Genomic DNA, 1153433 nt, shown 5'->3' with positions numbered 1-1153433 from the left:
ATTTTAGTTATTTCTATTCTTGTCATATTACTACTTCAGTAGGGTTTCAGATATTACATAGGGAATCTGGTATTCTTGCAAATATTTTTCACTGCTGTGTAAAAATCCTGCTCAATTTCATGTGGACTATTCAAACATCTGGGTTAACCCAAATGGATTGGGATAAAATAGAAAAGATTTTGGGGGGATATGATTCTAGCACCCCAAGCTTGGTATAGTGCTAGAAAGGAGCTTTGTAGATACGCATGATGACTAAATGATGTGGTTATCACCATTAAGACCTCTAGAGTGGCTCAAAATTTCTCCTATTTCTCATTATCTGTGAATGTCACTGACCAATTCTCAGATGCTATAAAGATTATTGACGAGGTTTTATCTTCCTGCTAGGTCATTTAGTTTGGGGCTTGGCTAGGGAAATTGTATTTTAACCAATTCTTGATTTTTACTTGGGCTAAACACAGATAAAACATTTCCCTTTTGCAGTAAATATTGCCAGAAAGTAAACCAAGTTACTGAGAAAAAAAAAGCGTACTTCAAATCATTATATTAAGAAGATGGTCCTTTAAATATATCATAGTACATTTTAGTTTATGGTTAACACTGCTTAACTTTCAAACCAGCGCTGCCATTAACAAATTTCGAAATCCCTGTCAATTACAGATGAGAAAAAAATATGCTACATAATTACCACTGACCAAAAAAAAAAAAAAAAGCTTAATTCACACATATAGGCATATTTTATGTATTTCTCTTCCTTAACATTATTACATAGTAACAAGTAATACAGTTGTAAAGGTCAAGAAGAAAATCACCTGTACCCTCAAATCTTCCAGGGGATTATCTGAGATGCTACAATGCAGGGTGGGCTTGGGTAGGTTTACAGCTGTGAATACACAAAACTGTTTATTTTTGTATTATTATTTATTAATTATTGTATTATTTTCCATATGACCAACTATGAACCTACTTTTGCCAACTCCTGTATATTCTACCCACCCACCTTTTTAAGGGAAAGAGAGGGTGTCAGGAAGTTCGTCAAGCTTCTGTGGCTACTGAACCAGACAGCTGTGTGACGCATTCTACTGTGGTGGTGGCCAGAGATGCCTCATGATGGCCAGATGTAAAGACACGTACCTCAACCATACTTGGTACCTTCTGTGAGCAGGAAATGACGCCCTATTTTCTATAAGACCTGTTTCTACTTTTCCTAAGAGATTTTTTAACAAAGGGAAAACATAGGTTGAATTTTTTAAAATTCTTTATGCAACCAGTACCACATGTTAACATAGGTAGCATTATGCTTTCTAACTTGTATCTCAATATACAGCTGCATTTTTGAACCTCTGGTAAGGAACTGAGCAAGATGGGTGTAGAGCCAGAAGCCAGGGCCAGAGCCACTATCACAGCAGCCACCTGGCCCATGCAGGTTCGCATTGGATTCGGACAGTCGGTAAAGAAACAACGGAGCCACAAACTGGTGGGCCATAGTCTTTAATCCTAGCTTGCACCCGGCGGGCAAGTAAAAACACACACTGGGCTCCAAAACCCAATCACATTCAGTGCTCACAAAGCCACTGACTTATCCGAGTTTCCTAGAATCAAAGGTTTCTAGCTCACCAGCCTTATTCTCCTCAGTTCCCCATCTCCTTCCTTATCCCAGATACAAACTCTGTACAAACTGGCATCTCACTCAGCACTCTGCCATCTTGGCTGCTTCTCCTGGCCTCCTCCACGTGGCCTCCTTCCGCTGCTGGCTCTACTCTCTCTGCTCTCTCATGCTAATCATCCCAGGAACCAAGAGCCCAAGCTCCCACTCCGTCCCCATTTTATAGTGTAGAAATCCAAACCCTTAATCCAATATACAAAATAGGGAAGTCTCTAATACAAAGTCACTTCTCTGAGGCATGATTGGATTGTACCACCCCACATCAAAAAAGGGTGGGAAAGGCTTAATCCCAAAACCAAGCCCCAGGCTACAACGATCCTGCCTGCCCCCAACACACATTAATATCACCTGGGCAATGGCCTCCACTGGGCAGCGTTCTCTTTTACAAAGTGAGCATAATACATTTTATCTGCCCAACAATGGGCCTTTTTTTTTTTTAAAGAAGTAATTATGTCTCTGCTATTTTACAACCTGATACTCATCTCTGGGACAGCAGAAGCTACCTTTCCTTTATCTCTGCATCACCTACATTATCAAAGTCTGATGCTTCTCCACCCAGAGGCAGTCAATATTTCTTTTTAATTTAGTTGATTATTGTTCATTTCTAACACCAGAAATGGTGCATTGATCAAAGGGGACAGGGGCTTTAATGACTCACAATCTTCAGATAAAATGTGATTTTGCCATACTCATCACTATGGATCTGAGAATAGTTACACAGAGATGGCTTTAACATAATTAAGGACAAGAAATAGTTGTTTTCTTAGTCCAATATGCCAACATTTTGCCAGTTATTTTACAAAACTCATATAGAAACAATTTTTTTTTCCCCAAAGGCCAAGTTAAAGGAAGAAAAATACTGTTCAGTTTCAATAATGAAGGTGGGTACAATTTGTCCCTAAAAGACATGCTGAAATGTTTTTAAGATTTGTGTGATTGTAATTACCCTGGGGCTGAATGTTTGAAATGGAGGCTAAAAAATAAAAAATATATATATATATAATTAGCCATGTTTAAATGATTATGCCTTCTGACTATGGGGTGGGAGGAAGCATTATTTTTTAGCACTGTTTCAAAAGGAGAAATGCACCCCCATGTTTATGGCAGCATTGTTCACAATAGCGAAGATATGGAAACAGCCCAAGTGTCCGTCAGTGGATGAGTGGATTAAAAAGCTTTGGTACATATATACTATGGAATACTACTCAGCCATAAAAAATGATGACATTGGATCATTTACAACATGGATGGATCTTGATAACATTATACTGAGCGAAATAAGTAAATCTGAAAAAACTAAGGACTATATCAGGGGTCCCCAAACTATGGCCTGCGGGCTGCATGCGGCCCCCTGAGGCCATTTATCCGGCCCCCGCCGCACTTCCGGAAGGGGCACCTCTTTCATTGGTGGTCAGTGAGAGGAGCATAGTTCCCATTGAAATACTGGTCAGTTTGTTGATTTAAATTTACTTGTTCTTTATTTTAAATATTGTATTTGTTCCCATTTTGTTTTGTTTTTTTACTTTAAAATAAGATATGTGCAGTGTGCATAGGGATTTGTTCATAGTTTTTTTTTATAGTCTGGCCCTCCAATGGTCTGAGGGACAGTGAACTGGCCCCCTGTGTAAAAAGTTTGGGGAGCCCTGGACTATATGATTCTATACATAAGTGGGACATAAAAATGAGACTCACGGAGATGACGTCAGAGTAATGGCGGGGTAGGAAGCGATACCGATAAATCTCCCCCAAAACTCAACAAGATCTTCAACCAGAAACAGAAAAACCTATACTTGGAGCTTCCAGATGCTTCGCAATACACCCAAAGGTATGATTGAGTGAAAAATTGGCTAAATATATAACCAAACCCCGAAGGAAATAGGGAGTAAGAAATGCTCCGCCTTCCTCACTAACCTAAACAGGGCGGCTTTCTCTGGTAACTGTGAATATAGAAACTGAGGCGGGCAAAGGGGGTGAATACATCCAGGCCGCGACACAAACGGCCGAACCAGGCTGTGGCACAGAGATCCAAGCCAAGGAAAATCTGATCCTGTGGCACCCGGGCAATACAAGCTAACACTCGCGCCAAACCCAAACAAAGAAAGACAAGCGGCGCGGACATTTTACCCGGTCTCCTGGTTGGTGCGCAGTTAGTGGGCGAGAGATTTCTTCCTAAGCCCCGGAAGTGGGTGCCCGTGTTGCCCCACGGAGAGGCAGGGTCAGAGGCCTTTCTGTGGGCCGAGGGCAGAGTCTCTGGGCAGCCCCAGCGCCCTGGGAAAGCCACGCACGGGAGGGAGTGAGAACTAATTCCAACGGTGGAGATTTTCCGTACTGGAGGGTGTTTCACTCAGAGGGAAACGCGGCCGGCCTCATATCCTGGTTTGCATGCGCAGATAAGGAGTGAGCGATTCCTCCGAGTGCCTCGGCAGTGCGCACCCGTGTTATCGCACAGAGGGGCAGAGTCAGGGGCCTTTGTGTGGGCCAAAGCGGAATCTCGGGCCGCCCCAGCGCCTTGCAAAAGCCGCGCATGGGGACGGAGCGAGACTCAATTCCAACGCTGCAACTTTTCCCTGCGGTTGGGGGTTTCACTCAGAGCGTGAGACTGCTGGCCGGATATCCTGGTCTGCGCGCGCAGCCAGTGAGTGAGAGTTTCCTCCAAGCGCCCCGGAAGTGGGCGCCCGCTTGTGTTACCGGACAGAGTGGCAGAGCCAGAGGTCTTTGAATGGCCGGAAAGCCCGCCTGATTATGCTAGCAGCTCTGACTGACTGAGCCTTACCCAGAGCCCTGTGCTGAGTGGAAATAGAGTGGGGAGTTGCCAGCTCTTTGAGCCTCTTACTATCCAGGCAGAGGCAGCAGCAACCCCATAGCTGGATTATCAGGCTACTAATTGAGGAAGGAAAGACTAGGAGAAAGGCTCCAGGACCACGGACTCTCTCACTGTCAGAGCCTATAAATGCTAATAGCCTCGACTGCCAATGAGACTAAAGCACAATACATGACATTGCCATAGAGACTTATCAACTGCAAACCTCCACCTGAGCGTGGCAAAGGGGCAAAACCCGGGGTACAGAGTCACCCACCAGGAAGAGGGAGATAAAAGAAAAAGCAAGAAGATAACCTCTCAAAATCAAGAATAATCTGCAGACTTTATAACCTATCCCATTTTATTATATTTGTTCGTTTGTTTCTCTTATCTTCATTCTTGATACTTTTTTTTTCCTCCTCCAATTTGGCCGATTAACTCTCTGCTGGTCTTACTCTCTCCTCTCCTTGAACTACACTACCCATAAGTGTTACATCTCCCATTATCTTTTCTCTTCTCTTCCTTTCTCTCTATGAGGGTTGCACTCCAAAACCCTTAACTCTCTCTCTCTCTCTCTCCTTTCTTTTTTCTTCTTTTAGTGGTTCCCTCTTTTTTTTTTCTCTCTCTCTCTTTCTTTTCTCCCTCTATATTAGTTTCTTCCTTTCTCCTTTACATCTCCTCTCATTCAAACCTCAATAACAAACAAATTATCTTATCTGGGACTCAAACTCATGTTTGTGGCATTTTGGGGGTTTTTACTTCACCTTTTTAACTCACTAGCAGTGCTCCCATCCCTGGCTCTCCATATTATCTAGTTCTTGTTCCACTAAATACAATAGTAATTTTTTAATTTGTCCCCCCATTTTCCGTTTTCCTCTTAATCCTCTCATCATAACTCTTAGACAACCAACACCTAAAAGCAAATCATTTTATTCTTGACCCAAATTTTTTCCTTATTTGCTTTTTGTGGGTCCATACGCTCTTTTTTTTTTCTTTTTTCTTTCTTTTTTTTTTTTTTTTTTTTTTTTTTGCCCCTTTATTACTTTTCCCCAATTCAGGCCCTCCATCACAGGCATTGTTTGTTATAATTCACAGTCCACCACAAGATTTTATCAAGAAAGAGGGGAGAGGAGAGGAGAGGAAAAAAGGAGGGGGGGAATAATTTCCTTTTTTTTTTTTTTTTTTTTTTTTAATTTTTATTTTATTTTATTTTTCTTTATTTCATTATTAATTTTTTTTAAAAAAACAACTCTTTTCGATTTTTTTTATTATTTTTTTAAACTTTTTATTCTTTATTAAATCTCATAAATACTATCAACAAACCCACCCTCAGATGCCATTAAGGAAGAGAAAATCGAATATCATGGATAAAAAAGAAAGAGAGGTAACACAGCTAGATGAGGAAAAATCTATGGAGAAAAAATTTAATATATTGGAAACCTTGGAGCTAAATGACAGAGAATTTAAGATAGAAATCCTAAAAATCCTCCGAGATATACAAGAAAACACAGAAAGGCAATTTAGGGAGCTCAGAAAACAACTCAATGAACACAAAGAATATATGTCCAAGGAAATTGAAACTATAAAAACAAATCAAACAGAGATGAAAAACTCAATTCACGAGCTGAAAAACGAAGTAACAAGCTTAGCTAATAGAACAGGTCAGATAGAAGAGAGGATTAGTGAAATAGAAGACAAGCAACTTGAGGCACAACAGAGAGAAGAAGAAAGAGACTCAAAAATTAAAAAAAATGAGATAGCCCTACAAGAATTATCTGACTCCATCAAAAAGAATAACATAAGAATAATAGGTATATCAGAGGGAGAAGAGAGAGAAAATGGAATGGAGAACATACTCAAACAAATAATAGATGAGAACTTCCCAAGCCTGTGGAAAGAACTAAAGCCTCAAGTTCAAGAAGCAAACAGAACTCCAAGTTTTCTTAACCCCAACAAACCTACTCCAAGGCATATCATAATGAAATTGAAACAAACCAACAGCAAAGAAAAAATTCTCAAGGCAGTCAGGGAAAAGAAGAATACAACATATAAAGGAAGGCCCATTAGATTATCATCAGATTTCTCAGCAGAAACTCTACAAGCTAGAAGAGAGTGGACCCCAATATTTAAAGTCCTGAAAGAGAGGAACTTTCAGCCACGAATACTATACCCATCAAAGCTATCCTTCAAATATGAAGGAGAAATAAAAACATTCACAGATACAGAAAAGATGAGGGAATTTATCATCAGAAAACCCCCACTCCAGGAATTACTAAAGGGGGTTCTCCAATCAGATACAAAGAACAAAAAAAAACAGAGCCACAAGTAAAAGCTCCAAGAAGAACACAATAAAACCAAATTTAAACTGTGACAACAACAAAAAGAAAGAGGGGGAGAAGATGGAGATTAACAGTAGCAAAGGACGATGGAGTGCAAAAGTACTCACAAAATAGTTCGCTACAATGAACAGGGTAGGGACCCTTTTCATTATTCAAAGGTAACCACCATTGAAAAAACCACCACAGAAGCACATGAGATAAAAAAGATAGCAACAGTGGAAAGATGTATGGAATACAACCAAATAAAAACAAAAGATAGAAAAACAAAAGAGAAGGATCAAACAAGGCACAAAACTAACAGAAAGCAAGATATAAAATGGCAATAGGGAACTCACAAGTATCAATAATTACACTAAATGTAAACGGATTAAACTCACCAATAAAAAGGCACAGAGTAGCAGAATGGATTAAAAAAGAAAATCCAACTGTATGCTGCCTACAGGAAACCCATCTAAGTAACAAGGATAAAAACAAATTCAAAGTGAAAGGCTGGAAAACAATACTCCAAGCAAATAACATCCAAAAAAAAGCAGGTGTAGCAATACTCATATCGGATAATGCTGACTACAAGACAGCAAAAGTACTCAGAGACAAAAATGGCCATTTCATAATGGCTAAGGGGACACTGAATCAAGAAGACATAACAATTCTTAATATATATGCACCAAACCAAGGAGCACCAAAATATATAAGACAGCTACTTATTGATCTTAAAACAAAAACTGACAAAAATACAATCATACTAGGAGACCTCAATACACCGCTGACGGCTCTAGATCGGTCATCCAAACAGAGAATCAACAAAGACATAGTGGCCTTAAACAAAACACTAGAGCACCTGGATATGATAGACATCTACAGGACATTTCATCCCAAAGTGACTGAGTATACATTTTTCTCCAGTGTACATGGATCATTCTCAAGAATTGACCATATGTTGGGCCACAAAAACAACATCAGCAAATTCAGAAAAATTGAAGTTGTACCAAGCATATTTTCTGATCATAAAGCCTTGAAACTAGAATTCAACTGCAAAAAAGAGGAAAAAAATCCCACAAAAATGTGGAAACTAAACAACATACTTTTAAAAAATGAATGGGTCAAAGAAGAAATAAGTGCAGAGATCAAAAGATATATACAGACTAATGAAAATGACAATACGACATATCAGAATCTATGGGATGCAGCAAAAGCAGTGATAAGAGGGAAGTTCATATCACTTCAGGCATATATGAACAAACAAGAGAGAGCCCAAGTGAACCACTTAACTTCAAACCTTAGGAACTAGAAAAAGAACAAAGACAACCCAAAACCAGCCGAAGAAAGGAGATAATAAAAATCAGAGCAGAAATAAATGAATTAGAGAACAGAAAAACTATAGAAAAAATTAATAGAACAAGGAGCTGGTTCTTTGAAAAGATCAACAAAATTGACAAACCCTTGGCAAGACTTACCAAGGAAAAAAGAGAAAGAACTCATATAAACAAAATCCAAAATGAAAGAGGAGAAATCACCACGGACACCGTAGATATACAAAGAATTATTGTAGAATACTATGAAAAACTTTATGCCACTAAATTCAACAACCTAGAAGAAATGGATAAATTCCTAGAAAAATACAACCTTCCTAGACTGAGTCAAGAAGAAGCAGAAAGCCTAAACAGACCTATCAGTAGAGAAGAAATAGAAAAAACCATTAAAAACCTCCCCAAAAATAAAAGTCCAGGTCCTGACGGCTATACCAGCGAATTTTATCAAACATTCAAAGAAGACTTGGTTCCTATTCTACTCAAAGTCTTCCAAAAAATTGAAGAAGAAGCAATACTTCCAAACACATTTTACGAAGCCAACATAACCCTCATACCAAAACCAGGCAAGGATGGCACAAAAAAAGAAAACTACAGACCAATATCTCTAATGAATACAGATGCTAAAATACTAAACAAAATACTAGCAAATCGAATACAACAACATATTAAAAAAATAATACATCATGATCAAGTGGGATTCATCCCAGAATCTCAAGGATGGTTCAACATACGTAAAACGGTTAATGTAATACACCATATCAACAAAACAAAGAACAAAAACCACATGATCTTATCAATAGACGCAGAAAAGGCTTTCGATAAAATACAACACAATTTTATGTTTAAGACTCTCAACAAAATGGGTATAGAAGGAAAATATCTCAACATGATAAAGGCCATATATGATAAACCATCAGCTAACATCATATTAAATGGCACTAAACTGAAGGCTTTCCCCCTTAAATCAGGAACAAGACAGGGTTGTCCACTCTCTCCACTCTTATTTAATGTGGTACTAGAGGTTCTAGCCAGAGCAATCAGACAAGACAAAGAAATAAAAGGCATCCATATCGGAAAAGAAGAAGTAAAGGTATCACTTTTTGCAGATGATATGATACTATACATCGAAAACCCCAAAGAATCCACAAAAAGACTACTAGAAACAATAAGCCAATACAGTAAGGTCGCAGGATACAAAATTAACATACAGAAGTCAATAGCCTTTCTATATGCCAACAATGAAACAACTGAGAAGGAACTCAAAAGAATAATCCCCTTCACGATTGCAACAAAAAAATAAAATACTTAGGAATAAACATAACAAAGAATGTAAAGGACTTATATAATGAAAACTATAAACCATTGTTAAGGGAAATTGAAAAAGATATAATGAGATGGAAGAATATACCTTGTTCTTGGCTAGGAAGAATAAATATAATCAAGATGGCCATATTACCCAAAGCAATATACAAATTTAATGCAATTCCCATCAAACTTCCAATGACATTTTATAAAGAAATAGAGCAAAAAATCATCAGATTTATATGGAACTATAAAAAAACCCCGAATAGCCAAAGCAATCCTAAGGAAAAAGAATGAAGCTGGAGGCATTACAATACCTGACTTTAAACTATATTATAGGGCCACAATAATCAAAACTGCATGGTATTGGCAGAAAAATAGACACTCAGACCAATGGAACAGAATAGAAAGTCCAGAAATAAAACCACATATATATAGTCAAATAATTTTTGATAAAGGGGCCAACAACACACAATGGAGAAAAGAAAGCCTCTTCAATAAATGGTGCTGGGAAAACTGGAAAGCCACATGCAAAAGAATGAAACTGGACTACAGTCTCTCCCCCTGTACAAAAATTAACTCAAAATGGATCAAAGATCTAAACATAAGACCTGAAACAATTAAGTACATAGAAGAAGACATAGGTACTCAACTCAGGGACCTGGGTTTTAAAGAGCATTTTATGAATTTGACTCCAATGGCAAGAGAATGAAGGCAAAAATTAATGAATGGGACTACATCAGACTAAGAAGTTTTTGCTCAGCAAGAGAAACTGATAACAAAATAAACAGAAAGCCAACTAAATGGGAAATGATTTTTTCAAACGACAGCTCAGATAAGGGCCTAATATCCAAAATATACAAAGAACTCATAAAACTCAACAACAAACAAACAAACAATCCAATAAAAAAATGGGAAGAGGATATGAATAGACACTTCTCCCAGGAAGAAATACAAATGGCCAACAGATATATGAAAAGATGCTCATCTTCTTTAGCTATTAGAGAAATGCAAATCAAAACGGCAATGAGATACCACCTCACACCTGTTCGATTAGCTGTTATTAGCAAGTCAGGTAACAGCAAATGTTGGAGAGGCTGTGGAGAAAAAGGAACCCTCATACACTGTTGGTGGGAATGTAAAGTAGTACAACCATTATGGAAGAAAGTATGGTGGTTCCTCAAAAAACTGAAAATAGAACTACCTTATGACCCAGCAATCCCTCTACTGGGTATATATCCCAAAAACTCAGAAACATTGATACGTAAAGACACATGCAGCCCCATGTTTATTGCAGCATTGTTCACAGTGGCCAGGACATGGAAACAACCAAAAAGCCCATCAATAGATGACTGGATAAAGAAGATGTGGCACATATACACTATGGAATACTACTCAGCCATAAGAAATGATGACATCGGAACATTTACAGCAAAATGGTGGGATCTTGATAACATGATACGAAGCGAAATAAGTAAATCAGAAAAAAACAGGAACTGTATTATTCCATACGTAGGTGTGTCATAATAGTGAAACTAAGAGACATTTATAAGAGTGTGGTGGTTACGGGGGGGGAGGGGGGAATGGGAGAGGGATAGGGGGTGGGGAGGGGCACAAAGAAAACAAGATAGAAGGTGACAGAGGACAATCTGACTTTGGGTGGTGGGTATGCAACATAATTGAACGACAAGATAACCTGGACTTGTTATCTTTGAATATATGTATCCTGATTTATTGATGTCACCCCATTAAAAAAATAAAATTATATAAAAAAAAAAATGAGACTCAGAGACATGGACAAGAGTGTGGTGGTTATGGGGTGGGGGAGGAGAGGGAGGGGGTTGGGGAGGGTAGGGGCACAAAGAAAACCAGTTAGAAGGTGACGGAAGACAATTGAACTTTGGGTGATGGGAATGCAGCATAATCAAATGTCAAAATAACCTAGAGATATTTTCTCTGAACATATGTACCCTAATTTATCAATGTCGCCACATTAAAATTAATTTAAATAAAGGAAGCATTATTTTTAAAAATCACGTTCTTTTTTAGATTGCCGAACAGAGTGGCTCACTGGAAGGATCTCTCTTAAAAAGAACTATGGAAATCTTCTGTGGCTTCCTATTTAAATAAAATAATTAAAAATAAATAGTTCATGGGAACTTTTTAAATGTGAATCAGAAAAGAAGAATTGAAATATTCAGTTTCTAATGTGTTTTCATTGAATATTTAAGATTTAACCCATATCCAAATGATTTCCTTTGGCTAAGGTTTTATGCGTGTGTGTGTGTGTGTGTGTGTGTGTGTGTGTGTGTGTGTGTGTGTGTGTGTATAATGCATACATATACATATATATATACACACACACACATACATATACACATACAGTGGTCCCATGTCTATCGCGGGGGTTAGGTTCCAGAACTCCCTGCAATAGGTGAAAATCCGCGAGTAGCAAAATTATATTTATTTTATTATTTATATATATTCTAAGGCTCTATAAACCCTCTCCACACTCTTATAAACCTTTCCCACACTGTTATTAATCTTTCCCACACTTATTTTGCTTATTTTATCGCAAAAAATTAAAATAATAAATATATAAAAATACCTATATACCACAAAATCCCGCGATATAGCAAAAACTCTGTGATACAAAATTAGATATATACAATTTAAAAATCCGTGATACAGTGAGACGGCAAAAAGTGAATGGCAATGTGGTGAGAGATGACTGTACATATATGTGTATAAATGTGTATGTATCATAAACCATCAACAATAAAGCATGCCTTTGTGCCACAGTCAGACTGTATGATAAAAAGACTTTTCTGTGCTGGCAAAATACCCTTCTAGTTCTCAATCTTTGCTTTATAAGACTGTCTTGATGATTCTGAGTAACCTAGACTCACTCAAAATTGGGCTAGTTTCTGGTTATGTCACAAATACATATGGAAATAAAGAGGCTTTTATCCTCATTAAAACAGAGATGAGAAATGAGAGGTTGTAATACCAGCAGTGAATTAGGGTGAACCAGCCCTATCTCACCCAAAGATTTTGGAAATATAAGCATGTGTTAATGAGAGATAGGGCAGAAGTACTGGCACAGAAATGATAAAAGAAATGGATCTTTGGTTTTTATTATATCTATTTGTGTGCAGAGCTGATAAGGTGGTATTTCTGTTATTACAAAGTCTTGACTTCCTCAGCAATTAGCTTGTTCCTTGAGCAAACCGTCACTAAGAGAGTAGTATACAAAGGGTCAAAATATGTCATGCCAGTACCAAGGGTTCTAAAAATCTACTAAGGCAAAGTAGCCAAACTCACAGTCCTCCTACCCCCCACTCCTGTAGAATAATGTATCCAAATTCTCCTAATAATATTCGATCATCACTTTGTAACTATTTATTGAGCACCTACTCAATAGCAGACATTAAGCAAAACATAGAGAATAAAGTGACCTTTACTTTCTAGGTGCTCAAAATCTCCTGGTAACACATCTAAAAAAAAAAATACCTGTAGTAATATAATAAATAAATAAATAAACTATTATAACAGAGGTACACACAAGGAAGAAGTGTGTTCTTAGTTGGAAATCTGTTGGAGATTCAACAGCAGGAAGCTGCTATGGGAATACAAAAAAAAGAAAATAACAAGTTGAAGAAGAAAATAAAGGAGGACCCATGAAGTTTCAAAGCTTTACTCATCAGCTCAACACCATACATGGCCCCCTATTGCTCTCAAGCTAAACTTTGAAATCTTTATTACTAAAGTCTTCATGGTATGTATGATTTGATTTTTGATGAACAGTCTAGCATCAGCATTGGATTTATTCCAGATTTTTTAAATATGCATTTGTTAATCTTTATTATACTTCTTTTTTTTTCTTTTCTTTTTTTTGTGACAGAGATAGGGGGACAGATAGGGACAGACAGACAGAAAGGGAGAGAGATGAGAAGCATCAATTCTTCGTTGCAGCACCTTAGTTGTTCATTGATTGCTTTCTCATATGTGCCTTGACAAGGGGGCTACAGCAGACCAAGTGACCCCTTACTCAAGCCAGCGACCATGGGCTCTAGCTGGTGAGCCTTGTTCAAACCAGATGAGTCCACGCTCAAGCTGGTGACCTTCGGGCTTTGAACCTGGGTCTTCCATGCCCTAGTCTGATGCTCTATCCACCGCACCACCGCCTGGTCAGGCTATTATGCTTTTTGGATGAAGCGTGCATTGTGTTAGGCTGCAAACACAGTTATAAATCAAAGAGACACACTCAGTCTTGGTGGCATTTAAAATCTAGCAGGAAAGAAAAATAAAAAGTAAACTAACAACCAAATACAATTGGCAAATAGAAAGTAGTAAGACAAAAAAAAAAAGATGAGATGATAACAGAATAATGAAGTGGGACTTACAAAGGAAACAATATTTAAGCAGATAGCTCAAGTTTCAGAAGGAACTTGTCTTGCTAACAGTCTGAAAATATCTTTTCAGGCTCAGAGACCTGTTAATGTGAAGGTCATGAGATAGAAATTAGTTTAATGTACCCAGAAAAAGAACGATATCAGTTATTAAGAAGGGAGGGGCTCAATGACACAGCTTTGTAGACTCCTACTAAGAACACAAATAATATGCTCTGTAGTCTCTTCCTCACACCAAACTTTTTGTTACTATATTATTATTGATTTTTAGAAAGAGATAAAGGAAGAAAGAGACAGAGAGAGAAGGAGAGGCTTTGGTTTGTTGTTCCACTTATTTATGCACTCATTCATTGGTTGACCTTGGATCAAACCCACAACCTTCACGTTTCGGGACAACAAATTCAGCTATTTGGCAAGGGCTGACACAGGCCTTTTCCGAAAATGCTGGTCCCCTCTGGCTGAGACACTCTTCCTTCACCTTCTTCATCTGGCTCGTCGTTAGTCACTGATACAGAGACAGGCCTGAACTCACTTTCGCACCTTCAGGGCTGACTTATATTAGGTACTTCATAATTGAATTGAAAAAAAGAATACCAACATGAAGAGCCCCTTTGTGCTCAATGTTAAAGACTTCTATAAAATAATCTCTTCTTAATTTCAATGAAAACAGAGCAATTACTATTAAGATGTGATATAACAGGAAGGAAATCAACTCAAGTTCGAGGAAGAAATCTTACCTGCCTCCTTTGAAGATTATATACAAGTACATATATTTTACCTGTAGAATTGTCAAGGCCTAATTCTTTACCTTTTTTGCACTCGGTATTTAAAATCCATTTTCTTTCTCTTGATTCACCCCATCCTTTTTTGTGAGTATCTCTATTTTTAGTTTTATAAAAAGGTGTTGGATGAGGTCACCAAGGACACTGGAAGAGTACACAAATATACAATTATAGTGAATACTTAGCCCCTTTCTCCCTTGTGAAGGTGACAGTTATTTTTATCATTATTGGAGTCACTGATAGTCATAGGATACATGTAATCATCTAACGGTATACTTCTAATGATGCTGTTATGAGCCTAACTAGCAATGGGAATATGTCTAACGCCGCCATCCTTGCCAAGAAGAAGCTTAACACATTCCACAAGGAATTTCTGAGCTGCAAGAGGGGTCTCATTTCCGGTAACAGTTGGTGAGACAAGCATCACCCTCAGAGGTGGATTTAACAGCGGGCGCACTGGGCACGCGTCCTGGGCCCCAACTTCTGGAAGGCCCCACAACACCCCATCCCAACTTTACACTTTTTTCTAATGTAAGGGGCCCAATATTTTATTCTGTGCCCGGGGCCTCAACCGACTTTAATCCACTTCTGATCATCCTCTCTAAATGCAGATAGCTCCTATTGTGCAAAGGAAAAATCAGCCAGTTGCCATGAGTAATGGCTAATTAGGAAAATTATGACAAGGGCATCATTTGAATTGGTGATTCTTAGCACTGAGATAATTTCATGCTTTGTGAAAACCACTTGGTGAAAAGTTAATTCAAATCTAAACTTTAGCCTTGTAGGAATCCAGTGGAGTTGATCTGACATTGGCTAATGGTTTCATAACAAGCCAGATGAGAGGCCTTTAGGAAAAAAAATGTAAAGTTTATCTTTTTTTGCTAGGTAATGTCTAGGTAGCATCAAAAAAAAATGTAGCTGTTATCAATATATAGAAAAAAATAGATAATTCAATTTCAGCTAGGTGAATGTTGGAAAAAGAAGCCAGAACATTTATATAACCATATTCACCATTCCACCAGCACAACACCCTTAAACATTCATTTGACTTAATTTACATATTTTAACATTTCAACTTGTCACATTTAAGACAGTCTTTGAAATTGTTAAGTGTGAGGTAGATGGACCTCTTTATAGAATTTGGCATTCAAAAAAAGCATCAAGTTCTATACAAATTCTCGACTTCTTGAGATCTTTAAAGAGAATTGCATTTAAAAAAATTAATCTAGCTAATGTAATTCTTCTTTTTTTTTAAAGTAACTAGTTCTCAGTGGCAAGCATATCTTTTAAAATCTTGTAATATGTTGGTCAAATAAGTTTGTAAATATGATATATATGTTTGCTCGCTTGTGACTTATATTGGGTGTGGGGGACGGGCTATAAGCAGGCCAGGTCGTTGTAGCCTAAGGTTTGGTTTTGGGACTAAGCTTTTCCCCACACCCTTGACTGATTGTATGATCTGGGTGGTGCACTCTCATGAGGAATCCAATTATGCCTTGGATAAGTGACTTTGTATCAGAGACTTCCTTGTTTGTATATTGGATTAAGGGATTTTGGTTTTCTACACTATAAAGTGGGACAGACCAGGAGCTTGGACACACAGTTCCTGCTATCACAATTGCAGGGGCTTCCCTGATCCCTTGCCCTTCATGGGAAGAGCTGGTTTTCTGCTTTTCCCTTGTCTTCTTTTGTGGTTTGCCTGTCTTGGTGAGACACCAATAAATAGGATGGCCCCCCATCCTCTGGCTCCGCCATTTCTTTATCGTCTGCCCAAATCCAATGGGAACCTGCATGTGAATGGCCACGATGGCGGCTCCTGGCCTTACATAATATAATGAGGATTTTGATTCACGTTCCAAAATACTCACAATTCCACAATCTGATTCATTTTCTATTCTGTAAACTATCCAGTAAAGAGGGTTCTAATCACCTGAATTAACAAATACTGTAGATCAGTTCAAGTAATAATACAGCAGCAACTGACAAACACTTTCTGTAAAGGTCCAGATAGTAAATGTTTCATACTCTGTCGGCCAAACAGCCTCCATCATAACTCTTTAACACTGCTGTTATAGTTCAAAAGCAGCCATACACGAGATGTAAAGGGGTGTGTTGGGTAGATAAAATGTATTATGCCCACTTTGTTAAAGATGGTGCTGCCCACGTGGAAGCCGTTGCCCAGGTGATATTAATGTGTGTTGAGGGCAGGCTGTGGGCAGGCAGGATCCTTGTAGCCTGGGGCTTGCTTTTAGGACTAAGCCTTTCCCGCCCTTTTTGATGTGGGGTGGTGCAATTCCATCATGCCTCAGATAAGTGACTTTATATTAGAGACTTCCCTATTTTGTTATTGGATTAAAGGTTTTGATTTCTATACTATAAAGTGGGGCAGACAGGGAGCTTGCTTTCTCTCAGTTCCTGAGATTAGCATTAGAGAGCAGAGAAAGGCCACATGGAGGAGAGAAGAGGCAGCCAAGATGGTGGAGTGCTGAAAGAGAAGCCTAAAAGTTAGTGCAGAGTTTGTGTAGAGAGGAGGAGATGGGGAACAAAGGAGAATGAAGTTAGTGAGCTAGAAACCTTTAATTCTAGGAAACTCGGATAAGTCTTTGTGAGCACTGAATGAGTGGGTTTTGGAGCCCAGTGTGTGTTTTTACTTGCCCGCCGGGTGCAAGCTAGGATTAAAGGTAATGGCCCACCAGTTCTTGGCTCCGCTGTTTAATTTCCATCTGTCCAAATCCAATGCAAACCTGCATGGGCCAGGCGGCTGTGATGGTGGCTGTGGATACGGGCTTTACAGGGTGTATCTGTATTCTAACAAAACTTTATTTACAAAAACAGATCACGAGCTGAATTTGGTCCCTGATCACAGTTTGTCAACCTCTATTACACAGGAATAAGAGGTAGTTCATATTAAATTATTTTTTAATTTTTATTTACTGATCTTTAGAGTGAGAGGAAGAGAGAGGCATACACACACAGAATGAGACATAGATTTAGTGCTCCACCTATTCATGCTGCCATTTGGTTGTTTCTTGCATGTGCCTCGACCAGGATTCAACCCACAACCTTGACATGTTAGGATGACATTATAATCAACTGAGCTATTGGGCCAGGGTCTGAATATATTTTTAAAGATAACTTTTTATTATCTTATGAAAACTTTCAGCTTTTAGTTAGAAAGGACCAGATAGCATTGATATTTCACAGTAATATTTTATAATATAAAAGCAGGTATCAAAGAAATTAATAACGCTTTATAAATATTTATACTAACTCTCAGTAAAAGTATGCTTTAAAATTATTCCAGATATGATAAATTTAATAATTTACATTATTTCTTATGTACAATAACCCAAGTGGACAGCCACATTACATTCATTCTACTTCCTGTTTTTAAAATGTTTACTCTTCTCTGTCCCCACACCTAATCATGTCATCAGCATCATCTTCCTTCTTGACCACAGCAAGGGCTTCCTAAATTATATCCCTGCAGTCAATTTGCCACCATGTCCCACAAGCCCCTGTCCAAATCTCCATTCAGTTGCCAGAATAATCTGTGATAAATAAAAACTTAAACCTATCTCTTACTCTCTTCCTGTTTAAAGCTTCTGACAATTTTATGTTTAGGATAAAACCTACAGTTAATGTAGCCTGCAAAGTCTTGATTTGATTTTCACCTGTCCAGTGCAGCAATCTTATTTTTTCTTTCAAGTCATCATGTTCTTTTCGCTTAAGGATATTTGCATATACTGTTATCTTTGCTTGGAATTATTTGGTTAATAATTATCTCCCCAATAGGTTTCATGAGGGGAAGACAGATAATGTATATTTCAGCCCTTGACCCAGGGTTGACATACAGTGGATAACTAATATTACAGGTACTCAATAAATATGTGTAATGCATGACTGCTTGAATAAATGAATGAATGATAACCTAGTAGGTATATTTAGACACTTGTTGAAAATACATTGTGACACAGTGACAGGAATTGAGAAAAACCATTTATATTGCTTTTATTAATAGTTTATTATGTATATTATTGCTTCCTAGTCCACAACTTATTCTATCAAATGTTCTAAGAGCCTTTGTCTCTCCCCTGCCCATGTGGTATTTCAATCAGCTCATACAACATCCAAATGATTGAGTAACATTTTTTTTTAGCTCACTAACACTAATTACCAAGCAGGAACTTTCATTCTCCTTAAAGCATTACTAATCAGAGATCTTAGCAGGGACTTCAGAATAATAGAAAGCTGGAAATATTCCCAGATCTCAGATTCAACCTGCTGACAGCTTATGGTTATAAACTATTCAAAGGAGCATAGCTGTTAGATCAGATTTGTCTTGTAGAAGTTCTAAGACAGTTTCCTCATGCACACTTTCTTTCTGATATGTTCAGCAGTCTACAGCTCTTTTGCTGAGTTGATGAGAGACATGACTTCCCAGATGTTAAAACAGCTGTCATATTCACCCCTAAGGGATCACAGCACTTGCAAAAGTTTTTGTTGTTGTTTTTTTCCAGATAAAATGTGCAAAATACTTGAAACTTTGCCCTGTGAGAGCTGATCTTCAGCATTTAATGTTGCTACATATGCTCTGTATATTGGTGAGTTGTGTTGATGTGGGAGCAACTGGGGAAACAAGGGTAGAAAGGTCAGAAATGAACTTGGAACAGGATGTGTAGGGAAGAACATTATTTCTTGGAGTAGTGGACTAAAGAGTCTCAATTTCCAAACTCAAATAAGAGGCCCAGTAGTTAAAGAAGGCCCACCATAAAGAAACTTGAAAGTACCAGAAAAACACTAAGATGTACCAGGGACAGAATATATCTCCAAATCCATGTGAAAGTCTGAATATATACAATCATAAGTTAAATATTTTTTATTAGGAATTGAAGTGGATTCAATATTTTTTAATGGTTTCTGCCAGCATTTTTTTAATGGTAAGAGGAATGGGAAATTAAAATGCATAATATGTACATATGGATATCTATAACGCATGTAAAATACTATGTATTCCCAAGTCTCTTGGAAGGTAAGAGATATATTATAAATACCTTATTTTTTCAGATAAGAAGCTTAAATTACAACTAGAAACATTCGATAATTTGCCCAATGTCACAGAAACAATGGCACATTTTGAACCAGCATTCAGATTTTGTGAGTCATATTCAAACATAGTTTTATTATGTCACACCGACAGTTGTATTAAAAGAAATAAAATCCCTTAATTCTCTCTTGTCATTCTACAAGTAAATTTCCTAGTTTAATGAAGGTATATGATGATTTATTTTTTAATTGTGCTATAAATTTGCAACACTAAATCTCGTGTAAATAAGACTTTTTCCCTCTTGTATTAAGAAATAGAATAAGATTTATACATCAACTTATACTAACTAGGTGCATTTGACTCACAAAGGAATAGAAGTTCTCAAGAGATTTTAAAAAAAAAGAACAAGAAAAATAATTCTACACAGTTGTTTCAGAAGGAAGGATTTTTGTGCTAAACCACAGTAAATAAATAGCAAAATAAAAGCCCTGGCACTATTTGTTCCAATTAATATTTTATCTTCAAACGCAATTTAAGCCTGCCTTCTGCTCTCTTGAAATTAGGATAGGTTACTTACAGTCAAATATCAGGATAGCTCCTAAACCCTAACCTCTTTATGTACTTGTATAAAGGCAGCATGAATACCCCACCACCACCCTCCACCAGATGTTGAACAAAGGACACAATTGTCTTGCAAAGATGTAGAATGATATAAATGTCCATCAGCAAGTATCACTGATATAAATGAAGGTTTTAATACAAGGGGAGGTGATTGATATAATCCTGACTGTCATAACACTAGTACTAACTGTAATAGTAGCTTCAATTTTTCCATCTTTGCCCTAAACAGAAGCTTCAATATACCTACTTGTTGTACCTTTGCAGTGAAGCAGCCGACAAGTTCACTTGACCTAAAGGATAAATGTTTTATACTTTGTCAGACAATTCTGCAGTCACCTACTGATTCAAATCCTGAGCCAAAGGAAGGCATTGGTAGACAGGACATGCCCTCCTTGGGCAAGATGTCAGCCCCTAAAGGAATTCAGCATTGGTTATTGAACATTAACACAACTCCAACAGAAAGTGAGTAGAGTATTTGAAGACAAGATTTAGGTAGCTGCACACAGAGTACAGGACACAGGGACTGGTCACAAACTAGTGCTAGAAGCAGCTATAAGAGCAGTGTAGGTAACACAGAGGCAAAGACAAGCTGAATGATGAGAATGACACACTGTTGGAACTGCTTTTGGGTTACAGGGATAGTCTATGCCAGGGGTCCCCAAACTACGGCCCGCGGGCCGCATGCGGCCCCCTGAGGCCATTTATCCGGCCCCCGCCGCACTTCCAAAGGGGCATCTCTTTCATTGGTGGTCAGTGAGAGTACTGTATGTGGCGGTCTTCAAAGCATGGCGTCGCTCATGTACAGTGATGTGGGATGCACGCGTCACGGCTCCAGAAGTGCACCATATCACTTGTTATGGCTAGCAGTGACAAATATGGAACCGGACAGTGACCATCTCATTAGCCAAAAACAGGCCCATAGTTCCCATTGAAATACTGGTCAGTTTGTTGATTTAAATTTACTTGTTCTTTATTTTAAATATTGTATTTGTTCCCGTTTTGTTTTTTTACTTTAAAATAAGATATGTGCAGTGTGCATAGGGATTTGTTCAGGTTTTTTTTATAGTCTGGCCCTCCAACGGTCTGAGGGACAGTGAACTGGCCCCCTGTGTAAAAAGTTTGGGGACCCCTGGTCTATGCTATTTTTCTCTAAGAAAACCCCAGTGAGTTACTGAGGTAGCTTTCTGAGCATCCTGGTGTTATCTTAAAACTAACCCCATCCCTTAGTCAATCTCTGGCTTCACCCCCTGAAAGAGCCTAACTCTATCAATGTGCACCAATCGGGTACTTTGAATATTTTATTATATGTAATGGAAGATGTTTAATATTTGGGGCAGAGAAAATAGTGTTACCAATGTCAACTTTCTGTCCCTTAACCTCGTCTGATGAACATAGTAATCACTGACAGAACAGAAACAAATGGACTTATCTTCATAAATTTCTAATATTGAGAGAAGTATACCTTATTTAAGGTGTTAATATAATCATACATATATGTGACTCTTCTAATATGTCTGAATCACCAAAAAATATTTTGAGAGAAAACTCAAGACTTAAAAAAAGATTTATAAAAACTCCAACTCAAAACTTAAGAATTAACTGGTCTTTTAAAAATGTACTTAACAATGGCTGCTGTATTGTTTCTCCTTTCTTGTAGTCTTTGTGTACAAAGCTGGAAACAATTATTTATGGTCGGTACATCAATATATGCCAATAGTTTCTACAACTGAGAAAGCAGAACCATGTCATTTGAAGGCAGTTCTTACTGTAAAATAAAATGAATCCAAACTTCAGAGGGTCATAACAGCATCAGATTAAGAACACCCCTGCATTTCTAACTTCTAATAACAATGATGAAGACAATAACATATGTGCTTTCTTTTTACCTTAAAAAAGTGAGACGTGAACTAGAAAAGATCCAGGAAACTAACTCAATCTACAAATTGAATACAACTTTCACAACGAAGGGTGTCAAATAGAAATTCTGAAAGGAGAGATCTGGAACAGACTGAAGTGGGTTAATTTTGGATTGGGCTTATACTAAAATGGTCTTTGTGTGTGTTCACTCTCGTTCTGTGTCTTTCCCCACAATTTTACAGAATCATGAACAAAAAAAATCACTTTCTAAAATCAAAGGGAAGTTGAAATGAAGAGATCCTGTGAGCAACATTTATTTCAGTGTTTATGTCAGTTGGTGACCTTGAGAATATGGTAGATATTATTTCCTGATATGTAAAGCTTAGTTCCAAAAACTGGAGGGACTTATTTATTTATTTACTTTTTTAGATTTAAAAAAAATTTATTTATTCACTTTTAGAGAGAGAGGAGAGAAAGAGAAGGGGGAGGAACAGGAAGCACCAACTCCCATATGTGCCTCTACTGGGCAAGTCCAGGGTTTTGAACCAGCGACCTCAGTGTTCCAGATTGATGCTTTATCCAATGCACCTTCACAGGTCAGGCTGAAAATGAAGGGACTATAGGTAATCATCATTTATTGAGCACCTATGGTTAGCCTGGAATTATATTTAAATGACCTCATTTTACCTTCACATCAACTCCAAGTAGGGATTATTATTACCCCTATTTTAAGGATAAGATACACAAGGTTTGGTGAGGTCAAATGACTTACTCAAAGAAAGATCTATCGGTAACTGGTACAGCTCAACTCCATGATTAGACTTGAAAGTATTCACATTAAGCCTTTGTCTTTGGGTATTGCTTATTCTAACTCCCATTTTTTTTCTACAGGAAAGAAAAGAAAAGAAGTGTTTTGTGCTCTCTTCTCATTTCTAAAGTGTGACAAATCAATGTTTCCATGTCCTATAATGCTATTGCTAATCTATTTAGCAAATAACGAAGCTATAATCACAACTTTTAATCAAGAAGATCAAAATAGTATGATTTCGAGATCAGGTAGTCATGGTTTAAGGAGTTAGATAACCTAGGCTCAAACTTTGTCATCATTTTCCAGTTATGATAACTTGGGTAATTTGCTTAATAGTTCTAAATCTCATATCCCTTATTTGCAAAATAAAATTAAATGTTTTCCCAACCTTAGAGGGTAGAAGTATTAAATGTAGTGGTTCACATAAATTCTGAAAAACTGTCAGGGTTAAGTACTCAGCAACTGGCAAATGATGATAATAAGGGTGACAGTGATGGTGATAAAAATGGTGATATTGGAATATATCCTATGATTACAAGGTTTATAAGTCAGTTTCTGTGATATGAAGAGAAACATAGATTTGTTCCCAGTGTGAACATAATCTTGAACAGAGATGTTCCACAGAGACACAAATAGAAAAATATATAGAGATGAATATAAATGATTATAGTTATGAACTAAGACTGATAAAGCCAGAAGTCATGTGACTAATATGACTAGTTTTCTTTTCTCCTACCCCCAAAATCCCCCTACCACCCTCTTTCCATGTTGTCTCCTTTTCTACCTCCTTCTCTTTTTTCTGTTAATAAATCTTATTTAAATGGATGATTTCCTTAACATGACAATAATAATAAATTTATAAGTATATAGAACTGCATATCAGATATGTTAACTTGTTAGAAATATATATTATATATAATTTATATATATTCACTTATGAATATATATAGGTAAGAGATATTTGTATAAAAATTTCCCCAGATGTGAATATATCTGGATTGAAGAATTATTACTTTTAACATTTTCTTTATAAATTTCTGCCTTTCACAAATAAGTACACACATTACATCTAGTTTAAAAGGGAGACTTAAGTCAACAAAAGTCATAGCAAAAAGACTATAAGACATAGAGATGGCCAAAAGACAGACAAATATGCTCAACATCACTAATCATCAGGAAAATGAAAATTAAAAGCACAAGATATTATCTCATATCTGTCAGAATGGCTATCATTAAATCAATGAACAACAAATATTAGCAAGTTTGTAAAGAAAAAAGGAACCCTCATGCTCTGTTGGCGGGACTACAAATTGGTACAACCACTATGGAAAATAGAATGAAGGAATAACTATTGCTTAAAAAATTAGAAATATAACCATAAAATCCATTAATTCCACTTCTGGTTATTTATCTGAAGAAACCTAAAACATTAGTTTAAAAAGATATATACACACTTAAGTTCATTGCAGCATTATTTGCAATAGTCAAGATATGGAAGCAACCTAAATATCCACTGATAGATGAATGGATAAAGAAGAAGTGGTACATATATTCAATGAAATATTACTCAGCCATGAAAAGAATAAATTCATGCCATTTGCAACAACACAGAATGTATCTAGAGGGTATTATGCTAAGTGAAACAAGTGAGACAGAGAAAGGCAAGTACCATATGATTTCACTTAAATATGGAATGTATAAACAAAATAAATGAACAAACAAAACAGAAACAAAGTCATGATACAGAGCAAACTGATGGTTGGTTGCCAGATGAGCAGGGGGTGGGATGGTTCTGGGGACATGCCAGTTATAAAAATAGCCATAGGGAATATAATGTACAGCATAGGAAATATGTCAATGACATTGTAATAACTGTGTGTAGTGCCAGGTAGGTACTAGAATTATTGGGGACTAGAATTATTGGGGTGATCACTTTGTAAGATATATAAATGACAAATATGTTGGCACCTGAAATTAATATAATATGGTAGGTCAAATGTAATTGTTTGTTTGTTTGTTTGTTTTTTGTATTTTTCTGAAGCTGGAAACGGGGAGAGACAGTCAGACAGACTCCCGCAAGCGCCCAACCGGGATCCACCCGGAACGCCCACTAGGGCGACGCTCTGCCCACCAGGGGGCGATGCTCTGCCCCTCCGGGGCATCGCTCTGCTGCGACCAGAGCCACTCTAGTGCCTGGGGCAGAGGCCAAGGAGCCATCCCCAGCGCCTGGGCCATCTTTGCTCCAATGGAGCCTTGGCTGCGGGAGGGGAAGAGAGAGACAGAGAGGAAGGAGAAGGGGGGGTGGAGAAGCAAATGGGCGCTTCTCCTATGTGCCCTGGCCGGGAATCGAACCTGGGTCCCCCGCACGCCAGGCCGATGCTCTACCGCTGAGCCAACCGGCCAGGGCCTCAAATGTAATTGAAAAAATAATTTTTTAAGAGAAGAAAGAGACTATAAGGAATCATAGTCCTTCAGAATCTTAACAATATATTTCTAGGTAGCAGGATTTACTCTTATCAGTCACCATCTTCAAAATGTTCTAATTGAGCATGCATCCTTTTAAAAGAATGACAGAGACCTCTGTAGAGATTACTACATTCCATAAAACTTTGATAGTATCAAAAAATAAAATAAAATAATTTTTAAAGTGTTTAAAACCCTGTATAAATAATATAGCACAGTAAAGAGATATCTACCACTTGATATATGGGCTTAAACAACACCCCTGAGAGATAGCTCCATCAAACTTCAAAGGGACTCAAATCGTTTGACATTAAGCAAGTTATTTAACTTAAGCCTTGCTTTCCTTTCTGGATAATATAAGGAAAAAAAAAAACTTTCCTTGAAGGGTTATCATGAAGATTAAAGAGGATTAAGTGGGGTAATATCCATGGAGTGCCTATATCAGTGCTGGGCACTTCACTCACCACAAGCCACAATCACTCCCTGCAATCCGCCATTCTCTTCTCTCTCTGCTAGTTCTGCGGAAAGAAGATGGAGGCCTCCTGGCCAACGAATCGTTGCTGAATTCAATCTTCCCTCGGGTCCCCGGCACATCTTGGTACTCCCTTCCCACTGTAATCTGTTGAGAGTTCTGCAAAAGCTCATAACCATTAAGATGACACCACATAATCGAAGAATGACTGCCTAATTTAACAGCGCCGGCCTGAATGTCTTCCGGAGGAACAAACAGAGAGTTGAATTATGATCCCGATGCAAAGGCGTGTTTACCAGAGTGCTTTGTTTGCAGGCGGAAGAGCGGGACAATTTGTCTGCACAGAGTGGTCTCCAAGCTCAGTTCTCATCAGTACCCGTGCCCCTCCCCAGGGATGGGACTTCAAACGAAATTGCTTTGGATTACAAAAAATAACGTCACTTCATATTCCCCGTGTATTTGAATCTCACACTGTTCACTCATCCTCTCTTCTCTGCCCGGCAAATTCTACAGCTCTTTATCTACTGACAAAATGGGAAAAAAAAAAACAAAACAAAAAAACAAAACAAAACAAAAAAAAAAAACAGAATAAATTTGGCGGAAACACTTGGGATCTAACTCCTCAGTGTAAGAAAATCCAGAGATTTGGTGATGATTGTCTCACCGTGTAGAGAAGTATTTGTCTAATCGGAGAAGATGGAAGTAGGATCTCAAACTCCATGCTTGAAAGGGCAGTATTATTTCTTAATCAGTAGCTGCAGTAACTACTTGGAGGGGCCGAAGGCAAAGCGGGCATGTGTCCATGGCAGATTATCATGGACTCCCCCAGAGATTCTGACACATTAGGCACTTGATAAATACTTATTGGAATAAATGGCTAACTAAACAAATAACTACTATTCACTTCTCATCTGGACTTTACTTTCTTGAAGAGAGTACCTAAATATTACTATTTGCTTTATTAAATGTCTGAGTTTGGTGTTTTTTAAATCCATCGTTTCTGTTTGGCTGGTGGGCAGGCCGAATGTGTGGGTATTACTGCCAAGAAAAGGGTAAAAGGAATACAGAACCCAGTCACAGAAAAATAATTAGGATTAAAGAATCGTCTTTCAGAAACTTTGTATAATACTAAGAGCTATAATGTATAGCATTTTATAGATTAGGAATTTTACTATTTTATTTATTATTTCATTAAATCTTCCCCACATAGCTGCTGCCCATTTATTACTATTGCTTTCAGTTTGCAGATGGCGGAAGTTTTTATTGTTGTGGCTAAATCAACTACTCCCAAATTTAGTGGCATAAAACTAGAACTATTTTATTATTCATGTGATACTTTATTATTTATGGAGATGGCTTTTCTTGGCTCCACAATGTCTGGGATCGATTCTCGGAAGGCTTGAAAGCTGGGAAGACACAAGATTTGGAAGATGGATTCAACTGGGGTCTCCATTCGCTTGTGAGGCTCCACAGTGAAAACCAAGAGTATTGAGTGGCTAGGCTTCCTCATAGCATGTCCACCTCAGTGCTGGCGGACTTCTCACCTGGTGGCTCAGTGTGAGCACTTCAGAGACCAAAGCGGAAACTGCATCATCTTTTATGACTGAGCCCTGAAACTCATGCAAGACATCGTTTGAAGGGAAAAGTGTCATAAGCCATCAAGACTCAAAGGGAAGTGTGATACCTCCTGCTTTATTCTTCCTTTTCAAGATTGCTGAGGCTATTCATGTTCTTTTTTGGTTCTATATAAATTTTTGGAATATGTGTTCTATATCTTTGAAGTATATCATTGGTGTTTTAATTGGTATTGCATTGAATTTATAAATTGCTTTGGGTAGTATAGACATTTTAATGATGTTTATTCTTCCTAACCATGAGCATAGTATATGCTTCCACTTGTTTGTATCTTCCTTGATTTCTTTTATCAATGTTTTATAATTTTCCGAGTATAAGTCTTTAATCTCCTTGGTTAAATTTACTCCTAGGTACTTTATTTTTTTGGTTGTAATAGTGAAGGGGATTGCTTCCTTAATTTCTCTTTCTGACTGTTCATTGTTGGTGTATAAAATTGACTCTGATTTCTGAGTATTAATTTTATATACTGCCACTTTGCTGAATTCATTTATCAGGTCCAGTAGTTTTTTGACTGAGACTCTAGGGTTTTCTATATACAATATCATACATAATCATCTGCAAAAAATGATAGTTTTACTTTTTCTAAAAAATGCTCAACATCACTAATTATTAGAGAAATGCAAATTAAAACCACAATGAGATATCACCTCACACCAGTCAGAATGGCACTCATCAACAAAACAACACAGAATAAGTGCTGGCGAGGATGTGGAGAAAAGGGAACCCTCCTGCACTGCTGGTGGGAATGCAGACTGGTGCAGCCACTGTGGAAAACAGTATGGAGATTCCTCAAAAAATTGAAAATTGAACTGCCTTTTGATCCAGCTATCCCACTTTTAGGAATATACCCTAAGAACACCATAGAACTGTTCCAAAAGGAGAAGTGCACCCCCATGTTTATGGCAGCATTGTTCACAATAGCGAGGATCTGGAAACAGCCCAAGTGTCCATCAGTGGATGAGTGGATTAAAAAGCTTTGGTACATATATACTGTGGAATACTACTCAACCATAAGAATTGATGACATTGGATCATTTACAATAACATGGATGGATCTTGATAACATTATACGGAGTGAAATAAGTAAATCAGAAAAAACTAAGAACTATATGAATCCATACATAGATGGGACATAAAAATGAGACTCAGGCCTGACCTGTGGTTGCTCAGTGGATAAAGCGTTGACCTGGAAATGCTGAGGTTGCCGGTTCAAAACCCTGGGCTTGCCTGGTCAAGGCACATATGGGACTTGATGCTTCCAGCTCCTCCCCCCCTTTCTCTCTCTCTGTCTCTCCTCTCCCCCTCTCTCTCTCCCTCTTCTAAAATGAATAAAAAATTTTAAAAAATGAATAAAAAGGATTTTTTAAAAAAATGAAACTCAGAGACATGGACAAGAATGGGATGGTAATGGCGGGGGGTGGGGGGAGAGGAGGAGAGGGAGGTGATGGGGGAGGGGAGGGGCACAAAGAAAACCAGTTAGAAGGTGACAGAAGACAAATTGACTTTGGGTGAGGGTCATGCAACATAATCAAAAGTCAAAATAATCTGGAGATGTTTTCTCTGAACATATGTACCCTGATTTATCAGTTGCCCCATTAAAATTAATAAATTAAAATAAAATAAATAAATAAAGACTCAAAGGGAAGGTGCATCGTCCTGCCGCATGATTGATGGGAAGAGAGTCAAAGAATTTGGGGACTAGGAGTCCTAAAACGATTAAGAAATATGACAAAGTTTCAGACTTGGGTGAGCCATAGGTCTTGAATACTAGATGAAGTGACTGTCTTGCTTTTGGAAGAAAGTTCAAGTAAAAAATAGGCTTTTTGTTTAACACTATAATCTTCCAGAGTTTCATACGATGTTTTTGCTCTGAGAAGAAATAACCAAGAAAACCAAATTTCCATCTTCCAGCTCATGCTTACTTCTGGGCACAGGTTGAACTAATGGAACCATCACAGGGATGTGACACATATTTTACACATTTCATTTTTCAGCCCTCTCAGAAAAGCGAGCACTTCACAGTGGAATTCGCATGAATTAACATTGCCCGTCTCAAGATGCACCCTGGGTATTGTACACGTGCAGCTTTCCAAATAATCACTGATTCCATAAGTGAAATAAGAAAGGCTCCATCCCTTGCGACCGAAAGAATTTCATAGAAAGTGAAAACCTTTCCATTTTATCACTTATCTTCTTACAGAGAAGTAGACAATCAAAAATATCTAAAATTAGCTCTGCTCAAAGATCATTAAGGAGAATGGCAGGGCATGCAGCCTACAAAAATGTTACGCTCCTGAGCTGAAAAATCAATAAGCTAGCTCATGGTTTTATTAAAAATAACCCTTTCCTTCCAAGCTGGGCTTTCCCATTATTGGACTGCCATCTCTCTTCTGTTCCACTTAACTTTCTCTATTGAACACCCTGTGTGTTTCCCTCTCACCATCCTTTTGGTCCTCCATATATTCCAACACCCCCTGCGGAAACCAGTTGCACACAGGTGTAGGTGCAGAGTGTCTCACCCCATGGCTTTGCGGTGGTGGCAGTATTGGGTATCCACTAGAAACCAACCAGCCCTCCACGTCTACAAAAACCGAAGTAAGGAGTTCACATTCAGTAAGTTGAAGTACAGGGAAGTGCCCAAAAATAAATTCTCTTTTCTCTTATTCCTCTGGTGACTAATGAAGGGAACCAATGTTTTGACACCCTGAAGGTACTTGTGGGAATACAGATTGTAAGCTGTTTATTAAGAAGTAAGAGTTGGAGGGAGCCCTTGATTGACTCTCTTCCTTTTTCTGCCCAAGTGATCCACACAGAAAATCCTGCTTCGGGTAAGGAGATCTCAGGATGCTGCGTTGGCTTAGTTTGAATTAAGTCTGGTAAATAGAAGAGCTTCAGGGGCCTGTTAGCTAAACACCTCCTGTGTCTCACTCTTTCTGAGTTGCCCAGCAACATTCTGCCTGCCAGTATGTTCCCCTCTTCCTCATTCACCTGTAAATCACCATTTTCCCTGAAAAAGTCTAGAACCCCCCCTTTTCCTCTGTCCAAAAATGTCTGATAAACTCAATGTTGGGAATCTCCCACGTGCATATATAAAATTTTGATTTTTCTCCCGTTACTTTGTCTCTGTTGATTTGACTGTTAGCCCAGATAGAAGAACTTAAAGGATGAGAGGGAAAGTATTAGTGGTTTTTGAGCCCCCCACAGTAATCTTGAGGCACATTCAATATGCTCCACAGATCACACCTGACCACTGTGAAAACACACCCTCGAACGCATCTGCACAAAAGCTTTCCCTCCTTCCCGGTTCCCTCCCTCTGGCCCCCCACTCCAGTTTCCTGTGATTACTTCCCCAAAGAAACTACTCTGTGCCAGCTCTTGATTGAATCTGTGTTATCTAAGAAGACTCACATTAAGACATACATCAAGTATGAGAAAGAATTGTGAAGACAACTAATACTTATCAAACATATACTATGTGCCTGATGTTTAGTATGTGTTATTTTATTTACTTTTCATCCTCTTCTCGCTTGACCAGGCGGTGGCGCAGTGGATAGAGCGTCGAACTGGGATGTGGACGACCCAGGTTCGAGACCCTGAGGTTGTCAGCTTGAGTGCAGGCTCATCTGCTTTGAGCAAAGCTCACCAGCTTAAGTCCAGGGTCGCTGGCTCAAGCAACAGGTTACTTGGTCTGCTGTGGCCCCCCGGTCAAGGCACATATGAGAAATCAATGAATGAACAACTAAAGAGCCACAACGAAAAATTGATGTTTCTCATCTCTCTCCCTTCCTGTCTCTCTGTCCCTATCTGTCCTCTCTCTCTGTCTCTGCCACAAAAAAAAAAAAAAAAAAATTCATCCTCTTCTTCTTAGTTGGCTATTTTGACACACCCCCATGCCCCCCACCACCCAACTTCTGTTTCAAAGGAAATAGCCAAGTTTCTTAAAGGTGTAACCATGCAGAAAACTTTTTCTTTAATCTGGCCTTTTATTCTGATTTCTTTCCTTTGACCCAAACTGACCCCACTTAGCATTCCTAGTCACCTACCTGCCTCTCCCCTGCTTCATCATTAAGTCCTCAGGACAATGAAGTTCTGATCAGCAGCCAGTAGTCTTAGGAATAAAGTCTGTTGGCCACAGAGGGAGAGATTCCATCAAACTAGAGATAACATCTAAGCTCCAGATGAAGTGACACCATGGCTGACATCAGGACCAGATGCACTGATCAACCACGTCCTACCCTATGCTGGTCAATCAGTAGAGATCATGACCCTGACCATGGCCCTGATTCCCTTAGTCACCATAATGGCATCCTCAAGAGCCATTAAGAAGCTTGGTCGTTAAGCATGAGCTACCTGTGACCCTGGGCATGGTGCTATCTCCTTAATAAATCCTTACTTTCTTAGCTGTAAAATCCAGTTTATGTCTTATTGGGCTTTGATGCATGCAGGCAAATGGACCTCTTCAGTCTGCTAACAAAGGTAATAGAATTTATGGAGGTCACACAGCTAATAAGAGAAAGCATGACTTTCAGTCCTGATCTCTGGTTCCAAAGTTAACCTTCTTTTAGCCATACAACAGTAAATAGATGTTCTTGTACCAATTCCACATGGTTCCCCTACATAGCAAACATTGTTGAGTACCAGCAGGGTATCTGACAATTCAGCTCAACTCTGTCACTATCTACCTGAAGAGAGCATCAGGTGAATGCTCAGTCCTACCAGACTGCCTCCTGCTCCTCCCACCTAAGCCTAGTCATAAACCCAGGTTGTTACCTGTGCTTCTGTCCAATTGACTATAAATCAGAGGTTTCAGTAACCCCCTTTTTGGGTACTATTAATTTGCTAGAACAGCTCCAAAATTCAGAGAAATGTTGTACTTACTAGATCATGAGTTTATTATAAAAGGATATAACTCCAGGACAGCCAGATGGAAGAGATGCCTAGGGCAAGTCATGGGAAGGAGTGTGGCACTTCCATGCCCTTTCCAGATGAACTACTCTCCCAATGCCTCTATGTGTTCATCAGTCCTGAGGTCTCCAAATCCTGCCCTCTTGGGTTGTTATGAAGGCTTCATTGCCTAAATAGGGTTGATGAAATCATTGGAAACTGATGATTGACCTAAGCTCCAGCTCATTTCTCCTTCCCAGGGGTGGGGATGGGACTGTAAGTTCCAACCATCTAACCACATGGTTGCTTCTCCTGGCAACCAACCTCTATCCTTTAGGTGTTTCCAAAAGACACCCTCTTCACATAACAAAGGACAATTTCATCACTTTTAACACTTAGGCAACTCCAAGGGGAAATTCCATGGGTTTTGGGGGTTGTCAGTTGAGAATTGTGGACAAAGACCAGACATATATGAGAAATTAATTATCTTGGTCATCTGAATGACCACGTCACAAGATTGCAAATGGAGTCTCCCTGTTATGTAAATGAGCCAAGATCTGCCTCCATATATTGGCCCTGTTAAAATATATATATATATACTGTGTGTCTGTAAAGTCATGGTGCACTTTTGATCAGTCACAGGAAAGCAACAAAAGATGATAGAAATGTGAAATCTGCACCAAATAAAAGGAAAACTCTCCCAGTTTCATACCTATTCAGTGCAGTTCGATGTGGGCTCATGCACAGATTTTTTAGGGCTCCTTAAGTAGCTATCCCGTGTAGCCTCTACAGACTCGTCACTGACTGATGGCCTACCAGAACGGGGTTTCTCCACCAAACTGCCGGTTTCCTTCAACTGCTTATCTCACCGAGTAATGTTATTCCTATGTGGTGGCACTTCGTTATAAACACGCCGATATTCATGTTGCATTTTGGTCATGGATTCAAATTTAGCGAGCCACAGAACACACTGAACTTTCCTCTATACCGTCCACATCTCGACTGGCATGGCTGTGGACTGCTCCGCTGTATACACGGTGTTAAAGTCATCATCTGCGCATGCACACACGCTGCCACATCATCTTACAGAAACTGGGAGGGTTTTCCTTTTATTTGGTGAAGATTGCACATTTCTATCATCTTTTGTTGCTTTCCTGTGACCAGCCAAAAGTGCACCATGACTTTACGGACACACTGTATATATGGAGTTGAAAGAGTAAGCAGTTAAACAGGCAAGAACAGAGTAGGAATGATAGGACAGGTACTAGATATCACAAGGGTGGAAAGACTCAGTTGCCTAGCAATGTGAAAAACTGGGGAACCAAGTATTACAGGTTAAAACCTTACCCACGGAGATACCCTTCCACCCCCAGCATGTTGCTACTCATGCAGTTTAGGTCCCCTGACCTTTCATATTGCTAGTCATGTGATTTAGACCCCTTAGGAGAGGAACAAGGCTGCTGGAACACATCCTCATACAAACCCTGTACAAGCCCTTGCACAACCATTCCTTTAAGCATTAACCCTTCAGGACAATGAGGTTCTGATCCCTATCAAATAAACTTAGAGAAAAAATAAAAAGCCCTGGCTCTGTTGATTGCAGCAACAAGAGTTTTGGTCAAACTAGAGACAATATTTAGGTCTCAGTTGTGTACAGGCCCAGGCTCAGAAAAGCAGCAAAACCAAAGTGATACCATGGCTGACATCAGGGTCAGATGCAGTGAATAATGACCCCTAACCGAGCACCAACCAATCAGTAAAGACCACTATCTTGAAATGACAAACCTGGAAAGTTGACAAATATTCTATTGAGATCCTCCCTTGAGACCTTCCCTAATACCCCACCTTCAGGAAAGAGATAAAACCCTTTAAGATGAAGAACTCAGTCTGAGCGCTCTCTCTCTTTCTCTCTCTCTCTCTCTCTCTCTCTCTCTCTCTCTCTCTCTATCACACACACACACACACACACACACACACACACACACACACACACACACACATACATGCCTTTCTGCCACCCTCCTTTGGGTGCATTACCTTTACTTTCTTTTTCCTAAGCTCTAAGGCCCTTTTCTTTTTGCCTCAGTAACATGTTTCCTAAGTCCACAGAGCCCAGCTGGCCCACTTCTTCTACCTCTGTGACTTTCTAAATAAATTTCTTATGCACAAGTTCTTGGCTCTGAATTCTTTCTTAGCGAAACTCAAGGATCAAGGTCTAACTCTGGTGTGAACAGAACCACTTTAAAATGGAGTCAGAGATGCCATGCCAAAGAAATCACCTCCTGTGCCTTAGTCCTCAAACGTTTGGAATGTTAAAATTGGCAAAATAACCTTGGGACTGGGCCTACAGCAGCACTATATTCCAAACAACTGTTTGCTAAGATAACAGAAAAGCAGGTGCCTGACCTTTGGTGGCGCAGTGGATAAAGCGTCGACCTGGAAATGCTGAGGTCGCCGGTTCGAAAACCTGGGCTTGCCTGGTCAAGGCACATATGGGAGTTGATGCTTCCAGCTCCTCCCCCCTCTCTCTCACTGTCTCTCTCTCTTCTCTCTCTCTCTCTCCTCTCTAAAAATGAATAAATAAATAAATAATTAAAAAATTTTTAAAAAGTGTTAGCTAATTATTAAAAAAGAAAAAAAAAGAAAAGCAGACTTTATGACTACCTGACTGAGAATAAAGGCGTTCTTTAGAGTTAGCACTTTATGTTAGCTTATTGGCACCTATAGAATTTCCTTCCCTTTATTTCTGTAATCATTCCCCTTCCCTTTCTCATAGCTACCTTGTCTTCCCCCCCTAACCAGAATGCTATTTGTGTTTCTTCCTGAATCTGTGCATCTTAAATAACTGTTCTTTCAGATCTCAAATAAACTCTTGTGGCTCCTCACTTTTGCCTTTCATTTTTACCTTAACAACCTTTAGGTTGTTTACTTCTTCAGAGTGGACTGAGGCCCAATGGCTGAAAGGTCTGCAGGCACCAAAGTCAACTTTTTACACATCTAGTTGTTTTAAATCGTATACCCCAGCTAAACAGATTCTTAGCCATTTAATCCGAGCCTGTTTTACATGCCCCATGAAACTTGGTCTCTAGATGGTGTCGTCCCCACCCTCCACCCCATTCCAATAACCTCTGTTTGGTCTCATGCTGTGAGGGTTTTCTCCACATGCAAACCTGTAAGAGGGTCACACAAATAAATCTTATGTGTACCACTGCCACCTAGTGGCCATAAATTTTTCTTTGCTCAGTCCCCAAATCTATTGAACCTCTTTCATTACTGCTCTAGTTTGACCATTCTTTTGGTTGTTTGCCTGGCTAGTATGACAAAAGTTTCCTTTAAAAATGAATAGTAAAGAATGAAATTTCAGACTAATAAAAGAAAGACCTGTTAGAACAGGAATAAGTCTATAAAATGTATTACAATAAGAGGTGATGCTAATTGAAAATATAAATTGATGCTAAGAGAATTCAGATCAATTCAAAGATGACAAGGTCAAACTGGCTTATTATGACTGTCATGCACCCTTAATCTTTGAGAGGATAGTAGAGGAGTTTTAAAAGTTGAAAGGAGGGACTGCTTTTTACTGTACAGCTATCCTCCATGTCTACCTAGCATAATTCTTTGTAAAGAAAAACTTAATGGATGCTCATTAAAAAGCAGCAATGATCTTTCACAGCCCAACCTTTAGTGTCACCATCAGAGATTCTGAGACTGAAAAGCACATGGAGGCAGAACCAGGGGGATGATTTTAAGAATATCTTGGCTAGTTCTGGACCAAATCAAAAGGATATGACTATTTTATACAATGTATTTTATTAATTTTTACAGCTCATGTGCTGTCCAAGATAAAAATACACTTGATTCAAGGCCATGAGTTGTACAGATTTAATCTCCCTACTTTATGGATCTTCAACACTTTTATTTCCATTGATTACAATTTCCAAAATACTCTGAAATATTGCAAAATTTTACAACATAAAAAATCAGATAAGTCCTCAAATTTTATAAGTTAGAATGATTAATGTATGGATTTAAAATAAAGGGGCACTAAGATCATTTGAAATATGTTTTGGGTTGTCACAATAAATGCAGACTATGACCGGAATCCAGTAGCTGGGGTCCAGGGATGGTGAATATCCTGCAATGCACGCCAGTTTCATTTAATAATTCTTCTATATCCTGCATGACTTTTAGATACATTTATTTGCAAAAACTTTCTTATTTCTTCATGCTTCCTTATTTCTTCACCTAGAGGTTTAATAATTTACCCTGTCATGTTTTCCCTATTTCATATAACCATTATCATTCTTCCTTTTTCTGTACTCGTCTAGTTAACTAATAGTTAATCTGACATCAGTTTATATTCTAGCACAGACTCATATACATTCTCTTAATTTCCTGAGTGTTTTGTATGGAAAAGTTTTGATTTATTTACATCTAAATTTATTAATTATAAGTGGGTGCTACCGCTATTGGTATTAGTATTATAATCTAATATAATTATATGTAAATATTTATATATTTAAAATATATTTTATTTTTGTTTCTTCTCTTTTTCCTTCATATTACAAAATTTTATATTAATTTGCAATTTAAGTAGGTTATATATTTATGACTATCATTTTGGAATATAAAAATATTTATAATAAAAAAGGACCTGTTAGGTTGGATAGGTCTATAAACCACTTTTTAGACTCCATTAGGAAAAGACCATCTTACCTCTTACTGGTTGTGTGGTTCTGAAATATTAGCTTTGATCTCTTACCCTTAGATATTTTATGTTAAAATAAAAGGTTTTTTATCATAATACCTACCTCATAGGAAGAGGTGTAGGCTGACATGAGACAATGCATGCCAAGAGGGCCTGACCCATATACATCTTTTTAATCTCATAGTTTGAAATTACACATTAAAACAGATATTTACTCCAAAATAAGATCACAAAAATCCCAGTTTTTAATACAAGCAAGAGCTCTAAACATAAGTTTCACCAGAGAAGATAGATACACAAATGGGAAGTAAAGATATGAGAAGATGCTTAACATCATGTGTCACTAGGTAAAGAAAGACTAAAACAACAATGAGATATCACCGTATACCTATCAGAATGGCTCACATTCAAAAAAACTGACACCATCAACTACTAGTGAAGATGCAGAATGACAGGAATTCTCATTCATGTTGGTGGGAAAGCGGAACAATACATCCAACTTGGAAGATGATGTGGCCATTTCTTACAAAGCTAAACACAGCCTTACCCTATGATCTGGCCATTGTATTTAGAGTTATTTACCTAACTAATTTGAAAGCTGTTCTCACACAAAAACTTGCATATAAATATTTATAGCAGCATAATACAAAATCACGTAAAACTGGAAGCAACCAAGATGTCCTTCAAAAAGTGGGTAGATGAACAAATGGTGATCCATCTAACCAACAGAACAATTCAAGCCACCAAACACATGGATGAATTTCAAATGTATATTTCTAAGTAGAAAAGTCTTAAAGTGCTATATACTGTTTGATTTCATTTGGGTGACGTTCTGGAAAAGGCAAAACAGTTGAGATCATAAACAGATCACTCATTGACAGAGATTGGGTCGAAGTAATCTAAAAAAGTGAGGTGCAGGTTATATTTGGAGGTAGCAAAACTATTCTGGATGATAAAACAATGGTGGCTACCTGGCATTATGCAGTCAACAAGACCCATAAAATTGTACAGAACAAAAATGAACCTTAATGTATGCAAATGTTAAAAATCCTTTAAGAGATCAGAGGATATAAGTATTGAATGCAGAACATGGAAATATAATTTAACTGTATTAAAAATGCATGAAAAATTTTATTGAGGAAGATGGAGGAAAAGATGTTGCTATAATTAAGGAAATAAATGGTGTCTATAAGACTGAAGGCAGAAGAAATTTTACATAAAAACTGTACTCTACTTGAGCAAGTTATTTCCCATGGAGATATGGGTTACTGATTCTGAAACCACGAAGCATACTTATTATGGGTTTAATTGTGTTCCTCTGAAAAAAATTTAATAGAAGTCCTAACCCCAGGTATCTGTGAATGTGTTTTCATTTATAAACAGGTTTGTTTGGTTTTTTTTGCAGATATAATCAAGTTAATATGAGGTCATTAGGACAAGCCCTAGTCCAACACCATCAGTGTTCTTATAAGAGGAGACACACAGTGAGAGACAGAGGGAGACAGCCACATGAAGACAGAGGCAGAGATTATACTGCCACAAACCAAGGAATACCTAGAATTACTAGAAGCCAATGAGTCAAGAAAGGATCCTCAACTAGAGGATTTGGAGGGAGTATGGTCCTGTCAACACCTGGATTTCAGATTTGTGGAAACAAAATAAAATAATATTGAATTATAATCCAATATATAAAATAAGTATGCATGAGTATATAGTGATATACATAAATCGACAGAGGAAAAAAATGGGAGAGAAGTGACAAATCTACCATGCAAAAGAATCTCAAATACTATATCCAGAGAATAGATCATTATTCAAAATGTGATAATTAAATAATTTAACCAAGTAATTTATCCTTATGGAGGTAGAACATAACTCTCCACTCTTAGAGTATAGGCTGTCATAGTAACATTAAAGAAAACCTCAGAGCTTGACCAGGCAGTGGTACAGTGGAGAGAGCATTGGATTGGGATGCAGAGAACCAAGATTCAAAACCCAAGGTCATGGGCTTGAGCGTGGGCTCACCAGCTTGAGCACGGGATTGCTGGCTTGAATGTAGAATCATAAACCAGAGCCCATGATCACTGGCTTGAGCCCAAATGTTGCTGGCTTGAAGCCCAAGGTCATTGGCTTGAGCCCAAGGTCACTGACTTAAGCAAGGGGTCAATCGCTCTGCAGTAGTCCCCCAGTCAAGGCACATATGAGAAAGCAATCATGAACAACTAAGGAGCCGCAACAAAGAATTGATGCTTCTCATCTCTCTCCCTTCCTGTCTGTTTGTCTCTGTCTGTCCCTCTCTCTGACTCTCTGTCTCTGTCAAAAAAAAAACAAAAACACAACCACTTCAGAAATCTAAAAACATATGAAATTGAAATTAATTTATAATGTTTCAATATTGGTTCATTAATAGTGCCAAATAAACATACTAATGTAAGATGTTAATAATAGGGGTTTATGGATATAAGGGAGATAGAAAATCTATTATTGTAAAATAAAGAGTTTTCTTAAAAAATAATAAATCAGACATTTAAATCTGAGTTTGAAGCATTTCTAGCCCTTCTTTATATGTGATGAGCAAGACTTTAATTTTTTTTTTTAATGGGGATGATCCTTTGTCTAGAAGACTGTTGTAAGAATTAAGTAAATTATCATATATGAAGGATCTACCTGCTAGATTCTATCATAATACCCTGGAGATTTCTGTAACTTAATTTTTAAAATACAATTTTATCTCTAAAAATATTTGTTTTAACCTACAGAAGTCAATCCATTAATAGATAAGGGAGAATATAAAATAGGAGAGTTAATTATGAAATGTTGGGGCTTTGACATCTGTGCTTCTAAGTTGTGGTTCAGTTTGACATATATTTGACCAAATATGAGTTTATTAGTGAGAGTGGGAGGTTGGTTGGAAGTTGAATTCTTCTCAGTAAAGCACAAGACCAAGCTAATCCTTAGACCTTGGCTACTGTCTACCCCTCTTCAATGTCTGTGGCTTAAAGTGACAATGTCATGAAACCTACAGGTAAAATGAAACTGCCTGCTCATTGGGTGTTCACTTCAGTCACTTAAGAGAATTTTGGAGTTGTACCTCAATTCCAAATTTACTGAAGTGCTATTACCCAGTAAAATAGTGTTAATAATCTACATTTCTCACAGAGAATCTTTCATAAATTATATATAAATTTCCTTCAATAGGCTAGGCATTCCTGTTTAAACCAGCCTTCCATCTTTACCATTAAGCAACCATCAATGAATGCTTGAGAAATCGTGTCCTGATTTACCTTCATCCCTGCCTACTCACATGGGTAATTATAACATCATTAGTTCAATATGAAGGAATTAAGTAATATGAAAAAAAGCCGTAGACCCATTATGAGTCTGTGTATTTCTGTTTTTAGTACCAGCTGACCAATCTCTACCATTGAACTCTTTATAACTTTGGAGTCTCTGAATATATTCTATTAATACCTTTGAATATATAACAATAATGTTGCAACCGAGCAAAAGCTAGTAATGTATATAACCACAAGCTATGTCTCTTCCTTTGCCTTTTATAGATTTTGGCTGACTATATTCCCCCCCCCCCCCATCTCTTGCATTTCAAGAATGAGAGTGGGGAAGAAGATATGAGACTACTTGGAGAGTCTTTAGGAAATTATTCTTTCAGTGTACACACTGTTCCTCGTGGTTTCCCAAAATCTATGGAAAGAACTTGAGTTATGTTCGTGGTTTACTTGGCTTCTAGACTTTTATTTTGAAATGCATCGTCTTACTGAGAAGGGGCTGGGAGAGTGAATCTGAGAGCTTTACTGGGTGGCAGAATCAGGTCTTGGTTTCACTTCTCACTGGTTACAAAATCTGCCCTACTTCCATTGCATTAAAGATACATGGTTGGCTCCAGCTGTAATTCATCAGCCTACACATGATTTCCAGCTCCTTTACTATTTGTAGTCTAATCCCAATATTCTGGACCTTGGCTAAATTGTTTGATCTCTCATTGTCTCACTTCCCTCATCTGTAAAATGGAGATAATCTGAGCACATAACTGATAGGATTATCAGTAAAAATAAACTGTAGAAACAACAGAATAGAGACAGGCACATAGTAAATGCCCAATAAATGTTACCCAACATTACATTTTCTTTTGTGTCACTTTAGAGTAACTATCTGAATTGCACTATTTTGTCAAACCTTTTCAACTTAAGAAAATAAGAAGCTACTTTCATTAATTAAGTACATTTTTCCTTTGTGATTAATTTCCACTGACCTAGGGGTAGAGAAGTCTTATATATGCAGGTAAGATGTTTAACCCAGTGATTTTGTGATTATGTTCATTTCCTCTCCTGAATAGTTACATAGATGATACAGTTTGTAGTCAATGAATGTGAAATCTAAAAGAACTGAATCTCTGAGGACCACAAGTTTAAGGACATGCTTTAATTTAAGTGATTTCCAGGTTTCCTTGTTTTGATGAACTGATGATACCTGTCAAGTAGAACTTTTGTCTGGGGTCCTTCTCCATATGGGTTGCCATTCACACACACACACACACACACACACACACACACACACACACACACACACACACGTCAGCCTAAATGGAGATATCACAGATGGTTCACCCAGACAGTAAGGATATTTTATGAGCTGAAAAATCAGTCAATGAGGAAACACACAAAAGGTCTCTCATAATTCAGATCTTTTTTATTAAATTGTTATTATTAACTTTACATAAGCAGCTGAACCGCATTCTGTATCCAGTTGCTGACATTTGTTTTCTAACCATTTTGAGAATTCTTCCCCTCCATTATCTACTTTTGCATCTTAATGCTTTTGGGAACCAGTGGACTAAAAACAACATTTATGTTAATTGTGCTGTGAACTGCATTAATAAAATAGTATTAAAAACATTTGTGATTTTATGCATTTAAGTTCTGTCTATATCTTCACCCTTCGGTGACAACGGCATTTGCACAAATGGTAAAAGTTTTAAATAAATTCATTTTTTGTGACAAGCTTGCAAATGTGAAGGCAAATATTAATGGCAAGGCATGAACAAATGGAAAGCACTGAATTTTTACAAAAGAGAATTTCAAGTAGCACTACACCCAAGCACACAGTTTAAAGGTAAACAGGCAACTACTCTTCAAGAATTCTTATAACTGAGCCCTGGAATAACTCACCCGCTTCGGCCAAAATGAAGGGCTATACTGTGAGTGCTACTGAAGATATTAACAACCAATCTCTTCTTAAATCAAACACAGAGAGACAATCAAGAACTCTAAGTGAAGAATCTGTCCAAGTTGGATATATAATTAATGGTAGGTCACAGAGAGAGGAGGAGAACTCATTAACACTATTTTAATATTTCCACTTAAATAGCTAGCATTTTATAGTTAGCACTGGCTTCCGTGTATTATATGTGAAAGTCTTGTACAAGTTCAAACCTACTAATTATTTAATTAAAATGATCTCAACTTAATCTGGCAATCATCCCTCATGTAAAAGGACAAATACTACCTTATTAGAAATGAAAAACGAAAACCTCAGAAGTTGTGATTTGCTCAAGTTAACAAGCAACTACCACTCTGCATTTATACAATTGACTTTTTGAGAGCAACTTCTTTCAAGAAATGTATGGCTATTCCTAAATCAAGTTTTCCCAGGTTGAATTCAGTCTTCCAAGTTTATAATAACCAGTAACATTTCATCTGTTGAATGTGAGACTTTCTGCCATATACAGTATTGTTTTGGCATCATCGATGTATCTACTGCTACATAGCAATGTTATAACAAATTTAGAAGCTTGAAATAATTCACATTCAACAGTCCATAATGTCTGTGGGTCAAGAATCTAAACATGGTTTTATTGGATCCTCTGCTTAGAGTCTCAACAGGATGCAATAAAAGCTCCTTTGTTGAGGGTTACACTCTCATCTGAAGCTCAACTGGGGAAGTTTCTGCTTTCCGAGCGTCCTCATATTGGGGGCAAAATTCAGCCTCTTGCAGTTATAGAACTGTGAGTTTTAGGTTCCTGGTGACTATTAGCTGGAGACCACTCTCAGTTGCTAGAGGTCACCCATAGCCTCTTGCACTTTGGAGTTCCCCAATATGGCCACTAACTTCCACAAAGCTAGTGAGCTAGAGAGAGACTCCAGCAAGAAGAAGCACTAAAATCTCACTGTAGGAAAATAATATACAAAATTCTAAACATATGTCAACAAGGACAGTATCTAAAGGAAAATTAAGAACTTTATAATTCATTGTTGCTCTCTTAGAACTCTTCTTTCCATTGCACATAAAATGAAATCAAAACCTTTAACATAGCTGTAAGGAAATAGGATCTAGTTTCTGCTCACCCTTCCCAACACTCTTCCCAGAGTCTTATCTCAGCCACTGTTAGCTTGTCATATGACCCATAATCCTTGTACATATTGCTCTGGGAGCAAGCAACGCTTCTTCACCACTCTCCTCCTTACTTATCACTCACTCATATTACAAGTGTCCCTTTCTCAGAAAAGCAAATTCTTTTCTAAATACTGTGCTAAAGAGTGGTGTCCCTATCCTTCATAAAACTCATCTCAGTTCATAACTAAGTATTCAATTTAAAAGTGCATTATTGTTTGATGAATGCCATTTTATCCGTTAGACTAGAAGTTGGGAAAGCCAGGGACTGGCGATGTTCAATAATGTGCCATAGTTGTTGTTGGGCTTGTCACCATGTTAGGGATATAGATGATCAATAAATATGTTCAAAGATAAATCAATCAACCAATTGACCCATCAATCAATGGTTACCAATATTTTTACTCAAGAAACTTCAGCTCTCATTTCCTTATTTAAACTCTATGTTTTGCTTCCTTTAATTCCTTGGCTGTTATTGTGTTTTTAGAATTAAACCATAATACAATTTTAACAGGTAGAGTTCAATGGGCTGTTTTTATTTTTTATTTTAGAGCAGGGGTCCCCAAACTTTTTACACAGGGGGCCAGTTCACTGTCCCTCAGACCGTTGGAGGGCCGCCACATACAGTGCTCCTCTCACTGACCACCAATGAAAGAGGTGCCCCTTCCGGAAGTACAGTGGGGGACAGATAAATGGCCTCAGGGGGCCGTAGTTTGGGGACGCCTGTTTTAGAGGATAAAGGAACATAACTGGAAACTTAGGGAATAAATAAAAGTACTTCAGAGAGTGTTGGGATTTTCTTTTTTTTATTTCAGTGAAAATATTGGCATTGAGTTTCTGGAAGGAGTGAAGGCTTTTAGGATCAGTTTCATCTTAGGCAAGTGGGGCTCAATTTTCTCTCTTCTATAGCTTACAAAAAATCAATTTGTTGGAGTTAGAAGATGAGTATTCCTAAACTCTTTACATTCTTTTGAATTTTCGAATTGCAACGAAGTAGCAAAATAATATTTTAAGTAATATGAGAAATTTCCTAAAAACTAACTGTAGGATTCAGACCTTATGGAAGTTAGACAAGCAAAGAGAATCAATTCTTACATTAAAAGGAAACTAGAAAACTAAAAGGAAAAAAATTATTTATTTTTTGTCACAGCCTCAAATGAAATCAACAAGGACATTCAAAGTCATAGAGAAAAAAAAATTCCCAGTGACTCTGAGATGGGTCTCATGATTCATCCATCCACTGCTATTTCCTGCCAGTCTCTACGTGGAGTTAATCTTTTGGAATTCTGTTAGAATTAATAAATGCTGGTTGTAACTAGATCTTGGATGCCCTCTCCCCCACCTCCTACATTCTATATACAAGTAGTTCAGCAAATTTTCTGGCTCTGTAGGTGAATTCCATGGGCTCTGCCATTGCATGTTGTTTTATTTATTAGAATTAAGCAAGTATGTATTAATATCAAATGAAGATACCACATGAGTCTTTTCTGATATCACTTTTAATTCTAAGGAACTTTTGCAGAAAATCTTGGTTGAACTATGTTCATTAACCCCAGGGTGGATGTCACAGTCTAATTCCCAAAGAGTAAACACATCTGCTATATAAAAGGAGGCAGGGATACCTAGGGTCAGCCATATTTTCCTCCTACTGCACAGAAAACTAGAGCAAAAGACACACTTTTCCCCCAAAGCATTAACGGTTAATGCTTAATCCAAATAAAAAAAGGCTCTTAAAACTTCAAGTCAAATTGATTGTGTCGTTTATTTCCTCTACATACAGCATCTCTGTTAATTTTTCCCTAGTGTGAGTGTTGGGTCATCAAACCATACCTTGTATAACTGTTCAAATCTTAGATTATCAGAGTCATTTGAAGTAAATGCCCAGATTTTAATAGGAAACGTTGCAATTATGACTGAGGTTTATAATCTCTCTGTAAGTAGGTTGAGCTTTGAAGCAATCTGTGCAGTTTTTATAAGGAGACATATGCTTGACTTTCAGGGATATAGATAGGGTAAAGATTTCAAGCTGCCTCTAGTCATGAATAGAAAGCAGTGAGAAGGTCATTTATTCGGAACATTCATTCCATGCTGAGTCAACCAAGCCTCAAGTACCTTTTTTTCTTTATTAGAACACACACTGTCTGAATTACCCTCACTATTGTCTCAGTTCTATCTTGTATCTTGCCTGTGGGGACAGTCTGCCAACATTCAGGGCTTCAACCAAGAATGACAAGAACCTGCAGGAGGCTCCATTTGGCTCTTCCAGCTACAGAAAGAACTAGAGCAGAAATACAAGCTACTCATTAGACTTTCTCAGTTGACTTTAGCCTTCAGCCGTCCTTCTAAAAACACTGGTAAGTAGTCTCTATATAATAGATACATTTAGACCAAATCACATGGTTCACTTCAGCTGCTCTCCAGAGCTGCTATTTCTAATGGTGCCCAAATTCCCAAGCCCGTGAGGAGTGGTTGAGTCCAAATTCCCAAGTCTGTCAATAAGGCACTGTCAGTCTCAGGAGGGCAAGGCCACTGGAGCTATAATGAGACATATATCATTGATCCATTTTGCTATATTCCAATAAAATGTAAGGTGATTTTCTTTTTGAAAACTGTGTGAGCTAAAAACTGGGCAGTTCAACAACGTCTCTTCCATTTATAGAGAAAATAGCTAAGGAGAGCCCACTCTACCCAAGGCATAGAGCAAGGCACTGTTGGATTTAAGGACAGGCTATAAAGACATATATTATTTTATCTCTGCCCACTGCCCCTCTCACCATCCTAGGAGAATACAATTTAATTAAGAAAGAAGGTCTCACATATAAATACTAAATAAAGGATTAAGTAAAAAAAAATCTTAAAAAGGAGATCAGACAAAATGGTTTATGTCTCAAAGGAGAAAGCATTTCTGCCAGTATCTAGGGACAAAGTAAGAAATGAGGATGATGTCAGGGTAATATCTAAGTGTGTGCTTGAAGAATAGATTAGGAAGAAAAGGGGATAAGGTCTTCAAAAAATCTGGGGTGTCTTTGAGCATGATCATCTTTGTTCAAGCATAGCAAAATAGAAATAAGTAAAATTTTAAGAATTTATACAAACAATACAGGGAATTTGGAATTCCCAATGGATATTATCCAAGCCAACACAAAAGTCTACTGTATATACAAGCATAGAGTGATTACCAGACCATAAAAGCTGTGGAAAAGACTAAGTCCAAGAAAAAATAAATGTCCAAACACTGAAGAACTGATGTAGCAATTTCCTTATGCTGGGTAATAAGTTATCACAAACCTAGCAGCTTCAAACATTTATTATCTCAGTTTTAGGAGTCCAGGTTCAGTGTAAACGGGTTTCTCTGCTCAGAATATTACAAGGCTGCAATCAAGGTGTTAGCAGTCTGTAATACGTTTTGGAGCTAGAGGTCATCTTCCAAGCTCTGTGGTTATCGGCAAAATTTAGTTCCTTGTGGTGTACAACTGAGGCCTTCCTAAGGGCTTATCCAGTTTCTTACCATAAGGTCCTCTACATAGGCGGCTCCTGGCATAGCAATTTGCTTCTTCAAGGCTAGTAGGAATCTCTCTCTCCAGGCTCCCAAGCATTCCATCATCTCTGCCATGTAACATAAATAGTGGCACCCAATCACCTTTGCCATGTTCTATTGATAAGAAGTAATCCCATTGCCTGACCAGGCGGTGGCGCAGTGGATAGAGCGTTGGACTGGGATGCCAAGGACCCAGGTTTGAGACCCTGAGGTTGCCAACTTGAGCACTGGCTCATCTGGTTTGAGCAAAGCTCACCATCTTGGACCCAAGGTCTGCTGAAGGCCCACGGTCAAGGCACATATGAGAAAGCAATCAATGAACAACTAAGGTGTTGCAATGCGCAGCAAAAAACTAATGATTGATGCTTCTCATCTCTTTGTTCCTGTCTGTCTGTCTGTCCCTGTTATCCCTCTCTCTGACTCTCTGTCTCTGTAAAAAAAAAAAAAAAAAAAAAAAAAAAAAGTAATCCCATCCATACTTAAGAAGAAAGGATTACACAAAAGTGGGGATCAATGGGGTTCACATCATTGGGGTGTCACTTTAGAGTGTGCCTCCCCAATGGAAATCATATAAATAGAATTACGGGACTGGCATGAATTTGATCAACAAGTACAAAGTAGGCCCTTGTCTTTGTCCAAGTACAAATTATCATAATTCTTTTTCCTTTTCCTTGTGTTTACAAAGGAATAAAATTGACACACAGTAATAACCTTAGACTTTGGCACCTGGACTGCTGTCCTGGGCCTTATGTTGTAGGTCCCTAATATGACACTGTTTGAGCTGTGTCCTTTCATGTAAGAAGAGGGGTCTGTGGGACTAAAGAAATAAGCCCAAAGGAAGCCTACATACCTCTACTTTGATGTGCCCTCTGGGTACTTCTGTCTGCAGCACTCCCTGCCCGAAGAGCCCCATGCCAGCATCCCGTGGCATGGAACCCTTTTTCTCAGTCTGTCTTTCTGAGGTCAAAGCATGCCACCGGTGTACATATCTTTATGTCCTACCTAGGAGTGGTTCAGGGGGAGCCGTTTGCAGGAAGGCTTTGGCTGACAAGAGTAGGACCTATGATCTGCTGTGTGCACATGCAGGCTCTGGGTCCCTGCAGTGCAGACTGGAACCAGGCCAGGGAGTTGAAGATACATACGTGCATTAGACAGAGGGCTCTCCATCTGTCCTTTACCCCCAGGCCCTGCAATGTGAGAGGAGAGCTGGCTTATCCATAGAAAATAAAAATTCCCCTTGAAGCAGATACTTCTGTTCACACCCCTGGTGTCAAGGGACAACCCACTCAAATATTTTCCCTCTGCTGAGTAAGAAACAGTTTCTAGAGAAGTTAGATTATGTAAAGGTGACTCATCAATAAAAGCAAATACGTGGAAAAAAAAAACACAACACAATGCTTCAGGAAAAAAAAAAAAAAGATTCTCTTTAGGTAATTGTGATTAAGATACCTGAGACACTTAATTGTTTTAAATGATACATTTTTTAAAGAGGGTGAAAGATGTGCAGAAATCAGTCTGCATTTTTATCTTGCGAAGCATGGACGAGACAATAAAACCTTGAGTGTAAAACACAAATGAGACCCTGGGGAAAAAGAAAAGCAACTTCACAGAAACATGTTAATTGGAAATATTGTTCAGAGATCTTTTGTAAAAAGGACATCTCTGACTTGGGGCTTTAATGCCGAGCACAAGCCCTTATCATGCCTCACTAATTACAAGAAGATCGGAAGAGAGTCAGGTACTAACGCCACCCCTCAGAGGTGGCCCTGCCTGTTTGCAATATGGCTTTGGAGAGGTTTTGAAACTCAATTGCTTTCTTCCAAGTTTTCATTTCCCCCCTTTTTTGGCCATTGCAGATAAACATCTGTGCTTCATACCGTGTGCTGGGCATACTGCTAGTGATCTAATATCAAATGGCTTTTCCTCCATCTGTTGCCTGCTGAGGTAACACTTGATAAAATTTTTAAAGCAGTTCAACCACATCTCAACTTCCACCATGTTGGACCCCGAAAAAGAGGGACAATCTGGGCAAGAATTAATTTCACATTAATGGCCAAATGAATTTGCATAAATCGGACTTTTTTTTTGCAAGTTATTATAATTTAAGTCTCCTGGGATGTATATAATATATACATATTTAGTGGCCGGGGCTTGCACTTAGTGTATGTACAGTCATGCCTGAAACCTCAGTGGCAGAAAATACATTTGGTAGAAGGCCAAGTATATGCATAGCTTATGTTACACAAGTTATTATTCACTCTCTTTGGTCTCGAACTCCTTCTTTGCCCCCAGCCCCCAGGTCCTCAGGAGCACCTTTCCTAAGTTGCTGAGTCACACATAAAGTACAATGATGGTCAAAAAAGATAAAGGCAAATGAGCTTGTAGTTTCCATGTTAGTCCCATCAGCACTGACAAACTGCAAACTCAGTTTGCCAAACAGGTTTTTTTTCTTATCTTACTTTTCATTTATTGATTTTAGTGAGAGAGGAAAGGAGAGAGAGAGAGAAGAGACAGGATCATCAAGCTGTTCCTGTATGTGCCATGACTGGGGATTGAACCAGCTACCTTTGTGCTTCGGGATGATGCTCTACCTGGCCAGATTCCAAACAGGTGTTTTTTAATAATAAAATAAAAAATAACAATTTCTTTCATGAGCCCCATGTTTTAAAAGATGTGTCAATAATTAAATGGCACCTATTAATTTTTTAATATGATTGTTGCTTATGACAAAGGCATATGGAAAGGCCATCATTATGGTTCATCTGTAGGAGATCATCACTGGTTCCCAGAGTAAGTTCATCTATGTCAAAGAAACAGCAAAAGAATTACTCATTTGATTATCTGTATCTCAGGTTTTGAAATATGTGAGAGTCCATCAACATTTATGAATCTTGGACCAAAGATTAGGAAGAGCTTACTCTTGCAAAAATTACTTTTTAACATTTCACTATGAAATAAAGAAAACCAAATAATATAGCGAGTTATTTTTATTATGGCAAGCGTGTTCATTTTAGATGTGTCTTTTATTGAGATTATGTCTTTCCACTGATTTTTTTAACACCATTTCTGTGCCTGCAAAATAATGTTGATAGCAAGTCTTTCTTCTCCTTTTTCTAATTTTTTTTCCTTCCTCTCCCCTCCTTTTCCTCCGCTACTGCCTGACTCTGGTCTCTTAGCTCAGATTCATAGCAGGTAATTGAATTAACCAACCTGTGAATGAATGCCAAATATTCATGTTCTAATCAACAGTGGCTACTAAGCATAAGATCATGTATTACAAATATGTCTCTTGTGATAATATTTTTAAAGCAAGTTTCAAACTACATATTTAGAATGGAAACCACTGTGGATATAAAGAACACCGCTTTTCAAATAAAAGTAGAGAATGCATTAGGATAGACAGGAACTTCAGTCCAACCCCTCCCACAAAAGAGACAGGTAGCCACAATATATTTTTTAGCCAGGGTTCAAGAGGTGCCATGCACAAGAACAGTGATTAACATTTGAAAATCTCATTACAATGGCAGGCACGGCCCTTGTTACACAGTATAAGGTAGTATCAGTCCTTCAGTATTCTGACACTACTCATTTCTCATGGCTTGGGTTCTAGAGAAGAGTGTGTGGTGAAGAGTTGACAGGGAAAATCAAGCATGAGAAGGGCCACAAGGACAACAGTATTGGATGTCTAGACATTCAGAAGGCAAAACGTGTATGCTGAGTTGTATGAGAAGAAAGAGTTTTGTGTTAATTTTGTCACCAGAGAAATGGCTGGTCATACATCCAGAAATAATCAATTAACCACAAGATATTATAAATATTTCATATATATAATGAATTGCTTGGGACAAAGATTAGACCATGTTTTCAACATGGCCAGTATTATAACCAAAAGGCTAAAAATCAGTTCTTGAGAGTAAAAATAAGTCTAGAAACCACAATGGAGTATGGCTTTCAAGAATGCCAGAATACATAATCAGATATCAGATATAATGCATATCTCTTGTATTAAAATTTCATACTGGTGACTTTATAATTAGGAAAACATGTCTAAGAATGCTTCATAGAGGGTAATAATAGTAGAAAAAAAGATGGAAAAACACTAGATTACTTCCAACATATAGTAACTATGATAGTAGCAATAATGGCCATGACAATAGGTCAAAACAACCAGTGCACAGCTAGATGAAGAGAAAGAACACAACGAACAAATTTTCCAAGTCAGTGTAATATACTAAATGCTCATGTGATTGTGTAAGTATTAGGACAAAATATTAAAGACAGGGTGTTTAGTTATTTTATAGATGAGAAAAGAAAAAGAAATAGCAGAGATGTCCTCTAAGAAAGTAAAGATTAGATGCAACCTTTCACATAGACCTCTAAATGACCATTTCCTGTACAATCAACTTAGAAGAAAATGAAGAAGTTCTTCACATACTGTTGGAACAATATCAAAGGGAGATATCAAGAGTGCATTCAAATGTATGAGTATTTCTGGAAAGAGGTCCAGAGCTGGTAAAATATATAGTAAAGGATCAGACGAAACCCAACAACACACTCTACTTTAGAAGAGAGAGGCAAGAGGGAAGGGGGGTCACGGATGAGACAGGTGTCACTCATGTAGAAGCCCAGTAAGTTCACCAGCAGCTACAGTGGAAATATGGAGGGTACTGAAGCTACATCAATCAAGTAGAGAGCTAACAGTGTCTAGATGTATCCTTTCCAAGTAGAGATCTTGTCTAGAACGTATGGTAAAAGAGGCAAGACAGAGTCCCCTAATATGCAAAGAATGAGCAACAGATCGATCTAGTTCATTAAACCCACGGTTTAGTGTGGTCTCTTGATGTGAGTGCCCTTCTCCACTTCAACCCTCTGGGCCTCTAGATGACTAAGTAGAAATTAAACTCACGTGGGCCCCTCCATTCACCTCCAACAGTACAAGGTTGCACAATAATGGAAGTCAAGGAACTTTGTGCAAATTAAAGGAGTACATAATCCTCTATTCAAATAATAATGAATAATCCGTTGGAAACATGATACAGTGTATAAATAATTTTGCAACATAAAAAAAAAAAAACATAGCACTTAGAACCCAAAGAGATATTTTTAAATAAAGATGTATCAAAAGAATCAAAAACCAATTAACAGAGAGGTCATATTAGAATAAATGAGAGTGCTTTAAGCTGATTGTTACGTGATAATTTTATGGCAATAGTTTTCCTATCTACTTTCAGTATTTTTATTAAAAATGTATACACTCCAATTGGAAAAAATGGCATTTAATAAATCATCTTTATAAAATAACTAGAAACAAATTTTAAAAATAAGTACACAGGGCTTATGAAATAGCATATTTCTCACAATCCATGTGCAAAACTAAATATTTAGGTTAAACAAGACTTTTAAAATAAAAGAGTTATAAAAAGTTTATTGTGCTTTGAAATATTAAAAAATAGTCATACCAGTCTTACACTGATTAATGAAAGATTATTGAAATTTCTCAGAGAGGAATTTAGCATCAAAAAATAGTATTTTAAGCATGTACCAGAAGAAAGGTTTGTATAAGGTTTATAAGACATTTACAAAGTTTGTGTAGGACAGTTTGTTAATTTGAGGGGGAAAAAGGATCTTCTACAGCATATGCAGAAATAAAGATGGATTAAAAACACTACATGTAAACCATGAAACTGATCATATAAGATTTATTTTTAATATTCTTAGGAACCACCATACTTCTTTTTCATAATAAGTGTGTCAATTTACTATCCACCAACAGTGTATCTGTGTTCACTTTCTCCACATCTTTGCCAACACTTTGCCTCTTTTGTTTCATTAATAAAAGCTATCTCTTTTTTTAAAAAAAAAATAAAAGCTATCTTAACAGGTGTAAGATAATATCTAACTGTGATTTTGATTTGCATTTCTTTGTTGATTACTAATGTTAAGCACCTTTTCATAAACCCGTTGGTCATTTGCAGGTCTTTTTTGAAGAAATGTCTATTCAAGTCCTTTATCCATTTTTAATCAGTTTATTTGTATTTTTGCTCTTGAGTTATATGAGTTCCTTATATATGTTGAATACTAATTTTGTATCACATATATGGTTTTCTAAATTCTCATAAATCTCTTCTACCATTCCATAGGTGCATTTTTATTTTATAAATTGCTTCTTTTGCTTTGCTGAAGATATTTAATTTGGGTCTTAGCTTTTTCTCACTGACTTATTTCACTTAGCATACTATTCTCATGGTCCATCTATGTTGTCACAAACAAGAGTATTCCATCTTTTCTTATGGCTGAGCAGTATTCCATAGTGTATATGTACACATCTTCTTTACACAATCCCTGTCAAAGAGCACTTTGGTTGTCTCCATGTCTTGGCCAACATGAATAATGTTACAATGAACATAGGGGTGCATTTATCTTTGCAAATAAATGATTCTGAGATTTTCAGATGGATACCCAGAAGAGGAAAACCTCCATACTGTTTTCCTTAGTGGGTGTACCAGTTTACATCCCCACCAGCAGTGAATAAGGATTCCTTTTTCTCCACAACCTTTCCTATACTGGTTAGTATCCGTCTTGTTGATACTGGCCATTCTAACAGGTGGGAGGTGGTATCTCCTGGTAGTTTAGATTTGCATTTCTCTAACAGCTAGTGAAGTTGAACATCTTTTCATATATCTGTTGTCCATCTGTATTTCTTCTTGGCAGAAGTGTCTGCTGATTTTTAATTGGAATGCTTGCTTGATGTTGAGTTATATGAGTTATTTATATATTTTTAATATTAACCCCCATCAGAGATGTTTGCAAATATTATCTCCCTTTGGGTGGGCTGCATTTTTGTTTTGTTGTCAGTTTCTGTTGCTGTGCAGAAGGTTCTTAGTTTGATATAGTTCTATTCATTTATTTTTGCCTTTACTTCACTTGCCTTTGAGGTCAAATTCATAAAATGTCCTCTTAGACCAAGGTCCATAAGTTTAGTACGTATGTTTTTTTTTCTATGTAATTTATTATTTCAGACTTTATATTTAGGTCTTTGTTCCATTTTCAATTAATTTTGTACAAGGGCACAGTTTGTTACAAGTGTTTAAAAATGAAGCTGACATTAGTTTGATTTTGTATCCTACAAATTGATTGAATGAATTTATTAGTTCTAAAAATTTTTATGGAATCTTCAGGACTTTTTATACATAAAATCATGCTGTCTGCAGAGACAATGTTATTTCTTTCTTTCTGATTTGGATGCCGTTTATTCTATTTTTCCCCTCTAATTGCTCTAGCTGGAACTTTCAGTGCTATGTTGACTAGAAGTACCAGGAGTAGGTATACTTACTTGTCTTTTTCCTGATCACAAAGGAAACAATTTTCAGCTTTTCCATTGAGCATGATATTAGTTGTGGGTTTGTCATTTATGGTATCTATTATGTCAATGTACATTTTTCTTTCTGGTGAGAATATTTTTTCAAGAGTTAATACTTTTTTTTCAAAAAGTAAAAATAATATAGTTACTTCCCCAAGTATATGTAAAGAATTAATCCTACAATAAGAAACAGTTACAGAATTAAGTAATTAGAGATACATGATTTCCTGCATTCACTCATACTCTACTGCACATTTATTCTTAAAAATAGTATATACAGGGGTGGGCAAAAGTAGGCTAACAATAAAATAATACAATAGTTAATAAATAATAATGCAAGAATAAACTGTGTTTCATGTACTGACAACTGCAAGCCTACCTGTGTCCACCCCTATACTTTGGAATTTTAATTGTTTTTTTTTAAAGATTTCATTTTGCACTAATGATACTGAGGTGTGACTAACCTATCTTCATTAAATTCCAGCGGAATCTTGAAAGCAGTGTTATTGGGGTCAATAGACTGTATGTTACGAATGATAAAAGTATTTTTTCCACTGAAGGAAACATTTTTTTACAGCCTCCGCATCCAGCTCTTCAGCATGGAGCAGCAAGACGCCACGGACACCTACTGCATCTCCTGTATTTAAGAAACACTGTCATGATGTTGGCAGAACTCACTACCTTGTAGCTGCAAGAAGGTGGACTTCAGTTTCTTGCTGGCTGTTGGCCTGAAGCCTCTCTCAGTTCTAAGGATCTGCCTGGAGTTCCTTGCCATGAAAAATTCTCTAAGATGGCCACTTGCTTCTCCACTGTCCGAGTGAGATTCCAGCTGAGATGAACACCACTGTTTTGAGACAATCACATGATCACATGTGCAATCACATGCATTTCATCACCTTTGCCATATTCTGTTGGTCAGAAGCAAGATACCAGTTTTGCCCACATTCACATAAAGGTCATAAGGGCATGAACATCAGGAGGTAAACTGAAGATCACGGAGCCACCTTAATATCTGTCTGCCACATGGGCAGAGTAAGTATTTCTTGAAGAAAGTGAATCATGTTGGCCCCAGTGAACTCTGGCATTACCAATTACTTTTCAAATGCAAAATCAAACTGGGGTAAGAAGTGTTCTAGATATTACATGCAAAATTAGGGGAAGGGGGAGGATGGAGGTACTAAACAAAACTTGTCCTTAGAACTCAGGTTTGGTTGATTTACAAAAATTGTTTCCTTATGTATTTATCTGCATTACTTACATTGTGTAACCCCCAAAAAAGGTGAAAGTGAGAAATTGAATAATTGCGGTAGTTTATAAGATTTTCTGAAGATCTGCTTCAGTTCCCATTATCTCTGAGCACATCTATCAATGTGCCCAATTTCTTTCAGATTGGGCAGAAAGATTTCTGATATTTCAAATGCATCACCCTAATCAAGTTCCATTCTCCAGAATGATTTCAGAGAATATATTACAGGCCCACGGAAAGACCTGGATGCCTTTCAAGCTGAGAGGCCAACTGGATAAAAGAGGATAGGAGGACAACAAGAGTCCAGGGGATTCAGATCAGGTGCCTTTACATTCTCCATGATGGAGCCAGGTAATTACTCATAGATGTTTTGGAGCAAATGAAATGTACACAGGCATATAACATCAACTATTTGAGTGTCACATTTTTGTTTTTTTTTCTATGTGTAATACCATGCCCAAAAGCATCTGGGGCAAAGGAGAAACTTTGTTCTTGAAAAATTTAATTGGCCAGAAGGTATGGGTGGCGGGCCTTCCTGAACTCCAAAATGTCATGTCTCTGTGATTGGACTGCAGACATTTAGGGTAAGGACTTCTAGTGTATTAAATGTGACTTTGAGAAAAATATCATAACTCCTCTAGACCCCTATGTGATTCTTTGAGATGAGGCCACATGCCTGTCATTTTCATAATCAGCCCATCTGTGCCATCTTAAGGCTATCTTAAAAGATATTGTTGGGGGATTGTGTTTAAAAATACCGATTTCGCCTGACCTGTGGTGGCACAGTGGATAAAGCATCGACCTAGAATGCTGAGGTCGCTGGTTCAAAACCCTGAGCTTGCCCGGTCAAGGCACATATGGAGTTGATGCTTCCTGCTTCTCCCCCCTTTCTCTCTCTCATTCTCTTCCCTCTATAAAGGAATAAATTTTAAAAAGAATTTTTTTTTTTAAAAAAATACCGATTTCCTGATCTCTCCCTCTGAAGATTTGGATATGGCATGTTAGGCTGGTCTAAGAATATACCAATATATTGAAAAATTTTGTCCCCATGAGACTATAATGCCAGTTTGAAAACTTCTGATTATTAAGTATGCTCTGTAGTCAATATTATATAATTCTCCTATGAGCAGAGTTCTGGATCTTACAGGTCTTAGGGAGAAATGCTACTCATGAGAGCTTGAGCCCTAGGTTAACTTGATTTGGAAAAGTAAACTGGCTCTTACTGCAAGGAGAATATGAAAGGATATCTGACTAAGACAGACTTTGCCTCAATTTTGAACTCGTTACTTAATGTGTTGTGATTGCTCTACTTTTATTTACCCATCCTGTATATTAAATGTTTGTGGCCCCCTAAGATTTATATGTTGAAACTTAATCCACAATGTGCTATTATTTGGACCTATGGAAAGTGCTTAGGTCATAAGGGTAGAGCCTTTATGAATGAGATTAGATTAGTTCATTTATAAAAGAACCCTGGACAGCTCCCTCAACCCTTTCTCCATGCGAGGATGTAGCATTAAAGATGGCTTTCGGTGAACTAGGAAGTGAGTTCTCAATAAATCTGCTGGCTCCTTGATCTTAGACTGTGCAGCTTTCAGAACTGAGAACTAAATTCCCATTGTTTAATAAGCAAGGCAGTCTACGATATTCTGTTATAGCAGCTGGAAACCATTTGTCATCATCTTTATTTTTTTTATCTAGAAAATTAAATTTAATGGGGTGACATTGATCAATAAGAGCACATAGGTTGAGTCAGTCATCATCAGTTTTATGGAGGAGTGTTTCATCTGATCTGCCTTATCCATGGCTAACATGTTCCTTGTGATGCAGAGCTAATAATTTTTCTCCAGCTTGACCAGGCGGAAGCATCAGACTAGGATGCAGAGGACCCAGGTTCGAAACCCTGTGGTCGCCAGCTTGAGCGTGGGCTCACCAGCTTGAGCACAGGATTGCTGGCTTGAGTGTGGAGTCATAGACATGACCCCATGGTCACTGGCTTGAGCCCAAAGGTCACTGGCTTGAAGCCCAAGGTCACTGGCTTGAGCAAGGGGTCATTTGCTCTGCTGCAGCCCTCTGGTCAAGGCACATATGAGAAACAATCAATGAACAACTAAAGGAGCCACAACAAAGAATTGATACTTCTCATCTCTGTCCATTCCTACCTGTCTGTCCCTAACTGTCCCTCTCTGTGTCTGTCACACACACACACACACACACACAAATAATAATAATAATAATAATAATAATAATAATAATTTTGCTGCAAGCCAGCCTGTGAATATTCTAGCCCTGGCTGATTTGTTTTCCACTTTGATTCCCAGCACACAAAGAGGATGAGAAAACTTCCATTTCATCATTTGGCACTTGTGGGATATTGGTTGTATTATAACTAGTAGTATAGGTGTTTAAATGCTAATCCCAGCCAGGTGCTTGAGGACCATGTAAATAACACAGCAATGTTAGAACTAACGGGAAAATAGAAATAAGTGTGAAGCCTACTAACGTGATGAAAACATCCTTTCCTATGAGTGATGCTGATCTGAGATTCTTTATGAAACTTGATATCCTTCAATGACTTCTCCTTCTCTACAGATTTAAGAAAATCCTTACAAATAATTATTCAAGGTTCTCTGCATTTAGCTAATTTATCTGTGGCAGGTAGAATAAGGTCCCTCCCTCAAAGTGCCCTCATAATCCTAGAGCCTATAAATATGTTACTTAACATGGCAAAAGACACTTTGAAGATGTGATTAAAAACCTGGGGCTTGAAAGATTTTTCTTGACTGTCTAGATATGCCCCATTAATTGCATGGGTCCTCGAGTCTGGAGTACTGTTTGTGAAAAGAGAGAACTAAGAGATGTCAGCATAAGAAGGATTATTTCACCTACTGTTGCTGGATTTGAAAACAGAGGGAGGTGGCCACAAGCCAAGCAATGCAACTAACTTTGAGGATCTGGAAAAGGCAAGGAGACAGGGTCTTCCCTAGAGCCCCTGGAAAAAAATGCAGACCTGTCAATGGCTTGCTTTCAGTCCAAAGAGGACTTGTAACCGACAGAAATGTAAAAACATAAACTTGTGTCACTTTAAACCTCTCAGCTTGTAGTATATCAATTTGTTATAGTAGCTAAAACAAATAAACACACCATCCACTAAATGTTCATCATTGCCCTGCACCTATTTTTCCAGCCGAACTGGTAAACCATACACGCCTCCCCGAAATATTTTGTTTTCGGGTGTTTTGTGCTTTCGCTCACGTTTTGCCACTAGTGACTTTCCCACTCCCATGGCCTCCCCAATTGATTCTACATTTCCTTCAAAGTCCAGCCAAGTCCTACCTTTTTCATGACCTTGTTTATAAAACCCCCAAGTTATGTTATTCAAACTTCCATAGCAATCTATTTGCCATCATCTTTATTTACAAGCTTATATTGTATTTTTTCAGAATATAACTCTCCAAAAAAACCCCACATTTTTAAAAGGAAAATACTACTTCATAACAATTTAAAATCCCAATTATGCCCTGAAAGGATGCAGAGTAACTCTGTATTTAGATAATATACATATTTGTTATAACACCTGTTCACCTCAGGGCAGAAATTTAATTTAAAAAAAAGACATACAGTGCGTCCATAAAGTCATGGTGCACTTTTGACCGGTCACAGGAAAGCAACAAAAATTGATAGAAATGTGAAATCTGCACCAAATAAAAGGAAAACCCTTCTAGTTTCTGTGGGATGATGTGGCAGCATGTGTGCATGCTCAGATGATGATGTAACACCATGTATACAGCGGAGCAGCCCATGGCCATGCTAGTCGGGATGTGGATGGTACAGAGGAAAGTTCAGTGTGTTCTCTGGCTCGCTAAATTTGAATCCGTGACCAAAGTGCAATGTGAATATCGGCACATTTATAACGAAGCGCCACCATATAGGAATAACATTACTTGGTGGGATAAGCAGTTGAAGGAAACCGGCAGTTTGGTGGAGAAACCCCATTCTGGTAGGCCATCAGTCAGTGACGAGTCTGTAGAGGCTATACGGGATAGCTACCTAAGGAGCCCTAAAAAATCTGTGTGTGAGCCCACATCGAACTGCACTGAATAGGTCTGAAACTGGGAGAGTTTTCCTTTTATTTGGTGTAGATTTCACATTTCTATCGTCTTTTGTTGCTTTCCTGTGACTGATCAAAAGTGCACCATGGCCCTGGCCGGTTGGCTCAGCGGTAGAGCGTCAGCCTAGCGTGCGGAGGACCCGGGTTCGATTCCCGGCCAGGGCACACAGGAGAAGTGCCCATTTGCTTCTCCACCCCTCCGCCTCGCTTTCCTCTCTGTCTCTCTCTTCCCCTCCCGCAGCCAAGGCTCCATTGGAGCAAAGATGGCCCGGGCGCTAGGGATGGCTCTGTGGCCTCTCCCTCAGGCGCTGGAGTGGCTCTGGTCGCAACATGGCGACGCCCAGGATGGGCAGAGCATCGCCCCCTGGTGGGCAGAGCGTCGCCCCTGGTGGGCGTGCCGGGTGGATCCCGGTCGGGCGCATGCGGGAGTCTGTCAGACTGTCTCTCCCTGTTTCCAGCTTCAGGAAAATGAAAAAAAAAAAAAAAAAAAAAAAAAGTGCACCATGACTTTACGGACACACTGTATTTAAAGATTTTAAAAACATGGAGGAAAAAGTATTTTATTACAGCTACTTGACCAGAAGGAGAAAAGGGATTATAAATTCCTTACTACTGTACATTATGTTATGGCCACAGAGGGGGTGTGTGGTCGTTATAGAACTTGCTTAGGAAATTGTAAAGAGAATGAGATCTTGACTGGAAATTTCATCTAGTGCACAAAGGAATCTGGTAGGGGCAGTGGTTGTCAGCTAGGGTAATTCAACTTCCAACAGGACATTGGCCAAATGCCTGGAGACATTATCATAACTGGGGGAAGGTGCTGCTGACATCTAGTGAATGGAAACCAGGGATGCTACTCTACACACTACAACAATGCCCAGGATGGCATCCCACAGTAAAGAATTCTCCTGCCCCAAATTTGATAATATTGAAGTTGAAGAACTTGAATTTAGGGAAACTGTGACTCCAGCCTAAAAATGTATATTGATTGGTAATGTAAAAGTGGTGGAATTGTGAATAGAGTTTGAAATGACAATTAAATGAGAATAAGATGAATTGATTTTACTTTTTTTTTTTTTTTTTTTTGTATTTTTCCAAAGTTGGAAATGGGGAGGCAGTCAGACAGACTCCTGCATGTGCCTGACGGGAATCCAACCGGCATGCCCACCAGGGGGCGATGCTCTGCCTATCTGGGGCGTTGCTCTGTTGCAACCAGAGTCATTCTAGTGCCTGAGTCAGAGGCCATAGAGCCATCCTCAGTGCCTGGGCAAACTTTGCTCCAATGGAGCCTTGGCTGCGGGAGGGGAAGAGAGAGACAGAGAGGAAGGAGAGGGGGAGGGGTGGAGAAGCAGATGGGCGCTTCTCCTGTGTGCCCTGGCCGGGAATTGAACCCGGGACTACTGCACGCCAGGCTGACGCTCTACCACTGAGCCAACCGGCCAGGGCTGATTTTACTTATTAAGCTCTAGTACCTATGAATGTGAAGACCGACTGTCAAGTGACTAGCATGGATTTTTAAGTAGGCACAATTTTTTTTTTTTTAACATTCAGGTCATAGGAGTAATTCCATGGCATTTCACACTGGGAGGAAGATGGCTTGGATGGCTATAAGGTTCTAAGAAATATATGTATATATTTTCATTCATTGAATTTACTGGGATAACGTTGGTCCAAAAATCATACCGGTTTCAAGTGTACAACTCAATAAAATGCCATCTAAACACCATATCCATGTTCCCTCCTTCCCAAGCAGTCTCTTCCTCCCCATTTCCCCCTTGCTGCCCATCCCCTAGCCCATACCCCCTTTTTTCTCTGGCTATTGCCACACAGCTGTCTGTGTCTATGTGTTATGGCAGATATGCTTTTTGGCTAAGAAATATAATTTTGACTATGTAATTCTAAAGTATCAGTGAGGTTCAAAGGAGAATTGAGGTAGTTGTGTGACAAGATCTGTGATGAGGTCGACTGAGTGATACTTCAAAGGGTGATACTTCAAACCATCATGACCATTTTGTCAGCAAAACTAAAGCTACTTTTTAGCAACTATTAAGGGAATGAGACTTGCAGAAAGAAATCAATTGCTTTGATGTTGGTTGTTGACAAAAGTAAACCTGAAGTATTCTACTCCTACTTTTTTTGTTTTTTGCTTTCTCTGATGAATAAAATGATATGCAATTAATTATGGTAAATAGAGAAGTCTGAGGTGAGTGAAGAGATTAAGAGAGATTGCAACAATTCCAGGCTCTGCATTAGAAGGTCTCCAGTGCATCCTGGGATGCTGAGGAAATGTCTTAGTTTATCCCAGCTATGTTCGGGTTCTTGGAAGAATCAGAATGGGAATGCTACAAAGAAACTGGAGATGAGCTAATAATAGATTTGCAAGACTCAAAATAAAACAGGCACATTTCACAAACTGCTGACTGGCAGGCTCAATGTAATTTCCAGAAAGACTTCTAGCATGTTGTTATCATGATGTAGTTTGTGAGTATTCAGAGGCAACAATGGGTTTGTTAAGTATAGGAGCAACTGAAAATGAGCAATATCAAATGAATCACATTTCATTTTTTGTAAGTTGAAAGATAGCTAACACAGACATGGATGTTCATATGGTAGAGCGGATTGTGGGAAAGCACTTGAACATCCTTCCTCGATATCTCTATGTAAAGCATAAAAATGAGTTTAAAATTAGTAACATTTAGTAGACACATAATTGATTGAAGTACCATGCCCAAAGAGTAGCAACTAATATATCAATTCCCTACAGCCTGCAGGACTTGGTCGCCAGCCTATCTTCATCAATATCTTTGTCAGAAAAATCAATATATTGTTGAAGGTGTGAGGGGCCATATTTATCAAATCTCACAGTGATATAACCCTGAGAATGCTGTGAATACAATACACCAATGAATCAGAATTTTAAATTAACTCGTTGAGATGACAGAAAAACATAAATATTCATAGATTCATAGTTGATTTGAGTTGGAGAAAGCTGTAGTCAAAATCTTTAATTCTTTTAGCCAAGGAAAGTAGGGAACAGGAGGATAACTTTCTGTAGCTTATATATGGGTTTACAGGAAGGCAGCAAATCTATGGGTTTGCAGAATTATACACATTAGGGGCTGATTCATATAAAACAACGGGGCCGGTTGTCTCAAGCAATCATTTAAATGTCCTTTAATTGTAGCACTACGAAATATAGCAAGAACAAATAAAATAAATTACCAAAAATCAACAAGACTTACTACTATTCCATTCTGCACGGCCAACACCGTAGTTGTTGATGACAAACAGGTGACCAGTTCCAGATTCCTTCCCCCCTTACTTTCAGTATTTAAAAAGTATAATATAGTTATTTATAGACACAAACAGTGAAATGCATTTCTCTGTATACAGAGATATTTTTCTCTAAAACATGATCCACATGGACCTGATGAAAAATAAAGAATGCCTTTAGAATGTATGGTAAATGGATTTTTACATTAGGGAACAACATACACACAAAAAGAAAGCCTTCCTGTTAGCAATGCTTATTATAGGAATGATACTATACTGCCCAGGTCTGGGTTCCTGGGTAATCTCAATATTGCTGTGCACCAGCATAAGAACTTGCTGTTACTACCAAAGTCCAACAGGTCAGATGAGGCTTTTAATTAATTTGAGTCTAAGTCTATCACACTGAACTGCAAAAAAACAAAACAAAACAGAAAGTCATGTATTTTCATATGGACAAGAGAAAGTATTGGTGATAGCCTTATTCAAAGGATGGGACTGACCTTTTGATGGCTTATGCTAGAGATTCTCAAAGCAAAGAAAACTCAGTTTGTGCACTCACAAGGTTTGGAAAAGAAAGTTGCCGTTATCAGCCCAGAGAATTACGATGGGAAAGAATTGTATGTTAAGAATAACACTGATTATCCATACTGATATAATTAAATATTTATTACAATTGCATGAGTATCAAATCTTGATGAAATTAATTAAATCACTCATTTATTTCTTCCTGTTCTCATTCAACAACTTTCAGTGAATATTTACCACATGTCAGGCACAGTGATAAGTGCTAGAGATACAAAGATAAATGAAATTCAGCCCTCACAAGCCAAGGATTTACTGTCTTTTAGGAGACATAAATCTCCAACCAAATTTTGCAACGAAGCAAAGTATATCCTGTGAGAATTAAATCTATTAGGTAAATGGGGATCTAGGAGAGGAAGAGATAAACAGATTAATGGAGTAAGAAAAACGGTTTACTAAGGGAAATTCAGCACAAAACCAGCCATTTATAATCTCAGAAACTTCTGAGTTTTGTAGAAATCTCTGCTTAAAACAAAAGAGCTGAGTTGACATTTCCCATGGTACTTGGGTATTATTCTTAATCATACCTGAGTTTCTTTTTTTATTATTATTATGAATATTTATTTATTCATTTTAGAGAGGAGAGGGAGAGACAGAGAGAGAGAGAGGAGAGACAGAGAGAGAAGGGGGGAGGAGCTGGAAGCATCAACTCCCATATGTGCCTTGACCAGGCAAGCCCAGGGATTCGAACCGGCAACCTCAGCATTCCCAGGTCGACGCTTTATCCACTGCGCCATCACAGGTCAATACCTGAGTTTCTATTAGATGAAACCATAGTCTGAAAATCTCAAAATATCAAAGTCCTACCCCAGAATGTATTTCTACTTCCAATTTTCTCAAGACAGATATAGAAGCAAGAAACGGTGGTATCATAAAGTAGAATAGCAATGTATTATGATACCCAGTTCCAAGTCTAGATCCAACCCACATAAGAGGCCTCCCTTCTCCCACTGAACTAAAATATGAATCCCAGACATTACTGTACTCCAGCTACATGCTTGAATAGACAAACACAGAAGGAAAAAGACAAAAGAATGAAGGCTTGATCCATACCTGAGCTGGATCCTCTTAGCACTCAAGTCACATGGGATTCAGAACCACCTATGTCTATACACAGTAATCACAGTCATGCAAATGTCAGACTGGTTCACAGCAACTCCCCATTGTACAGTCTAAGTGAGGATGAAGATGAAGGTGAAATCAGAGGACATATTCCTAGAAACTCTTCCCTTGGGGAACACTGACCAGCAGAGGATGGTACTCTAGCTAGGCTGTCATTGAGAATGAGACGTAAAAGTTCACTGCACTAACTTTTTGTCCTACAACCATAACAACCCCTACTGAGGACCCTGCCAAGAACCATCCTGATATTCCATAAAAGAAATAATCATTTAGAGTGTTGGCCTGGTGTGTAGAAGTCCTGGGTTTGATTCCCAGACAGGGCACACAGGAGAAGTGCCCATCTGCTTCTCCACCCTTCCACCTCTCCTTCCTTTCTATCTCTCTTCTCCTCCTGCAGCCAAGGCTCCATTGGAGCAAAAGTTGGCCCGGATGCTAAGGATGGCTCTGTGGCCTCTGCCTCAGGCACTAGAATGGCTCTGATTGCAGCGGAACAACACCCAGAGGGGCTGAGCATAGTCCCCTGATGGGCATGCTGGGTGGATCCCAGAGTCTGTCTGTCTGCTTCCGCCACCCCCAACCCCTGCTTCTCACTTCTGAAAAAAAATACCCCAAAAAAAGAAATAATAATTTTTTTATAAATTTTTTATTTATTTTTTATTTATTCATTTTAGAGAGGAGAGGGAGAGAGGGAGAGAGAGAGAGAGAGAGAGAGAGAGAGAGAGAGGAGAGACAGAGAGAGAGAAGGGGGGAGGAGCTGGAAGCATCAACTCCCATATGTGCCTTGACCAGGCAAGCCCAGGGTTTTGAACCGGCGACCTCAGCATTTCCAGGTCGACGCTTTATCCACTGTGCCACCACAGGTCAGGCCAGAAATAATAATTTTATAACCAAAAAAAATAGGTAAGAAAATTATTAAATAACCTGTTATAATTAATAATAATACCATTACGAAAAATTGACAACAGTCTTACTGCACTACATACCAGTGAGAGTAGAATTACAGATTTGGAATAAACCAAGAGTAGGTATCTCAGGAAAATTTCTCTATGGGCATCATACTCTCCTACTCATAATCATACTGTCTAAAGCACACATCTTAAGAATGTTAGAAACTGTCATATCTTAGTGTATTGAACATAAGAGACCTCAGTCCTTCATCCTTTCTTTGACACAGGGAACTGTTCATTAAAAGTCATGACTGTCATTCAAATTGTGTGTATTGGAAACAGTTCTTGAACTGATAGATTTAACTCCCCTCTCACAAATCTTGCAAATCTCTTCAAACCTGACCTTCCCAGTCCTCAATGTGAGTGACACAGCTGGCAAGCAAGGACACTGACAGTGTCAGAGAGAGAGTTGTGATAGCATGTCTGCCTTCGAAGCCCCTGAGAGCCTTTCCAGTCATTAGAGATACTTTGTTTCTGTCAATGCAAATACATTTTCCACGGTAAGAGAATGCTGAATCTCACAAAAGCTATAAAATTAGGAGTTTTGCTCAGAAAAATACACCTCCATACAGTTTTAAACTCAGAAAAGGTAAGTTTTATGTTATAATAAAAAAGCACAGAGCTGTTGAATTTAGAAAAATTTCTGGCTTGACCAGGTGGTGGTGCAGTGGATTGAGCACCGGACCAGGATGCCAAGGGCCCCGTTTTGAAACCCCATGGTAACCACTAGAGTGCAGGTTTGTCATCTTGAGCATGAGATCATCAGCATGATTCCAAGGTCACTGGCTTGAACCCAAATGCCACTGGCTTGAGCCCAAGGTCACTGGCTTGGGCAAGGGGTCACTGGCTCCGCTTGAACTCCTGCTCCCACAAGGCATGTATAAAAGACAACCAATAAGCAACCAAAGTGAAGCAACTACAAGTTGATGCTTCTCTTCTCTCTCCTCCCCCTTTCTCCCTTCCTGTCTCTCTTTCTTCCTAAAAATCAAAAATCTGAATTAAGAAAAAGAGTTGCTTTAAGAAAGATGCCTAGCAAACTGCATAGTTCAAAGCAAGGCTCTCAAGATGCACAGCGGCCAGTGAAAGTATTAGCTGAATTAGTTTTCTAGGCAGAGAATCAGTTGGGATTTCACTTCATCAGCATGACTTTATGTGTAATTAAAACAAAATAGCTTATGAAGCAGACTTTTAAAGGGAAGGGGGGGGTGCTGGTGATGCTTTGCCACATTAAAGACCTCTCCCAGGAAGGACCTGCCCATGTCTATCCAATCTTGATGCCAGTGCCGGGCTGGTATTGGTACAGAATGCCATAGACAGCAGATCTTATTTCAAACACATTACTTTTATTCCTCCCTTAAAAATGCAGGAGTCTCCCCAGAGAAGTCCCTGTCACACACCATTCTCTTCAAGCTAAGTTCTAAATATATTTGTTACCTGTAAAAAGGGACTAATTGGATTTTCACCACTTGTGCAGGATATTATGGCCCTAGTTACACAACACTGACTTGGCAAAAAAGAGAATCAACTAGGTCTCATTTGGATTTTAAACTTGAAATTAAATAAGGCTCTACTGAATTATACACCATAATCTCATTCTCCATTAACAGTGTGTGTGTGTTAATGAACCATCTTTCCTTATAATAGAACTTCTGTATCCTTTGCCACATTTTTAATGTACAGGTGGATTCTAGAGTCTGCTAAAGTCATCTACCATATATGACTTGGAATTGCTATTCCCATTCTTCATTTATGTAGCACCTTTTGTTTCCCTCAAAAATCACAATTATTATGTCATTCTATCTGTTAGAGTCATTATTAGTAATTATTAACCCCACATCAAATGATTTAAACAACTTGTCCTCACCACTAGACAGAAAATTCCTTGGAATCTCTAACCCAGCAACAGAGAAGAGACTATACCTCTCTTCTGAAAGCTAGGTCTTTTCCAGCCTATACAGTACCTCTCCCATCAGTACTCCTCCTTTCATATGCATCCTACACTGTCTGATAGAGTGAGCTGTTCTTCATGTATCATTCCAATGCATCATTCCAATCCATCCTATCTTAAAGACATCAGCATAGAAGTCTTTGATGCCCTGATATAGGTTCTACTATATTTGATTTGAAGGAATAAGAAACATCAATTCTGCCAGGAGATGTCTATGTAATACTTTTAGACAAGTAGCTGTCTAACTGCTGCAAGATTGCAAAATGCGGACTCTGGTTTAGTGAAGATCCCAAACATGAAGTGGGAAACTCTCCCCTTGAAAAGAGTCCAGCCCTGGCTGGTTGGCTCAGCAGTAGAGCATCGGCCTGGCATGCGGGGGACCCGGGTTCGATTCCCGGCCAGGGCACATAGGAGAAGCGCCCATTTGCTTCTCCACCACCCCCCTCCTTCCTCTCTGTCTCTCTCTTCCCCTCCCGCAGCAGAGGCTCCATTGGAGCAAAGATGGCCCGGGCGCTGGGGATGGCTCCTTGGCCTCTGCCCCAGGCGCTAGAGTGGCTCTGGTCGCGGCAGAGCGACGCCCCTGAGGGGCAGAGCATCGCCCCCTGGTTGGCAGAGCGTCGCCCCCTGATGGGCGTGCTGGGTGAATCCCGGTCAGGCGCATGCGGGAGTCTGTCTGACTGTCTCTCCCCGTTTCCAGCTTCAGAAAAATACAAAAAAAAAAAAAAAAAAAGAGTCCAAATGACTCTCTCTCACTGGTAAGTTTTGGCACCAGAGGTGGGCCACAGGACCGTACAACTCCAAATTCGGTTCCATCAAAATTTGGACAGACACCTAGATGAAGTGGATTCCATCTGCAGTAAAAGAAGAATGACACAAAAGGATATACTGTAAACTGGATGATTCTAGGTTTATAAAGTTAAGAAGCAAGTAAACTAATCTGTGGTGCCAGAAATCCAATGGTGAGTGGTTGCCTTGGTGGGGGGTGCAGCGAAGAAATGGAAGGTGATGATGGAAGAGGAGCCCAAAATGCTCATAATGTTCTGTCTCTTGATCTGCATGATAGTGACCTGGGTGTATTCATTTTGTGATTATTCATTGAGCCTTACACTTGCAATTTGAGAATTGCTTTATGTGCAGGTTAGATTTCATTTTAAATATACCCATGTTCCTAAGCCTTCTAACCAATTGTATCAGAATCTCTAGAGATGCAGCTCAAACACTGGTAGTTGTACAAAGTTCTGAGTGCTGATTATGCTTTTTCACCTCCCAACTCCCTGCCATGCTCTGATCTGCACTATGGGAGGCTGGCTACTAAGAACTGCATCACCCCCAGCTTCCTCATCCTCTGCCCTCCACCTGGATTCGGACACTGGGAATGGGGGGGGGGATAGAAGAAGAGAGGACAGGGTGATGGAGGATTTGCTCCTCCCACCTTGCTCTCTCCCTACATGTCATTCTAATTGTGACAGGGTTTCCTCCCGTGACCACAGCAATGACTTGCACTGGGCTCAGGTGGCACCATTTTCTTTTGTCTCTTTTGGTCTAAAGTAGTTATGGTGTCTGAGGAATTCAGATCCTGACTGAAAACCTGTATGTGATTATTATTCAGGCCTGACTATTGACATTTAGACAGGCTTTACCGACAGGTCTCATGGTTAGAAGCAGCCCACCACAATGCTAGTTGTGATGCATCATTATCTCTAAAAGAAACTGCTGTCAGCCAGGCCCCTCTGGAGGTCTTTTTCTTACGCATGTGCATTCCTGGCCCTGGAACTTGGGAAACCTACCCCGTCACTACCCACCCCACCACCCTCGACTCAGGAATCATTAGACTGCAGGGCCTTTTATCTGGGGCTCCCTCAGCAGTGAGATAGCCCCCACATCCTGGCTCATCCATCTGACCCTTGACGGGCTCGTCATTTCACAGGGACAAATGGAACAGTGGGAGTTTGTGCTTTCTCCCGTTTTCGATTCTTATTTGCTTTTACCTTCACATTCAGTGATTAAAGGCTTAACTCTCCTATTTGGCTGGTTGCTTTTGTTGGCTACACTGGCCTGGCAGCTCAGCTACCCCTTCGCTGCCCCGGAAGCAGAGTTCCGACAATAGTGACAGCGTCCCGCACAAACCTGAGGTGCTGGAGGCTCCCCCAGCCACCCTGTGGTGATCCTCATAACCCTGCCTGGGCTTTCCTAAAGAGTAACCTCATCACGTTCTCTTCAGTTATGCCTGCTGAGCATGCCATGTGTCCTGAGAATGTGAATGATATCCTACCTACAGGCTTCTAATACGCAGGCCGTGTTGAAAAGTACTGATACAAAACGTATATGCCACGAAAAGGAATAGCACTTGACCTTTGCATTAGTTTCCCAAGTCTGCCATCACAGAGTCGGGCAGCTTAAACCACATAAATTTACTGTGTCACAGTTCTACAGGCTACAAGTTCAAAATTAAGCTATTGACAAGGCCATACTCCCTACGACGGTGTGAGGGAAGGGTTGAATCCAGGCCTTTCTCTTAGCTTCCGGGAGCTCCATGGCTTATAGCAACGTTAACACCAATTTTCACGATACCACGCTGTATGTGTTTGTGTCCAAATTGTCCTCATTTACAAGGCCGGCAGTCCTATTGGAGTAGGGGTGCACCCCACTCCAGTATGATCTCTTAGTCATATCAACAATGACAACTATTTCCAAATAAATTTATCCTCTGGGGAAGGGATGGTGGGGTTTGGACTTATTCTATTTGGGAGATGACACAATTTAGCTCACAATAACCTTTCCAGGGAATGATTTCATAATGAATTTCTATTCCTCTTCTGTTGTGACTGTGGAAAAAATGTTGTGTCTTCTCTGGAAAAAATGATCTTAGTACAGGGGTCGGGAACCTATGGCTCGCGAGCCAGATGTGGCTCTTTTGATGGCTGCATCTGGCTCGCAGACAAATCTTTAATAAAAATAATAATAACGTTAAAAATATAAAACATTCTCATGTATTACAATCCATTCATTCCTACCGCTCATGTTCATGGTTGCGGGTGGCTGGAGCCAATCACAGCTGTCCTCCGGGACAACACCAAATTTTTATTGAATAATGTGTAACATACATGGGTCGTTGTATGGCTCTCATGGAATTACATTTTAAAATATATGTTGTTCATGGCTCTCAACCAAAAAGTTTCCCGACCCCTGTCTTAGTAGATGTGATTCAGCTGGTGCTGATGCTACTCACAGGCTCCAGAGAGAATATATGAACCAAATCTGATTCATCCAAATACTCCATCCCGCAGGCATCCCCAAACTACGGCCCACGCAATGCAGCCCCCTGAGGCCATTTATCCAGCCCCCACTGCACTTCTGGAAGGGGCACCACTTTCATTGGTGGTCAGTGAGAGGACCACTGTATTTGGCAGCCCTCCAATGGTCTGAGGGACAGTGAACTGGCCCCCTGTGTAAAAAGTTTGGAGACCCCTGGATTGGTTCAGGGATTGGTAACTGACCAGGAGAGACCAGGAAAAGTAAGCCTCCTGGAACTTAGATGGAAACTATTAGAAAAAAGCTTCATAAAACTGACGGAAGCCTAGAGCTACTAGGAACCTCCGTACATGTATATAAAGGACCTGCCTCTAAGGGAAACAGCCTTGAGGAGAGCAGATCCAAGCACTAGAAAGACGGGATGCTGTGACGATAACATTTGAACTTTTGTGCACCTTGGGCTCCCCAGACACAGAAGCCAATAAAAATCCTCTTGGTTTAAACTACTTTGAGTTGTGTCCCCAGTCTGTACACATAGCATGGCCTTGATATTTACACCCAGGATGACACTAACAGGGTTAGCTGTAAGGACACAGGCTCTCAAACTTTAGTGAGCAACAGAACCCTCTGGAACAGGGGTCCCCAAACTTTTTACACAGGGGGCCAGTTCACTGTCCCTCAGACCATTGGACGGCCAGACTATAAAAAAACACTATGAACAAATCCCTATGCACACTGCACATATCTTATTTTAAAGTAAAAAAAACAAAACAGGAACAAATACAATATTTAAAGTAAAGAACAAGTAAATTTAAATCAATAAACTGACCAGTATTTCAATGGGAACTACGGGCCTGCTTTTGGCTAATGAGATGGTCAATGTCCGGTTCCATATTTGTCACTGCCAGATGTAACAAGTGATGTGACGTGCTTCCGGAGCCGTGAGGCGTGCATCCCACGTCACTGGAAGTAGTACTGTATGTGAGCGATGCCATGCTTTGCGTCTCTCACTGACCACCAATGAAAGAGGTGCCCCTTCCGGAAGTGCGGCGGGGGCCGGATAAATGGCCTCAGGGGGCCGCATGTGGCCTGCGGGCCGTAGTTTGGGGACCCCTGCTCTGGAAGGTGTGATAAAACACAAATTACTGGCCACCAAAGTTTAGTAGATTTAGGGTGAATCTTGAGAATTTGATTTCTAACAGGTTCACAGGTGAGGCTTCAACACCGAAGGCCAATGCTCTGGGAACTGCCCTTTGAAACTACTCTTCTAGAGAGATCGTGTAGGCAGCAGTGCGATGGGTAGAAGGACTCGACCAAGGAGAACTGAGAATCAGATTACCTTGTACTGCTTTCATCAGCTTTAAAATGACAAGTGAGTCAATGGAAGTGTTATTTGGTATCTAGCATCTTAGATTTCTGTTTCCCAATTTCTAAAACAAAGCTGGATCTTAAACCCTATGTCGATGCAAACGACCAGACCTGTGTGTTGTTTTCACAATCTCAGAAACCATCTGTACCCCTCCTGCACAGTAGTGCTTCATTGCTACTAGACTCAAAAAATTTTCCATGGCCAAACTCAAGCTGCAACAAACCCCTTGAGGTTAAAGAAATTTATTATTACCTAGCACTGACAACCACCAGAAAACGTAATCATACAGTGCTCTTTCATGTCTGATGGATTAATTTTGACACAAGCACTCACCTATGACCTCCTTAAAGTGAAATCATTCCTGCAGTGATATCCATTTGGATGGAACGAACCTATCTTGAACTTTACGAAGGTCAAAATCTTTGGTCATTAAGTAAATGCATTTCTGGATTCAAATTGTACAGGCTGTCTGAGAAGACAGGGGAGAGACTGTAAATGGCAGAGACTCCAGGTTCTCATCACCTCAACACTCAGTGGTGTGGTTGCAGGGTCCTATGTGGGTGGAGCGCAGAGTGCATTCCCAGCAGCTGTGGCTGATGCAATGCTGTGAGAATACTGCAGCTCCCAGAAGCCTCCTGGGCACACCCAGGAAGGAAGCTCGCCCGCTATAAAGAAGTGACTTAGCGCCAACCATGCAGCTCCCTGATCTTTTCAGCCATTGGCTTTGAGGAGCACGCTGTAGCACCCTATAGGCTGAACCTGTGTATATAAGCTAGCTTACTTCCTGAATAAAGTGGATCTGCGTCACTGAACCTGGTCTCCGGAGTGGGGTCTTTGCGTCTCCGTGGTCCTCACCCCCCGGGCAGGACTTGTCCACAGTCCTGGGACATACTAGTGGCCCAGGAATCCAGAGACCAGATTTGGGTAACGGTTTCGGCAGCACTAAGATGAGTTACCTTGCTGAAATCTCTGAGCTAATCTGAAAAGACAATTAAACTTCTTTAATTCTACATTTCCTTTTTTTTTCTCTTTGTCTTCTGCACATGTGTAGTTTGGATTCCACCGGGAGAGGTGACAGTCTGACTTGGACTGCCATTAGCTAAAAGGAAAGCAGGTGAGTGAGTTCTAAGAAAACCAAACCAGCCTCAGCTGCAGGCACCACGGGCTATGAATCCGGACTGTGCCACACCGTAACTCTATAGCCCTGGACAGAGCCGCTAAATCACTCTGAGTTATGAATTCCTTGTCAGTAAAAGTGAAGTAAAAATACTTACCTTGAGGGTTCTTATGAGGATTAGAGATAATATATGCAAAGCATCATGCATGAGTTCTCAATCAAGGCTGGTATAAATCACGTGGGGTCTTACAGAGTCTCTGGAAGTAGAAGCTTGAATGTGGAACTGATGACAAGGAGCAGTAAAAATCCGGCAGCGTTGGCCCTGGCCGGTTGGCTCAGTGGTAGTGTAGAAGTCCCGGGTTCGATTCCCGGCCAGGGCACACAGGAGAAGCGCCCATCTGCTTCTCCACCCCTCCCCCTCTCCTTCCTCTCTGTCTCTCTCTTTCCTCCCACAGCCAAGGCTCCATTGGAGCAAAGATGGCCCGGGCACTGGGGATGGCTCCTTGGCCTCTGCCCCAGGTGCTAGAGTGGCTCTGGTCGCAACAGAGCGACGCCCCTAAGGGGCAGAGCATCGCCCCCTGGTGGGCGTGCCGGGTGGATCCCGGTCGGGCGCATGCGGGAGTCTGCCTGACTGTCTCTCTCCGTTTCCAGCTTTGGAAAAATTAAAAAAAAAAAAAAAAAAATCCGGCAGCGTCAGGGCGCAGCCCCACAAAGCTCTGTCTCTGCGCTGTTTCTTTGCTCCTGGGGAACCACCTGATATGTGCTGGGCTTGACCCACACTGACGTTCTCATGTCTGCATTGCCCTGAATTACCCTTACTCTTCAGCTCTGACAGGCCCTTGGCTTTGTTCCAACTTCCCTGTAATGGCTGTCACCTGGCTCTACCCTTCTGTCCAGATTTGGGCATACCTCGTTTGATTGTACTTCATAGATCTTGTGTTTTCTACAAAATGCAGACAAGACTCTCCACCAGCAATAACAACACAGCAGCTTGCTTTATCGCGGCCGTCTGGGACCTACCTCGCAATGTATCAGGGTGTGCCTGAAGTTTGGTGCCTGCTTCCAGCTTGACATGGTTGTTCTATCCCTGGATGCTGCCTCTGCCTAATTCTAGCATGTTGATACTGATATGGGTTTATATAACCAGGTTTCCTAATAAAGATGAACTAAAATGAAACACTGGGTTTTCAGCTGATTCCTCCGTACCGCGATGAGTGTGAAGAGCGAAAGCAATGCTAGAATGCAGCGATGGAGAGTGGAAATGTTCAGAAAAGTCGAAGCAGGACTGAAAGGGAGTTCCAGAAACTAAAATACTGGTACCAACAAAGGTCAACGCTCCTGTGAACAAGTCTCCATGTCTAAATTTATGGTGAGAGACAGAGATCCAGATCTCGGGGGGAAGATTATCTCCTATAATAAATAACAAGAGACTGACATTCCCATACCCTCATAACCAAGACAAGGACAGATTCTGCAAAACAACTAACTCTAAGGCTGGTAAGACTTTGAACCTCTGAATGTAGCAGTCATTCTAAAATCTCCAAACCTAATGTTGCATTTCTGATAGCTACAAACAAATTCCATTTATTCAGCAGGGCAGCCCGAAATTGGCCTAGAGGTAAAAGGATGATCTTAATGGTGTATGACAAGACTTGCATTACAAAATAATTTCTATCACCAGGCATGTTCAAAAGCTACTTTGCAGCTGTTGGAAAATTTACAAATAGACTTTAAATACATTGAAGGCAAAATAGGCTTGAACCTTCCTGTCTCGGTTATAATTTGACTCTGACCTGTGGAAACAAAGAGGGGACAGATGCAGGGAATGAGGGCAGGATGTGTCCCAGGGAAACTGGGAAGAAATGAAGCAAAGAAAGTCTTCTTTCAACTTAAAAAATACATTTCCTGATTAGAGTAGCATCATGAGCCCAAATGAAGATGCTTTAATGCTTATGTCATTTCAAATTGCACCAAAATTCTGACTCAGCTTAAACACCTCATTATACAGACAAGTAGAAAATCCCTCAAAGACCCTGGCAGAGAATTCTCACCAGACGACTCAGACTCCGGTGGGAGGCTCTCTATAAACTGGCTCCACCTCACATCGACATCGCCAGTGTCACTTTTTTTTTTATTTTCTTCTTTTCTTCTTTTTTTTTTTTTCTTAACAGGGGAGAGCGCAAACGCAGTCCCCCACCACCACAAATTATGCAGTCGAGTTTCCCACATTTGGGGAAATCGCAGGGGTCAGCACATCCGGAGTGCAATGGATAAGCCTCGCCCTGGGAAAACCACCTTCGTGATCATGGTATCTCCCCTGCCAGGTAAGTATCGCCGGTGTCACTTTTGAAAGCACAAGCTATGCAGGAAGACAACGTGGTCCATTTACTTACCACTCTGTTGTCACCTAGAAGCTGTGTAATTTGGGCAAGTTACTTAACTACAAAAAAACCCTCCATTCTCTGAACCATGAACTGGAAGTAAGTCCTTCTATTGTAGGTTTGTCTTGAGATCTGGCAGAACCACACTGTTCAGATGAAGGACTTGACCCTTTCTAACTCATTATTAAGGATCACGCTGTGCTCCAGTCACATTGGTTTCATTGTTCTCCAAAGGCACCAAAGCTTTGCTATTCACCCCTCACCGAATATAGACTCTTGAATCTTTTCTCACCATACATAGACCACCTGACCTTTAAGATGCAATACAAGTCTCCAGTCGTCCATTAATCCTTCTCTGGTCACCCCCAACCATATTCCTTTATCCCTTTTCTAACCATCAAATTCAACAGGGCCTCTCATTTTAACAATCACATTGAACTGCTTCACATAACCAATCATATCTTCCCAGAAATGAAATTTTAGGATGACAAGACCGGGTTTTTTAGTTTTTTGTTTTGCTTTTTATAAAGTTTACTGGGGTAATATTAGCTAATAGCATTATATAAGTTACAGGTGTACAACATTATGATTTGACATCTGCATATTCCACTACATACTATCCACCAAAAGTCTAGTTCCCTTCCATGCCTCTGCATTTGAATGTCTTCACCCTGCCCCTCCCCCTTTTCCTCTCGGGTAACCACTGCTTTATTTTCAATATCTATGAGTTTGTATTTATCCATTCTGTTGGTGTGTTTGCTACCTTCTTGTTTTCTATTCACATATGAGATCACACAGTTTTTGTCCTTTTCCATCTGACTTATTTCACTTAGCAAAATACCACAAGATCCATTCATGTTATCACAAATGGCAAGATCCCATCTTTTCTATGGCTAAGCAGTATTTGATTTTACATATATATATATATATGTATATATATATAGACATACATCTTTTTTATCTATTCATCTACGACCTGGTTTTAAACCTCTGTATTACTCCCTTCAAAACCAGATGCTATGAAAATAAATAAGAACAAAACAAAACAAGACAAAAACAGAAGTCACAATATCCACAAAGTAGTAAAAAAATAATAATTATTATTATTATCTGTAGTGTAACCATATTTACTGAGTGTTTTCTCTATGGTCAGTGCTCTCAAAAATATAGTCTGACATGGTCATGCTACCACAAAGACAACCACACACACAACTTGGAAATCAATACACGTTAACATATATTGTGGCGTCAAAATTGAGCAGGTTGTTGAAAGTTTTTCTTGAGTCTAATTTACAAGAGAAAGTAGAAAGGAAGACAGCAATAATATCAGGGAACAAGAGACAGAAGACTAAGTTGAATATTTCAGGAGAAGCACTTTCAATACCAGATCCCAGAAAACATGATTCAAAATGAAAGCTTACTAACTCCCATATGATCAGTAGTGGGGCCACCTGGATATCAAGACCTGACCTGTCTGTATCCACTGAGCCTGTCCAGCTGTACTCCTGCTCTCTTCGGGGTAGCGATACCACATATCACATCCAGGCCTCTGTTCTGTCATGATAGACACGAGGAAAACAGAACAGAGTGTGTTTCTGTCAGCAATTCTAATAATTATCTCATTTCATTATATTGATTTCGATTATCTGCCTGTCACTGAACCAATTACGACAGCCAAGGATGTGGGATACCCTCTCCTTGGGCCCACAGCTTAGCCTACTTCACAGAAAGCCAGAACCAGAATGTGGGACTGCTGTGTGTCCCCAGGGGAAAGCTAGAATGGAGGGAGGAAGAGAGCAAACAGCCTCTGGGCAGTATAAACAACACAGGTCTCTGCTTCAGGTGGAAAATGACTAGTCGGTTGATATTCAAATCTACAGATATGGAAAGGATCTAATTATCTCAGCTCATACATATTTTTAAAATTCCTAAAGGAAACATGTATGAACACATTGTGTACAATTAAGAACGGTTCTTTCGATACCATAGTTCACAGTGTGAGTTTTCCCATTAAATGGCCTATAGACTTCCCCAAATCACTCAGCAGGATGACTGGAACTCCCAAAGTCCATCTTCCTGGGCTACGAGTGAGGACAGACATGGGCTAAAGGGACAAAGAACCAGTTTGGTTTCATGCTTTCCACACAGAATATACCCTAGAGCAGGGGTCCCCAAACTTTTTACACAGGAGGCCAGTTAACTGTCCCTCAGACCATTGGAGGGCTGGATTATAAAAAAAAATTATGAACAAATCCCTATGCACACTGCACATATCTTATTTTAAAGTAAAACAAAACAAAACAGGAACAAATACAATATTTAAAATAAAGAACAAGTAAATTTAAATCAACAAACTGACCAGTATTTCAATGGAAACTATGGGCCTGCTTTTGGCTAATGAGATGGTCAATGTGCCCCTCTCACTGACCACCAATGAAAGAGGTGTCCCTTCCGGAAGTACGGCGGGGGGGGGGGGCGGATAAATGGCCTCAGGGGGACGCATGCGGCCTGCGGGCCGTAGTTTGGGGACCCCTGCCCTAGAGCCTTAGCAGTGCATGAACCATAAGAAATAAAGATAAAATGCCAGTATAAAAATTTCCTTTTCAATAAGATATAGAAATAGGATATTAAGAACTACAGTCATTCTAGAGTCTCAACCAACCCTGCTTTCTCAAAAGCAGAGTTATTTTACTTTGGTTAGTTACATGCTGCTTCTGAATATATTCAATTTAGGGTTCAGCTTTCTCCTTGCCTTATTTTCAGTTGCACTTCTGCATTGTGTCATGATTACTATACTTCAAATCAAATTAGATGTTACTCTTTATTTTAAAACCAAAATAAACAAATCCATGTTCTATAAAGTGTCAATAGTGTTTTGCAAAAAAAAACAAAACAACAAATATTTCTTGAGCATGTACCATCAAACAAATCTTGTTTTAGTCTCAAAGGTAAGGGCTCTGCAAGTGATGACAATAGGGCAACATATTAAAAAGGGGCTAAATGGGCAAAAGAGACTTTTTTTAGAAGGCAATAATGACGTTGAATTGAAATGCCAAGAAACACCCAGTGCAAAATCCCTGCAGTGGCCTGAGAATGTCTTCCCCAAATTCACATGTCAAAGCCCTAATCCTCAAGGTGATGGATCTGAAGTGGAACCTTTGTGCAATAATTAGGTCACAGGGGTGGGGCTCTCACGAATGAAATTAGTGACCTTATAATAAGAGACTGGAAAGTTAGCTAACTCTTTTTGTACCACAACAAGAAGTCAGCTGTCTACAAACCATTTGAAAGCAGGCCCTTGTCTGATACCACATCTATTATCACCTTGATCCTGGACTTTCCTGTCTCCAAAACTGTGAGAAATAATTACTATCTGAGCTAACAAGTCTCTGGTGTTTTGTTATAGCAGTGGAACTAAACAAATCCTGAAATGTGAACAAGGTTGGGTGTGTTGAGAACAGAAAGAAAATGCGTGTGTAAAATGTGTGTATCTGTAAAATGGGTGTGTGTGTTTGGTTGTTTTGTTTTTCTATTTTTTGTGGCAAAGACAGAGTCAGAGAGAGGGACAGACAGACAGGAAGGGAGAGAGATGAGAAACATCAATTCTTTGTTGCGGTTCCTTAGTTGTCCATCAACCGATTTCTCATATGTGCCTTGACTGGGGGGTACAGCAGAACGAGTGACCCTTTGCTCGAGCCAGCGACCTTGGGCTCAAGCTGGTGAGCCTTGCTCAAACCAGATGAGCCCATGCTCAAGCTGGCAACCACGGGGTCTTGAACCCGGGTCCTCCGCGTCCCAGTTCGACGCTCTATCCACTGTGCCACCACCTGGTCAGGCTTGTTTTTCTTGATTATAATAAATTTAGAGAGAACTGGTATGAAATGAGTTTGAGGAGTGGATCAGAAGCCTGGTCCTGTAAAACTTTGTAAATCAGACTAAGGGGTTAGATTAAAATTAAAAATTCCATTAGATAGTTTTATTTCAGCATGGGGAATCAACAGATTTGTAAGTTGTTGTTTTTTTTAAAAACTAATTTGGAACGTATACAATTGTTTTGAGAAAAACAAATTTCCTCTTATGATATTTTTGCCTGATCACCCCAAGGGATTGGGCTCCTGCAACCTGTTTGCCCTCATAGTTTTTTCTCTATGGTCATTGCTGATTTATACAGAGATGGATAAATATGTATTTATCCATCCAAAGTGGCAATCCATTTTTTCTTGGGCATTGGAATTAGGATTAATTGTTGCTAATCAGCCTCTGCTGGTCATTTGAGCTTGATCTGTAAACCCAGGAGCTGAAGAATAAGGGAGAAAATACTGAAAAAAAAACAAAAAAACCCCCACAAAAACAACAGCGATGAAATTGTGTGTGTAGAAAGAAAGACTTTTTAAAAAATCTGTTTTGATTCTTGAGAGCTCTACAGCCCCAGGTTTGAGATTCCCTGTGACTTGATTCTATTCCCTAACCTAGGATTCTGGAAGAAAGTCCTATATCCTCACACTACGGTCTGTTCTGTGAACTAAGCATTCTGACTGGGGTTTTATAAACAAGGAGATTCAAGGGCTTACAGTGATCTTTGAGTAAGAATATGAGCAATGGCAAGAATCTAATGAAAATTGTAAGATGACAAGAGGAAGTAAAAGCTCAGTGTGGACTGGCACGTGCTGAGTCATAGGACACGAGGAAAACATTAAGTAGAAATTCAGGTTTTATGAACACAGAGTCTCCCCTCAGCCATCCCCAGCCAAGAGATGTCACCAACTACTTAATTTGGAAGAATAAAAATGCAGTTTCCCTCTGTATAGCATTCAGAGTCGCCATGTTAAATCATGCTGATATACTGGTAAATTATGGAGCAGAGAATATATATTTATTCGGTAGTGGGGATTCATTCAGTCTCAGTTAATTTTTTCGTTCTTTTCATGAAGATCTAAACTGAAGATCTCTTGCAGATAATTTAAAGATAAATAACTGAAAAGAAAAAAGAAAGATAAATAATGGAATTGACACACATACTACGTGGCTATTTTAGACATGAATCTTGTGGTCAGAGAAGGTAAAAGGAGATAAATAATATATCTGAAACAAAACAAAACAGAAACTGTTGCTTTAATCACCCTTATATCAACTGGGTACGTGATAAATTGCTTTACAATGAAATATTATGGTGAACGCTGGCACCTCTGAGAAATATGGGGGAGGGGTTGGGAAGACAAAGTAATCATCATGGCCGCCAAGATCTACTATTCACTGAAACTGGCTCTTTGATGTCAGTGTGGATGCCTTGAGGAATGTGTAAGGATCCACCGTTATCATTACCACGTTCCCTCCCTCCAGGATGCCATCTTCTCAAGAAAGAACAAAGGACTAGATAGTCTAGTGGAAAAACTCCAAACATAATTTCAGGTAGACAGAATTTTTTATTCCAACATTACCAATATTTCATTTGGCCTTAGTCCTCTAACAGTCTATAAGAATTCAGAGAATTATGTTAGTTTTTCTAAGCTACAGTGTATTTTTCTCAAAATGAATTTAGCTAATCTAGTAAACCATTTGTACTTTTATAGTATAGAATATTAAAATCAATGTAGATTTCCACTTTCCTTAACTCAAAGTTGGCAGTAAAAATGTTACTAAGTAGCAACCAAAAGTATTGTTACTGAGGTAAGCCACCACAATGAGTCTTCTAAGCCAGGATTGTCATTGAATCCAAAGCAGAAAATTAAACTTTTTATTTCTATTTTATCTCTTTTAATGCTTTGTATATACCTGTAAATGGACTGTTTGATCTTATAGTCAGTTTAAAAACCTATATAAGCAAATAAGCAATAAATGTGAAGGTCACAACATGGATCAAATTCTATTGGATGAACATTTACTGTGTAATTATTATATGCTGACTCTTGCAATAGGTAGAGACAGTAACATGGTCCCAGATCCTGAAGTGTTTACAATTGTGACTGGAGAGTTTTATCAGAAAAGTACACTAGAGAGTAATTCAAATAATAAATTAGTCTATGGATATGTATGTGTTGTGTTTACATGTGTGAGTATATGCATGTACAATTTCAGGTTAAGATAAAGATTGGTAACAAGTTCATGAGTAATGAACAGTGGGGGTGGATATTCTGGCCATGTTAGAGATATAAGGTAATGTTGTAAAGGGAACCTTAGGAGGTAACATTTTAAGAAGAGGAGGTAATATTTTTAGAGATATGTAAATGATGTGCTGGGGCGAGCCTAGTAAGGGGAAGGTGTAGTAGAAGAGTGTTCCAGGCAGGGGAGTACCATGCTGCTGAGGCAGAAACAAGTTTGGTTACTCAGGAAACCACGGTCAGTGTGGCTAAAGCATGGTGAACAGGAGGGGGTGGGAGTTGAGGTCAAGGAGATGCCCCGTGACCAGTAAAAGAGTCCTGCTACACCAAAGGTCCCAGAGATTTCCCATAGTGGCCACTGTGATATAGTATAAGATGGATGGATTTCAGATTCAAATGGCCCTTAATTGAAATAACATATGCTAAACCTCTCTGAGCCTCTCATTGCTCAAGTGTAAAAAGTGTAATAATAACTTGTTTCTTTCAGAACTAGTATGAGAATTCAGTGAGATTAATGTGAAGTCACATAGTATTGTATGTGGTATTACTGGATGCCAATCTCCTTTAAAATGAGTATTTATTTATATCCAAGCTGCTAGCTTTATATCTATGGAAAATGCAACATGCATATATGTTGAATAAAGAACATATAGTATACAACCTACATAATTACTGCTTCATCGGACTTGGGAATCGGCAAAACAATTAATGGATTGTCCCTTTACATGAATAAAAAAGAGAACTAAGAAAGGTAAAAGGGTGGCCCTGGCCGGTTGGCTCAGCGGTAGAGCGTTGGCCTGGCGTGCAGAAGTCCTGGGTTTGATTCCCGGCCAGGGCACATAGGAGAAGCGCCCATTTGCTTCTCCACCCCCCTCTCCTTCCTCTCTGTCTCTCTCTTCCCCTCCCACAGCCAAGGCTCCATTGGAGCAAAGATGGCCCGGGCACTGGGGATGGCTCCTTGGCCTCTGCCCCCAGGCGCTAGAGTGGCTCTGGTCGCAGCAGAGCGACGCCCCAGAGGGGCAGAGCATCGCCCCCTGGTGGGCAGAGTGTTGCCCCTGGTGGGCGTGCCGGGTGGATCCTGGTCGGGCGCTTGCGGGAGTCTGTCTGACTGTCTCTCCCGGTTTCCAGCTTCAGAAAAAAAAGAAAAAAAAAAAAAAGAAAGAAAGAAAGGTAAAAGGGTTCACTGTTTTAAGTTTGAAGGCACAGCCTCTTTAGGAAATATTTTGCTTTGAACCCACATCACAGGGGACTTCCTAAGAAGATCACAGTGTCCCAGAACAGCAAAGATTGGCCCATTTTTTTTTATTTTTTTTATTTATTCATTTTTAGAGAGGAGAGAGAGAGAGACAGAAAGGGAGAGAGAGGAGAGAGAGAAGGGGGGAGGAGCTGGAAGCATCAACTCCCATATGTGCCTTGACCAGGCAAGCCTAGGGTTTCGAACCGGCGACCTCAGCATTTCCAGGTCAACGCTTTATCCACTGCACCACCACAGGTCAGGCAAAGATTGGCCCATTTTAAGCTGAAGCATTTTCTGGGCAGTAGATTAACATACTTGGCACAGAGCCTCTCTCATTGTTTACAGTATGTTGCTTTTATGAGGGGAAATTAAATGGGACTCCCCTGGGAGCACTATTAGAAAAGAATATCCCCTGAGCCAGGAGGACACTTAGAGAAACCTACCATGCTTCCACTGACTGATGTCCCCACATTGATAGCAGATCATTTTTTCAGAGAACCCAGAGTAGAAAGACTGTGTGTGTGTTGTGTGTGTGGTGTGTGGTGTGTGGTGTGTGGTGGTGGTGGTGTATGTGTCTGTGTGTGTGTGTGGTATGTGGTGTGTGGTGTGTGGTGTGTGGTGGTGGTGGTGTATGTGTCTGTGTGTGTGTGTGGTATGTGGTGTGTGGTGTGTGGTGTGTGGTGGTGGTGTATGTGTCTGTGTGTGTGTGTGGTATGTGGTGTGTGGTGTGTGGTGTGTGGTGGTGGTGGTGTATGTGTCTGTGTGTGTGTGTGAAAATCCAAAAGAATGAGATTCAAAATTGCCTTGCATTTCCAGTTTGGTGGAACTTTAGATCTGACAACAAAATAAAGAAGTCATGGGGACATTCACTGATATACAGTCATAAAAAATGAATGAGGACAATAATAAACATAATGAAAGGAACTTGTCATACATCACACATGTTGGGAGAGGTGCGATACACAGAGGGGATAACACAGAAAGCCCAGCATGAGCAGACCAGACGTAAGCCCATATTTTCAGCCAGGATTTAGTAATTTAGATCATGAGAGTCAGACAGACGTGGGTCTGAGGCCAGCTCCTTCATTTACTAGTTGAGTAACCTTGGGCAAGCAATTTCTATTCTGAGCTTCACTTTGCTCATCTATAAAGGGAACAGTAATAGTATCAAGTTTATGGGTCTGTTAGAAGGTTTACAGTAAGAATGCAAGCACAATGCCTGGCATTTATTAAGAACCCAGTAAATATTGGTAGAATAGGTGGTCTTGCCCTGGCTGGTTGGCTCAGCGGTAGAGTGTCGGCCTGGCGTGCGGGGGACCCGGGTTCAATTCCCGGCCAGGGCACATAGGAGAAGCGCCCATTTGCTTCTCCACCCCCCCCTCCTTCCTCTCTGTCTCTCTCTTCCCCTCCCGCAGCCAAGGCTCCATTGGAGCAAAGATGGCCCGGGCACTGGGGATGGCTCCTTGGCCTCTTGCCCCAGGCGCTAGAGTGGCTCTGGTCTCGGCAGAGCGACGCCCCAGAGGGGCAGAGCATCGCCCCCTGGTGGGCAGAGTGTTGCCCCTGGTGGGCGTGCCGGGTGGATCCCGGTCGGGCGCATGCGGGAGTCTGTCTGACTGTCTCTCCCCGTTTCCAGCTTCAGAAAAAAAAAAAATACAAAAAAAAAAAAAAAGAATAGGTGGTCTTAGTCAGTGCTCAATAAATGTTAGTCTTTATTATGGTCTAGGAACTGAGCTAAATGCATTGAAGCCTCCCAATACCCTCATGTAGTGAATGCAATTATTTTCCTCTCATTCCAGATGAAACAACTGAGGCTCAGAAGACTAAATATACTGACTGTGAATATACAGCTGATATGTGCTTGAGTTAGAACTGAAACGAAGGCAAGATGGCTCGAATGCCTGGACTCTTAACAGCTAGGGCTATGGGGATGCTGGTGCTAGCAGACTTGTAGAAATATAGTAGTTTATTAAGAGGCATTAATGTTATCCACCTTTAATAAGACAGTCAATATTTTGTTTATTCATTCATAAAATGTGAAATGGGTATTTGCTTCCAGCCAGATACTCAGTGAAATTTAGAAATCTGATATTTGATTCATGGAAACCAGAGGAAATGTGTGTACAACACACACATTCTGGGATTTGAATTCAAACCCCACTGGTGCTGGGGGACTTGGCGAATGCTGCTAGAGTCCCCCAGCTCCAATGTCCTCTTTGGTGAAACTCCACAGGGTTGTATGAAAATTAAAGAGGATGCTCATATAACACACTCACAGTATTTAATAAATGTTAATTAAGCCTGCTGTTGGGCTCTCTTTCTTTAAACTGGTTGGGTAGATTTTTATTTATATATGAAAAGTTAAGCCAAGAAACTGGAAGTTAAGCAACACCTTAACCCAATGCATGCAATAATCAATTCCTCCCTCCCTTCTGTCTTTCCTTCTGCTCATCTTCTTTTCATCCTCCTTCCTTCGTCCCATCATGTGCCATAAACACTATAGCTGCTGCATGCCATGCCACATGCATAGAACTGAACTTATAACAAAACAGATGGTAAATATATGATTAAGGGTCATTCTTAATGTTCCAGAGGCAGAGATTCTTCTGTGCTGGAGCGATCAGGAACAATTTTACACATAAGGTGAAACTTGAGTTAGCCCTTGAGGGTGGAGGGTTTGGAGAGAGAATAATAATCTAAGAGGGAAAAGGACAGAGGCAAAAGGTAAGAAGCCAAAACATGTGAGATGTTTGCTCATCAGTAAGGATTAAATAAACTGGTCATAGAGAACAGCCATTCATATTCATTCCCCTGACACCCCTATGGAAATTTTTCCTAAAATCAACCTTGAAATGAAAGCCAATGCATAAACTAGACGACTCTAAGGGCTTTTGATGGAAGTTGGGGAAAGAAGCCCAGAGATCTTTCCAGGAGCATGCCTTTGCTCCAGAGCATGTGCAGAGATCCCTTAGAGCTTTTTGAAATAAAATATAAACAAGAGAAAAACAAAAGCTCCCTTAAGAGAGTACTGGAAGTTTAAACATTCAACTGAGAACAACCTGAAGAGAATTTTGAATACAAGGCTGAGTCTGTCCATACACAACAGACACTGAATGAAGAACTTGAATAGGGAAATAATATAACGACAGTCATGTTGAGGAAAAACCAGCTGACTTAGATAAACAGTTGATTCTGGGCACTAAAACATTGCCTGCAAGGTGAGTAAACAAATATGACTAGAGTCTGGTTTTAATGTTGTCCAACTTCTTGTAGGGAAATCAAGATGGTCTGAGTTGCAGTAAAAATCTAACCACAAATTTGCATATAGTTCTGAGTATCTCCTTCAAATAAGAAGGAAATAGAGGAGTTCCCCATTTCCTATCACTTTTAAAAGTGGGAGCACTTTGGGTTAAGAACTCGGATGCATAAGACTATTCTTCCACAGTGATTTCCTCATATTCATGATAAGGTGAATCTATATTAGTATTTTATATCTTTACCTATAATCCAGAATCCCACACTCAGGCAACATTAAACTCAATACATTAGCTTTTGATTTTACTCAAAGCATTATCTCACTGAACAATTTTAATACAGTGGTACCTTGAGATACGAACAGACCAATATACAAAATTTTTTTTAAGATATGAGCTGCAACTCGGTTCATATTTTTGTTCGAGATCTGAGTGAAATTCCGAGATACGAGTCCTGATTCAGGAAGCTGCCACTAGTTGGCGCGTTGGTGCACGGGTCCAATATCGGCAGTTTGATATACGAGTTGACTGACGTATGAGCTTGGTTACAGAATGAATTAAATTCGTATCTCAAGGTACCACTGTATAATATTGCTTTGGGTTAACAGTATTGATTGATTTACCTCTTGAAGAATGTCAAAGCCTCTAAGACATCTTGTCAATATCCTTCTATTCTCTAGATGGACCACATGGTAGATAGAATAACAATCCCCAAGGATGTTCATGTTTTGATCCCTGGAACCTGTGATTACGGGACTTTTCAGTTGTGATGAAACAAAACATCTTGCAATAGGAGATTATTCTGGGTTATCTAAGTGGGTCCAATGCAATTACAGGAGTCCTTCTAAGTAAAAGAAGGAAGTCAAGTCAGATGAAGAGATGAGATCATGAAAGTTAGAGTCTGAGTGAGGCAATGAGCAAGGTTCAACTCGCTACTGCTGTTTTTGAAGAAAGAAGGAAGGTCTTAAGCCAAAGAGGGTGGGTGGCCTTTAGAATCTGGAAAACACAAGGCAATGGACTCTCTTTCTGGTGTCTCTAGAAGGAACACAGTCTGGCCAACACACTTTTAGCCTAGTGAAATTCTTTTTGTCCTTCTGACTTTAAGGACTGTGAGATATGGACTCTTCGTTTATAATCCTTTGGAAGAACTCGTTTGTGGTAGTTTTAATTGCCCGTGGTAATTCATAAACCCACCACAGAAAACTAATACAGAATAATCTCAAAAACTTGAAAGAGAACTCTAGAGAGCAACGTGAAGGCCAAAGCAGCTCATTGACCCATTTCTAGACTTAATGCTTAGAACATCTTCTGGCCACTGCACTTTTTAAATAAATTTCCCAGTGACTATCTATGCCAGGGGTCCCCAAACTTTTTACACAGGGGGCCAGTTCACTGTCCCTCAGACCGTTGGAGGGCCGGACTATAAAAAAAACTATGAACAAATCCCTATGCACACTGCACATATCTTATTTTAAAGTAAAAAAACAAAACAGGAACAAATACAATATTTAAAATAAAGAACAAGTAAATTTAAATCAACAAACTAACCAGTATTTCAGTGGGAACTATGCTCCTCTCACTGACCACCAATGAAAGAGGTGCCCCTTCCGGAAGTGCGGCGGGGGCCGGATAAATGGCCTCAGGGGGCTGCATGCGGCCCGCAGGCCATAGTTTGGGGACCCCTGATCTATGCCTTCAACTTTTTAAATATCTTAAAAACAATACAAGGAAACACTAATCAGGTGTGGATTAATGGAAAGTAAAGTATCCTCTCTAGGTGTCAATTTCTTTAAAACAAGGTCAATAAAACACCTATTTCCCAGAAAAAATATTTTGGGGGGTGAAAGGGGACTGAGACTTAAGAATTAAATAGCATAATATATTTAGTCATTTAAAAAATCTGTTTGCAAAATAAATACCTACTCTATACTAGTCATTTTATTAAACTCTCAAGATAAACAGTATACACACAGCCCCTATCTTCAGAATGCTTAGAAGATATAGAAGATTCTCGATAAATATTGATATATAGTACCTGCTCATAATGATGACATTTAGTCAGTTCTTATGATGTGATCACACAGTAAATGTTAGCTAATAAAGACACAGTGGGCCATCCCTGGCTGGTTTGCTCAGTGGTTAGAGCATTGGCCGTTGTGCAGACATCCTGGGTTCAAATCCCAGTTAGGGCACACATGAAAAGCAACCATCTACTTCTCTTTCCTTTTCTCTCCCCCTGGTCTCTCTATTCCCTTCTCACAGTCACTGTTCTTTATTTATTTATTTATTTATTTATTTATTTATTTATTTATTGGTATTTTTCTGAAGCTGGAAACGGGGAGAGACAATCAGACAGACTCCTGCATGTGCCCGACCGGGATCCACCCGGCACACCCACCAGGGGCAACGCTCTGCCCACCAGGGGGCAATGCTCTGCCCCTCTGGGGCATTGCTCTGCCGCAACCAGAACCACTCTAGCGCCTGGGGCAGAGGCCAAGGATCCATCCCAGCGCCCGGGCCATCTTTGCTCCAATGGAGCCTTGGCTGCGGGAAGGGAAGAGAGAGACAGAGAGGAAGGAGGGGGGGTGGAGAAGCAAATGGGCGCTTCTCCTATGTGCCCTGGCCGGGAATCGAACCCAGGTCCCCCGCACACCAGGCCGACGCTCTACCGCTCAGCCAACTGGCCAGGGCCTCACAGTCACTGTTTTGGTTGGTTCAAGCAACAGCCTCAGAAGGGGGCTGCCAGGTGGATCCCAGTCAGGGCACATGCGGGAGTCTGTCTCGTTATCTCCCTTCCTCTCAAAGAAAAAGAAGATACAGTGGGCCACTCCATACTTATAAAGAGTACTAAGTATCTTATACACAGGCAAGGATAATACACAAATATACAAATATTTTCTCCATAATTATCCGTGATTCATCTGAATGATTACTGGAATTTTGCTACAATAGGTCCTGTGTCATATGTCAGTTGTTAGGCAGTCCTACCATGATAGCTATTCTCTGTTTATACCACTTTGGAAGAACTCATTTGTAGTCGTGGTATATTATGAATTGTCTTCTCTGGTCTATGATGCTACAGAAAGGTATAAATGTATAATCAATGCACTAATGCTCAAACTAACGAGCTTCAACAGCTTGCCCTATATGTCAAATTGACATGGGGCATTTAGCAAATGCAAGGACAGAATCCTCACTCTACTCACACTCTTTGGAATTATTCTCTCAGCATTCACATTTCCCCAGAAACAGCAACACGCATTCCTTAGAAGCTGCTAAATGAAAATAGGTATACCGATAGAGTGGTATGCTGTCACTTACGTAAATCACACCAGCCTTGAAGCCAGGGGAAGGCAGCAGGGCTAGTTGGACTTTCCTGAAAACAAGATTAAAGTGCAGTTCAGGGGAAAGTCACTGAAATGAAGACTTCACACGCGAAGGCAACATATATAATATTTACAGAAAATGAAATCGTGGTTAAAACATTTTTGAGCCATGTCTAAGTGTTCCCTCTAAACCAGAAAGATTTTGCTTGATTTACTTGGTTCAATTTCTAGGCATCTTCTCCCCTCTGTGCTAATGGCAAGTAATCAATCATAAAAGCAGTAATCAGATTTTGCAGAAGGCCACCGGCATCATTTTCTATCATTTAAACTTTGCCAGCCTGCCTCCCTTCTTTATGAATCACGGAGATTAATGTGAAAGAATTTTTAAAATGCACTTTAGAAAAATTAACAAATTATGATTGTTCTTTAACTCAGAGCTCACCATTTCACCAGGCATTATGTATAGTTTGTGTTGTTGCTTCTAACAGCTTTATTACTCAGAGGAAGAAAAAAGGGGAAAGCATCCTATACTTAACACGGGATGCTCTTTGGACAGATAATGCACATATTCAAAATAGAAAGCTTTAGATAAAAGTGCTTTTGTGGTTATATTTTTCCACGAGTTATTTTCCAGAATAAATATCTCTCAAAGTAGCCTATAATTCAAATGGCAATAGCAAAAAAAACAACAACAACAAATCAAAGGCTGGTAAACTTTTGAAATTCTTCACAGTCTCTTCAGGTATAAGAGTTTTGTTTCAATTTGGATAGGAGCACCTATAGATGTCTAACCATAAATTTCTCTTCTAAAAATTCTTTCCGATCCATTAAATTCAGATTTATTATGTTTTCCTCTTTATGTAAACATTGCATGCTCATTTTAAAACAGCAAATAAAAGAATAAAGTATGGCAAATCAATGAAATATGACTTAAAATTCCATCAGCCTGAGAGGCATAAATTTTAAGGCGATTCTTACACATGCGTAAATCTATTTTAACGCCTTCGTTCTTCTGCTTTATTCTTTCTCTAGGTTTCTGTTGTTTATGCCTTCTCCTTCTTCTCCGCACACTCCAACACTGGGACCCTCTCTGTTCATTCTCCTCAAAACCACAGACCTAAATGTAAAATGCAAACTTATAACACTCCTAGGAGATAACATAGGAGAAATCCTAGATGACTTTGGGTTTGGTGATGACCTTTTAGATACACCAAAGCCACATTCCATAAAATAAAAAAATGGACAAGTTGGATTTCATTAAAATGCATAACTTCTGCTCTGAAAAATGCAATCAACAGAATAAGAACATAGCCACAAAATGGAGGGAGAGGGAAATTGTTGCAAAAGAAACAGTTAATGAAGAATTGCTATTTATCCAAAATATACCAAAAATTCTTGGAACTCAGCCATAAGAAAACAACCAACCAGATTAAAACAATGGGTCAGAGAGTTTAACAACATCCTGCCAAAGATATACAGAGGACACATAAGCATATAAAAAGATGCTCCACATTATATATCCTCAGGAAAGGCAAATTAAAGTAACAATGAGATACCTATTAGAATGGCCAAACTATTTGTCATACTGACAACAACAAATGCTGGTGAGAATATGGAGCAATAGGAACTCTCCTTTGTTGCTGGTGGGAATGCAAAACAATACAGCCACTGCAGAAGACAGTTTGGTACTTTCTCACAAAATGAATATACTCTTACTATATCATCCAGGAATTATACTCCTTGATATTTACTCAAAAGAGTTGATAATGTATGTCCACACAAAATCCTGCATGCTGATGTTTATATCTATAAATGCCAAAATTTGGAAGAAACCAAGATGTCCTTCAGTAGATGTTTGGACAAATAAATAGTAGTGGTACATCCGGGTAACAGAATATTATTCAGTACTAAATGGTTAAAGCTATTAAACCACGAAAAAGACATGGGAGAACCTTACATGCATATTATTAAGTGGAAGAAGCCAATCTGAAAATGATCCCTACTGTACAATTCCATAGACATTCTGGAAAGGGCAAATCTATGACAGTAAAGAGATCCAATAGTTACCAGAGATTAGAAAAGTCAGGAAGAACACAGAGGAATTTTAGGGCAGTGAAAATATTCTTCATGATGCTATGATAGACACATGTCATTATACATTTGTCTGTACCCATAGAATATATAACATCAGGAGTGAACCACATGTATCTGGATGATTGTCATGTGTCAATGTAGGTTCACCAGTTGTAACAAATGTACCAGGCTGGTGGAGAACGTTGATAATGGGGAAGGCTATGTTTGTGTAAAGGCAGGTATATATGGGTATTCTCCTAAATCTACATTCCTCCTAAATTTTTCTGTGTACATAAAACATAAAGTCTTTTAAACATTTTATGAGGGATAATTTCAAGTCTCTGGATGAGAGAATTTTGTTTTAGGATATGTAGGTAGGCCAGAAGCCCATTGTCTTTATTCAATCAGTGTTTAAAATTTTCAGAGTTTTCCTTTAGTGCCTGAGAAGGCTTTTAACTTCCAGTTTACTTTTATTATTAGCAAGTAGCATACTGGGGTTTCAAGTTTAGGTTGCTTATTAGGTCCCTTCTTACTTGACGGATCATGAATTGCAATGTTTTGTTCTCCTAGGTGTTGTAAGATCATTTAAAGCTCTGTTCAGTTTTCAGCCATGACACATTATTTTTAGTAATAGCTGGGATAACCAACATTTAGAAATTATCGCGAGAGAGAAGGCAGCACCAAATACCAACCTTACTTTTTTTACATTCCCTTGTCTTCTAGATACTGACCCAGCCAATGACTAATGCCTTTAGTAACTCTTTCATTCCTTAAGATATTTATTTTTAGTATTTTATTTAGTTTTTATACTTGTTCTTAGTGAAAGAATTTGAATCAAAATAATCAGCTAGAAATACAATACTTTTGTAAATTTTCAATTCATTTCTTTATCCATTTTTTTATGGAATCATTTCTCTTTTAAAGCAAATTATACAATTTTAGGTGCCCAGTCTATGACAATATACTAAATTATAAGAGCTCTTTGTATATTACAGTTTTAAAAATTAGTATCAACAACTGCACCTTTTACTCACAAATCAAGGAAGTGTTACTTTCATCTAATTTCACTTGATTACAAAAAATATTTAATGGTTGCCTAGTTGTGAAACTCTACACTGAGTGCCAGAGACGCAATGAACAAGACAGTCATAGGTCCTGAGTATATGGAATTATCTAGTGGGAGAGACAGAAAATAACCAAATGCTTTTCTAAACATTAAAAATAGAATTGTAATGCTATGAAGAAAACATGCATAGTATACAGGAAGGAATCTTGTTGTAATCTGTGGAGTCAGAGTATGTTCTGAAGAAGTAATCTGAAGGAAATTGAACTAGAGTCATCTGGGCAACTGAAGAAGAGAATTGTGTATTCAAAGGTTTTGAGTCAACAAGGGGCATGGTGGGTTCTATTAACTGAACAAAGAACAGTACTGCTGAAGAGGAGAATGGTACAAGATGGGCCATGAAGGGGGAAATATAAGAGAGATTACTTAGCTTCTTATAAGACATGCATGTCATTTATGTACTACAGAATAACAAACTGTCACAAAAATTAGCAACTTAAAACTATTCGCACTTATTATCTCATACATTTTTTTGTGGGTCAAACATCTAGGAGTTGGTTAACTTGCTGGTTCTATCTCATGGTTGCTCACAAAGTTGCAAGCTCTCTTCTAGGCTATAGGCATCTGAAAGATTCACTGAGGCCAAAGGATCCACTAATATGGGACTCATGACAGACTTGAAAAGTAAGTAATGGTAGTTGGCAAGAGTTCTTTGCTCCTTACTACATGAACTTCTCCAAATAAGCTGTTTGAGCATCCTTAACATATGCCAGCTGGCTTCCTCCAGAGTACATGAGCCAAGAAGAAATAAGGTAGAAGCCATCATGTATTTTATGACCTAGCCTTCTATTCTTTCTAGATTTGCAGAGCTTTCTTCTGAAATAACTATTTTTTGAGCATCATGAATTAACTTGCAGGCAAAATTCCTACAGAACAGCTGGATGAACCTTATGTACTTGAGAGTCTTTGAGTTCTTATTTTTTCAGTTTGAAGAGGCTCCACAAAGGACATTTTAAATTTGGTATTAGAATTAGGTGTGTCAGCCCTGGCCGGTTGGCTCAGCGGTAGAGCGTCGGCCTACCGTGCGGAGGACCCGGGTTCGATTCCCGGCCAGGGCACACAAGAGAAGTGCCCATTTGCTTCTCCACCCCTCCGCCGTGCCTTCCTCTCTGTCTCTCTCTTCCCCTCCCGCAGCCAAGGCTCCATTGGAGCAAAGATGGCCCGGGCGCTGGGGATGGCTCTGTGGCCTCTGCCTCAGGCGCTAGAGTGGCTCTGGTCGCAACATGGCGACGCCCCGGATGGGCAGAGCATTGCCCCCTGGTGGGCGTGCCGGGTGGATCCCGGTTGGGCGCATGCGGGAGTCTGTCTGACTGTCTCTCCCTGTTTCCAGCTTCAGAAAAATGAAAAAAAAAGAATTAGGTGTGTCTTCGTACAAGTAACTTTTATACATAGATGTATCATTTGTCCTTGTTCTGAAGCAATACTGCATGAGCGTACACCAGTCCTCACTGAATTCTCTTAGATCATACAACATTCTGGACAACTGAAAAAACTCTTTCCTGGAATTAGAATTTCCAGGGTACATTATGTGCTAGGCCAACACTTGCAAGGCTCAAGAAAGTTATGATCTAAATCACCTGGGGCTCTGAAAGTTGTATAAACATTTCAGAAAAGAAATAAATTGTAGGCAAAATGTGTTATAAAGGTTAGTATGCAGGAGTTTATCTAAGACAAGGATAGTCTCCAATGCTCATTTGCTTTAAAGATAAATCTAATATATTACAAATAGAAATCCAATGCTTTTTACCAAGTAAATGCTGACAATCTAAAAGAAAGTGGAATAAACCACCTTCAATAAATTCATCAGTCAATGATCATTATTTTTTCATTTCATCATCATATCCCCAGAAATATAGCTGAATTTAATACACAGAACTTGAGGAATCTGCTGTTTGCAGAATCAGAACAGAAAGAATCTGATCTTACAGGGCCCCATTAATCATTGTTAGAAAGTGATGAGTTATCCAATATCCAAACTTTTAATTTCACCTCCAACTTAGGTACTTGATAGAATTAAAAAGAAAAAAAATACTCTGTTCATACATTTATTATTTTTATAAAATAAGGGAAATATTGGCAAATAATTTTAAAATGCCATCCCAGGTAGATTTTTAAATCAGGGAGTATATTTTTACACCTCTTTTATAAAATATTTTACTTATTGATTATAGATAGAGGACGGAGAGAAATAGGGGAAGAAGCAGGAAGCATCAACTCATAGTAGTTGCTTCACATATGTGCCTTGACCAGGCAAGCCCAAGGTTTCAGGCCAGTGACCTCAGCATTAGACAAAATTCCCTAAAAGAAAAAATATATAGGTGGGCTTTAAATGTCATATGTCGTAGAACCAGGATTTTTCCCTACTGTGTCCACTTTGGAAAATTGCCACCTTTTTTTACTATTACTAAGGATAATTTAGTGAACCCAAATTGGTGAAGTTCCTTCTTAGTTCTTAACACTTCCTCCTCGAATAACAGTTCATCCAAACAACACAATTCTTTTAAACTATGAGTTATTGAGAAGGCCAATTCTTCAGCTATTTGATCATTCTCGTGATAAGCTAATGTCCCAAATGGGCCCTCAGTGTCATTCAGCCAACCCCACTGTTTTGCTCATAAAGAACCTGAAGCCCTGGCCGGTTGGCTCAGCGGTGGAGCATCGGCCTGGTGTGCGGGGACCCGGGTTCGATTCCCGGCCAGGGCACATGGGAGAAGCGCCCATTTGCTTCTCTACCCCTGCCCCCCCCTCCTTCCTCTCTGTCTCTCTCTTCCCCTCCCGCAGCCGGGGCTCCATTGGAGCAAGGATGGCCCGGGCGCTGGGGATGGCTCCTTGGCCTCTGCCCCAGGCGCTAGAGTGGCTCTGGTCGTGGCAGAGCGACGCCCCAGAGGGGCAGAGCATCGCCCCCTGGTGGACGTGCCGGGTGGATCCCGGTCGGGCACATGCGGGAGTCTGTCTGATTGTCTCTCCCCGTTTCCAGCTTCAGAAAAGTACAAAAAAAAAAAAAAAAAAAAAGAACCTGAAGCCCACAGTTGGCGATTTATTTGGTTCCCTTATTCTTACGCGTGGCCTCTTCCCACCCCAGCACACATGCTTTCTAGCTGAGACTTCCATTCACATATTACCTGATGGGCAACCTAATCTAGTGGGGAGAAACTATGTTTAAGGTGATTTTCATGGGCCAACAAAGGTAGAAAGAGATTAAGTGACTTCGCCTTCATCTCATGTGTAGTATTTCTTCTAAAATTTATTCTTTGTATTTATATCACTGTTAAATTCAAATACAATTGAGAAACAATGCTCAGAAACAAAATGTTTGAAGATTCTCTGTGTCCAGTCAATGAACTGGGATTCTGAGAACTCAGGAGGAATCATCTATTTTAGGTAGCATCGTTCCTCATAGCATCAGTTATTTATATGACTTATAGCATGCATCCATTGGAAAAAGGGTCATTATGAATTTTCCAATATATTAAAAATAGACAAATACTCTGTGTGACATCAGCATATTTGGGGGGTAGTGAAATGGGATCAGCTCTACCATGACATTTAAATGTACCACACAGACCTGCGTGATATTCTTGAGAAAAAGTGTATTTTAACACCCTTATTTATTTTTCTGCAATGCTTAATTATACTACTGGAGGCAAAGAAAGTACAATGTGAGAGAAAGGAATCAACCTTACGGTACTCTTCAGAGAATAAAACATATAGAAGGTTTTTAATAATACTAAAATGAAATACGCATTCCTGTTCTATGAAAGCACTAGTATTTTTTCTCTTTGATTTCACACTTAAATTTTACCAATACTTCTGAAGTTCAAGTAGAATTTTATAACTTGATCTTTCCTTTGTGCTTCATAGAAATCTATTGCCTTAATATTGAGACCAAGGCCACAGTTTGAATTACACAGATGTGGCACTTATGTTAACAGGAAAACTTTTAATTCAAATGCAGAAGTATTCCAAATGACTGCACTTCATTCCTCACTATTAAGGACAGACATAGTCTCACTACTCTACTACAGTTCTTTTGACTGTGGCTGATTAATTCATTAAAATCAACTAATGGGTATTGAGTCCCTGTCATGCCCCAGGCATTGTTCTTTTCATATTCTAGTGGGAAAAGACAAAAATAATGTAACACATATATCATATGTCAGGTGATAGCATATAAGAAAAATGAAAGAAAAATGAAGCAGGGGAAGAAACATGGAGTGAGGCATCACATAGGTACTATTTCATATAACACTCTAATAAAGTGATAGCTAAGCAGAGATTGGAGGAAAATGAGGGAGTGAGTCAAACATATGTTTGTTTGAAGGAAGACCATTCTAAGGGGAGAAAGGCAAGGGCAAAGGCCTTGAGGTGCAAGTGTGCTTAGCATATTAGAGAAAAAAAACAAAGAAGACTGTGGTAGCTGAAGAGAAATGACTGAGAGAAGTGGTAGAGGATGTGGCAAGAGAGATGGCAGGGGGCCCTGGCCGGTTGGCTCAGCGGTAGAGCGTCAGCCTGGCGTGCGGGGGACCCGGGTTCGATTCCGGGCCAGGGCACATAGGAGAAGTGCCCATTTGCTTCTCCACCCCCCCCTTCCTCTCTGTCTCTCTCTTCCCCTCCCGCAGCCAAGGCTCCATTGGAGCAAAGATGGCCCGGGCGCTGGGGATGGTTCCTTGGCCGCTGCCCCAGGCGCTAGAGTGGCTCTAGTCGCGGCAGAGCGACGCCCCGGAGGGGCAGAGCATCGCCCCCTGGTGGGCAAAGCGTCGCCCCTGGTGGGCGTGCCGGATGGATCCCGGTCGGGCGCATGCGGGAGTCTGTCTGTCTCTCCCCGTTTCCAGCTTCAGAAAAATACAAAAAAAAAAAAAAAAGAGAGATGGCAGAAGTGAGGTGATAATCACACACTGACATTTACCCTGAGTGAGATAGAAAACCATCTCACTGGTTTTGGAGGGCTCTGAACAGAGGGTTAACAAGTGTTGGCTGCTCACTGGCAAATAGACTGTACGGGTATAAAAGTAGAAACAGGAAAACAAGTTACGTGTCTACTATAATGATTCCCATGGGAAATATGGCAGCTCAGATGAGGTAACAGCTGATGAATGTGTAGTATATTCTTTCTCAGCTATTGGACCTACTCAATAGGCCTTCCCTGATCTAGTAAACCCTTAAACCCTACCTGTTCACACCACCTTCCTTCCGCTCTGTCATCGGGAACTTCTGGAGCCTGCCATACTCTCTTACTGACGGCCTAGGCTTCCACACTTCAGGTGATGTGTGTGATGAGCATTGAAGCAGATCTTCTGACTTTTAACTCTGTTTTCAAATATATGTGCTTAGGGAGGCTCATCGGTACAAACTGTTAAGTCCATTCTCTACTCACTATGTGACCTCTGTCCTCGCTTAGCTCTACTTAGGTCTGACATATTAGGAAGAGAGGATGGAACCTGGGCAGCAAGGTTGCTCCCGGTGTGTGGAACACAGCACCTGTGCTATTAGTGTTCCCTCCACCCATATCTAGAGAGGCAGACAAGGATACACTGAGAGCATCTCTCCTCCTACTTCTTTATTCCCCTCTCCTTCTTTTTAACCCCTTCTGGGATAAAAAGAGTTAACTTTTTAAAATGGTCTTTGTGGCATATTATTCTAATATTTAGTAGCAAGACTTTGCCTGGCAATCATAGATAAAGGGCTCCTTTTTCACTAAGAGAGAAGAAATAGGAGAATCTAAAGAAGCACCTACTTCTTCTTTCTGGTAGGAGGTGGTAAAAAAAACAGATAGTTATACTTCTGAGATGGGAAACTACAAGGAAACACGATTATAGGTTAAAATAAACCAGCTTGTCCTTTGCTAAATAGGATACCTGGAAGAACCATGATAAATGCCAAATATCAAATCAGTGAGTAGAATGATGAATTATTCAATAAAAGTTGTATATTAGTTTCCTGTTTCTTCTGTAACAGATTATCATAAATTTAGTGGCTTAAAAGAACACAAATTTATTATCTTACATACCTGTAGGTCCAAAGTACACAATCAGCCTCATTGGGCTACAATCCAGGCGTCTGCAGGTCAGTGTACCTTTTTTTTTTTTTTTTTTTTAATTTTTCTGAAGCTGGAAACAGGGAGAGACAGTCAGACAGTCTCCCGCATGTGCCCGACCGGGATCCACCCGGCACGCCCACCATGGGGCGACGCTCTGCCCACCAGGGGGCGATGCTCTGCCCATCCTGGGCGTCGCCATGTTGCGACCAGAGCCACTCTAGTGCCTGAGGCAGAGGCCACAGAGCCATCCCCAGCACCCGGGCCATCTTTGCTCCAATGGAGCCTTGGCTGCGGGAGGGGAAGAGAGAGACAGAGAGGAAAGCGCGGCGTAGGGGTGGAGAAGCAAATGGGCGCTTCTCCTGTGTGCCCTGGCCGGGAATCGAACCCAGGTCCTCCACACGCTAGGCCGACGCTCTACCGCTGAGCCAACCGGCCAGGGCCTCAGTGTACCTTTTGAAGGCTCCAGAAATCCATTTCTTTGCCTTTCTAAATTTCAAGAAGGTTCCTTCACCCCTTGGTGCATGGCACTATCTTTCACTATTAGAATGGATGACTCCAATCTCTGCTTCGCTCATCATATCACCTTCTCTGACTTTGACTCTCTTGCCTCCCTTTTATCAGGACTCTTGTGATTACATGGGATCCACTCAAATGATTCCAGGTCACATCCCATCTCGAGATACTTAACCATATCTGCAACATTCCTTTTGCCACATAAGGTAACATATTTACATGTTCGGGAGATCAGCACATGAAGATTTCCGGGTGGTATTTATTCTGTTCACCACATGATGCTAGAGAAATTGCCTAACCACTTAAAATATATACAATTATATCTAAACCTCGCATTTTATTCACCTCAGTAAATTACACACAGATTAAACATTTAAATGTTAGTCATGAGAGTGGTATTTATAAAAATCTTTGTTCAAGAAAGAAACCTTACTATGCACAACAGAAAAGTCAGAAGCAACAGAGAAACCCAGGAAGGTTAATTTTGTGTGTCAGCTTCACTGGGGCATGGTGCCCAGACATGTGGTGAAGAGTATTCCAGATGTTTCTGTGATACAATGTGTTGGGATGAGAGTAACATTTAAGTCAGTGGATTTTTAGTAAAGCAGATTGCCATACATAATGTGGGTGGGCCTCATCCAAATAGTGGAAGGTCTAGACACAAGAAAAACTATTGATTCAATTTTTCAGAAGAACTGCAAATTAATACACAACTTTTATGACCAAATAAACTATAACCTATAAAAACACTAAATATCCTAAACATATAAAAATTATTGCAAATTATTTGTAAAATAAAGACTACCCCAGTAATAAGAATAGGAAAATTTTGGAGGGAAAACAGACAGAAACATTAAAAAAAACCCCAGATATAAACAAGTTCAAAGACTCTGGTTTTCAAATAGATGCTGTTTCTAAGGGCAGAACAGAAAGACTGGCAAAGATCAAGGGTAATAGTAAGACACAGTATTGTTTGGTATGTTAAAATCAATACAGATGTTCCTCAATACCGCAATAAATCCATCGCAATTTGAAAATATGTTGAAAATGCATTGAATACACCTAGCCTACCAAACATGATGGCTGAGCCTTGCCTACTTTAAATGCACTCAGAACAAAATATCTAGTACATGCTGGCAACATGGAACACTATAGAGTATGAGTTGTTTACCCTTATGCTCACAATTCTGACTGGCAGCTATAGCTTGCTGCTACTGTCCAGCAACATAAGAGACTAGTGCCCCATACTGGTAGCCTGGGAAATGATCAAAATGCAAGATTCAAAGCCTGGTTTGACATGGTGCATATTGCCTTTGCACCATGTCAAACTAGAAGAATCTTAAGTCAATCATAAGTCAAGGACCATCTGTATTTGCAACCTACTGTTCAGAATGAAGATTGCTATGCTACATACTAGACATTTAGTTATATGTATCGAAAACCTAATAGAACGCTTTTGATCCATCAAGTCTAGCTCTGTAAATTGATCATTAAAAATAAATCATCAGAGAGGCAAAGATGTATTCAAGCTCATTTAATGACATCATGCTAATGATAGGGATTAATATAAGCAGCTTAATATTTAATAGCTGTTATTCTTTAAATCATAGTCTAAATTAATAATAAACAACCATTAAAACTGCAAGTGTACATCTCATATAGAGAATACACCTTATATTAAAAACAGTAATGAATGAGGTATAATATATTTCAACAAGTACATTCTACAGAAATGTTAATATATGTATGTCCATGTATGTTTGTGCATTGGAAAATCTGGAAATAAATAACAAGTGTTAGAAGCGATTACCTCTTTGTAAAATCTATGTTAGTTTAAATTTTTCCTCTCATATATTGATTTTTTTCTTTTATCAATTTTTACTTGCATATTTTAAATTTTTAAAAATGAGTTAACCTGAAACAATTCTTTTATAAAAAGCTATTCCATCTAGGAAATATAGTACCATTATTTGGTTGGTTGTTTTTAAATAAATAGTTAAATAAATACTGAAGAGGGACCACAGGAGTAATGTGGCAGTGTCCTACTTTAGGAGTGGAGGCAGGTTTATCACTGATGCACTCTGAGACAAGACGCCATTTATAATCAGCCCTTTCCCTTCCTTTGTGTGTAAATAAAAGGATGGCGATCTAAGTTCAATTTTTAGTTCAAATCACTGGGATAAGTAGGTTATTCTCATGATCTTTTAACCAAATGCTGAGATATAGACATTCTAGGGAAGTTTCAATATTGTCCCAAATTGAAAAGAAAGAGCATACATATGCCATTTAAGAGTTTAGTGAAAACTAATAAACATTTACATACTTCTCAACATCTCTCTGTCATTCTCTCAAAATTATCATCTCTACAATAGACTATAATTATTTAATATAAATTGTGGAAAAGTCATATTAAGTTTATGGAAGCTTATATAAAAGAGCTTCATTCACTGATGCAGATGCCAGCAAAAATGATAAAGTTAGGACCAATTCAAACCAAGTCGTCTCCTTCATAAAAGTGACAAGAAAACAAGCAAAAACAGAATTAGAACTTTTTTAAGAGCTCTTGATATTAATCAAAGGTTTGCAGCAATCTGGGAAACGCTTATTAAGAAAAGCAGCTGACTCTCAGTAAGAAATTCAAGATCAATGGCAATTTAACTTCCACTTTAACAAGCAGAAGTAAGAATCAACAAAATAAGGACAAATCAGTTGAGGTTATCCAGTCGGAAAAAAAATTAAAAGTACAGAAAACGAAAAACAATGTGAGAAATGAATGCAGGATTAGATACCTGTAAGATACCGTCAAGTGTAGAAACATATGCATACACATTCTGGAGGAATCCCAGAACATAAAAGAAAAGAACACTTGAAGAAATAATGGCCGAGCTATATGACATTTGATGAATAATTAACCTACATATCCAAGAAGTTCAACAAACTCCAAGCAGGAAATTGAAAGATAGCTAAACCTAGATATAAAATAATCAAGTTCACCTGACCAGGAGATGGCGCAGTGGATAGAGCATCGGACTGGGATGCGGAAGATCCAGGTTCGACACCCCGAGGTCACCAGCTTGAGCGCGGGCTCATCTGGTTTGAGCAAAGCCCACCAGCTTGAGCCCAAGGTCACTGGCTCGAGCCAGGGGTTACTTGGTCTGCTGAAGGCCCACGGTCAAGGCACATATGAGAAAGCAATCAATGAACAACTAAGGTATTGCAATGCGCAATGAAAAACTAATGATTGATGCTTCTCATCTCTCCATTCCTATCTGTCTCTGTCTCTCCCTCTCTCTGACTCTCTCTCTCTCTGTTTCTGAAAAAAATAATAATAATAATCAAGTTCTCAAACACAAGAGAATCTATAAAGCAACAAAAGAGAGCATGTCCTCGTGTATAAGGGCTAACAATAAGATTAACAGCTGATTTAATATCATGTATCATGCTGTTAATCTTGATACACAGTCAGGCTGAAAAACAAAATAAAACAAAAATTACTGTCAACCAACGAATCTATATCAAGCATCATATCCTTTAAATGTAAAAGTGAATTTAAGACATTGGCAAATACACAAATCTAAAGTTCTACATAGAAGATACATCAAAAAGAGATGTTCAAGGGAGTTCTTAAATCTGAAATGAAAGAACACTAGACACTAAAATCCACATTAAGAATTAAAGAGCACCGTTGAAGATAATTATACAGGTAAATATAAAATACAAATAACTATAGTTTTCATTATAACAATATTTCCCCTATTTGATTAAAAGACAAGTGCATAAAGTATTAATCATACATCCAAACTAATGTATATTTAATGTATATATATGTAATTTATAAAACAATAACAGCACAAAGAAGGGATAATAGAAAAGGGCTATAAAAGAGTAGTTTTGACATATTAGTGTAATTATTTGGTATTAATTAAAAATGGATTGTTATAAATTATGATGTTAATTCTAATCTGCAGAGCAATCATTAAAAGTAATTTTAGGCCCTGGCCGGTTGGCTCAGCGGTAGAGCGTCGGCCTGGCGTGCGGGGGACCAGGGTTTGATTCCCAGCCAGGGCACATAGGAGAAGCGCCCGTTTGCTTCTCCACCCCCCCCCCTCCTTCCTCTCTGTCTCTCTCTTCCCCTCCCGCAGCCAAGGCTCCATTGGAGCAAGGATGTTGGAGCAAGGATGGCCCGGGCGCTGGGGATGGCTTCTTGGCCTCTGCCCCAGGCGCTGGAGTGGCTCTGGTCTCGGCAGAGCGACGCCCCGGAGGGGCATCGCCCCTGGTGGGCGTGCTGGGTGGATCCCGGTCGGGCGCATGCGGAATCTGTCTGACTGTCTCTCCCTGTTTCCAGATTCAGAAAAATACAAAAAAAAAAAGTAATTTTAAAGATACTGTAGTAAAATACATAGCAGAGAACTAAAATGGTACACTAGAACACTCTAATACAAAATAGAGGGTAATGAAGAAATGGACTAATAAAATAGATGTGACAAATAGAAAACAACCAATGGTAGATGCAAATTTTACCTTATAGGCAATTACATTAAATTTAAATGGATTAAATGTTACAATTACAATGAAGAGATTGTTAGAAAAATTGTTTTAAATGATCCAACTATATACTGATTCAAAGACACAAATAAGTTGAAGGTGAAAAGACAAAAAATTAGGCCCTGGCCGGTTGGCTCAGTGGTAGAGTGTCGGCCTGGCGTGCAGAAGTCCCGGTTTCGATTCCCGGCCAGGGCACACAGGAGAAGCGCCCATCTGCTTCTCCATCCCTCCCCCTCTCCTTCCTCTCTGTCTCTCTCTTCCTCTCCCGCAGCTGAGGCTCCATTGGAGCAAAGATGGCCCGGGCGCTGGGGATGGCTCCTTGGCCTCTGCCCCAGGTGCTAGAGTGGCTCTGGTCACGACAGAGCGACGCCCAGGAGGGGCAGAGCATCGCCCCCTGGTGGGCAGAGCGTCGCCCCCTGGTGGGCGTGCCGGGTGGATCCCGGTCGGGCGCATGCAGGAGTCTGTCTGACTGTCTCTCCCTGTTTCCAGCTTCAGAAAAATACAAAAAAAAAAAAAAAAAGACAAAAAATATACATACTATGAAACACTAACAAAACAATTTCAAGTGGGTGTACTAATATTAGACAAATAGACTTCAAGACAACATTAAGTAGAGACAAAAAAAAAGGCATTTTATAATGATAATTCTAGCTACCTGTTAAGAAAATACAATAAATATAAACATATAAGACTCTAACAAAAGAATTCCAAAATACTTGAAGCAAAAACTGTAGATTTGTAGAAGTGAAGGGAAAAATAAACATAATAGAGATTTCAGCACTACAGTTCAATAAGGTACTAAAAAGCAAGGCAGAAGAACAGCAGGAAAATACTTTAAGAATAATAAAAGCCATATTGACTTCACAGATATCTACAGATGGGTCCACTCAACAGAGTAGAATATACATACTACTCAAGTACATGCACCATTCTACAGGATAGGGCACATGGTTGTTCATAAAGCAAATCTCAAAATATTTTTAAAAAATTTGAACTCATACAAAGTGTGTCACTCTGCCCTGGCCAGCTGGCTGAGTGCTAGAGTGTCGGCCCAGCATGTGGATGGCCTGGTTTGATTCCCAGTCAGGGTACAAGGAGAAGCAACCATCTGCTTCTCCACCCCACCCCTCCCTCTTCTCTCTCTCTCTCTCTCTCTCTCTCTCTCTCTCTTTTTCCCCCTCCTACAGCCATGGCTCAATTGGTTCGAGCAAATCAGCTCTGGGCACTAAAGATGGCTCTGTGGAGCCTCCTCCTCAGGTGCTAAAAATAGCTTGGTTGTGAGCATGGCCCAGATGGGCAGAGAATCAGCCCCAGACCAGGGTTGCTGGGTAGATCCTGGTTAAGGCATGTATCTATCTCCCCTCCTCTCACTTGAAAAAGAAAAAAAAAAATTTTTTAAAGTGTATCCCCAGGCCACAGCGGAATGATCTAGAAATGAATAACAAAAGAAAATTTTGGATATTAATAAATATGTGGAAATTAAACAGTATACTCATAAATAACCAATCATTCAAAGAAGAAATAACAATACATTATAAAATACTTTGAGATGAAAAAAAACAAAAAAAAAATACCAAAACTTACTAAATGCAGTAAAAGTAACCTTTAAGAAAAAATTATAATTACAAATACCATCAAAAGAGAACGAACTCAAATCAATAACTATTCTTCCAACTTAGGAAACTAGTAAAAGATGAGCAGACTAACTCCAAAGCAAGCAGAGATAGCAATTAATAAACATTAGAGAGGAGAGAAATGAAATAGAAAAATAAAAAAAAGCAGAGAAAATCAAAAGAACAAAAAGATATACGTGTGTCTGTGTGTGTTTGTGTGAGACAGAGACAGAGAGAGTCAGAGAGAGGGACAGATAGGGACAAACAGGACAGGAGAAAGATGAGAAGCATCAATTCTTTGTTGTGGCACCCACCTTAGCAGTTCATTGATTGCTTTCTCATATGTGCCTTGACTGGGAGGCTACAGCAGACCAAGTGACCCCTTGCTCAAGCCAGTGACCTTGGGTTCAAGCTGGTGAGCCTTGCTCAACCAGATGAGCCCATGCTCAAGCTGGTGACTTCAGGGTCTCGAACTTGGGCCCTCCGCATCCTAGTCCAGTGCTCTATCCACTGCGCCACCGCCTGGTCAGGCACCAAAAAGATATTCTTAAAAAAATAACAAAATTGATAGAACTTTAGACAGACTCACCAAGAAAAAAAGAGAAAAAACTCAAATTACTACAATCAAACATTAAAACTGATTCTAGAGAAATGAAAATAAGTTTATGATTTTACTATGAACAATATGTCAATAATTAACTTAGATGAATAATAACTTAGATGAAATGAACAAATTTCTAGAAATATACAACTATTAAACATGATTTATAAAAATTGAAATTCTGTCTAGACATATAAAAAAAGATTGAGTTACCAATTAAAAAAAATTCTCACAAGGAAAAGTACCAGAGAACTTCACCACTGATGAATTCTATCATACGTTAAAAGAAAAATTAACATCAATTTTAACTCTTCCAAAACTTAGACAAAGAAAAAACTCTTTCCAACTCATAGTATGAGGCCAGTGGTATCCTGGTAACAATACTAGACAAAGATTTTTAAAGGAAAACAAATAAACAAAAAAACTAAAGACCAACATTACTTACGTATATTTCCTCAAAATCCTCAACAGAATAATAAGTTAAATGCAGAAACCTATGAAAAAATATACCAAATTGACTCCACATAAAAATAGCAATCAATATAACATGCTATATTAATGAAATAGAGAAAAAAACTTCCATGATTAATAAAATAAAGGACAAAACCCAACCCCAAAAGATATAGAAAAATCATTTGACAAAGTCCAACATACTTTCATGAGAAAAACACACAGGTACTAGGAATAGAAACCTATGTACTCTTATTGATCAATGTCACCCTATTAAATTTTATTTTTTAAGTAAAATTTAAAAAAGGAAGAAGAGCCTGACCAGGTGAGGCTCAGTGGATAGAGTCAGACTAGGATGCAGAGGACTCAGGTTCAAAACCCTAAGGTTGCAGGCTTGAGCAGGGGCTCACCAGCTTTATTGCGGGCTTACCAGCTTGAGCGCAGGTTCACTGGCTTGAGTGTGGGAACATAGACAAAACCTCATGGACAGTGGCTTAAGCCCAAGGTCGCTGGCATGATCAAGGGATCACTTGCTCTGCTGTAGCCTCCCATTCAAGGCACATAAGAGAAAGCAATCAATGAACAACTAAGGTGCCGTAACAATTGATGCTTCTCCTTTTTCTCCCTTCTTGTCTGTCTGTCCCTATCTGTCCCTCTCTCTGTCTCTCCATCACACACATACACACACAAAAAGAAAGGAAGTTAGAAAGAGAGGGAGGGAGGGAGGGAGGAAGGTAGGAAGGTAGGAAGGAAGGAAGGAAGGAAGGAGGGGAGGGAGGAGAGGGAAGGGAGGGAGGGAGGGAGGGAGGGAGGGAGGAAGGAAGGAAGGAAGGAAGGAAGGAAGGAAGGAAGGAAGGAAGGAAGGAAGGAAGGAAGGAAGGAAGGAAGGAAGGAAGGAAGGAGGGGAAGGAGGGGAGGGAAGGGAGGGAGGGAGGGAGGGAGGGAGGGAGGGAGGAAGGAAGGAAGGAAGGAAGGGAGGAAGGAAGGAAGGAGAAAAGAGATGTATCAACATAATAAAGTTTTCTGTGAACACCCACAGTAATTTCATACTATACAGTGAAGGGCTGAAAGCTTTTCCTCTGAGATCAGGAACAAGGCATGGATGTCCCTTCTCCCCACTTCTATTTAGTCATGTGCTTCAGGTCAGGAAATTAGAAAACAGAAAATAAGACTCCATTTCAGAAAGAATAGAACTTATCTCTATTTGCAAACAACACGCGTTGTATGTAGAAAATCCTACGGAATCCATCAAAAAACTACTAGCGTTGAAAAACAAGGTTAGCAAGTTAAAGGATAAAAGATGTGTACATAAAATTTAATTGTATTTGTGAACACTGGCAGTGAACAGACTGAAAATGAAATAAATTTCATCTAAAATAGTATCATCAATAATCAACTACTTAGAAATAAATACATTTATCGATTTATTTCTGCAAGAGACGAGAAGTAGAATTCTATAAAATATTGTTGAAAGATGGTAATGAAGGCCTAGATAAATGGGAAGGTATTCTTTCTTCATGAATTGGAAAACTTAGTGTTGTTGAAATGGCAAAATTCCTCAAATTGCTTATCTAAATTTCAGCTGCCTTTTTTGCAGAGGACGACTATCTTATTCTAAGATTCATTTGAAAGTACAATGGGCCCAGAATAGCCAAAATTTGAAGAAACACGAAGTTAGAGGATTCACTCTTCCTAATTTCAAAAGTTACTACAAAGCTACAGTAATCCATGTAAATGTAGTATTGGAACAAGGAGAAATATACATAGATCAATGAAATTGAGAGTTCATAGACAGCTACGTGGGCAGATAGATATCCACATACCCATTACCTCACTGTTCATTTTTAATGTACTGTATTATTATTTTGGAAACACAAATTTAGTCCAGAACTGAAAAACAATGGCCAATCATATAAGTGTATCTAAATATCAATAGTCGTTATTTTCTATAACAGAAAAGCAGCCCTGCCAGGGATACAAGCACTTAGTAAAAATAAACCTAGTTGTTAATCCAGCTAGTATCATTTATATTATACTTTTTTCCTGTTATAGTATCATCAAACAGTTTTAAGTTTGTTTTATTAACTTTTCTGCAATTATACTCCAGATGAGCATAGAAAATAAAATTAGCAGTATCCTAGTAATTATGTAAAGAAAAATTAATTAAATTACATTTTTAGGTAGGCAAAAGAAAAAACACAAAAGAATGAATAGACAGAGAAAGTAGTGCAGTAATATCTTTCTAACAATTAGACAATCTCTATCTGTATGCAATAATGCAGACCTTTACAAGCCAACGTGCCTAATTAATTTCTATGTTACATGGGCTGCAGACTTCCTTCTAGCCTCTGATTGGAAATGTATTATATGATTATCCTACTTTAAAGATCCAGACACCTGCCTTGAGCTATAACAACTGAACAATGAATAACAAGGTGAATAAATTATCAAGCACCAGCAACCCCGCTTCTATAATGAAATCCTTTGTTACTTTCAAAAGTGATCCTTTGGAAATGCAGAATGGGAAACAATACCTTCATTGATGAGAAATGAAGATTATTCTCTCTTCCCTGTGATGAAAATTTATGAGAAAAAATAGCAAAAAAGGAATCACATAATGTCAGCATGTTATAGTGACAACAGGAAAGAACAGAAGAGTAAATTTGTTTTTCCCCAAAGTTTGGTGTCTAGTAGGAATGAGTAAAACTTCTCCAAAATAATTAAGCCAATTGTCAATTTAGAAGATTATGATGTTTTTCAGATTTAAATAGCCATTTTTTTTTAATTACATGGTTTAGGTAAGCAAATGCCATCTAAGATAATTTATTTATCCTAGTCTAAAATCCCCTTTTGAGTTCTCTTATATTATATTTATTATATTATATTACATCACATCATATCATAATATAATCTTCTTTTGCTGCGTAACAAATTACCAAAATTTGGTAGCTTCAAACAGAACACTTTTTTTTTTACTTTTTAGGACAGAATTCTCAATATGGTTTAGTTCAGTCCCCTGCTTTGGGTCTCACTCTAGTCAACAGGTCAGATCATCAGCATTCTTATCTGAAGGTTGAATTGGAAAGAATCAACTGCAAGCTCATTCAGGTTGCTAGCAAATGTATTTCCTTCCTGTCGTATGAATGATGGGTCTGAGCTTTTTGCTGACTGTAAGCTGGAACTCACCCTCAACATCATAGGGGCCTCTCACAGTTTCTAAAGGTCCAGTGTAGTTCCTTGATATCTGGGCGTTTTTCAACACAGCCACACACTTCATGAAATCTACAAAGAGAGTCTCAGTCAGGTAAGAGGGAGTCTCCCATGATGTGACATTGAATTGAAGAAGCATCCTGTTAGGTTCGGGGAGGTGTGCTGTGGCTGCCAGAGTTTAACTCTTGGAGGAGCAGGAACAGGGAAGGGCTGATAGGGTCCCTGTGAGGCTCAGAACAAAGAGATCAGCACAAAGCTGGGCAAACATCCTGCATCCTATTGGTTAGAGACCCTTATCAGAAGTTTATGTTTGAAATTCTACACTAAGCTAAACCCTTTCCCTGTTGCCATGCTGCATGCGACCTCCCTAGCGAATAGCTAACTGCCACATCTGCTTCTGTATAACGTTCTTGCTCACTTAGGATATATAAGGACCTAGTTGTAAGCGCCAGACACGACTCTCATTTGCAGCCCCTTGTGGGTACGGTGTCTCCGGACACCTTGAGAGTTCGTCCCTGTGCAGGTTATACTTGGCCAATAAAGTAAGATCTAAATCCCTGAAAGTCTCCGATGTTTGTTCTCGCACTTGGTGAATGCAACACATCCCATCATCTTTGCCATATAGCTAACATATACTGATGAGGGAACTGATACCCCATGAATCTGTCATACTCCGTTGGTTAAAGGAAAGCCACAGGTCCTTCCCACACCCAAATGCAGGGGGTATCATACAAGGGTGTGTACACCAGAAAGTAGGGAGAGTTGGGTGTGACCCTAGAGTCTGTCCACTACACTCCTCTTTAGCTATTTTCAAACTCAAAACTTATTGCAAAGCTCTAAAATTTAAAAACTGATTCTTGAAAACAAACATTTTCTGGGAATCATTTTGTCCTACAGTAACCAACGGGCATTGCATCCTTCAGGAATATCACTGGAATAACAGCCAGTTAATTGATGCTGACCTTCCAAAACTAACCCACACCCCCCTTGGTTATACCCATGGCCCTTGCATCAAAAGCTCCTGCAGGAGAAATACAAAGACAAGCCCTAGCCAGAAGACAATTTAAAAGATAGCACCTGCACACTGCCCTGCAGGCTCCCATGGCAGGAGACTGGGAACATCCTTATGCCTCTCTATTCTGGCCATTCCTTCCTTTTGTCCCTAAAACTAGGAGGCTCAGTCCTTGGCGCCTTGAGAACTCAATTAATTGAAGGCCAAAAAAGAACATTTCTCCCTTTGTTTTTTTGCAACTGCAATTATCTGAGGCTGCAATGCATGTACCTGTGATATCCCAGGGCTGAGTGGACCCTTACCTTTCACCTGTACATACCTGTAAGGAGGCAAAAGGCCAGCAATCCTTCCATATGCTTGGCTTACTTTTTAAAGAAATAGATACATGTTTTGTTTTCTTTCATTGTGAGAGAATAAATTATGCTTCGGAATCAGATCTCAAACTGCTAACAAGGAGTCAAAAGCAAGCATTTGTTGCTGCTTTTTTTTTTTTTTTTTTTGTATTTTTCTGAAGCTGGAAACGGGGAGAGACAGTCAGACAGACTCCCGCATGCGCCCAACCGGGATCCACCCGGCACGCCCACCAGGGGCGACGCTCTGCCCCTCTGGGCATCGCTCTGCCGCGACCAGAGCCACTCTAGCGCCTGGGACAGAGGCCAAGGAGCCATCCCCAGCGCCCGGGCCATCTTTGCTCCAATAGAGCCTCGCTGCGGGAGGGGAAGAGAGAGACAGAGAAGAAGGGGGGTGTGGAGAAGCAAATGGGTGCTTCTCCTATGTGCCCTGGCTGGGAATCAAACCCGGGTCCCCCGCAGGCCAGGCCGACGCTCTACCACTGAGCCAACAGGCCAGGGTTGTTGCTGCTTCTGACCTAGCATTGAAACATTCCCAAAGCCAAATATCAATTCAAGCAAAAGTGATAAATTCTTTTAAAAAAAAGCCTGAAGTTTTCAGGCAAGAAAAAAAAGAAAAGGCCATCATGGATTCATGGGGACAAGACAACTTGGGTTGCCAGGAAACAGGCAATGGGACTCGTATGTATTTTCCTTTTTAACTCTTGAAACTATCTTCTCTGCTGACCTATTTGAGACGTGAACAAACAATTAGTTCCCACTACCATTTAAGCTCAGGCAGTTAGTTATCTTGGTATATAAAACAGTTTTTAAAAGAGTTTTTCAGCTCCTTTGCTCCCTAAGAAGATAAATAGGGTGGTGGAATCGTGCCATAAGCCATAAACACCTAACAACCACTCCCCTCCCCCTCCCCATCCCCCTTCCCCGGGGGCTGCATTCAGGATGGATTCATTCCACTAGCCATTTCCATCAAATATGATACAAATCTGTAAAAACTAGGTGAGAAAATAATTGCTCCAGCAAAGGAGAAAGTATCTCCTGGTCTGGGTGGGAGGCGGAGTGCGGTGAGAGAAGGAAAAGGAAAAACATGAGAAATGGCTTAAATTATGGGCCAGTCATACAGTTCAAGTGGTCGGGATAGGTTGATTTTCAAAAGGATGTCTATTCAGTGGTTCTGAATCCTGGGCAGCTTTCAACAATGCTCCTGCCAGGGCCTAATCTAGACTAGTTTTACCAGCATCTCTGGAGGTGAGGCCCCGACAGGAGCTCGACTTGAGAAGGTCCCGGTTGTAACGTGCGGCTCTGCTGGGAATCCTCCACCTAAAGCAGGCAAATTTCATTTCATTTATATGAGCACAAATGCCTTCCTCAGTATTGACTCTTCGAGGCTGCATTTGCGAATTCTGACACACATCCCAAATCGGCATCACACTCATTGAGGTGGAGCTCTGAAGAATTTTTTAAGCTCCCAAAGTGATTATAATGCAACCCTTTTGGCTGATCCATGATTCACAGGCTTTGAGAAGCCCCTGCTCTAGGCTGAAGATCTTGCTTCTTTTTCTCTAGTCAACCACTAACCATTTGGCATTCAGGATCCAACACTGTGCCTTAGAAAAACTGTGGACTGTTTCCTGAATTCACATTTGTATCGTATCTTCTTTGAGCTTACACAGACGAAGATACATAGCACTTACTTTTTGTCTACAAACTGCCAGAAGAACAGCCTCACACTCATTTGTGTAAAATATTGTTAGAAGTATTCAGAAAGAAGAAGTCATGGGGGCTTTTAAAGGCAGAAAATTTCACCATATGGCAGTGGTCCCCAACCCCCGGGCCGCAGACCAGTACCAGTCCGTGGGCCATTTGGTACTGGTCCGCAAAGAAAGAATAAATAACTTACATTATTTCCATTTTATTTATATTTAAGTCTGAATGATGTTTTATTTTTTAAAAATGACCAGATTTCCTCTGTTACATCCATCTAAGACTCACTCTTGACGCTTGTCTCGTAAGTTCGACAATTATATTTAAAAATACCACAGTTTTTACGCCGGTTGCATAATTTTATTTTGTGTATTTATCCGTCCCACCCTAAAGGCCTGTCCATGAAAATATTTTCTGACATTAAACCGGTCCGTGGCCCAAAAAAGGTTGGGGGCCACTGCCATATGGGAGGGTTGGCTAGGATCTGAACTAGTGATGACAAAAGTGATTGTGGAGGAAGGTACTCACTGAACTGAAATAAACAAGAAGAGTTTCAGACATTTGAGAAAGAGTGAACACTGTTTATGCTGAAAAGTGGTAGGGAACAATGGAAACGGAGGCCAGGAGAGGACTGGAGGCCAGCATTTACTGTTCTATCCTAGAGGTAGAAGATCATAATGTTAGACAATACATTTACAAAAATGTTTTTCTGTTTATTACAGTGGACAACAACTCTAACCACAAACGGGTGGGTGTATTTTGTGATCATTACTGAGGAAGATACTAGCCAAAGATGAAATGAGTATCTATAAACTCAGTGTGAGAAAGCGTACTTATTCAGTGTCCAGGTTTTGTCTGTTTACTAGAATTTTCCATCTGCCTCTTCTGTCACATTTTTGCAAAGCAAAGACAAACACAGATGTATGCACATTCACGAGAAAACAGACAGATTCCATGGGAAGTGAACAAAGGTTTCTATATTTGCTTTCTCTCTGAAAGGGATCTCATGTTAGGAGAGTGAAATAAAGATATTCAAAGCTCAATAGAGATATTAATATTTAATGGCAAGATACCTTGGATTTTAGTTTAGTTTTGATTCTAATTAACAGTGACCTTGGGAAAAATTGCTTCCTACTCAAGTAGTAAATTTTTACAGAGATAAATAGAAACCGAAAAAGACATAAAGAAACAGAGAAAGGGAGGGCCAGAATTAAGTCCTTAATATTTACAGAATTATACATAGCATAAACAATGATTTTATACATTAGTGCAAGTAGTTGGACATTTTTCAATAAATCAACCTCACCTTCTGCCAACAGTAAGTTAATAAAATATCTATTTTTAAGTGAGAGATTAGAATACATTTGAAATCACTTGGCTGACATCATGATTATTTGAGTTTGCCAAAAATTCAGCCTTCGCTCTCACTGTGACAATATCCTCTCTAATACTCCGCAAAATGTTTCAGGTACAAAACAATAAAAAATGACAAAGAAAATGGCAAACACCAACTAGTCATAACTGGTCATTACACATTCCTCTAAAACAGTCACACAATGACCAAATTAAGACCAAACTATTTTTATAATATAAGGGTTTTATCTTGTGTTTAAATAGCAGAAATAATGTCTTTCCAAAATAGTATATAGCAGTGTTTTGCCTGATTGTTTATCACAGTGGAAATTTTCAGAGAAAATAATTTTATTCCGCAGAAAGGCAGATATATACATGAAGATATTTAAGCACAAGGTGAATAAGAAAGATCAAGTTAAAAAAGAAGAATTGATGTCTGTTTTTAAAGAAATAAGTTAAGGTTCACTGATAGAACAAAAACTTTTATTACATCAATTGCCATAAATTTAGTCAAGGCTTATGACTTGGTTGGTAGACCAATGCTACGGAGAAGTTTGAGATTAAAAAAAAGAAAATGCTTTTGATGAAATAGTTCAAAACTTGTCCAATTAAACATTTTCTAGAGACTTACCTTCCCTTTGCCCTCAGAAATCTTCTAAATGTGAGCCATACATTTTTTTCCAGACATCTAAAACCATTTAGGACATAAACAACCTCAATACTGGGTAGAGTTAGAAGTAAAACTCAAAACTTATTTGCACCACATTCCCTGCAATTCCTAACAGTGGCCTTTCAGCCTTCACCAAATCTTTCATTTGCTTGCATACATGTTTTTCTCAAGCTTAAAAAACAACTGTTTTTATTCTCCAACATTTGAAATATATAAAAAAGTAGAGAGAATAATATAATATACTCCCAATACCAAAAACCTACTTTTAATAATTATTAACACATAGCCAATCTTGGTTTATGCAAACTTTCTACATCCCCCTTCCTCCTTCTAAACTGGGCTATGATGTCATTTCCTCTGTGAATAATTCTGAAAGCAACTCTAAAAAATAATCAGAACCCTGGCCGGTTGGCTCAGTGGTAGAGCTTCGGCCCAGAGTGTGGAAGTCCCGGTTTCGATTCCTGGTCAGGGCACACAGGAGAAGTGCCCATCTGCTTGTCCACCCTTCCCCCTCTCCTTCCGCTTTATCTCTCTCTTCTCCTCCCACAGCCAAGGCTCCATTTGAGCAAAGGTGGCCCAGGCACTGAGGATGGCTCCATGGCCTCCACCTCAGGTGCTAGAATGGCTCTGGTTGCAACAGAGCAACACCCCAGATGGGCAGAGCATCGCCCCCTGGTGGGCATGCCAGGTGGATCCTGGTCGGGTGCATGCAAGAGTCTGTTTGACTGCCTCTCTGCTTCTAACTTCAGAAAAAATACAAAATAATAATAATAATAATAATCAGAAATTATTTTCACTAACAAAATTATAATACCATTATCATACTGAAAACAACTCAACATAACTCTGTAGTATCTTCAAATATTCAGTCACTATTGAAATTTCCTTGTTTTATTCCTGTTTTGTATGGTTGGTTTCTTTAAATCACTATCCAGAGAGGTTCCACAGACTTAGTATAAATATCTTAGACCAGGGGTCCCCAAACTTTTTACACAGGGGGCCAGTTCACTGTCCTCAGACCGTTGGAGGGCCAAATTATAAAAAAAAACTATGAACAAATCCCTATGCACACTGCACATATCTTATTTTAAAGTAAAAAAACAAAACAAAATGGGAACAAATATAATATTTAAAATAAAGAACAAGTAAATTTAAATCAACAAACTGACCAGTATTTCAATGGGAACTACACTCCTCTCACTGACCACCAATGAAAGAGGTGCCCTTTCCGGAAGTGCGGGGCGGGGGTGGCTGGATAAATAGCCTCAGGGGGCTGCATACAGCCTGCAGGCCATAGTTTGGGAACCCCTGTCTTAGACTGTCTTAAAATTTTTAAAAATATTTTAAGAAATTTTATGTTTAGAGTTTTACATGTACAGAAATTTTTAAATTTTTTTCTAAATTATATTTTTAGTGAGAGGAAGGTAGGCAGACAGAGAGAGAGACTCCCACATGCGCCTGACCGAGATCCACTCGGCAGGCCCACTAGGGGGCGATTCTCTGCCCATCTGGGGCCCTTGCTCTGTTGCAACCAGAACCATTTTTTAGCGCCTGAGGCAGAGGCCATGGAGCCATCCTCAGTGCCTGAGCCAATTTCCTCTAATCGAGCCTTGGCTGCAGGAGGGGAAGAGAAGAAAGAGAGAAGGAGAGAGAGAGAAGCAAGAGGAGGAGGGGTCGAGAAACAGATGGGTGCTTCTCCTTGGCACCCTGACTGGGAATCAAACCCAGGACATCAACATGCTGGGCTGATGCTCTACCACTGAGCCAACTGGCCAGGGCCCAGCAAATTTGAGAAAATAGCACAAAAGTTTCCTTAGCTGCCCGACCAGGTGGTAGCACAGTGGACAGAGCATTGGACTGGGACACAGAAGACTCAGGTTCAAAACCCCAAGGTCACTGGCTTGAGTCTAGGCTCATTAGCTTGAGTGCAGAATCACTGGCTTGAGTGTGGGAGCATTAACATAATGCCATGGTCACTGGCTTGAGCCCAAGGTCGCTGGCTTAAGCAAGGGGTCACTTGGTCTGCTGTATCCCCCCAGTCAAGGCACATATGAGAAATCAATCAATGAACAACTAAGGAGCCACAACAAAGAATTGATGCATCTCATCTCTCTTCTTTCCTGTCTGTCCCTATCTGTCCCTCTGTCTCTTGTCACACACAAAAATAGTTTTTACCTGTCACACCCAGTTTCTCCTACTATTAATGTCTTACATTTGTTAGAATTAATGAACCAATATTGATATTTTATTAGGCAGAGTCCATACTTCGTTCAGATTTGCTTAGCTTTATCCTAATGTCTTATTCTGTTCAAGAATCCCATCAAAACCAGCACCTTACATTTAGTTATCATGTCTCCTTTGACTCCTCCTGGCTGTGACAGTTTTTCACTTTTCTTTTTAATGATGGCTTTAACAGTTTTGAAGAGTACTAGCCAGGCATTCTGTAGAATGCCCCTCGATTGGGATTTATCTGATATTTTCTCATGACTAAAATGAGTTATGGACTTGGGGGAGGAGATCTCAGAGATATGGTGCCATTTTCATCAGATCGTATCAAAAGTAACGGTAAGCTGTCACTGTTAATGCTGAACTGGAGCCCCTTGCTGAGGTAGTGTCTGTCAGGTTTCCCCTCCCACTTATCCATACTGCACTCTTTGGAAGACAGTCACTACATGCAGCCTGCATTGAACAAGTACAAATTATGCTTCACCTTTTGAGGGCACAAGAGCACATAAGTACTTGGAAAACCTTCTTTTTTTTTTTTTTTTTTTTTTTAATTTTCTGAAGCTGGAAACGGGGAGAGACAGTCAGACAGACTCCCGCATGCGCCCGACCGGGATCCACCCGGCACGCCCACCAGGGGGCGACGCTCTGCCAACCAGGGGGCGATGCTCTGCCTCTCCAGGGTGTCGCTCAGCCGCGACCAGAGCCACTCTAGCGCCTGGGGCAGAGGCCAAGGAGCCATCCCCAGCACCCGGGCCATCTTTGCTCCAATGGAGCCTTGGCTGTGGGAGGGAAAGAGAGAGACAGAGAGGAAGGAGGGGGGGTGGAGAAGCAAATGGGCACTTCTCCTGTGTGCCCTGGCCGGGAATCAAACCCGGGTCCCCCGCACGCCAGGCCGACACTCTACCGCTGAGCCAACCGGCCAGGGCCAGTACTTGGAAACCTTTCATCTGGCCCATTTTTACTTCTCCATTTATGTATTTGTTCATTACTTATTTATATCAGTATGGACTCCTGAATTTTTCGACTTTGGATTAGTATTCAAGATACTTTGTATTTATAATTCAATAGTACTTTATTTATGTTGCTGATGAACACGTTCTAGGGATAGCCTTTGGGAGCTCACTCAGTAGCCTCCTATGTCACTTTGACACACCCACGTCTTGTGTTGTTGTTGTTATTAAGCACTTCCTTACCTTCAGACACTACAAGATGCTCCAGCCTCAGTTGCATAGTTCTCCTATAGTGATAGAACCAGCCATTTCTTTATAGAACCTGTTTCCTTCTATGGAAGAATGGTATATGAAATGAAGATTTTGCTACTAAGTGCACTCCTTATTACAAGGATATCATTTCTTTTGAGCCTCTCAGATGACAGAGGAAAGAAACTTATGTGTATCTTTACCTGTATACATCCACATATTTATAAATTTCTATGTAACCATCTACATTAAGCTAAATATAAGTTTACACTGATCTCTCCAACACTAAGTCATTCACACATGCATTATTCTAGCCACTTCACTGCTTATCTATAAACTCCCACTCCAACAATAAGAAACCTGGCATACATCATCTGCCATCTGTTTATTTAAGAGTTCAATTCTAGTGTATATGTATTGTAGTGTCACATTTGTGAACCTGTATCCCTGTGGGAAACACCTTTATCAGCTGGCACTGAGAACTTGTGTATAGTTTCTTTTGCTTTGTTTTCCCAGCTCTACTCAATGACAGATTTACCCACATTAGTACCTTTCCCCCACTCCCTACAGTGAATTGTTTCATATCTTTGTAACAGAGCTGGATTGTTTTTGTCACATTTTGCATTTCATCATGGAATTCTCCCATTTCCTAATTGGCTGTTAACATTGTATACATTAACGTTCATTCTTTGTGATATAGAGTTTAATGAGTTTGGATAAAAATACACTGTCCTATACTCATATATAGTATCATACAGAGTAGTTTAACAACCCTAAAAAGTCTTCTGTGTTTCACTTATTCAACCTTCTTTTTCTTCTTCCTCCCAAATTCCTGACACACACTGATTCTTTTACTGTTTCCACAGTTTTCCTTTTCCAGGATGTCAAATAATTAGAATCATATGACATGTAACCCTTCCAGACTGCCCTCTTCATTTAGAAATATGCACCTAAGCCTGGCCAGGCGGTGGCACAGTGGATAGAGTTTCAACCTGGGATGCTGATCACCCAGTTTGAAACCCAAGGTCACCAGCTTGAGCATGGGCTCACCAGTTTGAGTGTGTGGTCACTGGCTTGAGCACCACCATGGTCGCTGGATTAAAGCCCAAGGTCGCTGGCTTGAGCAAGGGGTCACTGGCTCAGATGAAGCCCCCTGGTCAAAGCACATATGAGAAAGCAATCAATGAACAACTAAAGTGCCACAAAATATGAGTTGATGCTTCTCATCTCTCTCCCTTCCTGTCTGTCCATCTCTCTCACTCTCTTTCCCATTCTCTTTCTCAAAAATAAATACATAAACAAACAAATAAATAAATATAAAGAACTATGCACCTAACATTTATCCATGTCATTTCATGACTTGGTAGATCTCTTTATTTTTTTATGACTGAACTATAACGAATGAATGATATACCTCAGTTTGTTGATGCACTTACCTACTGAAGGATGTTTTGATGCTTTCAATTTGGGGTTATTATGAATAAAGCTGTAATTTAACATTGCATGCAAGCTTATGTGTGCACACAAGGTTTGAAAGCAGTTGGGTAAATACCTAGGAGCATATTCATTGGATCATCTAGTAAGACTTTATTTAGCTTTGTAGCAAATGGACAAACTATCTTCTAAACCAAATGTAGTGTCACTTTGAGTTCCACCAGCAATGAATAAGAGAGATCCAGCTGCTACACATTCTTACCAGTAATTGGCATATTTCTTCTTCATTACCTCTGAGTCAATGGGTTCCTCTTCCTGCTTTTTCTTTCCTTGCAATGAATATGTTAAACTGGATATTAGTTCTGTGTTATTTGTGGGTTTTCTTATTTGTACTCTAATTTCCTCTATCCCCTCTATTGTTTGAAACTAAATATTAAATCTAGAAGCATGAAGACTAGATTTTTTTTTTTGCAAGAACACTTTATAGGTGGTTTAGTGTTATTGCATCCCAACCAGTGACACATAATTTTGGTTGACTCTTGTTGTGACCTTAATCCTGAAAAATAGGCTTAGGTGTAGTCAGTCTGATATATTACCTCTAATGGTGTCAGTTTGTCTTCTACTAAGTTTTACATTCAGGGCATCCATCCATTAACATAGGCTATCTCCCAGTGTCCTCATTGACATTACTCTGATGCCTATATTTTCACACCTGTTCTTAGGATTTGTTCAGGCGCTCTTGCTGATATGAAAAGATAGCTTTACTGATAAGTATTAATATAAAATATTAAAATAACAAATATTTGTTTTTAAACTATAGGCTCCTCAGTAGATTTATATATACATCCCTGGTTGGATTTTTTTTGTGTGTGTGTGTATTTTTCTGAAGCTGGAAACGGGGAGAGACAGTCAGACAGACTTCCACATGCGCCCGACCGGGATCCACCCAGCACGCCCACCAGGGGGCGATGCTCTGCCCCTCCGGGCCTCGCTCTGCTGCGACCAGAGCCACTCTAGCGCCTGGGGCAGAGGCCAAGGAGCCATCCCCAGCGCCCGGGCCATATTTGCTCCAATGGAACCTTGGCTGCGGGAGGGGAAGAGAGAGACAGAGAGGAAGGAGGGGAGGGTGGAGAAGCAAATGGGCGCTTCTCCTATGTGCCCTGGCCGGGAATCGAACCTGGGTCCCCTGCACGCCAGGCCAACGCTCTACCGCTGAGCCAACCGGCCAGGGCCCCTGGTTGGATTTTTTAATGCCCTACTATCCTGTGAAAATTCAGTAACACCTGCCAATTTTACCTGCACTCTGCTCTTTAAATAATTATGTCACAATGCATCCTAACTTTATCTCATTTTAACTACATTCCTGCCTGACAGATTTCCGTGAAAGCTGTATCATCATAAAGCAATACCCAAAGCTCTTTAATCATTCTCCTCATCTCTAAACTGTCTCCCCCTTATTCATCTGACATCTTCTGATCAATGTGTTATCTAAAACCCAAACCATTTTTGCAAAGGAACAATTAGAATCGACATCTATCTCAAAAGATAGTTTTAAAGATTAAAGGTAATAATCTACAGAACGTTTCTAACAAATTTTTAACACAAAATAAATACTTACCAATTGCTTCTCTTAACTTCCCCAACTTGATGTCCTATCCCAAGAGAACTTCATTGGCAATAAAAATAATAGTTTTTTCAGAAGGTCAAATTAATGTTGTATTGCCTTTTCATTGTAGAAAATTGTTATTTATTTATTTTTAATAATAAAAGGGAGGAAAATAATTAGGAAGTGATGTGTATTTCCTTCATCACTTTGCTTTTATCATTTAATTGTAGCTTTATGTAAATTACCTTTTTTCAGTTGAATTTATAGGGGTGACACTGGTTAACCTAAGTCTACAGTTTCAGGTGCTCAATTCTACAATACCTCTCTGCACACCATGTTGTGTATTGATCCCCCCAAGTCAAGTCTTCACCCACCACCATTTACCCCTCCTCCACCCTCCTCCACCCCCAACCCCAACAATCACCACACTGTTGTCCATGTCCATGAGTTTTTTCTTCTCTTCGGGTCATTTTTTGCTCAATCCTCCATCCCCTCACCCAGTCAAATCAGCATAAAAAAGCAAATAAAATCATAACTGTCACACATAATAATAATAATAATGGTTATAATTTGAAGATACTTCCTTTACTTTCTTTCTTCATATGTTTATATAGCTAAGCATATGCTATATATAGATTTTGCTTTTCAAAATATTTTATTTATCTTATCATTGTACAGTGTCTTTTAAAACTCTGATGTATCTCATGCTTAATCTTATACTATCTTTTATGCAACATTTTGGACACAATTCTTTCTCAGCTGAAATTCTGAGATCTATAATGCTATACCCTTTCTCTCCTATCCCCACTCCTAACACACCAATATAATTCATATTATTTCATATTTAAAATCCCTTTTCTTCTCTATTGGATCAAATGTTCCCTGGGAACCTCTCTTAAGAATCAAACATACCCTAAAACAAGGAAATGCCATTAAAAATATCTCTTTTAAAAAGTAAAATACGAACCCAAGATATCAGAAAACCTCTTAAACCCAAAACGGCATTCACAGTTAAATTAAAGCCGGGTTCAAATTCTTTACCTTACCTTTTAGCTACCAGATCATCTTACTTCCAGATTCTATTATGTTCCTACTTTTCTTTAAATTTAAAATTTTTTAGAGGGGCTAAATGGCCATTGTTTTTTTGGTCTCATTGACACGCGTTACTGTGTCAAATTTTCATTTCTCTAAACTGATAAATGTTTCTGGCAACAAAATGATCTCTTTGAGATCTCAAATGGGTTATTAAAATTCAGCTTCACTTTAAACCCAAATGGGTCACATTAGCTTCCTCTTTCCCAAACTAGATACTTTTTGCTCTTGATTTTTTACTATTGGAGACCTTAAGTAGATTTCAACCCACCAGACACTCCTCATTTTCCAGAATATTTAAATTGATGTAAATTTCAGAAGACACTATCCCATATAATAAACTAAAAACATATTATAATTACTGCCTTTCCATAGTCTATTAATTTGGCAATCCTATCAAAAAAAGCTATTAAATTCCATCTGTCATAATTTTTTTAAAAACCAATTCTATTTATTGCTCATGATTGTGTTACCTTGGAGAGGTTTTTACAGGCTCTTCTTCTTAATCGTTGTTTTATTGAAGGATTTAAGTTACATTCACTGAACCATAATTACCATGATAGCAGTTTACTCTATCCTGGAAAATTGATACGATGTTGGCATTTAATTCTGTCATTTCCCAGGTCTCAGTAAATTTTCAGAAATAACCATCAGTGGTGGTTCAGTAAGTTTTTCAACAAAATCCATTAACACCTTAGATGGTAGATCATTCTGACCTTGCGTACTCATTTTGCCCAAGTGTACCTTTACCTGCTTTTAATCAACAGCTATTTTTGAAAGTATTATGTTACATTTATATCCAAGAGTGAAAATAATGGTTTTGTGTAAAACAATTTCTTTGCATGAAATGTAATTCCCATATTTGCACGGTACAGAAAGAGTGACAATATTCTGATTTGTGGGCTGATAATACACATAGTGGGGTCAGTTTACAGAGCATCTCCTCCCTACTATGAGTGTTCCAACATATTTCCTTTCATGGCTGCATGGAAAACATGTTATTCACATCCCAGGACATCTTCTATAGCTGCTGAATGTGGAAATAAGTCTCATTTACTTAAGATAATATACACACATTCACATAGGCACATTAACTTTTTGGAAAATTACCAAGAAAGTTAACTCATTAAACTGACTTTTCTGGATAGAGCTCAAGATTACTTATTACTGTATGTGCTTTGCATATATTAGCACGTCTGTATAATTTCAACTAAAAAATAAAAATAAAGTGGTAATATTTGGGATTGATTCAAATGATAAAATCAGAGGAACTGCAAAATCTTGCAGAAATTTTCATATATTAGATTTTAGATATCTGAAACTCTCATGGTCTCCGTTCTGCCTTCTGTCCAAACTTAAGTCCTGATCATGCAAAAAAAAATGGGCAAGCGAAAACAGTCGGCCTGAATAAAATGTTCTGAAACATTTTTGATCGCTGATAAATGTAAAATGGTGCCCTTGGTTGGATGAGGTCGTGTTACGAGCTTTGGAAGGATTTGTGAAACAAGAAAATCAATAGTTTTGTGTATTTAATGTCTCTCCTGCAAGCAAAGTCAAAGAGGAAAAACAATGCCACTTGTATGTAGTGTTCTACGGGAGATAAATCCTTTCAAATGATCTGAGTTGGAGGTGTACATTATCTGAAAATTGGCAATTTAGCACGAGCTGATAAATCACTTTACTTGACCTGAAAATGTGTAGAGAAGATGTGCTAAATGGCACCCAGTGCACACTCTCTTGACGTGCATATTTTACATGGATGACTGATAGCTTTTTCCACTCCTTCTCTGTAACATAAATTTAATGTACTCTTTCAGATATGGCAAGCAGATTTTTTTTTATGCGTGATTCAGCCACATTAAAAACCTTAAATGTCAACAAGTTTTGTTGGTTTGTTTTGTTTTTCCACTTGGTAACAGAAATGCTTTTCTAATGTGGTTGTCTCTCATCCAAGTAAAATGTCCATTTACATTCATTCCAGGAATTACTTTAACATGGAAATAGATCTAAAGTATTTCTGCAAATAAATATAATTCACAAACTCTTATGTCATCTACCACCACAATATAACTCACATTTATTATACCCTTTACATTCCAACCCTCAGTATCTTAACTCAGGTCCTAGCTGCTTCTGTCTTAGTCTAATCTAGTTTCTTAAGAGATGTCCCCCCCAAAAAAGAACAAAGAAAAAGAAAGAAAAAGCCTGACCTGTGGTGATGCAGTGAATAAGGTGTCGACCTGGAATGCTGAAGTCACCAGTTTGAAACCCTGGGCTTGCCTGGTGAAGGCACATATGAGAGTTGATGCTTCCTGCTCCTCCCTTTCTTTCTCTCTCTCTCTCTCTCTCTCTCCTCTCTAAAATGAATAAATAAATAAAGTCTTTAAAAGAAAAAAAAGAGATGTCCCTGGTCTATTCTTTCCCAACTCTAGTGCAATGCATATGTAGTGCCTGATTGTTCTTCTTAACACATTGTTCTATTATCAGTCTTCCTTTTTCAAAATAAATGGGTCTCTATTATTTTTGAATCAATCATAAACACCACTGCATAATATTCAAAACTCTTTGTAATCTGGCCCAAGCCTTTCCCATATATAGTCATACCCCAAATCCAGTCACAATGGACTGTTCATCATTTCTTGAACATATTTGGTACATTAACTACTATATATATAAAGCTCTCTCCCTTCTAATTTAATCCCTGTCTGTTTAGATTCTTCTATTAATCAAGGCAAATTTCAAATGCACTTGCTCCCATAAAGACTTCTTTGATCATTTCACAAAAATAATCTTCTAGATCTTAGTACTTCTGTTACACTTACTATTTAAATTTTGTGGTAACCACTGGCCATATAATGAACAGAATCTCTGTCTTTGCTCATTTTCCATTCCTGAGCAATTACATAGGACATAGTCTCCTATTTAAAATCTATAGAATACTTAATCCATCCATGATGCCCAGAAAATATTAAATTAAAACGTGATGAATGATGGACTATGAAATCAGCCAAGATCTATCCCAGATTTATAGTATATATGATACCTTTTTTGACACCTAAGATATTTATATTTAATATTTTAAAAACTTTTATCTCAGAGCAAACCCATTTTATTTATTTATTTATTTATTTATTGTTATTTTTTCTGAAGTGAGAAGCAGGGAGTCAGAGAGACAGACTCCTGCATGTGACTGACTGGGATCCACCCAGCAAGTCCACTAGGGGGCAATTATTTACCCATCAGGGACACTGCTCCATTGCAACCAGAGCCATTCTAGCACCTGAGGTGGAAGCCATGAAGCCATCCTCAACGCCCAGGCCAACTTTGCTCCAATGTTGCCTTTGGATGTGGGAGGGAAAGAAAGAGATAGAGAGAAAGGAGAGGGGAACCATGGAGAAGCAAATGGGTGCTTCTCCTGTGTGCCCTGGCCAGGAATCAAACCAGAGACTTCCACATGCCAGGCCAATGCTCTACCTCTGAGCCAACCAGCCAGGGCCTCAAATCAAACCCATTTTAAAGTACAGATGCTTCTGGGAGAGAAAACAAATTAAGTTTATGATATTTTGTATGTGTTAGGTTCTTGTGTTTTTTATAAAAAATGATAGTCCTTTAATAGAAGAGCTCTTGAAGGCGTATGAAAGGGACCAGAACTGACACAAAGTGGAGGGCAGTCCTTGAAGACAAACGTCTCCTGATTTCAACACTAATGAGAGGTATGGTGAGCAGCAATAAATGGATATTACATAAGCTGGATAAGGAGAGCTTAGGAGGGCTGAAATATTAATTCATGGAGGAAGGGGATCACAGTTGTAAGCTTCAATATCTATGAATGGTACATAAAGAAAGAATCAAGCTGTATTGGTCATTGAGCCCTTGAAGTGAAGGTCTTCCCCAGAGATGGTAGGAAATAGGAATTTAAAGACTAAATCTTAGCAAATTCTAACCATATGCTAAGCACTTACATCCATTATCTTATTAGATCTTCATGGAAGATAGATCTAGCTACCCTCTTGTATATAGATAAACAGTGACTTTGATATACTTTTAAAGCACATGCAGTTAGAAATAATGTAATGGGGATTTGAAGCCCGTTTTGTCTGATAGTAATCCTATGGTGCTTTCAGTACATTATGTTGCTCTAGCAGAGATGATTTTCCCAGGTTAGTTTACTTTAGGCATGGCTAAATTTTGGCCCATTCCTTAGTTACCTCTCTAATACTAGAGTGGACATTAGGAATGGTCACAGTATTCTTTGAGTCAGATTCAGTATCAGCATCCTGTTCAACACAGCAGCATGGGAGGTCACTAGAAATCAGAGTTCCTCATCTAAGTTAAACTTATTGGACAGTTCTAATACCAGCAACCTCCTACCACAAAGAGAATGAGCTGTGCAATCTCAGATGTTCTCTCTGCATTGAGATTACAGCAAAAGTAAAAAGAACAAGTTAACCAAACAAACATTCACACTTATTTATTCCTACATACAACATTGTTTGAATTATGGATAGCTAGAGAAATATACTATGAAGGCAAAGTTTTTTGTATCTTACATATGCACTTGAAAACTACTTGGCTATAAAATTTATTATGAGAATTTATTATTATAATAATTATCAATTATTCAGTATAGTCTAAGTGCTGAGTCCTATATATCATGCCTAATAAAATGGACTAAGTCTAGTTACAACATTTATCACTCCCTCATTACCAAATCATCAGGGTTCATTTGACAGATGGTCCCTTTATCCCCAGTTTAGTTCCTTATATTTTCCTCTAAATCAAATTCCCATACAGATTCTTCAAGTCCATCTGTAAGCAATCAAACTATCAGCCCCATGGCAGCCTGTCTACATACTTGAACCAGATAAGGCACTACGTCTGACTAGCTATTTGGAAATTGCAGAATATATGGCAACTAAAAATTGGGCCAATTAGTTGACTAACCAGTCTCCTCTTTGTTTTTCTTTTCCTTTGAAGTTTATAGTAGATTTATGCATTCACGTGATCCAAACATTTCAATGGATTCCAGGTTCTCTTAGAATATCTAAAATATAAATGCTTTCCTGCTCTAGCTCCCTCCTGCCTCTTCAGACTTATCTTCACCGTCTTCCCCATTACTCACATGTCCTCACTTTGTCCAGTCCCGGCTGCCATCCCTTTCCCTGTAGGCCTTCGCTTACTCTCTGCCTAGAATACTGCATTCTCGCTGCTTCTCACGGGAGGCTGCCTTTCTCCTTTTAGGTCTCAGACCAAATGACACCAGCCCTGCCTAACAATTACTCTTTATCTCATCACCCTGCTTATCGCCTTCAGAAATGATCACAACCTGTGCCTTCTCTTGGTTCTATTACTAGTTTATTGCATTTCTCAAAGACTAGTATATTGCATTTCTCTCACAAAAGAATTATCTTTCTTTCCTCTGCTCATTACATCATTAAATATTTATTGAGCACTTATTAAATGTCAGGCACTGTTCTGTGCATTGGATATAAAGGTATAAATACTAAGCCCTTGCTGTCATGAGTTTATCTTTCAATGGGGGTGATAAAAAAAATAGAAAAAACAAAATGCAATCTGTTCCTATTATTTGTAAGAGTTATATTCTATAAAGTTATCACAAGCACTGAATTCATGATTACCGAACCATGGCTCCTAAGGGAAATAGACGTTAGGTACAATTAAGCCTACAGTCACCTTTTCATCAATTAATACATAACCTCACATTATGTGTTTGTTTAAATACACTTTATTCAACATATATTGTTGATTTATTAATAATGACTCATGGCTAACCTTTTAACTCATGCCTGAATGAAGCTTATCTAACACATGTCTTCTCCTCTCGCACTTAAGAGGCAAGAGGAGTATGGGGCATCACCTCTTGCACTTAAGAATACCAACCCCATTTAGGAATAGGAGACCACTGGTTTAAACCATGGAATCACCAACAAAACACATTAAGATGAGAAAAATGCAGTGCTAAAAAAGGACATGTGTTTGCAGTCTGAGAGCTGAAATAAGGGAGAGTGTTGCCTTGTGTGACCTCAGTGAGGTGCTCAAAATTGTCACTACTTTGAGCATGTTTCTGAATGGCCAGGAGGGGATTACAAATAAATGTTAGCAAGTAAAGAGAATGCACGACGGAATCCATGGATAATGAGCAACTATAATTACAGATGAGTAAAAGGATGAGAAATATCAAAAAGAAAGATTGAAAGGCAGAGTAAGGAGAATGAGTGCGTGATTCTAGACGGTTTGGAAGACCGGTCTAGTAAAGTGGAATTTAAGTAGAGTGAAATAAAATGAACAACGGGTTCCACAGGTTCTTGCCGAGAAGAGCCTACCAAGCATACTCACAAGACCAAGTACAACACCTGGGGGAGAAAATGTGCTTGGAGTAAAAGGAGGTGAACAAAGAACTTGCAAGTGGTATAGATTTGCTGGGGGTGGGGGGAAGAGAGACTACGTAAAAGATCATTATTAAATTGTTAGTTTTTGGCCCTGGCCGGTTGGCTCAGTGGTAGAGCGTCAGCCTGGCGTGCAGGGGTCCCGGGTTCGATTCCTGGCCAGGGCCCACAGGAGAAGCACCCATCTGCTTCTCCACCCCTCCCCCCCTCCTTCCTCTCTGTCTCTCTCTTCCCCTCCTGCAGCCAAGGCTCCATTGGAGCAAAGATGGCCCGGGCGCTGGGGATGGCTCCTTGGCCTCTGCCCCAGGCGCTAGAGTGGCTCTGGTCGCGACAGAGCGACGCCCCGGAGGGGCAGAGCATCGCCCCCTGGTGGGTGTGCCGGGTGGATCCCGGTGGGGCGCATGCGGGAGTCTGTCTGTCTCTCCCCGTTTCTAGCTTCAGAAAAAAAAAAAAATTGTTAGTTTTTACCTAGAATGAGACGGGAAATCAACAAATAGTTTTGAGCAGGAGAGTATCAGTATCTAAAAGTCTTACAATGACCGTTGTCACTGCTCTACGGAAAATAAAATGTAAGGAACAACATTGGAAGATGAGATGAATTACAATATTTCAGATAAGAAAAAATGGTGGCTTAGTGTAGCATAACAGTAGAGATAATATTTAGAAGCCATTGATGGGCAGAGACATGGGTATTGAGAGAAAAGCAAGAGTTCTATTTTAGATAGTAAGCTTGAGGGATAACAATCTTCCCAGTAAAGATGTCAATCAGGGAATTAGATATATGAATGTGAAGTTCAAGGGGCAGGTCCAGTTTGAAGATAATTTGGCAGTCTACAGTTACATTTGATTCTAAAGCCATGAGACTGATAATATTAACTAGGGAGTAACTAGAGAAGGAGCTATAAAGAGATCTGAGGACAGCAAAATATAAGTTTCAAGAGGGCAGAAATCATACCTATCTTATTGACCCTTATAAACCTAATACATTTTCAGTGTCTACACAAAAATTTCCACAGTAAATAATTTTAAATTATTTTTGAGACTACATTAATATTTTAGACTGATAAAAATATGTGCAATGGATTTTTCCAGTTTTATTGACAAATAATTGCCATATATTATTGTATAAGTTTAAGTCCATATATTGTAAAATGACTACCACAATAGGTTTAGTTAATATCCATCATTTCATAAAAATTGTCTTTGAGATGAGAAGTCCTAGGCTCTACTATAACAACTTCCCTGTATATCATACGGCAGCTATTTTAGTCAAGTTGTATGTACATTACATTCCTAGTACTTACTTAACTTATAACTGGAAGTTTGTACAATAGATTTTGAATCCACTTTTACACTTAAATTTTAAATATGTTTCACATGTTTCTATGGAGATAGAAAGAATAATTTTTCACTAGCTAAGTACTCTGGATTAGGTTTGCTTTACTTTACTTAATTTTAACAGAATTCATGTAGTTTTGGACTTCACTTATGAGTTTTCAGTGATTGTTTCTACAAGCCTTCGGCAATGATTAGGCTGAAAGGGAATTGCCTCCAAAATGTCAATCAAACAAATGAAGTTTATTCTCCTGTTTGACTTTCCACACCCACTCTGAGACTAACAGTTTTTTGAAACAGCAGTCATTACTGTGGTTGTTAGCAATGTTGTGAGCTGGTGTAGAAGAGATTTTTCAATGTTAATTCCCATGTTGGCTCATCAACATTTCATCTTTTTTTCCAAAGGATATCATATTTTCCTAATTGAGCAACCTTCCCGGGAGAATGAGCCCACCCAATTCATTACAACCCTGCCTCGGAGAGGAGACAGCAAAAGAAGTAAACGGGATGAGGCAGCTCATGGCCCCTGTTGCGTTGTATGTATCAGAGGCCTGAATTCTGAAGAGTAAATAGAGGTGTTGTCCTGAAGGTTTTAAACCCGACACGAAATGACACATCTCCCTGCCCTGATTTCTGAGTTTGGCTGAGCAGCTGGGGACTTTACAGCATCATCCAGACTTTCACTGGATTATGAAATAACTACATAAGTGCATTTCTAACTCAGATCTCCTGACATCACTCAATTACTTCTCCAGCTCCATTCACTTTGAAAAAAAAAGAGCCTCATGTAGTGCCTGAGACATAAAGATCAACCAGATTATATGTAGCAATGGAAATACAGTTTCCTTTTCACAAAAATCAAGTGTAGTTATTGTTATATTATGTGAATTTGGTGCACTTATAAGTTCTTAGTGGACAAGTTATACTTGTCTATCCCTAATCGTCATCGCAGTCTGCCTAATGAATGCCATCTTTAAACCACCTGTCTCATATTTTACTCTGACAGTTCTGACTTCTCGGACAGAGAAGCCTACTAACCATTGGCCAATAATTCCCAATTCACCAACCATCTCTGAAGAGGTCACAAGGAGTAAGTGAACAACTTGAGATACATGGGCATAAAGATTTCTTGTTATCTCAATGAGTTCTTGAAATAGAGTCTTGATATAGTCCCTTTCCCTGATGTCATATGGAAGATCTGGAATAAGATATTATGTTTGTCTTCCTTGATATCAGTATCCTGAGACACAGGTGTTTCTAAGTGACTCACTATTACTGTCTATCTTTATCCATTCTTCAAAAAATTTCAATTGAGCACCATGCATGTGCCTGGGATGGAATATATGTAAGTGCTTTGTCCCAGGCACAATTATTTCAATGTGAAGGCATCTCTAACCTGTGGCAGTATCATTAGGAAGGAATCAACAAAGGCCCTTCAATGTGTAGAATGAATAGAGTGTCAGCTGATGATCTGAAATATTAATACATCTCTTCCAATCAACTAAGATGAAGGTGGTCCTTTAAGCAGAAAACCCAAACAGAGCTGAAGGACTCCAGTTAGGCAGTAGAGTTGAAAATAAATGTTTATGCTCCTACGAGTCACAAGTAAAATGAAGAGCTGACAGACTTCTGGAGCAGGAGCTAAGCTGTGAGCTCTGTTGCAGAGAAATGTGCTGGGAAGAAAAGAAACTCAAGAATGGTCTTGGAAAGCTGTTCTGAGTCCAGAGCCTGAATGTGCTTACCGTAGCCACAGAACCTTGTGCTGCGTCAGATTAACTAATGGTATGACTCTCCTGTGTCTTTTCTATCTATTGTCACTCAGTACTGAAAAGAATTCTTTTTGGAATCATCAGTCTCCTGTGGATATTCTAGTAGACATCTAGAAAAGAAGCTAGGTACGGGGGTGGGAATACATCTAAGGTGAGGCAAACTCTGTGTCCACCTGGGTGGCTTCTTATAAATTTATATCCCTGGGCCTTCCTCCAGACCTACTTAGAATCCATGGGAAAGAGGATCAAAAACTCATTCTTTTTTAAAAAGCATGGCAAGTGATTCTTCAGGCCACCGGAAGTTGATCCTTATGCCCCAGGGGAAGATAAAATGCAGAAGAGCTGCCTCCACCTTCCCTTTCCATTCAGAGTCTCCTTACAGATCCTCCTCTGTCAAATACTCAAGGCTCCATGTTTTCTTTGCATAGATTTTTCTCTTTCACAAGTTTTTTCAATGGATTTTTAATCTCACTAGTTTCCCTGAAGTAGAAAAAAGAGGTCATTCTAAGCCTCAAGAAAATTCTGAATAGCCCTTCCTAGCCAACATCCACTTATCTTTCAAGGCTCAATTTGGATGTCAGTTTTCCCTGAAATGTTCCCTTATCCCTCACCTGACCCCAGTCTGAATTAAGTGTCCTTCCTCTGTGTTCCTAGATACCTGAATTTACTACTGAGACATTGTGGTAAAATCATTTACTTCTCTGTTTTTTAAACCAAAGCTCCTTCCTATCATATTGTGCCTTGTCATTTATATTTTTACCTCTAGCTTCTCACCAGCACCTGGACCGTGATAAATAGTCAATAGATGTTGCTTGAAAACAAACTTGCACGTGTGCGTAAGTGCGTGATAATCTAATCCAGAAAGGAGCAGCGAACTAAGCAAGCCTGAAGCTGCAACGTGAGGAACTAGAGTTTCGTTTTCAAATTGACAGTTAAGGACATGAACTTATCCGGGAAGCAGTTCAGAATCCCTGAGTTGTAGGACCTTGAGAAAATAAAACCTAATAGTCATCTTGCCACCGGATCTATTTCCAAAAGCAATTGAAGGGAGCGGCCAAACCCATTACTCTTTCCCCTGGTTCCAAGGTAACTGTCTTCGAGTGTTTTACCAACAACAAATGATCGATGTTTTTACCCTAAACGAGGTTCCTAGTGCCATGCAAGATACACACCAGAAAATATAATACAGCAACTAAAAATTGTGGAGTGATGAAAGAATCAAAGGCAACAGGGAAAGACACTTAGAATCACAACGCTTCCACAGATCCTCGGGCTCTGAGTATGGAGTCCAGGCAAGGTGGAGAGAGGTTTCCCCAAGGTCATGGCCACAGCCGTACCTACTATAGTTGAACATTTAATTGGACACAGTACAGAAATTTGAGAAACCAAGTATCTTCCCTAGTGTTTGTTTGTTTTGATTGGGATGATGTCAGATTATACTGTACTTTGAGAGAAAGTTTTCAGAGGAGAGCAACTTTCTCAGCTCCTCTCCATCCTGGCCTCAGAGTCACCAGCTCAGACAGTAATGAGCTCTAGTCTAGGTGCTTTACCACAAATCACCAATTAAAGCCAGCCTAGGTGCAACAGCAGGAAACGAAACAAGTTTCCCAGCACCAGCCAACTGAAATGAAATGGGACCTAGGTTGACTTGTGGTGATTCTTTGAATAAACCCATAAATAAAACTGTGTATGAAGGCTCAAGATAAAAAGAAAGGCTTAAGTTAGCCACCTAGCCATGGACTGCCCCTTCTAGACTGTTTTTTTTTTTTCTGCTCTAATTTAACATAAGAAAAAAAAAAAAGAACTTATCCTTATAGTGCATAATGTATCCTTATAATGTATAATTTAAACACTTTCAAACAATCCATAATGATCCAGTTTTTGTTTGATTTTTGCTTAAAGGCAACAACCCAAGGCTGAAAGGAAGTTGCCTATTTTTCCTGACATTTTAATGGTGAAAACCAAAATTAACTCAATAAGTTGTTAGCTCAAAAGCACACATTCCTCTTTTGGGATTTCTCCTTTAAACAGAACTTTCACCCACATGTAGAATGGGATCAAAGCTCTCCACAGGAGGCATTCTATAAAGCTGAAGGCCAGGAAACCTCCCATTAGTGGAGAATCTCAGGAGCACATGGAGATCCATCCTCTAAACTCTTTCTTGCCTAATAACATGAAAATAGATGCTCTGGTAGAACTGCACAATACATTAGAATAGTGATTTTCAACTGGTGTGCCACAAGAATTTTTAAAACACGCAATACCTGACTATTTAGCAGGGGCACTGACCTCTTTTTCCTTAGCTTGTCAAATTTTTAAAAATTACAACCAATAAAACAATAGCCATCCAGTATGAATGAATCAAAATTATACTTAATTTTTTGTTAGACTGGCAATATATATATATATATATATATATATATATATATATATATATATATATTAGTGTGCTACAGAATTTATTTTTTTAAGTGAGAGGCAGGGAGACAGAGAGACAGACTCCTGCATGCACCTGGATGGGGATCCACCTGGCAACCCGGGTCTGGAGCTGATGCTCTACCCATCTGGGGCTGCTACTCTGTTGCTTGGCAACTGAGCTATTTCAGCACCTTAGGTGAGGCCAAGGAGTCATTCTCAGTGCCTGGGGCCATCTTGCTCAAACCATGTGAACCATGGATATGGGGGAGGAGATAAAGAAAAAGAGAGAGTGGGGGGGGAGGGGGGGAGAAGCAGATGGTTGCTTCTCCTGAGTGCCCTGACTGGGAATCAAACCTGGGACTTCCACATACCAGTCTGACACTGTACTGCTGAGCCAACAGTCCAGGGCTCAGAATTTTAGTAAATTGTTATAGGTGCTATGAGATGAAAGAGGTTGGAAACCAATGCATTGGAAGACTTGGAAGCCGTGGGGATGATAGCACACCACACAAAATATGGCTAATTTTTCCCTAAAAAGGACTCAGCTAGGATACACAGCATCATTCATGACCCCAATGCCTCATCCTTCCATAATTATTCACTTTCCATCCATTCCGTAATTACACTGAAAGCCATAGGAAACTTCCATTATTAATAATAGTAATAATCACTGTCAATGTTATGAAGGTCCTTTCAATTGCCAAACAGATATTAACTTTTATTTATATAAAATATTATTTAATCTTCTCAATCTATGGGACAGGAGCTATTCTCCCTCTGCTTTTACCTTTCATTTTATTTAATGGTGTTTCAAATTAATAAGTAATATGTGCAAACAATGAAAATTTCAAATGGAACAAAGAGGAATGCAGGAAAAGGTGATTCTGCTTGCTTACGATCTAAGGTCTCAGATAATTTCTATAAGAAACCAATATAACCAATTTCTTGGTTATTCTTTCAGAATTAATTGATACACACAAATATGCAAGAAAATATTAACTTTTCATACAAATAGAAAGACACTGTCCGTTATCTTCCAGTTTGTCTTTTGTACTTAACTGTGCCTTACAGACACATGAAACCCTAGCTCTACCACAAGTTATTTAATCACCTCATTCTAGTAGGTGCTCATCACAATGATAACACAAGCATAAAACAGTATTTTACATATAAGGTAATTTAATCTTTATAAAAACTCAGTGAGATAGATGCTATTATTAATTTCACTTTACTGACGAGGATGTGGAGTTTTAATAAAAGTTAGTAATTTGTCTAAAGTCACAGAGCTAGTGTATAAAATCGGGGTGCTAAGCCATGATGCTTGCCTAGTTTCTACTTATTTCTCTCTCTCTCTCTCTCTCTCTCTCTCTCTCCTTCTTTCTTGCTTCTTTCATCACTCTCTCTCCTTCTTTCTTGCTTCTTTCATCATTCTTTCCCACTTCGCCCACTGCACACACATAATCCCAGTTTTTTTATTTCTCTTCATTCTCCCTTGTTGATTGGTTGGAGCCTTGTTCCCTCAATGATGACCTTATGTGATGAACACAAAGTTCCGTCACTTGATACTAGTATATGGTGGATGTGTTCCATTTCTGACCTAGATGCACGTCACAAAAATCCTCTTGTCAACTTTCCACCTGCTTTCAGGACAAAGTCCAAACTCATAAATATGAATTGATTTGTCATTTGCATGGCAAACATGGATGAACTTGGAAGACATCATACTAAGTGAAACAGGCCAGACAGAGAAACAAGTACTGTGTCATCTCACTTGCATGTGGAGTCTTCAAAGAATAAAGTCAAACTCATAGAAAAAGAGGAGAAAACAGTGGTTATGGGGAGCTGAGAAATGGGGAAAGAGGAGAGATGCTGCACACCTTTAGCTATCACATGAATAAGATCTCGGGATCCACTCAGCAGAGTGACTATAGTTAATATTAGAAAATGTCAAGTATTAGAGACTTGACATTTTCTAAGAGAGTAAATCTTAAGCATTCTTATCACTCACACACAAACTACATGAGGTAATAAACGTGCAATCTAACCTGATTGTAAGAATTATTGCACAATGTATACATATATCAAACCATCATGTTATTGCACTTTAAGTAAATACAATTGTATTTGTCAAAAGCTTGAGGAGGACCTGGCTGGTTGGCTCAGTGGTAGAGTGTCGGCCTGGTGTGCAGGAGTCCTGGGTTCAATTCCCAGCCAGGGCACACAGGAGAAGCACCCATCTGCTTCTCCACTCCTCCCCCTCTCCTTCCTCTCTGTCTCTCTCTTCCCCTCCCGCAGCCAAGGCTCCATTGGAGCAAAATTGGCCCGGGCACTGAGGATGGCTTCATGGCCTCTGCCTTGAGCACTAGAATGGCTCTGGTTGTAACAGAGCAATGCCCCAGATGGGCAGAGCATCGCCTCCTGATGGGCATGCCGGCTGGATCCCAGTCGGGCGCATGCGGGAGTCTGTCTGACTACCTCCCCGTTTCTGACTTCAGAAAAATACAAAAAAAAAAAAAGCTTGAGGAAATGAGGGAAGGCAGAAATGAAAAGTGAGGACTCTAGTTAGTTAAGAATTAATAAACCCTGGACAGTTGCCTCAGTGGTAGAGCGTCGGCCTGGTGTGCAGGAGTCCCGGGTTTGATTCCCGGCCAGGGCACACAGGAGAAGCACCCATCTGCTTCTCCACCCCTCCCCCTCTCCTTCCTCTCTGTCTCTCTCTTCCCCTCCCGCAGCCGAGGCTCCATTGGAGCAAAGTTGGCCAGGGTGCTGTAGATGACTCCAAGGCCTCTGACTCAGGCGCTAGAGTGGTTCTGGTCGCAACAGAGCAAAGCCCCAGATGGGCAGAGCATCACCCCCTGGTGGGCATGCTGGGTGGATCCTGGTCGGGCACATGTGGGAGTCTGTCTGCCTCCCCGTTTCCAACTTCAGAATAATACAAAAAAAAAAAGAATTAATAAAGACATTTTGTTGACAAGAAAAAATGGGGGACACTGGAGGGGTACTTGACACCAGATCTCGACTTTCATTGTGTGTAAGACTCAGATTCCGTATTTAGCAGTTCTTAGGTAGGACAAAGAAATCTGCCATCCTAATGGGCATCAGGAATTTTTCTTATGAAAGCTCAACTCTGCGAATAATTGCTGCAGGGGTTACAATAGAATCAATAACAAACAAGTATAACAACTTTTCAACCCCTTTTCAAGGCATACTGTTGTAATTTAAAACAAGAGCAGTTTCATTAGCCATACTAGTACATGACTTCATCCTTGTCACTCATCTTCACTTTTCTTTGTACAAAGCCTGGTTAAGTCACTTGTCCTACCTCTAATTCAACACAAAGCCCTTCCTAAAAGTCTGAGCTTCAGTATTTAATTACATGTCATGAGGGCTCTGAGAAATTCATCCATGGACATTGTATTTAAGCCTTCTTGAAATAAAACAACAGAGGTAAAGCAGAAAACATGGGATTTGTAAAAATAAAATAAGATAATTATCCATTTTTGAACTAGCTGTATGAAATTATTTTTTTCTTGAAGATGACTGCAGTCAAAATTTTCATGTATATATTCCTCAACCTCAATAGAAAAGAACCAGAAACAAAGCTATAAGAGCATTTGTTCAAACAATACCACCTCCAAAAAAGAAATCTGACCTTATGTTGGCCAAAGTATACAAGTTTCCATCTCTCAAATACTCTATAAATTTTCTATCTTTATAGGGTTTTAAAATAATCAAATCTATTCCCTGGATGATTGATACTGCCATAATGTGAAAGTACTGTGAGAAATCACAGAACCCTGAGGGCTACCCTGTCTCCTGTGGTTGACTGGTTTTATCGTGTTAACAAATCATCTAGTACTCACTCCTGGTCAGTGATGTTATCTGAAAGGAATTTCTTATCCAGAGCATTGACAAGAATTAGGAGCTATCATAACTTCTCTGGCTCTATGTCCAAAGTGAAATAAGTAATCTTTCAGGAAGTGAAAATGTCTTTGAAAATAAATATAACCCTGATGGAAGATTAAAGCCCATCCTAAGAACATCTTGGCTCCACACGCAAAGACTTCACAACTATTTGAAGAGCTTTTGCCAAACTCTACAGCAGCAAGCTGGCTCTTCTCACTCTCTCCAAGAGGTATATTTATCTCTTGATATAGAAGGCTGGAGAGCTCTCCAGAGCAGGTTTGTGGACTCCAATCCACTTAAGACTGAAATGTCATCAAGATTGCTAAGACCTGTCTTGGTGATCTGAGTAGTTCTAAAGAAAGGAATGTTCCCTATCAACACACACACATACATACACACACACACACACACACACACACACACACACATCAAAGAAATAAAATTATGAGCTAGCTGAGTATACCAAGCAAAGGGACTTCTTAGTAATTAAATTTAAAGGGCCTTTTAATGATACTGAATATTATATGTCAGGGAGTATTTTTAACCCTTACAACTACTCTGGGAAGTGCTATTATCACTGGTCTCATTTTGCTCCAAGATGCACAGGGGCTGAGCCACCTGCCAACATCATACTACCCATAGTAACAGAGCAGTTATTCAACCCAGGTAGTCTGGGTTTAAAGCCGAATGTTTAATTACCACGTGTAAGATACACCTTAATTTTGGGGCCCGAAATTTGAAAAAAAAAATATATTACATAAAGTTATTGAACTCAAGTTTTACTCATCATAAAATTCATTCCTACAAAAAAGCGGGAAATGCAAGTAAAAACATCTACAACCCCTGTATAAGACGTTCCCAGTTGTTAGACCCCCAATTTTTCAAAAAATGGTGCATCTTATACATAGAGAAATACAGTTCTTTGTGTACTACTTCTACATACCTATAATGGGAGTCCCTCCATCTCCTTCATGGTAAAAGAATAAAGAAAAATTAACCTTGATAATGACAAGGCTATTAATAAAAGTTGCAAACTCTAATTTACAAAGCACCCTGAATAGGCTTGATTAAGAAATAAAAATTTTTTTAAAAAAATAACTTTCCTGTGCCAAAGCCCATGTGAGCTATTTTGAGCTTTAAAATCATTTTCACCCTTGAAACTTTCCCTCACCTCCTATCTTCAGAGCAGAATTTGTAGTTCTGAGTTTTGACAGAAGCCCAGTGAGCCAAAATTCTGTGGGAACAGCTGTTCTTGAGGCATTTCTACATTGACTGGAACCCTGAAAAACAAAATATATCTTATTTTTAAGCAGTAAAAATGAAGGTTGTAGGTTGTTTAAAATCACCAGCAATAAGTCCTGGCCAGTTGGCTCAGCGGTAGAGCGTCGGCCTGGCATGCAGTGGACCCGGGTTCGATTTCCGGCCAGGGCATATAGGAGAAGCGCCCATTTGCTTCTCCACCCCCACCCCCTCCTTCCTCTCTGTCTCTCTCTTCCCCTCCCGCAGCCAAGGCTCCATTGGAGCAAAGATGGCCGCTGGCTCCTTGGCCTCTGCCCCAGGCACTAGAGTGGCTCTGGTCGCGGCAGAGCGACGCCCTGGAGGGGCAGAGCATCGCCCCCTGGTGGGCAGAGCGTCACCTCTGGTGGGCGTGCCGGGTGGATCCCGGTCGGGCGCATGCGGGAGAATGTCTGACTGTTTCTCCCCGTTTCCAGCTTCAGAAAAAATACAAAAAAAAAAAATTACCAGCAATAATTGGTAAAAATTTACCAGTGTAATGCACATGGATGACATATTTCTAGGCTTTCAAACTTATGTCCTTAAATTTAAAGGCCACCCACACAGAGGCCATCTTAAATGCTAATTGTAGCTAGTGCATTTTTATATATGCAACAAATACTAAAAAATAGGGAACATTTGTCATCATCATGATGTAAGCCAAAAAAAAAAAAAAAGTGCTATTCTCTCTATATTCCAGATCTTTACCAGTAAGAAGGTGGGTTTATCGCACTGTCTCTGAAAATCTGGTCTGGGGACTAGAACTGTAGAGTCAAAGGGATATGCTGGCCAGTCCATCAATGTGTTAGAATGGAATCCCAAGGTCACTGAGATTGTCTCAGTTTCTCAAATTATAGTCTTAGCTTCAGCTATCTAAAGCTTTTGTTGAATATCTATTTTATTTTATACTTATTTGAATGAACTTAATTTTTTATCATAATTTTGCTAAATTCTATGCTCAGTAACATTAAAGTGCTATTAAGTTAATGTTTAGCCTACTATTTCTGCCAAACATATTTTTCTTCATACCGGAATTTCTCATAATTAAAACATTCAAGAATTAAAGTTTTGTTCAGAAAGTGTTCTGAGGGAACTTCCAGATTTAAAGGCATATGGAGAAAGCATAAGCAGTAAACTCTCTGACATTGCTCTTAGTAATATATATAAGGTCTACCGGAAAGTTCTGTCCATTTTTAGAATAAAACAAAATACAAATTTTTCTTACCATCAATAAACTTTATTAAATAATATAATTGCCATTATTTTTAATGATTTCTTGCCAGCATGAGGGCAATTTGTATATCCCATTTTTGAAAAATGTTTTATCTTTTGATGCGAAAAATTGAACCAGTGCTTGTTTGATATCTTCTTCATTTTTGAATGTTTTGCCCTTCAAAAAATTTTGTAAGGACAAAAACAAGTGATAGTCAGAGGGTGCTAAGTCTGGGGAATATGGTGGATGTGACAGACATGCTTCTGTAGCATTTCTTCCTTGTTGAAATTCATAAAAATTACAGTGCCGTAAATGAACTTTATCAGTAGCCATGGGTACACTAGCGCTTCACACATAAGACTAACGTGAATCAACTTTGTTTTAGTTAATTTGCTACGTCAGTATGTATACATTAAGTGATAAAAATAGAGAGGCACACATGCGCCAAATAAACATGTGCTTACGTGTCGAAACTTGTTGTGATAGAAATGGACAGAACTTTTCCGGTAGACCTTATATAATATATATATATTATATATATATAATATATATAAATATATATATAATGTCTCCTCAAGCAGGGGAAACAAAAGAAAAATAGACAAATGGGACTAAAGCAAACTGAAGAATTTTTGCACAGTAAAGGAAATTATCAACAAAACAAAAAGACAGCCTAATAAATGGAAGAAAATATTCGCCAATGATATATCTGATCACGGGTTAATCTCCAGAAAAATAATAAGGAAGTCACACAAAGTAACATAAAAAAAATTGATTAAAAGATGTCAAGGGGAAATGAATGGACATTTCTCCAAAGAGGACATAAAGGTGGCCAATAGCTATATGAAAAATGCTCAGTGGTACTAAACAGCAAAGACATGCAAATTAAAACCAAGATTAGTCATTCCTACACATCTGTCAGAATGGCCAGCACCAATCAATCAACAAACCAATGTTGAGGAGGATGTGAAGAAAAGGGAACCCTGATGTACTGCTGGTGGGATGGCAAATTGGTGTGGCCACTGTGGAAACATTACGGAGGGTTCTCAGAGAATTAAAAACAGAGTTACCATATGACTCAGCAATTCCACTCTGGGGCAGCCATCGAAAAAAAATCCAAAACACTGATTCAAAAAAGATGTATGCACCCATGTGTTCATTGCAGTGCTATGTACAGTAGCCAATATGGAAGCAAACTAAACATACATCAACAGATGATTGGATAAAGAAGATGTGATATATATCTATAATGGAATATTGCTGAGCCATTAGAAAAGAGTGAAATCTTATCACTGGTGATAACATAGATGGACTTGGAGGATATTCTAAATGAAATAAGTCAGAGAAATACCACATGCTTTCAGTTCTATCTGGACTATGAAACCAAAATAAATGAACAAGCAAAACAGAAACGTATAGATACAGAGGATACACGGATGGTTGTCAGATGGGTGGGGGTTGGGTGGATAGGTAAAAAAGGGGAAGGGATTAGGATGGACATCTTGCCAGTTACAGAAAGTCACTGGGATATAAAGCACAGCATAAGGAATATAGTCAATAATATTGTAATAACTATGCATGGTGCCAGGTGGGTACTGACTTATTAGGGGGTTACTTTGTAAGATATACAGATGTCTAACCATTATGATGTATACCTAAAACTAATATAATATTGAATGCCAACTGGAATTTTTTTAAAAAAAAATGCTTTTCAAGGCATTCTCTTTCCCCTAGAAGTCCAAGGAAAATGAATCTGTAATTTCTGTTTTCTCACCATTTCCTGAGTTATCTTCATATTTTTAAAACCAAGAGACTTTGATTTGTCAGGGATTTTTAGTGGGCAGTATTTTGGAGCTTTCTGCAAACATGGGCACAGTTAAAAACGCAGCTACATGTGTTTGCCACAATGCTGAGATCGTAATGCTTAGTAAAGAAAACCGTCAACAAAACAAAAAGACAACGAAATGAAAGGAAGAAAATATTCGCCGATGATACAGCTGATGAGGGGTTAATCAGATCCTTTTCTATCAGATCCTTTTTCTATCTGTTAAAGCAAATTGGGCTCTGGGCAACTTCTCATGCTTGCCAAAGATACAAACTTCCTACTCTCTCTTCAGTTCGCATCATTGTTGCTCATCTCCTTCTTCAGATCCCCCTCTTCCCATTTTGTGGCACTGAGATACCCTTATATCTTTTATCTTGTGACTTTCATTCCTGTTTCCTTCACTACGCAGTGTTCTTATTTCTATTCAGGAGATACAAACATTCTTCAAAGTTTTGTTCTCAACTTCTCGTTTTGCTCTCTTCCTAGCTCCTCCCAAATCTCTCTCACTGGTCTCAGGTGCCCCCCAAGCAATGGCATTTGTCTTTCTACAAATAGCGACCAAGTCCGATGTGACTAGCCCGATTACCATATTCCCAACAGCCTGGTGAGCAACTTTTCTCAGAAACCTTTCAAAGGAAGCTTAGCCTTCTTCTCATGCAGTTTATTCCCTATTCCAGGTCATAGCACTGCCTTCTTTCTAATCATTGATGCTTGAAACCATCCTTATCCCTGATCCCGCCTCCATTCACATCCATTTAATAATTATCAAAGGCCAAAGTCTTCTAGATCTGACGCTGGTAAGCTTACATATCTGTCCTCTTGCTCTAATTACTACTAAAAACAAAGTCAAATTTTATTAAAATGACCACGGACAATAGCAATAACCTGTAAATTGGAATTTCTGTTTCCTGAAACTTTTCCGAAACAAAATTTGCGGCTGATGTCCTGTAGTGAATTCTAAGGTATAAATCAGATTTCATTTCAAGAATCTTACCTTGCTCTCCATAACCTTTGTCCTGGCATATAAAGCTTTCCAATTTCAAACTCTAATCTACCTCTCCAGTCTCTCTCTATATAATCCCTTACCTGTTACCTTCTATTTATTCAAACAGGACTAATTTTCTTAAGCACCACCTGTGGTAGGTAGCGTTCTAAAGAAGTCATCTGACATCCCACCTCAGATTTCTATCCTCTGGTTATTCAATCAAATACTAATCTAGGAACTGCTGTGAAAATGCTTTGCAGATAAAATTATAATTACTAATCAGCTGACTTTAAAATAGGGAGCTAACACTTGATTACCCAGGTGAGGACAGTGTAATCACATCAGTCCTTAAAAGCAGAACAGGGAGGAAGCACCCGTCAGAGGGACAGTAGAAGAGGGAAAAGGAGAGAGTCAAAAGCCTGAGACAGACTGCACCCGCAGACCCCCGGATGCCGGAGGGAGGCCACCTGGAAAGCATGAGAGGAAAGCAAGCAGCTATTAAGAGTGAAGATCAGCCCCCTAGCTACAGACGGCGCAGAAATGAAGACTTCAGTCCTACAGCTGCAAGGACTTGAAGCTGGCCAACAAAACCACCTGAGCAAATCTGGAAGTGGGTCCATACCCAGAGCCTCCAGAAGGGAGCACGGACCTGCCAATGCCTTGCTGTTGGCCTTGTGAGGCTCCAAGCAGAGTGACCAGCTATGTGATGCTGTCTCCAGACTTCTGACCTACATAAACATGTGAGGATAAAAGGGTATTACTGTATTAAGCCACTAAATGTGTGGTCATTTGTGATCGTGGCAATAAAACCAAATACCCCACCCCACTGGGACACTGCTTCCCTTCCCCAGGGTATCCCACTTTGTAAAGTTGGGATGCTGTTTTCTCCTATCAACCCTATAGGGTGCACTCCCCTGGGCTCCAGGTAAAACATATTTCTCCTCTTTCAGAGCCAACGCTGTGGCGAGACCGGCCCTAGTGGTTCTTGTTATGATTGAACAACAAAGCTCAGCAATAACCATGAGTAAACTTTGAAGAAACAGACAAACACGGTTTGTTACTCACAAGTCCTGGAGGGTACAGGGCCCGCCTGGGTCCATGCAGCGAGGCTGCTGGCAGAGAGAGAAAGATCTCTCGAGCTCAGGCCTGAGGTGCTCTCACCAGGGGTAAGGTGGCAGGCCTCGCTTTCACAAGTGCACTCTTTATTGACGAATTTAAACCAGAAGAGCAGGAATTATTGCTGAGAAAAGAAAAACAAGCTGTCAAACAGTCAGGAATCTAAGCCCGCCAGAGGTCTGGGAAACAAAGGAAACTGCGGGGGTGGGGGGTGGCCTGGCTCTTTAAACTCCTTTGACGGGGCCATGTGTTTATTTCACACAGCTGTCTTTGAAACGGATGGGCGGATGGGCCATGGAACACTCGCATTTCAAAGTTCAAAAACCTGCCTTGCCTGTGCTTTCACTGCAGGTACCTTCTCTCCTCCCTCCCTCCTCCCCTCCCCCCTCCTCTCTTCCCTCCCCCTCCCCTCCTCCCTCCACCCTCCCCTCCTCCCTCCACCCTCCCCTCCTCCCTCCACCCTCCCCTCCTCCCTCCACCCTCCTCTCTCCACCAGCTGCTTAAAGCCCACCCTTCCTGAAGGACCCACACATGACTGTCACCTTCATGGAGTCTTTGTAAACCTGAGACTCCCCCCCCCACCTACTCTGTGACACCTCTTCCCCAGAATACTTCATCCTGCTTTCAAAACACCTACCCTATTTACGGACTAGTATAGATTGTTGAACACCAACCATTATTTCCCCTCTGCATTAAAATGTATACAAGGGCCACCTTAATTTCTGTATCAGTCAGATTTGGCCAGGTAGCAAAAAACTCCAATAGCTTAGTGGTTTGTAACAAGAAGCAGATTTTTTGTTTCTCCTGCTTTTGCTCTTCAGTGTAAGAACTCATTAACTGGTCTAGTCTGAACTCTGCTGGGCAGTGTGTTTCCCAACAACAGGGTCCAGCTGGATTTGGGTATAATTCACCGCGGGGCTTGGATCTAATTGATCTGTGTGTGTTCCTTTCCAATCTGAGCAGAGGGAAAAGTATTTAACATCCTGCTTTACAGGGTAGATCAAAGAAATTGTATATTATTAATATTATCATTTAATTAATATTATCTCAATAAATCTAATTTTTAAAAGAGACACTATAGTAATTTCACCCACACAATAGATTTTAAGCTTCTGTTCCCATCAGAACTATTGACAACTCATTTGCCAAAGGAAGTCACATGGGCAAGACCAAAGTGAGGGAAAGTATGTCTTACGTCCACACACCATATACCCTGGTATTCATGGAGATGTATATAATTCTATCATACAAAAGTGAAAAATTGGGGCATTTCATTCAATTGACCTTGGTATTCCTCATAGACCCACTTCTTTTCCCCCTCTGATATAGATAGTGTTCAGCACATAGTCTTCGGAGTATTGGTGCTCAGGAAGGAATAGTTGAACCTCTCCCTTTGAACACACTTCATTCCTCCAGGATTCTTCTTAATCATTCAAAACACATATTCCCTTTATCATACACACACACACACACACACACACACACACACACACACACACATACACACTTGCCAATGTTCAATTTAGCATTCAGATCATTCTTAAAAATTATTTTCAGCATCTACGTTTTTCCTCCCCAGAGAAGTCATGGGTTTTTAAAAGACAACTCTGCTCATTTAATTATTCTAAGACTCCCACACAGCGTGAAGATGAGGGCTGAATAGAGTGGATACCCCACCAGTATCCGGTGACTGCTGTTTTCCATTCAAAATGATGGGTCTTCTTTTCTGGGAACCTTCAGAATGCGTTCCTTGTCTTCTTATACAGAAAACATCAATGGTGCTCATCTCATTACAAACCTGAGTGTCATCTTTAGCTGTATTTTATTTAAAGGTGAATAATGATTCATAAAAGCATCCCTAGAGCCTTGAGAAGCCCGGACATGACATTTCCTGTCAATCTGAGCTTGTTCTGCCAGGGTCACTGACAAGGCTCTTGAAATTCCTGCTGAGAGGGAGCACAGCTGTGCTGTTGTTGAGGGGATGAAAGGAATCCTTCAGTTCTTGTAACAAGTTGCGGTAATAATCTAATGCTACTATTTGTTTGGTTGTTGGACACTGGCACTGTGCTGTTGAGAGAATGCAGGGCAGCTAGGAAGTCTGTGTAAGGAAAGAAGAATACTGCTGCTGCATCTGATTACACTCTACCAGATCAGACTGAGGGCAGGAAACCAACTCCGACACTCTCTTTTAGCTACAAGGTAACACTGTCTTCTCGATTTCATTATTATTCATAGATATGCCTCTCACAGGTTAATAAACTATTACAAAAGGCTCTGGCATCCGAGTTCTCGCTATTGAGAGGAACCATGACATTAGAAATTAGGCTGAACAAGTTTTTCAGTCTCCAGCTGGTTTTATCCCACAGCAATTACATCTCCCTGACAAGTAACTGAGTCACACTCTGACATCACAAGATCTGTTGACACCGGAGGTATTGGTAAAACAATCCCTTTAGTATCAGTTTGACAATGGGTGGTTCTCCACAAACCATATGAACAGAATCACATAGGTGTAATGCCCTTCAGCAATACATCAAGGTCTCTTGCTCAAATTAACTTAGATAGATGAATGTAAAATTGTATATATAGCCCTGCGGCTACCATGGAAACAGAGAGAGAGAGAGAGAGATACAGAGACATTTAATGAATGACTGCCTGTCCAGCAAATTAACCATGAGCATTCAGAGTATAGACAAGCATGTCTATAGATACCCAAATCTGTAATTCCCTTATATATTTTATTTTACTTTTTTGTAAAAAAAATCTTCTAAATGTGCTGAGCTTCCTAGATATGATACCTGCCCTAAACTAAACCCCTATGCCTTTACCTGCCCAATATTTTCCCCCTTCCTTTTTGGCACAGGACCACAGCTTTTCCTTGAGAAAGCACCTTTCCTCTACTGCACACTGTATGGGGGGAACTTCTAGTCCTCGGGTGACTCAAGTCAGGCAAGGCCAACTCTCGATCCCTGAAGTACGTCTCTTGAGAGAAATCAAACAAGGGCAGGAAGTGTATAGAGCTGAGCAGTCCCAATAGCAGAATATCTAAGCCAACTCTCCCCTAAGTCCTGTTATCTCCACCTGGACTTCGTATTTTCTAAGACCCATTTATTAAGTAAACTACATTATGTCCTTGAGCTGCTCCATTATCTACTTTTAATTTTTTGTACATTTGTTTTTGTCAAAATAAAAAAAAACAACAACTGTACTTACTAAGGAGAGACTTTTTAGGAGGATTACTATAAGGAAGGGGGAGGTAGAGAAGGGACTATTGCAATAGGGAGAGGTTGACCGTGGCAATAAGGGTAATGCTCAGACCATGCGAAGTGCAAGTATTCTATTTTTTTTTTTTTTTTTTGTATTTTTCTGAAGTTGGAAACGGGCAGTCAGACAGACTCCCGCATGTGCCCAACCGGGATCCACCCGGCATGCCCACCAGGGGGCGATGCTCTGCCCATCCAGGGCGTTGCTCTGTTGCGACCAGAGCAATTCTAGCACCTGAGGCAGAGGCCACAGAGCCATCCTCAGTGCCCGGGCCAACTTTGCTCCAATGGAGCCTCAGCTGCGGGAGGGGAAGAGAGAGACAGAGAGGAAGGAGAGGGGGAGGGGTAGAGAAGCAGATGGGTGCTTCTCCTGTGTGCCCTGGCTGGGAATCGAACCCAGGACTCCTGCATGCCAGGCCGATGCTCTACCATGGAGCCAACTGGCCAGGGCTGCAAGTGTTCTTAAAGGTTGGACAAAAGAGTTTTGTTATAGAAATAGAAATGAGGTTAGAAAAAAACATGGGTGTAGAAAAGTTGGGGTGCAAGGATAGCTTGGTAGATATTAGACCAGACAATGTTTTACCCTAAGACCAGCCTATTCTCAGAGGGCTGTTAGGGAGATGTTTGCAAGCTCAGACTAAGGGATGAATCAAAATTCAGGAACCTGGGGGTAGAAAAGAAACTTAATGAAGTTTGATTAAGGAGCTTTTTGTTTCATTCGATCAGTGGAAACAAGTATTTTCAATCATTTAGGAAGAAAAAAACCTCCAGAAATTTGGAGGGTCTGCATCTGGCCTTATCCTCTGACTCTTGTCCATAGACAAGAAGAGCATTCATGAGCCTAAGACATATGGAGGAGGGTGGTAATTTCTAGTAAGCTGTCTCCCAGAACACAAAAGAGTTGAAGGATTTCTTAAGCTTTACTGTTTTCCGAGATCTCAGGGCTCCTGTAAAGTTCAACATTATTCGTTTCAATTGTGTGCAACAAAAGAATACAAAATAATTTCCTCTCTCAGCTCCCAGATTATTTGACATAGAGTAGTCTTTAATATACATCATCTGATGGCTGATGAAGGGAGGGAGGAAGAAAGGGAGGGAGGAATGGAAGGAAGGCAGGCAGGATGCTAACTCCAACCACGCAGTAAAAGCTAGAGAGAATAATGATTCCACCCTGGGCTGTTTATAAGGCCATACTGCTCACAATCCAGAAAGATGCAAACCTGCAAGCAAACCGTGTCCCCAGATTACTCCTCTATATGTTTTATCCAGCCTGCAAAGTCTTTGAAGACATTCTGACCATCTTCTTAATGTATCACGGAGAGAGCTCCCAGAAGTCTGCCTTGCACATTCATTCTGCCGCAAGAACTGCATACACACGATGCAATAGATTTTCCCAAGAGCCTCATCCTCCAGAAGAAGAAAGGGCATGAAATGTGAGATACTTTGAGATAAAAATAAGAAAAGCTTCTCCTGATTTCATTTCTTAGTCTCTGCTGCCAGACCTTGCACAGAGGCTATGGTAAAAATTTCAGCATCATTCCAAATACGACTGCGTGCTAAGATAACCCCTAAGAAGACCTAATGGGCTCACAGCATAATCACGCTAGAAACAGCATAAAGACCATTTAACACATTCCTTTCCTTAAAATAAAGTGTACCATGCTACCTTCCTTGAAAATGCCAAGAATATAAAAATCATATCCTCACCCCTTTGACCATCACTGTAAATTGATCAGCAAAGGAAAACTTGGTAAGAATAGTCAAAGATCTACATAAATTCAATGTTTTAAAGAAAAAAATCATACTTGACTTATTATGGAAATTGATTAGTAAAGAGGAAATTGGTAAGAATATTCAAAGAATCACTTAACACCAATTTGTTTTTAAAGAAAAATAGTCATACTCAGCTTGAAATGCTAATAAATTTCTTATTAACATCTCAAAAGTACATTATAAATTCTCATTTTTCTCCCAGGACAGGACTCAACTGTTTTTGGCTTATAATTGATCATCATGTCTTCATGTCCTTTTTAAACCTCTTTATGCCTACGTTATAGAATCCCATCATGAACAACAATTTGCTTCATTTAAGAGCACCTCCTCTATAGAGCTCATCATTTTCATTTACCTGTTCTTGGACTATGTGTTAAATCTAACTAAATCAATTTTCACAAGCCCCTTCTTCAACTGGGAAGAGGCAATTAGCACCCAGGGACGTCACCCAGATTTCAGTGATTGTGAAGCAGACGTCTCCCATCTTTCCACATAGGTTTTAAAATTCTGACAACCTGATATTGTTACTGATCCATTCACAAATGGAATGTAGTCTGTATTTTTATTTTTTTTAAGTTCCACTTTTCCTAAGTTGTCTAAGTTATATAAGGAAAGAAAATATCCTGGCACGAACAAAATAGCTATAAAATATCTTGGCATTTATACCACTTCTGCTGTGGAGGCATTCTCAGTTAAGGAAAGGGGCCAATGCTAAGAGATACAGTGTCTGATTGGCAGGAATATTCTCTTCTTTTTTCGTATTCTACCCTGATCTGTCTTCTCTAAGTGAAGAATAATTTCACTACTCTCTTTACGATTTCCTGGTTCCTTAATTCTGGTCTCATTACATTATGCTAATCCTCGTCTTGCTGAAGTTGGCGCCTATGAGGCCACATGCTGAAATAATCAAAACCCCTCTGTGTTTCGGGGTCCTGGTCTTTTCATCTCCATCTTTATTGAATCCCTTCATTATCATTTCAGGCCACAGATCTCTGCAATGACTGGAGTCGCCCTTTTCCATCTCAGCCTCTCCTGTGGCAAATGCTGGGCGAATGACAGTGAGTTCTTTGAAAAATCTGATGCCTTTGATAATTTAGAAGAGACCTCTTCACAAAGTTCCCTTTGTTTTGAAGAGAAGACAAAGTTGGTTTCAATTTGTGAATGGAATTCCAGTTGTCTTGATGCTACATCTGGGGAAATGACCCAGGTTATAGAAGCAAATCCCCATGTTTTTATATGTTTTCGTGGAATCCTCCGTTTTTAAAACACACAAAAATGCAACAAGCGTAACTTTCTATTTTTAAGAGAAGAAAAAGAAAAATCATGCTTTCTTTTCTTTGAAACACAACAGAAAAATATTTTTAATGCATTGGCTCTTAGAAGGGAAGGAGAGAAAAATGCATTAGACATTTGAAGATTATAGGATATTGAACACTATTGACAAGTTAAGCCTAAGAGATGGGTGGCGGGAGGGGGAGAAGAGTAAAGAAACAGATGACAACGTGGTCCCAGCTTCAATGGCACTAATTGTCCACTAAGTGAAAGAAAACAAAAATTTTAGAAATAATATAGAGATCCTCTTGAAACACCTTCGAATTTTTATAGATTCTTTGGGTGAAGGGACAGCTGGTTTGTGAACAGTCTCTGGGGAAAGGAGGTCCAGATAGGCCTCCAAGCCTTAAAAAAAAACTTCCTCTATACTACCTGAATTTGGCCACTTATCCTCAAACCATCTGTGATTCTATTAATATATTTTTAATTAAATAAAATTAGTTTTGAAAGATAGGAGTGCGTTTGGGAGTATTCTCATTCATCAGTAGCTCTAAATTTTGTATATATAGTTTACTTTTTTATATATACCTTAAGTAACAGGAAAATGGAACATGTTGGGCATATCTCAGGGTAGGCACGGATGGGCATCACGGTGGGAGGTGTAGGGACATAGAAAAGCCTGGGTGATACATAGAAGGTGAGAAAACGATAGAAAGGAAACTTCCAGTACAAATCTTACTCCATTTGGGGTTAGCCATCTGCCCTGGGATGAGGTAGAAATTACATTCCTTCTTTTCATAACCTCTCCCAATAAATGTTCCCTCTTATTTGCTTTCCACCTACCTTATTTTTTTTTAATTTATTGTTATTTATTTTTTTTTACAGGGATAGAGAGAGAGTCAGAGAGAGGGATAGATAGGGGCAGACAGACAGGAACGGAGAGAGATGAGAAGCATCAATCATCAGTTTTTCCTTGCGACACCTTAGTTGTTCATTGATTGCTTTCTCATATGTGCCTTGACCACGGGCCTTCAGCAGACCAAGTGACCCCTTGCTCAAGCCAGCAACCTTGGTTCCAAGCTGGTGAGCTGTGCTCAAACCAGATGAGCCTGCGCTCAAGCTGGCGACCTTGGGTTCTCAAACCTGGGTCCTCTGCATCCCAGTCCGACACTCTATCCACTGCACCACCACCTGGTCAGGCTCCACCTACCTTCTTTACTTTCATCTCACCCTCTGTCCTTACTTTCTCTCCTTTCCCTGCCTTGATTGGTTTATCCAAAGACTCACCACCAAACCAGTATTATATGCATCGTGGCATTACAAGTTAAAGCAGTTTTTGGGTCTCGATCTGATATAGAAACTTTCATTCTGAAGAAAATGTGTTAAGAATTTGCATCCAAGTTACAAACACATTTTGAAACAGCAAGAACAAAAAACAAAAACAAAAAAACCCCCACCAAACTGTATATATTGGGTAGAGGAAGAAATAGGGGGGGATAAAAGGTGATGTACAAAGATTTGACTTATACACAAACACAGTGTACAGATGATGTGTTGTAGAAATGTGAACCTGAAAGCTGTATAATTTTGTTAACCAGTGTCACCCCAATAAGTTCAATACAAAAAGGAGAGGGGGAATTTGGATCCTGGATCCTTCTGTACTCTAAGGCACAGATTATATACATCATCTGGTCACACTAATCTTGACTGGTTTTCCCAAACACGGCTGATTCTGGATAGCATGGGCCTGGTTTTCCCAAACACGGCTGATTCTGGATAGCATGGGCCTGGTTTTCCCAGACACGGCTGATTCTGGATAGCATGGGCCTGGTTTTCCCAGACACGGCTGATTCTGGATAGCATGGGCCTGGTTTTCCCAAACACGGCTGATTCTGGATAGCATGGGCCTGGTTTTCCCAGACACGGCTGATTCTGGATAGCATGGGCCTGGTTTTCCCAGACACGGCTGATTCTGGATAGCATGGGCCTGGTTTTCCCAAAGACGGCTGATTCTGGATAGCATGGGCCTGGTTTTCCCAAACACGGCTGATTCTGGATAGCATGGGCCTGGTTTTCCCAAAGACGGCTGATTCTGGATAGCATGGGCCTGGTTTTCCCAGACACGGCTGATTCTGGATAGCATGGGCCTGGTTTTCCCAGACACGGCTGATTCTGGATAGCATGGGCCTGGTTTTCCCAGACACGGCTGATTCTGGATAGCATGGGCCTGGTTTTCCCAGACACGGCTGATTCTGGATAGCATGGGCCTGGTTTTCCCAGACACGGCTGATTCTGGATAGCATGGGCCTGGTTTTCCCAGACACGGCTGATTCTGGATAGCATGGGCCTGGTGGGCACCTCAGCTCTATGACAAACATGTTGGAAAATTATTAAAACACTTTTTTTTCTTCCCAAAAGTACCACAATTTTGATTGTGTTTTAGTTGCTTATAGCCATTCAAAAATGGCCATATTAATATCACTATATCCTAAATATACTGCTCATAAAAAATATGGAATATTTAAAAAGGAAGCAATAAAAACAAGAATCATTTGATTTTTTTTATTGAACAAGAACATCAGAAAAGCAAATGACTAGTCAAAAAAAGTTGCTCAATTATGCAAATGAATGCAAACTAACTGTATTTCATTGGTGGAAATGCACTGTACAAATGGCTGAAAGTACTGGAGCATCTGCATGTTCCCTGATCCCTTAATTTTTGTGAGCAGTGTAGTTCCATTTGCTTTTTATTGAAACTGTTCACAATCCATCCCAAACACTTTCTACTATTGACCATTTCATGAAATCCACAAAAGAACACATTCAGAGCTTAAAAGTTCTGCCCTGAGATTTTGTGCAAGAGTATTAAGGCCCCAAAGGCTGACCAGACAGGATTGACACAGACCTAACCCTTACAGAGAAGCTAGTTTAGTAGAATAGAGGCTTGTTTTTTTCTTTTTGAACATAACATTTCCACACGGTGTTGGTTACTTCATGTTTGGGAGGCTATTCTTGAGTTAACCACATGATGTTGGTTAAATAATTACTACTGAATACCCTTTAGCTTATCAATGCTCAAATACCTATCATTTAAGCATTGATATAAAGGTATAAAAAACCCAACTATCCAGAGCTACAGTAACATTCTTCATACCAAGGCTTGATAGACAGATACAGGTAAAGCCCCTCCCACAGAGCTACCATCTGTATTACAGACATAGGCCAAATCTGGACATTAGTAGCTTTATTCTTCTCATTTTTATTTAGCCCTTTCCACTGTCATTGCTTTTTTATCTACAACCTCAGAGAAAGTTCATATAAATCCATGATTTCATTTGGGCCATTTTATAATTGACTATTCTGATTCCCATAAGAAACTGGCCGTAAGTGAAATAGACAAAAGATGATGGTATTATTCAGGAAGAGGTCCAAAAGAATAAGAAGCAATGACTTTGGTCTATTCAATGTTATAAATTTTCAGTGTCAATTAACATTAGAATAAAAATAAATGCACTGCCATGTAAGAACAAAGTCAGCCCCCAAAGACTAGCAGATGGTCACACTTGTGTTCAGAGGTCTTAGCATCTGATCTTGCTGCTTCTTCTATGAAATTCTTGATGCCTTCTCAGGTACTCAGTGTACAAGATGCCTCCCGCCCAGAAAACGCTTTCTGAAGCACTGCTTTAGGGAGTGGCATAAATTCAGACAAGCCTATGAACCCGAAGAATATAGAATTTGCTTCTAGCTCTGGTTACATAGGTCTAGTTCTCTCTGATCTCTGGCATTCTGACTACTAGATTTACCTACAGACTGACCCCATAAGGCGAACCCAAGTTCTGTTAACTCCTTAAATACCAAAAGAGCCTTTCCCCTTCAGAGTTCTACCTCTGAAGTGTTTTTACTTTACTTCTACTCATGCAGGTCAGTTTAAATGTCCCTTCCAAGACTTACTCAGATCTCCTCTATGATAGACTCTCAAAACATCCTCTACGTTTAATATCCACCAAATAATCATGTCAACCAGCCTGTTCTTGACTTGAAGCTTATCTTTATGCCAGGAGGCAACATTCCTGAATTATTTTGGTTAAAGTTTCTATTTTGTTCACTCACCCACAGGTCACATCTTGAAAGAGGAGTGGGTAACCCCAGGATCCTGGCACCAGTAGCTTCAAGGTTTAGGAAGTAAAACAAAGACAATTTCAAGGAAAGAAGGCTGCGTGGGTGTGTGTACAAATATACACACACACTCATTTCTTCAGTGAAAATGGGTTGGGAATCAGTGAGTGCCCGGAATGGAACAGGAGCTGAATGATTGGTTGGTTCCCCAAGTCTCCATGTAGGTGAGACAAAGCTGCAGACTGATGCCAGGCTGCACAGGGCCAGTGGCAAAGGGGGCTGCCCTAGTCCAAGTCTCAGGCTCTTGCTTGATGACATCAGCAGGCTCCTCACTAGTCCCACCCTTTCTACTCTTGCCCCCTACAATCTGTTTTCCTCCAACAGACTGGCTGTGCTTCCTAAAATGCACATCTCATCCCATCCCCCTACCCCAAATCCTCAACGGCTTTCCATTTCTCCCTTGATAAAGACCCAAATCCTGACCGTAACCTATGACTCCATGTATTTCTTGGCTTGCACTTACCTTTCCATCTCCATTTTCAATCATCTGTATAGTATAGCCATATCATTGAGGTACTTCATTCTCCCTGTGCTCCTTGAACTCTGGGCCTTTTCATGTACTGGTCCACCTGCCTGGATCACTCTTCTCCCCCACTCACTTAGCAACTTTTTATCAATCAGGGTAACGAGTCACAAACACAGCTAAGAAATGGCCAAATAGGATTCAAACCCAAACAGTCTAGTTGCAGACCCCAAACTTCTAGCTTCAACATTTTAATAAAATTCAAGTTATTGATAGGGTTAAATCCATGCCAGCTCCATTGCAAAATACTTACAGCAGATAAACACTTCAAACAAAGCTAAGAGTCAGATATGATGTCTGTGTTGAAATCACTTAATTACCAATTTAAACTTATGAAACATAAATTGGATTATAATAGATCTCAATGGGAAGCCTCCGTTTTGTTCTTCAGAGACAATAATTACAGTCACCAATAAAATGGCACCGAATGAGAAAATAGAGATTTCTATTGATGACTGGTGTTATGAAATGACTATTTAGTGTCAGGCATCTGGATTTCATTTGAGCTCCAACACTTACTTACCACCTGTATGATCTTTAAGTGTCTATTTTCTTTAATGCTCCATTTCCTCCTAGTGCTTTCATGATGGGACAATCTCGGTGCCGTTTGGTTGCTCCACTACCGCCCACTATGAAAGCTAGAGCGCCCACTGGTGGGTGGGAGGGACCAGGTTGACCAGCACTGCAAAGGTGGACAGTTTTTATAAAAAGGTTCGCCATCGCGGATTTAACTGAATGTCTGCTATATGCCAGGCTCCTTGCCTGTGCTGTGTGTACATTTCCTCATTTAATGAGTCAGGTCTGTTGACTGTTTAATATTATCTGCATTATATGAGTTAGGAACCTAAAGGTCAAAGACATTAAAATAATCTGACCAGAGACAATAGCTCTTCAGAAGCATAGCTAGCATTTACATCTAGTTCTGCTTGACTTTAAAATCTCTCTGACTTCAGCTGTACCACACTGGCTTGTAGACACAATGCACGAGGTTGCCCCACAAAATTTTGAGTTTTGAATGCAGAAATATATAGGAAGAGGAACCCGATGCCTGGTGACCATTCGATGTTAGCTAAGTACGGATAGCAGCTAGGGTTTACAAAGTTTTCTAAATTGTGTAATTGGTTCTTTAAAGCATAGACTAGGTATAGTAATGATTTAAAAGATGACTTTCAGGGGATCTCAATGTCAGAACTATTGATAACCTGTTATACTTATGGGATTCAATGGCAGCTACACAATTTACCCAGATAAAGCCTTCTTTTCTTTTCTTTATATTGTTATTTATTTATTTTAAGTGAGAGGAGGGGAGATATCAAGACAGACTTCCAGATGGGCCCTGACTGGGATCCACCTGGCATCCTTGTCTGGGGCTGATACCTGAATCAACTGAGCTATTTTTTTGCACCTGAGGCTGACACGCTTGCACCAACCGAGATATCCTTAGTGCCCGTCACTTTTCTTGTGTACCTTGACCAGGAACCCGACCCAGGATGTCCATACACTGGGCCGATGCTCTATCCACTGACCAGGGCCCCAAGAAAGCTTTCATGTGCAGCTCTAGAACAGACACTGTTGGGCCCTACACGTATTACATTACCCTTTCCTATTTCAGTGCATGTGGGCTAAAATTTCAGCTGCCAGCACATGGGTATCTTGGCTATGCATCTCTCTGTGACTCCAGAGCCTCTCTGCCATGTGCACTGTGGGCCCAAAGTCTCAAGGAATTAGTGCTCAGGAGCAGAAGCTCCCAAGTCATGACAAGTGGGAGTTGGTATATAAATAGTCCAAGTCCCTCATCTTTGGGTGGAATAATGCTGCAGCCATGTTCTGTACTGTTTCCAGGGATCCACAGCTGGATCAAACTCAAGCTGCTCATCATGGAAACTGGCTAAAGAACATGGCTCTTTTTTAAAAAATAGAATAACCTATATTCATAAAGAACAGCTGTATATAGAAAGACTGTTACAAAGAACAAAACGAACTCAGAGAAACATTAATCAGAGTATTACTTCTTACTCACAAGGAAACCAAAGCTCTAATATCTCAAAATCTTTTACAAAAGGAGACACCTTAATAAATTCTAGTTCAGGGTATTTTTATGCATATTACTTTTTTCTCTTTCTTTTTCCTTTTGATCTGCTTCTATTTTCAGCTTGACTTCTTCAGCTGTAAAAGCTCAGTTTCTTATTCTTTGCTTTCATAATCTCTTCCTTGATGGCAGCCACATCAGTTTTCATTTTAGAAGAAGCTTCCTCAGGTGTCATGACTCCGTTTTCTTTAGGTCGAGTAAAATCGTTGTTTCTTTCCTCTTGTCCATTAGTGAGAGCTTCTTACTTAGCCTTCATTGTTGTCATTGTCTGTCACTGTTCTGACTTTCCTTCAGAAGGTATTCACCACTAGCCGGTTAGTTCTTTATTAATCTGACTTCCTGGCTGCATGGTGGGAATGGTGTATATACTCTTCCCTATCAGGTTTTTGTTGTTGTTGTTCCTTGCATTTATTTACATATTTCTGCTTGAATTCCTTTAAGCCACTACAAGTTCCAATGGCTGAAACTGTGTTTTTCTGAACCATATAATGGGACGGTTTGTTTAGAGTGCCAACCCTTGTTCGTGTAAAGCACGCTATCAAGTAAGCCTCTCTATACTTTGGGAATAAAGTTGCAAAACTGCCCTCCTTTAAGAGTCCTCTGGGATTGTCCTCTTTCAAAAAAAGCTGGTTCCTTCCAATCTCGGGAACAGTGAAGAGTTCGACTCATCCCAGTTCTCCCGCTTCAACTTTCCGTTATCAAATTCTCTTTTCTCAGCCGCTGTGTCTGACCCTTTTGGAGGACGTCGTCTTCAAATCACTTCCCAGTGTACCAGAAGCAGAAGGGCTCCTATTCATCTCCTTCCCTTTCCTTCCTCACTTTCCTCATTTACCTGCTAAACTACTTCCTGCATGGTCTTAGCCTTATAATTTGCCTCTTTGTGACTATAAAATAAGACAGATCCTTGATAACATTATAGAGTGAAATAAGTAAATCAGAAAAAACCAAGAACTGCATGCTTCCATACATTGGTGGGACATAAAAATGAGATCAAGAGACATGGACAAGAGTGTGGTGGTTACGGTGGGGAGGGGGGAGGAAGGAGGGAGAAGAGGAGGGGGAGGGGAAGGGGCACAAAGAAAACTAGATAGAAGGTGACGGAGGACAATCTGACTTTGGGTGGTGGGTATGCAACATAATTGAATGACAAGATAACCTGGACATGTTTCCTTTGAATATATGTACCCTGATTTATTGATGTCACCCCATTAAAAATTAATAAAAATTAAAAAAATAAAATAAAAAATAAAAAAAATAAAAATTAATAAAAATTAAAAAAAAATAAAAAAATAAGACATATCCTTTTAGTCAATCCCATTGGTGGAGTTTGAGGAGACTAAATGCAGAGTTCTCCTGTTTCTGCCAGGGTTCTGAAAAAATTAAAAGTTATATGGGGCCTGACCTGTGGTGGCACTGTGGATAAAGCGTCGACCTGGAAATGCTGAGGTCGCCGGTTCGAAACCCTGGGCTTGCCTGGTCAAGGCACATATGGGAGTTGATGCTTCCAGCTCCTCCCCCCTTCTCTCTCTCTGTCTCTCCTCTCTCTCCCTCTCTGTCTCTCTCTCTCCCCATCTCTCTCCTCTCTTAAAAAAAAAAAAGTTATATGGAAGTAAATCCTATAGGGACCATAAATGTTTTTATTCCTGATCAATCTGATCTCATGCTGTAGGCAAGTAGCCATATCTATCCAGGGGCAAATGGCCCTTTTAACAGTGACTGTCAGAATGAAACCATTACTCACTCATTGTCAAGTAGTCCTGAACAAGCATCTCCCACTCCTCCCAGGTCAGAGGCTGACCCCTATAGGAAATACGACAAGGAGAGCAGAAGAGAAAGCATGATCCTTTGGGGATATTACCCTGATGGATGACAGAGGGGCTGGGAACATTTTTAGCCTTACTGGTCAGATATCTCTCCATCTCCAGGGGGTAGAGTGAGTCAAGAGACAAAGAGAAGTGGGCCACATTGTACTAACTGATACTCATCCACGTGGAAGGAAACATTAAGAGTAGGGAAAACACATTTCTAATATATGTGCCAAAAGGGTTATATCCCATTAGTATGCAAAACAGCGCTTTAAAGCTTGATCCCAACATTTCTCTTTTTTTAATAAATAGATAACTTTTAATCTGATGTCATTCAAAAAGATTCATTTAAAGTATAACTATTTCATTACTGAACACACCTATATTTCTTTAAATTTACCAAAAAAGTGATTAAAAACAAAGAGGGATTGTTTACATTGTAACTTAATCTGTTTTTGGCTTTAGAGTCAAAGCTGCCAGCTAAACCAAGTTTCATAATCTTAGTTCAAATCTTATTCTAGTAATGTGTCTCTGCCTATTAAAAAAAAAACATTATCAGAATCATAAATGAGCAAAACATTATAATTAAGAGTTACCTTACAATACAAAAATGCCCATCTGTATCTTAAATGCTGACTCCAATATTTAAAATTATATTCAAACAACTTGAGGTAATTGCTAAATCATTTAAAAACATTTTATCTGCTGTAGCATATACAAGTTAAGAATAGTTGATGATTTTTTATTTTATTTCATCATTAAACTTAGGAAGCTTCAAAGTATTTTAAGATATCAGATTCATTGATAAATTTTAGTACAATAGAAGACTTTAATATATTAAAACAAAAATTTTTATATTAAGTAGACATTCTCCAAAATGCAAATAACCTATGTAAAAGCATTTTCATCTTATATTGTTTACTATTATAAATCTAACTGATCAGCATCATGTTAATATAATATATGTAGGTAGAGTTCAATTCAGAGTTTTTAACATCAGGTATCATATTGGAATCCATACAGCTCTCCTTGCAAGTCTTCCTCTCTGCCTTTGCTCATAAATACTTACAGGTTCCTTTGACCTAATTCAAGAGTCAGTTTTTGACTGAACCCCAGCACAGCCACCAGAGTCTTTTGAACGCACTGTTATTCTTGCGCATGACAAATTCAATTTTATCAATTTCTTCTATCATATTTTTGGTCTCTGATAATAGTGACTGTGTATTCATTATTCATCACCTTTTCCACACATTCTTTTCAGAACCAGACAACTAATAGGCAATCAATATACTTTTTCAATGATTATATAAGCCCTTTATGTAACTGAGAAAAATTATGTTATATCACTGGTTAACAGATATTAGACTGACTAGCCATAAGATAAAGCTAAATAAAAATATACTAATAAAGTAAGCATATTAAAGAATTTCTGTAAAATGTTAAATTGAGTTTGTTGCTCTTATAACCATGGTTCAATATTATTAGTTTAGTGATTACAGTTATGTATTCTGTAACAAATCAAAAGTATATATTCAATCCTGTACTTTATCCTCTGGCCAAGTTCTTGTTACAGTTAAGAGGGCTGTTCCACTCTGGTTGATACACATCAAGGATTAACATCCAAACTAGAAGAACAAACATAAGCAGAAGATATGCATACCTCCCCTCCCTCTCATTTTACTGTTTCCAGCATGCTGAGTGAGGTTTGCAGTTCCGATTCTCACCCAAGACCAAGAGGACAGCCTGGCTGTAGAAATCTGTAAATAGTTACATGAAGCAAAAATCCTAATTTACAAGTTACTTACTAGCTTTAGTGCTTGTAACAACCAACAGATTGGACTCCAACCTTTAGATGTACCAGCTCCAAGCCGTGTATAGCCTTCAAATAGTTATCTGAACAAAATATGCTAATTCCCCTCAGCAAAGAACTCTCAACCTCCTCCTTTTGATTCCTCTGATCTATTTTTGTTTATTTACTCTCCTTCTCCCTCCTTTTAAAAACCCCTGCCTTTACCAGAAGAGTAACATGGGTTTTTGAGGACAGAGTCCCCCCATCTTCTCAGGTGGCCAGCACTCAAATAATCCTCTTTCTTTTATATTACATGGCACCTATGCCATGTAATAGGTTTTCATGGCAACAGTCAACCAGACCTGCGGTCATTTTTCCAGTTTTAATTAGAGATATTCATATAAGCAAGATAGCTAGTTTGAGCACATACCATTAACTTTATTATGTATAAACTATCTCTTCTATATTAAATACCACAAAACTCTGGGAGTCTCAATTGAATATTTACCCAGGAATATGTAGACATGACTCTGATTATTTTATTCTTTTATTTAGTCAATCAAGTTTATAAATAAGATATATGAGTAGAATGTAAATTTATTTCACCTATACATGTATTGCTCTAAAACATTTGGATCTCTCTTTGGTCAAAATTGAAGAGTACAGGGCACTTAAGACACTCATCAGATATGTGTTTCCCAAATGTTGAACCTTTCTTTGTATAATATTTAGCCCAGAGTTTAGGGAAATACTATCTAATTTTTAGGTCTTCTACTTATTCATTGTTTAATGATATTAAGTTTTTTAAGGTAATCACCATATTATTTAAATGCTAGTTGTTATCTTTGAAGAGTTTTGGCAAAGAGATTGTTACTTGTTGAATTTTGTATGGGAATTAATACAATAATAAATCCAAGAGTACAAAGTCATTATTAAGTGACGTCAGAGAAATGCCGCCGTGAGGAGCGCAACCAACAAATCTCCCCAAAATTTCAACAAGTTCATTAACCAGAGACAGAAAAACCTATCTTTAGAGCATCTGAGAGTTCCACACACTGAAGGCGAAGGAAGGGTCGAGCAAAAAATTGACTAAATATATAATCAACCCTGAAGGAAATAAGTCGGACAAAAAAACACTCTGCCTTCCTCACTAACCTGAGCAAAGGATGCTTTCACTTGGAACTGAGAGTCAGGGGGATCTAAGGGTGTGAAGGAGGCTAGGCTGCGGCACGGACATTTGTTCAAACCTAGGAAAGAGTGTGCCTGTGGTGAATCAGCCCACGAGAGCAAACGCATGCACCACGAGCAGCAGCTGCCAGCGCGCAGGGAGTGCACCAAAGCGAACTTCCCTACACCCTAGATTCTCTGGACGGGTGGGGTGCCTCACCCAGCCATTCAAGATAACAATCAAGTGTCGGAAGAGGGGCGCGCTGGTAGCTTGCACTCCTTTCTGTAGCAGATTGGTGGATCCAATCGCTGAAATTAGCTTAACCCATAGTCTGCTCACTTCCCAACTGACCTACGCAGCTCTAATTGACAAGATCTCTCTCAGTTCAGCGATCTAAGACAAGAGGCATGATATTTTTTAGTGCCTCTTGCTAAAGGGGTGGGGACAACTTCTGATTGGCAGAGCTTTCATACTCAGAGAGATAAGCTAAAAAGAGGGACTTGGCAGATGTTAAGACCTCCTGTACTGCAGGCAGCAACTAGGGCATCTTCTTTCCAGCCAAAACAGGTTACAAAGTGTGGAAAGCCTGGGAGAGTGGTCCCACAGAGTGCTAGGTGTGCTGAACAGGCCTGGAGGCTCATAGAAAGTCACCTTGAGAGCAATTGGCTCCCAGCCCCGCCTGATTACGCTGGCAGCTCTGACTGCCAGAGCCTTACCCAGAGCCCTGCGTTGAGTGGGGATAGAGTGGGGATTTGCCAGCTCTTTGAGCCTCTTACTCCCCAGGCAGAGGCAGCGGCAGTGGCAGCCTCATAGCTGGATCATCAGGCTGCTAATTCAGGAAGGAGAGACTAGGAGAGAGGCTCTGGGAAAACGGACTCTCTCATTGTCAAAGCCTGCAAACGCTAACAAGCCTTGACTACCAATGAGACTGAAGCCTAATATATGACATCGCCTTAGAGTCTCACCAACTTCAAATCTCTACCTAAGTGTGACACAGGGGCAGAGCCTGGGGTACAGAGTCACCGACCAGGAAGAGGGAAAGGAAAGGAAAAGGAAGAAGTTAACCTCTCAAAATCAAGAAAAATCCACAGACTTTATAACTTGTTCCACTATTTTTTTGTTTCTTTCATCTTCTTGCCTTTATTATTATTATTATTATTTCTATTTCCTCCACCTTGGTCCTTCTATTCTCTGCCCATTTATTCTGTCTTCTTCTTGAACTATACTACCCATAAGTGTTACATTTTATTTCTTTTCTTCTTCCTTACTCTCCATGAGAGTTACACTCCAAAACCCTTAACTCTCTCTCTCTCTTTTTGTTTTTTTTTCTTTTTTTCTTCTTTTCCTTTTCCCCTTTTTCTTATTTCTCCCTCTCTATTAGTTTCTTCTTTTCTGCTTTTACTTTTCCTCTCATTCAATCCTCAATCATGAACAAATTATTTAATTTGGGACTCAAGTTTTTTTGTGGCATTTTGGGTGCTTTTCACCTTGCTTTTTAACTCGTTAGCATTACTCCCAACCCAGGACCTCCATTCTATTTAGATTTTCCTCCACTTAATACAATAGTTATTTTTTTCCCTTTTTCCTGTTTCCCTCTTATCCCTCTCATTATATCTTAGTTGACCATCACTTACAAGCAAATCATTTTATACTTGACCCAAATTTTTCCTTTTTTGCATTTTGTGGGTCCCTACTTCCTTTTTTGCCCCTTGAACACTTCCCCCGAACTCAGGCCCTCCGTTATAGGCAGTTTTTGTTCCATTTAGCATAATATAATTCAGTTCATCATGATATTTTCCTAAGGAGGAGGGGAGAGGAGGGGAAGAGAAGAAAAAAAGGGGGGGATAATAAATTATTATTGGGTTTTTTTCCAAATTTTTTCCATTTTTTTCTACTTTTTATTCTTTATTAATTTTCATTAGTGCTATTAACAAGGCCACCCTCAGATGCCATTAAGAAAAGGAAATTGAATATCATGGATACAAAAGATACAGAAGTAGCCCAGATAGATGTGGAAAAATCTATGGAGAAAAAATTTAATATATTGGAAACCTTGGAGCTACATGACAGAGAATTTAAAATAGAAGTCCTAAAAATACTCAGAGATATACAAGAAAATACAGAAAGGCAATTTAGAGAGCTCAGAAAACAGCTCAATGAACACAAAGAATATATTACCAAGGAAATTGAAACTATAAAAACAAATCAAACAGAGATGAAAAACTCAATTCATAAACTGAAAAACAAGGTAACAAACTTAGCTAATAGAACAGGCCAGATAGAAGATAGGATTAGTGACATAGATGACAAGCAACTTCAGGCACAACAGAGAGAAAAAGAGAGAGACTCAAAAATTTTAAAAAATGAGAAAGCCCTACAGGAATTGTCTGACTCTATCAAAAAGAATAACATAACAATAATAGGTATATCAGAGGGAGAAGAGAGAGAAAATGGAGTGGAGAATATATTCAAACAAATAATAGATGAGAACTTCCCAAGCCTGTGGAAAGAACTAAAGCCTCAAATTCAAGAAGCAAACAGAACACTGAGTTTTCTTAACCACAACAAATCTACTCCAAGGCACAAAATAATGAAAATGGTACAAACCAACGACAAAAAAAAAATTCTCAAGGCAGCCAGGGAAAAGAAGAATACAACATATAAAGGAAAGCCTATTAGATTATCATCAGATTTCACAGCAGAAACTCTATAAGCTAGAAGAGAGTGGACCCCAATATTTAAAGTCCTGAAAGAGAGGAACTTTCAGCCAAGAATACTATACCCATTCAAAGCTATCCTTCAAATACAAAGGAGAAATAAAAACATTCACAGATACAGAAAAGATGAGAGAATTTATCATCAGAAAACCCCCACTCCAGGAAATACTAAAGGGGGTTTTCCAACCAGATTCAAAGAACAAAACAAAACCACAAGTAAAAGCTCCACCAAGAACACAATAAAATCAAATTTAAACTGTGACAACAAAAGCAAAAAAAAGGGGAGAGGATGGAGATTAACAGTAGCAAAGGACGATGAAGTGCAGAAACACTCATAAGATAGTGCACTACAATGAACAGGGTAGGAACCCTTTTCATTACTTAATGGTAACCACCCTTGAAAAAACCACCACAGAAGCACATGACTTAAAAAAGATAGCAACAGAGGAAAGAAGTATGGAATACAAACAAACAAAAACAAATGATAGAAAAACAAAAGAGAAGAATCAAACAAGATACAAAACTAACAGAAAGCAATTTATAAAATGGCAATAGGGAACCCACAAGTGTCAATAATTATACTAAATCTAAATGGATTAAACTCACCAATAAAAAGACACAGAGTAGCAGAATGGATTAATAAAGAAAATCCAACTGTATGATGCCTACAAGAAACTCATCTAAGCAACAAGGATAAAAACAAATTCAAAGTGAAAGGCTGGAAAACAATACTCCAAGCAAATAACATCCAAAAAAAGCAGGTGTAGCAATATTCATATCTAATAATACTGACTACAAGACAGAAAAAGTACTCAGAGACAAAAATGGTCATTTCATAATGATTAAGGGGATACTAAATCACGAAGACATAGCAATCTTTAATATATATGCACCAAACCAAGGTGCACCAAAATATATAAGACAGCTACTTATTGACCTAAAAACAAAAACTGACAAAAATACAATTATACTTGGAAACCTCAATACACCGCTGATGGCTCTAGATCATTCATCCAAATAGAAAATCAATAAAGATATATTGGCCTTAAATGAAACACTAGAGCACCTGGATATGATAGACATCTACAGGACACTTCATCCCAAAGCGACAGAGTATACATTTTTCTCTAGTGTACATGGAACATTCTCAAGAGTTGACCATATGTTGGGCCACAAAAATAACATCAGCAAATTCAGAAAAATTAAAATTGTACCAAGCATATTTTCTGATCAAAAAGCCTTGAAACTAGAATTCAACAGCAAAAAAGAGGGAAAAAACCCACAAAAATGTGGAAGCTAAACAACATACTTTTAAAAAATGAATGGGTCAAAGAAGAAATAAGCGCAGAGATCAAAAGATATATACAGACAAATGAAAATAACAATACGACATATCAGAATCTCTGGGATGCAGCAAAAGCAGTAATAAGAGGGAAGTTCATATCACTTCAGGCCTATATGAACAAATAAGAGAGAGCCCAAGTGAACCACTTAACTTCACACCTTAAGGAACTAGAAAAAGAAGAACAAAGACAACCCAAAACCAGCCAAAGAAAGGAAATAATAAAAATCAGAGCAGAAATAAATGAAATAGAGAACAGAAAAACTATAGAAAAAATTAATAAAACAAGGAGCTGGTTCTTTGAAAAGATCAACAAAATTGACAAACCCTTGACAAGATTCACCAAGGAAAAAAGAGAAAGGACTCATATAAACAAAATCCAAAATGAAAGAGGAGAAATCACTACAGACATCATAGAGATACAAAGAATTATTGTAGAATACTACGAAAAACTATATGCCACCAAATTCAACAATCTAGAAGAAATGGATAAATTCCTAGAACAATACAACCTTCCTAGACTGAGTCATGAAGAAGCAGAAAGCCTAAACAGACCAATTAGCAGGGAGGAAATAGAAAAAACTATTAAAAATCTCCCCAAAAATAAAAGTCCAGGCCCAGATGGTTATACTAGTGAATTCTATCAAACATTCAAAGAAGACTTGGTTCCTGTTCTACTCAAAGTCTTCCAAAAAATTGAAGAAGAAGAAATTCTTCCAAACACATTTTATGAGGCCAACATAACCCTCATACCGAAACCTGGCAAGGACGTCACAAAAAAAGAATATTATAGACCAATATCTCTAATGAATACAGATGCTAAAATACTAAACAAAATACTGGCAAATCAAATACAACAACATATTAAAAAAATAATACATCATGATCAAGTGGGATTCATCCCAGAATCTCAAGGATGGTTCAACATACGTAAAACGGTTAACGTAATACACCATATCAACAAAACAAAGAACAAAAACTACATGATCTTATCAATAGATGCAGAAAAGGCATTTGATAAAATACAACACAACTTTATGTTTAAGACACTCAAAAAAATGGGTATAGAAGGAAAATATCTCAACATGATAAAGGCCATATATAATAAACCATCAGCCAACATCATATTAAATGGCCTAAAACTGAGGACTTTTCACCTTAAATCAGGAACAAGTCAGGGTTGTCCTCTTTCTCCACTCTTATTTAATGTGGTGCTAGAAGTTCTGGCCAGAGCAATCAGACAAGAGAAAGAAATAAAAGGCATCCATATCAGAAAAGAAGAAGTAAAGGTATCACTTTTTGCAGATGATATGATCCTATACATTGAAAACCCGAAAGACTCCATAAAAAGATTACTAGAAACAATAAACCAATACAGTAAGGTCGCAGGATACAAAATTAACATACAAAAGTCCATAGCCTTTCTATATGCCAACAATGAAATATTAGAAAACAAACTCAAAAAAAAATAATCCCCTTCACGATTGCAACAACAAAAAAATAAAATACCTAGGAATAAACATAACAAAGAATGTAAAGGACCTATATAACAAAAACTACAAAGCATTGTTAAAAGAAATAAAAAAAGATACACTGAGATGGAAAAATATTTCTTGTTCTTGGATAGGAAGAATAAATATAATCAAAATGGCCATATTACCCAAAGCAATTTATAAATTTAATGCAATTCCCATCAAAATTCCTATGACATTTTTTTAAAGAAATGGAACAAAAAATCATCAGATTTATATGGAACTATAAAAAACCCCGAATAGCCAAAACAATCCTAAAGAAAAAGAAGGAAGCTGGGGGCATTACAATACCTGACTTCAAACTGTATTATAGGGCCACGACAATCAAAACAGCATGGTATTGGCAGAAAAATAGACAATCAGACCAATGGAACAGAATAGAAAGCCCAGAAATAAAACCACATATATATGGTCAAATAATTTTTGATAAAGGGGCCAACAACACACAATGGAGAAAAGAAAGCCTCTTCAACAATGATGCTGGGAAAACTGGAAAGCCACATGCAAAAGAATGAAACTCGACTACAGCTTGTCCCCTTGTATGAAAATTAATTCAAAATGGATCAAAGACCTAAATATAAGACCTGAAACAATAAAGTACATAGAAGAAGACATAGGTCCTAAACTCATGGACCTGGGTTTTAAAGAGCATTTTATGAATTTGACTCCAAAGGCAAGAGAAGTGAAGGCAAAGATAAATGATTAGGACTACATCAGACTAAAAAGTTTTTGCTCAGCAAGAGATACTGACAACAAAATAAACAGAAAGCCAACTAAATGGGAAATGATATTTTCAAACAACAGCTCAGATAAGGGCCTAATATCCAAAATATACAAAGAACTCATAAAACTCAACAACAAACAAACAAACAATCCAATAAAAAAAATGGGAAGAGGACATGAACAGACACTTCTCCCAGGAAGAAATACAAATGGCCAACAGATATATGAAAAGATGCTCATCTTCATTAGTTATTAGAGAAATGCAAATCAAAACTGCAATGAGATACCACCTGACACCTGTTAGATTAGCTATTATCAACAAGACAGGTAATAGCAAATGTTGGAGAGGCTGTGGAGAAAAAGGAACCCTCATTCACTGTTGGTGGGAATGTAAAGTAGTACAACCGTTATGGAATAAAGTATGGTGGTTCCTCAAAAAACTGAAAATAGAACTATCTTATGACCCAGCAATCCCTCTACTGGGTATATACCCCAAAAACTCAGAAACATTGATACGTAAAGACACATGTAGCCCCATGTTCATTGCAGCATTGTTCACAGTGGCCAAGACATGGAAACAACCAAAATGCCCTTCAATAGAAGACTGGATAAAGAAGATGTGGCACATATACACTATGGAATACTACTCAGCCATAAGAAACGATGACATCGGATCATTTACAACAAAATGGTGGGATCTTGATAACATTATATGGAGTGAAATAAGTAAATCAGAAAAAACCAAGAACTACATGATTCCATACATTGGTGGGACATAAAAACGAGACTAAGAAACATGGACAAGAGTGTGGTGGTTACCGGGGGTAGGTGGGGAGAGGGGGGCGCAGGAGGGAAGGAGGGAGAGGGGAAGGGGGATTGGGAGGGGCACCAAGAAAACTAGATAGAGGGTGATGGAGGACAATCTGACTTTGGGTGATGGGTATGCAACATAATTGAATGACAAGATAACCTGGACATCCTGACCTGTGGTGGCGCAGTGGATAAAGCGTCGACCTGGAACGCTGAGGTCGCCGGTTCAAAACCCTGGGCTTGCCTGGTCAAGGCACATATGGGAGTTGATGCTTCCTGCTCCTCCCTCCCCCTTCTCTCTCTCTCTCTCCTCTCTAAAAATTAATAAAAGAAAAATTAAAAAAAAAAGATAACCTGGACATGTTTTATTTGAATATATGTACCCTGATTTATTGATGTCACCCCATTAACATTAATAAAAATTTATTTTAAAAAAATAAAAATTAAAAAAAATTTTAAAAAGTCATTATTAATTAGAAATGCCACTAATTCAGAATTTGAAATACCTATAGCCAGATGTTGATTTGTAATTTACTTTCACAAATCTTATATAGTCATGCACATAGATATATACACACTACACACATACCAGAGTAACTGATAATATCAAAATTATAATATTAGAATAAACATGAATAATATGAAGTCAAATTATCCCCTTTGGATTTTTTAAAACCTGTGTTGTTTTCTTACTATATAAATAAAATATACCTGTGGTTAGAAATTAGGAAATAAAAAAATGTCACCTGTATTCACCTTAAACAGATTTGACTACTGGTATTTTAGTTTATATCACTAACATATATTTAATTGAAGTCTTTTCAGGAATTCCAAACTTCATGATATATAAGGTCTACCGGAAAGTTCTGTCCATTTCTATCACAACAAGTTTCGACACATAAGCACATGTTTATTTGGCGCATGTGTGTCTCTCTATTTTTATCACTTAATGTATACATACTGACATAGCAAATTAACTAAAACAAAGTTGATTCACGTTAGTCTTATGTGTGAAGCGATAGTGTACCCATGGCTACTGATAAAGTTCCTTTACGCCACTGTAATTTTTACGAATTTCAACAAGGAAGAAATGCTACAGAAGCATGTCTGTCGCATCCACCATATTCCCCAGACTTAGCACTCTCTGACTATCACTTGTTTTTGTCCTTACAAAATTTTTTGAAGGGCAAAAAATTCAAAAATGAAGAAGATATCAAACAAGCACTGGTTCAATTTTTCACATCAAAAGATAAAACATTTTTCAAAAATGGGATATACAAATTGCCCTCATGCTGGCAAGAAATCATTAATAATAATGGCAATTATATTATTTAATAAAGTTTATTGACGGTAAGAAAAATTTGTATTTTGTTTTATTCCAAAAATGGACAGAACTTTCCGGTAGACCTTATACTTTCTTTCCTTTTACCTCTGTGTTTTATACTTTTCAACATGCCATATATTATTGAAGTGTGCATGCAATGGCTCTAAAAGTTACAGAAGATGAGGTAAACTATGGCATTTCAATATAGTTGACTAGACATAATATAGAAACACATTAAATGGTGTTAAAATAGCAAGAATGATATTATTAACACACTTCATAAACAGTCGATCTAGAAAGATCAAGATGTCTAAGAAAGACTTCATGAGTAAGTAAATAAGAAAAATCTAAGAACTATGATTTCACACATAGGTGGGATATAAAATTGAGACTCAAGGACATAGATAAAAGTAAAGTAGTTAGGGTGAAGGGAGCAGGGGGGAGGGGAATAAAGAAGGAGAAATATATGGTGACAGAAAATAATTTGACTTTGGGTGATGGACACACAACACAATCAACAGTCCTAATGCCATAGAAATGTTTACCTGAAATCTGTATATTCTTATTGATCAATGTCACCCCATTAATATAATTTCTAAATAAAAAAAAAAGAAAGACTTCATGGAGGAGATAACATGAAGTTTTCCTTAGTGGTTGAGTTGTAAATAGAAACTAGAACCCTGGCCTGATATTTTAGTTGGTTGGAGTGTTGTCCCCATATGCAAAAGTTGTGGATTTCATCCCAGGTCAGGGCACATACAAGATTGAATGGGTGAGTGCATGAATGAGATAAACAATGGATTGATGCTTCTCTCTCTTTCTCTCTCTCAAATCAATAAACAAAATTAACAAGAAAAAGAAAAAAGAAAGTAGAAGTGAAAACAATCAGCACAGTTTTCTCAGGAAAATAAAAGCCAGGACTCACTGCGAGAAAATAAGATGACAACCAAAGCCCAATGTTCTAAATAGATGAAAACCAACTATTAAATCATTTGTGCCATAAATAGTTATTTACATTCTACTATGGGAGCACTGTTGGTGTTAGTACAAGAGGGGGACAAAAAAAGGTATTTTTTTTCTGTCTTCATGGATCTCACATTTCTATGGGAGAGAAAGGTGTCTGAGGAAACAGTAATGTGACCGTGGAATAATGGCTACAGTCAAAACAGGTTTGATGCTATGAAAATGCCCAGTGGTGAGGGACTCGCTCTGCCCAAGGGCTGAAAGGAGCTTTCTTGACAAAGAAAGTCAAGAAGAACCACTGGTGGCCCTGGCCGGTTGGCTCAGCGGTAGAGCGTCGGCCTGGCGTGTGGGGGACCCGGGTTCGATTCCCGACCAGGGCACATAGGAGAAGCGCCCATTTGCTTCTCCACCCCCCCCCCCCGTCTCTCTCTTCCCCTCCCGCAGCTGAGGCTCCATTGGAGCAAAGATGGCCCGGGCGCTGGGGATGGCTCCTTGGCCTCTGCCCCAGGTGCTAGAGTGGCTCTGGTTGCGGCAGAGCGACGCCCCAGAGGGGCAGAGCATCGCCCCCTGGTGAGCAGAGCTTCGCCCCTGGTGGGTGTGCCGGGTGGATCCCGGTCGGGCGCATGCGGGAGTCTGTCTGACTGTCTCTCCCCGTTTCCAGCTTCAGAAAAATACAAAAAAAAAAAAAAGAAGAACCACTGGTTAAAACACTTCCACAGCTGGTAGATTGTTGTCATTTTTTCTGCATGCATGTTCGGCATCTATTCACCCATACACCAGTAACTATACCCCGGTTTTCCAATGGGAAACCATCTTTCTCCCACTTTCAGCTCGTTTTGACAAATGACTTGTGCCTGGTCAACTAGATGCACACCAGGCAATCCAGTTGGAGCAAGTGTTTCAGAGATGGGTTTGGGACCCAAGCCAAAGGGTCCCAAATTACCTTTGGGAGGTGTGGGAATTACCACTTGTGCTCGGCTGATAAAATTAGTAGCTGGGGCTGCGTATATCGGCATAGAAGACAGCCCAAGAGGAGAACAGAACTGAAAATACACTAAGCACCAATGACATTACTTGAGGTTCTAAATGTAGCTGTTCATAAGACAAACTCTAGTACTGGGCTTTTCATTAACTATTTGAGGCACATACTTAAAAAGGGTGGTGGGCAAGAAATTCTCTTTTTCTTAAGCCCCTGTGAGTCGGGTTGGGTTCACATAAGAGCAGGGAATACTGAGTGCTATGAGTAGATAAGCATGTTAATCTCGATGAAGAGGCAAAATATAAGAAGATAACATTAACCTCAAAAGAAAGAAGAATTTTTCTAAGAGAGAACCTTTATTTTTAAAGCACTGTCACCAGCAACACAGGGCATGTGGTGGTATATTCTGCTTTTACGATGCACCAACCAGGAACAAGAAGCTCTTTATTCCTAATTGTGTGAGCTAAACTGATATGTTGGTGCTGATAAAAACCCTCTTAGGGGCCCCGTATGCTTGGTTTGTTTTGTTTCAGACAGAGGATTTTTCCCCCTGCAATGTCACTCATTTTCATTGACATGCCAACAGTATTAGAGATAGATTGGTGTGATTCCATTCGCTGGTCCCTTCTGAAATGAAAGCTGCAGCATCATAATTACTGAAGCAAATACTGACAGGTGACTGGTTGTGGAGTCGCTGGATGCAATAACTAGAGATGGGTTTTCCTTAATCTCCCTCGTTGGGAGGTGATTTGTCTCAACATAGAATCTAGAAGCGACTTTTTTTTTTTTTTTGAAGGAAAAAAGATAAAGACACAGCTAAGTGAAGATTTGCAAGACTTCAGTGGTAGTGGAGCTGGAGATTATTCTCCAACTGGGAAACCTTCCAGAAACTAACACTATAGGTAAAAAAGTGAGTAGAGAAGAGAATAGAAGGTATTCATTACTGTAAAATGGAGTGGTTTTCTTTATCCCGATAATAAATTCACCGTGGGAAGTATAAAAGTGCCTTAAGCTATCAACACAATCTGATTTGCTTGATTAAACAACTGGTTATTATAAAGTAGCTACATACATCAACAGCCACTTTTAGAAAGGGGCACAGTTATAGACTACAGTTGTAGCGGATTGTGGGGGCAAGAATTCTGACAGTCACTTGAAGGATGATTTTTCAAGAGCTAGAGAATAAAGCTGAGTTGAATATAGCTAAAGAAAAAAATAATTATAATGGTATCAGCTTTATTAGCACAATTCATAAATTTGTTCATTATAAACAAGGGCTTAAAATAAATTACAGACAAAAGATTCTAAGTAATACCAATTGAATGTATATAACAAATGATTATGAGTTGTATAAGATTGGTCATATAGGAATTCATAAGTTTAACTGCTTTTTGATGTGTTTTTGCTTTGTTTTAGAGTAGATCTTTTATTTTAAAGGGTGCGGGGGTTGTAGGCACAGAACACTGGAGGATTTAGTGCAGTTACCAGAAATATAAAGGCCATAATAAGCAGCAGCATCCTGCAATTAAGGTAACCACATTCTATTGTCAGAAGCTGTTACTTTTGATAGGCTACATGCAGGACAAAGCTTACAAAAGAAAAAAAAAATGCAGCTTTTCCCAAACAAATAAATAAAATTTTCAATGAAACTGGGAGGGAAATGCAGAGGGTTGGCCCCTAATTATATTTTGATAGCGGAGCAAAGCCTAAATTTCTGTTGAACTACTATAGTGATAAGAGCAGACATTTGTTTGAAAAATATATTGGTAAGAATTTTGTGGGGAGTCTTGAATTGTCTAAAAATAAAAACCAAAACAAAATGATTAAATATAGCACTCAAACAATATTAGAAGATGGTATATGCATTGACGAAAGAGCCTAGAGTTTTCTAGAAGCTTCCACAACTTGCATATATGCACTCCCCAGCCCAGTTCTTGGTGACCCTGAGGCTGCATGGTACATTAAGTATGTATGTGGTGTTTCCACTGGACAAGGGCTCACCACAGATGCTCCGTTTCTTCTAATGACACTTCCTAGAAGTGGGACTCAGGTAACTTTCTTACTATACCAGACCTTGGAGTCCATTGGCGGCCCAGATAATTACTGAGCAAAATAACAACATCCTTCTTCTGTTCAAATCCAACCCAAAGGGCAACCCAAGCCTTCCTCCTTTCCCTAATCTTTACTTCGTAACCATCTCTCCTCTCTCTAAGTGTACTTAATAGATAATCTAACGTTCATGTTTGAAGACCGCCCTACCCAGGAATAAAGAACACCACTTCATCTTCTCCTGCACACTTTCCTGACAGGTTTAATTGTCCCTTCATTATTCAGCCACTCAGGCCTAAAAAAATATGTTGTAGCTGTTGATTCATGTTTCTCATATTCCTTCTTTTTATCTAAAAATCTATTAAACATTATCAGTTCTACTTCTGTGGTATCTTTCATATATATTTTCTTTTTTTTTTTTTTTTTTTTTCATTTTTCTGAAGCTGGAAACAGGGAGAGACAGTCAGACAGACTCCCGCATGCGCCCGACCGGGATCCACCCGGCACGCCCACCAGGGGCGGTGCTCTGCCCCCCAAGGGGCGATGCTCTGCCCATCCTGGGCGTCGCCATATTGCGACCAGAGCCACTCTAGCGCCTGAGGCAGAGGCCACAGAGCCATCCCCAGCGCCCAGGCCATCTTTGCTCCAATGGAGCCTCGGCTGCGGGAGGGGAAGAGAGAGACAGAGAGGAAAGCGCGGCGGAGGGGTGGAGAAGCAAATGGGCATTTCTCCTGTGTGCCCTGGCCGGGAATCGAACCCGGGTCCTCCGCACGCTAGGCCGACGCTCTACCGCTGAGCCAACCGGCCAGGGCTATATTTTCTTAATATTCATAATCGCATGGCCAACTTTCAGAGCTTTCTAACTCACCTGTTTCTTTTTAGTCTCATCTACTGTAATATGCTGTACATAACACACTTAGAGGAATATGGTTATACTAATACTCATCTCAGAAACTTGTCCTGATTCCCAATTACCTTCCAACATGGCTCCCAGCTCCTCCAGCCTTCTCTCACCCACTGTGTTTCCTAGGAGACCTTCAGTCAACACAGTGTGTTAGAAGCAATCACTGGTAAGTCCATGATACCCTAAGAAAAAGTGCAGAGAGCTATGTTGGCTTTTCACACATTTTCCCATTTTAATATTTTATGATTGATTGTTTGCACTTCTTCAGATTTTTTGGTGTTTACTGAGTAAATAAAAAGTGTTTCAAATATATCGACCATGAAATGAGAAAACAGGAAAAATTAACTAGCTTAGTATGAAACAAGGTGAGATCAAAGAGGTAGTAAGTCAAACTCTTCCCTGAATGAAGACAGGTTGGAAATCACCATCCCCAGGCATACAATTAGAATAGATTAATGAGTTGCTGGAGAGAATTAGTCTTTTGGCACATTCAAGTATATCCTATATCATTTCCTTGCTTGACCAAATCTTGAGCCATCAGGAAAGGAAGAGGCAGTAGGGAATCTCTGCATGGAAAGGTATACATGGGTTTCAGTTATCCTATTTACAGGGTTCCAATTTGGTTTTATTAATTCCCACATATCCAACTGCCTGTGAGACAGCCGTGCTCTAAATACCTGCAAATGAACATAGTCAGATAGAATCCGCCACAGATCAACCACAACTTCACCACAAACCATCTCCTTTTCTGACACCTCCCCCCCCTAGTTTTGCTGTTGACTGTTATTCAGAAAACGTTGCTCTAGACTTCTTCCTTGTTTCTTTCCATTCAATCATCCTCTACTTCTTAACATCATCAACCTTGTCAAGACTCTTGAATCCATGTTCTTCTCTACACGGCTGCTGCCATCAGAATCGTTGATTCTTACAACTTCTTAGCTGGAAAATTTACCTGCGCTCCGGTCTCCTCTTTCCTTTTTGAACCCATTGAACATCCCACTGCTGCACTTCTAGGCACACAGGTTCTGCATTGCTCACAGCCTCCTATGGCTCCATTAGCAAAGGTATTAGGTCTAAGTTCAATAATCTGTGGACGGGCTTATTAATGCACGACTGTGACCTTGACAACTCTATCCCACCATTATCTTTGCCTTATTTCTGAGTTTTGGCATTGTTTTCTTAAAATCAATAAAGAATAATAAATGCACCTACATCTATAATTTCTTTTAAATATATGTTAAACTAAACAAATGAGAAAAGAAAAAAATAGTAAGGACTGGATAACGATTCCACATTATTTATGGAATAATAATTCCCAACTATTAGATAATACTTACTCTTTGCCAGACAATTCCATAAGAGCTTTACCTGTATTGAGTCGCTTAATCATCACTACTATTTGTAATGAGAATAATAAAACAATAATATCACAGTTTCCTCCCTCCACTGTTAAATTAATCTGTCAGAATCACTGCTCAAAGCATAGTGCTCACTTCTAAGAACATTCAATATTTTTCAATTGATTTATAATAACCTGGAGTCTAAGCTGACTTTCCTGTGTTATTACCATCTACCCCACTGGTACAATTTCATACCCCAGGCTTCCATTCCTGAACGCATTCCATATTTTCCCACTTCCACACCTATTTTCCCCCATACTTTTCTTTCTCCTTCTCTCAAATCTTCAAAACAGAATTATACCCAGGCTTTAGCTACCAGTCATTTTTCTGAAAATTTTAATTAACCCACATATAGGAGATCTCCATCCTCAATACCTAGTAGATTGTTGCAAATCTTTTATGTTCACCATGTTTCCATTTTCCCTCTTGAAACGAAGTGATCTGTGAATGCATTGTTCCTCCATTGTGGTGAGAATTCACTGAAGGCAAGTCTGTGCCATTTATATGTTTTACAGAGAGAATAAAAATAACATGACCAACCTGAGATGGTGATAACAGTGCCCGCTGTATGATAAACACTCAATAAATGTGAGGTATTATTAGCTAGAGAAACTGCTGCATTTTCATGAGAAATCAAGCGGCCCCTTGACTGACCGTCATTCCCCTTTTAGAAGTAAAGAGCCTACACCTCCCACAGACTAGGTGACATTCCTGTATTCTTACACGGCAAGTAGCGGCAGCACAAGCAAGGTTTTGAAACCAGATTATTTTTTAACTATAAAACTAATGCTTTCAAATTGTCTTCCGTCACCTTCTATCTGGTTTGGGTGAGGGGTATGCAACATAATCAAATGTCAAAATAACCTGGAGATGTTTTCTCTGAACATATGTACCCTGATTTATCAATGTCACCCCATTAAAATGTAAATAAATAAATAAATAAATAAATAAAATAAAACCAATGCTTTCTTTAGTATAGCTTGCTGTCTATGAACACATACTGGTAGGTGTTCATTTATTAACTTAATTACTACATGCTAAGGCTCAAATCAGGATGAAATATTTGGGTTGCTAATCCAAATCTTTAATGTCAGGCCAACTACAGCTTGCTGCCTTAGGGTATTGAGAGGATTCTAGGACCCAGTTACAGTGGTAGGGGAGTGGGCAGGAAGAACAGGGGCCCCACACCAAGCAATTCTCTATGACATAAGCCACATGTCCTAGAATTTAACTCAATTCTGAAACTATCTACCTAGAGACAGTAAAAGATGCCACAGATCAGGGGCACGGTACCCCAAGATTTCACCCCAACACCCAATTCAGACGCCAGCTCTAAGCCCAAGTTGTTACCTATGACCAACCAGCTACAGACTGGAGGTTCCAAAGACACCTCTTCAGGTGTCATGAGTTCGCTAGAGCAGATCCGAACTCAGGAAAACATGTCGCTTCCTAGATCAGTGGTTTATTATGGAAAGATATAACCGGGAATAGGCAGGTGGAAGAGGCGCATATGGCAATGTATGGGAGAAGACCAAGGCGCTTCAATGTTCCCACTGAGCACACCTCTGCACCCAAATCTCCACATGTTCACCAATATAGAAGTTCTTTAAACCTGTTTATGAAGGCTTCATTGTGTATGCATGACTAATTAAATCATTGGCCAATGGCCATTGGCCCCTCTTCTTCCCCAGAAGCCAGGAGGGTGGGACTAAAAGGCCCAACCTTCTATTCCTGGGAGTGGTTTTTTTTTTTGTTGTTTGTTTGTTTTTTTACAGAGACAGAGAGAGAGAGTCAGAGAGAGGGTTAGACAGGGACAGACAGAAAGGAATGGAGAAATGAAGCATCATTCATTAGTTTTTCGTGCTATTGTGACACCTTAGTTGTTCATTGATTGCTTTCTCATATCTGCCTTGACCGTGGGCCTTCAAGTAGACCAAGTAACCCCTTGCTCAAGCCAGTGACCTTGGGTCCAAGCTGGTGAGCTTTGCTCAAACCAGATGAGCCCACACTCAAGCTGATGACCTCAAGGTCTCGAACCAGGGTCCTCCACATTCCAGTCTAACAATCCATCCACTGTGCCACCACCTGGTCAGGTAAGAGTGGTTCTTTCGACACCCAGCTCCCATTTTTAGGTTTATTCCAAAAAATCACCTCATTAACATAACAAGACACTTTACGTCCTCATCACTTTGTAAATATCAAGGGTTTTAGGGGTTTAGGTGCTAGAAATGGGGAAGAAGATTAAATATATATTTATTATAAGTCACAACGTCAGTTATAAAGGATTACTGGGATGCAGCCACACCCACCTCTTACCTCTTGTTGACGGCTGCTTTCATGGCAGAGTTGCATGGTTGTGAGTTGCACAGTTGCAACCTGTGAGTTGAACAGGTATTTCCCAACTGGCCTTTTACACAAAAGCAAACTGAGTGACCTTTAGTCTAATCTGGTGCGGATTAAAATCACCTGCCAGAGAGTCCTGCTTCTGGAGATTTGATTACATTGCTCTGGCATGGGGACAAGGAGATTTGTGGGTGTGAGAAACCTCTCAGGTGAATCTAATGTGCAGTCAGGCTTGGAGTCACTGGCTAAGTACTGCTGTTACAAATAACAATCAAAGCCCCTGGAGACAAAATTAGAAAATATGACCAAGTCACAATTCTGAATTTTGTAATATGCCTGGTTAGGAAAGATACTAGCATGATGTTCTCCATGATTGCATGAGGTTTACAATGTATGAGTACTAATTTTCTGGCTCTGATGACAAAGCCATTGGGAAGAAAGAGAGAAGCCGCGTGATAAAAGCTGGGATGGTTCTAACACCTACTTGATTTCCCTAAACGAAACTGCGTCTGATTCTGGAGGATAGACAAAGGCAGTTAATTAGAAGATGATTTGTGCCTTGATTAGAAGCCTCACTGTGAAAAATACAGAATGCCACTTACGTTAAACACAATTGAAACAAGTGGAACACAACTTCAGTGCACTTGTGTTGTCAATTATCTCTTAATGAGTTTATAATTGTAGCTGCTGTTGTCATGTGGATCCATAATAAATAATGGTTCTTGAATGGCCCTCCTCTCCCCATGCGTCTCCAATCCATATTTATATAAAAAAAAAGGTTTATAAATCATGCAATGTTTGTCTCGCTGTGTGTGTATGTGTGTGTGTGTGTGAGAGAGAGAGAGAGAGAGACAGAGAGAGGGAGAGAGAGAAACTGCCTAAATGCTACTAAGATTACATTCTGTAGCCATGTGTCCTTTATGTGGTGGTCTTTGTAAATTACAAAAAAAAAAGAGATCCAAAGGGACATAGATTTGTGAAGAGGATTTCTTTAGAGCAGTGGTCCCCAACCCCTGGGCCGCGGACCAGTACCGGTCCGTGGGTCATTTGGTACCAGTCCGCAGAGAAAGAATAAATAACTTACATTTCCGTTTTATTTATATTTAAGTCTGAATGATGTTTTATTTTTGAAAAATGACCAGATTCCCTCTGTTACATCCGTCTAAGACTAACTCTTGACGCTTGTCTCGGTCACGTGACATACTTATTTGTCTCACCCTAAAGGCTGGTCTGTGAAAATATTTTTTGACATTAAACCGGTCCGTGGCCCAAAAAAGGTTGGGGACCACTGATCTAGAGTTTTTGTACTCACACACCTCATAAAAGATTCTTTCACTCAATCCTTCCCACAAAGCTTGGGATTTCCCAGGGAAGAAGAGGACTAGGAATGACACCCAGAGTAGGTAACAAACAGTCTCGAGAGTTAACTCTCCAGTGAGGTTAGAATGGGTTACGGCAGCCAGAGAGGAATTATGTTATAAGCTCCCACCACTGGTCCTCTAACTCACTGTGAAAATGCCTGTCGCCCTCCAGCCACTAAGCCTTTTTATCCAGAAGTTCCTCACAAAGAGTTGAATCCTGTGTCACTGAAAAGAGAAGTGAGGCCATAATGATAATGGGAAAAATAATGTTGATTTGAACCATTCATTTTGCCCTAATTCCTGTCAACCTGTATATGAAGAACTTCTATTGCTCAGAGATTGGACCCCTTCTTCCCTCTCTTCACAGCGCCTCTCTGTGGAAGGAAAACGATGTATCTGATAGGTGAGACTGCGCAAGGACTACAGCCATTGGTCCTCGTTTCTCTCTCAGGCAGGCCTAGTATGTTAAAGGCAGAAAGTGCCCAATGAACCTTGGAATCTTGGCCTTTTCTGTGCTTGAAAAGGTATGAGCTGGCCAAGATCTCCATGTTGTAGGTAAGTGTGTGCTCTGCGGATGCAGTGTCCACAGCTGAAGTTTAGACTTGGAGAGGAAAGAGAATCTATTAGGAAACCCATTCTAAGATCACATTCCTGCTATGTTCTTAAATCAAAATGTGCAGAAACAGAGCTGGCCCCATTGATTCAGAATTTGGAGGGGAAATGCATGTGATTAACTAGCAACTTCAAACCCCCAATCATACCATTCAGCATATTTACAATTGTTCATATGATTCAGAGCATAGGATCTTTCTAATAACCCTGTGAGGTCACTGGAGTAGCTGTTCGTTTCACATCTCTTTGGAAAGTTTCTAGCTATCCCTTCCTTATCATGCTTATTTGTCTGTTCAAAAATCTGATGCAATTAATTTCTCCTTCTGTCCATCCATCCACCACACCTCCACCAAATCTTTCAATTTTGACAACCTGCAGAATTACCCTAAACACTGTTGTAACTCCAACAAGCAGTTCGGTTATCACACCTAAGTTTTCAGTCCCTTAGCTAAGCTTAAAGAGTCACAAACTGTAGGTATGAGTATGCCTAGATATAGAGAGTGAAAGAGAGGGGGCTGCAACTTTTGTTCTCTTAATAACAGGTACTGACTTCCTACCATGGGTTGAAAAATCAAAACATGAGTGGCTTCTACTCTCAGAGAGTTCAGTCTAATGGGTAACGTTCCATGGTACATTACCATGACCAGCCATTGCTTCCTATACACACCCCATTCTCTGCTTTTCTTTCCCAATATCTGGTGCTGCCCAAGGATGGCACACGTGGTACCCTGGAAAGTGGCTATGCTTCTCCTAGTATAGCTACAGAGAAAAAGAATGGGCCCTGGCTGGTTGGCTCAGTGGTAGAGCATCGGCCTGGCGTGCGGGGGACCCGGGTTCGATTCCTGGCCAGGGCACATAGGAGAGGCGCCCATTTGCTTCTCCACCACACCCCCTCCTTCCTCTCTGTCTCTCTGTTCCCCTCCCGCAGCCAAGGCTCCATTGGAGCGAAGATGGCCCGGGCGCTGGGGATGGCTCCTTGGCCTTTGCCCCAGGCGCTAGAGTGGCTCTGGTCGTGGCAGAGCGACACCCCGGAGGGGCAGAGTGTCGCCCCCTGGTGGGCGTGCTGGGTGGATCCCGGTCGGGCGCATGCGGGAGTCTGTCTGACTGTCTCTCCCCGTTTCCAGCTTCAGAAAAATACAAAAAATAAAAAATAAATTTAAAAAAAAAAAGAATGGAAGAGCCATTGGCAACCATTATCATGAGATCTCTTCTTCATTTCTATTCTACTTGGCCTTATTTATAACAAGAACATGAATGGGATATTTTGTGAAATCTGTTCCTTTTCTTCGCCAAATCACTGAACCAGATCATATAAAAGAAAGAAGCTCATTCATCCTTGTGGGGTGGCCATGTTAGGCTTGCTCACTGGTGTACCAGCTGCAAGCCCTTTGCTTGATTAGTGCGTGAGCACCTGGCAGAGGCACGTGTGCATAGCCTATATAAGGCTATGGGTGCTTGGGCTCGAGAAAGATCAGGGATTATGAATGTTGGATTGTCTGCCCGCCACTGTGAGGGCCATTTTTGTTGTTTGTTTGCCTGCGAGATGGTTTCCCCTGCCCGTGTGCTTGTCAGCCATTGTGAGACTTTATTAAATGGAGTGGCCCAATGCCTTCTGGCTCTGCAGTTTCTCTACCCTCTGCCCAAATCCAGTGTGGACCTGCCTGGCCTCGGCCACCAGCATTACAATCCTCATGGCAACTAATGATAAAAAACAGGTAAAAATATAACTTCAAGTAGGAAGAGTTGTAGAAATATATGAAATTTTAAAATAAAAAATTTTGTCTTCATTCAACTGTCTTATGGAAGAATTACTCCTCACCCCCAAATGAAGAATATGAACAATACTGAATGCAGCAAAAGCGCATCTCTTTAGGATGTAGCAATTAAATAAGCATAATTCGCCCAACACTCTGCATTACTATTATTTCAGTAATAAGGATTATATATTTTCAGAGTGTAGAACCCTACACTAAATATACTAGAAGGCAGATGGTCATCATTATTTTAAGAACATCATGACTTAATCTTGGCCTGGCTTTCTCCAGACATTACAAATCATACAACTTTAAAACCTGCTAGTTTAAGTGCAAATGGTATCTCATATGTTTTGTTTAAAATATATATATAATAAGCCTCAAAATACTCTTCTTTTTTTGTGTGACAGAGACAGAGAGAAGGACAGATAGGGACAGATAGACAGAAAGTGAGAGAGATGAGAAGCATCAATTCCACGTTGTGGCACCTTAGCTGTTCATTGATTGCTTTTCTCATATGTGCCTTGACTGGGGGGCTACAGCAGAATGAGTGACCCCTTGCTCAAGCCAGTGACCTTGGGCTTAAGCTGATGAGCCTTACTCAAACCAGATGAGCCCGCACTCAAGCTGGTGACCTGGGGGTTTCGAACCTGGGTCCTCCACGTCCCAGTCTGACACTCTGTTCACTTCACCACTGCCTAGTCAGGCTCAAAACACTTCTTGAAAGAATTTATCAATCTTTCATGGTTTATAGAGATAGCATGAAATCTGAAAGAAGTCTACACAGTTTGGGTTTTAGATCATTTCAGTAATATTGCGATCTTTACTTAGTCATCAATAGTACTCTCATTTTTGAAGTGAACTAGAAGATAAATGTCAACTATAGAGGTATATAATATGTTGGCATGTTAATATATTAGAGTAAATTTTATACTCGTGGTGGTTTTTTCCATACATATTATATTTCTCTATATATATAAAACTTTTAAATAATACTCATAGTTTTTAAAAATTAAGGTCTGAAATCACGAATACTTCTTTTCTAAGAGTACACAAAAAGGAAGAAAAATCCATTTTGAAATCTTAATCCTGCTACTTCTCAGTTGAATGTCTTTGGAAATGTGACCTAACTTTACTGAATTTTTCCCATCTACAACATAAAAATAATAATACCTACCTTAGAGGTTAGCATAAAGGAACAAAAACATTTTGCAATATTTGTTTTCATTTCTCCAAACAGCCCGCATCTACCTCTCCTAGCATCAATTCATGTATTCTTCATTTTCCCAATTACCCTTCTCTGACATGTGTACTAGTCCTCATCTTAAAAATAAAATAATAATAATAATAATAATAATAATAATAATTTTGCTGAAAGGTATTTGGACAGTGAAAAAAATGCTAGAAACAAAATGATTCATAGTTTCCACTGAGTTCAGGTTTTTGACCAGAGATGTGAGTTTTGGCACCGGTGTAGGAATGGTTAATAGCTCCCCGAAACGCTGTTGGCCTCTAAATATATTCTTGTTCACCTGTGTGAATTATCTCCTCATGTTTGTTGAGAGAACAGTGCCTACCTGAAATGCTGCAGTATCATAAAATCATTCTTCAATAATACATTCTGGTTGACAGGTGGGTATATCAGTCAGACAAGATTCTCAGGCCGTCAGGCTTAAGTAATCAAGTCAAGGAATCAATGGGTTTTATAGCTCATAATGGATGAATTCATCTTTCACGTAAATAACCTGAGCAGCTAAAAGCTTTTGGTAATTTTCTCATTGTAAAATTCAGTTGTTTAAAGACAAACTGTTTTCTAAAATTGACCAAGCATTTTCTGTAAATCATAGTTCTGGCGCCTTGCTCTTACAAACGCACATAAATATCTTCGTTTGAAGTAGAATTTTGGATTCATAGAATATTTATTTTTGTGACTGGACACTACATCACACGCGAAAAGATTCTGCATGATTAAACAGAATACATTATTCTGCCTCTTTATTTGCATAATACATCAGATCTACCCTGGGGGTCACTGAAGGCTAGTTACAGTATCTAGCAAGATGTGTGCCTCCAACCTCACTCTCAATTTTCAAATTAAAATAATTTTAAAAGGATACAAAGTTACCACAATGATTAAATTGCAAATGGATAATAAAGAATATGTGCACTGCCTGACCAGGCAGTGGAACAGTGGATAGAGCGTCAGACTGGGACGCAGAGGACCCAGGTTCAAAACCCCGAGGTCTCCAGCTTGAGCACAGGCTCATCTGGTTTGAGCAAGGTTCACCAGCTTGAGCAAGGGATCACTCGGTCGGCTGTAGCCCCCAGGTCAAGGCACATATGAGAAAGCAATCAATGAACAACTAAGGTGCCAAAACAAAGAATTGATGTTTCTCATCACTCTCCCTCTTGTCTGTCTGTCCCTATCTATTCTTCTCTCTTTTTCTGTTATACAAAAATAATAATAATAAAAAAAGGATATGTGGACTATTTTAATATGAACATTGCTTCTATATAATGGCAAAACAAATAATTCTATCAATTATACAGTTCAGGGTGGACCTACTATATAACAGCTATTGAATATTGTAATAGGATGATAGATAAAAACTTTTTTCACAGTCCATGCTGAAGAGTCAGCATGGGATGTCTCTGCTTATAGAAACCTCTGTGTTTTTCCTATTGCCTGTTTAGGTAATAATATTAACTATAATCTCCTCAGTGGAGGTATATACTGAGATAACTAAGCCCAAGCCATAATAACACTGTTAAATGTTTGTGTTACTAAAATATTAAAATTGAAAGTAAGAATAATTCAAAATTGATCCTCATCCTTTTCATATTAATCACTAAATGCATAATATATGAATTTTTTTTTCAAAGTCATTGTGATAATATTGCAATTAAAATTTAATGTATATGTGGATGCCTGTATACAAGGAAAACATATATCAAATATAAAATAATAATCGTGCACCTATATATTAAAGTGGACGCTTCCACGCTGGAAACTAAATTATAGTTTTTCAAGGTTCCAGATTTATCTGATTACATCTAAAGATGGATGAGGCAGGTCCTTCAGGAGCCTTGATGTATAATAAATCCCGTAGCCTTTTGAGAAATAACTTATCTCATATAAAAAGAGAGTTGTGAAGCACTAAGTTTATCCAAGAACAGTAGGATAATGCTGAAGAGAAAGAGTGGTCTCGAGTAGAGAAGATTATTGATCACTGACAGCTTTATAATCCAGTCATCATGAATTTTTATCTGATAGTTGAATAGATTGGCTAGAATTTTTTAAATCAGTAATAGAACAGTCTTGCCAAACTTTGTGACAGCATTGAGAAAATGAGGCAGTTCTACTTTGTAGCATGGCAACAGAATAAGTCAAAAGTAAGGGAGTGAATTTTCTATCATCTCTTGATCTTACATGCTGGAGAATGAGAAATATGCAAGTCAGTGTGAGCAAAGATATGGAGTAGAGAAAAAAGATGACACCACATATCAAATTTTTGATGGCCTTAGCAAAAGATATAAAACAGAGAGAAACAAAAACAAAACAAATAAAAATAAGCATGAGGCTCTGGCCAGTGGCTCAGTGGTAGAGCATTGGCCTGGCATGTGGATTTCCCAGCTTTGGTTCCCAACCAGGACACACAGGTGATGCGCCCATCTGCTCCTCCGCCCCTCCCCTTTTGCTTCTCTCTCTCTTCTCCTCCCTTCTACAGCCAAGGCTCGATTCCAGCGAGTAGGCCCCACATGCTGAGGATGGCTCCATGGCCTCTGCCTCAGGCATTAAACAATGGGTCTGGTTGCAATGGAGCAAGGGCCCCAGATGGGTGGAGCATCAACCCCTATTGGGCTTGCCAGATGGATCCCAGTTGGGCACACGTGGGAGCTGTCTCTGCCTCCCCATTCTCTCACTAAATAATAAAAAAAAAATCATGAATTCATGAGCAAATAAATATGAGATGCCTCCTGGAGACTCTGATAACTATTTGGATTGACCTGCATTTTTGTTAACTTCCATGCCCCCCTGATTTTATATAGATTGTAGGAAAAAATATACAAAAGGCACAGATTAGAGCAGAGGTCTCAAACTCGCGGCCTGCGGGCCGCATGCGGCCCACCCACCAATTTTGTGCGGCCCGCAGACTAATCAAACTTCGTGGATTAGTCTGTAGGCCAGTCTGCGGGCCGCACAAAATCGGTGGGCGGGCCGTGGCCCGCGGCCCGAGTTTGAGACTCCTGGATTAGAGCAAAGGTAATTCACTTGCGACCTTATCAAAATCAGGAAGAATTAGAAGAAAGTTGGAGTTCTTCTGGCTAAACAAAACCAACAACAACAACCACAACAAAATTTTCTTACTCTTACTGTGATCTTATGTCTACTCTTAAGTGGGATAGTTATGTCACGTGTCCACATTACCATTCTACAGTTATCCTATGTCTTATGACCCATCCCTGAAATAAGCTATTTTCCCCTAATACTGAGAAGTCACTTTTCCTGTCCTGTCTAATTTGCAAATCTAGGCACAGCACTCTAGAAACATGAAGTCACAAGGCCAACAAAATATCTAGACATCCTCAGAGGTATTTGTTCTTCTCTTAATTAAGTGCTAATGATTCTTGGCTAACTTCCTTTTCCCCTGAAGTACTTTAATACATAGTACAGCAGTATACCTCCTCCAGAAGAAGCCAACACAGTGATTAGTACTGACTTTTGGAATATAATTTCATATCATTAGCAGAGTAAAACCAGCAGCAGTAGCAAAATGATGCATATTTTAAGCTTCTCTGCTCAACTCCATTTCTATGGTTTCTCATATGCTATTACCATTGGGGTTTTGCTATTTTCTCAGAAAATTGCACTATGACAGTGTAAGGCAACTGAGTTTGGTGGTGTGATCTAAAGGACAACATTATAAAAAGAAGTGTCCTCTGTTCAAAAATCTTACAGATAAATTTAGAATTTTGAGGTGAACGTTTTGAGCCATAGAATTCCAGCTTCAAATTTTTATCATTCTCCAAACATCTGAATCCTTACAAATTACATATTCTCTGACACATAAAAGATGTGGGAAATGTGTATTGAATGAATAACTGAGGGAGGGGGGATAAATGGTGATGGAAGGAGACTTGATGTGGGATGGTGAGCACCTGATACAATATACAGATGAGGTATTATTATAGTTGTACAACTGAAACCTGTATAATATTATTCACCAATGTCACCCCCCAGTAAATCCAATAAAAAAGAAAAAAATTTAAAAACAAAAACAAAAATTAAGGCATCTTTTAATGTTGAGAGTGCAGTAGAGTTGCAAATAACTTTCATTAGACTTAATAGCCTTTGTAGGATGGACCATGGATGATGAGTCAGATTACTGGGTGTCATTATGGTCACTTCTCTGTTGCCGAAATCAGTCACATGGCATATGTTCAGTTGCTTCTCCTGTTCATTCCACACTTCTCTGTTCAACTCCCATGCTTGGTCATTGTTTCCACCTTCTCACTTCTCTGCCTAAAGCTCTTAATTCCCTACGGTCATACCTTTGAATTTCAATGTCTTGCCTGACCTGTGGTGGCGCAGTGGATAAAGCGTTGACCTGGAACACTGAGGTCACCGGTTCAAAACCCTGGGCTTGCCTGATCAAGGCACATATGGGAGTTGATGCTTTCTGCTCCTCCCCCTTCTCTCTCTCTCTCTCTCTTCTCTAAAATGAATAAATAAATAAATAAATAATTCAATGTCTTATAACTTTTGACGATTTCCATGATCTGTGGCCTCCTGAACCCTATTTTTCATCATTCTCTTTCCCATGGCTTTATTCTTTCCTTGCTTAGTATTCATGCCTTACTGATCCATGACCATTCAACAATTGTTCCTATGTCTATGATTTATATCATCAGTTTCCCATGCAAATATACATATATATGCAAATAAATATATATATATATTATTTGCTCCCTTCTGTCACTATGAATATCATTCAGTCTTCAATCCTTAGATGGAGGTTCTCTTTGAAGTACTTTCAAATTATTGATGTAATATTGACATCTCATTCATTCATTGCTAACACACTAGGTGCCCAGATACAAGCTCCTGGATATGCAAATACTAGTCTAATGCAGGTCCAAGTTTTAAAATTCTTATATTCTAGTGGAAAAGATCAGCATATACACAAATAATTATAATGTAGAGAGATAAGCACAAATCTGAATGTATAAGATGGCTATGGGAGTACATTTGTAATTCTTGCACTATCTTTCACATATTCGAGAACACATTGTAAATTTATCACCTTGTTGCTTTTTGATGTTATATAAGTGTTCACTTGTCTTTCAGGCTGAGGACACACACCTTGAAGATGAGAACAATGTCTGACTGCATTATGTTCATATGTTCTCCCTACTGTATAGCACAGGAATTTTTATTAGTTGATTCCCCCTTTCTCCCCGTGGATGCCTAATTTATAGAAAAATATTATAACTTAAAACTATTTTATATCATTTTTCAATAAGTTCTCTTAAAGAGTTGTTTTTTACTTACACCAAAGGAATAAGCAGATAATTCATAAAAGATGAATACAAATAGGAACTACAAGTATAAAAAGAGATTCAACCTTATAAATTGTTAAAGCTATATAAAATAAATCAACAGGATACCATTCCTTACAAAAGTTTATAGGTTTAGAGAAATCTGAGTTATATATTATGTAAATTAAAATCTATTTGTTGGTAAAAAACAGAACACCTGGGCAAAAGCCATTTAAATAATAAGGGTTTATAAGAAATCTAAAGGCTAAGGGCCTAATATCCAAAATATACAAAGAACTCATAAAACTCAACAACAAACAAACAAACAATCCAATAAAAAAATGGGGAGAGGATATGAATAGACACTTCTCCCAGGAAGAAATACAAATGGCCAACAGATATATGAAAAGATGCTCATCTTCTTTAGCTATTAGAGAAATGCAAATCAAAACGGCAATGAGATACCACCTCACACCTGTTCGATTAGCTGTTATTAGCAAGTCAGGTAACAGCAAATGTTGGAGAGGCTGTGGAGAAAAAGGAACCCTCATACACTGTTGGTGGGAATGTAAAGTAGTACAACCATTATGGAAGAAAGTATGGTGGTTCCTCAAAAAACTGAAAATAGAACTACCTTATGACCCAGCAATCCCTCTACTGGGTATATATCCCCAAAACTCAGAAACATTGATACGTAAAGACACATGCAGCCCCATGTTTATTGCAGCATTGTTCACAGTGGCCAGGACATGGAAACAACCAAAAAGCCCATCAATAGATGACTGGATAAAGAAGATGTGGCACATATACACTATGGAATACTACTCAGCCATAAGAAATGATGACATCGGAACATTTACAGCAAAATGGTGGGATCTTGATAACATGATACGAAGCGAAATAAGTAAATCAGAAAAAAACAGGAACTGTATTATTCCATACGTAGGTGGGACATAATAGTGAAACTAAGAGACATTTATAAGAGTGTGGTGGTTACGGGGGGGGAGGGGGGAATGGGAGAGGGATAGGGGGTGGGGAGGGGCACAAAGAAAACAAGATAGAAGGTGACAGAGGACAATCTGACTTTGGGTGGTGGGTATGCAACATAATTGAACGACAAGATAACCTGGACTTGTTATCTTTGAATATATGTATCCTGATTTATTGATGTCACCCCATTAAAAAAATAAAATTATATAATAAAAAAAAAAAAAAAAAAAAAAAAAAAAAAAAAGAAATCTAAAGGCAATTAGATTTATACTAATTAATTTTAATTAGTACATTAGTACAACAACTCATCAATGTTGTCAAAGAGTAAATTTTTTTACTTATCCCACTAGGGACTGAGCAGTGAAAAAAATAATTGTCATTCTCTTAAACTTTTATTCTAGTTGTGTTTGGGTTTGGAAGTAAGAGACAACTGACAATTAGATAGATGATGGATAGATAGATAGATAGATAATATAGATAAATGTATATAAATGTGTTTCCATTGGGATGGATAATATTTACTAGAGTTCACTCAACCAACATCTCCCTGTTTCTTGTTGACACACTGGGTCACATGTCCTCCCTTAAAGCAATGACTGAGAATGGAGGGTGGAACTACCATGCCTGGCATGAATGAAAACGATTCAGCCTTTGGTGCTAGTTAAGGAGTTTATATTTCCCAAGCATATTGCCAAGCTTTATACCAGAACCAAATCAGTGTTCTGTTACCAGGGAGAAGAGGAAGAAAATGGCTGTAGGGGAAGTCAACACACAATGTCTATCACAGTGTGTTTACTTAGAAAATTTGAGATGGTTGCCCATAGTCACATGCTATTAACTGTCAGAGCCCTGACTGAAACCCAACTTTGACTTAACCCTCAGGGCTTCTTCACTACTGAACAGATTCTAAATTCCATGCTGTTTTTTTTCACACCCAATTCTAGCTCAGTCATAGAGTAAATGTGTATGGAAGAAATGGGTAAGTGAACAGAATGTACTAAACAGATCTTTCTCCAACTGCTCAGTATTATGGTTTAAAATACACACACACACACACACACACACACACACACACACACACTCCAGTTTTTCAACTCCTCTCCTAAAACATCGCCACAGGATTGAACACAGAACTAAATTTTATTTCTTTGATCATAAGGGTTAAACATCATTTCAATGGCCTCTCAGGTTTGTCTCTCAATTGCTGAGATATACCCACTTCATCCAGTAAATAAATTCATATTCCTAATCCATAGACCTCCAAGAGCCTTAATACTTATGAAAAACACATCATTTCAGTATCAGCATAAACAAACTACTAAATAACTTGCTTTTCAAGGGGATATAAATAACATTACAGCCACCTGCACCCTGGAACAGGCACATCTATTGATATATAGGGAGAACATACATCCTAACCACAGAATTTTTGGCTAATCTCACCCCATCCTGATTTCCCCTTGGCTTTGATATAACTTACTCTATGTGTAGTAGACTATCTACTACTGTGGACAGACCTTGGGCTTCAGTTCCAGTCTGACCTCTACCATAAACTTGGCAAGTGAGCTTAACAAGCCACTTGATTATTCACAATCTCTATTTCTTCCCTTTAGAAAGGGACAAAGTGTATCTATCTTGTTGAATTTTGGTGAAGATCATATATGATTTTTGTATGTGACAATAAATGCACAGTGTGTGCCACATAGCTATCATTTATTAAGTGATAAATAATTGTCTTTATTAAAACATTGCATTTAGTTTTACTTGTTAGTCATATCTTTCTGAATCATCTCTAAGGGCTTTGAGGACAAGAAAAAGAATATGTTATTTATTATTTTTCGCCTGACCTGTGGTGGTGCAGTGGATAAAGCGTCGACCTGGAAATGCTGAGGTCGCCGGTTCGAAACCCTGGGCTTGCCTGGTCAAGGCACATATGGGAGTTGATGCTTCCAGCTCCTCCCCCCTTCTCTCTCTCCTCTCTCCCTCTCCCTCCCTCTCTCTCTCTCTCTCTCTCTCTCCTCTCTAAAAAAATGAATAAATAAAATAAAAATTTATTATTTTTCCTCTTACTCTGAAGGTTTCTGGATGCACACTAATTAATACTAAATATGTGTTAAGTTAATGTATATTTATAAAATGTATACATTGTTATGGGTAAATACAGTACTTGCTGTGTACCTCACATAACAAGATGACAAATTGGTAAGACTGAATCGCAAAATCTTAGGAGTTCATGGTCCTAAAACCACAGATTTTTTTACTTAATATGAATCTGATAAAATGTATAGAAAGTCAGAAGAAAAAAATCTTTTTTTTTCTATTAAAGCTGAAATGGGAACAAATATGCTAAATAATATAAAGGATTTACTCAATTTGCAAAGACGAAAGATTCTTGATGTAAGCCAGTGTAAACCCTTATGAAATACTGGATAGAAAACTGTAAGTCAGCCGAGGTGTTTGGAATGAAATCAGCTGTGGAAATAAGAGGGAGTACATAAATCTGGTTAAGTCTTCTCTCCCTTTATGCTGGAAAAATAAAAATTATATTTATCGAAAGTATCCTTTGATGTGGAATGTCAGTTTCATCGCCCTCCCAAAGCAGAAGTTCAGTGCAGGGACCTAGAAGTTTATATTTCGCATTTAATTATCTCCAAGGAAATCAGAAGAATTTGAGTCTGAAGCACCGGCCTAAGGGAATAAAACCGAAGGTTATCTACTTGTAAACAATGGGTTCATTTCATGCTTTGTTCTAGCGGCAATGGACTTCATTCAATCACTGAAAAACACTGGCTAATTTTCCATTCTAGTCCCCAGGGCATGCTTGGTATTAAGTGAAAACAGTAAACTGGCATATAGACAGCATTTGATAAATGGTGGATAACATCTTATCTAAACTTGGATCAACCCTGTTGCTCCGGGCTTTCTTAATCTCATTCTGCCAATAATGAAAAGGAGGCTCAGATACATTATATGAATCTGGCTTCCCCCAGGCCTGGATCTGAATCATGGTTTTGCCAGTTTCTAACTCTCTATCCTTGGGGAAAGCACTTTCTCTCTTCACTACACCAGAACATGTCCATTTTGCCTTCCGACAGACAGTCCACTCCCATGAAACTCATATTTTGAAGACTTTCCACATCCATTGCCCAATCTTGGCTGTGCACTGTCCAGACTGGAAACACTCACTTCTGTACAGGCTGTACACGCTTTCTCTTACATTGTTAGTGTAAACAAAATTTAGAGGCTGTTATTCCCAACTTTTCAGAAATTATTGTTTTTTGATAAAATTTTATCTGATGATTTATTTAAAAAAATGAGGAAAAACTATCACTACAGGGCACCCTGGGAAGATCAGAGGCCAATATCACAAAAAACTTGCCCTCAATCTTTCCAGAGCCAGCTAAATAATGAATCTGAAGTTTCCTGATGTCCTTCCTGCCATGAAGTTGAAATGAGATGTGGTCTCCCCTGGGTACCATTCAAAAGGGTTCTAATGACAGTGTAAAAATATTGAAAGAAGCTAAACGAGATTTTTTATTTAAATATATATAACTATGTGTGTACTAACTTCACTCCATTGACATGAGAAAAGAGCTAATGTCAATGTTAATATTATTCTCTCATTTCTTGACTCTATATATAAATGTCAATAATTCTGAGGTTTGTGCATGATAGATATAATTACAACAGATCTCATTAGCTAAAAAGCCAGCATTATAAGGTAAAAATTAGATTTTAATGAACAATTCTTTGGGAGGATGTCATGAATTGATAACTGGAGTATATTATCATAACATAAAAATCAAGCAGTTTAAATGTGTCCAGAAAAGCATGCAGATTAAAATAACTTCAAAGACAAGCCCCTCTGAACCACTTTCCTGCACCCTGTCAAAAGTGATACAGTAAGAAAGAAAATGAGAAAGAATAAGAAATGAGTACTTTAAAAATATAATTTGTGTTTTAATGCTTTATGTTTGATGGAGAAAATTTGAGTTGGCGTGTGTTTACTGTTGTGATTTAACACAGCGAATTAAAGGCTTTGGCAGCAAATAAATAGATTCTGAGTGATTGGTGCAACATTCAACGGCTTTGCACAGGATACTGTCCAAATTCTGCTTTGTCAGACTTCATGAGTCTAGCACCACCTCCGGAGAGGTTAATGACTAAGATAAATCTAGGGTGTGAGTTTTCCAATACAGCCTGGGAGATCTGCTGCTGTTGGTCGAAATAATAAGTAATATTATGGTGATAGTAAAGGCACAGAGAAGATCCCTCTGCCACATTGTAATGAACACTCTCTACTATACATTAAACATGTTCCCTTGAAGAGATATTTTATTTAAGAGCCAAAAAGTAAGGATAACCCTTGTCTCACAGCCTTGGTTTATTTCTGTTAAATACTGTGCATTGGATTGTAATTGCTTCACATTAGTTAGACTTGAGATTGCTTTTATACCTTTTTAAACTAATAAATATTCCTTTAAATAAGAAAATGGAAAAGAACTACCTCAACCTACTTAGTGGTAATCAGAAAACATGAACATGTTATTCTAGAAGTGAACACTTAGGAGACGTTCTGAAATCACTGTGACCACCTAACAGGGTTGTGTTAGCAATAGATTACGGTGAGCTTGTGTTCCTCTTGAAGTGAAGAGAAAATTATAATTCAAAATAGGTGGCGAGCCAGTAATTCTCAGCTCACAGTCATGGCCATTCATAATCACCTTCCCCTGTGCTGAAATAGATCTTCCTTTCTATAGCCTTGTTCTGACATATCTCTATCTGTTATGATTTTCGTTTTATAAATGAAGCAAGGCAAGGAAAGTCTTTGTGGCTCTGTCTTTGATGGTTCATGATTCTGTTGGGATGGGGTGACCCTACTGAATAGTTTGAGATATTTTGGCCTTTCTGGAAACTTCATGTTAGTTTAGTGTTCTTCATGTGTGTCTACGTGTGTGCATGTGTGTGTGGAGGGGTGTGTATGTGTGTGTGTGTGATGACCAGAGAACGGACTCATAATTAATTACAAAAGGGAGAAAACAGAACACTTTAGCAGACACATCTTTGCCCTCAGATATCTTTCCACAGTCTTCTTCCTCTATTCTTCCACAAATCCTATTATCAGAGTAACAAGGCTATTCCTTATATTTACCAAAATGTCATCTCTTTTACCACAAAATCTCTGCTTCCACTGAACCCTGCTTCGTTCCTTTCTATTTTTCAGGATGCATGTAAAAGGCAACTTGTCTGTCAAGCCCTTCATTGACTGCTAATCAAACTCCCTGTTCTAATGAGAACAACCTTCAGAACTTTCCCTTGAAAACCCTCTATGAACTCTGAAACAGACAGGCATGCATTTCCTCTCTTGCTAAATTAGTAAATTGCTCTCTTACTATTCCTAAACTTACATATCTATCCTCATCACTGCTCCTTATTCAGGGCTCTGCGTTTGGAACAATTCAATAGCTGTTAATATATATCTAGAATAAAATTTAGGTTCTATACAGTTTTGTCCTTTAAGACCACATTGAATAAATGGTTCCTATAAATAAGAGGTATTCCTCACTTAAGTCTATAAAGCCCAGGGTCAAAGGGTCAAATGCAAGAATGCTGCAGACAGATTACCTAGGTTCAAATTTCAGTTCTATCGTTAAATAACAGAGATCTTGGGCAAGTTAATGTCTCTCTTCTTGTTTTCTTCCATCTGTAAAATGAATGTGATAATAACACTGATAATTACTACCTAGCTTAGAGGGTCATTGGAAGACTTAACTATATTAATATACGTTAAGTATAAGTGTGTCCACACACTATATGGTATATGCTAAGTGAGTATTAACCGTGCTGTCCATTATATAAATGAGCCATTTCAAATAGGCAGTGGCAGGCTGGGTCAGTCCTACAATTATAGTCTGTTCAACCTAACACTGCTGTTATATGCAATACTATTTTTCGTTGCCAATATTGGAAGGAGGAAAGTTTGCACTAGACCCAGATTCCTGGATTGTCATAGAAAAAAATGGAAGCTTACTTAACACTGAAGCCTTTGCTTACTAAAGGAAAAACATGGCTGGGAGTAAGGAGCGCCTGCCCCGTGTAGACAGGGCCTACGTTCTCTGGTGTTCTAGGTACCAGAACCACTTGCTCGGTCCTGACCAGAAGCCTGAGGTCACATGCCATTTCTCACATCACATTTTTCTGAGGCTCATCTGAGCTCCCTAGCCAGCCCTTGTAGCCAATGGATTTAAAAGACTCAGAAATGTTTTTAAGAGCAATCATTTGTGAATACATCGTTGATAATCCCCTTAGCAAAAGGATGCAGCCTGGGTGACATTGTTACTATTGCAACCACTATGACCTTGGCGGCCTCTTCCGCTGCTAGACAATGTGTACTTGAGGACACACTATTTTCCCCGGCACTGTGATAGACACTTTACATAAATGATCTCTACTGCTTATGAGAAACTTGCAAAGTAGGTACAGTGGTCCTTCATCTATCGTGGGGGTTAGGTTACAGAGCCCCCCACAATAGGCAAAAATCTGTGAAGTAGCGACCTTATATTTATTTTATTATTTATATATATTTTAAGCCTTTATAAGCCCTCCCCACACTCTTATAAACCTTTCCTACACTGTTATTAACCTTTCCCACACTGTTATAAACACTTCCCATACTCTTAAACACTTTCTACACTCTTAAACCTATGTAATTTTAACAACATATTAAATTCTATATGGGTACTCACCAGTGAATATACAGTAGTATTCTTTTAATATGTTTTAATTAATATTTTTATATTTTTTATTTTCAGTTTTTTTAGACTAGAAAATGCTTATTTTACTGCAAAAATAATTAAAATGATAAATATATAAAAATATCTATGCATTGCAAAATCCCGTGATATAGCAAAAAATCGCGATACAAAATTAGATATCGACAATTTAAAAATCCGCGAAACTGCGAAAAGTGAACCGCAATATGGAGAGGGATGACTGTATTATTGATCCACTTATTGTTTGAGGGAGGAAATGGAGGCTCCATGGAACACAGCCACTTGCCCACGGCCAGCGGTGGTGTCAGCAAGAACACATAGGGCGATCTGCCAAACGCAGGGCTCTCCCACCATCCGGACCTGTCCCACTTCCCTCACACAGCATTTATCCACACACTGAAGAAGCCTGAAAGGGGATGATTTAAGCTCTCTTGGCCAGAAGAGGCATTAAAGCAGAAGCAGACCCCAAACAAAGTGACAGAAATGTGTGAGCACTGTCCTGAGACAAAGGCAGACATTGTTTCACTATTAGAAATACTGTGGAAATGAACTCAGAAGAAAAACATCTTGCCCTCATCTATACTAAAGCCTCTTCCAATTGAATCCTCTGAAGTGAGACAAAAGCCTTTAAAATAATTCTCCAATTGCTGAATCTCAGCCCTATTTTTGAAAATAGACAAACTCTGAAGGCATAACAACCCCTCTCTAATGAGGCGGAGAAACAATGCATTTCCATTACCATTACTAACCGGGTATTTCAAGCAAAGGAAAACTTACTGTATTTGTATAAATAGTGAATTAAGTATCCATTATTCACTCTCATTAAGACACATAACAAACATTTTCATAATTTCACTAAGGATAATTTGTAGTTGCTTGTTAATTTTTGTTTATAATAGTTTCATTAAATTCTTTGGAGCTCAAACTACTAGTATTTTACTGGATTATGTGTAATATTACTAGGAATTATATGATACTTTCTGATATCTGTTGGAGAGAGAGGAGCTCTTTTTGCAAATCCTGACTGATTTCTGGATTCTTTAAGAAGCAAAGTATTCAATGTAATGTTTCAGTTTCAGAATAAATTACTTAGGATGAACTGAAATTCTATCTTCCTCTGAAAAACATAGAAAAGCGAGTTATAAACTGCCATAATAATTGTCTGGCAGCTCTGATATCCAGTTATCAAATTATATTTTGCTGAATTAATTGATGCTATTTTTCAAGAGACAATATTAGATGTAGATGAGCTGTATAATGCTTAGGGAAAAATAAACAAAAAAATTTGAAATATTGCAGGGAAATCACTTAGAGACCCATTCCTCCAAGCCACCCAAATAATTAAATCCAGAGAGCTTATAAGCTCTCGAATGTTGATGGGCATTCCGCTATGGCAGTCGCTAAGTAGATTCACCAAAATTATTTACAAATGAGCTGCTGCTTCAGAAAAGAAACACACTATATCTCAAATTCTTTTAAATGTGTTCTAATTCCCATGCTTACTATGCTACCCCCAGACATACAAGTGGGGGAAACTATAATAAGATCTAGAGCAGGGGTCGGGAACCTTTTTGGCTGAGAGAGCCATGAACGCCACATATTTAAAAATGTAATTTTGTGAGAGCCATACAACGACCCATGTATTTTATGCATTATCCAATAAAAATTTAGTGTTGTGCCTGACCAGGCGGTGGTGCAGTGGATAGAGCGTTGGACTGGGATGCGGAAGACCCAGGTTCGAGACCCCGAGGTCGCCAGCTTGAGCGAAGGCTCATCTGATTTGAGCAAAAGCTCACCAACTTGAGCCTAAGGTCGCTGGCTTGAGCAAGGGGTTACTCAGTCTGCTGAAGGCCCACGGTCAGGGCACATATGAAAATGCAATCAATGAACAATTAAGGTGTTGCAATGCACAACAAAAAACTAATGATTGATGCTTCTCATCTCTCTGTTCCTGTCTGTCTGTCCCTGTCTATCCCTCTCTCTGTCTCTCTAAAAAAAAAAAAAAAAAAAAAAAAAGGTCTTGTCCCGAAGGACAGCTGTGATCAGCTCCAGCCTGCAACTATGAACATGAGCGGTAGGAAATGAGTGGATTGTAATACATGAGAATGTTTTATATTTTTAATGCTATTTTTTTTTTATTAAAGATTTGTCTGCCAGCCAGATGCAGCCATTAAAAGAGCCACATCTGGCTCACGAGCCATAAGTTCCCGACCCATGATTCTCCCTTGATTTCCAGTTAAATAACAAGAGACTTGATAGGTATAGGCAAAACACACAAATGACCAAGCCCTGGGTTGTACTGAAAGTCACCTTAATCTTATTCATATTTTGCCAACCAGTTCTATAGTAACTGAAAATGTCACCAAACTAATACCTCCTTGGCTATAGTTAGAAATGAGCAACTACTGTAAATAAGGAATAATCAAGTTCAACTATTTTAAACATAGTAAACTGTCACTATGTTGTTTTTAATTTATATATACAAAATAATTTGTCATTTATATAGCACCCTGCTCCCTTAAATATGTCAACATATCAATCTGGTGTTCTGTCTCCTGCAAGTTCTCAATCATCTTTACATGAGCAAAGAGTTACATTCTAACGGAAGCAAACATTCTAATATATTCATGCTATTATTGCTCCTTGGAAACGATCCAGAGCCTCAATAAGGCAGTGATTGGAGATGCACAAAGTATTTTAATATCCTAATTATTTTGATTTAACTTCCTCTAATAGTTCAAATTGATACTGAATTTATTTAGAACCCATTAGAGGTTTGTGTTTTTTTTTTCCAACAGATCATAAACACAGACTGAACTTAATCTCAAGACAGAATTAATTATTCATGATTCAAATTGCCTCTACACTTTTCCAAAAACCTGCCAAGCCCTTCTACATACAGGCTTTTATTTTAATTCCTTTCTCATTTTAGGAAGGTAATTACTGACAATGTCTGTGTCATTCTGCAGAGAAGGGAGGCCTTCTGCTCACTGATCTGAACACAACACAGACACTCAGAACTACAGGGAGAGAAGTGGGTTGGTGTTGGTTGGTGTCATCCAAGTCCCCATGACAGCCTACCTTCCCCACAAAGCTCAGCCACCAAGATGAAAAGGACAAAGAGTCACAAAAACCTTCTCTCCTGGTTTAATAAAGGAGCACCAGTCTTGGCCCTGGACGGTTGGCTCAGTGGTAGAGCGTCAGTCTGGCGTGCGGGGGACCCGGGTTCGATTCCCGGCCAGGGCACATAGGAGAAGCGCCCATTTGCTTCTCCACCTCCCCCCTTCCTCTCTGTCTCTCTCTTCCCCTCCCGCAGCCAAGGCTCCATTGGAGCAAAGATGGCCCGGGTGCGGGCGCTGGGGATGGCTCCTTGGCCTCTGCCCCAGGCGCTAGAGTGGCTCTGGTCACGGCAGAGCGACGCCCTGGAGGGGCAGAGCATCGCCCCCTGGTGGGCAGAGCGTGGCCCCTGATGGGCGTGCCGGGTGGATCCCGGTGGGGCGCATGCGGGAGTCTGTCTGACTGTCTCTCCCCGTTTCCAGCTTAAAAAAAAAAAAAGAGCACCAGTCTCTTGAACATTTCAGAAAACTCCAGGGTCTGTTTTCAATGAAAATGGTACACTTCCTTTTAAATTAACATCTGAGTTCAAATGGATGTTCTTTAAAAAAGGGAGTTTTTGACACAGTGGAAACATGATGTATTTAAACTCATTAATAACCAACGATTGGCAATGCAAGACCTTTGGACTCTTCTTGTTTTCTGAAGTATGACAAGGTTAGACAATAATAGAGACAACTAACCAAAAACCTACTAATGCCACCAATAGTGCTAAGCACTTCATGTGTATTCATTCATTTCAATTCCATTCTCAGAGACTCTTATCAGAGTAAGTTCTATTAGAATCTGTTTTACAAAACAAATAATCAAACAAAACAATAACAAAGCACTAAAAATTAGAAAATTGAAGCAACTTGCTATAAATACCACAAATGATAAATAACAGAACCAGATCAGTTTACCTCTTAACCCTAATATGATTAACTACCTCTCTGCCTCAGTGGCATATGTACAGTTAGTTATTCACTCAACACACAAAGCAGGGCATGCTTACACCGGACCCTCATGTGTGGAGGCTGTGAAAAACACTAAGGTACTTAAGACAAGGTCCAAATGCTCAGAAATACTTAGCAGATATATTTATTTTGCATGTAAGAAATGAAAGTAATAATTTTAAAGAAAAATTCTATTTTTTTTCCTTAAAATAAGAGCCATCCAATTAAGTGAACAGCAAAGGCATACATAATTTAGTTGGATCAGGCACAGGCTAGAAGGCCTGTAGTCCTGTTTAGTTCTGTTTCTAATGTCAACTTTATTTTAGCTAAATCTTGACTCTCTGGCCCCAGACTCCTCATCTATGGGAGTGAAATAGGTTAGCAGATCAAATTTAAAAAATATATCAAAAACCACCTAGAAGAAAAAGAATAAGCACTGTTCTAGTGCAAGATGATATCTTTAGTTTCAGCTCTGAAACACATTTAACTCTGTCTTCGATTGTACAGAATGAGACTTAACTGTTACAAAGCTGCAGGGTTGATTGATACTGCTTTTGGGTGAAGAGCATCTGTTTTGGAGGAGTGATCTCATCTTTTTCATCTTTTTCTTCTCTTAAGGCTGATTTTTCTTAGGTGGAGAGGGTCCAGTTAGTGATATTATCCACACCTAGGGCAGTGGAAATCATGGAATACAAGAGAAATTACAGGATGATTCAACAGGCTTCTCTGGGTTTTGTTCTAGTTAAAGAAGCAAATAGAAAGTAACTTCATAAGTCGTCTGTCTGGATAAGGGATATAATCTATCTCTGAGCTTCAGGTTCATAATATTCTAAGCACCCAACCTGTCAGGCACCTGCTGTGCATACTCCCAGCATGCCAATAATACAATCCCAATTCATGTAATTTTGGCATAAATTGCAAGCTTTCTAAACCACTGAATTCATTGCCTCTCCTGTCTCTCCTTGTTTCCCCCCAGAGATTGGTCCTTCTTTTTCATCCTTATCTATTCAAATCACAAATAATTTTGGGTTGACTGCCATTTCATCTATGCAGGCTTCCTTGGTCAACATTTGGCTGTTAATTAAAATCCCTGAACTTGACTCCTGGCTCCAATACCTCAAGGCTGTATGAGTTTATGCTAGTTACTTAAAATTTACCAATGTTGAGTAGCTTCATCCTTAAAAGGGGAAATCTTTACACACTGTAAGAATTTAAGTAAGTTAATATACATAAATATATTCAGCACAGTGCTTGGCACATAATATGCAAACAAGAAGTGTCAATTAGTGTTGCGATTTCTAATATCCAAAGCCCTAAAAACACATTTAGCTTGTATTGAAATCATGTAACTTTCTCTGCCTGTGCCTCTCATTTGCTTGCTGGCAAAGATTTTTTCTATTTTGAAAAAAATAATTTATCAGCCCTTCCCAGTTGGCTCAGTGGTCGAGTGACCCAGCATGTGGTAGTCCAGGGTTCAATTCCCAATCAGGGTACACAGGAGAAGTGCCCATCTGCTTCTCCAATTCTCCCCCTCCTCCTCCTCTTTCTCTTTCTCTTCCCCTCCTACAGCCATGGCTCGATTGGTTAGAGCATGTTGGCCCAGGGTGCTGAGGATGGCTCCATGGAGTCTCTGCTTCAGGTGTAAAAATATAATAGTTCAGTTGTGAGCATGGGCTCCAGATGGGCAGAGCATCACCCCTAATGGGGTTGCAGAGTGGATCCCATTCAGGGCACAGGTGGGAGTCTGTTTTTCTATCTCCTCTCTTCTCACTTAAATGTAAATAAATAAACAAGTAGATAGATAGATAGATAGATAGATAGAAAACTAAGAAAAAGAGAGAAACTAATTTAGAATTTTTTTCATGTGCGGCTAATTTTGAGGATAAGAATATATGAGCTGCTTATTTCTGCGTTCTCCTTAGCATCCAAATGAGTGCATCTATATAAGAGATGTTATGTGAATGCATGAACAAATGGATGAGTTCCTTGGCTCCCGGAGTGTGGCCTCTGGCTAAGCTTCCCTTGAATATTTCACTTGCTGGGTCCCCTACCCACCTCCCACCTGTCCGAGAGTCTGATATTTATATTATCTCCCACTGCGTGGAAAGTTTTTTTCCCCTTTTCACATTCTGCCAGTGTTCAGTTCTAGCTCTATTGTGGCCCATTAAGAAAAGATAAAACTCACATTGGCAATTCTCAAGTCAGACTCCAGGGCACATGAGCAGAACAGAATCCGGATGTTCAGTTGATTGACAAGAAAGCACATTAAAATTTCAAGAGTAACGTGGAAGCCAAGTGTGCAAGAATTTGCTTGCCGAGCATTCAAGATATTCTTTCTAGAGGGAACAAAGGGTCTTCTCTTGAATACAGACCCTGATCCTGCTGTAGGAGACAGAAGGGTGCCATGAAATACTCTGGCCTAAGAGTGAAAACAGGAAGTACCAGAGTCCTGTCAATCACTCTATGTGAGCTCAGGGTAGCGACTTCTCTCTGGACCTCAGTTTTCCTTCCTCAAAACGAGGTAAACCAGATGTCCTCTCAGATTCTTTCAAAGTGTACCATGAATATGAATATGAAATATAAAATGCATATAATAAAATGTAGCATAATAAACTAGACCACCATGAAAAAGTGGGTAGTTTAAAACAGAAGTATTTTGATATCCACTTTAGGAAAATAAAAGTCCCATTTTGATACATCAAGCTTATATAATTCAGTCAAGATTTGACATTATCAGAGAGTCACTATATATTGAGTCAGAATATGGGGGACAGAAGAAAAGAGATCAGGGTCCACATGACACAAATTACAGCTTATTTCACAGTTGTGCTCAAAATAAACAAAAAACAAAAATTGACTTACTTCTTGATTTTTGTAAAAATTGAAAAAGTTAAAAGAGATTTTTTTTTTAATAGAAACATTGTACAATGTTGTTCCTACAGGTTCTTAGACAGAGCAGGTTATGAAGACAGGCTGATTTTTTTCATCTCCTCTGTCCCAAAGAATGTGAACTCAAGCACAGGGATCTGAATTTAAGTAGTTCCTATTGTCTCAACTCTGGGACCTGAAAGTCCTTCATATAAAATGCAGATTGAAAATAATCTACAAATTTTCTGTAGTCATCGAGGTCCCCTTGCTATCTACCACCCTCCCCCATCACCTCCCACTAAACAGAGACCCAGAATCAATGTCTCTCCCAAGGGACATGCCATGCTGTATGGAGAAGGGGAGGAGATGAGAAGGTGGAGGAAGCTGTTTGTCATTTGCAACGATTTCCCAACCTGCAAATGTTCCAAGATGCTTGGCAGCATGCTACCCATAAAATTAAATCAGGAATATTCATTTGGCACAATTTTCTATTCATAAATCAATTCTCAACATTCATTTTGATACACCCCTTTTTAAAGAAGATTTCCAACTGAAATTGAAAACTTGGTGAAAGCAGTGTTTGGTGAGAAACAGAATGATGTCCTTGCTTTTGGCTATAGGTGAGCTGTAGTTTCCGCTTTTTCTGGGTGGGAGCGACTTCATCATCAGGTGTGGGAGTCAGCTCTTGCGCTAACTTTGTGCCATTGACACGGGAGAGCTGATAAATGGTACTTACTTCCTGCTCATGACCTAGTTTGTAAGCTCATAAATCACAGCGAACACCCTGACACCCATTTGCTGGAGCTTGGTCTTGATAAACCAGAGAGAGGTGCCCGCAAGAGGTCAGGGGATCAGATCAGAGATCTGGGCTTCACTCCGAGAGCCAGCCCATCAGGAGCACATAGAAGTCAGTTTGATCATTACAACACTGGTCAGCTGGAATGCTCACTGCTGTGTGTGTGTGTGTGGTTGTGTCCAGGGAGGGCAGTTTCGATTATGATTGCAGCAGAGAGGGAGGAAGGGCGGTGCAGAGGCTATGGCATATAACACTAAAAGTCAGAGTGCTCAAGTTTAGCTAATAAATCATTTCTGTATGTGTCTTAAAGTAGTCACCCCACACACACACACACACAAAATATGCAAACATTTCCCCATCACCTTGATGATTTTTGCCATATTCATCTTCTCCATGTATTAATTAAAATATATTATTACCTCTCTATTTTAAGCTTAATGTTGTCTTTCAGAATATCATCTGTGAGATTAGAGAATTATGTTCTGCTTATATTTTTTATAATGCATACTAAAATACAGAACGAGTAAAAGTTTTTTTGTTGTAAATGATCTGTGCAGCATCTGAAATCGTGTCTTCATCATCAGTAAATTGAACACCGCACCCTGGGAAACTGCTCTAGAGGATTCACCATCTGTGACATTCAAGGTCACTGTACGAGTACAAAAAGGCCAAGTTCTTGATGAGAATGTTTTTGTCTACTGTACATCTAAGACAGAACAAGAACACTGCTGGGGTTATGTGGCAGGATTCAGGCTTGTAAGGGGTTTCTTGGAAATTAAAACCTAGCTGGAAAGGACTTCAACATCTATGAGACAATTAAAGCACATTAGCTAATCCAAAAGAAAAGGCTTTAGAACTGAAAAGGCAACATACGAACACAGAGCAATGTTAGCAGTGCTTGATTTTAAACTGTTGAGAGAACTGAGTTCACCGGAAGTCCTTTTCCCTTTGGGGAAAAGAGAGACCTAACGTTATTAATAGTACTGTCAACGACCCATGGATCAAAACCGCATTGTGAAGAGCCTCCTAAAACACATTGAATTCACTTAATTAATTGCAAGACTTATCACCAAGATCTTTCCTGTTGGTATGCACTTGGCTTACTTGCACAGACCTCTCTCAGGGTTAAGCTCACAGAAAGGACTAGGCCCTTCTACTTGACTGTCAGGCATATGGAGAGGGTCATGTCGCTTTCTTGGTCTCCAGGGGCTCCTGAACTCCAGCCGATCGCCCTGCTAATTGTGCTGAGCTGGGAGGGAGACCCAAGTCCTGAGCAGGTCGGTGGGTGCCTTGCTCACGCCATCCTGGTCTGTACGGTACCCAGCCCTAGGTGTAGGGAGCTCTATGGTGCAAGCTCAGCAGAGGTGGAGTGGTAATAGCTCTGTCTAACTCAGCTTCAATCCTGAGAAAAGTCAGTACTCTTGCTCTACAGTCAGAGAGGCAACATAGAGCCTAAAAGACATAGAGCCTGATAGGCCATATGACAAATTTGACTGCACAGACATGGGTGGGTTTTGGCTACAGGGAAGCAGAACTTCTCACCATAGTTTGCTATTTTGTTTTAATTTGGATTGTTTAGTTTTGATATTTTAAAATCCATTTAATTGATTTAGAATTTAATAAGATATATCCAGCATAAGCCTTGTCTTTAAGAATATCATCTGTGAAATTATAGGATTTATATTCTGCTTATATAATATAAATTATGTTATAATGTAATAAATATTACATGCAATAAAATGCACTCGTTTAAGCATAGAAATAGAAGAGTCAGAGCTACATACTTGAGAAATCAACACCACATCAAGATCAAAATCGTTTCAATCACATCACTTTGATCTCCCTACCAAAATCTATCGGCATATTTATTCTTTAGTTTTGCTGTAAACAGTATACAGTCGCTGTTACCTTTTTATTGAGTCGGAAAAAAAAATCTTTACCTTTTAAATGGAGTACCAACACCATTTAAATTCATGATTACTATTTTTCTTTAGAGAAAGAAAGAGAGAAACATCAATTTGTTGTTTCATTTACTTAGGCAGAAATCTTTGGTTAATTCTTGTGTGTTCCTTGACCAGATATCTAACCTACAACCTTGGCGTATCGGGACAACACTTGAACCAAGTAAGCTAACCGGGCCAGGGTCTAAATTCCTGATTTCTAAATTTGAGGATGTTTCAATCTACAATCTTGTTTCCTATTTATCATGTTTGAGTGTACTTTCATCCCTTACTTCTCCTTGCCTTTGACTGGATTAATTTATTCTGTTGTATCTCATCTATTGATGTATTGGTTGCTTCAGAGTTTGCAATATACATTCAAAAAACTAAACATCTTTAGCAATATTCTTTCATTTTCCTCCTATTGTTATTTGTGCTATTTTGATCACATGTTTTTCTACATATATTACAAACCCCACAATAAATGGCTGTTGTTTTAAACAGTTAATTTTTATCTATCTATCTATTTATTTATTTTTTACAGGGACAGAGAGAGAGGGATAGATAGGGACAGACAGACAGGAGCGGAGAGAGATGAGATGCATCAATCATCAGTTTTTCGTTGCGACACCTTAGTTGTTCATTGATTGCTTTCTCATATGTGCCTTGACCATGGGCCTTCAGCAGACCGAGTAACCCCTTGTTCGAGCCAGTGACCTTGGGTCCAAGCTGGTGAGCTTTGCTCAAACCAGATGAGCCCGTGCTCAAACTGGCGACCTCAGGGTCCCCAACCTGGGTCTTCCGCATCCCAGTCCAATGCTCTATCAACTGTGCCACCGCCTGGTCAGGCTAAACAGTTAATTTTTAAAGACACTTTAAAATGAGAAGAAAATCTTTTATATTTACCGTTCGTGGTGATCATCATTTATTTCTGTAAATCTCAGTGTCCCTCTGGTGTTACCTCCTTCCATCTGAAAAACATTTTAATATTCCCTATAGTATAAATCTGCTGACATGAAATTCTCTCAGTTTTTATCTGAAAAGTTTTTCTTTCACTTAATTCTCCTTTCCCTCCCCCCAAAATAGAGAATTCTTGGTAGTTAGATTTTTCCCACAAGAACATTCCCATTTGCTCCATTGTTGAATGCCTTGCACAGTTTATGATGAGAGCATTTCAAGAATTTTCATCCTTGCTTTTCTGTGTTTGGTGTGTCCTTTTGCTCTGTGGTAATTTCTAACCTTAGTTCCTTAGTTTTTCACATCTTTTAACCTTCTGGTACTTTTACATTATTTTTCTATATCACTGGTTTTATCTATTTGATTGTGATGTCCCTTTGTGTGGTTTTCTTTAACCTGTGTGTTTACAGTTTTCATTAAATCTGAAAAAAGATTGTCATTAGTTTCTTAACTATTTTTCTGCCTCTCCAACCTTTTTTCTTGGATTCAAATTATATGCTGTACCAATTGGTATTGTTCTATAGGTCACAGAGACTATGATCTTTTCCATCTTTTAGCCTTCCTTTTTCTCTCTATATTTCAGTTTGAATAAATCCTGTTGCCTTTTTGTTTCAGTTGGATTATACTTTCTTCTGAAATTTCTAATCTCCTTTTAATTCTATCCAGAAAATTTGTCAATTTATATATTTAAAAAATTTTATTCCTAGATGTACCATTGGTTCCTTTATATATCTTTCCTTTCTCCTGTGGTAAACTTTGAAAATGTTTATATATTTATAAAAGCTATTTTCACATCCTTCAAGCTAATTCTGTTATCTCTGTCATTTCTGGATGTTTTAAATAAGGCTTTATTTTCATAGAACAGCGTTAGCTTCCCAGCAAAATTGAGAGGAAGATACGAAGATTTACAACATACCTTCTGCATAGCCTCCCACTATCAACATCTCCCACCAGAGAGGTACATTTGTGACAATTGATGAACCTACATTATACCTCATCATTACCCAGAGTCCATAGTTTACATTATGGTTCACTCTTGGTATTGTGCCTTCTATAGGTTTGGACATCTGGTAGAATGTATCCATCATTATGGTATCATACAGAATATTTTCATTACTCTGAAAATCCTCTGTGCTTTGTCTAGTCATCCTTCTCTGCTCTCAACCCCTGATAAACATTGATCTTTTTAACTGTCTCAATAGTTTTGGCTTTTCTATATAGTTTTCCATATATGTCGTATAGTTATAATCCTATAGCCTTTTCAGATTGACTGCTTTCACTTAGTAAAATATGCATTTAAGGTTCCCCTATGTCCTTTCATGGTTTGACAGCATATTTCTTTAGCACTAAATAAAATCCCTTTGTCTGGATGTACCAGTTTATTCTTCCATTCACCTACCGAATAACATCTTGGTGGCTTCCTGGTTTTGGTATTGACGCATCAAGCTGCTATAAATATCTAACTCCTTTAGATAAATAACAAAGAGTTCGGTTGCTGAATCATATGATAAGAGTTTGTTTGATTCTGTAAGAAACGGCCAAATTGTTCTCCTTAGTGGTTATACCATTCTGCATTCCCATCGGCAATGGATGAGAGTTCCTGCTGCTTCTTAGCCTCTTCAGCATTTGCTCTTGTCAATGTTACAGAGTTTGGCCACTCTAATAGGTGTGTTGTGGTCTTTTATTTGAATTTCCATGACGACATACAATGTGGAAATTCTGCATATATGCTGGTCATTCATGTATCTTCTTTGGTGAGGCATCTGTTAAGATCTTTGGCCCATTTTTAAAAATTGGTTTGTTTTCTTACTGTTGATTTTTTTTTTTTTTTTTAATTTTAAAGAGTTTTATTGAAGGAGGAAATTTGTTAAATATGCCGGCCGCATATGGTTGACACGGGGCGGAACAGGCCCAAATCATGCCTTACTGTTGATTTTTAAGCATTCATTGTATATTTTGGATAGCAGTCCTTTATAGCATATGCATTTTGCAAATATTTTCCACCATTCTGTGGCTTTTGTTCTCATTTTTTTTACATTGTCTTTCACAAGACAGAAGTTTTTCAAATTAATGAAGTCCAGCTTATAAATTATTTCTTACAGGAATTGTGCCTTGGGTGTTGTGTCTAAAGAGTTGTTGCCATCCTGAAGGTAATTTAGGCATCCTCTTATAATATCCTCTAGGAGTGTTATAGTATTGTGTTTTACACTTAGGTCTATGATCCAGTGTGAGTTAATTTTTGTAAAGGGTGTGTGGTTTGTGTCTCTATTCATGTTTTTGCATGTGAATGTCCAGTTGTTTCAGTTTCATTTCTTGAAAAGACTATTGGCTCCATTTTTTTCTTTGCTCTTTTATCAAAGATCAGTTGACTATATTAATGAGTCTATTTATTATCTCTCTATTCTGTTCTATTAATCTATTTGTCTATTCTATATCACACTGTCTTGATATCTGTAGCTTGATAAGTCTTGAAGTCAGGTAGCATAAGTCCTCCAATTTTGTTCTTCTCCTTTAACATTAGATTGAGTTTCTGGTTCTTTTCCCTTTCCATACAAACTTTAAAATCAGTTTGTCAATACCAAGAAAATACCTTGCTGAGATTTTGATTTGGATTACACTACTTTGAATCAATAGATCGAGTTGGGAAGAACTGACATCTTGATAGCACTCAGTCTTCTTATCAGTGACTATGAACTCCCTCTCCATTTACTTGCTTCATTTGAAGGGATCAGTTTTAAATGACCAATGTTCCCCCTGGTTATGGAACACATTTACATACTTCTTAGCATGTCTGATAATAGCTAAATTTTGTCAATTACATCATTGAGTGTCAAGATTTTGTTTCAAGAGCACTGAACTGTGTCCTGTCTGGCAGTTTGATTGTGTGTGGCTCCATATGATCCCTTCATGTTGTGACTTAAACTATTTTTTTAAGGTGAGTCTAGAGCTAGAGTGGCATTTATTCTGAGATAGTTCATCCTTAATCCTACAGTATGAAATTTCTGGGGAATTGACTTATTGTTCTGGGGTATCTCAAAAGACTGTCTATTCTAGCTGGTGAAAGCTTGAATCTTTTCACCCTCTGTAAGATTAATCCTGTTCACCTTACTGATCTACGATTCTTACTTGTTCATCCTGGTGGATTTACCCTATAGAAGGGATGTTTGTTACTCAGCAATAACTTAAGAGGACCCTTATGCAGATTTCTAGAGTTCCTTTTCTAAATTTTTCTTTTCTATCTTTAGCAAAGCTTTACCTACATTTCCACATGCCTCAGTCTCCTAAAATCTCAATCTCTCTCTTTGCCATTCAGCAGTATCACCAGGCCCTGGTGTTTACCCTTTCTTATACTCATAGTTCTAAAGCTCTCCCTCATCATTTATCCAGGGAAACTGCAGCACTCACTTCATTTATTCCCCTCTCCCAGGCATCAGATTCCAGTACTTCCAAGTGCACAGTACAGAAATACAGCCAGCGAATAGATTTTTCCCAGTTTTATAGTTGTGGTTCTTTATAGTGTCTTATGGCCAGAATGGAAAGTAGCCTTCAGCTCCCATATGCATTTTAAATTTTTATCAAGTATGCTGTGGTTGAGTATGTCCATAAAACAGTTTAAATTTCCAACATTTTGGGTATCATCTAAGCACCAAGTTTTGTTTTTATGTCCTGCCAAATGGCAAATAAATCATTGTCTTTGTCTTTTCCAAAGCATATAGAAATTTCATTGTTAGAAGAGAATACATGAAACATTTTAGTTCATTTTTGCATGGTGTCTGGATGACCTTCCACAAATTCTCCTGTTTTACTAGCAGTTTAGATTTGAACATCTGTAATAGTATGGAACTCATCTCCCTGGGGAATCTTAGCCCATGATAAGATAATTTTGTTATAAAATGTCTTCTTAAGTTGATATACTTTCTTTCTTGTGTACCTTCCAATATTGGACTCTGATGCTGGCTGCTGAAATCAATTAAATGTTTTGTTTTGTTTTTAATTCTTTGTATACTACTTGTTTCCAAAGCAGATTTGAAGCAGTCTATTCAGAAGACATGCACACAGGCATTTGATGCATGAAAATGCTGTAACTTCCCTAGGCAACTCTAGTTTACCTTAAGCATTCTTGGTCCCACAATTATTTCTTATGTGATTAGGTATTATAGCCCTTATAAGAAGAATCACCAGGAGGTAGAATGATGGTTGCCTGAGGCTGGGGGTGAGGAGAGGGAGGGAGCTGTTCAACGGATATAGTGCTTTTTTGTTTTGCAAGATAAGAAGTTATTGATATCTGTTACACTACTTACTATACTGTATACTTTAAAATAGTTAAGATAATAAATATTATGTTAATAGATTTTTAACATTTTTTTATATTTTCATAACTTTTATTTTTTAAGTAAGAGGCAGGGAGACGGACAGACATACTCCCACATGCTCCCCGACCAGGATCTACCCAGCAAGCCCCCTACGGGGCAATGTTCTACCAAACTTTTTTTTAAATGACACTGGATCTATGAAATAAAGGCAGTGGAAGCAGGAAGCAAAAATGAGGGTTTCTTCCCGAGCTCATGACAATGGTTTTTCATTTTGTTGGCTTCAATGCTAGATCTTCTCATCAAGGAATAGGTCCTATTAAACCTGTTTCAGAGGTCTGTTGACTGGGAGACAGAAAAAGAAACAGGATCATGGTAGTGGCTCCAAAAATGAGGCTATAATTTACCCATCAATCTGAGACAGCTACGTCTGCAAAACTAAAAATGCAAACTGCGCTGTTGCCTCTCCAGTGGCCAGGGATTTAGAGGTTTGGATTAAAGTCAACACCTTGACTTAAACTTGGAAGCTGACTCAGAGCCAGTGTAAATTAAAAAGTTATTGTCCTGGGCTGGAAGTCAGCCATCTGGCTCAAGAGAAGGTGCATACTAGATTCAGGCTTAAGAAAGCTTTCACGTTATCTGCAAAGTCACCCTACCATGTGAGGCTAATGTTACTGTGACAAGCCTGAATGACACGGAGTGGGGCCACCTGATGCCACACACCATAGTTTTGTAATTTTATGATCTTATGAGAGTATGCTGTTCTATACCCTTGCAGCGTCCATTGTGCCCTCATCCCGTTCGAGTACCTGGTTTTCACTTTGGGAACTCTTAATTTTATTCTGTTTGGAAGATGCTGACTCACTTCAATCCTAGGCTAGCAAACCAAAGTCCTTATCAATCAGAGACTCTCCACTGGCCATAGACAGGGATTCAAAAATTGCACATAATGCAAGTTAGGCTCATTAGACTCAAATTTTTAAGATTATTGGAAAGATATCCTCCTTTAGCTGGACTGGCTAAGCTGAAAGGAGATAAGATACTGGAGGTCATTCTAAATTCACAGAGTGGAGTAAAACCAAGAGACAGAGGTAATTTGTTAATAACACATTTGGAAGCCCCGGATTTGGTCATGCCAAGTCCAGAGGTTAAAATTCTCCTTCGTATCTAAGTCAGTTTGAAGTGGTACTCTGTCATTGATAATATAAGGCGATCTGAAAATACTACTATACAAAACTAAATAATTCCATAGACCCTGCTCCTTATTTCATATGTCTGTATCTCATGCCCTCATATGTCTGTAGCTCATGCCCCACACGATTTGGAAGTTCCCACACGGCCCTCAGAAGGACTGAATCTATTTTGTGATTTATCATAATGCATAGCATGTCCCTGAAATATGAGATGCTCAGTAAGCAAATAATGACCGAACTCTTTCTCCTTCAATCACCCCCCACACATACACACACACACACACACACACACACACACACCATCAGTCGTTGACCCATTTCTGAGTTTGGGAGTTCACGATTCTAAAAGAGTACATACAAGGGGTAGTATTGGGGTGCTTGTTTCTTTCTTTGTTGTTTTTTATTTTCTCCCTTTCTCACAAAGTGAGAAAGAGCTCAGGGAATATTTTTTAAAAGATGTACATATTTTTTTTCTTTTGTAAGAAAACCAACTCACCCCCTCAAACACTCACACAGACACACATGAACAGAATCAATCCTTTTAGACATCTCTGCATCTCAGTAACCCCTCTCTGCCAAAAAGTGCAGGTAACACATTCCAGACCTTCTCCTGCATGAGCTAAATACCTCCTTCCATGTCAAAGATTCCAGCTCTCCTGACACGAGTGCTGCACACTGAGTTCCTCACAGAGATTCCAGCTCTCCTGACACGAGTGCTGCACCGAGTTCCTCACAGAGATTCCAGCTCTCCTGACACGAGTGCTGCACACTGAGTTCCATCCTCACGGAGATTCCAGCTCTCCTGACATGAGTGCTGCACCGAGTTCTATCCTCACAGAGATTCCAGCACTCCTGACACGAGTGCTGCACCGAGTTCCATCCTCACAGAGATTCCAGCACTCCTGACACGAGTGCTGCACCGAGTTCTATCCTCACAAAAATTCCAGCACTCCTGACACAAGTGCTGCACCGAGTTCCTCACAGAGATTCCAGCTCTCCTGACACGAGTGCTGCACCAAGTTCCATCCTCACAGAGATTCCAGCTCTCCTGACACGAGTCCTACACCAAGTTCCATCCTCACAGAGATTCCAGCTCTCCTGACACGAGTGCTGCACCGACTTCCTCACAGAGATTCCAGCTCTCCTGACACGGGTGCTGCACCAAGTTCATCACAAAGATTCCAGCTCTCCTGACACGAGTGCTGCACCGAGTTCCTCACAGAGATTCCAGCTCTCCTGACACAAGTGCTGCACCGAGTTCCATCCTCACAGAGATTCCAGCTCTCCTGACACGAGTGCTGCACCGAGTTCCGTCCTCACAGAGATTCCAGCTCTCCTGACACGAGTGCTGCACCAAGTTCCTCACAGAGATTCCAGCTCTCCTGACACGAGTGCTGCACCGAGTTCTATCCTCACAAAAATTCCAGCACTCCTGACACAAGTGCTGCACCGAGTTCCTCACAGAGATTCCAGCTCTCCTGACATGAGTGCTGCACCGAGTTCCTCACAGAGATTCCAGCTCTCCTGACACGAGTGCTGCACCGAGTTCCATCCTCACAGAGATTCCAGCTCTCCTGACACGAGTGCTGCACCGAGTTCCATCCTCACAGAGATTCCAGCTCTCCTGACACGGGTGCTGCACCGAGTTCCATCCTCACAGAGATTCCAGCTCTCCTGACACGGGTGCTGCACCGAGTTCCATCCTCACAGAGATTCAGCTCTCCTGACACGAGTGCTGCACCGAGTTCTATCCTCACAGAGATTCCAGCTCTCCTGACACGAGTGCTGCAAACTGAGTTCCGTCCTCACAGAGATTCCAGCTCTCCTGACACAAGTGCTGCACTGAGTTCCATCCTCACAGAGATTCCAGCTCTCCTGACACGAGTGCTGCACCGAGTTCTATCCTCACAGAGATTCCAGCTCTCCTGACACGAGTCCGACACCAAGTTCCATCCTCACAGAGATTCCAGCTCTCCTGACACAAGTGCTGCACCGAGTTCCATCCTCACAGAGATTCCAGCTCTCCTGACACGAGTGCTGCACCGAGTTCCGTCCTCACAGAGATTCCAGCTCTCCTGACACGAGTCCGACACCAAGTTCCATCCTCACAGAGATTCCAGCTCTCCTGACACGAGTGCTGCACTGAGTTCCATCCACACAGAGATTCCAGCTCTCCTGACACGAGTCCTACACCAAGTTCCATCCTCACAGAGATTCCAGCTCTCCTGACACGAGTGCTGCACCGAGTTCCATCCTCACAGAGATTCCAGCTCTCCTGACATGAGTGCTGCACCGAGTTCCATCCTCACAGAGATTCCAGCTCTCCTGACACGGGTGCTGCACCGAGTTCCATCCTCACAGAGATTCCAGCTCTCCTGACACGAGTGCTGCAAACTGAGTTCCGTCCTCACAGAGATTCCAGCTCTCCTGACACGAGTGCTGCTCAGAGTTCCATCCTCACAGAGATTCCAGCTCTCCTGACACGAGTGCTGCACCGAGTTCCATCCTCACAGAGATTCCAGCTCTCCTGACACGAGTGCTGCTCAGAGTTCCTCATAGAGATTCCAGCTCTCCTGACACGAGTGCTGCACCGAGTTCCGTCCTTACAGAGATTCCAGCTCTCCTGACACGAGTGCTGCTCAGAGTTCCATCCTCACAGAGATTCCAGCTCTCCTGACACGAGTGCTGCTCAGAGTTCCATCCTCACAGAGATTCCAGCTCTCCTGACACGAGTGCTGCACCGAGTTCCATCCTCACAGAGATTCCAGCTCTCCTGACACGAGTGCTGCACCGAGTTCTATCCTCACAGAGATTCCAGCTCTCCTGACACGAGTGCTGCACTGAGTTCCATCCTCACAGAGATTCCAGCTCTCCTGACACGAGTGCTGCACCGAGTTCCATCCACACAGAGATTCCAGCTCTCCTGACACGAGTCCTACACCAAGTTCCATCCTCACAGAGATTCCAGCTCTCCTGACACGAGTGCTGCACCGAGTTCCATCCTCACAGAGATTCCAGCTCTCCTGACACGAGTGCTGCACCGAGTTCCTCACAGAGATTCCAGCACTCCTGATACGAGTCCTACACCAAGTTCCATCCTCACAGAGATTCCAGCTCTCCTGACACGAGTGCTGCACGCCGAGTTCCGTCCTCACAGAGATTCCAGCTCTCCTGACACGAGTGCTGCACCGAGTTCCTCACAGAGATTCCAGCTCTCCTGACACGAGTGCTGCACCGAGTTCCATCCTCACAGAGATTCCAGCTCTCCTGACATGAGTGCTGCACCGAGTTCTATCCTCACAGAGATTCCAGCTCTCCTGACACGGGTGCTGCACCGAGTTCCATCCTCACAGAGATTCCAGCTCTCCTGACACGAGTGCTGCAAACTGAGTTCCGTCCTCACAGAGATTCCAGCTCTCCTGACACGAGTGCTGCTCAGAGTTCCATCCTCACAGAGATTCCAGCTCTCCTGACACGAGTGCTGCACCGAGTTCCTCACAGAGATTCCAGCTCTCCTGACACGAGTGCTGCACCGAGTTCCATCCTCACAGAGATTCCAGCTTTCCTGACACGAGTGCTGCTCAGAGTTCCTCATAGAGATTCCAGCTCTCCTGACACGAGTGCTGCACCGAGTTCCGTCCTTACAGAGATTCCAGCTCTCCTGACACGAGTGCTGCTCAGAGTTCCATCCTCACAGAGATTCCAGCTCTCCTGACACGAGTGCTGCACCGAGTTCCATCCTCACAGAGATTCCAGCTCTCCTGACACGAGTGCTGCACCGAGTTCCATCCTCACAGAGATTCCAGCTCTCCTGATACGAGTGCTGCACCGAGTTCCATCCTCACAGAGATTCCAGCACTCCTGACACGGGTGCTGCACCGAGTTCTATCCTCACAGAGATTCCAGCTCTCCTGACACGAGTGCTGCAAACTGAGTTCCATCCTCACAGAGATTCCAGCTCTCCTGACATGAGTGCTGCACTGAGTTCCGTCCTCACAGAGATTCCAGCACTCCTGACACGAGTGCTGCACCGAGTTCCATCCTCACAGAGATTCCAGCTCTCCTGATACGAGTGCTGCACCGAGTTCCATCCTCACAGAGATTCCAGCTCTCCTGACACGGGTGCTGCACCGAGTTCCATCCTCACAGAGATTCCAGCTCTCCTGACACGAGTGCTGCACCGAGTTCTATCCTCACAGAGATTCCAGCTCTCCTGACACGAGTGCTGCTCAGAGTTCTATCCTCACAGAGATTCCAGCTCTCCTGACATGAGTGCTGCACCGAGTTCCGTCCTCACAGAGATTCAGCTCTCCTGACACGAGTGCTGCACCGAGTTCCATCCTCACAGAGATACCAGCTCTCCTGACACGAGTGCTGCACCGAGTTCCATCCTCACAGAGATTCCAGCTCTCCTGACACGAGTGCTGCACCGAGTCCCATCCTCACAGAGATTCCAGCTCTCCTGACACGAGTGCTGCACCGAGTTCCGTCCTCACAGAGATTCAGCTCTCCTGACACGAGTGCTGCACCGAGTTCCGTCCTTACAGAGATTCCAGCTCTCCTGACACGAGTGCTGAGCCGAGTTCCGTCCTTACAGATATTCTAGCTCTCCTGACATGAATGCTGTACACCGAGTTCCGTCCTCGCAAAGGTTCCAGCTCTCCTGACACGAGTGCTGCACGCCGAGTTCCGTCCTCATATGTCCGAAGGAAGTGGACCATGAGAAGAGAGATTGTTTGGGACACAGCTTGAGTTCCTCTACTGGCTCCAATAAGGTTTTCTCATAAATAAAATTAATGAATACACGCCAAAGGAAAGACGTGGCAGCATTATTGCTGTGATGGGGTGGTGGTCCTAGTCTATCTAGCCAGAAATATGATTAAGAGTGTTAAATTGCAAGATGCTGGGTTTGAATCACTACCTGATAACTGTAGAAGTATGTCACCTCCCTGTGACTTTGTTTCCTCATATGTAAAATTAATTCATCATAAAATCAACCTCACTGGGTTATTTTGAGGATTGAGTAATACAATGCACATACACATAAAACATCTAAAAGAGTACAATCTAGATTCTCACCAGTACATTGTAGTGGAATATAAGAATAAGTAAAGGCTCTTTCCATAGGGAAAGAAGGTCCTTTTAAATAAAAGAAAAATTAAAAAAACAAAACCCAGCAATATTCTCTCATCTCTTTCAGAGTGCTTTTCCTTCTCTCCCTCCGAGGATAGAGAGAAAACAGGCAGTTCTGAAAATAAGTCGGCAAGCGGTGTGTCCGTGTGCGTAGCTCTATATACCTCTTCCCTTGTGGCTAAGAACCTCAATGCTGATGGCCAGATACCATTTCATATCCACCCTGAGGTGCTGGGTTTCCTTTCTCTGCCGAGATCTTAAAAGAATGGCAAACGTCACTATTGATGGAAACTGCATACACATATCTCACTGTCAGGTAACAAAATGCTATTCATTAGAGGCTAAAGGAAGTCACAGATTCTATTCCTTTCGTTTGAGTACCAGGAACAGGCAGGGAAATAGCAATGCATTCAGGCAGGAGAGCTCCCTTATCAGTACCAGAGCTGTGGCTGCTCACAGACTAGGAGAGAGCCTGTGGCATTTCAGAAGGTTCCTTGGCTCACTCTGAGGCACCAATGGATCGTTTACGGAAGTTGATCTCCATGCTGGAACTCATTTCCAGTTCCCACAGAAGACGCTGGCTTTGCCCTCACTGGAGCTGATCCCATGAGCCCCACAGATTCATCTCATTTCCCCTCAAACTTGTGTTGTTCTCTTTGCTGCCCCAGAACTTATTTTCAGTGCTAGTGCCTGTATTTCCACGTTTCCATTGTTCCTTTATTTTTTTCCTGTTTTATTGGGAGGAGACTGTAAAAAAAAAAAGAATTGGTGGAAAAATTATTTAAGGTTTTACAAGGAGAAAGCTTAGAGGAGGAGTAGTCACACATACGCTTAAAATAATGGGTCACCTTTTTATACACAAGATGCAGACATCATTTTCTTCCAGTCACTAAGAATGCATCTCATATCCTAATATAGGAAACATCCATTGGGAAGGAAGAAGTTAGGAACACAGGCATTAGCTACTTCAAAGTCAATAGCTCTGATCCTATTCAACATGCAGCCATAGGAGAGTGAATTAGCTTCCTTGAGTCTCAAACCCCTGCTTTGTAAATAAAGATGTAATAAAGACCGTCTGAGAGAATGGCAGTAGTGACCAAAAGTGTTCACATGTGCAGGACCAATGACTTGCTAAGCAAACATGAATTGTCTTTTCCTCTCTCTCGCCGCCTATTCCCACCTTAGTAAAAAGATGATAATTTAACCTGAAAGGTAATTTAGTGCTCTTCACATTCTTTATTCCATTCTAAGATTTTCCTGAGCTCCAGTATGATTTTTTAAAAATTTTCATACATTAAGGTTCAATTTTTATACAGTCAAGTACAACAGTTTTGGAAAATGCATAATGTTAGGTATTATTGCTGTATCATGCAAAATAGTTTCCTACTCTATTCAACTCTCTCTCCTCTCCCCTAGGATTCTTTGCAACAGTTTTTGATGACTATGAATAAAGCCACTATAAACATTTGTAGGCAGGTTTTTTTTGTGTGTGGACATAAATTTTCAACTCATTTGGGTAAACACGTAGAAGCATGATTGTTGGACATATGGCAAGACTGTCTTAAGCTTTGTAAAAAAAAAACTGGCCAACTGTCTTCTAAATGGCTGCACCCCCACCGTCTTGCATCCCCACCAGCAAAGAATGAGATCTCCTGTTGCTTTTCATCCTCACCGGCATTTGGTGTTGACACTGGAATGCAGGCATTCGAATAGGTATGAAGTCACGTATCATTGTTCAATTTCTAGCTCCCTAACGACATATGATGCAGAACATCTTGTCATATACTTGTTTCCCATTTGTAGATATTCTTTGGTGAAGCATCTCTTCAGATCTGATGTTCCTGTTTTGGCGTTCCTGTTGTTTTTGGTCTTTTCTAAAACCTCCTCCTTCTGAGATTGAACTTCCCGCTCTCTTAGCTGTGATCCGCTGTTATGAAGCTGAAGCCCCGTTGGTGTGGTGGGAAGGAGGGGGGAAACGGGAAGTGTCCCACAAGCTTATTTCTCAGTCTTCTCGTGAACCTCTGTTTCCTGGCCGTGCCCTTCATAGGTGTTGCTTAGCATTTTGCCCCTTAGGTGAAAAGAAAGTTAGAGATGTCTGGAGAAAAGAAATCTCCTAAATCCAGGTCAGGGAAAGCATTTTTGACTGAAGAGTAGGCATTTGTTTTGAAGAAGGTTCTGGGTGTTTCCACAAGAAGTACTTTCCCCTAACCCTAGCAGAAGAAGTATGACAGCATCTTCCTTGGTTCTTCACCATGAAAACCTGGTATACAGTGTGTTCGTAAAGTCATGGTGCACTTTTGACCGGTCACAGGAAAGCAACAAAAGACGATAGAAATGTGAAATCTGCACCAAATTAAAGGAAAACGCTCCCAGTTTCATACCTATTCAGTGCAGTTCGATGTGGGCTCATGCACAGATTTTTTAGGGCTCCTTAGGTAGCTATCCCGTATAGCCTCTACAGACTCGTCACTGACTGATGGCCTACCAGAACGGGGTTTCTCCACCAAACTGCCGGTTTCCTTCAACTACTTATCTCACCCAGTAATGTTATTCCTATGTGGTGGCGCTTTGTTATAAACGCACCGATATTCACGTTGCACTTTGGTCATGGATTCAAATTTAGCAAACCACAGAACACACTGAACTTTCCTCTGTACCGTCCACATCTCGACTGGCATGGCCGTGGGTTGCTCCGCTGTATACACGGTGTTATGTCATCATCTGCACATGCGCACATGCTGCCACATCATCCTACAGAAACTGGGAGGGTATTCCTTTTATTTGGTGCAGATTTCACATTTCTATCGTCTTTTGATGCTTTCCTGTGACTGATCAAAAGTGCACCATGACTTTACGGACACACTGTATTTCCTGGAGGTAAAATTCACAACTGAGTACCTCATTCTCCTGCAAATCTATGTTCTCTTCAACAATTCAAGGGAATGAGCACTGAAGTGTTCCTACAGGTTCATGGCTGCAGGAGACTCTGCTTCAGTGGATCCAGCTGTGCCTTTGGGGCTTCCTCTGTCTCTTCAGTGTTTGGGTAGTAGTTTGCCCAGTGACCTCAGTTCTGTAACAGGTCCAAGAAAAGTCATTTTTTTTTTCAGTTTGTTTAGTTTTTTTTTCTTTTTTCTTGACAACATTCAAGCTCTACATATGGCAGAGCTAAACCAGATTTCCTAGTTCCATTTATTTCATTCTTAGAAAAGCCCTGTTATATCATTTTCCCCATTTCTACTTCTATTTGTCATAATAAGTTTAAAAGTAATTCTGACACCTAGCATTCAGGATTCCAACCCAGTGTTCTCTGCAGCTGGTCATCTCCCTTGATACCAACTTACAAAATAGGATTAATTACTCATTTGTTCCCTCAGCAGATATCATTGCACACCTGTGTTCACCACTGTCTGAGAGGCTGTGCTACAGCTGTGACCAGAGAAGACAAAACTTCTGCTTTCGTGGGGCTCACATTCTAGTGAAGGAGACGGGGGATGTACTTTACTTTTTATCTGATTTTTGTTTTTGTTTTTGTTCTATAGAGAGTTAGATAGAACTCCTAGGAAAATAAAGCTGGGAAGAATTTAAGGAAATTTTGTAGGAGACTTTGAAATAGGCAAAAAGATGACTGGGTATCTTTCCAGTTGAATGCTGGGTTTTAACCAGTGGGCTCTCTAGGGATCATATGATTCTACAGCAGTCTGGACCTTTGATTGACTTCGATTGTGTGGGAGACGGACACGAAGGTACACCCCAGTGATCAATGCCTCTGGTATTAATGACCTGGTATAACTTCCTCCTCTTGAGTGTGACCAGGATCTGTGTAACAAGGTGTCAAGAGGTCACTAATGTGATTATTTCATGTTCTATAAATGGGTCTCTGTCTTGCTAGCAGACTTTCTTTAGAGGCTCTCCTGCTGGCCTAATGAAGTAAGTGGCCATATTGTTGAAACCCACATAACTAAGACGAGCAGCCAGCCTCTAGGACTCTGCATGGGCTCCAGCTGCTGAGGACAGCCTCTAGTTGACAGGTGACATCCAGCCAGAAACCAGGGTTCTATTCCACAACCACAGGACAGATTCTGCCAACAGTCCAAGTGAATCTGGAAATTGATTCTTCCCTCGTTCATATTCCATATGATAATCTAGTCTTGGCCGACACCAATAATTGCAGCCTAGTTAGACACTGAACAGATAATAAGCCATACCCAGACTCCTGACTCATGGAAACTGCAGGTGCAATTTTCATTAGAAGCTGCTTTACCTTATGGTTTACTTATTAATTAACAAGTTATGTAAAATACTTTACCCTTGTAATTGTAGCTTGCATTAATTAAGGTTCTCTAAAGAAACAGTATCAATAGGATATTTATATCTGTATCTATATCTATATCTATCTATCTATTTATTATAAGAAACTGGCTCATGCAATTGTGAAGGTAGACAAGCCTGGAATCTGCAAACTAGGAACCCAGGAAAGAAGAAGGTGTAATTCCATTTTGAAGGCCAACAGCCTGGCAATGTAAAAGAGCTGAGAGTTCACTTCTAGTCTGAAAGAAAGCAGTTGGAGACCCAAGAGAGCTGGTGGTATAGTTCCTGATTGAACTCGGCCTCCTGGAGTATCCTCTCTTTCTCAGTCCTTTTAGTCTATTTAGGCCTTCAAATGACTAGGTGAGGCCCACCCACACCATGCAAGACAATCTGCTTACTCACAATTACCCAATTTTAATATCAATCTCCTCAAAAAACACCTGCCAAGTCAAGTTAACACATAAATTTAATCATCACAGATGTTTATATAAGACTTAGGAATTTTATATATATATATATATATATATATATATATATATAAAATGTGTCTTTTAACAAAAAAGACAGAACATGTTAACAATAATGAAGTGTTGAGGCCTCACCTTTGGTGGCGCAGTGGATAAAGCATTGACCTGGAAATGCTGAGGTTGCCGGTTCGAAACCCTGGGCTTGCCTGGTCAAGGCACATATGGGAGTTGATGCTTCCAGCTCCTCCCCCCCTTCTCTCTCTCTGTCTCTCCCTATCCTCTCTAAAATGAATAAATAAATAAAAATTAAAAATTAAAAATAAATAAAAATAATGAAGTGTTGAAATTTTAGAGGACCCCATTCAGATCTGAGTGAAAGGGCAAGTTCCATAGAAAACCAGAGGAGGCATATTCAAAGAATATGCACCAGTGAGCACAGTGGTCTGGTGTAGGAGTGGATTTCTGTAAGAAACAGGGAAGGGACCAGTGTGGCTGACGCAACAGGAACACAGGGAAATGGACCAGGAGCTGAGGTCAGCGTGACATTGCACACTCAGGTCATGGGCACTGTAAGGACATTGGGCCTGAACGTGAACAAACAAGCAAGTCACTTCATGGTATAAGCAAAGAAATAACACGAGTCAACCTTGCAAGATGTTTTATCGGTATGATTTCAATTAAAACGGGCCCAAGGGATAGAAAGACAGGCACTATTTCAGACATGTCTCAGATGTCATTTGAACTGAAGTTCAAAGCATTTAAGTGATCTATGGACATTTATAAAGTTAGCCAGGGACAGAGCCAGGCTCGATCCCCTGTTCTCTCACAGAACGTGCTGCCATCCAGGTCACTCTGCTCCTTCCCCGACAATGGAGCGTCTTTGGGTTACTACTTGGTGACTTAGAGTTTGGATTATTAGAGGCATCATTTTAAATTCTCAGAAAGAGGAGTCAAATTAGTCTAATTATAAAAAGACCCAATGCCTCCTTTCATTTTTGGTGAGCTCAGGACTAGGATTTGTAGGCAGCGACAGACGCCATTTCGACCTTCTACTAAAGCTCTAATGCTTAAAAATGTCAGCCTGTTCATTTGCCCAGATTTCAATCTGCTCCGTGATATAAAGAAATGTGTTTTCTGATTTCTCTTTGTTCTAGTCAAAGGGGAAGAAATATTTCCCTGGATGCTGCTATTACAATATTCAACAGCAGCTCCCTGGGGAGGAAAGATAATTCAAAATCTTAAATAAGATATTCAATTTGAGATTAGTTAAGTGGTTATTTGGCTGAAAGAGATTTGACAAACAACGAACACTTCTACATCTTTGGGTAAGGGAAATATTCAGTTGGATTTAATTAGCAGTGGGATTTTTCTGGCTCCTCTCCATGATGAACCTTCAAGCACTGAAAGGATAATTAAAATTTCTGCAGGTTAATAGTCACAATAAAGTTTCATTTAAAAGAAAGGGAAGAATTCAAAGCTCAAGTGCAAAATGCTGGTGTGGGATCCTCAAGTGCGTCTCCTCCGAGAGCCTAGTTAATATACAGACTGTAGTCATGCATTTTATTAAGTTATGGTCTTGATCAATTTGCTCTAAAATCACACAGCTTTCAAGTCTGGTAATTTTAGGCTTGGAAGAATATACATCATGAATAAATGCTGGCACTGAGTTTTGTTTTATTTTTTTATACTCCCAATAAGCACGTTATCTCCTGGCACAGAATAAATTTGTACAGGTTGGAAAAGAACCCTTGTCTTTGTCTTGTCTTTGTTGAGATTCCTTTGTAAAAGGGTGGTGGCTCACGACCAAGGATACTGCTGACAAAATCACAGTGATGATGAGGAATATGAGCGTTTCGGTTAAGGGAGGCTGGGGCAGCTAGCTGGTCTTTACTGGAAGTCTCATTTTACATCCTCTTAAGTGTGGGTGGACATAATTCTCCTCCCTCCCTTATTCCTCACTATTCTTATCCCTGGTGTGGGAGAAAGCTTGAACCGTGCATGACATACCAAACAAAACAAAACTACTGTGAGAGATGACAGATATTAGAAAGCAAGAAGTTTGTATTTTTTTTTTTTTTAGGTACTTCATCCATAAAGAATTTGAGTGTCCTAGGCAAAAGATTCATACTGGATAAACATAGCTGCTGTGAGGTCAAGTACGCCCCAGGGAGAAGAGTGATGGAAAGGAAAGAAAGAGAGAAAGTAAAGAAAAGTGACACCAGGTGGCCAAGTAAACACCAGATGGCCTTGTAACACTGATAGAAAGGGGCACAGAGAGTGGAACAACAACAAAAAGCAAACAAACATTTCCTCTGTCCTCTGGGTACCATGAGGACTGCTTGCAGGCTTTCTCAGAGGATGCTGTGCCTTTCCACATCCATAGAGCATCATGCAAGTTACCATGTTTGTTTCCGCCAAGTTCAAAAGAATGCCTACATGTACCTATTCATCTTCCAGTGATGTACAACCAGCTCATACAGCTCATGAGAACCAGTTGTTACATTTTCAGGAATCACTGGAGGCAATTAAGCCGGTTGCTAGCTTGCAATTAGCCATGGTGGAAATATTTACACCATGAAATCCAGCAAATGTTACAAATCTGCACCCGCCTCCTGCACCCAGAGAACGCCCGGTTAAACACTTTCCAGGGTGCCACTGAAATGTGCCAGTCACCACACCACTCCATGCGGTGGGCTTCCTGCCTCACTCTTCACGTCACTTGCGACCCTCCCTTAGATGTCACAGATGGCATAATTTCCATATCCTACAGGGACAGTCCAGACCCCTCCTGATCTCTCAACATTTGGCAGTATAAACAAATTCCATCTTCCCTGTCCTGCCACAATGCTGTTATCTCTTGGGTCTCAGGATTTCTGAATTATTTTCTTGATCAGTTTTTTTTTTTTTTTTTTTTTCTGAAGCTGGAAACGGGGAGAGACAGTCAGACAGACTCCCGCATGCGCCCGACCGGGATCCACCCGGCACGCCCACCAGGAGCAACGCTCTGCCCACCAGGGGGCGATGCTCTGCCCCTCCGGGGCGCCGCTCTGCCACAACCAGAGCCACTCTAGCGCCTGGGGCAGAGGCCAAGGAGCCATCCCCAGCGCCCGGGCCATCTTTGCTCCAATGGAGCCTTGGCTGCGGGAGGGGAAGAGAGAGACAGAGAGGAAGGAGGGGAAGGGGTGGAGAAGCAAATGGGCGCTTCTCCCATGTGCCCCGGCTGGGAATCGAACCTGGGTCCCCCGCACGCCAGGCTGACGCTCCACCGCTGAGCCAACCAGCCAGGGCCTTCTTGATCAGTTTTAATCGATCTGTTTCTTCCATCTTTCCTTTCAATGTAATTATCTCTCATGAGCTTTCCTCACTCGCTCTCCCTTGGCCAACCCACTCATTGCCCAGTTTGTATTACTGCTCAGTGCAGATCACGACCACATCATCCCCTGTTTCCCAGACTCCCAGTTAGTAGTCTGATCGTCTGCTAGCATTGTCACATAGTGTGCCTACTGATATCACACAATAGACCTTTCCAAACACAGTCTCTCCCCATCTTTCCTCAGATTATCCCTTGACTTCCTTATTTTTGCCTGTGGTATCATCACAAGACCTGTTCCATCTACTGTATTTGATGATCACAGGTGATTTACTACAAATAAGAAACATTTGAATAAATCTTTTCTTTTTACCTTCCTTATAATTTATATCTCATGACCGTCATCCTAAAATCATCCTTCATAAAGTATCTCCCGTATGTCACTTGTGCTATTTATCTTATGACCATATGAATTTAGCTAAGATCTACTCATTTGGTCCTTTCCACTGTTGTCCTGGACCTCTAGTTTGTTTTCTTGCACCAATATGCCTGTTCAAACGAGAGGCACCAGGTGTAAGGTAGAAAATTCCTATAATGTTGTGATATTAAACTATCTCTGTTGGTTTTAATTTGCATCCTTAAATTTTTTACTTTCTCCCTTAAAAAGTAGAGCCTATCCCTGGCCGGTTGGCTCAGTGGTAGAGCGTTGGCCTGGCGTGCAGGAGTCCCGGGTTTGATTCCCGGCCAGGGTACACAGGAGAAGCGCCCATCTGCTTCTCCACTCCTCCCCCTCTCCTTCCTGTTACATCCCAGGAGACAGACCACAGCAAACCCAAAGTGAATTTTATAAGTTTTATTGCAAACCTGTGCAGGGACTGCAGGCAACCCACGCAAGGGAACACTGCAGTCCTGAACCTCTAAAATGGCTCCTTTTTATAGGGTGGCTATCTAGGTTGAGCAAGCAAGCAACGTTTACAAGGGCGAAAGAGGTGCGATTAGCTGACCTTATTCTTGGCTAAGTCTCTAGGGTAGGGCTTCCTGGATACTGGATACATAGAGTTCTGCTGAAAATATTGCTACATTTCTAACGGTTGTTTATCTTTTGCCTTCAGCCATGTACTGGATGTATTCAGTTTTCATGGCTGGTGGCCTGCACCGCTTGTCCTAAGATGTCACACTTCCTCTATGTCTCTCTCTTCCCCTCTTGCAGCCAAGGCTCCATTGGAGCAAAGTTGGCCTGGGCACTGAGGATGGCTCTATGGCCTCTGCCTCAGGTGCTAAAATGGCTCTGGTTGCAACAGAGCAACGCCCCAGATGGGCAGAGCATCGCCCCCTGGTGGGCATGCCCGGTGGATCCCTGTCGGGCGCATGCGAGAGTCTGACTGCCTCCTCATTTCCAACTTCAGAAAAATACAAAAAAAAAAAAAAAAAAGGTAGAGCCTAATTTCCCTCCTGGGTGTGCACTGGTCTAGAGATACTGCTAATGAATACAGTAGAGCAGAGGTGACCGTACAGGATTTCAGAGACGAGGCCATTAGAGCAGCAGCCTTCCTCCTTGCTCACTTTCTCGTGGACCATTCACGCAAGGGGAAGCCAACTGCTATGTCATGAGCATCTTCAGGCAGCCCTGTAGAAAGGTCTGTGTGATGATAATCTAGGGCAGGGGTTGGGAACCTATGGCTCTCGAGCCAGATGTGGCTCTTTTGATGGCTGCATCTGGCTTGCAGACAAATCTTTAATAAAAATAATAATAACATTAAAAATATAAAACATTCTCATGGATTACAATCCATTCATTTCCTACCGCTCATGTTCATGGTTGGGGGGGGGGGGGAGGCTGAAGCCAATCACAGCTGTGTTCCGGGACAACAGCAAATTTTTATTGGATAATGCATAACGTACACAGGTTGTTGTATGGCTCTCATGGAATTACATTTTAAAATATGTGGCATTCATGGCTCTCTCAGCCAAAAAGTTTCCCGACCCTTGATCTAGGGATATCTATAAATTCAATGAGACTGAGCTATGTTGGTGGATCCTCCTGCCTACTCCAGTTCTCATGTGACTTTATTTCTGTTCAATAACTTGATAGTCACCTCATGAGAAAATGTGAGTCAGAACCTCTTCACTCACTCCTGAATCCCTGCCCCTTGGAAACTGTGAGGTAATGAATATTTATTGTTTTCGACTGTTAAGCTTGTGGACAGTATTAAAGATATCATGAATATACCATCCATTTTATCCCATTCCAAAGTAAATTTTAAAAGTAAATTTCTGTTTATGCTAACATTTCAAGGGCTTGGGAAATGTATTTTCTACTAAAGTCCTGTCTTTTTGGTCTGGTATTGAAGGCCCTATACAGTATACCAACAATCCATCTCTTCAACTTTATGTCCCAGAATGCCCTCATTGCGGTTGATGTTTAAACCAATATGAAAATTTACCCATTCTCAGCATAAATGCTCTGTATTTATCCCATTCCTATTCTTAAAAAAGAAATCTAATGGTTTTGTTACAATGATTACAGACTTTTAGCTCTATCATGTTTCCAAACCTTAAGTCTTTCTTTTCTTTTCTTCTTTCTTATTCTTTCTTTTTCTTTCTTTTCTTTCTTTCTTTTTTCTTTCTTTCTTTCTTTCCTTCTTTCTCCTTTCTTTCTTTATTTCTACTTTCTTTCTTTTTCTCTTTCTTTCTTTCTTTCTTTCTTTCTTTCTTTCTTTCTTTCTTCTTTCTTTCTCTCTTTCTTTTTCTTTCTCTTTCTTTCTCTCCTTTTTCTCTTTCTCTCTTTCTTTCTTTGTTTCTTCCCTCTTTCTTTCCTTCTTCCTTCACTCCCTCCCTCCTTTTTTCCTTCCTTTTCTTTCTTTCTTTTTTTTTTATTAAGTGAGAAGTGGGGAGGCAGACAGGTAGGCTTCTGCATGAGCCCTGACCAGAATATACTCAGTAAGTCCCCTACAGGGAGATGCTCTGCCCATCTGGGGCTGCTGCTCCATTGCTCAGTAACTGAGCTATTTTTATTGCCTGAGGTGAGGCCATGGAGCCATCTTCAGTGCTTGGGGCCAACTTGTTTGAATCAACTTGCTCAAACCATTTGAGCCATGACTTCAGGAGAAGAAGAGAGAGAAAGCAAGGGGGGGGGGTAGAGAAGCAGATAGTCACTTCTCCTATGTGCCTTACCTGGGGATCGAACCCGGGACTTCTACATGCTGGGCCGACACTCAATTGCCAAAAGCCAACTGGCCAGGGTAAACCTTTTTCTTAAAAATATCCAGAATTCATTTCTCTCCTAAGTATAACAGAATAGAGCCTTAGAAGAAAATGAGATTAGAATACACTTCAGGTCATCTGGTATTACTGCAGGAAAAGACATTGGAATCATTCTGTTTTGACTGGTCAGGCGTGTGACTCTGTCCTCTTCTGCTTGTTTCCTCTATTGCCTTTGGCTTGGACCCAGTTCTTCCAGAACTGCTGCTTTCTGGAGTACCCTGTCTACATGGTCACTGCCAAACAGGCTCCTGTTTGGTCATGACACTTTGTTCCTCCCTCCCTAATATTAGAGAATTGCCCTTTTCCCAGTTTAACAGTAAGGATGACTACCTTTTGTTATTTTTCATTAGCCATTATCTAATTCTATGACTTCTCCACTTAGACTTGCAGTTCAATTCATTTCAGCATCTTGGCTTCTTAGAAAACAAACTATAGAACATACTCCTCTCCTTCTCAGAAGGTCTCTCAGCCCCCTCCACCCAGCATGAACATCCACAAAACAGGAGAAGAAAGAGTGGTGGGTGTCACCCTAGATCCCTCTCACCACAGATGGAGTGATGGCTTTAGTGGAGTTGATCAAGGTTATTTCATACATTATCTGCCTAGAAAAATCTCTCTACTCCCTTCTCTTCCTCCTTGTTCTTACATTCAACTCTTTTTTTTTTTTTTTTTTTTTGTATTTTTCTGAAGCTGGAAACGGGGAGAGACAGTCAGACAGACTCCTGCATGCGCCCAACCGGGATCCACCCAGCACGCCCACCAGGGGCGATGCTCTGCCCACCAGGGGGTGATGCTCTGCCCCTCCGGGCGTCGCTCTGCTGCGACCAGAGCCACTCTAGCGCCTGGGGCAGAGGCCAAGGAGCCATCCCCAGTGCCCGGACCATCTTTGCTCCAATGGAGCCTTGGCTGAGGGAGGGGAAGAGAGAGACAGAGAGGAAGGAGGGGGGTGGAGAAGCAAATGGGCGCTTCTCTTATGTGCCCTGGCCGGGAATCGAACCCGGGTCCCCCGCACGCCAGGCCGACGCTCTACCGCTGAGCCAACCAGCCAGGGCCTACATTCAACTTTTTAATCTATGTTCTCTGTTTTTTCCTTCTCTCTTGGTGTTATTCTTCATGCTTTTAACCTCTTGGAAATGAGCTTGCACAAAAACAGTTAATTTTTTTTTTCATTTTAGTGGGGAAAAGATAAAAACCAGTAGCCCAGTCCTCATGTACCAGTAGCTGCTCCAAGGGAGGGCAGACTCTTTGACCTCTCCTGCTTGGTGCTATTGAGTTTATGGTGGGAACATCGTAAGTCCTGATACACACTGTCCGTTTAAAACATCTTAATTTACTCATATGAATGAATTAAGGTCTCTCTTTGCTCAAATCTCCCATGAGAGCACAGTAGCCAGGCATGAGCCAGCTAACTGATATGCTTTTAGAATGAGGAAAAAAAATAGTGAAGTACCAGACTCTACCTACTAGTTTTATATCTGAAAAAGAAAAAAGTTGTATTTGTGTGACATTTCATACATAATGACTATCTACCAACTTTCCTACATGGAAATGAATTAGAAAAGCACATGAGAAATCGTAAGGCCAGTATCTTCTGTAGGAGAAAACTGAGGCTCAGCAAAATAGGTGACTTGGCCAAACACATGAAGAATTCCCCTTAGTGGAATCAAAGGGGCAAACCCAGTCTTCTAACTGCCAGACCAGTGCATATTCCAGGGTGGTATGCTGATGCCATGTGATGATGATTAATTTTATGGGTCAGTTTGACAATGGTGCCCAGTTGTTTGGTCAAACACAGCCGTAATGTTGCTGTGAAGATATCTTGTAGATGTGATTAACATTTACACATGTGGACTTTCAGTCAATAACCCTCCATAATGTGGGTCAGCCTTATCTAATAAGCTGAAAATCTATAAGACAAAATACTGGGCTCTCCAGAGGAGGAAGGAGTTGTGTCTCTAGATGGCCTTGAGTCAAGAATGCAACATCACCTCTTCACAATTACCAGCTTGCTGTGTTCCCCTGTTTCAGACTTGCCCGTCCTCGCAATCACATGAGTCGATTTAAAATCTCTCTACGTACATGTCCTGTTGATTCTGTTTCTCTGGAGAAGCCTGTCTAATACCTGCTACTACCTCACTGAAGCCACGCTTAGCATCTAACAGCTTATATAACTGGAAACGGGAACATGTGTACCATTGTATCACTGCTAGTACTGCCTCCTATTATTAAAATTCCTGGCCAGCATTTGTTGAATTCTCACTGCATGCAGAACACTAAATAATTTTCCTATATGATATTTTTAAACCATGCATTAAACTTGAAGTGGCTGTATATTTCATTTTATACAATTGGTTTTAGGGAGGAAAAGAAAAGAGAAGGGAAAGGATAGGAGAGCAAGGCAAGGAAAGAAAAGATTTTAGCAGTTGCCCCCACAATCAGGAAGCGGAAGAGCCAGAACATGGTTCCAGATTGAACCCCAAGGTCACATTGATACCAGGACACTGATCTTAGGTGCAGGAAAATCCAGAGGCTTGAAAACTCAGCCTCTGGTGTTAGCGACTCCAATCACATTGATGGAAATCCAGTTCAGTAACATTACTCACTAGTCACTGCCACAGCCGGGACAACTTTCAAGTAGCTGGCCCTGGTGAGAAATGGGTTTTAAACCTACCCTGAAAAAACAAGGACCATCAGTCATTACGCAATCTACAAACCAAACCTCCAGATGTGCTGGTTTCTTGAGAATAATTTGAATATAGAAGGCTCATGCCCCACTAGGGCATTAGGAGTTTCACATAAATGCGGTTTTCTATTTTTTATTTATAATAACTGAACCATAGAACTTTAAATGGCAAAGCATTGGCCCTGGCCGGTTGGCTCAGCGGTAGAGCGTCGGCCTGGCGTGCGGGGGACCCGGGTTCGATTTCCGGCCAGGGCACATAGGAGAAGCGCCCATTTGCTTCTCCACCCCCCCTCCTTCCTCTCTGTCTCTCTCTTCCCCTCCCGCAGCCGGGGCTCCATTGGAGCAAAGATGGCCCGGGCGCTGGGGATGCTCCTTGGCCTCTGCCCCAGGCACTAGAGAGGCTCTGGTCATGGCAGAGCGACGCCCCGGAGGGGCAGAGCATCGCCTCCTGGTGGGCGTGCCGGGTGGATCCTGGTCGGGCACATGCGGGAATCTGTCTGACTGTCTCTCTCCATTTCCGGCTTCAGAAAAATACAAAAAACAAAAATAAAAATAAATAATAAAAAAAAAGAAATGGCAAAGCATTACTAAATAATTGTCAATGGGGTTTTCTATTAAAATATACTATTACCCTTGTCATCCCCTTCCCCCAAAAGAGACTGAGTGTAATTCAAATGCACCTTTCGGACATAGGCTCACCATGATGACTATGCCTCTTGGTTCACAGAGACACCTTCTAGAACTGATGATGTATTTAAGATCTTTTTCCATGCACTGAAGAGCCCTGAATGTCTGAGATTTCATATATCTTTTCCTACGTCTCATGCTGTCTGCTGGTACTGCTCACCACAGCTATAAGTGGATCCCTATTGCTTTCTGTATGCAAGTCACCTGAATCTGAAACCATTATCTTTGCCAGATCCTCTTTTCCAAATAGCGCTATTATTCTAGACTCCAAATTTCACATTGCTGTCTAAGTCCTCTTTGTCTCTTGTTTCTCATGTTTGACATGTTGCCAAGCGGTGTTGAATCGACTTCCTCCTATTAACTCTCATGTGGCTTTTTAAGGCATAGAATTCTCACACAAGATTCATTACAATGCAAGTGTTCTACCTCCCTGTCATCTATTTGTCTAAAAGAGATCCTTTGGAAAACAGAATCCCGTGAATGGGTAGAGATCTGGCCAGAAACTGGATCTGAGTAGCAATCTGCATTGATTTACACAAAAAATAAGGTTGGGAGGTGGGTGCACGCAGGGGTGGGGAGTGAAGGGGAAAGTGAGCAGGGTTGGCTGTGACAGACTCCAAAGCAATTGGGGAAAGGAGGCGACAGGTACATGTAAAAAGTGCTATTGAAAATTGTTGCTAGAGTTATGAGTCACATCCCAGTACATCACTTGAAAGATACAGGTAACACTCTGGCCGATAACTCTGCTTGTTCGAGCACTGTCCTGAAGCACAGTGGTTGCTGGTTTGATCCCCAGTCAGGGCACATACAGGAACAGATTGATGCTTCTCTCTCTCTTTTTTCCTGCCTCTCTCTCTCACCTTTTGCCTGACCTGTGGCAGCTCAGTAGATAAAGCATTGACTTGGAATGCTGAGGTCGCTGGTTCAAAGCCCAGGCTTGCCCGGTCAAGGCACAAGCGAGAAGCCACTACTACCAGTAGATGCTTTCTGCTCCCCACCCCCTTCTCTCTCTCTCTTTCTAAAATCAATAAATAAGACCTTAAAATATATTATTAAAAAATAAAATAAAAAAGACAAATATCATTAAAAAAAAGATGCAAAGTTCAGAATTTTTCTTGATTACTAATTTGTATATTCAGAGTCCACAGATCTGCTTGTTTGGTTAAAAAGTTTTTCCAGGAAAAGAGTTCAAGATGAGTCGGTGGCATTTTCTGCGTTGTCCCCTAACACTGCAGAGCCAGGACCGGGTCAGTGCTGATCACAAAGGAAGAGGAATAGAGTGGGGAACTTAGGGGAAAGAGAGTGCAGACAAAATCTATCCAGCCTGATAACAAACAGGCAGGTGTTCTTATTTGGCTTTTTTTTTTATGTCACATTCTGAAAGACTATCAAAGAAGAACAGAAAATTACGAATCCATTCCCATACAGTTTAGATCAGGGGTCCCCAAACTATAGCCCATGGGCCGCATGCGGCCCCTGAAGCCATTTATCCAGCCCCCGCCACACTTCTGGAAGGGGCACCTCTTTCATTGGTGGTCAGTGAGAGGCCCATAGTTCCCATTGAAATACTGATCAGTTTGTTGATTTAAATTTACTTGTTCTTTATTTTAAATATTGTATTTGTTCCCTTTTTTTTTTTTTACTTTAAAATAAGATATGTGCAGTGTACATAGGGATTTTTTATAGTCTGGGGACCCCTGGTTTAGATGAAGCGGAATCCACCCCATCCCAGAACCAATGCTGCCAGGAGAGGAGAGGCTGCGAGAGTCCCCAGCTCACATCTGCAGACTGAGAGAGGTGGGGGCACTTTGGGCTGGGGGGCTGGGGTGTCTGGGAAGTAGCTCGGGGTGCTTGTGACTTTACTGAACCCCAGCGACTCTCTTGTCTCCAACACATGGCTCATGTAAGGACCAAGAGAAGATCAGAAAATAAGCAGGGCACTAATGGAACAGGGAACTTAAGGGTTACAGGCAGGTCCTGCTCCTGTTCTGTTAGGAGTAACATGCCCAAGGTCGTTCAAGAAGCAGAGACAGATAGGGATCCTGTGAGGCTGAGAGAGAAGAAAAAAAAAAGAAAAAGAGACAAACGTTTGCATTCTATTGGTTAAAAGACCTTTATCAGAAGTTTATGTTTAGAATTCGCCAATGAGCTAGATCCCAGCCCCTGTTGCTATGCTATGTGCAGCCCCTTAGCAAATAGGTTACTGCCACATCTGCTTCTGTATTAGGCTTGCTTGCTTAGCTTATAAAAAGATTTAGCTGTGAGCACTAGGTGCGATTCCCATCTGCAGCTCCTTGTGAGCACAGTGTCTCTGGACACCTCGGGAATTTGCCCCTGCGCAGGTAAAACTGGCCAATAAAGTTACATCTGTACTCCTGAAAGTCTCCGATGTTTGTTCTTGTACCCGGTGGATGCTATAGCTCACACCCTGGTGTTGTCCTTCATCTCAACTTTTTGCTTAGACGCCAGACCCCTAACAGGACACTGAAATCAAAGCCAATGCCCTGATTTGTATCTGCCCTTCCCTGTCCTGCAGGCTCAGACCTTGCCCACCGCCCAAACCCTGGTGCCTCAGTCGAGTCTTAGTGATAACAGACTGATGTCGAAGGGTGAGCATACCCAGCTACCACCTGGATTATGGCCACAGCCTGACTTCCGGTAAACTCATTGCTTAGAATCTTCAGGAAACATATTCCACATTTGGGAAACTGCACCTCACACAGCCTAAATGTTTTGTGTCTTTTTGGACATCCCATTAAATTCAAGAAGCGGTTGCTTACCTGGGTCAGCCCTGCCTCGCCAGTCCTTTTCGATCTTGATTTCTTTTTTCTTTCCATTTCAAGTCTCCTGATGCATTGTGACTGAGCAGGACATCCCAACCCAACGAGATTTTTTCCTATTTGCAACAATACCGTGGACTCTTATTAGTTATAAAACAAAAACAAAAACAACTCTTGGTCAGTGTGCTCATGTACACGAGAGGCCCAGGGCTTCGTTCTGAGTTATTGCAAAAACACTTCCTCTCCATGGGCCAGGGCGGGGAAGGAAGGTCTTGCTCCACAGTGAAGCCACTGAGAGGAAGCCTCCCACAGAGGCATGAGAATTGCAGTAAGGGACAGAATTTCTAATGGGCTGAGCGATGACTGTGTCTATGGTATCCGTGCAGCACTCTGGCCGCTGTATGAGCAGCTGGATCTCAGATTACTTAGTGTTGGTATTTGGAAAACACATCCTCCATATCCACTTGTTTACTGACGTTAGTAGCAAATGTCAGTTCTCTCCGCCGGGAGGGCTTAGATGGCTATCTTTGTGTGGACATGTCATGGAAGGTCAGAAAGAGTAAGTCTGTATTTGTGTAATTCAGTAGTAAGGGCTGAGGTGGGATTTGGTCTGTGCTCTCAGTAACATGATAACTCTTTTCCTTGTGTCAGTTCTTTCCCACAGGCATACTGGGAGCAGGAACTGTGTGAACGTGCACTTTTCTCATTCCCAGCCGTCACCTACTTGTGGCTTACCTGTAGGAGTGGAGAAGAAGGTAGTGAAATGGAGACAGAAGCGTGTGTGTCCCTGAGGAGTCCTGGGTTGAAATTCTGGCTTTACTACCCGATGGGCTACGTGACCTTGGACATGGTGTGTTAAACTTTCCAGACCAAGTTTTCTGCATTGTTTAATGAGTATTCCTACCTTTAAACATTTACATGTTTAAAATCACTTCTTCTTTATGACATAGGAAATGTGCCACACACTACCACCTTTTTTTCTCTCTTTTGAGAGCTCATTGACCCTCTACTTATACCAACCCCTTCATGTCATCCTGTCCCATAACCCAAAACCTTGTAATATGTTGCATATAAAAAACAAATAGCATCCATAGGATATTTGAAAATATATCTAGAAATTGGGAATGATATACGAGGCATCCCAAATAACTTTCTGATTTATCTGCTATATTAAAAACAACCAAAAAAAACACATACACACAAAGTTACCTGCCCTTCTAGGTTTCCTGGGAGCTTATTCAGATCATTTCTATAAGAAAAAAAAAATCTCCTCCCATGTTAATAATTCTTTTCCTTGCTCTTGCTAATCTTGCAATTCATCAAAATTGAAAAAAAAAAATGTATGTGTGTGAAAGAAATCCATTTTACCAGCTTATGTCCACCCTCCCTCCAGGGATGCCCAGAAATGATTTCATAAATTTCCAGGAACGTCAATTCAATCCTGACCAGGAGAAAACTTCTGCAGAGTGAGAAGGAAGAAGTAAATCTCTTCTGGGTACTCTTCTGGATAGTTCCTCGGCCAGGCACACCACTGAGGACAACTGGTCTCCCTTGTTTTGAGCCATCTGCCATGCAGAGCTCCGAAGGACCTGGGAAACAGTCCTCATTGCATTTTTCTCTTACTTCAGCACACATGATGGCTTTGACTTGGAACTGACCCGGCAATGTCCCTAAGAGGCCTAAACTCCAGGTCTGTCTTAGGCTTGAGCCTTGACCCACTCTTTTCATCAGCCCAGATGATCAATTCTCCAGACACCAGACAGCCATAGAGATGAATGTGAAACATGACTCATCTTTTAAGAAGAAACACAGTACAGAAGAAAAAGAAAACATCTGGTGTCATACAGACCTGCTACCCGCAATTTCACAAGAGTCATTTCACTTCACTGAGCGCTGCTCTCATCTAATCTAGAAGAAAACCATCCCTATCTGGGAAACTTGAGTGGATTAAATGGGAGAATGGATATATGGCACATGAGATGATGACACTGTATGTTCAAAAATGATAGCTGCTTTATTATTTTTATCATTCTTATATTTTTCATTTACAAAATCCTCATTCTCTATTTATGTTTTATCCATGTTTTTCTGTAATTCTGAATGAACTCTTGGCTTGGACTCACAACCATGTTAGCCTTTGACCCTTTGGCCTTAGTGTTCACACACGCTCACACCAGTGGTTGGACCTGGACTGTACACTGTGAACTCAGTTTGATTACCCCTGTGGGCGCCGGGATTCCCTCGGTGCCCTCACCTTGGCCCGTGAGAACGTCCTGCCCCCAGTTGTTCAGCGAACCCTTGGCTCAGCCAGTTCCGTCTGTGCTTCCCCTTCAGAAGGGACACTTCTGTTAATACATCCCCTCCCCACCCCTTTTTGAGTGCTGACCATGAGCACCAAAGAATGGCATCTTCAGAGAGCACTGGCTTCCTACACTCAACACGCAGGCGAAGCAATGGGTCTAGACACACTAATAGGACATGTTTCTGTAGGTTTATGGCCCACTAGTAATTACAGCTGCCTCATAGGTGTTTGTGTCTATGTGTGCGGACTTCCTGCCAATGTGTAAATATCTAAACAAAGTGCAAATTTATATGAATGCATATTTACATTATATTTTTTACACTATATTTAAACTGTACAATTTTAGTAATCATGTGCATGCATGTATATATGTATATGTAAGTAATGCACACACACACATACACATATATACACATTTGGTTAGCAAAGTCATATGGTTTAAAAAATCTAAACATTTGAAATTCATAAATTAAATTCCAAATATCATAATAGCAAAATGATGTTTTCATCAAACTATAAGTTAACATTGATAAAAATGAGATTTAAAATTGCCTTTTTTATGTAGAGAAGCTATTTTTAATTTATGAAAGAAATTTAAGTATATACTGTCAACAATTTTAAACTTTTCTATAAATTTTACTTACATTAAACATATTATTATTTATAATAATTATATGACTAATACAATAAAAATATATTATTTTAGATTTACTTCACAATAGATGTTTTATAAATTTATTTTAAAACAGCATTTTTTTTTACCATACAAGTAATATACGTTCATTTTAGAAAAGTTTAGAAAATGTACCAAAAGACAAGAAGGGAATTTTTAAAATGTTAATTTTTGTAAGTTGGAAATAACCAGTGTTACTATATTTTAATCTCTGTGTTTTCCTATTTATTTTCCATACAAATTATTATAGTACATGAAGTCTTAAATCCTGCTTTCTCTTTGTCCCAAAAGAATATTCTAATGCCATTAAATATGCTTTAGAAAACTAGTTTTAATAAAAGCATTCTACTATATAGATCTAGATTATGATTTATTGTTAACTGATTAGTTTACAAATATTGTTTACTAAATCTCTTTTATACACCTACAAACTGTTACTAATGCTTACATTGGCAGAATGATTTTATGATCATATTTATACATGCATATATTGAAATATCTTACTTAGTATTGTTTATAAAGTGTTTCTATTATCTGGCTAATTTAAGATTATTTTAAAACTATTTGAAAGCTTTTTTGTTTCACTATACATAAAATATTTTATAACTGTATTTCTCATACTGTCTTCCACGTTAACAAAGAGGTTTGACCACAATGCAACAGTCTTGGGCCAAAGTTATATTTCTACATGCTAGTTGTTTAGTTTGGTGCAAACAGAGTGATGCTCTAGGATTCTGAAAATGAGCAGCCTAACTGTCCCTCACCAAAGGTCCTCAGGCTGCTGCCGCCACTGATGACCATCAAACACTAGTTACTTGTCCCTCTGATGTCATCAGACCTCTTCCTCTACCAGTCTATCCAAACTACTTTTAATCTAACACTTGAATTAGTGTCAGTTCTGCTATAACACTTTTCTGAAGATGTGATTTTGTTCTAATGCAACTGATATATTAAGGAAGATTTAGAGAATGATGTAAATCTTGTGTTTGTTTGTATAGTTTTCACAATGAGAAACACTAGGGAAACAGGAAACTACACCCAGTTGAATTCAGCTGTGTAAAAATACACAGAAAACACACACACACACTCAAACATCTAAGCTACCTCCATTTGCCTTGCATGTTATCAGCCATACCATCCATTTCGTGGTCCAACTTTCGGATTTCATTCATATAAGTCTCCTTTCCCCTGTTCACAATAACCACAAACTGTAGGCATTCAGGTGCCCACTTTTACAAGCGAACCTCAGGTCATTCTCAAGGGAAGTATTTTATTTGTGTGTTTCTTAACCATTTAACATCCGTAAAACCATGCTACCATTTTTGTGAGGCTTTACTATAGTCTAAATGTTGTGTCTCCCACAAAATTCATATGTTGCATATGTAACACCCAAGGTGAAGGAATTAAAAGGTGAGGTCTCTGGGAGGTGATAGGTCACTGAGGGCAGAGCCCTCATGAATGGAATTGGTGTCTTTATGAAACTTGATGAAAAAAACCCCAGAGAGATCCCTCGCCCTTTCTACCATGTGAAGACCCAGCAAGAAGTCACCATTTAGGAACCAGAAAACGAGTCTCCTGAATCTGCACCTTGATCTTGAACTTCTAGACCTCCAGAACTGTGAGAAACAATTTTTTTTGTATAAGTCACCCAATCCTGAATGTGATGTTACAACAGCTGACTACGATGTTTGTATATTTAACATGTCCCTGACACAGTTAGCAGACCCCAGAGAATGTTCCTGTGTTGTGCCCCAGTCCCGTCTCCTTCTGAGCCTTGTGGTTTTTACTGCGCTGTTTTGCATAATGAGGTGAGTTTTAAGGACACTTTTGTCACAGAATGGTAGAAAACTGACTGCATCTACAATTGCCTAGAGATATTCTGTGAAAGCTATTTTTCGTTAAACTCAGAAACATTTCTAATTGTCGTTGAGGTCCGAAACTGTTTGTTTTCCAGTTGAGGTTCTAAGATTGACTTTGAAAAAGTTGAAACAATGTATGCGTCTGCAAATGGCTGGCTTCTTTTTAGCTTTCATACCTTAGAGAAGCCGGGGACCCATACCCTCTCTCACCTCCTTCCCCGGTCACTCTGCTCTCTCTTATGTTTTATTTTCACCTGTCAATGTCTTAAAATTACCTGATATGTACGATAGCATTGTATATGTTCCATTACATTTTATTATTTGTTTCTAGTTGCTATAAGAATATATGCTCATGAAGGCAAATATCATTTCTGCCTTGTTCACCTAAAGACGTCTGCACCCCACATGGAATAATACATATACTGTGCAAACCAAAGATCCCTTTTCATGTGTTTAAAAATGGAACTATTACAGCCTTTTCCTTGTGGGTGTTCATCTGCAGTTATTTTGTGATCCCTCTACTATAAAAGTGTGAGCCTGACATGTATTTTTAAAACACGATTAAGTCCTAAGAAATAAGGTAAACGTGTTACATAATGATTCAGAAACCAAACACAGTCTTTTGTTTTTCATGCTACTTTCTAGCCAGTTTTTCTTTCTTTTTTCTAAACTGTAACTATTTTACTTAAACTAATATCTAAGAATAGCTTCCTGGCTTCAGCAGCTTGAGTGGTTAACAGAAAGAGAGGGCAAGGACGTGTTGGTTCTTGAGAAACACCAGCTGAGCACATGATTAGAAATGCTGGCTGGCAAAGGGGAGTCAGACCCAGGATGACACATCCAAGCTCACTGCTAAATAACATGGACTTGCTCTGGCCGGTTGGCTCAGCGGTAGAGCGTCGGCCTAGCGTGCAGAGGACCCGGGTTCGATTCCAGGCCAGGGCACACAGGAGAAGCGCCCATTTGCTTCTCCACCCCTCCGCCACACTTTCCTCTCTGTCTCTCTCTTCCCCTCCTGCAGCCAAGGCTCCATTGGAGCAAAGATGGCCCGGGCGCTGGGGATGGCTCCTTGGCCTCTGCCTCAGGCGCTAGAGTGGCTCTGGTCACAACATGGCGACGCCCCGGAGGGGCAGATCATCGCCCCCTGGTGGGCAGAGCGTCGCCCCTGGTGGGCGTGCCGGGTGTATCCCGGTCGGGCGCATGCAGGAGTCTGACTGTCTCTCCCTGTTTCCAGCTTCAGAAAAATGAAAAAAAAAAAAAAATAACATGGACTTGCTCGCAATATCTAAAACTGAAATTCCAGGGTCAAGTTTCAGCAAGTATTTATCTAGTGCCCCCTACTGGCAATGTCTTCTGCTAAAGGCTGAAGGAGAAAAATGAAAAAAAAAAAAAAAGAAAACATTAAGGATCACCCTCTAAATGAGTTTAGAACCAGATGAGAAAGGCAAAAAGTAGCACACAGAACCCTGATGTCAAGTTTTAAATAGGTGCTGTTTAAAAGGAAATAAGTGAAAGAATGTCACAGGGAAAGGAGCATCTATTGCTTGATAAGTCTTTGTGTTGGAGGACCTTTGCTAGCTTTGATGTGGGCTGAACTTGAAAGAGGGCTGTGCCAGTCACCTGCCTGCGTTATCTCAGTCCACGCCTCGCTGCTCCCTACTTTACTTTGTATTTCAGTAAACTACATTTCCCAGGACCCACTGCCCCTAGCTGGTGGCTGGGTGTGCTCAGTGTAAGCATCAGCTGGAGGTGGGAGGGTCACAGCTACAAGCTCCTTCTTTGTCTCCTCGGCTTGGGCAGTATCACTGGCTATGGCCACGTGTCCTCTGTGCCTCCTTTATGGCTCCAACAACTGCCAGGCACATCCTCAGTGACTTCGCTTCAATCAGGTGGTCCCGGGTCCTGAGCTCTGGAAATCCTTGTGTCCTTCCTTCCCAGGGCAGGTAGAGTCTTCCTACTAATGCTAAACTTGGGGTTACCTCCCTTTCTGCTATTTGGCATCTTGGCTCTTCAGTTAACTCAAGCAAGAAATCTCCTCTGTTTGAAATCTCTAACAAGGATTCTGATGGACTGCCCGGACCTTCCGGGACACAGGAGACAAACTGCTCCTCTGGACTGGAAAAGAATGAAGGTTCAGAAGGCAGATTTAGCCTGTGGGAAAGGAAAGGTTAAAGGCCACCTGAAAACACCAGGAATTCTGGACACTGAGCCTCACAGGCCCTTGGGAAGTCTAGGCGGGTTCTGCACTTGCACACGTATTTCAATCCAATATGAAGGCAAAGTGTGTGAGAAGACATGCCTCCGACCTAGGCGAGCCCCAAGGCCGAAGGATCAGGATCCAGTCTACCTCTCCATTTCCCACCACGTTTCAATCCGCTTTTCAGGAATCTCAGGAATAGTGAGTGACTCACCCATTCACAATACTGGGAGGTGTCTTTGTCCTCCTTATTATATGCATGAGGACCTTGATGTGTTTGTACAGTAAACTGCTTTGCTCAAGGTCACGCAGCGGGCCCAGCCAGAAAGAGAACTCCATTCACTTAATTTCAGGGTCATAGCTAGTTGTATGCCATCATTGAAGCCTTGACCACTCCCCAAGGTTTGGCCTTCGGTAACTCCAAGATTGTGAACAGATTTGAATGGGTCTCTTCCATAATAACAACTTCTAATTTTAAGCTAACATTAATGAGTATGTTACTTATTTCATAGTGACCAGTCCGGAGTGATTTTTAAATAGAATAAAGCAACAGACATTATATATAGTCAACTGAAATGTAAGTAGAATTCAAGTAGTAGAATGTATTCTATTTTGTCAGCAGGAAAAAAAATTAAAAAAACTAACAATAAAAAAATTATCCTTTGAGCCTGCGGTGTTTCCTACCTTCTCATACAATTAGCCTTTATAAAATCCTATAGATGCACCTCTTCTACGTCAAGACCGAACGCTAAGGTTTGGGATAAAATAAACACCTCAAAGCCATGACGTTAGAGACATTATCTGTTTAATAAATATGATCGTAAAAGCAATAAACAAGAGCAATTATACATTACACTACATAGTATTTAACAAAAAATACATCAAAAAAGTCATTTGAAAATTAGAAGTAGTTCCAATACTATAAGAAAACTTTCTCTTTTTTTTTTTCTTTTTTTTTTTTTTTAAATTGGCTTCCTATAAAAATAAGTTGGCAAATGAGGGATTTCAATGCTCAGTTGGAATCCTGGAAAACACAGAACAGCCGCCAAGCACCCCACTGATCTCAAAGTTGCTGTTTAGAACCTCTGAAAAAAAGCAAAGCAAATCTCTGCATTTTGGATAGTGAACCCAATTAGGAATAAGGCAAAGGAGAAAACACAGGTTGGGTATTTCAGGGTAGAACATGCACAGTTTGCCTTCTGGGATTTTGGAAAACATTGCAATAGCAGATTTTTATCTTGCCCTGAATCTTAGTTTCTACATCTATCCATTCCTCCCTACCCATTCTTCTGGCTTCAAGCCCATCCAACTGCCTTGTGTGTGCACCTGCTGGTAGCGTGGAGGTAGGCACTTGGGTCCCTCTCACTTGTAGGCTGCTGTTGCCTACTAACTTCTCTACGGGACTGAGTTGGAATGGCCTACTTACAGAGGTTCTCAAGCTGTCCGCTGCATCACAGTCCCAGATTGCTGGGCTCCACCCCTGGAGTTTCTGATTCAGTAGCTGTGGGGTGGAGACCCAAAACTCGGCATTTTTACAACTCCAAGGTGAGGCCGATACTGCTGGGCCAGGTTCCCCACTTTGAGAAACACAGAGCTAGGTCCTAAAAACCAGGAGGTTCCACTGAGCAGCCCCTTGCCTCGCGAATCTCCTACAGGTGGGAGGAAACTGGGAGGAGAGGCACACGAGGACCCTGGGGATGCTGACTCTAGACCTGGCCATCGCTGGCCACTTTCCAAAATGCCAGGCATCTCATGTCCACCTCTGTTTTTAGCTAGGAACCACATAGCCCATTCTTCCCTATGTCTTCTCGTGCGGTCGTTCATTTACTTCTTCAACAGACAATTTTCTCTACGGATTCTCTAAAAGGCACTGTGCTAGATTTGAGTGTTAGTCCCCTTTTCATAATTTCCCGATTCAGATTAATTGAACTGCAACTCTGAGGACTCCCTGTGCTGTTTCGAGTGAGCCTCTTTTTGGTTTCCAAACACTCTGTCTTCCAGATTAAATTTGGGAGGCTCCAAATGAACAGGATCGATGAGGATGTTTCCTTATGGGACAGGAAGCCTGGCGGGTCAGGCTCAATTGAGTTCTACAAAGAGATGGCCGCCTCAGGCATTATCCATTTCCCAGATTCATAGGGGGCATCTTCAACCATAAAAACTCTGCTTGATTAACTTCTAACTCGAGCTTTGCTAGTCTTCCTCTGCCTGGGCTTCCTGAGGGTGGGGATCATCCGCATCTTTCGGAAACCTGATACATCACTATGGCCCTGATGTGCCCTGTTGTTGGCTGGGGGAGGGGGGTGACCAAAAAAGGGGCCGTGCTGAGTGTTTTTGCAAAACTGTTTTCTCCTGTATTTAGAGTGGGCTTTGCCCAATCCAGAATACTTGAAGGGCTTCTGCTGGGGGATAAACTTTTGTTTCCTTCTTTCCTGAATGCCCTGGGAAAAGTGAAATTTCATCATGTTTTGAGCCAACCCACTTTAGTTAGTGAGCTCACTCCTCCTCCCCCTTACACTATTAATTTTGCCTTTGCTGATGCGGCGATCCTCAGAGATCAGAGAGCACGCATGTGAAAAGTAGTCCAGGACCACCCTAGATAATCCACATCTCATCCTAACGTAAGACAAGACCTCGGTACATTTTTTTAGACTTTTTTGACATGCTTGAACATTAAATCCATTAACCTGTTTCTTCTTCTGGTTCAAACTGTTTTATTTTACAAAACCTTTTACTCTACTGTGAGAGAGGAGATACTGAGAACAGCAACCGTCACAGGAGGAGATCGCCTGGCCATACAGTAAGATGTTCGGAACGTTTCTCAAAAAGGAGTTTCTAAAATCTGACCACATGAGACTTTTGTGAAGGTGTGAGGGTACCACCGCTCATCTGAATGCTTTCTTTACCAGTATGCACGGCTGGGTCTGAACTGCTTGGCACACATACCGACTCTTTCACACACACGATCTAGTTCCAGGTGGGAGAGGACAGGGATCTTTGGGAGAGGCAGGTTCTACAGGAGGAGACAGAGGGTAAGTAAAGCGGAAGCCCGCAGGACAGGATGCAGTGTGGTCACTGAGTACAGAAGCTGGCATGCGTGGGACTGTACACACTGACAGAGGCCAGAGCTTGTGGGTGGTGGAGGGAGGGCTGGCAGAGGCTAGGCCGGGATTTAGGGAATCAGGGTCAATGTCCAGAATCTAGTCACGGGTTTGGGAAGAAAAGGAAGGAGCCGGTGGATGGGTAACTTGGGGATTGGAAGGAAGAGATACAAAGATACCAACAGGTCATGACCACACATGGAGAGCAAACAAATGGAAAGGCAGGTCATTGGGTAACTGGGATTCTGTTTTCCATATAAACTGGGGAAGGAATAGAGAAAGCTGCAAGGGAGCACAGTCACGACTGGAAGGGGCGAACATGAAACACAGGTCCACTTCCGACATTTGCCCCTGCCTGCCTTTCTTCCCTACTCTGCCTGCAGACAAAGAACTTCAACTCGTATCTTTATCCCTGTGGCCACGCAGGACGCCGAGAGCGGCCGTGTGGTCCCCGCTGGCCCACAGAGCTACCAGACAGCTTGGAAGTGGAAATGGTAATAAGGAAGATGGAACAGAGAAACAGCCCAGGGTTTCAAACTCCTGTGCATGTCTCGGTGTCTGGTGAGAACAGCTGAGTGGCTAACCCATCCATCAGCCAGGAGTGCTAAAATCGCTGTTAAATTGAGAGCCAAGAATATTTCCAAAAATACATGCAGATTTCCTTGGCCTGTGTATGTTAGGAATTGTCTACAAACACGACCGATCAGAAAAAAGGGAGGGAAGAAGAGAGGGGGAGGGGAGTGTTTTTCCATTAAAATAGAGCACCTGTACACTGCCCCTCCAAGCGTGTTCTCAAGGTACAGTCCACATGCACAGGCTTAAAGCTAAAAACCCTTGTTGTCTGTGTCTGAAGAATTAAAAAGTCCCGATGCAGTGCGTGTTGTTTTTTTTTTGTTTGTTTGTTTGGATTTTGATTGTTTTTTATTTTATTTGTTTGTTTTTTGTTTTTGTTTTTATTGGCGTCCTCCATTCAAACATTTACATAGGTAGGGGTTTCTTTTGTGCTTTGATTCTCAGCAACTATGGAAATACTTCCTGGCAAAAAACAGGAAACAGAACAACAAAGGAAAGAAAGAAAACACAAAGTTAGTGGTCACGAAGGACGAAGGACGATGTAGTTGACAAGAGCGAAATTCTTTCCTGATCAGCAGGTCGCCGGGAGCCTTTCGGGGCTTTTCCTTAAATGGCAAAGTGTGGCCCCGCGGATCCCCGCTTTGGCGTTGAGGGCGGAGTGGCGCGTCTTGCTCTTTGCAATCGGAGAGACGAGTCCCCAGGTGGAGCGGAAGGGGAGGGAGGGGAGGGTAAAGCTACTCTCCTAAGAGAAAACGTGTAACACTTACTCACTTAATGGCACTGGAAACGGAAAGGTGTCAGAGACTTTGCAACGGGCTGTGAGGCATTGCTGGCGAAGGAGGGATGGCTAGTTTGGTAAAGGAAACAGTGGCTGTGCTCCAGACCCGGTGCCGATGGCATTGGGAATCCAATGACCCACAGAAATGTACTTAGATGCCTTAGCAGTGGACAGGCAGGGGGCACGCTTCTCTGGACTTGCAGACAGAAAAGCCTTTTAACCCAAAGGAATTACACATTTATCACCCTGTCTCCCCAAATAAAAGAGAGCAGGCTGTGAAAATGGGGACACCAGAGGTGGCCACAGCGGGTGTTATCACCTCCCCCACGCGCCGCCAGTCATTGCACTTAAATTCCCCCTTTATACAGCCATGGGGCCTTCGCCTCTCCATTCAAAGAGAGGGCTCTGTTTTCATTTAGGTACTCGTGTCCCTCCCCCCAAGTAACAATCTTATAAGGGCCTTCTAGATGGTTGGGCATTATCACACTAGAGTGAAGCATGAACGGTTCTATAGTAATTTATCCATCGTAGTCAGCAACGCACGGTCTAGATGGGAACAGTTACGGCTTCAACTCCTGTTGCCAACAGACAGGAGGAAACAAGAAGAGAAATGGGTCACAACGGTGGCTCCGTGCGTTTGTCTACCTTCCTGGAAAATTTTCTCGGCGATAAACAGCAGGACTTAGCAGTCGCCTTGAGACTCTATTCCTAGCTGTTGGGTGCACATGCTTACTTTGCCGGCAGAGTAAGCTCTCCTGATGTATGGTGATGTCTACTTCATCACTTCTGGCAAGGGACAGGTAAAAAGAAACCTGCCAATCTGCTCTGTAGTAGTCTAACCCTCCAATGGTCTCTCTCTGTAAATCCCACTCCTGGAATGTTCTACTAACTTTTAAGCCTTTTATCCTTAACATTTTCAGGTTCTGTTTTCTGGGGGAAATTTTTTTAGATTACTGATAGATTAAAAAAAAAAAAAATCCCAGGGTGATCGTGCTGTCACTCCTCCCAAGCAGGGTGCCTTTGAGGTCTCAAGGGGAGGCTGCCCCATCTTGTTCTGGTCCTTACAGCCCCTGCTCCTCACAGCCTGCCTGGTCTCCAGACACCAGGTCCAGCCTCTGGGGCCGGCCCGCCCTGAATGTCATGTCGTCAGAGCAAATGCTTTGCTCTTTGTCCAGGACCACTGGAAGCCCAACAACGTGTTAGCAAGCGTTTTTGTAAAAAAAAAAAAAAAAGAAAAAGAAACTCATGAGACAGAAAAAAAACAAAACTAGACAGGAGCAAGGATGCTTTTCCCTCAGTCTGATGGAGAGAAGCAGGGAAGGAGACATCTTAGCTGTTTCTCTCAGGGACGTTAGAGCAGGGCACGGTGGTTATGTCAAGCCAGAAAGGGTTAGCGAGAGAGTCAGCCATGGGCTACTCAGGCTGGACAGCTACTGGGAATCATTTACCTATGAGCTGGGACTCCACCTTGTCATCTATCAGCTGGCCAGGCCTCCTGAGGTCAGTCGGAGGGATATGGGGCCTGCTGTCAGTGGGGCTGACTCGACTGACCATCTCTCGTTCTTTCTCATTTTGCATCTGGGCATAAACATTAATCCCCGGGATCTTCCTAAAACATTAACAGAAACCATCACTGCTATGCACGGGGGACGTGCAGCACTGCGACGTCTGCTTCTGAACCTGTCACGGAGGAGGAGGAGGGCGGAGAGACAGGGACGGAAGGACATGTACCTTTTAAACTTGTAGATGACGAACACGGCCAGCCCCACAAACACCACGGAGAGCAGCATCAGCATGGCGGATCCACTGTGGGTTGGAGTGAGGTCCACCAGGGGGGCTGGGGGAGAGAGCAAGGCACGATCATGAGTGGAGACGTGGGCAGGCGGGACTCTGGGACAGGGTCACTGTGTTCTACCAGAAGGCACGGTGAATCGCAGAAAACCACATGGGACCTACCCACAAGACGCCTATCTCCCAGCTGGCATGTGGGTGCATCTGAGCCTCTTGCAGCCCCCAGAATGCTCTAGCTGGTCTGTCCAAGAAGTGCAGGGAGCCCAGATTCCTTGGATTCAAGACCAGCTCCACCACATACAGGTGTGCAATCCTGAGCAAGTTACTTTGGCTTAACGTGCCTCATGGGCTGAGACGAGACTAACAATATATATCTCACGGGGGTTCTGTCAGGATTGAATGAGTCCGTGCATGTACTAGGCACACATTACATCCCCTATAAATATTAGGTTTTATTGCAGCTACTGCTGCTATTTTTTCTAATTAATATTTCTAACAATATAATTAGTATGTTTTCTTATATTCTGAATGCAAGCTTTTCCTATTAAGCCAAGCAGATAATCAGGAAAGCCACCAAAGAAACTATTTATGAATTCTCCATTTTCTCTCACTCTAATCCCAGCTGTTGTCACATGAAGGAAAGAACTGAAAAGTTGCAATAGAGCATGCCAAGGGGTTTCACACACAGAAATTGGCTTAGTGACTATTTCACAAGAGTTGGGGGAGGAGTGCGCCATTGGGTGTTGTCTGTACAACTTCCCAAAGCCCTGACAGCTCATGCCCGGAAACAACGGCCTCTTAGATGAGTTGACTTCACCTCTTGGACTAAACAGATGCCTTTGCAACCATAGAAGATTCTCCCTCCCTGAGTAACTTAACTTGTATCTCTAGGGTCCATCTCTCTCTGCCTCCAATCCTCTCCCATCTCAGGTTCAAATCTGTTGTACTTTAAAACTTTGTTTGCAATTAATTTTTGCCCTCTTGGAAACTGACATTTTGCAAAAAAAAATAGCATAGCTCAAGTATAAAAGACAAGCACCATGTACCCCCTTAGAAGCCGAAATGCTGACCTTTTAACTTCTGTCGATTTAACCAAAGCCTGATAGTCAGAAATGTGGGTGACCTTTAAGCACTGTTTTCTGTGGCTTTTCTCTGCTGAGAGCCCAAAAGTGCAACATTGTGGTCACTGAGGTACCAAAGGTCAAGCATAGGTGACTGCAATATTGTTGGTCTCAGACACGACTCAAGGCTGCTTTTGCTCTGTCTGGTTATTGTGGGGATAACAGCCCAGCCCCTCAATAACTATGTACTGAGAAATATATATATTTCATACTCCAAATCACTTTGGTGAAAAAGTCAAACCCTCTTGCTTAGAAAAAAGGCTTCGTTATTTCTGTAGAGTCATCTTTTAGGAAGCATTCAAGTGCAAGCACTCTATGATTCTCTCTCCTCTGTAAGTCAAGCAGCACTTAGGCTGTAGAGTGTGAGTCAGCAGGTCTCTGAGAAGACGTGGTGGAAGATGGGGCACAGGCGCTTCCAGGCGGAATCAGAGAACAGAGGTCTCTTTCTTTTTTTATTTTTTTTTATTTTTCCTGAAGCTGGAAACGGGGAGAGACAGTCAGACCGGGATCCACCCAGCACGCCCATCAGGGGGCTACGCTCTGCCCACCAGGGGGCGATGCTCTGCCCCTCTGGGGGGGGTCACTCTGTGGAGACCAGAGCCACTCCAGCGCCTGGGGCAGAGGCCAAGGAGCCATCCCCAGCTCCCGGGCCATCTTTGCTCCAATGGAGCCTCGGCTGAGGGAGGGGAAGAGAGAGACAGAGAGGAAGGAGAGGGGGAGGGGTGGAGAAGCAGATGGGCACCTCTCCTGTGTGCCCTGGCCGGGAATCGAACCCGGTACTTCCTCACGCCAGGCCGATGCTCTACCACTGAGCCAACCGGCCAGGGCCCAGAGGTCTCTTTCTTTTCCTTAGGCAAGCACAGTGTCATCAGCAAAGGAGTCCGGGAATAATTCAGTATTCACACCCAAACTGGTGGGATGTCATCAGGAAAAAGGACGCCTCCATTTGTCGTAGACATTACTGCCATTGATTCTTGCAAATGGAAGACCTGGTCTACAGTGTCCACGGAACAGACTAGCTAGAACAGTGAGAGTCTCCATGGGTGACGCTGTTCCAGAGGACGCAGAACTAGGAAACGGAAGAACTAAGACCTGGATCCAAGTCATATCACACACAAACACACTTTCTATGTTTTCAGCCCTATGCTCATTTCAGTGAATGATACCAGAAATGTTAAAAGATAATTTCTCAGATTGAGGATTAAAGCAAAAAACTATTGCACAAGAAGCAATGAACAAGTAACCCAAGTTACAATGTCATTAAGTTATAAAACATAGATCACAGACTTTTAAACTTGGATGACATGTGTACATACATATATCTGTATGTATGTGTACATGTGTGTGCTATGTGTGCACAGAGAAATGAAGCCTCACGTACCTACCATCTGGCTTCTACTACCATCAGTTCACAGACAATAAAATATTTCTTATTTTATTCCTACCCCTACTCACCCCCCTACAACCCCCAACCATGGATTATTTCAAAGCAAATCTCAGCTGTTTTGTAAATTCACCTGCATCTCTACAAGATAATGTCTTTTGCTCTTTCCACATTATCACAGTACCACGATCACACTTAAGAAAATAATAATGGGAGGATATTTTCAAAGTAATATTCTAATATAAACCCTTAATTGGACTGGGAACAAAAGGAGGCCCAAAGGAGCTAAGATGGGGAGGATGTTTACAGGCCAACCAGCTTTATTTGCTAAACTTCTAATTCCTAGCTGCACGCTCTTCTCTTTGAGAAGCAGCAGAATATCCATGTTAAGGAGCAACCAGGAAGGATCTTAAACCTGCTTGAAAGGGCTGGCATTTGAAATAAACAGAACACTGACAAGAGGAAATTGCTTTGGCCAGGCTGTTTCTAAGACAGAATGTAAACAGGTCCCCCACACACACACACACACACACGCACACACACATACAAGCACACAAATGGACTCTATTTCTCTTCTCTCTCCTTCCTTCTCTTCTCTTCTCTCTCTCTCCATCACTAGCTTAAATCTGCCAATTCTGAATCATTCTCATTCAAATCCTCCTCCCTAAACAAGTAGCATTAGTACTGTTTAGTAATTAGCACATTATTGTGGCCAAATGAGCTTCTGCATCCCGAGTTCTAAGCCCTGTGCTGTCTGCTCCTCTGCCCCATCCCTGCCTCGCTTCTGCGCATCTCAGAGGCCGCTGGCCAGCGGCGAGCAGGGAGCAGCAGGCAGAGGCCGGGGCAGATGGAACCCATCGCCCTGTGTGTCCTGGGGGTGGCTTTTGCCCGCCGAGCAGCGCCTGCACACACACAGGCCGCTGCTACTCTCCACAACAACGGCTGCACGCCTCCTTCTGCCCAACACTTAGGTGTGTTTGTGTGTTTTGCTGAAGAATGGAAACTTGTGATAAAAGGATTTCAGTTTGTTGTGCGGAATTAGCGTAACTGAATCGCTCTCCGATTGTTGCCTAAACAAGGTGGCAGCGGAGGGAAAGTGCTGAGCAGTTTATCTGCCATCACGGGAGCATAGGGGAAAGTGGACAGGACAGGGAGCCTCTCAGTCTGGGCAGGGGCACGCAGGACAAAAATCCTGCGAGGAACTTGGAAGTGCATCAGAGTCTTACATCCCACGCACGAGCACCTAGGGTGATGATAATAACAGCCGGCTTACAGTAATAAGAAAGCAGTTAACAATAGACTTCTTGTGAACGGTAATAGACATAGCGAGTGCTACTAAATGGTCACAGACTGCATGTGTGAGGGCAAAGTCAAAACTCCACCTTCAGGGTGAAATGATTGATGTGGTTCTGGTTTTTGGAATCATTTTTTGACTCAGCCACTTTGGGGCTAAGTGGCTGAAACCGAACCTCAGTGTTGACCTCTGCATAATGGAGATAAAATACATTTCTCTTAGTAAGTTGTGACAATAACAAAAGAAGGTGTTTTTAAAGCCCTGGCATAGTACATGACATGCCCAATATTTTTAATACTGTCCTCTTATTGCTGTTCTATATCCGAAAGTATATTCTACAAAAAACAAGCCCTGAAAGACGATGGGAGACTTCCATGGTCAAATAATTTCTGGAAATGTTAGATGGGTGTTGCCCATCTTGCAGCTTCACGATGCTCATCAGCATATAATAAACTACAAGTTTACAGCCATCTTGCAGGAACGAAACTCAGTTAACCTTACCACAGTTTCACAAGGTCCTTACACCACAGACGCCTCGCAGACACAACACACTTCAGGAAACGCCTGACCCTACGCACCATGGCCCCTTTGTTGCAGCTTTGGTTCTTTGTTGGGTTGATTTCTAAGTTCTAAAGTCAACACTGTGGTGGCATCACCTGACAAGGCCATGCAGAAAACGCTGGTTGCTGTCTGCATTCCCTCTCATTCTATCCAAGGGACTCTCTTAGAGAATGTCTATCTGCTCTGTGACCCTGAAACTTTGAACGTTTACTATATTTCTATCCCAGAAGTTTGTGCTATCAGAGAGCTGCAAAAGAAAGTTCACCATACCTTAATATTTTCCCTCTTTCCTCCAAAGAGACCGAGGACAGGCTTTTAGTCACATCCCTTGAATATAAAAATCCATGTGGTCTGAAATCTCTTTTGCAAAAGTTAGGGTGGTATGAACATGGCACAGAGATTGTTTAGAGAGTACATAACGTGTACGCAGTACCCTCACTGGGCCAATAGGTCTTGCCTCTAGTTCAAATCCAAACCAAGTCAGGAGAGCCTTAAGGATTGCTTATCCCTACTGAGATGAGGCCATGATCTTAGAGGCCAAACTGAGTAGGAATTTCTAGGGAAGCCCCTGCTGCTAATTTTAAACTTAGAATGAGTCTCTAGGAACATTCAGTCACCAGAAATTGAGATCACCTGGCCGACTAATGACAACCATGGGTACCACAAAGACCAAGCTTACCACCATGAGTGACTCACAGGAGGAGAAGGATGCTTTTTGGTTTTCTAGGGATGAAAGTTAAGAAGTTAATAAAAAATATATATATATATTTTTTGTGACAGAGCCAGAGAGAGGGACAGATACGGACAGATAGACAGAAAGGGAGAGAGATGAGAAGCATCAATTCTTTGTTGCAGCACCTTAGTTGTTCATTGATTGCTTTCTCTATGACCTTGACTGGGGGGCTATAGCAAAGCAAGTGACCCCTTGTTCAAGCTAGTGCCCTTGGGCTCAAGCCAGTGACCATGGGGTCTTGTCTATGATCCCATGCTCAAGCCAGTGACCTTGGGCTCAAGCTGGTGAGCTTTGCTCAAACCAGATGAGCCTGCGCTCAAGCTGGTGACCTTGGGGTTTTGAACCTGGGTCCTCCACGTCCCAGTCTGATGCTCTATCCACTGAGTCACCACCTGGTCAGGCAAGGAAGAATCTTATTTATGACAGTGTTTCTCAAAGTGTAGTTTATAGGCTACCCAAGTCAGAATCACGTGGACAACTTGTGAAAATGCCATTTCCAAGGTTTCACTATAGGAAAACATATATTGTTTTCCGAGAGTACGTCCCAGAAATGTGTGACAAGCTACACAGGTCATAATTACACATACCAGTTTGAGAGCACTGGGGGGTAGGCCCCACCTACTGCCACTCATAAAATATCCAGCCCTTATCTTTAGAGTGAGCATGAACTGTACATTCTCTGGGTGCTAAAACAAAACAGAAAAACACACCTCTTTATTGTGAACAGTGGCTCAATCTGGCTGTAGATTAACTGCATTGCTGGTTCACTTCCCTGCCCCTATCTGTGTCCAAGCCTTGTGCAATCTGAACCTGAAGCTTCTCCTACCAACAGATGAAATCTGATTCCTCACCCCTTGAATCTGAGCAAACACTAAAGTGACCTGGCAATGGAATAAAATGGAAGTGGTGGTGTGCCAACCGTGAGCTTCCAGCCTTGTGCTCTCTCTCTCTCTCTGAATCCCATCATTCCATGTGTGAGCAAGCCCAGGGAAACCTGCTGAAGGATGAGAAAGCACGTGGAGGATAACTGAATTACTCCACTGAGGCCATTCTAGAGCATCCTACAGCCAACTGACCCCCAACATGTGGGACAGCCCAGACAAGATCAGTAGAGCTCTCTACCCAACAATTCATAGCTAACCGTGGACACATAATGAACACAGCCAAAACCAGAAGAACCACCCAGCTGATCCCTAGTCTCATAAGCAACAATAAATGCTTCCAGTTCAGCCACTGAATGTCCTGGTGGTTTGTTACACAGCAATAGCTTACTCATACCTTCTCTCCTCAAAACTCTTTTCTATCAACCGGTTACACATTCAACTAGCCATGCTCTCACTTGGGCTCTATATTACCAATTCAAGTCATGAGTTTCTGTTCCCATTGGTACGGTGGCAGGACATAAGGACAGTGACCTTAAATGTTCACTTCAAACCAGGATGACCATAACTGTTCACTTCAAAACCAAGGACACTTTAAGAATGAAAGAGTGCTATTAAAGCTTAAGCAAACCCAACAGCTGTAACCCAATAGTTCTGGCCACTCTAAGTGTAAGGAACGTGGTATCTAAAATGTAGCTTTTTCTGCCTGACCAAGTGTTGGTGCAGTGGACAGAGCGTTGGACTGGGATGTGGAGGACCCAGGTTCGAGACCCCCGAGGTCGCCAGCTAGAGCGCAGGCTCATCTGGCTTAAGCAAAGCTCACCAGCTTGGACCCAAGGTTGCTGGCTCAAGCAAGGGGTTACTCGGTCTGCTGAAGGCCCACAGTCAAGGCACATATGAGAAAGCAATCAATGAACAACTAAAGGTGTTGCAACGAAAAGCTGATGATTGATGCTTCTCATTTCTCTCCGATCCTGCCTGTCTGTCCCTCTCTCTGACTCTCTGTCTCTGTAAGAAAAATAAAAAAATAAAAAAAAAATAAAACGTAGCTTTTCCTTGGTTCTGCCATCTTCTCTATATTTTGCATGTGTTTCCCTGCCTTATTTTTTCATTGCCCAGGTTTCACAATCTGCCTTCCCTTCTCCTTGGGGAAGAATACCACCTAACTAAGCCTGACCTGTGGTGGCTCAATGGATAAAGCATCAGCCTGGAATGCTGAAGTTCAAAACCCCGGGCTTGCCTGGTCAAGGCACATATGGAGTTGATGCTTCCTGCTCCTCCCCCTGCTCTCTCTCTCTCTCTCTCTTTCATCTCTTACTCTCTCTCTCTAATAAAAATGAATAAAGTAAAAAAAATAAAAGAATACCACCTAACTATATTTATTTCTAACCTGATGCATGTCTGTGCCCTACTCATGAATTATTCATCTGATCACTGCTTCCGCACCCCCACCGTTCTCTGCCCAAGAATTTCTTGGTAGATCAAGAGGTTGGGCCAACTCAGGCCAGTCACCCTGTGGTCATTTCAGGCCCTTTGATGGGCTCAGGGAATAGAAAATGGTGAGACAGAGTATGTTGGAAGTTAAAGAGCAAACTCGTGGCTGGGCCCTCATACCTTTATGAAAACATCACATTCATTTCACCACATCGGAGACAGGGTTATGTAGATATCTGACACCTGTTATTACTTATCCTAACACCATAACAACTCAAAATATGGCTAAAACCACTGGGTCCATGTGTCTGAGAAACAGCCTAATTATTTATAGAGGAAAAACAAAAGTTATTTTTTGGGAGAATATGATTAAAAGTACATCACTCACAAAAGACGTGTAGATGATAACTGTGTAGACAATAAGGAAACCAGAGTCAAAGAGACAGATCAATTTATTGGCTATGAAATAATTTCACTAGTACTAATTGCCTCCCTAAATGGAAATGTTATTGCAACAATTTATTTCACTTTACAATTCAAGCTCCACAGCTCCACAAGCTGGTTTCTGCATCCATAACAATGTGCCTTAGATTATACTGTCTTTCCTAAAGCTTCTTGAACAACGTTAATTCTGCCTTCCAGTGGAAAGGGTCTTCCTCAGTGTGAAATGCTTACTCAGGAATCCTAATGCATCCTGACCTAGGCTGAAATTCTGACTTTCTTAGCCCCTTCCACATTTACTCATAACATATCCAGTGACAGCAACTGAAGCCTGGAAATATTAATTCTCTAATATCTCTGTGACAACCTCTTTTTTATTACACCTGCAAAAGAAATTAAACCAGTCAGCAGCAAAGATGGAGGCCAAGAGAATACAAGATAACAGTTTTATTAAAAACCCACACATGTCCTTGACAAAGGATAGTTTTCCCAGAATGTCACAGCTTACACAAGACAATTGCTAGACAGACAGGAGAGGTAGGAGCAGTTACTCTGTATTATTATTATTTTTAATTCCACCAGGGATTTGAGGTTCTTCCTTTGAGGACTTTCACTTTTTTTAAAAAAATTTTTTTATTTATTCATTTTAGAGAAGAGAGGGAGAGACAGAGAGAGAGAAGGGGGGGAGGAGCTGGAAGCATCAACTCCCATATGTGCCTTGACCAGGCAAGCCCAGGGTTTGGAACCGGCGACCTCAGCATTTCCAGGTCGACGCTTTATCCACTGTGCCACCACAGGTCAGGCCGAGGACTTTCACTTTTTAAAATCGTATGTCTCAGAAACTCCGGAAGAGTAGTTACCCGCTTGGAAAGCTAAGGGTTAACGATCACCCTGGCTGGTTGGCTCAGCGGTAGAGCGTCGGCCTAGCGTGTGGAGGACCTGGGTTCGATTCCCGGCCAGGGCACACAGGAGAAGCGCCCATTTGCTTCTCCACCCCCCTCTTCCTCTCTGTCTCTCTCTTCCCCTCCTGCAGCCAAGGCTCCATTGGAGCAAAGATGGCCCGGGCGCTGGGGATGGCTCCTTGGCCTCTGCCCCAGGCGCTAGAGTGGCTCTAGTCGCAACATGGCGACGCCCAGGATGGGCAGAGCATCGCCCCATGGTGGGCAGAGCGTCGCCCCTGGTGGGCGTGCCGGGTGGATCCCGGTCGGGCGCATGCGGGAGTCTGTCTGACTGTCTCTCCCTGTTTCCAGCTTAAGAAAAATGAAAAATAATAATAATAATAAGGGTTAACGATCACCCTCGTTCTCTAAGATGGGCAGAAATATAGTGCGATGTGGATGTCTCATTTTCTGCTCGGGGCACATTAACAGCATCTAGATAATATTTGTTTAACTTGCATAAAACTCGTAGCTCTCCAAGAACATCTGCCACTAACATTCTCGTGCACACTTGAATCATTTTTCAACTGCTTCATGGCCACAGCGCCTGTCTGGCCTTTGCCATTCATCTAGATTATGGATGCGATGTATCCCAGATTCACAGACATGCCTCATTTTCCCCCCCTCACTCCCACTGCTGTCTCTACCCAGGTTACCAATTAGCTTGGCCCCAGATATGCTGAGAAATTAGATTTTAGTGTTTATGACAAATTTTCTCCTACACTTAATATCACAGCACCCCCCCCCCCCCCTTAAAGGCATGCCTCTATTTTTTTTTTGTTTTGTTTTTTTGTTTTGTTTTTTCTGAAGCTGGAAACGGAGATAGACAGTCAGACAGACTCCCGCATGCGCCCGACCGGGATCCACCTGGCACGCCCACCAGGGGCGATGGATGCTTTGCCCCTCCGGGGCGTCGCTCTGCCGCGACCAGAGCCACTCTAGCACCTGGGGCAGAGGCCAAGGAGTCATCCCCAGCACCCGGGCCATCTTTGCTCCAATGGAGCCTTGGCTGCGGGAGGGGAAGAGAGAGACAGAGAGGAAGGAGGGGGGGGGGTGGAGAAGCAAATGGGCGCTTCTCCTATGTGCCCTGGCCGGGAATTGAACCCGGGTCCCCCACACGCCAGGTCGACGCTCTACCACTGAGCCAACCGGCCAGGGCCAAGAACAGCTTCTTTAGAGCAGGGTTCTACCTGGGTTATCAAAAGTTTTCCCAACCACAAACAGGGTTTCCTTTATCCCGCCTGTTTTGAGGAAACCAGTGGGCTCTATCTCTTCTTGTCCCTTTGTGTTTGAAGTCCTATTACCCAAGTGTCAGATTAATGCCCCATAAATAATCCTGTGACATGCAAATGACCCCGGAAGTCCTGCTGTTTGTAATTTCAGTCTGAATTACTCTAGTTAGGTTTTGTGTTCTCAAATAAAAAGCTAGCCCATTCTTTAATATCTATTCCCATGAAGAATCTCACCTGTCCTCTCACAGAAAAATCAATAAGCTTTGAAGCTTCTTCCCCTATTCTTAGCCCCACCCCCAACTATAACAACTGGATTGACTAACGAGCCTATGTCCTCATAGAAGCAGGTACAGAGTTGATGGTAGACTGAAAGATCTGGCCAGGAATCAGAGCCTCAGCTTATCACCCGTACCTGGGGTCCCCTCGCTTGGCAGTTACTGAAAGGTGGGAAACTGCTTTCCGTAAAGTCTGATCCTCGTCTTCTTACATGAGGTTCAAGCTCCTTATTTCCAAATTCCTGATAGGGTGGGTGCCTCACTTACAAGTGGTACACCCTCAAACTCAACCTGAACCATGAAGCTTATCTTCTTTGGCAACCAAAAAAAAAAAAAAAATGTCTCCATCTCTATCAAATAAATTACCATTTCCTGTCAGTTGGGTTGAAAACTTCTTGTAAACTGTGTAAATAATTTATTAAAAAAAGAAAGGATTATGGACTGTTGCCCAAACCTATTATTTGAAACATCCTTCCATCTGCCCCTCCCTCCCTTTTCCAGGTTTATCAGAGTTTATAATCTCAAACTACGGTAAATAGCTAAAGTTTTGTCACTAGCATGCATGGATGATGAACAACAAAGTTCATAATTATAGGGCATGCTTCTTTATCCCTTTGTTTCCTTCAGTCACTATAGCCGATAGGAATAGTTGAAGGTACGTGTCCAGGTGTTCCAAACCATGTCAAACTGTGCCTCATCTGACACATAAGCATACCACATCACCCTGCTATGTCTCTCTCTGCTCAACACCGTGCCTCGACTGGGCATGCTTACTTGTCCTTCTTGGGTTGAGCTCCTACTCAACGTTAAGGTTCATGTTTGATGACCCTTCTCCATGGAATATTTTTCATTCTCTTCACTCCGAATTAGTAAAGCTTCATGCGATTAGTGTTTGGGCCTCAGGTTTAGCGAGTGTGGAATGAGGGCTCTAATTCATTTCAGATCCCTGGAGGAAGCATACTTTGCAAAGAACAATGACAAAGTGAGACGCAGAGCTCTATGAGGAAGAAGTTAATAAAGCTAAAATGGATCTTATCCTTGAGTAAAGTCCAAGTTACTAGGGATGAAGAGAAAACCATAGCATTCGCAGGGATATTTCCTTTAACAGACCCTGGTTTCTTCTTTTATAAGAACCTGCAGAGCTGCAATGCTCTGCGTCTGATTCAGAGCCGTCCTGAGGCTCTTGCTGGAAAACAGAAACAAAAATAAAAACAAACAAAAAACACCTATCCCGAAGGGGACATCACAGCTCTTAAAAAGGAAGGCTATAACCACATACAAAACAATATAAATAAAGTAATATAATTCATTCATTCATTCATTCGTAAATAATAGGAGGCCAGGATAAAAGTATGGATGAGAGAGAACTCAAGGGAAATGTCACAACGATGTGAAGGGGGTCAGTGTGTTTGATAAGAGGAGGACAGTGCAACTGAAGGGGTGTGACCCTGAGGTCTGTCATGAAGTGAGGTTGCTCTCTGATATTGGACCCTGTCCTGCCAGGGACCAGAGCAGGAAAATAAGGGGCTGTAAGTTACACCTGCTTCAGTCTCTTTCGGGAACAGCCCTCATGCTGTGTCTGGGATCTCTCATTTCGGAACAGAGAACTCTCATTTTCCTTCTACCTGCCCATTCGCCACAACGGGTATAGAAATGACTACAATATATATTGAAGGGATACCTGACATAGGAAACGCACAGGTATGGGTCTTCCCTGGATGCTTACTGCTTAAATGAATGCGAGGCTCCACTCACCAGCCACTTGGTAAGAAGCAGCCTTTCCCCAAAATGGTTCACAGTGAAATATACTAAATCTGTAGGTTAACTGGGAGAATGGGATTTCGAATATATCTCTACAGTTTATAAATTGGTTATAGATCTAATTTTTTTTATATAAAAGCAATATTTATTGAGCACCTGCTATACGCAAGTTGTCTGCTGGGTACTGGTGGAGACAATATTAAGATAGGTTAAACTGTATCCTCAAGAAGTTAGATAAGAGCCTGACCTGTGGTGGCGCAGTGGATAAAGCATCGACCTGGAAATGCTGAGGTCACTGGTTCGAAACCCTGGGCTTGCCTGGTCAAGGCACATATGGGAGTTGATGCTTCCAGCTCCTCCCCCCTTCTCTGTCTCTGTCTCTCTCTTCTCTCTCTCCCTCACTGTCTCTCTCTCTCCCTCTCTCTCTCCTCTCTAAAAAATGAATAAATAAATAAATAAAAATTTTTAAAAAAGGTAAGTTGTAAAAAAAAAAAAAGAAGTTAAATAAGAGAGATGATGATGATGATATAGATTTAAAAAATCCATGTGAGTTCAGACAAGAGAAAAATGACATCCAGGTAAAGGTCTGTAAAAAGACATCATGCACATGTTGGCACTAAGTTAAGTCTTAATATACAACCAGACTGAGACAATGTAGCCAAGTGGAGAAAGGGGCAGAGATATTGCATCGGGAACAGCATGAACAAAGGCACACTTCAGTCAGAACACACAGCCTGACTGATTCTTACTCCCTTCTCTGATTCTCTGATTCGTGCTGTGACATCTTAGCCTCATAAACATCGATGGCAGCTGTCGCCTGGGTTCTAAATGCCATGGCCCTCCCTGACCTCCTTGACAACAGCTTCTCATCTTCTCCCTGTTCCCAAAGAACTTTCACATCTCTCCTTTCTGCTCAGAGAGTATCTATCAGGAGCGGCTGGGGTCTCAGGAGAAAACAGCACAGACACCGAGAAGCACAGGGAAGGCCAAGAACAAAACAAGGGCCGTGTTCAAAGTCCAGCTCAGCTGAGGTCCCGAAGTGAATGAATTCCCCAGTAGAACACAAGGGTGGAGTGTGTGTATGGGGGCAAACTAACCCTGTCTCTAATGACGCCCAGGTATCTGGAAATGCTTACCTTGTGTTCGCATAAAAGCTAACAGGGAGCTGAATTGGAAACACAAAAATAAGGCCCGTAAATTCCTGAAAGGAGACAGTTCTTCTTCCTTGGAGACAGACCAAATTATGCATTGCCTCTCTCACCAGCAACATATTCTGGCTCAAACGTTTTTAAAAGAAGGCTGCTGAACATCTGCTGAGCAATTAATGGAATGCAGTAGTGTGCTATAACGGTCCCTGGGAAGGTATTAGCAATCCTGCTTATGAGACATGAAATGTTGCAAACAGTGGCCCTTTTCTCCTTCTTTTTTTTTTTTTTTTTTTTTTTTTTTTTTTTAATTTGTGTATTCTCCTGCCTGCAGGGGAAGAGAAGAGTGAAAGGCAATGGAGTTGGATGTTCTCCGTCAACTCCTCCTCCTCGTTGTGTTTTTTCATTTCCCCAGGTTTCTTCCTCTTTCTCCTCCCACCCATACATGGGAATGTGTTCGTTTCAATGTAATAAAAGAAACCATGGTACTGTCACAGGACACCGTTTCCCCACCCAACGTGTTGAGCTTTCTTTCTACGTATGAAACAACTCTCTCCATTGTCTTAGGAAATATAGTCTACCATCCCACTCCGTTCAATTACTTTTTTTCTTTTTTAAATCAGAGTTACAGCTAATTTAGAAATAATCTCCCACAGGCATAGGGCCCTCATATATTTTACTTCCTTGTCACAATCACGGAAGAGTCAGCCTTCACACAAACATTGTCTTTTGAATATAAAACACTGGCCAAGCGCCTCTGCACTTGAGGGCACTGCCCGTTCCCACACTACTGTGACAGACAAGGCTAAACACAATGTAGCAACGTTTCCAAGACGCCGCTACTGGGTCAGCCCTCGGTCCTCTCTTCCTCTCCTCTTCAAACTGGAGCTGATTATCCCCTAGAAACTAACGCAGTCTCTGAGCCAGTCATAACAGGAAGGTCAGTGATGCCAGTGCATGGGTTTGAAACAACGACGCCAAAAGGCTTACTATCAAATCTAACAGGGAAGAGCCAAGAACAGCCACCACGGCTGGAAGGCAACAGAATTGTTTCACTCTATCCAAACTGGCCCAGTTTAAGATCAGCCTTTTGCCTTGAACTGAATTTCTGTGGTTGCCGTTCTCTCATTCTTTGGCCAGCTCACTTCATACATATCTAGACTGAGTAGCAAATGGTCCATCAAGATCACAAATGCCCTGAGGTCAGTTGGCAGACCTGTGGCTGAGGGGTTGCTCCTGGAGGTGCTGCTTAATTGTCTCCTGTTTTCTTACATTTCTTTAGTCTCTTCAGGGCATTTTTATCAGTGACAGAATTCAGAAAGTGGCATTTCTTCATTTGCTTCCCGCCTGGCTTTCCCTGCTGATGGAACCTTCCTGAAGGCTGAGACTATTCCATCCAGAGACCACTGCTTCGCTCAGAGCAGGCAAGCACTCAATGGACGTCTGTTCAATGGACGAATGAGGATCTCAAGCTGTAGAATAGCAAGTCGGCCCACTCAGTCTTCCTTCCTCTTCAGAGTCATCATCTCCAAGTGACCCGGTTGGTCATACCTCTGCTCAAAGGTCTCCGTGGCTTCCCACAACCCAGCAAACTGCCCAGACTCTACCTCCATATCCCATGCTCAGAAATAGTGACTTCTAAATTTTCATTCTTTTAAGATAGTGGGATTTTTTCTTTGTTAACCAAAAAATTTTATGAATCCCTAATAAAGAATAAAGATAGGCCCTGGGTAGTTGGCTCAGTGGTAGAGTTTCAGCCCAGTGTGTTGATGACCTGGATTTGATTCCTGGTCAGGGTACACAGGAGAAGTGACAATCTGCTTCTCCACCCCTCCTACTCCTCCTTCTCTCTCTCTCCCTTTTCTCTTCTCACAGTCATGACTCAATTGATTCAAGCGAGTTAGCCCCGGCACTGAGGATGGCTCCATAGAGTTTCCACTTCAGATGCTAAAAATAGCTAGGTTGCCAATCAATGGCCCAAGATAGGCAGAGTATCTTGCTAGGTGGATCTGGGTTGGGGCACATGCAGGAGTCTGTTTCTCTTAGTCTCCCCTCCACTCAAATAAATTTTTTAAAAATGAATAAAGATAGAATATAAGCAGGAAAGAGGCCAACCTGCTCAGGCTTGTTGTAGACCAATGCACAGCTCTGGAATCTTCAAGAAACTAGATAATGAAATTGGAAACTGTTGCCATTTGTCCCCACTTATTCAGCATCCCTGAAGCCCTTGAGGCTTCCATGTTCCTTGGTGCTTTGGTCTTGGAATATCTCTGTCATTTAATTCTATGTATAGATCTATCTCCTCCAAGATGCTTTCCTGTATCGTTTTGACTGGGCACAATTTATCCCTGCTTTCAATTTCCTATACAACGTTGTTAGTTGTTAATGGTACAAGGAGTAAAAAGAAAAAAGGCATGCACGCACGCGCACACACACACACACACACACACACACACACACACACACACACACACTAGCTTACTGTCTGACAAGCACTACTCTGGGTGCATTATTTGAACTTAATCCTCACACCAGGGGCCCCCAAACTTTTTACACAGGGGGCCAGTTCACTGTCCCTCAGACCGTTGGAGGGCCAGACTATATAAAAAAAACTATGAACAAATCCCTATGCGTACTGCACATATCTTATTTTAAAGTAAAGTAAAGGGAACAAGTACAATATTTAAAATAAAGAACAAGTAAATTTAAATCAACAAACTAACCAGTATTTCAGTGGGAACTATGCTCCTCTTACTGACCACCAATGAAAGAGGTGCCCCTTCCGGAAGTGCGGTGGGGGCCAGGTAAATGGCGTCAGGGGGCCGCATGCGGCCCGTGGGCCATAGTTTGGGGACCCCTGCCTCACAACAATCCCACCAACACAGGTGTTATTGCCATCTTTAAGCCACAGAGAAATTAAGTCTCTTCTCGAGGTCTATATAGTGAGTGATAGGGTCAGATGGAAACTGATGGTCTGGCTACAAGGCTGCAACATCCGAGCACTCAGACATACTCCACCACCTCCCTGTATGAGGATTTGTGCATTTTACTCACTGAGATAACCCCGATGGCCCATTTCCCACCCATGGTACCGCCGCCATGGCTACAGCCAACTTCACCACACCACAAGCAGATTCTATGTAGTTTGAGGACAAAGACCATTTCCTACTGCCCCTTACATTCTGTGCAGCACCAGCATAGTACTCTGCAAAAATAAATGCTCAATAAATATGGTTAATTTAACTTAGTGCTAATATAGCATAATGTTTTCTATTTCTATTTACTTGGTATTACCTGAATTATCATTGAGACTTGTATACAGTCCCAAGAGGAGGACTTCTCCCCCTACCTTTTACAGGTGCGGGGACAAAACTCAATGACATTATTAATCATAAGATCATGACCAACCCGGGGGTTTAGTCCCTGTACCATTCTTAAGTCCCAGCTATTTCCGCTGCACTACTTTATCTCAAAACTTCCAGACAAGAAAACTGTTTCTAACATGAATGATTTGAAAAGAAGGTTTTGCAGAAAAACAAGGAAAAAGTTATTGGTAGAATTAACTTTATTTTCAAGATTTCTTTTCAGATGAAGTTTGCTATCTTTTGAGAACTATATGTATTTAGGTGAGCCCCTAACACTTTTGTCAGGGACTAAGAAAAGTCACTTTATTCTTTTGCCTTCTGGGTCCCCATTAAAGCAAAAGTACCAAGAAGGGAACCTCCAAAGAACGATGCCCTATTTCTGATAAGGAGAGGCAGCAGCTAGACTTGTTACAATGAAACAATAGACTGGGATCCCCTGCCAGAGCCTCTAGTGAGCAACCAGGGAAATGCACACCGACCTGCTGTTAAGTGGGCCTCGTGGACGAGGACTTGGATCCCGGGTTTCAGCTCAAAGTGCACCGAGTTCTGGTTGAGCTTGTGGATCAGTAATTCTGATATCTGAAAGAAGAAGCATCATAGTGAGTGCCACCAAATTTGTCACACCTGCTCTCTAAACAAGAGTGCAGAGAAATATTTATTGTATTTACCAAGGCATTCCCACTAGTATGCCTATGAATTATATACATGAGTTTTAATATGATTTTGAGTTTGTATTACAGCATGTGCAGAAATAATTATTTTAAAGCGTGACTTGACTTTAAATCCTAAATGCTACAAAACAGAACAAATTATTAGTAAATTAAATAATTTTTGCAAATAAAACTTATCCTGTGTTAACTTATAAAAGTCACCCTAAGTTTTTTTTTTTAAATTTGGTTTTACACAGACCTTAAAATAAGTAGGTATGTACAATTTATACATTGTGGTGAGATTCATATACATTTCTTATTTCCTAATAGACTCTACCTTATTCCTTCCTATGGCTTCCACCCCTACCCCAACTCATGCCCTGTAGCTTTCACAGAATAGGTACTTTATAAATATTCATTGAATAACAAATATATAGTTCTTCTAAAATAATAAGTTATACAGTTGAAACAAAGTACAACAATTTGGGCTGACCCTTGTTTCATGCTTATGAACTTCAGCTAACCGATCCTCGGGCTGACATATGTCCTACACAGATGCAGAGAATTCTGGCCACAGAGTATTTAATCCCAACATGGGGCAAAGAACCTTGCTTGGGTAGTTACAGTATAAGGTAAGGTTCTAAAGACAAGTTAAAGTTCTGTTCATTGGAAGAAAAGTACAAAACCACTTCCATTTGCTTAGTCTCACTTACCTTTTTGAGCAAATTCTAAAAATCTATCCCCATACCTCAATTAATTTTATCTGGTCTCCTTGTCTTATTTTTAATATTCTAATCGTCAATTCGGTATTTTATTTATGTTGCTTTTCAGTTTAATTAAATGCTTCCTGACCATGATTCTACTAAATTCTCATTTTTCTTTTCTTTTACATTTGTTGAATCCCATGGAGTCCACTGAGTTGCAGAAATGACACCTCTGATATTTTTATCAGTTGAGCAGGGTCAGACGGCTTTGTTTGGAAGCAGGGCATCCCTTCCAGAAGCCCCTGGTTGGTGAGTGAACCGACTGCCTGCAGATGAACTTCTTGGCTTACCAGCCAGAGCTTCGAATGGCTGTCGCTGACCCGTGGCGATGCACATGGGATCCAGTGCAAGCTCAGCCTCTCTAATGTTTTCATTTGGCAAACCATGCAGAAAAACAAGGTTGCAATAAAATTATATTGAACACAACTTTATTCTCTATATTAGGCTATTCTTTTTCTATCCTGGGCACTGGGCATCTTTTATAACCCTCCAGGTTTACAGAAAGAGTGGAATTCTAACACAGACTGTGGAATGCTTTTCCTTTGTGCTCTCTCTAGATTGTTGCAATATATGAGTTCCTATTCTACCTTATTCTTATCATCCAATTCGGTCAATCAGAAAAGCTTTGGTCATGAAATACACACATGTACCCACATACAAATGTGTAAGTGTATTTGAAATATATATAACCATGTATATATTAAATAAATAAGTTTGTCTACATACTATATAGATGTCTACATATATGTACTTACATTTACAGAAAAGAAAATATTTTGGCTCAAATAGGAAAGACTTGTCAGAAGCAATTAAGGAATCGCCCTGGGTTGTAGAGTCTATCATGTGGACACAAGGTAACTATATAGTCACAAGAGAAGGGATAAGAAATATATATTACTTCAAGCATTTGAAAAATCTTTCTTTTCCAACCTCTTGAAGTGATATATATTTCTTATTCTTAAGCATTTTTTTTCCTTCAAGTAAGAGACATAAATAACTAAACCAGAAAATAGAGTGAATCAGAACAACATAGTTCTAATTTATAATCTTCAGGAGAGTCTTTTGGGAATATAATTAACCTCACAGATCTGTTTTCATTTATAACATTGCTTCATTGGTTTATCTGTATCATTCATAACATTAAGCAGGCCATGAAAAATAATCCAGTGGCAGGAAGGATGTTTCATGTATTTAATTTGTATCAAAGGATATACAATGAAGAACATATAGTTTATGGGAAAGAAATTACGTACAAAAATAAAACTAAATAAAATTTATATTGTGTATGAGAATAATATCAACTAGAATCATGTATTTCTCCACTCAAATAAATGAGTATGAAACTGTTGACAGATTTGGACAGTATTTTAAATGTTTTTCCTGCCACCTGCAGAAGTGTTCATCCTGTATGGTTTATATCTGCATTGTCATCAGATCGATTGTTATGTATGTGTTTTAAGTATATTATCTATACACTGAATAATTCATATTGGTAAGGTTGCATATTTCCCATTATTTTTTCTACCTCAGAATATTTTAGGTGTTAGTGCTGGTATCCTCTTAGGAAGGAGCATGGAGCTTAAAGGATATACCTAAGTATACCCAGTTAATATTTGAAGAGTTGAGACTAGACTAAAATATTGTTTTACACTGAATCCTAGGCCATTTCCATCAAAAACATTGTCCTTTAACCAGCTGATGAAGAAAGAGAACAAAAGACATTTGGAAAGAGGTTGGCGGCAAAGCAGGTTTAGGAGGTTTTAAGAAATGCATTCTGTTAATTATACTGCCATCTTTTATTCACCTGTGAGGGCACAACTTGGAACACCAGTGCCATGTCAGATGACCAACACGAGCTGCAGGAAGAGGCAAAACTCCTAACACTATCACCAGGACTACCGCTGTCTGCTCATTGGTTATAATACGTAACATATGGGAGAGTCTTTGGCTGTGAAGAGAGTAGAAGAAATGGAATCTACAGGAAGGTGTGGTGGCAGCCTAATGAGAAGGATAAAACCGTGCATGATAAGGAATCAAGGGAAACAATGTGTGCTTGCTGCGAGATTGGACCCGCTGAAGCAAGCTGAATTTAATTTTCTTTTCTGTCCAGTGAAAGTGCATCGCCTTAGCAAATTTCATTTATGCTTTGTGTTGTCACCCTCTTCTGCTGCTCGCCTACACAGTCCATTTTCAGTTCTCCTTCAGCTAAATAATCATGACCAAAGGAACAACACATTATTCTTGGCATCTGCCAAGAATGGTAGAATATGCCTGTGATTCAACTATAACTCACACTTAACGTAAAGTACCACTTAAGACAGTGGGGACACAATACAATAAAAATACTTGGAATGTTACCACCAAACGATACAGTGAGAGAGACTTGTTAAAGGGAAGACATCTATTCTTTTCTTATCTTCCTCACAAAGTATGACATTTAAGTGTAGCAATGAGAGTAAGCGAGGTGAGGCTGAAGGCACAATGTTAAGAATCTCAGGAGGTGCCCTGGCCAGTTGGCTCAGCGGTAGAGCATCGGCCTGGCGTGCGGGGGACCCGGGTTCAATTCCCGGCCAGGGCACACAGGAGAAGTGCCCATTTGCTTCTCCACCCCTCCGCCACGCTTTCCCTCTCTGTCTCTCTCTTCCCCTCCCGCAGCCAAGGCTCCATTGGAGCAAAGATGGCCCGGGCGCTGGGGATGGCTCTGTGGCCTCTGCCCCAGGCGCTAGAGTGGCTCTGGTCGCAACATGGCGATGCCCAGGATGGGCAGAGCATTGCCCCCTGGTGGGCAGAGCATCGCCCCTGGTGGGCGTGCCGGGTGGATCCCGGTCGGGCGCATGCGGGAGTCTGTCTGACTGTCTCTCCCTGTTTCCAGCTTCAGAAAAATGAAAAAAAAAAAAAAAATCTCAGGAGGTGAACTTTGTTCGTGTCTATTTCTTGCTCAAACTGCAGGTAGGCAGTGGGGCTCTGCTCATTACGATCACACAGTGATAACAGGCTGGAGAAGCAGCGCCCTCAAATGTTCCATTCACTACACCCTAGGAGGGCAAAGGAGCTCTCCACAGTTTGCTGATCGGATTTGGATACTTCAACTTGGAAGTGACACATCACTTCAGCTCCCAAGTCATTGGTCAGAATTAGTCACATGGATCTTCCAACAGAAGAGAATTACGGGTACAGCCCTACCGTTTATCTAGAAGGCAGTAAGCTGAAAATATGTAGTCAACAGTGGTGCAAGTTACCACACAAAGAACACATTCAACATCTAAACAATTTTTAATTAAAAAAAAAACAAAACGGAAAAACACATGCTCAAATTCTTAGAATATTAGTGTCAGTTGCTGAAATATGAAAAAATGGAAGACAGAGTAGTTGATAAATTTATAAAACATGTAACACGGCCCTGGCCTGTTGGCTCAGTGGTAGAGTGTCGGCCTGGCGTGCAGAAGTCTGGGTTCGATTCTCGGCCAGGGCACACAGGAGAAGCGCCCATCTGCTTCTCCACCCCTCCCCCTCTCCTTCCTCTCTGTTTCTCTCTTCCCCTCCTGCAGCCGAGGCTCCATTGGAGCAAAGATGGCCCGGGCGCTGGGGATGGCTCCTTGGCCTTTGCCCCAGGCGCTAGAGTGGCTCTGGTCGCAACAGAGCGACGCCCCGGAGGGGCAGAGCATGGCCCCCTGGTGGGCAGAGCGTCGCCCCCTGGTGGGTGTGCCGGGTGGATCCCGGTCGGGCGCATGCGGGAGTCTGTCTGACTGTCTCTCCCCGTTTCCAGCTTCAGAAAAATACAAAAACAAAACAAAACAAAACAAAACATGTAACACAAAGAAGTGGTACAATATGAAAGTATAGATTCAAAATGGGTTTTGGCATATATACTGATGGTAAAGCTATACTGGGCTAAAATATTAGTGTTTATCTCTGAAGTTGGTGGAAGAAATGCAAACCCTACTGACTATAAATAGCATTCTGGAGCCATGCTTAGAGAGAGACTTGCCTAGAATGACCATGGAGCTGACCTAGCCCATCAATCCTGATCCTGCTACATTATTAAGGTCCCTTCAAATAGCAGTTGAAGAATCCTCTTTTTGGATTAGACTGAGGAAGATCTTCCCCAATCACCCAGTTTATGGGGAAAGCAATGCAGCCAAATACTAATTCTAGTTAACACTAGCTCACCTAATTCTGTTTTTTCTTAGCTCAAAAGAATCAGCTTGATTACAGTGCCCGAGAAGTTTCCTGGGTGACATGACGAAGAAACAGATTGGCCATACATAATATATACTTTCTCCTCTTGTATTCAACATCACCCCTTCTCAACTCTGTCTCCTTTGCCATATTACTTTTGGTCCAACTCTTCCCTATGATACTATTAATTATAGTTTCTTGCTTTATTGCAAGAAACTTGGGAACACCAGGGTATTTCTATGGTTCAACACCCCACGTTAACAAATCCAGACAGGGTAAACCAGGGGTCCCCAAACTATAGCCCGTGGGCCGCATGTGGCCCTCTGAGGCCATTTATCCGGCCCCCACCGCACTTCTGGAAGGGGCACCTCTTTCATTGGTGGTCAGTGAGAGGAGCACAGGATGCCTCCACATCCTGTGGAGTACATCCTGTGCTCCTGGAGTCCTGTATGTGGCAGCACTCACGTACAGTACTACTTCCAGTGATGCGGGATGCACACATCATGGCTCCGGAAGCGTGTCATATCACTTGTTACGGCTAGCAGTGACAAATATGGAACTGGACATTGGCCATCTCATTAGCCAAAAGCAGGCCCATAGTTCCCATTGAAATACTGGTCAGTTTGTTGATTTAAACTTACTTGTTTTTTTATTTTAAATATTGTATTTGTTCCCATTTTGGTTTTTTACTTTAAAATAAGATATGTGCAGTGTGCATAGGGATTTGTTCACAGTTTTTTTTATAGTCCGGCCCTCCAATGGTCTGAGGGACAGTGAACTGGCCCTCTGTGTAAAAAGTTTGGGGACCCCTGGGGTAGACTATGTGGGCATATAAAAATAGTCTGAAAATATTAATTATATTTCAGAAAGAATGTTTACTTCCTTCGAACACTGCCGACACACGGTTCCCCTCTCCAAGGTGCCTTTTCCTTCCCTGACTTCTGGATTCTGCATCTGTCGTCAGGTGAATAGGGGAACCCAAACAACCTCGGAGGGCTGACGTGTTTTCCACAGTCTTTTTGTTCTTTGTTAAGTGTTTTCATGCCCCTTAAGGATTCTGCAAGACAACCTGTAGGCAACCTATCTCGCCAGCAGAGCATCACAAACAACCTTGACAGAGCAGGATGGTCTTTCCTCCCCTGAGGAAGCCAGGCTCAAATCTGCTTGCTTCTGATGACTCAGAGTGCAGGATTGGGGGGGGGGGGAGTAAGGGCTCTACATCTAAGCAGCTGGCCTCAGGGGAGCAGGAGGTGCTATCCCTGATAAGGCCAGCAAAGGGCAAGCAGCCTCTTCCCACTCACTGGAGATCTGAAATAAAGACTGGCAGAACCCTCCCAGAACAAGGTCACTTGATTAACCCAGCCCACGTTACTTGATAACAAGGTCAAGTACTTCTCACTGTGAGGGATTTTCAATTTATTTCACAGACCAGATAGCTCAGTCGAAGCCAGCATCCCTCACCCCTGGGAATGCTATTTGAGGAAGCCGAGGCAGGAGAGCCAAGAGCCCTTTGCTGAGGCCCTGCCCCTTGCAGTCTTCAGGGACTATTCAGCCAGGGTCCCACTTCTTCCCCTGCAGGGGGTCCTATGTGTATATTTACAAGAAAGGGGCCCAGGCATTAAGAGAGGAGATAAAGTCAGCCCTTCCCAGTTCCATCTGACATTCACAGTGCAGCCTTCAAACAAGAAGGAGTCCTCTCTGTTGTCTGGTTTTGCTTTGAATTCATTTAAAATTTCTGTGTAACTTATTACAAAGGAAGTCAGTTGCTTTTGCCTGCCTGGTGTTCCTTCTCTCTTGCCCACATTTTCATTGAAGAACCACGTCATTTTCCATCTCAGTCCATTTGATTTGGGAGAGGCCCCTATACCCGATTCAAGGAGGGTAGAACACATCAGAGTTGACAATCTAGCCCTTTGATCACGGGGCTAGTTAAGAGATCCCTGCTTCACCCAAGTCAGCCCAGTGGAAATTGTCAACTTGGGGCTCTTGTGATGCAGTTGGGGCGGGGTTGTCTTCCGCATGGGACTGACAGGCTGACTAAACAGAAGCTGGGACCTCCTGGGGCCGGTCTTGCTTTCCTACGTGTTGGCTTCATTCTTAGGTAGAATTCCCATGTGGGACCAAAGAAGAGGAATGGAAAAAGAAGGAGCGATAAAGAGAAGGGCGTAATTTGATGATGCTTTTGAGTAGCTCTGAATTCATCCATGCCCAAACTATATAGTTAGATTTCTCAACTAAATAAGCTCAGAACTTCACTTTTCCCCCTAAATGTGTTTGAGTTAGACACACACACACACACACACACACACACACACACACACAAAACAAAGCAGAACATCTTTCATTCATTTCCTGGTACAACAGTGTTGATGTTTTTGGGCCTACAGAAGTAGAGTGGTCCCCAAATCCATGTCTGCAGCATGTGGAGGGGGTGCCCAGAGGGTGGAGGGAGAGGACCAGTCTTGACTGTTAGTTGCAGAAACAGACAGAACTAGAATCTCATTCTTCCCAGTGAGTTGTTTGGCCCCAGGCAAGTCACATCTCTACCTGGGGGCCCAAATTCCTTCATTTTACAAGTGACTGAGTCAGGGAGAAGGATCAAAGGAGCCCTCTTTGGAGGAAAACTACAGGTGTCTGCTGGGCTGCCCCCCTTTTACAGGTGCTTGACACAGGCTCAGTTATGTTGATTTCTAAGATTTTTTATTATTGTTTATTCATTTTAGAGAGGGGGAAAGAGAAAGAGAGAGAAAGTAGGCAGGAGGAGCAGGAAGCATCAAACCCCATCTGTGACTTGACCAGGCAAACTCGGGGTTCAGAACCAGTGACCTCAGTGTTCCAGGTTGATGCTCATCCACTGCGCCACCCCAGGGCAGGCAGCTGTGTTGATTTCATTACTGCATTTTTTAATGAGGCACATAATGCTCTTCTCCCCAGCTAAGATAGTGACCTTATGTACCGTGTGTATCTTTGGTTTGGGCACTGCATTTAGCTTAGCTTGCATCCTGAATAAGGCTGATACGCTGGCACATTCTTTAAACAGTTACAATCTCTAGCTTGGTCCTTTGTTTTCCTTTAATGCTATTAATCTGCATGATAACTTAGATGTGTCATCCTCTCTCCAGTATAGCCATTCATATGTGTTCTTTCTGTTTCTTACTGACCTTGTTCTCTTCCATAATTTCACTCATTAATCTTTTTTTCCCCTTACTCCCACCATCCTCTTTTCCAATACATGCCCTTGACTATATCAAACAATCTTAAATTATTTTTGCATTTTCCACATTTTCTTCTCCTAAATGGCCATAAATCTAACCCTCATCCATTTACCATTTATTGGGTATCTACTATAAGAAATGATACTGCTTTGCTGTATCATTTCTATAATGGTATCCCAAACACGCTTTGAGACGGGTATTATAGATTGTGTGCCTTTGGCTGAATTATTTAACTTTTCAGGTCCTGTTTTCTTCATCTACAAAATATATACAATGACTATCTGAGCTGAACCTAGAAACCTGGTTTACATGGCTCCAAACCTGTGCTCTTTCTAACAAAGTAGCTGGATGCCCTACAGATAAACCAAATACTAAGTCACATAGTCTTCAAAGAAGCCAGCTGCGCTCAGGTCTCTGATTAATGGTTTATCAATACCTGGAACCAGGCGACCTCGGGACCATCACTCGGTTCTCTGAGAATGCCTTTGGAGGAGGCACTCAAACAAGACAGAGACTCAAGGGAAACAAGAAGTCCAGAGAAAACCATCAACACAAGATATATTCCTAAACAAACACAAGGTGTTTCCTGGAACATACAGAAGGTGTTTCCCTTCTGTCTCTTTTCCCTTCCAGGAAACATCCAGAATGTATTCAACTTTTAGAGAAAAATGGAAATCATAAGACATAGAGATGCACAGATGATGTGGTGGCTAGGGAATTTGCTGGCTCTGAACCCGGACCGTTCCGTCCTTGCAGAGATTGTATCTGGATTTCATAGACGCTCAGTAAGACTTGCAGAGGAGAGAAGGAGAGGCCTTAGCTAGAGATCATTTCCCTCTAGGTTCTCAGCATCAGGGCTGTAATAAAAACCCATTTGTTTTTCTCCTACTGAATCGCAGGGACAGGGAATCATTTGTAGAACACGATGGGGTGCTGAGTGGCCATGCTGAGCAAGGTCAGGTGCAGGTCTGATGGGCCATCAGTGCCCTCCCTCCAATGGCAGGCCACTAGGAAGAGGGGTCCAACAGGGCTTTCCATGACAGCTCTGCTCTTTATGACTTGCACATGGAGAAAATGACAGAGGTGACTGTTGGGCAGATAAAATATATTATGTTCACTTTGTTAAAGATGGCGCTGCCCACGTGGAAGCCTGTCACCCAGGAGATTGCTTGCGATGGGCGTGATTGTATTAATGTGTGTTGGGAGAGGGCTTTTGCACCAAAAAATTTTAAAAGGAAGAGAGATCACGTTGTTCTGGGAGAAGAGGGATTACATTCTAGGATCGAGATGGCGAACCTTTTTATAAAAACTGCCCACTTCTGCAGTGCTAGTCAACCTGGTCTCTCCTGCCCACTAGTGGGCGTTCCAGCTTTCATGGTGGGTGGTAGTGGAGCAACCAAACAGTGCTGCGATTCTAGGAGGAGCCCATGCTGTAGGAGAGCAGAGAAAGGCCACACGGAGGAAAGCAGAGGCAGCCAAGATGGAGAAATGCTGGGGAAGCCAGTCTGTGCAGAGTTTGTGCAGAGAGGAAGAGGTGGGGAACAGAGGTGAATAAGGCTAGTGAGCTAGAAACCTTTGATTCTAGGAAACTCGGATAAGTCAGTAGCTTTGTGAGCACTGAATGAGTGGGTTTTAGAGCCCAGTGTGTGTTTTTACTTGCCCACTGGGTACAAGCTAGGATTAAAGGTAATGTTGTTTCATTACCGACTGTCCGAATCAAATGCGAACCTGCATGGGCCAAGCAGCTGTGATGGCGGTCATGGCTACTGGCTCTACAGTGACTTTTCTGCTGAGGGAGAAAGTGGCAGTTGAAAGAAGGGTGTGTGCAAGGAGGTAGGTCATGATGTAATGTGGGGTTGTTGTTAATCAGGCTCCTACAAGGGTTTCTCAGTCATCATGGAAGACTACAGATCATAGGACTAAATTATGGGACTTTTCTAAGTAAATTGAAAAGCTCCCAGTCCGGGGATGGAAAATGCCAATATGTATTGTATGCCTCAGAGAAATCCTATTTTTAAAAATATATTTGCTAGAAAGAATTAAGAAACTGAAATCTGATTGTTTCTAATAGGGTAAGAAGACCAAGATTGATCATTTTAACTCAATGAATGGAGAAGAAGAACAAGGAAAAAAACAGTAACATAATAATAATCCCCACTATAGAGACTGGGGAGATTTTGAAATTAAAAGAAGGGGGGTGGGGAGGAAAAAGGATAAAAGAAGGCAGATGAGAGAGAGAGAGACACACACACACACACACACACACACACACACACACACACACTAATATTCCAGAGGTGGCGGAAGTGAGGACATGAACCCCAAATAGTCAGTGGTGGTTTCCTGGAACCAGCATTACTCATTTGTTACAACCACATAGTAGACCAGGGGTCGGGAACCTATGGTTCGTGAGCCAGATGTGGCTCTTTTGATGGCTGCATCTGGCCCACAGACAAATCTTTAATAAAAAAAATAATGTTAAAAATATAAACCATTTTCATGTATTACAATCCGTTCATTTCCTACTGCTCATGTTCATGGTTGCGGGTGGCTGGAGCCAATCACAGCTGTCCTCCGGGACAACACCAAATTTTTATTGGATAATGCATAACGTACACGGGTCGTTGTATGGCTCTCATGGAATTACATTTTAAAATATGTGGTGTTCATGGCTCTCTCAGTCAAAAAGTTTCCTGACCCCTGCTTTAGACCATCTTTACGTCGTGGTGGTAAAGAGGATTCATGACTTGTACAAAAGTTGCACCTTTTAGAAAGGAGTTCTGCCCATCCTGTCATTTAGCTCTCATGACACTGTTGGAATGAAAATAAGTAAAATAAGATACAAATAGGTTCAACGTCTACATCTTATTCAGCCACTTGCTCCCCCTACCCCCCCCGCTCAGTATCTTCCGCAGTTCATCACGTCAATGTGTGCTGATTAATCTGATTCGCTATAAACTCTAGGACTATTCCACAGAGTGGACATATCTGTAACCTCTCCACGGCCTGCAACACTCTCACATGTGTTTCATGCTGAAGCTGTAGTTAGGATTCCCAGATTATAAGAAGGAAATGGAGAACCAGCCAGCCCAAGGCTCCACAAACAGCCGGTGAGTCCCCTTGCTCTCAAGCCGAGGTCCCTTAGAGCTGTTGTCCTGGGGGGCAGACACCAGCGGGAGTGGGGTTCAGACCTCTGGGCTGACGCTGAATGTCACCTGGGGGACTCACCTGCTCCAGCTCCTCAGCTGACCTTCTGCTCTCTCCTGCTGGATCCTGATATGGCAAGACGAAGAGCTCGGCAGCCGTGGGTACGCCAGGGAGCACCGCCACCAGGATGTGGGGGCTCGGCACCCCCGTGGCCTGTGGGACAGACACAGAGGAGCATGTGAGTCCTGCAGGAAAGATGATGGGAAGGGACCACGTGTTTAGCAGGGTGTGTGGGCGGGGTGGGAAGAAGACACAAGGGGTTGGGGGTGGGGTGTACAAGCCACGTCCTGGGTCCCCGAAGGCAGGGACGTGAGAGCCCGCACTGGGCTACAGCGCAGGCTCCGGAGTCGGACGGTCCGAGGTTTGATCTCAGCTCCATCCCTGGGAGAACTTAAAACACTTTCCCTCCTCTGCCTACTTTCCCTCGAATAACAGGTGGGGATACTGGCCATACTTATAAAAGGGTGGTTTTGAGAATTAAAAAAGTTGCACATAAAATGTTTGCAGTAGTGCCTGGGGAGTTGCATGTCAGTTCTTCTTCCTACGGGACATCTCTCGTCAGTGGGCCGTGCCAGGGAGAAGACCCTCACTTACTAAACGTTATCATCGGCCCCTCACGCCTTAGCTGGCATGAACCCAGCCCCCCGTCCCCTCCGGGGCAGACTGGAGTTACTCCTTCAGATCGCCCAGTCACATCTTAATGACTCAACCTGATATAACCCCCCCCCCATCACTATCCTAAACTATCCTTATATAAAAAAAAGACTTAACAAGTGACATTCAGTGGAAGATTCTGTGGTAAAAAAGTCAACAGAGAAATCCCATTTGATGAGGCAGAGGCAACTGATTTTTTACCCAATTCTGTCATGTTATGAATAGGAAAAGTACAAATAATTTGACCCCAAGCTATACCCCTTATTGGCTTTATTAAGGTAAACTTGGCAATGTGGTGCTTTGGGACTTAAGAAAATGGCCAAAGAGAGGGTGGGGCACTAGGAATCAGGAGCTGGGTAACCAGGAAGTTTTCAAAACTGCCTCTGCCCGCTGCAGCCTGCGCTGAGGGAAGTTGAGCCCCTTATTCTGTATTGAGCTGATCAAGCTCTATGCCAGCCTAGAAATATTGATGAACAGTCATTTCTAGCCCACTGGACAGCTGGTGGAGAGGTGAAGGCCCGGGGCATCTGATCCCCAGACAATAAATGCGAAGAGAAATCAGCCTGGAAAAGCGGTCATTGCTGAGATAACGTCTGGTTGATAAGTCACATGGGGCCAACAGACAGCTGCCTGGGAGATAGATCTACAGGGACAGATTCCTAGAATGCTGCAGACTGAAGGAAGTGGGCAGTGGGTTCATTCAAGGGTGCAAGTCATTTGTCAGCAGAGGAAAGAAAGCAATTATCAACCAGAGCCAAACAGCTCCCAAGACAGAAGGGCCTATTCCAGTGGGGCCTGCAGTCTAGCAGCTGCGCCCCCTGGAGGCCATAATGTTTAGCCACCCATAATGTCATGGATGCTGAGAGTCCCGCAGAGGAAGGTGACAGGGCGAGTACCCAAAGGCACATGATGACACCCCTTCACCCCTTCTTCACCGCACTGCTCCACTCATCCCTGTCTCTCCATGTAGTAAAGCTAAGGATGGAAGTAGAGTGGAGTGGTTATGAAACCATGAAATCAAGCCTCAAACCTTGGGATTCTTACTCTCGGGCCAGAATTTTAACTGTATGACCTTGGATAAGTAACGTGTCTCTAAATTCAGTTTCCTCACCTGGAAAATGAGAATAATCATACTCTCTACATGCCAAGGTACTTTTTTTTTTTTTTTTTTAGTGATTAAATGCGTTAAAAATTTCAAAGCACTGAGAAGAGTCTCTGAAATATTGTAAGTGCTAAATAAATATCAGCACAAATAATGGAGTAAGTATGCGGAAGGCTGGCACTTGGCTAAAAGGTTGGATGCAAGGTCTGCTTTTTGAGCAGGGACTATCTGAATACCTCTGTCCCATAATTCACTGTGTCATGAGGCACCATGTACTGGGAGCAGGAAGGATGCGCGCGCGCCCACACACACACACACACACACACACAAAACCAACAAAACAAACAAGAAAAAACCTACATTAACTTTCCTTTGTGGTTAAGCAAAGACCAAGCCTCTCATCTCTGATTTTCTGGGTTTGTGCAATAAATCCAAGCAGGTCCACGAGAAGACATCCTGTTCTGATCATTCGTGAAAGTGGGCATGAACAGGGCAGTGTGTCCAAAAGGAGGCGTCCTCTCAAAACGTCAGTGACATTTGCTCAGAGAGGGATAAATCATGTCACCTGGTTATTTCCCCAGTAACCCCAGAAGCTGTGTTTCATATATAAAAACCCAGACACCAGACTCAGACCTTTCAATTCAATGTGTGTCTTCATTGCTTATCAGCTTCTAGGCACTAGGCAAGTTATTACACCTCTCTGAACCTCAGCTGCTTTGTCTACAAAATGAAGGCAATTAGACCTCCTGTCAGGGTGGTTGTAGGCGACAAATGCCTTTAAAAGAACTGGGACATAGAAGGATGACTAGCCATCCTGTTCTCAGTGCTCACTGTGCTCTGAGGCTTACAGTCCATGAGCTGGAACCCAGGGCGGCTCTAATTGGGTTCACCTGCTTCTTTCAGTATTAAGACACACAAAATCAGAACCTGATGTTATACTTACTAATGGCTCCTCCTGAACCCAGCTAACTGTCACAGATGCCCATGTTCTTCTCTAAGCAGAGTTGAGGACCACATGTGTGCTTACAGGTTCACAGTCCCCAAAGTATATAGGACATGTCTGCAAGCATCGAGCTCCTGTGCGATAGCAGACAGATCTCCCACGGTCCAGCTGTTTCCTGTCATTTCCTTACACAAGGATACCCTCAACAGGAAGCTCTTCCATGACAGAGAGAAAACGTGCCCAGGCAAGAGGAGGGGGAGTGTGCACTCACTTCCACCAGGGACTTTTTGATGACCCGACTGATGTCCCTCCTCCACTCAGGAATGTCCGGGTTGTAGTTGTCCAGGTTTGGAGAAAAGGACAGGCGAAGAGATCGAAATTCCTCTGGGGATACAACAGGAGGGTGATTCCTATAAGTCATATACCGTATTTCCCCACATACAAGACACTCCCATGTATAAGATGCACCTTAATTTTGGGGCACAAAATTTGGGGAAAAAAAAGTATTACATAAAGTTATTGAACTCAAGTTTTATTCATTATAAAATTCATACAACTCCTCATTACTGTCAAAACTCCCAGCCATTAGCTTCTCCTCACTTGTATCTGATGACGAATCACTGTCTTCAACAATGACCGCAAAAACAAGCATGAAAAAGTGGGAAATGCAAGTAAAAAAATCTACAACCACTGTATAAGACACACCCCAGTTTTTAGACCCCAAATTTTTCCAGAAATAGCACATCTTATTCATGGGAAGACATGGTAGTTTTCTCAAGAAGTGTGTCATACTTTGTATTTTACACAAAGCCCTAATGGAGGGCCTTCTCCCCCACAATCACCAGAAAGGCCCTACTAGAAGGAAAAGGCAATGTCCCACCCTTGCTCCTCGTTTTCTAGACCTAAGCCCTGGGCTCTGGCCCCTGCCTAGCTCCCCTGACTTTGCCTGTTGTCCCAGTTCTGGACTCTGCACTCCCGACATGCAATGACCTGGAGAGCCCCGAATGCATTTCCTATGACCCCGGGCCTTTGCACACACCAGCCCTTGCCTACCCTGCCCCATCCTTCCCACCTTCTATGCACGCAACAGTCAGGCTCTGACAGAATCCCTTCTCCCACCATGCTTTCATTTTCTTCTTTATGCTGTTTTGCACATACTTTCATTATTATTGTGTGATTGCATAATAATTATTATATCATTGCATGATTATTACCATAGTCATTCTGTTGCTATTTTGTGTTTGCATGAAAGTTTTATTCAACAGAACTTAAAGCGCCTTAGTTCAAGGGTTTTGTTGGTTGTCTCGGTCCTTCAGGAAGTAGGCGGGACTACCAACGCAAGGGTTTTATGAGGAGAATCTATGAGAGAAATGGAGGGAAAGCCAGAGGCGCTTGGAGCACCATCAGACTGTGATGCCTACATGACCCTTTAGCGGAAGAGGGGAGGAAGCATGGGTGATTGCTCTGCACACAAGGGAGGTTCCAAAAGACTGTTGGGGAGCCTTCTCGCCAAAGCCAGCCAGGGGAGTCCCCTGTGTCCCAGGAATGGATCTGCCTTAGCATTCTGTCTCCCCAGTCACTGGCTGGCATCACTCAGCATGGCGCTGGGTGGCACGGTTTCACAGTACTTGAGGAACTTGACTCAGCCCCATATTTGGCACATGGCTCCGCACTGCATTTAGAATAAAATTCAGATTCTTAGCCTGGCCTTCCTCGCCCTACACAATGCAGCGCTGACTCTGTGGGCTGCCCCGTGTCCCGCAGGCCTCCCTGCACTGCGGGGCGTGTCCTTCCCCGGGCTTCTCGGTCGGCCACGCCCCTCCCCACGTCAGCTCACTTCCATTTTCCCACATTCGAGCGTTCTCAACTCTTTCTGATCTCTCCAGGGAGAAGCCCTTCCCACCAGCCACTGAGGTGTCCTCCCTGTCACCAACTCAAACACCCTTGATCAAGTGACTCGACTTTTCCGTATTTCTTGCTGCTTAAACTATGTTGCTTCTGTCATCTGTCTCCTGGTGGGACGTAACCTCAGTGAGGCCCGTGTTCCTGGCTCTTTATGAAATAGGACCCTGTTCATGGTAGCTTTTTCAACTCTTATCTGAATAGAGTCAATTAATTAATAACTTTTCAGTTGAATAAATAAATGCATAAATTATAGAGCAGGCTCCCTGTAATTTCTGCTTTCATGATTTCACAAACATTTCTTTTTTGTCATAAGCAGGCCTTGCTGTTTCGGCAGAGATTCAGTGATATCAGCAATGCTGCTTACGCATTCAGGAAACATAACAGTCCACCTGCGTCTCCTAACAATGCTAACCACTCATCGGACACAGGCTTTGATGACTCTTATGTCATAAGGTGTGCATTAATGGCAACTGGCCTATTCCAAAGATGTGCTTTTCAAAGCTCGACAATTTTATGAGTCACTGGTTACCTATGTGAATACCACCCCCTCGGCACTGAGGGAGAAGGATGAAACACAGGTGAATTAGAAGCCTGGTCCATAGCAGCACCACAAAATCACTCAGAGTCCTAACTTTCACCTTCGAAGACAGAAGTTTATGTCATTTTCACTTTCTCTTATCGAACTGCCGAAACTGCATCGAAAAGGGAAGATGTTTATCTTAATAAGGGACACAAATGAGAAAAATGACGGAGCTCCCTCTGTCATTACTAGGCACACTAAACAGCAGAGCAGGAAGGGTTAGTAGCTGAGACAGCTAGAATGAAGTTGATGCAACAAACGGAAGATGCAGACAGGAATTCTACACATTGGCATCTTCCTTCCTTCCTTCCTTCCTTCCTTCCTTCCTTCCTTCCTTCCTCCCTCCCTCCCTCCCTCCCTCTCTTCCTTCTTCCCTTCTTCCCTCCCTTCCTCCCTCTTTCCCTCCCTCCCTCCATCCTCCCCCCCCCTTTTTTGTATTAAAAAGGCAAACCTGTGACTTGAGCAGAGTAAAGGACACAATGCCAATGAGGTTTTCTTCCCTCTGGTCTATTGTGTGGCTTTGGGTGGACAATCTTTCCTCTGTCAACTCCCCAAGTATGATGCCTCTTTCAACATGACCATGAGGGCCTTAATGGTCCCCTCAACTTGACAACATTTTTGGCGACATTCAGGTTTCTTCCTGACTGAAGGCCCCTGACCTCCCTTTTCTCAGAACATTGACTTTGGAAAACTTGGCGGTTGTAAATTTTTTCTCTGCCCCTTTGTGAGGTACATCTTCTGGAACCCAGGCATGGCTTTCTCAAGGGCCTGGGAACCAGCTCTTTGAAATGTAATCATCAAGGAAAACAGACCTGCTGCCGATAGGAGGGTAGGAGCCCGCCTTCCAGAGGCACCAATGAGCCCTCGCCATGGCCTAGTCACGCTGATGACCCCTGCACACCCAAATTCTCCAGTACTTTTCTTTTTTTTTTTTTTTCATTTTTCTGAAGCTGGAAACAGGGAGAGACAGTCAGACAGACTCCCGCCCGACCGGGATCCACCCGGCACGCCCACCATGGGGCGAAGCTCTGCCCACCAGGGGGCGATGCTCTGCCCCTCCGGGGCGTCGCCATGTTGTGACCAGAGCCACTCTAGCACCTGAGGCAGAGGCCACAGAGCCATCCCCAGCGCCCGGGCCATCTTTGCTCCAATGGAGCCTTGGCTGCGGGAGGGGAAGAGAGAGACAGAGAGGAAAGCGCGGCGGAGGGGTGGAGAAGCAAATGGGCGCTTCTCCTGTGTGCCCTGGCCGGGAATCGAACCCGGGTCCTCCGCACGCTAGGCCGACGCTCTACCGCTGAGCCAACCGGCCAGGGCTCCAGTACTTTTCTACCAGCCCAGCCCAGAGTGTGAAAATCTTCCTGCCTTTTGTTTTAGTGGAGTTCAATCTTGCCTAACTTCTTGGGTGGCAATTTGCCTTTAATATCTCACAAATGTCATTAAAATGTTCTGATCATACCTATGCAACTCTGGACAACTCATCTGAGGTTTGATGGTGCAGGGATTTGGTTAGAGGACGGGGGACCACTTCCCCTGCTCACGCTTCTAATGAAGAGGCCTTTTTCAATGAAGATGACACATTTGGTGGAGTGACGCTCTTTTGGATGATGCCTCTTGAGAAATTTTAGGAAGAGGAAAAAATGAACAGTAACAAGAGAGTAGAAAGTGTTTAGAAACATTCCCTTTGGATTCAGAGTCTTAGGCTCTGTTTATTACATTTATCTCCTATTTTCATTTGTAAAGCAAGGATAATTACAGCATATTTCTCATAACTCTGTCTCATATGTCTGTTCAATGAAACAGATCACATATATCAAGCAAGTGCTTAGAGTTAGTAGATGCTAGTGAGGGTTTCATTGACATTCATTACTGTCACTGCCCGCACCATATTTAGTATTGGATCTGTCACTAAACAGCACAATAACTTTAAGCCAATAATTTCCCACTTCTTGGCCACAATTTCCTATCTGAAAGATAACGAGTTGGATCATATAAGCTCAGAGCGTCTAGGTGTACAGTTTTCTCTGTAGTTTTAATGAAAAGGCTGCCGATAGGCTTAACCAACAGGGCATCTGAGGAACAAATGGATCTGTGGTCATTAGTGACACCTGTGACATCCAGGAAGAAGAGAGAGGAAAAAAGAGCAACAGATAGACAAGATGCGAGAGCCAGGTAGGTGGGGACATCTCAGAGCATAGGTCTTGGCTACAGGTGGTCTGTGTTGGAAGCCCAGGTCCCGCACTTACTAGTTGGGACAAGTTATTCACCCTTCTGAATAAAAGAGAGTAGTATCACTACCGCCCAACACTAGGGTTGTTATGAGGATTCAGTGCATTCTATGGCACAGAAAGGAGTAGAGAAGGAAAGAGAAGCACAGGTTGTCCTTTTGGACAATGGCCTGGCCAGAGCGTTGCCTCACTGACGGGACCTTGTGAGAAAAACCACAGCCCTGGTTTACTTTCACTTACTATTTGGACTTATCAAGCCTCGTGGTGGTGGTGGTGGTGGTGGTGGTGGTGGTGGTGGTGGTGGTGGTGGTGTTAGGGAACATTACAAAATCTGACATCCAGCTGCGCAAGGAATATCACCCTCAGATGTGTTCAAACAAATTACTTTTGGAATTTGAAGGTCAAATTGGTGAGATGAGAAATGAAAAACAGAACCTGCATCAGAATCAATTAATTATGGAATTGAAACAATTGTTTTTATCTGAACTACCAGCTGATGTCTGCCTGATGATCTATCTATCTATCTATCTATCTTTCTATTAATTCTCACTCCTTCCTTTTCTCCATCCCTTTTGTATTCTTTCTCTGCATCGTGTTTACTTTCCCTATCTCCTTTAAAATTCTTTTTTCAATTTCAATTTCCCATGATGCATATGCACCACTTCCGCATTAACAATAAAAGTTTACGTTTTTACCATCTACTAATACCGTGTAGTGCATCCATCTGAATATCATTCTATGCAGAAAAAACCTCCCCAAATGCGATCAACTTGTATAAACTGTTTCCTCAATCTCCCATTTTCAATCAATAATTCCACTTTTCCATTTTAGTCAATTTTCATTCCATCTAGTACTCTGACCATACTCAACTTCCCCAATGGATTATAAAACTGTTCTGTACAGAGACTTGTTCAAATCAATAGCCAGTCTATGACAATGCATGACACCTGCTTTTATGACCCTGCCATCTCTTTTAATCTAGTAGAATCTTTTTATGATACAGATTTGTGTAAAAGATTTTCAGGGTAGCTAGACATTGGTAGAGTCTTTTTAATAATCAAGACTTTTAAAATTGAACCTTATAGCCCTTACCAGTTAGCTCAATGGTAGAGTGTCCTCCTGGCATGTGGATGTCCTGGGTTTGATTCCCAGTCAGAGCACACAGGAGAAGCGACCATCTGCTTCCCCAACTCTTCCCTCCCCCTTCTCTCTCTCCTTTCTTTTCTCCTCCCTCCACCATGGCTTGGTTGTTTTGAGCAATTTGTCCCCGAGTGCCGAGGATGGCTTTGTGGCTTTGGCCTCAGCCACTAAAAATAGCTCAGTTGCCAAGCAATGGAGCAATCAGCCCCAGTTAGGCATAGCACTGCCCCATGGGGGCTAACAAGGAGGATCCTGATCAGAGTGCATGCAGGAGTCTGTTTCTCTGACTCCCTTCTTTTTACTTAATAAAAAATTGAATCCTATAAAAGGCCTCAATATTAACCATTTCCTTTTACAGTTGTTTTTCATTATCCCAACAGTACCAATATACCAAAGGGAATGAAAGAGCCTTACACACTAGTAAGCTTGCTGTACCCTGCCTAAGGAGCGTGAGTGAAGAGTCACTCCACGTGCCCCAGAGCCACGCCGGGAAAACAAAACAATAAAAACCCTCTGTGGTCCTGTGACTAGTATTTTGCTGGTGAACCACATCTTCGCCAGAGAAGGAGCCCAGAGGTGACTCATCTCTTTCGCAGTGACTGTCCTCTGTGCTCTGGTGGGAGGTCACGAGCCAGATGGCCTCTGGCACTGGGGTACCAGTAACCCCATCGAGCAGGAGGGCGGCAGTGAATCACGAAGACAAGAGTACTCACCATACACCGCAATGGTCTTGGTGTCCTGCAGGATGGCGTTCCCAGCAGAGACCTGCACTGTGATGGTGTTCATCCCTTCAGAAGTAAACTTGAACGAGATGCTTCCCTCCAAGGTGATCAAGGGCTAAAATAAAGAAGGGCACGGTGTGGGGAGGAGGGAGAAGCTCGTCACTTACAGACCAGACAGAGACTAACGAGCTACTTAAACCAGTGGAGGCTCTTTCTGGTGACACCTGACCCCATCTACAGCTCCCCATCATCTCGAGTCCAGGCCAGCAGGGGGCGATTAGAGCCATGACCCCCAGCGGCTCTGCCCGTTCCTTGTGAACCTGACACGTCTCTTCCGGCGCCATCCCGACTGAGGGCTGGGAGGATCGACAGGTCTTGCCGCTGGTGGGATACACGTCTCTCTTTCTGGACAACCTAACTCGTATCAAGCGGATCCTTTTATCCAAAGAAACAGTCACATCAGACGAGTACAGGGGGCTCATATCAATCCAGATTGAAGCAGTCCAAGCTGCCAGTTGTTTATCTCCCGGGTACCCTCTTCATAATAAATTACAATGGAGCACAGCAACCATGAACGCCAAAACCCTGGGAGTCAGACAGCAGTGACCTGGTGTGGTGGAGCCCTGTTAGCAGCTTCCTGGAAGCAGCTGCTATGGAAACGCACACTAATTGGATAGAGGTTTGAGGACTCAAAGAGAGAGAGAGAGAGAGATTTGGAGCCGTGCCTATAATACAATTGGATGCCAGGGTCCTGGAGGGGAAGATTATTAGCCTCTTGACCTCCCTCAACTCGTTTCCTGCAATCATTTCTCTCCTGTCTTTTCTTAATTAATTTAAAAATCAAAATTCATAGTATTCCCTACACAGCAGAAGGCAGACAGAAGTCAGCAGAAGAACTTTGCTCCACGCGATCTGTTGAAAATTTGGTTTTCTACTCAAAGGCAAATCATAGAAGACACAGAAGAAAGTTGTTTAGGACCTTCAGGCTAGTACCCTAGAGTTCTGCCTTCCCACTGTGGGTCGCGGGTCCCACGTGGGCCGAATTTACAGGCATGGTTTCTGAGGTCATTAAGAAAGGCCTTCGTAGGGCCCTGGCCGGTTGGCTCAGTGGTAGAGCGTCGGCCTGGCGTGTGGGGGACCTGGGTTCGATTCCTGGCCAGGGCACATAGGAGAAGCGCCCATTTGCTTCTCCACCCCCACCCCCCCCCTTCCTCTCTGTCTCTCTCTTCCCCTCCCGCAGCCAAGGCTCCATTGGAGCAAAGATGGCCCGGGCGCTGGGGATGGCTCCTTGGCCTCTGCCCCAGGCGCTAGAGTGGCTCTGGTCGCGGCAGAGCGAGGCCCCAGAGGGGCAGAGCATCGCCCCCTGGTGGGCAGAGCATTGCCCCTGGTGGGCGTGCCGGGTGGATCCCGGTCGGGCGCATGCGGGAGTCTGTCTGACTGTCTCTCCCCGTTTCCAGCTTCAGAAAAATACAAAAAAAGAAAAAAAAAGAAAAAAGAAAGGGCTTCTTTTCAGCTGAGTGAGGTTAACTATAGAGGTGAGACATTCCCTTCACTGTCCAGATCAGGGAGATTTCCTCCCTGGCCTGTGCACGCTTATGTCCCAAGTTAAGAGCCAGCCCAAATTCAGCTCTGGAGTAGAAAAATATTTGCATTTAAAAAAGATGCATTGCACGGGAACAAGAAGGTCACCCAGTGAAAGCACTTCTGCTGGGAGCAGAAGCGGCCCTCCAGCCGGGGCCAGCCCCTCCCGGGGCCTGCGCCCTCAGTGCTCCTGCCTGAACCTGGAAGGACGTTTTAATTTCCAGGAAGGGAGCAAGTTCAAAAGTGTAGCACAACATGCGGCCAGGCACGAGAATAAAACTCCACGCAGGCACTGGGGGGCCTCGGGGCTGGGCCCTGCACAGCGCGGCAGGGCGAGGCGGGACCCCGGGGCTGGGCCCTGCACAGCGCGGCAGGCACTGGGGGGCCTCGGGGCTGGGCCCTGCACAGCGCGGCAGGGCGAGGCGGGACCTCGGGGCCGGGCCCTGCACAGCGCGGCAGGCACTGGGGGGCCTCGGGGCTGGGCCCTGCACAGCGCGGCAGGCACTGGGGGACCTCGGGGCTGGGCCCTGCACAGCGCGGCAGGGCGAGGCGGGACCTCGGGGCCGGGCCCTGCACAGCGCGGCAGGCACTGGGGGACCTCGGGGCTGGGCCCTGCACAGCGCGGCAGGCACTGGGGGACCTCGGGGCCGGGCCCTGCACAGCGCGGCAGGCACTGGGGGACCTCGGGGCCGGGCCCTGCACAGCGCGGCAGGCACTGGGGGACCTCGGGGCTGGGCCCTGCACAGCGCGGCAGGCACTGGGGGACCTCGGGGCTGGGCCCTGCACAGCGCGGCAGGCACTGGGGGACCTCGGGGCCGGGCCCTGCACAGCGCAGCAGGCACTGGGGGGCCTCGGGGCTGGGCCCTGCACAGCGCGGCAGGGCGAGGCGGGACCCCGGGGCTGGGCCCTGCACAGCGCGGCAGGCACTGGGGGACCTCGGGGCTGGGCCCTGCACAGCGCGGCAGGGCGAGGCGGGACCTCGGGGCTGGGCCCTGCACAGCGCGGCAGGCACTGGGGGACCTCGGGGCTGGGCCCTGCACAGCGCGGCAGGCACTGGGGGACCTCGGGGCCGGGCCCTGCACAGCGCGGCAGGCACTGGGGGACCTCGGGGCCGGGCCCTGCACAGCGCGGCAGGCACTGGGGGACCTCGGGGCCGGGCCCTGCACAGCGCGGCAGGCACTGGGGGACCTCGGGGCTGGGCCCTGCACAGCGCGGCAGGCACTGGGGGACCTCGGGGCTGGGCCCTGCACAGCGCGGCAGGGCGAGGCGGGACCTCGGGGCTGGGCCCTGCACAGCGCGGCAGGGCGAGGCGGGACCTCGGGGCCGGGCCCTGCACAGCGCGGCAGGCACTGGGGGACCTCGGGGCCGGGCCCTGCACAGCGCGGCAGGGCGAGGCGGGACCTCGGGGCTGGGCCCTGCACAGCGCGGCAGGCACTGGGGGACCTCGGGCTGGGCCCTGCACAGCGCGGCAGGGCGAGGCGGGACCTCGGGGCCGGGCCCTGCACAGCGCAGCAGGCACTGGGGGACCTCGGGCTGGGCCCTGCACAGCGCAGCAGGCACTGGGGGACCTCGGGGCCGGGCCCTGCACAGCGCAGCAGGGCGAGGCGGGACCTCGGGGCCGGGCCCTGCACAGCGCGGCAGGGCGAGGCGGGACCTCGGGGCCGGGCCCTGCACAGCGCAGCAGGCACTGGGGGACCTCGGGCTGGGCCCTGCACAGCGCAGCAGGCACTGGGGGACCTCGGGCTGGGCCCTGCACAGCGCAGCAGGCACTGGGGGGCCTCGGGGCCGGGCCCTGCACAGCGCAGCAGGCACTGGGGGACCTCGGGCTGGGCCCTGCACAGCGCAGCAGGCACTGGGGGGCCTCGGGGCCGGGCCCTGCACAGCGCAGCAGGCACTGGGGGACCTCGGGGCTGGGCCCTGCACAGCGCAGCAGGCACTGGGGGACCTCGGGGCTGGGCCCTGCACAGCGCAGCAGGCACTGGGGGACCTCGGGGCTGGGCCCTGCACAGCGCAGCAGGCACTGGGGGACCTCGGGGCTGGGCCCTGCACAGCGCAGCAGGGCGAGGCAGGACCGGCCTCACTGACTGAGGCAGCCCCACTTCCTGACTGTGAAAACGGGGGACTCACAGTCACTGAGGTTAAGGTTTTAAATGGCGAGTGACTGTTGACCACAGGGAACGTTTCAGGGAAACTCAGGGAAAAGCTGACCTGCTACACAGCGCCCGGGGCTAAGGCAGGGTGAGGAGGCCAGTGGGCGGCTGGGTGGTAACGGGCCTGGCCTATGTCCTCTTTTCCTTTTGGGGGACCTTTCCTTCCCTTGTCTCGGGGTCTATGTGATCCTAGGGAGGCTGACCCCCTCATACCCATCCCGCTGCGGTCAAGGCCTGGCCAATCACAGCCATCCCCGGGTTTCTGGGAGAACTTTGGGCGAAGAGAGTTTATTTTCTCTGCTGAGCGTTGGGGGGGGGGGGTGAAGCTCGGGTTCTAAGGTCGCTGCCAAGGCAGGTCCAAGTGCAGAAGGACAAGGACACAGGAGGGCAGAGGCAAGGGGATGGGGTGAAGTGGGGAGCGAGAGAACTGGAGACAGGCAGAGAACCCAGAGGGACAGAAGGACAGAGAACTCGCAGACGGAGAGACTGATGCACGGGCGCCTACCGGCCCCCGGGGCTACACCCCCTCAGACTCCCAAGTTACAGAAGCCGTTTCATTCCCTGAGCCGCGGGAGACCCCACGCGTGTCGTTTCCAACACCACCCACCTCTGTGTTGTTCCCGTACCACCACACGTAAGTGAGGGTGCCCACTTGGCTGGGCCACAGCACGGCCGTCGCGTTGACCTCCTTGTTCTTGGTGGTGACAAAAGGAAGGGACAGGTGCACGTGCTCCAGGGGACCTGAGGCACGAGAGAAAAGAGAGGCAGAGAGAGGGAAGAGCTTTCTGGATCCCGCCTTCCTGACTCCGACTCAGTCAGCAGCCAGCGGTTCTGAGAAACCCACGACTGTGTTCTGTTCACTATTCTCCATGCAGTGAGGAACAAAACCAAGATTTTTCCAGGGGACTGACCCGGTAGCAGGAAGTCAATCGAGACAGCTTTTTGCTCTCACCACCCACATCCATATCGGAAGGTACTGATTGGGTTTCATAAATATCCCATTTAGGCCCTGGCCATTTGGCTCAGTGGTAGAGCGTCGGCCTGGCGTGCAGGAGTCCCAGGTTCGATTCCCGGGCAGGGCACACAGGAGAAGCGCCCATTTGCTTCTCCACCCCCTCCCCTCCTTCCTCTCTGTCTCTCTCTTCCCCTCCCACAGCCGAGGCTCCACGGCTCGGGCGCTGGGGATGGCTCCTTGGCCTCTGCCCCAGGTGCTAGAGTGGCTCTGGTCGCAACAGAGCGATGCCCCGGAGGGGCAGAGCATCGCCCCCTGGTGGGCAGAGCGTCGCCCCCTGGTGGGCGTGCCGGGTGGATCCCGGTCGGGCGCATGCGGGAGTCTGACTGTCTCTCCCCGTTTCCAGCTTCGGAAAAATACAAAAAATAAATAAAATTAAAAAAAAATATATCCCATTTAGAGCTCTTCTTGCCCAACCCCCTCCTGCCCTGGTTCATACACCGCACAGCCCCCGCAGCCGGACGTTCCTACTTTCTTACAGATATCCCTGTTCTAACCCGTGCTATCCCATCCCTACGATCCAGCTGCCGCTTTACGTGCTCAGTGCCCACCTCCCTCAATAGTACACAAGCTCCACCAAGTGCCAGGTGTCCCAGTGCCTGGGAGAAAATATGTGCTCCAGGGCGAGGGGACAGCAAGCCTTCGGACCATGAGGGGGAGGTGGCTCTCCATGGCTGAGGAATAGCAAGAAAACCCAAAGAGCTGCATTGCAGAGATGGGGGAGGGCGTAGGAGCCGATGAGATATAGGAGGTATTCAGGACACGTAGCACACTGGCCTTGCAGGCCCTGAAATATGTATGTACGTGTGTGTTTGCGTAACTTCACTCTTGCATGCATGTACAGTATACATTCATGGTGATGACTGGGCACCTTCTTGCCCTCCAAATTGTTCTGAGGGAGATTTTCCTAGAAAGCCAACTTGATCACGCTATTCACTTGCTCGGATTAAAATTCGCATTACCTAATGACAACACCAATGATGGCTAACACCTATTGATCTAAAGTTCGTGAGACAGAGAACACCGGCTGCAAACTTTTGGAGGATAAGAGCCCTTCACACATAAATAAGGCTAGCATGGTTTCTGAGCCGTAGCGGATACTTGAACATTCTCTGGGTCACAAGTGATATGACTTCTGTCTCTGCTTTTGTCCCTGCTTCTCTCTCTTCATAGAATGTGAGGCTCCATGACCAGCATACCGACCAGAATTGATTTTCTGGCTTATAAGCCGTATGATAGAAAGTAGTCACAGTCAGAACGGTTCAATGTGGTACTAAAAGGGCAGCGTTGCTGAGTGACGGCCGTGGACCACACAGCCTGCTAATGACTGTTTATTCACATTTAATCCTCCCAGCAACACAGTGAAGCAGACACTAATATTGTACCCATCTAGAGATGAAGAAACAGAGAGAGGTGACCTTCCTCGATGCCAGGGTGGAGACTAAAGCAGCCTGACTTCAGACCCCACTCTCTGGCCAGCTGAAAATGGGCACATTTCAACAAAAGAGCTATTACAGGTCACCCCTTACTGGTGACTTGAGTGGGATCCAGGCACTGGGAAGTGAACTACATGCGTACTCCCCTGCACTGCATGGCTCTTGCTCTGTCCCCTGTTGGCTCTGGCAGGCCATGCCTTGTCCCAACCCAAGACCTTTTGACACTTTTCATATGGCACCTGTCAGCCTTCAAGTCTCAGTTCCAGGGTCCCCTTGTGTGTGACAGTTCTCCAGACTCCTCAGAGCTGAGTTAAACGAATCCATTAAAATGTAAGAACTTGATTGGCTCTTCACTCCATTCTACAATAGAAGGGGTCCTTTTCTTGGTCTCTGTCACATAGGAACATTTAAGAAGTTTTTTAGTGTCAGACCATCAAAGTAAGACTGATGCCGGTGTATCCTAATAATGACAAGAACTGAATCATGCTACTGAGATATGGTCAGTCATTCATTTCAATGGTTTTTGGTCCAGTGTCAGGCATCTTTCCAGGGGACACCTGGCACTGGATGGAGCTCAAGTATTATTGAGGGCGGGAGGCATGGGGTAGGTGAGGGAGTGCTGTTTTGGACAGGCTGGTCAAAGAAGGTTTCTCTGGAGAGGAAATGATAATTGGGCAGCGACCTGACTACAGTACCCGGGACACTGAGTATCTGTGTGCGATGCTCAGGCTTGGGTGGAGTAAAATCCCAGACGGGAGGGAGGTTTGCTGTCATGTCTGAGGAATGGCAGGAGAGGGCTGCAGTGCAGAGATGGAGGGAGGGACTGGTGGCCTGTGACACCTGAGAGGCATTCAGGACATGCTGCGTGTCAGCCTCAGAGGCCCTGAAGTATGTACATGAGTGTCCGCATGAAGCCATTTCTGCATGCTTATACATTATACATTCATCTACATGTGTGCAATTTAGCGTTCAGATTCCCACATCCTCTTGTGTTCATCTCCTTATATGTTTAATATGCCTAGTGCCTGTTGCCTCAAAGCGTACCCTTTAAGCATCTTTTTTCTGCACAGAGGGTGTGGTCTGCCCTAACAGAACCGCAGAAGTGAACCTCCCGCCCCTGGAGGACCCTGCTGGCGGGCTGCACCAAGCCCAGGGCTGAACTAACAAGCGGATGCTTCTTCATCAGACAAGTGCCTGCAATGCCCAAAAGGAACGGCAGGTGGCACTGCATCACTCCATATGAATCTTCCTGGTAAGGTGGCTGAGAGGACTGCAGAATTACTTGTGTGAGTGAGGTTTCTCTGCTCTTTTCTTGTGCTGCAGGACACAGCTGATGTTTGTGAGACTGAATACCGTGTGTGTGTGTGTGTGTGTGTGTGTGTGTGTGTGTGTGTGTGTGTGTGTGTGTTTACACTCCTGCACTGGTTGTTCTGGCCTGCCTATAACATGTGTTCTGGAGACCTTCTCTGACCACCAAATCAAGTATTCTGTATGCATCATACTGCTATTTGTCTGAAAAGTGTAAAAACTCACTAAAAGAAACAAAAGCATCAAGTATAAAGATGAGATCCTCAAACAGGGCTCCTCACACTTCAGTTGTATAAGGACCATTCTAATTTGTTCAGATCAGATGGTGGTGCCACTTTCAGGAGTTCTAATTCAGAAGGTCCAGGACACGACATTTTTGTCATGTAATTTTTGGGCAGGTGGCTCATTAAACCATACTTTCCAAAACCCAAGTATGGCATTTGCTGGCTAAAATAATGATCGTGTGAAAAGTTGCAAAGCTACGCAGGACTCAGGAAACTGATCCCTTTACCCTAAGATGGGGACAGAAAGACATCTGCAAATTGCATCTCTGTAAGGAGGCAGCTGAAGAGAAATGTCTGGAAAGGACTAGAAAATCCACTTCATTTTTTTTTACCTTTCATACTGCAAATCTGCAGTTTTCAGTGATTTTTTTTTTTTTTCTGTAAGACTGGCTTAGACAGAGCCGCTTTCTGAGCAGAAATCTGCTTGTCCTCTAAATTCCCTGTCCCATCCAAGGCAGCACTGGCTGCACCGTGGGAGGTGTCTCATTAGTTTGCAAACAAGCAGAGCACAGTGAATACCTTCCCCAAGGAGTTTCCAACTGTCAGGCTACAACAGATTACCCAGCCGCCCGGTGAGAGCCGCAGGCCCACCGCAGGAAACACTGGAGCAGGAACATCAGCTCCATTTGTTTCTAATGACCTTTGCAAACCTGCATTAAAAAGCCTCTGATTTGGAATCAAAGCACCATTCTGAACTGGAAAGTGGAGGGAGTGTGTTTAAGGCAGGCAGTGGGGGCGGGGGGGGGGGGTACTGGGGGGAGGAGCTGGGTGAGAGGGCAGAGGGCACGTCTGGCATGCTGAGCTAAGAATCCCTGCTCAGAGCCTAAGTCCCCGTGCACATGCTGCTCTGTGATCACTGAAAATCAAGCTTTGCTAGTTGACAGGGCCCAGAATATTATGCTCAACAGAATCTTTCAGAAGCAAAATATGCATTTTCCAGGTGACAGAGAAAAATTTCAGCTCAAAGAAATGGAGTACCAGGCCAGGAGTTCAGGCCAGCATGTGGGACCTTCCAACTCCCAATTCGGCTTTTGGTTTTGATTTTTTTTTTTTTTTTTTGCTAAATGCCACCTTGCCCAACTTTATCCTGGCATATAACACCGAAAATTGCCATGATACCTGTCGGGCAGATAAGATATATTTTGCTCACCCTGTTAAAGATGGCCACTGCCCACATGGGGCCGCTGAATGCCCTTCATGCTTAGAAGGGGCGTAGTTATGCTAATTTGTGTTGAAGGAGGGCTTTCTCACCAAAGATTTTATTTATTTATTATTATTATTATTATTATTATTATTTTGTATTTTTCTGAAGCTGGAAACAGGGAGGCAGTCAGACAGACTCCTGCATGTGCCCAACTGGGATATACCCGGCACGCCCACCAGGGGGCAATGCTCTGCCCATCCGGGGCGTCGCTCTGTTGCAACCAGAGCCACTCTAGTGCCTGGGGCAGAGGCCAAGGAGCCATCCCCAGCGCCCTGGCCATCTTTTGCTCCAATGGAGCCTCAGCTGAGGGAGGGGAAGAGAGAGACAGAGAGGAAAGAGAGGGGGAGGGGTGGAGAAGCAGATGGGCGCCTCTCCTGTGTGCCCTGGCCAGGATCGAACCGGGACTCCTGCACGTCAGGCCAATGCTCTACCACTGAGCACACCGGCCAGGGCCCAAAGGTTTTAAAAAGAGGAGCTAGGAGGCCTTTTTGGGGGAGAGTGGCCACTTCTCTTAGGGAGGAGGAGCCCAGGCTGGAGCAGGGCAGGGAAGCCAGGTGGAGGAGGTAGCAGCCAGTTCTTGGAGGAGAAGGAGATGGGGAACAGAGGTGAATAAGGCTGGTGAGGTGGAAGCCTTTTATTCTAGGAAACTCGGATAAGTCAGTAGCTTTGTGAGCCTGAATGAGTGGGTTTTGGAGCCCAGTGTATTTGTTGTTACTCGCTTGCCAAGTGCGAGTCTAGATTAAAGGAAAATGGACCACCAATTTTTGGCTCTGTTGCTTCATTACCATTGGTCCGAATCAAACCTGAACCTGCATTGGCCAGGTGGCTTTGATGGTGGCTGCGAATACGAGCTTTACAATACCCTTCAGGTTTGAGATTTGGGGATGTGTGAATCCATCATGGTCTTGTTCTGACTTCCTGTTAGCTTCAACGTGTCACAGTACTTCTCTAATCTTTCATTTTTCCACCTGAAAAAATGAGCCTGTGTTGTCGGTGTTGCCTTCCTGGTTGAGGTGTCCGGACAGCAAGGAGTCCGTGTACCTCGTAACACAGAGTGGGTCATTTAGGGGAGGAGCACCAAAGAACGTGCTGAAACTGCTCTTGTCGTGGGTTTTGGGTGTACATGAATTCACAGAAGTTTTAAAATAATCCTCTTTAACGTAGTGAGTACAAAAGAATTCATTCTGGTCCCCAAGGCCAGGCCTAGAAAGGGCTTCCGTTATATGAGGCATGCTTTTCTAACCACTTAACCCAAACTGAGTGTAACAAAATTAAAATCACAACATAAAACTTTCCATTACAAATCATCTTCCACTATGGTTAAGGTTAAATCGTCAAATAGGTAAGCCACTCAACTAGACTAATGAGACAAAATTTAAAAAAAAAAAGAAAAAGAAATTGCAAGTGATCAAAGAAGTTCATTTCTCTTAGAAGTTGTGGCTTTAGCAACCTTGAATCTTGAGCAGAGACAAACTCTGTGCTGCTTTTCCTTCCCAGGATTCAGTAAACCCTGGGCGTAGGCTGAGCTAGGAAGGCACCTCCCCGGATTAGGATCATTGTAAAGGGTGAGAGAGAAGCCACAAGGCGTTCTTCCTCTATGAGATATCCCGAAAATGGAGACAAAACACTGCTGCTGAATTTGAAATCAGTATTTACATGTGGTCGGAGGGTGGTAGATGTTTAATACATATATGGGTAATAGACTAAAATGACTGTGATTCTTAAGGAAAGCGGCTAACAAAAACCGCCCTTATAGAACTGCGGCCATTAATAGGCTCCCAGGGAGGCAGCCAGGTGCAGCAGATGCACTGTCTTTGGTTGCAATGTTGTTTCAATAACTAGTGTTTGTGATGCATTTATGAAAGTGTTGTAATTACTGCTATGATATCATCATGAGATTATTTCTTAGTATGAGGCAACTCCAGAAAGTCTACCCAGGACAGTTTTAAGGGTGGCACTCAACAAGAAGGGAGCCTCTTAACAAGTGCCTTGAACCTACGTAGTCGTATAGAACATGCACTCCTAATTTAAATGCTCGTGTTACTTCAGGATGATATGCAAACATGTTGAGGGAGGCGGAGGAGGCTGATGGAGATGTAGACCCTCGAAATCCAAGGCACTGTTGGCTGTGACCATAACTTCAATGATCGAGAGCTGGAACCTGAGACGACAGGTAGGCCTGAGTCTGAAACCTGGCTCTGTCACGGAGTAGGTCTGCAACTTCAAATAGGTTTTTTTTTTTTAAGCTCTTGGGACCTCACTGTTCTTTGAAAGTAGCATTTCCAATAGTGCCCACTTCAGAGGGTTGTTCTGAGGATGCAGAGTTTACACACAAAGAGCCTGGTTCGCACAAAGCCTGGCACACAGTAGGAATGAAACGTTTTTAACTGAAAAGGGGAAGATGCAGTTGACCAACTGGGAACCTGGTAAAGCTGTTTAAACCCAAAGAAGGTGGAGTGTTGCTTCAAAGAACCTCTGTCCCGAGTGTACGGGAGATAAAGATCAAGAGTTGCTGAGACAGCAGGTTCCGCAGGAGCCAAACGGTCTCTTGGGGACCCTGAAAGGGCATATCCTCCCACTGGACCAAGCAGCTTACAAAATATTTTAGTTAGCGCATTCTGCACTCGGCTTGGTTCGATAGGCAAGGGGCGGGTGAGAAGCATGGAATATTGCCCAGGCTTAATACTCTTGGCCAGAACTTGGATTTTATTTGAACATGCCCGGTGCTTGCTTTCAAACCTTTCTGACTCTCCCTCTAAAAAAGAGGACAAATTCATATTTAGTCAAACAGCTTAGCCAGTTGCTCAGGCCCAGCCCAGATGTGGCGATTGCATCTCAGGTGTGTAGGTCCCCGGGCGAGGTATAGGAAATACAATGAAGGTTTGGAAAGAAACCAGAGGCCAAGATGATTCAAATCCTACTGCCTGAATTTCTTCTTACTCTCTCCTCACTTGGCTCTCTTGTTCTCCTTGCCCCTCCTGCTAAAAAGTCCCTAACAAGTAAGCTTCTTCCAGAGATGAAATTTTGGGTGATATTTGAAAAGGAGACCCAATATTTAAATCATGTCATAAATCAACAACGGTAATAACATACAAGTTACATGTAAGTACAGGACGGCGCTGTCAGACCCGAGGCTGTTGTCCACCTGCACGGTCACTCGGAAAATGCCCACATTGTGATAGACGTGCTTAATCCCGTCTTCCATGGAGCTGAGGTTGACGTAAGACACTGCAATGCCATCGCCGAAGTCCACCTGGATGAATGTCCTCTGAACGTCACCCTGAAAGACAGCCCGACATCAGGGGAAAGGGAGTCTACGCTTGGCTGGGTCTGCTCTGGGGGCGGGGCTGGTCCTGCTGGCTGGCTCAGGGACAATGGCAGCTGGGAGGATCTGTCTGTGTTTGACAGAATCCCTGTGACAGTCTTTGGCAGACAGGTGCTTACTAAGATGGATGTTCTCCAGTTCTGAAGGGCACTGACTACCAAAAGTTTCCAGGTTGGAAAAATTAAGTGTTTGATTATCAGCTCCAATTTGATATTCAATTCCTCTGAAGGCTTTGCTTATTGTCTTATCCATGTCAATAAAAAAATGGTGTCCGTAGTTTTAAATATTCCGCCTACCTGACATGGTTACAGACCACTTCCTATGTGTTCACAACCCCTGAATCCCTTTTTATTTTATTATTTTTAATTTCTGCAGATACTTTACCTTGCCTTCTGCCTGATACGACATTAGGCTCAGCCCTATTATTAAGATAACGATGGTTAATTCTTTAATACTTCAGCATTTTTTTTACTTCTAAAGTCATTTTGTTCATCATGGAATCCTAGTCTGGAAAGGAAAGCAAGCATTGTTCATCCATCTTACAGTTGAAGATGCTTTAGTCAAGAAAGGTTTTAGCCCTGGCCGGTTGGCTCAGTGGTAGAGTGCTGGCCCGGTGTGTGGATGTCCGGGTTTGATTACTGGTCAGGGCACAGAGGAGAAGCGCCCATCTGCTTCTCCATGCTTCCCCCTCTCTTTTCTCTCTATCTCTCTCTTCCCCTCCCGTAGCCAAGGCTCCATTGGAGCAAAGTTGGCTGGGGAGCTGAGGATGGCTCCACGGCCTCTGCTTCATGTGCTGGAATGGCTCTGGTTGCAGCAGAGCAATGCCCCAGATGGGCAGAGCATCGCCCCCTGGTGGGCAAGCCGGGTGGGTCCCGGTCAGGCACATGTGGGAGTCTGTCTGACTGCCTCCCCGCTTCTAACTTAGAAAAAATACAAAAATACAAAAAAAAGAAAGGTTTTAATCATTCCCTCAAGGTTAACAAAGCTCATTAGCCACAGTCCTGGGATTCAGGCTCATCTCTCTGGGGTTGTGTTTCATTCATTATTTGTGGGTAAAGAATTGACGGCTTCTGCAGGCTTGAACCTCAGCATGCCAGTCACAAGCTACCTTATTTCATGCATGTCATTCAGCCCCATTTGGTCTAAAGAAACGGGCACAACACCTTCCTGTGTTGACTCTAAGACTCATTCTAAAAGACATGTCACAGGATTCTAAATTTTCTCCAGGTAAGCAGGAGAAGATAACGTCTTATGTATAAAATCCCAGACCTGTTAAGAAAAAAAAAAGACCTTTGGAATTATGGTCAAGATTCTTCAGGAACAAAGGTTTTTGGATCCAACTGACAAACACAGTTCCCACCACGCACAACCTATACTTTAATATACTTTATTTGTTAGCTTTTCTCATTTTCGGGGGGGCAAGGGAACCTTTGAACTAGAAATGTATTTTCGATTAAGTTAGGTTCATATGGTATCATATTTTTTGAAAAGGCCACATTTAAAATGCTGACATTTAAAAGATTAATTCACAGGGAAAGGAAAAGCAGTTCAAATCCTATGAACGTGTGTGACCTACTCTTCTGATCTGCGCTGGGCCAAGCATTGTGGGGGAGGGGCACACAACACTCCCTCCCAGTACGGACATGGGCAAACATTCTTTCTTAGGGAGGGAATAAAACTTCATTCAAAACTACAACATAGGCCTGACCGGGCAGTGGCTCAGTGGATAGAGCATCGGACTGGGATGTGTAGGACCCAGGTTCAACACCCCAAGGTCACTGGCTTGAGTGTGGGTTCATCTGGTTTGAGCAAAGCTCACCAGCTTAGACTCAAGGTCACTGGCTCGAGCAAGGGGTCAGTAAGTCTGCTGTAGCCCCCTGGTCAAGGCACATATGAGAAAGCAATCAATGAACAACTAAGGTGTCGCAACAAAAAACTGATGATTGGTGCTACTCATCTCTCTCTCTGTTCCTGTCTGTCTGTCCCTATCTATCCCTCTCTCTGACTCTCTCTCTCTCTGTAAAAACAAAAAACAATCCCCCCAAAAAAAACTACAACACAAATGTTTACAAGCCTCAACATGGTGCAATTCGCTGAATTTCCTTCACTAATAAATAGAAATGTCAACCATTCTTGCTGACTTGTCCTTCATTTGGAAAACCAACTTGGACTGATCAGTTTCTCATTCTCTTTCTCGTTAGTTTCTGCTCCCATGTTTCTCAGATTTTCAACAGAGTTGCTTCCAGCGAACACTAGAAAAAGAGCTCACCTTTTATTCTACTGACATTAAATGGGACAAGTATCTTGGGGAAATACCAGGAGGATCTCGAGTTAACTATGGAATAAAACAGGCAATATCACTTCTGAGAAGGAGAGAGAGAGTTAGGGTTCCTTGTGGGGCCAGAGTAGACATCAGGACATCACCATTTGCAAGAGGACTAAGGAAACAACTGCACCATTGACAAGGTTCTCTATGGAAAGTCTAGGTGAAAGGAGGGAGCTACACGGTATTTGGACCAGTGCATCAGTCGAGTTGCCATACAGAAGAGTCAAGCTTTTAGAGTACTAGGTCAGGTACTAAGGGTGTGTGTGTGTGTGTGTGTGTGTGTGTGTGTGTGTGTGTGTCTTACTGCACACCTGAGACCCCTTGTAGGCAAATGCATGTAATCCCCCAAACAATGTGAGACCCATAGGGCCTGCTGATGTGGTACTCCATACTAGGATGCAAGAGCATCAAGGGGCCGAATCTGACAGCTGACAGAAGCATATTTCATCCCTGCTCAATTGCAACAAACTGGATCCATGCCTTTGCCTTCAGTGGCTCTCAAGGGCTTGGTAAACAAAATACGACTATTACTTTGTAACTTTGGGGCCCACTTGACATCAGCTCTGAATTGCTTCAATTATGATTACAATCTGAAGTGGGGATGCCAGCTCCTTTCAGAGAATAAGAAACAGGACAAAGGGAACATTGCCAAAGTCCTAGATCTCCATTTGATTAGACAAGCTGACCTGGCTTTAAATGGCTCTGTGGTCAGTCATTCATCCATCCAACCAACTAACCATGCATCTATCCAACCAACCAACAAACCACCCACCCACCCAACTCACAGATATTTATTGAGTGTCTATCTTTTGTCAGACACTAAATAAGAAAAAGAATTATAACCAACCAACAAAACAGATGTGACCTGGGTTTTCATGAGCATACAGACTACTAGTGAGACAATTTATGAGATTGTTAAATAAACAATCTCATAAAGAAATAAAAAGTATTAATAGGGGTAATATGAAGGAGAGTACATAGCAATGAAGATCTGATATGATTGAGGTCAAAGGAAGTTTCCCAGAAGAAGTGATATCTGAGCAGAGAAGGCCTAAAGAAAGAAATTAACCAAACAAAGGACATGAGTGAAGGCAATGGAGGTGAGGAGTCTATGCAAAGGAAACAGATATGCAAGGGCCCTGTGGCAGAAGTGGGTGGTACAGGTAAAGGAGGCTGAAGATATAGATACAGTAGGACTAAGCTATTGAATGAGACTGAATGGGAGAAAACAATAATATTTTAGGACTTGTGGGGCAAGTTTCTAATATTATCTTTCTCCTAAGAGCAGTAAGAAGCCATTAAAGTGGTTTAAGTGGGGATTCAGGGAATAATGGCATGATGGTATTTTTAATTCAAAAAGATCACTCTGGACAAAAAACAGCTGATGCCAACCCAAAAAGACCTAGAAATAACACAACTAAAAATTGGAGGCAGACAACACCAACCCTAGACTTAGCCAGATCTACAAACAAGGCACCCAAACAAAGAGGGTATACACAGACAAAATGGGAAGACAGAGAAGTGCAATCCAAATGAATCAACAAGAGGAACCCCAGAAAATGAACTGAGTGAGATGGAAATAAGCAAACTACTAGATACAGAGTTTAAAATAATGATTATTAGAATGCTGAAAGATCTTAGAACAACAATGGATAGACACAATGAGCACATAAATAAAAAGATAACAAGCATCAAAAAGGACATTGAAATAATAAAGAAGAACCAGTCAGAAATGATAAATATAATATCAGAAATGAAGACTACACTAGAAGCAATTAAAAGCAGGCTGGATGAAGCAGAGGATTAAATCAGCAATTTAGAAGACAAGATAAATGAAAACATGGAAGCAAAGCAGCAAAAAGAAATGATGCTGAAAAAATCTGAGGAAACTATAAGAGAACTCTGTGACAACCTAAAGAGAAACAACATCTGCATCATAGGGGTTGCTGAAGAAGAAGAGAAAGAACAAGAGATAGAGACCTTGTTCAATGAAATCATAGCTGAAAACTTCCCTAAATTGATGCAGGAAAAAGTCACACAAGTTCAAGAAGCACAGAGAACTCCATTAAAGAGAAACCCAAAGAAATCTACACCAAGACATATCATAATTAAAATACCAAAGCTAAGAGATAAAGAGAAAATATTAAGAGCTGCTTGAGAAAAAAAGGCTATCACCTACAAAGGAGCCCCCATAAGGATGACATCCGACTTCTCAACAGAAACACTTGAGGCCAGAAAGGAATGGCAAGAAATATTCAAAGTAATGCAGAACAAGAGCCTTCAACCAAGACTTCTTTATCCAGCAAGGCTATCATTTAAAATTGAAGGAGAGGCCCTGGCCAGTTGGCTCAGTGGTAGAGCATCGGCCTGGCATGCAGGAGTCCCGGGTTCGATTCCCGGCCAGGGCACACAGGAGAAGCGCCCATCTGCTTCTTCACCCCTCCCCCTCTCCTTCCTCTCTGTCTCTCTTCCCCTCCCACAACTGAGGCTCCATTGGAGCAAAGTTGGCCTGGGCACTGCGGATGGCTCTGTAGCCTCTGCCTCAGGCGCTAGAGTGGCTCTGGTTGCAACAGAGTGACACCCCAGATGGGCAAAGCGTCACCCCCTGGTGGGTGTGCCGGGTGGATCCCGGTCGGGCGCATGCGGGAGTCTGTCTGACTGCCTCCCCGTTTCTGGCTTCATAAAAATACAAAGAAAAATAATAAATAAATAAAAAATAAAATAAAATTGAAGAAGAAATAAAAAGCTTCTCAGACAAAAAAAAAAAAAACTCAAGGAATTCATTACAACCAAACCAATGCTGCAAGAAATGTTAAGGAGCCTGTTGTAAACAGAACAAAAAGGGAAAAGAATATAGTAAAAGGGGAATATAGATTTAAAGAATAAAATGGCAATAAACAACTACATATCAATAATAACCTTAAATGTAAATGGATTAAATGATCCAATCAAAAGACATACGGTAGCTGCATGGATAAGAAAACACGACCCATACATAGGCTGTCTACAAGAGACACAGCTCAAAACAAAAGATGCACATAGACTGAAGGTAAAAGGATGGAAAAAAAGAGATCACTCTGGCTACAATACAGAGGATGAATTAGGAAGAGGCTAAGTATTCTGGGAATCCAATGAGGGGAGTTCAGGGCAGATGATGGTGTACTGAAATATGAGTTGCAAAGAGAAAATTACACACACCTTCTTGTTAAATTAACTCCCATAGTTTATTAGTTGTGAATGAATCTCAGCCTTTGATGTCAGCATCTCTATAGTAATGAAAAAAACATAAAACACTGATGTCCAGCTATCACCCCAGATCCAGCTGCTGGCTCAGGGCTTTTGGGGCGGACGCTCGGCCCTGCCATGATCTGAGAAGGTCTGTAGTTGGTGCTGGGCCACACCAGTGGTTGAGGCCCTTGAGCTTGGTTCTTGAACATTAGACTTTCTTGTGATTGAATATCTCTGAAGATGAATACAGTACAGCAGTGGTCCCCAACCCCCAGGCTGTGGATCAGTACCGGTCCATGGGCCATTTGGTACTGGTCCGCAGAGAAAGAATAAATAACTTACATTATTTCCGTTTTATTTATATTTAAGTCTGAATGATGTTTTATTTTTAAAAAATGACCAGATTCCCTCTGTTACATCCGTCTAAGACTCACTCTTAATGCTTGTTTCGTAAGTTCAACAATTATATCTAAAAATACCACAGTTTTTTCGCCGGTCACATAATTTTATTTTGTGCATTTATCCGTCCCACCCTAAAGGCCAGTCCATGAAAATACTTTTTGACATTAAACCAAAAAAGGTTGGGGACCACTGCAGTATAGGACAAGCTGGGGCCATCCTTTTACTTTAGTCTGATGGTCAAATTTTCCCAGGATGTTTCAGGATGGCCATTGCTAAGCACGCATCAATAAAGCCAGGAATAAAGACCCAAACCCATTGTTAGTGACTGGTCCATAATCACAAACAAAAGATCCACAATACACGCTCACTTCTCAAGGAAAACAAGTTGCTGGTGGGAGATGAGGGCCATTAGTGTAAACTTCTAAGGGCTGAGGTGTATTCCTAATGACTGTATCTTCGGTACCAGTACCTAATACAGAGCTCACAGATGATTCTTTTTTTTTTTTCCCCGCTCAATACATTTTGAATACTGTGCATAGCTAATGTGCTTGTTCATCAAAGTGTCTTCTTGTGTGTCACCTCATTTGGCTATTAGGAATTCCGGGACACAGCAAGGACAGATGTCATTTTCATTTGATATACCAGAAAGCACTGGGTCACAGACAGAATAAAAGAGATGCCTAAGCCCTGGCCGGTTGGCTCAGTGGTAGAGCGTCGGCCTGGCGTGCGGGGGACCCGGGTTCGATTCCCGGCCAGGGCACATAGGAGAAGCGCCCATTTGCTTCTCCACCCCCACCCCCTCCTTCCTCTCTGTCTCTCTCTTCCCCTCCCGCAGCCGAGGCTCCATTGGAGCAAAGATGGCCCGGGCGCTGGGAATGGCTCCTTGGCTGCTGCCCCAGGCACTAGAGTGGCTCTGGTCGCGGCAGAGCGACGTCCCGGAGGCCCCCTGGTGGGCAGAGCATCGCCCCCTGGTGGGCGTGCCGGGTGGATCCTGGTCAGGCGCATGCGGGAGTCTGTCTGGCTGTCTCTCCCCGTTTCCAGCTTCAGAAAAAAAAAAAAAGAGATGCCTAAAACCCCGCAGCTACAGAGACGTAAGAAGGGGTTTAAGATGAACTGTGATTTAACTTTACCCACGAGGCTCAGCCCGAGCTGAACTCCTTTAATTGAAAGCTACTTGTAATACCTTTCTTGTTAGACTCTACTCCTGGCCTTGTCTCTTTGCCCCTCTGACAGCATTTTTGCTTTCAAGTGGAAAGATGGGCTGTCAGAACTCCATATGCCATTCATATTTTTTATTTTTTGAGAATTTTTATAAGAGTTTATGTGAGCCAAACTGGTAACGATTGCCAGGAAGCAAGATCTCCAATGCCTCCTCCGTACACCATTCTTATGTCTTCCCTGTGGGGAGTGGTGTCACGTTCAAGCCGTAAAGAAGACAGAGAATACGGGAAACAATTGGTATTTGGAATTAGTAGTCAGGAAAACCTGGTGTGAAACTGAGAGTAAATTTAATCAAATCAATCACAAGCTGTTGTTTCTGAAAGAGAGGCGAGGCATGCAAATACCGAGACTGTCACATAAAATTCTTTAGCCCATTTCGTCGCATGCCCTAATATAGATACGGAACTGAGGACATTAGCTCAAAAGAAGTGCCCAAGAAAGGCACACAAGCCAAATGAAATCCTCTGAGGATTCTCTGAGGGCACCGTTGACTGCATAATAGGAAAACAAATATATCAAAACGGCTACAATGAAGCCAAGATTAACCTGAGGCATGAAAGGTGTGTGAACCTATCAGTGCCTGCCACTTGACTTCAGAGAAAAATGGGAAAATAAATGATAGTCGCTCCACATGGAAAACTTCCGACCCGAATGAGATTCCAAGACGCCCCCCACGGCCTCAGAGATCCACTGGGGGTAGACTCTGGGCCAGGGGTCCCCAAACTTTTTACACAGGGGGCCAGTTCACTGTCCCTCAGACCGTTGGAGGGCCGGACTATAAAGAAAACTATGAACAAATCCCTATGCACACTGCACATATCTTATTTTAAAGTAAAAAAAAAAAAACAGAACGGGAACAAATACAATATTTTAAATAAAGAACAAGTAAATTTAAATCAACAAACTGACCAGTATTTCAATGGGAACTATGCTCCTCTCACTGACCACCAATGAAAGAGGTGCCCCTTCCGGAAGTGCGGCGGGGGCCGGATAAATGGCCTCAGGGGGCTGCATGCGGCTCGCGGGCTGTAGTTTGGGGACCCCTGCTCTGGGCTCAGATGTCAGAGCCTGGTCCCTGCAGAGCTGGGGGTGTGGTGACTCCAGCATCACCAAAATTCAGTCTTGAAAGGGACCTGAGAGTATATGCAGAAATAACTACAAATGTAGAGAAATGACTATAGTAAAACCTGCATTTGTGAAAAGAAAAAAGCAACAATCTAGCCGTATATGCAGTCTAAGCCTGTGTGTGTTGTCCAGGGAAAGGTGCCCGCAGACACAGCCCCGCTGTTAGCACTCGCTGGGGGAAGAGGGGGAGGGGCAGGGAGAGGTGCAGGAGGAGGAGGAAGGGGGACAACAAGGGGAAATAAAGACTTCACCGAATTGAACAGGGGGTGAAGTGTGTGTAGCAGGAGAAACAGGAGAAAGCACACTATTCTATCTCTGCTATTACTGTAACTATTTAAATATTGGCTAAGTATATTGCTCACAAAAATTAGGGGATATTTCAAAATGAATATGAAGCAATAAAATATCCCCTAATTTTTGTGAACAGTATATATATATAGGGGAACTGACCAGAAGGTAACACAGACATCGGTTAGATTCATGATGGGATACAGCCAACTTTGGGTTTGGGTTTCTGTTGTTATTTTCATGCTCTTTTGACCACAAATTACAGTTAAAAATATCACTAAGTAACATTAAAGGACAGAAACAAAAATCAGATGGTTCAGTCCTTTCCCCTCATGGCTAAAGCTACTCAGGCAGGGTGGAAGGCATGAAGTAGAAGAGCCCACCACTGCCCCACAAGCCCTACTTGAGGTAGGTTTAGACTTAGGTTAGTGAGGTCTCGACAAGAAGCAGGAAAGGAGACACTATGATTCCATGTACCCTGGCCCTCAAATAAGAGCTTCAATAAGTACTCAACCTGCAGATTGAGTACATGGCGAGAAGGGCTATCCACCTTGTACTTATTCAAGTGAAACTCTGGCATGCAACTTCTTACATAAAATGTGCAAGATTGTTCTAGAACATTCTCTGATGGTCGCTAGGAAAGGAGAGAGAGAGAGCATTTGTTGAAACTCTACTGTGCAAGTAATAATAACTGCTGTCCACATGGTATCTTATCTAATCTTTAACCCTAAAAGACTCGCACGTAAAACACTTGAAAGTTTGTGTAGCATGAGAGACTAGGTTGAACCGAGTTCATTTTAACTCCGAGTTCATCACTCCTACCACCTGCTCACAGAAGACACTCAAACTACTCTATTGTGCTCATTCCAGGTGAGTACTGAGAAATGGAGTCACTCACATGTGAAACCAGAGAGCTTCTGTAAGCTTCAGAGCAGGGGTCCCCAAACTATGGCCCGCGGGCCACATGTGGCCCCCTGAGGCCATTTATCCAGCCCCTGCTGCACTTCCGGAAGGGACACCTCTTTCATTGGTGGTCAGTGAGAGGAGCACATTGACCATCTCATTAGCCAAAAGCAGTTCCATAGTTCCCATTGAAATACTGGTCAGTTTGTTGATTTAAATTTACTTGTTCTTTATTTTAAATATTGTATTTGTTCCCATTTTTTTTTTTTACTTTAAAATAAGATATGTGCAGTGTGCATAGGGATTTGTTCATAGTATTTTTATAGTCCAGCCCTCCAATGGTCTGAGGGACAGTGAACTGGCCCCCTGTGTAAAAAGTTTGGGACCCCTGCTTCAGAGACTAAAGCCCTTTAGAAGAATGCCCATAGGCATCAGATTCCTCATCACATAATGATGTGAGAGGAGCCCAGGGTAGTATGCCAGGCTCTGCAAAAGAGCGTGGAAGTGCAAGGTGTGCCTGTAAAGACCCCTGCTGATACGAGTGATGGACAGAAAGTGAGATGAGTCAGGACAGGGATCAGCTGCTGGACCTGTGTTGCGCCTCCCATTTTATAATGATAAACTGAGCCCCTCTAGCACAGGGCATGCCAGTCTGCAGGAAAAAGAAGTTGCGCATACATCTTCCCAAGTAAATTCCAGTCCTCTGGCATTCTTTCCGAGAGGTGCCTCTGTTGCTGAAAGCTGAGGCTGCCTCCCTGCATCAGCTGGGAGAGAGTCTTTCCTGGATGTCTGGTTCAAATCGAGTGCTATGAGCTTCTTTTCAGCTTTAAAAGTGAGCTCTGGTAAACAGTCTCAAGATGTCTAGATATCAGCATAAATGCCAAACCCAGAGTCAGCCCTTCTCCGCTGCCTACTCAGAGATGGCTTTCTATAGCAAAGGTGTCTCTCCACATGCCTAGATCTTCAAGCTTCTCTGCGAACAGAGGCAACCGTGAACTCGGATGCCCTGACTTGGAGGAAGAACATTCACACCAGTGAGGAGGGCAGCACCTAGGGTTTTATGATCTTACCAGAGAATAAGCCAGGGACACCCGACTACAGAACCACCAATCATTCAACTGGACACATGATATCCCACCTTTTCTCTGATAAGATGCTGATAGCTGTACCCTTCTTTGAGGACTGTGATCTTTGGGACTTGCCTCGCTATCCATGCACTTCTAGATCTAGTGCTCAGACCAAGAACTTCAAAATGGAACATCAAAATGGTTTAAATCATCACTTGTAACCACAGCCCCATGGGTCTGGATGCAGGGACATTGTTATACTGATACCATGGCACGGTGGCTGTAGGGTTACCCCAGCAGGCTTTGACAAGGAAACTCTGGGGCTACCAAATGACTTACATCTTACAAATGCTTTTAAATGATTTTTAAAAATCTAGAAGGAAAACATTCAGGTATGCTGTATAATAAGAACAAAATTTACACTTCTTTAAAAAAAAAAGACTAGGAGGAATATTTCTTTAGGATTACACCTATGGAATCAATATTTTCTCATAGTAAAATATGTAATAAAGTACGTTTTTTTATTAGAAAATAAATACAGAGAAAAGCCATGATATATCATTGAAAAAATGTAGACAAAAGTCATATGAGGGAAAAATATTAAATGACTCATAATCTTAACCCCCAGAGATTACACTGTTAACAGATTGGTTAATACCATATTAGCCAATGAGAATGTACCCCCCACCACCACCACAACACTGGAATCATTATACTGTTTTATGTTAGGCCCGTGATGGTGAAACTTTTTATAAAAACCGCCCACTTTTGCAGTGCTGGTCAACCTGGCTCCTCCCTCCCACTAGTGGGCGTTCCAGCTTTCATGGCGGGCCAATCACGGCACCGTTTGGTTGCTCCACTACTGCCCACCATGAAAGCTGGAATGCCCACCAGTGGGCAGGAAGGACCAGGTTGACCAGCACTGCAAAAGTGGGAGGTTTTTATAAAAAGGTTCACCATCACAGTCCTAAGGCAGTCAACATTTTGAAATTAATGTTCTCTTGTCCTGGATGTCACTTCATTACTTTTCCAAATTACTATGTTGTTGTGAGATCTAAGTGACTCCACAGAGGTCTACAGAGGTTCTATCTGTGGAAGAAGTGTCCTCCAAAGCCAGGTGATCACCTGAGTTTTAGGAGACTCAGCTACATGTCCTTAGAAATGCATTTTACATTTGGGCCTCAAGTTCTTTACCTGTACATTAAAGATGTGCAGAATGAGAATGATCCTAATTGTCATCCCTAGTCATGTGACCTGTAATTTTTTTATCATCCTATCATTCTTATTATTGACATTATCAAACAGACACACATATCCCAACAACCCTTGAGGCTACTAAGATCATTTCAGCTTTCAATTAAAGATGCAGAATTTATTCAAGTGCTATAGCCTCACGGTGGAGACTTTTCTTTGTACATTAATGGTGGATCTGCTGAGGACTGAGCTGGTAAGGCGGAGAGTCATGAAATAATGAATGAATGGTCAGCCAAGTACATAGCTAGTAACCTGAGAAGGTTACACCTGTAAGAATTATGTGGTTTGGTGAAGCCCTGATTCAGGGCTGGTGGCCATTCATTTGGATCAAGTGGGACATCAGTGTTGCAGGGACTAAAGCCGCCAGGTTGAGAGACTGACAACCCAAACTGAAGACTATTTCATGACTCTAGCCCTTGGGATGTTCACTGAACTAGAACTCCCTGTAATGAGACAGGCTTTCTCTTTGCTTGTTAAGGCAGACTGCAAACATCTACTCCCTGAAACCTTGAAGAGTAGCAGCACGCCAATGTACGTAAACCAGCATTACGAGGAAAGAGAAGTAGAGCCTTTGAAACAGTTGTGAACCAATCCAATCTGAACTTCAGACACCCGGCCTCCGGCTAAAGACAACCCCAATTGCCTGCCTCATTTCCTCCTTTCCCTTGTACCTGGGGCAATGAGGGAGAACTGAAGTGGCTCAATGACCTTACTAGAGTTCAAGAGAATAAAGCTGAATGGAGTAAGGAATAATACAGATGAAGACAGCCTCTTAGATCCCCCTGGCTCACTGAAATCAGCTCCTGCTCCTTTGTGCCAAAGGAGAAGAGAGTTGAGGTTTCTCACTCAGATCTGGGCTGGCTTAGAAACGAATACCTGCCCTGACTTCACACGGCCCGCTACCAATTTGTGCTGTTGGTACCGGCCCCGATTTGCCTTCAGAGGAAAAAGTAGGTCAAGTTCTTTCAGGAATTCAACAAAAGAGCATTCTCAGAGAGAATTTCAGGAAGAGTCATCTTCCCTCGCCATCAGATGGCTGGCAGTATCTTGCAATATTCATGAAGTGTCACTGCATTCCGGTCACTTCTATGCTTCCGTAAGTCTCTCAATGGATGTGAAATTGAAATTACAGATCACTGGAATCCATCTAATGAGGACACAACCTTCACTTCTTTTTTTTTTAAACTTTTTTTATTGAATCTATTGGGGTGACATTAGTTCATAAGATTATACAGGTGTCAGGAGTACAACTGTATAATACATCACCACCCCAAGCCAAGTCTCCTTTCCTCACCATTTGTCCCCAGTATACTCCCTTCTACCTCCCCTCACCCCCTTTCCCTCTGGTCATCCCCATACTGTTGTCTGTGTCTATGAGGATTTTTTTTCTTTTTGCTTAATCCCTTCACCTTTTCCACCTCACCTTGCAATTCCCGCTCCCCTCTGCCAGCTGGCAGTTTCTTCTCTGTCTCGACAAATCTTTTTCTATTTTATTTGTTAGTTCATTTGGTTCATTGGATTCCACATATGAGTGAAATCATATGGTGCTTGTCTCTGACCGGCTTATTTCACTTAGTGTAACGCTCTCCAAGTCCACCTAGGCTGTTGCAAAAGGTAAGATGTCTTTCTTTTTTATGGGGAGCACTATTACATTGTGTAAGTGGATCGCAGTTGCTTTCTCATCTAATGGGCAGTTGGGCTGCTTCCAAATCTTGGTTATTGTAAATAATGCTGCAATAAACAGAAGGGTGCATATATTCTTTCAAATTAGTGTTTTGGGTTTCTTTAGATATATTCTCAGAAGTGGAATTGCTGGGTCATAAGGCAGTTCCTTTTTTTATTTTATTTTTATTTTTTTGAGATAACTCCATACTGCTTTCTCAGCGGCTATACCAATCTGTATTCCCACCAACAGTGCAGGAGGGTTCCCTTTTCCTCACATCCTGACAGGTGTGAGCTAACATGTCGTGGTTTTAATTTGCATTTTCTGATGATTAGTGATGTTGAGCACCTTTTCATAACTATTGGCCATCTGTATGTCGTCTTTGGAAAAGTGTCTCTTCAGGTCTTTTGCCCATTTTAAAAATAGATTTTTTTGTTTGTTTTTGGTGTTGAGGTTTATAAGTTCTTTATAAATGTTGGATATTAACCCCTTATCAGATGTATTGGCAAATATATTCTCCCATTCAGTGGGTTGTCTTTTCATTTTGTTGATGGTTTCCTTTACAGTGGAAAAATTTTTAGTTTGACATAGTCCCATTTGCTTATTTTTTCTTTTGTTTCCCTTGCCTGTAGCGATATAGCAGAAAAAAATATTCCCAGGAGAAATTTCCAAGATTCTAGTGCCTCTGTTTACTTCTAGGAATTTAACAGTTTGTAGTCTAACACTGAAGTCTTCAATCCAGTTTGTGTTTTACAAGGGTTATAGCTTCTTATTGGATTGTTCCCTTTATCATTATGCAGTGTCCTTCTTTGTATCTTACTACAACCTTTATTTTAAAGTCTGGTTTTTCAAATACTAGTATTGCTATCTCAGACTTTTTCCCCTTTTATTTGCATGAAATATCTTTTTCCATCTCTTAGCTTTTAGTCTGCATTTATCTTTTGTTCTGTTTTGATAGCTTATATATGGGTCTTGTTTTCTTATCCATTCAGCTACCCTATATATTTTGATAGAAGCATTTAAGTCATTTATATTTAAAGTGATTACTGATAGGTACATATTCATTGTCATTTTATTCTTCTAAATATGTTCCTCTCTTTATCTTCCTTCTCCTTCTCCTTTTTTTTCTTCAAGAAGGTCCTTTAACATTTCTGGTAATACTGGTTTGATGGTATCAAACTCCTTTAGCTTTTTCTCATCTGGAAAATTCTCTACTTCTTCCATTTTAAATGATGGCCTTGCTGGGTAAAGTAGTCTTGCTTGTAGATCCTTGCTTTTCATCACTTTAAATATTTCATGCCAATCCCTTCAGGCTTGAAATGTTTCTGTTGGGAAATCAGCTAACAGTCTTATGGTAGCTTTCTTGTAAGTGTCTTTCTCTTGCTGCTTTTAAGATTCTGTTTGTCTTTAACCTTTGCCATTTTAATTATAATGTATCTTTGTGTGGTTATCTTTGGATTTATCTTATTTGGTACCCTCTGCTTCCTAGACTTGTGTGTCTTTTTCCTTCACCAGATTAGGGGAAGTTTTTGGTCATTCTTTCTTCAAATGGGTTCTCAATACCTTACTCTCTCTCTCTTCCTCTTCTGGCATCCCTATAATGCAGATGTTATTAAACTTCATGTTGTGCCAAAGGTCCCTTATACTATCCTTACTTTTTATTGTTTTTTTTTCTTTTTGCTGCTCTGATTGGGTGTTTTTTTCTACCTTGTTTTCCAAATTGCTGAGCTGATGTTCTGCTTCATCCAACTCCTCTTTTTTCTTTACAGTGTATTCTTAATTTCTTTTCTAATATTGTATTTTTAATTTCTGACTGTTCCTTTTTTTATGGTTTCTACATTCTTTTTCATGCTTTTGAACATCTTTATAAAAATGGATTTTAACTCTATATCTGATAAGTTGCTTGCCTCCATTTTATTTAGCTCTTTTCCTGGCGATTTCTGTTGTTCTTTTATTCAGGACATGTTTTATAACCTTCATGTCTTGAAGTTAAAACTCACAAAAGTGATATTCATGAATTCTCCTTATTAAGTTCCAGTCTTTGTATGTAAGTGAAAGTATTATAACAATGAGATACAGATCAAAGTTTTCATTTTAGCTCTTGACTCAGATTTAATTTAAAAGTTTTAAATTATGCAGTAAACTGCATCTCTTTATTCTTACAGCTGCTTAAATTGTATTTAATTATCTTCCATAACACACAGAGACTACATCTGCCTAGCAGTCTTCTCCAATGAACACCTTCCAAATCAGGTTTTGTTGAGTTCTTAAGAATAATTAGACCTTTCACTATTCATGCTGTGTCTTCAGGATCTTGCATTGGATTTCTCTGGGAAGCCAAGTTATTGCCTTGAAAGTCTATAGGCTCATTAGGTACTCATTAGTGGTCCAGAGGACATCCATCTTCACCAATGCTCCAGACAGAGAGATGCCGCCTCTCATTGAATGCATAAAGGGTCTCAAAAAAACAGCTTTAGTCGGCTTCCTAACATTCAGATGAAATTGCAAAATGTCTTCTTAGATACAATTTCATGAACTCCTCCTCTCCACTCTAGATTGGTCCCTTGATTGACTGTTCTTTGAGTTTAAGAAAGCAATGATGGATGCATGCATTGTGTTGTGTGTGTGTGTGTGTCTTTATGTGTGTGTCTGTGTGTTTTCTTCTTGACTCTGGAATGGAAGCAAGGCTGGCTCTTTTACCTTGTTGCTTTTAATGAAGGTTCTCTCATTAGAGCAGTGGTTCTCAAACTTTTTGAAGTCAGGGCACATTTAAAATCCTACAAATAATTGTAGGCATACTATATACAAATTTCTGAGAAATATGTTATAATAATTAAGACAAATATTAAAGAATAACAATATAAAGTACAACATGCTCTAATGGTAATTAAACAAAATAAATGACAAAATTAAATTTATTCTGACATTAAAAAACATTTTTATGTTATATTTTTTGTTATGCTTTTTAGAATTTGTAAAAAAGAGGAATTTAAAAAGGAAAAAAAAAGTTATCTTTTTATATATATAGATAGATTCTTAGTAAGATTTAGTAAATTTGGCAGGTCCCAGTGGGAATGTGTTAAGTTTTTTCATTCCTCTGTTTATGAGAAACATGAGCCTGATGTGTCCTAGTGACTTCTTCAATGTTTGGGTATATATTTGAAAGGCAAACTCTGATTTCCTCAACAATACATTGAAGAATTCCTCTCTTTTTACTCTTGTTTTAAGTGCAGAAAACCACCACCATACGTATCATATTAACTTTACACCAAACAAAGGACAGAAGAAACTTGCCTCCAGTCTTTCCGGGAACATGAGGGGTAGTATAAACAATTAAGCACCACAGCTTAATTGCAACTTAATCAGGCAAGTGAGGTGGGAGTTTGGCAGACTGTCAGCTTATAGCCAATTCCCCACACCTCTGTCCCCCAAAAATCTAAACTCCAAAAACCCTGTTGGTTTTGGGTCCCCAAAAGGCACATATTTCTCTGGAATACCATAGGGCACACCTGGAAATCTTCTAGGGTGCACCAGTGTCCCCTGGTGCACACTTTGAGAACCGCTGCATTAGAGTATATTGGAGAGAACCATAAAAGAAGTAGGGGTGGGGTTCCTGACAAGGGGGTTTTTCATCAACTTCAATAGTCATGTGGTTCTTGGAATAATACACCAGGTAGGTCAAGCTTTGGGATTTGAAGGAATTATGTAGTGGAGTCATTCTTGTCATGTAGATGTGAAGGATAACTTCACATGTTATTATTTATGGGAAGGGATTCTATTTCTGAAGCATGTCAAAATCTGCGAAATTCTGACTTGTGTACATGCTATATTGTATATGGATTTACAAGCTAGCATCTGTGCACCTAGCCTTTGATTATCTTATGTCAATAAGAAGTTTTCTTCTTTGCTCTATTTTAGCAAGGTTTTCACTGATATTCTTGTTATAATTAGGATATACACTAGTGCTGAACAAAGGAAAGGATTTAGGTTTCAAAGGAAGGTTTTAACAGGTTTGGGATGTTCTTCAAATTTTAAGAGTCTTTCTCTTCAAAGTTTGGACTTTGTGACCACTGGGGAAACCTCTCCAAATCCACACACATTATTGAGTTCCTATCTATCTCTTAAGTAGAGTGAGTAGAGATACTAGAACTGCAACCAGAAATGCCGTGATTCATATCACTTTTTTTAAAAGATTTTACTTACTGGTTTTAGAAAGAAGTGATGGAAAGAGAGAGAGAAGGGGGGGAAGAACCAGGAAGCATCAACTACCATATGTGCCTTGACTGGGCAAGCCCAGGGTTTTGAACCAGTGACCTCAGCATTCCAGGTCGACGCTTTATCCACTGCCCGCCACAGGTCAGGCCATGATTCATATTTTAATAATTATTTATAAGTTATTGGGAAATGCTAAAATAATTATTATAATATAATATAGTAAATTAGTTTTTCTTTTTGTGTTAAATGGATACAGAGTATTTAATGTGTTCTATTTCATGTGGTAAGATTCTTTTAATTTAAAACTTGATTGAGTAGGAAAATATAAACTTGATACAGTAGAGGTCCTAGTTAAACCAAAATATGCTAAAAGTGCCAATAAGGCTAGGTTAAATCCAAAGAGAACCCCCAAGAAGTAAGATATTAAGTGGAAGCGAAGAACACTCACAGTGAATTGAAAATAATTGAAAAATGTGTCAGAGAAGGTGAAATGATAACAACAAAACCAAGAAACTAAAAGTAGACCAAAACTTAAAAAAATTTAAAACAGGAGTTGGGAATCTTTTTGGCTGAGGGAGCCATGAATGCCACATATTTTAAAATGTAATTCCGTGAGAGCCATACAACAACCCGTGTACGTTACGCATTATCCAATAAAAATTTGGTGTTGTCCCGGAGGACAGCTGTGATTGGCTCCAGCCACCCACAACCATGAACATGAGCGGTAGGAAATGAATGGACTTGTAATACATGAGAATGATTTATATTTTTAATGTTATTATATATTTTTTATTAAAGATTTGTCTGCGAGCCAGATGCAGCCATCAAAAGAGCCACATCTGGTTCGTGAGCCATAGGTTTCCAACCCCTGGTTTAAAATATTTAAACAAAACAAAAGGATATATAAAGAAAACCATGATTTATCAAGAAAATCACTGGCTCCAGAGGGTAGAAAGGAGAAAGAATCGGCCCTACCTCTTCCAGTTGCACCATGAGGGTGACATTGTGCCCTTGTTCCGCCGTCAGCTTTCCATCAGCCGTGATGATGCGCAGCCCCCGCGGGGCCTTCCCGGGACACTTCTGTGGTTTGGCAGTGTACTGTTCTCTCACTCCATCAGTGCAGTTATTGGAAACCACCTTCCTGTACCTACATGGAGAAGAGCTCAAGTTGTAATCCAGCTCATTATAATTCAGATCACTCCCCATTTTTTTTAGTTGAACCTACTGCCTAGCCCTGAGGACCATCAATAACTACCTATCATGTTGCTCTGAGGATGACAGGTAATTCATATAAAGCACCCAACAGAAAGACAGATCATCATAGTAACATAGTGTACCTATTAGTCAATATGTTACTATTAGTCAATCAATGAATCATTTCACTTTAGAGCTGTGGGAAATGCACAGTGGAAGACATGGCCTTTGCCCTCACTAAATTTATAATCTAGTTGAAGAGATATATGTAGATAATCTAAAAGGCTATATAATTGTTAGAATGAGTAATATATATTGCAAGGGACTTTGCAATTCAGAGAAAGAACAGATTATTATGAATGACATGGTATATCACATTAAATCTCATAGAGCAGGCTTTGGTAATGGCGTAGTGCAGAAAGTTGGCGAAATTTGGTAGTTTCTACTCAATATTTCTTGAGAGGTTATGCTGACTAAACCCTTAAAACCGCATATTAAGACTTCAGTCTGCAGATTGAGCAAATCCTTCCTACCATTTTGTTTATTTCTTCTTGTTTTAGCTTTAATAAAAAAAGAATTACCCTATAAATTCATCCTATACAATTGATCAGATTCATAATCAATTAAATCTGTGGTTTTAGGATGACTAACCTCTAAGGCTTCGGAGGTTCAGTATTACCTATTCATCATCTTTGTGTGTGTGGTCCAGAGTTCCCACTTTATGTCTTCATATATTTGATTTCCAGAGATTGCTGTCTATTATTAAGAGAAGAGCTCAAACTGGAAGCAAAACCTAGTGTCTTGGCCCTGGCTGGTTGGCTCAGCGATAGAGCGTCGGCCTGGCGTGCGGGGGACCCGGGTTCGATTCCTGGCCAGGGCACAAAGGAGAAGCGCCCATTTGCTTCTCCACCCCCCCTTCCTCTCTGTCTCTCTCTTCCCCTCCTGCAGCCAAGGCTCCATTGGAGCAAAGATGGCCCGGGTGCTGGGGATGGCTCCTTGGACTCTGCCCCAGGCGCTAGAGTGGCTCTGGTTGCGGCAGAGCGATGCCCCGGAGGGGCAGAGCATCGCCCCCTGGTGGGCAGAGCATCACCCCTGGTGGGCGTGCCAGGTGGATCCTGGTCGGGCGCATGCGGGAGTCTCTCTGTCTGACTGTCTCTCCACGTTTCCAGCTTGAGAAAACACACACACACACACACACACACACACACACACACAAAACCTAGGGTCTTTCCACTCGCCTAGACCGGGTGTTGACAAATTCTTTATACAAGACACCAGAGAGTAAATGTTTTAGCTCTGCGGGCTACAAGGTCTTTGTGACAAGCGTTCATCTCTTTAGCTGCAGCATGAAAGTGGACAGAGACCACGTGCAAAAGCATAATGGCAGCCGGGTTCCAAACGTTGTTTATAAAACTGGCAGTATGCAGGATTTGGCTTGGAGGCTACGGTTTTCCAACCCCATCAGATCTAGCCAAGGTCCTTTCCTCTGCTCCCGAATCTCAGAATTGACTACCTCAATACAAGGTTGAGAAAGTCAAATTAAATACCATTTGAGAAAGTGCTTTGAATGCTATGGATCACTACAAGGTCAACTATGAATCACTAACTTACCTTAGGGGGTGGTTACATGGATTAATGTACACAGAGTACTAAATCCACCCTGACAATTAGCAAGTGCTTATGAAACGTTACCAGTTATATTACATTTAATATATTTATTATTTCTCCTACCTGTTAACCCCGTGCCTTCCAAATGCCCTTAGGATAAGTTGCAAATCCCATCATCTTGTGCAGGATGCCCTCCACAAGCTCCCTTCATTCTATCTTTCTGGATTCTTTCTCCCCAACAAACTCATTCTGCTCTGGCTGTACCTTTCTTTTTAATCATCTTGAAACTATTTATTTTCTTTTACTCTTTCTGCATACTTCTTTGCAGCCCATGCTTTAATTTACAGCTTATTGCCTCTCTTTTCCTGACTAAGAAAGTAAAATAGTAAGAGAGTAGGAAGTTCTTAGTTCTTTTTTTTTTTTTCTTCCTGAAGCTGGAAACGGGGAGAGACAGTCAGACAGACTCCCGCATGCGCCGGACCGGGATCCACCCGGCACGCCCACCAGGGGGCGACGCTCTGCCCCTCCGGGGCGTCGCTCTGTCGCGACCAGAGCCACTCCAGCGCCTGGGGCAGAGGCCAAGGAGCCATCCCCAGCGCCCGGGCCATCTTTGCTCCAATGGAGCCTCAGCTGCAGGAGGGGAAGAGAGAGACAGAGAGGAAGGAGAGGGGGAGGGGTGGAGAAACAGATGGGCGCCCCTCCTGTGTGCCCTGGCCGGGAATTGAACCTGGGACCCCTGCACGCCAGGCCGACGCTCTACCACTGAGCCAACCAGCCAGGGCCGGAAGTTCTTAGTTCTTAATGTGCTCTAGTTTAGTCTTTGTACTAAGTTCTTAACATAACTTTTCTCATTCAACTTCTAAATATCCCTAATAAGGAAGGTATTCCTATTCCTAATATACAGATGAAGATGCTGTATTGTCCACACTAGGATGGCTGTACCATTTTAAATGCTGAAGATTCAAAGATGAACTAGTTTTCTCAAGATGACAGAGCCAGAACCCTAGATAATTGTCTCTGGAACACATCTGCTTGTTACTGCTACACTTTACTGATTCTTTAAATGGAACAAGATCCTTCTCCTCTGAACTCTTAAAGGAATCCTACGGTTGAGTTGATAGGAATCATTTATACCTTGTAGGACTGTCTTCCTGGGTATGACTTCAACTTTAAGATCCTCGAGGGCATCCCTGTGCCCTGACATGGAAGCCTGAGAATCAGGAGGTCCACACTAGAATGGCTGTACTGTTTTCAATGCTGAAACATCTGCACAGCAGTTGGTTATTACCACTGCCCTGATCCCACCAAGCACTTCCCCCACCAAGCCAGCCAGGCTGATTCCTGTCTTTGGAATCCCTGCTTCTCCTTACAATCCAGCAACTAAAGGGTTGATTACAAGCACAAGCTGGCAGCTTTCAAACTCCACTCCTGCACTAAGACCCTACCCATTCTGATTGGCCATTGTCATGTCTACGCATTTCTAACATCAGCATCCCAGTGAATTTACCTGTGCCTCAGAAACTGCCTGTGTGTTTCTGAGGTGAGGCACGAGGCAAATGAAAGGTAGATTCTGATTTTAATCAGTTAGCATCCAAGCACACCTGTGACTCTCTCTTGGTGAGCAGCTACCGTGGCATGGGCTCACCATCACCATTGTCATCATCAGCTAGGGAGCATTCCTTTTGTTTGTTTCTGCTCTGACCAATCATCGCCTTGGGCTTTTCTGAGTCACGCAGCAACAGCAGTTCTGCTTAAATCCAAAGCACGAATGCATTCCCCTGGGATTCTACCACAGAGAAGACTGTTGGTAATTTTTTTTTTAATGCTCATTAAAAACCATTCTGAAACCATTTTATATCCTGGATGAAAACGGCTTTGCATTAGCCCTACCAGACCTGTCTCTGAAATTGAGAAGAAAATTGTGCAGAAATACAGAGTTCATTTACGCAAGTAAGCACACACCTGCTTTTCTGCATTACAGAATGTTCCTATTTTCATACCAGCAGCTGTCCCTGGGCCTGAGTTACACAAATGAATAATGCATTTAATATGTTATTAAATGGCGCTGCTACAATAACAAGGCAACGTATGATTATGTTGGACCTAAGCTCTTAATATTACCGGGACATATTTAGGGGGTAAACCACTCTTCAGTCTACCAAGAAAGAAGGTGAGCTGTAATGGCTAGGGAGTCTTTGCATAATTACTGAGAAGGAAACATTCTGCAAATGTGCCTTTGATATTTCCAACCACTTATCAGTAGATCATGTCTTATTACTTCAATAACCCTGATTTCAACTCTCCTCTTCCTTCCTGTCTCAATACCCCCCCTGTCATCTTTTCCTCTCTACCTCTATCTTCCTTGACTTTGCTTCTGTGCTGCCTGCCAATCTTAATAACAGCAAAGGCCATCGTTTTTCTTTGTGAGAGTAAAACCAGTTTTGTTGTTGTTTTTTACTATTTAGTAGGTTTTTTTTTTAAATCTTGTGACTTTGGGAGATGTTTAAGACTACTCAGTCTATATTAAAGTGACAGTATAGTCTAGCTTAGCAGACTGAAACCCTGTCTTCTCTTTAGGGCCACTGGGAGGCACTAAACATAAATGGATGTCAAGACCCTGCCCAAAGAAATTATGATTTAATTGAGAATTCTGAGCATCAATGAGCTTTGTGTTTAAGTTCCTCTGGTGAGTCTAGTGTGAGCACAGGATTACAGACCACTGCCCTGGTGGTTAAAACTAACATTGCAGGATCAACCTACCAGAGTTTAAGTTCAGGCTCTTAGACTACATCAACTTGGGCAATAGACTCAACCTCTCTTTAATATTTGGGTTCTCTGCCTGTAAAACAGGGAAAATTACAGGATCTTTTTATAAAGCTCCTGGGAGGATTAAGTAAGATAATAAATTCAAAAAGGCTTAGAATAATAGAGTCTGGTGCACTATCAGAACTTCAAATTCCCTGAAAATAGAAAACATGCTATTACCGCCAAGATGATCTTAAGATCAAAACTGTCCATGTCAATTCCTTTCTTAAAAATCATTCAAGGAGATGACGTCAGAGTAATGGCGGGGTAGGAAGCGATACCGATAAATCTCCCCCAAACCTCAACAAGATCTTCAACCAGAAACAGAAAAACCTATCCTTGGAGCCTCCAGATGTTTCACAATACACCCAAAGGTATGATCGAGTGAAAAATTGGCTAAATATATAACCAAACCCCAAAGGAAATAGGGAGTAAGAAATGCTCCACCTTCCTCACTAACCTAAACAGGGCGATTTTCACTGGAAACTGAGAATATAGAAACTAAGGCGGGCAAAGGGGGTGAATAGATCCAGGCTGCGGCACAAATGGCCGAACCAGGCTGTGGCACGGAGATCCAAGCCAAGAAAAACTGTTCCTGTGACAACCCGGGCAATACAGCTAACACTCGCGCCAAACCCAGACAAAGAAAGACAAGCGGGGCAGCCATTTTACCTGATCCCCTGGTAGGCGCATAGTGGGCGAGAGATTCCTTCCAAAGCCCCCGGAGGGTGCGCCCGTGTTACTCCACAGAGAGGCAGAGTCAGAGGCCTTTGTGTGGGCCGAAAGCCTCCGGGCTGCCCCAGCACCCGGGGAGAGCCGCACACGGGGAGGGAGCGAGAGCTAATTCCAACACTGGAACTTTTCAGTGCGGGCGGGAGGTTTCACTCAGAGGGCGAGACTCCGGCCTCACATCCTGGTCTGCGCGCACGGAGAGTGGGAAGGAGACTCCTCCCAGCACCTCCGGAGTGGGAGCCCGTGTTGTCCCACGGAGGGGCAGAGTCGGGGGCCTTTGTGTGGGCTGAGGGCGGAGTCACGGGCTGCCCCAGCGCCTTGAAAAAGCGGCACACAGGGACGAGTGAGAGCCAATTCCAACATTGGAACTTTTCAGTGCAGGCGGGGGGTTTCACTCAGAGGGCGAGACTTCCGGTCTAACATCCTGGTCTGTGCACGCAGAGCCGCCCGTGTTACCGGACAGAGTGACAGAGCCAGAGGTCTTTGAGTAGGCGGAAGCCCCGGCTGATTATGCTAGTGGCTCTGACTGACTGAGCCTTACCCAGAGCCCTGTGCTGAGTGGGAATAGAGTGGGGAGTTGCCCGCTCTTTGAGCCTCTTGCTATCCAGGCAGAGGCAGCAGCAACCCCATAGCTGGATTCTCAGGCTGCTGGTTGGGGAAGGAAAGACTAGGAGAGAGGCTCCTGGAACACGGACTCTCTCACTGTCGGAGCCTATAAATGCTAATGAGCCTCGACTGCCAACGAGACTGAAGCACAATACATGACATCGCCATAGAGACTTATCAACTGCAAACCTCTACCTGAGCGTGCCAAAGGGGCAGAACCCGGGGTACAGAGTTGCCGACCAGGAAGAGGGAGAGAAAAGAAAAAGCAAGAAGATAACCTCTCAAAATCAGAATAATCCGCAGACTTTATAACCTATCCCATTTTATTATATTTGTTCGTTTGTTTCTCTTATCTTCATCCTTGATTTTTTTTTTCTTTTTTTTTTTCCTCCTCCAATTTGGTCGTTTAACTCCCTACCGGTCTTACTCTCTCCTCTCCTTGAACTACACTACGCATAAGTGTTACATCTCCCATTATCTTTTCTTTCCTCTTCCTTTCTCTCTATGAGGCTTGCACTCCAAAACCCTTAACTCTCTCTCTCCTCTTTTTTCTTTTTTCTTCTTTTAGTGGTTCCCTCTTTTTTTTCTCTCTCTCTCTTTCTTTTCTCCCTCTATATTAGTTTCTTCCTTTCTCCTTTACGTCTCCTCTCATTCAAACCTCAATAACAAACAAATTATTTTATCTGGGACTCAAACTTATGTTTGTGGCATTTTGGGGTTTTTTTACTTCACCTTTTTAACTCACTAGCAGTGCTCCCATCCCTGGCTCTCCATTTTATCAAGCTCTTGTTCCACTAAATACAATAGTAATTTTTTAATTTGTCCCCCCATTTTCCTGTTTCCCTCTTACTCCTCTCATCATAACTCTTAGTCAACCAACACCTAAACGCAAATCATTTTATTCTTGATCCAAATTTCTTAATTATTTGCTTTTTGTGGGTCCATACCCCCCTTTTTTATTTTATTTATTTTATTTTTTTTATTATTTTTTTTCTTGCCCCTTTATTACTTTTCCCCAATTCAGGCCCTCCATTACAGGCATTGTTTGTTCTATTAAATACAATATAATTCACAGTTCACCACAAGATTTTCTCAAGAAAGAGGGGAGAGGAGAGGAGAAAAAAAAAGGAGGGGGGGAATAATTTCCTTTTTTTAAATTTTTATTTTATTTTATTTTTCTTTATTTGATTATTAATTTTTTTTTAAAAAAAACTTTTTTCAATTTTTTATTTTTTTTAACTTTTTATATTTTATTAAATCTCATTAATACTATCAACAAAACCACCCTCAGATGCTATTAAGGAAGAGAAAATCAAATATCATGGATACAAAAGAAAGAGAGGTAACACAGATAGAAGAGGAAAAATCTATGGAGAAAAAATTTAATATATTGGAAACCTTGGAGTTAAATGACAGAGAATTCAAGATAGAAATCCTAAAAATACTCAGAGATATACAAGAAATCACAGAAAGGCAATTTAGGGAGCTCAGAAAACAACTCAATGAACACAAAGAATATATGTCCAAGGAAACTGAAACTATAAAAACAAATCAAACAGAGATAAAAAACTCAATTCACGAGCTGAAAAACGAGGTAACAAGCTTGGCTAATAGAACAGGCCAGATAGAAGAGAGGATTAGTGAAATAGAAGACAAGCAACTTGAGGCACAACAGAGAGAGGAAGAAAGAGGCTCAAAAATTAAAAAAAATGAGATAGCCCTACAAGAATTATCTGACTCCATCAGAAAGAATAACATAAGAATAATAGGTATATCAGAGGGAGAAGAGAGAGAAAATGGAATGGAGAACATACTCAAACAAATAATAGATGAGAACTTCCTAAGCCTGTGGAAAGAACTAAAGCCTCAAATTCATGAAGCAAACAGAACTCTGAGTTTTCTTAACCCTAACAAACCTACTCTAAGGCACATCATAATGAAATTGGCACAAACCAATGGCAAAGAAAAAATTCTCAAGGCAGCCAGGGAAAAGAAGAATACAACATATAAAGGAAGGCCCATTAGATTATCATCAGATTTCTCAGCAGAAACTCTACAAGTTAGAAGAGAGTGGACCCCAATATTTAAAGTCCTGAAAGAGAGGAACTTTCAGCCACGAATACTATACCCATCAAAGCTATCCTTCAAATATGAAGGAGAAATAAAAACATTCACAGATACAGAAAAGATGAGGGAATTTATTATCAGAAAACCCCCACTCCAGGAATTACTAAAGGGGGTTCTCCAATCAGATAAAAAGAACAAAAAAAAAATAAAGCCACAAGTAAAAGCTTCAAGAACACAATAAAACCAAATTTAAACTGTGACAACAACAAAAAGAAAGGGGGGAGAGGATGGAGATTAACAGTAGCAAAGGACAATGGAGTACAAAAGTACTCACAAAATAGTGTGCTACAATGAACAGGGTAGGAACCCTTTTCATTACCTAAAGGTAATCACCATTGAAAAAACCACAACAGAAGCACATGAGATAAAAAAGATAGCAACAGTGGAAAGATGTATGGAATACAACCAAATAAAAACAAAAGATAAAAAAACGAAAGAGAAGGATCAAACAAGACACAAAACTAACAGAAAGCAATCTATAAAATAGCAATAGGGAACTCACAATTGTCAATAATTACACTAAATGTAAACGGATTAAACTCACCAATAAAAAGACACAGAGTAGCAGAATGGATTAAAAAAGAAAATCCAACTGTATGCTGCCTACAGGAAACTCATCTAAGTAACAAGAATAAAAACAAACTCAAAGTGAAAGGCTGGAAAACAATACTCCAAGCAAATAACATCCAAAAAAAAGCAGGCATAGCAATACTCATATCTGATAATGCTGACTACAAGACAACAAAAGTACTCAGAGACAAAAATGGCCATTTCATAATGGCTAAGGGGACACTGAATCAAGAAGACATAACAATTCTTAATATATATGCACCAAACCAAGGAGCACCAAAATATATAAGACAGCTACTTATTGACCTTAAAACAAAAACTGACAAAAATACAATCATACTTGGAGACCTCAATACACTGCTGACGGCTCTAGATCGGTCATCCAAACAGAGAATCAACAAAGATATATTGGCCTTAAACAAAACACTAGAGCACCTGGATATGATAGACATCTACAGGACATTTCATCCCAAAGTGACTGAGTATACATTTTTCTCCAGTGTACATGGATCATTCTCAAGAATTGACCATATGTTGGGCCACAAAAACAACATCAGCAAATTCAGAAAAATCGAAGTTGTACCAAGCATATTTTCTGATCATAAAGCCTTGAAACTAGAATTCAACTGCAAAAAGGAGGAAAAAAATCCCACAAAAATGTGGAAACTAAACAACATACTTTTAAAAAATGAATGGGTCAAAGAAGAAATAAGTGCAGAGATCAAAAGATATATACAGACTAATGAAAATGACAATACGACATATCAGAATCTATGGGATGCAGCAAAAGCAGTGATAAGAGGGAAGTTCATATCACTTCAGGCATATATGAACAAACAAGAGACAGCCCAAGTGAACCACTTAACTTCACACCTTAAGGAACTAGAAAAAGAAGAACAAAGACAACCCAAAACCAGCCGAAGAAAGGAGATAATAAAAATCAGAGCAGAAATAAATGAAATAGAGAACAGTAAAACTATAGAAAAAATTAATAGAACAAGAGCTGGTTCTTTGAAAAGATCAACAAAATTGACAAACCCTTGGCAAGACTTACCAAGGAAAAAAGAGAAAGAACTCATATAAACAAAATCCAAAATGAAAGAGGAGAAATCACCACGGACACCGTAGATATACAAAGAATTATTGTAGAATACTATGAAAAACTTTATGCCACTAAATTCAACAATCTAGAAGAAATGGATAAATTCCTAGAACAATACAACCTTCCTAGACTGAGTCAAGAAGAAGCAGAAAGCCTAAACAGACCTATTAGTAGAGAAGAAATAGAAAAAACCATTAAAAACCTCCCCAAAAATAAAAGTCCAGGCCCTGACGGCTATACCAGCGAATTTTATCAAACATTCAAAGAAGACTTGGTTCCTATTCTACTGAAAGTCTTCCAAAAAATTGAAGAAGAAGCAATACTTCCAAACACATTTTGTGAGGCCAACATAACCCTCATACCAAAACCTGGCAAGGATGGCACAAAAAAAGAAAACTACAGACCAATATCTCTAATGAATACAGATGCTAAAATACTAAACAAAATACTGGCAAATCGAATACAACAACATATTAAAAAAATAATACATCATGATCAAGTGGGATTCATCCCAGAATCTCAAGGATGGTTCAACATATGTAAAATGGTTAACATAATACACCATATCAACAAAACAAAGAACAAAAACCACATGATCTTATCAATAGATGCAGAAAAGGCTTTTGATAAAATACAACACAATTTTATGTTTAAGACTCTCAACAAAATGGGTATAGAAGGAAAATACCTCAACATGATAAAGGCCATATATGATAAACCATCAGCTAACATCATATTAAATGGCACTAAACTGAAGTCTTTCCCCCTTAAATCAGGAACAAGACAGGGTTGTCCACTCTCTCCACTGTTATTTAATGTGGTACTAGAGTTTCTAGCCAGAGCAATCAGACAAGACAAAGAAATAAAAGGCATCCATATCGGAAAAGAAGAAGTAAAGGTATCACTTTTTGCAGATGATATGATCCTATACATGGAAATACCCCAAAGAATCCACAAAAAGACTACTAGAAACAATAAGCCAATACAGTAAGGTCGCAGGATACAAAATTAACATACAGAAGTCAATAGCCTTTCTATATGCCAACAATGAAACAATTGAGAATGAACTCAAAAGAATAATCCCCTTCACAATTGCAACAAAAAAAATAAAATACTTAGGAATAAACATAACAAAGAATGTAAAGGAGTTATATAATGAAAACTATAAACCATTGTTAAGAGAAATTGAGAAAGATATAATGAGATGGAAGAATATTCCTTGTTCTTGGTTAGGAAGAATAAATATAATCAAGATGGCTTTATTACCCAAAGCAATATACAAATTTAATGCAATTCCCATCAAAATTCCAATGACATTTTTTAAAGAAATGGAGCAAAAAATCATCAGATTTATATGGAACTATAAAAAACCCCGAATAGCCAAAGCAATCCTAAAGAAAAAGAATGAAGCTGGGGGCATTACAATACCTGACTTCAAACTCTATTACAGGGCCACGACAATCAAAACAGCATGGTATTGGCAGAAAAATAGACACTCAGACCAATGGAACAGAATAGAAAGTCCAGAAATAAAACCACATATATATAGTCAAATAATTTTTGATAAAGGGGCCAAGAACATACAATGGAGAAAAGAAAGCCTCTTCAATAAATGGTGCTGGGAAAACTGGAAAGCCACATGCAAAAGAATGAAACTGGACTACAGTTTGTCCCCCTGTACTAAAATTAACTCAAAATGGATCAAAGATCTAAACATAAGACCTGAGACAATAAAGTACATAGAAGAAGACATAGGTACTAAACTCATGGACCTGGGTTTTAAAGAGCATTTTATGAATTTGACTCCAATGGCAAGAGAAGTGAAGGCAAAAATTAATGAATGGGACTACATCAGACTAAGAAGTTTTTGCTCAGCAAGAGAAACTGATAACAAAATAAACTGAAAGCCAACTAAATGGGAAATGATATTTTCAAACAACAGCTCAGATAAGGGCCTAATATCCAAAATATACAAAGAACTCATAAAACTCAACAACAAACAAACAAACAATCCAATAAAAAAATGGGAAGAGGACACGAACAGACACTTCTCCCAGGAGGAAGTACAAATGGCCAACAGATATATGAAAAGATGCTCATCTTCATTAGTTATTAGAGAAATGCAAATCAAAACTGCAATGAGATACCACCTCACACCTATTAGATTAGCTATTATTAACAAGACAGGTAATAGCAAATGTTGGAGAGGCTGTGGAGAAAAAGGAACCCTCATTCACTGTTGGTGGGAATGTAAAGTAGTACAACCATTATGGAAGAAAGTATGGTGGTTCCTCAAAAAACTGAAAATAGAACTACCTTATGACCCAGCAATCCCTCTACTGAGTATATACCCCCAAAACTCAGAAACATTGATACGTAAAGACACATGCAGCCCCATGTTTATTGCAGCATTGTTCACAGTGGCCAGGACATGGAAACAACCAAAAAGCTCGTCAATAGATGACTGGATAAAGAAGATGTGGCACATATACACTATGGAATACTACTCAGCCATAAGAAACGATGACATCGGATCATTTACAGCAAAATGGTGGGATCTTGATAACATTATACGATGTGAAATAAGTAAATCAGAAAAAACCAGGAACTGCATTATTCCATACGTAGGTGGGATATAAAAGCAAGACTAAGAGACATTGATAAGAGTGTGGTGGTTACGGGGGGAGGGGGGAGAGGGAGAGGGAAAGGGGGAGGGGGAGGGGCACAAAGGAAACTAGATAGAAGGTGACAGAGGACAATCTGACTTTGGGTGATGGGTATTTAACATAATTGAATGACAAGATAACCTGGACATGTTTTCTTTGAATATATGTACCCTGATTTATTGATGTCACCCCATTAAAAAAATAAAATTATTAAAAAAAAATCATTCAAAACTTACTATGGGTTTATTCATAGAGGTTACTATTCAGGTTTCAAGCAGAGGTCCACAATCTGGCCTCAGTGGATGTTTCTAGCTTCAGCAAATTCCACTGTCCAATACAGTTCCTGAGCCCAGGCCACACTGAAGGCTGCAAGCCTTCTTTTGCCTGTACTGCCCATTCTGCCTGGAAGGCTCTTTCTTTTTGTCAAGTACCTACTCATTCTTTAAAAGTTGCCTTAGGAATCACATTTTCTTATAAAGTTGTCACTTCCCCTTTTTCCACAGCAGTTGTCACATGCAATGACCAAGGTAGAGCTGGAACTCTTCTTGTAATCAAGGCTGGTCTTCCTGACACTGAGCCATGGAATCCCTCATTTGTGCTCACAATGAGAAGGTAAATAGTTCAATATTTTGGACCATACTCTATGTCTTCGCTTTTAAGAGAAAACTGCCTTGTTACAATGACAGCTGATTTAATGGAACAAGAAATGGGACAAGCCTTGGGGAGACAGAAGGGGGACAGTTCTAGGTACAGTGTAGGGCTAAGGCTTGAAGTCTTCCTAGAACCAATGGGCCCATATTTAACAATGATATTACACAGTAGATGTAATATCCACGTTTAGAAAGAACTGGGTTCCGTGGCTGACTAAATTGGTTTTCCAAGTTTCTCACCTCAAGGCAAAAGTTTTCAGGATTTCTCCCTTACACTAAGTAAGCAGACCTTGGAACTAGGGGACTGTCGCAAGATAGTTGTAGATGGAGGGAAGAAAACTGTTCTTGCATGGAGCAGGATAGAAATATAAGTCATTTAATTTCAACGGTAAATGGAATGTGACTTCATTTAAAATGCCAGCTTGATGAAATGGGACATATGGCAATGCTAGACAAAATGATTTAAGATCAAGAATCATGAGAATGACTCATGGAATCCACTGAGTCAATCAGTTGTACAACTAACTTATATAATGAAATTTTTCCTTCTTTTGAGCATCTGCGGTTCAAGAAATCCCAATAATCATTTCAAATTGGTCATGGATATGTCAGAGCCTGAAGGGATCTCTAAGATCATCCAATGCAATCCCTTTCTTTTGCACAAAGGGAAAAGGTGATATAGCTTAAGTGCTTCCCAACCATCTGGTTGAGAATTAGTGATGCCAATGACATTGTTGGTGCAAGAAACAAAGTCTCCACATACAGTGGCATTCACCTTCTTCATCCCCCAACCCCAATACTATCCATAAAAATATGGAAAGCCACATCTAAGAGTCAACGTTGTAGCAACAAGTGTTGATTCTCTGCAACCAGACAGCACTGTGCTTCACCAGAAATATCTAGGTGAGCCCCTGCAGTGCAGAGTTTAAATAATGCAAGTGATGTCCTCCCTGAACTTTAAACTCATGTACCAGTTTTAGAACCAATTGTTCTCCATAATACACACTGATAAATCTCACTGAGATCAGACTGAACATGAAAATCCCCACCAAGCACAGAAATGTGGTCACTTGGATAAAAGCCACAGCCCCGAAGACTCTGGAAATAGCAACTGCAGGGTGATGGCAGATTATCCAGGGTCTACATGTTTCCACAGCTGATATATGGAGGAATATGCTTATAGAAAGCATTTAAAAATATTCCAAAGATAGACTGACACTATGAAGATAATGATTTTGCTAGAATTTATGTATATATTTTCTTCCTGGACCTACAAAATGTTCATATATATATGTACTCAATTAATGTTATTTTGAAATCAATTTTTAAGCTTCCTGAGTCAATATCCCTGCTGAATACTGAGAGTCTAACCCCCAAGGACAATAAAAGCTGTCATTTTACATTCATCCAGGAGGAATTAATTGCTCCTCTAAAGAAAATCCACAAGCAGAAATTTTTATACACACCTTTTTTTTTTTGTATTTTTCTGAAGCTAGAAACGAGGAGAGACAGTCAGACAGGCTCCCGCATGCACCCGACCGGGATCCACCCGGCACTCCCACCAGGGGGCGACGCTCTGCCCACCAGGGGGCGATGCTCTGCCCCTCCGGGGCATCGCTCTGTTGCGACCAGAGCCACTCCGGCGCCTGGGGCAGAGGCCAAGGAGCCATCCCCAGCGCCCAGGCCATCTTTGCTCCAATGGAGCCTCAGCTGCGGGAGGGGAAGAGAGAGACAGAGAGGAAGGAGAGGGGGAGGGGTGGAGAAGCAGATGGGCGCTTCTCCTGTGTGCCCTGGCCGGGAATCGAACCTGGGACTTCTGCACGCCAGGCCGACGCTCTACCACTGAGCCAACTGGCCAGGGCTACACACCTTCTTTTTAAAGGAAAAAAAATAAAACACACATATAGAAATATCTCTAACTTAATAGCAAGAAAAAACAAATTTGTCCCTCGAGATGATTATCTTGGTTTCTTAGAATAAACCAGCCCAATGCCCATTTTATTTTATATTTACAGAATCTTTTACAGTTGGCATGAAACAAGAAATGTCCTCGATAATTTAACAGCTTCGATTTGCAGCATGTTGCCTGGATCTCAAACAGCATAAACAAGATATAACCACATATAAGTACAACTAAATGAGTTTGCCTGTGTATGTGCAGACTGAGATATATACAGAAACTGACAGAAAAAAAACCAGAGAGAAATGATTTGGGGGTTATTCCAGCACTAACATGCAAAAAAAAAAAATGTACAAATGAATACTGATTTCATTTTATTTGAACAAAAGGAACTCGTTCACAAGGACAGAAATATTTTGATGTGCAGTGGGGTCTAATTATGTAACTTTATAAGCCTAGACAGATTATTATTTCTGTTTTATAGATGAGATGACTAAGGCTTAGATTAAACATGCCCTCGATCTCAGCATTGCAAGAACCATTAATTATTAAATAAATGTCTGCACCATCCTGGGGTTGGCAAAAGTAGCTTTACAGTTGTTGGTATGAAAAAAGATATGCAGATTCTGATTATTATGATAGTTTTATTAGCTCAAAAGAATGGCACAGTACACTTAAGCAGTGGTCCCCAACCTTTTTTGGGCCACAGACTGGTTTAATGTCAGAATATATTTTCACAGACTGGCCTTTAGGGTGGGATGGATAAATGTATCACATGACCGAGACAAGCGTCAAGAGTGAGTCTTAGATGGATGTAACAGAGGGAATATGGTCATTTTAAAAAAATAAAACATAGTTCAGACTTAAATATAAATAAAACAGAAATAATGTAAGTTATTTATTCTTTCTCTGCGGACAGGTACCAAATGGCCCACAGAACGGTATTGGTCCGCGGCCCGGGGGTTGGGACCAATGCACAAGTAAAATCTCGCAAGTGCTCCAATTGCTGGTCTTCGTTATTTACACATTCTTGCCTTCTACTTGCTCAATAAACTGTTTCATGCACTCACAACAGTAAACATACTTTTGCACACTTCCAGTATATACAAGTTAATAAAAACATTCCCCCTTTTCCCCATTACTCCAGAGGAGCCCTTAGCTGATAAATATTGGTGATGGAGTTATCTGCATTTTTGTAAACTGACTACTGTCTGCTGGGCATTTTGCTGTCTGTTTCATACATAGTTTTATATATTTACCCCCAAAGCAAATAGCAACATTTTATAGGAAACTGAGACTCAAAGAAATGAAGTCACTTCTCAAGAATAGTAAATAGCAGAGGTCGGATGAAAACCCTTATTTGTTTGTTTACACCAAACAAAAACAGCTCCCATTCTATTTCATCCTCCATCCCTAACAAGCTGAGCGCAGTGCCAGCCTCCCTGCTCTCCACAGAGTGGCTTATGGAGTGGGAGGGCCACAGGTGAAGGAGGTGGGGAGTTTACGGTGGAGAACGCAGCAGAACTGTGCTCACACGCTGTTCCGTGGACCGAGGACCGAGGACTGGCGGCCACAGCTACCTGGAGACACACGCTGCAGCCCTTTCAGCTCTCATTCCAACTATCTTTTCTAAGTCCCAGACAAGAACTGAAACAGAAACTGCACAACCATTCTGCACAGCGAAGCTGATAAATATTTTCGCATCCTCTCAAAACAGCATTTCTACGAGGCATACTATTAACTGATGTGGGCATAATAATAGCCGATGTCAGAATGTTTCCATCGATCGGGGTGAAGAGAGTGATCCTGAGAACACAGCTCTATATACAGGGTAACAAGCTGACTGTGAAAGCAAGCGAAGCCGTTTATAAAGTGAGGCATTAAAAAATAATCATAAAAAGAGAAGGAAGGTTTACCTACATGCTTTCAACTAAACTCCCAGAAAGGTGATGTCGGGAGAGGTTTGCTTGTGAAGCTTGACTGACAAGAAACAATTGTTTACTAGACCCCATTCAATTCAGATTCTGAGCACCTGACTGCAGGCGTGCTCTGCTGTAAGGGGTAGGGTGAGGCAAGTGACGGCTCCCAGGCTGACCTTGCACTTGAGATGCCTCTGCTTCATCCCAGCCCGAAGCTAGTACAGATTCTGCAGGGACAGAGCAGGAGGTACCCATGGATGGGTTAAAACTGGCATTAGAAAGGCACAGGGCACGTTGTGGCTCTGTCATTCTACAGGCTTCCAGGCACTAACACCAAGGTTTGTATGGTGGCCCTTTCACCCAGTTCACCTCCTGTTTCTTTTGCTTTAAATGACCTTGTGAACTTGTTAATTTGGGAAACGCTACTACTTACCCTTCCTCTCAGCTTTGCCTTCCAGAATCCATTGACATTTGTACTTTAAAGAAGAATGGCAGTTAACACGAATGGATCTCTAATGTCTAGGGCTGGAAGAAGCGTGTGAGCAGGGAGCTATGCTTTAACCCTTACAGGGGAGCCACGTGGGGAAGCCTGGGCACACAGGCTACAAAGTAACCAGATAGCCCCATGGAACTTGCTTCACAAATCCGCAGAAACACCTCCAACTGCCCAGCGAGACGAATTATTGTTGTATGTTTTTAATAACCATTATCATGGTGTGAGAATGTTACCTGCAGCACTGTTCATAGTGGCAGAAAATAGGGAATGAACACAATGTCCATGAAAGTGGATGACTAAGATTCCCGGGTGTGTTCCTACCAAAGTAACTAGATAGAAGGCAACCCTGTATAATCTGACTCGGACAGATGTTGAAGATATATTTTTGAATGAGAAATAGAAGAAAAAAACAACAACATATCTCGTAGGAAATCACATATAAAAATAACCTCCCCAATTAGCTTTATATATTTTTCTGGCATAATTATTCACTGGCAGGTGAAGAGTGTTTGATAGCATGCACGCCAACCAGATCATAGCTGTGTGGGATGGGGCAGAGTTGGGGGGGGATGATCTAAATCAGCAGTTCTCAACCTGTGGGTCGCGACCCCGGCGGGGGTCGAACGACCAAATCACAGGGGTCGCCTAAATATGTATCGGAAAATACATATATTTTATACAATACATTTTTAAATAAAATATGTATTTCCGATGGCTTTAGGTGACCCCTGTGTTTTGGTCATTGGACCCCTGCTGGGGTCGCGACCCACAGGTTGAGAACCACTGATCTAAATGGACTTTTTAAATGCAGAAAATCTATGTATACATTCCTTTCGTAAGCAAATATTTTTTTTTGTATTTTTCTGAAGTTGGAAATGGGGAGGCAGTCAGACAGACTCCCGCATGCGCCCAACCAGGATCCACCCAGCATGCCCACCAGGGGGCGATACTCCACCCATCTGGGGCATTGCTCTGTTGCGACCAGGGCCATTCTAATGCCTGAGGCAGAGGCCATGGAGCCATCCTCAGCACCCGGTCCAACTTTGCTCCAATGGAGCCTTGGCTGTGGGAGGGGAAGAGAGAGACAGAGAGGAAGGAGAAGAGGAGGGGTGGAGAAGCAGATGGGCGCCTCTCCTGTGTGCCCTGGCCGGGAATCGAACCCGGGACTCCTGCATGCCAGGCCAATGCTCTACCACTGAGCCAACCGGCCAGGGCCAGCAAATATTTTTTAAGTGAAAAGGGCATAATGGCAGCACCACAGTCGCTGTAACATTAAAGACTGAACAGGTGTTCATGTGCCCGGGAATCAGCACAGACCCTAGTGACAGCCAAGGCGAGGGGCAGGAGTGACATTAAACAAGGCAGAGAGTTCTTTTCCAGTTTCATCTACATTTCACCTCTTACCAACCAGCTCATGAAGTGGCTACGGACACTACCAGTGGGAATTTAATGGTAGGAGGCCTTTTCCAAAGATCATTTCAGACCCCTGTCCCAACTGAGGGTCTTCTTGTTCCTAATGCAAACTGCAGTGTGTTTAGCCAACACAGCGACCAGTGAGGATACTACTGTCACCCCCACCCTGCACACTTTAGCCCATCGGTCCTATGTGGGTGGTCACTGCCCCACCTATGAGCACCTTACTGTTAAGGGCAGGGTACTTATCACACCTGCTGATGGCTGGTATTTATCCCGCGCTTCCTTTGCACAAGCTGGCTCACTGATGCTGATGCTTTTTAACAGAAAACGTGCATGGACTAGATGAAGTCAGCAGATGATAACGTACAAATCCTTCAGGGTCAGACGCAACCGTGTGAAACCCACCGCCATGAACAACACCCTGGGAGTGTAGGTCCAGCCCTGGAAGCAGTGCTTGTGATTCTGTGATTAATAAACATAACTGCCTTGACAAAACATTTATATATCCGAACACTGATCATTGAATCACATTTTAATTTTTTAAATTTCTTTGTTGATTTGATTGGGATGATATTGGTTAATAGGATTATATAGGCTTCTGGTGCACTATTCTATAATGCATCGTCTGTATATTGCATTGTGTGCTCACCGCCCTGAGTCATGCCTCCCTCTGGCACCATCCATGGCTCCTTTCTCCTCTTCTCCCTTCCCCATCCCCCTTCCCTCTTGTAATCCCCACACTGTTGTCTGTGTCTCTAAGCTTTTATTTTCTTTGCTGGGAGACTGGGTAAGAAAGGTGAATCACATTTTACAATGTAATTTGAATTTTATAGGGAACAAGTGAAAAATCCCATTGAATAGAATACTGTAATTTAAGCACCTTTTGACGTTTTATTTTATATAAGTCAGGATTTCACATACTGAATTTGCCTAAGGACTGGTGAAACCTATTTAGAGGCAGCTTAAAAATGTTTGCTTGTGTGTATGTGTATGTATATAGGTGTATATATTCATTCTGCCTCTTCTAGCGATTTAAGTAGCATCTGGAACCATTTAGACCCCTCTGTATCTTAGCCTCTTTTCATCAATACAAAAGAGAGAGTAATGTAATTTCCTTGACTGTTTGTGGTAGTGAAAAAGAATCAATTCTGGAATTACCTTTAGAGGTTTCAGATGCCCTTCACAAAGTCTAAACATGCTGGCACATGCAGGCAATAGCAGGTGAAGCTATTTTGTTATAATTTCATTATAACATTAGGTTTACCTAGCCCACCAGTCCTTTCAACTTTTTCCCACGGTATTAGATGCTGAAGACCTCACTGACCCATTGCTGTAAAAAAAATCTTATTTTACAGCACAATCCTCAGATTTTATGTTATGGATCAAGAAAATCACAACTTATTTCTTTGTTCAAAGGTTCTAGGAATCTATAAGATCAAGAACATTATATTTGAGGTACGCGCCTGTGGTTTTTTCCTTCCTTTTGAAGAGTAGTGTATATTATCTTGGTAATCTTTTTTTAATTGGAAAAAAACCTTAAAATTTTCAAATACAGGGAAGTGCATAAATGAAAACCTGGAAGTTGTCACCCCTGGACTGCAGTCGGCATGAGAAATGAGGACAGAGACTGTCAGGTAGAACTGGCCTGTTGGCAAGATGCCCTTACCTCCCTCCCTCCTCCCTCCTCCCTCTTCCCTCCTCCCTTCTTTCTATTCTTTCTCTTCCCTCTGTTTTTAACATTTTAATGTCAAATTTTAAAACATACACAAATGAGAAAATATTACAATAAATCCTCATGCCTCTATTAACATCTTCAAATATTACTGATACATTTTCTTTTTTTTTAACATTTTAAAGAAAATCACACATTACATATCTCTAAAAGATAAGGTTTCCGTTATCTTTGGTCTAACCAAAATACAACTATCATACCTAAATACATGAATATATTTTGTTAATATAAAATCATAAATACAGTATACTTAGATTTAAATGTAATCTAATATCATCTGTGATGGTTAATTTCATTTGTCAATGTGACTAGGCATGGGGTGCCCAGATATTTGGTCAAACGCTATTCTGGGTATTTCTGTGAGGGCGGTTTTAGGTGAGATTAACATTTAAATCAAGAGCCTGAGAAAAGCACATTGCTCTACACAAAGTGGGTGGGCCTCTTCCAATCTGCTGAGGGTCTGAATAGAACAAAAGAACTGATGCCTCCTGCCCTGGGGAAGAGAGAATGCTTCCTCTCCGATGGCCTTCACCATGAACATTGGCTTTGTTCCTGCCTTCACCCTCAGGTGGAAGCCTCAGCTCCGCCTGGGTTTTGAGCCTGTTCCCTTCAGAGAGGAACTACGTGGTCAGCTCGCCTGGTTATCTCACCTTCCAACTAGGACTGGAGACACCCTCAGCCTCCTGGGTCTCTAGCTTGTCACTCATCCTGCAAATCTTGGATTTGGACTTGTCCACCTTCATCATTATGTGATTCCATTTCTCAGAAAATGTAAATTATCTGTATGTCTATCTATCTATCTATCTATCTATCTATCTATCTATCTATCTATCTTTCTATCTGTCATAAAAACATTATCTCTGGAAAACCCTAATTCATCACCTAATCACCAGTCTATGTTCAATTTCCCCAATGACTAATATATTTTTTTTTTACATATTGAACTAGAACCTAAATAATTCGCAAGTATGATTTTTTTAAGTCTATAAACATCAGCTACACTTATCGAAACATCAAGGAATGTTTTCCCTTTTATGATATTTCTTAAGTAATACTGGGTAAACTCCACAACACAGAACATTAAACCCAGAACTTTAGAATCAGATTCCGGATTCGGAAGATCAGAACGCGTGCCCTACATGTGTCAAGACTGGACCCAGAGAATGAAGCACATTCCTCCTAACCCTAGCATATGCCCAAAAAGTCTGTGAGTTTCTTTTCTGACTCTACGTTTCCACATCTACAACACAGGAAATGCAGCTATGAAATATTTATCTGGCTTTCTTCACAGGCACGCAGCGGGGGTAACAGGCAGCCTCAAGTAAAGAGTTCTGAAATAAAGCATCAAACAGCAAAGCAATTTACATATTACCATCATCATCTTCGTACCCGTTGTCTGTCTTTATTTACAACCGGGGATTAATTCTCAGATGAAGTTTGCACTATTAATGCAAATCTGTGCTTTGTTGTTAAAACGAACAAAAGCAAATACTTTGTGCTATAATGAAACAGGTCCTGGCTTTGAGTGGACCTAATCCTGGTGATCTCTAGAACAGCATGCTGAAGAACAGCACAGGCGACCCCTGAAGGTCACCGCTTCCGACACTCACCCGGTGCTATTGAGGTAGCTCTGTCCCAGGCTGCAGTCTTTTGACAGAGAAGACGGATTGAACCAAAATGCTGGCAGGCACTGACCGTTGCTGTGGCGCTCATAGCCATAGTCACTGTTGGGGAGAGAGAGAGCTGAGAGAAACCTTTCAGTAGGGGGCAAAATTTGAGAACAATTTCGTGTTAGTGCACAGCCAACTTCAGCTCTAGTCAATTCGTCTACAAAAGAGGTATTCATTGAATCAATACCTTTACAAAATTTCAATACCCCCCCCCCAAAGACTATCTATCAATTACTCATGAAAACAGCCTACAGAGCCCGTTTCAGAAATGATGACTTGGAGGCAAGGGGGGTCCCTGTGTAGGGACGAAAGCTCAATGCCCAACCATTCCACGTAAACACCTGAACTGAGAGAGTAGATTCCGTTCTCAGTAGGGGATGCACACCACTGACCGCAGGGGCCCGAGAAAGCTGTAATTAGCAAACAGGCAGTGGGCAGCTCCACCCTCACTGGAAAAGTTCAGCGACGAGCTTAACTCAGCAACCTGTGGCTGGGTCCCCATTAGTGCTGCTGTCTTTGGGGTGCTCTTCCAAGACATCTGGACCAGCCAGGTAGAGCCAAGCCAGGTCTGTCTGTGTGCATGCCATATGCTTCCAAGTCATAGCAGGAAAAGAGACGTCCTTCAGGAGCATTGTGAGCTTTCCCGCCAAGGAAAGGTTTTGTCCTAGTCAGTTAGGGACTGAGCCCGCTGGGACTAAGGGCTTGACGTCTTCTCTCTAGTTTGCAAACAGTCGGAGCCTTTCCTCCCCGCCTCCTCTCATTCTGGCCTCCAGAGGCCCCGAGTAGCCCGATATTTGTGACCTCTGGCAGATAAACCCGGACCTGGAGGATGCAGCTCCGCAGGCCCAGCCCAGCCCAGCCACAGGCAGCGATCAGCAAGCATTAGCACCAGCAACCCCTGTGCCGTGCGCGATGGAGGGGGATGCTGGCGCACAGGGTCGGGAAGCGAGAAATCGGCTCAGCTAAGGGGCCTGTCCCCAGGCAGCGGGCACTTAAAATTCTGCACATACCAGCTGGATTAGGGGCCGTTTCAACACAGCACGGGCAGGAGGACTTCAGCGGGGATGCCGCTAGGACACCCGGTGCTTGTTTGAGAGCGTTACTCTACAGATGCTGGAGAATGACAGGCAGAGTCCCCTGGGGGGCTGACCAGGGGAGAGCTGAGGCAGAGGGCGCCATCAGGAACAACTACCTTTCAGGATGCAATGGTCAAGTGGAATCAGTGAGGCTCTAGCTACTCGTAGAAACTCAAAAAGGTCATGGCGAGCCTTCCAAAATATTTTCCAAGACAATGCAGCGGCAAAAACCCCTTTAGATAGAAAATCATCCAATGGCCTCATTCACAATTCATTTCTCAGTTCTCAGAATACATGTTATTTGTTGGTAAGAGCGGCAGATTCGAATCTCAAATGAATACTGGAATTGAGCCACACCTGAGGGGTCGGAGAGGCGGAGGGAAGGGAGAAAGCACACGGCTGTCCTTCCCCTGTGTTCCCTTCACTCTAGACTGGCTTAACGTGGAAAAACAAAAACAACAATGGCAATGACAACAGAAGTCTAGCTTATTTGGGAACCTCAGAGGAAAGTTTCCCAAAGGAAGAAATAGTGGCGGGCAAGATCAGGGAATTGGAACATCTCAACTTCCTTTTTCCCTCTGGTTTTCTGGGAATGGATAGATTTGCTCTTTGCACAAGAATGACTGTTTGGGAAGGCTACAGTTAATTCGCAAAGAGAAAACAGTAACTTCCTTCCAAATCCTCCTTGAATACAATGGATGGAAGAGAAGTATTCCGGCATCAGAAAGAGGGATATGATGAATGAGTTAAAAATCCCAGATTTCCCCTGTAAATGTATTTCGGGGTGAAAATCTGGAAAGGTAAGATAGGAATACAGTATTTTTGTCATTGTAATAATGTTGCACTGACTAAAATGTAAGTCATGGTTGGGGAGGTCCCTATAGAATTCCTTGTGAGCTCCAATGTGATTAGCTCTGCTACCCTCTGGCTGAGCCTAGAGATAGGGCCCTGGCTCTTGATTTATCTATCTACTAACAAGAGGGGCACAGCCTTGGGTTATCAGTCTGAGCACTGGTGGCCAATTTTGCCAGCACGAAATAAATTGCTACAGGAATGACTTTGGTTCCCATTCAGGTCAAGTTTCAATAATTTAAAAGTGACCTACATATTTAGCAATTGCATACTCTTAACTAAAAACATACAAAGAAATATTATAAAACAATAAGAGGAGAAAAAGAGAAGCTGAAAATGAAGTGGATATGATCAAAGAGTTCCCATCTGCTCATCCTCAATTTTTCAACCTCATCTAATGCTAATCATGAATCCAGACCAAAGCAAAGTCATCCCTGGCCCCACAAGTTAGCTGTCTGCTTACCAAATACTCCAGAAAACTCCAGGCACTGAGTTTATCTGACATCTAAACATCTCAGTACTTTTCCAGTTTAAACTAGCCTGCCCCCAGTAAAGGGAGCTAGCTGTCTCCTTTAGTCCTGGGGCCACAGAGCCGTAGACCGGCAATGCCACAGAATCCCTGCTTGCATCAAATTCAGAAATGCCCTCCATGGCTCACATAAGCAATTAGCCAACTAACCACTGATTGAAAGCTTTCAGGAATAGAAAAGTTATTGCCTCATAAGGTCACTATTCCACTCCCAGGAACCCTGGATTCTAGGAAGTTTAATCTTGAGCACAAATATGTTTAGTCTCTGAAAAGTCCACGTATTGCTTTCATTGCTGTCATCTAAAGAATCTCAGGATGGATCTGGTCTCCCAATTGGTCTAAGATCAATCACAAAGATGAAGACAATCTCCAGCCATCTTCTGAATCCTCTTTCAGTCTAAAGAAACTCCTGGTTTTTCCATATGCACAACGTACACATACACCATGATGTCTCTAAAGGTAATTTCATCGGTATAGGAGGCTTGTCACCCCGCCCTATGCATGTCACCATTATTTCAGATCGAAGCTTGCATGGCGGCCCCTGTGGGTCTGATACAGTGATGGACTCCATGGGATAATGGCACAAGCTCACCAGTCAAAATCAGCCTCGGTGCAGACGCAGGGTTCGGATTCCATAGCTCCGGCATATTTTCCTTGCATGCATTTCCGCTCTGATTTTCGCTTCTTGTATATCCTCTTTGCTCCCATGATGCATGCTTCCCCCTGCAGGGAGACAAGGATCTCACGCACTGGAGCACCACACTCCGACCTCCCCTGCTCCGCATCTGACAGTTCAGAAGGTATTCTCCAACCTTAGTGCGACCTGGACTGAGGTCGCTTGCTCTGGGCTAATGGCTTTTTCTTGGCAGTGTCTACAGCTCTGGTCTAGAAAGTGACTAATAAAGGCAGCCTAAAGGAGCACTTAACTCCTCACATATTCCTTAAGGTTTGTCTTGGCGAGGTGTCAGGTGCCAGGTTGTGAAAGACCTGGGATCTCTAAGACTCAGCCCTGTAACAAACATACTGCCAACAAACCTATGAAAATAAAGTCAGTTCTCCTATAAGAAAAGATTTACACAGCTGGTCATTTATGGGCACATGAAAGAAGAGCATTGCTAAGAAATATAAAGATCAAGTTTGCCCCAATTTAGGATGCTGCCGCCCACATGACTTTATACACTAATTTTATATCCATCTATCAGACAAGCAAGAGAACTAGATTCAATGTTTCTCTATAAAATAAAGAAAAGCTCTGAGCATCAATAGTGCTTCTACCTCCCAAAGTGGGGAACATCATCCATGTAAATGAGTGATCATTTTATTGTGGAGTCTGAATATTGTGGGTTCTGATATGGCCCGCACAGTCAAACAGAGCTCTCTTTGTATGTCTGAAGGACCAGAGCAGAGTTGTGTCTAAGCTATTGGAAACCTGTCTTTCTTGTGCAGACTCACTCTAACCGGCTCTGTGCCACATCTACATTTAATCTATCACTTAATCCTAGGTTTGTGGTAAATGATACGTCGTTGCTAAATACAGTGGAGGCCTTGCAGGAACGTCTCTGCCATGTCATTGGAGCGAGCTGCAGGAGGACTTCTGGCTTGGGACATCCAAGGAGGTAGCCTTTCAGACAAGCATTTTGATCTGAGCTGAACAGCTGAGGGGCCCGGGTGGAAACAAGTTTTCTATGAATAATTCTGCATTCTTGTACCATTGAGTACCCTGGCAGAAGCGAGAAGCACTACCTAATCTGAGGGAGTCCCAGCAGCGGGGTGGAGGGACACTGCTGGCTCTGCTCAAGGAGCCTAATTTCATTATTCTATGTCTCCACTTGCACTGCTAGATAAAATGGAAGATCCTAGGCTCATTCTTGCCTTCACCGTGCACTCACGGGACATGCGCAGATAAATGATGTTCAGATCCCCATGCTGAGTTGGTATTTCATTTTGAGTGGTAAGTCTAAGCCAGGCACATTTGAATTTTATCTCATTATATCCCAGTACAATAACAACAGAAATTACTTCACAATAAGCTATAAAATGTAGAGTCTGTTCACTGGTTCAGAACACAAAACATGTAAGACAGCCCTAGATGAGCGTTTGGACTCAGAGAACCCCGATTCCTACACTTGAATGATGAGCTGCCCTCAAACAGACCCCAGGCCTCCTGCTCAACACCTGACCTCTGCCCCCTTCCTCCTACCTGGCTGTGCAGCTGCCAAGGCCGGTAGTCCTCCTCCGCACACCGTCTGTCAAAAATAGACTTGTAGTCCACTTTGACCAGCTGCCATTCGGAGCGGTGGCTGAAGTGTCCAAACACTCTACAGAGTTCATAATGATAAAGATAATCGCAATAATAAAAAGGCCAACGGTTGTAACAACAAAAAGCATTTGCTGAGTGCTTACTCTGAGCTGAGTGTAATGCTGACATAAAACACGTGGCGCTGATCATATCATTTAATCTTCAAGATACATTTTTGAAGAAGGTTGCTGTTATTGGACCCATTTCCCATAAGGGTAACTTGAGGCTCAAAGAGTCTGGTTAAGTTGCAAAAACCAATGTCAAATCACTAAAGAACTGGTAGAATCAGAACTTACATTCTGCACTACCGAATGGTTAACAAAAAAATCAATCAATCATTACCAATCCATAATAAAGAAAACAATCACATGGGCTGCATTCTGCATGGTTCAAGATTATACTTCCATGTTGACTTGCTAAATGTCCATGGTTTCCATGGTTTCCATGCTGTTTTACCTTCTCACCTGTTGCTAGGGAGAGTGTTCAGCAGGGTCCAGCGGTTATAACCATTTCCTACCCTGTGCATTCTACTGTCCTTACAGTAAAAGACTCAGAGTTAATGATGTGCTTGAATCTCTAATCGCAGATAAGGATAAAAGCCACAGAGTAGCATTTCCAGTCAGCTTCTTATCTATGTTTTATAAATAATAAAAATTACATGAAGACAAATTATGGAAGAAATTGCTAAACTATGTTTACCATGACTCCAAGTGTAGCTATTAGGCATATTGAACATTTGTTAATCTTTTCTATCATTAAAAAAAAAAAGAAAGGAGGAGGAGGAGGGCAGAAAAATTTAGAAAATATACCAACTGTTCACTTTGATTTTAACATTTCGGCTGATGGCAGGATCAACTCCTTTCCAACCTTCCCTCTGCTTTCCATGTCCGGTTTTCTCGGGGAAGGGTAAAGCAGTTTCATATTTACAGTTCAAAGCTGATGTTTTGAACCCCACAGGCAGGCAAGTCATTAATCAAGTCTTTCACAAATTAATGATCATCTCCTTCCAGACAAGAATGAGCGCAAATGCAATTTCACAAGAACAGATTGTTCTCAGGGTTTCCCTAATATGCCTCACAATTGAGTTAGGTAAAGAGCCAGGGGGAAAAAGAAGCTGGTGTGGTTTTGGCTCAAAGGATGTTCTGCCTTAAAGTGAAACCGTTCCTGTGTGCCTGTGATGTTCTCTATAGTGAGGTTTATTAAAGTTTTAAAGGGATCACTTTATTTGCTATTGAAATCATCTCCTCTAACTTCCCTCAGCCCACTCAGTAGGGGAAGAAGCGAGCTAGTCTGCCACCAGCCTGCAGTGTGGGTCCTGGTCGTAGCAAGGAGAAGGAAAGTCAAGGAAATGGCCGCCCGCATGTTTCTTTCCTCCCTGCTGGGGAATCCTGAAAACAGATGTACTGGTTTCGCTGGCAACTCCAAACCTGGCAGTACCAAAGTGAACAAACCTAGCTAATAACCCTGCATCTGGATAAATATGATGATGAAAAGACAGCATCATTTTCCACTTACGTCATGATTAGAGTCTCTTCCCCAGGTTCACCCAGGACCCCGTCCACAAAAAGTGGAATCGACGTGAAACTGTACTTGCTCCAGGATCTCCCTTCATCAAAACTCAACCTGACAGCAAAAATGAAACGAAACAGAACAAACAAAAGCAGTCATCAGATCTAAGAAGATCCTTGCAAAGGAAAACTACTATCAACCGGGAGAAATGACATATTAAAAGGACCTACAGCACTGTCAAAGAGAGCCCTGAATAAAATCAATGTTCTTAATTACATCAGAAGGTAGAAACACAGTTAAGCCAAGCGATTCGGGACCCAGATGTGTTATAACATTAACAAGGGGAGGGCTGCATGAAACGGGAATAATAATGAGTCTTTGATAGAATTTGTTTTTAAATTGGGGTGTTTTATTAGATCTTAGATCTCAATGTGACTCTCTCCAAAACCTCACTGCACTCTGGTGGCAAGTTTCAGGCAGTTCTGAAGAGCAAGGGCCTTAGGGGACCTACTCAGAGGAACTCGAAAAAGCCACCTCAAAGTGACCCCCGCTTACAGTGCTATAAATCCTGGCTGACTCTGGAGAGGATGAGTGGGTACAGGAGGGCAGAGTCTGGGGGGCACGCGGAGAGGAGTCCGTGCCTCTGGGCCCCCACATAATGTTCCCTCTGCTCTGCTCTTCCCTAGGGGTGCCCTCCCCCAGGCTGCGACTCTGCTTCTCTTATTCTGCAGCCTTCCGGTACGTAGGTCCCCAAAGTAGCTAACAGAGGGGGGAAAATCAGGCTTCAACTTTGAACAAGCTTGCACGTGAAGAGATTCACTTTCAAGAACACACATGAAGGAGTCTATTGAGAACCTCTCTGAAAGATGTGTGTCCATCTGTGAGTGACCCACAGGGAGAGCTGCAGAGCGTCACCTCCAAACAAGAAATTAAGGAAGACTGGTGAGGGACAGAAGTGTGTGGTCTCTGTGCAGAACACATATAAATTCCAGGGGACGTTATTTGGGAAAGGTGACTGTAAGAAGTTAAGAGACTCAGAGATTGTTTCTGACACACCATTCTACCCATGACTGTGCTGATCAAACAAGGGAGGGTATTGTCACATTTAAAAAACATAATGCAATTCCTCTTTCAGGGGCAGAGTTCATTCTCTCTTTCTCTCTCTCTCTCTCCTCCCCTCCTTCTTTTCTCCTCTCTCCTTCCTTCCCTCCATATCTCCTTTTCTCCTCCTCTCATGAAACTACAGGCAACGACCTTATTTTAATAAAGCAAAGGTATATACATTATGTTCTACTAGACCTTGACATTTGACAACCAACAAGATCACAATCTGATGGCCTGACTCCTAGACTTAGCCGTGAGGAACCACTGGGTGCACGATTCACGGACAATATGTGCCTTTACCAGAGATGTCGGATTGGGAGAGACGTGTGCTTCATAGCAACCAGGACTCCACCTTGATCCAGATACAGAACGCTGTGCTCTTCTTCAAAGATCTAGAGAAAGAATTCACATCCTCATGGACACACGCCCATACCCACATGCACCTGGAGTTCAGAGAATTAGTCTTCATATGAGGAGAACAAAACCCCTCCCATGACTGAACAAGGTTTTGCCAAATCTTTGCAAAGACATGGTTATAAACAACACTTCACAAGGTGGGCTATAGGTACCCCTGGAGTTTATATAAAATTACTTTAGGGGCAACAAAGAACAAATTTAAAGAATGAACAGTTGTGTATTTATGTTTATAGTCCTGTCTTCTTGTGGTACATTCTACTGATTCCTATTTATGATGATATCAGAATATTAGACAACTGTCATATTGGGTGACATTTTTAGACAGAAGAAACCTTAGAGATACTTTGCTATCACATTCTTATGTTTATGAAAGAGATCACTAAGGTTTAGAAAGATGCAGGGATTAGCTTAAGACCATGATGGCAAACCTTTTTATAAAAACCGCCCACTTTTGCAGTGCTGGTCAACCTGGTCCCTTCCACCCACTACTGGGCATTCCAGCTTTCATGGTGGGCAGTACTGGAGCAACCAAATGGTGGTGCAATTGGCCCACCGTGAAAGCTGGACCACCCAGTAGTGGGTGGGAGGGACCAGGTTGACCAGCACTGCAAAAGTGGGCGGTTTTTATAAAAAGGTTCGCCATCAGGGGCCTAAGACCATGTTATGTAGTGACTGGTGGGTCTGGGGCTGGTAGTATAAGTGACCTTTCCAGATACAGTTATTTCAAAATTTCCAAGTATTTTAGAAAAAAAAAAAAGGTGTCCTTGTTCAGTTAATAGCTTCTCTGCCAAGTCATAAAGCAGCTCTAATCAAAATGGAATCATCATCTTTGGGTACACGTGTCACTGGCTCTTTCTCTGAATTTGAAGAAACCAACATGAAGTCAAATGGAAACAAGATGAGACCAACCTGAAAGTTGTCTCTATAGAAGGGGCGCACTATTTCCTCACAGTCACGCTGTGAGCATAGCCTTGTCTGCGGTCATGCTAGACTCAGCTTTTCTTCCTCTTTATGTACTTCTTATACTCCAGACATACCCTATATCAGGACTACAGAAGTAGACACTTCTTTTGCTTTGTTTAAGGTGTTGGAAGGAAAAAAAAAATGAGATCCTGGCTCTCTGTTCACCAGAGAAAGCTTGATAGTACATTTCCCTAAATACCTTTAAGATTAAATAGCCTTTCAGTTTTTTAGGCAAATTTTTTCCTTGCCCTGCCCTTCTCAAAACATGTGAATTAGGCCCTGGCCGGTTGGCTCAGCGGTAGAGCATCGGCCTGGCGTGCGGGGGACCCGGGTTCGATTGCCGGCCAGGGCACATAGGAGAAGCGCCCATTTGCTTCTCCACCCCCACCTCCTCCTTCCTCTCTGTCTTTCTCTTCCTCTCCCGCAGCCAAGGCTCCATTGGAGCAAAGATGGCCCAGGCGCTGGGGATGGCTCCTTGGCCTCTGCCCCAGGCGCTAGAGTGGCTCTGGTCGCGCAGAGCATCGCCCCCTGGTGGGCAGAGCGTCGCCCCTGGTGGGCGTGCTGGGTGGATCCTGGTCAGGCGCATGCGGGAGTCTGTCTGACTGTCTCTCCCCATTTCCAGCTTCAGAAAAATACACACACAAAAAAAAAAAACATGTGAATTACACTGAGGACTTAAGAGGAGTCTGGATTTAGGAAATGGCCATTGGACCACCGCATGGAGATCTTGGTCTAAAATGTAAAACCTGTGTTCTCATTGCTGTGTGATTGCCTGTGCATTAAATTTTAATTCACGGTGCTAGTTATTGTATGGTAATTAAATGTCAGTGGGTTATTGAAACATATTTATTGAAGGTTAACAACCATGCATTAGGCACATACCTTGTTATGATTGTAAACCTCATTAAATGTCTATTTTATAAGCTATGAGTATCTGATTGTCATTCAGAAGAAAGAGAAGAAGCATTTAAGCTAAACACATTGGTTTAAAGTGATTCCATTTCTCCTTCCTTAGCATATGCACCGTGATGGTTATTACTCTGTCTTTTGCACATGAGATTTAAACATCTCAGAAATCCACCTGGGTAATGGCTGTTTCTATAGCACTTCATTGCTCTCTATTCGGAATTTAAAGCAAAGAAAATGTATAGAGATAATTCAGCATTAGAGATATTATCTACCCTCCAAGCATCACATTCCCTCTAGGATAAACTCTTGGGGATTCTGGTTTTTTTTTATGGGAAAAATTCAGTCAGATCTAATTTGGTTTCATTGTCATTCATAAACTTTTTTACATATAGGTTCTGAATATGGGTCATTTTTATTGTATGGCAAAAAAAAAATCAAGTTGCAAAAAGATACTCTAATAACCTCAAAGACTTAAGACTAAATAAAAACACTGGCAAGCTTTAAGATGCATAAGTAGTTGAATACATTATTATGTGTAGCTGAATAAGTTCCCAGAATTGAATCATGTTGGGCTATTCTAATGTCACTCACACTTCAGCGTCTTGACCCAGAATACTTCCTTACCTGCCTCCAGGTGTTCCCTGCATCTGAGGAGACAAACATGCTGATGTCGTTGTCTGACAATTCAGAGCCTATGTTCCCTAGAAAGAGCACATCGCCATTAGTGAAAGGAATCGCTGCACGAGCCAGCCGTGAGTTTTATTGGCAGTCTGCATTGCCTGAGACGGATTTAAATTGCAAACATATTGGAACAACGTTTTTCAGCATACTTGCTTCAGGGTCACTGGTTTCAGTGCCATTCAGAAAAATATTGTGAGCTTGTTTATTAAGTTCCGAACAGAGATATCTTGCCTCTTAAACACAACGGACAACAGCAGGCAAGCCAGGAGAGCTGCTTACCTGAAGCCACTATGATGCTGGGAGCTGTGTCTCGGCTGGCAATGATCCCTGACGTGTAGGGATTCTCAGAGACCTTAAGGTGAAGGTGCAGTGAGCAATAAGGCTAAGGAGAAGAGAAATGAGTGTCATGAAAGCATACAATCTAAGTCGTTATTTCCATTTCATGCTCAGAGCATCCTTCCAATCACCCAACTATCCCATCTCTCCAACCATTCAGGTACTCTTCCATTCGCCCATATTTCATTCCATAAATAGCTGGTGTCCACTAAGTATAAGACAGCTGCCAAGCTAGTGAAGGAGGACACCTTTATTTTAAGTCTAACTGACTGCCATTAAGGTCATTTGGCAAACATTTTAGCATTTTATCTACAAAAGACTAGATGTAGCTTATAAAAGAGTAACATTGATTCCGATTTGCTATTGACTCCCCTGGAGTGCATAATCTAATACCTTTTGATTAACATCCAGAGAAAATATTTTAACAGTCATAAGATCAGTATGGGCAACTAAGAGATTTTAGAGGGTGACAAGATGACGTCCAGCTTTTCTTTTCTTTTCTTTTCTTTTTTTTTTGTATTTTTCTGAAGCTGGAAATGGGGAGAGACAGTCAGACAGACTCCCGCATGCGCCTGACCCAGCATGCCCACCAGGGGCGACGCTCTGCCCACCAGGGGGCGATGCTCTGCCCCTCCGGGGCGTCGCTCTGCTGCGACCAGAGCCACTCTAGCTCCTGGGGCAGAGGCCAAGGAGCCATCCCCAGCACCTGGGCCATCTTTGCTCCAATGGAGCCTTGGCTGCGGGAGGGGAAGAGAGAGACAGAGAGGAAGGAGGGTGGGGGTGGAGAAGCAAATGGGCGGTTCTCCTATGTGCCCTGGCCGGGAACCGAACCTGGGTCCCCCGCACACCAGGCCAACACTCTACCGCTGAGCCAACCGGCCAGGGCCCGTCAAGCTTTTGATCAGAGAAGGCTTCAAGGAGAAAACAGTGCCTTAGGCAAAGATGAGTAGGTTATGAACTTCGGTGAGATGTTCCGGAGGATAAAGGGCATTTTAGGACTGAGGAATATCAACTCATAAAGAAAAAAGGCAGAATAGTTGAGTTATAATACGGTAGTAGTCAGTAAGGCTGAGGAGGAGAAATGGGATATGAAGTCAGGAAAGAAGGTTTGGTGAAGTTAGGAGAGCTTCGAAGAAGTCACCTGGCATCTCTTAGCCACTCTCCATTGGAGACCTTGGTCTCAGTTGCACAGAAGAAGCTGTATGATATGTGAAACTGTCCTAACATCCAACAGACAACTGATAGTGTCTGTGTCAAGGTATTATCTGAATCAACATTATCCAACAGAAAAGCCATACGTGTAGGCAAAATATACTAGTAGCAATTTCAAGGAAAATGTAAGGGACTTGTTTATTTGTGTGTGAAAATCTTGATCGAATTTTCTGATTAACACACATATCAATAGTTTTCCAAAACATGGTAATAAATCTTCTATGGGTTTCATTTAAAATAGTTCTTGTACTGAGTGTCTGAACCCACATTTCTTTTTATTGCTCAGAAAGATTACTTTCTAATCTTATTGACCTGAGTTTTTGGAATTACCAGTGTATCTCTGTTATTACGTTTACTCTTCTCTCTGAGTCTCAACCAGCAGACACTCAAGAGAACTAGAGAGGCAGTGATTACATTTATGTGAAAGAGAGTAAAATGACAAATGAAAAATGAAACTCAGGAATAAAAACAGCCATTCCCCCAAAAATACTGGGGAAACAAAACAGTAGGTCATAATAGAGTCTTTTGCTCACTTTCAAGGGAGGAAGGAAACACTCAAGAACTAACAATTGTAATATATTCCCAGTTTTACATAAGTAAAATTTCAATATAAAGCTTTCCCCCCAAAAAGGAGTTTTTCCTTTATAATGTTCCAAAAGAGTAAAGAAGACCACCCTGGATAAAGAGAAACAGTCAGACTCAAATACTTGGCTTCCTTTCATCCAAGAGGAAGACTAGAGTGGGTATCACTCTGGTGCAGAGGTCCCAGACAGCAGCGTACAGCTCTCAGATGCTGGGACAGCGTCATAGAGCAGAGGCGTCCAGCCCTCTTCCCATGGACATTTTCCTGACAGCTGCAGCCCAGCAAGATCTCCCTTTCCCTGATCTACAGCTGCTTGTTTTATCACACACAATCGTGTACTGTCTATGTGAGGTACGACTGGTTATATTCCCCCTAAGAGACACGCTGCTCTCCACATAAAGAGAAAACAACGACTACTTAGCATCTTCTGTGGAACCTAGCCTAGAATCACAAAAATATTGTCAACGAAAGTTTGAAATCAAAAGCAATGCTTTTATGTTAGGAAATGAAAGACATGACTACTTAGAACAATGCCAGACATACATGGGCTTACTTGTAAATCACATGATCAGAGTAATGTGAGCATCTCTATAGCAACTGAACTGCATTGCTCCTTAGGAATTATGTGTAGACCTATGGGTTGAATGGAGTACTTGTGTACTACCCAACAGAGCGGGTCATCCCTGGACAAGGGAACACCCGGTTTGCAATCTTGAGTGCCACTCGCCACAAACCTCATCACTCAACAGTCTGAAAGACTATGAAGCTCAGCCTGACCCAGGGGGTTATTTGAATGGGGACTTGCCATTTCAAAGGAAAGAGGACGTTTTCAATGGACCATCTCAGCACTGCTCAGTTGCTATGGCTTTCAGAGCTCAAGATAACTTAATTTGAGAAGAAAAGACACCGGTTCACGCAATAGCAGCAACATTAGAAACGATCTCTTTGGTGCGCTCTTTTCTGCACGCTCACATTTGTAGTACTGGATTGCCCCCAGCTGGTACAAGCAGAATATTCCAAGGCTTTATTTTTTTCTTTCTTCCTTATTTTTTTTAAGGAAGTTATATATTCTACATCCATGTTCGATTAAAAAAAAAGTTAAGTGATTCATCTTCACTTTTTAACTTAAACTTTCATGTCTGACCAATTTTAGACATTTGTCAAAGTTAAAGTCACCAAAACTTAATAGGGAGATTTATTATAATGGCTATCACGCCATTGCCAACTCCTGAAGGACAGAACATAAAGCTCCTTAATTCTTCCATACGCATGGCCCAGGCAGGGGGCACTCTCTTCACTTCGCTCCTTCCTTCCTTCCTTCCTTCCTTCCTTCCTTCCTTCCTTCCTTCCTTCCTTCCTTCCTTCCTTCCTCCCTCCCTCCCTCCCTCCCTCCCTCCCTCCCTCCCTCCCTCCCTCCCTCCCTTCACAAGCATGTACTGAGTACATGAGTATCTTTCCAGAGTTATCTCCAAATCAGTAGAGTCAAAACACAGCTTGTCCCAAAGGCACTTCCCTATTTTTCCACGTTAGGAAAATAGATAATTGTAAACCACCATGAACCAGCAACTGACTCACAAAGAACGGAGGGAGCAGCGTACACATTTGGAAGCTGCCTGTTGATATGTCCGTACCTAGTCACAGGGTATGGAATATCATCAATCAGTTCATTCTAGGAACAACTAGATCCTTGGTATTTAATCTTTTCATGGTCAGGTACAGAGTTGGAGAACTTGATGCAAATTAAGGACTTTTTTTCCCAAGAACAAGTGCACAAAGGCAGGCATGCTCAGCGTTTGGTGTTTAATTTCAGGAAGCACACAGATTCCTGATGTCCATGGTGGAATTCCAGGTCCCAGTTACCTGTCTTTTATCTTATTATTTTATTTCTTATTTAAGTAACAAAATCCTTTGGCCATTGCAAGCATCCAGTAAATATCTGTTTGATTTAATCTATTAAGCCACTATCTTCCCAGTACTGTGAAGGCCAATGGATAATTACTAAATAAGAGAAGATATTTCTCCACCATGTAATAAATCCACTCACAAAACTTTTAGAGTACTTGAGGGTCAACCAACCTCTCATTCCACTTCCTCTCCATCTCACCTCTGGATTAATAATAGCCTTTCTATCTCATCTTCAGAATACCATTAATCCTAGGGATCCTAATCTGAGTATTGTCTTGAAAAGCTAGATCAAAGGTTTCATAAATAAAAAAGCAGCAGGTAAATTCCCAAGTAATAGCCCCCAAATCCACCCCCATGCACACCTGTGCTTGCCCTTGCACTGGAGCTAGGAATCCATTAGATCTTCAGGAAAAGGTCAGTGGCAAAGAAGAGAGAGACCCCTGGACCAACTGGCTGGGTATGGGGCATCTAGCCTCACTCCAATCTGCACAACGTGCACTGTCAAGTGTGCAGAGGAATGGAAATCAGAGTCGAGAATGTCCTGGGGTTGCTGCCTGCTTGCTCCAGCAGAATCCACAGAGAAATCACAGCCTCTCTCCACGAAACACTATGCTTCCCCTAGGGGCCCAAGAATTTGTCACAGGCTCAGTTCACATCTTGCCTCTCGGGAGCCCAATCCTGAGGCTTTGGTGGCAGGTGGACCGTGACCTGTAATACCCCATCTAATTGTACAATGCCGTCTTCAGAGGAAAGAAATCCCAGCTGAACCCTCCTGGCAATCAGTCTAAAAGTCTTAAAAGTACAGCCCCAAATTACTCTGGATGTCTTATTTCTATAGAATACATTTTACCAGGAACATTCCTGTCGAGGCTATAATTCTGCACCTGTTCCAAATTTGTAACAGCCTTGCTGGAAAATCTTTTTTCTAATCACTAGGCTGTGCGTTTGGTGACACTGTCACTTTCCAAGTACTCACAATTTAAAATCACTTTTTATCTCCTCTCTGCCACCAGCTCCCAAGCTGAAAGAAGATTTTTAACAGTCTGGGTCTCCCATCGCTCAAAGATTTTCTTTGCTATTTTGTGCCTTTGGCAGATTTTCACAGAGTGATTTTGGTCTCTTCTCCACACACTCCTTTGTCATTTCTCCCCCTCTCCCTGCTGCCTGTTTTCTAAAACTCCTATCGAAACTACATTAAACAATAGCATTAATGAGGGATGTGGGTTAAAAGACTCCTGGGAACTGTACATCCATATTCTATTAATTCCGCTTTGTCTTAGTAAACCTACTAATCCGGTCAACTTTGGGGTCAACGTGAGCCCCGAAGCCATTATGACTAATCCTTCAGAGCGACTGTCAGTGGCAAGGAAAGGCTTCCAGTAAAGTCTAGGTGGAAAACTCAAACCACACCCATCAGTGGAGTGTCTGCTTCCAAGAGACAAAACGCCCGCAACAACAACACCTGTGCCGAGCACCTTCATTGTGGCAGGTGCGATTCTTGAGCCAATTCTCCAGAGTGGCCAAAAAGACAGCCACCGTTCCCCTGCTCACAAAGTTCACGTTAGCAAGGGAACATGGAGAGATACGTGCATTGACTTCAAAGAGTGAGAAGGGTCATGGAGAAAAAGGGGCGGGGACGAGTACAACATTAGACAGAATTCAAGTGAGCTCTCTAAGTTGAGGTGATCAATCAAGGACCTGGATTTTAAGAAAAAGCCAGACTAGGAAAAGAATATTTTAAGAAAAATGTCAAATGGGAAGGGCCTGAGACATAAATGAGCACGATAAATTAATGGTATGGAAACAGGCAACTCCTCCTCTACCTCGGTTTATGCATAAGGATGGAAGGGGAGGGAGCCTGTCACTGTAGGGAAAGCAAAAATGAGGTGGCTTATATTAGGACAGTCCCAGCATTTCGATTTTGGAGAGACAGCGATAAGACTTCCTAACACTGAGCTGCTAGCAGGTCAGGGGACACCTCGCTGAGTGTTTTTTTGTGTGTCAGAGGCATTTCCAATGGTTGGATTTACAATGCAGGATGACCCAGGAAAGCCTCCTTATACGACCTGGATAATTCTATCATGAGCATTTAATCTCCAAACTGCACAAAGGGATGGAGGACCACATTAAGGCAATGATGCATAGTCATGCATCTTGGGCAAAATATCATGGTGTCCCAGTTTGAGAGAACTAGGAAGGTGGTCCTGCTTTTTGAAATGCTACTGAACTATGCCTTGCAGAGAGTAGGTATTAAATAATAACTGTACATTTCCTTTGTCACTGGCTTTGGGCACTCGCTATAACAACTGGCTCCCCCCCACCCCGTAAGCTGCCAGTAATAAGGATAGAAGTTGAGTGGGAGGCTGCATTACAGACGGCGTCCCTCGTGCACAGGGACAACTGTGAGATCCTCTACAACAGTGGTCCCCGACCATTTTTGGGCCACGGACCGGTTTAATGTCAGAAAATATTTTCACAGACCGGCCTTTAGGGTGGGACGGATAAATGTATCATGTGACCGAGATAAGCATCAAGAGTGAGTCTTAGACAGAGGTAACAGAGGGAATCTGGTCATTTTTTAAAAATAAAACATCGTTCAGACTTAAATATAAATAAAATGGAAATAATGTAAGTTATTTATTCTTTCTCTGCAGACCGGTACCAAATGTCCCATGGACCGGTTGGGGACCACTGCTCTACAACTAATAAGGTCAAGCTATGGCTGCCGGCATCTTCTGGAGTAGGACGGTGACCCGCCTACAGCCGTAAGATATGAACCCGCATAGCGACTGTCAGACTTCCTGGGACGGAAGAAAGCAGGCCGAGTGTGGATAACATCAAATTCAGCAACGGTAAGACAACTGTGCATACTGACACACACATTCCGAGCCCTTACTAAACTGAAGGCGCCTTTCCTCCAGCTTAACATACTGGTCTCTCCCTTTTTGTGAATATAGATACAACTTCTGAACTGTTTTAAAGATATTAGCATTTAATTATCTTTTGTTCTGCAATTAATCTCTTCCTCCCTGCCTTCTTCGTCCACTGAGTATCCATTCATGTCATTCCCTGAGCATCCATTCGCGTGTGAAGTCGAAGGCTGGCCCCGGAACCACTAAGAGGAGGGCATGTAAGTAACCCTATAATCTTTCACTTAGTAATCCAGTCCCTTTCAAGTAGACTGCAAAGTCCTTGAAGGCTAGACCCATTTCTGATCCCTCTCTCACACACCATATAATCAAATATAAAGATAAGTTCACATTGATCTACTTCTTCCCCAAACGTTAGCTAATTAAGAGCCGTACTTCAAAGCAGGGGTCAGCAACCACTTTTTTTTAAAGGATCGGATAATAAATTTTTTAGAATTGGTGAACAATACAGTCCCAGACATGACTACTCAATTCAGCCACTGTAGAGCAAAAGAAACCACAGGCAATACATAAATGAATAGGCATGACTGGTTTTGCAATAAAATTTTATTTAGAAAAGCAAGCGGTGGACCCTGTTTGTCCCACAGGCCATTGTTTGCCAACACCAGCTATATATAACGTGACGTAAATGAATGAAACATCATAAGGAATACCAGTCAAAGTTTAAACCAGTAGTTATGACCCTTGTTGGAGGCATAAACACCTCTAAGAATATAAATAAACATCTCTCGAAAATACGACCACACCCTTCTGCTCTCAATCAATTCTACGGTGGAATTTATGTGTTGTTGGCTCTGTCACAGGCTATTCACGGGACATTCAAGCTGCAAGGTCCTCATCAGAAGTTAGGCCACACCTGAGCATCCCTGGAAGGTGAGCAGCAAACCTTCCGCTTTTTTCTTCTCTCTTTGGTCTGTCGTGTAGTCCGCTCAGTGCCTCTCCCACATGCTACCTGTCTGTCCCTCCCTGTCCCCTTCTGTTCAGCAACTAAGCAAGGCACCCTAGAGCCATCTCCATCTGCCGGTGTAACACCCGTTCCCAGCCCTCTCTGTTTGCGGCATCCTGCCACAGGATGAAGACTCACCAGCAGGCAGTGCACGGGGTCGCCCCTTAAATCTGTGTCCGGTGCCTGTAGCAGACGCCAGTCTCTGCCTTTGTTATACGTGATGAATGTCTTCACTTGGCTGTCAATCTTCTTGTTTGCCAAGAACATTCCCTTTATCCCTGCTACCTGGGAAAAATGGACATGGCTGAAAAATACATCAATTTGAGCAGAAATATATTTGTTTACTTAAAAGAAAAGCAACAAGAGCAGGCTGTCCAATTCAGCCGTGAGCACTTGTCTTGGAGGAAAGAAAGGGTGAGAATGGCTGATGAGGAATGGGGGGGGGGTAGTGGTGATTAAGTATAACGGCCCCCTGGACAGTGGGACAGAAAGCAATAGATCTGTCTCCTATGGCATGGGGATCATAATGCAAGTTTGATAGAGAATTCCTGTTTCTCTTAAGGTCAGTTGGTAGTAGCTTGCCATTGCCTAGAGATAAACTCTGGTGCTTTCAGATTTGTTGCCTGGTACATGATAAATAAATAGAGGTTACTTTTATACTATGTTAGGCCTAGGATCCATAGTCTTAAATATTTTATTTCATTTAAACCTTGTAACAGTTCTCTTGGATAAGTATCACTTATTCTCCTCTATAGATAAGGACACCGAGGCTCATCCAGGTTAAGTGACTTACCCAAGGTCACACAGCAACAGGAAACCCTGGATACACAGGGGATTTTAACCCAGCACTCTATGTCTTCATAGCCCTTGCTCTTAAGAACTATCTAAATCACGTTGCTATCTAGAGTCCTGTGCAACTGCAAAAGGTTAGCAAAAGCTCATGATCCAATTTTCTTTGCTTTTTTTTTTTCCTGTGAAAGAATGCTCTATAAAACCACCAAGATACCTTGAACAAAAGAGAACTGCTTTTAAACTTAGAGAAGGAGAGATTTCCTTCAATCGTTGAATAATCTTTTCCTCCATTCCCATAACACTGTTCTTCCCACTAGGCACAGTTCTTATTAATTATTTGGCTCTAAAACAATAACTTCCTTCTTGCTTCTCTACATTATGAAAGAGGCGGCAATTGGTTAAGTTGCCCAAAATGTGCTATAACAAACCATTAATCATGCATTATATTCTTGGGTGTTTTCAAGTTTATTAATATATTCATACATATTTCACTCTTCTTGAAATTATGACAACCCAGGAAAACCGCAGGGCAGTGAGAACAGGATCTAAGATAAGTTGAATTATGCATTCCAACACTATGCATAGGTTATCTCATTTAATGCTCATAGTGCATATAAGATTCGGTTATCATTACCCACATTTTGAGGATGAGGAAACAGAAACTTAGATTGAGTGACTTCCTGGAGCACATATAGGGATGAAGTGAATAAGCTAGCAGGCATATGCAACCCCTTTAATTTAACTCAGGACCTCTATATTATCATATAAAACTTTTTAGGCTGAAGACTAAAACAACAGCATTGGACCTTGCCATGTACCAAGCTCTATGCCTAGTACTTTACATATAAAACCTTCAATATTCACTGCAACCCTGCACAACAGCTATGGTATCAATCCTATGGATGAGGAAACTGAGATGGAAACAAAACTTAGTTGCTTACAGTAACAGAGAGTTGGGGTTCACGCCCAAATTTTCTGACTTCCAGTGTTCTTTCAACAACTACAGTTCTGAATTTGCCTATTCAAAGGGGCTGGTTTCAATCAATAGAAGATGCAAGGTTTGCCTTTGCTTTTGACACATTTAAATCTCACTAGTTTGTACCTGCTGATTTGGCATCTGGGATAATTTAGAGTTGGGCCAACTTCATACACTTTTGGAAGACAAGTTTGTTAGGAAAATAAATGGCAAAAGTGAGTTGCTGGGAGGAATGCTTTTAACTACTTAGGAAAACAAGCCTCATTTGGGGCAATCCATGGCAGCCAGGAGTTTCTTATGCATTGTCGACAGAAGTTCCACACTTGACCTCCCAACAATGCTAAAGTTAATTACAAATAATATTTAGTTATTCACTCACTATACCAGCTCCAGAAGGGCTACTCACCAGGGATACCCATATTGATTCTGCATATGTTCAAGAGGCAATTGCATATTTAAATAGGACTAAACTGCCAGTTCTTGAAACATGAAGTTTCATAAATCAGAATGTTCACAAATCCGTACTTGCCTTCCCTCCACAGCGCCCTCATACACGAGAAACCATCTGACGCAGTAGCTAGGAGGTGACACCAGGTACAGAGGGAATGAAAGTGTCACCCAGGGGTCCCCAAACTACGGCAGTGGGCCGCATGCGGCCCCCTGAGGCCATTTATCCAGCCCCCGTCGCACTTCCAGAAGGAGCACCTCTTTCATTGGTGGTCAGTGAGAGCGGGGCATAGCTCACGTACAGTACTACTTCCTGTGACGCAGCACGTAGGCATCACGGCTCCGGAAGCGCACCATATCACTGCTTATGGCTAGCAGTGACAAATATGGAACTGGACATTGACCATCTCATTAGCCAAAAGCTGGCCCATAGTTCCCATTTGTTGATTTAAATTTACTTGTTCTTTATTTGAAATAATGTATTTGTTCCCGTTTTGTTTTTTTACTTTAACATAAGATATGTGCAGTGTTCATAGGTTTTTTATAGTCCGGCCCTCCAATGGTCTGAGGGACAGTGAACTGGCCCCCTGTGTAAAAAGTTTGGGGACCCCTGGTGTCACCTCTCCCAGCGGTTCCATTGTCCGGTTCCCTTCCTGCGCTCCCCGCTGCCGGCCCAGCCTGGCTGTCAGAGCGGGCTTCTGCGTGCTTAGGAACTGGTTCATTCAATTTGCAGAAGCGGTGACTTTATGGGTCCCTGGCTGCTTGGCATTATCAAATGCCACTTGAGCAGAGAGCTGCGCTTTGTAATTCATCTCTAGCAACTTGGCCTTCGGGTTTATCTTCAGGAATGAAAACTGGGCAAGGCAGAGGGCAAGCGTGACAAGAGGGGACGGAGCTGCGGAGGGCCTGCTCAGGGTCCTCCTGTGGCCGATGCACTGAATCCGGGAAAATCCCATTTGAGGTATCTTTTTATTGTTTGCTCCCTGGGATTTGTCTGCCAAGATGGTTACCCCTACTCTTAGGGTTTTGTGTATGTGTGCGCGCGCACGCGCATGCATGCACACGCAGCATTTCCTGTTCTTTTTGCTCTGAGTCTGAGAAGTCCATCTGTCCCTCTGCCAGTGCGTCTCGATGCATGCACACACGAGGAGCTTTCCTCTAAGGCTGTTTTGTAAGGTCTCATCAGATATTTCCTGGAATTTCTCCCTCTTGCTATAGAAATTTGGCTATTAGTATCAGTGCCCCAATAGTAGAATGTGTGCGTAACTGTGTGTACATGTGTGTGTGTGTACTTGCGTGTATACTTATGTGCATATGTGTTTCTGAGTGCATGCAAGGTCTGGGGTTGCACTGAGAATTAAAATATATATTTTTTGTCAGACAACCTCCCTCTGCAGCCACAGGATGTTCGTGTTTGTGGAACAGGGTGGGCTGAGGGATGGGATGGAGGAATGTGATATTCCCAATGGAAGACACACTTTCATGGAGACACAGAGTTTCCAAGGCAGGTATTCCTATGGGAATATCGTATCTCATTTCCAGGGGTATGTCTTCCTTTGGAGAAAGACCTGTTACCTTCCCTACATTTCAGAAGTCTGTGCAAAGATGCTGAATGTGCTGAGAGGTCATTTTTCTTCCTTTGCCTCTCATATGGGGAATTTGAAACCAGAAGTCTCAAAGGTAATTATTTATTTATTCTCTGATATCATATAAGCCAAAATAGCATTTGGATTAGACTTTAAATATGAAGTGTTGTAGCTCAAACCTCAAGCCAACACAAAGCCCAGCAGCATATATATTGTGCCTCAGGAAGATATCTGATTCTCTTTGATCATATGGGCTACTGCCCAGTAGCCTGGACCACACACTCTGACATGTATCTACCTCCCCACCCCTCAGGGCTCAGTTCAACAAACCTTTTCCCTGAAACCAGCATCGCTTTTTTTTTTATCCTGAACTCCTTTTCTCTGTCCTCCAATTTGTTGCTCACAGAGGTAGTACCTATGTCTCGGCTCTTAACAGTTCCATAAACTTCTTAATGGCATCAGTCCTCTCAAAAACTTCCCCAGGACTCCTCATACTCCTTACAAAAGTTAGTTCAATCTGACTTCCGTCATCTCCCACACCGTGGTCTCCGACCGCAGTATAACTTTTGGATTGTCATTCCACCCACCATATTCCTTCATTCAAATTCATAATAGAGAAGTCAGTTGGTACAAGAAGTCCTGGTTTTGTTTTTCATAAAATAGGTAGTTAAGAATTCCTCCTTAGAAGATATAACCACAATAACACTATCCACATTTACTGAGTACTGATGAAGTGTCAGGCATTACATGAAAGGCGTTGTGGGCTTAAGCACATCGATGTGTCCTCACACACTAAGTGGAAGAGTCAAATGTTACCAACAGTGCACAGATGAGAAAACCAAAGCTCAGATGTGGTCAATCACTTGCCTAAGGTCATTCCCTACAGAACCTTAGAACTGGACTCCAAGTCAGTCTAACTCTAGAACCCACTCACTTAACTGTACTAATTCTTCAAACTCCTCTCTCATCCTAAACCATTCAGAAAGAAATGACATATATGGATATCAAACTTACAAGCTGTCTTTTATTCACCAAGTGGTACATTTACTCTAGGGTTGTTCAATAAATATTTTTGAGCTTCTACTATTAATCATGTATTCTTACAAGTACCGGGGATATAGCACCTAGGATGTCTAAACAATTATACCTTCATTTAACACAGCGGTTCTCAACCTGTGGAAATACATATTTTATTTAAAAATGTATTGTATAATAAATATGTATTTCCGATGGCTTTAGGCGACTCCTGTGTTTTGGTAGTTCGACCCTCGCCGGGGTCGCGACCCACAGGTTGAGAACCGCTGATTTAACAGATCTTTTTTGAGGGTTAGACTATGGTAGGTGCTGAGACTTGGAATCTTTGTGACTTAAAGGAAGGACACAGTCATCTCCTTTGCCTTTTGATGTTTACCACTAGAGGGTCCTTTCCTGTCCCAATCTTCCATATGTTCCCCGTGGAGGCTAAGAAGGGAAGACTTGTGCACAAGAGTGTTTTCTCATTTCCATCTCTGATGCCGATTGGGAGATGATTCCTCCCACTCTCTGACTCAGATTGTTATTATGAATCCAAAGTGTCAAATTTTGAAGAAAATGAAAAAGATGAATCAAACACTGTGGCAAGAAAGAGAATATATCCATGACCATGATGTCTTTGGGTTTTGAGGATAGGATAATTTTCTGTTCTAAGGAGAGACTCCTTATTCAGCAGGAGCAGAAGTGTCTTTGCCCTCAGGGAACCCACTACCAAAAAAGGCTAAATGTCCCTTCCTCCCTTGGTGCCTTGATCAGGCAACACCCCCCGCCCACCCCCCACCCCCACACACCCCAGGGAGACGACAGCCTTACATAATTAGATGATACATTCTATGTCCTATAATAAATATGTCCTGGATTGGAGAGCTTTTTCCTTGCCCACCTCCTCTGCTGGATTGTAAAACAGTCTTTCCTAATAAATCAAGGTATTAGCTCCACTGTCATACCTGTTGAGCTTTCTCTTTTAAAGAGAGGACACTCACAACGTGGAGAAGACACTATGTGGGTAACGAAACATGCACAGTGCCTATGATGACACCCATGGTGATCACTCACTCATGCCTGCCCACATTCTGGGCATTCTGAATTTGCTGGCCAGGTGGCTTCACTCCCAACACAAACCTTTCCACTTGGTTGGGTGAACTGTCATCGCCCATTAAGCCAGAGTGCTCTTCATCATCATTAATATTCACTTCCCAGAAGAGGGAGGATATTGTCTAAAGCTGTCACACTTCCTCTCATCATCCACAGCAGATGAATATACCAGGAATGAATCACATGTCATAGACACACTTGTCAAATCTGTTTTGCTCTAGCCCTGGCCGGTTGGCTCAGCGGTAGAGCGTCGGCCTAGCGTGCGGAGGACCCGGGTTCGATTCCCGGCCAGGGCACACAGGAGAAGCGCCTATTTGCTTCTCCACCCCTCCGCCGCGCCTTCCTCTCTGTCTCTCTCTTCCCCTCCCGCAGCCAAGGCTCCATTGGAGCAAAGATGGCCCGGGCGCTGGGGATGGCTCTGTGGCCTCTGCCTCAGGTGCTAGAGTGGCTCTGGTCGCAACATGGTGACACCCAGGATGGGCAGAGCATCGCCCCCTGGTGGGCAGAGCGTCGCCCCATGGTGGGTGTGCTGGGTGGATCCCGGTCGGGTGCATGCGGGAATCTGTCTGACTGTCTCTCCCTGTTTCCAGCTTCAGAAAAAAAAAATCTGTTTTGCTCTGGTCACCATCACACACGCTGTCTTCTGTTCTCCATCCCACAGGGTACCTCTGGAACACTGTGCTTTTCAGGAATGACAGGGTTTTAAGACACTTGTTTCTAGGCTTCTTTTCACAAGCATCTCACCAGAGAAAATTGGGAGCCACATGACAACGCTGTCTGAATTTAGCTGTAATTGTAGGCTCACAACTTGGTTCAGAAGGTAGTGAACAGGTCCACAGAAATCATCTGCTCATTCTGTTTATGTTGACTTTTCCCCATTTTCTTTTTCCAACCTCATTTCTTCTACTGCTAAGTAAAGTCTCATATTAGTTATCCTGCCCTTCAGTATCCTATCTTACAGTTATTACTGGGCCCCAATCAAATACAATCCCAAATACTGATCTCTCCAGAGACACAAAATAGTTTGTTGTTAAGCATCTGCTCATTCTAGGCTTCAGAGCATAAATCTGCCCCTTAACTAGCTTTGTATTCTTGCAAAAATGATTGTACTCTCTCTGGTTCCATTTACTTATGTGTGAAATGGGAGTGATTACAGTCCTGATGTCAAAAAGTTAATACATGAATTAAATTAGATAATCCTTGATCGTTTTTTACACAGTGCTTGGCACATAATGGCACCCATTAAAATATTAGCTATTATTATTATGACCTTTCATTAACAAAAATCAGTTTCTAGCATTTTTTTCTCTTTAGCCAACATTTCCTGGCTCACGTTTCTCGATTTTCTTGAGTGGGGTCCCTGTTCAATGAACAACTCAAACCGAGAGAGATTTCTGGTGTTTCCATAAGTAAACCATATAATACAGCCACCCAGCCCTTTGTTCCTGACATTTCCCTATCTCTTCACATACACACTTGTTCTAGCGTACAGAGGACTGCATTGGTCACAAGAGCCCAATGTGAGTGCAAACAAAATGATTGATTGAAATGAGAACTGTGTTTCCCACAAAGACTCATCAGCAATGCATGTCCTTGATACACTGGCTCATTGGGCACTTACACGTTATACCCTTTCCTTCTGCTGTGCCAGCTAAAGAGCCCACAGACACAGGAGGAGCAGGGGGCTGAGAGTCAGAGGTATACAAAGAACACTGCAAAAGGTCCCCTCGGTCATCCTCAAAGGTGAGCAGGCATGTCCTTCTCTCTGTCACCCTCACCTCCTAGGCTGCTCATCTCTGCTTCTTATTAATTCATTTGTGGATTTTCTTACTTTTCATTTATCTCTAAGTGCGCGTCACGCATTACGATTCTACTGGGAAATTCATGCTAGATGACTCTCTGCTTCCTGCTAGCCAGAACAATCAGATTTCAGGAACGTTTGTGCCAGGCCCCATGTCTGCCAATATTCTCTCCACGTGGGTAATCAGCAGATACGGCACTGCCATTCTGATCACATCCATTTCAATGCAAGCTGCTGTGAACTGTCAGGCTAATGAAACAGAGGCTATTCTCTCCAGGCCCCGGGACGCAGAACACCTTTACATAACGCAGTCACACCGCTGCTCAACGTGATGGTAATCAGGGCCAGCAGTATTCCTACAGAGAGTTAACTGCAAGAGAGACGCCAGAGCAAACGCAAGAAATAACCGAAAAGTGGTTGTCGTGGCCGGAGGTCACCCGGTTTCCTCTTCCCATCCTTTACCTGTTAGCTGTGATTAAATTAAGAAAACCGCTTGAGAAAACAGTTGTAAATAACAGGACACTGCAAAGTCACTCCTGTCCAAATCTATCATCATTTCTATCATCAAGGGACCAATTAAAATGGTGTCTGTTTTTGTAGAAAACAAAATTTATCCAGAGAAATGATTCCACGTTGACTTGAGAAGGGGAGGGTGGATAATCTGAAAGGGGGAAAAAAATGCATCCTGAAGATCAGGACATGTTTTTTTTTGGGAGACCAAGGATGGAGCCAGGATCGGGGAAGTGAACTGGGTGATTAATCTGGACCAGCTGCTTTGGCCTCATACCAGCCAGACACTGGGAACAAGATACTTCCACAGTAAGCGTTGGATCAAGGCAAGATAACACATGGCATTTCAACCAAACATACTTACAGTTGAAATGTTTATAAGACATTTACAACCGAGGAAAGAAATGTAGCAATTTACACTTGTTTATAAGAAGACAACTAGTTGGTGTTCAAGAATGTCATATGGCCATGCTAATTGCAATATGGAAAAGAGGAGAGACCCGAAACAGTGGGGATGTGTTAGACATTTAAACAACGTGGGCAGATTTTAAGAACAGAACAACGTACTGAGAATTAAACTCATTGGAACATGATATTAATTATGCTATCTCTAAATATGTTGAGTATTTTGGGCACTGTTCACAGTACTTCAAGAAGATTAGTTTGTTTAATCCTCAGAGAAATCCTGTCAAGTAGGTAGGTACCTTCTTAATCTCCATATTTTCAGTGAAGTAATTAAGGTTCAGAAGTTACTGGATGTATCTTATGAATCCATGTACATGACATAGCTGGGATTTAAACCCAGGCAACCGGACTCCAAAATATATACTTTAAATCACAATTTTCTCCAACACGAACTTGAAACTAAGTAACCAGAATATATAAATGTTTACCAGAATACATGTTTAGTTTGAGGCTGAGATATATGATACTGTATTTATCTGGAATACAAACAGGAAAGGGGAAGAAACTTGTGAATATATAAAAAAGTTTGCAATGTGTTTTTCTAAATATAAACACACACAATACCCTGAACTAGTCTACCATAATTCTCATAAGTTCCTGGGCTCCAGATTGGGCATATAGTTTGTAAACGTGCCTTCATACGCACAGCAAAATTTAAATACTGGAAGAAAATTCCAAGAACCCCTAAAAGAGAAGGAGTAGAGATAGCATTAAAAGAAATTAAAATGATAAATTTCAATTTCTTCAGCGAAATTGGTTTCTTTCTTTGACTTACCGGCTACATGCTTCTCCTTATGCAAATAACCCTCTTGACTGCCTGAACTTATACCTAACCAAATGGTAGCATCATTATGACTGCACATATTTCAATCAGTTTTAGAATATTTTTAGAGAGAATATAGGTATATGATTACACATCCCACATTCTGAATGTGTTTTTTAAGGGGTCATTATGTCATTATAAATCCTTCACAGTGCAAGACGAGACTGACAAATGGCTAAAATCCATCCCAAAATAGCAGCCTGCCTCCTACCTAACTGTGCTTTAAATGGCAAGTAGAGCTTTGATGTTCCTCATGGAAGTTAGCTGATCCAAAATATGTGATTTTCTTTTTAATCATGGTCATTTGGAGAAACAGAGGGCCAAAGCTCCCTGAGGGAAGACTGGTACTCTGCTTTCTGTCTCTCCCACCCAAACCCTCCTTTCAGAAAGAAACATTATTAATCTCCTCTCACTCCATGTTCCTCTGAGACACTGGCAATTAGCCAGTGGATGTGATCTAGTTAGAAAGGTGTTCAAATCCAAGGGAGTGTCTTCTGATGTCACCTTCACTCTTTTCCTTCTTTCTTTCCCACTGTCCCCTTTGCTCTACAACCTGACAACCTGCTGGACCCTTGAGACTATTTCCAAACTGCACACTCTGTCCCTCTTGTTCAAACCCTTTAACGGCTTCGTGGCTTCCCCAGACCCTCTCCAAGTCCTCTGGGGCTTCCTGGTTGTGGACTGGGTGGAAGAAGGATCCCTCCCAGAGCATTTCTGTGGACTACAAATTAACCAAGACAAAGGTTCCGCAAGGCGCTCCCTCTCCCAAACGGGTGAGGCCATATGACTTCCTTCTAATTCTAATGACGGAGGAAACAGCCAGTGCGGGGCCTTGATCAGCCAGTCCATACACAGGAGTGGCTCGGAACCCAGTGCCTCGTGACATACCTCATAGAGGTCAATCATGACGTTGCCCTCGGGGCCTCGGCTGCTCTGGACATTCTCCAAGGCCAGGGTGAAGTAGACACCCCGCGTGTCTGAGATGTAGAGGTTGTAGGTGTCATTCTGGTTCCATTCTTGCACGGCTGCAAACACTTGGTTCTCATCTGTGCTGATGACGTGCATGTCCTACAAACAAGACACAGGAAAGGGAAGAAGGGTTTTATATCAGTAGCCTGAGATGTATCCAGAGAGTGTGGAATCCAAGGAGGAACACTGGAATAGGCACTTAGGCAATTGTGACCAAAAAAAAAAAAAAAAAAGAGAGATTTTCTTTTCTCGTATTGTGAAGTAATAATTAATTAGTTAAGTGTTATATTTCCTCTCCCACTTATGGGGTTAGGCAGCAGGGTCATGAGAAAATAGGGCAGAGAGATCCTTGGTAGCTCAGTTATAATTTAATTGTTTGATTAGATAAATTGAAGAATACTTTCTCAAATGTGTATGACTTTGGAGAATCAGTCATCCTGATATATTTGCCAAGTACACCACGGCATATGCTCAGAAGGATTATATGGGGCATATTCCTTCATAAAATCTGGAGGAAGAGAGAGAAAACTGACAAGCTCTGCGTCTCTCAGTGTGGTCCATGGACCAGTGTGGGCATCACCTGCAAGGGTGTGAGATACAGAGAACGTCGAGCCTCATCCAGTGAATCAAAACCTGCATTTTAATAAGATCCACGGGTGATTAATATGCACATTAAAGTTTGAGAAGCACTGCCCAAAGCCTCAGCAACCCCCAGAAGTCCTTGAGGAATTATGTTCAGATGAGAAACTAAACCACTAATCTTTATGTTAATGAGTGTTCAAGGACTTGGCTGCTTATCTAACTTTACTCGGAGAAGTTCAGTAGGAAACCTTAAGGAAAAGAGGGGGGGAAAAATAGTCTGTATAATTGATGATGTTTTCAGATCCTGGTAGTCCTGGCAGATAGAAACAAGGCAAAGGTACTGTGGGGGCAGTGAGCAGACGTCCCCAGGGTGGGAATTTTCCATTCCTCACCCCCCCATTCAGAACTCCAGAGAAGTAGATGTTCAAAAAAGAGCTGAACCAGACCAAGGCTTGGTATCTCCCTCGGGAGATGCCCGTTCACGTGCCCGTGGCAGGCTATGACCCTTTGCCCGGGCGGGAGACTTTCACCGGCATAACTTTCAAAGACTGCAAATCAAAATAGAACAGCAACAAGCACAGACAGAGGAACAACGTGGGAGACTCTCGGCCTTTGGGCACCGTAGTGCTCAGATTCTCCCGGGTGCAGCTTCAGGAGATCTGTCAATCTTCCTTGGCTCAAATTCCAGTACTGTAAAAGCTGACCTACCTTCTAACCTGATTTTCTCCTTGTGAGCATGTCCATGTTCTGTCAACCAATCATCAATAATAGATCAATCAGCAATTCAGCTCTCTGACTGTGCTTTCGACATAGAGGAACAAGTCTCTTTCTCTCTTCTCTGGTCTTGATCAAAGTGAACTACTTGAATGATTCCAGAAGAAAGAAGTCCTTATCTAAAGGCTTTTGTATTCTTCAACCCTACAGTTTAGTAACGCTTTTACAGAATAAAATCCATAGTGGAGAGAGGCCAAGTAGGAATCCTGCCCATTAAGTCAATGTGGTCAAATATGCAAACTAAGTTTTGGAATAAAAGTTAGCCATTGCTTGTATCAGCCCGATGTCTACTTACACTTCTTCTGATAATTATATCCTGACCTTTGAAACACCACCTCATCCCTCTCAGACAAAATTCCTCCTTACACCCAGTCTGTTACTTTCCTCCACCCTCAGCACCAGAAGTAGGCTTGCAGGCCTAGCATTCAGAATATCTCATTTCCCTGAGGACAGCAATTGGATCAGTGATGCACATATGACTCAAGGTAACATACAATTATAGTCATCACACACAATTCGAAAATGAAGCTGGAATTATTGATGGGAGCGAAAAGCATCTCTTACTATTGGTTTGAAAACAGTAAGCATTTTTTTTTTTTTTTTTGGTATTTTTCTGAAGCTGGAAACGGGGAGAGACAGTCAGACAGACTCCCACATGCGCCCGACCGGGATCCACCCGGCACGCCCACCAGGGAGCGATGCTCTGCCCCTCTGGGGCGTCGCTCTGCTGCGACCAGAGCCACTCTAGCGCCTGGGGCAGAGGCCAAGGAGCCATCCCCAGCTCCCAGGCCATCTTTGCTCCAATGGAGCCTTGGCTGCGGAAGGGGAAGAGAGAGACAGAGAGGAAGGAGGGGGGGGGGTGGAGAAGCAAATGGGTGCTTCTCCTATGTGCCCTGGCCGGGAATTGAACCTGGGTCCCCCGCACGCCAGGCCGACGCCCTACCACAGAGCCAACCAGCCAGGGCCAACAGTAAGCATTTTTAAAAGTCTCATGGAGACATATCTTTGAGGGAGAAGATAAAGCCAATCCTGAATAGAAAAGGCTCAAAAGGCAGAGAAGCTAGGCTAAATTCTGATCATCTTTGAGTTTTTTAATATGGACCATTTAAAAGCTTGCCCTACCTGTACACTTTCAGAGACAAGAGGATATTTGTAGAGCAAAATGGTTTTTAAAAAATGAACTCTGAAATTAAACTACTTGAGTCCAAATCCAGGCTCTGTAACTCAGCTGTGTGAACTGGACTCTGCCTCTGGATTTTACCTGCGAAATAGAAATCCTCGGGTGCCCTCCAGGGAACTGGAAGGAGGGGATCAGCGAGGGAGTGGTAAGCACTTAGGACAGGCCTGGCCCTGAGCATCTATCTGCTCCACTTGCTAGAGATTTTCAGTTAAGCAAGCCTTTAAATCCCCTTTGTTGATTAAGCAGGGTTGATGGGGCCTTTCTGTTCACTGCTAATGTTAGGGTGTGGCTCAGCAAAAATTGGCTCAACCAAGGGTTCTGTTTCTTTCTAATGCAGGGAATTAGCTCTGGAAATTATGCAAGGGCTACTCAACCATGGAGGACAAACCTTCCATGGCTCCCCATTTCCTATAAAGACCAAAGTCCTTACCCCGGCAATTAGAATCCTCAAACAATTACTTCCAATTCATGCTCCCTTCCTTGTCAGCAGGATACAGCGTCCTTGATTCAAGGTAACATAGTTCAGCAATAACTTGGCCTCTAGAGTACTGATTTCTGTGCCTCCGGAGTCAGCGTGTGCGCGGATGAACCTCTGAAAAGTCTGTGTCCCAGTAGACATCTCATTAGATAGTTCTAGGGACTAGAGCACATCATCCATACTGTGCTGCTCACTTAAACCATTAGTGTTTGAATGTGGAACTGAAAACCTAGACACCTCAAGTGTTTATGTGGCTTAGAGAACTAGTCATATCATAACAGATTAAAATGGCCTCTTCTAGATGAGGACCAAGAAGAGGTGTCTTTCTCTCCATATAATGTAATTACATACATCGAAATATTTAAAAATGATGCTGGTCTTAGATATTTCAATGGAAATGCTTGACATGTTTAAATGTCATCTTCCTTTTTTCTTCTTGCTACCTCCTCCTCCCTCTTCTCTGTCAGGAGAACTAGCTCTTTCTCCCAAGTAATACTTCTTGTTGAATGTTTTTCCCGAGCCACAGAATTTTAGACCAAAAAGTGATCTCTCAGATCCTCTATTACAGTCTTTCTCAAAGTCTGTTCCATAGGATACTTACATTGTTAGATTTTAATAGATTGGGGGGAAAAAAGGTCCTTTGATAAAATTGGTTGGTTGGTGCTGAATTAAATAGCTTTCTTTCTACATAGCAAGACATCGTAGAGCCTTCAACATACCAGCTAGCTACTGTTACTGTGTGGTCAAGGAACAAGGAGTAGATTTTATTTCTTTGTTAAAATTTATTTGATCACAGAACCAAAAAAACTTTTTTCTTTTATTTATTTAGAGAGAGAGAGAGACAGAAAGAGAGATGAGAAGCATCAACTCATAGTTGTGGCACCTTAGTTGTTCATTGATTGCTTTCTTATATGTGGCTTGACCGAGGGGCTACAGCTGAGCTAGTGACCTCTTGCTCAAGCCAGCGACCCTGGGCTCAAGCCAGAGATCATGGGGTCATGTGTCTGATCCCACGCTCAAGCCAGAGATCTCAGGGTTTCGAACTGGGTCCTCAACATTCCAGGTCTCTCTATCCACTGCGCCACCACCTGGTCAGACCATAGAACCAAATTCTCATGACGCATCTCTACGGACATTTTATTCTGAGTATCGCATATGAGAATATATGGTTGTGAGTCTAGGCTCCTTGTTTTAAACATATAAGAGAGAAAACCAAAAAAACCCAAAACAAAACAAAAACAAAACAGGGAAAGAGAAATGGATAAACCGGCCCAGGTTTCACAGGGTTAGGGGCAGATCCAGGGCTGGACTTCGGGCCTGCTGGCTGCGGATCCAACAGCCATTGCCCAACCCGCAGCCCAGGTCACATCCATCTTCTTCCACGCGGACAACTAGCTCCATACTAATAATAATATTACCTTGCTTTTATAGAGTATCTGTCCTCCGAAATGCTCAGAGCACTTTCATATGTATTGCTTCATTTATCTCACTTGAGTAGCTCTGAATGAGCTCCAAGTAAGTTAAGGGAAGGAAACTGTCACTATGTCTCCCTGTCTGGTGAGCCACATGCTTCTAATGGTGACAATGATATTAAACTCTCCGAACCCTCTCTCTGGTCATCTTTACCATTAATAGTAAATCTGTCTTTTTCTTTCTTTCTTTCTTTCTTTTTGACACAGTTAACTGCAACCATGGTCTTTTAAGAGCTGATCCAATGACAGTGGATGATTCAAGAAAACCGGTCTGGCCTGACCAGGCAGTGGCGCAGTGGATAGAGCATCAGACTGGGATGAGGAGGACCCAAGTTCGAGACCCCGAGGTCTCCAGCTTGAGCGCAAACTCATCTGGTTTGAGCAAAGCTCACCAGCTTGGACCCAAGGTCGCTGGCTTGAGCAAGGGGTTACTCAGTCTGCTGAAGGCCCGCGGTGAAGCACATATGAGAAAGCAATCAATGAACAACTAAGATTTCACAATGAAAAACTAATGATTGATGCTTCTCATCTCTCTCTGTTCCTGTCTGTCTGTCCCTGTCTATCCCTCTCTCTGACTCTCTGTCTCTGTAAAAAAAAAAAAAAAAAAAGAAAGAAAGAAAAAGAAAAGAAAATGGTCTGTCTTGATTCTTTAGGCGGATGCAAAGCTTTGTTCCAGTGCAGCCCCAGCAGCCCGGCTTCGACAGAGGCCGTGAAATACACACACACCCCTTCACTGTGGACCACTCCCTCAACGGGCGCTTCTCTTCGAAGGTGTGATGGGACTGCAGTGAGGCCCCTCATGGCCTTAAATAGTGTACACCCACTTGGGCCAAATAATACATTTGCTCGCTGTCCAGGCACCTGTTTTTCTAAGGACAAGTTAGATGAATCATTGCCTTCTACCCTCAGACCTCAGAGGAGGCTGAGCCATGGAACACTCTCCTCTGGTAGAGCCTGGGGAGGGGACACAGACAGTCAAGTTGAGTTTAAAGTCAAACTTGTCCCACTAGATTGGCCAGATGTAGTGCTGGGATTCAGCCAGTTCGCACTGGTTTGGCAGAGCCGATACCTAATGTTTTGGTGAGTTTGGCAAACTGGTTGTTAAAATGGCATCTGTAATCAGGGTTCTCTCTAAAGTGGGCACCTGGGCAGCCACCCAATATGGAAATCACAGCTTTACATTCCTTACTCTTTTTAACGTTCATCAGTGCAACAGTGTATTCTAAGCACCGTAGTAATGTTTATCATGTCCACGGGTGAAAAAAATGGCAAGTGATGACGCCAACCAAGAAGCAATATGGAAATACCTTAAATAACAGTTTTATTGTTTTATGTCAGGTATTAATATTTTTTCATTAATATTTTAAAAGTCTTATAACATAATTTAGTTTTGTGTACCTCTTTTGTTGTTCTTATTTTAAGTATTAAATGCATAAAATAATAAACTACCTTTCAGTATACCATTTTTTTATACTTAAAATGGTCATTAGGGCAGAGAACTGTTGTTAATTTGAATCCCACCACTGGCTAGATGCCACTGGGGGCAACTGTCAGTAGCAATCTTGTGACGGCTCTGAACAAGAAATATGAAATGTGTATTTCCTGTCACTCCCCAACAGGTCCAAAGATTCCTTTCATTTTAAACCACCATTTTTGGTGTTCCTTAGGTCAATGGGAATGTTTTCCTTGGTGCCCATCAGCTCCTCAAAATGTTGGGGGGATACTGCTCTCTTCTAATAAAAGGACTGCTTAATTTACCCCAAGAGAAGAAACGTATCAAAAAATGCTAGTTTGGGACCCTGGCCAGTTGGCTCAGGGATAGTGTTGGCCCGGCATGAGGATGTCCTGGGTTCGATTTCCAGTCAGGGCACACAGGAGAGGCAACCATCTGCTTCTCCACCCATCCCTGTTCTCTCTCTCATCCCCTCCTGCAGTCATGGCTCGACTGGAGTGAGTTGGCCCTGGGCACTGAGGATGGCTCCATGGCCTCTGCCTCAGGCACTAAGAAAAGCTTGGTTGGAGCAACAGAACAATGCCCCAAATGGGCAGAGCATCACCCCCTAATGGGCTTGCCAAGTGGATGCTGGTTGGGGCACATGCAGGAGTCTCTGTTTCTCTTCCTCTTACTAAATTAAAAAAAATTGCTAGTTTGGAAGTTAGGAAACTTAAGCTCTATCCTCAATGCTGCTGCAAATATCATTTGGTTTGGCCCAGACCTATTCCACTCAAAAGTATATTCCTAAGAGTGAGCATGAGATGAGTAACTTGAATCTGCTGTTTACTAATCTGGTCTCAATTCCTACATACTTCTTGAACAAGTATATTTCACTGCATTGAGCATTATTCTTGTCTTTAAAGGTGTTAAATCTTGCAAGCCAATTGCTTTATGTGTTGGTCAATCAAAGAAGCAGCAATTTATTTCAGTGTTATAGGGAAAGAAAACCTGGTCCCCTAGGCTTACTGCAGTAATGTGTTCATCTCCCTCATGGACCTCGCTAAGAGATTATCAAGGGTAATTTTAACAACTCCGTTTTCCTTTACAGACTGACTTGCCCAAACTTCTCTAAGGCACAACCGCAATGTTATAAGTTCTTGTCTTTTCAGTCCCCATTTTAGGCCAAATCAAGAGCACGGAGAATTTAATTTCTGCATTTAGTCGAGAAAAAGAGAGAGAGGCAGGGAGCTAAACTTACTGTTTCATTTACTTTTTCTATTTAGTTGTGCATTCATTGGTTGCTTCTTGTTTTTGCCCTCACTGGTGAGGCAAACCCATGATCTTGGTGCTCTGGGACAACATTCTATCTACTGAGCCACCCAGCCAGGGCCAAGAGCAAGGAGGACTTAAATGTATGTAGGTAGAGACAGATAGTTCTGGGCAATTACCACTGTCATGATTCTCTTAGCAGCTAAAAATAATAACTACTAATATGAATATAGTCCCTTGAAGTTAATAGCGCAGTTTAATGTGTGTTATTATCTCTAATGGGCTGAGGTTTACAGCTCACCTCTCACTATGCTAGGGTTAAGGACAGAGTGATGGCCGAAAAGGAGAATTCTGCCTGGAGAAGCCAGAGTAGCTAGCTACCTAGGCTCCCCGAGAAGAGGACACCTGCAATGCCCTTGTGTTATATCTATCACCTGATTTTCTGGGTACCTAGATGGTATTGGTTCCAGATAGTATACTACAGAGTCATGGATTAAAAATACAAGTCATGGCGCTGGCTGGGTGACTCAATGGACAGAACATAGTCATGGAGCGCCAAGGTTGCAGGTTTGATCCCCGCACAGGGCACATATAAGAAGCAGTCAATGACTGCACAACTAAATAGAACAATTAAACAGAACAACAAGTTAGTGATTCTTTCTCTCTCTCTCTCCCTTCCCTGCTATCTCACTCTATTTCCTCACTCTCTCTTAAAACAATGAAAAAAAAATTAAACAAATAAAAATATAATTGTCATTAAAACTTAGTTAAATAAAGGTTCTTTATGTATGTACTTTGTTCAACTCAAAGGTTTCAAAGTTAAGCTGTAACTATATTTAAACCTCCACCGGGTCTCCGTCTTACATCACATGCATCTCTGCTGCTCTAAGATCAAGATATTATACATTAAGAGTTTATGGCCACTTAAAATACACACAATGGCAGCAATACGGTGTATCCACAGTTTCGAGCTCCCAAATCAGTTTGACGTCCACTAGGTGGCGCTCCATATTAACGCAGTTCCTCAGTGTTTATGGAAAGAGCCAGGGACTTCTGCAGTTGAGGGTCTCTAACTTTTGTCTGCCATTATTTGGCAAGGGGTATTATGTCTTTGGGGCATTCTAAAAAATTAGCTGTGTCTCAGAACTCTAAAGACAATCTGTCTCATCAGTTCCACTGAAAGACAAAGCAAAGATCAGATATAATATAGCTGCATCACCTCTCAATAATTAATTTTTAAAAATTGGGATGAAAACACATCATACCCATTGCCTTGAGACACAGTCTAACCAAACTGTATTTTCTGTCCTTCTAGAAAACCAATACACACTGTGTGAACATTTTTAATATTGAAAAGCAAAAGCAAATCACTTATCAATGTAATCAGATGCCTCTATAGCAGGGGTCGGGAACCCTTTTGGCTGAGAGAGCCATGAACGCCACATATTTTAAAATGTAATTCCGTGAGAGCCATACAATGACCCGTGTACATTACACATTATCCAATAAAAATTTGGTGTTGTCCTGGAGGACAGCTGTGATTGGCTCTAGCCACTCGCTACCATGAACATGAGCGGTAGGAAATGAATGGATTATAATACATGGGAATGTTTTATATTTTTAACGTTATTATTTTTTTTATTAAAGATTTGTCTGCAAGCCAGATGTAGCCATCAAAAGAGCCACATCTGGCTCTCGAGCCATAGGTTGCCGACCCCTGCTCTATAGCAAGAATTCCAAAGAGAGAGGGAGAAACTGAGAGAGATAGAAAGCGAGAGAGAGACTGCTGAAAGGGTGATAATAAGGTTGATAAAAAAAATTTAGGCAAAGTGAACTTGAGAAACAGATGGTGGATGAAAATAAATACATGACAATGGGAGACTGCAAGGGTGCTCGGGAAAGAAGGTGGGGATGAGAAAATGTGAGTCAGTGGAAGCACTAAAACAAAGAAACCACTCAGGTCATACCTTGGGCAATGCATACTTGGGTAGCTTCATCTGCGCAAATGCGTTCCTTCGGTAGGACACGTAGTAATGTGGCCGTCCGCCTGTTGTCAGCTGGGTCAGAAACACACGGGTTGTAAGAGGAGCTGCTGTGAAAGTGACAGGTACTAGCAGAATGGCCACTGAATGAAAGGAGGTAGCTGCCAGCACATCGGTGTGAATGACTACTCTGGACAGGTGTAAGGAATCGGCGTTGAGTTTAAAAACAACTTCAACAGTATATGTGAGTTGGTCAGAGGCCCAGACTGAACCCACTGGACAAAAAAACAATTCTCCGATTTGCACTGTGTGGCTCGGAAGCCAGGAAACATTTTCAGTTATTACTAACTGTTAAAAATACAAACCTCTAGGTATATTGGATCGATGTTCATCAGCAGCCTGGCTATCCAGCCCCAGGCCATACAAACAGGTCCCCAGGCCATATCAGAAGGAAGTGGCCCAGGTCACACACTAGCAGAACTAGAGTCTCACATCTCCGGGCACTGAATTCCAGTTTGCCGCTGGGACACTGATGGCTGTGAGCAGGTCCAACACACACAGTGGTGCTGCTGACAGACTCAAGTCAAGTCAGGTCCAAAGTCATTCTGGATCTTTTTCTCCAGAGAAGATTTCTGAGCTTCCCCACCCCCCACCCCCCGCCCCGTTCCACACAGTCCAACGAACCCCGTGGGAGTGAGAAGGGTGTGTGTTAAGGGTACCACTACCAATCTCTCTCTCCTTTGTAGCCATTTCTCCCCTCAACTTTACTGAGATATGATTGACATATACCAACGATTTTCAACCAGTGTGCTGCAAGAATTCTAAAACATGCAATACCTGACTATTTAGTCAGAGGCACTGACCTCTTTTCCTTTAGATTGTCAAATAAAAAAATGACAACAGCCAACACAGCAAGAGCCATCCAGTGTGAATGAATCAAAATTCTACCTTTTTTTTTGTCAGATCAGTAAAAACAATGTTATTTTTTGGTGTGCTGCAGAATTTTAGTAATTAGTTTATGTGTGCCATGAGATGAAAAAGGTTGAAAATTGCTGACACCTGTAAGTTTGAGGTAAAATGTGATGATTTGATACATATTTATAGTACAAAATAATCACCACACATAAGTTTAGTTAATACCTCCATCCCTTCCCCTAATTAAGATTATTGTGTGTGTGTGGTGATATCATTGAAGATCTACTCTCTTTTTTTTTTTTTTTTTTTTTTTTTTTCATTTTTCTGAAGCTGGAAACAGGGAGAGACAGTCAGACAGACTCCTGCATGCGCCCGACCGGGATTCACCCGGCACGCCCACCAGGGGCCACGCTCTGCCCACCAGGGGGCGATGCTCTGCCCATCCTGGGCGTCGCCATGTTGCGACCAGAGCCACTCTAGCGCCTGAGGCAGAGGCCACAGAGCCATCCCCAGCGCCCGGGCCATCTTTGCTCCAATGGAGCCTTGGCTGCGGGAGGGGAAGAGAGAGACAGAGAGGAAAGTGCGGCGGAGGGGTGGAGAAGCAAATGGGTGCTTCTCCTGTGTGCCCTGGCCGGGAATCGAACCCGGGTCCTCCGCACGCTAGGCCGACGCTCTACCGCTGAGCCAACCGGCCAGGGTGAAGATCTACTCTCTTTACAACTTTCAAGTCTACAATACAGTCTTATGATGTATGTATTATGTAATACTGTGCTATGTATTACATCCCTTGAACTTACTCATTTTCTAGTGGGAAGTTTGTATCCTTCACCAACATCTCTCCATTTCCCTACCTCCTAGTCTTTGGAAACCACTACTGTACCCTCTATTTTTATGAGTTCCTGCAGCCACTCTTCACCCAAATTTCTGGAGTTTAAATGTCAGCTGGAGTTTGCATACTAAAATGTCAATGTATGCTTTGGGTGACTGTTCATCAGACACATAAATCCATGACTAGAAAATTATCCTAACAACAATATGTGGCCGGATCACCTCTTAGTCCTTGTGATGAGTTACAGAGTCATGTTCATAGTGGCATGGGTAGAAAATATCTGAAGCTCTACATGTAGAATTGATTGTCATATTTAAGTCATATACGTGGGTTATAAATGGTTATTAGAAAACAGAAAAGGTTCCCGGAAGGAACACTGACAGAGAAATGAATGAGAGAACCAATGTGTGTAACCAGTTCAATGTCACTTGATAATTGATGCTGAAGTTATCCTAGTGCTCATTACTCATTTCCCTGAACCAAAAGAAAATGTCTGTGTGTGGTGGGTAATTGTTTGTGATACGTTTTTAAAGCACATTGGCTGGTGTGGGCATTTTGAACATTTGCTTCCTCAAACCATGGGATTAAATATTCTAAATTGTGACTTCTTTCTAAATAAATATAACAGTGTGCCTCAGTCTTCATGAAATCACATGTATTTGTGTGTGCATGTGTACATTTACTAGTTATATACTAGTATAGCATCTACTAGTATAGTGTATATATATATACTGTATATAGTGTGCCTCTACCATTGTTAACAAGGAAAGAAATAACTGAATCTGCCCTGGCCGGTTGGCTCAGCGGTAGAGCGTCGGCCTAGCGTGCGGAGGCCCCGGGTTCGATTCCCGGCCAGGGCACACAGGAGAAGTGCCCATTTGCTTCTCCACCCCTCCGCCGCGCCTTCCTCTCTGTCTCTTTCTTCCCCTCCCGCAGCCGAGGCTCCATTGGAGCAAAGATGGCCCGGGCGCTAGGGATGGCTCTGTGGCCTCTGCCCCAGGCGCTAGAGTCGCTCTGGTCGCAACATGGCGACGCCCAGGATGGGCAGAGCATCGCCCCCTGGTGGGCAGAGCGTCGCCCCATGGTGGGCGTGCCGGGTGGATCCCGGTCGGGCGCATGCGGGAGTCTGTCTGACTGTCTCTCCCTGTTTCCAGCTTCAGAAAAATGCAAAAAAAAAAAAAAAAAGAAATAACTGAATCTGCAAAGGCCATGTCCAATAAACGAAGATGTTCCTGAAATGGTGAAAAGAAGTAAAGCATTCTTGCTTCCTCTCTCTTCTAAACACTCAGGCAACCTCCGCTTCTCAAGCTGTTCCCACTCTCTTAGGAGGTGAAAAAATGTGTCTGAATACATCTCATCTAAATTCTCTTCATCCTAATGACAGTCGGTGCATGACAATAATGGCTGATTACTCACCATGCTTTCTCTGCCTCCCACTACCTCTAGCCACCCCACAGCTTCCTGTTCCCACCAGCTTCTCTATTTTTAAGGTGGGTCTTGGGGAGGAGGCTGATTGGCCGGCCATTCCCCTGACAGGAAGAGACTGACATTTCTGCTCAGTCCCCACTGATGACTGATGGGAGCTTTGGAATTCAAACGAGGGGGAGGAACAGTCCTGGGACAGTGCCTCCCTGACCCCGTGTTGACAAAGTCTTCCAGACCCTGCCCAAAGGAGCTAATTAATATTCCCTTAGTACAGACGCTTTGATACTTGGCAATGCTTCTTTTGTAGAAAAGATAATGCTTTCTTCTTTTCTTTTTACTCTTAAGGTAGAGGAGGCAGGCAAACAGGGCTGCATTAGGGACAGACACAGGAAAATACCTTTGAGACAATCAGTAGAAGTGGATCTCTCATACCTGAACAAACACGTAGTCATCCTGCACAATCAAGGAGTCTGGGTCAATGTAGCCTGGGAAAGGTTTGTTTCTGTTGGCCTCGGTGCAGTTCTGCATTCGGCAAGTCAGGTATTGTGAATCTGAAAGGAAATGGGGGTGGGGCGAGATACACAGGTGGCATTAGGGTCAGAGTGGATGTTATTTCCCTTGCTACCTCCAAGTCTTTAAACAAACCCCCTCATTCTCTGCCAACCACACTACTGTTGTCATCACTGTCATTATGATTTTACTCACATGCTGTCAACACCGTTACCTCTGTCTCCCAGGGCCTCTACAACTTCTGCCACCCGAGAACACAAAATTCCCACTCATTCTTTCTTTCCCTTCTAGACCAAATGAACATATTTTCAACCACTGGCAATAATACTTGTGCTTCCATAGTGATTTTTCTCAATAGGCTTCACTTCCACACTTTGACCTTTGATTAACAGATAGGGGAGCATGCACAGGTATGTGATCATCAATCATCTCAGGTTAGAAGTGCTGCTGTTATAAATAATAAGGTTCTATGGCAAGATAAAGGCTTTTCTTCTACTAATTATAAGTGAAACAGACGGGATTCCCGAGTCAAAAATTTAGTTCTCTTTTTATAGAGGAGTAAATTAAGACCTAGATTCTCACCTGAGACTCTACAGCAGATAATAAGCGCATAATAACTCTTGAATAAATTTGATCTCTGGGGGATGTATATTGTGTCAGAGAGGTTGTCCCTGGTTTTCAACCACAACTATGCTGGTCTCTCTACTATTCAGATGTCACTTCCTTTCTCAAAACTCCTTTTGCCTCCTTGGATTTAGAATAAATTCCTTTGCACTGCCCACCAATCCTACCTCCTCTCTTGCTAATCTCTTCTTCTCTTCCTATGATTCTGTAATCTGTCCTACCTGTCGTTGAGAAAGTTGGCCAAACTCTCTACCACTATAGAACCTTTGCATGTCTACTCCTTCTACTTAAAATGCTTCTTCTCAGGTTATTTCCAAAGATGGCTCTAGATTTCAGCTCACTGTTACTTCTGAAGATCTTCCATGATCACTTTCTATCATATACCATTCTGTGAATTCCCTTCATGAAATTGATTATTTACCCTTCAAAGTGATTTATCTAAAACTGCCTTGTTTGTTATTTATTGCTCACCCCCCCATCATCCTTGTTTGTTATTTATTTCTCACCTCCCCATCATTAGAATATAATCTCCGTGAAGACAGAGACCTACCTCTTTTTTTGTTGTTATTCACTGCTGTACCCCAGGTTCTACTACTATTCCTGGCACATCATAGGCAATAAATTCATTGAAACATGCCTTTTTTTTTTAATTAATTTTTTTTGTTTATTTCTGAAGCTGGAAACGGGGAGAGACAGTCAGACAGACCCCCACATGCGCCCAACCGGGATCCACCTGGCACACCCACCAGGGGCAACGCTCTTCCCACCAGGGGGCAACGCTCTGCCCCTCCGGGGCGTCGCTCCGCCGTGACCAGAGCCACTCTAGCGCCTGGGGCAGAGGCCAAGGAGCCATCCCCAGTGCCCGGGCCATCTTTGCTCCAATGGAGCCTTGGCTGCGGGAGGGGAAGAGAGAGACAGAGAGGAAGGAGGGTGGGGGTGGAGAAGCAAATGGGCTCTTCTCCTACGTGCCCTGGCCGGGAATTGAACCCGGGTCCCCTGCACGCCAGGCCGACGCTCTACTGCTGAGCCAACCGGCCAGGGCCTGAAACATGCCTTTTTATTGGGATGTATCTTTTTGAAGGAAATAGGAAGCTATTTTACCTTATTTGTTTGATGCTTAATGAATGGTGAGCTTGATTTTAGGACATTAGAGATATATGCAGAAATCTTTTATTCCAAATAAAAAAGATTAATAGATAATTATTTATGAGACCAGGGTAGGATACAAGGATTCACTAGTTTCCCTTAAGGAAATTTCCACAACTATCCTTTCCTTAAGGTACCCCTGTACTCTACCAGGAGAGTCACTTGAGGTGACCAGCACATTTGCTCCATCTGAACAATGACTGATGTGTTTGTTGATAAGCTCTTAGGAGTCTGATGGAGGAAAGTTTCACCCACAACCTCCCTCCATCTGGCTGCCATATGTAGAAATGACAAATGGGGACAGCTCTCAACTCCTCTGACCCATCAAGTCCCACTGAAATCCCTGGTGATGAAAACTAAAGAGCCTTCTAGTTGCCTCTCCCTGTCTTCTTTTTCAGACACTCTAATACTTCCATTTTAGACCAGAACTCAAGATGTTTGTCCTTGAAGACAATTTCTGGGACTTAACCTCCCAGAATGGTCCTCCCTACAGTACAGAAAATCTCTACATCACAATTGCATACTCCACTGGACCCTTTTAAAACTTTCAGTTGACTTCTATTTTTCAAAAGGTAGACTAGAGGTCATAGAAACAATGGAAATTGGCAACTATGAGACCTGGGCTTGAGTTCTGGTGTGGCCACTTATTAGCCGCATCATTCAAAGGAAAGCACTGAGTCTTCCTGAGTCTTGCCATGTTCATTCATAATGGTGATGCCAATGTCAACTATCCCGTAGCCTGGCAGTAAGAGTGAACTGACGGAAGTAATATACATGCTAAATGTTCAACACTCACACTTTTTTTTTTTGTATTTTTCTGAAGCTGGAAATGGGGAGGCAGTCAGACAGACTCCCGCATGCGCCCGACCAGGATCCACCCGGCACGCCCACCAGGGGGCAATGCTCTGCCCCTCCGGGGCATCGCTCTGTCGTGACCAGAGCCACTCTAGCGCCTGGGGCAGAGGCCAAGGAGCCATCCCCAGCGCCCGAGCCATCTTTTGCTCCAATGGAGCCTCGGCTGCGAGAGGGGAAGAGAGAGAGAGAGAGAGAGGAAGGAGAAAGGGAGGGGTGGAGAAGCAAATGGGTGCTTCTCCTATGTGCCCTGGCCGGGAATCGAACCTGGGACTCCCACACGCCAGGCCAATGCTCCACCACTGAGCCAACCGGCCAGGTCCAACACTCACACTTTTAAAAGTGTCTGTCTTTGTCAATATGGATAAATTCTGTTTTCTCTTTTGCTATCTTTCACAATGATTAGATCAGCTTGGGGCACACAGTAGGTCCTTAAGAAGACTTCGCTGAACTGAATTGGAGTACTCTGGCTGTATACCTGCATCAGGTAATGGTGGTGACTTGCCCAACCTTCCCTGTCTCTTTGCCGGAAATGCCAAACTGGATCTGTGGGCTTCTCCTTTCTCCATGAGACTCAGAAGTTCCCATACGCAAGGACTAATCCTTTTGGGTCGATGCCCATTTGAGGTCTTCCTACTTCCATGCCCCCACTAGGTTTAGGAAAGGCCATTTAACCCCAGTTCTAGTAAACAGAAAGTGAGAGGGTTCTTCTAAGGAGCTGGTATTGAAATCTTGCTTTGAAAGAGTATATAAGTATTTGTAGAAATGCTTAATATATTTTACATGATAAAAAGATGTGACCAGTTAATAATGTTTTATCAACACTCATTTCTTAGTCTTGAAGATTAGATCATGGTTGTATATGATGTTATCATTAGGGGAAACTGGGTAAAACTGTACTGTCTTGGTAACTTTTCTGTTTATCGAAATTTATTCCAAAATAAAAGTTTCTTGAAAGTAGGTTACCAAAATATGTGCATATGGACCCAATTTTGTGCCAGCTATATATATATATATAGACATATGTATATGTATGTTTGTACAGGAAAAAATGAATAGAATATATATATATATATATATATGTATATATATATATATATATATATATATATATATATATATATATTGCCAGTAGCCATGGCCAGGGCCACCACTACAGCAGCCTCCTGGCCCATGCAGGTTCACATTGGATTTGGACAGTCGGTAAAGAAACAATGGAGCCAAAAACGGATGGGCTGTCACTTTTAATTCTAGCTTGCACCCGGCGGGCAAGTAAAATTACACACTGGGCTCCAAAACCCACTCATATTCAGTGCTCACAAAGCTACTGACTTATCCGAGTTTCCTAGAATCAAAGGTTTCTAGCTCACCAGCCTTATTCTCCTCAGTTCCCCATCTCCTTCCTTCTCCAGCGTTAAACTGCACAAACTGGCATCTCACTCAGCACTCCGCCATCTTGGCTGCTTCTCCTGGCCTACTCCACGTGGCTTTTTTCTGCTCTCCTCTCTGCTCTCTCCTCTAATGATAATCTCAGGAACCAAGAGCACAAGCTCTCGTTCTGCCCCCATTTTATAGTGTAGCTTCACAACCTCTAATCCAATATACAAAATAGGGAAGTCTCTAATACAAAGTCACTTCTCTGAGGCATGACTGGACTGTACCACCTCACATCAAAAAGGGTGGGAAAGGCTTAATCCCAAAACCAAGCCCCAGGCTACAAGGATTCTCAACACACATTAATATCACCTGGGCAACGGCCTCACGTGGGCAGCGCCATTTTTAACAAAGTGAGCATAATACATTTTATCTGCCCAACAATATATATATATATATATATATATATATATATGTCAACAACAGTATAGCAGCGATGAAGGGAGGCAGACAACGACGTGCAAATCTCTGGTCAGCACCCTCTGGGTCAGGCCAGGGGTCATCGTGGACTTGCGAGCTCCAGCTCACAAGAATTAGAGAACCATCTGGAATCCCTCCAGCTCCCTCCACTCCGGAGTCATCCTGAGGAGGAGCTGTGAAATGAACCTGTCCTCAGGTGGAGAATTACTAAAGGTACCACTGGGTGGCGCCAGAAAAGCCCCGGGAAGAAGACCAGAAGGCACTTCCTGCTCAGAGTGGCTCAAAGCAAAATTTCGAGTGGAAGGGAAAGGCTCAGTGTCACGCTGCCTGCCCTTGGTCAAGCACCCCTGGTTCGTCCCCCTTCTCCTCCTAACGGCAGCAGAACAAGACTGGCTGGACTTCATAACCAGGGACCAGTGGCTCCCACTCCCATTGGGGCTGGCTGTCAGAGCGTTAGTCCTTTGAGTAGTGAGTTCTTTCATGCTTGCTGAGCCCCCGGAGTGAGTTTTTTATTTTTATTTTCAAAAAGTAAAATTAGTTCCAGTTCTAGTTTTATTAACTTAAAATCATGTTTGTTTGATAACCAATTTATGAGAACAAGAAGAACATATATTTGCCTCTTTTTAATGTAGCCTTAATTATTTTTAAAATAAATCGATCGTACCCTGGATGGTCAGGAGGCACGAGGAGGTACATGAACATTCGTGCTGCTCAAAGGGTTAAGTATGATGAATTCTTTCTATGTTCAGTTCCAGGGAGTGTATGAGGTAATACCATTGGAAGTATCTTGTAATTTGGCATTAATTAACATCAATTAATGTATGCAACTGTTAGACTTTAGAACTGATTCCATTCCTTTCTTTCCCCACAAAGATGTTTGCCTCGCCGTAGGTAATGCGGCCACGGCGCTGCTCCGCATCCGCGCTCTGCAACAGCTGCTGTTTGGAATCATGGAGCCCCGGTCCACCCAACCCCAGGACAATCTACAGAAAGGAAGCCGCCTTTAAAAGGCCAGGCTTTGAGCAGAGCAACAGGGGTTTACAGCAAGCTCCAGGCCTGCTCCTGTGGTCTACCCAAGCAATCAGCAGCCCTCTTTAAACTCTGGCCTAGAAAGCGGGAATGAGGAACAGCCATCTTGCCAGTGGCTGTGACGACCAAAGACGTCAGTTATAAATGTGTTGGGTCCAGTGCCTGGCTGGACCGTGCTCAGCGAATGCTGCCTGTGCCGGTTATTGAAATCCTCCCTCTTTAATCACCAGGCCTGCTCACTGTGTTTCAAGGGAACCAACTATAAAGTATATTCCAGACACTGCTGCCTGAGACATTATCGTTCCTTATAGTCAATGTTTGGTTTGGGTTCAAGTCCCCCCCCCCTTTTTTTTCCAAGTGAATGTAGGGGAGATAGAGAAACAGAGCCCTGCATGTGCCCTAACTGGGATCCACACGACAACCTCTGTCTGGGGCTGATGCTCTGCCCATCTGGGGCCATGCTTGAAACTGAGCTATTTTTAGTGCCTGAGGTGGAGGCTCCACAGAGCCATCCTCAGTGCCCAGAGCTGATGTGCTCAAAATCAACTGAGCCATGGCTGCAGCAGTGAAAGAGGGGGAGGGGAGGAGAAGCAGATGATCGCACTGGGCCAACACTCTACCAGAGTCTACTGGGCAGAGCCTGGGTTAAAGTCTTTTAAAGTAATTTTTTTTTTAAACACCATGAAAAATATTCTTGTATTATCAATGGTGGCAGACATTGTGGGCATGTGTTCTGAGTTGCAATCAGGGCAGAACCGAAGAATCAGCACGGCCAGGAGGAGGGCACGGAGTCGCCCTGGTGCCCAGCACCCAGGGCCGGCCAGTCTATAGCCCGTTGTTCCACGAGCACTCCCTCCTGCTGGAGTGGCGTTCTAGACCAGTGGTCCTACCTTGTCTCCAACGTGCTGGGTGACTGTGAGAAGGTCACTCACCAAGCTAGGCTTCAGACTTCTTCTCCATATAAAGAAGGTTATTAGAATCTCAGAACCAAAACAGGATGTTAAAAATCAGACTATGACTTTATGGTGTGACAGGCCTTTATCCCACTTTAACCATTGAACCTGTCTCCCCCCCCCCCCGCCCCAGTCCCCGAACTCCCCCCATCCCCCAGTTTCTGACCACACAAACAAAGCTCTCTCATGTTGCTGGCTGCTCTGCCTTCAGGGTTCCTGCTTTCTCTAAACATCATGTTCGTTCCTGCCTGAGACCTTTTGGCCATTGAGGGCGCTCCCCTGGTTTGAACGGCCTTTTTCTGTCCAGTTACCCTATCCAAACACTGCCTGGGCCCCCTGCTGCCCGGTTTTCCCTGTGTCTCAGGCAGACCTCTCCCTTCCCGCCTGTCTCCATCGACAGCACCGCTGTCCTGTGGCATTAACCTCCAAAATAACCAGACACGTCTCCGCTGGGGCAGGAATGTGCTGAATGAATCACAGCCTTTTTCTTCTTTAACTCTGGAAAAAATTGAGGAAGAGCTCCTTCTTATAGGTGATGAACTCCAGGCATAGGGATGAAATTTGCAGAAGTCCAAATGCTAGTAAACAACAGAGCAAAACTACCCATCATGGATCTCCGGGTCTCTATCCCCTGATTCCATCACTCTCCAAAGACTTAGTGCCAATTCCTTTACTACACATAATATGGTATAAGGCTCATTTTAAACAAAAACATCAACCATGTAGGCAAGAATAAGTATTTTGAAGCTCTCCCCACACCCATTAATTTTTAACTTAAAGCAGAATATACCTCTGCAGCTAATTTCTTCCTTTTGTTCTTCCTATTGTTCTATTACTTGTTTTAGAACCTTCTTATTAAATATTCTCACCCAACAAACAAACGCACACACACATACACATGTGTGCACAGTGTGTCAACAAGCTTGTGCTCATATACACTCCGTTTCTGTCAAAGTTCTAGAGCCCTCTGTGGCATGTACCAGGTAGAAATTAAGGTCTTCCAAAGTGAGGGTGTAGCCTTGGGCCCTGAAAGAGTTCACAGTAGTGAAGAAGGCTCTGTGAAAATGATATACTTAAGTCCTGGCTGGTTTGCTTAGTGGTAGAGCATCAGTCCGGTGTGTGGCTGTCCCAGGTTTGATTCCTGGCCAGGGCACACAGGAGGAGTACCCATCTGCTTCTCCACCCCTCCCCCTGTCACTTCTCTCTCTCTCTCTCTCTCTCTCTCTCTCTCTCTCTCTCTCTCTGTCTCTCTCTCTCTCTCTCTCTTTCTCTTTCTCTCTCTCTCTCCTCTCTCTCTCTCTCTTAACCTCCCCTCCTGCAGCCATGGCTCGATTGGAGCAAGTTGGCCCCAGGCACTGAGGAGGGCTCCATGGTCTCTGTCTCAGGTGCTAAAAAATGGCCCCTACTGCAATGGAGCAAGGGCCCCAGGTGGACAGTACATCACCCTCTAGTGGGCTTGCTAGTGGGCGCCCTGGTTGGGGAGCATGCGGGAGTCTGTCTCTGCTTCTTCTCCTCTCACTAAAAGAAAAATAAAATAAAGAAAAATGACACACTTGGATCAGAAGTCCTTTGGCAGGAGAGCTTTCAGCAGTGCTTTCTTCTATGAGCTCTTCTGAGTTTGGTCTGGTGTAACTTCCTAAGTGCCGTCTTTTATTGTTAGTCGTTGGACATTTAGGAGGCCATGATTACTACACAGAAAGTTCTGGGATGATAATATATTATTATTATTATTATTATTATTATTATTATTATTTTGCCAAGCACAAGGTTAGGAATTAGAGACACGAGAGAGAACACAGAGCATAATAATTTGACAGCAAGAAAAGTCACTCGCCAATCCCCACACAGCGTGACCAGCGTGGCCCAGGAGAGGTGCCGGTGCAGCGCTGAGGACCCACATGTGAGGGACATCGACATCCAACCTTCACACCTCACCACGGATGGTCTCCTTTATGCGGGGACTCTGCCTGTGACTCTGCATTTATTCACTTGGCAGGACGCAGAACTGTCAGGCTGTTAAGGTCGAAGGTAGAAATAACTTCACTATTCATTCTACCTCGTACTGGAGACAATGAGCTGTGCTGGGGACAAGGGTGGGGATCCCACAGAAGGTTTCAGAGAGAAGCTGAGGAAAGCCGGGAAGGCTAGTGGGAGCAGTGACAAGGATGAGTCATTGTTACAGAAAGGGGCTCTGGGCATGTGTCAGGGCTGGGGGTCCTCACTGTGAGAAAGTCATACTAGAAATCCAGTTTAAATAAAAAAAAAATACAAAGTTATCTGTAAGGTCACACCTAGCCATGAAAAACTGAGAAGTGCATTTGTTCCAAACTGTCCAAGTTAAGTTTACAAGGAAAAGTGGCTGGGAGGAAAGAGACAGAGGGAGAGAGAGGAGGACGAGCAATATCAACAAAAGAGAAGAGAAGCACAAACACAAGTGGGAAGGAGGGAGGTGGGGGGAAGGGAGGAAGAAATGAAAGCAGTTTAGTGCACTTGGGAGAAAATACACAGAATCACAGAATCCCTTCTCCGGGGTATTTTTGGGGGTGGGGTGTACAATACTTACTTAGATATATTCACGTGGTATTATATGATTGATTACAGGCCAAAGAGTCAATTCAAGAGACTGCCTCTGAGACATGTGGGTAGGTTCATTTCACTATTTTTGTTTAAAGATTTTATTTATTAATTTTTAGAGAGGGGGGAGAGAGAGAGAAGGCAGGAAGGAGTAGGAAGCATCAACTCCTATATGTGCCTTGACCAGGCAAGTCCAGGGTTTCAAACCGGCAACCTCAGCGTTCCAGGTCAACACTTTATCTTTGCACCATCACAGGTCGGGCTCATTTCACTATTTATTCACTCTGTAACTTTCTCTTTTTATTGCCCCCAACATTGACTATCATACTTAGACTGTGATAGTAATCCCACAAAGATTAGTAAGGTACAACCCCTGCCTTCCATAGTGGAATAACAAGACAGGTGACAGATTTCCCTGGCTTCTCTATACTCTAGTCATGTAACTTGTCTGTTATACCTCAACCAGGCCACACGCGCTCATACTCCATATCCTTCGCATGTTCTGTTCCATCTGTCTGCAATGCTCTTCCACCAGGAAGATGCACAGCGCTTTCCGTTACTTCCATAAGGACTTGACTAAAATATCAAATGTCACCTTACCAGAGATTCCTTCTTGGACAGCCTTCTCTCCTTTAATTACCATCTAATCTCTCTACTGTGTTTTATTTTTCTCTCTACAACTTATCACCACCTGACATTATGTATTTGTTTATAACGCCCCCCCCAGTAAAAGGTAAACTATGATAATGGGGCTATTGCAGCGTCCCCGACTACCCATCACTCATGCATGCCTAGAAGAGCTCCAACCACTGCACATGTCTAACAATTTTTACTGGATGAATGAATAATGGGTCAGGAGTGAGACAGAGCTGGCTCCAAATTCTAGCCCTGAAGCAATGGCCAAAACATTTCATCCTTGCAAGCCATGTTTTCCTCATAGTTAAAAGGAGGAAAGTGACAAAAGGGTCTACTTCTAAGAGTCCTGCAGCTGAAATGTAACCCTTGCAGCATCACTAACAGGAACGTGATGCATGGTGTCAGCATCACCGTGGCCCGAGAGCGCACAGGGCAAAGAAAGGGGATGTCTGAGGAAGTGTTGCAATCTTTATGATACTGCTGTTTTATTTTTTAAAGCAGGAGTGAGAAGCATTAGGCACTTTCCAAACAGCTGGACATCGCCGCTTGTACGTGTTATGTGAACTGGCGCCGCTGTGTCCCGGGCATCCAAGGACCCACTAGAAACCCAGACCTCTGTTCTAGAGCCAATGTGGGGGGATGACAGGTTTCTCTTGTGCATCTCTGTTCTCTCATCCTCAGGATGGGACTTAAGGGCACAGATCTCCGCACAGAGGGGAGGACACACAGGTTGCAGGGGGAACTGCACAAACTGGGTACAAAGATGCGAGCCTGAAAGCTACTCAGCTGAGCCTGCGGCCATGCAGTCCCTCGGCTTGTCCATCACTGTGTGCAGAAGCCCATGCTACATGTTCACGCTTCTCCGGTTGGTTTTCAGCGTTGTCTCTAGGCTACTAAATCAGGAATAGTCAAAACCTCGAGACTTCTGCAGTATGGAAAACGAGGTCAAAATGACATTGCTGGAGAGAAAAGCAAAGCGCCCCTGTCCAAGCTAATCCCTGATGCCTGATCCAAGGACAGGCGGAGAGAGGCGAGAATGCATGTGCCCATGTGGTGGCACATGCCGGGCTGCACAGCCTGAAGCTGAGCGGAAACGCAAACACCTAACCTCTTCCCTAGAAACTCTGAATAAACTAACTGATTGAAAATGGAGGTAAACGGAGACTCTGAAATGTGGGGTCTAATAACGTCATTTTGCGTTCTAGCAATGGGACTCTGGCCGGAGTGGGGGAGACAACCTTGATATTTTTCAATTTTTATATAAACGCCAAAGTGTCCATCTTATCTAGAACATTAAAGAGAGTTGGTATCTTTTGCAGGTTCACTGGAGAGGAGATACAAATAGCAAAGGAAAAAAAAATTCTTAACTACATTCCTAACTCAATAAATGCATATTAAAACAATATGAATAATGCCCTCCGTTTTGCTCAGCAGAGGAATTATGTTTAAAGAAATCCTTCATGCCCTGGCCGGTTGGCTCAGCGGTAGATCGTCGGCCTAGCGTGCGGAGGACCCGGGTTCGATTCCCGGCCAGGGCACACAGGAGAAGCGCCCATTTGCTTCTCCACCCCTCCGCCGTGCTTTCCTCTCTGTCTCTCTCTTCCCCTCCCGCAGCCAAGGCTCCATTGGAGCAAAGATGGCCCGGGCGCTGGGGATGGCTCTGTGGCCTCTGCCTCAGGCGCTAGAGTGGCTCTGGTCGCAACATGGCGACGCCCAGGATGGGCAGAGCATCGCCCCTGGTGGGCGTGGCGGGTGGATCCCAGTCGGGCACATGAGGGAGTCTGTCTGACTGTCTCTCCCTGTTTCCAGCTTCAGAAAAATGAAAAAAAAAAAAAAAAGAAATCCTTCATAATGTCCTGGGTGAGAGAGAGCTTGCAGACACACATTCTCATCTTGAGAGAGCGTGCAATGATGCAAGTGTTTCAGAGGGCAATGTGCCGTCATCTAGGGAAACTTAAAATATATATACTCTCAAACCCAGGGTTTTGGTACCTTCTCGTTCAGCAGTGCTTGCTCCTGGTATAAGTGAGAATGCTCATTAACCACATAAGCAATATGTATGGATGTGTGCGTCTGTCAGCACTGTTCGAAACAGCCTAACAACTATATATCTATTCACAAGGTAAGTGACTAGGTCAGAGTTGACTGCATCGTGGGAATTGTGTAGCAATTCGCCATGAGGTGGCTAAATTTACATGTGCTGATACAAAACGATTTTTAACTTGTTGTTGTATTCACTCACACTGCATTTGCCGTAATGGCTTTACAACATGTGCATCTATGAGCGTGTGTCTACGTGCACAAACATACACATTTAGCTGTCTCAGCCCTGGCTGTACTTGAGTGCTACTTACCCTTTACACTGTCGGCACTCCTGTTGTTGGTATAAAAGTAACCCACGCTTATAGTAACAACTCTAATGAAACGCCCGCTGGCTGATTTCCGGAGGGCAAGGGAGAGCTGAGGGCTACGTCACCTCCCTCCAGCAGCTCAGTGACGCTCGCCCTATGCAGGTATTGATCCGGGTGCCACTTAGTATATAGACATTGGATTGGAGGGCTGGAAGATGGGAAGTAGAAATACTCTCACTCAAGACCAACATTAGTGGGATGATGGTTACATGGAGTTTTGAGTTTCCTTTTATTTTAGCTGGTGAAATTCTCCTTTGAGATTCATTTCAGGAAGAGTTTTGGTTTCACAATTGGGTAAAGGGCAGTGGTTGTTTTCCCTAGTAAAGAGATTAGTTTGGGAGCAAGCTGTTATAAGGTTACTTAGTCATGCCAATCGACCCTCAGGCCAGGAACTGACTCCTGTCCCCTGTCCTACCTGGTATGGATCATCACCAGTACAGAAACATACAAATCACCAGTTGGGCCTTTCATTTCGGGAAGTGAAAAAGGTCAAACTTGGGATGATGTTTACAGAGGAGCATAAATGTAGAATCATACATCCATGTGTAATTGTCATGTGGAGACTTCTGATAAAAATTAGGTTCTGGCCTGACCTGTGGTGGCGCAGTGGATAAAGCGTTGACCTGGAATGCTGAGGTTGCCGGTTCAAAACCCTGGGCTTGCCTGGTCAAGGCACATATGGGAGTTGATGCTTCCTGCTCCTCCCTCCTTCTCTCTCTCTCTCTCATTCTCTCTCCTCTCTAAAAATTAATAAAAGTAAAAAAAAAAATTTTTTTAATTAAAAAAAAAAAGTTAGGTTCTTTTTCTCTAAAATCACACACACACACGCGCGCACGCACACACACCACATGGCACAAAAGTTCAGGGAGTTAGTGTATTTTTTACACTCATCCATTAGCCCCATAGAATGCTACAGACTCTATGATTAAAACCCTAGGGTGAAAGGCCCTACTTTACAAAAAAACATGACTATACAGTGAGACACACATATATGTATTAAGTCAACACATTTTAATGTTAATGTTTGTTGACTTAATAAATATATGTGTGTCTCACTGTATAGTCTGAGCTGCGGTTTTGTACAAAGTATCAAAATTAAATAGGACACAATTTTTTACAAAGCTTCAAATCCAACAGTTTGATCACTACTTTCTCTGTAACTGTGTACATGATATACTCATACACAAACCTGCCTATATTAGGTAAATCAGTAAAATGCAGGATCCTTTTTTACTTCTTGGATGCTCTGGGCAGCAGTTTTACTGTCCTGGGGACATACAGTGTGTGGGTGTAGACATATTGACACACACACACACACACGTGATTTGTAAACATTAAAGCATCTGTTTCCTGGACAAGGACCTATCATTTTGTCCTCAGTTGAATGTGGGGGCCAATAACAAATGCCACATTCAATAAATATGTTTAAAATTTTCCCATAAGGACCCCTCTGTGATTGACTGTGATGGAGGTTGCTCTGTTCATCTTGCCTCCTGAGACAGAGGTAATCTGATAAAGAATCACACCCTTGCCATGACTGTCAACTACAGCACATCCAGGTTTCACAACACCACTGGCAAGAACCATCTCTGCCAGTCATAGACCCTCAGGGCAAAAGCTTCCCAGAGCTTACCTCCCCTCAAATATGAGACTTCAAATGAAACAGACAGTAACTATAAAATGTCATCGACAGAGGTTTTGAAATGAGACTAAAACTGAACTTTGAATAACAAACCCAGATAAGCATTTGCAACCTGTCCCATGGGGAGGAGCCAAGTAAGGTAGTGAGGGACTGTTAGTGTGTCAGACATCTCAGAGCCTTGGCTACACAATTCCTAAACCCATTAAAATTAGACAAAAAAAATCCCTCTTCAAAGTAAAAATGTTTTATATAATTTTTGCATTATCCCCTACAAGATGTATGCCTTAGAATATAAACAATAGGTTCCACATACTTAAATGTTTTACTACCATATTTCCCCACGTATAAGATACTCCCATGTATAAGATGCACCATTATTTGGGGGCCCAAAATTTTTAAAAATGTTATTACACAAAGTTATTGAATCAAGTTTTATTCATCATAAAACTCACATAACTCCTCATGACGGTCAAAACTCCCAATGATTAGCTTGTCCTCACCTGTGTCTGATGATGAATCACTGTCTTCATATATTGCCTCATCCTCAGTTCCATCCACGGCATTTGAAATGCCACAGCCACTGTGTAAGACGCATCCGCTTTTTAGACCCCAAATTTTTCGAAAAAGGGTGCGTCTTATACATGGGGAAATAGGCAAATAATAATAAAGAGAGAAGAGGGATTTCAGTGAGGGAGGGAGGAAAGGGAAAATGTACAGATATTGGAATTCTAGGGGCAACTGATCAACCAGAAGCCTAAATTTGAAATATACTGCCAGCTTCATTGGCTGGCACCTTGCGACTTACCCTGAGCTCTCTCTGCTCTTTTTTTTTTTTTCATTTTTCTGAAGCTGGAAACAGGGAGAGACAGTCAGACAGACTCCCGCATGCGCCCGACCGGGATCCACTCGGCACGCCCACCATGGGGTGACGCTCTGCCCACCAGGGGGCGATGCTCTGCCCATCCTGGGCATCGCCATGTTGCGACCAGAGCCACTCTAGCGCCTGAGGCAGAGGCCACAGAGCCATCCCCAGCGCCCGGGCCATCTTTGCTCCAATGGAGCCTTGGCTGCGGGAGGGGAAGAGAGAGACAGAGAGGAAAGCGCGGCGGAGGGGTGGAGAAGCAAATGGGCGCTTCTCCTGTGTGCCCTGGCCGGGAATCGAACCCGTCTCTCTGCTCTTTCATTCTCTCCTCCTCCTCCTCCTCTCTGTTTCTTTTACTTGGAGCCACATTACTATGTTGGAGAGAGAAATAGAGAGAGAGAGAGAGAAGGAGGGAGGGAGGAGGACATGATACCGAGAAACATCTTTTTTTATATACCCAGATCAGGCATTATGCTAAGATCCTTTACTTCAATTGGTAGGTAATTTTTTTCTTCTGTTTTGTTTTGACAGGGATAACTTTTCAAATTAAATCCTTTTATTGAATTTTCACTCTTGGGTAGTTTCTGAAGATGCTGCCTTTGCAAAAAAAAGTAAAATATAAATAAAATTAGAACTGATATATTTCATGCCTTGTGTAAGCTGAGCCCGAGATGACAGTTTGGCATTATCAACCTCCATGCCTGCAGGGAACAGAGGAATAATGTTGGGTGAAAAAATAAAGTGCAGATCAGGAAAAGTGATGGCCTTGTTCTCAGGATATGGGGTGATGTGCATTACAACCCACAAGCCAGAGAGTAGCAGCGGTCCCCAAAGCTCAGAAACAGAAGTGATCTGGGGTGCTACCAATTCCAACCAATGCTTTCCAAATAAGGGGTGTGGCCATGGGAGACAGACCCTACAGCTCTTTCATTAGTATTCTTTCTTTCTTTTTTCTTTTCTTTTTTTTTTTTTTTTTTTTTTTGTATTTTTCTGAAGTTGGAAACGGGGAGGCAGTCAGACAGACTCCTGCATGCGCCTGACCAGGATCCACCCAGCATGCCCACCAGGGGGCGATGCTCTGCCCAGCTGGGGCGTTGCTCTGTTGCAACCAGAGCCATTCTAGTGCCTGAGGCAGAGGCCACAGAGCCATCCTCAGCGCCTGGGCCAACTTTTTGCTTCGATGGAGCTTTGGCTGTGGGAGGGAAAGAGAGAGACAGAGAGGAAGGAGAGGGGGAGGGGTGGAGAAGCAGATGGGCGCTTCTCCTGTGTGCCCTGGCTGGGAATCGAACCCGGGACTCCTGCATGTCAGGCTGACGCTCTACTACTGAGCCAACCGGCCAGGGCCTCTTTCATTAGTTTTTATTATGGGATGTTCTGCAGACCAGCATCGTCCACTTGACTTGGGAGCTTGTTAGGAATGCAGACCCAGGGGCTCCTCCTGAATCAGAATTTACATTTTAACCAGGTCCCTAGGTGGGTCATATGCATGTTTGAGATGGAATGCTGCAAAAATTTTAGACCACCTGGTAAGTGAGGTTAGGTTGCCAGCTGGTAACCCTGACGCTCGGTCAGCTATGCATGCGTTCATTTAATAAATATGTGTATGAAGCTCATATTTGGCATGTGCTGGAGGCAGACTATTGCACACAGGTACGCATGGCCCCAGTACCCACAGCACATACTGGGGGCGACAAAGCATTGTGATCAAATAATCGTGTCAAAGGAATGTGCAACTTCAAACCGAGATGAGCACAACAGAGAAAAACACAGAGTTGGATGAAAGCAAATGAATTCAGAAACTGGTTTAGATTGGGAGTCCAAGACAGATTTCACCTATGAAATGACACTTTCCTGGAGTTTGTTCTTCTAGTTCTGCGCTTTTATTGAATGCTCTCTTCGGGGAAAGCTGGATGAAAAGTAGAGGAGAACTCCACTATTTCTTGCAATGTTTACGTGAGTCTAAAATTATTTCAAAATTAAAAGTTAAAAAAAAAATAGAAATGAGATCTGAACCACTCACACTGATGAATGCGCACTGAACTCATCAGGGAAGAGAGATGCAGGAAGAGGAGAGCGCTCCAGGGAGAGGAAGCAGCAGTCATCTGAGCTTTCTGCCAAGACCTAGAACCCTGCATGTTCCAAGAACTGAAAGCAAAGTCAAAGGCCTGCAGGCAAGGAGTGAGGACCGGACAGAGTGCACGAGGCTGAGGAACCGCGCAGGCGCCAGCTTACGCTGCAGCCATTGGTCAAGGTGAGAACAAGGTCCTTTCTCGCCAGAGCCACGGGAAATAAATCAAAGCTCCCAACAGATGGCACGGTGGCTTCTACGCTAGGAAAGGACTGCTCTGGCTATCGTGAAGTGAGATGGGAACCGTGGGAGCCAAGATAACATAATGAGCTCCAGGTAAAGGGAGGCATTGCCACCACTGTGAGGAAGTAGCAAAGAAGCTTTGCTCTTGCTCTCATCCCGTGGCGGGTCCTGTGGGGGGGCACAGACGTGGCACGCCGCAGCCCTGCCTGAGTTTCTACAGGAGGAAGGTGATGGTCAGCTTGGACCCTGATCAGCTTCCACTGATTCTGCCAAAGATTACAGTCATTCTCCAAACAGGAAGCAAAACATATAGAGATGAAGACTTTCATGGTGTGTGCATAGTAGCGGAGTATGTGTGATTTCTGGAGTCTGGGCTGCAGGGGTGACTGGTGACCTTCTCTGAGCTGTCAGCTGGTAAAGTAAAGGTATTGCTGCCTTTGTGTTCAGAGGAGCTGGGGACAAACAGCTAGGCATAGGTGCCAGTGCTGAGGAAGCTTTTGAATTGTGAGAAATATCCTTGAAACAGAACGTCTGCATAATTGGATTATCTCTCTGGCTCAGTGCTGGACAAACTCTAACAGCCTCATTGCTCCAGTAACTGGATAGTTCATTCTCTTTCTCTCCTCTACGTTTGGGACCACTTTCTTGCCCCGTCTCTTCTGTCCTTGTCCCTTTTTCTTCTAAACACTTTCTCTTTTGCCTTCTTCCTTTTCATCTTTAGTGCCCAATCTCAGGTCTAGTGGTACCTTATTAACTCTAAGACCAGAAAGGAGATTGTCTAGACCAGGGGTCTCAAACTCGCGGCCCGCGGGCCGCATGCGGCCCGCCGAACAATTTTGTGCGGCCCGCAGACTAATCCACGAAGTTCAAAATATTTTGGATAAAATTAAGTAAGCCTAGGGGCCTACTTGTATTTTTCATTTCTCTAGCATCCTAGCTAGATATTAGCTTAGTTAACAGCAGTTGTGATGCGAACTACAGTTTCTGGTCATTTTGTGACACTGAGTAAACTGCATGTACGATTGTGCTTGTTGTACTGATTTTTTTTTGTTTTCAACTGCAGTGAGAAAAGTGTTGCGTAACAGTTGCCTTTTGTAGACCTAGTGCGGCCCGCCGAATGGCTGTGATCTTGCTCTGCGGCCCACATGCTGAGTTGAGTTTGAGACCCCCTGGTCTAGACCAAAGAAGGAGAAGGAAACTTATATTGTTGTTGTTTAAATATGCTACTTAAACTTTCATGACTTGGTTTCTTCATCTGTAAAATGGAAATATCAACCTACAAATTGTGAGGATTTTTTGCGATCAAGTATATAAAGTATTTAGCATAATTCTTGGTCCAGGATAAGTGTTCAGTAAATGTTATTCACTATATAGGACACATTGTTGCTACCTTATTTAATTTACAGTGAAGAAACCGAGGCATAAATAGTTTAAGTAGATTTTTCGAGGTCACACAGTGAGCATACTTCTGATTTTTTCAGACAGGAGTTTAAGTTCTGGCTTTGCACCTTGCTTTCCTCTATACCAGGGGTCCCCAAACTTTTTACACAAGGGGCCAGTTCACTGTCCCTCAGACCATTGGAGGGCCGCCACATACAGTGCTCCTCTCACTGACCACCAATGAAAGAGGTAGCCCTTCTGGAAGTGAGGCGGGGGGGGCCGGGTAAATGGCCTCAGGGGGCCACATGTGGCCCGCGGGCCCTAGTTCGGGGATGCCTGCTCTATACCATGTACCTAAAGCCACAGTCTCTATCTGAAGTGTAGTCCTTCACTGCAGACCGCCTACCTAGGGCTGTCTGAACACCAAAGGTGAACAACTGACCCAGCAGCAGACTTCCCCCTCCCCCACTGCTTATCCTGGGGACACAGGCTGATGCTCCTCTCGCGTGTGCTTTCTAGGTGCTACGTGTTATCTCCAAACAAGGCAGTGACAGAGAGGCACTGCCTGGGTGACATCTGATGAAACAAGGAAACTGGGAAACAGATCAAAAGAAACCAGCAGCAGCAACAACAACAAAACACAGTAGAAATAAGGAATTTTGAATTTCCTCATTGCCTGGAAAGAAAAACCCCTTGATTGAATGTGAAGTGTCAAATATTATTAGGACAATTCTGAATCACTAAGAACAGAAAAAGTCCTTGTGCCCAAATGACTTGCATTATTGCCAGTGGTTTTCCTGAACACAGATGTGGTTCACAAGATTGATAAAACTAATGTCACTGTCAACATCGTGGAAAACTCGATTTACTTACGACCATCCGCTGTTCTGGCCTCAAGATGCACAAGATCTGGCTCCTTGTTTGATCCCATCACAGACCTAAAAAAGGTGACAAAACATGAAAAGAACATCAAATTGAGTGACTTCACACGTGCCTTCAGGAAAGAGAGGGGAGCCCACAGACTATTAATGTCCCCAAGATTCTAAAACCATCATCATGGGAATACATCTACTGTATTTGTTTATAAAGCCTGATAGTACAATTTCCACTTCACGTAATATCAATAAGGAAAACTTTATTTGGTGGAGGCCAAACTCGACTCTGGCAAACATATGGTGTGTTATAACTCAGACTTTCAGATAAGTCCTACTCATGCACATGTTGTCCTACAACAATCTCACTGATGATACAGGTAGTAAACCTGCATGACTCAGCAAGTGGATGCCAGGCAAGTTGTTTTAGTTGGGTGACCCAAGCAGTGATTACATAGCCAACTGATCTAATTAATTCTTTCCTCTGAAACTTGAAGAGCTGACACTGCTGCCCTATGAACTATGAAAATAAACCATGTGACCCACGGTTTATTTGCATGCTGTGGTCAGGAGAGCAAAGAATGACCCTTCTCTGTATAGTTGAACCAATCTTAGCGAAAAACACAGATGTGCCTCTATGGTATGTGCTTAAAACTGTGTGTGTCAATAAAATAAAAGTCTATTTAAAATGTCTTGGAGGCACATATGATGATGTAGTATCATCTTACAGAGAGCCATATGAAATAGAAAATAATTATTCTGTTGCATAAATCACTGGGCGATCATACCACAGTGTGTCCGTAAAGTCATGGTGCACTTTTGACCAGTCACAGGAAAGCAACAAAAGACAATAGAAATGTGAAATCTGCACCAAATAAAAGGAAAACCCTCCCAGTTTCTGTAGGATGATGTGGCAGCATGTGCTTATGTGCAGATGATGACGTAACACCATGTATACAGCAGAACAGCCCACGGCCATGTCATTCGAGATGTGGACAGTACAGAGGAAAGTTCAGTGTGTTCTGTGGCTCGCTGAATTAGAATCCGTGACCAAAGTGCAACGTAAATATCGGCATGTTTATAACGAAGCACCACCACATAGGAATAACATTACTTGGTGGGATAAGCAGTTGAAGGAAATTGGCAGTTTGGTGGAGAAACCCCGTTCTGGTAGGCCATCAGTCAGTGATGAGTCTGTAGAGGCTATACGGGATAGCTACCTAAGGAGCCCTAAAAAGTCTGTGTGTGAGCCCACATCGAACAGCACTGAATAGGTATGAAACTGGGAGAGTTTTCCTTTTATTTGGTGCAGATTTCACATTTCTATCACTTTTGTTGCTTTTCTGTGACCAGTCAAAAGTGCACCATGACTTTATGGACACACTGTATATCTCTAAGACTTCTCTACGGACAGATTAATTAAACTTGGGACAGTCTATAATTTGTTTTCATCAGGATCTGCAGAAGTTTCATTTAATTTGTTTTATTTCTACATGGAAATAGTCACATGCCTCCAAATGGGTGCCTCTGCCTGCCCTGAGCCCAGACATCAAAACTGTGTGAGAAAATACAAATGTTAAAAAGACTTCTCACACTCAGTGTGTCGGGACTCTGGGTAGTGCCCAAAGCCCTACCTCACGGGTCACATCTGGCCTCTGCTGTCCCATCTCCTGGCACACTGCAGGGTTGGTGATTTCCCAAAAGTGCCCACTTGCTTCCCAGACCTCTCTAAGACTCAGGGAGTGTCTGTCTTCAGTGTGAGACGTTCTTCTCCAGTTTCCCCTAATTGTTTTTGACTCTTACTTTAAGATACATCTGAAAAGTCACTTCCTCCACTGAATATTTACCAGTTACACCAGGAAAATCATTCTCCTCCTACCAACAATATTTATTATTACATAAATCCTGTAACAGTTCATTATAATAATTTGTCTTTCCTAGATAAAAGTCAATTTATCCCCAACAGGCATGTGCGCGTGCACACACGTGCACACTCACACACACACCACAAATGAATGAAGGGATGAGGAAAGGAAGGGAAGAAGCAGAGAAAGAAGCAAGAGAGGGATATCACTATATTTATTAAACATAAACATATTTACTAATAAGATATTATACTTCTGTTTGTCAATTATATCACAATAATGCTCAGAAATGATAGTAAATCAAAGATAAACAGCTTAAACATAATGTTTAATCCAAAATATTATCTTGATTTTGGTTTCAGAGTGAGTTCTCAAGAATGACCAGGCGGTGGCACAGTGAATAGAGCATTGGACTGGGATGCAGAGGACCCAGGTTCAAAACCCTGAGGTTGCAGGCTTGAGCATGGGCTCACCAGCTTGAGTGCGGGGTTGCTGGCTTCAGCGTGGGATCATAGACAAGGCCCCATGGTTGCTGATTTGAAGCCCAAGGTTGCTGGCTCGAGCAAGGGGTCACTTGCTCTGCTGTAGCCCCCCGGTCAAGGCACATATGAGAAAGCAATCAATGAACAACTAAGGAGATGCAACGAAGAATTGATGCTTCTCATCTCCCTTCTTGCCTGTCTGTCCCTGTCTGTCCTTCTCTCTGTCACACACACACACACACACACACACACACACACACACGCGCGCGCGCGCACACACACAAACACACAAGAGAATGGCTTCCAGTATCTCTAGCCAGTACATTTGTCTTCTGCTAATAAGCATGAAGTCTTGGGCGCCTCTGCTTTGTGCTCCTAGGTGGCCCTGTACACACTACCTGTCACAGTACATAACGGTCTGCTGGATCTCTCTGCATAAATTCTTATTTCTCTGAACTCCAAAAAGGCAGGTGCTCCTTGTTATCAGCAAGTTGTCTGTGCTTACCAGAGCATGGAGAATAAGGTTTCCTTCATAAATACAGAGATAACATTTTTACACCAGTCAGTATTTACTATGCATCTGATATATTGGGTTCATCTTCTGGAACTCAGAAAGAATCTCTCCATAAAGAAGAGAGGAAAAATTCAATGATATAAAAAAACGATAGGGTGGCTGTATCTTTTTTTTTTCTTTCTTTTTTTTTCTTTTTGTATTTTTCTGAAGCTGGAAACGGGGAGAGACAGTCAGACAGACTCCCGCATGCGCCTGACCGGGATCCACCCGGCACGCCCACCAGGGGCGATGCTCTGCCCACCAGGGGGCGATGCTCTGCCCCTCCGGGGCGTCGCTCTGCCGCTACCAGAGCCACTCTAGCGCCTGGGGCAGAGGCCAAGGAGCCATCCCCAGCGCCCGGGCCATCTTTGCTCCAATGGAGCCTTGGCTGCGGGAGGGGAAGAGAGAGACAGAGAGGAAGGAGGGGAAGGGGTGGAGAAGCAAATGAGTGCTTCTCCTATGTGCCCTGGCCGGGAATTGAACCCGGGTCCCCCGCATGCCAGGCCGACACTCTACCGCTGAGCCAACCGGCCAGGGCCTAGGGTGGCTGTATCCTATGTATCTTTATATTGTCTTTAAGTCTAAGTGGGAGGATGAATTCCCTTCCTGAACTGAACTTCACAGAAGGGAAGAGAAGTCTTCAGGCCTTTGCACATACTTGTGTCTGTGTCTAGAAAGCCCTCTTACCCTCTTCTGCCTTGTTAACACAGTCTGCAGCAACTCAGCTGCAGCTGAGTGAAGTTGAAAATAGGCTTCCCAGTAGGGGTGCCACTTAAGCTAAGCTGGTTCACTTCTGACACTTTCAGAACCAAGAGCATATATTTGCATAGCATAAATGAGGCCAGGTTTCAACTTGTGACTCATTTGTCTGTCCCTCTTATTCAAGGACAAGCTCAAACCTTTCTGAACCTACATGCAGGCACCAAGCCCACCATGGGTAGATATTCAATGAATGTTTACTAAATTTTTTTTGGATAAAAGAGAGAGCACAACCAGTCATATCAGCATTAATCAACTTATCTGTATGTGTGACATTTGGCAAGTTATTTAACATTTCTGTACTTGGATATTTTTCTTATGTGTAAAAATAAAGCTAAATAAGTTTTCCTAGATTATATATCCTTAAAGCACTTAGCAGATTTCTGGCACATAGCAAGGGCTCAGAAATGCATCTCATTTCTTCCTTCTCTTCTTTCCTTTCTTATTTCCGGAGATAGATGGAGAATATTAATACTCATCTCAAAATTAAAATTAATGTTGGTAATAAAAGCTTCTTGGGATATCATGGGTACACCATTAGCAGAAATGATTTATCATCATAAATCAATAGACAAAAAAAGTCAACAGCCCCAAGACCAAGTACATGAATAAATAAAACAATTAGGCCCTGGCCGGTTGGCTCAGCGGTAGAGCATCGGCCTGGTGTGTGGGGGACCTGGGTTCGATTCCCGGCCAGGGCACATAGGAGAAGCGCCCATTTGCTTCTCCACCCCCACCCCCTCCTTCCTCTCTTTCTCTCTCTTGCCCTCCCACAGCCAAGGCTCCATTGGAGCAAAGATGGCCCGGGCGCTGGGGATGGCTCCTTGGCCTCTGCCCCAGGCTCTAGAGTGGCTCTGGTCGCGGCAGAGCGACGCCCTGGATGGGGCAGAGCATCGCCCCCTGGTGGGCGTGCCGGGTGGATCCCGGTCGGGCGCATGCGGGAGTCTGTCTGACTGTCTCTCCCCATTTCCAGCTTCAGAAAAATACAAAAAAAATAAAAAAATAAAACAATTTATTCAGTGAAACATCTCAATGCCCTATTATGTGATAGGAACATGGGCTACAGATTCCCTGCCCCTGGGAGCTTTAGAGCTAGGGAAGAGGCATCCAATGAGACTCTAATATTCAAGGTGCTCTCTGAAGACATAGGATTGCTGTCCTCCCACCTGCAGATAGAGAGCTGAGAGAGAAGGGAGGTATAGGAGGCCTGTAGAGTAAATGGACTGAACCTTCAAAAATATGCAATATTTACAAAGATCAAGAGATAGAGGGGGTTGGAGAGCATTTCATTTAGAGATAAATAGCAGGAAAAAAAGCCTAGGTCAGTCCCTGGCCGGTTGGCTCAGTGGTAGAGCATCAGCCAGTGTATGGAAGTCCTGGGTTCGATTCCTGGCCAGGGCACACAGGAGAAGCACCCATTTGTTTCTTCCTCCTTCCCCCTCTCCTTCCTCTCTATTTCTCTCTTGACCTTCTGTAGCCAAGGCTCCATTGGAGCAAAGGTGGCCCAGGCGCTGAATATGGCTCAGGTGCTAGAATGACTCTGGTTGCAACGAAGCAACGGCCCAGATGGGCGTAGCATCGCCCCCTGGTGGGCATGCTGGGTGAATCTTGGTCAGGCACATGCGGGAGTCTGTCTGTCTCCCTGCTTCTTACTTCAAGGGGAAAAAAATAAATGAATGAATGAATGAATGAATGAATGAATGAATGTCCTAGGTCAGAGAAAGAATGACCCATACAGGCATCGACCAGTAAGTCAGTAGGGTGGACCTAATGTTTTCAAAGTAGAGCAGTAGAAGATAAAAGAGTTAGGCAGAGGCACTGTGGGCATCACATTAAGGTTTTGTATTTGATGCTAAAAGCCATGGGATGCCACTGAGGAAAGGTAAGTGTGGAAGCTTATAAACAGCTGAAAAGAAGAAGTGGGCTCCCCCCATCAATGCGTAGACCTCCCTGTCCAGCCAAGGTGCAAGGCGAAGGCCCTCAGGTCACGCTAGATACAGCTCTACTGATGAAAACAAGGCCAAGCCAGCCTCTGGCTTCTACACTTCCAGGACCTTCAGGTGGAGTTCACCCACTTAGGAGCCATTTTTGAATAAGATTTTAAGATTACGAAGTCAAGAATGCAAATACACCCCCCCCCCCCATACAGTCCATGGTGATGTTAGCAACACACATCAGCCTTCTGAAATACGATCAACCAAATGCAGTCTTTGTAGATGCTTTCTGCAGAGAAATTCAGAAATGTCACTAGTTTATCATTCTCCTGACATTTTTCTCTGAGTCTATAGCAGTTTAATATAGTGCTCAATAACTTCTGGGGAGCCACAAAATGTCCTGATATAGGTAACTGCAGAGCGAGTATTAAAAATAAACATGGCGACGGGAGAGCACCTGCTACTCGGAGTTAGATCAGCAGGAAATGGCACAGGGAGGAATGAGGAGGCCTCTGCAAGGGAGTGAAGGCTGGGGCACTGCAGACCCCTGCCTTTCCCCCATTCTGTTTTATGGGGAGCATTTCTCTTCATAAACAAAGCCCACAGAAGCAAGTGGTCCTGTCTGCCACAGAAGGAAGAAACAAAGTGGCAACAGCTATTAGAGGCTGGGTACCCTGATCTCCTCTTCTACAGTCAAGGGTTTCCCCTTCTCCTGTCACCAGGTAGGCTCTCAAGACAGACGTCATCAGGGAAGCCCTGGCTAATGCTGCAACTTTTTTTTTCTTTTCTTTTCTTTCTTTTTTTTTCTTTTTATTTTTTTATAGGGACAGAGAGAGAGAGAAAGAGAGAGTCAGAGAGAGGGATAGATAGAAACAGACAGACAGGAACGGAGAGAGATGAGAAGCATCAATCATCAGTTTTTCGTTGCGACACCTTAGTTGTTCATTGATTGCTTTCTCATATGTGCCTTGACCACAGGCCTTCAGCAGACTGAGTAACCCCTTGCTCGAGCCAGCAACCTTGAGTCCAAGCTGGTGAGCTTTTGCTCAAACCAGATGAGCCCGTGCTCAAGCTGGCGACCTCGGGGTCTCAAACCTGGATCTTTCCGCATCCCAGTCCAACGCTCTATTCACTGCACCACTACCTGGTCAGGCACAACTTTTTTTGTTAAGCAAAGTAGCTTACTTAGCCTGAGGTCTCATCTGCTGCCCATCTCTGGGAAATGGGCTTGAAACCATAAAACCCAGCCAGAAGGTGTCATTTTAACCTCCACCTTTAGACTAAGAAGCTTTCTTTCTTTCTTCTCATCTGCATACTGTCCCATTGGTTTGCCAGAAATAAAGATAGCTATCACAAATGACAGACAAAGAAAAAGGATGCTTGGTTTCTTGACTGCGTACAGTGGCTACTGAGAATCAGCATAGCCAACAACTTTAAGCCCATCAAACTCTGCATTTTGTCACCATTCATTTCCCCAACCCAAAGCCTCACTGTTAATTATATGAAGTGTGCAAAAAAAAGTACAAGAGAAGAGAGAGCGCATGTACACAAAGCAAGGAATGGGTGTCTGGCCCAGAATGAAGGAATGCATAAAGCTAGAGAGGTAAGGACGCTGCTGCACAAAGTGCTTGATAAAAAGAAAGCTGGAAGTTCAAAGAGTGATGTTTTGAAACTAGCAACACGTGTCTCCAGATATCAAAGTGGCTAGGTCTAAATTGGTCAAGAAAAACCATTCAGTGGCCATGTTTCCCTCCCCTTCGCAACTTCCCCTCTTCTAAAGTTATGGTTTGGCTTCTTACACCACTGTCTGCATTTCCTGTTTCCTTCTTATTTCCCCACTTGGAGGGTTCCTGCCCTTGTTTGTCTTTGTTTTTGTCTAAATACAGATGAGGGATGAGATAGACACAGGGGCGCATGACCAGATCACCATCCTGATCCCCAAATGGAAATAACAGGGCCACCGATGAGATACAGAGAAATATGTTTAACATCTTCAAAGGGCTTGGGATCGGGGTGAATAGGAGCTCACAATATTCTTTGAATAAGGTTTCTTTTTATCTTTTTAAACTTTAGTTGATATCCTATCCTATGTATTTTTAACAACTTGTTAATTTTATTCAATAATTTATCTTGGAGACTGTGCCTTGACAGAACATAAAATTAATGAGCAAGATCTGTAACTACTCTATTGCAATCTATTAAATGAAAATACCCTATTTATCAAAATATTGTTTATTGATGAACCAAGAACAACAACAAAAAAGCACACATAGACAAACAAATCCTACTGGAGATACTCATTCAAAATTCATCATGGTAGACACCTCTGGGAGGCTTTGGAATTGGGCGTGATAGTCAAAGGAACCGTTATCCTCATTAGTAATCTTAAAACCTTTTACAAGGATGATATATGCATGCATTGCTCTTCCTATTAATAAAGCTGTATACTATTAATAAAAACCAGACTATTTCTTCAGTTTGGAAAACAAAGTGTAAGAGGAGATGTCGTGAATGTGTGCACATCACAAAGGGATAAAGAGATGTGTAAAACTTATTTGAGCAGAAGATCTGGAATCTTCTCAAATCTCAGAACACTTACACAACCTTGACACCATTTTCCTAAGAGTTCTAGGAAAGTTAGGCTGTTAGAGCTGTGGCAGTGAAAAATAGCCAACGACACCAGGTGGTATGTGTCCCTGTTGATCTTAAATTCAGACTGAGAAGAGACAGGTGTGGTGGTCTTGCTGGGGACGAGAGGGGTCACATTAACAGAGGACAAGGAGTGGAGAGAATCTTGCCACTTCCCCTTTCTTCGCTCTACTCGGGACCAAGAACTCCAGCGTAGAGGTAAGACAAACATGAGCGCCAAAAAAGTGGAACCTAATAAGCATTTTACTGTTGGAAACTATCTGACCCAGAGAAATTCTAGTGTAGGAAAGAATTTCAAGGATGTCAATCTCTAAATTTTTTGTTTGAACACATCAAGCGAGGGAAGAAAAATTAGCACATGCCCCACACATGATGTTAGTTGTAAGTTGTAGAAATGCACTAGAGTGCATATAGATTCACTTTAGAAGATATACACAGGCCCTGGCCGGTTGGCTCAGCGGTAGAGCGTCGGCCTAGCGTGCGGAGGACCCGGGTTCGATTCCCGGCCAGGGCACACAGGAGAAGCACCCATCTGCTTCTCCACCCCTCCGCCGCGCTTTCCTCTCTGTCTCTCTCTTCCCCTCCCGCAGCCAAGGCTCCATTGGAGCAAAGATGGCCCGGGCGCTGGGGATGGCTCTGTGGCCTCTGCCTCAGGTGCTAGAGTGGCTCTGGTCGCAACATGGCGACACCCAGGATGGGCAGAGCATCGCCCCCTGGTGGGCGTGCCCGGTGGATCCCGGTCGGGCGCATGCGGGAGTCTGTCTGACTCTCTCTCCCTGTTTCCAGCTTCAGAAAAATGAAAGAAAAAAAAAAAAAAAAAAAAAAAGAAGATATACACAAAATAGAAACTAAAATAGAACCCCCCCCCCAAAAGTCAGAAATTGTAAAATTTTTTCCCCACATTTCAATGAATCATCTTGTACAACCCTTGGGGTTCTAATGCAGGTAACTCACCATCGAGACTATTGTTCTAGATTTAAGATTCCTGGGGCATCCTTCACACTCAACATCAGCAGGGTAGATAATTAAACATCAATGACATTTTTTTTTTTTTTTGTATTTTTCTGAAGCTGGAAATGGGGAGAGACAGTCAGACAGACTCCCACATGCGCCCGACTGGGATCCACCTGGCACGCCCACCAGGGGCGATGCTCTGCCCACCAGGGGGCGATGCTCTGCCCCTCCGGGGCGTCGCTCTGCCACGACCAGAGCCACTCTAGCGCCTGGGGCAGAGGCCAAGGAGCCATCCCCAGCACCCGGGCCATCTTTGCTCCAATGGAGCCTTGGCTGCGGGAGGGGAAGAGAGAGACAGAGAGGAAGGAGGGGGGGGGATGGAGAAGCTAATGGGCGCTTCTCCTATGTGCCCTGGCCGGGAATCAAACCCGGGTCCCCCACACACCAGGCCGATGCTCTACCGCTGAGCCAACCGGCCAGGGCTCAATGACATTTTTTAATGAAGGAATTCAATGAATATTTACTAAACACTGACAATGTGCCAGTGATAGTTCTAGGTGCTGAGGGTTTAGCAGAGAATAAAACAACACAATCCCCCCCCACCCCGCTCATTTCAATAGAGAACATAGAGTGTTTATAAATATAAATATATACTATATCAGATGTTGACATTTCTTGAAAGTTGTGTACAAAAAAATATTTATATGTGTGAACTATAAGGGGCTTTAACTATATAAAAAAAATTGTCATTTTTATATGGTGATCTGTGGGCCTGGGGACATATTTTAAGTGTGGGATTGATGTCATATAGGCCAGGGGAGGCTGTGTCCTTATTGGTGACTTGTTCATCAACTGTCAAAAAGCTGAATTATGATACATACCATGTGCCTAGAAAATTCACACATGACACAAATTCAGGGAAAAATAATGGTGTGATAAGAGAAACTCAGTGTTAGCTCTGCAAACAATTTACCTACCCAAGGACATACAGTTAATAAATGATACAATCTGACAGGCACCTAGGCTTTGTCATTTCTCAACAGCTCCATGCACCATCTGTAAAAAGGACGATGACAATAATACTTAAAAGTAATATTGTTGTGAAGAGTAAAGATGAACAGTATGAGATAAGGCTTCCTTTGGAGATGATGTGTGCTAGAGATGAACCAGTCCTAACCCCCTCATGTCACAATGAAAGAAATCAAAACTTGAGGAAATCAAATGCCTTGCCCAAGGTCAAGCTTGCAATACTAATCCAGGTTCTGGACTCACTCCAGTGGTCCTTCTCAGGAAACAAACAAACAAACAAACAAAAACCCCAAATCTCTAATTCCTTTTCTTTTTACCTCCTTGTATCTCAGGGAAGACAGTGTTAACTCAGAAGTCAATGAGTGTGTCTTACACTAAAAAGATAGGATAAATAATGGGAAAAATTCAGACCTTTAGACTTTCTGCAAGGATATGTGTTGGCATGGTGTGAAGGTTTGTGTCTCCCCGAAGTTCAAATGTTCAAACCTAACCTCCGAGGCGATGGTTTTAGGAAGTGGGGGCCTTTGGAATGATTAGGTTATACAGATGGGACCCCGACTAATGGAATTAGTGCCTTTACAAGTGAGGCCAGAGAAATCCTTTATCCCTTCTACTATGTGAGGACAAAAGGAGAGGACAGCTGTCTGGAACTCCAAAAAGGGTCTTCATTAGAACCCTCTTGCACTGGTACCCTGATCTCAGACTCCCAGCCGCCAGAATGTGAGAGAGAAATTTCTGGCATTTATCTGCTACCTAGTCTGTAGTCCTTTGCTATAGTATCCTGAACAGATTTAGATGTGTATTGGTGATCAGGGCAGCCTATGCCTAGGAATGTCTGAGGAGAGTTCCATGTCCATCCTAGTGATTGGAAACAGACTGGATGTTAAGTTTAGTTGAGACCCTCACATATCAGGGCTTCTAAGATTGAAGGTGGATCCCTTTGTAACTACTTGTAAAACGACTAATAAATCCTGAGTCACCTCAGACACACAGTGTTAGTCTCTACAATGGACTGCCAGGTCCTCCAAGAAGGCTGGTTTAACCCTCTTCCATACTTTTCCAGCCTATGATAACACAGGACATGTTTACCTGTTGGGTTTTGGTACTTCTGAATAAATACCCCGACAGTCCATTGCCTACAAACTCTTCAACGGACAAGGGAAAGTGACTCAGCCAGTCAAGCCCGGAGGGCAGAAAGGACTGACCGGGTAGATACACAGGAAGTTAAAGCCATCTTCATAGCACGGACAACAGTTCCTGGGCTGTCCAAAGGCAGCTGGTCTCCTTCGTACTTTGCTTATTTTAAAAGCATTTGTGGAATTCTATTTATTTTTCTTTTTTACATTGATTCGGGAGGTGGGGTGGAGAGAAAGAGAGAAGCATCAACTCATTGTTCCTCTTAGTTGTTCACTCATTGGCTGTTCCCCGGCTGGGGATCAAACCCCGAGACCTTATTGTTCTGGGATGATGTTCCCCCCACTGAGGCCCCTAGCCAGGGCCCATTGGTGGAGTTCTGAGTACAGATTTGAAGGGGTCTGAAATGGGAAAACACAGAGATAATACTCTGTGAAAATACTCTGAAAACAATGCCAGTTTGCCTTTGAACTCTTCTTAACTGCTTGGTCAAGAAAACCAATATGATAATGAAAACAAAAAAATACCCCTTTTAATTTATCTTTTCTAAAGAAATTATACTCTACTACGGCCTTACCTGTGGTGGCGCAGTGGATAGAGTGCCAACCTGGAACGCTGAGATAGTCAGTTAGAAATGTCAGGCTTGCCCTATTAAGGCACAGATAAGAAGCAATGACAACAAGTTGCTGCTTCCTGATCCTCCTCCCTCCCTGTCTCTCCCTCTCTTTCTCTCAAATCAATAAATTAAAAAAAAAAGAAAGAAATTATACTCTACTATGGATATAAATTCCTAACATTGGAGTTGAAAACAGCTCAGAATGATAGAAAAGAGAGAGGAAAGGCAGGAGGAGAGGGGTGTGTTTAGAAAGGAGGGCCAACGGGGGAGGAGAAAGGTCAGGGCAGGTGGAAGAAGGAACGTAAGTGGTAAGTGACGATGGGGAAGAAAAGAGAGGGAGAAAAAGGTAGATGAGAGGGCTTGAGAAATGATGAGGATGACAAAGCAGAGAGGAGGAAGGGGAGGGAGGAGAGGGAGGGGAGGGGAAGGAAGGGAGGGAGAAAAAGGAGAGGAGGGAGGAGATGGAGGGGAGGGGCCGAGGAAGGGGAGGGGCCGGGGGAGGGGAGGGAGGGGAGGGAGGAGGAGGAGGGAGGAGCTCCGGTCTCTGGCTATTCTGCAGTTGTCACAGTGCCTTCCTGCAGGTTGTCTTCCAACAATCCCCACACTGGGAAATACGCTTGACTGCTTTATTATTATTATAATTGGTATAATTTATGTGTAGAACACTATTTTTTAAAAAATTGAATACTAAAAGCAATATATGTTCATTTAAAATATAATGGAAAGTGTATCAAAGTTTTTTTTAAAAAAACATCACCTTATCCTTCCATTTAGAAATAACCACCTTTCATGCTTTGTTGTTGATCCTTCAGTACTTTTTCTATATTTGTGTAGGCATTACTTTTTAAAAAAAAATAATTTTGGCCCTGGCCGGTTGGCTCAGTGGTAGAGCGTCCACCTGGCGTGTGGGGGACCCGAGTTCGATTCCCGGCCAGGGCACATAGGAGAAGCGCCCATTTGCTTCTCCACCTCCCCCTCCTTCCTCTCTGTCTCTCTCTTCCCCTCCCACAGCCAAGGCTCCATTGGAGCAAAGATGGCCCGGGCGCTGGGGATGGCTCCTTGGCCTCTGCCCCAGGCGCTAGAGTGGCTCTGGTCGCGGCAGAGCGACGCCCTGGAGGGGCAGTGCGTAGCCCCTGGTGGGCGTGCCGGGTGGATCCCGGTCAGGTGCATGCGGGAGTCTGTCTGACTGTCTCTCCCCGTTTCCAGCTTCAGAAAAATACAAAAAAATAAAAAATATATAAAAAAATAATTTTTCATCATAGCATTAACATAACATGGCATATTGCTCTTATCTAGACATGATACTGCAGTAATTATCTTTGCAGGTAAATATTTGCATGTCTTTCTGAACTCTCGGATTTTCAACAAGAAGAATTATCAAAAGAGGGATTTCACTGGTTCAAAGAGAATGAATATTTGTTTAGACTCCTGATATGTTGTCCAGCTGTCTTTCAGAAAGTTTATACAAATTATGCTCCTGGGAACAGCATAGAAAGGAGTCCATTTCCCAAGTTATCACCAAGGTTAAAAATTCTAGCCATTTGACAGATGAATAAAATCCATGCCATTTTTTGTTCTAGTTTTTATTTTTTACATATGAAATTAAATAGTTCTATTTAATTGCCATTTCATTCTTTTATGAACTGCCTATTCATGCCGTTGGTCCTTACAGCTATAGAGATGTTAGCACTCAGGTTTTTCAATTATAGGAGTGCTTTACCCATTTTCTACGCTATACTTTTCATATATTCCTCCTTTGGTCAATTTAAAACCCGCATTCTTTGTCCAGGGAATTCAAGTCCCTGTTAAACAACAGAAGCCAGTACCCCTCAGTAGATCTGTTTTGTTTTATGGGAGCAGCAAGCTGTGCATTTTTCTTTGGCTCGAACAGAGAGAGACAGGGAAAAAGAGATGTGTGTGTGTGTGTGTGTGTGTATGCGTGTGCGTGTGTGTGTGTGTGTGTGTGTGCACGCGCGCGTGCACATATGCGATGGTGAGCAGCAGCACATCACCCTCCTTATGGAGAAGATGTTGTGAATTACCCAGCTAAACAAAAAAAGGGGACTGTAAAACCATTGGGGGAAATCCTCACCTCTATGGCCACTGGAAAAATGCATTAATTTCTTAGATCTTCATCCCTGGTGAGACCCTAAAATATTCCTTTAAAAAGAACTTTATTAAGCAGCGAGGTCCTGCCCTTTTCTAGCAGGTGACATCGTCATAGCACATTAATGTTTATCAGGGATTATCTGGCCACCTGCTCCAAGCAAGGGCAGCGAGATACCTAAGACAAAGAAGAAATAACCAAACATAATCTAGTATTGGGCTTATTCACCACCTTTTCCAGTTACCTTGTTGGTCAAGCAACTAAACAATGATATTAATAAGCAGTCAAGAAGTGCAATTATTCCTTAAAGAAGAATTCCAATATATAAGAAATGTTCAAAAAGAAAATTTCCATCAGCACACCACAATAATAATTGCTACAAGCAAGATCAACAGATGAATCCCAAAATGAGTATGTGAAATTCATAGCCTCAACAAGCAAGACCAACAGATGAATAATAAAATTGATGGATGAGATTCATAGCCTCCAAGTATCTCTTCCAAAACAGTTATTAATTATTGTGGCACTCTTAACATATGTTCACACAATTTTTGATACTCCTTCTGCAGGAAGTTGGAGCTTAATTCTCCTTCCCTGGGTATGAACTTCTAAAAGAACAGAGTTTGGGACAAGGAAAACAGTAACTGCAATGGAGCAATCTGGCAAATGCCACTTAGTCAAGTGATCGAGGCGAACATCATCAGGAGTAAGACATAATGATACTCGTGTATCTTGATATACTGCCATAAGAAGGAAACATCAGTTCTGTGATATACTTCCTGACAATCTACAACCCTATAATTATCAACAATACTAGACTAACCCAATCTGAGGAGAAGTCTACAAAATAAGTAACTATTCTAGAATATTGTAGTAATTATCTATGGTGCCAGGTACGGGAAATATTGAGGGTACATTTTGTAAAGTATAAGTTTGTCTAACCACTAAGCTGTACACCTGAAACTAATACAAAATACTGTTAAATGTGAACTGTAATTTAAAATAAAAAGTGACTAGTAAGCTCTAAAATTGTTCAGGTCATCAAAGATAAGATAAGGCTGAACAACTTCCTCAGTCTTTCCTTCTCAGATTTGAGAAGACAGGAGACAGGAGATGTAGGAGATATAATACATAAATGCAATGTAGGTTTCTGGGTTGAATCTTGGATTGGAAATTAGGACATCAGTTAAAAACCTGGGGAAATCCAAATAAAATCGCCAGGTAAGGTGACAGAATTTACTAATGCTGTTTTCTCCATTGTAAATATCACACGATGATTACATAAGATGTTACATTAGGGGAAGTTGAACCGAAAATATATGGGAATTCTTGTCTTATCTTTGTAATTCTTCTGCAATTCTAAAATTATTTCAAAATAAAAAGTTAAGGGGGGGGGGGAACTAGACCAAATCTTTAAAAAATGTACTTGATTATAGTAAAGCTACCATAAATAGGTAAGTGATCTGTTTTTAGTCAATCATCATCACCTGGAATGGATTAATGATGTCATTTTGTCATGTAAGCAGGTAAACTACTATAGCATTTCAGACTCTGATAAGTTTAAGATTCACAAATTTCAGCAATCACAAAAATAAAGCTACATTATTTTTCAAAAGCAGTAAGATTGGGGAAATGGCTCTTATTACTAAAATGTTCTTCTGTTTGTTCAGAGTCAGAAAATGATACGGACAGCTTGAGTTTGTATTTATTTTAGGGCAGCCCTGGTTACTATGGGAAGGACCTGTTTTAACTGACAACATGAATACGCTGGGTGCAGGGGCTGTTGAAATGTGAGGTCAGATGTGAGGTTTGTGCCTAATGTGGTTATATGCCAGTGGTTCTCAAAGTGTGCGCCCTAGAAGATTTCCAGGTGTGCCTTATGGTATTCCAGAGTTTAGATTTTTGGGGGACAGAGGTGTGGAGAATTGACTGTAAGCTGACAGTCTGCCCAACCCCCCACCTCACTTGCCTGATTAGGTTGCAAAAGGCTGTTAAGCTGTGGTACTGGATTGTTTATACTACCTGCCATGTTCTCTGGAAATACTTGAGGCAAGTTTCTTCTATCCTTTGTTTGGTGTAAAGTTAAGATGATATGTATGGTGGAGGTTTTCAGTACTCAACACAAGAGTAAAAAGAGAGGAATTCTTCAATGTATTGACAAAAAAATGAGAGTTTGCCTTTCAAATATATGCCCAAACATTGAAGAAATAGCTAGGACATGTCAGGCTCATGTTTCTTATGAACACAAGAATGGAAAAACATAACATATTCATGCTGGGACCTGCCGAATTTACTAAATCTTACTAAGAATGTATCTATATATATATATCTAAAAAGATAACTTTTTGTCAGTTTTTTTATTTTTAACCCTTCTTTTTTATGAATTCTAAAAAGCATAACTCAAAAAATGTAACATAAAAATGTTTTTTAATGTCAGAATAAATTTAATTTTGTCGTATCTATTTTGTTTAATTACCATAAAAGCACGCTAGGACTTTATATTTTTTTCCTTTAATATTTTACTTAATTATCATAACATATTTCTCAGAAATTTGTATATGGTGCACCTACAATTATTTGTAGGATATTAAATGTGCCCCAACTTCAAAAAGTTTGAGAACCACTGCTATATGCTATGCTTGTATTGGGACCCTCCTCCTAGGCATCGTGTTTTTCTTGGCTACTGAATTACTCAGGAAGGTTGGCTCATGTGAGGCACGTGGAAGAGGTGGTGTGTTCTCTGGGTTGTCGATGCAGAAGGGATCCCAGGCACATAAACAGCCTAAGTTTCATCTTGTCACAGTAGAGTCATAAAGTTGCTCTGTTCAGCGCATGATAATGGCTTTATAATTCAATTATCAGTAGTATTTGTCTTTGGGGATTTATCCGCCTTAAACTTCAGCACTCATGCAAAATCCCTTTACCATAAATCTCATAAATGCTGTAGCAGGTTTTGTCCCCTACCCCCCACCCCAGGACAAGTCTGTGAAAACCTTGACAGCTTTCTCTAAATTACGGAATTGCTGTGCTTAGAGGTATTGATGTTTTAAGTGCCAGATCCAATGATAAAAACAGCAGGGCAGGTTCATTTCCTCTGGTTATTCTCTTTACAAAAAGATAGATCCTGATGGACAGATAGATAAAGGTCCAATTCAACCCAAAAGTCTATTTTCAGCCATTTACCTAGAATTTTGTAGGAGGGATTCCTGCAGGCAAGAGGAGGCTATATGCAATGGTGTCGAAGTTCTCTAAGAATCCCTAGATTCTAATGGACAAACACATCAGAGCCAGTCAGTCACCCACAAGGACTCACTCATTTGATGGTTGTTTTTAGGGTCTTTCTCAGCCTGCTCCGCCTTTCCTTCCTACCTAGCCAAATGAGTCAGTTCCTGGGCCTTGTCTAACCTCCAAAATAGAATGTACCATCCTACATCTGCTTAGTTATCTGCTAAGACAACCCTATCTAACCTTGGATTTGAAAATATAGATCTCTCCCGTTGCCTCACACCCAATATCCATTCCTCATTTTTCACTCATTCCGGAAACACGTATTGTGCACCCATTTCATCAGTTCCAAAATGCTCGCTTTTTTCTTCCATTTTAACATCTCTTAAATCAGTAGGTATCTTACAATCATTGAAATGATACAGTTTAGTTGTCAGAAGGTTTTTGACAGGTACATAATAAAAGGGTGCACCTCCATTCAGTGAAACTTCAGATCTGATGACAGACGGCAGGTGCCAGGCACTGTTCTTGCCACTTCCCTATCCCAGCTCTTTGGTCAACTTCTTCTCAATCTTTGGCTCATCAAAGACAAATCATTTTTCTTAGGAACCATTTCCTAGACTTCCCACCAAATCATAAATTAAAACGAATATACGTGTGTGTGTGTGTGTGTGTGTGTGTGTGTACATCATTTCCCATCTTTTTCCTTTCCCCTGTTCCTCAATGTTTTAACATAAAATATGCTACTAATAGTTTGGTTAGAGAATACAAGCATGGGAAAAAGTAGGTTTACTGTTTATGGTGTGTATAAAGACAAATAACAGTTAATAATTGACAATACAAGAATAAACTCTACGTTTTGCATACGTATATAGCATTTGCAATTTTCTTCTCATTTGGAAGACAGGTGTCATGTTTCAAGTCATGTGGAGAAAATCCAACCATGCTAAGTAGAAGTATAGTTTTCTTTTTGTTTTTATTTGAGAGTTATATAGGGTTTGAAAAGATGTGCACAGGTGCCCGGGTTTCAAAGGGTAGACTGATGTGTCTGTGCCAAATTAACTTGGCCAATTGACAACTCTATTTCCCAGAGTCTATGTATGGTTTCAAGGAAGAATGGACCAGAAGGAAGTGTGTGTGAGATCTGGAAGCCAGGGGAGATACAGTCATTGCACTGTGAAGGTCACTTCGGTTAGAGGTGGTAACATGCAGTGCAGAGGTACTGGTAGGTTTGAATCTGTCTTTGTTCTTCATTCCCAATTCCATGTCTAGCTTTGTGACCTCAGGCCCCAAGCCAGAAGCTTGGCTGACAACTCACAGAGGGGCATCTATGCAGGGGCAAGAGCCTTCCATATACTTCAGTAGGGCACCCCTGCAGCCCTGTATCAAACTGTAAGGCCCCCAAGGGCAAGTTTCCTTTACCTTTCCAGCCCAGACTTACCTCTGATAATTACTCAACTGATGCAAACTAAATGAACCAGGTAACAAGAGTTTTCTAATAATTGAGAAGCTACAAGATAGAAGAACAGTAAGCTGATTTTCTATCCACTATCCCTGGTTCTGGAACAACAAAGAATAATATATGTACAAAAAAGTTCCCACTGAAAACAAATTAAGTTAAATCTCAAAATATTGTCTCATATCAGAAACTCGTTCATACCCAGCTCTTCTCTATTTCTCTTTATAATAATAGTTAACATTTATACATCATGTATTATATATATTTAGAGTTTAATCTGAATTCTCATTTTAATCCTACCAAGTATGTGAGGAAGACATTACGATGATCACCATTTTATACAGATGAAAACTGTAGGGCTTAAAGAAGTTAATTAAATAAGCTCATCTGTCACACACCTTGAAAACAGGATTCTAACAAGGGCATCCTGCCTCCACAGCTCCCACTCTTAAACACTAAGTGACACCTTTTGTTGACTGGAGGTAGCACACAAAGGCGGCCAATGACTGGACAGGAAAGAGAAATCATATGCCCAGACACTGTACAGACCCAGTAGCTCTTGAACTTGAAGGCCACGTGAGGTCTGACTTCTGGGCATAAAACAATTTCTTTTAATATTATTCTAAATCAGTAAGCCATAATAGCCCCCTCCCTTCGCTCTCACGCACCGCCATCTTTGCGCTCTTAGTACTTAGTGAAAATCTAGAGAGGTGACTGAATTTCAGTGGCTGAGGCAGAGGGGCCACAGTCCAAGAAACAGGAAATCATTGAGATAAGGAGGAGTCAATGACAGCCATTACCGAATGAAGGTCATGAGAGAAGTGATGGATTCACCCAGTAGCAGGGGAAATATAATTTAATTTGGAAGGAAAACCTACTAATCATAGAAAGAGATTAAGAAATAGAAGAAGGCACAAGAGGGTTGGAAAATAGCACTCGTGTGGAGATCATTAACATAAAAAAAAAAGATAAAACACCAAGGTTCTCAAGGATAATGAAAATGCTCTTATCTAGCATGCCTAGTACAGGTACCAGAAATGTCTCCATGCAGCTCTTGGGAGGTCAAGATGTCAGGTTAGCTGCTATTCTCCCTGCCCTTATACAAGCCACTACATGGTTCAGCTCAGATGGTAGGGGACTCAGAACCAGAAGGAACTGTCTGGGAGGATGAGAGACAGTATAAGAAGAAAATAAAGTCCTTACTCCAGCGAAAGGGGGCCCTGAGTTCTGAACCCCCTATTCCGAAGTGTGTAAAAGATCTGTCTGACAGTATCAGCAGGCTAGGGCAGGGCTCCCTGGGAGCAGTCTAAGATGCCATCACTTCATCTTTGCTTAAATTTCTCTGTCGGCCCTGGCCGGTTGGCTCAGCGGTAGAGCATCGGCCTGGCGTGTGGGGGACCTGGGTTCGATTCCCGGCCAGGGCACATAGGAGAAGCGCCCATTTGCTTCTCCACCCCCACCCCCTCCTTCCTCTCTGTCTCTCTCTTCCCCTCCCACAGCCAAGGCTCCATTGGAGCAAAGATGGCCCGGGCGCTGGGAATGGCTCCTTGGCCTCTGCCTCAGGCACTAGAGTGGCTCTGGTCACGGCAGAGCGACGCCCCGGAGGGGCAGAGGGGCAGAGCATTGCCCCCTGGTGGGCAGAGCGTTGCCCCTGGTGGGCGTGCCGGGTGGATCCCAGTCGGGCGCATGCGGGAGTCTGTCTGACTGTCTCTCCCCGTTTCCAGCTTCAGAAAAATACAAAAAATACAAAAAAAAAAAATTCTCTGTCTACAAGGATCACATGATTCTTTAGGACAGCCTGATGAATCCTAAAGAAGGAGGTAGTTCCCTACCTCCCCTTCAATATATACTTCGATAGCTTAGATGTCTAACCTTTTGGTCTGATGCTGGAAGATTACCTATATGGCTGCCTGGTTTCACAAGTCCAGTGAAGTTGTGTTCCAATTTGTATGTGTTTGTGGGTTTATGTGTGTGTGTTTACATGCATGTGTTGTATTAAACAAATGTCAGTACCTTATGTGTGCACACACAGACACTCTTTTCTGCTGTTCCATTTACTGTTGTACACAAGATATTTAGAAACATGTTCAAGACAGTCTTAGTCCTTAAAAAACTTATCTTTTGGCAGGAGAGAGAAATGAGGAACTAAAAAGACAAATAGAAAGAACATACTATGTGCCAAATTACTTAATAATTATTATGATAACATACCGCTTTTAATTCTCAAAATAAACCATGAAAGAAAGAAATTGAAGCACAGGCAGAAGCAGTTTCTCAGGATCGCCCAGTGGGTCAATAGTGAAGCTGGGATTTGAACTTGGATATGCTGGCTCTAAGCTTGTACTCTTTCTGCCAATCACATATATAGGCCTGTCGTGCAATGCATGTTATGACATATTATGTTTTATTTATGACAGGACCATGTTCACTTCAAAGAGATTCTTCCTGCCTACGAAAACCAGAAGAAAGAGCCAAAGGAGACTCCATGGTAGAGATAGGCATAAGTAAAAGTCCATAAAGGTCCAATATTGTGATCCTAGCAACAAAGATATCTCTACATTCAAAGACCAAAACTATCCAGATGCAAAGTAGGTGCTAAAGCAAGGGAGGTGAGTTGGTTCCCTGAAAGGAACATGTATAAAACCATAGGGACTGGAAGTATAGACTAATTCAGAAACAAATAATTTCTTAGAGTTATTTACCCCGTCTTTTAAAATATAGCACACAGAATTGAGAATATGAGAGGTGGGTCAGAAAATACACGGTTGGCAAGAACCCAGTTACATTCTTAAATGAACTCTTTTCAATTTTACGCCACAAGCAATGAGGAGCCAGATAAACACTTGATCCAGGAAATGCTCACTAGATTCCTTAGGCTATATATCAGGGGTCCCCAAACTACGGCCCGCAGGCCGCATGCGGCCCCCTGAGGCCACTTATCCGGCCCCCTGCCACACTTCCGGAAGGGGCACCTCTTTCATTGGTGGTCAGCAAAGCGCAGCGTCACTCACGTACAGTACTACTTCCGGTGACACGGGACGCACACGTCACAGCTCCGGAAGCATGTCATATCACTGGTTACTGCTAGCAGTGACAAATATGAAACCGGACATTGACTATCTCATTAGCCAAAAGCAGGCCCATAGTTCCCATTGAAATACTGGTCAGTTTGTTGATTTAAATTTACTTGTTCTTTATTTTAAACATTGTGTCCCCCCCCCCTTTTTTTTTTACTTTAAAATAAAATATGTGCAGTGTGCATAGGGATTTGTTCATAGGTTTTTTTATAGTCCGGCCCTCCAATAGTCTGAGGGACAGTGAACTAGCCCCCTGTGTAAAAAGTTTGGGGACCCCTGCTATATATAATATAGGGAGATGAACAGAGGGGCTTTTTCACTATTTCAAGGAGGAAGAAAGGGGTGCTGAAGCAGCATAATGCTGGGGGGTGTGGTGGAAGAGAAAGTAGGCAGGTATAATGTTATGGAGAAGAAACTGATAGCATTTGGAAACCCAATGATGTAAGTGGATATGACTGTAAGAACAAAGCTGAATGAGACTCTAAATGCTAATGCGGGGATACGAGGAATATAGAAACACGGAAGCACAGAAGGAAAGCTGATTCTGCAGGGTGAGATGTTCCACCCCCAGTTAGACACAAAATTGAAGGGAGTGATGCTGTCCCTTTGTAAGTTTTCTGTAGACAATGACCTGCTTCACAGCTTTAAATTAAGGATGAGGCAGAATATCTTTAAAAAATAGCCGTGCTCCCTTCAGAATATAGTACCAAATTATCTAGTTATTCTGATAGAATAGAGTTTTACTATTTTTTAGTAACATCATTCGATTCTATTCCATTTTCAGTGTGCAGAATCTGGGAAAGAAAATGGGCAGTGGACTCTTCTGTTATTGAATGCATTAAACCCATCTGTGGAAAAAGGAAAGAATTATAATCCTCTCATGCCCAGCCCTCTAAGTCTCTTTGGCATCTTGAGGATGCCATGTTCAATGACTGCTGTATCTGCAGGAGGGAGAGGAAGGGACATGGTGACCTGGTGAGTCTAAAACAAGCTACCTATCAAATATCAAAAATCAAATAAAACCCTGAAATTGGCTCAGCAGCAATATTCAAGCAGCAGGTGAGTTGTAGGACATGTGTTGGAATCAGAAAGAGAAACTTATGTCCTGGAGTGTTTTCTGGCCGTGGTCAGATACGTTGGCAAAAGTTCATGACTCAGCCTCTTACTCTTGAGGTTAGATGAGAAGACCCTGGTAAGACCAATAGTTCAGGTATATAAACCCACGTGACTTTAATATCTATCTGGAGGTAGGGCCCAACAGACCTGAGGCCAACAGGAAGGACGCACCAGAGCAGTATGGAGAAACAAGAAGGCTCTGTGGAGTGGCGTCCTTACAGAAGCTTCAAGGAGAGCTGGGACTCAGGGGAGGTTACACTGGTCCCTAGAATAGTTGGGTCACTGGGGAGAGAACAGCATGGTGCTTAAAAAGCACAGGGTCTTCATCCAGACAACCCTAGGTTTAAATTCCATCACCATAACTTAATAACATGTAACTTTAGGAAAACTATTTAACCTCTCTGGGACTTTGTTCCTATATTTCCTACTTATTGCCCATCTTAAAAAGGAAAGCAAGGCATCCCCCACTAATGGACACTCTTGCTGACACTTTCCCATTAACGTTCTCCCTTGCTTTGGTAAACAGCTTCCCAGTCTTTCCCGGGGCATCACCATTCCTTACTTTGTGTCCATGTGGCTTACTGGAATTGATAGTATCCCCTGGTCTAAATGTGAGCACGTTACCTAATCAGGGCCCATAAGACTTATTCTCAGGAGTTTTCCTGGAGCAACAAGCAGAAAGGTTGCTGTGGAGTGAACCTGGAAAGATGTAAGGGGGAAGAGCCCACCAGGAAGAGAGAGTCTGGCTGAGAGTGAATCTAACACAGAGGAATTGGAGCTGAGTGATGGGGAGAGACCAAGGTGTGATGGCTTTAATGAGCCTCTGCACCCAGTGCAGCGCTGGTGAAGTTAGGCTTTCTGACTCTTCCAGACCCATGGGCCAATATCTCTCACTTTTTTTCCCCTAAAAACAGCCTGCATTTTTCTAACACATCTTGAAAATGAGTTCTGATCAATAAATTATTTCATATTATTGATTTAAGGCATGCTGGCACACAAGTGCTTAACAAATGTGACATGTCACAGATGTGAAATGGGAAGTCTTTCCCATTAATGGCATCGAACCAGGGGGAAGAGTGAGAATATGAATACATGTTCAAACATATTAAAGATGGAGTTTTCTCTCTGCTCTCTAATACTACTATCATATGTCCCCCCAGGGACATCACTGAAACCAGGCTGGTACCCTAGAATAACAGAGGTTCAGTGTTGAGCCAACTCTTTAATTTTCTATGCATGACTCAATCACAGGAAATATATAATCACCATTCATCTGTCTCTGTTTTCAACCAGTCCCCTATATGTCAGAAAAACATAATCAATAAGGTAAGTTTGAACCTATTTTTAATTAAGTGAAGCAGCCCTGAGATTGCCTTGTCTTTTGCATAGATAACTGATTGCTGAGAGGTTATAATTGAAACGGTCTTCCATTGCATTGACCTAAACTTGAATCAGATTCCAACAAGCTGTCATCAATCTCTAATAGCAAATTAGCTTTTGGAAGGAGCTTTACTTATGCAAGGCATTTGGGTGCACTAATCCTCTAGTACTGTGTTCCTCTACCATGTCAAACACTAATCCTCCAATACCATGTTCCTCTTTGATGTCAAATTCAGCACTTAGGCTCTTAACTACTAACCTGTTTAACAGTTATTACTACAGGATATGGGTGGGAAATAAGTCTTGAATGTGGGGCTGACCTTTACTACTGCAAACAAGAGTCACTGATCCGGACAGACCAAGTGTCAGAATGTGACTGTATTATATAGCATGTATTATGTTGGCTGAATTAAATAACTTTTCATTGGATCAAAATGAAGGTAAGAATCCCTAACTTGCAATCTTGTTATGAGAATCGAATGGTATGGTTTATCAAGAGCCTGAACCATTATAGTTATTTAACAGATCCGAATCCCTACTGTGAAACTTTACCTTGCTGACACTCAGTTCTCCCATCTGGGGTTTTTTTCCCCCCTTCATAAGAATCTATTCTATTTCATAACAGAATCCTTTTTTTTCCTTTTAGAAATCACCTCTTACCTCAAACCATGGAGTCTGACTGGGTCTCAACCCCATCCCCTAGTTTAGTTCCCAGAGTAAGATATGTGTCTGATCTACCTAATTAATGCATCACCATACAGAGCCCCGATTCAAGCAGGCCACTCAGATTCAATCCCTGGACACAGCGGGAAAGAGGCAGACTGGTTTGATGGGGAGTCAAAGCTGTTTGTATGTGCGACTTAGATGATGATGTCCCTCACTGTCACAAACTGGGGAAAACCAATCTGAGAATGAAGACAGGGGAAAACGAAACGAATAGAACTAGAAAGTCCAGGCCCTGGCCGGTTGGCTCAGTGGTAGAGTGTCGGCCTGGCGTGCGGGAGTCCCGGGTTCGATTCCCGGCCAGGGCACACAGGAGAAGCGCCCATCTGCTTCTCCACCCCTCCCCCTCTCCTTCCTCTCTGTCTCTCTCTTCCCCTCCTGTAGCGAGGCTCCATTGGAGCAAAGATGGCCAGGGCGCTGGGGATGGCTCCTTGGCCTCTGCCCCAGGCGCTAGAGTGGCTCTGGTCGCTGCAGAGCAACGCTCCGGAGGGGCAGAGCATCGCCTCTGGTGGGCAGAGCGTCGCCCCCTGGTGGATCCCGGTCGGGAGCATGCGGGAGTCTGTCTGACTGTCTCTCCACATTTCCAGCTTCAGAAAAATACAAAAAAAAAAAAAAAAAAAGGAGAAAGTCAACCACCATTAATGATATTGTTATTATTAGTCAGTAGGCACAAGACAATTCCTAGGGGCCAGGCATAAAACCAATCTGCAGGAAACATCTCATCCAATCAAGCAGGTATTATCCTCATTTTAAAGAGAACAAAACTAAGGACCTAGAAGTTAAGGAACTTCCACATGGTCCTTTACTTAGTAAATGGCAAAGCTAGAACTCACGAGTCAGCACCTCTGAACCCCTTAACCTCCAGTCTGTACTCGCTACCAATATAATTGATTTCTGAAGGGCGATATTATGGTAGGGTGTGTTTCATAATATGCCCTATAATGTAAATTGGTTTTGGAAGCAATTGGAACTCCTTGGAGCAATACTTATATTTATGTTAGTTCTGGTGGTACTAACAGAGACCACTGAGATAGTATGAGAATAAGATTTTATACCCCATAATTATACTACGATTGTCCATGACTACCTCCAGGAAAAAGTAATGCCACCCAAAATAAAGATATTCTCAAGTGTACAAGTTGATAAAGAAAAGATATAAATTCATCTTCATTTTTCTCTCTGGGAAATGCTATGTTACTCCTCAGAGTATCTTAACAATTCAATTTAGCACCAGAAACTGAGTCTCTTCCACACCCCCACAGCCAAGCTCCATGCAGAAATTATTAAAGGGGGCTTCTTTTAATTACTGATGAATAATCCTACACAGCCCCACAGTTCTTAAGTAATTTGAATTAACTGGTTTCCAGCTGTACGTCTAATATACATTGCTTTGCCCGACACTTTGTCTGCCAGCCTAAGGAAGTTGCACAGTCGGAAAATACAGACCTCTGGGTGGATAAAGACCAAGAGATTTTCAAGAACAGTCTTGTGCACTGTGCGATTTACAAGATCTCAGGCCCTCTCTGGAAAAACTAACTGAGCTAAGAGAACCCATGGGGCCTTTTCCACGCCCAGCTGGAGAGCTACACATGCAGGCATGGGAGCCAAAGAGCCTTGGGTTTTCTCTACTCATCTGCCTGAATGGGCTGGGTTTCCAGGGCTCTCTGCTCCAGGCCAGAAAGGAAAGCCAATGGGCAGAGGCAGCAGAGCCCTATGACTGAGTAAAAGCATACACGTCAGAGCCAGACAGCCTGCATTTGAATCCTGGCTCTCCACTTTCCATCTGTGTGACCTTGGCTAAGTGACTTAACCTCTCTGTGCCACAGATCCCCATCTGCTAATGACGATAATGCAAAGCTTACTTCATGAAATCGTTCTGAGGATAAAATAGCTTTGAAGAATGCTTATCAAACTGCTAGGGCTCGGATGCGAAGATGTGTCTCTCTGTTCCCAAAGGCAGAGGGTGGGAGTACTCTTTCTTTTTATTCAACAGGCAGATTGTTTAGAAATCGTACACAACCAAATGTAAAGTTTTTACAAAGATGGTCGTATTGTGATGTTTGGTTCCAGGGGCTTTGGTAGTCAGGCTTTCAGAGAGAAGACCCTCATTCGAAGAGTGGATATGACTCATTTGCAATCAGCACCCATCAAAGCAATGATGGGTCCATTCACCTCCTAATGCTGTATGAAAGGCCTGTGGCGAGCCGTATAAAACTGTGTACCACATGCCGCTTCCAGGGGAACATTCTCATCTTGGTTCCTTTTCCTCATCCAGCTTTTCAGTCAGAGTTTTTCCTTGTTCCTACGGGCATGGACTAAACTCTCATCCAGTCCTCTGTGAACTGTAACTTTCTCTATTCTAGTTCTGGGTTCATGGAGAGAGGTTTTCAGTACCTTGGAAGGACTAGAGGAAAGATCTGTCCCTCTCACCTCCTCACTGGTAAAGCATCAACGCCATTTGCAGGTTAAATTAGGAGGACCATGCGAATTCAGTCCTTCCTTTATTTATTTTCTGAAGCCATTCCATGCACACATAACACCAAGTGAAGCAGAAGATAAAAAACAAAAAGACATGAACCCTCTTTCCCAAAACAACTTCATCATTTCTGGGCAAAACAAATAGCGGTGCAGGGTGTCTGATGAGAGAAAAGAGGAGACATGTCAGTCAGAGAAGGGGGACTCGGTGCTAACTAGACCTGGATTCCTGGAGAAGGGAGGGTGGTGTCCGTGGGGAAACAGCCAGCAATCCTCTAGCCATTCCTGAGAGAGAGCAGTCATGGGAAAGAGGTCTCTTCTATGCACGAAAACCTCCCTGAGCTGCAAATGTCTCTTGAGGATGGGAGAGCAAAGATATTCCATATGGAAGTCTCTACGTGTTATCTTTGACCGGATTGTTTTTGCAAATGGCTTTGGCTTTCACTTTTTCAGGCAGCTTCCCTTGTATCTTAAGAGATTTTTCTAATGCGCGTCTTTGACTTTCAACTCCCACGGGGGCTTGAGGGCAGTGTTTGAATATGAAAAATATAAAAGTGCTTTCCTCTCAGAAGTACACATAAGTTCAAAGACTGATGAGAGGCAGTGTGACTTCAGGAGGAGGAAAGGGGTGACCCCTTTTACTGTAATATTTGCAGGAAGATCATTTGCTCTGAAAAGGTCATTGCCTCGATGATTATGAATGATGTGAACAAGGCAGAGTTAAACTCTTGTCCCAGCTAGTTCTTTATAGCACTGTTTATACTAGCAAAGTCTGAAAACAACCTCAATGGCTTTTCCATGGGCAGATTAGACACATTAGGGTAAGGAGTCACATCTTTTGTCAGGGGTTGGGTTGTAAATTCAAAAGGGAATGTGAAGGAATGTCAAAACTACATTAGAATGTTCCATACTTTGTTCTCACTCTGCCAGGATCTCGGCCTTAAGAAACACAGAAGCCAAAAGGAACTTGTGTTATTTCCCTTCTTGTCAATTTTCATCCCGCCACTGCTATGAGGGGAGGGCACCTCTGTTTAATAAGAAAGATGGGCTCAAGCAGTTAAAAAAAAAAAAAAAAAAAAAGGCCCAGGCCGGTTGGCTCAGCGGTAGAGCGTCAGCCTGGCGTGTGGGGGACCCGGGTTCGATTCCCGGCCAGGGCACATAGGAGAAGCGCCCATTTGCTTCTCCACCCCTCCGCCGCGCCTTCCTCTCTGTCTCTCTCTTCCCCTCCTGCAGCCAAGGCTCCATTGGAGCAAAGATGGCCCGGGCGCTGGGGATGGCTCCTTAGCCTCTGCCCCAGGCGCTAGAGTGGCTCTGGTCGTGGCAGAGCGACGCCCCGGAGGGGCAGAGCATCGCCCCCTGGTGGGCAGAGCGTCGCCCCCTGGTGGGCGTGCCGGGTGGATTCCAGTTGGGTGCATGCGGGAGTCTGTCTGACTGTCTTTCCCCGTTTCCAGCTTCAGAAAAATACAAAAAAAAAAAATTTTTCTCTGCCTCTTTTTCTTTTGCTGCCTGTCTCTGCCCTTCCCTCTTTCCCCCTTCCCCTTTCCTTTCTCCTCTTCTTTCTCTCCCCACTCATATCTCTCTTTCCCCTCACATCCCCCCACCAACACACACAGTATATTTTCGTACATTAAAGAAGCCTAGGATTCACCTCTATATCCCAATCTATTTCCTTAGAGTAAAATGATACTTAACCATTAAAAAAAAAAATGATGACATGCATCGTTAACTGCATCCCCTCAAACAAACAAAGAAGGCACGGAACAGCATACACAAGCTAACACGTATGTTAATGCAAATTTATGGGCTGAATGGTTTGCCCCTCTCAAATTCATATGGCGAAGCCTTACCCCCAAAGTGATAGCACCTGGAGATGAGGTCGTTGGGAGGTTATTAGGTTCAGATGAGGTCGTGAGAGTGGACCCCAGGATGGGATTAGTGCCTGTATAAGAAGAGAATGAGACTGAAGCTCGCTCACTCTCGCTCTCCCATGTGGCAGGTGCTCAGTGATTGGTTGGGGACTGCCACGCCTTTCTTCCTCCTCCCTTTTGTAATGGGAATGTCAACCTTATGTATATCCTACTATTGTATTTTAGATGCTCAAGATTCATCTCATTTCACAAGGTGACAGATCAGAGAAATTTTGTCTGATCAAGGAATCATACTTTGAGTAGCACCTGTATCTGATTTAAACTGCACATAGATGAGACATTGAATTTTAGCCTTTAGAGGTGATGTTGGAATACATAAAGACTTTTGAGGCTTGGATGGAATAATGTATTTTGCATGCGAGAAAGATATGAATTTTGGGGGTGCAGGGTTGGGAATGTTATGGACTGATTAATTGCCCCCAGCTCATATTTTGAAAACCAACTCCCTGGTGTGATGGGATTTAGAAGTGGAGCCTTTGGAGGTAATTAGATTGAGATGAGGTCATGAGGGTAGAGCCCCAATTATGGGATTAGTGCCCTTATAAAATGAGAAAGAGAGAGACCAGAGTTCTTTCTTTCTTTCCATCATGTGAGAACACAGAAACAAGACAGCCCTCTGCAATATCCTGCAATATTCTCTGAAATACTCTGGCCTTCTCCAGGAAGTAAGTATGTCAACACTTTGATCTTGAACTTCCCCGAATTCAGAACTGTGAGAAATAAATGTGTTGTTTAAGCTATTCCATCTATGTCTTTTTGTTAAAGCAACTAAGAATATATTTGGTAATTCCTAGAACATTTCTGGAAGGATATGTAAGAAATTAAAAATATTGGTTGCATCCCATATGGTAAGGAGAAGGTTTAGGAAACTTGAAATCAGGAGTGGGAGGGAAGATCTACTTTTAGGTTAAATAAGATCTACTTATTTACAATGAAAACCTCTATTTGAATATGTAACAAATGTGTGCATAATACTTTTTAGTAATAAATATCACTATTAAAATTTTGAGAGTCTCTCTCACAAGTCTCATCAAAATATAACAAAGCAACAGTTACAAAGCATCTGCTGATCACTAACCTCAGTGATCTCTTTTGGGTTTATTAACACTTTGAGTAGTATGAACATTCATGTACGTCCTCTCTCAAAGGGTTAACAAAAAACTCACTACTCAAAGGGTTAAGTAATTTGGGACACAGCTTTAATATTCCCTTAAAATGTTTACCACGCCATTGTCACATTGTGCCCTAGGGGGACGTGGGTATGTCCCAACAGAAACAGACCTCAAGTGAGAGCTCTGGTGAGAAAAAGGATCCAATGCTTATTTATGAGGTGATATCTTAATATCCTACAAAATAAAGTGAGACTTACCAGTAGAACCTGTTTGGTACAACCCCTTCCTGGATAAGCTGCCACCTTCTCCCAAATTCAGCAGAGCTGTACAACTGTAGAAAAAGAAATTATTTAGCACCGTGACCCTATGGTACATCACACACACAGACATCAGTTCATCAGTTATAACAATAATAATAGTACCTACCACTTATTGCGCATCCACCGCAAGCCAGGTGCACCCTCATCAGCTCTACTCCTCACATTCGTTCTGTAAGGCAGATGTTAATGTGTCCATTCTACAGATGAGGAAACTGAGGCTCTGGAATATTAAGTGATTTGCTGGAAATCACATGCCCTCTTCATATTAGAATGCCTGGGGTTCACAGCCCTTCCTGCCTGGTGACAAAGTTGGCTGAACACTTGAGCTAGAATAGGCAGATTATTGTGTGGGATACACAGAGTGCAAAGTTTAGACCTGGCTCTGAAAGAGCAGGTAACAGAGCCTGACTCTGAACAAGGTAATGAGAAACACACGAGGCAGCCAGTGATAAAGGAATGCAGAGGAGGAGACTTGGCTGCCAATCATGGATGCTGCACAGTCGTTGAAGAGACTCAGTGGGGATCTGAAGAAATGACAGCATCCAAACTGACACAAACAGGACAAGCACTACTCACAAAGGGAACAGCATAGGTCAAAGTGGGGAGATGTCCAGGGACAAGATATGAATAAGCCTGGTTGATCTAAGTCAAGTTTCGGTGAAAATGTTGAGGGCAACTTGGAAAAGGCTTTGAATGGAAGGGTAGGGAGACTGGAATATATCCTGTGGGCAGGAGGAGCCAATGTAAGCAGTAAGTAGGAGAACGTCAGGCTGTAACTATAGCCCACATTGACTAAGTTCTTACTTAGTTATCCAAGTGCTTCTCGTGTACTATTTCATTTAAACCACACACCATCTCTGTGATATATGAATTTATTACGAACAGTTTACAGATGGTTGTATAGCTGGTAAGAGTTCAAGTCTAGAGAAACACTGCTCATGAGACAAGGTCTAAGACCTCCACTCTCCCATCCCCGCCTAATGCCTCTTTTCTCCTACATCTTGCTCTTCCTTGCTCACACGACACCCCATCCCCTCTCCAATAATCTCCACAGCACCATGGAACCCTCTGTGCCTCCCGAAGTGTCCTCTGATGGCAGCCCAGAGATCCCTGCTGCTGTAGGCATTCTGGTTCCCATTGGTCACTTGGCTATTGTTTTGGAAAATAGCATTTGGAACATCTTTTTTCTGCTGTGTGCCTGGTCTGTAACCACTCACAAACCCCAAACTTCCACCATTGCAGTTGCCACATCCCAGGGTGAATGAATGCTGAGTCCCTGTGTGCTGAGTACCTCGATTATCAGCTTTGTCCTCTCTCCCCTGCCCCAGCTCTCAACAGAGAGTCAAGCATCTCACCAAGTGACTCACCAAGGCTGCAGGTGCACCAGCCATGTCCAAGGAACCAGGAAGTGTAAGTGAGTAAGTACTGACCCTAGAAAAATCTTCCTACACCATGTGTCCATTGGATCAAAACATATCCGAAAGCCAAGAGAAGCTAAAATATCTGGCTGCTACAGCGAGCAGCTCGAATGGCTCTAACCATACAGTATTTGGGTATCCAGTCAAAGAGACTCTGGCTTTCTTCTTTCAAGTCTTATTATTCTTTATGCCCCATCATGTCTGGGGAAGAATATCTTCCTGGGCACATCTCATGCTTGATTCATTTTAAGAGTGCTAAGGAGAGAAGACGTAGTTCTGTTTATAAAGATAACAGAGGATGGGCGGCTCACTCTTAATTCAAACCCAAGCAGTCAGAGTATGCATGGCAGACTTCCGAATCCCTAACCTGTCCCGAACACCTTGCATTGCAGCATGAAGGTGGGTACATCAACAGCAAGCACCTGATTTGGAACTGTCTGCTCCTCTCTGTCCTCTTACTCTTTTTTAAAGCCAGAGCCACATTGTTTTGCATGAGTTTAAAGCAGGGGTCTCAAACTCAACTCAGCATGTGGGCCGCAGAGCAAGATCACAGCCATTCGGCGGGCTGCACTAGGTCACAAAACGACCAGAAACTGTAGTTCGTGGATTAGTCTGCGGGCCGCAAAAAATTGTTCAGCGGGCCGCGAGTTTGAGACCTCTGGTTTAAAGGGAACAGAGTTCACACCATTGTGTGTGCCTCTGTCTATACACACACACACACACACACACACACACACACACACACACACATATGCATATTGATATATACTCACATACAGCAGAAGGGCAGTTTAAAATAATAATTCTGTGCGAAGGCTAAATCACATCTATGCTGAAACTCACAGAGAAACTCTGAGCTCCTATGGCTACACCAAGTGATGGCTCCCCTGCACCCGCGCGGAATTCCTCTCCACGAGGAGTTGTTGGGTGCCAGCAGCTGCGTGTGTGTTTCTTTTTTCCCTCCATGCCTTTTTAGATTGATCCCTCTAGGCTTGGCTTCCCACCTGTGGACCAGACAGGTATGTCCCATAATATTTGTTTTTATCTTCTTCGAGGGGCTGCTTTGTTATTTGTGAGCACCCAGAGGCCCTGTGAGCAGCAGGTGTACCAAATTACCCCATAACCCGAGCCTCTTCTAGGCAGCTCAGTGACGCCCTTCTCAGCTTCCTCTCTCGAAAGGTCCCCTTCGCCTTCCTATTCCCACCCAGGCATCTTCACCCTGCCGTGACTCCATTTCTGCTAGCCGTCCCAGCAGAGGTGGCCTCAGAATGTGCCTGCCTCCACGACAACCAGTCACCTGTGTAGGCCCAGATCAAGGCCACCTGCTCTGTGAACCCTCTGCCCCCGAGATTCGCAGTGGCCTCTTTTCCAAAGAGGGCTGGTGCAGTCCCCGTTGCTCTCCACGACAGGACACGTGTTTCTGTTGAACTTTCCTCGTAGCCTTTCTAGAGAGCCTTCTATGAATGCAAGGCAGAAATTCCTTCCTCTCCAAAAATCATCTTAAAATAGCTGAGACCACACCCTGCATCTTCGGTGGGAGATCACAGAGCTTTTATATGTCAGGAACCTCCCCCCCTCTATTTACCAGGACCTAGTACATCAATCATCAAGGGGGGAAAGGACTGATTTTGCACCATGCAATTCCCTTAGTGATGAATCTACCTAATAAAATACCCAGATTTCTCGATAGATGGACAAAGGAAATTTATCAGAGTAACATGTTTTGCTTCCATAAGTCCATAGCTAGAGGACGATACATTAAAAAAGAAAAAAATGAATAGAAACTATAAATATTAGCACCTTTGAAACTGCCTAGGATTTGCAGCCAGCAGTTCCTGCATATTCATTCGCCCCTAGACAAAGTCGCACTGTGTCCTCCACTAACCACTCCAGAGATTTACCCCCTAAGAAGTTAATCGTCCAGCCCGGTGTTCTACCAAGAACAGGAAAATGACTCATAGCCATTCAAGTTAATGTGTTAATTAAACCCGCAGAGTCTGACAGCCAAGTTCTCCGCAGAGAAGGGAATGGTGTCAAAGCCTTTTCCCCAACAACTCCGTCTCAGCAGCAGTAGAAGGCTTTGCATTAGAGTAAGTCGATGTTCTTTAATAACAGTCATGGAGTCGGCAGCACCTAAGTAAGATTTCTGTCCCTCCCTGTGTGGCCCCACAGTGTCTGTGGCTGTCAGGGCACAGAACGGAGCTCCAGCATCACTGGCTGTTGCGTCAGAGACAACGGCAGCAGCGTTCCCTGACAACGCTGAGCCTACGACCAGAGGACACTTGAACCAGGTTTAACAGAATGATGTTCACCCGTGAACCTTATGTTGTGAACCGCACAGGGTGATTCATGGAGGCACTGGCGTTTTGTTTTCGTTTGGCTAACGCTGGTGCAAAATATTGACAGAAAGATTGAAGGCGCGGACATCTTATAAAGGGAGTGGGAAAGGCTTCAAGGTGGAAACTCCTTCCTCCCTCAAAGCATTCTGAACTAGCTGAGGTCACCTCCCTGCCTTAGGAAATGTACCGCAATGAATTCAAGCCTGATGCTCAGTGAGGCTTGTGATCTATCAGCAGCCCCGGGACCTCACCCTCCACTCTGTCCCTGTGCTGGTCCCGGGCTGTCAACCATTCTCCTCCCTGCCTGCCACAACCCTCTCCTGAATAGTTTTTCTTTTTTCTTTTCTTAGACAGCTCTCACATTGGATTGTTTCCTTGCCATCTGCCTTTGTTGTAAGGAGAGTGTAGGTCAAAAACACAGTTCATTGCAAAGGATGTGACTGCAAAGGTTAGTTTGGGTATGAGCTCTTGACCAATTGTTCAATCATCTCTGGGGCCACCCTCAGGAGGGTGAGGGGTACAGGTTCCAGGGGAAATACATAGAGGGGCGCCACAGGAGACAAACAGCTTGAGATTCACGGCTTTGCTCTGGATATCTAACCTACAGCAGATGAACATGGACAAGGTGAGAGAAGGGGGCATGAAAGCGCCTGTGCCCAGCTTGCATTAGCCATCTCCTCGCCATTCCCATTTGGGTGACATCCCCTAGAAGAGTACTGTGTTTCTTTGAAGAGAAATTCAACTTCCTTTTTTTTTTTTTTGTATTTTTCTGAAGCTGGAAATGGGGAGAGACAGACAGACTCCCGCATGCGCCCGACCCAGATCCACCCGGCAAGCCCACCAGGGGCGACGCTCTGCCCACCAGGGGGCGATGCTCTGCCCCTCTGGGGCGTCGCTCTGCCGCGACCAGAGCCACTCTAGTGCCTGGGGCAGAGGCCAAGGAGCCATCCCCAGCGCCCGGGCCCTCTTTGCTCCAATGGAGCCTTGGCTGCGGGAGGGGAAGAGAGAGACAGAGAGAAAGGGGGGGGGTGGAGAAGCAAATGGGCACTTCTCCTATGTGCCCTGGCCAGGAATTGAACCTGGGTCCCCCGCATATCAGGCCGAAGCTCTACCGCTGAGCCAACTGGCCAGGGCCTCAACTTCCTTATGTTGATGCGAAAGCCTGCAATTGTCCCCCGTCCCTGGGAAGTCTTCTCAATGTCCCTAAGTTAGATCAATGCAGCCCCTCTTTTCAGATGGTTAAACAGGTACCCATTAGGTATTTTCTTCTGCAGCTTAGAAATCGGTCCAAAGACACAATTCAATAGAAGGTAGGACTGGCAAATGCTTTAAGTCTTTGGTTGATAGGATTGGAAGCAGTTCGCCACAGAGTTCCTCGTGGCGACTTCCCCAGTGGGGAGGCAGGTCCCCGGGTCTCCTCCACACAGGCTCTACGAGTGGCTTCCATGCTGGTGGAATGCTTCCCGCTGTCTGCTCTTTTTAAGGCTGCCTGCTCCTTCCTCTCTGCTTCTCTGCCCTGAACATTTCAGAGGCAGGAGGCCTGCAAATTGCACTTCTTGAAAAGGCTGATGGAAAAGCCCGCCAGCTCGGTTTTTTGCCACATCCTAACGCTGCCCTGGGTGGGTCAGGGTACGAACCCTCCTAGCCTCGTGCTTCTCCACTTCTCCCTGGAAGTCACTGTAAGTGAGAAAGAGTTGGGGCCTGCAGGACTTCAAGTGAATTCCTAATGCCAGGCCTGAGACATGGCGAATATCAAGCTCTCTCTCTTCCGCCAGCCTCCGCGGGAAGAGGCTCCGCCCAGAGAAAGGCATGTCCACATTTGGTCCTCTGAGCTGGAGAAGCCAGCGCTCACTGCAAAGGGAAGCCGTATTCTGTGGGACCTCAACGAATTCCATGAAACTTCACTAAATGCTGATGCGAGCCTCTTCCTTGGCTGGGTGGGTCCAGGGACATGCAGTGAGAAAGTTGTGGTGACCATTCCTGACCTGCGCCCTCCCCCCACCCCCCACCCCACACCAGATGTAAGCTCCTTAAAGAAAAAGCCAGCTTAGCCTGGACTGTGGTGGCACAATGGATAGAGCGACAACCAGGAATGCCAGGAATGCTGAGGTCGCCAGTTCGAAACCCTGAGCTTGCCCGGTCAAGGCACAAAAGACAAGCAACAAGCAAGCAATGGACAACTAAAGTGAAGCCACTATGAGTCAATACTTCTTATTCCCCCACCCCTCTGTGAAGTCAATAAAAGAAAACCTTTAAAAAAACAAACAAACAAACAGCTTATCTGGGTGATGCACAGTAACATGAACTATGGTCAGACTGCTCTGGTGGCTGATGTTGAACAGGAAAAGCTGGGAGTCTGCCAAAGCCTCCCAGGTGGGCCAGGAGGACAGTTACAATTTCCCAGCACAACCGTGTGGAAGAAGAACGCTTCAGGGACAGCGGGTCAGTCTGAGCACAGGAACAGAGCAGCCATGCGCAGGGCGGGCTTTCTGCCGGCCGGGACACCTACGGAGAAGTGACGTGGGAACACAGGCTGCAGAGAGAGCCTGGAGACAGGTCGGAGAGATGTCATCCTTCCCGAACTCTGGGAGCGAAGGTAGACGGATCCAAATGTCAACAAGGTCAGAAGACAGGCGCAAGCAGGAATGATAACACGTCACGGATTAAATCAAACTGTGCCCAGCCTGGATCTATCAAATCTGTCCCTGGCCATTTCCCAGCTGTTACCGAAGTCTGTCACACGCCCCCCCCCCTCCCAGTTGGGTTTGGCACTTTAAGGCAGGCTTGGGGCACTGGAAATATGGAACCTGGGTTAAGTGGGAAGGAAGGGTCATATGTGAGCATGGGCCAGCTCCATTTACGGATACTTCCTGTGCACCCCGGTCTGGAAGTATAGAGGACAATTATGAGATGGAGCGTTGGCCTTACAAGTTCTCTGACACGGATGGAGAAATAAATACAAGATCAATAAAATAATTAGAAGCTAAGATAAGGATCTATATCATCGTCCTGTATGATCATACCATTATTTAAAGGCATAGGTGAAGCAGCTTAGCAGTTTTGAGAGACAAGAATAGGCAGAAGGAGAAAACTGTGAGCTAGAGCATCGCTAGATCTGTGTCTTGGTAAGATGTTCCATCAGCTCTGAGAACGTGGAACGGAGGAGAGATTAATTAGCAACATGACTGCAGCAGGACAGGGAAGAGAGGAATGTCTGGATTAATCAGGGTCCCTGGTGTTGGAAGAATAATAGGATACAATATTTTTTAAAAAAACAAGAAAACTTAAAAAAAAATAAATGACAGGCTGGCAGGCATCCCCAAACTATGGCCCGTGGGCTGCATGTGGCCACCTGAAACCATTTATACAGCTCTTTCCGTACTTCCGGAAAGGGGCACCTCTTTCACTGGTGGTCAGTGAGAGGAGCACTGTATGTGGCGGCCCCCCAACGGTCTGAGGGACAGTGAACTGGCTCCCTGTGTAAAAAGTTTGGGGACCCCTGCTGTAGAGCATAAGAGAGGGAGGGTCATTTTGAAAGCCCCTGTCATTATCTCGGGGCGGGGGGAGACTGACAGTGCAGACGCCTGGCACTAGAGCTGGGACCGGGTTGGGGAAGCAGATACCCAGGGATCACAGTGCTTATGTCACTCAAGGTGTCTGTCACAAGCTGGTCTGACGGATCACAAGGGACCGCTGGCTGCCTGGCAGCCAGGCAGGGGCCATTCCCCTATTACTCACAAGCCCCTCCCTCTCCCTCGCTCTCCCGCCCTGACGGCGATCATCAAACACCAGTTCTCCCTCCGCTGTGAAAATGGGCACTGTGGCATCTATCTGTCACAGGGGACAGGTCTCGGGGTAGCTTGGCCAGGAAGGAGATGATTAAATAAGAATAGAAAAGAAAAAGGCAATTGAAGAAAAGAAAGACAATATCTTCTCTTCTAGGGAGGCCAGGGTGCTGGTGCAGGTGAGACTGGGTGTGAAGACAGTCAGACTTGGGTTAAGATAACCTCTGCCGTCACTGGATATGCTACCTGGAGAAATGTCTTTAACCCACTGTAGCCTTGGGCTCGCCAAAAGCCCAACCAGCATAATGATATGCCTTGTGTTCGGTGTAAGAACAACGTTGAATGATCCATGTGAGAAACCGAAGCTCAACGCTTGCTCGCTCCAGAGGAGACTGTCACTGCGTCACTGCTGGCTCTCTCTTATCCCTGTGCACTACCAAGTGTAGCCTTCAGACACCGAGGGAGGGGGAACAGGACAGCAGAGAAAAGCAGCTGTGACTGCCTTTTCCCTCCAGGCATTCAGGAAGCCAGGGAGGATCTGAGACCATGCTTCCACGCCTCAGCGCCCTGGATGACGACTGTCTAGCCTTGATTTTCTTTTTTTTTTCTTTTGTATTTCTCTGAAGCTGGAAACGGGGAGAGACAGTCAGACAGACTCCCGCATGAGCCTGACCGGGATCCACCCGGCACGCCCACCAGGGGCGAAGCTCTGCCCACCAGGGGGCGATGCTCTGCCCCTCCGGGGCATCGCCCTGCCACGACCAGAGCCACTCCAGCGCCTGGGGCAGAGGCCAAGGAGCCATCCCCAGCGCCCGGGCCATCTCCGCTCCAATGGAGCCCTGGCTGCGGGAGGGGAAGAGAGAGACAGAGAGGAAGGAGGGGGGGTGGAGAAGCAAATGGGCGCCCCTCCTATGTGCCCTGGCCGGGAATTGAACCCAGGTCCCCCGCACGCCAGGCCGACGCTCCACCGCTGAGCCAACAGGCCAGGGCCAAGCCTTGATTTTCTTTGAGGCTCTTTGGCTCTAGGTCACAAATCCTGTTCTGAGATATCTTCTCATCATACCTGCAGTCAGATCAGCCAGGGAGGCAACAGGGGGTGATTGAAGCAAGTCAGGGGGGTGAGAGCCTTGGAGATCCGTATTTGTGCCCTTTCAACTGATAATGTTTTATACGAATGGTGTAATTCCGTTAAGGGATCTGGCGATTTTAGGAGGGTACCTGACTTCAGGTTTCTCTTCCTCCTGCCAGCTACGAGATCCCGGCTGAGGCTCTGAATCTCTTAGAACACTGAATGCACCATATGTAATCTATACTTACACTATCCTATTATAATAATGCTAGGAGGTTGGCACGATAGTATTTTAAATTTTTAAAGAAGTTGAAAACATGGAGTCATAATTTCACAAAATGTGTCTATTCTTCCCTCCCCCAAAACCACTTCCCTCCTTGGCAACATATTTGGTTGAAACCACTCTTGGCAAGACAACCTGAGCATGACTAGATTTCTCAAGGGCCACGTAGAGAAAGGCCTTTTCTGGGCATTCCTTGAACTCATTTCAGGAAGAGACCATAGTCTTTTGACATGAAACGTCCTTCAGACTTTCCCACAAGTACCAGGGTGAAGGAGGCATCTTAATCCATTCAGACAAATGTCGGCGGACAGACCAGATCAACACTGCTGGTGACACAGTTACCCAGGCCAAAATGTCACTCCATTGCAGAGCTTCAATATATTATTATATATATTTTAAATTTTTTTATTTTTTACAGAGACAGAGAGAGAGTCAGAGAGAGGAATAGATAGGGACAGACAGACAGGAACGGAAAGACATGAGAAGCATCAATCATTAGTTTTTCATTGCGACACCTTAGTTGTTCATTGATTGCTTTTTCCTATGTGTCTTGACCGTGGGGCTACAGAAGACCGAAAATCCCTTGCTCGAGCCAGCAACCTTGGGTCCAAGCTGGTGAGCTTTGCTCAAACCAGATGAGCCCACGCTCAAGCTGGTGACCTCGGGGTCTCGAACCTGGGTCCTCCACATCCCAGTCCGACGCTCTATCCACTGAGCCACCGCCTGGTCAGGCGTCCATTGCAGAGCTTCAATAGCTACCAAAGCACAGAGCTGTGCCTGTCCCAACCTGAACCCCAATCACTCCTTCTCAAAGGTCCATTTCCCCTTGTTTTTGCAGCCCATGTCACTCAGTTCATTAGGAACAGGTAGATCAAATTGTCCAAGGGAGCCGTTGAAAAATAATGATACAAACTGGTTAAACAAGGTGTATCTCAGGTGAACACAGGCTTTCCTTGTTTGCATATGATGGCATTTCAGCTTGAAAATTTGTTTTATAAACAAGCATTGGGGTTGACATTTAGCAAGCTCCCTGATTTCCACTCTAATTGCCAGTTTTGTACTTGGATACTTAAATTATGTATATATTCATGCGATTAGAAATCAGCTCTGACATTGGGAAGTTTCAAGCACATGGAAATCCTGCCAAACCAGCATGGTATATAATGCTGAACACATTCCTTATAAATAACTGAGTGCCTTTTTACTTAATGCATTGCCTTGGGGAGACATCTCGGCATTAGGTAGGTATCAGTTTCCTAAGTGTTTGTGCTTATGCAAAAATCATTTGAATATCCCCAGGGGGTTTGAATTTCAAGGATCCATTTATCTTTTATTTCAATTTGCCCTTTGACATTAAAGGGGTGCTAGGCCTATTAAAAGACACAAACAGGAGTTACTGTGAAGACAAATACTTTAATATTTAATGGTTTGCTGTTATTATAATCGATAATACTTTCTGAGCATGGCATAGCTCCCTCGCTCCATTCATTCTGGTTCCATGGTACCTTTTAGCGATAGGCTAAGAAGGCACTCAATGCTGATGAATGTGCCCAGGGCTTCAGGCGCTGCAGAGACACTGCAGTGCTGCTAAGGCAGCCCTGTGACCACCAGAGGTGCCACACCCCAGGTCCCTGAATAATACATGGGGTCGCACCTATGCCTGCTACACACCAGGCTCAGTGTTAAGTGTTTTACGTCTGTTCCCTCAGCATCCTCAAACAGTCCCGTGTGGCAGGTACTGTTTATTACTGCATCCACTTTACTGTTGGAAAAACTGGGAAGTTAGGTGGCCCGCTGAGGGTCACCCAGCCATGAGCAGGGTCTGAGAGAGTCCAGAGCCGATGCTCTTCCCTAGCGTGTTGTATTGACTATCAGTGCTGAGAGGCCAACACGACTGAATTTTGGAAAATGCCGACATCTACGCCCTTAGTAAGTAGTCAATAGCTCCCAGAAAATGCTCAGCATTCCATCAGCAGCCATGATAAGCAATCTTCCGCTGCTAGGGTTCAGGCAGGAAAAGAAAGATTAAAGAGGAAAGAAAGAGAAGATATATAGATATATTTTTTTAAAGAGTGGCTATAAAACATTTTAAATAAAATTTAGCACTGGTAGAGAGCAGGGGAACACTAAGTATTTCTTTAGTTTACTTTTATGCAAGTTACTAAAATTCTATTGCACGTGCTATCAAAACATTGGCAGTATAACTTTCCTTTGCTATCAATTTATCATTTAAATTCAGAGTCAGCCTTCATTTATATAGAGAATGCCTACTGTTCATATGTAGGTTTTCAATTATTTGTGAGGAGAGCCTCCTTATCAATGCATGTTGCCCCCTTTAAAACCTCACTTTAGTTTTACGTCTATCTTACCCACATGCACCAAAATATTGAAGGTGAGGCTGACAAGTGAGTTTTAAGATTTATTTTTTTCATAAACTGTGTTTCTTGGGAATATGGAGATCAGGAATCATGCAGTTCCCTGTATAGTATTACTGCTGACTCACAGAGCTCCAAAATAAGCGAGAATATTCAAGAACTGGCGCAAAGTGAAGGGTGGCCCGTGAAACTGTCTTAAAAGTTTTTTCTTCCCTCCACAGAACTGAACACTCATTAGGTTGAAAATTTTTTTTTTTTGAATCACAAAACAATTTAACATCTTCTGAAATAAAGGATCCAGAGAGACCCATGAACAGGAGAAAAATCAAGATGAGGCGAAAAGACAGAAGGCAAAGAAAAAAAAGTGATTTAGGGTCTAATCCAAGGCAGCAAGTAGGTGAACTTTATTTGTACCGTGCTACTTCCGTGTTAAAATCTGTAAACACGCAATAATAGGAAGATGTCGCGTTTCACACAAAGCAGGATTGCTTTTCTCAAAGAACCTGCAGGACTGATGTCCCTGTGGGAGCCGTCCTTGGCAGGAAGAACAGCAGCCTGGAGTTCACCAACATCCCTCCCTTCTAAATGCACAGCGGCCCTCCGGTTCCCCACAGCTCAGGTCCAGCCACTCTGTTCGGATTGCTAGCTTGTCTGCTGGGATTTAAGGTCATGGTCTAGGTCAGGGGTCCCCAAACTACGGCCCGCAGGCCGCATGCGGCCCCCTGAGGCTACTTATCCCCCCCCCCCCCCCGCCACACTTCCAGAAGGGGCACCTCTTTCATTGGTGGTCAGCAAAGCAAGGCGTCACTCACGTACAGTACTACTTCCGGTGACACGGGACGCACACGTCACAGCTCCGGAAGCGTGTCATATCACTGGTTACTGCTAGCAGTGACAAATATGGAACCGGACATTGACCATCTCATTAGCCAAAAGCAGGCCCATAGTTCCCATTGAAATACTGGTCAGTTTGTTGATTTAAATTTACTTGTTCTTTATTTTAAATATTGTATTTGTTCCCTTTTTTTTTCTTTTTTTTTTTACTTTAAAATAAAATATGTGCAGTGTGCATAGGGATTTGTTCATAGTTTTTTTTTTTTATAGTCCGGCCCTCCAATGGTCTGAGGGACAGTGAACTAGCCCCCTGTGTAAAAAGTTTGGGGACCCCTGGTCTAGGTGGACTTCCCTAGGGGAGAAGCAGCACACTGCATAGGACCAGAGAAAAGTGGTCTTTCCTGCTTACGCTCAGGGTCACAGGCCCTTCGGCAGCGCCACCCAAGCGGACATGTCAGCCTGGAGGGGGCCTCCCCTCCCAGCTACTCACCAGCCAGAGTCACCGCAGGGTCCCTGTAAAGTTCACAACACTGCAGACCCCGCCCCTTCCTTTACAAACCACTCCTCCAAAACAACAGCCCCTAATAGAGCAGCAAGGCGGAAGTATCTTTATCTGCTTGTACGTTTCTGCTATTTTTTTTTTCTTTCAGTCACATCTGCGTTTTGTTTCCTCTCATTTCAAATGTTCCCCAACACATCATGTTGAGTGAGGTGTTGAAGACAGACGGAGAGATGCCGTTGGAAGCACTGTTTTTATAGCACAGTTTGTATACTACTTTATTGCCAAATTAAAATAAAGATGTCATCTGGCAGACTCAGCCTGCTGCAAAGCCAGCCCTGGGTGATTTTCTGTGCTGAGGCCACAAAGTGGGGGAACGCCCGCAATGAGCCGAAGAACCGTACCTCCTTTTTCCCACCTGCTTGGTTTCCTGATGCAAAGAAACCAAAAGAATGAGCAGAATGTTTGGTTTGTCTACTGCTTAAGTGCAGAAACAACAAAGTTCAGAAATAAATACAGGAAAGCAAGAGTCTCGTGCTCCTCTAATAAATATGGTGGAATTCTCCATAGTGTCCAAGTGATTTGCTGGGTTTGTTGGTAAGAAGTATAAGGGACGTGGCTTTGTGTGACCATTATACCTCTTCTTCTTTGACATAAACTTTCCATGTCTGTCATGTATATTTTTCTAGAGAGTCCAGGGCTTTCCAAAGGCACATCCTCATTTAGCTGCTTCAGAAGCCAAGCAATCCAGCCCCTACTTCTCTGCCAAGTCCTCAGCAGGGCTTCCTAAGTCAGGATACTTCCTTTAGGACTTCAAAGGGAGAAAGGCTCCGAACCGTCTCTCTCCAGTCATCCTAATGGGGCCTGGAGAGCCACATGCCGACCCAAGAAAATGTCTGCCCCTTGGCAACCTCCAGACAATGAATCCCACAGAGAGATGTCTCTCTCTAGAAAAGACAAAACAGGATTCCAACATCAAAATATCCTGATCTCATATATACTATGGAATACTACTCAGCCATAAGAAATGATGTCTTCGGATCATTTACAATAACATGGATGGACCTTGATAACATTATACTGAGTGAAATAAGTAAATCAGAAAAAAACTAATGAACCCATACATAGATGGGCATAAAAATGAGATTCAGAGACATGAACAAGAATGTGATGGTAATAGGGGGTGGGGGGGCGGGGGGAGGAAGGGGGGCACAGATAGAAGGTGACAGAAGACAATTTGACTTTGGGTGAGGGATATGCTACATAATCAAATGTCAAAATAATCTGAAGATGTTTTCTCTGAACATATATACCCTGATTTATCAATGTCACCACATTAAAATTAATAAATTAAAATTTTTAAAAAAGAAAATAAGGCCCTGGCCGGTTGGCTCAGCAGTAGAGCATCGGCCTGGCGTGCGGGGGACCCGGGTTCGATTCCCGGCCAGGGCACATAGGAGAAGCGCCCATTTGCTTCTCCACCCCCACCCCCTCCTTCCTCTCTGTCTCTCTCTTCCCCTCCCGCAGCCAAGGCTCCATTGGAGCAAAGAGGGCCCGGGCGCTGGGGATGGCTCCTTGGCCTCTGCCCCAGGCGCTAGAGTGGCTCTGGTCGCGGCAGAGCGATGCCCTGGAGGGGCAGAGCATCGCCCCCTGGTGGGCAGAGCGTAACCCCTGGTGGGCGTGCCGGGTGGATCCCGGTCGGGCGCATGCGGGAGTCTGTCTGACTGTCTCTCCCCGTTTCCAGCTTCAGAAAAATACAAAAAAGAAAGAAAGAAAGAAAGAAAGAAAGAAAGAAAGAAAGAAAGAAAGAAAGAAAGAAAGAAAGAAAGAAAGAAAAAGAAAGAAAGAAAGAAAAAAATATCCTGATTTCATGGAGTCTCAGGGCATCTGGCCATATACTTCACACACACACACACACAAAACCTGGCTTTCTATGAAAGTGATGGCCAATAAAACTGTCTTGGGCCAGAAAGGACAATCTACTCAACCAGACTGTTTGAGTGTCTTAAAATGATCACATCAGAAAGCCTCCACTTGCTGTTCGGGCATTGGAGATGAAACACAGTCAAGGCAGAACACCATAGCCCATACGGGCTCCATCCAGGAAGCTGGAGATCCAGGCTCTGTCCTCAGGGCCTTAGGGCTCTTATGTATCTCAGTAGGAAAAAAAACAATGGCAGGGAAATAAGAAGAATAGGTGGTTATGTATTCAAAAGAGGGAGAGTGTGCCTGAAAAGACCAAGGACCATACACAAGGAAAGCGAGGCGAGAGGAGGATTCTGTTCATGGTGAGTTCTGAAGAAGCGGCCACCTAAACAGGACACTTTCTAAGAGACAGTACACCTTCTGCCTGAGAATTCTGTTCACCATAGGGTGGTGTGAGACGGCTTCCACAGGGCCAACCAGCACTGAGGCTGAGCTCACAGACGAAGTTTTGCAGCAGGAGCAAAAGCAGCTGCCACAGAGAAACTGATGAGCAATACATACATGAAAGAAGAAGTGTTCCCTTTGCTGGGCAAATATAGTCATTGCTCTGCCAACACCAGCACGGGCTCCTCAGTGCTCATAGCTGCATGTCATTAGTGCTAAAAGCTCCATGATTCATGGGCAATTGCCAGCTATTATTTCCATATCACTGACCTACCCGAGTGGCCACACACCCTCTCGACTTGACTTCCAGCCAACCCCATTAGCTAATGGCCCATCTGATGGCTGTGGCCCCACTCCTCATCCTGGGATTCAAGCCTTGCGCTGCCGAGTTCCTCTCCAGCAGGTTACCCACACTTTTCCTCCCAGCCTGATTTCTCCTCGCTAATCGCAAGATAGATAGCACCCTCAACAATGAGAACCCTACCAAAGTCCATGTGAGACTTCACTCCACTCACTGAACTTTGACATATGGTACCAAGGCATGGGTGTTCTCTTTGGAAAGATTCATTAACTTCTACAGAGTAAAGACCGTGAAGGCTGCTTCTAGCTCCTAAATGAGAGAACGCATTGGGTCTGTGGTCACAAAAGATACTTTTTGGTCCAGACCAGGATGACTGTGATATCATTCCAACTGCTCTTCTTGCTTTTGACTTTATATTATTACATTTCAGTATTATATTTCTACCAGCTATAGGTTTTATAACCTATAGCTCTGAGCACATCATTCCACTGACTAAAATTTTCAAAAGGTACCTAAATTAGAAAAACAAATACAAATTTGCGGCCATGGCCGGTTGGCTCAGTGGTAGAGCATTGGCCCAGCATGTGCAGGTCCTGGGTTTGATTCCCGGCCAGGGCACACAGGAGAATCGCCCATCTGCTTCTCCACCCTTCCCTCTCTCCTTCCTCTCTTTCTCTCTCTTCCCCTCCCACAGCCAAGGCTCCACTGGAGCAAAGTTGGCCCGGCACTGAGGACGGACGGCTCCATGGCTTTCACTTCAGGTGCTAGAATGGCTCTGGTTGCAACAGGGCAACTCTCCAGAGGGGCCAAGCTTCGCCCCCTAGTGGGCATGACAGGTGGATCCCCGTCGGGCCCATGTGGGAGTCTGTCTCTCTGCCTCCACACTTCTCACTTTAAAAAAATACAAAAAATAAAATAAAATTGCATAATAACTAAATAGTTACACCAATCAAAAATAGTCAAAAGATTCTGTTCCAGAAGTATATAATGAGCTTCACCAAATTTCAGTTTCAGCCATAGACAAGTTCACAATCCTGTAAACATGCTTTTTCCTAACTTTGTACTTTTGTGACCTTCCTCTTAAGTAAATGTGTCCCTCTTCCCCTGGAAAGAAGACATTTTCATTAAGGTCCAGGTGAAATCATTTCATAAATTCACCTCCTGAAGTTGGGCTGCCAATTTCATATAATTGATCCAGCTATATTGATTGGCCATCTGTTCTGTGTGAGTGAGGGCACTGCTTTTTTGGCCTCTCAGAAGACTGGTGCACTGATGTGCATTGAATCTTCTCTCCTCAGCAGGACGAAATGCTCCTTGCTATACTAACATTACACCAACACTACACCAGACAGAACACCTCAAATGGACGTGAAGTCTTATATTTGTTTGTTTCTTTCTTTCCATCTTTTTGCAAATGGACCTGCAATGATAATTATCCGTATGAACACATTCTACAGCAAAGGAAGCCAACACTAAATACTGCTCATTGTAAGCAGCTGAGCTGGGGCCACAGCCCAGAGTGGGCCCCACAGTCCATCACAGCAGTCACAGCAGTTACCATTTAAAGTGGTGGGACGTGAAGGGTTACATGTTGGGGCTTCTCCACCAGCACAATTATAAAGCTGTTTAGTGTTAACTTAGCAAGGTATATCTGGACTTCACCGTGCCTCTAGTATCATGCAGAAAATTAACCAACTGTCAAATAAAATCCAATAATAACCCAGCAGATTAAATGACTCATATTCTGTTACTTGGGCTTCTCAGTCTCGCCTATAGCGATAGCACCATCCTGGACCAGAAGCACTATGGCCTGGCTCCAGGAACGAAATTGTACATTCTGCTGAAAGGGTAGCCAGGCTGTTCAAGAGAAAAAAAATACTCATTTTAAATCTTTTCTATTTTTAGACTTAATATGCATGTTTTTTTGGCAGTAAGGTCAACATGAACAAAACTCCAAACTTAAGAATTTTTAAATTTGTTTCCTACAAAATGCTCGGGTCAGTCAAGACCTTGGGGAGTTGCTTCTGCCTTTTTATTCCCTTCAGCAAGAACTCCGCACATTTCTACCATCTCTACATAAAACCCTGGAATATCCTCCTCATTCATGTAAATCTGGTATAACTTTAAATATGCATAATTCTAACGCATGAGTCCTCTAAGGAGAATTCTAAGAATGACTTCATTGAATCATGCATTTCACAAACAGTATCCCAACATCTCACTATGTCCCTCTTGGTTTCTATGGCAAGAGTCTCTCTCACATTTGCCTACATATTATGTTATTTCTTTTCATTTTAATTTAATTGTATTTTCTCTTGGTAGCCTTATATTCTCCCTGGGATTGTAAATTCCTTAAAAGCATGGGGCTATATGTATTTTACAGTGTTTCTGTATAGGGTACATGACGTAGTGTATCATATGTATCCCATCATACATACACACATACACATACACATGCAGAGATACTGAATAGCAAAACCTCATTCAATGCGTTCCATAAAAAGTGGAACTCTCCTTCAATCCAACCAGCAAGAGAAGTCCTGAGATAAACTGATTCTGAAGAATGTTATCTATATATTGATACATTATTACTGTTCCTCTGACCATTTCTCTCACTGTTTTAGAAAGTTCCTAGTTAGTGTTCTTAACCTCTTGGCAGGATGTGGAGGGTCATCCTTCCTTTTATGGGTCTTAGAAAAGCTATCCTGGTTCTTTACTTCAAAAAGAAATGATCAAGGCCCTGGCCGGTTGGCTCAGTGGTAGAGCATCAGCCTGGCGTGCAGGAGTCCCGGGTTCGATTCCCAGCCAGGGCACACAGGAGAAGCGCCTATCTGCTTCTCCACCCCTCCCCCTCTCCTTCCTCTCTGTCGCTCTCTTCCCCTCCCACAGCCAAGGCTCCACTGGAGCAAAGTTGGCCCGGGCGCTGAGGATGGCTCTATGGCCTCTGCCTCAGGTGCTAGAATGGCTCTGGTTGCAACAGAGCAACGCCCCAGATGGGCAGAGCATCACCCCCTCATGGGCATGCCGGGTGGATCCCGGTTGGGCACATGTGGGAGTCTGTCTGACTGCCTCCCCGTTTCCAACTTCAGAAAAATACAAAAAAAAAAAAAAAAAAAAAAGAAATGATCAATTCTCCATGTGCACACATTGCTGTCTCAAATTTCATGGGGTCGGGGCTTCTAATAGCCTGAAACATCAATGTTACCAATCGTTCCTCCACAGTGGACTCCTTAGAGTCTAGCTTTCCCTTTGTTTGTGTGTCAGAGGGTTACACAGCTGAAGCCAGCGACCTGAGGGCCTTTTTGTCACCTCTGGCCCACCGGCACCCTGCACAGGTGCCTGCACAGAACAAAGCTGAGCACGGAGAAGAAACATAGACACACGATTAACTAGCAGACTTCTCCCTGGACAGCCGCACACCGCTGTCTCCAGACATCCTTGTGCTCACCTTTTGGTCCAGGCTGTATGCCAGAATCCAGTCCTCCTGCTTGGGGTGGAAAAGCAAGCTCTGGATGTAGAAGTTCAGCCGGTACTTCTGATAGGTTGCTCCTTCATCCGAGCTGATCAATAAACTGCTCTCAATCTCCGGGTCTGTGAGCAACATAATCTGCAGCAAAGAATTGTCGGGGAAAGAGAACAACAGGAAGTTCAATCTGCAAGTTTCCAAAACTAACAAATGAGCTACACTTTGGATGCGAGGGAAAAGGGGCTGGCAAGGAACACCTGGCCACGTAGGGCACTTGGGCTCTATCAGGGTTGTTCCACCCTGACCCAATGCCATCAAATGATTGTCACCAAGGAATGAAGGAGGCAGGACAATTGGAAGGAAGGGGGAAGAAACAGAGACTGCATTTTCTTTCTCTTCTATGGGCTACTGCTGCCCTTTCTTCTTCAAGATTATTTCCTAGGCCCTGGCGGTTGGCTCAGTGGTAGAGCGTCGGCCTGGCGTGCGGGGGACCCGGGTTCAATTCCCGGCCAGGGCACACAGGAGAAGCGCCCATTTGCTTCTCCACCCCGCCCCCCTCCTTCCTCTCTGTCTCTCTCTTCCCCTCCCGCAGCCAAGGCTCCATTGGAGCAAAGATGGCCCCGGGTGCTGGGGATGGCTCCTTGGCCTCTGCCCCAGGTGCTAGAGTAGCTCTGGTCGCGGCAGAGCATCGCCCCCTGGTGGGCAGAGCGTCACCCCTGGTGGGCGTGCCGGGTGGATCCGGGTCGGGCGCATGCGGGAGTCTGTCTGACTGTCTCTCCCTATTTCCAGCTTCAGAAAAATACAAAAAAAAAAAAAAAAGATTATTTCCTTAATCTGAAATATTTCCCACTGTTGCCCTATCTTCCAGCCTCATTCCTACTGCGCCTGTTTACTTAACATTGGGGGCGGATTCAAGAGCAAGACTCAGTCACAGCCTGCCTGGGCAAGGTGGAAAGGAAGGGAAAGACAATGGAGCTCACTGGGTGGTCTCGCTTAAGTGGCAGCCCTCTTGTTCATGTCAACAATATCCCCTGTCACCCTACCTTTAGCCTCCTTTTCTGAGTCTTGTGTCAAAGGCTGGTCTTTCTAATGCCTTCTCTGCTAATTGTACAAAGGCCACTTTATTCCCTCTTATTATATAAACTCTTTTTAAAGGATTGATTTGAGAGAGAGGGGGAGAAGGAGAGAGAAGGAAAAAGAGAAAGTGAGGGAGGGAGAGAGAGAGAGAGAGAGAAAGAAAGAGAGAGACAAATGTTGATTTGTTGTTCCCCTTTTTTATACATTCACTGGTTGATTCTTATATGTGCCCTGACTGGGGATTGAACCTGCGACCTTGATGTATAAGAATGATGCCCTAAGCAACTGAGCTACCTAGCCAGGGCATAACCTATTACACATAGAATTTACTGATTTTTACTCTGTTTATTGTCTATATACCCTCTACTAGAACATAAACTCCATGAGAATAGAAATAGTTGATATTTCTCTATTATTCTCCCTCAGGGGTGTATTCTCAGCAGCTAGAGTAAGACCCAACATATATTGCATGCTGAAGAAATGCTTGCCGAATGAATGAATAAAGGGAGTTTTCATAGTCCCATGGAGCTAGAAAGACGCCCAGGACAGCGTGAGCTCATGTGAACGGAAGGTCCAATGAGGGAGTCGTTGGGTCTCCCACCCCACCTTTTGCCTGTCCACAAGAGAACACGCACTCCACGTGTAAAACCTCACGGCTTCAGATGCTCCGCACGCGCTTGCTGGTTCATCTCGGTCGGAGCACTAAGGAACAGTCCACCACAGGGACACGGTGGAGAAGCTGCGCTGAACACTGATTTTTATTCTCTCGCTTTGATGCCTCTAGGGCTGTGTGACAAAGCACTTCATTCCCCGCTCTCTGCAGGTTGCCTTTCGCGCAGTCAGTGTGCACCGCCTGCCTCCAGACAGGCGGCCTTCACGCTACCCACTGTCTTCCCCGTCACCTCATTAATTGACACTTTCTGAATTTGGTTCGGAGAAGCATGAAAGATGTGCTTAATGTGTGGCTGTATGGGGAGAGATCACGCAGCCCGGGGTTTTTAAAAGATTACCAGCCAAGGACATGCTGTTCTAGGAAAAGGAGGGAGAGAGAGGGAGAGAGAGAGAATGAGAATGAATAAAACTGAGCCATGGAGCAGAAGAGCAGAGTGTCCAGGCAAACACACAGTGATTTTTCAAGCATTTGAAGGCCATCGTATTAACACCTGGAGAAAGGCAGTGTCATCTTTAAAAGTGGTGTCCTGTCACTCCAAACAGGACACGGGATTGCACGACAGACACACTGAGCCTGAGCAGTGTTTAGTTTCCCAGGGGGAACCTGAGGTTCCCTGTTCTTTCCACCTCCCTTCTTAGAGAGGAGAAAAGGGATGGATGTGGTTCTGGGAGCGGACTGCTTGGCTGTCGGCTGCGCTCTGGACATGATGGAAAGTACACACAAAATTGGACATTGATTGCCTTTCAATCCACGTTGCAGGGAAGCCACTGTCCCCAACCATAAAGTCTGATGAAGTTCTAGTTTTGTTGTCTCGCATTCACCCAGCAGGGAGGGTCTGCTCTTTGTCCGGCTGACACGGAGCCGTCAGGTAATCGGCTAAGTCCAACCTGCCTGGCTTCATGAAAATTGCTTGTACACAGTCAACAAGGATGTTCAGATAGCTCCTAAATGCACACGACCATTTCCAGGTGATTTCATATTTACTAGTGCATAAAAGCTGTTGTTTTCCAAAGAACAAATAAGTCATCAAATGGTTATATTGCTTTGGGTCTGCAACCACAATTAACAATATATAACAATTACCTTTTTGCACTACTGCCAAAAGTAATTTTCATAATATTATGAAGAGGCTCGATTTTTATAGAGCATCTATTGTCTCGGGCAAGGTGATTTTCTCCCCCTGAGGGTCTATTTCCCTGTTAACTGGGATACGTCCTCCTCTCTTCCCATGAGTGCAGACCTCACCACCTGCCTCTCCTGGCAGACTACTTCAGCAGAATAGAATCAGTGGGCCTACAGAATATCCTCTGCTTTTTATTTATCATTCATTTAAAATATTTTTGATAGTGCCCTGGCTAGATAGCGCTGTCAGAGCAGTGGTCCCCAACCTTTTTTGGGCCACGGACTGGTTTAATGTCAGAAAATATTTTCACGGACTGGCCTTTAGGGTGGGACGGATAAATGTATCACGTGACCGAGACAAGCGTCAAGAGTGAGTCTTAGACGGATGTAACAGAGGGAATATGGTCATTTTTAAAAAATAAAACACGGCCTAGCGTGCAGAGGACCCGGGTTCGATTCCCGGCCAGGGCACACAGGAGAAGCGCCCATTTGCTTCTCCACCCCTCCGCCGCGCTTTCCTCTCTGTCTCTCTCTTCCCCTCCCGCAGCCAAGGCTCCATTGGAGCAAAGATGGCCCGGGCGGTGGGGATGGCTCTGTGGCCTCTGCCCCAGGCGCTAGAGTCGCTCTGGTCGCAACATGGCGACGCCCAGGATGGGCAGAGCATCGCCCCCTGGTGGGCAGAGCGTCGCCCCTGGTGGGCATGCCGGGTGGATCCCGGTCGGGCGCATGCGGGAGTCTGTCTGACTGTCTCTCCCTGTTTCCAGCTTCAGAAAAATGAAAAAAAGAAAAAAAAACACAAAACATCATTCAGACTTAAATATAAATAAAACGGAAATAATGTAAGTTATTTATTCTTTCTCTGTGGACCGGTACCAAATGGCCCATGGACCGGTACCGGTCCACGGCCCGGGGGTTGGGACCACTGAGTTAGAGTATTGTCCCGAACTGCAGAGGTTGCCAGTTCAGTCCCCAGTCAGGGACATACAGGAACAGACTGATGTTCCTGTCTGTCTTTATCTCTCTCGCTCTCTTGCTAAAATCAATAATAAATATATATTTTTTAAAGTTAAAAAAATATTTTTTATAGTCATTTATGCTTTATATCACATGACTATGTAAAGTAATTCTGCATCCAGGTAATAGAGAATAAGGGAAAGGGAGAGAGAGAATAACGCAAATATTTTTCAGACAGATGGCTACTTAAGAGTGAATAAATGGAACTCCTCGCTTCCATGGCTGGTTTTTTTTCTGGGTACTAAAAATATGTAAACTAAAATCTCACCTTCTCTATACAGTCCTCACCTGAAAGCCTCTACGAGGGAATGTGACATTTTAGAAATGGTGGAGGATGCTGAGAAATTCTCCTGTTAGATTTCGAAGTATATCTGTATTACACAAACCTTCCAGTGGCTCTTCTTTCAAACCTCCGCTCAAATCCACTCAAAACAAACAGGTCAATCCGGACTCATTTTGGTTTAGACATTTTTTATTGCACAAACAACTTTGTAAGACAATCAGTGGAATTGAAAATAAAAGAAAAATAAAGTGCTCGTGACCCTATCCCTTCAACAGATTCAACAATGTTTTTTTTATCCTCATTTTTAAAATTTAATATTATTGCCTATACTCCATTCCAGCTGAACAATAAACACACAAATGAATGCACACACATCAACACACACCACTGCATACAATGTGTTACTTAATCACAACCTTCAACACAATTATTTTACAACTGGTACAGTAGTTGAGCCACAGAAATTATTTAATAAATTGTTAACTGAATAAGTGACATCATTATTTCAGTCTTCAAACTAACATTTGTTAGGAATTTTATCTCAAGTGGGTTGAGGTTTGTCCTATTATTTTGTAGGCTATTAAATATAAATAAGTTAATAAGTAAATAAAGTATTTAGGCAAGATATAAATAGAAAATGTTTTAATCTATTTGAAAAAAATGTAAATAATTTATGTGATCCAATCTTTAGACATAAATGATGTCATTTATAAGTAAATATGTTCTATCTTCTCAAGAAGGTATTTTACTGGGAAATATCAGAATGGCAGCTCCAAGTTCATGAACACTCTTCAAAAATTAATAGATTGCGCCTGACCTGTGGTGGCGCAGTGGATAAAGCATCAACCTGGAAATGCTGAGGTTGCCGGTTCAAAACCCTGAGCTTGCCTGGTCAAGGCACATATGGGAGTTGATGCTTCCTGCTCCTCCCCCCTTCTCTCTCTCTCTCCCCTCTCTATAATGAATAAATAAAATCTAAAAAAAAAAATTAATAGATTGCACTCCTTGAACATGTCCAATGAGCACTGTCTTTGCTGGTTTACACTGGCTCTCTATCCCCTTCTGGATTTCTATGTGACCTGGATGAAATGGTGTTTAATTCTCTGTATTTGGGAATCAGATCTGAATAATAGAATTTTAGGAGGATTTGGTAAAAGGCATGAATCCAAGCTTTGCATGATTTTGGAAGTGAGGTCTCTTAAAAGAGAGGCCATTGTTAGCCTAACATAGAGCTTGGTCTATAGAAGAAGTTCATACGTCTTCATAAATGAACGAACAAACGAATGAATGAACAGGTGAGTCTTCTTTATCCCTGTGACACTGGGAGCCTGAGTCTTCTGAAATAAATCCCTCTTGTTCCACTCGGAGGCAAAGAGGGCAGAAACAAGGGGAAGAGTCTGTCTTTAACAGGAAAGGAATTATTCTCTGTTCAGATCAGCCCACAGGTGATTAGAATCAGTTCACTTATGCCCTGCAGGGTGTGCAGATGCTACACTGACTGCATCTGCAAATGAACTGTTCTCTATAGAAAGTCAATAATGGCCACAAAGGCTTCGCCACCCAACACGAAGCAATCATTCATCATCCACTTCAGGAGAAGAACGCAACTTTATTTGTTTTGCCTAGAGGTGACGAATGAACATGAAACGTAACTTATAGATTTCAAATATGTCACTTTTCACTTTTTTTGGTATTAGTCCTTCTGACAGCTTAGTGTTATCCAAAACCAAATGCATCCTCAGTCTCTTTGACTTGTTCCAGATCCAACGTATGGCTACGGGATGTAATTCTACAAAAGGTTGGCTGAGAGCTTTCCTATCCTTCTAGGTTGTCTCCTAAGAACATTCGTCCTGGGGAAATGTCACTGTCATTTAGTTTTCAAGATTCTGTTCCTAGGTGGTTTGTTCTTGGAATTCCATCATTTACCTGTTTAGATGGGGTAGAATTAATATAGAGTGGCTTCACTACCTATAGGCTTATACATTTATCTCACCATATCATTGGTCCTAAAGCAAAGAATATTCATTTTATATTCTATTTATTGATTTATTTTGCTCATTTGTCTACTCCTTGTCATCTGTAGACTGGAATCAAGAGGAGAGGGACTGGGTATATCTCTCTCAATTTTCTGAAGGCTTAAAGCAAATTCAAATGACCATATCCCAGGTGCATAATGAATATTTTTCATAATGATAATGACAATGACCAAGAAAAATTGCAATAGCAGTAATTGGGCACTCCAGTTATCTACTCACCCAAACAAAAATCTATCTAGAAACAGCGTAAGAAGCTGTCTGTAGTCCTCTGGCTTCAATATTGAAAACAAATTAAGCAAAGTGTAATCAGAGCCATTGAGTAATTTGCTGAGCACTGTGAATGAAAGGCTGCCTCGTCCCAATGTGAGCTGAACATTTATCCTTCCCAGATGTGTTAAGGGTCTGGGAAGAGATCACTACATGCTTCTCTGTTGGCTAGTGTTGAGAGGACAGTATTAGGGGAAGTAACAAAGGATCCCAGAGTGACCTATGCAAAGGAAATCACTGAAGTTCAGAAAAGGAGAGAAAAGTTAGTAAATAGAAAAAAGTTTAGATAAATATACACTTATAGACAACATCTGTAGAGAGATGGACCCAGTGTGCAATCACGTGTCCAAAATGCTACTGCCAACCCCCCAGATTCAGTGAAGTACACTTAATGCACCATCCACGGTCTCAACAAAAAGTCAAATCATGCGACACTAAGAGACCAAGAAAATGTTTGGGCGACGTTCCATCTATTTGTGACCTAAACGTTGATTCAATAAAACTGCTGGGAAACCTTGACAAGATATTTTAGAGTTTATTCTGTGAGTTTACTTTTAACCCCCCTACCCCCATTTTTTAATGAGGGCCCAAAGACTTGACATTTTAGGGGAAAAACAAATTTTCAAGAAGTATATAATACTATTTCTGTTCACATGTCACTAGCCTTGTCAGAAGACCCTACTTATTATTATGTAACACTTATAATAATCTGTTCAATACTGCTTTTACCCAACCCTATTGAGGACACAGGAAAAGAGTAACATTCACCAGGAATGACGACTCTTGGGTTACACTCTTTGGAAGACAAGTCAAGAAAGAAAGTTCACAGAAGAGTTCTTATTCCTCTTGGGGTTACTGAAGACAACCCTTTCCTGATTCAACTTCAAGAACCTTAACCTAAGAAAAGACCACTTCACCGTGAGTGAGACTACTCCCATTAGTGTAAATGGCATTACTCTCTCAAAAGGAAACAGACTCCCATTTGTGTAGGTGGGTAGATCTACCCATGGAGCTTGTGAACCACAGACTTGTTTTCCATAAGAAGAGCTATGAGCACATTGACCCTTGTCAGTGTTGCTGTGGATGATGGTTAGTGAAGGCCATTCATACTAGCAGAAGAAGGAGGATAAACAAACCATAAATATATACTATAATCACAAGAAATATCATGGGGCTTGACTTCAAAGATGGATTTGAGCGTCATCTCTGCAATATGCCAGTTAGGACACTTTGAAGAGTACAGAGCTCACTTAAACTTTTCACGAGACTCGGTTTTCTCACTGAGGGTAGTGATATGATAAAGTTTCATTTATTCAACAAGCACTCCACTAAACCTTTCAAATATCTCTTCATTAAACTGTGAAATTCTGCAGGTAGATGATATGTCTATTTAACAGGTGAAGACATGAGGCCTAGAGAAATGTGGTGGTTTTCTCCATGCTGGGCAGTGGTCAAGCTATCTATGGTACATGCTGCATAAGTCTGTGTGAAGATCAGATCATCTGTGTGAAAGCAATGCTGAATTTTGTGCAGATGTTACTATCACAAGTTTGCAAAGCGTCGCACATGTAGCACTATATGTTCTGCCAAAAATGTGACAGTTGATTTCTGAGAGAGAGTGAGAGAGAGAGAGAGAGAGGAGAGAAACCTTGTATCAAAAATATCTCACAAAAATATTGCCTACATGGTAAGGAGAGAGGCAGTAAGAAGCCAGGAGCGAGACAATGGAGATACAATAACAAGATAATTGATAAGATATTACTGAAGAAATAAATATTTCTGGCTTTAAATATAAATCTATGGAATCAAAATATTCATTCCTGTTTCCCATGCAGATTATTCACAATGACCCTGGGCTCCTTTTCCTAGCATTCTAGCATCATTCCATGGGCAGACTGGTTTCTGTGTTTTATCATAAGTATGGGGTGGACAGGACTAAAAGCTCTGACCTAATGATCGTACAGGGATAGAAACAAACATTTCCCCATCATCTAGTTCTCAAGGAAGTTTATGCAAAACCAATCGGAATCAATGCCATGTAACCGTTCTCCTAATAAACCAATCCTATGTCTGACTGGCTTCTAAAATATGAATTCATTTTGCCAGAGAAATAGTTATTATCATATTAAGGAGATAGTAGAAAATATAGAATATTCATTAATGCTTAGCATTGTGTTATCTGGATTTTAAAAATGGTATTTTAGAGGAAAAGAATGATGTACAAATTTGAGAGACATTTTTATTATTGCAGTTACTATGGAGACTGAAGAAATACCTTGAGAATATCTTAAAAATCCCAACATTATTCCTTAGCCTCTGCTCAAACTCAATCAGAACACACTTTCATGGTCATTACAAATCCCAAAGTAACTTTTCTCTTAAATCCCCAAAGGTTTATAAATGCCAAAAGGTTACATCATTTTAAAATGTTAGATGCTATCGGGAGGAGCCGACATACTGCGAGAAATGGACATTCATCTTCTTTGCTCATGGGAAACTTTACAAGAAGTGATGTTCATTTAATGATAAGAAATCTCTTTATCCCACTAGAAATGATAAAGGAGAGGAGGTAGGGAGAAAGAGAGAGCAAGAAAGAAAAGCTATCAGTATATTTTAATATCGATTCAAGTGAGGGACACAGCATGTTTGGTAAAATCTCTAAGCTGTGCACTCTATTGGAGCATTCAAATAAATGTCAAGTTGAAAGTCAGGAAAATAAAAAGAGAGGCCCAGAGGAATGAATTCATTCTAAAAGTTAGGGGACAGAATGCACCGCATTCTCCATTCCTTGCTGCACTTGTATTATCATCCCGACAAGTACGTTTTAGTTTTACGTCTATTCACGCATCATGGAGAACAGGCAGACACAGCAGATTAATGAAGTCTCAGCCGCAGGAGACTTTGCTGATGTGTTAAAGCTTTCCTGAGAAGACTGCAGAGACCATGCGGGGTTTCTCTCAAATAGGATCTGCACGTTGGTGAAATGAGAATGGCCTCTGTCCCTCCACCACTCGGCTCTCAGGAAGATGGGGCTGGAGTGGATCATTCTAGGAAGAAGGGCCTCCACTTAGCAAGGAGATCTACTTCATGCAAAACTTTTCCTTCACTTCTCAAGTATGTAATGACAGATATTGATCATCTCAAGTTGTGTTTGAGAGGCACAAAGAGGTGAATGTGCTTAATAGACATGCCCCTGAATATAATTCCATTAGCTGCTGCCTCTCCTCTCTTCTCCTTTTCCCTTCATTAGAGCAGGCGATATCATACTGCTGTGTTGTAAGAAGATGATTTTGTTTTCATTACTGTATTTCCTAGGCCTGTGATAGCGAACCTTTTTATAAAAACTGCCCATGTTTGCAGTGCTGGTCAACGTGGTCCCTCCTGCCCACTAGTAGGCGTGCCAGCTTTCATGATGGGCGGTAGCAGAGCAAACAAAGGGCACTGCGATTGACCCACCATGAAAGCTGGAACACCCACTAGTGGGCGGGAGGGACCAGATTGACCAGCATTGCAAAAATGAGCGGTTTTTATAAAAAGGTTCGCCATTGTGGTCCTAAGGCAGTTCCATCTCTTGGCTAATTCCATCTCAAAATGCATATCTCAGAAGAAGTAGCTGGATTGGTGCACTATATGAAAGAGAAAAGGACCACTGGACAATTAGTTATTGCTATGTAACAAATACCTCAGAACAATGATTTAAGGCAACCATTTATCTTGCTTGAGGTTTTGCGGGTCAGGAATTTGGGAAGAGCTCAGATGGAGAGGTAGTTTCCAATCCACATGACATCACTGTGGGGGCTGGGGCTGGAGGTTCCACCTCGAAGGCCGTTCCTTCACTCACTGGCCTGAGCTTCTCCCTTTCTCCCTCTCTCTTTTGGATCGCACCCTCCATGTGGCTTGAAGGTCATATGGTATGGTAGTTTCATGGTGTAATTGGATTTTATCATTGGTGGCTGGCTTGCTCTAGGGCAGGGGTCTCAAACTCGCGGCCCGCCAAACAATTTTGTGCGGCCCGCAGACTAATCCACAAAGTTCAAAATATTTTGGATAAAATTAAGTAAGCCTAGGGGCCTACTTGTATTTTTCATTTCTCTAGCATCCTAGCTAGATATTAGCTTAGTTAACAGCAGTTGTGATGCGAACTACAGTTTCTGGTCGTTTTGTGACACAGTAAACTGCATGTACGATTGTGCTTGTTGTACTGATTTTTTTTTTGTTTTCAACTGCAGTGAGAAAAGTGTTGCATAACAGTTGCCTTTTGTAGACCTAGTGCGGCCCGCCAAACGGCTGTGATCTTGCTCTGCGGCCCACATGCTGAGTTGAGTTTGAGACCCCTGCTCTAGGGTGAGTGTCCCAAGAGAAGTGGTTCAAGGAACTTCAGCGGAAGCTGCCAGGCTTCTTATGACCTGTCTCCAAAAGTCCTAGACTTCCATTTTGCAGCATTCTATTGGTAAAATCAGTCACTGATTTTGGATAGATTGAAAGGGTGGAGGAAAACAGACTCTGCCTCTAAAGGGGACACACAGATGCATGCGAACACACACACACACACACACACAAACATACGGATGACAAGGATGATGGCAGTCATGTTGGAGTTATATGACCATAATGATTTTCTGTACAATTGGCCACTTACAATTAAAAGAAGGAGGATATTTTTTAAATGTCATTATTTTACATTCACTATGAATAATAAAAAGTCTTCTCATAATCATATTTGAGATACAGATAACTTGAGGTTATCAGATTTTTCTTTGGGTTTGGCTGTGAAATAGCTCTGTTGCCTTAAATTTTTCAAAGCTGCAAATTCCTAATCTGGTATCAATTCAAGATGAATATTTAATGAAGGCCAAGTGGAGTTGATTGTTAGTCAGTCTCAGAGACATCAAGAGACCTAAGGTTAAGAAAGTCCAGTCCGTGGATTTTCAGGATGCATAAATTACCCAGGTTAAATGATAGAAGGGCAGATCTGTTACAGGTCCATAAAAGTGTATATAACTCTTTAATAGGAGAGAACAAATCTAGGCTTTATAATCCTATCATTTAGGATGTAACGCCATAAAAAATGGGTTTCTTTTTTTTTTTTTTTTTTTTTTGTATTTTTTCTGAAGCTGGAAACGGGGAGAGACAGTCAGACAGACTCCCGCATGAGCCTGACCGGGATCCACCCGGCACGCCTACCAGGGGCGACGCTCTTCCCACCAGGGGTCGATGATGCTCTGCCCCTCCGGGGCGTCGCTCTGCCGCGACCAGAGCCACTCTAGCGCCTGGGGCAGAGGCCAAGGAGTCATCTCCAGCGCCCGGGCCATCTTTGCTCCAATGGAGCCTTGGCTGCGAGAGGGGAAGAGAGAGACAGAGAGGAGGGGGGGGCATGTGGAGAAGCAAATGGGCGCTTCTCCTATGTGCCCTGGCCGGGAATCGAACCTGGGTCCCCCGCATGCCAGGCCGACGCTCTACCGCTGAGCCAACCGGCCAGGGCCAAAAATGGGTTTCTTAAGAGCAAAACAATCCTTGCCCCTTTCTGTTTACAAGAAAAGCAACAGTATCAATTACAACAGTGGTCCCCAAACCCCTGGCCACAGACCGGTACCAGTCCATGGGCCATTTGGTACTAGTCTGCAGAGAAAGAATAAATAATTTACATTATTTCCGTTTTATTTATATTTAAGTCTGAACAATGTTTTATTTTTAAAAATGACCAGATTCCTTCTGTTACATCCGTCTAAGACTCACTCTTGACGCTTGTCTCGGTCACGTGATACATTTATCCGTCCCACCCTAAAGGCCGGTCCGTGAAAATATTTTCTGACATTAAACTGGTCCATGGCCCAAAAAAGGTTGGGATCACTGAATTACAACATAACCTAGCAATTCAAAATAGAATGCTTTTTGTTCTTGTGGATCTTAAAATAAACTGATTGATTGATTTTTAGGTAGCCTTGGACTAACAAAAACAACAAAAGGTCATTTGGGTCTGAGAGTGAATAGATGAATGCTAAATGTGTCCCAGAAACATTCAGCAAGCTTGATTTTTATCAGGCCTGTATAAAACAATCCAAAAATTTTTTTTTGTTTTATATGCATCCTGTTACCATGCCAACGCTATAAAATACTCATCTGTTTCCAGTTAGTACCAACAGGGAATCGACACTTTAAGAAAATAAACACATCTTCTGATCTCTTGACCAGTGGTATTTCTCAGCATCTTATTCAAAAGGAACAGAAAGTTCAAAAAAAGGAGGGGGGGGGGGGCTTCAAAAAAGAAGAATAAAAATTTTGCCTTCATAGAACATTTGCAAACAACACAATCAATTATGCATTCATGTTAATATCTTTTATGTATCTAGTCACGATTGCTCAGAAGTTAGTACCTTTAACAATCAGAATGATTCCTAAACAAGGTGCTATCATGCAATCCAGTTATAAAAATGTCATTCTATTTTGTGACTGCACAAAAGCATTTGACACCTAGATTTGTATTCATGCTGGGTTAAATGTGTTCTAAAAGATAGGATCACTTACAAAGACAAAGTTGGCTAATCTTGATTTGGAAACTGCTTTGACCATAGGAGAGACAGTTCACAGACAATTTGGTTTCCTTTGACTGGATCACAGGCAGGGTGAATATATATGTCCTATTTTGTCCTGGTTAACTCCTACTGCACCATCATAAATATTATTACTGACACACAGATGTATGGCCTGGCTGATAAATTGCAAGGCCACCCTAGTGAGAGGAAAATTTCTGAACCTTGTATCCTCAGGGAATATCTCTCAAAAGTGAACCTTCCTGGTAACAGAACCATTTTTTAAAAAAACTGATGATATTTAATGACAGAAGAAAATCCTCAAACTGGTAGATAGGCTGACACATTCCTTAACAGAATATATCAGATAATCCATCATTTACTTTTCCCTGCAACTAAAGGTTGTAAAAATATATCTCAATGCATTCATTTTACTACAGTATAGCAATGCTTTCTGGAGTTACTTATGTGTGTTGAGCTCTTCCCTGAAAATTACGTAGTTTTCAGAGCTCATACCATTCCTATTATCCCATTCTCCACCCCTACCTTCTATTGTCAGGGAGGCTCCTATTAATTAATATAATAGAAACCTTTCTCCAAAATTCAATCTAACTGATTCCTTCTGACACAGTTTATTAAATTAAGAAAATATTTCCAAAATAAACCCTATCCTATAACAAACATATGCTTTTATAGGTACCCATGTATATACGTAACTCTGTGTGTGCGCGCGCAAAGCAAGAGAGGGACAGGAAGAGAGATTTATATAGCTAGAGATTACCACATGATACTTTCTGCTTTTTAACTTGCTTTGCCCACTTTAAAACTATACTGCAGATATTTTTCAGGCTATTAAATATTCTGTGCTATCATTTTTTTTTTTTTGGCTACATTGGATTTGACTGTATGGATAAGCCACTGTGTAATTAATCCTTTATCCGAAGTTTTCCAAATTTCGCTAATACAATCTTATGACCTAAAGTAGATTAATATTTCTGTACATCAATTATTATTTCTTCAAGTTATCTCCTCAAAGTAGGATTTATGGATCAGAGCATATACATTTTTTTTTGTATTTTTCTGAAGCTGGAAACGGGGAGAGACAGTCAGACAGACTCCCGCATGCGCCCGACCCGGATCCACCCGGCATGCCCACCAGGGGGCGATGCTCTGCCCACCAGAGGGCGATGCTCTGCCCCTCCGGGGCGTCGCTCTGTCGCGACCAGAGCCACTCTAGCGCCTGGGGCAGAGGCCAAGGAGCCATCCCCAGCGCCCGGGCCATCTTTGCTCCAATGGAGCCTCAGCTGCGGGAGGGGAAGAGAGAGACAGAGAGGAAGGAGAGGGAGAGGGGTGGAGAAGCAGATGTGCCCTGGCCGGGAATCGAACCCGAGACCTCTGCATGCCAGGCCGACGCTCTACCACTGAGCCAACCGGCCAAGGCCTGGAGCATATACATTTTGCAATCCCTTTTAATACATATTACCAAATGTCTGTCAGAAAAAGAATAGTAGTTACCAGTTCCTTGACAGAAACTTGGGAAGTATCTATCACCAACACTAGGTTTTTCTTTTCCTCTCTTAACTTTTATAACATTTTTCTAAGCTGACTGGGGGAAAAGGTGTATTTTGTGTCAATAGACATTACAAGTAATAGTGAATTTTGCTCTCCTCCTTCCCTTTCTTCCTTTTTGTCATTTGTGTTTAGTCATTTAAATGTCCTTGTTTGATAGATTGCCAATTCATACTTCTTCATTTTAAATTATAATTGTTTCTCTTTTTCTTACTGCTTTTATAAATCACCACTCCTATGTCATAGTCTATTTATAACAGTCTGTTTAAGTATATCTTTCATTTTTATCGAAAAAGCAATAAAGTCTTATTCTTCACATATTATATACACATACACATGGGGGGACACCATGTGTCTTTTATGTCAAGCTAAAAGACAGTAAATAAATCAGAAAATCCAAACTGTATAAAATTCAATAATTGCGTTCTCTGAAAAACAAAGCTGAAGTAAAAAACAAAACAAAACATTAGTTCTTTTTTTTTGACAGAGACAGAGAGAGAGTCAGAGAGAAGGACAGATAGGGACAGACAGACAGGAAGGGAGAGAGATGAAAAGCATCAATTCTTCTTTGCAGCTTTTTAGTCTCTTTAGTTGTTCATTAATTGCTTTCTCATATGTGCCTTGACTGGGGGGCTACAGCGGAGTGAGTGACCCCTTTGTCAAGCCAGCAACCTTGGACTCAAGCTAATAACCTTGGGCTTCAAGCCAGCGACCTTTGGGCTCAAGCCAGCAACCATGTGGGGTCATGTCTATGATCCCACACTCAAACCAGCAACCCCATGCTCAAGTTAGTGAGGCCATGCTCAAGCCAGATGAACCCGCACTCAAGCTGGTGACCTCAGGATTTTGAACTTGGGTCCTCCACATCCTAGTCTGACACTCTATCCACTGCACCACTGCCTGATCTGGTTCTCCATTTTTTGATTGTCACCAATTTGTAGGCTGATCTTTTATATCACCCATTTATCATAAAGTATAACCTGATAAAAAATAGTCCACAGCACAAACTCAAATTTGTTAAACTACTAGTTAAGGAGATTTTATATGTACATGATGTTTTCATTTAAGAAGAACACAGCACTTTACAAATGTTAATTATAATATTGCAGGCCCTGGTCAGTTGGCTCAGGGGTAGAGTGTCAGCTCAGTGTGTAGATGTCCTGGGTTTGATTCTTGGTCAGGGCAAACAGGAAAAGCAACCATCTGCTTTTCCACCCCCCCTTCTCTCTCTCTCTTTCTCTCTTTTTCTCCTTTTTCCCTTCCCACAGCTATGGCTTGACTCATTCAAGCACATTGGCCCCAGGTGCTGAGGATAGCTCCATGGAGCCTCCACCTCAGGTGCTAAAAATAGCTCGGTTGCGAGCATGACTCCAGATGGCAGAGCATCAGCCCCAGGTGGGGGTTGCCCGGTGGATCCTGGTTGAAGCACATGCAGAAGTTTGTCTCTCTATTTCCTCTCCTCTCAATTGGAAAAGAAGAAGAAGAAAGAAAAAGATATTCCAACTGGGAAATGAAGCAAACCTCAAGGGAGTAAAATTGAACAGGGAGGGGCATGATGATGTCTCCAAGATAATTAAAGAATATTTTTGGCATTTGTAGGTCTCCCACCCAAGAACCTGGTTCCCAGGTCTGCAAGGTGATGGAAGGAGACATGACTGGGGTGGTGAACACACAATACAATGTACAGATGATGTATTATAGAATTGTACACCTGAAACCTATATCATTTTATTAACCAATGTCACCCCAATAATTAAAAAAATTTTAAGTAAATAGACAATATAATAAACAGGTCTTCTACCAGTAAACACGGGCTTGACATGATTATTAACCAACACATTAGAGAAAATGTAAACTAAATAGAATCTTCCCTCTTTGATATGATTGCACTAAATGCAATCTTACAATCTGCTTTAGCTACAGGATATTTCAATTAAATTACAGAAATACCCTAAAAATTAATATGTTTAGAATTCTTTTTTGTTTTTTTAATCATTCTGAGAACAAATAGAAAAGCAAAGTTTGGGAATAAAATGGGGTTTTTAGAGCAAATTTTCACCCTTTTTCGGTTGGCCATGTAGTCACCATTCAATCATTCATTTTATCTTTTATTTTCTCTCTAATTTATTTAACTAGTTTTACACATCCCAAGTGATAGCTACTGTGCTTAATTTGAGGCTGAAGATTAAATGGTGAATGAGACTGAATACCTTACTAGCCTGTGAATTCTTCTACAAGTGCTTTGACGTAGAAAGGAGCTTAAAGTCAACGGGAAAAGTACAGTTGTATAGCTATGGACACATACAAAGCATTGTGAGAAAGATACTCTGGCTGTTGGAATAAGATAAAATAGCCCTAGAACACTGGACACTAGCCTGGGTTCTGAAGACTGTGGAGGTGTTTGACAGAGGGAGGACTTCATAATGGTGGAGTTAGCATATGCAAGGACAGAGAAGTGTGAATATGCATGAGATATTCAAGGACCAACAAGTTCCTCAGGATGGCAGAAATTAGGTAAGGCAGACCATAGCCAAGTTGAAAGAGCTTCATTCGTCATGCAAAGGAGTTTTGACTTAAATAGCAAGAGGACCTATTTATTCTGACCCATACAGATTCAGGACTTTAGAACAGGATATAGACAGACTGAAGCTCATTTACAATGATCACTTTGGGAATGATACAGAATATGGATTAAGGAGAATGGAATATGGAGGTGGGGAAATTCTTCAAACCTTATTACCATAGTTCAAGTGTATCGAGAACACAATTTTAGACCTAAGGAACTACCCCTAAGCTGGGCAGTTAAGTATTACCGGAAGAATTCCAATCCACTGGGATTCCAATCATACTTTATAGTTATTTCCAGGCAAATTTATAAGTACTGGAGATTCTGAAAAACACTGTTCAGAAGCACCCCACTTGGGAAATTATAGCAGAATCTGACAATCAACACTCTTCAAGGACCTAACAGGAGGGGAAGATAAAGAAAACATATGCCTCCCCAATTTAACACTTGCCAATGTAAATGAGCATATGTGCCTTTTCAATGTTCCACAAATTCCTCAAGCCACAGAATGTGGAACTGCCACAAAGGAAACCATCAGGCTAAAAAAAAGAATCCTTTCAGTGAGAGACTTTGTTCCCTAGTCAATAGCACAGTGGAGTACAGTGGTTAAATCTTCACGGTCCATAGGCTGACATTGACCAGCACCCAAATTCTGTTTGAGATAGATAATATTGGCTCAATGAGCACTGCTTATCATCTGATTTTCCAGTAATGTCCAGGTTTACTGGGACTCTATATTCCCATAGAGTCATTACCAACAAGAACTTCAGAGCTGCTATTCCCTCTAGAGAAGTTTTATGTTTTTTAGTTTACCACAATCCACACATCCTCCGTTGTCTTGTCACCATGGAAAGCTGGCTTCCCTTGGCATTTGTCATTAAAGAAAAAATAACAGCATATATTCAGAGCTAAAATAACAGATAAGTCAGGACTGCATCTTTAACGCTGTTCAAAATGGGACAAGAAAGAACAGACTGAGGATGGCAGAGAGCAAGGTAGACATAGGAATTATTCCCCATTTCCCCCCATTCAAATGTTCTCTCTCATTTTCGTTTTCTTGAAATAAGGTGCCTGTGCACAAAGAATCCCTAGTTACAGCTATAACCACCTGTGCAAGCCAACAGGTATTTGAGTTGAGACTCATATAGGAGCTGAGAACACAAGACTTAATTTTGAGTCAGCTTATTACTACTCATGGGGCTTTGGGAAATTACTGTTATACCTGGTCCTTTATTTCCATGGTTATGAAATGGGACTTAGGATACACACTTCCCATAGTATTTATTTGTGATAATAAAATTGAGCCAAAGCTCTGAACACAGAATTTTCTAAGTGAAATTAATAGTTATAACATGATATTCAATAGTCAAGAAAATTTCAAGAATACTAGAATAAAAAATACATATTTTTTAAAGTTTCCTTTGGTTTGTTAAAGTCTCTGAACAGCACATTCTGAAGGAAACATTTGCTGCATGAATTTGAAGACAAAATCTGTTTTTGTTCTTGGAACTTCTAAAGAACTAGGGCTCTGAGGAACATACTTTGGAGATGACCGGGATGACCCACTGACTATCTCCATGGCTGGCTCACAGGAGACATGTAACATTTCTTAGTCACTCTTATAAGTGGCTCTAGACTACTTGTGACTTTAGATCAGGCGTCCCCAAACTATAGCCTGCGGGCCACATGCAGCTCCCTGAGGCCATTTATCCGGCCCCCTGCCATACTTCTGGAAGGGGCACCTCTTTCATTGGTGGTCAGTGAGAGGAGCACTGTATGTGGCAGCCCTCCAACAGTCTGAGGGACAGTGAACTGGCCCCCTGTGTAAAAAGTTTGGGGACCCCTGTTTTAGATCAATCTCAATTCTTTCAAATATATATATATATATCTGGGAACAATGTACAAAATAATAAGGATAGAAACAGGAGGGGCAGATCAGGTGATGCTGTGGCTGGCTTACATGTGTGGGAAGAAATGTCTGGCCCTGATCATCCTTGATGTGTGGGGAGATAACCAAATCTGCATCCATTCCCATCCTTCTTTCATCTTTGGAGTTTATGGGAAACGATGTTTGCTACATGTACTCAAGTTATCCAATGTGAGTAAGCTAAGAAAATTGCTACAACTATAGACGAGGGAAGAGGTCCAATGTTCTAAATGTGAATGTTCCGTGGATGTGGATGGAGGAAGGCAGAGTGCTGTGGGGTGGGAAAGGGGGTCCATTTCTGCCACTGTTTAATTTGGGGACATTGAGAAAGCCATTTAACCTCTCTGAGCCTGACTTTCAACATCTTAAAATGCTGAGTTGGAACAAAAAGGGTAGGTTCTAGCAACGCTTTGAGTTCAAATGCTATATATTTATATAATTATTCTGGGTTAAGAGATGTGTTCCAGTGAGGTTACAGGCAGATCAAATGTTGGTAAGTCAAATCCTTTATCTCTATAAATGGTATTACCTTTCCAAAAACACACCTTCTTCATCTTTAATTGATCTTGGCACTCGATTTTGGTACTTGAGTTTTGGTACTTAAGTCCTGCCCTAGTTTAGCAGAATGTGCAAGGAACACCAGTTATGTAAAAGAAATTGGTACTGGCCCTGGCCGGTTGGCTCAGCGGTAGAGCGTCGGCCTGGTGTGCGGGGGACCCGGGTTCGATTCCCAGGCCAGGGCACATAAGAGAAGCGCCCATTTGCTTCTCCACCCCCACCTTTACTCTCTGTCTCTCTCTTCCCCTCCCGCAGCCAAGGCTCCATTGGAGCAAAGATGGCCCGGGCGCTGGGGATGGCTCCTTGGCCTCTGCCCCAGGTGCTAGAGTGGCTCTGGTCGCGGCAGAGCGACGCTCCGGAGGGGCAGAGCATTGCCCCCTGGTGGGCAGAGCGTAGCCCCTGGTGGGCGTGCCAGGTGGATCCCGGTCAGGCGCATGCGGGAGTCTGTCTGACTGTCTCTCCCCGTTTCCAGCTTCAGAAAAATACAAAAAAAAAAAAAAGAAAAAAAAAAGAAAAAAAAATAAATAAAATAATCCTAGATAAATCAAATAATTAAAAAAAAAAGAAATTGGTACTGTTTCTTTGTGTCAGGTGAAGAATCTTTTCATTTACCCATTGACAAGTTCAGATTTTCTGAAATCAGGGTAACCCTATGATAAGAAGGACAGCAAAGACTGTGTGATAAATGGGAGCATTCAATTGTAGAAATGTCAACGTGCTTCAAAATCTAAGATCTCAAATTTTTCGGTAAGATATAGATCTTCTCGGCATACCACATTCCTCAGTAGTCCCTTTATCACACCTGTTTTTCCCCCAAAGGTAAATGTTTCCTGTGTTGCATTACACCCGTATACCCCGTCCCACCAATGCTCAGATCCCAACGATACCTCTCTGGTTCTCTTTACTTCAATGAGCTAAAATGTAATGGTCACTTTGTTTATTAAAGCTTAGCCTTGAGGCTAAATATCTTTCTTCACATTTCCTGGAGAAAGGGAGGGAGAAGGAGAGAGAAAAGTGGATGGTGGGGAGAGAGAAAAAAAGGAGAGTAAGAGAAAGAAAGAGATAGAGAGAGAAAAAAAAGCTTGGGAAATGGCCACTTTTACTGATTAATTCATCTAACACTGAGATCTCTGGATCCCAAAAAAACTTAAATTGATTCATCTAGAGCTGAACCAGAGCTTTCAGTTTGAACCAGGAATAAATCTTTCATCGAAAAACTAGCACCTTTCTCTGATCAGGTAACAACCGTTTTTCTCACTGATCTATCATCTTTAAGAGGTTCAGTAAGCTTACCCACTGGGAAAAACAGTGCTGTTTCATACCAGCTCTTTTTGTCTGCGTCTAGTTCCCCAAGCACCTCTGAGCATTTTAGAATGCATGGGCAATAGGCTCCCACCCACGTTTCCATTTTTCAAATATATCTCTTGGCTAAAGGACGTTTTGCTTCTAAGATTGATTGAAAAGAAAACCGCAGGATGCTGCCTACCCTTGAGAATCTTGACCTGAGAAACGCCCACCTTTTCAGTTCCTGGCACCTATACTTAGACGATTTTCATGACAACTGCATATATTTAATTCTAGGTTCTGAATACAACCTCTTTCCAATTCAGCCTCTTGTTAAGGAGGTTCCAGGCTGGGTCAGAATATGGGAAAAATAAAAGCTGGAAATAAACAGCCAGGTGCATCCATGAATTTTTTAAAGCAGGTCTGCTGAAAACCATGCAAAACAGAACCCCTCCAACTACCCTTCGGGTAAAAACATCAATCTGAATGTTATCCAGGATCGCCGCTATGATGTGTCTGCACCAGCCCCAGACAGATGGCCAATTTGCTTTTACCACATTCGAGTCGGTGCAGCCAGGCACTCCCGGCTGACGGCGCCTGCAGGCTGGGGCTCCGACTGTCGGGGCTCGCAGGGAACGGCGTGTCACTAGCGGTGCATGGATGGAGAAAATAAAGCTAAGCATGCAATCCTCCCAAATGTATACTATTTTCAAACAAGGAACAGTAGGCAGAGATTGGCCAAAAAACAAAAAGTTCAACAGGAAACAAAATCCACTAGGCTTTCCTTTGAAATACAGGAGGTGTCATTTCTTACGGGTCCTATGAGGGGAATTGGCTCCTGTCACTTTATTCTTCCATTTTTCTGCAAGGAAGTCTTGTGTTCTTAGATTCAGGCAAAGACCTGTGTGATGGAAGGCACAGCCACTGCACGCGTTTCCAGAAACGTAGAAGGGCCCATTGCAGAGAATCAGACTCATCTCTGTCCTATTTGTTGCCATTTAGACAAAGCTTCTAGCTTGATGCAGCATCGGAAATGTCTCATTTGCCATTGACCTACAGTAAGTGGTGCCTTCTAACACTTTAGCCCTAAGCTATGGCTCCAACCTCTCAAGCAAGAAATGTGGTAATTAAATGCATCCGAAAGTCTCACCCACTATATTAAATCCATGCTCACTTTCATGAATCATTTCTTTTTTTTTTTTTTTTTACAGAGACAGAGAGAGAGAGAGTCAGAGAGAGGGATAGACAGGGACAGACAGACAGGAACGGAGAGATGAGAAGCATCAATCATTAGTTTTTCATTGCGCATTGTGACACCTTAGTTGTTCATTGATTGCTTTCTCATATATGCCTTGACCGCGGGCCTTCAGCAGACCGAGTAACCCCTTGCTTGAGCCAGCAACCTTGGGTCCAAGCTGGTGAGCTTTGCTCAAACCAGATGAGCCCGCACTCAAGGTGGCAACCTCGGGGTCTCGAACCTGGGTCCTCGGCATCCCAGTTCAACTCTCTATCCACTGCGCCACCACCTGATCAGGCATGAATCATTTTGAAAAATAAAGTATTCCCTAAACAATACTTACAGAAAGCCAACATATACAAGACTTCCTAAAGGTCAGTATCTCTGTCTTCCAGAATATCTCCAGGAGTGTAAAAAAAAAAAAACATGTACAAGGGGTTACTGCGTCTACATGCTGCAGGTCACCAGTGAACCACCAATACCACAGACTGAGGAACCCAAAATAACTAGGTCATAGATAAATCTTGAAAAGAAACAGAAGGTCTCCGATCCCCTCAGCAGGCTGGTTGAGACTTCCCTCTGTCCTTTGGAAGCACACTGGGTGTAATGCTACCCCCAAACCAATGACTCAATGTTGCTGTGGCTTGTATGTCTCCTCTATCCGATTATAGTGCCAATACCAGACATTGAATCTTTCATCTTCTTTTAGTGCCTTCTACCTAGTAAGTTGTTAATCAATGTTTGGTGATAGAATGGATAAAGACAGGGATAGACAGATAAAGAGATAGGAATTATTTATTAAGAAATTAATTCATTAAGTGCTTAGATGAGCACTTAATATTTACATATTATTACCTAATAAATGTGCCATTGTTCATCATTTTAAGGACAGCAGTTGGAACAAAGAAAGAAAGGGAAAGAGGAAAATAAGGATGTAGAAGAGAGAAGAAACGAAAGAAAAGAAAGGAAGGAGGGATGGGAGGAAGGGAGGGAGGGAGGGAGGGAGGGAGGGAGGAGAGAGTAAGTCTCCAAGTAACATTGTTAGGGGCATTCAACTAAACCCCTGTATGCACTTTATATATTAACCAGAGTCTATAATTTTGATTTTTTTCTAACTCATAAAACATCATTATTAATAACAAACTTGTGTGTGTGTGTGCATGTGTGTGCATTTTTTCAAAGTTAGAAACAGGGAGGGAGTCAGAAAGACTGCGCATATGCCCGACCAGGATCCACCCGGCATGCCCATCAAGGGGTGATGCTCGGCCACTCTGGGGTGTTGCTCTGTTGCCACTGGAGCCATTCTAGGTCATGGTGCCATCCTCAGTGCCCAGGCCAACTTTGCTCCAATGGAGCCTTGGCTGCGGAGGGGAAGAGAGAGACAGAGAGGAAGGAGAGGGGGAGGGGTGGAGAAGCAGATGGGCGCTTCTCCTGTGTGCTCTGGCCGGGAATCGAATTCAGGACTTCCACATGCCTGGCCGACACTCTACTGCTGAGCCAACCAGCCAGGGCCCAATAACAAACATTTACTAACTCTTACTACATGCCAGGACCTGTTCTATGGGCTTTATATATATGATATTAAGTCATGCATTCCCATGATTCTATCAGTCAGCTACTGTTAGTATTATCATTTTATAAATTAATACATAGTGTAAAGAGTTTAGCTGCAAAGTCAATGTGCTGTCCACTATGCTATACAGCCTCGTTTTGAATTTGTAAGCATGACCTGAGCCCAGTCACGGTCCAGGTCATTTGACCAGGCATATGAGAGGTATAGATGTTTCAGCCAATGACAAATAATGTCAGCTCCTTTACTAAGTACATGGCATACCTTCTAAAATAGAAGGTATGTGTCCTGGGAGTAAAGACAAAGCTCTCAGCTAGCTGTGGACATTATAGAAGTACAGAGTTGGAAGGAATGCTCGAAGATCGGGCTGTTATAGAAAATATTGTGATGGAGATAAGGCGAGCTTGGCTTCAGGGATGATTTCCTTGTAGGGAAAAACATGTACAAATAGAATAGATGCTTTAGTACAATTAAAACAAACTGCAGGAAAATTCTGGTTGTTTGTTTGCAGATAGGAACCATCTTATTTTATTATATTACATTTTTGGTCGAGAAATAGGATTTTTTTCTCCAGTTTTGTTGAGAAAAGATTGACAAGCATCATGGTATACGTTTAAGGCATGCAGCATGATGGTTTAATTTACATATATTGTAAAATGATTACCACAATGGGCTCAGCTAACACCCATTGATTTGTATAGATACAATAAAAAGGAAAGAAAAACAATTTCCATGTGATGGGAACTCTTGGGATTTACTCTCTTAACAATTTTCCTATATATAATAGAACAGTGTGAGCTACAGTCATCATGCTGTATACATTACATCCCTTGCACTTATTAATAACTGGATTTTGTTCCTTTTGACCACCTTCCTCCAATTTCCCTTCCCTCTGCCACTGGTAACCACAATTCTGATCTTTTATTGTGAAGTCCGTTTCTTTTTTTCTTTTTTAAGATTCTACCTATCACTGAGATCAGACAATATTTGTTGTTCTCTGTCTGACTTATTTCACTTAGTAGAATGCCTGCAAAGTAATCCACGTTGTCACAAATGATAGGATTTCCTCAATTTCTATGTACAATGAATAATATTCCATGGTACGTATACACTACAACTTCTTTGTGCTTTCATCCATCAATAGGCATTTGCTTGTTTCCATGTCTTGGCTATTATAAATAATGGCAGCAATGAACATGGGGGAGCTGGTATCTTTTTGATTTTGTCTCTTTATTTTCATTTGGATACATTCCCAGAAGTGTAATTGCCTGATTATATGGTGATTCTATTTTTAATTTTTGAGGATCCTCCATACTATTTTCCATAGCGGCTGTACCAGTTTACAATCCCACCAACACTGCAAAGGATTCCTTTTATCTACATCCATGCCATCATTTGCTGTTATCGCTTGTCTTTTTAATGATGGCCATTCTAACAGGTGTAAAGTGGTATCTCACTGTAGCTGAAATTTTCATTTACCTGAAGATGAGTGATGTTGATCATTTTTTCATGTACTTGTTAGCCTTTCATATAGTATCTTCTCTGGAGAAGTGTCTATTCAGGTCTTTTACACATTTTTAAATTGAGTAATTTGGTTTTTTGTTACTGAGCTGTACATGTTCTTTATATTTTGGATACACACCCCTTATCAGCTATATTATTTTCCCCAATCTGTAGGTTGTCTTCTCACTTGGTTGATGGTTTCTTTTGCCATGCAGAAGCTTTTTTTGTTTGATGTAGTAGCGTTTATTTTCAATTTCGTTGCCTGTGCTTTAGGTGTGAAATCGAACACATCATTACAAAGACGCATGCCAAGGCACTTTATTACTACGCTTTCTACTAGGAGTATCATGTTTTCAGGTGGAAAATGTTGGTTTAAATGCAGACGACACAGAGAGTAACCTGGGATGACCTTGTCCCTTCTGATTAGGAAGACTATGACATTTCTATTTTCACCGGATCCCATGTGAAGGCCTCACTGTCTGAAACGTAAGTCAAAACAAACATAGAGCGCAGACCACGGGCCAAGACCTGTTCACCAAAGCAAAACAACTCAACTTGCAAGGTTTAAAAGGAGACATTTCCCCAATGTGCCAAAGGAGGAAAATCATGGTTTGAGAATGAGGGTAGGATTTTAGATAAAACAGATTTATGGCAACATAATCATTCCTCTAATTACCTATGCCTTTACAAAGATGTATATTTTAAGTTATAAAAGGAGCATATAATTATTTGGAAAATATTAAATAGTAGGGAAGTATGAAGAATTGGGCACCTAACTACACTTATATGTATTATAAGAAACTCTATCATTCACCTACGCATGCACACAAAGAAACACACACAATCTTGATGCCTCGCGGGGGTTTTGCCTCTCAAAATACTTGGCACTTTTCTGCAATTCGATTCTGTCCTCTTGATAGCGTGGTTAAAGGTTGTTAGAATCCGGGCTTTCTGGGTACTGGAAATGCTTAGCATCTTCTCTCCAACATCGATCAGCTCTTTAGGCCTCGCTATCTCAATGACACATCTTGGTCTCTCTCCAGCTAGTATATTGTTTATTGAATGATGTGAATTAGGTAGAGAGAGGAGAACACTCTCGGAAAGTTATAAACAACTGATAAAAGAGGTTCTGGATGTAGTGCCTGTCGGAATCGTAACAGCCAAGGGATTCAATGAGATAGATGGTTGCACATCTTCTCCTCGGCTCCCAATCTAGGCTTCCGGCAAAGAATTGCTGGAGAAAGTTTCCTATTAGCAGTTGATTTCTACAAGGACATTTTTTATATCAAATTCTCTGAACATCTACTGTACAGATGATTTCTGCGAGTGAAACTGACATGCAACCATTTAACAATCAGCCTCCCTTACAGGTTAAACTGAGGAGCATACGGGGCCGATCTGTGGGGACAGCATCAAAGAAGGGGGGGCGTTTAGAAACCTGGCGTTTCGTTAGACAGACGGGACCAGCTGGGCAAGGCATAGGTAATCCAAATGAATCGACGAAAGAGAAAGTGAAACAGTGCTTGTCATAACTGTTCCATCCAAGACAATCTCTTCTTGTTCAGAAAAGAGGACAGGGGTGCCCAGGAAGTGAGCTGGCAAGTTTCCATGTAGGCGGCACTTTGGAAACATAATTAAAAACTGTGTGCGTGGAAGTAATTAATCTCATGCTCGGGGGGAGGGGGCGGCGAGGGGAAGGTATAGTGAACTGTTTCATGGAGGTAATGGAGAATTACACTTTGGGATGTGAACATCTGGAAACAATACTTGAGAAAGACAGTGATGTCTTGCGTCCAGCTTGTGTGATTTTGTCAGTTGTATAGGAAAAGGGATGAAGAAAGATATACACTAGCTATACCCTCCCCCCAAAACCCTAACATAACGCTGTCCTAGGAAAGCAGACATCTACAGATGCCCCCAAGATCCTTCTGAAATCGCAAGCCAGGTGATACATTCTCACACGCAGAGGACTCTGTGTTTACATCGCTAAAGCAAAATCCGTCCTCAGAAGGCTCTGAGTCAATGTTAGACATTTACAGAGAATACTTGAAATTCTTCAGGGGGCAGGTTCTACAAGCCCTTCGGCCTTTTATACCAGGGTTTTACTGGAAAGATAAAGGGTCATTTTATTTCTGGTTTTCCCATCTTAACAAGTTTTCAGATCTTAACACGCTTGGACTTAAAACTCTTTGATCAGCTCCCTGCTTGTAGTCCATTACAGGCACTGGCTCCTAGGTCACCCATGTGGATAATACAGACCTGATGGTACCTACCAGGCAGTAGGTTACGTTTGCTCATTGATTTCTCTCCAAGTTAGTCAGTTCCTAGGGGATAGATGAACATCCTCTCTTTCGGAGTTCCCGCCCAAGGCTCCGGAATCCTCACACTGCCGCCTCCCCTCCCAGCCTTCTCTGAGTCGCCAAAAGAGATGTCTACTCATGCCCACGTTCTAATTAAATCTCCAAAGCGCGTGTCTCCCTTTCAGCACAACGTGGAAATGCCTCATTATGGTATACAAAACCTCTTCTGGTCTGCCTCCTGCCTCCTCCCTCAGTCTCCTCTAACTCAACTGCCCCGTCTACGAACCATGTGAAGCCTGCAAATGCTTTCTCACTGCTGTTTGCTCAGCAGACATACTTTCTTAACCTCCACACAAACAGGAAGCTGATTCTTATTTATTTTCATAATTCCATTCAGACATCATGTCCCTTTAGAATGCCTTTCGTAACACTCTGCCTACCTTAAATGTGGGTCAAGTGCTCCCTCCTGGGCTTTTATCTAAAGAAGCCTTGTATGTAGCGTAGCAATGAGAAATTATGTATTCACTACATAAGATACATTTTTCACTAGATTGCAAACTATGAAGGTGCATCCTGTGCCTCTTGTCCCATACCTAGGCTAGCGCCTCACATGTTGTAGACGTTCAGTAAGTGTCAAGTATGGCCTTGTGCATGACAGGGCTGGGAGCTTGGCTTAGGACCACGAACCTTGACACATACAGTTGAGAGCCCTGAAGGCCATTTATAAACCTGTGGTAGAATCTGTCTCGGCCTCCCTTCTGCAGATATACCCTGCTCACAAAAGTAGGGGATATTTCAAAATGAATATGAAGCGATAAAAAGAGAGAAGCATTTGACTTTTATTTTTATTAAACAAGAACATCAGAAAAGCAAATGACAAGTCATAGAAAGTGGTTCAATTATGCAAATGAGATGCAAAACCAACTTTTATTTCATTGGTGAAATGCACTGTACAGAAGGCTGAAAGTACTGGAGTAGCTGCATGTTCCCTGATCCCTTAATTGTTGTGAGCGGTGCATTTTATGTTGCTCTTCCGAGACCATCATTAACATCCCCACATGAAGTCATCTAGGCCATTGTCAGCAGTGCAGGGAGATAGTGTGACTCTGGGCCACGTTCTGTCGTCAGGAGAAGGCTGTCACCCAACCTAGGAATGCCACACTGATAGGAGGCCCTGCTCTGGGGGACTCTGTCATCCATTTTGGAGGTGAAAGGAAGGTTAAAAATAGGTGTAGAGAGAGGGTTCCTTGATTTTGTTTTTTCTTTGTTATTCTTCACTCAGAAGGTCACATTTCTTCTCTGCTTCAGTTGTGCTTGGTGGCTCCATCCTGAAGATCATATATGGCAGTGGTCCCCAACCCAGGGGCCGCGGACCAGTTCCGGTCCGTGGGCCATTCGGTACCAGTCCGCAGAGAAAGAATAAGTAACTTACATTATTTCCGTTTTATTTATATTTAAGTCTGAATGATATTTTATTTTTAAAAAATGACCAGATTCCCTCTGTTACATCCCTCTAAGACTCACTCTTGATGCTTGTCTCGGTCATGTGATACATTTATCCGTTCCACCCTAAAGGCCGGTCTGTGAAAATATTTTCTGACATTAAACCGGTCTGTGGCCCAAAAATGGTTGGGGACCACTGGCATATGGAACTTCAGGGTAAATACCGCTCAAGCAGACCTGCATCCTTGATGTGGGGGGTGAGTCACTGATGACGCGCGAGTCACCGATCACCAGCGACGCATCAGTGATGAGCAAATACCACCATCAGAAAGTGTTTTGACGTCGGCCTAGCGTGCGGAGGACCCGGGTTCGATTCCCGGCCAGGGCACACAGGAGAAGCGCCCATTTGCTTCTCCACCCCTCCGCCGAGCTTTCCTCTCTGTCTCTCTCTTCCCCTCTTGCAGCCAAGGCTCCATTGGAGCAAAGATGGCCCGGGCGCTGGGGATGGCTCTGTGGCCTCTGCCTCAGGCGCTAGAGTGGCTCTGGTTGCAACATGGCGACGCCCAGGATGGGCAGAGCATCACCCCCTGGTGGGCAGAGCGTCACCCCTGGTGGGCGTGCCGGGTGGATCCCAGTCGGGCGCATGTGGGAGTCTGTCAGACTGTCTCTCCCTGTTTCCAGCTTCAGAAAAATGAAAAAAAAAAAAAAAAAAGAAAGAAAGTGTTTTGAGATGGGAATCGAAGGCCAGGCAGGGAAAACTTGAGGCATTTAGAAAGAATAAATTCGTGGTTGATGCACAGGTCAGCAAGGGGGCTCCTCGTCAACGTTCACAGAGGCCCTTCACTTTCATCAGACGCTAATCAAAATAGAATGGCTTCAGAATTAAGTCTTTATAAATCTTTCATTTCTTTCTCATCTCAGATTTGAAAAATCCTTTTTTTTTAAGAGCAGCAAAATAAAAACTTTAACAATGTAGTTGTAAAAACGTATTTATCCGAGGATAAATTGTTCCATGTGGGACACAGAGGCCAGAAGAGCAGCATAGCCACGCCAACAGTTTCTTTTTAACAAAACTTTAATTCGATCAATAAAAAGAAATGTATCACTTATATATTACAATCATTACAAAGAATACACATTTAAAAAAATCATTATAATGAATGAAATAACAAATGCAGGATACTTTGTTTAATAAAGAAGTTGAAAATTTAATTTCAAAATATTTTCAAGTGAAAGAAAAGGAAGAAAATCCACTTAAGCAAAACATTGAAATCCCCTAGTATGGCGGGTCCACAAGCCATGTGGACGTATGTGGTTCTCTTAAGAAACATATCACATTACAGCAACCCTCACCCAACACACAGAGCTGTGCTCAGAATTAAATCAGGCTTTCTGCAACAAATTAATGTTTCTCTCTCTAAGATCCATAAATTAAAAAAATAAAAATGTTTTTAAATTAAGATATCAGGGATTCTGAGAAATAATCTCATTGTTTCTAAATGACCTCTTATTGATGCCGTAAGATTACAGGCAAAGTATAAATATGAAAAATTAACATTTAAAACCATTGTATCAACCTCAGGATCCAATTGTCATAACCTTTCAAGCCTTCCTGAGCACTACAGATATATGGCTCCACAGGCTTACCAAAGGACTTGAAAAGGTAGGTATTTTATTTCAATATAAAGCATTTACGTTTATTCACTGTAATCACCTGCTAATGGACATCATAGCTGCGAATTAGACTCAAATGGTGTTTAGAGATAACAAATCAATTGATCAGATTAAAGGATATTATCAAAGACATATCCCAAAGCCTGATAAAGATGATCTAGAACTGTGGAGATTTGAAAGGATTAACTTATTCCTTAATGAAGTATGTGCTTCAATCTTGTAAGGATTGAAATCTATTACCTTCAGGGCCCCCATTCAGAAAGCCAGCAGCTGCAAATTACGACTTAGTTTTACAAAGTAAAGGTCAAGTAAAGAGGGCAGATTGTAGTCGATATCAAAGAACTAGAATGTAATCAGTAGAAAGGACCCCCATAGCAGTTACATGAGATCTTACGGTTAGCATTCATTTAAAAAAAAAATTATAATCCTATGACACTAAGTATTTTATCCCTACATGATAGAAAGATTAGAGAAGTGGCCCAAGGCCACTCAGCCTGTTGACTGCCTTGTCATTCAGAGTCCCCAGTAGTGAACTAATTTATACGCTCATGCGGCATATGGGTATGGCATTTATTAGGGGTTTTTCTTTTCTTTTCTTTTCTGGATACACATGAACAAATTCTCAGAAAACAGTGCTTCACGGAGCAACCTCTACACTTGGGTATTCAGAGCAACACTGAAGCAAAAAATTATACAGCAAGCAAAGTCCTGTGGGACTAGAACCCATTTGGTGGGAGAGGAAGCCCTGTAAATAAAGAAGAAAACTCCACCTTCCCTATTACCCATGACAAATGCATGATTGGTGCTTTTCAACATCCTGTCCCCTCATCATCATGCTATGAGTGGGGCTGAGCCACTGTGTGTTAATTTTTATTGTCCTGAACAGAATATCAATAAAGGCACGGCAGAAAAGCACGTATATTTACCATCCTACCTCTCTTGGAAATTCACCACACTGTGATGAACTTAGGGAAGCCCAACTCGTTTCCCTTTGTATCTCGTCTTTCTTTCTTTCTTTCTCTCTCTCTCTTTTTTTTTTTTTTTTTGTATTTTTATATTTTTCCAAAGTGAGAATTGGGGGGGAAGGGGCAGACAGACAGACTCCCGCATGTGCCCAACCAGTATCCAACAGGCATGACCACCAGGGGGCGATGATGCTTGGCCCATCTGGGGTGTTGCTCCACTGCAACTGGAGCCATTCTAGTGCCTGAGGCAGAGGCCATGGGGCCATCCTCAGTGCTTGAGACTTTACTCCAATGGAGCCTTGGCTGCAGGAGGGGAAGAGAGAGAGAGAGAGGAAGGAGAGGGAAGGTTGGAGAAGCAAATGGACACTTCTCCTGTGTGCCCTGGCTGGGAATCGAACCTGGGACTTCCACACGCCTGGCTGATGCTCTACCCCTGAGCCAAATGGCCAGGGCCTCTCTCATCTTTCTTTAGATTACTTCTGTAGCTGCTTGGCTTGCTCTGTAATGGAGGTCAACGACACTATCAAAAGATTTTCTGCTAACATGAGAATCTGCTTCGGAGAAAGAAGGAAGGAAGGAAAGAAACGAGGGAGTGAGGGATTCTATCAGTTACAGAGCACTCGGGGCTCGATATAAAACAATTTTTCTTCTAACGTTTGTGTCTGGATCGAGAACAAAGAGCAACAGCAACTGCACAGCAGCCCCTTGTGAAAATGTAAACCTCTGTTTAAATGGCACTTAAGATATGACATAACAAACTGTTTCACTGACTAAGCATCGGGACACTGGTTTACTTCTCTCCTCCAAGCCTGAAGGCCCTATCCCCCTCCCCCCCCTTTGGGCTCAGATGTTGAGTTTGCAGATCTATGCAAGAAGAGAGATTCTTCTTGCCCGATGATTTCTGGCTGTGGTTTTGCAGGCTTTTTACTGAGATGTAAAACAGAGGTCCTGACCACTCAGAGTCATTAAGGCTCCCTGGAAACTTTCTGCAAGGGTAGTGATATTAACAGCAATCGCCCTGGCCAGATTCCATTCCAAGTAATTGCATCTCACCCAACAGTTTGAAACAAAAGCCTCTTCGCGTGCTGTCTTCTTGGGCTCCTCTGCCAATAATAGACCAGCAGTTGAGCTTCAACTACTTTTGGATAAAAACAGTTTCTGGAACTCAGTCATTTGGAGGATATGGACGGTGAGCTGCTTTCTTCATCTGCAACAATTCTCCCATTAGCTTGCAATGTCAAAGCATCCTGAACGTCCTCCCCTTTTCCAAGGTCAGGCTGAAAACTGTCTTCCACAGGGTCCTTTGAAGGCCCATCCTCTGCCAAGCTTCCTGCTCAGGAAGACTGTGAAAATACTGAGTTTGGCTCAATAAATGTGCATCCCTTTGTGCTGTGATTTCCTGGTCTTCACTCCTATGCAATGAGCTAACAAAGTGCGCGTTTTTATCCGTTTTCAGAGAAGAAACAGTGGCACCCAAAACCGTGTGGCTTTGCATGTACCTCAGAGAAGAGTATATTTAAAGGCAAAGTGACGTCTTTTGTTAACTGGGGTGGTAGTTTACATCAGAAAACTCTGTTCCCTTTGTCACAGTTAGGAATCTTTCCTCTCTTTCTGAAATTCCTTTTGTTCTATAGATGGCCCTTTGCATATTTTGTAAGAAATAAGCATGCACACATATACCGTATTTTTTGCTCCATAAGACACACCTGACCATAAGACACACCTAGGGTTTTAAGGAGGAAACTAAGAAAAAAAAATATTCTGAACCAAATAGTGTGTTAAAATATTTAATAAAATACCGTATTTTTTGCTCCATAGGATGCACGGGCATTTTCCCCTCCACTTTTAGGGGGGAAAGTGTGTCTTATGAAGCAAAAAAATACAGTATATGACTGCAAGGTATGATCATACATGTTTCTCCATATCTCAACAAATAGTCTCTATAAAACATACCCTCTTTCCCCATGGTGACGTTTTTCAAAAAGTTGTCTTGGAAATAACTATTAAAAGGCATCAATCTTGGCCTGACCTGTGGTGGCACAGTGGATAAAGTGTCAACCTGGAAATGCTGAGGTCGCCAGTTCAAAACCCTGGGCTTGCCTGGTCAAGGCACATATGGGAGTTGATGCTTCCTGCTCCTCCCCCCCTTCTCTCTCTCTCTCTCTCCTCTATAATGAATAAATAAAAATCTTAAAAAAATTTAAAAAGGTATCGATCTTGTACATCTGAAACTCATTTTTCATATACTGACATATCTGTTCATATATGATTACATTTGACTCCTCGAGGAGTCCTGAGAGGTGGGGGAGTGAGCCTTGTCCCCACTTTCCAGATAGAATAGGATGTTCAAGAGTCCAACTGGTTTTCCTATGTCTCAAAACAAATAGTTCAAATCCCTCTGGTGTTCAGTTTCTGGAATACCACGTGCCCCTTGCTCTGAAACAGCAGGTATAGACTATCATCATGGGGAGAATAGTGGAAAAAGTTCCTTCTTTGCAATTGGACTTTGAGGCTTTTTTCCTACAAAAGGCATTTAAGAATGAACTATCCTATGGACATGAAATCACAAAAGACACACAGATCTCACACCTTGGAAGAATGTTGTGGCTAGTACCCAGTTAGCACTCAGAGGTATTCCCCATGTGCTTTGCGTGTGTTGTCCCATTTGCTGTTCACCACACTACTCATCCGTGTTATCATCCCCACTGCACAGAGAAGGACGTCCTCAGCACACAGCCCGGGGTCACTGCGGCTGAGATCTGGGTGGACACTGGCTGCCTCCAGGAGCCATACTCTTAAGCGCTTCTTGGCATCACCTAAACGCACACAGGATAGAGTTACCCTGTCTTCTGAGGCTTCCTGTCTCTTCCCACTGCCGCCTAGAGTAGCCACACTGCTGCTTCTGGTTTCCCTGTAGAACTGCAGAGCTAAACCAGAAGAGCAAAAGGAAGGAAAAGGGATACTGAACTTGTTCAGAGAAAAGAAAAGACTTGGGTTTCCAAGCCGTTGTCCCTTTTACTGTCAGTTGTAAAAAAAAAAAAAAAAAAAAAAAAAAAGGTGTGGGCTTAGAGCCAAGTCAACAGACTCAGATTCAGTCTTTGCATATTCTTTTTCTAGCCAAGGCACATCTTCCTTCCTTCCTTCCTTCCTTCCTTCCTTCCTTCCTGCCTTCCTGTCTTCCTGTCTTCCTCTTTCTTTTTTATTCTTTCTGTCATTTCTGGGTGAGAGAGAAGGGTGCATGTAGGTATACGATTATAAAACAAGTCTCCAAGACTAAAAGTCTCCTTCAGGTTCCTGGACCTCAGAAATGAAGCTTTACCTTGGCCTGACACAGGGACAGAGGTGCCGGGGATGGGGAAACATACTCTTCTCCCGGCTGAGACGTTCTGCAACCAGGTTGTCTTCCTGAGAAGGCAGCAGGACCCTATCTGCACTGGTCCCCCAGAAAGGCCTCCCCTTGTGACAGGGGGGCCCCCGCTGGCCCTGTTCAATTCCTGTCAACACGTCAGGGACTTGAAAGGCAGGGCAGCCAAACTGCCGAATGAAGCTGAGTGACAGGCAGGCTTTGGCAAGGCCGGGGCAGAGGCTGAGGACAGCTGCGCTGCTGAGTACAAAGGCAGGGACTGGAAAAGGGGCATCTGATGGTATCCACGTCATTGACCCTCCATTTGTTCTCGAGCCTTCACAGACTCCCCTTCGTTCTGATCAGAATCTCCAGCTTCCGTCTGGTAGGCGGGAAGGGGCAGCGCCTCTCCGTTAAAGGGAGAGAACCCCCTCTGCACACCCTTTTCCAAGAGGACTCCTTTCTTCCTTTGTGTATTTCACTCATCTGGTGTTTGCGGATAGGGGAAAGGAGGCTTCCTGGTCGGTCATATTATAAAGTACCATCTTTCTCTCCTTTGGGAGGTGGGGAAGGGTTCAAGTTCAAGGGTAAAGTGAGAACACACCGGTCCTCTTCCTTCACGCTACCCTTCGACTGCTCTACACGCAAAGCACTGCGCCCCTCCCTGCGCTCAGCTCCCCGACAACGACAATGACGCAGGTTCGAATTTCTCTCCAAATCTGTTTTTCAAAAAATACCTGCATTTTTTTCATGCCTCCCTCTCACGGAATCTTTGAATAGCACTTTGCCTCTAACAAGCCTGTGTTTCATACCAAGACAGAGGCACTTGCTGTGAAAAGAAATGAAGTTAGAACCTTGGAATAATGGAGTGGAACTCTCAAAAAAATTTTTTTTATTTTATTTTTTCAAGAAGCACCCCTCTCTGAGTTTAACAAACATCTTTGAAAACTCTGTAATGGTAGCCTCCCACCACTCCGCTAAGTTAAATTGCTGGTAAGCACCCCTATGCCATGGAGGAACTGTGGGTTCTTTATTCCGGCTCCTACGCCCTTCCTGCCTAGGTGGGGAAGCAGAAGGTGGGGGGCATGCCGCCTGCACCCTGAGCCTTCCTGATTCACCCCTAAAGGCTGGGGTTAACCTATGTTCTTTCATTTCAAACATACCCTAAGCACAGTCTATATGCGCTTGACCTTTATCCCGCCCAGCAGTCAGACACATAATACAGTCGTCTTTCTGGAAGAGGCAGAAGGATCCCTGTTTGAGTGTCAGTCAAGGAGACGGATGGGGAAATTTCAATCCATGTCCCCACCGTCCAGTCAAGAGCCTCCAAGTGCATGACAATATTTTAGGCTTCTGTCACCAACAACAAAAGATTAACTTACTGTATTTTTATAAAGAAAAATTAAACCAAGAGGTTCACTGGAAAATGATACTGACTGTCCATACAGCTCATCTCTGTTCAGTAAAGTGGAGTCTGAGGTGTAGAAGTAGCAGATTTCCGGGGAGATGGAGAGGTGCCACCTGCTTGTTAAGATGTAGATTCTCAGGGCTGCTGAGCAGGCATTTCTGAGAAACAGAGCCTCGGAATCTACATGGTACCAAGCCCTTTCGATGAGCCTTACATATGCTGAGGTACCAATCCCTAAAAGGCAGGTAAACATATCTTTCAGGACGTTCATGTATTAAATATCAGGGAAATCCAAAGGTACCCAAACATTCAAGCTGTGCACTCTTTTACAAAGGGCTAACAGAGAATTACTGCGACGGCTTGCTTCATTGAGAGGATGCTATTATCTCTCGGGCACCCTTAGGGGAAATAACGGTGGCCCTGGGAAGATGATACTCTTTAGTTAACGCATAAGGATGGTGAACATGAACCACAAAGTTTGGAAAAATCCCCATGTTGCCAAATCCTTGTGCAGTTACCAGCTACATAAACCGGACCACCCACTCTGCTCCTTAGTTTTCTCAACATTAAAATGGAGCTTGCGGTACTCACACTGCTGACTTTGTTTTGTTTCTAGTGTATCAACTATCATCATGTGTGGGAATATTCTCAGGACATTTCACAAACGTGTTTCTTATGGCTTCCGGTTTATTATAACCATTGACTTGAGAAGCAGGAAGCGTTGTTATTCTAGTTCCTCCTTGAAAAGTACACTGCTCACAAAAATTAGGGAATATTTCAAAATGAATATGAAGTGATTTAAAAAAAAGAAGCATTTGATCTTTTTTTATTAAACAAGAACATCAGGAAAGCAAACAACAAGTCAGAGAAAGTTGTACAATTATGCAAATGAGATGCAAAACCAACTTTTATGTCATTGGTGGAAATGTACTCCAATGCTGAAAGCACTGGAGTATCTGCATGTTCTCTGATCCCCTAATTCCTGTGAGCAGTAAGCCTGGGTTACTTCAAGCACTGCCTAACTCAAGAGGCAAAGAGAGATTACTAGTTCCAATATAGATCTATTTTAAATAATTTCTAATATTTCTCTTTACATCTCTCCCTCTTATAGTCCTAATGGTTTCCTTTATGCAATTGATGTAGGGAAAAAACAAACAAACAAGTGTGGGGGTAGGGTTTATTCATGTCCAATGAGCCCCCATGTCCAATCTTAACAGAGAAATGCAATTTTCTTTTAGTTTTTGTTTTAGTTTTATGCCACAGACAAGAAGATCTGCTTCTCAAGAAAGGAGAAGGAGTCGTTAAGTCCAACAGAAAAAGCAGGAGCCTACACGTGATAGATTGCAGGGTTAAAGGCAATGACAGAGTCGTGGTATAGCAGAATCCATGAATAAAGCCAGGCAAGGAAAGGAACAAGGCCTGCCAGCATGCATATGCAATGGTGGAGGAGCCACTTCCCAGCTGTGAATCCTCTAAGGCAGTGGTCCCCAACCCCCGGGCCGCGGACCAGTACCGGTCCATGGGCCATTTGGTACCGGTCTGCAGAGAAAGAATAAATAACTTACATTATTTCCGTTTTATTTATATTTAAGTCTGAACGATGTTTTATTTTTAAAAAATGACCAGATTCCCTCTGTTACATCTGTCTAAGACTCACTCTTGACGCTTGTCTCGGTCACATGATACATTTATCTGTCCCACCCTAAAGGCCGGTCCGTGAAAATATTTTCTGACATTAAACCAGTCCGTGGCCCAAAAAAGGTTGGGGACCACTGCTCTAAGGAGCATCACAGGACCATGGAATCCACCTCTGAGCAAACCCCTGCACCTAACTGTGGCCAAGCTGTCTCGCTGCTGTCGCTGGCCACCTGTGCGATGAGCAAGCTAGGTTCATTTCTGATGTGCACTCCCTGTAGTGGAAAAGGACGCCCAGAATACGTCTCGTGAGTAAATCGAGGCAGTCCACTGGACACTGGGAGAGCTCAGGGTCAGCACGGGGAATAGTGCCAGTGACAGGAATGACAGCACAGAGCTGAAAAGTACTTTGAGAGTCACTTTGTCATCTTCCTGACACTGCAAATCTGTCTTGATTACTGTTGGCAACTCTAATCTTTCAAATACTGAGGAAAGAAATCATTCCCAAACTTCCTGTTATTTACTCATTCATTCATCCATTCATTCATTTATTAGCAAGTATTGGTTAAGTTCTTACTGGGAGCCAGGACTGGGGCCTGAGGTTCAAATGAGGTTCACTTCAGACCCTCTCAACGGCATCCCTTCCCGATTTGTATATAAAAGCGCCAGGCTTATCCTGGAGAGCTGTCAAGGGCTTTATCATGATATGATAAGCAGGAATGCTGAATGATTTTTACACAAGCTGACTTCAAAAGTGACATATGGCTTGCCTTTACATTTTCCCTGTGCTTTGCATTTTATCTGAGATGACATAATTTATATTTAAAACATGAACTTTATTAAAGGTCTATAGAGAAACCAGCCCTTAGCCTCAAGAACACTAGTAAAAAGTAACACTCCCAGATGAGAAAACTGGAGCACTGTTTGGAACATGGTAAACTATGACAGAGGAAACTTAGGGCAGGATATGAAGATCTAGGTTCTAGTTAAAGACCACCAGTCACTAATTATAGTAGTTCTCGGGTATGAAATATCATAACCTGTTCTACCCACCTCACAGTGTTTTCATAAAGATAAAATGATTACACACACATAACACACTTTTGTAAGCCTTTTGAGAATATATCCCGTTTTAAATATATAAATGGTCCTGTTACTCCTTTTATATAAATAAGCTTTGGGAGAGAGAGAAGGAAGAAAGGGAAGGAGGAAGAAGAAAGGAAAGAGGAAATAAGGAAAGTAAATGTTGGTCAAACAAGTTTGTAAATATAATATATATATATATATATATATATATATGCTCGCTTATAGTTTGCATTGGGTGTAAAGGACTGGCTGTAAGCAGGCAGCATCTTTATAGCCTAAGGTTTAGTTTTAAGACTAAGCTTTTCCCCACACCCTTGACTGATTGCATGATGTGAGGTGGTGCACTCTCATGAGGAATCTCATTATGCCTCAGATAAGTGACTCTGTATCAGAGACTTCCTTGTTTATATGTTGGATTAAAGGTTTTGATTTCTACACTATATAATGGGGCAGACCAGGAGCTTGCTCTTTCTCAGTTCCTGAGTTTAGCATTAGAGAGGAGAGCAGAAAGAAAGAGATGGAGAACAGAGGTGAATAAGGCTGGTGAGGTAGAAACCTTTGATTCTAGGAAACTCGGATAAGTCAGTGGCTTTGGGAGCCCTGAATGGAAAGGGAAGTGTTTTCCCACTGTGTGTATTTCTTGCCTGCCGGGTGCAAGCTAGGATTAAAGCTAATGGCCCACCAGTTATTGGCTCCGTTGTTTCATTACCAACTGTCTGAATCAAATGCAAACCTGCATGGGCCAGGCGGCTGTGATGGTGGCCATAGCTACTCGCTTGACAGTAAATGAAAGAAGAAACAAATTTAGTAGTTGTAGACAAGCAATATTCAATTTCAACATCCTTCTCTCCCACATATTTGTTTCTTTGTTATTCCCTTGAGTTGGGTTTTTGTGGGAGGAACATAATGAAACAGGCAAAACTTTTTATATTTGTCATCAACTGGAGGCAAATGGTTTGGGTTTGCTATCTTCCGGGCTTTATCATACGAGCATAACCCATCCGCACTGGTTGCTGGATAATGGAACGCGGACATGGTCCTCCAGGGAGCCAGACGAACTGCCCACTCTCTGCGCTCCACTCCCAGGCTGAACCATGACTGTGGCTGGGAAATGTGAAACGTTGTGGCTCTTGGGAAATTTGAAGCCCTCGTACAAGGATTATCTTCAGAAGTCTATAAAACTTCAAATAGTGAAGAGGGGCCAAAGGGGGAGGATAATAAAACCACAGGAACCGTTTCCTCTGCAGACCAAAGAATGAGCTGTAGTCTCTCCAGCTGGCTGTTTGCACTAACAGGGCAAGGACCACACTTTACGTCTGCCTTTAACTTGCTTAGATCTGGAATTTTAAACTAAACAGAGAAAGGCAAATTTCAAGCTCCATTTCCTTTGAGCAAATCGGGCCTTCTTGTCTTATTCTGAGTATAGCAGACTTGTCCCTGGGCCATTGTTTTTACACTATGGTCATTTCTACTAAAATGACTGGTTCAGTAGAATTTGGCTCCACGTTCCATTAAAGTGCCGGCATCATCACATTGACAGCTCAACATTGGGTGGAAACGGACGTAAAGGGTAGAGTGAGCTACAAAGAAGCTGAGGAGCTGATGCTCCGCTGAGTTCACCGCCACCGTGTTTCCCTAAATGAGCACATCTTAAGGCTCCTGGTCGGCCAAAGAATAGTCACGGTCTTAGGACAAACGTCTGGGATCACAGACAAACTACTTCCAGCTCTAAATGCCCTGATCTCAAATTCCATTATAAAAAGAAACTTAAAAGTTTACCTAAAAGGCTATCATCCTAGCACTGTGCTAGGAACTCATCTATCTTGACATGCAGAGGGCCGGGCGCCTGACTTCTGCTCTTTAGGACTGGGGTCTCCCCATCAGCTCGCCCAGGAGCAGGCCAGCTACGCACAGGGTCATCTCACCACCGCGTTTAACTGGGGCGCTCTATGGATATGTGAATCTGGCAGAAGCCTATAGGCCATGTCCCAAATTTTGCCTAGTTATTTTATTTATGGAGGGGCTTCATCTGTGTTGATATAAATGATGATTTAACTGAAAACGGTTGTTAATTCTGGCCGTCTGCCCCTTTTTTCTTCTAGAGAGAGCATATATTTCCATTTGCAGGTCACTCTCTTCTTGTTTTGAAAAGAAAAATAAGAAGACCAGGACAAAGAAGAATGCATCCCACCAGTTACACTGGGCACGGAGCCAGAATTACAGCAAGCACTGCAGGAGTCCAAAGCAATAGATTTTAATTGGTGCATAGGGGTGAAGGTCAGCTCTCTTGGAACAATGGGCATCTATGGTGGTAACTGACTGAGACCTTGGTGGGAGTTTGTAAATGTCAGTAATACACTTCCAAATGGAAACACAGAGGACTTGGGCCTAAGAAACACAGACAGCATTAGCTAGTCAAGAAAATACGTAAATCTGCTGGTTAAATAATGCATAAAGCATAAGGGGCGGACATGCACAAACACTGGAATTTTTTTTTTTTTTTTTTGTATTTTTCTGAACCTGAAAATGGGGAGGCAGTCAGACAGACTCCCGCATGCACCCGACCGGGATCCACTCGGCGCACCCACCAGGGGGCGATGCTCTGCCCATCCGGGGCGTCGCTCTGTCGAGACCAGAGCCACTCTAGCGCCTGGGGCAGAGGCCAAGGAGCCATCCCCAGCACCCGGGCCATCTTTGCTCCAATGGAGCCTCAGCTGCGGGAGGGGAAGAGAGAGACAGAGAGGAAGGAGAGGGGGAAGGGTGGAGAAGCAGATGGGTGCTTCTCCTGTGTGCCCTGGCCGGGAATCAAACCCGGGACTTCCACATGACAGGCCGTTGCTCTACTACTGAGCCAACCGGCCAGGGCCCAAGCTCTGGAATTTAAACACGGTAATTCTTTGAGTCATGCCAGATGGATGGTTTGTCTCCAAAGCTACAATCAACCAGGTAAAATCTGGTTTTTCTGAAACAGAAAGCATCAGCAGTTGATAAGTTCCAGCCATTCTGTCTTTCAAGAGAATTTGGGCCACTTTTAGAAAGTCTTGGGGAGAAAGATGAGCTACTGGTCATTGAGACACCAGAAGCCCTCCCCTTCATGTCCCCCCCACCCCCCACATGCTTCACTGAGTCTCCTCCTGCCGTGGTTGACTCCATACTCCTCACTTCCCCATCATCCCTGATATCTACCTACCCTCCTGATCCGGGCACTCTCCTACATATTCAACGAGTTTGATGAAACTGTATTTTCTAAATCAATAACTAGAATAAACAATATGTCAAAGGAACACTTCAAGGGGCACTTTCAGGATGCCAAAAAGTAGGACAGGAAACAAAAGCTACATACAGTACCTGTACCAATGTGGACCCCATGGTCATTTCTACCTACACACCTCTGCCTTCGATTTTCCCTGTCTTTGCAGACAGGGCCCTGTTTTATGCATATTTGTATGTTTACTACCTACCACTTAATAAATGTTGGTTCACCTGAATTATATTTTTCTGTTGTAAATGTCATACCAGTCTGCTGCGTCAGGCAACTTAAGTCTTCTTGTGCTGCCTTCCTGACTATTCCAGGACTATTACAGACTATAGTCCTCTTCAAACCCTTGTCATCTGAGGATACTGTGTCAATATCAAAAAGGTAGTTATGAGAGCCTGACTTGTGGTGGCGCAGTGGGATAAAGCATCAACCTGGAACCCTGAGGTTGCCGGTTCGAAACCCTGGGCTTGCCTGGTCAAGGCACATATGGGAGTTGATGCTTCCTGCTCCTCCCCTTTCTCTCTCTCTCTCTCTTCTCTCTCTCTCTCCTCTCTCTAAAAATCAATAAATAAAATACTTTAAAAAAAAAAAAGGTAGTTATGAAAGGAGTCAAAACAAATGAAGAACGGTGAGTGGCTCATAGCAAGCATTCAAAAACTGTTAGTCTCACTGTTATCATTATTATGTTTCAACTTATATGGCCATGCCTTATTGACACAAAGTTATCCAACATCTATCTGTCTCCACTGTTCTGTAACTGCATCCCTGCATCAAGGGCCATGCAAGGGTCACAGGTTTTTTTTAAAATAAACATCAATGTGCTTGCAAAAAACTGGGCACAGATAAGATGTTCAATAAAATATGTGTCAACTGAGTTCTTTTTAAAATTCACCTCCAAATCTCATCAATAGTTCTCATTGACCAATAATTACTTAAGGTAAATGCTGAATATTTTGAATCCATTAGGTAAATTATAGTTTTACTAATTTAATCTTAATAATGTTACCACTGCCCATGTATTGATTCTACAAGCAACACAGGAAAAGAAGTTTTAACGACTGAAAAGAAATTGTGCTATTATGTCAAAATTAGAATATAATTGGGTCAGGGAGACTGGATTTTGTTGTTGTTGTTGTTTAATTAGTCAGTCTAGTCAGATATGAATGGGAATTAGCAGGTTTTGAGAGTGAAAAAAGGCACAGGGTTATTCATTTGATAGCTGCACATCAATCAAAGCTATGTTACGCACTGCAGTCTGTGAACATTGGTTTCTCACAACTCATACACTGAAAAACAGTTTTCATTGTTTTCTCCTTCTCAAGATGACAAATATCTGCTGCTCTGGAAATCCTTCCCTGAGTCCCCAAAGGTAGCATTCTAGGTACATAACTTTTATGAGACATAAGTTCTGTCCCGTAGTTGACTGTTTGCACATGCATCTCCTCTACCAGACTGCACATCCTTAAAAGCAAAGACAATGTCTTATACCTCTATCCCACTTCCTTGTTCCTAACAAATATCTGCCACCATGTACGCATTTCATAATTTTGGTGGAGTTGACAAATGACAGCATAAAGCAAGACCATATACTTTGAGACATATAATAATAACCACGAGAGCAACATTTTTCAAATGCTCGCAATGAGTCAGGCACTGTTCTTGGCTTGTTTTGACTCCTCTCATAACTACCTTTTGAGATGGACACAATCATTATATTTTATTTTAGAGATGAGGAAACTATCTTGGAGAAGTTAATAACTAACTAACCAACAAATAAAGCCTTGTCTAAAGGCATATAACCAGTATGTGGCTTAGCTGGAATTCAAAGCCAGGCAGACTGCCACCAGGGTCCACTATACTAACAATGACACTGCAAGTAGTGACTCCACTAGGCAAAAATATACACTGGCCACCTTCCAATGACAAAGTGTAGCTCCACAGTGACTGCTGATAGGCGCTGAGCTGGTACACCGAACACCTGCAGAACTGCCCATAAATAGAAGAGGCCACTCCACAGAGGGACGGGGAGGGGAAGGACAGAAGTCCTCTAAGGAGCTGGGGAGATCTCAGCCCACCACTCCCCCACGCGTGAGTCATAATTGTGCTTTCCTTCCTGGCAAAACCAATTTCGGCCACAGCCATCAACATCTTTTACCCCTTTGAAAGCACTCAGGAAGAACTGAGAGATAAGGGCCAATTGTACTCCCTCTGAAAGTCTTAATAAGTTCCTGGTAAATTGGTCCTCCTCTCTCTGAGAAATCTAAGGAGATTCTAAATCTACTGCTGGAAATATTTATGATTTCATTATTTCTCTCTCTTCTACTCTATCTTCATTGTGCTCTGCCTCTGAGCTCGCTCTCATCACTATCTTGTTGCTTTTGCTGCTTTGTTGTAATCTCTGACACCTTGCCTCTCGGCTTAACATCTATCTGTGCCTTTCCTCCCATACCTCTCTTCTCTTATCTGTGAGAGGTTGTGTATTCAGTGTGTTTTATTTTCCCTGTTCTTTATTTTGTTTTGATTCATCCACATTGTCCTTTTCTCCTCTACAGGCATGCTCATTTCCTGGTGGCAGATGCTGTCAATCATGGTGATACTTAGTATTCTAGTCCCCGAACATACACACAACCCCAAGCAGCCAAAGAAGGGATCGCCCTCTCCAGTCATCCAAATGCACACAGCCCATAGCCCTGGCCTTTGTACTTATGAAGATCTAAGCCCACTCTGATGCTGATAAGCAAGCGCATATTTTGTTCTGAAAAAGTTATTTGCAACCCTGGCCGGTTGGCTCAGTGGTAGAGCATCAGCTTGGCGTGCAGGAGTCCCGGGTTCGATTCCCGGCCAGGGCACACAGGAGAAGCACCCATCTGCTTCTCCACCCTTCCCCCTCTCTTTCCTCTCTGTCTCTCTCTTCCCCTCCCGCAGCCGAGGCTCCATTGGAGCAAAGTTGGCCCAGGCGCTGAGGATGGCTCTGTGGCCTCTGCCTCAGGCACTAGAGTGGCTCTGGTTGCAAAAGAGCAATGGCCAGGATGGGCGGAGCATCGCCCCCTGGTGGGCATGACGGGTGGATCCTGGTGGGGCGCATGCGGGAGTCTGTCTGACTTCCTCCCCGTTTCCAACTTCAGAAAAATACAAAAAAAAAGTTATTTTCAGTAGTTGATTTGGAGGGTCAGGAAATGAGAAGCATGTTAGGGACCTAGGCAAATGTGAGGTAGATGCCTAGAGGAACGCAGGGGTCAAACCATCACAAGAGGATTTGGTCAAGAGAAAGGTCGGGTCAGAAAAAGGAGTATTTACTTGGAAATAACTTAGCCCCTGAAGCTGGTAATACTCTCTTAATTTCTCCAGGAAAGAAAGAAAAAAAGTAGTTTTACTAAAGATTCATCAACACTCACTTTGTTTCTCATGACAGCACCAAGAAAAAGCTTGGGGCAGATCTGATGTATGACACTGAAACATCCCCACCCCGGTAAATATGGCACATTTCCTGGAGCGGCCGGCATCCATCTCCATCCATCATGAGAGCAGCATGGGCTAGTCACTAGAAACAAATGTTCTGGATACAGTATGTCAAACACCCGGTGATGGAAACCCCGGAGAAACCGCAGGGAGTGTGCTGGAAGCAAACAGACCAGAATGCTGCAAAGACCTCTGACCATTTTCCACAGCAGAGCGTAACCTGGAACCAACCAGAAATAATGCATTTGACCTTCATGAAAGGGTAATGGATGGCCCGTTCACATTAGGCCAGCCAGGCTTCAGAGAATACTGATTCTACTAAAGACAGATGATGAGGCAAAAATAAATAGATACGTAGGTAAATAGACAACTAAATTTATAAGTCTGTTCCCCAGAGGCAGTGGGCAGATAGTCTGTTAGGCACAGCTGAAGAATGATGAGCCTCTTCACCGGCTTTCGGTCATTCGTGAGACCTTCTGCTCCCCTGGCCGCAGAGACAGCCTACTGTATGACACCCGGTCGGCAGTGGAAGAAATATACAACAATCTGCAGAGCTGCCTTACTTCATAAATATTTGGAGACCATAAAAGTTATCTCTATCTTGACTAACTTCATTTGTTAAAAATGGATAAAACCAAAAGACAAAGTTTTATTTATCTTTTCTCCATTTTGGTAAAGAAATACCACCTGGAGCCAACTAGAAGGCATTACTTGAACTTAAAAAAAAAAAAGGTTAATCTGTGTGTCTATCTATAATATTTCTACCTATCTATATATCTAGCCCCTACCTGCATTTTTGAAACATAAATGTGGGTAATAAAATTCTGAATTATAGCACCAACATCATATAAACTTGATCCTCATACAAAGATATCTTTGCTGGTTTGTTTGTTTTTTAGATCAGTAACTCCTGATTAACATTTAATGTATTAGGTGCTTAGTATATGTGATAGACACAACATCTTACAGATGAGGAATGAATATGGGATATAAATTATGCAAGCAGCTTCGTTCCAGCACAAAAGTACTTAGTACTACTTAATGCTGCATGAGATAAAAGTCAACTACTAGTTACTCTGATCAGGTCTGAGAAACCAGGCATACTGCGAGCTGCTTACTTTGTTGTTTTTAACATTAGCATTAGACGCGGATATGGTTCAATAAAAGTACCCACTATGAGACATGCCACGTTGAAATAACAAAAGACTGTTATTAGCTTTTTGACTTATGAATGTTATCACAGGTGCTTCGGTTCTATAAGACAGTACTAGGCAGAGGGCTGTTTCAGGTGTTACTCAGTACCTGGAGGAGGAACTGACTAAATCAAGATTTTTTTCCAACCTTCTTCTACAGAGCCTAGGAACCAGGGCTGCCTTGGCACAAAGAGGGAGCTCGCTAGTGGGCGTGGCTCCTAGTGCTCTGCCCCTGTTTCAAAAACAGCACTTTGCACTTACTATTTGGTAGCTTGTTTGAAACCCAGGGGCTCAGATGACTGTTGGAAAATCACCCAGAGGAAAAAAAAACGTAGACGCTTGGATTTCCTTTTTTTTTTTTTTGAAATGCTCAAGAAAGGAGCAATGTTTAATGCAGGGGTCCCCAAACTACGGCCCACGAACCACATGCGGCCCCCTGAGGCCATTTATCCGGCCCCCGCCACACTTCCGGAAGGGACACCTCTTTCATTGGTGGACATTGACCATCTCATTAGCCAAAAAGCAGGCCCATAGTTTCCATTAAAATACTGGTCAGTTTGTTGATTTAAATTTACTTGTTCTTTATTTGAAATATTGTATTTGTTCCCGTTTTGTTTTTTTACTTTAAAATAAGGTATGTGCAGTGTGCATAGGAATTTGTTCATAGTTGTTTTTTTTTTATAGTCCGGCCCTCCAATGGTCTGAGGGACAATGAACTGGCCCCCTGTGTAAAAAGTTTGGGGACCCCTGGTTTAATGGACTGAGAGTGTAAACACCGAGCTGTACCTAGGACGGATCAAAGGAGATAACCCCTTCTGTTAGCCATCACTGCCCAGGTTAGGGGTAGGGAAGGCGTAATAAAAACGTGACTTGCACAGAAGTTGAGAAAATGCCACTTCCACTGTGTCTCTGAGTTCATGAGCCGTACTTCTTCATGAATGAAGCATACATAATTTTTAAAAGATTAGAGGCAGAGGCACGATCATGTGTACAAAGGGACAGATAAAAAGAGTTGGGGTGGAATGAACAAGCGCTGAGTGCTCGCAAGGGGAATGCCATGCACCCCCTTTGATGTATTATACAATCCGCGGGGTCCCCGTGGCTTCATCCGATAATGTTGAATGAGTGCTATGCAAAGTCCCAGCCTTTTAAATATTAACCTTGCTCTTCCTGGCTAGAAAAGATAAAATTATGCATCACAGCCTAGAAAAGACTGAAACCTACAGGGACTTTTTTTTTTTTTTTTTACTCTCTTTGCTTGTTCGCTTGAAAGAATTAATTTTCTAATTAGAGAAAATAAACGAGTCAAAGCTGGTTTTGAAATGTACTTTCTTTTACAAGGTCTGGCCGAGGAGTCCAAAACCCAGCCTAAGCTCAGTTCAAATCCTCAACCACGAGCTGGGTTCCTACTGTATACAGACCCCCTATGCTTCGCATGTTAGGGGCTCCCCAACTGATCAGGGCACTTTAGTCTCATCTAGGTCTTTGTATTCTAAAGGGGGGCAGTTAGATATAGCCAAAAACAACTATAATCAGAAGTGAGAGAAAAGTGTCTTAGCGATAAGAGGGGGTGAGAAAAATTTCATTAGTGGAATCAATGAGATTTTTCCAGAATAAAAGGCATCTGAGGTTTAAAGATTCACCACCTCAGCTTTTCATTCACCAGCTGCAAGCCAGCTCAGGCAGGGCACCACTGTCCCAGACTTGGTTTCCACATCTGTGAAGGGAAAAAGGCCTGAATACCTCCAACATCTGATGGGTTCCGATTCAGTGTTTCCATAATTGTCCTTAAGAGAGAGCTAGCAGACTCTGTCAACCACTTCTCCCCCCACCCCCCTGTCCCCAAGAGTCGCATACATGATATAGACCACACAAGCAAATAACAAGCGGAATTAAGAAAACCCAGGATATAAAGACAAGAGGCAAGGAGGCTATAATTAAGTGCTTGTTTAGAAATTGCCACATACAGGACGGTAATTAAAACGTAAACATCTGGAGAAAACAGAGTGCTTAATGTTGCCATGTACCAAGACACACGAAAGAATGATTGATGTGTTTGTTCTGGGGGGCTGGGGTCCTATTTATAGGATGAAAGTCTTGAAAGGCTCTCTCAGCAAGAAAATACTAATTAAAGAGCAGGAACAAGGAGTGTGCAGGGAGCCCAGGAAATATAAAGAACAAATATTCTCTCATTCTTCTCTTCGCTGGGAACATGGTGTACAGAGAGTAAAAGGGTCTAACAACTAAGCTATTGACTGTTCTACATTTTTAAAGAAAAATGCTTTTTGGTTTCTTCTCTCTTCCAATGAGTTCCACTTGGGATTTTTGCATTCTTGAATCCTTAAAGATGTCAGCAACTTCTTCATGAAGGAAGAACAGCTAAGGTTATTGTGGGAGGTGATGGGGAGGAACTGCTGATAGAAACACACAGAGTATAAAGAAGTTTGTTTGTTTGGTTTTGTATTTTTCTGAAGTTGGAAATGGGGAGGCAGTCAGACAGACTCCCGCATGCGCCTGACCAGGATCCACCCAGCACGCCTACCAGGGGTCGATGCTCTGCCCATCTGGGGTGTCACTCTGTTGCAACCAGAGCCATTCTAGCGCCTGAGGCAGAGGCTATAGCAGGGGTCCCCAAACTTTTTACACAGGGGTCCAGTTCACTGTCCCTCAGACCGTTGGAGTGCCAGACTATAAAAAAACTATGAACAAATCCCTATGCACACTGCACATATCTTATTTTAAAGTAAAAAAACAAAACGGGAACAAATACAATATTTAAAATAAAGAACAAGTAAATTTAAATCAACAAACTGACCAGTATTTCAATGGGAACTATGGGCCTGCTTTTGGCTAATGAGATGGTCAATGTCCAGTTCCATATTTGTCACTGCTAGCCGTAACAAGTGCGACCCGGGACTCCTGCACGTCAGGCCAACGCTTTACCACTGAGCCAACTGGCCAGGGCCTGTTTTTTTAGGCAGAATACAAATAAACTCAGTGGGAATTTGAGAATGAGATTGAGATTTCAGCACTGATTTTTTTTTTCTTTGTTACGTTTGTATTGTTCTTCTCATCACCCTCTATATCCTAGCTGTTCATTTCAGGCATATGCTAAATCACCTTTTCTCATAGAAGATTTTAAGGGTGTACCCAATAAACCCCTGCTGACACCAACAAGCATGGGGATTTACCATGAACTGGGGTGGGGGATGCTCTCTTTGCAGACACGGTGACACAGAGCTAAGCCTGTCCACCCTCTGCGCTAGGATCCACCCATCCTTGTCCTCTTGAGCCTACCTCATACATCAGAGCCAGGTGCAGGATTCCTGCCGAGAGAGAGTAAGCACGAGCTAGGATAATACCTGGGAGCAGGCTTTCCATGTCTCCTGGTCAAGCTTTCCAATCCTGACCTATGATGAGATTACGGTTTTCACAGTAACAGGCCCAGCCAAGGAAAGCTGCTGGAATTTACAGCAGGCTTACGGCAAAGTAGCCAATAGTTGGCCATCAATTTAAACTGTAAATAAGGGCCTGCTTTGTTCTGCACTCTGATCCCAATAGTGACCTAACAAGCTGCCCGCAAAGCGAGGGCAGGATGCCTGCTGCTAGAGATGTGCTGATGGAAGACCCGGACGCGTCCTCACAGGCAGTTAAAACGAGAAGTAAGAACAGGAAGGCAAAACAGGTGTCTAGGACTGCAAGACAGTCACTCTGATGTCCGTGTTATCCCATCTGCTCCCACAGATGTGAAAAGCAAACAGAACTATCTGGTGCAAAAGATGTTAACTTGTTAGACAGCACCCTTGAGAATCAAAGAATTAATACAGCCCTTTAAAGGAGCCTGCCTTTGCACCGGAGGGGGATACACAAGTCCTGGGAGAACCAGAAGGAACGGAAGGGCCTTCGTCCTGCATTATAACAGAGCCTGGGCTTTCTTTTCTTCTCCTCTTTTTCTTCTTCCTCCTTCCCTCCTCCTTCTCTCTCTCTTTTTAACATGAATTCTCATTGATTGGGGAAATATGTTCACACTTTAAAATGATGGGTAGGCGCTGTCTCTTTTGTCCAACCATGTCCCTTTGGGAGAAAGAAATAACATATTTCATGGTGATAAATTCACCTCCTAAGTAGAAAACTGTACACAAATATACTGCTACGGCAACTTTATTGATTTTTGCACCACTGGAAATATCGTTATCGTACTCTGATATTTCTTAAAGATCCTTCCTCTTAGGCTCTCCCACAAACATTGTGACTATAGGTTGGGCTGACTCTGATTTGGGAAGGTAGCTGTCCCAGAGGAAACTGTTCTCTCACAGTCCAGGGCAACACCTTCTCTTTCTCTGGAAATAGGCTTAGCCAAGTCTTGATGGCAGCAAAACGCCCTCTTTAAGTCCGCCCGCTAACTAGAGATTAAGTGTGCATTCTGGCCTGACCTCTGGTGGCACAATGGGATAAAGCGTCAACCTGGAATGCTGAGGTTGCCAGTTCGAAACCCTGGGCTTGCCTGGTCAAGGCACATATGGGAGTTGATGCTTCCTCCTTCTCTCTCTCTCTCCTCTCTAAAAATGGAATAAATAAAGTCTTAAAAAAAAAAAGTGTGCATTCTGATTGCAACTGGGGGACTGACACACACGAATTTGATGGCCAGGCTCCCAGCTGGATTCTGGCTAAGCTTTCCTTCCAGTCGTAGGAGCTACATCAGGACTTCAGGGTCTTACTCTTCAAGCCTTGCTCCTGCAAACAACCTTGGAATCTCTAAGTCATCACCTGTTCTGATGCTAACGGAAAGGCTATGCCTGCATACAATATTTGACATTGTTTATTTTTAAGTCACATTCTTTCTTAATGCCATCACTAAAACAGACTATCACCAGAATTGAATAATTCTCAAGTCTGTTCTAGTAAATTTCTTAGTTTTTTGCCTATATCACTTTACAAATGGTTAAATGTAAATGACTCGCCCAAAGACATTTGCAAGGGAGAGACACTGTCAAGGGAACACTGGATTACAAAACGTCATATGGCATTTATTATGAGAATACAGAATCTCTGAGGGTGGAATGATGGCTTATGTCTCTTTGTGTCCTATGGTGCCTTCGGTTTGTTGATTGTTATGAACTGGCGACCTCAGCATTTCCAGGTCAACACTTGATCCACTGTGCCACCACACGATATGTGGTTTGTTGATTGTTAAACAAAATTTACTGAAAATGTGAACTAGATGAGAAATCAATGGGGATTATAAGAATTGATTCAAAGCCAACAAACATAACTAAAGCTCATTATAAAAATAAAGGACATAAGTTTAGATTCTCAATGCAGGACTATACACAGATCAAAATTGCTTATACATAATTGTTGATGATGGACCAATAACCAGCCAGTAATGGGACAACAGGAATGCTCAGGGTATCGCCCTAAATGTGTGAGGATGGCATCAGTGAACTGTGCAGTGTAATACTGTGGCCATGAGTCCCATGAGAGTGTTTACATTTAAATTAATTAAAATTAAGTAAAATGTAAATTCTAGTCCCTCACTTACACTAGCCATATTTCAATTATCAATAGGCCCAAGTGGTTCATGTCTACAGTATTGGAAAGCTTAGAGAAGCACTTCTATCACTGCAGAAAGTTCTAATGAACACTGCTACTTATAGAGGAGAGCTGCTACTATTACCTCCAACAATTACATGAAGGAGGAAGAGGAGGCAGGTGGGAAAGAAGAATAAAGTAAAGAGAAAACATTGATTAAGCTTAACTATTCTGTGCTAAACATGGCTTATTTTATATGACCCTCACCATTTTCCTTATTAGGTAAGTACTATAATTATGCCTTATTTTAAATTTGATTACACTGTGCTTGGAGAGATTAAGTAAATCACCATAGTTGTACACTTGTTAATTGGCTTAGCTGTTGTTTTTATTTTAATTATTATTGAGTGATTTTATTTATTTATTTATTTAGTATTTTTCTGAAGTGAGAAGCAGGGAGGCAGTCAGACAGACTCTCCCGCATGTGCCTGACCAGGATCCACCCGGCATGCCCACCAGGGGGCAATGCTCTGCCCACCTGGAGCGTTGCTCCATTGCAACCGGACCCATTTTAGTACCTGAGGTGGAGGTCATGGAGCCATTCTCAGCACCTGGGCTAACTTTGCTCCAATGGAGCCTTGGCTGTGGGAGGGGACGAGAGAGTTAGAGAAAAAGGGGAGGGGAAAGGGTGGAGAAGCAGATGGGGGCTCCTCCTGTGTGCCCTGAAGGTGGATGAGAACATCTATAGTCCAGATAACAAAATGAGAACCCTACCCAAGGCCCCTAACCGGATCTGAAATGAGAACCTAATATCAGCACCGAATCCTAACAGAAGATGGCTTAGGACATACTAGTGAACAGCAGCTTTCTATTTCCTGATGAATTCTACAATTTCATGTAATGCTTAAAAATTATGTCAGAATTCAGAATTTGACAACTCAAGGTTTTCAAATCAAACAATGATTGCAGCACCACTCTCCTCCTGAGACAAATAGGCCTTTCTTATTTAAAAACAAACATGTTCTTCCTATGACAATAACATCTCTCTCAGAAGAGGAACAGGAGTGGTATAATGCAGTACGAACATCAACCAAGACACCTGAATTCCAGTCCTAGCTGTGCCCACCGCTGCAGTGGGAGCAAACCACTTCCTTTCTTTAAACCTTAGTTTTCTCCTCTGTAAAATCAGGGTGTGGCATGAGACGATCTACAAGGTTCCTTCCAGCAGTAGCTCCATCCTGGCATTTGTATGCAGGCTGAATTAGTTTTAGTCATGAAACTTCCAACCTGCTATAGGACAATGCATTCCTTTCAGTTCTAGTTCATCTATCTACTCCGTGTCAAGGGAAAAGAGGGAGACATCAGATGAAAATCCCATCTTTCCGTCTGCTCTGTCAAGGCTCATTCTGATCCATGTCACTGATTGGTGGAGGTCTTGTAGGAGAGTCAGCGGCATTCATCTAACGCAGGGTTAGTCAACCTTTTTATACCTACCGCCCACTTTTGTTTCTCTGTTAGTAGTAACATTTTCTAACCGCCCACCGGTTCCACGGTAATGGTGATTTATAAAGTAGGGAAGTAACTTTACTTTATAAAATTTATAAAACAGAGTTACAGCAAGATAAAGCATATAATAATAATTACTTACCAAGTACTTTATGTTGGATTTTCGCTAAGTTTGGCAGAATAAATCTTTATAAAACAACTTACTATAGTTAAATCTATCTTTTGATTTATACTTTGATTGCTCCACTACCGCCCACCATGAAAGCTGGAATGCCCCCTAGTGGGCACTAGGTACCTGGTTGACTACCACTGTGGTTGCCTTTTGGAAATGGTGAGGATATTCCTACCCACTGCCCTCCTAGAGTCACAGCTGCTGATCTGAAATCTACAATGTGTCAGACATTGTACCACCCTAACGTTCATCATCTCATTTCTACATCTCTTAAAGCTTAACTGTAATGCGTTTCGAGGTGGCTGCAGAGGTTAGCCAACCAAGACAGAAGTCACATCATGAATAAGTAACATGCGGAATATACATTTCTTACCTTACGCTTGTTGGTAGGGCACACGTAGAGATAGCTTAGAATTGTTTTCAACCCAACTTTGTCATTCAGCTTCTCATAGGTTGTCCCATAATCGGTTGACCTATAATTCAAAAGGAGCATTAATGAGGACCGAAGTATATGTCATTTGCCTGTTTGTCAGTATAATGCATGTTTTACATAGCAGAATGGCTCTCGGGAGGTTGCTAAATGATTCATGTAGTATATAATGATGCTTAATTATGTACACAGCAGCATCATGTGAGTGGTTAACATTTGCATTTAAATTGAATTGGTAAAAATTAAAACTCCATCTCTCTACATATGCACATCTCCTTATCGTATGCATGTTGCATAAAGGATGTGGTTCATTTGGAAAGATTAAGAGATGAGTGTGTCCCTTGAATTGACCAAAGAAATAAAAAGATTTTACTTAGATCTGACATTTCCAAACTTCTGCTTTATCTTTGGCACGATGGAAAATCGGCGTCTCCTGATTTATCTACAAATTGCATTTCCTTTCGTGAGTCATAAAATATATGGTGGGCCAGTCCCTTCAAAGGTCATTCAGTCTTTTTCTATTATAAGAATAAGAACCTGTCTCAATATGTGAAATTTCACAGTCTTACTCAGTGGCCTTTTCCAGTGTTAAGAAACCTGGGGTTGAGGGGACATTATTTCTTGTCACCAACCCTAGCTTTGGGGAGACTCTCTCATCTTCCTCTGGACTTAAGTCAATAACTTATTAATTCAGACTAAATAAATAAGCTTTAATCACCTTCCCCAGGAAAGTCTATTATATATTTCAGAATTGCAATCTTATTAGATCATTATTATCATTATGTGCAGTAGAGACTAATATTTGTATTTGAAGAGAGTGGTTGACAGAACTTAAGTGGTCTATTCAAAGAAAATAGCGGAAGTAGCCAGTTAGAATTTGAATCTACATATTCTGGCCCTAAGCCTTGTGTCACTGATATGGTACAACAGCTTTCTTTCTTTTTCTTTTTTTAACTTAAAGAAAACAGATAAAAATAAAAGTTGCTTTCATCCTCTTTTTACATATAGGAGATTGTAATATAATTCATTCATTCATTCACTCACTCATATTTGCAGAGCTTCTAAAAATGTGGCAGGTGCTATACTAAATAACAGGACACAACACACTGCCCCGACTCTTAAGAACTAAACAGCTTTACCTGAGGCAGACATATCAAGTAACAATGTATTAAGTGCAATGATACAGATAATAATTAACAAGGCTTAGAAAATAAAGTTAGTTGAATTAGAAAAACACAAAAATGTCATTATTTTAATTCATTTCTAATATTGATAAAGTTACAAATTCCTACAGGCCAGAAAGACTAAATAGAAGAAGTTCATACCAACAATCTCATCAATATGCAGTAAGAAACTACTATGGACCAAGCGCAGGAGTACAAAAGCTGTATGACATGTGACACTATAGTTAAGGAATTAAGAATTTATTCTAGCTGAGGATCTGGGATATTTCCACCCTGAAATTCATATATATTATCTATTAATATTATAAATAATATTGTATTCTCACAATTGTATGTTGTTATTTATTATACACTATATCTGTATATGTTACAAATAGTCAATACTTCATAGAATTTATCAGGGGTCCCCAAACTTTTTACACAGGGCCAGTTCACTGTCCCTCAGACCGTTGGAGGGCTGGACTATAAAAAAAACAAACAAAAAACTATGAACAAATCCCTATGCACACTGCACATATTTTATTTTAAAGTAAAAAAACAAAATGGAAGTAGTACTGTATGTGAGTGACGCCGCGCTTTGTGGTGTCAGTGGGCTCACTGACCACCAATGAAAGAGGTGCCCTTTACAGAAGTGCGGCGGGAGCCCGATAAATGGCCTCAGGGGGCCGCATGTGGCCCACAGGCCATAGTTTGGGGACCCCTGATTTAGATGATACTTCAAATCACTGAAGATTGGGGTATTACGCAAAGATTTTTGGAAGACTGATGGATCTTAAAAATGGAAAGTGAGTAGGACTTCAGACAGGGATGGGCAAGAGCACCATAAACTGGAAGACACCTTGAATAACCCAAAGACATAACATGCTTTCTTCGGGGCCATTTGAAGAACATTCCAAAACTCTTACACAGGAGATCTTTCTATGGACCATATTCATCTTTTCTCTTTTCAAATTCCTGCTGATGTGAACTTTCCTCCTACCCGCTAAGAAATGTCTGAGACTTATTTCCTAACTCAGTACAATCTTGGTATTTGACATCCTGCCCCCCTCCATTCTTACCCTGGCCTTAGTGGGGTGAGTGAGAAGTTTGCAGGGTAAAGGCAGAATTTTCTCTTCTTACTATGACTTGTTTGTCTCAAAAAAATGTACTGGCCTTTTTGTAGCTCCTTTTGTTAGATAGATCTTTCTATTCATTATTCTAAACAATACAAGCTCAAGAACAAAAAAAAAATGCAAAATCTACATGGAGAATGGTGATAGGAGGAGGATAAAAAATGTGCCAATTAATAAATTTTGCCTGGTGATAAGGGGAAATCGGTAGGACTCTGTTGGAGATGAGAAAATGGTTCACTTTTCCTAATGGGGGGTAACAGAAAAGAAAGCTAGAAAAGTAGGGACCAGTCCATAGATAGGTGATGATTAGTTTTTATAATTTCTATCAATTTGACCTTTGAGCTACTCAATGAATATTTTTACACTAAAAAGAAATACTCAACAAGAACAAATAAGGATTAGTCTATAAAGATTCTAGATGAAATCATCCTCGTGCATGTGTGTGTGTGTGTGTGTGTGTGTGTGTTTAACTGAAATCCCAATGTGACAAGATAATGGAGGAACTGGCTCAGACTTACATTAGTAATTTTTCTTTTTCAGAGAGCTTTTACCATGTTATTGATGCTTTCCTCTTACTATAACATCACCAATCTTCATCCTTCAAGGTATGTGACGTGACTTTTTGTGCTATCTCTTGCCCTTTGATTTTTCAAATCTCGAAAACTAAAATAAAATTTGTTAATTCTCAATTCCAGCAAAGCTATATGTTTAAATACTGTATTATAGTATTGTAATAATTAACGTACAATAACAGAATAAATGATATATTTCCACAAACCCAAAATGGCATACACTAGCAGTTGTCCAAAGTCGTCCCATAGAACTAGAATTACAGTGTCGATATGTGTCATGGGTAAAACTAGCAATTGGCTGGGACACACGGAACAATGGTAGAGAAATTAAACAATTCCAACACTTGCAAACCAGTTGGTAAATATTTACTGTACCAAGTTCTCTGAAAAGCACTTATGCCAACCTCACTACATGGCCTCTCCCCTGGAGGCCTCCTAGATCTCCTTACAGACCATCAATCAAAAAAGATTGTGGGCTGGTACACCAGAGGTCCTCAAGGAACTTGTCCTAACACTAAGAGGAGCCCCTGTTCTGATTGGTCAGTGCCTCAGCCAATCCCAGTGAAGGAGACATTGACCTTGGAGGCTGGGCATTGCACCCTGGAAGGCAATTCCTAGTGCCCCTCTGCAAACCCCCTTCACAGATAACAGATGCTTCCACTTATCTTCACATGGTTAACTGTGGGAGCTGCAGCCTCCTAGGGATGTGGGCTGAAGGAGCAGAGGAGAGACAGCCAGTTTAGCAGCAGGCTGGCTGGTGAGCCAGTGAACTGGCTGTTAAAGATTTTAAGTATCATCCCCAGGAATGAAGGACAGAGAAGTATTACCCAAGATTAAAAAAAAAAAGTTAGGAAATGCTTAATTAAATAAAATTTAATATTCCTTTACTTCAAAATTTATAAATTTCATTATGCTTATATACATATATAAGCTTTGTTATTCTAATAAACACTGAGAACCTCTCTTAAGTGTATTATGTCACATAGCATTTTCCAAATGTACCTGATTATAAGATGCATTCTTGAGAAATAAGTAATGATATAAGTGTTCTGAACAACATACTATGGGGGACAAAATATCAAAGGTTTTTTTTTTGTTTTTTTTTTAAAGAAAGATTGTGGATCTTGGCTTTACAAAAAAAAGGGGGACACTAACATATTTAAAACAAATCAAATCTGCATACAGAAAGGCCAGCCTGTGCTAACCATAAAGTGGCTATGGTTGTAAAGGCAGAAAAAAGGAGAAACAATCTGTAAAACTTATGCATCAGACAAAGACATATTTAAGGCACAACATAAGTAGCAATGAATTCTCAATTTGTACCACTTTTAACACACTCCAAAGCAAGCATTTTTTTTTCCAGTTTTGTTTACAGGTTGATTTATACAGATGAAAAACAGAACTCCTGTCAACACCTACGCTGTACCAGAACAAGCTAAAAGCTTAAAAAAATAAGCATACCAGGAAAATAAATATGCAAGTGGTTAAATCAAAGCTGGAATGTTTCTGCTTTTGAGCCTTATTCCCTACTTCGCCCTTTTTACAAACATGGTTTAAATAGTGACATTTAAGAACACTTGAAATCATGTCTTTATTCATTTCCCATATACAGAGAGCTAAAGTTAGTTGCTTCAAGGGGTGGAGGAACCACATTAAAGGCATGGCCCCTGCCTTCTAGGAACTTACGATCTCTCTGAGATGGCCAAGTCTCCCATGACACGTGAAGGACTCAGTACAGGTCACCACTAGTTTCTACAAAAAACAGCAGGAGCCTGACCAGGTGGTGGTGCAGTGGATGGAGCATCGGACTGGGATGCGGAGGACCCAGGTTCGAAACCCCAAGGTCGCCAGCTTGAGCACGGGCTCATCTGGTTTGAGCAAAACTCACCAGCTTGGACCCAAGGTCGCTGGCTCGAGCAAGGGGTTACTCGGCCTGCTGAAGGCCCGCGGTCAAGGCACATATGAGAAAGAAATCAATGAACAACTAAGGTGTCGCAATGCGCAACGAAAAACTAATGCTTGATGCTTATCATCTCTACGTTCCTGTCTGTCTGTCCCTGTCTATCCCTCTCTCTGACTCTCTGACTCTCTTTCTCTGTAAAAAAAAAAAAAAAAAAAAAGAACAGCAGGAGTAAAATGTGTGACTGCATTTCTTCCACTCTAATCTGATACCATCAAATGAGATAATAAATCAGCACAGAATCATTTGTAAACTAGATTAGACCATAAAAAGCACTGAGCACAATGGCATATAATAAACAATCGATATATGAGAGCTTTTGGTATTCATGTTATCCCTTATTTTTTTTTCCTTCATTTTTTTGTATTCCTTGCCTAACACTTACTAAAAGCCATAATGTGAGCCCTCCAGGAAAATCTCAACCACTAAAAATGGCTGAGATTTAGTTTGCTGAGAACAGAGGATACTCATGAAGCTATTACCACTTTTAAACACAATTAAATTTAGACTATCATAGTTCAAAGAACACGTGTTAGTTTTGTGTAGGACTTGGATTGGAGAGGTAAGGGTAAGAACCAAAATTCAACAGTTAAAGATTTTATATACTGTTTCTATAATAAATGTGCCTGGATTCCACTGCTTAATAGACTATTATGCTGAAGAAACCTCACTGCTAACAACACTGAATGTGATCTAAGCACTTTTCAGGTAGTCTTATGAAATAAACGGGGATATTAACCACATGCTACAGATAAGGAGGACCCAGCAGTATAACCAGCCTACTCACGGCCACAGAACTTGGAAAGTGCTGCTCCCCAAAGCTACAAGAGGTAAAACATATTTAAAATATCCAGTTATGCATGTCTTAGTAAATGCAATATGGACTGGAACTGTTCAATGTCCTACGTGGTATAGACCAAAACCTGGTTCTTCTTCCTAACAGGGGCAAGGCTGGAGGGCCTGGCAGGGAGAATCAATGTTAAGACAAGTGTGGAAGAAGGTGAAGGGATTAGCCAAAAACCATATATACATAACACACAGATGTAGAGAGCAGGGTGGGGATAGCCAGAGAGAAGGGGTAAGGTAGGGGGAAGACCGCAAAGACAGGGAACACGGGGGCAGAAAGAGCCTTTGCATGGGGCAGGGGCAGGGGTACAGCATGTGGTGTGCGTTATACACTTGAAACCTGCATGGACTGGCGAACCATGACATTCCAATAAATTAAAAAGAGAAAAGTAGGCCCTAGCCGGTTGGCTCAGTGGTAGAGCGTCGGCCTGGTGTGCTGAGGTCTCGAGTTCGATTCCCGGCCAGGGTACACAGGAGAGGCGTCCATCTGCTTCTCCACCCCTCCCCCTCTCCTTCCTCTCTGTCTCTCTCTTCCCCTCCCGCAACCGAGGCTCCATTGGAGCAAAGATGGCCCGGGCACTGGGGATGGCTCCTTGGCCTCTGCCCCAGGCGCTAGAGTGGCTCTGGTCTCGACAGAGCGACGCCCCGGATGGGCAGAGCATCGCATCCTGGTGGGCATGCCGGGTGGATCCTGGTTGGGCGCATGCGGGAGTCTGTCTGACTGCCTCCCCATTTCCAGGTTCAGAAAAATACAAAAAAAAAAAAAAGAGAGAGAGAGAAAAGTAGAAACAAAAACTCTCACAAGGATCGAAGAAGTAAAGTATGTCATTGATCTGGTCCATCCTGGCTCCCAGGAAGGCTAGAAATATGGTCAAAAGAGTGGGTCAACCTCTTAATGATCTGATGATGTTTCATGAAGATTCCCAAGATGCCACAGCCTCAGAGGGTTTGAGGTCAAACAGAATCAGACTCTAGCGCTTGCTGAGCACTAGTCAGTGCTCTGGTTCCCTCAACAAAGTCCAGATTTGCTATCTCCACATTGACTTTTTTTTACTTAATAGGTTTTCAATATAACTGTGAGCTGCTCAACCCTTAACCCTTCTCTTTTACTGCCTGAAATCTACCCCTGCCCACACTAGCCTTGCTCTTCCCCATACTTTGAAAGCTCTTTCTCCGAATATTTAACAAATGGCCCCTCGCTTCTTTCTGGACAATGGTCATGCTGTGTGACACGGCTACCCCTCCCCCACCTTCAGCGTACTCAATCCTCTTTGCCTCTTTCAAGTCTCTTCATGCTATTGACCCTCATCAAAGAGATCTCCTTAGTTTTTTGTTCTCTCTCTCTCCCTGTGGACTGTAGGGTCCACGAGAGCAGAAAAGATGTCTGTTCTGCTCCCTGCTGGCTTCCTAGCTCTCCCAGGAGCACCCCGGACAAAGCAGACACTCACAATTTGATTCTAAACAGCTGGCTGACTTGATGGACACTTGCTCTTCTGGTGTGGCCCATTGGATTTCTACAAAGTCACACAGTCTGGCAAGGACGACTGCACAGTCTGTGCGATGAGCAGACATAATCAGCCGTGTGGGGTGAAGCAGGATGAAGGCAGTGGGTATGCTTCACACTTTTCTATTTCTCCATCAAGAAACCTCTGCCTGACATCCGTTTCCTGACGACTCTAAAGTACCATCAGGGCAGTGACTGTATCTTTGTTCATTCCCAAATCCCCAGTCTCCAGGACAGCGGTAGCACCTAGCAGGCGCCTTCTGCATGTGGAGGGAGAATAAATGCATGCTACCCAACGGGCATCATCTTTGAACCATGGATTAGCTGGGCTACTTCTTCAAAAGGCTTTAGAAAGTACCCAAATAACCTGAGCTCCTTCTCCGTCTCCAGGCCCCAGAGAGCAGAAATGCCCTATTCCAGGCACACCAAGCCACACCGGCAAGGTCACCAAAGAAAGACTCGAGCCAGAGGGGGAAGTTCAGGGGCAGGAAACAACTCAAATTAGCGCCTCCCGAGATGTCCTGAAAGCAGAACATTGTTCGCCTCGAAACCGCACAAGCTGTGGCTTCCGTATTTCACTGCTTTCCTAAAATCATTAAGAGCATCATCCACTTTCACATTTGGCGGCACAAAAATAGCTTCCAAAGCCAAAGGCACACAAGCTGCATCGCAGACTCTGCTCCTCAATAACATAGGAGGCACGAGGTTAATGCAGTGAGAATAAGTTAGGGTTTGGAAAATGTTTGTGAGTGAGTTGACATTTAAATAACTTCATTATCATTCATTGACAGATTTTTTTTTAAACCTGTCAGTGCAATTGTTATTTCCATTACGATGTTATAACAAACGCCTGTACCTTTTAAATACAGTCACCAGATTCCATTAGTCTACCCAATGTTAAGCAAATATCTCCAAATCCATTTTTCATAATACCTCAAGAATATAATAGGCAATCTACATCAGGCGGTGGCGTGGAGCTGAAGGAAATTGTCTCCTGCTTTCGAAGGATGCTGCCCTGAAATATGTCTGCCTGTCAGCCTACACATAGTGTTTCAACATGCTGAGGAGACGTTTTGGTGCAGCCGGAACTGAACATGCGTCCCTCCGTTTCCTGGATTCCCCGTGCTTCTCTGGTTAACTCACAGAATTAGTGGGAAGGACGTTAAACAGTGGGAGGCGGCATGTCAATGGGATACAGAGATATATCTGCTTTGCCATATGCCACAGAATTTGGAATTTAATTTGTAATACACAAATATTTTATTTTTTAAATGTGAGGAATATGTGAGGAATGGGTACCTACGTGTTCACAAGCTGTAAGAGTTCTCACTCATCTTTCTGGGCTCTCCATGTCATTGTCCTTCTCTTCCTTGTGTCATCGTGCTGTGGTATTGGTGATTCCAGTCACAGGGGGCAGTTGAGATACGGAACTGAATGGAGCTGACTGTGACTGCATGCATACTGCTCCAAGGATCCGGAGGGGACACAGTATACAGCACGTTGCCACACATGAGCAGTGTATTTCTGCTGTCGATTGAACAGGAGACCTATGATAGCAGTAACGTTAACGATCGGGGTTACCTTTACCTCGAAATAGCTTACAGTTCACTTTTGAGTATAAAAATAACCAGAACTGGTTGGCAATGAGAACTGGGTCTCTATTTTGCATTGGAAAGGGAAGGCAAATTAAACAGAGGTCACCCAGTCAGCTTCTTGGGGAACACATATACGACGAGTATTCTCCTTAACTGTGCGTGCGCGCGCGCACACACACACACACACACACACACACACACACACACACACTGTCTGTCTCTCATCGGAACGCTCCACTTCAGTCTATGTTCCATACTGACACAGGCCCCTGCATCTCTTTGTGCCCACAACTCCTGTGTCACAGCAGCACAGGTAAAAGTACCACTTGTTCCTTCTCACAGATGCAGCCTCTCTCCTGCCTCCATGTGTGTGCAAATGCGATATCCCCCGCTAAACACACGTGGGTACTGCCGGCCAGGGCAAGGCACGTGTTCCTTCTCACATTTCCAGGTTCCACTCTCGTCACCTTCTCAGGGTGCCTGACCATGCCAGTCGACCGGTGGTCTTGATTCTTTATCCCAGACCCCGCTCCGTGGAACCTGTCAACGTTCAGTTTTCCGTGCTAATAAACTCTGTTCCCTAAAGGCAGGACGAGTTCACATTTATCCTTTCATCCTTCCTTCTGCCCATCAAATCCCATTTGTCTACGTCCAGGCTGAACCTGTGTATCCCTCCCCTCACTGAGCTTACTCACACCCCTCTGCTAAACAGAAGGCCTCCTTCCTACAGCCCATGGGACGCACTGGAACCTCTCCTGCCTGGCCTTTTGTATTCTGCATGTCTTATCCTCATGTGGATCTGATGTTCCCGACCGGATGGCCATCTACAGAGAGCAGGGTGCGTTCCACCCACTCTTCTGCCCCCTCTCCACCACTGCAGCTTCTCCTTATGATCCAGAAGGTGCCCCCACAATGGCACCGATGGAACACACTACTTGGCAATGTTCTCCTCTACTGTCCGAAGATATAATTCGAGAAATGGTACATCTGGAAGTCGCATTTCTTTTTAGAGGATGAGGAAGCAAGAAAAGTCAGGGCTGAGTGTGTGTTGGGCATGGGCAATTGTGACATAAATACAAGACAAATTAGGGGCTTACTTAGAAAGAACTCAGACAAATATTTACATTAATTTGTTCAAGTGTTATATGTAGATATAGTAATGGAGAACATAATATGCATTTATCAGTCCCATGGGTAAAGGTAAACTTAGAAAAGGCGGGCATGTCTGTTCAGCTTTATAAAGGGTTCTCTCTTTTGATCCAACACTCTATCTTCCTGCTGATGTCACCTATGAAGATATACAGTCATAATCAACCATGACAAATAGTTTGTGAATAATAATAGTGAATATTCATCGAATGCACAAAACATACCATACTTGGGGCTAACAGGCACTTTGCAAGGATTACCTCATTTAATTCTTGTAACACCCTATGCACTAGGTACTGGTAGGATTTACATCTTACAAATGTAGAGGTGGAGATTCACAGAAGATAACTGACTTGCCCAATGCCACACAACAGTAACAGTAGGACCTGGATTCAAACCCAGGCAGCTGGATTCTGAAGCCAGCATGCTTAACACAGAGACAAGACAGCTCAGCCATTTAAATGTTGTGCTCTTTATAGAAACATAGGAGAGTTTGCCTTGAGAGAAATAAAAATTTCTAGTGGATCTCCCAGACGTTGATCCCTTCCTCCCAAACAAGGAACCACCATAGTTCATGATATCTGCCAGTAAGCGTCCTAAAATCAATTTTCTATTGGAAAGAGACTCCTTAGCCCAAGTACCTAATAAGCCAAGACTTCAAAAGTTATGGATGAGTTCTTCAAAACCAGGCATAATATGTAGCCTCTATGAAGCTAATCTACTTATTAGCAATATAGTGTGGTGATAGAGTGTGATGGTCCTGAATGGACCATTCATTCAATGATTATTTATGTTGCCCCCCCTCCCCCCAAGATGCAGGCCTAGCTGGGAAGAATGACTGCTCCAGAGATGATGTGGCATACACATATGTCTCCCTTGGTTTAGAATCCTTGTTAGAATTGAATTTAAGCTGTGAATGCTCATTGTCATGTGCTATTTTTCCTCTCACATGGCACTCTGGTTGAATAAGGGAGTACTTTGACTGCCTTGCCCAGGAATATGCAAAAATAAGTAAAACACTTGTCTAATGAAGCCAATGTTACCTGGTCCTCCTAGCTCTTCAATCAGAACATACAAATGAAAATTATGAAAAAATGTATTCTGGAAGCATAAGCAATGAAACATTTTAGTGGCGACAATAGGCTTTACATGATTTCATGATATTAAAATGATCCAATCATCCTAAATTGTAGAAATTGCTCTCTGAGTGTCATGTGTTCTTATTAGGTTTTATTCCATGCGTGTTGGGAGTCTCAGTTTTAAGTGATGATGCATCACTGAGCTTCTGCTGCCTTTCGTCTCCTAAAAGGTAAATGAAATGAGTGAATTTCTTCTTCATAAGCCAATGGAGAGGACTGGACCAGCTGATCTATAGCCTGGACTATGCTATGCAAGAATTGCTGGAGCAGGAAGAGTTATGGGGAACTCTATGTTGATAGATCTACAGCACACTTCTGAGATGTTGGGCTTAAGAGCTATATCTCCCTCTAAAACTGCAGGAGTCAACCAGGGGTCGGAGTGTCAGGACGGAGGTAGAGAACCGTGATTTGTTACCTCCTGTCTGCTTTCCACTTAGCTTCTGTAAGGGTTAAATGATTGAGCCTGGTCAGAAAGCATCATGTGTTCATTATTGCTTATCATTACAATGAGTTATTAAAAATGTTGGTCCCTACCTGTTACTTTGAAGAAAGCCCAAAACTCTAAACTGTTAAAGCTTTGATAAGGTCTTAGATGATTTCATCTCAACTCAACGAAAAGAAAACAAAGAGCAGTGGGAGCTCTAGGCCCTCGACTAATTACATAGCAAACAGCAATGGATTTATCCTCACTGAACACGTGTTCTCCACCCACCCCACCCTCACCCGCATCCTTGTTTCCCACTTTTAGTAACTCTCTCGCACTTTCACATGGCCTCTTGGGATCAATAATGTGCAGTTTCCACAGAACAGTATCTTCCCAACCATGTAATTCTGCAGAGGAAGAGGCTGCAACTCAGAGGAGAGTAAGTCAAGCGTTAGTTGGCACCCAACTGAAAAGGGAACCCAAGTCTTCTGATTCTTGTGCTGTGACTTTTCTCAGGGTTACAGGTTCTCACATATGAAAAGGACTTTCATCTTATCAGAGAAAGAAAGCCTAGCCATCTTAAAATCAGTACTCTAAAAAAGGAATGCTGTAATATATATGAAAATGTTGCTTCTCCTCCAAAACAAAACAAAACAAAAACAAAAACTAATGGCTTAGCTATGTAAGAAACTGTGTACTACTACACTTTAGAATTACATGAACCATATGAGCAGGCAGTCGTGCCGTGGATAGAGCACCAGACTGGGACGCAGAGGACCCAAGTTCAAACCCCAAGGTCACCAGCTTGAGTGTGGGGTTGCTGGCTTGAGCATGGAATCATAGACATGATCCCATGGTCGCTGGCTTGAGCAAGAGGTCACTTGCTCTGCTATAGCCCCGCCCCCATCTCCCCTTGAGTCAAGGCACATATGAGAAAGCAGCCAATGAACAACTAAGGTGCCACAAAGAAGAATTGATGCTTCTCATCGCTCTCCCTTCCTGTCTGTCTGTCCCTATTTCTCCCTCTCTCTGTCTCTGTCACAAAAAAAAATTAATAATAGGATTACATGAACCAAACTGAAAATTATGGTCAAATTTTAGAATGGAACCAGGACTAGGAATGATTGTCAGGCAAAAAGAATATTAACAATATAAAAAAAATATGTGTAATGCTTATAGAAAATGTATCCCAGCATCCCTCATGGCAGAGAGATTTCAAAGAGAAGCCCAAGAACACTTCAGTCATTAATCTTTATCCTCTCTAGCCTGCATGCAGTTGTATCCAACCAACACAAAGGTAACACTGTCTGTTTCGTCAAGTCTGCCTGGTACAGCTGACGGGCGATGGAGTTCCCCCTTATACCGTCACTCTGGGCCACATGACATTTGTCCACAAGTACCCAGGGGAACTGCCAGGTCTCAGTGCCCTCAACTTTTCCAATTGTACTTAAAAAGCAAAGTAGTCCAGGAAAAACTGGCAGTCTCATTTACAATCTTCCCCGAGTAGCCTCCCTGAATTCTACAACGAACAAAGCGTGAACAAGAACACGCAGGTCCGTCCTGGCTCTCACCTTTCTGGGCCACTGGCAGCCCTGATGCTTGGTAATAGGTGCTACAGAATGTTCACCAAAAGTCCAGGACTGATTCTTCACAACCAGACGGAGTGGGTGGTTTCTATGAGGCTAATTTAATTATTAGAAATACAGAGCAGCAATACAGAATGATGGTTCACTCACTCATTCATTCATTCATTCATTCCACAATGATTTATGCTGAATTACCCAAGTTCCAGGCCTTGTTCTGGGCACTGGCAATAAAACAGAGAAAGGAGAAAAATAATACAATATTGACGTTCTCGTGAGCTGAAATTCTAGTGGGAAGGGGCAGATTCTAAACACATACACGTAGAATTCTTCAGGTGACGGTTAATACCATGATGGGAAGGAAAGAGTAAGGAGGACATAGGATGAGGACAGGGTACACTGCCTTATTAGTGTCGTCAGAGAAGGCCTCTGGCATTGGAGAGTTCATCTGAATGACATAAGGAGGAGGTGCATATGTCCAGAACAAGTGTCACAGGCAGAGCGGACAGTCAGGAGGTCTGACTTACGGCACAGAGAGGAGCACTCCAGGAGCAAAGGCTACAAAGAGAAACTTGGAATCAAAGTCAGTCGCTTGCCAACATAGCAGCACCGAAACCACACTGCACCTTGCGGGCCCTGTTTAGTCTTTGGAAGGTCTGAGAAGGGTATGATCTCCCTATGGTTTTATAGAGTCCAGGTTCTGGGTTTACATCGTCTGAGAAGGGTATGATCACCCTATGGTTTTATAGAGTCCAGGTTCTGGGTTTACATCGTCTGAGAAAGGTATGATCTCCCTATGGTTTTATAGAGTCCAGGTTCTGGGTTTACATCGTCTGAGAAGGGTATGATCTCCCTATGGTTTTATAGAGTCCAGGTTCTGGGTTTACATCGTCTGAGGAGGATATGATCTCCCTATGGTTTTATAGAGTCCAGGTTCTGGGTTTACATCGTCTGAGGAGGGTATGATCTCCCTACGGTTTTATAGAGTCCAGGTTCTGGGTTTACATCGTCTTAGAAGGGTATGATCACCCTATGGTTTTATAGAGTCCAGGTTCTGGGTTTACATCGTCTGAGGAGGGTATGATCACCCTATGGTTTTATAGAGTCCAGATTCTGGGTTTACATCTGGGAAGTTACTTTTCCCATCTGTAAAATGGGGATAACAATGGTACTGGTCTCCTGGGATTGATGGAAGGGTTAAGTGAGATACTTCCTAGAAAGTTCTTGGCGTGTAGTTAGATTTACCAGTGTTAGCAGCTACAATTGTGGTGGATGACAATTTGCTTCCAAGGAACAGAGTTAGGAGATATGAACTGAAGATCCGAAGGACCAAAGTTATCTAGCACTTAATAGATCACTGACTTCAAACTACTTACCTTAAATCCCGAAGGAAGAAACAACACCGAAAAAAATATCAATGACAGGCGCGATGCAGCAAGATTCCCTAAAACTGAGATTGTTCTCTTTGATACATATTCTTAGAGGGGGTTTAGTGGGACATGTTGGCAACAGTGGAGGGTAATATGTGTACTGGGCTTCAATGATTATAATAACACAGAGATTTCATCCCCCAAGGCATCAGAAAACTCTGCTTTATGGAAGTAAGTTGGTGACATATTTCTTTGGGGAACTCAACTTATTACTGAATAGAACTATTTCTGATACCATGACCAAGATTTGTTCTAAAATATTTCTGCCTTATAACTTATTATTATTTCTCATTCCCCAAAAGTATATTTTCTATATACTTTCCTACATTTTACAATCTTATTTTTCAAACTCCATTTCTTTCATTCTCTCAAAAATAACCCATCCACCAATTCACTGCCATTTTTCAATTTTCAATATTTGATAGCTGGATCCGGTTTCTAACGCCACCAATAATTCCCTCAACTCAAGGCCTTCGTGCCTCTCTCCCTTCAGAATATTTAGTGTTTACCTGCCTATCTTACAAGAAAAGCGATCGGGGATCACCCTTCTAAGAGGAGTTAATGTCAGGGTTTGTCACAGTAATGGGCTCTGAAGTTGTCAATGACCTGCTGAGTGACCTTAGGCAAGTTGCCCACCCTCTCTGGATTGTTCTTTAATAGTGATGATTGACCTTATAATGGAGGAATCACTCATAAATCTGACTGTGAAACATTCAGTCAATATAGAGTGCTTATAAATATGTATTTATCAATATACAATTCAGTTTATCTAAGATGTGCATAATCACAGAAACCCCTGTCTGGACCCCAGAATAACAGTCAACATTACATCTAAAATGGTCTTTTCCTCTTAACATTTACAAATATCACCCTTCTGAGATGGTAGGTTTCTTACCCTAACTGAGGGGGATGAATGAGATCAGCGCAGGTGTAGATGCCTACAAGAGCCTGCATGTTAGCATGAAAGACCATCAGTCCCACCAATATGACTACTTGATATTTTCAGATGAAAACAGCGTCAGTGCAAAAAGAGACATTGTGGCGGCTACTTTAGATCAGATGGCCTTTGATGGCCTCTCTGAGAAGACGACACAGGCTGAGGACTGGGGGTGGCTGTGCACTGGAAACAGCAAAAAGTACAAGTGGAAATTAGGGTAGTAGAGGAGCCACAAGAAGGTCACCTGCTTACAGCTCAGAAGGCGATGAATAGAGAGAATCAAGCAGGGGCAAGATGAGGTCAGGCTTTCCTTGGAGTACAAAGTGAGACGTTTGGGTTTTGTCACGTGTGAGATGGGTAAAGCAAAGGCATATCACAACCTGGCATTTTCAAAGAAATGTTTTGGCTGCTGACTGGAGAATAAACTCTAGAGAAGGATGGAAGTGGCCAGAGCAGTAGTGCAGTCAGGTGGTAAGCTGGGCGTGGACTAGGGACTCCGGCAGGGAGCCATTCATTCCTGGGCTCGACTTGTCAGTGACGAATACTTGGAGGCTATGATCGTATTATCATTTGCTCCAAAGCATAGTAATCTAGTATTAGTTCTGTGAACATTTTATAATAATTTCTATTTATTATTTATAACATTTCTAGCTATAATGTGTAACTTCTTCAATTTATACAATTGGCACAATTTTTAAAAATCTTTTTTTGCATTTTATTTTTCTTTCTTTCTGTTATTTTTTAATCATCAAGTGAGAGGTGGGGAGGCAAAGACAGACTCCTGCTTAGCAACTGGGCTATTTTAGCGCCTGAAGTGAGGCCATGGAGCCATCCTCAGCACCCAGAGCCAACTTGATCAAACCATTTGAGCCATGACTGTGGGAGGAGAGAGAGAGAGGGAGAGAGAGAGAAGGAGAGAAAGAGAGAGAGAGAGAGAGAGGAAAGAGAGAAGGAGGAGGGGTGGAGAAGCAGATGGGCACTTCTCTTGTGTGTCCTGACTAGAAATCAAACCCAGGACTTCCACATGCCAGGCCAAGAAATGCTCTACTGCTGAGTCAACAGGCCAGGGCCAAATTTTATTTTTCAATTACAATTTACTTTCAATATTATCTTATATTAATCTCAGGTGTATCGTATAGTAGTCAGACAATCATATAATTTCCCAAGTAATCCCTTTGATATTTCCAATACCCACCTGGCCCTATATATAGTTACTGCAATACTATGTATATTAACTGTATGTTCTATGCTGTACTTTACAACCTGGGCTATTTTGTAACTACCAGTTCAAACTTAGCATAATTTTGATTCCAGGCCTGATTCTCCTTATTTACTTAGGATGGGGCAATTCCTGAGACACTCTGGTGACAGATACACTGTGGTGAGTGTGGTTTCTTTGATATTGAGGATGCGGTTTTTATAATCAACATAAATAATTCAGCAGTGTACCAGCTGTGCTTTATTATTATCGTTTACTTCAACTTGAACTACAGTTTGGGAGTTATGGACACTCTTTTTTTTTTTTTAATTAACAGAAGCTCATCCATCATGTTGTATCCATGGGATCTACAAGGTTATAAAGTTTGCTATTGATAGCAACAATCACGATTCAAAATAAGAATCTGTATTTTATTCCGCTGACATCTAAACTTAGGTAGAGCCCGGCACCTTCAGATTGATTTTTACAGGAAGTGATCTTAAAGCACAAGGCTGGAAATGAATGCCGGCTCAGGGGCTGAAGGCAACTCACTCTCTGTCTGCTCCCCAGAAGAAAAATGATCGGTACTGTGTGTTGTGTGTCAAAGCCGCCCAGAGGGGTGGCAAGGGAATGACAGACAGAACACCGCAACATTTACACATCAGGGTGTACGAGCCTAGTGCTCTCAAAGTACGATCTGCCCAAGTCCTGCCCAGAGATTGCTTGGAGAAAGGAGTCTCCAGGACTCACGAACTCACTCAATCTGCAGCTCTTTATTGAGGATCACTTAGGTGGCTGGCTGTGATTAGAACTTCCCTCCTGCACCACAATGTAAATTCTTGTGTCTCTTGCCAATACCACCACCTTGCACACCAACCTAATCAGTCTTTCCATCCCTGTACGTGACAATGGGACATTTTCAAAATGTTAAGAGGTTTTTCTAGAATGAGCTTCCCCAGGACAGAGACCAGTTCTAGACAGTCTCCTTTGTATAGTGCCTAGCATTAAGTAATCAGGCATTTGCCAAATGTTCCTGATAATGATGTGGCTAATGAGAATCAATTACTATTTTCATACCTCCAAAGGCTTGATTTCAACCCTTGTTTGCTTAAAATGTTTCTAAAAATCTTGAGGCGGACCTTCTTTCTGCCACAGCTGGGTTTTTATACAAATTATGAATAATAAACTAATCTTCCTTAAAACTCAGGGAACAAAACTCAGGCTGTTTAATGAGCTTTAAAAAAATTCCCACCAACAGTGAATGAGGGTTCCTTTTTCTCCACAGCCTCTCCAACATTTGCTGTTACCAGCCCATGTCATTGCAGCATTGTTCACAGTGGCCAAGACATGGAAACAACCAAAAAGCCCTTCAATAGATGACTGGATAAAGAAGATGTGGCACATATACACTATGGAATACTACTCAGCCATAAGAAATGATGACATCGGATCATTTACAGCAAAATGATGGGATCTTGATAACATGATACGAAGTGAAATAAGTAAATCAGAAAAAAAACAAGAACTGCATTATTCCATAAATAGGTGGGATATAAAAGCGAGACTAAGAGACATTGATAAGAGTGTGGTGGTTACGGGGGGGTGGGGGGAGAGGGAGAGGGAGAGGGGGAGGGGGAGGGGCACAAAGAAAACTAGATAGAAGGTGACGGAGGACAATCTGACTTTGGGTGATGGGTATGCAACATAATTGATTGACAAGATAATCTGGACATGTTTTCTTTGAACATATGTACCCTGATTTATTGATGTCACCCTAGTAAAATTAATAAAAAAATAATAAAATAAAATAAAATTCAAACATTGATACACTTTTGAAGAGGCAGAACTTTATTCAATAAGCGGGCATAGCTCTCAGCAAAAGACACGGGCCAAGTTTGGTGACAATTAAGTAAATATTTGATGTACTCAGCATGACAAACTTCCAGGATCTGTTGGTAGTATTCTGGAGGAGGACTGGGTACTTTTCAGATTCTGGAAGAGCCTCTGGGAATCCAACCTCAGTGCAGATTCAATAAAACACCTCCCCATTAAGATGAGGCAGTTGTAATATACAAAGCCCTACTCCAGTGCCGGTGTGCAGGGAAGAGAAGCAATGGGAGAGGACATGTCTGAAAGAAGCAGAGGATTACCGTCTAGCATCCAGCGAGGTACTCTGACCGACGTACCTCCCTACTGTACAGATGGCGGAAATATGCTCCAAGGATGAAGGGAAACTGCCCATGCGCGCACCTCTGATAGCAGGCAGAACTAGGTTTCAACTGTCAGTCTACCTGATCCAAAATCTCCATCTGTAACCTCTGCCTTATACTATCTCCCCAACATACCACCCAGGAATGAACTGAATAGTGGGGTCATCCCCAAGCTGTGCTCCTCACCAATCTATGTCCCTCTGGTATAACTGTGACCAAGGGAATTGGTTTTTGACAACTTATTAAACCTTTACGAGCACTCCAAGAACAGACAGAGAGCTTCTCTTAAAGATCCAGATAAAGCCATCCAATATTTCCAAGCTGAAAATTTTCCCAGAAGTATTTCACACTTCAGCCATATGGCAGTTAAAAAAAATTATTAACTAGAGTAGCCTTGGGACTAAAAAACTAAAAAAAAAATAATCTTTTTGTGTTAAAAAAAGAAAAAAATATCTGAAAACCTTTCTACATTGAGGAGTTACTATATCTTGGGTCATCAAAGGACATCAAAGGGCAAACTCTCTAAAGGACCATCTCCCTGACATTTATGATGGGGGGGGGGGGTGGAGGGAGGAAGGAAGAAAGCTTGCTATAGATTCATATTCTTGGGCCTCTTTTTCAGAGCTTTTAATCCAACAGGTCTAGGAATCTAAACTTTATAAACGTCCTAGATTTAGGACAATCCATTGTGAGAAGAGGTTTAGAGTGTCTGAAACCCATGAGGATAAACAAGGAGAAGCATAACAAACAAGTAGCAGACAGAAAATGCTCTGTGACTTAAAAACATTTTTTTTCCAAGTGAGAGAAGGAGAGGCAGAGAGATAGACTCCCACATGTGTCCCAAAAGGGATCCACCTGGCAACCCCCACCTGGGGCCTATCCTCTGCCCATCCAGGGCCATGTTTGCAACTGAGCTCTTTTTAGCACTGGAGGTGGAGGCTCCACAGAGCCATCCTCAGTGCGCAGGGCAGATGCTCTTGAACCAACTGAGCCATGGTTGTGGGAGGGGAAGAGAGGGAGAGAGGGAGGGAAGGATGAAGGAAGGGAGGGAGGGAGGAAGGGAGGAAGGGAGAGAGGGAGGGAGGGAGGGAGGGAGGGAGGAAGGGAGGAAGAGAGGGAGAGAGGGAGGGAAGGATGAAGGGAGGGAGGGAGGGAGGGAGGGAGGGAGGAAGGAAGGGAGGGAGGGAGGGAGGAAGGGAGGGAGGGAGAGAGAGAAAGAGAGCGAGAAAGGGAAGCAGATAGTTGGTTCTCATGAGTGCCTTGGCCAGGGGTCCCGGGACATCCACATGCATAGCCGATGCTCTACCACTGAGCTAACTGGCCCGGGCCTTTCTTTTTGTGTGTGTTAGAAGAAAAAGCAATGGATCAAAAATAATCTGCATTCCTCTCTATATGAGAGTGCAGAATCGGGTGCTACCCTAAGAACCAAACAGTACCCCTCCTTTCAACAGCTGAGTAATGCCCTTTAAAGAGGACACAAAGAAACAATGAATGACTTTCTAACCAAACGGTACAAAGGTCCAGTGGGAAGACCTTGACCTTAGAGACAGCAAGATCTTCATTCACGTCCTGCCTGATTCATTCACAAGGCAACCTATAAGCAATGTCTCTATCTTCTCTAAGTTTTAGTGTCTTTTTCTGCAACATGAGAACAACAGTACCTAACACTTGCAGTTGTAGCAAAGATTAAAATAACTATTATGACTTTGGCACTCTATTGCTGTTTAACAAATATCTATTCGTCTATGTGCTCCCTGTCAGAAACCAAGGATCCGAGGGTTATAAATATATTCTAAGTTGATGAATCTCACTCCCGGTCTTTAACCTTTTCATAGAGAAGAGCTTGCATCCATTATTTTTTAACGGCCAGAAAAGAAAATTAATTAACATCTTAGTCATTTGTCCCAGTCACATCATTTATATTAGGAATGCCTTCTTTAAAGTCCACCTAATAAAACTGAAGCTTATTATGTATCCACATGTACTTATAGAGAAGAGGAAAAAAATTAAAATGAGATAGTTAAGGTAGTTAAAGACCAATGGTTTAACAGCAAGAGAAGAGAAGCTGCAAATTGGTTGCCATCCCAACTAAATATCCTTAGAATAGATTTCTTACCCGGTATCCTATCAGTCACCAGTGGATTGCTAATAATTATGGTGCCAATTGCCCTCTGATATTGGATAACCTTTAACTTATTTGGCCAACATGTATTTAACATTTTTGATTGTATGCCACAGGCCCTGTAAATACCTTGGACACAAAACTGAATATGAATTGGCCCATTTCTCTTTGGGACATCTGAGGGCAAGCTCATCTAGAGTGAAATCTAAGTGACTCTCGTTCTGATGCTCAATAGAGGCAGTAAATGCTTAAATTCTCTGCCTGTAGATTTTCTGTGGCTGCTCTTGGGTTATCTATGTATTTCCTCAACTTCAACAAGATGCGTGCAGAATGGCATTTAGTTCACCTGGTTCTACCAACCTGACCTTGGTCGTCATTCTGCAGGGAATATGACCAAGGCTTTGGTAAAATTTCCTATAAATAGTCAGATATTGAATATGCACCATAGCATCTGTCATGCAATTAATCAACTCTGCCATTGTTGCAGGAAAGTGTTCATAGACAATACGTAAATAGATGGGTGAGGCTGTGTTCCAATAAAACTTTATGCAAACAAGTGGTAGGCAGATTATGATTATAGCTTGCTGACCCTGTTTGAAATTCTGGCTTCTAGCTTTTGAGACCAGAATTCTGAGTTGGCTGGCCTTACCTTCATATCCTGAGATGACACATGCACACACACATACACACACAACTAAGTAATCTGGGGGGAGGGGAATAGCAAAACAAATTGTTTTAAGTTATGGTTCTGCAGAGAGTCGGCTTTCTAAAGACTTTATTTTAAGTGAGAGGAGGGGAGATAGTGAGACAAACTCCTCTATGCACCCTGACTGGGATCCACCTGGCAACCCCCATCTAGGGCCAATTCTTGAGTACTAAGCTATTCTAAGCCCCTGATGCTGATGTGCTCAGACCAACTGAGCTATCCTCAGCACCCAGGGCCAACACTTAAACCAACTGAACCACTGGCTGTGGGAGGGAAAGAAGGAGAGAAGGAGGATAGGGAGGAGAGAGAAGCAGATGGTAGCTTCTCCTGTTTGCCCTGACCGGCAATCGAACCTAGGACATCCATACGCTGGGCTGAGTCTCTATCCACTGAGCCAGCAGCCAGGGCCTCCAAAAGAATCTTAGTAAGAATAGGACGAAATTCAATTACATTGCCTGACAATAAAGCCAAGGCCTAGATTTGGAGTCTTGTGCTGAATAATCCCCCAAACAAAAAACAAAGACATAAAAGATAATACCTCCATAGACTCAAATTCCATTCTGATTATACTAAATAACTATCACCATATATACATTAGAATTTATATCACTCTGCCAACCAAAGCCAGGTAATATGTAGAAATACCTGTTGAAAATCCCAGAAGACCCCCATCAGATAACTTAGTTAGTTAGAGTGTCCCCAATATGCCAAAGTCATGGGTTCAATCTCTGGTAAGGGCATATACAAGAATCCACCAATGGCTCTGGCCTGTTTGCTCAGTGGTAGAGCATCGGCCTGGCGTGCAGGAGTCCTGGTTCGATTCCCGGCCAGGGCACACAGGAGAAGCGCCCATCTGCTTCTCCACCCCTCCCCCTCTCCTTCCTCTCTGTCTCTCTCTTCCCCTCCCACAGCCAAGGCTCCATTGGAGCAAAGTTGGCCGGGGCACTAGGGATGGCTCTATGGACTCTGCCTCAGGCACTAGAATGGCTCTGGTTGGAACAGAGCAATGCCCCAGATGGGCAGAGCATCGCCCCCTGGTGGGCATACCGGGTGGATCCCAGTGGGTCTCATGGGGGAGTCTGTCTTTTTTCCCCCCGTTTCCAACTTTGGAAAAATAAAAAAAGAATCCACCAATGAATGCATAAATAAATGGAGCAACAAATCTCTCCTTCTCTCTCTCTTACTCTCCCTCTAAAATCAATATAGGAAAGAAGGAAGGAAAGAAGGAAGGAAGGAAGGAAGGAAGGAAGGAAGGAAGGAAGGAAGGAAGGAAGGAAGGAAGGAAGGGGAAGGAAGGAAAGGAAGGAAGGAAGAAAGGGAGAGAGAGTGAGAGAGAGAGAGAGAGAGAGAGAGAGAGAGAGAGAGAGAGAGAAAGAAAGAAAGAAAAAAAGAAAGAAAGAAAGAAAGAAAGAAAGAAAGAAAGAAAGAAAGACCCAGAAAAGTTTGACATAAGACGTCCCAAGCAGGCCTGGGAGATACCCACCCAGTCAGCTCCCCTTGACATTTGTAGAAAGTCATTGAAATTTTAGAGCAAGCAGATGTCTTTCAATTTGATTTGATTTCATAAGAGCCACTCACCACCAACCTGAGACATATGTCTGATTTATATAAGTACGTTATAAGCCCCAAGAGCACCTCTGAATGAGGGGTGAGCTTGATAAATGTAGAATATATTATCAGAAGTGTTAAAAACCGCCTTTATATTTTTCCCCTTTGAAACTGTTTCATTTCTCTTGGATCTTGTAGATTTTTATGACTTGTTCAAAGACTGAATGAGAAATCTAGAAACTGATGTGCAGTCATTAAAAAAAAAAAAGAAAGAAAATTAGCAAATCTATTAACCAAAGGTCCAGGCAGTATCTCTGTTGCTCTCTACTCCTTTCTTTGACTTAAGTTTCTCTGATGCACCAGGGTAAATAAAATAAATAAAAAATAATGATGCTTCAGTCCTTTAACAGGTAAGCTGACCCTTCAGAGAGTGTTGCAGGAGAAAGAACCTGGTTGGCTCAGTTTTTATATGTTGGCATCTCTAATCAAGATACAAAATCATGCTCAAACTTGATAATACATGCATAGCTAGGGCACTGAGTCAATCGGTTGTTATCTTCCTTGCTGAGAATGTCAGTCATTTCTCAGGCCACAGGCCTATAGCATTACTTCCGCTCTAATTCTGAGAGCTAGGCAAGCTGTTTTCACTTAGTCCTCTCTCCCTTAATCCATCTCTTCCTCCTTCCTTCTTTCTTTCTCTCATCCTAAACACACTTATGGTGGTCCTAGCATGTGTTAGAAGACGTGGGGCTCTTGGAGTCCAGTAATAATAAAAACTTAACATTCTATTCCTTTATAGATTCTGAATCATCTAGCCACAGCCTACTGTGGAATGAACGTCTTTCCTCCCCTCAAATAGAGTTCTGAGATTCTCAGATGAGATTATCCAGTTGGTGGATGAGGCATCTTAACCTTAACATTTTTATTTTTGGCTCTTTTAAATTTATGGACACCATTTAGGGAGATTTCAATTCCTGTTAAAAATATGTGCAACTGATCTACACTTAGGAGAATTTAATCATGTCTTGGTGACAAATTTAGCTTAAAGCAGAAGCTTCACTTAGGACTTCCAAGTAAATTCCTGTTGAAAAGGTCAATCTCTAATATTTGTCAGTTAAAGCCCATACCAGACAAATTAAATTCTCCTGCACTCGTCTGGTGCACAAACACTGTCAACGCCAACCACCACCAGTGGTTGTCCATTAGGAAAACCACCCAAAACAACAACAGAATCCGAGAACATTTTTAAAAGACTTGACCCTGGCCGGTGGCTCAGCGGTAGAGCGTCGGCCTGGCGTGTGGGGGACCCGGGTTCAATTCCTGGCCAGGGCACATAGGAGAAGCGCCCATTTGCTTCTCCACCCCCACCCCTCCTTCCTCTCTGTCTCTCTCTTCCCCTCCCGCAGCCAAGGCTCCATTGGAGCAAAGATGGCCCCGGGCGCTGGGGATGGCTCCTTGGCCTCTGCCCCAGGCGCTAGAGAGGTTCTGGTCGCGGCAGAGCGACGCCCCGGAGGGGCAGAGCATCACCCCCTGGTGGGCAGAGCGTCGCCCCATGGTGGGCGTGCCGGGTGGATCCCGGTCGGGCGCATGCGGGAGTCTGTCTGACTGTCTCTCCCTGTTTCCAGCTTCAGAAAAATACAAAAAAAAAAAAGACTTGAATATGCATTTATTCAAGAGTTAGATTTTTTTCCCCTCATACTAAAAAGCTACAATGGTAATGGAAAAACAGAACATTACCTTACTGGATAATTAAAATCAATGCAATGCCACAAGCATCTGAACAGCTATTGTTGAGAAAGGAAGTCGGGAGGGGGGAGGCTGGAAGCCCTTACTGAAGCTTATGAATCCTCTGCGGAAACAAGAGCCCCCGAACAACTGGAAACTAACAAACAATCATCATCAAGAACAAAACTGAAAAGAAATCATGATCTTTATATAATGCTAAAGACGGTGTATTTTGGTGACGTGAATGTGAATGTGAATATTGTTTTGGATTTTGGAGAAAGCTTCATGGAACAAAAAGCATATTAAATAGTCAATTTAGACAGACTGCTATAGTAATGACATTAGGGGTATCTTCTTATGCTCCTCTGTGCTTTTTGATTTTCTGCATTCTACATGAATTATTTTATTAAAAAGACAACTAACAATATTTAAAGAGAGAGCTTGGATAAAAGACAAAAAAAAAAAAGAATTCTTCAATGTCGTCAGGTCAGTCTCAGATCAAACAGGACTGGATGTCTTGGTCTCTCTGCTTTTTACCCCTCAATTATTAAATGGCTCATAATTTGCTCTAAAGAAAAGGACTCATGGCCAAATATCTAAAGGCGATTTTTGCCCATGCTTTCAGCAGCCAAGGACTGAACGTGGCAGTGCACTGATTGTCTCAGCAAATGAGCAGCTGATCAGGCTCTGAACACCACTGAGGAGGAGGAGAAGGCAGGAACGCTTTGAGCAGAGGGAAGACTGGGATGCCCATTGCTTCATTTACATGCTTATCTTCCAATAGAGGGGAAGATCCAGTAGTGGTAGCCCAGGGGTATTTTTTTCTTAGAAATTCGTAAAATCAAATATTACTCACACACACACACACACACATATACATCTTCATCTCGGGCTGAGTTGCAACCCTAACTAAGCTGTCCCAAGATTACAGAGGAGCCTGTCTCTCCCAAGTGCCCTGTGATTACTATTGATCCACTCAGCTCGTTGCAAACTCAACATTACCAGGCTGGTCATGAAAGAAGGATGGATGTTATTAAAGATCCTGAGTAGCTGCCCTGCAGGTATCAGTCATTAGAAGTAAACTCAATATACTGACTTTCAAGCATAGACAATGATTATGTGGCACATCCATTCTCCTTCCAGAATCTAGAACCTCTGATGTCTAAAAGTACAGATGGCTTTAGTGGAAAGCACCTACTCTCAAAGTGTGATATGGAAGTTCGATTTTATTAGACAATACAAATAACTGAGCAAAGCTGGAATAGCTGGATGCAATAGCCAACAGTTCTTTATTAAGCTATCATGTATCCAGGGCTATGCTGACCAGTAAACAGAGAAGGCTCAGAGAGAGATAACTAGAGACATAGGAGAGGCCTCTGACTTTAAAAGCATAGTGGTCTATGTAGACCAGTGTTTGACAACTGCCAGTTGGCAATCCAGTATGCCAGAAGTTTCATGCCAGTCCACAAAGAGTTGTATGAAGATTATAGACCCAATGATCTTAGTCGAATTTGTTTATGCTCAGGTTGATTTCTGCTTTAGCAGTCCTTAAAGTAATTCTCCTATTTGTACGGATATCCAAGTGTAAAAAGGTTGAAAACCACTGATGTAGATCAAAGAGTCAAAGTCTTCTGAAATATTAGATACAACAGGTTCACAAACGTCAATAAAGTATTAATGTATACATATCAGTTACATAAGATAGTATTAATGTATTAATGATAGTTAATATTCACATCAATAATTGATCATGAGTACAATATTTCAATAAATCTAATAAAATTCAGTAAGTTGTTAAAACTATGAACTGTTGGGTCGCTCATAGTGCCCCATGCCAGAGCCAACCGTGGCCCTGAACCATTGCCTGGCCTCTGCCCACAGGCTGCTGGCACTGAAGCGGGCTGCACAGTGGAAAAGAAAAAAAAAAGAAAAAGAAAAAAAACAACAACTATGAACTGTTGATAAGGTAAGATGAAATAAAAATGTGTTAACTTATACTATTTTGAGATAACGTCACTATTTGATTTCAGCAATAATTCATACAACTTTCCTTATAGTATTCTGGGTTAAAAAGAATGAAGATCAAGATGGCAAAATCATACCTGACATTTAATAATCTTAGATGGATTAAAAGGTTATTGGAAAATGAAAAATGTTATTATTTTCGGTACAGAGTCAAAAGACTAAATTTAATGTAACTTCCCAGTAAAAAAAGCCAATAAAAAGTCCTTGGCACATAGTCCTTGGCTTCCAAAAAGTAGTAACTGTTATTAGTAGGACAAATAATTAGCTTACACAACAGTCGCCCAGTGACAGTTGACAGAATCAATCTAAAAAAGAAACAGGATCTAGGGATGAACACTTCAAAGACTCACTTTCTTAAGCTACAGTCTCTAATGTTTAAATGACTATAATTTTCATTACAAATGCATTGTTTCCAAAAGTGTCCGCAATCTATTGAGTACCCTGTATTTTTGTGTAATTTCTCTCGCATACGGATACACTCTCTCTGAAGACGAAGCAGCCATGTGGAAAAAGTCACAAAACTGCCTGCTCACCAGGTCTGGCTTCTACTTCTCCCTCTATCAATGACTTACCGGGTGACATGAAGCTAAACCCCCACCTTCTGGACCTTGGTTTTATCCACTATAAATAGGGGCAGAGCTGGCATCTCCCTGATTCCCACAGTGTCATGGAAAATCCTACAAAGGAAATAGAATCTGCGATGATTCTTAGAGGAAAACACGGAACATAAACACGTTTCCATTCTTCAGGAGTCAAGTCAGCATATTATTTCAAAGACTGAGTGACAATAATAAAATAGTAGGAGCCTAATAAAGAGATAAAGTCTCCAGCCTTTTAATTTTATAGTCTCTTTTTAATCAGATCGGGGTGACTAAGGCCTGTTTAAAAATTAGAAGGTATTTGAGGGTAGCCTGTTCATTAAGGAGGTAAGAGCTTTACTCTTTTTTTAAACTCAGCTTTCTTTTAAAATTATTTTTATTCAATTTATTACGGTGACACTGGTTAATAAGACTATATAGGTTTCAAGTGTATATTTCTATGATATTGTATGTTGCATCACATGCTTTTTTTTTTTTTTTTTTTGTATTTTTCTGAAGCTGGAAACGGGGAGAGACAGTCAGACAGACTCCCGCATGCGCCCGACCGGGATCCACCCGGCACGCCCACCAGAGGTGACGCTCTGCCCACCAGGGGGCGATGCTCTGCCCCTCCGGGGCATCGCTCTGCTGAGACCAGAGCCACTCTAGCACCTGGGGCAGAGGCCAAGGAGCCATCCCCAGCGCCTGGGCCATCTTTGCTCCAATGGAGCCTTGGCTGCGGGAGGGGAAGAGAGAGACAGAGAGGAAGGAGTGGGGGGTGGAGAAGCAAATGGGCGCTTCTCCTATGTGCCCTGGCCAGGATTCGAACCCGGGTCCCCCCGCACGCCAGGCCGACGCTCTACTGCTGAGCCAACTGGCCAGGGCCTATCACGTGCTTTTTAATGGTAGAAATAGTACTGAGTGAAATTCAAAAGATGAGGCCGTGATCAGCATAGGGGAAGTCATCAGCAGTCCTGTTTACCATGGATGTAGAGTCGGAGTTTTGCTGAATACCAGAAATGATAGATAACCAATTAGTATTTCCTGAATGAAAGTTTCAATCCTACTCTCACTATTGGGAAATCAATGAGACTGGTTACATTACATAAAATGAGGGTAGCACTAGTTTGCTTTGTTGGCCTCACAGGCTTTCATTCAATGTCCAACTCAAGTGTCACTTCAATGATCCTCTCAGATAGAAATAACCTACCCTCTGTTGGACTGAGGATCCTATTTGCATACAAAAAGAAAAATACAGCCAATCACACAAGGCATGAAATGATGTCTTGTTTCCTCAATTACGTTGCAAGATTTTGTATTTTGTTTATTGATTGATTTTAGAAAAACAGAGAGGACAGGAGAAAGACAGACAGAGAAGCATTTATTTGTTGTTTCATTTACTTGTGCATTCACTGATTGTTCCCATATGTGCCCTGACCGGGGATCAAACCCACAACCTTGGTATTTTCAGATGACACTGTAACTGACTGAGTTAACTGGCCAGGGCTTATGCTGTAAGCTGTTAAGATTCTGTAGAAGAACCCACATCCTAGCCCTAACCTAAAGCATTGTGTCAGGAACTAGGGGGATGGAACAGAACTCATGTTTAATAAATTAACCACAGATGTGAAAGAGTCTGGACAAGAGGAAAGTATTTCGATTGCAAGGTGCTGTTTTCAGTGGGAGGCCTGTGTGAAACAGAAACTGCTGGAGAATCATTATCTGCAAAACATTGAGGTCATTCTCATAAACCCTTTCTTTCGATGGGAGGTAAATTAAAAAGAAAAGGATGCCTGTCTTTGCATTATGTAATCAGAAAATAGATACAGTATCAGGGGTCCCCAAACTTTTTACACAGGGGGCCAGTTCACTGTCCCTCAGACCGTTGGGGGGCTGCCACATACAGTGCTCCTCTCACTGACCACCAGTGAAAGAGGTGCCCCTTTCCGGAAGTGCGGCGGGAGCTGTATAAATGGTTTCAGGTGGCCACATGCGGCCCGCGGGCCTAGTTTGGGGATGCCTGGTATAATTCTTCCATAGCTTCAGAGAATGATGGGAGAAGTCAAGACGTTCCTCTCTGAGACAGCAGGCTGAGGCATCCTAGGAATTATCTCCATTCTCGGGGTCTGCAGAAACCCAGACACATACTGACAGATAGCTGGAGCACTTTGTCTTATGACTTTTAGTAGCTCTAGTGGGCAGACAACCCGACCACGGCCCCTGCCAACTTCCCTGTGGGCAAACCACTAAGGAACCAAGATTTGTGGGCCTTGTCACCCCAAGTGCATTCCACTGCCCAAGAGCAATGGCACCATCACCCGTGATCTTGTTAGGAGCACAGCCTCAAACCACAGGCATGCCTACAGAGAGCCCCAGGTAGGTGGTGCACACAGTAAAGCCAACGAAGCGCTGTCCTAGGTCTAAGGTGACATCAGCAAACCCTGCTCCTCTGGTACCTTTATAACCATGTGTCCCAAAGTGCACTGTACAGAGGACACCGTGTGGGGTGAAAAATCTGAGTGTTGGTAACAGCACAGAATTCTGGGCTCTATCAAATACCACCTAGTGAATTAACTGCTGTGGGGAGGAGCAGTCTGAATTTTTCAATAATCAGTCCAGATGATGTGATGAATATTTGGTGGGAATACTACATTATTCGTCCGTCGAGGCTGACTTTGAAGACTGCAAGTATATTTGTCTCCCCTCTCCCAATCTCATTCAGAACTCCGACATTTCCAGTTGACTTTCTTTTTCCTTCTCTTTATACAGATTGAACCTTTTTTTTTTCTATCTCCAAACCATGCTAGGATTGTTTTCTTCTAATAAAATGTCTACATTCCTGATTAAGGAATGCGATAAGCCTACTGTCAATTATCTAATTGATCTGACAACCTGATTATACCCAGAAACGGGCAGATTTCCTCTGTGGAGCCTTATTAACAAGGAGAAAACAAAACACAGGCCCATGTAATTAAAACGTGATCGCTGGTGATGAGTATGTAAAATCAGCCCTGAGAGGAATTAGTGATGGGAAAACTTTTCTAAATGACATTTTTAGGGAAGAGAAAGGAACCCAAGGTGTGAATCAGTCAGTGGGGCGCTGGTAGGGGAGAGTGCTGACCAGAATGCAGCGCTTTTCTCAATTGTTAACTCACCAGAAACTTTGCAATTAACAAAACACACTGTTGCTTTTTGTTGTTGGGAGCTTAGTCACTGGCCCCATTTGCGGTTATATGAATTATTCTTTTTACTGTACAGCAATGTTGAGAGTGGACTCGGGTGTATATTTCAACACGAATTGGATGAGTTGCCCTGGGGAGCAGAGTATGGAGCACCGATGCTACTTTGTAGTAACCGTGCTCATTCCAGCAACAAGGCCAGCACTCAGCATGTATTCGGGTTTCAAGGATTATTCCTTTAGAATTATTTACTATCTGTTTTCTTCTCTGACTCCTTTTTCAGTGGAACACATCTTCTGAAGTTATTCCACACTTGTGCGGCCCCCAGGCATTCAAGAATAGAAAGGCAATGTGACTATGGTATTTTATACAACGAAAAAATCTTGGTCCCAAGGGTGCTAAGAAACAGAATATTATTAAATAATTAAGATAAACTGTCATACTGAAGTGTTTGATTAAATTAATCAAGCTGATGATTGTTCTGGCGGGACTAGGAAGCTGTTTTGATAGTTCACCTGCTAAATTGTGCAGTGAACCCGTGGCTCCTTAGAAATTTCAAGAAAAAGTATTTTTGGATTAGAGATAAATAAATCAGCATATAGTTGATAGAGTGATCAGAATGAATGACAATGCCTGTGTAGAGTAGATGCCAAACACATGAGAGAGGGGACAGGTTTGATGTTCCAGTTCCTTTGACCCATTATCAATAAGCTAAAGTAATCCTAAGTGTCTATTCCAGTTTTCTTTAAAGTGAATGCAGTGATTTCCCCTTTGACAATTACACAGAATAACAGACAGAAACAGACCAAAAAAGAATCAACATTACAGAATTTCATTTTAATTTAACATTCAACTGAGCCAATCCATCCATTCTTTTTTAAATACTTAAAGGAGAATTAAAAGACCTTTAGCTTCATTTGACAATCTACCCCCATGCATAACTCACTTCCAAGATTGTATAGCTCTTCATTTCCTTGTGGGCAGGGGATAAACCATTCCTTCCACTATACCTTTTGCAATTTGGTGACCATCAACACTGCCTTAATTCTGACCAATTTATTCCAAATGTAAATATTTGCCAAATTATATTTACATGCGACTCTGACTATGCATGACACAAAGCCTTCCATATGTCCCTGACTATGCATGATACAAAGCCTTCTCCATATCTGTGAGCAAAGTTTCCTGGCATTATATACCATACATGAGTTTCCTACCAGGCTAAGCAGCAAATATGAAATAAAATGGAATAGACTAAGATTTCCCTGGTAGTCAAATTAACCAGGATATCTGTCAACAGGTCAACAACACTCCTTGGTGACCCTAGAACTAACGCAACAGTTCAAAAAGAATTGCAACTGCATGCTATTTCTCTGACTTGAAAACAACCTTTTGTTCTAAGTCACCTGAAGTTTGACTTATTTTAAACAGATGTGGCTGTTTACCCATTTCAAATCGTCCCTAGACAATGCCCTCAATCACAGCAGAAATTAGCTGGGAAAGCTTAGGGACTGTGTCATTTGTCTGCTCCATAGAACACCTAACACATTTCACTATTCCGTGTGAGTATTTATCAAAGTATTCTCACAGTCCAAAGCCTTTAAACTTGAAAAAAAAGGTTGGAGGCACATACACTGGGACTTTATCAAGGCCGGTAATTCATCCATCCATCTACACATTCATTTATATCCATCCCACTTATTCCACAATCTTTCAAGGAATTTACTCTGAAGGATTAAGATGTAAATATAAATAACGACAGTTCTCACCCTTCTATGGTTCACAGTATATAATATTAACATTTTGAAAGGCTTTAAATAAATTAAACTTTGTCTATTATCTACAGAACTCCCATATCTCAAATGAAAAAAGTATTATGATCCTTTTCTAGTTTCTATAACTCCCTCAATAAATCACGGGGGGAGGGAGACCTATTTGAAAATTTTATCAACTGTCCCCTACTCACACTCAAGGATAGAGCTTCTTTCTTCCAGAGTCTGGTTCAAAGGATAAAGCTTTTATCATCAGATACCAAAGCTGGTCACAGTCATAAATATTTTTAAAAATAGATGAAGTCAACAAAATAATTGAGAAACACTTCTTTAATATAAACGATTTAGTTCAGTTCAGAATTTGTAATGATACATTCAGCATAAAGTTACTTATCTATTTTCTCCTTCCCTATCTGTCCCAAAGCTCCTGAGGGCAAGGGCTATGCGTGCTTCTGATCGTTAATGTATTAGTGTCACCCAGCACAGCACCTGGTGACATGCAATAATTATGTATGGAATGAATGAAATGAAGGAATGAATGAAAATACTGCAATATAATTGTTACACACAAAAAAGTTGTGAACCCTAAACACCCTTTTTGTTAACCAGTGTCACCCCAATAAATTCAGTAGTGTAATATAAGTAGAAAATTACTAAAGGTAATTTTAAATTGCAGAAACGGTAATCTCCTCGGTGTTTTGCTTTGTTTTGTTTTTCTCTAAAAGATTCCCAAAGAAATGTGAGCGGAAAGGAGCAGGAGAAAAAGAGTAAAGGGGGGAGTTCAGCTCAAATGACAAAATGAACATTTTTATTCAATACTTTCATGGTCTTCAGAAATGGATAATTATCTCGCCAGCTTTTCGTGCCGGCGGCATGAGTTTGAATACATCATCAGTGCTGCTATAAGACATGAGTTTGCAAGTAAACAGGAAGTTTGCCTTATCAAATGAAGCTTTTTGTTTGCATCTAAGTTCTTCATTAATAACAGAGATGGACTTGCAACTCATTACTACAGCTGTGGCTCTCTCCCTGACATATGGAGCTTCTTAAAGAAAAAGAAAAACACGGGTCCAGGGATTTCTTAGCAAATTCAATTCCTTTTATTGTCCGGAGGGGCGGGAGTGAAGCAGCAGGTGGCAAATTTATTTTTATGTAATAACTTTTGATCATGTGACATATTTTATTTCCAGTTAATAAAACTCAGTGAACAGCAAATTAGAGAAATCTGTCGGCATGGGGGGGAGGTAGTAGGGTGTGTGGAAAGGTGCTGATTCACTGCGCCATGTAGGAAGACTTTTAACTCACTAGTTCCAGTCCAGGAGGCGAGCAATCTAAAGCAATTCTGGCCTGACCTGTGGTGGCGCAGTGGGTAAAAGCGTCGACCTGGAATGCTGAGGTCACTGGTTCGAAACCCCAGGCTTGCCTGGTCAAGGCACATATGGGAGTTGATGCTTCCTGCTCCTCCCTCTGTTCTTTCTATCTCTTTCCTCTCTCTGTGTGTCCTCTCTCTAAAAAGATGAATAAATAAAATGTAATAAATAAATAAATAAATAAATAAATAAATAAATAAATAAATAAATTGTAAAGCAATTCTGTAGGCCAGGGGTCTCCAAACTACGGCCCACAGGCCGCATGCGGCCCCCTGAGGCCATTTATCCGGCCCGCACCACACTTCCGGAAGGGTCACCTCTTTCATTGGTTGTCAGTGAGAGGAGCATAGTTCCCATTGAAATACTGGTCAGTTTGTTGATTTAAATTTACTTGTTCTTTATTTTAAATATTGTATTTGTTCCCGTTTTGTTTTGTTTTTTACTTTAAAATAAGATATATGCAGTGTGCATAGGGATTTGTTCATAGTTTTCTTTATAGTCCGACCCTCCAATGGTCTGAGGGACAGTGAACTGGCCCCCTGTGTTAAAAGTTTGGGGACCCTTGCTGTAGGCTGTAGAGACCATCTCTATTAAATGAGGTGTGGTAATCTCAGGCCAGGTCCTTAAAAGAACAAACTTACAGAAATAACCCTGAGGCTGACAGCAGCAACACTGGCGACCTCCCAAAAGGGATTACAAAGACTGTTGAATAAGCCTGTGCAGCCTATGAAGGAAGAGAAATTGAGAGACCTGTCCATCCACCAAGAAAAGGAGTTGCCCATGAGTTTCAAAGAAAGTTATACTTATATAGTTTTAGATATAGTTACTACCAGCAAGACAAAGCTTTCAAATGGAGACTTGCTATTTTCTAACATTACTGACATTACCAAGAATGCGAACTCTGGAAAAAGAGCCAGGAGTTCTCGCTAGCTTCAGAAATGCTCTTTGCATTATCTTGGGCAAGGTGTTTTCCCACAAGCCTGTTTCTCAATCCACTGAGAAACATGTGTTTCCTATGGCTGTTGGGAGTATTACATGAGTCTTCTGCTGTTGTTGTATATACTCGAACATACTAACTTTTCTCAGAATGAAAGTAACCCAGATATCAGCTGGCAGCATGCCTGATAGGACGACCAGGCTAACTTGGTCTAGTCAAGCTTTTAGACTTAGCGCATTCTCACCATAGTTCATTAGTAAGTTCAGTTAAGTTCCCTAAGTTAGATGGTTTCCTCTAACCTGACTCAAATCCATTTTGGATTTTCTCTGTCCCATCGCCTTATAGCAGAGGTTTTAAAATTTCTAGGTGCTCCCAGAAGTTTATGGAAAACAGCAATTTCGGGATCCCAGTCCACTCAAGACACATTAATTCTTCAGTACATGGTCCATGAATTTTAGGTCAAGTAGGTTTTGTTTAAAAAGTAAAAATAAAGTTGGCAAAGAAGAAAGTGTAACCCTTATGCACTGTTTGTGGGATTATAAAATGGTACTACTGCTATGGGATACAATATGAATGTTCCTCAAAAAATCAAAAATAGAACTACCATATGATCCAGCAATTCCACTTCTGGGTATATATCCAAAATAATTGAAAGCAGAGTCTCAAAGAGGTATCTGCACACCCAGGTTCAGAGCAGCACTATTCACAGTAGCCATGGAGTGGACGCAATCCAAATTATCCCTCAGTGGCTGAATGGATAAGCAAATGTGACACGTATAAAAGGGAACATGTCCCAGCTTTAACAAAGAAGGAAATCCTGTCATACGCTACAACATGAATGTTCCCTGAAAACACATTCCTACATGAAATAAGCTAGTCACAAAAAGAGAAATCCGTATGATTCCACTTACCTGAGGAGTCTAAAATACTGTGGTCACATTCATAGATACAGGGAGTCAAGTGGCAGTTAGCAGGAGTTGCAGAGAGGGTAAGAGGTATAAAGTTTCAGACATACAGATGAAAAAGTTCTGGAGATGCATTTTACAATAATGTGGATATACTTAACACTACTGAACTGTACACTTCAAAGTGATTAAGATGGTCAATTTTACCTGACAGGTTTGTCACAATTTAAGGAAGGTAAGAGTGAATTTGGCAGACGTACTAGATCTATATAATAGACACTTCCCAAACTAAAGCACCCACCCATAACAGGTGTTAGCACTGGACCTTAGTGTTCTTGGGAGTTCATGAAGAGAGGTGACATAAGTCAAGGTGACAGGCTCAGGTATTCTGACTCACTCTATTTCCACTGTTCATGCTCCCCCAAATTACTTTATTTATTTGTCCGGGCCCAGAAATGTTAGAAGATTTTGAGGACATTTGTTTGCCTGTGATGGATTTGCTGCTGCCTTTCATGACATTCTTTCTATCTTTTAGTTTATCCTAAAGTACATCCAGCAGAAAAAAGGATGTATCTTTTCTATCAATTCCTTTTGGTCTAAAATCTCAATATTTAACAATCCTACTATAATAAAAATCAGTTTTTGTGATTAGACTTTCCTTCACCTCTATACTACTTCCACAATGAAAATTTGCCTGCATGTATGTAGATATGTGTGTAGACTCAAAATTTATTCTCCTTTCCCAACACCCAAATTCCTTGCAGGGAATTTACCTCTCCACCACTGATAAGGGTCTTGCGTGGGATGGTTAATAACAGGTATCTACTTCTTGCTGTGGAATTCTAAGGGGGAAGAATCTTCTTCCTTCTACTTTTAGACTTGCAGAGTGATCCTCTAACCAAAGGTTAGCCAGTGGGACAAACTAGCCAAGGATTTTTTTTTTTTCTTTTTCATTTTTCTGAAGCTGGAAACAGGGAGAGACAGTCAGACAGACTCCCGCATGCGCCTGACCGGGATCCACCCGGCACGCCCACCATGGGGCAATGCTCTGCCCACCAGGGGGCAATGCTCTGCCCATCCTGGGCGTCACCATGTTGCAACCATAGCCACTCTAGCACCTGAGGCAGAGGCCACAGAGCCATCCCCAGCGCCCGGGCCATCTTTGCTCCAATGGAGCCTTGGCTGCGGGAGGGGAAGAGAGAGACAGAGAGGAAGGAGGGGGGGGTGGAGAAGCAAATGGGTGCTTCTCCTGTGTGCCCTGGCCAGGAATCAAACCCGGGTCCTCCGCACACTAGGCCGACGCTCTACCGCTGAGCCAACCGGCCAGGGCTAGCCAAGGATTTTGAACTTCAAGTGAGAAATATAAGCATGGAAGAAATATTTGGAGTTTGGACATTTGATATCCTGACTTGATGGCTACCAAAGTCCCTGTTTTCCAGCCTTCTTATTATGCTGGTTTGGCCACCACCCATTCCTAAGCTGGGATTCCACCCCTATTGATTGTGTAAGCACCAGTTATCCCACAAGTAAACTTCCCTTCAATTGCATTGGCCACACTTGGTCCCTGTTGCTGGCAAATAGAAAACGCTGCCTGACGATGTTGCCTGCACAGATAACTTCAAGAACATTGCTGTGGCCACCATCTCAACAAGCTCTTAGAGAATCATGAACACCTCTCACCTTCTTGGTTGTTTTATAAAAAGGTTTTTCAAATGTATCCATATTTCTACTTCCAGTCTTGTCATTTTGCTCTTCACATTTCTTTAAATCCATGCTGATCAGTTGCTAGTCTCCCCAGTGATGTCCCAAACACTATTAAAATAACTCCACCTATAGCCCTGAGCCTGCTAATCATCCTTCCAACTAATTAGATGTCTGACAGCCAACTTCTTCAGCAGGATTTCTGTCCTTCTGTTGGGTTTTCTATGCAGGAGTTTTATAGGTATTATGAACTAGTTAACCACCCACGCCCATCATCTTTTTTCTCTGTTTATTGATTAAAGAACAACCGTTCCAAAACCCAGATGGCATAGGGAGCCGCGATCCAAGTGTCAATCGAATGACCACTGTCACTGATCAGAAGATGCATTTTTGCACGGGGACTCAGGAGGTGGATCTCAGAGTGCAGATCTAGGTCACCCTGCTCAGAAGATGTAGGTGGTGTGGTTGACAGGAGCCAGCGCCAGCCTTGTGGGGGAGTGAAAGACAAGTGGAGCTGCTAGTCTGATTGCATCCTTCTGCTTATTCTGTTTTCATCCTTCCTTATTTTTCCCCAAGAAAATGGTTACATATTTTATTTACCATTCTGATAGTTTCCTTCTCAGTTCTAAGCCATCCACCTCTACCTTTATGTTTATGGTTGCCTTTCTCCACAAATCTTAAAGGCCAATTTTTATATTCTGTCCCCAGTTGACAAGGAAGGGGACCAATGAAGGGTCTTGACTTCTCTTACGAGAGCAGTGTTGGCTTTCCTTCATTTATTTCCCTTAATTTGTGAATTAGCTGCTTTTGTATTTACAGGCAGTCCCCAGGTTATAAACAAGATAGGTTCTGTTGGTTTAAAATGTTTCAGTATTGGCCTGACCTGTGGTGGCACAGTGGATAAAGCGTCAACCTGGAATGCTGAGGTTGCTGGTTCAAAACCCTGGGCTTGCCTGGTCAAGGCACATATGGGAGTTGATGCTTCCTGCTCCTCCCCCTGTTCTCTCTCTATCTCTCCCGCTCTCTCTCTCTCTCTAATAAAAATGAATAAATAAAATGTAAAAAAGTAAATAAGTAAAATGTTTCAGTATTTATATGCCAAGAAAGGTGAAAATAAATATCCTGTGAAAACAAACATCTGTCTAAGTCTCATTTAATATATAAATGTACCTGCTCTAACTTACATAGAAATTCAACTTAAGAACAAACGTCCAGAGGCTATCTTGTTCGTAACCCTGGGACTGCCTGCATGTGCTTCTAAGGGTTTACCTGGCATAGTTTTATCCCTATGTCATTCATTTCTCACAACCACCTTTTTAGGTGGTGGAGGACACAGTCCAGTGTCTTACTAGTGGGTAATGGTACTGTTGGGATAAGAAGCCAGGACCAAATCATGATGTTTTGTTTGTTTTTTGCTTTTTGTTGTATTTTTTTCTGTAGTAAAAACCAACCCATCCCAACCCATTTGCTCCTCCTTGCAACCTACACATAAAACCAAGTGGCAGCCACAGAGTCCCCCACTGAGCCCTGGGGATTCAACAAATAAGGGTTACATCAGAAAAGTGATATATGCTCTTTTGGAACTGAGAATTCAACTAGACCAGGAGTCGGAAACCTATGGCTCGTGAGCTGGATGCGGCTCTTTTGATGGCTGCATCTGGCTCGCAGACAAATCTTTAATAAAAAAAAATAACGTTAAAAATATAAAACATTCTCATGGATTACAATCCACTCATTTCCTACCACTCGAGTTTATGGTCGCGGGTGGCTGGAGCCAATCACAGCTATCCTCCAGGACAACACCAAATTTTTATTGGATAATGCGTAACGTACACAGGTCATTGTATGGCTCTCATGGAATTACATTTTAAAATATATGGCGTTCATGGCTCTCTCAGCCAAAACGGTTCTCGATCCTTGAACTAGGCACTAATGAAGAAAGAAGAAGGGGAGGGATGATGGATACCAAAAAAAGATAAGTAAGCAACAGCCTGCTCTATGACATTATCCAGTCCTCCCTCCCCAAAATTGTCAATTTCTCTCTCTGGTATTCACACGGTGAATGGCATAACCATGCAGTCAGTTCCCTAGTCTGAAATCCTAAAATTTATCCAGAGCAATTTCATCTCATTCATTTAATTCCCCAACCCTCCTGGCCTACCTCACATCCTTTTGATTCAAACTCTTTACTATTACTTAAACCCATCCTGCTGAGTACTACCTGTTCGCTAAAATTGCTATAGTTATTCCTGAACTGGTCTCCTTGCTTCCAGGCTCACATTTCTACAAAGTATCTTTCTAACAGCATATTCAAAGAGTTCTTGGTGTAGTCTTTCTATGACCCCCAAGGCTTTTTGCAAGGTCCTCACAACTACATGGTTTTGCCAGGCCTCCTGGTGACATGACACCAGCATGGCTTTCTAGACCCAACAATTACCTCTTGATCAAATCAATCCCAGGCTAAGCCATTTTATTTTGTTTATTAGAGTCCATAGAGTTTTGTCCCTGGGATGTCCCTTCTTTCTTTGAAAGGCATCACCTACTCATACCTTAAAAGGAAGCTCAAAAGTAGCCTCTTCTGGGACTCCCCTTACCCAAACCACACAGTACACAATTGTGGCTTCCCCCCCTAAGTAAGTTCTCATGGTTGTCTCTGTTATGAATTTTTACTGTAACTCGTTTTTGCATCTGAAACTGTGTATTTATCACACTGTATACTCACTCCTCTGTTTGTCATTAACAAGATTGTGAGCTACTTGAGTTCATAAACCATGTCTTAGTCAATATACCTCAGTGGCTTCCACAGTGACTGGTAACAAGGTCTGCTGAATAGAACTGAAACCAGAAGTTACATTACTTATTTGAGGTAGGGCATGACAATCACAGCAGTGCCCAGGTACGGACTGTCCAGGGATCTTTAGTCTCCCTAGCATTGGAATAGAACCAAAGCTGTTAGCCCTTTATCCACCTCTCCTTGGCCTTGTCACTGTCAGGTATTAACAGCTCTACTTCCAACTGCCTGTGGCTTTTCTCTACTTGCAAGGCCCCCTCTTCTCCTCCAGTGACTGCAGAGGCAAGCAGGAGGTGCCAGAGAATTAACACCCCCTGCAGCAGTCCTCAATCAATGACGGGTAAGAATTGGTGCATAACTCATTTAATTCTCTCAGCCCTAATGTCAGATAACACAAGGGTGTCAATTCGACACTGACCCACAGACTTCCCCAGTGAGATTAAGCTCCAGTCACCAGTGTTGACTGGTTTGATTAAGTACCTTCTGTTGGCTGGCTTCCTCTGTCTGTCTCACGTCCCCATTCTCCAAACGCGTTTCCAGGGATCATCTCATGAATAAATGACTCGTACCAGAATACTACTCTCAGAATCTGTTTCTGGGGAGAGAACTCAACTAAGACAGTATACGACATAGTTTCTAAAGTCTAAAAACAGTTATACAACTCTGTGAAGTAGGAGCGAATGTTACTCTAATTACACACAGGAAGAAGCTGAGGTACGAAGAGTTAACATCCATCAAGAAGGGACAATCAACCATAAGAAAGGCTGAATGGGTTTTAGTCTCCACCAGCTTTGTTCTTCCACTGGCCCTTTTAACATCTTTAATTAAAAAAGGTCACATACCAGTTTGCTAATGGTTCCCTCTAGCCAAAAGGCTGCCCTCTGGGGGAGGTTTATAGCCTAGCACCTAAAATAGCTGAGCCTGGCAACTCAGTCCACTGCAAGCTACACCTCCTCCCTAAGTGAACATTAGGGCCAGACACAGAGATTACTCCAGAGTCTTGGAAACAGTATCACCATCATGATGGTAGCCCAGGATATGAGGGATTCATTAACAATAACTAAAAATGCAGACCAATACAATGCACAGAGCAAAAATATATTTCTGTAGGTTTTTAATGAAAATCAAACAAGTAAGAAAAGCATAGAAGAGATAAACTTATTACAACATGAAAGACAAAAAGAATACATGAAAATGCTTAACTTCCTAAGCAAAGAGAAATAGACTTAAAAATGAGATGTTTCATTATTCTATCACAAAATTAGCAAAGATGAACATAAATAATATACAAGTCTTATGTAGTTTTAGGAAAATAGGCACTTGGTATATTATCAGTGAGAGTATAAATTGGTAGAAAATATTTTTTAAGTTAATTTAAAATTTTATAATAGAAGGCTTAATAAAGACCCTACAATTTGGTCCAGTAATTTTTTAAATAGTCCCTAACTATTAATTCAGTATTTTTCCCTATAGATTTGCCTTAAAAATATAACTCACATCTATAGATAAGTATATACAATGAAAATATTTTATGAAAATCATTAGCCCTGGCCGGTTGGCTCAGCGGTAGAGCGTCGGCCTAGCGTGCGGAGGACCCAGGTTCGATTCCCGGCCAGGGCACACAGGAGAAGCGCCCATTTGCTTCTCCACCCCTCCACCGCACTTTCCTCTCTGTCTCTCTCTTCCCCTCCCGCAGCCAAGGCTCCATTGGAGCAAAGATGGCCCGGGCGCTGGGGATGGCTCTGTGGCCTCTGCCTCAGGCGCTAGAGTGGCTCTGGTCGCAACATGGCGACGCCCAGGATGAGCAGAGCATCGCCCCCTGGTGGGCAGAGCGTTGCCCCATGGTGGGCGTGCCGGGTGGATCCCGGCCGGGTGCATGCGGGAGTCTGTCTGACTGTCTCTCCCTGTTTCCAGCTTCAGAAAAATGGAAAAAAAAAAAAAAAAAAGAAAATTAGAATATTTTCATAACAGCTAATTAGAAGACATCACATAAATGCCAATCATAAGAAAACATTTATTCAACCACATTTTATAATACTTAAGCATTAAAATTTGAGCTTTCAAAAGCTACACAATGGCATGGAAATAATACATAAAGCTTTAAAAGTTATAGGGTTTATAATTTCATATATGGTATGAACTCACTTATTTTTTAATGTTCATAAACCCAGAAAAAAAAAGACAAGAAGAAAACACATCAACTGATTCATAATTACAGCTAGTGCTCGACTTACGACCACGATTGGTTCCAACAGACCGGTCGTAACACGATTTGGTCGTAAGTTGAGTAGGCTATATGTACAGTACTGTGAAATGATGTTATAAAAATCTTTAAGTCATATTTTATCATAATTTTCTTTCATTATTGTTATATATCATAATTTTCTTTGTTCATTTTATGCCATTTGTATCATCTCTACACCATTTTGTTTCTTATTTTTACATTCGTCAGGTTTAAGTAAAACACTGCATTACCAGTACAACTGGTTTAATATTTGCAAAGACAATTTCCTCTTGGTAGACATCTTGGAAGGGGTTTGATGAAACATAACCAAGACACAAAACACAAATTGCTGTACCGAGTCTGGGATAACAGTTGAAGTGGTGCATGCGGAGATGGTAGTGCTGTTGGAAGCTGGTCCGCACTGTCGTACGCCCAGCTGGGCAGCTCTTGTGCTGCCAGACATGGAGCAGTCGTGGCTAGCGATTGTGGTCGTAAAGTCAATCAATATTTGTATTATAAATACTTGGTAATGGGTTATGAGTGACTTATTTTCTTATTTACATTGATAAAATTTCCAAACTTTCTGCAACAAATACACATAACTTTTATATTCAGGGAGTGATTTTAAGATATGTGTTGGCATTCAATCAAGAATAAATATGCACAGGTGAAATTAACAAAGTAATGTACATAGTATTCCCTTTGTCTAATGCTTCCTCCCAATCTAGATGGGAGGAATGCTTCCTTTACCCTTCCGTTTTAATGTTTCCGGTCATAACATCCACTGTTGGAGAATCCAGTGGTGGTTAATGGATATATACTAATTCTAAGGGCCCATGGACCCTATGAAGGCATTTGTTTCTACAGTTTCAATTCAGGTGGCAACTGACAAACATAAAAGGCAGCAAAGCCACGGCCTTCCATCTGGTAATCAACTACTTTCCTAAATTGAGATAAATGATGTTGACTGTGAGTGCCAGTTGATTCTTGCCATCTACAAGATTTGCAGCCAAATAACTCTTAAAAATATAAAAAAATGCAATCCAAGACACTCCTGTTCCGTGATGGCCCCGCACTGATTTACCGTGCCACCATTTCTTAACGATTTTCTCCAAAATTTTGTAAATTAATGAACATTGTTTATTTTGGAAGCTCAAACTGACTCAGCAGGACTTTCTCAGATGCCAAGAGTGAAGATTTCAAAAGGAAAGCAACTTAACCAAATGTATTTTTAATTACCTTTAAATTACATCAATAACAACATTCTCAGCGGGACAAAGAAATCAAATCCTACTTCCTATGAGACATCTCATTAGTGTGGGTAAAGGTTTCCTTTCTTCATTTGTTTGGTTTTTATCTTAGAGACCTGACTACAGATATTTGCAAGTCTCCTAATTTATGTCCATGGTTGCATGCATTGGACTAGATACTTATTTTAGTTTTTGGTTTTTGTTTATTTACTGTGGTCTCTCTGAGACAAGTGATGAGTCTTGCATCATTGTCACTGCTTGCCCTCTAATAATATAAAAATCACCCTTCGTCCCCAATCCCTAAAGGGAACGAAAACAAAATCAGGACTCTAAGTTCTAGGAAAACACGGTTTCTTTTTGCTTATTGATGAAGCATACAAGTTAATTGATAATGCCTAAGTTCACAAATTTGCTACTGGCATCATGAATATATCAGCCAACTTCTTTAAGTTTCTCCCCGGAACATCATCACTGTCAATGCCAGGGAAATCCTATGTGCAGTGAAGAAACAGCCCCGTCCACTCCCACCACTCTCTGAGGCAGCTATGATATTTGCTAGATCAAGCAGATTCACGTCAAGCTTCAAATTTAAACTTGGTCCCAACATTTATTTAAAAGAGAAAAAAACCTTTACTTAATGCTTATGTGCATGGTATACGCTCAGAGCTATGGCAAGTATATTGGATAAGAATCCAGAATGGTCTTCTAGAAGCTTTTCTTCTAATGGAAAAAAGGAGATGCACAAATGTCTGAGCCCCAGAAAGAAGAAAAGCAAAAAGTGCCACAGAAAAGAATGCATCTAAGGATCAAAAAAGAACAGTGGTCAGAAAAAAAGAAAAAGAAAAGAAAGAATCACCCCCGTGGGCTCGATGGAAGAGTAAACAGGTACCCTGATGCTTTACACCAAGACTTCAAATAGATCTTCAGCTGTTCTTGATAGAATTTCAGGGTTTTAATAGCATTCAGATATCCCCCTTGTCTCTTGGACAAATCCATAACATCATGGAAAGATGCACAGCAATAGATGTGAGAAAGATGACAGCTAAACTATGCCAAGTTTGGAAAAATGAAAAAATCCTACCTAATTATCCCACAGATGGATCCAAGGGATATAGACCTGGGAAAATTGGGACCTGTGACACTATACCAAGCCACACAATTTCCTAACTTCAAGAAGTAAAACTAGATTACTAAACATTTTTTTTACTAATATATTTTATTATATATATATATTTTTTTATTTAATTGTGTTTATATAGATTCTAGGGTCACCCCAAATTCATCCCCCCTCCCCCTATTCCCCTCAACATCTCCCTTGCCCCCCTCCCTACAGCGCCTTCCCCCTTCCCTTCAGGTTTATCCCATTCTATTATCCCCTTTCCCTCTATCTTCTTTTCCTCTGGTCCCTTTGATCCCTCCTCTGTCTCAATTCCTAAGAAATCAATCAATGAACAACTAAAGAACCGCAACGAAGAATTGATGTTACTCATCTCTCTCCCTTCTTGTCTGTCTGTCCCTATCTGTCCCTCTCTCTGACTCTCTCTGTCTCTGCCACACGCACACACACAAAATTAGATTACTAAACTTTTTTTAGATAAAAGCAATGTTATCCTAATAAATGAACTTTAATAATCTCCAAAAAGAAGTATTGAGTGAAAGAGGAAGTAAAAACTATAATTAAAGAGTAATTAGAAAATAATGAAAATACAGACATTATCAAAATATGGGGTATGCTGCAACTCCACCAAGTAGATAAAATAAATGTTTAAGCTCAAATGATTTAATAACTCAATAGTTAAAATAAAAATAAAAAGACGATTATTAAATTTAAGAAGGTAGAAAAGGAGCCACAATCCTTACAAAAGCAGGAGAAAGGAATTAATAAAAATAAAGGCAGAAAAGGATGACTTAGAAAGGGGGAAAAACATTAAAACTGCTCAATAAATCCAGGAGCTGCTCCTCAGGGAGGCATAACTAATACATTAATAGTAAGCATTAATATGTGAATCTGGTGAATTTATGAAAGGGAAATTAATAACTAAGTTGGAAAAGGAAAAGATAAGTCCACAGTGTTTAAACAACATATAAATTCCTCTATTCAACTTGATGTTAATATATTTTAAAAACTTAGATAAAATATATACGTTTCTAAGTAAATATATATTATCAAAATATAATAAAGAATTTGAAAAACTTATAAGAATTATGGGGAAAAATTATTAAAAGTTAACTATTAGTCCTTCTTTCCTACCTCCCCCTATACACAAAAAGGCTGTTAGTATAAGGCTGTCTGGGCAGTGACTTAATCGGTGACACGTGTATGCGTATAGAATGAACTACAGAAAATGTTGGCCAATCCTAGTATCAACCATGGAAACACTGAAGTTTAAAGTGAGGAAGTTCTAGTATGCTTTAAAAGAATCTCACAATTTATTATCAGTCCCTCACATAATCTACTGTAAACTCTTTGTATTCTATATTATAACTAAGTCAATTTCTATCTCTTTATAACCCCAATCATACCATTTTTTTTTTTCTGAAGTGAGAAGCGAGGAAGCAGAGAGAAAGACTCCCACAGGTGCTTGACCAGGATCCACTAGGCAATAGGGGGCAAAGCTCTGCCCATCTGAGGAATTGCTCCATTGACAGGAGCCATTCTAGCATCTGAGGCAGAGGCCACAGAGCCATCCTCAGCACCAGGGCCAACTTTGCTCCAATGGAGCCTTGTTTGCAGGAGGGGAAGAGAGATAGAGAGAAAGGAGAGGCAGAGGGGTGGAGAGGCAGAGGGGTGGAGAAGCAGATGGGCACTTCTCCTGTGTGCCCTAACGGGGAATCGAACCCGGGACATCTACACGCCGGGCCGATGCTCTACTGCTGAGCCACCCAGCCAGGGCATACCTATCTTACATCGACACTTTTCTCTCCTTTGTGAAAACATTTAGGTGCAACAGCTATAAGTTATAATAACAGGTGAGTCAGTCTGGTTTAAATACAAACTTGAGAGGCCAGAGCACAAAAATTCAATGTTCTGCTTGGATCCCAAAGCATCTCTAGCCATTAGTGTGGACTGTTCAGGTGTAAAACTCTGGGGAAGGGGGTTGAGTGTGTGATTAAGAAATGTGCCAAGTGACCAATTTGCCATAATAAGAAAGAATCAGCCTCAAACACAAGAGGCATATGGACGAAAAAATACTATTTCACCATGCCTTCTTTCCAAGCTGGCAGATTGACAGAGAACAAAAAAGAATAACACTGTAAAAAAACAGGCACTTGAATAACTTTGCCAGTAGTAGTATATTTAGTAGAACTAGTCTAGAGGACAACAGTTCACAGCATTTTGCATGAATCTCTGTGAGACTCCTAATGACTTCCCACCAGTGAAATCACGAGGTCAAAGGACTTGATCCCCGTGTCACATACAACAGTAACACATCAACAAGAACCTGATGCCCAGTAACGGGAGCATCGAAAACACTTTTCAATATATCCATCCAGTAAACACTGTCACATATTAAACTGCTGATGTCGATTTGATGTTTACTGACACAGAAGTGTGATTAATACACACCAATATACTGCTCACAAAAATTAGGGGATATTTTATAGCTTCATATTCATTTTGAAATATCCCCTTATTTGTGTGAGCAGAATATTAGAAACAATAAAGTATATGTATAGACCAATGTCTTACAGTTAAACTAGCTAGCTATTTGTGTTTGCACATATAGGAGTAAAGAAGCAAATACACACAAAGTATGTGCTGGGATTACAGTGAATAGCATATGCCGGGGTCCCCAAACTTTTTACACGGGGGGAGGGGGGAGTCAGTTCACTGTCCCTCAGACCATTGGAGGGCTGGACTATAAAAAAAAACTATGGGCCTGACCTGTGGTGGCGCAGTGGGATAAAGTGCTGAGGTCGCCAGTTTGAAACCCTGGGCTTGCCTGGTCAAGGCACATATGGGAGTTGATGCTTCCAGCTCCTCCCCCCTTCTCTCTCTCTGTCTCTCCTCTCTCTCTCTGTCTCTCCCTCTCCTCTCTAAAATGAATAAATAAAAAAAAAACCACTATGAACAAATCCCTATGCACACTGCACATACCTTATTTTAAAGTAAAAAAGACAAAACGGGAACAAATACAATATTTAAAATAAAGAACAAGTAAATTTAAATCAACAAACTGACCAGTATTTCAATGGGAACTATGCTCCTCTCACTGACCACCAATGAAAGAGGTGCCCCTTCCGGAAGTGCGGCGGGGGCTGCATGCAGCCTGTGGGCCATAATTTGGGGACCTCTGACATATGCTCTCATTTTTCTAGTATTTCAAAAGTAAATGTTACTCTGAATATCAGAAAAATAAAAAGGCATTCCCATTTTAATAACAAAAATGAGAGTATTTGTGAATAAGATAAAAAAATTATGCCACATATATTGAAAATCTTCTTTTACAATAAGTACAGTCCTAATTTTCAAACTTCCCAGGAAAGGTGATTTAACAGTCACAAACCATTGTCCTTCCTCTGAATTCCTAAATGAATCCATCATTTGACTCTCAGCATATGCTGCCTTGAGTTCTGATTCAACCACTTCCTCTGGGTAGAGGTCCCTCTACAGTGGTCAGGAAGCTATGGTTTATATGAATATATTTACATGCTTCTCTATGTATTATTACCTCGGCCCCCACACTCTACCCTGGGCATGTGGGGCTCGCATGGTAGCTGATACGGTGTTACAGTCAAGTGTTTGTGTTTTCCTCAACACTGTCAGGTAGCAGTTCCACAGCTTTTGTCCTCCTTGGGCATACGCCAGCACCCACTGTCCTAATTTCCCAATGGTCTTGGAAATGTCTAATACAGGGACAGGAGCTTTTAACCACCAAGTGACACTAAGATGTCTCATGAGCACACAGTTACATAGAATGTATACATGGCAAACCTGAAGCTAATGTCACCTGCCTATCAATACTGAGGGCTTCTAGGAGCTCTTAGCACTGACCCTCTTTTATTCCAGTGAGCAATTCTGTCCATTCTCTGGGCTGGCATGGCTGATGTGAGGAGTGCTATTCTGTGCTGGCCGCACAGCGGAAGGATGAGTTTGTTCCCAGGCTGGGCACACGTTCAGTGCCCTTACACACAGCATACTCTGAATGTTGTTGGAACCGGCAACAGGATTTGTCCCTGTCAGGTAATGGACACCCTCCTAGAGAGACAGTCTGCACTACTTTGCTTCCCACCATCAGCTCTGGGTGGGTCATTCATGACTTTAGGAACTATCCCAATCTCATCTACGGAAACCGGAAACCGTTCAAGTCAGCTCTAGAAATTGTCAGAGTCTACCACGCAACTCCTGTCCCTCCATCTTTAAATATTCCATTTACTCTACTTTTTGGCTTCATGGTTCTTTTATACTCGCTGTCTTCTTTGTCCTTTTAGATCCTTTGGAAGAAAACGTGCGCCTGTCTTCCAGGGTTCGCTTCTGCCTGAGAGGCACCTCAGCAAGCCATACAACAACCGCCACCCCTTCCTTCCCTGGCAGTGGGGGAGGGAGGCTGTGACACAGCCTTCTGAAACTTCACAGAACACAAGGTCTTTGAGGACTGCATTCAATTTTACGCTGGCTGCCTGGCTGCCTCGCTGGCCCTCAATCCAGCGCTCTCATGCTGAGGACCCCTCACCGACTTCACTGGGGTGAGAAGAATGTATTTCCTTTTGTCTGAAGTCACCATCTTTTCCTTGCGAAGTGGCTATATAGATATGAAGTGGAAGAATATAAAACGGTAGCAAGCGAGAGAGAGAGAAAGACAATATACTCAGGAATAGAAACTGAGATGGAGAAATGCAGACTCCCACACACATACTAGGTGTCAGAGAGATGCTTTACCCACAGCCACGGCATCATGTCAATTCTGAAACACTCGTTTCCCTACTTCCCTCTGCAGAGCACGTAGGCCTCGTCTAGGAACCAGGCATTACAGCTCAAGTAGTGGGGGGCGGGGGAGGCTTATCTACCCCAGCTAGCAGCTTAATCTACTTATCCCACATCCTTCCCAAGACTTTATGCATTCTCAGAATGTTTAATTTTCAAAATTACTTCCATTCCAAGCTGGTTTCTCCATGTCTCTAAGTATTACCTCTAGTGTTTCTTCCTTTTCCTCTGATCCATGAAATTCAATCCCCTTTCCTTAATCTCTCTCTCTCTGCACACACAGACACACACAGAGACGCACATCCAACAATACCTATGTGCACAATATATTTGCAAATATTACAGGAAAATGACTTTTAAAGTTCTCTAGTGCCCTGGCCACTAACACAGAGCATCGACTGGCTATGCCAAGGTTGCAGGTTCAATCCCCAGTCAAAGGCACATAGAAAATCAACCAACAAATGCATAAATAAGTGAAACAACAAATCAATGTTTCTCTCTCTCTCTCTCTCTCTCTTGCTCTCTCTCTCTTTTTCTCTCTCCCCCCTCTCTCTATAAAATCAATAAATAAAAATTAAAAAGAAAGAAAAAAGTTCTCTAGAAATTTTCAGTCACTCCACCTAATTCTTGGTCCCATCCCACCTAGACCCCTGCCCACACCATTCTGCTTCGGCAAAGCAGAACGACTTCCCTAAATACATCCATGCGGAACACCTTCGCTCTCTGCGGCCCCCAGGGCCACACTTAGACGTGATTCTGCTCCCCTCTGCACATGCAAGAATTCTTTCACGTGGTTGAAGTGGAGGAAAGTCTTTGAAACCTGGGCACCGGCTATCAGAAGGCTGACTTTCTGCTAGAGTAAAATTTGGGATAAGCTACGTCACCACCCTGGGCCTCGGTTTCTTTATATATAAAATGTGGCCAATGACAGTATTGAATTGTGGGGTTTCATGAAGTGTAAATGATGACACAGGAAAGGAGTTCGCCAGGTGCCTGACACAGAGCCTGAGACAGAAGGTCACACACATGTTCTCATCCCTATTCTGTCCCCCCTCAGCCACTGCAGGAAGTGTAGCTTGTGCAGATACATCATTACCAGCGATGTTGGTTCATGCAAGTGTCTCTCCCATGGAAGATATAGAAAGCTCTAGTCAGTTGTTTTGATACTGCAGTTCTCCTCCACTTGACCAAGCCAATAATTATTATCTTTTGAGCATCTTTGAACATATAATGATAGTACCACCCCCAGCATCCCACCTGATCCCTGGACCACACCACGTGCTATTATTCTAGTCACCTGACCTAAGCTAATAACCGTGACTTCACAGGTCTAATGTGCTGTTAATCATTGCTTATTATGTACAAAATAAGTGGCAAAAACTAACCTTTTAAACATGTCTATTTAAGTTTCAACTATGAAAATTACCTGCATTTAAAGAAGAATGATAAGACTTGAATTATTGTCCCATAATATTGGATTGGCCAATATACTCTTTTTTATTTTTTAATTACAGTTGACATTCAATATGATTTCATATTAGTTTCACGTGTACCATATCATGGTTAGAGAATCACATAATTTACAAAGTGTTCTGCCTGATGAATTTAGACCCACCTAGCACCGTACCTAGTTATCATAATACTATTGACTACATTCTCTAGGCCCCTGATGGTGAACCTTTTTATAAAAACCTGCCACTTTTGCAGTGCTGATCAACCTGGTCCCTCCCACCTAGTGGCTCTAGGTGGTACTTTACATCCCCAGTGACTGTTCTGTAACTGCCAATCTGTACTTCTTAATCCCGTCACCTTTTCCATCCAGGCCCCCAAGCCCCTCCCATCTTTGGCCGATATATTCTTGATGCCGGATAAGTTATTTAAACTGTAAACCCCATTGTCCTCTTTTGGTCCAGTTCACAGCTCTCTTTTAAAGATAAGAGAGAAACCATGTAAGAAAGTGTTCTATAGACTGTCAAACGCAGAACAAGTGGATGAAGTTCATTGTCAGTAGATGTCCAAGCACTATTTGCTGCTGCTGATGACATGTGTAGACTTAGCTTCAAAGACCAAGAAGCTGGCTTTTCAAAATGAATAGGGTTTCCTTCCTCCCTCAGCTCCCCAGCTGATGAGTCACTGAGGACTCCCTCGGGGTGTGCACTCCCAGCCAGTAGCACACTGGGTTTCCCTACTGTGGTGACACAGACCTTCAACATCACCCACAACATCCAGGAACTTGCAAATGTCCCTTCTTTCTTCTCTTGCCTTTTTTCCCCCCCAGTGACACAGCCTCAGCTCTAGTTTCTCTCCAGATGCCCTTCATGCCATCAGTATCAGGAAGACAAGATCCTGAGCTCAGTATTGGGCAGTGAGGTCCCCGTAACGCAGGGGTCTCAAACTCAACTCAGCATGTGGGCCGCAGAGCAAGATCACAGCCGTTCGGCGGGCCGCACTAGGTCTACAAAAGGCAACTGTTACGCAACACTTTTCTCACTGTAGTTGAAAACAAAAAAAAAATCAGTACAACAAGCACAATCATACATGCAGTTTACTCAGTGTCACAAAACGACTAGAAACTGTAGTTCGCATCACAACTGCTGTTAACTAAGCTAATATCTAGCTAGGATGCTAGAGAAATGAAAAATACAAGTAGGCCCCTAGGCTTACTTAATTTTATCCAAAATATTTTGAACTTCGTGGATTAGTCTGCGGGCTGCACAAAATTGTTCGGCGGGCCGCGAGTTTGAGACCCCTGCCGTAACAGGAGACCTGAGCCCGCTGAGCACTGTCAGGACCTGCGCTCCCAGTGCAGCCCCTGGTTTCTCTGGCAACCCCAGGGCTCCTGTGGCTTTGACATCTGCCTAGGCCAGTGGTTCTCAATCTGGGTTGCACATTACAATCACATGGGAAAATGTTTAAAAACACTGACCCGGACCCTATCCCAAATCAATTTAATTAGGATCTCTTGGTGGAAGCGGGGGTTCAGGCATCTGTTTATATCAAAGCTCCTCAAATATGAAGGCAGCTTGGGACTCACTGCTTTAGGTTAACTGTGGCCAGATGGTAAGTCTGCACCTACTAAGCGTGGAGAGAACTAAGGAATAAAATCTAATTAATAAGCTTCAGTTGGCTAAATCCTACAAGGCAGAATAACCAAACAGGAAATGAAACGAAACCAAGAAAGACACAATAGCACAGCCCCTGACAGTTTGCCCCCCCCCCCCCCCGTTTTTCTCATGAGATGATCTTTTTCTTTCTTGCACAAGAAGATTTCGTCAAATTGCAGCTACCTGATCCTCACCCCCAACCTATAGGAATCGGTTTCTGGGGAGCCAGAAAATTTGCATTTCAACAGGCACCCCTAGTCTCTTAAGTCCACAGAACTTTGGGAGCACCGCTCTCTATGTGATTACATTAATTAGAGACTGTACAATCCTTTTTATACAGTATAATCCTTTTGGGGATCTCTAGTTGTGTGAGAACTGAGCTATTGATATGTATTTGAGCTTTGCATGTAAGTGCCCAGATTCTAGCCCGGGCATCCAGATGTGGGATTTGCATTGCTGATTTTTAAAAAGCTTCCCACGGGATTCTAATTGTGAACAAAAAGAGAGCCACAGGCTAAACCTGACAGAAGGGGTCTTACAGACTTAGAGACCTGAAGGAATCCCACAGCATGGCCTGAAATCAAAACCTCCTAACTAAAGGTGAGCCATGGTGGGAAGTAGGTCCTAGACCAGAAGCTTCCTTAAGAAAGGTCAGCCTTTACCTTACCTGAGCCTGTCTACTGTCCTTTTGCATCTACAGTAACATACGTTTGGAATGTCAGACCCCTCAGGGCACAAACTCCCACAAGAACAGAGACCAAAGAACCCCAGGATGTCACCTTGTTCTCTGCATACCACCTCTCTGTGCTGTAATTGTTAACTATCCCTTGCCCACCAATGTAAAGGATGTATGTGTCTCTTTGTTTTACCTTTTTATCCAGTCTCAGCGATGTCCTCCCTTTGATTTCTCCCACCTACCTAATCTATCACCAATGGATTTCATATAACTGCCTTATATCTTTACTGGGATATTTAAAATAAGCGCTAAAATTGCCATTTTCTGTCACAGTTTCTCAATCCGTCGCGATTTTGCTTTCTGACAATGTTCATCAGTTTGGCTCCAATAAACTCACAAACATTCTTATAGGATCGGGCGTATCTTATGTCGACACAATGGCGCCCCCACTGGGCGTTGAAAAGGAGAAGAAACGCAGAACTTCATCGCTACAGTATCTGCTCTAAGGCCAGTGCCACGGCTCCTCCTGGATGTCCCAACACACCCCAACTCTGCTGAACCGGAATCTGTACTCCTCTTCTGCCAAACGGGTCCTGCTCCAGAGTTTCCTCTTCTCTGTGACAATCCTCTTTAGACTGTGAAAAAAAAGTCTCCTTCCCATTAACTTGAGCTTGAACTGAAGGCAACCCAAATTTAGAATGTGTTTATACCAGTGGGCACGAGAATGTTCATTTATTCAATGCCGGAACGAAAGGCTCCCGGGTCTTATTAAACAAATGGATGGCTGGATGTAGAAGGAAGAAAAATGCTGTGGAAACTGAAATACACTGATTCTTCATCTAAACATCTTGTAAGTGAAGACCTAGAGAGGGACTTATGTATTTTCATGTAAAGGCAACAGAATTTACATCTCAAAAGCCCAGTTGCCTGACCAGGCCTTGGCTCAGTGGATAGAGTATCAGACTGGGATGCAGAGGACCAAGATCAAAACCCTGAGGTCGCCAGTTTGAGCGCAGGCTCACCAGCTTGAGCCCAAGGTCACTGGCTTGAGCAAAGGGTCACTTGGTCTGCTGTAGCCCCTCAGTCAAGGCACATATGAGAAAGAAATCAATGAACGACTAAGGTGCCTCAACGAAGAATTGATGCTTCTCATCTCTCTCCCTTCCTGGCTGTCTGTCCCTCTCTCTGTCTCTGTCACACAAAAAAAAAAAAAAGAAAAAAAAAAAGAAGAAGAAGCCCCGCTCTACAACCGTCTGGAGTTTGCTGGCCATTGGGGATTCAGAGACTGACCACAGGATGAAAAGCAACCTAATTCTGTCTGTTAAGGAGAGAGGAGCTCGCCCTGCCGGCCGCTGTGCCTAGTGAGGCAGGAATCAAGGCCCAGACAGATGGAGACCCAAGCCAAGTACCGTGTCGGTTGCCTGGTTTGCTCTCCAGTAGGACTTAGAGCAGGGGTCCCCAAACTTTTTACACAGGGGGCCAGTTCACTGTCCCTCAGACCGTTGGAGGGCAGGACTATACAAAAAACTATGAACAAATCCCTATGCATACTGCACATGTCTTATTTTAAAGTAAAAAAACAAAATGGGAACGAATACAATATTTAAAATAGAGAACAAGTAAATTTAAATCAACAAACTGACCAGTATTTCAATGGGAACTATGCTCCTCTCACTGACCACCAATGAAAGAGATGCCCCTTCCAGGTGTGTGGCGGGGCCAGATAAATGGCCTCAGGGGGCTGCATGCGGCCCGCGGGCCGTAGTTTGGGGACCCCTGACTTAGAGGCATCCAATGGAGAACTGGTTCTTGTTGGAGTTCCTGATGTCACTCAGACAATGAGCATTCCTTTAAACGTTCAGGGCAGGATGAAGCCCCTGACCAGGCCCCTCTGCTCCCACTCTGTGTTTGTGTGTGTGTGTGGGGGGGGGGTCCTACTGGAACTGAGCATTTGGGGGACAGAAGCCTAGTCAAGACCAGATTCTTTTAGATGACCAAAGGGAAAAATAAGAGCCACCTGTCACTCAGGGAGAAAAGGCCATCAGTTCTCATCCCTGCTTTGTTTTAAAGTCCTCCCCAAACCAGAACAACCAACACAGAGCTCCGCTCAGAGGGAAGACAGCAATGAATTTCCGTCTCTCCCAAGCCTTCAAAACAATGCCATCAGCTAGCCCAGTAAGCACTTAGAAAGTAAGGCGATGGCTATTAAAACACTATGACAATGAGCTTGCTCCCTCAGGCAAACCATAAACTCCCAGAGTTTACAACATAACATCTGCTGGGGGGAGGGAGGAAGATACTGGGTTTTAAAATCAAATGTATTCACTTGTTTCTTATCTTGCCTTTTTTTCCCCCTGTTTTTTCTTCTTGGGAAGCTGATAAACTCAAATTTCTGGATATCATAACAAACTGCTACATTCCAAGTTAAGGTTCATATTATCCACGGGATCTTGGATTTCAGTGGCCTGATTTATAAGTGTGTGTTAGCAAAATGCCACAGAATACTTTCTCTTAAAGGGCCTGGGGCTATTTGATCAACTTTTATACTCACAGTGCAGGGCAGTGAAGTAATACCATTGTCACTCCCTTCACAGTCAAAATTCTGGGGGACAGACTCAAACAGGACAGTGAAGTAGATGGGGATAGATGGCAGCCACCCTCCGCCATTAACAGATGGAGTAAACCCGGGTAAGTCACTTATACTCTCTGGACCTCAGTGTCCTCAACTGTAAAAGGCATGAGTTGATCTAGACCAGGGGTCTCAAACTCAACTCAGCATGTGGGCCGCAGAGCAAGATCACAGCCCTTGGGCGGGCCGCACTAGGTCTACAAAAGGCAACTGTTACACAACACTTTTCTCACTGCAGTTGAAAACAAAAAAAAAATCAGTACAACAAGCACAATCGTACATGCAGTTTACTCAGTGTTACAAAACGACCAGAAACTGTAGTTCGCATCACAACTGCTGTTAACTAAGCTACTATCTAGCTAGGATGCTAGAGAAATGAAAAATACAAGTAGGCCCCTAGGCTTACTTAATTTTATCCAAAATATTTTGAACTTCGTGGATTAGTCTGCGGGCCGCACAAAATTGTTCGGCGGGCCGCATGCGGCCCGCGGGCCGCGAGTTTGAGATCCCTGATCTAGACAGCTTTGACTGTGCCTTTCTGAAGTATTATCTTGTCATCCCATTTGCTCATTAGGCAGCACAGCATTCATCGGCTTCTTCAAGGCTTATATGAATGGCTAATGTGAGACCCAGTTCTCTTCTCTCCCAGAGATGTGGGCAAGAAATGGTCCCCCTTCAACCTGGCCAGTCCAATGCCTAACCCTTCACCTTCATGACCTTGGGTTTAAACTTTCTTTAGCCCTTTGCTTAGTTTCAGATTAGTGGTGCTGTCAGCGGGTGGGGGTGGGCTGCAGCCACTTGCAAGCCTGCAGATTCACAGAGATGGGACTGTGCCGAGGGCAGGATGCCAGCCTCTGCAAAGGACAGAGTCAGCGTTTAATTAAGCACGAGCCCAGTGGCTGCTTATCTGCAGCCCAGACCCACATTGGAGAACTCCTTGTGGATATCTTCAGCCCAGCTCAAAAGCCACCTTTCTAAAACTGAATTTGGGATCTTCGTCCCCAAATCGGGTCCTGTTCCGGCATTTCCTCTCCGAGTGAATGGTCCCATTATCTGTCCTGCTGGACACTCAGGCAGGGAGCCTGCCCCCTTGACACTCATCACCTTTATCTGCTTAATCCCCAGGTCTTATCTTTTACCCCCTGAGCACTCTGTAAATAGGAACAACCCACTGCAATTCCCATCAACATGGCCTTCACCTATGCTTTCTTTTTCTCCTGGTCTTCTGAAATATTTTCCTCCACGACTTGGCAGCATTTTATCTTGGACATAAGTGCATATTTGCCCACTTCTCCCCCTACCTACTAGACTCCACTCCCATCTTCGCCCCTACCTCCTACTCTCCCCTATGGGCGTGACCCATTGCACACCCCTCTCCACTCCATTCGCACTGGGGGAACCTCAGTTCTTCTCTCTCACCATGAGTCTTCATTCCACGAGCCAACATCTCTCCCAGAAGTCCCTGCACCCTTTCTTCCCACTCCACTTCACCTGTCAATTTCTACACGCCCCTTCTTCATTCCTTTCCCAGAAAAGTCTTCCCTGTACCCCTCGTCTAGCTAGAATCATCTAATCATACATTTTTATAAGTACAAACATCTACACATCTCTCTCTCTCTCTCTCTCTCTCTCTCTCTCTCTTTTTTCCTAGTGGAGTCTCTCCTAAACTTCAAATGAGCAGAAACCATTTTCGATTTTGTTCACCAATATGTTTCCAGGATCCGGTACATCAAAGGCTCTCAAATATATTGGTTGAGTAAGTGAAGTGGACAGTTGTTGATAGCAATAGGTTTTCTTTTTTCCCATCATACCATCCGTTATTCCAGGTCTCAGTCCTGGCTTCCAATCTTACAATCCTCCCTTGCTAGAAATCTCTGCCCCACAAAGTCACCTGCCCCCAACCCTTTACAAAGAGGTGGTTCTTTCCCCAAAAGGTTCGTGTTTTTCCATCACTCATATTTGGTGCCCCCAAAGAAAGGGATCCATTTAAAAAGCACTCTGATGAGCACAGCAGTTTGTTTTCACTCACGTTTCTGCTTTAACTCAGGAAGCCAAGATTCTTCTTCTCCTCCTTTATAAACTGGACATCTTCTTTCTCTCTGCCAACTGTTGCCTGTGCAACCCACCTCACCTCCAACTCCCTATTTCCACCTCTAGATTTTCCTGTGACTCTTACTGTATATATATATTTCTGCTTTCTCTGGATTCTCACTATGTTTACTGGCTTGACTATACCCCATCTACAGTGTGTCCGTAAAGTCATGGTGCACTGTTGACCGGTCACAGGAAAGCAACAAGACAATAGAAATGTGAAATCTGCACCAAATAAAAGAAAACTCTCCCAGTTTCATACCTATTCAGTGCAGTTTGATGTGGGCTCATGCACAGATTTTTTAGGGCTCCTTAGGTAGCTATCCTGTATAGCCTCTACAGACTCGTCACTGACTGATGGCCTAACAGAACGGGGTTTTTCCACCAAACTGCCGGTTTCTTTCAACTGCTTATCCCACCGAGTAATGTTATTCCTATGGGGTGGCGCTTCGTTATAAACAAACCGATATTCACATTGCACTTTGGTCACGGATTCAAATTTAGCAAGCCACAGAACACACTGAGCTTTCCTCTGTACTGTCCACATCTCGACTGGCATGGCCGTGGGCTGCTCCGCTGTATATGGTGTTACGTCATCATCTGTGCATGTGCACATGCTGCCACATCATTCTACAGAAACTGGGAGAATTTTTCTTTTATTTGGTGCAGATTTCACATTTCTATCGTCTTTTGTTGCTTTCCTGTGACCGGTCAAAAGTGCACCATGACTTTCTAGACACACTGTATATATACTGACATGTCCACCCCATCGCTCAAACCACCCACGTTTTCCTGCCTCAGAGCCTGGGGCCACATGGTACCCCTGCTTGCCTTTGTCTCCCTTCACTTCTCAGCTGAAATATCATGATCTCAGAAAGGTGTCCCCTGACCGCCCAACCTAAAGAAAAGCTGTCCTTTTCCGAGCATCACCGGTTTTTCCTTCCAAATCTGACAGCCCATCAGGCAGTGAATTTTGTGTTTTTCTTTTTAACCCGTGTCCTCCTCAGTCAATTCTAAATTGTAAATAACCACAACTACAAACAGCACTAAAACCTTCCAGAGTCCCTGGCACACAGTTAAGTGCTCAGTAAATATTGCTGGATGTGGAATTATTTCAACTAATGAATGGGTATATTGTTTTGGTTTCTGAATGATAGCTCTAAATCTCCCGAGGTTAGAGATTACATTTCTGGGTTGTTTTGTATTCCTCAGAGTGCTAAATGTGCAGTTAGGTTAGGCCAGGGATTGTCGCCTCTATTTACATGTGGGCACAATACTTCCTTGTTGTATGGAGCTGCCCTATGTGTGGTGATGGTCAGGAGCACCCCGGGCCTCCACCCACGGGATACCCACAGCAACCCCACCCACAGTCAAGATGGCCAAAAATGTCTTTGGACATTGCAGACTACCTCCTGTGGGCAAATCTATCCTCCATACCACTGGCTTAAGTGCTGAATTCAATCAATGTGGATTAATGAATTACAGGCTGGCTTGGCGTTCTCTGGGTTCTAAAGAGTCCCTCAAACTCTTGGGGGAACCGGTCCAATACAGTCAAGGAAGAGAACAAATATATGTGTGTGTGTGTGTGTGTGCATGAGAGTGTGTGTGTGCGTGTGTTTAATTTTTATTTGTTGATTTTAGAGAGAAAGTAAGGGAAAGAAAGACCGGAACATTGATCTGCTCCTATATGTGCCCTGACCGGGAATCGAACTGGCAGCCAGAGACAATGCTCCAACCAACTCAGCTATGCGGCCAGGCAGAGAACAAATACTTTACAACACCTGACAGCTCCTGTGAGTGGCGCTCACTCGAAGGGCTAGAAACTGAAGCCAAATTGGCTGGGAGCCTATGCTAACTTCTTGTTCAGTCATTGTTATCTCAATGGCTGCAGCTCATTTAGAACATCCTTGGAACTCTAGGTGAATTTCTGTCTTGTTTACTATTCCCTGAACTCACCCATTACATTTTCATCACTATAACTTCGTATTTACTTTTTATTTATTTATTTTACTTTTCCTCCTATGGGGGAAGAAGAATCTGCACCTGTGGTCACTGCAGGGCCTTCCGCCAGACACCAGAGCCCCTGAGCCAGGTCTTCCTAACAAATGTCTGGTTGGACTCGGTCATTGTTGTGTGCTGTCCCACACATTATGTCACCCGCAATGAGAGAGAAAGACTGAGAATGAAGAGTGTTTTCAGTGGTCTAAAATCTGGCCAGAGTGAAAAAAAAAAAAAAAAAAGTAATTGCCTCCTTATCAGAAGTTTTATTTATTTATTTATTTATTTATTATTTTTTTTTAATTTATTCATTTTTAGAGAGGAGAGAGAGAGGAGAGAGAGACAGAGAGAAGGGGGGAGGAGCTGGAAGCATCAACTCCCATATGTGCCTTGACCAGGCAAGCCCAGGGTTTCAAACCGGCGACCTCAGCGTTTCCAGGTCGACGCTTTATCCACTGCGCCACCACAGGTCAGGCATCAGAAGTTTTAACATCTGGACTCAGCTGCAGAGAGAAGGAGAAGCCAGGAAGGAAAAAAAGGTTTGACACTTAATTTTAATGATAAATAAAAAATTATGTTATAAAAGCTATGTATAGTGTAGATAGGTACTAGACTTACCAGGTGATCCCTTCATGTGGGATATGAATGTCAAATTGCTAGGTTGTACACCTGAAACTAATTTTTAAAAAGAAGAGGCACTTTCATAATGACCGCCTTGGACACTATATAGCATAGAATGAGTTTTAATGTCCTCTCTAACAGTGGTCCCCAAACCCCGGGCCGCGGACCGGTACCGGTTCGTGGGTCATTTGGTACTGGTCCGCAGAGAAAGAATAAATAATTTACATTATTTCCGTTTTATTTATATTTAAGTCTGAACGATGTTTTATTTTTAAAAAATGACCAGATTCCCTCTGTTACATCCGTCTAAGACTCACTCTTGATGCTCGTCTTGTAAGTTTGACAATTATATTTAAAAATACCACAGTTTTTACGCTGGTCGCATAATTTTATTTTGTGCATTTATCCGTCCCACCCTAAAGGCTGGTCCGTGACAATATTTTCTGACATTAAACCGGTCCGTGGCCCAAAAAAGCTTGGGGACCACTGCTATAATACTGAACTCTTAAATACATCTTTGTAAAGAAGGCATGGTATGATAGCAATGCCCTTTCCACTGGGGGAAGAAAAATACATGCCAAATCTCACAAAGTACCAGGGTGACATACTTCAACCCAGGACTTCTGATTTTAAGTCTTTATATACTTTTAACACTGATCCCACTGACTTTTAAAAAGAACACACCTAACCTGTACTTTCCATCTTCTATGCTCCCAGTTGTGGCCTTTTTTTTTTTTTCTCTTCCTCTTGAACAAGGTCTGCTAGGAGAAGAATAGCGGCTGGGACCTTTAACCAGGAGCATGTGAGGAATCCTGGGGAAATCCACTTACACTGCTTTGTAATCAGACACCCCAGTGTAAGTGTGTGGCTGGCTTCTGATAGGGATGTGTGTGACCCACAACGCCATCAAGCATGCAGTGAATCAACAGCAAATTCCCTGAGCCACATGGTTCAGGGGATTCTGAATATGCCACATATTAAATTTCATGAAGCTGCACAAAAGCAGGGTATGATTTTTTTTTCTCACTTCTAGCAAATAGAATAAAATATAATAACTCTTCTAAATGGTAGAAGCAGCAGAATATGAGTAGAATGACTGTATCTGTCCTGGTTTGCTCTGGACAATCCCAATGTGTCCCCGTTGTCTCATCATAATTATTCTTAGTGTCCCCTCTCAAAGAATCCCAGTTTGAAAACTAAACCATAGAGTCATGCTAAAAATGGCCCCAGTTTCACAGCATACACGACTGGTTTAGTGCATCAGCAAGTTTCATGTATACTCACATTTAAAACGGTCATATGTTTCCTCCCGTAGACTGTTCATAGTTTTAGGGAGTGGGTGACAAATTCCTCCACCTCCTTCACAGGCTACAATTTTCATTCCAAAGTACATACCTACCTACCTACCTACATACATACATATATTAATTAATAAATGGGGTTCCCAAACTATTACCCCAACATCACAGAGTGCCAGAGTACAGGGACAGGGACAAAGAGATCAGACATGGAGCGTGAGCTGCAGGCCCAGAGCTCAGCCCCCCGACACAGGGCAACATCCCTATTTGAACCTGTATCTGTAACCAGGTGTTTAAGGAATATGACTAGTGACTTCAAACACGGCTTTGTTTCTTCCTTCCTTTAAATTTTAGTCTTTTGGAACAATCTTCCCCTACTCCTAGATGGAATCTCTGGCAGGTCCCTGGGATTTTTGTTTATTTTAATGTAACAGTCCTAAAGTCACTTTAAAATACATGTACTGTCTTAATTACAGTATATATATATATAAAATGGCCAGCGGAGGATAAATATCTAAATGCTCTATGTGACTGTATTAAATCCTCCTCCTTCTCCTTCCCACCTCCCTACTTTTGGACCCTGAACCCTCCGTCCCCCCCCCCCCAGCCCCCCTTGCAGGCAGGCATGCCCTGTGGAAAGGGGTGTGGTCTTCCACTCTGGGAAGTCTGGGCACCTCTCATCCTGCTGCCTTGCTTGCTCCAGGGCGGCGGGAGAGGGAGGAGGGTAAGGAGTGAGGACCATTCTCACCGCCCCCTGCTTTCCAGCAGAGACTCTGGCCCGGCAAAAGGTGAAAGTGACTCTTTGGTGAGGTCTTCAGAGCCCCCTGCTGGGCTCGCCCTTCCCTCGCCCCGTGTTCCCATGACCTGGATGGCTGTATCTTTGGTCCAAGTACCAACTAGAGACGTTCTCCCCAGCTGACGTCACCCGGCAGGCAACCCAACTGCAGCTTGCTTCACTGTTAGGTCTCCTCACCCTTTCAGACAGGCCTGCTGCACAAGACCTGCAAGGACTCCGGTGACACTGTCTCCAGCGTGGTGCTCACCAATCACCCCCGCGTCCGGAGCTCCAATGCACCAACCAGCAGTGCCCCGTGGAGCCAGCACCTGGCATGTGGGTAGCTCCTGCCTCTCCGCCTAGAGTTCCAGGGCAGAGGTCAGGCCCAAATCCACAAACTACTTTGTCACAGTCAAGAGTCAGGTACCAGTCTTTGTATCACCAAATTTGAGGAGCCACAGGTGACACTGTCCTCAAGCCCTTTCTTTCATCACCACGTGACCGGAAGAGGAAATAGCCCAGCACTCTGACAACTCGTCCTCAAGAAAGCCCCTTCACCCAGCTCCTCACACTCAATCCTAGTGAATGCCCCCACCTGCCCGGTCCTTACTGGGCTCAACTGATGTGACAGGCACCAATCTCACAAAATAAAGATGATGGGGTTGAATGTAACTGTTTCTGGATCCCTTCATAAAGATACCAAACTACAAAATTCTCTCATCATCCTCATCTATTTGTATATCCTTTGTTCAACTTCTTGATTTGTTTGAGGGGTATCAGTGTCCTGACAGGTTACAGCAATCCTTTGCCTTGCAAATCAGTACACTGGAGGCCAGGGTTGGGGACAGAGGGGAGCCTCCATCTCACATTTACCCTTAGAATCATGACATCTATGGCATAGTACCTCTGTAGAAACTGTACAAACTCAGTAGAAACTATCAGAAACTATAAAACCCCCTGTGAGTATTAGCATTCAGGCTCTGGGGCCCAGGAAGACAAAGCCAGGTAAGCCGGCTGACGTCCCTCCTCTGCCCACTACAAATTTAGTCTGAACAATGCCTCTTTCTTTTTATGTCAGCTGGGTTTCCAGAAAAACTCTCTCAAGGGTCCGACATCATATAATCCAAGCACCTTACTCCCACCAGGGAAATCTAAGAAATTGCTTTCCCTGGGCTTGTATCTTATCCACAGTTGAGAAATCCCCTCTGATCTGAACTTTTGAAGTCCCAGAAGTTGAAAACACTTTGAAATATATGAAAAGGTCAAGTATCTGAAAATGCCATTTGTAAATGGACAGCCTTATTGGGTAGACAGCTCTCCACAGGTGGTGCACGTTAGAGCTTAGGAAAGAATGAAAGGAATAAGCTCGCTCGGGCACTTTCATTTTGAGCCAAGGACACATTTTGATTTCCTTGGAGCATTTCCTGCATGTCACATGCCCAACATACAGACACCACTGAGCACTAATATAGAACCTCAACAGAGGAAGAAATTATAGGGTTGCTTTGCTAGGGACGCAGGTGAGGGGTGAGATTATGGAGCTTCCACTCAACATGAAGACGCCAGCAGGTTAAGTTACCTGGACAAATCCCCAGTTTCTCTTTGAAGGACTTATATATATATATGTAAACAAACACCACACACAGGTAAACCCGCTGATCCAAAATCTAAAGCAGAGAGCTCACTAAAAAGATAGGACTGTTCAAAGACTTTTATGTTCTTTTTTTTATAGCCTTCACTTCTTAGAGCAGGTATGGATTCACAGCATGGGATATAAGTGGAAAGTCTACAGAGTTCCCATATTCCCTAACCTCCACACATTCATAGTCTTCCCCACTACCCACATCTGCGCCAGTCTGGTAAGTTTGTTATAACGGACGCACATACATGCACACATCAATCAACACTCAAAGCCTATTATTTATATTAGGAGCCTTTCTTGGTGTTGTACAGCCTATGGGTTTTGACAAATGTATATAATGGCATGTATCCACCATTAGAGTAGCTTACAGAATAGTTTCACTGCCCTGAATACCCCGGTGTTCTACCTCTTCATCACTCGCTCACCCCACCCAATCCCTGGCAACCAATAATTTCTTTATAGTTTTCATTGTTTTTTTTTTTTTTTTTTTGCATTTTTCTGAAGCTGGAAACAGGGAGAGACAGTCAGACAGACTCCCGCATGCGCCCGACCAGGATCCACCCGGCACGCCCACCATGGGGCGGCGCTCTGCCCACCAGGGGGCGATGATCTGCCCATCCTGGGTGTCGCCATGTTGCGACCCTCCTGGGCGTCGCCATGTTGCGACCAGAGCCACTCTAGCGCCTGGGGCAGAGGCCACAGAGCCATCCCCAGCGCCCGGGGCCATCTTTGCTCCAATGGAGCCTTGGCTGCGGGAGGGGAAGAGAGAGACAGAGAGGAAGGCGCGGCGGAGGGGTGGAGAAGCAAATGGGCGCTTCTCCTATGTGCCCTGGCCGGGAATCGAACCCGGGTCCTCCGCACGCTAGGCCGATGCTCTACCGCTGAGCCAACCGGCCAGGGCAGTTTTCATTGTTTTATCCTTTCCAGAATGCCACATAGTTGGAATCATGTAGCCTTTTCAGATTGCTTCTTTCACTTAGTTATATGCATTTAAGATTCCTCCACGTCTTTCCATGACTTCATACCTCATTCCTTTCCAGTGCTAAACAATATTTCATTGTCTGGATAAACCGAGGTTTCTCTATTCACCCACTAAAGGACACTGTAAAGCCAGTAGCCACGGCCACCATCACAGCTGCTTGGCCAATGCAGGTTCATATATTAGATTCAGACAGTCGGTAATGAAACAATAAAGCCAAGAACTAAGAACTGGTGGGCCATTAGCTTTAATCCTAGCTTGCACCCGGCGGGCAAGTAAAAACACACACTGGGCTCCAAAACCCACTCATTCAGTGCTACTGACTTATCCAAGTTTCCTAGGATCAAAGTTTTCTAGCTCACTAGCCTTATTCACCTCTGTTCCCCATCTTCTTCTCTCTGCACAAACTGGCTTCTCCTTGAGCACTCTGCCATTTTGGCTGCTCATCCATGTGGCCTTTCTCTGCTCTCCTTTCTCTGCTCTCTCTTCTAATGCTAATCTCAGGAACCGAGAGAGAGCAAGCTCCCCACTTTATAGTGTAGAAACCAAAACCTTTAATACAATATACAAACAAGGAAGTCTCTGATACAAAGTCACTTATCTGAGGCATAATGGGATTCCTCATGAGAATGCACCACCCCACATAAAAAGGGTGGGAAAGGCTTAGTCCTAAAACCAAGCTCCAGGCTATAAGGATCCTGCCTGCCCACAGCCCACCCCCAACACACATTAATATGATATAATCATGCTCATCCCAAGAAAGAAGGGCGACTAATACTATCACCTGGGTGATGGGCTTCCACATGGGCAGTGCCATCTTTAACAAAGTTAGCATAATATATTTTTTCTGCCCAACAATGACACCTTGGTTGAAACCACAATTTTGCAATTATAAATGAAGCCACTGTAAACATCCAGGTGTGGGGTTTTTTGTGTGTGGACATGTTTTCAATTTATTTGGATAAATACCAAGGAGTAAGATTTCTGGATCATATGATAAGATTATGTTTAGTTTGATAAGAACCTGTCAAATGGACTTGACCAGGTGGTGGCACAGTAGATAGAGCATCGGACTGGGATGTGGAGGACCCAGGTTCGAGACCCCAAGGTCACCAGCTTGAGCACGAGCTCATCTGGTTTGAGCAAGGCTCACCAGCTTGAGCCCAAGGTCGCTGGCTCAAGCAAGGGGTCACTCAGTCGGCTGTAGTCTCCTGGTCAAGGCACATATGAGAAATCAATCAATGAACAACTAAGGAGCTGCAACAAAGAATTGATGTTTCTCATCTCTCTCCCTTCCTGTCTGTCTGTCCCTATCTGTCCCTCTCTCTGTCTCTCTCTGTCTCTCCCACACACACACACACACACACACACAAACACACCAAAAAACAAAGAAAGAAACAAACAAAAAAACCTGTCAAATGGTTATCCATTTTGCATTCCTGATAGCAATGAATGAGAATTTACTTATTCCATATCTTCCCTGACATTTTTTTGGTCAGTATTTTGGACTTTTGCAATTCTAAAAAGAGTGTAGTATAATTTTGTTGTTTTAATTTGCATTCCCTTATATGATGTTGAATATCTTTTTACATGTTTATTTCCCATCTGCATATCTTCTTTGGTTAGGTGTTTGTTGCAAAGTTTTCCCATTTTTAAAACTAATTTTAGAGTTAGAGGAAAGTGGGGGAAGGGGGGAGAAAAACATGGATTTTGTTGTTGTTGTTGTTCTACTTAATTATGCACTCACTGGTTGATTCTTGTATGTGCCCTGACCAGAGATCTAAACTTGCAACCTTGGCATATTAGAATGCCGCTCTAACCAAGTGAGCTACCCAGCCGGGGCGTGCCCATTTCTTTAGTGAGTTATTTTCTTACTGTTGGGTTTCAAGCATGTTCACAGTCCTCTATCAGACATGTCTTTTGCAAATATTGCCTCTCAGTCTGTCTTGAATTCTCATTCTTTTCAAAAAGCCTTTTTAAATGATTCTGTACTTGTTCTAGTGAGAAATGTATGATGACAGGGTGTAGGATAAATTGCTCAAAGCCTGAAATAAATCTTTTAGCCTACTGGATATGATAAAATGGACCATTATGGTAAAAAATAAAAATAAGCAAAACAAAATCTATAAACCAAAGTTCCAACACTTGTTAATATTATAAAAAAAAAATTCCACCAATTTCACTATGCCCACAGCTATATAAATATAGATATATATTTAGGAGCTACTTTGAAAGTTATGTAAAAGGCAAAAAAACAAAAACAAAAATGAAAGGCTCATTTAAGAACCAGAGGATTTGATGGTATGGGAGGATTTTGTCGAATGAGTTGCCAGTCATCCTCCTTTTCTATTTCTGTAGATGTTGAGGCCACTCCTGGATTTCCCCTGAGTGGAATCCCTTCTTCAATTTTTAACATTTTTCCATTTTACTAAATTTTGTTTCAGTTTTGCATTTTCAGGTAACATTATTGTGTGTGAATTCACTTTTTTCTCTACAAGAAAGGACAAGCAAAGTTACTTGTGCAAATTTCCTAAGTATCCAGGATTTTATAAATCTTTTCTACTTTCAACAAATGTCAAACATTCTGATCTATGCAAAATGAGAATTCTCTGGCTCATTCAGGAGATAAACTGTAGAGGCCCTGTATAGGAACACAGAACAGGGACAGACTTCAGTGCCCTGAGGCAAAAGCCACAGTGGCAGTCACTGACAGAAAGTAGTGAAACAAGGCAGCACAATAGGCATAGAATTAGGAATTCTGATTAATCAATAGGTGGGGACATTCAAGCTACTTCCCTTGCCTTTTTGTCTGCTCTAAAGGAAGTTCCCCTTCCTGACTTCCTCATTCTCTTCTCTGCTTCCTGACTTCCTCATTCTCATCCCTGCTTCTATTTTATTTATTTATTTATTTTTATATTTTTCTGAAGCTGGAAAACAGGGAAAGACAGTCAGATAGACTCCCGCATGCGCCCGACCTGGATCCACCTGGCACGCCCACCAGGGGCGACGCTCTGCCCACCAGGGGGTGACCAGAGCCACTCTAGCGCCTGGGGCAGAGGCCAAGAAGCCATCCCCAGCGCCCGGGCCATCTTTGCTCCAATGGAGCCTCAGCTGCAGGAAGGGAAGAGAGAGACAGAGAGGAAGGAGAGGGGGAGGGGTGGAGAAGCAGATGGGTGCTTCTCCTGTGTGCCCTGGCCGGGAATTGAACCCGGGACTCCTGCACGCCAGGCCGACGCTCTACCACTGAGCCAACCGGCCAGGGCTTCCTGCTTCTATTTGTATCAATAAATGCTCCTAAGGACTGGGGGTCGGGGCCATCTCATGAAACCTGTATAAGAGATTGTGAGGCGGTCTCCCCTAGATCTGTCTGTACATGCCATGTGGTCTCTGTTGGGCAGATAAAATATATTATACTCACTTTGTTAAAGATGGCACTGCCCACATGGAAGCCCTTCGCCCAGGTGATATTAATGTGTGTTGGGGGCGGGCTGTGGGTAGGCAGGATCCTTGTAGCCTTGGGCTTGGTTTTAGGACTAAGCCTTTCCCACCTTTTTTGATGTGGGGTGGTGCACTCTCATGAGGAATCCCATCATGCCTCAGATAAGTGACTTTGTATTAGAGACTTCCCTATTTGTATATTGGATTAAAGGTTTGGATTTCTACACTATAAAGTGGGGCAGACCTTGAGCTTGCTCTCTCTTGGTTCCGGAGATTAGCATTAGAGCAGAGAGCAGGTTGGAGAGAGAGTAAGGCCACGTGGAGGAGAGGAGAGGCAGCCAAGATGGCCGAATGCTGAAAGAGAAGCCAGTTTGTGCAGAGTTTGTGTAGAAAGAAGGAGATGGGGAACTGTTGGGCAGATAAAATGTATTATGCTCACTTTGTTAAAGAGGCCGTTGCCCAGGTGATATTAATGTGTGTTGGGGTGGGCTAAAGGCAGGCAGAATCCTTGTAGCCTGGGGCTTGGTTCCTGAGATTATCATTAGAAGAGAGAGCAGAGGAGAGCAGAGAAAGGCCACGTGGAGGAGGCCAGGAGAAGCAGCCAAGATGGTGAAGTGCTGAGTGAGATGCCAGTTTGTGTAGAGTTTGTATTTGGGATAAGGACGGAGATGGGGAACAGAGGAGAATAAGTCTGGTGAGCTAGAAACCTTTGATTCTAGGAAACTTGGATAAGTCAGTGGCTTTGTGAGCACTGAATGTGACTGGGTTTTGGAGCCCAGTGTGTATTTTTTACTTGCCCGCCGGGTGCAAGCTAGGATTAAAGACTATGGCCCATCAGTTTTTGGCTCCGCTGTTTCTTTGCCGACTGTCCGAATCCAATGCGAACCTGCATGGGCCAGGCGGCTGCTGTGATAGTGGCCCCGGCCCTGCCTGCTGGCTTTACATTTGGCGTAGTCTGTGGCAGGATTCGATACAGATCGGCAAGGAGCCTTTGAGTGGTGGAGTAGAGGACTGGCTAGTTTTAGGGTTCCCCATGGCTGTCCTTTTGGGGATTGTAGGCTGGCTGACTTTTACAGCCATGCGTGAGGAAACTGAGAGCTCTGTGGAAGAGGCTGCCTGGGACCTGCAAACTGAGCAGCAGAAGGAGTTGGAGCAAACGCAGGAGAAACCGATGCTGACCCTGGAGCTGGAGGAAATGCTGGAGGAGGAGGCCGACCAGGTGTTCGAGATTCGCCTGGAAATGGAGCAAACACTGGAGGAGGATTCAGAGGTTCGTGAGTTGCAGCTTGTCCTGGATGTTGCTGAGAGCCAGCAGTGGCAGGAGGCCAGGGCTGAGGCTGAGGCCAGGGCTGAGGCTGAAGCTGAGGCCGGGCCCGGAGCTGCAAGGTCTGTGGAGCAGAAGGCTGCGGCAGACGGAGGCTCGAGCCCGGCAGCCAGAGCTGGTGTTTTCAGTCCCTCTTTGGAGGATGAGGAGAATCGGACTGGAGTTGCAATCCGCAGTCTCCAGAAGGTGAAAGCACAGCTGGAAGGAGCACCTACTTTGGCCCTGGTAGGTCTGCGATTTTGGGAAATAGGGCTGGACATGCTTTCCGGAGCAGAGATGGAAATGCTGACTGCCATTGCCACGTGCCCCTCTTTGGGACAGTGTAAGACCTGCCAGGATGGCAGGAATGAGGGGGGTGGCTGATGACCCACGTGCGTGGACTGATTTCCTGGACTACGACCGGAGTGGGCATTGGCTCCTTTGTTGGATGGACTTTCGGATTACGGATTTTGGACAATGTAAAATACCCTGATGGGGGTGGGGGATGGCTTTGCTGGAAGCACTCCCCTACCCCGGGAAGCTTTTCCCGTGGCTAGAAAGAAGACCGAGGACATTTTGCGCTTAGGGCTAAGTGCTCAGAGACTGGTGAAATGTACCTTTGTAATTGTTGAAACTATGATTTTTGCTGTTGTAATCTGTGTAATGTTCTAAATTCCTTGCACAGGAATGCTGGTGATGTAAATTGTGGGTAGTAAAGTGAGCATAGGAGTGGATTGTTGGGCAGATAAAATGTATTATGCTCACTTTGTTAAAGAGGCCGTTGCCCAGGTGATATTAATGTGTGTTGGGGTGGGCTAAAGGCAGGCAGAATCCTTGTAGCCTGGGGCTTGGTTCCTGAGATTATCATTAGAAGAGAGAGCAGAGGAGAGCAGAGAAAGGCCACGTGGAGGAGGCCAGGAGAAGCAGCCAAGATGGTGAAGTGCTGAGTGAGATGCCAGTTTGTGTAGAGTTTGTATATGGGATAAGGACGGAGATGGGGAACAGAGGAGAATAAGTCTGGTGAGCTAGAAACCTTTGATTCTAGGAAACTCGGATAAGTCAGTGGCTTTGTGAGCACTGAATGTGACTGGGTTTTGGAGCCCAGTGTGTATTTTTTACTTGCCCGCCGGGTGCAAGCTAGGATTAAAGACTATGGCCCATCAGTTTTTGGCTCCGCTGTTTCTTTGCCGACTGTCCGAATCCAATGCGAACCTGCATGGGCCAGGCGGCTGCTGTGATAGTGGCCCTGGCCCTGCCTGCTGGCTTTACAGGAACAAAGGAGAATGAGGCTAGTGAGCTAGAAACCTTTGATTCTAGGAAACTCGGATAAGTCAGTAGCTTTGTGAGCACTGAATGAGTGGGTTTTGGAGCCCAGTGTGTGTTTTTACTTGCCCGCCGGGTGCAAACTAGGATTAAAGCTAATGGCCCACCAGTTCGTGGCTCTGTTGTTTCATTACCATCTGTCCGAATCCAATGCAAACCTGCATGGGCCAGGCAGCTGTGATGGTGGCCCTGGCTACTGGCTTTACAGTCTCCAAATAGTCATTTTTTCTGTGACAATAAATTTGTACTATAAAACACACATACTTTCTAAATCATAGCTACTTTGAAAATTATTGTTAAAATTACACTGTACTCTTTGGCCCTGTTATACATTATAGATGTAAAGCCAGGGGCAGCTGCCATCGTGGCCATTCACATCCAGGTTCTCACTGAATTCGGGCAGATGGTAGAGAAACAGTGGAGCCAAAAACTGGTGGGCCATTCCTTTATTCTAGCCTCGCACCCAGCAGGTGAGTAAACACACACAGGGCACCAAAACCCACTCACACATTCTCCGGTTCCACAACCAGGAGAATCTTCTCCAAGTTTTCCTAGAATCAAAGGCCCCCCACCAGCCTCAGTCCCCTCTGGGTCCCCATCTCCTTCTCTCTGCACCAACTCTGCAAAACATGGCCTCCTTCTTCCTCCTTCTTCTCTTAAAACTTTTTTGGCATGAAACCTCTCCTCCAGCAACATCAGCATAATAAAAGCCCCTTCCCAAGCAGGAAGGTAATTAGCAGTTTTACCTGGCAGTGCCATTCACGTGGGCAGCGGCCATTTTTAACAATAAAAGTGAGCAAACTCCAAAAATATAAATTTTACACTCATTTGCCCAACAACAGGGTAAGCAAAAGTAGATTGTTGGGCAGGTAAAATATATTATGCTCACTTTGTTAAAGATGGCACTGCCCAAGTGGAAGCCCGTCGCCCAGGTGATTGCTTGGGTTGGACGTGATTATGTTAATATGTGTTGGGGAAGGGCTTTCGTGCCAAAGGTTTTAAAAGGAAGAGAGATCATGTTGTTTCAGGAGAAGAGTGATTACGTTCTAGGAGAAGCCCATGCTGTAAGAGAGCAGAAAAAGGCCTCATGGAGGGGAAGAGAAGCAGCCAAGATGGTGGAGTGCTGAGGGAGAAGCCAGTTTGTGCAGAGTTTGTGCAAGAGAAGAAGATGGGGAAGTGAGGTGAATAAGGCTGGTGAGCTAGAAACTTTGATTCTATGAAACTCAGATAAGTCAGTGGCTTTGGGAGCTCTGAATGGAAAGGGAAATGTTTTCCCACTATGTGTATTTCTTGCCTACCGAGTGCAAGCTAGGACTAAAGGTAATGGCCCACCAGTTCTTGTTTTATTACCATCTGTCCAAATCTAATGCGAACCTGCATGGGGCAGGCAGCTGTGATGTTGGCCGCGGCTACTGGCTTTATATAGGTTTACAGTTGTGAGTATGCGAAACAGACTTCATTCTTGCATTATGATTGTTGGGCAGATAAAATGTATTATGCTCACTTTGTTAAAGATGACATGAGGAGGCCGTCGCCCAGGTGATATTAATGTGTGTTGGGGTGGGCTAAAGGCAGGCAGAATCCTTGTAGCCTGAGGCTTGGTTTTGGGATTAAGCCTTTCCTACCCTTTTTGATGTAGGGTGGTACAATCCAATCATGCCTCAGAGAAGTGACTTTGTATTAGAGACTTCCCTATTTTGTATATTGGATTAAGAGTTTGGATTTCTACACTATAAAATGGGGACGGAGCGGGAGCTTGCGCTCTTGGTTCCTGGGATGATTAGCATGAGAGAGCAGAGGGAGCAGAGAGCAGAAAGAGGCCATGAGGCCAGGAGAAGCAGCCAAGATGGCGGAGTGCTGAGTGAGATGCTAGTTTGTGCAGAGTTTGTATCTGGGATAAGGAAGGAGATGGGGAACTGAGGAGAATAAGGCTGGTGAGCTAGAAACCTTTGATTCTAGGAAACTCGGATAAATCAGTAGCTTTGTGAGCACTGAATGTGATTGGGTTTTGGAGCCCAGTGTGTGTTTTTACTTGCCCGCCGGGTGCAAGCTAGGATTAAAGATGAAGGCCCATCAGTTCTTGGCTCCGTTGTTTCTTTACCGACTATCCGAATCCAATGCGAACCTGCATGGGCCGGGCTGCTCTGATGGTGGCCCTGGCTGTGGCTGCTGGCTTTACAATGATTTATTTTATTATTTTTTCATATGAACTCCAAATCTACTCCCTCCTCCACCCCGTCTACACTATAAATATCCTTCTGTAATAACTGAGTCCTTGCAAATTAAAATATCAAACCTCTGGCGGTGTTGCTAGTTTGAAGCAGGCAGAGCCTCACATTTCTGGATACAGGATTGTCCTCTACATTGTTTTCTGTTGAATAGCATACAGGTCCCTTGTCCTGTGCTGTCTTCCTCTGCAACTAAAGCAGTTTCTGCTACCCCCTCTGCATGATTCATTTTCCACAAGGCGGACCATTCACACTCTGCTTTGGACCCTTGGATGGGTCCACCACACTTAACTGGTTGCCCCACATCAGAAAAACTTAATGCCCAAAGTGCACAGGCGCCCTGCCCAGCGGGAGATTGGCTTGAAATACAGATACAAAGAAACAATCCTTCTTGACGGCCTCCAGCTCCCTTGCTGATAGGAACTCACTGAGAGCCCAGGACAGGAGCCTGAGTATCTCCACTCCTGAGCAGCAAGTTCCACCCTCGGGGTGGCCTCCCTCTCACAGGTGCTTGAGAAAAGTAAGAACGTTTCAGGCTAGAAAATTAGTTTTTCCTTTTACATCTCGATAACCTAAAATTTATTCACGCAGCATTTTGCACATAATTGCTCCAAATCTATTTCTGTGTTTTTATGATGACATTGTTCCTTCCCAGCCAAACAACACAATAGAAAAGCACATCCTACATCGGAGAGGGTAACACTAGAGCCCAAGGGACCATAGGTACACAGAGAAGTGCCAATGCTTGTTAAGGTTTTCTTGATACAAAGGAGATGGAGTTTATAGGTGTATCAGGCCCTCCATAATAGTTGGGTTCCTGGAAATTTGTGCACAAACTGAATGTTTTATATAAAAACACTACCAGGGCTCCCCCCCATTAAGTAGGGTCTAAAATAAGACACTTTAAAAGGAAAAAGTGACTTAAAAAAAAAAGGTAACTTCCTCGTTGGCAAATCTCAAGGTTCATGTTAGATATTTTCCTTCTGTGGAGAACACAAGAGTAGATCGACAGACAGCAAATGCATTTAAACTCAGCTAAAACATACAGGTATTCGCACTGGCCAAGACAGGGAAACAACCAAAGTGTCCTTCAACAGATAATGGGAGAAAGAAGACGTGGTACTTATATACAACAAATACTACTCAGCCATAAAGAAAGATGAAATGCTGCCACTTGCAACAATATGGATGGAACTTGAGAACATTATGCCAAGTTAAATAAGTCAGATAAAGCTAAAAACCATATTATTTCACTTATATGTGGGATATAAAACTGAAACACATAGACACAGACAATAGTCTAGTGCTTACCAGAGTGAAGGGGGTAGGCAGGGACATAGTACAGGGCGAAGGGGGCCAAATATATATATGGTGACAGAATGTGATCTTTCAGTGGTGGGCACATAATGTAATGTACAGATCATGTATCATAGAAATGTATACTCTTTAAATAAAATTAGAAAAAAATGTATAATTCAGTGGTAAAAAAAAAATTAAGAGATGGTAAATTTAATCTTATAAAATTAAAAACAATAAAACTTCTAAGTGATAATAAATTCCAAAGACAAAATTAAAAAATTAATAACACAAAAAGTGTTATGCATATAAGAAGAATAATTTTCTTAATTTATAAAAAGCTTATGTAAATTAATAAGAAAAGGTACATCAATTTCTTAAAAGAGCAAGGCACGTTTCGAAATATACAAATGACAATAAATTGTATGTATGCAAATAGTGTTCAATCTCAGTAACAATAAAAGAAATGCACATTATGAAAATAAGTAAACTAAGAGTGATGTTCATCACTGTATTCTTCATAATAGTGAAAAAATAAAATGAATGTAAATGCTAATCAGGGGACTTAATATTTTTAAGATAGAAATACCAAAGTAGATCCATTCAAAAAGCTATTAGGCAGCCATTAAAAATAGGTATTTTTTAAAAATAATTTGTTCCCCTTGAATAGAAAACTTTAAAGTCAAAGAGAACTAATTTTTTTAATACTGGCTTCCTCCTTACCAGCCATTTAATATTAAACTAGTTATTTTACCTTTCTGAGCCTTAAGTGTCTCATCTGAAATGTGGGAATTAAAAATTAATGACCAAAGCAGCTATTGTGAGAATTAAATGAGAAGATGTGTGTGATACCCTGAGCAATTGATAGTTACCTTTCATTGAGCATTCACTATTACTATTAAATTGATCCATTTTTTAGTTCAAAAATGGTCAAAAATTACAATCTCTTATGTTTAAAATGAAAATCATAAAACATTAGGAGAGGAGGCAGGCTATCTAAGTAGACTAAAATCTCACCCGGAAGTATAAACCGGCACAAATCTAACAGTTAACTCTAAAGAAAAAGAATTATTAAACAATTTTAATAGTATTATTAATCTATTAGATCAGGGTTTCTTTAACCCTAATCTTTCTTCCCAAAGGCCTATGGGCAGAAGTATTCCCTTCCCCTGGGAGCTTGGCACAGAGGAGTAAAGAACAGAAAGGCTAACCCCATAGGGAGGTCAGCTGACAGTTTTCTCCTGCCCACCCCTCATCCTGCACACCCCTCATGTCTACTTTCGTGTGTGTGTGTGTGTGTGTGTGTGTGTGTGTGTGTGTGTGTGTATTTTTCTGAAGCTGGAAACCGGGAGAGACAGTCAGACAGACTCCCGCATGCGCCCGACCGGGATCCACCTGGCACGCCCACCAGGGGCGAAGCTCTGCCCACCAGGGGGCGATGCTCTGCCCCTCCGGGGCGTCGCTCTGCCGCTACCAGAGCCACTCTAGCGCCTGGGGCAGAGGCCAAGGAGCCATCCCCAGCGCCCGGGCCATCTTTGCTCCAATGGAGCCTTGGCTGCGGGAGGGGAAGAGAGAGACAGAGAGGAAGGAGGGGGGGGTGGAGAAGCAAATGGGCGCTTCTCCTATGTGCCCTGGCCGGGAATCGAACCCGGGTCCCCCGCACGCCAGGCCAACGCTCTACCACTGAGCCAACTGGCCAGGGCCTCCTCATGTCTACTTTTATTCCATGTGGCCTTTTCTCTTAGCCAATAAGCTTTCTATATTTGTCAAATGTTTTTCTACGGTCTCTATGTGTTTGTGTATGTATCAATATCTAATTTTATAGGAAAAGAAAACAATTTGTTTTTCTTGCAGTTATATACAATTGAAGAATACTATTAAAAGGTGCATACTGATGATAAGACCCATTAAAACCTCTGCAGGAAAGGCAGGATCCTCACAGGTGAGAGACATCAATGGCTCCTCCTGTGTCACTCTGTGTCCATGAATACGCTTCAGTGGGGAAGAGCTGCTTCATGTTCAAGGGTGGCTTAGCCCTAGAGAAGGGACTTGAAAAGGGATCACAGGAAAGACCAGAATAGAATCAATTTTTCCAGAACAAAAGATTTCTAAAATATTCTCAACTGTTCATCCTTTTTTCCATCTGCTTTGCACTCTACGTTATATGGAAGTCTCCTCTCAGTTGTTAATAGAAAAATTCAAGCAATATGAAAAGGAGAAGAAAGGCCCGGGACATTAGAATAGAAGAAGATATGAAGTAGCCCATGGAGAAAACTGAGATTCACAGAGACAGGGCTTGTGTTTACTTTTCCTCCTGAGGAAAATGGCCTTCTTATCAAAGAAAAGGTGCTGTCTCGTCTCCCTCTTCCCCTGTCTCTAATAATGAACCATGCTGGGACATGCCATTGCACTAATCAGCTTGTGGAAAAGCAGGTCGCCCAAGAAAGGCTGTATGGCAGCTTTCTGGGTCATTTTCCTCCCATTGTTTTAGTACCCCGAGCATGTGGAGAATCAAACTTTGTCACTTACGCTGCTCTTTGGGCTGAAGTTTAGAACGATCAGCAAGGTTTCTATAACCAACACATGATCCTATACACTTGCAAGGGTATTTGAACCTGTGTGAGCATACAACCACACACACACACTATAAATGTGCACACTATAAATAAGAACACTTAGGTGCTGAGATCCCAACTCGAAAGACGAAAACAAATGATGGAGAGTCATTAAAATTCCATACTAACACCTTTGAGTACGATGTAAAATAAATGCTTGATCAGAGAGAAGACATGGGAAAGCCCCCTTTGCTTAAGAAAATTAATTAATTAGAGGGTTAAGACCGATTGGTTAGAAAATCATCAGGAAAGATCATTCCTAACAGACTCATTATGCTACAGGTAAACAGTCATCAGCTTAAAGTAAGTGGCAGGCTGCTGTATATCTGAATACAAATTATTTGCAAAACCCTCTTCTAGCCTGGCCTCGTTTTGCTACTGTGAATGGATATGCAGAAGCTGGCATGTGTAGGTTTATGCCCGTCTGTGTGCATCAATGCATCTCACTGTAAGTTACTGTCTTTGTATGAAAGCAAACGGTGAGCCCCTGGGCATGGCCCCCATATGAAAGAGTTCTAGCCGCAGTGCACGGGCTTGAATCGGGTACATCTTGTCTTATGTTTTATCTTAAAAGAATCTGGGAAGACACAGTGGTGGTTCTTAGGAGGTAGGAGTCTTTTAAGTGGGTTTTTGAAACTAAATTTGTTGAGGTGATATCGGTTAATAGAATTATATACGTTTCAAGTGTACAAGTCTATAATACATCATCTGTGTAATGCATTGTGGGTTGACCACACCAAGGTGACTCCTTTGTCAACCATGTATTTGACCCCCTTTTACCCTTTACTATCTCCTCCTTACACTCCGTTTTCCTCTGGTAACCGCCATAACTGTCGTCTCTATCTATGAGTTTTCGTTTGTTGGTCTTGTTTCTTCATTTGTTGCATTCACTTTTATTATCTCATATATGAGTGAAATCATAGGATTCTTGACTTTTGTAGGGTATTTTTTAAAATCATACTGCTAGTAAGGTAAAGCTCCTAAGCAAAATTTCTGTCAAAAGTCCCGGAAGCCTGTGTCCCAATGCTTCCAAAGACTTCCTCCACAAATCATATCTGCTCAAAAGTTTTAGTGACCAACGACATGTTGTGATTAAATCTGCCTTTCAAAGACAGGATAACCTTAGCAGATTTCAATGGAGTTTGCAATCAGAATTCCCTAGAGCCAGAATACAGTGCCCATCTCTGAGGTGTATTAATGCAGATACTGTGGCCTCATGATCTTCCAAAGTATGGTGTGTGATTCTGGCAAAGACACACATTGTGAAGTAGAATCAGTAAAATAAACACTGTCTGATTTCTTTCCTAATTTTGAAAGACGGAAAACCTTATCCTCCCCTTTCTCTCCTGGCAGACCCCGAGCGCTCAATAATATTTTGGGGGAAGTTCCACTTAGATCAGGGGTCTGGAAACTTTTTGGCTGAGAAACCCATAAATGCCACATATTTTAAAATGTAATTCCATGAGAGCCATACAATGATCCATATACCTTACGCATTATCCAATAAAAATTTGGTGTTGTCCCGGAGGACAGCTGTGATTGGCTCCAGTCACCTACAACCATGAACATGAGCGGTAGGAAATGAATGGATTGTAATACATGAGAATGTTTTATATTTTTAAAGTTATTATTTTTTTTTATTAAAGATTTGTCTCTGAGCCAGATGCAGCCATCAAAAGAGCCACATCTGGCTCGCGAGCCATAGGTTCCCAACCCCTGACTTAGATCCTACCTAGAGAATCCCAGAACTATTCTTTTGGATCTCTTTTCTTTTGGCCACGCATTCATTCATTTAGTTAATTTTAATAAGTCTACTTAATGTGCCAAGCACTCCAGTAGGCAAGGGACATACAAAGAAATGTTTTATCGTCCAAGGGTTTTCAGTAGAGGCAAGGCAGAAGAGTAATGAAAGATATTCAAGGTGATAAAGGTAAAAGCAGTTACAAGAACAGGGTCTCCTTTATTCCTCCTACCTCAATGCCCCACTCATATTTCAGGCTGGGACCTACTCCTAATTTAGAGCTCTCTTTCCCCCTTTTGCCAACTTCTATTATGAATTTACCTTTGCCACCCAGCTTAGTGTATCCCAAGGTTCTCTCTTTACCAAGCCACAGACGCAGAGCTCCAGGGAAAAGCAACCTGGTCTCATCTCTCCAGGAAGAGGAGAACAGAAGCTCCATCTCCATGCATGCTGCAGATGGCTTTTCCTGTCTACCTGAATCATTACCAGCTAGAAGCAGTGGTCATTGGGACTTGGAAGTGAGTTGCAAAGTATAGAATTGTGACAGTTCCAGTGCCATATGGACTTTTCCTGGATGTGGACTTTTCCTGGACTCCTGCTCCTTGAGACAGTTCCTAACGGACTGAACTGGGGTTGGGTTGCATTTGCAGGGATTTGGTATGGTATTGGTGCCAACTTGGATTTGGTGAACATGTTAAGGACACTAATCTTTTATGGATTCTTGCTGTATTGGCCAAGAGTTTGCTGAAAGGCCTTAATCAGTGTAAAAAAAAATAGAAGACTGAATAAAGAAGATGTGGCACATATACACTATGGTATACTACTCAGCCATAAGAAATGATGACATCGGGTCATTTACAACAAAATAGTGGGATCTTGATAACATGATACGGAGTGAAATTAGTAAATCAGAAAAAAACAAGAACTGCATGATTCCATACATTGGTGGGACATAAAAACAAGACCAAGAGACATGGACAAGAGTGTGGTGGTAACGGAGGGGGGGGGGAGGGAAGGAGGGAGAGGGGAAGGAGGAGGGGCACAAAGAAAACTAGATAGAAGTTGACGGAGGACAATCTGACTTTGGGTGATGGGTATGCAACATAATTGAATGACAAGATAACCTGGACATGTTTTCTTTGAATATATAAATATGTACCCTGATTTATTGATGTCACCCCATTAAAATTAATAAAAATTTATTTATTTAAAAAAAAAAAAGAAAAGAACAGGGTCTCCGAACTCTTTGGGGAGAGACAAGAAGGTGGCAGGGAAAATACTCAATACTAAGGGCAGAAAACTCTGTCTTAACACGCTGGATGCCAGAGTCAAGTTCTTCCTCTGCAAGGTGGCAATCCCCCCAAGTGCACAAATACAGATGTTCCCTGTTCCTACCTCCTGAACCAGAGAGCTTAGAGGCATCATCACTGGACAATCTCCTGCCTGCAGTTTTCATGGCTCATGCCTTATGAATAATGGAAACGTTTCCAGCATGATTTTGGTTTAAGATCAGGGATGAGTCCTTCTTATGGGTGGTGCATGGCAGCGCTCTGCCCTGGTAAATCACCTGCAGACAGCATAGTCGATCAACACGAGCACGCCCCTGATCATTTCTTCCTGCCTGCCACACTGTTTATTAACCACCATCCATTACTTTTTTTTTTTTTTTTTTTGGTATTTTTCTGAAGCTGGAAACGGGGAGAGACAGTCAGACAGACTCCCGCATGCGCCCGACCGGGATCCACCCGGCACGTCCACCAGGGGCGACGCTCTGCCCACCAGGGGGCGATGCTCTGCCCCTCCGGGGCATCGCTCTGCCGCAACCAGAGCCACTCTAGCGCCTGGGACAGAGGCCAAGGAGCCATCCCCAGCGCCCGGGCCATCTTTGCTCCAACGGAGCCTGGCTGCAGGAGGGGAAGAGAGAGACAGAGAGGAAGGAGAGGGGGAGGGGTGGAGAAGCAAATGGGCGCTTCTCCTGTGTGCCCTGGCCGGGAATCGAACCTGGGTCCCCCGCACGCCAGGCCGACGCTCTACCGCTGAGCCAACCGGCCAGGGCCTATCCATTATTTTTAAAACAGTTCTGGTGGCCTGACCTGTGGTGATGCAGGGAATAAAGCATCAACCTGGAAATGCTGAGGTCGCTGGTTTGAAACCCTGGGCTTGCCTGGTCAAGGCACATATAGGAGTTGATGCTTCCAGCTCCTCCCCCCTTCTCTCTCTGTCTCTCCTCTCTCTCTCTCTCTCTCTCTCTCTCCCTCTCCTCTCTAAAAAAAAAAAAATGAATAAATAAAATTTAAAAAAAAGTTAAAAAATAAATAAATAAAACAGTTCTGGAATCAGAAGTAAGAACAAAAAGAGATACAGAAGGGTGGTAGGAGATAAATCCTGGTGGCACGTGCCAACGAGATAGGAAAAATGATGGGAAAAAAATCAGATGCTTCCAGAGCCGCCGGAATAGTCCCAGACACGCAGGGAGACAGGGGGCTCAAAAAAGCACAGGGCTTGGGGACACTGGCATTTGCACTCCGGGGCGTTCTCATGGGGAAATGACATGTCAGGCAGATCAGCTGTCTGTTTGATCCCTTATTTCTGGAGCAGCGACATGGTGTGAATTTTCACCTACCACCGCGCTCACTGCTGAAAGCACACTATGGGATTAATACACTCTGCAAGTATACTGCTCACAAAAATTAGGGGATACTTCAAAATAAATATGAAGCAATAAAAAAAAGAAGCATTTGATTTTTTTTTTCTTAAACAAAAACAGAAAAGCAAACAAGTCAAAGAAAGTTGTTCAATTATGCAAATGAGATGTAAAAACAACCTTGATTTCATTGTTGAAAATGCACTATACAAAAGGCTGAAAGTACTGGAGTGTATGCACATTCCCCGATCCCCTAATTTTTGTGAGCAGTGTATATTATTATTTTTGAGATTTGCATGACATTTTCTGGAGATATGAAATACCTGGAGATACTGTAAGGTTTTTAAAAACAGAGTAGAAATCACTGTCTTGCCTAAAAATAACTTCACATTTGGCTGCTGATGGCTCCCTGGATACCATTCATTTGGCATCTAATCACCCTTCCTGGAAGCACCTCACAGCTCTCCTGTCACCTGTTATTACTGGGGTGTTGAGTCGTTATTTAACTATGTCACTGGGTGACCAAGCAAAGGTACATGTTGTTGCCTTTGTGTGAGAGCAGTCTTCCCCCCGGTCCACACCACACATGCATCTGCCTGTTTATAACGTGACTTGTGTTTGCTTCTTGCACAAAACCACACTAGAGTGGGACTCAGGGACTAAAGAATGAAAATGGTAACCATCTTCAACAAATACGCAGGACGAGCCTGTCTGCTCCTGCCTCCTAAGACTCAGAAGTACCGTCAAGCAGAGGCGGATTAAGGTCAGTTGTGGCCCCAGGCGCAGAAGAAAATATTGGGCCCCTTACTTCAGAAAAGAAGTGTAAAGTCAGGGTTTTGCAGGGCCCTTCAGAAGTCCTGGCCCAGGGTTCGTGCCCCTGCCGTTAAATCTGCCTCTGCCTTCGAGGTAAGAACACCACCCTTGGCTGCGACAGCAATTTTCAGGTGGTCTGTGCCAACAGAGTTGTAAAACCAAACACTTAAATAGGAATTAGCCTCCAATTCACACCACTGAGCAGGCATTGCCTCCTCAGATCATACTGTTATAGAGTAATTACCAATAGTTGTGATTCCGAAAGCAGTCTGAGACCCAGGCCTCAGCAATTTATAATAATCAGAGATCTTTGTCAACATTCACTTTCTCCATCCTCATTAACGTGTTTTCTTTCCCCTTACAAAGGGATCTAAGTTTATGATTTCACATGGACATCACGACTGCATTTCAGGATGAGATGCAAAAGATATTACGCTCTTAATGCAATGATAAATTTGCATCCCAGTTCATGTCGAAGATTTTAGCCATGACAAATGGCAAGATGGGAGAACACGTGCACTGAAATTGGGATGCCCAGAAGTAAATAATTGGCAACATTAGCAAGCAGCCCAGTCAAGCAAACCCCAAGAAAACAATGGACCAAGAGTTCATTGATTCTATGTCTCTCACACATTAAAACCACTTGTGGAGGCCCTGGCTGGTTGGCTCAGCGGTAGAGCATCGGCCTGGTGTGTGGGGGACCCGGGTTTGATTCCTGGCCAGGGCACATAGGAGAAGCGCCCATTTGCTTCTCCACCCCCCCCTCCTTCCTCTCTGTCTCTCTCTTCCCCTCCCGCAGCCAAGGCTCCATTGGAGCAAAGATGGCCCGGGCGCTGGGGATGGCTCCTTGGCCTCTGCCCCAAGCGCTAGAGTGGCTCTGGCAGAGCATCGCCCCCTGGTGGGCAGAGCATCGCCCCCTGGTGGGTGTGCCGGGTGGATCCCGGTCGGGCGCATGCGGGAGTCTGTCTGGCTATCTCTCCCCGTTTCCAGCTTCAGAAAAAAACAAAAAAAAAAAACAAACAAAAAAACAAAACAAACAAACACACAAAAAAACCACTTGTGGAGCCTCTAAACGACCTACGTCCCGGGCTCAGCTTCAGAGCCTCGAATTCAATCAGTTTTCAGTGAGGCCACACATATAACATTTTCCAAAGCTGCCCAGTGGGTTCTAATGTGCCCAGGATTAAGAGCCACTGAGTATGAAATATACTTAGCAATGGGGTAGTCAAACTTTTTTATACCTACCGCCCACTTTTGTATCTGTTAGTAGTAAAATTTTCTAACCACTCACTGGTTCCACAGTAATGGTGATTTATAAAGTAGGGAAGTAACTTTATAAAATTTATAAAGCAGAGTTACAGCAGGTTAAAGCATATAATAATAATTACTTACCAAGTACTTTATGTCGGATTTTTGCTAAGTTTGATAGAATAAATCTTTATAAAACAACTTACTATAGTTAAATCTATCTTTTTATTTATACTTTGGTTGCTCCGCTACCGCCCACCATGAAAGCTAGAACGCCCACTAGTGGGCGCTAGGGACCAGGTTGACCAGCACTGCCTTAGCATATTTCCAGGCATAGGATAGAATAACAACGACAATATAATCAGGGATTTACTAATTTACTATTTCATTAAAGAGATATTTATTGAGCACTCTCTACGTGACAGTCATTGTTCTCTGCCCCAGTACACTACATGGCAAAAAAGTCGCAAACTAAACATTTACTCTCAAGGAGTCCTATATTCAGTGAGCCACAATGACACTTGGACAGTGACAGCCAGCGTGTCCCCTGCCAGGGTGGAGGTAAACACAAAGGTCAAGTTTTTCCTGCTTCAACCCCCAAGTAAAGATAACACATCCAGAGAGCACTTGAAACTCTCAGAGCACGTGGGCCATCCTCACATCTGGTTATCAGGTATTCGTAGCAACCTTCAGTAAAGAAAGAATTCTTGGAATATCATCTTACAAATGAGGAAACTGAGGCTCACACAGGCTTTTCAGTAAACAATAGTCAGCTCTTTTCCTCCTTTTACTTTACAATCAGAAGACCTGAGTTTCAGTTAAGTGTCTATGTCTTATAACTTAAACGGTGCCAGGCAAGTTCTTAAATTTCTTTTTATTATTTTTTTCATTTTTTTAAATTTATTGATTGCTTTTTAAAGAGAGAGAGAAACATCAATTTGTTGTTCCATTTATTTATGCACTCATTGGTTGATTCTTGTATGTGCCCTGACCAGGGATGGGACCTGCACTCTTGGTGAATTGGGATGATGCTCTAACTCAGTGGTCCCCAACCCCCGGGCTGCGGACCGGTACTGGTCTGTGGGCCATTTGATGCCGGTCGCAGAGAAAGAATAAATAACTTACATTATTTCTGTTTTATTTATATTTAAGTCTGAATGATGTTTTATTTTTTAAAAATGACCAGATTCCCTCTGTTACATCCGTCTAAGACTCACTCTTGATGCTTGTCTCGGTCACGTGATACATTTATCTGTCCCACCCTAAAGGCTGGTCTGTGAAAATATTTTCTGACATTAAACCAGTCCGTGGCCCAAAAAAGGTTGGGGACCAGTGCTCTAACCGACTAAGCTACCTAGCCAGGGCCTATTTACTTTTTTTTTTTTTGAGTGTTCAACAGTTATAGTTTATTTCTTTCTTTATTTTATTTATTTTTTATTTATTCATTTTAGAGAGGAGAGGGAGAGACAGACAGACAGAGAGAGAGAGAGGAGAGACAGAGAGAGAGAAGGGGGGGAGGAGCTGGAAGCATCAACTCCCATATGTGCCTTGACCAGGCAAGCCCGGGGTTCCAAACCGGCAACCTCAGCATTTCCAGGTTGACGCTTTATCCACTGTGCCACCACAGGTCAGGCTATTTACTCTTTATAGTAACCTGATTGTTGGCATTATAAATATCTCCAATATATAATATGTACTGGAAATCAAGGTTCAAAGACAGAAGGTAACTTAGTGAAGGAAATTCTCTAGTTTCTAGTATTGTATCTTGGGACACTGGTTGTCTAAGTTAGTGGCAATAAAAACCAGTCTTCCTACCTAAAAAAATCATAGTGAATTACCTGCCTCTGTCTACCTTTAATCATCTATTGAGGTTTTTTTTAAATTTTTATTTATTTATTTATTTTTTACAGAGACAGAGAGTGAGTCAGAGAGAGGGATAGACAGGGACAGACAGACAGGAACGGAGAGAGATGAGAAGCATCAATCATTAGTTTTTCATTGAGCGTTGCCACACCTTAGTTGTTCATTGATTGCTTTCTCATATGTGCCTTGACCGCAGGCCTTCAGCAGACCGAGTAACCCCCTGCTGGAGCCAGCGACCTTGGGTCCAAGCTGGTGAGCTTTTGCTCAAACCAGATGAGCCTGTGCTCAAGCTGGCAACCTCGGGGTTTCGAACCTGGGTCCTCTGCATCCCAGTCCGACGCTCTATCCACTGCACCACTGCCTGGTCAGGCTATTAATGAGTTTTGAAAGGAAAAAAAAATTCTAGAAGGGATAGAGGTACTAATGTTTTCTTATTACAATTCTAAAGTTTATGAGGACATCTGCTTCAAGCAAGGCAAATATTTGGAGCAACACTCTTAAAAACATGGAATGTTAAAGCTAGATTGACAATCACAGCCCATCTAGTGCACACTTATCTTCTGATAAATCAGGAGCGCAAGGCTCTATGAAATCAAACAATTTGTCTAAGAAAATACAGTTAGTGGCAGTGCTAAGATTAGAATAGGATATGCTCACACCAACTCTCAAACATCCATAAGACCTACTGTTTACTTTTCATAGGACTCACTGAACTAGTGATCTCTCCACTGGATTTAATATTTTAATTATATTTGTAAAAGTTTGAGGAAATTCAAGTTGATGAAGCTTATTCAATTTTTTTTTTTTTTTGTATTTTTCTGAAGTGAGAAGCAGGGAGGCAAAGAGACAGACTCCTGTATGTGCCCGGCCAGGATCCACCGGCATCCCCACCAGGGTGCAATGCTCTGCCCATCTGGGGTGTTGCTCTGCTGCAATTGGAGCCATTCTAGCCCCTGAGGTGGAGGCCATGGAGCCATCCTCAGGGCCCAGGCCAACTTTGCTCTAATGGAGCCTTGGCTGCAGGAGGTGAAGAGAGAGATAGAGAGAAAGGAGAGGGGGAGGGGTGGAGAAGCAGATGGGTGCTTCTCCTGAGTGCCCTGGCCGGGAATCAAACCCGGGACTTCCACACGCTGGGCCAATGCTCTACCACTGCACCAACTGGTGAGGGCATTATTCAATTTTCATTTAGAATTTCTGATGTTTCTAGAAAGTCCTTTGAAACTAACACATAAATTTAAGAATTGGCAGCCTCTAAGTTCCATTCTTTTGAATACACACCCCCTATCATCATCTGACTAGGACACATCTGAATGGTAACTGTTCTTCACTACCGCCTGAAAATGTGCAAAGGTAATCTTTGCATGACAGTGCAGGAAGCTAACTACTCTTAAATATTGATTTATTGATAAAAATCTCAGTTTCCTTCTTCTCTAACTTTCAACTTAGACCCAAGCCATCAGTTGTGACATACGGACTTCAGGACTTCACTGAGCCTTTTCCTTCCTATTTCCACTTGAGTCCTGAGTGCTATCTTGAGTACTAGTTGCATGATTGTCTTAGACAAAAACTACAGGATGGCTACTAATCCACTTCTCCAGATGCTGAACCCAGCCAACAGCACAAAACTGAGATGAGATGCAGAAAGAAACACTTAAGTCCAAGACAGGAGCTTAGATTTTTGTTAGCCCACCTACAAGCAGGCTTTCTCCTACTCCCACCCCACCCCTGTATTTCTTTCAGTGGATCAATACCAACACCTTCAGGCATCAAGAAAAGAAGGATGAATGGAAAATGCTACGAATGGCAAGAACTTACATTTAATGAGACACTACTACCATGATGGCAAACCTTTTTATAAAAACCGCCCACTTTTGCAGTGCTGGTCAACCTGGTCCCTCCCGCCCACTAGTGGGTGTTTCAGCTTTCATGGTGGGTGGTAGCAGAGCAACCTAACAGCTCAGTGATTGGCCCACCATGAAAGCTGGAATGCCCACTAGTGGGTGGGAGGGACCAGGTTGACCAGCACTGCAAAAGTGGGCGGTTTTTATAAAAAGGTTTGCCATTGCCTGACCAGGCAACTGGGATGCAGAGGACCCAGGTTCGAGACCCCGAGGTTGCCAGCTTGAGCGCGGGCTCATCTGGTTTGAGCAAAAGCCCACCAGCTTGAACCCAAGGTCGCTGGCTCGAGCAAGGGGCTACTCGGTCTGCTGAAGGCCCGCGGTCAAGGCACATATGAGAAAGCAATCAATGAACAACTAAGGTGTTGCAACGCGCAATGAAAAACTAATGATTGATGCTTCTCATCTCTCTCCGTTCCTGTCTGTCTGTCCCTGTCTATCCCTCTCTCTGACTTACTCTCTGTCTCTGTAAAAAAAAAAAAAAAAAAAAAAAAGGTTCGCCATCACGGCCCTACTATGTACCTGGAGGTTCCAATACATTTTCCCTCCATGTAAACTTACCTGTATGAGATACATTTGTGGGGATTAAGCTTTTATGGACCCGGTAAGCTGGAGACAAAGCAATTGTTTAAGGATTCATTGAACTCTGACTTCTTCCACAGGTCAAATGTGGCTTTGATGATGACAAATTTTACATAAGCCCCAGAGGAAAATTATATCTCCATTCCCTTAAAGGAAATATCAACCATAAAGATTGTTCTTGAATATAATACAAGTCTCAGCTCTAACAGCACTGCGGAAAATCTACCCAGTAGACGTCTCAGGGCATTATCACACGCGGACAGAACCACCAGCAGTTCTTTGGGACCACCTCATTTTTGATCAATTTCTTAGTTAAATACCACGGATACTCAATTGAATCTTAAATTTGCATACGTGTGTTCCCTTGAATCTGAAATGCTGACATATTATTGGTGCAATTTACCAGTTGAGAAAAATGGGACCAGAGAGGGTAACATTAACTAAGCTTAAGTAACCAACTCAACAATAGGTTCTGCATAAAGATAAAGAAGCTATAAGAAAAGAAAGGGCAGTTTTATTTCCAGTGGGTGGGTATAGATGCCATGGAATAGCAGAAAGTGTCAAATCAATGAAAAAATAAAAAGGGGCTAGGAAGTAGAGGGAAGAGGAACCGAAATCCACAATCTTGATCTGCTCTCTGCCTTCCTTTAAGGCTTATTTCAGGTGCTTAACACACCACACGCCCATCAGCTGGATGTTGTCCTTTATCAATTGGATTGATACCTGTACTTAACCTTTGCCCTGCTATGATGGATCTTTGGAATAAGAGAAATGACCCTGATTTTCAGTCTGAATATATCCTGTGTATTTGCATCTGGAGAAGATGAGGAACAAGAATGAATTCGGACCCAAGAGGAAAGGTGACACTTTGATGTAGCTCAGGCTGCCAGGCTGGCCAGTGAGAGAAAGCTGAGAGGGCCAGCAGGGGGCAGCCCCTCCCATCGTGCTCTGCAGCCGGGAGTACTCCCAGTAGCTGACCGCACTGCCCTCCTCCCTTATCCTTCATGCTTCCTGGTGATTGGAGGAGACGTTGTATCATGCGCTTTGATTGCCCAATGGGTAAGAGTTGGGCAAATAAGTTTGTAAAATTTGTATTATTTGAGTTTGCTCACTTTTAGTGTTAAAAAATAGTGCTGGGCAGTGCCAGGTATGTGATCTATGAAATTGCAAATTACCTTCGTGCTTGGGAAGGGCCACTGTCTTGCTAATATGTGCTAGAGGAGAGGTTTTCCCACCAGAAAGTTGAAAAGAGAAGGAGAAAAAGAAGGAGAAGGGGGATGCCGTGTTTGCAGAGTGAGAACAGAGAGAATAAAGGAAGGTGTGCAGATGGAGAACAGAGGTGAGTAGCTTTTGCGACTTCCGCTGAGACTGGTGGAACTTCTGATTGTAGAAAGAACCAGAAAAGATTCTCCTGGATGTGGAACCGGAGAATGTGTGAGTGGCTTCGGGAGCCCTGAGTGAAAGGAAAATGTTTTCCCTGTGTGTGTTGCTGGTCGGCCGGTGCAAGATTCTAATAAAGGAATGGTCCACCATTTTTTGGCTCCACTGTTTCTTTACCATCTGCCTGAATCTAATGGGAACCTGCATGTGCATGGCCACGATGGCGGTGGCCCTTGGCCATACATACATACAGTAAGTAAGTAGGGTCTTTTTTGAGCAAGAGTCTTGCAGTTTTATAGATACTCTAAAATGGACCCAAATTTAAAGAGTGGTGGGTACAGGCAGAGTCCACAGATTCATATGTCATCTCAGCATCAGAGCATCGACCTCTGACTTGTACAAAGCTGCCAAGAAGGGGAAACCCAAGGCCAGATTCTATGAGGAGTGCTGCAGTCATGCAAAGCACGTGGTGCCCGCAAAAGTCCGATCGCCAAGGCCACTACAGGCTGGGACCCACTGGAGCCTCGCAAGAGGGTCATCTCTGTGTTGTAACATTTCTTTGTTATGTTTTCAAGAGACAGGTGGCTGGGAATGCTTTCTGCAACTCAAAAAGAGGAAATCCCCCCTTGCAAAGTAGAAGGAAGAGGAGAGTTTAAATTCCGATACTCCTCTGTCAGGCTAGAAGTGATAGAGTCCCAGCAGGGAGAAAGACAGCAACAAATTGAGAAAGCGTGACCCAGAAAGTTGAGAAATGATGGCAATAGAAGAAATAAAACTGATATCACAATAAATAGGAATCAAGGTTTAAGAGTTTTCAGACCAAAAATCCCCTTGCCCCACCAAAGAACAGAATTTATTTATCAACCTGTAGGGCTTGGCTAATTCAAGTCCCCAATTCTTTCAAAGGATATATGTTTGGCATACTGCAATGCGTATAAATTTCCCAATTCATTTGGTTTAGAACTGGGGATAGGGGAAGACAGACTTTTGTGAAGTCATCTTATTTCTTTCAAACTTAAAGACTTAAAGTTCACACGGGCCTGACTCAATGTTCTTATTCGAAAGGCGTGCTGAAGCAGGACATTCAAAGATAAATTCTTTTCAAAAGCTCTTTTAAGTTTCTAACCCCAGAAATGCTGGCAGAAATAAATATACATTTTTTAAAAATAAATAAATAAGGCCTGAGCCTTTTATGAATTGACTGCATCCCGGGCTTCTGCAAGCTAAGAAGTCATAATCCGTTGCAATCACAGATTGTTTGAAGCCAATAAACCAGAGGTGACGGCCTTGCTCATACATCCCAGCAGGAGAAAGAAGTAAAGCCACGTGGAGGAAGAGCCCGCCAGCCTACCCTTTCCCCTTGGAAAGAGGAGAACAGAGCTGACAGCACCCCAACATGATTTATGCATGAACAGTATTTTGGGAACTTCACCTGAAATAAGACGGAGCATTTTCTCAAATTCTCTCCTAATGCTACTTGCATTCCTCTTGGCCTGTGATATGAAGTGCAACGTCCCCTCCCCTGGATACCAGCTTCGGGGACATGCATAGCTCCCCGTCCCCTCGCTCACAGCTGAGTCTGGTCTGTAATGCTGTCCCACATCCCCCTGTCTAAAGTTAATCCTCTGGTGACAGCACAATGTCCCATGCTTGGGATTAATCCAAATGGGCTTGATGCTACATTTGTTTTTGTTTTTTTGTTTGTTTTTTTTTTTTTGCATTTTTCCGAAGCTAGAAACGGGGAGAGACAGTCAGACAGACTCCTGCATGCGCCCGACCGGGATCCACCTGGCACGCCCACCAGGGGTGAAGCTCTGCCCACTAGGGGGCGATGCTCTGCCCCTCCGGGGCGTCGCTCTGCCACAACCAGAGCCACTCTAGCGCCTGGGGCAGAGGCCAAGGAGCCATCCCCAGCGCCCAGACCATCTTTGCTCCAATGGAGCCTTGGCTGCGGGAGGGGAAGAGAGAGACAGAGAGGAAGGGGGGGTGGAGAAGCAAATGGGCGCTTCTCCTATGTGCCCTGGCCGGGAATCAAACCCGGGTCCCCCGCACGCCAGGCCGACTCTCTACCGCTGAGCCAACCGGCCAGGGCTGCTACATTTGTTTTTAAACAACACTCCAAGGTAAAGAGAAGGAAAGCAAACGGGGAGACACTAACAGAAATAAACTCAGCTCCACTTTAGCATCAAACCAGTTTCCAGCACTCAAGGAAGCATCACTGTAGACATGCAGCACAATGTGTCAATTTGCATGCCGAAATCACATCAGTATTTGTCACCTCTTTGATGTACAATGACAACGAATGAGAGCAAGACCTGACATTTGAGTAAACCATCTTCTGTTAACCTTTGATTACCTGTGAGATGCAGCATAAAATGAGCTTCACATCAATTAATTAAATCCACAGATGACACACACAATATTTTAAAAATCCTTCTTCCCCCAATATATTTGTCCCAGTGCTCTTTGTACGGGACCTACTAAGGGCCAAGAGTTGTACTTGTTTCTGGGATTACAAAGGTGAATACTGTAGCAAGCAACCTTTAAAACAGTCCTATTCAGGGTAATAAGTATACAGAAAAGTGCTTCCAAGTAAAACATTCAAAAGGAAAAGTATGAGAAAAGTGACAGCACATGAGCAGTAATTTATTCTGCTCACATAGACACCCATGTGGTCCGTGTGGCTTTCAAAACCTGGGCCCTGAGCTGAACAACGAGGATTTAGATCTCTTCTCGGCATTCTTGTGACCTTGTGCAGATAATGATAGCACCAAACTCACAAGGATTATTGTGAAGATTAATTTAGTTGATATGTATGACGTGCTTAGAGGAGTCCCTTGCACATTAGTAAATCATCAAATTAAATGGTTATCATTATTTATTAGGCAAATGGGGAAAAAGCATTTTCAAGCAAAGTCTTAAGAAGTATAAGACCCAAGGTTTTGTTCTGGATTATTTAGTAAGTGATGCATATTTAAGCTACGTGCCACCACAATCCTATGAGATAAATACTATTCCAGTCCCTTTTTATGATGGGGAAATGAAGCACAGAGATAAAGAATGCCCTTCTCCCCCATCTCGAAGTGGACAGAGCCTAGCTTCATGCCCCGGCAGTCCAACACCCAAGCCAAATGCTGACCTGTTTACAGAATGGCCTTCCAAGAGCACGTTCTGTTTGGGAGAACCTATAAGGGGCTCACTGCCTCTGGGAACACAGATGATCTTCTTTTATTGAGAATTCAAGTGAGTGGAGTGATCTAAGCCGAGGAATATGAATACCCAATAGGAGAGGAACAGAAGAAGCCAAAGAAAAGTCAGTTAAAAGTAAAAAAAAAAAAAAAAAAAAATTAACTGAAAAAATAAATGAACTTTTAAATATAAACAGGAAATTTGGGTCATGGGCTCCAATGCAAATTATAGGAAGAAAAAAAAAAACCCTAAAAGTTTTAAAAATGTAACCAAAAAGGAAATCGACATCACTTCAGTTTGATATCTGGGCTGGCCCCCTCTCTCTTAACAATGATCCCACAGTAACTCCCAGACGTGGTTAATCTACGGGTCTTAGGGCTCGGAGGTAAGAGTTTTCCCAGTTTGCGTGGAGAAAATGTGGTTCTGCCACAACCAGAAGAGGGAAGGCTGCGGAGTGCTCCCCAAAGGTGTGGAGGTGAGCTGTGCCTTGTAGGTCCAGCTGTCCTGCACTCACGCGGAAAAACAGCCGCCCCTCCTATAAGCTCAGTGGATTTCTTAACAGCAGCTTGAGTGAAAGGCTGTTCTGATTAACCCCATCTGCCTTGACCAGGTCCCTTTCACAGAGTCCCCTGGGCTCTATAAACGTTCCAAGTTTAATATAAAAAGTCACACTCTTCTGGATATTACTTTATAAGTGTTCTTTAGGCTTTTAAACATGCAAAAATTGAGGGTCCTGCTGTTTGTTTCACTGTTTGCCCTCCCCCACACCCTGGTTTCACTTTTTTCTCTATTTAGCGGGAACCCCCTCAGTCCCGGCGCCCTCTTGTGTGTTCTAGGTGTCTCTCTGTAACCACAACCTCAGCCGCCTTCCTGCGCGCAGGACTCAAGGCGCACTGGAGCCAAGTACCGCCCTCCGCTGCGCATGCCCCTGAGCAGCCACGCCCTCTCCTGTCCCCTCGGCCGCTCTTCTGGTTTGCCACACTTCTGCGCTCCATTTGTCTTTGACCTTACACCTGAATGGCAGGAGCTGCCCTGGCTCCAGGACGCTCAGGAAAGCTGCTGTGTGCGTGCCCCACTCCGGCCTCCCTGTTCGGTAAGAGAGACGCCCCCCCCCCCCCCTCTGCCCACCTCTCTCTCACCCTCCTCTACCCTGGCTGGGTAAGCTCCAAATTCATATCCTCTCTGCCACTCAATTCTCTCCAGTTTTATTAGCACCTACGTTTTCCTACATTGGCGATCTCTTCCCGCTGATTTCTCCCCCTACAAAACATGGTCAGGGTTGTCCTCACTCAGAGAAAGGAAGCTGTCCCTTTAGTCTGTGACCTCTTCTATCCAAAGTCATGTTTCTTCCTTACTTCCCTTTACAGCTTCTTCCATCAAAGAGTCGTCTCCATACCCCTTTCTCCTTTACTACTTGTAGGTGTTCCGTAGACGTCAGTAGAGCAGAGACATGCAGGAACTAACCTCACTTACTAGCAAGAAAAAGGCAAGTAAGTCACCATAGATACGTCTCTTCCTCTTACCTCCTCACTCAACCAGCTGGTGGTCCTGTTCATTTTCACTGGATAAGATCACTCAGGATCACCTCCGCCCTCATGGCCCGTACTACGTCCCTCCAGGCCCTAGAATGTCAGCCCCTTTCATTGCCTACTTCTTCCCTAACTACTGCGTTCATGGGCAGGAGTTTTGCTCTTTTCCTAGTGAATTCTCAACAAGAAACCAAGATCATCTGTTTCCTAAAATTCCCATTTCGCCTAGTGTTTCCCTTGCCGCAAACCTTTCCGTGATGGATTACTGCCTCTGCGAATACACAGTACACAGAACTATGCATTTCCATGTAAACCTAGTGTAAAGCCAGCAGCCACGGCCACCATCACAGCAGCTTGGCCCATGCAGGATCGCATTGGATTCGGACAGTCGGTAAAGAAACAATGGAGCCAAAAACTGATGGGCCAACATCTTTAATACTAGCTTGCACCCGGCGGGCAAGTAAAAACACACACTGGGCTCCAAAACCCACTCACATTCAGTGCTCACAAAGCTACTAACTTATCCGAGTTTCCTAGAATCAAAGGTTTCTAGCTCACCAGATTTATTCTCCTCTGTTCCCCATCTCCTTCCTTCTCCCTGCACAAACTCTGTACAAACTAGCTTCTCACTCAACACTCCACCATCTTGGCTGCTTCTCCTGGCCTACTCCATGTGGCCTCCTTCTGCTCTCTGCTCTGCTCTCTCTTCTAATGATAATCTCAGGAACCAAGAGAGAAAGCTCCCGTTCTGCCCCTATTTTATAGTGTAGAAATCCAAACCTTTAATCCAATATACAAAATAGGGAAGTCTCTAATACAAAGTCACTTATCAGAGACATGATGGGATTGCACCACCCCACATCAAAAAGGGTGGGAAAGGCTTAATCCCAAAACCAAGCCCCAGGCTACAATGATCCTGCCTGCCCACAGCCCGCCCCCAACACACATTAATATCACCTGGGCGACAGCCTCCATGTGGGCAGCGCCATCTTTAACAAAGTGAGCATAATATATTTTATCTGCCCAACACCTAGCCACTTATATTCTTCCAAATCATCTCCAAATACTCTGATCCTACACAGACTGCACTGCAATCTTGTGTGGTTTCCTCAATGTGCCATGCTAGCCACACCTAAGGATGCTTATGATACAGTACAAACTCAATAAACAAACAGCCTCCTCTACCAATGGGAGTCCTACTTGTTCTTCAAGATTCAGATCAGTGGCCCTGGATGGTTGGCTCAGTAGATAGAGCATCAGCCCAGCATGCGGACGTCCCAGGTTTGATCCCCAGTCAGGGCACACATGAGAAGCAACCATCTGCTTCTTTTCCCCTTCCTCTCCCCCTTCTTCTCCCTCTTCTCCTCCCGCAGCCAGTGGCTCAACTAGTCCAAGCGTTGGCCCCAGGTGCTGAGAATAGCTCAGTTGATTCAAGGGTCAGCCTCAGGCGCTGAGGATAGCTCAGTTGATTAGCATGGGCCCCAGATGAGTATTGCCAGGTAGATCCCAGTCAGGGTGTAGGCGGGAGTCTGTCTGTCCCCCTTCCTCTCAGTTAAAAAAAAAAAGATTCAGATCAAGTATCCTTTCAACCAGAAAGCTTTCCCTTCCTCAGGCCACAGCATATTACAGCACCTCTAGTATGGCACTGGGCACATTAATATAGTTTCTCATTTACTTGTCTGTCTCCCTCACCAGACTGGATCCCTTCAGGGCAACAATCAATCATATTCATATCTGGATCCACACACCATTTAGCATGATTCCAGGTATGCATTCATTTATTTGTACATTCAATTAATTTAACAAATCTCATTTGAACCTCTATGTGCCAGGCATTTCCCTGGGCATTTAAGATACAATGGAAAGTAAACTGGACAAGATCTCTGCCTTCAAGAGCTTGTGTATTCCAGTGGCGGCACCAGTCGATAGACACGTAATAAATAAAATCCTTATGAATCAACACGTGCAGTGAATAAAATAAAAAGCAACTGAAGCACAGAACAAGGGCTCTCTTTTTGAAAAGGTGGATCTGAATGTTTTTGTAAAAAAAAAATAAGGTGGTATTCAGGCTGACTTCTAAAATCTGAGACCAAGCTAGTCATGTTGTTTGGACAGTGAAATTGTCGGTTGCTAGAACAGAAGAGTCAAATCACATCTGGGGTATCTTCTGACCATTGTAGCGCCCAGCACAGGACTCCATACTAAAGGAACATTTCAAAAGATCACTCTCCACTGTTTGAATACTCATTCATAATAAGCTCAAGTATCGACATCAAAGGAGAGCCCAAAGCACAGAGAGAATACAAAAGCCCTCTGGAGGGTGATGAGGATATGGGAACATTTGGCTCCTATCAAGAAACTGGATGACGGTGATCTATATCTCAAGTGACTTCATAGATATAAAATCTCACCACATGGCATTCAAAGGCAATGCAGCATAATGGGAATTAACATTCTAGCTACTTCCTGAACCTACACCCAGCTTTGATCTTGGAATGTCAGTTTTCCTGCCTTCTCTAGAAAACTTTTCTGCATTTGTTTCCTGGGCTCATATTCATCAAGTTACTAGAACATCAGGGCCATGACTGCTTTTGTGTGAGCCTCATCTATGACTTGCTAAAGGGAGAAGTGAAGAACTCAACAGAGAGCCAATCACAGACGCAACTGAGAAGCGCCGAGGTGCGGTCCGAGGCCGGCTTCTCCCAGAGGTCCCAGGAAGGCCGGCAGCATCTCAGGCAGAACGGAGCCAGGTCCCTGTAGAAACAGCCCATGTGTGGGTGTGCAGGAACATCCTGTCCAAATTCAGGGGGCTGCCAAGCATGCAGAGGGCTCTGTGGACATAGGGCTCTGTGGACATAACTCAATTCCCTGACTGGGATCCGGACTTTTCACACTTAGCACCGGCTATGTTCTTACCCTTTGAGTACAGTGTAATGGCATGTCACAAAATCATGACCTAGAGCAGGGGTCTCAAACTCGCGGCCCGCCAAACAATTTTGTGCGGCCCGCAGACTAATCCACAAAGTTCAAAATATTTTGGATAAAATTAAGTAAGCCTAGGGGCCTACTTGTATTTTTCATTTTTCTAGCATCCTAGCTAGAAAATAGTTTAGTTAACAGCAGTTGTGATGCGAACTACAGTTTCTGGTCGTTTTGTGACACTGAGTAAACTGCATGTACGATTGTGCTTGTTGTACTGATTTTTTTTTGTTTTCAACTGCAGTGAGAAAAGTGTTGCGTAACAGTTGCCTTTTGTAGACCTAGTGCGGCCTGCCGAATGGCTGTGATCTTGCTCTGCGGCCCACATGCTGAGTTGAGTTTGAGACACCTGACCTAGAGCCTCCTCATTTTAGCACATTATTCAAAAACAACATCATGGAAGGTATGAGGTAAAAAAAACTAGGATATAAACAAGTATAAGACATAGAACAGACCTTCAGAGACCATAAAGAATTTTTTATAATTTATTTATTGATTTGAGAGAGAGAGGAAGGGAGACAGGAACATTGGTCTGCTCCTGTATGTGCCCTGACCTGGGATCGAACCGGCACCCTCTGTGCATTGGGAGGATGCGCTAACCAACCGTGCTATCTGGCCAGGACTAGCATTTCTTAATATACTGTTTCTAAGCTACAAACATTTAATGATTCTTAGCATGTGCCCAGTTCTATTTTAGGTGCCAAGCAAATAAAAATAACCAAGACAGGGTCACCGCCTTTGAGTGTCCAGGCTAGTTTGTAAACATGAACATCAACGGTAACTTGTACCTAATTTTTAAACTGCATTTGCCACACTTCGATAATCACCCCCTCAGTGTGTGTCCTTCACCAGATTTTGAGTTTTTGTAGGAACAACTGCCTACTTGTATCTTTATTTCCAATCTCTAGGACAGTGCCAGGTATAGGATAGGGTGCTAGTAGCCATTTTTAAACTGAACCAAATAAATAAACATCTGATAACCATTACAAGACAAAGTTCCATAATGTACTACAGGATTACTGAGGAAGAAATAATTACCTTTGCTTGGGGGGGAGGAAGGTCAACAGTGCCACCGACCAATAAACATATTGTCAGTATCACTAATAGTCAGGGACATGCCCCTTAGAACACACTCGAGTCAAGACACCATTTCAAAAAAACAAACAAACAAAAAACCAACCAAACAAACAAAAAGATACCATTTCCATTCAAAAGACTACCAAAATTTTAAGTGTTGAAAACACCCAGAGCTGGTGACATTACTGGGGTCTGTCACTGTTTGTGGGTACATGAACTCCAACCATCTCAGAAAGTAATCGCAAGTTATCTATCAACATCACAAATGCATTTCTTTTTGATGCAGCAATATCACCTTTAGCACTCCGGAGTGCTTCAAAGAGAGGAAAAGACCAAACTGTAAGGACCTGCTTAGAAATATGTTTATCCGGCCTAGCGTGCGGAGGACCCGGGTTCGATTCCCGGCCAGGGCACATAGGAGAAGCGCCCATTTGCTTCTCCACCCCTCCGCCGCACCTTCCTCTCTGTCTCTCTCTTCCCCTCCCGCAGCCAAGGCTCCATTGGAGCAAAGATGGCCCGGGCGCTGGGGATGGCTCTGTGGCCTCTGCCCCAGGCGCTAAAGTGGCTCTGGTCGCAACATGGCGACGCCCAGGATGGGCAGAGCGTCGCCCCATGGTGGGCGTGCCGGGTGGATCCCGGTCGGGCGCATGCGGGAGTCTGTCTGACTGTCTCTCCCTGTTTCCAGCTTCAGAAAAATGCAAAAAAAAAAAAAAAAAAAAAGAAATATGTTTATCAAGGCCCTATAAGTAATAGCAAATATTGTGGAAATGAGCTAAGGGTCTAATAATCAGTAACAGAGAGGCAGTAGAGCATGGGCACTCAGAGAACAAACTGGGGGCCAGCTGTGCCACTTACAAGCTGGGTGACCACTGGGCACATTACTTAATTTTTCTAAGCCTCATTTCTCTGATCTGTAAACCTAGGCTACTCTCACTGCCTGGTTTACAGGGCTGTTGTGAGAATAAAAATGCCCCGAGAACACTTGGAGTGCTGCACAGGTTAATTAAGCACGCAGCCATTTAGTTCAGTATACAACATCCATACGATTTCATGCTCATAAACCTGACCCATTTTTTAAAGTGCATTCCTGTGGACAGGCATCCCTGACTCATCAAGTGAAATAAACAGGCTGTCAGAGTCCTATGAATAGCTACTCCTATTTCCATCCATAAAAAACGTGATCCTGACATATGTATATATCTGTTGGCGTTTCTGAGTCGGGTCATAATGATATGAAGAGAATCATACAAAACTCTTAGCATCACACACTTCAGGGAAGCTGGATCTGGGTGAGAAGTAAGACAGTATTAACAGGGTTGGGGTTTTTTGCTTGCTTTTTGGGTTTATTTTCTGGCTCTTCACGGTTTGGCTTGTTGATGGGTATGCATTCTTTTAAAAAAAATTTTTTTTTAAATCATGGTCAGGTTTAATAAAATAAATATGTAAGTCCAGGAACCATGGAGCTGTTGCATGTGACCGCTCTGCGGATGGGAGCCGAAGCTATAAAGCCTCACAGAACCCCAGATCCAAAGGACCAGGTGCAGGGCACCTCCTGATGCCCCATGGGGACACGGCTCTCCCCGGGGGCCCCTGGGCATCACGAAACATTTGCAAGCACAGGGATGAAAGTCATCCTCGGACTTGTGTCACACGACAGTCCTCTTGCAGGGAACTTAGCCCACTCCGGCTTTATTCCCTTTCTTTCTTAGGGTGGGTATCCCTGTTCTACATCCTTTCTGCATAGTTGACAGATAGCTGGGGTTTGCAGTAAAACATCACTCAGGGAAGGGACTCACAATGTGCCCCGAGCGCCCTTTGCTCTTCCCTTGGATGAGGAGTAGGAAGGGAAGAGAGACCTCCAGCTAATGGGAATCACCCCAGGGCTGGCAGTCACCAGCTTCAGGCTGGCTTTGTCAGCCCTGACCCCGGATGCTCTTCGGGAACACTGGCCACAGCCGACCCCCCACAGATGCTGCCTCGAGGCACTCCATGGCCATTCTCTCCACAAACACTCCGCTGAACCACGTGTCAATGGTGGCTGTGTGCAACACCCAAGAGAATACAAAGTGGCTCCCGTGATAGGACCCAGGGCTGGCTCCCAGTGCAGAATCAACCAGGCAGCCTAACCCACTCTCCCCGCTTTAACCAGATGTTCCTTCATCCCTCAAAAGTAGGTATTGCTGCCTGATCTATGGTGGCACAGTGGATAAAGTGTCGACCTGGAAATGCTGAGGTTGCCAGTTCGAAACCCTGGACTTGCCTGATCAAGGCACCTATGGGAGTTGATGCTTCCTGCTCCTCCCCCACTTCTCTCTTTCTTTCTCCCTACCCCTCTCTCTCTCCTCTCTAAAATGAATAAATAAGTAAATAAATAAATAATATGATTTTTTTAAAAAAAGTAGGTATTGCTGTTTGACAGGTGCATGACTTTGGAGATCTGTCCCAAAGATGGTTAGTATTTCATGTGGATCTGAAAAGAGTACACTACTGAACTGGAAAAGAAGCCAGCTCGACAAGGCAAGCTCTATCACATGAAGGCCCTGCAGGTCACGTGTCCTGGGAAGACAGTACGCTTTCGGTCCTTCCAGGACCGCCGAGGGCTCTCTCACTGGCTAAGCCTCCGTCAGCAGAGTGCTGATTATCCCGGCACAAGATGGAAAAAAAGATGAATATATTTCTACTCAGAAATACTGCATCTCGAGTTTGATGTTTTATTTATCTCAGCCCGTAAGCTTATCTTGCTTCAAAATGGTGAAACCATCAGCTCTACCAAATCTCAAAGCTTAATCCACTGGCAGGTGGAGCAGATTTGCAGGTGCCTTTCTTTGCTCTGTGGTGGCTCAACCCCCTACCCTCTCACATTGACTCCCGGAGTGAATGACACAAAACCAAATTGACTGCTTGCTCCAGGCTTAAGATGTAGTCAGTGACAAGACCACCTGGGAGTGAGAGCTCATTCATTTGGTGCTGTGGCCCCTTAGTCTGTCACCCAGGGCTTGTTGATCCACCTGAGGTCTAGAGCCCTAGGACATCACTACCAGGTCAGCTGCCTCTTGGCCCCTCTCTTATTCCACTACCCACAGGCATTTGCCAAGTGCCCCTGTTAATGATTCAATGGGCAAGTTTGTAAAGAACAATAGCTCAATTGTAAAGTGCAGGTATCTATTTGTTGAACAAGAAGCCATTGCCAGTTGCCCAGAATTTTTCAGGAACAGGGCAAGTGCTGCTCAGAATATCACAGTGCTTTGAAAACCAGACACAAATGAGATTAAAATTGTATTTGCTTATTTGCTTAGGTATAGAAAGATCGACCGTAAGGCAGATGGGACCCTAAAAGCGAGAGAAGCAGTGAAATGATTAAAGTTTAATAACTAGCATCCCTGTAAGTGTGTGGGCTATTATTTACTAATTGTGTGACACTGATCACTCTGTAAAAATAAATGGAGAGGATGCAATAATGCATGTATATCCCGCAGCATCAGGTCTGATACATAGTGAGCATTCAATAAGAGCTCGTTTTCATCATTGTCGTCATTATTACCAGCCTCATTGCCATCACCATTAAACCAGCAAGGTGCTGGATTTAAGGACTTGAAGTGTAGTTGAGAGGAGAAAATACAGACATGAGCAAAGTAAAGCAGCAACACAGCTCGTATCTTTATTACAACACTTATGGTTGTGTGACAGTTTGTCTATTACATTAGGTTTAACACCTTCTGGGATGTTGCAGTTCATATGCAGGTTACACACAAGTACACAGACCATGCTCGCTTTAACTGTCCACAAAGCTTTGCCCCCACCCGAACAATGAACATCTGGAAGACAAAGCCTGTATGTTGTTGGTCTAGGAACTCACCCACCTTCCCTCCTCTGGACCACAGAAATAAGAAAGACTAACAGAGTTAACCAATTCACCCACGTTGAATAAATGAATGAGAAATAGAATACATTCATGACCATGCAGTAGAGATAAAATTGCTCTATCACCGGTCTGTTCAAAAACAGATATGTACTGAGCATCGTCTCCATGCTAAGTCCTGCACTCAGTGCTGTGGGTGCCCTGAGCATCTCTAACAACTGGCCTGTGCCCCTACCCAGCCCCCAGTTTGGGGCATAAACAGCTTTTATGAGAACAAAGTACAGGCTGGTGTAGGAGACAAAGGGCCAGCATGTTAGCAGTCTACTTTCCTTCAAGCAAGGCTGACCTCCCTTCCTGGTCCCCAGCCTTGACTCACCCAGGCCCGCCCCACGTCTGTCCGCTCTATATTAACCCCCAAAGAGGTTCCCTAAAGGCCAAACGTGGGCATTGTGAGTTGATCCAAAGTGCAAGCTCTACCAAAACACTTGTGAAGATTCTAAATACTGTCCCTTCTCCTTCCCTTTTCTCCTTTCTGAATTATATTTTCACTGAGTCCTGTGCATATCTATCAAAGTATTAAAAGAGGTAGTTCTAATGGTATAGAATACCCATAGTAGTTATTTGCTACATATGACATATACAATATATGGCTAATTACTATTGTGGGTATATTAAAAAAGTAAATATATGTGGGTATAGTATTTGTGTATATGTGTGTATGTGTGTGTGTGTGTGTATATATATATAAAATATATATATAAAATATATATATATATCCTCCAGTGAAATTGATTCTATGACTGAAAAGTCAGCAGGTCATTCTTGCCACACTCGCCCAAGCTTAAGCCCCTAGGGGTTGGTCCTCTACTGATACTACTGAAATATGATGTCATTTTTATTTCAATGGCCTCCTCCCTTAAGATCACAAAAGTACATGCTCCCTAGACTGGGCCATGGGTTATGATGCCCCATTGAGAGAAAGGAGCACAGTGCACATGACCTTAAGCCATCTAAGACAAGCTGCTCCACGTGTCCCTCCAGCAAGCCCTTCCCGCCACTCAGGCTGACAGGTCTAGGTGGTAAAAGCCTGTCCCACTGAGACAGAACTGCATATCTTTTAATTCTCGACTATGCCCACTACACCTTCTGTGGCAGCTGCACTGGCTTTTACTCATATATGTAAATACATTAACGAAATCTCTCAATGAAGCATAAACGTTTGCAGAGTTACTGCGGTTCTGGTGAACAGGGACTGAATTTAAACAACATAGTAGGTGTCAAGCCTTTAATGCAGGGGTCCCCAAAATGCGGCCCCCTGAGGCCATTTATCCGGCCCCCGCCCCACTTCCAGAAGGGGCACCTCTTTCATTGGTGGTCAGTGATAGGAGCATAGTTCCCATTGAAATACTGGTCAGTTTGTTGATTTAAATTTATTTGTTCTTTATTTTAAATATTGTATTTGTTCCCGTTTTGTTTTTTTACTTTAAAATAAGATATGTGCAGTGTGCATAGGGATTTGTTCATATGTTTTTTTATAGTCCGGCCCTCCAAGGGTCTGAGAGACAGTGAACTGGCCCCCTGTGTAAAAAGTTTGGGGACCCCCCTGCCTTAATGCATCAGAGAACTCAACTTTTTGAGGCTCTACCTAACTTCCCACACTTTAGTTCAGTTACATTTCCTTGTGACATTTCCTCCTAGTTGGGGGAGGAGTTCAATAATCTCATGTCTGACACGTTAAAGAACAGAATCTCTCCTTTTCCTTGTTCCACTAGAGTTTTCCTAAAGCACAGGACTGATCTGGGGTGTCCTGTACATAATGCCAAGCCTAACAGGATAAGATAGCCGGTAAAAATGAGGTTTAATGAACAATACACTTGCAGGGTACAGTCGATTCCTTTGGGGTATCTATCCAACTCATGATCCTCCTCTTGTGTGACTAGAGCACCCCACAGGTGCGGACTCTGCAATCGGATCACTCCTATGTAAATGAACTTTCCCTGCTCAGTCAAAATTGGTTAGATCAGGGGTGGAACTTGACATAAATGGGGCAACTAGAGTCTTTGTCCTTGGACCCTGGTGCTGAGACTCACAGCCTGTAGCCAGCCTTCCTGGTCGTATGAAACAACAAAGGACAGAATGTCCATTGAGCTTAAGCAGTGGACACCCACTAGTCTCTGTCTGCTCAAAGACCACTCTCCCTTTTCTTTTCTATTATTAGTATAACCACTCCCACTTAGTCACATGCATATGTGCGTGTTTGTGTGTTCATGTGTGTATCGGTGTGCATGTGTCTGTGTTTATGTTGGAGATGGATGATCAGAAGTGATATTTAACACAGTTAGCCACTGTATGATAAGGGCACTGACAAATCAACAATACAGAAGAGGGGCATCAGAACTATATAAATTAGTTGACCTGAAGTCAAACAAAGTTAAGTCAGGGGCCTGCTACCTCCTGCCCGATGGAACTCAGCTGACCAGAGATGCAAGCAACCACGAGAGGGTCTGGAACAAGGAAAATTCCTGCCAGGGTGGATTACAGCTACTCACCCAAACCTTATCGTTTACCCACACCATAGAGGAAAAACAGGCCACAAAGTATACCTCATAAAGGTTAAAGTGAATCCCAACTTTTTTTCCACTCTCTTCCTACCAGTAATTTTTCATAGAAACTATAAACAGTTATAAGCTCAACCTCTGGACATGGTTGGGGTCTCTCTTCCTTCTCTTGTGAGGAGAGTCTGCTACTCTGTGGAATGGCTCTTCCCATTTATCCTCTCTGCTCAATGCACTTGCTTCAGCTTTAACCTTGTGTCGGGCTCTCGCATCTTGAATACTTTCCTCTGGGGAGCCAAGAACCCTATTGGCTTGGGGTTCTAGTCTCCCTTAGGGATTTGCCGCTCTGGCATCAGGAACAGAATCTGGGCTTGACACCACGACAGTGATCACTGAACACTATCTGTGGGGTTGTCTTCATCCCCTCCCAGATTCAGAGACCATCACGTGATCCAGGTCTGACCAATCAGAGGCACTGCTCTTCTGGGCTTCAAAGATTGGCTTAGGTGTGAGAGCATGACACAGGAGATGGAGAAGATCCAATCAGGAGTGATACAAATAAAGTAGATGTTTTAAAATAGAAATCAACAAATTATATAGTCTCCAAAAGAATAAAAGATGCAAACAATAGTGCCCTGAGTTTCTTAGTACTTTCTTTTATGCTGGTATCCAAAAAGATAGTCTACTTCCAAGGATTTGCATCATTCATTTTATAAGTATTTACTGTACACTCTATATGTGTGAGGCAATACAGCATGGATCCCAGAGATGCAGTGTGTATATAAGTGTGTGCACATCTGCACGCTGCTAATGAGCTGTAGGATCACAGAAAGTAAGCCAAGAGAGTGTCGCACAGGAGCGTACCTGGGTTCTGTGGACCCAGAAGTTGGGTTGATCCCCTCTGCAAAGATACCCCTATTTTTTTGCTTCTGCTCCATTAAGCTCCCAGATCAGTGAGCACTGTGGGAACCAAAACACGTAACCAAAACAACTTAATGAACAGTTCAGCAAAATGATCTGACTGTGGCCAAAAGAAGGAGTCCATAGAGAGGTAAAGATCTGGCCCGCCTAGAGATAAACCCCAACTCTGGCGGAGGAGAACAGACAACAGAGACAGGAAGGGTACAAATAACTAGAAACCTTCTGGGGGTGGGGGGAAGCAGTTGTGTGGGCGTGTTTAATAACAGTGATCATTAATTAGCTCCATTTATCTACTTACCTCCAGAGTGAGCTCTCTGTGATGCTGCCCAGGTTATAGTCGTAGAGCTTTGTCAAAATGAGAATCACCTGAAGGCAAAAGAAGACAGCATGGTTAGACTCAAACAATTACAATCTCACAGGAAGTGAAACAGCCCAAGGGAGGGCTTAGGATTTCTTTAATGGGTGCTTAACAAAATTGACTGAATTGTTACTGCGTTCACTTACGCTGACAGGGGAAGGGCTCTCCAGTGCCTTTGTTAAACCTCCGAAGCCTGACCCTTCCCCAACTTTCTCCTTCTCCCTCCCACTGCAAGGGTTACCTGCCCTTCCAGGCACTTCTCACCCTGGTGGACTTAACACATTCAGGGAAGCCTTACAAAGCTGTCAAACGTGCACCCTGCAAGGTAGCCAATGAGCAGATGGTTTGGAAAGTGGAAGGTCAGTGATGGTTCTAGAAGTTGCTCCGCACAGGGCAGGTTACTTAGCCTCTCTGAACCTCAATCTACTCTCTCCCAGAAAGGGTTGCTGTGAGGAGTTCAATCAGGTACGAAATGCAAGTTGTCCTGATTCAGCATGGGGTTCTTCCCTTTCTCATCCTCTGCATGCCTGGCTTTCTCAGTTTCTTCTGACCTCCCGGTTTTGAGAAAAGCCCTTGGATGGAAGAAGTCACAAGGGCTACGCAATCACACGTTAACAGGCTCAAATCTATGTTTTATGGGGTCCGGAGCTTCTGGAATTTGGGGAGCCCTCCATAAGGAACAATATACGATTACGATTTTAACCTTCGGAGCAGGTCCTGGAAAGGAACCTGTACAATCAAGGAACACTGAAATGTAAGCTTTATTCACAGCAAATCTTCCTCTAACCTTAATGTTCTGCCCAAACTACTCAGTTCATTCTTTCAGAATTCAAGAGACACTTACAAAGCACTTCTTAGGAGCCCAGGACTTCGCCTAATGTAGAGGAAAATACAAGTTCGGCCGAGGGCTGGGAGTCTGTGGTTAGTTAGGATGCACTTGTCAAATAAAACTAAGTTGATAGAGAGCTAGCTACTCTGCTGCTTCTCAGACCCACTGAAACTCACGCCCACCATGGCAGCTCCAGAAGGCTGCTGGTTTCGTCGCCTGCAGCAATGACCCGGGTCCACCTGATTACGCAAAGTGCATGAGCGCCAGGGCACCCGGGAAGCCGGGCAGAGCAGTACGCCCCTAAGCACTGATGTCTGCACCCTTACTTGCTCTTACATAAGCAAAATAACCTAACAGGGCTGCTCTGTTTTCTGTCAAGGTTCCCACCCGGTATCCCTCTCCTGACACTCATCGCCTACAACGTTTGGCCGGTACCACTCTTCCCAATTCCCAACTCAGCAGAAAAACGCTGACATCGATTTCCAGGATTTTGTCGGAAGGCCAAGGGATCAGTTCTAGCCACAGTGAGCAAAGAACATTCTAACCTTGTTTTTCAGGGCAGAGAGCTGCCAGCAAGTGCTGAATCCTTCCAAGTTCCACCCTGCTAGCCCCAGGCTTGCTTTATGGAAGGCACCAGCATCTGCGAGCAGATTCTGAAGTCTTCTTTCACAGCAAGCCAACAGGAGCTGCACGACCTCAGGTCTGTCCCAAGTTCAAGGGAGTGCAGAAGACTGGGGACGTGGGATGTAAGGCCCCCTCTCATCTGAACCACTGCACTTTCTTCCGATCTATTCAAAACTTGCTTCTTTAGCAAAGTGTGAGCATGTGTGAGGTGCTGGGCACCCTGTGGGCGCCTCAGATGGCATGCCTATGGTTGGGGCATATGCTTGACAGACCCGTGTGCCAATTAAGTTGCGCTAAGTGCTAAATTTCAATCACCGCCATCCCAGGAAGGCTGATCCGCAGCAGCGGGGGTGGCTGTTGGTTTGAAGACACAGAGGGATGTCACTGTTCCACCTTTCCTGAATAGGCCTCTCAATCCCCCACAGAGAAAATGGGAGTCGTGTGGGCATAAAGCATTTCTAGGTAGTTGTTCTCTTGATGCAATACAGCAGCAAGCTAACTAGTGAGGTTCAGTTGGGCACAGGCTGGGTCTCCCGTCCATCTGATGAGGGGCTTCAGAGGCACCCCAGAGAGAGAACCCCTTAACCCAGCATGCACTGGGGTGAGGTCCCCCATGCACGTGCACAGCAATGGGTTAAGTGGTTCCCAGGCAGGTGGGCTGTGAGGTACAAATGACTCTGCTTGCTGGGCGAGGGCAACGAAAACGCCAGTGATACAGTCGGGCAGTTCCATCAATACTGCACCGGAAGAGGAGTCCTTTACGGCAGTGGTCCCCAACCTTTTTTTGGGCCACGGACCGGTTTAATGTCAGAAAATATTGTCACGGACCAGCCTTTAGGGTGGGGCGGATAAATGCACAAAATAAAATTATGTGACCAGCGTAAAAAACTGTGGTATTTTTAAATATAATTGTCGAACTTACTAGACAAGCATCAAGAGTGAGTCTTTTTTTTTTTTAATAATATTTCTTAGTCTCAGATTTTTTTTTAAGATTTATTTTATTTTATTTTATTTTATTTATTCATTTTAGAGAGGAAAGAGAAGGAGAGAGAGAGAGAGAGAGAGAAGAGAGAAAGACAGGGGGAGGAGCTGGAAGCATCAACTCCCATATGTGCCTTGACCAGACAAGCCCAGGGTTTCAAACCGGCGACCTCAGCATTTCCAGGTCGACGCTTTATCCACTGCGCCACCACAGGTCAGGCCAAGAGTGAGTCTTAGACGAATGTAACAGAGGGAATCTGGTCATTTTTTAAAAATAAAACATCATTCACACTTAAATATAAATAAAACCGAAATAACGTAAGTTATTTATTCTCTCTGTGGACCGGTACCAAATGGCCCACAGACTGGTACCGGCCTGCTGCCCAGGGGTTGGGGACAACTGGCTTTACGGCATTTCAAAGTATATCTGCTTGAGTCAATCTACTCCTTCTGTTTTCAGAATGATCCCAGCAAGAAAGATGGGAGGACTGCTAACTTTTAGGTATGCTCTCAAGAATTCGATGATTTAAAATCTCTCTCCCCCTCATCCGTCCCTTTACTGTCCGTCTGCGCTATTTAGTACCTTACTCCCAGACAGTGATGCGTCATTTCGTTAGATCTGCTTTGCTGTAGTTCGTTTCTCTGTTCTGGTTTATTAGTAATACTATTTAACAGAAATAGCACCTGTTAAAGGGGCCACAGCTAAAACCACCATTAGATGAGAAAAAGGGGGAAATATAATTGCCTGTCTATTCTGGTCCTATTGCCTACCCTGTTTTGTGTATTTTTCAAACTTAAAAAATAATCAATGAAACTTTTCAAATCAAGTGAAATGTAATATGTACTTAAATAATATATAAATGGTAATTTTTTAATTCATTCAGCAAGTAATTTTTCACATATAGAGTTAATTCTATGAGTCCAAGTGCATAGCATTTAATTATAAACCCAATCCGGAGAGCAAGGCTTCTTGGATGAACATACGTGTACACAAAATAGAATATTCATCAGCATCTCATTTCTCTATATCTTGTTTTCACTATAGAGTACCAAAATATCTCTGATTCAAAAGAATAAGTGGTGACCATTTGGTAATAGCTTTTTTTGTGTCTTCTCTCAATCTTTCTTTAAATAGTTATCATTCAAGTATCTATGACTTGATAACTTCTACCTACATTGTGCCAGACTTCAGTGCCCCATTATTTCTAGGACTTTCCACAGAAACATATCCAGTAACCTTCAATCAGTCTAGGACCTGCTGTTACCATGGGCCACATGTGCTATGTTTTTTTTTGGGGGGGGGTAGACAGACAGGGACAGACAGACAGAAAAGGAGAGAGATGAAAAGCATAAACTCATGGTTGTGGCACCTTAGTTATTCATTGACTACTTTCATACATGTCTTGACCAGGGGGCTCTAGCTCAGCCATTGACCCCTTGCTCAAGCCAGCAACCTTGGCCTCAAGCCAGCAACATTGGGCTTCAATCTAGTGAGTGACCTTTGGGCTCAAGCCACTGACCATGGGGTGATGTCTATGATCCCATACTCAAGTTGGCTACCCTGCACTCAAGCTGGTGAACCTGTGCTCAAGCTGGCAACCTCAGGGTTTTGAACCTGGGTCCTCAGCATCCCAGGCTGATGCTCTATCCACTGTGCCACTGCCCAGTCAGGCAACATGTGCTATTCTTCTTTACGTAGCCCCTTCCTGCCATATCCATTGCTTAAAAAGCTTCGGGGAGAAAATTCACGTTGTCCACGCTCATAAAGAACATGCTCAGCCACCAAGCTGTTATACAAGACATCCTTCCTTAAAGAGTGGGAGGAAGCCAGAAAGTGCCAGGCTCTGTACAGGGAGACGTGAGGGTCTTCAAGGGAGTGACCATAGGCATCCTTCCCAGAGCTGAGTCCAGTTTTCACCATCTCTGCTCACCACACTAGTGTCCCTTTCCCAAGGTCTTCCGAAGTTTCTACGGAGTAATTCTACCAACACCAGCCTCTCACCCCTCACCTCTGTACCTAGGTGTTAATAGCCATGACATAGAGAAAATGTAACATTACATTTACTACACAATGGAATATTACTCAGCCATCAGAAGAAGGAAATCCTGCCATTTGCAACAAGATAGATAAAGCTGAAGGAGGTATCTTCCCAAGTGGAATAAGCCAGACAAAGGCTGTGTGGTTCCCCTGATGTGTGGAATCTTAAAGCAAATAAGTAAAAAAATAAAATAAAAAAAATTATTTTGTAGAAACAGAACAGAATGGTGATTGCTAGGGGATAGAGAGAGGGTAAATGGGGAGATAAAGGCCAAAGGGTGGAAACGCACAGTTATTAAAAGTGTAAGTTCTGAAGAGCTGATGTACACAGCATGGTGACTATGGTTAATAATACAATACTGTATGCCCGTAAAGCACTGAGAGCAGATCGTAGGCATTTTCAGTTTTAAAATGTAGAAGCTTCAAAACAACCAAAAACAACAACAGATGGAGGTAACTATGTGAGGTGATGGATGTGTTAATTATACTACTGATCATGGCAATCATTCCACAATGCATATGTCTATCAAACCATGACATTGTGTACTTTAACTATAGACAGTTATATTTGTCAGTTATTCCTTAATAAAGTTAAAAAAAGGATGGAAAAGAAACCATCACAGGTGAGGGTGGGAGAAATGCCTATCCACTCCTCCTCTCTTCCAACCTCAACTTCTTTCTGTGCTAAGTTACAAAACAAAAGTGTTCATAAACATCCTACTATGTGGAAGACTAATAGTGTCCTAGTGTAAAACAACAGAACCGAGTAAAAAATACTTTCTTATATTGAACTGCAGGGTACGTGTTAGTTTGAGGTTTGCATTAGAATGAATTGACACAGCAGCAGACAAAGTTCATTCCTCTATGCTGAGTACTTACCCATGTGATAACTTTGAGTGAAACAGGAGGTTTTAAAAAAATATATAACATAAGAATATAATTTAGAAACAATACCCACACATTACCCACACATTTAAGTAACCCCTAAAACACCTTCTTGGTAACCTGATTCTACACAGTATATTTATAAAAAACATCTGTATTAATTACTAGACTACAGAAAACCAAAATTTATTCCATACTTCAAAAATAACAGCATAGGGATGTCAGAGTAATACCGGCATGAGAGATACCCTTGATCTCTCTCCTTGAAATTTCAACAAATTGAGCAGCTATAACTCAACAAAGAAACCCCAGCTGGGCTTGCAGGTGCACTGAGAAAGATCCATGCCCCAAATGGACAAAAGATGGGATGGGTAGAGAAGGGGAACAAAGGCAAGATGCACTCGTGGTGCCTCTGGAGAGAGGAGAAACCTGAAATGACTGGGTCTACTTCTGCCAGAAGGAGCAGAGAGATTGGTGCAAATTGGGGGGGATAATGAACCAAAATGGTAGCAGAAGAAAGAGGGGTCATGACCAGTGTCCCTGTGGTCTGTCAGCAGCCCGCACTCAGAAAGACACACAAAAATACAAAGTGCGGCCCCTCCAGCCTCCCAGATCCCACCTCCCTCCCCTCCCCTCATGGGTACAGAGAGTGGCAGAGACATACCCACAGCTAACTCTTCAGAGCCACTCTCTCCCCTGAAAAACACAGGTGTTCTGTGTCTGGTGCACTGGTCTATTGAGATGCAGGTAGGAGCACTGGGAGGCCTGAGATCTCCATTGCTAAAGCTGTAAACCTCATAGCACGCCCCACCCATCATCACAACTGCAGCCCCGCCTCCATCATTGCGAGGGCACCTTTTCAGCAGAGACCAGCCTGGGAACTTCACAGAGCTAAAACTTGTAGACCAGTGCACCTACTGGAAAAAAAACAACAACAAGAAAACCTCTTTCTGCTTGGGGTCTAGGGGGAGGGATTTCTTTTCTTCTCATGTTTTCTTTTTTCTAGTTTTTCTCTGTGTTGTTTCATTTGTTTTTTATTATTTTTTTTTTTTTAATTTTTTTTTTAATTTTTTTTTTTAATTTTATTTATTCATTTTTTTTAGAGAGGAGAGAGAGAGGGAGAGAGAGAGAGACAGAGAGAGAGGGAGAGAGACAGGGGGGAGGAGCTGGAAGCATCAACTCCCATATGTGCCTTGACCAGGCAAGCCCAGGGTTTCAAACCGGCGACCTCAGCATTTCCAGGTCGACGCTTTATCCACTGCGCCACCACAGGTCTGTTTTTTATTATTGTTTGTTAGTTTCTATCCTTTGTTTTATTTTTTGGCCATTTGATTTCATTTTATACTTTTATTTTTATTATTTAATTTTATTTTCAGTTTTATCTTTTTATTTTATTTTTTATTTTTTCATTGTAGTTTTTTGTTTGATTTCTTAATAAAACCACTCTCAAATGCCTCAAGACAGAAGAAAATGAATACCATGCTACCCAAAAAAGAGAAGAAGTTCAGAAAGAAAATTAAAAATCTCCATAAAGCAATCTCAATCACATGAAAACCGTGGAGTTAAACGACAAAAAATTCAAAATTAAAGTTCTGAAAATACTCACAAGATGTGAGAAAACATTAATAGGCAACTTAATGACCTCAGAAAACAAAACAGATACCTCACCAAGGAAAATAAAACTTTAAAAACAGAGATAAAAAAACAAAATAATGAATTAAAAAATGAGCTAGCAAGTTTAGTTAATAGAACAGGCTGGAAAAAGAAAGAATCAGTGACATTGAAGACAGGCAGCTAGAGATGATACGATGATACAAAAGGAAGAAGAGAGAGACTTAAGAATTTTAAAAAATGAGAGAGCTCTAAAAAAATCGTCTGACTCCATCAGGAATAGCTATATAAGAATAATGAGTATTTCAGAAGAAGAAGATAGGGAGAAGAGAATGGATAGCTTATTCAAACAAATAATTGATAAGAACTTCCCAAGTCTATGGAAAGAGAGCCTCGAATCCAAGAAGCAAACAGAATGCTGAGTTCCCTCAGCCCAAACAGGCCATCTCAAGCACATTGTAATAAAATAATCAAAAATCATAATAAAGAAAGAATCCTCAAGGCAGCTAAGGAAAGCCCATCAAGTTATCATCAGACTTCTCAGCAGAAACTCTACGAGCCAGAAGAGAGTGGATACAAACATTCAAAGTACTAAAACAGAGAAATGACCAGCCAAGAATACTATATCCATCAAAGTTTTCCTTCAAATATGAAGGAGAAATAAAAGCTTTGTAGACATACAGCCACAGAGGGAATGTATCATCAGAAAACCCCCCTGCAGGAAATACTCAAAGGATACTACCAGATACAAAGAAAAAACAAAACAAAACTACAAGTAAAAGCTCCAACAAGATTACAATATAAACAAGGATAATCTGAGACAACCAAGAGCAAAAAAGGGGAGTGGATAAAAATCTGAAATAGCAAAGGAGGATTAAGTGCAAAAGAACTCATAAGACAAAGGACACTTGTATACATGAAACCTTTTTTTCTTAATACCCTAACAGTAACCAACCATGTAAATAACATGTAAAAGACATAATTTAAAAAAGGAAAAAATAGGCCCCGGATAGAGTATTGGCCCAGCATATGGACATACTGGGTTCAATTCCCAGTCAGAAAACATAAGAAAAGCTACTATCTGCTTCTCTCCTCCTCCCTCTCCCCCTTCTCTTCCTCTTCTCTCCCTCTTTCCCTCCTGCAGCCAGTGGCTTGATTGATTCGAGTGACAGCCCCAGGCACTGAGGATAACTCAGGTGATTCAAGCATGGGTCACAGACAGAAGGTGCTGGGTGGATCCCAGCAGGGGCAAATGGGGGAGTCTGTCTCACTATCTCTTCTCCTCTCACTTAAAAAAAAGAGAGAAGGAGAAATGGAGGAAAGAAGCATAGAAATACCACCAAACAAAAATAACTGACAGAAATACAAAGAAAAAGGACCAAAGAAGACACAGAGCTACCAGAAAACAAAACATAAAATGGCTACAGGGAGTTCTCGAGGAGTGACATCAGAATAATGGCGCGGTAGGAGGCGATACAGATAAATCTCCCCAAAAACTCAACAAGATCGTCAACCAGAAACAGAAAAACCTATCCTTGGAGCCTCCAGATGTTTCGCAATACACCTGAAGGTATGGTCGAGTGAAAAATTGGCTAAATATATAATCACACCCCAAAGGAAATAGGGAGTAAGAAATGCTCCGCCTTCCTCACTAACCTAAATAGGGCTGCTTTCACTGGGAACTGAGAGTATAGAAACTCAGGTGGGCAAAGGAGGTGAATAAATCCAGGCCGCGGCAAAAACGGCTGAACCAGGCTTTGGCACGGAGATCCAAGCCAAGGAAAAACTGTGACTGTGGCAACCCAGGCAATACAAGATAACACTCGCACCAAACCCAAACAAAGAAAGACAAGTGGGGCAGCCATTCGCCCCGATATCTCCTGGTCGGTGCGCGCAGATAGTGGGCGAGAGATTCCTTCGAAAGCCCCAGGAGTGGGCGCCCGTGTTATCCCACAGAGAGAGAGTCAGAGGCCTTTGTGTGGGCCAAAAGCAGAATCTCCGGGCCGCCCCAGCGCCCTGAAAAAGCTGCGCATGGGGAGGGAGCGAGAACTAATTACAACGCTGGAACTTTTTCATGCGGGCGGGGGTTTCACTCAGAGTGTGAGGCAGCTGGCCTGATATCCTGGTCAGCGCACACAGAGAGTGGGCAAGAGATTCCTCCGAACACCTCAGGAGTGGGTGCCCATGTTATCCCACAGAGAGGCAGAGTCAGGGGCCTTTGTGTGTGAAAGCGGAATCTCCAGGCTGCCCCAGCGCCCTGAAAAAGCCACGCATGGGGAGGGAGCGAGAGCCAATTCCAATGCTGGAACTTTTCCATGCGGGCGGGGGTTTCACTCAGAGTGTGAGACTGCTGGCCTGATATCCTGGTCTGCATGCACAGATAGTGAGCGAGAGTTTCCTCCAAGTGCCCCGGGAGTGGGCACCTGCCCGTATTACCGGACAGAGTGGCAGAGCCAGAGGTCTTTGAGTGGGAAGCCCTGCCTAATTATGCTAGCAGCTCTGACTGACTTGAGCCTTACCCAGAGCCCTGTGCTGAGTGGGAATAGAGTAGGGAGTTGCCAGCTCTTTGAGCCTCTTACTATCCAGGCAGAGGCAGCAGCAACCCCATAGATGGATTATCAGGCTACTAATTGAGGAAGGAAAGACTAGGAGAGAGGCTCCAGGAACATGGACTCTCTCACTGTCAGAGCCTATAAATGCTAATGAGCCTCGACTGCCAACGAGACTGAAGCACAATACATGACATCGCCATAGAGACTTATCAACTGCAAACTTCTACCTGAGCGTACCACAGGGGCAGAACCTGGGGTACAGAGTCACCAACCAGGAAGTGGGAGAGAAAAGAAAAAGCAAGAAGATAATCTCTAAAAATCAAGAATAATCCTCAAACTTTATAACCTATCCCATTTTATTATATTTGTTTGTTTGTTTCTCTTATCTTCATTCTAGATTTCTTTTTTTGCCCCCTCCTCCAATTTGACCATTTAACTCTCTGCCAGTCTTACTCTCTCCTCTCCTTGAACTACACTACCCATAAGTGTTACATCTCCCATTATCTTTTCCTTCTCTCTATGAGGGTTGCACTCCAAAACCCTTAACTCTCTCTCTCTCTCTCCTCTTTTTTCTTCTTTTAGTGGTTATCTTTTTTTTTTTCTTCTTTCTTTTGTCCCTCTATGTTAGTCTCTTCCTTTCTCCTTTACGTCCCCTCTTATTCAAAACTCAATAATGAACAAATTATCTTATCTGGGACTCAAACTTATGTTTGTGGCATTTGGGGTTTTCTTTACTTCACCTTTTTAACTCACTAGCAGAGCTCCCATCCCTGGCTCTCCATTTTATCTAGTTCTTGTTGACTAAATACAATAGTAATTCTTTAATTTTTCCTCCCATTTTCCTGTTTCCCTCTTATTCCTCTCATCATATCTCTTAGTCAACCAACACCTAAAAGCAAATCATTTTATTCTTGACCGAAATTGTTTCCTTATTTGCTTTTTGTGGATCCATACTCTTTTTTTTTGCCCCTTTATTACTTCTCCCCAATTCAGGCCCCTCTTTACAGGCATTGTTTGTTCTATTTAGTACAATATAATTAAGAGTTCACCACAAGATTTTCTCAAGAAAGAGGGGAGAGGAGAGGAGAGGAAAAAGGAAGGGGGGAATAATTTCCTTTTGTTAAAATTTTTATTTTATTTTATTTTATTTTATTTTATTTTTCTGTATTTAACTATTAGTTTAAAAAAAACCTCTTTGATTTTTTTTTAACTTTTTATTCTTTATTAAATCTCATTAATACTATCAACAAAACCACCCTCAGTTGCCATTAAGGAAGAGAAAATCAAATATCATGGATACAAAAGAAAGAGTGGTAACACAGATAGATAAGAAAAAATCTATGGAGAAAAAATTTAATATATTGGAAACCTTGGAGTTAAACAACAGAGAATTTAAAAGAGAAATCCTAAAAATACTCAGAGATATACAAGAAAGCACAGAAAGCCAATTTAGGGAGTTCAGAAAACAACTCAATGAACACAAAGAATATATTTCCAAGGAAATTGAAACTATAAAAACAAATCAAACAGAGATGATAAACTCAATTCACGAGCTGAAAAACGAGGTAACAAGCTTAGCTAATAGAACAGGCCAGATAGAAGGTAGGATTAGTGAAATAGAAGACAAGCAACTTGAGGCACAATAGAGAGAAGAAGAAAGAGACTCAAAAATTTAAAAAAATGAAATAGCCCTACAGGAATTATCAACTCCATCAAAAAGAATAACATAAGAATAATAGGTATATCAGAGGGAGAAGAGAGAAAATGAAATGGAGAACATACTCAAACAAATAATAGATGAGAACTTCCCAAGCCTGTGGAAAGAACTAAAGCCTCAAATTCAATAACCATCAGAACTCTGAGTTTTCTTAACCCCAACAAACCTACTCTAAGACACATCATAATGAAATTGGCACAAACCAATGGCAAAGAAAAATTCTCAAGGCAGCCAAGGAAAAGAAGAATACAACATATAAAGGAAGGCCCATTAGATTATCATCAGATTTCTTGGCAGAAACTCTACAAGCTAGAAGAGAGTGGACCCCAATATTTAAAGTCCTGAAAGAGAGGAACTTTCAGCCACGAATACTATACCCATCAAAGCTATCCTTCAAATATGAAAGAGAAATAAAAACATTCACAGATACAGAAAAGATGAGGGAATTTATCATCAGAAAACCCCCACTCCAGGAATTACTAAAGGGGGTTCTCCAATCAGATACAAAGAACAAAAAAAAACAAAGCCACAAGTAAAAGCTCCAAGAAGAACACAACAAAACCAAATTTAAACTGTGACAACAACAAAAACAAAGTGGGGGGAGAGGATGGAGATTAACAGAAGCAAAGGATGATGGAGTGCAAAAGTACTCATAAAATAGTGCACTACAATGAACAGAATAGGAACCCATTTCATTACTTAATGGTAACCACCATTGAAAAAACCACCACAGAAGCACATGATTTAAAAAAGATAGCAACAGAGGAAAGATGTATGGAAATCAACCAAATAAAAACAAGAGATAGAAAAATTAAAGAGAAGGATCAAACAAGACACAAAACTAACAGAAAGCAATCTATAAAATGGCAATAGGGAACTCAAAAGTGTCAATAATTACACTAAATGTAAACGGATTAAATTCACCAATAAAAAGGCACAGAGTATTAGAATGGATTAAAAAAGAAAATCCAACTGTATGCTGCCTACAGGAAACTCATCTAAGTAACAAGGATAAAAACAAATTCAAAGGGAAAGGCTGGAAAACAATACTCCAAGCAAATAACATCCAAAAAAAGCAGGCGTAGCAATACTCATATCTGATAATGCTGACTACAAGACAGCAAAAGTACTCAGAGACAAAAATGGCCATTTCATAATGGCTAAGGGGACACTGAATCAAGAAGACATAACAATTCTTAATATATATGCACCAAACCAAAGAGCACCAAAATATATAAGACAGCTACTTATTGACCTTAAAACAAAAACTGACAAAAATACAATCATACTTGGAGACCTCAATACACTGCTGACGGCTCTAGATCTGTCATCCAAACAGAGAATCAACAAAGACATACAAAACAAAACACTAGAGCACTTGGATATGATAGACATCTACAGGACATTTCATCCCAAACTGACTGAGTATACATTTTTCTCCAGTGTACATGGATCATTCTCAAGAATTGACCATATGTTGGGCCACAAAAACAACATCAGCAAATTCAGAAAAATCGAAGTTGTACCAAGCATATTTTCTGATCATAAACCCTTGAAACTAGAATTCAACTGCAAAAAAGAGGAAAAAAATCCCACAAAAATGTGGAAACTAAACAACATACTTTTAAAAAATGAATGGGTCAAAGAAGAAATAAGTGCAGAGATCAAAAGATATATACAGACTAATGAAAATGACAATACGACATATCAGAATCTATGGGATGCAGCAAAAGCAGTGATAAGAGGGAAGTTCATATCACTTCAGGCCTATATGAACAAACAAGAGAGAGCCCAAGTGAACCACTTAACTTCACACCTTAAGGAACTAGAAAAAGAAGAACAAAAAAAACCCCAAAACCAGCCGAAGAAAGGAGATAATAAAAATCAGAGCAGAAATAAATGAATTAGAGAACAGAATAACTATAGAAAAAATTAATAGAACAAGGAGCTGGTTCTTTGAAAAGATCAACAAAATTGACAAACCCTTGGCAAGACTTACCAAGGAAAAAAGAGAAAGAACTCATATAAACAAAATCCAAAATGAAAGAGGAGAAATCACCATGGACACAGTAGATATACAAAGAATTATTGTAGAATACTATGAAAAACTTCATGACACTAAATTCAACAACCTAGAAGAAATGGATAAATTCCTAGAACAATACAACCTTCCTAGACTGAGTCAAGAAGAAGCAGAAAGCCTAAACAGACCTATTAGTAGAGAAGAAATAGAAAAAAACATTAAAACCTCCCCCAAAATAAAAGTCCAGGCCCTGATGGCTATACCAGCGAATTTTATCAAACATTCAAAGAAGACTTGGTTCCTATTCTACTGAAAGTCTTCCAAAAAATTGAAGAAGCAATACTTCCAAACACATTTTATGAGGCCAACATAACCCTCATACCAAAACCAGGCAAGGATGGCGCAAACAAAGAAAACTACAGACCACTATCTTTAATGAATACAGGTGCTAAAATACTAAACAAAATACTAGCAAACTGAGTACAATAACATTTTAAAAAAATAATACATCATGATCAAGTGGGATTCATCCCAGAATCTCAAGGATGGTTCAACATACATAAAACGGTTAATGTAATACACCATATCAACAAAACAAAGAACAAAAAGCACATGATCTTATCAATAGATGCAGAAAAGGCTTTAGATAAAATACAACACAATTTTATGTTTAAGACACTCAACAAAATGGGTATAGAAGGAAAATATCTCAACATGATAAAGGCCATATATGATAAACCATCAGCTAACATCATATTAAATGGCACAAAACTGAAGGCTTTCCCCCTTAAATCAGGAACAAGACAGGGTTGTCCACTCTCTCCACTCTTATTTAACATGGTACTAGAGGTTCTAGCCAGAGCAATCAGACAAGACAAAGAAATAAAAGGCATCCATATCGGAAAAGAAGAAGTAAAGATATCACTTTTTGCAGATGATATGATCCTATACATCGAAAACCCCAAAGAATCCACAAAAAGACTACTAGAAACAATAAGCCAATACAGTAAGGTTGCAGGATACAAAATTAACATACAGAATTCCATAGCCTTTCTATATGCCAACAATGAAACATTTGAGAACGAACTCAAAAGAATAATCCCCTTCATAAATGCAACAACAACAAAAAATACCTAGGAATAAACATAACAAAGAATGTAAAGGACTTATATAATGAAAACTATAAACCATTTTTAAGGGAAATCTAAAAAGATATAATGAGATGGAAGAATATTCCTTGTTCTTGGTTAGGAAGAATAAATATAATCAAGATGGCCATATTACCCAAAGCAATATACAAATTTAATGCAATTCCCATCAAAATTCCAATGACATTTTTTAAAGAAATGGAGCAAAAAATCATTAGATTTATATGGAACTATAAAAACTCCCGAATAGCCAAAGCAATCCTAAAGAAAAAGAATGAAGCTGGGGGCATTACAATACCTGACTTCAAACTATATTATAGGGCCATGACAATCAAAACAGCATGGTATTGGCAGAAAAATAGACACTCAGACCAATGGAACAGAATAGAAAGTCCAGAAATAAAACCACATATATATACTCAAATAATTTTTGATAAAGGGGCCAACAACACATAATGGAGAAAAGAAAGCCTCTTCAATAAATGGTGCTGGAAAAACTGGAAAGCCACATGCAAAAGAATGAAACTGGAGTACAGTCTGTCCCCCTGTACTAAAATTAACTCAAAATGAATCAAAGATCTAAACTAAGACCTGAAACAATAAAGTACATAGAAGAAGACATAGGTACTAAACTCATGGACCTGGGTTTTAAAGAGCATTTTATGAATTTGACTCCACAGGCAAGAGAAGTGAAGGCAAAAATTAATGAATGGGACTACATCAGACTAAGAAGTTTTTGCTCAGCAAGAGAAACTGATAACAAAATAAACAGAAAGCCAACTAAATGGGAAATGATATTTTCAAACAACAGCTCAGATAAGGGCCTAATATTTAAAATATACAAAGAACTCATAAAACTCAACAACAAACAAACAATCCAATAAAAAAATGGGAAGAGGACATGAACAGACACTTCTCCCTGGAAGAAATACAAATGGCCAACAGATATATGAAAAGATGCTAATCTTCTTTAGTTATTAGAGAAATGCAAATCAAAACTGCAATGAGATACCACCTCACACCTGTTAGATTAGCTATTATTAACAAGACAGGTAATAGCAAATGTTGGAGAGGCTGTGGAGAAAAAGGAACCCTCATCCACTGTTGGTGGGAATGTAAAGTAGTACAACTATTATGGAAGAAAGAATGGTGGTTCCTCAAAAAACTGAAAATAGAACTATCTTATGACCAAGCAATCCCTCTACTGGGTATATACCCCCAAAACTCAGAAACACTGATAGGTAAAGACACATGTAGCCCCATGTTTATTGCAGCATTGTTCACAGTGGCCAGGACATGGAAACAACCAAAAAGCCCATCAATAGATGACTGGATAAAGAAGATGTGGCACATATATACTATGGAATACTACTCAGCCATAAGAAATGATGACATCAAATCATTTACAGCAAAATGGTGGGATCTTGATAACATTATATGGAGTGAAATAAGTAAATCAGAAAAAACCAGGAACTGCATTATTCCATACGTAGGTGGGACATAAAAGTGAGACTAAGCGACATTGATAAGAGTGTGGTGGTTACAAGGGGAGGGGGGAGAGGGAGAGGAAAAGGGGGAGGGGGAGCGGCACAAAGAAAGCTAGATAGAAGGTGACAGAGGACAATCTGACTTTGGGTGATGGGTATACAACATAATTGAACGACAAGATAACCTGGACATGTTTTCTTTGAATATATGTATCCTGATTTATTGATGTCACCCCATTAAAAAAATAAAAGTATTAAAAAAAAAGAATAATGGAAAAACTGCATTAAATAACAACAAAAAAATGGCTACAGGAAATCCTCATAATTTCTCTAAATGTAATTGGATTGAGCTCACCAATAAAGAGGCACAGAGTAGCAGATTGGATCAAAAAGCAAAACCCAACCATATGCTACCTTCGAGAGACACATCTAGGCTGCAAGGACAAAAATAGACTAAAAGTTAAAGGTTGGAAAATAATCTCCGAGCAAATAATACACAAAGAAAAGGAGGTGTAGCCATACTTATACTTGACAATACTGACTTCAAGACAATAAAGGTAACAAGAGACAAAGATGGACATTTTATAATGGTAAAAGGGACACTGTATCAAGAAAACATGACACTTTTAATATATATGCACCAAATCAAGGTGCACGAAAACATATAAGAAATCTACTAACAGAACAAAAAAGATAGACAAAAACACAATCATATTTAGAGATTTCAACACACCATTGACAACTTATGATAGATCATCCAGATAGAAAATCAATAAAAAAAAAATCAGTGTTAAATGACACACTGACAAGACCAAATAGACATAATAGACATTTATAGAACATTTCATCCAGAACCTCAGATTATACAGTGTTTTCCAGTGTGCATGGAACATTCTCAAGGATAGACCATATGTTCGGCCACAAAACTAACCTCAACAAATTCAAGAAGACTGAAATTATATCAAGCATATTCCCTGACCATAAGGCTTTGAAATTAAAATTCAACTTCAGAAAGGAAGTAAAGAAACCCACAAAATGTGAAAATTAAAAAGCATGCTTCTAAAAAATGACTGGGTCAAAGAAGAAATAAAAGCAGAGATCAAAGATCATATACAGACAAATGTGAATACAGCACAACATATCAAAACTTCTGGGATGCAGCAAAAGCAAAAAGAAGAGGGAACTTTATATAATTACAGGCCTGTCTCAAGAAACAAGAGAGATCCAAAGCAAACAATCTAGCATCAAATCTTAAAGAACTAGAGAAAGAAGAACAAAGGCAACTCAAAGTCAGTAGAAGAAAGACATAGTAAATATTTGAGCAGAATTAAATGAAATAGAAAACAATAAAATAAATCTATAAAAAATATTAATATAACAAAAAGCAGGTTCTTTGAAAGAATTGATAAAATTGACAAACCCCTGTCTAAACCAAGGAAAAAAGAAAAATGATTCATATTAACAAAATCTGAAATTAAAGAAGAGAATACTATGAAAGATTATATGCCACCAAAGTGATGTGGACACCAGGCGAGGGGAGTAAAGAGGAACAACTTATACCCCACATAAGTGGGATATAAATCTCAGACTCATGGACATAGATAAAAGTGAAGTGGTTACCAGAGGGGAGGGGAATAAAGAGTTACAAATATACAGTGATGGAAAATGACTGACTTTGGGTGATGGGCACACAACACACAATCCAAAGTTCAAATGCTGTAGAAATGTTCACCTGAACTCTGTGTACTCTCGTTGATCAATGTCACCTCATTACATTTAATTTCTAAATAATATTGTAAAAAAATTAACAGCATAGTTGTTCTCCATTTATTTTCTCAAGGAAAAATATAGTGTCTTGACTCTTCCTTTTATAATTAAAGGATGAACCCCAGACAAGGGGATGTGTAGAGGGTTAAGGGGTAGAATAAATATGTTTCCCATCCCCCTCACCCTCTAAGAAGGAGTAGCAATATGGTTCGGAACAAAGGCTTGATGAGAATCTTTCTTAAATGAGAGGTTTGCCTAGGAAGCTGACTGTTCTTCTTAAGCTATGGATGTAGGGTAGCTCTGGGAGAACTAAGGGACATTGAGGGAGACTTGAGTTCATCCAGGGCACCTGGCCTGGCCACTGCCCTTCACCTTGTCTCACCTCCATCTAAGGACAAACTTGGAAAAGTAGGACATGTCTCTTCACTTTCCAATTGTCAATGATTTGAGGTCTTTCTGTTCCCTCTCTATGTCCAGTGGAGTCTATTTATTGAAGAAACAAAAAGTGTGACCTCGGGCTTCTTGGCAAATGCACAATGTGAGTGACAAGATCCTAAAGTCTCTTTCATCCCTGATGACCTGTAGTTCCAAATCAAAAATAATGGAGAAGTTGGAAGGAGTTTTATTCTATAAAACAAGACATTTTCTTTTGTGTTGCTCTCAGTTATGAGTGAGTCAGGGCTGGCGTAGGCAGGTGTTTCTGTCATTGCAGCACATGGGGGAGACTCCACAGAGCTCAACCATGCTATTGTTCATAATTCCACCCCCCTGGGGTGGGCCACAGTCTAGCCTGAAAGTGCCAGCAGGTTCGAACAGAGGCTGAAGCTTCTATCCTCATCCTTCCCCACCAGCTTCCAGCAGCCCCTGGGCCTTCCTCCTTGCCCAGTCCTGGAAGGCTGCTTCTCTGCTAACTGCAGCAGTGAGCCAGAGTCCTCTCAGGTGGGTGTGTTTACAGATGTGGATGGAAGACAACATGGGGACAGAGAATGAGATGGGGCCTGAAAAGATTTGGAACAATCTTTCAGGGGAACTCTCAGGTGGGTGTGTTTACAGATGTGGATAGAAGACAACATGGGGACAGAGAATGAGATGGGGCCTGAAAAGATTTGGAACAATCTTTCAGGGGAACTGAAGAGTTGGATAAAATAAAAGGAGGGTGTTCAATAGCCAGAAATTTGTTGTGTTTTCAACTGTTTTTTTTTTTTGCAACCCAGTTTCAGGGAGAAAGAAGAAAACACACATCATATTTTCCTAAAAATATTCATTCTTATTCCAAATTGTGTCTTTGGCTCAATAAGTATTTATTCAACTCAGAGGTTCTTATTCTTTTGAGAAGTCATATATTCTTTAACAGTCCTATCTACTAAAAGCTATGTACATAAAACAATGAATACAACTTTAATAACATCACTGATCGCCTGAATCCTAATGGGGGTCATGAATCCAAGAATTAGAGCATTCTCTAAGCCCCAGAAACTGAGAGCTTTGTTCAGAAGGAAGATATTTCAGCTCTAACATTCTACACATTTAATTCAATAAACATTTATTAAGCCTTCTTAAGAGGCAGGAATAAAAGACATATGCCTGGAGGACACCTAGGGAGAATGAGACTCGGCTCTGGTCCTGGAAGCTCACAGTCAACTGAAGAGGCACAATTGTACATAGATGGTGACAAAATGGGGCGGGGGAGATATGCAGTGTTTATATCTTTTCGCGAGCAAGAAAGAACAGCATAATTGGGAATAGGTTCTTATAAAGGAGGCACTGAAGACAAATACCAGAGGACATGTGTGATTCTGATGGAGACCAGAGAATGTAGAGATGACATTCTAAGAGAAAGGAACATGAGACGAGACATCCACAAGTGTGAGAACTCACAGAGAAGTCAGAAAGAGCAAGTCGTCAGGCTGAGCGACAGCCCACACTCTTATCAGAATACAGAGAGATACTTAGCTCTCCTACAGAGGGCCTTATATTAGAACAGCAGCATGCTCTGCTGAAAAGAAGACAGTCTTTGAACTCAGAAGACCAGATTTTGAGTTGTAGTTTAGCCACTGTATCTGTTAGAACACCTTTAGCAGCAAGAAACAGAATACGGAAAGTATCCCCAACATGCCCTGGCCGGTTGGCTCAGTGATAGAGCGTCGGCCTGGCGTGCAGAAGTCCCAGGTTCAATTCCCGGCCAGGGCACACAGGAGAAGTGCCCATCTGCTTCTCCACCCCTCCCCCTCTCCTTCCTCTCTGTCTCTCTCTTCCCCTCCTGCAGCGAGGCTCCATTGGAGCAAAGATGGCCCGGGCGCTGGGGATGGCTCCTTGGCCTCTGCCCCAGGTGCTGGAATGGCTCTGGTCGCAACAGAGCGACGCCCCGGAGGGGCAGAGCATCGCCCCCTGGTGGGCGTGCCGGATGGATCCCAGTCGGGCGCATGCGGGAGTCTGTCGGACTGTCTCTCCCCGTTTCCAGCTTCAGAAAAATACAAAAAAAAAAAAAAAGTATCCCCAACATTAAGGATGTATTACCTTATATAACAGAAAGTCCAGAGTTTACATAGTTCTAGGACTGGTTTACCAAATGATGTCATCAAGACCCATGACGTGTACATACTTCCTCTCTGACAGTGTCAACATCAGTGCTCCTTGTCCTCATATTTGCAAGGCAGTCATAACACTTCTTTGCAGCACAAGTGGACGTAGCTCCATCCAGCAAAAATATAAACAAACAAGGGTCTCTATCCCTGGTTTTGTTTTGTTTTTATTTTATTTATTTATTTATTTATTTATTTATTTTTTTTACAGAGGCAGAGATAGACAGGGACAGACAGACAGGAACGGAGAGAGATGAGAAGCATCAATCACTAGTTTTTCGTTGCACGCTGCGACTTCCCAGTTGCCCATTGATTGCTCTCTCACACGTGCCCCGACCGCGGGCCTTCAGCAGACGGAGCAACCCCCCGCTGGAGCCGGTGACCCTGGGTCCAAGCCGGCGAGCTTTTTGCTCAAGCCAGATGAGCCCGCGCTCAAGCTGGCAACCTCGGGGTCTCGAACCTGGGTCCTTCCGCGTCCCAGCCCGACGCTCCATCCACTGCGCCACCACCCGGTCAGGCTTGTTTTTATTTTAAAAAATATTTTATATATTGCAGAGAGAAAGGAAGAGGGGAGAGACAGAAACCACAATCTGCTCCTGTACGTGCCCTGATCGAGGATTGAACTGGCAACCTCTGTTCCTCTGGAGGACGCTCTAACCAACTGAGCTACTTGACCAGGGCGGGGTTTTTTGTTTGTTTGTTTGTTTTAAGATTTTTTTAATTGATTCTAGAGAAGAGACAGAGAAAGAGAGAGAGAGAAAGGCAGGTGGGTAGAGGAGCAGGAAGTATCAATTCATAGTTGCTTCCTGTACACATCTTGACTAGGCAAGCCCAGGGTTTCGAACAGGTAATCTCAATGTTCCAGCTCCATGGTTTGTTCACTGCACCACCACCAGTCTTATTTTGCCCTTTTTTTTTTTTCAGAGATAGAGAGAGTCAGAGAGAGGGATAGACAGGGACAGACAGACAGGAATGGAGAGAGATGAGAAGCATCAATCATCATGGGCCTTCAGCAGACCGAGTAACCCCTTGCTCGAGCCAGCGACTTGGGTCCAAGCTGGTGAGCTTTGCTCAAACCAGATGAGCCCATGCTCAAGCTGGCTACCTTGGGGTTTCGAACCTGGGTCCTCCGCATCCCAGTCCAATGCTCTATCCACTGTGCCACTGCCTGGTCAAGCTTGTTTTGCTTTTAAATGAGAAACAAAACTCTTTACCAAAAGTCATCCTAGTAGACTCTATGTGTCAATTTCTAGAATCATGTCCACACTGCAGCTGCAATGAAAGCTGGGAAAAGAAGCTGTTTTGTTTGTTTGTCTTTGAGAGAGAGAAAGGAAGAGAGAGAGAGAGAGAGAGAGAGAGAGAAGCATCAATTCATTGTTTCACTTAGTTAATTGATTGCTTCTCAGGTATCCTGTCCGGGTCTTGAGCCAGTGCCCTCATGGGTCAAGCCGGCACCCTGGCTCTCAGGGCAACACTCTATCCTCTGTGGCACTGGCTAGGACAGGAGCTGGTCTTTTCATTTGAAATGTCCTATGGTAAGAGGTGGGCTCTCCCAACAAAGAAAAAGTGGGGAGTGGATATGGAATGACAGTGAGTAGCGTCTGCCATTGGGGACCTTAAATATATCAGTAAATGAACTTTTATTTAAAAAGGAGGGGGAATAATACATTTCTCTCCTTCACACAATAGGAAGCGGAGGACACTGTGTAAATGTTAAAATACTAAGCAAATGTAAGTCATTCTATTATTAATAAGAGCAAGCATTTATTGGATGCCTGCTCTGTGTGCCAAATTTCATTATTAAAGGTATTTCAAGTAATGATCTTGTTTTTTTCTGATGAAGAAATTGAGGCCCACAGAGATAAGTAACTTAAATTACTCAGCTTGTAAGTGGTGGACAAACTCAACTCACATTATACTGTATACAGACTCTTAATCACTGTGCATAACTATCCCCATGGTATGAGGCCTGAGAATGACAGCTACAGAGGCAAAGGCAGAACCTCTGAACGGCCCGCACTTTCTGTTCCATTCAAAAGTACTGAGGCGCTGTTATTCTATCACACGTAGTACTGGCCACACTCTCCTCCTCTCACTCTGCCTTCTTCCAGACATTCCTGGAATATTATTTTTTTCTTATGACCTGATGTCAATGGCATTATTAATTGCCATTTCTCATTTATCTTAACATTTTTGAACCTTGGTGAACTCCTTTTCTTAGAAGCCAATCCTTCCACTTAACTCGCTACAGAACTTGGCTGTCCCCAGATCAAGGACTCCTGACAGAGTGCACATACACTGACGGGCAGCTTTCAACAGGGCGGTTTATAGAATCATCATTTTTGGAAGATTTAAGTGAATGTGTAATAGCGCTCCATTGGAGCCATCAAAGGGAAGAGAAATCAATAATTACTAAACTGGATTAAGAAGCCCTGGAGGGGAGATGAAAGCCTGGCGTGCTGGGGCGCACACAGCCACACACGTGCTCTTGAAGTCATCAGACAGAGGTGGGCCAGCCAATGAGAACACAATTTGAAACGGAAAACCCATAGAAAGAACGGATGAATCGGGGTTGTGGAGCCGCCCAGAAAGCTGTTAGATTTTTGCCTCTGCAAAGTCCTTCATCCCCAAATGACCTTCTTGCTTTGTAAGAGCCCACACATAATTTAACGTTGTTTATTTATGTCCTAAGCCTCTGCATGACACTGACATGGTGTGAGTTAAGCAGCTGCGGAACCTTCCCTGGAGAACTTCAAAGGCAAGATAGACAACAGTGAGGATGCAGACAGGAACAGAGGCACAGAGATAACCTAATCAGCGCTAGGCACAAAGCGCGGTGCGGCAGATGAAAGAGCGCTCATGGAAAGTGGAACATTTTCTTAAAGTACAATTTGCTGTGTCCTCTTCTGAATGTGTTTCCCTGTAGAAGTCATTTACTGCTCAGATGTAGGGCCGTAGCCCGCACATGAGCTAGGGAACACTGTCCCAGGTGTGTCCAGGGGAGAGAAATTGTAACTCTTCACTCCAGACAACCCATATCTCTTCCTTCCCTCTGCTGCAAGCCCAGTTCTTTCCTGTTAGTAACAAGCAACAAAATAGTAACAGAATATTATACTCCAATCCTAGAGCCAGGTCATGAGCTAGCAAATAAATCCAAGGTCATCAAATCCACTAGACTTAAGTTGCTTTCTGATGCTTTTGTCCACTGGATATAAGTTGCTTTTTCCTAGGTGCAGGGCCCCATCAACTCAAAAATAAAAGTCTATTAATCTCACAATGCCAAACCAAGCAGACTTAACAATACTTCATTCCTCTGTATCTTTCTTTGGCCCTCCTTCTGTTTTTCGAACAATAAAAAACAGAATAATTCCAGAACAGAATATCCACATCTACTAAAATAACAATGACCATTTCATAGACTTCTTCCTCTGTTTAAATGACCCTGCCCTAAATTACACTCTACTGTAATCCTCTGCCTTACACCAAGGGAAGTAGAAAGATCTTAAATTAAATATTATATTTTCGAGAAAAGAGCCAGCTATCAGCACCAATGTAATTCTAAAAGAGCACCAAGATAACATGATTATACAAAATATGAGGAAAATGTATCCTCAAGACAAGACCTTCTGTGTACAGGGACAGTAATGCAGAAAATTAAACAGACCTGCAGACTCAAAGCCAAATCTTGAAGACACCAATGCAATTGAGGCTAGGGAGCGGGGGAGAGAATCTGGAGACCCAGAGGGCAGTTTGGAGAGCTCCGTTCAAGCAAATCAGGTAGAACAGGGGTCCCCAAACTACAGCTCGCATGTGGCCCCCTGAGGCCATTTATCCGGCCCCCACCGCACTTCCAGAAGGGGCACTTCTTTCACTGGTGGTCAGTGAGAGGAGCACATTGACCATCTCATTAGCCAAAAGTAGGCCCATATCTCCCATTGAAATACTGGTCAGTTTATTGATTTAAATTTACTTGTTTTTTATTTTAAATATTGTATTTGTTCCCGTTTTGTTTTTTTTACTTTAAAATAAGATATGTGCAGTGTACATAGGGATTTGTTCATAGTTTTTTTTATAGTCCGGCCCTCCAAAGGTCTGAGGGACAGTGAACTGGCCCCCTGTGTAAAAAGTCTGGGGACCCCTGAGGTAGAACATCTGTGTGAGTCCATTGCTTCCCAGCTAAAGAAACAAGCTATACACCGTGTTTCCCTTACCCTCCTCCCCAGTGCTTAGAAGGGAGTGGAGAACCCAAAACGTTCTCCTTCACGTAGTACTTATTCCAATGAGGTTGCCTGACCTCATGGGTTATAGAAACATGGGTGATGCAGAGAACTGTTCATTCAGAATTGTAAAATCAGAAGAGAATTTAGTTTTGTCTTTATCTTCCTTCTGGAAATCTAAAACACAAAGAGAGGAAAACTTCCATATGCTTAAGCAAAAGGGGACCAACATGAATCGGTAGGAGAGAGAGGGGGTAGGGATGTGAGGAAGGGAGATGCTTCCTTTCAACCTCCTCGATGCGCTGGATGGAAACAGGGAGTCCGCCACGCTCCCAGATCACCGCCTGCCTGAATCACAGACCTTAGCTCGATATTAAGACTCTTCCTCTGCGGGAACCCACACACGGAGTGAATCCACCATTAGGCAGCAAACTGCCTGCTAACGACAAGGGCCGCTCTGTCGCATGCTCCCTTATACTAAACTGCAAACCAGACGCATGAACCAAGTCTTCTTCTTCTTTACTCCTCCACTCCGGGTTTTATGCTGTTATTCATGGGTCTGAAAAGGTTAACTTAATTTTTTAAAATATTCTTTTTCAAGGTTCACACACTCTACCTAGAGGAAACTAATAAAGGAAGAAATGCAGAGTACAGTGACCAAAGTATCAGATCATAAACCTCAATAGACACTGCAATAAAAAATGAAAAGAGTGTAAGTTTTTTATAAACAATTTTTTTTCATTTTTTTCTTCTTACTTGCCATACAGCATAACTAAGAAAAGCAGCAAGAATGAAACACCAGAGATAGTTAATATGCAAACTACGCAGATTATTTCTTTACTAGGAGAAAGTCTTAACGTAGACTAGGGAGGAGGAGAAACATTTTACCGTCTTAAAAAATAAAAAATATAAACAATAGCGGATCTTTTGTTTGCCTTGTCTGAGTGCTAAGGTTTTACCCCAGAAAAAATTCAAAGCTTCAAAAAGCTGGCTTCAAAGTGAAATTTAAATAACATCTTGAAATCCCAAGTAAAATGTATCAATAAATAATAAAGGTTTCTGTTGGAGAAAAAAAAATCCTATAGCCGTTAAGTAATCTTATATATCCCTTATCATTTGATCACAGAACCAAAATGCTTCGAAAGGATTCCAGTTCTAACCCTTTCCAATGGCATCTAAGAGGCTGGTGGGTGGCTATAAAAAAAATTAGCATTTTGTCACTCTTTTCAAAGAAACTTAAGACAAAATGAAAAGGTACTGTAAAGATCACCTAACTCCAACCCCCTCATTTGACAAATGGTGTAGGTTACACTTTAGAGGCATCGGCTCTTGAGTAAGAAGCTTCTGAATGTAAAGAATCATTTTAACATGTCATATGCAAATTCAGTGCATGAGGCAGGAGTTCGTGTGTCCAGTCCGGAGGATTGCATCAGGCCAGTTGGGAGGGAGATTGGGAAGAGGCAAAGTGAGGGCTGCAACCAGTAGGATCAGGCATAGGTCCAGATTTGGGGAGGATGAGAGCCATACAATTTGTGGGCATCGCTTTAAGGAAAACCATACCAAAATTTAAATAAAATAAGGTTTAGAAGTGAGTATGGCCCTGGCCGGTGGGCTCAGCGGTAGAGCGTCGGCCTAGCGTGCGGAGGACCCGGGTTCGATTCCCGGCCAGGGCACACAGGAGAAGCGCCCATTTGCTTCTCCACCCCTCCGCCGCGCTTTCCTCTCTGTCTCTCTCTTCCCCTCCCGCAGCCAAGGCTCCATTGGAGCAAAGATGGCCCGGGCGCTGGGGATGGCTCTGTGGCCTCTGCCTCAGGCGCTAGAGTGGCTCTGGTCGCAACATGGCGACGCCCAGGATGGGCAGAGCATCGCCCCCTGGTGGGCAGAGCTTCGCCCCTGGTGGGCGTGCCGGGTGGATCCCGGTCGGGCGCATGCGGGAGTCTGTCTGACTGTCTCTCCCTGTTTCCAAGCTTCAGAAAAATGAAAAAAGAAAAGAAAAAAAAAAAAAAAAAGAAGTGAGTATGTATTACAATGGAAATTAGATCACAATAAATTGCCAGTGCCCTGTATACTTTTCTTCTGAGTTATTGTCAGGCAGTTTAGCAGAAAATGAGGACAGAGAAATGTTTCCGATTGCAACCCGGCTTCCTCTGTCCACCTGGGACAGTCTATAACTCCTCCAAATACCCAGAAGTCACAGGAGCCCATGCTGAGGCCAGCTCTGAATCTTTTTCATTTTTTTTTTTTTTTCTGAAGCTGGAAACAGGGAGAGACAGTCAGACAGACTTCCGCATGCGCCCGACCAGGATCCACCCGGCACGCCCACCAGGGGCGACGCTCTGCCCACCAGGGGGCGATGCTCTGCCCATCCTGGGTGTCGCCATGTTGCGACCAGAGCCACTCTAGTGCCTGGGGCAGAGGCCAAGGAGCCATCCCCAGTGCCCAGGCCATCTTTGCTCCAATGGAGCCTTGGCTGCGGGAGGGGAAGAGAGAGACAGAGAGGAAAGCGCGGCGGAGGGGTGGAGAAGCAAATGGGCGCTTCTCCTGTGTGCCCTGGCCGGGAATCGATCCCGGGTCCTCCGCATGCTAGGCCGACGCTCTACCGCTGAGCCAACCGGCCAGGGTCCAGCTCTGAATCTTAAGCTCCATTAGCTTTCCTGCAAATCTGCCTTTGAGTGGGGGTCCACATTAGATGCTCATTAAACCTTTTCGATGAAGCTATTCATTCCAGCAGACCTGGGAGATGAATCAGGGGATATGGACTTGAGCCCAAGCTTGGCTGCTAACACACTGTGACACCCAGGGAGCCAATGTATCTCTTTGGGCTTTCAGTCTTCTTCATGGTCACGCTACATGTTTGCAGGTCTCTTCTCATGAACATACCATTCAATGCTGAATACATCATCTAGTCCCTTTTCGTGTTGCCAGGCTTAGTGAATGCTGTTTCTATTCCTCAAGCTACAGCATTGAGTCTTCCTTGACCCTATCTCCCCTCCTCCCCAATCTAATCAGTCATTCAATCCCATATTCCTCGCCCCTCTAACCTCACTTCCACCTGCTCTGGCCCATACCAACTATCACCTAGAAGAATGCAACACCTCCGACAACCATCAGCATCTCTCTTATGTCCCCTCAAGTCACCCTCTACACTGCTACCCCTATCATCTTTTTCTAAATAGCAGTCAGGTCACCCTTCCTCATTCTTTAAACATTTCTGTGGCCTCCTATTGATCTTAAAGTTCAAATGTCATAATATGACCTAGAAGAAGGTCAAGTATGATATGACTCCTGCACTCACATTCAAATCAATGTCATTTCAATGCTTCCTTTATGCTCACAATTCCATGTAAACTTAGACATTGATGGTCCCCTGCTGACCTAAAACATTTCAATATCTGTTGAGGGTCTGAGTCAGTCTAGTTCCATTAGTGATGGACTTTTCTAGGCATAAATAACATGTTCCAGTTACATGAGCAATTATTGTAGCAAGTCTCTAGAGTACATTGGGATTGCAATGTCCTGAGTCACTTCAATACAAGATCATTGCCATTTCAACAAATTCCGATTTTAGGAATGATGTTCCAAACACTTTGAATTCCCTCTAGAAAGTTTAGGCTGATTAACGGATTAAATGCTACAGACAATTCAATGCTGTGCATCTCTCCAGGGAGGGCTGAATAGATGTAAAACATGTCTACGATCCAATCCAATGGCTTATTGATTTTTCTGTTCTTTCATTCAAAAGTGTTAGCTTTTGCGCACAGATCTGTGAGACACTTGAAGCTTGGCCAGGACACTGCAGAGATCCACTTGCCATTCTGTGAGTTTCCTCAATCCAGAAATGGATAGCCATGGAAAAATAACAAGTCCATCAGGGTCTAGATATGAAATCAAAGTCTGAATTCCAGGCCTTTCACCTACTTTTAATGAGACCTTCAAAATTACATCCACTGCACAATGGGAACAAACCCAAACAGAGCCCGTGGGGGAGGCAGAGCAGGGGCCTCAAGCTGGAAGCTGATAGGACACGTCTCAACCAGGATCCACCCGAAAACACCCCACTGGGGCCAATGCTTGAGTACTGAGCTATTTTTAGCACCTGAGGCTGATGCCCTATAAAATAGTTATCCTCAGCACCTGGGCCACACTCAAGTCACTGGCTGTGTAGAGGGAGAGGGAGAGAAAAGGGAGAAGGAGGGTAGCAGAAGCAGATGGTCATTTCTCCTCTGTGCTCTGACTGGGAATGGAATCTAGGACATCCACACACAAAGCCAACAGTCTATAACCCACCAGCCAGAGCCAAAATTCTCTTTTCTAACTGGATTATTATCTCCAATTTACTTCATTGAGCACTTTTAAAATTTTTGTCACTCTGCTGCACATTTTTTTTTGTTTTGTTTTTTTAATTTTATTTAGAAAATTAAATTTAATGGGTGACATTGACCAATAAGAGTACATAGGTTTCAGGTAAATATTTCTATAGCATTTGAACTGTTATGTTGTGTACCCATCACCCAAAGTCAAATCACTTTCCATCACCTTATATTTGTCCCTCTTCACTCCCTTCTCTCAACCCTTCCCACCTACCCACACCCCTGCTAACCACTGTACTCTTATCTATGTCCATGAGTCTCAGTTTTATATCCCACCTATATGTGAAATCATATAGTTCTTAGCTTTTTCTAATTTACTTATGTCACTCAGTATAATGTTCTCAAGGTCCACATAACATAATCTAGATACATACATCCTTAATTATCCTATAAAGCCAATACTTATTTCTTTCCTCCCTCCTTCCTTCCCTCCCTCCCTCCCTCCCTCCCTCCCTCCCTTCTTTCCTCCTACAATCCTTTCCTTTCCTTTTCTTTCTTATTTTTTCACTATTTTTCAGATGGAAGATTAGTTAAAAGAATTTGCCCCAAATCAGCTAGCACTTAAGTAGAAACATTGACATTTGAGCCCAAATAAAGTGACCCCAGAGCTCAGCTCCTTAACTACCATGCAACATGACCTTTTGGAGAAGAAAAGATAAAAGTTGCAAAAGGTTTCAAAGATTATACTTCTTGCTTTCAATTAGCCTGATGCTAGGCTCTATCTGTTCCATCAATCATCTATCCAGCTGACCACGGTGTATATTTGTTCTAAGTGTTATCAAGGATGCAAAAAAGAGAAACAGACACCTTCCTTCATCACACATTATAGCTGGGGAGAGAGTCATTGAACTGACAGCTCAGAACCCAATGCTGTAGAAGCTACATGCTGTGGGAACCAGGAGAAAGGAGCAAGCCCTTTCTACATGTAGGTGGGACCTTTTTAAGTTCTTACAACAAGCCAGGTGCTTTACACATAGTATGTCATTTAATTCACTTCACAATGCCGGAGACACGGCTTGTGCTGTTCTCGTATAAGGGATGGGATGGGCTGAGATGCAGGTCACACATATTTAAGCCTCTATCTTCTTCGCTTCTGACCTGGAGCTGGGTCCTGAAGGATGGGCTGAGTTAGGTCTTCCAGCTGAGGGGTCATGTTTATGTCTCCCTTGCTGAGACCTCTGTGGATGCCAAGCCAGGGAGCCACACTGCCCCTTGCCCATGGGCAGGTATAAAACACGGAGGGGTCAATTTCAGAACCAAGGAGAGAAACTTCCCAAGAATCTACAAGAATATCTATCTGCTCCTCTGTTAATGAAGGACTCATAAACTGAAAGTCACTCAAATGTCCCTGACTCAAACACAGAAAAGGGGCTTCAGTCAAAGAAGGATAAAGAAGGCTAGAAAATAATATCTCTGTTCCACTTGGGAAATCAGTTAGAAAATGGAGAAGTAAGCCACTCCTGCTTCTCTCTCATTTTAATCCTTTAATCCTAAAACAAAACGCCAGTGAAATATAGAAACCCAACACCCTGTATGCCCCTAGGCAATGCACATCTCCCAGGAAAGAACCCAATTCCTGGCCTTGTGACAGGGTTGGACCGCTGGGGATCTCTCTCTGCTGAGAGAAGGAGCTACACTACTCCCAACTGGCCCAGGAAAGTACGCGGTCCCCGGCCCCAGTAGGGGGCTTCAGTAACTGAGAGTGATTGGTGGAAGAGGAAGCACAGGGGCCAGAACTCTCACCCCGCTGCTGCAGGAGGCTATCCGGAAAAAGAAATCTACTTTCTTGAAAATGGAACCTCTTCTTTACATGTCCCCCTCTTCCCCCCCACCCTTAAACTGTCCAAGATTAATGCAGCAAAAATAAAATGCCCACAGGCTGCTCATTTTGACATTGACTAAAGCACATAAAAGTGAAGAATTAGCATGGAATGAATAATTTATTTAGAGCTTTACTGTTGTTTTAAACAAATCACTGCCATGCAAGCAATGTGTATTCAAGCAGTAAATCATTGTTTAGCACTCTGTCTTCGGGAAGAGATACCACTTCCCAGGATTATTGAATGGCAGCGCCCGGCAGGGAGGCAGGCAGGCAAATAAAGATAAAGTGATGCACTTGCATAATGGGATTTTCATTGGGTCTGGAGGAGGCTAGGTTAGAGCCGTGGTCCCCAACCCCCGCGCTGCGGACTGGGTATCTGTCCCTGGGCCATTTGGTACCGGTCCGCAGAGAAAGAATAAATAACTTACATGATTTCTGTTTTATTTATATTTAAGTCTGAACAATGTTTTATTTTTAAAAAATGACCAGATTCCCTCTGTTACATCCATCTAAGACTCACTCTTGATGCTTGTCTCGGTCACGTGATACATTTATCCGTCCCACCCTAAAGGCCGGTACATGAAAATATTTTCTGACATTAAACCGGTCCAAGGGCCAAGAAAGGTTGGGGACCACTGGGTTAGAATGACACTGAGTACTGAGGCCCTTCCCTTTATTCACGAGGTTTAAATGAGCATCTACTTGTACGAATGTATCAGATAGTATGACTAGCACAGTGCAACTTATGAGTTTGTCACGGCCATTATGATTATGGCAATGACTCTGGGCCAAGCACAGAGCCTAAGTATTTGGGATGCACCAACTGACAAAAGAACCAGTTCTATGCCCTTGACTCAGGCACTACCTTTGGGGCTCAGACCACGTTATACCGTGTGGTCAGTATTATGACAGTGGTATGTACTGAATGCTATGAGGACTTGACTAGGAGGAGGATGGGAATCTGGAAAGACCTCATAGAGGTGGTGCCATTGCACACAGACGTTCATTTAGCCAAGGGGCTAGAAAAGGGAAGAACATTTGCTACAGAAGCCGGTGTGGGACCCAAAGAATGCAAGCAAGAAGCTGACGTGAAGTGTGGGTGGACAGGACGTGTGCTGGTGTGGTACAGCTCAGTGAGGTGGGGAAGGAAATGAGCAAAGGAAGACTGCAGAAGAGGTTTGAAAGGTGATCAGCAGAGCCCGACCAGGTGGTGGTGCAGTGGACAGAGCATCAGCCTGGGAAGCAGAGGACCCAGGTTCAAAACCCTGAGGTCACAGGCTTGAGCCTGGGCTCACCAGCTTGAGTATGGGGTTGCTGGCTGGAGTGTGGGATCATAGACATGACCCTATAGTCGCTGATTTGAGCCCCAGGTTCCTGGCTCGAGCAAGAGGTTGCTCTGCTGTAGCCCCCTGGTCAAGGCACATATGAGAAAGCAATCAGTGAACAACTAAGGTGCCGCAAAGAAGAATTGATGCTTCTCATCTCTCTCCCTTCCTGTCTCTGTCCCTCTCTCTGTCCCTCTCTCACACAAAAAAAAAAAAAAAGAAAAAGAAAAGGTAACCAGCAGAGAGGCAGGATGACCTCTGTGAGCCCTAGACACTGCATCCTAGAGAAACTGGCCCTAGAGACCAGAAAGCCAAACCACTTTCTGCTTACAAGGCAAGGCTGTTGCTGCGGTCCTTTCCCAGCCTTGCTGATTACCAAATCGACCAGCATCAGAACCACAGCAAGGGAAAGTGTTTCAGGTCAAAAGGCAGAATGACCTCGGTCTTCTCCTTATAGCCACATCAGACGCGTCGCTGCTCTCCTGCCAGCTTGCCCAGGTTCGCCGAATGAAACCATATCTCAGTTTTTATTGGGGAAGGGAACAAAGCACCTCCCACAGGGCTACACTGTCTTAACTATCTCAGATTACAAATTTTGAAGTGTGTTTTCTTCTTTCATAAAAGTCAATGCCAGAAACCTCCACTATTCTTGACAGCTGGTGACAATTAGTGCAGGCTGAGAATTCCTGTCACAGCACAGAAGGCAGCATACTTGGTTGTCTACACCTCTGGAGGAAGAGGAAAACCCTTCTCTTCTATCCACTGCATCAGACGTTTCTGAATGATCTCATTTCCCTCTGGCTTAAATAATAATAAATAATAGCCTGGCGTCCTCAAGAAGTGTAGAGAACCAGTATTTCCCAACCCTATTTTAAGTGGTTTAGGAAAGAATGGACTTCTAGCCTATTCTAGCTAGCTTCAGCTTTGCCAAAGCCTTGCTGAAAGCTGAAAACAACTCTTCTGGCTACTAGAGTGAAGCTGACAGGCACTGAGAGATGTCATGAACTTGATGCTTCTCATCACCTTATCAATATTTGCTGCCTTAAAAAAAAAAAACTATCTTGATGTCAGCATTTTATCAAGCTCAGAGAAAAGGCAAAATATTGTTGGCTACCAGCCAGCCAGAAATGTTTCACCCTCAGGAAGAAATTAATCAATGAACAACTCTCTATTGAATGTTCACTATGTTCGAGGCAGAGCTGGTATACCCTGTGGCAGACAGAGACACATACAATGTAATTTCTGCCATCAAGGAATTCAGTCTCCAAAGAATTTGATTGTCACTCTCTTATTTAGAAACATCCAAGTTTCCTTTGCCTTGATAGGATTAACTCTCTCCTCTTCAACAAGATCTCCAAGGTTCATTCTATAGAGCACATATCTCCTTTCTAGTTTTGACTGTGCCACGTCTTACAATCCTGACCTCCTTGCTCTTCTTTGAACAGCCATGAATTTTCATGCCTGTGGGGCTTTCTCAATTTCTAATACCCAGCTCAAATGTCCTCTCCTTCATGGAGCCATCCGAAACTCTTGGGCAGAGTATATCGTTTCATCTTGGCTTCTTCAGAATTTTATGTATCTTCTATGGACTAAGGACATCCATTTTATCACTTATCTCTTTCATTAGATTGTGATTTAGCTGTTGAATTATTTTTACACAATTTCTTTCAAGACTGACACAGAAGAACCTCCATTATGTGGTCCATGAATAGAAAAGCGTGTCTAAAAATATAAGTCAACATGGGAGAAATAAAATTATTATATGTGCAAGGCTCCTGCCACCCTTGATACACAGTAGGTTCTCAATAATTAGCCTTATTAGAATCATAAATGTCCACTGAATATCATACTTCAGAGAATCGTGAGCTGCAAATTATACTGCAGAATGGTGCTACCACATTTTCAAAAGTTTAGAGTTAAGGTGAACATGGTGTGTCTGTGGTTCATCATTTAAACCAGCCTGATCAGAGATCACAGTGATGTTAAACATATATAACTGGAAGGACAGACTAGGGTCATTTTAGGATGGTGTTCAATGCCAGGCTGAGCAATCTCTAGAAGTCAGTGTATGTGGTGAGCAGTTAATGGTTTTGAGCACAGAGCTAATCACACTATACTAGCAATACAGAGTTAAATCCAACGGCTATGCAAGTATTGATGTAATAGCAAGTGCCATCAAACTATTCCTTAGAGGACAAGAGAGTAAATATCTTAGGCTTGTGGACCACAAAATGCTTACCACACCCTTCAGTTCCACAGTTGTATCATGAAAGCAGCCACAGACATTGTCTACAAATGCGTGTAGCGGTGTTTCATAAAAATTTTATTTATGAAAACAGGTGATGTACCATATTTGGCCCTCAAGTTGTAGTTTGCTAACTCCAGGATTAGAGCACTAAGTGGCTGAAAGTTAAGACATTCAGAGTCTATTTAAATGTACTGATGTAAAATTTTGGAAGCTTATACCAACCATTGTGGCAGGGGGAGAAATGGGGGAGAAAAAGAAAAGAAAAAGGATTACAAGGGGGGAAAGAAAGCTAATTGGATACTCCAGGGGAAAATGAGGTAGAATCAAAGATAACATTTAAAGGTTTTGAGAAAGAAGACTAGGATAACAGAAGCCTAATTGATGGGCAGAGTCTTTGTTAAAAATCTATAAAAAATTCTCCTAAAATGTTTGAAATGAAGCCATTTCAAAAGATGTGCATGTGAAAACCAGAAACTTGAGATAATCAAAGACTTCTAGAGCATTTTGGTGCTGGGGGGATTTCGAGATAATTGAGTCCGAACTTGTGTTTTTATAATGTAGCAGGGTAGGTAGTGTTTAAATCACAGATCATTAAGCAGGTGACTATGTAACCACAGGTGTCCTGAGTCATGTTTTGTTTGTTGAACACAATACTGGCCCTCAACATGTCAAAAACCAAAGTGGATCAGTTGCCAGCATTGAAAATTCAGGAATTTAAATATCAAACTGAAATTCTTACTTTTCTTGAAAACTAAATTAAAAGACCCGGCGATGCTAGGGTCCCATTCCCACATAGCACAATCAGCTACAAGGATGTATCGGCAGCTCCTGTCTACCAGTTATGGGCTCCGCATTCTCTGGAGCAAACTCCATGTCAGCAGTCACTGTCATCGCAGGCTGCTGTCCTGACTCTGCCACCACCCTGCGGGAGGTAACTTCACGTTGTAAGTTTCAGTTTCCTCATCATGTAGGTGTGGAACAAGGTGAGCTCCTACCTCAGTAGATTATAATGATTAACTTCAATATTATATGCAAAGCAACTGGCTTATATTCCTTCCAATGCTGGCTACCATGCTTATTGTCATTACGGGAACTTGAAGCCCAGAAGTTACATGAGTTGCCTGTGTCCACACTGCCAGTTGGTGGCAGAACCAGTCACAGAACTCATTTCTCATGACTCCAGTGCTATCGGCATTGAGTGTATTTCACCACAAAAGCAACGGGAATGTTCCCAAATCTAACAAAGGTGCACCCTGAACCAAAGGGACAAAGTAAAAAGAACAAGCCAGATATGATGATGGCCCAATGTGTCAAACCATTTCCATGGGTTATACACAAACGCAGCATATTGCATCAAACATATAGTAAGTTTATGTCTGTGACTTACTTTTTTCCCAAAACCAACATAAAGGAATATAAACCTTCATGTTATCACTTGTAGGAGAGTTCCAAAACCAAGCCCAGTCTCAAACCAAAGCATGGTGCCTTTTAAGCTGCATTTTATCCTGGAGAACAACTGTAGGTAGAAAAACTAGCAAAATATCCTGGATCTACTTTGTCTCTCACTATAAATTCTAAGTTCCTGTCTGTTTCAAAAGTGGAGGAGAAAAAGTGCTAAGTCAACCAACTTCAGCTAATTAGTTTTTTCTACTTGGTGACTGTAAATCAATGACAAACTAAACTTCTAATACTTTCACCCCAGCCGAGAAGCTGCCATTCGTCATCCATCACTTCCGCCTGTGTGTGGCCCGGCTGAGCTGTGTACACACCACTCAGTTCTCCAGTTATACGCATGTCCTCTTTCCTGCAGCCCACAGGAGAATATGCCGGAGGGAGCTTTTTGTAATAAGCTGAATGCTGTGTGAGATGAACTGTAATGCAAAGGTCATATTTTCTAAACTGTTTATAGATTGCAATTTGTAAGGTTATAATGTCAGATATTGTCAATAACTCAAGATGGGGAATTACAACTGTTAATGGATAAATTCTTTATTCTTATTCAATACTCATTCCCCTAAGAGCTTTCATTTATTTCATTGAAGTGTGATTCTTTGAACTTTGAACTAAAGGCTTCATTTATTTATGGGGAAAAAAATAAAACAGGGTGGAATTTGTAAGTAATTCCTTCACAGGTTCCAAGGGATTTGAACCAATCAAAAGACCACAGTTTAGAGATGAGAGATTTAAAAGTCTATTTTCAAGAATTCCAGTGATCTATTATGTTGTCAATATATATAAGAGGGCTAGGACCCATTCCTTACCCCCCTCAAAATACCAATAAATAAAATGGGAGGCAAATTTTGCTGAAATACACCAAATATTGGAAGCTAAAGGAATTTCAAGCTGTTGGTAAAAGTGCATTTGCCATTATTGTGCATCGCCAGGAATCTGTCCAAATACTTTATTTGGGAGAATAATTAAGTATGGAATCTAGTGAGATTGTGACGGCTAAATTTATACCTGGGTTTCTTAGGAGTTATAAACATGTTTGAGTACCCGATGACAGCTATGGACATGACATACAGCACTTCTAATAAAAATGGCTCTACACAAAATTCTGGGGAAATCTTCTGAAGCTCATTTATTTAACTCTGGGTAAAGAACTTGAGTTGTAGAAATGCAGGCAATTTTTCTCATACACCCAATGTGCTCTTTTTTCAAAATAGACAGTAGAGGCAGACAATGTAATTGCTTCTTTTGGGTACTTATAATCTCAGAGGATTCAAAAGAATAATTGATTTTTTCATCTTTGAGAATTTTTACCCTGTTTCTAACTTTCGACTGAGGCATATTAAAAATGACAGTGCTAAGAAAAAGAACTAGTTATCCAAAGAGAAGACAGGTAGGACAGGGCTCCTCACCGCAGTCCCGGAGGACACTGAAGAGACTATTTGGTTGGTTGGTTATTCTGCCTGTCACCTCCTTTCCTATAAATGTGCTTCCGACAACTTGATCCTTCCATGTCCATTAAGGATTGAAACACTCGTGGATTTCCTGTGAGCTCCTGTGAGAAGTTCAGAAAATGCGATAGGCACCAAACATTCATGGACAGTTCCTGAGTTTCTAGAGGCAAGACCCATTCAAACTCATTGGCTGTAGTATCATTTCTGTAGCATTCCAAGTCCCAGGTCACCACAAATCAGACATCAATGCAGTAATCAAAGCATGGTAATTATTTAGTTAAGGATTCTGGTATCGGGAAGCGGTCAGCTATAACTGAGACAGTGACAACATAGTCTTGGATTAGATTGTGTGTAAGAGGCTGAATTGCATGCTTTAACCACAAAAAAGGCCATTACTGAAATTGTATCAAGGAAACTACAGTCTTAGGCCCAACCAAGACTTAATGCCTACGATTCTCACTGTGCTGATTTATAGTAATAGTATAATATAGCCTGACCAGGCAGTGGTACAGTGGATAGAGCGTTGGACTGGGACACGGAGGACTCAGGTTCAAAACCCCAAGGTCACTGGCTTGAGCGCGGGCTCAACTAGTTTGAGCAAGTCTCACCAGCTTGAGGCCAAGGTTGCTGGCTTGAGCAAGGGGTCACTCATTCTGCTATAGCCTCTGGGTCAAGGCACATATGAGAAAGCAATCAATGAACAACTAAGGTGCCGCAACAAAGAACTGATGTTTCTCATCTCTCTCCCTTCCTGTCTGTCTGTCCCTATCTGTCCCTCTGAGTCTCTCTGTCTCTGTCACACACACAAAAAAAGTGAAATATATATTTATATATTAATATTAGTATGTATAAAATGTATAGTATGTGAATATACAAATATGTTTAGGAGATATAGCTATATAACCAGAACCATTATTAGTATGTATAAAATGTATAGTATGTGAATATACAAATATGTTTAGGAGATATAGCTATATAACCAGAACTAAATAAATACTGATATAAAGGAGTTGCTAACAAAATTATGCTTCTGCCTGCCAAGGTAAGGCTCATGGTTTTCAACATACAGCATATACATTAGTCAAGATGGCTAAGCTTGCAATTTCACAGTGCCATGTGAGTCTGTGAAATAGGGAAATGTAACAGAGAACTATGCCCAATTTCAAGGATGGGCAAACTAGATTTTCAGGGGTTGGGGGGCACTTCTCTTTCATCAAATTATTATCATTTCCAAAAATCTATCTGAACTCAACAGTTAAGAAAAATGTCTTTTCAAGCACTCAATTGGTAAGACAAGCTCTCTGTTGCCTTCTCTTTCTTTACGGGTTTGATTTTGCTCTCAGTTCCTGGAAGGGATCAGTATCACAGGTGAAGGCTACAATCAGGACAATTAAACATTCCAGATGAGACAAAGCTCTGGCTTGCTTATCCTAGCTTACTAGAACTGCATTTTAATGTGACTGAAATATTATCAGTCTGGTTGAAATCCACCCATTAATATGTTGTTCCCCCTAGTGTTAGTTTTGTTTGTTTCTTTTTTAAGGATAGGAAATAACCAAATAAAGAACACTTGATTAGTCCTAAAGGCTCTTTGATATCAGAGACCTTATTATATCTATCCCATATTATGCATGCCGGGCTTCCTAGCATGGGGGTATTTTTAACTGCTGGTCTGATTAATGAAATACCAAAGCTTCTAAAAAATAAAGACATTCAAACTAGTGCTAACTTTAAATTATATTTTAGCAACAACATGCAGTTTATTGCCTCAATAACCAGAATAATTACATATATAGCTGCATTGTAATAGGCGAAAAATTTTAGGATCTGAAGAGAAACCAGATTTTTATAGTTGTGTTGAGATATTATTTTCTTATATAATCCATAGTACAGGCAATGGACAACCTAATGTATAGAATTCTAAAAACAGAGCCAGTAGTTCTTTTTTCTGGAAGACAATGGGGACTCCTCAAAAGAACAGCACTTCTTTTTTTCTTCTAAGTAATTGAATGTCTTTCAGGTAAAGAGTGCTCCCTTTTTCTCAAGGATTTATCTGCCTTTTGTCACTATTAGGGATCCCATAAGCAACACTCCCCGTGGGCTTTGAAACCAGATTGTGCCCACCTGACCACTGGTGGCACAGTGGATAAAGCATCAACCTGGGACACTGAGGTTCCAGGTTCTAAACCAACCCTGAGGTTGCCAGCTTGAATGTGGGCTCATATAGCTTGAGCACAGGCTCACCAGCTTGAGTGTAGGGTCATTAGCTCAAGCGTGGGATACCATGGTTGCTGGCTTGAGTTAAAGGTCACTGGCTTGAGCAAAGGTTTATGGCTGAGCTGGAGCCCACCAGTCAAGTCATGTATGAGGAGCGCTCAATGAACAAATAAAGTGCCACAACTATGAGTTGATGTTTCTCATCTCTCTCCTTTCTTCTCTCTCTCTGTTACAAAAAAAAAAAGAGAGAGAGAGAAAGAGAGAGAGAGTAAAGAAACCAGATTGTTCCCATTAATTGCCATCTTTATGAATAGCAAGTGCTGGTAAACATTTATTAAAGTTAAAACGGTGCATCACCATCTCTGTGCCTGACCTCACCACAAAATTTCAAAATGAAGAACTCAATACAAAATATCCGCAACAGCAAAACAGAAGCTAATCATCTAAACAAAAGTCATTGTGAGGCATTTTCCAGTAGGGAAACCAAGGGCATAGTTCTTGTTTCTTCTCAGTTGTCCAGGTCCCTGTTAGCAACCTGTGAAGGACACATCCACGTTAGGTTCATAAGTAGGGTGATGATTAATAAGAAAGCTGATCAAATGATTTTTCAAAGGAAAGTTAAGATGCAAGAGCAAATGTCTTGCCTGACCAGGCGGTGGCACAGGGGATAGAGCGTCGGACTGGGATGTGGAGGACCCAGGTTCGAGACCCCAAACTTGCCAGTTTGAGCATGGGCTCATCTGATTTGAGCAAGGCTCATCAACTTGAGCCCAAGGTTGCTGGCTTGAGTAAGTGGTCACTTGCTCTGCTGTAGCTCCTCGGTCAAGGCATGTAGGAGAAAGCAATCAATGAACAACTAAGGTACTGCACTGAAGAATTGATGCTTCTCAACCCTCACCCTTTCTGTTTGTCTGTCTGTCTGTCTGTCTCTCTTTCTCTCTCTCTCTCTCTCTCTCTCTCTCTCTCTCTCTCTGTCTCTGTCACACACACAAAAAAGGGAGCAAATGTCTTTTTACTAATTTCTGGGTTAATGGAAATTACCAATGCACTTTATCTAACAGGAACTTTAGTGTAATAAGGGACCACATATTTAAACATGCTGATACATTTTAAGCAATTATAAAAGAGAATCATAAAAGTTCTTTCAGTGGGAAAAAATACCACTGAATCATTATTTCTATGATCAAAAGTTGAGAGTCCAAGAGGCTAGAAAGATAATTAGTAGGGGAGAGTTATTAGTTTATCTCTTTAACCAATTTAGAAATATTTCCAGTAACACGTGTATATTTACTGACATGTACATGGCCTAACCAATATATCAAGTATTTCTTCAAATGGCCCTAGAAAGCTTTTGGCATAACTAAAGCAATTTAACTTTTCAGAAATGAAACAATAATCACCATCCTCAATGTAAGAATTACTATTCTCAGTATCATTCATGCAGTGCTAAAAGACGCAGAAGTGAATTTTCTCTCTATAGGCAAACACTTATAAGTATATTTCAAAGATGCTTTCATCCTGAAGCCTCTGGGACACATGAATACAATGAAAACATTAGCAAACATAAACTATCTTCTTGTTAAGTTGCTTAAAAATACTGATGAACAAATTTTCAGAGTTCTGTTTTCCATGCATGTCTTCTAAAGCCTTCCAAGTGAAAACAATATATGAAATGTTTCAAAAATCAAGTTAAAATTACCAGCACCCTTTGACTTAGAATAAGAAAACAGATTTTTCTCTCTCAGAGAACTATACTTTGTCCTAGATCACAGAATAACCAGTATCATTTATATTCAAAGGCACGCTAAATGCCTAGACAGAAGAAGGGAAAGAGGATGTGAGCATAATACCTCTTATGTGGTATTATATTAAGTCTGTGCATGTACTGTTCTCATATTCAAGCTTTACAACAGACCTATGGGGCCCTATGGCTACGGGCAATCTTACCCACGGCATACGTACAACAGAGCACGCCTTCCCCGAAGGGTTCAGTTATTAAGCATCAGAGCAAGGATTCAAACCTCGATCAATCTGTTCATAGATCTAACATGCTCTTTCTATATCCTTGCATTCTACTGGTGACTACGATGTAACAGGTAAGTTTTTTTTTGAAAATTAACTTATTATAGAACAGCTTTGTCTAAATTGAATTTTGAAACTGTTTCTTTAGCAGCTTGACTATGTTGTAGCAAACTGTGATTTTCTTTGTATTTATCATCCTGCTTGAGGTTTTCTAAGCTTCTTGAAGATTTAATTTTTTAAATAAAATTTCAGAATTTTTAGGATAGATTTCTTTTACCCCATCCCTCTCTTTCCTTTCTTTCTGGTTCTCTGTGTACACAGATTTTTAATTGCTTGATATTTTCTCACATGTCACTGTAGTTATGTTTATTTCATTTTATTTTATGGAAGGTGTAGGACAAGTAAGTTTGTAAATATGATATACAGTATATGTTTGCTCGCTTATAGTTTGCATGGGGTGTGGGAGACAGGCTATAAACTGTCAAAGTCATTATAGCCTAAGGCTTAGTTTTAAGACTAAGTCTTTCCCACCCTTTTAATACTAAGATATTTTCAAAACTAAGCTTTTCCCCACACCCTTGACTGTTGCATGATAGGGGGTGGTTCACTCTTATGAGGAATCCCATTTATGCCTCAGATAAGTGGCTTTGTATCAGAGACTTCCTTATTTGTATATTGGCTTAAAGGCTTTAATTTCTACACTGTAAAGTGAGGCAGACCAGGGGCTCTCTCTAGCTCAGATCCTGCCATCAGCATTACAGAGGAGAGGCAGCCAAGATGGAGAAGTCAGTTTGTGCAGTTAGTACAGGAGAAGAAGATGAGGAACAGAGGTGAATAAGGCTGGTGAGGTAGAAACCTTTGGCTCTAGGAATATTCTGATGAGTCAGTGGCTTTGGGAGCCCTGAATGGAAAGGGAAGTGTTTTCCCACTGTGTGTATTTCTCGCCCACTGGGTGCGACCTAGGATTAAAGCTAATGGCCCACCAGTTCTTGGCTCCGTTGTTTCAAATGCGACCCTGCACAGGCTAGGAGGCTGTGATCATGGCCGTGGCTACTGGCCGTACAGGGGGGGAGATTTTTTCCTGTTTTTTATTCAGATTGGATACTTATTGTTGACCAATCTTCAAGTTTATTGATCCTTCCTTAGACTCTGTCCAATCTCCTCATCCAATAAACATTTTCTTTTCACATAGTATTTATTCACTTCTAGAATTTCCATTTGGCTTTTTTTTTTTTTTTTGACAGTTGCCATTTCTCTTCTGAGATCCCCATCTCTTCTCTCAGTATAACCATCGTTTCCTTTAAAACTTGGACATATTTGTAATAGCCACTTTAAAGTCTGTTATTAACTCTGACATCTGGGCCACCCTTGGGTTGGTTTATCTTGATCACTTTTCCCCTTGACCACGGGTCACATTTTCCACTTTTGTTGTATTACTGGTAATCTTTTTTTTTTTTTTTAGATTTTATTTATTCATTTTAGAGAGAGTAGAGAGAGAGAGAGAGAAAAGAGGAAGGAGCAGAAAGCATCAACTCCCACATGTGCCCTGACCAGGCAAGCCTGGGGTTTTGAACTGGCGACCTCAGCGCTCCAGGCTGACGTTTTTACCCATTGCGCCACTGCAGGTCAGGCTTACTGGTAATCTTTTATCGCTCACTGAACATCATGAATATGCTACAGAGAATGGAATTTTGTTATCTTAAATGTAGATTTTTTTCTCTTAATAAGCTGTAAATATATATATATTTCTTAACATATATATATGTTAAATATATATTTTAATAACATATATATATGTTATCTGATGACTGGGATCCAATGGAGCCTTAGACTTACACTTTATCAGGATGAGACAGTTTGGATTGTCACTTTGGCTGCTGGAAAATTCCTTAGTTCTGGTACATAGTCTTTGCACACTCTATGGTGTGTCCTCCCGTGTTTTAATGGAACATTCAAGATATTCAATAAGCCTTTCTTGGGCAGAATTCGAAGTCTAGACTCTGTTTTCCTTGCAGTGAGAAGCAGATAAACCCTATGCACCCTTTCAGTCTGAAAGCTGTTTTGTCTGTTGGTTCCTTAGAATTCAGGGATCAGCAAGTGACATCCAAATGCCATTCCCGACAGCTCACATATAACAGCCGTCTGTCTGGGTCCATCCGTCCTGTGCCAGCGGATGGGAACACGCTGTCTGTCTGGGGTCCACCCGCCCTGTGCCAGTGGATGGGAACACGCCGTCTGTCTGGGGTCCACCCGCCCTGTGCCAGTGGATGGGAACACGCCGTCTGTCTGGGGTCCACCCGCCCTGTGCCAGTGGATGGGAACACGCCGTCTGTCTGGGGTCCACCTGCCCTGTGCCAGTGGATGGGAACACGCCGTCTGTCTGGGGTCCACCCGCCCTGTGCCAGTGGATGGGAACACGCCCTCTGTCTGGGGTCCACCCGCCCGGTGCCAGTGGATGGGAACACGCCCTCTGTCCGGGGTCCACCCGCCCGGTGCCAGTGGATGGGAACACGCCCTCTGTCCGGGGCCCACCCGCCCTGTGCCAGTGGATGGGAACACGCCCTCTGTCCGGGGCCCACCCGCCCTGTGCCAGTGGATGGGAACACGCCCTCTGTCCGGGGTCCACCCGCCCTGTGCCAGTGGATGGGAACACGCCCTCTGTCCGGGGTCCACCCGCCCTGTGCCAGTGGATGGGAACACGCCCTCTGTCCGGGGTCCATCCGCCCTGTGCCAGTGGATGGGAACACGCCCTCTGTCCGGGGCCCATCCGCCCTGTGCCAGTGGATGGGAACACGCCCTCTGTCCGGGGCCCATCCGCCCTGTGCCAGTGGATGGGAACACGCCGTCTGTCCGGGGCCCATCCGCCCTGTGCCAGTGGATGGGAACACGCCCTCTGTCCGGGGTCCACCCGCCCTGTGCCAGTGGATGGGAACACGCCCTCTGTCCGGGGTCCACCCGCCCTGTGCCAGTGGATGGGAACACGCCCTCTGTCCGGGGTCCACCCGCCCTGTGCCAGTGGATGGGAACACGCCCTCTGGGGAGAACTCTATAAACACAGATCTCACCCAGCTCAGTTCCTATCTTTCATGAGTTAAACCCCCTTCCATTTCTGCTTGTTATTGATCTCTCTCCAAAGTTTTCAAGCAGTTCTTTTTTCCTTCTGAGTTTATAATTATTATCTACAGAAGGGCTAGTCTAATACCAGCCAGTCCTCTAACACCCTAGAGCTTATTCTTCAAAACAAAACAAAACTAAAACTTACTCTTTCACACATCTGCACACTTTGTAAACACTATTTTATACAACCTTTGGAAGATGGTGATTATTATTATACAACCACTCGCCTACCTCAATTCTATAATGCTTTTTAAAAATTTTTTCTGATTTCGTTCAAGGTGGATTTCTTCAGGGCCAACTTCAAAAAAAAGTGAAAAAATCAGAAATGCAGTGACACCCTTAGAGTAAGGTCATTTCCCTGGACTCATCCTCCTGGTCACTCACTGTATCCACAGAAGAATATGGGATGCTATCAACCTGCCGTTTCTTTCCATGCCTGGTGAATTTCCTGTATCACATCCAATTAAGTCATCAAAACAAGTAATGGGAAAGGCAGAAGAGGATGTCAACAATGCAAAGCACCTTTATTCTATAAAACAAGAGTCACACCATACCCATTAACAAGGGGGAGAGGGATATATATATATATATATGTGATATATATACATATATATATCACATATATATCATATATATTTATATATATATCATATATATTTATATATATATATATATATTTTTTTTTTCTCAAGATCCAAAATGTGCATTAGGGAAGAGAGAGTGTAAAATTATTGTTTTTTCAGAGAGTCACCCAGGGAAGATCATTTTCAATATCTCAGCTGACAAGGAGGGTGGTGGATAAAAAATATATTATCTCTGCTTACTACTCACGAAGATAAGGCTGCTGAGTATCATTGGAACTATAGAACTGAGTATTATGCCAACCTCGCAGCTGGAATTCCCAGTGTCCAAGAAATATCTGTCTGCTTCTAGAGAGAAGCCCATTTCCAGGGAGCCACTCTGTTGCAAAGCAGATAATCGTTTTAATTTTTTAAAAATATTCCCTGCAAGAGGGCAGCCCTTTTAGAGTTAAGTAGGGCAGCTCCTAGGAAGGTCGTGGCTGCTTTTCCAGAATTATACACACGCAGGAAGCCTGGCTATCTGTAATAGTAGGCAAACGCATTAATATTTAACACTCATATGGCAGTATAAATGCTTGCAACGCTCTACAATAAATAAATTCAGGTCTCGAAATGTGCCTTTTTAACACAATTGTAACACAGAAATATCTTTGGACTTTGTAATAATATCCCAGGGGAAACAGCCAGAAGAGGTCCCATCAGGTAAAACTAGAGAGTACAGCGAGCAAAGTGGAGGAGACTGTTCCGTGAAACACAATCTTGTACTGACGAGACAAGGATCCAGTGTCCCTCGGAGGGGCTTTTTCACTCTAATTGAAATGATGTTTGAATATCCCAAGCGCTTCCCCGGAAACTCCCCTCCAGGCTGCCTCTCCTCTCCGGCCCTGCCCTCATTCCGTCAGCTTCACTAATAGTGAGCAGTAACCTGGATGTTCTGGACGTTAACTCTCTCGTGCTCCTTCTCTCTCCCGTCCACCTTCAAGCCTGGGCTCTTCCTTGTCCCCATTCAGAATGACATTGCTGCTACCTTAAAGCTCCTACTTCAGTTTCCCAGCAGAGCCTTTTCCCATCGTCCAGGACCCCTGTTCTCTCGCCCTTGTCATGAGAACTTCCAAGATGAGGCACTGGGTCTGGCTATGCCGTCATTGAAATGGTCCGTTCCAAAGCACAACCTCTCTTCTTGGGCACCTCCTTCCCTCATTCAGCTTCATCCACGTTGCCATTAATAGTCAGGGCCCTTTATCGAACAGGCACAAAAAGGGCACCTCGCAAAAAAAATATATATATATACACTCTTGCATTGAAGACACCTCTGAAATAGTATCTATTTTCCATTCTAAGATCATCTGTTCAGGAGGAGGAAATAGTCTCTGCAGGTCCCTTCAAACCTAAAACATCTTCTCTAGTCAAGCAAGCTCCCATCCTTGCTGAACGCTCAGATCCTTCTTATAGACTACACAGCCTCAGAAATCAACTTCGCAGTTCAAATGATTGCCTGTTCTTCAGAATGAACGCTGTATTGATGTCGTGCTGTACAACAGTCCAGACCACAGGGGCAGATGGGGACCACGTGGTTGCAATTAGGAATAAGAGGATTTAAGGCGATTAGAGAGAGCCTAAGCCTTCTTTTTGCCATTTTCCATTTCTCCCCACATCTCATTCATTTTGCAGGCACACGCACCGTTAATACAAAAGATCTACGTTTAAAAGACTGTGAGTAAATTCATTCCTAAAATAAGACAAAATACAACCAATTAAATACAAAAATAATCATAATTCCACTACCAGATTTTGTAACTTAAAAAGATATCCATAGATTCTTTTTTTAACTGAGGTGAACAACCCTTTTTGCAAGAGGAATAACGACCTTTTAATTTGCACTTTTCATAGCTATAACTGTTGACAAAATAGGTTTTCCTAAAGCAGTCGCATCCATGGCCACCGATTACTGAGCTCTGTTAGTCTACATCATGTTTAAAATAAAGCTGTCACCTTTTCACCTGATCAGTGTTTCACGAGCCTAACGAATCTGACTTATGCTCATGCTAAGCCATTTGTCAAACACCAGCTACAGCACAGAACTTTATGTCCCATTGCCTTTAACTTAATGTTTTGCATATGACATGTAAGGCCCTCAGGATACCAGAGTGCTTTCCACTCAAACCCATGCCTACTCAGCATGTGTTCTCAGAGCCCAGTGTTTCTTTAGCTTCCCTGTTTCCTGCATGCAGAAGTCAAAGGGCTCAATCATTCTCCCTACAGTGATGTGTCTGACAAGCTGGATGGGCAATGGCATGCTCATCCTGGCCTTTTCATTCCTCAAGTGCATGAAATCCCAACCTGAAACAGGGAGAACACACGTTTAGCTGGATTCAACCGGGGAGCTCAGCTGAAATGCTTGAAAGTGCACCGATCTTAATTGCAGTGGGCAATTCCAACTTGAAAATTGGTTTTCTCTGAACAGGTTTTCTCTGTGTGAGTTCCCAACTTATGCCTGCCTGCTTTACTGACACAAGTAGTTATACCTTTTTTAACTTTTTAATTTACTGATTTAATGTTTCCATTGATTTGAGAGAGAGAGAGAGAGAGAGAGAGAGAGAGAAATGGAGAGAATGCAAGAGAGAGGGGAAAGGAGAGAGAGAGGGAGAGAAGTACCAACTCATTATTCCACTTAGTTGTGCACTCATCGGTTGCTTAATCTATGTGCCCTGACCAGCATCGAACCCACAACATCAGCATGTCAGGACAACGCTCTAGCCCAGGGGTCGGGAAACATTTTGGCTGAGACTGCCATGAACGCCACATATTTTAAAATGTAATTCTGTGAGAGCCATACAACGACCCGTGTACATTACGCATTATCCAATAAAAATTCGGTGTTGTCTGGAGGACAGCTGTGATTGGCTCCAGCCACCTGCAACCATGAACATGAGCTGTAGGAAATGGATTGTAATACATGAGAATGTTTTATATTTTTAACGTTATTATTTTTTTATTAAAGATTTTTCTGTGAGCCAGATGCAGCCATCAAAAGAGCCACATCTGGCTCGCGAGCCATAGGTTCCCAACCCCTGCTCCGGCCTCTGAGCCACCCAGCCAGGGCCTGTTGATTGATTTTATAGGGAGAGGAAGGTTGTGGGGGGGGGGAGAGAAACACCAATTTGTTGTTCCACTTATTTATGTATTCATTGGTTGATTGACCAGGGATGGAAGCTACAACTCTGGCATAGAGGGACAATGCTCTAACCAATGTAGTGACCCAGCCAGGGCTAGTTATGCCTTTGGAATAAAATCAACAGATCCAGGGAACGGTGAAATGCAGGATTTTTAGCCTTAAACATCAGTAATAATTATCTGTCTTTGATTAAAAAATTATTACCCCTGGAGCAGAGCTGGATTTTAACTCCCTCATGTGTTATAGAAAACACTCGAAAGGGTAAGGGGAAAAAAATACACAGGGAGAGAAAGGACAGAAGAAGAGAAAGAGAGAAAGAGAGGAGGCAAGGACAGGAAGAGAGAGCGCACTGTTGATGTGGCATCAAGTCCTTTTTGCCATTTCCTCTGTAACTTCATTTTAAAGCTAGGAAAACGTCTCATTAATTTCTACATTTAGAATCTGATTCTGATGGTAAAAGTAAATTATTCTTTTGGGTCTTTTTATCTTCCCTTCTCCCAGTGACAGATCTGAAAGAGATGAAATATTTTATGCAATTAAGTATCGTATGTCCTAATGTGACTCAGTGTGAATATTGTCTCAACAACTTAGAGTGAAGAGAGGTACAGGAAATAAAAAGCTGAGCACTGAGCCATCGGCAGAGGATCACAATGCACAGGCTGTCAGATTCTGGTCTGTCATTTGCTTCTTGCCCATCTCCGTAGAACGAGAGGCCACATGGGCTTACAAGCACAGGCACGGACAAAGGAGTGTCTGGCTCCCACACGTGCCCCCACCCAGCTCTCACCTGCTCAGAGTCCCCCTCCTACTCGTGAAAATGAGCAAGTGCAGTGGTCTCCTGTATAGACTCAAGCCAGGAAAATAGAGGCCTATTTTAGACTTCATAGAAATGGATTGTACTAGAGTGAAAGAAAAATATGCATTTACCATAGCTTTCTTCCAAGTTGGGAATACTACAGAAGTTTGTAACGATGTGCACCTGCAGCCCCTCTACCAAGCTTTCTTGTCAAATCTAAGATCTGGTTAATTTCCTACAGCCCTTTCCTGTCAGGTCTAGATACTGTTTCTGGACTAAGGCTCAAAGCACCTCTTCAATTTCCCAAATGGGGCTGAAAACTCTTCCCACTTATCTGTTTTTCGTTGTTGTTTTTGTTCTGTTTTGTTTTATTTAATTTCCACTGATTTGACAGAGAGAGAGAAGCATTGAGTCATTGTTCCAGTTTTTCAGTTGTGTACTCATTAATTGCTTCTTGTGCCTGCCCTGACCGGGAATCAAACCAGCGACCTCAGTGCACCAAGATGACACTCTATCCAGCAAGCCTTCCAACCAGGGCCCCCATGCCTCTCTTTTTGGAAAGTCTTCATGCATGACTCTGACATTAGAGTGCTCACTTGCTTTGGCTTCTGATACCATCTTTACCTGAAATTGCACTGTAATTTTGATTCTAGTTGAGTGCAAACTACATTCACAGATTAATATAACGCTCAAAGCATCCCAGTTACTATTTATCATTTCCATTTCAAGGTTAAAAAATTGAGGCTCAGGCTCTGGCAGGTTGCCTCAGTGGTAGAAGGTTGGCCCCACATGTGGGTGTCCCAATTAGATTCCCTGTCAGGGCACACAGGAGAAGAGACCACCTGCTTCTCCGCACCTGCCCTCCCCTCTTCTCTGTCTCTGAGTCCTCTCCCTCAGCCATGGTGCGATTGGAGAAAGTTGGCCGTTGGCACCGGGGATGGCTTGACAGCCTTGCCACAGGTGCTAAAATAGCTCGGTTGCTGAGCAACAAAGCAGCAGCCCCAGATGGGCAGAGAGCATCACCCACTAGTAGGCTTGCTGGGTGGATCCGGTCAGGGTGCATGCAGGAGTCTGTCTCTGCTACCCTTCCTCTCACTAAAATAATAAAAAAAGGAAAAAAAAAAAAAAAGAGAAAGAGAAAAAAAGAAAAGAAAATTGAGGCTCAAAGAAAATAAATGCTTCCAAAGACATAAAGCAAATGATGAGGGCTGAACTTTGAATGAAATTTCTTGACATTTAGAAAAGTGCATAGGAACTCCTTTTAGAAAAAATAATAATAGTTTCTTAAAGCTAAAAACCGAGACGTCTTTATTATTCATTATGAAAAAACTATAAGCACTCGTTTGGCATGGTATCCTGTCCCAATATTCAAGGGGAAGCAGCACTTTATTTGAATGTACATATGAGAAAAAAAATACTCTTTGAGAAGTTAATAATCAACCAAGTAAGTTTTATCCAGCCATGGATGTGATATGAAAAGGGGAAAACAGGAAGTGTAAAAGGGAAAATTAGAAACAAAATATTTTTAGTTCATGATACTGATAAGAAAAACAAACCCACTTTGTTATTAATATAAGCCTATTAAAACTCTAACTAGACCTGGCCCCAAGGGGTTTCTGAGAGCCGAGTGATACTGAAATCCTCCTACCTACAGAACTGATTTGTATTGAAGTCAGTTCCTTATAACTGACTTCACAGCATGACAAAACCTTAGAAAATATGCTGAATGTCTTAAAAATTAGGAGTTCGAGAAAAATAACATAATCAGGTCTCCGTTTCTCCATCAGTATGATACTATAAGTAATCGGGTAATAAAAAAATAGAATTATATCATATAAATAACAAATAAAGATCACAGAGATGCAATTACAGCACTTGACCAATACTTAATCTAGCAGATACCTTGGGAAAAGATTCAGAAGCCATTTTTCTTGAAAATGCTATCAATTTCCATGGTGATTTTGATTTTAGCAGCTGATTAAAACTGTTGCGGACAGAACTATAGGCCACTGAGCTTTTTTTTTTTTTTCCCCTGAAGTAAATATAACAGTTAAGATACAATTTCAGTTTTCCTGGCAAACATGCTTTATAGAAGTACCTGAACATGAAAACGCTGGTGACGGTTTAAGGATTCAGGCTCTAACATTCTGACGTGGTGCTGACTCTTGTCAGGGAGCGGAGATGAGGTGAGGGTGCAGTACCCTGCGACAGCAGTCTGGCTCAGAGCTGGCAGACACCCGCCCCACAGGCAGGCTCCAGAATACAGTGTGTCCGTAAAGTCATGGTGCACTTTTGACCCATCACAGGAAAGCAACAAAACGATAGAAATGTGAAATCTGCACCAAATAAAAGGAAAACTCCCCCAGTTTCATATCTATTCAGTGCAGTTTGATGTGGGCTCACACACAGATTTTTTAGGGCTCCTTAGGTAGCTATCCCGTATAGCCTCTACAGACTCGTCACTGACTGATGGCCTACCAGAACGGGGTTTCTCCACCAAACTGCCGGTTTCCTTCAACTGCTTATCCCACCCAGTAATGTTATTCCTATGTGGTGGCGCTTCATTATAAACGCGCCGATATTCATGCTGCACTTTGGTCACAGATTCAAATTTAGCGAGCCACAAAACACACTGAACTTTCCTCTGTACCGTCCACATCTCGACTGGCATGGCCGTGGGCTGCTCTGCTGTATACATGGTGTTACGTCATCATCTGCGCATGCACACATGCTGCCACATCATCCTCCAGAAACTGGGAGGGTTTTCCTTTATTTGGTGCAGATTTCACATTTCTATCGTCTTTTGTTGCTTTCCTGTGACCCGTCAAAAGTGCATCATGACTTGACGGACACACTATATGTGTCGCCTCCTCTCCACCCTTTGTGCACAGAAAGCAAAGCAAACCCACCAGTAGATCTCATAAACAGCAAACGGACAGAGTGGTGATAGATTAGTCGTCACTGAGAGGAGGGGTACCACACCTGTGGGGAGAGTGGATATCATGGGTTAGAAAGTGAAATTAGAACAACAGGGAGAAGAAGAGCAGCCTGAGGAATGAATTAGGAATTTGCCTCTAAAGGGACTGGAGTTTGGAGTCACACATCTGTCTGGGGCAGGGGGCAGAAGAGCAAATGGGATTCGTTCATTGAGTTGTATTGTTTCAGCTACGTCTTGGCGAGGATTTCTATGGATGAAGCCAGTGCCAGGTTGTCCTGTCAGTTGGGAAGGGGCAGGGGACAAAAGCCTTTGCAGGCTTGGGATGCTGGCTTCGCTTCACCAGGGCAAGCGGGTCAACACCAGCTCCCTGAAGTGTGTGCGGCTTTTCGGAGCATCTTGTCACTCTTTCCTTCCTAAGCGAGGGCCACATGGGAACGAGGCCCTACCATCATCCCCAAACAGCAGTCACAGTGAGAGCAGCAAGTATAGCAGCAATGGCAGTCACAACAGCATCTATGATGGCGACAAGGCCATGCTAAAAGGTTTTCAAAAAAAAAAAACCCCAAAATAGCAAAATCATGACTCTCGAACAGTTATAGAAAGAACAGGGGTTAAAGATTGTTTTTTTTTTACTCAGAAGAAGGGAATCTGGCAGATGTTATACTGGTCAAAGTGCAAAACAGAACCAATTTATACGAGTTACGAGAATCTGGATGCAGATTTGCAAACGGAGGCAAAACTACTTTCCGAGGACTGGGGAGTCAGGTTGGGACAGAATCTGCTTGTCCGTATACAAAAATTATTTGTCAGCCCTGGCCAGTTGGCTCAGCGGAAGAGTGTCGGCCTGGCGTGCGGGGGACCCGGGTTCGATTCCCGGCCAGGGCACATAGGAGAAGCGCCCATTTGCTTCTCCACCCCCCCCCTTCCTCTCTGTCTCTCTCTTCCCCTCCCGCAGCCAAGGCTCCATTGGAGCAAAGATGGCCTGGGCGCTGGGATGGCTCCTTGGCCTCTGCCCCAGGCGCTAGAGTGGCTCTGGTCGCGGCAGAGCGACGCCCCAGATGGGCAGAGCATCGCCCCCTGGTGGGCAGAGCGTCGCCCCTGGTGGGTGTGCCGGGTGGATCCCGGTCGGGCGCATGCGGGAGTCTGTCTGACTGTCTCTCCCCGTTTCCAGCTTCAGAAAAAATACAAAAAAAAAAAAAAAATTATTTGTCATTGCTATCATTCATCTACAGTTTAAGGAATTATAAAATAGCTCTCATAAAACCAGAGCAGATGAACTACCAGAAGAGTGTGCTGTCGTCAGTGTTCAGTTTCTCATTGAGGCTCAGCCTTTTCCCCTAAAACAGTACATTTGCGCTCAACCTGGAAACCTAGGATCCTTAGAAATCAGAATTCCATGTTAAATATCATGCATAACTTCTCTCAAGCAGGATCCCAATCATCATCCAACTTTCTTGGTGCCAACAAACCAGAAGCATCTCGTTTTCAAAGCTACAGTTTCCCCAGTTGCAGATGAAGCATCCCAATGATATAACAGCACCAATGCAGCGAGGAGATCATTCTGTAAGCTATGACCAGAGCCTGTCACCTACATAATGTCATTAGTGCTGAGACACTTTGGGGAAATGATAAAGCCCAATTTGTAAGGAACTTAAACTCAGTGTCTCCTAACTGAGGGAGCCCCCTGCCTACATAGCAGTTATAAAGGAATATCCATGAAGTTTTCTAAAAATGAAAGGAAGGATGTTTAAAATCGCAAGAGAAGCATATGGGAGTCCATTCCCTTGGTATTTCTGCCTTGGACTTTCTTCTCATTTAGGAAAGAGGAAACAGTAGGAGGAATACATAAAACTCTTTTACATCTTTTTTTATTCTTTATAAAGCTGCACCAGAATAGCCCAGCGCCTTTAAATTGTTGGGTATAGTGTTGCCTCCACAAATTGTCTGATATTCTCCATCTCAGTAGTTTTTAACTACCCTGAGGGCCAGAATTGTGCATTATTTATCTTTATTTATGCGTGCCTGGCACACAGTTGGTGTGCAATAAATCGTTGCTGAAGTCCACCTTCACCTTGTTCTCAGTCTTCACCCCGGGCCGCTGACTGTGTGCCCGTCCTCACCTGTCTCCGGTGCCCCCTGACTGTCCCTGCTGCTGAGTCTCTCACTCTTGGGCCCCGCCTGCCGCCTCGACATGCCCTGGAAAGTCACAGCTGCACTGATTTTCCGAATCAGACCCAGGGCTTTCCTCTGGGCCCGGAGCTGGGCGATACGACTGCAGATGTACTGCCTCCGAACATCCCCCAGCTTGGCCTCCGGGAAACTCACATTCCCACTCGTCTCCTGCCCAAGCATTTTGCGCTTTTGCGAACAGGGCCATGTTTCAAGTCATCTGAAGAAAAATTATAACCGAGACACAGAGATTTTCCTTATTCAGGGAGCCTCCCAAAGCACATCAAATGTCAGAGAAATGCATGCTATTGTGCTAAAAGGCTTTCTCCTAAATGTCTCCATGTACACTGTGGTTTCAAGTGTGAAGACACGACTGCACCATTTTTGCAATAAAACACTAAGAGTAAATTCAAAGCTGTGCTTCCATTTGGTGAACTTTCTCCACCACACTCAAGGCTCTTTCTCCCCTGCCTCCCAAGACTGCCCCCTGCACAGGTGCATGGCTGGGGAGAGGAAAGAGCTAGAACTTTGCACTGGCAGCCATTTATTCTCGTTACTTCTTCGAGATGTCGCAGATGCTTCCACGGTCCGCTTTTAATTTAGGAGAAGTGATCGCTTCTCTGCAGCAGATGAGCAACCTCACAAATAAAAGAACAGAAGCCTAATGTATAAAACCTGCTTGTATCAATGATGTTAGGAACCACAACTTCCCAAGCCCACCCTAACACACACACACACACATCCACACATATTCACACCAAACTGCCTTTGTGGGACTTGTCAGCCTTTTTATTAACGTAGGCCTGATTCCAGGGGTGTAGAACGTTCTGTGCAAAATACCAGCTACACGAAGAAGTTCAGCTTCTGAAAACCCGTGCCTGGGCAGGGTCAAGACTCAGCACTAATAAGTCTGGCCTGGTTACCTGAACTACCGGGCGTCACTCACTTCGTCCTTTCTTGTCATCGGGCCTCCCAACCTCTGGCTTCTTTCACTTCTTTAATGTTCAATGAAGATTGTTTTCGCAAGGGGACCTGGGTAAGGGTGCGGCGAAGGCACAGTCGAGCACCGTTTCATCCCAGACTCCTTTTATTTTTGAAAGTGCACTTTAATATGACAGCCAGTCTTAAACTACTTTTAAAGGCTGATGAATTGACTTGGAATAAAAATACACCGTATTAGATGCTTTCAGATACACCGTTAAAGCGAAACGGCCATTATCTTTCTTACATTAGGAGAAGGGCAGCATGCCACCCCCTTTCATTTCTCCATAGATCAAATTGAATTATTCATTAGCACTAAATGTTTCCAAACTCCCTCCCCCACCCCCTCGCCACACACGCCATTACCTCATTTTAAACAAGGAACGGTTTCATCTCTTCTAAAAATAACCTCTCTGATACATTGAGTTCCTCAAGTTTTTGGACTCTGCAAAAATTAATTCCTGTGGTTAGTAAAGCTAACAGTCTGCAGAGGAGAATCAGACAGTAAAGACAATAAACGAGCAATTAAAAAGCAGCTCCTGGTATTGTTTTTGCAGTTCTCCCATTTGTCACTGACGGTAGAATCTCAGTGCTGGATAATTCTCAGGGTCTGAGGTTGGCAAGGAATGACTCCAAGTAAAACCTTGAGATATAACTAGTAACAGAACTTCTAAAGTTCTACATTTGGTCAAAGGAAGGCTGGTCCTCAATGCCTTCCCAAGAACCTGCGTCAACTACAGCTTTATAGTCATGCTATTCAGGTTTAAGGGAAACGCAGTGACTTCAGATCAGTCAATTTGCCTGTATACACAAATGTCTCCTCACATACACACATGCACACCATCATATACACATACACTGCCAAGCACACACACACACTGAAGCACATACACAGTGTCATATACACAGACACGCATCGAGCACACACAGCCCATTACACACACAGACACTTCCCAGCATACACACACAGACTCCCAAATATGCAGTCACCAACTTGCACGTAGAGACTGATACACATACACACTGCCAAAGGGCATAACACACATTCATAATATACACATACATATATCCGTCCCATCAAACACACACACGTACACACCACCTCCACCAAGCCTGCACAATACACACACACACACACACACACAGACCAACCTAATTTTCCTTCTCTAAGGTCAGAGCTTCAGGCGCTAGGATGCGCATTTCAGATGGAGCCCCATCATCACCCGGCTCCTACTCTGACATCCTGCACCTGCTGCGTCCTGTTTCATTAACAGGAGCTCATCAGAACCACATCAGAAAGTGAAAACGCATTGTCTGTATTACCACTGATAGCACCATTCGTTCCATTTAAGAAAATGCATCAGTCCCCAGCCTTCAATGATACCAGAGTCACAGGATGCTGGAGTTCAGTGTCCACAGTTTTCCTCCCATCCCTTCCCTCTGTCAGAAGAGAAATCAGTCTGTGTTGACTTCTAAGACAAACTGCTTCCATTTGCAGCAGCAGCAGCAATAGCAGCTCAGCCTTTCGACAGTAACTCAGCTGCCGAGACTTCTGGACCGTTCTTGTGTCCAGGTCAGGCGGTAGGAGCTGCAGGCTCTAACTCTGGTTTTACAAATCCAGCCAAGGCCTCAACTTGAATTTTACTTCTGTATGACAGAAAAGGAATTTCCCAAATATAACAAGATAGGGGAAATTGTATTATTAACCACTGACACCAGAATTCCCTTGAGAGGAAAACAGTCATTGTTGGGAATGAGCTCAGGATCCTAACTGGGTTTGGTGTTGTTGTTATTTTTCCCTATTTGTTTGTTTTGAAAAAGGCTCTCAGAGGATGCCTGCTGAGCTATAGGACAGAACATTTGGAGTTTCTGGGGACAATCTAGACAGGGCCAGGTGATGAGGAGGACGGGGCGGAGCGGAGGGAAGAGAGAACTACACCAGTCGTGGCGGGAACCTGTGTGCCCGCGTCACCCCTGTCGCCCACGCCCTTCAGACCTTCAACGAAGCTGACAAAATGAACAAAAATTTGCAATAGGTGACATTTGAAAAAGTTGTGACTGCAGAAGCCAGAGAAAAATTTGTATTTTGTGTTTTTCATACCCGGGAACTGGATGCCAAAGTGGTCCTGAGAACATTCCCCCAACTTCCCCCGGGAACGGAGGGACACGTCGGGAAGGTCATTAACTGTCAAAATCAGTTTTACCCCCAACTTGAATTTCAGTAAGCCTCAAGCTACTCCCTGGCTTACCTGACATAAGTATGTAAATAGCTTGTACAGGCCACATAGAACAAATAAATACAAATGAATAAATGATCCTCATATACTTTTAATGTACCATTCTTGGTACTGTGTGTGTGTCAGAGGACCCATGGAATGAATGACAGAGTTCCTGTCCTCAAAGGGTTTATAATCTAGTGGGAGGAGGAATAAGATCTGGACACAAATAATGATAATAGGAGGCATACTGGGAAATGTGGGATCACAGACCAGGAGTAAGGATCCATTTCGGTGTGCGAGAAGGTAGGAAAGGAAGATTCAGTGATCATTTTGAGAGATTCTAGAAGATGATATTTGTATGAACCAAAATAGGGGGAGTGAGGGAAAGTTTATTTCATAAGACTCCTTGGATAATTATCTCACCATGTCTCATATTTGATGGAAGGATAGTAAGAATGTCTCAGACTCTACAATGTCTTGCACAGAGTCACTCTTTGAAATGAATGTCCCATTGAATCCTAGGCTGAGGGTCGGCATAAACAGAAGCAGGACGATGCAAGGTGTATACAGGGAATTTTAAAAGTCTGGTCTGTCTGGAATGCAAGGTGTGTAAGGAAGGTAGAACACCACGTGAAAATGTGGTGATGCCAGATGCACATGCGTCCGGGCACCCAGAGGTAGAGGTATCTAATCTGCAGGTCCATTGTTTTCTTTAGGCATCAAGGAGTGAGACGGGATGGTCCTGGTCAAGAAAATACAGCACAGGCACATTGCAGACCAGTTACTCCCAAATCACATGCAGAGCAGAGGAGAAACAAGTGTGTTGATGGGAAGCCCAGGAGAAGCCTTCCATGGTCTAGTTACAACCAAAGCCATGGATTTTCTTGCTAGGGCTGCACTAACAGAAATGAAAACAAGTGGGACACTGAAAGAAACGGAATAAGGCTGTTTATAAGCAGGGGCTTTCTTTAAGTCAGTTTAACAACTCTTCATTGAGCATCTACTGCATGCTTTGGCTAAGGATTCATGCCAAACGGTTACCCACAGGTTTATAATTGAGATCTGGGTTGGAAGAAAATAAAATAACTGAAATTTTCTTCTACATATTTGATGTGTCACCTTATTGACTTTGAAAGGAAACAAAATCCTACAGTACACAATTTTTTGAAATGTTACACAGCAAATAAACACAGCCAAGACCACTGGATTTGTATGCCAAATCAGGGAAAAGAACAACCCCGGGAGAATTAAAATTCATCTTCTCATCATTAAAGCAGGCCCAGGGCATCACCGCGAAAGGTGTTAAGCTATTAGTTGGTGGTTTTGAATATAGCCCTGAGTAATAAAAGCCATGTTTCAATTTAAAATGTTACATTTTTCATGCTTCTCATTAAGCCAAACTCATATCTCTCCCCATAATTCTAAATCAGTAAGGTCAGACTATCCTGGAACAAAAGAATAATTATGGAATGAGTGAATCTTCCCAGTCTCCTTTAATTACCCTGTGAGACCCAGGCCCTGGAAAAGCTCCTACCTGACACTAATTTAGGAAGCTTTGAGAGACAGTCCCTCTCTGGGGCTCCTAGATACTGTCTGTCTCCCAGTATGTAACTCCTTCCAGCCCACATACTGAGGCAGAAACTGTAGTTAATGAGTCCTCTTTCTACAGCTATGAAAACCTGGGAGATTTGAAGGAAACAGTGTAACTTTCCTGAATATGCTATCGCACATGAATTGTATGTATGTCGGAGTTGCCTACCCAAGAACTGAGATAATTATCTCAACAAATCCAGGCTGCATTCTGTACGGAGAACTCATCTGTATCTATCAAGAGTTTAATCAGTAGTTTTCCACTATTGTCTTTTCATCACATAACACCTCAGATTTTAAACCCTAGCAGAAAAGAACATGTTATTTTTAGACGAAAGTGTAATGGGGCCACGTGTCCTTTGTTCCACTATTTGCTGGCATGTATCATTCAGAATCAGACGACTGACATTCTGACAGAAATCAGCTTAGGGTTGTATCACTCAGCCCACTCATTACTATAAAAATTTGTTCTACAAAAGGTATCTAGCTGCAAAAATAAAATAGTTGCACCTTGCATTCTTCCAATGGAGTGACAATATCAGAACACTGACATTATGTAAAGCTAAAATACATATACAAATACATATACAAGTATGTAATATATAAATTATACCTATCAATCAACAAATTGATCAATGTATCCATGTCCTGGAGATTTGCTTCTTGCTATTTGTTGATTAAATAAATGCCCATGGAAGAATATTAGCGCTCATGTTTTCTTGGTGTTTTTACAGATATAAAATTGTAGTCATAGTTTTTGCTCAGCAAGAGAAACTGATAACAAAATAAACAGAAAGCCAACTAAATGGGAAATGATATTTTCAAACAACAGCTCAGATAAGGGCCTAATATCCAAAATATACAAAGAACTCATAAAACTCAACAACAAACAAACAAACAATCCAATAAAAAAATGGGAAGAGGACATGAACAGACACTTCTCCCAGGAGGAAGTACAAATGGCCAACAGATATATGAAAAGATGCTCATCTTCTTTAGTTATTAGAGAAATGCAAATCAAAACTGCAATGAGATACCAACCCACACCTGTTAGATTAGCTATTACTAACAAGACAGGTAATAGCAAATGTTGGAGAGGCTGTGGAGAAAAAGGAACCCTCATACACTGTTGGTGGGAATGTAAAGTAGTACAACCATTATGGAAGAAAGTATGGTGGTTCCTCAAAAAACTGAAAATAGAACTACCTTGTGACCCAGCAATCCCTCTACTGGGTATATACCCCCAAAACTCAGAAACATTGATACGTAAAGACACATGCAGCCCCATGTTCGTTGCAGCATTGTTCACAGTGGCCAGGACATGGAAACAACCAAAAAGCCCATCAATAGATGACTGGATAAAGAAGATGTGGCACATATACACTATGGAATACTACTCAGCCATAAGAAATGATGACTTCAGATCATTTACAGCAAAATGGTGGGATCTTGATAACATTATACGAAGTGAAATAAGTAAATCAGAAAAAAACAGGAACTGCATTATTCCATACGTAGGTGGGGCATAAAAGTGAAACTAAGAGACATTGATAAGAGTGTGGTGGTTACGGGGGGGGGGGGGAAGGGGGGAGGGGCACAAAGAAAACTAGATAGAAGGTGACAAAGGACAATCTGACTTTAGGTGATGGGTATGCAACATAATTGAACGACAAGATAACCTGGATTTGTTATCTTTGAATATATGTATCCTGATTTATTGATGTCGCCCCATTAAAAAAATAAAATTATTTAAAAAAAAATTGTAGTCATAATAATGCGGCATTACACCACACTGTGATCCTCATGGTAATGATGTTATCAATGATATCTGTGTAATTAACATGGCCCTGGGTATTTGGGAGGAAGGCAAGAGAGAGAGAGAGAGGCAGGAAGGAAAAGGTAGGTGGGAGGAAGGAAAGTATTATCACTATGAAACTTATAATTGAGAAGAAATCCATATAACCATAGTCAATAATTCAGTATTGTATACTACTTGAACATTCTCACCATACACACAGAAAAAGTATTAACTGTATGAGGTAGTAAATGTGTTATCTTGATCTTAGCAATCATTCTACAGTGCATATGTATATAAAAGCATCACATGTATAGTTTAAATATAGATGATTATATCTGTCAATATTTCTGAAGAACAATATGCCTATACATTTAAAGCATCCCGGGATTTCATTTAAAAATCCCAAATACAGCAAATAATTCTAAGCAAATAATTGAAATATGGTTAAACACATGTAGGGAATGTATAAGTAAGGAAGTTCCTCATAGTAATATTTATTTTTAAAAAAACTGAATCCCATGTGAACTTTAAAACTGGAGTTTGATTAAATTACATAAATTTTATACAATAAATATCAAATTATAATTTTTTTGAAAGGTATTTTATGAATAAAGGCTGAGTATAAAATTTTAACTGAAATATGTAGGAACTTTGGCTACTGCATAAGCATTATGATCTCCAAACTGTATTTTCTCTTTTGGGTTTTTTTCCTATATGACCATATGTGAGATATTATGCACAGAGATATTATCAAAGTTATTTATTAGTACAGTTCTTAGTAATTTTATTTTCTTTTTTGTACTTTCCTGTACCTTACATGTTTCCTACAATAAGAATATTTCACTGCTGTAATCACTGGGAAAATTATTTTAATAAGGCAGAATCATAGAAATAAAGATAAATGACAAAACAGGCATATGACCTCGAGATAGCCTCTGATCCTAAAATTAAATGACACTACAGTCCCCTTTTGACCCATCTTAGGTGCCCGAGGATAACTACTTGAATGAAAACCTAGATTTAAAGTAAAAAAATATTCCAGTGGGTATACTACTGTGATTGAAAACTTCATCAATTGTCCACAGTTGACTTGGGGGTAATTTGTATTTGGCTGGGGCATGCAAATTTAGGCTGTGACCTGCCCTTCCTCTTATTAACAACATATATAGAGATACTATGTTAGGTATGGGTGGTAGGAAAGCAAGCCATCTTGAAATCGGACTGCCCATCCGCAGTTGTGCCTTACCAGCTGACACTGTGTGGCAATGCCATGTCAAGCCATGTTCAAATTGCACATTCATGACCAAACTAAGTACATGTTGGACTTTTAGGCCATAATATTTTGGAGTGGCTGGTAACTCAGAACTAGATAAGTAAAATATTTTGCATGAGTCTTTTAAGAAATATATTTTTTAAATCAAACCCATGTTTGTCCATTACATGTGAATGTACTAGCAGTGAATACACTATTTCAGCACAGCTGGGCCACAGCCAATCAAGTTTCATGCAAAGCATGGGCCCTTGTCATGACTGTGTGATAACTGAGCAATAACAAATGGATGCACACATCGTCTTATAGAATTCCACTGCTTAAGTTTTAGGTCTTCCTATGGTAATTATAACACTTTTGTACATTGTTTAAATTTTTTTTTTTTTTTTTTTGTATTTTTCTGAAGCTGGAAACGGGGAGAGACAGTCAGACAGACTCCCGCATGCGCCCGACCGGGATCCACCTGGCACGCCCACTAGGGGCGACGCTCTGCCCACCAGGGGGCGATGCTCTGCCCCTCCGGGGCGTCGCTCTGCCACGACCAGAGCCACTCTAGCGCCTGGGGCAGAAGCCAAGGAGCCATCCCCAGCGCCCGGGCCATCTTTGCTCCAATGGAGCCTTGGCTGCGGGAGGGGAAGAGAGAGACAGAGAGGAAGGAGGGGGGGAGGGGTGGAGAAGCAAATGGGCGCTTCTCCTATGTGCCCTGGCCGGGAATCGAACCCGGGTCCCCGCACGCCAGGCCGACGCTCTACCGCTGAGCCAACCGGCCAGGGCACATTGTTTAAATTTTGATATCATTTTTTCACTGCATGTTAGGTACTTTCATTAGAAATGTATCATTACAAATTTTTTTAATTAGCATGTTTGTGATGATATTGATAAGCTTCCAAATAAGTCTGCGATTTATACTAACACTTTAACTAGTGACGACAGCAACTTTAGTAAGACATACAAGAGCAGTGTTCCCAAAATTTTTCAAAAAGTAACTCATAAAAAAGGGAGTATGACAAGCATTTATCATTGGTTTCACTTTTCAAGGTGATATAAGTCCAAGCCCTCAACGTTATTTATGCTGTGCAATTTTTCTCAATAGTGTTCCAGCCAAGTCACAAGGTCAATTTTATACAAAATACAAATATACACCTTAGGTTCTCTCAGAGATAAGTAAACATATAAATGCTATTGAAAAATTGTGCACAGGCTCTGGCCGGTTGGCTCAGCGGTAGAGCGTCGGCCTGGCGCGCGGGGGACTCGGGTTCGATTCCCGGCCAGAGCACATAGGAGAGGCGCCCATTTGCTTCTCCACCCCCCCTTCCTTCCTCTCTGTCTCTCTCTTCCCCTCCCGCAGCCAAGGCTCCATTGGAGCAAAGATGGCCCGGGCGGGCGCTGGGGATGGCTCCTTGGCCTCTGCCCCAGGCGCTAGAGTGGCTCTGGTCGTGGCAGAGCATCGCCCCCTGGTGGGCAGAGCGTCGCCCCTGGTGGGCGTGCCGGGTGGATCCCGGTTGGGCGCATGCGGGAGTCTGTCTGACTATCTCTCCCCGTTTCCAGCTTCAGAAAAAAAAAAAATTGTGCACAAAGGAAATGTATAATAAATAAATTGATGAGAATGAAATTGTAGCATTTTTCAATATAAATCGTTTCATCACATGTAAGAGAGTTTTACCCATAATTGACAAAAAGTTTATTAATGCCTCATATTGTCATTGCAGCAACATTTTTGATGAATAGGCCATATTAAAAATAGAATTAGAATCATTTGATACTATAGTGCTGAGACAAAGCTAAGAAACTGGATAAATTCCACATACTGGATAAAATTTTCAAATTAAAACTACTATTAGATAACAACTCATACCAGTCAGAATGGCTATTACAAATAAGACAAAAAAAAAATAATTGTTGGAGAGAATCTGAAGAAAAGGGAACCCTTGCCCACTGCTGGTGGGAATGTAAACTGGTACAGTCAGTATGGAAAACAGTATGGAGGTTCCTCAAAAAATTAAGAGTAGAATTACCATATGACCCAGCAATTTGTACTTCTTCTGGATGTTTACCCACTTACTCATGAAAATATATGCACTGATATGCTCAGAGAAGCATTATTCACAATAGCCAAGACATGGAGGCACACTAAGTGCCCTTCAAAGGATGACTGGATAAAGAAGATGTACATATACACAATGGAATACTATTCAACCATCAAAAAGACAAAATGTTGCCATTTGTGACAACATGAATGATCTTAAGAGTATCATGCTAAGTGAAATGAGATGGGAAAGGAAAATAACTATGTTTAACTCAGAAATGGGATATAAAACAAAAAACAAACAAATCAAACTGACAGAGACAGACAATGAAACAATGGTTACCAGAGGGGACAGGGTGTCAAATATATGGGGATGGAAGAAGACTAGGCTTCAAGTGGTGAGAAAATAATAGAATATACAGATGTCATATTATAAAGTTGTGTACCTGATACTCATACAATGTCACTAACAAACGTTAAGAAAAATATTGCTTTATGTCTGGGTTAGATGGATGGACATGAAAATTGTTATTGTAGATCTCTCTTCATTTTGTTCACTTGGATAAGTTCTGATCAGATAAAGAGATACTAGAAAGATTTGTTATTTGGTTAAATTATTCTATATTTAACAACAGAAGTGCTTAAGGGTCCCAAACAATTTTTTTAAAGTATAATTCAGTCAAATATGGAAACCACAGATAATATATAAAGGGTAACAGCTATAAAAAAAATAGATATAGAATTCTGGCCTGGAGTTAAGGCTCAAGTGGAAACCTTAATTCTATATCAAGATATTAGCAACAAATATTTGAAGTTGAAATAATGTTTAAGATTTGCTTAGTATAGATGCATAATTTTAGTGAGCCCTGCCTTATCCAACTCTTGATGAGCCATTTAACTTGTCCTGATCATGTCAGATAACGGAGTTGCTACTTGAAATACCATGTTTTGGATGCTTGCTATGTGCAAAACTCTTAATGCGTAACCATCTCATTAAATTCATGCAAGAAGCTTATGAGGTATTCTTTTATCTGACAAAAATATATTAACTGCCTATTCTGTGGCAAACACTGTTCCAGGTTCTGAGCAAGAGAGGCCAGGTCCCTGAACTTTATTCTGGTGCATATATGTGTTGGGGGCGGGGAGTCAATATAAACAGTAAACAAAGATTTCCTCTTTGATTCAGTTATTCTATATTTACAGAACAGAAACTCTGACGGGTCTCTGTCAGGTTTTTAAACATACAATTCAGCATAGCAAAAATATAGTTATGAGTGTACATGTTGAGGAAACAACAATAGGAAAAACTGTTAAATGCCACAGCCCTTGTCAAAAAGCTATTCCCCAAATGTGTCCGAGTAGTTTTTGTACCTTGCAAGGGATGGCACCACTTTTTTGGGGGGGGAGGGGTGGCACCACTTTTTAAGATGCCATCTTCTATTAAAACTGATGCCATCACCCTGGCCGGTTCTCTCAGTGGTAGAGCGTCGGCCTGGCGTACAGGAGTCCCGGGTTCGATTCCCGGCCAGGGCACACAGGAGAAGTGCCCATCTGCTTCTCCACCCCTCTCCCTCTCCTTCCTCTCTGTCTCTCTCTTCCCCTCCCGCAGCCAAGGCTCCATTGGAGCAAAGTTGGCCTGGGCGCTGAGGATGGCTCTGTGGCCTCTGCCTCAGGTGCTAGAATGGCTGATTGCGGCAGAGCGACGCCCCAGATGGGCAGAGCATCGCCCCCTGGTGGGCATGCTGGGTAGATCCTGGTTGGGCACATGCGGGAGTCTGTCTGACTGCCTCCCCGTTTCCAACTTCAGAAAAATACAAAAACAAACAAACAACAAAAAAAAAAAACGATGCCATCTTTTATTCAAACCATGTTGGATAAAGTCGGGTATACAATTCACTAGAGTACAGACATTTTTAGATTATTTGGACAGTGAGTTCCAATTTTTATTTTTTCACTAAAGTTCTTCAGCTCTTTGATCTGTGCAAGGTACAAGAATGAGTATTGCAAATGAGACAAGAAATCACTACTTTTATGTTTGTTTCTCTTTAAAATACCATGTTGCACCAATAGTCTTGTGAATCCTGTTGAAGTTTTTAGTAAGCAGAAGATGCTCAAATTTAGCAATGCAGGAAACAATATTGTTGAGCGCACAACTATGGGCAAAGTGACAGGTGTTCAATGGAAATTTAAAGTTTATACTCAAGATGCAAAGCAAAATAAAATTTCCTATTTTAGAACATTGAGTCACTGAGAGCAGTACTTAAATATACAAGATTTCTTAAAGTGATTGAAAATACTACCCCATAATATAAACAAATGTGGGGTTTTTCTGTTGTTTTTTGGGATATTTTTGCTAAAAACCAAACAATTTAAATTTACTGAAAAACTGACTTTGTTCTTTCTTTAAACTGGTGTTTTACCTATGGAGAAATATAAATGAATTATTAAACGATGCCTGTGATTCATTCCGTTCAATGGATTCCACTGGAAAGAATACCAGTAGGAAAACCAAAGTGTATTTTGAGATTGAGATGGAGCAGTTGAAATACTGTTATAATGTATGACTACTTAACTACGGAGCCAAAATATCCTCATCTCTGAAAAACTAAACTAACAAACTACCACAGCCTCAAAGATACTTGAAAAGCATTAACTGACATCCTTAACACCTGTTTTCAAATTTTTGTTCGTCAAAATAACCTCATATTTGAAGTTCTGGGTTTTGTAAGTACATGGTAATCTGAACTTAAATAAATTAGCTAAATGAAATGCTGTTTAATCCTGCGGGAAGGGTAGAGCGTGGGAGACTTCACAAAAGGTTGCATTTATAAAATAGGTTCCCAGCTAAATATGTTTGAAAACCCACTGAGCCAGAAACATTTTCCAACAGTCGCTCCGCAGGACGGAGCAGGAAGAAAACCACAGCCACGCTCGATCATGCTCCACTGATCTGAGGCCTAGTTACTTAACTTGCTCACGGAGCAGAAACACTTTCCCTCCCAGTTTTCTCTTAATGACTCTTGCAAAGAAAATGCCATCAGGTTAAACACCCTGTTCCGGTGAACACTCCTCACTGAGCTGGCCTCGCCCGCAGATGTGCAGCCACAGCTCTGTGACGCCAAGTGCTGCGGCATCGCTGCCCACCACCTTCCTCGGCCACCAAGCACAAAACTCGGAAAATGAGCCCAGCTCAAGAAAGCTGAGTAAGAAGGGATGCGATCATTGAGTTAACCTTAGGGCTGTGGTCACCGAGGGAGGGTTTACATCTCTGAATAAGCCAGCCCCTCTCTTCTCTTTTCTAAGGCTGAGCTCAAAGTCTGCTGGTCAACATGGGCATGGACAGTCAATGGCCACAGCTGTACTGAAATCGTTTCTTTCCCTGTTGTATCAAACACGTCTTGCAGATAATTTTAGCTTCCCTCACATTGGCACTTTCAGATCAGATATGCCCGAGAGACAGGAACACAATGGTTTTCACACACCCCACCAGAGAATGCGTAAGTCAGCTGAGCCATATGGAGCAGAGATTGTTATTCCGTGACACACTGGAAGAGCTGCCTAGAGTGACAAGGGCAGTTCCTGCATGCTGGGCTGAGCAGAGGAAGCTTGGGAGGGAAGAAATAAATAATTCCGTTCTAATCACCCAGTAATACAAACTGGTGCCCAGTGAACAGCAGCTCCCTTTACTGACCTCTTTACTTTTTTGGCCACGGACTAAACAAAGTCTGTGTTTCGGATCTGCTTTAGATCCATTCTCACTCTTACAAAGCATCATCATGATAGAAAAAACCTGTCTGTTCCTATTTCTCCAAACACTTTTCACACCTCATTCAAATGAAGCCTACTGCAGGAAGAATGCACTAATCAGAAGTTTGAAAGGTGGCAGAGAGATAAAACTCATCAAGAGCAGATGACAAGAAATAAGACTTTCCCCATAAAAGAGAGAGAAAAAAGTATGTTCTTGTCTTCTTAACAGAAATCAATGCAAGCCCCACCCAACTGCTTGTTTTTCTTTCATTCCTTATTTCCTTCCTTCCCTCCCTCTTTCACACCCTCCCTCCCTCTCATTTTTGCTTTCCTTATTTCTTCTATTTCTCCCTCAAATGTTATATCCTTCCTTCTGCCCTGCAAGCAGCCTGACAATTGTTCCTTTAGATGCTATGTGGACTCTTTTTTTTTACATTTTTAAAATTAATTTTAAAGGGGTGACATTGATAAATCAGGGTATGTATGTTCAGAGAAAGCATCTCCAGATTATTTTTGACATTTGATTATGTTGCATACCCCTCACCCAAAGTCAAATTGTCTTCCATCACCTTCTATCTGGTTTTCCTTGTGCTCCGCTATGTGGATTCTTAACCAATCTTTACAAGCACAAGGTTTACCTTGAATCTAGCCACACCTCTTGAAGAAACCAATTTTCTGGAGATCCAAACAAGTCCCCACCTCTTAGAAATCTGGTCCATGGGGGTGTTTACATATCTGTCAGATAATCCAAATAAATGATAGAGAGCATACAACGAATGTTCCACCTCCCCCAAACCAAATTTCTCACTCTGGGGCTCCCTTACCACTTCCAGGCTGAGTCCCTGTTCCTCTTCGAGAATTCCTAATACCTCTCCATGTCTCTGCCAGCGTCTGTCAGTGCACCTCACTTCCTCCGTTTAATTGAGCTCCCAAAGAGCCAGGGAATAGCATTCACTTCCATACCCCCAGGGTAGAGCGTCAGCCTGGCGTGCGGGGGACCCGGGTACCCAGAGTACCCAGTACACAGTTGGTAGCTAATTAGAGTCCAATTAATGAACAAAGGGAAGACTAGGTACTGCCTGGTAACACCTGGCGGGTATTATCACAAACTTAAAGTACACAACTATCTAAACTTCACAAAACTAAAGTATATTAGCCTTCGTAGGTTTGAAGGAGAGTAAGGAATCAAACCTGTAGGAAAAGTTGGGTAGCTTGGGTGGCTTTTAACCCAAAGCCCAGATCTCATTGAAATTCAATAAGTAGCCTTGCAGAAGTTAAAGTAAATGGCATGCAAAGGTTTCAGATCTGGCCAGGGACTCCACAGAACCCTAGATGAAACCTGCCACCAAGAAAAAGGAAATTAGCTACGAGGTAACTGCAAATCACAGGTAACCAGCAGGAGACTCGCTCTCAGTTCAGATGCGCTAATAAGGTCATTACCCATCCACACGTTATTTCATTGCTCTCCTCTCCCTTCTTGCATTAGCAGGAGGGTTAACATTAATAATGGCTGTCTGCATATTTACACACTGTAATTAAGCCTAGGTGAAACCGAAAGAGCTCTTTAGGGATATTTATTAAAATGCAGAACCACCTTAGCTTGTGAGCTACCTTTGGCCAGTGGGAAGACAGAATTAAGTAAAGCATGGACTGCAATGGCACTATAAATTTCCTCTAGGCCTGCTCCTGCCCATGCACCTGACCTCCACATGGAGGTCCAGCTTGCTAAAGATTCTGTTTCTAACGGGCTTACCAGGGCTAAAAAGTCTGTAAAAATGTGACCCTGTGTAACTCTTGAGTACTGCCCCTGCTAATTTGGAATGCCCAGATTTTCACAAAGAGGGCCCACGCAGTTATATCCAGTATTCCTTGGGGGTGGCTCTAATGTGCTTGTTAATAAAAAGGGAAGGAGGGAAGGAGGGAGGGAGGGAGGGAGGGAGGGAGGAAGGAGGGAGGGAGGGAGGCAGGGAGGAAGGAAGGAAGGAAGGAAGGAAGGAAGAAAGGAAGGAAGGAAGGAAGGAAGGAAGGAAAGAGAGAGGGAGAAAATGAGGGAGGGGGAGGGAATGAGGGAGGAAGGGAGGGAGGAGGGAAGGAGAGAGGGAGGGAGGAAGGGAAGGAGGGAGGAAGGAGGGAGGGAGGGAAGGAGGGAGAGAGAGAAAGAAAGAGAAAGAAAGAAAGAAAGAAAGAAAGAAAGAAAGAAAGAAAGAAAGAAAGAAAGAAAAGAAGAAAGAAAAAAAGAAAGAAAAAAAGAAAGAAAAAAGAAAAAAAGAAAGAAAAGAAAAGGGAGGGAGGAAGGTAGAAAGAAAGAAAATCATAAAGGGGAAGAAAAGGAGGGGCAGAGGGGAAACACCTTACGTCACGCAGCATCTCTCACTTTCTTCCGCTCTTTCTCTGGCCTTGGCTTAGTGATGCAGGACGCCCACATCTTATGCTGCCACTGTCCACTTCGGTGGCTATTTGAAATGCCGAAATGCGCCAAGAGCCAGAGTTGGAACGTTTTCTGTGGCAAAGTGAGGGACGAGAAAATGCCAAAATGCTTCTTTCTTTCTTCAAGTCACACCCCAAGATACACTGAGGCCTAGCTCCCTTGCCTGCTGGTACCTGGTAACAATGGTTCTCAAAGCGTGGGGTCCGGACCAGCAGCATCCACATTAAGGACTTGTTAGAAATACAAATTATCTGGCCCCGTGCCAATATATTTTTTTTAAGTGTTGGAGCCTAGCTGTCCGTGATTTGCCAAGCTCTAGAAATGATTCTGGTGCATATTCAAATTTGAGAACCTCTATTTTACAGAATTTCTATAAAAAATAGTTTCATTTTATTGCTAATCTGCATCTTTCCTCACTCTAGGATGCAGATGTGAATTCCAGAAGGAAAAAAAATAGCCAGTCTCAGTCATCCTTCCCGTGCGACTACTAAGATAATGTATTACTGCATGAAATGTAACGTTTAAGATTAAAATCAGTTCTTTCCAGAAAGCTTCTCAGACCCTCACTGACTAACTTCTCTGGGAAGCCATACCCTTTTGCTAGGCCATCCGCTATACCACCAAGCACAGGTAGAAACGAACTAGGCTTAAGAAGAAAAGCTTTTATTCATTCAATTTATTCTATAACTATTTGTTGAGCACCTACTATGTGCAAGGTACTGTTATTCCCTTGGCAAAAGTATTAGTCAACAGAGCCAAATATCAACAGCACAACGATTGAAATTTCTTTTGAGAGACACATTTTTTAAACTTTAACTATATAGGTAGGTACATTACTTATGGAGGTAGTGCCCGCACATAGTATTCTGTGGAAGAGCCAAACTCAAGGGGCCAAAGAGCCGCATGTGGCTCACAAGCCACAGTTTGCTGACCAGGGCATCAACCAAGACCTCTGCTATTGTGGAAAGACGATGACAGATAGACTCTAATCAGAATGTACATGCAATGGTGTGTCAGAAAGTAACAAGTGTTACAGGAATCACACACACACAAAAATAGAGCAGGCCAGGGGGATTAGAAGTTACAGCTTTAACTAGGATTAGTTCACTTAGGTTTTATCGAGAAGGTAGTGCTTAAACTGAGTCTAAAAAAACGTGGAGAAGTTAGGCATGCCAATAACTTGAGGAGAAGATTAAGCATACCTGGCTTAAACAAGGACAGTTCTGGATCAACATACAGAGAATTTATATGTTATATATATCAAAATAATACATAAATTTTGAAATGATTTTTCAATAAGAGTTAGAATAATACAGTAACATGGAACACATGGCTCTCTGGCTCTCTAAATGAACTATGATCTTAACAATGAGGTCAGATGTTTAGCATGAAATCATCCCTAGTTATCTTCTTGTGAACATGTACATGAGTTAGGAGAGTTTCATTTCTATCATTTCTGATCACAGGTGACAAACTTGTAGAGGTCTCACAGAAGCAACTTTGGACTAGAAAACTCCTAAGTCAAAAATAGACTCCTAGTCGTTGATTATAAATGACAAGTAATAGGAAAACACAACTGGTCAGGAAGAGCTAAGAATATCGCAAATAGAAAGGAGATATAGAGGACTTACACTACCAGATATTGGGACTTTCTATAAATCTGCAACAAGTAAGACAATATAAAAGGACAAACCAATAGTAAAGAACAGAAAATTCAGAAATAGACTTATAGTGTTAGAAACATGTGACTTATGACAAGGTTGCACTGCAGAGCTGAGATGAGAAGATACCTTTTTAATAAGTTGTTTTGGGTCGACTGGATATATCCATATGAAAAAACTATAAATACTGGCCCTTAACTTGTACCATACACAGAAATCAATTCTAGGCGGATTGTAGGATCTAAATTTGAAAGGTAACACAAAAAATTTCTAGAAGATCATATAAGAGAGTATTTTTGTGAACTTGGATTAGACAAAGGATTGTAAAATGGAGCACAAACCACAAAGGCAAAGAATGGTAAGTTGCCTGTTTTAAAATGAGACACCTCTATTTATCAAAAGAAATGATTAACAAAGTAAAAAGAGAAGGTCTTGAGTGGGAGAAGATATTTGCATGGAAATCTTCAGTAAAAAGTGAAAAATTCATGCACTCTGAAGAGAGACCAGAGTGCATAAGATATATGCAATATATATAACTGATAAAAAATGCATGACCAGAATATATAAAGAATCTTTCAATATAAAGAAATAATCACCTAACAGAAAAATAAGTCCTGGCAAGGAATTCAAAACAGAGGAGAGCCAAGTGGCTAATGGAGATTTGAAACAATTCTGAATTGCATTAGTCTTTAGGAAAATGCAAATAAAAGCCATAATAATATACCTAAACATACTCACTAGCATACTTAAGACTAGACAAACATGAAATCAATGTGTTGGTGAAACGTGGAGCCACTGGAACTCCCACACACCACTGGAGGGAATATGATCATTGCTTTAAATACTTCAGAAAGCTCTTTGGCAGTATCTATGGCAGTAAACAATGCTTCGTCAATAATCCAGAAATCCTACTGCTGGATGCATCCAACAAAATTACATATAGGGGCCCTGGCCAGTTGGCTCAGCAGTAGAGCATCAGCCTGGCATGTGGAAGTCCCGGATTCAATTCCCAGCCAGGGCACACAGCAGAAGCGCCCATCTGCTTCTCCACCCTTCCCCCTCTCCTTCCTCTCTGTCTCTCTCTTCCCCTCCCGTAGTCAAGGCTCCATTGGAGCAAAGTTGGACAGCTCTATGGCCTCTGTCTCAGGCGCTACAATGGCTCCGGCCGCAAGGGAACAATGCCCCAGATGGGCAGAGCATCACCTGCTGGTGGGCATGCCAGGTGGATCCCGGTCAGGTGCATGGGGAGTCTGTCTGACTGCCTCCCTGCTTCTAACTTCATAAAAATACAAAAAAAAAAAAAAAAAAAGAATTACATATAGGTGGGCAAGGGAGGAGGTGCGAGAATGTTCATTTCAGCATCATTTGTAGCAACCAAAGACTAGAAACAATTCACATGTCCCTAAAACAGTAAAACAGATAAATTAAGGGAGGCATATTTATACAATAGAAGACGATACAACAGTGGGATGAAGAAATGACAAATATAGATATTTCAGAATCACATTTTGGAGCAAAAGAAACCAGACAAGATATTAAACAGAATGTATAATTCTATTTATAAAGAGAACAAAACAGGCAAAATCTAAAACAGTCCATCTACTGAGTCAGAAGTCAGGAGAGCGGTTAACTTGGAAGGAGCAAGGCGGGGGATGAGACAGGGGTTCCCGGGAATCTGCCCCGTGCAGCCTCTTCATACGCATGATGGCGTTACAGGCTCTTTCCCTAGTGATCCTTCTTTCAGTGAGGAAGGCATGATTTTTGCATTTTCTGTACATAAGCTACATTTTAATAAAGAAATAGATTTTAAAAGCTGGGGGGAAAGTGTTGCCTTAGGACAAAGCAGTTTGGAGAAAAGAGCACCCAATGATGTCCCAGCTCTGATACTTACAGCTTTATAATTTTGGCCAACTCTCTCTTTCGTCACCCTGAATCTCAAGTTTTGCATCAGTAACAGGGATCCCTGCCCATTTCACAGGGTAGTTATAAATACTAAAATGAGACAAGAATTTTGAACTGTTCTGTAAACTCTTCAGCAACATATAAATATATGATGCAGACTAGTGGATAAATTGTAGATTGAGAATGTATATCTAGATTATAAATATTAACTTTCTACCCATAAAAATACTTTTTAAAAATTAGGAGATTTGCCATTCAAACACTGGTTTCAAATTATTTTTTTAATCTTTTTTGTTTGTTTATTTATTTATTCATTCATTCATTTTAAAGAGGAGAGAGAATGAGAGAGAGAAAGGGGGAAGGAGCAGGAAGCATCAACTCCCATGTGCCTTGACCAGACAAGTGCAGGGTTTTGAACCAGCAACCTCAGCATTCCAGGTCAATGCTTTATCCACTGCGCCACCACAAGGTCAGACCAGATTATTATTTTTAACACTGGAAGATCTCACAAACCTTGGCTCAAATCTCTGACAGTGACATGAGCGAAGTTAAGTAGAAACTGCTCCTTTGCCAACGGACCACGCATTGTTCACCCTTCTCCCCCATTCATTCTCTTGTTATTTATCTATTTTAGAGACAGACAGACAGACCAGACAGACAGAAACACTGATCTGTTCCTGTATGTGCCCTGACCAAGGACCAAACCCACAACCTTTGCATATAGGGATGACGCTTCAACCAACTGAACTATCCAGCCAGGGCTCCCGTTCATTCCTATCACTAGACTTGTTATTATAAGAATATAAATTTGGAATCTAAAAAAATGTTACTTAAAAAAATTTAAACTTGTCTAAATCAGAACAAGCAACCAGATTGCAGAATTCTGGACCGAACCAAAGAAGTCAGGGTCTGCTAGACAAGGGAGTCCATTTACTCTGCCATCCCTTCCCCTGTGCTACATACTTCAGTCTGTGCAGGGTCCTTCCTGAAGGCATCCCTTTTTAAACTCCGACAGCCCAAGTGGGGAAAGAGCCATTCAATCAGAATGAACCACTGAAATGTCTCGAATGCCAAAGGCAAGCAGAGATGTGCTGGGCATTCCGTTTCAGCGGCAGGTAGCTGCCAGATGTGTGCTGCGTGTGGCAGGCTGTGCCGAACCCATCGCAGCGTGACTCTGCCCTTTTGGAACTTATGATCTACTTAGAGAGGCAGCTCCCACTCAGGAATGTGTTGGACTGACAAGGAAAGTAAATGCCAGAACAAGAGCTGCAAACAGAGTGAGTGCTCTGGGCTCCAAGAAGGAGCAATCTCTGAACTGCAGAAAATCCGAGAAGGCTTTTTAGGAGGAATGAAGTCATCAACATATGGACCTAGAATCTAAGGAGCCAAGGCCATTCTGTTCCCTCTTCCCAGGGAGAGTCATCCCATGCCCCTGATGGCGACAGCCAATGAGTGGGAGTCCATTTGGGATCAGTGCTTTTACCCCAAATTATCTGAGTCACTCTGCCCAGACAAGAATGACTAAGAGGAAACAGGAATAGGACAGATGCCTTTACCTTTTATGCTAACTAAATGTACAACCTCTAATCTCAGGATTTCACTAATAGGCTTTTTTTAAAAAGCTCCTTTTGTCAGAATTCAATGCAGTAAATGGACTATAGTATGGCATTAGAACAACTCCCAAATGACTTGGCCTGTAGTATTTGTTCAAAACGAATGCCCTGATGTGTCCCCCTGGATAATCTGTCCTCTGGGGGCACGGAGATTGATAGAGAGGAAAAATATCTGGTGTCCATTTAATTTGAAGAACTAAACTTTTATTTCTCTCGATGTTAGCATATTAAAGAACCAAAACAAATCTTCAACAAAGAAACCTGCTTAAAATCTTACATTCCTACATATTGTTGTGACTAACATCATCTATGAGCAGTGATGGAATTAATGTTCCTCAGCAGGTACTTTGAGAGAATTCTATTCCAGGATTATTTTTTGTGTGTCTAAGCCCTCACACGGTGTGAAAAACAAATGCACTACATGTGTGTGTCATGTTTCTCTTCTCTACACATTTAGAAACTGATCTTTCTAATAGATTTTGGAGGCTACCCAAAATTTCACACTTTTGATTGGGTGGTTGATTCAGAGAAAGAAATTTGATGAAATTTTAGATAACACGGAGCAGTAATCCCTGAATTTTCCACACAGAATATCCCATCCCGCACCCCCATGAAACTAAATTATCAACTAAGTCTACCTTACCACACAGACTACACACAAGAGAGAGAACTTTCACGTGGGTAATGAAGCTCTCTCCATTAAAAAAAAAGTGATACAATTATTTAAAAGAAAAAGTTCATTGATACATACTGAGTGCCTCCTGTGTTTCTGACATTTTGCATATAAAACCTCAACTAAACTTCATAATTAAAGCAAGTAGAGAGAGTTAAACCAACCCAGAGAACATGTCTAAAACCACCAGACTTTCAGATTCTAGATTAAATCTGAGGGTGTGTGTGTGTATAACTAGACTTTTCAGAAGAACAACTTAATAGTGGTTTAGGGTGCCCAAACCTACCTGAATAACTTGTTAAAATGCAAACTTCTAAATCCAACCTCCAACATTCTGGTTCAGGGTGTGGGGAGGGAGGAGCCTAAAGACCTCAAGGAGTCCTTCTCCTGTTCAGCAGACCACACTCAAGACACTTCTCAACAGGCCCTGGCTGGTTGGCTCAGCGGTAGAGCATCGGCCTGGCGTGCGGGGGACCCGGGTTCGATTCCCGGCCAGGGCACATAGGAGAAGCGCCCATTTGCTTCTCCACCCCCCCCCCTCCTTCCTCTCTGTCTCTCTCTTCCCCTCCTGCAGCCAAGGCTCCATTGGAGCAAAGATGGCCCGGGCGCTGGGGATGGCTCCTTGGCCTCTGTCCCAGGTGCTAGAGTGGCTCTGGTCGCAGCAGAGTGACGCCCCAGAGGGGCAAAGCATCGCCCCCTGGTGGGCAGAGCCTCGCCCCTGGTGGGCGTGCCGGGTGGATCCCGGTCGGGTGCATGCGGGAGTCTGTCTGACTGTCTCTCCCTGTTTCCAGCTTCAGAAAAATACAAAAAGAAGAAAAAAGAAAAAAGACACTTCTCAACAGAATGAGGTCCCAATAATAAAGGCTTAAACTCCAGAGTCAGAGGTCTGGGTTTGAATTCTGATGTGGCACAGACACAGAGAGATTAAGTGGCCTGTCCAAGTTCACAGTGAAGCACACATTCAGGAAAACAAAGGTGATATTACCTAGCTGCAGGGTTCCTGTGACATTTATACCAGATGATGCACATAAATGATAAAGCATGGTATATAATTCCAGCCACAATCTTCTGAGCTTTACATTAGCTTCAGGCCACACAGCTCACTATTCCAGTCAGGATTCCCCACCCCGGGTCTCCTGATTGACAGCACAGTGCTCTTTCACGCCACACAGTGGTTTCCAGGAAATGTTGATCTTCCTACTAAAGGAATTCAGAACAGGCTTCCCCAAGACGCGCTATTTTGGCATGCAGGTTATTGTGAGCTGAAGACAACTGAGACCACCTAGGCTCAAGAGAAACTCCCACCCTTACCCTAACTGCCCAGAAGAATCTAAGCTGTAGGCCTTGCCCATAAAGCTATTACCAGAAATAACTTTGTTATGACCTATCTATAGTGTAGGGCAGTGGTCCCCAACCTTTTCTGGGCCATGACTGGTTTAATGTCAGAAAATATTTTCACGGACCGGCCTTTAGGGTGGGACGGATAAATGTATCATGTGACCGAGACAAGCGTCAGGAATGAGTCTTAGACAGATGTAACAGAGGGAATCTGGTCATTTTTAAAAAATAAAACATCGTTCAGACTTATATATAAATAAAACAGAAATAATGTAAGTTATTTATTCTTTCTCTGCGAACTAGTACCAAATGGTCCATGGACCGGTACCAGTCCGCGGCCCGGGGGTTGGGGACCACTGGTGTAGGGCAAACATCTGATTACTGAATACTGGTCTTCTTAGCTTCCTCCCTGAAGCCTCAGACCTCTTATGTGATTCCTTAGTCCAGGATGCCATATATAATATACCTTATTTTACTTCTCTGTCTTAGAAACTCTCATATGTTTGAGAACTCTGACTCAGTCAAGTATATTTGGGGTTCTTGTACATGCATATGCCATTGAACTTGATGATTATTCTCTTGTTAATCTATCTTGTGTCGATGTAATTATTAGAGCAGCCAGAAAACTTAGGAGGGTAGAGGGAAAATCTTCACCCCTTCCCAACACCACCTCAAAGGAAAATAATCAAAGGCCCTGCTTCTCGGGATAATAACTTTTATTTCATTTTCCTGCCAGTCTCTGTCCCCAAATTTTGTCTTTCTAGGGTTTTAAATTGGTTGTATTCATTTTAGAATTTTAGAATTTAGGCAATATATACCATTTTTGTGTATGTGAAGTAAGTCTACCCATTTAGCATGTACTAGAAGGTACAAAAAACAGCTTGTGACAGGAGAATTTCAGCAGACCAGGGAAAATATTGCACAAGTTTGTATTAATAATTAAGATGATATATGGTTATATATCAATACATAGCAGAGGCTAGAAGGCCTAGTGAAGCTTAAATCATGGAGAAATCAAGTTGTTCTAAAATTAGGGAAAAGGACCAGAAGGAAGCCGTGGAATGTGATTCAGACAAAGAAGGAGGAAAGAAATTTGTTGTTTTGGAAAATTCCGAATGCAGGCACATCCCATTTTACTGTACATGGCTCGGCTGCACATCACAGGTGTTATGTTTTTCTACAAACTGAAGACAAGATCTTTCTCCAGCAAAAAGATCATGACTCACTTTATTGTGGTGGTCTAGAACCACAGTATCTCCAAGGTTTGCCTGTATGTATTTATACAAATGAAAAGAGACTATTATAATAACTTGCTCCTCAAAGCTTTCAAAAATGTGCTCAGAGGATCAGCGACATCAGTGTCCTGACCTGGATGTTAGAAATAAAGACATCCAAGCCCATCCTCATATGTCCCTAACACAGATTTTCCAGAATCTGCATTTGAACTAATTCTTCAAGTGATTTATATGCATTGAGGTTGTCTGGGACGTAGGATTAAAATAACTACACAAGTACCTACCAGCCCGGTTTCAACAAGTACCAACTCAGGATCCATCTTGTCTCAGCTGTACCTCTGCCCTCTGTCTCACCTTCCTTTTGTATTATATTGAAGGAAACTCAATATGCCCCATCATTTCACTGGTAATTGTTTCACAAGGTACATCTTTAAAAGACACGGTCTCTTAAAAAGAACAATAACTACAAGACATTTAGTACATCTAAAAATAGAGAATTCCTGAAAATCGTGAAATATTCTGGAAGAATCTGAATAGGTCAAGAAGAAAAAAATTTTTCTATTTTGGAAGAATCTTTAGAGATTATCTAGACTGCATGGAGCTATTAGTATTAGGGAATTGTAAAGCTGAACAACGTCCATAAAATTACCTGATGCAAAGCACACAATATGTTACTAATAATAGTGTCAAATGACTATTGTCAGTTGTTGATTTCATAAAACTGAAGTCCAAAAGGCAAGGAAGAGTGCATTGTTATAAATGGCTTACCAGCAGTAAAAGGGACTGAAAATGTTAAAACAAAACAAGCAAACCAAAAAAAAAAAAAAAAAATCTGAATAATTAGGCTATAAAAAAACCCTAAATTTATAACACCTCAGTTGAAAATTCTGGTTAAAACAGAGATTCAGAACTATCATCACAGTAACATCTGTCTAAAAGAAGGGATCAAATAAAAAAATGCCAGCTTGGATATAAATAGTTCTGGTAGGCTCCAGCAGATCCCAGATATGTGGCTAAAACTTGTAGAAAGATTTGTCATCTCAGAGAGCTTGCAAGTCTGTTGTCCCTTATTAAATCAGGTGACTTTAATTACAATGGAAGCTTAACCATGAAATGAACTATTATAAGCTATTTGGGGGATTTAGGTGAAAGAGAGAGAAAGAGAGAAATGTGATAGCATTCAGTTTAATAATGTTTAGTGCATTTGAATGTAGAAAAGAAATCAGTTACATTGGAAACAACCACAAACAAAACCAAATGATTACAGAGTATGACAAAATGGTTCATTCCTATGTCGCAAGGGTACATCAAGGGGAATCTAAAAGTCATGGCACATTGAAGGAAGATCAGTTTGGTCAGGGTTAAGTTAATTTGTAAAGTACCCTAGATGTCACACTTAATTCCACAGGCAGTGGGAAGCCCCAGAAGTCTTTGATGGGATAAAAACAGCTCTTCCGGAAGGTGTATCTGACAACAAGCAGTAGCCAGAGCCTAGAAGTGGGAGGACCAGAGAAGGGATTGCTGCAGTAATCCTGGTGTGATGAGATAAGTAAGCCCTGGGATCGTTCGAGAAGGTCAACTGACTGTCAGCCTCGATAGGTTCACCAGCTTGTCTTTACATAACTTACAGTTCTCCTCTCTCCCACTCAGGACCCCGTGATTACCAGCCTAAAAATTCACCCTCGGCCACAGGAATGTGGCCACCCGCATGAGCAGGAAATCTCGAGAGCATCATGGCTAGGAATAAGTGATTCCGGGTCTCCATGGGCTTTCAAATGAGTTGGAGTGAAACTTCATTTACATGTAGGAATGTTTCTGAAAAGTTTAAAGATGAAGAAAGATGTTATTCACCTGAATTTCTTGAACAATATACATTTCTTCAGTTCAATAGAGTGGTGGATTTATTTGGACAGGATATGTTGATTAAAACTCGAAGCAGAGGTTACCTCTCAAATACAGTGTGTCCAAAAAGTCATGGTGCACTTTTGACCGGTCACAGGAAAGCAACAAAAGACGATAGAAATGTGAAATCTGTACCAAATAAAAGGAAAACTCTCCCAGTTTCATACATATTCAGTGCAGTTCAATGTGGGCTCATGCACAGATTTTTTAGGGTTCCTTAGGTAGCTATCCTATAGCCTCTACAGACTCGTCACTGACTGATGGCCTACCAGAACGGGGTTTCTCCACCAAACTGCCGGTTTCCTTCAACTGCTTATCCCACCGAGTAATGTTATTCCTATGTGGTGGCGCTTCGTTATAAACGAATCGATATTCACATTGCACTTTGGTCACGGATTCGAATTTAGCGAGCCACAGAACACACTGAACTTTCCTCTGTACCATCCACATCTCAACTGGCATGGCCGTGGGCTGCTCCGCTGTATACACGGTGTTACATCATCATCTGCGCATGTGCACATGTTGCCACATCATCCTACAGAAACTGGGAGGGTTTTCCTTTTATTTGGTGCACATTTCACACTTCTATTGTCTTTTGTTGCTTTCCTGTGACCCGTCAAAAGTGCACTATGACTTTACGGACACACTGTAGTCCTTGCCTGGCCCCCACACCCAGAGAGAGACAGAGAGAGATACAGAAAAAGAGAGAGGAGAGGGAATCAGGAAAAAAGAACAAAGAAAAGTATGTGTGACAAGTGTGACCGTGGGAGACGATGCCCCGTGTTATGTGACATCCCCCCATGACCCTTCACATCAGCAGTCAGGTTACCAAACATACAAGACAATTACTGTGAGTGGACCTGTATGTCCCCAGGTATAAACCAGTTAAAGAGCTGAGTGTCAGCAAACCTGAAACCCAGCTTATATGTGCAATTAAACTGTGAATCAAATGTGAGAGCATCTCTTACAGGAACTCTCTAATGATTCCTTCATTAAATAGAGTAACTCGTGCCCCAGTTTATTTGGTTGGTAATTAAGGTACTTGACTATCAGATTTCTTATACTGGAGTGATCCTGTAACTCCGCCCTGAAGGCATGACAAGCCAGAGAAAGCCAGGTTACATGATTTGCAAAATATTGACTGTTTAAAAGAGGGCTGGAGGTGGGGATGGGGAAGGAAGGTCTGGAAGCCTGCCAGGAGCTGGCTGAGCGATGTTCCCCTTCTCACCTTGATAACGATGTTGTCAGAGGCTGACTGAGGGATGAGCGGGGCGATGGTGGCTCTCCATTCCTCACTAACGTCCCCGTTCGAGCATCCGTTTCCTCATTTACTATCTCCTTGACACTGACTCTATTTACATGGCACCGGGATTAATCAACCAGAGGTTTTTTAGCTGCAGGAATCCGGCAATCCGTGTAACTCAGCATGGCAGCGTGACATTATCACCAGCTAAGCAATATTCGTTCTGTATGATCACCATCTCCAGGGAACCCGCTGTGTGATAGGACTTCAGGTGCCGAAGTCATAAACCATTACACTCATCCCCGAGCAGCCGTATGACACTCTCCTCAAGGACAGCCGCGCAGAGCCACACGGCAGATTCAGCCGGATTTATTAGCGGGATCGGCAAGGGCACCGCGGAAGGTTTAATCACTGGCAGCTGTGGGGAAAGGTGCCCATCTCAGCTCCTGTGGCAGATCTGTATATACCGAATTGCCTGAGACCCAAATACAGCCCCACAGCTCCGTGGCAGCGGGTTTGTCAACCAACCCATATCCCTGCATCACAATTATTTGTCAGCCTGTCCGTCATCCCCTGTGAGAACGGGAACACCCTGAAGGCAAGAACAGAGACCTGTCTATTCCCTTGTATTTTCAGTCCCCTACTCTGTGTCTGGCGCCAAATAAGCTCTCAAGCTGTGTTTGATGAATGAATAAAAGAATGAATGAATGAGTTTTGGTGATTAATGTCCTGGTTATTTTACCACAGAAAACAAGAAGTTGGGGTTGAATTTACTTGTCTTACTTTTTAAAAATTTTATCCCTCACAAATTAAACCAATTAATCAGTTATTGATGAGGTGGGAGGTACTTTCTAGATCAATTGACTGCTTCCAGGGGAATGAGAGGTCAGTGTATTATTACCTGGTCAATCAACTCAGCCAGTTCAAAAGGAATTTTGAGGTTTAGGCTACACCAGAGGTACTCAACCTTTTTATACCTACCGCCCACTTTTATATCTCTGTTAGTAGTAAAATTTTCTAACTGCCCACCGGTTCCACAGTAATGGTGATTTATAAAGTAGGGAAGTAACTTTACTTTATAAAATTTATAAAGCAGAGTTATAACAAGTTAAAGCATATAATAATAATTACTTACCAAGTACTTTATGTCAGATTTTCGCTAAGTTTGGCAGAATAAATCTTTATAAAACAACTTACTATAGTTAAATCTATGTTTTTATTTATACTTTGGTTGCTCCGCTACTGCTCACCATGAAAGCTGGAACGCCCACTAGTGGGTGGTAGGGACCAGGTGGACTACCACTGGGCTACATGTAGCAGAAGGCAATACTACATAATTTCTCATCACGCTATCCTTAAATGTTGAATTTCCCATCCTGCCTCAGTGTAAAGAGCAGACAGGGAACAGAAAGTGGTTCATATTCAGACAGATCCAAGTTCGACTCCCATGGGTACCACTTTCTAATTCTGTAATTTTAGCAATGTGTTCATTTCCTGGTAGCCTCAGTTTCCTCAACTGTAAAACCAGTGCAACTGTAGTGACTACTGTAATTCAGGTGAAATGCTGAGTGTTGAGGTTCTATTGCCTGGGACTTCGCAGATGCTCGTTACGTGGAAGGCGCCACTGTTAATCGATCCAATGTCTGGAGAGGGAGTAGCAATATTTGGTTTGAGTGAGCCGTTGCTTACAGAGACTGGATCCTTAGGAAACCCTGTACAACTCCACTATGCACTGTTATAGAAAACGACCAAACAGCCAGCAAACCATGAGAAATGGGAGCGTGAACCCTAGAAATCCTGTGCCTCATCTGCAACTCCACCCCCTAGGTTCTCATCTGCAACCAATCACACTCTTTCTCTCTCCCCTTCTTTTCACTGCAGGAGCCCAACTCATGGCCTCTGCTTGCTTCTAAATCAAAAAAGCAGATGTGTGACCTTTGCCAAGTCGCTTAACCTCTCTTGGTTTCTCTTTGCTCCTCCTTAAAATGAATCAGTGGGACTAGATAATCTCTCAAGTCTTTCCGGCTCAGTGATCTGTGATTTTCTAGGAAATGGTACTCATAGTTCCTAGATAACAAATCAAGAATTCAGCCTCGTTTAAGATATGAAGCCAAAAGAAGCCCTATAATTCTCCTCACTTTGCTCTAATGGAAAGAAGATGAATATATAGTAAGCCCATAGAACATATAGACACTGTGACGCAGGCCCAGAGGAACTGACTGACTGTAGAACTTTTTTTTTTTTTTTTTTTGTATTTTTCTGAAGCTGGAAACGGGGAGAGACAGTCAGACAGACTCCTGCATGCGCCCGACCGGGATCCACCTGGCATGCCCACCAGGGGTGACGCTCTGCCCACCAGGGGGCGATGCTCTGCCCCTCCAGGGCATCGCTCTGCCGCGACCAGAGCCACTCCAGCGCCTGGGGCAGAGGCCAAGGAGCCATCCCCAGCGCCCAGGCCATCTTTGCTCCAATGGAGCCTTGGCTGCGGGAGGAGAAGAGAGAGACAGAGAGGAAGGGGGGGGTGGAGAAGCAAATGGGCGCTTCTCCTATGTGCCCTGGCCGGGAATCGAACCCGGGTCCCCCGCACGCCAGACCGACACTCTACCGCTGAGCCAACCGGCCAGGGCCTGTAGAACTCTTTTAACCATGCTGTCACTCAAAATATTTAAAGGCATCAAGAGTGGATATTCTATGTGGGATTTTAATCAGTACCTATATTCCTGTGGGATTTTAATCAGTACCTATATCTCATTAAAGCAAATTTCCTAAGGCAAGTCTGACTTCATGTTTGTATTTGATAAGGATGCTTTGGTCATTCATTGGCAAGTTGGCATCTATCTGTTATGCTGGGAGAGGACCATGAAGACAATGTGCGTTATGGTCCATATTCCCTTCCACAGTCAGGAGGGAGGGTTTATGGATTTTGGAGCACATCGGTTAGAACAAGTCTTACTAAAGCCACCTAGCCACAGGGGAGCTGCCAGGGGAGCTTCCTGACTCTACACACTGCCCATTCAAGCATTCACTCAGTCCTGGTGTTCCTCCTTCTGCAGTTCCTCCAAACCACAATACACAGTAAACACACAGTCAATGTTGGCTGGTTCACTCCCAATAAACCCTCAACACTGAAAATAGAGCCTCTCCATTTTATGCCTATTGCCTAAATTCTCAATGGGTCATTCAATTAGTCCAATTAATATATGTTGAACTTTTATCTTGGGTTATGCCAAAACTAGGTACTCAGGATAAGGGAGGAGGTAAAGAAACCAGGCCCCATACTTCACAGACATTACAATTAGGGTGGGACCAGCCATTAATCACGTACAGGCACAGACAGTTGTGATGTAGATTTACGTAAATGAGTGTGTCTCTACCCTGCTCTTCACCAAGGTCTAGGATGGTAGGTGGGCCCTTTAGCTCTTTTTCACTTAAACTAGTATTGAAAACCTACCCTGCATTCTAGATAGAGCGAACAGCTTGGGTGACATCTCTGAGGCGAGAAGAAACTCCAGGGCAACAGGAGGTGAGCTTGGAGAGCAGCAGGTGGAAAACACAGGTGCCCCGGTGAACTGTGCAGGGGGACGCAGGCCCAGAGGAACTGACTGACTGTAGAACTTTTAACCATGCTGTCACTCAAAATATTTAAAGGCATCAAGAGTGGATATTCTATGTTGCTTTTCTCATTGGTCAAGCACCGGTTGCTACATTCAATACTCAAATACCAGGTGACCTCGGATGAGCCTAATAATAGCATTATTAATAATAATGACAGTCATTTATTGAGAATGCCTAAAGACCTGGGCTAAACAACAATACAAGAGACAATACAAGAGAGAAGAAAGTTTGGCTAATGAAGAATGAAGGAAAAGAATCACAGTCACAAACAGAAAAAGGGAACTGGAGAAACGCCAATAGGAGTGACAAGGGCCACAATGTGGGGATACACAGGGGCACTGAGGCACCAATAATATCTGTGTAAGGCACCTGAATCCCAGAACCTCGTCACCTCATCGCTGTCCTTAGAAAAAAAACAATTAGAGGAGTAACTACTGCTTCCGGTTCTCAAACTGTTCTTTGGCCAGAAACTGGTTTGTTTCCCACTGGGAGAGCTGACCTTACCTGGGAGGCATCATTACCTAGGCTGAGGCAGATGTCTAAACAGCTGAAATCATGCCAAACATCAGAAGTTTCCCATCTCTGTTTGAAATATTGACACAAACTCTCCTTCCCCTAACCCTTGAAATACTGGAGTTCATGAGAACTATTAGGCATGTCAATAGTTTCTTCTTTATTTATGGCTAAGCTACCTCATTTGGTTTCATTAAAAAGTTGCTTTCCATTGAGCCTTTCCAACACCTGCAAGATCTTTTTCCCCATTTCTAATGCAATCTTTCTAGCTATGGCCCATAATACTTATCAAATTAGCAATCTGAAAGCAATTGATCACGTCCGTAGTCATTTTAGAAATCAATGCCTAGGCTTGCAGGCCCAGAGTAACATCATTTGGCAAACCGCCTTGAATGACTTTAATTCCATTCTTATTGAAAATGACTCACTTTTTCAGGTTTCTGTAATGTTGGTTGGAAAGAAGAACTTCTGCATTAAGGGCTCCCAGATGTAAATGACACCCAAGCGACATTCAGCCTCACTTTCAGGTCACCTTTCTTTCACGGTTTCGAGACCATCCTGCCCTGGCTGGCTTCTGGCTGACCCGGCCCAGCGCACTAAACTCAGCGTTCCCTCTGCTTCCTTTTGGTTCCCATTCCCCGCTTTACATCATGGGACCCTGTGTTCCTGCTTTCCAAAGTCATAAATCTGGACTAACTAATGTATATATTATTCTTCCCACATGCTATTTTATCACGTCCAGAACCTCAGCCGCCCACACAAGCCGGAGGTGCCAATGGACAGCACGGAGAGCCGGTGGGGGCGGGGCCACATTTGCATCCTTTTGATGGTCAGACCCGGGGCAGAGCCTCGAGGCTTCTCTGCTGCGCTGAGACTCTGTGGGATCCCGTTCTGAATACGATCTGTAACCCGGAGCTGCACTCCAGACACATAAATACACATAAGACACACAGACACACATCTGTTAGTGAGGACTCCTGTGGTTGCACCAATTAACAGACACCAGCTGGATCGAGTTTAAGCAAGAAAGAGAAAATACAAGGAACATGAACACGCGCATACAGGTTTGTGGAACGGCTGAAATCAGGCACGAAGACCATGAGGATCCCAGGAGTGTTCCCTGTCCATATATATCGTTTGCTGATTTTTCTCTGCTAATCTGAAATGTTTCCCCTTTCCTGCTCCTCAGTCCACCTGCTGGGCAGAAAATACTCTTCCCACGACCCCCAGTCTCCGGCAGTTATAGAAATAGTTGCTTGCTCCCAGTCCCAGTTCCAGTTTCCTGGCATGGGAAATCGGGTCGATGTCAACCAGCTCCAAGTTAGGAGATGTGGGTCACTTACTAGAAACAAGCCGGCTGGGAACCTCCCTTCCTTGCCCCAGACCTGTGGAGATGTCTCCAAGAAAGAGGAGTTTTGTGAGCTGGGTCGTTCTCACAGCGTCCAACGCCGAAGGGACACGACGACATAGCTGGCATGACAGCCTGAAGGATCCCTCTTCACCCCCTCATGCTCAACACACTTTAGACTTCACACCCTCAAAGCCACTGCTGCAGACACCAATCTAGAAACAAACACTGACCACGGGAAGTGTTCTTCCCACGACCGCTCCCAAACCCGCCCACCCCACAACCCGTCAGCGCAACAAGCTCATCCTCTTCCTTGTTAAAAGGAGACGTGGTGGCCCTGGCCGGTTGGCTCAGCGGTAGAGCGTCGGCCTGGCGTGTGGGGGACCCGGGTTCGATTCCCGGCCAGGGCACATAGGAGAAGCGCCCATTTGCTTCTCCACCCCCACCCTCCTTCCTCTCTGTCTCTCTCTTCCCCTCCCGCAGCCAAGGCTCCATTGGAGCAAAGATGGCCCAGGCACTGGGGATGGCTCCTTGGCCTCTGCCCCAGGTGCTAGAGTGGTTCTGGTTGCGGCAGAGCGACGTCCCGGAGGGGCAGAGCGTCGCCCCTGGTGTGCGTGCCGGGTGAATCCCGGTCGGGCGCATGTGGGAGTCTGACTGTCTCTCCCCGTTTCCAGCTTAAGAAAAATACAAACAAAACAAAACAAAAAAGGAGACATGGTCCCAAGGACCATTGTAATGTGCTATCCCCCTTCCCAATTCCTCCTTACCACCGAGCCTCACTGTCACGGCTACAGAAGGGCGATGCTGTGGACTCTTTTCTGGGGCTCAGCACAGGCTGTCAAAGTGTCTGGTCACCACGGCCTACAGTGGCCCTGAAAGCGAACACTAATTTCTATATGCCAGGAACTATGTGAAGCTCTTAATTAATTGGCAAATGATCATGTAACAATTCAATAAGGTCTATTTTTTTTTTTTTTTTTACAAACAGGAAAAAAAAAAGGCTATCCGTGAGAAAAATGAAATACTCCTATTAACAATATAAAGAAAGTTGCTGGAGTTTAGCTGGTTGTTTCTCCCGCCTGGGGGTTTATTAAGTTTCTGCTGCTTTTCTTAAATCCTCAACCCCATTCCTTATTTTCCCAGTTCTGTTGTCTACAACACAAGTGGGTTTTCTGCTTCTGTGAGAACATTTGTGCCCTGTGGAGTCTGGGTGCCTGAAGCTGGTGAGCCTCCCAGATAATGGGACAGAGTTAGTAGGGGAAGCAGCTGCAGGTAACACACTAAGCGCTCCTGATGCTTTGGGAGAACTGAGATACAATTATAAGTCAGTTAATCCCCTAGTTCATTGGCCGTGGGTTGGGAAAACTGCTAATCAGCTTCATAAATACATTTAGAAAGAGATTTCCATGGAATAGCTTGGTGAGAACTGAGACAGGCAGACTAATTCAACAGGAAAATCTCTTCTTTGTCACATCTGGAAGCACCCTGGTTTAGTCTGAGATTGTGCAGTAAAGAAGATCTCATAAACAGAAATGGTGGGGAGGGGAGGCAGGGAGCCCAAGGTTGTTCGAGTCCCCACGGCTGGCCTCATTCCTGAAATCAGGGAAGAGCTGAGAGTGAGGAGCACAGAGGCTGCCTGAGGAAGTGTGGGAGAGAGGCACTGGGAAGCTTGCTACCTTTCTCCCTGCATACTTCCATTTATTTCTTAATGTTTTTATTTTTATTAATTTTAGAGAGAGAGGAAGGGAAAGGGGAAGGGGGAGTGAGAAAGAGAGAGAGAGAAACATCAATTTTTGTTCCATTTATTTATGCATTCATCAGTTAATTCTTGTATGTGCCCACCCAGAATGTCTCTACCCACGGATATAAAAAGCACCTTCAACTGATCCCAGTGACCTAGAGCCCCGCCAAACAGCCAACATCATATGAGAAGCATGCTTTGATGGAAAAATAAAGTGAAAACCTCACATTTATCATTAGTAACAATTAAAAGTTAATGCCAATGAGCTTTTCCACAGATGATGGCTCAGGGCTCACTGACTGATTGCCAACATCACCTATAATTTGGGCTTTTCCTCCATTATCTTGTGTTTGCCTGTCAATGGTAAATCTCTTATCTCAATTAAAAGTCACTTCTATTTGAAGACCATTTGAGCTCTAATGTGTTTTACAGCAGACTGGCAGAGGAATAACACTTTGAGAATATCGACCTTTTGAATGCGTTACCTGGCTGGTCTCATTTAATCCTCACGGACTTTCTACAAAACTGACATAATGCCTACCCCCATTTCATACCTCAAAGTCATGTTTATTGTAAGTGACCAAGCCAGGATTTGAACCCAGACAGTGAGTCCTGAGCCTACTTGTTTATGCTGGGCCATAACACATTAACACTTGTCCTGGATGCATATTTTTAATTTAGCCGGTATGAAGGGAAACACGTTTGATACTTTGAGTATAAGAAATGCTGATTGTTAGGTCCTTTCACTTTTGATGCCAGCTGGAGAGCATGCGTATCTGTGAGGTACAAACACAAAACCCCAACCAGGGCTAGTCTACTTCATGTTTGCACATATGTGTACATTCACATCATATGTTGAGGAGGGAGTTAATGATACTTAGAGAACTTTTTTTTTTTTTTTTTTGTATTTTTCTGAAGCTGGAAACGGGGAGAGACAGTCAGACAGACTTCCGCATGCGCCCGACCGGGATCCACCCGGCACGCCCACCAGGGGCGATGCTCTGCCCACCAGGGGGCGATGCTCTGCCCCTCCGGGGCGTCGCTTTGCCGCGACCAGAGCCACTCTAGCGCCTGGGACAGAGGCCAAGGAGCCATCCCCAGCGCCCGGGCCATCTTTGCTCCAATGGAGCCTTGGCTGCGGGAGGGGAAGAGAGAGACAGAGAGGAAGGAGGGGGGGGGTGGAGAAGCAAATGGGCGCTTCTCCTATGTGCCCTGGCCGGGAATCAAACCCGGGTCCCCCGCACGCCAGGCCAACGCTCTACCACTGAGCCAACCGGCCAGGGCCCTAGAGAAGTAAACTTAAATGCTCTAGCCCACTTCACCACGCCTGTAGGTGACCTAATCAAGCTATTTAGGGTGGTTGGCCCAGAGATTCATTGTATCCCTGTGAGCTGGTTCCACACCACTCTTCGTAATGGTGATTTCAACAGAAGAGAGAACTGCAGCTGTCAGAATCGACCATAGCTTCAGATGTAAAACTTGGGGCCTCCTAGGTAGTGCTTCCTCCTTTCCAACACCTCCTGAATATTCCCTGTTAAAATATCGAGACTCAGCGCACCCAGCTCTCACGCGAGTGAAGAAAATCTCCTGGTTAAGAAGATGTCAAGGTCTGCAATATTTAACTGGGTGCTGGAATCGCCTTCCTTTACTATTCAGGATTGCATTTAAGGAGAAAACTCTGTGTTTGATAGTTTTCTATCTTGTCATTTGTTATAAATTGAAAACCAGAGAAACGAAGCTGGTCTTTCAGTAAGTATGGTGATTGTAATATGGTCCCAGGGTGGCATGAGTTGCATGAGTAACTATGAAGTGCATGAGGACACACCCTTGTTGTGCAAGCACCCAGAGAGGGGGAAGAGGTCCCTGTGCTTGTCCCATGGCTGCGTCCAGCCCTGGCAGTACATTGATAAGAATAAAGCAACCATAACATGTGTGCATTTCTATCTGGCTTCTGGATCCAAAGAGGCCGGAGTAAATATTAGCATATTTTATAAATGAGCGGCAGGAGTAGGGGAAACCCAATGTCCTTCTCAGATGAAATCATTCCCAGGCAAAAATCACAGGAAAACTTGGTGCAATTCTCACAATGTTGATCATGATCTTGTTATTCTTACCAACGACGCATCTAGTTCTTTGAACATCCTGGTGAGGTAAACAGCAGAAAAGGATCATTAGTCCCAGCTGCTTCAGCTGGAGAGACTGATAGAAAAAACTTGCTCATCAAGTCCCCAAACCAAATTTTGAAGAAAGGAACTTTCTATATGCTTTGTGATGAGGACACTGTTCACTCCTCTGTTTAGTTATTTATGGCCAGGTGTCACCAAACACCACTACAGAAATATCATAAGAAGAAAATTCAACAAAGCAGACCAAATTATGACTTCCAAGTTTCTCTAAGTGGAAAAATAAAACAGTAAAAAAAAAAAAAAAAGAAAGAAATTGTTCCTAAAAGTGTAGAAGATGTGTAGGAGGAGAAAAGGAAGTTAAGAAAGGAAATAAGCCCTTAGCAAGGTAGTATAAAGCAGTGGTCCCCAACCCCCGGGCCGTGGACCGGTACCAGTCTGTGGGCCATTGGTACTGGTCCGCAGAGAAAGAATAAATAACTTACATTATTTCCATTTTATTTATATTTAAGTCTGAACAATGTTTTATTTTTAAAAAATGATTCCCTCTGTTACAGATTTCCTCTGTTACATCCATCTAAGACTCACACTTGACACTTGTCTCAGTCACATGATACATTTATCCGTCCCACCCTAAAGGCCGATCCGTGAAAATATTTTCTGACATTAAACCGGTCCGTGACCCAAAAAAGGCTGGGGACCACTGGTCTAAAGGATCCCGAATCAGAGGGGGTGGGCTCTAGTTCTGCATCTGCTGCTTAATAACAATGTTAGCAGGCAAGCTACTTAAATTCCCTTTACTTTTTAGCTGAGAAAACAGGGATGAGGATGCCAAGGATACTCTCCTGGGGTGGCAGATGGGAGGGCGAGAATTAAATGAGATAATGCATGTTTAACATTGCCTGGTGCACGACACACATTTCAAGTGCTACCAGGGCTATAAATATTAGTCCTTCTGCTAGAAATGGGACATAAGCTTGCATGACATTGATACTAATATGCTCCAACTAAATATTGACCATCCATGGGAGGGGAGTTGGGAATCGATTAAGACATTTGTAATATTCAATATTATGCTCTCTCTTCTAATCCAGGCCAGCAGGTCAGCAGCGATTGGTTCTTATTTTGAAGATAGCGAGAAAACAAAGTTTAAGAAATAATATCCAGAATGCAAAAAATTCATGATATCCAGAAGTCTAAGAAGTGCCACAAGACTTTATACCAAAATAAAGAGGACTCATTTACAAAAAAAAGCAATACATAAACTATCAAACAAAAACTAAACTCATTGATATGAAAGTAATTCAACAAATGTAAGATAAAAAGTATACCAAATCTCTCTACAAGTTGACTAAAAATTCTTGCCCTATATCATGCTGCTTCCTCATTTCAAGTTCTACAGAAACTCCTAAAGTTTAAATGTGCCAAGAGTATCTTTATATTCTCTAGCGTGACCCAAAGTAGCTGACGTTGATCTGGTCCGATTATCTCCTGGTTCTTAGAATGACCGAGCTCTGCTCCCTGTCTCTGGAATGGAGGAAGGCAGCCTCCTTCTCTCTCGGGCTCTCCTGGGGGTTCAGCTGGGAGCACAGGGTGCCTTTTCCTCTCAGCAGCTACCAATTAACCCCCTCCTAGGAGCTCAGCAGCCAATCTGTTTTTGAAAGAGACCAGACAATCTTCCACCACTGCAATCTGTGTTAAATAGAGCTAGACATCTGATAATCAATAAGGGAAAGTTAAATAAACATATTTCTTCACAGAATTGAGTAAAATAAGGCCACTTAACACCCATCAGATCCTGAAAGCCAGGGACAAAGTGATAACCCTCACTCACATCATTCAAGAATTCCTAAATCACCATCAACAGTGAACCAACAACACAGATAAACGCACCGTACTCTCTGAAACGTTTGTGTTGCTTTAACTAATTGCTTTCTTAAAAAAAACTTGTTTTCCAGTTTCTTCTTGCCATGTTAATTTCTCTGGGTTTTTAATGCTTACATCAGTAAGAACCTCGATAGCAATCTTCTTTCATTACATTGTGTTCCAGTCCATGTTAATTACGCCAGATACTAGCTGCAGAAATACTGTCCGGAACCCAAATCACATATATGAAACACAGGGACAGAACATTTGTGGATTAGTCCCTTAATAATTTCACCCAAGACTCAGGGACAAATTTCTTCTCTGCTCAGCTAAGATGGCCCAAATACTGCACCCTCTAATTTTAGAATATAAAGTTCCTCTTTGATTTATCAAGATTAAGACAAATACTTTTCTACATTTAGGCAAGCAACTAGAATGTTCTAAGCTGCAACATACTCTTCTATAAAATCATCATATTAGCCTGTGTCTCACAGGGTAGCTCTATTAGGATTATCATTAATATTAAGAATTCACTGAGAACAATCACCATAGTGTCTGGTAAAGAGTGCATATTCAGTCAGGATTTGCTCTTAGCAACAGCAGCAACATTATCATAACCTGAAAAACTAACGAGACTGGTGAAATTTTCTGGAGGTCAACTGGTACCGACCAAAGTTGGGAAGCTTAGAGCTCTTAAGCCAGCAGCCCCGCCTCCTGGTGCCTCCCCTAGAGAAGTCATTTCACACACAGCCCAAGGGGAACGTGTGGGACATTTCTGGTGATGAAAATACCAAGACGCAAGGGGGCTGAAGCGAGGGCTGTAATTACAGGAGCAAGGACTCGCCCTCGGTCATGAAATGACTTGAGTCCTGTTGGTATTTTCACTTGCAGATGAAATTCACTCAGATTCACAGGAAAAGGCTGATGATATGATGTACGGTTTGCTATAACAAAAAATAATTAACTTAAACGCTCATTATTGGTAAAGCGATTAGTCAATAGCGTGAACCAAGCAACAGTTGACAAGAATTGAATCTATATATACTGACAACTCACAAAAGATCCGCAAGATGTATTGTTTCGTGGGAGGAAAATGCACTTTCAGAACAAATGTGTAGTGTGATATAATTTGTATTTAGGGGAAAAAAACCTGAAATACATATATTTGTACATGGCAATTTCTTCAAGAGAGCACGTGGCCCTGTCTAATGCAATGAGAGCCCGCCATGGACCTCTGGTTAAAGCCATTGGGAAAGAGAGTCTCTCCGTCTGCTGTAGGTTGAGCGTTTCCTGACTGCTGACTATCTCTGTCACCTGCTGAAAGGGCCTGGACAAGAAGGGAACATTTAGAGACACATGGGATGACAGCTAGAAAGGGACATTTCTGGTGATGAAAATACCAAGACGCAAGGGGGCTGAAGCAAGGGCTCTCCCCAAGACTGTAATTACAGGAGCAAGGACTCGCCCTCGGTCATGAAATGACTTGAGTCCTGTTAGTGTTTTCATTTGCAGATGAAATTCACTCAGATTCACAAGTCAGTTCTCCCTTCTTTGCACCAATGACTTTGAGACATTTAGCCCTACATGCAGACAGAATTTTACCAGCAAGCCCAGTATGTAAATCAGCTCTGCAGTGGAGAGTGAGGAGGAGGAAACTGGAGAGCTCAGAGCCCCAGCCAGCTGGACGGGACCCTGCGTTTCAGATGGGGCTTTGAGAGCATGTATGTGTGCCGCCCCGGACAAACCAATTAACCTCTCTCTCCCTGCCTCGATGTCTTTATCACAAGTGGGGATGACATTATGTTCCTATCTACCTTTCTGGTTCTGATATAACCGGGGGGGGGGGGGGGGATCCAGCTCTTGAGGCACTTGGAGAAAATGGAAAGCTTTTTAAAATTAAAACCCTTGTACCAGTTTCACGTCTGAGTCCATCAGAAAGATTCATTAACCTTAAAATGCACCATCTCAACCAAAGAGATGATAGTCTTCAAAATTTCACAATGCTACCAACCCAAAAGTACAGCAAAATCTTATATATATCTTCTATAATGGTGCTTGAACAACCGCACTAAATAACAAGTTCCAACAAGCCAGATAGACACAGATCTCCTGATGTGGTTAAGAACTTGGGCCTATAAATTTCATTCTGTCTTTGAGACTGGTGTCACCATTTTTGGCCTTGTCCTGGGAAAAATCATTCAGTAACTCAAGAAAAACAGAAATTGGTCCTGGTCGGCTGGCTCAGTGGTAGTGTCGGCCCGGTGTGCAGAGGTCCCGGGTTTGATTCCTAATCAGGGCACACAGGAGAAGCACCCATCTGCTTCTCTACCCCTCCCCCTCCCTCTCTTTCCCTCTCATAGCCAGTGGCTAGATTGGTTCTAGCATGGCTCAGGGAGCTAAGGATTGTTCTGATGGTCCAAGTGTTGGCCTCAGGCATTAAAAATACCCAGTTGATTTGAGCATCGGCCCCAGACCGGGGTTGCCAGGTGCATTCAGGTCAGGGCACATGCTGGAGTCTGTCCCTCTATCTCCTCTCCTCTCACTTAAAAAAACAAAAACAAAACAGGAACTATGACCAAGAATAATAATAATAAATGAATAAATCTAACCTGGCCGGAAGGGGCCTGCAATTTAGCAAATTCTAAAGGCAAAGACCAGGAGGAGACTCATGAAAGAAACATGGAGATATAGAACCAGACTGGCAAGTAAGTTTCCTCTCTTATGCTAATTTGACTGTTGTTATTCAATTTTTTTTTCCCAATTACAGTTTATATTCAATATTATTGTGTATTACTTTTAGGTGAACAGCATAGTGGTTAGACAATCACATACTTCACACAGTGTCCCCCTCCCCAATACTTCCACCTGGCACCATGCAGACTTATTACAATATTATTGGCTATATTTCCTATGCTGTACTTTGCATTCCCATGACTAGCATGTAACTACCCATCTACTTCTGAATCCCACCATCTTTACGCAGTCATCCTAGGACAGTGTGACTGCATGGTGACAGATGCACAACACATGCCTTTGGCACGGGAAGTCAGAGTTGAAGCTCTGACGTTGTGTATGGGAATCCCTGGTAGCTCCAACTTACATTTTTCCAGTGGGGAAGTAACGACTGACCACCAAGTAGTGACACTGCTATGGTGACCAAGGACACCACATTCAAGATTCTTCAGCTGTACCCAAATAAAATCGATGTATGAAAGTGTTTGAGCTAGGTTTTCTAACCCTTGTTATTCCAAAGTTCCAAGGCTTCTAATTCATTCCTTTTTATTTTCTGTTACCTGTCAAATTTAGAATTGTATCAAACAAGAAACCAATGCCAGGAAGTAAAAAAAAAGAAAAGAATACTCCAAGACAGGTCAATTTGATAGCCAGGAAGTATTTCAGGGAAAATACCAGAACCTCTCGGTCCTCATTTATTAAAATCTAGTTCAGGCAAAGAGTTGAAAAACACCTAAGGAGAAAGAAAAATCCTTTATTCATGTCTTCAGGGAGGAGAGCTTAGGGATGAGTAGTGTCACAGGTCTTCATTGTCACAGGTCTTTTTACTATTGGAACGTAAGTCTTTCAACATTGGTTTTCCCATTTGAGTGGTCTGTGTCCTCCCTTACTAGGTAAAATGATGCTCTTTCCATGTGCACACGAGGGAACCAGGAAATAGCTGTCTATAGGGAAAAAAAGCTCTTTGAACACACAAAACAATAGTATTTCTGCTTCTTTAAAATTATTAACAAATTAATGAGTCCTTCACAGCTTGTGGTGGGCTTCTTCCTTTCCTTCCACGGCCTAGAAGCGTGCTACGTGTCTATGTTCTTCATTGCCCTAAAATGTTCTCAGTTACCGTGGTCTTCAAGCCACACTCCTCACTGCTCCAGTAGGGCCCTATCTCAATTAGCCCTTCGGCCTCACCTTTCACCACCAAGCCCCGTTCGCTGACCCCTGCCATAGGAAACTGCCTATAATGCTTACCAGTGTTTGCGGTTATATTTTTTTAATTTTAGGATTTGATGATTAATGTCCATCTACCTACTAGAGTAAAAAACTCCATGATGGAAGATCTCTGCCGTTGTTTCAAAAAATACTCAATGAATTGAATTAAATTGTCCCTCCTAAGCCCTGTTTACGTCTGTCTCTGGGTCTTCAATAATATTGTCTGCATTTTAGACTATGTGTTTTAAGAGTTCCATAAAAGGATTGTGTAGCTTGTGCAATTTTATCTCCTCCCCACTAGGCACCCACGTCTTTCCTACATCAGCTTGCCGACCCCTGTCACACCAGCCACAGACCAGCTACAACAGTCCATGTTGGTTCCTTTCTAGTATTTTCTCTATTTCCTCTTGCTGGGGGGAAAAAATGTAATGGAGAACTGCTTATAATGAAATCAGGGAAACTTTCATTTCTAACTGTTTGCCTTCAATATTTATCTGGTAATTTTCTCCTTGCTTCTGATTCTCAATCTTACTTAACCAAGTACAGGCTTGGCTATTTCCACCTTAACAAAAATAAAAAAGCAGAATAAGACATAAAGAAAGAGATAAAAATATTCTATACCATGCATGCCTAACATTAGCTAGATTCTTCGTTTAGTCTCGAGGATTAAAACTATAAATAAACATGGAGCAAATAAATTCATGTATACACTTACACAAGTACACAAAAAGCAAACAAACATAAATAAGAAATGTATTTTGCCTTTCAGAAAGAAGTATTGCAACGTGAAAAATAAATAAACAAGAATAGATCCTACTTTTAGAAAACAAATATTCTAATTTGGAAGGGAAAAGCCACAAGTAAGCAAATGCAATAATGTGTCATAGCTGGCTTATCAGCTATCTGGACGACTGAGACCAACTTTACACCAAGTGGTCAACACAAGCTTCAGAAAGGGGGTGTTATCTGGTATGAATCTTTAGAAATGCATGTGAAACTGACAGGCCTGTGAAGGAAGGGGTTTTAGGTCCAAAGAAAAGACTGAACATTTGAGTGACTTCGGGTATTTCAGCATGGCTAGAGAACGAGACACCAGACTCTGAGAGCTGTGGACCACATGATGAAGGATAGCCAAGACCAGGTTCAAGTTGGACTTGATCCTACAGTGGAGGACAATGAGAGGAAAGTAACCCACACAGAATTTTGGTTCAGGACGCTGGCTACAAGCTTAAGTGTGCCTGAGACTTACACACCTCCGACACAGATTCTGATCCAAAATACCCGTTCCGTTAAACCAGGCCAAGGAAACTGCAATTTCACAGCGAGGGGCCGAGCTGACTGTGGTGGGGCTCCCGGAAGAACTCAGAGGCCCATCATAGTTCCTGAATTCACTGCGAACAGGAGATTACAACTGCCAGTGCTGACCGGAATGAAAAGGTCAGTAAAATGAATCTGACCTTTCCCTGTGTTCCTAATGTACAACGGGGAGGTATTTTCAAAGCCTATGATGTCTGACTTGAAGTCCATATTTGTAGAGTCTTATGGGGCATGAAGAACTTGGGCCCAGCCATGCATACCGGTTTTCATGTCAGCTTACCGTCAGCTCTCCACGGAGAGGAAGAAGAACCCACCCACCCACTAGGCACAGCACACAGCGTTCCTAAGGCTAATGTTAGTATTTAGGGGCCCAGGGCAAAGTTTCATTTTAAAATCAGAAGAACAATAAATACATTTTAGTTCAAAGAGACTGTTTAAATAACAATATCTATTTGTCTTTATACCAATGCAGTCTTAAAATGTAATTTCAGCATATTTTTTAGAAAGGGGTCACAAAGGCAAAATAAAAGAGCCCATAGAAGTCAACATGCAGCCCAGAAAGAGAGGGTAAAGGATGCAGAAGAATGAAAACCACTTTTCATTGGGCACTGACGTGTGTCTTATGGACACGGACATCACGGTGATAGGAGACATGTCTGTCCTCCCCACAGGAGACGAAGAATCTGAAAAGAGGAAGCTCACTGATTGCAGAGGGAAGAACACTTTATAATTTCCTGTGTTAACTACTAGGATTTTAAAATCCCTCCAGAAAATGCAGTCTTTAATTACGCTCAGCCTCCCGTTGAGGATGCACCACATTCCGGACAACCGGCTGGAGTAGAAGGTACAAGAAAGAGCAGAAAGCAGAGCAGTCTCAAGGCATCTCAGCCAGTCTCTGCACCATCACGGTGTCAACATATCTGAATTTCATAAGGTGTGCTGGAAAAGGCCCATCTGGCATTCCATTTTATTTCAGACAGAACCCAGATGTCAGCAGAACAACTAATTAAAAACAAAACTACCTTGGGTAACATCAGTAAACTAACATGCTTTGTGAACCTTTCTACCCTAAGACTATCTATACATCTCTTACTGGCTAAGGTTATTACCACACCCTCATGTATAAGATGCACCCTTTTCCGAAAAATTTTAGGGTCTAAAAATTGGGTGTGTCTTATACAATGGTTGTGGCATTTCAAATGCCATAGATGGAACTGAGGACGAGGCAGTGTACAAAGACAGTGATTCGTCACAAGACACAAATGAGGACAAGCTAATGGATGGGAGTTCTGACAGTGATGTTGTATGAATGTTATGATGAATAAAACTTGAGTTCAGTAACTTTATGTAATACATTCTTTTTCAAATTTTGGGCCCCCAAATTAAGATGTTGTCTTATACCTGGGGGTACACAGTATTGTGTTTCTATAGCTCTGATTAACTTATCTTATATCCTGAAACTTTATTATTAGAAACTGTCTGCACTATACATAATAAAAATTTTTATTCTAATAATCAGAAAATTTTGTTTTGAAAAAAAAAATATATATATATACACATATATTTTTAAGTGGCTCTTATATTCAAACTTTGCCCTTCGGCACTCAACACCCTTCAGAACTTGGCTATACACCTTTACACGGTTCTCTCAACAGCATCCGACACATTCCTGTATTCCAGTCAAAATGTACTGATCATCTGTCACGTCAGTGCATTTATTGCCATATTTTTCCCACCTCACGTCCTTGCTCAGGCTGCTCCCTGTGAACGCAGCCCCATCCGGACCTGGGCCTGTCGTCCTTGTTCCCAGAAGCCTTTACAGAGCTGCTACCCAGATGGGCCCTTTCTCTTTTTCCAAAGCCCACCGATAGAGTTCTGTAGCTCTCTTAGTGGCTCCATTATCTTCAACATTATATTTTAGCTATTTCTGTGCATTCCCTGGCTCCATCATTAAACTGAAAGTGCATTACAGGGAGTGGGTTTTTAGCACAAGCACTGCATATAACTGGTGCTCAGTGATACTCGGGAAGCTCCTTAGAAAAACACAAATAACCTTAACATATCTCACCGTCTTTCCACCTGCTCTGCCTTGCTTTTCTCTTTCTAGCACTAATGCCGCTTAAAATGGATACCCAACCTTTCTTTCTATATTTATTTTGCAACTAGGACATAACATTAGTGAAGGCAGGAACCAGTTGCTAGTGTACGTCCAGGCCCAGCACCTTGCCTGGAAGGTAATATTAGCAGACTAAATGTTTTTGAATGAATAACTGATACCTATGAATAAAGATTTAATGTGAAGATGAAAAATGTCTCATGATCTTCAGAGTGATCACCTCTATGTTAGTTTAGTTCAAGTGTAGCTGTTCACACTCATTCAGGTTGTGGGAGAATTCTTTTGGATGGCATCGAAAAGCCACCTGTATTTGACCTCCAGGAAAGCCCATGGACCAGACACCTTCAGCAAACAGAAAGATGGCTTTTAGGGAGGAGGAGTGTTGACGAAGCCACACAAGGCCATATTCAATGACAACAGCAGGGACTTTATGTTTGACAACCAATGTTAAGGACTCTTAGAAAGAAAAAGCAACACAAATTATAAACAAGTTATTGTCTTTTTGAACCCAATGGAGATCACGCCCTAGGTACTTGAGAAGTCTGTGCATATAACGTCTGTGGGTTGCAAAGCCACAGAGAAAAAAAACAGGTAAAATGATAAAAGGACACCAACTTCTAGCCTCTAATAAGAGGGCAATGGAAGTTCGAAAAGCTATGATGTCACTCATTGTCACAGCAAAGGGATTCCCACTTGTGAACAGAGCAAATACCTACTAGTGTCTATTGGCCTCAGAGACTCCACTGAGCACAGAGTACACAAGAGAATGGAACCGACGCAGTTCACACAGAATTTATAATCTGGACTTGCACTGAAATGTCGTCTCGGCACACGGAGCTGGCAGCCACAGGATGTATAACCTGTGACAAAGGCATTGAAGGCAAGAGGGAGTGGCAGAGAGAGGAGCAGGGCCATGCTCTGCTGGCCAAACCCTGGGCTCAGCCATTTGAGAAGATGCCTTGCCTGTTATTTAAATTCTGGCTTTGGACCTCTGGGGAGTAAGTGCTCAACCTGACTCACTTTGACATTTCTATTAATTGGAAACTTCATCTTCTCTAACACAAGAAAACTTTCCCCTTTGTTTTTTACCAAGCATTGAAGTTTATCTTTAATGTATTATTCAGGTTGGAGCAATGATTAATTAATCAGAATCCTTTTGTACTGGGAGAACAGAACTGGGCTCTTGGCTAAACCACACCAGATGCTCCAAGTCAGAGTATGTCAAGAGGCGAATATGTCAAACATTATTGTTAATTATGCAGTTAAAAATTATAAGAGCCTAAAAATAAATCTGGGTTTTTAGAACTTTATTTTTTTTTTCACTTTTAGCATCTATAAGATGATGCTAAACTTCCCACTCTGACTAATGACTTTTACAAAGAAAGAATAACCAGTCAAGAAATGCAACATGCCTGACAGAATGATTTTGGCTTCAAGCCCTGTTAATAAAGGGTATCAGTCTATGAGATTGGTTTTGTTGTTCCACAAGAACATGTATCCCGAGAGTTTCAGGGAACCTGGCCCCTTAACGCATGATCCTGGGAGAAGAGGTGTAACTAACCCAAAATCTTAAATTTTAAAAACTATCCTCAGGGAGAGATTTAGCCAAAACAAATACATCTGTTAGTTAGCTCATCTTTCTGCATCCTAGACATGAACAGATTTGGCTCAATAGCTGATGCTTACACATACAAAGGTCAGATATTTTCTTTCATTCTGCAAGTCACTATCCAGGGCTGATAGGCTTTCAGAGAAAATGGCCCCTTTTAAAAACACCTGACAGAGAAAATCGGATGCAAGATAAGAATCAATCAAATAGGATGAGGGGAGGAGGCCTCGGCTGCAAGGAAAACTCCCTTCTCACAATCTGAAGCGGTTGGTTCCCGGGAGGAGAATCTAAGACATTACTTCCTGATTTTTGAAAGATGTATTTTGATTGTTGAGTAGTTCGATGGAAACCCCAGTGATAAAAATGCCACTCCATTTAAACTTTATTTCTGGAACCGGCTAGTCCTGCTAAATAAAAGCACAGAAAGCTTTTAGTGCAAGCTCTCTTTCAAACTGAACTTTGGCTAGAATTTCATATGCCGAGACTTCAACTTGTCAGCCATGGAAACAAAGCTTCTCTTCTGTGTATATCCAAGAAATGGATCAATGGACAGTTCAGCCCATTCCTACAATCCAGAGGAAATGGGACTGAGATGTTCTTTTTAGAACAAGAATAAGAACCTGGAACTACTTAGGACAATGTAAAAAGTTTTGCAGGTTAGAGAGCAAAACCGATTGTGTCAACAAAGAGTAGGATTCCAATTACTAGGGTATCATCCTTTCCCTCCACATTGTTCCAGCAATCTCCTTGAGTCACACTTATTCATTCACCTTTAAGTCTTTCATTCATTGAATCATTTAATATACACAATGGGACAGGTTCTATATCAAATAAAATTCCCTTCTTTCCTTTCCTTCCCTTCCCTTCCCTTCCTTTCCTTTCCTTTCCTTTCCTTTCCTTTCCTTTCCTTTCCTTTCCTTTCCTTTCCTTTCCTTCCCTTCCCTTCCCTTCCCTTCCCTTCCCTTCCCTTCCCTTCCCTTCCTTTCCCTTCCCCCCTTCCCTTCCCTTCCCATCCCCTCCCATCCCCTCACCTCCCTTTCCCTTCCTCCCTTCCTCCCTTCCTCCCTTCCTTCCTCCTTCCATCCCTCCCTCCCTGCCACAAATAACCACTGAGAACCTAATATAAATCAAACATTGTTTTACATACTAGGCATACGTCAATAAGCAAGAAAATCAAGGATGCCCTTGTCAAGGAGCCTGTAGCTTAGTGGAGGGCAGCACACAAGTACATGGAAATAATAAACAAAAATTGCTCATTTTAGCTTATCTTGTGTTATGAGGAGAGCAAAATAAGGCACAGTGACAGAGAGAGTCTAAAAATGGGACAATACTTCAGAACTCTCCAAAGTACCACTGAAATTTTACCAGCCATGAGTATATCTGGGGGATGGTGGAGGGAACAGGAAGTGCCCAGGCCCTGAGGTGAAAGCTGCTGGGCACACGGAAGGCACAGAAAGCTCCACTGTGTGGCAACAGAATGAAAAGGGAACTTACAAGAAATTCAGTCCAGTGCAGAGATTCCTAAAGTGTTTCGAGTTGTCACCGCCCTCAGGTACATGATAAAAAGCTATAGACATTTCCCCAGAAACATGCTTATAGGCACACACCAAATATCTGATATATTGTATATTATCTCACAGGTTTTGTGGATCCCACGAAGCCCATCTGTATATTTACTGGGGACTCATAGACTCTTGATGTAACAGAAGAAAGAACAATCGGTGTTATAAGGTTTGCATTGAGTTGTATGTGTGTGTGTGTCAAGCATTTTCAGATACATTATTAATATAAATATACAAAAGAAACTGAGAATCCCAAAGACGCAGTGAAACATGCTGGTCCATGAAAGAGCTAGAATTTGGATCCAATTCTTTTGATGCTGATCCTACATCTTGCCACTAATCTCTCCCTTTTTCAGAGACTAAGTGAATTGTTGTCACAAGCTTTCCAATGATATAAGTCATCTCTGTGCCCTACCCCACCTGGCTTGTATGAAGCACTGACGTTGCATAGAATTACTTTCAAAGTCTCCCGAACCAGATTTTTATATTCTAGCCCCTACCTGGGCTTGGGTTCTTTTTTTATTCATGCTTCAATTGTTGCTTCCAACACGTACAAATTCCATGTCATTCGCCAAGTTTCTTTACCAAGCTGCTTATCACAGCTCTTCCAGGTCATTGATGGAGCTGTTCACTATTGCCAGTCCTGACCCACCCCCGTGGAGGTCTGCAGGTTACAGAATCAACTCAATCATCATTTCTCAGCAGCTGGAAATCTATGAAGAACCTCATGCATGAGGATGACATTTTAGTCCAAATCAAGGATCACTTTCAAATTTTGAGATTTGCCCAATCAGATGAAAGTAACCATCTAAATGATCAGTTACCCAAAATGTTTTCCAAGGGGTCATTATGAGTCCATTACCCAGGATAACAGACATAAAACTGAAATCTTCTGGGACAGCCAGGATGTATGGTCACCATAGTTCTCTGTATCTTCAGGTTCAAGTAACAGTTACCGAGCACTCAATATGTGGCAGACATAAACATAAATGTATAAGATAGATAGAGAGATAGAGACAGACAGACAGAAAAGACAGAGCTTACCTCCTTAAAGACCAATGTAAAGACCTAAGTAGAAATTCCAGTCACAGAAGCACTTTTCAGAACAGAATTACAGAAATCCTAAATCTGCTCCTAGTCTCTCATGAATTTTTTTTAACTTGTCCCTATGAATTCTTTTTCTGCTACTTGTCAACTTCCATCCCATAATGGAAATTTTTTTCACCAAATTTTGTAGATTACAGTCTACTGCCCTGGTCAGCAAACTATGGCTCGTGAGCCACATGGGGCTCTTTGGCCCCTTGACTGTGGCTCTTCCACAAAATACCACATGCAGGCACTACCTCAATAAGGAATGTACCTACCTATATAGTTTAAGTTTAAAAAATGTAGCTCTCAAAAGAAATTTCAATCGTACTGTTGATATTTGGCTCTGTTGACAAATGAGTTTGCCGACCACTAGATAGACCCTCTTTAGAACACCAGTGATAGGAAAAGGCTTGAAATCAACAGTTACAGAAAAGAATCCTTTTCCTCATTGAACTTCAGTAAACTCATAGCAAACAAGTGTTTTACTGAAAACCACGTGTCTCACTATTATTCTAAGGACATAATCAGTATAAAACAAGAATCAACTGTTTTCTAGGTGTGACAAAATCATGAGGCAGTGACATATCTAACTTGGGAAAACCCTTCCTATATGTAAATTAAAACACTATAGTCAAAAACATTGCTTTTCCCCTCACTTAAAGTCACTCATTCATGAACTCAACTGCTTAAGAAACCTTGTCCCAATCCAAATTCTTTTACTTAAACTCTTTAATTGTGCTTTCCTATAGCAGAATAATGATGCATTAGTCTTTCTAAATATACACCAACCACTTAAATTTTTAAATGCATACTTCCTAGGAAATCCACTTTACACATTTATGATTTATTATATTGAAATAAGAACAGCTTTTAGCAGGTTTTTTTTGCCATTACTGGAAGCCTTTAAAATCTTTATTTCTAAAATAAAAAATTAAATTAAAGTGCAGGTCACATTTGCCACAGGTAAATGAAGTTGGACAGGCAAAGGTTATGGAGGTGTTGAATAGGAACTGCTAAGTAAGCCAAATATTAATATTTATTCTTTTCCACTGTGTATTTTTTTGCTTGAATCAGAAAAACATTTGTAGTCAACTGAAAAAGTGACTCCAATTGGAAAAGAAGGTTAACTTACAATTTTGAAGAGCTACAGTATTTGAAACTCACACATGAATAGCAACGCAAAGACCTTCCACCAAGTTCATTGAAAACGTTTGCAAAATTCTGCCTTCGGCCAAAAAAGAGGCAAATCAAGTGACTCAGAAGCCAAATAGGTTCCATTAAAAAAACCAAACAAGCAGAAACCCTGGTATCTCATCATGATTTTGGTTTTTTACCATCACTTCTACAAGACTGCAAGAGTTCTTTCAATCATACAAGTTCACCTCCCTGCTGCACATACAGTAACTTATCTACGTTTATGAAATGCCCACGCCTTTTTGGCTAAGATCATTTCTATACAGAGACCCTCTGGAGTAAATCACCACTCAGATCAGTAGTTCTCAATTCTAGCTGCACTTTGGAATCCCCTAAGGAAATAAAAAAAGCCAATGGTGCCCCCCCCCAAGCTGACTGAACAAACAGTGCTGCGATTGGCCCACCATAAAAGCTGGAACACCCACTAGTGGGCGGGAGGGACCAGGTTGACTAGCACTGCAAAAGTGGGCAGTTTTTATAAAAAGGTTTGCCATCGCCCTGGCCGGTTGGCTCAGCGGTAGAGTGTCAGCCTGGCGTGCGGGGAACCCGGGTTCAATTCCCGGCCAGGGCACATAGGAGAAGTACCCATTTGCTTCTCCACCCCACCCCCTCCTTCCTCTCTGTCTCTCTCTTCCCCTCCCGCAGCCAAGGCTCCATTGGAGCAAAGATGGCCCAGGCGCTGGGGATGGCTCCTTGGCCTCTGCCCCAGGCGCTAGAGTGGTTCTGGTCGCAGCAGAGCGACACCCCGGAGGGGCAGAGCATCGCCTCCTGGTGGGCAGAGCATCGCCCCTGGTGGGCGTGCCGGGTGAATCCCGGTTGGGCGCATGTGGGAGTCTGTCTGACTGTCTCTCCCCGTTTCCAGCTTCAGAAAAATACAAAAAAAAAAAAAAAAAAAAAGGTTTGCCATCATGAACCTAGAAACTGCCCCAAACATATTCCATTTCAACTGATCAAGAGGGGACAATCTATCAAAAGTTTTCAAAGCTCCCTTGTTGCCTTGATATGCATCACATGTTGAAGACCTCTACTTTAAACAATATTTATTTTGAAATGCCTCAAAAGCAAATGGTTGCAAGAGGATATAGTGTACAGAGAGGGGTGGAAATCTTCACAACACGTAACATGCAAGTGGAAAAGTGAACAACTTAATTTTTTCTCTTTACTATTAAAAAGTCCATATGCTGTAAGAACTTACTTTTTAAATTTTACTTTTCAATTACAGTTGATATTCAATATTGTTATTTTTTGTTGTCCTTATGTATTAGGGTGATATTGGTTCATAAAATTATATAGGCTTAAAGTGTACAACTCTATAGTACATCATCCATATATTTTGGCATGTGCCTACCACCCAAAGTCAAGTCTTGTTCCGTCAATATATATTTGATGTCTTATTATTATTATTATTATTATTATTTTCTGAAGCTGGAAACGGGGAGAGACAGTCAGACAGACTCCCGCATGAGCCCGACCGGGATCCACCTGGCACGCCCACCAGGGGCGCCGCTCTGCCCACCAGGGGGCGATGCTCTGCCCCTCCGGGGAGTCGCTCTGCCGCGACCAGAGCCACTCTAGCGCCTAGGGCAGAGGCCAAGGAGCCATCCCCAGCGCCCGGGCCATCTTTGCTCCAATGGAGCCTTGGCTGTGGGAGGGGAAGAGAGAGACAGAGAGGAAGGAGGGGGTGGGGGTGGAGAAGCAAATGGGCGCTTCTCCTATGTGCCCTGGCCGGGAATCGAACCTGGGTCCCCCCTGCACGCCAGGCCGATGCTCTACCGCTGAGCCAACCAGCCAGGGCCGACTTATTATATTTTTAACTTTAATATATTCACTGTGATAGGTGAGGAGGTCGTAGCGATGAGCATAACCAGCCATGGGCCCTGATACAATACAGAATTCTAAAACTAATAACTTTTATAGAAGCAAAGGTCCATAGTACCAGGTAGAGAGGGAAGGATTCCAGGCGGAGATGAGTATTTATATATCATTCATGCAACAGAAAATAAACGGGCATGTTCAGTGAACAAAAAGAAGAAGAGCCCGGCTGGAACGGAGGGTAAATGGGAGAGATTTTAACTGGGGGTCCAGGGTAACCAGGGACATGTCCCGTTCAGAGTTTTGCTGCAAGACTAACATGGCTGCACAGAGCAGGGAGTGAAATGGGTCCACTAAGTGCTGAGAACTCTACACTCTCAGGCATTTATTAATCCAGAGCCACATGGCCACTACAGGACAGGAACTATGCACTGGCCAGCATCGGTTCTGGGTTGTCAAACTCAGTCCCAACATTTCTTTCCTTTCTGAATTGAGCAAATTATTCACCATCTCTACAGTTTATCCATAAAATGCAATAATGAACTCTTCTCCTTGGACCTAAGAGGTAGCAATTAAGTCAGATCACCCTTGCTAACTAAGACTGTGTCACTAGAGCATGCCTAATAAGTGTTAGCTATTCTTATTAGGAGTCACAATAGCCAATCATGTAGTCAGGCCAGACATGAACAGTTACCTCGTATCCAACAGAGAATGCACTGAGGACCACGGGGGAGCTGAAATAAGCTATAAGAACTCAGAGTGGAAGGGAATTGATTCTGAACCATCAGACTGGGGAAGACTCGGTGGGGAGAGACATCTGGCAGAAACCTTGAAGAACAAATAGCATCATCGTCCCATTCTCCCCTGGATCCTTTTGCTAGTCCTTAGAAATTGGTGGCATCTTTTATGTTCTGAACAGGAGCACACATCTGGTCTCCGCTCACCTTAAGTCAGGATGCAGAGGAGAAGCAGGGGTCAGTCAAAGGAGAGGGACACGTTGACATGAAGGAGCAGTTGGTAAATTCAGTTTATACAGGCAGGATTTAAGAAAGGAGAGCGCTTAGCACATGTCCAGAGATTTCCTATTCCTTGCGAAGAAGATGACTTTGGTATCTTTTTATAATTTACGGAACAATCATTTTTTTAAAAAGAACATTCTTTTTAAAATCAATGTCCATCTGACATTTTAACAATTTAGCAGTGGGTAGAGGCTATTGCTGGGAGCACAGTGGTGCTGACGTAAGTGTACTCTGCAGGGTCTCACTGGGTGAGGGAGGCATCGATGCACAATGTTCTGGGCTTTCTTCCTCCCAGAGAGCAGCAAGGGCGGTTCTGTTCAGAAAAAGGGGAGTGCCACCCAGGTGATAGGACACACGAAAAATGATAGGGCTAGCCATTTTCAATTAACACCTGGAGTCATCTCAGGGTTCCTTCAGAAACCAAGGAGATACCCGGATACGCCCGGCACAGCCCGCTGAGAGCCTGGCAGCCTCGGCTCGGGCAGTACAGGAGGACAGAGACCAGAGGATGTTCAGTTCAGCGGAGTTCCTCTCAGACCCAGTCGTAACTCCCTTTCTCTTCTGAAGGCTGCAGTCGTCCGTGATGGATTATTTTGAGAGATTACCCTCCTTTGCACACCCTCCTTCAACAATTTGAGCTCCAGCCATAGAGAAACAAAGCTATTTAATTTCAAAAACCAGTAGTTTTTTTTATAACATCTGGCAGGAAAGAATGTGAGAAGCTGGGGAACTTGCTTCTTGCAGATACCAACGGTTACAGAGTACAGATATCAGGGGGCGTTAATCACGAGGAACATCCCATTGGCCATTATAAAAAATGTTCTCGGGAATGGGAAACCTCATAAAAGAGCCTGGATGAAGCCATGTACTTGCACGGTTCAGTGAGCTGAGCAATGGGCCAGGACTCCAGAGGCTCCAAACCACCACCATGTCCTAGAAGAACTAGTCACTTTACAACACTCTGCTCTCTTGCCTCATTGAGAAAGCACAGGGCACGAAGACTGTCCCAATCTTGCAGGTGGCACGGGAGAACTATGGGCCAGCAATCTGTGAGACAGAATGTCCTTCCTTTGCTACTGAGCTTTTATTTTAATTATAATTGTTCTCTGCCAATTACTGGGAAATGGAATGATGTGCTATGTAGTCTAATGACACAGAAATTTGAGTTTGCAGAAGGAAATGGTTCATAAGGACAGGAGGAAACTATCTCTAATCCTATAATCAGCATATAACTACTGATGGCTAATTCAAAGATTTATAGAAACAAAATATTCTTGTTTCATTCAACTCATCATTTATAAGTGACAAAGGGCAAGAGGGCAAAAACTAAGGGTGAAAAGTTAATCCAATTGGTTAATACAATGGTAAAATGCACTCTCTGCTCAGCTGAACTTCTCCCAGGGCAGAGAGAGAAAGTTGAGTATCCATGACCCAATCATAGAGGGGAGAGTCATGCCACTAAGAAGCCACCATTAATTGATATGCCCACAAAGGAGACATTGAATGTTGAGTTTATTTCTATTTTCTATTTATATCTTTTCTGTCTATCCCTCCTGCACCTTGCTCTGGCTGGCTTTCTTATCACCATATGGTCAGAAACTCTTTGTCGACTCTACCATCAACCCACCCTTCCCAAATCCTCAACTGCTTGACCACTGACCTCTCTGTGTTCTAAACGTCATCATTAAAGCTCCACAGAACATGACTAGGACACACAGAGAAATGAAAAAGCCCATCACCAGAGCTTGAAAGGCAAATAAAGGTCAAATCACCATTGTTTATTCTCAAATAATCAGTGCCTAAGCCCCCAGGAAAAAATAAATGCCATAAAATGAGTTTCGTGAGCACAAATCCCAGCCTCAACTGATCGTTATTATAAAGCCAGCCAATGTATTCTTACTTATACACACAAACATAACTCAAAGGATAAGTTTGACCATTACAAAAAGGAACTGATTAAGATAATGGCCTAACCTTTCTATTACAGGTATTATAAAACATGATCTGTCTCTGCCTCTTGGGAATTATCCCAAATCACAGGCTCACCTTTCGCAGTCTGTACCTCTCCTAACAAGGGCCCAACCGCACTCAATCCCTGAACCCATTTGATTTGTAGGACATGTTTGTTGCTATTGATAGGAAAAAAGCACACAGAGCCTTTTATAATGCGGCTATTAAAGGGCAAGAATGACAACCTTCCCATAGTGGAAATGTGTCTGTTGGCTCAATTTCAAAGGTATTTGAGACACCTCGAGTCAACTTTTATTCAACATGACAGAGAAATAAGAATTTCTGGTTAATAAATATTCTGGCCAACAGAGGGATTTTATTTAAGTAGTCCATGTGGATTGCCATTCAAACAGGTGGAACGTGTTAATTTACTAACAATAAAATTATCTTGACTGTACTTTGATGACTCCACAGGCACTCTGGGTTGTCTCCTCTCCCGTCACAGGGAGCAAGGACCCCCAATTATTCAGAATTTGAGTTTGAATTCCAGCCTTTTACTTGTCTTATTGTCTGGTCCTTAGCCAGCTGCTCCCAATCTGTATGCTTCAGTCTCCTTATGTGTAACTGGAGACGATCCATCACAGGGTGAGGGCTTAGTCTATATAAAACTGTGTCTGGCACATGGAAACCAGAAAATAGATGTTAGTAATTACAAATATTGCAAATACTAAATATTATTATAATAAAGTATATATCAGTTGGCACAGAGTTTAGTATTAGAATCCCAATTAGCCGAGATTTTATTTTCAGGTAGTGCAACAACGCACTGCACATCAGAATCTCTTTGATATCAAATGGCATTAAAATAAACATAATTGTATAAGTCTTCAGAGAAAATGAGGGAAATCAGCTATCAAAGCACACTGCTAATCGTGGTTCCCTGCGTTTTGTTTTGTTTGCTTTGGTATTTGTTTTACTCCTGTGCTGAAACTCTTCCCTATAATGCATCTTGTGACGGAAACCCAATAAACCATTTTTATGTTTTCATTGATCTGAAATTGTTTCCTATGACTAATGTCTGTATAAAAATTCCTTAGCATAATCTAAATCATCTCCAGCACAGAACATAAAACCTGACTTGGTTGTTTTCTCATTGGAGCCTCAGGTTACGGGCAGGCTAGCCAATAACTCAAAACAAGCGACATCGCGCCACAGAACCAGCTCCTGCAACGGAGCCCCAAGCAAATCCCCCCCACGCATGTTATAAAGACGCTCTTTCAGCAAAAGCGGCAAACACCAACAGTCTAGTTTCGCTGAAACTGTGACACGACAGAGCTGTAGTTTCCCACACAATCTTAACGTTCAATGTTTTCTATTTTCAAGATAAAACCTTAAAGCAAAAGCAGTGACATCGCTAGTCTTTACACTGTTTGAAAACATGATCTGCGGTTGAGACGAAGGCCCTCGGCTACCTGAGAACAGGCGGATGGCAGAAGCGATGTGCAAAACAAGAAGCCCAGGTTGCCCGTGAAGTCATAGCTGCCAACGGAAGAAAAAGCTGCAGGAAGGCTGCGGGTGTCAGTTTCCCTCGCAGCCCTGCTGTGGTCAAGAATCCCGAGGATTCAGCCCGAAGGGTGGTCCGGTTTAGCGCTTTGGTGGTGAGCTTCACAGGGAACGAATGGGCCATCGGAACAATAGGAGATGAGACAATCACTAATTCTATAAAATGAAAGGGGCCTCGGAAGTCCATCTGACCCATCCTCCCGAGATCAAGCAGGCTGATGCTCCACCAGCCCGCACAGCAGAGAGCTGAGCTCATTCTATGTTTCTGGATGCCAAAAAAATAAAAGAGTAACTTTTTTTAAAAAAACTCTCAGTAATCTATGCACTTGAGAGTAAATGTTCAACCAAATGAAATAAAATTCAATTACGAAAAACATCAGGATGCCAGAGATTTGATTATCATGAGGGTCAAAGATGCTTCTGACAGACACGGTGATCTTTAATTTATTATTCGCCCTCAAACACAGAATCCTTATCGGTGACGGCACAGAGCTCTACTGTAATTAACATATCCCCTGCCACACACGCGCGCGCACACACACAGTATCACATGTACACACGTACAGTATTAAAACATACAGAGGAGGATGAAAATGCCAATAAGGATTTAGAAAGGTTCTACCCATCTCCAATGCTTTTATTCTATCTGATTGTCAATAATTTATAACCCATCCAACATCTTTTTTTTTCTCACATCTAAAACCAGGATAATGGGACTGAGGAAGGTTCTTGTAAGGTTAAAATTAATTAACAGATGTGAAAGGCCTTTGAAAATAATCAAGTGGACACTGGAGTAAGCTTCTGTGCTATAATTTTTATTGTCATGTACTAAAGTCTCGGATGTCCCAATAAACCTGCCAATGGAAGCTGCCAGCTACTCTGCCCCTGCTCACACAGGATCCTTGTGTCCTTAAAGTTCCCAACATGACCTTGACACTCAGCCCCCCCCATTTTGGTCAAAGGTACCCCATGAGATCATGAAAATAAGCTGCACAAACTACTATCTTTGCCAAAGACCCTCTGTCCTTTACTTTGTCGTAACTGTGACCACAAGCCCCCACTCACCATTCTCTCCTTTCTCTTTTGACACTTGCAATTATATTGACTCTAATTTAGACAACTTTATTTACATTAAAAGATATTACTGCATGTGCCTTCTTTTAGTATCCTCTTTATTGCCTTGTATCATTATTCAGTTGTCTCTCTTTTCCAATAGATTTTTAAGGAGCTTATAAAAAAAATGAAACTGGTTAATTTTATCTCAGCTCTAGCACCTAAAGCAGCGGTTCTCAACCTGTGGGTCGCGACCCTGGCGGGGGTCAAATGACCAAAACACAGGGGTCGCCTAAAGCCATCGGAAATACATATTTTATTTAAAAATGTATTGTATAATAAATATGTATTTCCGATGGCTTTAGGCGACCCCTGTGTTTTGGTCCTTCGACCCCCGCCAGGGTGGCGACCCACAGGTTGAGAATCGCTGACCTAAAGCAATACCTCAAAAAACGTTCAATAAATATATACTGAGCCAAGCACTCAAATTTGCAAACACACCTTCTCTTTCTCTTTCAATCACAGCCTTGTAATCACAGTATTACAGATGAGTGAGGTAGGTGAGATGAATTTGGGGTGGGGACGCATTTAGATTCTAATTAGTACTGACTAAAGGCACTTTTTCATTAAAATACTCAGGAGAAACAGAAGGAAATGTAATGTTCAAACACCACAGTAGGCTAAAACTAATGACAGTATATCCTTCATAGCTCAGAATATTTAACATATCTCAGTCCGGCTGAGATATGATGTCTGAATTTTGGGGTCAAGAAAACAGAAGTTAGCCCTGGCCGGTTGGCTCAGCGGTAGAGCGTCGGCCTAGCGTGCGGAGGACCCGGGTTCGATTCCCGGCCAGGGCACATAGGAGAAGCGCCCATTTGCTTCTCCACCCCTCCGCCGCGCTTTCCTCTCTGTCTCTCTCTTCCCCTCCCGCAGCCAAGGCTCCATTGGAGCAAAGATGGCCCGGGCGCTGGGCATGGCTCTGTGGCCTCTGCCTCAGGCGCTAGAGTGGCTCTGGTCGCAATATGGCGACGCCCAGGATGGGCAGAGCATCGCCCCCTGGGGGGCAGAGCACCGCCCCTGGTGGGCGTGCCGGGTGGATCCCGGTCGGGCGCATGCGGGAGTCTGTCTGACTGTCACTCCCTGTTTCCAGCTTCAGAAAAATGAAAAAGAAAAAAAAAAAAAAAAAAAAAAAAAAGAAAACAGAAGTTAGTTGTTCATATACACCCAAACACGGCCACTCCATAGGTGTGGCCACTCCACAGGTGCATGGGGACCGTCTGCACATCTCCTGATTTATGACTTGCCTATATCACTTCCTTCCTCTTTATGTGAGTCCCTCTTCTCTCTCCAGTTCCTGAAAATTCAACAAAGGTCAGAGATATTACATCTCTGAAATGTGAAGTCAGTGGTAAGGGAGTAAGAAGAGAATTTTACTGTAATTCAGTGTGGCATTTAGTTTATTTTGTTGTTTTTTATTTTTATTTATTCATTATAGAGAGGAGAGAGAGAGAGAGAGAGAGAGAGAGAGAGAGAGAGAGAGAGATGGGGGGAGGAGCAGGAAGCATCAACTCCCATATGTGCCTTGACCAGGTAAGCCCAGGGTTTTGAACCGGCAACCTCAGCATTTCCAGGTTGACGCTTTATCCACTGTGCCACCACAGGTCAGGCTGGCATTCAGTTTTTGTTGTTTCAAATAACTCCACACGCTTCTTTTGAATTTCTATAGGAATAAATATTCTTCCATAAAATCAGACAATCAGACAATGGAAGTGGACGACTTTTCTTTGAACCATAAGTAGCTTACCAGATGAATGGCTGCTAGACACTAGAAAGTTGAACAGAAGAGGTGTGTGTGATTATTCTCACATTTGTTTATGAATATGTTACATATACACATCGATGTGTATATGCACACATTTATGTAAATATATATGCATATGTAAGGAAATATATGAACATATTAGAAGTTATTTCTTATTAGTGGAAAAATGAGAGCTTTTGTGTTCTTTATATGACTCTATTTTCATGTTTTCTAAAATGAGTAGGTAGTAGCTTTAAAATAAAATTTTATCCAAAATTTGGGGGAAATCAGGATATTTAAACACTTTTATATTATTGTTACAAAAGGAGAACATGTCAACATTACAATCAGTTGACAAAGCTCTGTAGGACAAACCAACTAAGACCATTTAAACGCTTGTGGCTTTTTGAATCCCGATTAATAAAAAGTAAAAACAATATGCAGAAAACTAACTTTCAAACACTAGGATGTGTGACAAAGATGTTTAACAGGATTAAATAGCCTTTTGATCATTTGAAAGACAACTCAAAATCTCATCGTGCCCCAAGGTCATAATAATAATCATACATTCTCACTGGCCATGATTCTAAAGAAAGCCTGCTTATTTGAGTTTTCACTTTTGCATTTTTAACCAAAAAAAATTGGCTTTATGTGTTTACTGAGGCATGCATTATAAACATATATGAATATAGATGATACAATTTTTTATATCATCCTCAACTTTCTCATACCGCAGTAAAATTCCTGAATGAATTTGCAAATTCTTCCTCAGTTCTCCACATTCCCAATTAAAAACAGGGACTCACCGGGGTCTTGTACAACTGCATGACAGTAACTCTTCCGCTGCAACAAAATCTGAGTGAATTTTTAAGTATTTGAAATAAATGAAGAGTGGGTAAACAGTAAGATACCACACTTAAAATGTTCAGAAATTCAAGTCTCACAAAAGCCACATTGAGTTGAAGACATTGACCAATTATCTTCAATATAACTCACTCCACCTTCACATCTTCTACTAATTTTTTTTTTTTCTGAAGCTGGAAACGGGGAGGCAGTCAGACAGACTCCCGCATGCGCTCGACTGGGATCCACCCAGCATGCCCACCAGGGGGCGATGCTCTGCCCCTCTGGGGCGTCGCTCTGTTGCATCCAGAGCCATTCTAGCACCTGAGGCAGAGGCCACAGAGCCATCCTCAGTGCCCAGGCCATCTTTGCTCCAATGGAGCCTTGGCTGCGGGAGGGGAAGAAAGAGACAGAGAGGAAGGAGAGGGGGAGGGGTGGAGAAGCAGATGGGCGCTTCTCCTGTGTGCCCTGGCCGGGAATCAAACCCAGGACTCCTGCACACCAGGCCGACGCTCTACCGCTGAGCCAACCGACCAGGGCCTCTACTAATATTTTTTGTTAAAAATGTTTAAAAGTCTTTTAGGCAGCTACCTGTGGCTTTAAATTCTCCCTTCTCCAAATATTTCAACTCATTACTATTTCCACATTTAAATAATTACCTTGGCAAAGAATAGAAAACATTGGATATGGTACATCGGTTGTACCTACCATCCTACACACTGAACTGGGAGAGACATTATAAATTATTTAGACTTATCAGTCCTACCCCATAACTCCTGAAATCCACAATCAATTGACATATTTGGCTTGGTTAATTCCAGGTCTCCAAAGCCTGTCATTCAAGGCTATACTTTTCCTACCTGAGGCAGAGAAACAGGGAGGAGAAGCAAGTCTCCTCTAACACAGTTCCCAAGGAAACTGTTCCAGCTGTTCCCAAGGAAAGAATGCTTAAGGCAAGAAGCCAGAACCAGTGAAGTGACTTTTCTGAAGCCATCCCTCCAGCCAGCCTCCAATCAAGCTCAAGTTTACGTTAACATGCTGTTGTACATTGGCCTGCACTTAATATGCTGGACTTTTATTCACTGTTAATTCCTATGAAGGTGTGTTTACTGACAGTCTACCCAGAAACGGGATCTACCTTCCTGAATGTACCCATCCCTCAACAGACAGGTCTCCTGCTGACACTGATCTGTTTTATTGTTGATACATTGTGTTATCACAGTGTAATGACACCATCTCTGTAAGGTCTGTCCATAAGACATTATTCTACATCCCCAGTTGTCTTGGTACAGATTAAAGTAGAATTTCTATAGGGTCATTTTTGCCAATAACGTCAATCCCAATGATCTCCACCCATCTATGAGACAACCCTGAAGTGTGATTTACTGTGACTCCCATTTCAGAAAAGATAGTAAATTTCAGGATTCTTGCCTAAGGACACAATCTAAATAGTGGCCAGGTAAACAAGCCAAATAAAGGTGACACCACTGCCTTTTGAAATCCTAAAAATGACTGTAATTTGAATGAGCATTCACTTCCCCTACCAAAACCACAAATCCTACATTCAACATTCCTAACTTGTATTTTTGACTCAGTAGGAGAATGCAGCAAAAGATAATAATAAAAGGATCAGTGGTTAACATTTAGTGAGTGCTTTGGGCTTCTAATACTATGCTGAGCATTCCCATACGTGATCTCATTTAATCTTGTCAGAAATTCCAAGGATGAGTACCATTATTTCCCTCATTTTGCAAATAAAAAACTTGAGGCTCAAGCTCCCAAGCCTAAGAAGTTGCAGAGAAGGAATTCAAATTCAACTTGTTTGATTCTAGAAAGACTAACTTATGCATCACCTCTAATAATAAAAACATATTTCTCAACCTCCAAAAAGGAAGTTCTCAGTCCCTGGGAAACTGACTGTAAGTGAAAATATTAATGGTTGTTGATATTTTTAGAACTTTTTTCCAAGTCTGAAGGTTGCATCAAATCAATGTATGTGGCTGATTTTTCTCATTTGATCTGATACCGAGCGGGCATTTATAGCTCTGAGTCCACCCCCGGGTTTCCAAACTTCACCAGCATTATCTGTTGCCATTTAGCCATGAAATAGCTGTGAAATTTCACTCTGGAGTTGTCTCTGGTACCCTGTGTTCCAAGAGCCTCAACTCCCTCCAGGCAGAAAGCTGTTCTGTGAGTTGCTACCATGTTCATCATCCTTCGACAGCTTTACCAAATAAAAATACTTCTGCATCAAATGAGAACACGTAAATCAAACCACAAGGAAATCTGGAAATATTGCGTAGCATCCTTAGCCTTCCTTTTCAGAGATGATAGCTATCTGCATGGGAAACGTCCGCCATCAGCCCCAAAGCTCCACAAATGAATCAACTGCCCTAGACACTGGACGCCCAAGGCTACAGGGAAAAGAAGTTCAGTGATCAAGAGTCCTTTAGTTCATTCTGATTAAGGCTCGACTCTTCCATCATAAGACTCAAAATGCCTACTGTTATAATGAGTTAATCATTTCTATTATTATCTTCTAAACACTGTTGCAATATTTCTAGGGAAGAGCCTTAAAACAGGACTGGGTCTTCTATTAAACATTGAGAGAGATAAAAGGAGGGAGAATAAATAATGTGCACACAATCATATCAGCAGAGGGAAAGGAAAAGTGGCCAAGTGACTTGTCACGATTAGGATACGAAAGATTCTGTTTCTAGCCATAGTCAGCCCTCTGCAATATATACTGTTGCTTACCTAATTTTAGCTAACCTTAATACTAAAAATTTGGGGATAATAAAGCAAAGTTCTTACACCCACTGCATTAGACACAGTTCTAGGCTGGGGAACTCAATCCAAAAATTTAAAAGCTGAGGGATGTGGGCGGGATACGGTAATACTCCATACAGAGTTGTTAGGGTAACATGGTTTCCTGGGAGCTGGGCTGGAACTCAGAGTCATTCTGGAGATGAGGCAATCGCAGGGCCTTCAGCTATTGATCTCTGAGGCCATTTTCCCCTCGGTCCTGCTATTCTTGCACTCACCTGCTCTCTAAATGCAGCTTGCCTTCTCTCCTACTACTAATTGGCATGCTTTCCCTGGAGCCAAATCCAGATCCTGGGAAGAAAAGAGATTAGTTAGTTGAATTTTTCCCCAGGCAACACACTGCTAGCCAGTCTCTGCATGCTCCTCAGGATGACCGTCCACTGATCCTTGTCCAGTGGTCTGGGAGAAGGTCCCATCGGCCTCTCAGACTGTCCCTTCGGCAAGGCTCCAGTCAAGAGCATTTCCTTTGGAATGCAGTACCATTGGTCTAGCACTCCAAAACATCCTAGAGCAGGGCTCGGGAACCTTTTTGGCTGAGAGAGCCATGAACGCCACATATTTTAAAATGTAATTCCGTGAGAGCCATACAATATGTTTAACACTAAATACAAGTAAATGTGTGCAATTTATGTAAGACCAAAACTTTTAAAGTACAATAAGTCTCTGAATTCTTTTTAATAATGTTGTTATGCTGTTGCTAACCAATGATGAATAAAGTACTTCTTACCTTAATGCGACTTCTGGTGCTGCATGGTTTTGCTGATGGCTTTGTAGTCTGGTTGATACGTGGTGAGGTTAAACTTCATGCAGGCGTTGAGACTTTCATCCATTAAACATGATCGTAGGTTGGTCTTAACATTCTTTAGATGTGAGAAAGACTGCTCACATGCATACGTAGAGCCAAACATTGTCAGTACAGCAATACACACATGCTGCAGTGTGTGGTATATGATGGGAAACGCGTTCTGGGTTTTGACAATCAGCTGGTCTGAGGGTTGAAGTTTTTTCATTTCTCCCCACTTGTGTTTGATCGCCAACTCTGCTTGCTGTCGTGTAAGTCTTTCCAAATTTTCATTCAGTGACTTGAACTTATTCACCCACATGTCTGAGGCCTTCAGGTCAGCAGCTTGTAGCTCAAAATCTCTAACGGAGACACCGGGGAATGTAACTCAGGTCGGTGCTGTCCACTGTATACTCATGTGGATGGGTGATGAACTTAAAAAGACAAGTATGCGCCCTGGCCGGTTGGCTCAGTGGTAGAGCGTCGGCCTGGCGTGCAGAAGTCCCAGGTTCGATTCTCAGCCAGGGCACACAGGAGAAGCACCCATCTGCTTCTCCACCCCTCCCCCTCTCCTTCCTCTCTGTCTCTCTCTTCCTCTCCCACAGCCAAGGCTCCACTGGAGCAAAGATGGCCCAGGCGCTGGGGATGGCTCCTCGGGCTCTGCCCCAGGTGCTAGAGTGGCTCTGGTCGCAGCAGAGCGACGCCCCGGAGGGGCAGAGCATTGCCCCCTGGTGGGCAGAGCTTTGCCCCTGGTGGGCGTGCCGGGTGGATCCCGGTCAGGTGCATGTGGGAGTCTGTCTGACTGTCTCTCCCCGTTTCCGGCTTCAGAAAAATACAGAAAAAAAAGAAAAAGACAAGTGTGCTCACGAAATTCTTCAAAGCACACTTTGAATGACTGCAGGAGATTAGATGTGAAGTCCTCTAGCTGCTGGAGATCAAGATGTTGAGCAGGGTCACTTGCTGTGCATGTATCTTTAAACTCTCCCAGTTTTTCAAAGTGTAGTAAACAACCTGTTTCAATGTTGGCAATGAAGAGTTCCAACTTGTTTTCAAATGCAAACACTGCTTGTTGAAGGGATAAGACTGTATTTCCAACACCTTGCATTTTCACATTGAGCTGGTTCAGATGTTCAGTCATGTCCACGAGATAGTAGAACTTCAGGAGCTATTCAGCGTTAGCTCAACATTAACTCAGGATGCTCGACGTTTTTTATTTCAAGAAAAGTCCTGATTTCACTCAGACAAGCTGCAAAATGGCTGAGCACCTTCCCTCTTGACAATCAATGCACATTGCTGTGCAGAAGCAGACCAGGATAATTATTCCCAACTTCACCCAGCAGTGTTTTAAACTGGCGATCATTTAAAGCTCGGGTAATAATAAAGTTGACCACCCAAATGACCAGCCACATCACCTCACCAAGCTGCTCGCCACACATCTGAGCACAAAGCATCTCCTGATGTAGGATGCAGTGAAAACCTACGATGGGTCTCTTTTCATGTTCACGAAGAAGCACTAGGAATCCTCTGTTTTTCCCCACCATGCATGGAGCACCATCAGTACACACCAAAATAAGTTTATCCATCGGTAGATTTTTTTCTTTAGCAAACTCAGTAAAAGACTTGAATAAATCCTCCCCTCTTGTTGTCTCTTTCATAGGCAAAACAGCAAGACTTTCTTTACGTAGTGTGTCACCGACAGCATACCTTGCAATCAAGCTGAACTGGGATAAATGGCTTGCGTCTGTTGACTCATCCAAAGTGAGAGAAAAGAATGGTGCTGCATTTATGTCCTTCACTCGTGTTGCCTCAGTTTAATTTGCCATCACGATCGTATGATCTTGAACAGCTCTTGCCGACAGAGGCATGTCCTTTGTTCGTTTGATTATCTTGTCCTTATCCAAAAAGTCGTCAAAATTTCATTGGCAACATCAAGCATGAATGTGGCATACTCCCCATCTGTGAATGGCTTTCTGTTTCTCACAATTGCTAAAGCACCAGCAAAGCTAGCCAAATTCCAGTCACCTTGTTGGGTCCAAACACGGAGTTGCTGCTGACTAGCTTGCACTCTGCACAGTAGCTCTTGACATGCTTTCTTCCTGCTGTCCCCTGCTGGATATTTCCATGCAAATGTAGTAAGGCATGTGTCGAAGTGCCGCTTTTATTTGACCGTTTCATCGAAGCAATTTTATCATTGCATATTAGACACACTGCAGAACCTGCTCTCTCCACAAAGGCAAATTCCTCTGTCCATTCCTGCTGAAAAGTACAATACTCCTCATCTTTTTTATTTTACCCATCTTCTTCATCAAAAGGGTTTCTGCAATTAGCTAGCTGACTACTTGATTAAAAGTAGGAAAGTTTACTTCCTGACCTCAGAACGACCCGTGTACGTTACTCATTATTATCCAATAAAAATTTGGTGTTGTCCCGGAGGACAGCTGTGATTGGCTCCAGCCACCTGCAACCATGAATATGAGCGGTAGGAAATGAATGGATTGTAATACATGAGAATGTTTTATATTTTTAACATTATTATTTTTTTTATTAAAGATTTGTCTGTGAGCCAGATGCAGCCATCAAAAGAGCCACATCTGCCTCGCAAGCCATAGATTCCCAACCCCTGACCTAGTATAATGTTTATATGCACACACATATATAAATATTAATAAGATTTATGGAATGCCATGTGCTGTTCACCAGACAAGGCAGGTATAAAATCTGGTCCACCTATAGAGCTTTTTAGGTACTATTAGTTGCCTTGTTTTATACAACGGGATTTAATTTCTCAGTGAGAGGCATGTAACATGGTGCCCCAAAGCAACTGGAATCAGACTGTCTGGGTTCAAATGCCTGTCCTCCCGATTATTAGCTGTGTTCTTTTGGACAGCTCACTCCACTTTGGTGACCCTCACTTAGCTTCCTCATTAGTAAAACTTAGGTAGTAAAGAGTATGGACTTCACACAGCTGCTGTGATTATTAAATAGAGCAATGAGTGCAACGTGCTTGGAAGATACTTGGCATATTAAGAGCCATAGCTTAAATTTTGGTGATGATGATGATGATGATGACTCTAAGCCCCCACCGCACAAAGCTGGATAGAGAAAGAAAAGCAGGAAAGAAAGGCTCGCCCGCTCCCTCCACGGCAGGTCCGGTACAGGAACTGTGCAGCCCTCTAGACCAGGGGTCCCCAAACTTTTTACACAGGGGCCAGTTCACTGTCCCTCAGACCATTGGAGGGCCGGACTATAAAAAAAACTATGAACAAATTCCTATGCACACTGCACATATCTTATTTTAAAGTAAAAAACCAAAACGGGAACAAATACAATATTTAAAATAAAGAACAAGTAAATTTAAATCAACAAACTGACCAATATTTCAATGGGAACTATGCTCCTCTCACTGACCACCAATGAAAGAGGTGCCCCTTCCAGTAGTGCGGCGGGGGCCGGATAAATGGCCTCAGGGGGCCGCATGTGGCCCGCAGACCGTAGTTTGGGGACCCCTGCTCTAGACCATCTCCTTCCCTCTCCCGGGTCTTGTCACTATCACAAGGGCCCCGCTGGGACACCGGGCAAGGGCTCTGGGTAACTGTAACCCCCCTCCCTCCCGCTTGCAGGAAGCTCTGATCTGCTCCGGGGAAGCCCATTACCACAGATCCTGAGTCCACTCCGGGCTGCGGCTTTTGGAAAGAGAGGCGTGGGAGATTTCTAAACCACATCCATCGTTTTTTCTACCAATTTCCTCACTGAGGCAAATGAGCAGTAAACACACTACCTTTGTGAATTTGGGGAGGAGGGCAGTAGACGGTAGCAAGGAGGAACAACAGATTAATTCCTCTGAATATTACCAAGCCACACGTGCCTTGTACCTGCTAAATCTTATGGCAAACCATGAAGAACCGGCTACTAAACTGGTTAGTACTGTATGTGACTAGTATTTGAACAAGCAAGACTTTAGGCATAAGTCAGACGCTAAAACTTGAGGGGTTTTTTCCCCTTAGAAAGCTTCAGGATGACCTTGGGGGTGGGGTATCACTCACGTATAACAATAATTAGTTTGATAGGAAACTCAGCTGGTGAGGGATCACACTGGGAGCAGATTCCCGACAGTCCTTGCGGCACACACTTCCTATTCTGCTTTTGTTGTTATTTCATTTATTTTTCTGACTGGAAACTGAGTTCACAATCCAGGAAGTGTCCTGAATTTGGTTTGACATTGTGAGTATAGCTACCGAAAGAATAAGCACTTCCGGGATGAGCCAGTATTGGGGCCGAGGGGCCCTCCGGTGTGAGCAGGGGGGGGTCTGCCCAGGGACGTGCATGTGGCCACAAAACTGCCAGACTCCTCGCTGACCCCATCTGCATCTCCATCATCTTCACTTTTCCAGAATTCCATGGAAGATTAAATTTTAAAAATCATTTGCCTATTTCTAAACATATCTTTTGAATTAGATGAATTAACCAGGTTTTGTTTGCAAGAGGAAGGACTAAAGAAATCAAACAATGTCTATGCATTTCTCTCCTTCAGTGCAAAGCATGAATTTTTATCAGCTGCCTCTTCTAAATTGTTTGTTTTTATTTTACTCTCACTTAGTTTTAGCTTTTTTGTATTTTAACTGGATTTACCAGGGTAACATTGGTTAATAAAATTATATTGGTTTCAGGTGTACAATTCTATAACATATCATCTGTACATCGCCCTGTCTGTTCATCACCCCAAGTCCAGTCTCCCTCCATCACCATGTATGCCACTCTTTTCAGGGGTTCATAAAGGAGATATAATTCACATATCCTAAAAATCACTGTTTTACACCATGAAATTCAAAGGGTTTTAGTATATTTACAGAATTCTGTATCATCATCACTATCTAATCCCAGAGCATTTCATCACTTCAAAAAAAAAATACACCCTAGTCAGTCCCCCATCTCTCTCACCCAAGCCACTAATCTATCTTCTGTCTCTATTCTTCATGGAATTGCCTATTCTGGAGACTTCATATAAGTGAAATTGTACATTTCACAACCTTTTGTGACTGGCTTCTTTCACTTAGCACCGTATTTTAAGGTGCTTCCATCATGTAGCAGGTCCTAGGACCGTGATGGCGAACCTTTTTATAAAAACCGCCCACTTTTGCAGTGCTGGTCAACCTGGTCCCTCCCGCCCACTAGTGGGCGGTCCAGCTTTCATGGTGGGCGGTAGCGGAATAACCAAATGGTGCTGCGATTGGCCCACCATGAAAGCTGGAACGCCCACTAGTGGGCGGGAGGGACCAGGTTGACCAGCACTGCAAAAGTGGACGGCTTTTATAAAAAGGTTCGCCATCACGGTCCTAGTACCTGGTTGTTGTTTTTTTGGGGGTTTTTTTTTGTTGTTTTTTTGTATTTTTCTGAAGCTGGAAACGGGGAGAGACAGACTCCCGCATGCACCCGACGGGGATCCACCCTGCACGCCCACCAGGGGGCGACGCTCTGCCCACCAGGGGGCGATGCTCTGCCCCTCTGGGGTGTCACTCTGCTGCGACCAGAGCCACTCTAGCGCTTGGGGCAGAGGCCAAGGAGCCATCCCCAGCACCCGGGCCATCTTTGCTCCAATGGAGCCTCAGCTGCAGGAGGGGAAGAGAGAGACAGAGAGGAAGGAGAGGGGGAGGGGGTGGAGAAGCAGATGGGCGCTTCTCCTGTGTGCCCTGGCCGAGAATTGAACCCAGGACTTCTGCACGCCAGGCCGACGCTCTACCACTGAGCCAACCAGCCAGGGCCCTGGTTGTTTTTTTATGGCTGAATAATATTCCAAAGTATGGATAGACCATATTTTGTTTACCTGCTTATCAGATGATTGACACTTGGGTTCTTTCCACATTATAGCTCATAGGAATAATGCTGTTATGAACATTTTTATACAATTTTTGTGTGTGTGAATATATGTTTTCCATTCTTTGGTGTATATACACCCAGGAGACGAATACAGGGTCGTATGGCATTCCTATGCTTGACTTTTTGAGGAACTGCCATACTGCTTTCCACCCAACCGCCTCCTTCCTCACTCTCAGAGAATAAGAAAGAGTTCATGAAACACAACAGAGTAGAACTGCAGAATTTTAAAATTCAGCAGTGAGCACTAATCCTCCATTTAAAGCATCTTTTCCTAGGCTTCCTATTGTGTTCAGATTTGATGGCTACAAAAACAGAGTCCCAAGAAAGACAAATCACTTATTCTCCTATCATCATGTTCTAAAATCTTTTTTTTTTAATCCACTCTTATAGGGCATGAGTAATACAGAAAATAATACATGGTTTGTAATGATTGTATGGTTTGGTGCATAATTCTCAAAAAAAATTATCATTATTATTTATTTCATGATTATATCTATGAATATTTGGAGAATCCAATTAATACCCATGTTTATATATAAGCACATATGTATAACATGTTAATATAAGTGTATATATTTATAATATAGATATCCTGTCAATAGATATGCTATATAAGGAAAGTGATACAAATCTCCCAATAATCATTTTAAGAGAAGGTAAGAAATCTCAAAACAACAAAAACGTCTCATAAATGAGGCTTGTTACCAACCCAAGTAACCAGGAAGTTTTCAGTTGGCCTCTGCTAAATGTTAACACTGCATAACGCAAAGATGCAAATTGTAACCATGGCTTTGGCTCTATCCAACCGAGGCCAGGCACACTGGAATGACAAGCCCGAGTTGGAGTCACAGCCCATCTGGCTCAGAGCCACATTACCTAAAGAGGGAGCAGGGACCTTGGCAGGAGGGAGGCGTCCGTCTCCCAAACATCAACCTCAAGGGCAGGAAGCATCCGGTAGACTTTGTATGTAGTTATTTTTATTTATGGTCATTCCCAAAATAATTCTCTGGTTCTTTTTTTCTTTTTTTTTCAATCTAACTGTATTTCTTTCCAAATAACCTCACTGCAACAGTGTTTCTTAAGTTTTTATGGGTCAGGGCTCCATGAAAAACCTCCTGAAAGAAAAAGCCTATCCTTTGAAAAGTGTCCTTCCATTCAGCTTTGAATACAATTGCAAGAGATTGTGTAACCATGTGGAAGCCACCTGGGAGCCTCTTTAGGAACACCTGTCTTAAGAAAGACAACTTACTTTCCCCTCGCCTGTTTCAACCTGCCTTGGGGTGAATCATCTCATCTCTGTGATACTTGTTATGTGGAACGGTATGTCCTCTGTAATTATTAAGGTTCAATGGCAAATATCATTTCTTTATTTAAGTAGCACTGAGGGCACTATCCCCTTGGAAAATCATCTCTCCAGATTATCCACATCTTTGGACCTAGGAACTGTATTCAGCAAGCCACCACCCAAATGGCACTCTGCCACTGACACTCACGCTGGCATCAAGACTGGTCCTGGCCCTGGCCGGTTGGCTCAGGCCCTGGCCGGTTGGCTCAGCGGTAGAGCGTCGGCCTAGCGTGCGGAGGACCCGGGTTCGATTCCCGGCCAGGGCACACAGGAGAAGCGCCCATTTGCTTCTCCACCCATCCGCCGCGCTTTCCTCTCTGTCTCTCTCTTCCCCTCCCGCAGCCAAGGCTCCATTGGAGCAAAGATGGCCCGGGCGCTGGGGATGGCTCCTCGGCCTCTGCCCCAGGCGCTAGAGTGGCTCTGGTCGCAATATGGCGACGCCCAGGATGGGCAGAGCATCGCCCCCTGGTGGGCAGAGCGCCGCCCCATGGTGGGCGTGCCGGGTGGATCCCGGTCGGGCGCATGCGGGAGTCTGTCTGACTGTCTCTCCCTGTTTCCAGCTTCAGAAAAATGAAAAAAAAAAAAAAAAAAAAAAAGACTGGTCCTAACCCACGAGTCAGTCAGTCGAGTCCCCAGACAGAAACCACACCTCTTTTCTGACATAAAGAACTGAAAAGGAAAAACTGTTAGCTAGGTATAAAATTGTTAGTTAGGTAACTGACAGTGTCAAGAGGCTACTTCAAAGGTAATAACTGCAGAAAGCTGAGAAGAAAATGGGAAAAGGCTGAAATGACCAAAACTTAGAAACTCAGACCTGTGAGGACAGGATGCCACAAGGCTCGTGTGGCATGCAGGGGTCCCCAAACTTTTTACACAGGGCTCCAGTTCACTGTCCCTCAGAGGGCCACCACATACAGTGCTCCTCTCACTGACCACCAATGAAAGAGGTGCCCCTTCTGGAAGTGCAGTGAGAGGCTGGATAAATGGCCTCAGGGGGCCGCATGCAGCCTGCGGGCCGTAGTTTGGGGACGCCTGACTGGAAGGTTGGTCCTCCCACCATTGAAAAAACTGCAAACTGGATTCAGCTGCTGGAAAGTACCTCTGCCACTCCAGTGAAGAGGCTTCTCTAGGAGATGCTCATGGTAACACGAAGGCAGAGAGCCCAACAGAAGCCAAAGAGTTCTTCCTTCCCCTCCAACCTGGCAGTTTCTCTCTAGCGCCCTCTATGGGAAGAGCCTAACATGGTGCCCCAGTGAAAGTAGAGAGGTCTTGGGTTAGCAGAAGCCCAGCTCCAGCTCCTCAAAGCCAAGTACAGAGGAGCACAGCAGGTTTGGAGCTCATAATAACTGGCAAGCCAAATTCTCTCATTAAGATGTGCCATTTCTTTTTTTAATTTTCAAATCATCTATTAAACAATTTCTATCTACCAAACCCATACAGATGACGTAGAACACCTAATCAAATGAACAGTATCCTTTGAGCAGTGGCTTACATGCTAAAAGAATATGATGAGTGCGTTAGTTAAATCAGTACTATTTCATTTCATCTCCATAACACAAATCCCCCCCTTCTCCCTTTCTCTCTCTCTCTCTCTCACTCTCACTGTCTCTCTAGGTATATAGTATATAGACACATATACACACACACACACACACACATACATTTATAGCAATATGTAAGAGCACTTATTATTGTATGCGAGAGAAAGAAAAAGTGAAGGCACATGCATTTATTTGTATCAACTCTAGAAACCTAGTCTAATACTCATTTCTACACAAAACCAAACAAAATAACATCAAAAAAGGAACTATCAAGATTGGGAAAGTTTGAATAATTACCCCAGAAGCCACACTATCTATACTACTATCCAGAGGCCAGCAAGGGACACACCAGATCTCTGCCTTACAGGCCACTTCCCCAGTAGGGTGCTCAGTGTTACTCCGTGACATGGACACAATGGCCCATTGTGCCCGGATGCTGCTGGGTTACTAGAGTTCAATGGGCTAGAAAAGCACCAGGACACTGTGGAGTTGAGGCCCTCTGGGCTCCCACTAGAACCTATTCACTGTCTGGTCTCAATTACTTTTAATTACAATGAGCTACTGCTTCAATTACATGCAGCACAGATATTCTTGTGTAATTTTTCCCTAAGGATAGCATTTTAAATAGGGCGGGGGGGGGGGGAGAGGAGATTTGGAGAGATGAGATCAGCCATGGCACAAAGGCCATGAATCAAAGGGTAAAGAGATGCAACTAATTTCCTAAGAAGCATTCACCTGACGTTTGTAGTTCTTTAAACACGCATGAAAAATCCAGCAAAACTGTGAGGGAAAAAAAATGCCACAGGCATGCATTCAAAGCGTTTATTCGATAAGAATAATTATCAAGTGTCTATAACTTGCCAGATAGGGATGAATGTGGCCCATTGTCCTCATAAAGCTTACAATCCAATTGAGGGTAAGGGCATGAATTCAGTAACAACCACCATTTGTTGAGTCCTAATACCTTCCAGTCACTGTTCCAAGTGCCTAACATGTAGTAACTCACTAAATACTCAGAGCAACTTATATAGCAGATATACTTAGCATCTGCATTTTATAGATAAGGAAACTGAAGCACTGAGAATTCAAGTTATTTTGCCCAGGTCACTTAGCTAATAAATAATAGAGGCAATATTTGACTCAAGGCATTCTGGCTCCGAATCCTCTGGCGTACTGAGGCCATACCGCCTCTTTTAGAGATAACAGGGAAATGCTAAATGTCATATATACTACGGACACTTAGGGAATAGGGAGATCTGTTTTAAATTAAGGGACCAGAGCCTGACCAGGCGGTGGCGCAGTGGATAGAGCATCAGACTGGGCTGCGGGGGACCCAGGTTCGAGACCTGGAGCTCGCCAGCTTGAACATGGGCTCATCTGGTTTAAGCAAAGCTCACCAGCTTGAGCCCAAGGTCGCTGGCTCGAGCAAGGAGTTACTCGGTCTGCTGAAGGCCCATGGTCAAGGCACATATGAGAAAGCAATCAATAAAAAACTAAGGGGTTGCAATGAAAAACTGATGATTGATGCTTCTCATCTCTCTCCATTCCTATCTGTTCCTATCTATCCCTATCTCTGTCTCTGTAAAAATCAATTAATTAATTAATTAATTAAGGGACCAGAGATGGTTACTTGGAAAAGAAAACATTTCATCTGGGCTTGGATATCTTTTAAATAAGACATATCACGTGACAGTTTTTATTGATAATGGTAACTCACATTTATTATGTACTGTTTACTAGGCAGTAGACATTCAAGACGTAACTATCAAAAAATGAGATACTATTCATCAATATAAGACAACCTCATTAAATACATCACCTAGAAGAAATCTCTAAAATAATCCCTGAAGGTTTTATAAACTGGGCAGTTCAGTTTTAGAACTAATTGGAATGTAATTCATTTTATATATTAAAACAGAGGGTTTGAGGTTCTGATTTCAGAAGACAAAAAATGGTGACTTCTCAGTTCACCCTAAGTAAAGATGCCATTTCCATGTTAGAAAGCATGGTGCCAGGAGAGAGTTCAGAAAGAGGCAGGCTCCGCTTTGAACCCCACTTACCTGTGATGAGGTATAAGTGCCTTGATCTCTCTGAACATCAGTTTCCTCATCTGCAAAGCAAAGTTGATGCTTTCTTTAGAGCGAATGTTCTTAGTGCAAAAGATGGCACAGAGAACTGGATAAATATGGCCGCCCTATAGAAACGAGGTTGTTTATACATCCATAGGATCAATCATGAGGTTTGTCCAAATTCACGCACACAGGATACTTGTTCAGACTCCAGAATGTTTCTGCTCACGCCTCTAAATTCATGCACTTTCTATGCATAAACTTTACATATAGAGGATCCAATTTAGGAGTTCTTTTGGTTCTAAAAGGAACTTTTGCACTAGCTGGAAAACTCAGTAAAAATCTGTGCTTAAATCATTCTTGTTTCCACACAAATCACATGTTGGATATATTCCTATCAAGAAAAGCAACAGCACCCTGTCTGGATAGCTCGGTTGGAATGAGCGTGGTCCCAATATACAGAGGTTGCAGATTTGATCCCCGGTCAGGGCATAGACACAACAGGTCGATATTTCTATCTCTTTCTCTCCCTTCCTCTCGCTCTAAAAGAAAAAAAAAATCAATAAAAAAAAAAAAGAAATGGCACAGCTGAATTCAATTTTTCACTCTTTAATATCTCTACAATTTCCATTTTCTGGCTAATATTTTCTTAGAGGGCTTCACATTCACTTAATTATTGTCACCAGTCATTACTTTAAAAGGGTAACACCACCAGGGAGAAAAATACAGACTGTGAGAAATAGCTGTGCTCACTAATTAACTAAGTGCCTTTCAGCGCAGCGCCTGAAATTCAAATACTAACTTGCACAAAATGACCAATTATCACAGATCATACGCTTTCGCATTGCCATCTCCCTCAGAACAAAAGCCACACACTCTCTGATGACCAGTAAGGGTTTACACAAGTTAGCGACATTGTGAATATCGAAGTCTCTTCCTAGGTTTTATGGCTGTGTGTAGCAGATTACCAGGACTGTGATATAACGCTCTGAAAAACTTAGGCTATAGCATAAGGAGCTTAGTAATAGAGTCTTTTCACTGATTCAAAGTCCACACTAGCATATGAAATTCTTTAAAACCCTACATTCAAGACAGCTACTTAAAATTGCATAAGCCAGCATATCCCAAACGTATTTGATTATGGAAGCCTTTTTAACATTTTTGTTAATACACATTAATACCCTGTAACACTGATACTCCTTGTAGCCATCTCTTCTAAGTAATAAGCACAGTACCCCAGCAAGCCCCAAACGAGCTATACCCAGCATGACATGCAATGTTTGAACAAGGTTGAATTCATTCATCCAATATTTACTGATAATTAATACTATATAAAGGTACATTGTTTAGTCACTTGATTCAGTCTAAGTATAATTCACTGTCCTAGTCTAATGTCAGCAATTAATAAGCTGAATGATGGAGCTTTTGAGAAAGCAACATACAGCTATTTCTGAGGAAACGGAGGTAAATGTTTTATTCTGGCTCCCACTGAGGTGAACGTCATGGTGAGGAGGAAGACTGTACATACAGTGTGTCCGTAAAGTCATGCTGCACTTTTGACCGGTCACAGGAAAGCAACAAAAGATGATAGAAATGTGAAGTCTGCACCAGATAAAGGGAAAACTCCCCCAGTTTCATACCTATTCAGTGCAGTTTGATGTGGGCTCACGCACAGATTTTTTAGGGCTCCTTAGGTAGCTATCCCGTATAGCCTCTACAGACTCGTCACTGACTGATGGCCTACCAGAACGGGGTTTCTCCACCAAACTGCCGGTTTCCAGTTTCCTTCAACTGCTTATCCCACCCAGTAATGTTATTCCTATGTGGTGGCGCTTTGTTATAAACATGCCAATATTCACGTTGCACTTTGGTCACGGATTCGAATTTAGTGAGCCACAGAACACACTGAACTTTCCTCTGTACCGTCCACATCTTGACTGGCATGGCTGTGGGCTGCTCCGCTGTATACATGGTGTTACATCATCATCTGCACATGCGCACATGCTGCCACAGAAACTGGGAGGATTTTCCTTTTATTTGGTGCAGATTTCACATTTCTATCATCTTTTGTTGCTTTCCTGTGACCGGTCAAAAGTGCACCATGACTTTACGGACACACTGTATTTCCCAGAGGTCCAATGGTGGCTCTTATTCCGCTCTCATCCCTGAAGCCACTTCTCACAAAGGTGTCTGGAACACTAAAATGAATAAAATAGTTTCCTCACGAGAATCGTTTGGGTGTTTATTCCATGTATTTAACTCCTTTACAAAAAAACCTTCTATTGCAGCACTCATATCTGACACCCCTCCTTCATCTGTTAGACTTTCTCAAGATGAAAGCAGTTTGTTGATTATGTGCATCTGTTACTTCTAATGACTCTACCTCAGTGGGACTCGCCCTGTTTTTTCATTTCCAATCCTGTGTCTCTGCCTTGGTACTTTCTGTCTCCACTGACCCAGAGTTTCATGTGCTCCTGTCTCATTTTTTCCCTCTGATGTTCCTACAGCATCTCTGAGCTCTTGTATGTAGCTTGGCTATGTTTCCAGTTTTTAAAATACTTAAACATTTAATTAGAGAATAAGATTCACAGAATTGAATACCACTTTATTTTTAGTTCAAATTATGTGACATAATGTCACCTGTTGTATAAATTCTAACTCAGCCTCAAAATATCTGAAAGATACATACTATAAAATTATCCTACTTTATAAACCATTGCTACTTAGCTACCACTAGTTATCATCAAATTTATAACAGGCCGTATATTACTATAGTATTTTCTGGATTAAAAAAAAGAAACTTGCAGGATGAACCTCAGAAAAACATAAAATAAATATCATCATAAAATAAAGAACAAATTAGCTATACCCAGCATAACATACAGTTACTAATAACTGTTGATATTTAATGTTTGTTATAAAATAAGTATTGTGTTAAGCATTCCCTATATCATATCTCATTTAATCCTCACAAAAATCTATTATGTAAGTATAAATATTACATCCATTTTATGGTTGAGAGAACTGAACCAGAGAAAAGTCCAATAACTAGATCAAGTCCATATGGCTGAAAAAAACACTGACTCCAGTCTTAAACTGGAATCTCGCTGATTCTAGAGATTTCCCTTTTTTTTTTTCCTTTCAATTTTGTGACAGAGACAGAGGGAGAGTCAGGAGTCAGAGAGAGGTACAGATAGGGACAGAGAGACAGGAAGGGAGAGAGATGAGAAGCATCAATTCTTTGCTGCAGCACCTTAGTTGTTCATTGATTGTTTCTCATATGTGCCTTGACCAGGGGGTACAGCAGAGCAAGTGACCTTGGGCTCAAGCCAGCAACCTTGGGCTTCAAGCCAGCGACCTTTGGGCTCAAGCCAGCAACCATGGGGTCACGTCTATGACCCCATGCTCAAGACAGTGACCCCTTGCTCAATCCAGCGACCTCGGGGTTTCAAACCTGGGTCCTTTGCATCCTGTTCCGAAGCTCTATCCACTGCGCCAACACCTGGTCAGGCTAGAAGTTTCCTTCTTAATCACTATGCTTCGATGCCTCTAGGAAATACAACCTACTTTACATATGCTACATATATGAAGAAGAAAGAAAGATATTTAAAAGAGAATATGGCAATGAAGGGACAAGGGAATATTTAGGAATGAAATTAGGTAAGATTTTAGGAAGAGAATTAGAGAACTCAGGAAAGTCCTCTTCATGAACTTTTACAATTATGAACACTCATTTAATGTCTGGGAAACTCACCGTTCCCATCTGTTAAATGGAATTGCTATTCCTGGATCACTTATAATCCATATGAAGCATTACGTGAATAAAGGGGAATCAGACAATGTAAAGGAAGCTCATTAATTTTGACGTGGCCTTCCTACGTGATATACAGCATTAAATGCTATAGAAAAATGCTCTGAAACAGTGGTTGTTTTCATTAATTCACCAACACAGTCTTCCTCTGGAAGAATGTTCATTGTCAGGAGAAGAAGGCCACCGTCGTAACTAACTTACAACCAGAAGAAGGGGTTTCATCCCTGGAGTAGTAGAATTGTTAGGGATAAAAAAATATATATACTCATTCAATTCAGCCTAGTTCTAGTGCAGCTTGCAGAGAATTCAAAACAGGATGAGAAAGAGAAGGTAATTTATCACCCTGGGGAGGAGAAGCCTGTCTTTGACATTGAATTATGGGGTAAGGACTTTGCATGTGAACTTTTTCTGCATAAAAGTCTTCACAGATCCCAGTCTGAAAGTGTTCTCTGGTGAGGAAAACAATTCCCAAAATAATGAATGAATGCCTTGGGTCAGGAAACACTTCTCCCACTCAACACAGTTCCGCACCCAATCTTCTTGCACAAGCTGTTATCTGCGTTTTTCTCCCCCATCTGTGTTTAGGGAACTCTTCACATTTTGAATTACCTAACACTTTGAACATGATAATTCTTCCAGGACTGCCACTGAGTTTGACTCACTGATCCCCCCCTCCCTTCCTGGCTTCCAAAACAACAGCATCCCACATCTCATAATGTATCACTTCCCAAGATAGTAGGATCATTCATTGTTTCCCAGTAGTTATATTTATGTGAAGTTATATCTGCAGCTAGCCTTGAATTCGGAGCCCAGCACTCAAAAAAGTTAACCGATTCAAAATGAATGGCACCACAGAGTGGAGAGTTGGCTTTGAGGTCTCCCTGATCTTAGCACTGATTCCTGATGGAGACATCATGGAAGCAAACAGTCACCGATTGTTCCATTAACTGCCATTAGCAAAGACTGTCGCCACATCTTTCGGTCTAAGATGAAGAGCGGGGCCAAAGAAAATTTGCTAGATGCTGAGATACCAGATAATTAACCCTCCAAAGAAAACTTTGATTCCCAATTCTGGAAAATGGATAATGAAAATTTGAGGCAAGCGATTCTGCAGAAACAACCCAGGAGGGTCCTATGTGAGAAACCGACCCACTGCACTAGCATCTTTGGTGAAGTGTCAACCCTGTGAAAGTCGGCGCCATACAAACATCGCCAAGGGGACAGCTCTGAGCTGACACGAAACCGGGATTCACTGGCCAATAATGAAGGCGTCTTGGACAGACCCCAGCTCCTGCCTTTGGCTGGCTTACAATTTTCCTCATAAGCTGCTCCCATCTAAAAGATTAACAAAATAAAAGGTATGGTAAAAAAAAAAAAAAACAAAAAAAAACAAAAAAAAACAAAGAGAGATTTAGCACTTAAATTGTAACATAATTATGCTCACGCAATCCAAATAATTCTCACCAGCTTGAAATTCCTCAGGGACCCAACCGAATATATTACAAACACTCTGGTCATAAAGCCCATGTTTCCCGGCAATAAAATTGCTACAATCAATATTTGCATTCTTCTCCATTTTTAGAATCATGTTGAACAACCTGTTTCTAATATATTTTATGAACACCCTCAAAGTCTTCCAGTGAATGACAAAAGCCCAGTGCTTTCTCTGAGTAGCCCACACTAAACAATAATGTTGTTCTTCATGTCTAGTCATCTTACTGTCAAGGAAGTTTTCTATTCGTTTCCTCCGCTCTAAACCTTTTCTTGAGATAGCTTCTGCAATCAGGCAACTAGTAATATGATCTCCCTTGATCCCACGTCATTCCAGTATTACCCAGAAGGGATTCTGAACAGCAACAATGCCCCCGATTTAAAGATAACTTACTTCCTTAGATTAAAACAAAACAAAAAAAACACATATTGCCCTGGCCGGTTGGCTCAGCGGTAGAGCGTCGGCCTAGCGTGCGGAGGACCTGGCTTTGATTCCCGGCCAGGGCACACAGGAGAAGCGCCCATTTGCTTCTCCACCCCTCCGCTGCACCTTCCTCTCTGTCTCTCTCTTCCCCTCCCGCAGCCAAGGCTCCATTGGAGCAAAAATGGCCCGGGCGCTGGGGATGGCTCCTTGGCCTCTGCCTCAGGCGCTAGAGTGACTCTGGTCGCAACATGGCGACGCCCAGGATGGGCAGAGCATCGCCCCCTGGTGGGCAGAGCGTCGCCCCTGGTGGGCGTGCTGGGTGGATCCCGGTCGGGCGCATGCGGGAGTCTGACTGTCTCTCCCTGTTTCCAGCTTCAGAAAAATGCAAAAAATGCAAAAAACAAACAAACAAACAAACAAACAAAAACACATATTTATTGAGCAACTGCCTATAATCCCTTTCCCAAGTCCCTGCATCTGGTAACAACATACTTATAGATAAGATTATCTTCAATAAAACAGTGCATCATCTTATAAACAGCTTTGCATGTGAAGTATTTCCAGTAGTTCTAAAATTAAAACATCAAGAAAGTATTACAATTACATAGATGTGCTTTGCTTGTAAGAGCTAAAAGATGCCCCACTGCTATGATAATTAGAAAAGGAAATGTGAACGTGTTGTGTTTTTATTCATTCGCAAAATTCGATTATTAAAACAATGAAAAGCAGGCACAGTCTCCTAAACTAATTGCAACCTGATGATACTGACTTGATCTCAATGGCATTAAAAAAATTTTTCAAATAAAATCTTATAAAAATTGACAAATGCACTGCTAGTCCCCAGGGTGCCATTCCAGACCTAGAGACTTCCTTCCCTCTCTTCCCTGGTTTCTGTCTTTCACGATTATAGCTAATACACTCCTGAAGACAGTGTGTTAAGTGTATTACAGTTATTATCTGATTTAAGGCACACAACTATGTTAAGATGTATTATTAAGGTGTTCTCTTTTATAAGTGAATCAACATAGGTAAAAAGAGGTCTGCCTCCTTGGTCACAAAGCTAGTAAGTACTGTAGACATAATCCAGTTTCACGTCTGTCTGAGTCTAGAACCAGACCCTTCGGCCCTCTGCCAAACCACCTCTTTAATCTTTCCTGTGTTCCACAGGAGCACAATCTTATCATAATTTCAAACTCAGTGGTTCATGCCCAAGTTAAAAAACAACAACAACAAAAAAAAAACCCTGCTCCTGAAAATTTTCCTGGAAAAAGTCTCAAGTCACGGGCTGACCCTAGGTAAAATTATATAAGAAGAAATCATCCTGCATTTCTTCAAAGACAGTTTTCTATAATTCATTGAAATAAAGTTGACTTCACTGGTTTTTATGTAAAACGTTAGCAGACTGTGAATTCAGGGGCACGCTTACCACAATGGTAAACCACAAGACCTGGCATTTTGAGAACTGTTCTCAACATCTCCACCCCAGCTCTGCCTATTGTGGGTGAGACTTGAGAAGTTATGCCTTCCACCTTTCTTTCTCTCTTTTCATCCATAACAACTGAATCCTTCTGTATTCAGAAAAAGGGAATCACATTTTGTGGACTGGCTGATCATGGCTACCACTTCGTCTGGTTTTGTATGTAGCAGATTTTTAGAGGTAGCAAATATACAAAACATAAAAAATGGAAAAAGTACAGAATGTGTGATGAGAAGGAAAACAGAGTAAGAAAGATCATCAGTCACATAAACAACAAGCAGACAAGCAAGAGCTCCTCGGTGATCACTGGCCCCATCCGAAATCACTCAGGTCTTGGGTTATTAACACGATCCAGAAAACCACGGAGAATTCACACAATAAAACACCGCTCAGAGCTGCCCAGACTAACAGAAAAGTGCTGGGAAACTCTTCTGTTGTCTTTTAACTCATTAGGAAAAGAACAAGAACAAAAACATACATGGTTGTATTTCTATGTCTGTAAAGAAAAAAGATCAGCTTAAAATTAATAAAAAAAGAGAGAGATACCACAAAGCGGCAGCTTCATTGTCTGAGATCGCAAACAATGCGCGTTTTCTCCCCCGAAGCTCCAGTTCCCACTGCGCATGTTTGAAGCAACAGTGCCATTTCTAAACTGTCCAAAGTGTTATAGAATTGAACAGTTTTTCTCCATTTTCATTTCAGGGTTTGTTTGTTTTTTAATCACACCTGCACTTTCAGAAACTCTCAGCACAAAGATTTTGCAGTTGTCAGAGCAGGGGTCCCAGCTCTCAGAAGACTGCGCTGTCTGCCCTCAGGGGTGCGGGGGGGGGGGGGATGACCTGGCCTCAAATGTTTGGAACTTTGTTTTTAGGACTTGTTCAAATGAACTTATGTTGAGTTATTCTACTTTTGAAACATTTTTCGGTATACATTTTTTTTTTCATTTTAGATACAATCTATGCAAAGGTAAAGAGTCTATACTACAGAGAAGTAGGTGGGTTTTGTTTTTTGTTTTTGTTTTTTTTTTAAAATAAAGTCGTTAAAATCCCAGAGCTGTATTTCTTGATGTAAGAAGAGGTCTATGGGTCAGGAGCATCAATATTTGAAAGGGTTCTGTATCATTAATGGAAAGGTAGCAACAGAGGTGAGAGTTTCTCTTCTGGCTCACCCCTACCATCACTAAGAACTTGGAATCTTAGTGAGCATATTTGAAAAGAAGAATATTTCATTCTAAAGCAACATCTGATGACAAAAGCTTGGAGGACTATCAAATCTTATAAATCACTGATAACTTTAAAATAAACTTCTGGTTTAGTTTTGTTTTCCATTAACCTTTCAAAATTTTTAATTCACTTGTTCATTTGTGTTTTTTCTTATTTTCTTATTCCAATCCCATTTCACACATCTTTGAATCAATACACTTCATGCCAATGATACAGCCAATGAAGGCTTAAGAGTGTCATGGGTCGTACTATTTTTTTTATCCTTATCTTATGAAGGCTTAATCATGTTCATGACCATTTTATTTTTTTTTATTTTTTATTTTTTATTTTTTTATTTATTCATTTTAGAGAGGAGAGAGAGAGAGAGAAAAAGGAGAGAGAGACAGGGGGGAGGAGCTGGAAGCATCAACTCCCATATGTGCCTTGACCAGGCAAGCCCAGGGTTTCGAACCGGCAACCTCAGCATTTCCAGGTCGATGCTTTATCCACTGTGCCACCACAGGTCAGGCTGTTCATGACCATTTTGTGAACTCAAGCAACCCTTCAAACCAATTACCTCCCCGATTCTAGGAAACAGAACACACACCTTCGGGAAAACAACCCCTTGTCTTCAAAATGAGTCATAACTATTCTAAGTGAAGCCTTCCTTCTTCACAAGGAATCTACACAAGAAAGAGGTTAAATGGAGCAGAGTTACATACAGGTGCTCTACCAGGAAACAATTGTGGGAAATGGGATAGAGACCAATGGCATTCTATTTAGATTCTGAACACAAGGAGGTCATATTCAGGGTTTAAACAAGATACAAGAGCTACAGCATTTCATCTTTGCCCTGATATCATAAAGTAAGGAAAGGTATTAGATATTAATCTAGGATTGGATGAATATCATGTATCCTTCTGTATTCTAGCTAAGGGAACTATTTAAAACATATATATCTAAAACTGTAAGGGAATAGGGAATAATGCCTAAATATCAACAGTGGAGGAAAGGGATTGTAAATGAACAAAAAATATACAGCCCTGGCCACTTGGCTCAGAGGTAGAGTGTTGGCTTGGCATGTGGATGTCTCGGGTTCAATTATTGATCAGGGCACACAGGAGAAGAGACCATCTGCTTCTCCACCCCTCCCTCTCTTGCTTCTCTCTCTCTCTCTCTCATTCATTCTCCCCCCCCCCCACTCCTCCTGTAGCTATGACTTGATTGGAGCGAGTTGGCCCTGGGCACTGAGGATGGCCCCATGGCCTCCATCTCAGGCACCTCAGTTGCTGAGCAACGAAGCAACGCCCCAGATGGGCAGAGTATTGGCCCCTAGTGGGCTTTCCAGGCGGATCCTGGTTGGGGCACATGTGTGAGTCTATCTCTGCCTCCTCTCCTCTCACTGAATAAAAAAAAAGAAAAGAAATATACTACTTATTATTAGAAGTCAAATCTTCATTAAAGCCATTGTTTGTATAATGACCACAGATGTTAGTGTGTATGTAAGTATAATATGGAAAGATAAGAGAGGAAAAGGGAGAGAAAGGTAGTAGAGAAAGGAGTGGAGAGAGAGGGAGGGGGAAAGAGAGAGGGAATGAAAATACTGAATTAAATTTTCTTTATTAAAAGAGCCTTGGAAAATTGAAATATAATTCCATCTATTATTGGTCAATAATAGTGTCCAATAGAGTTACAAATAGCAGCTAATCAAATACACTATTTGGCTTCTTCATCTGAAAAGTAACTAGAGGTACACTAATGCATTCTTTTATATATTTCTCAATTAACTCCCTGCCCCATAATGAGACTAAGTAAATGGTACAAAACCACAAATATAATTTATTCAAAAGACAGTGTAAATTTATCTAAAAAGAATACAGATTCCAAATTGTTTGGACCTCTAATCTATTCCTTTTCCTGAAAAACACGGAGACCGTGGTTCATGAGATCCCTATTACAACCTTAGCAAAACACTGATGATCATCCAGGTGTAAACTCAAGGGTGTGCAAATTTTCAAAAGCTCAGCTTCTGAAACTGTGAGCTCATCTCTCAAGACCAATACTGAGTTTTGATGAGAGGTTAGAGCAGCAGAAACCCTCAGAGCCTCCGTTTGATTGGAGAGACCTCAGGTTCCAGATAGGTTTGGGTATAAATTGTGAAACTCTTAAATGATTAAATGTCTCCAGAAAGCAATGTGCCCTCTAGGTGCTGTGCTTATAGGAGATTACTCAGATGTTTCCCCAGTGCCTCAATTCCCTCTACTGTGAAAGCGAGCTTTGAAATCCTTATTTTGACAGCATCTGTGGAAGTGCTCAAATCTTAGGGATACAAAAGTCCTTTAGAGAGAGATACAGAGGCAAAGAGACAAGGAGAGCTATAGAGACAACAGAGATGTCATTCAAGGTAGCTTCTGACTCTAGGATTTCCTAAATCATCATACCCCAAAGCTCTGAAAAGGACAATGATTTTTAAGAAAAACTGACAATCCCATTTAGACACAATGACCAAAAACAGGCTAAGGACTCAACACACAACATCGGAACTGACTCAGTATGGGTCTCCTCAAATTGGAGTGACTTATTAAGCAGTTTGATGGTTAGTCTTTTGCAAATAAATGTGAAATTTACTTCCAAAACTTAGAAACAGGAATGAAAGCTCATTTTCCAGTTTGTCTTTTACAGACATCTCATGCCGTCCTTTACTTTATGAAACTCTTTAAATATTTTATTTACTATCAAGTAGCATCCTAATTAGAGACTACAATGAGGGAGACACAATGTGACTACAGAGGAATGAGGCAGAGAAAAATGCCGGGGGTTCTTTGGAAGGGAAACAGAACAAGTAAATCAAGTTCCCATGAGCATTTGCTCCACGCCCCCTCTCAGAAAATAGAGAAGTTTCGTGTCACCCAAACATATGTCACACACTGAAGATGCATCTTAAAGATCCTATTTGGCTGAACCTTGCAGATGTACAAAGCAGAATCCTAATTTTTAACAGCTATGCGGCACTTTTCTCAGGCTCCCTCGACAATGAGCATTCTGTTTTATGCCACGGCAACAGCATTGCAGACACTAGCTCTGTATTTTACAATCACTCACAAAGCAATTGGAATTTGACAATAAAACAAACCAAGGCCTTTTCCCTATTACGAAACAGATTTCTAAGAGGGGTGTTGTTCAAAAGAAGAATGTGACTAAATAAAGAAGTCCAAAGCCTGGAAATGACTTGGGGTTTCGAGCACTTCCACAGATGCTGTCAAAATAAGGATTTCAAAGCTCGCTTTCACAGTAGAGGGAATTGAGGCACTGGGGAAGCATCTGAGTAATCTCATATAAGCACAGCACCTAGAGGGCACATTGCTTTCTGGAGACATTTAATCATTTAAGAGTTTCACAATTTATACCCAAACCTAAGCCATTGTATATTATAGTGAAACACAGACAGGACCAGAACAAGTCCAAGGTCTGAATATACAGATGCAAAAGTCATCCATCCTCAAAACTCCAGTGTGTTAGATGATATATTTAATAACACAGATGGATTACATTTGGAGGAGGGAGTGGGGGATGTCTAAACTCATTAAGAGATTCGAGTTTTTAATAACACAGAGAAGTTAATATAAAAACGTTTCAAATATTAAGATATTCTGAAATTTCTACTTGAGATTTTTTTTTTCTCTCTTCAAATAATAAAATGATCAAACTCTAAGATGTCAGAGAGGGAAGATTATGAATTAGAAGGCAGGTAGCTCTAGAGTCAACATTTTTTTACTTTATCACATATTGCTGTATGACTTTAGGCACACTAACCAATCTCTTGAGATTTTTGTTTCTCATTGAAAAAGAAAAATGCTGTTGAAATAACATGAGTATTATAGTTATTAAATGAATCAAGTGACCTCTCAGCATGTTTGAAAAGAAAGTGCTCCGTTGGTCACACTATGTAATTCCATCTAGAAAATACAACCAGTAATAGAAAAAGCACTAGATGTGGATCTGAGTGTTATTCCTTTGTGAGTTCCTCCCTCTTACTTGATGTCAGCCTTGGTCCTGTTCTTGGTACGGGCAAATAACTGTCTGCTCTAAAATTCAAGAAGCCTGCTGCATTTAATTTGCCACCGTGTGTCTGCCAGCCCCTTGAATCTGGAGCATGATCAGTAACTTAGGACAGTTCATATTCCTGGAAACCATGGCACTCCACAGTGACATTAGCCAGTCTGGTTTTATTAAGCAGTTTTTAAGTAGTTTTATTTTATCTTGGGTCTACATGTTCAGTTTTTCTAGGGGAAAAAAGGTGTATTAACTTATGAATAAGAGCAATATATTATTAAGAGAAAAACCCAAAAAGACCAATGTGAATTGATTCTAGTACTTCTTAGTTATAATATTAGGCAAATTTTTAATGTATCTAAATAGCCAACACCTCTCTATGTAGTAATGATCTATTGAATTGTTGTAATAAATGTGTCTATGTATATATATATATATACACACACACACACACATATACATATATACATTTATATATGTATATACACATACATAATATCACCAAATTTAATTCCTATCACCAGATAGGTACTTAATACCTTCTAATAATGATGATAAAGATGATGAAATGTAACATGGATTAACTGGAAGATTACTAGGACCTTCTACAGGCAGGATCATCAAGGAATCAAATGTTTGCAGAATAAACTTTTCATTCATCGTGAAGACATGAAGAAGATGGAGTGAAGAGTTCAGGAGGGAGAAGATGTATATCAGCATAGGACACAGCTCTGCAGAAACCCTCCTTATATCTCCAGCTGTTTTACGTCAGTTCCTAAAGTCTTTAGTTGCTGTGGGTGGAGCAACTGTCTCACCAACATAATTGTTTTCAATTTTTTTAAATGGTATGACTTTTGTTTTTTCCTCCACACCTTTCCCCGAATACTGTATGCAGGTTGCACTGGTCATGGTTATGTTTATCATTTTTATCTATAGATCTTACAACTGGGAAACAAAGCTGAGGTAACATTAGGGAGGTGACCTCATCACCTAGGAAACACAATGACTGAGAAGTAGCTTTCATAGTGAATCATGCACTGCCTCTGGACACAGCCTCTAGTGCAGGGGTCTCAAACTCAACTCAGCATGTGGGCCACAGAGCAAGATCACAGCTGTTTGGCGGGCCGCACTAGGTCTACAAAAGGCAACTGTTACGCAACACTTTTCTCACTGCAGTTGAAAACAAAAAAAAAATCAGTACAACAAGCACAATCGTACATGCAATTTACTCAGTGTCACAAAACGACCAGAAACTGTAGTTCGCATCACAACTGCTGTTAACTAAGCTAATATCTAGCTAGGATGCTAGAGAAATGAAAAATACAAGCAGGCCCCTAGGCTTAATTAATTTTATCCAAAATATTTTGCACTTCGTGGATTAGTCTGCGGGCCGCACAAAATTCTTCGGCGGGCCGCGAGTTTGAGACCCCTGCTCTAGTGGGAACACCGGTGTCTTCCTGGTTGGGGAGGGATGGCTGGGACCCTGGATGGCTGTGTGTTAAGCTGACTTGAAGCTCGAGTATCTTTGACATATAGGAAAAGTAGTGTAAATGAACACGGCCGGCCCAAAGGTGTAATGATGCAGGTCTATCGGTCAACTTGTCTGACCCACCTTTTCTCATAAAGCCAGCTCACACAGCCACTACTGGGTGATCTATAGCTTCCCGTCTCCATCTCTCCAGGGCAATGAGGGTGCCTCTCCCAGTCATTTGTAATTTAGATGCAGCCTTTAAGTTGCACCAATGGTAGGGCCCTCTATAAACAATCTACTGCAGTCCCTGGAGATACCTTGCATGCTCCTTTTTCTAAACACTTCCTGTTCAGCTTTTCCTTAGGTTACAGGAAGGAATCCGTGTCCTTTCCAGTTAGTGCCCTAAAGCTAATTATAGAAAATTATTGTTAAAGTTACCATAATTTATTACTAGTACTAATATTATTGCTGCTACTAACTGAAATAAAACTGTAATAAAACTCTGATTTAGGCCTGACCAGGCAGTGGCACAGTGGATAGAGCATCAAACTAGAATGCAAGGGACCTAGGTTCAAGTCCCAAAGTCACCAACTTGAGTGCATGCTAATCTGGCTTGAGCGTGTACTCACCAGTTTAAGTGCAGGCTCACTGGCTTAAACAAAGGATCATAGACATGACCCCATGGTTGCTGGCTTGAGCCCAACAGTTGCTGGCTTGAAGCCCAATGACCCTGGCTTGAGCCCAAGATCGCTGGCTTGAACAAGGGGTCACTCGCTCTGCTGGAGCCCCCTGGTCAAGGCACATATGAGAAATCAATCAATAAACAACTAAGGTGCTACAACAAAGAACTGATAATTCTCATCTCTCTCCCTTCCTGCCTGTCTGTCCCTATTTGTCCCTCTTTCTGTCTCTCTGTATCTCTCTCAAAAAAACAAAAAACTCTGACTTAGAATCTAATGACATAAAAAGTTGGTCCTGAAAAATGGTTTGTATTAATCAGTGGCTAAGCTCTAACACATCAATAGGTTTAGTCACCCAAAATCAAATTATATTTTTCATGTAAGTATATGAAAACTCTGTCATTCTTTTGAGCATTTTACTTGTTAGTTTTACATTGCTGGCATCTTGCTAAAATAAAACGAAAGCTAAAGCCAAAGTTTCCATAGAATAAACAAATAAATTGTAAGACTGACATTACTTGACATGAAGTTAGGATGTTTATTGTGGTAAATTTTAAAAAATGGTGTAGACTTTTTTAGTTTATATGTGTTTTCCACACAAAAAAATAATACTAATAATGTATATAGTCCATTCTTCTGAGCTCAGGAAAGAATAGTCTAAACCCAGGCACATGAAAATCTAGCTTATCTTGAAAAATCTGCAGACACTAAAACATATATTTATGTGCTTTAATATCACCCAACACATACTGCTTATCTGTCTCTGATGAGTCAGAAAATATGTGTCCTTCTCACAGCTGTGTCCCCATCACTCAGTACAGAGTCAAAACTTGAACAGGGGCCCAAATTGGTTATTGCATAACAAATAAATCAATGGGAGAATAAATAGATGAAGTAGAGAGATAAAATAATCCAACATAAAGACAACAGATTCCAGTCTAATGCACTTGAACAAAAACAAACCCGTTCACCCAAGTGTAAAATGAATACGATGTCACCCCTACACCCTCCCAAAATCCCATTTCTATTCGCCTAAAGCACTGAACTCATAAAAATGGCACAAAACTAGATTCAAGTTACTCTCAGTTTGTAGTCTTAAAATAAACACACCAACTTCTAGCAATATTTATTCCATCCATCGGTGACAATATTTTAAAAGAATCTAAGAATACTGAAGTTCTTTTAAGACTTAAAATCTGAAACAGGAAATTAGGATAAAAGAATTATCCACAGACCCATCAGATCTCTTAAGTCTGTATTTATCCCATTGCATCCCTCAGCCAACAACGGCAAAGCGGTGTGACAGACTGAGAACCGGCGGCTCACCGGGATGGAACCCACGCAGAGGGGCTTGGGCCTCTCTCTAGGATGGACACGCCTTCTTGATCTTTTCCCTTTCATCCACAATTCTTTGTAAGGAGAGGAGGACCAGCACCAAGCATCCTTTTCCATCAGGGGCTTGTCACAGTCTAGCCAACTCTAGAGAGAGCTCAGTGGACACATAAGCTTAACTGGGCTCTGTGAGACAGGGCATAGAGTAGGAGGAAATACTAGAATGGGAGCTCTCAGCCTCCAGTTATCATGTAAGCTAAAGAGAAATTAAGTGTTTCCCTGGTATGACTACATATATTTTTTTAAAGCATTATCCCCATAGTAGCTGTTAGTTATTCTTTTCCAACTGTGTGGAACCAACATTCAACCTGGACTTAGTTGGGTTGGGAGATCCTGGGCATGGGAGACATGGTAAGAGGATAATAACAGCCTCCTGACCTGCACTGTTGATTTGGACCAACACCTTTATTTTGACAAAGCAGGGTTCTGGAAAGGTTGGCCAGTAAGATGCTAAGCTGGGATACAGAACCCAAGCCTGTTGGACACATGAGCCAGGCTATTGATCCAGAGCTTTCCTGCCTTTACTATACCAAGAGCTCACAGATGGAATGAGAGAGAGAAACAGTGTCTGAAGAAACCCTGGTTCTAGGGTGGATGGGCCAAACAGCATGGCCAGAAATGTATTCTCATGTGTGCACACATGAACACACACATGAGTGAAATAAAGGGAGAGCTAGTCAGTGACCTAAAAGAGAGTAAGTATATGGGAAAAATAATGTCTGTCTCCTCTACGGAGTTTCTAGATAAAGGAACAAGAGAGACCCAAACCCTCGGGTATGGTACAACTTGGGAAAACACCAACAAAACAGATAACACAGCTATCCTTTCCACATCTGGTCACAGATCTTACCCTGAGGTCGCTGCTGACATAATTCCTTCATTAATCCCTTTCTGTATGCGTGATGGAGCTGGTGAGTAGCGCACCTGAGCCTTCTCTGATAAATCCCATAATCTTCCCGTGTGTGTGTGGTGTCCGGCATCGGATTTCTCTAGAAATCGCCTGTGTGTGTGGTGTCCAGCTGATGCCATAGGATTCAAAGTGAATAATGCTCCCACTCTCTCTTTTTATGGACTCAACCTGCTGATAATGGCAATCCATTGTTTCATCACATAAAAGGGCCATATAAACAGGAAGGGGATGTCTGAAGTTAAGATAGGACATTAATTTGCACTTCCAGGAGAATTACTCTTCTGATGTTTCTGAACCTGTGTCTCTGGCCTTCTCACAGTCCTATGAACTCAGGAAGATGAATGGAATGTCTCTTAAAGTCATCATAAGAGCTTACAAATGGGCATGGGCTTGAAATTACGAGGCCCAAGTGCATCATCTGTTGCATTAAGGTGGCGGGTGGAGAGTAAGTCACCAAGGGTCACTCACGCTCACCACGGAGCCCTTGGATATTGAAAATACAGTAACCCCGCACCCAGCTGCCTCTCACAGCTGGGCTCTGCTCCCTCAAAGCCTAAACAGTCCATATGGTTGCATTTTAATTTTTTCAAACCACTTTACTATGTTGGATAGTGAAAAGAGAAAAATAAATCTTAGTATCGTCCAATAGCTAAGTAGGTGCCAAACAGTTTCTGTGTGTGTGTGTGTGTGTGTGTGTGTGAGAGAGAGAGAGAGAGAGAGAGAGAGAGAGAGAGAGAGAGAGAGAAAGACAGAGAGAGAGAGAGAGAGAGAGAGACAAAGACAGAGAGAGGGAAAGATAGGGACAGACAGAAAGGGAGAGAGATGAGAAGCATCAATTCTTCATTGCGGCACCTTAGTTGTTCATTGATTGCTTTCTCATGTGCCTTGACCCAGGGGGCTATAGCAGACCTAGTGAACCCCTTGCTCAAGCCAGCAACCTTGAGCTCAAGCTGGTGAGCCTTGCTCAAACCAGATGAGCCTGCGCTCAAGCTGGCAACCTTGGGATTCGAGCCTGGGTACTTCACGCCCCAGTCCGACGCTCTATTCACTGCACCGCCATCTGGTCAGGCGGTGCCATACACTTTCATGACCCATCATTCACTTTGTGATTATCCTCTCTTTGGATACAAGTGGACCCCTCAGAAATACTATCAGAATGCAACAGACTCTGCACCTCAGTCCACACTGGAGCACCTTCCAGAGCCAGAAAGTGCAAGCAAATCCAAGAGGATTCCAAGAAGAGCTGCAACCATGATTTAAGGGATTACAAGTTGATTTATGAAGACGGGTGATCTCTCAATTAAGCCAACTATAGAAATGTGGTAAAGAGGGCACATGTGTACACCCAAGTTAGGATATGCTCCAGTACAGGAGGACGGAAGCCATGCTAAGAGCAACTGAACAATGTGAGCTCAGAAAAGACAGAACTCAGACTGTGAGATGCATCTTCTGTTAGACTTGAGGGCGCCAAGAACACTTCAAGAGCTGATGTTATCCAGGCTGAGACGAGCTAACTCTGCAGTGAAGAGCCAGGATGTGATGAGACATGGATACTTCAGGAGGTAACTGTTCCCATCTATGGAAACTGGGTAGTGTTGACCCTCACTTACCTGGAAAGTAGAATAGTATCAGCTGCATTGCAGAGATGAGAGTTAATGGACATGGCACAGGGCTTGGCACGCAGGAAGTGTTGAATGCATGACAGTTGTTTGTGTTGGCTCTCCATGGCATCACTCTCCCTGCCTTGACCATGAAGAAGCTGCAGCCCAATAAACCTGTCAGCCAAACAGCTCTTACAAGATGCTCCATCCCGCCTATTGAGTCCCCATTCAGTAAACAAACACATACTACATGTGAGCAAAGAACTGGCTTCAAAATTTACTAGTTTGTTGTGAGAGACAGTACCCAATTTTAATTCTACACCTTCTTTTCTGAGTGACCAAAGATGCTAACTACAACCTTCTGTGGCTTTCAACCTGAGAACTAAGTGCAGGATTTGAGAAACAAGGCTCTATATTTTACTTCTAAGCAACTATATCAGAAAAATCCTGAAAGCATTGAACGCTTTTTGGAAAAGAGTCTCAGATTCATGGGCTGGAAGCAAACCATGAAAAAATAAAACCTAACTGCTTCATGATTTTACCTTTGCTCAAGTTCAGTGATAAAAGGAACCATAATAATGGTCCCAGGTAATGGTTTGAGTTTTATGAATGAGGCACTGCTTTTCATGCCGTTTCTCATTCAATCCATATTAAAGCCCCCAAGGGGCATAGGGTGGAGTGGAATTCTCCAAGATTCCATAGTTAGCAAGTGTGTGCTGCAACTTGAACCCAAACAACCTGAGAGCGGGTCCCATGTTTTTTTAACCACAATGCAGTACTGGCTCCCAAAACGGATGGGTGATTTCCACATATCAACAAAACACATGCTCAATTTCCTCCACCTAGAGTGCCGATTCCGCGATCTGAAGCCGCTCCATCCCTTGCTTCAATTTCCGAAATAGTCTCCTTAACAGAATCATTTCATTTTACCCTTCACTCCTGGTCTATTTTCAAATAGAGCAATTTCCTGTCACTCCTTGCCTAATTAAAACTTTCCTTCTTGTCAGAACAAAAGTCACATAACCTACGACGACCAGCTAGGTTTTCCACCATCTTCCTGTTGCTGCTCTTCCTCTGTGAACTCTGACCTTATCCCTTTCTGCTGTCTCCCTCGTTCACTCGGTTCAGCAGTGGTGCATCCTTGTCCTCTCCTGAACTCAGCCGGGTCATCCCTGCCTCAGAAACTCCACTCGCCAGTCCCTCTGCCTAGATCACTGCTCATCCAGATGTGCACAAGGCTCGCTTCCTTACCTTCTCCAGATGTTTCAACTTTCATTACACTCTTTAAATCTACTTAAAGCCTGCTTCTCCCAGACGTCCTACCATTGCTTCTTTCTTTATTCCCTCCATTCTCAATGACACTCACAGAGTGTCCTTTCTATTTTGCTTAAGTGTTCGTTTTCTGTTTTTTCTCTAGAATATCAATCCTATGAGGGCAGGTGTTTTTGTTTATTTTATTCTCTGCTACATCCCTAGCACCTCAAACATTGGCAGGTGTTAAATATTTGTTGTATGATCGCATAATATATAGTCTTAATATTCTAAGGGACAAATGTCAATCACATGAAAAATCTAAACTCACTGGGAAATCCCTCCTATTAAGTGTTCTTCAAAGTTGGAGTTAAGTAGCTCTAATCTCTTACAGGGGTTGGATTATATATATATATATATATATTATATATATATATATATAATATATATATATTATATATATATATATTTTTTTTTTTTTTAGAGAGGAGAGGGAGAGACAGAGAGAGAGAGAGAGGAGAGACAGAGAGAGAGAAGGGGGGGAGGAGCTGGAAGCATCAACTCCCATATGTGCCTTGACCAGGCAAGCCTAGGGTTTTGAACCAGCGACCTCAGCATTTCCAGGCCGACGCTTTATCCCACTGCGCCACCACAGGTCAGGCGGATTATATTTTTAAATATTTCCCAAAGCATATTCCTTTTTGGTAATATTGGTGTGTTTTTTTTTTCATTTCAGCAGTTCTTTCTCATTAAGAATAGGTAAGGAGGGTGAGGCATATCATTTCAAAAACTGGACAATAAACAGACTAAAGAAATAAATTCATCATTCAACTTGTACTTTCCCAAATAATCATTCTGTTTTATTCAAAGCCACAGCCTGTACAAGAGATTTAGAGTCCAAGGTCTTTAGACTGAGAATAATTAAGATACAAAATACAGAGAAGTGGCCTTTGCTTGGAATTTTTAAAAAAGTCTCCATACACAGGGTGGGGCAAAAGTAGGTTTACAGTTGGTCATATGGAAAATAATAGAATGATTAATAAATGATACAAGAATCAACTCTGTGTTTTGCACAATCACAAGTGTAAACCGACTTTTGGCCCCACCCTGTAGAAGTACAATCAGAGAGCAGGAAAGGGTACAGGAGCAGACTGCCAGCCCCCTACCCCCAAAAGAGAGAGAAACACAGAGAAGCATTCTTGACCTGGAGGGAAGAACCCTAAGTTCGGGAATCAACATGGTTAGTATGGAAGTTGCCATAGTCTGCCCTGCAGCCTTCGGAGAGAAAATCTTTAGTTGGGGGAACAGTAAAAATCTCTTAGATTGGTTTGATGATCTGCGGGTGAGAGGGACGTGCCTGATACCTTTCCAGAACATGAGAGAAAGCAGTCTTTCGGAGTGTCTCGCACCAACATAGGGCAGTCCATGGTCTGAAAAAGTTGTGGAACTCCCCCCTGGCCTAGGGTGGGACAGGGCAGTTTCCTAGAGGCACAGGAGGGTCGTTAGGCAAAGGGTGAACTCACTACAGAGGAGGAGTTAGGGTAGATGGCCCAAGCTAGGAATGAAAGCCAGGCTAGGGGAAATGTTGCAGAAGCAAGCCCAGTCTCCCAGGAGAGGGATCTCAATGTGTAACACAGAAAAGAAACAGACCACTTATCTTACCTACATCGGAGGCAACACTGAGGACCAGAGGCGACATTCTCCAGTGGGAATCTCTAAGAACCGAAGGTCACACACTGACCTGATGTCTCTTCCCCACGCCATCCTGCTACATGTGGCCCTGAGGTCACAGTCCCGCGGAGTCCGGGTGAAAGAGAAAGGGGAGGGAAGCACTGAAATGGCACGTGTCTTTTCCAGAGAAAGGTATTTAATCTAAAAACAATAGATTTAAACTACAAGTGGGCAAGATCAATTCAGGTAGCATGAGTACTTCTTCCGGAAACAGAAATGGGTTCCGGTGAGGAAGCGATATTCAGTGAGAGAAAAATAAAGTGATATTTCAACTCATCCAAGTCACAGGATATAAATTTTAAATTCACTCTATATGTAAGACCAGTAATTTATCAGTACTGAGTTTTACAGTAAAATAAAATTTTAGAAAGTTACCAACGGCTAAGTATAACACAGAAATCATGAGGAAAAAAAAATTACCCTTCATCTAACAAAGCACAGTAAAAGGGATTCAGCTAAAAATATTATAAAACCAAATATGAAAAACAGTATGTGCCCTGCTTCCCATAAACTATATGACCCCAACATTGATACCAATTTGCATAAAAATCCAAGAATATAGACACACTTCATAACTTGCCCGGGAACTTTCCTCCTGTATTTATGAAACCCTCACTGCTATCCGGCCAGAAAGAACCATCTCCATTATAAAATAAACCATATTAACACATTACTCATATTTGCTTATAGGTAAATTACGTCTTACCCAGTGTTCACAATCACCTTAAATTTAGAAAATATATGGCTAAGTAGTAGTTGTGCCGCAAATAGATAGATGAACTTATTTTTCAACCACATATAATAAGAAATAGGATCTGGAAGTCTTTGTGCTTTGCTTCAGTAAGTGTTAAAAGGTCAAAGGGACTGGCTATGAGGTAAGCCAGGGACCTGGGGTCACATCGAGTTCACCACATACTATGGCTAAGACGTTCACCTTCTTAAACATCTCCATTTTCTCACCCGTAAGTGGTTCAAGAGTTAACTCCAGGGAATACAGAGATTATGTATAATACATAAAGGCTGAACTCCAGCACACATCTTGACATATCATACACACTCAGCCAAGGTTTGCTAAAATTACCAATATTTTTAAGGGCCAAATCCTTAAGTATAATCAACCAGAAATTCACTCTTAACCCAAGATGTCTGCCCATGAATTCTTTCCCTCAATTTCCCATCTCACTTTCCCCACTCACTTTCCTATGCTGTTGCAACACTAATTTGCCCCCAATTCCTCATACTGTATTAAACAATTAATGTATTATACTTTTAAAACAGTAATCTCTCAAAGAGAGATCTTTACTCAAAGACACAGAACAACACTCACACTGGCCATGTCCACTTGTGATGAGTGTCAAGTTCTGGAAAATGACTAGCTAGTGTTAGGACTTAGATTTTTTGTTGTTGTTTTTTTTTTGTTTTTGTTTTTGTTTTTTTTTTGTATTTTTCTGAAGCTGGAAACGGGGAGAGACAGTCAGACAGACTTCCGCATGCGCCCGACCGGGATCCACCCAGCACGCCCACCAGGGGCAACGCTCTGCCCATCCGGGGCGTCACTCTGTTGTGACCAGAGCCACTCTAGCACCTGGGGCAGAGGCCAAGGAGCCATCCCCAGCACCCGGGCCATCTTTGCTCCAATGGAGCCTCGGCTGCAGGAGGGGAAGAGAGAGACAGAGAGGAAGGGGGGGGGTGGAGAAGCAAATGGGCGCCTCTCCTATGCATCCTGGCCGGGAATCGAACCCGGGTCCCCCACATGCCAGGTCGACGCTCCACCGCTGAGCCAACCGGCCAGGGCCAGGATTTAGTTTTCAATCCAAAAACTGAATGAAGCCCCCCTGTGTGCTCAGGGGATAGATCCAGAAACCTTGTCGATTAGATCTGTAGTACGGCCGTGCTTGTTTATTTTAAACAAGTCGACCAGAAATAGAGAACTTAACCAGATTTCCGCAATCAGAAATGTTGGTTTGATTTCTGTACTGTGTGCCATGAAGCAAATCATTTCTTTATTCTAAGCCTCAATTTTCCTATTTGGAAAATAAAGGTTAAAAAAAACGACTGCATAATTTCCATTTGCCCCTACAGGTCATTTCCTACTCTCCTTTCCCATACTGAGTGCCATCGGATGCTGGCCTTTGGGGCTGTATCACCCGGGCCAGCTTCCAAATGGGAGGGACTGGCAGGAGTCCTGAGGCTGAAAAGAGGGAGACAGCCTCAAGTTTTTATCTCTCCCATTCCCGTCTGCCTCTCTCCCAGCCACTGATTAGCCGTGCCCACGTTCCTCTGTCTGTTCCTGCTACTCGTGTTCTCTGCCTCCCCCACGACCATGGCTCCCTCTCCATTCTGGTCATCCCCTTCTCTCCTAGTCCCTTCAGAACTAGAGGGAACAGTTACACTATCGCTAGTGCCTGGGTGCTTCCTCATTGAGTACTGTTTTCCTTTAACGATGACAACAACCCTTGAAAAGGCCCTTCACTAACCCCCTCTCTGTTTCCATTTGAGTGTCATCTCTTTGCTTCAAGGATCAACTCAGACAAAAGTCTACGTCATTGAGACAATGTAACAACGACATGAGATAAAAATAATGGAACACTTCCATTCTGTGCCTGGTGCATAGTAAGGTGATCAGCGAGTATCTGCTAACTCCTACGCATGAAACAGTGTATCTGCACTGCACTACTGTGGTAGGATTCTTCCCTGCACTCATCATCTCCTCCTTGTCTGTATGCAGACAATCATTAGATAAGCCACAGCATGGCTGATTTTTGTAATATTTGTTTTCATTTTTCAGCACATGATCCACATTGTTCTTTATATCAAAACACTATTGGCAGGTGGTTATAATATCTCTCATTAGACCTTCCTTTGTCCATTTGCCTATATTTAATTCTTTTTATTTTTTTCCCCCAAATCAATCCATGCCAGCCCTTTGCTCCTGTGGCTCTTCTCTGAACAACTAGAGAGGCACTCAGCAGATATGCCGGGCCCCAAAACAACCACTGTTTTCCAGGAGCTGCTTGCTGTGCTACAGTTCCAATCAGTTTTCTTCATGCCGCCGGGTGAGCTATCCCTATGGTCTAGATCAATAATTGTGTATTTTTTTTTCTTCCCCATGAGGTATTTAAGCTATCTTTATCTGTTATAAAAATAAAGAACCTAGCACGTGAGTGTGTGCTATATGGCAAGGAGATGTGTCAAATCAGGAAATTTACTGTTCTCTGATTGGGCTCACCTAACATCTTGATCTAAGAGATAACACCATTTTATAAAGAATGAGGGTATTGAGCTAATCCTCTGTGGCATGACTCCCAACGCTTTTAGAATGACTTTTTCCTGGAACCAAAATCAGTTCCTTGCAGATATCAATACAAAACACCACATTAACGACACTTAACATTGACTTTTGGTAAGCTTTATACACGTATGGTTTCTCCCATGCGATCCTCATCTATTACCCTTGAAAAGCATGAATTAGTTTTCCTGTTTATGAAACATGGAGGTGTTAAATGTTAGACCCAAGATCCCTAAGTATATTGCTCACAGATAAGGGATATTTCAAAATGAATATGAAGTGATAAAAAAAAAAGAAGCATTTGATTTTTTTTAATTAAACAAGAATATCAGAAAAGCAAATGACAAGTCCAAGAAAGTTGTTTGGTTATGCAAATGAGATGCAACACCAACTTTTATGTCATTGGTGGAAATGCACTGTACAAAAGGCTGAAAGTACTGGAGTATCTGCACATTCCCTAATCCCCTAATTATTGTGAGCAGTATACATGCCAGAAACAGGGCTGGAAATCAGATTTTTGGACTCCACAGTTCATTCTTCTTCAATTACCTCTTCAGGAAAGATCAACTATGTGCAAGGTACTGAATTAGGGCTGGTATGAGCTTTTGCACACACACACAAAATAAGATGTAATGTCCCTTCCATTAAAGATGTTTCAGCTGCCTTGAAAACAAGCTACAGGAGAGGCATACACAGGGCTAGAGTTACTCACAGAGTTCTGTGGAGTTCCAGACGAAGTGAAGAACACCTCCCAGAAGAGCCAGAGCTGGGTTTAGCCTGGAGTGGCAGATACAAGTTTCTCAGAGGCACCCTGATAAGTGATTTTCTTTCATCTATTATTTACATGCTACATAATGTACATGCCTATATTTTAACTCAGGCTCAAATCCAATCTACTTCTGAGAATGTTTTTGAGAAGATACTGCTAGAAAGAGAAGATGCTACTATATCTTTTTGAGAAGATACTACTCTAAGAATAAGTTTTTGAGAAGATATTACTAAAAGAATTCTCCTTTATGTAAATATACATTTCTATCTCCTAAAATGTGACCCTTGCCATAACATGCCCAAACACTGAGCCCTTAACCAATAATTAAACTTTATTCCCTAAAGTTAAGAAATGATCTTCAGGCGTCCCCAAACTACGGCCCGCGGGCCACATGCGGCCCCCTGAGGCCATTTATCCGGCCCCCTGCCGCACTTCTGGAAGGGGCACCTCTTTCATTGGTGGACAGTGAGAGGAGCACTGTATGTGGCAGCCCTCCAATGGTCTGAGGGACAGTGAACTGGCCCCCTGTGTAAAAAGTTTGGGGACCCCTGGATGTTATGCAATATGATAGACATTTGCCACATGTGTCTATTCAACTTTAAATTCTATAAAACTAAAATTAAATTCGAAATTCAGTTTCTCAGTCAGACTAGTCACATTTAAACTCCTAAAGTCACATGTGGCTAGTGGGTTCCAAATTGAAATGAGCAGGCACAACACATTGCTATCACTTTGGGAAGTTCTACTGACGAGCGCTGGTATAATATGTTTGAAATACATTTTGTAAAAAGTGGTTGAACCCAGGAAACATAGGTTCATATAATAAAACCATGAAATAGAAAACCATTAAGACATCCTAGTTGAAATTAATCTAGATTCACTCGTTCATTGTTCTGTATGGATTTAACTAATAGATATTAAGAGCCTACCATATGTCAGGCATTGTACTAGTTCACATTCTATTTAAACTACTTATTTTATTGTCAGTATTCCCTCTAGATTTGAAAGTGAGCAAGGTCAGAAGATATGATGAACAAAAGAGACATGATTCTGACCTTGCTCACTTTCAAATCTAGAGGGAATACTGACAATAAAATAGGTAGTTTAAATAGAATGTGATTGATTACTTACTCTTACCTCAAATTGTGTTCCAATCACAACCACAAATGACAACTCCCTTATATTGGCAGGTGCAAAAAGAAGCAGACATTTTTTGTGTCCTGAGTGGTTACTGTCTTTCTGAATCTCACAAAAACCCTCTGTTAACTATCACTTTATAGATTTTTGAAGTGTGAGTATATTAATAACTACTTAAGTGCTTTTTATTTTTACCTCACATAGATAAAAACGTGAGTTTTTCAAACATGGGTGCATTTTGTAAAATGTAATAAGTAAGTAAAATAGTCTTCCAGGTAGCCTTTATGATACAGTCAAAACTATCTTGTAGCTAAGGATGTAAGAGAAAACAGTCAGTAGAAAACTAAAAAGATAAAATAAAATAAAAAGAGTTTGAAAATCAGCCTCTGGTTGGCTTGAATGAAATCACCCGAGATGGCGAAGGAACATTTCCTGCCTGTAACTAGTTATGCTGAACATTACTTCGAGGAGTGAGAACTAGTTCTAACTCACAACTTTGGTGGTTGGTGGCCTGGATCTTTATTATTCTCTCCTGACATTGTTTTAAGATCTAATTCCTACAGAGGATTCAGGAGGAAGAACAACAAAACACCCACATACGTGCAAAAGTTTGACAAGATTCTTAGTGTTACTTCAAAATTCTCCCTCTTCAACAAACTATTTCTGAGAAACAATGGACACATCTCCTTGCATTAAAAAAATAACCTCAAGTTTAAGAATGTTACATAAAATGTGTGTGTGTGTGTGTATGTGTGTGTGTGTGCGTGTGTTTGGAGAAAGTTGACTCAATGTTATTTAAAATAAAAATAATTTGAATACCTGTAAGTATGGCAGCCCCTCCATTTAACTACAAGTTGCCTCATACTGTGTCCACTCTCAGCTGGCCCAGTTTGTGTATCTATGGAACTGACCTATTCCCTTTAGTCTTTTGAGCACGCAAATATTGATTTATAATGACTCTACTCGCTATTTTTTTCTTTGATATGTAATATTCACTGTGCGTCTTCAACGTGGATTGGATAAAACAGAAAGGAAGCTTTTCTTTCTAGACCTTAGGAGGCTGTATCTATCTTGTTGATCACTTCCCTCAATGACTAGCACAATGCATTACATAATATGTATTTGTTACATCTGTAAGTAAAGACGGAGGGAGGGAGAGATGGTTAAGAATAAATTTTGTTTTATCATTCATTCAAACACTGTATATAGAAAGTAAAACTTACAGACTTTCTCATGCAAACAAAGCTGCATGCCTCACCTTCTCGGAGCTGGGTTTGGGGAGACCTCTGACTTCAGGGAGTCAGGGCTTAGGTTTCTGGGCTCAAAAAAATAGGAACAAGTAAGTATTACTAAGTGAAGACTGGTGTTCAGCAGCAGCACAATACAGAATGGCAAGTGGTTCGTACTATTAATGGCATTACCTCTTTTGAGCTACACACAAAAAGGGAAATCTACCTGAGATTTGTTAAAAGTGCTTTATTTTGTTTCCTGTCTCTCAGTGGGCATTTATATTATTAGGGGTTTACTTCAGCACTACAAAGAAGAAAAGAAAGAAAAAGCCTTGCAAAACCAAAGGAATCGGAGCCTCTACATATTAGAGGCAAAGCTGTGAATTGTGGCGCTTTACCCTACCTCAGCTTTTTCTGCTGACAACTGCATAGGCTAACATGCACACACAATTAGAGCAAAAAGCATTTTAAACAGCATCTACCTACCCATATAGAAGAATAAGGTAAAACCTTCACATTGTTTGAGCAGGAAGATGGCCTGTGATCACCTGTCCACAATGGTTTGATCAGCATCAAGCCTACCTACAAAGGAGTCACAGAAATTGCTGTACTACCGCCTCCAAGGCTGGCTGTCAATCTTATCTCTTCAATGATCTAGTACCAAAATGGTGCAGAAGCACCGTCTGCCTGTCTTATTCTCTCCACTCCCTGTACCTCCCTCTTCTCCACACTCCTGCCTGGGCGGTCATCCAAAGTCACGGTGAGCTCGGGAGAACACAATCGGGAAGCATTGCGTAATTTTTATAATTCGTTCATCACACCTTGACATAACTTCATAATTTAAACTTGGGCATTTTGATTTCACCTGATTCCAAGCAGTAAGAGAACTGGCTCTGCTTGGCCATTAATCATTTCTGCATTACATTTTTCCACGGAACAATATCAGAAACAGAGGAACAGGAGTCATCCTAACCCAGCCCTTGTGTGCAAACAATTGGCGTGGCTTGGCTTTTGTCACTGTGGAGGGCAGTGGCCCTGACTCAGGCTTATTAATCTATGCTCTTTAGACAGACATAGAACAGTAGATACCCTGCCCGTCCTGAGCCCTGGGAAATTCACAGAACACCCCTCTCTTTTCTTGTTCATTTCTTTTCACCACAGCTTCCTATACATAAGCACTCGTAGTCTAAAAATACTGATTTTGATCTTCCTACTTTTAAATACCATAGAGTGCCTCAGGCTTCAAAACTCCAACTTTCTTTGCTCTTGGTTCAATGCGCTCAGTGGGAGAAATTTGTCATCGGAGTTGTTACTATTGGAGAAATATAGAGATCTCCTCTCCCTTCAGTCCCTGAGGCATCTGTTGCCTGGACTTGTGTTTGTATTAATGAAACACACCACTGCATTGTGTAGGCTTTTTATATTTCAGTAGGAAGCAGGGGAGGAAATCCCAAAGAGGAATACATCAGCCATAGAAAGACTCTCTGTGCATTTTCTTGCATGACTCAAAGACCAAATTCTTCTGACCGCCTAGTGGCCACTGCTGGATACAATTTTAGAGCAGGGCAAACTCAAGTTCTATAAAGGCCATCATTTCCTAGTGAGTTGACTCATAGTCCACTCCTCTACGTGGAAAATACATTGCAGAATTGTTTTCTCTCTGCCTTAATGGATGAAGGGTGAGTCAGAATGCTTTTAGACATGAAAGACAGAAACCAAACTCTATCAAACTTAAACAATAAAAAGGATCGAGAGCCCACACAATGACGACTGCCTCCAGGTGCCGAAACGGTGTCAGAATCAGCCTCTTCCCCCCGCCCCCCTGCACAGGCGCCCTTGCTATTGGATCTCACCCAAGCAAATTCTCGCCAGGTGGCCAACTTCTTGCACTCGGTTTATATCTTACCTGCTTAGCAGCCCTAATTTGAATCCTCCAAAGTAGGTGAGCCTGCTCATCCAGGAAGTGAAAGAGGGAGGCAAAACACCAAACGTTCATTGTGGATTTTGAAGTTTGTTTTTAAAATTGTGCAGAACAATCAGGAAGGGTTCAGAGATGAATGATATAAGTTATTAGGATAGATGCAGATACAGAAAAGACATCGAAAAAGTGCTGCTACTGTTTACCTCCAGAATCACGCTGCTTTGTACATTTCATGCACTCATCTGAGGTATACAGTTGTTGTTTTTTTAAGCCGATGGTTTATATAAGATTTGCGTTTCAAGTGTCCTTAGCGGCAATCCAATTTAACTATTCCAGGGAATTATAAAGCGTGAGATGTGGAATCAGCAAGACCTTACTGTGTCTGAAATCTTGAAAGTTAGCCTTGCTTGGCCTTGAGTTTTGTTTAATTAGTGAAATGGAGAGCTGTGTGCTGTTTGTGACATTGTTGAGACAAAATAATCTGAATGAATCCTTGGCCAAGGCATAAGGCTCAGTAATTGTAAGATGCCTCTTCAAATGCCTTTCTTTTACAAATGAAATGTCGAATGCCCAGCGCGATTAGCCTAGTTGTCCTCATCCCAGAGCTGATCAGTAGAGCAAAGCAAAAAGTTTTGTGATTCCTCCTATGTGCTGGGTAGTTTGTATATTTCCTAGGGATCTAACATACACATCTATAAGAAACTAAGTCAACATTTTTGTCGATTAATAAACTAATATGTGCATTGATTATCAAGACAATGCAGTGGGGATAGGCAATGAAGGAGGCTGGAGAGCCTCCACATATGATGCAATCCATTTAGAGTTAAGATGGACCCCAGCTATCCAAAATCTGCCACTCACACAGCAAAGCCTTTCCTCTTCTACTTCATTCTGACCTCTCTCTTTTCAGAACACAAAGCACCAGCCATCTAGGACCCAGGCATTTAATCACGGCCTTCCTTTGTAACATATCTCCTCTATGTTATCGGCGTTATTAATTATAATTCTATCAGTACTATCTTTGCAAGTGAATATAGTTAGTGTCAAAAATAATGAGAAGCCAAATTCTTTACAGGTCAGCACTGGATATTAACTTGTATCATCATACATCATAAAATACATTGTACTCTGATAGATCGTAAAATATCTCTCATAATGTTATACAACTAGCAGGTATTTGGTTTGTACTCGTTGAATGAATAAATAAATGCATGAATTAAAAAAAAAAACTAATAAAAGAAATTCACTCACCTATAGCCAAGTGCCTAAAAGAGGTGATTGTATAGTATTATATTATTCTGTTCCCTGAAGGTAAAAGTCTGATTTAGACAGGGAGATTTAAAATATGGAAATGAAGGACCTTCAAATGAAGCAAATCACAATGGTGAGTCTTATTAGTTTATAGAAAAAGACCAAAAACATAACATGGGTCATTTGAAATAGGTATAAAGCAAAGACCCAGCAGCTTCACAGCAGGAAGCAATCTCATAATGCACAGGATAACCCAATAGTTCCTTCCCACCTGTTATTTCTCTAAGGGAGGATTCTTCCCATGAAACCAGAGATGACAAACTTGAGAGGCAAAGCACGGCTGGGCAAACCAGCCATGCATCCCCGATACCAAATTGCTACAACTGACAAACGCCCAAAGCAGGCTCACCACATTCAAGAAAACCCATTTCACTCCCGTGCCTCCTCGTAACATGCTCATTGGAGGGGAGACCACAGTGAGAAAATCTCTACGTTCCGGGTTTCAAGCCTCGAGTGCAAATAGCAGCGAGCACTGATCTGCGTGTGGGACAGTGGAAGATGGGGATAGGACAGGGTCTGCATGGAGAAATGAAAAGGATAAAGAGCAAAATTAGCAATAATTTAAAAGTAAAGCTCAAGTAAGAAGATACCGTGGCGTAGTGGAAATCACAAATGTCTTTGGAGCCAGTGTTTAAATGTATAATGCACCACTGACCGAGCCTGTGCAATCTCAAGACAGGTTACTTTACCTCTCTGAGCTTCCATTTCCCTTATAAACTTAGGACAGAATCACCTAGTTCTTGAAGGGGCCATAGGATGGCATGAGGTCATTCCTAAGCAGACCTGGCATATCCTAGCAGCTTCTTAAATACAATTCCTTTCTGGCTCGTAATGTTGAAAAGGTCTTTAAAATGCACAGATCTAAGCAGGTCAGGGATTAAGAATTGAGCTGACCATGAAAACATAGGCATTCTCCCTGCCCTCCATGAGTTAGGTTTTCATAGAGCAAAATTCATATGATGGTGGGTTTGGAACCAGCCCATATAGCTTTTCAAGAAAAGCACAACAGAGAAGGCTAGATGGTGCCTGCTATCACCTTATTGTTAAATACCTTAGTAGTAAGATGACTAACGGTGATTTAACCACATTATACAACACCATTCTAGAGTAAAAAATCACACAGTCTTCTTTAAATAACATCATGGCAAGAGCCTAAGAAATATCATTTAAAGAAAAGACAAAACTTGTGTAACAGTATACATAGTATAAAAGTGTTAATTTAAAAAACCAAAAAACTGCATTTTTATTTCCTTGTTTATGCATCTCCATGTATAATATAACAAATCTAAACTATCTAAAAAGAAAAATAAAGCATAGTGTTTTCCTTTGGTGAAACAACTGTGGTTTGGGCACAGGGAGAGGGGACCAGAAGAAACCAATACTTTTATTGATTGTTGTTATCTTTTACAACAAAATTCTGCTCATGTGTTAATTTTATAACAGAAGAAAGAAGAGAAAAGAAATGAAGGCAAGCAATTTAGGCGCAGAACTTGGCTGGTGTATAGGCCACGCCCCCAGGGCCAGGGAGCAGCACCCGGACACCTCCATCAATGCGGAGGCAGCAGTCCACACTCAGCGCCAGACTGAGAAGGGCTGTGAAGCCTGGTTCTGACCTCATCTACTCCAGAGGCCACAAAAGGTCATCCTAGAAGGGAAAGTATCCTTTCAAATGATATCCTTACCCCTAAACTCAACACAACCAAGTGCCTGCCATTGCTGACCTTGGTCAACCTTGATATTTCTTCCAGGTGTTTTTGTCTCTAAGTAAAACCATCAGTAGTCTTTCTCAATTCTTTCCTTTTCCCCTCATTCAGAAAGAGAACTGCTGAGCACAAAGTAGCAGGAGCTTGCTCTGAGGTCAGGGTTCTGCTTTCCTGATTGCTAAGCCAGGAGAGGTGGGGGAGAAGCTACTCCAATTAATTATAGATAAAAATAGGGCATCTGACCTTCTGTGTGTGTGTGTGTGTGTGTGTGTGTGTGTGTGTGTGTGTGTGTGTGTGTGTGTGTGTGTGTGTGTCTGAAGCTGAAGAAGGAAAAAACACACAACCTCAATCTTAAATGATTCATAAATGAATAGCTGGAGTATTTAGTCATTTTCTTTTATTGAATAAAAAGCTTTTCAGTTCATTTTCTTCAGCTTTGATATCGGTTGTACAATAGCATGATGGCAGCTTCAGGAAACCCACAGTATCATTGTAAAACGTCTATCATTGCTTTGTGGGCTAAAAACAGAAAGGGGGAAATTTTCTTGTCTCTTGCTCCAAAGGGAGGCACGGATTTGGCACTTGTCTTTCAGGCTGGATTTGCAGCTGGGGATAAGCTATGAATGGGGCATGAGGAGCACGAAAGAAAACTCAAATTGGGATAATAAGTAAATCCTCAGTGTTGCTGACGTCATTCTAGACATTGTTAGCGATGCACAGACAATATCAGTCATTTTGACAAGCCCCTTCTGTTCCTTGTTACTGTTTTCCCAGTGATGGTTTCAATCACATTCAAGATGAGAAAATAGAGCCTTTTATCTCCAAAATGTCCTCTTTCTCTCTTTCACTTTTTCCCTAACTTCTGAAAATTACATAGCTGAGACAAACTGGCAAAAAAAAAAAAAAAGTAAAAGTAAGAAAACAGCCAAGCTAACTGAATGAGGCCCAAAGTGTTTAATTAAAGAGTTAAAGTAATTTCAACTTAGAAGTAGATTCATGATAAAGATTCTAAATGATGCTGTGTCTGTCTCCCCACTAAGAAAGGAAATATGTATTTGGTCCTTGAACTCACAGTTCTGCCCACAAATGATGCTGAATACTTAGAATACAAGCAATCATGTTCATATGGTAATGAGACAGACACCTATATTGTTCAATATCCAGAAACTAAAATTGACTAGAATTATTTGAAGTTTAGTTGTTGAAAGTAGATTCAAATAGAGAAGTGAAGTAGATTCAAATTGAAGTGAATAGATGGAAAGTCACAAGGCAGTGAATGTGAAATATGTCTAAACTCAATACTACATCCCAGCAAGTGCCCAGAACCTAGCACCTGAGACACATCTGATAAATACAATGTATAGTAAATTAATATCAATATTGTAAACAAGACTCACATAGGTCCAGAGTCAAAGATTATATGTATATTATCACATGATAATTTTCAGAATATTTAATGCAACTCAAAATATAGGATATAACTTTGTGTTTAAATCTGGTGGCCCTAGAGTCAGCAAATAAGGGTTCAAATCTGGGATTCACCATTTATTAGATAGATGACTTGAGTACATCCTGGATAAGCCTCAGTTTCCCAATCTGTGGAATGGGGACAAAACTAAAACAGAACTATGAAGGTTAGAGTGACCGTGAAGTGATACAATGTATGAAAACTGCACTGTGCTTTAGCGTTAGTGTGCTTATGGAACGGCTGTCATTACTGTACTTGATAGGCATGGCAGCCTCAAAATGAGAGGACAGGTATGCAACTGGCCTCAACGCACGTGACGTGTTCCAACACTCGAGTTCTGTGACCACTGTCTGCGGTGCAAACAAACCTCAGTGAAAGGGACCTAAGTCTTATTCCCCCTGCAAGTCTGATTCCAACGTTAGCATCAGGTAGGTAACAGGGAAAGAGAGCTGAGAGAAAACAGAATCAAGGCTGGTTCCTGTTAAAATGTATGTTTTCCTTCCAAAACTGGTGACTTTCAGCTAGCTCCAAAGTGTTCACAATTGAGCAGGGGCAACTGAAGAGGAAGGTAAGCTTATCATCAATACTTTTCCTGGGAACTGGTAGCCACTTGGATCACAGCACTGGTCTAGTTACAAGTGTGAGCAGCACCAAAACAAATTAGGTAAATAAAGGTAATGTAGGCTATGGTGATCCAGCAACTGGAGCCGTAATGTTATAACAACAACAAAGAGAGAGAGAGAGAGAGAGAGAAGAAAAACATCCAAACATCCAAAACTGGTAAATAACCAGCCAGCCTGTATGAAATGTGTATGAAATGTGTAATTTTCTCTTCATGAACTCACAGAGCAGACAGCACTTCTCCACCCTGATCAAGGGAACTGTCAGCCTTTTTGCTCAGCTAAATGCAATGGTGGGGAGCTGAGTTCTCCCAGCACCTACTCCTCCCGGCTCACTCAAAACAAGAATGCCCATCTTCCTTATTTCCAGAAAGGCCTGAACGCTTCACAAGCCGCTCAGCTAGAAATGTGAGCGAATACAGATGGGAATGATTCTGGCCACTTCAACACAGAAACTGCTTTGGTCCCACTGGGCCTGCCTGCTCCCGCTGCAAAGGCTGCCTTAGAAATGGGCCCGCCTCCCTGGGTCTCCCTGTAATGACACAGACAACAAATGACAATGAGCTTCATTCAAGAGCGGGAGCTCAGCAGCTCAGCCAGATTTTAGGTTACCAATGTAGTATCGATCAATCCTAAACTAATGACTAATAGACAAAATAAATCCACTCTCCCAGCATCCCCGATTATCACCGCATGATTAAAATCAAGCTAGATTGCCTCCAAAATTAATAACTAAAGGACCTACAGACACTTGATGGCATGAAATTCAACAGAAGAGTCATCGATATGAGAACATCCACCGGTATCTAATATGCAGATGCTAAGATTTTTCTGGTTGTTTTTTCATTTATTTGTTTATCTTGATCTGACCAAAATATAGCCATTTCACAAAATTATGTCAGACAGTTGCTAGAAGAATCCTTAGAAATCATGTAGAACTGTCTCTTCAATATATGGAAGGGGAAGAAAAGTGCTCTCAAGTTCTTTGGATGTGATTTTCTACCTTCCCCAACAAACACTGCAGATTCTTTTGCAAAAGGATTGCGGATAAGAGCGATTTGTTTGTTCCTTGGAAATAGCTTATGAAGTATACACAAATGTGCCCTACACATAAGCCAGGTATTTTCACTCAGTTCCTTAGTCCCAAGAAGCAACATCTCAAACCCTGGCATGACTTCCACACTTCTGTACTCTGGACACAAACAAGAAAGGGGTTGTCCGTACCCAGCCGCACTGTTCAACCATCTTCCTGGCGGCAGCACTACCATCTTTACATACAGAACAAACTGCTTAATGTTTATGGACATGGGCTAACCTCCTGAAAATTTGGCGATCGAGGCATCATCAGAAGGCTGGAAGCTAATAATAATGGCGACTAAGTGGGGAAATAGTCTTTCCGCCAACTTAAAATGCAGTCCTTTTGGTCATACAGGAAAACTAATTCAGGGCCACAGACATCTGGTTGCCTGTGCTTAATTGAATCGCTCAGGATTTTTTCTTTCTTTCTTTCTTTCTTCTGCTGCTAATAACTAAAATTTAATGGGATTTTAACGTTTCCAGCAAGGTGGCATACATCCCCAGCTCTCAGAGAACGGTAATTGACCAAGATTGTATTAAACCATCATTATGGGAAATGCCTCAGGTCCCAGAAGAAAGGCTACAAATGCTTCTAAACTGGAATGTTCTTCCTTCCTTTGCCCCTAAGGTGATTTGCCAATAAACTAACATGTTGGCAAATGTCTATAGCACATGATTAAACATGATTCAATCTGATTAAATACCTACTTAAGGTCACATTTATCTCTGCTTGATTTTATTATCTGCTCTCTGACCTACTTGTCCTTTTCTTCCCTTCTGGTTCTTGCTTTAAACGAGTCCCCTGAGTCGGTGTATTCCTTTTCATTTTAAGCTCACTTTAAGCTTGACCTCCTCCAAGGGAACCAATCATCACGTCGCCCTGTCTGAAATGAAAACAAACAATGACAACACCTCCAATGCCGGCTCCTAAATTTAAAAACCGCAATTGAATAAAAACACTTAGATCATCAGCCTAGAAAAAGCTGACTTCCCAGGACTTCGAGGACAATATGGTCAGCATTTTGGAAAATGTTCCTGTACCACTCAGAATACTCAGGTTCCTGACAAGGAAAGTCTTAGATGGACAGATCTTTCCTTTATTAAAATTCTTGGAGTCCAGCCTGTAATCAAATTGTAACGAGAAACATAAAAACCTGACCTCCTGTTGACCTTTAAGACAGAGGGACCCCTGTGATTTTTTTTTGCATTCTGATAATTGCTCCAAGCCATTTCCAGCCTCTGGGATGCAGTCTCAGGAATCTTTCTTAGGACCTTTTCCCTGAACATGGAGAGCTTGTCTTTCTGCCTCTAGCCTCATTATGAAACATCAAGGACAGGGACATACAGGTCTGCTCATTGCCAGGGCACTGCTTTTGATGGATGTGCATTTTATCTCCTCTAATTGTGGGCATTTCCCTGTATCACAGTTATGAGGGAGGATCTGTGACCTCAACATAATTGTATTTAATGAATCAATTCCAAGCAGAAGGGACACAGTCTGTCCATGACAGAAAAGAGAGTCTAAGAGATTTGTTAGGAACTAATGAGCAAATTGGGAGAATATTGTAAGCACTTCGCCTGCCATAAATAGCAACAGTGAGGGAACAGTGTACAACGTGGCCACAGGCAAGAGGCCTTCCCTCCTCCACCCGCTCATTTGAGTCCGGCAGCGGGTAACGTCATTTACAGATCTTCCGTGGCGTCGGCAGCAAATGAGATGCCACCCTCAATCCTGCTTGTGACACAGGCTGATTATTCAGAGGAGATGTGTAATTGCAAAATAAATGCCTATGGTGCCCTGGCTCTTCAAGGAAGGTGGCTGATAATGAGCCAATGTTACCAGGGAAGAGAAATTAACTAGTCCGGGATTCTATGTTGCCATTCAGGATATTTTTTTTCCCCTTAAGTCTCTGGGACCAATGAATGCATTTTTATCTGCATACAACTCCCTCTGCTCCCAGAGCCATGCTTTAAATTCTAATTCTCCAGGATAGAGCTGCTTGACCCGGCCTCAGTTTTGGCCCTACTATTTCTTTGGTTCCCTTAGCAGACATGTTGCTTGTAAGGCATTTTTGTGTAATTGGCATGTCCTTTAGTTTATTTGTTTAGGTGTTCGTGTGTCCTTATTGAGTATTTTTCCCACGTGTCCTAACCTTGCCTACTGTCTAGTTAACTTTCCAGATAGTAAGAAAATGGAATCACTTTCCTGAAAATAGCAGAGGAGCTTAAATAACAGAACAAGCTCTAACGGGGTCCTTTGTATGAACACCATGCCTTTCTGACTCTCAGTGACCACACTGTGACTTCCTTCCTGCCTGGATTGTTCTCCCCTGCTGTGCCCATGCTCAAATTCTGCCTTCCCATGTCTCTGCTCAAAGCTGTACCCCCCTTCCCTGATTTTAGCCACCCAATGAGTAAAACCCACCCACCCCTGAATTTGATGGCACACTGTTTTATATAAAGAAAGTTGGGTAACTATGGCAAGAAAGACTGGTTTGGAGCCAGGCCCACCCGGGTTTAAGTCGCCCCTCCTCTTGTTCACCAGCTCTCTGAGCCTGGGCCAATAACGGATCACCCGGGAACCCTGTCTTATTGTAAAATGGGGACACTGAAGGTGTCCTCAGCTGTTTCAGGATTGAATAAAAGTTCTGCAAAACAGCTCTGAAAGTACCTGGAGTTTCTCAATACCCGCTACTCTGCTTCTCTTCCAATGTTTCTACTAGATTGTAAAGCTCTTCAAGGTAAGCAGAAGGTCTTCCAAATCTTTGTTGGCATGAAACAAATTCACAACACTTACATCTCTCCTTGGGAGTGTTAATCCCTTCCTCCAGATAAAGATAAACCTAGGCTAAAATCTAGACGCTAAACTAAGGGTCGGGAACCTTTTTGGCTGAGAGAGCCGTGAACGCCACGCATTTTAAAATGTAACTCTGTGAGAGCAATACAATGACCCGTGTAAGTTACGCATTATCCAATAAAAATTTGGTGTTGTTCTGGAGGACAGCTGTGATTGGCTCCAGCCACCTGCAACCATGAACATGAGCGGTAGGAAATGAATGGATTGTAATCCATGAGAATGTTTTATATTTTTAATTATTATTATTTTTGTTATTAAAGATTTGTCTGCGAGCCAGAGGCAGCCATCAAAAGAGCCACATCTGGCTCACGAGACATAGGTTCCCGACCCCTGCCCTAAACCATGCCCCTACAGGAGAATGAAATTTATTCAAAAGCAACAAATGACTAAAGTGGCTTTTGGGAGAGGAGGACAGAGGGCTGACACTATGTTCTATTCTCCTTTCTCAGCCAGTGTGAACTTTCATTGGCATGGATGGCAGGAAAAGCCAAATGGGCAGGGTAGTGACGATTTTGGAAGCATCACGCCTGTGTTTGACTTTGTCTCCGCTATCTACCAGCTGTTTGGCTTTAGAGAAATTTCTGAACCTCAGTTTTCTGTAACATAAAAGTTAGTTCTTCATGAGGATTAAATCTAGTGAAAAAATACATATAATATGTTTATCAAAACCAGACAAGGAAACCAATGAAAACCCTCACAAGAACATAGTGGATTACTGAATAATTGACAGTATTATGTTCCTAGGACACATTGTTCTACCTGGGACTTGATTAATTCTAGTATCCCTTTTACTCAGAGATGGAGTATTCCCTCTGGTCATCTCCCTGGTTCATAACGCCAATGCACGCTGTTGATTAATATTAGCTCCCTAGCATTTCTCCTTATTGCCCTCTAGCTATTATTATCCTAGTATCTGATTAGGTTTCCTAGACTTTCCTCCCCAGTGGTCACTATCTCCAGTGACCAGGCTTTGAGGAAAAACAGACTTCATTTCCACAATGCATTTATGAGATGGTTACTGAAAAACACAAAACACGCATTTAAAACTTCTTTAAACCAATACATTATCTCCAAACAAGGATGCTCCCTTCTGTCACTCGTCTCTGAGCATGAACTTGTACAAACATCAAGGCAATATGGAAAGTTTCGGTTCGGATTCCGGATGCCAAGCACAAGTCGGCTGGAGCGGGCTCCTTGAGCTGGTTGCTACTGACAGCAGACTGGACGGAATTGATCTGAAGTACCATGTGCATGAGAATAGCCGTCTACATACAGCAAATAGATAGGAGCAAATGAAGGATCCTGGAGCTGTCTGCTGTCATTCATTCAAAAAAGAAACTCTCGGAGGCCGACTACCTTTGTTCAAAAATAAATTTAACTAGAATTTTGTCGCCGTGGGACGAAAGAACATGGCATAAATCAGCCCGGCTCTAGCAAGAGCTGCCGTTCCTTTCTTTCTTTTTTTTTTTTTTTTTTGTATTTTTCTGAAGCTGGAAACGGGGAGAGACAGTCAGACAGACTCCCTCATGCACCCGACCGGGATCCACCCGGCACGCCCACCAGGGCGACGCTCTGCCCACCAGGGGGTGATGCTCTGCCCCTCCGGGGCATCGCTCTGCCGCGACTAGAGCCACTCTAGCGCCTGGGGCAGAGGCCAAGGAGCCATCCCCAGCGCCCGGGCCATCTTTGCTCCAATGGAGCCTTGGCTGCGGAGGGGAAGAGAGAGACAGAGAGGAAGGAGGGGGTGGGGGTGGAGAAGCAAATGGGCGCTTCTCCTATGTGCCCTGGCCTGGAATCGAACCCGGGTCCCCCGCACGCCAGGCCGACGCTCTACCACTGAGCCAACCGGCCAGGGCTGTTCCTTTCAACATTGAGAGAGGTACAATGATTGAGCTCACTTGGACACTGGCATGAGAAATAGGGAGGGAAAAGAGTGTACAAATAACACGGTTGCTATCAAAGGCTCCACGCCAGCCTGAACAATATGGAGTTGCCTTTGTTCATCAGGGAGAAATCAGGTAGAGATGGATTAACTTATTAATCAGGAAAATGGTTCACATGAGCACGATTTAAGTTTTTATACTTTATCCACTTTTCCCAACTTGCCATTTATTTTGAAAATGGGAGTTGTCGACCTGACATTGTACATTCAAGAGGCTTCTAGGAATAAACCCCTTCCAAGGGAGATCTTAAGGCCTCTTTACAACTGTTCTTCTAATTCTCCTTTCTCACTGCCCTTAATAACCCCTTTGACGCCTTGGCTGAAATCCCTTCTTTATTGATTTTAGTTTCCCCGTCACTAGTACTATTGCTGAGTTCTACATGAGATACCATTGATCATTTTCTGAAGTTCACAAAAGCTCTGCCCTGCTCAAGTGGGAGTTTCTGTGGGAGTCAATGTCAGTTTTTTTGAGATGGGATTATGTTGTTCTGCATTACAGAGGGGATTACATACTCTATAACTACAGTGGACTTAGCAATGTCTTCAGATGAGTCTAACTTCTCTAGATATTCTTAAGAAAAAAGATCTAACGATCAGGGAAGAAGGGCTGAACTTCCCAGGCAATAAAGGACTGTCTGACTGGGAGGAATCACTGTTTTACAATCGTGAACTTGAGACTCCATTGTGAGTTAAGAACCCAAACGCTCTCGGTGGAATGACCAATAGCAAGAGCATCTGCAAAACCTACCCACTCAATGGCACGTGGGGGCAGAGTACATTTTTCCAATAAGTGGGATTCTTTGTCTTTGTAGAAGGGATAAGCTGACTCTGTTAGAGTTACAGACTGCACAGCAAAAAATAAAGCAGCATATCTTAAAATTTAGCCTAATACTTCAAATATCTTTAAAATAAAAAATGTAAAATATTCTCCAAGCAGCAACAGAGTTCGAGACTTTTGAGGTCAACCTCCCAAAGTCTACCCTGAGGAGCAAAAGCTGGAAATAATTCATGTAAGAGTTGCAACAGTAATTCAACATCACAATGATGGCCGCTCACGACCAAGAAGAGCTTCTATGCAGCTCATGCTCAATGACAGAACACAAAAATACAAAGGTCTTAAGACTGGACTTGTCTACTATGAGCGTCTGTCCTCACTTTGGCTCTTCTACAACTTGAACTTGAACAGATTTACTTATGGAAGTTGTGCCACTGAGTGCCTTACCAACAAGTAGTTATTTTGTTAACACTGAAAGGGCAAGATTATCTTTTTACTGTGATAAAAATATACCTACCATAAAATGTACCACTGTAAGCACTTTTAAGTGTGAAATTCAGTGGCACTCCATGCATTCTTGATGTTGTATAACCAGCACCACTATCTGTTTCCAGAATGTCACTGCCATCCCCAACAGAAACTCTGGATCCACAGAACAACAGCTCCCCATTCCTCCCTCCCCCAACCCCTGCTAACCTCTATTTCACTTTCTTTCTCTGTGTTGGCCTATTCTAGGCAGCTCACCTAAGTGCCAAAAGTCAGAGTTTGGGTTCTCTTTTCGATACTTCCTCGTTGGCCAGCACCACACATAGGTGGCTAGGCCTCCACACTCTCTCCTGCGCCCTTCACTGCCTATGCTACCTCGGAGCTAACTATCTTGCATTTGGGCTCCTTTCCTATGCCTGTCCCTGGTGTTGACATAGCCATTATTACTGGTAAGCCTTCCTTGCCGGGGTCTCCCATTGTGAGCTTTCCGGTCACATTTTTGCCTTACGCTCTGACCCAATTCTAGCTCTTCCTAGTCTCACCTCCGTCTGGTGTTACTGATCTACCAACTGCAGACCTTCTTCAAACACTGCTGCTCCCCGTGGTCTGGCTTCAGCCTCTCTCTTGGAAATTACCGAAAAGGTACATTATCATTAGGAATATTTGTCAGCAGAGTCTATACTACACAAAGGACACAGCAAAGACAAATCTTTGTGGCTGAGTTTTCCACCCTTCCTTGTACAGACTGCGCAGCTGAGGCCCAACCACAGATGAGAAAACCCCTCACCTTCCTTGCCTCTGTGTCACCTGGTCTCGGCCTCGTTCCAACAGGAATGCCTGCTATTGACCAAAAATAGAAAATTTGTTTTTCATCAGCATTTCTTTCTCTCTTAGAAGAAGAAAGTGGTAAAGAGAAAACCTCAAAAACTAAACCTCTCAGATGGAATTAAGATGGAACTCTCTATTGCCTAGCACTTAAAGGCTTTCAATACTTGTCAGTCTCTCTCCCTCTCCTCTTCCCTCTCTACTCCTTCTCTCTCTCCCCCTTCTCCTTATTCCCAACTGCACCCCCATCTCCTTACCAAAGAGTCATGTTCTAGAAACCCCAGGAAAATTCATTATCTATTCCAATATCCTATCTTTTACCCATTTATGGAAAACTCCACATTTTCCTTCCCACCCACCCCCATCCTTAAACAAGCAGGGCCCCACAAAGCCCCACGCCACCCTCTCTGCTCTCACTGCCTATGCCGTGTCTCCAGTTACACAAGGCAGCACTAATTCTTAAATTAGTTAACAGTCTCCTTAACTCCAGACTCAATGTCCTTTAACACAGGAGATAGACTATTTATAACATGCGTCCACCACAGTACCCAGCAATCTCTAGCACATGGACAGTAGACAACAAATACTTGTTGCTTGATTAATAATTCAGTCACAGCTGGGCTGAGGCTTATATCCTTACTGCCGGTGAAATAAAGGGCTTGCTAAGCAAATTAATACGGTAAACAGAGAGAGTGTGGCTTACTTTAATGTGAAAATCAACACCCTATTTTAGGCAGTACTTCCAGGACCGCTTGCATTCAAGGAATCAATGTGGTGACTGTGATCATTGTATGTCTGTTAAAGCATTACCAAGATCCACCAAGATTACCAGCTTCAACCGCCTTGTCATTGCTCCTTGTGCGCAACCAGATTTCAGCTACGATTCTCTCTCCCGTATATTTTAAGAATAAAATCTAGAAAAATGAGTCCTCGTCCAGCTTGCTTCAGCATGCACTCACAGGCTCTTGCTTTTCTTTAGAAAAGAAAGCCATATTTGGGGAGGAGTCTTAGAGAAGCTTGGCTTTCCCTCGTCGGGAATGCAAGCTATCTTTAGAGGAGCTAACAATCTGTTGTAGAAGGCAGAAAGGACTTTCGTGAGAAGAGCCCCTCGCTCAGCCCTGTGGCTTTTCTGAGACATTTCTCTTTGTGCCTCCTTCACTGCTCTCGGTGCCTGAACACAAACACAAACACAACTTTTAAAAATTCCAAAACTCGGAGTCCCAGGAATCCGTGAAGCAATAAAAGATCTAGCCACGACCTTGAAAGGTATGGAAATGCAGAAGGGACACACATAGTTCAATTCCAGTGAAATACTTCCCTCTTCCTGTCTGTTTCTATCTCTAACAAACATGAAGAGCTTACATCAACAGTCCTTCACACGAAGTAGAAGAAAAAGTATTCAGAACTATGGATTCCAACAACCTTTGCCACGTTATTGCAGAAACTTCTGTGTGAGTCACTGCAGTCCTTCTCCCTACATCCTGCTGCTGCTGCTGCTACACTAAAAATGATGAAGGGCTCAGAGGGTCTCCTGTCCTTGGGCAAAGTGGCTGGCATACTTGTATTCTATGTGGTTGAGGGGCGAGGTGGGACATCGATGTGACAAAGAAAGGAACATTAGGCAAGAACAATTCATTCCATAAAGAAATAACTATCATTTCACTAAAATAGTTTATAACTTTTAAACTTTCTTTAAAATTATTCATTCCTACCAACCAGTGTTCTATTCCTCTATCTCTGACCGGACTGGGTCATTTAAGTGTCACATTCTGTCATTTCACAGCAGCTTATGTCATGGACAACAATGGAGGGGTGGGCGGAGTGGGCCATGGGAAGGTGGGCGGAGGACAGAGGGTTATTGTTTCAGATAGTAACAAGGAGCCTTGAAGGACTTTCAGAGGAGTGAGAAAATCAAATTGATTCTTTAAAAACCGAACTCGGACTGCTTGGGCGCATATCTTGGGCCACTAGTTTGGATGAGTGTGGCTTTGCCGAAGACACGTTGGAAATTTTGAAAAGAAGTTGCTTTGAAAATCACTCTCATGCTATACTATGTGTAAATATATCCAAATCCATCTTTGAGTGAGGGTCCTGTCCTGTTTACCACTATAAACACTGTGCTGAACAGAGAACCTAGCACATAGTAGGTACTCCTATTTATTCATTGAATTCAAACAGCCAGAAAGGGGATGTAAGAAAAAACTGTTACACAGTGACGGGTAAGTCGTCACTGAGATAAATTGATTCCGAAGAAAGTAAGGTTGTCAGCTTCCTTTAATCACTGCGTATGTCTTCTCAGACTTAGCCCAATTGTAGGATTACTTGCAATGTTCATGTATGTGACTCTCTCCCCTCTCCCCTACTGGTATAAGAACTCCAGAAGGCTGAAGACTACACCAATTCTCCCCACTTGGCACTAAGCACAGTGCTTTGCACACAGGAGGTACAAAATCCGATGCACTGAAGTTTAATCATGGCCCATACTCTCTTCTAAGGAAGCAGGCAAGAGGTGACGGTGTCAGCCACACAGACTAGAATACCCTTCAACAGAGGAGAAAGCTACCTAGACAATTATACGACCAAACACAACTCTAATTGTATGAGATGAACAGAAATCACTGGACAAATCATGAAAACACGCTGATCATTCTAGAAGCTTAGAACACGCACTGAACATTTTCTAATGACTCCAGTTATCAGGGTATCCGATTAACACTGGATTGTCAGCAATATGTCCTTTACAGTGGCCTAGAAAAAGGACAAAATCACAATGAACTGACATACAGATGCTGGCAAAAGTTTGTGGTTGTAATACAAACAAATGATAATTCAAGAATAAACTGTATTTTGCATACTCACAACTGTAAACCTACTTTTGCCAAACGCATAGGACACCCAGTAAAGTGCCCACAATACTTGATAGTTATCATTGCATTTGTCTTTCTTTGTCAAGTGTTGGCTAAAAGCACCTGTCCTTTCATAAAATGATCCCAGGGGATTTTTAGAATCGGAAACCAGAACATAGATTAAATAAGGGACTAAAAGCAAAGAGGGAAGAAAATACAGATGTTACCTATGGTTGTTATAGCAACTGAAAGAATATCCTAAACCTCTCATTTTTCTCCCGTCCTTCGATCATGTTTTCAGATAAATATTCTCTGGTTTTTCTTTTAGGTTGTGCATCAGGATGAAAGCAAACTGTGGCCCCCCTAATTAGTAGTAAGAACCCTGAAGTGTTAGTGAAAATTAAAAAAAAAAAAAAAAAAAAAGAGCTGAAAGGATGAAGATGACTTGAAATCCAACTGGCAGAGACCAATACTGTTTATGCAAAACTTACAGGGGCACCTTCCATCAAATCTTTTCATAGGAGTGGCTTGTGAACCTATATGCCAGGGCGAGGGGCAAGGAATCCTGGCTTTTCTTCATGCCAATGACCTGTTGAAATCTTAAAGACCAAAGGAAATAAAAGAAGAGAACATAAGCAGTAAAACTTTTTTTTTCTGACCCAAACTAGTGTTCCACACAGCCTGCTGTTAAAACAAAGTGTGTCAAGTTCAGATTGCACACCTCCAAAGCTGGAACGCAGTAGGTTTTGCCAGATAAATTTGGGGCTATACCACCATCTGCTTCTTCTCCTCCTCACCTTCTTCTCTCCCTCTTTCCCTCCTGCATCTAGGGGCTCAATTGGTTCGAGTGTGGCCCCAGGTGCTGAGGATAGTTCCACTGGGGTGCATCAGCCTCAGGCACTAAAAATAGTTTGGTAATCGACCATTGGTCCCTGATGGGTTTGTCGGGTGGATCCCGGTCAGAGCACATCTCCTATCTCCCCTCCTCTCACCTAAAATAAAAAAAAAAAACCGGGAACTATAATGATCAAGACTGGGAGCATACAATACATACTTCAGCACCAGGCTATGTGATAACATTTGAGTTTTAGAGAATGATAACTGTTGCCATCAAAAGGAGCCTTGAAGACCTCAGAGTTTGGGTGCAGATAAGAAATTGAGGCTCAGAGAAAGAATGTGACATGTTCAAAGTCACAGCTTATATGTGACAGGCCCCATTAATAGTAACATCTAGCACTTACAACATGCTGAGATGCAGATGCTATTCTAAATGCCTCGTCTATAATTGTATAAACCTCACACCACCTTTACTATTATGTCCATGGTAAATATGATGGAGCTATGGGGAAGTTAAGCATCGTGGTTAAAATCACTCAGCAAGTATACAGGGGTGTCAGGATTCCAATCCAGGCCATCCAATCTCAGGGGTCATTTTCATAGCCTTTCTGCAATGCTGCCTCTCCTCAGGAACTGGTACCTGCTGAGTAAGACACTCAGCCACCGGTCCTCATCCAGCACACAAGTACAGAAAGGCGACAGGCCAAGTTTCTAAGAAAAGACTATTATCCTCTTGGCCTTTCCATACATCCTCCAACCCAACACACATTGACCGCCTTCCTAAAGTCCAACCAAACCTTCCCTATTGGCCTTTCTCCCGCTGGCAAAACAAATTTGGGAGAACCAATCAGTTCCATCTAACTCCATTTGGAAACAAAGTCCCTTCATATCGCCCTACTTGAAAAACCATGCCCAGTGCTCCATTTTGGAAAGGGTTTCACCATTGGAAGTATCTGGGGCTTTGTGGTCACATGGCTGCCCAGGGAACCCCGTGTTCTGTAGTTCCTGGAGCCTAAGTCGTCAGTCCTCCAGCCCGGGCGCCAGATACAGGGCGACAGGCCTGGGGGGGAGGTAGCAATGGCAAAGGATGGAGCAGACGGGGGGCACTGCATAGGCAGCAGGCTCTGGGGGCACTCGAAGTAAGACCCATCGCACTGAGCCCACTCAGTCCTAGCCATCTTGCCTGGTAGGAGGTATTTAATCAAATCTTCCTTCTGCTCTGGCTGAACTGCCTTCCCCCTAATTCAAACTCCACCCCACCAAGTTTCTTCTGCCCTGCCAGATTGGGCTCACCCCTATAATGCGTACTTCCACGGGGCGGGAAGGGCCACCGCTGCCACTAGACTCTTTTTTTTTTTTTTGTATTTTTCTGAAGCTGGAAATGGGGAGAGACAGTCAGACAGACTCCCGCATGTGCCCGACCGGGATCCACCCGGCATGCCCACCAGGGGCAACGCTCTGCCCACCAGGGAGCGATGCTCTGCCCCTCCTGGGCGTCGCTCTGCCGCGACCAGAGCCACTCTAGCGCCTGGGGCAGAGGCCAAGGAGCCATCCCCAGCGCCCGGGCCATCTTTGCTCCAATGGAGCCTTGGCTGCGGGAGGGGAAGAGAGAGACAGAGAGGAAGGAGGGGGGCGGGGTGGAGAAGCAAATGGGCGCTTCTCCTATGTGCCCTGGCCGGGAATCGAACCCGGGTCCCCCTCACGCCAGGCTGACGCTCTACCGCTGAGCCAACCGGCCAGGGCCGCCACTAGACTCTCTTTACGAGAATGTTCACAGCAGCAGGATTTGGCCCCAAACTGGAAACTACTCAGGGACACATCATCAGGACAATAGGTCAATGGTGATACATTCACATCATGGAATACTATACAGCAACAAAAATGAACAAATTGTGACCATAGGAGCATCGGGCTTGATGTCACAAAAGAGGCCAGTTACAAAACAGTTCAAACCGTTTGGTTTCATTTATAAAGAGTTCAAAAATAGGCAACATTAATTTTTTTGCCTTTAACAGCAAGAAAGTGGTTGTCACTAGTGAGTAGTGACTGAGAGAGGACACTAGGGGGTATCTGAGCTCACAATATTCTGTTTCTCATCTAGGTGCCGGTGGCTTTGTGGAACTGTGTGAAAACGCACCATTTATGATATGTGTTATGTTACACTTCAATCACTTCTTACCAAGAGAAAAACAATGCTGTTTTGTATTTGATATCTTTAACCACTAAACTGATTTTCACGAGGGCACGGGGCCAAGTGTCTTCTCTTACTAGGTCCCTGGAATATAATAAGCTCTCTATAGGTGCTTATCGAGTAAGGTACTGCGTAGATGGATGAAGTTTCCCTTCTAAGTTCATTATAACCAAAATCATCAGAGCTATCGTCCTCTCTCTCAGGTCTAAATTTTTTCAGGGCAAAATTTGTATTTGCTTTGTTACTGCCGAGTCTCTTCCTGGTACAGTGCCGAGCATACCTCCAAAATGGTCTTTCTACCCCTCCAGTCTTTTCTGAACTTCATGGCTGACTATTCATATTTTAATGTGACTTTCTTTGGGTCACTTTTAACATCCAGTATTTAGGGGCTCCTTAATTCCCATGAGAGAAAGACAGCACTTAGAATCCAGAATCCAAACTGTGTTTACAAATTTATTGCTTATTTTTCTTCACGAAGACCCATCTGTCCAAAGAGAATGTGTCTCCTCCCTCCCATCCTGCCCTGCCTGCCTCGCTCCTTGTAATCGCATCTGCCTGTGAACTCCTCCGAAGGTCGATGGTCCATAGCACCCATCCAGCCTTTACCAGCTCCCCCTTTTAAGATGACCAGCCCGAAAGAAACATCAATTCATACTCCCACTTTATTTTGCTTAGACTATTCGCACTTTGAGAACTATACGTACATCTTTTCTTTAAATCTTAAAACTTCTTTTAAAGAGGGAAGATCCCTGGGGCAATTTGATTGACGGTCCGCAGATGCATGTCAGCATGAGCAGAACACATCTTAAAATTTTAGGCCTTTCATTAAAGCCAAAGACCATATTTTGAGCAACAAACATGTGCCAGGCTCCTGGAGGATAGAAACCTCCGTGCCTCTATTTGCTCCACACTCTCTGCTGTCCTGCATCCAGACTGACCCCCACGAAGAGGCTGGACAAGCTCTCGTTGCTGCAAAATGTAGTCCTAGAGACACAAGTGTCCCTTTCCTAAACTTTTGGCTTTGTCCTCCTTTGCGAGTAACAGGAGCTGGAGCTTCGCGTGAGAGAGAAATTCCTCCGGAGCCAAACACATAAGAGTAAACAAAATCCATCTCCCCTGGCAAAATTTCTCCAATCTAATTTGTGTAATTACCTATCTCCCTAATGATGTGCTTGTTTACAGATTAAAGCTATGAATCTCAGCACCAAAATAAGATTAAATCTGATGAATTAAATTCTCTTTTGCTTAAATCATCTGGCTATCCTTCCTTTCTTTAAAGACAAATAATTCCAAGTAGAAAGGAGGATATTGAAGTCACTGGTGTTGGAAAGACACATACAAACACACTTTCAAAAATCAGAAAACAAGCTGTTAAGAAGCAGAGGTGCACGCTTGTTTTTAGCCTTACTGATGGAAGATTAGCCGATTTGAAGAGTCGGGGGCAGGGGGCGGTGGAGCCAAAGCAAAACACAATTTCCATTATTGTTTATCCTTCTAAAATCTTTCCAAATGAAATAAGAACACTGCCACCTCGACCCTGTGGGCCTGGCTCTGCAATCAGTTGGCGACTTAACAGTGGGCTCCTAGCAAATCGTAGGGGACACGAGGGTGAGGGGAAAGGAAGGGAGAAAGGGAGAGAGAAAAAGGAAAGAGAGAGAAAAAAAAAATCCAGAAAGTGGATCCTGAAAGGCACAGTCTGGCGCTCAGACAGTTAGACCAGGATTTGGACAGTAGGGAAGCCTGTACACCAGGGATCCCCAAACTACGGCCCGCGGGCCGCATGCGGCCCCCTGAGGCCATTTATCCGGCCCCCACCGCACTTCCAGAAGGGGCACTTCTTTCATTGGTGGTCAGTGAGAGGAGCATAGTTCCCATTGAAATACTGGTCAGTTTATTGATTTAAATTTACTTGTTTTTTATTTTAAATATTGTATTTGTTCCTGTTTTGTTTTGTTTTTTACTTTAAAATATGTGCGGTGTGCATAGGGATTTGTTCATAGTTGTTTTTATAGTCCGGCCCTCCAACGGTCTGAGGGACAGTGAACTAGCCCCCTGTGTAAAAAGTTTGGGGACCCCTGCTGTACACGTTGGGCAGCTTCATCCCCAGTGTTTGCTTTGATGCAATCCATACCCCTCAAGACAAAATGTAACCAATTCATGCAGACTAGGCTCTTCTTGGAACTATTTCCAATGACGGCAGTCCCTTTGCAGAAACCTGAAGTCCACAAGATATAATAATAATAACAGCCCGGACATAAAGCTAACAATAATACCTAGCGGGTGTCCAGTCTTCCTCGCACCCAACAGAACACAAAGCCCTGGTCATGTTCTCTTTTCTGCCTCTCATGATGCTCCGTGTTGTCAGCATTATGGACCCCATTTTAAATTTGAAAAAACAGATCCAGAGTGTTTCATTTGTTCAAGGTCACACGGACGGCTGGTAAAAGGTGGAGACAAGATGCAAGCCCAGGTCTGGCAGTCTCTAGTGATCCTCTTCCCCATTACATCTCATTCCTCTATAGCAGGGGTCCCCAAACTATGGCCCGTGGGCCGCATGTGGCCCCCTGAGGCCATTTATCCGGCCCCCCGCTGCACTTCTGGAAGGGGCACCTCTTTCATTGGTGGTCAGTGAGAGGAGCATAGTTCCCATTGAAATACTGGTCACTTTGTTGATTTAAATTTACTTGTTCTTTATTTTAAATATTGTATTTGTTTCCGTTTTGTTTTTTTACTTTAAAATAAGATATGTGCAGTGTGCATAGGGACTTGTTCATAGTTTTTTTTATAGTCCGGCCCTCCAATGGTCTGAGGGACAGTGAACTGGCCTCCTGTGTAAAAAGTTTGGGGACCCCTGCTCTATAGGAAAAAAAGTAATGCCAAACCAGACCCCAAATTCAATTCAGGGATACATCAACCTTAAACTTGATCTCACGCTCATATCATTTTCATTCATCTAGCAGTACAAGAAAAATAAGATATAGCTATGTTTATTTGAACATACAATAAATATCTCAAGCTTGGGCAACCAAAATTTCTTTGCAAAAATATGTAAAGTTAGTTTTATCACCACCATCACAATTCTCTTATACATAGCAATTTCAGAAACACGGGATTCCCAAGAAGCCTTTTAAAAGTGCACAATGTAGCCCTGGCCGGTTGGCTCAGCGGTAGAGCGTCGGCCTGGCGTGCGGGGGACCCGGGTTCGATTCCCGGCCAGGGCACATAGGAGAAGTGCCCATTTGCTTCTCCACCCCCCTCCTTCCTCTCTGTCTCTCTCTTCCCCTCCTGCAGCCAAGGCTCCATTGGAGCAAAGATGGCCCGGGCACTGGGGATAGCTCCTTGGCCTCTGCCCCAGGCGCTAGAGTGGCTCTGGTCTCAGCAGAGCGACGCCCCAGAGAGGCAGAGCATCGCCCCTGGTGGGCGTGCCGGGTGGATCCCGGTCAGGCGCATGCGGGAGTCTGTCTGACCGTCTCTCCCCGTTTCCAGCTTCAGAAAAATACAAAAAAAAAAAAAAAGTGCGCAATGTTAAAGGTTTTGAAAATTCAAGCTTCTAATTTCATGACATATGCATTTTACTGTCAGCAAAAATTTCACGCTACCATTTTTGTGGCTGCTCTACAGTTGACTTTTAAGGGTTGCATTTTCAAATAAATGACCACACATTTGTTATTATTGGGCCATTTTGTCACAGCTCTGAATGTTCCCAGTGAATGCCTAGCATGTTGCTTTTTAAGTGAAAGGCAATCTGCAACCTGCTTTTAGTAGAAAATTCTTCTGTTATGAAAGGAAACACACACACACACATATTCCTGTAACTAACTGTTTTCAAGATACTCTCTCAAAAGGTCCAATAGCCCAACATCTAACATATGTAGGGCACTGCATAAAATGCTTTAGATACATGATCTCTTACAATACTCAGAATAACCCTGTTAGTTGGATGAAATATTAGATTCATTTTATGGGTGGGAAAACTATCTTGAAGAAATTAAGTGAGCTGTCCAATGTTTTTCAGCAAGTAAATGGCAGAACCAAGGATGTAAACCCAGTCTTCACCCACTGTATTGCACTGCCCATGTTCTGAACCCGTCATAAAAATCAAGGGCACCCACACCCCGAAATCCTTTACAACATGTTTAGTTCAATCAGTGTAGAGCAGCCACAAAAATGGTAGTGTGAAATTTTTGCTGACAGTAAAATGCATATGTCATGAAATTAGAAGCTTGAATTTTCAAAACCTTTAACATTGCGCATCCTCAGATTTCTCATCTGTAGAATGAGGGCACTGGAGGCAATGACCTCTGAGTTCTTTCTGTGTCATCAGGGACCCAACAGTTGACAATGCTCGATGACAAAAGTCAGACTAGTGGAAAAGCAAGGAATGAAAGTATCCAGCAAAATCCCCATGAGTACTCAAATTGAGAGCATAAGAATCTGTACTGAGCCTGACCAGGTGGTGGCACAGTGGATAGAGCGTCGGACAGGGATGCAGAGGACCCAGGTTCGAGATCCCCAAGGTCGCCAGCTTGAACACAGGCTCATCTGGTTTGAGCAACGCTCACCAGCTTGGACCCAAGGTCGCTGGCTCGAGCAAGGGATTACTCAGTCTGCTGTAGCCCCATAGTCAAGGCACATATGAGAAAGCAATCAATGAACAACTAAGGTGTCGCAACGAAAAACTGATGATTGATGCTTCTCATCTCTCTCCATTCCTGTCTGTCTGTCCCTATCTATCTCTCTCTCTGACTCTCTGTCTCTGTAAAAAAAAAAAAAAAAAAGGAATCTGTACTGAAGCCCTGGCTGACTGGCTCAGTGGTAGAGCATCAGCCAGGCGTGTGGTTGTCACAGGTTCAATTCCCAGTCAGGGCACACAGGAGGAGCTTCTCTACCCCTCCCTTTCTCCTTTCTCTCTCTCTCTCTCCTCTCTCTCCTCTCTCTCTCTCTCTCTCTCTCCTCTCTCTCTCTTCTCTCTCTCCTCTCTCTCTCTCTCTCTTCTCTCTCTTCTCTCTCTCTCTCTCCTCTCTCTCTCTCTTCTCTCTCTTCTCTCTCTCTCTCCTCTCTCTCTCTCTCTCTCCTCTCTCTCTCTCCTCTCTCTCTCTCCTCTCTCTCTCTCTCTCTCTCCTCTCTCTCTCTCCTCTCTCTCTCTCTCTCTCCTCTCTCTCTCTCTCTCTCTCTCTCTCTCTCTCTCTCGGTTCCCCTCTCACAGCCATGCTTTGATTGGTTCAAGCACATTGGTCCTGGGCACCTAGAATCCTTATCTCCAGGGCTCACATTTGAGTATGTTCCCTCTGGTCCCAAACCTCTGCTGCATTTGGGACACCACAACCAAATAGACAATGGTGCCTGGATGCTGCAAAGGAGAGAACTAACCTTGTCTAGTCTTCTAGGGGGGGGGGGGGTCCACCTCACGAGCTAAATGTAGCTCGGTTTTGAGCATGGCCCCAGATGGCAGAGCATCAGTCCCAGACAAGGGTGGCCTGGTGCATCCTGGTTAGCGCACATGCAGGAGGCTGCCTCTTTATGTCCCCTCCTCTCACTTGGAAAAGAAGAAAAAAATAAAAGAATCTGTACTAGAAAAGTTTTATCTTGGCTGAGTTTTATCTTGGCCACTTTTCCAGAGATGGACACCATGGAGGGGAGGGACACACACATTATCTAACCTGAGAACAAATTAAAATTATTACTATCTCCTCTAGGTAATCAATTCCAACATTTCCTCCCTGGGCCAGTTGTTAGCCCCGTTACTATTCCCCAAGCCGGCACAAGCTGAGAAGGACGTGGTGCGCCTAGAGGGGACTGTGGGACTATCTGCGAATGCGGCTGTGGTTATATAACGCCGACTTGCACTGGGGCAGTGCTCAGACCACTGACTCGATATTGTCCCTGGCTCTTTATCATGTAACACAAAGAAGTTACTATTACTGTTTCCCGCCGCGTGCACACACAAGTCCTACGTAACGTGAAGTGCTGCCAAGAACAGACAGACGGTCCCCCTTGGGCTCCTAGTGACAAGCCTAATTGGGTCTATTTTCAAGGCTGGCTGTAGCAAAGAGGAGTGTTCACCTTTGATCAAGACTCCCCAGGTGCCTGGCTTCATGCTGAACACAGGCGCTTCCCCCAGCACGGCCGGGAACCCTGCCTGCCAAGGGAACTGCTGAGACGGCACTGCTGCTTTCCGTCTTTGGCATCACCCCGCAGACTGCCCTGAATGCGGCACAATCAAACCACCCGTGTTCACCTTCCTGTAAAGCAGCCGCATCCTTCCCACCGGAAAAGGGGTGGGGCATCTTACATTATCCCTCCCAGCCAACTCGATCGCTCTATTCTTCCAAAGCCTTCCAACCCAGTTCTGGGGGAATGGATCCTGGGCTAGTCCTCTCCCTTGCTGTGTCCAGGGACCACTGTCCATTTGGTTGTGGTGTCCAAATGCAACAGAGGCTTGGCTTGGGGCCGGAGGAAAGATATTCAAACGTGAGCCCTGGAGGTAGGGATTCTAGGAAAGTTCCCACAGGGGATTGATTTTATGAACCCTACTGGGGATTGCGGAGGGAGCCTGGATTCTGTGGCGGGCTCCACGCGGCAAGAGAGCAGCTGAAACCACAACAGCTGTTCCTGCGTAAATATTCAATGATGCTCAGAAGGAGACATTTTAAATCATCTTCATTAAATGGTATTTCTCAAGCCCTAGTCTATGAACGGCACTACATTAGGCATGGCGACCAGGGGAAAAGAAATATCATCTGTTCCTTTAAAGCTGCTTAAAATTAATTTGAATATTAAATACCACATGTATGCTCAGCAGCCTTACCTATAGCCAACATTTGCATGCTGTTTGCACAGCGATATACTTAAAGATGCCTCAGCATGGTTCCAATCCATACTGTCCCTCCCTGCGAAGTCCTCTCCATCTTGAGCACTTCTATTTGGTGGCCCTTCTTATGTGCCATTTCAAATCCTTCTCCTCACTGGACCACAGGTAGGAGCCCATTTACAGGGTTTGCAGTGTGGACGAAACCTTCTTTACTGTCTGATCGAGCATTTTCATTTTGGAACAAGGGCAATAAGGCCAGGGAACTAACAGGACTCCCGCGAGGGGCACAGGAAGCACATGCTGGAAACGGGGCCAGCGCCCAGATACCCTGACTCCTAACCCAGGCCTCCCGCTAGCTAGCTTCTGGCATCGCTGAGATAATGCGTCTCATGCTTCCCGGGGCAAAGGATGATGTATGTGACAGACACACGGTATCAGTATTGATCACATGCATTCCGTGACAGACCGTGTGTGGTGGCCCTGCCCTCTGTAGTATTATCTCCAAAGAGAAAGTGTGAAAGTCACAAAGCAGCATCAGCCTCCGTGGTCAGGCTGGACCCAGCCACTCACACACTGCCTCGCCAATGGGCTCCTCGCATGGATGAAGTCTGCCGGGAGCTCTCTAACCAGTCTCTCCCTTCAATGATAGCCGTCCCGTCTCGCACCTCTGAGCTACCACGTGTGCCAGTCCCTCCACGTGCAGCACGTTCTCTTCACCTGAAATACCCTAGTTACCATTTATGTGTACTGGTGAACATCCTATGACACCTCTTCTTAGAAGTCTTTGCTGGTCCCATCCGCTCACCCCACGCCCATCTGGCCAGATTCTCCTACTCTATGATACCTGTGTCTTACACTTGCCAAATTGCATTTTAACTATTCATTACCCACCTTGAATCATGAGCCATTTGAAAATACTATTTCTTTCCTTTTTTTTCCTCTTCTCTTTTCTTTTCAGGAAATGAACATTTCTCAGAAGCCTGTTGTTTGACAAGCAATCAAGAACCTTTCACAGACAGCACCTCCTTTGATCTTCAGGACAACTCTGTGGAAAGTTGTCATTACCCCCATTGTACTGATACTGGAATTTAGCTTAATTAGTTGCCAAATGACCACACAGGAGGGGCTGCCATGTGAACCCAGTGCCACCTGATTGAACAGCTCATGCCCCTTCCCCACTACACATATTACCCGTTGCAAGAATAAGTCAGAGAGGGCTTGATGGGGAAAGTGGCATATGAAGTAGAGTCTTGACAGGTAAGCAGGTTTAAGGTGGCAGGAAGGATCAAAGATCCAAGCCCAGTGTTTTCCTCAACCAAGGGGACTGGTGGGTATTAAATCAACTGGCAAGAACTTATTTTTGTTTGTTTGGAAACCCAGTTGTGAGGAGGTAGCTGTTATAGATTACAGGGGTGGGGGTGGGGGGGACTCTCTGAGCATCTTTGTTCCTGAGCTTCCTGGAAGTCTTTGGTCTTGGGTCACCATCTTCTTCCTCATCACCCCTTTGTACATCCACAGAGGAATAAATCCTGAGCAGAGGACTATTTCTGTATTCTCAGCCCTACTAGTGGTTAAGCACAGGATAGGATTTACTGATGCTACAACAAAGGCACTGTTAGTAAACAGAAAACTAAACCATAGGGCACCACAGTCCCTACTTTTTATGGCTACCATCTCCTTCCTGAGTATCTAAATGGTCAGCCACAGCTAGCCACAACTTGACTCCAAGCCATCATATAAAAGGACATACGCCATGTGGAACGTTGCCTGAGTTTAAAACACGGCAGGATTCTGCAGCTAGCTGGCCTTGGAAAAATAAAAGTCCATGGCCTTGTCCCAGTCTGCACGCAGCAGTGAATGGCAGAGGCCCAAGGCAGGAGCCAGGTTCAGCACCGTCTCAGAGAGAACAGCTCTACCTGCGGCATTCACAGATGTTTCTCTCTCTCTCCCTTTGCACACTTTCCTTCTAAGTTGTGTAGGAGTGGTCACAATTTTTGAGAAATAATAGAAGATCTAGAGAGGTATTGTATATCCAGTCATTTGACTGCTTTTTGTACAGAACTATAAGGATATACATGTGACAAATATCCACACCACCACTCGAAAAGGAAAACAAGAAATGGTTATGTCAGTATACCATGGTTTTCCATAGTGCCTGTTTTAAAGAATCAAGGCATCAGGGTGCAAGGTGTTATTTAATTTATCCCCCTCTTAAGCATGGTGGTAATGATCTCTACCCCCCTGTGGATGCAGGAGGAGGTGGGAAGACAGTCTTATTCTCTGCTCTTATCCATCAGCAATGTGAAAAACACCAGTGTGGGTAGGAGGTGGTGAGCAATGAATAAAGAAGACCGTTTGGTAAGAAAATGTTGGGCTAACCCCATTAGGCATTTCTTGATGGAACTACAAGACATTGGAACTACCAGGAACAGTGAAGTGCAGGTCGTTGAATTGAATCACCTAAAGAAGAAAATGAAGAGACTGGAGAAAGGCCAGCGACCAACAACTTCTGGGAAGGAAGCATTAGGCCAGTCATCCCAGATAGGAAGATTATAGAAATGGTCTCATCTAAAAGATGCAAAATCCATTTACTATCCTGGTTTTTCTGTCTTCATTGCAGTCCGAAAAATATATTTTAAGAAATTCTGTCCAGTAAATCACTGCACAGGAAAATTAACCAGCGTGCACCAAGTGTTTTAATAAAGAAAGAGAATAGGTCTTAATTTAAAATCCATGATTCCGCAAGCAATTTAACATAATTAAAATTTAAGCAGCCTAAAAATATGAAAGTCCATTAAAAACATAAACAAGTTAGCTATAGGGTAGTTTTAATAATAAATCAAGGTCAGAGAATTAAAACAACTTAGCTGGTAGGCCAAACAAAATATAGCAGGTTGCATACAACACAATCTAGCATAAACAATCCTTGATTTGGAAAGAGAAACCACAGACTCTTTCTTAGCTAGAAAGGCTCATTTTCCAAGAGAAGAAACTTCAAGAAGAAAGTCCTTCAAATTCTTCAGTAAACAACTGTCATTTGCCGCTATTTTTAATTCAGTGCTATACCTACTACTAGATTTGAAATAGTTTTATTGTGTTTTGTTTTGTCTGTTTTTTTTTTAATCTACACATCAAATATTTGCTTAACCATACAACTCAGTCAAGCATTTTGGTTTTCACAGAAAAGCAGTCCTACAGTTCTATAATCTCCTATTACAATAGAATTTGCCTCAAATTTGAAAACAAAGCCAACACCCTGAATGAAATTCCCCCCAGCTCTAGGTGTAAGTGTGGCTGATGGTACCGAATTAGACAGTAACAGAGGTTTGTGTATGCATAAATGTCCTTCGTACATACCAACCCACACAAACACTGATTTGCCAAATGTTCCTGATAAACAGAAACTTGAGTATTTATATGTCCTTAGATACACATTTCTGCGTGTTTGTGGATATGGAGAGATTTTACATTAGTTTAACCATGACAACACATACTCTACCTGCTTTGTAACAATGCTGATCTCTTAAAAAATGTTTCCCCCACATTTGTTTCAATTAATCTCTAAGAAATTGGTATAATGCTGAGTTTCTGAAAAGTTTAACTCTCTCTCTCTCTCTCTCTCTCAAAAAAAGCCCTGATCATTAGCTTTCAATCCCTACATAGAATCAGTGGATGGACCACCAAGTTCACAGCTCATGGAAGGTTAGGACTATTAGTGATTTTGATCATGAACAAATCCCCAGTGTCTGGCATTCACCCAACATGTATTAGGAACTCCAGAAATAATGGATGAATACCTGAATGACTTGAGACTACTTGAAGATAAAATGTCATAGTGTCCTAAATGCAGTTGAATATAACAGCTAAGAGCTGAGCTTTTTAGACCACAACTCTGCAACTGCCTGGATTTAAAGCCCAATTCTACCTTCTTCCATCACTGTGGCCTTGGGTGAGCTCTTTAACCACCTTTTAATTTTAAAATTTTACACATTTTTTTCATATTTTAGTTACAGTTAATAAACAACATTCAGTTAGTTTCAGGAGCACAACATAGTGATTTTATACTTATATAACTTATGAAGTCTACTATCCATCTGACACCATATAGAGTTATCACAATATTGTTGACTATATTCCCTATGCTGTACTTTACATCCCTGTGTGCCTGTTTTTGTGACTGGAAATACATACATGTTAATCTCTTTCTCTTTGGTACCTATCCACTCCCCCCCCCCAAATCTGGTAGCCATTAAAATGTCCTATGTATCTATGAGGTTTTGTTTCATTTATTTTGTTTTTCAGGTAACACATACAAGTAAAACCATATGGTATTTGTCTTTCTCTGTCTGACTTAATTCACTTAGTATAATACCTACTAGGTCCATCCACATTGTCTCATCACAAGATTCCATTCCTTTTTATGGCTAATAGTCCATTGTATATATACCACATCTTCTTTATCCATTTATCTACAGATGGACACTTAGGTTGCATCCATATTTTGGCTAATATTAATAATTGTTTAATAAGCATAAGAGTGCATATGTATTTTCAAATTACTGTTTTGGGTTTCTTCATATAGATACCCAGAATTGGAATTGCTGGGTCACATGATAGTTCTATTTTTAGTTTTTTGAGTAATCTCCATACTGTTTTCCATAGTGGTTGTACCAATTTGTGATTCCAACAATAGTGCACAAGGGTTCCTTTTTTTCTACATTCCTGCCAACACTTGTAGTTTGTTAATTTATTAATGATACCCATTCTGACAGATGTGAGGTGATATATCATTCTGGTTTCAATTTGCATTTTCTTAATGATAAGTGATGTTGAGCATCTTTTCATATGTCTATTGGCCAGTTGTATATTGGAGGGATCCCACTACCTGATATAAGACTATACTACAAGTCTATGATAATCAAAACAGCATGGTACTGGCATAAAAACAGATACATAGATCAATAGAACAAAACAGAGAACCGAGAAATAAACCCATACGTATATGGTCAATAAATTTATGACAAAGGAGGCAAGAACATACAATGGGGTAGATATGGTATTTGGAAAACTAGGCAGATACATGCAAAAGAATAAAACTAGATCCCTTTCTTATACCATATAAAAGAATAAACTAAAATAGATTACAGACTTAAAGGTAAGACTCCAATCATAAAACTCCTAAAAGAAAACACAGGCAATAAACTCATTGACACCATTCTTAGCAGTTGTTTTTTGGATATGCCTCCTCAGGCAAGGGAAATGAAGAAACAAACAAAAAAAATGGTTCTACAGCAAACTAAAAAAGTTTTGCACAGCGAAGGAAACCATTAACAAAATTAAAAGGCAACCTATTAAATGAGAGAAAATATTAACCAGTAACACATCTGATAAGGGGTTAATATCTAAAATATATATATGATCTCATAATAAAATTTAACATAAAAAATCAAATTAAAAAATAGACATTCAACCTCCCATTTTCTTTAGTTATTTCTAAAATGGGAATAGAAGCAGTACTTATTTCCTATTGTTGCCAGTATATGTATTACCAAAAATAATACCTGACACACTGTAACACCAAATATGTGTAAGTTATTATTATTATAGTAGCTTTCACCAGATCCCTCAATAAAGAACAATCCTTACCCACCTTTAATTGAAGCCCTACTATGTGCAGATGCACTTGGAAAACCCAGCAATTCTCAAGTTACCCTTTCAGATAAATGTGTGTGAAAGAACAGAGAGGTTTAATCCACAGTTTTCTCATTGTCACAGTACTCTCAGCTCAGTCCCTTATCACAAACGCAATTTTATCTCTCACAATGCAGTATGTCCTCATTGTTTCTGAAATGTTCTGGCCCTGCTGGGATTCATGCATCATGGGGGCTGGTTCTCAGTCCAGCTACTTAAATGAGGAGCATGAAGTTATTTCCTCCCTCCAGCCTGAGGCAATGCTAGCCCTTACCAACCAGCAGCCCGTGCTGACCGCTGGAACATCAGGCATCATTAAGAAGCATCCCCACCCTTCCAGCTATGAGGAAACTGTGATTCTAACACAGTTTGAGTTCTTTAGTTTGAGTTTTCTCTCTCTCTCTCCAGCTCCCCTCATTTTGGGCAATTCTACCTGAACTGTTTGGATGAGACAATCCAGAAAGTTTATATTTCATGAATCAGGACAATGAAAAGTATAAAGGGAGCCCATTGTTAGGGCGTCTCGATGTTGACCATTTCCCTTCCCTAGGAAGAAAGGCCAATACCATGATCGAGGAATGCTCCAGTGTTCTAATTTTTTAAAGCATGCTCATTAAGCCCTCCTAAGTGCCAAAACCTGGTGTATAGAATTCCATTTCATACAGAATATATGAAATGCAACCCAGTCCTCAAGGAGCTCACTTTTAACTGGACTACAGACCAGATGATGTGCAGTGCTTGGGAGAGGCATAAGAGAGTGACCTGGCACATACAATCTCTCCTCATCAGATTCAGATCTCCCTTCTGGGAAGCACGGGAGAAATCCTCAGAAAGGAAGTGATACCCACGTGAGGACTAAAAGAACGAAATGGATTTACCTGGGTAGAGTTGTGGCTGATTAATTGTCTAAGCAGAGAAAGCAGTATGAGCAAAGGGGAAGGAACAGGGAATGAAAGGCTCATGTGGTGACAGGGAATGTTCAATGGTAAGACTATCGATGTCCATGAGACAAGAAAACCAAACTCAAGGGACCACCCTCAAGACAGCATGTGGCGATAACGGCTGTCTCTTCAAGGTTCCTGACTGCTTCCGTTCCCTCCAATTCCCCAAATCAAGGATGGGCAAACATTTCCTGTAAAGAACCAGAGCAGAAATGTGTTTTAGACTTTATGAGGCATACCATCTATATCACAACTGCTCGCCTGTGTCATTTTTTACAGGGATGTATCCACAGACAATATGGAGATGAATGAGGGTGTCTGTTTCCCAGTAAGACTTGATAGCAAATGATTTTCAGGCGTCACACCGAATCAGTCTTCTTTGTATTTTTCTTAGCCATTTAAAAAAGTAAAAGTCATTCTTCGCTTGTGGGCCATGTAGAAACAGGTGGTAGGCCACATCTGCCCCATGGGCTGTAGTTTTCCCACCCCTGACTTAAATAAACCACCTTGAACCCCACCTGCAAAAAGAAAGATAAATGACTGCTTCCCCATAACGGGAAATGTTAACTGTGGCTTCTTTTACCCATATTTTCATGACCTACATGGAAGTTGAGTAAGAGGTACTAGGGAACTTCAGAAGTTGATGAGCTTTCAAGGCAAATATTATAAATTCCTCCTTTTCCTTTCCCTAAGACGTTAATTGAAGTGAAATAAATGTCAAGAAGAGTCTCATACAGAAAACCAAACCGGGGCTTAGGTAAATCGAAGAGCACTTTCAGGCTGCTATAAGAAAAGACCTTAGAGGCCCTGGCTGGTTGGCTCAGCGGTAGAGCGTCGGCCTGGCCTGTGGGGGACCCGGGTTCGATTCCTGGCCAGGGCACATAGGAAAAGTGCCCATTTGCTTCTCCACCCCCACCCCCTCCATCCTCTCTGTCTCTCTCTTCCCCTCCCGCAGCCAAGGCTCCATTGGAGCAAAGATGGCCCGGGCGCTGGGGATGGCTCCTTGGCCGCTGCCCCAGGCGCTAGAGTGGCTCTGGTCACGGTAGAGCGACACCCCAGAGGGGCAGAGCATCGCCCCCTGGTGGGCAGAGCGTCGCCCCTGGTGGGCATGCCGGGTGGATCCCGGTCGGGCGCATGCGGGAGTCTGTCTGACTGTCTCTCCCCGTTTCCAGCTTCAGAAAAATACAAAAAAAAAAAAAAAAAAAGAAAAGACCTTAGATGGGTGGCTTATAAACAACAGATATTTCCATCTCACAGTTCTGGAGTCTAGAAAATCTAAGATTAAGATGCTGTAAGAGCCAGTGTGTGGCAAGAGCACACTTCCTGGTTCATGGATGATGTCTTCTTGTTGTGTCCTCACATAGTTGAAAGAGCAAGGGAGTTTCTCAGCTCACTTTTATAAGGGCACTAATCCAATTCATAAGGATTCCACCCCCATGCTCAGCTCCCAAAGTCCCCTAATATCATCACTTTCAGGGGAGGTTTCAACATATGAACTGTGGTGTGGGACACAAACATTCAGGCCATAGTAGAACTCATCCTACTCGTTGGAAATGTCATTTATATGTTTCAGGGAATTATCAGCTGAAAATCTCATTCTTAAGTCATTTTTGTCTAAAAATGATAAAATTCCTGAATCATTTAATATCCTACAGTAGCACAAAAAGCGAGGCAAAAATTACTAAGTCCCAAAAGCTCCAAGCCAGATCTGGACCTTGTAACATCATCTCAAACCACAGCCCGTGAGGTATGAGCACGGAAAGGGTGGGACTCAACGGCCACAGAAGTGTCCCTTCACACGGGCTGGTGAGCCAGTTCCGAGAACACTCGCTCCCTCCATCTCTACAGAGATCGACACCCTTCCTCCGATGTATGTATGCAGAAGACTGGTATGGAATGCACTATTATTCTGTTGCTGCCTTAAATAATCATACTGCAATCCTAAGTGGTGACCATACAACTCACCCTCATGCACCCTGTCCCCCATATTGGTTTGGGAAGCATGTCCAAGAAAATGACAGGAACGTCAATTTTTAACTATAAGAGAGAAAATGTACAGAGTAAGCAAGGGAAAAGTCCATCATTGCTTAATCAAAACATACTGGGAAGAGAGAAGACAGCAATACATCAAAATTGTTCTGTGCATCTGTGTGAGTGAATGTGTGTGTGTGTGCGTGCACGCGCATGCAAGCACACATGGGTATGTAAAAACTAAGGGGAACAACTCTCCCTTGGGAAAAATCTGAGTTTAAGGCCAAGTATTTAATGGGACATTTTAAACTGGGGACATTCTAAACTAATCTGATATAACACATTGGGAGACTTGGTTCCAGACAGCTTGAGCACACAGATGACAAAGACAGTATCATCCTAAGTCGCAGCTTGTTGACCATGCTAACAACCTAAAATGAACCCAAGATCCAAGATCTGAGGAGTTTAGTATACATCAGGGGTCCCCAATCTACGGCCCGCGGGCCACATGGGTCCCCCTGAGGCCATTTATCCGGCCCCCGCTGCACTTCCGGAAGGGGCACCTCATTCATTGGTGGTCAGTGAGAAGAGCACATATCACTTGTTACGGCTAGCAGTGACAAATATGGAACCGGATATTGACCATCTCATTAGCCAAAAGCAGGCCCATAGTTCCCATTGAAATACTGGTCAGCTTGTTGATTTAAATTTACTTGTTCTTTATTTTAAATATTGTATTTGTTCCCGTTTTGTTTTTTTACTTTAAAATAAGATATGTGCAGTGTGCATAGGGATTTGTTCATAGTTTTTTTTTATAGTCTGGCCCTCCAACGGTCTGAGGGACAGTGACTGGCCCCCAGTGTAAAAAGTTTGGGGACCCCTGGTATACATACTGCTGAAGCAAGCCCAGGATTTGAGGAGTTAAAAATGAACAAGCGTGGCCTGTCCTCCTGCCCAGGCCTATTCTGTCTGTAAAATGCCTCCTCTTGTATAAAGACCCAATTTAAATATCGCTTTCCTTTAAAGAGCTGCCTCCCACGCTCAGGAACTATTAGCTGTCCCCCACTCCCAGAGCGCTCTGCGGAAAACCCGATCATCGCCATTATGCCCTTATCTCACTAAATTGCAATTAGCTGTTTATGTGTCTATTTCCACCAGAATATGCACCCTCGAGGGTCAAGATCAGGTCTTACTCATCTTTATATTCCCACAGCTCAGCACAGTGCTGACACAACAGTCACTTAAAACGTGTTTTAGTATTTTTATTATTAAAGAAATGCGTGCCTGTGTTAAAAAATTCAAAACCGCTCAGACGAGTATAAAAGGAAAGGTTAAAAGTTGCCTTTTCACCATTCAGACCATCAGTCCTATTTCCCAAAGGAAATTACTCTTAAGAGATTCTTAAAAATGCATAAATACAATACGCTTCCCTTCCAGGCCACACCCGGCCAACCAACGTACAGGGCTCTCAAAGCCATACAGGTGAGATGCGCTGACACCTGTAGCAATATGACATGGCTGGGCACAACAGCCCAGAGCAGAAGGCCAGGGGTGTGCTGTGGCTACAGGAGGGAGGGCACAGTCTGCCTCGGAATCAGTATTTATGAGTTGATAACCAAAGACCTCTCTCCACTCACTGACACTTTTCCTCCTTATTCATCTCTCCCTCTCTTTCCGGGACTTATTCAGTCTCCCCATGTCTGTCTCTCCACTGGCCTTTCTCAGTCTATGGTCTTTCTGCCTCTTTGTCTATCACCTTCTCTTTACCTGCCTCTTTCTTTCTTTCTTTTTTTTTTCTCTTTTAAAGAGATAGAGATAAAGAGAGAGAGAGAGAAAGAGAGAGAGAGAGAGAGAGAAAGAGAGAGGCAGGGAGCGAGAGAGATTGAGAAGCTTCAACTCACAATTGTGGCACTTTAGTTGTTCATGATTGCTTCTCAAATGTGCCTTGACCAGGAGGTTCCAGCCCAGCCAGTGACCCCTTGCTCGAGCCAGCAACCCTAGGCTCAAGCCAGCGACCTTGGGCTTCAAGCCAGTGACCTTTGGGCTCAAGCCAGCAGCCATGGGATCAGGTCGATAATCCCACACTCAAGCCAGTTGACCCCGCGCTCAAGCTGGTGAGCTTGGGCTCAAGCCAGATGAGCCTGTGCTCAAGCTGATGACCTAAGGGTTTCCCACCTGAAACTTCAGCATCCCAGATCAAAGCTTTACCTACTGTGCCACCACTGGTCAGGCTACCTCCTCTTTCTTAATCCACTTCTGCTGTCTCCATCTTTTCCTGTCAAATTCCCTTTCCCTCTCCTCTACCTCCCTCTCCCTGCCCCGCTCTGTATTATCCTTTCTCTCTTTCCATCTCTTGGCTGCCATTGTCTCTCTGTCTCTTACTGGTTTCTTTCTCTGTCTCTTTGTTCTCAAATTCATCTTCCACTCTGCTTTCACAATCAATAAGCATCCTTACCATCACCTTACAACACTATCTAATATTTCACTCTCAGCAGTGATGACTTATATGTTACATCAGTGCTTATGTTGCCGTGAATGTATATAGATGCACAAGAACGCACATGTGTAGAGCCAGTTCTGAGTATTATCATTGTACGTGCACTCTCATGTACATAGATGATGTAGACATGGATACTAAGATCAAGACAGAGATGGAGGTTTAAGTTGAAATACATGCTCCTTCCCTAAGAACTGAAAACAACCCGAGTTTCCAGAAGATATACTCAGGCTGGTGAAGCTGCCTCCAGATTCCTTTCTCTGGAATCAAGAAGATGATAAACAAAGGGCCTGGCAGCCCCTGCAGCTACCCACCCAGAAGAGAGACAAAGTGATCCCGCTGCTTTGCAGAATCCCTGGGTGCGGGCTCTCTCCAACAACAGTGATTAGAAGCAAGCCAGGCAACTTGAATGTGGGCTCTTTGTCTATTGCCTGCAATTCAGGTCTAATGAGGCCAAGTTCACAGACTTGCTTGCTCTCGTTTTGTTTTTCTCATTTTTCACATAAGTTTTAAAAACACTCAAGCAATGCATGTTTATTCAGAAACAACAACAGCAAATCTATGAACATACACACACAAAAAAATCACTTACAATCCCAACATTCATCAAAATCACAGGCAAATATTTTGTATTTTTCTTTTTTTGCAACAGTGGAATTGTATGGCATATATTTAAAATTTTTAAAGTATTAAATTAAGCCCCTACTATGTCCAAATATACTTCTAGGAACCTGAAATATATAAGAAATTAATACAGACAAAAATAAATAAACTAAAGTAAAAACCTGACTTCATAGGGTTTACATTTGTATTACTTTTTTTTTTTTTCTTTTCTGAAGCTGGAAACGGTGAGAGACAGTCAGACAGACTCCCGCATGCGCCCGACCGGGATCCACCTGGCACGCCCACCAGGGGCTACGCTCTGCCCACCAGGGGGCGATGCTCTGCCCCTCCGGGGCGTCGCTCTGCCGCTACTAGAGCCACTCTAGCGCCTGGGGCAGAGGCCAAGGAGCCATCCCCAGCACCCGGGCCATCTTTGCTCCAATGGAGCTTTGGCTGCGGGAGGGGAAGAGAGATACAGAGAAGAAGGAGGGGTGGGGTGGAGAAGCAAATGGGCGCTTCTCCTATGTGCCATGGCCGGGAATCGAACCCGGGTCCCCCGCACGCCAGGCCAACGCTCTACTGCTAAGTGTATTACTTTTTAATATGTCTTCCCCACTCTGGAATTCTGTGGGAGGGTTCCCACCTCAACATATATATTTATATAAGCAATCCTTTAATGGCTGAATTTTTTACAACAATCTTGTACGAGGTAATTGGTTATTTGTTCTATGTGAAAAGCCAGTTTTCCCCCAGGGAAAAAGCAAATGAAAGAGCAAATATTTAGGAAGCAAGTTATGACATTGTGATATATAATAAGAACTATGTATTTGGTCTTAGTCTCCATTTCTGACACAGGGCCCTAAAACCCTTGGTATTTCCTCCTGTAAAAGTGATAAAGGTTTTTTTTTATGTTATGTTAATCGACCGTTTGGAATGTACCTTAGGATGGGAACTAGTTAGCAAGAGAACCAACCAGGTGATTGGAAGGTTGGGACTTTCAGTCCCACCCCCTGGACCTCCAGAGAGGAGGGAGGGGCTGGAGGTGAAGCTGATTGCCAATGGCGAATGAGTAAATCAATCATGACTGTGTAATGAAGCCTCTATGAAAATCCAGGACAGGATGGAGGAACCCCTTCAGGGTTGGTGAAGGCACGGAGATTGGGGAAGACGGGCACACGCAGAGCGTGGCTGCTCCTCACACGTCCCCCACACCTTGCTCTAAGCATCCCTTCCATCTGGCCATTCCTGAGTTATATCCTTTCATGGCAAAGTGATAATCTAGTAAGTATAGTGTTTCTCTGAGTTCCGTGAGCAGCCCTAGTAAATTCATGAAACCCAAGAAGGAGGCTATGGGAACCTTCCCTCTGTAGCCAGCCTGTCAGAAGCACAGGAGGTAGCCTGGGTGGACAACTGGACCCTGAAAAGATGCGGGTGCAGTCTTGTTGAACTGCACCCTTCACCTGAGGAATCTGATGCTATCTCTGGGTGAACAGTGTCAGAACTGAGTTAAACTGCAGGACACCAGCTTGTGTCTGAGAATTGCTGGTTGTTGGGAAACCCCCCACTTCCCCCCCCACACACTAGAAATTTGATTGAGAACCCTACGACAAGTATTATGCTCAATAGCAAGAGATGTTGAGGGGGATGCCATAAAGAGCAAGACAGGGTCCCACCCTCATTACAAGACACTGAAAATGGAATGAAAGAAAAGCATAAAGCAGGAGCAATATCATGAGTAATATATTACAAATGTCTCTCAGCGGGCTATACTTGAGCATCATTAGTACTAATATTAGCAGAATAATAATAACAATAATGATGATGATGATAGCTAACCCTTACTGATTGCTTACTACATGCCAGATGCCATTTTATCCATATTTATATCTTTTGTCTCCTTTAACCACCAAGAAGCCAATATAAAAAGTATACCATTACTCTTTCCAGCTTACAGATTAGAAAATTAAGGCACAGAGTTATAAAGTTAATTACCCAAGTTCACATACATATCCAGCAGATTCTGGAGTGGGACTTCAAGCCAAGCACTAAACACCGTCACATGTAAAATCACGCACTCTTTTAACCACCTAAAAGACATGCTTTTCCCATGGTCACATGGACAGTCAGGAAAAATTATTGCCTCGAATATATTCAGTGGTAGAAATACCACCCTCTGGCATCATCTTCCTCTCCCTGGGGAACATTGTGGTGCTTCATGTAATCACCTTCCTTCCTCTTGCAGAGCCTTCACTGGGGGGGGGGGGGGGTCATCGTTTTTACTGAGAAACTGGTAAAAGCTATAGGCTTCCGCTTCTATTACGGGGAAATCAAGCATACTGATAGGACATTGCATGGACTACGCAACGGGTTCACGGGCACCAAAGCTCACACATGAATCTCAGGGGGAAAGATTTGCAAACTTCTGTGTCCCCAATAATCTCCCAGGGAGTTTACAAAGCATGAAGATGCCTAGTCCCCTCAGCAGACTCCAAAGCAGGTCCCATGAGGACAAACTGTGAGAAGGGCTGCCCTCGGTGCCCAGTGAGAGAGCCCGTGGCTGCCCAGATAAGAATTCCTCCAACAATTCAGCAAATTGCAAGTCAGGGTAAACAGGGCTGCAGACAGGTCCTAAGCAGGATGACAGCCAGGCCTGAAATAGCCCTTCCTCCCTTTATTGGTTAGACTCAAGAGTGCAAGTTCAGAGTGCTGAATAAGGGGAAGACCTTTCTCCTCTAAGGACGATGGGGCAGGACGATGGCCCACAGTGTTGTGTCTCAGTAGCCCCTGCTGCCCTGGTTACAGGGTGATGACCAGAGGCATCAATCGGCCAGCTCCAGGGCACAACCTGATAGGTTGGTTGTCTGATAACATGATTCTTATTAGCACTTTCTTTAAAAAGTGTATAAAGTGCTCACATTGTCACTCTAGGGTCATTATCCAGCAGGGAGAGACCAAACAGCCCACCCCACACAACCTCCCGGGATAACAAGACAAGACTATACACGCTACTAACCCCAGGTGATCCACTCATGGCCATCGACAGAGGGTAGGGCTCTGCTCAAGCTGCATCGTGAGGCATCTTATTACCAAGGTAAGTGTATCAATCAGTTCAGTGACCTGAGAGCAGGCGATGTGAGAGGGGGAGCCCTGAGAAGGGATACACATTCCGAGAGTCCCCCCAGCATCTTCTGCACTGACTAGGGGAGTTCTCTCTAATGAAACTCAGAAAGCAACCCTTATAAGAGACAACATGATCAAAAAGAAAAAGCTTTGGGGCCAGAAAGGGCAAAATCAAATCCCAGCTCTGCCCACTTCCAGTGGGTTGGCCGTGGGAAGGTTCCGAAGCCTTGACTTCCACAACTTTAAAAGAAGAGTGATGCCTAGTCTATACCCATGGTAGGAGGATGAAGTGAAATTATGTAGCGAGGCTCTAGAATGTTTTTTCCAGGAAAGCTGTTTACTAAACTGACGGTTATTTACTTTACTATCGTTAAGAGGGACTTCTGATATATTCACTATATCTTATAAGCATACAGTACCTAGCATTCAGCACTCGCCTTTGCTCCATTCCTCCACCCCATCCTCAAATGTTAGAAGCAGAAAGGCAATAGCTGATAACTTCATCATAGCCCTTGAGCCAATAAAATCCATTAGTATCAACTGGCGTTGCTCTTCTGTGACTGCTGCTGCTCCCAAACATTGACACTCTGTTCCCTGGACTGAGACTATACTTAAGATTATTTTAAAACTAGAGTTCATTTGTATAAGACAATTAAAGAGGCAAGAAGGTGGCAATTCCCCTTTTCTCCTCCAACCCCCAGCAACAATAAGCCCAGTGCCTAGGTCATCTTATCTCCGAAGTCCATTACCAGTAGAACACATACAGTGGCTAGGTTCTTGCTGGAGACTTTACTTGCAGAGAGTGCTATTATCTCTCTTTAGGGTCACTTGTTAAAGCTTTAAACAATGCCAAGAGCATGACTATTGCAGAGGCCACTTGCTCTGAAGCCCAGGACAAATAACTTGAATAGCCAAAACTAGAACTCAGAAGCTCCATGGCCAATATCCATACTTCTTGTAACGGCAAACATTATAAACAAGGGTGCATGGGCTTCCGGCAAACCATGAACACAGGATACAGCTGTGTGCTGATTCTTGCCTTTGGAAAGCCAGTAGTGGGTCAACCAAGAACCAGTCGTACAGTGTGACAGAATGCTCTCCCCATCCACTGCTGACCTGCTTCACAGCAACTCCTTCATTTCTCTATTTGAGAAACATAGATAATACTTGTCTTACCTAGCTCGGAAGACAGTGCTGAGAATAAAAACAAGGAAATGGAAGCGATGTTACAATCTCTGCAAACGAAAGCATTTTGCAAGGAAAAAGGGGCTATCAGTGATCTGAAGTGGTCTAATCACATTCAGGAATGCTACAGAAACAGGCACAATATCCCTTACACCCAGGGAAAATCTCATGTAGGACTTCCTACAGAGCTTTCACATCCTCCTCCCCCCACCACCTATATTTTATCTATCTATCTATCTATCTATCTATCTATCTATTTATTATTTCTGTGACAGAAACAGTCAGAGAGAGGGACAGAGACGGATAGACAGATAGGAAGGAAGGGAGAGAGATGAGAAGCATCAATTCTTCATTGCGGCACCTTATTTGTTCATTGATTGCTTTCTCATATGTGCCTTGACAGTGGGGCTACAGCAGACTGAGTGACCCCTTGCTTGAACCAGCGACCTTGGGTTCAAGCTGATGAGCCTTGCTCAAACCAGATGAGCCCTCGTTCAAGCTGGTGACCTTGAGATCTCGAACCTGGGTCCTCCGCATCCCAGTTCGATGCTCTATCCACTGCACCACCGCCTGGTCAGGACTGCCACCTATGTTTTAGAATAGTCTGTTCTTTCCTTATAAACTTTATACAGTAAGATTCCACCGTTTTTAAATTATTTTTAATCTTTTAAATTTTAATTGATTTATGGGGGTGACTTTGGTTAATAAAATTATATAGGCTTTAGGTGTATTGTCTATTCACCACCTCAAGTCAAGTCTCCTTCCATCACCATTTGTCCCCTATACACCTCCTCTTACATCCCCCCATTCCTCTTTCCCTCTGGTAATTGACATACTATTATCTGTGTCAGCCTCCAGCTTTGTTTCTTGCCAATGGCCTGACTACTTCATCTATCCCCTCTGAGTAGAGTGGCCACTTCTCAAGAGTAACCATGACAGCTCCAGGAAGCCTGGCTTCACCTCATGCTGACAATGTCTCTTCCCCGCCATCCTTTCTGCCAAATTGTTTGGCTAGTCTCCTTTCTGGGACACACAGCAACATGCGCCACACTTTTTAACCAGATATATAGGGCAGTAAATTGAGGCATACACAAAGACAGGACAACTATTTTACATGAGGGTAGTGACTTCACGTAAGCTGGCAGGGAGCCATGTTAATTTACCCTCCCGGCCGTCTGGCCAGTATTTCTAACCAAGAACTTAAACAAAAGAAAGTCCTTCTGTGAAAACTGTGTGTGGAAAATGTCAAGGTAAAAATGAAAAGATGATTCCAGTTGGGATTTAATGTGCAAACAGGGGCGGTCATGTTTTTAAGTGACCATACAAGTTTTCATTTTCTTTCTGGGCTTGGAATATACCCAAACTCACTAGTATATGTGTATACTTTTTGCTTAAAGCGTATTTTTAAAACTATTTCTAAAATTAAAACTTGAGTTAGACATAGGTCACATTTAACGTAGATTAATTTCCTGGATACTGCTAGGAATTTTTACATCTCTACTCTCGACCATCACACTCACCATCCACTCAACTCCAAATATCCTTGTAATAATCTCCACCTCTTAATGAAAGTTTTATTTACATGTCAAGGTTCCGTTGAAGCACCAGCTCTGTAGTACAGCTGGAAGATCAACCCGGCCAGAAGACATCTGTCCTGTCCCTGAACTGCTACCGCAGGCCACGCCCTCAGAATACCTTACCTTCTACTGCCTCTTCGGAGGATCTTTGGGTCCAAGACTGAAAGCTCTTTGAGGACAGGCATTATTTCAATGATCTCATCTTGTGCATCACTCTACCTATGCTCCTATTATTATCAGCTGACAAATATTAGGACTCAATACACATTTGTAAAATTAAAACTAAATAATCAGTGTAAGCTTCTTAGCAAAATGCTGCCACATAGCCATCTCTCCTTAAATGTAAGAAATTATTATTCTCTTAAATAATACAACTCCATTAGCATTTGTACTCTCGTCTATAACTTTCTGGCTAAAAATGATGTGGGTATAGTTCCCAGAGTCAACATTCATGTTAATTTGGTCTAGAAAATTCCATCAAATACCACAACAGAACTTTACTTTCTAATTTCACATTAAGCAATGTTTTTGTCCAAAGATGGTAAATTCCTTAACATAAAAATATGATGTAATAAACTCAATAAACTATGTTTTGCTGCAAATTCACACTGAAACGAAAGCCTGTTTGGATCACAAATGAGTAGATTTCCTACAAAAAAACTATGTACATGAACTAAAGGAAAAGGAAGAGTCATGAGAAAAAGAAGGCTTGCTCACTGATAGGTCATTGGGTCATTTCTGCATATCCAACACTCCCCATGTACTTTACTTAAATGTAGGAGGTGCACAATACCTACGAGCTGGACTATTAAATTAATTTTAACCTGTAAGGCAGTGGTCCCCAACCTTTTTTGGGCCACAGACCGGTTTAATGTCAGAAAATATTTTCACGGATCGGCCTTTAGGGTGGGACGGATAAATATATCACGTGACTGAGGCAAGCGTCAAGAATGAGTCTTAGATGGATGTAACAGAGGGAATCTGGTCATTTTTAAAAAATAAAACATCGTTCAGACTTAAATATAAATAAAACGGAAATAATGTAAGTTATATATTCTTTCTCTGTGGACCGGTACCAAATGGCCCACGGACCGCTACCGGTCCGTGGCCCAGGGGTTGGGGACCACTGCTGTAAGGAATTTCTGGTCTATTAGTGCCATTTTACAAAGGATGGATTTGAGGCCACCACATTTTAATAGGCTATGGCTGCATAAGTAATCTCTGCTACAGTCAGGACTATAACCCAGAATTCTTAACTCCCAATAGAGAATTAGTTCTTCAACTAAAATAAGGACTAGAATTTAACAAGCACTTACTATATACCAGGCATTACACATACAAGTCAAATCTTCAGGAAATTTTAGTTGAGGAAACTGAAACTCAAAGAATTTAATTTTCTTGATCAAGGCAAAGTGTGAGTAAGCAGGAGAGCTAACGTTCAAAGTCAAATCTGTCTGCTTTCAAACCCACTGCTAGCCATGTCACACCACATTTAAAATTCATTACTGGTATAGTGTTTTTCAAACGCTGGTCCACAGACTGCTCCACCAGAAATTTCGTGTTGGTTCATGAAAGAGTTAACACGCCGATGTTGTATAAAGATTATATTGATAGTATAGACCCAATTATCTTAGTTGAATTTGCTTGTGTTCAGGGTGATTTCCGCCTTAGTGGTCCCCAAAATAATTCTCCTATTTTCACCAGTCCCTAAGTGTAAAAAGTTTAAAAACTACTGGGAAGGAATTGTGTGTGCTTCAAGACATAGCTAAAATCTTCTCTCATTTTACTTTTAAAAACAGGTCCAGGTCCTGGCTGGTTGGCTCAGCGGTAGAGCGTTGGTCTGGCGTGTGGAAGTCCCAGGTTCAATTCCTGGGATTACCAGTCAGGGCACACAGGAGAAGCGTCCATCTGCTTCTCCACCCTTCCCTCTCTCCTTCCTCTCTATCTCTCTCTTCCTCTCCCTCAGCCAAGGCTCCACTGGAACAAAGTTGGCCGGGGTGCTGAGGATGGCTCCATGGCCTCCATCTCAGGTGCTAGAATGGCTCCCGCCACAAGAAAGCAATGCCCCAGATAGGAAGAGCATCACCTCCTACTGGGCATGCTAGGTGGATCCTGGTTGGGCACATGTGGGAGTCTGACTGTCTGACTGCCTCCCTGCTTCTAACTTCAGAAAAATACATACATACATCAATAGATAGATACAAAATGTATAGCCAAATCAAGTGTTCATAACTAAATTCTCTATAAAATCAGATATGTCATTAACTTAGAAAAGAATTCTATTCCAGAAGAACATCTGATCTGAAACCGGAACGATGGTGGCAGGGTATCCTGTGTTCAGTGAATCACCAGATGCCGATCCCATGTCTCACTCAAGATGAAGAGGTGGGCAGAGACGAGAACCACCAAAGCGCTACTTAAGGTAAAGAGTACAATGTGACAGGTGCACTTCAGAGTCCCTGATTTTCTACAAGTACTTGGAGCTGCCAGCTAAGTAAGACTATGCTTCCTCCACCATCTGAAATCCACCCAAGACAGGGTTATTTATTTATTTTTATTTTTTTTGTATTTTTCTGAAGCTGGAAATGGGGAGAGACAGTCAGACAGACTCCCGCATGCACCCGACCGGGATCCACCCAGCACGCCCACCAGGGGGCGATGCTCTGCCCCTCCGGGGCATCACTCTGTTGCGACCAGAGCCACTCTAGCGCCTGGGGCAGAGGCCAAGGAGCCATCCCTAGCGCCCGGGCCATCTTTGCTCCAATGGAGCCCGGCTGCGGGAGGGGAAGAGAGAGACAGAGAGGAAGGAGAGGGGGAGGGGTGGAGAAGCAAATGGGCGCTTCTCCTGTGTGCCCTGGCCAGGAATCGAACCCGGGACTTCTGCACGCCAGGATGACGCTCTACCACTGAGCCAACTGGCCAGGGCCCGAGACAGAGTTATTTAAAATACAGACTCCAAAATGTCTGAGTTTTTCCATCCTACCTTATAGTCGTTAAGACAGCCATTTAAGACCTGTGGTGTTCTGGAGTCAGATCACTCTGGCTGCCAGTCCCTAGCTTTGCTACTCACCTTTAGTATCCCTCCTGGAAAGCCTTAGAAAGCCTAAAGAACCCTCAGTTTGCTCTGCTAAGCAATGGGAATAAGCACATCTACTAATGAGACATTTTTGTGAAAATTGAGAGGATGAAATGTAAAGCTCCTACCCAAAAGCCTGACCCAGATGGGACTCAACTCTGTTTCTCCACTAAGGGTGGGTGGTAAATATCAAGACCCAGAACAACTAAGGCAAATAGGTCCATGGGATTCAACCAGACTGCTATGCTCGATGACAAATGCAGCATTAAAGACTTCATAACGGCTAAATATGTCAAGTAAAAACCTCTGTTAACAAATCGTAGAACACTATTTCCAGTAAGAAGGGGATATGGTGGTGAATTGAAATATTAAAACTGACTCCGGCATAAAAATACAAAAGAAATATTAATGCTTGCCACCCATGTATTATCTAACAAGACTTTTATAAAGACATGTAAGTGTGGTATTTTGAAACTGCTTGGAAATAAGGAATAAGTACATGCTCCATCACACATACATACATACATAGACAAATATATATTTTTTTTAAAAATTAAGGATACTGTATAAATTTAGATCAGGGCACAGCATGCCTTGGATGAGTAGGGTAGGAACAATATGTTCTTGCATATGACACCAAGCTCATGACAAATGATTCATACCCAGCACATTTCACGCCAAAAGATCCCCTCAGGTGTTCCACCACCTCTAGCAACGGTTTCCATCAAGCTAGACTGCAGTACAGAGGAATCACATCACGCCCACGGTGGAGGTGGAGGCAAACCGGTCCTGTCTTTACCCAGCTGCACTAAGTTCAACAGCGGGAGGGGGCAGGAAGGAGAAGAGAAGGAGGTGAGAGAACTCTCCAGAATTCCCCACACATTTGACAGGCAGCCTATAATTACCATACATTTACACCTTAAATGCAGGTGTTATTGTCATCAGAAGAGCTACTTACCAATTTTAGCTAGAGGTGAGATGAGTTCCTAGGACCGCCTATAGCCTGTGATCCTGGACACATTTGGGGAGGGGGGGGTTATAAGAAAAGACAACTAAATGTGAAAAAAATGAGGCACACCACCCCCAGCTTGTTTTCAGATATAGGTTAGTGGACTTCTAGCTCTGGGGGGGAAAGTGCTGAGATGAGAGTTCCAAACAGGTGGACTGCACTTTACAATCACAACGCCCTCTGATGTGAAACACAAACAAGCAGAACTTGAACTCAGTTCTCCACTCTGCTTTTCATGTCATAAAGTTGGGTCAAAAAAAAAAAAGTTTCTTTCTGTCTTTTTTCCCTTTAAAAATGATTTGGAATTTTGCCTCACCTATGCATTGGGGTCAAGAGGACCTGGATAGAGACTATTCCTCTTCCTCTACCATCTGTACTTACACACTAAAAACAAGCAAACAATTTGCATGTAAGCAGGCAGGGATACGAAGGAAGGGGGAGGTGTCCTTACAAGAATAAGAGAGTTAATAGAGTAGAAGTCTCATTAGTTAACACGATTTGAGTGCTCAAACCTTTAACATCCACCGCCTTGACTATGTCCTATGTTATCTCAGACTTTCCTGCATGTCTCCCATCCACGTCCTGACCCTAGTAAGCCCTACTGCGATTATAAGTACCATTAACAAAGAAGAAAAAAAAAAGTCTGGCAGTGCTTGGCGCCATTTCTTAAATGGAGTTTAAAATTTGCCAAAGATGTACTCTCCTTTTCTCGCTCTTTCCAAGATCTTTCAAGAGACGAACTAAAGTGGAGGTCTAATGGGTGAGTGATATTTTACAGCTTGAATTACATTAAAAGCTAGAAATATTTTGAGTCCAAAGTCCTTTACTCCTTGATACAACAGATCTAATATGTTTGATGTGTTTAAAATCTCCCCCTGAAGCCAGAAGAAGCTTTGAGCTAATCACTTAAAACAGTGTGAAAGTAATTTGCTTCGTTTAAGATTCAAGTTCAAATCGGGTGATTTTAATTTTAGTGGTTATGATATGAAAGATATGATAGTTAAGGTCAGGAATGAGGGCAGGGGTCTCCAGAACTTGAATACAAAGAATTCAGCTTCAATTATTTGATTAAACCAGTCCTGAGAACCACATGAAAACCACAGCCTCAGGCAGGAAGGCTAAATTGTAGGGAATACCCGGCTGATGCTCTCAGAACAGAGACATCAATACACAATACCATTTATCATGATTTGCCTTAATACAATTTATATGTATGTACTCAAGGACTCCATAATGACAGATGATTATTTTAAAATGTTCACAACTTTCATGAAAAAGCTGACAATGAGCACAACTCACTGAAGTGGCACTTCCCTGGGAAGGTTTCTGGCAATTACAACACAACTGAAAACATTTTGAGAGGTATCAGGCTGCAAAGATGGTGCCTATTGCAAATACTACAATCTCAATAGGCTGGTGGAAGCTGAAAGTTTGATTTATTTTTTCTCATTTTACCCATCCTTGGTTTTTATGTTCTTCTTGTCTGCTTAATGGCAGCCTGAGAAGTTTCCACACTTTTAAATCCTTTTCAGTTGTTATCATCAAAGCCGGCCCTTTACTATTTCAGCTCATTGAAGTTTCCAGGTGCAGTTAAACCGGAATCACCAGCTCAGATTGCAAACAGGCAGGCTTTCCCAAAAAAATCTGAAACCTTCCCTGACTTAATCAATGCTCATGGACTTGCATAGTCCTCAGTCTCAGACTCCGGGGACCCAGCAAACCCTCTCCTCCCTTCATAAAGAGAGGCTAAGTCTTTATTTTGTGCTCTTCACCAGAGGAGGTCAGGCAATGGGGGAGAACAGGGAGTTGTTGTCACTGGGCTATATCTGATCTTCCTGGGACTGGTCATGCCTGAGAACAACCACTCATTCACAGGCTGGGAAGCCTCAGCTCCCAAAACACACTGGCTGGTGCTGCGAGAAGATGCTGGAGAGCTCCTGTCCTGTAACTTGCATCTACTTGGTCCCCAGAAACAGAGAACACATTAAGGGACACCTTATTCACTGCATTTCTCTTCCCTTGGGGGTTAGAAGGGGCTAGGGTCTCTGCATAAAAATAAAGGAAAAATCCTCAGATAAAATCTGACTGATCTTACTTGTGCTCATCCATAAGTCCAACAAGTAAAGGAAGAGTCTCTTGAGGGATGCCAGCCTGCCTGGAAATTTAACCATTTCGTCTCCACGTTCAGAATACTTTATTTAACCCCCTCTGGTCTTCAGATACATACTACTACACCAATGCGACCCTAGAAGCAGGAAACGGGGTCTGCTGTTTAAATCTTTGCTTGAGGTGTGGAGAAGACTCGGACGGTTTTAGTGGAAAGAGGCTGGGGGTAGTCTTCCAGTAGGTAATAACTCGGGGCGGGAGGGGGGGGGAGGCAAGACTTTAGTTTGCAACATATTTCCAGTCCAGAAACCCCATTTCTCCTAATTCTTTATCAGATCACACAGCCCACTTTAACCCTTTCCATCTTCCAACCCTTCGCCCTCAGTCCCATTCTACTCACGCTGCTGTTGTGGCCAGACCAGTGGACCATCGCTTGGTTATGGGCTGAGTCGCCCGTCAGCGCGAACGTGGTGCTGGTCAGTTTCAGCTCCTCCATCCGGAAACGAGTGGCTTTGTCCGGGTTCCGTTCCCGAGTCCCAGGCTCCTGCTGCCCTCCGTCCCTTAGCACTCCCCGGGGAATTCTACTCGAACCCTCTCCTTGTTCTGCTTTCTCCTGATCCGCTCCACTCCGTCTCCTCCGGCCAGAGCGCGGAGCGACCGCCACGGACGCCCCGGTGCCCGGGGCCCGCTCCAGGGACAGCGCTCGGTCTCCGGGGGCCACTGCGAACAGGGGGCGCCCAAGGAGGGGCGGGGACGTGGCAGAAGCCCTGCCTCGCGGCCCCTGGTGAAGGAAGCCCCCTTGGCTCTGAGCGGAGTGTGGGCCCGAGCTGGGGTGGAGCTGGGGGCAGCAAGAGCCGCCGCCGGAGGCGCCCGGAGCGCAGAAGATCAAGAGCCCCGCGCCCGCGAGGAGCGCGCTCAGCCCGGCTGGGGCGCCAACTTTTCCCATCGCGGAGCGGAGAGCAGCGGAGAAGGGAGTCCCGGACCGGAGGTGGCGGCGCGGGGCTCTCCGCCGGCCGGTTTTTGGGGACAGGCGCTCAGGACCCCAACTCCATCCAAGTTGGGCCGCGGCGGGGCGGGCCGAGGCGGTGCCGGGCAGGTGGCGGCCGCTCGCCCGGGCTGGGCTGGTGCCGAGCGCAGGTCCGGACGGAGCGAGCCGCCGCCACGCGGGGGTGGAGCTGAACTGAAGTCACGGGCGGAGCGGGCGCTGGCGCGCGGGCAGGCGACACGGGAGGAAGGGCGGGTGCTGCCGGGGCTCTGGGCACCGCGTCCCGCTCTCGAGCTGCACTGTGTGCGGGTGGCCGCCTCGACTGGATGCGCCGCCGACCCACCCCTCGGGCTCGCCGGCGCTGCCGCCGCCCGCTCCTCTCCGCCTCCTGCGCTGCGCCCGCGCTGCCGCCCGCCCGGCTCCTCTCTGAGCCCGCGCGCGCCTCCCGCGGGGGCGGCCAGCCCAGAGCTCGCCCAGTGGTCCCTGTGTCGGGGAGTTCCTAATCCTGCTTTATTGTTTCTGACAGTCTCTGTGGCTGTTTCCTACCCCTCCTAACCCGGGTCCCTTCCAGTTTAGAAAACAAGGATGGTTGTGCTCTTGATTGTCTCCTCTTAGTCCCCGGGAGTTGGCATCCTGACCTTCTCCTGGGCAGAATCCCTGCGTCCGGACCTGGGGGAAATCCCGGAAACGCAACAGCAGAGAATGATGTAATTAAATGTTGATGAGCTGGAGGGGGGCAATGATTTGCATCAATTATCACACTTAGATTCTTTTCCTGACCAATGAAAGCACTCACTGTATTCGAACCCAATCTTCCTGCATTTAGTGGGCGTTAGCTTTCCTAAGAGACTGCAAACTCATTGAGGACAGGGGGACTAAATTGTGGGCAACTTGGAAGAAGTAATTAGTTTAATTTTGTTGGCCATTTTATCCTCGGTGCTTGACACAGTGCCCTATACCCTATACGGTAAGAAATATAAGTCATTAATTCAATAAATATTTATTGTGACTCTGTTATATATCTGTATGTAAATAAATACATACAGGAAAGGAGGCATGGTGCTCTACTTATTTATGTCATTTGTGCTAGCCCAGAGCTCCTAACACGAGGCTTTAGATTCTTATTAGCAAACTTCAAGTCTGCTGGATGATGCTCTACCACTCGTTTGCTGTGGGACCTCAGAAAAGTAGCAGTGTCTCGCTTTTCTACGCTTTAAAATTAAGTGGTTGCATTAGCTGACCTTTAAAATTCCTTCCATTCCTAAAATTCTGTAATTGTATGATTATAATGTCTGCCCAGCCCGGCTCCCCTGCTACTATGCAAAAGTTCAGAAAAGATTTATTGTAGGTGAGTGGGCTTTGAAAATTACAAAGAATTTCTCAATATCTAAGCCTTTTTTTCAAATAGAAAGCTCGTTTCTAAGAGTTGAAATACCTTCACATTTCTTTGTAGTCTTCCTGTGCCTAATAACATTTCCTTTCACATGCTAACTCTTAAAATATTCTATGAATATTTATTGATTGAATGAATGAATACCACAGCAAAATATTACCATTTGCAATCTCTAATTACATTTTGCCCACTCTTACACTTTGCAAAGGTAACCTTAACTGAAAAATCCGAATTCTGAGTTTGCGATGGGACCAACTTGAAAGTAATAGAGTGACCATTATTCTTCGATTAATGACGACCTTTTCTTGATGCCCTCCAAAAGGAATCCCCCTTAAATCTATTCAACCCAGAGTTGTGTTGCAAAAAATTAAGTGAACTTATTGTTCTCATGACCAATCCAAGGAATGCCAGCTTCTCAGCCATTAAATATGTGTACTAAAAGAGGGTCCTCTATGTCAGTAAAGGAGACACAGACTGTTCTTCCAGAGGCCCCTTTACTACCCACAGCTGAACTCTGCTGTAGAAAGAACACGGGCAGGTTGTGTCCTCCAGATGGAGGAGAGGAGTCCAACCAAGGTCCTGCCTCCTCCCCAAACTGTCAAAGCTCAGATAGCTATTTTCCTCTCCTCAGACAGGTTTGCTCAGCTTTGCAGATTGCTTGTTTGACGCCTTCTTACTGTGCCCTGCTAACCTCCTTTCTGGATAAGTGGAAAAGTGTGTGAGAATTCCTCCAAAAGAGGAAACCCAGATTCAATAGTCAGAATCCAGATAAGTTCTCATCCAAATCCATAGGACTGGAAAGAGTGAACTGGAAGAAAAACGAAATAGTGGGATTCTTATTTCCTATTCTTAACATATTATCACAAAATTTAGATTGTTTGGTTTCAAAAATAAGTTTTTCCTTAAAGAATTGGTACCAGTAGAGCTGATTTATCCTCCCCAAAGATTTTACAACTCCCATCTTTTAAAATACACCTGTTACAATGATTCCTTTAAAGTAAAAGCATCTGCAGCCCATTTGTTGAGAGTTCATAGAGCGCAGGCACTTTTTCACTACCTGATTTTAATTATTCATTTGAGAAAAAGGCTATACAGATATGGATGAAATTGGCTCCAAGTATTGTAGTGGGGTTTTATATATATATAAATTTATTTTATACCTATGTCTCTGATCCCCATGGTTGCTCAACAAGCAGAAAGGTAAAGGCCAGAAATTCCCTAAACCATCCTCTTTTTTTCCCAAAAGACTTTAAGAAATAGGACAGTCATGGGGGAAGAGGGCTAGTCTACTAGGCGTTAAGAATGAGTCATTTATTAGGAAAATAGTTGATATCAAAGGCCAGTAGAGAACATGGATCTGTAATTCCAATAAGGTGCCTTTTCATTGTGCATATGAAAACTATGCCCCCTTAGTCTAGTACCCACCCTTCCTCATAATGAGCAGAACAACCTCCTGACAGCTCTCCCCACTCCACCATTACTCTCCTCCCGCTCACCTCTACAAGGTCATCGTCAAAGTGGAATGCAAGTACCCATATGGTACTACAAGATAGTTCATTGTGTGCAGGAAGAACATAAGGACCTTGTTCGTAGTGAATTACTGGTTGGCATATAGGTTGTGTGTCAGTGTGTGTGTGTGGAGAGAGAGAGAGACAGGGAGGATTGTGTTGATGAACTTTGGAGCCACATGATTTTATGTGCATGGTCAATAAAACTCAGGTGCCTTGTCCTAGAAAGCAGAAAAAGTGGTCTTTCCAAAGCATAAAAAATGGTACTTGTCTTGCCGCTATTGAAAACCCCTCACTGACCCACCATTGCAAACAGAATAAAACCTACACTCACCATGGCCAATCAGCCCTGCACGAGCCACGCCTCGCCTGTTCCTCAGTCACATCTGCCAGAACTCCCTCCTCACCCACCTGTGTCAGCACCTCTGGGCAATCCCTCCACTCATGACCTGTGCATATGCTGTCCCACCACCCGCACTTCTCATAGCCCACCTCTTCTCTTTGAGACCTTCACTTTAAATGTCCTCCCTTAGACTTGCCTTGATTCCCTACCCAAGAAGAAATTCCTTTTATATTTTGTGTGTCAGTCCTTTATTAGTTACTTCTTAGCCTATATTACAGCCTTCAATTATTTCATTTGAGTGGGGTTTTTTTTGGCTAATGCTCTCCCCAAAGTCTACATGGAGATGAAGACTGTCTCCCTTATTCATCTGTTCTTCCTCCAGGGCTTCCATCAATGCCTGGCTCATAGCAAGTGCTCAGTAAGCAAGGGCTGGCTATGCGACACAGGTGCGGCGACCCTCCCTGCACAACTTCTAGTAGTTAACACCACAGGCACTGGCATATGACAGACACCAAGCTAAGCATTTACATGTATGAGATCATTTGTTTGGGGTTTTCTGTTTGTTTTAACCAAATTTATCTGTTTCACCAAATTTACCATCATCGTATTATGAAGTACCACTTTACAGATCACGTTACACTACCCAGAGTCACAAGGCAAGTTAGCACAAGAGACATGGCTTCAGTCCAGTTATCTTATTCCTAATATGTTCTTGACTTTATGTGACACTATTTCTACTCCAACTCCAACTCATAACATAATGTTTATTGATGATTTACTATGCGCCAGGCACTATAATTAGAATCATTTTCAGTAATGTTGAACAAGTAATTTTGGAAACAAGTTTGTTTAGGCTGAAGGAAAAATGTGCATTTTCCAATTTATATTTGCTTTTATTTGGTGGAGGGTGGAGGCTAACATTAAAAGAGAGTGGTATAGCCTGACCAGGCTGTGGCACAGAGGATAGTGTCGGGCTGGGATGCAGAGGACCCAGGTTCGAGACCCCGAGGTCGCCAGCTTGAGCATGGGCTCATCTGGCTTCAGAAAAAGCTCACCAGCTTGGACCCAAAGTCCCTGGCTTGAGCAACAGGTTACTCAGTCTGCTGAAGGTCCATAGTCAAGGCACATATGAGAAAGCAATCAATGAACAACTAAGGTGCCTCAATGAAAAACTAGTGATTGATGCTTCTCATCTCTCTCCATTCCTGTCTGTCTGTCCCTGTCTATCCCTCTTTCTGACTCTCTGTCTCTGAAAAAAAAAAAGGACAGTGGTATATTTACTGCACACGTACAACCTTACTGCATGAACTACAGTAGCTGTCACATTGCTTTCCCTTCTTCTCTGCTTCTTGTTCTCTCCATATCTGATGGACACCTTGGCGTTGGTCTTGGCTGCACTAAATCACATTAGCTGTCTCATCATTAGAACAATGTCTTTTAATAGCTCTCAAAATACTTGGCTCCTCTTGGATACCATTGAGATGAGGTGTCTTGCATTTCAGATCAATTTCATAAAGAACCACAGAAAGGAAACTGGGGAGAATAATAGGGAGACTCTTCTCCTTGCCTGCCAAAGGGGTCATGGGATGTTTAAATACTTCCCTGTAGGTACTTCTAGGTATCTACAGATACTAGCCTTAGGTCTGAATCCGGAATTGTACCTCTTCTCACACACCCGATCTATGTGGCTGAAGCCCTCTGATCTGTAAAAATAAGTCTAGGATTATCAACCTGATTCATAAGGATGTTGTAAAAGTTAATTCAACTGACGCATCTCCTAGAGATAACAAAACTGCCTTGTATTTATGTCGCTCCTAGCTCATCAGACCTCTAAACAGTTTCCCCCCCTCGTTTAATAAATCTTGCAGCAGCTCCAAAAGATAGGTAGAGGGCAGATTTTGCCTGCATCTTACAGAATAAAAAAGAAATTTATCGAAGGTCATAGAATTAGAGAAAAAACTACTTGGAATTTTTCTTGTCCTTTTTTCCTCAGTTTAGCCCAAATCCACCTCTACTTTGTATAGATATGACTTTAAAGTCCACATTATTTTTTTGTTTAGCTATTATGCATTGCTGACGCAGTCACTTCAGGTTTCAAAAAATAGTTGGTATAATTAAAAAGGAAGAGTGTAGAACTAAATAATATCACTGTCATTATGTGAACTCATCTATGCATATATTTTCCCATTTAAATAGTCACACTTAATGTGAAATAGATCAAAAGTGTACTGTGACTGAGCTTATTGAGAGAAGTATTACCAGACTTTTAAAGATACACTCTTACCAAAGGTCTTAGCTGTGTTTGAAAGTTTTGTTATAGTCTTAAAATGACCTAGAAACTGTAAAAAGTAGCTTTTATCATCTCTCCCATGTCCTCCTCTAGAGTGTTAGGCCAACATAAAAAGGCTTTCAGCTAGTAAATCACAAAACCAACTTCGTAATACTTTTTTTTATGCCAGTTTTCTTGAAACTGTAAATAGGAAGAAACCAGCTCAGTGGGAGCCCGTCCCATGTCTGTTTCTTGGGGCGTACTGCCTAGAGGACAGAAGACAGAAGAAACAAAGCTTGCCCCCACATTCTTTGAGGGCCACTGCGCTGACACCCCAAAGCTCTGATATCACAAGAAGTCTCGGTTATTTTTGTCCCTTTTCCAAAGAACTCACCCAAAAATGAATGAGGTTCATATTGAAGCCAAATTCTGTAGATTTCTGGGACACGCTACTCCAGCCGAACACAAAGCTATAAAATATACCGCAGCCATTGAGAAATAATATCGGGGCAGCTTGTCTCTCAGATCACAAGAGTAACTTGCAATGAAAGGGTGAAAACAATTCAAAGGGTAACCAGCACAGTTGGACAGACATTACCTACCTGTGCTGCTCCCTGTTTCTCTGTCTGATCTGGACAAAGAGGAGATGTACTCCAGCCCCCACGAGCACAGATACCCGCAACGATGTTCATCTCTGGCAGCAACACAGAAGTACACTGAGGAGGAAGGGAGGAGAAAAGATCAAAGCCCAAAGTTTGTTGTGTCTATCTATCTGCCTCTGGTGCTTGGAGGTAGTCCGGTGTAGGGCATAATGTCCTAAGTTCTGAAGCCAGAATCCTAGTTTTAAATCTATGTATGCCACTCACGCGCTGAACAATATCACTGGACTTTCTGAAGTTCTGTTGTCTAAAATCTATGAAATGGAAGTTATTTGTGACGTGAGGCCATTTGTTCTATGGGACACATGCTCCCCACATGTCAGCTTTTTCTTCTACAAATTATTTCACACTTTTATTTTTATTTTTATTATTTTTTATTTATTTATTTATTCATTTTAGAGAGGAGAGGGAGAGACAGAGAGAGAGAGAGAGAGAGAGAGGAGAGACAGAGAGAGAGAAGGGGGGAGGAGCTGGAAGCATCAACTCCCCTATGTGCCTTGACCAGGCAAGCCCAGGGTTTCGAACCGGCGACCTCAGCATTTCCAGGTCGACGCTTTATCCACTGCGCCACCACAGGTCAGGCCTATTTCACACTTTTAAATACCAACTGCAATGTGACACTGTTCTCCAACATGCATCCCTAGAAGGAAGACAAGCAGTTAAAATTTAGTTTTCTTAAATTAGTTTATGTCCTGCTAGATACAAAACAAAATTTAAAGACTGCCAAAATATAACAAGAGGAATAAGGAACGGGAGTTGGAACTCAGAAGTTCTGCTTTGGAAACAAACTGAAAGGATAGGATAAATTGCTGCCTTCTCATTTCCTGTCAAATCAGTCTTCCACTGGAATCACCGCCCAAGGACTCTGCACTGGAGCCTCACAGCTTCCAGGAGGCCAATAGTAGATTGAGACTGGGTTTCAAATATGTGCTGCAATTATTTTTTGCAGCTTACAAATTAATTTTGGAAAGGTCAAAAGGAAACCCCTTATTTAATACATCATGGAGTAAATACATGCTATCTATCTATCTATCTATCTATCTATCTATCTATCTATTTCTAAGTGAGAGGAGTAGAGGGAGTAGAGATATTGAGACAGACTCTCACATGCACCCCAACCAGGATCCACTCAGCAACCCCTCTAGGCCGATGCTGAGAACCAAGCTATTTTTAGTGCCTGAGGCTGATGCACTCCAACTGAGCTATCCTCAGTGCCTGGGACCATTGTCCAACCAATCATGCCACTGGCTACAGACAGGAAGAGGGAGAAAAAAGGGAAGGGTTAGGGGGGGAAAGAAGACAGTTGCTTCTACTGTGTACCCTGCCCAGAAATCCAATCTGGGATGTCCATGCACACGCTGACACTCTATCCACCAAACCACCAGCCAAAGCCAATACGTGCAATTTAAAATATAGCGATATTATAGAGTGTGAAGACATAAATAACCTTAGATAAATACCTAGGTGTAAATCCATGTTTGTTTGCCATAAAAATTCATTATAAGGCAGTGCTCAGCTCCCTTTCCCTGTTCAGTTATTGTCAACAGGTATTTGAGTCACACTGTGGAGTAAGGCTTGTTATCTATTTTGTGAAGTCAACTCGCATTCTAGCAGTGGTAATCTAACGAGCCCGTCTTAGAACGCAATTGGTTCACTGCTAAACTGGTGATACATATCTGATATCCAAAGTTGTTAACCAGTAATTCTATTTCTCTTAACACCCTGTATCTATTCTGATAATGTACTTTTATTGTTATAACCATCTGCCTTATTCATCCATTTTCTCCATTAGTTTGCAGTCTCCTATACGTTAGAGCAGGGGTCGGGAATCTTTTTGGCTGAGAGAGCCATGAACGCCACACATTTTGAAATGTAATTCCATACAACGACCCATGTATGTTATGCATGATCCAATAAAAATTTGGTGTTGTCCCAGAGGACAGCTGTGATTGGCTCCAATCACCTGCAACCATGAACATGAGCGGTAGGAAACGAATGGATTGTAATACATGAGAATGTTTTATATTTTTAACATTATTATTATTTTTATTAAAGATTTGTCTGCGAGCCAGATGCAGCCATCAAAAGAGCCACATCTGGCTCGCAAGCCATAGGTTCCCGACCCCTGGGTTAGGGTTTGGTTCAGTCTGCCTTATACAGTGTGTGGCAAAAGTAGGTTTACAGTTGTTCATATGGAAATACAATAATTAATAAATAATAATACAAGAATAAACTGTTTTACGTACTCACAACCTACTTTGCCCCACCCTGTTCCTAATCCAATGCAGGCACAAAGTACACATTCAGGTAAGTGTTCATTGAATGATTGAATGAATGACATAACTGATGTTCTTATATCTCTGATAACCTTGCTGAGTACCACCAGATATCTAAAATCAGATATTTAAAAATGCTCATGTTCGTCAGACTATTATTAGCCACAACTTGTTTGAAGAGAAACCTATCTAATAATAATGACAATATTTTTCGCACTTAAAAATATTTTTAAAGATTATTTTTAACTTTAACCGGTATGCCTAAGACTGTTTAAACCAGGGGTCCCCAAACTACGGCCTGCGGGCCACATGCGGCCCCCTGAGGCCATTTATCCAGCCCCCACTGCACTTCCAGAAGGGGCACCTCTTTCATTGGTGGTCAGGGAGAGGAGCATAGTTCCCATTGAAATACTGGTCAGTTTGTTGATTTAAATTTACTTATTCTTTATTTTAAATGTTATATTTGTTCCTGTTTTGTTTTTTTTACTTTAAAATAAGATATATACAGTGTGGATAGGAATTTGTTCATAGTTTTTTTTATAGTCCGGCCCTCCAATGGTCTGAGGGACAGTGAACTGGCCCCTGTATAAAAAGTTTGGGGACCCCTGGTTTAAACCTTAACTGGATTGCTCAAGGATTTTATATTCACACACACACAAACACACACAACCAAAAAGATGAAGATAGAAATCTTTTTCAGTATCCCAAAGGCTACTTTGCACTCTGCCAGTTGACAATACCTATCCACTCTGACAAAAAAAAAAAGCCTATTCTAACTTCTAAAAGCATAAATTAATTTGCTCTACTTGAAAATATAATAGAATCATACAGTATGAGCTCTGTGTCTAGCTCTTTTTCAATATTGTGTTTGTGATATTATGCACATATTGTGCAATAGTATTGCTATTTTATTGATCCATTTATTGATTTATTGCATTGTATGAACATACAAACTTTATTTTTTAATTTTTTTACAGAGATAGTCAGAGAGAGGGATAGATAGGGACAGACAGACAGGAACGGAGAGAGATGAGAAGCATCAATCATCAGTTTTTTGTTGTGACACTTAGTTGTTCATTGATTACTTTCTCATAAGTGCTCTGATTGTGGGCCTTCAGCAGACTGAGTGACCCCTTGCTCAAACCAGCAACCTTGGGTCCAAGCTGATGAGCCTGCCTTCAAGCTGGCAACCTCGGTGTCTCGAACCTGGGTCCTCCACATCCCAGTCTGATGCTCTATCCACTGCGCCACTGCCTGGTCAGGCCAAACATTTCTTTATTCATTCTATTATTAACAGACATTTAGATAATTTTCATTTTTGAGCTATTAAGATTATAGCTGCTATGAGCATCGTTTGGTAGACATAGCACTCATTCTCTAGGATACAGTATTAGGCCTGGAATCAGTGAGTCCTATGTGTTAACTTTTACTGTATAGTGAGAGTTTTGAATATCTGTTCCAAATAGTAATGTACATAAGTTCTACTTATTCTACATTTTTACCAACACACTATATAAATACTGTATATATATTTTAATTTTAACTATTCTGGTGACAGTGTAGATGTATCACATAGTTGTTTAATTTGCATTATTCTGAAGGATAATGATACTCAACATTTTTAATGTATTTATTAGCCATTTAATTATCTTATTTTCTGAAGAGTGTGTTCCAGGCTTTGGTAAGCTTTAAAAATATTGAGTGGTCTTTTCCTTATTGATTTGTAGGAATTTTTTATATAATCTAAATACAAATCCTATCCCACAAGTAATTTATAGACAATAGTAATATCTATATAATGTCTCAATCTGTGCTTTGCTTTTTCTATCTGTTAGCTTTGATGAATATGTTCCTAATATTTATGTAATCAAATGTATCAATTATAAATTTATAAATTAAATTTATCAATGTTACTTCAAAACATTTCTTTATAGATAATGCTTTTTATTTCAGTTTTAAAAGTCTTTTCTTAGCCCACATTGATAAATGGATTCTCTTATATTTTTATATACTTCAATGTTTTAATTATCATATTTTTCTATAATACATCTGTAATTAATTTTTGTTTATGGTATCAGGTAAGGGTAAAAGTCCATATTGATTATTTGGACAGCAATTAACCCAGCATCATTAATTTAAAAAAACCCATCGGGCCATGGCTGGTTGGCTCAGTGGTAGAGCGTTGGCCCGGCGTGTGGATGTCCCGGGTTTGATTTCCAGTCAGGGCACATAGGAAAGGTGCCCATCTGCTTCTCCACCCCCTCCACTTCTCTCCCTCTCTCTCTTCTCCTCCCCTCCTGTAGCCAAGGCACAATTAGAGCAAGTTGGCCCTGGGTGCTGAGGATGGCTCCATTGTCTCTGCCTCAGGTGCTAAAAAACGGCTTTGCTGCCGTGGAGCAAAGGCAGGCCCCAGATGGGCAAAGCATCGCCCCTTTGTGGGCTTGCTGGGTGGATCCTGGGTCAGGGCACATGCGGGAGTCTGTTTCTCTATCTCCCCTCCTCTCATTTAAATAAAAATAAATTTTTTTTAAAATTTCAAAAAAATAAAGAAATGTTGCTGTTTTTAATGGGATTGCATTGTATTTATAAAACATCTTAAAAATATTGAGTCCTCTAATTCATGAATATGTTATTTTCTTCATTTATTTAGATCTTATTTCAGTTCTCTTGCAATGTTTATTAGTTTTCAGTGTAAAAGTCCTGCACATCTTCAATAAATTATTCCCAGGTATTGGAGGTATTTGGTGACACTGTGAATATTATCTCTTTATCTTAATTTTCAATTAAATGTGGATAGCATATTAAAATAAACTTAATTCTTTATATTATATTTGTATCTAGTGATTGGGTTGATTTTACTTATTAATTTTAATATTTCATAGATATGTTAGAATCTCTATGTGCCTGATGATAACACACAGAAATTCAACTTCTATGTCTTCACATCAAATATTCCTAACATAAACTTTATTGTTTTGGCTAGGAAGATAAATGCAGTATTGAGTAGAAGTGGTGACAGTGAGCTAAATAATATGGTTGTAGTGAGCTCACAAAACCAGGTGCAAAGTTTCCATTTCACTATGAGGTATATTGTTTATCGGGATTCTTTTTTTTTTTTTTTTCTGCAAATGATGCTATGACATTAAATAATTTCCTTTAATTCCTAGTTGTCTGACATTTTTAAAAAGATAAATAGGTTTTCAATTTTATTACACATTTTTTTTCTGCATCTTTTGAAATGTCCACTTATTCTTCTCCTTTGTTGATTATCAAATATTAAACTCATCTTGCATTCTTGGAATAAATTCCACTTGAACATAATCTATTATCTTACTTTATAGATAAATCTTATTTGCTTATAATTTATTTAGCATTTTTACAACTATATTCATGAGATATTTTGTCCTTTAATTTCCATTTTCTGCATCACCATTGCCAGATTTGGGAATCAAGTTTATGTTGGTTTCATAAAACAAACTGATGTGTTCCCACTTTCTCTATATTCTGGGGAAATTTGTGTAATATTGGTGTCATTTTTTCCCAATGTATTTGGAGGAAATAACGAGTGATGTGTTCTGGACCTGGTCTTTATTTTATGGGAAATTTTTATTTACATACAAAATTTCTTTTATATATGTTTTAGATAAATATAGATATGTATTTAGATTTTTCATTTCTTTTCGCGTTCATTTTGTTACATTGAATTTTTAAAATAATTTATACCTTGCATCAGAATTTTTCAAATCTGTTTCAAAAACGTCTATTATTCATTTATATATACTACTCATTGTTTTGCTGTTAGATTTGTAATCGTACACTCCTTTTGATTTCTGGTATTGATCATTTTTGTTTTATTTTTATCGATCAATCTTACTAGAAGTTTATCAACTTTATTAATTGTTAAAAACAACCTTTGGCTATACCAATTTTGTATAATTTTTTTTCCTTTTTTCACCTTGAACTTGATTGGCTATTTTTTTTCTCTTACTCAGATGTAGATTATTTTTCCAGCCTTTTTCACATACACACACACACACGTTTGAAACTTTTTATTTCTCCCGCAATCATTGCTTTAGCTTCATCTCACTAGTTTTGATATGCCCCATTCGTTATCATTCAATTTAAAGTATGCTCGAATTTTCGTTGTAATTTAGTCTTTGATTAGTAAATTATTAATAATTATCTTTAATTTTCAAGTATTTCTGTTTCATTAGCATTTGTTTTTAATTTCTAGTTTGCTTTCGGTATGATCAGAGAAAAATACTGATATTATTTCAATGATTCGAAATTCGTCAAAACATGTTTCATGGTCTATCCCAGGGGTTGGGAACCATTCTGGATGAGAGAGCCATGAACGCCACATATTTTAAAATGTAATTCCGTGAGAGCCATACAACAACCCATGTACGTAACACATTATCCAACAAAAATTTGGTGTTGTTCCAGAGGACAGCTGTGATTGGCTCCAGCCACCCGCAACCATGAACATGAGCGGTAGGAAATGAATGGATTGTTAATACATGAGAGTGTTTTATATTTTTAAAGTTATTATTTTTTTATTAAAGATTTGTCTGCGAGCCAGATGCAGCCATCAAAAAAGCCACATCTGGCTCTCGAGACATAGGTTCCCGACCCCTGGTCTATCCTATGAGAATAATGATCCGTGTTCTAAGCATGTTTGAAGAAATGTGTTCTACAATAGTTATATTTGGTGTTCTAGATATGTTTGTTCATTAGGTCAAGTTTGTTGATCATGCTTTTCAAATATTCCATGGTCTCACACACTGATATTTTTTTCTGCTTAATTTTACTTCCTGAGAGGTGACTCCTGAGTGAGTCACCTTGTCTAGGCCTTGTTAGCACTAGACATTGGTGAGAGTGTTAACTCTCGACAAGACCTTCTCTATCCCCACTCTGCAGGCAGAGGGAGGGACTCCTCATTATTTCAGGAGAGGAAGCCCAGGCTCCCTACATGGTCATTATGGAGGGAGGAGGGCCTCATTATTGCCTGGTGGGATGAAAACCCTTGGCTTCCTATTCTGTCTTCTCTGACACCACCCTGGTTGTGGGGAACTCGGTACACTTCATGATAACCTTGCAGGAGTGGAAGTCCAGGCTCCCCACTTGGCCTTTGCTGGCCTGAATGAGGGCGGGGCTGTATTTTTCTTTCTGTGAAGTTTGACGTAAGAGTTACTGTCTAAATGTTCTGTGTCTTGTTTGCACATTTCCTGGTTCTCTGGCTAGAGAGAAGCAGGCTTTTATTAGGACTTATTTTTTTGTCTGTGTCTGTTGGCAATTTTAGGTTGCCAGTGTTACAACTCCCAATCTGTGATATACAAGGCAGAAAGGAGACCAGGAAACTCACTGCCATGTCACTCCTGGGGCCCGACGGTTCTCAAGCTGACATACCTTTTCATTTCCACTTTTCAGAATCGCTTGATGTTCATTTCATATATAATGCCCAGAGTCCTGATGTATTACAGGGAAGAACAGGAAAAAATATGTCTACTCTATCTTCCAAGAAACCAAGGTCAGTCTTTTCCTTTTAATCAGAGAATTCAGTATTATTATATTATATTATATTATATATTATATTATATTTATTATATTATATTATTTGCTATTGCCATATAGCCCTGTATAACGAATCATTCTTCAAACCATTAGCTTACACATAGAATCATAAAAAATAGCCTTCCTTTCTCCCTCCCTCCCCTCTTCCTTCCTTCCTTCCTTCCTTCCTTCCTTCCTTCCTTCCTTCCTTCCTTCCTTCCGTCCTTCTTTCCTTCCCTCTTTCCCTTCCTTCCTTCTTTCCTTCCACCCTCCCTCTCTCCCTCCCTCCTTCCCTATCTTTCTTCTTCCTTTTCTCTCTCCCTCACTTTCTACTTTCTACTTCTCTTTCTTTGTTACTCTCTTTCTCTCCCTCTCTCCCTCCCTCCCTTCCTCCCTCTCTCTTTCCTTTTTTCAAGAATAAACAGACATAGGGGCTTCTAGAAAAGATTTTCTCGTTCTTAAGATAAAAAAAAACACAGAAAATGCAGCCCTTTTTCTTCCTCTGGACACTGTCACATGTAGACATTACTGTGAAACTGTGGCCGCCATCTTGCTATCAGCTTGAGACTGAAGCCAGTGCTAAGAGATGGCAGGAGAGAGAGATGGAAAGAGTTTGGGTTCCAGATGATATCACAGAGTTAATCAATCAACCGGCTGGAATCCCTACATCTGGATTTTCTGTTTCTATTAAGTCAGTTTCTGTGTCCTCTAGACAACATAGATTATTTTTTCTTATGCAGAAAACACCGTTGGTTGCCTTCAAAATGATAGTCTTTACTTCCTAGTTATTCATCCATAGGTTGGCTGGAGTTTGGTGATCTTTGGTGAATTCAGCTAGGCTTTGCCTAAAGGAGGCATATTACCTGCATAAGTGTTCTAGGTGTTTGCCACCCCCATTGGATCAGCAGGCTGTCTGAGGTACATCCTTCCATGGTTATAGCAGGAGAACAGAAAAGAGGCCCAGGTGTGAAAGTCTATTTCAAGTATCTTCTAAGTCTTATATCCTATTATCTCATTAGCCTAAGTAAGTTAGATGATCAAGCCCAGAATCAAGAATCAAAGTTGCAACCTTTACCCTCTGTGAGATAAAAGCGAGCCTCACAACCAATCGAAGACATCCCAGATTCTAAGTAAGGAATGGGATCAGGTTAGCAGCTCATGTGTACATGATCTTTATTGGTTCTAGATGCTGTAGTTCAGTCTTTTGCCAGTTTTGGACAATTATTGACCAGTATTTTCTCAAATATTACTTATGCATCGTTCTCTGCTGTCCTCTGAACCACAGTTAAAAGTGTGTGAAAACTGCTTTGCTCTTTTCTGTTCTCATCCTTTTCCTCTCTGAGCATCAAACTGCTTATACTATTCTGACACGATTTCCATTTAAATAATATTTTGTTCTTCTATTGTGCTCCTTTACTTAATTCTTAGGTTCAAAATTACATTTTCTTTTCAGTTTTAAAATTTTTAATTGACTACTTTTCATAGCCTCCAGGATTCTTCTGGCATTATTCATGTTTTCCTCTGTTTTTGTTTTTTTTTTTTTTTTTTTTGAGCATATTAATTATAATTATTCTCAAGCGCCTGTCTTTGTGAATCACTCGTGGGTCTATTGTCTATCTCTCCTGGTCTGTCTCACTCTCTTTTTCTCTCTCTTTAGTCTGTTTAGTTCCATGCTTTGTGCTTTTATTTGGATCCCAGACAAAATAATAATATTTAGACAGTCTGGAGAATATTATCATTATCATAATTGTATAAAGATTTTTTCTGAATTCCGGACGAATATACAGTCTATCTGGGTGAGGTTTAGCTTTAGAGTTTGCTAGGGCTGCTCTATGTCAATTTCGCTATTACTACTATGACACATAGTTCTGGGGTCTCAAACAGAACTATGAAAAGGATGACACCATCTTCATGGGCCTTGAACTTCAACTTTTGTTCCTCATAAATGGATGAGGGTTGAAATCACTGTGCACCTCAGGTCTTTAATCACCAGGCAACTGCTCCCTTCTGCTGTTTACTTTGAAGTTTTATCCTACAATATTTAAATTGTGAAGTTCTTAAGGGAAGATTATATGAATATTTTTTTACTCATTTTATGTATTCTCAATATCTGAAGTATCTCCCCTTAAAATCCTGGCTGCTTTGTCCACCTAAATCTCAAGTTTCTGTCTCCTTGATCCAATGTCACTGCTACTTTTTTTTTTTTTTTTTTAAGAAAATATTCCCCAAAGCATGAATTGACAAACAGACTCATGAATCAAACTCTGGGAATATGGAGCTCTGTTCATTGTGTGAATTGTAACCCCTGGGTCCTCTATGCACAGTTTACTTCCAAGGCCTTTAAAATCAGTTATTTTATGTTATTGACTAAGTTTTACAGTTGCTTTCAACAGGAGGATTAGCCTGATTCAAGCACAGACCAACCTTGGCTGTAACCTGAAGTCTAAAATATCATTGGGCTCTTTTATTTTTGTGTGTCCACTCGACCCTTTTAAATACATCACTGGAGTTTAGTCATTGTCAACAAGAACATGACACTTTTATGCCGGATATTTATTTTTATTGACAAGATGATAAAAGTGATTGTCACTGTCACCTATAACCCTTCACTTATTGTGAAAGAGCTAATTAGAGGCAAGAGAATAATGAGAAAAAAGAGACTGCAAATAGACTGATCTGTGAACTATATTTGTAGCTTTTCATTATTAAAGATGCTATGTCATGTGCTGCTAAAAATGAGCCTTTTCCTTCAGTTGGTAAATAATTTCAAAATGATTTAGATGGGGACCTTTAAAGAAAGTTATTTTTATTGCTTTTAAAAACTGGAAATAGCAAAGAGAATTGAGTAACACTTCAAGACAGTTTAGAAATCTCTACTGATATTTTTTTCAGTAACAAAACTGGGACCTGTTGATGTAAATTTCATGCCTCACCTGGGACCTACAGGATTAGACATTGGGGGTGGAGCCCAGTCATCCTTGTTTAAGAAACCCTACTGGTGATGCTGATTCATGCAAAAGATGTACTGCTCATGCTGGTGGCCCAGAGACCACACTTGGAGAAATACTGTCCCAGAGAAACAACACCTGGTACAGGCGGTGTTAACTGAATAGTTAAGTATTATAAATGGGTGGATGGATAAAATTAGTCATGATGCTAAATAGAATCACTCGCAATTTAGTAACACAGTTCCTAAGGAAACTTAACACTAGGATCAAAGAGAAGGGGAGGAAAAGTTACACTTATTAAATTTTATATAAAAATTTCAAACTTCTGAATTTTCTTTTTTTTGTATTTTTCTGAAGCTGGAAACGGGGAGAGACAGTCAGACAGACTCCCGCATGCGCCCGACCGGGATCCACCCGGCACGCCCACCTCTGCCCACCAGGGGGCGATGCTCTGCCCCTCCGGGGGGTCGCTCTGTTGCGACCAGAGCCACTGTAGCGCCTGGGGCAGAGGCCAAGGAGCCATCCCCAGCGCCCGGGCCATCTTTGCTCCAATGGAGCCTCGCTGGAGGGGAAGAGAGAGACAGAGAGGAAGGAGGAGGGGAGGGGTAGAGAAGCAGATGGGCGCTTCTCCTATGTGCCCTGGCCGGGAATCGAACCCAGGACTTCTGCACGCCAGGCCGACGCTCTACCACTGAGCCAACCTGCCAGGGCTTGAATTTTTTATATCTTCTGAATGTGAACCCCAAACAGTACTGGAGCAGAGGTACCCTGCCTCCCACTGTCCTACAGCGGTGGTTCGCAGTGTGTGGTCCCCCGACCAGCGGCACTAGCATCACCTGGGGACTTGCTGGAAATGGAAGTGATCTGTCGCATCAGAAACTCAAAGATTCAGGAAAAGACAGCATCTGGACTTCCCGGGGGTTGCAAGGCTCATGACACTGAGAACCACTGCTCTAGAATACGGATTAAGTTGGTAATGAATCACACATACAAGTTAATTAACAGTGATGCTTCAACTAGGCACCAAGGTACAATAGACGAAAATTCCAAAGTAATTTTCTAAATTAATATATGCAAATGTCCAAAGGAAATTCTGTGACTTAGTACAACTCTTGGAACTTTCACATGTAAGTATGTGTGTGTGTGTATTCCTGAGAATACAGAAAACTTAATATGTAATCAAAGATTACCATTTACCTCACATCAATGAAATCTAGATAGTGTTAGAAGTACTCTTTTTGTAGAATTCTTGTAATAAACTGGCACTCCAAGAATTGGTCAATACAAAAGAATAAGTATTCGGCCAGCAAAGGGTCATGTGAGAGAATAATATCCAGTCTGGAATCAGATTGGGTCCAGTCCAGTTGTGTCACCAAGAAATTTCAGGAATAAGCTTCAGATCTCAGCAGCAAAAACTAAGCAGTGACCTTCCATATGTAGCGGTTGCTGAAGTGAGGACAAGCCACTGTTGACAATATCACACAGGCTATGAGATCAACAGATAGACACTCCAGACTCTAAAGAGAAAGAGCATCCAAAGAGAAAGTGTCAGCTCTAAACAGCTCCCAAACCCAGGCTGTGGAAAACTAGCTGATGAAATTATCATTTAAACAAAAGATTACACTTTTCTATTCCATTCCCCCCTCCCTCTGCTCCAGCTGTGTAGGAGTCAGAAACTATCTAGCAAGGAGGTTGACGGCAGAGAAAGCACAGGAGAATGAAACAGAGATGTCAGCCATGCCTCTCTGCCCTGCGGGCTTCCAGGGGTCCAAGCTTCTGCGGCCTCGGAAGGTAAAAGCATTCATTGCTAAGTCAAATCCAAAGTCTGCAATAATGTCTTGAATTGGGCGTTATAATAACTGAACTAAGGCCAGTTTGTCAGGTAGAGTGGTTATGTTTAGCCAAAAGAAGTGAGAAAACGTACCATGGGCTTGAAGTTTTCAACCAGGGCAAACAGAAACATTACCACAAGTAAACACATTGTAGAAGGATGCCGAGAGACAAAAATAAAGTTGTATTTTGATTATGTCAGAAGTCGTGCTTGCTCAATATGCTGTTTACACACACATTGAGCCTTACACAAGTTGGCCTAAATCCAAAAAAAAATGCTAAAAATACCCATTAAAAATACAACCAAGCCAGCTTTGTGCACGTGAAGAGTCCTCTACAGCAAGTCCACACATGGACATATGCCCCGATGCCCAAAACACCATTGACTGTGAATTTTATGTTGAAAGCAGATTGTTAAGCTATAAGTAATATTGTAGGGACAAAATGATGTAATAGATATAGAGTTCCTGCCTTTGTTTTCCGGTACTAAATAGCATGTGATATAGAATAAGATACTAATTCCTCAGGCCTCAGTTTCCTCATCTGTGTAATAGAAAACTGGGCTGGATAATGTTGGCAGTTACTATTCCATGACATCGTTACAGAAAAAACAACAAATCAACATATGAAATGTGCATTTCATTCAGGCTCTTGCCTTAGCTTGAAGAATGACCTTTGGCAAGTGTCCTTATTTCTTTCTGTTCCAATTGAATACACATAGACGTCCTGCCCTGTATCTCTACGAGATGGCTGTGCAGCTCCAAATGATGTTCTGGCAGAATAATGGCCTCCAAAGATGTCTCTACTCTGTCCCAATCCTGGGAAATTGTGACCATATCAACGCACAGGAGAAGAGGGACTTTGCGTATGTGATTAAGTTAAAGAACTAGAAAGGAGCAGGTAATCCAGGTCCACCTAATCTAATCACACTGGTCTTTAAGTTTAAATAACCACTCCCAGCTGCGGTCAAAGGGAAGACGCTATGTAACAATGGTGGGAGAGATGCAGAGTGTGCTGGCTTTAAAGGCAGAGCTGGAGAGCCACAAGCCAAGGACTACTGGTGCTCTCTGGAGCTAAAAGTAGCAGGGAAACTTATTTTATTCCTCAGAGCCCCTAGGAAGAAACAGCCATATCAATGCTCTGAGTTTAGAATAGTGAAATCCATTCTGACCTCCAGATAACACATTTTCGTTGTTTAAACCATTATATTTGCGGTTATTTGCTATGGCAGGCACAAAAACTCTTACAAGTGGGAACATTTTTTTTTTTTGAAGTTCAACACCCTTTGCAAATACAAGCTCTGGTAGCAATAAAAATAGATATTCTAAAAGGATGTAAAGTGAACATTGATTTAAAAAAAATTAAAACGTACAAAAATGCCACTAAGAGCAAGGAAGAAATTTTAAAGGTTATCCAGAGAACCTGTTCTTTCCTCCATGGCTCATTCTTCTTCTTATGCAGATGGGATAGTCTTTTCTTAAATATCTCATGCACAGAAATTCAGCAAATACTCTTATACACCAATTTCAGAGTCTCATCATTTTTTACCTCTGCAAAATTCATTTCATCTTAATTAGGGCAGATTTTTTGAGTGCACGTAATCATTTTATTCTTAGTTCTGCTACCGTTAAAAACACAAAGTCTCCTCTACCCATTAATATGGGAAGCTATTCCGACATTAAATAAGTGCTGAGCCAGTGCCAAAGTATATCTCCTTTTTTTTTTTTCCTTTTTTTTTTTGTATTTTTTCTGAAGCTGGAAACGGGGAGAGACAGTCAGACAGACTCCTGCATGCGCCCGACCGGGATCCACTCGCCACGCCCACCAGGGGCTACGCTCTGCCCACCAGGGGGCGATGCTCTGCCCCTCCGGGGCATCGCTCTGCCGCAACCAGAGCCACTTCTAGCACCTGGAGCAGAGGCCAAGGAGCCATCCCCAGCGCCCGGGCCATCTTTGCTCCAATGGAGCCTTGGCTGCGGGAGTGGAAGAGAGAGACAGAGAGGAAGGAGGGGGGGGGTGGAGAAGCAAATGGGCGCTTCTCCTATGTGCCCTGGCAGGGAATCGAACCCGGGTCCCCCGCACGCCAGGCCGATGCTCTACCGCTGAGCCAACCGGCCAGGGCAAATTATATCTCTTAATTCTTGTTTTAAGGTACCATCTGTGAGTTGTTGTGATATTGGGATTATTCAAATTATTCAGTATGTGGTGATTGTCAAGTGGCTCTTCTAAAAGCTATCCCTTCGTATACGCTGTGACGCTGGACCTTGGGACTATGCAAATTACATTAGTGTTTGCCTTCTGGCTTCCTGTTAGGCTCCACTACCAGCGAGAGCTAGACGGAGTCTATCAGGATGACAAATGAACTTCTGTTTGCTCTTTGTGTCCCCACAGAAACTGTTGGGCTGGACTATTGTAGTTGGCTTTGGTATTAGTTATGAGTTCCAGTTTAATGCTCCTTCCCCACACTCTGCAAAACTAGCCTCCTGCTGGCCCCTTGAAATGTTAGCACACACTTCCATCTCAATGGGAGTGCTTCTCTAGAGATTTTTTAAAATTAACTTTATTAGGCTGACACTGGTTAACATAATTATACAGGTTTCAGGTGCCCAATTCTACAACACATCTCTGTACACTGTACTGTGTGAGACACCAGCTCCCGTCCACCGCTGCCTTGTCCTCAGAGGGCTCAGTCTCTGCTTTGTGGGGCCCCTTTTCTCCCATCTTCTTCCGTTTGTTCCCTAGGTCTTAGGGGTTGTAACCGTCTCCTCAATCGCTGCCTCTGTCACATCTGGGAAGGATGGTTTGGGTTTATTCAGGTCTCTAACATGGCTAACAACATGCTATATTAAATTATTTCTGTTAAGACAGGAGGCCTTGTTTTTGGCCTTCTGACCGGAACTTGACTGATATTTAAATGGAAATATGTTTGTGAACATGACTTTGCTAATAGTTTCCCGACCATTTCCTATTCAGAAACCAAAGTAGGAAAATGTTTCTAAAGAACATGGAACGATTCACTCACTATTCATAGTATGTTAAAAAATCAAACCATCCTAAGCAGGAGCCAAATGACTGCACCTCGGGGGTGGGACCCCTCCTCACTCCTCGCACCATGCTGAGGCTGTTCTGATTCTCACTCAAGGCCAAGAGCCAAAGATAAATGAATGGGACTACATCAGAATAAAAAGTTTTTGCTCAGCAAGAGAAACTGATATCAAAATAAACAGACAGCCAACTAAATGGGAAATGATATTTTCAAACAACAGCTCAGATAAGGGCCTAACTTCCAAAATTTACAAAGAACTCATAAAACTCAACAACAAACAAACAAACAATCCAATAAAAAAAATGGGAAGAAGACATGAATAGACACTTCTCCCAGGAAGAGATACAAATGGCCAACAGATATATGAAAAAATGCTCAGCTTCATTAGTTATTAGGGAAATGCAAATCAAAACTACAATGAGATACCACCTCACCCCTGTTAGATTAGCTATGATCAACAAGACGGGTAATAGCAAATGTTGGAGAGGCTGTGGAGAAAAAGGAACCCTCATTCACTGTTGGTGGGACTGTAAAGTAGTACAACCATTATGGAGGAAAGTATGGTGGTTCCTCAAAAAACTGCAAATAGAACTACCTTATGACCCAGCAATCCCTCTACTGGGTATATACCCCAAAACCTCAGAAACATTGATATGTGAAGACACATGTAGCCCCATGTTCATTGCAGCACTGTTCACAGTGGCCAAGACATGGAAACAACCAAAAAGCCCTTCAATAGAAGACTGGATAAAGAAGATGTGGCACATATACACTATGGAATACTACTCAGCCATAAGAAACGATGACATCAGATCATTTACAGCAAAATGGTGGGATCTTGACAACATTATAAGGAGTGAAATAAGTAAATCAGAAAAAAACAAGAACTACATGATTCCATACATTGGTGGAACATAAAAATGAGACTAAGAGACATGGACAAGAGTGTGGTGGTTACCAGGGGTGGGGGGAGGGGGGACAGGGGGAGGGTTGGGGGGAGGGGGAGGGGCACAGAGAACTAGATGGAGGGTGGCGAAGGACAATCTGACTTTGGGCGAGGGGTATGCAACATAGTTTAATGACAAGATAACCTGGACATGTTTTCTTTGAATATATGTACCCTGATTTATTAATGTCATCCCATTACCATTAATAAAAATTTATTTAAAAAAAAAAAAAAAAAAAAAAAAAAAAGGCCAAGAGCACAACCTGACTGCAGGGATGTGGGGGCACCTGTTCCAGAGAGAACAGTAACTAGTTTATCAATTACTTGCCAGCTTCAGCTCCCTTAACAACCAAAGAAGCAGGCTCTGACCTTCAGATATGCGGGTTCTGGGAGATTTGCTGATCTCCAACCAGATATCTGAACAAACTGTGTTGAGTCTGCTCAGCAAAGAATTCTCAACCCTCACCTTTCAATTCCTTTGTTCTATTTTTGTTTATTCCTCTTCCTTCTCCCTCCTTACACAAACCCCTGTCTGCACCAAGAGATGAAGTTGGGTTTTTGAGGACAGGAGTCCTCCAATCTTCTCAAGTGGCTGGCACTTGAATAAATCTCTTCTCCTCTCATAAAAAAAATTAATTTCAAAACCAACAATGATATTGCGCATATAAATTTCTGTCACCTAATATCTCTAATTCCATGCATATATATGGTATATACACTGCGGGTATTTCATAACCCCCAATGGCCCAGCTAGCTCATTTATATTATCATTGGATTCCATGTTTTGCTATAAAGTCCTTTAAACTATTCCTAATCTGAACACATTCTCTGAAATTTTGACACAATTGAGTCTCCTTTCCCCCTTGTATCTGTGACTTCCAAATTCTTTGAGCCAATAAACAATAATATTTACATCATCTGAATTGTCCCCTTGTAGCCTCCAGGCTAGAAAATAAAATAGAATGCATTTGTTTTTATGGCTTTGATCATCTCTCAGAAGATCTTAGGTTTTATTCAAATTTAAGATGTTTCAGATTTGGAGTTTGATATGATAATTGTTCATTGGTTAAAAAAAGACTAATTCCAGGTGGGATACTGGCACATCTGTTTGGTATAACACTGATAGAATCATGCTTATTACTGCTCTCAACACTATGATCAATAAATAACATATGAGGATACACCTTACACCTGGTTTTCTTGCCTTCAATTTGCCTTTTTTACCTCCCCAGATTCCCTCGCCTAGTTCTCATGAAAGGTGATGGTGCTGCCTACAAAAAGGCATGAAATCCGCCGAGATGTAGCATTCATTTCTCAAGATTCCTCTTGTGGACCTGGGCCTCCAGGATGAGTAGGCAATTGTGTTTACTCCTCTTTCCCTCTTCCACTAAAGGCTCTGACAGTTATTTCCAGAACTGCATTCAGAAAATTCAGGAGATGTAATTATGACACCGGGGACCACCTGCTTCACGGAGTCACCGTTTTTAAAAAGAAAAGTGTGACATGAGACACACGGTTTTCTACAGAAAGAAAAAGTCTCAGATACGAAGACATGCCCCACCCCCAGATTTTCACTTAAAGAAATAAGGAAAATAATTGTATAAAGTGTGCAAATGTTACTTTCAAAGGAGGGGGAGAGCTACAGAGGAATTCAGATGGTGACAAATAATGAAGTAGTCTAGTAGCGCGTTCTATACACCTTCACACACACTTTAGTTTTGACTCAGCTCCTTGTAAGTGGGTCAGTGACCGAAGGGTTTTGACTCCTTTAGCACAATAAGCAGGAGCAGAAGGAGCTCTGCTTGAACTAGAATCGGAGTTACTTATACTATGGAAATGCGCACCCTCTCCAAATGGGGAGAACAGAGTGAGCGATGACAGAAAATGTTCTCCACAGTCTAAGGGAGTTTGTTAGTTTAATATTTTTAAGCTTTAGAGTCAGGTAAAAGTCAGGATTTCAGTTTAAAAAAATCTCTAAAAATGATCTCTTTTTAAGATTTTTTTCAAGGTTACATTCCATTATGATGACTGTTTGAGATCTCAATAGGATGTTAGAGGAAGCTGTCCCCTGCCCCAGGACCAGGCAATTTCCCTTGTGTTAAAACTTCTTTCACTGCACAGCCAACTATGATCATGTATTCTGTACCAAAGCAAGTGGTTAACTTTCTGCTCCCGAGTTCCAAAAGGAAAAAGAATCCTCCTGCTATAACTCTGATTTATTTATCTGGAAGTGAAGCTTATCATAGTGGCTAGACCAGCTTTGACTTAGCATACCGTACTTAGAGCAGTCTCTGCCGTATAGTAAGTGCTATAGAAATAGTCACATGGTTAAAAAAGAACCACAGAACCTGATGAAATAGAGGTTATTTCATCCTTGTTCATAGTTTGATTGATTTAGATAGTCTTTATTTTTCTCTGTCCTGGACACTTTTAAAGTCCATATCACAACCTTTTATATTATCTTTTCATAGCAACGACTATTAAAGATTTTCTTATGCAGGTAGGAAAACAAACAAAGAAATAACCAACCAACAAATAAAATCATGCATGCTCCTCTCTTTCTATTAGAAAAATGAAATGACTGCTACAAACTGAAAATAGAAATCCCTTATACACAATAATTGACATTAGTTGTTATTTTTGGCTCTTTTCACACATTTTAACACGATTGAAACCATTTCAGCTTAAAAAGCTTCTCAATCGAGAAGCCTATACTCATGTTTATTATTAGCTTGGCAACAAGACCTGGACTAGCTTTAACATGAGAGGCACATTTTTCTACAGAGTCAAGGCAACGTGAGAGGCACTTCAGATTCTCCTGAAATCTATGAAAGGTAAAATCAATATATCAAGGATATTCAATGTGTTGTACACATTACTTACTGGGGGCCATCTCTGCCTTTAAGTAACTTAACACCTAATATGTATGGATGGTTATGGAAGGCAACATGTGACATAATTCATACTAGACATATAGAAAGATCTCGGACTCAGAGGAGACAACCATCAGAGCCAGCGGAGGAGCAGTATTCACCAAAGACCTAGTGAATATGGTATTACTAGTATCTTGACCTTGAAGTTTGGGTGGGACTATAACCGAAGAAAAGGATATGAAAAAGCTATTGAGTTGTGTTTGGATTCACAAATATGCTAAAGCTAGGAAATAATGAGGCTCCATCCTCAGGAGAGAGTCTGTTTAGTTTAATTAGGAAGGCAGAAATTAATAGTAATAGACTCAAATATATATTTAATTAGAATTTCTTTGTCACATAGAGAGTACTCATAACTAAATTATAATCCAAACATCTATCCTATAAACCATGAAAAGGTGATTAGAATCTTGACTGGTTAAGGTCTTTATTTATTAAGCTATATAACATAGATAGTTCTGTAGCATGAGTTAGAAGTTCAGAACTCTACTAGGTGTCATTGGCATTAATGTCCTAGATGATAAGCAAATGAGCAATTCATTCGTTGTAAAAATAATGCCATTGACCTGTATGCTCAGTAAGTCATATGCTCTGAGATTCTGTAGAGCTGGTGGCACTATGCCAGCTGGTGCTCTTATAACAAAGACCCACATTCATATAATGGCCGTCAGAGTAGGAAGTCTGGAATTTAATAACAATATGAAACTGGTTAGTCCATGAGGCCATGGAACTGCCTACCAGATGGCCTCTTTAGCTCTTGTCTCCAGCTCATGCAGAATTAAATAATTCATTACTGATGACATAAGCATCATACTTTTAAATATGCAGTCACATAATGATGACCTTTCCTCCATTATTTTTCCTTTGTTATTTTCACTGAAATGATAATACCTCTGGAGGTCAAAAGGCTAGTAAGAGGGTTAGGATGCCAGGGATAAATTTGGTATTAATTTGAAATGGACTTTTAGGATAATATATGACAATTCAACAAAATGTCTATCACACAGCCAGAGAGAAATAATGAGACTCTATGGTTATCATCATTATTATTATTATTATTATTGACTTAATAATTTCCTTTTCTGACCATGACGTTCTGCTGCCTTCCTTCCTTGTACCATAGTCTTTAACGGTTTTGAAATCTAAACTGATCATGTTCCCTATCGGCTCATAATCCTTCAATGGCTTCCCATAGCTCCTAGAATAAAGCCACTATACACGGGGTTAAGGGGCTGCATCATCTGATGTCGCCCTTCCTCTACAGACTTACCACTTATCCCATGGACGTTAAGTCTCTCTCCTCTGGTGCCTTCTCTCAGCTGCTGGTAGCTTTCCACACAGGCCTTTGCACCTGCCATTGCTCAGCTCCTCTCTTCTTCACCCGGCCACCCCTCACCCATTTGTCCTTCTTGTCCCAGCTTAAGTATCTTTTCTCAGGAACACTCACCCTGGCTTTCCTGACTGGTTATCATCTCATTATATCCTACTCTCATATTGTCATATGCGTCTCCATCTTTGTACTTATCATAACTGTCTATATTTTTATAACTAACTCAGTCACATTTTTTTATTTAATGTTTGTGTTTCTTACAAAACTATCAGTTCCATAAGGACAGGGGCGGTGGCACACTTTTCAATTTTGTATCCTAGAACATGGTACAGTACTTGGTACTTAATAGGTTCCATAAATAATGTTCTATTCATTCAATAAATATTTAGTGAGCACCATGTAACTAAATTTATGACAAATTGTTTAAATGAAAAAAGAAATAACAATGGTTATGGAACTATGAAGTAGAATCAACATAATAAACAAGGTAAATGAATATAGGATAGAAGTAAAAAAAAAACAGTTTCAATCTTCTACAAAAAAGTTGCCTTGTGTGACTCAGCATTTTTGTGACTTTTGTCATAAAGTTCTGGTTTCCCAGGGACTATAAACTCATTTATGTAGCTAGAGCTCCTTTTGAAAGCCAAAACAGTAGTGGAGAGCTGTTTACAGCTCTAAGAATAACAGCTTTGGGGAAATAATTATAGCTATAGCTCTATATGTATATTTCTATAGTCTTTCTATAGGGACATATAGAGCTATAGATATACTTATTTGAAAATACACTTAAAGGTATGTACTAGAATTATGGAATAGTTATGGTATAACCATATCTAAAAGTAGATCATCTTATCTGTAAAGAAATAATAGAGCCACAGACTGAATGTTAGCTGAAAAAGAATTTTACAAGGTAGGTTTATTTTTGTCATTTTAGAAGTATCTAGAAAACAGTGTTTTAGAATCTAGAAAATTTCAAATAAAAGGTCAACTTTTAAGGAAAGATTTCTTTTTGTCTCTAACATGCTTAAAAGCATCAATCTGAGTGTTGGTATCCATAATTTGAGTAACTATGTGCAAATATACTACATGACATCCACCTTAGGCATTGGATTGTAAATACTTTATTGCTTTATAAATGTACCATGATTAAGGCTGTTTCAGTAGTCAGCTGAATAATGTTTTACAGCATCAAAATGAAAAAGTTACTTTAACTGGAAGCTTTGAAAGTACATTCCAAATTACATTTTATTTCTTGTATATTAGGACCAAACCCAAAGCTCTCCTGGTGATTGAACAAAGAGAGAGGAAAAAAGTCTTCAGTTGCTATTCATAATTATTTCCTATTCTAGGAGGAAATGCTGTAAAACTTCTGATCATGAACCCTCAGCTGGGCCACAAATTTCTTTTGATACTTACGGTAGATAGAATAATGTTCCCCCCCCCCCCAAAAAAAAATGTCCACATCCTAATCCTTGGACCTGTGTTTATGTTACCTTACATGGCGAAGACTTTGCCGATGTGATTAATTAAAGAATTTCAAGATGGCACTTGATGATAGAAGCAGGGCTTCTAATTAGAGAAAGCATCTGGAAGACGATATGCTTCTGGCTTGAAAACGGGAGAAGATACCTCATGCACAGTAGATATTTACCTTCAACTCCCAGAAGAATCCCTTCTGTCGAAGAATCCCCGATGGTCACACATTCACTGATCACCTGAATCTTATAACCAATTACTCTTCTTAAAGACTCACCCTGCACTCTCTTACACTTGAAATCTGCTACCTGGCTACATTTAAATTTGTCCTGTTTGATAGAGGAAAAATCAAGGTGGCAATTAGAAAGGAGCCACCGGATCTACCTATGCATCCTGCTCTAGTTTACGCTCTTCCATGGAGCCTTCTGTGATAGCTTTCCTTTATCCAGGCCCCCCTGCTTCCTGACTGTCCAAAGCAAAGCATTCATTGCTTGAATTCTATATTTTACTTAGTAATATTTAGTTTTCATATACACCAGGGGTCCCCAAACTTTTTACACAGGGGGCCAGTTCACTGTCCGTCAGACCGTTGGAGGGCTGCTACATACAGTGCTCCTCTCACTGACCACCAATGAAAGAGGTACCCCTTCCGAAAGTGTGGCAGGGGCCAGATAAATGGCCTCAGGCCGTAGTTTGGGGACGCCTGATATACACCATTTCTGGCTTCAGCTTCTCTTGATGAAGGTACAGTTTGAGTAGGTATATAATGAGTTATGAAATGCCTTATTAGATGATTATATAAGTATATGTAATATGTAGTCCCTCCTCCCACAATGTAATCACATAACTTTTTTCTTAGAAGACTTTGGTAGTTCCCTGTGGCTGATTCTTTCTTGACCCCTGATTACCCATTGTCTCCTTCTTGGATAAAAATAGAGCTTTAGTCTAACATGGGGCCATTTCACTAAACTTCATTTCCCTTCCTCTCATGGACTTGGATATTGCCAGGAGACTAAGTGAACTATTTTCTAGCTCTACTCCAATGTTCAGTTTGCATAGGACTTGTATTTTCTTTGTTGAATAGCAATGTGGGAGAGTGGAAAAGGCACATGATTAAAAGTCATGAAGCTAGAATCAGATTGATCAACGTTTAGCCTGTTGGGAGTCATTTGCCTAGGATAGCTTCATCTTCTAATTATAAAACTGGGATGGTTACATCTTTTCTTCATTCCTCTCAAGGTTGTGAGGGACCAGCTGATGTGTTCACAATGGCATTTCACAATGATTAAGGATTGCACATATAGGTCCATAAAAGTGTTAAGTCAGAAAGGGCTGTTAGAAATTATTTATTCAGTGCTCTCATTTCTCATAATAGAAAAAAAAAAAAAAAACTGAATGGAACAAAACTAAGGCAAAAATCTTGAGGCCCCAAACTTGATTGACTTGCCCAAGGTCACATGACCCTGAGAGGTCAGGACATAAAAATTCTCTAGATCTCCTGATTTTGGGCCTGGGCACTTGCAACTACACCACCCTCAGATTATATCTAAAAGCTCAATGAAACCCTTTGTTCTTTCTCCTCTTACTGGGAAACAAATAACAGTGAAAACTATAGTCCTGAGTCATTTATCGAGTTAATTGAGCTCAAATTTATCTCCAAAGTCTGTCTACTTTGTGACCTTCCTGGAATTGCATTTGCCAGGCATGGGAGGGAAGTCAGTCCTTCCCCAGCCCTACTGGTTAGTATCATTGGGAATTTTTTTACTTGTATTTCTTTCTTTCAATGTCACTTTTAATGCACCAAAGCCTGTGTTTAGGGTAATAACCAGTCTGAGGTTTATGAAACAAAAGATTGATATCAGCTTCATAAAACTCAGCCAAAGCAATATCTTTTCTACATCTTGTGATGCCTTCAGTTCTAGGAACCTTTATACTTGCTGCCTTCCTACAACTGTTATAATTAATATCAGGGCAAAAATAAAAATAATAATTAAAAATGTCTTCCAAAACTTTTATTAATGGTCTTAATTTATTCATTGATCAGTGACAAGGAAGGGCATGCTTATTACTTTCTCTAGGTTACAAGGATGTTTTCTCTTTTATAAAGAAAGTGAAAGCCTCTTAGTCTGTGGCTTAAATGTCAGCATGTCGTCTAAAAAAAAATCACCTGGCTTGTGTATGCACTGGAGACTTAGAAACCTAAAATGCATAGCTACAGCTAGCCCGTGCCTCAAAATTAGGAGTGAGTTTGTGAGAAACATGTAATTTGTATGAAATGCAAACTTCCAGAAAGTAATCCAGCTATACAACTTTCTAGGGGTCCATCCCACATCCTCTGTTGGGCTATTTATTTCTGCTCAAAAGGAAAAATAGACTATGATTTGGTACCACTTAAACTTGGCTTCTTCCCTTACTTTTCTAATTCACAATCATGATAAATTCATCAAACTGAATAGGTCATTATTCCCTATACACTTACTTTACATTTCTTTTATTTTAAAATATGTATTTATTTGATTTTCTCCCACTTTATATTGAGATATAATGAAAATATTCCATTGTGTCAGTAGAAGGTATTCACTATGTTGATTTGATAACTTATATATTGCAAAATGATTTACCACCATGGCATCACAATGCGAATGCTATGAGTAGGATTTACTTTTGTTAAGTAGAGAAATATCAAGAGTCTACTATTTGTCAAGCTCTATTTTCACCTTCTAAGTTGGGAAATGATGTTATCAAAATCAGATGAACAGAAATTTATTGATAGCAAGTATGTAGCCAGCACTGGAAACAAGACAATGGAGGAATATAAAATTATTGGCCCTTGCCTTTGAAGAGCTCACAATCTAGTTGAGGATTTGACATAAAAACTATGATGTAGGTTCTGGCCAGTTGGCTCAGCGGTAGAGCGTTGGCCTGGCATGGGGGGGACCCGGGTTCGATTCCCAGCCAGGGCACATAGGAGAAGTGCCCATTTGCTTCTCCACCCCCCTACCTCCTTCCTCTCTGTCTCTCTCTTCCCCTCCCGCAGCCAAGGCTCTATTGGAGTAAAGATGGCCTGGGCGCTGGGGATGGCTCCTTGGCCTCTGCCCCAGGCGCTAGAGTTGCTCTGGTCACGGCAGAGCAACGTCCCGGAGGAGCAGAGCGTCGCCCCTGGTGGGCGTGCCGGGTGGATCCCAGTCGGGCACATGCGGGAGTCTGTCTGACTGTCTCTCCCCGTTTCCAGCTTCAGAAAAATACAAAACAAACAAGCAAACAAACAAAAAACTATGATGTAAGCAAGCAATGATAGATGCAGAGACAGACTAAAAAAGAGGTGGTTTCCTAGAGGAGGTATACCTTAGATGACTCTTAAAGAATGAGAAGATTTAAAAAGGAGAAGAAGGGGAAACTTAGGGAGAGTTGAAACAACCTGGAAGGGGTGGGGAACCAATCAGACGTCAGTGTTGCTGAGTGGAATGGAAAACTTGGTTTTCAAAAGTCCTCTTGTCTCAAATGTTCCTCAACCTTCAGCCCTGAAATTCCCCATGTGCATAGTCCTCACTCTTCATTCTTTATTAAAACACTTAATTAAAATACTGCCTACTCCAAGCGCATTCCTGATGCCCAAGAAAATTTGTGTCTCTATTGTGTGTCTAATTGTCTCTAATTAGACTGGAAGGATTTTGCCAGTATTATCCATACTTATTTTCTATGTTTTCACTATATTTCATAACTTGCACATAGCCAACAGATCTTCCACTACTGACTCAATTTTCTTTATCTGAGTTCAAACCATTTCTTTGGGTTTGATTCAGCCTCACAAACATTTCCCCAAATTTATTAGGTTGTCATAATCTCCATTTGCTAACCACCTTTATTACTGAGCACGTGCAGGTTAACTGATGGCATAACTTCCCTTTATTCATACCCTAATACGTAGTATCTTGTACCTAGAATCTTAGACCTGAAAGACAGCTTAAAATGTATGTCTCTCATCAATTCACAACTTCAGTGGCCTGTTAAAATAAAAAAGGTGCCACTGAAATGCAGAGGGCAAACAATATTTGTTTGTTTGTTTGTTTAAAATATATAAATAGAGCTTATTCAGTTAGATATCCATATTGAAAAGAAAAGTAACCTTGACTCTTGCTTCATACTGTATACGAAAATTAGATATAAGGCCTATATATTAAAGGTAAATTTAAAAGTTTCAAGAAGAAAACACAGGAGAAAAACCTTCATAATGTTGAAGTAGACAAAAGTTTCTTAACAGAACAGGAAAAGCACTAACCATAAAAGAAAAGGTTTATGATTTGGACACCGGAGGAGACACAGAGATGTGACACCAAGATTCCCTTCAAGGACAAAGGGACTTGTTGCCCCAGCTGCCGGCAGGGCTGTCAGTAGACAGTGTCCAGCCATTATCCTGCTTCAGGGGTTGCCTCGGGTGTAAAGAGCCACCTGGCCAAGGTCATGCTTGTCCAGGGCCAGCTAAAGCCAGGGACTGATTAAGACAGAGGTATAACAGTTTGCTGTTGTGGTCCAATGCAGGACAGCTCTAAGAGGCTGTGTGTGTGTGTGTGTGTGTATGTATGTGTGTGTGTATCCACCAGAGCTCCCTGTGTCTGGCTGAGATGGTTGGTTATGCATCACTGCCAGACATCTGCCTTTCTCTTTACTTCCCAGGGGTATTTATCTAAAAAAACAGTCTATAAACATCTGGAACACTAGACTACCTCAGAGCCTGTTATTTGGAGAACCCAAATTATGTTAGAAGTCACTCATCATCAAGAAAATTTATTCATCAAAAAGTAACATGAAGAGGGTAAAAATGGAAGTCACTGCCTGGGAGAAAGTATTGTATTTACAACATAGTTGAAAAGTATCTGGCATCTAGAAATATAGAGAGCTACAAACCCATAAGAATATAATAATTGTATTAAAACTGGAGAAATGATTCAAAAAGGTATTTCACAAATAAGCTGTCCATATGGCCTAAAAATATAGAGAAAGGTGCTCAGTTCTCCAGGAACCATTAAAATTGAAAAGGAAACCACAAAATACTAAACAAACAACAAGACAATGTCGTACACTACATACACACTCACTAGAAGGCCCAAGATTACAATGATGGGCAATACCAAATATTGATAAAGACATGGAACAAATGGATAACTCATACATTGCCGTCAGGAGCTAAATTACTACTTTGGAGAAAAGATGTTTTGGTGGTATCTATTAGAGGTAAATATAGGGTAATCCTGTGCTCCAACAATACTCCTACTGAAGAGTGTATCATCCAAATGACTTGTACCAGAATGTTCACAACAGTATTGCTTATGGTATGTAAGGTTTTGGAAACAACTTAAAAATTCATCAACCATAACATGGATTAAAAACTTTTGATGTATTCATATAATGGAATAGGGTGAAGCAATAATAAAAGAACAAAGTACACAAAATATTTTAGCCAAATCATACATGGTTGCTACTGAGTAAAATAAATCAGACACAAAAGAACACATACTCTAGGGTTCCAATTACAATGAGTTCAAAAACTAGCAAAACTGAACTATGATGTTGAAAATCAGCACGGTAGTTATTTTAGGGGTAGGGTGGGGCACTGATTGGGTGAAAACTGAAGGGACTCTTCTGAAATGGTAGAATTTCCCTACTAGATCTTTGATCCAGCAGGTAATTACATAGTATATACATGGTTAAAGTTCATTGAACTGTACACTTAAGGTTTTTTTACTTTATTGCATGTAAGTCACACCCCAACAGAAACAACAAAATTACTTGGGGACACACACACACACACACACACACACACACACATACATACAGGGTGTGGAAGAAGTAAGCTTACAGTTGTGAATATGGGAAACACAGAGTTTATTTTTGTATTACAATTTATTATTTTATTATTTCCCCTACAAACAACTGGAAACATACATTCGCCACACCCTGTATATATATATACTGCACAACAACTTTTCAGTCAACAACAGACTGATATATGATGGTGGCCCCATAAGATTATAATGGAACTAAAAAATTCTTATCAGTTAGTGACATTGTGACTATCTTATCATCATCAGAATGCAACACTGTATTCCACATTTGTGGTGATACTGATGTAAACAAACCTATTAGCTGCCAGTCATATGAAAGTAGAGCACATACAATTATGTATATACCTACTTTATACTGATAATAAATGACTTTGTTATTGGTTGACATATTTATTATATATATTATAATTTTTCTTGTTATTTTAGAGTGTACCCTTTCTACTCATTAAAAATATTTGCAATAAAGCAACATGCTGTGTGATGCTGGCGGCCGCCTCTGACATCTTGGCTTTACCACTCTCTGAGTTGCACAAATTTTACTTGTGTTTGATTTAATCTCATGGAGTTTTGTACAGTAACATGCTGTACAGTCTGGTAGCCTTGGAGCAAGAGCAGTACCATATGGTCCAAGTGTGGAATAGGCTGGACCATCCAGGTCTGGGCAAGGGCACTACATGATGTCCACAAAACAACAAAATTACCTGACAGTACATTTCTTAGAATGTATGCCTGTCATTTAGTAGCACATGGCTTTATAAACCTTCATGTGAGAAAGCAATCAGTGAACAACTGAGGCATCGCAACAAAGAATTGATGCTTCTCATCTCCCTTCTTTCCTGTCTGTCCCTCTCTCTGTCTCTCACACACATACAAAAAAGAAAGTCAACCCTGAGAGTCAAGCGCCTTACCCACGGGGACATACAACAAACTTATTAGTGCCAAAGCTGTCTCTGGAAGCACACATATATCACGATTTACAGTATATTTTTTACCATGACCATCTTTGCTGCCTTTTTCCTCATGTACCAAGTGAAGACATCCTCAGTTAAAGCTCCCTGAATCCCTTCCCAAACCCCACTGCACATCAGAGCAAGTACACCCTCCTAAACCTCTCGCCTTCATTCCCTGAAGTCCATCCTGATGTGCTTAGATTGGGGAGACAGAATTTGTTTCCAAGAAGAACTGAAGTACATTTCACAACAGAGATGCTCTCACTTGTCCAGATTCAATGATCAGCTAGCGAGCTGGCTGTGGTCCCAGAGATATCCAGTGGAAAATCTTCACAAGGACAAACCTCTCCAGAACTGTCTCCCTCTCTGGGTTTCATGAGGATTGAAGACAACACACTTGAAGCTTTTCAATAAATAGGAATAATCATGATATGAGGAATTATACTACTTCTAATGATGATTATGATTTCGAATATAATCACAGTGTAGTTATCAGCATTAGTTAACATTAGCACCATATTTACATCTAATGCTGTCTTTGTTTCAGTTTTATCAGCTGACACACTAGGTGGACATTAGAGGATTATTTCCCCTCAAATCAAAATCTAGTCCAGCCTGACCAGGCAGTGGTGCAGTGGATAGAGCATCAGACTGGGATGTGGAGGACCCAGGTTCGAGACCCCGAGGTTGCCAGCTTGAGCACGGGCTCATTTGGTTTAAGCAAAGCTCATTAGCTTGGATCCAAGGTTGCTAGCTTGAGCAAGGTGTCACTCGGTCTGCTGAAGGCCCACGGTCAAGGCACATATGAGAAAGCAATCAATGAACAACTAAGGTGTTGCAACAAAAAACTGCTGATTGATGCTTCTCTGTTCCTGTCTGTCTGTCCCTATCTATCCCTCTCTCTGACCCTCTCTCTGTCTTTGTAAAAAAAAAAGAAAAAATCTAGTCCAATATCACATTCAGTTGTCATGATTTTTCCTATTCCTACATATCTACGATAACATTTAATTTATAAATTAGGCACAGCAAGAGATCAACACAATAATTAATGATAACATAGAACAATTATAACAATATTCTATAATAAAACTTAAGTGAATATGGTCTCTCTCTCAAAACATCTGTTATATGGTACACACCCCTTTTCTCATAGGACATTAGATGATAAAATGCCTATATACATGATGAAATTAATTGACTCAGAATAGTGTGTAATTTAAAACTTATAAGTTGTTTATTTTTGTAATTTCTTTTTAATATTTTTGGACTGCTGGTGGCCATGAGTAACTGAACCCACAGAAAGCAAAGCCTCCAATAAGAGGGGGCGACTGTATTGCTAGAAAGAGCTGGTATTTTATAAGCAATTATTGAGTGGTTCAGTTGAGAAACTTTTGGTTTTTGTGAAATGTCTTTTTTTAGTTCCTCACAGATTTTCAAAAACATTTCTGTAACTAAAACAATAATCTTTACAGCTTGTTTGTGTGTGTGCACATGTGTGTGTATGCATGTATGTGCGTGTACATATGCATGCAGGCACCCACACCACTTACAGTTAGTCAGTTACAATCTCAGATTCTGCTAAAAACCATTCAGAATCGTGTGGCTGTTTAATTTTGGTATCCGTTGACTAATTTTGATTGTATATGACTTGAGAAAAAAAACTTCTGATCAATTTCACTATGTATTTGCTGAGAATGTCTTTTAACACTGTTTACTATCTTAACTTTTTATGCAAGGAACAAACAGCTTTTTTATTTTGTTCCATCTCAGAAAAATATAATTGCCAATCACTATGAAATTTATGATATACTTTCTTCCAATTTGTCTTTTTTTTTTAAACTGGTTATAGTTCTTCCCTGCCCTACCCACCCCCTACCCCCCACCAGTGTAGCCTGCATTAGTAGCGTGTCTACATTTTAAATGTAAAATTTTGTTCATACTTTTTAAACATAAAAAAATCTTAATTATATTGTAATAAAAATAGTAGGTGCTTTAATTTAGTTACTAATTATAATTCACAGAGGTATCTCTTAATTCATGCGTTCGCATAACATATTCAAATAAGCACATTACAATGTTATATCAATGCATGGAAACAATCCTTCTAATTAAATCAGTCTATTGGTACACCCAGGATTGGTAATGTGTTTATATATAATGCCAGAAATTACAGACACATCTTAAATGAGCACTACAACAAAACAATAAGATCTTACATGCTTCGCTCTTGAAATTCTACAATAAACTTATGTTTTTTTCCCCCAACTTATACTGCTTTAGTTTTTAAATTTTAATTTCAATTAAAATTAATAAAAATTAAAAATTCTGTTCCTCAGTTGCACGTGTCCCATTTCAAGTGCTCAGCAGACACATGTGACTAGCGGCAACCACACGGGACGGAGCAGGAGCAGTCCTATTCCTGAGCGGGCCATCTGTACACCAGGAGACACACCAGGCAAATCGCTGATCTTAGAAATGTCACTGCTGCCTGATCTGTTTGGTTTCCTCATGACAGTGGACCAGAAGGCAAAGAAGGGAGCTACCATCCTGATGAGAGTCATTGTCCCTCATCATCACGAGGAGATAGGTTTGCTACTACAAGAATGTGATGGGTTTCTTGTGACTTCTTTGACCAAGTTCCCTCTCAATGAGTAACTGCCATACACATAGCCTTGAACGTGCAAAACACCCTGGGGTTTAGATGCCTCAGTAATTAAGGTCTGTAGGAGGCACCTGATAAGTCACCTAGGCCAACAGAAGTACGAGCACAGGGTAAGTGGAATGTGGAATGGATTAGTTAATATAATATTTTAGGACAGCGATGACGGTGAGTATCAGTTACATCCGGGAGATCAACCATAGCAACCAGAAACTGTTGCTCATCACCCTAAACTTTGAATTTTCCTTCATGATGATGCAGGTCCGGATAGAGGAAATGTAATGTAAGAAGCAAGGGGTGTTAGTAGAGCAAGTGGTAGACTCGAGTGGGTGCTGATGGTTCTTGCTCCTGTTCTCTTGTACCTGTTTTGCTCTTTTGTGCACCTGCCCCAGTTTCTATGTGCTTTGCTTCTAATGGCTCAGCCTTATGAGCTGTCGAAGGACTGACCTTGGTCGATCACTGCCTCTTCACCTGCAGGTGCAGAAAACCATTAGCCCCTTTAGCCACTACCACCCCTGTTCTTTTTTTTTTACTAAGTATTTTATTTTATTTTATTTATTCATTTTAGAGAGGAGAGAGAAAGGGAGAGAGAGAGAGACAGGGAGGGAGAAAGAGAGGCGAGAGAGACAGAGAAGAGAAGGTGGGGAGGAGCTGGAAGCATCAACTCCCATATGTGCCTTGACCAGGGTTTCGAACTGGCGACCTCAGCATTTCCAGGTCGACGCTTTATCCACTGCGCCACCACAGGTCAGGCCCCACCCCTGTTCTTGACTGACAGGAGTATAGAATCCTAACTCCCTTGTCTGGAAACAGGGAACATTCTGAGTTGGAAATTTACGTTCCAGAGCACCCTATGGGATCAGACTGATGCTGGGTTTTTGCCAGTAATCATCATTTTTCTGGGCTTCCCCCATTCTTGTCTGGCTGATATCCTCCACCCTTCTTCGTGATTTCTTCAGGGAGCATGTCTTCTGTCAATCACTCGCACACAATTCTTCACCCCAGGAACAGCTTCTGGGGGACCCAGTCTAAGAAACACACACACACACAATCTCTACTTTCATTTTTCACACCTCTTCAATCAATTAATGCTGTCAAGTCAGATGTGTACAATGTGTGTGGTATCTGTTTTAAAATCCAATTTAGTTAAAACCACTTAAAGACAGTTCTTGTTTTCCTGTCTCTTTCTAGTCCTCTTTTGGAATAGATTATAACTAGAGAGCTAGTGTAGGGAGAAAGGTCAGTATTAATTTATTTTTGTCTGAAGAGACCAAAAGTGTGTGTGTGTGCGCACGCACGCACGCACATATGTACAGGAGAGACAATGATGGAGAGGAAGATAAGAGAAAGACAGACAGACAGACAATCAACAGCCACAGAGGGACATACACATTATATCTATTATTAGAATGCATTTTAACGTATATTCATTGACTTTTACCAAAGACAAATGAGTCACTAGATCTCTGAGAGCTCATGATCTAGGGCAGAAATGATACATTACTTTGGGTTATGCTAATCCCCAGTACTCACGACAAGGCTCTGATAAAGGCGGGAAGTTCCATGGACTGTGATGATGGGGAAAAGGTACTCAATGTGGGTGACCTAGAGAATCCCTGGGAATATGGAGTTTCATACAAACCTTGATTCTCCAAGCAGTAATTCCGCAAGAGCGAGGCTAGCAAAGGCCTTGAGAGCTAGGGCTCTACATCCATCACCTGCCAAGTAAAAAATTGATTAAATTCTTATTTGCATCTGATATTCTATTGTAGCTGGTGTGAAGTTTTTATCAAGGGTTGTGAGTCATTTCTTGAGTTTTCAGCGTGACTATAAAAGAACGACATTGATTTATTTTAAAACATAGATTCGTGTAAAAATGCATATATCCTGTGCATTAAAATTATTAAACTATTGAATTGTCTCTGCCTCCTCAATAAAGCAGAGACTATGAGACCTGTCTTACAAATATTGGAGCTTTGCTTTATTTAAGTCCTTAACCCAAACCGTTGTATAAAAGATAGTTTGTTGTGGGTTTTTTTTTGCTGTGATATTATTATGCACACCATTCTCAGGGTTAATGAACAGTTACTTATATATATATTTTCTTCTTTTTCAAGTGATAGGAGGGGAAATAGAAAGATAGACTCCTACATGTGCCCCAGCTGAGATCCACCCAGCAACATCCATCTGGGGCTGTGCTTACAACTGAGCTATTTTTAGCACGAGAGGTGGAGGCTCCATGGAGCCATCCTCAGCACCTGGGGCCAATGAGTCAATCAAGCCATGGCTGTGGAAGAGGAAGAGAAGAGGGAGGGAGAGGGATAAAGAAGCAGATGGTCACTTCTCCAGTGTGCCCTGACCAGTAATTGAACCGAGGACATTCACATGCCAAGCCAATGCTTTACCATTGAGCCAACTGGCTAGGGCCCTTACTTATTTTAAAGAATTATTATTAATAAATAAAACAAAACCAATCATGTGTGTGTGTGTGTGTGTGTGTGTGTGTGTGTGTGTGTGTGCTGTGCCCAGCTATATTATAGCTTGAGGCAAAAGGAAAAACTATAGTGATCCTGTTTTTATTTTAAAATTTAATATCGTGTCCATCATCATTTGCATTAATTTTGGTTTAAAAAATTGGATTAGAACATTATTTATTTTTTCACCTTTAAATTTTGCTCCTGAGGCCTCACTGGCCTCACCCTAGTCCCAGCAATGAATACGTTTTTATTATGTTATTGATGTTTCTGTCTATTGGATGCTGTTCTATGTCTGGCTTAAGGATTAGAGCACCATTCCTGAGAGGCTGAGAGCTACGGGCAGCTCTTCCCTGAGTCTCCCTAGAGAGCATCCTTCACTGAGGGTGGATGACATGTAGATCACATCACCCTGCCCAGGGAGATTCACACATAATGATTGATAGATGTGGGATAAGAATCCAGTCCAATTTGGGAAAAGTCTGAAGGACCATCAGAGTTGCAGAGCATTACCTTGGGCTATTGTTGTGACTGCCTCCCAGCCCAACTTCTCCCTCTGCCCAATGTTGCTTTCTTCACTTCCCCACCAGGAGTTGATTACAAGAGCATCCCCCCAATATGTTTCCTGCACACCCAATCTCCACCTCAAAATCTGACTCCCAAGACAAAACTTGTGACACTTGTGTCCAAAAGTGGCCTAAGAGAGGAAGTCTTTCTATGAAATGGGAGAGCCGAAGCCCCCATCAGCAATGTGACAATGAGGACCCCTTCACTGGGTTCATATGGAGAATAGAGACCCAGGCTCAGGAAAGCAGTACAACTTAAAAAATTTTAACTTTGGCTGGGTAGCTCAGTTGATTAGAATGTTGGCTTGATATGCCCAGGTCGTGGGTTTGATCCCATGTCAGAGTCAACCAATGAATGCAAAAATGAGTGGAACAAATCAATATTTCCTTCTCTCTTTCTCTCTCTCACTCCGCCCACCCCGTCTCTCAAAAATCAATTAAAATTTTTTTTTTAATTTTACCAGTGATGAAGTGGGATGGTTCTGTGAAAAGTGAGGCACTTCTAGCAATGCCTTACATCACGTATTTAATGTTGCTGCTCCCGGAAGCAATAGATGCTTCAAAGAAAGACTATAGAAGGCCAAGGGCCAATTAACTAGTCATTAAAAGCCACCAGTGAAAGCCAGAGGACCTCCTTGCTCAAGGTAATTCAGCTAGGCAGAGCTGACGCTGAGGTTAGACTATTCTAGCGCACATTCCACAGGCTTCCAACCTAATGTCTGGAAATGAAGAACCTGAGTTTCTATGGCTCACTTCCTGCTAATGTTTCAGCTGCAACCACAACAAAAATAAATAACAAGGAAAATGAAATGGAAAAGGTTCATTTTTTTTTATCTTTTTATCTCCAGATTATGTACATATATATGAAGTCTAAAGATTTACAAACAGAACAAGGACACAAATAACCGGGTAGAGTTTAGAAATCAGGGTGCACTACAGTTCAAGGAGCCCAATACCTCTAAAAACCAATGATCTCTGAAGGGCCCAACACGGGATCCAATGAGAGAATTGTAGGGCCCACCAGAACCCTCACAAGCTTAGGATCCAGGTACACTCAGCAGGGAACCAACCATATGAAACAAGAAAAAGCTTAATTAAAGACACAGTGGTGTCCAAGGCTCGACTGCCTGCATCACTGAGACCTGGCATTTGTTCAAAACATAGAATAAGAAAATTTCAATACATTAGTAACCTCAAGAGAGATAGGCTGTGGTTGCTATAATGTCCCATGAGAGGTATCTGCATAAAGTAGGCAGCCTGAAAATTTACAGCTGTGCAGCTGGGAGTTCAGCTTTAGGACTGAAATACATAAAGGACATTGGTAGGATGTGCGGCTGCTTGCTAACGCTGCAGGGAAACGGTGCCTGGGCTCAGAAGCCGAGAACGGCTGTTGTCCAACTGGAAACACCTGGAGGTCCCATGTTTTGTGTCATGCACAGAGGTAGCAGAGAACGGCTGAAGATGCCACATTTGAAGATAAGGACCACCAGAAAGCTGAAGATGCCACATTTGAAGATAAGGACCACCAGAAGCATCAAACCCTCAATTCTTTGTAAGCAAAACAGGCAACGAGTTCAGTCCTCTGAGTGAAAAGAGACCAGTAGGATGGAGGGGTGGAGGCAGATTCACAGTGGAAGTGAGACGGGTCAGCTCACCAGCCCCTAGACCCACGCTCAGTTCTGTGCTCCTTCCGGTCATCTTTCATTAGGTCTTTGGGTCCTGACCTCAGAATGCCAATCTAGGCTGTTCTATCCTCCTTTGCTAAACTTTCAATTCCAATTTGTTTTCTAAAAATTTCTGAACTAGAGCATTGACCCTATTTCTGAATCACGTCATTATGATTTCAATCATAAGTATCCAGTCCGTGTGAAATGTTCCTTCCCAGTCAGGACTCAGCACACTGATCATTCTTATGCTCCTGCTTCCATGACTTCCAAGCTCCTCTGTCTTCCTGACAAAGGCCGTCAAACACTGTGAATTCAGTCCTATTCCTACACAGATCCACGTCCTTTACCCCAGCGATAATTCTGGAAAAGATTTCTTCTCCAACATTACAAATATTGCTCTTTTTTTTATATGGACCCTGGCAGGTGCTAGATTGTAAACTTACCAGTTACTTTCTTCATATTGAACAACAGTTCAGCTCCTGAAAGACAAGGAACTCCGCCTGCCTATGTTCAACAGGGAATCTCTTCAGTCCCTAAGTCACTCTTCCCGTCACATGGACTGACTATCACAAATCACTGAGTCACAGTTAGTGATCCAATAACACCAGACTGCTCTGAGAATCTCTCCATTTTCTCAAGATACAGGACAAGAGATGTATTTATTCTTAAACAGCATTACAACCAGTTTTTATTTTGTTTTGTTTTTTTGCTGGTAAATATTTAACAACTAGCTCTCCTGTGAAAACAGCTTCAGTTTCCAGTTTTTGCTCATCTCCATGGTGTAAATGCTCCCACCATGTCTGGCTCCAAGCTCCATATTTGATGTGACTCATCACAGAATTGGGAGGACAAGCTCGGGACCAGCTCTGGCAGGTCAGTAGGAGCTGGCCCAGTGCAGGACTGAGTGAGCATTATTTAGCAATGCACTTTCTGCTGCAACAACACGCAGATGTCATTATTTCTCACCAGGTTTATAGTTAGAATAAGAAAAAATACACACTCTCTCACAAACATGCATGTACTCATGTGTATTCTATTGAGGTACAAATCATAAAGGGAATATTTTCTCAATCACAGTGGAAAGCTATCTATTAGTGCGGATATTTTAAATGTATGGAGAGTAGGGTATGTTATCATGTTGTATGAAAAATATAAGACTATTACAAGATGCTTACACATGCTTAGAACATTGTACTTTCATGATTTTAAAAAAAGCAGTCAATACACCTCCAAGTGGAAAAAGCTTCTTTTACTCAGTTCAATTGGAGGCAGTTCCTAATTTACATTGATTCAACTTATGGTTTTTCAACCTTATGATGGTACAAAAGGTATATGCATTCATTAGAAACTGTGCATTAAATTTTGATCTTTTCCCAGGCTAGCTATATGTGTTACTGTGCTCGCTCATGACGCTGGGCAGTTCCGGTGAGATGAGTTTGCCCACCTGTAGGCTAATTTAAGTGTTCTGAGCATATTCAGTCAGGCTAAGCTCAGCTATGTTTAGTAAGGCAGGTGTACAAAATGCTTTTTCAACTTATGATAGTTCCAAGTGAAGATGGGTTTATTGGGACATAACCCCAGTGTAAGTTGAGGATCACTGGCATTCTGAACAGCCACCCATTGGTCTCTGAATTTGGGCAGTTTGTTTCTTCTCATTCTTGGTTGTGGTTGTAACATGTAAAATTATGTATCCAACAAAAAGTATGCACCGTGTTCCAGGCACTACTCTAAAACATGGGGCAATAGAGAGTGAAATAGACAAGCTCTGTCCCCATGGAGCTTACTATCCAGTAGGAAAAACGGTGCATCTGCATGTTCACCTGCGCAGTGGTATGATTAATTACACCTTCTGTGAGAGGAATGTGCATGATATCGCGAGAGCTCAGGATGGGAATTTGATCTAGTATGGACGTAGGGGCAGTCTGAGAACGTCTCAGAGAAGATGAGAAAATTAAGCAATTACATGAAAATTGACTGGATTTTAATTAGGGAAAAGAGAAAGGTATTGGAAGGAGCCAGATAAGCCAAGGGAAATGTAACATGTCAAGCCCTCTGAGGCATGAAGCTGTAGCAGGTGAAAACGAAACTGTGGTGTCTAGAGAAAAGAATTTCAATGGCACATGTATAAAGTGTAAACGCAGTGGAAAGATTTAATAGGGGTAATTAACACACCCTTGATGACAAGAGGGCGGGCAGGCCCTGGTGGTACGGCCCAGGGAGCCCAGATCATCCGGGATATATTGATTCTCTCAAGAATTGAATTGGACCCTGCCCTTGATAAATCTCATTTCTAGACCTCCCAGTGTTTAATGTCTCATGTCTAATTGTGACTTCCACTGTGCATGTCCTAAAAAGGACAAATATCCCTCTGGCTTCCCCCAGCACTTGGGAAAACTCCTCCCAAACCTGATTCCTAAGGGATAACCAGTACATGGGCTCTAAGAACAATGGATACCTGAAATATGCAAATAGGCCTATGAATGCTTTTAACCTTCTAGCAAATTAAGTTAACTAGGATGTTGCAGCTTCTTACTGAAGCAGGCCCTCCAGTTTTAATAAACTTTAATATTTTGACTCCTTCTTCTGACTGTTTTTTTCTCCCTTAATAATTAGCTCATGTTAACAGTGTGTGGGGTGTGTGTGTGTGTGTGTGTGTGACTCATTTTAGAAATTTGATCGGTGGGGACAGGATGCAGAGAAGTTGGCCAGAGATGAAGCTGGAGAAACAAAGAAAGGTCAGATCAGGCAGATCGGGTGAATGCTGTTTACTATCTTAAAATTTATTCCAAGAACTAGCACAGTCATTGGGCTGGGGGTTGGAGGCAGGTAAATAGGAGAGGGAGGAAGGACCTCAAAGCTATGGCATTAGGTGTCTGTAACAGGCAGTGAGTCTTGATTCCCTTTAAAGCATTTCTGCCCTGGGGTGAGATGAAGAAGTACTTCTTGGAATATCACTCCTTTTTCTGAGAATCTTTTCCTAAAGAAATCCTAAGACTGTCATCAGGTTCTTCTATCTTTGTGATACCCACCTGGAAACAGGGCTCTAGATGACCCTGAAAGGTGGGAGGGGAAAATCTGAGGCTTTGTGCTTCTCGGGACAATGGCGAAGTCTTCAGTGCTACCCACCAGCCTCTTGTTGAAAATTCACTGCCTAGAAAATGCATAGTTTAAAACTGACGGACATGAAGATGTCTTCTGGTGGTGGGTGCTGGTGGTGTGGGGGTAGAGTGGTTGTCTGGGGGAAAAGCAGCCGGTATGTCAGCATTTTAAACTTTGGGGAGAGTCAAAGTAGCTCCTCAACAGATGCCCCAAACCCTGCAGCACAGATGTTCAAACCTTTGTTGCGCAGGTTATTTTGAATAGAAATGAATTTTTAAATGGTTAAATATCAGTTTGAAGTTAACAACCTGAAACTTGGCCAAACCCATAGAATTTACTAAAATCAGCACCTTGAGGTCCATGTCACATGGAGAGCGAGAGAGACTGGACAGGGGATTTGCTATAGATTCTCAGCTGCAGCTGCCTCCTCGGATCCCTCCTGGGGAGGGCGTGTATTAATGCTGTCTCTCCTCAACTCATCTTTTTCTTTGATGTCCTGGCGCTCCTAAGCTCCCTCACCAAAACAAAAGAAACAAAAAACACTCCCTTGCCTCAGCCGATCTCATGACCACTTTCTTTTCTTGCTAATTTTTATTCTTGATTTTTTTTCAAATTCTTCTTCAGTAAAAGAGTATTGTTCCAGAACTCAACACAAAAATATCACATCATGAACTCCCTATGAGTCGGCTCCATTATGTAGTGGAATTAAGTCCTGGGAGAAATTGTAAGAGGGCGCCCCTACTGTCGGTGGTGGAAAGCGACACCAGCTATTAGACCTCAGTTCTGTAACCTTGGTACAGAGTTCGGGTTAAGAAATAACTCAGATCCAGCTCACACTGGAAGAGAAAGTTTATTTAGAAAGTCACAGAGGTAGAAGTGAGGCATGGAAGATACGGCCTCAGGAAACAAGTTACAGCAAAAGAAGGGCCCACAGAGGAGGGAGAGAGGGATGGGGGAGGGAGGGAGGGAGGATGAGAGAGAGAGAAGGAGAGAGAGAGAAAGAGAGAGAGATTGCTCTGGGGGAAAGATATGGGTTAGAAAAAGCATGGTTGTGCTCCATATATACAGACCTTCTGCGTTCTCCGCCCTGAGGGCTTTTATCTGAGGTCTCAGAGGAGGATTTTAATAGAATATTCATCAGCTTTCCAGGTGAGTTTCCTCAGGGCTGTGGGCTCCACATATTGGTGGGCCCCAGGGGAGAAGGTCATTAGTCATTGTAGCTGGTCCTGATGTCAGACATGGTGTCACTCCCTCAGACTGTGCTGCTGCTCAGGGCCGGCAGCTGAAACACAGCTAAAGCCTAGATGTCATTTTGCAGGGGTCAGTTCTTAAGGGAGTGGTCCTGCGGGGCTTGTAGTTTTGACCGTTGCTAGGCACCCAGGGCTCTCAGCTCACATTCCCGCTCTGCTCATACCTAACTGCCTAGTACTATCCAATCATACCTTACTGCCTAGTACTATCCGAGTTATTTAAAACTCAGCTGGACATGGTCATGGAATATGGGCTATATATAAGCTATGGCCAAATGAGAATGAGGAAAGTGAACAGAAAAGATTGATTCCCCCTCAGTTCAGTTTCTATCTGGGCTGAATTCTGCAGCTCCTGCTCACATCACCTATATCCTCAGACTAGAGCATCTTGTTTCTCTACCAACACTTTTGTTAAACTAGAAAAAATAAATCCCTCCTTCAATTATTGAGAAGCAGCATAGAGACATAGGTACAAATTTAAGGAGCCATAGTCAGTCTAAATCCAAGCTGTTCCAAAGCATATGCAATTCCATAAAAATTCCACGGGAAAGGGTCAGTAGGCAACATTTTGACAAATGTGCACAGTCATACATCACTTGTGATTTCTGAGTGACATTTTTATCTACACATGGGCAGCGGCTTTCATGCCACCCAAACCACCTATTTTCGCTGACACGGTATGATATATATTATAGGGAGGTCATTTATATATTTTTGTTTCTTTGTTTTTAATATATGCCATCTGAGGAGTCCAGCTCCTGGCCAGAATCCAGTGTGATCTCCCAGAGTGACTGGAAGTGGACAAGGCTTTGCTGCGTGGGCCCTGGAGAGGGTGCGGGGGGGGGGGGGGCGCAGTCATCCTCCCCACCCCAGACTTGGCACACAGCCGTGCGCAGCCGCAGTCCAGGACTCAGGCTCAGGACCTTCCACTCAGGGGTCCCTGGTAGGAGCCTCAGAGGAGGCACGTCCCAGGAGCTCCTGCCACGACCGCCTCCCAGGATCCTGTCTGCTGCGTCTTTCTCCACGCCCAGCTCTCCCCTCTGCCCACTATGGGCCCTGGGTCCACGGACAGTCGGGTCTTTTCTCAGGGCTCCTCATCAGACAGGTGATCCCCTCACCGTGTGCATGTCATGTGACCTGAGCCCGGGGCTGTTCTGGGGACAATGGGACACTGCCAGTGGGCACTGCTTTGTATTCCCTCCCGCCTAAGTCATCTCAGAAAGGGGATGAAAACCCTAATGATGAACTTTCATATGGATACTGTGTCCTCACCAGGCGCTAGACACCGTACTCTGGAATGTCACAGAAAACTGTTCGAATCCCAAATATGTGAAATATACGCATCAAGGACTTGAGGTAAATTAATGTCCCTATCACCTAGCACTCTGGGTCCAAGAGAAAGTCAAGTGGCTTTCTATGAGAATGGGGCAAGTGTCATAAATACAGGCCTCATCTCGCCACCAAAGTTCCATATAAACAACACATTCTGAAAAGCTAATAGTGTCATGTGCGTAGCTTTCACAAGTTATGGGACTTGCTGGTAGAAATAATAATATCCCCCTGCACCAAGATGTCCACACTGAATTCCTGGACCCTGGGACACATCACATTCCATAGCAGAAAGGGCCCTGCAGGTGGAATTAAGATAGAACCATGAAGTGGGGAGCTTAGCCTGGATTACCCAGGTGGGCCCAGTGTAGTGTCAAGGGTTCTTAAAAGTGGAAGAGGGAGGGAGAAGAGAAAGTCAAAATGATGGAACAATAAAGAATGTGACCACCTTCATTTCTGGCCTTGAAGGTGGGAGACGGGGCCGTGAGGCAGGGACTGCAGAGGCCTCAGGAGCTGCAAAGGGCAACACAATGGATTCCTCCCCGACCCTTCAGAAAGTACCACAGCCTTGCTCACACCTTTCTCTTAGCCCAGTGAGAACTGTGCTGGGCTTTCTATCCTATAGAATCATAAGATAATGAGTTTGTGTTGCTTTCAGCCACTCAGCATGGAGTGACTATTTATAGCACCAATAGTAAACTAATACAAGCTCTTTGACAAGCATCCTTTCAGTTGATCCCCAAAACAACTCCTGTAATAGGTATTAGTAGTATCTCTATTTGAAAAATTATTTCCTATTCCTGAGCTTTAGATTGCCCTTTACCAGATGGTTAGATGGGGAGAGTGAGTTGCTCAATGTAGTAACACTAGTAACAGGCAGAGTCGGAACTCAAAGTTACATATGAATGAAAGCCATGTCCCTTTTCTTTATCCTCTTCCCTTCTCAAGTTTATTGAGGACCTCAGCCTCCAGTAAAACTCTGATGAGTTTTATCGCTACATAATAACTGATTGCCTCTATAGATGCCTGGCCAAAACACACACACATAATTCAATGTTTTAATCAGTACCCCAGAAGCAATTGCTGCTTCCCTACTTGCAATTAATTTCAACACACAGGGAAACTGTCAAGCAAATCCTCTGAGATTTTATGCGAAACTGGGAAGAAGAAAGTAACCTCGCCCCCAATCATGGCCATGATCGCTTCGCAGGACACTCAGTTCCCTGGTTTCCTGGCCGACAGCCTCTCTGTCCACCAGCCACAGCTTTTCCAGGCCCTTCTACGTGCTCTGAGAAAGCAGCTCGTGTGGGTAGCGATGACTTCCTGCTGATGAGAGTTACTGAATGGCCAAGCTGTGATTACCACCCACTGTTATAAGCAGGCATGTGCTGTGTCCTGTAGCTGATTGGTCCCCTTTGCCAAGCACAGATAACCATCTGAAACCTCAGACCCTGGCTGGATGGATGGCATGGGTAAAGCAGCACACTGCTGGGCAGAGAATGAATCCTCTGAATAGTGTGAACACTGCTCCAATGAAAACGAGCCTCACTAAGGACGTTCCTCAGGCCTCCACGCAGTTGTCCTTCGAGGATGACCTGCTCTCCATTCACTCTTCATGTAGCGCCCCAAATGGTTCTGCATTGTCTGCTGCCCACATAGCTTTGTGCCTCTAATCCACTCTTTATCGCTCATTTCCATTTAATAAGGTCTGTGTTATTAGGCACTGCCTTCTGATTTTTAATGAAGAATCATCTCAGAAAAATATAGTAATCACGTTTTTCAATTTTTGCCTTGTGCTTCCCTGCTGTCATAGTTCTCGGAGGAAAGTCTTGCCCTGGTAGGAACCAGCTGCCTACACAGACAGCCCGTGGGGCTGAGGTCCCCGACGCCGAGCAGGTGAGTCAGCTGATGACACTCTGGCTTCTCTAGGAGCAGCCAGGAAGTGGAAGTCTTGGAGTTGGTATAGTTACTCAGGCCCAATGTAAATATAGACAGTGGCACAGTAATAAGTATAACAATAACAGTAAAATAATAACAAGAATGAGATAGATTTCATTGAATTTTCTTATGCTAAGAAGACTAAGAACATGAATTCATAGTCTCAATCATCATATAAAGCCCAGCAGGTATGTGTGCATATTCACAATTTTTAGATGAGATAATTGAGCTTATAAGAGTCAACTGTATTTCTGAAGATCACACACACAAATACCTGGGGTGGATTCACAAGCAAACACTCTTTCCACTGCTGCTGGGCAGGGTGAGAACCTGTGACAGGCTTCCATAGGGGGCCACTTCTGAGAGCTGAATGTGTCTGGCCTCTCCCATCTCACCCCCACTGCTTGCTGAGCAGTGACCAGCTCAGGGGAAGGGGGAAGATCCATGGTCAAAATGCAGGGAGCCCAGTGAACAGCCAGGCCGGCTGCTGAGCTGAGCTATCAGTGTACGTGATCCAGGCGGAGAGAAGGAGTCTGGATTCAAAGCTCCTGGGGTAGAAATGAGCTCGATGAGGCGAGAGGCCAGGCTGGTGCCGGAGGGAAGTGGCGGAACCGGGACTAACTCCGCAAGCGGACTGGCCCCGGGATAGTGTCTGATCACGGTGAAAACGTATGTCTAGGGCTAATGAAGTCAGACTCAAATAAATAAATAAATAAAGTATAATAAAAATATAATAAAATGAGAATAACCTGTTCTCCATATGGACAACATAGCTCTGCTGACATGCAGGAGAATTTGGAGTGCAGAGAGAGAACTGTTTAAAATATTATTTTCATGAATATTAAAAAAAATAAAGCTTAAATAGTGCTTTTAATTCATGGCTTCATGTTTGTGATGAGGTTAAGGTTAGACAAGCAAACATTTTTTAAACACTTAAAAAAATAAAAAATTAGACAGATAGATAAAGAATTTAAACCCAATTTAAGAAGACCCTACTAAATAAATGAGTGATAAAATTATAGCAAATTGAATAAGACGAAGCTATTAAGTTCTTATGAAACTGTGGTTCTGAAAAAGAAAAAGCCTGTATTAATATAACTGCAGCATTTCCAACCAAAAGAAACAGACGACTACATTTAATTGAGCCGTATTTCTTGTGATTCCTTTATAAGCTCACCAATGTGCTGGTTTCTTCTGTAGTTGGCAAAACAAGGAAAAGATAAAATACCTACTATCTGTCCTCACAACATGTAGTCAATCTACTGTGAGGAGAGGATAAAACTCAAAGGAAGAAAACAACAAAATCAAATTGAGGTTGAATCTAAGAGGATCTGACAATATATCAGAGACAAGAGAAAGACCTGAAGAGCCCAGGGTTTTAATAGAATAAAGGAGGCATTGTCTGGACCTTCAAGGATATGTTAAATCAGCCGAAGTATGGACGAAAGAAATAATATAAAAGGCTAAACCGGGTTGTTCAAGGTAGAATGACTATGTTGAGTACTTATAGATAGGAAGTGGGCATTAAACAGGTAAGCTAACATTAGGATCAAGTAATGGAATAAAAACTAACATGTGCAAGGAATTCAACCAGCATAAAGGCATGGGATTAGTGCCTATTGTGTATTGGGAGATTCTCTGGACTGGTTGTGATAAAGAGATTTACTTTCAACTCTCCCTTTCATGAATAATATGGCTCAGAATTCAATTCTTTCAAACAGTCTCCTTATATATAAAGTCCATAGTGAAGAAGGCAAAACTATTCATTGATAAAACTAAGAAATGACAGTACATGCTATATGTTAGGTACTGCACTAGCAACGTCCATAGTGAAACGTACAAAGCAGAATCCCTCTTAGTAAAACAACTCACAACCTAAGGAAGGAGACAGACAAATACCTAATTATAATGTGTTACAAAATGGTATTATGTTAAGGACAGTTTTAATGTATCATATGGAAGAATTAACCAACTCATCCTGGTGAGGAAAAAGGACAGTTGAGGGTAGTTGAGTACTAACTTGAAAGACAAGTGTACATTAATAAAATCACTAAGGGAAAGGCATCGAGAAAAGAGGGAATACCATCAATAAAAGCAGGGGAGTGACAAGGAGCAGTGCTCAGAGAGCAGGAAATATTTTAGTACATTGCAGTATAGGCAGCATTAAAATAGAAGCTAAAAGAATTAAGTTACCAAGAGAGGAAGAGATACAGCATACAGAATGTGGATTAAGATTATTTTCCCTGCCTGACCAGGCAGTGGCGCAATGAAGAGAGTATTGGACTGGGATGCAGAGGACCCAGGCTTGAAACCTCGAGGTCGTCGGCTTAAGCGTGGGCTTACCAGCTTGAGCGTGGGGTCGCTAGCTTGAGCATGGGATCATAGACATGACCCCATGGTCACTGGCTTGAGCCCAAGGGTCGCTGGCTTGAGCCTAAAGTCACTGGCTTGAGCAAGGGGTCACTTGGACTGCTGCAGCCCCCCCCCCCCAGTCAAGGCACATATGAGAAAGCAATCAATGAACAAGTAAGATGCCACAATGAAGAATTGATGCTGTTCATCTCTCTCCCTTCCTATCTGTCTGTCCCTGTCCCTCTCTCTGTCTTTGTCACCAAAAAAAAAAAAAAAATTATTTTCCCATAGGAATGATTAATAAATACATTTACACACAAAACACACTTATATACATATATACTATAAATATATATGGTTAGATATTTGTATTGCAGAACAACCATCTCCAATAGTACCTAAGAGGCCACAATACTGGAGATAAAGATATCACACAAGATGAGGGACACATTACAGTGGAGTTTTTTCTCAGGACATTTTCTGGTTGGCAGTGCTGGGAAGAGAGCTCAACCATTAAGTGACCATTTTAGTGGACTGGAGTCTGAACAGTCAGAGGCCAAATGCCAGGCCACCAAATAGCATAAACACAAGGGACAAAGTTTTAGAGCAGTGGGAATCACAGAGGAACAAGTCTCAAGATCTGCAAACAAATCTCTGAAAACTCATTGGAAACTCCCAAATTCTTTATGCACCAGGTAAACTTCATGAACCTCAGTACAAAGCAGTAGCTAGTAAGTGAGGGACCAGTGCGGAGATGTCTGCAGCGACTCAGAGCAGGGGAGATTGGAGTTGAAGTTCAAACATGACTGCCAGGGGCCTTGAGAAACACCTAGAGATTTCTTTTTGGACCCCTGAAGGACTCGCCTTAGCAATAGGGAGCATTTCCTAGGATTAAACACAAAACTGAAACAGATCAATAAAGCCTAATCATTCTGGAAAGGATAGAGCTTATTTGCTGCAACATTACCTGCCTTCTTGACAAGAAAATGTTAAAGTGTTTTTGCAAAAAGAAAACATCAAGATTCTCCTTTTATTTCATTCATAAGTCCTGCATACAATCAATCAATCATGGTACATGACAAAAATAAACACTAAGTAACATCAAATCAATAGCACAAAAGAAAGAAATGAGAACTAAACCAAAAGGAACTGGACTTTCAGGAGAAAAACATGTTAAGATAATTATAATTAATACATTGAAAAAAGAAGAGAAAAATTTTTAGCAAAGACTTAATACATAAGAACGTGACAAACCAAAAATGATAACAATAAAAAACTCAATTACTAAAATTAAGCATTGGGTTTAACAGCAGATTACAAATAGCAAACAGCCTACAGAAAATATCCAAATCGAAGGCAGGATGATTATCCAAAATGATAGAAAATAAGCCAAAAAGAAAAAAAAAAAGACTATAAATAGCACATTTTTTTTAACCTGACAAAATTTAAGAAACTAAGATCTTAAAATGGAAAAAATACAGAAAGGCTCCATCTAAACATATAATACACAAACAATTAGAAACCAAAAATAATGGCAATAAGTTAAGAGCATACACGGGAAGGAATAAAGATGGATTATCTTCAAGAAAACAATAATAAACTGATGACTGTTTTAATCATGGGAGGAACTAAAAATAGAAGCCAATTAATTGATACATCTAAAGTACTGAAATAAAAAAAAAATAAGTACCATTCTAGAATTCTATCCCTGGGAGAACATTCCCATAATTAATAGTAATTTATAAATTTTTAGTCATTTTCAAATTAATGAATCTAGAAAAAGATGTTGTTTATGTATGTCCTATAAAATATACTAAAAGCTGAAAACTTTTTATCCCAGATATAAATAAGAAATACAGGGGGGAAAAAAAAAACAGACATAGGGAAGTATGAGGGTATTACAGGTAAGCATTTATAGAAAGTATACAGGACCTTACTGGGGAGTGTACTCAGAAGCTGGACTGGGCAGAGGAATTTGGCCACAATGCAATTCTTTTTTTCTTTTCTTTTTTTTGTATTTTTTGTATTTTTCTGAAGCTAGAAACGGGGAGAGACAATCAGACAGACTCCCGCATGCGCCGGACCGGGATCCACCCGGCACGCCTACCAGGGGCGATGCTCTGCCCACCAGGGGGCGATGCTCTGCCCCTCCGGAGTGTCGCTCTGCCGTGACCAGAGCCACTCTAGTGCCTGGGGCAGAGGCCAAGGAGCCATCCCCAGTGCCCGGGCCATCTTTGCTCCAATGGAGCCTTTGCTGCGGGAGGGGAAGAGAGAGAAAGAGAGGAAGGAGAGGGGGAGGGTTGGAGAAGCAGATGGGTGCTTCTCCTGTGTACCCTGGCCGGGAATCGAACCCGGGACTTCTGCACGCCAGGCCGACGCTCTACCACTGAGCCAACCGGCCAGGGCCCCACAAGGCAATTCTAACAAAGGCCTCAGCTGATCCCCCAGACCCTTCTACTATCTTATCTTCCATTCACTGGGTGAGACCTGCTCAAGACACAGAAGTTATCTTGGACAAGATGGCTCTCTCAACCAAGTTTTCTGCTGGTGGTTATTAACAAGACCAGCACCCAAGCGAATGAGTGTTTCCAATCTAAAGTTAGATCCGGGCAGGGCAGCACTGTGTCCACTACAGTCCACTTCTTGTGCTCTTGGAACTACTACTTGTATCTTTTAAGTTCTAGAAGCAGTTTCTTCACAATTCTAATAGGCATTTGTTTTTCCTCCCTGGGTGAATTGTATAAGAATATTTGGGATGGTAATTAGATCCCTAATTCCTGCACCTGGGTTTTACCCCAAAACTGTTTGTCATCATTTTCTTTATCTACCGTCAACTTCAGAGCCCTCTCATTCTAATGCCTCTGTAGCTATCGGTGAATTACCTGATGGAGTGACAGACTCTCATTCCTGCCTGAGTTACCAGGGTTTTCTCTGGATCAGGTGGCGATATTTGTTCATTTGCCATCACTGCTGGCCAAGAGATGCCCAAGGAGCTTTTAGGTGCCACCCAAATGCTTTCCTGCCCCACCTCTATAACAGTCGTCTTAGCTCCTTCTGATAATGACCAGAGCTTGTGTTACGTGCCATGATGGTGACTCCTTTCCTTGCCGATGATGTGAAGACCTCAAAATGTTTGGGTGGCGGTTGCCATGTGCAATTTAGTAGCACTACTGCTGTCTGGAAGGCAAGACCTCTGAACGTAGAGAGCCCAGGATTAGACTTCCTTGGCATGCGTGGGGCCTTGTGGGGCTGAGATCAGAGCAGGGACCTGAGGACTCAGACTCGCCAGAATCACGCTGCACCTGCCACGTCTCCAGCCTCCTCCTGGGGAAGACACAAGCATGCTCTCTCCTTCCTCTCCTCTAATTGTAATATGAGAGGGGACTATAGAGCTACATACAGGCAGGGAGCTGTGGTACTTTGCAAGTACTTGGAAGAATGCCAGCATAAGTTATCTTCTCCAACCAAAAGAGCTGCACACAAGGGGCCGAGGGACGTGAGATGTTTGCCACAACAGTCCGCCTCCCCTTCAAGGCATTCTTTCCCCCCGGCTGTTGCCAGGATCCACCTTGGCTCCCATGACATGGTCTGCTATTTACTGATGTGCATCGTGACTAAAGGGAAAGGAAAATCAATAAGCTGACTGTCCACCCTCTGATGCTAATGATATTTGCCGTCTGGTTCACCCACCTCCTCCACACTTCAGGCTCCTGCTGCCCTGCTGCCAACTCCTATCACATCCTGGCCGTTTTTCCTGGTGTGCGGTGAGCACAGTCAGGAGCGGCATCGGGAGGGCTTGTTTTCCTCTGATTCTCCGGGCGTTCTCATCCTCCTAGGCTCTGCACCCTAATGTATGACTGGAGATATAGTTGGAGTGACAGCAAGAGGGCAGAATCCGGGTTTCGGTAACCTAAGGCCATAATCTTTCGACATCACTTTGGGCACGGCACTTTATAGTTCAGGACATCAAGCTCCTCATTGCTAAGAGAAAATGGTTTAACTGAAATAGTATGAGTTTTTCTTTCAGCTAAATAGTTTTGTGGGCCCTGGCCAATGGGATTAGTGGTAAAGCATTGGCCTGGCGAGTGGATATCCCCAGTTTGATTCCCAGTCGGGGCACACAGGAGAAGTGCCCATCAGCTTCTCCACCCCTCTCCCTCTCCCTCTCCCTCTCCCTCTCCCTCTCCCTCTCCCTCCCCCTCCCCCTCCCCCTCCCCCTCCCCCTCCCCCTCCCTCTCCCTCTCCCTCTCCCTCTCCCTCTCCCTCTCCCTCTTTTCCCCTCTTCTTTGCAGCCATGCCTCAATTGCTTTGAGTGCATCAACCTGGGTGCTGAGGTTGGCCCCGTGGAGCCCCTGCCTCAGGTACTAAAAATAGCTAGGTTGCAAGCACAGCCTCAAGTAGGCAGAGCATCGGCCCCAGTTGGGGGTTGGTGGGTGGATCCCAGTTGAGACACATGTGGGACTCTGTCTCTCTATCTCCCCTTCTCTAACTTGGGAAAGAAGAAAAATAAATAATAAGTAAGCAAATAAATAAATAAAATAGTTTTGTGATAGTTTCGGGATTTTAATTTGTCAAAGATTCACCAAAGAGAAATATATATCATCCATAATCCTGAGACTTCCTAAGGATGAGATAGGCCGGGTTCATCGCTCCTAATTCTGCCACATGGCATCTATTCAATTAGAACTGGGTTAATGATTTATAAATACAGTTGAGTTTATTTAGCCAGCTAATTTTATAAATGTGGTATAATAATAATAATAATAATAATAATAATAATAATAAAAGCATTACAAGCCCTGGCCGGTTGGCTCAGAGGTAGAGCGTCGGCCTGGCGTGCAGGGGACCTGGGTTCGATTCCCGCCCAGGGCATATAGGAGAAGCGCCCATCTGCTTCTCCACCCCACCCCCCCTCCTTCCTGTCTCTCTCTTCCCCTCCCGCAGCCAAGGCTCCATTGGAGCAAAGATGGCCCGGGCGCTGGGGATGGCTCCTTGGCCTCTGCCCCAGGCACTAGAGTGGCTCTGGTCGCGGCAGAGCGACACCCCCCACCCCTGGAGGGGCAGAGCATCGCCCCCTGGTGGGCAGAGCGTTGCCCCTGGTGGGTGTGCCGGGTGGATCCCAGTCGGGCGCATTCGGGAGTCTGTCTGACTGTCTCTCCCCGTTTCCATCCTCAGAAATTAAAAAAAAAAAAGCATTACAAGAGGTTGACATGGGACCGACTATCAGGAGAGTCGTACATATTTGAGTGGCCTTAGTTAAATCTCACCTTCCTTTTTTTTTTTTGTATTTTTCTGAAGCTGGAAACGGGGAGAGACAGACAGACTCCCGCATGCGCCCGACCGGGATCCACCCGGCACGCCCACCAGGGGCGACGCTCTGCCCACCAGGGGGCGATGCTCTGCCCCTCCGGGGCGTCGCTTTGCCACGACCAGAGCCACTCTAGCGCCTGGGGCAGAGGCCAAGGAGCCATCCCCAGCGCCCGGGCCATCTTTGCTCCAATGGAGCCTTGGCTGCGGGAGGGGAAGAGAGAGACAGAGAGGAAGGAGGGGGTGGGGGTGGAGAAGCAAATGGGCACTTCTCCTATGTGCCCTGGCCGGGAATCGAACCGGGGTCCCCCACAGGCCGATGCTCTTCCACTGAGCCAACCGGCCAGGGCCCTTCCTTTCCATAAATTAGGAACAATACCTACCTCACAAAACTTCCATCAGATTACATAATTTAATGCTTATAAATTACACAGTACAGTGCCTAAGCATGTTAACATACTTTGTCATTGCCCTCAGGTTTTGAACATGACCATAACTGCAAAGTCAGTAATTATGTAAATAACATCCATGTTGACAAAGATTAGGAAGAATGTTCCTCCTCTTACTTTGACTAAAAAGCCTCATATCCAGGGCAATGAATATATATATTGAGTTCTAAACCCCAAGCTCCTATACAACAGAGTAAAATAAATGGACAGCGATGCTCAAATTCATCAGTACCATACAAGCAAAGTGAAGGATGGGGGCAATGGAATCGCAAATGCATGTGTCTGCACAGAAATATATTACACAGCCACAGGAAACACGAAAAGCAATGTGGACGCCCCTGCCTGTGCCTTGTTACAGTCACAGCACCCCTCTGGGTAGCTGCCAGTCTCAACTCTAAGAGGAGAGTTTAAGCCAGGAGTCCCCAAACTTTTTACCCAGGGGGCCAGTTCACTGTCCCTCAGACCATTGGAGGGCCAGACTATAAAAAAAACTATGAACAAATCCCTATGTACACTGCACATATCTTATTTTAAAGTAAAAAAACAAAACGGGAACAAATACAATATTTAAAATAAAGAACAAGTAAATTTAAATCAACAAACTGACCAGTATTTCAATGGGAACTATGTTCCTTTCACTGACCACCAATGAAAGAGGTGCCCCTTCCGGAAGTGTGGCGGGGCTGGATAAATGGCCTCAGGGGACTGCATGAGGCCCGCTGGCCGTAGTTTGGGGACCCCTGGTTTAAGCTGACTGCTAAACTTTTTATCTGATATAAAAGTTCTTAAGTTTCATAAAGCCCACTTAATCAGTGTTTTCTTTTATACTTCTTCCTTTTATAGGCCCTATCTAAGAAAACTGTGGTTTCCTCCAAGTCCTAGCCTTGTAGACTTTTCTCCTGCAATTATTTCATGTTGCATGGTATATAGTTTTCGTTGAATTGTATGACTCATTTTGTATACATTTTTGCACATAGTGTGAGGTAAGAGTGAACATTTATCTTTTTATTCCAAATAGATTTCCAGTTGGTTCAACTTTCTCTATTTCACGAACAGTTTATTCCTTCACAAAATGAGTTACCTTGACATCTGATATTGTTACTGAAAATCAATTGAATGTATTATGTGTGTATGTGTGTGTGCACGTGTATGTGTGTGTGCATTAGTCTCACTGTTATATGTCTATTTTTAATGCAAATTTGACTTAGTCTTAACTACTGAAATCAGGTGCTGTGGTTCCACCAATGTTTTCCTTTGCAAGACTATTTTGTATTATTTTAAATCTTTTGCAGTTTCATAAAAATATTAGTATCAGATTGTATATTTTTTTAAAAATCCTGCTCAGATTTTGACAGGGCTTGTATTGACTCGATAGATAAATGTTGACAGAACTGACATTTTAACAATATTAAATCTTTCAGTCCATGACTAGGACATACATCTCCATTTATTTAGGTCCTTTTAAATTTACCAGAGCAATATTTTCTTTAGTTTTAAAACTACAGTTCAAGGACATATTTTACTTCATTTATATCTATGCATTTCATGTTTTAATGTTATAAGTACTATTGTTTTAAATTTTCTTTTTTTTTTTTTCCAAAGTGAGAGGATGGGAGACAGAGAGACAGACTCCCATATGTGTCTCGAACAGGATCCACCCAGCAACCTGCAACTGGGGCCGATGCTCTGCCTATCTGGGACCATGCTCACAACAAAGCCATTTCTAGCACCTAAGGTAGAGGCTCCACAGAGCCATCCTCAGCACCCAGGGCCATGTGCTTGAACCAATTGAGCCACAGCTGCAGGAGGGGGGGAGAGAGAGAGGGGAGAGAGGGGTAGGGGTGGAGAAGCAGACGGGCATTTCTCCTGTGTGCCCTGACTAGGAATCGAACCCAGGACATCCACATGCAGAGCCAATGCTCTACCACTGAGCCAACTGGCCAGGGCCTAAATTTTTATTTTTAAATATTTATTATATATGTAAATAAAATTAATTTGTGATTATAAAACTTGTATTAGGTGATTGTTACATTCACGTCTTAGTTTAGTAATTTTTTTTTTTTATAAATTCCTTGGCAGAGCATCTTTGAATTTAGGCAGATTAAATCTTCCTCTCTAATCTGTATGTCTTTAATTTATTCACCATGGATTATTAATGACTAGTACAATACTAAATAGAAGTAGTGAGAATATACAACCTTGTATTATTTCCAAATCTTAAGCAAATTATCAATATATTCATTCTTTCATCATTAAGTATTTCCGTAGATGTGGGTTTTTCATAAATGCCCTGTATCAACTTTAGGCCTTCTTTCTGTTCTTTGTTTGTTTAGTTTTTTTAATGAATTTGTGTTGACTGTTGTGAAATGCTATTTCAGCATATAATCATTTGATTTTTCTCCTTTATCTTGTTAATATGCCAAATAAAATTATTATTTAAATATTAAAAAAACCCGGCTTCTTGGCATAAATCCTATTCAGTCATTGCATATTATCAATTTTATATATTGGGTTTGATTTTCTAACACTATCTTAAAATTTTTTGTCTAAATCCATAAGGATAATATTCTTTATAATGGTTTATCTTTTTTTGATATCAGAATACATTTGGTGTTATAACATATTCTGTTTAATTCATGTTCTGAAAGAGTTAGTATAAAATTCATATTCTCTCTCCTTTATACATTTGATAGAATTCACCTGTGAAGACATCTTCATCTAAAGTTGTGTTGTAAGTCAATATATTATTAATTCAATATATTTACTATTTATTAGGCTATTTGAATTGTATCTTCTTCTTGACCTAGTTTTGGTCATTTTTGTCCTTTATGAAATATTTACATTTATACTGCTATCAAATTTATTGGCATAGCTTTATTCATAATATTCATTTACACCCCTATTTAAATAACAGTTTTAATGAGGTGTATTTTAAGTATTATACAATTTATCTTTATATCAAAGCACAACTCAAAAAATCTTAAGAAAATTCAGGGCTCAAATATCATTATCACACTGTGGCATGCACAATACTATACCATAGAATATACCAGGGTTCAGGAACCTTTTTGGCTGAGAGAGCCATGAACACCACATATCTTAAAATGTATTTCCATGAGAGCCATACAACGACCCATGTACGTTACGCATTATCCAATAAAAATTTGGTGTTGTCCTAGAGGACAGCTGTGATTGGCTCCAGCCACCGGCAACCATGAACATGAGCGGTAGGAAATGAATGGATTGTAATACATGAGAATGTTTTATATATATATATATATATATATATATATATATATATTGTATTTTTCTGAAGTTGGAAACAGGGAGGCAGTTAGACTCCCACATGTGCCGACTGGGATCCACCAGGCACGCCCACCAGGGGGCGATGCTCTGCCCATCTGGGGCATTGCTCTGTTGCAACCAGAGCCATTCTAGCGCCTGAGGCAGAAGCCACAAAGCCATCCTAAGTGCCCGGGCCAACTTTTGCTCCAATGGAGCCTTGGCTGTGGGAGGGGAAGAGAGAGACAGAGAGGAAGGAGAGGGGGAGGGGTGGAGAAGCAGAAGAGCATTTCTCCTGTGTGCCCTGGCCGGGAATCGAACCCGGGACTCCTGCATGCCAGGCCAACTCTCTACCACTGAGCCAACTGGTCAGGGCCGAGAATGTTTTATATTTTTAACGTTATTATTATTTTTATTAAAGATTTGTCTGCGAGCCAGATGCAGCCATCAAAAGAGCCACATCTGGCTCGTGAGCCATAGGTTTCCGACCCCTGGAATATACCATAGAAGCAGACACACATTATACAGAGGTTACAAAGAAGTAGCTTGTTGATTAAATCTGGTCAGCAGGTTATTTTGTTTGCTTATCCAGTATTTGAAATAACATCCTAAGTATTTGCCAATATCTAAAAATAAGAAGATTTCACATAAATACCTGCACTATTGTCTTCTCTTAGAAAATCAAAAGGACTGAATACTCTGTGCCTGAATTTCGCAAGCAGTAATCGGCTGCAGCAGAGCAGTAGCTACCCATTGGTTGTGAAGTTGAACTTTCGTATTTATCAAACCCCTATCCCTACTTTTTCTCCTTTTCTCATTTGCAGTATATTCTTGGTTCTTGTAGGTTTTCAAATTTTAGGACTCTAATGAGTATGTATTAAAATACTATCAGTTCCATGATATGTTAATAGCTTTTACACACACACACACATGCACAATGATACAAATACACAAAATGGTGGGAATGTTTCATAATAAAACCTCCTCTTCCTAGAGCATCACAATTGACTTGTCCTCAAGAAATGCTTAAGTAAATAAATCTGGTTTTTTTTTTGTTGTTGTTGTTGTTGGGGTTTTTTTTGTATTTTTTGAAGTTAGAAGTGGGGAGGCAGTCAGAAAGACTCCTGCATGCGTCCGACCGGGATCCACCCAGCATGTCCACCAGGGGGCGATGCTCTGTCCATCTGGGGCATCGCTCTGTTGCGGCCAGAGCCATTCTAGCACCTGAGGCGGAGGCCATGGAGCCATCCTCAGCATCTGTGTCAACTTTGCTCCATTGGAGCCTTGGCTGCGGGAGGGGAAGAGAGAGATAGAGAGGAAGGAGAAGGGGAGGGGATAGAGAGGCAGATCAGCGATTCTTTTGTGTGCCCTGACTGGGAATTGAACCCAGAACTTCCACATGCTGGGCCAGCACTCTACCACTGAGCCTACTGGCCAGGGCAAATAAATTTGCTTTTTAAATTAATGTAAACCACTTTTTCTGAACATTTTTTCCTAAAGGCGGCTTATTAACAGTGCTAAGTAACAGTGCTAATGCCACACAATTGAAGCTTGCTGGCCTAGATGTAAATGTATCCATGGGTCCACATGAGGGAAAGGCTCATTATTTATGTCACATATAGATAATATTTTGATGCATTGTCCAAAATAGGGCTTCAGCATGGAATTAATACATACTCTAAGAGTCATGGAATGCTGGTTACAGGGTGGGTATAATTAATTATACGAGATGTATGTCAGACTTTCAGGAAAAGTGAGTTAAGAAAAATTAACCGGCGTAAATTTTTGACACCTCTCCTTGAGATAAAGCGTCTTTGATAATGGCACGTTTTAATGAAATCTTAATTTTGTGCTATCGTCAGCTTTGTGTGTTTCTCCTTTTCCTCCATTTTTTACATTATGATGGTCATACAGTTGATATCAAATGTGACTCATTTTTAGACTTGTCTCTGAGACTTGCATATTTTCTTGTTTGTAATCAAAAGAATTGGAGGATTGGAGGGCCCATGATTTGTTTTTCTCCTCTGACATGAATTCAGGGTTATCAGTAAAACTTTCACTAGACTCTTTTGTCTGCTGATCTCACTTTTTTCTCTTTCCTTGGAGGCCATGTGACTTAGAGAAGTGTGCTTTTGCTCTATATCATTGGCTTTACTTGGCAAGTTTTCAAATAGTTAATAGATATCAATAACCAAAATGAGACTGATTATTTGTTACGTATGATAGACAATTTGAAAAGCAAAGAATAATAAATAGACAATGAAAAAAAAATCATCCAGAAATGATGTTAGGGAACACTTTAACATGTTTTCTATAGCCAAGTTGTCATTAATGTTAATTTCCCTCAGCGTAACTAAGCTTCAGACAGGTTTCTTTCTGACTATAGACACCTGCCTTTCCTTTGCTTAGAACATTATGTTAAAAAACTTCCCATTGTAAATCGTTCTCTGCCCATTTTAGATATATCTCTTTTCACAGTCTCTTGACAGTTTCACAGCCCAGGAATGTCTTTCTCAAGGACCCGGGAGCTGTCCTTTTGAAATATAACCATCAGGCAAGACATGGCCCCTGTCTCCCATTCTCTGTTGAAGTATAGGAGCATAACTTCAATTAATAGCCAATTAGCAAACACAGATGGCCTACTTCCATAGACCAGACTCCCCATAATATCCGTCATTACTTTCCATTTCAATTTTTTCTTCTTTTAAAGATTTTATCAGTTGATTTTATAGAGAGGAGAGAGAGAGATAGAGAGAAAGGGGAGGAAGGAGCGGTAAGCATCCATTCATAGATCTCATAGGTGCCTTGACAAGGCAAGCCCGGAGTTTTGACCCTGAGACCTCAGCATTCCAGGTTGACACTTTATCCACGGCACCACCACAGGCCAGGTTGCTTCAGTACTTTTCTACAGCTCACCCCAGTGGTTAAAAGCTGTCTGGCCCTTTGCGTCAGCCAAGGTGAGTTCAGTCTGTCTCGCCTATGGTTAGCATTATGTCTTCCTTTGACTATTTAATTCTGTCAGATGCAGTTTTTCTTTGACATCTATTTATTTTTTCATCCCTCCCCACCACCAACATACAGCTTAACGAAGTACTCATCTTGTTTTTCAATCCTGTATAATACATAACTTAACCACAAGATTATAAAGCATTCAAACACCATTTCAAATTAATATAAGGAAACTAGTCAAATGTTCATCAACAATAGAAATGGCAATGTAGTATATTTACAAAGTAGTGTGATATACACAAGAAAAGTAAACTACAACTACATGCAGAAATGTGCACGAACCCCACAAACATAATACTGAGCAAAATAAGACAGATATAAAAGGGTAGATACTCTATGATTTAATTCATAACTATTCTAAAAGGAGACAGAAAGTAATCTATGTTAATATAACTAAGAATAGAGATTACCTTGGGGTGGATTATATATATATATATATCTTGTACTTCATACAAAGTATGTATCATACTATAATGTATATTATGTCATACAAACTTCATTCTCATATATCAGAACATTTTGAGGACATGATGATGATGGAGACATTGTTCATTTTTTGGATTCGAGGGCGCTTATTTTATTGTTGGACTTTATAACATGTTATTTTTTAAAATTTGAATCACATATTTCAAAACTTTAAAAAAGTCACTAAAAAGATTACTTAGGTAAACAACAGACTGGGGGGAAACCCCATGAGTACTATGTTGTACCCAGAGTTAGTATGCTTAATAAATATAAAAAGATTTCTATATCAATAAAAAGCAATCAAGGAAATATATGAGTAGGCAAGTCACAAAAGAAGAAATACCAGTGGGCAAAAATATCGAGAAAAGAATTCCACCTAACTAGTCAACAAATAAGAAATTAAAATGATGCCATTTTTCACTTATTGAACTGACAGATTTAAAAATTTGTTACTACTTGCTCTTGAAGACCTAGAAAAAGAAGGACTCTTTGTCTCTACTGTTTGGAGTAAAAGTAGTTCAGCATTTTCACTTGTTCATATATTATGATCTTCTACAAGTTCTGTCAATTATACTTCAATAGAACTAAAAAGAAAAGAAATAAAAGAAAGACATGGGGGTGTAAAGACACTGATCCACCAACAGGCTGCAACTTTTGGAAAACTCATCCTTGCTCCCCTCTTCTCGCCTGTCACCATCACACCTTTACCAGGTGACACCTAGCACTGCTTCTTTCTTTGAATTATTTATTCACTGATAACATTGAGAAGTCCTTAAATATATAACTAATTATGTACATATGTATCTATGCATACATTAACATATATTATATATGTGTGTGTGTATATATATTTATACTTATTTTAAATTGCATCCCAGCCACAATTGGAAGAAAATCGTTCCAATTTTGATGATAACCTTCACAGTTCTTTATCATGAAAGAATTACTTTCCAATTTAAATGCATAAGTAAAATTAAAATTTTTATTCTTAACTATTATATATATACTCGAGATGTTGTTGTTACCCTCCCGAGTTCAGTTGTAGATACAGCGTTCTAGATTCAGAGAAAGCCGAGATAACTGGTGTCATTTGGTTCTCACTTACTTTTAGTTGACTCAGGAAAAAAGCATATGTCATTCCGTTCACGGACGGAGGCTGTACCCATGTGGCTGGAAGTACCACGGATGCTCAGCGGATAATGGAACTCCACACAGTCCAACAACCGCACAGAGCTTTTCACTCTCGGAAATGGTAACTGCAGCTGGATTTTCACATCCACAGATTCAACCAAGGGTGGATGTAAGGCCAGTGTCCACCTCCGTGGCCATGCAGGTACACGATGGTTTCGGGCAGACGGTAAAGGAGCAGTGGAGCCAGAAAATGGTGGGCCATTCCGTTTATTCGAGTCTCCTAAGGGCGGACGAGCAAGCAGGCAGAGAAGAGCACTTCTCTTTCTCTCTCCAGACTCACCCTGACCCAGAGGCCCCCACCAGCCTCAGCAGTCCCCAGCCAAAGAGCCAGGCCAACATCTCAGGGCTCCCAAGCTCCTCAGCACTCCCTCTCTCGCTTTGCACCCTACAACAAAACAAGCCAGAGGAAAAAAAAACACCTTCTCCAGCAAGCAGCCGCCCCTCCCCGTGGAGGCAGGCAATCCGCAATTTGCAATCTGCAGAGCACCCACAGCCTTCCATAGACTATACACACAGAGCTGCTGCCCCCCCCCCAATGCATCAATTAGGGAAAATATAAGCGAGCAAACCTGTTACGAACTTGTTTGCCCAACAGTGGATGTTAACTAGTAGGTTCAAACCCTGGCTGGGGTGGGAATCTGAGGTGGGGAATGAGAAACTTCTGTTTTCCATTTTCGTTAGTTAAATCACCTGATGCAAAAGCCGCAAAGATGAAGGCCTGACTGTCCTTATTGGAAAAAAAATCTGCCTCGAATGAATCACCTAGTACAAACCTATTTTAAGTTAGTGATGATCCCTAAATATAGATTACTGTTACAGACTGAATGTTTGCATCCCTCCAAAATTCACGTTGAATAAACACTAACCTCCAATGTGATGGTATTTGGAGATGGGACTTTGGGAAGCGATTAGGTCCTTGGGTCATGAGTCACTAGGTCATGACTGGGAGCAGGGCACTTTCAAAAGAGATCACAGACCCTAGCTGGATAGCTCAGTTGGTTAGAGGGTCAGCTTGATACGCCGGGGTTGTGGGTTCATTCCTGGTCGGGGCACATGCAAGAATCAACCAATGAATGCCTAAATGAGTGCAACAACAAATCAATGTTTCTCTCTTATATATATCTTCCTTTGTCTTTCTCTAAAATCAATGATAAATAAAAATTAAAAACATCAAAAGAGGCCACAGACACTGCCCTGACCCCCTTTGCTTTGTGAGGTCACAGCAAGAGAGCTGTCTACGAACCAGGAGGTGGGCTCTCACCAGACACTGAATCTGCGGGCACTTGGACCTCGGATTTCCCAGCCTCCAAATGGAGAAATAGAATTCTCGTTTATCTGTCACCCAATATATTGTATTTTGTTATAGTAGCTTGAACAGACTAAGGCACTATTACACGAGAAACACGTTGGTTTGGGGGGTTTGTTTCAATAACGGGCATATATATATAAATATAAATGCAAAGGATAACAATATATTTTTCCCCTTGAGATTAATTCTAATTTTCTCACATGGAATTCTTTCTCAAAAGACAACATGCTGCTGATTGGGTGTTATGGACCTGAAAATTTATTTTCTGTGACATGCTGTTGTCACTTGCGATGACTAAGAGATACATCCTTGAGATGGTCCTTCAAAGTGGGGATTGTTTTCTAGCTTTTAATAATTTTTAAGCAGATTCATCTACGTGGGAGTGGGGCTCCTGCCTTCCTGTCCCACAATGTAGAAGCAGCATTCTGATTTAAGACAGCGTTTAATACAGTATTCCGATTTAAGGCCTCTGCAATCTCTTTGTTCTTGTTTTTGGAAATGTTTTTTTCCAAAGGCTACAACCTAAGGAGCATTTTTTTTTTTTTGGCCCCTAGTAAGCTTTGCTGAGTGTGAGAGGAAAGGAAGAAAGTTGGCAAAGCCTTACCAATAACTTTAGAAATAGAAGGTATAGAAGTTACTATTTTGCTACACAATCCTGCTTCTGGATACTATTTACTAATCCTCAGAACCTCAGACTTTTTTCTTAAATGGAAAACACATTTGCTTACCACCGCTGGAGCAGGTCCTGCCATTATAAATCTATTTACTAAGTAAGGACAAAACTTGAACATAATGAACAAAAATTCTAAATGAGGCTCTTCAGCAGCTTATTGTCAGCATGCGACGGGCCTGACTGTCCTCAACACTGAGGAACAATCATGGCATGAGATTTTAGAAACTTCTCATGGAGTGATGTTTACCTAACTTGATCACAGGTTCTGAGATACGGGATGACCAGAAAGGCATACATTTCATGAACCAATAAACTTAATGATCTCAAAGATATACTAAAGAAACATATGTAAGTTTGCTGGCCCATAAGTTACTAATGAGAAAAACAATTTCCAGGCTAAAATATTATAGAATAGAAGAGAACTGATAGCTGGTTTATTTGGGGGCTGAGGGGGTGGGGGACAGGAGCCATGGTGGGAAGAGTTGTCTGCTCCAACTTAAGGCCTTAGAGGTCATTTTGCTCTGAACTCACCAACTTCTGGTGATGTGATGATTATGCGGAGGACATGACAAGATGAAACATGCCTCTGGTTCCAGGGTCAGTTCTATGCCCTTAGAAAACCTTGTAAATAAACATTTTATATTAAAACACAGAGATGCGCTATACATTCAAATGAGAAATTTGCAAGAATTTGAAATATATAAGTCAATATTGCAAGGAATTGTACAGGTTGTTGTAAGTTGCTTAGGTGCACCCCAACCCTCACTCCCCTCTGCCATCAGGAAATGCCAGAGAAGCAGAACCCAGCTGCCCCGTCACCAGGTGTGAGATGGTGAGAGTGGGACTCAGGAAACTGGAGTGAGTTACCCAGAACACACTGAGGAACTGAAGCGGGGCCCTCTTTCTCCTCCTGCAGGACCCTTCCTCTTTTTTTTTTTTTTTTTGTATTTTTCTGAAGCTGGAAACGGGGAGAGACAGTCAGACAGACTCCCGCATGCGCCCGACCGGGATCCACCCAGCACGCCCACCAGGGGCGACGCTCTGCCCACCAGGGGGTGATGCTCTGCCCCTCCAGGGCGTCGCTGTGCAGCGACCAGAGCCACTCTAGTGCCTGGGGCAGAGGCCAAGGAGCCATCCCCAGCGCCCGGGCCATCTTTGCTCCAATGGAGCCTTGGCTGCGGGAGGGGAAGAGAGAGATAGAGAGGAAGGAAGGGGGGGTTGGAGAGGCAAATGGGCGCTTCTCCTGTGTGCCCTGGCTGGGAATCGAACCCGGGTCCCCCGCATGCCAGGCCGACGCTCTACCGCTGAGCCAACCAGCCAGGGCCAGGACCCTTCCTCTTAAACACACTGTGGAAGGGAGGCGGCACCCAGGGGTGCTTGCTGGGCAGATCTGGTAGCAGATTCCTCCTGATCTCACTTGCTCCAGCCTGGATCTCTGGACAATGACAGTCACCAGATGTTCTTTCAGGGACACAGTCAGCACCCCAGGGTGACTGGGGCCTGGTCCTCTGTAGGAACTTATTAAATGTGTACTCTGGGTTCTTTGTTCTGAATGATGCAAATATAAAATTGAGCAAAACATATACCTCCCCCACCACTAAAAATTAATAATCTGGGCAGAAGATAGATATATAAACAGGCAAAATACAAAATGTTATAGGGACCCTAAGAACACCATATCATTTTATATGCATGAAAATAATATGTTATCATTATTATTATTATTCATGGATTTTTTTATAATGGAGAAATCAAAGGGAATGTATATTAGAGGTGAAACTTGAAGTAAGAGGAAGAATTCACAAAGAAGATCTTGGGGAAAAGGACGGGAGGCATTTTCAATAGACGTGACACCTTACATGAAGGCCTGAAGGCAGTAAGTGATTAGAACAGTGGTTCCCAACCTTTTTTGGGCCACAGACTGGTTTAATGTCAGAAAATATTTTCACGGACCGGCCTTTAGGGTGGGACAGATAAATGTATCATGTGACCGAGACAAGCATCAAGAGTGAGTCTTAGACGGATGTAACAGAAGGAATCTGGTCATTTTTTAAAAATAAAACATTGTTCAGACTTAAATATAAATAAAACAGAAATAATGTAAGTTATTTATTCTTTCTCTGTAGACCGGTACCAAAGGGCCCACAGACCGGTACCGGTCCGCGGCCCGCGGGTTGGGGATCACTAGATTAGAAGACCAGCCCACAGATGAAGCTTTGGTCCAAATTCAGTGCTGCTTCTATAGGACATTTCTTGCCAAGTACGTGTTAAAACTCGAACCAACGCAGTGCTTTCTGCTTCCTGAGTGAAATACTGCCTGACCAATTGCCTCGAAAATGGGCGCTCAGAGCAAACCATCGCTTGGTATTCTTGATTTCATGCCATATTACTTTTGGGAAGTAATCACTCTGTACTGACAAATTGCAACAGTTATGAGCATAGTAATAACATAACAAGAATAATCAAATGCAATTGAAATGGAAATGCATCAATTCAAGCTGGGTTTCAGCTCTTAGAATGTTCATTCAAGTTTAATGTCTTTTATGAGTTTCTGGAAACTATGATAGACTGGCTTCTGCAGTTTGGTTTTGTTGGGAAATTTGCGTTCCCAACCTCATCTTCAAATTTTTAAGAGCGGAAACCCCACGTGCATGTTGTCATCTTGCCACATATAAACTAAGCCACTAGGCTAATCAAGGTAATTTATATGCACGTTCAATCTATCATGATCATCAGGCTCAGACTGAGCTAGTGGAAGTTTATGTATAAATAACTTTTGAGAAGCAATTTGTTCAGAATTTGGTCCATTTATTACTTTTCTGAGGCTGTCAGAAATGACAGAATCTTGCCCAGTGTTGGTGGTCCCATTCAGGCTGCTCTGGGCCCTTGAATATTATTCTTGGCTGATGATAGTTTCTGCCACTAATTTTCTATTTTTCAAAGAAAAGGAGGCAGAATCTGGCTGGAAGTGGGGGCTACCAGACATGTTTGAAGGCTTTTTAGTTTTAACAGAGATTGGAGGTCTCCCAGGTCACTCAGTGCCGCCAAAGGTTGGGGTCCAGGTTTTCTTCTCTTCCATTGTAAATGGGGGGAGGGTCTCCTATGGCTGCCACATACTGCAGTCACCTCTGCTGTGGATACATTCTGTAAATGAGTGTTTTCACCTGCTGGTCCATGAGCCTGTCCTCTATAAATTTTGTGCTGGTCAGTGAAAGAGTTAGCTACCCTGATGTTGTATGAAGATCATAGACTCAATGATTTTAGTCACATGCGCTTATGGTCAGGGTGATTTCTGCCTTAGTCCCCAAAATAATTCTCCTATTTTCACTGGTCTTCAGGTGTAAAAAGGTTGAAAGCCACTGCTATAAATAACACAATGAAAGAAGACATCGTAACGATGGAACAGCTCATATCATCAAAAAAAGACTTAACATCTCCCTCAGTGGCTTTTTTTCCCCCCTCATTATTTGTCTATATAGGAAAAACCAGCAAAACCCTTCTACTCTCTAAAATTGGACTAAACTAGGAAGCTTGCTGCAGTATCTAGTTTTCTAACCAACCATTTAGGGAAAACTAAGGAAATACAACCTCAGAACACTAGATTGACAGCCTGCTGAAGTTATTTATTAAGTTCATTTACCTTGGCTCCATATCCTAGGATGGCTTGTAAGGTATGTCTTATTAGCCTCCGTGCTGAGCGTCTATGCCCGGGTATACCTAGGTCACCTCTGGGTGGACTCTAGAGCTTCACTGCTAGTTCTTGACGGAAATCATAGTGGATTCACTCTGATTCATCTATTCTACTGTGATCTCAGATGCGTTTTACAAACCAAGACTGGCGAACATATCCAGGGGAATCTTCTACTTTGCCTGTGTTGTGTTATAAGCTGGCTTGATTTTTAAGCACACATGTAGAATTTATTCTAAGGATACAGTGGTATTTTGTGGATGGAAGATGAACCTTTAAAAGTTACGTATATGAAGCATCACTCAATGGTAAGTTTCACTAATTCAGTGTTTTCCTCTGGCTTTACCTCCTTCAGATCATTGCCTATTTTTGTAACATTCCATTAAAACACAGTCACACCCATTCGTTTCTGCTTTCACAGCGGAGTTGAACAGTTGTGACAGAGGCCGTATGTTGCCTGCAAAAAGTAAAATATTTACTATCTAGTTCTTTCCTAGGAGAGATTGCCAACTTTTGCTCTCGTCTAATAAGCATCAGGCACGATGATGACACTCCCTTGCATATCTAACAGAAATAAAAAGTAATGAGAGATTAAGGATTAGAAATTATATTTTTCTTGGAGTTTATATGAATCAAAGAAATAAAGTTAGCCCACTAAGTTAACCCTAAGTCTACAAAACAACTACCTATATTAGAATTACTATTATTATCATTACTAACGTGCATTACCTATGTAAATGTCACCATGCAGAACACCTTACAAATATCTTGTCTCATCTCCATATCAGCACTATGAGATATATCATGTTATGTCCATTTTATGAATGAGAAAATTGAAACTCGGCAAATGTCACATAACTTGCTCTTCTTGAAGTCATGATAGACAAAAACTAGAGTCTAAACCTTTCTGACCTAAAGCTTATAATTTTAACTACAAAGCTAGGCAGCCAAATGGAGTGTGTTCCACAGAGTTCCATTTGGTAACTTTAAAAATATTTGGTCACAGTGAATCCAACATTTATTTGAACTCCCACTTACTCGAGGCACTATGATAAATACTGAAAAATACAGAAACATGGATAAGACACAGATATATCTTTAGGAAGCTAAGTATTTGGTCAGGACATGCTCTCCTTTAAAAAGTAAATACTCCATAGATGTTAAAACTTTATTCCAGGAGTGGGGAACCTATGGCTCGTGAGCCAGATGTGGCTCTTTTGATGGCTGCATCTGGCTCGCAGACAAGTCTTTAATAAAATAAAAAAAAATAACGTTAAAATTATAAAACATTCTCATATATTACAATCCATTCATTTCCTACCGCTCATGTTCATGGTTGCGGGCGACTGGAGCCAATCACAGCTGTCCTCTGGGACAACACCAAATTTTTATTGGATAATGCATAACATACACAGGTTGTTGTATGGCCCTCATGGAATTATATTTTAAAATATGTGGCGTTCATGGCTTTCTCAGCCAAAAGGTTTCTTGATCCCTGCTTTATTCTCACCCCCACTGATATCTTTAATTAGTTTGCTTTCCTTTAACTCTTAGCTAAATAAACTGCTTTTGGTGAAGGTGTGTTGATAAGCTATAGCACTCTCTGAACATACTTAGAGAATGTAAATTTGGCTATTAAGCAGGTAAAGGGATATGGTTTTGAGATAAGGAACATCACGGTATTAGAGGAAGAGAATATGCCTCAGGCACCCTGGGAGTCTGTGGAAATGATAATGAGAGATAAGAAGAGAGTGTTATATTCAATCAAGAGACCTTTAACAGCAAACTTTCCTGCTGGGTGATTTAATCAAAATCCAGCCAGATGGGAGATTTGGTGAGAAGGTGAGTGAGCACAATGACAATTTCAAGTATGTCCAGTCTGTGTCACTGTATTTGGAGGGTCCAGTTGATTAAAGGGCTGTGTCAAGTCCTGAATCTATGAAGCACACTCTGTGATGTAGCTCAGACAGCTGAAACAATAAGACAGATACATGTCACCCCCAATGTAAAGCCAGGAGCCACCATCGTGGCCATTCACATGCAGGTTCGCATTGGATTCAGAGAGTCGGTAAAGAAACAGCGGAGCCACAAACTGGTGGGCCATAGTCTTTAATTCTAGCTTGCACCCAGCGGGCAAGTAAAAAACACACACTGGGCTCCAAAACCCACTCACATTCAGTGCTCACAAAGCCACTGACTTATCCGAGTTTCCTAGAATCAAAGGTTTCTAGCTCACCAGCCTTATTCTCCTCAGTTCCCCATCTCCTTCCTTCTCCCAGATACAAATTCTGCACAAACTGGCATCTCACTCCGCACTCCACCATCTTGGCTGCTTCTCCTGGCCTACTCCACGTGGCCTCCTTCCGCTTTCTGCTCTGCTCTCTCCTCTAATCATCCCAGGAACCAAGAGCACAAGCTCCCGCTCTGTCCCCATTTTATAGTGTAGAAATCCAAACTCTTAATCCAATATACAAAATAGGGAAGTCTCTAATACAAAGTCACTTCTCTGAGGCATGATTGGATTGTACCGCCTCACATCAAAAAGGGTGGGAAAGGCTTAATCCCAAAACCAAGCCTCAGGCTACAATGATCCTGACTGCCCCCAACACACATTAATATCACCTGGGCAACGGCCTCCACGTGGGTAACGTCATCTTTAACAAAGTGAGCATAATACATTTTATCTGCCCAACACCCAACGATGCCCTTATAGAGCAATTTGAGGTCCTGTCCATGGATGATCCTATTTCGCAGGCTCTTCTGTCTCTCTAGTGGAAGATTTCTTCTCATCTCTAGATTTTTGGATGTTCTCATGGGGTACAGTCTCAGGCCAGCATCGCACCCCACCCCAGCCTCAGGAGACTGTTTCCGGGCCTGGAACTCTCCCACGCTTCCTAATTAGAGAATGTCAAGTCAGTAAAAGGAGAACACGCTTTTCCCTACTTGTCTGCTGCCAACCTTCATTCTTCTTGTTGTCTTTGTCTCGGGTATCCCAGGTCTCATCTAAAGATTCCAATCTGAAAACAAGGCTTTAAATCCAATCTCCTTAAAATTAATGTTTTTTTGTTTTTGTTTTTGTTTTTAAAGCACAAACTCTTAGTCAGAAATGGGCACAGTGCTGAAAACATCAAGAGAAATGAAGACTGACAGTTTAATTTCACTAAATACTGGAAGAGAAAAGATGTCAACCACAATGACAATGAGCCCGCCCTGGGTGACAGTGATAGACTAGGCTAGAAAAAATTAAGTTATTAAAAAAATTTTTTTCAAACTTGTACACGCAAAATCCTGGGAGTGCTTCCTCTCGGTGAGGGTTTCAGGTGACATTTTGTTTTATTCCCCTTATCTCCATTTTCCACGTAGGCTGCATTGGACTCGTTTGCTTATGAATCGCCTCTTCCTGTTCATCTTGCTCAGGCCTGTGCCCTCCTGCATCACCAGCTCACACAGCCTTTGAGGATGACGCTGCTGTGAGACAAGTGAATTTGCAAGGGTTAGAGCAGGGGTCCCCAAACTTTTTACACAGGAGGCCAGTTCGCTGTCTGAGGGCCGGACTATAAAAAAAACTATGAACAAATCCCTATGCACACTGCACATATCTTATTTTAAAGTAAAAAAACAAACAAAATGGGAACAAATACAATATTTAAAATAAAGAACAATTAAATTTAAATCAACAAACTGACCAGTATTTCAATGGGAACTATGCTCCTCTCACTGACTACCAATGAAAGAGGTGCCCCTTTTGGAAGTGTGGCAGGGGCCGGATAAATGGCCTCAGGGGGCCATATGCAGCCCGCAGGCTGTAGTTTGGGGACCCCTGGCTTAGAGCCTCTCTACCCAGAGGCTTCATAGTTTACAATTCGTCAGACATGTCCAGTGCAGGAGGTCTGACATTACTGAAATAGGCAAATGAGACCCATCTGGTTCAGACTCTCATTGGGGGAAGGGACCGCAACCTTGGAGTGAACTGTCCTCTGACAGAGCAGGACCAGGGCTGCAGGTACAAGACAGGACTCCACAGCGTGGGGAGGCAACAATAAACACGGGAATTTCCTGCAACTGCACTGGTGTGTAAGCAAACAGGAGGAGAGTTAGGAGAGTGAATTTTAAGGTGGTGGTGGTGTATGCAGAGGATCTGTCCAAGATCATGGTGCCCAGGAAGCGGACTCTGCGGAAATGTTTGAAGGGGACCCTTAGGTCAACCCCTGAGGAAGAAGTGAAAGGAGACAGAATTTTCAGAAAGCAACTGAGTTGTATGTAGCCATAATAAAGGACTCAGCTGGTCTCGAGGCTGAGAGGACCCTGAAGAGTCCTTCCATTTTGGAGAAAGGCAGTGCCAGGCCTTTTCACCTCTACACATGCCCCCAGGGAAGTGGATTTTGGGGAAGGTGTTTCGAGTCAGCCTTTGTGAAAAGTCTCCTCTCCACAGCTGTTGGCAGCTGGAGTTCTGAAGTGGGGGGACCTGGGGGTGTGCTGCGGCATCCATGGCAACCTTCCCCATGAGCCACTCAGAGTCTCCTCCTTCATTGATGTTCTGAAAGCCACTCCTTCAGGTTTCTTGTTTTTATATATAAATAAATTTTTATTAATGTTAATGGGATGACATCAACAAATCAGGATACATATGAGATAGTCAAAGAAAACATGTCCAGGTTATCTTGTCATTCAATTATGTTGCATACCCATCACCCAAAGTCAGATTGTCTTCTGTCACCTTCTGTCTCGTTTTCTTTGTGCCCCTCCCCCTCCCCCTTCCCCTCTCCCTCTCTCTCCTCCCCCCGCCCCATAACCACCACACTCTTGTCCATGTCTCTTATTCTCATTTTTATGTTCCACCAATGCATGGAATCATGTAGTTCTTGTTTTTTTTTATTTACTTATTTCACTTCATATAATGTTATCAAGATCCCACCATTTTGCTGTAAATGATCCGATGTCATCATTTCTTATGGCTGAGTAGTATTCCATAGTGTATATGTGCCACATCTTCTTTATCCAGTCATCTATTGACGGGCTTTTTGTTGTTTCCATGTCTTGGCCACTGTGAACAATGCTGCAATGAACATGGGGCTGCATGTGTCTTTACCTATCAATGTTTCTGAGTTTTTGGGGTATATAACCAGTAGAGGGATTGCTGAGTCATAAGGTAGTTCTATTTTCAGTTTTTTGAGGAACCACCATACTTTCTTCCATAGGGTTGTACTACTTTACATTCCCACCAACAGTGAATAAAGGTTCCTTTTTCTCCACAGCCTCTCTAACATTTGCTATTACCTGTCTTGTTGATAATAGCTAATCTGACAGGTGTGAGGTGGTATCTCATTGTAGTTTTGATTTGCATTTCTCTAATAACTAATGAAGATGAGCATCTTTTCATATATCTGTTGGCCATTTGTATTTCTTCCAGGGAGAAGTGTCTGTTCATGTCCTCTTCCCATTTTTTTATTGGATTGTTTGTTTGTTTGTTGTTGAGTTTTATGAGTTCTTTGTATATTTTGGATATTAGGCCCTTATCTGAGCTGTTGTTTGAAAATATCATTTCCCATTTAGTTGGCTGTCTATTTATTTTGTTGTCAGTTTCTCTTGCTGAGCAAAAACTTCTTAGTCTGATACAGTGCCATTCATTAATTTTTGCCTTCACTTCTCTTGCCTTTGGAGCCAAATTCATAAAATGCTCTTTAAAACCCAGGTCCATGAGTTTAGTACCTATGTCTTCTTCTATGTACTTTATGGTTTCAGGTCTTATATTTAGGTCTTTGATCCATTTTAATTAATTTTAGTACAAGGGGACAAGCTGTAGTCGAGTTTCATTCTTTTACATGTGGCTTTCCAGTTTTCCCAGCACCATTTGTTGAAGAGGCTTTCTTTTCTCCATTGTGTGTTGTTGGCCCCTTTATCAAAAATTATTTGACTATATATATGTGGTTTTATTTCTGGACTTTCTATTCTGTTCCATTGGTCTAAGTGTCTATTTTTCTGCCAATACCATGCTGTTTTGATTGTCGTGGCTCTACAATATAGTTTGAAGTCAGGTATTGTAATGCCCCCAACTTCATTCTTTATCCTTAGGATTGCTTTGGGTATTTGGGGTTTTTTATAGTTCCATATAAATCTGATGATTTTTTGTTTCATTTCTTTAAAAAATGTCATCGGAATTTTGATGGGAATTGCATTAAATTTATAAATTGCTTTGGGTAATATGGCCATTTTGATTATATTTATTCTCCTATCCAATAACAAGGAACATTTTTTCATCTCATTGTATCTTTTTGGATTTCCCTTAACAATGCTTTGTAGTTTTCATTAAATAGGTCCTTTACATTCTTTGTTATGTTTATTCCTAGGTATTTTTTTGTTGTTGTTGCAATCGTGAAGGGGACTATTTTTTTGAGTTCGTTTTCTAATATTTCATTATTGGAATATAGAAAGGCTATGGACTTTTGTATATTAATTTTGTATCCTGCGAACTTATTGTATTGGTTTATTGTTTCTAGTAATCTTTTTGTGGAGTTGTTGGGGTTTTTGATGTATAGGATCATATCATCTGCAAAAAGTGATACCTTTACTTCTTCTTTTCCGATATGGATGCCTTTTATTTCTTTCTCTTGTCTGATTGCTCTGGCCAGAACTTCTAGCACCACGTTAAATAAGAGTGGAGAGAGTAGACAACCCTGTCTTGTTCCTGATTTAAGGGGGAAAGTCCTCAGTTTTATGCCATTTAATATGATGTTGGCTGATGGTTTATCATATATGGCCTTTATCATGTTGAGATATTTTCCTTCTATACCCATTTTGTTGAGTGTCTTAAACATAAAGTTGTGTTGTATTTTATCAAATGCCATTTCTACATCTATTGATAAGATCTTGTGGTTTTTGTTCTTTGTTTTGTTGATATGGTGTATTACGTTAACTGTTTTACGTATGTTGAACCATCCTTGAGATTCTGGGATGAGTCCCACTTGATCATGATGTATTATTTTTTTAATATGTTGTTGTATTTGATTTGCCAGTATTTTGTTTAGTATTTTAGCATCTGTATTCATTAGAGATATTAGTCTGTAGTTTTCTTTTTTTCTGCCATCCTTGCCAGGTTTCGGTATGAGAGTTATGTTGGCCTCATAAAATGTTTTTAGAAGTATTGCTTCTTCTTCAATTTTTTGGAAGACTTTGAGTAGTATAAGAACCAAGTCTTCTTTGAATGTTTGATAGAATTCACTAGTATAACCATCTGGGCCTGGACTTTTATTTTTGGGGAGGTTTTTAATAGTTTTTTCTATTTTCTCCCTGCTAATTGGTCTGTTTAGGCTTTCTGCTTCTTCATGACTCAGTCTAGGAAGGTTGTATTGTTCTAGGAATTTATCCATTTCTTCTAGATTGTTGAATTTGGTGTCATATAGTTTCTCATAGTATTCTTCAATAATTTTTTGTATAAATGTATCTATGATGTCCGTGGTGATTTCTCCTCTTTCATTTTGGATTTTGTTTATATGAGTCCTTTCTCTTTTTTTCCTTGGTGTGTCTTGCCAAGGGTTTGTCAATTTTGTTGATCTTTTCAAAGAACCAGCTCCTTGTTTTATCAATTTTTTCTATAGTTTTTCTGTTCTCTATTTCATTTATTTCTGCTCTGATTTTTATTATTTTCTTTCTTCGGCTGGTTTTGGGTTGTCTTTGTTCTTCTTTTTCTAGTTCCTTAAGGAGTGAAGTTAAGTGCTTTACTTGGGCTCTCTCTTGTTTGTTCATATAGGCCTGAAGTGATATGAACTTTCCTCTTATTACTGCTTTTGCTGCATCCTAGAGATTCTGGTATGTTGTATTGTCATTTTCATTTGTCTGTATGTATCTTTTGACCTCTGCGCTTATTTCTTCTTTGACCCATTCATTTTTTAAAAGTATGTTGTTTAGTTTCCACATTTTTGTGGGTTTTTTCCCTCTTTTTTGCAGTTGAATTCTAGTTTTAAGGTTTTATAATCAGAATATATGCTTGGTACAATTCCGATTTTTCTGAATTTGCTGATATTATTTTTGTGGCCCAATATATGATCAATTCTTGAGAATGTTCCATGTACACTAGAGAAAAATGTATACTCTGTCACTTTGGGATGAAGTGTCCTGTAGATGTCTATCATACCCAGGTGCTCTATTGTTTCATTTAAGGCCAATATATCTTTATTGATTTTCTGTTTGGATGAACGATCTAGAGCCATCATTGGTGTATTGAGGTCTCCAAGTATGGTTGCATTTTTTTCAGTTTTTGTTTTTAGGTCAATCACTGGCTGTCTTATATATTTTGGTGCTCCTTGGTTTGGATTATATATATTAAGGGTTGTTATGTCTTCTTGATTCAGTGTCCCCTTAATCATTATGAAATGACAATTTTTGTTTCTGAGTACTTTTTCTGTCTTGTAGTCAGCATTATTAGATATGAGTATTGCTACACCTGCTTTTTTGGGGGATGTTATTTGCTTGGAGTATTGTTTTCCAACCATTCACTTTGAATTTGTTTTTATCCTTGTTGCTTAGATGTGTTTCTTGTAGGCAGCATACAGTAGGATTTTCTTTTTTAATCCATTCTGCTACTCTGTGTCTTTTTATTGGTGAGTTTAATCCATTTACATTTAGTGTAATTATTGACACTTATGGGTTCCCTATTGCCATTTTATAAATTGCTTTCTGTTGGTTTTGTATCTTCTTTGATTCTTCTCTTTTTTTTTTCTATTATTTGTTTCTGTTTGTTTGTATTCCATACTTCTTTCCTCTGTTGCTACCTTTTTTAAGTCATGTGCTTCTGTGGTGGTTTTTTTCAAGGGTGGCTACTGTTAAGTAATGAAAAGGGTACCTACTATGTTCATTGTAGTACCCTATCTTATGAGTATTTCTGTACTCCATTGTCCTTTGCTACTGTTAATCTCCGTCCTCTCCTCTTTTTTGTTTTTGTTGTCACAGTTTAAATTTGGTTTTATTGTGTTCTTGGTAGAGCTTTTACTTGTGGTTTTGGTTTTTTTTGTTCTTTGTATCTGGTTGGAAAACCCCTTTAGTAATTCCTGTAGTGGAGGTTTTTGATGATAAATTCCCTCATCTTTTCTGTATTTGTGAATGTTTTTATTTCTCCTTCATATTTGAAGGATAGCTTTGATGGGTATAGTATTCTTGGCTGAAAGTTCCTGTCTTTCGGGGCTTTAAATATTGTGGTCCACTCTCTTCTAGCTTGTAGAGTTTCTGCTGAGAAATCTGATGATAATCTAATGGGTCTTCCTTTACATGTTGTATTCTTCTTTTCCCTGGCTGCCTTGACATTTTTTTCTTTGTCGTTGGTTTGTGCCAATTTCATTATGATGTGCCTTGGTGTAGGTTTGTTGTGATTAAGAAAACTCGGTGTTCCGTTTGCTTCTTGAATTTGAGGCTTTAGTTCTTTCCACAGTCTTGGCAAGTTCTCATCTATCATTTGTTTGAATATATTCTCCATTCCATTTTCTCTCTCTTCTCCCTCTGATATACCTATTATTCATATGTTATTCTTTTTGATGGCGTCAGACAATTCCTGTAGGGCTTCCTCATTTTTTAAAATTTTTGAGTCTCTCTCTTATTCTCTCTGTTGTGCCTGAAGTTGGTTGTCTTCTATGTCACTAATTCTACCTTCTATCTGGCCTGTTCTATTAGCTAAGCTTGTTACCTCATTTTTCAGTTCATGAATTTAGTTTTTCATCTCTGTTTGATTTGTTTTTATAGTTTCAATTTCCTTGGTAATATATTCTTTGTGTTCATTGAGTTGTTTTCTGAGCTCCCTAAATTGCCTTTCAGTGTTTTCTTGTATATCTCTGAGTATTTTTAGAATTTCTATTTTAAATTCTCTGTCATTTAGCTCCAAGTTTTCCAATATATTAAATTTTTTCTCCATAGATTTTTCCACATTTATCTGTGCTACTTCTCTATCTTTTGTATCCATGATATTTTATTTCCTTTTCTTAATGGCATCTGAGGGTGGTTTTGTTGATAGCACTAATGAGAATTAATAAAGAATAAAAGTAAAAAAAAGAAAAAAATTTGTAAAAAAATAATTTATTATTTCCCCCCCTTTTTTTCTTCTCTTCCCCTCCTCTCCCCTCTTCCTTAGGAAAATATCATGATTAACTGTGAATTATATTATGCTAAATGGAACAAAAACTGCATATAACAAAGGGCCTGAGTTGGGGGGAAGTGTTCAAGGGGCAGAAAAGGAGGTAGGGACCCACAAAATGCAAAAAAGTAAAAATTTGGTCAAGTATAAAATGATTTGCTTGTAAGTGATGGTCACCTATGAGATATAATGAGAAGAATAAGAGGAAAACAGGAAAAAGGAAAAAAATTACTATTGTATTAAGTGGAGCAAAAACTAAATAGAATGGAGAGCCTGGGTTGGGAAGAATGCTAATGAATTAAAAAGTGAAGTAAAAAGCACCCAAAATGCCACAAAAAAACCCCACTTGAGTCCCAAATAAAATAATTTGTTTGTGATTAAGGATTGAATGAGAAGAAAAGTAAAAGAAGAAAAGAAGAAACTAATAGAGAGGGAGAAAAAAGAAAAGGGAAAAGGAATAGAAAAAAAAGGAAAAAAAACCCAAAATAACAAAAAGAGAGAGAGAGAGAGTTAAGAGTTTTGGAGTGTAATCCTCATGGAGAGTAAGAAGAAGAAAAGAAATAAAATGGGAATTGTAACACTTATGGGTAATGTAGTTCAAGAAGAGGAAAGAAGAGGAAGGGCAGAGAATAAAAGCACCAAGGTGGAGGAAAAAGAAATAATAATAATAAAGGCAAGAAGATGAAAGAAACAAAAAAAAATAGTGGAAAAAGTTATAAAGTCTGTGGATTTTTCTTGATTTTGAGAGGTTAACTTCTTTCTTTTTCTTTCCTCTCCCTCTTCCTGGTTGGTGACTCTGTACCCCAGTCTCTGCCCCGGTGGCATACTTAGGTAGAGATTTGCAGTTGATAAGACTCTACAGTGATGTCATATATTAGGCTTCAGTCTTGTTGGTAGTCAAGACTTGTTAGCGTTTGCAGGCTCCAATAATGAGAAATTCTGTTTTCCCGGAGCCTCTCTCCTAGTCTCTCCTTCCTGAATTAGCAGCCCGATGATCCAGCTATGAGGCTGCTGCTGCCTCTGCCTGGAGAGCAAGAGGCTCAAAGAGCTGGCAAATCCCCACTCTATCTGCTCTCAATGCAGAGCTCTGAGTAAGGCTCTGTCAGTCAGAGCTGCCAGCGTAATCAGGTGGGGCTGGAAGCCAATTGCTCTCAAAGTGACTTTCTATGAGCCTCCAGGCCTGTTCAGCATGCCTAGCACTCTGTGGGACCACTCTCCCCAGGCTTTTTGCACTTTGTAACCTGTTTTGGCTGGGAAGAAGATGATCTAGTTGCTGCCTGCAGTACAGGAGGTCTTAACATCTGCCAACCTCTTTTTAGCGTATATCCCTGAGTATGAAAGTTCTCCCAATTGAAGTTGCTCCTATCCCTTTAGCAAGGGGCACTAAAAAATATCACGCCTCTTGTCTTAGATTGCTGAACTGAGAGAGATCTTGTCAGTTAGAGCTGCATAGATCAGTTGGGAGGTGAGCAGACTGTGGGTTAAGCTAATTTCAGCGATTGGATCCGCCAACCTGCTCTAGGACGGACTGCAAGCTGCCTGCGCGCCCCTCCCCCGATGCTTGATTGTTAGCTTGAATGACTGGGTGAGGTGCCCTGCCTGCTCAGAGAAGCTTGGGTATAGGGAAGTTCGCTTTGGTGCACTCCCCATGCACCACTGGCAGCTGTTGCTCGTGGTGCGGGCGTCTGCTCATGTGAGCTGATTCACCACAGGCACACTCTTTCCTCGGCTTGAACGAATGTCCATGCTGCAGCCTAGCTTCCTTCACACTCTTAGCCCCACTGACTCTATCTCAGTTCCAAATGAAAGCAGCCTTTGCTCATGTTAGTGAGGAAAGTAGAGTGTTCCTTTCTCCGTCTTATTTTTTTCAGGGTTGATTATATATTTAGTCAATTTTTCACTCGATCATACCTTCGTTTTCAGTGTGTGGGACTCCCATACACTCCAAGGATAGATTTTTCTGTCTTTGGTTGATGAACTTGTTGAAATTTTGGGGAGATTTGTTGGTCACACTCCTCATGGCGCCATTTCTCTGACATCACTCATCCCCTTCAGGATTCTGATGGCTCTTTTCCTCAAGTAAACCTACAGGAGGAAGGATAGTGGGGTCAATGACCACTACCACTGCAGGCCACCTGACGGACACAGCTCTACTCATGACTTCCTTCTTTCATTATTCATTCTAGATTCCCCTTTGCTTGCCTATGTGACTTACCTAGTGGGGTAACCCAGATCCTTACACCTTAGAGCAGTGGTTCTCAACCTGTGGGTCGCGACCCCAGCGGGGGTCGAATGACCAAAACACAGGGGTCGCCTAAAGCCATCGGAAAATACATATTTATTATACAATACATTTTTAAATAAAATATGTATTTCCGATGGCTTTAGGTGACCCCTGTGTTTTGGTCGTTCGACCCCCGCCGGGGTCGTGACCCACAGGTTGAGAACCACTGCCTTAGAGCTTGGGACACTTCTAGGCTGAGGCTACTGTGCTTGTCTATTCATTTTACCAACATTGGCATCAAGAGACGACTCTCTGGATCAGTAGGGTAGAAATCCTACAATTATCCCTCCTTCTTCCCAAGAACTGGGTCATGGTCACTGTCATGGTGGTGACCCTTTTCCTCATAGGTTGGTTGGTCTCTCAGTTCAAGGTGCCCAAAGTGACTGTAATCAGCCAAGGTCTATTAAAAACACACACCCATTAATACAACATTGCAAACTACATGGTCTTGCTCCAAAACCCAGGGTAATACATCGTGAATCTCCTACTCAAACCTGCCAGAAATCCTGAGCATCTGTTCCTCCTACAGTCACCTCTACCACACAGGGCTTGACATGTCTTATAGACCAAGCTGTCCTTTATGGAGAATAACCTGAGCACATGCACAAAATTTTAAAGTGTAGTTTTTGATCCAGGAGAGGATGCAGGACTTGGACAGGGATGAAGTTCTGTCATATCCAACATACAGTGCAGACCCTGCCTGTCATAATTTGTCTGGGCAGAGAAGTAGCTGGATTACACAAAGGGTGGTTTGAACATTTGGTAAAATAATAGCAGTTCTTCACATTCAAATCTAAAACTTGGTCTGCTGTGAAAAGATGGAGCATAGTCAGTAAAAATCTGATTTCTTTGTGTTCCATTGCCTATGAGACATTCTTCCATGGAAAACAATGCAGATACCCTAGAGGCTGATCCTAAACCTTGTCTGTTTATAGCCAGAATCTGTGTTATTTCTGCTAAATTCTTCTTTCACTTTATGTGCTATGAATTATGTGTCCTCCCCAAATTCATATGTTAAAGCCATAACCCTCAATGTGACTGACTATTTGGAGATAGTGCCTCTAAGGAGGTAACTAAAGTTAAATGAGATTGTAAATATGGGACCTTAATCCAATGGAACCAGGGTTCTTTTTTTTTTTTTTGCATAAGGATTTATTTATTTATTTTTTTGTATTTTTCTGAAGCTGGAAACGGGGAGAGACAGACAGATTCCAGCATGCGCCCAACTGGGATCCACCCGGCACACCCACCAGGGGGCGATGCTCTGCCCACCAGGGGGTGATGCTCTGCCCATCCTGGGTGTCACTATGTTGCGACCAGAGCCACTCTAGCGCCTGAGACAGAGGCCACAGAGCCATCCCCAGCGCCCGGGCCATCTTTGCTCCAATGGAGCCTTAGCTGCGGGAGGGGAAGAGAGAGACAGAGAGGAAGGAGAGGGGGAGGGGTGGAGAAGCAGATGGGCACCTCTCCTGTGTGCCCTGGCCGGGAATCGAATCCAGGACTTCTGCACACCAGGCCGACGCTCTACCACTGAGCCAACCGGCCAGGGCCTGGAACCAGGGTTCTTAAGTGAGGAGACACTAGAGATGTTTCCTTTCCCTCCTTTGTGCATAGAGGAAAGGTCACATGAGGATGCAGACAGAAGGCAGCTTTCTGCAAACCAAAAAGAAAGATCTTGCTAGAAAACAACGCTTATGGAACCTTCATTTCAGACTAATAGTCCCCAGAACTATGAAAAAATGGTTTTTGTTGTTTTAGCAACCGAGTTTATGGTATGCTGAATGGTAGCCTGAGGTAAGACATGTACACTGAGCACAGCCAAGGTAATCAGTACATTTTTTGTTAAGTGATTTTCGCTACTCTAGTATATTCAAAGATATTGTTGAAAATTATAGGATGTATAGTTTTGTTTATAAAATTTGCAAGATCCAACAAGACTAAATCTAGGAAGCTTACCAACAAATATATCTCATTTACTTAATAAACACAGAAACATCAGCAGTATTCTGTATTCTTATTTGAATTCTTATTTTATCTGTAGTCTAAAATCTATTAGCATATAACAAACATTATATTTAAATATTATGTGCATACTTTAGATAAACTTGAAGACCAAAACTATAACATTTTTGGATATAGAGTATCTAATTCAACCTCAATACAAAATCCAGGAAAAATAGTAGAGAAAAAAGCTTTGAAGAATTCCAGAAATGATAAGAATTCCTATATGGGCTTCATGTGATCCAAATTTTAACCCCATCCAGTCAGAATTGAGCATTTTCCTTTAAGCTACCCAAATGTCATTTCTGACTAAAATCTCATTTAAACTGGGTTAAGAAAAAAGTAACTTATTAACTCACTATTTTAAAAATCCCAGGGTTTGCCCTGGCCGGTTGGCTCAGCGGTAGAGCATCGGCCTAGCGTGCGGAGGACCCGGGTTCGATTCCCGGCCAGGGCACACAGGAGAAGCGCCCATTTGCTTCTCCACCCCTCCGCCACACTTTCCTCTCTGTCTCTCTCTTTCCCTCCCGCAGCCAAGGCTCCATTGGAGCAAAGATGGCCCAGGCACTGGGGATGGCTCTGTGGCCTCTGCCTCAGGCACTAGAGTGGCTCTGGTCGCAACATGGCGATGCCCAGGATGGGCAGAGCATCGCCCCCTGGTGGGCAGAGCGTCGCTCCATGGTGGGCGTGCCGGGTGGATCCCGGTCGGGCGCATGCGGGAGTCTGTCTGACTGTCTCTCCCTGTTTCCAGCTTCAGAAAAATGAAAAAAAAAAAAAATCCCAGGGTTTGTGTGGGTTTCAGGTGCAGATCGATCAAGCAATGTCCCTAGACCCTAATCTCCATCATCACCATCCATGTTAGTTCTGTTCTTGCATAGGCTCTTCCACTGAAGCTCAAGATAGCTACCATATTTCCAACTGTTTTAATGTCTCAAGTTCAAACGAAGAAATCATGACATAATCTTTTTCTGGTTGGGGTTCCCAGCATTCTCAGTGCATCACAGTCGTTCCGAGAACTGACATTGTAGCCAGCGAACTGTGATAATGTTTCATCTGGAAGTTAAATCTGGAGCCCCACCTGAAGCTTGCTGGTTGAGAATGAAGAGAAGGATTCCCATGGGAAACCGGGTTACAGTCAACAAAAGACGAGAGTGTGATGCTCGGTACCAAAGCAAAAAATATTTATAAAACGGCTGCAAATGACAACCCTGTTCATGCGCTGTACTGGAAATATTCTTTAGCTGTTCTCTCATTATTATAAGCCATGCATAGGAATCCAATAATAAGCTTTGCTTTTAAAAAATGTCTTTCATGTTCATTGTACACTATGTCACTGAGTTTTTGTTACATTTATGTAGTATGACACTGAATGACTACAATAGATACCATTTATTGAGCATCTCCTATTTGCAAGCACATCAACAGCTCTCATCTAATCCTCCTGTCAACTCTGCCAAGAATGCATTAGTATTCATATTTTAAAAATAAGAAAATGAGGCTCAGAGAGGCCCAATGCCTTTTCCATGAATGCACAGAAAACCTGGTAACACTCGTCAACTGTATTAGCCAGATACTATCAGAAACCAAGCAGTATTTAACTCTCAGTGTCATAACACCATGGAGGTGTGTTTCTTACTTACGGCTCACACCCGAGTGGGTGTCTGAGGGGCTCTTGTCCACATGCTTACACGGAGCTCTGGGCTGGCTGAGGCTTTACGACACAGTGACAGGAGTAGGACCAAGGGGACTTCTCCATCACAGGGCAGATGGACAGAGACCTGGAGAGTCACACACTGGACTGAAGAAGTCCAATTTTCAGTCCGGAAGTGGCCTGCATGACTCCCACTCACAGCCAATGGTCAGAACTAGCGACATGGACTTCATCATTACCAGGGCCGAGAGAATGTGGGGAAGCACTTGGATATCCAGTGAGCGGTAAATGTCACTACAGAGACAACCCCAGATCTTTGTGACTATAAAATAGTGATTCTGTCCACTAATCCCTAATATTTTGGGAAGAAAACTAGCTAGTTCTTTTGTCTAGCCAGCTACGTTTTATTTCATTGTTTTAAAACACCAATTGTTAAAGATTTCCCTTGCAGAAAATGTAGTAAACAATAGAGTTTCGAAGCTGAGAGCACAGGCCTTAGAACCAGACTTCCTGAGTTTGTATCCTGGCCCTTTTAACTTGTTGTTTGCTCTTGTATGTCATTTCTGTCCATATGTTAAAGCGAATAATAATGATATTAATAATAGGGTCTACATAACTGGGTTATCAAGATTAAATGAGTTTATTGAAATTAAGCAGGAGGACAATAAACCTTATAATTATTATTATCAAACCACTTAGCATTTCAGTGCGAAAACTCTTTCTCAGCTGCAAAATGTAACTGGGTCATAAGGGCAACCACATGAGAGGGATAAATGTAAACCTCAAACCACTATTGGAAAAAGAACTCAACGGTCATGTTCAGTTTGGAGTGGTTGAGCCGTGTGGTCTTTACGGGCAAAAGCAAGCAATGTGCACGTAGGTGGGCTCCATGCTGGACTTGGCCCTTCCTCCTCCCCAGCCACATGGTGCCATTGGTCACAGATCCTGCCCATGGACCACGAGGTAAAGAGTAGTAAGATAGTAAATAAGCCTTTACTAAGAACAATGGAACTGAGTTACCAGATATTTATCAAGAAGGGACCACACAAAATGGCTGGTGCCCTCTCCCCTATCCTCTATTCACCTGCTTGATTGTATGTACACAGAAAGTTTCCCTTAAGTAACTGGCCAGGGCTTAGCTATTTAACCTGCGACCTCACCCAGCTGGGTGCAGAGCCTTTCATGAGCCGGCCACCAATGGTGTTCCCCCTGTATGTAAGTACTAAAGACTACGTCCATGCCATCTGGTCCTCCTTGTGGTTTTTTGGGATCCTGCAACAACATCAGATCCATTTTCTGGGTCTGGACCTCCTATGTGACAACTTATTGTGTGCAAGGTCCACAATGGAAAGGAACAACATGCTTGACAATCCACACATGCAATTCAATTTTGATAGTCTCACCTCACATAACCTGTGTATAGCAACATATTTAGACAAGGTCTTTCATGAATATTCATGAATCAAGAAGTAAAACCTAAAAATATTGGGGGCTGGATAATATCAGACAGACAGCTAGGAGCCAGCCAATTTCATGACAGGCTGGCTATTATAGCTAAAAACAAACAAACAAAAAAAGAAAACCTAAACTGAAATTGTAGGTTTTTATTTAATCTACTCTCATTTCACACACACACACAATATACATATACATATACATATACATATACATATACATATACATATACATATACATATACATATACATATACATATACATATACATATACATATACATTCAATCTCTCCTTGGCTACTGAGGCCTGAAATTTTTATGGAGAAGCCCAACACTTCTTGAACTCCTATTCCTTCTTTTCTAGACAGTCCCTGGGGGGCGTGGCTTCTCAGGGGCTCTGCATAGGACTCCTGAGCACCATGGACTCTTCACTCCCTCCTCTGGGGATGTGGGACTAAAAACCATCTGCTAGACGTTTGCCCAGCCTTCTCCCATTTGCCAGAATCCACTGGACATGCACAACTCCCTTTCACTTCAAGACTGAGAACCCAACCAAACGTTTGTGAGAATAAAATCTGTCAGGCATGCCAACAAACCTGCTGCATTCTCCTCACAATTCAGTTGGTTTCTGCTGGCATTCAGAGTTCTGTTTCTTTAAATCGAGAGCACTCATTAAGCCCATGTATCCACAGGCTCACTATGTCACATAGGTAAGAAAAATCCTCAAAGCTCTCAGTGCACTTTAAAATTTACATGAAAACATCAAGTAACTCTTTAATAAATTCAGATTTCTATGTACATTATTTAACAACAATAACAAAAAGGAACAGTTAATAGTAACCTCTGTGAGTATAGGGCCTTAATATAGGTCTCCTCTACTTTTCCCTAATCATCTTTATGTCCTTTTAAATATGAGAGATTTATTTTATACTCTGCACATAATAATGGCTCTGTGCCATGGCTGTAATACTAGGAAATGTCATGTTCCATATCCACTTCAAAGAGGTGTTATAATTTTGGAGGAATAGTTAGGCATTTGGAAGGCAGAGCATGTAAGTGGAGATTATATGTAGACAATGACCAAATATCATTGATATTAAGATCTACACAGCCATTCATACTGCTCAGGGTATGTAGCAAGAAGTAGCCCCCAGAGTTCCCAATAAGTTTAAGAGGTTTCTAATTCTACAGACCAAAATAAAAGCAAGATATGTATTCAGTTCCTGTTTATGCTCCGTTCATCCAGAAATGGGACACTTCCATCAAGCCAACGGCACCTTAATGATTCTAGCTCTTTTTTTTTTTTTTTTTTTTTTGTATTTTTCTGAAGCTGGAAACGGGGAGAGACAGTCAGACAGACTCCCGCATGCGCCCGACCGGGATCCACCCGGCACGCCCACCAGGGGGTGATGCTCTGCCCCTCCGGGGCGTCGCTCTGTTGCGACCAGAGCCACTCTAGTGCCTGGGGCAGAGGCCAAGGAGCCATCCCCAGCGCCCGGGCCATCTTCGCTCCCATGGAGCCTCGGCTGCCGGAGGGGAAGAGAGAGACAGAGAGGAAGGGGGGGGGGGGAGGGGTGGAGAAGCAGATGGGTGCTTCTCCTGTGTGCCCTGGCCAGGAATCGAACCAGGGACTTCTGCACGCCAGGCCGACTCTCTACCACTGAGCAAACCAGCCAGGGCTGATGATTCTAGCTTTGTTTGGGACCCGGACTGAGCTATTTGTTTCCAAACTAGAGCCGATCCAAATGAGTTCTGTTGTTTGATAACTGCCTTCAGCTCTCCACCTTCGTTTCCTTAGCCAAACTGTACACCGATCTGATCTTCATTTTAAAAAGTGGTTTCAAACTTCCTTTGAGGTTATAAAGCCTGCTGGAGGTCAAGAAGGAACAATATTTGGGGCACCTTTTACCTGGGGCTGAGAGACTGCTGTAAAGATTTAGGTCGAGGGAAGTGATGAATTGCAGATGGAGTCTAAGCCCAGTACAATTAACATTTTGAAGGGGTGAGTGTTGGTTTTGTATGTTATCTATGGCAGTGGTTGGCAAACTCATTAGTCAACAGAGCCAAACATCAACAGTACAAGTGACATATCTTTTGAGAGCCAAATTTTTTAAACTTAAATTATATAGGTAGGTACATTCCTTATCGAGGTAGCGCCCGTACATGGTATTTTGTGGAAGAGCCACACTGAAGGGGCCAAAAAGCCACATGTGGCTCACAAGCTGCGGTTTGCCGACCACTGGAAAAACAGTAACACACCAGGCCTCCTTGTTTCTCTTATGTTGGTAGTTCCTGTCCTCCCCTCCTTAGAAATTCCAAACCCTGTGAGGAAGAGATGGTGAAGGGAGAGAAAAGTGATAGGGAAGGGGAAGAAATGGACAGAATTTGGGGAGAAACTGTTGGAGAGACAGAAGCAAGAGAGATTTCTAGGGAGCAGGAAGAGTGGGAGGAAGATCTTTCATATAAAATTGTTTTCAAATAATTACCGCAACTAAGAATATTTTAGAGAGGAGAGGGAGGGGGAGGAGCAGGAAGCATCAACTCCCATCTGTGCCTTGACCAGTGAAGGCCAGAGTTTCAAACCAGTGGCCTCAGCATTCTAGATCGATGCTTTATCCACTGCGCCACCACAGGTCAGCAACTAAGCCTAAAACTACAATCACGAACGGCAGCTATGAGATATCAAATGACCAAAAATAAGAAACATGTTTTGCCAAGGTGAGAAATGCTGCTCAGGCGTTGACATGAGCCGACCAGTCAGGGCAAGAGGGGAAGTAGGGCCTCAGACAGGTAGATGTGACATCGAATCGTCCATAATTCTCTTTTCCACCTTGATGGACATTTTGTTAGACTATTGCCAGCTGTTAGAATCATGGCCTATTTTCTACAAGTGTTATAGCTGATTGGTGTACTTTTAATTTTGTATTTATTTTTTAAATTTTTTATTTGGAGATTCTAGATGTGTATCAGAGAGTTTCTGTCTATGCTTTACTTAGCTTCCCTGATGCTAGCTAGCATCTTTCATAGTCATAGTACAGTGATTCAAACTAAGTCATTAATGTTGGTACTTCACTATAAACTGCAGACATTATCTGGTTTTTACCATTTTTTTTCCATTAATGTCCTTTTTCTGTTTCAGGATACCATGTCACATTGAAGAATTAGGTATTGTTATGGAGTGAATGTTTATCCCCCCCCCCCCTTCAAATTCATATGTTGAAATAGAATCCCTAATGTGAGGATATTTGGAGGTGGGGACTTCAGGAGGAATTAGATCGTGGAGCCTTTACAAATAGGTTATAAAAAAAGACAAAGGAGGCCCTGGCAGGTTGGCTCAGCGGTAGAGCATCGGCCTGGCGTGCAGGGGACCCGGGTTCGATTCCCGGCCAGGGCACATAGGAGAAGCGCCCATTTGCTTCTCCACCCCCACCCCCTCCTTCCTCTCTGTCTCTTTCTTCCACTCCCACAGCCAAGGCTCCATTGGAGCAAAGATGGCCCGGGCGCTGGGGATGGCTCCTTGGCCTCTGCCCCAGGCGCTACAGTGGCTCTGGTCACAGCAGAGCGACGCCCCGGAGGGGCAGAGCATCGCCCCCTGGTGGGCAGAGCGTCGCCCTTGGCGGGCGTGCCGGGTGGATCCCGGTTGGGCGCATGCGGGAGTCTGTCTGACTGTCTCTCCCCGTTTCCAGCTTCAGAAAAATACAAAAAAAAAAAAAAAAAAAAAAGACAAAGGAGCTAGCTTGTTCTCTTTCCATCACATGAGTAGACAACTAGAAGTCAGCCATCTGCACCCTGGAAGAGGGCTCCAGCCAGAACCCGACCACACTGGCACCACGATCTGGGACTTGGAGCTGCCAGCACTGTGAGAAATAAATTTCCGTGGGTGATAAGCTGCCCAGTTTATGGTACTTAGCTACAGCTGTTCAGTCGATTAAGATAGTTCTCTAATACCAGATAACCAATCGCCACAAACGAATCAGCTTAAAATAACACACTCACTGTCTCAAACTTCAAAGGAGTTTGGCTGGAGCTTCACTGGATCCTCTGCTCTGGGTCTCACAAGGCTGTAACCATGATGTCACCTGGGCTGGTCTCATTAGGGGGACAGGTGGAGAAGAATCTGCTTGCAAGTTCACTCACATGGTGGCAGAATTCACTCCCTTGAGACTATGGCAGACCTCAGAGATGTTGTAGGCTCAGTTCCAGACCACCACAGTAAAGCAAGTAGTCATCTTTTTGCTGTCTTGCCTTCACCTTGTTAAAAAAATAAAAAAAAGTAACATCTGTGAAGTGCAATAAAGCAAAACACAATAAAACAAGGTGTGTCTACACAGGACTGAGGGCCCCGACTGCTTGCTGGAGGTTGCACTCAGCTCCTCGCCCAGTGGGCCTCCCAAAACGGCCACTAACTTCTTCAAAGGCAGTCAGGAGCAGAGATCTCTTGAGAGAGTCTATCAGCAAAGCGGAGTCTATATAATGTAACAGAACCACAGAATGGCATCCCAACCCCTTTGCCATATTTTATCAGAACAAGTTAAGGAGAAGGGATGATACAAGAGTGTGACCACCAGGTGCTGGTATCCTGATGGCCACCATAGGCTCTGTCCACCACTGTTGTCGTATCTCCTTGGTATCCTCTAATCTGTGAGTTACTCAGTCTTCTTGTCCATCATCACCTTAACCCTTTTGAAAAATTCTCTTGTGATTTTTGTACTTTTAACCATTGCAGTCATAACACTGATTACAATGTTTTTCTCAGAAAGTTGTGGGCACAGATATATCCTTTACCTTGCCTCCAAACATTACACTACTGAGTAGTAGTGGCTCTTGTATCTGTCTTTTTGTTTTTATTTCTTGAAAGATGTTGGAGAAAAGACCATATCAAGCATAAGAGACTATATCAAGTAGTGGATTATATAAAAAATGTTATGAGCCTAGAAGAATGATCACATCTTTGATAAAAATCATAAAATTAGGGGAAAGAAACCTGGCTTGGGAAACTGAGTGAATATTTGTTGTTTTCCCTTTGGGAAACCTCCCAGAATCCCAGTTTGTGCGATTCATATAGAGAGAACTTTCTCTGCCCCAGCAGTGGGCTCATCTGTTTGACATCTGTCAGAGCCTGTCCCACTGTGATTGGTTCAAGGGTTGGCCCATGACCCAATTGGAGCCACAGAGATGCTCAAATGAATCTTTCTTGGGCTATTGAGAAGGAGGTAGGCATATTACCTCATAGGATAGCAGCCTGGAAGTATGGTAAGCACTATGCTATGTGTATGTATTAATATTAGCTGGTGCTATGAGACAGAAAACTTCTTTAATGCCCACATTCTACCCACATCGCCCACATGTCGCTAAAATATACAAACTCATTCCATCCTGAATAACACCACTTAGCCTCATGTATTGTTTCTTTCCTCTACCCTTAGGCAATTTAACATATCCTTGAAGGTCCAGGCTATGCCTCCTCTATTCCAGTAAACCTATCTGGACTCTGCATGTCTCCCTAGTACCCCCGTCTCTGATATACCGTTGAGTCTTGTCAGATTCACACTCAATTTTTTTGCCATTTTTTTCTATGGGTTTTATTGTCTCCTCACAATGGACTCCATATTTCTTGGGGACAGATAGTATGCATTTCATCTTTTCTCTGTTTTGTCAAATACTAAAGAAACCGGGGTCCTGGTGAGGTTATAAAGGAATCACAAGAAATGTTTGTTGCTCAATAAAGTGAGTAGTCACTTGTCTTTTTTTGTTGGGAATGCTGCTATTATATTGACTAATAAAATATATTCTTATTTAAAATAATAGTTGCATTCAAGCTTAATAATGTTTGTCTTATCCAATTTGCTGTAACTTTATCACTCTTTATATTGGCTAAGTATTTCCTCTTGAAATTGGGTTTAAATACTTCCATCTATCTTCTATCTGACTATCTATCTATTTATCTTAATGTAGTCTTAGTACAAATAAAAAATCATAAGTGCACTACTTAAGCTTTATTTCTAACATCCATAAAAAATATTTGAAAAAAATTTTCCCTGCACCACGCAAATTCTCCTGCAAGTCACCAGAGCTACACTGTCCATATGGAGGGTAGGTTAGTCTTACTTTATTGTATTTTTATTACGTGTTATTTATTTATTTGAGTCTGACTTCATTAGCCCTAGACATACGTTTTCACCGTGGTCAGACACTATCCCGGGGCCAGTCCGCTTGCGGAGTTAGTCCCGGTTCCGCCACTTCCCTCCGGCACGAGCCTGGCCTCTCACCTCATCCCGCTCATTTCTACCCCAGGAGCTTTGAATCCAGACTCCTTCTCTCTGCCTGGATCACGTACGCTAATAGCTCAGCTCAGCAGCCAGCCTGGCTGTTCACTGGGCTCCCTGCATTTTGACCATGGATCTTCCCCCTTCCCCTGAGCCGGTCACTGCTCAGCAAGCAGTGGGGCTGAGATGGGAGAGGCCAGACACATTCAGCTCCCAGAAGTGGCCCCCTATGGAAGCCTGTCACAGGTTCTCACCCTGCCCAGCAGCAGTGGAAAGAGTGTTTGCATGTGAATCCACCCCAGGTATTTGTGTGTGTGCTCTTCAGAAATATACTTGACTTCTTTTAAAAAAAAATTTTTTTTTTTTGGTGACAGAGACAGAGAGACATAGAGAGAGGGACAGATAGGGACAGACAGACAGGAAGGGAGAGAGATGAGAAGCATCAATTCCTTGTTGCGGCACCTTAGTTGTTCATCGATTGCTTTATTTATTTATATATTTATTTTTTTCTGAAGTTGGAAATGGGGAGGCAGTAAGACAGACTCCTGCATGCGCCCGACAGGGATCCAACTGGCATGCCCACCAGGGGATGATGCTCTACCCATCTTGGGGTGTCGCTATGCCGCAATCACAGCCATTCTAGTGCCTGAGGCAGAGGCCACAGAGCCATCCTCAGTGCCTGGGCCAACTTTGCTCCAATGGAGCCTTGGCAGCGGGAGGGGAAGAGAGAGACTGAGAGGAAGGAGAGGGGGAGGGGTTGAGAAGCAGATGGGCGCTTCTCCTGTGTGCCCTGGCCGGGAATCGAACCCAGGATGCCCGCACACCAGGCCAACGCTCTACCACTGAGCCAACCGGCCAGGGCTGATTGCTTTCTTATATGGGCCTTGACCAGGGGTCTACAGGAGACCAACTGACTCCTTGCTCAAGCCTGCGACGTTGGCCTCAAGCTGGTGAGCCTTGCTCAAACCAGATGAGCCCGCATTCAAGCTGGTGACTTCGGGGTTTCGATCCTGGGTCCTTAGCGTCCCAGTCCGATGCTCTATCCACTGCACCACCACCTGGTCAGGCTACACGTAACTTATTTAACTCAATTTTCACATCTAAAAATGTGAATGTGCACATATACCTGCTGGACTTTATTTGATGATTGAGACTATGAATGCATGTTCTTAGTCTTCTTAGCATAAGAAAAACTTAATTAAAGGCATATTATTATTATTATTATCATTTTAATGTTATTATTATACTTATTACTATTCCACTGTCAATATTTACAATGGGCCTGAGTAACTATACCAACTACAAGTCCTCCACTTCCTGGCTGCTCTAGAGAAGCCAGAGTGTCGTCAGCTGACTCACCTGCTCTGGCGTCGGGGACCTCAGCCCCACGGGCTGTCTGTGTAGGCAGCTGGTTCCTACCAGGGCAAGACTTTCCTCTGAGAACTATGACAGCAGGGAGGCACAAGGCAAAAATTGAAAAACGTGATTATTATATTTTTCTGAGATGATTCTTCATTAAAAATCAGAAGGCAGTGCCTAATAATACAGACCTTGTTAAATGGACATGAGCGATAAAGAGTGGATTAGAGGCACAAAGCTATGTGGGCAGCAGACAATGCAGAACCATTTTTGGGCACTACATGAAGAGTGAATGGAGAGCAGACCATCCTCGAAGGACAACTGCGTGGAGGCCTGAGGAACGTCCTTAGTGAGGCACGTTTTCACTGGAGCAGTGTTCACACTATTCAGAGGATTCATTCTCTGCCCAGCAGTGTGCTGCTTTACCCATGCCATCCATCCAGCCAGGGTCTGAGGTTTCAGATGGTTATCTGTGCTTGGCAAAGGGGACCAATCAGCTACAGGACACAGCACACGCCTGCTTATAACAGTGGGTGGTAATCACAGCTTGGCCGTTCAGTAAACTCTCATCAGCAGGAAGTCGTTGCTACCCACACGAGCTGCTTTCTCAGAGCACGTAGAAGGGCCTGGGAAAGCTGTGGCTGGTGGACAGAGAGGCTGTCGGCCAGGAAACCAGGGAACTGAGTGTCCTGAGAAGCGATCATGGCCATGATTGGGGGCGAGGTTACTTCCTTCTTCCCAGTTTCGCATAAAATCCCAGAGAATTTGCATGAGAGTTTGTTTTCCTGTGTGTTAAGATTAATTGCAAGTAGGGAAGCAGCAATTGCTTCTCGGGTACTGATTAAAACATTGTGTTTATGTGTATGGTTTCTTGGCCATGCATCTACAGTAGATTGGGGTAAGAGACAATTAGTCATTATGTAGCGATAAAACTCATCTTAATATTAACTGGAGGTTGAGGTCCCAAAATATCTTGAGAAGGGAAGAGGATAATAGAAAAGGGATATGGCTTTCATTCATATGTAACTTTGAGTTCCAGCTCTGCCTTTTACTAGTGTTACTACATTGAGCAACTCGCTCTCCCCATCTAACCATCAGGTAAAGGGCAATCTAAAGCTCAGGAATAGGAAATAATTTTTCAAATAGAGATACTGCTAATACCTATTCAGGAGTTGTTTTGGGGATCAACTGAAAGGATGCTTGTAAAAGAGCTTGTATTAGTTTACTATTGGTGCTATAGTCACTCCATGCTGAGTGGCTGAAAGCAACACAAACTCATTATCTTACGATTCTGTAGGATAGAAAGCCCAGTTCTCACTGGGCTAAGAGGAAGGTGTGAACAAGGCTGCGGTACTTTCTGAAGGGTCGGGGAGGAATCCATTGTGTTGCCCTTTACAGATCCTAGAGGCCTCTGCATTCCCTGCCTCACGGCCCCGTCTCCCACCTTCAAGGCCAGAAATGGAGGTGGTCACGTTCTTTCTTATTCCATCATTTTGACTTTCTCTTCTTCCTCCCTCTTCCACTTTTAAGAACCCTTGAGCACCTGGGTAATCCAGGCTAAGCTCCCCACTTCATGGTTCTAACTTAATTCCACCTGCAGGGCCCTTTCTGCTATGGAATCGATGTATCCCAGGGTCCAGGAATTCAGTGTGGACATCTTGGTGCAGGAGGATATTATTCTTTCTACCAGCAAGTCCCATAACTTGTGAAAGCTACGCACATGACACTATTGGCTTTTCAGAATGTGTTGTTTATATGGAACTTTGGTGGTGGGATGAGGCCTATATGTATGACACTTGCCCCATTCTCATAGGAAGCCACTTGACTTTTTCTTGGACCCAGAGTGCTAGGTGATAGGAACATTGATTTATCTCAAGTCCTTGATGTGTATATTTCACATATTTGGGATTCGAAGAGTTTTCTGTGACATTCCGGATTACGGTGTCTAGCGCCTGGTGAGGACACAGTATCCATATGAAAGTTCATCATTCGGGTCTTCATCCCCTTCCTGACTTAGGCAGGAGGGAACACAGAGCGGTACCCACTGGCAGTGTCCCATTCCCCCCAGAACAGCCCTGGGCTCAGATCACATGACATGCACATGGTGAGGGGATCACCTCTCTGATGAGGAGCCCTGAGAAAAGACCCGACTGTCCGTGGACCCAGGGCCCAGAGGGGCCAGAAGGGAGAGCTGGGCGTGGAGAAAGACGCAGCAGACAGAGGGAGGTGCCTCAGCCAGGATCCTGGGAGGCGGTTGTGGCAGGAGCTCCTGGGACGTGCCTCCTCTGAGGCTCCAACCAGGGACCCCTGAGTGGAAGGGCTTGAGCCCGAGTTCTGGACTGCGGCTGCGCACGGCTGTGCGCCAAGTCTGGGTCGGGGAGGGCGGTTGTCCCTACAGGGTCCACCCAGCAAAGCCTTGTCCACTTCCCGTCAGTCTGGGAGATGACACAGGATTCTGGCCAGGAGCCAGACTTCTCAGGTGGCATATATTAAAAACAAAGAAATATATAAATGACCTCAGAATAATTGATATAGTAGCTTGCCAGCAGAAAATAGTTGCTTTTGGGTGGCATGAAACCCTGCTCATATGTAGATAAAAATGCCTCTTAGAAATCACAGAGGGGCCCTGGCCAGTTGTCTCAGTGGTTGAGCGTAGGCCCAGTGTTTGGATGTCCTGGGTTCAATTCCTGGTCATGGCACACACGAGAAGTGCCCATTTGCTTCTCCACTTCTTCTTCTCTTGTTTCTCTCTCTCTCTCTCTCTCTCTCTCTCTCTCTCTCACCTTCCTGCAGCCATGGCTTGATTGAAGCAAGTTGGCCCCAGGCACTGAGGATGGCTCCATGGCCTCCTCCTCAGGCACTAAGAAGAGCTCGGTTGCTGAGCAACAGGCAACACCTCAGATGTGCAAAGCATCTCCCCCTAGTGGGCTTGCAGTGTGGATCCCAGTTCGGATGCATGCAGGAGTCTGTCTCTCTGCCTTCCCTCCTCTCACTGAATAAATAATTTTTTAAAAAGCACAGGAAGTAATGTATAACTATGCAAGTTTGTTGAAATGTCACATACTGACCTTCTCCCCATGTAATTTTTATGTAATTCCATACGATTGGGAACATCCTGGAATTAAACTGAACATGGGTCCTAAAATTTTTACCTCTGAGTCTATGTGGCTTCTTGATAATTGAAGGAGGAATCTTGTTTTGTTTTCTAGTTTAAAGAATGTGATAGCAGAGATACAAGAACTGTTTTTGTCTGAGGATGTAGGTGATTAGGGGCAGGAGGTATAGAATTCAGCCCAGAGTGAAACTGATCTGAAGGGAAATACATCTTTTTTGTTCATTCTCTTTATTTCCATTTGGCCCAAGCTGGTGGCACATATCCCATGACTTTGTCCATTTGAGTTTGAAATAACTTGGACCATCGCTCTGTTACAATTTCTCCTAGGATCAAATTATATCATATAATGGAGCCGACTGGTAGGGAGTTCGTGACATGATATTCTCATGTTGAATTCTGGAGAAATTTTCCTCTACTCAATTTTACTTCCATAAAGAAATCAATAAGAATAAAAATGAGAAAGCAAGAAAAGAAAGTGGTCATGAGATTGACTGAAGCAAGGGAGTGTTTTTTGATCATTTGATTGTCTCTTTTTGATGAGGGTAGCAGGTCATACCAGGACACATTAAAAGAAAAGATAAGTTAAGGAGAGACAAAAAGAATAAAGCATGCCCCTCAGAAGAGTTCTGAAGATGCAACCAGCCAAGAATCAATAGCAAATTCCCTGTTCAATTCCTCTCACTCTCGGCGTGTAATGGACTTCAAGCTGCTGATTTCAGTAATTTGTATTGATTTGGTTACGTCTCAAGTTGTTAACTTCATATTGATACTTAACCATTTAAAAGTCCATTTCTATTCACGTTAAAATAAAATTTGAACATCTGTGCTGGCGGGTTTGGGGCATCTGTTGAGGAGCTACTTTGACTCTCCAAAATTCTAAAATGCTGACATACCGGCTACTTTTCCCCCAGACAACCACTCTACCCCCACACCACCACCACCCACCACCAGAAGACATCTTCATGTCCGTCAGTTTTAAACTATGAGTTTTCCAGGCATTGAATTTTCAACAAGAGGCTGGTGGGTAGCACTGAAGACGTCGCCACTGTCCCCAGAAACACAAAGCCTCAGATTTCCCCTCCCACCTGTCAGGGTCATCTAGAGCCCTGTTTCCAGGTGAGTATCACAAAGATAGAAGAATCTGATGACAGTCTTAGGGTTTCTTTAGGAAAAGATTCTCAGAAAAAGGAGTGATATTCCAAGAAGTACTTCTTCATCTCACCCCAGGGCAGAAATGCTTTAAAGGGAATCAAGACTCACTGCCTGTTACAGACACCTAATGCCATAGCTTTGAGGTCCTTCCTCCCTCTCCTATTTACCTGCCTCCAACCCCCAGCCCAATGACTGTGCTAGTTCTTGGAATAAATTTTAAGATAGTAAACAGCATTCACCCGATCTACCTGATCTGACCTTTCTTTGTTTCTCCAGCTTCATCTCTGGCCAACTTCTCTGCATCCTGTCCCCACCGATCAAATTTCTAAAACGAGTTGCTCCCCTCAATGCCTTGGACTTCTCAACATGCTGCCGTTCTCTCGACTTTTCCTGCACCTTTCAATACCTTCCTCTTTCCCTAATTAAAATCCACTCACTTTGTCAGTTATTCCTTAGTTTTCGCATCCTCAGAGAACAGTTCTCAGATCACCCCTCCTCCTATACTAGATCAATATCTTGCCCAGAGCTCTCAAAATACCAGGTACATGCCTCTCCCAGCAGGTGTAATTAATCATACAACTGCACAGGTGAACATGCAAACGTATCATTTTCCCCACTGGATGGCAAGCTTCAGGAGCACAGAGAACTCATCTGTTTCATTCTCTATTGCACCATGTTCTAGAGTAGTGCCTGACGCAGAGTAAAAGGTGTATAGTTTTGTGTTGCATAAATAACTTGGCACATTACAACCACAACCGAGAATGATCAGAAACAAACTGTCCAAATGCAGAGACCTGTGAGTTGCTGTTCAAAATACCAGTGATCCTCAATTTATACTGGGGTTACGTCCTAATAAGCCCATCTTCATGTGAAAATACCATAAGTTGAAAATGCACCTAATACAACTATTCTACTAAACATCATAGCTGACCTTAGCCTGACTTCAATGTGCTCAAAACACTTATATTAGCTTACAGGTGGGCAAACTTATCTCACCAAAGTTCCCCAGCATCACAAGAGAGCAGGTAACGCATATAGCTAGCCTGGGAAAATAATAAAATTCAATGCAGGCTTCCTAATGAATGTGTATACCTTTTGCACCATCATAAAGACCATCGTAAAGTTGAAAAATCATAGGTCTAGCCATTGTAAATCAAAAACTGCCTGTAATTGAACTGAGTTTAAAAACAAAAAGCTTGTTCGATGTGGAAATATGTTTGCTGCCTGTTTAAATCGTCAAAGAGCAATGCAATAAGCATGCGCAGGTGTCTTGGTTTTTCTTTATAAAGATTTTATTTATTGATCTTAGAGAGAGGAGTGACAGAGAAAGAGAAATGCAGGTTGAGGAGCTGGAAGCATCAACTGTAATAGTTGCATCTGCATGTGCCTTGACCAGACAAGCCCTGGGTTTGGAACCAGCAACCTTAGCCTTCCAGGTTGACCCTTAACCCACTGTGCCACCAAAGGTCAACCTGCAAGTGGCTTGTAATACACTCTTTTTATATATAACATGTTATACACTATTCTCCATACACTTCAAATATCCACACTAATAGATAGCTTTCCACTGTGATTGAGAAAATATTCCCCTTATGATATGCACCTTATTAGAATACACATGTGTACATGCATGTTTGTGAGACAGTGTGTATTTTTTCTTATTCAAACTGTAAACCTGATGAGAAATAACGACATCTGCGTGTTGTTGCAGCAGAAAGTGCATTGCTAAATAATGCTCACTCAGTCCTGCACTGGGCCAGCTCCTACTGACCTGCCAGAGCTGGTCCTGAGCTTGTCCTCCCAATTCTGTGATGAGTCACATCAAATATGGAGCTTGGAGCCAGACATGGTGGGAGCATTTACACCATGGAAATGAACAAACTGGAAACTAAAGCTGTTTTCCCTGGAGAGCTAGTTGTTAAATATTTACCAGCAACCCCCCCCCCAAAAAAAAAAAAAAAAAAACTGGCTGTAATGCTGTTTAAGAATAAATACATCTCTTGTCCTGTATCTTGAGAAAATGGAGAGATTCTCAGAGCAGTCTGGAGTTACTGGATCACTAACTGTGACTCAGTGATTTGTGATAGTCAGTCCATGTGACGGGAAGAGTGGCTTAGGGACTGAAGAGATTCCCTGTTGAACATAGGCAGGCAGAGTTCCTTGTCTTTCAGGAGCTGAACTGTTCAATATGAAGAAAGTAACTGGTAAGTTTACAATCTAGCACCTGCCAGGGTCCATATAAAAAAAGAGCAATATTTGTAATGTTGGAGAAGAAATCTTTCCAGAATTATCGCCGGGGTAAAGGACGGGGATCAGTGTAGGAATAGGACTGAATTCACAGTGTTTGACGGCCTTTGTCAGGAAGACAGAGGAGCTTGGAAGTCATGGAAGCAGGAGCATGAGAATAATCAGTGTGCCGAGTCCTGACTGGGAAGGAACATTTCACAGGGACTGGATACTTATGATTGAAATCATAATGACGTGATTCAGAAATAGGGTCAATGCTCTAGTTCAGAAATTTTTTAGAAAACAAATTGGAATTGAAAGTTTAGCAAAGGAGGATAGAACAGCCTGGATTGGCATTCCGAGGTCAGGACCCAAAGACCTAATGAAAGATGACCGGAAGGAGCACAGAACTGAGCGTGGGTCTAGGGGCTGTGAGCTGACCCGTCTCACTTCCAATGTGAATCTGCCTTCACCCCTCAATCCTACTGGTCTCTTTTCACTCAGAGGACTGAACTCGTTGCCTGTTTTGCTTACAGTGAATTGAGGGTTTGATGCTTCTGGTGGTCCTTATCTTCAAATGTGGCCTCTTCAGCTTTCTGGTGGTCCTTATCTTCAAATGTGGCCTCTTCAGCTTTCTGGTGGTCCTTATCTTCAAATGTGGCCTCTTCAGCTTTCTGGTGGTCCTTATCTTCAAATGTGGCCTCTTCAGCTTTCTGGTGGTCCTTATCTTCAAATGTGGCATCTTCAGCCATTCTCTGCTACCTCTGTGCATGACACAAAACAGGGGACCTCCAGGTGTTTCAAGTTGGAAAACAGCCGTTCTCGGCATCTGAGCCCAGGCACCGTTTCCCTGCAGCGTTAGCAAGCAGCCGCACATCCTACCAATTTCTTTTATGTATTTCAGTCCTAAAGCTGAACTCCCAGCTGCACAGCTGTAAATTTTCAGGCTGGCTACTTTATGCAGATACCTCTCATGGGACATTATAGCAACCACAGCCTATCTCTCTTGAGGTTAGTAATGTATTGAAATTTTCTTTTCTTATTCTATGTTTTGAACAAATGCCAGGTCTCAGTGATGCAGGCAGTTGAGCCTTGGACACCACTGTGTCTTTAATTAAGCTTTTTCTTGTTTCATATGGTTGGTTCCCTGCTGAGTGTACCTGGATCCTAAGCTTTGTGGGGGTTCTGCTGGGTCCTTCAATTTTCTCTTGGATCCCGTGTTGGGCCCTTCAGAGATCATTGGATTTTAGAGGTATGTGGGCTCCATGAATTTGTTTAGTGCACATAATTCTGAAATCCATTTATTTGTGTTCTTTGTGCTAATAATTTAGACAATAAACCTTTTCTATATTATCATTATCCTTGTTAATATTTTGTTGTGGTTTCAGCTAAAACATTAGGATGAAACTAACCAGAGAAACATGTAGGTTCTCCATTTTCAGACCTTAGGTTGGAAGCCTGTGGAATGTGCGCTAGAAGAGTCTGTCTTCAGCATTGCTGCAACCTGGCTAAATGATCTTGAGCAAGCCACCTATCTTTCAGGTGTCTATTTCTTCATCTGCAAAAGGAACAACTCCAGGACTGTTTGTGGTTTTCATCTTCTTAAAAGACATATCAGCCTGACCTGTGGTGGCGCAGTGGATAAAGCGTCGACCTGGAACTCTGAGGTTGCCAGTTCAAAACCCTGCACTTGTCTGGTCAAGGCACATATGGGAGTTGATTCTTCTTGCTCCTCCCCCCTTTCTCTCTCTCTCTCTCTCTCCTTTCTAAAAAATGAATAAAAATAAAGATAATTAAAAAAAAGACATCTCACAGAAGCCAGAAAGCTCTCTAGGGGGACAGCACTACTTTAACCTAGTGTATTCTTAGACAATCCTCAAGGAATAGTAGTAGTTTGCTTAATGCTAGATCACTAACAAATTGTGTATATCATGTTGCAATCAGATCTTTTTGAGGTAATTAACACAGCCAACCCCGGAGGGAAAGAGACTGGTGACACATCATATTCCTTATCAAGTAGCTGGGGTTGGTATTTGGATATATACTGGGCAATTCCTCATCCAGCTGCCTTAGGAAAGATGGTAAGAGGTTTCATTTTGAGGTGTGTGAAGAAACCTGGAACTCACGCGTTCTCTCAGTAGTGTAGCTTTGTCTAAGTTAATAAAAAAAAAGAAGAACTTGTTCATGACAGGAAGATGCAAGACAGAACCTCTGCTCTGCTCGTCCCTTCCCCGGAGATGGTACCTGCTGTGTTCACGAATGATGTCACAGTGAGAACCGTTAGAGGACGCTGGAAACATGATAACCCACATGCTGTGGTGGCAGAATATTCGGCAAATCTATCACTTGTGGTAGTTTGGCATGCAGAGGATATTATTAATGAAGTGGAGCCTTCAGGTAGGTCGTTTTGAGTCATAATATTGAAAAATGTGAGCTGGAGGTATTAGGTGAATTTGATTAAATTATTATTACAAGAAAAGAAAGAAAGAAAGAAAGAAAGAAAAGAAAGAGAAAGAAAGGAAAAAAGAAAGTTTCCTCAACAAATCTGCAAATGTGATTAAGAGGGAATATACCTATTCCACAGCTTCCAAGATTTGTAAGAATGAAAAAGAAAACTTTTTAATCATTTAGAATATTGGCCATTCAAACAAAGCTTTAGGAGAAAGTCTCCAACTGAACTCTGATGTTAAGGCACAGCCTTAAGGGCAAAGGAAGTCCAGGTCATGGTGGTCATGTCCGTTGCTAAGAACCTCTGGAAGGTTTAAAGGGATACAACTCTATCCTTTCAGCTGGATCAAAGGATTCGCAGAAGTATTTTTTTTAAAGCTAGTTTATTTATTTATTTCTTTTAATTTATTGATTGATTTTAGAGAGAGGGAGAGGAGAGGGACAGACAGACAGAAACACTGACCTGTTCTTGTGTATGCTCTGACCGGGTATTGAAACAATTCTCAGAAGTATTAAGGGTGTGACCCAATAAATCCAAAACTTTCTTGATTGAGCCTAGTCTCGAAAGACAGAGTGAGACACGTCAGAAAGGACTTGTGAATGTGGCTTATCTGGCACTTCATACATTCTGGAATCAGCACATTTAGAGTAACTGCAGCCTTTGATTTATATGGATAGAAAACAGCATCTCAAAATTTCAATTGGCCAAAGGATTTCAGGTGAGGTCTACTAGTGTTTTATCCTCCACTTTTCCTCAACCCTGCCTCCACCTCCGAGTTTGACTTGGGTTTCTCTGGCCCAGACCCTGACAGTCACAGCTGGGTTGCTTGTCCGAGGCACACTGCATGGTCAGAACCCATACCTTGCTGCGTGTGTCCTTTTCTTAGGTCTGACCAGATGCTGACACAGTGAGACAGAGAACAGCAGGATGAGTTACCTACAAGCTGCTGAGCAGGAGATGGCTCCAAAACAGGGCAGAAAAAAAAATCTCAACATTTGATTATGTTCCTGAAAATCATCAGAATGTCTAGACAGACTTTTAAATAATCATGAGGTCTGGTCAACAACATGAAAAGCAAAGGAAATATGACTTCTTTTCTCCCTTCTTTTTTATAAAAATAACTTTGTTTATTGATCAGAGACAGAGAAGAAGGAGGAGGAGGAGGAGAGAGAGAGTAGACAAACAGAAACATTCATCTGTTCCCTGCATGTGCCCCATCTGAGGATTGAACCAGTAACTTCTGTGCATTGGGATGATGCTTCAACCAACCGAGCCATCTGCCTAGGGCATTTTATCCCTTCTTATTTAATCATTAAATCTGAAAAACATATAGCATTATTGAAAAGGGTCTCATTGATGCTTAGTGCTTTCAGGTTGATTTCCCATTTGACAAAAGCCTGCCGTGGGGACCACAAGGAATTGAAGTATAAAGAACAGGCAGCAGGGTGCTCTCTCGTCTTCAAAGCAACGTGCCCCCGCGTTGACCGCAGACTTTAGAGAACCACGCTCTGGGGTTTCTGCTGGCTCTGTCTACGGGTACCTAGCAGATGCCAATGCTCAGGACTTAGTGCAGGTTTTTAATATTCCTTTTATCTCTGAGAGGAAAGCAAAAGGATTAACTAAGCCCATCAAAATAAGAGTGGTTTAGGCCACATGCAGAAAGCTAGGCTTGAGATCAAGGAACGTATGCTCTGGGATGAACATTATCTAGCTTGTATAAAGCACACACTCTCTTAGGTTTGTATTTTGTTTCTCCAACTATAAAAGGGGTAACAAAGCAAAAATGCTTCTGCATTAAGCTGACACACAAAAAAAGAATTTTGCTTTTATTGCTTTGTGCCCGCATGGCCCTCATAGTTTTCCTGGTTGTAAAGCATCAGATATGGCTGTGCTCGACCTGTGTCTATTGATGATGACTTTCTGGATGGTGACTTCCTGTCTTCCTACAGTAGTATATTACTGAGCAGCAAGGTCTATATGGAGGACCTCATCAGGGAAGGAAGGATGGGCTGAGAACAGTGCGTTTTTCAACCAGACAATCTAAAGCCAACCTACGAGAAATCATGTTCTCCTAAACTTATTGTTTGACCACTGCACCAGCAAGGGAACACTAGAGTGTTCTAGCATGCCTCTTAATTTCTCCTTTTTCTATTTACCCTCTTCTATCATCTATTAGTAGTTACACGTTTTCTTCCTTGACATCACAGAGAGTCCAGTGACTATACTTGAGTGCTTGAGTTTGCACCTGGGGTCTTACCTTTGAGGCCAACATCATCATGACCCTAAGAATATTTTTCATGAATAATATTTTCCTATCAATAATATTTTATACTAGATTCCCAATCCCAGGACTTAAGTCTATGAGACACAGGACTGAAGACCTTGCTGAATTCACATGAAGACAAAGCTCCCTATTTTCTCATCCTAATAAATAATTACTTTCGTAGCTGATTGTTATTGACCTTTGGTTTATTTTTCATAAAAGAGTTCCCAAAGTTTTATTAGCTCAGGCCCCATAAAACCTAAATTCTTCTCCTCTGCCCTCCTTTTGGACAATAACCTTTCCGATAATGATGGATAAGAAGCCTGGCCATGCAGCGAGGATGTTCCTCCTGCTTTCCTCTCGATTGTCAGGTTGCCATAACTTTCTCCAAGGCCAGGCGGACAGCATCACAGGAAAAGAAAACTAGCTGACTACTGTCGCTGTCCCAGAGTCTCACAGGTTGAATTATATATAGCTCTGCTCATTGGATATGAGAGATGGTTAGAGGCACAGAAGATAGAATTCTGGGCAAAGGGGATTAGTTTGAAACTAGCAGAAAATAAAATAGGGCTATTAGACCCTAAACATATGGTAGAAGTTAGTAGCAAAATGACTTGGTGGAGAAAGGCTAAAATCCACAGAAGAGAAAACAGATAATTCACCATGTAGGGACAATGTGTAGGGACACTGGAGACATTTTAAACGGGCAGTAGAGAAGCACACACTATGCAAATGACTTGAATTGTCTCTCCTACCAGTTGTTGCAAACTAAAATAGGACACTTTTTTATACTTTAGATTTAGAGGGAAAATACAATTCATATTGAATTGTAACAAAGTGGTTAACGCAGAGTACTCCAGGAGAGAAATCTGAAGGCAAAAACTATCAGTTTGAACTAAAGGGAAAATGAATAGAGGAATGGCTTTCTGATGCTTAGGGAGGTGTTATGATTATTATTATTTATTTATTTATTTCAATGGGGTGGCATTGATAAATCAGGGTACATATGTTCAGAGAAAACATCTCCAGATTATTTTGACATTTGATTATGTTGCATACATGATTATTATGTACGCATATAGGTGTTATGATTATTAATGGTAGGAGAAGAATCTTTTAAGAATGCTTCAGTAGGCCAAGTACTCTGGCAATTTTATAATACAAACACATTCAAAGTAAAACACCTGTTGCTTTGTGGATCTCACTTCCTGTTACCTAACCTCAACCATACTCTAACTCCTTATTAACCACAATGCAGGGATGCTAGCTTCCCAAGTAGTAAATTAAACTACCATAAAGTACCCAGCCTGTCCAGGCGGTGGTGCAGCGGATAGAGTGTCTGACTGGGACACGGAGGGCTCAGGTTCAAAACCCCTAGGTCGCCGGCTTGAGTGTGGGCTCATCCAGCTTGCGCGCAGGCTCACCAGCTTAAGTGTGGGGTTGCTGGCTTGAGCATGGAATCATAGACATGACCCCATGGTTGCTGGCTTGAGCCCAAAGGTAGCTTGGCTTGAAGCCCAATGTCGCTGGCTTGAGCAAGGGGTCACTCGCTATGCTGTAGCCCCCCAGTCAAGGCACAGATGAGAAAGCAATCAATGAACAAGCAATCAATGAACAACTAAGATGCAGCAAAAAAGAATTGGTGTTTTTCATCTCTCTCCCTTCCTGTCTGTCTGTCCCTATCTGTCCCTCTCTCTGACTCTCCCTCTGTCTCTGTAAAAAAAAAAATAGCAAAAAGAGAGAAAGGGTAGTGTGCATCCCATACCCTTCCCACTTTGCATTCTTGTATGTTTTTTGTTTTTTCTAAACATTCTAGAATGTTTTCAAGGCTTGTTTTTCCTACTTTCCCATAAAATTGCAAGGTCTTTAAAAAAAAATGAAGATGAAAATTCTATTCTTATATTGCCTTCAAAAAATGAAATTCAGGTAAATAATTCTTATCATTTCTGAATTATTATTTGCATCTTTATTGTATCTTTATAACGTTGTTAAAATTTTTCAGATTATTTTGGCTTTGTCTTCCCAGCACAATGATTATTTTAACAAAGGAATATATTAAATTTCATGCACTCTAGAGATGCAGAGTTGATTAGGACCCAGTCAGTGCTCTCACTGAGGTTTGGAGGAAAGGAAATCACATAAGAGAAAACTATTCATAAGATATGTTGAATAATTTATTTCATCTACTATTGTGGATAATGCCCAAACTTGAGCATATAGATCCATATGCTCCCTCAGAACAAATACAGCATTTTCTTTTTTTTTTTTAAGATTTTATTTATTTATTATAGAGAGGAGAGAGAGGGGGGGGGGAGGAGCAGGAAGCATCAACTCCTATATGTGCCTTGACCAGGCAAGCCCAGGGTTTTGAACCGGAAACCTCAGCGTTTCCAGGTTGATGCTTTATCCACTGAGCTACCACAGGTCAGGCCATAAATACAGCATTTTCATCATCTCTGGTCTCCAACCTCAGAAACACTGTTTGACGCAGAGTAGATGTCCAGTTACGTCTCTGTTTCTTGGAATTATCATCCAGTTCTATCTACTGACAGAATGCAGCTGGGCCTATAAAATGCACAGGACACAAGCCATCACTCAACTCACTGGAGGTGGTGAGATGATGCATAATTCAGAACAATATAAAAGTTTTAAAGAATAGGGTCTTAATAATATTGCTGACTAACTACCTCCTTGAAGTCAGTCATCTCCCTTGATCTGCATCACATTATCTAGTGGTTTTTACGCAAGTACTTCCTACTCATCCCAAATGTAGAAGAAGACAAAGTTTAAATCGAACACGGGACTTCTTAGTAGATTAACACTCAAGGGACAGTGAGTATAAAATTGTGGCTTTAGCCTGACCAGGTGGTGGCGCAGTGGATAGAGCGTCGGACTGGGATGCAGAAGGACCCAGGTTCGAGACCCCGAGGTCGCCAGCTTGAGCGCGGGCTCATCTGGCTTGAGCAAAGAGCTCACCAGCTTAGACCCAAGGTCGCTGGCTCCAGCAAGGGGTTACTCAGTCTGCTGAAGGCCCACGGTCAAGGCACATGTGAGAAAGCAATCAATGAACAACTAAGAAGTCGCAACACGCAACGAGAAACTGATGATTGATGCTTCTCATCTCTCTCCGTTCCTGTCTGTCTGTCCCTGTCTATCTCTGCCTCTGTAAAAAAAAAAAAAAAAAAAAAGAGTTTAAAATTGTGGCTTTAATTTACTTTTTAGTGATGCTCCGTATTGTCTATTACAAACAGAGATACAAGCATTTCAACATCCTTACTCGTTTGATTACCTATAAAAATAATATCTGAGTCACAGGCATTCTCTTTTCCACTGTTTTCCCTGATGCATTAGCATTGTTGAATAAGAATGAAGAAATTGCCGGATATTAGAGGATCTTAAGAGACATTCCAAAACCCACTCACAAAGACTCAGTGGCAGTAATAAAAGATAGTTGATGTAAAAAGCAAGGAAGTGAAGTCACAGTATTTTCACAAGTGTATAACATGGACCTTCTGATGCAGGGTTCTGAGAACTATAAAAGGTAATGTACTTTAAAAAAATGCGTTTTTCTATTTTAGACCAAAACTGTTATTCCCTTAAGTTTCTAATTATGCAACATAATATCATAGCCTCAATGACAACCTTAACAGCAATTGACGTTAACAGTAAAGCCATTGTTCCCATGAGTGTCTAAGCAAGGACTAGCCTTGCCTAGCCTAGCTTATTTCATATGGCTTCTCCACACATTGGGCACCACTTTAATTCTAGGTTTGGTTACTATTCCATTGATTTATGAATGCTCTATACATCTCTCATCCTCTATGGTCTTAGACTTCCAGTCAATGAATGATTCAAAGCCCAAGACAACTAACAATTTATTCTTCTAAGCACTCAGGCTATTTTGTACATGTTAAAATATTTGATGGCTTCATCACATGAAATCCAGTCTTGGCTATGTTCTACAATGTTCTGAATTTTTTTTTTAAGACTTTATTTAGCCTGACCAGGTGGTGGCGCAGTGGATAGAGCATTGGACTGGGATGCGGAGGACCCAGGTTCGAGACCCTGAGGTCACCAGCTTGAGCGCAGGCTCATCTGGTTTGAGCAAAACTCACCAGCTTGGACCCAGGGTCGCTGACTTGAGCAAGGGGTTTCTCAGTCTACTGAAGGCTCGCGGTCAAGGCACATATGAGAAAGCAATCAATAAACAACTAAGGTGTTGCAACGAAAAACTGATGATTGATGCTTCTCATCTCTCTCCGTTCCTGTCTGTCTATCCTTATCTATCCCTCTCTCTGACTCTCTCTTTGTCTCTGTAAAAAAAAATAAATAAATAAAAATAAAATAAAATAATAATAAAAAAAGTCTTTATTTATTTTAGGAGAGAGAGAGAAGGGGGGAGGAGCAGGAAGCATCAACTCCCATATATGCCCTGACCAGGAAAGCCCAGGGTTTCAAACCAGTGACCTCAGCGTTCCAGGTCAGTGCTTTTATTCACTGCGCCACCACAGGTCAGGCTACAATGTTCTGAATTCTATATCCATATTTACCTCTTAACTGTCAGTTAATGTTTTCCTCTAGCTCACAAGGCACTGGCCACACTGAACTTCCTTCAGTTTCTCAAAAACTAATATCTGGGCTTTGGACAACCTCATTCTCTCTACATGGAACAAACATAAACTTCTCTCTCTTCTTCACTTGTTGACCTCCTACTTATCCTTCTCTTGTCAGCTTCAATTATATTTAGGAGCAGTCTATAGGGTATTAAATAGTTTGTACTCTTCAAAAAAAAAACAAACAAATTCATATCTGAATTCATCCTCTTATGAGAGTTTTGACCTTGAAAATTCTGCCTAATATCTAAAACTTTAGTCTCCTTCTCTCTCTAATAATAATAATAATAGTAATAAAGTAGTAGAAGTAGCAGTCCTGATAATTGTGAAGAATAAGTAAGATAATCCAAAGAATTTTTTAAAAACAAAAATGTTAGCATAATTTAAAACAATTTCTAATATTCCATGAAATAGGCAGAGAAGTACATAGCAATAAAAACACACACAAAAAAACAATATAACTAGTTAGAAAATGTCTATAATAATACTCTTTACATTTTTTTTCCCAACATGAACTTCATAATATAAAAATGTGGGAATAAACCACCATCAATCACAATAATTATGTTAGGAGAGCCCCAGGCAGGAGCAACGGGAAATAGATAGGCATTCACGAACTTGACAATCCCACACACAAACAAGAAAGCACACAGATAAACGTGCGCTCGCTGTAAACCCACAGCAGCCATGAAAACAACTGATGAAACTGAGGGGCTTTGACAACTTCCAGCGTGAGTGAATGAAGGGCGTAGATAAAGCTCTAGAGAGGCTGAGCAGCCTGAATCTCGTGAACTCTCAAAATCAGTCCTCCAAAGCACCTCTTCAGTACAATTACTGCACCAAGGAGAGTTGCTACATAAACAAAAAGAAGTCCGGATAAAAATGGAGAAGGAACCATCAGTAAGTAAGAAACTGTGTTTTGAACCTCACACCGAAACAACAGAAGGGGCTACTCTAGAGCCACAAAGTGAGGGGGGGGGGCAGGTGGGAACTAATTTCTCATATAAAGAACAAGATGATTAGGAAAGAATGTTATACAACGTCTTGTAAGAAGAAGGGAGTAAGTAGCAGAATGTTATTTCCACATCGAGAAAAACATGCCAGCAAACATGATCATACAAGAGATGAGGATTGTGATATAGTTCAAAGGAAGGTAACTACAAAAAGATAATGGCAGAAGACATGACATGGACACATTTCTCCAGGACACAGGAGAGGAAGAGGAGGAGATGAATGCTCATACAGGACATGGTGTGGGTCTTCTGCCAGAATGCTGACATTTTTTGTAAAGGCTTCCATTCTTTTCTGGGGTTTGGGGCTAGATGGTAAGTTGAAGGGGGGCCATAATTTGGAGAGGGAGTTTTCTGCGGAAGACACACTCCACTCCCATCACCCTTCGGTGTGTATTTTCCCATGACCAACCGAAATCAGTGCTGTGAAAACTAACCTGGGACACAAATTGCACAGTCAGCAATGAGTGCCACACCTCCCCTAAGAAATCTTTCTGACTGGCCATTTGAAATTTTTATACACGCAAACCCAGTACGCACACCCGTTCCCTGGCTCTGCATGGTTTTGTACTCAAGGCTAGGCTAGAGGGTGGGGTCTTCTCCTCAGTAGCTACGTGGCCATATGCTCTTTGCTTAAACGTTTAGGATTCAGAGTTCCTATAAATAAAGTGGGAGAAATAATTTATATCTTATGCAGATATTATGTTTAAATTAGAAAATATTTGGAAAATTCTAGGAAGAAAACTTTTGATTATAAGAAAGTGAAACCTGATAACAACTATCTTAAATAAAAAAGAAAAAAGTATTAAAATCTGTTTTCTTAAACCCAAAACACTAATTCTAAAGAATATATGTACTCCTATGTCTATTGCAGCATTATTTACAATGATCAAGATTTGGAAGCAGCTCAAGTGCCCATCAGTAAATTCATGGATAAGAAAGTTACAGTACATTTATATAATGGAATACTACTCTGCTATAAAAAGAAGGAAATCTTACGTTTTGTGACAGCATGGATGGACCTGTAGAGCATTATGCTAAGCGAAAGAAGCCAGGCAGAGAAACACAAGTACCATATAATTTCGCTCTTATGAGGAATCGAATGAGCAAAATGAACTAACAAGCAAAATAGAGATAAACTCATGGATAGAGAGCAGGCTGACAGTTGTTTGGGAGGGTGAGGTTGGAAACTGGGTGAGAGGTATGAAGGGAATGAGCAAAAAGGACAAAGAAAGAGAAAAAACTCGTAACCGCAGACAACAGTGTGGGGATTGCATGCAGGGGGAAGTGGAGGAAGGTGTGGGGGATAAATGGTGATAGACAAAGACTTGACTTAGGGGCTGAATACACAATACAGTATGCAGATGATGTGTTGTAGAGTTGGACACCTAAAACCTATATGATTTTGTTAACCAGTGTCACCCCTATACATTCAATTAAAAAGACTTGCTTTTTTAATTAAAAATATGAATAAAGTATAATTCAGAATAAATAAACATAAATGATAAAGTACTTTTGCATACATGGTCTTAACTAAAATACTCTTTCTTAGATATGTGAAACTCATTCCTTTCTCCGATTTATGGAATCTGTGCTGACCTCGGTTGGAACACTCTCTCCAGGAAGCTGGCCAGCACAGTCCCTTTCTCATGCCCACAGCCTTCTGCTCCCATATCCCCTCCTGAAAGAGTTACTTTTGAGTCAAACAGTCCCCTCTGACATTACAGGTCCCATTAATTCTTTATGGGACTGCCCCACTAGAATAGCAATTTCATGAGGGCAACATGGTCTATTGTCATGCTATCCTCAACACTGAGAACAACTGTTGACAAATAGGAGCATTCCAAATATATTAATGCATGGATTTCTAAATGAATAAACAAACTGGAGCCTTTCAGAAGCAACATTAAGAAGAAAATAGAGATGAAATCCTGATTTTATAGTGGAATGACCTAAATTCAAAGAGATTCTGTGATAACCCCACGAGGAACCACTGATGAGGATGGAAAAGACGAGAACAACCAGTGGTCACTTCCTGCTTTTCCTTCTGCGCAGCACATACTGTGAGTGGTGACTCAATGACACATCAGTGGGACTCTCCAGTAAGCACGGATTGGAACCTGGATGAGCATATGGACCTTCAAGTCACAGAGACCTGATTCTAGTCTGTCCCTGACCTGAAAACTGAAATGATAAAACGTCTGTCTTATGTCTCAAAGACAGGAATGACTTCCGGTCAAGTATCAGCCAGAAAAGGCTCCCTTTTGGGGGGGCTTACAGCCTGCCTACATGGGGCCTTTGGTCCAAATTAGAAAGGGTCACTTTTCCTAGGAGAGCAATTAGGAAACCCTGCCCATGAGTTCCCACCTTGGGGAGTGGGAAGGCAAGAAGAGGGAGCATAGTCTAAAATTTAGCCGTGTTCTCCACGCCCAGGGAGGCTTTGGGCAATGTTCTCATTCTGAAGCAGGTGCTCAGAGCTGGGGCCGCCCAGCAAGCCCAGCCTGGAAGTCAAAGGACCATTCAAGGAGCCATCCCAGCCATGGTTTCTGAAAGATTAGCATAATTCAGGGAAGGTTGTGAGGCTGTTCTGCTGCAGACCAAAACCCACCCAGTTTCCTCTTGGATGTAGGCTCTGGGGATTTGGCAGGGAGAGACTGGCCCTGGGTTTCGGCAGATAGTTCTGTTCTGAACACCTGCAGGCAACAAAGCCATTCTCCCTCCCAGATTAAGTGGCCTCTTATTTATCTGGTTTTATTATTACTTTTCCACACAAAAATTGAAGGCTTTCGGGGATATGGTGTTTGCTTTCTGAACGCCTTTTCCTTTTTCTGTAAACGTTGCTGTCTCTAATTTTGCACCTGAAGGTCAGAGACATGATTTAGGAGCACAGAAAACAAGAGTTCCATTTTACCTGTTCTGCCAGGAAGGTATGAACAAATTGGGACAGGAAGGGCTATAGCTTCTAAATACGTATACTAGCATTTTCTGAAATCTTTGGGGGAATTTGGCAAAGATGTTGCCTAATTTTCTGTGCTTAAATTGAAGTTGGCTCTATATGCAACGTTCCTTTCCCTTCTCAAGAAACTGTGTTGCCAGTTCTAACTAGTTTAAGCTCTCTGGCTGAATGGTTAGGATCCCTCCATCTCTTTTGGTTTGTTTATTTTATTCAATCTACCATTATTTTTTTTCTCTTCTCCAGGGCAGCCTAGTCTCTTCATCAACCAGATCTTTTTGTCAAAATTATTTAATTTTCCTTTTGTTTTGAAAACTAAATTCAACCACAGCAAATAATATATGAATAGTTGATATGGAGGAATACGAAAATATTACTGAACCTGTGTGGCACAGACTGGCTGGTTGTTTGCCAAATTTATTGTGACTCCGGGACCCACTGCCTTGCAATGAATGCACTTTTCATAAAGTGTCTTCCAGGCAGGCAGTGAGGAGTGCCTTGTGGTGTCTCTATCATCTGTCTTCTCTCCCTCCTGCCACTGGAAGGTGATGGCCTAATTCCCAATTCATATGTTGAACATGGTGGAACCAACGGTAACCTGGATAGCTCTGAGCCACTCAGGAGAGTTATACAGTCAGGGACATGTATGTTGGACTTGTCATCTAAGATGGAAGAGAAACTTTTATTGCTGTAGGACTCTGAGATTGGGACCATGTGCACCAGAGATAGCCTATTCTAGCAAATGTAACCTATCTCAAAGTTGGGAGAGTGCACTGAGACGGTGTCTCTGACTCTAACCTTCAGTTGACGGGAGAAATATTACCCACCCACCCCCAAATAATTATTAATAGTAGTGAAACAGGGGGAGAGGCCAAGAATTATGCAGTGGTTCTCAAACTTACCTGCTTATTAGAATTTTCTAGGCAATTTTAAAAATAAGGATGACTGAGTCCCTCCTCACGTTCATTAAAGCAAATGTCCGAGAGATAGGATCAAGGTATTTTTACCAAAAATTAGATTCCCAAATGAGTCTAATATACATCTAGGACTCAGAACTGAAATGGATAATCTTTGAAACCAGGTGACTCGTGACAGACACAGAAGATTCTAGAGCAAGGCAGGGAGCTACCATGAGGCCTTGATTTTTTATTGGGTCCCCAGCACCCAAAACAGTTCCTGCATGTCCATGGAATTCTGACAATTCTTATCAGAACATGGAATTGTAAGAAAGAAGTACAATTAGCATTTATAAGTTTTACTGTTTTTTTGACTTAAGAGAATTGCAAGCTGGTGACAAAGCTAAAAGTCTGCCTCTAACACTTGTATCTACTTCAGGGTGACATGCTGCAATTGAGGACAGATACAACTTCCGAGGGTCCCTCTATCGAGGTAACCTAGGTGACAAGAAATAAAAAGACAGACAGAAAGAAAGAAATCACACACACACAAAATTAAAACAATTAGATCTAAGTGTATTTCAAGGGACACAGAAAAGTTATTTATAGTTTCTTCAATTTTTTTTGTTATGACATAAAAAGTGTGTTAATTCAATAAAACAAGAGTGGAAAGACAAGAAGAAATGGGACAGAAGCCTGTGGATCAGGCTAACAAACTCAGAACAATAGTAGGAAAATTAACAAATGAATGGAAACAAAAAGGTACAAAATAGAAAATTGCTTACAAGATAAAACATGTTTAAGCAAATCACAATAGAGGTATATATAAAAGAAAAATAACTTGATAAATGTAAATTCAATGTAAGGCTAACTAGGACATTTGAGTAAATATTTTTTTAAAATATTTTATTTATTGATTTTTTAGAGAGAGAGGAGTGAGAGAGAGAGACAGAGAGAGAGAGAAGGGGGAGGAGCAGGAAGCTTCGACTCCCATATGTGCCTTGACTGGGCAAGCCCAAGGTTTCGAACCGGCGACCTCAGTGTTCCAGGTCGTCGCTTTATCTCACTGCGCCACCACAGGTCAGGACTTGAGTAAATATTTTTAAAATTAGTTTTTAAAAAAAGAGCACTTAATAGGTAAAAAAAAAAAAATCAGGTGGGTTTTAGATTTCTAATAGCAGCATATGTCCTGAAAATAAGAAAGTTTGATCCAAAATATTCAAATACAGAGACAACAGGCAAGCAGTTTCAAACCTGAAATACCTCAAAGAATAAAGCACCCATACCTCCTTCCCGAATTAAAAATTCTAATAATCGAATTCTGTGATTTAAGATATTTTTTAAGAATCCCTCAGGAATAGCTGACCTGTGGTGGCGCAGTGGGTGAAGCGTTGACCTGGAATGCTGAGGTTGCTAGTTCGAAACCCTGGACTTGCCTGGTCAAGGCACATATGGGAGTTGATGCTTCTTGCTCCTCCCCACTTATCTCTCTCTCTCCCCCCCCCCGCTCTCTCTCTCTCCCTCTCTAAAATGAATAAATAAAATCTTAAAAAAAATCCCCCAGGAATAAACTATGCAAAAGGGCTGTGGGTGGGAAGTTAATGAATTGATATATAAAACAATACGGAGCTATGCTTACGGAACCGAGTTGAGGGAAAGGTGACGGTGTGAAATCACAGTGCAACTTAAAACATCTGGAGGTAAACAGTAAGGCTGAGTAGTGCCTTCTCCTCACCTTTCATAATAGGAGTGAATTGATTTTACAGTAAATTGAAACACAAGGTTAAAGAAACACATTATGTTTTTATCTTCATCCTTTTTTCTTAATCTTTTGATTCCTTAATTTTCAATTGTAATGTAGGAAATAATATTTCTGTGGTAATGGATCATATGTGTTAAATTTAGGAAATGCATGGATGGATCTTGAAAACATTATACTAAGTGAAGTAAGTAAATCAGAAAAAGCTAAGATATGATTTTACACGTTGGTGGGATATAAAACTGAGAATCATAGACATAGATAAAATAAAGCAGTTACCAGAGGTAGGGGGGAGGGGAGTCAAGAGGGACAAATATATGGTGACAGATAATAGTTTGACTTTGGGTGATAGACCCAACAATGCAATCAACAGTTCAAATGTTTATTAATCAATTTCAACCTATTAGATTTAATTTCTAAATACAGAATATTAAAAATTCTTCTACACAAATATTCATAGCAGCATTATTTGTAATGGCCCTAAAGTGAAAACCATCCAAATGTCCATCACCTGATGTATGGATAAATAAAATGTTGTAATAGAATATTTTAAAAAATGAAATACTTTATTTTCCTCTGTTTATTTAAATAACATTAAAATTGAGGAGTGACGTCACGGAAATGGCGCCGTGAGCAGCGCGTCCGACAGATCTCCCCAAAATCACAACAAATTTATCAACTAGAAACAGGAAAATTTATCTTCGGAGCAAACTGAAAGCAAAAGGACTGTTATCACTCAAATCTGAGAGACGAGGGTGTGGAGGAAGCTACCGCAGGGACGTTCATTCAAGCCCCGAGAAAGTGCGCCTGTGGTAAGTCATCCCGCACTCGGAAGACGCCGCCGGCCGCCGCCGCCACCGCCGCCGCCCCCGCCGCCGCCGCCGGCCGCCCCCGCCAGCCGCCGCCGCCAGCCGCCGCGAGCAGCGCCCGGGTCGGTTGCAGGGCGAGCGGCAAGCAGCCGCTGGCGCGCTACCGGTCTGGTTGCAGACCGAGCATTGCAGACCGAGCACCGCTAACGTTCCCAGCGGCCCGCGCACGGGGAGCGGGAGAGGCCCCAGGGCGGTATTTCCTACTTGGGAGATTCTCTCCGCGGGCGGGGCACCTCACCCAGCCATTCAAGCTAACAATCAAGCGTTGGGGGAGGGGCGCGCGCAGGCAGCCTGAAATACCTTCGGGAGCACAGCTGCGACCCAATTACTAAAATTAACTTAACCCGTGAAATCTGCGCACCCTCGGTTCTAATTGATAAGATCTCTCTCAGTTCACCGACCCAAGACAAGAGGCGTGATATTTTTTGGTGCCTCTCGCTAAAGGGGCGGGGGCAACTTCTGATTGATAGAGCCTCCATATTCAGGGATAAACGCTAACAAGAAGGACTTGGCAGATAATAAGATCTATACCACACTAGTCGCAAGCAGAGACTAGTGCCTCTTCTTACCGGCCAAAACAGGCTACAAAGAGTGGAAAGCCTGGGTTGAGAGGTCCAACGGAATGCTAGGCGCTGAACAATCACCTTGACAACAATTGACTCCCACCCCCGCCTGATTACACTGGAGGCCCTGACTGTCAGAGCCCTTCCCAGAGCCTTGCACTGAGTGGGGATAGAGTGGGGATTTCCCAGCTCTTTGAGTCTCTTACTCCCCAGGCAGAAGCAGTGGCAGCCTTGTGGCTGGATCGCCAGGCTGCTGGTTCGGGAGGGGGGGACTGGGAGAGAGAATCCACGAAGGCGAACTCTCTCGTCGTTAGACCCTGCAGACGCCGGCAGGCCTTGACTACCAACAAGACTAAAGCCAATTGTGTGACATTGCCATAGAACCCCATCAACTGCAAGTCCCTGCCTGGGTGTGGCGCAGGGGCAGGGCCTGGGGTGCAGAGTCGCCGACCGGGAAGAGGGAGAGAGGAGAAGGAGGAAGAGGTTGACATCTCAAAATCAGGAAAAATCCACAGACTTTGCAGCTTGTTCCACTGTTTGTTGGGTTTTTTTTTTTTTTTGGTTTTTTTTTTTTGTTGTTGTTGTTTGTTCCTTCTATCTTATTGCCTTTATTTCCTCCACCTCAGTCCTTCTATTCTCTGCCCATCTTATGCTTCCCTTTTCTTGAACTACACTACCCATAAGTGTTACATTTTATTTCTCTTCTTCATCCTCACCCTCCTTTGGGGTTATACTCCAGGACACTTAATTCTCACTCTCTCCTCTTTTGTTTTTTTTTGCCTTATTTTGTCTTTTTCTCTTCCTTTTTTATTTCTTCCTTCGTTTTTCTCTTTTTCTTATTTTTTCCTTTCTATTCGTTTTTTCTTTTCTCGTTTTACTTTCCTCCCATTTAATCCTCAATCACGAACAAATTAGTTAATTTGGGACTCAAGGTATTTTTTTTGGCTTTGTTTTTCTTTTTCGGTTTTGTTTTTGTTTTTTTCTGGTTGGTTTGTTTTTGTGGCATTTTGGGTCCTCCCAACCCAAGGTCTCCATTGTATTTGGTCTTTGCTCCACTTAATACAACGTATTTTTACTTATTATTTTTATTTTTTCTTCTTGATTATTCCTTTTTTTGTCCTTTTTTCTGGTTCCCTCTTGTCCCTCTCATTATATCTCTTGGTTGACCGTCACCCGCAGGCAGATCAACTTATGCTTGTCTAAGATTTTCTTCCTTTTTTATTTTTTTTTATTTTTTTTTATTTATTTATTTATTTTTTTTATTTTTTGCCCCCTTGAACTCTTCACCACAAACCAGGCCCTCCATTATAGGCACGATATTTCCCTGAGGAGGGGAGAGGAGGGAAGGAGAACAAAGAAAAAAAAAAGGGGGAAATAATAAATTATTACTGCTTTTTTTTGTGGGGTGTTTTACCCTTTGTTTTTTTTTTTGTTTGTTTGTTTGTTTTTTGTTTTGTTTTTGTTTTTTACTTTTTACTCTTTATTAATTCTAATTAGTGCTATCAACAAGACCACCCTCAGATGCCAATAAGAAAGAGGAAATCGAATATTATGGATACAAAAGAAAGAGAGGTAACACAAATAGATGTGGAAAAATCTATGGAGAAAAGACTTAACATATTGGAAGCCTTGGAGCTAAATGACAGAGAATTTAAAATAGAAATCTTAAAAATACTCAGAGATATACAAGAAAACATGGAAAGGCAATATAGGGAGATCAGAAAACAACTCAATGAACACAAAGAATATATTACCAAGGAAATTGAAACTATAAAAACAAATCAAACAGAAATGAAAAACTCAATTCACGAACTGAAAAACGAGGTAACAAGCTTAGCTAGCAGAACAACCCAGATTGAAGATAGGATTAGTGAAATAGAAGACAAACAACTTGAGGCACAACAGAGAGAAGAAGAAAGAGACTCAAAAATAATAAAAAATGAGAAAGCCCTACAGGAATTATCTGACTCCATCAGAAAGAATAACATAAGAATAATAGGTATATCAGAGGGAGAAGAGAAAGAAAATGGAATGGAGAATATACTCAAACAAATAATAGACGAGAACTTCCCAAGCCTGTGGAAAGAACTAAAGCCTCAAATTCAAGAAGCAAACAGAACACCGAGTTTTCTTAACCCCAACAAACCCACTCCAAGGCACATCATAATAAAGATGACACAAACCAAAGACAAAGAAAAAATTCTCAAGGCAGCCAGGGAAAAGAAGAGTACAACATATAAAGGAAGGCCTATTAGATTATCATCAGATTTCTCAGCAGAAACTCTACAAGCTAGAAGAGAGTGGACCCCAATATTTAAAGCCCTGAAAGAGAGGAACTTTCAGCCAAGAATACTATACCCATCAAAGCTATCCTTCAAGTATGAAGGAGATATAAAAACATTCACAAATACAGAAAAGATGAGAGAATTTATCACGAGAAAGCCCCCACTCCAGGAAATACTAAAGGGGGTTTTCCAACCAGATTCAAAGAACAAAAGAAAACAACACCACAGGTAACAGCTCCACCAAGAACACAATAAAACCAAACTTAAACTGTGACAACAAAGGAAAAAAAAAGGGGGGGGGGAGAGAATGGAGATTAACAGTAGCAAAGGACGATGAAGTGCAGAAATACTTATAAGATAGGGTACTACAATGAATATGGTAGGTACCCTTTTCATTACTTAATGGTAACCACCCTAGAAAAAACCACCACAAAAACACATGACTTAAAAAAGGTAGCAACAGAGGAAAGAAGTATGGAACACAAACAAACAGAAACAAATGATAGAAAAACAAAAGAGAAGAATCAAACTAGATACAAAACTAACAGAAAGCAATTTATAAAATGGCAGTAGGGAACCCACAAGTGTCAATAATTACACTAAATGTAAATGGATTAAACTTACCAATAAAAAGACACAGAGTAGCAGAATGGATTAAAAAAGAAAATCCAACTATATGCTGCCTACAAGAAACACATCTAAGCAACAAGGATAAAAACAAATTCAAAGTGAAAGGCTGGAAAACAATACTCCAAGCAAACAACACCCAAAAAAAAGCAGGTGTAGCAATACTCATATCTGATAATGCTGACTACAAGACAGAAAAAGTACTCAGAGACAAAAATGGTCACTTCATAATGATTAAGGGGACACTGAATCAAGAAGACATAACAATCCTTAATATATATGCACCAAACCAAGGAGCACCAAAATATATAAGACAGCTACGTATTGACCTTAAAACAAAAACTAACAAAAATACAATCATACTTGGAGACCTCAATACTCCGCTGACGGCTCTAGATCGGTCATCCAAACAGAGAATCAATAAAGATATAGTGGCCTTGAACGAAATACTAGAACACCTGGATATGATAGACATCTACAGGACACTTCATCCCAAAGCGACAGAGTATACATTTTTCTCTAGTGTACATGGAACATTCTCAAGAATTGACCATATGTTGGGCCACAAAGACAATATCAGCAAATTTAGAAAAATTGAAATTGTTCCAAGCATATTTTCTGATCATAAAGCCTTGAAACTAGAATTCAACTGCAAAAAAGAGGGGGAAAAACCCACAAAAATGTGGAAACTAAACAACATACTTCTAAAAAATGAATGGGTCAAAGAAGAAATAAGCGCAGAGATCAAAAGATACATACAGACAAATGAAAATGAAAATACGACATATCAGAATCTCTGGGATGCAGCAAAAGCAGTAATAAGAGGAAAGTTCATATCACTTCAGGCCTATATGAACAAACAAGAGAGAGCCGAAGTAAACCACTTAACTTCACACCTTAAGGAACTAGAAAAAGAAGAACAAAGACAACCCAAAATCAGCCGAAGAAAGGAGATAATAAAAATCAGAGCAGAAATAAATGAAATAGAGAACAGAAAAACTATAGAAAAAATCAATAAAACAAGGAGCTGGTTCTTTGAAAAGGTCAACAAAATTGACAAACCCTTGGCAAGACTCACCAAGGAAAAAAGGCACAGGACTCAAATAAATAAAATCCAAAATGAAAGAGGAGAGATCACCACAGACATCATAGATATACAAAGAATTATTGTAGAATACTATGAAAAATTATATGCCACCAAATACAACAATCTAGAAGAAATGGATAAATTCCTAGAACAATACAACCTTCCTAGACTGAGTCATGAAGAAGCAGAAAGCCTAAACAGACCAATCAGCAGGGAGGAAATAGAAAAAACTATTAAAAACCTCCCCAAAAATAAAAGTCCAGGCCCAGACGGTTATACTAGTGAATTCTATCAAACATTCAAAGAAGACTTGGTTCCTATTCTACTCAAAGTCTTCCAAAAAATTGAAGAAGAAGCAATACTTCCGAACACATTTTATGAGGCCAACATAACCCTCATACCAAAACCTGGCAAGGATGGCACAAAGAAAGAAAACTACAGACCAATATCTCTAATGAATACAGATGCTAAAATTCTAAACAAAATACTGGCAAACCGAATACAACAACATATTAAAAAAATAATACATCATGATCAAGTGGGATTCATCCCAGAATCTCAAGGATGGTTCAACATACGCAAAACGGTTAACGTAATACATCATATCAACAAAACAAAGAACAAAAACCACATGATCTTATCAATAGATGCAGAAAAGGCTTTTGATAAAATACAACACAATTTTATGTTTAAGACTCTCAACAAAATGGGTATAGAAGGAAAATATCTCAACATGATAAAGGCCATATATGATAAACCATCAGCTAACATCATATTAAATGGCACTAAACTGAAGGCTTTCCCCCTTAAATCAGGAACAAGACAGGGTTGTCCACTCTCTCCACTCTTATTTAACATGGTGCTAGAAGTTCTGGCCAGAGCAATCAGACAAGACAAAGAAATAAAAGGCATCCATATTGGAAAAGAAGAAGTAAAGGTATCACTTTTTGCTGATGATATGATCCTATACATCGAAAACCCGAAGGACTCCACAAAAAGATTATTAGAAACAATAAACCAATACAGTAAGGTCGCAGGATACAAAATTAACATACAGAAGTCCATAGCCTTTCTCTATGCCAACAATGAAATATTAGAAAACGAACTCAAAAAAATAATCCCCTTCACGATTGCAACAAAAAAAATAAAATACCTAGGAATAAACATAACAAAGAATGTAAAGGACCTATATAATGAAAATTACAAAGCATTGTTAAGGGAAATCAAAAAAGATACAATGAGATGGAAAAATATTCCTTGTTCTTGGATAGGAAGAATAAATATAATCAAAATGGCCATATTACCCAAAGCAATATACAAATTTAATGCAATTCCCATCAAAATTCCTATGAGATTTTTTAAAGAAATGGAACAAAAAATCATCAGATTTATATGGAACTATAAAAAACCCCGAATAGCCAAAACAATCCTAAAGAAAAAGAATGAAGCTGGGGGCATTACAATACCTGACTTTAAACTATATTATAGGGCCACAATAATCAAAACAGCATGGTATTGGCAGAAAAATAGACACTCAGACCAATGGAACAGAATAGAAAGCCCAGAAATAAAAGCACATATATATGGTCAAATAATCTTTGATAAAGGGGCCAACAACACACAATGGAGAAAAGAAAGCCTCTTCAACAAATGGTGTTGGGAAAACTGGAAAGCCACATGCAAAAGAATGAAACTCGACTACAGCCTGTCCCCGTGTACTAAAATTAATTCAAAATGGATCAAAGACCTAAATATAAGACCTGAAACAATAAAGTACATAGAAGAAGACATAGGTACTAAACTCATGGACCTGGGTTTTAAAGAACATTTTATGAACTTGACTCCAATGGCAAGAGAAGTGAAGGCAAAGATAAATGAATGGGACTACATCAGAATAAAAAGTTTTTGCTCAGCAAGAGAAACTGATATAAAAATAAACAGACAGCCAACTAAATGGGAAATGATATTTTCAAACAACAGCTCAGATAAGGGCCTAATTTCCAAAATTTACAAAGAACTCATAAAACTCAACAACAAACAAACAAACAATCCAATAAAAAAATGGGAAGAAGACATGAATAGACACTTCTCCCAGGAAGAGATACAAATGGCCAACAGATATATGAAAAAATGCTCAGCTTCATTAGTTATTAGGGAAATGCAAATCAAAACTACAATGAGATACCACCTCACCCCTGTTAGATTAGCTATGATCAACAAGACGGGTAATAGCAAATGTTGGAGAGGCTGTGGAGAAAAAGGAACCCTCATTCACTGTTGGTGGGACTGTAAAGTAGTACAACCATTATGGAGGAAAGTATGGTGGTTCCTCAAAAAACTGCAAATAGAACTACCTTATGACCCAGCAATCCCTCTACTGGGTATATACCCCAAAACCTCAGAAACATTGATACGTGAAGACACATGTAGCCCCATGTTCATTGCAGCACTGTTCACAGTGGCCAAGACATGGAAACAACCAAAAAGCCCTTCAATAGAAGACTGGATAAAGAAGATGTGGCACATATACACTATGGAATACTACTCAGCCATAAGAAACGATGACATCAGATCATTTACAGCAAAATGGTGGGATCTTGATAACATTATAAGGAGTGAAATAAGTAAATCAGAAAAAAACAAGAACTACATGATTCCATACATTGGTGGAACATAAAAATGAAACTAAGAGACATGGACAAGAGTGTGGTGGTTACCAGGGGTGGGGGGAGGGAGGACAGGGGGAGAGTTAGGGGGAGGGGGAGGGGCACAGAGAACTAGATAGAGGGTGGCGAAGGACAATCTGACTTTGGGCGAGGGGTATGCAACATAATTTAATGACAAAATAACCTAGACATGTTTTCTTTGAATATATGTACCCTGATTTATTAATGTCATCCCATTACCATTAATAAAAATTTATTTAAAAAAAAAATAAAAAATAAATAAATAACATTAAAATTAATGCTTTTTATTTTTAAAATATTTATCTGAAGTATGAAGTCATGCTAAGAAAATAATCCTGAACATATATCTAGCTATCCATATATACTCTTAAGAAAGCTTTTAAAATAAATTTTCATTTAATATCATATAAAAATAGTTATTATCTGGGTGGTATGGTAGATGTTATTCTTACTTTTGTGTGGTTTTGAACATTATTTAAAGTTTATAATAAACATGCATTATTTTTACAAATGGCAAAGTGGAAGCAAAAAGTAATAGTTAATAATGGTTAATTATTAATGATAGCAATAGAGATATTTATTATTTTCATATATATATTCTGTTCTTTTAATATTCCCTCTTAAAAAAAGATAAATAGCTAATATTTCCTTTCCTGACATTCAAATTCTTGTTCCAGTCTCAGACATATTTATTATTATTTTTTGTGGTGTCTCCTTCCAGACTCTCTTTTTCTATGCATATCTTAATACGCTTACAGTTTTAGTTTCATTTTTATGTTTATGTAACATTTTAGTACTGCCTACTGTTATGCTATTTGCTTTTTTAAATTGCTAAGTTATAAAGATCTTTACAAAGAAGATAAAGATCTACCTTATTATTGAACTCTGTGTAATGTCTCATAATACAGACGCACTGCAATTTATTGAACGTTTTCTCTGTCCTTGTCACTTAGACTGTTTCCAAATCTTTGCAATTTGAGTAAATGCTAAAATGAGAATTACTGTTCATGCCTTTTGAGTTGCAAGTGTGTTCTCTATGATAGATGTTGAAAGTGAAAATTATGAATTATTAGAGTCCTAAACTCTGTTTTTTCTTCTTCAAACTGCTACCCAGTATGTCTTTACAAATTTACATCATCATCTATACCACCCTGAACGCACCCGATCTCATCTGATCTTGAAAGCTAAAAGCAGGGTCCAGATGGTTAGTACTTGGATGGGAGAAAAATTTACATTACCACAGGCAGGCCTGTACCTTTCTAAATGACCTGTTTTTATTTTCCAATACTTAGTCTGCATAACTTACCTACTTCAACACACATTTTGCAAATCTTATATTTGGAGTGAATTGATAATCCTTTTAATGTTTATCACTCACTCTCTCTGACTCTCTGTTTCTCTGTCTCTGTTTCCTATCTCTGTCTCTCTGTCTCATTCTCTGTGTGTGTCATGACCTCATGGGGGTAGAAAAATCTTAATAAATAATTGAGCCCTTATGAATATTTTATGGTTATGCAGGAAGGAAAAGAAGAAATAGCAATAATCAACTCAAGATTTAAAGTATGTTGAAGCGTTTTGGAATTGTCCTATGGATAAGAATGTCTTTGCTGAGTACAGTTGTGTAGCTGGAGGGTGGGCTCTCCCGGACAAATGAACAAATAAATAAACAAAAGACATTCTAAGAACAGGAGCTGGGATCTCAAAAACTTCTAGGGGCCGAGCAAGTAACACAAATAGGTGAATGTTAAAGGGTGAGACAAGTAGCATAAAGCAATGTCCTGGCCTCATTGTTGGGGGACAGCCGGGAGAAGTGGGTATAGTGATAAACAGAAGAGCTCAAGCTCCATCTACAAAGGGAACAGCTGCGATTCAAATACTCATTGTAGGAGAGTCTGAAGGTCCCATAGTGCCAGGTATGACTTTATAAGAAAAATTCAAATTCTAAATAACTAAATAGAACTGCTCAATTTTTCCATGTGAGATATTGATTCAAGCATGTATTTTAAAAAACACTGTATGGTTCAAAGAAACATTTTAGAGTGATCAACTCATTCTGATTTACCTGAGAGAGTCTCAATTTTAAAACTAAAGGTCCTACACCCTGGGCAAACTGGGACAGTCACTCACCCTAAGAAAAAACCCCACATATGACCTGTATCTAGCCCAGAGGTCGGGAACCTTTTTGGCTGAGAGAGCCATGAACGCCACATATTTTAAAATGTAATTCCATGAGAGCCATACAATGACCCCTGTACATTACGCATTATCTGATAAAAATTTGGTGTTGTCCCGAAGGACAGCTGTGATTGACTCCAGCCACCCGCAACCATGAACATGAGTGGTCAGAAATGAATGGATTGTAATACATGAGAATGTTTTATATTTTTAACGTTATTATTTTTTTCTATTAAAGATTTGTCTGAGAGCCAGATGCAGCCATCAAAAGAGCAACATCTGGCTCGTGAGCCATAGGTTCCCGACCCCTGATCTAGCCCAAGGTCTGCCATTTTATAATCTCAGAAGACAAACACCTCTCATTGACTAGGTATAAGGGGTTCGATTTACACTGTGAAGTATTTAGTGTTTGGGTCAGAGAAGCTGGTAGCAAGAAAATCATGTGTGCCTATCATTTGACCCATAAAGAGACAAACATTATGCTTATAATAAAGTAACTAGCCTGAAATTTCATTGAAGCTTTCTTATGTTTTTGTATCCTTTCACTAAGAAAAATTCACCACCAATTTAGGTAATTGGCTCACTGATGGAATGAAGTAAAGAGGCCAGTGCCCCCAGAGTCACAGATAACCACTGATCCTTTGTACAACCTTATCTCCCGATGGCCAAGGCCACCACCTGTGTTTCTGCTGTGCCTCTCCTTGCTGGAGTACAGAGGCTCTGGCGTGTGTTCAGAGTCTCCGCTATCACCGGCCACCAGCTCTGTGTTCTCTACTGCCCACAGCACACAGCGGTATTATCTTTGATGACAATCACATTCAGCGCTCCTACCTAAGGATTCGAGTTGTGCTGATCACCATAGTAACTAGACAAAATATAATTTGCATGCTATCCTGGAAAATGGTGTGGTACCGACGCCCTGCCTGGGAGGAACAGAGGAAAGAGTGGGAGCAGGAAAACTAAGATTTTAGTCCTTTATAAAATTATGCAAAACATTCCATTGTAGAATACCAGTTTTGCATCATGAAGAGTTCATTTCATAGGGGAAGAAAATGAGGTCTGGAGAGGTTAGGTGACTCTTCCAAGGTAGCTGACTCAGTAACTAAAGCTGGGGTGACAGTCCCTATCTTCTAATGTCCCTGAAAAAAATGAACTGTTGAAACAAGAGAAATTAATTTCATGACAGAAAGCATTTCCTTGCTTTCAGAAACATTTTGGGCAAGATTGCATACAGGGCTCTGGTCAGTTGGCTCAGTGGTAGAGCGTCGGCCTGGCGTGCGGGGGACCCGGGTTCGATTCCCGGCCAGGGCACATAGGAGAAGCGCCCATTTGCTTCTCCACCCCTCCCCCCCTTCCTCTCTGTCTCTCTCTTCCCCTCCCGCAGCCAAGGTTCCATTGGAGCAAAGATGGCCCGGGCGCTGAGGATGGCTCCTTGGCCTCTGCCCCAGGCACTAGAGTGGCTCTGGTCTCAGCAGAGCGACGCCCCGGAGGGGCAGAGCATCGCCCCCTGGTGGGCAGAGCGTCGCCCCTGGTGGGCGTGCCGGGTGGATCCCGGTCGGGTGCATGCGGGAGTCTGTCTGATTGTCTCTCCCCCGTTTCCAGCTTCAGAAAAAAAAAAAAAAAGATTGCGTACAGCATACTGTTCAGTGTCCTTCCCGAAGCCAACTTTGACGTAGCAATGATATGTGGGTGTCATTCTAGGGCACACTGGTGTGTAAGTGGGGAGAGAACACAGGGAGAAGGAGGCAGTCAGTAGAGGAGGCTTTCTCAAACAACATGCCACTGGGTGTATGAGGCTTACTCCTGTGAAGAATTCAAAATATAGTACTCAGTGTCTCAGTGTTATTTCTCCCCAAGCACTTGTATATTCCTAACCACTACCCATTTGTTGAAGTTGTCTCTCAGACAGTACTGACTCTCAGGAATGTTCAGCATACTGGACATGAAGGCAGAACTGGTAGAAATAACCAGAGAATATACAGTAGTTGACTCTTGAATAACTTGCAGATTAGGGTTGCTGGCCCCCACACAGTCAAAAATCAACATACAATATTTGACTCTCCATAAACTTAACTGCCAAGAGCCTGCTTTTGACTGGAAGCCTTACCGACAACATAAATAGTTTGTTAATTCATATTTTGTATATTATCTGTATTATATACTGTAGTCTTACAATAAAACAAGGTGAGAGAAAAGAAAATTTTGTAGAGAAAATCATAAGAAAAAATACATTCACAGTATTTATTTTTAAAAAGCCACATCTAAGTGGACCCATGTAGTTGAAATCTGTGTCATTCAAGAGTCAATTGTATCTCTATCAAAGAGATGCATGCGATAGAAGCTGGGGCAGAGTGTGGTTCAGACAGCATCTAGTCTGGGCAGTGCAACATCTACTAGAGTCCATCTTCTGTCCCATGCAGCAGTCAGCAGTGTATGCAACTTGTTTCATTCTGTAACTAATGCTTCAATGCCTGCCTATCACATTTGAGAGAGAGAGAGAGAGAGAGAGAGAGAGAGAGAGAGAGAATATAGTTTCTGCTGCTGCAATTGTGGCTAAGATACCCACTAATATTCAACATCTCTCTCCTTTCAAACATTCTAAAAATCCCTTTCAAATTTGTCGAACTTTAGCTACTCTAGATTAATTAGCCTGTGGCATAAACCAGACCTGTATCCCTACAAGGTCTGATCTATTAGTATGCCCTTGGTAAGCTCTGGTTGTAATTGCCCATTCATGGTTATTACTGACCACAGAAGTACCAAAATATATCCCAGTGACTACCCTAAATTATAGCCAGCTCTTCCTTTTCTTTATGTAGATAATTGGGAAGATTACTGCAACTCCTTTCTTTGCCTGCATATATAATAACAATAAGAGACCAAATGACCAACAGCATCTATATTCTCAGGGTTAATAGAACTTTCATCCCTTAACAGAAAAGCATTTTCACTTGGAAAACCAAACTTAACAATACAGTAGTAGATAATAGAGTCCCCAAATGAATCACCAAGAGTGATGGTGGTTAGATCCATTCCTAATTCCGCTCTCTGGTTTCCCCACCCACATTTTTACCTATTAGGGAAATTAACCCATCCATATAATGGCTGTTGTCTCAAAGTATAAAACAAGATTTAAAGAGCAGCATCTCAATCTCTCAAACAATGGCTTATTCCTATGTGGTGCCTTAGATAAACTTTTATGAGGTCATTTCAAATTCTATTAGTTGGAAATGTCTGAGATGTAATATAAGGTAGAATGAATAAATTTCAAGATCATTTGCATATTGTTCATCTCCTTCACAGTAAAATGGACATCCTGATACTCAGCATGTTATTGACAGCTCCAATCACGTACTCAGTAGATGGATGGGCTGTAGTCAGTGGCTTAATATATATCATATATACAAGAAAAGGAAGCATAGAGCATGCTGCTTCATTCATTCATTTATTCCTTTATTTATTCAATCACGCATTCATTAATACATTTCTATTTCTTTTTTTTTTTTTTAAGGAGTGGAAGAGAGAGAGCAAGAAAGAGAGCAAGAGAGAGGGACAGACTGAGACAGACCAGAAAGGGAGAGAGTTAAGAAGCATCAACACTTAGTTGCGGCACTTTAGTTGCTCATTCATTGCTTTCTCATATGTGCTTTGACTAGGGGGCTGCAGCCGAGCCAGTGACCCCTTGCTCAAGCCAATGACCTTGGGCTCAAGCTAGCAACCTTTGGGCTCAAGCCAGTAACCATGGGGTCAATTTTATGATCCCATGCTCAAGCCAGCAACCCCGCACACAAGCTAGTGAGCCCTTGCCCAAGTGGGATGAGCTTGCACTCAAGCCAGCCACTTTAGGGTTTTGAACATGAGACCTCAGCATCCCAGTGTGATGGTTTATCCATTGTGCCACTGCCTGGTCGACCATTCCTACTTCCTTTATTCATTCATTTAGTTAAATGAACATGCACAGTAAACTAATCTTATATATACAGTTCAATGCATTTTTCATTTGTTCTCACCCTGATAAATAAAAATACCAAGATATAGACTCTCTAGAAACCCAGAAGATTCCTGATGTCCATTTCAAGTCAAAATTCGTCATAGAGGTAATTTGAGTTAAAATTTCTTTGGCCCTGGCCAGTTGTTGGCTCAGTGGTAGAGCGTCGGCCTGGCGTGCAGAAGTCCCGGGTTCGATTCCCGGCCAGGGCACACAGAAGAAGCACCCATCTGCTTCTCCACCCCTCCCCCTTTCCTTCCTCTCTGTCTCTCTCTTCCCCTCCTGCAGCCGAGGCTCCATTGGAGCAAAGATGGCCTGGGCACTGGGGATGGCCCAGGCGCTAGAGTGGCTCTGGTTGCGGCAGAGCGACGCCCTGGAGGGGCAGAGCATCGCCCCCTCGTGGACGTGCCGGGTGGATCCCGGTCGGGCGCATGCGGGAGTCTGTCTGACTGTCTCTCCCTGTTTCTAGCTTTGGAAAAATACAAAAAAAAAAAAAAAAAGAGAGAGAAAATTTCTAACATATAGATTATGTTTACCCATTCTTAAGCATTATGTAGCAGAATCATATGGTATGTACTATTTTTTATCAGGATTCTTTAGCTGCACATAAAGTTTGGTGAGTTTCATCCATGCTGTTTTGTGTATAATAATGTGTTTTTTTTATGAACATACAAGTTACCCATTCCAGTGTTAATGAACATTTGTAATGTTTTTAATTTGGGGCCATTGGGAATAAAGTTATACTCCTATTTTGATGATTTATATACTTCTTTATTTTGAGTCTGTTTCAAGGTATGGAAATGTGCTATAGCATGTTTAATTTTAATAAATTCTACAAAATCGTTTTCTCCAAGTAGTTGAAATGATTTACACTTTTAGCAATAGCTGAAATTTCCAGTTGCTCCCATTCCTGCCAGCATTTGTATTAGGAGTCTTTTTATTTAATTAATCTGGCAGATTTGTAGTGGTATCACATTATGCTCATATTTCTATTTCTTTGATAAATGGTGATATTGAGCAACTTTTGATATACCTATTAGCCATTTGGTTATCCTCTTTTGTAAAGAGACTATTATATATCTTTTCCATGTTTTAATTGGGTTGGGGTTTTAAATATCTGATGTTTGAAAATTATTGATATACTTTGGACAAAGATATTAAAAGATATATTCTATTGTTAAATATATATTCTCTAAGTCTATGGTGTGACATCACATTCTTAATGATATCCTTTAATAAACAGATGTTCCTAATTTTATTAAAACCTATTTTTTTATCTATAGGTCTAATTATTTTTTAATCTATTTCTCTTTCTATTTACTATGTACTTATCATCTATCATATAGCGATATATTTTGGTTAGTACAAATTGAGCTTATTTAAAAATTCCCAGCTTACTTTAAAAGTTGTGAAGGTATGATCTTATATTTTTTTCCTAAAAGATTTACAATTGTAATTTTAATATTTAAGTCTATGTTTGACCTCTAATTAAATATTGTGTATTAGAAGTTAAGGATGTTGCACTTATGAATATAAAATCGCTTCTACAGTATTTAATGTAAATTTTGTCCTTTCCATCACTGAACTGTTTAACCATGCCTTTTGTCATAAATTGAGTGATCCATTACCTGTTGATTTATTTTGACACTCCATTTAGTTTTTCAACCAAGTTGTCCATGTTCCTGCCAATGTAACATTGAAGTAAATATTATGTTTTATAATAAGTGTTAAAATCTGACAGCATAATTACTATAACTTTTTTTTTGTCTTCAAGGTTGTCTTGGGACTTGTAGGCCTTTTGTATTTACATATAAACTTTTGATTCAGAATGTCAAGTTTCACACATTTACAGATTACTACTGTATTATAATTTTGAAAAAAATGCTTTGAGGCCCTGGCCTGTTGGCTCAGTGGTAGAGCTTTGGCCCGGTGCATGGATGATTTCCAGCCAGGGCACACAGGAGAAACGCCCATCTGCTTCTCTACCCCTCCCCCTCTGCTTTTTCTCTATCTCTCTCTTTCCCTCCTGCAGCCAAGGCTCCATTGGAGCAAAGTTGTCCCGGGAGCTGAGGATGGCTCCATGGCCTCTGCCTCAGGTGCTAAAATGGCTCTAGTTGCAACAGAGAACAGCCCAGATGGGCAGAGCATCGCCCCCTAGTGGGCTTGCGGGAAGATCCCGATCTCCTGGTTGGGTGCATGTGGGATTCTGTCTCTCTGCTTCCCCGCTTCTCACTTCAGAAAAATACACACACACACACACACACACACACACACACACACACACACACACAAACAAAAAAACAATGCTTTGAATCTATAGTTGAATTTGATGAAAACTTATTTCCTAACATTATTTTAGATTCATGGACATCAATTACTTTTCAGATTACTTAGTTCTTTCACATATTATAGCAATATACTTTAGTTTTCAGTGTAGCAATATTTTCATCAACTTATTCTTAAATATTTATTTTAGGATGTAGTAAATTTAAATAATTTTTTTAAATTTTCTAGTATTTTACTATTATTTAGAAATATATTTAAGTTTACGGTTTGAATATATATGCAAACACTTTGCTAAATTTGTTTATGATTTTCACAGTTGGTAGATTTTTAAAAAAGTTTCAACACATAATCTTATGATTAAAGGTTAAAGGATTGCCTGACCAGATGGTGGCGCAGTGGATAAAGCATCAGACTAGGATGTAGAGGACCCAGGTTCAAAGTCTCAAGGTTGCGGGCTTGAGCACAGGCTCATCCACCTTGAGCATGGGCTCACCAGCTTGAGCGTGGAGTCGCTGGCTTGAGTGTGGGTTCATGGACATGACCCCATGGTCGCTGGCTTGAGCCCATGGTCGTTGGCTTGAGCCCAGGCTGCTGGCTTGAGCAAGGGGTCACTTGCTCTGCTGTAGTACCCTGGTCAAGGCACATATGAGAAAGCAATCAATGAACAACTAAGGAGCTGCAATGAAGGATTGATGCTTCTTATCTCTCTCCCTTCCTGTCTGTCTGTCTCCCTCTCTGTCTTTGTCTCTCTTACATATACAAAAAAAGTTAGAGGATTAAGAAAGTTTTCAATTCCAAGATAGTGATAGAGTAGGTGGAAAGATGTTCCCCTCACCTTATTCCAGGACCAAATTGGAGTTATCACTAAATTTAAGAACAATCATCATTAAAAACCTGAAGAGGAGTGTATGTCCAAGGATCACAGAGCCACACTGAGACAGGTAGGAAGGGCAAAGACCGAACAGGGCTGCCCTGATCCCAGGAGCGAGCAGGATGGAAGGTCCGGAGGAACTCTCACTGCGGGCGGGGCGCCCTGAGAGGTGTGCGTCCTCAGCCCCAGGCCTGGAGGCCCAGCCTAGAGCCCCAGAGCCTAGGGGAGGCAACCACATAGCATGTGGCTGTGAAGAGAGTTGTACTCAGCCCCAGGCCTGGAGGCCCAGCCTAGAGCCCCAGAGCCTAGGGGAGGCAACCACATAGCATGTGGCTGTGAAGAGAGTTGAGGTTTCTGTCTGTGAGAAAGAGACAGAGCTCTCAGAGATGCAGGCTGTGTCTTAAAGGGCCAATGTAAAAAAAAAAAAAAATCTCATTCACAGCCGCTTCCCCGGGGCTCCAGCAGGGGGAGCTGAGATGACTAGAATTGCATGCGTGAAATTTTTGGCTCCAGTGGGAGACGTGGTGGTGGCTAGCCACTGGAACCCCTGAGCTGAGTCATTCTTCAATACTGCAACCAACGTCTTTTTGGGCTGAGCAGTACTTCTGTGCGGCATCAGCCTGGGGGACAGCAACTGCCCCATCCTTGGGAATCGCTCTTGTCCCACCACATGGAGACTGGGTCCTGCTGAGGGGTGAGCAGCCTTGGCCGGGAAGCAGGGGGCATGAAGTGACATAGTGACATATATCTCTGGCATTGAGGCCAGAGATTTTCCCCTCACTCTCCTGAGACTATGACGGGTGCTTCCCCCTCATGTGAGATTTAGTAGAAACTGTCCAGACTTCAGGCAGACCACATCTCTGGGTTTCAGGGACCACACCCACTGGGCTACAAACACACACCATGATTAAGATACCAAAGTAAAGAGACAAAGAAAGAATGCAAAGGCTGTATATGACAAACCGACAGCCAACATCATACTCAGTGGGCATAAATGAAAAGCAATGCTCTTAGGATCAGGAACAAGAAGGGGTTTCCCCTTTCACCACTCTTATTCAACATAGTATTGGAAGTCTTAGCCACAGCAATCAGACAAGAAGAATAAATAAAAGGCATCCAAATTGGAAAAGAAGAAGTAAAACTGTTATTATTTACAGACAGCAAAATACTGACCATAGAAAACCCAAAACAGACAAAAAAACTGCTAGACCTGATAAACAAATTCAGCAAGGTGACAATATATAAAATTAATATTCAGAAATCAGTGGCATTTTTATATACCAACAATCCCTTTCACTATTACAACAAAATAAAAATGAAGTACCCAGGAATAAATTTAACCAATGAGATCAAAGACTTGACTTCAGAAAATTGTAAGACATTGAAAAAGGAAATCGAGGAAGATACTAAGTGAAAGTATATACTGTGTTCATGGATAGAAAGAATTAACATTAATAAAATGTTTATGCTACCCAAAGTAATCTATAGAGTCAATGCAACTTACATTAAAATTCCAATGTCACACTTCACAAATCTAGAAAAAATATTCCAAAAATTTATATGGTACCAAAAAAATAACCTAATAGTCTTCGCAATCTTGAATATGAAGAACAAAGTGATTGGTATCACAATTCCTGATATCAAGTTATACTACAAGGCCACTGTAATCAAAACAGCTTGGTACTGGCATAAAAACAGGCATATAGATCAATGGAACAAAACAGAGAACCCAGAAATAAACTCACACATTTATGAGCAATTACTAAAGGAGGTAAGAGTATACAGTGGAGTAAAGACAGCCTCTTTAATAAATGGTGTTGGGAAAATTGAACAGGTACATGCAAAAATATGAAACTAGACTATCAACTTACACCATTCACTAAATCAAACTCAAAGTGGATAAAAGACTTAAATGAAAGTCATAAAACCATAAAAATTTTGAAAGAAAACATAGGCAGTAAACTCTCCAATATCTCTTGTAGCAATGGTTTTATTGATATATCTCCACGGGCAAGTGAAATAAAGGTCAAAATAAACAAAAGGGACTATTTTATACTAAAACGATTTGCACAGCAAAAGAGACCATTAACAAAATAAAAAGACAACCTATTCAATGGGAGAACATATTCAGTGAAATGTCTGATAAAGGGTTAATAACCAAAATTTATAAAGAACTTCTAAAACTCAACACTAGGAAGGTAAACAAACCAATTAAAAACTGGACAAAGGGACTGAATAGACCCTTCTCCAAAGAGGACAGACAGATGGCCAATAGGCATATGAAAAAATGTTCAATGTCACTAATCATTAGAGAAATGCAAATTAAAACCACAATATCGTCTCATAGAACAAGTACTGGTGAGGTTGTAGAGAAAAGGGAACCCTCTTGCAGTGCTGGAGGGAAGGCAGACTTGTGCAGCCACCATGGAAAACAGTATGGTGTTTCTTCAAAAAATTGAAAATGGAACTGCATTATGACCCAGCTATCCCACTTTTAGGAATATATCCTAAGAATCCCAAAACACTAATTCAAAAGAAAGTATGCACCACCACATTCATTGCAGCATTGTTTACAATAACCAAGCTCTGGAAACAGTCCAAGTGCCCATCAGTGGATGAGTGGATAAAAAAAGCTGTGGTACATTTACACAATGGAATACTATGCAGCCATGAAAAAAAGATTAAAATCTTACCTTTCGTGATGTCATGTATGAACCTTGGGATTATTATGCTAACTGAAATAAGTCAAGCAGAGAAAGGTAAATATATGATCTCACTTGTAAGTGGGATCTAATGAACACAATAAACTGAGGAACTAAACAAAAACAGGCAGGGTCACAGGGAACAGATGGACAGCTGTCAGAGGGAAGGGGAAAGAGGAGACGGAATCCAAAGATGGTGTAGAGATTATATATAGAAATATCATAGATACAACAGGTTAGCATTTCCCAGAGGGAAAGGGGGCGTGAGGGGAGAGGGGACAAAGAGGGTAAAGTGGGAATGGAAAGAGACTTTGCCTGGGGCATGGGGGGCACAATGCAGGGGGAAAAGGGTGTCATATTGAGTGGGTCACTTGACACCATGTCAATGCAATAAATTAAAATTAAAATTAAAAAAATTCATGTAGAAAAAGTTTTCTTATTTTCTAATATTTACAGATCTATTTATCATCTGTTTATCTAGTTATCTTTCAATCTACTGTGTTGGATTAGACATCTAATACACTATTGAAGAAACACTTTCTATTCTTATCTTGCAGATAGTTTTCATAAATGAGTATTAAAACTTGTCAAATGCTTTTTCTACTATGATAATATGTCTTTTTTTATTCTTTACATATACAATATATAAAATCATCTTTAAATGTTTAATAAACTCCATATTGCTAAAACAAATCCCATTTGACTGTTGTCCATATTAATATTTTTCTATTTCTTTGAGTTCTAGTAATATTTTATCATATTCATTTATTAATAATTCATTTAGTAATGTTACATCTACGTTCAGGCAAATCACAGCCTTATGATTCGATTTTATTATGAAAATTCTTTCGAGTTTTGAAGTTAAGCTATGCCAGCCTCAAAGAAATAAAAAAAGGTGTTTTTTTTCTATTCTCAAAAATTTAGCATAAGACTGATATTAGTTATTCCTTAAATATATAAAAGAATTTACTAGTAATGACAGCTAGGCCAGACTGACCAGGTTGTGGCACAGTGGATGGAGCATTTGACTGGGACCCAGGACCCAGGTTTACAACCCCGAGGTCACCTGCTTGAGCACAGGTTTATCCAGCTTGAGCACAGGCTCATCAGCTTGAGCACGGGTCACTGGCTTGAGCATGGGATCATAGACATGACCCCATGGTCGTTGGATTGAGCCCAAAGGGTCATTTGCTCTGCTGTATCTCCCCTGGTCAAAGCACATATGAAAACACAATCATTGAACAACTAAGGAGCTGCAATGAAGAATTGATGCTTCTCATCTCTCTCCCTTCATGTCTGTCTGCCCCTCTCTCTGTCTCTGTCATAAAAAAAAAAAGACAGCGAGGCCAGAAAAATTAAAAAAAGTTAATTATCTAATATTAAACATCAGTTTACAATGGGTATAGGACTACTTATGCTTATGTTATAATCTCCTCAAGCTTTTGTCATTTTTGTTTCTTTGGATATTCAATAAAGTTTCACACAATAAAATTTTTATATTATCTTATATGGTCTTTCTTTACTGCTTTTCACTCTTCCAGCCCAAATAAAGAAAGCACCTTTCCAAATCTTACCAATATGAAAAGAAAATAGAAATCTTTATATTATGAATAATTTATGCCAAGCATTTTTACATATTGATTTAAGCAAATGAAACACAAAGAAATTAAAATTGACCAAATATGACAGTAAAATAAATAGAATGCTGAAGATTCTAACATATATGTGTTAAAGAAGAGGATTATTAAAAACAAACAAAACAAAATAAAAATGAAGAAACAAACAAACCAAAAACCCAACAAAGAGAGTACAAACCCACATGAAATCATTAGTGATTTAAAAAACATATTTAAGAAACAGTACCCTCAGTTTTCAGCAGACATTTCCAAAGAATGAGAAAAGCAGGGCAAATTACTGTCTTTTTCTGAGGCCAGCATAACTTTGATTCCAAAATCTAACAAGGGCATTACAGGAAAGGAAATTGCAGGCTGTCTTGGAAGTCCAACCAATGACACAAGACAAACAGATGAAAGAGAAATAATATGGATTGAAATGGAAGAAATGAAACTATCATTATTCTCAAATGATTTGATTTGGGTAACAAGGAAATTGAAATATAAATCTTAAAAAAAGATTGAATTTCATAAGTGAATCACATGAAATCACTGAATTCAAGGTCATTATAGAAACATAGAATGCTTTACAGAAATAAGCAGTTAAAAGATACTCAATTTAATTTTTAAAATAACTTTTTAAATTCTAGAACTAGTTGTAAATTAACCAAAAAAAGAAAGAAATTGTGAAGATAGCAAAGTTTTTATAAGCCCAAATACTCAGTTTTTCTATTATTTTTAACATTATACAGTAGTAGCAGACATTTGTTAGAGTTAATGAGCCATACTGAAATAACTTTCAAGTTCATACCCCATTCTGATTTCTTTACTTTTTTTTTAACCCAATGTTCTTTTTTTTGTTTCAAAATCCCATTCATCCCTGGCCGATTGGCTCAGTGGTAGAGCGTCGGCCTGGCGTGCAGGAGTCCCGGGTTCGATTCCCAGCCAGTGCACAAAGGAGAAGCGCCCATCTGCTTCTCCACCTCTCCCCCTCTATTTCCTCTCTGTCTCTCTCTTCCCCTCCCGCAGCCAAGGCTCCATTGGAGCAAAGTTGGCCCAGGCACTGAGGATGGCTTCATGGCCTCTGCCTCAGGTGCTAGAATGCCTCTGGTTGCAGCAGAGCAACACCCCAGATGGGCAGAGCATCACCCCCTGGTGGGCATGCCGGGTGGATCCCGGTTGGGCGCATGCGGGAGTCTGTCTGACTGCCTCCCCGTTTCCAACTTCAGAAAAATACAAAAAAAAAAAATATATCCCATTCAAAAAACTGCATTACATTACAATTGTCATTTCTCTTTAGGCTGTGACAGTTTCTTGGACTTCCCTTGTTTTTGATGACCTTAACCATTTGGAAGAATTCTGGTCAGGTATGTTGTCTCTCAAATGGGAATTGCTTATTTTTCATCATTAGACAGGAATTTCCTTTTTTATGCATTTTCTTCAGTTCTTCTAAAGAGAGTAACTCTTGTCTTAGGCAAGAGAAAGACAGGAACTGATGACCTTCCAAAACACAGAAGCTGTTCAAAGGTCTATTACACCAGGTGTCAGTTACATAGGTGATTTATTTCTTGGCTGTTATCATTTTATTATTTGGCCAGAAAAGAGAGGCATTGAATGGCTTTTTCAGTTGACCCTTGACCCCTTTTTTGATCTACATGATCTGTCCCAAATGTCATCTCTGCATGTCATGTGTTCTCTCCGGAAGCTTATGAGCTTCCATCTAGCCAGATGTATAACAGATTGAGATGCACCAACATTACGACCTTTATTATTTTAAATACCAATTCTGTTATTTACTAGCTGTGTGACCTCAAGAAAATGACTTTAACCCTCTGAACTATAATTTCTAATATGTCAGATAGGCAGATCTAATCAAATATGTGTACATACATATTTATATATGTAAAATACTCACTCTTCTGGAATTCATAGAAATAGGAACCCCTCATCATTGCATGGTATATAGGTACCTTACCTCTCCCCTTTTCTTTACTTTGTACAACCTTAAGGAGACTGTTGTAAGAAAGAAAAGAAAATATATCCTAATTGGAAAAGCTATGAGCTTCACTATTAAAGTAGGGTTAATTTTAAATTTAATCAGCAAATATTGGGTAGAAAGAGGACCTAGTACTTGTCACAGGATTTTATAAGCCCCCAGTGTCACCTACCCAACACATATGCCATTGTTTTACAAAATAATGAGGCTGTTTAGTGTTTTCTAGAACGTCTTTCACTTTCTTTTTTTGACTTTCTATTAGAATTTACTTCTTATTTTAGAGTCTCAAAATGAAGACCAATATCTACCACTTGCCATTCTAGTTTTCCATCAAACTAAGGTCTAAAAATTTGAATGGTGTTTAGAGAAGCAGATACCAAATAAACTTTTATTCAACTTTATTCTCAGCTACAGAGAAAAGGGCAGGTGACATAAAGAACTAAAGTATAATAGCCTTATCAAGTTGGGCGGAGATGGAAATAGTGATGATACTTCCAAAACACCTGTAAAAAGCCAGACATAAACTCCAAAGAATGACATCAGACTTATAACACAAAGTTTACTTATTGTCAGAAACACAATAGAATAAAGAATCTTTGGGATGCCTCCTAAGAGTTTTGCTAAGTGAGATAACATAGTCATACTTTATAATCATAGTTACTTTAAAGATTTTATAGAAATTACTTTTAAGTGCTATTCTGAACTACTAGATATATCTTAAAACATTCTGGATGTATTTCAATGTCTGAATTATCATTGTAAATTGCTATGGAGAAGTTTCAAGGATAGGAGAGGCTCAGATATCTTTTCTGAGCATAATTTGAGTTTCAACATCTAATTTCCAATTCTGTGGTTTTATGATATGACTCATAGTATTTCTGTCAGAGAATTATCAATTTAAAGATTCTTGCATCTATGATCAATTAGATTTCCTTCCAAGGGACACTTAAAAGTTCTTCTCAATATCAAAGATCCCTGCCCCAGAAGAGTTGAACACATTACTATTACACAAATTAACACATTTTACACAGACATAGTGCCTTAAAAAACAACAACAACAACAACAAAAAAAACAAAACAAAACCAGGGGACTTTAGATTGGAGGTAACAACAATACAGCAATACTAAGAAACTAACAATGGCCTAAAGTATAACAATGGCCCCTTGCTCCTTGAGGGGAACCCCTGCAGTTGAGATACCCCTCCTGATTTTTTTTTTTTTGTATTTTTCTGAAGCTGGAAACGGGGAGAGACAGTCAGACAGACTCCCGCATGCGCCCAACCGGGATCCACCCAGCACGCCCACCAGGGGCGACGCTCTGCCCACCAGGGGGCGATGCTCTGCCCCTCCAGGGCGTCGCTCTGTTGCGACCAGGGCCACTCTAGCGCCTGGGGCAGAGGCCAAGGAGCCATCCCCAGCACCCGGGCCATTTTTGCTCCAATGGAGCCTCGACTGTGGGAGGGGAAGAGAGAGACAGAGAGGAAGAAGAGGGGGAAGGGTGGAGAAGCAGATGGGCGCTTCTCCTGTGTGCCCTGGCCGGGAATCGAACCTGGGACTTCTGCACACCAGGCCGACGCTCTACCGCTGAGTCAACCGGCCAGGGCCACCCCTCCTGATTTTAACCCACCACATGTGGGGGTGGATCAGCTGATTCCACATCTTTGCACATCTTTGCCATTCCTACCAGTCTCCAGGTGGCTTCTTCATTTCCCTCATTGGAGGATTTCCATCTAGCCAGATTTCAGGTCCTTCTTAGTGACGGGTGTTCTGTAGTTTAGTTGTAATTTTGATGTGGTGTGGAAGAAGGTGAGTACCAAGTTGACCCACACTGCCATCTTGACCAGAAGTGCCCTCAAATGTGCCAGATTCTTAGGCTTTTTAAAAGTAAACCTCAATTGTGTCTTGCTTATTACAGAAAAACTTCATATATTAAATGTCATAGCAATAATCTGGGGAAGACAAGCTGCCCACTTTCCCCCATGTATACCAACAACCATAGCTTACAAGGGAAGCCAAACAAAACAAAACCGACAGTAAAAACTAAAGATGCTTTTGTTTACCTGAAGCGAAAGCTTCTGCAGTCAGCTTCAACTAAGTTTTCCATCAATATTTCTTCATGTCCTTTTTGGGGGGTATTTATTTGTTTATCGATTTATTTACTTGCTTCTTTCAGATATTTAAAATTCTCTCAACTGAAAAACCCAGATGACATGTTAACTTAAGCATAATGTCTCCATTTATTTCCCCAGCGTTTTAATGTTTTCTTTATGAATATGACTTTCTATTTTTGTCCTATTAGCAACAACAACTTCGTATACAAGTCAGGGATTCTTTGGATTCCATTTGGAACTTGGAATAGTAGCACAAATCTGATATGAAACGCACAGATGCAATTGGTGATTCCCTGCTTCCTATCATAGAGTAGCTTTCAAGACTGGGATTCGGCACCTTTTTCTCTCTCACTATACCCAGACCAGGGCACATTTCTCTAAGAGAGGACTTAACAAGGGGAGATCGTAGCTTGTGACACAGTAAGAGGGCTAACTCTTCTCAGGCCCATTCATGCAACTGGTTACAAATGTAAAAAAAAAAAAAAAAAAAAGAAAAGAAGTCTGATGTCTCAATTGTCCCAATATTAGCACTATGGGAAGAGTTAGATGTGTTTTTAAACATTTCTTTTTCACTCATACTGTAACATGTTTTAAAATTATATTGCCAAAAAACAATTGCAGCAGCTTTTAAACTAATGATACACTCCATGGATAATTTTCTCTAAATAGCTCAGAGATGTGAATGAATGAATCATATATCATTGCAGGAAGCAATTTTCCTCAATGAGCTCTACCTGCTGGAATCTCAATTCATTATATGTTGAGTAAAACAAAAAAAAAAAGCAGCTTTTATTTGAAATAAGACTTTCAAACTGGCTCTGGAGCAAAAACCTAACCCCTAAGAGAAGACAGCTGTGACTATATTTAGACTTTTTCCACTTTCTGGGAGGGCCTGTGTTCTGAGGCACCTCTTGTATGCACAGTAACTTCGTGCAGTAGTCAGGTGACATGTGATTTTTAATCATTCCACATAGGTTTTAATCTCCTTACTGTGGTTTAGCTTTTTCCTGATGAGTTGCCATCGTCCAAGCATCATAACAATATTCCATTTTCATTTTATCTCTGTCTTTAATATGGCACAAGTATATGAGTACTTATTAGTTAAGCAAGGAACCTTAACAAACCAAATGCCTGTAAGCCCCTGGAGATTTGCAAATGGACGTTAAATGCAGCCCAAGGCCAGAGAGCTTTTGTATCTTTGGTCGGCTTTTAAAAAATATTTAAAGGAGTAACATAGAGAAACTTGCTTTTACACCAGTATTAAAAAGTAATAATGTAAATCTCTTCCCTCGAGTTAAAACAGAAATTAGGCCAGTGGTACTGTTCACTTTGTATTGCTTAACTGCTCCTTTTCCGACTTGGTGCTTGATCTGAGGAAGGAACAAAGCAGCTTCTCTGAGAAACTTAAAATTCAGGGGAGACAATGGTGTATGCAAAGTTCAAACCTAGACCTTGTGGATCAAAGATTCTAAAGTAAGTCTTTTAATGTTTCTTCTTTACGCCTCTCCGTCTTATGCTGAATTTGATCATGAGTGTTCTTCTTGTCTCTTCAACAGTGGTCCCCAACCCCCAGGCTGTGTACCGGCACCGGTCCGTGGGCCATTTGGTACCGGTCCGCAGAGAAAGAATAAATAACTTACATTATTTCCGTTTTATTTATATTTAAGTCTGAACGATGTTTTATTTTAAAAAAAATGACCAGATTCCCTCTGTTACATCCGTCTAAGACTCACTCTTGATGCTTGTCTTGGTCACATGATACATTTATCCGTCCCACCCTAAAGGCCGGCCCGTGAAAATATTTTCTGACATTAAACTGGTCCGTGACCCAAAAAAGATTGGGGACCACTGATGTAGAACATGCACTAGTTGCCTAGGTGCGCCATAGCAACGACCCACAGACTGGGCACCCTCAACCAACAGACATTTGCATTTTGAAATTCTGGGGACGAGGAGTCTGCACTGAGGTGATGGACGGCAGGGCCATGATCCCTGGGAAACCTGGAGAGGGTGCCAAGGGCGTGGCATCCTTCCTTGCCGCGTCCTAGCTTCAACTGCAAGATCTCCATCCTGCTGTTCCTTGGCTTGCCACTTTTTCACTTTCATCTCTGCCACTTTCATCTTGTTTGTCTGTGTGTTTACGTAGCTTTCGTCTCCCTAAGGACACTGGTCATAATAAATTAAGACCTACCTTACATGGTAGTTATTAGATGGCTGCTAGATCATGCTATTTAATAGATTAAATAAAGAAGTACACATATCACATATTTATTACATTTAACACCTTGATAATAAAAAAGGACCCATCCCTAATTAAATCTTCAGAGACCCTGTTTCCAAATAAGGTCACAATCACAGGTACTGGGAGATTAGTTTTTCAATATATATGTTTTAGGGACACAATTTACCCCACAACGGACCATAGCCTTTATAGACAAGGAAAGTGTTCTTATCCTCTTCTGGGTTTCCTGTGTCTTCAATCTAGTGTCAATCACAATAATATTCACTACAGTTTACCCATTTAGTTTAAAATTGACTTATGACAGCTAAAAAGATTCACAGATGAAAAAACCTTTTTGGACAGGTGAATATCAAGATTGAGGAATGCTCAAGTATATAGTAAGGTGCATCTCTGGGAGAACTAGAGACTCAGGTAAGGAGTCAGACCTGTCTGTGACACTTCATTAATTTGATGACCTTATAGCTATGTTTCTTCATCAATCATAAGAGAGAATATCTCTTCTGCCTATTATACTTGGATATTACGAATATAATATAATAAATGAAAAAATAATGTTTAACACCATGCTAATTCCCAGGCACCATATTAAGCGGATGCTGTGATTCCACAGTGCTCGCTGGGTACCAGAAAAACACAACAAAAGTATAGCAGATGGTGTTGGTGCTCTTCCCAGATTGGCTTTGATCCCCTTGACCGCTCCTCTGTGGTAACATTCTGGCTTCCATGAGCTTTCCTGTTAAAGGCTTCTACTTGCAACTTTCCTCAGATTGTGCCCTTCCTGTGCCTTTCCTGTTAAAGGCTTCTACTTGCCCTTCCTCAGAATGGGCTATTAGAGGCACTTTGCACTTTTGGAGATCTAGAAATCTGGGGGAGTTATCCTATTCGTCCTGTTCTGCGGAAGCTCATAACCAGTGAATACATGGTAAGGAAATACAAAAGCTCATTTTTCTTTCATCAATGTAGAACCAAGTCTGAGTTGTTTAGATTATAGAGCTTCTCATAAGACCAGACAGAAGATGGGATTTCAACTGAAATTGACTGTTAGCCTGGCTTCTTCTCTGTCATTAATGTACTTTTTTCCCACTCACGAGTTTCACCTGGGACATTTGCTTAATAACCCACTTAATATGTACTCTGACTTGAGAGACTCCTCTTAGGAAAGCTGACCTAAGGTAGCTGGCACTTCTAAGAAAAGGATTCTGGAGGTGGAGTACTCACTGAGCAGCTGACAGTGAGGAACACATTAGTGGTGAAAAGCAGGATGTTGGTAGCCATTGCCACGTGGTACTATTACCACTGCAGAGGCTTTATCTCTGCTTTGCTGAGGAGGGCCTCCCAATGGGAGGGGTCCATCACTATTTTCAGGTTTGAGAGGCATGGGAAAAGGAGTAATTATAAGAACAGAACTGGGTCCTTGCAGCTGAGAACCACTGAAGAGAGAAAATGACAATGAGCAATTAAAGGTAATATAGGAAATCTTGGTGATTTCCATGACAACATTCAAAGTGTCACTTTTACCAGCAGCCAGAGAGCAAAACATAGTGACCACCAAGGATAGGGCGTAATCATAGAAGTAGCTGAACCTCAGAGAAAACTGAATTTGTAGCATTGGTAAGTCTTTAAGGTTGAAATCAGGGCCCAGAGAGTAAATGCAACACTTAGCGTTGGGGAGTGGATGATTGGTTGAGTTTACTTATGAGCTTTGAACCTCTACATTTTCCTGCACCTGGAGAAGTAGTCTGTTAGAACTGACCTCGCAGAAACAAGGAGAAATAAAATGCTGTAGGTTCTATGATGGTTAATTTTATATGTCAACTTCGCTGGGCACAGTGCCCAGATAATATGGTCAATCATTATTCTGGTTATTTGTATGAGGTATTTCTTTTGGAATATGTTAGCTTTTAAATTGAACACTGAGTAAAATAAATAGCCCTCCATGTAGGTGGGCTTCATATAATCAGTGTTAAGGTCTGAATATAACAAAAGACTGACCTCCCCTGAGTAAAAGGGAATATCGCCATCAGAACACTGTTAACTTAAATGACAGCATTGAGTCTTTTGTAGGTCCCTAGTCTGGATCTCCTGCAAATTTTGGACATACTATTGGCTTTGTTTCTCCATAGAACCCTAATACAGACTCCCTACACAAAAGTAAAGCATATGGGGTTCAAGCTATATAGTCCACACCTAGGTTTGTGTCATAAGTAGTCATTTTACTAGTTCACGAATGTCTACTTGTAAATCTGGGAAAATGGAAATTATTCAAAAGCTGCTATGTTATAAAACTGATTTTATAAAACAGGTTCATTTATTAGGGGAACAAAAACATGGTTAAGGACCTCTGATAAAGTTGGAACATATGAAGGTCAAGTATTTAATGGGTTCTTGGCTTAGGCTATAACACAGTAGTCATTTTCTGTTTCTCAAATGCAAAATTGTAATAGACATAATTAACAATTGGCAGAGGCCTCACATTGGTTCTTTGACATGTTGAAGAGCTATTGTTATCGGAAAGGTAGAGCCTGTGAAAATACTCATGTGGGCTACATTAAATCAAAAGAAACTCAGTGGGAAAGCAGAGATAAGTGCCACCTTCAAGGACCTAAAGGATGCAGTAATGGTGTTCCTATTACACACACACACACATTCATCATATATATATATATTTACCATATATATGTATATATGTGAGTTTGTATATATATATACACACATATATATACATATATATTATATGTATATATGATGGATAAGTTCACTTGTATAACTCCTATGAAAAACCAGGGAGAACTCTATGATGTTTACACAATGATGAAATCACCTAATGATACATTTTCAGAATGTACCCCATCAGTAAGCAGTTTATGACTGTAGTCTGATGAAACCTGGGTCATCTAGACATTTCAAAGGCCATCATGGTAATCAATTATATTAACAAACTTAAACATGTTGAACCTGAAGTATCACATGTTTTACATCCCCTAGGAAGAGACGTATGATTCAGATGGTAGGAGATAAGCCCAGCAACTCTTTAGGGTCCTGTCACATTGGAGAGGTTTCAGGACCCAGTGCTTTGGGATATGCTAGGGAAAACATCCAAAGTAAGGGACAAGTTACTGCATGTGACTCTTCTTTCTGTTACAAAAGTAACACAGAGCGTTTTTGGCTAATTCAGGCAGCATACATTGTGCTGAGGAATACTGTGATGTCTCATCTGCTAGGTGATGTGGAGAGCTGTCAGTTTTTCATGGGCACCCAAGGAAGGAAGAATTTTGTATTAGGTATGGGCTGTGGGAGATGCAGCCCCCTTTCTTCCCTAGGACACTCTGGAACCTCTACATTCTTCCATTTTCATATCTCATGATTGAGAACTTTCTGTCGATTTACAGCAGTGGTAGTCAACCTGGTCCCTACCGCCCACTAGTGGGCATTCCAGCTTTCATGGTGGGTGGTTGCGGAGCAACCAAAGTATAAATAAAAAGATAGATTTAACTATAGTAAGTTGTTTTATAAAGATTTATTCTGCCAAACAGTGAAAATCCGACATAAAGTTCTAATTATTATTATATGCTTTAACTTGCTGTAACTCTGCTTTATAGATTTTATAAAGTAAAGTTACTTTCCTACTTTATAAATCACCATTACTGTAAAACCGGTAGGTGGTTAGAAAATTTTACTACTAACAGAGATACAAAAGTGGGCGGTAGGTATAAAAAGGTTGACAACCCCTGATTTACAGCATCTGGTTATGGACCTGGTGATGCTATTGTTAAGGAGGGTAATCAGTCTAAAAAATGAGGAGGTACAAAAGGAGAGGGTAACTAGAGCAAGCTAGGACCTGCAGGGGCGTTTTCCCATGTGTCCATCACCGTATCTAAGCATAGAAACTCCTAAGAGAAGTAGCTGATGCTTTGCTTCCAGGTATCATGCAATTTCTCCATTTGTCATCTGTAACCGAGAGTGATGCAGAAAAGGGGTTTCTGGGAAATGTAGTTTCTAGGCCTGGACAAGTTGTTATAGCATAATCCAGCACACTGAAGTTTTTCCCTTGGCTTGCTCCATCAGCTGTTGGGAGAGGTTTAAGTTGCCTACTATAATTATGGATTTTTCCATTTTTCCTTTCAGGGCTGTCAAATTTTGCTTAATATATTCCAAACCTATGTTAAGGGGTAAATTTGAATTTGATATCTTCATGTCTTATTAGCCACTTATCATTATGCCTCTTTATCTTACTAATCATTCTTGCCTTCAAGTGTACTTTATCCGATTCTTCTTTGCCAATTCTTATAAAACGTGTCCCATCAAATGCTTGACAGTAGACCCACAGAGGTGTCAGCTACTTGTCATAGGTGCACCGCTTCCCATAAACCTCTTCATAACTCCCTCTTCGTGGTCCCATGTCAGTGGGTGTGAACGCTTGGCTTTTAACACTTTTCTGCAAGTTTCAATTTGTCTACCTATACCAGTCCTCGACGCAAACTGATTAGTGACTGACACCGTGAAAGTTTCCTCCAGATTTTATGTGCCTTAGTTTCTCCCACCTTATTCCTTTCTGTCCATAATATGTACTGTAGCTGTTTTCTGACAGAAATCTATCTGATACAACCAGTAAAATACAGAAAATATACAACTTGACTTGATTTGTACGTACATGTATGTATGTCTGTGTATATAGTGATATATTAATGCTCAGCCCTATTCCACAATGACAAACTTTACAAAATAACATAAACTTTTGGCAAAATGTAACACTTGTTAATGATAAAATTTTAGCATACTAAAGATAGAACTTCCCTATCTGATAAGATGTATTTATAAAAAAATAACTACAGTCATATAATAATTAAAATTAGAGTACATCGAATTTGCTATTCAAAAAAGAAAAAAAGAATGGCATTTTGGTTCTATGAAATTTAAGAAATTTTATCAAAAGGGTTTCTAAGGAAGTTAAAGTAAAATCCAAGAAGACAGAGATTACCTACCAATTGATGTGATGAAGTCGTACTCTCGTGGTTCCAGCCTAAGCTGCAATAAAAAAGAAAGAATAAGAAAAAATATATAAGAAACAAAAGAAAAAATTTTTTAAATAAAAATAAAAAAGAATATAGTTATAGTTTATATATGACAAAAAATTTGTATTTTTCTAAGTATGTATAATGTATATATATGTGTGTATATAGTATACACATATGTATGCAAACAAAAAACAATTAAAAGATGGACAAAAGCATTAACAAGCATGTCACAAAGGGCACATTTAAATAACCAATAAAACCTATGGAAGGCTGGTCAACTTTAGTAATTCATAAGAAATGCAACTTAAATACATTGAACTAGATGTATTGTGGTGATCATTTTGTAATAGATATGAACATTGGATCAGTACACCTGAAACTAACATACTGTTATACATCAATTATACCACAATGAAAAGCAAACACAATAAGATACTACTGTACAGTCAACAAAACAGGTAAAATGGTAAAGCTAAAACTATCAACTGTTATAGAAGATGGCGAGCTACCAGGACCCTCAGATTGTGCTGGCGGGAGTATAAATTGAGGCACCCACTTCAGAAAAGTTTTTGGCAGTATCTATGAAAATCAAATATACCCAACAATTCCACTATTATATGTGTTACTCAAAATAAGTGCATGTATGTATAAATTATGAGACATCTACTGAAAAGTTTATAGCAACATTACTTAGAATAACCCAAAACTGGGAACTACCCAATTGCTAATCAATATTCATATGCAGAAATGACAAAAGGCATTTGGAAGCATTAAGAGTGAGCAATCAACAGTTACACACAACAATATCAATGAATTGTACGAACAAACTGTTGGACCAAAGAAATCAGACACAAAAAAGTGCATACTGTATGATTGTACTCATAGAGATTGGAAGAAGTCACAACTGATGGATGTTCTCAGAAGCGAGGGTAGTATTTACCCAGTAGGACCCGTGACTGTAAGCAGAGGATACAAAGGAAAGACTGGGTCAAGCCTAAGCTGCAATAAAATGGTCTGTTCCTTGATCTGAGTGCTGACTGCATGGGCAGGTTCAGTTTGCAAAATGTCCATGAGCTCTGAACTTTCACGTGTGTGCATACCGGTTTCTGTATCTTCGTTACGTGTCTAATGTATGTGCCTTGTCTGATGTATGTACACATATACAGTATTAACTAACCTCCTTAGCACTAAGAGACAGACAAACCTGTAAAGGAAAGCCAGTGCGAGTCGCACTGTGTCTTCTGGGTTTCCCTAAATGTAAATCAGCTCAGCGATCAGGCAGCCCCATCAGTCATTGTGAAGCTAATGGAGTTAATGTGGTTCTTATTCCTATAGCCTGAGCCTGCCCAACAGCTCGTGTTCAAGTGTCTGAGAAGCGACACTCTTAGATCTTCCTTTCCCCTGTAGTCAAAGTCAGAACGAAATGCACCTCCATATTTCTCTCCACTATGCCTTACAAAGAAAAGCTAAATTTGCCATCTGCTGTTCTTGTTCTGAGGTAGCTCCTTTTTCAGATTTCTTCTGATTACCACTCTTACTTATGCTTTGCAGCATCAATGATGACATTTATAGATAAGAATGCAGGGCCATTATGCCCTAGAAAGGGGATAAGCAAGACTATGTGGAAATAGTCCTTAAGCAGGGATTTGCCCGATGAATCTTGCATGTGGTGAGCAGCCACACTCCATCTCTTGCCCTAACCAGAACGGAAAGCCACAGTGCCCATTTTCTGGCTTAAGTGAACAGGGACTCTGGCTGCCAGGCAATGACAAGTCATCCTATTTTAGAATTCTTCTTTTTCAGGAAAAGCCTAGTAGAAGTTCAAATCAGAATGAACCTTAGCACCGGATGAGCATTTCTCCAGGAAGCTGGCATGGTTATAAATGCTCACCAACAATTGGATACACTTAGAAACCTAGAGAGCCAGGGTCTCAGCCCAGCACCATTACAAAGTAGTTATCTTACCTTGCTGTTTACACAGGGGACCTCACGGTCAGTTTCTGAAAAGTGACTAAAGTGTAGAGTAAAAGATCCCTAATGTCTCATTCTCCTTTGACATTGTATGAACATAGAAAACGTAATTTGACAGCAACATGCATATTATTAAATAATGCACATATAAGACAATGATCATATTAGCAGTGATGAGCTACTGCTGTAAATTCCATATGTCTAATAGACATTTTACAAAAGAATAGTATCAGTATTGGCATAATCTGTTTTGGGGTTTCCTATCCATCAATTAATAATAATGGGCATCTTCTAAAATATGAAAAAAAATGTCACATGTATTGCACATTACTCTTTAGTTTTATAGAGGGGAACATTTTCTCATCAGCACTACATTGTAAAAAATGGCTGCGTGTTTTTGAGATGCATTTGGGTACATGCTATTCAATAAGCAGTCTTCTTTCTCGTTTTCTTCTCTCTGGCATCATTCATTGTCAGCTAAAAGGCCTTGGCTAAATCATGCAGTTTCTCTATGCTTTAATTTCTCATTTTACATATTGTAGGAGTGGCATAGGTCAGTATTTCCCAGTAAGTATTTGGCAAGATACAGCAACACCTGGAATAGTTTTGTGATCAAACAAATCTGAAACAAAATGTATTCAATATCTCTTGTATCTATGCTAAGAGAGAACCTTTAATATTCTAAAGACTAGCTCTGAAAATTCCTGCAGCACAGAAAAAATTCTTCAACTTATTTAACTGAGCGTATCCCAGCCTCATTTGTTCGGGGGATCCTTTATCATTGGCTGACGACAATTATTCATGGCCCTCAGATGAAATGGTCTGATAGACTTTCTAACAAATGTGAGGTGAAAGCTCATTGCGGTTTTGATCTGCACTTAACGTGAGAAGGACAGTACTTGATTGCTACTGGTGTGTCTCGTTCTGAAAAATTTCTGATTCTAAATTCAGTTTTGTAATGGCCACCATGTGGGCAAATATAATCTCCCTGGGCCTCAGTTTCTTCAGCTGAACCACCCTATTTTATTTGGATGTTATAAAATGAAAGCCGAAGTATAAACATATATCTGAAATAAAACAAAATGAAATAGCTTCTCACGAAGGAAAATTAAAGCAGAATGCTATCAAAGTTACGGAAAAGTTAATGAGATAATTTCAGACATGTGCCGTGACCTCTGAACATTCCCAAACATTATTCAGAAAATTGTCAGAATAGTAAGATACTAGAACATTGAAGTTGCCTTTGAAACTCAAACTAAATTGTTTGGGGATAGAGAGGCGGGGGGAAAGCTATCCCCTCACCTTCATATGAATGGAAGTTATTTTTGGAAATTGTTACTTCCAAAATTATACAATGCTTATCTTACATAAACAGGAACAACTGCAATGGATCATGGGACTTAGACTCATGGTGGGCAATGTCAAAGGCAGTCAGTAATATTGTAACACAGCCTTTGCTTCTGAAAGCTGAAGTGAAGAGATATCAATACATCAATACTGATGGTCCCTCCCTGGTCTTCTAGCCTTCCCCCAACTGGGAAGTAAATGCTATCCACACCATCCTTCCAGAGTGCTTCCGAAGGACAACGCGCCCCCCCTAAAATAAATCACTTCACAGATGTGTTCTGACATGCTTGAAATTGTTACAGAAAATAGTTCTTTGGGAAGAAAACATAATTGCAAATAGGACCTATCACAAAATAGTATAATGACTGGTTAATACAACTTAGAACTCCTCTCACTGATAAACGTCCAAGAGGAGAGATGCGATACCTAAACAAAGCACACGCCATGACAGGAAATCAATCTCCGTACAGGATTTCAGGCCATTGTAAGAAATAAAATAAGAGACGCTCAAATGGGAGCACTTGTCAAGTTAATAGATCCCTCTGCATCCTGGAAAGCAAAGTGAAAAACTCAGTGAGGGTTTTATTTTCATGAGGCTTCACACCCATGCTTTCTCTTATCTTCAGCCAGATCGTGGAGAGACAGTCTATATTATGCATTCCCACTTACCGCTGTATTTTCACTTTATACACAGGTTTCTCTGTATCAATCTTATGTTATTATCTTAATTTCTCTGTGTGTATTGTATTTCCAACCAGACTAAAGCCCTTTGAAAGCAATGGCCATACCTTGTACTTGTCCTGTTTCTCTTCTGTCATTTTAGAAGGAGGCTTGTCTCAAAGTTTGAGCTCTGTTAAAAAAAAATGTGTATATATAAAAGAATGGGAATGGATGGATAAATGAATATATAAAAAATCCTTATTTTATTTTTTCAGATTAAACTTTAAGGTTCTCCAATGAAATATGTCAAAAGTATAAACACTTGTACAGAATAATACGAGTTACTAAAAATGCCATCTAAACAGCTAGATAGTGACCATCTGCACATACTTCCCTTTGTGCTCTGAAGTAACAATTATAATACATCTGGTGTAGTTTTTGTATTTTTTCTTATTTATGGATGTCTAACAACATATCTCATTGTTTTTGCATGTTTTTCAATGTTAGGCAGTTATTATACTTTGTGTTTTGGTATTCTTAAGCAACACAATGTTAGAAAATAAAATTGTGTAGATACATTCTTATTCTGAATGCCCTAGTATGCTGCTCAGATTTTCTTAAAGAACACTCAGAATTGAGACATTCATTCCATCGGAACCTGGATGTATTGGCTGCTTATTTATTTATTTATTTATTTATTTATTTATTTATTTATTTTTACAGAGACAGAGAGAGGGATAGATAGGGACAGACAGACAGGAACAGAGAAACATGAGAAGCATCAATTATCAGTTTTTTGTTGCGACACCTTAGTTGTTCATTGATTGCTTTCTCATATGTGCCTTAACCGTGGGCCTTCAGCAGACAGAGTAACCCCTTGCTCGAGCCAGCGACCTTGGGTCCAAGCTGGTGGGCTTTTGCTCAAACCAGTTGAGCCCATGCTCAAGCTGGTGACCTCGGGGTTTTGAACCTGGGTCCTCCGCATCCCAGTCCAACGCTCTATCCACTGCGCCACCACCTGGTCAGGCTTTTTTTTTTTTAATAACTGAATGTGATTATATTCTTTTTGATACACAATTTTGGTACAATCAAAAGGATAAAACACCACAGTAAAATAACAGGAAAAACCCCCCACGGTATTTCTTTTGTAATGTAGGAGAACAGTTTTAACATCTTTTGTTATAAAAGAGGCCTTAGAAACAGTTAACTGTGTGTGTCTTGCACTTAACCTCACTTAGCATAGGTAGAGTTAAGCTGTAGTCACTAAAAATCACTTTTTAAAAAAATTTTAGAAGATAAAATTTGGTTAAGTCTTTCCCCCCCCTTTTAATTGTACACACCACAGTGTTATTTTCTGCCTTTGTATTTTTTAATCACATTTGACATCCATTGTTGCTGTGTATTGGGTTTTGGTTGGCTGCTTATTGTTCTCAGCTGAGACCCTCTCTAGGAATGGCCCTCAGCAGAGAACTCTGCTCTGCCCCAGGCTGTCCCTCCTGAGGACTAGTTTTCTAATGACCGGTGGGTTAAGATCCATAGGTCTGCCCTTCTGCCCTCTTGCCTGGATTTTGGATGACTTTAAAAAGCCATCACCACTTCCAAACTCCACGTGGGATTAATTGAGGCCTTTGTTGTGACTACATTAAGGTAGAACAGAGATTTTCATCCTTTCTTTTTTTTTTTTTTTTTGTATTTTTCTGAAGGTGGAAACAGGGAGAGACAGTCAGACAGACTCCCGCATGCGCCCGACCAGGATCCACCCGGCACGCCCACCAGGGGCGGCGCTCTGCCCACCAGGGGGCGATACTCGGTCCCTCCGGGCCGCGACCAGAGCCACTCTAGCGCCTGGGGCAGAGGCCAAGGAGCCATCCCCAGCGCCCAGGCCATCTTTGCTCCAATAGAGCCTTGGCTGCAGGAGGGGAAGAGAGAGACAGAAAGGAAGGAGGAGGGGGTGGAGAAGCAAATGGGCGCTTCTCCTGTGTGCCCTGGCCGGGAATCGAACCCGGGTCCCCGGCACGCCAGGCCGATGCTCTACCACTGAGCCAACCGGCCAGGGCCTATCCTTTCTTATCTTATGGCACATAGACACTAATTCTAAAAATCTGCGGCTTACCAAAAAATATATTTTTGGCTGATCTGAATTAAAAAAATAGTTATGGTTTTGATTCATTCATACCAGGCAGCTACTGTTGTGCTGGCTGTCATTTTTTTATTTGACAATCTAAGGGGAAAGAGGTCAATGCTCCTGACTACATAGTCAGGTATTGCATGATTAAAAATTCTGTGTGCCACAGCACACCATGGAAAATGCCTGTAGTAGAACATTCTCTTCGCATTCTTTTTTTTTTAAAATATTTTGTTTATTGATTTTTAGAGAGAGGAGAGAGAGAGAGAGAGAGATTAAAAGGGGAGGAGCAGGAAGCATCAACTCTCATATGTGCCTTGACCAGGCAAGCCCAGGGTTTTGAACCGGCAACCTCAGTGTTCCAGGTTGACACTTTATCCCACTGCGCCACCACAGGTCAGGCTCTCTTCGCATTCTTGATTCTTTTATTTCTCCTAGATATTCTTTCCGATAGCAATCCCTTCCAAACTTCCTATGTGTGGTGTGTGACTTACAGTCTGTTTTCTGGGGAAACCAACCTTAGATAACAATCTCCTACTTAACTTGTTTCCACCGATACTACAATTTTTTTATTCACTCTACTGTTCATGGAAATCTTATTGTTTCAATTAAAAAAAATATTGAACACTCTTAAAGTCTTTGTGTTCATATGTGAACAACTTTCTCTAGGGATACACCCAGAAATGTAATTGCCAGGTAATAGGTTTTCTTATCCTTAACTGTTCAATACAATAACACTTGAAAATTGTACAGTTTCCTTTTCTATGAATCCTCACATTACAAAATTTCAGTTTTCTATCACTATATTTAGGTACTTTGGGCATGGACTTCTGTCACTGTACATTCATTGCTGTCAGGCTTTCCCAAGCCCTGCCTTAAGAAAAAACCTTTGGTGTCTGTCTAAGGACATGGGATCCATCCTAACTTGATCCAGAAGAATTCTTTGTTTTCCACTGCAGTTACATGATATGAGACTCTCTTGGTCACTCAGTTTCTAGAGTGTAATTTGTTTCTCTGAAACATCAACTATTCAGAGCTTTTTCTTTTCATACACAGGTTCTGATGTAATTGAGTTTTGCCTTTAAGGCCCCCTCCCCCTCAAAAAAAGAGTTGTACTTATTTAAATGCTATTTGTGTTAGCAGAACTTTGTGGGGTTCAATTCGTATACTCCTGGTCTTCCTGTTGTCTGACACCCTTAATATCCTGTTTTATTATGTTATTGGATTGTAGCACTCTGAGCAATGACATGGCTGCTAAGATTCTGTGGTCATTGTAGCTAACTGGATTTCAACTTAGGGCCTCTTATCTTCAATTTAATATTCTGATGTTCAGAATAAATTTGTTAAAAAATTTGAAATCTTTAGTAGTGAGGCTATATTTCAAACAGAAACATATGCTAACTAATTATTTAATAATTTACTGTTCGGAGTATCGCATTCTGTTTCAGAGCTAAGATTATTACTGAAATTTATTTCTTTATTAAACGTTAATTTTGTTTCCTGAGATCCTCTATCAACTCATAATATCCACAAATAAAGGGGGAAGTCATAGAAGATTTCTATAATTTTTGTTTTTTATTTATTTTCTTATGTACATATTTGTATTTAGCCCTTTTGCAAGTAAGAATTTAAGTTTGCTAGTCATTTGATATGAAATTTAAATAGATATGTATGTGAGTGAAACAAACTATTCCTTTCACATGTGACTCCACTGACATCAAAAGGGAAGAAACCTCCCTTGCTAGGTCTCTTAAAGAGATAGTGGAAGATTTACGGCTAGATCACTGGCCTCATGATAGACTGGGCATTTCCAATTTGTTGTGTCTGATAGCCAGTCTCTGACCTTCTCTTCCCCTGAAATGTATCAAGAAATACTCTGATCCTTGAGATGCCATGACTTTATATCTATACCATAGAGGCCAAGACTATCCAGTTTCCACTCATGTTGGGGTATTCCTTAAATGGCATCTATCTGAGAAGGAAATTATCCTTCGAATAAGGATAAACACAACTTTTAGTACTGTATGAATAAAGAGTAAAATGTGAAAAAAAACCCTGATTATATTTTTATTAACCCCTATGATAGAAATACTAATGTAACATTTTGCTACATATGACATTCACTGAGGAATATAATCAGACATATTAATTAATAAAAAAATAACCTTTCAACAACCTATGACTGGGAAACAAGACACAGAGAATATACACCCCTTTTTTTCTGACTCCAAACAAATCCCATACTGTGACAGCAACCTCTAAGTATTCTATTAATTTTCAATGTGCAGTGGTGTAGAAGATAGTGTTAAAATTTCAGAGCTGATAACTAGAGTCTTAATCCCAGTCTGAGCTAGATGATCTTAGACAAGTCACCTCAGCTCTAGAATTCTTAGATTCTTTTATTGAAAAACAGGAAAACATTTGCATGTAGCCCCATGTTTATTGCAGCATTGTTCACAGTGGCCAGGACATGGAAACAACCAAAAAGCCCATCAATAGATGACTGGATAAAGAAGATGTGGCACATATACACTATGGAATACTACTCAGCCATAAGAAATGATGACATTGGAACATTTACAGCAAAATGGTGGGATCTTGATAACATGATACGAAGCGAAATAAGTAAATCAGAAAAAAACAGGAACTGTATTATTCCATACGTAGGTGGGACATAATAGTGAAACTAAGAGACATTGATAAGAGTGTGGTGGTTACGGGGGGGAGGGGGGAATGGGAGAGCGAAAGGGGGTGGGAGGGGCACAAAGAAAACAAGATAGAAGGTGACAGAGGAAATCTGACTTTGGGTGGTGGGTATGCAACATAATTGAATGACAAGATAACCTGGACTTGTTATCTTTGAATATATGTATCCTGATTTATTGATGTCACCCCATTAAAAAAATAAAATTATTAAAAAAAAAAATAATAGAGAATAAATCGAAAAAGAAATAAAAAAAGAAAAACAGGAAAACATAACATTTACTTAAAACAGGAAAATATAACATTTACTTAACCATAAACAAACAGAATTAATGATAATAATTTAGCCCAAGCTGGCTCATAAAAATGCAGTGGTAAAATGAGAAATACCGTATATCTAAAATTAATTGTGTGAATACAATTATTTCCATCATCTCAATGAATATCCTAATTCTGTCCTTGAAACTCAAGTACTGTAGTATCTAATATTCTCCATTCTTAGCACCTGTCTCATAGGACAGTGTAAGTGGCACAGTCCATTTCTCATCTCCAACAGAGGATTCAGCACAGACAGAGAGATATATTCTATATATTCTATTTAAACAGGAAATAATGTGTTTACTGTGTCTTTGGGAACACTATAGGAAAGACCCTGATGGAATTGTCAACAAAAGTCCTGTTCAGCTAGAGATCATACAGAGATAGCATCCAACATCCTCTCTGAATGGTTCCTACATTCTCTGAAGCAAAATGGTGACCTGACCTGTTGGGACCCCCAACATTTTTCTGTAACCCTGTGGACGTGGTGGCCTGTATAAACTCCTACAGAAATGCCTGACTTCCAGAGATGGCTCCCTCCCGTATGTCTACATAAATGGCTGGATCAGGTCATTGAGTAGTTGCCTTGTATATGGTACCCTTTTCTTCTTTCTTTTTTTTTTTTTTTTTTTTTTGTATTTTTCTGAAGCTGGAAACGAGGAGAGACAGTCAGACAGACTCCTACATGCACCCGACCGGGATCCACCTGGCACGCCCACCAGGGGCGACGCTCTGCCCACCAGGGGGCGATGCTCTGCCCCTCCGGGCATCGCTCTGTTGCGACCAGAGCCACTCCAGCACCTGGGGCAGAGGCCAAGGAGCCATCCCCAGCGTCCGGGCCATTTTTGCTCCAATGGAGCCTCACTGCGGGAGGGGAAGGGAGAGACAGAGAGGAAGGAGAGGGGGAGGGGTGGAGAAGCAGATGGGTGCTTCTCCTGTGTGCCCTGGCCGGGAATCGAACCCGGGACCTCTGCACGCCAGGCTGACACTCCACCACTGAGCCAACCGGCCAGGGCTCTTCCTTCTTTTTCATTTTGTTCCTTTTGCCTCACCCTTCCCTGACTTCACAGTTGCATTCTGGGCCCACACATTAGTTAGAGGTCAAGCAGGAAGTCAATCAAGAAACCTCAAAGTAGACACAAACTCAGCCAAGAAAGTCCATATGGACTGTCTGGGGTGGAAAGCAGTGTTGGCTCACACTCAGGGATGAGATATTCATTTCCCACCTTGCATAGCGCTGCTATGATTTCCCTGGGATGCAACTCACACCCCAGAGGTGCTAGGAGAGTTTAGAAAGACACACAGACTGTGTTCTGCTATGGGCACCTCCAAGATCTCCATTAATCCGGAGCAGACTGAGAGCCTGGAGTATTTCTGAGTATTTACTGTGCGGAGTCTTCACCTACTGAGAGTTTCACAGCCTTCCCTCACTGTTTCCTACCAACATTCAGGAAAGAGAAGACTTTCGTTTCTGAAACTTGTGCCTCTCCCACGCTACTGCCTAATTAATCTCTCCAGAAAGGGCTCTGAGCCTGGAGTCGGGGCATCTGGGATGGGTCTCGGCTCTGTCGTTCACGTGCTTTGTGACATTGGGAAAGTTTCTCAGCCTCTCTCGGCCTCAGATATCTTACCTGTGAGATACAGATCAGCTTTACCCACAGGTAGCTGGGAGGTATAAATTATGTATATAAAAATGTCTGCTAATTGGAGGCACTTCATAAAAAATTAGCCAAGTTAGTGTCCAGTCATTCTTTTACTCAAGAGCCTACAGTAGCTCATTAGTATTTATAGATTACGGGCACAAATCCCTTTGCCTTCTGTCTCTGACACAGGTATCTACAACCAACGCTTCTCCTTATCCGCTCTTGGCTCTCACGTTTCCCCAGTACACACATTACTCTCCACTAGCGGATTACCATCATCCGTCCTGCATACACACTGTGGTCCCTATCCCCCTCATTACTTTGAATGATGTCCCAGCAGGGCTGACCAATCCATGAGTTTACTGACCGAAACTGTCACAAGGCCAAAGTCTCCAGGCACTTCCGTAGGTGAATGATGTTTTTCCTAATTTAATCATTTGCATTTATTCACATAATTTTTCAGTAAATTATTCCCAGGACTATGTACCAGACACACTGTTGAGAATACAGGGTCAAGTAAGGCAGACATAGTCCTGATTATATGTCTGGTAGCATATAATCTAGAGGGGAAAGAAATGGGAGGAGGCAGAGACCATTGCTACCATGACAACAAGCAGCAGCTTTCTTCTTGGTGGGAGACTGATTTGTTGGATCATATTTGTTCAGTGTAGACGGTGAGACTGTGAGGACCTGAGGCCATGTCGGAGTGATGCTGAGCTTATAAAGCAACAGGATTTGGAACTCCCAGGGCAGTCCCAAAGGGAGGAGATGAGGACCAGACACAATAATATACATTTTCCAGAGATAGTAGACTCCACACTCAGATCCCTTCTCTGATTTCCCTAAAAGTTCCAGTAAGACACATATATTTTACTTATAAATATGTGTGTGAATGTTTTCTTCCTGCTGAAGCTTATGTTGTTGGTCTAGGACATACTGTGAAAACCACTGTGCTCTCAGGAATCACAAATCTGCTTCTAAAAGGGTAAATCATGTTAAACCTTGAGAAAGCCACTGACGCCATCAATGTAGGAGGCAGGGCAGGCCCCAGTGATTTTGTGACATTAGCTGCTAGTTTTGGTTACCTGTTCCCACAAATATTGCCCACTAACAAGTGTTCAGTACTCTATATATTTCCACTGTAGGTCCCAGAAGTACCATGGACCCTAAATTTATGCTTTTGACTTGACATTTCTCAAAGGTCCCATGGCAACCATGGTTTATTCTCCATTGTTGGCAAGTGCAGAAATCTGGTTATTTTGAACCCAACAAGCATTTAAGAAGTGATCCAAATTTCCTGTGACAGCTCTCTATGGAGTGTTTCTGTTTAACACAAAGACATTTCAGGTACTGAGATACAGAATGGAGGAGGCCATTATGGGCATAGGGTCAAGGTGGGAACGCATTCATGCCATAAAGAACACCAGTTATCACAACTACTGACCACTGAGACTCACATATGTAATTAACATCATGCCACCTGTTTCTGAGACATACTTTTCCTTTATGACAAGCCACACTCTATGCTCACATACACACGCACTCACATACACATACTGCATGCACGCACACAAATTAAAACATGATCACACAAATTAAAACATGCATACATGTTCACGCACATTCACACTCCACAGGGGACAAGGCACATAATCAATTCTGCCTCATTTCTTTTCTTTTTTCCCCCTTTTTTCTGCCTCCCTTCTTGATGACAGATCAATTCCCTGCCAGAGGAGATCACATGTCAAAATAGACAAGAGAGCTTTTCAGCCCAACTAAAATTTCTCCCCTATTCCTTAAGTATTTTGAAAGAAATTTATTACATTTATTAAACAAAATCCATGTCGAGCATTTTAAAGCTAATAATATTTAATAAAATAGTTGATTAGAAAAAATATTATCTTTAGTAAATAACTATTTTCCCTAAACTTTTTAAAAGATGGCTTTTTGAATAGAGAAATAAAAAGAAGTTATTTAGAATTTTACTGGATCAAGTGGATGTTTCAAGTTTTACTAGAGAAGAATAAAGAGAACCTAAATATATTTTGTTTTATATGCCAGAAGTTTATTTTATTATTTTTTTTTAGTGCTTATTTTATTGATTTTTAGAGAGAGGAGAGGAGAGAGACAGGAACATCGAGCTGTTCCTGTAGGTGCCTTGACCGGGGATTAAACCAGCATTTTGGGATGATGCTCTATCCCCAGGGCAAGAAGTTTATTTTAAATATCAGCAGATGGATATAATTTTATTTTGATCTTTATTGCCAGCACTGCAGGCAAAGCTCTCTCTTGTCTCATCCAGATTAGTCTGCCAGACTGGTAGCTGGTGGTCTGTGACCATTCTTATATCCTCTAATCCAGGGGTCCCCAAACTTTTTACTCAGGGGGCCAGTTCACTGTCCCTCAGACCATTGGAGGGCCACCACATACAGTGCTCCTCTCACTGACCACCAATGAAAGAGGTGCCCCTTCTGGAAGTGCGGTGGGGCCGGATAAATGGCCTCAGGGGTCCGCATGCGGCCAGCAGGCCGTAGTTTGGGGGGACGTCTGCTCCATTCTCCTCCCTATGACTCATCTGCTTTTTCCAATTTAGGGGGGCTAAAGGAAAATATTAATACTTTTTTTCCTATCTCCTCAGTTCTCAGTTCTTCTGACTGTGCTAATTATCATATTAACAGAGACAGATTAACAGGAGAACATCAAGTTTTTAATACATGTGCACAGGGAATTCAAATAGATATGAAAATTCCATGAAATCCCAAAGACGGCGAGGCAACATTGGGTATAGAAGACATTTTTGGACAGAGAAGGAAGGGCGAGAAATGGAATATTAGATTTCAGAAGTGAGAATGGGCGATGCATAGGCAGTTAAGGAAAAGGGTGTCGTCTGTGGCAGGAAAATCTTCACTAGGAAACTCAGAACAACAGGGCACGGGGTGTCTAGCTAACAGGCCCCTGCTGGAAGCCCTCTTGTTTACCACACTTAATTCAAATTAGGCTAAGGCTGCCTCCTAAGTTCTCTAGTGCCTGGTCCCAAACTTTTTTTGGGCCACGGGACCGGTTTAATGTCAGAAAATATTTTCACGGACCGGCCTTTAGGGTGGGACAGATAAATGTATCACGTGACCAAGACAAGTATCAAGAGTGAGTCTTAGATGGATGTAACAGAGGGAATCTGGTCATTTTTTAAAAATAAAACATTGTTCAGACTTAAATATAAATAAAACGGAAATAATGTAAGTTATTTATTCTTTCTCTTTGGACTGGTACCAAATGGCCCACAGACTGGTACGGGTAGCGGCCCGGGGATTAGGGACCACTGCTCTAGTGCACGAAAGAGGGGTGGGTCAAAGGCTCCCTCTGAGTCTTGTTTCTTAATAAACACTTTAAAATCAATATCCAAAAAGGCTTCAGGGTAGCCAAACTCTGGTCCCTTCACAAAAACAAGTATGATTATAAGAGAAAGAGTTGTCTTTAAAACCCCTCAACGACTGCCCGTAGTTCACAGGATTATATTTTCTATCCACAACATGCACTTCAGAACTCAGGGTTGTTTTATCCTGGTCTCCATTTATTTCCTAAAATTGCATAAAAATCCTTCAGCATCTAGCAGCGGTCTTAAAGGGACAAGCCTCCTTGTGACCTTTTCAGGTGATTTTCTCCTCTGTCATGAGGAAGACTTTCAATTTAGCATTCCATCTTCCCTTTAAGCAGTTATTTTCTCTTTAGCCTTCAAAGCTTTATTTAATCATTTCTTGATCAGATAAGCTTCCTCTGAATGCTTTGCCTACATCATTTCCCAATTATACACTGTCATCGCATTAATAAGATATTTATTATATATTTACGTTGTTTAAAAAAATTAACATGGGTTGGTCAAATAAGTTTGTAGGATATGATTTTATGTTTGCTCAATTATATTTGAAATACAGTGTGGGGTAGTTCAACCCTAAGGGTACTGCTCCTAAAAGATGGCTATTTTGATGTAACCAAACAAGAAGCACAAAAAACTAAACCGAAGATCAGCTAGTTTACCAGAGAGAACCATGAGAAAGAGACAGCTAAGAAGATCCCACCTGCCCCAAGCCCCCAGGGTCCGGAGAAACCTCAAAGATTAGACACAAAAACTACCTCAATAAAAGGGCTCTGATTTAATTGGCTCAAGCAAGTTATGCCTCCCCGCATTGTCAATAACAATAAAGCAAGTAGCCAGCCAATAGTGGAGAAAACAGGTGGATGTGACATTCAAAGGGAGAATTGAACAAAGAGATCAAGGGAAGAGACAGAGAAAGACCTGCTAAAAGTAAAGTCATGCCTGGTGACTTGGTACATGCTCTGTGCTCTCCCATGATCAACCTCAGAGGTTTGTGGTGAGTGAGGTCCGCAGCTCCCTTGAATCCCTGAAATAAAACACTCGATTCTATGCAAAGTATTACAACTTTTATCTATGCATATATGCCAAGCATTGTGTTGGATCCCAAAGAGGAAAAGGGTTAAAAACATTTGGTTCTTATCACTTAGAAACTCACACTCAATCCAGGGGGAGAGGAAATTGGAGTTTAACACGAAATATTAGTCACTAAGGCAGAAAGAAGTATGTGAGCAGGGGTTGGGAACTTTTTGGTTGAGAGAGCCATGAACATCACATATTTTAAAATGTAATTCCATGAGAGCCATACAACGAACTGTGTACGTTACACATTATCCAGTAAAAATTTGTTATCCCAGAGGACAGCTGTGATTGGCTCCAGCCACCCACAGCCATGAACATGAGCAGTAGGAAATGAATGGATTGTAATACATGAGAATGTTTTATATTTTTAATGTTATTATTTTTTTATTAAAGATTTGTCTGCGAGCCAGATGCAGCCATCAAAAGAGCCACATCTGGCTCGCGAGCCATAGGTTCCCGACCCCTAATGTAGAGAATGCCATGGAAACGTAAGGAAGAAAGGAAAATAAAATGGCCTGGGAATGAGTGAATTGATGAAGGACTCAGTGAGAGCGCTTTGATTTGGAGCGTGGGTTGTGCGGAGGTTGTCAGACAAAGGTGGAATGCGCTTCTTTCTCCATTTCTGAGCCTACAGACGGAGTATCCAGATGGTTATTGAGACAATAGACTAGGCCAGACAGAAATCACTAAGACAAAGGATTTCACAGGAAAATTGGAGGCTGTACCTGCATGCCCGTAGTGCATTTTGGCTGGTAATCATTTATCTCTCCACTCATTTTCAGGTATTAAGAGTGTTTAATGTGTCTCAGAGCAGAAAAATTCACCCTCTACACACATCTTTCCAGGAATCAGCCTCAGTAAGGTCAACATTCTTTAAACCCGTGCACAATTAATCCTAGTTCCTAGTACTTTTGCTTTTCACCACCGCGCACCTTCCACTGATTGGAATGATAAAAGGCTGAGGGAAAAATGCAACTGTCTAACTCAGCCCTTATATTTGCTAATAGACACAGGGAAAATGACCCTGGTGCTGCTATTGATCTCACTGGGGTCTGAGATTCTCAATTTTGGATTGTATAGTGCTGTGTAATTGGAGTAATAAAGGATTCTGAATCATTCTTGACACTATATGGTAAGTATAGTAATCAAAACAGTAACACCAGAAATAAAGATAATTGCCAAGATCTGTGCTAGGTCCATCAAAAATATTCTTCCTAATTAAAGTGAAATAATTACCATAGCTGAATGATGGAGAATGATTAGGTACTTGTATTAATCTTATTTCCCTAGCAGCAGACCTTAAGACAAGGATTCTAGGCAAGGAATTAATTTGACAGGTGGTCCCAGAAAAACTGGAGATAAAACAGAAAGGAAGATAAATATATAGAAAAAAATTTTCAAGGAAATTATTAACATATCTGTTTACTATATCTAATATGTAAGGATTCAATCACATATAATCATTTATCACATGTAATCAGCTATATTTATACTTATGTTTATTTCTCTATATATACTATTCTACTATTCTTTCATATTCATATTATATCACATATAATTACATGTTCATATCCCTGTTTGTTTTTAGGATATGTATTATTCTTATTTAATGTCTTAGAAAAATTGCAAAGAGAGGTGAAGTGACATGTACAAGTTCAAGTTTATAACTAGTAATGGAATAAAAATACTCTGAACCAGTAAAACTGTGTGGTTTTCAGTTAATAAACTTTCAAGTTATAAAAATTTAAACTATACCACACAACCATTAGGATGGTAAGTAAAAAAACTTACCATAAGTAAAAAAAACAAAACAAAAACCACCAGAAAATAACAAGTGGTGGTGAGGATGTGGAGAATTTGGAACCGATGTACACTGTTGGTAGAAATGTAAAATGGTGCAGCCACTATGAACAGTTCCTCAAAACATTAAAAATAGAATTACCGTATCATCCAGAAATCTCACTTATGGGTATTTCTCCAAGAGAATTGAGAGTAGAATTTCAGAGAGATTCATACACTCATGTTCGTAGCAGCATTATTCACAATAACCAAGAAGTGGAAGCAATGAAACTTCTAATCAATAGATCAGGGGTCCCCAAACTTTTTACACAGGGGGCCAGTTCACTGTCCCTCAGACCATTGGAGGGCCAGCTATAAAAAAACACTATGAACAAATCCCTATGCACACTGCACATATCTTATTTTAAAGTAAAAAAACAAAATGGGAAAAAATACACTATTTAAAATAAAGAACAAGAAAATTTAAATCAACAAACTGACCAGTATTTCAATGGGAACTATGGGCCTGTTTTTGGCTAATGAGATGGTCAATGTCGGTTCCATATTTGTCACTGCTAGCTGTAACAAGTGATGCAAGTGTGCATCAGTTAGTCTAGATCTGGTTGGAGATTTCAGATGTTACATTTTGGAAAAAGTCTGTTCATAGACATTAAGTGCTGCCGCTTCCAGAAGTGTGGCGGGGGCCGGATAAACGGCCTCAGGGGGCTGCATGCCACCCACGGGCCGTAGTTTGAGGACCCCTGCAATAGATGAATGCATAACCAAAATGAAGTATATACAAACAATGAAGTACTATTCAGCCTTGACAAGTCAGGGACCCTGCTTTATGCTACAGCATGGGCAAACCTTGGGGACACTGCACTAAGTGAAATGAGCCAGTTAAAAGAGACAAATACATATTATTCCACTTCTGTGTGGTGTTTGAAACAGTCACATTCATAGAGACAGAGAGTAGAATGGTGATCACAGGGGCTGGGAAAGGGAAAGGGCGATGTGGGAAGTTGTTCTCTAATGGGCATAGAGTTTCAGTTTGGCAGGATGAAAAAGTTGTGGAGATCTGTTGCACAAGTCTGAATATATTTAACAATACTGCATAGTACACTTAAAATTGTTGATATGCACTTTAAATATGTGTAGTTTATTATGTCAATTATACCCCGATAAAACTATTTTTAAGAGCTTAAACTAATTTTCTAGTTATTTTTTTTAGAACTGGAGGAGGTCTGCCTGACCAAACAGTGGTGCTGTGGCTAGAATGTTGGACTGGGACCCTGAGGACCCAGGTTCGAAACCCCGAGGTCACTGGCTTCAGCACGGGCTCACCAGCTTGAATGTGGGGTTGCTGGCTTGACCGTGGGATCATAGACATAACCCCATGGTCGCTGGCTTGAACCCAAGGTCTCTGGCTTGAGAAAGGGGTCACTCACTCTGATGCAGCCCTTACCCCCTGGTCAAGGCACATATGGGAAAGCAATCAATGAACAACTAAGGAAACTAAGGAGCTGCAACAAAGAATTGATGCTTCTCATCTCTCTCTCTTACTGCCTGTCCCTCTCTCTGTCTCTCTCTCTGTTTCTGTCACACACACACACAAAAATAACTGGAGGAGGCTTTCCTTGGCATCTAGTCAAATCACCCACTAAATGCAGGAATATATTTTTTAATCCACTTCCTTCAAGACAAGCTAGCCCACTATGGGCAGCTCTGATTACCTGAAAAAGAATCACCCTTGTATGGAGGCGACAATTGAGCAGAGAGCTGACAGTTACACTAGTATAAATACTTCAGATCAGTTCCCTAATCCTTGCCCCATCGCAAAGCTGGTTCAGTCCTAGTCTCACCTCAGAACACATCTTTTGTTCTATGGAACAGCCCCGATAATAACCCAAACATACGTGGGACTCAAAAATCATAGGTTTCCAAGAGTCTAACTAGGAACCATTTGGGAATTGACCAGAATGCTTAAATTCAGGTTGTTCAGAAAATAGATACACCTTTCATACTTTTCTCTTTTCTCCCTATTTCACAATTACATCCTATAAATGAATCTAGAAGTTGGAGTGAAAAGAATATTCATCATATATTTCTTACATGAAAACTTTTTGGTAAATTAAAAATGCCAAGGACTACTGGCTTGTGCAAGGGAGCATTTCTGCTGCAATGTCAGAGCACAGTTTGCTGGGTGTGGTGTCCTGTTCTTTCGTTTAACAGATCTGTCTCCCCCATGAAACATTACGACTTCAGGCCATGACTTTGATCTTAAGACCTCAAATTTCCTTTCTATGTTGTATGCCTCAATAAAATTGATATATTATCTATGTCCTTAGTACAGTGAGGGTTAATTAAAATACATAAACTACTTCAAGGTCTTTTTCTTAAAGATGTGAGCTGAGTACATTATTATTACTAAAACACAATTGAAAAATAAAATCACATTCTCCCTTTAGTCATCTATACTAGAAATTGTTGCTTCCAGTTCTATAGTGTCCATATAGGATAACAACAAAGCAAACTAGCATCAAATTTATCTTTATTTTTATTCTGAATTAAAGATTTAACTTTTTTAGAAACAATCTGATGTTAAAATGAATATAACATTTTTTCCCACATATCAACTCTATGTAGTTCGATTCAGGATAGTAGAGCCTTAAGTCCCCACAGAGAGATAACTCGAGTAGAGACTAGGGCTCTTTTGTACCAAATGCATTTAATCATATCATCTAAAAAGCGAGAAGATGATTCGAACCAATGCCCAACAAGTTTTCCAATTGTGAAAAGCTCCCTGCAGACTGAGATGAATTAGAAATGCAATGTCAGCGGAGGAAACAAAAAGTGAAATCCAGAAACTTGTAGTAAAAAAAGCCCAGATATCCTTAATGGTACTGAGACCAGTTTCCACAATTAGGTTGAAAATTAAGTATATTATCAGGGTGATTTGGGACAAGTTGCATAATCTCTGTCCCCAGTTTCCTCAAACTAGCCCTATTGCTGTAAAAATGAATAGAGGCAATGCTTGCAATGACCCAAGGGCAAATACCCAACAATTGGTAGCTATTACTGTGAAGCAGTTTATGACGGTGATTACAATGATAGTTTCTGAAGTTAGACTGCCCAGATTCAAATACAGCCATGACATTTATGAATGGTGTGATCCTGGGGAGGTTACTTAATACATCCTGACCTCCTTTTTCTCTTCCATTAAGTAGCATAATAGTCTCGTAGGATGAAGAAATTAACTGAGATGGTATATGGACAGTGCTAGAACAATGCCTGACATATAATATACATTCTCACAATGCCAGATGTCGTTATTATCCTTGCTATCATAGCATTATAAATGTGTCTTTTCAGGATAAATGTGCATGGTATTTTATACAACGGAATGGTATTTATCAATAAAAGTTAATAAAGTATCGATTCACATGATGTAAATAAATCTCAAATGCATTATTCTAAGTGAAAGAATCCAGACTCAAAGGTTGTATACTGTATAGTTTCATTTATACAAGGGAAAAGCAAAACTATAGAAACAGGAACCAGATCAATGGTTGCCAGGGGCTTGGGGTGGAGAGAGAGGTGGATTATACCTGTACTGGGACAAAACAAAGGAATTGTGGGAAGTGATGGAATTGCTTTGTATTTTGATTGTGGTGGGGGCTACAAGACTGCTTGGTAAATCTTCACATTTACTCTAGACCAGTGATTTTCAACCTTTTTCATCTCATGGCACACATAAACTGATTATCTAAAATTCTGTACCACACCAAGAAATATATTCTATTTTTTGCCAATTTGACAGAAAAAAAAGTACAGTTTTGATTTATTCACACTGGATGGCTATTGTTGTGCTGGCCATTGTCATTTTTTTTTTGACAATTGAGGGGAAAAGAGGTCAGTGCCCCTGAATAAATAGTCAGGTATTGCACGTTTTAAACATTCTTGTGGATACTGGTTGAAAATTGCGGGTCTATGCTAAAAATAGTGAATTTTGCTTTATGTAAATAAATTTTTAAAGTCAACTAAAAAAAAGTAAAAAATTCTCATTACCAGTGTACTTTAGCTCAAAGAGAAAGTCTTGAAAGATAGGACTTCAGATTTAAGTTAAAAAAGGAAGCATATAATAATAAGATAAATCTGTTGCTAGAGAAAAAAACTCTCTTCTAAATACAGCTGTTCACTTTCCTAAATTCTCTGCAATTCAGTTTTTGACTATCTGGGCTCCAAACACCAGACAGTGGACCCTTCTTGCTGCATCCGCATTGGGCCTGAGCTGTTTAAATAAGAGTTTCAGGATGAGAGAACTCTCAGGTTAGGGCATCTCGGGCATTTAGTGAATTAGCCTTTTTTTAATATAGAAGTCTCTAAAATATTAACATTTCCCCAAGTGATATTTGACGGCAAAAGTAATATCTTTGTGAAGTATTAAGTGATTTTTTTTTTATTATGAAAAAGTAGAATGAGCTGACAGAGAGTAATAATTACAGTGTCAAAGAATACAAGATTCCATTTTCTCAGAGCCATCGATATTGCCGAGATTCCGTGGCACAGGCTGTCATCAGATGGGAAGATTTATTTCTCCTCTAATTGCACCATGGCAGCCAGTTTTGTGCAGAAGAGATCTACCGTGCTCAATTTCTCTGAGGCTGCATAACCCATGGCATTACCCATGCAGGAGATTAGGCACACAATTAAGACAACGGCTCGCACGCCCATGGAACTAGAGAATAAAGTCTTCACAGAGCCCTGGGGTGCTGTTCAGATGTTTTAAAATACAAAACAACTGGTGATTTATTTATTAACTGGAAGATGAAAAGTAGTTTCCTTCCACAATACTTTGTTCCAGACTCTAAGCTCAAAGGAGCTGCCCACCAGAGATGTGAGTTTGACCTCTTTTGTGCAATTTCTGGAGTTTAATTGCTTTTTGCATTAAGTAGGACGTATGCATATCTAAGTCATTGTTATTGCATTAAGGTCTGTGTGGCCTGTTTGTATACCTTGTAAATTTCACAGGTAAATCATTATAGATCAATAATGAGCCAGGGGACATTGCTAATAGTTGCAATGCTTTCAATCTACTGCTTCTGTCACTGCAGGACGATCTGGCTGGTTGGACTTGACTATAACACCCTAAAAATGCTCATGTCTCTTCAATATAATTTGTTAACTGGAATGAACAGAACACCTCTGAGTACCTTGTTTCGGGGCTAAAACCTTGGGGAAACAGAGGCATATGCTTCATTGGTCTTAACGATACTTTAGACTTACTTTGGAGAAATAAAAATTGTGTTTATCAAAAAATTGGAGGACAAAACAGAACTCTGCCCTGTCAAGTGCAGAATTGAACATAATTAGATGTGTCAGTAGAGCTTAGACCAGGGGTCCCCAAACTTTTTACACAGGGGGCCAGTTCACTGTCCCTCAGACCGTTGGAGGGCCGGACTATAAAAACAACTATGAACAAATCCCTATGCACACCGCACATATCTTATTTTAAAGTAAAAAAAACAAAACGGGAACAAATACAATATTTAAAATAAAGAACAAGTAAATTTAAATCAACAAACTGACCAGTATTTCAATGGAAACTATGGGCCTGCTTTTGGCTAATGAGATGGTCAATGTGCTCCTCTCACTGACCACCAATGAAAGAGGTGCCCCTTCTGGAAGTGCGGCGGGGGCCAGATAAATGGCCTCAGGGGCCACATGTGGCCCGCCGGCCATAGTTTGGGGACTCCTGGCTTAGATACTCAGAGTTCAAGATCCAGCAGCAGCTTTCCTAGGTCTGCACGTGTTTTCCTGCTAAGTAGTTGTGTGGCCGTGAGTCAGTTAGTTAAGCTACTGTTTCTTCGTCTGTAAAATTAGGATTACATTACTTGCCTCATCAGCTATTGTATAAAGCAAATGCAATTTTCCATGGAAAGCAATCAGCACAGTGCCTGACATTGCTCTAATTAAGGCTATAGATAGCATCTTAATTGCATATTCTATCACTTACGGGAGCTACATCACTTGACCGCTCATTTGCACCTGGGAGTGTTGAATTATCTCTCCTTCCTGAACCATTCCTCAAAAAACTCTCCTAAATCATTGTCACCTCATGCCCCTCCCACCACGCTACTCCTGCCTTCCCCTGTGCTTCTCTCTCGTGCTCCTCTTTTCCCATCTTAAATGCTGGTGTTCTCCAGGGTCCACTTTAAATTCTCTTTTCTCTTAGTCTTCTTGAGTGGTCTCATCTACAATGATAATGTAAAAGAAGGGCAAGAGATACACAGCCTTTTGTATCAACATTTCCCCCTATACAGCCCAGTGGGAGATCCATAGCTTTAGCCCTGTGCTGTCTGTCTCCCTAGACAACTTCTAGGCACCTTCACCTAGAAGTCCTAGAGTTACCGTCAACTCATTGGGTTCCAATAAATAGCCCAGCCCAACCCCACAATAGATTGTACCATCTTCTGTCTCACCTTCCTCATGTGTGCTATTCCCGTCCATCCAGCCCTGCAAACCACTGAACTGAGAATCATGCTCCATTTATTACTCATCACTCTTCACTTCAAATCAGTCACAAAAGACAGCTGATACCACCTACAGCTTGATATTCACCCATCTCCTTCTTCTTGAATCTTCTCTCACGGCTGCCACCATGTCACCATCTCCTAATTTCAGCTAGCTGTTTAGTCCCTCCTCAGTATCTCTATAACAAATTTAGTAAAAGCCTCATTTCTACTTGGGCTACTGTAATAGACATCTCTCTGAGCTTCTGCTAGCTGACATTACCTCTCTCTCTCTGTTTCTTTTTTGCAGAAGAATAGCTGATTCACAGATTTTTTTTTTTAAGATTCTCATTTCAAGTATATCAAAGATTTCTTATAGTTTTTATGAGGAAGAGAAAACAATATTCATATCATATGCTTTATAATTCCATAAATTCCCTGGGTTAACAAATACGTTTTCTATCTTTGTAGGTACACTGTGTGACATAGGCTGGGTCCAAAATAAACATTGTGTTGATTTTATTAGAAAGTGAATGTCAATTCTTCAATTCGTTCCTTGCCTTCCCAATTTTACAACAGTCATCCTTCACATACTTTATTCCAGAAACTACTATGTAGCCTATTAAAAAAATGATGTATATCTTTAGTTATTAATGTAGAAAGATGCTTGTAAATAATTATTTGGGAAAAACATTAGGTTACTAAACAGGTATTTCCCTACCCCTCACCGCATCTTATTTATTCCTGCACTTTTAAAAAACACTTTCAGTTTAACTGTTACCTTCACTTAAAAATGCCCCTTGCGAGTGACGTCACGGAAATGGCGCCGTGAGCAGCGCATCCGACAGATATCCCCAAAATCTCAACAAATTTATCAACTAGAAACAGGAAAATTTATCTTCGGAGAATTACGGAGTTCCACACAAACTGAAAGCAAAAGGACTGTTATCACTTGAATCTGAGAGACGAGGGTGTGGAGGAAGCTACCGCAGGGACGTTCATGCAAGCCGCGAGGAAGTGCGCCTGTGGTAAGTCATCCCGCACTCGGGAGCCGCGAGCAGCAGCCGCGAGCAGCCGCCGCCAGCCGCCGCCGCCAGCCGCCGCCGCCAGCCGCCGCGAGCAGCGCCCGGGTCGGTTGCAGAGCGAGCACCGCCCACACTCCGGAGCGGCGAGCAGCCGCTGGCGCGCGCCCGGTCAGGTTGCAGACTGAGCATTGCAGACCGAGCACCACTAACGTTCCCAGCGGCCCGCGCACGGGGAGCGGGAGAGGCCCCAGGGCGGTATTCCCTACTTGGGAGATTCTCTCCGCGGGCGGGGCACCTCACCCAGCCATTCAAGCTAACAATCAAGTGTTGGGGGAGGGGCGCGCGCAGGCAGCCTGAAATACCTTCGGGAGCACAGCTGCGACCCAATTACTAAAATTAACTTAACCCGTGAAATCTGCGCACCGTCGGTTCTAATTGATAAGATCTCTCTCAGTTCATCGACCCAAGACAAGAGGCGTGATATTTTTTAGTGCCTCTCGCTAAAGGGGCGGGGGCAACTTCTGATTGATAGAGCCTCCATATTCAGGGATAAACGCTAACAAGAAGGACTTGGCAGATAATAAGATCTATACTACACTAGTCGCAAGCAGGGACTAGTGCCTCTTCTTACCAGCCAAAACAGGCTACAAAGTGTGGAAAGCCTGGGTTGAGAGGTCCAACTGAATGCTAGGCGCTGAACAGTCACCTTGACAACAATTGACTCCCACCCCCGCCTGATTACACTGGAGGCCCTGACTGCCAGAGCCCTTCCCAGAGCCTTGCACTGAGTGGGGATAGAGTGGGGATTTCCCAGCTCTTTGAGCCTCTTACTCCCAGGCAGAAGCAGTGGCAGCCTTATAGCTGGATCACCAGGTGGCTAATTCAGGAAGGGGGGACTAGGAAAGAGAATCCACGAAAGCAAACTCTCTCATCGTTGGACCCTGCAAACGACAACAAGCCTTGACTACCAGCAAGACTAAAGCCAATCATATGACATTGCCATAGAATCCCATCAACTGCAAATCCCTACCTAAATGTGACACAGGGGCAGAGCCTGGGGTACAGAGTCACCGACCAGGAAGAGGGAGAGAAAAGAAAAAGGAAGAAGTTAACATCTCAAAATCAAGAAAAATCCACAGACTTTACAACTTGTTCCACTAATTTTTTTTTGTTGTTGTTGTTTGTTTCTTCTATCCTATTGCCTTTATTTCCTCCACCTCGGTCCTTCTATTCTCTGCCCATCTTATGCTTCCCTTTTCTTGAACTACACTACCCATAAGTGTTACATTTTATTTCTCTTCTTCATCCTCACCCTCCTTTGGGGTTATACTCCAGGACACTTAACTCTCACTCTCTCCTCTTTTGTTTTTTTTTGTTTGTTTGTTTGTTTTTGCTTTATTTTGTTTTTTTCTCTTCCTTTTTTATTTCTTCCTTCGTTTTTCTCTTTTTCTTATTTTTTCCTTTCTATTCGTTTTTTCTTTTCTCATTTTACTTTCCTCCCATTTAATCCTCAATCACGAACAAATTAGTTAATTTGGGACTCAAGGCTTTTTTTGGCTTTATTTTTCTTTTTCGCTTTTGTTTTTGTTTTTTTCTTGTTAGTTTATTTTTGTGGCATTTTGGGTCCTCCCAACCCAAGGTCTCCATTGTATTTGGTCTTCGCTCCACTTAATACAACAGATTTTTACTTATTATTTTTATTTTTTTCTTCTTTATTATTCTTTTTTTTGTCCTTTTTTCTGGTTCCCTCTTATCCCTCTCATTATATCTCTTAGTTGACCATCACCCGCAGGCAGATCAACTTATGCTTGTCTAAGATTTTCTTCCTTTTTTTTTTTTTTTGCATTTAGTAGGTCCCTACTCCCCTTTTTTTTTGCCCCTTGAACTCTTCACCGCAAACCAGGCCCTCCATTATAGGCACGATATTTCCCTGAGGAGGGGAGAGGAGGGAAGGAGAAGAAAGAAAAAAAAAGGGGGAAATAATAAATTATTACTGCTTTTTTTTTGTGGGGTGTTTTACCCTTTGGGTTTTTTTTTGTTTGTTTTTTTTTTTTTTTTTTTTAATTTTTACTCTTTATTAATTCTAATTAGTGCTATCAACAAGACCACCCTCAAATGCCAATAAGAAAGAGGAAATCGAATATTATGGATACAAAAGAAAGAGAGGTAACACAAATAGATGTGGAAAAATCTATGGAGAAAAGACTTAACATATTGGAAGCCTTGGAGCTAAATGACAGAGAATTTAAAATAGAAATCTTAAAAATACTCAGAGATATACAAGAAAACACAGAAAGGCAATATAGGGAGATCAGAAAACAACTCAATGAACACAAAGAATATATTACCAAGGAAATTGAAACTATAAAAACAAATCAAACAGAAATGAAAAACTCAATTCACGAGCTGAAAAACGAGGTAACAAGCTTAGCTAGCAGAAAAACCCAGATTGAAGATAGGATTAGTGAAATAGAAGACAAACAACTTGAGGCACAACAGAGAGAAGAAGAAAGAGACTCAAAAATAATAAAAAACGAGAAAGCCCTACAGGAATTATCTGACTCCATCAGAAAGAATAACATAAGAATAATAGGTATATCAGAGGGAGAAGAGAAAGAAAATGGAATGGAGAATATACTCAAACAAATAATAGACGAGAACTTCCCAAGCCTGTGGAAAGAACTAAAGCCTCAAATTCAAGAAGCAAACAGAACACCGAGTTTTCTTAACCCCAACAAACCCACTCCAAGGCACATCATAATAAAGTTGACACAAACCAATGACAAAGAAAAAATTCTCAAGGCAGCCAGGGAAAAGAAGAGTACAACATATAAAGGAAGGCCTATTAGATTATCATCAGATTTCTCAGCAGAAACTCTACAAGCTAGAAGAGAGTGGACCCCAATATTTAAAGCCCTGAAAGAGAGGAACTTTCAGCCAAGAATACTATACCCATCAAAGCTATCCTTCAAGTATGAAGGAGATATAAAAACATTCACAAATACAGAAAAGATGAGAGAATTTATCACGAGAAAGCCCCCACTGCAGGAAATACTAAAGGGGGTTTTCCAACCAGATTCAAAGAACAAAAGAAAACAACACCACAAGTAACAGCTCCACCAAGAACACAATAAAACCAAACTTAAACTGTGACAACAAAGGAAAAAAAAAAGGGGGGAGAGAATGGAGATTAACAGTAGCAAAGGACGATGAAGTGCAGAAATACTTATAAGATAGGGTACTACAATGAATATGGTAGGTACCCTTTTCATTACTTAATGGTAACCACCCTAGAAAAAACCACCACAAAAACACATGACTTAAAAAAGGTAGCAACAGAGGAAAGAAGTATGGAACACAAACAAACAAAAACAAATGATAGAAAAACAAAAGAGAGAAATCAAACTAGATACAAAACTAACAGAAAGCAATTTATAAAATGGCAGTAGGGAACCCACAAGTGTCAATAATTACACTAAATGTAAATGGAATAAACTTACCAATAAAAAGACACAGAGTAGCAGAATGGATTAAAAAAGAAAATCCAACTATATGCTGCCTACAAGAAACACATCTAAGCAACAAGGATAAAAACAAATTCAAAGTGAAAGGCTGGAAAACAATACTCCAAGCAAACAACACCCAAAAAAAAGCAGGTGTAGCAATACTCATATCTGATAATGCTGACTACAAGACAGAAAAAGTACTCAGAGACAAAAATGGTCACTTCATAATGATTAAGGGGACACTGAATCAAGAAGACATAACAATCCTTAATATATATGCACCAAACCAAGGAGCACCAAAATATATAAGACAGCTACTTATTGACCTTAAAACAAAAACTAACAAAAATACAATCATACTTGGAGACCTCAATACTCCGCCGACGGCTCTAGATCGGTCATCCAAACAGAGAATCAATAAAGATATAGTGGCCTTAAACGAAATACTAGAACACCTGGATATGATAGACATCTACAGGACACTTCATCCCAAAGCGACAGAGTATACATTTTTCCCTAGTGTACATGGAACATTCTCAAGAATTGACCATATGTTGGGCCACAAAGACAATATCAGCAAATTTAGAAAAATTGAAATTGTACCAAGCATATTTTCTGATCATAAAGCCTTGAAACTAGAATTCAACTGCAAAAAAGAGGGGGAAAAACCCACAAAAATGTGGAAACTAAACAACATACTTCTAAAAAATGAATGGGTCAAAGAAGAAATAAGCGCAGAGATCAAAAGATACATACAGACAAATGAAAATGAAAATACGACATATCAGAATCTCTGGGATGCAGCAAAAGCAGTAATAAGAGGAAAGTTCATATCACTTCAGGCCTATATGAACAAACAAGAGAGAGCCGAAGTAAACCACTTAACTTCACACCTTAAGGAGCTAGAAAAAGAAGAACAAAGACAACCCAAAACCAGCCGAAGAAAGGAGATAATAAAAATCAGAGCAGAAATAAATGAAATAGAGAACAGAAAAACTATAGAAAAAATCAATAAAACAAGGAGCTGGTTCTTTGAAAAGATCAACAAAATTGACAAACCCTTGGCAAGACTCACAAAGGAAAAAAGGCACAGGACTCAAATAAATAAAATCCAAAATGAAAGAGGAGAGATCACCACAGACATCATAGATATACAAAGAATTATTATAGAATACTATGAAAAATTATATGCCACCAAATACAACAATCTAGAAGAAATGGATAAATTCCTAGAACAATACAACCTTCCTAGACTGAGTCATGAAGAAGCAGAAAGCCTAAACAGACCAATCAGCAGGGAGGAAATAGAAAAAACTATTAAAAACCTCCCCAAAAATAAAAGTCCAGGCCCAGACGGTTATACTAGTGAATTCTATCAAACATTCAAAGAAGACTTGGTTCCTATTCTACTCAAAGTCTTCCAAAAAATTGAAGAAGAAGCAATACTTCCAAACACATTTTATGAGGCCAACATAACCCTCATACCAAAACCTGGCAAGGATGGCACAAAGAAAGAAAACTACAGACCAATATCTCTAATGAATACAGATGCTAAAATTCTAAACAAAATACTGGCAAACCGAATACAACAACATATTAAAAAAATAATACATCATGATCAAGTGGGATTCATCCCAGAATCTCAAGGATGGTTCAACATACGCAAACGGTTAACGTAATACACCATATCAACAAAACAAAGAACAAAAACCACATGATCTTATCAATAGATGCAGAAAAGGCTTTTGATAAAATACAACACAATTTTATGTTTAAGACTCTCAACAAAATGGGTATAGAAGGAAAATATCTCAACATGATAAAGGCCATATATGATAAACCATCAGCCAACATCATTTTAAATGGCATAAAACTGAGGACTTTCTACCTTAAATCAGGAACAAGACAGGGTTGTCCACTCTCTCCACTCTTATTTAACGTGGTGCTAGAAGTTCTGGCCAGAGCAATCAGACAAGACAAAGAAATAAAAGGCATCCATATCGGAAAAGAAGAAGTAAAGGTATCACTTTTTGCTGATGATATGATCCTATACATGGAAAACCTGAAGGACTCCACAAAAAGATTATTAGAAACAATAAACCAATACAGTAAGGTCGCAGGATACAAAATTAACATACAGAAGTCCATAGCCTTTCTCTATGCCAACAATGAAATATTGGAAAACGAACTCAAAAAAATAATCCCCTTCACGATTGCAACAAAAAAAATAAAATACCTAGGAATAAACATAACAAAGAATGTAAAGGACCTATATAATGAAAATTACAAAGCATTGTTAAGAGAAATCGAAAAAGATACAATGAGATGGAAAAATATTCCTTGTTCTTGGATAGGAAGAATAAATATAATCAAAATGGCCATATTACCCAAAGCAATATACAAATTTAATGCAATTCCCATCAAAATCCCTATGAGATTTTTTAAAGAAATGGAACAAATAATCATCAGATTTATATGGAACTATAAAAAACCCCGAATAGCCAAAACAATCCTAAGGAAAAAGAATGAAGCTGGGGGCATTACAATACCTGACTTTAAACTATATTATAGGGCCACGATAATCAAAAGAGCATGGTACTGGCAGAAAAATAGACACTCAGACCAATGGAACAGAATAGAAAGCCCAGAAATAAAACCACATATATATGGTCAAATAATCTTTGATAAAGGGGCCAACAACACACAATGGAGAAAAGAAAGCCTCTTCAACAAATGGTGTTGGGAAAACTGGAAAGCCACATGCAAAAGAATGAAACTCGACTACAGCCTGTCCCCGTGTACTAAAATTAATTCAAAATGGATCAAAGACCTAAATATAAGACCTGAAACAATAAAGTACATAGAAGAAGACATAGGTACTAAACTCATGGACCTGGGTTTTAAAGAACATTTTATGAACTTGACTCCAATGGCAAGAGAAGTGAAGGCAAAGATAAATGAATGGGACTACATCAGAATAAAAAGTTTTTGCTCAGCAAGAGAAACTGATATAAAAATAAACAGACAGCCAACTAAATGGGAAATGATATTTTCAAACAACAGCTCAGATAAGGGCCTAATATCCAAAATTTACAAAGAACTCATAAAACTCAACAACAAACAAACTAACAATTCAATAAAAAAATGGGAAGAGGACATGAATAGACACTTCTCCCAGGAAGAGATACAAATGGCCAACAGATATATGAAAAGATGCTCAGCTTCATTAGCTATTAGGGAAATGCAAATCAAAACTACAATGAGATACCACCTCACCCCTGTTAGATTAGCTATTATCAACAAGACGGGTAATAGCAAATGTTGGAGAGGCTGTGGAGAAAAAGGAACCCTCATTCACTGTTGGTGGGACTGTAAAGTAGTACAACCATTATGGAGGAAAGTATGGTGGTTCCTCAAAAAACTGCAAATAGAACTACCTTATGACCCAGCAATCCCTCTACTGGGTATATACCCCAAAACCTCAGAAACATTGATACGTGAAGACACATGTAGCCCCATGTTCATTGCAGCACTGTTCACAGTGGCCAAGACATGGAAACAACCAAAAAGCCCTTCAATAGAAGACTGGATAAAGAAGATGTGGCACATATACACTATGGAATACTACTCAGCCATAAGAAATGATGACATCAGATCATTTACAGCAAAATGGTGGGATCTTGATAACATTATAAGGAGTGAAATAAGTAAATCAGAAAAAAACAAGAACTACATGATTCCATACATTGGTGGAACATAAAAATGAGACTAAGAGACATGGACAAGTGTGTGGTGGTTACCAGGGGTGGGGGGAAGGAGGACAGGGGGAGAGTTAGGGGGAGGGGGAGGGGCACAGAGAATTAGATAGAGGGTGGCGAAGGACAATCTGACTTTGGGCGAGGGGTATGCAACATAATTTAATGACAAGGTAACCTAGACATGTTTTCTTTGAATATATGTACCCTGATTTATTAATGTCATCCCATTACCATTAATAAAAATTTATTTAAAAAAAAAAAATGCCCCTTGCCTGACCAGTCAGTGGTGCAGTGGATAGAGCGTCGGACTGGGATATGGAAGACCCAGATTTGAGACCCCGAGCTCACCAGCTTGAGCGCGGGCTCATCTGGTTTGAGCAAAAGCCCACCAGCTTGAACCCAAGGTCGCTGGCTCCAGCAAGGGGTTACTCGGTCTGCTGAAGGCCTGTGGTCAAGGCACATATGAGAAAGCAATCAATGAACAACTAAGGTGTTGCAACGTGCAATGAAAAACTAATGATTGATGCTTCTCATCTCTCTCCATTCCTGTCTGTCTGTCCCTGTCTATCCCTCTCTATGTCCCTGTCTATGACTCACTCTCTGTCTCTGTAAAAAATAAGTAAGTAAATAAAATTAAAAACAAAAAAGTCCCTTAACAGCCCTGGCCAGTTGGCTCAGTGGTAGAGCATTGGCCTGGCGTGCAGGAGTCCCGGGTTCGATTCCCAGCCAGGGCACACAGGAGAAGCGCCCATCTGCTTCTCCACCCCACCCCCTCTCCTTCTTCTCGGTCTCTCTCTTCCCCTCCCGCAGCCAAGGCTCCATTGGAGCAAAGTTGGCCTGGGTGCTGAGGATGGCTCCATGGCCACTGCCTCAGGCGCTAGAATGGCCCTGGTTGCAACAGAGCAATGCCACAGATGGGCAGAGCATTGCCCCCTGGTGGGCATGCCAGGTGGATCCCGGTCAGGCGCATGTGGGAGTCTGTCTAACTGCCTCCCCGTTTCCAACTTCAGAAAAATACACCCCCCCAAAAAAGTCCCTTAACTATTCCAGTCATCTTCTGTACTTTCGCCATACTAACAGAAAATTTACAAGAAATTATAGAATAAACTTCTCAATTTTGAGTAATTTTAGATTCACAGAGGAGCCTTAAAAATAATAAAAAGAGACTCCTGTATATGCCTATGCCAGATATCAGCTTAAATTAGCATGGTACATCTGTGAAAATAATGCTGTCCATGATGAACATTGTTGTTTTTAAAAGAAATGATTGGAGTTCTCTGAATTATGTGTGGAGCACAGACCCTCCCACCCCACCTAGTGCAAAGCCTGCCTCGGGTTGGCTGCCTATTGGAAATTTCAAATGCTCCCTCCCTGTTTGGATCAAGTTACTCAGAGCATTTTCTCCCATTCATCTGGGTTAAACATCTTTCTATAACAAGTGGTTGTTGTGAGTAAAGGGATTACTAGTTTCCAGATCGCTGCCTCTTTTACCACATCCTATAGAGCAGTGGTCCTCAACCCCCGGGCTGCAGACCGGTACTGGTGCATGGGCCATTTGGTACCGGTCCGCAGAAAAATAATAAATAACTTACATTATTTCCGTTTTACTTATATTTAAGTCTGAACGATGTTTTATTTTTTAAAAATGACCAGATTCCCTCTGTTACATCTGTCTAAGACTCACTCTTGACGCTTGTCTCAATCATGTGATACATTTATCTGTCCCACCCTAAAGGCCAGTCCGTGAAAATATTTTCTGACATTAAACTGGTCCATGGCCCAAAAAAGGTTGGGGACCACTGCTATAGAGGGAAGACCAAAGTCCTCTCATAAGCAAACCTTATCTTAGAGATAATCATCGAGACTGCCTCGATCATTCTTGCCCAGGTCAAGAGTCTGAGTATTTACTGCTTTTGTCCAGCTTGCTAAGTACAGTATTGATCACCAGTCCTCTTCAGACTTTCCTTAAAAGTGAAAAGAGCAAGTAAATTTAAATCATTTGAGGATATTTGAAGGGTCAGTGGATACTCAAGACCTTGTGATCTGTAGCAAAGCTTTTATGTAGTTTGTAGTGTCTCATATTTAATTAGTTCTTTGTTTTATTGTATATAAATGTTTGAATCAAGTTATAAATTATTATTTTTGACATTAATGTGGATATTATTCTTGCCTAAGACCTATTAGGCCTCCAAATTGGTGTTTTACTGTGGCCCCTATAAATCAGTGACATAAGCACTTATCAACATTGACCAAGCCCCTGCTGTGAAGACAGTCCTGTCCCAGGTGCTCAGAGAGATAATCAGAAGCATAGAAGTTCTCTGGCCTTGAGTACAGAGCTAAATGCTAGCAACCACTTCTGTGAGATGCGGTATTTTAATCTGGGTAATGAGAATTTACAAATCTACTCTACAAACTTCTCAGCGTGTCATCACAAGAATTAAATGCACTAACAAATGATATTGATAATAACATTAATATTAATAGCAGCGAAGATGCATGTAGGACTTACTATGTGCCAGGCTTTCTTTCCAGTGTGTTGTGTATCTTAATTGATTTAATGAGAAAAATTGCTGTGAACTACCAAATAGTATAATAAGATTCAATGTGTGGTTATTACCCCTGAGTATAAGAACACATCAAGCAGAAGTTAACTCTTCAAAGTGAATGCATTGCTGAAGTGAATCTTGTACAGATTTTATATGCTGGAGGAGGATAGAGAGAATGGAAGGCAAGTCAGCCTGGGGAGACCAGCTGGGCCTCAGTGCTGGATTTGGGACACAACGCTGAGGTCGCATCCTGACCTCAGTCACTATACAAGCACCATCATCCTGTGTTCTCTTGCCGTTAGTACCATTGATATCACGGCTACCAGCTTCACGGCTCCCATCATTCCCAATCACCTACTTCATGTTGGGTGCTTCATTTTATGAGTGAGGCAGAAAGAATATGGGACTTTCACAAAATCATGGAATTAGTAAGTGGCAGAACCAGAATTGGCATCTGTACCGGGATGACTTTGAATCAAAGTTCACTCCAGTCCCTTATGTGGCCTGTGTTGCGATCATTCTCACCACCTTGTAGCTCCAATAACAAGCTCATCGTTCATCTACCTTTTCTCAGAAAGCTAAAGTATCCCAAAATAGCAAAGCCTAATGGACGTAAGGTTGTCTGTTTTTCTAAAATAAAAAAAAATGATATTTGTCTTAATAAAGGGTAATTGGCTCTCCGTGAGAGACTTCAGGGCCTCTCTGTGAGAGACTTCAGGGCCTCTGCCTTCACGCACCATCATCACAGCCTGGCTGTTTCAGAATCCCTCCTCTTCCTTTTCCTCATTTGTTTTTCCCAGTCAAGGATGCAGAATAGGGTCTAGCTCTTAATTTTTATCTTAAAAACCTTTATATTCTGTATAGTACATTATGGCCTATAATGATCTTTCAGAAAGTTTTTCTAGGGGAGTCAATTGATCGCACTTGAGCTCCACAATCATGAAAGGGAGGAATGGCCGATGTGAGCACCTCAATTTTCCACACAAGGAAATGGGAGTAGAAAGAAGACCAGTGGTATGCCACAATCACACGTGACAAGTCAGAAACGGAATCCAGACACCCTGTCTACATTGTCTAATTGCTGCAGCAGATGACTCCTATGAATCCACATGTAAGAGGACTCCTGAAACCAGTGAGATCCACTAATCCCACTGCCTTGGGGACAAGAACTCTGGTGCTGGACAAGGCTTATGGCTCCAGGTCAGAGAAAACTCCTATTTTTTGCTGAATGGTTTTATTAAGTTTTGAAGAAGGGGAAAAAAATTGTCTCCAGTGAAGGTATTGGGCTATTTGAGGGCAATTGAGTTTAATGTTTCCTGGAATACCAATTTAATGTCTTTAAAAAACTCAAAGGACTACAGCTTCGCTTATTCCCATAAAAGAACCATGTCTTGCTTTGGAGACTGTTGTCCATTGCCAGAGAAGAGCAAAGCTCTGAGATGAGTGGTGACATTTGTCTAACATCTGTAAAGGGTGACTTTAGGTGAATTATAAAAAAAAAAAAGAAAAGAAAAAGTCATTCCTTTCTTGAGAAACATTATTGCCATCTGCCGGGAACTGGAATCATAGCTACACCGATGTGTGAGAACAACGACATGGAAGACATCTCCCGTCCTTGTGCAGCAAGCACCTTGAACAACAGTAAATGCTTGACCATACTTTCTCAGACACTAGTTCCAAAGACGACAAAAGAACATTTTAGATGGGGAAATGGGTGATTGGCTGTTATGTTTAGTGTTTGCTTTGTTTCAATTTTTCCTGTCATATCCCTTGAATGGGCTAATGGGTTTATAGATTTCCAAAAAGGAAGATAATCATGTTTTTCCATATTTCTAAGCCCCAAAAGGAAGAAATAAAACCTTTTTTTAAGGGTTCTACTATAGGGAAAATGGTCTCGGAAAGAGACATAGAACAGCACTTATCTAAACAAAGACACCCCTCATTTTCCACGACCCTTAACTTCAGCTCTGCTAAGAAAGCCAGTGGTGAAATGTATCTGTTGAGATGGGGGTGGGAAACTTCTTGTCTATATGATTCCCTGAGGAGATTTTTATTTCAGCTTCCCTAACCTACACACGTGTGCAGAGACACACACACACATGTGCACAGACACACATTTACAGTCAAATTGGGGACTTCTGAGTGAATACTTTCATTTCTTTGGCCAGTTCTCTTGCACTCTGCCCCTTCTGAGGAAGGGACGATCTATTCTGAGAAGAGATATTGGGGAGAGTCTGACCTCAATTGGATTATCTCAAACAGGAAGGCATGGGTATTGAACTGAAGTGCTGAGGAGGGGGGGGCACCTGGCTGACTCTAGTTCTCTCCTGACTGTTGAGCACATGCCACATATAACAGAGCCTTGCATGAGCCAAACATTTTGCTCTGCTGTCGTCCTCCCCTCAATGAATTAAATTTCTCATTTCTAGGGTCTTCACTTAAGATCTGTCAGGAAAATGTAAATCAAGAGCTGAGGTAGGAAGCCTTAAACAATTCTATGCAGCTTTACCAGTAATGAAATAAGGGCATTGTCAACTTAATCTCTTAAATTCTTGTTTTTGACTTTTTGTTGCCAATTGACTGGCACTGAGATGGTAAGATTAGTACACCTGAGAATTCAAGATCTTTTGGGTAGCAACTTCACTATGATTGCAAAATACATTTTCTACCCTAGAAATGTCATGGGCTTTCTAGTAAAGTTGTTAGTTCCCTTATTACTGGGTGGATTACAAAAATAACCAAGTGAGTACCTGTCAAGTATAATGTCGAGAAGTTTCAGACATAGGATGTTGAACTAGATGACATTTAAAGTTGTGTGCAATCCCAAGAATCTATTTTTGTAGACAAATTTCACCAAATTTTTAACTCTAAAAATTCCAAATAAATATATCTGTGAAAGCCATAATGGCATAAGACTTAGGTTGGAATCAGATAGTCTTGTGTTTGAGTCCTAGTTCAGCCATATATTTTCTTTGATTCCTTGAAAACATTACTTAATTTCTCTGAATCTCAGTATCCTAGACTATGAAAAGGGAATAATAAAAGTATTCTTACCTAGAAATATTTGGAGAATTATATGTAAAGAATAATGTAGCACAGTGCTTGCCACACTGTAGGAAGCACTTAACATTATGATTGAAAGCAATTAAAAACAGAAGGGACAATAAATGTTTTCTCCAGCGGAAAACCAACAAGCCAACAAAACAAAAGGAAGGTTTTCTTTAAAAAGAAAACAAAAGGATACAGAATCTTCCTTGGATTAGACCATAGGATTAGGGAGATGATTGTCACCTTAGCACAATGTGTTTGTAACATCTACCCACGTTTATAACCTGTACCTCTTCCCCAGCTTCCTTCTGCAAATCTACAAAGATCCTATTTGAGGGCCATTCTCTAAGCACCAAATAGGAGTTATGAAACCAGGGCTTCCATACGTCTCAACAATTAGCTATCCATTTATTTAACAAAGTATTTATTCATTAATGTCTGTGTTTCTGTAAACAGAGGACTAGGTACTAGAAATCAATTGAAAAGTTAAGTAGGTCCCTGTAATAATGCAGTGCGCCTCAGAGTTGGCATGACAGTAGACAGGGAGGTGACAGGCTCCACAGCAAATCACTCTCTCTTTCTCTCTCTCTGTATTTAGCGAAAGTGGTCACATTCCTTTGTATGTGAGCTAGCAGCTCCTTTCAGCAAGTGAGTCTCTTTCTCCAGGCTTAATCTAGGCTTGCCTATGGTACTTGGCTTGGCCAAGTAGGTACTAGAAAAATGTGTCTCACACAGAGCAAGGCAAGGTGCTTGTCAGTGGCCCCTACCATCTCTTGCTAATGAGAGCCCTGTGACATAGGTTTACAGAAGTCAGAACAGTATTTATTGTATTTCTTTGGGCAGAAGTATATTGACGGGGAAGTGCCATTTGGGAGCCTTGTGAAAATGTTCTAGATCTTTCTGTAGGTGGTAGTTCCATAAGTGTGTGCACATGTAAAAAATCTTTGAGCTAGAATATATACTTTTGTGTACTTGGTCCCTATTATATGTGCACACATGCACACACACATAGCTAATGGGGAAAGGTCCATGAGTTATAAGAATAATCGGGTGAGTATAATATCAGAGAAGCTAGAGATGATGGTCCACAATGTTGAATGTTGTCAAAGACTCAGTAAGAGAAAACCTAAGTACCACTGCTCACAAAAATTAGGGCATCAGAGAATGTGCAGATACTCCAGTACTTTCAGCCTTCTGTACAGTGCATTTCCACCAATGACATAAAAGTTGGTTTTGCATCTCATCTGCATAATTGAACAACTTTCTTTGACTTGTTGTTTGCTTTTCTGATATTCTTGTTTAATAAAAAAAATCAAATGCTTCTTTTTTATTGCTTCATATACATTTTGAAATATCCCCTAATTTTTGTGAGCAGTTTATTATTGAATCAAGCAACATGGAGGTGACTGATATACTTTATGGGAATAGTCTTCATGGAAAGAGTAGGGGAGCAATTCCATCTTATAGTAGGGCTAACAGTGAATAAGAGGTAAGAAATTTGAGATGCTATGTTCAAAAGACTCTTAAAAACTTTGTCTATTAAGAATAACAGAAGAGGATGGGAAGATGGCAGCGGAGCAGGCAGATGCACAGACTCCCAGCTCTCACCACCAAACTGGAATACAAATCAATTTAGGAAAAATAAGCATGAAAAATCAACTCTGGACTACAAGAACAGCTCTCAAAAACCAAGGAGCAAAGAAGAAGCCACAACAAACCTGGTAGGGAGCACCTGAATCTCCTCTGCTTACAGGAACGGAGGGGAGGGAGAGGCTGAGAGCCTAGAGGGGATCTCACTTTAAGAGAATAGAGCAGAAAATACTGCTCACAGCCACTTGCCTGGTGACCAGGGAGCGAGGTGTGTTGAAAGGACCAGCTTATCTCCCAAGTGGAAAGGACAGGGAAAGGGACAGATTGAGAGGGGCTAAGGAATACAGGAAATGAACTAAAAAAGCTGCCTCATCCATGCTGGAGGTGGCCATAGCTGGAGGAGGGGCTAAACCTTCCACAAAACAGTATGGAATTGCTTCTGGATCAGAGATCTCCGGACATCTCTCCAGCTCCAATCAGCATAACAAGACACAGCTGAAAACAAGAAGTAGGGAGGAGGGACAGTAACTCAGGTCTCCATGGAGATCTGAGATACACCTCCCCCTACTGAAGCTGAGAAAACACCCTGCCCCCAGAGAGATTAGTTGGCTGAAGAGGCCTTCAGAGTCTCAGGTTACACCCATCGCATTCCTGGATACACTTTCAAGGAAGCCCCCTGCTGAGATCAGTAAATAAGACTATCACCTGTTAAGAAAACAAACAAATCAAGACTTCAAAGCTGCCCAGATCCGAAAGTGGATTACAAATAATAGCTGATACCAACCCAAGAAGATCTAGAAGTAACACAACTGAAAACTAGAGTCAGACGACACCAAGCCTAGACTCAACCAGCTCTGTAAGCAAAACACCCAAACACAGACATAATGAGAAGACAAAAAAATGCAATTCAAATGAAACCGCAAGAGACACCTTCAGGAGATGAACTGAGTGATATGGAAATAATCAAACTTCCAGATGCGGAGTTCAAAATAATGATTGTAACGATGCTTAGGGATCTTAAGAACAACAATGGATGGTCATTATGAACAACTAAATAAAGAAATAGCAAGTATAAAAAAGAATCAGATGGAGATGACAAATACAATATCAAAAATAAAGACCACAAGGAAGGAATTAAAAACAGGATGGATACAGCTAAGGATCGAATCAGCAAATTGGAGGACAACTGGAATGAAGGCATGAAAGCAGAGAAGAAAAAAGAAAGAGACTCAAAAAGTCAGAGGAAACTCTTAGAGAGCTCTGTGACAACATGAAGAGAAATAACATCCGCATCATAGGGGTTCCTGAAGAGGAAGGAAAAGAACAAGGGATAGAGACTTTGTTCAATCATATCATAGCTGAAAACTTCCCTAAATTAATGCAGGAGAAACTCTCACAAGTTCAAGAAGCACAGAGGACTTCATTAAAGAGAAACCCAAAGAAACCTACACCAAGACACATCATAATTGAAATACCAAAGCTAAGCGATAAAGAGAAAATATTAAAAGCTGCAAGAGAAAAAAAAGCTATCACCTACAAAGGAACCCCTATAAGGATGACATCCGACTTCTCAACAGAAACACTTGAGGCCAGAAGGGAATGGCAAGAAATATTCAAAGTAATGCAGAACAAGAACCTATAACCAAGACTACTTTATCCAGCAAGGCTATCGTTTAAAATTGAAGGAGAAATAAAAAGCTTTCCAAACAAAAATTAACTCAAGGAATTCATTACAACCAAACCAATGCTGCAGGAAATGTTAAGAGGCCTGTTGTAAACAGATCAAAGTGGGAGAAGAAAATAGCAAAATAGGAATACAGCTTTAAAGAATAAAATGGCAATAAACAACTATATATCAATAATAACCATAAATGTAAATGGATTAAATGATCCAATCAAAAGACATAGAGTAGCTGCATGGATAAGAAAACAGGACCCGTATATATGCTGTCTACAAGAGACACACCTTAGAACAAAATATACACATAGATTGAAGGTAAAAGGATGGAAAAAAACATTTCATGCAAATGGAAATGAAAAAAAAGCTGGGGTAGTAATACTTATATCAGACAAATTGGACTTTAAAACAAAGGATATAGTAAGAGATTAAGAAGGCCACTACATAATGATAAAGGGAGTAATCCAACAGGAAGATATAACTATTATAAATATCTACACACCTAATATAGGAGCACCTAAATATATAAAGCAGACTTTGGTGGATTTAAAGGGCGAGATCAACAGCAATACTATAATAGTAGGGGATTTCAATACTCCACTAACATCACTAGATGGATTCTCAAGAAAGAAAATTAACAAAGAAACAGCAGACTTATTGGACACACTAGATCAACTCGATTTAATAGATATCTTCAGAACCTTTCACCTGAAAGCAGCAGAATATACATTCTTTTCAAGTGCTCATGGTACATTCTCTAGGATAGACCACAAGTTAGGGCACAAAAGTGTTCTCCATGAATTTAAGAAGATTGAAATCATATCAAGCACTTTCTCTGATCACAACGGCATGAAACTAGAAATGAACCGCAACAGAAAAGCTAAAAAATTCTCAAACACATGGAAACTAAATAGGTTTTTAAATAATGAATGGATTAAAAATAAAATCAAAGAAGAAATAAAAAAATTTCTAGAAATGAATGACAATGAGCATACAACAACTCAAAATTAATGGGACACAGCAAAAGCAGTACTGAGAGGAAAGTTCATAGCACTACAGGCACACTTTAAGAAGCTAGAAAAAGCTCAAATAAACAACTTAACCCTGCATCTAAAAGAACTAGAAAAAGAACAGCAAGTAAAGTCCAAATGTAGTAGAAGGAAGGAAAGAATAAAGATCAGGGCAGAAATAAATGACATAAAGGCTAAAGAAACAATACAGAGGATCAATGAAACTAGGAGCTGGTTCTTTGAAAAGGTAAACAAGATTGATGAACCTTTAACTAGACTCACCAATAAAAAGAGAGAGAGGACTCAAATAAATAAAATTAGAAACAAGAGTGGAGAAATAACAACTGACACAACAGAAATATAAAATATTGTAAGAAAATACTATGAAGAACTGTATGCCAAAAAACTAGACAACCTAGATGAAAAGGACAAATTCCTTGAAACGTACAATCTTCCAAAAACCAATCTGGAAGAATCAGAAAACTTAAACAGACCGATTACACCAAATGAGGTCAATACAGTTATCAAAAGACTCCCAACAAAGAAAAGTCTAGGGCCTGATGGCTTCACAACTGAATTCTACCAAATATTCAAAGAAGAACTAACTCCTATCCTTCTCAAACTATTTCAAAAAATTCAAGAGGAAGGAAGACTTCCCAGCTCCTTTTATGAGGCGAGCATAATTCTCATTCCAAAACCAGGCAAAGACAACACAAAGAAAGAAAATTATAGGCCAATATCTCTGATGAATATAGATGCTAAAATCCTCAACAAAATATTATCAAACTGGACCCAACAATATATGGAAAAAATCATACACCATAATTAAGTGGGATTTATTCTGGGGAGGTAAGGATGGTACAATATTCGTAAATCAATCAATGTGATTCATCACATAAACAAAAAGAAGAAGAAAAACCATATGATAATTTCAATAGATGCAGAAAAAGCATTTGATAAAATCCAACACCCTTTCATGATCAAAACTCTCTGCAAAGTGGGAATACAGGGAACATACCTCAACATGATAAAGGCTATCTATGACAAACCCACAGCCAACATCATACTCAATGGGCAAAAATTAAAAGCAATCCCCTTAAGATCAGGAATAAGGCAGGGGTGCCACCTTTCACCACTTTTATTTAACATAGTCCTGGAAGTCCTAGCCACAGCAATCAGACAAGAAGAAGAAATAAAAGGCATTCAAGTTGGAAAAAAAGAAGTAAAACTATCATTATTTGCAGATGATATGATATTGTATATAGAAAACCCTAAAGTCTCAGTCAAAAAACTACTGGACCTGATAAATGAATTCAGCAAAGTGGCAGGATATAAAATCAATACTCAGAAATCAGAGGCATTTTTATATGCCAACAATGAACAGTCAGAAAGAGAAATTAAGGAAACAATCCCCTTCACAATTACAACCAAAAAAATAAAGTACCTAGGAGTAAACTTAACCAAGGAGACTAAAGACTTGTACTCGGAAAATTACAAAGCATTGAAAAAAGAAATCAAGGAAGATACAAACAAGTGGAAGCATATACCGTGCTCATGGTTAGGAAGAATAAACATCATTAAAATGTCTATATTACCCAAAGCAATCTATAAATTCAATGCAATACCAATTAAAATACCAATGACATACTTCAAAGATATAGACCACATATTCTAAAAATTTATATGGAACCAAAAAAGAATGCGAATAGCCTCAGCAATCTTAAAAAAGAAGAATAAAGTGGGAGGTATCATACTTCCTGATATCAAGTTATACTACAAGGCCATTGTACTCAAAAAAGCCTGGTACTGGCATAAGAACAGGCATATAGATCAATGGAACAGAACAGAGTACTCAGATATAAATCCACAGTTCTATGGACAACTGATATTTGACAAAGGAGGTAAGGAAATACAATGGAGTAAAGACAGCCTCTTTAACAAATGGTATTGGGAAAATTGGACAGCTACCTGCAAAAAAATGAAACTAGATCACCAGCTTACACCGCTCACAAAAATAAACTCCAAAGGGATAAAAGACTTAAATGTAAGCCTTAAAACTATAGGCATATTAGAAGAAAACATAGGCAGTAAGCTCTCTGACATCTCTCGGAGCAATATATTTGCTGATTTATCTCCACGGGCAAGTGAAATAAAAGACAAGATAAACAAATGAGACTATATCAAACTAAAAAGCTTTTGCACAGCTAAAGACAACAAGAACAGAATAAAAAGACAAACTACACAATGGGAGAACATATTTGACAATACGTCTGATAATGGGTTAATAACCAAAATTTATAAAGAACTTGTAAAACTTAATACCAGGAAGACAAACAATCCAATCCAAAAATGGGCAAAAGAAATGAATAGACACTTCTGCAAAGAGGACATACAGATGGCCAATAGGCATATGAAAAAATGCTTAACATCACTAATTATTAGAGAAATGCAAATTAAAACCACAATGAAATATCACCTCATACCAGTCAGAATGGCGCTCATCAACAAAACAAACAACACAGAATAAGTGCTGGCGAGGATGTGGAGAAAACGGAACCCTCCTGCACTGCTGGTGGGAATGTAGACTGGTGCAGCCACTGTGGAAAACAGTATTGAGATTCCGCAAAAAATTAAAAATCGAACTGCCTTTTGACTCAGCTATCCCAGTGTTAGGAATATACCCCAAGAACACCATAACACTGTATGAAAGGAAGAAATGCACCCTATGTTTATGGCAGCATTGTTCACAATAGCGAAGATCTGGAAACAGCCCAAGTGTCCATCAGAGGACGAGTGGATAAAAAAGCTTTGGTACTTATATACTATGGAATACTACTCAGCCATAAGAGATGATGACATCGGATCATTTACAATAACATGGATGGACCCTAATAACATTATTCGGAGTGAAATAAGTAAATCAGAAAAAAACTAAGAACTATATGAATCCATACATAGATGGGACATAAAAATGAGTCTCAGAGACATGAACAAGAATGTGATGGCAACAGGGGTGGGGGTTGGGGGGAGGGGGGATGGGGCGAAGAAGGAGAGAGGGGTAGGGGGAGGGGAGGGGCACAAGAAAACCAGATAGAAGGTGACAGAAGACAATTTGACTTTAGGGGAGGGGTATACAACACAACCAAATGTCAAAATAATCTGAAGATGTTTTCTCTCAACATATGTACCCTGATTTATCAATGTCACTGCATTAAATTTAATAAATAAATTTAAAGAAATGAAAACAAAATACTCCCAGCAAAACAAAACAAAAACAAAAAAACAAAAAACAAACAAACAAACAAACAAACAAAATAACAGAAGAGCCTGACCAGGCAGTGGCACAGTGGATAGAGCGTCAGATTAAGACACAGAGGACCCAGGTTTGAATTCCTGAACTCGCAGGCTTGAGCGCGGGCTCATCTGGTTTCAGCACAGCTCATCAGCTTGGACCCAAGGTTGCTGGCTTGAGCAAGAGGTCACTTGGTCTGCTGTAGCCCCTCGGTCGAGGCACATATGAGAAAGCAGTCAATGAACAACTAAGGTGCTGCAATGAAGAATTGATGCTTTTTATCTCTCTCCCTTCCTGTCTGTCTGTCCTTATCTGTCCCTTTCTCTGTCTCTCTCTCTCTCTGTGTCAAAAAAAAAAAAAAAGAAAAAGAAAAAGAAAAAGAAAAGGAATAACAGAGGAATGGAATGGTAATGAAAGCTAATTAAGGAAAGTACTTTAGATTGGGAATACTAGCAAATGCTGGTATACTGACGAGATTACAGAGACAGAAAGAATTTGAGATCACCAAAGAGGAGGATAAGTGAAGGAATGGTGTTTTTCTTTAAGTTGAGAATTTTAAGAGAACTTGTCTTTATATTATATTATTATTGGTGATACGCTTCATTGCTAGGGGATTAATACATGTCAGGTGTTATCATTTCAAATAGTCCTGATCTGTACATTAGTTAGTAGTTGGGGGACCTAGGCCCAGGCCGGTCCTCTGTTACCCCTAACTCTCAGAGAAGAGGCTGGCTATTAAGACCTTTGACATCTTTGACAGAGTCACAGACTTTAGTTTTTTTATTTCATCTCAGTTACTGCAGGTAACATGCAGCCACAGTTTTCTCATAAAGACCATAAAAGATTACAGACAGAAAACAGGCGAAAGAGCTCCCTCTGAAAATCCAAGATTTATCAGTTGAGTTGTCTTAGGGTAGACTTGTCTTTAAAATTCTGCAAAGGGCCCTGGTGGCTCTTCAAGTTTTAATCTCTCTCTTTCATTCCCACAAAACAAGTCCATTTCCTCCTTCCCCTGTAAAATTGTCTTGTCACTCGTGACATTAATGTAGAGAGAAAATCTGTTCGAGGCAGTCTTATTTGCTTCCCTTGATCTTACAGCATGCCTCAGCTCAACTTCAAGCGCAAACAGGGGTACTGGGGAGAGAACGGATTGCTCTGTGGGTTTTAAGGAGGGCGGGGGCAGGGACTGGGACGGAGTGATGTCCAAGATGCCTGTATCTTTCCCTTTCATACTGCTTTCTCTAACCTGGACCAAAGAATACCTGAGCCGAAAGAGACTTTGGGGATCATCGAATCCACCCCTCCGTTTTTTACAGATGAAGAAACAGAGTGGTGATGTGATTTGGCTAGAACCTCACTTAGTGGTTGCCATGGGGAGGGACGTCTTCGCCGTCCTCCCCCATGCCTTGCTGTGTGCGTACTCATTGGACAGCACACTTTTCTCTCAAATACTGGCCACTGTATGCCTCACTTTCTTCATGTCTCAGCTCCAATATTATCTTATTAAAGAAAACTTTCCTGAACAGCCTAAATAAAACAGCCCCTTGTCTTTTGCCCTTCTCTGTGGCTTACCTTGCTTCCTTTTTTCTGAGCACTTCTGAGTCCCTGACACTGTATACATGTGTGTACTTATTTGAATATTGACTTCTTTTTTTATATTGAAATTTTTAAAAGATTTTATTTATTGATTTTTAGAGAGAGGAGAGAATGAGAGAGAAGGGGAGAGAGAAAGAAGAAAGGGGAAAACAGGATGTATCAACTCATAATAGTTGTTTCCTGTACGTGTCTTGACCGGGCAAGCCCAGGATTTCAAACTGGCAACCTCAGCGTTCCAGGTCGACGCTTTATTAACTGTGCCATCGTAAGCCAGGCTGAATATTGATTTCTTTCTCCTAGAATATAATGTAAGTTCCATAAGATGGCACTTGGTTCTGTTCCCTGCTCCATCACCCATGTCTAGGACAGTGAAGGACTCAGAGGAGGTGGTCCAAGAACGTTGAATGGATGAATGAATGAATGTAGACTGAATGAATGAAGCAGTGACTCAGCAGAGGTATGGAGGGTGAGGAGAAGTGGTCCAGGGAAGGGGATGTAAAGGGAAGTCTTGCTGAAACAAACTTAGGAGAATCAGGACCCAAGAGAAAGATACATGAGACCAGTTATTTCAGAGCCCAGGGGACAAAACCGTTCAGTTAATGTGGTGACGTTTACTGAAGTGACGGCGGAGAATCTAGCTCTGGGTGGCCCTTCTTTTCCTTGTGCTCTGTTATTCTTTGGAGTCATAAACATTTCCTCAGTTCTCAGTGTTCAGGCTGGGAATGTAGACTGAATGAATGAAGCAGTGACTCAGCAGAGGTATGGAGGGTGAGGAGAAGTGGTCCAGGGAAGGGGATGTAAAGGGAAGTCTTGCTGAAACAAACTTAGGAGAATCAGGACCCAAGAGAAAGATACATGAGACCAGTTATTTCAGAGCCCAGGGGACAAAACCGTTCAGTTAATGTGGTGACGTTTACTGAAGTGACGGCGGAGAATCTAGCTCTGGGTGGCCCTTCTTTTCCTTGTGCTCTGTTATTCTTTGGAGTCATAAACATTTCCTCAGTTCTCAGTGTTCAGGCTGGGAACTGACACAGTGGATTGACACAGTGGACACTGGAATAGCCCCATCACGCAGGTACTTGACAAGGGGACTTTGGCAAGTCCGTGACCTTCTCCTTCTGGGGCGGCATTCCCCGGTGCGGGACCACCTGGCTGCGCCTCAGGGGTCCTGCTGAGCTGTAGTAATTAACGGGAAGAATGGCCTTTGACTTTCCAGAGGAAAAAATGACAAAAAAGTGTATTTTTCTTTCTTTTGCTTTCTTTATTTTTGAAAATAAGATTCTAAAGTTTTTAAAAGCCAAAACCATAGGGAAATGCAAGTGATTTTTAAAAACTCTTGGGCACATGATTCAAAAACTCTTCAGAGACTGAAACATTTGTTTGAAGGGCGACAGTGCCATGCCTCTTGAAAGCAGAATCACACTCAATCTCCCTCTCTTTCTCTCTCTCTCTCCTGCTATTTAAGGGGCTAATAGAACAAGTGGCATTTCTATTACAGATAAAAAATGTTTTAACCGTGTTCTGGAGATACTTGCCTGCTGGCCTGTTATGGCTAGAAGGGAACGACCATGGAAAATGAAGTTCCCTTCAGTTTATTTGGGCATTTGCATGATTTGCAAAGAAGATATATATAAATATGGGAAGGGGACTTGGAGCTAAACTGATGGGAGCAGATATAAAAACAGATGTATTTGATGTCACTTTTTCTTTCATTGGAGATATGACAGAATCTAAAAGAGATTAGAAATCCTCCATTCACATACAATTACATCCCAAGAATCTAAAGTGGGACGAGCCCTCCTCCATGGCATCTTGCCACTCAACACTAGGACCAACAACAAAACTCATTTCAGAGTACCTGTTGCACATAAAGGGATCTCAGCGGTGACCAAGTACTGAAGAGTAGTAGTAAAACTCTGGGCTAAGACCGGACATCTGAAATCCAAGCTCAGTTTCATCCTTTTACCTGCTGTGTACCTTCGGACCAACACTGAACCTCTTCATTTCCCAGATGGAGAAAGCTGTCCTGAGATAAGGCAGGTGAACTGTCCAAGGTCATACATACATTTTTAATGAGCTGACTGAGGCCTGGAATCTAGTCCAGCTGTTAGATGCCAACATCTGTCTACTGGTTTTTGCTACAGGACTTCTGTGGCTACACCACTGAGGCCTTGCAGCCAGAGGCCTGCTGCCCACAAGCTGCCCCTCGAAGCCTGGGCTTCGGGGTACCCAGGATTCTCCATTGGGACTACCTTCCTTCCTTTATCCTGTGTCCCTAAATATACTCCCCCATCGCAGTCAACTCTGTGTCCCTTTGAGAACTTACACAACCATGTCTTCTTGCCGTTGACAGAAAAGATACAGTCATGAAGTGGAACTTTCTGGAATGAATGGCCAAATAGTGATGCAGAGGGAAGAGCAACCATGAAACTTGGCTGAATCAGTTACTTTCTCGCTAAGTTCCCACAGACAGACATCTGCTACTTGCTCAGGGCCCCAGCTTCCTCATCTGTGACAGAAGTGACCGCTTCTTACCTGTCACCCCTACTCCTCAGGGCCATTCTGAGAACGAGGTCCGACAATTCACAGAGGAACAGTTTAAACTAGAAAGCACTGAGCAAAGGAAAGCAGCATTTCGCAGTCGTTCTGCTCTAGAGAAACAGTCAGATGAGCAGGAGCTGAGTTCACATCCTCAGTGTTGCCATGTATGGTCACAGTTGAGTGTGTGCTCATCACTGTCAGGTTAGGGATGAGTCTAATTGGTTGAAAGAACTTCAGGCTCCTGGGAGCCTCTGGGGACTACAGATTAGCCTGTATAAAGCATGGAGTAACCTGGCCTACGTGTTTATTCCCACAATGTGAGCAGGCTATTAAAGGGCCAATAGCCTGAGATGAAAATACCCTTTTCGTGATGGGAGTTTAAGAAGACTTGGTGGGTAGAAGACCATTCACTACAACTGACAGTGTTGTCTTGATAGGAGCAGGGATAGGAGGCTGCTCCTCTCGTCAGAGGAGGGAGCATGTTGGCTCAACCTCCATCAGCCCCTTCATCCTTGGGAGGGCAGGAGCAGTGAGCGAGGAGCTGGGCAGGCCAAGTGTTTGGAACAAGGTCAAGGACTTCCCTAACACCTGTGACACCTACTTCCTTAATGTGATGTCCCCCCAGGCTTGCTCGGTGGCTATGTCCTGGAAACCTGCTGGCCTGCAAAAGGATAGACTTGTCCCTGAAGCCCAGATTCCAGAACTAATGGTAGTAGAAGCTCTATCTTTCTAAGAGAAAGAAGCAGCATGAAAGGCATGTAGAATACGACCTCCAAGGGTACAAAGCCCTACTCTGTTATTCATTGTCTTATATATATTTCTGGGCAAATGATACATTCTTTCTAAGTCTTAGGTTCAGTATCTTTTTAAAGGGACAATAGTGCCAGCCTTTCTGGTGTGTGTAGATTATTTTTATTTTTATTTATTTTATTTTTTTTTGTATTTTTCTGAAGCTGGAAATGGGGAGAGACAGTCAGACAGACTCCCGCATGTGCCCGACCGGGATCCACCCGGCACGCCCACCAGGGGGCGACACTCTGCCCCTCTGGGGGCGTCGCTCTGCCCCCACCAGAGCCACTCTAGCGCCTGGGGAAGAGGCCAAGGAGCCATCCCCAGTGCCCGGGCCATCTTTGCTCCAATGGAGCCTCGGCTGCAGGAGGGGAAGAGAGAGACAGAGAGGAAGGAGAGGGGGAGGGGTGGAGAAGCAGATGGGTGCTTCTCCTGTGTGCCCTGGCCGGGAATCGAACCCGGGACTTCTGCACTCCAGGCCGACGCTCTATCACTGAGCCAACCGGCCAGGGCCAGTGGTGTGTGCAGATTAAACGGTATCAAATGAGATAATATATATAATGAAGTAAGAATGGTGATAGATATATACTAAATGTTCAGCTATGAAAGCTATTTCTTTGATGTTTTCCTCTTTGGCAAACATAGACACAAACAAGAAATATGTATTAAGACTCTGCCCGTTTGTATCAAAATGAAGACTTTTATTTAGTGCTAATCTTGGACAAGGCAGTTTGCTAGAAGCTGTGGGGAATACAGACATGTTTACTTAATAGTCCTTATCTTTAAATAGCCTCCAAGCCAGTAAAACAGGGGTGGGCAAAAAACGAGCTGCAAAAGGTTATGTACACACGGGGCCTAATGAACAGTCAAGACAGAAGTGCTACAGAAACTGAGATGAAGAAATGGAATGATCTGGAAAAATAATAGTTTTAAAAAATTTAGTTTATAAGTCTTCCAGTTAGTCTGTCAATTATTAATATTAGTTGGATGACAATTTTGTCCCAATAACTCTGCTAGAGGTCTTATTTGAATAGGGCCTTGAAAGATAGATAGTAAATATCTGGAGAGAAAGAAGAAATTATGATTCATTTTTCTCATGTATCTTACTGAGTTAAAAAAACAAAACTCTTTTTTATGTTATTTTTCTTTGGCTGTGGCTTTAACTACTTACTGAATAAAACCTGCATGTCTGTCTCCACTTTCAACTCTGTTTAAGGCTGCTAGCTCTCTCTAGAAGTCCTAACACTCTTGCAAATTCAATATATTCTGACACCATTTGGGAGTATTATTTTTTTTAAAAAGGCACTACACATAGTTCCTAGTCTGACTAAGGTCATCACTATCTTTCAGGAGAGGCTATCTATCATGGCCCAAGAGTCCTTGCCCATTCTCACCAGGCATGCCAAACCTCAGGGTCTAACCATCTTCTGATCCGAGGCTTTCTGTTGCTAGTCACGTAGGCAGTAAATTAGGCCAAGATGGCTGCAGTGTGGCTACAGTATGACTAAACAGTGATTGATTTCCTATCTTATTCTGATTCACTGAGTCTCACTGTCTACTTTTTGCAACCATGGATGTGTAAACCAACTTGCTCACTGGCTTAACCATGTCCTCTAGGGTCATGTTACTTCCTCCTTGCTCTGTGAGATTGGGGTTCTCCTCTGACACCATCTATCCCATAGTCCAAGTTCTAAACCTGACACTATCCCTACCCTAGTGCTGTCCTATCCATGGATCTTCTAGCCACATTACTATTTAATCAGAAAATCAAAACCTTGCCACTCAATGTTGTACCCTATATTTTGTTTTCCTACATTTCCCCTAAAGTTATTCCCCTTAGCTGAGGCCTTATTTATCTCACGGAGGTCTTATGATTTAGTGATTCCATGTGGGATTTGAAGACAAATAGTTGGGATTTGAATCCTAGACATGCTATTTTGATGACCTTGAATAGTTTCTTATATCGCAGTGCCTCGTTTTCCTCCAACATAACATGTTAGTAAGAGTAACTAATTCATGGGTTGCATGAGGATTATATGAATTAAAACATGTATAGTGCCTGTAACAGTGCCCAGAAAATAGCAGGTGCCCAGTAACTGCTTACCATTATCATTGTTTTCACCACCAACTCCAGTCCTATGGCGCCTAGCCAACACATAGTTTTCAGAACCACTTTTGCACAAACTTGAAGGCCTTCCTGCTGATCTGACTACAGAAATGAAGGCAAACTTCCAAATCTTTGGCCTTTCAAAGCCTGGACTCATTTTATTTTTTTCCTTCTAAATACTCCTGTCATCCATGCAATATTTAAGTCAAAATGAACATGTCCTTCTTTTAAAAAAATGACACATCTTTTTGTTCTCCTTTTAATCATCTCCTTTCTGGTTTCCTCAGTTTTTTTTTTCTCTTTAAATGCCTATAATTAATCTATGTCTCAGCACAGTGAATGGAACATTAAAGATTCAATAACTACTTCTTCAATAAATGGATGACTGAAAAACAGAAAGAAGGAAGGAAATAAGAAAGGAAAGAAGGCTGGAAAAGAGAAAGAGAAGAAAGGAAGGAGGGGGTTTAAAGGGAAGGAGGAAGGAAGGAAGGAAGGAGAAAGGAAGGAAGGAAGGAAGGAAGGAAGGAAGGAAGGAAGGAAGGAAGGAAGGAAGGAGAAAGGAAGGAAGGAAGGAAAGGGAGGGGAGGGGAGGGGAGGGAGCGAGGGAGGGAAGGAAGGAGGGAGGGAAGAATGGGGGAAGGAAGGAAATGAGGAAGGGAGAGAGGGATAGAGGGAGGAAGAAAGGAAAAAAGACTTAATTAGATCTGTCAGTTAAGCATTTGTGCATCAAACAAGAATTATTTTTTAGGAGAAAGTCACAATGACTGCAAAGTTTCTCATGTTTATTGTCCTCATGAAAATTTGATGTTTTATATATATTCACAAATTACTTTTTATATTAGGAGGAATAAAAGAGCTCACTGGGTAATACATTTTAGTGGTTTCTTTCTTTTTTATATACTCACATTCCCTTATTGTCTATTTCCTGGAGAGGAGAAATCAGAATTGGGTCAGGTATGGAGAGTGGGAACACGCATGGGGACGTTATATGGGGCAGGCTGGAGGGCCATATATAGTTTCTACCACATTTTATTGGTCAGAATAGGAACATGGCTAAATCTCACTGCAAGGGGGACTGGGACATGTAGTTCACCTCAGAGCACAGTAGAAACTTGGAACACATTCACGAAATCAAATATGTCACTTCTTGGTTCCTTGAAAAAAATGTAATGCTCTGTTCCAAAAAATGAGCTTCTTGACTTGTTCTCTAAGTCTAAGTCACTGCCTTCATTATGGTTCTGGTACTTCAGGACAGGAAATTCTGGCCTGACCAGGCAGTGGCGCACTGGATAGAGCATCGGAATGAGATGCGGAGGACCCAGGTAGGGGACCCTGAGGCCGCCAGCTTGAGCGCGGGCTTATCTGGTTTGAGCAAAAGCTCACCAGCTTGGACCCAAGGTCACTGGCTCGAGCAAGGGGTTACTTGGTCTGCTGAAGGCCCACGGTCAAGGCACATATGAGAAAGCAATCAATGAAAAACTAAGTGTCGCAACAAAAAACTGATGATTGATGCTTCTCATCTCTCTCCGTTCCTCTCTGTCTGTCCCTATCTATCCCTCTCTCTGACTCTCTGTCTCTGTAAAAACAAACAAATAAAAAACCACACAGGATATTCTGGTCATTTTAGGAGGATTCTTTGGCTACTGCTTGTGCAGGAATCATCTCTCAGACCCCTAAGTTGCAGCTCTCATCCTGGATTCCTAAGCCATCCTTGTCTATCCTGGAGATGATGTCTCCTGGCCATGTATGGGAGTCTGTTTTGATATTGCAACTCCACCCCCACACTGACCACAATAACTCTGATTGTGTTGGTTGCTGTTTACCAACTTGTTTTCACTGCAGGAGCTATTAAGCATTTACTTTCCCATATTCAACAATTCTTATGGCAATATTTCCAGCCCTGCTTTTGTTAACAGGCTGTCAACCCCTTGATAACAATTCCAATTTATCACTCGGCTGTAAATATTGTCTCCAGGCAAAGCTTGGCCTATGTGGCCTGAGCCCTGAAGCAGTTTTATTTTTACTCATTCTAAATAAAACTGAATTACTCAGAGTGTGTGGGTGATGAACAGAGAAGAGGAGAAGAGGAGGATGTGATGGAAGAAGAGGAAAAGTAAAAGGGGGGAAACTATCTGAATAACCTTGGAAAACTATTTTTTTTTTTTGTATTTTTTCTGAAGTTAGAAGCAGGGAGGCAAACAGATTCCCACATGCGCCTGACTGGGATCCACCCAGCATGCTCACCAGTGGGCACAGGGGGTGATGCTCGGCCCCTCTGGGGCGTTGCTCCACTGCAATCAGAACCATTCTAGTGCCTGAGGCAGAGGCCATGGAGCTGTCCTCAGCACCAGGGCCAACTTTACTCCAACGGAGCCTTGGCTGCAGGAGGGGAAGAGAGAGATAGAGAGAAAGGGGAGAGGAAGGGGACGAGAAGCAGATGGGCGCTTCTCCAATATGCCCTGGCTGGGAATCAAACCCGGGACTTCCACATGCCAGGCCAATGCTCTACTGAGGAGCCAAATGGCCAGGGTCTGCAGCCTTGGAAATCTTTTAAAGGAGGAATGTTAAACTGATCAGCAAGTACTGAATGAACATCTACTGTATATTGGGCATATATATCTTCACAAAGGAATGTTTTGAGGTACAAAGACAATACTTTCCAATTATATCATTAGAGTAAATTTCTAGAGTAGAATTATTGGATCGGAAGTTATAAAACATGCGTTATAACTAAAGTTTCAGGTACTTAATACATTTTTATTTTCTCTCTTTACCATAAGCTAAATCTATAGCTTCAATATATGCCTTGAATTCCTAGATACATATATACATGTATATATATGTATGTTTGCCATTTTTCTTCTCTTATCCATTTGAAAATTATAATGTATATATGTGTACATGTATGTTTATATGTGTGTATATATACACACGTGTATATATATGTAAAAAGATCAAAGACTTAAAACCCATAATACTAAATTTTTATTTAATTTCTTGTGCAAGATTATGAATCCCCTTTATTAATTTACTTCTGACATTCATCTCTCTTTGTTAAATTTATGAGCAATCCTCATTCTGTACATGCTGAAAAGCAAGTACTTGTGATAGTATTTGGACATAAAGAGCTTTTGAAAGAAAACTTTGACCACCTTTGCCTGAAATACATATGATTTGTGACTCAAATTATCAAGAGCAACATAAGTTTGAGTTTGCAATTTCTACTTGAGGTAGTAACATAAACTCATCAAAAGCCAATGACTTCCTGGCAGAAGAAATTTTAATACATGAATATACATGAATATATGGACTAATTTTTTTATTATGGTAAAATAGGCATAAAATTTACCATCTTAACCATTTTTAAATGTATAGTTCATTAATATTAAATACATTCCAAATTCGCTAATATCATCACTAGTGAAACTTCAACTTTATAATTATTAAATAATAACTCCCCACTCTCTACTTTTCCTCAGCCCTGTCTCTATAATTTTATACTTTCTGTTTGTATGATTTTGACTACTCTAACCATGTAAGTGGAAATCATACAATATTTGTCTTTTTGTGGCTGGCTGATTTCACTTGGCTTAATGTCTTCAAAGTCCATCAATGTTGCAGTGTTTGTAAGAATTGCCTTCCTTTTGTAAAGATGAATAGTATTTCATTGTGTATATATGCCAAATTTTTTATATCCATTCATTCATTGATAGACACTTGAGTTGCTTCTGCAATCTTAGTTATTTTTGATGAGGTAAAAATGATATGATATAAAAATATAAATAGTATGTATATGATCTAAACAGTCACCATTTTAATAAATCAAATGGATAAGAGAAGAAAAGTGGCAAACATCTATAGAAAAAATAAAGTATTTGAAAAAGTTGTAGAAAAATATTTTAACAGCATAGTGCAGAAAGAGAACAAGAAAGTGAAGATGACAGAATTAGGAAGAAGAGAAGGAGAAAAGTAAGAAGAATAGTAAAGCAAAATAATAAAGTAGAAATATACAATAAATGCAATAATAGATTGATAAACATAAATTAATTATACTTGCATGTTCAAAAAATGTGTCCCAGATTTTTAAATAATTATTTAATATAATAATAAGAGATATACTTATCCACAACAGAGAGAGAAAAAAATAGACCAAATATGAATTAAGCAAAAATCTAGTATATTAAGGATTTAAATATAAAGTTTTTCAATATATAAAATATGCTTTATGAAAGTACATATTTTATGCTCAGACACACTCTTTAGTCTCAGAGAGCCTGATATTAAAATAAATGTTAAACACATACTAGTATCTTACCGGTAACACCCAATTTACTCTCCCATGGGAAAATGCATTCTGCACTTCAGGGATATTATAGATTGAGAAATCAAAATGGAAAAAAAAAATTGAGAGTAGTTGCATCAAGAATGTTAGGAACATGTCATCTTGATGGCATCTGAGTATTCTACCTAGCCTAAGAATTGTTATGTAAGTAAACACCTCACGCCAGAGATGCCAGAGAAAGATGGTACCCACTCCAAGACTCATGTATCTCCACACCACTTAAAACAGTGCCATGTTCATAGACCATTGATGATTCATTCATATACCTGTTTAATCCTTCATTTATGCATCCTGGTCTTTAGCTATGAAGGACTATTTAAGTTTTGTTTTCCATTTTGGCCAGAGTGCAGGGATTTAAGAAGCAGCCTTTCTGCAGAAGTTTCAAACCATGTAAACAGGGTAAATGGTTAATTCTGAATAGGATCAGAGAATTTGTCTAATTTAACCTCCCCATTTGACATATGAGCAAGTTATACATCAACCTCCCTTTTACTGAATCTCTCCCTCTCTGAGTCACATAGCTGACTTGTAGCTGTTGTGTGCCAAGATCCTGATTACAAGTTCAGCGATGAACATGATGGTTGAAAGTTTCAGCATAAACCTGAATTTAACACTTATCTCTATGACTTGAAGCTTATTTTGTGACTTCAATCATTATTTCTATTTCAATTTTCAGATTTATAAATGGGCTTTCAAGAAGTTAAGACATTTGCACATTCATAAGGTGATGATGGAATGTACTGAGCTTGGGAAGTCTGTGGTGCAGTGAATGGCACCGTAGTTGGTGGCCCTTGGTAAGTGAGAACTATTATCAATGTCATGGTTATTGTTTGATTAACATTACCACCATGGCATCAGTTATCCCTTTAATTGGTTTAACATCTTGCAGTAATCTGAGCTGAGTGTTGCCTTTTCATCCCTTCTCATGTACATACTGGAGAATGCTTTCTCAGCCTGATTTCCATCTCTGAGTCACGTTCACTTCCTTTTAATGTCAACCCCATCTGTACCCCAGCATCAACTCCTGGGCCACGTGCTTCTCTGGGCTTAGGAGGTCTGCTCGTTAGATGCCAAATTACTGCCAGAAGAAAGTGGCAAGTCTCAGTTTGCAACCCTCTTGCCACAATAAAACTCACCCTATAACCTGACCTGTGGTGGTGCAGTGGATAAAGCGTTGACCTAGAATGCTGAGGTCACCAGTTCGAAACTCTGGGCTTGCCTGGTCAAGGCACATAAGGGAATGTAAAGCCAGAAGCCAGGGCCAGGGCTACTATCACAGCAGCCTTCTGGCCCATGCAGGTTCGCATTGGATTCGGACAGTCGGTAAAGAAACAACGGAGCCAAAAACTGATAGGCCATTGTCTTTAATTCTAGCTTGCACCCGGCGGGCAAGTAAAAAACACACACTGGGCTCCAAAACCCACTCACATTCAGTGCTCACAAAGCCACTGACTTATCCGAGTTTCCTAGAATCAAAGGTTTCTAGCTCACCAGCCTTATTCTCCTCAGTTCCCCATCTCCTTCCTTATCCCAGATACAAACTCTGCACAGACTGGCATCTCACTCAGCACTCCGCCATCTTGGCTGCTTCTCCTGGCCTACTCCATGTGGCCTCCTTCTGCTGCTATCTGCTCTGCTCCCTCTGCTCTCTCATGCTAATCATCCCAGGAACCAAGAGAGCAAGCTCCCGCTCTGTCCCCATTTTATAGTGTAGAAATCCAAACTCTTAATCCAATATACAAAACAGGGAAGTCTCTAATACAAAGTCACTTCTCTGAGGCATGATTGGATTGTACCACCCCACATCAAAAAAGGGTGGGAAAGGCTTAATCCCAAAACCAAGCCCCAGGCTACAACAATCCTGCCTGCCCCCAACACACATTAATATCACCTGGGCAACGGCCTCCACGTGGGCAGCGTTATCTTTTACAAAGTGAGCATAATATATTTTATCTGCCCAACAATCCACCCCTATGCTCACTTTACTACCCACAATCTACACCACCGGCATCTCTGTACAAGGAAATTAGGCACATTACACAAATTACAGCAACGTGGCTAATCATACAATTTCAACAATTACAAAGGTACACTTCACCAATATCTGAGCACTTTGCCAAAAGTGCAAAATGTCCTCGGCCTTTGGGAAAAGCTTCCCAGGGCAGGGGAGTGCTTCCAGCAAAGCCACCCCCCACCCCCATCAGAGTATTTCACATTGTCCAAAATCCGTAATCCGTAAGTCCATCCAACAAAGGAGCCAATGCCCACTCCTGTCGTAGTCCAGGAAATCAGTCCACACACATGGGGCGTCAGCCACCCCCTTCATCTCTGCCATCCTGGCAGGTCTTACACTGTCCCAAAGAGGGACACATGGCGTCCAGCCCTATGTCCCAAAATCGCAGACCTACCAGGGCCGCAGTAGGTGCTCCTTCCAGCTGGGCTTCCATCTTCTGGAGACTGCAAATCACAACGCCAGCCCAATTCTCATCCTCCAAAGAGGAACTGAAAACACCAGCTCCCGCTGCCAGGCTCAAGCCCCAGGCTGCCGCCACCTTCTGCTCCGCAAACGTTGCAACTCCGGACCCAACCTCAGCCTCAGCCTCAGCCTCAGCCTCAGCCTCAGCCTCAGCCTCAGCCCTGGCCTCCTGCCGCTGCTGGCTCTCCACAACATCCAGGGCAAGCTGCAACTCATGAACCTCTGAATCCTCCTCCAGCGTTTGCTCCATTTCCAGGTGAATCTTGCAAACCTGGTCGGCCTCCTCCTCCAGCGCTTCCTCCAGCTCCAGGGTCAGCATCGGTTTCTCCCGCATTTGCTCCAGCTCCTTCCACTGCTCGGTTTGCAGGTCCTGGGCAGCCTCTTCCACAGAGCTCTCAGTTTCCTCACCCATGGCTGTAAAAATCAGCCAGCCTACGATCCCCAAAAGGACAGCCATGGGGAACCCTAACACTAGCCAGTCCTCTACTCCACCGCTCAAAGGCTCCTTGCCGATCTGTATCAAATCCTGCCACAGACTACGCCAAATGTAAAGCCAGAAGCCAGGGCCAGGGCCACTATCACAGCAGCCTTCTGGCCCATGCAGGTTCGCATTGGATTTGGACAGTTGGTAAAGAAACAGCGGAGCCAAAAACTGATAGGCCATTGTCTTTAATTCTAGCTTGCACCCGGCGGGCAAGTAAAAAACACACACTGGGCTCCAAAACCCACTCACATTCAGTGCTCACAAAGCCACTGACTTATCCGAGTTTCCTAGAATCAAAGGTTTCTAGCTCACTAGCCTTATTCTCCTCAGTTCCCCATCTCCTTCCTTATCCCAGATACAAACTCTGCACAGACTGGCATCTCACTCAGCACTCCGCCATCTTGGCTGCTTCTCCTGGCCTACTCCATGTGGCCTCCTTCTGCTGCTATCTGCTCTGCTCCCTCTGCTCTCTCATGCTAATCATCCCAGGAACCAAGAGAGCAAGCTCCCGCTCTGTCCCCATTTTATAGTGTAGAAATCCAAACTCTTAATCCAATATACAAAACAGGGAAATCTCTAATACAAAGTCACTTCTCTGAGGCATGATTGGATTGTACCACCCCACATCAAAAAAGGGTGGGAAAGGCTTAATCCCAAAACCAAGCCCCAGGCTACAACAATCCTGCCTGCCCCCAACACATATTAATATCACCTGGGCAACGGCCTCCACGTGGGCAGCGTTATCTTTTACAAAGTGAGCATAATATATTTTATCTGCCCAACAGGGAGTTGATGCTTCCTGATCCTCTTCCCTTTTCTTTCTCTCTTCTCTCTAAAATAAATAAATAAAATCTTAAAAAAAATAAAACTCACTCAATAAAAACAAAAGGAACCATTGAGATGCAGGGTTTGTTTCCAGAAGTTTGTGTTTATTCAAGTGGAGCATTACGTGAGTTAATGTGAAGAAAGCAGACAGCTCTAGTTAATGAGACAGATTATTGAGGAAAACAGAACTGTCAGTATTGCTTGCCATGTAAAATGGCGTATTTGTTACATATGAATGCTGGGCGCATTAGCGAAAACATCATTTATTCATATTGAGATGTTCCCCAGAGCTGCACTTTGGTTAATAAAGATAAAACCCTTATGTCGATTGTCAAATGTTATCTTTCTATCCTGGGAAGCCTTCCAACAGCAACCTGGGCTCTTATTCCCTGAGATGATTTGCTTAGTGTGGGATCTCCCTGTGTATTTCAGAACCTGGGTACATTTTCTTAACTGATCTCTAGGGACACCTACTAAGAAAACCTAAGATCTTCACTTACATGGTTTGATAAAACATAGAACTAAAGTAAAAAAAACAACAACAAACGAACCTTAGAATCTCAAATCCAGAGTAAACTTGAATATTTTCCTTGATAAGAAATGTGCAGTTTCAGAGTGCCATCAGAGAAATGGCGCCACTTATCTGAAGAAGGGCCGCTTTTGTCTGGAGACGAGTGAAGTGGAGGATCTGGGGAAGAATGAGGAAGCGGGGTTAGGGTGGATGATCAAGCAGAAGAAAGAACACGCCGGCTCTCATTGAGATCACGGATGCCGGGCAAGCACGGACGGCAGGCTCCAACAAAGGTTACCAGTGCCGGGTGCCCGTGGAAGACGGTACCGGCGCCAGCAGCTTTGTGCATTTCCAGATCCACGATCCCCGGCGGTGTGCGAGTGGCTCCACCTGGCACCACTGGTGTGGGCATGTGCACTCAGGGGCTGGAAGGCTTAACCCTAGATAGTCAGTAACAGACATGTGCGTGGGCTGTTGTCAGTGTCTTGGTGTATTCCCAGCTCCATGACCACCAGCATGAGACGTGCGCAAGGGTGGGGATCCCTAGGCCTGGGAGTGCCCGGGTAGGGGGCCTCTGCAGGACCCATACAGGCTTCAAAGTGCATTCCTGCATTCCCGGCTCTGACCGAGATCACAAGGCGCTGTATACCTAAGTGGGTGGGTGCAGGCCTCCATGAGTACTGCTGAAGTTGTGGGAGCTGAACGCACATGTGGCTTGCTGCAGGCTGCCAAACAGTGCACAAGGGAGAAGCCTGTGGAGATTAGACCCGTAGAGTTCCGAGGTGTGCTAGATGTGTCCAGGGGTCCTTAGAAAGGTGCTTAATCTGCAATCAACTCCCAACCTGCCTGCTATTGCTGGTGGCTCTGGTTGGCATAGCCTTACCCAGAACTCTGCTTTGAATAGTACTGGAGGAAGGACCTGACTGCTCTTAGAGCCTTGTGCTCTGCAAGCAGTGGCTGGGGCAACCTCACAGCTAAGTCCTCAGGCTGCTAGCTCAAGAGGGAGAGACATGGGGAGAGGCACCTAGAAGGCTTAGAATCCCATTGTCAGAGCCTCCAAGCCTTAACAAGCCCTGCCTACCAACGGGACTGAGGCCCAGCCTACAGCATTGTCATAGCGACACAACAGCAAACCTCTGCTCAAGAGCCCCACAGGGGCAAAACCTGTAATACAGTGCCACCTGGTGAAAAAAAAGAAAGAAGCTACCTCTCAAAACCAGGAAAAAAATTATATTTTTATAACTTTTTTTTCCGTTTTGGTCATTTTATCTTCCTTCCTTTTTATTCTTTCCTTTTCCTTTTGAACTTCATTATCCATAGTTGTTATATTTTTTATTCTTGTTTTTTATGAGGGTTTCATTTCAAAACCCTTTACTTTTTTTCCTCTTTTTTTTTCCTTTTTCTTATTCAATCATTATTTATCAACAAATTATTATATTTTGGATTCATACTTTTCTTTGTGGCACTTCGTGTGTTTTTAACTTTATTTTTATCTCTTTTGTCATTTTCTTTTTCAGTTCCTTCCTGCTCCTCGTTCTCTGTAGTTTTTGTTCCACTTATCATTATAGAATTTTTCACTTTTTCATTGTATCTTTTCAATTTTAACTTTTTAAATTATCTCTTATCAGTGTTATTAACAATACTACTCTCAGATGCCATTAAGAAAGAAAGAAATCAAATATCATGGATACAAAAGACAGGGATGTAGCTTAGATAGATGATAAAAAATCTCTAGAAAAAAATTTCAATTGCTTGGAAACCTTGGAGTTAAATGATAGAGAATTAAAAATTGAAGTCCTAAAAATACTCAGGGAATTACATGAAAGTACAAAAAGGCAATTTAGAGAGCTTAAGAAACAATTTAATGAACAAAAAGAATACTTCACCAAAGAAATTGAAGATGAAAAGGAACCAAAATGATATGAAAAACTCAACACATGAACTGAAAAATGAGGTAATAAGCTTAGCTAATAGAACAGACTAGATAGAGGAGAGAACTAGTGACATAGAAGACAGGCAACTAGAGATACTACAGAGAGAAGAGGAGAGAGACTCACAAATTTAAAAAAATGAGGAAACCGTACAGGAATTGCCTGACTTCATCAGAAAGAGCAACATAAGATAATGGGTATATCAGAAAGAAAAGACAGAGAAAATGGAATGCAGAACATATTCATACAAATAATTGAGAACTTCCCAAACCTATGGAAAGAATTAGAGCCTCGAATCCAAGAAGCAAACAGAACACTGAATTACCTTAACCCAAACAGACCTACTCCAAGGCACATCATAATTAAATTATTATAAAACAATGACAAAGAAAAAATCCTCAAGGCAGCCAGGGAAAAGAAGAATACAACATATAAAGGAAGGCCCATTAGGCTATCATCAGATTTCTCAGCAGAAACTTTACAAGCCAGAAGAGAGTGGACCCCAATATGTAAAGTACTGAAAGAGAGGAACTTCAAGCCAAGAATACTATCCATATATCCATCAAAGCTATCCTTCAAATATGAAGGGGAAATCAAAACATTCACAAATATAGAAAAGATGAGGGAATTTATCACCAGAAAACCCCAACTTCAGGAAATACTAAAGTGTGTTATCCAACCAGATATGAAGAACAAAGACAAACAAAATCACTAGTAAAAGCTCCAACAAGATCACAATGAAAGCAAGATTAATCTATGACAAAGACAAAAAAGGGGAAAGGACAAAGATTAACAGTAGCAAAGGAGGATGAAGTGCAGAAGCATGCATGAGATAATGTACTACAATGAATATGATATATATCCTTTTTATTACCTAATGCTAACCACCTCTGAAAAAAACACTACAGAAACACATGGCTTAAAAAATAAGAAACAGAAGAAAGAAGTATGGAATTCAACCAAACAAACAAAAATGACAGAAAAACAGAATAACCAAACGAGAAATAGAGCTATCAGAAAGCAATATATAAAATGGCAATAGGAAACCCTCAAGTGTCAATAATTACATTAAATGTAAATGGACTGAATTCATCAATAAAAAGACACAGAGTAGCAGAGTGGATCAAAAAAGAAAATCTAACTGTATGCTGCCTTCAAAAAACACATCTAAGCTTCAAGGCTAAAAACAAATTCAAAGTGAAAGGTTGAAAAATGATTCTCCAAGTAAATAACATTCAAAGAAAAACAGGTATAGCCACACTCACGTCTAACAATGCTGACTACAAGACAGCAAAGGTAATCAAAGACAAAGATGGTCATTTCATAATGATAAAGGGAATATTGAATTAAGAAGATATAACATTACTTAATATATATGTACCAAACCAAGGAGCACCAAAATATATGACATCTACTAATTGATCTAAAAATAAAAACTGACAAAAATACAATCATATCTGGAGACCTCAATACACTGCTAATGACTCTAAATCATTCATCCAAACAGAAAATCAATAAAGAAATACTGACCTTAAACAAAACACTAAAATAATTGAATATGATAGACATCTACAAGACATTTCATCCCAAAATGGTAGAGTATACATTTTTTTATAGTGTACATGGAACATTCTCAATAATTGACCATATGTTGGGCCATAAAACTAACATCAACAAATTCAGAAAGATTAAAATTATACCAAGCATATTATCTGACCATAAAGCTTTGAAACTAGAATTCAACTGCAAAAAAGAAGTAAATAAACCCACAGAAATGTGGAAATTTAACAACATAAATAAAAAGATAGATTTAACTATAGTAAGTTGTTTTATAAAGATTTATTCTGCCAAACTTAGTGAAAATCTGACATAAGGTACTTGGTAAGTAACTATTATTATATGCTTTAACTTGCTGTAACTCTGCTTTATAAATTTTATAAAGTAAAGTTACTTCCCTAGTTTATAAATCACCATTACTGTGGAACCGGTAGATGGTTAGAAAATTTTACTACTAACTGAGATATAAAAGTGAGCGGTTGGTATAAAAAGATTGACTACCCCTGGGATAGAAGATCTCGCCTACACCAACACCTTTGAACTGCATCTATTAGTAGGCAACTCACAAACTGGCTTGCATTTTTTACTAAGATATCTCCTTGAGCTCTGGACTCACTTGACCAGCTGAACCTTTGACATCTCCCAAAAGATGTCTCAAAGTCTTTACAAAGTCTCAGAATATCCAGTTTAGTTGCCAGAATTTCTCTCCAAACAGGTCTCCTTTAAAACCACTATATGTTTGTCTGACCTGTGGTGGCGCAGTGGATAAAGCATCAACCTGGAAACACTGAGGTCGCCAGTTCGAGGCCCTGGGTTTCCCTGGTCAAGGCACATATGGGAGTTGATGCTTCCTGCTCCTCCCCCCTTCTCTCAACATGTATTGTCTATTTTACCTCTTAAATATATATCATTCATGTCTAGCTTCTCCTTTCTACTTCTAGTCCCTAACTCAGGGTCTGGCATAAAACAGAAACTGAATAATTAAATTTTGAATTAAATAAATCTTTACCATTAACACTTTAGCAAAAGCCTGGCCACTTAAAGAGCTTCTGAATTGGTCTGCACAGTCCAAATTTGCCCCACTATAACAATTCTCCATTTTGCCACAAGTTAGATTCTTTACATAACAAGGTCATGTCATCTCTCTTCCTCTAACTTAAATAATTTAAATTTTTGACCTTCAAGAACCACATCAACTAGCCAGTCTCTCTGAAGGCCTGTCACATTGCACATCTGCCTTTTCTTTCATTGTGACGACCACCAGCCTTCTTCATGCTTCTTGTGTTTGCCACGCTCCCTGCAGACAATGTCTTCTTACTGGTCCTCAATACTACTCCTCAATTCTACTCCCTGCCAATCACCTCTTTTTTTATTTTATTTTTTTTTATTTTTTTATTTTTCTGAAGCTGGAAATGGGGAGGCAGTCAGACAGACTCCCGCATGCGCCCAACAGGGATCCAATTGGCATGACCACCAGGGGGTGATGCTCCGACCATCTGGGGCATTGTTCTGTTGCAACCAGAGCCATTCTAGTGCCTGAGGCAGAGGCCATGGAGCAATCCTCAGCGCCCAGGCCAACTTGGCTCCAATGGAGCCTTGGCTGCAGGAGGGGAAGAGAGAGACAGAGAGGAAGGAGAGGGGGAGGGGTGGAGAAGCAGATGGACACTTCTCCTGTGTGCCCTGGCCGGGAATCGAACCCAGGACTCCTACACGCCAGGCCGATGCTCTACCACTGAGCCAACTGGCCAGGGCTGCCAATCACCTCTTAATTAACACTTGCTCATCTTTTCAATCCCAGCTCATTTCTTACTCAGAAATATTTATAATACTTTTTTTTTAACAAGATCATTTTTATTATTTGTTCTATCAATATAAAAATTAAATTATAACTATAACTTTTTATATTTGATTCATAGTTATAATCTTTCTTGAAATATATTTCTCAAACACAAGTTTATTTGTGCTGGGATCTGATTTTCCTTACCATGGTATCCCTGGAAACAACTAGCTTAGTAAGTTTAAATACATATTTGTATCTCACATAAAAATACATACATATGGCTTAGTGTGATATTGTGATTTATAAGTCATTTAGTTGACGAAAATGCATTATATATATATATATATCTGATCATTGTCCACAGTTCCTGGCTCACAGCTCCCCAAACACTTAGAATTTCCTAAGTGTTATGAGCACTGGGAGCATCTTTTGTTATAATATTTGGTCTCTTGTCCTCAGAAATCACTTTCAGAGCTAGAAAGGTGAGATGGGTATCTTGTTATTCATAATAGGCCCCTTTCCACCCCCATCTGAATATATGTCAATGAAGTGAATTTTAGAAAGCACCTAAGGCTATGGGGCTTGTAACCAGGGGAAGGAACCCTGATTAGAGAGTTTAACCTTTAGGGAGGGGAGAAGGGCTGCAGATTGAATCAATTGCCAATGGCCAGTGATCTAATCGACCATGCCTATGTGATGAAGCTTCCCTAAACGCCAGAAGAATGGGTTTGGGGTGCTTTTAGGTTGGTGAACGAGTGTGGTGATTTGGAGATGGTGGTGTGCTTACGGAGGTCATGAACTTTCTCTGTCCCTTTCCCGTCTCCTGTTCTTTGTATCTCTTCCATCTGACTGATCCTGAATAATATCCTTTTATAATAAATCAGTGATACAGTAAGTAAAATGTTTCTCAGATTTCTGTGAGCTAGTCTAGTTAATTCATTGAATACAAGGAAGGGATTATGGGAACTCTGATTTAGAGCCAGTCAGTCAGAAATGCAGGATATAACCTGGCTTGTAATTGACATCTGAAGTGCAGGGCAGTCTTATAGAAGGACTGAGTCCTTAACATGTGGGCTCTGATGCTATCTTTGGGAAGATAGTCAGCATTGGGTTGAATATAGGACTACCAGCTGGTGTCTGGACCATGGCTTGGTGATATGAACACAACTCCCCCACCCTCACATTGTTATTGGGTCCAGACTGCTATTCTTAATTTATCTAATATATGGTGTGAGTGTATCTTAACTTTAGACAATTCAGTTTATCCTGGGTTCATTATTTTTTACATCTGTTTAATGGGACTACAATCATATCTAAAGTGTTTTCATGTCTAAATGTAATACAATAGGCTATTTATTAATTCAGCATAAAATTGATAGCAAAATAACAATTGCATTGTAAAAAAAAATCCCATATCTAAAATGCAGCTGAACTATTAGACATTTGCAATATATATCAGTTGAAGAATCAATATCCTTAAATATAGAAAACTCTTAATATGAGTGAAAAATATCAAAAATATAACAGAAAAGTGGGAAAAAACATTGACAGAAAATTGACAGAAAGGATATGAACACATAAAAAGATATTTTATTTCCCTCATAATGGGAAAAACAGAAAATGCAACTATTTAGGGTTAGCAGTTCTCATGTATCAGAGTATTAAAAAATAAAAAGTATTGACAACATACTCTGTTGATTAAGTTGTGGGGAAATAGTCACTCAATATTCATGTGATGCTGTTTGGAATACACTTTGGTGGTAAAGTTATGGAGAATTTGTCACTATTCAACACAGCTACATGTATATTCACAATGTGTCCTAGGAATACAATATCTAGGAATTTACCTGAAGATAAATTGTGAAAAATTAAAAAATTCCTGTGTATGGGGTATACATTGCAGAATTGATTACAAATGCAAAATATTGGGAACAGCCTCTATGTTCATACATAGAAGACAGGTTCAGTTACTGGTATATTCACATAATGGAATACAGTGGTCCCTTGAGATATGAACAGACCAACATATGAATTTTTTAAGATATGAGCTGCGACTCGGTCCTTATTTTTGTTTGAGATCCAAGCGAAATTCCGAGATAGAAGTCGTGATTTGGGAAACTGCTGCTAGTTGGTGTGTTGGCTCACGGGTCCAGTATGGGCAGTTTGATATATGAGTTGACTGACTTACGAGCTCAGTTACAGAACAAATTAAATTTGTATCTCAAGGTACCACTATATAATGCAGCCAGAATAAAGGAAATGGGATAAGAAAGACCTCTATAATTTAGAATAAGTTTTCAGGATACTCAAGTGAAAAAGTCAAACTTCACAAGAATACATATGCTATTCTTTGTGTAAAAAATATGGGGAGATGAGAAAATGTGTCTGCATCTTGTAAGACTGCATATGAAAATACAAGAGACAAACTAGAGATTAATGCAATTAGTGACTTATATGACATGGGTGAGAAAGATAGAAAAAATAGAAGTATAGAATGAGGAATGGTGATTCTCTGAAGAGCATTTTGAACAGTCTAACTTTTACAACCATGTTATAAAAATGTATGAGGGGGATATGGAAACAGAATACAAATGGTGGCACATTTTACAAAGCGTATTTGGAGAAATAATGTTTCCACACTGGAAGGAGAGAAAAATAACTAAATCAGGTAACTTTCCAATAGTTTTTAGAGTATATGCCTCAGGCTAAATACAAAATTCATTCCAAAATAACTTGTAGGTTTCTTTTTTATAAAGCGAGGGGTTCATTCTGAAAACTACTCTCTATGTATTCTAGGGCTAAGCAAGTAAGCAACAATATTGGTAAAACTGAAAGCCAGGTTTCTCATTGTCATAAAAAGAAGTTATAAGTAATTAAAGGGAAGGATATTATAAACTCTCTAGTATTTAATTCATAGGGGAGGTATCAGTGTGAACTTTTGATCTTAATTTTATAGGTAGATAAATAATTAGAGATGTTCTAGTTTTGTATGTATGTTCATATATGTGTGTATGTTTTATGCATATACACATATCTATACATATGTGGAGAGACACATATAGATGCAAATGTATGAGAGTATATGTGTCTGTGTCTACATATCTGTTATACATATAGTTCCCACCTCCATGCATCAAGAGAGCCTAGAAGCAATGATACCCTGGTAATGCAATGAGGACACCTGGAGGTCAGATCTTGGTTTCTCATACCATTTTCCACTTAAAGGAGTTAGGGTCCTTTGGAGAAATGGTTGATGTCAGGAATATGATGGAACAGAACAAGACGTGTCTAGAATATTATTTCGTGCCATAAAGTAAATAACTATTCAAAGAGTGCCAACTCCATAGGATGCCAGTTGCTAAATCTGGAACGACTTGGGCACATCCAAATAAACACTGATAGGAATGAATTTTGAATCCAAAGAATCAAAATATGATTTGTGAGTTCACTTGATATAAATATGTAAATGAATAAGGAGAGTTCTTTTTAACAATAAGAATACAAGTAGTAGCCCTGGCCGGATGGCTCAGCGGTAGAGCGTCGGCCTGGCGTGCAGAAGTCCCGGGTTCGAGTCCCGGCCAGGGCACATAGGAGAAGCGCCCATTTGCTTCTCCACCCTGCCCCCCTCCTTCCTCTCTGTCTCTCTCTTCCCCTCCCGCAGCCAAGGCTCCATTAGAGCAAAGATGGCCTGGGCGCTGGGGATGGCTCCTTGGCCTCTGCCCCAGGCACTAGAGTGGCTCTGGTCGCGGCAGAGGGACGCTCCGGAGGGGCAGAGCATCGCCCCCTGGTGGGCGTGCCGGGTGGATCCCGGTCAGGCGCATGCGGGAGTCTGTCTGACTGTCTCTCCCCGTTTCCAGCTTCAGAAAAATACAAAAAAAAAAAAAAAAAAAAAAAAAAAAAAAAAAAAAAAAAAAAAAGAATACAAGTAGTAAATGTGGAATAATGATGGAATTAGAAAACCACCTATTGGCACCTGTCATTATAATCGTTGTTTCAGGCAAAAAATCATTAATAGATGCTGACACTGGTGGGAGGGATATTGATGACTAAGAGGATATTTGCATATATTCTCCTTAGTCAGCTTGGGCTGCCATAACAAAATAACAAAGCCTGGGGAGCTCAAACAACAGACCTATTTCTCACCATTCTGGAGGCTGGAATGTCCAAGACTTATGTGCCAGCAGATTCAGTTCCTGGTGAGGGTCATTTTCCTAGTTTGCAGATGATCGTCTTCTTGCTGTGTCCTCACATAGCTGGGAAGGTAGGGTGGAGGAAAGAGAGAAAGAGAAAGTGTTTTTACTTTTCTTATAAGAACACTAGATTCATCAAGAGTGTTGCACTCATGCCCTTAATTAATCCTAAAACCTTCCAAAGACTTTACCTCTAAATGCAATCATTTTGTGTTTAGGCATTCAACATATAAATGTAGGGGGATACAGTTTGTCTAAAACAGTTTCCAAATATCTCTTAACAAGTTACTAATTAAAAAGGGAAAAGTAGTAAGTGTGCCTTGGAGACATGATGGGATCATAATTTCACCAGAAATTCAATAAATCAACATCATGAGTCTTGGAACATGATGCACTTAGAAGGACAGTATATCACTTCTATAGAATTCCAGCCAATAAATATCAAATCTAATCACTTGGAAACATCTGATAAACCCAAATTCAGAAAAAATTGATAGTATTTGTTTTGTACTCTTCAAAAATATCAATCATTAAAGAAAAATGTTAATACACTTACAGATTAAAGGAAACTAAAGAAATGTGAGAACTGATTGCAATAAATAATATAATAATTACTTGGGATCTTATTGGAACAATGGTGAAGAATATTTATCAATATTTATTAATTTTGATAATTGTGCCATAGTTATGCAAGAGAACGCCCTTGTTCTTAGCAAATATACACTGAAGGGATAAAAGTAGCATCCCGCCTGCAGCCTATTCTTTTTTCCAGCTTTATTGAGTTGTAATTGACAAATAAAAGGGCATATAATTAATGTATACAACATAATAGCTTGATATGCATATACATTGTAAAATAATGACCATAATCCAACCAATTAACACATGCATCACTTCACATAGTTACCATTTGTTGTGTGTGTGGTAAGAACATTTAGGATTTACTCTCCTTTTAAGTACTGTTATACAATACAATACTATTAACTATAGTCACCATGCTATACATTAGACCCCTAGAAATTATTAATCTTGTAACTAAAAATTTGTACCTTCTAACCAACATCCTTCCACTTTTCCCACCTCCCCAAGCCATGGGCAACCACCATTCTACTCAATGCTTCTGTGAGTCATACTTTCTTAGATTCCACATAGAAGTGAGAACAGAGTGTATTTGTGTTTCTGTGTCTGACTTATTTCACTTAGCATAATGTCCTCTAGATTTGGCCACGTTGTTGCAAATGGCAGGATTTCCTTCCCTTTTAAAGCTGACTGGTGTTCCACTGTGTGCATATCCCACATCTTCTTTATCCATTTATTCAACAGACACCTGGGTTGTTCCCATATCTTGGCTACTGTGAATAGTGCTGTAAAGAACATGGGGGTGAAGATATCTCTTCAAGACTGATCTCATTGCTTCTGAATATGCACCCAGAAGTGGGATTGCTGGATCGTTTAGTAGTTCTATTTTTGTTTTTCTTGAATGTTTCGGAATTATATACATGTATAATTGTGATAAATAGATGATAGGCAGATGCAGAGATAGTCACATGTAGGAGAAAGAGAAAGGAAAGATAGAAGATAGAGAGGAGGGAGGCCAAGAGAGAGAGCAAGAGCGAGAACACACTCATGGGCATGCACACAAGAAAGAAAACACAAGAGAACATATCATCAGCTGGGGAACCTGGATGAAGGGTAAATGTAAATTTTGTATAATTCTTACAAGTTTTTATAAGCCTTAAACTATGTGAAAATAAAATGTGAAAGGATATATAAATATCCTGTGATTATATGCATTAATAAAGTCTCTTAGGTATTAATAAAGCCCAAATGATAACAGGACTTGACCAAGATCAGATAATTTGTTAGAAGCAGAGTTGGATGTAGAACTATGTCTTGGATATTCCTTTTATTAAACAACAGTATGTTATTTTTATTAATCAACTATATGCAATATCAGTTTTCTACTCCAGTCTCATGTCTATGGCAGATACTGCTAATCATTTGACTGACACACCTATCCCCACCCCACTGAACCAGGACAAAGTCTCAGTCCCCTCTTAATTACATTGCTATTGCTCCAGGCAGCCTTTAATCACCAGTGAAGGCACTCAAGTTGAAACTTATTTCTCATTCTAAAAGCCAAACTGCCCACTCTAACTCACACTGAAGTGGAAACACCTTTTACTAGAATCTTTAGAGGATTTTTCTTTTTATGGGTGACAGAAAAAAATAGAAGAAATTATATTTTCTATTTTAAAAGCAAGACTTGTGCTGTGACTAAAAACATGTTAATAACTTAAGACCAGTGTTTTCCAGGCCAGTAGAATTTTCTTGGCCTGAATGCATGGGAACCTGTCCCACTTGTGCATGCCTGATGCAGTCATGGCAACCTATGTCTCTCCCCTTCCCCACTAATGAAGCAAAGGGAGAAGACTAATGGAAGTCCCTTTAAAGTTTGGCTTAAAGGTCTAAGACAGTGGAGATTGTTTCTGAGAAGAAGGGATGTCTGGACTTACAAGTAACCCTTGACAACTGATCATTGCAGCTCTTTCATAGCCCTTTACTCTTCACCATAGCCTCTACTCTGAGTCTATATTTTAATAAGGAATCTCCCTTAATAAAGTGCCCTGAATCATCCATCCTGGTTTCAGCTGGCTCTCATAATAAAACTCATATGCTTTCAGTGATTCTGCCTCCTATTGGAAAGTCACTATAAAGGATAACTAGCATATACTATATCCTTTCTTGGGGTGTTATTTCAATAGGAGTAGGGGTGAGGTCCATGGAAATGGGAGAGTTAAAGTGGAAAAAGAAAACAGCTGATGGAAATTGTTTTTTATTAATAGGAGGGCATCTCTGGTGGTCAGAAAGAAGAAATCTGAAAAATATGCCTTGGAATATCAAATCATTTACTGATTTTATAATATACCAGGATATGTGAGGTAGAAAATTCTACTCATATCCTAAGATTGGATTCAGGTATAGCCATTGTGGACTAGATCAGATCTTTGCACATATTCTAGCCTCAGACATGGGGTAGATACGTTGCCTAAGTAGCCAAGCTGTAAAACAATGGGCAATAGGCTTCTCTGCTTCACTGAGGGCCGTCTATTGGCATGGCTGCCTCAGTGGAACAGGGTTATGGGTTGTTTACATGCATTCAGGCTGGTTGAATACTACTTCCATGAAAGGGACTGGTCCTTAGTTATCACGGTTTATTTAATAAGACCACAACTCTTGCAGGGGGCCAACACATTTGCCTCTTAATCATTTGAGTGGTTGCCTTAGTCTCCAGAAGTTTGGAAAATGCAAATGGGCAGCCCTCATCACTTCAATTTTCCAATCTAATTTTCCAAATTCCCTCCATTGGCAGCTGTTAGTGCCCTGGGGTGTGTATTTCACATAACTGAGCTTTATAGCTGGAGCCTGTTCTAAGGGGGTCAGCTGCCTGAATTCTACTGAAAATGCAGAGAGAAGAGAAAGTGCTTGGCAGATTCATTTTGGGATGCTCAGAGCTCACCCTGGTTTCTCTCTGGTTTGAAACTGCTGTACAGGAAAATGGTAAGAAGATAGGACACTTCCCTCATGAGGAAGGACATAAACCTCTGATTAGTACCCACACAAAATTAAAGGCTACTTACTATCTCCCTCTAGGGATCATACAAATCACTATTATCAAAGCTTGCCCTACATTTACAGCAATTTCATGTATCTTAAGGCATTTTATCTTCAGACAGGGTTGTAACTGCTACACTCTCTGCCCATTTTTCAGATTAGAAAAATGAGAATTAGAGAAGCCAGAGGCTTAACCTACTAGCTTGATTTTAAGGTCATCTTTTTATTCTAAAACCAGCGAGTTATCTTATTATACTTATGAACAACTTTGTTTTCCCTAACCTCTTCATATATCTTCATATATTTGTATCTTTCTGAAGCTGGAAACAGGGAGAGACAGTCAGACAGACTCCCGCATGCGCCCGACCGGGATCCACCCAGCACGCCCACCAGGGGCGACGCTCTGCCCCTCCGGGGCGTCGCTCCGCCACGACCAGAGCCACTCTAGCGCCTGGGGCAGAGGCCAAGGAGCCATCCCCAGCGCCCAGGCCATCCCTGCTCCCATGGAGCCCTGGCTGCGGGAGGGGAAGAGAGAGACAGAGAGGAAGGAGGGGGGGCGGAGAAGCAAATGGGCGCTTCTCCCATGTGCCCTGGCCGGGAATCGAACCTGGGTCCCCCACACTCCAGGCCGACACTCCACCGCTGAGCCAACCGGCCAGGGCCAACCTCTTCATATTTTTACATACACTCTCCCCCTTTCTGTCTCTGTCTCTGTCTCTGTCTCTCTCTCTCTCTCTCTCTCTCTCTCTCTCTCACACACACACACACACACACACACACACACACACACACACACATCTTTTTACATAAACTATCATCTCCTAAATTATAGGATTAGTGTCCCATGATTTTATGTCAGGTCAGACTGAAGCACTGGCTGGTGGTCTTAGACTAGAAAAAGTGACAAATATAAAGCAGGGGACAAGTGCCTGATGTCAGAGGAAGAGACATCAACAGAGAGAGGCTCTAATGATAGTAAGTGAGCTCTGGCTCTGGGGCAGACATGGCCAGATTATAGAGGTGGCGTGGATCCAGGTGCACAGAGTTAACCATAACTTAAACAAAGAGGGTTTCCTGGAACACCAAAGGTTCTATATCTATCCCCTACAGCAGTGGTCCCCAACCCCTGGGTCATGGACCGGTACCGGTCAGTGGGCCATTTGGTACCAGTCCACAGAGAAAGAACAAATAACTTACATTATTTCTATTTTATTTATATTTAAGTCTGAACGATGTTTTATTTTTAAAAAATGACCAGATTACCTCTATTACATCTGTCTAAGACTCACTCTTGACGCTTGTCTTGGTCACGTGATACATTTATCTGTCCCACCCTAAAGGCCGGTTCATGAAAATATTTTCTGACATTAAACCAGTCCGTGGCCCAAATAAGGTTGGGGACCACTGTCCTACAGTACCAGCACACGGCAGCCCAAAATAAAGATGGCATAAAAGTAATTAGTGACATTTTCAACAAACCACCAGAGCCAAGATTGGTTATTTTAAACATAGTATTAACTGAAGCCAAACTTTTCTTGGAAACATAAAAAAAAAAAAATTCTATTCACTCTTTATAGGAATAATAATGATGGATTTTCAGATCTACCAGTTAAACGCTCCCTATGCATGGTGGACGGGAATGGGGTAGATGGGATAGCACCTCTCCACTTCTCTTATGCCCAGTCGCTCTTCCTATTCTGGCTCTGGCAGTATGGTCACACACTCTTTCCTTAGATCAGTGGTTCTCAAAGTGTGCACCCTAGAAGATTTCCAGGTGCGCCCTATGGTATTCCAGAGAAATATGTGCCTGTTGGGGACCAAAAAACCAACAAGGTTTTTGGAGTTTAGATTTTTTGGGGGACAGAGGTGTGGGGAATTGGCTGTAAGCTTACAGTCTGCCCAACCCCCACCTCACTTGCCTGATTAGGTTGCAAAAGGCTGTTAAGCTGTGGTGCTGGATTGTTTACACTACCCTCCATGTTCCCTGGAAAGACTGGAGGCAAGTTTCTTCTATCCTTTGTTTGGTGTAAAGTTAAGATGATATCTATGGTGGGGGTTTTCTGCACTCAACACAATGAAGAGTAAAAAGAGAGGAATTCTTCAATATATTGATGAGGAAATGAGAGTTTGCCTTTCAAATATATGCCCAAACATTGAAGAAATCGCTAGGACACATCAGGCTCAAGTTTCTCATAAACACAAGAATGAAAAAACACATTCACGCTGGGACCTGCCGAATTTACTAAATCATACTAAGAATGTATCTATATATATAAAAAGATAGCTTTTTTGGCATTTTTAAAAATTTTTTAATCCCTCTTTTTTATGAATTCTAAAAAGCATAACTAAAAAAATGTAACATAAAATGTTTTTTAATGTCAGAATAAATTTAATTTTGTTATATTTATTTGGTTTAATTACCATAAAAACATTCTTGGACTTTATATATATATATATTTAATATTTGACTTAATTATTATAACATATTTCTCAGAAATTTGTATATAGCCACCTACAATATACATTATTTATAGGATTTTTTTTTTCTTTTGTATTTTTCTGAAGCCGGAAACGGGGGGAGACAGTCAGACAGACTCCCGCATGTGCCCGACCGGGATCCACCCGGCATGCCCACCAGGGGGCGATGCTCTGCCCCTCCGGGGCATCCCTCTGCCGTGACCAGAGCCACTCCAGCGCCTGGGGCAGCGGCCAAGGAGCCATCCCCAGCGCCTGGGCCATCTTTGCTTCAATGGAGCCTTGGCTGCGGGAGGGGAAGAGAGAGACAGAGAGGAAGGAGGGGGGGGTGTTGGAGAAGCAAATGAGTGCTTCTCCTATGTGCCCTGGCCGGGAATCGAACCCGGGTCCCCCGCACGCCAGGCTGACGCTCTACCGCTGAGCCAACCGGCCAGGGCATTTATAGGATTTTAAATGCTCCCTGACTTCAAAAAGTTTGAGAACCACTGCCTTAGGGTAACAGCTTGATTTTACAGTTGTGGAATATTTGATGAGGAAGGCGCACCATTAGGGTATGGAAACCATATATATATGTGTGTGTATGTGTGTGCGTGTATGTGTATATATATTTTTTAAAGAAAAAATAAGTCTCTAAAAGCTTCAGACAGCACAGATTTGCTGGTAGCAGTCCTTTCTAGAACTCAGAATTATCTGTAATTACACTTGATTTGCTGGGTGTCTCACTTTCTTCTCTTTGAAAAGCCATGAAGGGCGAATCAGCCCTTCAAAAGGCTGACTCTTAGAGGGGAAGTTGTAAAGAACTTCCCTGGAGTCACAAATTATCCTCACATCAGAAAATCCTATGAGGGGAAGTAAGGCTGACAGATTTATGGGATGAGTCTCAGAAAAGAGATCTCACTGGGCCACAGATGGCAATACAATCCACTCAATTCCCACACCTCAGGGGCTTTCTTTACACTAGAGTAATAGGTTTTAAACAATGAATTTCATATCCATCAGGGTACTTCACTAATACAATTCAGTATTTGAGGAAAACCTGCAGTGAATGTTCTGAACATTTAAAGACTCATTTTGTTTTATTTTTTAAACAACTTTATCGGGATATAATTCACATACCACAGGGTTCACTCTTCTGAAGTGTGTAATTCAATGTCATTTAGTATATTTACACAACTGAGTATCCATGACCACAGTTCGTTTTAGAACATTTTCATTGTCCTAAAGAGAAATGCTGTACTTCCTGGCCATCAACCAAATTCCATTTTCTCCAGCCTTCCTCACTAATCCTTATCTGCCTCTGTAGATTTGTCTGTTCTGGACATTCCACATAAATGGGATTATAGCAAATGTGGTCTTTTGTGTCTGGCCTCTTTCACTTAGTTTCCAAGGTTCATCCATGTTGTAGCGCAGGGGTCCCCAAACTATGGCCCGCGGGCCACATGCGGCCCCCTGAGGCCATTTATCCGGCCCGCCGCACTTCTGGAAGGGGCACCTCTTTCATTGGTGGTCAGTGAGAGGAGCATAGTTCCCATTGAAATACTGGTCAGTTTGTTGATTTAAATTTACTTGTTCTTTATTTTAAATATTGTATTTGTTCCCATTTTTTTTTTTTTTTTTTACTTTAAAATAAGATATGTGCGGTGTGCATAGGGATTTGTTCATAGTTTTTTTTATAGTCCGGCTCTCCAACGGTCTGAGGGACAGTGAACTGGCCCCCTGTGTAAAAAGTTTGGGGACCCCTGTTGTAGCGTATGTCAATATTTCATATCCTCATTACCAAAATTAATATTCCATTGGATGATCATGCCCCATTTTATTTATCCACTTATGGACATTTGTATTATTTACAAATTTTAGCTGTTATGAATAATGCTGCTATGAACATTTATATCCAGGTTTTTGTGTGGATGTATAATCTTAATTCTCTTGGGTATATATTTAGTGAAGAAATTGCTGGTTCCTAGGATAACTCTGTTTAACTGTTTGAAGAACTTTGAACTCTTTTCCAGAGCAGCTGTACCATCTTACATTCCTCCCGGTACTGTATGAGGTTTCCAGTTTCTCCGCATCTTACACAACACTTGCTATTTGTCTTTTTAATACTTTTGCATTATGCAGAGCAAAGACCTTGAAAATAGTTGTGTCTGATTGTGCAGTTTAGATTTCACAATGGAATGACAGTGTCTGCAGTTTTTCCCTCAAATGATGTGTGCTCACTCACTGGGCGGGGGTTAGTGATGTGTTTGTTTCCATTTGGGGTCACAAGTTTGCTTGTCGTCCTTTAGGTTAGCACCTGTGAGAGACTTCCATTCCCCTTTAGGACCCAGAAATTTACAAGCGAAAATTACTGATCCCACTTAGAAACAAGAATAAGCTTCATAAACGTAAGGACCACATATAATTTTGTTCATCTTCGTGCATTTGTGTGTCAGAGTCGGGGCTGTTAAAGCATAAGGAAGAAAGCAAAAGAACCAGATCAAAAGAGACAGAAATCTGGGCGCTTAACAGGACAGTGGTGACATCAGAGCAGAGGAGAGTCCTTCGTCATGGTAACAAGGGCTGACGGGCTACATAGGCTGGGACAGTCAGACCTGTCCCTAAGAAAGATGCCTCTTAGTGGTTTTAGGCAGCTACAGTCCACTCTGTGAACCTCAGGTTGCCTAGTGCCTGAGAATCACGCAGGATGGGAGTGATCCATAAGGCCCAGTCCAGTTTAAACACATAGCAGAAGGCTGGGCCAAGCGTAAATGGGATGGTGACTGAAAGTATTTTAATGAAAAATATCTTCTATCGAGTCAACTGTGTGTATCCAGATGATCTCAAACACAGCATGTGGAAGCCATGCCAGGACTATAATCCATTGTTCTGAGCTTATGGGCTCCAGGTCAGAGAGGACCCCATGTGATCATAGATATCCTTTATCAAGATCCTCTTTTAATTAAAAAAAATTAAATAGAAAGATGTTGAAGGGACTGGAGATAGAGGAGGCAGAATAGCTTCCTCTTATGATTACCGAATGAAAATTCATCTGAATACATCTGTTCTTTTTTTTTTTTTTTGTAACCTTTTTTTTTTAGATTTTATTTATTCATTATAGAGAGGGAAAGAGAGAGAGAGAGAGAGAGAGAGAGAGAGAGAGAGAAGGGGGGAGGAGCAGGAAGCATCAACTCCCATATGTGCCTCGACCAGGCAAGCCCAGGGTTTTAAACCGGCAACCTCAGCGTTTCCAGGTTGACACTTTATCCACTGTGCCACCACAGGTCAGGCACAGCTGTTCTTTTTTAAGGAGTAAGTTGCTCACTATTATAAAGAGGAATGATCACATGAGCTCTCCAAACTTTTTTAAAAAGTCATACAGAAAAACGGACAACAAAGGAACTCCTGTTCTGGGTCTGGATCATAATGAATGTGTAGAGTGGGAATTACCCACGGCTCTGCCTTTTCCAAGGGTCTGCATGGTTGTCACTCTTTTAAATGTCAAGTCAGATTCCAGAAAAAAAGCTCCCTTTCGGATGATGACATTTGTGTTCTATTTGATTCAAACCACATAAATATACGAACAAGTCATACATAAATATCCATAGATATAATAAAACATAAGGGCCATCTGAACATTTATTTAATGTTACTGACTGTATTAGGGCTTGTATTCTAGGGGTTTTTGTGTGTTTTTTTTCCTGAATTTTAATAGAACACTCCAAAGATGATTTAGACATTAAAAAAGGTTTTAGCAGTCAGCAAACTACTTCAAAAATCAGCAGACGGAAACAACAAGTATTTACTACTGCTGATGAGTGTACAGGTCAGTTGTTGGTTCCACAGGACTGAGTTGTACTGCAGCTGGCATGTCAGCTGGGGGTCGGTGTCTCTGAAATGGCCTTGGCTGGGACAACTGGGACTTCCCTCCATGTCACCTTTCATGCTCCAGCAGATTAGTGATGACTTATGATATTCTAAAAGACAAGGGTGGAAAGTTGCAAGGCCACTTGAGACCGTGGGTCAGAACCTCTAATGCATTCTATGGTCAAGGTAAGCCAAAGTTTAGCCCAGATTTAAGGGTTGTGGAAAAATATTACAATGGTTAAAGAAATTCACACACATCAAAGGCTGTGCATGCAGAGAAGAGTAGAGGATTGGAGTGATTTATTAAAATCCTGTGCATATTATCATCATTATTAGGTGCAAATGTAAGCAGATATATCATTAAATATACTGGTACTATAACATAACTTGTTGAGCATAATCAGTTAATACTTGTGGCATACAACCTATACCCATCTGATGATTAAATTCCTTCTCTCCATCTCTGCTAAGGCAATCTCACCAAAGGTAAGGATCTCAGTAACATCCTGGGTCATCTTTCAACTGAATCCTAGACTGATATTTTTCTACAAATGCTTTTACACACTACTCTTGATCTAGACCAAAAATGTGAACTCATTATTTTCTCCACAAAACTGTCCCTCTTCTTCAAATAGTCTATATCTCAGTGAATGACCTAGTCAGTTATCCCATAGCCTGGTCCTTAGACCATGGAAGCGTCTAAGATTCCTACTCTCATTTACCTTCTGTGCACAGCTGTCCAACAAGTGCTACAATTCTCTTTCAATGATGTTTAATTCTTGTTTCACCTTTACGTTTTACTTCCCTTGCTTTTTTCAAGTCATCTTTAATTTTAACCTAGATTATACAACTTTTGAACTTGTCTTCCTATCCTTGGTCTCATCTGTCTCTAATCCAATTATCCACAATTCTACTGAAATAAACTTAGTAAAATGCAAATCTGACCATGCTATATCTGTAGCTAAATGTCAATAGCTCTGAACTGAGTTCTACTTAAAACCAAGGCTCCTGACTATGGCATCAAAATGTCCTCTGATCTGGTTCTTACATTCCCCTCCAGTATATTGTTTCCTTGTTGTGTTGTGTAAGAACACAACAGGTATTTTATCACAGGTATGTACTTCTATTTGCCTCCAGTGCTATTCCTCCATCGCAAAATGGGAGACAGTGCTCATGGTGTCTATGAGCAAGTGTTTTAGAGTTAGATACCTTGATTCCGAATGTTGAGTTCACACTTAATCTTATTGAACTACCCTTTTCTTATTTGTAAAATAAAAATACTAATGATTTCTACCTCAGTAAGGTTCTTTAGAGTATTTATATAATAATGCATGCAAATAAGTTAGCATAGTTACTGGCACAAGCATTCCACAATATTAAGTATTGATACTAATATTTCTAGTCTCTCATTTTTTTTTATTTCTCTGATGGCCCTATTTATATTTTAAGACTTAAGCAATACGTCTTTGAGGACCCATTTTGGACCTAAGTGCTACCATTATATCCCATTTTCATTCCTCCAATGAGTTCCCATCAAACACTGAGCATACCTTTATTACATAGCCTTTGTTACATAATAGGAAATTGCTTTTTCCCTTTCTTTCTGCCTATCTTCTGTTAGAAGACTGTTAGCAACCTGAGAGAAGGGACTGTGCCTTGTTTAGCTTTGAATCTCATATATCAGGATCTGGTCTACTGTAGGTGTTTGTGGCTACTGTATATTTCTGTGGCTTGCACAGGAATATTAACTTCCCTTGTGAATATGTGAAATATCAAGGCCCAGCTATAGAAAAAATGAGTAGGAATATCCATTGATGAAAAGATTGCAAGGGAATTGACATTTCTTGGCTCAATCAGTTTCAAGGTCATGACTGACAGCCAAAAATTGTCCCACATAAGAGCTGGTAGATCAACTATGCCTATAAGAAATTTGGATCAAAAACAATTTGTGATCAAGCCAAATCTTGACTCAAGACAAGAACAACTGATTTTTACTTTAAAACATTCAGTTGTTTCTACACCCAGTGTGTTAGTTAAGGAATCCTGTATAGGTTGATTTGTTATAAAAAAATATCATCCCCAAGAAACCAAAATTTTGGGACATTATCACCATCAACGTCAGGTGGAAATGTGATGGCCACATTTTGTTGAATCTGACAATATTTTTAAATTTCGACGAGCAACAAACATTGCAATGAGACCATTTCCTAACTTAATCATGTGCGATTTTAAATCAGTCTTTATTGGTTCGGCCACATTGGTCTTTCTAAAATGATCGCTATATTTGGTGTTCAGAATGTGTTTTTTACCTTTGAGACGGTATCTATAATTTATGGAAGCAATTTTTTTCCTCTAGTTTTTATTTCTTCTCCAGATTCCCTAAACATGCTCATCAATCAAGGAGTATACTAGAGAGGCTGAATTTTAATAACACATTCTACCTCCAAACTTCCTAGAAGGATTTTTGTGCCAGACAAGTCTCATTTCATAAATCCTTGCTTTTGATTCCAAATTATTCTGTAGCTCTTCCTCATGATTGCTTGGGATTATCTGGCAATTAGTTGTGTAATTATTTGTAGACACAGGGGTTTGAGGCAAGTCCAGAATTTCTGCCTGCCAATTTGTAGTTCAATTTTTCAAACTCTAGCACTTTGCTTCCCTTCTTAATTATTACTCTTAAAACTTTTTCAGTACAACCTATTTTCCCTATCTGTCATTATTCCAAAAGACATGGTTTATAAATATTATTTGAATACTGGAAAAACACTCTGATTTCTCTCATTTCCTATAGAGGAATTAATATTTCACCATTACTCAGATATATTTCTGTGGCTTGTACAGGAATAATATTGAGACATAGAATAAGAAATATCGAAGGGTTCTACTCTTATTGGGCAAATGACATCGCTTTTGAGTTTCCATGCACAGTGATTTCCTCATAGAAAGAGATTTCTTATGAGGTAATTTCAACAATTACTTAATATTTTTATATTTCATGTTTGTTTGATACCTCTTTATGTAATGGCTTGTTATAGTGCCGTAAAGTTATACTATTAATAAGATCATTTTATTACAAAATGAATGAGAATTTAATTTGAAATGAATGTATGTACACGTTAAACTCACAGTTTAAACTTGAATACTATGGGAAGGGTAAAAATAGAGAAACATCCACACACATGTATGTATCTGGGCTCATCTACACACAAATATGTACTAGGTTTTACTTAACTAAAATCAAAGATAAGAAAACCCTATATACATATCTCTTACATGTCCCTGCTACCGGTAAATATAACATGGCTATATTTATGTTTGTTCTTTCTCTCCCACACACAAACCTCCTTGGTACTCTCTTTTTCTTTGAATATATGTACCCCTCTCCCCAATTTCACACATATATGTTCAAATGTGATGGTAAGCTTTTTTTAAAGCCCATGTATATTGGAAATTATTATGCTATTTCCTGTTAATTACTTAACCTTTATTTACACTGTGTTATGATGTTAAAACTAATTAGGAAAAACATTCTTCTCCCCTGTTAGATGGCTGCCTTTTAGATTCCACCAAGGGAAGTGAGGCTCCAGAGGGAAAAAGAAGGATCTAGTTTTTGTTTAATCTGCTACCCCTTGTGAATATCTCCCCAACAAAGAAATTTCATCCGATTGCAGCACTTGATTTCTGCCTCAACTTTTTTCAACATTCTTAGAACCAGCATTTCTCACTCCTCATATGTACTAGCATTAGTTGGGTTGAGCAGCCCTCTCTCCTTGGAATCTAAACCCTCATCTCCTGGACCCCTCTTAAGGCCTCCTGAATTTGGGCCATTGTTAAACAACAATTACTTCAGAAAAGTTGCATCCCTAGTTCTGAGAGTTCTCTTCTCCATGCTCTTGTGATGCCAGGAGCAACCAGGGGCCAACTCATTGGCCTCAGTTTCATCTCTTAAAGACTCCCCTCTCTGACATTTTATTTATTTATTTTTTATATATAGAGAGAGACAGAGAGAGGGACAGATAGGAACAGATAGGCAGGAAGGGAGAGAGATTAGAAGCATCAATTCTTCATTGCAGCACTTTAGTTGTTCATTGATTACTTTCTTATATGTGCCTTGATAGGGGGCTACAGCATAGTGAGTGACCCCTTGCTCAAGCCAGCAACCTTGGGCTCAAGCCAGTGACCTTGAATTTCAAGCCAGTGACCTTGGGTTTCAAGCCAGTGACCTACGGACTCAAACCAGCTCATACCTATGATCCCATGCTCAAGCCAGACACCCTGCACTCAAGCCGGAGACCTCAGAGTTTTGAACCTGGGTCCTCTGCATCCCAGTCTGAACTCTATCCACTGTGCCACCACCTGGTCAGGCTGATATTTTAGATTTTGATAACTGTCTTTCTTCAATTGTTTCTCCAACCTTATGGGTGGTAGCTACTTTCTACTATTTTTACTTCCATCATTCCATTCCTGCTCTTTCACCACTCTGTACATTATTTAACACTACTCTAAATTAAATGTTCAGGGTTGAATTATCTGATATGATATCCATTTTCCTTATTGGACCTTCATATAAACTGCCCTAATACCAGTAATGTCCTTGGAGACCAGATATTCAGAGTTTGGATTCTGGATTTGATGTTGACTTTGAACACAGGACTGAGTTTTTTTCAAATGTGAAACTGGATAGTAGTAATTGACAGCGGGCTGTTTTATTATAAATTAATTTATAAGTTGTATATCCCAAGAATATAATGCAGGGCTAATATTCTAGAATTAATTAAGGTGCTTGGGGATAAAAGGAGCATCATGCTTAGCCTAACAACAAGAAATACCCAGACAAAAATAAAATTTTATTTTCACTTAGTTGTTTCTTTCAGTTGTGCACTCATTGATTGCTTCTTGTATGTACCTTGACTAAGGATCAAACCTGTGACCATCATGCACTGGGATAACACTTTACCCACTGAGCCACCTACTCAGGGCCAGAAAGTTTATTATTTTAAAAATACCATTTACAATAATAAGAAAAACGAATTAATCATAATCCTGCAAAATATTCACAATCTGAATCCTAAAAACAATAGAACTCTCATAAAATAAATCAAGAAGACAAACGAGTATTCAAGATTGTGGTAGTTGGCAGAATTCAAATGTCTGTGGTTGTAGGGCTGATATCTTTGTTTCTTACTGTCATTCAGGAGTCTCTCTTACCTCCTGAAGATCACCTCCATTCCTCATCACATTATCTACTTTATCTTCAAACTCATCTTGATGTGTCAGGATCTTCTCATGCTTCAACTCTGTCCACTTTATCTCTGCTGCTTTTCTTCTGCCTCCAGCCAAAGAACTTTCTCTGCCTTTAAGGGTTAATGTATTAGATCCCTGGTTGGCAAACTGTGGCTCGCAAGCCACATGTGGCCCTTTGGCCCCTTGTGTGTGGCTCTTCCACAAAATACCACGTGTGGGTGCTACCTCGATAAGGAATGTACCTACCTATATAGTTTAAATTTAAAAAATTTGGCTCTCAAAAGAAATTTCAATCATTGTACTGTTGATATTTGGCTCTGTTGACTAATGAGTTTGCTGACCACTGTATCAGATCAATCCCGCCCTGGTAATAATCTAGGATATTCTTTCTATTTTAAGGCCCTAACTTTAGTCACATCTTTGAGGGCCCTCTCATCATGAAATATAACATTGTCACTTATTCTAAGGACTGGATTATGTATATTTTAGGTAGATATTATTCTTCTTACCACAGAAGAAATTAATTCAATAAACAGGTTGAAATAAAAATGTTAGAAATGCACAAATGCACACACAATTTTTAAAAAAATATCTAAACAAACAAAAGAGACACACACAGATAGGCATAGCATACTGTCACACTCTTGACATGTAAAGAGAAAGGAATAACTTTGAATGTAGCCAGAATAAAAAAGAAACATAAAATACAGATCTCTCTTCAGAATTTGGACAAAAGAGAACACAAAAACTCAACATCTTTAAAGTTTCATAGTACTCAAGGGGGCGGCAAGGAACAAAAAAGCTGTCTAGTGAGAGTTCTGGGATCTTAAAAAATATCATTCAAAATAAATCAGCTAAAGACTTTTTCTAACAATCAATAGACCTACGAGAATTAATTGCTAGAATGAGTTAATAATAAGGAATATTGCAGGACCTTATTTAATTAACCATGTGATCATTTCACTATTTGCAGAAATAAACTTTAAAAGCCCAATTTTTATCTATAATAAAAACTCTCAAAACATAAGAATAGAAGGGAAATTCCTCTATAGAATATAGAGCATCTATGAAAAACCTATAGTTAACATCATATATGGAATGGTGAAATACTGAATGGTTTCTCCTTAGGTTGGGAATCAGACCACAGATGCTCCTGCTTTCTTCTTCTATTTAATGTTCTACTAGAGGTCACCATCACTGAAATAAAACAATAAAGCATTAAAATAAATAAAATAAAGTATTTTCATGAACAGTTTTCCAAAACCTGCCAAACATCTGCTAGAACAAGTAAGTGCATTTAGCAAGACTGTGGGATGATATTAATATCTAAAAATTAATACTGTTTTATAGTATACCTGTAAACAAAAATATATTACACGAGTTTGATTAAAAATTCAGTGAATGACTGATGATTTTTTGTATATATTTATTGTATACAAATGTCACCTAAAAGGTGGCTGTTAAATATTAGTAAATATTTAAGGTGAAGTATAATGATGTATTCGATTTATTTAAATGCATCAAGAATAAGGTGGATAAAGTTATGGATTTATGAATAGATACCTGGTAAACTATATATAGTAAACTGTATGGTAGAATGTAAGTGAACCTGGTAAACTATATATAGTAAACTGTATGGTAGAATGTAGGTGAACCTGGTAAACTATATATAGTAAACTGTATGGTAGAATGTAAGTGAACGTACGAGGGTTCACAGTGAGCTTGAATGTGACGATGAGCTTAGCAAACAGAAGCTTTGGTGGACACAGTAGTGACATACTACACTATCATGGTTGTAGTAAGAGCTAAAAGTTGTGGAAGCAGCATGACTATTGTGACCACACTGGAGATAGCACAAAAACAAAAGTACAAGCTCTGCCTTTTAAATCCAACTTAAATTATATCAAGGAATTAGAGTTCATCTTTGATGCTCCCTAAAAGTTTCTCTAATTCCTTATATCTGCCAGGGTGACTCTATTTATAATTACACTGAAAATCTATTACTTGGGATGCAGGATTAGGACGTTGGTTGAATTCACAGGTTTACTGTGCCTGTTATGTGATCATCAAGACGTTGATAGAGGTGGAGGGGGGTTCTGAACGTTGGTGGGAACAGCTGGATGGATTTGAGTGAGGCCGAGAATCGTGAAACTTTGAGTCTGAGTGTCTGGGTCTCTCCAGAAATATCCTGCCTTCCAACATCAAAGGAATTTAGCCTGCCCCTTCTGTTCCTAAAAAACCCTGTAATAAATTCACTCAGTTGTAATAGCTAATGGGGTTTTAACTATCTGCCAGTCCTCTAATACACAATTCTGATAGATCTCTTTTTTAGTCTTAATAAAACAGTTTCAAGATGTGGGGAAAAGTGATAACAATAAGTATTCATTTTTCTTCATACCTTGTGGGTGATATTTATTCCTTCCTTTTAGACCACATTGTAAGATCACACTTACTAAAGAGTCTAGTATTTTTTTTAAACCTAAAACTTCCCTATTTCTTAAACATAGACACAATCTTTTGATATAATACTGGCATCATATGATCTATACTTTTATCCCCTTTTTTATATGTTTTTTTTTTCATAGTGATAGCAGGCAGCTATTCATAATGCCAATTGGCTAAATTCAACACATTACCTTTACTCACTCTCAATCCTATTCTTGTGGATCCTGCAAAACATGTAGAAGAGGTAGCAGCAAACATTTTATGAAGTCCCAGACAGTAAGTATTTTAGATCTGCAGACTTGAATGCCGTGTGTTTTCTGTTATGACTACATGAACTCTCCCATTGTACCACAAAAGCAGTTAGACAATATGTAAACAAAGGGACATGGTTGTGTTCCAATAAAACTTTATTTACAAACACAGACAGCTGGCCCCTGGAAAGATGTTTTACTACACCTGATGTAGGCACTATACTTGATAATCATTTTTAACTTCAATGCCCAATCGAATTCCAAATTCATATCAGTTCAACAATCATTAATTGAGTGCATTCTATTCAATTGACATGGAAAAAAAGAAAAAAACTTATGTCTGAAGCAAGTTTCATAGATGCCTTTCACTATAGACCATTAAATTAAAAACTTATGTCTGAAGCAAGTTTCATAGATGCCTCTCACTATAGACAGACTAAGGTGGCTTTAATGCCTTAGCTGACTCTCTAGGCAAACCAAAACCCAAGTCTGATATGCCTCAAGGTTAAGAAATCAAAATCTACAAACATCCAGTGACAGTCCAACAAGCCTTTTCAAAGTAAGGCAACTGCTTCAGCTACAGTCAATCAAAGACTTCTTTGACTTGGTTCTGCCTCTTTAGAAAAGTCTTTCCCATTGCTTCTGTCGGTGGGATGCTCCTAACCTCTTCTGGTTTAGTGCTGACTTATTACAATACACTTTGCCTACATCATCTTAGAAAAAAATGGTATATGCCTCAGTTTATTTTGTCACAATACTCTTACTGTCTCATTATAGAGAGTCCCTTACTTGGTCTTCTGTCCAGTTTCTACACCATTTGGATTGTATTTCTTGACAAGCTTTGAAGATACCATCTTTTGATATCTCACAGACATTTTGTGCCACAAAGACTATGCCAACACAGACCAATTTATGGTTGAAAAGAGAACTGTCTACCATTTCTCAGTGGCCATCTGACTTCTTTAGTTGTTAAAATCTTATCCTAGAAAACTCAAAGCACCTGAGTAAGCAGAATTTTATAATACAATTGCCCCCTTTTCATTGCTATTTCCAGAAAGGTCATTATATCTAGTGCAAATGGTGCTATTTAAAACAGTTAAAATACAATTATAGGGCTATTATATGAATATATATTTTCTATATGTATGTGCATATATATACACTATATATACAACTATATATACATGTGTATATAATTATAATGTATATATAATATAATATAATATATAATATATACAATGTAATATGTATAATGTATAATATATACAATGTAATATGTATGTAACATATACATAAATATGTGTGTATATATAAAATTGGCTCCTGCCTTGGCCATTTCTGATTTCAGTAATGTAATGCATGCCCATTGGGCCCTGCTGATCACATCTGCCAGCATCTCCATTTGATTAAAAAGAAAAGAAAAACAACCTGGCACAATAACTCTGGATGTTGATTTTTTGTTAATGAAGAAGGAGGCCCAAGACCTGACTGATAGTTATTTATATAGAATCGTTTCATTTTTTCAAAATTTGGTCTTCTTTGGATTGGGGCAAAAAATGACTTTTTTATTTCGATTGTCCTCTTTGGAAGGAAAGAACAAACTAAAGTGGTGCATAAAGCAATCTGATTATCCCTAAGTTCCTGGGCTGCCTTTCTGCAACTTAGAAGACATCAGAAATGTAAATAATAACATCAAGGACACTACCACTCTTCTGAAAAAACGGTCACTCTGATTGTATTTGTGTTACTGGGGTTGCTTTCCATGTTCACTACATTCCTGCTCACTTGGCTCCTTCTGAGGAAATTCTGTGAGCCTCTGAGTGCAGGTGTGCATTAAATACGGACAGGGGGCCAAGGTACTGATCAGGTAAATATCATTGCGTTCGGAAGATCCTTTTTTTTTTTGAGATTTTTCTCTCAAGTCCCAACACCCTGCTTCTCATGATCCCTGTCCTGTGAATCAATTTTATTCATATGCTACCCAAAGTACTTCATGCTCAGGGGTGGGGAGGGAGACTGGTAATCATAATCGCTCTGTGTGAGGTACAAGATGTTGCAAGTACTGTTGCTCACAAACTTGTACAGATATTACTACTTTCTGGAGCCACCTCCTTCCTGTTACCTCACAGCCCCTGATTTTAGGGGTAACTCTTTTCTTAGGCACAGTACAACATGGATTAGGTGATATGCATAGTAGTTTTGCTGTTCCACCACAGCCTAACCTCACAAAGCATCACTGTCCTCATTTATAAAAGAGAACTGTTTCTATGGGATGGGACATGCATTAAAAAAGATAATGGATGGCGCTGGGGGGAGGGGGACAAGGGGGATGTTGAGGGAACATGGGGGTGGGGGGATGTATTCAGAGGACACTTGAATCTATGTAAACACAATAAATTAAAATCAATAAAATAAAGTAAATCCCCCCGCCCTCCCCCAAAACCAATAATGGATGGATATATGTATCACAGGCCATCGTACAGTGTGTACTCAGTGACAGGTAAGCATTTCTAAAGTGATTTTAGAGAATCCCAATCATGAAAGAGGACTTTGGAGAACTCAGTCCACATGTCCTAATGGCAGGAGGCTACAACAGAGTTAACTGGGCGTTGTCTGCCCCTAAAGCAAGTACTCAGACTCTTCTTGTACCTAGCGAATTAAATTATCTTATGTTTGCTTCGAAGGAGAACAGAGTTTGCCACTCCAAAAACATGTCTTAGGGATTTTGATTATTTTAAGCTGGATATTTTATTTATTTATTTATTTATTTATTTATTTATTTATTTATTTATTTTTGTGACAGAGACAGAAAGAGAGAGAGAGACAGAGACAGAGAGAGGGACAGAAAGGGACAGATAGACAGAAAAGGAGAGAGATGAGAAGCATCGATTCTTCGTTGCGGCATCTTAGTTGTTTGTTGATTGCTTTCTCATCTGTGCCTTGACTGGGGTCTAAGCAGAGTGAGTGACCTCTTGCTCAAGCCAGCAACCATGGGGTCACGTCTATGATCCCACGCTTAAGATAGCAACCCACACTCACGCTGGTGAGCCTGTGCTCAAACCAGATAAACCCATGCTCAAGCCAGCAACCTTGGAGTTTCGAACCTAGGTCCTCTGCATCCCAGTCTGATGCTTTATCCACTACACCACCACCTGGTCAGGCTAAGCTGGTTATTTTTAAGGTTCACAAGAACTCCCATCTTCCCCCTGATTCCCATGTGTGCCTATAAGAATTTAAGGTAGAAGACTTATTCCAGGAAGGAGCCATCACCATGGATAACCACACTTTTAACCTGAAGCAGGTGTGATAGACAGGGACAGACATATGGAGGCCCCTTTGATTAACATTCTCTCTGTGTCCTATTGTTTCTAGATGGCCTAGCAAACATTTGTTTGCTGAACATTTATTCTTTTTATCTCCCTATGAATTGCCTTACTTCTCTTTGGAGTCCCAGACTCCTATCTCCTCCTTAGTCCAGAATGGTACACGTACCTCAATTAGCTTTTTTTTTTTTTGAATTCTTTATGCTTCTGTGAATTCCTTATCAGTATGAATTAGAACTTGATTTTTTTCCTGTTAATTTTCCTTATGTCAATTTAATTATTTGACCAGCCATAAGAACAAGAAGGGGCAAAAAGACAGGAGTACACATCTTCCTGGTTGGTTCTGATGAGCGTTCAGGTATGTGCACCAGCTGCACACTCCCCCTTCTTTGCGCAGCCCTACCATTTGTTCCTCTTGCTTCTCTTGAGCCACACTCAATGACAAGGAACTCCCTACTCCCTGTCACTGGCAGCAGATTTGTTTACATGGGGTAGGTTTGAGAAGTGCTTTCTCTACCAAAAGTTGTCATTGGATGCTAATTCTGACCCTTGGAGCTATAAAGAACAGATTTAACCTTTTTCCTCATTAGAGGACCCTACAGTTATTTGAAGACTTATCTTCCTGAACTTTCTCTCACAAATGGCTACACATCCCAAGAAAACCCATGACCCAGTATCCCAGCTTTGTGTTTATTAAATGTTGCCAAATCAACTCTCACTGCTTGAGTTTTAGTTGGCTTATTCTTGTAGTTCTCTGATAGCTGCACCTTTTGAAATTTTTAAAAATGTCTTATTCCCATTACTTTTTCCTCTACCAAGTAGGATATACGTTTTTTCGATAAGCTTTTGCAAAAAGGAATCTCAGATCTCTTTTTCTATGTGATTTTCATATCCTCAGCTGTAATGTGAGTTGCTCCAGATCAAGGGTATGGTTTTTCATTTGGAATCTGAGGATTTAGAATGGGATAGAATGAAGGCATTAAGAAAACATACCATGCAACTTTCTTAGCTCAGATCTACTTTAGAGAGAGGACATCAGAGGTCTGGAGGCTAAGTGATTTCTCCTGTCTTCTAGTACAAAGGCTATCTGCATTAATAAGACTCCTTTAGTATAATTCCTAGAACTCACATTAGCATTATACAGGTATTTTTTTTATCAAAGCTTTTTAAAGCTAGTATTTTAAATTCAAAATTTTCATATACTGTTCTGGGAAAAACTTTGGGAGCTACTACAACTTTATACCACCCATCCCACAGAGTAACAGCTGGAGGAGAGGCCACATACTCATTTTAACAGGAATTACATGTCCCACTGTCTTCTGGACTTGGGGAGAAATTTACTTGTACCTGTCTCCCTTGAATGTAGTTTTTAAAAGAAAACTATAGGTTAATTTTATGCAATACCCAGAACTGCCATATACACATGCATATATTATAATTGTGTATAGGCTAATTTTTCTGCGGTTTCTAACCTGGAAAGTAGTAACACTATTTTAGCGCTTTGGGGTTGATTTCAGAATCAGCCCACATGCTTCAAATCCCTATTTTGCCACTTATAAACTATGTACCATTAGGCAAATCATTTTATCTACTGTAACATGGTTCTTCAGCAGCAACATGAGCAATGTAACATTACTGGGAAACTCAAAAGAGGAAATGAATGGAAACTTTTAGGAAAGGTTTAATAAAGTTAGCAAGGCACCAGAACGTGCATCTCCTGGAACCAACATGAGGCTATTTCTATTGTGCCATCCGCTCTGCCTCCATCTGTCACGGGCCTCCCTAGTCCACAGACTCCGGGGCTTCACAAGTGAAGACCTCATTGGGACTGTGAGGAAAACCAGGTGAGGCACTGACATGTCTCAACATCTTGCAGAATAAAAATGCAGAACTCTCTATCTGTTAGATGACAACCAGTGATATAAAAAGATTGGATTGCAGACTGGATTCTTTTATGAACATTCAGCAACAATTGGTAAGGAAGAGAGAGAGAGAGAGAGAGAGAGAGAGAGAGAAAGAGAGAGAGAAATCAAATTGCATGATTTGTTAAGTAAATGATAGGCTGGGATTCCAGCTGATTTTTTTTTTTTTTTTTTTTTTGCTAATCCTAAGCGTCTTGCTCAACTGATGGGCCACACAAAAATATGGCTTTCCTCTGTGGCATTGTTAATCTAGAAAATTCATTTGTGAGCCTGACCAGGCGGTGGTGCAGTGAATAGAGCGTCGGACTGGGATGCGGAGGATCCAGGTTCGAGATCCAGAGGTCGCCAACATGAGCACGGGTTCATCTGGTTTAAGCAAAAGCTCACCAGCTTGGACCTAAGGTCACTGGCTCCAGCAAGGGGTTACTCGGTCTGCTGAAGACCCGCGGTCAAGACACATATGAGAAAGCAATCAATAAACAACTAAGGTGTCGCAACGAAAAACTAATAATTGATGCTTCTCATCTCTCTCTGTTTCTGTCTGTCTGTCCCTATCTATCCCTCTCTCTGACTCTTTCTCTGTCTCTGTAAAAAAAAGAAAAAGAAAAAGAAAAAGAAAATTCATTTGTGAGAAAAACCTGAGCTACTCAGTGTCTCCAGGCCCACAGGCAAGTAGATGACTTCATGGTTCACATTCTCAACAGAAATCTCTTCTATTTCCAGTCTTAACTTTCCTTTAATGCTTAGAATTTTGACGGCTGTGTGGCGGTGTGGAGAGCAGAGGTGTTCTCATATTTATTTTTTTTTTAAAGACAGCATTTACTAATGCCTCAGGAACAATCTGGAAATAATCTGCTAAAAATTCCTCAGAAACATTTTTATGTCAGAGTTTTGTCTTGCCTCACCTGCCTCAGAATCATTTTATGAAAAATTTTGAATTGGTTTAATATCTTCTAAATTGAAAATTGAACAACACATCCCACAATGTCCTTGTATTCCCCCACCTCTCTCGTTCTCTCTCTCTCTTTCTCCATAAATCCATATATTACTAGATAATATTGAATATACCAAATCAGAGAATTAAGAAGTCAGCAGCTAGAGAAATATAGCAGGAACAGTGTCACTATAAACTTAGATATATAACGAATACAAAGTTGTGGGCTAAACTGTTGAGAGTACGTAAGTTGTTTTTGCTCTAAAAATGTAAAAAAATAAAAAACTAAACAAAAAAAAACACATGAGAAATATGTAAGGAAACAAGAACTTCCATGAATAAGCATGGAAATGAATCACACTAAGTGATACAGGATTTCCATGCTAGACCAGTGAACATAGATGACAAATAATTGGGAAGGAAGTTGTTAGATAGGAGGTAGGTCTTAAAATGTGGTCTGGATTCAGACTGGATGGGTAAAAGACAAATGAGATTTGGTGGCAGGAAAAAACAATATAAATAAATGTGAAATTGTATCAAATATAGGTTTTAGGTTAAGAAAGAGTTGAAAGGGTGTATTGTAGATAAGGATATGTAAATTTATGTAAGTGTATCCAAAAGTAGTAATGACATGATCTGAGATCCAACAATTTTAATGTGTGTTGCTCTGTTTTAGAGAAAAGGTGATCTCTTGATCCAACACAGAAACATATGTCTTTTTTCAATAGTGAAATTTGACCAGGCATTTGACCAACAGAGTCCCTTGTCCCCACTAAAAGCTCTGGTATGGAAATATGTAAATCAGCTTCCCTTTGGTTAAAGGAAATGATAAACATATCCTAGGCAGAATGAAGCATTTGGGACAGCCATGTCCTATTCAAATAACAAGGGAAAGTGTAAAAGGAGAAAGTATGTTGAAAACCAGAGATTTACCCGACTCTGCTTGCATTCTTAGGTGCAGCTTCTCTGTTCTGGAAACCCAAACAGTGCCTCTCAGGTACTCAGCGTGCACAGCAGGGTCAAACTACAAAGCGCAACTTTATAAAATATTGTTACTGGAATGGAAACTGGCAGTCACATTCATTTTAAATAAGGATAAAACAGGGGTAGTCAACCTTTTTACACCTACCGCCCACTTTTGTATCTCTGTTAGTAGTAACATTTTCTAACCGCCCACCGGTTCCACAGTAATGGTGATTTATAAAGTAGGGAAGTAACTTTACTTTATAAAATTTATAAAGCAGAGTTACAGCAAGTTAAAGCATATAATAATAATTACTTACCAAGTACTTTATGTCAGATTTTTGCTAAGTTTGGCAGAATAAATCTTTATAAAACAACTTACTATAGTGAAATCTATCTTTTCATTTATACTTTGGTTGCTCCGCTACCGCCCACCATGAAAGCTGGAACGCCCACTAGTGGATGGTAGAGACCAGGTTGACTGCCACTGGGCTAAAACATAGAATCACATTCTTTCTCAAGGTTTTAGGTTTGCATTTAATACTTCTTATGCTAATCTCAGATTGCTTGAAAAACCCACAGAAGTTTAAACTCTATATTTTCAACACTCTCACAACATTAGAAAAATAGAGTGTTTTGCCTTTCTTTTTCTTTTTTTTTTTTTTTCTGAGGTTGGAAACGGGGAGGCAGTCAGACAGACTCCCGCATGCGCCTGACTGGGATCCACCTGGCATGCCCACCAGGGGGCAATGCTCTGCTTATCTTGGGGTGTTGCTCTGCCGCAATCAGAGCCATTCTAGCGCCTGAGGCAGAGGCCACAGAGCCATCCTCAGTGCCCCGGCAAACTTTGCTCCAGTGGAGCCTTGGCTGCGGGAGGGGAAGAGAGAGACAGAGAGGAAGGAGAGGGGGAGGGGTGGAGAAGCAGATGGGCACTTCTCCTGAGTGCCCTGGCCGGGAATCGAACCTGGGACTCCTACACGCCAGGCCGACGCTCTACCACTGAGCCAACCTGCCAGGGCCCTTTCTTTTTTCTTATCCTTTAACTGGGTCAGTGTTGTTATTCCACACTGCCTGGGGAGCGCACCAGGTGACCAGACAGCATCTTAGGCACTATGTAAATGAGATTTGGCTGCTAAGGAAGTTGGTTTAGATGCTATGCAAATAGCTGAGTGGCAAGGAAGGGGTTTGTGAGGGCCATCCAGTGGATATGAAAGACCTGCATATTGTAGCAAGGCCCCAAGTCTCCATCACCTTGGAAAGGTATTATCAGCTTTATTCCATGCGGTGGGCTAAGAATGGCACTGTGATTTCTATTTCGGACCACAGTTTAAAATAGAAGGTTCATGTACACGCTGAGTATACTAAATGTCTGTTATTATGATCACCATGTAACTTGGAATCTCCCTTCTTTGGTAAAAACGCCTGCGTTTCCCTTTAACCTCAAGTTGCATATCTTGGGTGGAATGTCCACTTCTAGCTCCAGAGAGAGACATATGACTTAGGCTTGATCCTCTTCCATGGCCACAAAATTGGATGTCCAGGTAGTCAGAGAATGAAATAAAACAGATAAAACTAATTTTAGGATGTGGTTGGTACAACCAAAAGAGGAATGGGTTATTTCTTTTTTTCCATTCAGAATTTCTGCAATAATCTTTTCATCACAAAGTGAGATCTGCCCACGGATGGGGCCATGACAGAGGAGAAAGTAAAGCCTACATATCAAAAGAAAATAAATTAACGATGTCATGTGCCCTTTGGTTTAGGCTACACATGAAGATACATTTTGTCTGATTTATTTTGTGTGTGTTCGCACAAAAACCAAATAGGTTTTATTTTTGGCTATTGAGGTAGAATTCAGTGGTATGCTAGAATGTGGCAAATGGTATGCTGGAAAGTGTTTTAACTGGCTCTGGGGGAGGGGAGGAAGTGGGATGGGGCGGGGATAAAGCTCCAATTTGCAGTGTTTGTCAATCTCTGTAGTGTAAATGCTCTCAAGTGCCAATTTTAAGGTATCAGCCTGACAGCACTGAACAGAAACCTAGAAAGAAACGTGTATAATTGGTCTTGCAAGCTCACATGAAGAGGCTCTACAACAACGTGCTTTTATTTTTCAGTGTGTAAAATGTTGCTATGACAGAACAATGCCTGCCACGTTTTCTCCTTAGTTTGTCGGGAGACCATGAAGAATAACATCCTTGTTAAAGCGGTAGAGGTAGGCTTCGAGTACTTGAAATAGTTAATACAACTCTGATGTGGAAAGTAAGACGTTTTAGAAGTACAAGCATGGGATCAGACATCTAAATGTGATACTTTGTATGAAAGGGCTTCGTATAATGCTTAGAACATGGTAAGTATTTATTAGCGAATATAAGTGATAATCATCCTAGCTGTTAATAAACAGTCCATGACATTTCCTCTCCTCTCTTTCTAGGGGTCCTATTACAATCAGAATAAGTCACTGGATATTTTCTCACAGGTTACTGAGGCTTTGCTCATCTATGTTTTTAAAATTCTTTTTAGGTTGGGTAATTTCTGTTGATCTGTTTTCATTACCAATGACCCTCTTGACTTTTATCGCTTCAGAGGCTGTTAAAACCATTAGTACATTTTTTAACTCCCACGTTTTACTTTGAGACCCTAAAATTTCCAGGTACTTCTTTAACAGGTAACTAATTTATCTGTTGATTTATTTTGCCTTGAGATCTTTTCTTTCCTTCTAATTTAACGCTTGTGCCATATGACACTTTTTTTCTATTGACGTCTTTTAATCCTAAAATTGTCCTGTTTCTTCACATTGTTAGAGAATTGTGATTGTATATGGGAGATTTTGAATGTTACATAATAGACCTGGGCTTCAGCTATCTTTCTTTGAAGAGGATTCATTTTTATTCTATAAACAGATTACTAGTTAATCATATTAAAATTGTGCATTCTTAGATTTATACTTTGTAAGGGTGTGTTGTTTTGTCTTTTTCCTTTAGATTTGTTTAGCAACTCTGGGGTTTCGATGGAAATTCAGTGCGTTCACCTCACCCATCTTTATTTGGTGTATCCATACTTGAAACTCCCCTTTATTCTCCATTGGTGGTAAGCAGCTGAAAGTTCTACTCAGCTTTTTTTTTAGTTTTACAGTTATTGTTTTCTGCTGAGTCCTTTGGAGTTTCCCCTGTGCATGTGAAATTTAGAGGTCAGCTATTGATGGGAGAGGAGTTTATATATATAAATTCTGGGGCTGTCGCAACTGTGACTCTTTCCTTTTTAGGGCTATTCTTTCAGTTTTCAGCCACTATGTCAGCTGTAGTCTCTGTCCCCTATCACATCAAACCAGTAGGTCTGCGGTTTTCTACATGAGTTGTATACCATAATAATATGGAGTGAGCCAAGGGTAAAATTTATAAAACATATCTCATGTGATTTATGATTTCCTTTCTTTAACGGTCAAATGGCCTCAAGTTTTTGCCTACCTTTATCACTCTCTAGTACTTACAGACAATATTTTTACAATTCTGTAGAATTAAAATATTTTATTTATTGGTGGGGGGTTAATATAATGCAGGGGTACCCAAACTACGGCCCGCGGGCCACATGTGGCCCCCTGAGGCCATTTATCCGGCCCCCGCCGCACTTCTGGAAGGGGCACCTGTTTCATTGGAGGTCAATGAGAGGAGCATAGTTCCCATTGAAATATTGGTCAGTTTGTTGATTGAAATTTACTTGTTCTTTTATTTTAAATATTGTATTTGTTCCCGTTTTGTTTTTTTACTTTAAAATAAGGTATGTGTGGAAACAACCAAAAAGCCTGTCAATAGATGACTGGATAAAGAAGATGTGGCACATATACACTATGGAATACTACTCAGCCATAAGAAATGATGACATCGGATCATTTACAGCAAAATGGTGGGATCTGGATAACATTATATGTAGTGAAATAAGTAAATCAGAAAAAAACAGGAACTGCATTATTCCATACGTAGGTGGGACATAAAAGTGAAACTAAGAGACATTGATAAGAGTGTGGTGGTTACGGGGGGAAGGGGGAAAGGGAGAGGGAAAGGGGAGGCACTGTTATATTACTGAAATTATAACCAACCTATTCCCTTTGGATTTCTACCATTTATTGTATGTCTCTATGTTTTTTATCTACTGAAGTTCCTCCTTCTTGTAATCAAGAAGTATTATGCTTTCAAAAATATTATCTCTGACATTTCTGGTGACTTAATGTAGTGGAGGCTATAGCTTGTGTGTACTTATTAGATTAAATAAACTTTCCAAATATAGTTATTTATTTATTTATTCTTTTGTATTTTTCTGAAGTTAGAAGTAGGGGAGGCAGTCTGACTCCTGCATGCACCCAACTGGGATCCACCAGGCACGCCCACCAGGGGGTGATGTCGGCCCCTCTGGGGCATTGCTCCCTTGTGGCTGGAGTCATTCTAGTGCCTGAGGCAGAGGCCATCGAGCCATCCTTAGCTCCGGGCCAACTTTGCTCCAGTGGAGCCCTGGCTGCAGGAGGGGATGAGAGAGACAGAGAGGAAGGAGAGGGGGAGGGGTGGAGAAGCAGATGGGCACTTCTACTTTGTGCCTTGGCTGAGAATCGAATCCAGGACTTCCACACTCCAGGCCAATGCTCTACCGCTGAGCCAACGGGCCAGGACCCAAATATATTATAGTTATTAATGGCTCTGTTTGGTAAATATTTGCCATTAATTGTACTTAAATATTTTCTGCTAATGAGTTCATTTTATATAAGCATCAGTTTTCCTGATCATTTAAGAAAATCCTGTCTTTTTATTATGATCTAGGCTTTTTAAAATTAGCTCCTAAAAAATGTTCTTAAAGGTTTGAGTGGAGCAATAATTTTACTTGTGATGTATCAGGTGCACAAGTAGCTGACATTATTGTGCGTGCATGACTTATTTCTTGGAATCAGTGATAGCTGAACCTACATATAGAAAATAATCTGAAAAGTAAGACAGAAGCCATTTGGGCTTTCAGAAACAGGTAGCATCCTTGGTAGTTTCAAGCCTGGTCTTTTTAAATGCAGATTAGAGTTTAGTCTGTGCCTTCTATCAGTGTGAGCATCCCCAGTCAACCTCAGTAAACTTGGGCTCTGTCCCAGCTGCCTCCCAACCTGTCAAATGTAAATCAGCTCAGGCTAATAACGCAATAAAAGAGCAGAAGAAATTCTTCAAAACTTTTTATCCCACTGACGTAGGACAAGCCTCTAGAATGAGGAACTATGGTCTTTTCCACCTTCGTGTAAAAGAATGTATCAAGTCTATACTGAGGAGACATTCAATTTTTAGACTAGAAGGGAAGTTTTTATCTCAGCTGTGATCTTAATTAAGATTGATCTGAAATTGAGCTAAGAGTTCTCCTATACAGGAGGTATCACAGAATGAGAAAGGTCCCAAGGTAGAAAGAGACTTGATGGAGGTGAGGATCACTTTCCAAGACCTTCTAGACATCATTCGCTGGGGAAAACGATAGCAGCTTTATCGTCTGATGTTTTGTTTAGGATCCCTATACATTCTGGTACCAAAATGTGGACTAAACTGTGTCCTCTAGTTTCTTTCAAATGGAAGTCCATATTAATATTGTTCAGAATCCTATCTGTTAACTCTGATTTGAGTTCTCATCCTCTGATTCCAGAGAACCCCCAGAGTCAGAAGTCATGTGTTTTCTAAAGGAAGAAAATAGGAAATGAATTTGTGGTCACAAACATCTGCATAGCCTACAGCCATGATGGCGACCCTTTTTATAAAAACCGCCCACTTTTGCAGTGCTGGGCAACCTGGTCCCTCCCGCCCACTAGTCAGTGTTTCAGCTTTCATGGTGGGCCAATCGCGGCTCCCTTTGGTTGCTCCGCTACCACCCACCATGAAAGCTGGAACGCCCACTAGTGGGCGGGAGGGACCAGGTTGACCAGCACTACAAAAGTGGGCATTTTTTATAAAAAGGGTCGCCATCATGGGTCTATGGTGTCATAGGCCATCCTGATTATATATTCATAATACTTTTTGTTGTTTGTTTGGGTATGCAGTTGGTTCAGCTATAGGTCCACGGAAGTATGCAAATGTGGGCATAAGACTTTCCATCCATTTATTACAAGTATATATACTGCCCATCATACTTTTGATTCACTAATTCACTCAGATTTAACAGACATGTAATAAATTCAGGGCACAAGAGGTAACTTGGACAAGCCTAAATTTGGTAAGAAGAGATAACAGGTTATGATGGTGGTTAAAGCAAGTGGTACCAAACAGTCTCACAAATCAAACATTAGTTTCCTGACAGTCTCTCACTTGGGCCAGATTTGTCATTAACGTTTAGTGCTTTTGATAAAGTTATATTTCTCTCTCTCTCTCTCTCTCTCTCTCTCTCTCTCTTTTTGGAAAAAGTATTTTTAAAGACTACTTGTGGGCCCTTGCCGGTTGGCTCAGTGGTAGAGCGTTGGCCTGGCGTGTGGAAGTCCCGGGTTTGATTCCCGGCCAGGGCACACAGGAGAGTTGCCCATCTGCTTCTCCACCACTCCCCCTCTCCTTCCTCTCTGTCTTCCTCTTCCCCTCCTGCAGCCGAGGCTCCATTGGAGCAAAAGATGGCCCGGGCGCTGGGAATGGCTCCTTGGCCTCTGCCCCAGGTGCTAGAGTGGCTCTGGTCGCGACAGAGCGATGCCCCGGATGGGCAGACCATCGCCCCCTGGTGGGCATGCCGGGTGGATCCCGGTAGGTCGCATGCAGGAGTCTGTCTGACTGCCTCCGCGTTTCCAGCTTCAGAAAAATACAATAAATAAATAAATAAATAAATAAATAAATAAATAAATAAAAAATAAAGACTGCTTGTGATGGTAGTGGGAAATTTGGAATAAAATAGTGACCAATTTTATTTTTTCACATGTTTATTTTGAGTTGTCTGTGGGTATCCTGCTGGCGGACATATTATTTTGGTTTAGGATGACAGATTGGGGTTAGAGAAGTATGTTATCTTCTCCATATATACCAGGGAGCAAAAGCCATGGATATGGGTATCATTGACTAATAAGGAGAAGTTTAAAAGGAAAATGAGATGCTTACAGGAAGCCTATGAGGCAGATAATACTATTGCATTTTCAATAGGAGAAAATTAGTACCAAAGGATTTACTTAATTTTTACATAATCAGTAAGTTGTGAAGCTAAAAAATAGAACCAAGTTTTTTTTTCTTAATCTAAAATCACTTTTATTAAGCCATGATTTCTTGTGTTGAGGGCTTACCACATGCTCAGTACATGGAAGGCATATATAAGGATTAGAAAACAAAATTAAAGCAGGAACATTTGATCTTCTAGCAGTTTGACTGGAACTGTTATTTTATTTCTATTAATAATGAAAGAACATGTATTTGTTTTTCACTAAAACTTTATCTTAAAACATAGCTAAACTGTATCACCACCTTCAACCAATTTGAAGAGGGGTCAGTACAGTGCATGTTCTAAAGCAGATATGAAGTTTTGAAAGGATTGGAACCAACATTAACTGACAAAGAAAAACTCCCTTCTAAATCATCATAACAATGTTTAGGTACAGAAAAAAAATATGAAAGAAAAAAGGGGGTGATGGGATCTTTTAATGGGTTTAGAATTACTACTTTTATCTCCATTTTCACCATTCTGTTCTTTTAGGGGTTTCATTGTGCGATTTGTGAATCATTAGAGTTTTCTAATACTTTTATTACCCAGACTTGGTCACCTCTTTCCCAGTCATGGTCAGCAAACCCTGCTGTAATTATCCTCTGAAGATGCTAAATGTTTTACTTTTGTCCAAGAGAAAAAGCTGAACTTTTCAGCCTAACATTCAAGGTTCTCCTAGTCTTGCTAAACCATGCTTTTCAGTTTTATTTTACTCTTATCCCCAGGATAAGGAGTTTTTTCCTCCAGCTAAATTGAACCTGTCACCATCCTCCTGTTTCAGTTATCTATTGCTATGTAATATTATCCTAAATTTAGAGGCATGAGCAGCAACCATCACTTACTATCATTATCTCTTATGGCTCCTGTGGCTGTCTGAACTAAGGTAATCACCTTTGGCTTGACTTTCTCATGTTATTGAAGACAGGTTGCCCCTGGCTGGGGCTGCAGCCATCTAAAAGGCACCTTTATTCACATGTCTGGTACATGAACTGGGATAATTGGAAGGCCTGGGGGATGAGGCAGCTGGATCTTCTTAGGCATGTCTATCTTCAGGTAGCTTTTCCATGTGCTTTCCCCAATATGGCAGCTTCAGTGTAGCCAGAGGTCTTAGGCTTTCAAAGTCACATGTACCACAGAAGAGAGAGCTTTGGCTGAAGCTGTAACATCAACACCTATGATTTAGCCTTAGAAGTCCTGCTGCCTCATATTGGCAGATTCTATGACCAAGTCACTATGGGAAGATCATATTCAATGAGAATAGAATTAGACCCCCCAATTATTGATTGGAGTGTAAAAGCATGACAGCACCAAACAAATCCTTTGTGCCTTCAAGAGTCTGCAGTGATGGAGATACCATTTCCCAGGCCTACCTCATTTTCCATTCATCTAAGTCCTATTTATTTTATTTTATTTTACTTTATTTTTTATTCAATGAGAGGAGGGGAGGCAGAGACAGACTCCCTCATGTGTCCTGACCACTCAGAAAGCCCCACTAGGTGGTGATGCTCTGCCCATCTGGGGTGTTGTTCTGTTGCTCAGCAACTGATCTCTTCTTAGTGCCTGAGGTAAGAGGCCATGGAGCCATCCTCAACGCCTGGGACCAACTCGCTGTAATTGAGCCAGGGCTGCAGGAAAGAGAAGGGGAGAGAAAGAGAGAGAGAGAGAGAGAGAGAGAGAGAGGCGAGAGAGGAGGGGGGTAGAGAAGCAGATGGGCACTTCTCTTGTGTGTCTTGACTGGGAATTGAAGCTGGGACGTCCACATGCCAGGCCAATGCTCTACCACTGATCGACCTTCCAGGGCCTGTCCTATTTATTTTAACATCACAATGAAGAGTCTCTTGTTCTGGGAAACCTTCACTTATCACAGAAGCCGCAGCTGATATCAGAACTACTTTCTTCCATACTCTATACAGCACACAATATTAGCTGTCATTTTCCATATGCAAGTCCTACATCCCTAACTGGAAAGGTATAGTGAGGACTTAAAAAAGAAAAAAACATATTTGAATGTTAATTTATTGATTTAGGATATCAGAGTCTCGTGTATTACAGCAGTAATAAAAGCAGAAATTATGTCATAATTGATAAAAACATAAAAATGTCTTAATTACTTGGCTCAGTGGGGCTATTGATAGAGGCACAGGTTAGGGAATCAGAAAGTTTCAGCTCTAATTGAGAAGCTCTTGACAGATCAAGTCTTATCCATTCTGTCTCAACTCTACACAATCATAAAATCCAAATAGGATCCCTTGGGTGGTGACGTGGAGAAAGAAAAAGTACCCCAAATTGTAGTGTCGTTTTTGGAAGGGTATCCCTTTTGAAACCAGCAAATCTTGGAGCCTGTTACAGAATTTAGACTCTTTAGTCTTTTTTCTTCTTTCATTGTAACTGGGTGGCAATAGCTTAAAGAATACTCTAATCTAGGCAAATACTCATTAAAATAAAAGGTCTCTCAAAGCCCCTGGAGGAAAACTGTATCAGAAAACCAATTAATTTGGGTCCGACCCTTGACTCATTCTGTTTAGAACTTTAAAACTACTACCTTATTTCCTATTTTATTTTCTTAACCTGTAATTAATTACTGCCCATTATGAATTCCCAGACCACAGGAAGCATTTATCTGTAACATTAGTTCACTTGGAAGAAAGATTAAATCTGTAAAGCGAGGCTGCTGAGTGATTAAAGAATCTTAGGGTAGAGTATCCTAACAGGACAAAAAGAGCTGCTTGAGGAGGGGAAAAACTTAAGACACCCTGTCACCCATCCACACAGAACCCCACCTTCATGACTGTGTAATCCAGGGAAGAACAGCAGGTGTTCCTAGAGCAAGTGTCACTAATAGGATTGGATTCTGGTGCTGGGGAGATTATCAGGTCTTGGCCTTGACTTTAAAATGTATATTACTTCTCCCACCAACAAAGAACTCCATAAAGATAGAAATAGTGAGAGCTAGAGTTATGACACATTACACATGTTGTTCAATAACAAATTATATTCAACTTTGATTTATGAGTGTTGACATCTTATAACAGGGGTCGGGAACCTTTTTGGCTGAGAGAGCCATGAACTGCACATATTTTAAAATGTAATTCTATTAGAGCCATACAACAACCCGTGTACATTACATATTATCCACTAAAAATTTGGTGTTGTCCCAGAGGACAGATGTGATTGGCTCCAGCCACCTGCAACCATGAACATGAGTGGTAGGAAATGAATGGATTGTAATACATGAGAATGTTTTATTATTTTTTTTTGAGAATGTTTTATATTTTTAACGTTATTATTATTTATTTATTTTTTTGTATTTTTCTGAAGCTGGAAACGGAGAGGCAGTCAGACAGACTCCCGCATGCGCCCGACCGGGATACACCCGGCACGCCCACCAGGGGGCGATGCTCTGCCCATCCGGGGTGTCGCTCTGTTGTGACCAGAGCCACTCTAGCACTTGGGGCAAAGGCCAAGGAGCTATCCCCAGCGCCTGGGCCATCTTTTGCTCCAATGGAGCCTCGGCTGCAGGAGGGGAAGAGAGAGACAGAGAGGAAGGAGAGGGGGAGGGGTGGAGAAGCAGATGGGCGCCTCTCCTGTGTTCCCTGGCCGGGAATCAAACCCAGGACTTCCGCATGCCAGGCCAACGCTCTACCACTGAGCCAACCGGCCAGGGCTTGTTTTTCTTATTAAAGATTGGTTTGCGAGCCAGATGCAGCCATCAAAAGAGCCACATCTGGCTCGTGAGCCATAGGTTCCTGACCCCTGTCTTAGAATCTTAAAAGATTTTAGAATCTTTATTACTTATCCCCTACCTTACACACAGGTCAGGCTATTGCCATGCATTAGTATAATCATTGAATGCCCACCACGAGGTAAATATTGTCACTGCATATTTAAGAGGAGGAACACGACATTCAGAGAAGTTAAATAAGTTTTTAAGATCACAGATTATCAGTGGTAGTGATCTGCTCTGAACCTAAAATTTGCTCTTTCAAAACTCTTAAGTTCCTCCTATTATACCCCATGTTTACAAATATATACTTTTTAGTAGATAAAACACTTGTTCCATAGGACAAAGGGCAGATGGGATGGATCATGAGGGTCACTCTTTCCCAGACATAAAGAACACCTGCTCACGTTTGCTGGAGAAAACTCGTATTTAGAGGGATGAGCTGGGAAAAGTTTCAACCACCTTCAAAATACAATATTTCTCCCATGTTTGGTCCTCTCCGTCCTCAAATTATTCAGAAGATATTTAGGTGTGCTCCTCTGGATTAGTTCTCTGAGAGCTTCATAAGGTGACAAAGTGGGTGTAATACCCACAAGCTGTTGTTGCAGGAAAGAGCCCAGAGGGGGTCAGTTGGCGAAACAAGGGAAAGAGAGCAGAGGTTGGAATCACAGTATCCGGACAGGATGTCAGAGTCATGGTGGCGGGAGAGATACCCCTGATCTTTCCCCTTGAAATTTCAACAAACTGAACAGCTGTAACACAGCTTAAGAACTGCAGCTTCCTGAAAGATCTACACACCCAATGGACTAAAGGTGGGACGGCTTGAGAAGGGGGGCGGAAGACAAGACGCACTCCCGTTCAGCTCCAGAGAGGAGAGAAACTCAGATTGTCTGGGTTTTCCTCAGCCCCAGCTCCAAGAGGGCAGAAACCTGGGGTGACCGGTGTCCTTCTCCAGGGAGGAGCGGAGAGATCGAGGAGCAGGGGGGAGATGCTGAGCCAAAGCAGTGGTAGAACGGGGGAGGGGGGGGTCAGACCAGTGTTTCCACAGTCTGTCATCGGCACTCGGTGAAGAGACAGAGGGAAGGTGCGGAGAGGACAGAGGGACCAAAATATGGTGATGGAAAATGATTTGACATTGGGTGATGGGCACACAACACAATCAACAGTTCAAAGGCTATAGAAATGTTTACCTAAAACCTATGTACCCTTTTGATCCATGCTACCCCATTAAAGTTAATTTTCTTAATAAAATTTTTTTTAATTTTTTAATTTTTATTTTATTTATTCATTTTAGAAAGGAGAGAGAGAGAGGAGAGAGAGAGAGAGAGAGAGAGAGAGAGAGAAGGGGGGAGGAGCAGGAAGCATCAACTCCTATATGTGCCTTGACCAGGCAAGCCCAGGGTTTCGAACTGGCGACCTCAGCATTTCCAGGTCGATGCTTTATCCACTGCGCCACCACAGGTCAGGCAAAAAATTATTTTTTTAAAAAAGAAAGAAATCACATTGACTTACTGGCTGTGAACCATTAAAATACCCAGTATTTATATAGCACTTTCTTCTACATCTGTATTGACTAGAGTGAATGAGTAAATGAACATATAATACTTCTGCCTCGTCCTCTCCCTCCCCTACCGTGCATAGTAACTGAGCACCTACTCTGTGCAGTGATTATAATAAATAAGACCCTATCCTTGTTCCCAACAATTATACAATTCTGTCTCAGGACTAAAAAGATAAGGAAAATAATGATTCTGAGGGAGGTTAAGAACAGGGGGTGATCATGACAGTGAGCTCACAGGAGCCTAAAGAGACTCTCAGTTCAGTAGTTCAGGAGTATTAACTCCATGTTCTAGATGCAGAGAAACTAAGCACCTTCTCCCAATCAAAAGCCTATTAGCTGAGGCCCTGGCCGGTTGGCTCAGCGGTAGAGCGTCGCCCTGGCGTGCGGGGGACCCGGGTTCAATTCCCGGCCAGGGCACATAGGAGAAGTGCCCATTTGCTTCTCCACCCCCCCTCCTCCTTCCTCTCTGTCTCTCTCTTCCCCTCCCGCAGCCAAGGCTCCATTGGAGCAAAGATGGCCCGGGCGCTGGGGATGGCTCCTTGGCCTCTGCCCCAGGCACTAGATGGCTCTGGTCGTGGCAGAGCGACACCCCAGAGGGGCAGAGCATCGCCCCCTGGTGGGCAGAGCGTCGCCCCTGGTGGGCGTGCCGGGTGGATCCCGGTCAGGCGCATGCGGGAGTCTGTCTGACTGTCTCTCCCCATTTCCAGCTTCAGAAAAAAAAAATTCAAAAAAAACCCAACCTATTAGCTGATATAGAAATGGTAAAAACTCATCATCTGCTTCTATTTCATTGCTACATGTTCTTGCTCTAAAAATAACAAATTAATAAAAATAAAAAAAACCCACAAAAAATCCCCCCAAACCTGATGTTCAAGTATTTTATCATATAGCAAGGAACACATAAATGCTACTTCATATCTGGTGAAAATATTCAAAGTTGACCCAGTTTGATTTAAGAATTATGACTCAGACTAATCCCTTAATGCTGGGTAATTTAGGACTTTAGCAATAAAGGTTCATTTCACCAAAGGTAAAACTATCTCTCTCTTTTTAGATAATGACCTGACGTTGTAGTGAGGAGGAACAATTAACCATCCTACTAAGTTACCAGTGTTTGCTCACACTATGGCTAATATACCCCAGCCCTGGGGAGCCCCTTGCACGTTGGCACTAAGCTTCACCTTAGGGGGTCAGTTCTGAGAATCTTACTAGCCCAGCTCTGCAGGGCAGGGACTGAGCGCTCAGCTTGGAACCCCTTGGAGTGTTTAGAGCCCTACAGTGCCCTCAGTTCGTTGTCCCAGCGGACATCCTAAAGCATCCAGGAACCATGACCTCATGTCCTGGGCAACTCCACCTCTCCTGGAATAAAAAATCACCTGTTCTTTTTTTCATAAGACATATAACAGACAGAGTATGTCATATTCCAGGTATTTCATTATGTGTCACTTGACACATACACAGGAGGCAGGGGAAGTGGAAACAAATCCTGCTCACAGAATCCTCTCCCTTCCTCAGCACTCGTGTTAGCTCCTTAAGGGGAAGGACTGAATCTTCTATTTCCATAGCTTATTGGGTAAATATACAAATAGTTCAATGAGCCTTCATTTCAAATTCACTCATTCATTCAATCAACCAATATTGATTGAACACTGTTTGGTAAAGATAATGGCAAAATTGTAAGAATGAAAGAGAAGGATTATGATGTAGGCTGGGCTTATATGGCAAGAATTTACTAGAGCTTTTGGAAAAAGTAGAAAAGAACACAGTAGAATTGGAAAACTATATGACATGGAAGGAGGGAATATTTTTAATTTAATTTATTTTTTTACAGAGGCAGAGAGAGAGTCAGAGAGAGGGATAGATAGGGACAGACAGAAACAGAGAGAGATAAGAAGCATCAATCATTAGTTTTTTGTTGCAACACCTTAGATGTTCATTGATTGCTTTCTCATATGTGCCTTGACCGCGGGCCTTCAGCAGACCGAGTAACCCCTTGCTCAAGCCAGTCACCTTGGGTCCAAGCTGGTGAGCTTTGCTCAAACCAGATGAGCATGCACTTAAGCTGGCGACCTTGGGGTCTCGAACCTGGGTCTTCCGCATACCAGTCCGACACTCTATCCACTGTGCCACTGCCTGGTCAGGCAAGGAGGGAATATTTTATATGATATATGAGAGGCCAGTTTGAACACAGCTTTATAGGAAGAAGAACATGCTTCCCTGTTTCTAGTACGGCTTTGAGGTCATCCTGTTTGTAATAAACACTGTTCTCATTTGTCTTCCCATTAATATTTTGTTCTATCTTCTTTGAACTGCTTTCGTATCCACATACTTCAGCTTTCCTCCCTGAGAAACATAAAGTCCTTATTATTTGCACTAATTATTGGGAGTTATTCCATTACTCACTTTTTTAGTGAAGGGGTGATGAATTAGAAAGAAAAATATAAAAGTCTACAATAAAAATGCCCTCAACCTTATACCTGCCCCATTAAATTGTATCTTTGATTTTTCTCAGTTTTTTCTCAATGTCCAAACCTTGATCTCCTTTTATACGAACACAGCAGTACCCATGTGCTTCCTCCTCAAAGCTCACGTCACCTGCATCTTTTCCTGGCTCACCGCGACCGAACACTCTCTCTGGGAGGTCACCTCTGGCTCTCTGAACCTAGTCTGCATTTGGTAGGTGCCCTGCATCCTTTAGCATCCTGTGCTAATATCAGAAGGTCCATACTTCAGACAGAACTGGATCTACAGTTTCAAGTCATGCCACTAAAATCCATCATTCTCCTCATTCTCTATTCTAATATTAAACTCATCCTGGAGAGACATTCTTCCTATGTAGGGGTTGGCCTATCATCTCTACAGAAAAACATAGCCTCCTTTAAAAATGGCTTTAGCCTGACCAGGCGGTGGCATAGTGGATAGCATGTCAGACTGGGACACAGAGGACCCAGGTTTGAAAGCCTGAGGTCACTGGCTTAAGTGAGGGCTCATTCGGCTTGAGCACAGGCTTACTAGCTTGAGTGCGGCGTCGCTGGCTTGAGCATGGGATCATAGACATGGTCCTATGGTTGCTGACTTGAGCCCAAAGGTCACTGGCTTGAAGCCCAAGGTTGCTGGCTTGAGCCCAAAGTCACTGGCTTGAGCAAGGCATCACTTGGTCTGCTGTAGCTCCCCGGTCAAGGCACATATGAGAAAGCAATTAATGAATAACTAAGGTGCTGCAGCGAAGAATTGATGCTTCTCATCTCTCTTCCTTCCTGTCTGTCTGTCCCTATCTGTCCTTGAGACTCTCTCTGTCTCTCTGACTCTGTCAGAAAATAAAAACAAAAACAAAAGAAACAAAAAAGAAATAAAAAGCAACAGTGAAAGCTTTCATTGGCCAGGACCTAAGTCATGGGCTTGCCTCTAGTATCAGCATGTACATTCTACCCAACCTGAATCAAATAGATGAAGAAAAAGGCAGGATTTCTCAAGAGTATATTGGAGGGAGGCACAGGGTACAATTACTGTACAATTACTCACAGGAAAGAATAAGTTAAACAATTAGGAGAAGCTACATAATTAAATTTAGAGTGACCATGAAATACTTGTACAAACATACTCAAAACACAACACAACACAACACACAGACACACACACACACACACACACATGCACACACATGCACACACACACAGAAGAAACACCAGCCCTGATGTCATTAGTATTCAACAAAAGAGAAGCCATCATTCTCCTGTAGGGCCATTTATTTGGCAATTCACAAGAGGTCTTTGCTAAAATAATGAGTTTAGGAGCCAGATTAAATCCTTATTTCTTTTGGGAGGTGCTAGTCAGGGAATTGGCTTTTGCTGAACAACGACTTTGATGCAGACATTTAACCAGAGTGCTGTGGACATTGTCTCATTTAATCAGCACAACAATCTGGATTACCATTATCTCTGTTTCACAGATGAAGACATAGTCTTCAGAATACTGAGTGACATGCCCAGCGGTCTCACAGATGGTAACCGGTCATAAGAGGATTTGAGGCTGGGTCTGTATGTGGAACTGCCTAGGCTCATTCATCCCTCTGCGTTGTTTCTAAGTACAATTCCAGCTTCCCATTTGGCATATTAACATATCCCCCTTTCTGGCATTTCTTAGATATAAATCTTTCTGATGCTAAAAAAGTTGGTGCAGAAAATGAACTCCTTTTCTGCCAACTGAGGCATCTTTCTCCGATGTTCACTGGCTACCTGGTGAAGCAGCCAGGCTAACAATAGGCTGAAATCACACAGCATTTGAAAGCCTCGTTGTTGCCTTCCCCAAGGGGAATGAGGTGGAGAGTATACATGCAATCAACTTTTCTGCAGAATTGTGGCTTTATTACCAAGATGCGCTGGTAATAATGTGAAGGCTTGTTTACATGGTCTGTTGCTTACTTATGTGAACTATTGACCATCTGCATGTGTTGCCTAGGCAATGGATTGGAAACGAGAAGACCAAGATTTATCTAAACTGGTCATAAGCAGAAAAGGAGCTTTTCCAAGCAAAGGTTTGATAAAAATAAATCAGCCTGAAACAGATTCTCTAGACACAAATTACTTAGGGGAAGAAGTGGCTGATGGAAGGTTTTGCTAATACCATCATTTTTATGAATTTGCCGCTCTTTAAAATAAAGCATAAATAACTGACAGACAAGAAATGAGATGCACAATGAATTACAAACACAAATGAGTTTGTATAATATTTGCTGGTAGTGAAGTAGGTTTGATACTATTTGACAATACACACACACAAACATAGCACTCCACTGCAACCAGAATTCTTTCTAAACTTGTCCTTTAAAATTACTTTATTGAAATATCCTATTATTGAGACTTAACAGGGACCACAAATGTGTTTGTCTTTATGTTTCTATTGTACACTTTAAATGCTAAGATCTTAACCATAGGGTGAGACACACTGGGATCTCTCCTTGTTGTTTATATATAGTTATAATGGTCAAATTGTTGACTACTTGCAAACAGTTTTAAAGATGCAGATTTAGGACTAATTGCAGCTATTCAATAGTGTTGTTGTGGAGGTAAAAGAGACAATGGGAGATCTGAGTCAAACTATCAGTGAGGCTGGTATGCAGAAGCACATGACGGAGCTACCTGACATGATGGAGCTACCTGTCTCAGCGTTAATTCCCTACACTTAGAGCCCATACAGCATACGGTTTGAGTACAGACTCAGATTGTACTATGCCCTAGCACGTAAGGATAATGGTATCTACTCTGTACGTTAATTAGAAGGGAGAGACAGGGGGGAGGGGGCCGTGTTGAGCACAGATATATATGTTGAGTGTTAATCATCTTCCAAATGACCTAATGCCAGCATGGGAACAACAGTGCTCCTCCAGGCCCTGGGCTCCTCCTCGGGGAGGTAGCAGTATGTATTGAATGACACTCATGTTGTTATTCTCTCCTGCTCTAGGAGAGTCAAGAATATCAACTCCTGAATTCTTTCCAAATTGAGTCCGAACATATTCTCAACACATTCTAGACAGCATTGTCGATCCATTCTGGTAGCCAAGACATAACAGTTTACCAACCCTGTGCCGACTTGACTCTGAATTGTACCTCAGACAGAGTTTAGCTGGAAGGAGGAGAGGTTGGTTAAGGTGGTCAGGAAGAGAGCAAAGACTGACTGATAGTTCCTGTAGCTTTTTCTAAACCCACTCCCTGCCATTCTTTATTAACCCAGTGTGGTGATTTATAAGGCTTTAAAATGAGCTAATTTTTGGAAATATATCAATGCAAAAGCTAACATAATAAAAGTTTTAGATTCAAATATATGTTTCCATAAAAATGACAATAGAAATTTATCTGTGCAACTTGGGGTGCAGAGGAGGAAAAATGCAGAGACTGTCCCCTGGCGGTTGTCCTTAGTGAGCGAGGAAATACACTGAAATGTGTTCTGTCACTTATGAGACAGTTGATAAACCCTTGTGGCAGCTCATTCCTGGATTATTGCTGGCTTTCCATGCAAATGAATGGGATTTGGTGCATTCCCTCTAGCGAGGGATCTTTATTTGAACAGGATGTGCTGGGAAATTTCTCTCATTCCCAAAATTTCTTAGCTTACAGTGAAAAATAACTGTTTTCTAATGGGAAATTTCAATACGGAAACAGTAATGGAAGCTGTTTGACTGGCTGAGGAAACAACTTCCTTTTTCTGTCTTCTTCTCGTCACTCTTTCACCTCCCATCACTTCACTTAAACAAAGCCAATGAAAGAAAAATCACCACTCACTAAATGCCATTTGCCAAGAGGGAAATAGCCTATCCCTTTAGGGAAGTCTTGCTTATTTACAGTTTGGGGCATCTACCAGCTCATGCTGTTTTCCTTGACCACTGGATAATCTTAACCCTCTGGTCTTAGTTGATCAAACCATTCATTGGCACTTTATACCAATTGAATAAACATTGCTTTCTCTCTAATAGGTGCCTTAAGTGAACGCTTGGAGACATTTGGATAGAACAAGTCTTTGCTTATGTATAGAATCACAATTTGTACGTTTTAGAGTCAAGAGATGTGATCTTCTATCATCACAAGCTTCTGTTGCAGATAAAAGGGTTCTGCAAAGAGAATAGAGAGAGAGAGCAAAACAGAGAGAAATAAAAATAAGGACTGTAGAGAAGTAAGTAACCATGTCTTGGGTTCTTGAAAGATTTAATTTTCTGGGATCTGGAACCTTCTGGGCATCTGGCTGTGTGTACAGGAACACAGGTTAGAGTGAATGTGATGGAAGGAAACACTTCTTGTTAAAGCGATTATTTGATTGGTTCTTTATTAGGCTTGCCTTGCTTCTTTTATAGGACTGTCATATTACTAGTTGTAAAACTCTGAACACTTAGCAGGTCAGCCCATTTTATGCACCATCTCCAACCTTCAGACATTAATTCCACTGCCAACAGGAGACATTCCTCAAGCCTCGGTGAACATCTCAAAATGATTTCCCCATTGTCTGATCAGGGATGGATAATCTTTACCTGCACTACTCATTACCACCCCAATCTTCGTAGCCTAAGTCAACAGGGGGCATAAGATGGACTCCTACTCTTTTTGTATCTTCTTCCCATAAACTGTTCCTCTTCATGATTAAACTTCTTTTCTGAGCATTTTGAATAATCCTTACAAGAGCCTAAAGGTATATTTTATTATTTCCATTTCCAAATGGACAAACAGAAGCTCAGAAAATTAAAATGGCAAATGCAACAAAAAAAGTTGGTACATTGAAGGGTTGGAATTTTAACTGAGGACTGCCTGGCTCTTAGGTCAAGGCCCTCCTAGGGGCCTATATATACTGCCACTTGCTCTTCCTCAATCAAGCACTCAGTCTTGGAGACTTTGTTTACCTCATTACTGTAAGATTATATAATACTCAGTGCTAAGAACATCTTAAGCACTTTTTGTATTGAATTCCTAAGATCAATGCATTTATTCATACTTTAAAGGTGAGGAAACTGAGCCTTAGCGAGCTTAACAGACCTGGCGAGGCCACAGCATTTACAGATTGCAAAGAGGGACATCAATTCGGATCTGTCTGACTGCTTTTAATTCATGTCACGTGCCCCAAATCTTGACTCCCCCTTTAATTTTCCAGCCATAATCAGCATGTGTCAAATGGGACACCTGGCCTAGCCTAGTGCTACTGTCAAGATCAGATGACTCGAGGAAGTAATTTAGAGAAACAGAAAGGGGAATGGAGGGTGAGCAAGAGACAGGTGCCAGCAGATCACAAAAGGAACCAAGGACTCCTGACACTGTCAGGAGACGCCTTCGATCTACGTCATTCCCTAACCTGAGTGGGAAAAACACCGGGATGGCTGACTTCATGGGCACATCCCTCTCCCAGCTGTCCTCCACCCCACATACCCTGCTGAAAGTTGCTGCCTGTGGCACCATTTCCTATTCTTATTCCTTTGGTACTGTCAGTGTTCCCTTCAACCTGATGACACCTGTCCTGCAGGTCACTGAATGGCTGATGCACGTACTGGGAACTTTCTTCCTGCCTTTCCTGTTCCTTCCTTCTTGTCATACTCCCTCCATGTTCACTCATTCACTGATTCAGTCAGCCAGTCACTCCATCCTTCTCTACACCTCCGCCTCCTTTTATTCTCCTTTTCTTTTTGTTCAAGTAGGCTTCTGATTTAATCCTTCTCTTCAAACACATGCCTTACCATTTATTTGTGTAATGAGAAGTAACCTTGCAAAGTCATTGTGGGACTTTTTACAGCATGCGAGAATCTGTCCTGTCCAGACCTAGAGAGATGTAGCTTCAGTTGTTACCTTTTGTTCTTCATTCTAAAGATTTTCTATCTCGACCTGGAAATGCTGAGGTCGCCGATTCGAAACCCTGGGCTTGCCTGGTCAAGGCACATATGGGAGTTGATGCTTCCTGCTCCTCCCCCCTTCTCTCTCTCTCTCTCTCCTTTCTAAAATGAATAAAAAAAAAACAAAAAAAAACACAAAGATTGAGTTTTGCCTGACCAGGTTGTGGCGCAGTGGATAGAGCGTCGGACTGGGATGCAGAGGACCCAGGTTCGAGCCCCCGAGGTCGCCAACTTGAGCGTGGGCTCATCTGGTTTGAGCAAGGCTCACCAGCTTGGACCCAAGGTCGCTGGCTTGAGCAAAGGGTTACTTGGTCTGCTGTAGCCCCACGGTCAAGGCACATATGATGTTGCAACAAAAAACTAATAATTGATGCTTCTCATCTCTCTCCGTTGCTGTCTATCTGTCCCTATCTATTCCTCTCTCTGACTCTCTCTAAAAAAAAAAAAAACTAAAAAAAAAAAAAAAGATTTTCTATCTATGTGGTCAGAGGGTTTTATAGCTACTGTGGCTACCCTCACTTCTTCCAGGTGCATGGAACACACATCCTCTCTTTCTTACATACCAGCATTTACTACGGTTCATGACTGAACATTTCATTCTGCATAAGAGTCATTGACGTGGAATCTGAAGCTCTCCTCAGACATCCACTCTGCCCTTCTTTAATTACTGTGATAGCTCCCTCCAGACCTCTCTGCATTTCTGAGGACACTTGAAAACAGAGCCGGCCATCAAAAGGGGACACAACTTATTTATTCCCTCTCCTCAGCACCAGGATGATTTCTAAAACAGTTCTTGACAAGAAAGCATGCATAGTTATTCTAAGCTCAGTCTCAGTTTTGCTTTAATAAAGATCTGTTCCTATGATGCTTATTTATATGTTCATAACTCTGGAGACTCTTATTTAATTACTGCCTACACAGAGCACAAGATCTGTTAGAACAACAAAGGATCATCCTCATTATAAACTCACACTTACCTCACCTTTTATAAGTGTAAATTATGACCATTAGAAACCAGAGATAATGAACAAAAGTGACTTCCATTTAGGATATGCAGGCAGGTAAGTCACCGCTTTTTGTGTTGGTGTGGGAGGAGAAATAGAGTATGTGATTCAGTGGACATGTAAAATTAATTTAACCCCTTTAATTTTCTTTTTTTGTTTGTTGGTATTTTTCCAAAGTGGGGAGGGGGGGTGACAGACCAACTGAGATCTACCTGGCATGCCCACCAGGTGGCGATGCTCCGCCCATCTGGGACATTGCTCTGTTGCAACCAAACTGGAGCCATGCTAGCGCCCGAGGCAGAGGCCATGGAGCCACCCTCAGCACCCGGACCAACTTTGCTCCAATGGAGCCTTGGCTGTGGGAGGGGAAGAGAGAGATAGAGAGGAAGGAGGGGCTGAAGGGTGGAGAAGCAGATGGGCGCTTCTGTGTGCCCTGGCCGCAAATCAAACCTGGGACTTCTACACACTGGGCCGACGCTCTACCACTGAGCCAAGTGAGCAGGGCCTAAAGTTAATTTTCTATGTCACAGATTACTTACCCAGTTCAGAGTTAGAAGATTCTCTCTCTGGGATGGAGAATGATGAATAAATGAATGGAAAGAGCAACAAGCCCATAGATCAACTGATTGACTGGGGTGAGGGATGGCAGAGATGAGATGAGTGAAGAGGAGGGAGGTAGTAGCTCTCTTGAAAGCATCATGTGAAACTACTCCTATAAAAGAAATAATAACCAGCAGTGAAAGTTAAATAAAGGACGTTTGGTTATTGAAAAATGTATCTCTTCTCTGCTTCCCACCCACTTCAATATCTCTAAAAAAGACAAGGTGGAACAACCCTTATTTTGGATGCTTTGTAATTAATAGCCATGCTCTCTTGATTTACCTTTTGTTTAAAGATTCCAAAGTTTTTAGCTCAAGGTATTAAAAGCTAGTAGATTCTCCTTCATGAGTAAAAAAGGGAAATTGAAATTATACCTGTAGGAAAGGCTGGATTTAGCGGTTCCATTGCATCGTTGAAAGCCTGTCTCTCTGGCCTCTGCTTGAATCCTCTCTCAGGAAGATCTTTCCTGTCTGGTAGCATGTTGACTTTTAGCAGCTGCAGTTCGAAGGGGTCCTTGCCACTCACGAGCTCAGAAATGGTCTCTCCATGCCAAACTTAAAAAAAAAAAATGTGATGGGCCGGTGATTGGTGAGGGGCCAACCTTCTTTCCTAGGGAAGAAAACATGGACCACCCTTGATTAACAGCCATAGCAGCAACACAAAGAGGGGAAGGGAAAGCTGACAAATGATTAACAGTCCCTGACACCTGGTTTTTTGAAGGATTTTTCCCAATTAATGATAGTATATGATACACAGTACAAATCACTGAACCCACAATGTTGTGATTACATTTCTCCACCTGCACCTGACGCCATTGCTTGTGCTGTTGCCCATGCTGGGAAAGGTCTTCCTTTATCTGATTTCTAACAGACCTCCCCCAAGAGAACTCCCCTTGCTTAGAAATACCTTAACAACCTGAAACACCCATTTTGTGCTCAAAATAGGATATTTTGTGTCATTTACTGACATTTCATGTCATACTTAGTTTCCAAATGATACTAAAAATTTTACCTTTATCATGTACTGAAACGAACACATAGCATACTATATAAGCCGATCATATATTTAAAGACAATACATTTTGAATCAATTGTTTAGTGTCCCATCAAATGGGAATAATAACTTGATAAGGCTGGTGTGAGATACCATCTCTAAAGCATTGACCATTTAGTAGGTTTACAACTAATAAATCATATACACACACATATGAATTGATATTTGTATGATCAGTTATTCAAGAACAGGGTGTTTAAGCCCAGAGGTGACATACACTGGACAGTCAATACGTGCATATCATTGCTTGATTTGACACATAGGTTCTGCTACTTTTACCAGGTCCCTCATGGTGATAACACAGAATGACTACCACCATAGTTGTAGTTTTTCTGAATTTCATTCCTCAAAATGAGGAGGCATCTCCAAAGTTTATTTGAGTTTTGAATAGATAAGTCAAGCTTACAGGAAAATATTGAATATTTAGAAGTATATTCAATAAACATGGGCAAGAAATAGATGCACATCCTTCCAGAAGTCCTCCCTCTGGTTCCAGGCTCTCGAGAGTAATTAAAGATTCCTATGCAGTTGTCGGCGGAACGGTTGGCTGTTTCTGTCTTTTACTGGTGCCTGGAAGGAAATGACAATTTCTAACGTTTTTGTAAAGAAATGCAACTAAGGATTAAGTATGACTAATTTTCATTTTCAAAGGTTCAGTGCAAGGGATAAAATGTTCATGGGTCTTATTCCACTTTTTGTTTGCAAGTTGAGAACATCAGCTCATGGTCAATCTGAATTTTGGCTTTGAATTTATGGATTGCTAAGTTTATTCCTATTTCAAAAACTGAAAATTCTATAAGTTCCATAGGGGAACAATGAGGCAAAATTCTATATATATATTATATATATATATATGTGTGTGTGTGTGTGTGTGTGTGTGTTTATACATATGCATATGTGTCTGTATACTCGTAATTTCTAGCACAGAAATTAAGGTCACAGCATCTTAGTGACAAATATTCAAAACTAAAAATGTGTAAGAAAAATATTTTGAAACTATAAGTATTGAAATCCTAATATGATGAAGTCTGAGACAATTTTCACTGGTTGGGGTGAGATACAGAGGGTTGGATTTAAAGAACACAATGGTTGCATGTTGGCTGGGGTAGGAGCGATCAAGAATGGGAATGAATACCTGTCCCTCCCATATTTCTGGATCATGTAAGAATCCTGAAAGAGATCAATTTATTGCTCTTCCTCTGCATTCATGGGGGAATACAGCTGAATGTCTGAGAGCATGATTATTAAATCACATAGACCCAAACCTATCAAAGAATATATATTTTTCTGATTATGGGAACTTGGGAAAACTCCCTGCAAGTTTCAGGGAATTTTTCTTTGTTTGCTCTGTTTAAATACACTGGGGCACAAAATTTTTTGTTGCACCCACAAAAACACTTGTTCTTACCTAATTCGAGTTGTGCTGATCTCAAATATGACATTAGTTTTTCTCTGTAAGCTACAGTTTTATTTTGCAATTCAAAATTTTAGGTTTTCATCTTATTGTAAAATTTTCAATATTTAGTTTAACATAAGGAAGTAGAATATCTTCTTGGGCATCATTTTTGTGAAAAATATAATAATTTATATAATGCAGTAAATACACTAATACACTAAAAGATATGACTGCATCAGAATTTGTCTACAATTTCAAAATAAAACATTTTAAAATACTTATTTTAATCATAAAATTTGAGCAAAACCTATTTAAATTATATTCAGGCACAAATTTGCGTTTGTAGCTCTTGCGTTTGTGTACTTGTTGAGGACAATCTCGTTTGATGCTCCAGCAGTAGTCTGCTCATCACTAACAGCTCCAAGATTTTCGGGAAACTTATCAAGGTGACTGTTCAGAAAGTGAATCTTAATGCTCAGGTTACATCCAATGTTGTAGAAAGCCAACAGCATCCTTTGAACCAGAAGTTCATAGTTTTCTGCTTTTCTGTTGCCAAGGAAGTTCTTTGTAATTGCCACAAAAGACTACCATGCTGCTTTCTCCTCCTTATTCATCTTCCTGGAAAATTCTTCATCACGTATGAGGGTTCAAATTTGAGGTCCATCGAATACACCTGCTTTTATCTTCTTGAAAGACAAGGCAGGAAAAGTAGAAATAATATGTTGAAAGCATTCACTTTCTCTATTCAAAGCCTGAACAAACTGCTTCATTAAGTCAAGTTTGATGTGAAGTGGGGGAAAAATGATCCTGTCTTGATTAACTACAGGTTCATTCACAATATTTTGCATCCCTACTTTCAAAGCTTCACATTTCAGCCACTCCTTCTGTGTCCAGTGTTTCTCCCAAGCTCGGCTGTCCCACAAACACAGAAAGCAAGGATACTTTTTGAAACCTCTCTGTTGTCCTAGCAGGAAATTTACCATTTTAAGATCTACACAAATAATCCAGTTATACTCCTCATACTTTAGAAAGTCGAGGGAAAATTTTTATGTTATTCCTACTAAGTCATTCAATTCGGGTTTGCTAAACTGCTGAGGGGTTAATGACTTGGCATCAGAAGAAGACCCTTCAGATTCTACAACCATTGCCTCATGCATCTTATCAAAATACACTTGATCACCATGTTCACTTTCTTCATCCTTAGAAGAAATAAAACCATTGAAAACTGGAATTGGGAGTGTCTCAGTGATTGGGATAGGTCATATTGCTGAATATTAGAATATTAGGTGAATATTAGAATATACAATCATATGCTGTTTTTTTCTTGCCAATGCCCTTTGTATGGATCAGACAGAAATAACAGTCAGTGCGTGGTCCTTAAGTTCATGCCAAACCATGGGAATACCAAAAGGCACTCCTTTGCGTTTTTCTTTTGTCCAGTCACGAAGCATTTCTGACATTTATGCCTACTCGAAGAAGTCATGATTCAATCTTAAAACAAAATAAGGTGTTTTTATCAGATAATAATTTTTTACAGTTAAAAACAACTACAATTATGTAAAATTGATTTTTGTAAAACATTAATTACCTTGTGGTTATGTTCAATCCAAGAGCCGTTGCCCTTTAACTCCAATTTAAAAACCTTTGCATGCCATTAACTGTAACAAAAAGAAATTAAAATTGTATAAAAACTAGAGCATGCACCAAAAAACAGATTTCAGATTTGGAGTCAGCGATGCAGAGATATATAGAAACAGTTCTAAAACCTCATGCAACAGAAAATTTTAAAAAAAATTGTTCCCCAGTGATATCAGTTGTAAACTCTGAATCATTGTACATTTCTTAGGGGATTGTTTAAGAGAAGAGCTAGAAGAGATAATGGATGGCTCAGATATAAAAAAAAAAACGCAGTAGAACATTGCCATAATGTCATTGGCGATGCCAGATATTGTGCCTACACTATGACATGCCACAAAGGTGTGTTAGAGAACATGACATGGTACCAGCATGCATGACCCTCGAGTCATCGTCCTGTGAATTATATCACATTGAAAATTTTCATTAGTCTTCACCTTCCCTCCAAACCTTCAAAGAGGTATGTTCAATAAAATGACCTGTGACAACACACAGTGTAACAGTACAGAGAGAAGCCACAGGGACAAGGTAGAAGCGTAGAGGGAATGAGCACGTTAGCATGCTCTCTGCACTGTGCAAAGAGTGTTGAATACGTGGCTGCACAGGCTGGTATGAGCGCAGGGAATGAATGCATTCACTGTTTTGAAATTCGAGCTAAGTTAGTATGTGACTGATGAAATATATTTCATGGGCTACTAAATGTTTTCTACATCAGTAGTTATAAGAAAATTTCAGAATGTGCTTTCAGAAATCCATCTACCCCGATTATAGAGAAGTCTTGGTTTTCAGAAGAGCTTGAAAAAATAATAGGTACTTAGATATGCCGTATGTGATTATAGACCTGCAAGGAAGGAGGATTGCTGAAATTGACTGATCGAGTGCCAAAGTGCCCCAGTGTCCTAACCCACACCATTTTGCAAATGACTTGCATATTCCCACACACCACCTTGTTCCCACCATTGAAGGCAGAATTCATTGCCACACTTTGGGTGCCGTTATAAAGTCCTTTTGTAATTTGGTCAGTACAGTATGGACATGACTGTGTGCCAGCTCTGAGCCTAGGTCTCAAGAGGCTTTTCCAATTTAATTCTGAATCCTTGCCCTCTGAATCTGAGCTAATTTGCTGGAGGATGTGAGACTACTCGAAGCAAGAGCAAAGTTGTCTCACCCAAGACTATCCTGGCCCTGCCTCCCAGACCAAGATGGCGCTCGTGCTTCCCTCAGCTTCCCTATGCCTCAGACAGGCTTCTTTTGGACTCTAGGCCCCTGACTTCTTCTTTTTTAGAACACTTTCTTTAGACAACTTGTGATTGTAAATTCTTTTGTGTGTCTTTTTGAGATCTAAAGTTTTTTTTTTAAAGACCTCTTGCCAGTTTTAGAACAGGAAAACAATTTTATATTTTTCTCAAGGATCTGGGAACCACTCTTTGAAATGTACTCATGAAGAAAGATGAACCCTCTGCCGCTCCCTCTCTTTGGGAGACTAGGAGCCTAACTCCCATGGGCACCTTTCTCCAGCTGCAAAACTACCTCCTGTCAAAGAGTTATGAGAAGTTTATTTCTCTTTAGGATAAAACCAGTGAGCAAACACAGAAGTTTCTATGACTCTCCCCTTGTATCTGTCAGTATGTTTCCACTAGTTCACCCCAGGGGTTAAAAATTCTCTCACCCTTTGTTTTAGCAAAGTTAAGTTTAGACCAGGGGTCGAGAAGCTTTTTGGCTGAGAGAGCCATGAACGCCACATATTTTAAAATGTAATTCCATGAGAGCCATACAATGACCCATGTACGTTATGCATTATCCAATAAAAATTTGGTGTTGTCCCGGAGGACAGCTGTGATTGGCTCCAGCCACTCGCAACCATGAACATGAGCAGTAGGACATGAATGGATTGTAATACATGAGAATGTTTTATATTTTTAATGTTATTATTTTTTTTATTAAAGATTTGTCTGCAAGCCAGATGCAGCCATCAAAAGAGCCACATCTGGCTCGCGAGCCATAGGTTCCTGACCCCTGCTTTAGACTGTTTTGTCTTCTTTCCTCTAGTGCAATAGCCTTGGACAAAGTCTTTTTTGCCTGCTGCACTTTGGTGAAATTTTTTCTTTGACATTTCCCAAATGATATACTCATTGACTATAGACCACAGATAAGTACGTCCTGATAAGATTAATTGAGCCTGGCCCAGATCAGCAAAGCTGCCCAGCCAACCTAGTGCTTCATGAGCAATAATAAGTAGTAACAATAAGCCGCTTCATTTTGATGTCATTTGTTATGCTGCAATCAGTAGCTGGACATGAGGTGTTGCCATGAGAAAAACTTACAATATGTAGAAGTAAGTGCCTTTGAGAGCAAGCTGCAGACGTGTGTTAGAAATACGATGAAAAAATTGTTATAGATGGCTAGAGCAACTTAAATTATATAGTAGGAAAACTTAGTAAATCAATCATCTATGGTAACTTGGCAGAAAATTTATTTAACAATCTTCTAGATATGAGTAATGAGACTTTCAAGAAGAAAAACTCTATGTAAATATGATAAGAAACTAGAAGAATAACTTAAGAAGGAAGAAAGGGGGAGGGAGGGAGGGAGGTTAAGTGGGAAGGAGGGAGGGAAGGAGGAGGATGGGAGAGAAAAAGAAAGAAAAGGAGGAAGGTAGGAAGGAAAGAAGAAAAGAAAGATAGAAGAAATAAAGGGAGGGAAGGAAAATAGACAAGGCAAAAGGACAAATAAAGGGAGAAAAGAAAAACTAGTCATTGTAGTAGAAGAAACACTTTAAGATATGATTTATTTATTTACTCATGAATTTATGCAAAAATAAAGCACAATTTATTACAAATAACATGTGCAAAACATGGTGGCAAAATCTAGGTCTGGTAGCATAATAATAATAATAATAAATTTAAAAAGCGGTTTTTTTGGAAAGGCATACAGTGGAGAGAAGTTAACATCTGCTCAAGGATTTGGAAAGGTTCTCAGAAAGGTAGCTTTCTGATTGGCTATATGATATCACCAGTCAGAGAAGGTCATTTCAGACTGAACTAAACACATCGGTAATGACATCAATGAACATAGTTTATTTGGGAAATGACCATGGTATGATTATAGCTATGGTTGGAATGTTGGGTTGTGACAAAATTCTTAACATGAGAAAAGAAGAATTTGGACTGCAAAGCTTGGGCAATACAAAGCCAAGAGAAATGTTTTATCATGGTGGAGATAGAGCGTGGAGTATTTAAATATGATGTCAGTGAATACATAATCCAGTTTTGGAAGAATAAGTGTTAGAGTCATTTAATGAAGGTCTTAAATAGAGTTAGAGAGAAAACCAAATAAACTCTTTTAAGACTTTTAGGAATCTGTCTTTTTTCTGTAGCTATAAAAAGGACAGGGGTGCTGACAAGTTTACTAGAACACTTACTTGTTCATCTGCCCATGCATGAACCATGCTCTAATTACTAAGGGGTTTTTTTACCTTGAAAGTGACATTCCTGAACTTTTCATGAATAAATCATACACACCGATTCCCCTTTTTGGTGGTGTAAGTCCTTACGCACTGACCCAAATAGCCTCTCTACTTATTCACATGGTGCTTTATGAAATGATCAGTAAGAATTTTGTCATAGCCTAAGCAGGACAGACTAAAGTTAAGTAGGACACACAAGAATGGCATCCTTCCCTATCGTTTCTATGCTGGGCACCAAACATGGAGAAAGCTAATCATATTGTTGATACAATAATTTTTTAAGTTATTTAGTCTCTTTGATATGAATAGTTAAATATCTGATCCAATCAGAAACAGTTGAGTTTTCCCCACTGCACAACTGACAAGCAGATGACAACAGACACTGTATCTCTCCTTGAGATTTAGGATAGAATTGTTGCATGAGCTCTTGAAAGGCGAATCCATTTTCAAGTCCTACCCTTGTGCAGTAAACATAAAAAACAAGAGGCTCTCGCTAGACATTTTTTAGCACTGTGTCTCTTCCCTGCGCTCTCAGTATTCCCTCCGTCAGCCCAGTTCATGGGTCCTGTGAGTGCCATGATGAATTGAGCAGTCAGATGCCTCGGTCTGCTTCTGTGTTTACTATGGAGACACCCTGGTACTTGACAAAATGCCTCTGTGAAGTTCGGATGACCTCGGCGCTACTCCCTTGCTGCTCGGATGCCCGCGCACACACAGAGGCAAGCAGTGTTAACAGGTATTGATGAAGGGCGCGACTTCCCCTGAATGATGGTCTGCCAAGGAAGGGAGGATGTCCCAGAGAGCTCTAGAGATGTGTCAGCAGATCTTAGAGAAGGTGCTCAGCACACCTGAGCACAGAGGCAAATATAAAAACCAATGGAGGGTTTGTGAAGGGGTGTGTGTGTCCCAAGGAGAGCAGTGAGAAGTGGGCGTCCCAGCAGGAGGGCGGGGGTTTTGTTAGGGGCAGAGGTTAGGGCAGGGAAGGGCACAAGCAAGCTCCTGAGTTTTCTGGATGAAAAGGGGCTGGGGAGGAAGATGGAGATGGTTCAAGTTTGTAGCGGCCCCTTGTGGTTACTGCCAGCCTAGCATCCATTTCCCCTCCGGAGGCCATTGTGTTCTCCTTTTCCCAGATGCAGCGCCCCGTCTACTTTCAGACCACATGGTTGACAGAAGGACACGGTGTCTCTCCTGCCCTCAGTTCCAGGGATTAAGCTGTAATTCAGGAGCTATTAGTCAGAGTATCATGTCATCCAGGCTACAATATTTTTCTGGGGTAGCTACAACCCAGGCCTTTCTAATACAATGGAGGGAGATCTAATTTCAAGCCTTTTGTTGGAAAATACCTCTTCCTGCTGACCTGGGAATGATGCACTCTGTATCTGGAGCTGCAAGGGGCCACTGTGCACTAGAAACTGCTTCAAAATGAAGCCACCGCAGAAAACAAGCAGAGAAGGGCCCTGGCTGGTTGGCTCAGTGGTAGAGCATTGGCCTGGCGTGCAGGAGAGTCCACGGTTCGATTCCCGGCCAGGGCACACAGGAGAAGCGCACATCTGCTTCTCCACCCCTCCCTCTATCCTTCCTCTCTGTCTCTCTCTTCCTCTCCTGCAGCCAAGGCTCCATTGGAGCAAAGTTGGCCCCGGGTGCTGAGGATGGTTCTATGGCCTCTGCCTCAGGCACTAGAATGGCTCTGGATGCAACAGAGCAACGCCCCAGATGGGCAGAGCATCACCTCCTGGTGGGCATGCCGGGTGGATCCTGGTCAGTCGCATGCGGGAGTCTGTCTGACTGCCTCCCCGTTTCCAACTTCAGAAAAGAAAGAACTACAAAAAAAGAAAAGAAAAGAAAAGGAAAGAAAAGAAAAGGAAACAAGCAGAACAGAAGGTGCAGCTGGGCCAACTACTGATCGGCGCCCCTAGCTCAGACTTGCCTAGCTTTAACAGCCACCTGGCCAGTGAGTTTCATTGTATATTTAAACCATTCTGGGTTCAACTTCTGTCACTTGCATGCACGAGTTGAGTTCTGATTTGCACAAAATTGTAAGGCCTTGCTTTTAGGCTATATGCTCCCTTAACTTCACCCGTAGGCCCACAAATTATAGAACCTGAATCAAGGCTTACGTGCAGGTAATTTATTCTGGTCACTGATCCCAAGGAACAGGGGAAATACAAGGAAGGAGGGGAGGCACATCCAGCAGTGTGGTATCAAGCTTCCTACTACTGGGAGCAAATGGGGCTGGAACCCATAAGGGATTTCTTGAGGATCCATGTAAAGTCAGCCTCTGTATTTTATGTGCAAGGAATGGAAAAGTTGAATTGGCTCTTGCCCCATGGGTCACATTGTCCCTTGAGGTTTTAACTTCTGTATTAGAAATGGCCAAATAGGGTCCTGCAGGTGTTCTGCCAAACAGGGCACAGAAAGTACCTGGTAATAGTCCTGATACAGGCTGCTCAGACCTACCAGTGTTTGCATTAAGTCCAATCCATAAGAAGGTCCTTAAACTAGGACAAACCATCTTTTCAAAAGGCCAAAAAGGGTTAAGTGTAACAAGCTACAGTAAGGTTGCCTCTTTAAGGCAGAGTGGAGGCACCAGATTGAGCTGACATTCTGTAAGTGTGATCAACAGTCATCATATGGAGTTGTGATTCCAACAGGTAGAATACATAGGTTTGAGATTTAAGAGATAATAATAGGCATGGGCCTTCCTCCCAACCCTCCTAGCGAACCACTTGGGACATATGTGCATCACGTCCCTATGGATATGGAGGTCCTACGCCCTAACCAGAGAATACCTTAACCAACAGTAGGGTGACCAACCTGTCTTCCTTCACCTGGGACTCTCCAGGTTTCAAAATGGAGAGTTCTGGCTTCCAGGATCCTGCTCCATCCCAGACAAACCGGGACATTGATCTCCCTAACCAAGCAGCATAATCTGACCTTTACAGCTGCAGCTGCACTCGGTCACTTTCGCTTTTTCAGCAAAGAAAGAAGTATTCACATAGGCATTGGTAATTGACCCTGACCGTCAAACTATAGGTGCTGCTTCATTATGAGGGCATTGTGTTTGACTCTCAGTTAATATCCTGGAACATCTATGGCTACTTTCATGCCCAAGTTTAACTATAAATAGGCACGTCAGCAACTATGGTCTGATAGCACATGTCACCATAGACTCAGACCAGTCAGAAATTAGTGGCTGGGTTGCTTGTAGGTGACAGAAATATAACCCACATTGACCTAAGCACACAGTGTACCATACTGGACACATTAACTTAATTAAATACAAGCAAGTCTGGATCCATGGTCAAATGGTTTTTATTAGTAATTGATTTTTTTCTCCATATTTCTATTCTGCTTTTATATTGTGATTATTTCATTTTGGAGAAGGTTCCCATGCATGTTGGCCCTTTGCAGCTGCAAATATAGATCAAATATTACAAGTTTAGCAGCAAGCAATGTTCTTTTCCCCCACAGTTCCAACAGAAGATTTAGAAATGAATTCTGACTTATACAGTGCCTTGAGGCAATAGTCTGAGACTAGATTCCTCTCAAGTACCATGGCTTGGATTAAGGGCCATTACTCTGGGAAGTAATCTATGAAGCAGGAATAGTGGACTGGTCTTATTCCACAATTAATGGCACGGTTTTGCCAAGTGAGAGCTCCCAATCATGCACTCAGGTTCTAGGGCATGTCATTAAACCCACAGAACTCACCATGAGAGCAGCTGGGACCAGTACTTTGTTCATGATATGACTTCTATAAACTCACACTCTATCTGGGATTCTCCTATGGCTATACCAGAGCTCTAGTATCGATATTAATTCATCTCCTGTATCAACAACCATTGATAATGATGGGCACGAGTCTTTCTCTAAGGTAGAGTTTTTCTGGTAAATGACTCTAGTCCCTACAGAGAAAGAAGGGAATATTATCTATCACATGTCCAAGCAATGCCATTACCAAGTCCTTCCTAAAGATAGCACACACAGCCTTTCTTTCAGTCAATGAGAATGGTCTTACCTTTGAAGACTCAGGGAGAGATCATGACTTTTTATTGAGGTCCCTGTAAACAGCCTTCTGTTTACCAGCTCTTGTGTTTATCCCCTACCCAGCATCTTGCCTGACCTTACTGGTCCAGCATCCTCAACATTCATTCTGACACATGCTCCTCTACTTTCTCCCAGTAGACAATAGCCAGATCATGCAGTATTTTGAGATTGGGGGAAGTCTACACTATTGTCTCCTATAATATGCACTGTATTTCTCTATTTGAACTGTGCTGAAATGTGGTCATGGTTATCAGTGTGGATGCAGTAAGGGAAGGTAGAGTCAATACTGAGAAGAGCAGGCATCAATCTTTCTGTATCTGACTCACGGGGAACTACGGGCTACTTCTTTTATGGAGAAGATGGCTGCTTCTTCTGGTCATATGGATTTAGGGGAATGTGGGAACTTACCTTCATTTATGTAGATCTATTTAAATATCTTTTTCTCAGATTACATGCTTCCTTACATAATGCTGATTGTGTCACAACAAACTTATTGAGACTTTGTACTCACTCTACTTTGTAGTTCTTTTAGTTTAACCATTAAATCTTGAGCCTAATGTTCAGCACACTCACCCTGTTGCTGCCAGAGTTAGCGGTTTATTTAAATACTGCCACGAAGCCATTCTAACTCCCATCATATAACCTGAGCCGATAGCTAAATTTGACCATGCTGTATTTATTTATTTATTTATTTATTTATTTATTTATTTATTTATTTATTCATTTTTGGTATTTTTCTGAAGCTGGAAACGGGGAGAGACAGTCAGACAGACTCCCGCATGCGCCCAACCAGGATCCACCCAGCACACCCACCAGGGGCGACGCTCTGCCCACCAGGGGGCGATGCTCTGCCCCTCCGGGGCATCGCTCTGCTGTGACCAGAGCCACTGTAGCGCCTGGGGCAGAGGCCAAGGAGCCATCCCCAGTGCCCGGGCCATCTTTGCTCCAATGGAGCCTTGGCTGCGGGAGGGGAAGAGAGAGACAGAGAGAAAGGAGGGGGGGATGGAGAAACAAATGGGTGCTTCTCCTATGTGCCCTGGCTGGGAATCAAACCCAGGTCCCCCGCACGCCAGGCCGACGTTCTACCGCTGAGCCAACCGGCCAGGGCCTTGCTGTATTTATTTTTATAAGTCTTTCATAACTGCCAATCAATTTAAAAACATTTATAATATAATTGCTCATATATTGTTTGAATCTCACCATCCAGTATAAACTAATACTCCACTTTCCTACCTCATCTAATTCCAATTCACAACCAGTGACGATCCTGCTTCTCACGATGCTTCCGGATGGCACGGGCTGTCACTATTGTACTTCCCAGCAGCACTGGAGCCTTATTACTGTGAGTGGCTCAATTTCAGGATTCTCTCCTGAAGGCCTGCTTTCCAGAGCACTTCTCATTCAAACATCTTAAATTGGGTTCCACTTAAAACAGAGCCTGAGATGAAGATGTACCGACAGTCAGCTTGTTTTTGGAAGCGCCCCTAGGAATTGGAGATTGGGTCTTCCAGGAGTGAAAAACGGAAGGAGGGAAAACTAATTACAGGGTGAATCACTGAGTTGATCACAACTGTGATTCAACCGAAGCTGCATCTGTTAAGGTATCACATAAAATAAACATAAAATTTTCCCCTATTTATCACAAGATTTTTAATGGAGTGTTAAAGATCTCCTATGTCAGGGTTCACACATGATCAAAATGGCTGAGTGGGTGTCAGCTATCCAACTCAAGGGTCAGCAGGAATGTTCTCGGGGAGAGATAACAGCTCAGGGGAGGTGCTATCAGCTTATTCCCTCATGCAACTGACTGCTGCAGCAATGACCAGAATAAAATGTGGACTGAGAAATGGTGAGTGTCGGTGAAAGTGATCTCCCAGAGCATACCTACCCATCCATGTGCAGAGCACACAAGTGCTTTTCCCTTTAGGGTCTTTATAAATAAAATTCCCAGGACACCCGTTTCAGGAGTTTAAATTGGCCTATAATGTGAGATCAAGGAGCCTCTCTTTTCTCTGTTACTTGAAATTCTGTGTGTGTGTGTGTGTGTGTGTGTGTGACAGAGACAGAGACAGACAGACAGAGGAACAGACAGGAAGGGAGAGAGATGAGAAGCATCAATTCCTTGTTGTGCCACATTAATTGTTCATTGATTGCTTTCTCATATGTGCCTTGACCATGGGACTACAGCAGACTGAGTGACCCCTTGCTCAAGCCAGCAACTTTGGGCTCAAGCTGGTGAGCCTTGTTCAAACGAGATGAGCCCACACTCAAGCCAGTGACTCGGGTTTTGAACCTGGGTCCTCTGCGTCCCAGTCTGGAGCTCTATCCACTGCACCACCGCCTGGTCAGGTGTTACAAGAAATTTTTCATTTCACTTTGTCAGGATATCTACATCCTTCATGATTATTGACTTTTCCCCAACCAGTATTGACTTATTCATTAATAATTTCTTTCAACAATTACTTATGGTAAACGTTTAATGTTGCAATAGTGTTAAGAAAAACAGAGTAATTAGTCAGAGATGAATCTCACCTTCACATTGCTTTGAAATATTTGCAGAGGAAAGAGGTCTCAGAACTTCCATACTGTGATAGTTCTCTCATTTAGTTCTAGACACAAGTTTTGCACCCATGAGTGAATGGACACTATTTGAAGTTCTCATTGATGAATTAAAAACAAATTAGATTCAAGAAATCAAGCCATGGTTTAGCATTCCAGAGGTCTAATTCGGTAAAACAGAGACTGAAAACCTAGGGATATTAAGTTAGTAAATTGTAGAAACGTAATTTGTATTGAAGATAAAATTTTAGTACTCAAGAATGCTGGCCTGACCAGGCAGTGGTGCAGTGGATAGAGCGTTGGACTGGGATGCAGAGGACCCAGGTTCGAGACCCCAAGGTCGTCAGCTTGAGCGTGGGCTCATCTGGTTTGAGCAAGGCTCACCAGCTTGGACCCAAGGTCGCTGTCTCGAGCAAGGGCTTACTCGGTCTGCTGAAGGCCCACGGTCAAGGCACATATGAGAAAGCAATCAATGAACAACTAAGGTGTTGCAATGCACAACGAAAAACTAATGATTGATGCTTCTCATCTCTCCGTTCCTGTCTGTCTGTCCCTGTCTATCCCTCTCTCTGACTCTCTGTTCTCTGTAAAAAAAAAAAAAAAAAAAAAAAAAAGAATGCTGATTCTTTGGGAGAACCCAAGTTCAGAAGTCAAGGAACAAATATTCTTGGATAATAATTTTTTAATGGTAGAAACATATTTTCAGAACTGACATGGAAGTTTCAACTATTCTCAATGGCTCTGAAAATCCAATAATGATTTTCCAATAGAGACAGGAAGTTGAATCCCAAATGCCACTGGCTAACATGTCAGAAAGAGAGGTGAGCCGATTAGCCTGGCCCCCTGCCCAGCATTCAGATTGAAACACATGAAAGGAACTCATGGTGAATGATGAAGGCCTTAGTTTTTATGCACTTATAGAAAAAAACCGATTCCAGAAATAGAGATAATGACCCACGGTGATGATGGATACCCTCTAGAGCAGAAGTAGGGACCTAAGATGGGAAGGCGAAATATAAGCCAAATTAAACAAATGATAAATCTAAATGGAGCTTCTCGTGAAGGTGTTTGTAAGGTTATTCCTCGGCTGAATGCAAAAGAGTCCCATGATTTATTAGGGGTGGGTAAGGAAGGCGAGAACATCGGCACACATGACTTCCAATTAACGTCTTTGAAGAAGGTTAAAAGAAAAGTTGCCTTTGTGTGGGTTTCTCTTAAAGCTGAACATGAAAAAGGCTTCTGAGAGGTTCATTTATTTTTTAATGTAATTTTATACAGCAGGTATGAGGTAGAGGGGAAATTAAGCAAAGCCCAAATAAAGACAAGTTAATGATTTGGCCACTGTTAAGGGTGACTAGTCCCAAGATACCTTCTGATGACTTTTAGAAATAGCCCTTTTACATTTCTCACCCAGGAAATGAAAGATAGAAGAAGAATGTATTTGGGAGCCCAGGGCTCATTGGTCAAGGGTAGCTCCTCCAGATTTCACATGCGTAGATATCAAAGAAGTGCCTATCAGTTTCTTGGCTATGACTTCATTTAGCAAGGAGAAGGTGGTCCAGGGCTTTGAGATTCAATTTTTCAAAAGCTAGTCAAAGTCTGTGTTGCCCTGGGGATCACAACTGTTTCTAAATCAGATGAGGGAGTGAGAGGAAACAGTGTTGCACATAGAATGTTTGATACATACATTCTGGTATCAGTCTTTATATTTCTATTTTACTGCAAGGCTACTCTGACTCCATAACTAAAACTCAACCACATATACACACAATATATATACAAGTGTATACATAAGCTGTGGCCTTCTCACAAATGATACTCCCTGGATTTTGACCAAGTCCAGACTTAATCTTTGAGTGCTAAATCATGCCATTCCGACTTAGGACGCAGCTGCTTCAGAGGCAACAGTGTCAATGAAATAAAATTAACAGTGTGGCAAGCTATAAAACGGGGAAATCCCAGTCTTTCCTATTAAAAATGATATTAGCCTGGCCCATATTTATTATCCTTTTCTGAAAAGAATTAAGTTTTCCCAGAACCTTTTGGGAAGCCCACAATAGTAATGAAGCAGAAAAATGATGGATGTTCAGAAATTAAGGTGCCCCAGAATGGGTTATAAACTTGTATCTCTTTGTTGCCCATGCACTTTTGATGAGCTTGCAAAGCTTTAGACTTTTTTTAATTTAAGATGGAGCAGTTTTATTTCTTTCAGCTACAGTGGAAATAATTTTCTTATCTATCATTAGAATGGTTTAATACTTTCATTAATCCACACATCATAAAGCAGAAAGGGATTTTTATACTGACTCCAATCAGTCATTTGTGCTTGCTTCAGAAGGGAAAATGGTTGTTTTCTGCTGATCCCAAAGACAGATGTAAGGCCAGTGTCTTCCTGAGCCATCACAATTGCAGGGGCAAGACTGAGACCTAGAGATGCCGTTGTTGCCACCTATCCCTTGGCATAGTTTGAATTATTGCTACGGGCAGTGGAATGTTTACAAATAGATCAGAGACCCTTGACTTCTTGGTTGTATAATACATAGAGGTGGGACATCAGGGGGCACCAGGGCTGCCTAGGGTGCGGAGCATTTGTCTCTGCGTCACATCTATAGGGAGCCCATGTGTCTCAGCTTCCTGTTCCTTCTCTCAATGGCCAAGAGGGTGGCCAGCTTTGAAGAACACATTTTAGCAAGGGAAGATACAGCCACTCTTCCCACCTAGGTTCTTCTTTCATTTGTCTACTGAATATATTCAGGAAATGCTGCCTCTCTCTAAACAGAGCACTTGGTTTTCTGTTCAAAAATAGGCTGCAAAGAGGGAAGAGGCATTTCCAATGTCGTGTCAGTAAATTTGGATCCCAGGGAATTGGATCTCTTTAGGGGATGATTCAGTCTGCTGGGCTTTCAGGGGAGGGGGTTACAGAGAGAGGACACTGAAGGGCTGTCCGACTGGTCAAGAGTCACAACAAGGCCCTGGCTGGTTGGCTCAGCGGTAGAGCGTCGGCCTGGCGTGCGGGGGAACCGGGTTCGATTCCCGGCCAGGGCACATAGGAGAAGCGCCCATTTGCTTCTCCACCCCCCCCCCTTCCTCTCTGTCTCTCTCTTCCCCTCCCGCAGCCAAGGCTCCATTGGAGCAAAGATGGCCCGGGCGCTGGGGATGGCTCCTTGGCCTCTGCCCCAGGCACTGGAGTGGCTCTGGTCGAGGAAGAGCAATGCCCCGGAGGGGCAGAGCATCACCCCTGGTGGGCGTGCCGGGTGGATCCCGGTCGGGCGCATGCGGGAGTCTGTCTGACCGTCTCTCCCCGTTTCCAGCTTCAGAAAAAAAAAAAAAAGAGTCACAACAGACACAGATTGTGCTAGTGTAATACTGAATACGGAGTATGTTCCCAGCCTCACCTGGCACTTGTCAATGATATATCCTTTGTGTTCTTAGAACCTTGATGGTCCTACCACCAAGGAACAAGAATGGAGAACTGAGAAAAGAGGAGAGGGGAGGAAGAAGAAAACCCAGAGTGCATGTTAAACACGCAGCACTCCCTTCTCCCACACAAGGGCAAGAGCATGCATCCTCATCCCCAGACCCTGCATGTGCCAATCCTAAACCTTGGGAAAGAACGTCTCCAGAAAAAGACATTACATACCCTACCAGGAGTATTTTATTCTCTCTATTTTTGTATAGTCCTGGTTTAAAACACAACTTCTTGCTTTAAAAACATGCTAACTTGTGTGCTTTCATTTTCATGCTCAAATTATATGTTAGATACATGTGATATTTTATGGTATTTTCACATAAATTACCTGTTTGCTTCTTACAATCACTCTGTGAAGTAAGGAGGGTGTTATTATTTCTAGTCAAAGATTAGAAATAAGCGAGGCACAGAGAAGTCACTTCAATTTCACATTTTTAGGAACTGGAGGAGATAAGACAAACATTTGTATCTAATTAGAGCTCTTGGCTTCTATGTGTTATTTGTGTTGCATTAACTGTTCAAGATTAATTTAGAAAGCAAAAATGTCAGCATCTAAAAGAAGGTTAGAAATCATAACAGCAAACAATCTGAAGTTCCTTTCCAGAGCGAGATTAGCAAAACTACACAGAGGTACTTCCCAGGTTTCTGAAGTCTCAGATATCTTCAAATCCTATTTGGATTTGAAATCAACTTGTATAATGTTACAATCTTGTCCCCTAGACTGAACAATATCTCAGAAAATTACGTAATAATGTGCCGCGAGAGAAGAGAATACTTTCTGATGGTCCAAGGCAATAGTTTCATTCACTGAAACTTGATTACTCTCTTAGCTGACTCAAATGGAATGACTGCAAATGATATTAGGTACCAGGATGATACCAGTTCCTCTTAAAATGATGGAACAAGTTCCACGTAACCGCAGCCTGCAAGTATACACCTTGTTTTTTTTTTTTTTTTGCCTCTGAATTTTTTTTTTTTTTATTAAATTTAATGCAGTGACATTGATAAATCAGGGTACATATGTTGAGAGAAAATATCTCTAGATTATTTTGACATTTGGTTGTGCTGTATACCCCTCCCGCAAAGTTAAATTGTCTTCTGTCACCTTCTATCTGGTTTTCTTTGTGCCCCTCCCCTCCCCTAACCCCTCTCTCCTTCTTCACCCCATCCCCCCTCCCCCAACCGCCTGCCCCTGTTGCCATCACATTCTTGTTCATGTCTCTGAGTCTCATTTTTAAGTATACACCTTGTATCACTCAAATGCAATCTGCCAATGGTGGACACACTCTGGGGTTGTAGTGTCAGAAAGTAACCCAGGTCAAAATTCATGAGTTACTCAGTCTTCAGATTCACACTTGACCCCTGAAATTGCACACTCAGATTTTGAAATGTGGTAGAATTAAGTGACACTACACATTTTCCTTAGGAGGAAAATAATAGAAGAAAACACATCGTTACAACTAACGAGGGTTCATTATTCAATGAAATTTTCCTCTGGTGAAGAACTTAAGTCCCCTTAGCTTAACATAATGAGAACAGAGTTACACCGAGACACACCTTTGTCTGGTCCAGCCTTCTGAGATAATCATTAGCATCTATTTATGGAGCATCTGTTGAACGGGTAACCCACACTATGTTCTCTGTGTACCTTATCTCCTGAGATTGTCAACAAATTGTGATACAGTGACTTTAGATTGCTCTGGGGATTCCTTCCACAAAATAAATGTTTTGAGACATTACAATATTTTGGCTCGTTTATTACCTTAATGAGGGAAAGATTATCTGTGTCTCAATAATACAAAATAAAGTTGGAATCTATAGTATTATGAAGAGTCCTAGCCTTTGAATGAGAAGACTGGGGTGATGAGGTAGAATTCAAAAGGAAGAACTAAGATGTACCTAAAATTAAGAATAAATCTGAAAGAAAATGAAAACCAATAAATGTATGGCATGAAGGTTTAAATTAGGTTATTTGGGCATTTCCTGGTGATATCTATCTCTCAAGTTATAGACTAACTAATATCAGCCAGAAAATTCACCTGGAATTCAAGAACTAATGGCAGATTGGGGGGAGGTTGGGTTCTGCACATGCGCGCGCACGCGCGCACACACACACACACACACACACACACACACACACACACACACACAGCTTTTTTTCCTCACTCACCATCAGCCTCGTCCTCTGACACTTCTTCCATGTCTCCTTCTGTGTTTTAGCCAGAAGGGAAACTAGTTGTCTAGTTGTCCAGGACACTAATCTACAAAGAGCACTGGAATAGTACTCAAATTGTTGCAATAAGAAAATATCTCACTGACCACATCTCATTTGGGGGTAATTTTATCATGGTTATAATAGTTTGCTGGGCCGTTTTGTGTTTGCAGTGAGACTTCCAAAATACAAGACTGAATTTCAGCACCTAGTCACTATTATTCCATCTAAGACGTGTGTAACTATGGAAGTAAGTTTGCCTAGAGGGGAAGTTAGGGTACAAGGGAGCTTCTCACTATAATAGAAACCAGCCAGTTTCCCAATAGTCTTTTCTCTTGGCCTTTATCATAATTGACAATAAGCCATACCTTTTCAAGTAAACGAATATTTGTGTGTGCATGTGTGTGTTTGTTTATATTTATATTGATACTTATTTATTTATAATAGTCTAAAGGGACATCTAGATATTGCCTGCTCACCTCCCACCTGTATTTTTCTGGCCCTAACCCACTTACACTGAATGCCCTCTCCTGTTCCCTAAACACGCAAGCCCCTTCATGTCCTTGCCCATTCTCTTCTCTGAGACTGGAGCACATTTCAATGCCCCTCTGACCTGACTCACCATTTTTATCCTCCATGATGACTTAAAACACAATGGCTTCTCCTTTTGTTTCTAAGTGACTTGCTTCTTCCTCTGAAATAATCACGTCATACTTGGTTCAGACCTCAGTTTTATCACTTAACCATGGTGATTGCAAAGTTTCTTTTCTGTAGTAAGCTGCCAGTCCTCACGAACAAGGAGAACGTCTTATGAGTTTATTTTTAATTTTTTTAATTTTATTCATTTTAGAGAAGGGAGAAAGAGAGAGAGAGAGAGGGAGAGGGAGGGAGAGAGGGAGAGAAGGAGCAGGATGCATCAACACCCGTATATGCCTTGACTGGACAAGTGCGGGGTTTCGAACCAGCGACCTCAGTGTTCCAGGTCAATGCTTTATCCACTGCACCACCACAGGTCAGGCAGTCTTGTGACCTCCCTCTCTAACCCAGAAGCTGGTGCTGGAGAGGGGCTCAATAGATGCTTGATGAATTACCTCTTACATTTTATACTGTGGGTTCTAGTCCTGAATGAGTTACTAACCAGCTGTTTAACCTTGAAAAAGCAGCTCTTGTTTGCTGAGGCTTGGTCACTGTCACATATACCTTGAGGCATTGATCCCACATTCAAAGAAATCATGATTTAAAAAGAAAAAGCAGGAAATACTTTGCAACTTGTACACTGACATGGAGTAAAAAGAAATGCAAGGAATTAGTGGCTGATCAAGATCCAGACTGGTCCAGACAACATCACTATAAAAGTTTCAGGTTTAATTACAGGCCCTGTCTCCTGGCTAAAATAATTTGAAACCCATGAACACCACAATATGGAATTTTAATTCTTTCAAGGATATCTCCATAGGGTGGCTTCATTTCTGGTGAGCATGTAATTCTCAAAGGGCCCAGCAATAGTTTGATCCCTACGCATTCTTTGGAACACTCTAGAAAGTGAGACAGTATATTGGGTACTAGATTGTATAATTAAGGCAAAATGTGCTAAGAGGGATATAAAGAGAAATGGTATCAGTGAAAGTTTCTGCATTTGCTTTTTTGAAATAGTATATACAGTGAAATTCTATGCAAAGGATATATTGTTTCAAACCAACATTTCTTGGTTTATTTGTTACAATTCTTGATCTACCTCTAACTTCTTCCCTCAAAAAAGTTAGGAACAAAAAATTCACCTGTTTCACTCAAATCATTTTTATTCCTTGTCCACTGATGGTGGATATTAGTTGTTATACAATATTTGTCCCAAATTACAGATTTATTTTCTAATTTAAATTGTTGTGAAACAAATTACCCCTACACTCATTTACTTAAAATAGCCATCTCATAATTCATGTGGATTCTGTAATGTGGGAATTCGGTTATTGTTTTGTGAGATACTGTATCTCTTTTTCACTCTACGTGCCTCCGTGGCCTCAGGCTAGATTCATCAGAGGGGTAATTCACATGCACTGATATGGCTGAAATGACTGTAATATTAGTACTGCCAACATTAAACTTTAAATATGATGATTCTATTTGGCTTGGCCTCTTCAAAGGATGGCTGCTTCAGGCTAGTTACACTTCTTACATGCCAGCTCAAGGCTCCAAAGAAAGATGTTCCAGAAAATCAGGCGGAGGCTGCAGTTGACTTGCGTCATGCAGTGCTCCTTGTGCTGCGTGTTATCGATGACACACAAGTCATATGGCCACCTAGATTCAAAGGAGAGTGAGCCTCTCAGCGGAAACTTGACCAGTACACTCTCCTGTCGAAATCAATTTGTCTTTAAAAGAATACATGTTCAGAAATCTGGACCTGCATTTTTATCACTCATATACCCAAACTAACCCCTCCCCTCAACGCAGGCAGACTCCTTTAAAACGAAGGCACTGAAAGTCAGAATTTGATATGAAAAGGAAAATTAGGAAGTTGGCGTTTTATCTCAGCAGACCATATATCCTCCAATGTACTTTGTGTAAACTACGATTTGTTTTATTTCCCATCTTCAACCATATTCTCTCATCTTTGATTAAATGTGCCTTAACCTTCAGAAGTTTGTTTCTCCCAGCTGTTCATTAGAAGGCCTCCTGAAGGTCTCTTTTTTGGCAAACTCTGTTATTTCATGGATTCTTCTGATAATGTGCCTGGAAATGGGAGCTGGAAAGTTCCCATCACAGCATGTATTCCTCCACTAGAAAAGCTCTCTAGATAATCACAATGCAATTGAATACATCTTTAAAATAATGCAAATAAAATAATTACAAACTTTGAGCATATTTTGAATGAATTTAATACACTCGGGTTAGTTTGAGAGGAGATGAGTCTTCTTAAGCTATGATTAACAATATATTTAAATTAAAATACATTTATAAGGTAGGGTAGAGAGACCTAAAGAGTCTTATACCACTGAGAGCTTATAATGGAAGTAATTTTTTCTGCCTACTTAGACATGGTTTATAGCACCTATACTGTGCTAGAGGGACAATAAAGTTTGCAGCTCAATGAGGACATTAAAATTGATTTATGCTCCTTTTCATTGGTGTATGCATTTATTTCAGTTACTAGAAGAAAGTAAGGACTTGAATTTTCTAAATTAAAAATTTTTAAAGCATTCAAAAACTTTGTCAGCTCCTCCAGAAAACTTCCTAGTAATTCGCAATAGCATAACATGTTTCCTTGAGAAAGTTGAAAGTAACTTGTATAGTTTATTTGGGAGATAAGGTGGTCGAGGAATATTTCAAATGAAAGCAACTGAAAAAAATAGGAAATTCTATATAAAACTCAAGTTGTATTCACTAGAATTATTATCAATATTATCACCATTAGTTATTATGCTATTTAAATCATCTGAAGACTTTTGACAACAAAGGAGAGAGAGGGAGAGAGAGAGAGAGAGAGAGAGAGAGAGAGAGAAAGAGAAAAGGAGAGAAACTAAAGATCCTTTAAGTAGATGAGGTAAAGTTAATAAGTACCGTTTTCCATAGTGGCTGTGCCAATTCACATTCTCACCATTAGTGAACGACAATTTCTTTGTCTTCACAACCTCTCCGGCATCTGTCATTCCTTGTCTTATTGATAATAACAATTCTAATAGGTGTGAGTGGTATCCCATCGTAGTTTTAATTTGCATTTCCTCTAATAGAATAAAGTTGAGAATCTTTTCCAAAACTCTGTTAGCCATTGTATGTGTTCTTGGGAGACGGGGGTGTTCAGGCTCTCTGCCCACTTTTTAATTGGATTGTTTTTGGTGTCACTGTTGAGTTGTATGAGTTCTTTAGGTATTTTGGATATTAATTCCTTATTGGAGGTATTGTTTGCAAATATTTCTCCCATTTGGTTGGTTGCCTTTTTGTTTTGTTGGTGGTTTCTTTTGCTGTGCAGAAGCATTTTAGTTTGATATTATTCCACTCATTTACTTTTGTCTTTACTTCACTTGTCTTTGAGATCAAATTCAAAAAATCCTCTCTAAGACCAATGTCCAAAATTTTAGTATGGTGGTCCCCAGGGGAAAAGAGAAAGGGAGAGAAATATATGGTGATGGGAGGAGATTTGACTTTGGGTTGTAAACACACAATACAATTTACAGATGATGTATTGTCAAATTTTATACTTGAAACCTATATAATTGTATTAACCAGTATCACCTTAATAAATTTAATTTTACAAAAACTAATAACTTTAAAATTTCTCATGCCTATGGTCATGTATATAATTTGGTGTTAAAGTATTTAAGTGTGAGGTATTGACATCAGGATCAAGTAAATAAAAAGAGATGAAAATGAGAACTGTCATAGGTCTTGTTTAGAGTACATGGGATTTGGGCCCAGCCTGGTGAATGGATGGAAGGCAAAGGGCTTAAGACAGCATACAGCTGTCACTGAGTATGGTATGGAGGAATGGGAAGCAAGGCATGAGTTTAAAAATCATCATGTCTCTTTTCAACAATGTCTCCCGAGATACAAAGAAGGAAGGAGGGTGTGTAAATATGAATTTTTTTCCAATGAACACAATGGGAATCAATACCTTTAGCACATTTTCCAAATATCTTAACCTTTAGTGACACTAGTTTATAGACTAAAAGAGTGTATTGTTGGCCCTGGCTGGTTGGCTCAGCGGTAGAGCATCGGCCTGGTGTGCGGGGGACCAGGGTTCGATTCCCGGCCAGGGCACATAGGAGAGGCGCCCATTTGCTTCTCCACTCCCCCCCCTCCTTCCTCTCTGTCTCTCTCTTCCCCTCCCGCAGCCAAGGCTCCATTGGAGCAGAGATGGCCCGGGCGCTGGGGATGGCTCCTTGGCCTCTGCCCCAGGCGCTAGAGTGGCTCTGGTCACGGCAGAGCGACTCCCCGGAGGGGCAGAGCGTCACCCCTGGTGGGCGTGGCATCGCCCCCTGGTGGGCAGAGCGTCGCCCCTGGTGGGCGTGCCGGGTGGATCCCGGTCAGGCGCATGCGGGAGTCTGTCTGACTCTCTCTCCCCGTTTCCAGCTTCAGAAAAATACAAAAAAAAAAAAAAAAAAGAGTGTATTGTCCTAGACACAGACAACAGTCTGAGGACTATAAGAAGGAACAGGGCTTGGGGGAGGCAGAAGAGGGTAAAAGAGGAATAAATGGTGATGGAAGGAGACTTGACTTGGGTAGTGAACACACAATACGATATACAGATAATGTATTATAGTATACCGTACTTGAAACCTATGTAATTTTATTAACCAATGTCAGCCCAATAAATGTAATTTTAAAGAAGTGCACTGTTAGCTCAGCACAATAAAGGTAAATAGTTTCAAAAGTAGGAATGTATTTTGGAATTTCAGAGTGTGGCAACCTCATAATCTTTCTGAAAACAATATCTGGCCACTATCTTCAAGTTGGCATGCCAGATGGAAACTGATATCATCTCTGCTCAAGGATAACCGTGATCTGTTACCATTTCTCCCAAGAGCGCACCAGCAACTTTATCCAGCTACCTGAAATTCTTCTTTACACTCCTTTCTTCCCATCGATGACTATGTTGTACCCAAGAATCCCTTCCTAGGGTGTAACTGACATACAGTGTTTTTTGTTTTTTTTCTTTTTAGTGGGGCCACTATATCCAATTGATTAGGTTGTACACTAGATGACTCTAGAGGAAGGTCATTTACATTAAAAATTAACATATATTAATTCCAAAAAAAATAATAAAAATAATTTTATTTACATAAAAGCTAGTGATAGGGCTCATTTGGTTTACAAGCAGTTTGGATAGAATTCTATTAGATTCAACTGACAATAATAAAAAGATGAGCTGTAATGGATTTTCACTACTGTTCTCCCAATTTTCATTTTACAATGTGAATACTAAGGTCCAACCATTTTGAGGTGACTTACTAAGAATCTCACGTAGAGTTGGAGTGGAAATAAGATAGAAATATTGAAAAGAGTCCTATCCTCTTCCTTTTTTTTACACAGTGCTCCTTTAGTGGAGTCAGAATCCAGAATATATAAAGACATCTAGTCTCAGTAGTCTTAACAGTGGGGTGACAAAAATTGGGGCTGATGTTCGGTTGCAAGAGGGCAGTGCTGAGGGAGGTCACCAAAAAAGCCCTGTTTCTGAACTGTCACTCCCTTTCTGATATTCTTTGACTGAAAGAAAAAATAATGAGTTTAATCTGGTAGAAGGAGACAGGAACATTGTGACTGAGAAGGAAAACAAATCTGAATTTGAGAACAAAGGCTCCACAAGATGTTCGTGGCAGCGGTGCGATTCGGCCAATTCACACCAGTTCTGCAGAACCGATACCTATTTCTTTGTTGAGTTCAGTGAACCGGTTGTTAAAATGGCACTTGTAATCAGGGTTCTCTCTAAGGTGGGCACCTGGGCAGCCTCCCAATGTGAAAGTCACAAATTTACATTCCTTACTCTTTTTTAACATTTATCTGAGCAACAGTGTATTCTTAGTGCCCATAGTAATGCTCATTCCATCCATAGGTGAAATACATTGCAAGTGAGGATGCCAATCAAGAGGCAATATGAAAATATTTTAAATCACAGTTTTATTATTTTTTGTCATGTATTATTGGGTATTTTTATTAACATTTTAAAACTCTTTCTTATAACAATCTAGTTTTGTGCACCTCTTTTGTGCATAAAATAATAAGCTACCTTTTGGTATATAATTTTTTTATACTTAAAATGGTCATTAGGGCAGAGAACCAGTTGTTAAATTATTTGACTCCCACCACTGGTTTGTGGGTATTGTGGATTACTAACAGGGTATACTTTAAGACCACTATGGATCCAAAATCAGCTTCAAGTCTGTTAGAGAAGAAAGCAAAAGAGCCCAATAAGAGAGACTGGCTACTGTAGGAATGCCACAGATTATCATGAAAACTTAATGAGTTTAATATGAAATGATATTGTTAATGGCTCAATATGACATCAATTAATGGTTACAATATAGTACTTATAAAGTGATTATAATTAACTCCCCACAATAAGCTTCAATGGCAAAAAGGAAATGAAGAAAATAAGATACAAAATCCAGCCATGAAATTGAATAACTCATCAAAAACACAAAAACTGATGGAAAATCTCTATGCTGCCACCTTTCACCGCAGGAAGAAGGATGAACGTCCATCATGCAGCTACCTATGAAGCAAGTGCTTCCCTTAGCACACCCCATCCTTTCTGGAAAACAGCTAATACAATTAAAATCACACCTGTCCCAACCCCAGTACCACGTAATGCTCCAGAATTCTGTGTTGCTCCTCATTTGTCCACCTGATTCCTTGTTACTCCTAAATGCTTCTTCTTTGCAGCTTCTAGATTCTGCCTAAGTGACCCTCAAACATGTCCTCTATGCGTATATGACCTCTTTGCAAAGAGGCCATTTATGGAGCTTTGAAATATAAGGAAAATATAGCAGTGAGATAAGATGAGGAGTAGGAAGACTGATGATTGGAGGGTCCGCTGGAGTAGCCAACACTGCTGGCACTAAGTTTCCTGATTCCTTCTGTCATCCACAGACTTAAACTACAGAAACCTGTATAGCTGACTGTTGAGAGCCCCTGACCCAGCCGGCTTCACCAAAGCTACTTTTACTCAAACATTAAGTTGTTTAAATGCACATGAAGATCATTCCTTGACCCTTCCCAAATCATTTCCTTGTCACTAATGCTATTTTTAAAGAGCAAAAAGTGCGTCTCCTTTACGTTTTTGACATACAAGGAGTCAAACACCAGAAGGCTAAGTCAATAAAAGAAACCCTACTATGTTACTTTCTTAATACCCTCAGATTCCTATTGATATTCGTATTTATGACAGGAGAGAGCATTAGAAATCTCCTTTTCATCAAAGCTCCTCCACACAAGCACAGAACTCAGAAACATTGGAGCTGGGGAAAGGCACCAGAATACGAAGTGCCGAGAACAAGATTTCTCCTTGAAACTGTCACAAGAAAGGTGCATGGACGGTAACTATCAATACAAATATCTCCTGTCTTTGGTGTTGAGATAAAGCCATGTCAGGAAGATGATTTCGTAAATAAGGGAGAATGACCTTCCTCAAGCAATACAGATTTTTTAGAGTCAGCCTCACTCCAAAAGATAATTCTCTGCCCAGGGCAGGCTAATATAATCACACAGCACCCTTAGAGATGTGAGAATAAAAATCAGAGAGAAAAACAGACATCAGGTAGTCCATCAGAAACAGATACACAACCCAGTATATTTCAAAAAGGTAGTTGTAATGGCATCTACCAAATTGACTAAATCAGACTTTAGATCCAGAAAAAATGAACCAATTTTAAAGCAGATTAAGAAAAGGGCATAGCCAAGGTCTTTCTAATTCCTTTACTCGGTAGATGTCATAAGAAGTGAATATTTGCTGAAGCTTTGACAACTAGATATATTTTTCTGAAGAGTTGAGTTTTTTAATTAAAAACCTTTCCCACTTGGTTGAAAGGTAAAACATTAAATATTAAAGGGGAGGAAATCCTCAAGTTGTAAATAACTTCCCACAGCTTTTAGTGATAACTCTTATTAACTAACATTTATATAGTACCGACCTATTCTCACCACTTAAATACCGAACAAGCATTCATGGGTAACACTATTTTTATTTTTCACCCATTTTTCCTCAAATTTCTTCCTAATGCAGAGTCTGTAAAAGGTAATATGTCAAATTCCTAGTCTCCATTGTATTAGAGATTGGGCATAAAACATAGTACTGGGCTCAAAGATGCTAAGACATTAGTGTTTCCACATCCTCTCCATCATTTTTCCTCTTTCCCAAATGCAGACATGAGGCATGGAGCCAAGAAGCCTGTGAAAAGTCATGTGGTCACCTAGAGCTAAGCACCTGACAGTCAGGAGAAAGGTAGAAGAAATATATGCCTCAGGTGTCATCACATAGAAGTTATGGCTTCCCTAGGGCTCCACCCTTTCAATGTGGGGAAATAAAGGGTGTGTGCTAATACGGGACATGCAGTAACACGGTAGGTGTGCCAATACGGAGCACGTGTTAGCATGAAGTGTGTGCTGATATGAGGTGTGAGCTTACATGGAGTAGATGCTAACATGGAAATGGGCTAGCTTGAGATCTAAGCTAACGTGTAGCGTGCATTGACATGGGTACAAACTAACATGGCATCTGTGCTCGTATTGGGTGTGTGGTAAACGGGATGCACATGAGGGGGACCGAAGTTTTGTCACCTGAAGCTGCTTTTCTGAGAAACGGACTTTAGGCTGTTTATTAAGAAACAAAAGACTCAGAAAGAAAGTCTGACCCTCTCCCCTGTCCTTCCCAAGAGATCCAGACAGCAATGCCTGCTTCAGTAAGATCATAGGATGTCACCTTAGCCTAAATTGCATTGAATATTAGACACGCTGAGCTTCAGACAGGAGCCTGTTAACCAGATACCCCATGTCCCCTTGTTTCTGGGCCACCTGGCAAGGATGTCCTTGCCATGTGTGTTCTCCTCTTCCTCAACTACCTGTAAATCACCCATTCTCACTTCTGAAATGTAATACCTCCTCTTCCCTCCTTTCTCCTCTGTCCGGAATATCACATATATCTCATGTTACCTCGCTGTCTCTGCAATTTCCATGCTTGTGTGAATTTCCCACGCTCACACATTAAAATTTGGATTTTGTTGTGGTTGTTGTCCCTCTATCTCTGTTAATTTGATGGGTGGCCCAACCGGAAGAACTTAGAAGGTGAGAGGGAAGGTATTACTATTTTTCACCTCCCCACACTAACATGGTATGTGTGCAGCTTGGAGTATGCATGAATATAGGAGAAGGGTAAACATGAACGGAGCACTCATATGCATTAGTGACAAGGATGCACACTATCACAGCACATACACTAAAATGGAATAGGAGTTAGCTGGGGGTGGGCTAACGTGGGATATAGACTTTAACCAGGTGTGTGCTCACCTGGGGCATATGCTAACCCAGACGTGGGCTATATATATGGGTGTGCATAAATATGTCTGTGTTAGGTACTCCTGAGAGAAAAATCCAGAAAAAACTCTCTAAACCCTTTATTACAGAGAGAGTCCATGACGCCAAAATGACTTTGTGAGAACAATTTGAAAAATAAATATTTAGGGGCGAAAGATATAATTTTCCTAATGCAAGGATTTAGGGGAGAGATCACTAAGAGGGTCTAAGCGAAGTGCTGATAATGGCAAAGTGGATGAGCCTCAGTTTCCCGGAGCAGAAGTCAGAGGGCTTTTCCTTTGTTGACTCAGAAAACAACTGTATCTTTTGAATTACTTTTTCGTTAGGTAAAGTCAGCATCCTCTGGAGTACAGAGCTCCCACATGGCTCCATTTCCTGGCACACGCAGTGCCTTGCAGATACTCAGTACCCCATCAAACATCTGCTGTTAACATCAACGAGAATGAAATAGACTAGATTTGTTACCTTATTATGAATCATCCAGAAAAAAAAAAAAAAACCCGAAGATGTGATAATCATACAAAATGAAGCCAAAAGTTAAGTAAATTTACGTTGCATATTTTATATCAAACTTTATTCTTAACAGTGAGAAATAAACCTTTTATATGGACTATAATGAGCTTGATGTGTTTTAGTAAAAGTAGTTTTATTCTTTGATCAGGCTTGGTGATTAATAATTTAACAAAGATAAGCCAAATATATATTTTCTTCTGTTATATTGCCAGGCAAATATGCTGTTTTACTTTAAAATCTACCTTAACTGTATTTTCTATTATGTACATTCTGTTATTCCAAATAACACTAGTTCATTTTATGCAAGTCATTGAGCAGCCACCAAAAAAATAAGATTGATTCCAAATCTCTTGTTTTACACTTTTATATTTATGTTTTTCTATTTATAAAATCAGTGTTAAGAGAATAGGAGTCTTGCAAAATTCAATTTAAGATTATTTTTCACCTGGAGACCTTTAGAGTGCTAAAAATATCTTTCATCTGTAGAACAAAAAAGTAAGAGAGATGTTTCTTTTCTTTTTTCTTTCTTTCTTTTTTTTTTTTTTTTTTTTTTTGTATTTTTCTGAAGCTGGAAACGGGGAGGCAGTCAGACAGACTCCCGCATGCGCTCGACCCGGATCCACCCGGCACGCCCACCAGGGGGCGATGCTCTGCCCATCTTGGGGCATCACTCTGCCGCAATCAGAGCCATTCTAGCGCCTGAGGCAGAGGCCACAGAGCCATCCTCAGCGCCAGGGCAAACTTTGCTCCAGTGGAGCCTTGGCTGCGGGAGGAGAAGAGAGAGACAGAGAGGAAGGAGAGGGGGAGGGGTGGAGAAGCAGATGGGCGCTTCTCCTGTGTGCCCTGGCTGGGAATCGAACCTGGGACTCCTGCACGCCAGGCCGACGCTCTACCACTGAGCCAACCGGCCAGGGCTTAGATGTTTCTTTTCTAAAATAATTTTATAAAAAAATGTTCTAAAAATTATTTTTAAAATGGGAAGCATTTTTCCTTAACAAATGGGCACTACTTATTGTTTTTAAAGTATTTTATAATGATTACTTGTTCAGCTTTAATCCGAAACAAGTCACTGGGAATATTTTTTTATGTTATTTATGAAAATTAGTATTTTAGTATATGATTCAAATGCAGGATTATTGTTTCCTTCTCTTTTCCTCAGGATGAAACATCTTTTCAGATACAATTTCTTAAATAAAATCTCAAGAAAATAACATTTTGCTAAAGCTTGATAAAATTTTTTACCATAGTACATGTGCATGTACGCAAAAGCAGTAATTTAATACATTGCCTTTGTCATGTATCTAAACATTCATCAAATACTTAGCACCTAGAAGAATGCTTAGCACATAGTAGGTGCTATTTATTTTTACTTGTCATGTTTACTTTTACAACTGTCCTTTTCAGACTTTCTCCACCACACCCCAGAGAGGGGGTTCCTGGTGGTGTTGACTTGGTCCCAAAGACCACGACTATCAGTTGACAGTTTATAGTGCATCTCTGTCTGGACCCAGGAAGTGCATCATAACTTTGCTATCTTAAAACTTCTTTGTGTAATAGTTAGTAAAACGTACAGAATTGGTTGGGAGAAGGTTAATGGGACCAGTTGCTTTGGCCTTCATTAAGTTCTCCAATCAGAATTCTCTTCTTTCTGTGTTTCCTCACTATAATTAGCATCAGTGCTATAACAATCTTCCTTGCTCTGCATAGGTGTCTGTGTAAGTGTGTGTGTGTGTGTATACACAGAGGCATGTGTCGAGTAGAATACATCTTAGTTGTAGGATAACAAAATTAATCTCTGTCTGAATCCTGTTTCAATAAGTTCCAGAGCATGATTTGGGAACTTTTTGGTCTTCATTTTTCATGGCTATAACATGGGCATTGTTTTACTTCTAATGGGATTGTTTTGCCTATTACAGACTTCATGCATTAGACTTAAACACCCTCAGTAAATGGCAAGTGTTTTTATTCATGGGTAGGAATCTTTGTAACTGATTGGCTGGGTGTGGATGGGGACAGGGGGGATGGTTCCCATAAGCACACTAAAGGCCTAATAAATATTTGTTGAATTGAATGATTTGATTCGATATCTTTTTTTTTTTTTTTTCAGAGACAGAGAGAGAGTCAGAGAGAGGGACAGACAGGGACAGACAGCAGACAGGAACGGAGAGATGAGAAGCATCAATCATTAGTTTTTCGTTGCGTGTTGCAACACCTCAGTTGTTCATTGATTGCTTTCTCATATGTGCCTTGACCGCGGGCCTTCAACAGACCGAGTAACCCCTTGCTCGGGTCCAAGCTGGTGAGCTTTTGCTCAAACCAGATGAGCCCGCACTCAAGCTGGCGACCTCAGGGTCTCGAACCTGGGTCTTCTGCATCCCAGTCCGACGCACTATTCACTGCACCACCACCTGGTCAGGCGATTTAATATTCTATGTATAGAATTCTCAGTACTCCCAATATAAAAATAACTCCACTGATTACCCAATTACTGAAGAATGAATAAAATATGTTCTGATCTAAGACTGACACTTCACCTTTCATAATTCTTCCTGAGAAAAGACACTCTGAATATCTGAATAATTGCCAAAAGATTGTCAGCATCTGGACCTTATTTTCCATAGTTCATTAATGATCACATACGTACTATGCCAGTTTTAAAAGTTAATATTTATAACAGCTATTTCAGCAAAATTGTAAAAAAATCACTTGAACATCTCATTTTTAAAAAATTGTGCAAGGACATATACTGTTATTTCATGCTTTCAGAAACTGGTTCTTCTTAACATTTTAAGAAAAAATTGTCAACTTCTGACTTGGTTTAAGATTGAAGCAAATTACTCTGTCATAATTAATTAAAAGAGAAGACATTCTGAAGCATACTGTTTGTTTTTCAACCTCAGTTTGACATGCTGATGAAAGCAATTAAGTCATGAAGCCTGCCTTGGAGAACAGTAGCATGGCCCAGGGGACACAGTGCATTTGTGGAGAACAATTCACTAACTATATCCCCCTCATTTCCATTTAACCAGGCCATGTTCTCAGAAATAAATGGCATATTTTAATTTTATTTCATTAATAAACGTGTCTCTGTTTATTTTAACCAACTAATAATCGAGAGCAATATATTCAAAGTGGTCAGCCACCGCTGATGGATGGACTCCAGTATGATTCCCAGAGATCAGTAAGCGTGAGGCAAAAGCCAAGTTAGAAAATAATTAAACAAATGAAAAATGTTCTCTAGCGAACAAAACCTTAATAAGTGATAACAAATATATGCCATTTTTAATGTTCCAAATTCTCAAGTAGTGCTAGAGCAATGCATGAAATTATTCTGAGGAAGGTACCTGTTTATTGCAGGATTCTGGGGAAAACAGCTACTATCTTTCAGTTAATTTCAATACTATTCCAACAAGGAATGATTTGATAACTAAACGCATCACTAAACCAAGACAAAGGCCACAGTTTAGATACATAATTAGTGTTGCTTTAATGAAAGTCCCTAGAGTGCTGATGACAAAAGCCAGGAGACAATAAATAGTGCCACCCAATGTAGCTACATTCATATGACAGTCCATCCACAGTACCAGCTACAGGAATCACAATCTGCCTGACTTAAATGTCAGCATTGAATGAGCCTTGAGTGTCGTTAGCCTTGGTTCTAACCTATTACTTTGTAATAAAGTATGTTTATATCCCTTAGACAGGGGTATAGAGTTTCTGTCCAACCTCTCCCAATGCACACATTTTCATTGATATTAAATCTACCTTAATCAAAATTGTGGTTTTGGTACAATTGCAGAATAAATAATTCTGACTTTTGTTTCAATATGTAGCCATTCATATACTTTTCATGGTTCAATTTTATTTATCCTATCTAAAATTTTCTCCATCTGTTAGAAATTGAGAAGAATGTATCATCTCCATTCTAGCATGGCTGTGAATGAAAACACGGTACAAAAGACAGAGGAGTGAAGAAATTCAAAGAGTATATATTGGACTTGAATCAGAAAGATTTTTATTTGTAATTCATTGAATATCCCAATTAAAAATGGCTTAGAACAAGTGTATTCATTTTGTCACTAAGCAAGATATAGAGTGCAGAATTTATTCATCGAGCATCACAATGGGGTTATCAATAATTTAAGGGCTTTCATCTATCTCTTTAGCCATCATCAGCTTGTTGGCTTCAGTCCTCAGGTCTCTGCCCTTCAGAGACTAGTTGTCAGGGTGACAGGCATAGTCCCACACAGCCATGATCAATGGGAAAAAGGAAGGATCTGTTCTCATGCATTTCTTCCAGCAATTCTCTGCCTACCTTTCCCGTCTTACCTTCAACCACCCTTTATTTCTCTTGGTGTATACTCTCGTACCTCTTCTAGGTCCCATTGACCTACTTTAGGTATCAGCTCACTTCAAAATAGGCTAAGAAATCAAGTCTATATCCGAACTTTCAGCACAGAGAGTCAAAACCCACAAAACCACTTCAAGTAGTATCATCTCTGAGCCATAACCATTCAAGTTCCAGAAGTCTATATAGAGGACTGTGTACATATGCTGAAGTGGGGAGCAGAGGGGCAAGAGACAGAACTGCAGAATGGGGAAGACATGGAGGGATCTTCAGGCTACCTTGTCCCAGAACTCAATTTTATCAGTGGGCATCCATGAACTAGTTGTCCCCTGTCACTGAGTTGGCTCTGACTCTTGGGGACCCTCTGAATACATGATGTCCACAATGTTTTGTTCTCATCAGTTGTACTCAATCCACATAGACTTATGCCTATGGCTTCTTTTTGGAGTCAACGCATCTCATATTTAGTCTTCCTATTTTCTTGCTGCCTTCTATTTTTCTCAGCAATATTGTCTTTTTCCCAAGAATCCTGCCTTCTTATGAGGTGCTGAAAATAGGACAGTGTCAGTTTTATCTTTTCTGCCTCTGGCCATGAACTAGCCAGGGGCCAAATACCAGAGGATCTCATTTACTTGGGGAATCACCTGGGAAACTGCATTGAAGGATGCTCGGAAACTCACTTCAGAAGCTTCATGACTGCTTGGCAGGCAAGTGTTTTAAAAATCTGTGTGATTGCACTGTGGATGTCACATACAGAAAAGGGGGAAGGGGTTTTGAGCTTTGGTGCTTAAACGGTGAGAGATCGTAAAGGAAAACCGGAGTCTTTAGAAACAGACATGATTTAAAAAAAATTTTTTTTTTTTTTACAGGGACAGAGAGAGAGTCAGAGAGAGGGATAGATAGGGACAGACAGACAGGAATGGAGAAACATGAGAAGCATCAATCATCAGTTTTTAGTTGAGACATCTTAGTTGTTCATTAGTTGCTTTCTCATATGTGCCTTGACCACGGGCCTTCAGCAGACCGAGTAACCCCTTACTCGAGCCAGTGACCTTGGGTCCAAGCTGGTAAGTTGTTTGTTTGTTTTTTTTTGCTCTAGCTAGCGCTCAAGCTGGCGACCTCAGGGTCTTGAACCTGGGTCCTCCGCATCCCAGTCCGACGCCCCATCCACTGTGCCACTGCCTGGTCAGGCAACAAACATGATTTTTATGAAAGATTACCATAGTTCATTTTGTTCAAAGTCAGGTTTTCTAATTCCAAAATTTTTATAGTATTATTCTGATAACTGAAGAATAAAAAAAAAAAAGAGAACTTTCTCTGCTTACATTACTATCTAGGAGGCATCTTCTAATTTGAGATCTGTTCTTTACAGGTTGATCATAGTTGTTTCTCTATTAAAATTCCCCAACTCATAGAACATAATCTAGGCTAGGCAAACGTATTCAAATTCATTCCTCTATTCCTCAGAGGAGGAAACTTAGGCCCAGGAAAATAACTTGCCTAATGTCACCTGAAGATAGAGCGGAAAGCTGAGGTCGTAAGTCCTTTTGGTTCTACAGTTATCTTTATGTCATAAGGAAATAAATACTAGATTGAAATATATGGTACTTGTTCTCAAAATTCATATATTCTACCTGGAGAATTTAGATTCACACATGAAACAGTTCAGTGATGAACCATACAAGACTATTTGTGCAATAGCCCAGAGAAGGATTATGATATAAGGGGAAGGTTGTCTTCTTCTGGGAGGTCTGGGTGGGAGAGAAGAATACAAGTAATACACAGTGTAAGGCTGTTCTGTGTGAGAATCATAGGCAATGAGAGAGCTACTATTTTCATAGGTAAATCCTGATTTATTTATTTTTTTTCATAGGTTTCATGTATAACAGGTAACTTAATAGATATCTGTATACCTACCTCCCAGCTAAAGAAATAGAACATCACCGATAGAGTTTAAGTCATCTATAAACTCTCTCAATATTCTATATGATTAGTTCTAATATGGAATTCTAATTCTGACTAGCCAATATACTGGTAACAAACTATAGAAATGATCCCTGAAAGTACAGTCTTCCAATGTATTGAATACTACTGATACCAGTGTCATGGAAGACAGGATTTCCCAGTTGCTTGGAGGATATGAATGGCTAATTACTCATAAGTGTGTGCTATATTGTATGCAGTGTAGTAGCCACACATTAGCGAAAACTATGACCATCCATCTGACTATTGGTACAACTCTGAAATTCAAATTAAGCAATAGTTTCCTACCTTGATACCAGGTAACATATGGTGTACTTTTCACAAAAATTTTGTCCCCTATCCTAAGATAAGGAAACTATATTTCAAAGGGGGTCACCTCTGAGTAACTGGGAGGGTTTATTAGAGGGACACATGAAAATTGGGGTGACTGGGACTTAAACTCAGTCCTCCTGGCTTCAAATCCAGGGCTGCCTTTCTCTCTGTGGTCACCCTGAACTGATTTATAGTACTGACATTATTGCACATGTGTATTCTTCAGCAAGCTCATTGACATAGGTAAGCCACAAAGTGCTTACATGAAAAATAGAGATAATATTATAATATATATCTTTGTTATTGAGTTGTTCTAGATCAGGGGTAGTCAACCTTTTTATACCTACCGCCCACTTTTGTATCTCTGTTAGTAGTAAAATTTTCTAACTGCCCACCGATTCCATAGTAATGGTGATTTATAAAGTAGGGAAGTAACTTTACTTTATAAAATTTATAAAACAGAATTACAGCAAGTTAAAGCATATAATAATAATTACTTACCAAGTACTTTATGTCAGATTTTTGCTAAGTTTGGCAGAATAAATCTTTATAAAACAGCTTACTATAGTTAAATCTATCTATTTATACTTTGGTTGCTCCACTACCGCCCATCATGAAAGCTGGAATGCCCACTAGTGAGCAGTAGGGACCAGATTGACTACCACTGTTCTAGATAGTAAATGAAATTATTATAAAGTGCTTAGCCCAGTATCTGATACCAGTCATTACCTAATAAATGATAGCTGTAATTGCCTTTTCTTTTGAATAGTTGATTTGAAAATTCAAAATCAAAGAGTGTTCACATTTCAAATATTTTGTAAGAAAGTCTGCCCAAGGTGTCAGTGATATGCATGTCGGTGAGAATAACCATTTGTGAATGCCAGGAACCTGTGGGAGCTGTATTGACATCATTATAACTATGTTTTGCATGCCTGACCAGGCAGTGGTGCAGTGGATAGAGCATCAAACTGGGATGCAGAGGACCCAGGTTCAAAACCCCAAGGTTACCAGCTTGAGTATGGGCTCATCTGGTTTGAGCAAGGCTCGCCAGCTTGAGCCCAAAGTCTCTGACTTGAGCAAGGGGTTACTCGGTCTGCTGTAGCCCCCAGTCAAGGCACATATGAGAAAACAATCAAACTAAGGTGCTGCAATGTAGAATTGATGCTTCTCATCTCTCTCCCTTCCAGTCTGTCTGTCCCTATCTCTGTTTCTGTCACACACAAAAAAACAACAACTATGTTTTGCAGTCTTTCTTATATTATATATATATATATATATCATAATATATATATAACATTACATATATATATATTAACATATGCATATTTACACATGCATATGCACACATGTTTTGTTAATAAAGGATGAGTTTTGGTTCTTGCTTATTCTTACTTCAGCTCAGAATTAATCTAGGCTGTATTAGTGTCATGGCAGGTGACACATTGGTCTCCTCGAAGCAAAATGTTCCCAATCGCAAATCTGCAAATTATTTGAAAATGAGATCTTAAAGTCCAGCTGATTTTTTTTTTTTTTGTATTTTTCTAAAGTGAGAAGCAGGGAGGCAGAAAGACAGATTCCTGCATGTGCCAGACTGGGATCCACCCAACAAGCCCACAAGGGGGTGATGCTCTGCCCATCTGGGGCATTGCTCTGTTGCAACCGGAGCCATTCTAGTGCCTGAGGTGGAGGCCATAGAGCCATCCTCAGCACCCGGGCCAATTTTGCTCCAGTGGAACCTTGGCTGCGGGAGGGGAAGAGAGAGATAGAGAGAAAAAAGAGGGGAAAGTATGGAGAAGCAGATGGGTGCTTCTCCTGTGTGCCCTGATTGAGAATTGAACCTGGGACTTCCAAATGCCAGGCCAACACTCTACCACTGAGCAAACCGCCAGGGCTCCAATTGATGTTTTTTATATCTTTTAAATAGTTATTGAATTAATTGGAGTGACACTGGTTAATAAAATCATACAGGTTTCTGGAGTGCGTATAGTTCTATAGTACATCAAATGTATATTGTATTGTGTGTCCACTACCCCAGGTCAAGTCTCCTACCATTACTACTTATCTCTCCTTTACTCTCTTCTGCCCCCTACCACTCCCTTTTCCTCTGGTAATCACCATACTGTTGACTGTGCCTAGGAGGCATTTTCTTCTCTCTCTCTTTCTTAATCCCTTCACATATTTCACTCAGTCTCCCAAGTCCCCTCCCCTCTAAGAGCTGTCTGTCTGTTCTCTATATGTATGAGTCTGTTTCTACTATTTTGAACTAATTGATGTTTTGGAGGCAAAACCTTTCATTCCCAGGCAGATTGAAGAGATTGTGGTAGTCACAAATAATGAGTAGCTTGCAAAGAACTCTAGAAAGAACAATCTCAAGATACAGATATAAATATTTATATTTATTTTTTTCCAGAGGGGCTAGAAAAAGTTAGCATTAGAAGCCCTTTGCTCATTCACAGTTCAGATGACCAGTACAAAGTGAGTTTGAATCAACACTGAGTGGTAAAAATGCCACTGAGCATTTTTACATGGAGCTTCTCAAATTGGATTTTGTGACTGTCGACTTCAACTTTCACAAACCCCACTGGCCTTGGTTTTAGCCAAACACGATTACTGAAGCAAACAAGAGCATCTGAAGAGAAAGAGCTTAGAATATTATTTCATATGGAAGCAAAGGATTTATAAGCAAACAGCTGGCTTTTCCCAAGATACTGTTTTATTTAATGTTTCACATTTTGCTTTTCCAAGATGCTTCTTTGAAAATGTCTTCAGTATGGATAATGATAACTGATAAAATGTATTGGTTTATGGGGGGGGGTGTCAAAAAATAACATTCTCTGCACCTTTACGGGTTCTTCCAACTGGCTAGTAATTAAATTAACATGAAACTGATTAACAGAATAAAATGTCCAAACTTTGCGATGGATGGACATGCAGCGGTACCATATGAATATGAGACCTAAGGAAGCATTGGGCAGTTGAGGTTCATACACCATTCTGGACAAAGGAAGGGGGCAGGGGCCTTAGATTTCAAAGGCAAAGTAGTAGACATACAGGTAGATAAGAAAGAGCAAACATGTGGTAATCAAGTTTTTCTGGGCCACCCACTAATAAAGGAATGCTAAGGGAATTCTAACAAACAGGCTTTGGTAAGCTTTCTCCATCTCTGTCACGTTTTGTTTATATTATGATGCTATGGTGATGCTTCCTTCCTTCCTTTAAGCAGGTTTGTTCCTCTGGATTCTCTTAGGCAGATAAGGGTGAGATCAAAGGTTCTTTCTGAGTCCTTGGTTTCTTAATCACCAGCTGAAAATCGATTTTTCAAAACACGTATCTTGGGGTGGCAAAACTTTGGTTGCCTTCTGGACCACAGACCATGGCTGGACTTTCTGTTGCCTCAAGAGGAAACAGCTTGAGAGGAACTCAAGTTCCCCATCATGGGAGAAATACTTCCCACAGAAGCGTCAAGACTCAAGCTCTACCTTGGAAAAAACCCTGCCTACTTCAGCTCCCTTCACGTTCACCACACTTACTGTCTCTTGGAGCAGGGGTCTCCAAACTTTTTACACAGGGGGCCAGTTCACTGTCCCTTAGACCATTGGAGGGCTGCCAAATACAGTGGTCCTCTCACTGACCACCAATGAAAGAGGTGCCCCTTCCAGAAGTGCAGTGGGGGCTGGATAAATGGCCTCAGGGGGCTGCATTGCGGCCTGTGGGCCATAGTTTGGGGACGCCTGTTTGGGGTGTACTCATATTTGATTCACATTTGCCTTCTTTCTGTTTCTTAAACGTGCCAGGATCATTTCTCCCTGGGAGCTGCTGCTGCCTTCCTCCCAACTTCCCCTTTTCCTATCTCTTCTCCCTCTTCATTCAGTCCTGTTATACAGAATAAAAGTCACATCTTCAGAGAGGAAGTCTTGGGAGACTAATATAAATTCAGTCCCCATGTTTTTCTCCTTTATAGCAGTCTGGACTTGTGCTTCCTAAGAATTTGATACTGTGTCATTTGTTTGATTTCTTATTTAATACTTGTTCCTCATTATGTTGGCAGTTTAAGGAAGGCCAGAGTCTTGTGTTTTATTTATCAAGGTAGTTGCAGGACCCCCCACAGAGGTCAGGTCAGAGTAATCATTAATGGTGGTAGAATTGGTACACACCTAGGTCCCCTTAGCTCTTAACTTCCTAGACCTCCACTTGGTAGAATCAGTGTGTTACGAGTGGCCTGTTACCCCTTCTGTTCTGTAAGCTCCGTGATAGCAGGGGTGCCGTTTTTAAGCCTTTTGGAGACGAACAGTATGCCTCTCTCACACAAGATACCATCAATATTTGTTGATTGACATTTGAAAGGTACTTCTGGGTCTAAACATTAAATACCTTATAGAGTAACCTTATAAATATTATGAAGAGTTTCTGGTTCCACTTAGTATGTTAAAAGCTGATGGAAATACAATGCAGTATAGCCACATTCAAATAGGGTAAACGAAGGCTCCCTGACTTGATATGTAGGACTCCAGACTACTGTAATAAAATCTGAATTTACAGTGACTGGTCTATGTGCTTGTCTAATCTATGTGTATGATGGTGAGAGAAAGAATGCTACAGGTATGAAACAATGGTTTTCAGTACAGTCAACTCATTATTATGATGATGACATTGAAACAGTGTTAGAGAAACATTTGGGTAAGCTGCAGAGATCACAAGAAGCTTTGAGGGGCCTATCTGAAGAAGTGGAGACCAAAACCAGAGCCAAGCTTTGCTGCTGGGCCCTAACTTCCTCATCAATGGCAAAGAATCCCCGCTCCCCTCCCCCACACCTGATGGTTCCTATTGAGGCAGTTTTTAACTCTGGATTATGCGGGTTTACTAAGGTGCAGGTCAGTGATTCTGTCTCCCTCAGGAGAGCTCCTTGTTTCTGAATAGTGATGAATCTGTTGAACAATTGGTACAGGCATTTGCATGCCAATTGTAAGTCAAATATGCTCCCATGAAACTGTCATTGTTGAGGTGACATTTTTTTCACCTCAATAGGAGAAATGCTATGTCTGTTCATTTGAAGCTGAGATTTTTGTTCGGTGATTTTATAAGTCTGTAGATTTTCTTTAACTCCCCTTTTGGAATTGATTGTCAAATAAGACCAGTTCCAAGCCTCTCCAGTTTCCAGTTCTCCCATTACACACCCTGCATGGATTCCATTTCCATTTCTATTTTATTGGTATGACATTCCAGTGCTTCATGAAGAAAACGCAGAAGCTGTAATGTTACAAACACATCCCCTCATCCTTGGGTGTTTCTTCTCATGAAATAATTCTCCCTGGAAGAGACATTGCACTTGGCAACTATCCAAATGAAGAAATAAAAACTTTAAAATGGTAGAAATGTCCAGAAGAAAGGGATGAAATTAAATACTATTTAAAAACAACTGTTACCTAATCATATATCAGAAGTTTCTGTATTTCTCTTCTTGCTTCATTTTAATAAAATTGGCATGAACAAGCTTCGTCTCTCAGAGAGCCATGAACATTGGGATGAGATGCTTGCAAACAAAGTCATGGCAATTAAAATCAAGAGCCAAGAGCCCCGGCCCTTTTCTCCGGCATATAATTGGTTTATTCTCTGTAGACAGCTGCCTGGAGAGTTTCAGCTAGTGCGACAGCCATGTTGGTATCAAAGAATTAGCACAATTATAGGTTTCTACTTGTCCAGAGCAATAGGACACATGTGCTCCTAAAAAGGCTCCTGTGTCTACTCTGCATCTTAGCATCAAACCACTTTTGGTCTTAGGCATATCTATGGGCATGTTGTCCGATTTTAAAACAGTGCTTCAAGAAGATTGATAAGTAGGTCATTTTTAAAATGTCCATAATTAGGCCACAAAGTGCCTATTCCATAAAGAGTCAAATGACATACTCCCTGTGATTTGAAAATTGGTAAAACACATTAAAACCTGGCTTCAGTGTCTTTTATTATACAGGAAGAACCACTTTCTTTTATTATACAATAAGAACTCTGTCAATCATCATTTTTTTTTTTTTTTGCCTTAGGTCCCAGAAAGATCATTACTGAGTTTTATATCTCATGATCTTTCAATTCTTAAATTTAGATCGTCTGATTTCATCCTTATCATTATTACACATTATTACTTAATCTTTCCTTTTAATGGCTATATTGAGCTTTGACTGAACTTTGTTATTGTTGATCTGGAAGGTTTGGTTGGTGAGTTTTGGCCTGTTTTGGTATTTGTATATTTTATTAATAATGCTTCTTGTCTTTTTTCAAAGCTCTTGAGAAGTATAACTTACATTTATAAATGCATTTAGAGCAAGCAAAATACTTTCACATACAAATCAAAGTTTCATTAAAAAGAGCACCAGGTGGAAGGCATTCTTTCTGCATCCTTCGCAGTGTTTTCAACATAGAGGTAGTCTATTTTGTTTGAATCAGATCCCTTAGATGTGAAGGGGAAGAGAGAGGAAGGTCAAGTGGCCCTAACTTGACTCTAGAGAATCAATGTTACGATACACAGTGTAGTCTGTATTATATCACTGGGTGTTTTCTAAATCCCAAGGAGGAGCTGAGGAAGGCGTGGCGCCGGTGGATTTTAGTCGACTGGCTGAGGTTTGGAAGCTCAACCCTTTCCCTTACTGGCTGGGACATTGTTAACAAGATCCAGAACCTTTCAGATGCATTGATCTCACTGTGAGATGGAGATGGTGTTATAATCTGCATTCAGTTTTGTGTTCAATCAATATTGATGCAGTGTTTACTGCTGCCAGGAAACTTGATTGATGCCTAGCTATTGGGTCATCCTATTGGCCCGATGACACGGGCAAAAACATGAGAGGGAAACCGAATCTCAGGGAGAATAAGTGGTTTGGCCAAAATCACATAATTAATCAGTGATATATCCGCTTTGAAATATTTTACCTTTTCATTGACAGCGTATTGAAGGCCAGCCTTTTGAAATCTAAAGGGGGTTTCTTTAGAGAGCCCCTCATCTGGAAAGTCTTCTCCTAGCTCCTTCCTGGGGGACCAGCTGCCAATACTTTGTGCTTTCTGACCTTCACCAAGGCTTTCCTCTCATAGCGGCTCCCACGCTGCAGTGCGCTTGTCTGTGCGTCTGTCCTCATTCACTGACCGTACGCTTGAAGGAACAGCTTGCATGCAACCTCTGTACCATCAGCGCCGCTATTATAATAACTCAATCAGCATTTGCTTAATGAATAAATGAGTCAGTGCCATTTGCTTCCTGGCATAGATTCCTCCATCACAGAAGCTCATCTGCATGAAGCCATCACAGCCCTAGCAGACAGGGCTGGTTGCCTTCCCCGTATCCTTCCGCATTTCTTCTTTTATGTAACCTTTACATTATTTTGGTCTCTGAAATGCCCAACTGAAATATTCAATTTCCCAGCTTTTTTTGAAGGGAGGAGAGGCCAAATGACGTAGGGCTTCTATTTCCAAGGAAATAGCAGCAAAGCTCTACTGGAAATTTCTGGAAGTGTCTTGCTTTTCTAATGCAAACATTACTACTTCTGGTTGCTTTTTATTTTTCTTCTACCTGGAATGCTGACATGAGGCGGCAGGAGGAGAAGCCTTCTTACAAGCTGAGAAAGAAAGCCACGGCCTAAGATACAGGGAAGTGAAGGCGCCTGGTTCATGGAGCAGCTAAATGAGTCGAGGGTCACCTAGCCCTGGGTTCTTGTTACCTGGTGCGCATCAGCTTCCATTTGTCTAAGCCAGCGGCTTTCAACCAGTGTGCCACGGCACACGGGTGCGCTGCAAGGATCTTTAAAACGTGCAGTACCTGCCTGACCTGTGGTGGCCCAGTGGATAAAGCATCAACCTGGAAATGCTGAGGTCGCCGGTTCGAAACCCTGGGCTTGCCTGGTCAAGGCACATATGGGAGTTGATGCTTCCAGCTCCTCCCCCGTCTCTCTCTCTCTCTCTCCTCTCTAAAATGAATAAAAAAAATTAAAAAAACAAACAAACAAAAAAACATGCAGTACCTGACTAGTCAGGGCACTAACCTCTTTTTTTCCTAGATTGTCAAATAATAATAATAATAATAATAATAATAATAATAATAGACAACAGTCAACACAATAGTAATCCAGTGTGAATAAATCAAATCATACCTATTTTTTTTTATCAGATCAATGAACAATATTGAATATTTTTTGGCATGCTGCAGAATTTTAGTAACTAGTTAATGTGTGTCCAGAGATGAAAAAGGTTGAAAATCTCTGGACTAAGCCATTATAACAGGGTTTCTGTTACATACCGTCTAATAAAACCCATAAGTGACAACATCTAAAGGCTGTTTAAATTCATTTCTTTGGAGAGAACACATATGCAGGTGTAAAACCTTGTGGTAGTGAACAGGAAATTTTCTATTTTGGGTTCCAGAAGTTAATTAGGGCTCAGGATCCATTTCTAGGAAGAAAGGATAAATGTTGTTGCACAGTTTTCCAGGATTAAGCGATTGAGAGAAATTCTACAATGCATTTCTCTGGTATAATTCTGGTATGCTCATGGTGGCTATACCAGATGCTTCTAATACTAAGATTTTTTTTCTCTTTAACATGCACAAATTCATGTCTAATCCTTGCTCTAACTTTAGATAGAGATAATATGTGTGGAAGAAGGCAATATTGGACTAAAAACTAGACATCATCTGTTCCAGCCTTAGTTTTTTATCACTTGATGGCCAAGTTATATAATTTTAAAATGAGCTTAAAATTACTGGTGGGAAGCAGCCACCACCTGTCACCTATTTTCTCCTGCAATTGTGACCTAAGCCTGAAATGAAAACTCCTGTGTTTCCCCGTCTCCCCTTCCAACTGCTGCCTACTGCGACTCATGGAACTGGCATCTTAAAGGAGCCCACACATCCCTTCGCACTTCTGAAAGGCACTGCCAACCACCCCTGCTTTCTCACAATTGTTCCCCAGGGCTGCTTGTCTTTAGCTGTCACCAGTATTCACGCGACACCCCCACCCAGCAGAGATCAAGAGAGTGATTGTCTGAGCTTGCTCTTGAGTAAGTTGAACTGTAAACTCAGGAAAGTGGAGTTTCATGAAGAGAGAACTCAAAGTTTTGCAGACTGTACTTCTGAGAAAGCCACATTGTCTTTGCTCCTCATTTGTTGAAAGATGGAAACATCCTCTGTGAAGGTGACTCATAGAGGCAATAGCTGCTGTATCCATCCATCATTGCTCCCCATCATTATCTGGAGACCCCACACTTTCAATAACACAGCATACCTAGGCAACAAGCTCTCAGTGGTAAATATCTCGAAAATTATAAAATTATAACTGTCCACCAGATGGTTGCCAGAGCTTCTGACCCTAAAGATTGAAGACACACACAGCTCCATGGCCCATGGTGGTTCACCGCTCCCCAAAAGATTTCTGTGAATTTCAGAGGCCTCAGTTACCTTGCCCTGTCTTGCTTCTTGGGGGTGCTATCCATTTTTACTTCTTGGACCCAGATGCAGACTTTAAACTCAATCCTGCAGTGCTTTCTCCCCCAATACCACAACTGCAAACTGAGTTTACTCACTTTTTACTTCACCAAAGACATAGGGACCATGAAGAAAGCATCAATCACATGTCAATCCACATAGTAACCAACTCATTAGTTTTCACTCTGTGTTCTCCTGCAGGCTCTCTGAGCATGCTACAGCTCTGTATCTAGACCCAACACCCACTTCCCTGTTTGTTCACTTCTCCTTTCTCAGTCACCATTCTCTGTTCGAGACTCTCCATCAGATACTAATCAGGCAGTATTCTGGGGTAAGAACACTGCAGCCACATATCACCAGGCCTCTGAAAATGCACAGACCCTGATGTCCTGTATATGCATGTGTGTGTGTGTGTGTGTGTGTGTGTGTGTGTGTGTGTGTGTGTTAGGTGTGTCAGTAAAGATCACTCCATTTACAACAGTTATTGTGTTTTAAGAATTATTGTTAAAAAGGTGCCAGATATTCTAATATGCTGGTATCCAAACGGTTTTTTCTAGATTGATTTCTACCCCCCAAAAGGCATCAAATCTGTCATCAGACCAAAGTCTTAGCACTAGTCCAACACTGTCAATACTTCTGAAGCTTGTTTGGATAGCAGCCCATCTCAGCATAAAAGAGAGATACAAAATATTTGAAGTCTTATTGTATGAGCATGTATTATTGGAACATCAGTCATGTTTCTATATCCTAAATTGGCATACAAATAGTTTGCTTAAAAAAATTTTCTACCCAAATCCTCAAGCTTACATCCTGAAGAAGACACATAACACATAGAATATACTTTTCTTTACAGGAGTACTTATTTTTTTCACTATATAGGAAAGATTTTAATAATATACAACATTAACACATAACAATGTAGACATATTTGTTCTAATATAAAACAGTAATTTCCATGCCAGGCAATTCCTAACTTTTCAAAGGAATTATCTCATGAATGTCACAATCCAATGGAACAGATATCTTATCATCCTTGTGTTTCAGATGAGGAAACTGAGGCCTAGCAATATTAGGTCAATGTTGGCCCTGGGCAGTTGGCTCAGCAGTAGAGCATTGGCCCAGAATGTGGAAGTCCTGGGTTTGATTCCCAGTCAGGGCACACAGGAGAAGCGCCCATCTGCTTCTCCACGCTTCACCCTCTCCTTCCTCTCTATCTCTCTCTTCCCCTCCTGCAGCCAATGCTGCATTGGAGCAAAGTTGGCCCAGGCACTGAGGATGGCTCCATGGCCTTCGCCTCAGGTGCTAGAATGGCTCCCGCTCAATGAAGCAACAGCCCTAGATGGGCAGAGCATCGCCCCCTGGTGGGCATGCCAGGTAGATCCCCGTCGGGTGCATGCAGGAGTCTGTCTGACTTTGGGAAAGATACCAAAAAAAAAAATTATATATATGTGTGTGTGTGTGTGTGTGTGTGTGTGTGTGTGTGTGTGTGTGTGTATACACATATATATACACACACACACATACACATATACATATATAAAATTATATATATGGTCAGTGTTCTAAGGACATAAAACTGAAATGTGTATGAGAGATTTAAATGTGTATTGGAGTTAATTTGTAGGCTAGATGTAACATTCCTAAAATTTAATTTGCATGGGTTTTTTAATGAATACAACTAATGAATAACAGAGGGTCACGTGGTCAGATAGCAAAGGATACAATAGTCAAAAGAATTAATGAATGAAATGAATATTTGAGTTACAGGTTCAAATATGCTATGTTCCCAATAGTATATCCATTTCGGTGATCCTTGCCAACAGTGAAAACTCATAGGCCAGATGAGTTCCTAATCCAGAGTGAAAAAAATAGTAGGTGATCAAAATTTATATACTTCTTGATTGTTAGAGCCAGTTGTAGGTAGAGTGCAGAGCATTTACCTGGCAGCTGTGGCTGATGCTATGCTGTGAGAATACTCCAGGAAGGATAAACCCTCCCCAGCACACCCCGGAGGGAGCTCGCCCGCTATACGGAAATGACTCAGAACTAGCCAGGCAGCCTCCTGACCTTTTTTGGCCATTTGCCCTGCTGTAACATTCTATTGGTTGAACCCATGTATCATATATAAGCTAGCTTACTTCCTGAATAAAGTGGATCTGCGTCACTGAACCTGGTCTCTGGAGTCGGGTCTCTACATCTCTGTCGTCCTCACCCTCCGCGGGATTTGTCCGCACCCAGTCTTAGCAACCACTCAACAACCCTATCACCAACTGCACTACTCCTGCCGGGGAAGCTGTTAGAATATAAGAGTTCGTCACTTCACTGGAGAATTAGGACCGATCTGCTCCTATTCCAGCTTTTACAGCTGTGAATGCAGCTGAGAGGCAGGCTCTGCTATTTCCCTAGTGTTTCTGGCCTTTCCAGCTAAGGAGTGATCTTAAAATGGAATGTAATAAACTTTACCATCCATCTGCATCTCAGACTGAGTACACACTACCAAGAACGTGCACGCAGATTTCCAAGTGTGACTCTGTTTGGCAGTGTGGCTCCCTGAGAAGGAAGCTGCCCAATGACCATTGGGTCATAGTTAAAAGGTTACAGGTTCCACTCTTCTGGGACCATGTCTTATTTTTCAAAGAAACCCTCCCCGGGCCATGGCCGGTTGGCTCAGCGGTAGAGCGTCGGCCTGGCGTGTGGGGGACCTGGGTTCGATTCCCGGCCAGGGTGCATAGGAGAGGCGCCCATTTGCTTCTCCACCCCCACCCCCTCCTTTCTCTCTGTCTCTCTCTTCCCCTCCCGCAGCCAAGGCTCCATTGGAGCAAAGATGGCCCGGTCGCTGGGGATGGCTCCTGGCCTCTGCCCCAGGCGCTGGAGTGGCTCTGGTCACGGCAGAGTGATGCCCCGGAGGGGCAGAGCATCGCCCCTGGTAGGCAGAGCTTCCCCCTGGTAGGCGTCCTGGGTGGATCCCGGTCGGGCGCATGCGGGAGTCTGTCGGACTGCCTCTCCTCGTTTCCAGCTTCAGAAAAATACAAAAAAAAAAAACCCAAAAAACAAAAACAGAAACAAACAAACAAACAAACAAAAAAAGAACCCCTCCCCAATCCATACGGGCCCTATTCCTTTGCTGCATTCAGTGGAGTACATATTCTCCTTTCATTTGTTCTCTTTAAACCATATGCTTTGAAAGTGGGTGTGGTTTTTTTTATTCTTTTTGGAATAAAAATTATTCAGTGCTCCATTAATGGGAAAATGTATTTATTTGTTATGACAATAAACAGAGCTGCAAAATAGACCATAAAGAAATAGATGACTTGCAGATTTCTGTGCCCAGTGTGTCAAATGTAATTGAGAAATAAACTGAGTGATCCATCTGCTTCCCATCATCTACTCCTTTATTTTTGTCAATATCCATGGTTTTTAAAAGTAGCCAGAAGTATTTATACTAATTACTAACTAAAAAAAAAAAACCATATAGAAATTAAATGACTTTGTAATGCAATTTTCCCAACCCCCTAACCTACTCTGTCTCTTTGCAGCCCTCAAATGTAATGACTATGATGAACTCTTTCTCCTTATTAATAGTTTCCACTTTATCATGCCAATACTATTGAATTTTCTCTTTATTACTGTCTTATAGGCACTGCTAAAATAATATATCATATAATAGGTTTAACGGCAATCTAATCTATTACCCTGGCAGTGCTTGCCGAGGGAGAGGAAAGCAAACTAGGAGTGAAAACAGAATAAGCAAGTGAACAAAACTGTTTCACACAGGTTACAACACAAGATGCTGGTAGTATTCAGAGGGGAAGGTCCAAATAGCCACCAGAGCTAATTAAATAGAATCGTACCATTTTTCACCCGACTTCATTGTTATCATTGCTCCACTGAGAAATCACAAATCAGCGCTGGGGAAAGCAGGAAAACCTCTTCTGTTTCCTCAAACACTGTCACCTTCCTTCTTCTCTGCCCTGAAACCTTCTTTTGTTTTAGCCAACCCCTAGGAACATTCCTGAGATAATCCTAGAACATATTTTCAGCAAGTTCAGGTGGGATGGAGGAGGGTACTAGGAATGTGAAGGTCATTTTTTTAAAAGGTCTTCATTGGCATCATTTTCTTTTTAATTACAAATAAAATCTGTGTTTATTGTAAAAAAAAAGGGGGGGATAGAACATAGAAAATCACAAAGAAATAATCATCTACACACTCATCAAGCAGATATAACCACTGGTGGCACCTTATTTATTCTCCCTTTGTTCACATGCAGGGTTTTCAAACAAAGTTGAGATGCCCTGAGATGTTGTCACCTCCTGTTTTTGTTTTCAGTGCATCTTTTCATGTCTATAAATATGAATTCACGTTATCTCTTGAATGACTGCATAGATACAAGTTACATTGCCAACGCTCTGTTGCTGTATGTTAGCGCTGTGGGTCCAGCCAGTCCGTCTGGTTCAGTTTCTCTCTATCACTCCCTATAATCTAACAGGAGGGCTTTCTGGGACTTCCCTCTAAAATGACAGTGCTGTTGAGCCACATGTCAGAGGCTTTTTGGCCCAGTGACAGAAATTCTTTTACCTGATTGAATTTATTTTCATTTTTCTTGAGGTACAATGGACAAATAGAAATTATATATATATATATATATATATATATATATATATATATATATATATATATATATAATATATATATTTGAGGTATGTAACTGGATATTTTCATGTATACGGTGTAAAATAATCACCGCAATCGAGCTAAAAAGATATTCATCACTTCTGAAATGAACCAGTCAGAGAAAGGCAAGCATCATAGGATTCTACTTACATGTGGAGTCTCATGAACAAAATAAACTAGCAAACAAAACAGAAACAGACCCATAGAGACCGACAACAGACTGACAGCTGTCAGAGGGGAGGGGCCTGGAGACTGGGTAAAAATGGTGATGGGATTAAGCAAAAGAAGAAAAGAAAATATGTAGACATTGACAACAGTGTGTGACTACCGGAGGGAAAGGGGGGTGGGGGAGGCCACTGAGGATGAAGAGGGGAAAAATGGAGATGGGAGGAGGTGTGCTGTGGTGAACTTGTAGTGCAGAGTACAGATGACGCATTATGAAATGGTCCACCTGCATCTGATGTAATATCATTAACTAATGTCAACACAACCCCCTCAAAAGATACTCATCATCTCTTATAGTGACCACTTTCTTTTTCTCTTCCCCTTCCTTCCTCCCTTCCTCCTTCCTTTCCTTCCTTCCTCATTCTTTTTTTATGACAAGAACACTTAAGAATTGCCCTCTTAGCAAATTTCAAATATACAACACAGTATTGCCAATTAAAGTCCCATTGTAACACAAAGTTTCAGTTATGCTAGAGGAATACCTTCTAGAAATACCTTCAGTTATGCTAGAGAAAAACATTCTTTTTTAAATGGAAAAACAAAGGCAGAGCTTTTCTTGAGTTTGGCAGTAATTTATTATTATTTTTTTCATGTCTTTAGTCTCTCTGTTTTCTGTTGTTGCACAAACCAACTCCCCTGTCTTGATAGATCTTGAGACCTTGGTGTATGACACTGTGGTGGGTGTCGAGGATGCCGGAAACAAAGGCATTTTCCATTGTCTATACCTCTACCCTTACAGTAGCTATTACCTCAGCCTGGGATGCCCTGCAACAGAGTATTTTTACTCATAAGCTGTGTGATTCTGGACAAATAGTCCAGTGGTTCTCAACCGTTTTGAAGTCGGGGCACATTTAAAATCCTACAAATAATTGTAGGCGCACTATATATAAATTTCTGAGAAATATGTTACAATAATTAAGTCAAATATTAAAGAAAAAAGATATAGTCCAAGCGTGCTTTTATGGTAATTAAATAAAATATATACGACAAAATTAAATTTATTCTGACATTAAAAAACATTTTTAGGTTACATTTTTTGAGTTATGCTTTTTAGAATTCATAAAAAAGAGGGGTTAAAAAATTTAAAAACAACAAAAAATTTATCTTTTTATATATATATATATATAATAGATACATTCTTAGTAAGATTTAGTAAATTCGGCAGGTCCCGGCACTAATGTGTTAAGTTTTTTCATTCTTGTGTTTATGAGAAACATGAGCCTGATGTGTCCTAGAAATTTCTTCAATGTTTGGGCATATATTTGAAAGACATACTCTGATTTCCTCATCAATACATTGAAGAATTCCTCTCTTTTTACTCTTTATTGTGTTGAGTGCAGAAAACCCCCACCATGCATATCATCTTAACTTGACACAAACATAGGATAGAAGAAACTTGCCTCCAGTCTTTCCAGGGAACATGGAGGGTAGTGTAAACAATCCAGCACCACAGCTCAACAGCTTTTTACAACCTAAAGAGACAACTGAGGTGGGAGTTTCAGCAGACTGTCAGCTTACAGCCAATTTCCCACACCTCTGTCCCCCAAAAATCTAAACTCCAAAAACGCTGTTGGTTCTTTGGTCCTCAACAGGCACATATTTCTCTGGAATACCGAAGGCGCACCTGGAAATCTTCTAGGGCACACCAGTGCGCCCAGGTGCACACTTTGAGAACCACTTGTTTAACTTGTCTCTCTTTCCCTTTAGTTATTTGTTATCACGGAGTAACAATTAAAATAATTCATAGAGCACACACTAAAGTGCCCTGCCGCTTAGAAAGTACTCAGCACAGGTCAATTCTTCTGAATCCAGCCCGACCATCACCACCCTTCAACTCCAGCTCAGTGCCTGCTTCAGGGGACAGCTCCCGTGCCCTCAGCAGGAGCTGCGCCTCCTCCCTCTGACCTCACATTTCCCCAGTATTTCCCTCCTGGCACTTGTTTCCATTGAGCATTGTAGTCAAGTATATTAACTTTTCCTTATTATACTATATAATTCTTTGAAGTAAGCTTATCTCCTTTCCATACTGAAAAGTGCCCCTCCCGAATATCCCCTTCCTAATCGTCCAAAGCTATAAATGTTACCACATAGGAAAATGGATTTGGCAGATATGATTAAGTTGAGGATCTTGAGATGGGGCGATTTCACCGGATTATCCAGGTGGGTCTGCTATAAGCACGAGGATCCTGACCAATGGGAGGCAGGGAGACTGAGGACGGAAGCACGAGGCTGCAGCGATGGTGTAATGAACGGAAGGGTGCCCGCAGCCCTGGGAAGTGGGAGAAGCAGACACACATTCTCCTGTGGAGCCTCCGGAAGGAGCCAGCCCTGCTCACACCTTCATTCGAGCTCCATAAATTTCATGTCAGACTTTCGGCCTCCAGAATTGTAAGAAAATAAATTTGTGTTGTTTTATGCCCCTAAGTGTGTGGAAATTTGTTATAGGAGTGATAGGAAATAAAGGCATCACCATCCAATAGGATGTTTAATATGCTTTAGGTGTTCAATAAATAGCTTATGAATAAATTTATCACAAATACAACACAAGTAATAAAAGATATAAGGTCCATTTAATCATCTCAATTTAAAAGATCCTGATCAGCTCATAAGAAAAAAAATAAAAAGAAAATACCAATCTCAGTTTCCTTCAGTAAAGAAAATGCATTTTAAAACTCTGGAATTAAAATTATAATTTGGTTTCACTGTCCATCATTTAGAGTTCTATTATAGTGCTTAATTTATAAAACAGGAATAACATATCAGGACTCATGAGAAGATGTTGACTAGTTTTTGGTTTTATTTTGTTTTAATCGTACCATAAATCCCTAGAAACATGTGACAATTGATTCTGTGGTATGTTTCTGAAACATACCTCATCTCCAAGGAGCTGAAAATTGCTTGGAGAAATATTCCTGTCATTTAACCACATCTCACCTCACTTCCTTCTCTGCTTCCTGACTTGAATACATGTTCAGGGCACACACACACAAAATAATCACCATGTTGAGATGGCGATTTGGAAAGAATTACATAGAACAACTTCTCCTTTATAATTTATAAGATGTCCCTTATTTATCCACGTGGAAATTCAGGTCTCTTAAGTGCAAGTCATTGCCAGTTACTGAGACTAGGCCCGCTAGTATTTCAAAGGAAACATTAAAATGATGTTTCCACCACAGAAATGGAACTGGCCAAATTGTTCTTTTCACCTGAATCTCCCCTTCTTCCTCTCTGCTTCTTGGTATTTCTTTTTCTCTGGAGTCACACGATCAGTCAATCACTTATTATGTATCAAGTGATCGCGTGCCTACCACCAACCTCCTACCCAGCTCTGGCGAGATGCTGAGAGAAGAAACAAAAATCTGCCGGGAAACGCATTAAAAGCCTGGGCATGTCAGTTCTTGGGCATGTGGGAAGAAATGAAAAATACTTAAGGACAGGAACTATGTTTTGAATGTTGTTCTGTTGTTCCCAGAATCTAAAGACTCTGGCATGCCCTTTCCTACGCATTGCATCTATGAAATGGCTGTCCAGGTGTTCAGCGTTCTCCATCAGCTTGGGCCAGACCCGTGAACTGCATTGCTTCCATACTCTGGGCAAAGTTCTGCCTCACGAACAGTAAAGATCTCTTGGAAAAGTCCCTGGGCTGGGAATCAATAAACCCGACATTCCCGCTCTGACTCTGGTCATCAGTAAAGATGCTTTGGCTATAAATAATAGAAAACCCAACACGGAACAGGGGTCTCAAACTCAACTCAGCATGTGGGCCGCAGAGCAAGATCACAGCCGTTCGGCGGGCCGCACTAGGTCTACAAAAGGCAACTGTTATGCAACACTTTTCTCACTGCAGTTGAAAACAAAAAAAAATCAGTACAAAATTGTTCGGCGGGCCGCATGCGGCCCACGGGCCACAAGTTTGAGACCCCTGGGCTAAAACAACAAACACATTGTTATCATGTAAAGAAAGGAGCAGTTCAAGGATCATTAAGACAGAGCTGAAGATCACCATCACAGTGTGTGGCAGCCTAGTCGTGGTTGCCTTATCCAGCAACTTGGCTTCCCTAGTGGTCACATATTATCTACTACCGTTCCACGGGACCTACCCGGGAAATATAAACTTCTCACCCAGGGAATGGGACTGTCTCTTCTCATGTTTTTGTTGTTGTTTGTTTGTTCTTTTAAGAGCAAAGACATTTTACTCAGAGATTCCTCCAGAAGATCTTGCCTCACACACTTTTGCTCAGTCACATGGGAACCTTAAGCTAATTAATTATAGCAGAAAAAATAAAAAGAATAATAAACAAAAAATGGCTAATTTGGCTTAAACTAACCAATTTTTCCTCTTCAAATCACGTGAAGGAGTTAATACCTAGAACAGATTTGGCAGTAGGAAAAGACAGTGTTTATAGTGTTTATTATATATACTATGTCTTTGGCTAGTTGTATTGATTTATATAAAAGTCTTATATAAAATAAAATATAATAATATATTAATAATATATAAAATATATAACAATAATAATTTCTATCTTGTAATCATGGTGTCACTGAGCTCAGCCAATTCAACGTATCTTTACAATGTCTCTGTTGAGTATGAATTAGTGACTGATATTAGCAAAACATCACAGACGACTCACAGACAGTTTTTACTCTTATGAATTGTACACCCTTGTGGAAAGTCTAAGATATATACCAGAGCAGCTATAAAATAGGCTCATTATATAAAGGCATCTAAGAAACTTAAAATTTAATGTGACTTAAATTAAGGAGGCTATCTAATTTAGTTCACCACCTATAATAATAGAGGGGGTCAATGGATCAAGATAGATTTGTAGAAGATGTGACATTTTAGACAGGTCTGCATGGTTGGTCAGGATTCAGTGGGTGGAATGGTGAGGGACAGTTATTCACATGAAGAAAGAATGTGTTATACAAAATTGTTGTATCTGCCTCGTGGTATCAGTTGTAATTTTCTAGGTAAAAATACCCCAACTGTTCTCTGTGACATACCTGTCCCTGCTTTTGAATTCAGATGACTTTACACACACACATGTGATCTAGGCTCATTATTCTATATTCCTGTTTATAATGGTTTGTTCAGGTACAACCAGACCTAGTCTTATTTTTCTTTAATTATGAAAAAAAAATAGGCATCTTTGCCACTGGATGTAAACATAGGAACATATAGGCCTAAAAAAAGTAGAAAATTTGTCATTGCATATACCTGAGACTCAACCAATAAAGAGTCAAAAGGTGGATACACTGAGACCTGATGACATCATTTGATCTCTTCTTTTAAGCCTCATCTGAAACCAGCCATCACAAGGATCTTTTATTACTGAGTCAGAAAATTTGTTCTGTTGACCAAAATTTTTAAAAAACCACACAAATTTGTATATAAAAATCTAACTTTAGTCACTTATCACATTAAAGAGCCAACTGATGATTCAGCATTGATTATTCAACAAATATACGTACAGAATTTAGAAAACATTGGGGTTTCCAAGCAAAAACAGGTTGGAGAAGAGAAAATACTCTAGAGAACAAAAAATTCTTTACAATTGACATAGTTAGCTAGTGTTAGCCTGTAATTTACATCCCCATGAGCAACCTAATCTAAAAGAAAACTCTTTTATGATTAAAGATGGATGAAAAATCATTTGATACCTTTCCTTGAAGGAGGTATAGTCTAATTCTATCCTGTTGAATCTGGTATGGTATTAGTGACTTACTTGATCAAATGTATATGGACAAGTAATATTCTGAGTCAGCTAATGCTAGGTTGTTAGAAGCCTTGTGGCTTCCACAAGTAAGAAATCTATACCTAAAACCTCCATTCTAAAGAAGAAATATACAGTATGAATGCTTTCCTCAAGACTCCTATATGACTCCAGGATTCCATCCATCCACACCCAGGTACAATGGATGTGAATGAAACTATTTTGAACCCTCCAGACCAACTCATTCTGCAGATGCATACAATTTGTTGACTACATTAATGCTTTATGAATAGAAGTATCACATAGCCAAGACTTATCCAATGTCCTGATCTACCATGTTTATAATTTAAGCCACTGAATTTTGCAGTAATTTATAACACTACTAATAGTTTATTAGAATAGAATTTTTTACATGGAAGTGAGGTGCTGCTGTAACAAAAGTTTATAATATATGGCACTGACATTTGACCAGGCAGCAGAGAAGCTGGAAAAGGCTCAGGCACACAAATGATGAAGACTGAAGGACAGTGAGGATAAGCATTAGACACTTATTGGAAGAAGAATAACAAGCCCTAGCTTGTGAAGTTACCAGGACTAAATGAGGTACTACTCATCTATGTGTCTACTTAGCACATTGCCTGATAATAGTAGGTATTCAGTAAATATTAACTTGGATCTAGGATGGAAATAGTGCTCTCCAAGTCAGAGTCTACTAAATCTTTGGCCTTCTGAGGATGGTTGCTGGAATTTACGTGTTGTGAGCTCATTTTTTTTTTTTTTTTTTTTTGATAAAGCAAGCTGATGCTGTCAACAAAATTTTAAGCTCTGAATAAGAATGGTCCAGCAAAAGTCTTTAAAAATGGTCTTTCTTGGGTTAAATATTTTTAAGAATCAGTGGATATATTTGATTTCTTGAAGAGCCACAATGATCACAAACACTTTAAATGCAATGAGAAGTCTTATTATATGCGTTTTTAATTAACTAAAGAGAAACTTGAAACTATTGACGCTAAAAATCTTTTTCATAAGTAATATCTATTAATATGATGAAGAATTAGTATGTAGGATACATATTGGAAAAATGAAAAAATGAAAAAATTATGCTGACAGGACACAGTAAACCTCATACAGAAGAGTGATGGTTTTGTATTTGATTGTGAGAAGTGTTTTCATGTCAACTGGGATTGTCACTGAAAAAAACACACACTTTAAGAAAAAATAGAATATTGTTTGGTTTCCCATTCTACTAGCTTAGTTTTCATAGAAGCAGTGACTTGTAGAGGTGGGAAAGAGTTAAGCGTCATCTATTTAATTCAATGGGAGAAAGCAAAAAGCCAAGTAAGGGTCAGTAATTTATCTGAAGTTCACAACTTGAGACCCTGAAAGAGCCAGAACTGCTGGTTCCAACCTAGGAGAAATTGTGTAGCCATTAGGTTGGTCACATTTAAATCTCAAGCTCTGAGATCTTACACATGTAACTCATACTTTATAAGCCTCAATTGACTCATTTATAAATTAAAAATGATAGTAATAATACTTTGATTATAGGGTCATTGTGTAGAATAAATGACACAGTAACTGTGACGGCACATTGCTTAATGCCTGTCTTCTAACAGGTACAGTTAATGGTTCTTATTTTATTAGCAAGCTTGATACTTTTCTAACTTATGATGTTCATAAAACACTTTATTTTAGCAATGTATTTTCCTATTTTTAAACAATCCATTTTCCATGCATCACTCTAATGTCCCTTCTCCTTGCCACCAAGAAGGATAAGTCAAATTTGTTCACGATATGATTAGGCAGACTGGAAGGGATGGTTGAATCCGGAAGCCCTGGACTCTCAACCCATTATACGTTTGTTTTTGTTTTTGTTTTTTTTTTGTTTTTTTTTGTTTGTTTGTTGTTGTTTTTTTAATTTTTCTGAAGCTGGAAACGGGGAGAGACAGTCAGTCAGACTCCTGCATGCGTCGACCGGGATCCACCCGACACGCCCACCAGGGGCGAAGCTCTGCCCACCAGGGGGCGATGCTCTGCCCCTCCGGGACGTCGCTCTGTCGCAACCAGAGCCACTCTAGCACCTGGGGCAGAGGCCAAGGAGCCATCCCCAGCGCCCGGGCCATCTTTGCTCCAATGGAGCCTTGGCTGCAGGAGGGGAAGAGAGAGACAGAGAGGAAGGAGGGGGGGTGGAGAAGCAAATGGGTGCTTCTCCTATGTGCCCTGGCCGGGAATCGAACCCGGGTCCCCCACACGCCAGGCCAACGCTCTACCACTGAGCCAACCGGCCAGGGCTCCATTATACGTTTTATAATGTGAGTAAACATTTCATTTTTGAGACTTCAATGTCTCATAGAGGGAATCTAAAAGTTTTCCTTGTTATATATGACATCACTTAGGAGTATGCCTAGCATGGAGGGCCAGATTTGGGGACATGTAATCTAGGTTATCACTAAAGGCCCCATGCTCAGAAGGCTCTCACACTTGATTTGAAGCTCTGAGGTTGCTGTCTCCAAATTCCTACTGATTTTGAATAAAAGAGCTCACATTTTTATTCTTTACAACTTAAATTTATGTAGCAGGTCAAACTAGCACATTGCCTGCCACAGAATAGGTGTTCAATACTTATTAGCCTACATAAAACAGATTATTAGCATGTCCTAATTCTCTTTTGACAATGCAGACAACTCTTTGAGTATTCATAATTCCCATCCCCTTTATGAGATTTAAGACCCCTTTCAAAGATTTTGTAATTTATTACAAAGTTAGTGATTTAATTTTCTTTCTAATTAGTTGGAGAGATTACAGAAAACTTGGCTATTATTGTGAGATATGATTTTTAGTAAACTACTATAACCATGGAAGGCTAAGAAGGCCATGTCTCTGTTAACATAAACTCATCCTCCTGACACATAGACATCCAGGGTCTGTTAGGAAAGGAACTGACATTTCTCTCATTATTTAATGACACTTTACACACTCAACCATAAATGCTTAGTGAGAACAGCCAAAATCTACCTACCCCAGCCTCTCCCCAAAGTGTATTCTGCAAAAACTCATCCCGTAAACAAACCTTCCAAATAAAAAGTACATTTCGTTGGGTAATGAGAGAGGATTTGCCTATCCTAGTTCCTACATGGAAAGTCCCATTACACTTGAATATACTGCTCACAAAAATTAGGGGATATTTCAAAATGAATATGAAGTGAAAACAAAAAGAAGCATTTGTGTTTTTTTTTATTATTAAACAAGAACATTAGAAAAGCAAACGACAAGTCAAAGAAAGGTGTTCGATTATGCAAATGAGATGCAAAACCAACCTTTATTTCATTGGTGAAAATGCATTATACAGAAGGCTGAAGTACTGGAGTATCAGCACATTCCCTGATCCCCTAATTTTTATGAGTATTATATAAAAGATGTGATATGAGCCAGACCTTCCTAACTTAGGATGAATATGCATTAAGGACACTT

At 41.7% G+C, this 1153433-nt stretch overlaps 1 protein-coding gene, 3 non-coding genes and 2 pseudogenes across 9 annotated transcripts; 2 read left to right on the top strand and 4 right to left on the bottom strand.

Annotated features, from left to right (window-relative positions):
- Nucleotides 1-75547: 75547 nt before the first annotated feature.
- LOC136385193 (U1 spliceosomal RNA) lies at nucleotides 75548-75711 on the bottom strand. Its single transcript, XR_010747792.1, has one exon. It is a non-coding gene; the product is annotated as a U1 spliceosomal RNA (small nuclear RNA).
- Nucleotides 75712-93850: 18139 nt separating this feature from the next.
- TRNAG-ACC (transfer RNA glycine (anticodon ACC)) lies at nucleotides 93851-93926 on the top strand. Its single transcript has one exon. It is a non-coding gene; the product is annotated as a tRNA-Gly (tRNA).
- A 150445-nt stretch (nucleotides 93927-244371) lies between these two features.
- SORCS1 (sortilin related VPS10 domain containing receptor 1) lies at nucleotides 244372-823003 on the bottom strand. 6 transcript variants are annotated; one of them, XM_066354763.1, is made up of 27 exons: nucleotides 822066-823003; nucleotides 611957-612024; nucleotides 505706-505805; nucleotides 451124-451282; nucleotides 432340-432413; nucleotides 401507-401571; nucleotides 382282-382400; nucleotides 378666-378755; nucleotides 369428-369607; nucleotides 359151-359297; nucleotides 351380-351482; nucleotides 351044-351120; nucleotides 348431-348522; nucleotides 347033-347140; nucleotides 345419-345536; nucleotides 343811-343941; nucleotides 340702-340815; nucleotides 318544-318715; nucleotides 299645-299831; nucleotides 291915-292048; nucleotides 287568-287691; nucleotides 281276-281388; nucleotides 278327-278458; nucleotides 266770-266869; nucleotides 249666-249771; nucleotides 249383-249543; nucleotides 244372-244567 (listed from the first exon to the last, which is right to left on the bottom strand). In XM_066354763.1, exons 1-27 carry the CDS (start codon nucleotides 822609-822611, stop codon nucleotides 244488-244490), a joined length of 3600 nt encoding a protein of 1199 aa, XP_066210860.1. In that variant the 5' UTR covers nucleotides 822612-823003; the 3' UTR covers nucleotides 244372-244487. The 6 variants fall into 6 exon arrangements, with proteins under 6 accessions (XP_066210860.1, XP_066210855.1, XP_066210858.1 ...); XM_066354758.1 differs by lacking the exon at nucleotides 244372-244567 and adding an exon at nucleotides 244700-247618; XM_066354760.1 differs by lacking the exon at nucleotides 244372-244567 and adding an exon at nucleotides 247800-247898.
- On the bottom strand, nucleotides 437218-437293 carry TRNAI-GAU (transfer RNA isoleucine (anticodon GAU)). The gene has a single exon. It is a non-coding gene; the product is annotated as a tRNA-Ile (tRNA).
- Nucleotides 532493-532617, top strand: LOC136385177 (small nucleolar RNA SNORA42/SNORA80 family; annotated as a pseudogene).
- A 306505-nt stretch (nucleotides 823004-1129508) lies between the features above and the next one.
- On the bottom strand, nucleotides 1129509-1129663 carry LOC136385211 (small nucleolar RNA U3; annotated as a pseudogene).
- Between the last annotated feature and the right edge of the window lie 23770 nt (nucleotides 1129664-1153433).

This window comes from Saccopteryx leptura, chromosome 13 (genome assembly GCF_036850995.1).
Source record: "Saccopteryx leptura isolate mSacLep1 chromosome 13, mSacLep1_pri_phased_curated, whole genome shotgun sequence".
Taxonomy (NCBI): domain Eukaryota; kingdom Metazoa; phylum Chordata; class Mammalia; order Chiroptera; family Emballonuridae; genus Saccopteryx; species Saccopteryx leptura.
The sequence above is the reverse complement of the archived record's forward strand: the minus strand, read 5'-3'. Positions and strand labels throughout refer to the sequence as shown.

What these genes read in the sequence shown, in the direction of transcription:
- SORCS1 (XM_066354763.1), bottom strand. Translation starts at nt 822,611, where the DNA reads ATGGGAAAAGTTGGCGCCCCAGCCGGGCTGAGCGCGCTCCTCGCGGGC. An exon ending in GGTCTGGCCACAACAGCAGC is followed by an intron (nt 612,025 to 822,065) that starts GTGAGTAGAATG and finishes TTTTGCCTTCAG; the next exon opens with GTGATTCTCATTTTGACAAA. An exon ending in CGAGGCCCACTTAACAGCAG is followed by an intron (nt 249,772 to 266,769) that starts GTCGGTGTGCAT and finishes TCTCTCCCCCAG; the next exon opens with CCCCCCTGGTGGACCTCACT.